General features: G+C 40.5%; 7 protein-coding genes and 1 pseudogene across 8 annotated transcripts; 6 read left to right on the top strand and 2 right to left on the bottom strand.

The window, feature by feature from the left end:
- The first annotated feature begins 17,024 nt into the window (after positions 1-17,024).
- LOC132823132 (arrestin domain-containing protein 3-like) lies at positions 17,025-40,408 on the top strand. Of its 2 annotated transcripts, XM_060836681.1 has the most exons (8): positions 17,025-17,542; positions 21,421-21,502; positions 22,422-22,569; positions 23,791-23,893; positions 24,697-24,953; positions 27,323-27,485; positions 37,035-37,189; positions 38,295-40,408. In XM_060836681.1, exons 1-8 carry the CDS (start codon positions 17,263-17,265, stop codon positions 38,358-38,360), a joined length of 1,254 nt encoding a protein of 417 aa, XP_060692664.1. In that variant the 5' UTR covers positions 17,025-17,262; the 3' UTR covers positions 38,361-40,408. The 2 variants fall into 2 exon arrangements, with proteins under 2 accessions (XP_060692664.1, XP_060692673.1); XM_060836690.1 differs by lacking the exons at positions 17,025-17,542; positions 21,421-21,502; positions 23,791-23,893 and having other exon boundaries at positions 22,485-22,569.
- Positions 40,409-180,979: 140,571 nt separating this feature from the next.
- Positions 180,980-747,046, bottom strand: adgrv1 (adhesion G protein-coupled receptor V1). Its single transcript, XM_060841343.1, is given in 89 exon segments — positions 180,980-181,233; positions 194,489-194,666; positions 227,797-227,988; positions 229,616-229,737; positions 250,756-250,913; positions 312,960-313,138; positions 330,006-330,122; positions 395,209-395,309; positions 409,766-409,926; positions 411,942-412,081; positions 413,187-413,439; positions 421,723-421,907; positions 423,258-423,665; positions 433,801-434,043; positions 435,685-435,856; positions 439,331-439,448; positions 443,298-444,145; positions 446,994-447,132; positions 453,022-453,193; positions 460,926-461,069; positions 466,592-467,047; positions 470,604-470,753; positions 471,577-471,816; positions 476,118-476,337; positions 479,281-479,482; positions 480,087-480,235; positions 492,172-492,407; positions 499,244-499,429; positions 502,656-502,794; positions 503,470-503,589; positions 504,254-504,378; positions 511,544-511,705; positions 517,592-517,771; positions 520,203-520,385; positions 524,423-524,599; positions 526,770-526,972; positions 530,073-530,328; positions 534,850-534,996; positions 535,352-535,556; positions 540,453-540,675; positions 543,596-543,718; positions 545,133-545,250; positions 552,618-552,728; positions 554,682-554,863; positions 561,973-562,097; positions 566,685-566,860; positions 568,478-568,740; positions 574,874-575,015; positions 578,500-578,638; positions 581,326-581,423; positions 582,084-582,179; positions 584,370-584,533; positions 585,758-585,937; positions 588,063-588,162; positions 589,501-589,631; positions 597,915-598,114; positions 600,818-601,642; positions 604,911-605,092; positions 618,398-618,642; positions 620,599-620,814; positions 621,741-621,956; positions 628,067-628,673; positions 628,879-629,018; positions 634,672-634,752; positions 635,389-635,518; positions 637,795-637,994; positions 641,119-641,299; positions 642,128-642,298; positions 644,595-644,968; positions 654,512-655,255; positions 656,001-656,218; positions 660,242-660,368; positions 662,595-662,861; positions 670,781-670,904; positions 673,243-673,406; positions 676,161-676,341; positions 677,629-677,814; positions 684,710-684,836; positions 697,205-697,428; positions 697,849-698,025; positions 705,772-706,101; positions 707,065-707,335; positions 708,880-709,445; positions 711,655-711,768; positions 714,630-714,734; positions 719,566-719,661; positions 725,107-725,256; positions 732,208-732,392; positions 746,973-747,046. Coding segments are annotated over 88 exon segments (18,378 nt in total). The 5' UTR covers positions 732,391-732,392; positions 746,973-747,046; the 3' UTR covers positions 180,980-181,114.
- Positions 747,047-794,128: 47,082 nt separating this feature from the next.
- lysmd3 (LysM, putative peptidoglycan-binding, domain containing 3) lies at positions 794,129-812,421 on the top strand. Its single transcript, XM_060844170.1, has 3 exons — positions 794,129-794,393; positions 798,232-798,501; positions 810,863-812,421. Exons 2-3 carry the CDS (start codon positions 798,238-798,240, stop codon positions 811,505-811,507), a joined length of 909 nt encoding a protein of 302 aa, XP_060700153.1. The 5' UTR covers positions 794,129-794,393; positions 798,232-798,237; the 3' UTR covers positions 811,508-812,421.
- Positions 812,422-822,272: 9,851 nt separating this feature from the next.
- polr3g (polymerase (RNA) III (DNA directed) polypeptide G) lies at positions 822,273-843,915 on the bottom strand. Its single transcript, XM_060844169.1, has 7 exons — positions 843,501-843,915; positions 841,558-841,687; positions 840,299-840,358; positions 834,092-834,148; positions 826,315-826,388; positions 823,609-823,731; positions 822,273-822,774 (listed from the first exon to the last, which is right to left on the bottom strand). Exons 1-7 carry the CDS (start codon positions 843,618-843,620, stop codon positions 822,691-822,693), a joined length of 648 nt encoding a protein of 215 aa, XP_060700152.1. The 5' UTR covers positions 843,621-843,915; the 3' UTR covers positions 822,273-822,690.
- An 18,216-nt stretch (positions 843,916-862,131) lies between these two features.
- On the top strand, positions 862,132-896,308 carry LOC132825818 (ATP-dependent Clp protease ATP-binding subunit clpX-like, mitochondrial). The gene is made up of 11 exons (XM_060841329.1): positions 862,132-862,312; positions 864,568-864,719; positions 865,562-865,724; positions 868,795-868,947; positions 870,803-870,967; positions 876,058-876,146; positions 876,820-876,984; positions 885,262-885,558; positions 887,393-887,485; positions 895,409-895,515; positions 896,227-896,308. The coding sequence occupies exons 1-11, from the start codon at positions 862,132-862,134 to the stop codon at positions 896,306-896,308; spliced, it is 1,647 nt and encodes a 548-aa protein (XP_060697312.1).
- A 4,165-nt stretch (positions 896,309-900,473) lies between these two features.
- On the top strand, positions 900,474-905,964 carry LOC132825814 (uncharacterized; annotated as a pseudogene).
- A 15,556-nt stretch (positions 905,965-921,520) lies between these two features.
- mblac2 (metallo-beta-lactamase domain containing 2) lies at positions 921,521-930,538 on the top strand. The gene is made up of 2 exons (XM_060844168.1): positions 921,521-921,973; positions 929,955-930,538. The coding sequence occupies exons 1-2, from the start codon at positions 921,526-921,528 to the stop codon at positions 930,332-930,334; spliced, it is 828 nt and encodes a 275-aa protein (XP_060700151.1). The 5' UTR covers positions 921,521-921,525; the 3' UTR covers positions 930,335-930,538.
- A 15,127-nt stretch (positions 930,539-945,665) lies between these two features.
- On the top strand, positions 945,666-989,134 carry cetn3 (centrin 3). The gene is made up of 5 exons (XM_060844167.1): positions 945,666-945,751; positions 956,056-956,191; positions 974,215-974,329; positions 978,483-978,674; positions 988,790-989,134. Exons 1-5 carry the CDS (start codon positions 945,735-945,737, stop codon positions 988,831-988,833), a joined length of 504 nt encoding a protein of 167 aa, XP_060700150.1. The 5' UTR covers positions 945,666-945,734; the 3' UTR covers positions 988,834-989,134.
- Positions 989,135-1,133,120: the final 143,986 nt, after the last annotated feature.

The following is a 1,133,120-nucleotide window of genomic DNA, read 5'->3' as shown; positions in this document are numbered from 1 at the left end:
AAATCAGGTGCTGTGATGGAGAAGGCATCACATTGATGTTACTGCATGTATTCTATGCGTGTTATGCTGCACTGATTAATGGCCTCAAACTGAAGAACATTAACACAGGTTTGCAGCAAGAAAAAAGGTAGCAAATTGGTATGTTTTTCAAGGGAACCAAAATTCAAACCTCGTAAAACAATGTGTTCTTTTAAATGCTTCTGTTAATATTGGAATTATTGTTTGCTTTGCAAAATATTATTCATGAAGTCACAAATTCTGAGAGCATTCCTTGAAATTATTTTTGCTAAGCTGGTGCTGCTTTATTTTTAAGTGCAATCCAAAAACTCATCAAAGCACAGAAGTGGGGTTTCTTTTATGCTTCTGGTGGAATATGCAGGTAGATTGGGAACAGTTTAATTTCTCATCCAGGTGATTGCTTATTTTATGGTCTGTGCCACTGCTCAGTTTTCAATTTGTTTGTTTTCCAATGGTACTTCCACATATTTCTCCCATGGAACAGTTGATTTTATGGTAATCTGTTAACAGCCATGTTGCCAAGGATCAAAAACAGTAAGTGTTGGAGATACTCAGGAGCTCTGGCAGTGTCGCTAGAGAGAAAAACAGTTAACATTTCAACTCCAGTTATCCTTCTTCAAAACATCAGAACATTAGTTTCTGACAAAAGATCATGGACAAAACTCTGTTTATCTTTCAACATGTGCTGCCAAACCTGCAGAGTTTCTCCACCATTTTCTGTCTATATTTCCGATTTCTGGCATCCACAGTTCTTTGTTTTTATTATTAAGTTGTTATATTATTATATTAACATGGTTGATGTAGAGATGAACTTCGGACCACATAATGGTCATCATTAATACCACCTATTTCCATCTCCATAATATTAGCCAACATTGGTCCCAGCCTCAGATTTGCGTATTCCAACAGTTGGTTGTGTTCCATGGTGCTCACTGACCTATATTGGCCCTTGGTCAAACAGTGTATTGATTTTAAGATTTTCGTCTCTGTTTTTGAGTCCCTTGATGGCTTAACTCATCTTTATTTCTATGACCTCGTAACGCCCACAATAATCTGGGCTTTCAGTGTGCCTTTAATTGTAGATTCCTAGGCATCCCTGATTTTAATGGCGGCAACATGTGCCTGCTCCTTAGGTATCTGGGCTGCAAGTTCTGTAATACACTCCCTACACCTCTCCACCTTTCTAACGCACTCACCTCCTTTAAAACTTTACATTTTTAACAAGCTTTTGGTCATCTGATCTCATGGGCTGGATTTTCATAGAGTTGTAGTGATTCCAGAGATCTTTAAAATGGTAAACAGGACCAAATTTAGTCCGTCCAACATCTACAAGCTAGAACGACAAGATCAGCAAATGGATGGAACTCCACTACCTTTGTGTTTCCCTGAAAACCATACACTGCTCGAATTTGGAAATATATTATTGTTCCTTCTCTGTCACTGGTTCGAAATCCTGGGACTACTCCCTCACTTTCTATGGGCATACCCTAAGGACTGCAGTAGTGCAAAAAGGCAGATCACCACCAGCTTCTCAAGGACACTTGGGGATGAGCGATAGGGTTAGGGCTAGCTAGGATAACCAATGACTCCCATATTCAATGATTCGCTATGAAAAGGAATTCTGGCAGATGCTGTTATCACCAAGGTATGAAATGGGAGAGAGATGTGGGAAATCCAAATCTCAGTGGGGATTTGGAAAAGCAATCGCATTTTCACTGGAACAACAGCCTTCTGCTTGTGGCGTTATGAATCATTAGAGAAATCTCGAATGCTCTTGAAGAGCAGAACTGTCACACTATCAATTTATTTTAAATGCCTTTTTTGAGAATCAAAACAACACTGCTTACTGTGTGAGTAGAAAATAATCTAGCAACTTCAATAGCTATTTGTTGACTTAATACTTAGTGCTATAATTGTAGTCTTGTTAATGGTGGTTGATTCCCATATTACAGTGGCAGGCAGAATTCACAGTTTGATTGAAAGTTCAAAGAAGTTATAAGAGGAAAAGTGATTTGATATGGTTCATGAATAATGATTGCATTTATAAGGGGCTTAAATTCTTGAGATTTTAATGTTTTGAATGGGTTTACATAAAAGGAATGTTTTGTATATTTAACTCTAATATTCAAAACTTTATTTCAACTCACCTTGGATCCAGAGGTCTGTCCGTGCTCATGTTACCAAAATATCCTGTCAGAATATTAATTTGTAATTTCAGCAATTTGTCATATGTATATTGATTTTTTTTTAAAAAAGGACACTTTTTTTTTTGCTAAACAATGGACACTGATCTGAAGTAGCTGCTAATTTGCATCCGTGGAGTCAGTCGTATCCATGAAGGCATAAACTCTGTGGAGATGTCAGCACAGACAATCACAACCTTCAATGTGTGAACAACTCATTCTTACCATCAGATTGGAAGATAACTCATTCAGTAGTTTGTGGCTGGGACATTTAAAAACAAATATCACCTCAGCTATGAAACAATGACTATAAGGAGGGCATGCAAGATGTGAGCTCACCCCACCCCATTTTCTTTGAAATAATACAATAGATTTGGAGAGAGGTTACAAAACTTTGTGCAGATGCTTGAAATGGATCAGAGCACACATGATGGAAGAACGAACATCTCCCCTCTATTCCTTCCTGCAATAGGCCATCAAAGTCCTGAATCCTATTTTGGGATAGAAGCGTCTATGGTTCCAGAGCAGAGACTTTCTACTGTGGGTCATTGGAATTTCTGTGACACTGTTTCTATAAGGAAAGGAAATACATCAGCTACAACTGTAAAGCGCTGCCTCAGTGAGAATGAAAACATTCAAATGCAATTAATGGATTATTATTGACTTTTTTTTTCTGTATTTTTCATGGCTAACATCTGATACTTCATAATGTTGTAATTTTTTGCATGCATGCAGAACATATATGTTTGCCTACATCACTGAAAATTAGAACACATTTTATATATTTCTATAATCCAGGAATAAAGCCAGTCACTTATATTTTTGACTAAAGAATACCTATCTGGTGTGATTCTTACAAGCGCGTACTAAATCAGAAATGTAAAGTTTTTATAAGAATTCAGAAAACGGTCACAGTCAAGCGAACAGAGATAAAACTGGAAGGTGTAAAGGCCAGAGGTGATGGGTAGAGGCTTGGAATTGCATGAGTTGGTACTGTATTTGCACCATTTTTGTTGCCAGTCCTTTGATTTATTCCTGAGGGCCTGTGACAGTGTGGTATGTAGAGGATGTTTCCTCTTATGGGAGGAACTAAACTAGGAATCATCATTTAGAAATAAATTCATGGGAGACAAAAGGGTGAAAGGCTATTAGGGGTAGCCAGGAATATGGAGTTGAGGTTACAATCAGCCATGACCTTTCCACAGCAGACTGAGCAGGGTTAAGGGGCCAAATGCCCTACTTCTATTTTTAACTCCTATATTTGGGTGGCACGGTGGCACAGTGGTTAGCACTGCTGCCTCACAGCGCCTGAGACCCAGGTTCAATTCCTGACTCAGGCGACCAACTGTGTGGAGTTTGCACGTTCTCCCCGTGTCTGCGTGGGTTTCCTCCGGGTGCTCTGGTTTCCTCCCACAGTCCAAAGATGTGCGGGTCAGGTGAATTGGCCATGCTAAATTGCCCGTAGTGTTAGGTAAGGGGTAAATGTAGGGGTATGGGTGGGTTGCGCTTCGGCAGGTCGGTGTGGACTTGTTAGGCCGAAGGGCCTGTTTCCACACTGTAAGTCTAATCTAATCTAATTAATATGTTTGAGAACGACATCTATACTCTCATACAACTGTTTACTGTGATTTACTGTCGGATCTCCTTGTCAATTATAGTTTTTTAAATGAAGTAGTTACCAAGATATGAGAAGAGCTCATCACATTCTAGACTCATTCCTTCAACATGTATGGAAGGTAGAATATTTGACTCATCATATTTGCACCAATATATAAGTTTTATTTTGGTTACATTCAAGGCCAGGCCAGGTCTCTCTTAAATGTAGAATTGAAGAGGCTGAGAGTAGCTCACAAATCTGAGACAATAGGTAATGACACTGTGGCCACTTGCACACTCCAGACCATCGGTGTGCATCCTAGTTAGTGTAGTTTAGCATGTGGCAATTAAGATTAGATTTTCCATCTGGATGGTATCCAAGAAATGAGAAAGTGATTGAAAAGCTATATTCAGACAGATTGTAAATAGCATGGGCACTATTATGCAGCCGAACTTGACACAGGTCCAGATTTTGAAGGCATTTGTTTTATATCTCCCAATGAAACAATTGAGGACATGTCATCAATGATGCTTCTGTAGGATTGTAAATAAATGTTTTAGTGATCCAAATCTGTGGAGCACTATCTATAATCCCTTAAAATTTACTGAGTCAAATGTCTTGGTCAAGTCATTGAATGCAATAAAGAATTCCTGCTGTTATTCTCAACGTTAAGTTTTATGTTTTGCCCCAGCTAATGATAATATAGAGCAGAGAGAAAGTGAGGACTGCAGAATGCTGGAGATCAGAGTTGAAAGGTGTGCTGGAAAAGCATAGCAGGTCAGACAGCATCCGAGGAGCAGGAGAGTCAACATTTCAGGCATAAGTCCTTCATAAGTCCATCATCGATTGTCCTGCTCTTCGGATGCTGCCTGACCTGCTGTGCTTTTCCAGCGCCTCATTTTTCAAAGGCAACCAGACCTCAGGATGCAACCTGGTTTGATAGATCATAAGTTTTATTTTTGCAGTTTGGTTACCATGATGATCAGTGTGATGTATAATTTTTCTACATGTTAACATCATTTATTTTTGAGCTTGAGCTATATAAGTTTTGATCTTCAGTCTCAAGGGGTTTATTGATGAACTTGTAAGTATTTCTGTAACTATGGTGATTTCCTATTTTGAAAGAAAAGTCTCTGGGAGATAGTTCTTGGTGGCTAATGAGAATTTATTTCAATCAGAAGAGCTTTTATGAGCAAACGAACAACAGTGTAGTGCAGTAAATTACCAATTCAGAAGGTCAGACTTATAATTAGTGGGAACGCATAGTTAATAAAAAGTGTTTGGGTTTCAGCCTGGCAGTTTACCAAAGTATTGGGTGAAGCAGAATGTGTAAAACAACTGTCACTGAGAAAGGGACATAGTTTAACACTGTTTCACATTTGAATACTTCAGTTTTAGAGTTCCAGAACAGAAGTGTTTCATTAAGACCCTGAAGGGGTTATTTGAAACTGAAGAAGTTTAAGCCCAGTCATATAAACACTCCAGGAAGAAGGGTAGAGTGCGGATTACAGATGCTGGAGAGTCAAAAAATGTGTCACTGGAAAAGCACAACAGGTCAGGCAGCATCCGAGGAGCAAGAGAGTTGATGTTTCGGGCGTAAGCCTTTCATCAGCAATATGGAGCGGGAAGGGGGCGAAGAGATAAATAGGGCTGGGGTGAAGGTAGGAGGAGACTATTAGATTTTCAAGACTGGGAGTTGAAGCTGCAGTTAAATTGAGATGGGAATTCTCTGTGGTGAGCACTGTAATAGGATGCTTTCCAGACTAAAGATTGTAATTTTATGTGTGCTTTAAAATCTTTACATTTGTGTGAAATAAAAATAGGTGGTTTATTTTATCTTTTTCTTTTGTGCAATTAACTTACATTTTATTATTAAAACAAAATCTGCAACCTTGTGTGCCTACATTTCAGTTAGAGACCATTTCATTAAAACCAAGGAAAATAAATGATCTATCAAGCCGGATTTCATTCTCAGATCTGATTTGTCCAGTAATAACATTAGCAGGAATCATAAAATCATTCACTGAACGTAATTACCCAAGGCTGTCAATGTTCTTTTAGCAAAAGAACACCAGTTTATTACACAAAAGATAAAAAGAACAAAGCTATTTATATGATAATTTTGAAAGGTTTTCACATAAACTGTAAAGAGGAAGATTGAACTCTTTTCCATAGCCATTCAATTCCAATGAAATATCACTTCTATTTTAACTGTTCAATGTCTTACTCAAATTACTCCTTCCAGTTCTTTTAATTGGAGAGTTGACCCACAGCTTAAGATTTTTTTCCTCATCCAATTGCCTGGATAATTCTTTAGAATTGTTGCAATAATTTATCTATATGTTTCAGCCAATTAAGCTCTCACTATCTGATAGGATGATTTCCGTTCTTCAGAATTCCCTGACCCTGACCGTCTATTTCTGCATTATAACTCAGTTTTGCAAACATTCCACAATTGACTCTCCAGATAGGTAATTGAGTCACTTAAGTCATTTGACTTCTAGGAAAAGTCTTTAATTTACTAGTCAAAGTAACTTTTTGACCTTTGTTTTTTAAAAAAGTCACTTTCATAAAACTGAAAACTAAAATCTATATTCCTCTATTTTCAAATTGAAGTTCCCAAATAATAGCAATATATAACAAGCCTACGTCACGGTTGACAGAGGATCTATAGGGGCCATGGAGATGATGGGTGTCATGGATCAATATGAATCAGTGTATGTGGATGGAGAATTGGAGTTGGTTTTCTACTTCCTATTAAGGTCCTAGGGTGGAGGGTGTTGCGTGTCGGTGAGCATCGTGAGGACTGGGGTGCATTAATTTCCACACGAATGCCATTTTGCTTTAGTTCCCTCCCTTGTTTTTTCTCCCTTCTTTAAATGTGTTATTCTCACACTGCCTCTTGTGGGTAGTGTTTGTAATGTGTTAATTTGGTGTTTTTCTGACAATTCTGTGGTGTGTTTATTTTATGAAACTAGTTGGGTTCTTGGAGTCAGTCGATTGTGGTTTCATTGGTTATGGGCAGTTGCACCCCATGATTAGTTTCCTTCAAAACCATTTTTTTTTGTTGTTGTACTTCAGCCCCGTGCCTGTGTATTTCATGTCCTTGTAATCTCCTGCCAGGTGTAGATGAATGTACACATTCTCAGCTGTGTTGAGGGTGATGCAGAATGCTGTCAATAAGCCACAGCCTGACGGGTTATGCCTTATTCCCTGGAATGGAATCACCTATGTCTCAGATTTTCTGCTTTAACTTTATCCTTTGTTGTACTTGAGCGGTTGGAGTGCTCTGTGCTGCCACCTGCTGACAACAATAATTTCCATACAGACAGTTCATTGCCGGATCCTTTGAAGTGTCAAAGAAGACAATAGCCACAATAGAGTGTGGAATCAATAATTTGTATTGTCAAGAAATCACTTGAAAGAAGTCAAATTTAACTAATTTCATAGTTTAATGTACTTTGTAATATATGTTGCTCAATTTTTCCTTTAAGTTTTAACCTACCTAAATCTGGCTCCTCTGATTCTTTTGCCAATTATTTGAAAAGTTTGTGCTTTAGTTACTGACCATTCTGTCAATGGAAACAGTTCGTCATTTATCCCATTAGAACTCTCTTTATTTAAACTTCTTCCAGCCTTCTGTGCTTCATGAAGAACTACCCCAACATTTCCAGTTGCATCTGGTTTCTGCCAGGAGGTGGTGCAATGATAAAGGAAAAACTACTTTCCTTCTAAGCATGGCCATACCACATTGTGGTTGTGCTTACAAACAGCTGAATAGCAGGTTCTACTTGCTGTAACTACACTATTTAATTGAAACAAACATTCACTCAATTATCAAAACTGCAGTTCATTTCTACAGATTACTTGTTAGAAATAGCACAAGTGTCTGAAGTAAAAACAAAAGTGTGAAAGTAGTAAGAAGGTAGAAGGGATGGGTTGTGATGGATGTTAAATTCCAGGAAACTGACCATGCCCACATGTGACACTAAACCTATTAAAATGGGGTAGACTAGTGGCTAGCACCACTGCCTCAGCACCAGGGATCCAAGTTCGATTCGACTGTTTGGAGTTTTCGCATTCTCCCCATGTCTGCGTTGGTTTCCTCCGGTTACTCTAGTTTCCTCCCACAGTCCAAACATGTGCAGGTCAGGTGGATGAGCCATGCTAAATTGCTGATAATGCCCGAGGATGTGCAACCTAGGTGGATTAGAGGTGGGAAATGGACGGTTGTGGGATGGGAAGCTCTTTGAAAGATTGGTGTGGATTCAATGGACCAAATAACCTACTTACACACTGTATAGGGATTCTATGATTCTATCATACTGAAGTGTTGAAAAATAATTGTATTCTGTTAAATGTGAAATCAGCGTCTCATAATTCCAGACTCAAATTTATTCTATTTAGTTGAACACAGTCTTAAAACACAAACTCCATCAGCTACATTTTATATGTGCTGTACCTAGCCGAAGTCTGGTTCCACTGAACCAATACAGTGTTACTGAAATCAGCAATGATATTTTCCTTTATGTTACCTTAATGAAGGGAAATAGAAAGATGGGACATTATGAAAAAAAGATATTACCACTGCTGTCATTGACCTAAGCTGATTCACAGTCCAACAGCACCTCGATGATATGAGGCATGAGCTAGCCATGATAAATCAGGAGAAATGATGGTAGACAGGTGATGGCAAGCATTGAAACAGTACATGGAGAAACCGCAATAATTAGTGCTTCCCATCTGGCACAAATATAGAATGGGAAAGATGGTCCAACCAATACTAAGAAGGGAAACCAAAGAGTGGACATAAAACTGTTCAAAGAAAATAGCAGACTTGAGGATTAGGAGCAGTTTAGATTTCAGAAAAGGAGGACAATGAATTGATTACGAGAGGGAAAATAAAGTACAAGAGTGAATTTGTGGGGAACATACATATTGTAAATGTTTCTGTGGGTACATGGAGAGACATTAGTGAAGACAAATGTAGGTCCCTTAGACAGAAATTTGGTAGATATAGTAAGTGATTAGTTCCTCCTGGTGAGCGATGGCAGTGATAGACACGGTTCCTCCCAGGCTCTTCTCGGCAATCCCAGGCAGTGGCATCAACAAACAGGCCCTTTGCAGAATGGTGGCAGCCCCCTAGCAATCAGAGGCAGATGGGGTTCCTCCTGGCAATTCAGGAGAGTGTGGCAACACCTGCAAGGACCCAGCACCAATCAGCATCAGAGCAGCAGCAAGAACGTGGCTCCTCCCAGCAATCATTGTGAGACTCACAGGCTGACCAAGACTTAAGGCAATGGCTAGGCCTAGGTGCATGCATCAGTGATTCCAAACCCCTTTATGGAGATAACACTTTGACCTTAAGATCTAGTAGTTCTTCTTACCTTTTGGTTTTCTTTTATTTCTGTAGTTTTCAAATTATATTCTAGTTTTGTAACCAGTATGGCACCAGGGAACAGTGACTGTACACTTTTCATTATACTCATGTATTCCTATACTTGAGTACACCTGACAATAAAATCTAATTCTAAATTCAAAAATGGGGAACAAAGAGATGGCAGACCAACTAAATACATACTCGCTATTTCTTCCATATTCTCTCGTATTTGAATATGTCTTAAAAACTGGTGTCATCTTTGCTTATTCTACTAGAGATAATGTCCACTGTTACTCATTTAAAAAGTTATACTTTCCCATTGTTTTATGTTTTTACGTTTTTGATTGGTATTAGTTTTAAAAGTATCTAAATTAAATATAACTCGTATGATGAATAGAAATTTCTGATCTCAGAACCAAACAATAACATTTTGATTGGATAATTGAAGAAACTTAGATCTCTATTCATGTGGTAAACGAATTTGTTCGGAGGTGTTGCTTTGTATTGCCATGAAATGAAGCAATTTTATTATTAATATTAAGCCTTTCCCCATCTCTTATATGCATAGCCCATTGTTGGGAAAACATTCCTGTGAAAGATTACCTGAAGTCTTCCTGCCACTATGCCATTTTATCAGACCAGGGAGTTTGTGCCACTCAAAAACAAGTACTTAACTATTCTAATCCCATTTTCCTGTGTTTAGCCCATAGCCTTGTATGCCTGGGGATCACAAGTGCACTCTAAATTCTTCTTACATTTTATGAGGGTTTCTGCCTTTACCACCCTTACAGTGAGTTCTAGATCTCATACTCAGAAACTGAGCATCATGTCCATAACACTATGAGAATGAGGAACAAGGGTAGATTATCTAGTCCCCTTGAGCCCACTTTGCTACTCAAAGGATCATGGCTGATCCAACATTCTGTACAATCTGCTTTTCAGTATTTTCCCTGTAACCATTGATTCTACTGCTGATCAAGAATCTTTTTATAACAGTCTTAAATATGCACAAGGACTCAGTTTTCTGTGGCAAGGAGTTCCAATGCCTCATGATCCTTTGAAAGAAGAAATTCCTCTTCAGTTCAGTCTTAAATTTGCATTCCTTTATTCTAGGGCAATGCCATCTGGTCCTAAATTTTCCCATGTGAGGAAGCATCCTGTCAGCAAATACCCTGTCAAGCACCTTAAGAGTTCTCTATATTTCTATGAGATCACCTCTCCTCCTTTTAAATTCCATTGAGTAGAGTGAATATTGACTCTGTCCAAGAAGCATTACTAAATGCTCTTTTAACCAGATTGCATAGCACATCTCCCCCAATAACTGTGATTCTGGAAAAAGTAGACCATTTTTTGTGACTTGGGAACCTCCACTTGACTTTGGCAGACACAGAGGATGAACTTCATCATGCAGCAGTTCAGTCTTGAGCTGACTGTTACATGATAAAGGCGAATGCGCAAGGAGAAGATAGAAGAATAGCATCTGTGAATTGCTCACTTGATGGGTCAGTTAAAAAATGACAGGCTTTTCGTGTGCTGTAATGATTCTGAGATTGTGCAATTGATAATAAAACCATTTGAGGACCAGGAGCTCAGATGAAAGATTCAGGTCATGGTTTAACAAATAACCATACCCCTATGTTTATATATTAAGAACTATACCTTACAAAGAATATCCCAGACATCAGTTACCTTCTGTCCCACCAGCAGGACAGACTCAGCAGAGGCTATACAGTCAGGAGGGAGTTGCCCTCAAGGTCTTTAACATTGACTCCAAACCTCAGCAAGTGTCATGGCATCGTGCTAAACATGGGCAAGGAAATCTCCTGCTGTTTAACAGGTGCTATACACTGCTGTTAGCTGGTAAATCAGTACTTCTCCGTGTTGAACACACTTGAAGAATGCACTGAGGGTGACAAGGATGCAGAATGCACACTGGGTGGGGGATTTCAATGTCCATCGTCAAACATGGTTCAGCAGTCTCACTACCGACCAAGCTGGTGGAATTCTATGGAATATTACTGCGAGACTGTGCCCTGACCTCATCCTCAGCAATCTGCCTGCAACATATACATCTGTCCAACACAATATCAGTAAGATTGTCCACCACACGGTCCTTGGGCAGACAAAATGTCATCTTCAAATTGAGAATACACTCCATTGTGTTGTGTGACACTATCACTGTGCTAAATGAGACAAAATCCAAATGGATCTAGTAACCCAAGACTAGCATCTATCAATTGTTGTGGGCCACCAGGCAGCAACAGAATTGCATTCAAACACAATCTAACCATATGGCCAAGCATAGCCTATCCCCCTTTTGTCCAATACTATAATGCAGGAGATCAACCACAGTACAATGAAGAGTGCAGAAGGGTATTCTAGGAACACCACCAGGCATAACTAAAAATGAAATCAACCTGGTGAAGCTACTGTTGTGTAAAAGGACTACTTTTAAGCCAAACAGAGTAAGCAGCAAGAAATATACTGGGATAAGTAATTTCAAAACCAACAGGTCAGATCTAAGCTTGCAATCCTGACCTATCCAGTTGTGAAGTCACTGCAGGAGGTTGCATAAACATCCTCATCAATAATAATGGGGTAGACCAGCACATGAGTGCAAAAGATATGGCTGAAGCATTTGCAATGATTTTCAACCACAAGTACCAAATGGATTATTCACCTTGGCTTTCCTCCAGATGTCCCTAGCATCACAGGTACCACTTTTCAGCCAATGTGGTTCACTCCATGTGATATCAAGAAGCAACTGTATACTGCAAAGGATACTGGCCCTGACAACATTAAAGTGATAATACTGAAGAACATGTTCCCGAACTTGCCTCAACCCCTAGCCAAGTTGTTTCAGTGCAGCTACAACATTGGCATCCTTCTGGCCATGTGGAAAATTACCTCATTGTGTCCTTTTTTATGAAAAGCAGGACAAATCCAAAATAGCCGTTTACTGCCTTATCAGTCTAAGAGCATTTACCAGTAAAATGATGGAAGGGATCATTGCCAATGCTAAAAAGCAACCTGCTCAGTTATACTCAGTTTTCTTTCAATCAGAATTTCTCAGCTCCTGACCTCAAGGGCAATTAGGCATGGACAATACATGTTTGCCCAGCCAGTGGCATCAACATCCCATGCATGGTTTTAAACATGTTTTTAAATTCAGTCAAAACTAGCTATGCGGGGTAGGACGTGTAATTTGTAAAACTGACACCAGACTCCTGAAGCAACAGCTCTGGTCAGAGAAAAGTCATGTCAGGAGGTTCTTAACAGAGACAGCATAAATAATTTTGGAATGTCCTCAAAGCATCCCTGAAGATATCAAATATCCTTACCAAAGGGTTTGCTGATATACTTGCCCCACTGTACAAACAATCCATCCCAAAATGTCAAATAATCAATTTGCCTGATGGACTACTACTCAGGACAAAAGATATACAAACCAGGCTTATTCTGTAATAGAGAGAGAGAGAGAGGGCAAGAGAGAGAGAGAGAGAGAAAAAATATTGTAGCTCAGTTATCTTTTAATAAGAGCATTGAAAAGAAAGGACTTCTAATGTATGCAACTTAAACAATATCCTTTCAAAACCTCAAAAATAAACGCACACTTAATCATAATTAAGACAGACAAAAGCCAAGTGGTTTAACACAGATTATGAATAGATAAAGATTGTAGACAGGATAAACAAAATTCCAAAGTCCAGGTCACAAGGTGGGGTCTAGTATCAGGATTATAAATGACATTTCACATTCAACATAGTTGGTTTTGATTGAATATTTAAGATAAAATAAACATTATTTATGACATGTAGATCTCACTGGTTGGGCCAGTTGTCCATCCCTAGTTGCTCTTGAGAACTGGAACTGGAAATCAATCAGAAGCACTATTTCAATCAGACATGTGATGTTGTTACATACTTTAATCCTCCTGCTGAATAGGGCAGTAACTCAATATAGTTGTCGTTGTTATAGATGTTATAATTGTTAACTACATGGTCATTTTACTTAAAATAGCATTTTATTAACACATTTTCAAACTGATTTTCCTCTGGTTTACAAGTGTAGTAATGCAAAATTGTGTGCTTAACCTTAATTATGATATCAAAAGTTTTCTTTTATAGCACTACCATCTTGCTAAATAAGCAATATCTTGAACAGATGCAGTAACTCAAAACTGGGCATCCATCTGTGGTCTGTCAACAGCAATGTAACTGTGTTCAACCACAAGCTATAACCTCAGAGTCTGGCATACTCCCCATTTTACCATTATCATAAAGCAGGGAATCTAGCCCTGGTTCAATGAAGACTGCAGGAGACCATGCCAACAGCAGAAACTGGGCATACCTAAAAATGAGTTATCAACTTGGTGAAGCCACATCACACGAGTATCTATATGTCAAGCAACACAAATGGCATGCAATAGTCAGAACTAAGCAATACCATAGCAATGGGTTAATTGCTTGCTATGCTCTGAGTCGTAACTCATAAATTCATGAATGGTGGTGGTCAATTAAACAACTGAAAAGAAAGAAGAGTTTCCACAAATATTACCATCCTAACCATGGAGGCGTTTGGTACAACAGTGCAAAAGACAAGACTGAAGTATTTGAAACCATTTTCAACAAGAAGTGCCAAGTGGACCATCTATCTCAGCCTCCTCCTGAGGTCCACAACATTACAAATGCCAGTCTCCAACCACTTTGATGCACTCCACATGATATCAAGAAACAGCTGAAGGTACTGGATACTCCAAAGGATATGGGCCCTGACAACATTCCAGCAATAGTACAGTGCTATCAAGTAGCACTTACTCAGCAATAATCTGCTCACTGACATTCAGTGTTTGTTTTGCCAGGGCCTCATTTCAGACTTGGTCCAAACATAGACCAAAGAGCTGAACTGAAAATGTAAAACAAGTGTGACTGCCTTTGACATCAGGCTGCATTTCACCTTGTATGACATCAAGGAGCCCTGACACAATTGGAATCAATGAAATTAAGGGGTAAATTCTTCACTGGATGGAGTTATAGCTAGCACAAATTGCTGTTATAGGCCAGTCATCTCAGTCCAAGTATATCACCACAAGGAATTCCCAGAGGAATGCCCTGGGACCAATATTTTCGGCTGCACTATCAATGAGCTTCCTTCCACAATAAGATCAGAAGTGGGAATGTTTATTGATGATTGCACAATGCTCAAGACTATTCATCTCCCCTCAAATACTGATGCGGTCTGTCCATGTGTAGCAAGACTTGAACAGGCAGGCTTGGGTTGATAAGTGGGAAATAACAATCCCCCACAGCTGCAAGGTAATGTCCATCTCCAACAAGAAAAAATTTGTCTCTCCTTCACATTCAATGGCATTACCATTGCTAATTGCATCACTTATCAACATCTGGCGGTTGACGAGAAACTGAACCAGCCATATAAATGTAAGACCGGGTTAGTGGCTAGGAATTATAAGGGAAGCAAGTCACTTCCTATCTCTACAATGTCTGTCCACTACCTGCAAGGCACAAGTCAACACTGTGATAGAATACTTTCTACCTCTTTGGATAAAGTTCCAACAACAATCAAGAAACTCAACAACAAAAACATCTTGCTTGATTGGTACACTTCCATCACCATTAACATTCATTCTCTCCACGAACAATGCAGTAACAGCATTGTGTACTATGTAAAAGATGAACTGCATCAATTCACCAGGCTTTCTTCAACTGTATGATCCAAACCTGAAAACTTTACCACCTTGGAGAAGAGGAGGAAACTGCTTGGATGCACCACCATACAGGAGGACTAAAGTTCCCTTCAAGCCACACACCATCCTGACTTGGAAACACATCACCACTCCTTCACTGTTGCTAGGGCAAAATCTGAGAACCTCCTTCTTAACAGCCATTAGGACGTATCTAATCACATGGACTGTTGCAGATCAAAAAGCTGGCTTCACTAAAGGTAGGGATAGGCAAAACATTTTGGCAGGACCAGTGACATCCATGTCCATTGAAAAAAAATTGTACAATGTAGATATTTTATACTCAACCTGTCCTTTGATGCTGTTACACGTGTTCCTTCAGATTTGTCAAGTGTCTAATTGAGGTAATGAAGGTGAATAACAGATTTGATAGAGAAGATGGAGTTAAATAAATTATTTTTTTCTAGTGTGAAAAGGGGAACAACCTAGATTTAGAATCTGCAAAAAGCAACTCCTGAAAAGCTGCTAATTTTGGACAGTTGGCAATTCCAAAATTTATATTTGTGGATTTTCGTCAGGCCGAGTAATTGAGGATTACGGAATCACATCGGGTAGCTGGAATAACAATACAAATCAGCAGGCATCAGACTAAATGTCTGAACAGGTTTGAAGTTGATTGGCCTTATTCCTGTTTCTATGTCTTGTTATGCTCGAAATGTCGAATTCTCTATTCCTGAGATGCTGCCTGGCCTGCTGTGCATTGACCAGCAACACATTTGCAGCTGTGATCTCCAGCATCTGCAGACCTCATTTTTTACTTGTTAAAAACTGGTCAAAACTCAATCTTTGCATTTCGCCGATGAATTGTGTAGCCTGTAGAAAGATTTACATTATGCAGCTACTTTTAAAGATACTAGAGTATGGTGCCGGAAGAGCACAGCAGGTCAGGCAGCATCCGAGGAGCAGGTGAATTGACGTTTCGGGCACAAGCCTTTCAGCAGGAAAAAGCCCTGATGGGGTTTTACCTGAAACATTGGTTCTCCTGCACCTCAGATGCTGCCTGACCTGCTGTGCTTTTCCAGCACCACACTCTTGACTCTGATCTTCAGCATCCGCAGTCCTCAGTTTCGCCTACTTTTGAAGATACATCAATTGCTTGTTCTGTTGCATTAGCTGAAGTTTTGAAAGCGAGACTAAAGTAAATTAAACTCGGAGAAAGTGAGGACTGCAGATGCTGGAGATCAGAGCTGAAAAATGTGTTGAAAAATGGAAAAGCGCAGCAGGTCAGGCAGCATCCAAGGAGCAGAAAGAAGAAGGGCTTCCTGAAGAAGGGCTTCTGCCCGAAATGTCGATTCTGCTGCTCCTTGGATGCTGCGTGACCTCTGCGCTTTTCCAGCAACACATTTTTCAACTAAAGAACATTTTAAAAAACTAGATGTGTAAAAGAAATGGCGTACGTACGAGATCAAACATAAGGCGGGGAAAATCCGATGTTAAACCGGGTAGAAAGGAAACTAAGTAAAAACATGTAAAAAGATCCTAACTTTTTTTATTGTAAATTTGGAATTAGCTGTTACATGAAATAGCCACACGATGTCGACAAGGTGCAGAAGACTGACGAGGGAAGAATCTCATCGAACATTATTTGGGTGCAACTATTGCAGCAACCGTTATTATTATTTTGCATTATGCTTCAACGACGGTTATGTCTATTTTAATGTGCAGACTAAATCATCCAAAGTCCATTCATAAAGCATTGACGAATAATGCAAGTCAAGAGGGCTGCAGATGTATGCGACGTGACCCATGTGCTACTGTAACAAGCCGGGGAGTGGCGCTAATTCGAATACTCGCCCTGTGTGTTGAACTGACGGAATTAATTGCCTTTTGTAATCGCGTTAGCACACAAAAAAACACAGAATGATATATTGCGGCGGCTGATACTGTATATATTTTTTAAATGGTGCAAATAAAAAATATGTTTTATATGTTTGTCCCCTGTGCTACTTGTTTGCTTTGATGAAGGTAAAAGACGAGCTTTAAGGGGGAATGACCTCAATCAGCTGTTGATCAGCTGGCACTAGCTCTAGACTCAAGGCGGAAGCAGGGTGAATCATGCACAGGCGCACTGGGGTTGTTTTTCACAAAAACCGTTTTAAGTGAGGTGGTAGGTATGATATCCCCGTCTTTTGTACAGACCAAAAGCTGGGCAACAGCATCTCTGACTGTCCAAATCCAGATGCTCCTTTTTAATATCGCAGTGGTCGTGCCTGCTGTTTTTGCAGCTAAAGGCACTGATCAGTGGTGAAGATCCTACTTTTCAGATCTTCATTTTTTTTGTACTTTTTTTTATAGTCACGTATATCTGCATAGATATATAACCATGGTGCTGGGAAAGGTGAAGAGTTTTACAATAAGCTATGACTGTCCTAATGATAACAATATACCCGTCTATGCCAGCGGAGATTCAGTCTCTGGACGGGTGATTATAGAAGTTACTGGTGAAATCAGGGTGAGATCTCTTGCAATCCATGCAAGGGGACAGGCGAAAGTGCGCTGGACAGAATCGAGAAATGCTGGTTCTAATACTGCCTATACTCAGAACTACACTGAAGAAGTAGAGTATTTCAACCACAAAGACCTTTTAATCGGACATGATAGAGGTAAGCTTGGAACTGTAGCAAATAATCTTTATGGTCTGAGAGTTTGTATTGTTTGAAGTCTTTGTGCAGCTTACTGTAACCCTACTGTAAAATGTGAGCAATGGAGCTCAGATTGTACAATCTTTTCAGAATGGTGCAGTTTTTATGTCATGAAACGTTGTTATCATTAGTATTAAGATAAAGGTTTAAAATTGCATTTGACATAACTTCATAGATGTAAAAGTTCGATACCCTGTCACTCACCTTTCATTGCCAATTTGTTTGCCACAGGGTGGCTAGCAAATGTTTTAAAGCAAATTTTCGTGACAATATCTCGTCGATTTTTGTTGTAATTCTACTGCACCGATTCATAGCGATTCATAGGGATCCCTTATTATTTCTGTTCATGACCGTCATTTTGTCATTAGTGAAAGAAATCCAAAAGATTACATTATTGAATTCTAACGACAATTTCATCCACCTATTTGTTTTTGCCATTTAGTTTAGAAACCTACTGTATAAATTGCAATAGAAATGAAATACCTTAAGGTCTTTTCAAAATTGCAGTGTATGCAGTGACTTCCAGACTAAGTCCTTGAATTTACATTGCGAAGATGTTTTCGAAAACTGATTCTTTTATTTTAAAAACTTAATCAAATGATTACTAAATTGATACAATGGTGATATTTAATCTCTGTGATGTGCTATGTAGTTTACAGTAACATTATTCGACACCATCACTTAGAGGTGCCATTGACATTAAATTGATTTTATTTTGTAGATTTCTGCAATGACATCGCTTGACCCAATATTATATTTGTAAATTATATTAAACAATTGCAAATCTATTGTATATTCAGTAATATTCAAAGAATGGGTAGCTGTTTTCCTAAGTTTCCACCCTTTGTTCAAAGCGGTTCAATCCTGTTTGGGACAAGCATTTGGGGGAGGGAGGGGGATGTGAGTCTTCTCTTCGCTCATTGGTTTACATCGTCAGATGGTGAGGATGACTTAATGCTATTTTGCAGGAAAACAATTTGCAACAGCTGCTTTGCACCTTCGTTATACATCTATATCCCCAATGAAAATATATATATTTTTTCCTTGACATGACCTTTTTCCACATTCGTGTATAGTTTTAGGTCTCATACCGTACCAATTCAATATGCAAATCTCCCACGATAAAATTGCATTATTTCAATCTAATTTCTTGGAAACCTAAAAGAATGTGAACCCGCAGCATGTCCTCTTCCCCCCCCCCCCCGCACATATATGCATCAAGCTCGAACTCCCTGGAGGAGGATCAGTTAATAAGAACACGACTGATTATTTGCTTCAACCCTGCTGACCAAAAAAGCAGAAATTATACAATTTTATTTCTGGTTTCTTAAAACAAACGTGAGATTATATAGTTTGCCCGGTATATCATGTAAATGATTTGCAGTCGCCGTTCATTCAACTGTAGTATAATTTCTACCATTTTGCAATGAAGTTTGGTGTTACCAAGTTTCTGTCGTTTAGCTTGGCTTTGTTGCATTTGCTCCTCCCCGACCTGCTGATTGGCTCCTCTGTTTGTTAGACTGTTGCTAAGGCGCCGTTAACTTCAGATTGGTCAGTGGAACAGTCTATCATGTCGTTTACTCTGCATCAGTGATCTGCTCAAAAAAAAGCTTGAGTTCAAGGCCTTTTTATTTGAAAAAATGGATGGATTTAGTAAAACAGAGACGTGGCAGAAATGCATCGTTAGATTGTACTATCGATGTACAATTCCTGAGAATAGTTGCAATTCCCCTTTTAATTGAATGTATGGAAGTCCATATCAATCGTATCTGCGATTGTCAAGTTCATAAAATAGGGTTTCGAAGTCACCTGATCATTTTTGGAAAAAGAAGTCCAATGACAAGACAACAAGGTCTCTTTAATTTTAAAACAAAATCCCCTTTCTACAGTATATGCATTAAGGAGGAGTTGCAATTAATCGAGCTGTGTGTGTGTGTAGCCCCTCCCTTTCCTTCCCTTGGTGTTGTTCCAGCTCCTGTCTGTATCTGTCTCTCTCTGAGCAGGCTGGGCTGGGCTCTGTGCTGCTGATGAATACCATGTGGTTGCGGCTGCGCTGGGCTGTTCGCTCCGGTTCAGGCCGGCTCTCTCCGCTGTCTGCTGCTGATTGACAGCTCGCTACTTGTTTACCGCTTCGCTGCAAAACCCGAGCGTGCTGAGCTGGCAGAAAAAGGGGACAGGAAGAAATCGGCATTAAACCACGGCCAGAACCTTGCAGGGAAATAAAGTTGCACAAGAAAGGGTTTCAAATAGGAATTTTCAGTTATTTTTAATCATGCAACTTTTTAAAAAAAAATGCAACTTTTATTTTTTTTAGTGCAACATTATTATTTTTTACCATGACCACGCTATGAATGGGAATTGATTTTAAAAATGCACTGTTAGGATTTTGCACGTTCCGTGTGATTTGACACTTCATTTTAAAAAAAATACACATTCCTTATTAAAAGTTTAATTTCGTTAATGGTATGGGGTGGGAGTCCCAATTCTAGTATTACAGGTGCAGTGTTCGAAACGACGCTGTCAGTGAAGAGAAGCCAGCATCAGGTTGCTGTGGGGTTATTTTATTTTAAAATCCGTGTGTCTGACGGTAAATCCATGACTTAGCAATGGAAAAGGGCTCAAGGTAGTTGAGCAGTCACGTCATTGCGGAGAATAAGAAAGGTCAAACTGTTTATCCTTAAAAATAAAAAACCTCCAAAGACTCGATTGTAGCTGTGCAAGGGTGGAGCTGCTCGGACCTTGTAGCTTCTGATAGGACCACTTTAAACAGCGCCTGAGATCGCCTAGTAACAGTCAACCTTAACTGTACCTTCGCCATTTCCTGAAGAAGTAACGTCCTCAGTGCTAGGAACCAACAGGACAAATTGTTAACTGCATTATCTTAATCTATTTATAGGCAGCAAGAACACCACTACCTTTTGTTCCGCAGTTTCCTACTTGAACATCAAGTACTGGAGTATTAGACTTAAAAAAAAATAATACTCGTCTACATTTAGACTATTTTGCTAACGAAGATTATATAATTGGCATTTAATTGCTGCAGCCTATCCATTTCAGCATTCAGTTACAAAAAGCCCTAAGCATTCCAAGAGCACTGTAGTATGCCACTCAATTGTATCAAACTGTTGCCAACAGTTCCCAACTAAGTCCCTCTTGGCAACTAGGAACAATGTACATAAATAGCAGATTTCAAACATCACCCACATTCTAAGAATTTATCTTTAAAACAGGAATTTTCAGCTATTTGTACAGTTTATTAACAGTGATAACAACTTGAATTAGAGCAAGACATTCTCATTTAGCTACATAGTTCTTATTGAAGTCCACTATGTTCCTCATGAACTGTACCAATTGCCTTTATTATATTAATATCTTGAGTATTAATGTCTGGAAGTTACATCAGTTTTATGATTAGATTAGGCCCAACAAGTCCACACCGACCCTCCAAAGAGTAACCCACTCAGACCCATTTTCCTCTGATGAAAGCACCTAACACTATGGGCAATTTAGCATAGCCAATTCACCCAAACCTGCACATCTTTGGACTGTGGGAGGAAACCAGAGCATTCGGAGGAAACCCACGCAAACACTGGGAGAAAGTCACCCGAGACCAGAATCAAATCTGGGACCCTGGTGCAGCAGTGCTAACCACTGAACCACCGTGCCGCCCTGTGCCATTATATTCCCCTAAATTACATCTGTCAAAAACGGATTGTGTTACAAACTAAATTGTTGATAGATTGGACACTGAATACAAACCAACTGATAATAATTAATGTGTATATCTGCATGATTCAAATTATTTGTTTGCTACTTCACAATATTTAATTTTTTTTCAGATGATGATGATTCTGAAGAAGGTCTCACCACTATACCTTCAGGCAAACACGAATACCCATTCAGCTTTGAGCTTCCACAGATGTAAGATTTGCATTTTTCTTTGCAATTCTTGTTTTCATTGCTCAAAGTATTTTTTTAAGTGTGTATAATTGTAGGTTTATGTCACTGATCTTCTTGTTTCAGTTTTCCCTGATTCCTTGTTCAAAGCCCATTTTACTTGAGTGAGATTTTTATAAAGAAACCTGTTGAGTCCATTTCATCATGCCCTTTTCACATTAACAATCCTAATATCTTGCCAACACAAATATTTTTTCATGTGCTCATTTCTGGCCACCCCAATATTTCTAGTCCCCTATTTCCCTTAATCCTCTCAGTCTAGAAATCCATAGAATGCTCAACATGGAAACAGATTTTGGTCAAATTGGTCCACAGCTGTTGTTTTGTGCTGCATGTGACCCTCTTCACAGCCTCTTCCTTTAATTTTCAACTTGTTTCTCCTTCATGTTGACCTAGCTTCCCCTTTAAGCACAACTTGTCATGTCTGCTTTGTGTGGTAGTGAGTATTGAATATTGTCTATTATGCAAATAAATAAGTCTTCTCTGAATTCTCCAGTGCATTTATTCGTGATTATCTTAGAACATATATCTGTTTTCTTCATTTATCTGGACAAAACCTCTTGGCATTTATCATATCAAAGGGTCATTAAAATGAAATTTTCATTCACCCATTAGACATTTCTCCCCATGTCCTCTTCCCTAGCTCAGTTACATATTTGAAAGTCTTTGTTGGAGACTTGCAGTATGATGAAATAAGACTTCTGAGGTATTTTGCAATCAAAATTATTGCAAGGAACTAAGCTCCTGTGTACTTTTGAAAGACTTTCTTCAGTAACTTCTAATTGATTGTCCAAATTTGGTTAATCTAAACTTGATTCTGCTGTTGTTAATTAGTACTATACTGTGTTTGGCCATTCCCTTATGATCCTTTTTTCTTCTGCAGACCATTAGCTACCTCTTTTGAAGGCAAATATGGCAGTGTGCGCTATTGGGTGAAAGCTGAACTGCACAGGCCATGGATGCTGGTAATGAAAGTGAAGAAGGAATTCACAGTCTTTGAACACATTGACATTAACACTCCATTGTTGCTGGTATGTGCTCGAAACCTTTGCAAACTTACCAGAATTCTATAGATTTCGCCAGACATGGACATTCATAATTCAATGTGAAAGGATTTATAAGTTCCCAATAATTGAAATCAACTTGCTGCAGTAGAACAAAACAGTTATTCTCTAGGTGAAACAGCAAAACTACAATCATTAGAAAACATCAGAGAAAAAATATTGCTGTTACAATTGTTGTGAAACAATTGCAGTTTTAGCAAAACCTAAATCCTTACATTTGATATAGATTATTTTTTAAACTTGCAATAAGATAATAGCTATTGATCAGTAATTTTCTATCAATGACAGTGACTATATATAACTTGAAATTGTGCTACAAATCCTTCTAAGAGATTAAACAGTTTTTCTGAACATGAACACTTTTAAAACTGACACGATCGCTATCATTTAAAAAGAAATGCCATGTACTTCTCTTTTTTTTGTTTTAAAACTCCAATTCTGATTAATTTGTTGTGAAAATGATGCCAATGGTTAAAATTTTCACATGAAGTTTGGTTCAGATCTTCAAAATAAACTTTGAATTAAAATATAATTTCTCCACCACCACACCCCACATTAAGTTGTACAATTGTAACTTTTGGTTCACAACATCAGCTACAAGTGTTTGAGAATGTACAGTAAAAGGGAAAGCGTACCAAAGTAAGACTAAGGGGTCATCATGACTATGCTACATCCAATCATTAATTGCCATATACAAGCATTTCCAAGGAGTACGTCAGAACAGAATTTTTACTCAAACAATGCATGTTCTTAAATGGATTTTAATAACAATGAATACATTTATGATCATTCCTCTAAATACTGACACTAATTTCCCCTTTTTATAAATTTTCATCGAGGTCTATGGGATTTTTGACAACAATGGTCAAAACTTTGTAAACTTCACAATAAATTGAAACTCTTCTGACCAGTGGTGTTTCAATGTTATTAATTATAACTTGTCCATTAAGGGTGGTGGGATACTGTGCACAAAATGAGACTGAAATTAAGCACTTTTGTGCATTGTGAAAATTGATTAAAATGCCTGTAATAAGATTCTCTGTATAATCATTAATATCTTGCACTTGAAAGTGTATAGCAGAGATTTTTCAGGTATTTTGCTATTACTATAGCTCCATATCATCCTGAGAGACTGTCTATTCTGAAGGGGAGCAGGGGTATTCACTGTGCTTTCTGTTCTTTTCACAGTCACCACAGGCAGGCACAAAAGAGAAAACTCTTTGTTGCTGGTTCTGTTCCTCAGGCCCAATATCCCTAAGTGCCAAAATCGAACGGAAGGGCTACACACCAGGTAAAAATCTGGAGCACTGAAAATTAACTAAATTCTCGGTCTATGCTAAATTAACTGATTTCAGGCGGGCGGCAGAATTGGTGCTACAACTGATTTCAGTATATATGGACTGAGACAGAAAAATTCAGCCAAGATTCTCGTTACAAAATTGCTATCCCATTATCCCTACTTCCAACCACCCTTACTGGAAAGTGCACAAATATAACGTTCTGTTTAGGAGAGAGTTAGGTTTGGCTGCATTTACTCAAACTTATCAAATTGCCTATTGTCAATTATTGCCCTTGCCAGGACTGAGCTGACCAATCTACATGTTTAGGTCACATACCATAACATCATTGGTGGTAATGGGACCATATATTGGTATGAGTTGCTGTTTCAGGAAAGGAAAGGAGAGATCTGTGCAGGGAAGAATCTTTCCAACAAGAACAATCAAATTTGTTTAATTAGTTTTGCATTCTATCAGTGCTTTTTCTTCCCCAAATCTTATCTTTTAATTACAATAAATTAAGTAAAATCTATTTATTTAACTCTGTCTACCTGTTAATGCATAACTAAAAGAAACAAAATGGCTGCTGATTTCCAAAGACAGTGCTGAGATCAATGCTACATTGTTGTCATTTTTAGTAGAAAGTGCCTTTGCCTCTGAAAGCACAAATAGCCTTAATACAGAGCTGATTAAATAGGTTGATTTTTTTTTGAAATAGGACTTCAAATTGCTACCTTAAATGAGACCAGGATGTTCCAGGTATAGTGCACAATATAATTTACATTTGTGTGTATATGGGTGTGTTTTTCTTGCACAGGTGAATCAATTCACATTTTTGCTGAAATTGAGAATTGTTCTTCCCGTATGGTAGTGCCAAAGGCAGCCATTTACCAAACACAGACTTTCTATGCCAAAGGGAAAATGAAGGAAGTTAAACATCTTGTAGCCAACTTACGAGGTGAATCACTGTCGTCTGGAAAAACAGAGAGTTGGAATGGAAAACTACTGAAAATTCCACCAGTGTCACCCTCGATTGTAGACTGCAGCATAATCCGGGTGGAATACGCACTGACGGTAGGTACTTTTTTGAATTAAAGTTTTGTGTGCTGGCATTGCAAAATGAGAACACTAAAAAACATTTCATTGGTAACGCCAGTCCTTCAAAGATGGAGGTTTACTGGCTATCACTTTTTTTTTCTTTCCTTAGTTTTTCCGCAACTATGATTTCTTCTCTTTGCCATACCCAAGTCCAACTCAGTACAACCTTTTTTTTTTGGTTAGGATGTTTAGTTTGTAGAAACATCTGAGAGAGGTGGGAATCCTGTCTCAGCCAGTTTCCCTGCCTTAATAGCCTGCTCAAGGCTGGGAAACTGGCTGTCAAGGAAGGCCCATGTATTTGTATGGGAAATTTTAATGGTCTTGATATTTTTCCTAACCTCTTTTAGGTTTCCAGCTGTAAGCTTGAGGAACGCAAAATTCCCCTTTCCCCAGGTAACGTTTGTGAATGCAGGTGTTTGTAAGATGAAGAGAAACAAAAATTGAATAAATTGTCTTTTTTTAATGTCTGTATGTGTTTCTTTCCCATTTAAAAAATTATTTTCTCCCTTCTCTAGATCACCACGCACTACATCCCGGCCAAGAGGGCGTGAAGGTGACCTGCTCCCAGGCCAATGCCGCTCTGTAACCGGCTGCCAGGAGGTGCGCGGGGTGACTTGCCCTGTTTTTAAAACTGTTAAAACATTTTTTTTTATTCTTATGGGGAGACAGTTAGCTTCCACCAATCCCTCCTCCACTGGCCCGGTTGAGATTGGTAACACAGACTTGGGAATAGTGTCATTTTATATTTTAGACCAATTATCCTTTTTCTTGGAATCTGCCAGTTGACAATTCTGCTGTTTTTTTTTATTGGGCTAGTTCATTTGTAACCATTCTAGGGTATGTTGCTGTGATGTGTAATATATATTTTTTTAAAAAAAAACTAACATCTCTATTCATGTTCTTCTGCAAACATGTGTGAGCTTGAGGGTATTGTGGTTTCCTGCAGGGAATTTAGTAGCAACTGTGTCATTAAAAACCACATCACCTGTTGCTGTGTAGTCAAATCAAAACTTTCCTTTCTGGACACTGGAGCAATTCATTCTAAACATTTAATGATAGCCCATAGTAAAACTTGGGGAAATTGTGTACTAGTTTATTTTCCCTCCTACGTTACAACTGAGCTCATGCAACACATTTAGACTTCCTGATGGGTGAGGCATTTATATAAAGGGATATTCTTTTTAAGTGTTGTTTCTTTTGCATTTTAAAGAGAGCACACAAGCAGCGTAGAGGGGAAAAACTGTACCAAACCAGAGCATAATGTTTGTAATTTGATTATTCAGTCCTGGCCTGAGTTATTTAGCTGATTTCAGCCAGTTTATTAGTTTGAGTGTCTTAGTGCATCTGGCTGAGAGGAAGTAGCTGCTTTGGGGAGGGGGGAGGGAAATCAATTGTAGTTATTTCCTGATCACTGTTTGGTAACCTCCACAACCATGTCAAATATGAACATCAGTTGGAAATAGGATTAGTTTTGGTTATCCCCTTTGCCATTGAACAGCCGATAACTGATTCCTACCTTAGGATCTTAACTGAACTTTAGTGAGATGTTGAAGGGTATCTATAGACTGTTAGATGATCTGAGTCACTGACTTCCATGGAAGGAGAAGAAGAGACTTGAAGGGGAACCTTCATTTTGAAACTTTTTATTCCAATGCGGAATGGTTCAAAATGCACACATGTAGCATGATTCTGCAGAAACCGTGCAAGCTGGATGAATTGCAATTGGTAATGGCATCTTTTGAAGGATACCAATGTATTTCTGAATCACCAATGTATTTCTGAATACAATTTTTGTAGTTTAACTTGTGTCTTTTCAATAACGCAGCATTACATTAAATTCCTGTGCTTTATACCTAAACTCAATGGGTTAATGCACATCATGGTATGTTATGAAGCTGTGCCAACCGTAAAGCTCATGTTTTGATTCCAGCTCTGTCAAGTTAGGTGATATCTGCCAGGCATTGGCGAAGGCACTACTTTGGCCTCGATGGTTCCAGGATTTGGGCAATGGTGCTTTTCTTTAAAGAGAAAACAAAACTGCTCAGCTTGCCCACTTCAGATTGGTATCCAAGAACCATGTTGGAAGTGCATGTGCATGGATATATAATGGAAACTGGATTAGTTGGACCCCAATAATGGAATCGCACACTGACCTTCAATATCCTGGTGTTCTTGTGAAAAATATGTCACTGGGGTGAGATACCAGAGGGCTGTACTGGTAGCATTGGAACCATGCTCCAGCATAAATTACCACCTTCTGAAGAGGAGGGGTAAGGGGAGTACATTGGAAACAGATGCAAAACGGAGTGTCTGTGATTAAAGCTTCTGACTTTTTTTTATTTTAGGTCTACGTGGATATCCCTGGAGCAATGAATTTAACCCTGAATTTACCACTAGTTATTGGTACCATTCCATTACATCCCTTCGGCAGCCGAACATCGAGTGTCAGCAGTCAGTGTAGCGGGAATTTGAATTGGTTAAGCCTCGCACTGCCTGAAAGACCTGAAGGTAAGAGTGAGTTCTGGTTTGAAAGAAAGCACAATCAATTATGGGGCAACTCCCCTTTGATCAGCTGGTACAAAGAGAACAAAGAAAATTTATAGCCCAGGAACAGGCCCTTTGGCCCTTCAAGCCTGTGCCGATCCAAATTTACTCTCTAAACCTATCACCCAGTTCCCAAGCATCTGTATCCCTCTGCGCCCTACCTACTCATGCACCTGTCCAGATGCATCTTAAATGAAACTATCATGCTTGTCTCTACCACCTCTGCTGGCAATGTGTTCCAGATGCCCACCACCCTCTGTGGGAAGTACTTGCCATGTGTATCCTCCTTAAATTTCCACCTCTCACTTTGAAACAGTGACCTCTCACTATTGAATCCTTCACCATGGGAAAAAGCTCGTCTCTATCCACCCTGTCTATACGCAGACACTGGGAGAATGTGCAAACTCCACACAGACAGTCACCCAAAATAGGAATTGAACCTGGGTCTCTGGTGCTGTGAGGCAGCAGTACTAACCACTGAGCCACTGTGCCGCCCCAAAGAATAAGAATAAAATGGTTTGGCATTTTCCTTAATTCTGCTTGCTAAAACTATTTCGCCTACTTGATTTCTCGTTTAAGACTTGTCCTACTCTTCCAATATTCCGCAAGGCCCTGATCTGTTCTTATCTGCCTAGGCCTTATGCATGCTTCCCTTTTCCTCTTGGCTAGTTGTACAATTTCTCCTGTCATCCACGGTTTACAAATCTTGCCCTTCCTATCCTTTGCCTTCAATGTGACATGTCTATTCTGCACTATGTTTGAAAGCCTCCCACATATCAAATGTGGACTTCCCTTCAAATAGCTGTAGAAAGACCATCTGATGTAAAAGTAAACTCAACAAACTTCGTGTCCAAGGTTGGGTCACTGACCTGGAGTTAGCTAACCTAGATTGTGATAAGACTGTATAGCACTACAGTTGGCAAAAGGACAGATTTAAAAATAAATCAGCAGGGCTTAGTGTTCCTGGAGGCTATCCAATTGCATCTGTTGGAAGACCTGAACATGTGAAAGTTTGGATTGAATGCAAAAGGATGTGCATTAACTGAACGGAAGCAGCTATTTGCTGATAATGCCCATGCCAGCCAACAAGGAGCTATTCAGTCTAACTGTACTTGCTAACTCTTAGTCTACAGTTTTTTGTAGGTTAAGATTTCAAGGGCATATCCAAAGTACTTATTAACATGACATGTCGGTGTCTGCCTCTACTGCCTTTTCTAGGCAGAGACTTCCAGATCCCTGTCGTCTTCTGGGTGAGAAATGTTCCTCACAAATACCATATAAACCTCCTAATTCTCATTTTAAATCTATGCTTCGTGGTATAGACCCCACAACCAAAAGGGATGGAGCCTTCCTAGTCACTCTCTATCTAATGTTTTTTGTTACGATTATGATTTGATCTAAGGATGTGGGTATTGCTGGTGAGGCTAGCATTTATGTCCCTCATGAATTGCTAAGGAGAAGGTGCTGATGAGCCACCTGCTTGAACTACTGCAGTCCTTGAAGTTTGAGGGCTCTCTCAGTGCTCTGAGGGATTTGCTGCTGAGGTGGGTGGAGTTCCAGGATTTTAACCCAGTGTCAGTGAAGGGATGGTGATTGTAGCTCCGAATCTGACATCTAGACCCCTCCATGTTATGCACTTCAGTTAGTTTCTCCAGTTCGCCAACATTTGCAAAAAGCTCCACTGTACCCTCACTCATGTAATCAGACTTTTTATGACAATGCATTGACCAGAACTGCCCTTGCTACTCCATAACCTTTCAACTTTTATCCTTCACGCCTCTAATAATACCTAGCTGTCTTGACCACATTATCAACCTGTCCAACAACCTTTTAGGAACATTGCTGCTTGGTCCTTTCGGCCCTTTGATCTTGATCTGCCCTATCACAAAGTTATTGTTGATTCAGTTGTGCTCCCAACTCCACATTTTGTTTATCTTTTATAACCCTTGACTCCCCTGTCTATTTGACTGAGTGAATTTTTTTTAAAATTCATTTTAAAAGTGAAACATCTCTTTTTTAAACCCATGTTCCATATTCCTAATTTCCTCCTCAAAGGGAAACATTACCCATTCCCATCCCTGATCCCTGTATCCACACTATTGAGTCTTCTCCAATATTATATCTTTTAAACAAAGTCACTTCTCATTTTTTGAAACTCCATTGTGTGTAGACCCAACCTGTTCAACCTTTCTTTGCAAAAATAAGCCCTGCATCCCATAAACACTGAACATTTCTCATAACTGCAATTAATTGCACAAACATCCTTTTTTTTCCCCAACAAGGCCCTGAGCAGCTGCAAAAAAAACTTCCCTATTTTTATATTGCACTCCCCTAACATAAATGCCAATGTTTTCATTTTGTTTTCCTGATCACTTATTGTATGTGCTTAGTAACTTAATTGTGATGAATGTGTCAAGGCTTCCAGATCTCTCTCCATTTTAAAAATACCTTTTTTTTTCTCTATTCTTCCGGCTAAAGTAGACAACTTCATGTTTTTTGACATCACATATGACCTGTCAGTTTTTCTTTTTGCTCACTTGCATGACCTGTCTCTTTCTCTCTCCCTTTGCATACATTCTACCTTCTCTTGACAAATTACTTCAAGACTATAAGATACAGGAGCAGAATTAGACAGTTTGACCCACTAAGTGTGCGCCACCATTTGTTATGGATGACGTATTTCTCAATGTCATTCTCCTGCCTTCTCCCCATAACTTTTGATCGCCTTACTAATCAAGTACCTATCCATCTCTGTCTTAAAGACATTCAGTGACTTGTCCTCCACAGCCTTGTGTGGCAATGAGTTCCACAGATTCACCAGCCTCTGGCTGAAGAAATTTCTTTTTGTCTCAGTTCTAAATTAAGGTACCTTCACTCAGATGCTGTGACCTCGTCTTTTCCATGATCATTCTGTACAGGTAGCTGAGTATTCTGTAAGTTTTTCAATGAGATTTCCCCACCCCCCGCCTCAGCAAAATCCACCCTGAACTCCATAGATTCATAGAAATGTACAGCACGGATACAGACCCTTTGGTCCAAGTTGTTCATGCCAAACAGATACCCTAAATTAATCTCATCCAGTTTGCCAGCACTTGGCCCATATCCTTCTAAATACATCCTCTTCATGTACCTATCCAGATGCCTTTTAAATTTTGCGATTGTACCAGGCTCCACCACTTCCTCTGGCAACTCATTCCATACACACACCACCTTCTGTGTGGAAAAAAATTGTCCCTTAGGTCTCTTTTTAAATCTTTCCCCTCTCAGTTTAAATCTATTCCCTCTAGTTCTGAACTCCCTCACCCCAGGAAAAATACCTTGTCTATTTACACTATCCATGCCCCTCATGATTTTACAAACCCCTCTGCCTCCAATGTTCTAGGGAAAACAGCCCCAGCCTATTCAGCCTATCCCTACAACTCAAACCCTCTAACCCTGACATCACCATTGTAAATCTTTTCTGAACCCTTTCAAGTTTCACAACATCCTTCCTGTAGGAGGGAGACCAGAATTGTGCACAAAAGTGGCCTAACCAATGTCCTGTACAGCTGCAACATGACCTTCCAACTCCTGGGAACATTCTTATGAACCTCTTCTGCGGCCCCTCCAAGACCAGCAGATTATTCCCACATCGCTCACAGCATTGAAATGTGGTCTGACCAGAGCCTTATACAGCCTCAGCAATAGAACCCTGTTTTTTTTTGTATTCTCGTCCTCTTGAAATGAATTCTTATATTTGCGTTGCCGCCCAACCCTGCCTCCAGGAGAATCCTGAACATGGACTCCTGTATTCCTTTGTGCTGCAGATTTCTGAAGCTTTTACCCATTTCGAAAACAGTGTTTGCCTCTATCCTTGCCACCAAAGTATGTAACCTCACACTTTCCCACATTATATCCATCTAACACTTCTTTGTAACCAAAGGAGAAAATGCTAGAAAATCTCAACAGGTCTGGCAGGATCTGGAAGGAGAGAAAAGAGCTGATGTTTCGAGTCTAACTGACCCTTTGTCAAAGCTTTGTCCACTTCTTTGTCCACTCCTGTTACAGCCTCCCCTCTTCTTCAGTACTACTTGCTCCTCCACCTATCTGCAAACTTAGGAACAATTCTCTCAGTTCCTTCATCCAGATTATTCATGTCATACATTTACAATGTGGTTCCAACACTGACCCCTGTGAAGCTCCATTAATCATCAGCTGTTATCCTGAAAAAGACCTCTTTATTCCTACTGTCTGCCTGCTGCCAGTCAGCCAATCCTCTATCCATGCCAGTGCCTTACCCCTAACACCATGGGCTCTCTAATTTGGCAGCCTCCTGTGCTGTACCATGACACAACATTTCTGAAAATCTAGATAGACCACATTCATTGGCTCTCCTTTGTCTGACTTGATCATTACTTCCTCAAAGAATTCCAGCAGACCTGTAAGGCATGACTTTCTCTTGACAAAGCCATGCTGACACAGCCCCATTTTATCATGCACTCTGTAATCTCATCCTTTAATAATGGACTCTTAAATTTTACAAATGGTTGAGATCAAACTAACCAGGCTATCATTTCCTGTCTTTCACCTCCTTGCCTTTTTAAACAGGGAACTGCACAAGCTCTTTAGCTATTGCCTTCAGAACTCTAGGGTGTAGTCCATCTGATCTGGGTGATTTATCCACCATTAGACCTTTCTGATTCCCCAGCATCTGCTCCTTACCAATGTGCTCCATCTCTCCAGCCACTCCACTCACCTCTCCCCTGATTCTCTTGAAGTTCTGATATGTTACTGATGTCTTTACTATGTGACTGATGCAAAATGCCTGTTCAGTTCATCTGCCAATACTTTGGTCCCCATTACTATTTTCCAGCCTCACTTTCCAGTGGTCCAGTGTCCACTCTTCCTTCTGTCTTACCTATTATAAATATCTTAAAAGAAGATTGCAAGAGGTTTTGTTTTTATATTACCACCTACTTTGCCCACATATTTCATCTTCTCCCTTTGTTTTAGTTGGGCTCTTCTCATTTTTAAAGCCTTCCCAATCCTCTGGTTTCACACCATTCTTCACCACATTGTATGCTACTTCTTTTGCTTTTATGTTGTCCTTGACCTGCCTTGTCAGCTTTGGTTGCTTTGCCTTCCACTTAGCATGTTTCCTTTTCTTAGGTGAATTCTGCTGTGCCTCCCTAATTATCCCCAGAACCTTCTGCCATTGCTGCTATACTGTCTTCTCTGCTAGGGTCCCTTTCCAATGAACTTTGGCCAGCTTCTTTCTCATGTCTTTGTAGTTACGTTTACTCAATTGTAATACCATTACATCTGATTCCCTCTTAAACCCTCAGATGAATTCTATTACATAATGGTTCACTGTCACCAAGAGGTTACTTCACCTTAAAGCTCCCTAATCAAGTATGCCTCATTACACATGACCAAATCCAGAATTATCTGTTTGAGTGGGGTCTAGCACAAGCTGTTTCAAAAATCCATCTTTGGAGACATTCCAGGATCTCTTTCTTGGGATTCGCTACTAACATGATTTTTCTCGGTCTACCTGGGTACTGAAGTCCCCGTAATTATTTGTAATAGTGCCTTTCTTCCATGCCTTTCCCTTACTCATGGGTTTTTTTCTTTTATCTTTCTTTAGCTTGTCTGAAAACTCTATAACCATAAGTTCTGCCATTCCTGGTCATTTTTTATTGTCTTAGCTCAGTCATAGCTGTAACATTTGGACAACTTTTTGTCAGTTTATGCTGTCCGTTCATCTGCCTTAACTGTATTTGAACCGCACACCATTTGGCACTGCCTAAGTCCCTCCTTGTTATCTTTGTATGATGATAAGACATGAGAGCAGAAGTAGGCCATTTGGACAATCAAATCTGCACCACTTTATCCCAGTAACACTTAGATTTGTAATCAGAAAGAGAATTCATCTACACTTCATATCCTTTACATTCCAGCCACACCTCTTGAATTAATTTAGTTGCAACTTCATTTCCAATTTTGCTTTGCTTTTTATGACCCTACTCTCTGGTTCATATTCGTTTGCCAAGTGAATTCAAATCTTTGGATGCAGCCTAGTTAAGACTCCTTGGGAGGTATATTTGTCCATAACAACTTGATGTACAACCCAGTCTGGCTTGTAGGTCTCACCATTACAGAAACAATCCCAAAACCATAGAAATTTAAAGCTGTCCCTCCTGCTCCATCTCTCTAGCCACATACTTATTGACTTTTTGTGAATTTTTAGCACATTCCAACTGCAGTAATCTGCAGCTGGCTACGTTTTTGAGATCTTATTTTTCAGCGTTTCTCCCAGATCCCTAACCTCTATATTCAGAACCAGCTCCACCTTTCTGTTTCGGTGGTTGGTGCTGAGTATGGAGCGTGTCCTTTAGCTTTCTCCTCAATGTCCTGTAGCCAGTCCGTGATATCTGTGATGCTGGCGCTAAGGAGTAACATCTAACAACCACAGAAGTGGTTTTCTATTCCTCTCCCTGTCTCATCTGCTACTATTGCTCTCTGCTCTTCCCTCTCCTCCCTGTATGGCTGAGCCACTCATGGTGCCATGGACTTGGTTCACGCTACACTTGGAGGAACCATCTCACTCAAGTGTTCTAATGGCAGGTGGAGTTCAGGAGAATGAAATCTTTCAGTTTTGTTGGAAGAATCAAAAGGCAGACTATTACTTGATTGGAGATAGACTTCAAAAATGTGCAGCACAGTGGAATCTGGGCGTTCTTGTGTCTGAAATAAAACGTTAACATCCTGGTGCATTAAGGAATTAAGGCAAATAGAAATTGTGGCCTTTGTTACCAAGAGATTGGAGTTTAGAAATAGGGGAACCTTGTTACAACTGTACAGGGTGTTGGTGAGGCTGCAACTGGAGTACTGTGTACAGTTTTGGTCCCTGTATTTTTTATTTAAAGAAGAGGTACTGGCATTGAAGGCAATTCAAAAAGATGCACCAGGCTGATTTTTAGGCTAAAAGGATTGATTTATCAAGAATGGCTAAAGAGGTTAAAGTTTACTCAAAAGACTGAGGAATGATAGAACATAGAACATAGAAGGATACAGCGCAGTACAGGCCCTTCGGCCCTCGATGTTGCGCCGACCGAATCCTACCTAGCCTATACTAGCCCAATAACTTGCAAATGCCTATCCAATGATTTTATTGAAAAGTACAAGATTCTGAGGGGGCTTGTCATGGTAGATGTTGAGATGCTGTTTCCACAAGTGGGAGAGTCTGGAACAAGGAACATGGTTTCAGAATAAAGGGCATTCATTTAAAACCGCTGTGTAGGTATTTCTTCTGAGGATAGTGACTGTCTGGAATTCCCTACAGAGAGGTGTGGAGGCTAGATCCCCTCTAGTATTTGAAGAGGTGGTGAGTACATTTATTTTTGATTATTGGGGGAGCTACGAAAAGCTGGCACAAGAAGAGGAATTGAGGATTGGGGTAGATCAGCCATGATTGTATAGGATGGTGGGACAGGCTTGAAGAGCTGAATGGCCTGTTCCTTTTGTTCAAATAATTCGTTATAAGCTCACTGACGCCCCAACAACTCAGTGACACTCCCTCACACTCTGCCTCCTGCAAGATCTCTATTCCATTCTTCCATTCTGTTGTTTTTATCCCCTCTGTTCTGATGTGTTATGATTGAGGTTGGAAGGGATGCACGGTTTCCTTTTTCTAGTCCCACTCTTCTGGCCAATTTGTAAGCCTGATTTGTTTCAAGCTCAATATTAAGAACAAGTCAGCCAGATTTCTTTACTTAACAACAAATAACTGGTTTACTATCAAAAACAAAGATGAGAAACTTCTTGCAAACAGTTTAGGTTATTCAAATAGATATCATAAAGTCATAGAGATGTACAGCACGGAAACAGACCCTTCGCTCCAACTCACCACTGCCGCCCAGATATCCGAAATTAATCTAGTCCCATTTGCCAACATTTGGCCCATATCCCTCCAAACCGTTCCTATTCATATACCCATCCAGATGGTTTTTAACTGTTGCAATTGTACCAGCCTCCACCACTTCCTCTGGCAGCTCATTCAATACACGCACCACCCTCTGCATGAAAAGATTGCCCCTTAAGTCCCCTTTATATCTTCCCCTCTTCCCCCTAAACCTACGCCCTCTAGTTCTGGACTTTCCCACCCCAGGGAAAAGACCTTTGTCTATTTATCTATCCATGCCCCTCATGATTGTATTACCCCCTCAGCCTTCGACACTCCAGAGAAAACAGCCCCAACCTATCCAGTCTTTCCCTATAACTCAACCCTCTCACCCTGGCAACATCCTTGTAAATCCCTTTCAAGTTTCACAAAGCCCTTCCTATAGGAGGGAGACCAGAATTGCATACAGTATTCCAAGTTTATGTTGCACATATAATCTACCTTGCCTAAAACAAAATCATATGGGTTGGTGAGGAGAAACAAAAAATGAAAACTCTGCCGAGTGCTATATTTAAAGTCTTTTGGCCAAATAATAATGAAACTTCGAAAAAAAAGGATAAGCCATTGTCTGAAATTGTTAGTTTCCAAAATTTATTTTGCACAGACAAGCTGATAGCATGGAGGTGTCTTACTATGGAAGTTATAGTTTACTGAATTCACTTTGCTTCAGAGACTGAGGCAGATTCCAACATTACAGTTGCAGAAGGTGTAACACTTACCTACCTCCTCACTGTTGAAGACCCCAAACACCCTTTCCAGCTACAGCAGCGTTTAACTTGTACCTCTCTCTCAATCTAGTCCACAATATCTGCTGTTCACAATGTGGTGTCCTTTGTATTGGCAAGACCAGGTGCAGACTAGGTAACTGCTTTGCAGAAAACCTCTGCTGTCCAGAGGAATGACCCTCGCTTTCCGATTGTTTGCTATTTCACTAAACCATCTCATGCTAACATTTCCATCCTGCACCTGCTGCAGTATTCCAGTACAGATCAACACAAGCTCCAGGAACAACATCTCATTTTCTACTTCAGCACTTGACAGCTTTCAGGACTCAGAGGATAACCTTTGTCCTCCACTTTGATTCCAATTTCTCTGCCCTCCTCCTCCCATGTCTTGGTCTTTCTCTCAGCAGAGCAGACCCATTTTCTTCTTTTAAACACGTCATTTATACCAACTTCGTATCTCAAATCATTAGCACTCCTGTTTGGTCTGGGCACCTTTGTCAGCTGTTCCATTCATTTGTCTTTCATGCCGCAAAGAAATGCCAAGATCTTCCACATTGTGGAGATTATTGGTATCCAGTGTCTGTGCTGTCATGTGAAGAGTTATATCTTGGGCAATATGCCAGTGAGTAACCAATAATCATGGAACTGTATACCAGCAAGGGACAACGTCTTAAGGGGAAGAAGATCAAAAAGAACAGCAGTCAAAAACAGAGCACTGATATGTATCACTAAGTTCCTGCTGTGTTCCAGGCACACAAAGTAGAAAAATAATGTGATCAAATGCAGTGGAAATGTCCCTCAATCCTAATTTAAATTAATAATGCATTATTATATTTTTTGTTTTAGCTCCACCTAGCTATGCAGAAATAGTGTCTGAGCAGCAGCGACGAAATAACCTGGCGACCACAGCAGTACGGGATGAGTTAGAAAGAGTTTTTGAGGGACCATTGTTTGCCTACATCCAGGAATTTAGGTACCAACCTCCACCTGTGTATTCAGAGGTAAGACCTTTCTTGAAAGATTTGTTAATTGGAGCCTGAGTGTACAGAATTAACATCATAGAAGATCTTGAGTAGGGCATATGAAATTAGAGTAGATTGAGCAAGCTGAACCATCACCAAACTAGATCTTGGTTATTCTAAATACCAAAAGACATTTGCACAAGCTTGTTCCTAACTGAAATCTGGACCCTGAGTTTCACGTAAAAAGATACATAAGAATACATCATTGACACACTGGGCAACAACTCCCCGAATCTGTGTGCACTTGATGCTATTGATAGCAAGCATGCAACTGGTTGTCTCGTTCTTTTTATGTACTACAATGCTCAATAGTTGGAGAGGGACTTGGTTAGCACAGTTCGCTGAACAGCTGGTTTGTGATATAGAGGTGACAGCAGCAGCATCAGTTCAGTCATCTAACCGAGGTTACCATGAAGGTCCTGCCTTCTCAACCTTGCCCCACGCCTGAGGTGTGGTGACCCTCTGGTTAAACCACAGCCAGTCAACACACTCTAATGAAGAGAGCAAGCAGCCCTGTGGTCCTCTGGGATTATGGCAACTCAACCATTTATTTGGAATAACTCTTCCAAAAAGCTAGTCTCACACAAACCGCGTGTAATAATCAAATTCTCCTCTACAATAGATTTGTTAGCTCCTTGCTATTGTGTGTTGGGCAATTTTGCACAGAGAATTTCGCAGAATCAAAACCGTCGAGCACATAATCTCGAATGCATGCGGAAACGAGCCCTGAAATGAAATTATGTCAGTTGTTAGTATGACAAAGAAATTTGCTTATAAATGACTGGCGGTTATTGTAGGCAGTTAGAATCATGCGGCACAGATGGAGGCCTCTCTGCCCATTGTGCCTGTGCAGGCTTTTTGGAAGAGTTAATTTCTCATGGCTGGCACCGCCTGGGTTGAGACATAGAGCAGAGGTCAAATCTGATCAGTTGAATTGCATTATAGTAAATGCAAATAAACTTATCAACTAATCACCACCGCATGTTGTGGTGAGCTGAATGTCTTGCCTGTTGAGAGCATTTGTGCACTGGGAATCTCTCCAATGATTTTTCTCATTGAGTTTTTTTTAAAATTTATTTTCCAGATTGATCCTAATCCTGATCAGGCAAATCAGAATAGAGAAGCAAATCCTTGTTGTTCCTCCCGCTGAGGGGCTTTGTGTGGCTATCAAGCCTCTTCTTTATATGATGGTTTTAAAATGCATTACTGCACTGTTGAAGACAGAAAACTCAACGCAAAGAGAAAATCTGTGATGTTTTATAACAGTGGCTAGACAGACACAACCTGTGCTAATAAAACCGAAAAGCTGTGGCCTGTGACGAAAAGCTGCTGAAGATGCCGAAGGAAATCGTAACTTTTTCACGTGGCATAGACAAGAAGCAGCTGAAGTGGACAGTGGCTACAGTCTGTTATGACATTCATACCATTCTCCTGGGGTTCTCGAACTTCACAGAAATTTGCACATATTATTCAGTGCTTGTGTTGCGCTTCATATTCCATTCAGTCTTGATGATGGCTGTTTTGTTTTTATTTTTGGTTGTGGTGAATTGTAGGCCACAGACTTCCAAGTTAAGTTTTATTTTGGTCTGGGGTCTGCACAGTTTAAAGATCAAGTCAGCAGTGTACAAAACTGACAATGCACTGATATTATGTAGCCTGGACTGTACCTGCTTTGCACGTGCTCAGTATTGTCTTCTCAGACAGGCCTTGCAACACCAACCTACTTGTGGCTTCTTTTAAAACATCAAATGCCTTCAAGCCAATATTTGTTGCTGTTTGTTCTTTTGCAGCCTATTGTAGTAGAATAGCAACTGATCAAAGACCTGGAATAAGGCTACAGAGAAGATTCTAGGTTAATTTTCTATTGACGGGAGACTGTACTTTGTTGTTACTCCTATTTGTTGCATTTCTACTATATACAGAGTAGTTTTGTGTTTCAGACTGCCTAAAACACTCAAATCTCAGGTGAATTTGTCACTTGCCAAATTGTTGGTATTTTCTTTTTTTTAAAAAAAATGTGTTTTGATTAAATTGCACTGTTAAACCAAGGGACATTGCAAAATATGGATGGATTTTTGAATTCCTTTTTCTCTTCTCATAATGCATTTGACCATAATATTTTCTGTCAACAATGAAGCATTACTTTATAACCCTTCCGTATTTTGTTCTCCTGTTCCCAGTGAAGTGGGCCAAGATTTTGGTCAACCTATTTTTACTAAAACAAACCTAAGCAATTCTGGATTATATGAAAGTCTGAAGAACCTAAACACTTTGTTTAGTATTAGATGCTACTTTGTTTCACCAAGGTTGAAACTTTTAGAACCAATAATGGGCATTTTTGTTGCAAAAGAAAGTCAAACTCTTCCAATTCGATCAGTCGTAGGATTGAGTACAAGTGGTCTTATTCCGCCAGTGGCCTTTTTGTAAAGAATACAAATTCAACTGACTATTGCTATTCTGTATTGACACAAGTGCAGCACAAACATGGGATAGATGTGGGAAAGGTTTGACTGTGGTATTTCTGCTGTGTATTGTTCTGCTACGTTGTGCAGGGAGGGCATTGAGGGTCACAACATTTGCGAGCACCCCGATTTACAAATTATTTTGTGGGGTAGTTGGCATTATAGGGCATTTGATGTTTCCATTTGGGCAACCTTAATTTCTTTTTTTTTTTTCAAAACTAGGGATCAACAATTGCTTATGCCTACAACAGGTATGAAACCTGATTCCATACAAGAAAAATTAACAAAAAAAATTGAAAAGGGATGGATCAATATTACTCTGCACCTGTCATTGGCCAAAGATGGCTGGCCATTACGAATGTTGTTAGTTTTCTTTGTTTTCAAGACCTTGGGTGCAGTTAATCAAATGGAGTTCGCAATACTTCAGGTGTGGATGTATTTGCTGAAACTGACTTGGTGTGAGAATGCTCATTTTTAAACATATATTCCTTTTTAAATATATATTTCTTAGATATTGATCAATCCCTAAGGTAAGAAAAAGAGGACTTTAGTCCAGTATTCAATTTAGATTCCTGATGTAATAATTAGGAATAAATATTTTAAAATCCAAAATGTTCTAGAAACCAAGTGCAATATTTAATGTTTTTTGTAAGGTTTTTTTCCTTGACCATGTACAGATCTTTTTGTTTTTGTTCTGTGCTGTAATTATCTTTGTAGATTTTGTTAAGGAGACATGTCCTGTATGGTTTCATTTTTGTTTAGCTGTTCGTGTAAAATAAAAATGTTTTACTATTGAATTTTTGCACTTGTATTCTATTTCTGTCTTTTTAAACACAGTATGATTAAACTGTTCAAATGGATCAGTTGCCAAAGGCTCAGCCCAATCAGATTTCTGTCAAGCTCTGTGTTAGCAAGGGGTCCATTGTTACCCCATCTTGCCAGGAGTAGAAAATAATGGGTTAGAGCTATTGCTATCTGGCATCCCCTGCTGGAAGCTGGATGTACATGAATGGTAATTGCTTGATGGAGCTCAATTGTGTAGATAGCTCATCAATGCATGACATCTGACACTCACTTTCAAGGTCCACCATGGTAACAATAGAAGGCTAAAGAACCACAAGGGCAATGATTGGAAATTCAGCCTTGCAATATTTTTTAAAGGTGGTGGAATGCTTTGTTGTGCCAACCTTCAATTTAAAAAAAAAATGGATGGTAGACTTTGTATTTGGTTGCTTTGTATGGTATCTATGCACATATCAAAAGGAAATAGATAAACTGCCTTGTCTTGTTCCATCTAAATTCAATCTAGCTGTTCCAGGTTTTGCAGAAGAAAAGCCAAGACAAACCGCACTGACCTATTTTTTTTTGTGAAGGGAGAATAGCATTGCGCTTCCTGTGCCCCAGACTAGAAATGGTGAATTTAAGACATTTACACTTTTGTTGTTGTTTTTATTCTGCTATCCTCCTTTTCACCTTTTATTAATTTTGTCAATTCTGGAAATACAAATGCTTTTTGTCTGCTTCTGAAGAGCAAAACTCTATGTTGACTGTTCCTCCCCCCCACAAATGCTTTTGGACTGAGTTTCTCCAGCATGTGCAGTAGTTCGTTTTCTGTAGTTGGTTGAAAGTCTCATAGATAACATTTCACGTTTTGTTCATTTTAATCATAAACTAAGAACCAGTGCAAATACATATAATGGCTGTTTGAAAGCTTGATTTTGGTTTTCAATTTAATACTTGTTTCCACCTTGAATGGCTTCCAAGCAATGCAGGAAAATATATCACTTGATGCTAGATCTGCCATCCATAGTGTCAGCAAAGCAGACTTGCTTTCCATCACAACCTCTAACCTTGTGGAACATAATTATCTGTTTGCAATCTGTGTCCCAGTTACATGTTTGAGGGAGAGAAAGATGTGCTGTGGCGACTACTTTTAACTTCTTAGCTGTAAGATGATAAAACCAAGACTTCAGTGGTATTTGTAGCAAATGAATGGCAGGCATTTTCCCCAAATAATCTCAGAACTGGAAATGTTTGATTCTCGTTTATAGGCTAGGTTTTTCTCTTTTGGATGAAGTATGCTAGCTGACATCTTGAATACTGAGTCAGCCCCACACCAATCCGTAAGAAAGCAAGCTGCATCAAAGTAGTGATCCAGTGTAGCTCTCAAGACAGTGATGACCAGCCATTAGGGGTGGGTGGGGGGCAATCATGCACCAGCAGTCACTGACTTCAAAGGCCATGTTTGTGAATACATAGTGCAAAGTTTCAACTTGATCCTCAGTAAATCTTTTGCAGGTATGCCATCTCCGAGATAGGCCACTCTTATTTCAATACTTTTTTTTTAAAAAACTTACTTCCTTAATTGAATTTTTAGTTCTCCTCCTTCAATTGTTGAGACCGTTTTACAACTCTAATCAAATCCCTAATTGATACCCTTCATGTTTCATGAGAATGAAATCTTGTTAATTTAAATAGGTTCATTTTATTATGGTGTTCAACTGTCCACATTCCCATTGAGAAAGCTGACTTGGGAGCTCATGTGATTCAACACATGTTTTAGTAGTTTTGAGATCCTTGGATTACTCTGTTACTAAGGAAGAAGGTTAAAGTTTACAGGAGGATATGGTCAAATGGGCAGATCAATGATGGAATTTATTACTGATAAGCATGTGGCGATGCACTTTCACCAAGAGAGTACCCAATAAATGTCAGGAAACTAGGAACCTCCATGGAATAGAGGGATCTTAGAGTCCTTGTCCACAGATCTCTGAAGGCAGCAGGACAGGTTTCAGGATGGTTATAATGGCACGCTGACACTTGCCTTATCTATGACACATCGTAAGAGCAAGCTGGTTATGCTACAGCTGTACAGGATTTTATTTGGGACGCAGCTGGAGTACTGTGTGTAGTCCTGTTCACCACACAATGGGAAAGATGTGATTGCACTGGAAGGGTTGCAGGGAAGATTCACTAGGGTGTTGCCTGGGATGGAGTCGGCAGGTAGATAGGATAGTGAAGAAGGCATTTGGTATACTTTAGTATTGAGTATAAGAGTTGGAAGGCCATATTGTGGCTGTACAGGACATTGGTTAGGGCACTTATGGAAAATTGTGAACAATTCTGGTCTCCCTTCAACAGGAAGGGTGTTGTGAAACGTGAAAGGGTTCAGAAGAGATTTACAAGGTTATTGTCAGGATTGGAGGATTTGAGCTATAGGGAGAGGCTGAATAGGCCGGGGCTGTTTTCCCTGGAGCATCGGAAGCTGAGGAGCGACCTTATAGAGATTACTAAAATCATCAGGGGCATCAATAGGGGAATTGGCAAGGTCTTTTCCCTGGAGTGGGGGAGTCTAGAACTAAAGGGCATAGGTTTAGGGTGAGAGGGGAAAGATATAAAAGGAACCTAAATGGCAACTTTTTCATGCAGAGGGTAGTATGTGTATGGAATGAGCTGTCGGATGAAGTGGTGGAGGCTGGTGCAACCACAACATCTGGATCTGTATGTGAATATGAAGGGTTTAGATTGATAAGTGCTGGCAAATGGGACTAGATTTAGTTAGGATATTAGGTCGGCATGGACGAGTTAGGTTGAAAGGTATATTTCTGAGCAGTGCATCTCTTTGACTCTATGCAATAATGATGTTGCTATCACAGAGACATGGTTCAAAGAGGGACAGGCAGCTTAATGTTCTGGGATATCAATGTTTATGACACGACAAGACCGGACAGGAAGTAAAAGAAGTGACTGAGTTGCATTACTAGTTACATTACATTCTCCATACTAGGGAGAATATCACAGCTGTGGTTAGGAAGGACACCCTGGAGTGATCTTGCAGTGAGGCATTATGGGTAGAGCTCAGGAATAGGAAGGGTGCAATCACAATGCTGGGAATCTTCTACAGATCTCCTGCTGCCAGCAGGAGATAAAGGAAAAGGTGTTGTCAGATTCTAGAAAGCTGTGAAAATTACAGGGTTTTTGTGGTGGCTGATTTTAACTTCCCCTATATTGACTGGGATTCCCTTAATGCTGGGGGTTTGGATGGGGATCAATTCATTAGGCATGTTCAGGACAGTTTTTTTTTAAACAATATGTGGATAATCCAAAGAGGGAGGGCCCATACTCGACCTAGTATTGGGAAAGAGCCTGGCCAGGTGTTCAAAGATTCAGTGGGGGAGCATTTCGCGAATAGTGACCATCAATCCTTAAATTTTCAGATACTTATGGATAAGGACAAGAGTGGACCTCAGGTGAAGGTGTTAAATTGGGGTGAAGGCCAACTATGACTGAATTAGGCAAGAATTGGAGAATGTGGATTGGGAGCAGCTGTTTGAAGGTAAATCCACATCTGACATGTGGGAGTCTTTTAAATAGCAGTCGATTAGAGTGCAGGACAGGCGTGGTTCTGTGAAAATGAAGGACAAGAATGGCAGGATTCTGAAACCTTGGATGACAGCGGGAACTATTAGCTTAATCAAAAAAAAGGAAGCATACCGAAGGTCGAGGCAACAAAAAATAACCAAAATCCTTGAAGAATAAAAACAAGCTCAAACAGGGAGTTAGGAGTGCTAAACAGAGCTGTGAAATGTCCTTGGCCAGCAGAGCTAAGGAGAATCCCAAAGTTGGGTTAGATACTTAGCCAGTACTTTAGATCAGTATTCACGAAAGAGAGGGACATGAGGGATCTTGAGGTTGGGGAATGATGAATGAAGACTCATGAGCAGGTCAACATTATGAAGGAAGAAGTATTGGATGTCTTAATGTACATTATGATATACAGGTCCCCAGGGCCAGACAGGATCTATCGCAGGGTACTGGAGGCATCTTCTTTGGCCTCAGGTGAGGTTCCAGAAGACTAGAGAATGGCCAATGTTGTTCCTTTGTTTAAGAAAGGAAACAGAGATAATCCAGGTAATTAAAGGCTGATGAACCTGATGTCAATGGTGGGGAAGCTGTTGGAGAGACAGGATTTATTCACATTTGTTACTGATCAACAGCATGAGTTTTTTGAAGAGGTGACAAGAATGATTGATAAGGGAAGGGCAGTGGATGTTGTCTACATTGACTTTAGTAAGGTATTTGATAAGGTACCTCATAGCAAGCTGGTATAGAAGGTAGAGTCTCATAGAATCCAGGGTGAGCAGGCTAGATAATACAAAACTGGCTTGGTCATAGAAGACAGAGATTAGTGGTGGAAAGATGCTTTTCAGAATGGAGGTCAGTAACCAGTGGTGCTCCATAGGAATCACTGGTGGGAATTCTGTTGTTTGTAACATACATAAATAATCTGGAGGAAAATGTAGGTAGTTTGTAGATGACACCAAAAATGGCGCAGTTGCAGATAGTGAGGAAAATTGTCAAAAGATACAGCAGGATATAGATAGATTGCAGATTTAGGAAAAGAAATGGCAGATTACATTTACTTCGGAAAAAATGCAACGTGATGCATTTTGGAAGATCAAGTTTAGGTGCAAATTAAACAATAAGTGACGAAATCCAAGAGAGCATTGAAATACAAAGGATCCAGTGTACAGGTCCACAGGTCCCTGCAAGTGGCAACACAGGTGGATAAAGTGGTCAAGAAGCCATTCAGCATGTTTGCCTTCATTGGCCGGGGTATTGAATATAAAAATTGGCATGTTATGTTACAGGTATACAAAATGTTAATTAGGCCCCATTTGTAATATTGCGTTCATGTTGCCACTCTACCAGAAGGATGTGGATGATTTGGAAAGGGTGCAGAGAAGGTTTACCAGGATGTTGCCTGGCCTAGAGGGTTTTAGTTATGAGAAGAGGTTGGATAAACTCGGATTGTTTTCACTGGAAAAACAGAGCCTGAGTGGCGACCTTCTGAAGGTCTACAAAGTTATGAGAGGCATAGATGGGATGGATAATCAGAGGTTTTTCCCAGGGTGGAAAAGTCAACCAGAAGAGGACACAGGTTCAAGGTGAGAAGAGAAAAGTTTAGGGGAGAAAATTGTTCACACAGAGGTTGATGGGTGCCTGGAATGCACTACCAGAGGAAGTGGTGGAAGCCTCCATGTTAACAAAATCTAAGTTTGTGAGAAGATTTGTAGCTCGGGTGCTTGTTGTTGTGGTTCTGTTCGCCGAGCTGGGAGTTTTTCTTGCAAAAGTTTTGTCCCCTTTCTAGATGACATCTTCAGTGCTTGGGAGCCTCCTGTGAAGCACTTCTGTGCTGATTCCTCCTGCATTTATATTGGTTTGAATCTGCCGCTTCCGGTTGTCAGTAGCTGTCCGCTGCAGTGGCCGGTATATAGGGTCTATGTCGATGTGTGTGTTAATCAAATTCGTGGATGAGTGCCACGCCTCTAGGAATTCCCTGTCTGTTCTCTGTTTGGCCTGCCCTATAATAGTGGTGTTGTCCCAATCGAATTCATGTTGTTTATCATCTGAGTGAATGGCTTCTAGGGATAGCTGGTCGTGTCGTTTCGTGGCTAGTTGGTGTTCATGGATGCAGGTTGTTAGCTGTCTTCCTGTTTGTCCTATGTAGTGTTTTGTGCTGTCCTTGCATGGGATTTTGTAAACCACGTTGGTTTTGCTCATGCTGGGTATCGGGTCCTTTGTCCTGGTGAATTGTTGTCTGAGAGTGGCTGTTGGTTTGTGTGCTGTTATGAGTCCTAGTGGTCGCAGCAGTCTGGCTGTCCGAAATCCCATGCAAGGACTGCACAAAACACTACATAGGACAAACAGGAAGACAGCTAACAACCTGCATCCATGAACACCAACTGGCCACGAAACGACACGACCAGCTATCCCTAGTAGCTATACACTCAGATGACAAACAACATGAATTCGATTGGGACAACATCACCATTATAGGACAGGCCAAACAGAGAACAGCCAGGGAATTCCTAGAGGCATGGCACTCATCCATGAATTCGATTAACACACACATCGACATAGACGCTATATACAAGCCACTGCAGTGACAGCTACTGACAACCGGAAGCGGCAGATTCAAACCAATATAAATGCCGGAGGAATCAGCACAGAAGCGCTTCACAGGAGGCTCCCAAGCACTGAAGATGTCATCTAGAAAGGGGACGAAACGTTTGCAAGAAAAACTCCCAGCTCGGCGAACACAACCACAATAACAAAATCTAAGGCAAAATCTGGTAGACACGTGAACAGAGGGATAGATACTGCTCTTGGACAACATGTAGTGTGATTAAATAAGGATCATGAATTGGCATTGGTTTGATGAGCTGAAGGACCTGTTCCTGTGGTGTAGTGAATTGAAATGATCAAAAAAAGAAGTCAACCATCTTGTTGATTTAAATGGGCCTTGTCTAACGACTGCTCAGTCTTCTGTTTTTTTCTAAAGATAAGAGAAGCAGATGTGAGCCATGTGAGATTAGAGTAGCAGTTTACATAACAGTGAATTTTCAAGTTCTGCTTTCATTTGACTAAATGTTGGAGAGTAAATTTTGAAGGAGACTTGAAATTGTGATTGTTTATGGGAGAGAGCATAGGGACATTGAACTTGAGTGCAGTTTTAATGAATGCAGAATTAATATTTCAGTTTTCAGCATTTTGTACTTGTTGCATTTTTAATATTCCTATGCTAAAGAAGTTTTATTTCTGTTACTGAAAGTCCTTGCTATTAAAAGGGTGTGAGCTGCTTGTTCAATAACCAACTGTTTAAGGTGCTGTTCACTGGGGGTGTAATGAGGGGATAAATTGTTCTGATCCAGTGATACATCAAAGACAATTTCTGCAAGAATTACAAATCTACGTATGAAATAAAAATACTTATACTTACTCTAAAACATTTTAAACAAAACTACAATGCAAGCAGACCTTTATAATTAAATATGTAAAATATATTGTACTGTGTAAATGAATAAGTTTGATGAGGGTAATGCAAAATATAGGCGTCTGACACATTTTGTACAATTGTTGGTTAACATATTACAAATACTGTTAAGCTATCAGGTAGCATTTGCTCAATAATAACCTGCTCAGGGACACTCAGCTTGGGTTCTGCCAGAACCACTCAAACCCTGACCTCATTACTGCCTTAGTTCAAACAAGGACACGTTCAGCCCTACTCCTGACTGCTCAGATAGTGAAGCAGTCCAAGTCCTAATGCTCAAAGCCTTGACAATATTCAGGTTTTGACTGACAAGGGGCAAGTAACATTCGTACCACACAAATGTCAGCAATGAGATAATCTCACCATTGTCCCTTGACATTTAATGGCATCACCATCGCTGAATTCCCCATTATCAATATCTTAGGGGTTACAGTTAACCAGAAATTGAACTGAACCAGCCATAGAAATATTATGGCTACAAAAGTAGGTCAGAGGTAAGGAGTGAGTCACCTCCTGACTCCACAAAACCTGTCCACCCATCTACAGGGCACAAGATAGAGTCACAGAGTTTTACGGCAAAGAAAGAGGCCTTTGGATCACTGTGTCCATGCCAGTCATCAAACATTGATCTTACAAAGCCAATCTCACCATTATTGATTACTCCTTGCCTCTCCAAGTGGATATGTCTCTCAAGTTGTTTTCCCAATAGATTCATAGATGTTAGAATCACCTTTCTGCAGTTTCCTAGTTTATCCTAACTAACGTTCTTGAACAGTGGCACCACCTCAGCTCTCGTCCAGTCTTCTGGCACCCCTCTTACAGCTAGAGAGGGTTTGAAAATTAATATTAGAGCCTTGCCTCCCACAGCAGCCATGAATATAACTCATTTGAGCCTGGGGATTAATCCCGTTTAAATGCTAATATCTCCTTCCTAATCATAAAGCAGGGAGTTTGCTGGAACTATATGAAAAGTTGCTTAAGCCACAGCCAGAGTATTGTGTGTAATACTGATTATGCATTTGGAGCAGCACAGTGGCTCAATGGTTAGCACTGCTGCCTCACAACAGGAACCTGGGTGTCATTTCACCTGCGGGTAACTGCCTGTGTGGAGTTTGCACATTCTCCCCGTGTCTGCGTGGGTTTTCTCTGGGTGCTCTGGTTTCCTCCCACAGTCCAAAGATATGCAGGTCAGGTGGATTAGCCATGCTAAGTTGCCCATAGTGTCCAAGAGATTAGGCTAGGTGACTTAGCCATGGGAAGTGGAGGGTTACAAGGCTATGGTTGGGCGTGGGTCTGAATGGGATGCTGTTCAGAGGGTCGATGTGATGGGCCGAGTGGCCTGTTTCCACATTGTAAGGATTCTATGATTATAGGAAATATGTGACTGCAAAGTAAAGGGTGCAGAGGAGATTTACCATAATGTTTCCTGGGCTGGAGAATTAATGTTATGAAAAGAGATTGAATAGATTGGGGTTTATGCCTTGGAGCAGGGAAGGAGAGACATGATTAAAATAGATAAATCATAACAGTCACGGACAGGGCAGGTAGGAAGGAACGTATCTCCTTGATGGAGGGATCAGTGACCACAGAGAATTAATAAGAGGCAGGAGGCTTAGGTGGCATGTGAAGAAATTTCTCTTCATCCGCACAATGGTAGGAATCTGGAACTCATTTTCTGAAAGGGTGGTAGAGGCAGAAGCCTTCATAACATTTAAGAAATATTTAGATGCGCATTTGCAATGCCAATGCAATGGCCCAAGTGCTGGAAAATGGGACTAGAATAGTTAGGTACTTGTTTTTGGCCAGTGCAGACTTAATGGGCCAAAGGGCCTTTCTCTGTGCTGTAGACTCAATGAATGCAGACAGGTGGGACTAGTTTAGTTTGGGAACATGGTAGATGTGAACTAGTTGGACCGAAGGGTCTATTTCCATGCTCTATAACCCGATGACTCTTGACGCTAATTTGTTCAAATATGTCACAGACTCCTCTTTGACTTCTAGATACACATTATCCTTGCTATTGTGAATACAGAAACAAAATACTCATTTAAACCTCAGCTGGGTTTTCCAGCTCCACACACAGATTAATAAGCTGGTCCCTAATGGGTGCTATTCTTTCCCTGGTTATTTTCTTGCACATAGCATATTGATAGAACACTTTGAAAATTTTCCTTCCACCAGTGTTTTTTTTTCTGTCCCATCTTTGCTCTCCTAAGTCCTTTCATAATCAAGCCCCTAACTTTTCTATACTTCTCTCGGGCATCTGCTGTTGAGCCTTTGGCATTTACCATAAGCTTCGTTCTTTTTCTTATCCAATCCAAAACATCCCTTGATATCTAAGGTTCTCTGGATTTTTGGTTCTATGCTTCATTTTCACGTGAACATGTTGGCCTTACACTCTCACCATCATCCTTTTAGATGTTTCTAACTGCTTTGATGTGGATTTTCCTGCAAGTAACATTTCCTATTCCATTTTGGCCAAATCCTATCTTGTCTCATGAAAATCTGTCTTCCCCCGATTTAAAGGCTTTATTCCTGGTCCACATTCATTCTTATCCAGAATTGCCTTATGTCTTTCTAAATTATGGTCACTATTACCAACATGACTCTCATTGCCATATCTACCACTTGCCTGACTTTGTTCCCTAAAATTAAGTTCAGCACCAGCCCTGTCCTGTAGGACTTTCTCCGTGTTGACTTGAAAAGCTCTCCTGGAAACATCTCTGGAATTTCACCTCCTCTCAATCCTTCATACTTTGTCTATCCGAGTTAACATTGGGGAAGTTGAAATCCTCCACTATTATGATGCCACTATTTTACATTTTCTGAGATTTCCCTTCATACTAATCTTCCTATGTATTCCTGATTATTTGGACCTCTATAGGATGCTCCCAGCAAAGTGATTGCCTCCTTTTTGTTTTTAAGTTCGACTCATTTGAGGAACCTTCTAAGATATCATCTCTCCCTACTACAGTAATTGACTTCTTGAACAATATTGTGACATCACCTCTTTTACAGCTCTCATCATATCTTTACGATTTTATACCTGAAATACTGAGATGTTCGTCCTGTCCATCCTTCAACTATGCCTCTGTGAAAAACACTTATATCACATGACCACACATTAATCAATATCCTCAGTGAGTGTGATGGGATACTCCTCGCTTGGCTGGATGAGTGCAGCTCTAACAACATTCAAGAAGTTTGATACCGTGCAGGACAAAACAGCCCAGTGATAGGCACCACATCCAAACAGCACCTTCCAAACCCACAGCCAGAAGGCCAATGGTGATGGATTAATGGGAATACCATCTCTTGCAAGTTCCCCTCCAAACACTCATTTTCCTGAATTATCACTGTTCTTTTAATGTTGTTGGGTCAAAATATGTGAATATACACAACTGCACCTCCTCCACAATAACCCTTAATACTGGAGCCTCCCAAGAATGTATCTTCAGCCCCCTACTGTACTTTCTGCACACAAATGATTGTGAAGCCAAATTCTGAATGAACACCATCTACAAGTTTGCTGGCAACACCACTATGGTAGGACAGATATCTAACAACTATGAGTCAGAATACAGACAGGAGATAGAGAGCTTGGTGTCATGGTGTAATGAAAATAACCTCTCTCTCAATGTCGATAAAACAAAAAAACTGATCATGACTTCAGGAAAAAAGGAGGAGGACATGCCCCAACTTACATAAACGGAGAAGGTCAAGAGCATCAAGTACCTAGGAGTGACGATAACCAATAACCTGCCCTAGACTTCCCATGTAGATGTGACAGCCAAGAAGCACAACAATGCCTCTCAATTGGCTCAGAAATTTGCCATGTCCTTAAGGACCCTCACCAGCCTTTACAGATGCACCATAGGAAGCATACTATCCGGGTGCATAACGGTCTGGTACAGCAACTGCTTTGCCCAGGACCAGAAGAAACTATCAAAGTTTATGTGCACAGCCCAGACCATCACTGAAGCAAACCTCCCGTCCATGGACTCCACTTGCAGTTGGTGTTATCACTGAAAGGCAGTCAACATCATCTAAGACCCCTCCCATCCGATTAATGCTATCTTCCAACCTCTTTCATTAGGCAGAAGATACAGAAGCTTGAATGCACGGACCAACAATTTCAAGAACAGCTCCTTCCCTGCCGTTTTTAGACTGCTGAATGGATTCTCTGACTTTGATCTTTCTAGCGTTGATCTTGTTTTGCATACCTCCTGTGCAGTTGTAATCTTGTGTACACTGCTCTGTCTAAGCACCCTATGATCTGTAGGTCAATTTTTCCCCATGATCTGCCTGGACTGCTCAAAAAACAAAGCTTTTCGCTGTACTTAGGTACATGTGACATCAAATCAAATCTGGAAGTCCCTCCACAAAAGTATTGTGGGTTTACCTGCACCAGATAGACTGCAGTGGTTAAAGACGGCAGTTCACCACCAATCTCCCAAGGAGGAAAAAGTGAGGACTGCAGTTGCTGAAACATTCCTGATGAAGAGCTTATGCTCAAAAGTTGACTCTCCTGCTCCTTGGATGCTGCCTAACTGGCTGTGCTTTTCCAGCATCACACTTTTTGACACAAAGGTCTCAAGTGCACCAAGTGATGCAGAACAAAAGTTGGCCCAACTAGAGATGTCCACACTTCATGAAGAAACAAAATTGAATAAAAATTAATAAATAACTCAAGCTATTATCTTTCAATATCGGTAATATTTTTATTGTAGGGTAATCAGTTGAGGTATTGCTTCAATACATTTGTTACAGTGATTTGGTCTGTGTACAATAACAACTTATTTGTCAACAACACCACATGAGATCTCTTAATCTATTAAAGGTGTCATATTGAGTCTAGACCTTTGACATTGTATTATGACACTACTGGTTAAATTTCCTTCCATATTTATTATTAATCTATCTCCAGTATGTTATAGGACACCAGCGTAGTGTAAATAATCTGTTTCCAAATCTTATGGAAGCTTTTATCTTTCAAGCAGTTCATGCACTTGCTTTGACTTAATGAGTGTTCATTCCACAAGGTATAATTTGTTTTCTTTCAAATGTCACTATTAATAAATTCAAAAGAAGTAATTGTAAACTTTGTGAAAAACGGCATTGAGTCATTGTTTTAATGTTCTTCTGTTCAAATATTGCATGGCCACTTTCTGAAAATCGTTGAATGTATCAAGATTATTTCTCTGGAGCTAATACTTCTTGCCAGCCTTTATGCAGTGCAATATGTCAGACTTGCTCTTTAGCTAATTTATTATCTGTTATGATATAACTGGTTAACTCTCTTCTTTATCTTCATTATTAAACTACTTATATGGTAAGTCCACCAAATGCAACAAATGTGACACTGTATTAATTCATTTTCTTGTGTGTTGCTGAAACATGACCTATTTCGTTGAGGCTTTTTCTCTTACACTCATCAGGACAATGACAAGAGTACCAATGTACAGGAGAACCAAATGTTATCAGAAAAGAGTAATGATTAGCTAGCAAGTAGACTTGATCGGTGGAAGCATTACCATAGATTGTGTAGATAAAGATTGAGATTTAACTGCAGGCTTTACTTAAATTTAATCCAGGAGTGGTGATTTTGATAGGTCAAGGCATTGTCTGAGGAATGAACCAGATAATAACTGTCACTGATGATGCTGAATTGTAATAAGTGTAAAGTGTGAACCCATGTGCCTACTGTCTGCAAAGATTAGGGCCCAAATGCATTGATATATTTAACTTCCAGTAAACACAGGAATGCAAGACCACAAGCCCAAATAACACACTTAAATAGTTGTCTGTGTAATTTTTAGCATGCTGTGGAGAACATTTGCTAAGTAATCCTTTTACTGAATGACATTGTGCTTGGAACTTTGAAAGAATAATCTGGTTGAGTATTCTCAGTATCTTGCCAATAGCTGAGCAGACATGCTGTTTGATATGATTATTTTCATATTTTTCATTATGTATTCATGGGACGTGATCAGGCCAGCAGTCATTGTCCATCCCTAAATAGGCGGAGAACAGTTAAGAAATAACCAAATTGTTGTGGCTCTGGAATTGCATGTAAGCCAGACCTGTTAAGGGTAACAGATTTCCTTCCCTAAAGCACATTAGTGAACCAGACAGGGCTTTACAAGACTCAACAGTGGTTTCATGGTTAGCTTTTTATTTCAAATTTTTATTGAATTCAAATTTTACCATTCCATACAATTCAAACTTATGTCCCCAGAGCATTTGCCTGAGAATCTGGCTTAATAGTCCACTAATATTACCATTATGCTCAGAGGTTATTGATTGGTGACTTAATGGCCTCTTCCTGATATTTCTGACACTTTACCCAGAGTGATTGAAAGCCAGCACCAAGTATATAACCCAGCTAGATTTTGTGGCGGGACAAAAGGGAGTGGCAATGGACCATTTCGCAAATCAGCTGCACCCTTGGAGGTCTTCCATGCTCCATCCCACCTTCACGTATCTGTTACCACAGCCCACCCATCCACATCAGCACCCACAGCTCTATCACTGCTCTCTCCCCATGAGACTGCTGCAACCCAAGAAATGACAATTGACCCCAGAGGTGGAATCTCCTGTCTGGTGCTCTTCATAGGCTGACTGGCGATCTCTGAAGTTCACCAGTCAGCTCTTAATATTAGTAGTATTAATCAGGAATTCTAATAAGGGGAACAATGAGAGAGTTCGGTGATCATAAACAAGACTCCAGCTTAGTATATTATCTCCAGGGTGCGAGGGTCAAGGACATCTTTGAGCAGTCACAGGACATTCTTAAGTGGGATGGTGAACAGTCAGTGATTGTAAAACACATCAATACCAATAACATCAATAGGAAAAGAGATGAGGTTCAACGAGCAGATTACAGGGAATTAGGGCCAAAAAAACCTTCAAATTTTGGAATCCAAGTTCGACATGCATGAGGCTGGAAGAACACAGCAAGCCAGGTAGCTTGCTAAGTAATCCTTTTACTGAATGACATTGTGCTTGGAACTTTGAAAGAATAATCTGGTTGAGTATTCTCAGTATCTTACTTGCCAATAGCTGAGCAGACATGCTGTTTGATATGATTATTTTCATATTTTTCATTATGTATTCATGGGACGTGATCAGGCCAGCAGTCATTGGAGGTGGAGAAGTCAACGTTTTGGGTATAACCTTTCTTCAGGTCTGGGGTGAGTGTAAGGGGAGCTGCAGATAAAGTGGAATGGGAGCGTGCCGCATAGTGAAGTAGGGATAGGTGAAGACAGGTAGTTGGTCAATGGGAGGAGTAAATCCAATTGGTAACTGAAAGGAAGGTCGATCAGAGGAACGAAAGGCAGTGTGAGGTGGGGGGTGGGGGGGGTGTGAGATGGAGCAGCTGGGAGGCATTCAGGGGGATGGGAAGGGAGGTTATTTCAAACTGGAGAACTCAATGTTGGCTACAGCCCAGAAGACTCAATATTGAGTTCTCCAATTTCAAACAACCTCCCTTCCCATCTTCCGAGTCCCTTTCCAGTCCCTCCCTCTCCCTTTCATTCCTCTGATTGACTCTTCCTTTCACCTACTAACCGGATTCATTTCTCCCATCAGCCAACCAGGTCGTACCCTTTGCCTGTGTTCACCTATCCCTACCTCACAACCCTGCTCCCCGTTTTCCCCACTCCCACCCCCCTTTATCTGCAGTTCCCCACCTCCTGATGCAGCCTGGCTTACTGTATGCTTCCAACCTTCTGCTTGTCTCACAGGGAATTGGAAAGCAAGATTAAAAAGTAGGAGCATCTTGGGAATGCTACTGGTGCCACGTTAGTCAGTGTAGAAATAGCAGGATTTTTGGATGAATATATGGTTGGAGAGATGGTGAAAGAGGGAGGATTTCAGATTCCTAGAGCTTTGGGATCAATTCTGTCCTGATGACACCAGTACAAGCTGGACAGGTTGCACCCAGGCAGGACCAGAACTGATAACCTTGGGGATGGAGAAAGGATGTTCTTGATGTCAGGACAGTCAGAACCAAGACTCACAGTCTGAGGAAGAAGTAGTAAGCCTTTTAGGACATAGAGGAGGAGGAATCACTTCACCCAAATAGTGGAGAACTAGTGGAAACTATTAAGGCCAAAGTATTAAAAAATTCCAATAAAAGATGGAGATGTAGGTCTAAGGACAAAAGGGATCAAGGGACATGGGACAAAAATGGGAGCAAGATATTGAGTGAATGATCAACCATGATCACATTGAATGGCAGAGTAGAGTCAAAGAGTCAAATGGCTTGTTTCTGCTCCAAGGTTCTGTGTTTCCAATATACTGATTAGCATGTAATTGGTCAAGTCTGTATATATATGATTAGATTAGATTCCCTGCAGTGTGGAAACAGGCCCTTTGGCGCAATCAGTCCACACCAACACTCCAAAGAGCAACCCACCCAGACCCATTTCCCTCTGACTAATGCACCTAATACTATGGGCAATTTAGCATGGCCAATTCACCTGACCTGCACATCTTTGTGACTGTGGGAGGAAACCGGAGCACTCGGAGGAAACCCACGCAAACACGGCGAGAATGTGAAAACTCCACATAGACAGTCGCCCAAGGCTGGAATCGAACCTGGGACCCTAGTGCTGTGAGGCAGCAGTGCTAACCATTGAGCCACCGTGCTGCCCCCACTGAGCCACCATGCCGCCCCGTATGAGAATGGATAGTTACTCAACACCTAACACTTAGTCCCAGAAAGGAAACATTGTGGCTTCAGAATCTAATGGCACAAAGCAAGACCATTTGGCCCGTCACATCTATACTAGCCATCACATTTTATTCCTACACATCATCTTTTTCCTTCCAAAATAATCTTATTCAGGCAGGCTATCCGAGTTTCTTCCTTGTGTAGGAAAATAATAGTATGGGAACATCTACTTAGAGAAAAATAAATTAGACAAATGTATCTGAATTCAAAGTGCATTTCTGATTGGATCATTTCTCCGGATGCCATACTTCCTCAGAGAATGTTTTCTGCCTTAGTTGGCAACTTTCTGTTCAGTAAAAGTAGATTGCCGTCTCCAGGATGGAAGTCAGAGTAAAACGTTTGGAGACCTCTATCATGGTCTCGTCAGTTGAATCTAAAAGAGTGTAAACTTTGGCTTGTCATTTGGTACTAGCTTGTTTGCAGGAGTTGCCAGAAAAACAGCTGAGTTAGACATCATTCTGACTTCAGGAGCCAACTCCAGATTTTCTGTCAGGGTTTAATCTCTTCCACAATGCAGTGGTGCTATTTACCCAGAACTGGGAGTTTGATTTACGATAGCCAGTTTGCGTCCTCATGCCAGCAGGCCTGCATTCTTCATATCTACGGGCCAAACCTCCTCCAGGTATCTCTGAAGCTTTAGACTGCCCAGTTTCTGTGCATTGCCATGGGGAGGCATACCTGAGAGCCTGTTGGTGGAGACACTGAGTACCAGGGAGAGACTTGGACATTTGGCTCTCCTTTCTATATTACTGTTAGCCTACACCGTAGGCTGAAAATGAAAATGAAAAAAAAAAGCACCCCAGCACACAGAAAGCAGGAAACACCCAAACTTTCTTAACCCATGCACTTGAATTATCACATCAAGCTGATGGACACATCTAATTAATAATCTTTACTTTGTTGTGAGTTTCTAATCCAAAGACTTGTTGTAATAAGTTCCAGAGGATCATCGGGGGGTTCCCAGGTCTTGATTACAATCATTACCCAACCATGAGTCAGGTCAGGGTATTGACTGACTACTGGATTGTGGGAAAATCATATCTTTACTTGACATTGTCAATACCTGAAGTTTACCAGTGTGAGAATTACATGGAGATAATTGGATATCATCAAGGATTGAAGTTACTTTCTCCTCCTTAGCCTGGGGAACAGATTGTCCAGCTGCAGTTTGGCTGTAATGATAGAACTTAAGACAGGTCAGGGGTTGAATCTGAAATATTCCTCATCTATAATGCCCCAAACCAAACTTTACTGCACATTAACTAAGCAGAAGGGCATGGTTGGTTCCTTTTCACTCAATCTTTTAGTTAGAACCACAGAAGATAAGCACGGACAGAATTCATCATTATACAGTCATAGAGTCATATGTCTATTCCAAGTGAAAAATAAATAATAAACAAAAGAGCTGCTGATGCTGTATATTAGAAACAAAAACAGAACTCTTTTCCAGCAATTTCTGTTATTGTTTCTGATTTACAGCATCCATGTTTCTTTTGGTTTTTATTTAGTATTTAAAACTCACTGCCACATCTCTTCTAGGCATGCCCACCTTGAAGAAAATCTGCTCCTCTCTCTGACAGGATTTCCGTTCCAATGTTTTCTCTTGTCCAACATCATTAGATTCACTGTCACTCCCGGTATTTGACCGGGTATTTGTTGAAACTTATTTCCACAGCCACATCAATTCTGAAGAAGGGTCACTGGACCTAAAACATTAACTCTGATTTATTTCCACAGATACTGCCAGACCTGCTGAGCTTTTCCAGAAATTTCTGTTTTTTTGGTTTTGAACAAGAAATAAAATTGAACCAGCCAATCAAATCTCACTTTCCAGCACCTCATCTGTGCCTTTGTAGGTTATAGCACTTCAGGTATAGATTCAGGTACTTTATTGAATGAGTTGAGGGTTTCTGCCCCCAGCACCATCAAAACAGCTAATTCCAGGCAACCACCACCCTTTGGGAGGACTTTTTTTTTTGCCCTATATTATCTTTTTGTCAATCACCTTTAAGCAATGCCACAAGTTGGCTTGCATGTTATGTTGTATCCCTGAATCTAAGCACAGGCAAGTGAACAGGGGATTTGTTCTTGCTGTTTGCATAAACTGCAGAGGTATGTGCTCAGTTTTACTGTTTTCATCTGATAGCTCAGCTTTCATCAAAACAAACATGAATTTTACCCAATGTCCTATGACTGTATAGTGAAGTATGCAGGTAAAAGAATGTTGGTAAACAGCATCTCAGACCATCACTATTTCATTAACCCTTAAATTGAAATTGTGAGAAGTGAACAGTTAATGTCAATGGTAGCTGGAGCTATGCTACGTAGTCCTGGGAAATGGACAAGGATTTTGAATCAATTAGTATTCCCTCCAATTTAACTATGCATGAGTAGTCCAATAATTCCACATCAAATGTACCATCCACCATGTTGCCTCACCAAAAGTTAAGGTTTGAATAGTAATTGCTCTCTCTTTAGCAGAAAATAAGAACTGTCTGACCTTTTTTTTTAATTGACAAAGACCTATAAGAATACATTTTATCAAATCAGCAATGATCATACTGTCTTCCTGTATGAATTGAACTATATACTTCAGAAATAAGTATTTATTGTTACACTGAAATTTTCGGAAAACTGCAAAAGAAAGTTGATAGATCAATGTGTTGTTACGTAGTTCACCATTGATATATAAATACCGTCTGTTGCTAAAGGTTCAGTTCCATATCATTCAGATTGCAACGTGTGTGCAAACATAGTCATCTGAGATTGCAAGAGTCATTTCAACCTGCTACCTCTTAATTCAGTTTCTGAAAAATAAGACTTCTTCTGTCCACATTACTGATGTTTACAGTGACAGGAATTGGATGTTGGTTAAGACTTTGAAAGGAACACATCAGCTTGTTTTCATTAAAGCAGTCACGCAAAGAACTGAAATAATCAGTTCAGCAGGGACTGGATTATGCACAGTATATTAATACTACACATTTATTGTCTGCTTTATTGCTCATTCATTTTGTCGTTTGGTGCAATTGTTAGATCACAATTTTAACACAAAGTGCGCTTAAAAATGAATTGTTAATATATATGTTTATAACTTATATTGAAACAGCTGACCTTGATTGGTTAGCAAATGACAAAGTTGCAATGTAGCTTTAATTATCATTATGTGTAATAAGTACATTGTATAAAACAGACCTTCGTCAGTTATTCTGTTTACAGTGATAATTTTTGGAGTTTAGTACATGGCAGGTATTTAATCACACAGTTGCCCTTATCATGGAAGGAATTAAAATAACAAGGATTGTAGGGTTGTCTTTTTGTGAAAAAGACATTTTTTTTTCACAATGCTATTTGTGCTTACTTTTAACATAATTTAGACCCAGAAACAGTTACGACACAAAAGGTAACCGTTGGGCCCATTGTACCTGAGCTGGCAACCAAAGATCTAACTACATTAGTCCTATTTTCCAGTTTTGTCCCATAGCCTTAGAGGTGTGGCAACAAAGCATCCCATAAGCCTTCTTAACCGCCTATCTACCTCTCATGTTTCCTTGAGGGATTGTGGATATGCACACAAACACCCTTCTGATCTTCTGTACTTTTCATAATCCTACTATTCATAGCGCCATCCTTTGTTTTATTAGCCCTTCTAAAGTGCATTACCTCACACTTTTCACATTTTGTGAGGATACATTCTTGTGACTGAAATTTGTTTGCCTGTGAATTTTCTCCAAAGTAAAACAGTCAAAAGAACAAGTAAACACATGATAGCCACTAGGAAGAGTTATTGGAGCAACACTAATGGCATGAATTAACATTGAATTAACCATAATACCTTAAGTGGAATATGTGGCTATTTAAGCAAAATAGCATGTCCAGATACAGATAACCAACAGCTAGGACCTTCAGGAGAGGAGAGTAATGGGAATTTTTATTTAATAAATACTCATTGTCCAGAGGAAAAGAAACCAATGTTACTTAGAAATGATCATCCTGGTAATATTAGATCTCCATTTTGACGGATACTACATGAATTGGATCACTCATTGCTTTTAGCTAGTTTAACTAGTTCTTTTATTTTGGTTCTTGGTAATAAAAGATGCAACACTTTTGGCTGAAGTCAGTCTCGGGAACAAAAGCTTACAATTTTAACAACAGAACTTGGCAAAAGAAAGAAGTACACATCCACAAGACAGAACTTGGCTGTTCCAGTGGAAAAATTGAAGTTGTTTGATAAAACTTGGTCAGTGATTCTAAAAGCCAATCCTTGTGTTCTAAAAAAAACTGAAGAGATTGGTTACAGTTTTATGATATGCAAAATAAAACATTTAGAATTCTTGAATGTTAAGTTCCAAGGATCAAGCATTCCAAGAAATGCTAGAATTTCGTTCTCATTGATTGTAAGGCTCTTAATATTTCTGAAACGCCACTCCTTTTAACATGGAGTAGGAGAGCAAACAATTGGGCATAAGAAGTGTTGGTCTCTGAAAACTGTCTACCTATATAAGATAGAAGATTTTAAATGAGTAAAATAAAACATTTTGAAATATATAAATCAGAGAAAAAAAATTATTTGAAGAGCACAAAAGAGGCACGTTGCTCTTATAAAACCAAATAATAACAAAGTGGACCATTTTGAGGATGTGATCTCAGAATCACAGAATTATTACAGCATAGACGGAGGCCAATATCATTCTTTTGAATGCCTTAATTAAACCTGCCTCCACAAACTTTCTAGACAGTGAATTCTGTACACGATCTATGCGCTGTGTGAAAAAAGTTTTTTATCACATCATCTTTTGACACATAAATTTAAATCTATGCGCTCTCATTCTCATTCCTTTTACAAGCGGGAACAGCTTCTCCCGGTCTACTTTTTCCATGTGACTCTTAATTCTACCCTGAATAATTGTTTCTAGAAGCATCCCCACCGCCGATGTTAAACTGACTGGTCAGTAATTGCTGGTTTATCTTTACATCCTTTCTTGAATAAGTCAGTAATGTTTGCAATAATAAAGTCATAATGCTTGCAATAACAAAGTGTAACATTTGCAATTTCAGTATTATTCTTCATATCTCTGAGAAACATCAGTTACAAAATTAAAAGCTGTTTTGAAGCTGTATCTGTAATAATCATGCTGTCCAGTCAGTATTGTTTTCTCTTAGATTGTTTGAAATTTTGCATTGATGCTTTTGTCCTGATGTTTGCATGACAAAAAAAGTCAGCAACATACAATTCATTCAGCAATATCTTATCTCTGTGGTGCGCAAGTTTTGAAATCACTCTGGTTATTTCCATAACGTAAAAAGACAAATTCCCCTTCACTGCAACTCATAGTTTGAAGGTAAAGCACTTTGTGCATCTGAATATAATGCACTTAAACCTGTTGCTTCAAAGTCCTGTTGTTCTTTTGATAAGCGAGACGCAAAATTCCAACTTATGAATGACTGCCTCCTCCTAGGAGATATCTATCAGTTTAACAAGGCAGTTGGATGAAGGATTTAACAGGTGGTGGCAGATTCCATTCATGACAGAAGCTGTGTGTAGAGAATGAGGCTGCTGTTGCAAGAATTTTAATGATGCCACTGGGACAGACATGGTAGAGGCCAACAACATTATCTCATATTTATCGTAAAATCAAACAGTGCAGAGAGTACAGTAGTGGCTTTTTGTCATGCTAAGTCTGCACCGACAAAAACACTACTCTCAATCCGCAATAGTACTTGGCCCAAAGTCTTGAATGTTATGACAGTTCAAGTGTTCACCCATGCCCATTTTAAATGTTGTGAGGTTTCCTGCCTCAATTACCATCCCAGGTAGTACATTTCAGATTCCCACCATCTTCTGGGTGAAAGAAAATTTCCTTAAATCTCCTTCCAATGTGTTGCCTTTCACCTTAAAATATGATCCTCCCCCCAGCTTTACCACAGTTGCTTCAACGAAGGGGAACAGTTGCTTTCTATCCATCCTGTCCATGCCCCTCGTAATATCACAAAACTCATGTAGGCCCACTCTCAGCCAATTCTGCTCTAAAGAAAACAACCTGAGCTTATGTACTGTGCAAACCATTGAGAGGATCTTGAGTAATGGGTAGCATTCCCACCTCTGAATTAGATGTTCTATGTTTGAGTCCCACTGCAGGATTTGGCGGCCAAAAAAATTGCTTTCCTAGCATGGCAAAACGGATTGATTGTCAAACTGCAAATCCTTTCAACAAATACCCGTGGCAGATGGTTAGAGCAGAAGAGGCTTCTGGTCTGTCATACCATGGAAAAAAGTGCTGGACCCTCTACTGTCATTACTTATAGCTCCAGACTACATATACATGTAGAAGTAGAATGTTGCCACAGCAATATGGGTTGCCACAGCAATATGGATTGCCAATGTGATTTGAATGATCACTACCATCATATATTATCCAAAAAAGATGGAGTATGAGAGTCACTGCCTGATGTTGCTGTCAACACCCCTCTCTCTATAACAACAACACCATTAAGGCCTTTCACTATTACTTACCTGTGGCCTGGGCTCCGGTGATGAACTAAGCCTGAGGTGGCATCAGTAGGTCCTACTGGCACCTCTTATTTTATTCATTCATGGGAAGTAGGCAACCCTGGCCAGGGTAGCATTTACTGCCTATTCCTAATTGCCCAGAGGCCAGATTAGAACCAAAATCAATCAAAACGGATCCACTTGCACAGAGAACAAATCAAGCACATTGAAAGTGTAAAATTGCCTTTTAATATTCTACTTAAGTGTCATAATCTCTTTGATAACAGCCAAAGCAAAGCTGAAGGATACTAAAAGCATTTTGCTGGAATAGATTCATTGTGTGAGACTTTTGGAGTCAGAAGAAAGGGTACATTGAATTGTGAAGAGTGGCAGAACTGCAATTTCCTGCTTTGCCAAAGTTAGTACTGAAGGAACCAGTTCTGCTGGGCTGAGAAAACAATTCTGCAGTTCTCTTATTTAGTAAGTAACTCATACTTTGGCCATTGCAATATTTCTGTTGTTTTTTTTGTCTATATTTGCAATTGCATCATGTTTACTCCAACAATGAAACATTGTAACTAACATTTTGATGAAATAATGTGCTCAGCAACATACAGAGATTTTGAGCTAACCAGACAATAGTTCGGATGTAGAAAACCCCGCCTGGAATAGTGCTGAAGGTGAGTCAATTAAAGCTGTAGATAGGGAAGCGGATAAATACATGATCCAGCAACTTTAAAAAAAAATGAAATAGGACCAAATAAATCTTTCAGTTAGATACCACAGGCACGATATGCCAAGTATCTTCTGTTTGTTGTAAAAATGCTGTATCACCAATTTCCTAGTGTCCAACTTTACTGACGTATGTGCTGTGAAATTGAGTCCCCTCCTGACCTTCACTGTAAACTTTTGCATTTCAGCAATTGCAAAATTTCTTTATGCAGTCAAATCTTTCCATCCTGGAAGTGTTATGAGTAAAACCATGCTTTAAAATTCAGTGGCCGATGCTTTATTACAATAGTACGTTTGATGAAGTAAAAAGGGGATCTCTGAACTTTAGAGAAGAAGCAGCAACAAAAACAATTATACTCTACATTGTCCTGATATGATCCCGATTGTAATGTTTATGTGTTGATAGTACGTGAACATGGAATCAAGGTCAGCAATAGATAGTTATTAATATCAACACCTTCCCCTTTCCTCAATCACCTTGCACACAGATATTCTCCTGTTCAAAGTTATAGGAACATTGGAACAGAAGTAGGCCATTCAACCCATTGAGCCTGCCCCACCATTCAATATAATCATGGCTGATCGAATACTTGGATTTTTTTTTTACCCATCACATTGCCATATTCTATTTGCCACTAGTAATCAGAAATATGTCAATCTCGACCTTAGTCAATATCTTTCTTGAGACCAAACCTACACATGGTACGCCAGGTGTGGTCTAACCAAACTCATATACAATTAAAGAAAGATTTTGCTCTTCCTGTGCTTAAATCCTCTTACAATAAATGGTATCAATCCATTAGCATTCCTAATAGCTTGCTGCATCTGTATGTCAGCTTTCAGTGGTTTATTGATAAGGACGCCTTTTGATATCGACATTTTCCAAACTCTTACCATTTAAGTAATGCTCTACAAATCTATTTCTCCTACTAAAGTGGATAATGGAACATTTTTTCCATATTATATTCCATCTGCCACATCGTTCTCTTTCATTAAGCCTGTCCAAATGCTCCTGAAGCCGCGTTGCATTGTCCTCACAGCACATATTCCCAATTAGCTTTATTTCATCTGCAAGTTTGGAAACATTACATTTGGTCCCCATCTCCAAATCATCGATTTCTATTGTGAACAGCCAAGGCCCTGATGTTGATTGTTGTGTTACTCCACATCATAGCCTGTCAATGTGAGAATGACTCATTTATTTCCTTGCATTGTTTTCTGCCTGTTAGCCAATCTTGAATCCATGCCAATACCTTACCTCTTATCCCATATGCTCTAATCTTCTAACCAGACTTTTGTGGAGGACTTTATCAAAAGTCTTCTTATAATCTAAAATCTTCGATATCCATTAACTTTTCTTTATCAATTTTGTTAATAACTTCTTCAAAAAATTCCAGCAAGTTGACTAACACAATTTTCCTTTTGCAAATCTATACTGACAATGCACAATCAGATCACTATCAACCAGCTGTCCATTGATCCCATCCTATAACACGGTAACAATCCTCAACTACTGTTGTAAGACTACCGTAGTTCCTTGATTTCTCTTTCATTCTCTTCATAAATATTGGGGTGAGATTTGCTACCTTCCAATCAACAGGAATCATTCTATAGAGTATTGAAGGATAATCATCAATGCACTGACAATTCCAATAGTCAGCTCACTCAACATTCTGGAATGTAGATCATCAGGTCCAGGAGATTTAGAAACTTTCAAACTCATTCATTTCTCCAGTGCAATCTCCATATTAATGTTAATTTCCTTCAATTCCTCATTCACCCTACCTTTTGATGAAGCTCTGATGAAGAATGGCTGGACTCTGCTTTCTTTCCACAGAGTGTGCCAGACTTGCTGAATTTCACCAGCAATTTCTGTTTTTGTTTCACAACAGGACTACTGGAATATGAATCATCAAAAGCAGCAAGTCATATACAGAGCTAAGCAATTCCATGACCAAGGAATCAGATGTGGGCTCTGCAGTCCTGTCACATCCAGTTACGAATGTTAGTGGACAATAAAACAACTTACTGGTGGAGGAGGCTCCACGAATACCCCCATCCTCAATGATGAGAGACACCAGTGCAGAAGATAAGACTGAAGTATTTGCAACAAACTTCAGCCAGAAGTGCTGAGTAGATGCTTCACCTTGGACTCTTCTAAAGATACCCAGCATCACTGATACCAGTCTTCAGCTAATTTGATTCACTCCAGCTATTATCAAGAAACAGTTGGAGCCTCTCGATACAGCAAAAGCTATGGACCATGACAACACTCCGGCAATAGGACCAAGAACTTGCATTCCAGAACCTGATGCGTCCTGAGCTAAGCTGTTCCTGTGCAGTTATGACACTGGCATAGATCTAACAACGTGAAAAATCGCCCCATGCCCTGTACAGAAAAAGCATCTAACACAGCCAATTATCACCACATCAGCTGATTCTCAAGCATTAGTAGAGTGTTGGAAGGTGTCATTAACAATGCTATCAAGCAGCATGTGCTCAGCAATAATCAGCTCAGTGACACCCAGTTTGGGTTCCACCTTGGCTACTCAGTTCTTGACCTCCTTACAGCCTTGGTTCAAACATGGACAAAAGAACTGAATTCCAGAAGTGAAGTGAGAGATACAGCTTTTGATAACACAGCCACATTTGACTGAGTGTGGCATCCAGGAGCACTAGCAAACCTAGAGTTAATATAAATTGGAGGAACGCTGTCCTCTAGTTGAAATCATACCTGACTTATAGGAAAATGGTTGTGCTTGTTGGAAGTTAGCTCCACTCCATCTCTACAGGAGTTGCTCAGGGTAGTGTCCTAGGCCTAACCATCTTCAGCTGCTTCATCAATGACCTTCCTCCAGCAGAAGGTCAGAAATGGGGATGTTTGCCAATGATTGTACAACATTCAGCAACATTCACAGCTCCTCAGATATTGAAGCCATCCATGTCGAGATGCAACAAGACCTGGACAGTATTCAAGTTGGAGCTGACAAGTGGCAAGTAATATTTGAGCCACATGAATGCCAGGCAATGATAATCGCTAATAAGAGACAATCTAACCACCAGAATTTGACATTCAATGATGTTACCATCACTGATTCCCCCACTATCAACATTCTGAAGGTGACCATTTACCACAAACTGAACTGGATGTACCAAATTAATACACTAGATACAAGAGCAGGTCAAAAGCTAGGAATATTGCAGTGAGTAACTCACCTCCTGAAGCCCCAGTGTCTGTCACTATCTACAAGGCACAAGTCAGTATTGTGATGGAATAGTTCTCACTTGCTTGGATGACTGCAGCTCCAACAACATTCAAGAAGCTTGACGCTATTCAAGCCAAAGCAGCCTACTTGATTGGCATGACATCTACAAACATTCAGTCATTCCACCACCAATGCTCAGTCACAACAGTGATTACAATTTACCAGATACAATGAAGAAATTAATCAAGGATTGTTTGAAGAATTTTCCAAGCCCACAATCTACTCCATGAAAAAGACAAGGGCAGCTGACAGGTAGGAACACTATGACCAGCAACTTCCCCTACAAGCCACTCACCATCCTGACTTGGAAATATATGACTATTTTTTCAGGGTCACTGGGCCAAATCCTGTAACTCCTCCTTAACAGCATTATGGGTCAACAATATTATGAGCGAAAACAGAGTTAACGGTTTCAGTCCAGTGACTCTTCAACAGAACAGAAAGCAGCTGTTCAATTTGCCAATGAGAGGGATGGTTTTGTAGGGAGAAAGGAGTGAGTCAAATAGATGGAGACAGTGCTGTGAGAGAGAGAGGGAGAAAAAGTGGAGAAACAGACAAAGTAATTGCTGATGATAAGCTGGTACAGAGATAAATGTCGATACTGATGGGAAACGTATTTGGTTGTAAATGTATTGGTTGTGTTTGACAGGACCCTGGAATAACAGGAACACTGTAGTTACTGCCATTGGACTTGGTTCCTTTCCTGAAAATAATCATAATATTAGCATGCTTGAAATCTGCCAATTTCCAATCCTCTTCCTCGATGAGAGATATGAGTACGTGGATGTGACAGGATTTATCGCTGCCAGATTTTGGAATTTCAACAGAGTCCACACCTGCTCAATAGTTCTTGTTATTTTTCAGCTGTTAAATATACTTTTCAAATTCATTCTGGATTAGGGTAGCATGAATCTGAACAGAAAAGGGTTTTGAGGAATAGAATAGATGGTGTTCAAATCAAAACAGTGTCTCAATTGAAGGGTTTTTTTTAAACGCTCTCTCCAGTGAGCACTGACTGCCTCCTTGTCCTTAGCTCCCTCCATGTTTGGCTCTCATCCCTGGAATGCTTGGATCATCTTGTCTCTGTTTAATAATCCACATATGGAGCCATTGTTGCTTATGAGTCTGAAATGGTTAATACTGAGGAGTGCTACAAACACCACCCATTATGATGATTACACATGAACTTACAGGCAAAACAGCTTTGGATCTTCAAGGAGTGACACCCAACATCTGATCGCCTTCCAAGTTCCTGAATTATGTTGATTTTATTAATGTAATCTATGACTAGTTGCTAAAGTGCAATAAACTGTATCTTGTTTATTCAGAAAAGATTTACAAGGATGTTGCCAGGGTTGGAGGGTTTGAGCTCCAGGGAGAGGCTGAACAGGCTGGGGCTGTTTTCCCTGGAGGGTCATAGGCTGAGGGGTGACCTTATAGAGGTTTACAAAATTATGAGGGGCATGGATAAAATAAATAGACAAAGTCTTTTCCCTGGGGTCAGGGAGTTCAAAACTAGAGGGCAGAGGTTTAGGGTGAGAGGGGAAAGATATAAAAGAGACCCAAGCGACAACTTTTTCACACAGAGGGTGGTACGTGCCTGGATTGAGCTGCCAGAGGATGTGGTGGAGGCTGGTACAATTGCAACATTTAAGAGGCATTTGGATGGGTATATGAATAGGAAGGGTTTGGAGGGATATGGGCTGGATACTGGCAGGTGGGACTAGATTGGGTTGGGATATCTGGTCGGCATGGACGGGTTGGACAGAAGGGTCTGTTTCAATGCTGTACATCTCTATGACTCTGTGACTCTATTGCAAGAGACTTTTCTAATTAGGCCATGGAATGATTTTCCTCAACCACACCAGATCTATAGTCCCTGTATCATTTTCTACAGCTAAAAGAGGATGGTGACATTAATCTTCATCATGAGCAGCAGCTTGTACAGCATTGTGAGCTGACATGTCCTCAGAATAGTTGATGTCTGTGTGTTCTTGGATCTCCCACAATCTTTATACACATCATTTGTTCTTTATGTCAATGGTTTCATGCTGAACCACAGATTTCAGCAGCCTTCAGGGTTGGAAAGTAACGGTCTAATTACTGGATGTATTTGAAGTATGAATTTCAATTATTAAATAAATCATGCAGATAGCAACTGTTCTATTAGTTTTTTCATGGTTATTATAATGAAGACAATCTGATACTGAGGAAAAGAGGACTTTGCTATGGCAGTTCTTAACTTGCATTGTGATACAACATATGGAGCTTTGTTAAAAGTATTGTAACTCAGGTGGAGCACAATACTGAGAGTTGAGTCATGGTGTTCTAGTTTTACCTGTGTGTTCTAATTTATTGCAACGAACAGTCCATGTTTTGCATGATGTGAGTGTAATTATAGGTCTTCCCCTGATTTTTGCTCATCAGAAGCTGTGACCTTTAATAGGTTCATTTGGCAATCATGCTGCAATATTATTCCATGGGCAGCTCACCTAAAGTAGATAAAACAGGTTCTAGGTTCAGTTCAGCTAGTATGGTAACCCCAGCTCAGGGCTGCACAAAGACATCAAGAGTTAGCTTTTATGTTCTTTGAGAAATGGAAAGTTGGCCAAGTTCCCCATTCTAGCTTCTGATAGTGACCAAATAACTGCATATTAGAAGTGTATACACAATTACAGGGCAGGTAAGGTAAGACTGTGCTTTTAACCAAATGCTGGAAAACAAAAATAAAAACAGGAAACACTCCAAACTTTCATCAGGTCAGGTTGCATCTTCAGAATCTGAAGTCTTCAGATGTAGCCATTTTTTCGAATAAGCAGGCGGCCTGATCTTTTTCAGTAGAATTAAAGATTTGGATTTGCCTGTGATCATTTGATGACAAAATATTGTTAGCCGACTCAAATAGCATAATTATGAGAGAAGGAATTTCAGGGACTTAAAATACTTACACTGTCTGATGATTCAGGATCAGAGTGAGATCACACAGGACAGCACATCATTGACACCCATCAGTGGAAGGAGGGACAAGCATTTTTATGGATATGGCAAAGTTGTGGTTAAGTTTCTGAATGAGTAATTCCTAGGCCTGGTCTAACCTGGAGAACATGAATTCATAGTCTATAAGTTTGAGTATTTGGGTTCAAATGTATGGAAAAAAGAGCTGGTTTGCAAAAGTGACCCTGAGGCTGTCAGATTGTTTTAATATTCTAGGTATCCTACAAAGGTAAAATAAATCAGTCATTGTTACAATTGGATAGACTGCACTTTCTCCACGTTGATTTTAGGCTATGTAAAGTCTCATGGCATCAGACCAAGCTTAGATAAGGAAACTCTTGCTGATTACCATTTATCAGTTTATACAACTGATAAGTCAGACAAAATCTATCTGGATTTCAAGGCCAGTTGCTCTGATTTCACTTCTCCAATTCAGCACTTTTGTCATGTTTGGACCAAAAGGAGCTAGTGACCTTGTTGGAATTGACAGAAAGCTGCTTGATGGACCTATCAGCAACAATTTCTGTCACATCTAGGGATTTGTACCAACACAGTGGAAGTCCCACAGACTTGTCAAGTATCAGGCTAATATAGTCAATCTCATTGAATTATGTCCTCGAACAAATGTCCCACTCCTGGTTATGCTATGTCCAACCTGCAGGACAAATCCAGAAGAGGTGACAAGATATTGTAAATTGAAATAGTAGTCCTGATGATTTCAATGTTCCATTGTGGCATCAGGTAAACACGGGTAAGGAAAGCTCTTGCAGATTACTACTACCAGTCTCCCACAACTGATGAATCATTCATGATGAGCACCATTCAGAAGGACTGTCAAGAATAGATTAGATTAGATTAGATTACTTACAGTGTGGAAACAGGCCCTTCAGCCCAACAAGTCCACACTGACCCGCCAAAGCGCAACCCACCCATACCCCTACATTTACCCCTTACCTAACACTACGGGCAATTTAGCATGGCCAATTCACCTGACCCGCACATCTTTGGACTGTGGGAGGAAACCAGAGCACCCGGAGGAAACCCACGCAGACACGGGGAGAACGTGCAAACTCCACACAGTCAGTCGCCTGAGTCGGGAATTGAACCCGGGTCTTAGGTGCTGTGAGGCAGCAGTGCTAACCACTGTGCCACCGTGCCGCCCACGGGTAGAGCTAGGGTACAAAATGAACTCTGAGTGATTCAGTAACAAGCGGGAGTGAAGGATTGGATGAAGTTTGCAGGTTGAATCTAGTGTCACAAGCATCACTGTGAAGTTGCAGCTATCTATTAAATTAACAGATTGATGACAAGAGTAAAATTATTGTACCTAAATTTACTGGAGATAGACATCGTGGTCAGATTGTAAGATGTGGGAGGATACAAAGACACTCCAAAGAAATACTTGTAGAATAACCAGCATGCAACAATGTGGACTATAATGTGGGCAAGTTTGAGGCTATTTATTTTGGCAGTCAGACTAGAAAAATATAATTTTTTTTAAAGGAGTTACCATTTAAATGCCAATGTTCAGAAAATCTTGGGAGTTCTTCTAAAAGGAACACAATAAGTTGACTCATTGTTAATCACTGTACTCTCACTTTTTTCCCCTGGCTGAGGAGTCCAGAACACGGGGAGCATGGCCACAGGACAAGGATCAATCATTTAGGACTGAGTTGAAGAGAATTGATTTTCACACAGAGGGTGATCAATCTTTGGAATTCTCTGCTCCAGAGGGTTATGGATATTCCAACACCTAGTCTGCTCAAAATCAAGATCAATAGTTTTTATATATATGTGGAATGTAGGGACTGGGCAGAAAAATGTTGTGGAGGTAGAAATTCAATGGTGATCTTATTGAATGGCAGAGCAGGCTCAAGGGACCAAATAGGTTACTCCTATTCTGATTTTAGAACATAGAACAATATATCGCAGAACAGGCCCTTCGGCCCTTGATGTTGCACTGACCTGTGGACTATTCTCAGCTCGTCCCCCTACACTATCCCCAAATCATCCATGTGCTTATCTAAGGATTGTTTAAATCTCCCTAATGTGGCTGAATTGACTACCTTAGCAGGTAGGGCATTCCACGCCCTTACCACTCTCTGCATAAAGAATTTGCCTCTGACGTTAGCCTTAAATCTATCCCCCCTCAATTTGTAGTTATGCCCTCTCGTACAAGATGACATCATCATCCTGGGAAAACATCTTTCTCTGCCTACCTTATTTAATCCTCTGATCATCTTGTATGTCTCAATCAAATCTCCCCTTAGCCTTCTTCTTTCCAATGAGAAAAGACCCAAGAGTCTCAGCCTTTCCTCATAAGACCTTCCCTCCAAACCAGGCAACATCCTGGTAAATCTCCTCTGCACCAATTCCAATGCTTCCACATGCTTTCTATAATGGGGTGACCAGAATTGTACACAAAATTCCAACACCAGCATTCTGTATAGTTGCAGCATGATATTGCGTTCCAGAATTCAATCCCTCTACCTCTACCAATGAAATCTAACACACCATATGCCTTAACAGCACTATCCACCTGGGTGGCAACTTTCAGGGATCAATGAACATGGACTCCAAGATCCCTCTGCACATCCACACTACCAAGAATCTTTCCGTTGACCAAGCATTCTGCCATTCTGTTATTCTTCCCAAAGTGCATCACCTCACATATAGCTGCATTGAATTCCATTTGCCACATCTCAGCCCAATTCTGCAGTTTATCCAAATCCCCCTGCAACATTCTTCCAAACTGTCCACTACTCCACCGACTTTAGTGTAATCTGCAAATTTACTAATCCATCCACCTATGCCTGTGTCTGTATGTTAGAGTCGAAAAGGGTGGTGTTGGAAAAGTAAAAAATGAGGTCTGCAGATGCTGGAGATCACAGCTGCAAATGTGTTGCTGGTCCAAGCACAGCAGGCCAGGCAGCATCTCAGGAATAGAGAATTCGACGTTTCGAGCATAAGCCCTTCATCAGGAATAAGAGAGAGAGAGCCAAGCAGGCTAAGATAAAAGGTAGGGAGGAGGGACTAGGGGGAGGGGCGATGGAGGTGGGATAGGTGGAAGGAGGTCAAGGTGAGGGTGATAGGCCGGAGTGGGGTGGGGGCGGAGAGGTAGTTTCTGTGCAGAGGAGATGACCTGGGGGGTGCAGTGAGAGAGGGACTCACTGAAATCCTTGTAGATGGAGGAAGAGAGCTTCTTCAAGGAAGGCATCCTTGTAAGAGGATTCGCAGTAGGTTAAAATCTTCGAGTAAAAAATGAGGTCTGCAGATGCTGGAGATCACAGCTGCAAATGTGTTGCTGGTCCAAGCACAGCAGGAAAAGCACAACTGGTCAGGCAGCATCTGAGGAACAGGAGAGTTGCTGGAATCAGGAATTCCACCCTTTTCAACTTTGACTCTCCAGCAAGAGCAGTTCTCACTTTCCCCTGATTTTGTATGTTCCCCAGCTCTTCATTATATCCCAGGGAGGTGTCAGCACTTTCATGAGAGTTGGTTTTTTTTTCAAATTTTACTTGACATAAGTTGCCTCTTTTTGGTGTTGATAGGTAAGTGGGGCTTTAGGAAACCCAAAGAGAAACCCTGATGCACAATTGCAACCATTCTCTTATTAAATGAGTGGACGAAAAGTCACAAGCTGTCTGTTATGATTTTCAGCAAAGCACATACTGCGACTGTCACTCCCCAGTGGGACTCGGGAAGCAATCCTACAGTGGGATTAAGCTGACATATTTGTTCACTACAAAGTAAAACTAATAGGAGGGGAACCTTTCATTTCTTCATGCTGGCTCAGGTTTGTGAGAGCTGCATAGTTGCCTTTCATTTTGCTTCTGCTGTTGACATGTCATTTGCCAATTAGCAGGCAGTTATGATAGTCACCAGTCACTGATATCTGTGTGCAGGTCAGGAGAGAGCTACATTACTAATAATGAATATTTCTAAAATGAAATGTTCACCAAATAAAATGCCAGTAAAGTCTCTTAAAGACAGATTTCTTTTTTCCCTATCCTGAGTTTGGCAACACACATTGAGAGTATGGTTTATATTTTCCATTACGTGTCACCTCAGCCACAGCTGTAAAAACATCGACACAAGCTTCATTTTCCATGTTTTCCTTTCAATCCTCCCTACTTTTCTTCTCTTCTAAAGCTGCTGACTCATTTTGAGACACAGTTCTGTGTGTGCCAACAGTCCACATTATATCAACCTGGGAGAAAGATTTCCCCTCTGCATCATGTATGACTAACTAAATATAAAACTAGTTTAAGATTTAATTACTCAACCAAAACAAAGGAAGAGTTCTTCCAAAATGTGATTCTTAATGATTGAACTTTTTGTGGATTAACCAAACTTGTGATGCATTGCAATTGTGTCCTTATCCAAAATTCTCACATGTGCTTGCAACAGGGGTCATGGAATTACCATCATAAGCAGGAATCCTAATAGCTTTTCCTCTTTCCTGGATCAGATCCTATGGAAACCTAATTGTCATGCCAGATGAACAATCATCAAATCCAAGACAAATAAAAGCAAAGGATGCTTGATATTGGAGATAAAAACGGAATGTGCTGGAGGAACTCAGCAGATCTGGCAGCACGTGCGAAGAGACAAAGAGAGCCGATGTTTCAAGTCCAATATGACCCTTCTTCCAAATCTTATGGGGACTTACTGACATGAGATTTGCAGCAGATGTTCAACAAGGCATTGGTCAGGACTCCAGGGCATTTCATCTGGGGCTATCGGATTCAGTCACTTGACGAGTTCAGCCATGGTCAGTGCATCAAGTCCGTCCAAGTATACAAAAAGGAATACTGAGGTGGGGAAGGATAAAGCAGGGGCTGCTACCTGCAGAAGGGAGAGTAGAGAATCTATTATTGAGAAATGGCGGCTGCAGTTTGAAGGGGGGGGGGTGTATGAAAATTGTGTAGGAGGGCAATAGTATTTGGAATGAAGGGGATATGGTAAAGCATGAATGGAAAGGGGGTCATTCAGGAAGGGGTTTGTCCACAGTTAAGAGTACCCTGGCTTCAGGGGGGAAATCCGTATACAGCCACACCAGGTGACAGAGACTGGGGGATTCCAGAGGGATTTCTACTTCAAGGAGTAATTGGGGCTATTTCCAAGTCTCGAGCACTGAGTGGGGTACTATAGTTATCAGTTCTCGGACCCTACATTTGCAATGTATTTTAATGGTATAGATGACGGAACTAAATTTAATATCTCCAAATTTGCAGATGATACAATGCTGTGAGGAGGATACAGAGATACTTGCGTGTGATTTGGACAGGTTAAATGAGTGGGCAAATGCATAGCAGAGGAAACATAATGTGGATAACTGTGAGGTTATCAACTTTGGTAGCAAAACAGGCAGGCAGATTATTATCTGAATAGCAACAAGTTGGGGAAGGGGAGGAGGTAACATTGGTGGAGCAATGAAACCTGGGTGTCTTTGTACACCAGTCATTGGAAATAAGTAGACAGGTACAGCGATAGTGAAGAAGGCAAATGGTATGTTGACCTTCATAGCAATAACTTTGTCTAGAGGAAGCAGGGATCTCTTGCTGCAATTAAGGTTAGGTGGATTAGTGATGGGAAATGCAGGGTTATGGGGATAGTGTTGGGAAGTAGGTCTGAGTGGGATGCTCGGAGGATCAGTGTGGACTTGATGGGCCAAGTGGCCTATTTCCACACTGTAGGGATTCTATCATTGTATGATTCTATGAAGTATTCAAGTCTTGGTGGGACCACACCTGGAATATTTTGTGCAGTTTTGATCTCCTTATTCGAGGAAGGATGTCCTGGCTGAGGAGGGAGTGCAACAAAGGTTTGGCAGACTGATTCCTGGGATGGGAGAACCGATGTATGAAGAGAGATTGGATCTGTTAGGAATATATTCACTGGAGTTTAGAAGAATGAGGGAGCAATCTCATAAAAACCGGTAATATTAAAGCTAGAAGAACAGCGCCTCATTTTGCTCTTAGGAACCCTGCAGCCTTCTAGTCTCAATATCGAGTTCAACAATTTTAGGGCTTGAACTCTCCCTTGTTGTTACCTGAAATCCCCTGCACAAGCCTTATTAACACACACAACCTATTGTTAGCCAAATTGTTATCCACTCCTTTGTCTGTCCAATTGTTCTTCTCTCTCTTTGTACTCTATCCCCATCTATTGTTTACTCCTTACCCCCTCCCCCACACTCTCGTCTGCATAAAAATTGATATTTTCCTAACTTCCATCAGTTCTGAGGAAGGGTCACTCAACTCAAAATGTTACCTCTGATTTCTGTCCACAGATGCAGCCAGACCTGCTGAGCTTTTCCAGCAACTTTTGTTTTTGTTTCTAATTCACAGCATCCACAGTTATTTCAGTTTTTATAAGGACAGAAAATCCTGGCCTGCCTAACGACACACATCCTGTGAGTCAGTAATAAAAGAAAATCTTGTATAGACAGCCTTGTTCACAGCAGAATCAGCTTTATCTACAGGGCTTCTTAAGACTGAATGGTCTATAATAGCTGAAAGCATGGGAATCCTTTGACTGACTGGGAAATCATGAGTAACATTGAATCACTTTGATTATTTCATAACTATACATATTCAGGTGTATAACACTTTTAGTTATTGTCTCCAATTGTGGATTAAGGTTGGCATCTAGAATTTGTTTATAAAATGGTTTTGGGAAATCATTACTCCCAGTAAAAAAATCTATATTTCAGACAATAGAAATTGTTGCAAAATTTAAAGCAGATAACAAGGGAGTTGCTTGCTGCTGGAGAGACAGCAAGAGCCCTACGTCACCTTATTTTGGGACGGTCTGGTATATTAGGTGCCAGTTGGGTACTCACCTGGACTGCTCAAGGCCTTCCCTGAGGTCAGGTACCCAACAGCAGAAGTCGCCCTGGAGAGAGATCCCAAAAAACCTGATGCCAACAGTTCTTCATTGCTTAGCAGTACCACCAAGGAGCTAATAGTTGCTGCTGGTAATGCAGCTGCCTGATACCTAGGTTCACTTTCAGATCAATACTAACATTTACATTTAAAAACAAAGCACCCTGTTTAACATGAATATTGCTGAGGCTGGAAATTAAAACATGATGCTGGCAGGCTTTGTTGTAACCAAGTGATGGGTCTCTCTAGCCTACATTCTTAGCATTCGCAAACTGCACCAAACAGACAATGCTCAAAGCAGAAATACAGGTCCAATGTGAGGGCAAGAAGGAAAGGCCAAGAGGTAGCAGCAGAATAGTGATCAAATGACAGCACCATGGAAGAAGAAGGACAGGTTCCACACCAAGTGCAAATGGTTTGTGTATCTGATCCCCTTTCTATTGCTAGGTTCCCAATCAAGCACTTAGCCTAGAAGTCCTTAAGCAATCCTGACAAGGGTGGCTTTTCATGTTTCCTGCAGGCATTCAATTCTGCCCTAGCAAAGCTGAACATGAAATCACTTGCAAACCAATTTTACCAAGAGCACATAATTCACTTACAGTTATCAAGTCATATAGCAAGGAAACTGACCCTTCAGTATAACTTGTCCATGCTGACCAAGTTTCCCAAACTGAACAACACATCCATCCTAGAACAAGCCAAACAAAGACGCATGAGAATTCCTAGGAGCATGGCATTCCAACCAGAACATATCAACAAACACATCAAGTTAGACCACATCTACCACCCCCTGAGGAAAGGAACAGGAAGTGACTTCACCACAGGAAATAACCACCACAGGAAATGACATCACCAACCCAAAGAAACCCAAACATATAAATAGAAAGCAGGAATTTTCTGTAGTGCATTGCCTGAGGCCCTCTAAAGATATTACCTAGTAGGGTGACAAAGTGTCTGAAAATGAACCTTCCAGTTCAGCAAGCAAACCTGCATCCAAAACCTCAACCTCAATCTCAATCTCAATCTACAAATCTTCGCAAAACTCGCTATGATCTAATCCCACTTGCCTGTGTTTGGCTCATGTCCCTATTCATGTACCTATCCAAATGTCTTCTGTAAGAGAAACCTCTGAGACTTTGTTATTCCACTCAATTATGAATACCACTCACAGCGTTATTCTAATGATATATACTTAAAAACAATAAAACTCTTACACATACTTTTCAGAAGCTTCTAGGTATGAACAAATCAGATGCATCAAAGTAAAATTCAACATTATAGTTAATCATGAATTTATTTATCTTAGTGATACTTTCAGCTCTGCTGGTGTGGTTTACTTAAAAGACAGGAAACTCAACCTACACTAAATAACTAGGGAAGTCCCTGTTTATAAATGTGGGTAAGCAGAAACTGATGGATGTGCATAAATCGTCTCTTATAGTTCAAAGAGCAGAAAGTTCCACCTTTATTCTTTGCTGTGCACTACATCAGGTCGGCATATTCTCTTGAAATATAAAATATTTTGAAATATGAAATATATTCTCTTGAAGGATAAAAAAAAAGATGATGACTTTTAGGACATAAGGTGAAAAGAGCCCAATTTCTAATAAGCATTATTACAAAAATGTGTCAAGTATATTTTTGATGACATTCACTCAGACAATCAGATCAGTGTTGGAAATACTGTGTGGAATCTTATAGGGATTTGAGTGACTGCGGGCTCTAGTGAGATGTGTGGCAGAACTGGGTGACAAATGCAGCTAGCCCTATTTCAAAGTCAAGTTGATCTTTTCTGTTTCTCACAAGTGGTGTAGTGAGATTCTCACTATGCAGCAGCAAGATTCTACCTCTCTTCCTGACTCTGGTCTGATTAAAAATTACCTTCTTATCTTTAAATGTCTTCTGCACTGGAGATTCCTGGACAGGAACTTCATGTTATAAACCTGTTTAGGAAATACCAAATCCAGAAGTGAAGAAGGTTTTTGTAGAACTCATTCCCCATTTTGTGGGAGTAAATGTACCATTTTCTGAGATTTAAACATCTAGCATTTAAATGTCTATAATATCTTGGAGATATAATCACAGAGATCTACAGCACAGAAAAATAACCTTTGGTCTATCCTATCCACGTTGGTCAAAAATAACAACTAATTATTCTAAGTTCCATTTTCCAGCACTTAGCCTATAAGCATGTAAGTCTTGGTTTCACAAGTGCATATCTAAATGCTCCTTAAACATTAATGAGGGTTCCTATCCCAACCACTCTTACAGGCAGTGGGTTCCAGGTTCCCGACACCCCTCTGGATGAGACCGTTTTCCCTCAAATCTCCTCTTACCTTAAATCTATGCTCCCTGGTTTTTGATTTCCAGCATCTGCAGTCCTCACTTTTGCCTAAAAGATTCTTCTTGTCTACCTTGTCTATATCCTTCATTGTAATCACTTACGTAAATGTCAGATTAGTGTGTCAGGTAGGTGAGGACAATAATGTGGTAAAAACAAGGACTGCAGATGCTGGAAACAAGAGTCTAGATTAGAGTGGTGCTGGAGAAGCACAGCAGGTCAGGCAGCATCTGAGGAGCAGGACAATCGACATTTCGGGCAAAGAGGTCAGTAATGTGCCAGTTAGGTAGGATGCCAGGGTCGCAGGTAAGTGAATGAGTGTTAATGGTAGTTTGGGGGTCATGGAAATGTCATGTATCATGGTAGCTAGGGGTTTGTCAGGTCTGAGGTGTGGGACCGTGATAGGTACTACTGCATTAAAAGAGGAAAGAAAACCAGAGAGGTGAAGAGGTTTAGGGAGTGAATTGCAAACCTTAGGGCAAGGTATCAGAAGTATGATAACCATGGATGGAGTACTCAGGGGTATTCAAGAAGCCAAAATTAGAGGAGTGTGCATATCTTGGAGGTTTGTAGGTTTGGATGAGAATGCAGAGGCAGGGAGAGGTGAGACCTTGGAAGGATTGAAAATGAATATGAGAAGTTTAATACTGAAGATTCCTAATTCACTGAGGTTTAGATGAGTTTATGAATGGCAGAGCTAGGGAGACCAAGCAGGGTTGCACTAGAATAAGCAACACCCGAGGCAACAAAGGCATGTTTCAGTAGAAGATGAGTTCACACAGATGAAGTCAGGTGATGTTACTTGAAACAACATATTCTTAAATGATGGGAAGGATTGTGGTCAGAAACTCATGGGGGTTAAATGTGACACCATTGTTGCCAACAGACTGATCAACTTTCAGACCATTGCCAGAGAGAGGGATGCCATTCTTAGGGTATAATTATTCTAAAATGGCATTCACATCATTTTCCTTAACTGACTGCTGTAGCGATTGGAACCGGTGGATCTCATTAAGTAGGAGGTCCTTGATTGGGGTTGTTAACGTGGGCCAATTTGGGAGGCCTGGCTGACCACTCCAAACAGGGATTCAGAATCTCCTCACTTCATAGGATGACTCTCTAAGCTGGCTGGCCACAGCCAGTGAAATGTGTACATGTAAATAAAGGGTGACTTGGTGACAGAATACTGGCCTCTATGCAGTTATTTCAATGGCAACAGGAGAAAACAATACATACCTGAAGAACATTCACTCGCAATCATCATCTTAGTGTTGGGGTAAGCATTTCTAGCATCAGGACTTTATTTAGGAAGATTGATTCATTTGATCCTGCTGTCGAAGACTGGGCCCAGTATGTGGAAAGAATGCCATATTTTTCCAGGCAAATGACATTGAGGAAGATGAAAAGCAATGTATAATCCCACTGACTGCTTGCAGATCTGCAGCATTTTCAGTTATCAGAGGCCTAATTTCCCTAGAGGCACTAAAACCTTCTGAGAGTTGATGGATTTCGTTAATGGACTCCAAACCTCCTCTAATTCTAAGATGTCACCAGTTTCAATATCATGATTTTTGATGGGGATAAGATAACTAACAGAGACATGTGATTTTGGGTTAACCCTGAATGAGTTGCTGAGACACCAATTTGTATGTGGAATTAATGATGTAACCATGCAAAAGTGCCCATGGACTGAAGCCTAACTGGACTTCAAACAGTCACTACAACTGGCTTTACCATTCAAAAATGTTACAAGTGGATCATGGAAGTAAAAAGGCATTCCAGTGGAAGTGGACACCCTCACCTGTCCAACTGAGCTTGGGGATTTAAGCTTGTGTGTAGGCAGTTGTAGAGCCACATGAAAGGCCTATCCTGAGCAGTGGGATACTAGGCCAACCCACAACAGAACCCCACAAATAAGCTAAACCTCAGCCAAGTGACTCAAAGGTTTTTCAGGACTGGGCTGGCAAACTATTGTAGTTATTGCTAGTATGCAAACTTGAGATAGGAAAGGAATCCTACTAGACTTGATTTGAGTAAGAAAACCCGTAGGCCGGTATCCAGGAAAGTGCACACCCTGGAAAGTCCACCTACATGTGGGTTGGAACAATTACGTTGCCTAGCAACATCTAAATTAAAATTAATGTTTAGTTAAATGGTTACCAGTTCTCATACAGGTTGAATTGAAATAAATTGAATTTATTGTCACATTGAGGCATAATGAAAAGCTTTGTCTTGTGAACAATACAGGCAGATCACATAGTGAAGTAGCATAGATAAGTCAATAATAGGTAGACAAAGCCAAAACAAAAACACAGGTACAGGTGAATGTTAAGAGTTTGTGAGTCCATTTAGCATTAAAACAACAGTAGGGTAGAAACTGTTTTGAAACTGGCTGGTGCATGTGTTCAGGCTTCTGTACCTTGTCTCCAATGGTGGAGGTTGTAGAAAAACATTGTCAGGGTGGGATGGATCTTTGAGAATGCTGGCGGCCTTTCCTTGACAGTGGGCCTAGTAGATGGATTCTACAGATGGGAGGTTGGCCTTTGTGATCGTCTGGGCCGAGTTCACCATTCTCTGAAACCATCTCCAATCTTAAATGGTATAGTTCCATACCAGGTAGTGATGCAACCAGACAGAATATTCTCGATGATGCAGCTATAAATGTTGGCAAGGGTATTTGCCATCTTGCCAAATTTCGTCAGCTGCCTGAGGAAGAAGCGATGTTGGGCCTTTGTAACCAGTGCGTCCACATGAAAAGTCCAAGAAAGCTTATTGTTGATGACCACTCCCAGGAGCTTGACACTCTCCACTTGTTCCACCTCTATGCTATTAATGTATGGGGGGGGGCATGGGTAACATCCCGTCAAAAATCAATAATGAGTTCCTTGGTTTTGCCGGCATTGAGAGTAAGGTGTTCTCAGAGCACCATTTTTCCAGATCTTTCACCTCCCATCTTTAATCTGTTTCATCGCCATCTGAGATTTGACCGACTATGGTGGTATCATCAGCGAACTTGTAAATGACATTAGCCTGGTATTTGGCGACACAGTCATGGGTATACAGTGAGTACAGTAGGGGGTTGAGTATGCATTCCTGGGGGCCTCCAGTGTTGTGATAGTGAGGATGAAATATTGTCCCCAAACTTCACTGATTGTGGCCTCTGGGTCAGGAAACTGAGGATCCTGTTGCAGGGAGTGGGGCTTAGTCAGAGATCACTACATTTAGTAATCAGTCCCAAGGAGATAATAGTGTTGAAGGCTGAACTGTAGTCAATGAGTAGGATTCTTACATAGCTGTTCTTGGTGTCAAGATGTTCTAGGGAGGAGTGAAAGGCAAGTAATACGGCATCTGACGTGGATCTGGAACTCAAATTGGAGTGGGTAAAGAGTAGTGGGGAGGCTGTAGTTGAATGCCACGATCAGCCTTTCAAAGTTATTACTGCAGCTGTATCAGTGGTTGCAGAACCATCTTTAACAAGATTCGCCCTGGACTCCAACACTTAGGTTTGCACAAGACCTCAGCCAGACTGAGAACATTCATGAGGGAACCACCCATCGATTAAGAGTATGACTTTGTGTCTGGTCTCCTTTGAGAAGCATTAGATTCAGTTACTTTTCTTGCTAGTAAGAGGTTCAGGTCCAAGCTTATTGGGTCAGAATTGGTTGAGAAAGACTCACTCAGATTGACTCAACATTTTTCAATTAAAAAATGGCTGCCTCAGAGAAGTCTTAAGGAAATACCTAGAGGGTTTGTAGGAAGGATTGAGGGCTATCAAAAGGTGCCAAGTCGCTGTTGACCAGGAAGCAATTCTGTAACTTTGCAAGGCCTGCCCAGAGTTGGGAGGTCATGTTGCTGCTGTACAGGACATTGGCTAGGCCACTGTTGGAATATTGCATGCAATTCTGATCTCCTTCCTATCGGAAAGATGTTGTGAAACTTGAAAGGGTTCAGAAAAGATTTACAAGGATGTTGCCAGGGTTGAAGGATCTGAGCTCCAGGAAGGGGCTGAACAGGCTGGGGCTGTTTTCCCTGGAGCGTCGGATGCTGAGAGGTGACCTTATGGAGGTTTACAAAATTATGAGGGGCATGGATAGGATAAATAGGCAAAGTCTTTTCCCTGGTGTTGGGGAGTCCAGAATTAGAGGGCATAGGTTTAGGCTGAGAGGGGAAAGATATAATAGAGACCTACGGGGCAACGTTTTCACGCAGAGGGTGGTACGTGTATGGAATGAGCTGCTAGAGGATGTGGTGGACGCTGGTACAATTGCAACATTTAAGAGGCATTTGGATGGGTATATGAATAGGAAGGGTTTGGAGGGATATGGGCTGGCAGGTGGGACTAGATTGGGTTGTGATATCTGGTCGGCATGGACGGGTTGGACCGAAGGGTCTGTTTCCATGCTGTACATCTCTATGACTCTATGACTCTATAAATCAGAAGGCTGGAGAGTGAAGGAATCATCAAACCAGTGCAGTTTGCAGTTTGTGGGAGCACCAATCATACCGATTGCGAAGCCTGACAGTTATTTGCCTTTGTGGGATTTTAAGCAAATGGGAAACAGGTTCATGCAGCTGGGTAAATAATTGATATCTTGCATAAATTAATAAATAAATAAATAAATAAATACATTAGTGGCTGTCCTTCACAAAGCTGGACGTGAGCCACACCTATCTGCAGTTGTAACTAGGTGACGAGTCCCAGAAGTGCACTACAATTTATAACCATAAGGGTTTGTACTAGTATGCGAGACTGTCATTTGGGGTATCTTTACCCGCACCCTTTTCCAAAGGACAATGGAAAACATTTTACAAGAGCTACACAAGGTTGCCAATTATCTGGATAACATGCTCATAACAGGGGAAACCAGTAAAGGGCACATGAAGAACTTAGACATAGTGTTTAAATGTTTCTCCCAGTCAGATGTATGCCTTAGCTGGGAAGAAATGTGTTCCAGGTGCCCCCAGGCACCCCAAGTTATGAAACCGGGTTACAAAAGTTGGAAGATAAGGTGAGGGCAATGAAAGGTGCCCCCGCTCCCACGTCTATACTGGAGCTTTTGTCTTTCTGTGAGTTAGTGAATTATTATGAGAGATTCATATGGAACCCCGGCCTCCATCTTGGCACCCTTACACCTGCTATTGAAAAAGTGTCAGCCTTTGAAATGGTCATGAGGCCAAGAAATAGTCTTTAGGGAACTGGAAAAGTAAATATCGTCATCTAAGATGTTGGTCCACTACAATCCAAACTGAAAGGTGGCGCTGACATGCACTGTCTCTTCGTACAGTATTGGAATAGTGTTGGCTCACCAGTGGCCCAATCCAGAGGGACACAAAATAGTCTATGCTTCCCAGACTTTGGCTGATGCACAAATACGCCCAGATAGAGAAGGAAGGTTTGGCGGTCGTCTTTGTTGTGAGGCAGTTCCATCAATATCTTTACGGATGAGAATTTGTCATAGTAACAGACCACAAACCCCTGCTAGGGCTACCAAAGGAAGACAAGACATGGCCACCCATAGTTTCCAGTCGAATTCAATGGTGGGCCTTTATTTTCAGCACGCACAAGTACAGGTTAGAACTCCACCCAGGAAGCCAAGTGGCTGATGTGGATGCCTTGAACCACCTCCCACTGACTCATGATACACAGACTTACTTGATAATGATCTGGAGCATTTCCAGTTTCCAAACATGTCATTTGATGTCAAAATCTTGTGATGTTTATGGTAATAACAATTAACTGCTTGTTATGGTACTGACATTGTAGTTATGAGTCACAGAGATAGGGTTAACTTACTTGGAAACATATTTTTTTCTTCTTCTGTCTATGTTTACACAATATATTGTCTCCATGGTTAATTATGCATTATGTTGTCCGAGTCTCAAAAGCTTGATTATGTGTACAGTGGCCAATTTTCAACTACCATCTATGGGTGCAGTATTCTTGAACAGCTTCCAAGAACATTCAAAGACATTGATAAACATCAGGACACATAGACATCAAGAAATATAATAGCACCATGGTATAGTGCAAGCTATAAAATCATCAGATTTGGTTATACATCTAACATGTTAAAATTCCAAGCTCCTGCTAGTCTCTACTTAATTTTTAGGACAAAAAGTTTGTCTACAAAATGTTAAGAAAGATGTGTAAGAACAGGAATGTGCTCTTATTGAGAAACTTCAATTTAAAAAAATCTAAATTTAAAAAAAGCCATATTGTGGAGCAGAAATATTATGGTGATGATATGAGAGGTTACTCTAGTACCCAAAACAACAGGCACATGAGCTTTGGTTTCTGCTAATTTCATCCCGTTACATATTCCAAAAGGCTAAACTACCAAAGATTCCATTGTCTAAGTCCTGAATTCACATGTTCCTTTAATTTCTCTCCTATCTCTCCAGATGCCCTCTTTAAACATATTTTGTATATGGGACTACTTCCTGTTGGTTTGGCTTAAATGCTGACACACTTCCGGTCTTTCCCAACTACTCACAGCACTTTTCATCTTCCTTGTCTCCTGCGTTCATGCAGGCTGGATTCCTTCTTAGACAAGAATACAGCTGCTGTGTGATCATCCCTTGCTAGCCCCAAAGAGCCCACAGAAACACCTGTTGCTTCTTCCTTCTAAGCAGCAATCCTAAATGGCCCAGCCTACTCCATCTTCATCTTCTCACATAGCTCACCCACTGGGGACTAATCTTGATCAGACACTATCATGTGCAATGCCTCTCTACTGTTATTCAGCTGTGTGGGACTCAGCTATCCTTGATTAAAACCTGCTACCTCTAACTTTTTCAGTTCTGCCTCACCTGCTGAACATTTCCAGCATTTTCTGTTTCTTTTCTACACTCTTACAGTCACTTGACATGAGGAAAATGAACTCCAAAGAAAGAGTTAGCCCAAGTGAAAACAATAGAAACATAGAAGGTAGGAACAAGAGTAGGCCATTCCACCCCTCTACTATTCAATATCATCATAGCTGATTATCGAGCTCCAGACCCTAATCTCACTCTCCCCCATATCTCTTGATCTCTTTGGAGATATATCTACCACCTTCCTGACACACCTAATGTCTTGCCTTCATGTCTTTCTATGGTAGCAAATTTCACAGGCTCATCACTCTCTGGGTGAATAAATTTCTCCTCATCTCAGTTCTAACAGGTTTACTCCATATCCTTAAACTTATGACCTCTGGTTCTAGACTCCCCTACCATTGGGACATTCTTTCTTGTATCTAGTCCTGTGAGAATTTGATAGGTTTCTATGAGGTAACCCCTAATTTTTCTGAACTCCAGTGAATACAATGCTTAGTGACTCAATGTTTCCTCATGTATCAGTCCTGCCATTGCATGAATCATTAAGATAAACATTCACTGCACACTCTCTATAGCAAGAACATCTTTTCTCAGATAAGGAGACAAAAACTGCACACAATAGTCCAGGTGTGGCCTTACCAAATCTCTACCTATTTGCAATAAGACAAAAATAAACAATTTTTTTGCACTTCACCATTCGGGCTTTAAATGTTAATTATTTTTTACCCATTGTCATTCCTTTCAGAAACAGTCCCCAATGAGGCATATGCAAAATTTTAATTGAGGAATTTCCATGTTATACAAAAGGCAATGAACTTTAATAGGCGAGTACTGATGAAGGACTTTTGCTCGAAACATCAATTTTCCTGTTCCTCGGATGCTGCCTGACCTGCTTTGTTCTTCCAGCACCACACACTCGACTCTAATGAACTTTAATACACAGCAGGACTGCTCCACAATGCATAACACTATAGCTCAAAATTCTGAAAAGCATCATGTTCGTAAATAATCTATTTAATTTGTCATGTTATAAATAGAGCTTCAACTGTTCAACAGGTAATTCAAGTTTTAAAATAATAAGCTATTGGACTTTTCCATACTCACTAATTTAGAAACAATTTGACATCATTCTCACAGCATTCTCTTCTCCCAGGTAAATATCAATGACGTAGTGATGAGCTTCAGAGAGTGGAAACTATAAAGAGTGATCACAATGACAATGACGTTAGAAACAATTTGCTTTGGATATTGATGAAAACCCTTGGATACATGCATCAAATGGCTTTCAACTTTAAAATATTTTCAAGAACATAAGGCTGTTTAGAGTTATAAACAGGAACCTAATAAATACTAATTTCAGCTTGTACTTGTGACTTTGTCATGAGTATGGAAAGATTGATTTATGCTGCACTCTGACATTAGAGCCAGATGAAGAAGATCTTGTTCTTTAATACTTTCTGCTCTGATTTGTCTTTGGTTGAAAGTTGACTTGTGAATGATATAGTTAATCATAGTTTTCTTCTGCTTTCAGCCTTAGTTGGATTGCCTTAATTTGGTTTCGACTCTTCATTATCCAATTTTATCCAGTCATAGGCAGAGTATTGCCAATAATTGTTACCCACTGCCATACGATTGCCACTGGAATCCTAAGGATGTATCCTTTGTTCCTTTCTCTCCCTTGGAGAGCATTGTCTGAGACATTGGGTGCAGTTTCCATGAACACAACCCAAAGATGGTGAACTATGCCTGGGCACGGCGAAGCCAGAGGAATGTCTAGTGGTCCTGACGTGCAAATCGATTGTCCGACCTTGATATAGGGGCAAAAGACTAGTAGCTGGTTCCCTCCGAAGTTTCCCTCAGGATAGCTGGTATTTGAATAAAACTCAGCCACATTGGGGAGATAACAATCCTTGGATAAGCACATGGATGATGATAGGATAGTGTAGGGGGACAAGCTGAGAATAGTTCACAGATCGGCACAACTTTGCGGGCTGCAGGGCCTATTCTACGTTCTATGTTCTGTGTAATGTATTGCTTCCCCTTCAAAGAAAATCTCCTGGCTCTAATAGAATATTACAACTTGGTTATGGAGCTGAATGGCCTACACCTGGTTCTCATTGGGGTCTTGCCTGCTGAACGTGTCTAAATTTATGTACAGGAAGGTCAATAATTGATCTTCCCACCCAGAACTTAATTCTGGTCGAGGTAGGATGGTAAAAGGCTTGGGTATGCCACCAAGATCACCAACTCTGAAAGGAGGAGCATCACTTTATACTTTACAAATACACTTTACATTCTTGGTCCTGATTCCATTGTGCTTGCTGGTCATTTTCTCAGGTTGGACCACATTATTAGTATTTTTTAGGTCCTACTTCATGCTGGGCTAAAGTTCTAACATCACATCCTCTCCATTATAAAGATTTTTAAATTCCACCTCTGTAACACCACCAGCTCTTCACCTGCTGAACAACCTAGTGCAAAGTTCTCATATCTACTTTGCAAACTTCAGATTCATTGTTCTATTGCTCTACTATCTAGCCTGTAATTATGCTTTTACATAAACAGTTTATCTAAAACTTTGCTAGATGGATTCTATCTCATATCAAGTCCTGTTCACCCTCTACTCCTATTCACACTGTCCAATATTGTTCCTAAATTCCCAACACTCCTAAATTTTGTCCTCATGTTTAAATCACCTTTAGGCCTTACACAATGAACCTTTATGTTCCCCCATCTGTAACCTATTTTAACTCTCCAAACCCATTGCAATCTTGGTTCCTCTAATTCTGGCTTTCTCCTCCCTTTGCCTCATGTTTAGAGGCTCATACTTTAGTTTTCCAGTGCTCATGTTCCAAAGCTACCCCCTGAACTGTCTACTTCTCTCTTCTTACTTAAGACCTTTTTAATCAAGCCTCTTTGATCAAGCTTGTAATAACAATATGTGGTTCAAAGTCTATTTTCATCTGATTGTTTTTCTCTGAAGTGCCTTGGGATGTTTTTACATTAAAGACTGCCTTGTGCAATTAGAATTTCATACTTCAATTGGTGCAGCTACCATCTAATGTCTGTGTAGTGGGAGCTATGCAGAACATCCAATCTTCGGTACCACTAAAAATATATGTTGAGACACCTTGGAAATCCAGGAAATGCTAAAGTGATTAGAACCGTGTTCAACTTAACATGACTCATGCAATATAGCCACCACCCCAACTCTCTACTGAAGTCCACCCATTCCCTCCCTTGCCTAAGCTTCCCACATGAACCCTTCTGACTCCAGTTGACAATCGAATGGTATTTCTGAACAGACTGGCTTCAGAATTCTCAATTAGAACTGCAGAGCACAATCATGAGATGAGGAGGAATTTCGTAACTCAGAGAGTGGTGAGCCTATGGATTTCTCTGTCACAGAAGCTGATTGAGGCCAAAACATTGAATGTTTTCAACATGGAGTTAGATATAGTTCTTAGGGTGAATGTATCAAGAGATATGGGAAGAAATCAGGAACAGGATACTGGGTTGGATGATCAGCTATGATCCTAGCGAATGGCAGAGCATATTTGCAGGCCTACTCTGGCTTTATTTTCTATGTTTCTATGTCATCTCATAATAAAATATTCTGATAGTGATTGCTGCTCATTGGGAGATTCAGGAAATTGATGACTAACTATGGGCATACATTTATTGTTGTTACTTTTTATAGGTCCCAGGAGGAGCAAGCCAGTCACTTCCAGTAGTCAATCTTGGCACAACATAAAGCATTATTCTTAACAATTGAAGAACTCACTTGGCCAAAAATACAAGTCTAATTCCTTTGTCAAGGAAAAGTCCTGCACAGGAATTAATGAATTATAACATTTGTCCATTGAATAAGAAAGGGACAACCCTCACCTGAATGTTGCCTTGACACCAGGCAGTTGCATAAAGGATGCAATGGTCGCTCCTGATGTCAAGACACATCTTGCCGGACCTCTTGCAAAACTAACCTTAGCTCATGTCATTCTCTCCACCATAAGATTCCGACTATTAATTCTCCGATGAAGTAATACTGGATTTTGACTGTAAATATGACAACAACACTTGTATTGCAGCTTTAATATAGAAAAATATACCAAAGCTCTTCACAGAGGCACTGTTGCTCTTGCAACCATATCTATAGCTTCTCTTATTCAGGTTTTCCCAGTCAACATTTGAGTAATGCTTTTGCTCCACAGATGCTGCCAAACCCACCGAGTTTCTTCAGCAATTTTGTTTTTTGCTTTCAACCAAAATATTTGGTTAGCTCAATTGGCAGAACAATTGGTCTCTAATATAGAGTGAAGCTACCAGTACAGGTACAATTCCTGTACTGGCTGAGGTTACCATGAAGGTCCCATCTTCTTAACTTTGTCCCTCACCTCAGGTGTGCCAACCCTCATGTTAAACCACCATCAGTTGTCTTTCTCTAATGCGAAAGCAGCTCACTGTGATGATGGCTACTGTACTTATGTTTAGCAGAGGCCATTAATATGCAAATCTATACAAAACACAGAGTGTAAGGGAAGAACAAAATGTTAATCAAAGGAAAAAATGTGCTATTATGCTAGACTTTATTTGTGCATACCAGCAAATAAATGTATTATTGACTCCCACTCCAGAAAAAGAGCTTTGATCTACTTTGCGCTGACATCAACAGGATTAGATTATCTCAACTGATAGCTGTGCAACTATGGCATTTAGAACACAATTTTATTGTATGCGTGCATATAATCTGCACGAGCAGCATTCAACTGTTAGTGCAAGAAACTCAAGAAGAACTGGGTTTAAATACATCTTCAGTGTAGAAGGGTGGCCTCTGATTGGCCATTTAAGGACCTCGGTTGTCATTAGGGCTAGAAGATAAAGCATGAGCCTTCCCATTTAAAACCTAATTCTGGTAAAGCAGGAAGGGAGTGAGGTTTAGGTACACGGCCAACCTTCCTAATTAAGTGGCTTTCCAACTTTCAAGCTTGTCACCTTCGAGTACAGAAGATTATACTCCATATCTTTGTACCATTAGCAAAGTTGAGTATTTTAGTCATCACCTTTTATCAAGGCACTGATATAAAGCATAAACAATCAAGATCATATTACTGATCTCCATAGTATTCCACTCCTCAGAGTTTGCCTACCAGAAAATTGTACATTTATTCCAGGTCTGTTTCTCTTTAGTTAAAAAAAATCCTTTGAACCACCTCAATATCACATGGTCTCATTTTTCATATCACAACTCATCAAATGCCTTGTGGAAAGCCAGATGCACTACATCTAATGAGACCACTTTATCCATCTTACTTGATACATCCTCAAAAGATTTTAATACATTTGTCAAACACAATTCCTCAATCGCAAAGCCATGTTGACTGTGCTTGAAAGTATTATGATTATGCCTGACTATATCTGTAACATTGGATTTTAATATTTTCTGAATGACAGATATTAGACTTTTCCATTTTATGCAATCGCAGGTGTTTTTACTGTTTGTTTTTATGTTTCTTGCTAGTTTTGTCTCTTACACCTTTTTGCACTCATCGTTATTTTTAAACCTCCTTAGCTGATTTCTAAAACTCTCCCAAATTTCTGCCCTATCACCAATCTTTGCAGCATTAAAAATCTTTGATTTCAATTTGATACCATTCTTTACTTTAGCTAGCTGAAGATGGCACCTACATCTCACAGCATCTTTCTTTTCCATATCTTTAGAGACATACAGTATAGAGATGTACAGCACGGAAACAGACCCTTTAGTCCAACTCATCTATGCCGACCAGATATCACAACCCAATCTAGTCCCACCTGCCAGCACCCGGCCCATTTCCCACCAAACCTTTCCTATTCATATACCCATCCACATGCCTTTTAAATTGTACTAGCCTCTACCACTTCCTCTGGCAGCTCATTCCGTACACGTACAATCCTCTGCATGAAAATATTGCCCCTTAGGTCTGTTTTATATCTTTCCCCTCTCACCCTAAACCTATGCCCCTCTGGACTCTCCCACCCCAGGGAAAATACTTTGTCTATTTATCCTATCCATGCCCCCCATGATTTTATAAACCTCTATAAGGTCACCTCTCAGCCTCCAACACTCCAGGGAAAACAGCCTCAGCCTGATCAACCTCTCCCCATAGCTCAAATTCTCCAACCCTGGCAGCATCCTTGTAAATCTTTTCTGAACCCTTTCATGTTTCACAATATCTTTCTGATAGGAAGGAGACCAGAATTGCATGCAATATTCCAACAGTGGCCTAACCAATGTCCTGTACAGCCGCAACATGGCCTCCCAACTCCTGTACTCAATACTCTGACCAATAAAGGAAAGCATACCAAACGTCTTCTTCACTATCCTATCTACCTGCGACTCCACTTTCAAGGAGCTATGAATCCGCAATCCAAGGTCTCTTTGTTCAGCAACACTCCCTAGGACCTTATCATTATGTGAATAAGTCCTGCTAAGATATGCTTTCCCAAAATGCAGCACCTCACATTTATCAAAATTAAACTCCATCTGCCACTTCTCAGCCCACTGGCCCATCTGATCAAGATCCTGTTGAAATCTGAGGTAACCTTCTTCGCTGTCCAATACACCTCCAATTTTGGTGTCATCAGCAAACTTACTAACCATACCTCTTATGCTCACATCCAAATCATTTATATAAAGGATGAAAAGTAGTGGACCCAGCACCGATCCTTGTGGCACTCCACTGGTCAGAGGCCTCCTGTCTGAAAAAGAACCCTCCATCACCACCACCACCCTCTGTCTTCTACCTTTGAGCCAGTTCTGTATCCAGATGGCGAGTTCTCCCTGTATTCCATGAGATCTAACCTCGCTCACCAGTCTCCCATGGGGAACCTTGTCGAACGCCTTACTGAAGTCCATATAGTTCACATCTACCACTCTGCCCTCATCAATCCTTTTTGTTACTTCTTCAAAAAACTCAATCAAGTTTGTGAGACATGATTTCCCACGCACAAAGCCATGTTGACTGTCCCAACTGTTGACTTTCCAAGTACATGTACATCCAGTCCCTCAGGATTCCCTCCAACAACTTGCCCACCACCGACATCAGGCTCACTGGTCTATAGATCCCTGGCTTGTCCTTACCACCTTTCTTAAACAGTGGCACCACATTTGCCAACATCCAGTCTTCTGGCACCTCACCAGTGACTATAAATAATACAAATCTCAGTAAGTGGCCCAGTAATCACTCCTCTAGCTTCTCACAGAGTTCTAGGATACAGCTGATTTGGTCCTGGGAATTTATACATTTTATGCATTTCAAGACATCCAGCACTTCCTCCTCTGTAATATGGACATTTTTCAAGATGTCACCATCTATTTCCCTACATTCTATGCCTTCCATGTGTTTTTCCACAGTAAACACTGATGCAAAATACTCATTTAGTATCTCTCCCATCTCCTATGGTTTGACAAAAAGTCCGCCTTGCTGATCTTTGAGGTGCCCTATTCTCTCCCTAGTTACCCTTTTGTCCTTAATGTATTTGTAAAAACCTTTTGGATTCTCCTTAACTCTATTTGTCAAAGTTATCTCATGTCCCCTTTTTGCCCTCCTGATTTCCCTCTTAAATATACTCCTACCACCTTTGTACTCTTCTAAGGATTCGCTTGATCTATCCTGTCTATACCTGACATATGCTTCCTTCTTTTTCTTAACCAAACTTTCAATTTCTTTAGTCATCCAGCATTCCCTGTACCTACCAGCCTTTCCTTTCACCCTAACAGGAATATACTTTCTCTGGATTCTCATTATCTCATTTCTGAAGGCTTCCCATTTTCCAGCTGTCCCTTTACCTGTGAACATCTGCCCCCAATCAGCTTTTGAAAGTTCTTGCCTAATACTGTCAAAATTGGCCTTTCTCCAATTTAGAACTTCAACTTTTAGATCTGGCCTATCCTTTTTCATCACTATTTTAACACTAGTAGAATTATGGTCGCTGGCCCCAAAGTGCTCCCCCACTGATATCTCAGTCACCTGCCCTGCCTTATTTCCCAAGGGTAGGTCAAGTTTTGCACCTTCTCTAATAGGTACATCCACATACTGAATCAGAACATTTTCTTGTACACACTTAAGAAATTCCTCTCCATCTGAACCCTTAACACTATGGCAGTCCCAGTCTATGTCTGGGAAGTTAAAATCCCTGACCATAACCACCCTATTATTCTTACAGATAGCTGAGATCTCCTTACAAGTTTGTTTCTCAATTTCCCTCTGACTATTGGGGGGTCTATAATACAATCCCAATAAGGTGATTATCCCTTTCTTATTTCTCAGTTCCACCCAAATAACTTCCCTGGATGTATTTCCTGGAATATCCTCACTCAGTACTGCTGTAATGCTATCCCTTATCAAGAACGCCACTCCCCCTCCTCTCTTGCCTCCCCTTTTGTCCTTCCTATAGTTATGTATCCTGGAACATTAAGCTGCCAGTCCTTGTTGAGGATGATGAAATATCTCTTTAAATGTCTGCCACTGCTTTTCTAAGACCTTATCTTTTAAGTCATTTTCTAATTTCACTTTTGCCAATCGTGTCTTCAAACATTTGTAATTGCTTTTTTTAAATTTTCAGTTGGACATTATGCAATCTTAAACTGAATATGAAAACTTGAAAAATTTACTTTACAAATTCACACTCTGGGAGAAAGTGAGGACTGCAGATGCTGGAGATCAGAGCTGAAAATGTGTTGCTGGAAAAGCGCAGCAGGTTAGGCAGCATCCAAGGAGCAGGAGAATCGATGTTTCGGGCATGAGCCCTTCTGGGCTCATACCCGAAACGTCGACCCTCCTGCTTCTTGGATGCTGCCTGACCTGCTGCGCTTTTCCAGCAACACATTTTGAGCTCAAATTCACACTCTGGTTCATCTTAGTCAATTTCAACCAACCGACAAGTGACATCTTTCATTGTGATTTCACATCTCTGTCAAAACTTATTTGACATTTTGATTATCCTAACCAATTCTTACTTTATTACTAATTGTAGGATAAGCATTCACACACAATAAATCACTTGCAGTTATTGGCCCCTCTCCTTTCGCACTTACAGTCCTACACCTTCCAACCAAACAATGCATATGTGCATGTTTCTAGAATCCTAAAGTAATTTCCAGCATGGGAAGAGGCCATTTGGCCCATTAAGTCCATGCCAGCTACCCATGGAGCAACCTAGTAAGAACAACACCTGTTTGGTCCCTGTAGCCCTACAAGTTCCCTACATGTGCCTAAGAAATTTCCTTTTAAGATCAATGATTGATCTACCATCCCAGATCCCAAGTAGCTGCTGTGTGAAAGAGTTCTTTCTTACATTCTCCCTGCATCTCATGCCCAAAGTTTCTATTCTCTACTCCTTGTACAATCAGCTAATGGGAAGAATTTGTATTTATCTGTCAAATCTCAGACTATCATAACTTTCTAAATCTCTGTTAAATTTCCTCTCATTCTTTCCAAGGAAAACAACCAATCTTTTCTCTCTCTCTCTCTCAACCACCTGATGAGGGAGCAGTGCTTCGAAAGCTAGTGCTTCCAAATAAACCTGTTGGACTATAACCTGGGGTTGTGATTTTTAACAATTTCTCACAACCTTCTCATATAGTTGGCAGTACCTGCAATTCAGAGTTGCTAATCTGGGATAAAAAGTTGTACAACCAGCAGGCAGGAGCTGAAACATAGAAAAATTTAAAGCCGCCCCTCACTTTCCTGACTCTGACATCCAATTTCCTAGTTTTTCCTGCGCTCAGTTGTTCTGAGTTACAATTGCTAATCTCTGTGCACAAACTCACTGATCAATGTGTTGCATAATGTCATGACATGCAGCAGTTTGGAAACACAGATAATTTAAATTTATTGGCAAAGAGGACAACAATTTGTATTTTGGTGTGTACTGTTTTGTCACTATTTTATGTTTCCGGTGTATTTAGTTAAGCTTAGTAACATTATTCTGGAAAACAGAATTGCAAATCCAAACAAAAATGCCTTGGTCCCAAACATTCCAGATTAAAGAGACTATTTTGTAGGTCATACTATCAGATTTTGTATTTAACAAAACATTAAAGGCTGATTCAGGCTGGTTTTGCTAAATGGACTATTTTTATGTTGTAAACTGCCATAAAACCCAGTGAATCCATATCCATCATTTGGCTTCTTTCTACTGGGCTTACATCCATGTTGCCATTAAAAATCTTTTTATTTCACAGGATGAATTATTTAATAATTTAAACTAACTAATTTCCTATTTGTTAGTACAAAGGATGGAAGGAATCTTCCCAATAATAGCTAACCACTGAGTCATACAGAATCAACTATTTTGATGACAGTTTATTTCATAGACACTTTTAATCAAACGATTCAGAGATCTCATTACACTTCTTTGGAACAGGTGGGGTTTGAATGTGGTTCTCTTGGCTCAGAGTAAGGGACATGGCCACTGAGCTACAAGACCACTCCAGCCTAATGCACTTGGCCTTGCAGTTAACAAGCAATGCAGATGCTAAATAAACTCTAAGTGGCATCTACAAGACAGAGGGTGGTGGTGGAGGGTTGTTTTTCAGACTGGAGGCCTGTGACCAGTGGAGTGCCACACGGATCGGTGCTGGGTCCTCTACGTTTTGTCATTTACATAAATGGATTGGATGCGAGCATAAGAGGTACAGCTAGTAAGTTTGCAGATGACACCAAAATTAAAGGTGTAGTGGACAGTGAAGAGGCTTGATTCAGATTACAACAGGCACAGATGGACCAATGGGTTGAGAAGTGGCAGATGGAGTTTAATTCAGATAAATGCGAGGTGCTGCATTTAGGGAAAGCAAATCTTAGTAGGACTTATACACTTAACGGTAAGGTCCTACGGAGCGTTGCTGAACAAAGAGACCTTGGAGTGCATGCCCATAACTCATTGAAAGTGGAGTTGCAGGTAGATAGGATAGTGAAGAAGGCATTTGGTCTGTTTTCCTTTATTGGTCAGAGTATTGAGTACAGAAGTTGTGAGGTCATGTTGCGGCTGTACAGGCCATTGGTTAGGCCACTGTTGGAATATTGTGTGCAATTCTGATCTCCTTCCTATCGGAAAGATGTTGTGAAACTTGGAAGTGTTCAGAAAAGATTTACAAGGTATTGCCAGAGTTGGAGGATTTGAGATAAAGGGAGAGGCTGAACAGACTTGGACTGTTTTCCCTGGAGCTTCGGAGGCTTATAGAGATTTGCCAAATTATGAGGGGCATGGATGGGGTAAATAGACAAAGTCTTTTCTCTGGGGTTAGGGAGTCCAGAACTAGAGGACGTAGGTTTTGGGTGAGAGGGCAAAAATATAAAAGAAACCTACAGTTCAATGTTTTCACACAGAGGGTGGTATGTGTATGAAATGAGCTGCCAGAGGAAGTGGTGGAGGCTGGTACAATTGCAACATTTAAGAGGCATTTGGATGGGTATATGAATAGGAAGGGTTTGGAGGGATATGGGCCGGGTGCTGGCAGGTGGGACTAGATTGGGTTGGGATATCTGGTTGGCATGAATAGGTTGGACCGAAGGGTCTGTTTCCATGCTGTACATCTCTATGACTCTATGACATGGTATACAGACGTGTTCAGTGTTTACGAATGTACAAATTCGGAGTAGGAGTTAGCCATTCTGCCCTTGAACCTGCTCGACAATTCAAGAAAATCATGGATAATCTGATTACTCCACATTCCTGTGTATCTTAGATAACATTTCATACTCTGCTTACTAAGAACCTATCTACCTCAAAAATATTCAAAGACTCTGCTTCTACCAACGTTTGAGGAAGAAAGATTTGAAGTTTCAGGATGTTTCAGAGAGAAAAAAATTCTCGTCTCTGTTTTAAATGGACAACTCCTTACTGTAACCATTGACCCCTAGTTCTAGAGAAAATGCAATTTGAGACATCCCACTGTGAAAAGGAGCAACTGTGTTTTAATACACACTATAAAAGTGGTCCAAACATAGCTATCAAGGCCAAACCGCTGCCAATGCAGTGAAATGCATAAACATTATGTTAAAATAAAATTCCTAAACATATTCTTAAAGCTTTTTGATATGCCTTTTGTTGTTTAATTGTTCAAGCAGAATTCTGGTCTAGATCATTATTTGATAAAATGAGCTACAGTTGAGCTTGGCGGTTTTGGCCTCTTAGCCAATCTTGCCTATAGTATGACATCTGTGTACTCTCCTAAAGAACAACAAGCACTTGATATTAATAGCAACACAACTGCTTCGAAAACGTTAAGGATATTTGTGACAAATTCTATACTGTTGTCATTATATAAAGACAAGGACGCAGAATTAACTTTGAACATGAATATGTATAGGTAATATTGCACTTATTCCAAATTTCAGACTAAATCTGAGCAAGTCTGGTAAAGTGGCACAGAGGTCAGCTTGACAACATATGATTTTAACAGAGTACTGAATTTGGGAATTTGAATAATGAGGGGATCTAGCAGAGCAAGGGATGAGCTACTATTTTAGTCTTTACAAAACAAAGTAGTCCAAGAAACTGAGACAGCAAGACCTGATAGGCAGAGACCAGGTCGGTGATTTGAGATTTTCTTTTCTCAAAACTGAAACAGTAGTATAAACAAGTATGGAAGATAAAAGTACTAAATTAAGTTTATATTGCAACCAGTCAAACTACTTAAATACAAATAATAATCATTGAATGATACTTAAAAGCTTGAAATCCTAATTAGCTTAATAAAATGCAATAAAGCTGTTTGGCTAGTGTATGTGCTGAAGATGTAGTATATAAGAGCTGTTAGATATAAGCAACCTCCCCTGAAGTAAATGTCTGGAGCTCAAGGAACATCAGCACAGAGGTGACAAATTAGATTCTGAACTTGTGGACTCTGCAATGCAGCTGCGAGAGAGATGTTACATGAAAAGTTTGTTCCAGGACACTCACATTTTTTAGGTTATCTCCTCAGACTTCATCCCTGGTTAGGAAGAGGCAGGTTTGGGGCTCATGAAGATAGCACAAGAAGAGCCTCAGGCCTTGCGCTTCTCCAACAGATTTGAGGGCTTGTAGTCCATATGATTGAAAAGATTGCAAGCAGGATGAGATAACTGCACCACATTGAATTTTTTTGATTCCAGGTTTGTTAGTCCCAAAGGTTATATAACCTCCTCTGTGCAAGGGTTAAGGACATCTCCTTGGGCTGGGTAGAAATTTTGAATGGGCAGGGGATGGATCCACATGTTATGAATGATGATTGTCATGCTAATGATTGTCATCAACCTAGGTCGAAAAAAGGTGGTTTTGCTAAGAGTTTATGAACAAGTGGAGGATAAATTAAAAAGCAGATGGACAAATATAATAAGATTACTTGATTATTAACCAACCTTTTTTTAATTTTAAAATTTCATAGGGTAAATGTGATTGAAGAGTGAAATGTACAATTCAAAGTGTGGTCTGGGTAAATGGGCACTGGCACCAGTGAAGGGGGGAAAGGAAGTTGTAGCTTTGGGACATGCTTCATTTGAACTGCCCTGGGACCAAATTCCTGGTAAATATTATAGCTAGGGTTACAGGGAGGGCTGCAAACCAATATGGGATGGTGGTTGCAGTTGATGTTGGGGTGGAGAAAGAAAGTCAGTGAGAAAGGCAACAATGCAGAGCAGTGATACAAGAATGACAACCTGAGTGCCACAGGGTGGGCAGTACTTGTGATTCAAATAATCTGGTTAGATGGGTTTCAGCTCCAGCTCCATATCTAAAATAAATTTGTTAGTTATATCTGGAGGTTGCTGCAGAATATCTGTATGTCTCAGTAAGTAGCCATTGTCCTCCAATTGGGCTGGCAATTCGAAGATGACATCAATAGCCTATTTGAACAAGAAACCCAGTTCCAGGCAGCTTATTAGTGAGCTGTTCCAGGTAAATTCATTCAGGGGTGGGAGGCATGCTTTTTGGATCCTAACAGTTTTTGGTAAAAGTTCTGGACAAAAAGACTGCAAAGGGGTTGTCATAGACTGTCCCTCAGTTCAAAGATATTTTGGAAAGGTATAAAGATAGGATGGGTTCTGTGAGTGGACAGAATGCTAGTTAAATGAAAAAAAATTTGTAGAATGTTGATATGCAGATGCATTTGTATGAACTATTGCATGTATTAAAAAGGTTGCCATTTAATGTAATATTTTATTATCAAGCTAAATTGAATATTGTCCTTTGCTGCAAGGAGGATGGATGAGAAAAAGTATGCAATTCTTTCTACAATTATATCGTGCATTGGTGAGAGTTCACCAGGATACTGTATACAGTTTTAATCTCATTATTCCATGAGGAAGGAGGCTGGTTAACTCATTTGGCAAGCACTTCAACATAATACCATTACTTGTGGGTTCAATATCCATTCGGCTGTGACAAACTTGCAACGCACTGAATTGCACTGCTTCTAAAAGTGGAACACATTGGCAAACCACCACTGATAAAATTTATCAAGAAAAATGCTCATGATAAAACATAATTCAAGGACTGCCCTCAGGCACAGCATGAATAGAATCAAAAGATGGAAAGAAACTTAAAGGCACCATTGCTGCTCTTGCATCGGAGACAGAGACAGAGAGAGAAGAGACGGACAATGGCTAGCAGTTTTATGCTGAGTATTGCCATACCTCAGGTAAGGGGTAAGGTTGAGAAGATGGCACTTTCATGATGATCTCAGTAATGTAGGAACTGAACCTCTGCATTAGTATCTTTCTGCATTGATTGCTAAGTGTCCAGCCAACTGAGATAACTGAGATACGCCCATGCTTACATTGTATTTACTTGTATTGGAAGCAGTTCAGGAAAGGTTCATTAGGCTTGATCCTGAGGTAAAGGAGTTGTGTTTAATGAGAAAAGGTTGAGCAGGTCAGGTTGATACTCATTATAATTCAGAAAAATGAAGAGATGATGTGATAGAATCTAGGAGCATGAGTCAGCCATTCAGCCCTTTGAGTTTGCTCCATTATTCATTACACCCATATCTCAATAGCACATTTCCACTTTCGCACCATACTTCTTGAATCCTAAATGGCTTAACTATACGTTTATAGATGTTATTAGATTCTGAGGAGGCTTGATGAATAGATGCTGACAGAATATGTCTCCTCATCAAAGAAACTAGAAGCATGTTTCCAAATGAGGATTAGATTACTTACAGTGTGGAAACAGGCCCTTCGGCCCAACAAGTCCACACCGACCCGCCACCCACCCCATACCCCTACATTTACCCCTTGCTTAACACTACAGGCAATTTAGCATGGCCAATTCACCTGACCTGCACATCTTTGGACAGTGGGAGGAAACCGGAGCACACCTACACAGAGATGGGGAGAACGTGCAAACTCCACACAGTCAGTCGCCTGAGGCAGGAATTGAACCCGGGTCTCTGGCACTGTGAGTCAGCAGTGCTAACCACTGTGCTGCCGTGCCGCCCATAAGTCTCTCATTAAGCTGGAGATGAGGAGGATTTTCTTCTGAGTGTGGTTGACTTTTGGAATTCTTTCTCCCGGGGATTGAAGGCTGGGTGAATATATTCAAACTTGTATTAGGCAGACTTTTGATCTACAGCTACATCAAGGATAATGTTAAAAATCACACAGCTATTGAACAGGTTTGTAGGACACTTTGATCTTTTACTATAAATTCTGTGTCCTATGATCCTGCTCTGCTAGCTACCTGATGAAGGAGTAGTGCTTTGAAAGCTTCTCCTTCCAAATAAACCTGTTGGATGATAGCCTGGTGCTGTGTGATTTTTAACTTTGTCTACCCCAGTCCTATACCAGCATCTCCACATCAAAGATAATGGAAGGGCAGGAAAGTGGACATGTGTCCAAGTAAGACATGATTTTATTGAAAGAGAGAGTAGTCTTGAGAAGCTGAATAATTTACTCATACTCCTTTTTAAATTTTTTTTTATTTCTATGATGGTGACACATTTTGGCAGAAGTAGTCTTTGTCCAAAGTTTTAATATATATTAATTCAGGCAGGAAACCATTATTACGGATTGTAAACAATATCGAACTGAAGATCATTTAATTTATGAATGTGGCTGTCAGAGAAAGTATTATACTGTTATATTCAAGTCTGTAACTTGATTATGGTTTATTTTGGGTTTTATCTTCTATAAATTATATGCAATTCAATATTTAAATAAATCATTCTAATCAGACTATGCAAATCAGGCAGTGGGTTTAACTAAATACAAGCTTTAAGCTAATGCTAGAGAGCAGTCAGGATTAATTTGAGCTGCCTCTCTCTCTGATACAAAAGGGGTAGATTGGAAGGGACTCTATTTGCCAGTCCATTCCTGTTGTGTAGTAAATTCGCCCATTTACCAATGGGTCAAACCTGACTTTAAATTTGCATTGAGTATACCATTATCCACGCAAACCTACACAAAATGAACTAGATCAAGTGAATGCCATGCTCACCGAAAACTGCCAATGAGTACAAACCCCTTATACACTTATAAAGAAATACAACTAAATTGCACAGTACCAGGGAGTATCCTCTATACGGACGAAGTGGCAGACTAATCACCTTAAACTCAGCAAATGAGGAAGTTGTTGCTAGGCTCTGGTGATTTGTGTTATGGAAATAAATAAACACAGTTATAGAAGAAACAGAAGTGCCTCTTCAGGCCCCAGATGAAATGTCTAGGCTCCAGCTGGTTGAGGTCCTCCACTCCATCAACCTTCACAATTCCCTTCCCACACACAGACTGACATACATCGCCTCAATGTAGCTGACTGTCAGTGGACACCTGTTATGGCAGACTGTTGGGCAGTTACTATCTCCAGCAGTTAGTATCAGTTAGTTTCATTCTGAAGCTACCATGTTAGCATCCTGCCACTTTGCACCTTGGAGTTAAATTTCTGTTTATATTATACTGGTAAAGAGGCTTATTCACTAAAGCTTAGGCTGAGTGTAACATCAAATAAAAGGTTATTGAGTGCTGCCATTGTACATTAGATTGTCTGCCCTACCTTCTTTCATTTCTGCAAATAAATCCAGCAACTTTGTTTGGGATTTGATGATTCCATCTTCTGGAGTAATTGGCAGAGAAGCAGAGTACCAATGAGTGTGGGCTTTTTGAATCCGAAATAGTGTGAGCACTCTGCAGGGGCAGAATACCTGGAACTCATAGAGGACCTATTATCTGATAATTGGAAGGGTGAGGAGATCTTGATAAAGTAGAATGGTTCCATGAAAAAAGTCAATGTAACCTCCTAGTATTATTGAGTTGGAAGAATTATCTGCTCTATCACCACTCTTCATAAATTCCATAGACTATATTGCTTGTTTTCTTAATCTGATGCAACAGGGATCCTCCAGTTATAATTATCAACATTGGGTTTTCAACTCAACATGATAAACTGTTTTTATTCATTCATTGGATGAGGGTGTCACTGGCTAAGCTAGCAAGATTCAAATTTATTCTTCAAGATCAATCCATTATGTCAAATTTAGTTATTTCCAGCTGAACCCAGCCATATTCCAAAGCTCCCACATGGGCCTTAGCTATGCCTGCCTCTTCGTCGGGTACATGGAACAGTTCATCTTCCACAGTTACACCTGAACCATTTCCCACATCTCCCTCTGCTACATTGATGGCTATATTGGCACCATCTCGTGCTCCCATGAGGAGGTTGAACAGTTCATCAACTTCACGAACACTTTCTAACCTGAACTCAAGTTCATCTGGACCATCTCGGACAACCCCCTCTCCTTCCTAGACCTCTCTATTTCCATTTCTGTTGACTGACTCAAACCCACCGACTCTGACAGCCACCTGGAACACACCTTCTCCCACCTCCACGCCCACCCACCCACCCACCCCCCTCCCTAAAAATGTTATCCCTTATTCCCAATTCCTCCACCTCCTCGGCATCTACTCCCAGGAGGAGCAATTCCACTCCAGAACATCCCAAATGGCCTCCTACTTCAAGGACCACAATTTCCCCTCAACAATGCCCTCCAGTGCATCTCCTCCACTTCCTGCATCTCTACCCTTGAACCCCACCTCTCCCCACCCACAATGATAGAACCCCCCACAGCCCCTCCCCGGTCCTCACCTACTAACCCACCGATCTCTGGCTACAATGCATCATCCTCCACTGGCCTTCTCTTACCACCACAAGAGGTGTAAAACTTGTGCCCACACTTTCCCCTCTCATCTCAAGGCCCCAAAAGATCCTTCCACATCTGGTAGAGGTTTTCCTGCACATCCACCCACCTCATCTACTGTGTCCATTACTCTCGATATTGTCTCCTCTACATTGTGGAGATAGGATGCTAACTTGTGGAACATTTCAGAGAACATGTCCAGGGCACATGCACTAAACAACTCCACTTCAACTCCCCCTCCCACTCCAACAAGGACATGCAAGTCCTGGGCCTCCTCCTTTGCTAAATCCTTGCCACCCAACAACTAGAGGAATAACACTTCATCTTCTGCCTAGGGACCCTCCAACAACACAGGACCAATGTGGACTTTACCAGATTCTTCATCTCCTCTCCTCCCACCTTATCCCCAATACAACCCCCCAATTTGGAACCGCCCTCTTGAACTGTCCTACCTGTCCATCTTCCTTCCCACCTATCCGCTCTGACCTATCATCATCACCCTCCCACCTTCATCTACCTATCTCCTTCCTAGATACTTTCTCCCCAGCCCACCCCCTCTTATTTATCTCTCAGCCCCCTTGTACCCCCCCTCCCCCTCCACATTCCTGATGAAGTACTTATGCCTGAAACATTGACTCTCCTGTTCCTCGGATGCTGCCTGCTTCAGACATGCTATGCTTTTCCAGTGCCACATTTTCGACTCTGATCTCCAGCCTCTGTGGTCCTCATTCTCTCGTATTCCAAAGCTATCCAGCCAGCAGTTTCCCCGAGCAAATTCCTTCCCTAGAACTGTGCTTTGACTCCTCAAATGACTTTGTTAATGAAACACTGAAATTATGGAAGTTGCTTTATAAATGCAACCTCAGAAGCATACCTCCGTATTACTGTCATAAAATGGGATATGAATACATTATTGTTGATTGTGTGACTGATGTTGGTATTCTGATATCCACAGAACAAATTACCTAGTCAGGGAGAAGCATGTAATGAAGCAGCAGTAAGGCACTGTACTGGGCTGCATTTAGTAACAAGTGTCTATGTGTGTTAATAAAGGGAAAGTAAAGAAGAAACTGAGAGAGTCTTGCTTTAGAATAACGATGAACTAAAGATGCCAGGAATAGACGGGATTAAGAATAGGCGCGATTAAATGATCCCACAACTAATATATCAGGTCAAAACTTTGTCGGAGTGACATAGTGCTGCCAAATGATTTTGGACAATTACACAACTAATCGGATGCTGGGTGTCCACAAGTATACCCATCCCAGGCCATCCCAGCAAATCTGTGTCAAAGACAAGGCTGGAGCACTCGCATCCACCTTCAGTCAGAAGTGCTGAGTGTCTGCTCTGTTTTGGCCTCATCCAGAGGTGTGCAGCATCACAAAAGTGGGTCTTCAGCCAATTCAATTCATTCCATGTGATAGCAAGACACAGCTGAAGGCACCAGTTTTAACAAAGGCCTGGCAACATTCCGGTAATAGTACTGAAGACTCATAATGCAGAACTAGCTGGCCCTCTATCCAAACAAATCTAATCAATTTTCAACACTGACATCTTCCTGACACTATGGAAAATTACCCAGGTATCTTCTGTGCACAAAAACTAAACAGGAGTAACTCAACCTGGCCAATTGCAGCCCCATTAGTCCATACTCAAGCATCAGGGAAATGATAGAAGGATCATCAGCAGCGTTATCAAATTGCACTTGCAAAAGAATTGCCTGCTGATTGATACCCTGTTCTGTTTCCATTAGAATAACTTGGCTCCTGACATCATTACAGCATTGGATCAAACCAAAGCAGCTGAATTCTAGAGGCAAGGTGAGAATGACAGCCTGTGACATCAATGCTGTATGTGTGACTTTGGCCAGAAAAACTGAATTCCAAAAGAAACTTGAGTAATTTTGTGTTAGGAGAAAACTCTCTGCTGGTTGGAGCCATCCTCAGCACAAAGGGGTTTTGTTATGGTTCTTGGAGATCATTATCTCAAAGTCAGGCCGTCATTGCAGGAGTTCTTCAGGGTAATGATTGTGGTGCTGGAAAAGCACAGCAGGTCAGGCAATATCTGAGAAGCAGGAAAATCAATGTTTCGGACTGGAGCCTCATTCCTGATGAAGGGTTCTGGCCCGAAACATTGATTTTCCTGCTCCTCGGATGCTGCCTGACCTGCTGTGCTTTTCCAGCAACACACTCTCAACTCTGATCTCCAGCATCTGCAGACCTCACTGTCTCCTTCTTCAGAGTAATGCCCAACCATCTTCCGCTGCTTCATCTATCATCTTCCCTCCATAATAAGGTCAGAAGTAAAGATGTTGACTAATGTTTACACAATATTTCAGCACCATTTGTCACTTTTTAGATCCTGATGGTCCATGGTCCAAATACAGCAAGATCTAGAAAACATCTAGGCTTGAGCTAATAAGTGATAGGTGTCATTTGCACTACGCAAATACCAGGCAATGATCATCTTCAGCAAGAAAGAATATAACAATCTCCCTTGACCTTCAATGGCATCATCATTACTGAATCTTCCAATATCAATAATCTGGGGTTACCATTGACCAGAATTGAACTCAACAAATCATGTACATATGGTGGCTATAACATCAGATCAGAAGCTAGGAGACTAACTCAATGTCTGTTCATCATCTACAAATCTGAAGAGTAATGGAATACCTTCCAATATCCTGGATGGGTTCAACCCTAATTTCACAACCTTCAGCATTAAAACTTAATGTGTCTCATCTACAAGTTGCATTTCAGTAACTTATTAAGGCAATTTTGGCAGCACCTTCCAAACCCTTAACTTCTACCTCCTAGAAGGTCAAGAGCAGAAGATCCATGGGAACACCACGACTTGCATGTTCACCTCCAAATCACACAACATCCTGACTTGGAAATGCGTCACAGATGCTGAGGCAAAATCCTGGAACTCACTCTCTAAATGCACTTGGGTGTTCCTAAACCATAAGGACTGAGTGGTCAAGAAGGTGACTCACCACCACATTCTCAAGGGCAATTAAGTTTTTGTAATAAATGTTCGCCCAGCCAGAAAATCTCACATATCTTCAACAAATATTTTTAAAATGTCGCCTCATATAAGAGTGCAGGGCATAGACACAGAATACCTTGATTAAAAATAGAGTAAAGAAGCCATGAAAACATAATAAACATGGTTTGCTAACAAAACGTACTGACAACAATATTCTCCAGAGTCAAAGCCTACTTTGAAGTTTTTAAAGAAATGGGGAGTGAGATGTGGACTGGCAAGCAACAGAGGAGTGGATAGAATTTTGAAGACAACCATTATGACTAGCATTCACAGCAGACTGTATGGCATGCAACATACTATACTTGGTGAAGTTTACAATATTTACTTCTTCATGGGATGTATGTTGCAATAGACAAGGCCAGAGTGCTGTACAGTGGCTTAGATTTGTGTACTGTTCCCTTATTTCCTCTATCCACAAGTCAGTTGAAACAGATCAGTGCTTGCTGTCCTCAACGAGCTGAGCCTGTGTGTCAGGCCTACCCACCATCACAGGGCCCCTTGCTATCACACACAAACTAGCACAACTATACTGCTGGCTTCAAGATGTTGCATTCCCTCACAGAGTGCATTCTCCAACAACAAGCATATCAGTTAAACATCTGTGAGACACATGCCCATTGGAAAGTGTAGACTCTGCCGAGAATTTGAGAATAACAAAGCATTCTGTGGTCCATTCCTGCAATCTGACATGCCTTAAGTGGCTTCCACACAAACCATCACAACCTTTCAAGGAACTGAAATTATAAACGAAGAAACCAACTCCTATTTCTCCAAAAATAATAATACTCCAACTCCAAATATTCTGTTCCCATTTGTGAAAGAGCTCAAATATACTCATCTAAAGAATCACTGCTACATTATCATAATGCTGAAAATATTCCTAACAGCAACTATCAAAATAATATAAAATGCTGGAACTACACAGCCTGTTTGGTAGCCACTGTGGCGAGAGAAGTAGACATTTTCTCAGCAGATGGTAAATATTGTACAATGCAAGATCTGCACTTTCTGGGGGAGTGGTATAAATAAAGTTATTCCAGAATGTCTGCCTGCATTTAGATATAAACATGATGAATATGTCATTTTTAAAAATTCCTTTCAACAAATGATGAAAAGGTAACAACAAGCCTCTACTGTTTTCTCACATTTCGCTTTAAGAAATAAGACTTCTTTTATTCATTCACAGGATGTGGTGTCATTGGCTAGGCCAGTATTTATTTCCCACCTAGCAATGCCTGAGGTCTGTATGAAGTAAACCATATTGCTGTGGTCTTGAGTCACATATCGGCCAGACTAGTTGACAATGGTAGTTTCCTTCCACAAAGGACATTCGTGAACTGAATGGGTTTCTCCTGACAATCAACAATGCTTTCACGGTCATCATTAGACTCTTAAATTCAGATTTTAAAAAATTAAATTCAAAATCCAATTGCCTCAGCAGATTCAAAACCAGCTCCTCAGAAAATTACTTGGGTCTCCCAATTAATAGGCTAGCAACAATTCCTGGAGACATTCCTTCTCCTTTTGAAGAACATTGTGACATATTTTTAGAATTCCTGAAGTTGATATTGAGGAAGTTTGAGAAATCTGAAAGATTGCCTCATGTGCAAATCATATTAAGTACAGTAAGTTAATGTGGATTATTGAACAAATGCATTGAAGATATATTTGAGTACAATAGGGAAATTAAGCCCAAACAAAGATGACTGAGATAATCACAAATGAAGGCTTTACATTAGCTGAAAAAAAAATAGAAAATGATAAAGTAAGCATTTTCTTTGATTTGATTTATTATTGTTACATGTTTGAGATACAGTGCGAAGTATTGTTTTGCAAACTCTCAAAGCATGTCATTCATAAGTACAACAGGCTAATAGAACAGAATACAGAATGTAGTGTTACAGCTACAGAGAAAGTGCAGAGAAAAATCAACTTTAATATTTGAGAGATCTGTTGAAAACTCTGATGACAGTGGGGCAGTAATGCACCAAGTTGGATTTGTTCTGCTTTTGTGTATAGGACATTGTAGTTGTACTGTCACATTTTGGCTACTGTGTGGCAAATTCTGCAGCACGTGTTGAATGCTATTCCTGGAATATATCCCTGATATAATGTGAATTGAATTGACTGAAGACTGGTGTTTGTAATATTGGAGATGTCTAGAGGAGGCCAAAATTTCTGGTGAAGAGTTTTGCGCATGCTTCAGTCTTTTGCACTGATGTGTTGGGCTTGCCCATCATTGAGGATGGTGATATTTGTGGAGCAGCCTCTCCAGTGAGTTTTTTAACTTTCACTAAATTGTCAAGCTTAGATTTGACCAATTGGTTATGGAATCACTTAACTTTGTCTGTCATTTGCTGTTTAAGCTATTTAGCGCACACAGTCCTGTTTTGTGGCATCATCAGGTTGACACCACATTTTTAAATAAGCCTGGTGCTGGCCCTAGCATGCCCTCCTACACCCTTCATCAAACCAAGATGGATACCCTAGTTTGATGGTAATGAGCTAGCAGATTGTGTTGGAGTATGATTCTCCTGTTGTTGATGACCCACAGCGTCCCATGTATACGTAGTCTTGAGATCTATCCCATTTAGCACAGTACTGGTGCCACATTATGTGTGAAGCCAGAAATCTGTCTCCACAAGGATTGTGCACTAGTCACTCTCACTGATACTGTCATGAACAGATATGTCTGCAATAGGTAGATTGATGAGGATGAGATCAAATATGTTTTCCCCTCTTGTTGACTCTCTCACCACCTGCTGTGGACCCAGTCTAGCAGCTATCTCCTGAAGGAATAGAGCAGTTCAGTCTATAGTGCTGTTGCCAAGCCATGCTTGGTGTTGGACATTGACATCTCTCAGCCACAGTATATTACCAGTCTACATGCTTCCTCCAGTTATTGGTAGATAGGGAGGATTGTTGTTTTTTCAGCTGAGTGGGGCTGTTCATGGTAATCTGCAGGAAGCTCCCTGGAAGGTAAAAACAATGACTGCAGATGCTGGAAACCAGATTCTGGATTAGTGGTGCTGGAAGAGCACAGCAGTTCAGGCAGCATCCAAAGTGCAGCGAAATTGATGTTTCGGGCAAAAGCCCTTCATCAGGAATGAATGAAATCCTGATGAAGGGCTTTTGCCCGAAACGTCGATTTCGCTGCACTTTGGATGCTGCCTGAACTGCTGTGCTCTTCCAGCACCACTAATCCAGAAGGAAGCTTCCTGGCACAAGTTTCTCCTGATGCCATGAGACCTCATGGGGTCGAGAGTCAATGTTGAGCACTCCCAGGGCAACTTCCTCCTGACTGTATACCATTGTGTCACCACCTCTGCTGTGATTATCCTTCCATTGGGACAGGCCTTACCCGGGATGGTGATGTTGGTGTCTGCAACATTGTTTGTAATGTATGATTCTGTGACTGTGACTATGTCAGCAGCATTGCAATGAAAGGTGCTGGTGTACTCCAGAGTGCAGTATTAAAGCGCAGAAATATATTGGAAGTGTATTAGATGTGTGTCATGATGATGCAGATGCCAGTGTCTATGAATGTGGGGTGAATTCAACTGCTATCCATACAACCTGCCCTGAGATGTTGATGCTAGGTTTCCAAGTTGAAGGTCTGGAGCAGCAACTGGTGAGCTGGAAATGCCTGTTACCCACGCTGATGTTCAGGTCAGGAATCCTCACTATCTCGTTTCTACCCAGGAGGTTGGGAGAATAGGAGCTACATGATCATGAGTAATATAAAATAGTAACAATCATGATGATAAGCAATTAACCCTTTTAATAGGCTTCTTGCCACTCACTATCGAGAATCTTGTCTTCAGGCCAGGGCTTGGTTTGAAAATGGTCTTGATGTCAAGAGGTCTTTGCTCAATATCTCACACAATTCTCCCAAATTGCACACCATCGGCCATGTCATTCATCTCCTGGGAATATTCCACCCAAAGTTAATTTAAAAATGTTCCCTCCCCAACAGATGCCTTTATGCCAAATGTATGCTTTAAAGGGAACCAGTTTAACAAGGCTTTCTTGAGTTCATAGAAGACACTCCATAAACACACAGTAGGAACATGAATGAAGTCCAAAACAAAATAAAAGTTAAAAAAAATGGAGATTAGTCTCTCTCGGTCATCTACGAAGAGTAGATATTAGAGCGTTGATAGCTGAATAATTGATTTCAGGATTCTTGGCTTTTGCAGATTCATTGAAATCCTTCTGTCCTGTTTCCTTTTTACTGATAGTTGGTTGGCAGCTATTGGAATAACAGAATCTGATAGCCTGCAATGCAGGGGTGAATAGTAAGTAGATCTTAGACCGACCTTCACAGCACAATGTTGTGTGAACCTAAGCTAGTACACATGAACCACAATTCACTAACGCACATTGTCCCACTAGCACACACAGACCAGTAATTTTTTAAAAGTATATTCCTGAAAGGGCAAACATTACAAAATCTGTAAGGGTTGGCTTTCTGCTGAGATGGTGAGATAATCAGGCCCACATGTTATCACTTCCTGTTACATCTCTTTCTCTCCCTTTCTGGCTGCAGATTCCTGAGACTTCATCAACTGTGACATTCCATGGGTCCCACATCAGACTCTGCCAGATAGAATTGACTTTATATTGGCAGGTTTTTATTTTGCATACGATAGACTTAATTTTAAAACATTTTGGAATTAAAATAATCCATAGCACTACAGAGTTCAAATCTATTGTCAACACAATTGCAAAGGAGTTCTTATCCTGAGCCAACAGGGGAGGTGCCCTGGATTTCAGTGAAATTCAACTAGAAGATAATGTACCGCTATCGGTTTGCAAAGCTAGGTCAGTGCTTATGTATGTTTAGAAACATTAAGTGAAGAGCTGAATAGATTAAAAAGAACACATGATGATAAAGGTGAACAGCAGAGAATGGATCATACTCATTGTGGTCGTTCAAATGAAGCAAATGGGCCCATTCAAATTGTGGAAATTGTAAACAAAGGTCAAATAGTATGATTGACAATAATACTTATCCATTGCCTACCAGTGGAGGTTTGTTTACTAATTTAGCAAGTATGTTCAAGTGGATAGATTTATCAAATTGTCTTTTATCTTGACATATTTGCAATTGAAATTAATGGACAATTATAGCAAGGAACACAAAGGACTACACCACAGACTCTCAGACTGTTAAAGCACAGAAGGAGACTATTCATAACCATTGTGTCTGCACTGGTCAAAAATGATCTGACTACAATAATCCCATGTTCCAGCTTTTGCTCCATAGCCATGGAGGTTATGGCAACAGTAGTGAATATCTAAATGCTGATTAAATGTAACAATGTTTCTGATTCAACCACCATTTCAGGCAGTGATTCACAGACTTTCGCCACCCTCTGAGTAAGATGAAAGGAGTGTATGCTACTGCTTATATGATAATCTAATTTTCTTATATGATAATCTAATTTGCTGTAAGGCAGAGGGAGAGAACACAATGTTATACTGAACAAATGCCTAGATCAACTTCAAGACATGGCATCAATGCTGAAAAGCTTAAGTGTGTCTTCATGTTGTCAATTTTAACATATCTGTGTCACCAAATAGATGGTAAAGATATCCACTAATACAGGAGTGGGTTGAGAGGATTTTGAAAGTAATGGAACCAGAGAACAAAAAAGAACATTCATAGGCATTATTATATATTGGCCTAAATTTATCTCAAGTATAACAAAGGCTGATGTATTTCTAGCCATGTATAACCTGTCAATCACAATCACAAATACCAGTCATGCCAGCTTTGTTACCAGAGACATTTGTGAGAAACTGACAAGGATCTAGTGCTCGGTAACATACACTGGTATTAGGGGAAAGAAAACTTTCTTAACCTAATTGCTTTGGGATTATTTTGCACTAAATGTTTTGGTTCTGTTCACAGTCAAACAAGTACCTTTAGGTATTACTGATGTTGGCTTAGCATGTTGTTTACTTATGAGTATCTGCGCGGTGGCTACTGGTCACCAAATGTTGTTTTGGTTGGTGGAATACTAGCCATGCAACTCCCCCCCTCCCGCCACCAAACTCTCCTAAATCCTAGGGTCATCAACAGCCCTTTGTCCATCGGTGGGAAGTCCCTTATTTTGTTTCATAAGAGTTGGTCATCAAGTGCATTTGAGAGCCACTCTGCTGCTGACGAAACAGCACAAAGCGCTCCCTCAAATCAGAATTAGCTTTACTGTCACATGTACTCACATGAGTACAGTGAAAGGTTTACAAGGCTGCACATATGGCACCTTTCGAAGCCTTTAATTATTTACGTTAGTTGTCCACACTCAGGTATTGAGAAGTTGCCATGTTTCCAGTCTCATGCTGGCCTAGTAGTCGTCTCTCCTTTGTGTCAGGAAATTGTAGTTTTCAAATTCCACACTGGACACTTCAGAACAAACAGTTATGTTGGTGCAGTATTGAGAGATTTCTACATCACAAAAGCTGCTGCTTCTAATAAAAGGATGCCCTGCCTGACCTGTGGGCATGAAAGTTGCTATGATTTGAAGAGTCGCGTTGTGCACTCCCCTGAACTATAGTCATTACTTGTTCCTCATCCAATATAATTAAAACAGATTACCGGATCATTTATCACATTACAATTTGTATGAGCATGAACTGTGCAAACTAATCAGTACAAAATTCCTACATTTCAGCAATTACTACTTTTCAGAAAACACAATTTTTACTGTAATATGACTTGAGCAAGAGAATTGTGTTGTAAATGTTATTACAAATTCAGTTGCATATGAATTGCAGCTGCCATAGGGGCATATGCATCATAGAGTCCACAAAATACAACATAAGGTGTGATGTGCAATTCTTCCACTAATCGGAACAGTTTCTCCCTATCTACTCTGTATGATCCTCTCATAATTTTGATTTGAGATCGTTGATGAAAAAATAATCTCCTGTTTGGGGGTAAGGTCAGATTTCTAGTCTTAACAGAAATTTGGCAGCCTCCAACAATGCTTCTATGATGAGTTCCCTCATAGTTTTACAGAATGAAAATCTTTCTCAATAAACCTATTTCTATTTTTGAGGATGTGACTAAAAGGATGGATAAAGGGGAACCTGCCGTATACTCTGATTTCCAAAAAGCATTCCATAAGGTGCCACACAAAAGCTAATAGGCAACAAAGGAGCTCATGAAGTTGAGGGTGATATGTGAACATAGATAGAGATTGGTAAATTGACAAGAAGCAACAAACCGGCTTAAAAATTTGGAATTTCCAAGTTGGCAGCCTGTGACTTGCGAGTGCCAAAAGAATCAGGGCTCAGCTATTTATGATCTTTATTAATAAGTTGTATGAAGAGACAGAGAGTGATGCATCTAAGTTTACATATAAATATGTGAAATAGGAACAGAAATAAATCATGCAACCCCTCAAGCCTGCTCTGTCATTCAACAAGGTCATATTCAATTGGTCTGTATTCCAAATTCCACATCCTCATTTACCAGTAGGAAGCTTTGATTCCTCTGCCTAACACAAATCTATCCACTGCTGTCATAAAAATATTCATGACCACTGTCTCCATTGTCTTTTGAGAAAGTGAGTTCCAAAGTCACATAACCCTTTCAAAAGAAAAATAATTCTATTTATCTCTGTCCAAAAAGAGCAAACCCAAACTTTAAAATAGTTTTCTCTAGTTATGGACTGATGCACTGAAGGAAACTTTCCAAGTTCAAATTGTTAAGACCATTCATAATCTTCCTTACTTCAGTCAAGTCACCTCCTGATTTATGGCTATTATTGGAATGCTGTTTGTATCCTCTATAGTGAAGGCAAGTACAAAATATTTGTTCATTTCCTCCACCCTTTCTTTATCATCTACTATTAAATTCCTAGTTTCAGTCTGTCGAGGACCAGAACTCATTTTACTTGCTCTTAATGTTCTTAAATGTCAATAGTATTGTGAAGTTGGTGTTTGTAAAATTGTAAAATTTTAAAATGGGAAAAGCAGTGAGTGGCCCCTTTAAAAGATGATGTACTTTTTCGATACTTAGAGATTCATAAAGGATGTCTGTGGGTTTGCAGGTGCATGGAGAACCTGAAGTGAAATATTTGTACCAAAAGGCTGTACAGTTCACAGTCCAAGCAGTGCTTTTACCAGGACAACATGTCTTAAATTCAGCCAATCATTTTGAATCAAATCCTTAGATACTAAATACCTATCACATTTAAATCAAATAGTTTTGACAACCTAGGATCAATCTGATTGTAAAAATATTGATTGATCATCGAGGGTATAAAAAAGAAGGTATTTGTACAAAGAGTGAACTGCCAACTGCCCCCAAATTGACAACCGTCAGCTTGAAAGAAAGAATTATTGGCTCTCCCAGAATTCTCTAAGCCTCAGAGTAAACATCATCTAAAAAAATCATCTGTAGCTAATATTCCTGACAAAAGTATTTGATGGAGAAGGCGTCCCTGACCAAAGGATTTAACTGAGAAGGTGTTCCTGATAGAAGATCAATGGAGAAGACACAGAATATTCTGGAAGGCATAAACTGACTGTAATTTGGAGAGACTCAATTCTAATTTTTTAAAAAATTTGTTCATGTAAGTGGGATTTATAATAATTTTTTGGAACAACATACTATTAGAATGCTTGTTTTTTTTGGGAGTAATTAGTAGTTGGAGGGGAATTGTTCAATTTGTTAACAGTTTAGTTAATTTGTTTACTGTTAGAGTTTGATAAATAAATTGTTACTTGTTGATTATATTGTGATTGTCAGGGGTTTATTTCATTTAACCATTCGTTTATAACAGATTGGGATGACAGGCAGATTATATCACTTTTCACACTTCTTTTAACAGCTTAGAGAGCCAGGCAAATCTCCCTGGGTATTTTCGTTTTTTTTTTATGGGGGGGGTCATCCTTGTCTTTATAACAATAGGAAGCTTGGTTTCTGTTTTTACATTCCTAGCTAGCATCCTCTTGTACTCTAATTTGTTCTTCCTGATTAATATTTTAGTAATTCTCTTTATATTCTAGTCAGTCATCCAACCTTTAATTTAATCTCTAATTTCATCGAGGGCTGAAGGGCCTGTTCTGCACTATATTGTTCTTTGTGAGGTATATATTTCTTTAAGTTTGATGCTTTAATTGACTATGGATGGTGGATCATTCCTTTAGATTTAATTGTACAAATCTAGGCAGAAATGTGAACTGTGAGGAGGACTCAGATGGTCTGCAAAGACATACAGACTTGTTAAGTGAGTGGGCAACTGAATAGCAGATGGAGTATAAAGTCAGGGTGTGTGAGCTTATTCACTTTGTTTGCAAGAATAGAAAAACAGAATCATTTTGAAAGTCATAAAACTTGTAAATGTTGATGTTCAGAGAGATTTGTGTGAACACAGAAAGTTAGTTTGCACACGCAACAAGCAGTAGGAAGGTATCAGAATGTTGACCTTAATGTTGAAAGAGAATAGGAGTAGAGGATTAAGGATATTTTTTGACAACTGCCGAGGGTTTTGGTGAGACCACACTTGGACGTCTGTACGCAATTTTGATTTCTTTATTTCTGTTACAATATACTTGTATTGAAGTCTGTATAGCAAAGATTGACTAGTTTATTTCCTAGGAGTAAGTGAGGATTCTCCTGTTCCTCGATGCTGCCTGGCCTGCTGTGCTTTTCCAACGCCACACTTTTTGACTCTAGCTTATTTGCTAGGCTGAGAAGGCTGTCCTTTGATGAATTACTAAGTAAATTGATCTTCTATTCTCTGGAATTGAGAGAAAAAAAGAACTAATTTCATATTCTCCAAGGGTTGGCAGGGTAACTAATGAGAAGCTTCCACTAGTTGAGGAAATTAAACCAATTTAAATCAGGGACTGTCTAAGTTTATGGAGAGGATAATTTAAGACTGAGATTAAGAGAAATTCCTTCACTTAAAATCATGTGAGCTTGTGGAATTATTTTTCCATGGGCACGTCATTGAATGCATTTTGGAATAAACAGATTTTTGGTCTCTTAGGGAATCAAAGAATTTGGCAGAAACTAAAATTGAAGTCAAAGATCAGCCATGATTGTATTAAACAGTGGAACAGGCTTCACATAGCATACAATCTACACCTGCCCTTTTCTCTTGTCCTTGTGTTGCCAGAATTCTAATCTAGAATTGTGGGAACTCTCAATGTTGGAAGGACTTGCTCGTGTACTGTCAACCACTTTTTAAGCAGCATGTAGATGTATACAATGATAGCCTAATTTTTAAATAGTGGAATTACTAAAGGATCTGTCACCACTGTTGGAGCAGTAGGGTGAGATGTTTCAGTGTGCTAGAGTTCGAAGAGCAGAGGGCACAGGAAAGATGTATAATTGATAGAGGAGCTGGACTTTGTTATAGATTTAGAGTTAGAAGTCTGTGGGTGGATGTGATCATGAAGTTGAGGAAATAGAAGAGTAGTAAACAAATGAAAGTCAATAAAGATAATGTATGAAGTGAGGAACATTGTGTAAGAAAATATACAGGTAACAAGTTCTGGATTTTTAAAATTACTACTAGCACTACTAGGCCAATGAAGAGAACATATGTAAAAATATTGGAATTGAAAAAGTTATCAACAAGGGGTTCAGCAACTGACAAGTATGTAGATACTTTTCTAAGTATTTCATACAATACACATTAGTTCTTTTTCTTAATGGAAGTACATTGTTCAGCAATGAACCACATTGTTAAAATAAATATAATTGTTCTGTTTTTCTTCTGCTATAGGGGGAGTGCAGCCAAACTAATTCCTGAATTTTCTTATTAGGAGACATTGAGTAAACTGAGCCTGTATTCTTTGGTGTTTCAAATATTGAGCGGTGATCTCATTGAAGTTTACAAAATTCTTACAGGTTGTAACCAGTTGAACGCAGATTGGATGTTTCCTCTGATTGACCAGTCTAAAGTCATGGGACATTGTCTCAAACAATTAAGAAGGATATGAGTAGAATTTTCTTCATTACCTCAGAGTGTTGTGGAAGTTCAATCAATGAACATGTTCAACACAGAACTTGAGAGGTTCCAGAGACTAATAACGATATAAAGGTAGTGTGGGAACGGAGGGTCGAGAGAGATGATCAGCCATGATCTACTTGAATGGTGGAATAGTCTAGACAGTCTCCCTAACAAAATGAAAGTGTTTCAAAATGATCCAATTTAACTAGGCTTTCTTGAGTTAACAAGTAGTGTGTTTAGATTAGTAAGCATGAATATAAAGAATAACACAACACACACACAGATTAGGAACACAAAGAGAGAGCAGTACAAGATAAATGAGATATAGATACTTCTCTCTGTAGTTCAAGAAGATTAGGTAGTGGAATGTTAATCATTGAATAGTTGTTTTGTGTTTTTTTGGCTTTGCAGTTATTTGACAATAGACAGACAATAGGTGCAGGAGTAGGCCATTCAGCCCTTCGAGCCTGCACCGCCATTCAATATCATCATGGTTGATCATTCCTAATCAGTATCCGCTTCCTGCCTTATCTCCATAAGCTTTGATTCCACTATCTTTGAGAGCTCTATCCAACTCTTTCTTAAATGAATCCAGAGACTGGGCCTCCACTGCCCTCTGGGGCAGAGCATTCCACACAGCCACCACTCTCTGGGTGAAGACGTTTCTCCTCATCTCTGTCCTAAATGGTCTACCCCGTATTTTTAAGCTGTGTCCTCTGGTTCGGCACTCACCCATCAGCGGAAACATGTTTCCTGCTGCCAGAGTGTCTAATCCTTTCATAATCTTATATGTATCAATCAGATCTCCTCTCAGTCTTCTAAACTCAAGGGTATACAAGCCCAGTCGCTCCAGTCTTTTAGTGTAAAGTAATCCTGCCATTCCAGGAATTGACCTCGTGAACCTACACTGCACTCCCTCAATAGCCAGAATGTCTTTCCTCAAATTTGGAGACCAGAACTGCACACAGTACTCCAGGTGTGGTCTCACCAGGGCCCTGTACAGCTGCAGAAGCACCTCTTTGCTTCTATATTCAATTCTTCTTGTTATGAAGGCCAGCATGCTGTTAGCCATCTTCACTACCTGCTGTACCTGCATGCTTGCCTTCATTGACTGGTGTACAAGAACACCCAGATCTTTCTGTACTGCTCCTTCACCTAAATTAATTCCATTGAGGTAGTAATCTGCCTTTCTGTTCTTGCCACCAAAGTGGATAACCATACATTTATCCACATTAAACTGCATCTGCCATGCATCTGCCCACTCACCTAACTTGTCCAGGTCACCTTATAATCTCCTAACATCCTCATCACATTTCACCCTGCCACCCAGCTTTGTATCATCAGCAAATTTGCTAATATTATTGCTGATACCATCTTCTATATCATTAACATATATTGTAAAAAGCTGCGGTCCCAGCACGGATCCCTGCGGTACCCTACTGGTCACTGCCTGCCATTCCGAAATGGAGGCATTTACCACTACCCTTTGTTTCCTATCAGCCAACCAATTTTCAGTCCAATCTAGTACTTTGCCCCCAATACCATGCGCCCTAAGTTTACTCACTAACCTCCTGTGTGAGACTTTATCAAAAGCTTTCTAAACGTCCAAGTACACTACATCTACTGGATCTCCCTCGTCCATCTTCAGATTTGGAATCCTTTTGCCCTGTTTCTTTTTTCTGGTGTTGGCTGGCAGCACTCAGAATGAGAAAATTTATAGAATAGAATATCCTTTATTGCCATGTGTACTCAAGTACAGAAGTACATGAGTCCAATGAAAAGGCCTCTTATGGTGCCATCTGAGGTCCAAGTACCAAGGTACAATCTTAGTTACAAAACAGAATAAAAAGAAAAATAGTTGCATTACTTTAAAGTGTTTGAAGAATAAGTTTGCAGTAAGACATAGTTAAACAAGTGACAATAAAGTCAGATAAAAAAAATACAAATAAAGACTACACTGCAGCAGCTCAATGCAGGACCTCCCCCAAATGGTCTGACTGCTCACGCCAGATCCCATTCCAACAACTGTCCCTGCTCCGCTCCAAGTCTCAAGTCTGTTCCGTATCAGCTCTCTGCTGCTCCAAGGTAAACTCCAAGGGAAGTTGTTTGATTATTCTTGTCCCTTCCGACTAGTTTGTTCGCTAGACAGTTTATTTTACCTTCAACACAAAGGTACTTATTGGGTATTCTTGAACCCATGCTAGCACATGCAATTCTCAGTTCAAGAGCACAACTCCTTCCATGAGCACAGTTTCTCCATCTGCCACACACACAGACCAGAGGTCCTCAAAGGGAAAAACACAAAAGAAATTTCCTGGCTTTCTGCTGATAAGGAGCAGCTAGTTAGCCTCATTATCTCTCTCGTTAATGTCTTTCTCTCTCACTCTCCATGGGTCCTGCACAGGACTTTAACAGGTTAAAAATATCCATTGTACTTTAGGGTTCAAATCCATCATTGTGACAACAGATTAAATGATTTCCTCTGGCTCTTAAGTTCCAATGTTCCTATTGTGTGATATTTTCAGGACCAAATGGACTGCTGTCATTCTCAAGACACCAAGACAAGGTGGCCAACTGTGGAACTTGCCCATCCAGATGCAAGTAAGACAGTCTCCTCTCAACTATGATTTGGAGATGCCGATGTTGAATCTGGGGTTCACAAAGTTAAAAATCACACCACACCAGGTTATAGTCCAACAGGTTTAATTGGAAGCACACTAGCTTTCGGAGCGTCGCTCCTTCATCAGGTGGTAGTGGAGGGCTCAATCCTAACACACAGAATTTAAAGCAAAAATTTACAGTGTGATGTAACTGAAACTATACACTGAAAAATTGAATGTCTGTTAAGCCTTTCATCTGTTGGAATACCATGATAATTCTAACAGGTGAAAGGCTTAACAGGCAATCAATTTTTCAATGTATAATTTCAGTTACATCACACTGTAAATTTTTGCTATAAATTCTGTGTGTTAGGATTGAGCCCTCCACTACCACCTGATGAAAGAGTGACGCTTCGAAAGCTAGTGTGCTTCCAATTAAACCTGTTGGACTATAACCTGGTGTTGTGTGATTTTTAACTCCTCTCAGCTATAATTTCCAAACTGCCTGCCTGCCAGGTGGAAACTTCCTCAGGGCGCGGTATGTACAGAAAAACAGGATCAGTTCCTTGTTTCAAGAAAAATTAAAATAATAAAAAAAAATGGTTCTGGACACAATCAGAGATCCAAGTCACTGCCACTGCACATCATCAGTCACGTATTATACTTACAAATTACTTTTTTCTTTATAAGTGAGCCTGAAAGCAATTTTCTACAATGCCATTGCCCTTAAAGACAAAGAAACACTGTACAGATCCACTTCAAATTAAAAAGTGTTTTTCTTGTTTTCTTTAACACTTTTTGGGTTCTTAGATGTTTTTAAGAAATTTTTATTGAGCTGAAGCAAAGTTTAAAGTTCTGGATTTGGTCAAAATGACATGAACTAGTGTGCACTGTAGACTTTTAGATAGTACACCGCTGATGTAAGTTGACACTGTTTCACAGACGGCCAAGCCCTGCTCTGTGTAAATATAACCGGTTTGATCTGGCTTGGCAACTTAGTCAGCACAGCGACTCACTAGCACCACACCACATAACAAGGATAGTTTGGAAGCACAAAATGTTTCAGTTCAGACTTGTCTGCTTATCATTCCTGTTAGTGATAGCGGTTCTTGGAATCGATCTGCAATAGATTCAGAAACCAGTTTTGTTTTCTTTTAAAGCAGATAAAAGCCTCTCTACTCTCAGTGAACCATATTATTGCATTTATTTTAAACTGGATAATAAACAACCTCACAATAGGCCATATGACAACATTGGGTTACTCTTTATAAATTTGCTCCTTTCTTTTGATTTCTCTTTTGAACCGTGCCATTCAAACATCCACTATTCACTGATGAGAGAGGCTAGGCAGACCACCAAAAGAAAGGGCAAGACACATACCATGAGTTAAGCAGAAGAGTTCAGGAAAATGTTTGAAGTGGCTGTGACTTGAGAAAAAGTTTTGAGTCAACTTTTGAAGGTAAATAAGAATTAGCAGATTTGATATTTTTAGATTGCTGAAGAGACGTGGCAAATGAAGTTTATTCCCTTAATAATTTAGTAGAGACTAGAGCCTAAAATTCCAGAGAATGGGAACGAAAACATAGGCTGGAGAATCAAAGATAAGGTTATGTTCCAAATTATGAAGACTACATTGAGTCCACACCTGGAATATTGTGTGCAGTTTTGATCTCCTTGTTAAGGATATACTTGCCATGAAGGGAGTGCAGCACAGATTCACCAGACTGATTCTGTGAGGAAACTTGATGAAACTGGACCTGTATTCTCTAGAATTTAGGATCTTAAGGAAATTCACAAAATTTTTGACAGGGTAGGTGCAGAAATATTTTGTCCTTAGAATGGAGATTCTACAACAAGGGGATAAAGTCTCAGAGTGAGGGGCAATCTGTTTAGGACTTGGATAAGGAGAAATTCCTTTTCTCCACAGGTAGTGAATCTTCGGATTTTTTTGACTGCAGAGGAATGTGAAAACTCAACCATTGAATATGTTCAGGAAAGAGATCAATAAATTTCTAATGAAGAAATTTTTCTAGTTAATCCCATTAATATGTTCTGACTTATTATCACATCCTTTATAACAGACTCCAGCATTTTGCCTACTACAATATTAGGCTAACCAGTCCGCAATTCCCAAATTTATCCTTCCCTCCTTTTTTTTAAAATAGCGAGGTTACACTTGCCATACTCTAATTTGCCAGTCTGTTCCAGAATCTATAAAAGTTTGGAAGATGACAACCAACACATCCATTGTTTCAATGGCTATCTCCTTTAGTATCCTGCATTGTAGATTATCAGACCTTGGGACTTATTATCTTTCAGTCTCATTAATTTCTCTTGCACTATTTATTAACTAATATCAATATCCTTCACTTTCTTCCTCCTGATAGACCCTTGCTTCCCTGTGTCCACTTTATGCAAGTCACATCTTCCCCATAGCTGTTTAATTGTTCTACCAATTCCTTGTACTCCATTATCAGTTCTCCCATTTTGGACTGTAGGGGACACATTTGTCTTCACTATTCTTTTTTCACAGATTTAAAAAAGCTCTTTTAGCCTTCTCTCATGGTCTTTGCAAGTCATGCTCATTCTCTATTTTGTCATTTCTGAATTCCCTTCTTGGTCCTCCTTTGCTAAATTCTAAACTACTCCCAGTGTTCAGCCTTGTTGTATTTTTGAACAGCTTTGTATGGTCCTCTTTGGATCCAAAATTATCCTGAATTTCTTCTTTTAGATATGGTTGGACCACTTTTCCTATTGCGCTCATTCAGGAATGTACAATTGTTGCAGTACATTCTTAAGTATTCGCCATTGTCCACCATTGTCTCTGCCGTTGAATGAAGTTACCCAGTCTGTCACAAATTATTTCTCGTCCCTTTGCAATTTCCTTTGTTTAGGTTTAGGTCTATAGTTTTGGATTAGACTACTTCAATGAAGGATTCTATCGTGTTACGGTCACTTTTTCCAAAAGATCTCTCAGAACAGACATTATTTATTGACCCATTCTAATTGTACAAAATTGTATCTAGAATAGTACAATCCCTAGTTGGTCCCTCAAGGTCTAAAACATTGTCTTTTACATATTCCATCTGTCACAGTATTATTGTGAACATGGTTTGCCCAATCTTTAAAGTAACCCATGATGACTCTAGCCCCTTATTGCATGCACCTCTAATTTCCTGCTTAAGACCATGACTTACCATTTGCATTGTTTAGAGGCCTATAGACAACTCTCACTAATGTTTACACATCTTATTGCTTCATAGTTTCACCCAGCCTGATTACACATCTTGGTTTCCTTCACCAACGACCTTTGTCACGATTGCACTGATTTCATTTTTCACGAACAATGTCTCCCCACTGTATTTTCCTTTTTGCCTATCCTTGCAAGATCATCAATCTGATTGAAAACACTCCATGCATTTAATTTTAGTATCTTTAAATTCATCTTTTTGATATATTTTGCACATTTTGTACTCCATGGCCCTATTTGCTGTGAGCCCTTCTTTCCCCTGCCTTCCACTTTCACTTTCTATTTTTCGATATTTCATTTCCATCCCTCCTTCCCTAATTTTAGTCTCCCCACTCAACTTCCTGTTCACCTGCCTTTCTTGTTTAAATGTTAATTACTAACAAATGCCCTGCAAGGATATTGACCCAGTTCCTGCTGGGTTGCAACCCATCTAGATAAAGATCACATCTTCCCCATAATTAGTTGAAAAACCTCAAAATTCTAATTCCCTTACACCTACACCATTCCTCCAGCATACTTAGGACCAGTCTATTCTACTCCTGATCAGCATGATAATCCCGTTTGATGTGCTACTTTTTTCATTTATTTCCTAGCTCCCTATATTCTGCTTGCAGAGCTTCATCTCTCTTTTTACCTATGTCATTGGTACTGACTTGAAACACATTGTACATTCAGCTGTTCCTTTACAGATATTTTAATAATAGATAGATAGGATAGTGAAGGCGGCGTTTGGTATGCTTTCCTTTATTGGTCAGAGTATTGAGTACAGGAGTTGGGAGATCATGTTGCGACTGTACAGGGCATTGGTTAGGCCACTGTTGGAATATTGCGTGCAATTCTGATCTCCTTCCTATTGGAAAGATGTTGTGAAACTTGAAAGGGTTCAGAAAAGATTTACAAGGATGTTGCCAGTGTTGGAGGATTTGAGCTATAGGGAGAGGCTGAACAGGCTGGGGCTGTTTTCCCTGGAGCGTTGGAGGCTGAGAGTTGACCTTTTCAAGGTTTCCAAAAATATGAGGGGCATGGATAGGGTAAATAGACAAAGTCTTTTCTCTGGAGTTGGGCAGTCCAGAATGAGAGGGCATAGGTTTAGGGTGAGAGGAAAGATGTAAAAGAGACCTAAGAGCAACGTTTTCACACAGAGGGTGGTACGTATATGGAATGAGCTGCCAGAGGAAATGGTGGAGGCTGTTACAATTGCAACATTTAAGAGGCATTTTGGATGGTTATATGAATAGGAAGGATTTGGAGGGATATGGGTCGGGTGCTGGCAGGTGGGACTAGATTAGATTCGATATCTGATCAGCATGGAAGGGTTGGACTGAAGGGTCTGTTTCCATTCTGTAAATCTCTATGACTCTATGACTCTATGACCTAAGAACCTGAATAGATGTTCTCATCGTCTTCTTTTCAGTATGAAAACACAGGGTCTAATTGTCCCAGTATGCCTGTATTGGCTTGTCAAATTTGTGAGTGGTCTATTTGTCCTTCTAGGTAAAAACAATGACTGCAGATGCTGGAAACCAGATTCTGGATTAGTGGTGCTGGAAGAGCACAGCAGTTCAGGCAGCATCCAAGAAGCAGCGAAATTGACGTTTCAGGCAAAAGCTCTTCATCAGGAATAAAGGCAGAGAGCCTGAAGCATGGAGAGATAAGCTAGAGGAGGGTCGGGGTGGGGAGAAAGTTGCATAGAGTACAATGGGTGAGTGGGGGAGGGGATGAAGATGATAGATCAGGGAGGAGTACTTTTATCATCCTTCACTACTCAACTACCTGATGAAGGGCTTAGGCCCGAAGTGCTGGCTCTCCTGCTTCTCAGATGCTGCCTGACCTGCTGTGCTTTTCCAGTGCTATACTTTTCGGCTCTGATCTCCAGCATCTGCAATCCTCACTTTCTCCTACTCAACTACCTGACATTGTTGCTTCTTCTTATCCTCCTTTTTGTGATGATATGCATGGCAATAAGGAGCATCTATCATGTATATCACTTCACTAACCCTTTTAGCTACATTGCGCAGAGCACCAAATTTCTGTCAGAGGCTCAGCTTGCAAAGTCAGTAGCACCAATACTATGTCTTCTGCATGAAATGTGCTGGTCATAACATGTTTGATTACCCATCCTTTTACTTTTCATTGTGAAACTTTTAAATGCCCTTATGTTACTTTACATGCTCCAGATAATCTCTATATAATCACAGACAAATAATCCAATATTGACAATTCATCTTTCTCCTTTGAGAATGTTTCCTTCATCAAATTTAATGGATCTCTTATCTAATGACCATAAATCAATTTGAAGGCACTAAATCCAGTGAATTCATTTGGGGAGTTCCTGGTAGCAAACATGAAGAAGTCTAATCTTTTATCCTGATACTGTGGGTAAGACCATAAGATGTAAGAACAGAAGTAGGCCATTTAACCTGTTGAACATAAACCACCATTCAATGACATTATGACTGATCCATGACAATATGCTTTAACCATACTTTTCAGAGTCTGTTAGTGTCTCTCCAAAACTTCCCGTGTTTGAGGATGACATGCAGTTGACTTCTATTGTTTTATACCTACATTTCTGATTATGTCTGGGAAACTTTAGACATAAAGGTGGAACCTTGAACAGATAAAATTTCAATTGGTGGGCCATAGTCAGAAAAAAATTGAGTTAATCTTTCACTGATACCATTGCAGGAACTGTCCATAAAGGAATGCTTTGTGGAAACTGAGTTGCCATATCTATCATTATTAGGATATACTGATGCCCTGCTTGTATTTTTGAAAAATCCCATACAATCTAATAACAGATGGATTGCAGTGGTTCAAGAAAACAGCTCACCGCCATCTTCTCAAGGGCAACAAGGGATGGGTAATAAATGCCGGCCAGCCAGTGATGCCCATGGCTCATGAGAAATTTTTAAAAATGCAACTGAATGTTTCTTCAAAAACTGGTGTTGGTATCAAAGGTGTGGGTTTAAGTACTGATGCTGAGATTTACCTATAACCCAACATTATGGTACATTTCACAGATTGTATAATGCCCTGATGAAATTTGGGCCAGTTAAAATACATGCTTTTTGATGCATAGGTTTTCAATATTCCTATATGTCCTGACATAAGAATTCAATCCTTCTTGTGATATTTAGGTGGTACTACTGTCTTATGAGCAACCATTCATTCCTCATCTACTTCCTCATCAGAACTCTGTTGTTGTAGACCAGTTCAAACCCTCTTAACATATATTAATAAGATAGTGTAGATCCTTACTTTAAAGGTAGGTTTAAGGTGATGTGTTCCAAATGCAATTTGATTGATCAAACTACTTGGAAACAAAACACACTTTATTCATATACTATAATTAAAAAACAGACAAAATAAAAACAAAAGAATTGGCTTAACTGTAACTCTATCAAATTGCTTAACAAAACAATCTGTATATTAACTGCTAATTAACTGCTCCAATATAATTTTACCCCCAACACACCGTTGGCAAAGGCAAATTCAGTAAAAGATTGTCTCACACGTGATTTTAGCAGCAGGAGAGAACTCCAGCTTTTAGCTGTTACAGAAAAAGCAATAAGAGCTTTCATACCCAGTTTCAAGACCCCAGCAACTGCAGAAAGATAAACTAAAATCCTGGGTCTATGGGAGCTGGACTCCACCCATTCAGGTAGCTTCTCTTGTTACAACTTTAAAAAATGCCCAAGGCCTCATAAACTGTTTCCTTTATTAGCTTTGGAGCAGACCACTCTGACCTCTGTCTCAACCTCTCATCATAAAAAAATTCAGGACAAATTATACCTCTTAAAGCCATAGTATCATCACACTATTCTTAATGTTATAGCACTCTGGAATACCTTCAGCTTCAGCTTCCATGGAGGCATTTAAAAGCATTTCAAAATTTCCAGTATTACAATGGAAACACTTGGGCTTTTGATTTTCGCTTCCACCCTGTGCATCTTCCTTTCTCAGATGAGGGTGAGGTCTTGGGGTATTCCTAGCTTTCATTTTTGTACCTTAGCTAATTGTCTTTCTTTCAGTCTCCCACTCTCTATCTTTGTTGGATTTATGGGGGTGATAGATAAAAGGTTTTAGGGGGATTAGTTCATAATCATCAGCCAATACTGCTACCTGTCTAGCAGTTTCAACAGGGGTTCTTATTACAAAAGATAATGAGTTTTTAAATTCTTCCAATATAGTGATCTCTCTGAGAACCTCACATTTGGCTTCAACTCCAAATGCTTGTAATCATCTATCAAAATTACATTGCTTAACCCTTCCAAATTCCATGTGAGTTTCTGGATTTGCCTTAAATTTCAATACTTTTGCCTGTATACTTCAGCAATTAACTAACATGCATGTAGTTTTGCATCTTTACTCTCATAATCCTTCATTGACAGTGAGTTATACATTTCCTGTGCTCTACCTGTCAACTTGTTCTGTGTAGGCAATATACAGTTTTCCATTTGTCTCATTATTTTCTCAAAAGGCATGAAGACTTCCTCCACATCCTTTTCCTAAAATTTTAATTGGGCCTTTACAATCTTCAACATTTTCTTACTGGACTTTAGATTATGATCAAGTGTTCGTCACTATTACAGCCTGCATCAGCATCTGATGTTGCTTATTTTTCTCTTTTGCATCGCTAGTCCCAGCTTTGATATTCTCTTTCTCATGCCTCTTCATTAAAACACAGTTTTTAAAGATCCATTTCCATTCCCTGGTTTCTAATTTAGCACTCAATCTCCAGCTGTTTAAAAAATTATAAGGTGTTTTAATTATAATTCAATATTACTACTTGGAGGAGTGGTCTCTCTTGTATTTCCATTTTATTTTAATTTACTTGTGGGGAGCTGGCATTGCTGGCTGGTCCAGCATTTATTGCCCATCCCTGGTTGACATTGAGAAGGTGTTGGTGAGCTGTCTCCTTGAACCACTGCAGACCATGTGATGTAGGTAGACCCTCAATACCATTAGTGAGTTTCAGGATCTTGACCCATTGACACTGAAAGAACAATAATATATTTCTTAGTCATATATCTTAGTCATTAGTCAAGGCACCTTGTCTTGCTATCGTATGGAGTGAATTGAATTTCCTAGAGACTGACATCTGGACGTGGCTGAGATGGATCATCCATGCAGCACTCTGGCTGAAGGTGACAGCAAACGCTTCAAGCTTTATCATGTGTGCTGATGTGCTGGGCTGAACCTAACCTTTGTCATTGAGGACAGGAATTATTGATGTGAGCTTTGAATTCACGAGCTGAGAATTTGTCATTTCCTTAAAGGTGTTTTGTTTCTCTTTCAATGGGAAATTTTCAGAGAAAAGTGCATGGAAGATAACTAGCTGTTACTGGTAACTGGAACTCCAGATAAGTGGGAGAGTTTTTAAAATTTTTTTTGCAGGTTATGTGGTTATCTCACTGCAAATAAGCCATTGCCACCTGGTCAGGAGACAATCAGACCAACAATTTGTTGTCATGGAATTTTTCTTTGGTTCAGAACCTATTGGCTCTGTGATGTCAGCTTTTCGCTTTCACTGTTAAAGGGCAAGGCAATTTGGAATGCGACTCAGTTTGCTCAAATTGCCATCATCTCTTTATATAATATCCTTTGTTAGAGTAGTATCTTTCTTTCTGAGTACATTGTCCAAAAATAACGGCAATAAAAAGATGTGGCAGTTACAAAAAACAGCTATGCCAGTTAGCTGATTTCACCTGCTTTGCTTTTATTTTCATGCTTAGCCCTCCCCTCAAGTTTGTAAAAGACTTTAGGTTCAATACTTCAGTAAGATGCTAAATTGCTGGTATGCAGTCCTAGGTTTTATACAGGATTCAAAACTCTTGCCACCCCTTTCCCCAATTCAATCTTATCACTCAGCACCATACCACAATAAAGCCATAGCTTATTTTATTATCACAAGAAAATTCATCCTTAATATCATAATTACAGCAAATTCAAAATTATACTGTGATTCCTGTTTTCTTCATGACCACATATAAAATATTTACTCTGACTCATGTAGTATATTTAGGATAGTAGTTATGTAATTACACCGAAAGTTTAATTCTGTTCAATTCCCAGACGGTCAGAAACATATTTGTTACAATGGCTTCTTTAAGCAAAGGAGCATACATAAATTCGATGCAAATATTGCTGATATAATTCTGCATTACGTATGTTGCCTTATTGGGAGTTTGCACCATAAGGAATGCTCAAATGTGACACCTGGCAAATGTGATCATCTTTCCAAGGCACTCCCTGTGACTTTCTGCAGGTGATGACTTTAACATAACAAATTAGGTCATGAACAAAGAGGTATGCAGATCACAAGAGGTTTAATGTCCCCTGTGGTATTGACCTATAGTTCACTGACATGATTAGATCATCTTTAACATATTTTGTTTTGCCTTTTATAAAGTTAGTTAAAAACAACCAAAAGAATAAGGAAATGAGAGTTCTAGCAGCCAGACAACGGTGCACATAAATGAAATATTTGAAATTCAAATTGATTTTCAGTTGGACGAGTACCATTTATTAGTGCATGAATGTCATCATATTATCAGTGGTCTGCTGAAAAGGTAGCAGTCTTATTATGGATGAATGTATAATGTACAGAGAATTTAAATATTTGATAATATGTTACAACAGCTAAAGCATAATTGAAAGCATCATGATTCTACCAATTTCTACATTTTGCCTCACTTGCTAAATTTTATAACTTGGTGCACCATTAATGAACATTAATGTTGGTAGCTATTATTTTGAACATGACTATGCAATATCATAAGGGCATTTAAAACTGTTAAAGAAATTAACATGTTTATTTGAGGGTGAATCCTACTTAATCTTTCCCATCCAGTATGGCTATAGCATTTCAGCTCACATGTGATTAAGATCAAATGAAGCAAGGCTCAAAAGCAAGATAATTTTTAACACTAAAAACGTAAATTTTTTTGTGAAAATTCTCATTAAATATGCAATAAAATGCACTTCATATATTTTACCTTGGTCCAAAATCAATAACTGCATACATTAATCTTGAATTTTGTAGTGAAAATAATTAAAGTAAATTCATTATATTGCAACACTTGAATCTAATAGAATGTCAAATTTTGTTTTTTGCCAAATTAGATGTATGGATCAATTTTATAGATTGCTATAATGATATAACCTGGACCACATATACATGATGTAATGTGCTACAAAGCAAAGTCAAGTAGAATTGCTGATAATAATGCTCCCCTCCCCAATGAGCTTAATTCATTTAATGCTCAATTTGATCAGAAGCTCAGTGAAATAATGTCACCTGCCTGACAGCCTTGGGTGCACCTATACTATAGTCACTGCCGCAGACATCTGACTGGCCTGAGGAAGAGTGAACTCACAAAAAGTGACTGCCCAGATGGAGTCCCTGGCCTTGCACCAAGATTCTGCATGGACCAGCTGGCAGGAGTGTGTGCAGTCATCGTTATCGTCTTCTTATTCTAATCTGAGGGTCCCACCTCCTTCAAGAACACCACTATCATTCTGGTGCCAAAGAAAAATCTGGCAATGCATCTTAATGAGTGCTGGCCAGTGGCTCTGACATCCATTATTTTCGAGTGTTACTAGAAATTAGTAATGGTGCACATCGACTCCAGCCTCCCAGATTGTCTCGATCTGCTACAATTTACCTACCATCACAGTAGGTCCATGGCAGATGCTATCTCCCTGGCCCTATTGTCATCCCTGGATAACAAGGACACCTACATAACATAAACCCCTACTTATTGACTTTAGCTCCGTTTTCAACACCATAATTCCAACAAAACCCATTTCTGAGACCCAGGACTCTGCTCCCCACTCTGTAACTGGATCCTTGACTTCCTGAGCCACAGATTGCAATCAAGTAAGGATAGGCAACAACACTTCTTCCACAATAATCCTCAACACTGGTGCCCAGCAAGGCTGCGTATTCAGCCCTTTACTATATTCCTTATATACTCACAACACTTTGGCCAAATTTAACTCTAACTCCATTTATAAATTTGTTGATGACACCACCGTTATGCATTGGATCTCAAACACTGACAGGACAGACTACAGGAAAGACATAGACAGCTTAGTATTATGGCGTAAAGACAACAATCTCTTCCCTAACACCAGCAAAATGAAGGATCTAGTCATCGATTTCAGGAGTGGACGACATGCCCCTGTCTAACAATGTTGCTGAGGTGAGAGCTTCAAGTATCCAAGAGTAAATAGCACCAACAGTTTATCCTGGTCCATCCACTTTGATGTTACAGTCAATAAAGTACACTGATATCTCTACTTCCTCTGAGGGCAAAGGAAGCTTGACATATCCACAATGGCTCTTCCAATTTTTATAGATGCTCCAAAGAAAACATCTTATCCAATGCAGCACAGCATTGTATGGCAACTGCTCTTCCCAAGACTGCAAGAAATCACAGAGAGATATGAATCCAGGCCAGTCCGTCATGAAAGCCAGCCTTCCCTTCATTGACTCCATTTATACTTCCCACTGCCTCAGGAAAACAGCCAAATTTATCAAAGACCTCTCCCACCCCAGTTATACTCTCTTCCACATTCTTCCATCGAGCAGAAGCTACAAATGTCTGAAGACACGTACCAACAGATTTCAGAACAGCTTCTTCCCTGCTGTTATCAGACTTATGAACAAATGTCTCATATATTAGACATGATTTTTCTCTGAATCTTCTCTGTAGCTGTAACACTATATTCTGCAGTCTGTTCTATTCTCCTGAAGCATTTATTAGATTAGATTAGATTAGATTAGATTCCCTGCAGTATGGGAACGGGCCCTTCGGCCTAACCAGTCCACACCGAACCTCCACAGAGTAACCCACCCAGACCCATTTTCCTCTGACCAATGCATCTAACACTATGGGCAATTTACCATGTAGGGTATGATTTGTCTGATTAGCATGCAAAACAATACTTCTTACTGTATCTCAGTATCTGACAATAATAAATCAAATCAAATCAAATCACATACTGCAATATAACTGAACACAATCATTGTTTAGATTTGAAAAAAGTATTTGTTATTGATTATAAGCTCACTTTAGAAAATAAAGTTAAATTAAGTTTTTCTATTAAATATTTCTTTCCCAGTTTTTCCTAAATTTGTGAAAAGATTTACAAGGATGTTGCCAGGGTTGGAGGATTTGAGCTATAGGGAGAGGCTGAACAGGCTGGGGCTGGGGCTGGGACTGGGGCTGTTTTCCCTGGAGCACCGGCGGCTGAGGGGTGACCTTATAGAGGTTTACAAAATTATGAGGGGCATGGATAGGATAAATAGGCAAAGTGTTTTCCCTGAGGTAGGGGGGTCCAGAACGAGAGGGCATAGGTTTAGGGTGAAAGGGGAAAGATATGAAAGAGACCTAAGGGGCAACTTTTTCATGCAGAGGGTGGTACCTGTATGGAATGAGGAAGTGGTGGAGGCTGGTACAATTGCAACATTTAAGAGGCATTTGGATGGGTATATGAATAGGAAGGGTTTAGAAAGATTGGGCCGGGTGTTGGCAGGTGGGACTAGATTGGGTCGGGATATCTGGTCGGCATGGACGGGTTGGACTGAAGGGTCTGTTTCCATGCTGTACATCTTTATGACTCTATGGACTCTACTTGCTGAGACTTAATATTTTGTTAAGCTTGATGTGTGTGCAGTTCAATACCAGCAACTTTTGTGCCCTCCCACTTGAACTCCCATGAGAAAAGCAATACATAACCTGAGCAGGGGTTTACAGATATTCGATTATCTTCTTCAGTCTGTCATTAAAGTTGATTTACTACAAACACTGCCACTTAGTGGCTCAGTTAAGAAGAACAACGTGAAATGGAACCAATGATAAACAGATTCAAGTGACAGACAGCTTAGGGGCTAGCATTTCAATTATTGGATTATAGGCCAGCACTGTGTTGGTTAGTCAGTTGTTACTATTTAGATATTCATAGACTTGTTTTCTAGAATAATACAAGAGCAAATGTTTTTTCACAATCAATTTTTTCTTTCTTTCATCATTGATTCTGAACAATTGAATCATGTATTTGATAAGCTACGGAGTCAGCTACAATAATGATGTATTGCAACAGACAATTAATTAATGTCCAGTTATGTAATAACATATACATAAGTTTTGAATGCATTTTCTTAAATGCAAAGGCCAGCTTGTTCTGTGCATGCTATTATTTATTCTGAGTGATCTGTTTTGACATAAATGTATTTCAGACAACAAACTTAATTTCATTTGCCCAATGGATTTAACTGGAGGAAACCATATGAAAATGTTTTTTCTTTATGTTCTGTATCTCCTTCCATCTCTCTTTCTGTCCTATTGTATTGTGTCAATGCAGTTATCCTGGACTACCAATCTGGTGAATACCATTGATCTGTCTGTAGACAAAACTACTTTGTTTCCTTAACTTCTTCCCTCCAGCCATACAATGAATAATAGTTGTGGGTGCACTTTTTATAGATTTTTTCTTTAAATTCAGTATTTTACAATAATCATTTGAGCCTGATGAGGGAGCATCAGCCAAAAGGTTTGATCACTTAGTTGCAGGGTTTTGTTTTTCTGGATGGTAGTTTTTAACAGTATTACATAATTAATTACTGACCTGAAATCCATGATCAAGCTGTAGTGATTTCTTTTCTCGAAGTTAGGTACTATTGGACCAACCTCTAACCAGATCTCAGTATAGATTCCATAATTTTTTGGGGGGCAGTTCTGACACATGTGGCTTACTCCATAGTATATGTTAATAAGGTAGATTGGATGGTAAACAAAAGCTTAATTTGACAATATTTGTCAGGCCAAAAGATACTTAAGGTTACTGATGGCCTAAATAATGAATTAATAGTGTTTGCTACTGTCCTTAAAGAATGTTGTTTGTAAAAATCTAGTTTTCTATGTGTTTTGGACTCTACATATCCCAGCATGCATTTTATTGACATCAGCTACTGCAGATCTCAGGGGTATAGCAAACAATAATGCCATTAAAAAGATGATACAGCCTTGCAGAATACAAGCAGTGATGTATAGGCTTATCATTCACACTAGTATGGTGAAAAAACATTCTATACATGTATAGAAGCTGAAAGCATTTTCAGAATTTATGGAATTTCTAACTAGAGAGGAGAAATTTGACACCCCTCAAATACGGAAGTAGGTTTTTTTGTAGCTAGAGAAGTTGTTCACAAGTATTTGCGACTTAGCATGCCTTTAAGAGTTTAATCTCAGTCAGCAATGTATAATTTTCACTAGAACTTTAATTAGTGGATTAATAACGTAAACATTGTAAGTCAAACCAGTAATATATATCTTATTTTAATTCTGTTCTCCAATACTCAGTACCTCTTTGAGTAAATCTGTGGATGGTGATCTCTTACCTAAGAACATCCCTCAGATAAGTACAACATTTGAGTTACAGTGAGTTAGAGGTAGTGGCAAGACTCGTAATATAAAGTGAAATTTTGACCAGCACAGTATTGCCAATAATTCTAATTTACTATCCTGAATCAACTTTAACTAGTTTATATAATTGTTGCACAAAGGCTTTTTTATTTCAAAAATATACCTCATTCATAAAATATCTTTGTAGACATACATTGTCCCTAAAGCAGTTTGGTTCGTGTGGTAGCATATGAAGAAACAAACAAACATTGGAGATGGACTCTATCCATCAAACAAATCAAAGATGTTTGTTACCTGTGAGAAATTTTGAGACATCAGGAGGTCCAATAACTGAATGGAACCCCATTGTTCTTTGGCAGAAAGATCTTAGATGGAAGCAGCTGCCCCAAGCTTTAGTGCAACCCTCAGCATGTAGTCCTGGACCTTGGAATGTGCCAGTCTGCAACACTTAGTCAAGGTCAACCCCTTACTCTGGAAGACCAACTCGTTTCAGGCAGATTGGATAAGCTGTAAATCTGCTAAACTGGTTAGCAGAACGTATAGATAGCATATCAGTTTAATGTCTGCAGAAAAGTTATTTCAAGAGTGTTCAATTTATCAAGACTTTGAGGTGCCAGTGTTGGACAAAAGTTAAAAATGACACAACATCAGTTTATAGTCCAACAGGTTTATTTGGAAACACAGGTGGGTGATGAAGAAGCAGCGCTCCAAAAGCTAGTGCTTCCAAGTAAACCTGTTGGACTATAAACTGGTGTTGTGTAATTTTTCAAGTGTAGTTGCTTGTTGCAGTTTTCCAAGTTGCACTAGGAATCTTAGGTCAACTAAGAGTCACAGCAATTGATTTCATTATTCTTCAGTTCTGTGTGGTATTGTCATTTTGAACTTCCTTTTCCTGATAGTAAAATAAAATCATGTTGATTTGCATGTCTTCCATTGTCATTTCTGTTTCCTGAGCATGAATCCTCAACTGAACAGATTCTGTTATATTTGTAAGGCTACACTTCTTTTAACAATGATAGATAAATTCCCGGCAAAGCTTTAAAAATAACCATGTTAACACAAGTACATGAGAATATGATCACATGTGTTTAGAGCTGAAAATGTGTTGCTGGTTAAAGCACAGCAGGTCAGGCAGCATCCAAGGAACAGGAAATTCGACATTTCGGGCCAGAGCCCTTCGTCGAATTTCCTGTTCCTTGGATGCTGCCTGACCTGCTGTGCTCTAACCAGCAACACATTTTCAGCTCTGATCTCCAGCATCTGCAGACCTCACTTTTTACTCACATGTGTTTAGACCTATCCATGTATTCAAGATTAAGAAGGAGTTAAAGCTGCCATTATATGCAGCCCCTGTCACCCAGTCACACAAAAATTATACCCTACTCAGTACAGTATAGTCTACTGATCCTCAGAACAACAAGATATTGCAATACATGAAACTATGATATGTACTGGATTTTTTAGAGATAACACAGTCAGATTGAATCGTAATTTGATTGCTGTTGCAACCAAAGGCATTAATTTTAATGCAAATTGCAAGAATGGGTATTGTTGTAATTTTCCACTGCATGTCATTAGTGTAGCTAAGACTTAATTATATAAGACAGCTATCTTGTCACTAGGAACTTAAATCCATTAATTGCCATAGTTTCAACATATTTGTCATTCAGTGGCCAAATTTAATGTTAGATATTACAACTGGTATACACACATTGAAACCTGCAAGTAAGGCATTAATGGTAATTATGCTGCTTTTCTGTGGAATATCTCGCAGCAGTTCTGCATAAAGTGAGGATATTGAATATAATCATTAATAATTAATCCGCTTTTGTGTTTTTTACATGCCAAGTTAGAGCATTAGGTCTCAGTGTAACTAAAAATTAAAGCCGATTATATCATCTAAATTTCACTAACAAGAATGTTTGAAGGGAAAATGAAGATGATCAGTCAGTGATCTTTACCTTAGTTTGCTTCATGAACTCTCTATAATGCTGTCAATCACAACTGGGTGCCAAGATATATTCACCTTACTGGGGATAATTGAGACATTGTTTCCAATATAATCTCTGTAGTATGTGAAATTGGGTAAAGTAACTTTATCTTGTCAGAAGTTTAGAGCTATTTTGGATACTTTTACTTACAAGAGCAATTATCCTAAAGTTCTAGTTTGCCCTTTGGTCTTTTTGGCCACAGAATTCAGAGCGGGCACATTTAAATAAATAACAATAAGGCCAGTGGTTGTAAACCCCCAGATGTTTTGGTTTATGTTTGCACAATACACAGGTTACCTTAGACTGTAAATTGTAAGGCGTGACTGTAACAAAAATCCAAGTGAAAATGAAGAGCTTGTCAGTCTGAACGGTACAAATAGTTTTCACTAGATATTGCTCGGAGTAACCATTTGGAACAATTTTCCTACTTTCTTTATGCAGATCATGATTTTTCATTGCTTCTAATAGGGTGAGGCCACTGAGATATTTACTGTCACTGCCACACATGGTAAGGACTTTGCAGGAGTATTGATGATACTGGCTATGGGCATTATGTTGCATAATATTTTCATGGTCCAGTATCCAGAAATGAGACAATTCATTCATGGACGTGTGCTTCACTGGCTGGGCCAGCATTTGTTGTCCATCCCTCACTGCCTTTAACAAGTAGTTTTGAGCTGTCTTCATCAATTTTTACAGTCCGTGCAGTGTGGATATTCCTACATTGATATAGTTTCATGTCAGGATGGTTCATGGTTTGGAGGAGAACTTGCAAGTGATGCTGTTCCCATGAATCTTTTGCCCTTATCCTCCTCAGTGGTAAAGCCTGCAGGATTGGAAAGAACCTTAGTGAATTGCTGCAGTGCATCTTGTACACATTGATGCCACTGTACATTGGACTGTAAGGAATGAATGTTGATGGTAATGGAAGAGGTAAGTGACAATTGCAGACACTGGAGATCAGAGTCAAGAGTGTGCAGCTGGAAAAGCATAGCAGGCCAGGCAGCATCCAAGGAGCCGGAGAGTCAATGTTTCATGAAGGGCTTATGCCTGAACATCGATTCTCCTGCTCCTTGGATGCTGCCTGACTTGCTGTACTTTTCCAGCACCACACTCTTGGTAATGGAAGGGTACCAATCAAATGAGCTGCTTTGTTCTGGATAGAGTTAAGCCTCTTGAATGTTGTTTGAGCTGCATTCATTCAAGCAAATGAAGAGAATTCTGTCACACTCCTGTCTTGTAGAAAGTGCACAGTCTTGTAGGGTTCAAAAGAAGTGAGTCATTTGCTGCAGAATTCCCAAAATCTGACCAGGAGTGTTGTAAGCACACCATTACTAAGGTCCTTAACAAATAATACATGATGCTGACTTAGACATAGGCTACATTTTCCTCATTGTTTTTGGGTTATGATGGAAGTATCAATTGTAGAGTCCCAGCAGTAGTTTGTCTGCGAACTTGAATAGTCAGTAAATGCTGCTGTGCTATTTTATCCAATACTGAAAAGAAATTAAAAGAAATTTAAACAAAACTAAAAACAATTCAATGTACTCCATTTTATCCAGTAATAATAAGTTGCTTCTCAGTTTATATTTTGCTTTGACATGAGGGGGATTTATAGCACAGGCTGAGGATTTTTGTTCTCCAACACCAGTGCTTAGTATTTTGAAACATGTCCAAGTGACATCACCAGCCCTCATAGTCACATTCTTTGTCTAATAGTTCACTTATGCGATAGATATTATGAAATGTGTCTTGTACGAAATAACTCTTGACTCATACAGCCCAACAATAGTTGGCAGAGGATCCACCTTTTAAAAGATGTTAATGATGTGGATTATATAATTATTTTCTGAAAGGGAGCTGGACTACAAGCACGTCTCTTCTTAAAATAGCAGGCTGACAACAACCCTGACATATTCTTCTCAGGGTCACTCTAGGTCCTTTTAGAATCTGAAGTGGAGCTTTTGTGAATTTTCTTCTTTTTAGCTGTTAAGTACACTGTACAAATGTTAGAACCGAGGGTGGAATTTTTCCCTCCTGGAGTTGATCTGAGAGGTTCTGAGAAAGGGAAACAATTGGGCAAGTTAGCTCTGGACAGATGTTCATTCTCTTCTTGCCACTTCCTCGTTAAGTGCTGTGGATATTCAGTAGGGAACCAATCACCAGCAAGTAAGACTCTTAAGTGATGAATTAATAGATATTTCATGGCCTCAACATGTCAATGCCTCAATTACCTGCCATCTTGGCAGGTGAGAAAATAGAAGGGTCAATTCTATTCACCTCTCTCCAGGTGTTAGGCCAAGAAGCTCTCACCTAGTTGATTGGCTTGTGATTTGACAGACATTCTCTTTGCTGAGGGCAGAGTCAGCTGCCATTGTACATGTCTGCCCCCAGATTTAGCCTGCAAATCGGTAAATCAGGACATCAGCTTGTCTGACTGACAGACTGGTGCCAAAGCAAGAGTAAAGAGTTTTCATTATATTTATAAAAATTGTTACTAAAGATTATAAATTATGACATTTAAACATTTATGACGTTGCAAACAGTTCCATTTCTGAGTTGTTTGCAAAATAATTTATACATAACTCAAAACACAATGCAGGACAACATAAAGCAGCCATTCATATGTACACTAAATGTTCATTTGTTGGATCTTTAAAATTGCAGCACTATGTGGGATTGCATTCATAAGTTGATCATTTTTAAATCGGGAACCCCCTGTAATCATAGAAATGTACAAATAGTTTGTAATCATAACTTGGGTTTAATTTTACACTTCTTTTAATATCCAGTCCTCCAGTTCCCTGTCAGCTGCTAAATTTGCTTGCCTATTTTTATTACATGTTTGTATACTTTTAACTAGAAGCTCAACAAGTCTGACGGCATCTGTAGGAAGAAAGCAGAGTTACTGTTTTAAACCCAGTAAATCTTCATCTGAACTGTTAGCAACTAAGAAAAAGTGATATCTATGCTGAAGATAAATAATAAAAACCAGATCTTCAGCATCTACAGTTCTTTGTTTTATTTTTGTATATTTCTATCCTGATTACTTAGTTTATATATGTTATTTTCAAATTAGTCACATATTAATCCAGGCAGTCGTACTGCAAACTTGTTTCTTAAATATGATGCCATTATTATTGCTTTTATTTTTGTTGGGTGTTCAGAAAATTCACATTACATAGAGCAAGTTGCTGGAGATTCCACATCAGCTCTCATGACTGTAGAGCATTGTTGTGATAACATGTATTCCTGGTGTATCAGTAGCTGGCACAAATTAGCATCGTACATCCTTCTGAAGAGCAATCCTGATATTGTATTCACTTTGTGGATACTGAGTTTTCTAATTATTGTAATGAAATGGAATCTGTTGAACACATTGAATACATAGAAATATTGTCAATGCCTTCTTTCACTGACATTGTACATCAGATGCATAAATCACTCCTTTCACATCTGGCGTCAGGGAAACTTCACAATTCGTGAATAGTCAGCGATGGAGCCCATTGTATGGAAGAGGACCTTTATATCGAAAAGGGACTTTGTTTTCAGAATCTCAGAGCAGTCACATGGCAAAGACCCATGGACAAGCTTTCCCCTTTCTCCATGTATTTCACAGAAACCATTGATTTATGTGAGCTATTTACTTATTACACAAAGGGCAGTGGAAATCTGAAACGATCACTTTCTAAAAGCTATTGAGATGACATGAATTGAAAAATTCAAAACTGATAGCAATAGATTATTGTTAGGCAAGGCTCTTAAGCAATATGAAGCAAATGTCCAACATGAGTTGTTATATTTTCCTGTGTTTATGTAATGTTAAAAAAAATGTGAGCTCAGAGATTAAACTGACAAACTGAATCTGACCTCACTTCACAGATAAAGAGGACATTCCTGCAGCATCATGGGAAAGAAATAGGGACAGAGGCTAAAGAGAGAAGCTGAAATATGACATGATAACGCACTTTTAGCTCATCAGTCTCAATGACATTGCAGATGGTGTATCCAATCTACTTTCTATCTTCTCCTCTAGAAGAAGAACCATAGCTTCACTGATCTATCAATGAAGCGAAAGTCATTCATATCTAGAACCATTCATACACATCCTTCTTACAACTTTCTCTCTTTTTAACATCCTTCCTAAACTGTGGTGCCCAAACAGGACTCAATACTTCACTTGATGCCAAAACGGTGTTTTGTAAATGTTCACAATACCCTCCTTATTTTCAGCTGGAAGGTGCCAGTGTTGGACTGCGGTGTACAAAGCTAAAATTCACACAACACCAGGTTATAGTCCAACAGATTTATTTGGAAGCATTAGCTTTCAGAGTGCTGCTCCTTCAGGTAGTTGTGGAGTGTAAGATCTCAATCACATAATTTATCGCCAAAGGTGTCATGGAAATGTAATACATTAAACAATTTTAGATTAAATCTTTCATCTTTTAAAATTGGATATGCTGGTTTCTGTTCTTTGATATGTAAATCCCAGAATTTCTTTTAAATTACATTCTCAAGATAATTCATCTTTTCGAACAAAAGGTGTGAAGTCTGTCTGTGACTCAATGCTTAGTCAGAATGAACAGCTTCTGATAGCAAAGTTCGGTAACCATGGGAATGGCCTCAACCGGGGCCATTCATGTCACATTACAGGTGACATTACTGCACAATACACACACATGCTCACACTCCTATATACTCACAAACCCATGAAGACAATCTCTCATACACAAGCTCTTTCTCTTATACACACACAGACACTCCCCTGCACTCACACTGACACATGGACCCTCTCACAGACACATGCCCCATCACACTCACACATACACTTAACAAAGCTTACACACACACGTATACACGCATACACTATCATGTGCACTCACACCCCTATGTGCACACATACAAGTTTATGGGGTGAATTTGTTTTTTTCAGAATTGGATTTTATTTTGCTCAAAACTGCACGAATCCATGTAAAACTCTGTAAAACTATGCAGAGGTCTCGTCAGTCTGACTAAACATTGAGAAACAGACAGATCACACCTATTGTTAAAAAAGCTGAACTATCTTGAAAATATAATTTAAAAGAAGTTCTGTGATTTACATATGAAAGAACAGAAATCAGCATATCCAATTTTAAAATATGAAGATTTAATCTAAAATTGCTTAATGCATCATATCTCTGTGACACTGTGCTCCTTTGGCTATACATTCTGTGATTACGATCTTGTACTTCACAAATACCTGATGAAAGAGCAGCACTACGAAAGCTAGTGCTTCCAAATAAACTTGTTGAACTATAACCTGGTGTTATGTGATTTTTAACTCCCTATTTTTATAAAGCCTGGCATCCCATAGCCTCATAATCACAATCTCAAACTTCAATTCTGAAGAAGAGTCACTAGACCAGAAACATTAATTCTGATTTCTCTCCACAGATGCTGCCAGACCAGCTGAGATTTTCCAGCAATTTCTGTTTTTGTTTCAGATTTCCAGCATGCTCAGTTCTTTCTTTTTTTCACCCCAATCTACGATGCCATCTTCACTGATCTCAGTACTTATATTCCTAAGTCTCTCTACCCGTGTGCCCCAAAGATTTTGAAATAAAAATCATCAGTATTGCAGAAGAAATGTGAGTTAGATAGCAAGCCAGACACACGAAAAGAGATAGTACAGGGCCAGATTAGACGAAGCCAATGAGAAAAACAGAAAGAAAACTTAAAGAAAAATGTAAATATTTGAAATTTAATAACAATGAAAGAATGACAAAACAAAACTACACACTTGTGATAGTTAACTTTTAGTGCTAGATATTTCAGTTTGTCCCTCACCTAAATTTGCTGAAGCAGTTTTGCATTAATAATAGTGAGGAGTGCATGTTGCATTGTCAGTTTTTTTTAAAAAAGTATTCATTTGTGAGATATGGGGGTTGCTGGCCGGTCAGAATTTATTGCCTGTCCCGAGTTGCCTTTGAGAAGATAGTGAACTGTTGCTGTCTGCCTGCTGAGGTTTGATTCACATTGCCATTAGAGAGGGAATTCCAGGATTTCAACCCAGTGACAGTGAAGGAATGGTGATATATTTCCAATCAGGATGGTGAGTGGCTTGGAGGGGAACTTGAAAGTGGTGGTGTTCCAATTTATCTGCTGCCCTTGTTCTTCAAAGTGGAAGTGGTCATGGGTTTGCAAGTTGCTATCTGAGGATTTTTGGGGAATTTTTGAAAGTCTGATCCATTATTATGATATAATCAGGGTTGAACTGTGATCAGATGCTCACATCAGGAAGCAGAATTTAACAAAGAACAGCCATGATTTTCCAATTCTTAATTTAGACTGTGGTTTCTTGAATTGTATTTTATGAATTTCTACAATGAATAGTTTATTGCTGAATCTACTCTTTTCTTTGACAATACATCAAATTGCTCTAAAGCTCTTCGCAATGACCTGAGGTTATGAAAGGCACTAAATAAATGCGAGTCATTCTTTCTTTCAGATGTGAATTTCAAATCTGTTTCTATAATAAAGTAGGTCAAACCAGCAAGCATAGACTTTCCCTGGAGGTTCTGGCAAAGTGGGGCATTGATTAAAGATTTAAGGAAAGTGAAATGTGTAGGTTTTTAATTGCATGATTGAGGGTTTGTGGTATAAATATAGGAAGACCCTGTTAAACTTGATTGCTCTTGAATTGCTTGGGTATTTTATTTCAAGAAAAGCAACACAAAATGGATTTCAAAATGTATGATGTAAATTTGTAATTTTTCTTAATTTGAAGAATTAGGAGACTATTTGCAGATCCTTTTCTCATTAGATAAAATCATTGGACCAGTAGTGGATTATATATAGTTTGTGGAATATTGGACTTAATGAATTATGGTCTTTTTTCTATGATTTCTCATGTTTTTAAACCATACCATCTTAGTAGTATAAATGCAAATAATCAATGCTATATTTTACTCTGAAAGAGGAGACTTGTTGAATTGTAACCACATAAGTGATTCATATACACAAACAATAAACATTTAGGCACTGGAAGCTTTGACTTTCTATTTGTTCCTAAGTGTGGTGTATGATGAATGTAATTTGTGGTATTAGCCACATTAGGAGAAGTTTGCAGATTAAATAATATGTAGAACTTTACTGCTGAGCATTGAAAAGCAGGAATTGTGGTGATGGTTCACACCTGAACATTAAATCTATTTATTTTTACAATCTTTCTGAGATCCAGGGGAGATCAAAAACTCATCCAGCAGATTAAGTGAACCCAGTTAGGTGACTGTGCCTGTTGAATATACATAAACTCTGAATATGTACAGGAAGTGACTCTAAGGCCTTGTTACACAAACACGGATATGAATCATTATTAAGTCAGCAAAACTCCCTCAAGAAAATTAGCAAACACAAAGAGTCAGTGCGGGTGTTGTAATCCTTTCTTAAAACTCAATACTATTTCATTTATTTGTGTGGTTATTTATGTTTCAGCTGAGAGGGTGGGCATATAAGATAGCTGATTGTATGAGCTATAATGTAACTTCATTGTTGTATAATCGTGAAAGCACATAGTTCCCACTCTCTTCAGGGAAATCTGCCACACCTCACACTGTCTGCTCCGAACAGAGCTGACAGTTACTAGCTGGGGCAACGTTGATGCAGCACACCTACTCACAAACATTCCTGACACATGATTTCCAGTTACTGTGCCGGGTCTCCATGTCAGAATGCCTGGGAGTTCCCTGGTGACTCAGAAGGTTGAACTGCTTAGCAGTTTCACCAGACTGATTAGGAAGGTCTGGAATTTCAGTTGAATCTGCACACCTTAACTTTTCTCATTACTGGGATTACCACTAGAGGCCAGATTTTCCCATCCTGAGTCAGGAAGGGATAGAACAGTGGAAAAGATGGTGGAAAAATGAGGGGAGTGGTTTGTTTGCTGATCCTGACCCTGCTGACTCCCCTGAGGGCAACACAAATGTGGGAGGCAGACAAGAAAGTAAAGTTGCTCACCTCATTAAATGATCCCACAGAAGTTAGTGTTCTAAAGTAATGGATGTGGAAGAGTTAATCTATAAGCTAAAGTGAAGCTCCACCCACACTGATATGTCATGTTGTGGAGGTGCCAGTGTTGGACTGGGGTGGACAAAGTTAAAAATCACACAACACCAGGTTGTAGTCCAACAGGTTTAATTGGAAGCACTAGCTTTCCATGTGCAGCTTCTTCATCAGGTAGCTCATGGGGAAGGATCATAGGACATAGATATATGATGTGGGCTGTTTGGGGTAGTTGGAACAAGTAGCGGTTGGTCTCTGGCACCTTCTCCTGTTGGAGACACATATGTCTTACTGATCTCTTGTTAGTAAGAGTTAATATACTAAGAGTTCATGGGCCAGATTTTCCAAGGGGTGCCAACCTCACACGACTGCCACTCCACCCTTTCTTTTCTTGAAAACTCCGATCCGGACTTCTTCAGAAAGGTGGAGCCATATTTCCATTCTGACAGTTCCCAGCAGTCAGCTGCTGTATTCTGAAGTTTAGATTAGAGTGGTGCTGCAAAAGCACAGCAGGTCAGGCAGCATTCGAGGAGCAGGAAAATCGATGTTTCCAGCAAAAGCCCTTCATCCACCCTCCTCTCCAACCTATCACCTTCATCCACCTATTATACCCTCAGCTACCTTCTCCCCAGCCTCACCCCCCACCATTTATCTCTCTACCCTGGAGGCTCCCTGTCTCCATTCCTGATGAAGGGCTTTTGCCTGAAACATCGATTTTCCTGCTCCTTGGATGCTGCCTGACCTGCTGTGCTTTTTCAGCACCACTCTGATCTAAACTCTGGTTTCCAGCATCTGCAGTCCTCGCTTTTGCCTTGCTGTATTCTGAAACTCAAAGCTTCAGTCAGCTGCTTTGACATTTGCAGTCAGATATTAAGTACACTCGGTAATATTAGCATGCTGGGAGATAGGGAACCAACTGGGTAGTGGCATGGAGCGGCAGAGAGATAGAGTGCTAGCTGGAAGGGTGCAAAGTGGCATGGGTGACAGGTAAGTGATTCAGTGTTTAGGATGGATGGAAGAACTGGGGTGCGTAGGGGAGTCAGATCTGGTGAGCTGTGGCTCAGTTGGCTTCTATGGTGGATAGTTGGGTGTAGAAAGGGTTTGGGTAAGGTTGTCCAGAGGAGGGGGAAGAGGTGTCACTTGTTGGGCAGGTAAGGAGCTGTCTGGTCCAGGGAGCTGTTGGGTCAGAGTCCGGCATGGTGTATGTTGCTTGGGGCAACTGTTGTTTGAATGACGGTAGCTATTTGAGGAAATTATTGGATCAGGAGCTTGCAAGCAGAATTAGCGGCCAACCCTTAGAGATGACGATCCTTTAAGGACACAGTTCATGAACCATTGTGAGGATCCCTACCATTGACCCCTGGAAATGATAAAACTAAAATCACACGAGGAAATGAGTGATCAAGAAGTACAGCATCAGGAAGCAGAAGATGAAATTTATTAACCAGGACAGATCTGTAGTATGCAACAGGAGAGCTGTACTGAGCTTTGATCAACATGTCATGGAGAATGGACTAGAACTGCAGGAGGACAAAGGCGATACCTTTGCTGTAGGAGAAGCAACAAAAGAGAAGGAAGCTGGTGTGATAAGGGAACCTGCACGCACTCAATTGCTAGAGATACCTTTCAGGCAGGCTTCAGTTAATCTGATGCAGTGGCAGTAGTCTGGCACATCAATACTGAAGGTGTTATACCTCATCCCAGCCCCCACCGCCAAGCACTCGCATGTACAGGCAGCAATCTTCTCTCTTGCTGACACCCATTGCTCAACTTTTATTCTTGTCATATCACAAGAGTGAAGACTATTTGGCAGGCAGCAGACTACAATGTGATCAACAGGACAATAGAGATTCAAAATAAAGTTTATAGCTGTAAACATTGAAGATAAAAATGACATAGCAGCATCAGAGCAGCGGTAAACAGCTAAGTAATTTCCCTTGAGCAGCTAAAAGATACTCTGTTAGGTAGATAGGATAGTGAATAAGGCGTTTTGTATGCTTTTCTTTATTGGTCAGTGCATTAAGTATAGGATTTGGGAGGTCATGTTGCAGCTGTACAGAACTTTGTTAGGCTACTTTTGGAATATTGCATGCAATTCTGGTCTGCCTCCTATTAGAAGGACGTTGTGAAACTTGAAAGGGTTCAGAAAGGATTTATAAGGATGTTGCCAGGATTGGAAGATTTGAGTTATAGGGAGAGGCTGAATAGGTTGGGGCTGTTTTCCCTGGAGTGTCAGATGCTGAGGGGTACTTATAGAGGTTTTTAAAGTCATGAGGGGCATGGCTAGGATAAATAGATTTGGTCTTTTCCCTGGGATGAGGGAGTCCAGAACTAAAGGGCATAGGTTTATTGTGAGAGGGGCAAGATGTAAAAGGGACCTAAGGAGCAACTTTTTCACACAGAGGGTGGTGCGTGTACAGAATGAGCTGCCAGAAGAAGTGGTGGAGGCTGCTACAATTACAGCATTTAAAAGGCATCTGGATGGGTATATGAATAGGAAGGGTTTAGAGGGAAATGGGCCATGTGCTGGCAAATGGGGCTAGATTAGGTTAGAATATCTGGTCAGCATGGACAAGTTGGACTGAGGGGTCTGTTTCCATGTTGTATATCTCTATGACTCTATGACTCCATTTCTAGATTTATAATATGGTACTTCCCTTTGGTAGTCATGATTTTGATGAGCTGGTGTTGGACTCGGGTGGACAAAGTTAAAAATCACACAACACCAGGTTATAATCCAACATGTTTATTTGGAAGCACTAGCTGTCAGAGCGCTGCTCCCTCATCAGGTGCTTGTGGAGCAGGACTGTAAGACACAGAATTTATAGCAAATGTTTACACTGTCATGCAGCTGAAATATATTAAACAAACTTAGATTGAGTCTTTCATCTTTTAGAATGGTTTTGCTAGTTTCGGTTCATTAATATGTAAATGCCAGAACTCCTTTTAAGTCAAATTCTCAAGATAACTACAGGTTTTCTCACAAAATGTGTCATCTCAGCTCAGAAAATGTTGTTGTCCTCAAACTATTGTCCTCATGGGTTTGGAGCTCATAAATGTGCCACCAAGAACTATCTTGCCTGTAGAATCAGATCTGAGATAGAATTGAATTGAATTGAATCCATTGTCATGTGTACCGAGGCACAGTGAAAAGCTTTGTCTGGCGAGCAATACAGGCAGATTACAAAGTTTAATCGTATAGATAGCACAGGAGAATGCTAAGAGTTTGTGAGTCCATTCAGTATCCTAACAATAGTAGGGTAGAAACTGTTTTGAAACCATGGTGCATGTGTTCAGGTTTTTGTACCTTCTCCACGATGGTTGAAGTTGTAGATAAGCATTGCCAGGTTGGGATGGATGTTTGAGAATGCTGGCGGTCTTTCCTTGACAGTGGACCTGGTAGATGGATTCTGTTGATTGGAGGTTGGCATTTGTGATTGACCAGGCTGAGTTCACCACTCACTGTAGCCGTCTCTGATCTTGAGTGGGACAGTTGCCATATCCAGAAGAATCCAAGAAAGATGACTACTCCCAGGAGTTTGACACTCTCCACTCGTTACACCTCTGTGCTGTTAATGTGTAGGGGGTTGGGGGGGGGGGGGGGGGGGCACGAGTAATATCCCACCAAAAGTCTATAATGAGTTCCTTGGTTTTGCTGGCATTGACAGCTCAGCTGTTCTCATTTTTCCACATCTCCCACCTCCCCTCTACAGTCTGTTTCATCGCCATCTGAGATTCAACCAACTACAATGGTATCATCAACGAACTTGAAAATGGAATTAGTCTGGAATTTAACAATGCAGTCATGGGTACACAGTAAGTACAGCAGGTGGCTGAGTACCCACCCCTGGGGGGCTCCAGTATTGAGTATTACTGAGGATGAAATATTGTCCCCAATCTTCACCGATTGTGGCCTCTGGATCAGGAAACTGAGGATCCAGTTACAGAGAGTGGGGCTTAGTCCGAGATCACTAAGTGTAGTAATCAGTCTCGAGGGGATAATAGAGTTGAAGGTTGAACTGTAGTCAATGAGTAGGATTCTTACGTAGCTGTTCTTGGTGTCAAGATGTTCTAGGGAGGAGTGAAGGGCAAGTGAGATGGCATTTGACGTGGATCTGTTGGTCCAATAGGCAATTTGGAATGGGTCCAGAATAGTGGGGAGGCTGGAGTTGATTAATGCCATGACCAGCCTTTCAAAGCACTTCATGACCACTGAGGTTAGGGCCATTGAGTGGTAATCATTGAGACATGCCTCATGAGCCTTCTTCGGCATAGGGATGATGTTGGCTCTCTTGAAACAGGCAGGGACAGTGGCCTGCTGCAAGGAGAGGTTGAGGATGTCTGAGAAGACCTCTGCCAGTTGACCTGCATATGCTCTGAGTGCACAGCCTGGTACTCTGAGTGGCACACCCCGGAATGTTACAGGGGGAAGAAATATAAGAGGAACAACAGCATTTTAAAGAGACTGCCCACTCCGAGGTCTCTTTTCTCAACCTTCCATCTCATGGATCTCCTGTAGCATTTACAAGCCAAGAGGGAGAGTACTTTGCTGCAATTCATGATATTGAATACACAAGTCAATACTTACCTCGATCTAATGTGAGCTGATATTCTGACTGTGCAAGCCATTGGTCAGCACCAGCATGCACTCAATAGCCTACTGCATCTGAATATTTCATGCAGTGGCCATGGAGGTAGACATCAGTGCAAAGGCCTGAGAGTAATGGAACTTATAATACAGTCAGACTCCCTTTAATCATATGCAATACTTCTGGAAACGTTGACAGAATCGTACATATTTTCTACTCTTGATCCAGAATTGGGTTCTCCGGATGATCCCTGAGGCTCCGTATCCATGTCCAGTTGAGTGAAGATTGATCTTTCCTGCACTTTTCAAAGGGGACTCAATCCTTCTGTCCCACTGCTCCTGATCAGTTGTGGGGCTAGAATTAATACAAACCTGGCATTGGATTTGAAAGCAGGAGCCACATTAAATTCAACAGGTACATTTCCCATCCCATTACCATTTTACCAACTATAGGGTGGGCCTCAGGCAACTCACTTGCCCTTTTGAAGCTGGTAAGTGGATAATTGAGGCGCAGGATTTCACTGACAGTGAGAGAGGCCTATACTAATCACCCAGCCTTTTCTGTGTAGGTGAGTAATGGGCAGGACTGAATCCCTTTGGATTCCTCTTCCCTACTGGAATTTCTACTCTGTTCCCACTCCATTTCTGTCCCCATTACTGGGACCTGTTATCTTAACCATGGTGAGACTCCCAGTTTCACCTACTATCCAGATCCAGCACTATTCACCTACTCTTTGCCTCATTCTATGCCAGTCTGGCCACCACTCCCATTACACTGGCAGTACTGGAGAGCTGTCAGATTCTTATTAATAGGTAGCAGCTCTCTGAGGCATGAAAGTTCTGCTTTAACACTACAAATGGCCAATTAGCAAGGGTTCAGAAAAGATTTACAAGAACATTGCCAGGGTTGGAGGATTTGAGCTATAGGGAGAGGTTGAAAAGGCTGGGGCTGTTTTCCCTGGAGTGTGGAGGATGAGGGATGACCTTATAGAGGTTTATAAAATCATGAGGGGCATGGATAGGGTAAATAGACAAGCTCTTTTCTCTGTGTTGAGGGAGTCCAGAACTAGAGGGCATAGGTTTAGGGTGAGAGACGAAAGTTTTAAAAGGGACATAAGAGGCAACTTTTTCATGCAGAGATTGGTGCATGTATGGAATGAGCTGCCAGAGGAAGTGATGGAGGCTGGTACAATTACAACATTTAAAAGGCATCTGGATGGTCTATGAATAGGAAAAGTTTAGAAGAACATGGGCCAAAGTCTGGCAAATGGGGCTAGATTAATTTAGGATATCTGGTCGGCATGAACGAGTGGGACCAAAGGCTTTTTTTCCGTACTGTACATCTCTATGACTCTTTGATTATAATTCCTGTTGGGAGGTATCTGCAGCTGGGGAAATGGGTTGGTTGCAAGGATTATGTCAGTTAATTAAATCAAGCCTATGACGTATGAGGCTGCATGTAACAACAGAGGCCGAAAGAGGAATACGTATCTGAGTCAATGGAGAGTCTGTGTGATTCATGTAATGGTGCTTCTTCAGTGTACATCACCTCTTTTCATTTTTCAACCATCCGTGACACCAGCTCCTGAGCAATGATTGCAGGATCTCTCAGAGATGCAAAACAACAAGTTGCAGTTGATGAGGTGGGAGGGTTCTCAGTCAGTATTGTGAAGCCCAATCAATTTTCATTGCCTGTTGACATCATGTTAATATGATAGAATCAAAGAATCAAACAGTAGAAAAGAGGCCTTTTGGCTCATTGAGTCTACATCGACAAAAATCTGCTCTAAATCTACACTTGTCCCACTTTCCAATATCTAGCATTTCACCTTAAATGCTATGACATTTCAAGTTCTCATCAAAGCACCTTTGAAAGGTTATGAGATTTCCTGCCTCTGTGCTCCTAAGCAGTGCATTCCAGATTCCACTATCCTCTGGGTGACATTTTTCTCCATATCTTCTGTAAACCTCCTACCTTTCACCTTAAAATGATGTGCCCTTGTTATTGCCCTTTCAGCTTAGGGAAACAGCTACTTCCTATCCACTCTGTCCATGCCCCTCACACACATATACATTTCTATCAGGTCCCCTCTCAGGCTCTTAAGAATTCTCATAGAGTTTTTCAGCCTATCTTCATAGCTACAATGCTCCATCCCAGGGCAACATCCTCATGAATCTCCTCCACATCTCCTCCAGTGCAATCATACCCTTTCTATAATGCAGTGACCAGAACAGCACACAGTACACAAGTTCTGTATAGCTCCAGCATAACCACTCTATTCTTATAATCTGTACTTTGACTGATAAAGGCAAATGTACTATATCCCTTCTGAACTACCCTACTAATTTATCCTGCTGCTTTCAGGGATGTGTGGATCAGACCCCAAAATTCCTCTGTCCCTTTGATCTCCCTAGTATCCAATCATTCATTGAGTACTCCCTTGTCATGTTCCTTCTTCCAACGTGCATCACCTCACACTTACCAACTTTAAATTCCATCTGCCAGTGATCTGATCATCTGACCAATCCATCTATCTTCTCTTGTAACCACTTCTTCCTCACTGTCAACCACCAGCCAACCTATGTGTCATCTGCAAACTTATGCATTATTCTCTACACTGCATTTTCTTCCACATATCTTTTATACATATCATGAGGAATAGGGGACCTAGCACTGATGCCTGTGGTATGCCACCAGACACTAGCCTCCAGTAAAAGAAACAAACTTCTACCACCACCCTCTATCTCCTACTTCAAAGCCAATTTTGGATCCAACTTGGCAAGTTATCCTGGATCCCATGTGCTTTTACCTTCTTTGCTAATCTCTCATATGGGATCCTGTCAGAGACTTCAATGAAATCTATATAAATCTGAGTAGGTGTCATGTGGCTCAGAGATATCTATGTCTATCAACAGAAAAATGTTGATAGACTTAGACATCCAGTGACAATGACAATGCATGCCATACTCTACTTATCTTCAGCACATTCCCCTTCACTGCTGGCAGGCTCACAATTACTGGAGAAAACTCAACCTCCAATTCCTGCTTCTTTGACTCTCCCTGGAGTACGGTACTGGATTTTCCCAGTACCTAACATATAGTTAACACATTCGATTTCTTATAGTCATGAGAAAATGAAAGGATATTATTTGTGAAGAGCTGCTGTTAAGGATGGGGAGGAGGGGATTGGAAAATGGCAAAAAGATGAGCATGAATCTCAGTGATAACCGTTTGGTATGAATATGAGGAGATGCTTTAAAACAGATGAATGGGTCCACCTGTATGATGTGTTAAACAGCATTGTGCTAGAAAAGAGAGGTCAGAGGGGGCAGCTTGCATTTACACATGGCATACACTCACATTTCCTGTCCTGTGCTATGACAACGGATCATGGTCCCGAATTACTTATGGATCAGATTAGATTAGATTACTTACAGTGTGGAAACAGGCCCTTCAGGCCAGCAAGTCCACACCGACCCACCGAAGTGCAACACACCCATTCCCCTATATTTACCCCTTTACCTAACACTACGGGCAATTTAGCATGGACAATTCACCTGACCTGCACATCTTTGGACTGTGAGAGGAAACCGGAGCACACAGAGGAAACCCACGCAGACACGGGGAGAACGTGCACACTCCACACAGTCAGTTGCCCGAGTCAGGAATTGAACCCGGGTCTCTAGCACTGTGAGGATATATTGAACATTTAAGTCAAACAGATTACTTTTTTTTATTATAAAAATGACATACAAGCCAGAAACCACTGAGAATAGAATTGAGTGACTGTCTGGAAAATGTCTGAGTAGATCACGCTCAGTATCAAGAGAGATCCTGGAATGTTGCACCGAGAAGGGTATTAAGGAGCTTCAGAGAAAAATGTCAAGGAATGGATTCATTGCAAAAATTTGAATAATTTTTGACTCTATCTCCTGTGAATTACATCCACATGCTGTGGAAGCAAAGAGGGGTGGATAAATGCAGGCTGGCCATAAAACATATCTGTGCTGTTCTCTACCAGGAATAAAGAAGTGAAGGGGTCAAAAATGAACTGTGTGCGCGCACGTGCTAGTCTGGTGCTGGAGGTGTGCATATCTCATTCCTCATAATTCTGGGCTACAGTGTACTCTGAAGGTTATAGCTGAGTACATTTACTGATACCAAGAAACAGAAAATAAAGTCTTTCTCTTTCCCTCACTCTCTGATTACTGGAAGCAGATTACCAGTCAAAAGCTACAGCTGAATCAGGAACCATATAATTTCTTTTAACTTAACTGCAGAAGACAAAATCTCCAACTTAACAGCCAAAGTCAACATATTGGAATCACCAAACTTAACAGCCACAATGTTCCACCATTTACACTACATAGGCAAACCAAAGATTACTCCTATTTCTTTTTAAACTGCTTTATTCATTGAGAAAGAAAAAAACAGTAATACATGGAAATGAATATATTGATTGTACTAGACCTTCATTTTGAAGTATACAAGATGATTCAGATCAGTATGTTTCATTTGCCAGATTTACTGATTTTCCAATTTCAGTAATTGGTATTCTTTAGAAAGGTGTAAGTTTATTTTAGTTTTCCTCCTGCTTCATTCTAACACTTGCAGAGCCCCTTTAAATAATAAACTTGCAAAAGGCAGATGGGAATCAACATTGTACCTGCCTGCTCTAATAGTTCGGGAAATCCTGAAGTCTGTTGGGAATGCCATGATGAAGTTGAAAAGCCAACTGTCAAATCTGCTATTCAAACCTCTGTGCTCCCAAGGTGCTGCTGGCTTCCACTGCTGTGAACAGGTAATAAGGTTGAAACTTAGCTCTTAAATCTCATTGAGTGAGATTGCTTGCCTTATCTGTTCTGATCCCAGACACTTAACTTGTTTTACTAATTGCTCACCTTTGGCATATTGCCATACTAAAAAACTATAAACCCATGTATGCAAGGGCATGTCTAACTAATGGATAATTAATCATACTATACTGTTGGCCAATTTTCCTCTTTTACTGTAATTTTAATCTTGAACAGTTGGCATTAAGAGCATATTACAAGCTGGCGTTGCTTAACTGGTTTATTCCTTTAAGTCTGTGGGACCATGGACCCTTAAGAAGCCCTGTACTGCTGGCAAAGTCTAGTACTCTTTTGTCCTACTCTACCTGATGCATGTATTCCTCCATCCTCATACATGGTGCATCTCTCACTGTACCATAAGCATCAAGCCAAGGGACCAACTTTGAGTAACTGTGCAGGGCAGGCTGGCAGGCCAGGAGCAGCATCAGGCATATCCAAAAATGACGTGTCAACCTGGTGAGGCTGTAACACAGGATTACACACATGACAACTAGAGGAAGTAGCATGTTATAGGCAGAGCTACGTGATCCAACAACCCCAGTGGACCAAACAAAATCTTTGCAGTCCTGTCACATCCAGGTGTGGATGACAGTACACAGTTATATACATAGACATATTCATGGACTCTTTCAGCATGAAAATAGATCTTTCGGTCCAAAGCTTCTGACCAGGTTTCCAAACTGAACTAGTCCCATTTGCCTGCTTTCGGCCTGTATCTCTCTGAAACTTGCCTATTCATGTATCTGTCCAAATGTCTTTTCAATGTTGTAATTGTACCACTTCATTACTTCCTCTGGCAGCTTGTTCCACCTATATGAAAAGTTTGCCCCTAAGGTCTTTTTTAAATCTTTCCCCTTTCATCTTAAACCTGTGCACATTAGTTAAAGAATGAACTGGAAGAAATGCTCCAGAAGTATTCTCACTTCAATGGTCCTGATGCCCAGTATTTCCATGCAAAAGATAAACCTGAAGCCTTTCAATAGTTTTCAGCCAGAAGGACAGAGTGTTTGATTCATTTCAGCCTCTTCTCGAAGCCTCTACTATCAAAGATGGTAATCCTCAACTAGTTTATTGCATTTATACAATAGAAAGATACCTTTGCTAAACCAGATACAGAAAAGGATAAGGTCCCCAATGGTATCCCAGCCGTAATACCAAAGACCCATCTGCTCCAGGACTAGGGGAAAGTGAGTACTGCAGATACTGGAGATTAGAGTTAAGAGTGCTGGAAAAGCATATCAGGTCAGGCATCATCCGAGGAGCAGGAAAATTGATAGAAGGGCTTTTGCTCAAAACATCGATTTTCCTGTTCCTCGGATGCTGCCTGATCAGCTGTGCTTTTCTACTGCCATGCTCCAGAACTAGTTGCAGCACTAGTCAGGTTGTTCTAATAAGCTAATATACTTAACTGATAAGAGTAAAATTTCACATCTTGTCTTCTCCATACAAAATGGGATGTATCTAAGTTACTACTAATACCTTATCTGTCAACTCTCAATATCAAAATGATGAAAGGTGTCAATAAACCATGACATCATGTGTGATTTACTCAGTAAAGCATAGTTGGAGTTCCGATAGGATCAATTGGATCCAAACTTCATTATAGTCTTAGTCCAAACATCAACAAAAAGGTTGACTTCCAGTGTGAACTGTGGTTGATTATCCTTGTCATCAAAACAGCATTTGGCCAAGTGTGATATTAAGGAGCATTAGAAAACTGAATACAATAGAAATCAAATGTAAAACTCTCCACAGGTAGAAATCTTAGTACAAAGGAATTTGGTTGTGGTTGTTCGAGTTCAATCATTTCAGCATCAGGACATCAATGCAAAAGTTCTCCAGCATCATGTCCTACGTCCAAGCATCCGTTTAATCAATGTCCTTGTCTTGATTATAAGGTCAGAAATGGGTATTTTTTTCCTGAAGATTTCATAGTGCTCACCACCATATTCAAAGGGACACCTGGAAGTTGATCAAAAGTAATCAAAGAGAACAAACGAACCAGGAATATGAAAAGAGATGAGAGTAAAAGCTTTTAGTGTGATGTGATGCAGATCGGTCATGAAACTGTAGAAATATGGAGCTGTCTAAAGTCTGGAGGTATGGATTGTGATGGCAGAGGTTCCAAATCTCTTTCCACTCACATGGCTGAGAAGGGTTCTCCTTTGCTTTTATTGCCTGCCAATGAAATCTTTGGGAAGGATTTTCGAGTCAATGATAAATCTGGTTGGGCATATTATGAACACTGCTGCAAATGTGTTGCTGGTCAAAGCACAGCAGGCCAGGCAGCATCTCAGGAATAGAGAATTCGACGTTTCGAGCATAAGCCCTTCATCAGGAATCCTGATGAAGGGCTTATGCTCGAAACGTCGAATTCTCTATTCCTGAGATGCAGCCTGGCCTGCTGTGCTTTGACCAGCAACACATTTGCAGCTGTGATCTCCAGCATCTGCAGACCTCATTTTTTACTCACATATTATGAACACACATATATTGGACATTACTCCTGGGTAATATTGAATATAGAGTTTCTGACTCAATGGCAATGATACCACCCACAAGATTCCCATAACTGAGTTTACGAGTGTATGAAAAAGAAGAAAGTAAATGTTTGTTCCTTAGAAACAGAGACTGGAGAAAATATTATCAGGAATGAGAAAACTCCATAAATATTCTACAACTTCTCAGATGTTGAAGCAGTCCACAGCTGAACATATAGACAAGATTTAGACATGAGTTAGTGTGAGGTTAGGGTAAGGGTAAGGGTTAGGGATAGGGTAAGGTTAGAGTCAGGGTAAAGATTAGGTTTAGGGCAAGGATCAGGGTAAGGGTTAGGGTTAGGTTAGAGTTAGCGTGAGGATTAGGGTAAAGGTTGTGATTAGGGTTAGGGTTAGGGTAAGGGTTGGGGTTAGAGTTAGGATAAAGATTAGAATTAAGGTAAGGGTCAGGGTAAGGTTTAAGGTTAGTGTTAGTGCAAGGGTTAAGGTAAAGTTTGGGGTTAGATTTATGGTAAGGGTCAAGGTAAGGTTTAGGGTAAGGGATAGAGTTAGGGTGGGAATTAACATTCATACTGCACAAGTGCCAATCAAAATTGTTGTGCCAGTCAAAGCTTGACCATCAACTCTCACCTTTCAATGATAATACTATTGTTGAATCTTGCATTGCCATGTTCTCTAGGTCATAAATGACCAGAAATTTAATTGGATTAGCCAAATAAAAGTGACTCCACGTGCATGTTGAGTGGCCTGCAGCAATTAACTTGTAACCAGACTGCCCAAAACCTTTCCATCATCTAGAAACAACATATTGGATAAATAAGCTCAGGTCCTGGAGGCAAATGTCAGCAGAACATAGAAGGCAACACTATATAAACCTTGTCTGCCAGTAAAGCAGAAACAATAGCGGCATATGTAGAGATTGTTTTGGTTAAAGTTTGGAGCATATTTCTGCAGTTGACATGGATAACAGATTAATAAGCTACATTGCAGAGCGAAAGTCAAAGCAATTGTCCAGGAACTGCAGGAAAAATAGAGGTAAGGAAATTCCTTGGTTCTGTTCTAACATGGCTGTTTTCAATGACATGTTCAGACGGACTAGCAACATCTGTGGACAAAGAAACAGAGTTAATGTTTTGAGTCCAATGACTCTTCTTCAGAATGGTTCTGAAGTAGGTTTCCTGGACTCAAAATATTAACTCTTGAATTGGAATTAGATTTACTGTCACATGTATTCAGACATAGGAATACAGTGAAACTTGAACAAAGTGATGATTCCATGGTGCTATCTTGGTTACAATACCAGAATAAAAAAAAGAGGAAATAAAAGAAACAGAACCAAAAAGAAATAAAAATGTCCATACCTTAAAAAAAGAAAACGGCCAGTTCTTGTCAGAGACCCATCTTGAAAAAGTGTATGGAATGTTCAGCCAGCCAGTTAGTCTTACATCGATCGCCGGGAGGAGCATTGCAGCCACTGCTACTGATGACTTTGTTTGGCAGGACCATTGTCCATCATTGCCTCCACCGACTCCAATCACATAGAGGAGCGTTGAAGCCATTACTGCTGCTGACCCCGATCGCCAGGAGGAGTCCTAACCTTACTGCTGTTGCCGTTGCCTCAGACCGCAAGGAGGTTGCTGCCATTCCTTGTAAGGCCCACTCTCGCTGCCATGCTGAGTTTGATGATCCCATTCTAAAAGGTTTCAAATTAAAAAAAACAAAAAGAATGGAAATGGAAAAAAGAAGAGAAAAAGAGCAAAATCAAAAAGGAAGTAGGCAGAAGCAGATGAACGCCATATGCAGGAGCCCAATTCAGCCCTGCTCCTCTGCTATCAAAGACTCTGTTTCTTCCAGACCTGATGAGTTTCTTCAGCAATTTCTGTTTTTGTTTGTTTCAGATGTCCAGCACCAGCAGTTCATTGCTTTAGTTTGTTATTATTGACAGGTTGTTGGAATAACATTGCTAAAGAGTTTAGCCACTTTCACTGTTCTCACATTTGTAACATTGGCCCTAATCTGTGGTCTGAAATAATAGACCAGGCACTAAAAAGTGTGTCATATTATCATTGATTTTGCAACAGCCTTGAAGTATTAATCTTTGTATATTTTTCCATCCATTTATCTGTGTTGTTTGGTTTGATAAAGAATCTTAACTTTGTGACTTACACGTAAGCTTCAGTTCTCCGCGGACAGAGAAAATGTTTGATACTTTCTAATACAATGATTGCAAATAAGTAAACAAAGTGCATCAGAGGAAATGCTTCATTTCTGTCATGGATCTTCAGAATTATCTGAATTATAATTGAAATCTACTTAAGAAACAGGAACATGAATGGACCATTTGGTGCCCTGGACATACTTTTCCAGTAAATAATGTTGTTGCCAATCTGGTGTAGACTTAACTCTATTTCCCTTCAATCCTACATAATCCTTTATTACCTTAACAATAAAACATATGTACAATTCAGCTTTGAATATACTCAATGATCCAGCCTCCACTGCTGGCCAGGGGATAAATTTTCAAAAACTAATGATCTTCTGAGAGAAGAAACTCCTCTTCACCTGTCTTAAATGGGAGATGCCTTATTTTGAAACTGTATTATAGATTAGATTAGATCCCCTACAAGTGTGAAAACAGGCCATTAGGTCCAACAAGTCCACACCAACCCTCCGGGGAGTACCCCACATCAATCCATTCCTTCACATTTTCCCTAACTAATGCACCCTGAACACTATGGGCAATTTAGCCTGGCCAATTCACTTAAGATGCACATAGAGACATAGAATCATAGAGATATACAGCATGGAAATAGTTCCTTCAGTCTAACTTGTCCACGCGGACCAGATATCCCAACCCAATCTAGTCCCACCTGCCAGTACTGTCCCATATCTCTTTCAACCCTTGTGACGAGCAACGTCACCACGTCTAACTCCGCCCCTACTTCGATCTCTGTCCCCGCCCCCAGCTCCAGCTCCAGCTCCAGTCCCACACCAGGTCCTAGCTCCCAGCCTTGCCGGATTTTCACCATCCCTCCAGATCTCCCCCTCTCTGAGGATGAAAGATCAGTCCTCAGCAGGGGCCTCACCTTCGTTCCCCTACGCCCTCGGATTAATGAGTTCAACACGCGGCGAGATATTGAACAATTCTTCCGCCGCCTTCGCCTCCGTGCCTACTTTCACAACCAAGACTCCCGCCCACCCTCTGACGACCCCTTCTCCCGCCTCCAACACACCCCATCCACCTGGACACCCCGTGCAGGCCTCCTACCCGCCCTCGACCTCTTTATAGCCAACTGCCGCCGTGACATCAACCGACTCAACCTGTCCACCCCTCTCACCCACTCCAACCTCTCACCCTCAGAACGTGCAGCCCTCCACTCCCTCCGCTCCAATCCCAACCTCACCATCAAACCCGCAGACAAGGGAGGCGCGGTGGTAGTTTGGCGCACTGACCTGTACACCGCTGAAGCCAAACGCCAGCTCGCGGACGCCTCCTCTTATCGCCCCCTTGACCACGACCCCACCTCCCACCACCAAACCATCATCTCACAGACCATCCAGGACCTCATCACCTCAGGGGATCTCCCATCCACCGCCTCCAACCTCATAGTCCCACAACCCCGCACCGCCCGTTTCTACCTCCTGCCCAAAATCCACAAACCTGCCTGCCCCGGCCGACCCATTGTCTCAGCCTGCTCCTGCCCCACCGAACTCATCTCCCAATACCTCGACACGGTCCTGTCCCCTTTAGTCCAAGAACTCCCCACCTACGTTCGGGACACCACCCACGCCCTCCACCTCCTCCAGGATTTTCGCTTCCCCGGTCCCCAACGCCTTATTTTCACTATGGACATCCAGTCCCTGTACACCTCCATCCCCCATCACGAAGGACTCAAAGCCCTCCGCTTCTTCCTTTCCCGCCGCACTAACCAGTACCCTTCCACTGACACCCTCCTTCGACTGACTGAACTGGTCCTCACCCTGAATAACTTCTCTTTTCAATCCTCCCACTTCCTCCAAACTAAAGGAGTTGCCATGGGCACCCGCATGGGCCCCAGCTATGCCTGCCTCTTTGTAGGATATGTGGAACAGTCCATCTTCCGCAACTACACTGGCACCACCCCCCACCTTTTCCTCCGCTACATCGATGACTGTATCGGCGCTGCCTCGTGCTCCCACGAGGAGGTTGAACAGTTCATCAACTTTACTAACACCTTCCATCCCGACCTGAAATTCACCTGGACTGTCTCAGACTCCTCCCTCCCCTTCCTAGACCTTTCCATTTCTATCTCGGGCGACCGACTCAACACAGACATCTATTATAAACCGACTGACTCCCACAGCTACCTGGACTACACCTCCTCCCACCCTGCCCCCTGTAAAAACGCCATCCCATATTCCCAATTCCTTCGTCTCCGCCGCATCTGCTCCCAGGAGGACCAATTCCAACACCGCACAACCCAGATGGCCTCCTTCTTCAAGGACCGCAGATTCCCCCCAGACGTGATCGACGATGCCCTCCACCGCATCTCCTCCACTTCCCGCTCCTCCGCCCTTGAGCCCCGCTCCTCCAACCGCCACCAAGACAGAACCCCACTGGTTCTCACCTACCACCCCACCAACCTGCGCATACAACGTATTATCCGCCGCCATTTCCGCCACCTCCAAACGGACCCCACCACCAAGGATATATTTCCCTCCCCTCCCCTATCAGCGTTCCGCAAGGACCACTCCCTTCGTGACTCCCTTGTCAGATCCACACCCCCCACCAACCCAACCTCCACCCCCGGCACCTTCCCCTGCAACCGCAGGAAATGTAAAACTTGCGCCCACACCTCCACACTCACTTCCCTCCAAGGCCCCAAGGGATCCTTCCATATCCGCCACAAGTTCACCTGTACCTCCACACACATCATCTATTGCATCCGCTGCACCCGATGTGGCCTCCTCTATATTGGTGAGACAGGCCGCTTACTTGCGGAACGCTTCAGAGAACACCTCTGGGCCGCCCGAACCAACCAACCCAATCACCCCGTGGCTCAACACTTTAACTCCCCCTCCCACTCCACCGAGGACATGCAGGTCCTTGGACTCCTCCACCGGCAGAACACAACTACACGACGGCTGGAGGAGGAGCGCCTCATCTTCCGCCTGGGAACCCTCCAACCACAAGGTATGAATTCAGATTTCTCCAGCTTCCTCATTTCCCCTCCCCCCACCTTGTCTCAGTCGGTTCCCTCAACTCAGCACCGCCCTCCTAACCTGCAATCCTCTTCCTGACCTCTCCGCCCCCACCCCACTCCGGCCTATCACCCTCACCTTGACCTCCTTCCACCTATCCCACCTCCATCGCCCCTCCCCCTAGTCCCTCCTCCCTACCTTTTATCTCAGCCGGCTTGGCTCTCTCTCTCTTATTCCTGATGAAGGGCTTATGCTCGAAACGTCGAATTCTCTATTCCTGAGATGCTGCCTAACCTGCTGTGCTTTGACCAGCAACACATTTGCAGCTGTGATCTCCAGCATCTGCAGACCTCATTTTTTACTTCAACCCTTCCTATTCATATACACATTCAGATGCCTTTTAAATGTTGCAATTGTACTAGCCTCTACCATTTCCTCTGGCAGCTCATTCCATACACATACCACCCTCTGCATGAAAAAATTTCCCCTCAGGTCTCTTTTATATCTTTCCCCTCTCATCCTAAACCTATGCCCTCTAGTTCTGGACTCCCCCATCCCAGGGAAGAGACATTGTCCATTTATCCTATCCATGCCCCTCATGATTTTATAAACCTCTATAAGATCACCCCTCAGCCTCCGACACTCCAGGGAAAACAACCTCAGCCTATTCATCCTCTCCCTATAGCTCAAATTCTCCAAACCTGATAACCTCTGAACCCTCGAGGAGAAAGTGAGGTCTGCAGATGCTGGAGATCAGAGCTGAAAATATGTTGCTGGAAATGCGCAGCAGGTCAGGCAGCATCCAAGGAACAGGAAATTCGACGTTTCAGGCATAAGCCCTTCATCAGCCCTTCATCCTGATGAAGGGCTTATGCCCGAAACGTCGAATTTCCTGTTCCTTGGATGCTGCCTGACCTGCTGCGCTTTTCCAGCAACACATTTTCAACTTCTGAACCCTTTCAAGTTCCACAATATCCTTCCAATAGGAAGGAGACCAGACTTGTACTTAAGTGAATAATCTGTATCAGTCTCCTCCTGTGGTCCCCAACATCAGAGATGAGAGTATTCAGCCAATTCAATTCACTCCACATGATATCGAGAAAAATATGAAATTTTTTGGACATAGTCAAAATTATGGGCTTTGATCATATTGTCAGTAGTAAACTGAGATTCATAGTCCATAAATAGCTGCACCCTAAGTTAAACTGCAACATCTTGAGTGTAGGGAGGTTAGGAATAATGCAGCGATCTCTAAGGAGGGTGCCTGTAACCAGAAAGGTGGATTGAAGTGTGTATACTTCAATGCCAGAAGTATAAGGAATAAGGTAGGTGAACTTGCAGCGTGGGTTGGTACCTGGGACTTCGATGTTGTGGCCATTACAGAGACGTGGGTAGAACAGGGACAAGAATGGCTGTTGCACGTTCCAGGGTTCAAATGTTTTAGTAGGATCAGACATGGGGGTAAAAAAGGGGGAGGCGTGGCATTACTTGTCAAAGACAGTATCACAGCAGTGGAATGGACGATGGAAGAGGACTTGCCATCTGAGGTAGTTTGGGCTGAGGTTAGAAATAGGAAAGGTGAGGTCACCCTGTTAGGTGTTTTCTACAGGCCTCCTAATAGTCCTAGAGAAGTAGAGGATAATATTGCGAGGATGATTCAGGAAAAGAGTGAAGGTAGCAGGGTGGTTGTTATGGGGGACTTTAACTTCCCAGATATTGACTGGGAGAGCTATAGCTCGAGTTCATTAGATGGGTCGGTGTTTGTACAATGTGTGCAGGAGGGTTTCCTGACACAATATGTCGACAGGCCAACAAGAGGGGAGGCTATATTGGATTTGGTTCTAGGTAATGAACCAGGCCAGGTGTTAGACTTGGAGGTAGGTGAGCACTTCGGGGACAGTGACCACAACTCGGTGACTTTTACTTTAGTGATGGAGAGGGATAATCGTGTGCCGCAGGGCAAGAGCTATAGCTGGGGGCAGGGAAATTATGATGCAGTGAGGCATGACTTAGGATGTGTGGATTGGAAAAACAGGCTTCAAGAGAAGAACACTAATGAGATGTGGGGATTGTTCAAGGAGCAGCTACTGCGTGTCCTCGATAGGTATGTACCAGTCAGGCATGGTGTAAAGGGCCTTGTGAGGCAGCCGTGGTTTAGTAAGGAATTGGAGTCCCTTGTGAAAGGGAAGAAGGCGGCATATGTAAAGATGAGGCGTGAAGGTTCAGTTGGGGTGATTGAGAGTTATAAGGTAGCCAGGAAGGAGCTAAAGAGGGAGCTAAGAGAAGCGAGAAGGGGACATGAAAAGTCTTTAGCTGGTAGGATTAGGGAAAACCCAAAGGCTTTCTATAGGTATGTCAAGAATAAAAGGATGACTAGGGTAGGTATCGGTCCAGTCAAGGATAGTAGTGGGAAGTTGTGTGTGGAGGCGGAGGAGATTGGAGAGACATTAAATCAGTACTTTTCATCAGTATTCACTCAGGAACAGGACACTGTTGCTGATGTGAATATGGAATCACAAATAATTAGAATGGATGCCCTGGAAATATGCAGGGAGGAGGTTTTGGGAATATTGGAAAGGATGAATATAGATAAGTCTCCGGGGCCTGATGGCATTTACCCCAGGATCCTATGGGAAGCTAGGGAGGAGATAGCAGAGCCATTGGCCTGGATTTTTATGTCGTCATTGTCTACGGGAATAGTACCAGAGGACTGGAGGATAGCGAATGTGGTCCCATTGTTCAAGAAAGGGAGTAGGGATAGCCCTAGTAACTATAGGCCAGTGAGTCTGACTTCAGTGGTGGGCAAAGTCTTAGAGAGAATGATAAGGGATAAGATTTATGAACATCTGGGTAGGAATAACGTGATCAGGGATAGCCAGCATGGTTTTGTGAAGGGCAGGTCGTGCCTCACAAACCTTATTGAGTTCTTTGAGAAGGTGACTAAGGAAGTGGATGAGGGTAAAGCAGTAGATGTTGTGTATATGGATTTTAGTAAGGCGTTCGATAAGGTTCCCCATGGTAGGCTAATGCTAAAACTTCGGAGGTATGGCATTGAGGATACATTAGAGGTTTGGATTAGGAATTGGCTGGCTGGAAGGAGACAGAGGGTAGTAGTTGATGGATTATGTTCATCTTGGAGCGCAGTTACTAGCGGTGTACCACAAGGATCTGTTTTGGGACCATTGCTTTTTGTTATATTTATAAATGATCTAGAGGAAGGACTTGAAAGCTGGGTAAGCAAGTTTGCGGATGACACAAAAGTCGGTGGAGTTGTGGATAGTGAGGAAGGAAGTGGTAGGTTACAGCGGGATATAGATAAGTTGCAGAGCTGGGCGGAAATGTGGCAAATGGAATTCAATGTAGCTAAGTGCGAAGTCGTTCACTTTGGTAGGAATAACAAGATGATGGATTACTGGGCTAATGGTAGGCTACTTGGTAGTGTGGATGAGCAGAGGGATCTTGGTGTCTATGTACACAGATCTCTGAAAGTTGCCACCCAGGTAAATAGTGCTGTGAGGAAGGCATATGGTGTACTGGGCTTTATTGGCAGAGGAATTGAGTTCCGGAGTCCTGAGGTCATGTTGCAGTTGTATAAGACTCTGGTGAGGCCTCATCTGGAGTATTGTGTGCAGTTTTGGTCGCCATACTATAGGAAGGATGTGGAAGCTTTAGAACGAGTGCAGAGGAGGTTTACCAGGATGTTGCCTGGAATGGTAGGAAAATCTTATGAGGAAAGGCTGAGGCACTTGGGGCTGTTCTCATTGGAGAAGAGAAGGTTTAGGGGAGATCTGATAGAAGTGTATAAGATGATTAGGGGTTTAGATAGGGTAGATACTAAGAACCTTTTACCGCTAATGGAGTCAGGTGTTACTAGGGGACATAGCTTTAAATTAAGGGGTGGTAGGTATAGGACAGATGTTAGGGGTAGATTCTTCACACAGCGGGTTGTGAGTTCATGGAATGCCCTGCCCGTATCAGTGGTGAACTCTCCTTCTTTATGGTCATTTAAGCGGGCATTGGATAGGCATTTGGAAGTTATTGGGCTAGTATAGGTTAGGTAGGATTCGGTCGGCGCAACATCGAGGGCCGAAGGGCCTGTACTGCGCTGTATCCTTCTATGTTCTATGTTCTATCTACAACACTATCATATACCCTAAAACATGGAAAACTGACAAGGTATGCTCTATCTGAAAGAGTGAGACAAATCTCTCAAACATCAGCAAATGTTTTGAGCACTTTTGAGTTCCTCAATAATCTCTTAGCTATAAATCTCATTATAATTTGGTCCTAATTATAAACAAATAGGTTGCATTCCAGAGATGAGTTACAAACAAGTCAAAAATCAACTGCTGTGGCATTGTGGAACCTACCAAAACTGAAGTCAATAGGAATTGTGGACAACATCACCAATGATCGGAGACATAACTAGCATGGAGCAGCACGGTAGCTCAGTGGTTAGCACTGCTGCCTCACAGCACCAGGGACCTGGGTTCAATTCCTGCCTTGGGCAACTGTCTGTGTGGAGTTTGCACATTCTCTCCATGTCTGCATAGGTTTCCTCCCACAGTCCAAAAGATGTGCAGGTTAGGTGAATTAGCCATGCTAAATTTCTGTAGTGTTAGGTGCATTAGTTCAGAGGTGAATGTTTGGGAATGGGTTTGGGTGGGTTGCTCTTTGGGGGATCGGTGTGGACTTGTTGGGCTGAAGGGCCTGTTTCCATGATATAGGGAATCTAATCTAATCATTTGTGGATTTTCAAAGCCAATCATCTTGGGCCTAGGAAATTGCTACAGTGGTCCCTCAGGTCAATGCTGTAGGCCCAACTATCTTCAATGACCTTCGTTCTAACATAATAACATAACATAACATAAGTGGGGATGCCTACTGATTAATGCAGTATTCAGTTCCATTTGCAACTATACATATGCAACAAGATGTGACCAATATCCAAGGCTGTCGAGGTAAGCAGTGCTCCCCCGAATTTTGTTTTCCTTCTGCACGGACCTTCAAGGTTTGAGCACACAGCAATGTCCAGAACTGGAAAACAATGCCATAATCAGAGGCTGCATGCCAATTTCCATGCATGGAATGTAGGAGCTGCACATATACTCAGTCAAGCAGCTTTGAGGGAATGCTGGTGGTAAGTGACAAGTAACATATGCACAACCTTTCTGAAATAACCTAGTAAGATATTTCATTATATCTTCACAGGGATGCCATTTGGTCTATCAACACTATGTTGGAAAACAGATCTGACTACACAAATCCCATTTTCCAGCTCTTTGCACATAATCCTGGAAGTTATAGAAACAAAAGTGACTTTCTAAATACTAATTCAATGTTATGAGAGTTTCTGACTCAATCACTCTTTCATAGAAACACAGAAAATAGGAGCACACGTAGGCCATTTGATCCTTTGAGTCTGGTCCACCATTCAAGATGATAATGGTGGATCTTCCAATTCAGCACCCCATTTCCACTTTTTTCATATATCCTTTGATCCCTTTAGTCCTAAGAACTACATCTACATCTTTCTTGAAAGCTTTCAACATTTTGACCTCAACATTTCCAGTTACAGAGGCTCACCACTCTCTAGGTGAAGAAATTCCTACGCTACACTTTATTCGAAGACTGTGAGTCCTGTATTTGAAATCCATAGTCATTGAGAACATGCCTTTCACATTTTCCCTGTCTAAGCATATACTCTGTTCATGCAGCGAATAACTCATTCCTCATTTCCCCAATGCCTGGCCCCATTTACAAGGTATGGATCAGGAATCTCCATTTGGCTGAATGTGTGCAGCTCAGTTGGCACCCTACCATTACCTTAAACAAACACACAAGAGTCTTACATTGTGGAAACAGACCCTTCAGTTCAAATCATCACTGTCGGCCATGCATCCCAATCCGGCCTATTCCCATTTGCCAGCATTGGCACATATCCCCCTAAACGTTTTCTCTTCATTTACGCATCAAATGCCTTTTAAATGTTGTAATTCCACCTGCCTTCACCACTTCCTCTAACAGTTCATTCCATACACACACCACCCTATGCATGGAAAATTTATCTCTCAGGTCCTTTTTAAACCTTTTTGCTCTCACCTTAAACCTACGTCCTCTAGTTTTGTACTCCCCGACCCTAGGAAAAGACTTTGGCTATTCACCCTATCCATGCCTGTCATGATTTTACATATCTTTACAAGGTCATCCCTCAGTCTCTGATGCTCCAGAGAAAATATTCTAGCCTGTTCAGCCTCTCCATGTAGCTTAAATCCTCCAGTACCGGCAAGATCCTTATAAATATTTTCTGCGTCCTCTCATGTTTGACAACATTCTTCCTATAGAAGGGTGACCAGCATTGTATGCATTATTCTAAAAGTGGCCTCACTAATGTCCTGTACAGCCGAAACATGGCATCTCAAATGTTCATCACTCTGTCGACTTGGTGATTCCACCTTCAAGGAACTGCACCACCTAGGTCTTTGTTCAGCAACACTCCTCCGGGCTCTACTATTAACTGTGTATGTCCTGCCTTGATTTGCCTGACCAAAATACAACATCTCACATTTACCTAAATTAAACTCCATTTGTCACCCTTTGGCCCATTGGCCCATCTCATCAAGGTCCCTTTATACTGCAGAGGTGCAGCTACAAGATACACTGCAGCAAATCAACAAACCTCCTTAGTCAGCAGACTCCAAACCCACAATTTTTCAACACATACAGCATGGACACCATATACATTTGCACACTACAACCTGAAAATTCTCCTCCAAGCCTGACATCATCCTCTCTCAAATTTTATTGCCATTCTTTAACAGCTGTTGTGCCAAAGTTTTGCAATTAATTTCTGAACAGCACCACAGGTGAACCTTCACTACAAAAACGGAAACAATTTAATATGTTGACTGACAATCTCATGTAGACACATAATTTTAATGCTCCAAGGTTTCATGTCATTGCAACATCCTAATTTTCTGCTCTTACCTAAATGTAATTTTCATTTAGGGGACTGCTCTATACATGATTAGTTTGTCACAGTCAATACAGATGTAGATCATCCAGATTATCTAGCTTTTGATGCACAAGATCAATGATACAAACTGATTCATTCGTTAAAACTGAAGTTTTAGAACACTAAGACTTAATCAGTCAGATTTAGATAGTTTAGGAGAATGGTCCAAGAAATGGCTGATGAAATTCAATGTGAGCAAATACGAGGGCTTGCACTTTGGAAAAAAAGAACACAGGCATGGACTATTTTATAAACGGTAGAAAATTCATAAAGCCAAAGTACAAAGGAATCTGGATTGCTCGTACAGGATTCTCTAAAGATTGACATGCAGGTTGATTCCATGGTTAAGAAAGCAAATATAATGTTGTCATTTATTTCAAGAGGGTTGGAATGTAAAAGTAGTGAGGTGCTACTTTAGACTTTGATTAGGCCCCATTTAGAATTCTGTGCCCAGTTTTGGGCCCCACACCTCAGGAAGGACATACTGGCACTGATGCGTGTCCAACGGAGTTTCAAACAGATGATCCCTGGAATGGTAGGCTAAACAATGATGAACGGCTGAGGATCCTCGGATTGTATTCATTAGTGTTCAGAGGAGATCAACCTTACAAGATAATGTATGGCTTAGAAAGGGTCAACGCTGCAAAATTGTTTCTGTCAGGTGGGGATACTAGGACCCGTGGGCACAACCTGAAAATTAGAGGTGGTCAATTTAGAATGGAAATGAGGAGACATTTCTTCAGCCAGAGAGTGGTGGGCCTGTGGAATTCACTGTCATGGAGTGTGGTGGAGGCTGGGATGTTAAATGTCTTTAAGGCAGAGATTGATAAATTCTTAACCCCGCAAGGAATTAAGGGGTACGGGAAGAGTGTGGGTAAGTGGCGTGGAAATGCCCATCAGCCATGATTGAATGGCAGAGTGGACTAGATGGGCCGAATGACCTTATTCCCATTTTTATTTCTTATGGTCTTAATCAAATTTAGACTTCTAGAATGTTTTGCAAAAATACTGGTGAAAAGCTAATCTGGCTGCCAGCATCAATTTCACTGGCAGATTACCTTCTGATCTGTCTAGCTGGTTACAAGTAAAAGACATGTTCTTTTCTCCAGTTCTTTGTGAACAGTAGAGCTCTTGTAGCAATATGTTAGTGTCCCTATCTCTGGACAAGGAAGTCTGTGGGCAAGTACCACCTGCTCCAGAGGAGTAACATAACATCTCTGGTCTGATTTGAAAATAAGTTCTTCATTAGCAGTAGGGGGCTCTAGTGGGGCAATGGAAATATCCCCACATTTGAGTCAGAGAGACCTGCTTTCAAGTCCCTGCTCCAGAGGTGGGTCATAACATATCTGCTCAGTTAGATTAAAAATATCATTCATCATGAGCAGTAAGTGGGGTGGTGATAGAATAGTATAGTAGTGATGGACTAGATCCAGAGATCTGAGCAAACCACCACAGCAGCTGGAAGTCTGGGTTCAAGTCACAAATGCTCGACAGGACGCGATAACTTGTCAGGTTGAATGGAAAATACCTAATATGTTAAGTATCACTATTAGTGGTGACTCCAGAACTCATCAGTGCTTGAAACATATTCAGCATGAGCACTGGGCTCAATGGTAGTATTTCTAACTCATATTTGGACAATGGGAGGAAACTGGAGCACCTCAGGAAAACCAAGCAGACACGGGGAGAATGTGCAAACTCCACACCTACAGTCGCCCGGTGCTGGAATCAAACCCAGGTCCCTGGCTCTGTGAGGCAGCGGTGCTGATCACTGAGCCACTATGCCACCCTATACTCTGGACACCCTCAGAAGAGGTAACATCCTCACAGCCCCCTCAGAATATTTTATGATTCAACAAGTCCCCTGTTTGTTCTTCTGCCCATGCCAGCCTCTAAAAACAAACTGAGTAACAAAGATAACATCACTTTAAGCAAGATTTAAGTAATGAACCAGAGGAGACAAAGTAAATAAGCCTAAAATTAGACAAGCATTTGGAATCCTGAAGTATTTGGGGGCTACAGTGATACTGGAAGTGTAAGAGGGGAAGTTTTCTGGCCACCATTTCATTCAAGTTTCAGGGAATGTTTAGGTCTGTCAAATGTTTGATTCCACAGCGGAAATATATATATGTTCGCTACTCAATTGCTTTCAAAGTTAACCTTTGGGCAGTTTCTACACATTTATTTTAACAATTTGAATTCAAAAGAGTACCTCTGAGCCAAAGTTATCATAGCTCAAGTCGTATCGTCAAGGTCAAGATGAGTGCCATATGTGCACTTGGACAAGCCTGTGACAATAATGCTGTGGATAATTATAAGCAGTTCCTTGGACATCCTCAACTTAACCAGCAAAGTGTCCCATGCCTAGGATTATATCATAGGAAGCACACAACTTGGCCAGGAACTTGGAATGTGTAGTTTAGGGCAAATGAGGTAAGTTGGCTGTCAGACGAATCGACACTTGGGAGTTAGACCAGGTCAGAATCAGAACTGTTACAGCACATCATGTTTGCATCAATTCTGTTACCTTGTGCCAATTTCCTGTCTTTTCCCAATATTCCTGTGCACCAGTTCCAACCAAAGAATAATTCTTGGCCCTCTTGAATGCTTCATTTGAAACTTCATCGACTACATTTCCAGCTAAAGCATTTAACAGCCTAACTACTCATTGTGTGCATTTTTTCTCACATGCCTTCTTTTGTTCATCACTTAAAAAAATTATAAAAGTACTTCTCCTGAGTAACTATTTGCTTGACTGCAGTGAAGCCCAATGAATGCTCTGATTTTAACTGGATGCTGTCAGTGGGCTCAGCTGCAGTTCTCAGCAGCAGAATCTTCAATTTCTTGGGCAATTCCTTTGCAGTCTGCTACGATGGGAAGTCTTCAGGGTTCCATTGAAACAGTGACTACCAGTGACTAATGACTACCTCATGAAAAATACATTGTCTTCCTCTCCAGAAAGAATGCATGATTGTCTTTGAAATCTCCAGATCCTGAACTCACAATCATTCTGTCTTTGTGGCCTCGATGGTTGTAATAACCAATGGGAAGGAATATGGAGCTAGGAATGGTAGATTTCAATGTTCCATTGTATTCTACAGATATCAAAAACATAACATGAATATGGACAAGCTACCTGCATCAAGAACATAGAATAGAATGCACTGCAATAGTTGTTCTCAGAAAAATGTATTTTTCTGTGATTCAAATATTTGGTCTGTTATTCAAACAAGAAAGTTACCTTTGTTCACCCAGTGAGGTTCTTGGACTTCTGATTCAGTAATGAAGTCAGCACGTGGCCCAACATTCCTTTCCCATTAGCCTCAAAGAAGATAGTTTCTAATTGGCAAGGGGATGGGAACCAGACTTATGCACCAGAGGATAGGGGTAGCTGGTGAACAGGCAGATTCATGGTGCAGAGAGTCTGTGAGGAAGGATAGACCGTTGAAAGGACAAAGTTGCAGTCAATATGAATGGTTGAACTGTGTCTATTTTAACACAACAAGTTAGAACTTAGAGCATGGATCAGTTCTTGGAGCTATGATGTTGTGGCCATCACAGAGACTTGGATATCACGGGGCAGGAATGATTGTTGGATGTTCTGGATTTAGATGTTTTGAAAAGAATAGGGTGGGAGGTAAAAGAAGTGGGGAAGTGGCATTGCTAATCAGGGATAGAATTACAGCTACAGCAAGGGAGGTCGTCAAGGAGGGTTTGTCTCGTTATAGAGTCGTTATATAGTCGTTATAAGTTGAAGTCAGAAACAGAAAAGAAGCAGTCTCTTTATTGGGAATTTTCTAGACTGTGCAATAGCAATAGCGCCAGAGACATGGAAAAGCAGATGGGGAGGCAGAATTTGGAAATGTGCAGAAGCAACAGGGTTATTGTCATGGGTGACTTCAACTTCCCTAATATTGATTGGAATCTCCTTAGTGCAAATAGTTTGGATGGAGCAGATTTTGTTAGATGTGTCCAGGAAGGATTCCTGACTCAATACATGGATGGACCAATGAGAAGGGCGGTCATATTGGATTTGGCGCTTGGCAATGAACCAAGTCAGGTATCAGATCTCTCAGTGGGAGAGCATTTTAGTGATAGTGATCATAACACCCTGATCCTTTCTTCAGTCATGGAGAGGGATTGGAGCAGATGGTACGGAAAAGTTTTTAATTGGGGCAGGGGGAATTATAATGCTATTAGGCAGGAGCAGTGGACCATAAATAGGGAGCAGATATTCTCAGGGAAATGTACACAGAAATGTGGAGACTGTTTAATGAGCACTTGCTGTGAGTGCTGGATAGGTTTGTTCCACTGAGGCAAGGAAGGAATGATATGGTGAAGGGACCTTGGATGACAAGGAATGTGGAGTGTCTAGTCAAGAGGAAGAAAGAAAATGACTTAAGGTTGAGGAAGCAGGGATCAGGCAGGTCTCTAAAGGGTTACAAGGCGGCCAGGATGGAACTGAAGAATGGACTTTGGAGAGCAAAAAAGGCTGCACGAGGAAGCCTTGACACATAGGATTAAGGAAAGCCCTAAAGCATTCTACACTTACATGAGGAACAAAAAGAGCCCAGAGTGAGTTTAGGGCTGATCGGGGATAGTAGAGGGAACTTGTACCTAGAGTCAGAGGAGGTAGAGAAGGTCCTTAATGATATTTTGCTTCAGTATTCACTACTGAGAAGGACATTATCATTTGTGAGGACAGCATGAAACAGACTGATATGCTTGAGCATGTTAATGTTAACCAGGAGGATGTGCTGGAAATTTTGAAAAGCATGAGGCTAGATGGGTGGCATGGTGGCACAGTGGTTAGCACTGCTGCCTCACAGCGCCAGAGACCTGGGTTCAATTCATGACTCAGGCGACTGACTGTGTGGAGTTTGCACGTTCTCCCCGTGTCTGCGTGGGTTTCCTCCGGGTGTTCCGGTTTCCTCCCACATTCCAAAGATGTGCGATTCAGGTGAATTGGCCATGCTAAATTGCCCGTAGTGTTAGGTAAGGGGTATATGTAGGGGTATGGGTGGGTTGCGCTTCGGCGGGTCGGTGTGGACTTGTTGGGCCGAAGGGCCTGTTTCCACACTGTAAGTAATCTAATCTAATCTAATTTAATATGTCCCCTGGGCCAGACAGATATACCCAAGGTTACTACGGGAAGTGAGGGAAGAGATTGCTGTGCCTTTGGTGATGATCGTTGCATCATCCCTGTCCACTAGAGTATTACCAGATGATTGGAGGGTGGCAAATGTTATTCCTTTGTTCAAGAAAGGGAATACAGATAATCCTGGGAATTACAAACTAGTCAGTTGTACGTCTTGGTGGGCAAATTATTGAAGAGGATTCATGATTATTTGGAAAAGCATAGCTTGATTAGAGATAGTCATCATGGCTTTGTGAGGGGCAGGTCATGCCTCACAAACTTTAACGAATTCTTTGAGGATGTGACAAAACACATTGATGAAGGTAGAGCAGTGGATGTGGTGTATATGGATTTTAGCCAGGCTTTTGATAACATCCCCATGGTAGGCTCAATCCAGAAGTAAGGAGGCATGGGATACAGGGAAATTTGGCTGTCTGGATATAGAATTGACTGGCCCAGAGAAGACAGAGGGTGGTAGTAGATGGAAAGTATTCAGGCTGGAGCTTGGTAACCAGTGATGTTCCACAGGAATCTGTTCAGAGACCTCTGCTCTTTGTGATTTTTATAAATTACTTGGATGAGGAAGTGGAAGGGTGTATTAATAAGTTTGCCAATGACACGAAGGTTGGTGGAGGTGTGGAGGGTGTGGAGGGCTGTTGCAACAGAACATTGAAATATTGCAAAGCTGGGTAGTGACAGATGGAGTTCAACCTGGAAGTGTGAAGTGATACATTTTGGAAGGTTGAATTTGAATGCAGATTACAGGGTTAAAGACAGGATTCTCAGCAGTTTGGAGGAACACTGGGATCTTGGGGTCCACGTCCATAGGTCCTTCAAAGTTGCCACCCAAGTTGATAGGGTTGTTAAGAAAGCATATGATGTGCTGGCTTTCATGAGCAGGGGTGATTGAGTTTAAGAGCCACGAGATTATGCTGCAGCTCCAATCCTAGTTAGACTACACTTGGAATATCGTGTTCAGTTCTGGTCACCTCATTATAGGAAGGATGTGGAAAGTTTAGTGAGGGTGCAGAGGAGATTTACCAGCATGTGCCTGGACTGGAAGGCATGTCTAATGAAGAAAGATTGAGGGAGCTAGGGCTTTTCTCATTAGAGTGAAGAAAGATGAGAGGTGACTTGATAGAAGTGTATAAGATGATGAGAGGCAAACATAAGTATGGGGAGCCACAGACTTTTTTCCAGTGTATAAGTGGTTATATAAGGGTCATACTTTTAAGATGATAAGAGTAAGGTTTAGGGGAGATGTAAGAGGTTGGTTCTTTCCACAGAGTGTGGTGGGTGCGTGGAATGCACTGCCCCCGGTGGTAGTAGAGTCAGATACATTAGGGATATATAAGTGACTCTAGGATTAGCACATGGATGATGGTTTGTAGGTTAGCTTGATCTTAGAGTAGGATAAAAGGTTGGCACAACACTGAAGGCCAAAGGGCCTGTACTTTGCTGTACTGTTCTATGTTACGTTGAGAAGTCTTAATTCATGTTTACACTCCCTTTGGTGTTGATTTAAGAGGCCACAAGTTTTGTTTATTTGACTGTTTTTTAAAAGATGGTTCCTTAAATCCAGTCATTAAGGCTATGAAGCTTGTTGCTTAAAAAAATTATAACATATCTAAGGTGAATGTATATATTGTTAATTTGTTCTCAACTTTTTTTAAACTCTAAGTTTCAGGAGAGCTACCAAATTGCTTTCGAACAAAAACTGTGACTGATTTATTTTAACTACATTATGATCGATTTTTCTTCAATGCTAATACTGTACTAATGCTAAGGGGAATAACTGCAGCAAAATGGAAAGATGTTCACAATTAACAAACTTTGATTAAAAGATTAAGAGTAAAAATTTGAGTATAGGAAAAATTTAGCAAGAAATATAAAAATAGCCAATAAATGTTTCTATTAGTGTATAAAAGGACAAGAATAATTAAAGTGATGTTGGCATCTTGGCGGAGAATTAATAATGGAAACTGAGGAAATATTTTGAAGATTTTTAAAATTTGTCTTCAAAGTGAAAAACACAAAAAAAATCCAAGGCTGTTGGAAAATTAAGAGGCGAAAGGGAGGAATTCAAAGCAATCACTATCACCAAAGAAAAGCATTAGAAACATTAGTTGTTCTTACGTCCGATGGACTGATCACCTGCATTCTGTTTTTTAAGGGAAGTGGCTGCAGAGATAATAAATGCACTGGTTATAATTTTCCAAAATTCCTCAGATTCTGGAAAGCTGAAAATTTAACACTTCTGTTCAAGAAAGGTGGATAGAAAGCAGGAAACTGCAGGCCAAAATAGCTTAGCATCTCTTTGTGGGAAAATATTAGAATCCATGTTGAAAGAGTCAATAGCAGGTTATTTAGAATATCGTACTACACTCAGGTAGACTCAGCATGGTGTTGCAAAAGGGAAATCATTTCTAATAAATCGATTACAGTTCTTTGAAGATGTAAGTAGGGTGGATAAAGGTGAATCAATACATGTGGTCTATTTGAATTTTCAAAAGGAATTTGATAAGATGCCATGTAAAAGGTTATTACACAAGATGAGAGCTCATTATGCAGGGTGCAGAATTGCAAACAGAACACCCTGTTTGTTGGTATAAATGGGTTATTTTCAAAATGGCAAGCTGTAATAGTAGTGAAATGCATCAGGGATTAGTGCTGGGGTCTTGGATAGTTATAAATTATGTTGATACCTTGACAAAAAAGGGCTATGTTGTAGTCAAACTTGCTGATGATATGTGGAAAACAAGTTGTGAAGAGATTGCAAATAATCTCTGAAGGGGTACAGCAGGGTTATATGAGGGTGAAAAAGAATTGGCAGATGGAGTATAAGGTGTGATAATTTATGGCTTGAAAGTTGGCAGTAAGAATAGAAAGGCATTGAGTGGAGGTAGACCATAGAGTACCATGGTATCATGTCTATGACTCATAGATACGAACATGTAGGTACATCAATCAATTAGTAAGACAAATAAAATAGTGATCTTTATTGCAATGGTGGTAGGGGTGGGGAGGTGCTGTGGAAGACTAGCCACATCAGTTCAGAGCAGTAGTTAAATCACAGCCTGGGTACTGTGTATAGTTTCAGTCATAATATTTCAGGAAAGCCATGCTTGTATTAGAAGCAGGTCAGAAAAGTTCCAATACAGATTCCTGGGCTGAACACTCCTTTTGAGGAAAAAGTACACAGAATGGACTCTATACATCGGAGTTTAGAAAAATGATATATGATTGTGTTCAAACATATAAGATTTAGGAGGGCCTGACAGGGTACACTCACACAGAATGTTTTGCCTGGTAAATGGAGATGAGAAGGAGCTTTTGCTCTGTGAGGCTAATGTTAGTTTGGAATATTTTTTCCCCACTGAGTAGTGGGAGTTAAGGTTATGAAACAGATTTGTGACAGTGGAATCAAAGTATAGGGGCAAACTAGGAAAAGTAGAGTTAAGAACACAGTCAAGGAATTATTAAATGTATAGATAGTCTTGAGAGGTCAATTTGGCCTACCACTGCTCCTATCTCTTTATGTTCTTTTCATTTTACAGTACTGGTTGAGCAGCTTGGACTTTAGGGAATCCTGTAATAGTCCTCTCTTTCTTAGGTAGGCCTTCAGGCTTGCTGGTGACTTGTTTCCTATTCCAGTTCAATGAGATCTGAAATGGCTGGGAAGTCCAATGTGTGATCTGTGGATGCTGCCACACTTGATGGTACTTGAAAGGTAAGGCAGATGATGTGTTTGGAAATTTGTGCATTGTCTTTTAATTTTCAACTTCTGCCTGCTCTTGAAATGTCATGTATCTTCTTCCCAAAAAAAGCTTCTTCTATTTTGTTTGCTCATAACCCAAATGGGGATGGGGTTATGGGGATGTTTTATCTATTCAGAAATGGTTTGAAGACATCGCTAAAGCATTTCTGCTGTAGTTGTGCATGATTGAGTTTGAGTAGGATAGTTGATTCAGGATTCTAGTATTAGACAATCAAAATACATATGCTGTCAAATGGAACTGGTTTTGAATGATTAGCACCTTGATGCTAGACAGGTTGGCTTGGCGTGAACACTGTTGTTAAGAGAGTCTTTTTGAAACTGATTTTAGAATCTTGTGGACTTAATGCTAATGGCACTTCAAACAGTGATTTGAGATGCCATGTCATATTGTGTTCAAGTAACTGAAGCATGCAAAAACACAAGATCACTGCATTCAGTAAACCATGGCCATTGTCTTTAGTTTGAGATCCTGGTCCTTAAGGATTCTTTTCCTCATTTGGTTACAAATTGAGCTGTTACATTGGAGATGATGATGACCATAAGATTAATAGTCCTACTGTACTGCTGTCTTAAAGTCAGCTTAATCAGATGAATTTTTCAGTGTCATTAGAAGTGGTTAGTGACTTTACAAATACATATCCCCACAACTGCGTTTGATTATGAACAAAAACAGAAATTGCTGGGAAAAACTCAGCAGGTCTGGTAGCATCTGTGGAGAGAAAGCAGAATTAACATCTCTGGTCCAGTGACCCTTGGTTAGAAGGAAAGTTTAGAACTCCAGCTCTAAAGAAGGGCCCCTGGACTCGAAAAGCTAATTCTGCTTTATCTCCAGAATTGCTGCCAGACCTGCTGAGTTTTTGCAACAATTTCTGTTATTGTTTCTGACTTCCAACAATCACAGTGCTTTGAGTTTTTTTGGTTTTTCTGTTTGATTATGCAGATTCATTTTGTTTTAAATGCTACAGCTTAAAAGTTGATGTGGGTCACCATTTTCACAGCTACAGGTAGACCAGACTGAGTCAGTGACTAAGACTGTAGACCCAATCAATAACTGGTATGGCTCCTTTATACAGGTAAAAAATGAGGTCTGCAGATGCTGGAGATCACAGCTGAAAATGTGTTGCTGGTCAAAGCACAGCAGGCCAGGCAGCATCTCAGGAATACTTTATACCTTTAGTGAAGCACTTCTTATAGAGTATCTAATTATGAAGTTCATAGTGTAGGCATGCTGTGTAAATTCTTCACTTGAGAAATAGGAATATTTTGTGGAATATTAAGGCCACACTTCCCAAATGGAGTGCAATCCCAGCAGTGCCCAATGGTAGTGTGTTGGAATGCTCTTTTTTATTATATTCATTCAGGGAATGCAAACGTTGTGAGCAAGGATTGCAATGAATTCACTCCCTACTGCCCTTGAGAAGATGACAGGTAGCTGTCTTATTGAACTGCTGCTGTCGATGTGGCATAGGTGCACTTATGGTGCTATTAGGAAGGGTTTTTACAGGATTTTAACCCAAGAAAGTGAAGGAATTATAATACATTTCCAAGTCAGGATGATGTCTGCCTTGGAAGGGAATATGCAGGTACAGGCCAAGCATGGAAATAAATTCATTCTTAGACAGAAGATCTGAAATGTGCTACATAAAGTTGTCTTTTTTTTATTGATTTCTTTTAAGCTTCTTCAGAATGAAACAGTCAGTTTTGTTAAACCTCAAGGTGGCTCAATGTTGCTTGCCTGTTGGACCCTTACATATATGTATCTGCGCTACATTTGGTAACAAGAATGGCTGCAATGTTTTGTGAATCAGCAAAAACATTCCTGTTCATCTGATTTCACAAGCTAATAAAATACCATTGGTGTTTATTTTTGAGTGGCCTCCAGCAATCCCTGGTTAGGGTCTCTGGTTAGATAGCTGAAGATGAACAAATGACAGTTTAAGCTTGTGCATTGCAAAAAGTGGTGCAAACCTGGAAGTTGATGTGATTTGCAATGTGAATTTGGCACAGGTCTTCACACTACTAAATTAGTATTGCACCTGTTTTAGGTCCATTAAATATGTGCAAAAACATTAAATCAGATCTTAAATTCTCCCAAAATGTTGCCTTTCTTTGGCTTTCACTTTCTTGTACTCTTATGCTTTGCCATCCATTATTATTGCGAGAAGTGAAGCCAATAACTGCTATTCAAGCATTAAACTGTGTGGCACAAAGTTCTGCCAGTGGTCTCAGAGACCATCCAGTTGGCAGTGACAAGGCAGCCACATAATATTGCATTTCTGTGATGTACCTTGGAGCTTTTTTTCACTAAAGTGGAAGATGCTACATAAATGCACAATGTATTATTAATGTACTGAGATTGCAAGAATGGCAGCATACAAAGAATTTAAAACTTGGCTAATTTTTGCTACCAGAAAAGAACATAAAAACAATTTATTTTGTCACTTCTACAGAAAGATGTAAATGTCTCATACAAGTAATATGTTGCTTGTGCTTATTTTAGAGTTTGTTCTAAATTCTATATGAATTGTACATCCAAGTTAGTTACAGTGAGTGACTTAAAATTTACTTCTCTATGACTACATTAAAAAATCTACAGGAATTCTTTTTAAATAGATTCGATTGAATGCTAAAGTCACAATCAGTTGAATATTACAAAAATGTAGTACAAATTGAAACGCTTAACACTGCTCTACATTTTAAATGCAAAATTTTAGTGCAAAAGAAGTATGTTTGTAAAATATAAAAATATGGACAAATTTGATTTAAAAAGCATGTAAGGGTGTTAGAGGTGAGTATCTGCTATTGGTATTCTTCTGAGCTCCACAATTTGTGAATTAGCAATGCTTCCACCATCTTGGCTTCCACGATAAGATTCATTATCACTGGCATTAAGGCCGGCACCTGAGACAATAAGAAACATTAATTCATAATCAATCTCCAAGACCATTTTTTCTTTTCAACAGAGTCTATGGAAGTAACTCTGAAATTGCTGAAAGTTATCCTTTTGAATATGTCAGCACTGAAAAGATTTTGCATGACTCAGTCAATAAATGAACCATTGTACTGAGCTGAATGTTCGAGTAAAAAATGAGGTCTGCAGATGCTGGAGATCACAGCTGCAAATGTGTTGCTGGTCAAAGCACAGCAGGTTAGGCAGCATCTCAGGAATAGAGAATTCGACGTTTCGAGCATAAGCCCTTCATGATGAAGGGCTTATGCTCGAAACGTCGAATTCTCTATTCCTGAGATGCTGCCTAACCTGCTGTGCTTTGACCAGCAACACATTTGCAGCTGAGCTGAATGTTGTATTGGGCAAGTTGACCAACCATGGGATAGTATGTATAGTACCCTAAATGTCTTAATATCTCTAGACTAAAGTTACAAACATATTACTAAGGATTTCTGCTTCTAATTGCTACCCCCAAGCCCCTGTTAGAAAGTACACCATGCAAATGTTGGTGAGGATACAATCTGGTTCAAATTCTAAATCATCAAAAATTTCACCACACTTATTCCAACCAAAAATTAAGGTATGCATTTTCCTTTCTGTTGCTGGAGTATATGGATTCCTTTTCTTTCAATGTGTTGACTTCAAAATTCTGGAACAAACAGCCTGTTCAAAGTGCTCCTCATCTTAATATCATCCAACTACCATAAAACACTCCAGTTGTATTTTTGTTTGTGAATTTTCAAAGGAATTAACACTGACTGAGACCATTCAGCCTACTAGGACAATGTTGGTTGTTTGATAAAATTATCCAATTAGTCCCAATTCATTGCTCTTTCCCCACAGCATTATAATTGATTTCCCCTCATTTATTTACCTAACTCTCTTCTGAACAGTGCTATGGAATGCATTTCTGCTCTTTTCTGTGGTACATTTCCTCATTGTTGCTTTTGGTTCTTTAGGTGATCATCTTAAATTATGTCCTGTCATTACCAAACCTTGTGTCACTGGAGACAGATCTCTTTATTTCTTCAATAATTTATTGTTTTATCTCTCTGTTGATTTGCAGACCCAGAGACACTGTTAGCCCATGTGGAACCTTATGTAGACAGGTCAGCTAATCTTCTGCTCAACTTGTAAAAGTGATTAGAGTAGATTACTTACAGTGTGGAAACAGGCCCTTCGGCCCATTAAGTCCACACCGACCCGCCGAAGCGCAAACCACCCATATCCCCACATTTACCCCTTACCTAACACTACAGGCAATTTAGCATGGCCAATTCACCTGACCCACACATCTTTGGATTGTGGGAGGAAACCGGAGCACCCGGAGGAAACCCACGCAGACACGGGGAGAACATGCAAACTCCACACAGTCAGTCGCCTGAGACGGGAATTGAACCTGCGTCTCAGGCGCTGTGAGGCAGCAGTGCTAACTGTGCCAGCATGCCACCCACAGTGTTCAATCCTCATTCTGGCTGGGATGGATTTGGGACCTGCATTATTGCTCTATCTGCAGTAGAAATCATGGCCCTATGGGCAAGACTTATTTCAGGCAGACAGAGGAAAAAAGAAGCAGCTTTTTATAATTGGTTAGAATGAAGTAAGAGTGAGTGCAATGTAATTTAAGACTGGATGGTAGTTGAGGGACTATGCAGGAAATTCTACATTGTGTTGCCACAATCACTTTGGTGAGGTGAATTTCTGGTTTTAACAAAAGTGTAGCTTTAATACTTTGTGGAAGACTCTTCAAGTCAATAACAAAAAAATCAGTTTTCCTTGCAATACTCATTTAGGAAATAATACTACTTTGAAACTCTTGCCTCAACATCTCTGGGCTGTTTTATTTTCTATCTTAATTAAAAGGCTTCATTTGCGGAACAAAACTTGGGGCAGTTTTCTTCCCTGCAAACATTTGAACCCCATTGTAAGGTTAAAAAGGGGCTTTCAAGCTTATGGGGAAAGTCACTGTTTGTGATTACTGCCAATGGAAGATGTGATTAAGCTATTGAGGCTGGAAGGCCAACAAAAGGCTTGGAAGCAGCACCATGTACAATGTAACCGAGGGAGAGAGTATTTCAAATTGCAGGTGCTGTCTCTCCATCTTTTATGATGCTGAACTAAAAATGACTTTTGAACCTCACCAGTGTAGATGGGTGAAGGGAAGACCTTCTACAGTATTTGGTAATTAGGACTTTGGCTGCACTGAGGCAGGTGGAGAGATTCTCTATTTGTCTGTAAGGTGCCTAATGGTTTCAGCAACTTATCTGGAATTTTCCAGTCAGGCTCCTTTAATTGGTCTTAAGTGGTCATAATGAGCCTGACCTTCTTCCTGCTTCCCTCCCTTCTCCTCAATAAGAACAATCCAAACTGGGGCAAAAAAAATCAAGAATATGTAACAGACACCAATTATTTCTGAAACTGAGAACAACAAATGCTGGAGCTCACAGTTGGTCAGACAGCATCCAAGGACAGAGAACAAGCTAACGTTTTGAATCGAGATGACCTGTTGTGATTTCCAGCATTTGTTGTTTTCAGTACAGATTCCAGTGTCTGCAGTAATTTGCTCCGACAATTATTTCTGAGACACTGTGGAAGCTTAAAACCCTCCCAAGTGGGTTAAAAAATTTGAAGTACTGCTTTAAGCATTTAATGCTGATTTACTTAATTGGAGCATTAGTTTCATTACACATGCTCTCTTCTACAGTCAATGCCTGATGGTCAAATACTGTGAACCATGGCTGTAGAATAGAAGTTGTCTGTTCACAGCCTTCTATCTATCCATTCCCTTCATTAATGATTGCCTTAAAATGATAGCATATGCTCATGTGCACATAGCAGCTGGATACTAATAAACTAGATTCCTATGTCATTATCTGCTGCAAAACAATCTCTGTAAAAGCAGGAGTTCACCACAATGCTTCTACAAACACTCCACAGTAACTCCAGATGTGATGTAGTGGCACAATTTAATGAATAGGCCTCAGTTGTAAATGTGGTTCTTGGTTCTTTAAATACATTTAGTGCAGTGCCCATCGTGCAGCTGAACACTTGCTCTTTGCACTATTTTGTTTTCTAAACTTCTGCAAACCAAATTAGGCATTCTCTTGTTCTATCTGCTGGTGGAGCTTTGTGGTATCTAATATAGCACTTCCTCTGAGACTTCCAATGTACATTGTTGCCTTTGCAGATGCTGCTGAAGATAGCTCGGAGAACTGAAATTTACAGCTTTAAAAGCAATTCTTGTTGGACATTGAGTAATCCAGACTGGTAAAAAGTTAGGCAATACCTACTTTCTCCTGCATAAGACCAAAATATTTATATATTCTATTTACATTCACATTGTAAGATACCTAAAATCCAACATGATGGAATTTGATTATTTGCTGTCAGTCACTTGATTATATTAATATTATTGTGCTGTAAAATGGTTTTAAAATAAAGGACAGTCACTCTTTGAGATGCTATCCCATTAGAAGCAATGCATTTTAAGACTAGACCCAGTTTATGAATCATAGCAGTTGCTATGTTGCTAGGTCATAAAGTTCCATGTTTAATTTGGTTTTATGGCAATGGTATCTATTTTCAGAATTGCACTTGACTCAAACTTGAATTGTCCTGTAACCTATGCTGAATACACATTATTCAATTTGTTACTTTTAAAATAGAATCCAAATATATAATGATTATACTGTCACAAAATTCTTGTATGCTGTAGGTCTACACAGAATATTTCTTCACAGAGATTTGTCAGTTTCAAGTAACCCTATAAGCAAACAGAGTTCTGAGTTGGGACGAATGAACAGTCACAAAGGGTTGGATTTGATTAGTTCGTTGGGGATGTACTGGGAAAGCTGGCAAAACACTGCAGAATGGTGGCAAAGCAGCACGGCTGCTGGATTGTAGCAGATGGACCATTATCCCGAAGCTTAAGGCCATGATTTCAGTGACTGACAAAGGGTTTTTTCACACACAGTTTGTTGAATCCTACCGCCATGTGACGATAACCTCCAGGGGGCTTTGAAAGGAGGATTTTCAATTTCGGCCACTCCATGGCCATGAAGGAACCCTGTAATCACCACTCGTTCCCAGCCACAATAGCCACACACACAGTAGTGGTGTTGTCTTGTATTTAGTTATCAATCACCTGTCACTCCCCAACAATGATCGGTAGGGCCTATTTGCTCAGCCTTTGGCATCTTCCACCCTTATTTTGTATGACTTCAAGATGCACCTTTGAGGCAGTTGAGCTCCAGCCCTCCAACCGTCCTCGATAAGTAACATGAAAATAGATTATAACCCAGTGTAACGTACAGGTACACTGAACAATGAAGGACGCAGTTTTTTTTAAAGAAGTACAAATAGAACCTAGAGTTGCCAAGAAGCTACCAACATCAGTGCTGTCAGGATCACCCACATGGACAGCTGCAACACTGCACAACCATTAGACATGGACAAGCCAAAGACTGATCATTTGTTTTTACTCTTAGCTTATGGACTCACCTCTTTTTCTATTTTGCATGTATGTGTGTACACATTTTATTATTCTTTCGTGTATTTTAGGAGGCAACAAACTCATTTGTTCTTTCATTAAAGAAAAGCTGGTTAAATTGGCCATTTAAAAAAAATATGTGCAGTTGGGTTTATCTGAGAAGGCTCTGTCTAACTCTGCAAAAAGTAAATTCAATGACCTAGCCTCCAATACTTACTGGGGAAGAGTCCTCTATGCTTATCCTGTGCCCCATGGTTCTAGTCTTCTGCACAACAGGATTAATCCTCCGGATATCCTCCCTGTCAAGTTACAATCACGTCTTGTATGCTTCAATAAGATTATGCATCATTCTTCTAAACCACAACAGGTCGAAGCTCAAAGTACCTAAAGTTCATCATAAGACGTGCACTTCATCTCTGGAATGACTTGTAATTTACACAAGGCCAGGTTATGGCAGAACTTCTATCTACGTGAAGTATAGCACTGGTTCAGATTTAACATCGATAAGGAGAGGTATAATTTCCTCGATGCCTATTCAGGGCCCTAGACACGGGGAGCACATCAAGCCGCAATAACCTCAGCCCAGGGGATCCACTTTGCATAGTTTCATGGATGTAAGAAATTTGCCCCATAGGGCCTGCATTCATTCATTCATTCAGATGATCATGGCTGATCAAACCAGTGTCTCAGCTGCTCCTATCGGTTTTATCCCCATGACCCTTAACTCCTCCCTTAATTCCCCTACCATGCAACACCCATCCAACAGTGTTTTGAATATACACAATGAAGCTACCTCTACTGATTCCTTGGTCAGAGAATTCCATAGATTCACTGCTTTCTGGGAAAAGATGAGTTCCTCCTCATCTCTGACCTAAATCTACTCCCCCTAATCTTGAGACCATGTGCCTGAGTTCTAGTCTCACCCACAAGTGGAAACAACTTGCTTGCCTCTATCTTATCTATCCCTTTAATAATTTTATATGTTTTTGTATAAGATCCCCTCTCATTCTTCTAAATTCTAGCAAGTACAGCCCCAGGTGGCTCAACCTCTTCTCATAGGGTAACCCCCTCTTCTCCAGAATCAATCTGGTGAACCTCCTCTGCACTGCTTCCAAAGCCAGTAAATCCTTCCTCAGGTAAGTAAACCAGAACTGCACACATTATTCCAGGTGAGGCCTCACTATCACCTTGTACAATTGCAGCAGAACCTCCCTGCTCTTAAATTCAATCCCTCTAGCAATGAAAGCCATAATTCCATTTGCCTTCCTGATTTACCTGTTGCACCCGTAAATTAATGTTTTGCGATTTATGTACGGCACTTGCATTGGGTGGGTATGGAGCTACTATGCTCAGGTCAGGGATCAGGTGCCCAGGATGCAGGCTAGGGACAGTACTGGGTCCTGTGACTTCAGACCCTGCTCATGTAGAATAGAATCTCTACAGTGTGGAAAAAGGCCCCTCACCACAACAAGTCCACATTGGACATCCGAAGATTAACCCAGCCAGACCCATTCCCTGACCCTATTATTCTATATTCACCCCTGACCAATGCACCTAACCTACCCAACCCTCAATACTATGGGCAATTTAATGTGGCTGATTCACCTAACCTGCACACCCTTGGATTGTGGGAGGAAACCTGCACAGATGCAGGGAGAATGTGCAAACTCCACACAGACATTCCTGAAGAAGGGCTCATGTCCGAAACGTCGATTCTCCTGCTCCTTGAATACTGCCTGACCTGTTGCGCTTTTCCAGCAACACATTTTCAATCACTGATCACTTAGCACTTACCCTGAACACAGTGGTACTGTTTTTAAAAGCATAAAAAAATATCTAATTGGTGAGTGAAAGTAGACCTCTGACATACAGAGCCATACATTAACTATATATTTAACAATAATTTAGATGAGGGATCTAAATTCAATATCTCCAGATCTGTAGATGACACAAAATTGAGTGAAAGGGGTGGGTTCTGAAGAGGAAATGGAGATGTTTTTTCCAAGTAATTTTAATATATTAATTGGTTGAATATTCTATTCTCAAGTTTTAACATAGTATACATATTGGTGGTAAAGTTAATATAATACATAAAAAGCAACATATGTAACTTAATATTGTAACTAAACAATTAATGGAAAAACTCATTAAGTATGGCCATAAAGGGGATGAGACAGAGCTGAGTCTTTAGCAGTTTAACGAAACCACTGTGATTCAGGACAAACATACCTGTGGTAAGTGTCTGAAGTTTCAACAGCTTCAGTTCCAGAGTCTATGAGGCTTAACAACTGACCCTGTGATTCATCAGGGAAAGGGGAATGTTATCAAGATTCTTTGTACTGGGAGGCATTTATATCTCTTAGGATAATGTGTTCTGATACGGTCAATCGTCAGGGACAGGGGGTTGTAACTGCAAGTGAGATACTTAAGGGGTCCCAGGGTAGAAGAGTGTCAGCCTCGAAAATTATCCAGTAAGAGTGATGTTCTCAGCTTGTTTGGGTGAGAGCCAGGGCTATGGGAAGCATACTGAGGTACAGAAAGCCATTCAAATGGAGGAAACCAAAAGGAATGTTGTGTGGTAGGGGATAGGATAGTGACAGGGGCTGATACTGTTCTCTGCAGCAAAGAGTATGAGTCCAGTAGGCTGTGTTGTCTGCCCAATGGCAGGATTCAGAATATCTGCTCTGCCTTGGAGAAGAATTTGCAGTGGGAGGGGGAGAATCCAATTGTCCTGGTCTCTGTAGGAACCAATGACGTACATAGAACTAGGGAAGTTACCTGCCAAATGCAAATTGACATTGGGTAAACAAAATTAGAGCGATTAACATGCAAATGAAAAATTTATGAGGAAGTAAGCTCTGAGTTGTGGGGCACTAGCACCAATAATGCAGAAAGTAGGAGCTGTACCATTGGGTTGGTCTGCACCTAAACCGTACTGGGACTTGTGTTCTTGTGAACCACACAACTAGGGAAGTAGAGGGGTTTTAAATTAAATAGTGGGGGCAAGCGCCAAAATTTGGAAAATTGTGGTGCAGCAGAGGGTTGGGAAATTGAAGCAGAGGAAGGAGTTATGTAGGAAATAATAATGATAAGGGACAGGGAATGCAAGTCTAAGAGTAAATTAGTACATCAGCATTCAAAATAAAACAGATGAACTGACAGTACAAATTGAGTTAATAAGTCTGATCTAGTGGTCATTAATGAGGTGTAGCTGCTGGATGACTTAGACTGTGACCTGAATATTGAAGGGTACGTCACATTTAGGAAGGATAGGCACACAAGAAAGGATGGAGGAGTGGCTCCATTCATTAAAAATGATATCAGCCCTATAGAGAGGGATGACCTGAATTCAGGAAACCACAATATCGATTAGGCAGCCAAACACAACTCTCATAAATGATATCTTGCATTTCTCATTATTTATCTCTACTCAAATCATAACCACATGGTAGTAAAGGGTATCAAGAGAGAAATAATGGAATGAAAGCAAAATACCATTAATGCTAGAAACCTGAAACAAACATAGAAAATGTTGGTGATACTCAGCAGATTGGCAACTTCTTCGAAGAGATAAATAGAGTTAATATTTTGAGTCTGGTATGGCACTTCTTCATAACTGAAGAAAAGTCATGCCCACCAATGGAAATTTGTCAATATGGCCCAGCAATTATCATGGGGGATTTCAATCCAAATATAGATTGGAAAAATCAGATGGGAAAAAGTAGCATCAACGAGTAAGTCATTGGATGTTTTCGGGTACTTTCTTAGACCAGATTATTATGGCATCAACCACAGGGCATGTTAAAGTAGACCTGGTTTTGACCAGTGAGAGGATTAATTACTGACCTCAGAGTGAAAGCACCCCTGGTGGTACTGACCATAATCAGATTGAACTTTATGTACAGTTTATGGGAGAGGAGTGTGAGAGCAAAAAAACAGATCTAACAAAAGTGAAATGGTAATTTAGCTTAAATGGATAGATTAACAGAGTTGCAATAGCAAACATTTAAGGGGATATTCCAGAAAGTGAAGATTGGATACATTCCAACAAATAAGAAAAACTGTGCAGAATGGATGTACCGTTTGTAGTTAACTAAAAAAGTGAAAGATAGTATCAACATTAAAATAAAGACACATAATTTTGTGAAGATAAGTGGCAGTTTAAAAGATTGCAATGACTTGATATTTTACATAACTGCAACCAAGTTAATAAGGAGAGAAAAATAAGTGCAATAAAGAAAATTAGACAAAAATATAAAAACATATTGAAATGTTGCTACAGATATTTAAAAATAACTAACAAAGTTAAGTGTTTGTCTTCTGGAAAATAAAACTGAAATATTAGTAAAGGAAGATAAAGAGACGGCAGATTAATTTACAAATTATTTTGTGTCTGTCCTCACTTAAGAAAATAGATGTGGCATCCGAAAATAGCTGTAAATCAGGAAATGAAAGGGAAGGAGGAACTTAAAACAATTATAATTACATGGGAAGTAGTACTGAGTAAACTGTTGCAACTGTGAGTTGACAACTCGTCAGTTTTTGATGGATTTCATCCTAGGGCCTTAAAAGAAGTAACTAATGAGATAATTGATGCGTTGATTGTAATGTCTCAAACCACATTTATTTAATGGAGGTTCTTTCAGAATAGAACCTCCACCAATTGTAACTTATTTATGTATGACTGCTAGCACATTTCTCGTGGAATCTTGAACAGTAAAGCAGATAGCATCACTAAAATATACAAATATATGACTAAGAATAATGTTGGATCCTTCTTTGGAAACATTCATATCATAATGTGGCAAGTATTCATTGGCAAGCAAAGCTGACCAGTCACTGTGGCCTTAGTGGATGTTGTCAAGGTCTCCCTAACCATTTTTGGTGAACTTGCATGTGGATTTGGCAATAGCACTGACATCAAAGAACATGCATGCCTCTTAGTCGAGATGCAGAGCTTAATTAGAGTCATGGAGTCATAGATTAGATTAGATTAGATTACTTACAGTGTGGAAACAGGCCCTTCGGCCCAACAAGTCCACACCGACCCGCCGAAGCGCAACCCACCCACACCCCCACACCTACCCCTTACCTAACACCATGGGCAATTTAACATGGCCAATTCACCTGACCCGCACATCTTTGGACTGTGGGAGGAAACCGGAGCACCCGGAGGAAACCCACGCTGACACGGGGAGAAGGTGCAAACTCCACACAGTCTGTCACCTGAGTCGGGAATTGAACCCGGGTCTCAGCAGTGAGGCAGCAGTGCTAACCACTGTGCCACCGTGCCGCCCACGGATGTACAGCATGGAAACAGACCCTTCGATTTAACCTGTCCATGCTGACCAGATATCCCAACCCAATCTAGTCCCAACTGCCAGCACCCAGCCCATATCCCTCCAAATCCTTCCTATTCATATACCCATCCAAATGCCTTTTAAATGTTGCAATTGTACCAGCCTCCACCACTACCTCTGGCAGCTCATTCTGTACATGTACCACCCTCTGTGTGAAAAAGTTGCCCCTTAGATCTCTTTTATATCTTTCCCCTCTAACCTAAACCTATGTCCTCTCGTTCTGGACTCCATGACCCCAGGGAAACGACTTTGTCTATTTATCCTATCCATGCCCCTCATAATTTTGTAAACCTCTATAAGGTCACACCTCAGCCTCCGACGCTCCAGGGAAAACAGCCCCAGCATGTTCAGCCTCTCCCTATAGCTCAAATCCTCCAACCCTGGCAGCATCCTTGTAAATCTTTTCTGAACCCTTTCAAGTTTCACAACAACTTTCTGATAGGAAGGAGACCAGAATTGCATGCAATATTCCAACAGAGGCCTAACCAATGTCCTGTACAGCCGCAACATGACCTCCCAACTCCTGTACTCAATACTCTGACCAATAAAAGAAAGCATACTAAACGCCTTCTTCATTATCTTATCTACCTGCAACTCCACTTTCAAGGAGCTATGAACCTGCACTCCAAGGTCTCTTTGTTCAGCAACACTCCCTGGATCTTACTATTAAGTGTAAAATGCCCTCCTAATGTTTGCTTTCCCAAAATGCAGCACCTCACATTTATCTGAATTAAATTCCATCTGCTACTTCTCAGCCCATTGGCCCATCCTGTTGTAATCTGAGGTAACCCTCTTCGTTGTCCACTACATCTCAAATTTTGGTGTCATCTGCAAACTTACTAACTGTACCTCTTATGCTCGCATCCAAATCATTTATGTAAATGACAAAAAGTAGAGGACACAGCACTGATCCTTGTGGCACTCCACTGGTCACAGGCCTCCAGTTTGAAAAACTACTCTCTACCACCAACCTCTGTCCTCTATCTTTGAGCCAGTTCTGTATCCAAATGGCTAGTTCTCCCTGTATTCCATGAGATATAACCTTGCTAATCAGTCTCCCATGGGGAACCTTGTCGAATGCCTTACTGAAGTCCCTATACATCACACCTACCGCTCTGCCCTCATCAATCCTCTTTGTTACTTCCTCAAAAAGCTCAAACAAGTTTGTAAGACATGATTTCCCACACACAAAGTCATGTTGACTATCCCTATCAGTCCCTGCCTTTCCAAATACCTGTATTTCCTGTCCCTCAGGATTCCCTCCAACAACTTGCCCACCACCGATTTTAGGCTCACTGGTCTATAGTACCTTGGCCTGTCCTTACCACCCTTCTTAAACAGTGCACCACGTTAGCCATCCTCCAGTCATCCAGCACCTCACCTGTGACTGTCGATGATACAAATATCTCAGCAAGAGGCCCAGCAATCACTTCCCTAGCTTCCCACAGTGCTCAGATCAAGGCATCCAGCATTTCCTATTCTGCAATATGGACACTTTTCAAGATGTCACCATCTATTTCCCTGCATTCTATGTCTTCCATATGCTTTTCCACAGTAAATACTGATGCAAAATACTCGTTTAGTATTTCTCCCATTTCCTATGGTTCCACACAAAGTCCGCCTTGCTGATCTTTGAGGGGCCCGATTCTCTCCCTAGTTACCCTTTTGTCCTTAATGTACTTGTAAAAACAATTTGGATTCTCCTTAACTATATTTGCCAAAGCTATCTCATGTCCCCTTTTTGCTCTCCTGATTTCCCTCTTAAGTATACTCCTACTTCCTTTCTACTCTTCTAAGGATTCACTTGATCTATCCTGTCTATACCTTATATATGCTTCCTTCTTTTTCTTAATCAACCCCCCAATTTCTTTACCTATACCTACCAGCCTTTCCTTTCACCCTGACAGGAATATACTTTCTCTGGATTTTCGTTATCTCATTTCTGAAGGCTTCCCATTTTCCAGCCATCCCTTTACCTTTTGAACATCTGCCCCAATCAGCTTTCGAAAGTTCTTGCCTAATACCGTCAAAATTTACCTTACTCCAATTTAGACCCTCAACTTTTAGATCTGGTCAATCCTTTTCCATCACTGTTTTAAATAGAATTATGGTTGTTGGCCCCAAAGTGATCGCCCACTGATACCTCAGTCACCTGCCCTGCCTTATTTCCTAAGAGTACGTCAAGTTTTGCATCTTCTCTAGTAGATACATCCACATGCTGAATCAGAAAATTTTCTTGTATACACTTAACAAATTCCACTCCATCTAAACCTTTAACACTATGGCAGTCCCAGTTGATGTTGGGAAAGTTAAAATCCCCTACCATAACCACCCTATTATTCTTATAGATAGCTGAGATCTCCTTACAAGTTTGTTTCTCAATTTCTCTCTGACTATTAGGCGGTCTATAATATAATCCTAATAAGGTGGTCACCCCTTTCTTATTTCTCAGTTCCACCCAAGTAACTTCCCTGTATGTATTTCCGGGAACATCCTCCCTCAGCACAGCTGTAATGCTATCCCTTATCAAAAATGCCACTCGCCCTCCTCTCTTGCTTTTCTTTCTATCTTTCCTGTTGCATTCGTATCCTGGAACATTAAGCTGCCAGTCCTGTCCATCCCTGAGCCATGTTTCTGTAATTGCTATGATATCACAGTCCCATGTTCCTAACCATGTCCTGGGTTCATCTGCCTTCCCTGTTAGGCCCCTTGCATTGAAATAAATGCAGTTTAATTTATTAGTCCTGCCTTGTCCCTGCCTGCCCTCACTGACTCGCCTCTATTCTCAACTGTACCATCCTCAGATTGATCTCTTTCCTCTCTATCTCCCATCCTTCCACCTCCCCCCCCCCCCCCCACCTTACTAGTTTAAATCCTCCCGAGCAGATCGAGCAAATTTCCTTGCTGGTATATTAGTCCCCTTCCAATTTAGGTGCAATCAGTCCTTCTTGTACAGGTCAACTCTACCCCAAAAAAGATGCCAATGATCCAAAAATGTGAATCCTTCTCCCATACACCAGCTCCACAGCTGTGCATTCATCTGCTCTATCCTCCTATTCCTGCCCTCACTAGCTCATAGCACTGGGAATAATCCAGATATTCTTGTTTGATATAACACTATGTGCATTCTCCATGAAGCAAAGAGCTGTTACATTTTACAACAGCAAGGGTCAACAGTGTGCCAAATTCATTGCTACTAAAAGCATATTAGTGATAGTTTGGCTATCAGACGAATATTCAATACAACAGGCCTATTGTCTCAGTTTCTCTTGGTAACAGCATCTTTCCTTGTCCTATACTGTTTGATAGATCACTAACAGAAATGAACTTGCCTTACTTTATGGATTAATCACTCACCAGTTTTTAAGGCAAATATTAAGTCATCAAATTCCTGTGATTCTTCATCAGCCACCAGGTTGGTGTCAGCATAACCCCCTGGAGTGGCGTAGATACTGCCAATCTGTGGACTTTGCTTAAAGATACTGCTTGCTTGACTGCCAGGTCTCAAAGAGACACATTCCCAGTCAGCAGGAATCTAAAGAAAAAAAAACTCGAATAACTAGAAATGTCAGCACAAGAAAAGCATAATTTGTATGAAATTAACCATGAGACATAAAGCAACCAATGCCAGAGTTAGAATAGAATAACCCAGGACAAAATGAAGTATTGTTTCAATGCAAACAGCAAAACATAGATGCAAATATTATTTTCATGAAAATGGTATTCATTTTTTAATTCTCTCATGGGATTTGAGTTTCGCTGACTGGGCCAGCCTTAATTGACCATCCCTCGTTCCCTGCAGAAGATGGGGATGAGCTGCCTTCTTGAACTGCAGCAATCTATTTGCTTTCGTTGTCCCTCTAATGAGAGAGCAGCCATATGGTGTTGTATTTGACACCCACAATGCCAGGGAGGGAATTCCGGGATTCTGAAGGAATGGTGTTACTTTTCCAAGTCTGGCTTGGAGGGAAATACACAGGTGGTAGTGCTCCCTTGTGTCTGTTGCCCTTATCCTTCTAGATAGAAAAGATTGTGGCTTTCAAGGTGCTACCTAAGTATCTTTGGTGAATTTCTGCAGTGCATCCTGTATATAGTATAAACTGCTGTGACCAAGCATTGGTGGGGAAGTGACTGAATATCTCTGGATGGGGTGCCAATCAGTCTCTTTTTCCTGATGGTGTCAAGTTTCCCAAATATTATTGGAGCTGTACTCATTCAGGCTAATGGGGAATATGCATCACATTCTTAACTTGTGCTTTGTAGAAGCTGGACTGACTTTCGGGAGTCAGAAGTTGAAGTAATTGCTCGAGGACCCCTAGTCTCTGACCTGTTCTTCTAGCCATAGAGTTTATATGGTTAGTTCCATTTTTAGTCAATGCTAACTCCCAGGGTTATGCTATAGAATACAATGAATGGCATTCTCAATGTGAAAACAGGACTTTGTCTCCACAAGGACGTTTACCAACACTGTGGTGGACAGATATATCTATGACAAACAGATTGTTCAGGGTGAGGTCAAGAATGCTTTTCCCTCTTGTGGTTCCCGCACTGCCTACTAGGGTCTCAGTTTGGCAGTTGCCCTTTCGGACTCGCCCAGTTGAGTTAGCAATGCTGCTGTATATTGAAGTCCCTCACCAATTCTGTGCCCTTGCCACCCTCAGTGCACCTTCAAAATGGTGTTCAGCATGGAGGAGTATTGATTCAATAGTTAGGGGGTGCTGTAATTGGCAGGAGATTTCTTTGCTTATGAAATTTGACGAGGTCTAGAGTCAAACTTGAGGGCTTTCAGAGCAACTTCCTCCCAACTGTTTCCAATCTTTCTTGCTGTCCTCCTGGTGGGACAGGACATACCCAGGGATGGTTCTCTTTTGCCTGAGTATGACTGTGTCAGGTTGCTGCTTGACTATTCTACATGGAAGCTCTTCCCATGTTGGCACTCGCCCCCATTTGTGAGTAGGATTTGCAGGGTCCATTTGTCTTTGTCATTTCCAGTGTCTTGATCAATGTTAGGTGACCCCACTGCATTACGCACCCCCACTCTCACAGACACTCATAACTTCCCCCGCCGCCACAACACCCACATGCACATACACACATATAAGTTTGTGGGGTAAATTTGTATTTGCAGAATTCCGTTTTATTTTGCTCAAAGACTGCATGAGTCCATGTAACATTCTGTAAATCCTTTTTAAAGAAATAGAATCAGCCGGAACATTGGGGCACAGACATCCTCACACAGGGCACCTCACAGCCTCAATGCATTATCTGACCTGACATGACACTTTTGTTAAAGTTCACTTGAGAATGTAATTTTTTTAAAAAAGTTTTAGGATTTACCTGTGAAAGAACTGAAACTAACATGGTCATTCTAAAAGATGAGAGACTTAACAAACAATCCAGGTCTTTTCAATACATAATTTCACTTACATCACACTAGAAACTTTTGCTATAAATTCTGTGTCTTATGATCTTATCCTCGACAATCACCTGATGAAGAAGCAGCACTCCGAAAGCTAGTGCTTCCAAATAAACCTGCTGGAATGTAACCTGGTGTTGTGTGAGTTTAACCTAATGCCAGGTAGTTCATCCTGTTTCAGTTCTTCCTTTAACCTTGTTAGCTCTCTTAGCCACTATCTTTACATAACAAGAGAGCTTCTGCTCGATTCAGGTACTACTTATTCATGCCACTCCAACATCAATGTTACATCACTCTCACATGAGCTTCTGGTGCTAATGTCATGACTTTGTACACACTGCAAAATACCTACTGAGGTTTGTCTATATAACAGTGATTTCATTTCAAAATAATATATAGTATTTTGGTGATTTTTTTTTTAAAGTTGTGATCAGGCACTGTGTGAACAAATGCCCTTTAGCTATAAAGTGAGGTAAAAATTGTACAGAAAAGTATCCAAAATGCCAATGCAATTCAAATTTCACGTGCAAAAATGCAATCTTTGTACATACGTTTCTTTTAAATAAATATTGTGCAAACTAGGAAACATGCTGATCCCAACAATTAAAATCACAACAATTAAAATCACAACCACCAGAGTAGTAAGTTTGTCTGACTTTCTTTAGTTACCTTTTTCACATGACAACATGATAATATGGAAACACTTGCCAGCCATATTAAGTTTGAGAAACTCTGAAACTCATTAGACATAGCACTTTGTCTGATATGTGAAACTTTATTTCTTATTTGGAAGTGCATAACAGCAACAAATCAACTTCAAATAAAAAAGCTGATATAAACTCTCCATGTATGTTGTATTGGTGCACACAGATAATCACATAAATTACTTTTAATAACAAGATAGATAAATTATTTTAATACAAACTTGTAAAGTTGTGCTTTATAATCGACAGTTGGGAATATTTAGAATTTTAAAGGATTTACAGGAAATGGATACGTTTGTGGAGTTGTGGATAGATAGCACATGGAGACAGGATAAAAGTTATTCGGGGCAGAGACCTGGCTGTATTTCACATAAGTCATTAAAAATGACCACTGAGTTGAAACAGCTATTAATAAAACATACAGTATTCTACTCTTCATGAATAGTGGCGTGGTGTACAAGAGTATAGAGGTTATGGTAAAGTTACACTAGACACTGGTTAAATCTTATTCGGAGTAGTGTATACATTTTTTATTCACATGTGGAACATGGACATGACTTTTTGGCCAGCATTTATTGCCCAAACCTAGTTGCCCTTGAGAGGGTAGTGGTGAGTTGCCTTCTTGAACCACTGCAGTCCATGTCCTATAGGTAAACCCACAATGCCTTCAGGGAGGGAATTTCAGGACTTTGATCCAGTGACTGTGAAGGAACGGTAACATATTTCCAAGTCAGAATAGTGAGTGGCTTCATCTTTAGGTATGCCTCATGCTGCTCTTGGCATGCCCTCCTGCACTGTCCATTGAACCAGGGTTGATTACCTGGAGAAAATGAGGTCTGCAGATGCTGGAGTATCAGAGCTGAAAATGTGTTGCTGGAAAAGCGCAGCAGGTCAGGCAGCATCCAAGGAACAGGAAATTCGACGTTTCGGGCATAAGCCCTTCATCCTCATTCCTGATGAAGGGCTTATGCTCGAAACATCGAATTTCCTGTTCCTCAGATGCTGCCTGACCTGCTGCACTTTTCCAGCAACACATTTTCAGCCTTGATTACCTGGCCTGATAGTAATGGTTAAATGTGGGATATGCTGAACCATGAGATTGCAGATTGTGCTGGGGCACATTTCTGCTGCTGTTGATGACCCACAGTGTCTCATAAGTGCCTAGTTGCTAGATCTATTTGAAGTCTGTCCCATTTCCACACTGTAAGTAATCTAATCTAATCTTTAACAAGTCTGCCCCATTGTGCACACAATAACAGCACAGGATATTCTCAATGTAAAGACAGGACTTCATCTTCATCTTCACAAGGATTGTGTTTTGGGCACCACATTATAGAACAAATGTGATAGCATTTGAGTGAGTAGAGAACACATTTATGAGAATGATTTCAGGAATGAGACACTTGTTATGAGAAAAGACTGGAGACGTTGGGATTGTTTTCCCTGGAAAGGAGATGTCTAACAGTAAATATGGTAGAAGTTTCAGCATCAAGATGGATCCAGACAAAGTAGATTGGGAGAAAATGTCTGACTCACAAATGGATGAAGAACCAGAGAGCACAGTTTTGCCAAAGAAGTAAATGTGATGTAAGAAATAAAAAACCTTTCACATAGAAAGTTGTTAGGGAATGCATGTACTGCATGAAACAATGGTGGAGGCAGATTCAATTAAGGCATTAAGGAATTGGATAATTATTTAAGTAGAAACAATGTGCAGGGTTACTAGCATGATGTTAAAATGCACAGAGAACTGGCGTAGACATGATGGGTCAAATGGCCTTCTTCTACACTGCAACAATTCTGCAATTCTGGGATTTTATTCAACCATAATGGAAGCTATTTCATTAAATGTAATGGGCTATCGTTCTATAGGAAAAATTATATCTGAATCTTTTTAATTACATTATAATTTCCATCATTTGTACACTAGAAGCAAATAAATAAATTGATATTAGATACCCTACAGAGTGGAAACAGGCCCTTCAGCCCAACAAGTCCACACCAATCCTCCAAAGAGTAACCGACCCAGGCTCATTCCCCTCTGACTAGTGTACTATGGGCAATTCAGCATGACCAATTCACTTAACCAGCACGTCTTTGGACTGTGGGAGGAAACCCATTCAGACATGGGGAGAATGTGCAAACTCCTGACAATCGCCTGAGGCAGGAATCGAACGCAGGCCCCTAGTGCTGTGAGGCAGCAGTGCTAACCACTGAGCCATCATGCCATCCTACTGAGTCATCCTGCCACCCAACATATGTGTTCAAGAATTCAGGGGTGAATTTTTTTTTAAGTAGTGTGTTAACTCCAGCTGACAAGAGAGGGAAGTCAGGGCTGTTCCTTTGGCTCCCTACCCATTTCTGTCACTCTGTGATTGATGAGAATAAATTATGCAGTTGCAGCAGAGATGGGGGTGAACTTGAAATGTTACAATACATTATAAGGACATTGTAGACAAAAAAAAATAGAGTTATGCTGAGATAGTTTGCAAGATCAGAACAGCAAGGATGTGGTTTGATAATGCCTGTTTTGAAAGGAGGAAAGGTAAGAAGAAATTATTTACAACATCACGATTATGGGCGTGCACAGTGAGGACCATTTGGTTTATTGTGATCGCAATATTTTAAATTGTATATTTCTGGATAATGTTTGTGATATGTTGCAAGTTTTAATTAATTGTGTCACTTGCTTTGTTAGGGCAACATCAAGAAATCAGTAAACCACCTCCGAACACTACCTGGTTTAATCGTCAGACAGCGTCTGTACACAAATTATACATAATTATCCCATTTGGCCACTGTTGCTGGACTGGTAAACCCCTGTAGGCACTGACCTACCTTCATGGTGATCACCTAGACATTTGAATGCATTAGCTCTCTTTTCTCAAATTTGCCACATCATGCAGCCTAACCCACAAGACTGGAAGATTCCACTTTCAACAACAGCTATTGCTTTTCAAATATAACTTATTCTGTGAAATGATCTGAAAGCTTTAACTTATTTAGAAAGATGTTTTAGTGTAGTACAACTGTAATAGAGTACTTATTTCTATGTGGTTACTGTGACACCAAAATATATTTTCAAAACATGCAGTTGAAAATACAATGCCACAAGTAGATACCTGAGTGAGAACTGAAGTTAGCAACTGTAATTCTTTCATTCCATTTTTGCAACTTGGCTTAGAATCTATTCACTGCTTTTAGCTAGGTGTCGTGGTCAAGTGTCATAGAATCCATTCCTAGTCCTGGGATAAGAGAAAGTCCTGCCTCTGTCCTACTCAGTAGTACCTCAAAGTTTCTGTTCACAAAGTAGGGCATGTACCTCTGTCCCCCAGGCATAGCAGCTCCAGACTGACAGTGCATGGCTGGGTGCACAATAGGATTTTAAAGATGGCGCAGGTGCAAGCGCGCTGGTGAATTTAGGGATGTTTCGGAGTAGTGATTGTCTGAGAATGACTTGGTAAGGTGGGTCCTGAATTGGATCGGACAGACCACAAAAGACAGGGTAAAAAGTGAATTAGTTTGGCAATATGCAGTGAGAAAGCTACTAGGCAATGTGGCAGTACTCTCTCCAAAAATCTCGATGCAAAGTGACTTAGCCAAAAGAAAAACATACAGACCACTACCTTCATAAAATGAGACAGCTTCTGTTCAGTTCCAGATCTCATTGCTTAATCATGATACTTACCTTGATTGCTTGAAAACGAAACTGATATGAAATATTTCATCTAGTATTTGTGTAAATGATTCTACAAATAGAGTCATAGAGATGTACAGTATGGAAACAGACCCTTCGGTCCAATTCGTCCATGCCGAACAGATATCCCAATCCAACCTAATCCCACCTGCCAGCACATGACCCATATTCCTCCAAGCCCTTCCTATTCATATACCCATCCAAATGCTTTTTAAATGTTGCAATTGTACCAGCCTCCACCACTTCCTCTGGCAGCTCCTTCCATACCCATAACACCCTCTGTGTCAAAAAGTTGGTCTCTTTTATATTTTTCCCCTCTCACCTTAAATCTATGCCCTCTAGATCTGGACTCCCCCACCCCAGGGAAAAGACTTTGTCTATTTATCCTAGCCATGCCCCTCATAATTGTCTAAATCTCTATAAGGTCATCCCTCAGCCTCCGACGCTCCAGGGAAAACAGCCCCAGCGTGTTCAGCCTCTCCCTATAACTCAAATCCTCCAACCCTGGCAACATCCTTGTAAATCTTTTCTGAACCCTTTCAAGTTTCACAACATCTTTCCTATAGGAAGGAGACCAGAATTGCACGCAATATTCCAACAGTGGCCTAACCAATGTCCTGTACAGCTGCAACATGACCTCCCAACTCCTGTACTCAATACTTTGACCAATAAACGAGCACCTTCTTCACTATCCTATCTACCTGCAACTCCACTTTCAAGGAGCTATGAACCTGCACTTCAAGTTCTCCTTGTTCAACAACACTCCCAAGGACCTTACCATTAAGTGTATACGTCTTGCTAAGATTTGCTTTCCCAAAATGCAGCACCTCGCATTTATCTGAATTAAACTCCATCTGCCACTTCTCACCCCTTTGGCCATCTGGTCAAGATCTTATTGTATTCTGAGGTAATCCTCTGCGCTGTCCACTACACCTCTGATTTTGGTGTCATCTGCAAACTTACTAACTGTACCTCTTATGCTCGCATCCAAATCATTTATGTAAATGACAAAAAGTAGAGGACCCAGCACCGATCCTTGTGGCACTCCACTGGTCACAGGCCTCCAGTCTGAAAAACAACCCTCCACCACCACCCTCTGTCTTTTGCCTTTGAACCAGTATTGTATCCAAATGGACAATTCTCCCTTTATTCCAGGAGATATAACCATGCTAATCACTATCCCGTGGGGAAACTTGTCGAACGCCTTATTGAAGTCCCTATAGATCACATCTACCATTCTGCCCTCATCAATCCTCTTTGTTACTTCCTCAAAAAACTCAAATCAAGTTTGTGAGACATGATTTCCCACACATAAAGCCATGTTGACTATCCCGAATCAGTCCTTGCCTTTCCAAATATATGAACATCCTGTCCCTCAGGATTCCCTCCAACAACATGCCCAACACTGACGTCAGACTCATTGGTCTATAGTTCCTTGGCTTGTCCTTATCACTCTTCTTAAACAGTGGCACCACGTTTGCCAACCTCCAGTCTTCTGGCCACTCACCTGTGACTATCGATGATACAAATATATCAGTAAGAGGCCCAGTAATCACTTCTCTAGCTTCCCACAGAGTTCTAAGGTACACCTGATCAGGTTCTGGGGATTTATCCACCTTTATGCTTTTCAAGACATCCTGCACTTCCTCCTCTGTAATCTGGACATTTTGCAAGGTGTCACCATCTATTTCACTACTTTCTCTATCTTCCATATCCTTTTCCACAGTAAATACTGATGCAAAATACTCGTTTAGTATCTCCCCCATTTTCTGCAGCTCCACACAAAGGCTGCCTTGCTGATCTTTGAAGGGCCCTATTCTCTTTCTAGTTACCCTTTTGTCCTTAATATATTTGTAAAAACCCTTTGGATTCTGCTTAATTCTATTTTCAAAGCTATCTCATGTCCCCTTTTTGTCCTCCTCATTTCCCTCTTAAGTATACTCCTACTTCTTTTATACTCTTCTGAGGATTCACTCGATCTATCCTGTCTATACCTTTTTTCTTAAACAAATCCTCAATTTCTTTAGACATCCAGCATTCCCTATACCTACCAGCCTTTACTTTGACCCTGACAGGAATATGCTTTGCAAGGTTTGTGAAGGGTTAAAGCACAGGTTGAGGATTAGAGTGTAGGTTTGCTCGCTGAGCTGTAGGTTTGGCTGTAATCCATCTTGTGTTACCCAATGTACAACACACCTCCAAAGCTTTTAATCTTAAAAGACAAATTATTTACTCTCCCAAGTGTTTCATTAGAATAAAATTTAATGTAAATTTGCTTAATCTTCCCCTGGGAATTGGGTCGAATCTGCAATAGTTCCTCAACTCTCTAGCTTCTGTCCTGAAGATGTGCAACTATCACAATTATCACTGAACACCACATGCATTTGTTTCTTAGTTTTAATGGACTGACTTGTAAGAAAGGTTGAAAGTGGATTATCTCATTATCATAATTCTTACATATCCAGTAATGATGAATGTCTGAGACATGTAGTGGAACTTGTGCATTGAGGTTTTGTTTTGAAGAGCAAGCAATACGTAGCTGATTCACAGTAATTGGGAAATTCGGGAGCCCTGAAGGATTTAATGGAAGCTCAATGTAAAAAGAAATTGCCCAAATTTTGTAGTTAAAAATAACATTAAAATATCTACTCACTGTTGTTAAAGAGTAAATCAGACAGCAACTTTCAGTAACCATGTATGCACAGTTAACCATTCAAATCAGGAAGTTACTCTCCAAGTTTCATAGAAACAAAGAACATAGCAACAGAAGTATGTCATTGGCCCCTTCAAGCCTGCGCTACCATTCAATATGATCCTGGTTGATCATTGAGCTCAATACCCTGAACCCCACCCCATTATCCCTTGATCACTTTTGTCTCAAGGGTTCTATTTAGCTCCTTTTTTGAAAAATAATGTTTGGCCCTCAACCGCTTCCAGTGGCAAATATTTCCAGAGCTTCACGACTCTGTAGTGAAGAAATTTCTCTTCATCTCAGTCCTAAAAGGTTTACCCCTTATCCTTAAACTGACTCTGGACTCTCCCCACTATTGGGAGCATCCGTCCTGCATCCAACCTATCTAGACCTGTTACTGCTTTATAGGTTTCTATGACATCCCCTACACCCCATTCTTCTAACTGCAGTGAATACAATCCAAGTCAACTCATACTTCAGTCCTGCCATTCCAGGCATCAAATTGGTGATTATTGTTCCCTGGTCTTCCAAAAGCTGTGCTGCACAGGTATCTTGGCAAGAGAGTCAGCATTATTTCTAACGTTTTTGCATGTAATGATTCAAAACTCATCAGAAAAAGGTTGAGTTGTCCATTAGTTTAAGCTTTTTTTTTAATGGTCTGGTAAGTCTTGAAACTGCCAAACAACAACCCTAACACTTTAATAGTTACAATTATAAAGGATTTTTAAGAATCATTTTCAGAATATCATAAACTTTCAGAAACTTCAGCCACAATAGATAGATGATTTAACAGTAAATTTCTGATTTCAAACTTTCACAGATTCAAATAAACTTTGCACTTGCTCTAATTCATGGTCTATATTCATGCTGCCCACCTATTGCTAAGCTGTTACTGCAATAATGGTAAAGTGAGGCACATAATAATTCCTTAATCTCACATGGATTTACTCCATAATTTGCTGCAGTACCCAAATTTAATGGCTTCTTCTGTCAATATGTCACAAAATGCATTTACATCTTGGCACAGTAAGGCAACAGCTCCTGAAGTTTTTCTGTGCATACAACTGGTGGCTTAAGAACATTGCAGCATAAAGAGGCAATGTGCCAAATTGAACTGAGGTCCTTCTCATTAATACAGCACTGAAGTCTACTAAGTATAGGAATCAGTTTCCAGCTCTGAATTATTCCATTTTTTTCAATAAACTCTTTCAATAAAGTTAATTTCCTCACTCATTCAAACACCATACATTTAAATAGTTCTGTTTATGGCTTTTTTTATGCAGCTCAGCCTCCTGTTTGCACTGGGCACTGTGCAACAAAGAAAATGCGATCTAATCAACATTTAGTGTTCCCAACCATTGTAGTCTCCCTTCAGAATTAGTACCTTGCACATAATGGCTGCAACAGACTATTTACTATAAATTAGCTCTAAGTAATTGGTGAATATTATTTGTCCATCCAATCAGCAGTATTCTAGATGCTAGATAGAAGAATAGTGTAATCAGATCTTTATTGGTTTGAAGGAAACTAGTTAAGCAGAATCTTATTTATGCTGTAATTGAGATTTGTATCTATATATGCTTACCCTGTGAGAATGACGGGTGTTCTTAATTATATTTCTGATTCAATGGAAAATCCCCAATTGTATTTCAACTGAATTTCAAAGCATGATTTATTATTGACTGCTGCCTTCAAATTGAATGGGGGAGAGGGGCCAGCTAGAGGTTATTGTCTACATTGGAAACAACGACATAGGAAGGGAAAAGGTCAAGAGTCTGAAGGGAGATTACAGAGAGTTAGACAGGAATTTAAAAAGTATGTCCTCGAGGGTAGTAATATCTGGATTATTCCCAGTGCTACAAGCTAGTGAGGGAAGGAATAGGAGGATAGAGCAGATGAATACATGGCTGATGAGCTGGTGTATGGGAGAAGGATTCACATTTTTGGATCATTGGAATCTCTTTTGCGGTAGAAGTAACCTGTACAAGAAGGATGGATTGCACCTAAAGTGGAAGGAGACTAATATACTGGGGGCAGGGTGGGGTGGGGCGTGGCAGGGAGATAGTGAGGAAATAGATCAATCTGAGACAGGTACAGTTGAGAATAGAAGTGAGTCAAACACTCAGGGCAGGCAGGGACAAGGTAGGACTAATAAATTAAACTGCATTTATTTCAATGCAAGGGGCCTAACAGGGAAGGCAGATAAATTCAGGGCATGGTTAGGAACATGGGACTGGGATATCAAAACAATTACAGAAACATGGCTCAGGGATGGGCATAACTGGCAGCTTAATGTTCCAGGGTACAAATACTACAGAAAGGATAGAAAGGGAGGCAAGAGAGGAGGGCAAGTGGCATTTTTGATAAGGGATAGCATTACAGCTGTGCTGAGGGAGGATATTCCTGGAAATACATCCAGGGATGTTATTTGGGTGGATCTGAGAAATAAGAAAGGGACAATCACCTTATTGGGATTGTATTATAGACTCCTTAATGGTCAGAGAGAAATTGAGAAACAAACTTATAAGGAGATCTCAGCTATCTGTAAGAATAATAGGGTAATTATGGTAGGGGATTTATTTTCCAAACATCGACTGGGACTGCCATAGCGTGAAGGGTTAAGATGGAGAAGAATTTGTTAAGTGTATATAAGAAAATTTCTGATTCAGTATGTGGAGGCCACTACTGATGATGTTACTTAGCCAGGTAATGAAACGTCTGGATATCAAACCTACAGCTCAGCGAGCAAATCTACACCCTAAAGGAATATACTTTCTCTGGATTCTCGTTATCCCATTTCTGAAGGCTTCCCATTTTCCAGCCGTCCCTTTACCTGCGAACATCTGCCCCCTATCAGCTTTCAAACGTTCTTTCTTAATACTGTCAAAATTAGCCTTTCTCCAATTTAGAACTTCAGCTTTTAGATCTGATGTATCCTTTTCCATCACTATTTTAAATCTAATACATTATGGTCGCTGGACCCAAAGTGCTCTGCCATTGACACCTCAGTCACATGCCCTGCATTACTTCCCAAGACTAGGTCAAGCTTTGCACCTTCTCTAGTAGGTACATCCACATACTGAATCAGAGATATAATTAAGAACACCCGTCATTCTCACAGGGTAATCATATATAGATGCAAATCTAAATTACAGCATAAATAAGATTCTGCTTAACTAGTTTCCTTCAAACCAATAAAGATCTGATTACACTATTCTTCTATCTAGCATCTAGAATACTGCTGATTGGATGGACAAATAATAGTCATCAATTACTTAGAGCTAATTTATAGTAAATAGTCTGTTGCAGCCATTATGTGCAAGGTACTAATTCTGAAGGGAGACTACAATGGTTGGGAACACTAAATGTTGATTAGATCGCATTTTCTTTGTTGCACAGTGCCCAGTGCAAACAGGAGGCTGAGCTGCATAAAAGAGCCATAAACAGAACTATTTAAATGTATGGTGTTTGAATGAGTGAGGAAATTAACTTTATTGAAAGAGTTTATTGAAAAAAAATGGAATATTTCAGAGCTGGAAACTGATTCCTATACTTAGTAGACTTCAGTGCTGTATTAATGAGAAAGACCTCAGTTCAATTTGGCACATTGCCTCTTTATGCTGCAATGTTCTTAAGCCACCAGTTGTATGCACAGAAAAACTTTAGGAGCTGTTGCCTTACTGTGCCAAGATGTAAATGCATTTTGTGACATATTGACAGAAGCAGCCATTAAATTTGGGTACTGCAGCAAATTATGGAGTAAATCCATGTGAGATTAAGGAATTATTATGTGCCTCACTTTACCATCATTGCAGTAACAGCTTAGCAATAGGTGGGCAGCATGAATATAGACCATGAATTAGAGCAAGTGCAAAGTTTATTTGAATCTGTGAAAGTTTGAAATCAGAAATTTACTGTTAAATCATCTATCTGTTGTGGCTGAAGTTTCTGAAAGTTTATGATATTCTGAAAATGATTCTTAGAAATCCTTTACAATTGTAACTATTAAAGTGTTAGGGTTGTTGTTTGGCAGTTTCAAGACTTATCAGACCATTAAAAAAAACACTTAAACTAATGGACAACTCAACCTTTTTCTGATGAGTTTTGAAGCTAGCTACTATTACGTGCAAAAACATTAGAAATAATGCTGACTCTCTTGCCAAGATACCTGTGCAGCACAGCTTTTGGAAGACCAGGGAACAATAATCACCAAATTGATGCCTGGAATGGCAGGACTGAAGTATGAGTTGACTTGGATTGTATTCACTGCAGTTAGAAGAATGGGGTGTAGGGGATGTCATAGAAACCTATAAAGCAGTAACAGGTCTAGATAGGTTGGATGCAGGACGGATGCTCCCAATAGTGGGGAGAGTCCAGAGCCAGTTTAAGGATAAGGGGTAAACCTTTTAGGACTGAGATGAAGAGAAATTTCTTCACCACAGAGTAGTGAAGCTCTGGAAATATTTGCCACCGGAAGCGGTTGAGGCCAAAACATTATTTTTCAAAAAGGAGCTAAATAGAACCCTTGAGACAAAAGTGATCAAGGGATAATGGGGTGGGGTTCAGGGTATTGAGCTCAATGATCAACCAGGATCATATTGAATGGTAGCGCAGGCTTGAAGGGGCCAATGACATACTTCTGCTGCTATGTTCTTTGTTTCTATGAAACTTGGAGAGTAACTTCCTGATTTGAATGGTTAACTGTGCATACATGGTTACTGAAAGTTGCTGTCTGATTTACTCTTTAATAACAGTGAGTAGATATTTTACTGTTATTTTTAACTTCAAAATTTGGGCAATTTCTTTTTACATTGAGCTTTCATTAAATCCTTCAGGGCTCCCGAATTTCCCAATTACTGTGAATCAGCTACGTATTGCTTGCTCTTCAAAACAAAACCTCAATGCACAAGTTCCACTACATGTCTCAGACATTCATCATTACTGGATATGTAAGAATTATGATAATGAGATAATCCACTTTCAACTTTTCTTACAAGTCAGTCCATTAAAACTAAGAAACAAATGCATGTGGTGTTCAGTGATAATTGTGATAGTTGCACATCTTCAGGACAGAAGCTAGAGAGTTGAGGAGCTATTGCAGATTCGACCCAATTCCCAGGGGAAGATTAAGCAAATTTACATTAAATTCTATTCTAATGAAACAATTGGGAGAGTAAATAATTTGTCTTTTAAGACTAAAAGCTTTGGAGGTGTGTTGTACATTGGGTAACACAAGATGGATTACAGCCAAAGGTAACAGATTTGACCTGGATCTGGACAACATAACTTCAATGAATTGCATTGTGATATCAAAGAACAACAGGGGCTCTACTTTAATGCTATACAAGTCGCTGGGTTAAAATCAAGCTTCAGGCATCCACTTTTATTGAATATCTGCAAAGTATCAATTTTAGTGAGTTTCATGGAGAGAACCCCAATGAGTTTTCTCTTTGTATCTTCCCAATCTCACCTCATTACCTGGCAGCTGCTCTATGTGTGACTCCAGACTCAGCAATGTGGTTGACCCCTAACTGCCTTCTGCCAAATGCTGGTCCAGGCAGCAATTCCCTCATCCCATGAATGCATTTTAAAAAAACAGGGGTACAATTATATAATGATGAGATATTAATGCATGCTAGCAATATCAATGTTGCTCATGAGCAAGAATCCAGTCTTGCTAGTCAACAATTGATTGGAAAATGGGACTTATATCTCTTCACAATTGCTAATTTGTTGTGATTCGCCCAGCATTTTTGTCAATGCCCAGATCATTCAGCAGCCAGGAAACTTCAGCCCCAGTATTCCAATCTGCTCAACGGAAATCACAGTTTAGTTACATAAGGTTAATTGTTTCCATTTTTATAGAGCAGCATCCATAAGCATTCATAAGTAGGAGAATCAGTTATCGTTTCAAAGTTACATTTACAAATTTTATTTGCAGAACACATTCTCTAATTATTTTAGTAATGTCTTTGTGAGTAACGTACTGCTCCAGTATAGCACAGTCAGTTTAGCACAGTTGGTTGGATGCCAACAGTGTTGGAGTTCAATTCCTGCACTGGCTGAGCTTACCATAAAGGATTCTCCTTTCAAGCTCTCCTCACAATGAAGTGTGGTGATCCTCAGGTTAAAACAGCACCAGACATCTCTCTCTAATGAGGCAGCAGCCCTACAGTCTGGTAAGACAAGGGCAACATTACCCCACCATACCTTACTCCAGTATAGTGTGTAGTAGCAGGAAGAATGGCAAAGCAAGATTACATGTTTTTAAACTATAATAAATATGCAGACATCAACAACACTTGTGTACAAATTTGGAAAAATATATTAATCTTCTTCACCCATGTCACCAAAGTGCCCTCAAATACATTTTCTTCTTTCAGTCCCTCCCATAACATCTAAGTGCACTTCCTAATCCTGCAGCTAGTTCTGTCACTGCTGCTCTACCCTGTCCAATTGTATGAAATCCCTGATTGCCAAAGTCACAGGGTCATCTCCTGCCTGGACTTGGAAATCTTTCGATGACCAGTAGTCTGGACTGTTTCATCCTTGTCCATCTGCAGAGCTGTTGCAGTGAGTGACTCACTGGATTGTGCTCCCTCACTATCTATCTTGAGAAGTGTCAGTATCCAGCTACTGGGGTGTACATTCCTGATAAAGAGCTTATGCTTGAAATGTCGACTCTCCTGCTCCTCAGATGCTGCCTAACTGGCTGTGCTTTTCCAGAATCTCACCTTTTGACTCCGGGGTGCACAAGATGCAGCCTTGCTGACAGTTTCTCTGCGGCCTCTGAACTCTTCTCCTCAGAGGTCCAGGTTGGTGCCCTGCGGCAGCCCACAATTGTGGAAACAAATGTGCAAGATAAAAGAGAGAGAGAGAGATGGCATTGCAGCCAGTGGTTTGGAGTGGCCTGCTATGATTGAGAGTCATGATGTGGAGGTGCCGGTGTTGGATTAGGGTAAACAAAGTTAAAAATTACACAACACCAGGTTATAGTCCAATAGGTTCATTTGAAAGTACTAACTTTCAGAGCGCTGCACCTTCATCAGGTACCTCGTAGGACAGGATCACAAGGCACACAAATTATATGAAAAATTACAGTGTCACACAATTAAAACAATAGTTTTGATAAACTTAGATTGCTGTTAAGTCTTTCATGTTTTAGAATGGGTTGAAGGTTTTGGTTCATTAATATGCAAATCCCAGAATGTCTTTTAAGTCACATTCTCAAGATAACTGAAGGTTTTATAAAAAAAGGTAACATTTCAGCTCAATGTCTTAAAGGTGTGAGGTTAGAGTCTGTCTATATCCCAATCCTGAGTCAGACTGGTTCAAAGCAAATTGGTTGAGCAGAGGCTGATAGCCAAGTTCGGTACCCATGAGAATGGCCTCAACCGGGACCTTGGGTTCATGTCACACTACAGATGACCCCACTACACTATACAGAGCTGAAAATGTGTTGCTGGAAAAGCACAGCAGGTTAGGCAGCATCCAAGGAACAGGAGATTCGACGTTTCGAGCATAAACCCTTCTTCAGGCTTCTGCCCAAAACGTTGAATCTCCTGTTCCTTGGATGCTGCCTGACCTGCTGCGCTTTTCCAGCAACACATTTTCAGCTCTGATCTCCAGCATCTGCAGTCCTCACTTTTTCCACTACACTATACACTCTCACACACAAGCACACACACTCACACACAAGCATACACACTCTTACATACTCACACACTCACACAGACCCTCTCTCAGACACATGCACACAAACATCCTCCCATACTCTCACCCACACATATACCCTCGCACAGACTCATACTCTGTCACACTCATAAACACACACTCATTCTCTCATATGCACACATGCGCGCGCACGCTCACACACACACACATAAAAGTCTATGTGATGAATTTGCATTTGCAGATACATTTTATTTTTGCTCAAAAAGCACAGAACCTGCAGACAGTCAATGCACATAACATCTTATAAATTCCTACTTTGGAAACAGAACCAGTCTGATTCAAGACTGAGATATCATTTTAACTGCGTGACACTGTGATCTTTTGCTGTAAAGTCTGTGTCTTCTGAGCCTGACCCACTTGTTATCTGATGAAGGAGCTGAAAAAAAACGGTGAATATTGGGGAAAAGAAGAAGAAAAGAAACAAATGGACAAAGGGGACAAACCCAGGCATAGGAGCCCAGACACTGCCTAAATCATACTCTGCCCACCTGCTTCTTACACCACCCATGCCCTGATGGACTGAGAAGGCAGCACAGACATCAGACAGGGTTAGGGGTGTGGAAGGCTGAATGGTACAGCAAGCATCTTGGTGGGATATGGATGCAAAGGCAGAGATAGAAGTGCATGAAAGAGAAGTATTATGCTTACTTACCCTGATGGAGCATAGAAAGTCATTGACCTTCTTTCTACATTACAGGGCATTCATCCACTCTCAGATAGCTCTGAACTGGGTGGTAACCCCAGACCACACTGGGTGGCTCTGGTAGTGCAGCCTACCTCTGCTGATTCTGCAGAATGGGAACTGTTCTCATTTGCACCACCCTATCCACCAGAACTCTAAATCCCTGAAGGAGAATTGTGGTATCATCTTCCCCTTCTATGATATCTTCTGCTTCAACATGGCAGCTTCAGAAATCCAAAGCTTACGCAGGATCACTACAGCATTTTAAAGAATGTACAGATGCAGGAGATTCCAGTGTTTCAGTACATTTCTGATGATGATGAGTTGTTTTGGGTGGTAAGATGGGGTAGAATTTGGCTGTGAAAAATGTCATGGAGAGTGAATAGTGGGTAATTAATGCAGCAAGTTTGGGAATGGAGCAGCATCCTGGCTGCTAAAACACAGGTAGATTACTAACTTGGCCAAACAGCAAGGAATGCTGGGTATGCTGGTCAAGTAGAACACTGAAATTACAAAACCCACACACCGGGCACAGTGCAAACACAGCAGCCATGCATTAATGACATTAGCAAAATGTAAAAGGCAACAGTCATCCTGGAACACACCCCAACAACTTATGCACTCAACAAAGGAGGGCCGAAAGTTCCTGTTACACAAAGAAACAAATAGTAGCATATCATTTAAATTATTAAGAATGTGATACACTTTTAAGTGTGTCATCCTGATTAACCAGAACAATTATAAATTCTAGGAAACCATTCAAAAAGGTGTAGAAACAGGGTTCGCCTACAGCCCTCTCTCCTGAATCTTCTGGAGGCCTTCTGATGAGATCAGCATGACCAGAGGCAGAGAGCAGCTGACCATCCAGAGGAAGGGAGAGAGAGGAAGAGAGATAGCAACTTTGCAGACCAGAGGCAGAACCGAGAGACAGCAATTGTGTAAAATTACAAGAGACCAGGAAGCTGTGTAAGTTTAAGGGACCAAATAGGATTAGAGATATTGTTCTTGTAATCTTTTTCCTAATAAAGTTGGGACTGTTTTGCGTTGGTTACTGACTTATGTTCATATTGATTTGGACTGCATTGGTATTGTGGAACACCTGGATGAATTCATTCATAACATTCTGGTCAGAGTTGTCTAACTTGTTTTAATGAGGAACTAGATACCAGTAAGATACAACAGCATTGTAAGGAAATGTTTTTCTCACTTCACCAAACACTCCAAAAAACTTGATGTATCTCAAGTTAGCTAAAAAAGCTTAAGATTCAACCCAATGATTTTCATAAACTTCAAAACTGACACAGTATATATACTCTTTATCCTCTTTCGTCCTTCAATAAAAACTGAAAGAACTGCGGAAGCTATAAAGAGGAAGAATGGTCACCTGACCCGAAATGTTAACTTTGATTTCTCTTTACAGATGCTGCTAGACCTGCTGAGCTTGTCCAGCAATCTGTTTTTGATCTCTTCTTTAATCTCTGTACTACACACTTTCACTGTTCTGAGGGAAAGCAATTGACCTGCTCTTATGCTAGACTGATAAGTGCTCAGGAATTAATATAACAAAATGATATCCTTTCAATACTTGTTCCCCTTTCTTATCTTTGTTCAGTGTCTCCCATTTACGCAATGAGCTCTCGTACTGCGAAGCAAAATATGCTGCAGCATTGTAGCATCGTTCATTTGAACAATTCAGTCAACTTATCATCATACGAGATCTACCCTTAATGTGAGCAGTCTGAGAGCTATCACTCCACATTAAACTGGATATTTTTTTGAAATTCCTGGTCTTAAACAAAATGCAATAACACTACAACATCTTGTCTCTCAAAGGAAGCCCAGAACACATGGTACTATTTGGTGTGAACACATGGATAGTTATTTATCAGGATGCCTGCAGAATGAGGCATAAAATGTTAATACCCAGTAATGGACAAGATGCTCACTGAAAGCAGCTCAGGTAACCTGCTATATACAGCTGGCTCTAGGAAAAGAACACAAGAGAAACATAATTTGTACTGCACTGTTTTGTTGTTATTAGAATATCTTGAAACCTGTGCAGTTTTAGTGTTAGTTAAAAAGTAAGTTAAATTCAGGCAGAATTTGATTTCATTAAATTAATTGCTGCTATTGTTACACCTTTTTTTTAGATTTAGATTACTTACAGTGTGGAAGTCCACATGTCCACACCTACCCACCAAAGTGCAACCCACCCAGACCCATTCCCCTACATTTAACCCCTTCACCTAATACTATGGGCAATTTAGCATGGCCAATTCACCTAACCGGCACATTTTTGGTTTGTGGGAAGAAAATGGAGCACCCAGAGGAAACCATGCAGACACAGGGAGAATGTGCAATCCACACAGAAAGTCACTTGAGGTGGAGAATTGAACCTGGGTCTCTGGCGCTTTGAGGCGGCAGTGCTAACCACTGCGCCACCGTGCCGCCCACAAACTATGGTGGCAACACTTATGTCGTAAAATTATGGGGGAGGTTTTCCTCTGCTATACCCTATTGCAAATTGGAAAAGAGGAAGATCGTTCAGGTACAATAATTAATTAAAATTACAAGAAAATAAGGCAGTGAGGTGTAATGTGTTGCCACCCTATCCAGTTTGAACTTTAGCCCCCTGCTCATAATGGAAGTGCCGCAGGGCATTATTTCCCTTTGTATGATATACAAATGCAATCAAAAGGATGCTCAGCATCTTTCCCCACCTTCCACAGGAGCATTTTGTGAAGGTGACGGTATGTCAGACTAGTAGCCCTGAGGTGCTACATTTGCTGAATGGAGGAGACATGGGTCTAGGTTCTGTTTATTTCTTTGCTTGTGAGATAGTGGCATTACTGGATAAGCCAGCAGTTACCGCCCATTCCTAATTGTCCAAAGACTGCTGCAAGTCTGAAGTTAAATGTAATCCAGACCAAGTAAGGAGGGTAGATTACATTTTATAAAGGACATTAATTAAAAAGTCGTGCATCTTTATGATAATCAACAATGGTTCCACAGTCACTATTATTCCAAACTTTTACTGAACTCAAATATCATCATCTACCTAGGTGGGATTCATACTAATTTCCCAAAATATTAGTCTGGAGTTCTGAATTATTGATCCAGTAACTCTACCACATCAACACTGCCTCCCCATAATAGAGACTTCTCCTTTTTAGCCTCACAACATAAACATTTCTGATCAAAGCCATGGCTGAAGACCTACAAAGATTTTCTCTTCTACACTTTGGAAATCTTCAGCTTCTTCAAGGCTGGCTATCTCTTCTGGCGTTGCAGTGTTCATGCAATGTTATTCATATTTTCCCCCACTCTCAGCAGCTGACTCACATTTTATAGCAGCGAATGCTCCAGAAGCTGCCTCAATTGCAAGTGACACAGAAATATAGGTAAGGATTGCAATGGTTTTGATAAGAGTGGGAAAGGTTCTTTCAGCATGTGAACTAATATTAATCCCTTGATTTTTTTATGTTGACAATGTAGTTGGTGTAAAAATAGCAACAGATATGCAATTAAAATCATGACTGCTTTTGTATTAAAGCACAGACTATTGCGGGATATCGTTTCACTGACTCTCTGAATGGCTATCTGTGATGAATGTGCCTAAACAGTGAGTGTCAGAAGTACTAGTGATGTACAGCATCATTCTCCCAAGGACCAGTTTCTGTTTGAGGCCTGCTGCAGTGATTTGGTGAAGCCCAACACAAGCTAAAGGAATAGCAGTTTATTTTCTGCTTAATTATTTTATACTTTATTCAACATGGAGCTCAACAATTTCAGTCCAGCTTCCATTTTAAATTTGACCCCACCCCCACTGTCCCAACCTTGCATCTTCCTTTTATTTTCATATTTTTGCTCCCAGTCAGAGCTAACCTTTATTCTGTTATTCACACCTACTCTGAACAAATGCTTTGCCACCTCTCTAAAACCATTACCATTCCTTTTTTCTCTAGAAAACTATTAATTCCAAATCTCTCTAGCCCTTTAATCTTTCCTTGGCCTTCCTTTTTGTCCCACTTGCCACTCACCACCTTCCACCCTCTTTTTAACGGCATAGAATCCACCACATTTCTGCCTCTCTTCAATCTGAAGCAATATTGGACTTGAAATGTTAACTCTAATTCTCTCCTGCAGATGCTGACATAACCTGCTGAATTTCACCAATACTTTTTCTTTTTATTTCAGCATCTGCAGTATTTCATTTTACTGTTAGGAGGTGATTTCATTTCATCATTAGCTCAAGATGCAGAAGACAGAATGAACAGTTTACGCCTATGCTCACTAGAATTTAGAAGAAGGAGGGGAGATCCAATTTTTGTATTCAAGATGATAAAAGTCATGGATAAAATAGACATGAAGTGGTTGCTTCCTCTTGTGAGGCATTCTAGGACAAGGTATCATAGACTTAGGATAAGGGGTAGCAAATTTAAAATAGACTTGAGGAGAAACTACTTCTCTCAAAGGGTTGTGAATCTGTGGAATCCAAAGTGCTGTGGATGCTGGGACAGTAAGTACATTTGAGGAGGAGTTAGACAGATTTTCAATTAATAATGGGTTGTAAGGTTATGGGGAGAAGGAAGGAAAATAGGGGTGAGGAAAATATCAGCTGGAGCAGACTTGATGGGCTGAATGGCCTAATCTGTTCCTATATCTTATGAACTTATAAATCAGTTGCAGCATTCAGTCTGCTTCTCAAAATGAGACCTGCAGACTTGAGATCCAACCTAATAGTTCATCTTAGTACCATTACAGTATTTCTTACACTTTTAACCACCAGGGTCAGCAACAGAACTTTAAACATTGATGAAGTTGAATACCTATAATCAAATGTATAGACAAATGAATACACGAGGCACTTCATGTATTTTGCTCATCACTCAACGTCTAACAGAACTGCATTTTGCATGTTATTTTTTGTGTTACTGATGCGTTGAGAAAGCTTGCCCAGTTTCTGCTATGCCCTCAGTTGTGTGATGCCACTGTAGTTCATTGTGATCTTGTCCTGCATTACCAACAGCAATGTACATTTACTGCTGCTCGCAAAGGAAAAAGACCTGGATTGTTTGTTAAGTCTCTCATCTTTTAGAATGATCGTGTTGGTTTCAGTTCTTTCATATGTAAATCACAAAACTGTTTTTCAATATATAATTTCAATTACATCACACTGTAAACGTCTGCTATAAATTCTGTGTCTTACGATCTTATACTCCATAACCACCTGATGAAGGAGCAATACTCCGAAAGCTAGTGCTTCCAAATAAACTTGTTGGACTATAACCTGGTGTTGTGTGATTTTTTTTAACTTTGTACTCCCCAGTCCAACACAGACATCTCCAATTCAATTTTAAAGGAAATTTTCACTATCTTGACTATTTCAATGCTACTCAAGGAGTGTATGTGCTGCCTTATATTTTCATCTCACATCTAATAATCTGTACCAGTATTTACGTGTACAGTGTTAGCATTCTTGCCAGAATCAGAATGCTTTCCCTAAGCACATAACTGAAGCTAACACTTCAGTGCAGCACATTACTACATTCTCAGAATTACTGGTTTTGGATTGAGATGCAAGTTGTTCTCAGTTTAAAAGACCATGCATTCTGAAATAGTAGGTTAGGTTTTGAACCCTGTACATGCAATTTGATGGAGTTTAGAGTTAGCAGAAATTGTCAGAATGGAGTTAAGTCATCTTTGAAAGTGCTGCTGGGCTCTGCTTTTTCCTATTGGTGAGAGAAAGCACCTTGCCGTTGTAACAGAGAAGAAATGGCTGAAGATTGCCTGTTTAGCAGCTGGAGAGTGGTGTAATTTTCCGTGACTCAATGTCAAGAGCAGTTTAATGACCAAAGCAGCCCAGGAAACTGAAATACAGTGGCTCACTCAAATAAAGCCTGATGTGTGCATCAAGCTGTATCCTCACTCTACCTTCTGAGCTCTTCTCCAGCATATCATTCTTCATACCAACTTAATTTCAAGATTCCCATGCCTCTGTGGAAATGCACTTGCTTAGATCCCCATATGTACAACCTCACTGACACTCATTAACATTCTCATGCCTCTCCTTCATAGTCATCGGAAATAAGTGCAACTGATGCCAGCATTCATCATGCTCTTCTTTCCGTCTTTGGAGAAGAGAACACCAAATATCAGGGAGAAGCACTTCATCCATCTTGCAAATGATAGCTACAGAGCAGGTGACACTGGAGAATAGTGGAGTCCAACTGTCTCTAGTCTTCACAGATGGGAAGACTGAGACCTCCCAGGTACCAGAATGTAGTACCGGTTTTTGACATGCCACAAATACTCACTCATGTAGACTTGATGTGAGTAAGATATTATCATGTGCATAATGATCACTTAAAACATTCTTACCTTGTTTTAATTTATATCTTTAATTTATATCTTTAAGCTTTAGTGTGACCATTAAGACAAATCGTCAGATTGCCATCTAATGGCTCATAACAAGTGAGTAAATGCAGATGGAGACAAGGATAGCAGTGGAGTATCTGTATAGAGGCTGCAGGGTAGTCCAAGCTACATTCAGCTGGACAAATGCTGGCTGTTGATGAACAGAAAGCTTCTTGAGCAGCAGTGAATAATGTGCGATGTACTAGCAGGCTTTCCATCACACTGTGCTTGCTTGCAGAAATCATGTAGTAGTCTGTTTCCAACATGAATGGGACGATGTTGCAGGTCTTTGGAATGATGCCTTGTGTAGAATGGCCAACTGAATGAAAGGTTGAAAATAGCATGCAAGCCTGCACACTGTAAATGTCACCGTAAATTGGATGACTCTCTAATCCACACCTCGGTGATAGCAAGTAAATATGGCAGGCCATGACAGGGTTGATGATGAAAGGAGAAACAGAAGGAAGGTCAAAGCTCACTTCTCACTCATGACCAATTGCCATCTCAGTCAGTACGTTATGAACTGCCTAGACTTCACTCGCACAGGTACAGGCACAGGCACAGTTGGAGCTATCTTTAGCCAGGTTTAAGTGGGCTCCTAAATCCAGAAGACACCAACCAAGAGCATCTGAGCAGCCTGAGCAGTAATCTGAGCAACGTGCCTCCAGCTTGACTGAAAGCACAAGGGTAGCACCAGAAAAAAAAGTGTGAGGATAAAGAAAAGTGATGATATGTTGCTGCACAAGGATAATTCCAAGGGTGTGTTACACAAAGTTAGATAGTTAAGCTCCTGATTATTTTTTGACTCAGATAAATATCATTTCCTACACCCACTTTCCTACGTCACCTATGTTTGCTGCCTGCAACTGACCTTTGAAGGTGGCACCAAACTGTGAAAACAATGTTTGTTTGCATGCAAGACTACTTTGTCATGGTGTCATTGGGTGAGATGGATTGGGGAAGAAGTGGCATTTGCTCGTGCTTATCATATGGCTGACACCTAAGTGTCAGTAATGAGGGCACTGATCTGTTTCCTTGTATGCCTCAAAATCATGTGAAGAGACACTCATGCTGTGGTGTTAGATTCATCTGAGGAATCAAGCCTCGCTACTGTACAATCACAGCACACATGAGACGCTAGCCAGTGTGCACTGAAGAGCATTGCTATTTATTCGTAAATGGGATGTGGCAACTCTGGGTAGGTCAGCATTTATTGCCATTCCTGATTTCTCAGGCAGCAGTTAAGAATTAACCACATTGCTGGGGGTCTGGAATTACATGTAGGCCAAGCCAGTTAAGAATAGCGGTTTTCCTTCCCAAAAGAATATTAATGAACTGAATGGGATTTCACAACATTTGACAAAGTCACCATTAGGCTAGCATTTGCAATTTCAGATTTTAGTGAATTCAAATTTTGCCAGCAGGCATTGTAGGATTGGAACTCATATTCCCAGAACACTAACCTGGGATTTTTGAATACTTCTCCAGTGACATTACCATTACATCATATCACCACCTCTTCAGATATGTCCAGGCATCTTCACCATTCTGATAGTTGGCTGAAATAAACACCTGGTTGTTGTGTGGCTTCCATTTCATTTCCAAGATTTTTGTTTTGGTTTCTCACCAAATCATCAGCCCCATTGTAACTGGTATATATTCCCTCCAAGCATCTCATCAGAAATTCTGCTTTTGAGTGGAAAATGGACTGGCACAGAGTGAAAGCACCAAGGCAGCTGCCTGGAAATCTTGTGTGCACATCCACATAATCATCTCTATTTGGTTTCTTATCAGCTTCATACTGATGGAGTGGTCACCTTTGAATACTGCTGGGTGATCTAGGGTGCCTTAATTACCACATGTAACTGCCATGATCCCCTGGATAATTCAGTTGGAACCACTAAAATTCCACTTCCTCTCACTGGTACCATTAGTGGCACAGTTGACCTAATTGCTAACCTTTTACTTCTATATATACAGCAAACATCTCTGAATTTTCTTTGATTTTACCTGGTAATTTCTTTTAGCATCCTGCCTTTTCTTTCCTTTATGTCATTCCTTCACTTTTATGGTATTCTATACTTTCTGCAGTGTTGAACTCCTCTTGTCTGATGTCAGTCTTTTCTTATCTTATGCTACTCTGCATAATCTTAGATATTCAATTGACTAGGGAGTCTATCCCTTGAGCTTTGTGGTAATATATTTGTTTGGAACTCTTTAGCTCCCCTTTGAATCAGCTCCCTGTATCTGGAAGACAAAATGTCTCTGACCCCTCTATAGGGCCTTTGATCTTCCAATCCCAAGGCTTCCACTACCCCTTCAGGCCCCTAAAATCCCCTTACAAGGTATTTTATTTCCTGTCCTAATGACCAGATGAGCCTTCTAATTCCTCTCCTGGACATATGGCCACATCAGGATACCTGGATGGCACTTCGCCAACCAATTGTCCCCCCCCCCCCCATCCTACTCATCCGATCATCCCTGCACCCACAGCCAACTATGGACTCAAATTCATCTGGTGTCAGCCTTTCACTGACTGGCTGCCTGGACAGCTGGAAACCCAGCCTGATAATCCAATAGAGAATTGAGTGGCTATGTCACAATGTTCCCATGGATTTAGAAGTTACCCTATGCGTGGAGGGGAAAATCACAATTCCAGGTTATCTGAAGTTCTTTAAGTCCTCTGCCCCGATGGATCAGGATATAAAACTTCAGTCCTGAAGATAGCTGATAGATTTGTTACCATCTATTGCTTAAAAGCTGTTGTGTGAAATGGAAAGAATGGCTAAATGCAAACCATTAAATAGGACCATCTTTGCTTGCTTTGAATCCAGATATGAAATTGTGCGATAATTCCTCCCATGCATCACTGGACTTACACCAATATGGATGTTTCTGTAACTAATTAACTGCATCAATTAGCCACTATTTGTTTTATAGGTGGCAGTGAAATTTTCTCTGGTTAAACACATAACCACCTGCAAAAGTTGAAATAAAAATTCAACTATAGTTAGTTACTGATTAACAATTTAAATTGACTGACGTGTATAGCACATACTTGAACTGCACCTGTATAACAAACATGCTAATGCTTAATAGTACATTGTGTAACTTTTCACATTCTATTGAAATACTGGCTATCAATTAAGAATTGTGAAAGAAAGTTCTTAATGTCTAGTTGTAGTGCTTCAAACAGCTATATGTTTTCTCTTGTTCGTCCTTCAAGACGGCAATGAGAGTGTTCATCATCTGAGGTGTTTGGCAAGGTTCCAATGGATACATTGGTGATTGCTAAGGGCAATCTTTGCCTGGAAGGTTCTCCTGCAAATTTTTTAATCACTCATGGGACATGGCGTCGCTAGATGGCCAACATTTATTGCCTGTCCCTACTTGTCCTTGAGAAGGTGTTGGTGAGCTGCCTCTTAAACTGCTACATGGGATAGAGCACTTTAGCTATGAAGAGAGGCCAGATAGACTTAGATTGTTTTCCTTAAAGCACAGAGGCTGACGGGGGACTTGATAGAGGTGTATAAGGTTATGAGGGGCATGGAGTGTGTGGATAGGAAGTAGTTGTTCCCCTTAGTAGAAGGGACAATTATGAGTGCATATAATTTTGAAGTGAAGGACAGGAGGCTCAGAAGGGATTTGAGGAAATGATTTTTCACCAAAAACGACAGTGGGAATTTGGAATCCACTGTTTGGGAGAGCAGTTTAGGTGGGAAGACTTACAACCTTTAAAAATCATGATTTGGAGATGCCGGTTTTCCACTGGGGTGTACAAAGTTAAAAATCACACACCAGGTTATAGTCCAACAGGTTTAATTGGAAGCACTAGCTTTTGGAGCGCTGCTCCTTCATCACCTGATGAACCACCTGATGAAGGAGCAGTGCTCCGAAATCTAGTGCTTCCAATTAAACCTGTTGAACTATAACCTGGTGTTGTGTGACTTTTAACCTTTAAAAGGCATGTGGACGAGCACTTGAAACATTATAACATTCGAGGCTATGGGTCAAGTGTGAGAAAACGGGATTAGTGTAGATAGGTTGGTTCAAACTCAGTGGGCCGAAGGGCTTCTTCTGTGCTGTATGATTCAATTGCAGTTAAATGGTGATATTACCACACATCATAATGGATAGTATTCTCAATGTGAAAATGAGGCTTTGCATCTACATTGTCTGTGGTCATTACTCCCACTGATACCCTCATGGACAGCTACAACAATGACAGATAAATTGGTGGAGTTGAGGTCTAGTACGTTTTTCCAGCTAATTAGATCTCCAGCAGTGAATTTAGCCCACTCTAGCAGTGAGGTCTTTTAGGGTGCGGCCAGTAATCAGCAGGTGATTTGTTGCCCATGTTTGACTTGATGCCATAAGATTTTAAGACTTTAATGTTGAGGACTCCCACAGAAGCTTCTCCATGACAGTAGATCACTGTTGCACCACTTTTAGTGGGTTTATCCTGACAATGAGAACTAGTGATAGTGCTGGTGGTGTCCCAGGTACTGTCTGTAAGATATAATTCTGTGAGATAGACTATGACAGGCTACAGCTTGACTAGCTTTTGGGCAGCTCCCTTAATTTGGGCATAGGCCTCCAGATGTCAGGGTAACAAGACCGGGTTTGTCTTTGTCATTTTAAATTTCTTGGTCAATGTCAAAAGTTCCGGCTGATTTCATTTGTTTTAGACTTCACAATGATTTGCTAAATCTGAGAGACTAACTAGCAGGGCATTGAGGAGTCAACCACCTTATTGTGGGTAAAAGCAAATTACTGTAGATGCTGGAATCTGAAGACAAAAGAGAAAATGCTGGAAAATGTCAGCAGGTCTGGCAGCATCTGTAAGGAGAGAAAAGAGCTGACGTTTCGAGTCTAAATGACCGTCTGTCAAAGGGTCAGTTAGACTCAAAACGTCAACTCTTTTCTGTCCTTACAGATGCTGCCAAACCTGCTGAGATTTTCCAGCATTTTCTCTTTTGGCACCTTATTGTGGGCATGGAGTCACACAAAGGCCACAGCATGTAAGGACAATTGCTTTTCCTCTCGGAAAGGACATTTGTTACCAGATGGGTTTTTATGATATATGGCAAAGGTTTTGCAATACACAAGACATGACACTGCAGGTGGTGAGATTTGAACCCCAACTCATCTGGGTTACTAACCCAATTACATTACCATTACATCTCTGTCTCATCTTGTTTGTCTATTTAACTTTGGGTAGAGGTTATCATAGAATGTATGATATAGGTTATCACAGAATAACTTCATCCAGGTTGGTCATCGTAGGGGCACAGACACTGCTGAGACTTGCTGGCTTGCAGCCATGATTCTTCACTTATTAAAGAGGGTTGAGATGTTCAACTCCAATTTCAGTTGGTGTTGTGGAAAGGTAACAGGAAATTGATCAGGAAGCCATTCTCCATCTTCCAACTGTTTGCAAGCATTTTGTAGATTCTTCTCTGAAATTGCTGATACAATGACTCTCCACAATATTTACTTTGGTTCAAAAGGCAGCCTTCTCAATCAGCAATCTTTACAATCAAAGCAAACTTTTCCTCAGTGTGTGACAGCAGACTATTGAAGCATTACTTTAATGAATAATGCATTTGTCACCATTAATGCCTGAGTCATGTTCAGCATTAAAAACACCATTAAGCATTAAAAACACCATTGAGCACTGCTTTGCAGTATTGTTAAGGAATCTTCAGGAAGATTTAAATTTTGAAAGTCCCTCTGGCCAGGTCCAGGTGTTCTCTGGGCAATTGATATCCGCAGTCAGCATGTACAATTTAAAATCTGACAAAACGCTGCCCATTACTTTAGTTGCCCTGGACTTGACTAGTCACATTTAGATGATGCAGACATCAGGATCCAGATTTTCAAATGTCTTCTGGTTCGTGAGTTAGTGCAGGCACAAGTTGAAAATCACAGTTCTAGGGAGCAGCTCAAGATCTCGAAAGCTTCTGGGACAAATTTAATTTTTCAAACTGCTAGCTGGGGATGGGGAGACAAGAATGAACTCACTCATTGCCAATTAACACGCCATTGATTTCTTGTAGGATCTTGTTCAGGGCAGGAGGATCAAGAATGCACTCTCCAAAGCTAATTTTGCTAAACCTGAATAATGTTCTTTGGAAGATGAAACAATAGAGTAGGTGAGAAAGGTGTAGACTAGCATCATAGTAGTATTATGGGGTACAGACTGGGATTATTCTAGATGGAGTAGAAATGCTTGAATGTAGAGCAATATTAGGATATAAATGCTTAAATTACTAATATAAACATTTTGCACTGAGGTGATAACTCTGTTTTAATGAAACAATTCCAATTACAAATTAAAATGTTGATGAAATTAGTTATGACATAAACATAGTCAAAAGAAAGACATGCATCATCTTGACAAACAATAGCATGATTTAATCATTAAGACTTGTGGGCCCGTCATGAAAACAGCTGTAAACTTCACTGGGAGGATCACAGAAGTTTTACATCACACAAGGAAGCCATTTGGCCCATCATATCTGCACTGCTACTTCAAATGAACATCAGTGTTTAGTGCCAATTTCATGCTTCTTCCCCAGTATCCTTGCACATTATTTCTATTCAAATAATCATCCAATGCTCTCTTGAATGCCTCAACTGACCTGCCTCCAGCAGACTTCCAAACAGTGCTTTGCTGTGTGAAAAAAAAACTTCTCTTGCATCATGTTTGCTATTTTTGCAAATCACTTTAAATCTGTGCCCTCTGGTCCTTAATCCTTTTCCTGGTGGGAATAATTTCTTCCACCCTGCTTTACCAAGGTTGCTCATGATTTTGAAAGCCCCGATGAGTTCTCTTTATAACCTTCTGCTTCACAAGAGAACAGCCCCAACTTTTTAAAATGTATCCTCATCAGTGAAATTCTTCATTTTTGAAATCATTCCTATAAATGACTGCTGCATTCCCTGCAAAGTGTTTGCATCCTTCCTGTAATGTGGTACCCAGAACTGTATATAATACTCCAACCAAGGTCTAACAAGTGTATTATACAAGTTCAACATCCTTGCACCAGTAGTTTATGTGCTTATTAATAAAGCCAAGAATATTGTATACTTTATTAACTGCTCTCTGCAGCTTTGCAGCCATCTTCAATGATCCATGCACATATACACCATGGTTCCTCTGCTCCTGTCCTCACTTTAAAATTGTATCCACTATTTTATATTGTATATAGTGTTAATATTTTATTTTCATTGTCCTTCCTACCAATAGGCATTATCTTGCACTGCTCTACATTAAACCCCATGTACCAGCTATCCACCTACTCAACCAATTTGTCTAAGCCTTTTTGGAGTTCAACACTCTCCTCCTTACAAGTTACAATTCTTCAAAATACCATATCATCTGTAAACTTTGAAATTAATATCTGCACACCAAGATCTGGCTCATTAATATATACCAGGAAAAGCTAGGGTCCCAATACCAACATCCACTAAAAAAACCTTCTTTCAACCTGAAACTACTCTCTGTTTCTTATCAATCAGAACTAACCTATATCTACTATTCCTTTTATACCATCACCTATTATACATCGCACACGTGTGACAAAGTATCAAACATCTTCTGAAAGTACATGTTCATCACATCAACAACGTTACCTTCATTGGGATTTTTGTTACTTCTTCAAAAAACTCCAACAAGTTAGTTCAACCTAATTTTTCCTTTAGAAAACCATGCTAATTTTTCCTAATCAACCACCTTTTTCCACAAGACTACAAATCCTATCCATTGTAATAGTTTCTAGAAGTTCCCACCATTGAAGTTAAACCAACTGGTTTGTAATTGCTGGGTTTATCCTTACAAACTTTCTGAAACAAGGCTGTAATATTTGCAGTCATTTAACCTTCTGGTGCCTTTCCTGAGTCTGGGAAAGATTGAATGATTGTGCTTGGTGCCCCTTCAATCTCCATTTGCACTTTCTTCAAAATCCTTGGACACATCTCATTCAGTCCTGGTGCCTTGTCAGCTTTAAGCACAACCCATCTTTCTCTCTCAATTTTGAATTCTTCTAGTGACAGAATTTCCTCTTTTGTCACCATGTCCTGGGTGTCATCTCCCTCATTGTTGGCAACAGATGCAAAGTATTAATTTAACAATGCAGTCATGGTCACTGCCTCTATGTGTAAATTCCCTTAGAACATAGAACAATACAGCGCAGAACAGGCTCTTCGACCCTCGATGTTGCGCCGACCTGTGGACTTTTCTCAGCTCGTCCCCCTACACTATCCCAAAATCATCCATGAGCTCATCTATGGATTGTTTAAATCTCCCTAATGTGGCTGAGTTGACTACCTTAGCATTCCACGCCCTTACCACTCTCTGTGTAAAGAACTTGCCTCTGACATCAGTCTTAAATCTACCACCCCTCAATTTGTAGTTATGCCCTCTCGTACAAGCTGATGTCATCATCCTAGGAAAACATCTTTCTCTGTTTACCCTATCTAATCCTCTGATCATCTTGTATGTCTCTATCAAATCCCCCCTTAGCCTTCTTCCTTCCAATGAGAAAAGACCCAAGTCTCTCAGCCTTTCCTCATAAGACCTTCCCTCCAGACCAGGCAACATCCTGGTAAATCCCCCCTGCACCTTTTCCAATACTTCCACATCCTTTTTGTAATGGGACGACCAGAACTGTACACAATATTCCAAGTGTGGCCACACCAGCGTTTTGTAAAATTGCAGCATGATATTGTGGTTCCGGAACTCAATCCCTCTACCAATTAAATCTAACACACCATATGCCTTCTTAACAGCACTATCCACCTGGGTGGCAACTTTCAGGGATCCATGCACATGGACTCCAAGATCCCTCTGCACATCCACATTACCAAGAATCTTTCAGTTGACCAAGTACTCTGCCATTCTGTTATTCTTCCCAAACTGCATCACCTCACATTTAGTGGTCTCTGAGCAGTCCTACTCCTCCTTTTATCACTCTTTTACTATTTTTCTGAAGAAAAAGAATACCCAGCATCTCACATACGATCATTCCATGCCATATCACACCCAATAGTCTAGAGGGGAAATCTCAAACAGAATTTCAGCCTATGAAAATGTTACACATAAAGTTGAACTATAGCAGAAAGTTTTAACATCAGAACAGGTGAGTGATTACACTCAAACATTTCTAATTTAATTTGTTAATGAGTTTTCATTACCTGCATATGTTGTGTTGATAACAACACTCTTAAGGCACATTAAAGTAACATGTGTAGTCAGAACATTCTTGAGTAATGAACCCTGTAATCAAGTTTCAATGAAATTACAGCTCTGGTAATGTTACCTCTTCCATTGCAGTGATGAGGTTTTGTGTGGACTTGCTGATCTCTCCTCCCACTGATGGTGCACCACTACCTGTTGTGAGATAGGCTGATCCTGCACTTGGATGGCCATTGATTTCCATATTGTAGCTTGCTTTTACTGGCCAGCACAGTTGGTTGTGCAAGATAAAGTACACCACAAAAACATACAGGCCCTTAAAGAAAAACACAATCAAAAGCATGACAAAACAATCTTTATTAAAGCTTAAAAATGTAATTTGATATTAAACAAAAGGGATTGCTCCAGCATGTACCAGAAGAGCTGACTTGCAGAATTTTGATGATATCATTTTTATCATTTTAAATCTTGTTCAATAATTTTTGGCGAGCATCACCACCTAATGTTACTGACTTGACATTTGAGTTCCATTTTCTGCTAAGCCTGGCTATTTTACCCTGTGGTGTTCACAATATGTATTAGCAAAAGGGAAACATGTATTAGCAAAAGGGATAGCAGCAAGTTACTGTATTTTACATTAGGATTAAGTCTCAGCACAATATTGTGGGCCTAAGGGCCTGTCCTGTGCTGTACTTTTCTATGTTCTATGTTCTAAGTCGCTAAATACCACGTATTATAAAATTAGTTTTTATCCAGCAGAGAAAGGTTATGTATTTTGATAGAAAGATAATTTGAGGGTTAATTTGATATATATTGAGTTTCAGCAATCGCAATCCCAATTTCATTGAAAGCTTGCTTGCCTATGCATTGAAATAAAACTAGGGAAGAATCTTTTTTTAAATACATTGTAAAGGTTAATAATTTGTCAGAAGAAACGAGCACACTTTCGGTAAACAGACTTTCAGACCGTTTTTCATTTGCTGATAGTTGTTTAAATGGGTGATACAGAAACAATTGCCCTTCTGTGGTTGTTTATGCCCAACAGCATAAATTCCCACAAGGCCTTTAACCATATAAGGAAGCTTCTCGTCAAAACAAAATACCACAGTGCCAAGATCATCTTTTCTCACCAACATACATCATTGAAGCCTAAACAGGTCTTGACTGCATCGTTCATTTTAAATGTTTATTAAATTCCGAATCATCACTGTAAATGTCCAAACAGCTACATTCTGCTTTCAATAAAGATTAAGTCAGATTTTTCAAAAATTTGTGCACATCAATCAATATGGAAAATCATTACTTTCTTTGAAGTTAGAATTCATGCTTTGAATTTAGCAATATAAATTTTGTATGAAGTCTGCACAGACTGGCTGCTTGTATCAGCTTCTGTCCTTGGTCATCAGCGGCAGCTATTCCTGTATCTCACCGTGTGTCATGACATTTGGTAGATCTCCACTTTTGATGGTACCCCTCATTTTATAGATCTTCTGTTTGCCCTCATGGTTGCATCCACAAAGTCCACCGTAGTGATCAGAGAGATTTAGAAATTCAACAGTGGAATTTTAAAAACAGGATCAAAGCAAGCTGCACATTTCCTTTCTCAGGTTTATTCAGTGGATTTAAAGTTTTTCAGTATGTCCTAAGTGATATCGGGCAAAAATGCAGTGAATTCACACTTAGCATAATCTCATCCAGAATTGCATATCACAATATCTAACTCAGTTTAGCTGGAAAATTAGGATACATCATGTGGGGAACCAATGATCAGACTTTCAGATCCATACTGTAGATGGTTGAAGCAGTTTAGTAGCAGATGAATAAATATATTTTCATTTGTATGGTAATGAAATAGACTAAGAATTGCATCAGCTTAATGATTATTCATACTTCATTATCCTTCCATATGATAATAATGATGTTCAAAGTATGTATACACTCACCTGTAGGGTATTAAAAATAACAAACAGAATTAGCATCCAGAAGTGTCTATATGCCATATGCAGACCTCCCCAAACCCATGTCAGTGAGATCAAAGCGAAAAGATATAGCACAAGGGGAACCTCTGTGAATAAAGGAAAAGAAAGGTGAGATGATACATCATACAGCCCCAGAACAGGTCTTAATGGATGGAAAATTTTCTTGACCTCCATAGTTATATGTGCTCTTGCAGAGTGACAGTTTGAAACATCTTTATTGAGATCTTTGTTCCAAGAGAAATGTCTCAATGGTATAACATCCAACCTCCTACTATTGCATATTTGCAATATGTAAATACCATTTATTCCTGACGTCGCTAAACCAGATCAGTTTGTAATTATCACACTGCTATTTGTGGACCCTTGGTCTTTAACAGTTGGATGCTGTGTTTCCTAAACTACAGCAGTGACTACACTTTGAAAACAAGGTACTCCGTTGGTTGTGAAGTGCTTTGAGATGATCTGTTGTCAAGAGAATTGCTACGCAAACATAAGCCTTTTGCTACATTGAGAGTCAATGAGAGTCAACTAGAGCAGCAGTGGAAGAGGAGCACAGCGAGTTCAGTTGAAGTGGGAGAGGAGTAGATCATCTACATTCCTATTTTTTTCTCCCACTTGAATGGCTCCATGGGACTTTGGTGCCATGTCCTTTCACCCTTCTTGCAGTTCTCACTCTCATTCACACAGTTTTCAAGAATCTTGTAAGTATTTAGCAATTGCATCAGCCAAGACTCTTCAAATGTAATTCCCTGTGTCCTTATATCTGTCTCACCAGCAGTCATACATTCCTTATTCTGATGACAGACCAAATTTGAATGACCTAGCCTGAGGGATGTGACCAGTTCTTTAAGATATTTCCAAATAACTTTCCCCTTCCCTGATGTGGTACAATGGTTGCTGCTTGGATCTAAGCACTTCAATTTGGATCTGAAGTTCTTTGGAGAAAGTGAGGACTGCAGATACTGGAGATGAGAGCTGAAAAATGTGTTGCTGAAAAAGCACACCAGGTCAGGCAGCATCCAAGGAGCAGGAGAATCGAAGTTTCGGGCATAAGCCCTTCTTCAGGAATGAGGTGGGTGTGCCAAGCAGGCTAAGATAAAAGGTAGGGAGGAGGGACTTGGGGAGGGGCATTGGGAATGCGCTAGGTGGAAGGAGGTTAAGGTGAGGGTGTTAGGCCAGAGAGGGGGTGGGGGTGGAGAGGTCGGGAAGAAGATTGCAGGTCAAGAAGGCGGTGCTGAGTCCGAGGGTTGGGACTGAGATAAGGTGGGGGGAGGGGAAATGAGGAAGCTGGAGAAATCTGCATTCATCCCTTGTGGTCGGAGGGTTCCTAGGCGGAAGATGAGGCGCTCTTCCTCCAGGCATCATGTTGCCATGGTCTGGCGATGGAGGAGGCCAAGGACCTGCATGTCCTTGGCAGAGTGGGAGGGGGAGTTAAAGTGTTCAGCCACGGGGTGGTTGGGTTGGTTGGTGCGGGTGTCCCAGAGGTGTTCTCTGAAACATTCCACAAGTAGGCGGCCTGTCTCCCCAATGTAGAGGAGGCCACATCGGGTGCAGCGGATGCAGTAAATGATGTGTGTGGAGGTGCAGGTGAATTTGTGATGGATATGGAAGGATCCCTTGGAGCCTTGGAGGGAAGTGAGGGGGGAGGTGTGGGCGCAAGTATTGTATTTCTTGTGGTTGCAGGGGAAGGTGCCGGGAATGGAGGTTGGGTAGGTGGGGTGTGTGGACCTGACGAGGGAGTTGCGAAGGGAGTGGTCTTTCCGAATCGCTGATAGTGGAGGGGAGGGAAATATATCCTTGGTGGTGGGGTCTGTATGAAGGTGGCGGAAATGACAAAGGATGATACAATGTATCTGGAGGTTGGTGGGGTGGTAAGTGAGGACCAGTGGGGTTCTGTCCTGGTGGTGATTGGAGGGGCGGGGTTCAAGGGCGGAGGAGCGGGAAGTGGAGGAGATACGGTGGAGAGCATCATCAACCATGTCTGAGGGGAAATTGCCATCTTTGAAGAAGGAGGCCAACTGGGTTGTTCAGTTTTGGAACTGATCCTCCTGGGAGCAGATGCAGTGGAGGCAAAGGAATTGGGAATATGGGATGGCGTTTTTACAGGGGGCAGGGTGGGAGGAGGTGTAATCTGGATAGCTGTGGGAATTGGTCGGTTTATCGTAAAAGTTCCTTGACCTACAAACACTTACTACAAAGATCACCTTAGCATCCAACAGCTTCCACATGCTGCAGCAGCAACATATTATTCATTCTGCCATCACTATTACATTGAGTTAATTTATAAACAAATTACTTTAAATTACTTTTCCTGTTGTTTACACTTGACTGCATTCTTTTTTCTATAATAAACTATTAAGTATCAATCATATATGTAGCTAACTATTTTCCAGAAAAAGAAGAAAAAACACTAGAGACCTAAAGATAAATGTAGGCCACTTTAGGATTATTGCATGTAATTCTGGTCTCCTTCCTACTGGAAGGACATTGTGAAACCTGAAAGGGTTCAGAAAAGATTCACAAGGATGTAGCCAGGGTTGGAAAATTTGAGCTAAAGGCAGAGGCTGAATAGGCTGGAGCTGTTTTCCTTGGAGCGTCGGAGGTTGAGACCTGTCCTTATAGAGGTTTATAAAATCATGAGGGGCATGGATAGGATAAATAGACAAAGTCTTTTCCCTGGGGAGGGAGACTCCAGAACTAGAGGGCATAGTTGAGAGGGGAAAGATGTAAAAGGGACCTAAGGGCACCCTCTTTCATGCAGAGGGTGATGCGTGTATGGAATAAGCTGCCAGAAGAAGTGGTGGAGACTGGTATAAATACAGCATTTAAAGAGCATCTGGATGGTTATATGAATAGGAAATGTTTAGAGGGATATGGACCAAGTGTTGGCAAATGGGACTAGATTAGGTTAGAATAACAGGTTGACATGGACGAGTTGGACCGAAGGGTCTGTTTCCGTGCTGTACATCTCTATGACTCTATGACTTTACATTTACTTTAAGACTAGAAATATTCACCAATTCTGCTCACCAACTCAATCCTTTCACTTGCAGCACACTGTGGTCCAAGACACCACTGCAATTCAGCCTTTCAATGCACATCCTCTATCCATTCCCTCTCACCTCTTATTCTGGAATGCTTGCTTTTTGTAGTAAACCTTCATTAAAGCACGCCTGACCCCTTTGCACTAAATTCTCACTTGTACCAAAGTTCCAGTTCACTTACTCAGCCTTTGTTAAATGCAGTTGAAGTCTCCTTCACACTGACCACCCTATAATCGACTCCAGCATTTCCCAACTTACTCACAATGTTAGTCTAACTGGTTTATCATTTCTGTTTTTCTCCCTTTTTAAATAGTTAGATTACCTTTGCCACCCTGCACTCTGCTGAAATATTCAGTATCCAGTGATTTTAGAAGATGAGAAGCAATATTTTCATGGCCACTTGCTTTAATACACTTAGATCAGATTATTTTAATCCTATTAATTTCACCAGCTTTCTTTTACAAATATTGATTTAATTCAGTTCCTCCTTCCCAATAGACACTTGCTTCCTTTGCATTTTTAGGAAGTTATTTGTATCTCCTTCTGTTAGAACAGAACTAAAGTAGCTGTTCAATTGCTCTGCCATTTCCTTGACATCTATTATCAATTCTTCCAACTCAGACTGTAAGGGGCCTACATTTGTCCACGCTAATTTTTTAAAACATTCTTATGGCAGCCTCCAACTGTCCTTACTCTCATGCCTATTTTTTCACATTTAATCCTCTTTTGAACTTCTCACTGTTCTCAGGCCTTCTACTTTTTCGAACAAATCTATATGATTCTTCTTTAAATCAAACACACATATATATATATCATTAATAGGGTTTTCATTGACATTTTAGCTCTTTTACAGACTACAGAATGGAGTCCCTGTGAGGACCATATGTGAGTTCTGATCCGATGTCCTTCAATATTTACTTTCATTGATAAGCCTACCTTTTCTCTAAACTAAATATCCAAGATGTATTTTTAAAAAATTACCAATGACCTTTGACATTTCAGATGTGAGCTTGATATTCTGGATCTGAAATTCTACAGTGATGTCACATCACCCACTTCAGCTGGAGATCACTGGAGTCCTTACAGAACAATAAATAGTCTAAACTTGAACTATTCACTCAATTTCTCAGTGTTCCACTAACCTCTTATTGATATTACAGCAGAGGATTGATTAACATTCATGGAATTTAAATCTCAAATATTTCTATAACATGTGCCCTTTGTACAGTTTACTTGCAGCATCTGATGCTCAGGTATAACTAATTATTCATATTTGTTAAAATTATGGTGACATCATTAAAAGTGAATAACACAACAAATGCTATTTGTCATATAATTTGTTTCAAATAATAAATGTTTCAACCCACAAGTTTGTCAGGTACAAATTGAACGTGACGCATTTATTTTGAATATGCCAAGATAGGAATTTGAAGAACTTGGAGAATCCAACTTGAAAAATTTAATGTTCAAACAATCATAAACAAAGATGAATTTGATATTTTATTCAAATAATTTAAACAAAGACATTTTAAATTAGTCCTTGCAGTCATAATCCAGAGACAAATGATATCTACCAATGTAACTTCAAAAAACAAGACAGACATAGCTCAAATTAGGCTTCTGAAATTCATGGACTCATACAACTCAAACTGAGGCTATTCAGCCCAATGTACTCAGCATCCCTTTGAAAGAGCTTTCCAATTAGTCTCACTCCATTGTGCTTTTCCATTCCCTGCAATGATTTTCTTTTCAACTTGAGTTTTGATTTCCTTTTGAAAGCTTTTGTTTAATCTGCTTCTGTCCTTTCATGTAGTGCTTACAGCTCGCTGTGTAAAAAAATCTCATCACCTCTCTGATTCTTACACCAATTATTTTAAATTGTGCCCCCAGGTAGTGATCTTCTTGCCAGAATACATGATTTTTGCTTATGTACTTTATTAAAACTCTGCACACATTTGAATACATCTATCCAATCTCCCCTGATGTTCTAAGTTTAATGTCTAATTGCATCTTTGCTACATCTAGTATTTCTACAGCTCTGTACCTCATCACTAGCTTCACTCGTGAAAAACTCCTCTATACACTGTATAAGATCTTGACATCCTTCTATTGTAATCAAGAATTATTCACAACAAACTTCTGCTAAAAGTGCCGAGCAGATACTTGAATTCGCTCTCCTCCAGTGGTCCCCAGCATCACAGATGCAAGTCTTCAGCTAACTTGATTCACTCCACAAGATATCAAGAAACTGTTGGAGGTAGTGGATGCTGTAAAAGCTATGAGCCATGACAGCATTCCAGCCACAGTACTGAAGGCTTGTGCTCCAGAATTCGCTACACCCCAAGCTAAACTGCTCTAGTACAGCGACAATGCTGTACTGGCTAAACTTGTGGGAACTTGCCCAGGTATAACCTGTGCAGAAAACAAGTCCAATCCGGGCAAATTCTGCCGCAATCTACTCTTGATTATTAGAAAACTGATATCATCAACAGTGCTATTAAGTAGCATCTGCTCAGCAATAACCTTCTCACTGATGTCTAAATTATGTTCCAGTGCCACTCAGCTCCTGACCTCATTACAGGCTTGATTCAAACCTAGGTGAAACAACTAAATTCCAGAAGTGAGGTGAGAGTGATAGTCTTTGGCATCAAGACCGCATTTGAGTAAGTGTCGCACCGAGAAGCATAGCAAAACTGGAGTCAATGGGAATTGGGGGAAAGCTCTCCATTGTTTGGAATCATATCTGGTACACATGAAGCTGATTATCATTGTTGGAGGTCAGTCAACTCAGCTCCAGGACATCCATGCAGGAGTGTTTCTGGGCAGTATCCTCAGCCCAACCATCTTCAGCTGCTTCATCAATCACCTTTCCTCCATCATAAGGTCAGAAGTGGGGATGTTTGCTAATGATTGCGCAATGTTCAGCAACATTTGTGACTCTTCAGATTCTGTGTCAATGCAACAAGATGTGAACAATATCCAGGCTTGGACTGAAATGTGGCAAACAATATTTGCGCCACACAAATCATCTCCAGGAAGTGACAATCTAACCACTGCCTTTGATATTCAGCAGTGTTGCCATCACTGAATCCCCTACTATAAACATGCTGGGGGTTCATTGACCAGAAACTCAAATGGCCTTGCCACATAAACACAGTGGCGACAAGAGCAGGTCAGAGGCTAGAAGTACTGTGGCATGTAACTCACCTCCGGACTCCCCAAAGCCTGCCCAACATTCAGAAGTTACAAAATAGGAGTATGATGGAATACACTTTGCTTGCCTGGATAAGTACAGCTCCAACAACATACAAGACCCATGACACCTTCCAGGACAAAGCAGCCCACTTGACTGGCACAACTATTCACTCCATCTATTAGTGATGCTCCACAGCAGCAGTGTTCACTATCCACAGGACGCACTGCAGAAATTCACCAAAGATCCTTAGAAAGCATCCTCCAAACCCATGACCACTTTCATCTAGGACAAGGGCATCAGATACATGGGAACACTAACACCTTCAACTGCCCCTCCAAGTCACTCACCATCCTGACTTAGAAATATACTGCTCATCCTTCCCTGTCACTGGATCAAAATCCTGGAATTCCCTCCACAGTGACATTGTGGGTCGACATACATCGCAAGGACTGCAGCCGTTTAAAAGAAGGCAATACACCACCTTCTTCTCAACAGTGACTAAGAATGGTCAATAAATGCTAGTCTAGCCAGTGAAGTCCATGTCCCATGAGTGAATTTTAAAAATGCCATACAGATAAACAGTGTTTACAGGAGTCTCAAACCTGGTATCACAATGGCTATCCAGAAGCAATTCATCCCAGGGTGCCAATATTGATATTCTGATTTTAGTTTTTCATAACTTCCTTCATTTGGGGATATGTTCATTGGATTAGAAGGGGTTGACAGAGCTGCTGAACAGGTGGAGATTTATGTCGAGACATACAGTTAGGAACTGACCCTATGTTTTCAGATAATATCCAGGAGGAGCAGCACATAGATGAGAAAAGCAAAGTCAAAGTATAGATTTGAAGATACCAGTGGTAAAGGTGAAGGGGTAGGAAGAAATGCCTTTGTTACTCTCTGGCTACAGCTAAACAAATGAGAATGGTCGTAAGGAGGAATGATCAGGATGCTAACTTGCAGAACGTTTCGGAGGACATCTCTGGGACACGCACTAAACAACCCCACCCCCCTGCGGCTGACCAATTCAACTCCCTCTCACACTCTACCAAGTACTTGCAAGTCCTTGGCCTCTGCCACTGCCAAATCCAAGTTACCCGATGACTGAAGAAAGAACATCACTTTTCCTGCCTTGGTAATCTCCAACCACATGGAATCAATGTTGATTTCATCAGTTTCTCATGTCCTCTCTCCCCACCTTATCCCAGATCCAAACCTCCAACTAGAACTGTCCTACATGCCCATCTTCCTTCCCATCTATCTGCCCCACCCTCTGCTCCGACCTATTACCATCATCCCCCACCTTTATCTACCTATCTCCTTCTTCATAGCTACCTGCATCCGCAGACCCACTCTCCTCCCATTTATCTCTTAGCCTCCTTCACACCCCCCTCCACCCTACAACTTTCCTGATGACGAGCTTTGCTTGAAACGTTGACTCTCCTACTCATTGGATGCTACCTGACCGGCTGTGCTTTTCCAGGACAACACTTTTTGACAAACGAGAATGGCCCCAGTTTAACCTAAGAAATAGGAGCAGGTGTAGGCCATTCAGCCTGCTAAAGAGAAAGTGAGGACTGGAGATGCTGGAGACCAGAGTCGAAAAATGTGATGCTGGAAAAACACAGCAGGCCAGGCAGCATCCGAGGAGTAAGAGAATCGACGTTTCGGGCATAAGCCTTTTTTCAGCTGCCAAGCCAGCCCCACCATTCTATTAGATCATGACTTATCTGCCAATGGCCTCAAATAATCTTTGGTGCCAGTTCCTCATAGTCCTCAACTCCTTGATGTCTAAGAGATCTATCAAATGTCTCTTTAAATATGTTCACTGATCTGGCCTTCACAGCCCTCTGGTGTAGATAATTCAAGACATCAGCACTCTTTAAGAGAAGAGATTCCTCCACACCTTAGTCTTAAATAACTGTCCTCTTATTCTGTAACAATATCTCCTAATTTGAGAATCCCGTATTAGTGGGAACATCTTGTTAACATCTATTATCTCAAGCCCCTGTATTATCTTTTATGTTTCAATAAAATCACCCTTCACGCTTCCAAGTTCTAATGAGTAAAGGCCAAGCCTGTTTAGCCATTCTCAATAAGTCAATTCATTCAACCCAGGAATGAAATCTTAAATAAAACTGAACGCAGTACTCCAATTGAGACCTCACCAACACCCAATACAGTTATAAAAGGACTACTTTTAAATTACAACATCAGCAAAAAAGGTCTAAATTCCATTTGCCTTCTTAATTACTTGAAAAATTTAATGCTAACGCTTAGATCCTTCTGTGCTGGACCTTTTTGGAGTATCTCCATTTAAAATAGTCTGTCTTTTTATTTTTTCTCTATAAAAGTGCATATCTTTATACTTTTGTATATTAAATTTTATCTTTCAAGTTTTTGCTCACTCATTGAACATATCTATATTTCCTTGCAGACTCCGTCTGTCCTTGTCACAACATGCCCTCCCACTCTTCCGGAAAAGAGTGACCGGACTCGAAATATCAACTCTACTTTCTTTCCACAGTTGTTGCCAGACCTGCTGAGTTTAACCAGTAATTTCTGTTTTTGCTTCATGCCCTCCCACCTGTTTTCTATAGTCAGAAATTTTGGTACATTCCCTCTTCTAAATCAATACAGAAAGTAAATAATTGAGATCTTCAGACTGATCCTTGTGGCACTCCATTAGTTCTGGATTTCCAAACCTGCAAAAGACCCATGTTGGTTCACGAATCCTCAATCTGTATCCCTGATCCCATGTGATCCTATCATGTGTAATAACCTTTTATATGGCACTTTACTGAATGCTTTCTGCATATCCAAATACACCACATCTATCAGTTTCCCTTTATCAAGTTTGCATGTTATATCTTCACACAATGCTAGCAAATTTCTCAAGCATGATTTCCCTTTCATAAAAGCATGTTGACTCTGTTTGATTGTTAAACTTTTATAAATTTCTTGCTATTTCTTCCTTAATAATAGAGTCAAGCATTTTCCCAATGACTATGTTAGGCTAACTGTCTTATAGTTTGTGGCTTTATATCTCCATCCCTTCTTGCACAGCGGTATCACATCATCAGTTTCCCAATCCGCTGTACCCTCCCACAAACAAGTCATTTCTCTGATATTTCAATCAATGCCTTCACGATCCCTGCAGCCACTTCCTTTAAAACCTTTGAATGCTGGCTATCAGGTCCTGGTCACTTGATCCCATTAGTTTGTCAAATACATTGCCCCTTGTGACAGAGACTGGAACAAAATTTTTTGTCCCACTGGCCTCTTGCTTATCTGTTAGCTTTGGGATATTTCTAGCGTCCCCTACCATGAAACCTGTTGCAAAATGTTTCTTTAAGGTCCTGGTTCCCCATTATTAATTACTCAGTTTCAACCTGGAAGGGTCCCTCACTGACTTTATGCTACTCTGTTTGTACAAACCCAATGAAACTCTTGCTGTTTATATTTATATTTCTTGGTAATTTACTTTCATGATCAATTTTCTCCATTTTAATTAGCCTTTTAGTCATGTATTGCTGGTTCCTAAAAGAAGGAGGGCCGATGGTAAAGGAGAAGAGAACAGTCAAAGGATTCCTCAGCCTATTGTAACACACTGGCTTTGTTCCATGTACATATGGTAGACTAGTTCCTTGTTTATCTTTAATGTCCCTCCCTATTGTAATAACTTGATACTTGTGAAATGAAAACTCCCCACTTCATGATTTTTGGGCCTCCCATGTGATCAAATCTCAGGTTATATTTGGATAATATGAGTTTGGAAAGTGCATGAGGGGAACGGGGGAAAAAAAAACTAGAAGTTGTGAGTTCAAAGTGAGGGTAAGAAGAACTATATAGCAAGTTTTCTCTGGTGAGCGACAGGAACAACAGAAATAGGAAGCTCTAAATTGAGAAAATTAAAGTTTATTGAACAGAACTGTTCAGTTTAGTAATACATGTTATTTGAACATCAAACGGTGAAAATATAATACCTCACCTGAGGTTTTAGCTTCAGTATGGTTTATAAAGCAAAAACTTGGCAAATTGTTAACATTTTAGAATCGAGGCATTTTTGTTCTTTACTAATCAAACACTACTAGCAGTTTGCACTAGAGGATACAATAGACAATCTGGTATGACTAAGTTCAGCTGTTCTTCTCAGGTCAATTTGACCTCTTTTCTGCACAGACTCACAGTCAGTCATTTTTATCTTCAGGGCATTATCATTGACCTCTTGACCCTGAATGGTACTTTGCTGCTATCTTCAATAGAAACAACATGACTCATCATTTGAATGATCAGCAAGTTTGAAACACTAACATAGAGATGAGGAGTAAAACATAAGTTTAATTCTTACTATGCTCAATACAGACGAAAGGAAAATTAGTGAAAGCACATTTAGACAAGGATGGAGGAGGAATAGTAGGGTTACATGATTTGTTTAATGTTGGAAATTCTATGGGCCTAACTATATGAGCTAAAGCCAGCGCCAGCTTATTCCTGATGAAGGGCTTATGCTCGAAACGTCAAATTCTCTATTCCTGAGATGCTGCCTGGCCTGCTGTGCTTTGACCAGCAACACATTTGCAGCTGTGATCTCCAGCATCTGCAGACCTCATTTTTTACACTAACTATATGAGGCTTCTCCACTTCAATCTAGGCTAAAAGATGGGTAAGGAGACCATCAAGTGGACACCTTTCAACCATTTAGCAGTCAAATAAGTGTTACTAGATTTACCATTGGATTCTGTCCTCCTGAATCAGGAAGACCAGCTGTTCACTAATCAGAAATCACCATATTGATTTACTGAGTGCCATGGTGGCACAGTGGTTAACACTGCTGCCTCACAGCGCCAGAGACCCGGGTTCAATTCCCGTCTCAGGCGACTGACTGTGTGGAGTTTGCACATTGTCTGCGTGGGTTTCCTCCAGATGTTCTGGTTTCCTCCCACAGTCCAAAAATGTGGTTAGGTGAATTGTCTGTGATAAATTGCCTGTAGTGTTAGGAGCAGGGGTAAATGTAGGGGAATGGGTCTGGGTGGGTTGCGCTTCGACGGGTTGGTATGGACTTGTTGGGCCGAAGGGCCTGTTTACACACTGTAAGTAATCTAAGCTAAAGGCATGGAGGGAGAGAGGACATCTTGGGATGTGAAAAATGTTTGGAGCTGTCCTCAGAAGGGAAACGTTTAAGAAGGAGTGCTTCTACCCCATATCATTTTAAGCAGGGAAGACAGGTTAAATCCTAGTGGCAGCAGAATCACGTATTTAAATGGGAGTTTATTGCTCTTTTAAGGCGAGTCTACTACACCAGCCTGGCTACTGGTAGAAATGGGCAGGGAATGGCCAACTGTTTGGGCCACCTGCTGGACTTGTTAAACCTCAGCTATCAGAACTGTTGGTAAAGGACCACAAAACCCCACCCCGATATATTCTTTTAGATCCCTTTAAAGATTTCAGTTACCAGTGTAACAGTAACATCTGTTTTTCAAGTCAAATTTTTTGATTGTGAAGTGTTTTTTTGACATCAATAGGAATACTGTTGCATGTGGAAATGCTGATTTTCAGATTTATTATTCAGTGGTGGCTTATGTTGACATATTTTGCAGCAGCAAGAATTTTCTGATGTGAAGGAACTGGTGTTGGACTGGGGTGGACAAAGTTGAAAATTACACAATACCAGTTGGGAGCAGCACTCTGAAAGCTAGTACTTCCAAATAAAACCTGTTGGACTATAATCTGGTGTGTGACTTTTAACTTAGACTTTTCTGCTCATCTGTGGCTCCCTGGGATAGCATTAGGTGCCTATAACATATACTTAAGATAGACTGTCCCCAGAAAATAGGGTGAACAGTATGACTAGCAGGTGGACAGAATCATTAACAACTCTGATAATGAATGGTGTTATAATTGCTGACACCACAATTCAAGAAATTGTGATCTAATATTCTTTTATGTTTACCCCCAAAATCTCAAATTTATTTTCACTAAAATGTGAATCTTAGCAGATATCCTCATCTTTTTTACATCATCGCACCTCTTGTTTTTCTTCCCTTAAAGAAGACTACCTTCAGGGGCAATTGGAGCCATGCCTGTGGTCGAGTTGCTCATTAAATGGCATGCATACATGATGTCTGGTTGCAAATTTTTAGTTGATATGGGTCATAGTGCGATCACTCAGGATCTTATATAAATGAACCCTGACATTTGTTACTTTATTCAATTATTTTGATTTTTAAAGAAAAATCTCATGTTCAATCAGTGAATCTTGATGATAAGTCAGTGAAACCATTAAGGAACATGAATTTAAACTGTTAAAGCTGTAAATCCTTAAGAAAACTACTGGAAATCAATTAGTCATAGAGTCATAGAGATGTACAGCACAGAAACAGACCCCTCGATGCAACATGTCCATGCTGATTAGATATCATAATCTAATCTAGTCCCGTTTGCCATCACTTGGGCCATATTCATTTTCTTTTGCTATTTGCACCATTAAAAACATAAAACCAGTGTGCATAAAATTGTCAGAGAGATATATTAAATTAAAAAAACGAGATTGAATATTCACAGAGAAGCTTCCTTAATAAATGGTTATTAGTGCAACCAGATATTCTGTTGATTGATGTTGTACAATAATTAGCAAAATTCTTGTTGCAAGTGTTCCTGTGTGGGTGATTATATTAAGTCTATCTATTGTGAACACTGGGCTTTGGATAACCATCCAATCTCCGAATGCTTGGCACTCACTAGAACTATTCTGCTACATAGTGCAGGTTGGTGCTGGAGAAATGTCTTTAAAGGCATGTGCCTTCAGTAAGTCCACTGGAAACAAGGTGCCCTCCTTTTGATCTCACAAGCTTCAGCAGGATCAGTGTTTGCTGGTCTGGTGACCCCAGTGGGTTTGACTGTTGGCTTCATATTTTCAGGATGCAGACATCTCCAGGTTTCAAACAGGTTTCGTTCTCTGAGTCAATTTGTATGTAAATAAGAACACAATATAAATATAGCAGACTATAAAGCAGCTTGTCATAAGTACAGGAAATGCCTAAATGGTACATCTTTAAAATTGTACGCCTGTATGTGTTAGCATTTCTAGGTACGAGTGTTTGTAAGTATGATGTTATGAAATCGGGAGCCCTTGTATTGAAAACAAAACATTTAATTTGTGCTGTATGGGTACTACAAACAGTACATTACTTCTCAGCTCTCTAAGCAATTTTAACATGTAACACAACTTTAGGCATGTTTATTTTTACCACATCCTGTAAATAAAGTTAAAGCACAACTTCAAATGTCTATCTAAGTCATGGAAAGTACCACCAACATCGACAATGCAGGAAGGAGTCAGCTGCTGACAAGATGCTATGGGTTGCTTTCATTCAACTATAGTGTACGCATATTGACCTAGACTGCAGATATTTTCAAAAGACATCCACTCCATGAACTATTTATAGAATTTTTTACAAAGGGACTTTTGACCACATTTTTGAAAATTTCTACTTTTTTTTTAACAAATCTACCTGTAGTATTGTATACGTTTATGAATCTTTCTGTCAGGGCTTTATTGAAAGGGTTATATTTCAAGATCTCAGTAAAAATGCTTTTATTGTGCTTAATAAAAAACTTATCTCCCATAGGCAAGCACTCTCACTTCCTTTTCTGTGAAATCTGCTCAAGTGCGAAAAGTGGGTTGAGAAAATCTATGAGGCAAAAAACTGAAGTAATTACAACTTTGGTCTTATGCTAGACGGTCACTTCAACTCAGGTGATAATTAATATCTAATTAGATTAGATTGAATAGACAGCCATATTTCTATAGTCTTGTATATCAAATGCCAATCAGTAACTTTAAATATAAAACAGTACAGCAAAATTAAAAAAAAACAGAAATGTGGTTTTATCTTTCTTCAGAGATATATAGGCTTACATAAAGATAGAAGCCATTTAGTCCATGTTGTCTGTACCAGCCTTTATCGGAAGCAGTCCAAAACTAATCCATTGGCTTTGTTCTCTTCCTGTAGACTTGTATCTTTCTCTGCTTCAAATGTTTAATGACGCTTCCTTTCAAATTTGTCGTGTTTCCTATCTCACTGATTTCATGCAGCAAAAAACTTCTATGCACTTAATAACTTTCTATGGTAAGAAAGTTATGAGAACTCTCTCCACTCCTTTTTAAACTGATGATTACTGGTGCTGACTCTCCAACCAATTGAAATAGTGAGTCCATCAAACTTTTTAACAATTTCCGACTCAGGCGACTGACTGTGTGGAGTTTGCACATTCTCCCGTGTCTGCGTGGGTTTCCTCCGGGTGCTCTGGTTTCCTCCCACAGTCCAAAGATGTGCAGGTCAGGTGAATTGGCCACGCTAAATTGCCCATAGTGTTAGGTAAGGGGTAAATGTAGGGGTATGGGTGGGTTGCGCTTCGGTGGGTCGGTGTGGGCTTGTTGGGCCGAAGGGTCTGTTTCCACACTGTAAATAATCTAATATTTGCTTATGCACTTTTCTGCTCCAATACAAATAGCCTCAGTACAAGCCACTTCTCATTACTATTACTGCCTTCTCATCCTTGACAATATCCTTGTGAATATTTGCAACAATTTCCCTATGGTTTTAATATCTATTTATTACACAGTGTTCACAAATGCACACAATACTCTAGCTGAATCTTATCTCTTGCTGGTAAAAATTAAATTGAACATAGAAGACTTGAAAAAGCTTGTGAAAGTAAAATACTGCAAAAGTTGGAAATCCCCCTCCAAGTTACATATAACCCTGACATGGAAATTCATTGACATTCCTTTATGATTGTTGAATTTTGAATCATCCTACCTAAATAGCTGAAACAAGAAGGTGACTCACTTCTACCTACTCAAGGTCAATTAGGATTATGCAAAAAGAAAATTACTGGCCTTTCCAGTAAAGTGAATGAATGAACAAAGTTAAACTTTAATTTTTATTAGATGAGCCTAGGTCAAGTGATATGTGAACATGCAAAAAGTATGAAAATCTATCACAACTCATGTCCAACCTGTCCATTTCTAAACTTAGCAAGAGTCAGTTTGGAGCTGGGTAACCAACCCATTTATAGGGGGAGTATTGGTCATTTAAATATTATAATATAATGAGTCTGCATGTCTCAGAATGAACCATTATTTTAAATTTAGTTCCTGGGTCTTATAAAAACCATCAGCTTGGGGAGACAAAGATACCTTTAAGCAGGATGTGTTGAAATTTTTGCAATAAAAATCACCAAGGGAATGTTCCAGACTGAGAGTACAAGCCTCCTCGAAGCTATTTCTACTCTACTTTTTTATCCATTAGATGTGAGCATACTGGCTGAGCCAGCATTTCTTGTCCTGGACAAGGTGGGAGCCAGTGTCTTCGCAGGCTGCTGTAGTCCTTGGCTTGGAGAGAGAGTGTTCCAGGATAAGGTTCCCCATGGTAGGCTAATGCTAAAACTTCGGAGGTATGGCATTGAGGATACATTAGAGGTTTGGATTAGGAATTGGCTGGCTGGAAGGAGACAGAGGGTAGTAGTTGATGGATTCTGTTCATCTTGGAGCGCAGTTACTAGCGGTGTACCACAAGGATCTGTTTTGGGACCATTGCTTTTTGTTATCTTTATAAATGATCTAGAGGAAGGACTTGAAAGCTGGGTAAGCAAGTTTGCGGATGACACAAAAGTCGGTGGAGTTGTGGATAGTGAGGAAGGAAGTGGTAGGTTACAGCGGGATATAGATAAGTTGCAGAGCTGGGCGGAAATGTGGCAAATGGAATTCAATGTAGCTAAGTGTGAAGTCGTTCACTTTGGTAGGAATAACAAGATGATGGATTACTGGGCTAATGGTAGGCTACTTGGTAGTGTGGATGAGCAGAGGGATCTTGGTGTCCATGTACACAGATCTCTGAAAGTTGCCACCCAGGTAAATAGTGCTGTGAGGAAGGCATATGGTGTACTGGGCTTTATTGGCAGAGGAATTGAGTTCCGGAGTCCTGAGGTCATGTTGCAGTTGTATAAGACTCTGGTGAGGCCTCATCTGGAGTATTGTGTGCAGTTTTGGTCGCCATACTATAGGAAGGATGTGGAAGCTTTAGAACGAGTGCAGAGGAGGTTTACCAGGATGTTGCCTGGAATGGTAGGAAAATCTTATGAGGAAAGGCTGAGGCACTTGGGGCTGTTCTTATTGGAGAAGAGAAGGTTTAGGGGAGATCTGATAGAAGTGTATAAGATGATTAGGGGTTTAGATAGGGTAGATACTAAGAACTTTTTACCGCTAATGGAGTCAGGTGTTACTAGGGGACATAGCTTTAAATTAAGGGGTGGTAGGTATAGGACAGATGTTAGGGGTAGATTCTTCACACAGCGGGTTGTGAGTTCATGGAATGCCCTGCCCGTATCAGTGGTGAACTCTCCTTCTTTATGGTCATTTAAGTGGGCATTGGATAGGCATTTGGAAGTTATTGGGCTAGTATAGGTTAGGTAGGATTCGGTCGGCGCAACATCGAGGGCCGAAGGGCCTGTACTGCGCTGTATCCTTCTATGTTCTATGATTTTGATTCAGCAACAGTAAAGGATTGGCGATGTAATTCTGAATCAGAATTGTCTGTGGCTTGTCAGAGAACTTGCAGGTGATGGTGTTTCTATGCATCTGCTGCTCCTGTCTTCCAGTGATACAGAAAGCAGGTTTCGAAGGTGTTGAAGGACAACCTTTGGTAAATTATTGCGGTGCACCATGTAGATGATACCATTGTGTATCATTGGTGAAGGGAAATGGATGTTGTAAATTTGTCATTCAACTCAGCTGTTTTGGCCTGAATGGTGAAAAAGTGTGGTGCTGGCAAAGCACAGCCAGTCAGGCAGCATCTGAGGAGCAGGAGAGTCAATGTTTTGAGCATAAGCTCTTTGTCAGGAATGCTGTCTGACTAGCTATGCTTTTCCAGCACCACACTTGCTGACTTTGGCCTGAATGGTGTCAAGTTTAAGAGTGTTCGAGCAGCACTCATCAAGGAAAGAGGATAATATAATTACAATGAGGCCCCTGACAGCATTCTCCAAGTTAATATTTTTGCAGACAGAATATCTCAAATTGTCCAGCTCCTGGATGAAGTGCTGTGAATTGGCTTCCCTTCCTTATTCACCCATTCCCTCAGTTGGTTGCAACGTGGCTAGTTCAGAAAGGATTTCCTTCCTTGTGCATGTCTTTCTCCTGGACCAAATAAAGTTAAGCTTTAAAGAGAGCTAATTTAACCAGGTTATCTTGTGGTATCAAACAGTGAATTCATTTGTTATTAAATGCATGAAGAAAAAAGGCGACAAATGCATAGATTATAAATTAGAAGTAGCCCCCCCAAAAAAAGCTAAATGATATATTGGTGAGCCTCTGGATCATCAAGAAGAGTAGGCAGTGGACATTGATAGTTAAGGCATTAATTTCAGAGACCTTGGCTTTGAAAGTATTTGCTTCCACTTGACAGTGGATGCCTAGCAGCATCAAAGCAACACAATGATTCTTGCTACTTCTGTTTGAGTGACTTGCTGCATTGTTGGTTTCCAGCATTCAGAAAGTGAGGAAGCCCTTCATCTTGCAGCTGTGATGAGTGAGTGATTCTTTGACAATACACTAGAACCCAAACACAAGTACTTCAGCTCACTGACACACATCAGCACCTCAGCTCACTAGCAACCTTCTTCTACTAGAACACATTGACAAGGGTTGAGCTGGTATTTAACCCTGTTATTGTGTAATCCTGAACAGAGAAAACAGAAAGAATGTATCTCACCCAGGCTGCTGACTTTTCTCCCATTACATTCATAGTCTGAGATAACTCTAGGAGATTACAGTTTTGATTTGGAGGTGCCGGTGTTGAATTGGGTGTACAAAAATCACACAACATCAGGTTATAGTCCAACAAGTTTATTTGGAAGCACTAGTTTTGGAGTGCTGCTCCTTCATCAGGTGGTTGTCACATTAATTGTGTTCATTGACACCTTGTCAAGTGTGATATTCCAGTGTCTTGCCCTCCAAACTGACACTGAGTTTACATCTGCAGTCACCTTTTGTTTGTATGTCAAGATTTCTTTTAATGTATTTCAAGACAAAAACACACATTGTAACTTAAAGTTCAGTATGTCCACAAGCATTTTAGAATGCTTCCATCATCACAAGAATTTTCCAAGACAGTCCTGACTTGTGCCTTGAGGAAAGTCATTACACAATACCTTGACTCTGACCTGTTCTTTTAATCACAATGTTTATGTGGTTGGTCCAATTCAGTTCTTGGTCAATGGTAATCACTATAATGTTGATAAAGGGGATTCAGTGATGATCAAGGTGTAATCACAACCTTCTCCCTTGTTGGGGATGGTCGCTGCCTGGCACTTAGGTGGCATGAATGTTGTCACTTGTCATCCTAAGCCTGACCAAGACCTGATCTTGCTATATTTGGATATGAATTGCACCAGTATCTCAGGAATCATCAATGGTGCTCAGTTTGCTCATTAGCAAACAGCCCTACTTCTGATCGAGGGAAGGACATTGTTAAATTAATCTTCAGGAATCAGACTAATCTGCTTTTGATGGCCAACAACTTACAGAACTCCATAATAAACGCTCTACACATTTGATGCAATAATGTATCTACCATGGGGTATTTAGTTAGTTTGAGGAGAATGCATGAAGTGGACTACAGAGCATGAATGATCAGTAAATGCAAAGATTTCATGTTAAGACACTGAGGTCAAATGTGGTCCTTTGTAATCTGCGCATCCTTAAGATTTAGCTGTCAGTGGCAGAAATTTATATTTTAGGTCAGGATATCAAGGTCTGAGTCAAATCTGGATCCTAACCCTTCCACACACCAGGAGCAATAACCCAACATCAAATTTTGCTGAACAAGCCAATTTCAGAGTTCACCCTGAGAAATCTGAGGGTGAACTCATTGTCTAATTAAGCATGGTAGGTGGGTTTCCAAATGCCATTTACAAGTTTGCTGACAACACCATCATTGTCGGATACATCACAAACAACGACAAGATAGAATTCAGTAAAGAGATGGAGTACTTAGCACATGCTGTAAAGAGAACAATCTCTCTTTCAGTGTCATCAAAACAAAGGGGCTGGTCATTGACTTCAGGAAGTGGAATGGAGGGCATGACCCTGTTTGCATCAAGGTCTGAGTCAAATCTGGATCCTAACCCTTCCAGGGTGATGATCACTGATGTGTCCTGGTCCACCTTATCAACACGACGATCAAGAAAGCACAACAATGCCTCTACCTCCTCAGGAACCTAAGGAAATTCAACATGTCCACAAAGACACTTATCAATTTTTATAGATACACCACAGTAAGCATCCTTTCTGGATGCATCACAGTGTGGTATTCAACTGCTCTGTCCAACCAACACTGCACAAAAGCAGAGGGAGTTGTGAACATAGCCCAGTTCATCATGCAAACCAGTCTTCCATCCATTGCCTCTCCTTATACTTTCTGTTACCTCAGGAGAGCAACCAACATAACCAAAGCCCACTCCCACTCCGGGTTATACTCTTTAACGCCATCTTCTGTCAGGCAGAAGATATAAAAGTTTGAATACATGTATGAACAGATTCAAGAACAGCTTCTCCCCAGCTAGTTTTGAACTGACCTCTCAAATGTTAATTCTGAGATTTCTCTCTCTGCATTTTCTCTATGGCTGTAACACTGTATTCTGCACCCTGTTCTGCTACCTAATGCAATTTGTATGGTACGATCTGCCTGTAGAGCATGCAAAACACTTTTCATTGTATCTTGGTACATCTGACAACAATAAATCAAATCAAATCAAATCCAATCATTAAGAGGCCATCCTATACTGAAGGGAGAGAGAGGGAGTACTTCCAGCTTAAGTTGCTCTCTGAAATCTTTTAAATTGTAATGGAATCTACTAACAGCATTTGAGTGGTCATTCAGGATCAATCACTTGTAAGTTAGTATATACAGGCTGCAAGGCAACATTCAGGTATTTGATTCAGAGCAACCAGTGATAGAGAAGAGCTGAACAGCATAAATGTTCAATCTGATGCGATGAATAACAGCAATCCTTTGGGGAAAAAAACTTGAAACAAACAAACTAGCCATGATTATATTGGGATTTTATGGTGCATAATCTGAGACTGCCCTTTCTTCCATAACAAGTATTTAATTGGATGATACTTTGGGACATTGTGAGTTCACGAACAATATTCAATAACTAGAACAACAACAACAAACTTGAATGACATTGATTAAAATTCATGTCTGAAACACAATAAAAATGATTCGAACCCATTGACTCAGATACTCTTTCTACACCAACAAAAATCAATAAAATTTTAACTTGGTATCAGATTTGCACTTTTGCAATAAAATAGCTTTGCTGATTTGTGAAACATAATAATTTATTTATAATTATTATATTATGAAGCTCATAACTCCAACTTGGCACTGACTACCTTCCACACAACAGGAGATTAACAGCAAGTGAAGTAGTTGTAATATATATGTATACTTGCCAATAATTTTGCAGAAAACAAATAGTTCAAGACAAAATGTTCAGATTATTTTTGTAAAAAATAGATCAATCATACTTCAGCATTCTGGGTTACTAATATTTTAGTTGTCAGCTTATACAAAGCAAAGAACAGAAATATAAAAGTAGGGCTGAATATCTCATTAAGAAAGATTTAAATGCATTGAAGAATTTTCATCCTTTCTGCATGGAATAGTTTTATTTTATCATAAGGACAAAGACAAAATTGAGCTTTACTGAAAAAATCTAGTTGAAAATAATACTGAAATTATTATGACTGTTGTAACTCATTCAAACAATAATATTCATGCTGTCCTTACCTGTGCTATTAGCGTTTCCTCTGAAGACATCGTCATATGACTTCCATTGTTGAATGAGCTGATAGACGTATATAAAAATGACAAAGACTCCCACAAGGCACAGCAAGGGTGTCAGAACTGCTGTGGCAAGAGCTGCATAGATATTTGGAATGAAACACCTATAGACAGCAAAGAACAGAGACAAGAAACATTTTTAACACACATCTTTGCCAGCCCAATTTTCATATGAACAGATGACACCGTTCCAGTAAAATCACAAAAAAATTTATTTCAATAAGGTGAATGGTGGCTCAGCGCTTTTAAATATTCTTTGCATAACAATGTACCTTTTTGTGAAATATGAAGCCAAAATGATCTCTTGGCTACACAAAGAATATTTTCCTACATCATTTATCACTTTAGTGTTCCGATCAGCTGGGATTGTTATCTCTAGTATAACAATCCATTCCTCATCTATTTGTACCAGCAATGTAGGTGTGGATTTCCACGGACTTAGGTCGAATCCGGAGGCCTTTACAAAAGTTTGGTGGGAGCCGGATGTGGATATCCCTCGCCACCTTTGGCTGTTCCCACTTTTGCTGGTAGGAAAGGAATCAATAACCCATGCAAGCAGAAAAATTGATTCAGTCAAGTTGTGCAATGGGGAAGGGATATTAATAACCTTGTGGGAAAGAGTCTTTGGGAAATAATAGCCATAATAGGATAAAATGTGACTTTAAATTTGAATGAAAAATGCATCATTATGAAACTAATGTCTTAAATCTGAAGGAAAGAAATGATGAAGGTGGAGGGTAAATTGATAATGATAGGATAATACACCAAAATATTTGACTTTGATATTTAATGGCTGGCATTTGAAAAATACTACAACAGATAAATGTTCCCTTCGGCAAAACCAACCAAAGGCAAAAGTGAATTAACCATGGTTAACAAAACAATTTACAGTTTGCTCTTTCTCTAGCAGGTACTTCTACATATTGATAAAGTAAGTTTTCTGGAACTCATTTAACAAATTCCTCACCATCCAGCCCCTAACACTATGATAGTCCCAGTCTATGTTTGATTAACATTTGGTATGAGTACCTTTTAAATGTCTATTTGAAATCCAAATATACTGTACCAAAGACATCCCTTTGTCCATCCCACCAGTTACAACTTAAAACTGTAATGAATGTTCGTTATCTCCTTTTCAAAAAACCATGTTGACTCTGTCAGCTTATGCTTTGACATTCTATGTGCATTGTTAAAACTTCTTGAATAAAAAGTTCTAACATTTTCCTGATACAGGTTGCAGGCTAACTGGCTTGTAGTCCCTTGATCTCATTCTCCCTCCTTCATTGAATTGCACTGTTAGTTTTGCTAACTTCAGATATGTTGTGACTGTTGTAGAATCTGGAGAATTTTAGGTTAGATTAGATTCCCTACAGTGTGGAAACAGGCTCTTCAGCCCAACCAGTGCACACCGACCCTCCGAAGAGTAACGCACCCAGACCCATTTCCCTCTGACTAATGCACATATGGGCAATTTAGCATGGCCAATTCACCTAACCTGCACATACCTTATGTATGCCCCTCATGGTTTTAAAAATATCTGTAAGGTCACCCCTCAACCTTCTACGCTTCAGTGAAAATAGGTCCAGCCTATTCTCCAACTGCAACTTCTTGGCCTTTTGGCTGAATTGATCAAGGTCTGTTTGTAATCTTGGGTAACCTTCACTGACAACTATACCACAAAGTTTGGTTGCATCCACAAATTTACAAACCATGCCGCCTAAATTCTCATCCAAATTGTAATCATAAACATCATTAGCTTGATTCTGGTGCTGGACCAGGGGGCTGCTAGGAAGGTAAATTAAGCATTGAAAAGCTTACCTCATGTATAGGCAATACAGGAGGGGACATGGGATGGCTAGGTGGATAGGGTAATATATTTAGGGTAGAATGTGGGAGGCAGTGGTCATCACTAGTGTCCCCACTAGTGTACCCAACTCCTGCTCTTCGGAAACCGTGTTAGGGAACTGGAGCTGGATGAACTGTGGATCATTCGGGAGGTGGAGGGGGTAAATGAGAGGAGTTACAGGGAGGTAGTCACACCTCAGATAAAAGAAAAGGGCAGATGGGCTACAGTCAGGGGGTGAAAAAGGAACCGGCAGGCAATGCAGGATCCCCTGTGGCCATTCCCCTCAATAACAAGTATACCATTTTGGATACTGTGGGGGAGGGGGGGTGACTTATCAGGGAAAAGCAATGGGGCGCAGATCTCTGGCACAGAGTCTGTCCCTGATGCTCAGAAGAGAAGGGGGGAGATGAGCTGAGCATTAGTCATTGGAGACTCCATCGTTCGGGGGACAGATAAGAGGTTCTATGGGAATGAGAGAGACTCACGGTTCATGTGTTGACTCCCAGGTGTCATGGTTCATGATGGCTTGGATTGTGTTTTCAGGAGCCTTAAGGGAGAGGGGGAGCAGCCCCAAGTTGTGGTCCACATAGGCACTAACAACATAGGTAGGAAAAGGGATGGGGATTTAAGGGAAAAATTCAGGGAGCTAGGGTGGAAGCTTAGAGCTAGAACAAATAGTTGTAACCTGTGTCACGTGCTAGGGAGCCAAGGAATAGGGAGAGAGAGGAGTTGAACATGTGTTTACAGGGCTGGTGCAGGAGGGAGGAATTTAGATACATGGATAATTGGGGCTCATTCTGGGGTAGGTGGGACTTCTACAAACAGGATGGTCTACACCTGAACCAAAGGGATACCAACATTCTGGGGTGGAAATTTGCTAATGTTCATCGGAAGGGTTGAAACTAATTCAGGAGGGGGATGGGAACTGAAATTGTAGCTGCAGTGCTCAGGAGGTTGAGAGTAGTGAGGTCATGAATAAAGTATCAAGGTCGCAGGAGTGGATTGGCAGGCAGGAAGATGGTTTGAAGTCTGTCTACTTCAACACCAGGAGCATCCAGAATATGGTGGGTGAACTTGCAGCATGGGTTGGCATCTGCGATTTTGATATTGTGAGACATGGATAGAGCAGGGACAGGAATGGTTGTGGCAGGTTCTGGGGTTTAGATGCTTCAGTAAGAACAGGGAAGGTGGTAAAAGAGCGGGAGGTGTGGCATTGTTAGTCAAGGACAGCATTACAATGGCAGAAAGGATGTTTGATGAGGACTTGTCTACTGAGGGAGTGTGCGCTGAGGTTAGAAACAGGAAAGGAGAGATCACTCTATTGAGTATTTTCTATAGGCCTCTGAATAGTTCCAGAGATATAGAGGAAAGGATTGCAAAGATAATTCTGAATAGGAGTAAAAGTAATGGGGTAGTTGTTATGGGGGCTTCAACTTTCCAAAGGAAATACTGTAGCTTGAGTACTTTAGATGGATCAGTTTTTGTCCAATGTGTGCAGGAAGGTTTCCTGCATGTGGATAGGCCAACAAGAAGCGAGGACACATTGGATTTGGTACTGGCTAATGAACCCACTCAGGTGTTAGATTTGGAGGTAGGTGAGCACTTCGGTGATAGTGACCATAATTCGGTTAGGTTTACTTTAGTGATGGAAAGGGATAGGTATGTACTGCAGGCAAGAGTTATAGCTGGAGGAAAGGCAATTATGATGTGATTAGGCAAGATTTAGGATGCATAGCATAGGGGAGGAAACTGCAGGGGACTAAGGAGTGTAGCTGAACAAAGAGACCTTAGAGTGCAGGTTCATAGCTCCTTGAAAGTGGAGTCGCAGGTTGATAGCATAATTAAGAAGGCATTTGGTATGCTTTCTTTTATTGGTCGAAGTATTGAGTACAGGAGTTGGGAGGTTGTGTTGCGGCTTTACAGGACATTGGTTAGGCCACTGTTGGAATATTGCATGCAATTCTGGTCTCCTTTCTATCATAAAGATGTTGTGAAACTTGAAAGGGTCCAGAAATGATTTACAAGGATGTTGCCAGGATTAGAGGATTTGAGCTATAGGGAGAGGTTGAATAGGCTAGAGCTGTTTTCGTTGGAGCGTCAGAGGCTGGGGAGATGACCTTATAGAGGTTTATAAAATCATGAGGGGTATGGATAAGATAAATAGACAAAGTCTCTTTCCTGGGGTGGTGGAGTCCAGAACTAGAGGGCATAGGTTTAGGGTGAGAGGGAAAGATATAAAAGAGACCAAAGGGGCAACTTTTTCACGCAGATGTTGGTATGTATGTGGAATGAGCTGCCAGAGGAAGTGGTGGAAGCTAGTACAATTGCAACATTTAAAAGGCATCTGGATGGGTACATGAATAGGAAGGGTTTGGAGGGATATGGGCCGGATGCTGGCAGGTGGGATTAGATTGGGTTGGAATATCTAGTTGGTATGGACCAGTTGGACCGAAGAGTCTGTTTCTGTGCTGTACATCTCTATGACTCTATAACAGCTACTGTTTTTCCTTGATAAGTATGTACCTGTCAGGCAGGGAGGAAGTGATCGAGCAGGGAGCTGTGGTTTACTAAAGAAGTTGAATCTCTTGTCAAGAGAAAAAAGGAGGCTGATGTGAGGATGAGACGTGAAGGCTCAGTTAGGGCATTTGAGAGTTACAAGTTAGCCAGGAAGGACCTAAGAAGAGCCAGGAGGGGACATGAGAAGTCTTTGGCAGGTAGGATCAAGGAGAACCTAATGCTTCTAGTACGTCAAGAAAAAAAGAATGTCTAGAGTAAGATTAGGGCCAGTCAAGGACATTTGTAGGATGTTGTGCATGGAGACCAAGGAGATAGGAGAGGCGCTAAATGAATATTTTTCATCAGTACTCACACTGGAAAAGGACGATGTTGTTGAGGAGAATACTGAAATACAGACTATTAGACTAAACAGGATTGAAGTTCATAAGGAGGAGGTGTTAGCAATTCTTGAGACTGTGAAAATAGCTAAATCTCCTGGGCCGGATGGGATTGATCCTTGGGATTCTCTGGGAAGCCAGGGAGGAGATTGCAGAACCTTTAGCTTTGATCTTTATGTCATCATTGTCTACAGGAATAGTGCCAGAAGACTGGAGGATGGCAAATTCCGTTTCCTTGTTCAAGAAGGGGAGCAGGGTCAACCCTGGTAATTATAGACCAGTGAGCCTTACTTCGGTTGTGGGTAATGTGTTGGAAAGGGTTATAAGAGATAAGATTTGTAGAAAGGAATAATTTGATTAGGAATAGTCAACATGTTTTTGTGAAGGGTAGGTCGTGCCACACAAACCTTATTGAGTTCTTTGAGAAGGTGACCAAACAGGTGAGTGAGGGTAAAGTGGTTGATGTGCTGTATGTGGATTTCAGTGAAGCGTTTGATAAAGTTTCCCATGGTAGGCTATTTCAGAAAATATGGAGGTCTGGGATTGAGGGTGATTTAACGGTTTGGATCAGAAATTGATTAGCTGAAAGAAGACAGAGAGTGGTGGTTAATGGGGGTTGTTCATCCTGGATTTTAGTTATTAGTGGTGTACCACAAGGATCTGTTTTGGGACCACTGCTGTTTGTCATTTTCATAAATGACCTAGATAAGGGTGTAGAAGGATGGGTTAGTAAATCTGTGGATGTCAGTAAGGTTGGTGGAGTTGTGGATCGTGCTGAAGGATATTGCAGGTTACAGAGGGATATAGATAAGCTGCAGGTGGCAAATGGAGTTTAATGTGATCAAGTGTGAGGTAATTCACTTTGGAAGGAGTGAATTCATTTTGGAAGGAATACGGAGTACCGGGCTAATGGTAAGACTCTTGGCAGTGTGGATGACCAGAGAGATGATTGAATTGAATTGAATTTATTGTCACATGTACTGAAGCACAGTGAACAGCTTTGTCTTGCGAGCAATACAGGCAGATCACATAGTTAAGGAGCACAGATAAATAAATAGTAGGTAAACAGCAGCAAAAACAAAAACACAGGTTCAGATGAATGTTAAGAATTTGTGAGTCTATTCATTTTTCGGACAACAATAGGGTAGAAACTCATTTGAAAACGGCTGGTGCATGTGTTCAGGCTTCTGTACCTTCTCCCTATTGGTAGAGGTTATAGAAAAACATTGCCAGGGTGGGATGGATCTTTGAGAATCCTGGTGGCCTTTCCTTGACGGCATGCCTGGTAGATGGATTCTATAACTGGGAGGGTGGCCTTTGTGATTGTCCAGGCTGAGTTCACCACTTTCTGTAACTGTCTCTGATCTTGAATGGTACAGTTGCCATACCAGGTAGTGATACATCCAGACAGAATGCTCTCAATGGCACACCACTAAAAGCTGGCAAGGGTATTCACGGTCATGCCAAATTTCCTCAGCTGCCTGAGTCCATCTCGGTCTCCATGTACATTGATCCCTGATAGTTGCCACCCAGGTTGTTAGGGTTGTTAAGAAGGCATATGTTGTGTTAGCATTCATTAGTAGGTAGAAGGATTGAATTTTGGAGCCATGAGGTCATTTTGCAGCCGTACAAAACTCTGTTGAGGCCATACTTGGAGTACTGCGTACAGTTCTGCTCAGCACATTTTTGGAAGAATGTGGAAGCATTGGCAAGTGTGCAGAGGAGATTTACCAGAATGTTGCCTGGTACACTGAGGGAAAGTCTTATGAGGAAAGGCTGAGGGAGTTGAGGCTGTTTTTCTTTAGAGAGAAGAAGGTTGACAGGTGATTTAATAGAGACATATAAGATGATCAGAGGATTAGATTGGGCGGACAGTGAGAGCCTTTTTCCTCAGATGATGATGGCTAGCACAAGGGAACATAACTTTAAATTGAGGGGAGTCAAATGTAGGAAAGAGGTCAGAGGTAGTTTCTTTGCTCAGAGAGTAGTAAGGGTGTGGAATGCCCTGTCTGCAACAATAGCACACTCGCCAACTTTAAGGGCATTTAGATGGTCGTTGGATAAACATATGGATGATAATGGAATACTGCAGGTTAGATTGACTTCAGATTGGTTTCACAAGTTAGCATAACATTGAGGGCCAAAGGCCCTGTACTGCGCCTTTCTAAGTTCTAAAAATAAGCTTCAAAATGGCTTAGAGTAAGTGAAGCTCATATCTATTAGACAAGAATCAAGGATTATGGTATTGCTGTTTTGTCATGAAAGAAAATATTCACAAATAGACCCAAGTGATCAAAAAAGTGAACAATGAAATTACTGTTTTCATAGCTTGAAACATTCCCTTCAGTAGCTTTTCATTTTCTATGCTTTGATTCTTTCGACAGCGTGAAGAATGTGAACGTCTAGAATTCTCTCATTGTCAATGAATACAGTCGATTTGCAATCTGAATCTAGTCGTACAGATGATACAGCCATGCAAACTTCCACAACTTAACTTTTGATCAACTGAACATTGAATGAGATTTCCAATCAATGAAGAGCTGTTCCTACGAATGGTTTCCAAAACCAACATTCTCATGCAATGTTGAATCTTATAGACTGATAAATTCCAGAGTTCACATCAGAGATCGTCAAAATAATCATCAGCTTTTTAAATGCAGTTCTGTAACATGCAGGGAGATTGTTGCAAACATAGTTCTTTGCACTGGTGAAAGAAGTCAACTGTCTCTGTAGAAACATTTCCAGTTTGAAATCCTTCCTGCTAAATGGTAATAAAAATCCTAACTGAATAAACACGATTATTAAGTTGTCGTGAGTGGCAATGGTAAAATTGGAAGTTGAAAGTTTGTCGAAAATCATTCTTCAGCATTAGTTCAGAGGTCCCCTCAAATGAGAACTTTGTTCCCAAACATTGAATCTTAGGGAGTTAACAGAACAAGCATTGTTTTGTGATTCATGAACTTGTGCAGATTTTAATGTTTAAAAAAGAACTGTACAAAGAATATATCAAAGTTCAAGCATTCCACTGTATTAACAAAGGGCAGAATAAAATCATCTTTCTCCCAAATTAAACTGACACCAAGTCACTTAATGCCTTTGCAGTTCTGATTTTGTGCTCCCCAATGGCTGTGAAGGTGCACTCCTGTCTCCGAACCTTCAGTCAACAGGACTTTTTTTTTTGTCTCAACATGCATTTCATACACAAAAAGCACTATAACTGGTGGGGATTTTTGTTAACATGATCTCCTGTTTGTCAAATCTGTGTGAAAAATATCAAAGTTGATTATCCTCTCATGTAAAAAGCTTTTAGAGACTATGTTCGTGACTTGAAATGGGTTGTGTTGTGGTATTAAGTGAGAGAAATCCAGCAATTTGACATTGGGGTATTGTTTTTTCAAGCTGGACAGTGAGTGTGATGCATAACTGCATGTCAAAATCTCAACAGTAGTTAAAGAGATATTGTACAATTGAAATTGGAGGTGTTCAGGACAAATGGTGGACATGTAGCAAAGCAGGACTGTGATTCAATGATACATTGCTGCAATTACTGATAGATGTAGTCACGAGCAGATGGGAGAATGAAACCTGCTGCTGTCACCAAGAAGGTATGGGTGAGCTAGCTGAGGAAGCTTATAACAAGGGCATTGTGTAGGCCACTGATGCACAGCAGTCACTCCAGTTACCACCCTAAGTTCCTTAACCCAGAGCTCAATCTTGTGTAGCCACTGATACTTCTTGCATATTTGCTGGTCAGGGTCACCTACTCCATGCCCTTCCACATCCCACAGAACACACATTTCACTAGGTTAGATTGACCTGTCAATGTTATAAATTCCTTATTATGACCAGAATAAGTAGCATAACCTTCAATGTTGGGAATATTGGCTTGAGAAGGTACATAGATATTGGAGTACCTATCATTACTACCACTGAATTTGTAGGATTTTGTGGAACCATTACTGGTGCTATTTCTCAGTTTTCGAGAGATTTGCAGTATCTTTCATGTTGCTGTTCTCTGGATCCTGGGCTTAGTATTGGGTTAAGGTATTGGTTATTAAACACACTGCAAAATGCTGTGCTGGTACACTGCAGGCAACATTGAATTTCATTGTCAACATCTATCCTCTCTGGGAGGAGAAACCCAAAGTATGGGAATTTACCTCCATGCCCAATGACTTGATAGTCAGCTCAAAGAATAAGACGATGGATACACTTCCTGTAGGAAAAGAAATTTGATGAGCCATCTGTTTCGATGAATGAGTCTCTTTCTGCTTTAATGCAAGTGGAGCACATTTTAGCAGGATCCTCATGGACTCCAAATGCCAGAGGACAAAAGCATCTCGGTAGATTTTTAAACTAAGTTCGAATTTAGATTGGTATCAAAAGCAAAATGACTAAAGTGCACCATTTTTGGAATGCTATCTAATTCAATCTGAGCTCAAAACTAGTTCCTTAATCTTCACATGGTTTTGCCATGCATCTTGAAATTTAAGATTGGTGACAAGATAAAAATAGAAGAAAGTTAAACCACAGAAAGAGGTCATTCAGCTTATAGTGATTGTTCCAGCCGAATAAAAAAAAAATGAGTCAACCATTCTATTCCCACCTTTGAGTACACGGTCCATAGCCCTGCAAGGTACAGCATGTTTAGATCCAGGTACCTTTTAACTTGATTGAAACCACCATATCGGATAGCAACTTCCAGCCACCCCTACCCTCTGGGTGAAAATGTTTTTGACCATGCCTCCAGTACTTCTACTAATCACTTGAAATTGTAACAAGCACAGCAAATGCTGGAGAGACTCAGTGGAGAGAGTAACAGAGTTAAGATTTAGAGTCTGGTATAGTCATAACTTCAACAGATTGAATTCCATTTGCCACTTCTTCCCCACTCAACCAAACCATTAATATCATTCCAGAATTGACAGCTATCCTTTCCATCATCAACCTGTCATTTTTTTTGTTATCTGTCGACTTCGAAATTACGCTTTGTGCATTTAATTCTGAATCATAAATACTGAATTATAAATACTGTATCTCTCGTCACAGAAACAGCCAGATATGTTGAGTTCACCCTGAATTTATTTATTAGTTTCATATTTCGAGCATCTGCAGTAGTTTTGCTTTGACCACCCTAAATCTTTGACTGTGGTAATCGACCTATTTGCTCGGGTAATCAAACCTTCCAGTCAACTCTCAGTTTCCCAGGCTTTCCCTTTCCCAGGGTCCTCATAATTTTGTTTATCTGAATTAAGCACACGTGAACCTCCTCTGTTCTTAAAAAAAAACCCTAGCCTATCCAATATTTCCTTGCAGCTACAATTTTAATGGTCAAGCAAAATTGACAAAAAAACCTCCTCTTTGCTCTCTCCACAGCAATTATGATGTGGAATGGTCAGTTTTGGACTGGCGTGAACAATGTTAAAATTCACAACACACCAGGTTATAGTCCAACAGGTTTATTTGGAAGAAGTACTGCTCCTTCGTCAGGTAGCTAGTTACAGTACAGTCAAAGCTTGTACTTTTCCAAACCTGTTGGACTCTAACCTGCTGTTGAGTGCCTTTTAACTTTTTTCACAGCTGTTACGACTTTCCTGTAACATGGGACAAGAAATATACAACTTAGACCAAAGCCTGGTTTATAGAGTTCCAACATTACACCACCATTACCATCTCAAGGGCAACTAGGGGCGGGTAATAAAATGCTGGCCCAGTCAGCGATGCTCACATCCCACGAGTGAATAAAAAAACCCATCTTGTATTCAATACCATGTTGAATGAGCAAAGTATCCCATAAGCCTTCTTTACCACCTTGCCAACCTGTCCTCTCACCTTCAGGGACCTACAGAATGCTCTCCAAGGTCTCGCAATTCCTCTACTCCTCTCAATACCCTGCAATTTATTGAACATCCCCTTGCTTCGTTTGTTTTCCCCAAAGACATAACCTCACACTTCTCCAGATTGAATTCCTTTTGCTACTTTTCCACCAACTCAACAAAGCCATTGCTATTATTCTGAAGTCGAGAGCTGTCTTTTTCATTATCAGTTCCCGAGCCAATATTTGTATCACCTACAAATTTCAAGATCTTACCTTGCACATTTAATTTGGAATCATTAAAACACATAACAAATAGCAAAGGATCTTAACTTGAGTCCTGTGTACTGCCCCTGAAAACAACTTATCATTCACAAAATCATTCAGCTGCCATTATGCTTTGTTTCTTGTCATTGAGCCAATTTTGCATTGAACTTGCAACATACTGTGGCGGCATAGTGGCTCAGTGGTTAGCACTGCTGCCTCACAGCGCCAGGAGCCTGGGTTCGATTTCAGCCTCAGGCAACTGTGTGGAGTTTGCATATTCTCCCCGTGTGTGAGTTTCCTCTGGGTACTCCGGCTTCCTTCCACAATCCAAAGATTTGCAGGTTAGGTGAATGGCCATGCTAAATTTCCCATAATATTCAGGGCTGTGTTGGTTAGGTGTATTAGTCAGAAGTAAATATAGGATAATAGGTTAGGGGAATGGATCTGGGTAGGTTACACTTCGGAGGGTCGATGTGAACTTGTTGGGCCGAAGGGCCTGTTTCCACACTGTTGGGATTCTATGATTCATACTGCTATAAAACAAAGGCTTTACTTCTAATCAATTTCCAAGGGAGCCTTGCCAAATGCCTTATTAAATCCATGTTATCAACACCCAATGCACCAGCCTCATCGATCTTCTTTGTTAGCTCCTCAAAACACCCAAGTTAGTTAGACATGAGTTTTCCTTAACAAAACTATGTTAACTATGCCTGATTAATCCACTCCTTTATAAGTGACAGTTTATTCTGTCTCTCAGTGCTGATTCTAATTATTTGCCTATCACCAAAATCAGACTGACTGTCCTGCAATTATTTGGCTTGTCCAGTGTACCCTTTTTAAATCATGGTACGATGTCTGCAGGTCTCCAATCCTCTGGTATATTGCTTTATCTGGAAAAGAATCTACAGAGCATTCATGACATCCTCCCCAACTTCTTTTACCAGCCTGGGATACAATCTGTCTGACCCTGATGACTTATCTACCTTCAAGGATGTATGTTCCTTTAGTATTTCTTGCTGCATGATGGTTACTATATCCAATATAGCACACTCCTGCTCCTTAACTAGAATGCCTACATTATCCCTCTCCATTGTAAAATCAGAGAAAAGTACTCACTAAGAACCCTGCCTATTTCTTCTGCATTCATGTGTAAGTTACTCTCTACACCACTGAAAGGCTCAAACCTTTCCACAGTGATTGTCTAATGTGCTAAAAAAGCAACTTGGGGTTTCCCTGGACCTTCTCAGCTACTATTTTCTAATTTCCTGTTTTACTCCTCCTCAATATTTTCTGTACTCCTCTAGGTTTTTTTATATTTTAAGTAAATTGTGACTGTCATTATCTTTCTTTTTCTGCTTTATTCTCCTCTGCCTGTTTGTAGATAAACAGTGGGGTCCAGATTTGGCAGTATCAGCTTGTTTTCTTATGGGACAAGCAGGAGGATGGAAGAACACAGCAAGCCACACAGCATTAGGAGTTGGAGAAATGATGTTTTGGGTATAATTCTTCTTATTTTTCTAGCTCCTGATGTTGCCTGACTTGTTGTGCTATTCCAGCTTCCTGCTTGTCTACTCTGCCATTTTTTTTCCCCTGTTTCCTTATGGGGACATGTCAACACTGAGTCGAGAGAATCTCACTTTTGAATGGCTCCTACAGATTTGACACTGATTTTCCTTCAAGTTGCTATATCCAACCCATCTTCACCTGATCACCGTTCAAACTTCATCAAATTTGTCTTCCTCCAATTTCGAACTTTTACTCCTGTTCTATCTTTGTTCTTTTCTACAAATAGTCAAATCTAACTGTAAGACAGTCAGGGTCTTTAAAATGGTCACCCCCTGCAACTTCACCAACTTGCCTGGCTTCATTTTCTAAGTCTAAATTGAGAATTCTGCCTCCTTTCATTGGGCATGCTAAGCGATGGCTTTTCTTGAATGTTGTTTATCAGCATTGTGCTTTTCACATTATTCATATCCCAGCTGATATTTGTGTACTCCAAGAGCTCAATTATTATTGCCGATTGTTTTTACACTGAGATATTTGCCAACATATTTGGACGAGTGACTCAGAGATCCAGTTCATACTCTGGGAAACCTGATTCAAATCCCAAATTTACAGATGTTGGATTTTCATTTAAAAAAAACTGGATTTAAAAATCTAATAATTACCATGTTATTGATTGTTGATATAGCCACAGTATTTATGTGGCTAGGTCAGTTCAGTTTCTCGTCAATGGTAACCCAAGTTGATAGTGGAGGATTCAGCAATAGTGATGCCATTAAATGCAAAGGTCTGATAGATTGTCTCTAATTTGAGACAGCCATTGCTTGGCACTTGTGTAGTGTGAATGTTACTTGTCATTTATCAGCTCAAATCTGGATATTATCCAAGTCTTACTGCATTTGAACTTGAACCACTTCAGTATCTAAGGCATAACACATGGTGCTGAACATTGATAATTGCATGCTGAACATGTCCACTTATGACTTTATGATGGAGGAAAGTCATTGATGAAGTAGCTGAAGGTGATTGTGCATAGCATTTTGCCCGGAGGAACTCTTACAAAGATGTCCGTGGACTGAGATGATTGAACTCCAACAATGGCAACTGTTTTGCTTTGTGCTAGAGATGACACCACCCGGTGGAGACTGTGCTCCCTGATTTCCATTTATGTTGGTTTTGCTGGGGCTCCCTGATACCATAGATAGCCAAATACTGCCTTGGTGTTAAAATCAGTCACACTCATGTCACCTCAGCATTTTAAGTCTGTAGTCCATGTTTGGACCAAGGCCAAAATAAGGTCAGGAGCTGATTGGCTCTTGTGGAACTCAAGCCAAGCATCAGTGTTTGGGTTATTCATTTGAAATTGCTACTTGATAGCACTTTGCTAATGATTGAGAGTAGCCTTAGGGTGATTCATGTAAATATACAAATCAGGAACTGGAAGATGCCATTTAGCCCCTTGAAACTGCTCCACCATTTAATAAGGTCATGGGTAATCTGATTGTAACCTCAAATTCACATTCTCACCTACCTACCCCAATAACTTTTCAATGCCATCTCACAAAACGAGGTGGAGTGAAGTGTGTTGTCGTGATTAGGCAAGATTAGTGGGGAATTACTGGGGAAGATAGTGTAGCAGTGACAGGTAATAAAAGGCTAGAATAAAGCTGATTACAGTCACAGTATACCCCTTCGTTTGTACAGAGGGCTTATGAAGATGTTTTCTGACATTCGTATGAGGTGCGCTGACATGAAGAGCATGGATAATGACAGCAAATGGTTTACTTGAGTAAAAAAAAATCACGCAACACCAGGTTATAGTCCAACAGGTTTAAATTGGAAGCACGAGCTTTCGGGGCGCTGCTCCTACATCAGGTGGTTGTCACAACTTTGTACACCCCAGTCCAACACTGGCATCTCCAAATCTTGTTTACTTGATAAACACCAATTTATCACGATTTCTCTGTCTACATGAACAACTGAAGTGGATCCCAACTATTCTAATCCTAATTTTTGGGCAATAATCCATATTTTCAAAATGTATGAAACTCAGGAATTTTCTGTTTAAGTTATACAAGAAGTATCAGCCAGACAAACATCTCAGATTGCCTACTCCTTTCATTGATACCATTTCAGATATGGATTTCATTTCAAGTTTGTTTTTAAGTCGGTAAGCCTAATTAATATAAATGCTAGTGTATTATGTAATCTCCTGGTACAACGATCAATGCAATTAATATGGAAGAACTGTGCAGATTCAAAAAATTGCCACAGGTTGTCCAAATAATTGCTGTACTTGCTTTGGCACCTTTTAATCTGCACTTCCTCTTTCATAAAACTATCATATAGTTTCAGTGGATTCTGAAGTTCAGCAACAAGAACTTGTGTCCTGTTCAGTAAAACTTTAACAACTAAATAACTGCCAAAAATCAAACACCATGATGTTTAAGTAGTACATATTGTCACATATAGGAATGTCTGTATTTTCCTTACAAGAGTCACAAAGCTTTCGTTTCTTAACATTCTTCAAGTAAAGAAACCCATAAATGTCTGAACTTAAACGGTTGCAAAAATATAACCTCTTTTGTAAGCACAGGTCAAATTTAATAAGAGACCCTGTTTTAAGACTTTAAATTTTGTCACCAGAGTGGATACAGCATCCTGTGCATGGATGCTGAACTTGTACCAAGTGCAGGAGTTGCATTTAAGTTGGTTCGGGATCCACCATGATCATTAAGCAGAGTGACTCAGCTTCATTGCAGACATTGGGCTGAATTTTATCAAAGATCAGTTAAGTATCAAATTTCAGAGAATATCATGGAGGACTTCTCTCCATGAATTCCAATGATGTATCTCAGAGAATTCTCTGTGCTGACATCATTGTACATGCATTTTGCCCCAACATTGCTGCTCTCACACTATCCTGGGCTCATCAGCCATAGACATACTCTCTGATGCCAGTACCTGCTTGGATTCGTACTGCTGGTGCCATATTTAAATGCCAGCTGTGCATTCAGGCCAATGTTGCAAACCAAATTATGCTTTTCACAATGAGTTGCTAAACAATTCTAAAGGACATGGCTGAGAAAGGGATGTTAATATTCTGCTTTGCTGACAGTGACCCAGATGTTATGCTGGACAGGAAGGCTGTACACTTCCCTCAGGACTATCAGAATGAGCCAGACCCTGCCAGCCTAGTCTGAGGTTACCACCTGCGGTGTCCATGATCCAGGAGAATGCCCAGTATAGGCAGAAAGTTAATGCCTTCTGTGCTCTGCAAGGCAAAGTGTCCCTATCTTCTTTCTGCTACCTCACACTCATCCTAGCTCTGCCACTACACCCATCTGCTACCATGACCACTTTGACCACTGCACGCAACACCTTACTGGAAATTGCTCTCACCCAATCCATGCTCCCAGATTACTAACCCTTCCTTCCCTCTGCCATTCCTACTCACTGACTTGCTCAGGCTACCTCACCACCTTTCCCATATACCTATACTAGCTGGTACAGCTGTGTCAGCTACCCTTGCATTCCATCAAACTGTTTTTGGTTGATTGTAGGAACAGGTGGCTTACAAGAGGACAGAAGGACCATGGTTGGTGGTGGGGCAGCTGGCATTTGTCTCCTCATCCACTATAAGGACAGACTCCTTGCCTCAGCAGGAGGACTGTGATGTATGAAGATGCTAAGACCTCCATGTCCTAGCAACCAAATAAGATTCATTGTCAAGTACTATCCATAATGAATTTACTCTCAATATGCCCTGCATTTCGCTACTCATTCCCTTCCTTGTCTCCTTCAGAGTCTGCCCAGTCTCTGCCTTGAAGAGAGCAGCTCCTCTGAACATCAGTCTACTTCTACCTCTGAAGAAGAAGACAGAGGCCCTTCAGAGGATGCACAGACATGGCCTTTTCTAGCACTAGCCCCAAAAACCACTAGCTCAGATACACTCACCTCAGTGAGTATGTTAACTCAATGAGAATCAGGAGCAAAATCTGGTGAGAACTTTACTATCATGTCTCAACAGCTTGATGAAGAAATGTCTCTCATTGGTCCTTCACAGTCATCATCTCTGCATGTTGGCTCCAATCCCCACAATTGATTTCCCCACCATCCTCACCACAGGGTTACTGGTGACCCTTTGACTTTCAGTGAATAGATGTCTGGACTGACTGTGGCCACCCTCCTGCCTGAATTGGAAAGACAGACTGATGAGTGACCAGACCCTCACTGATCCTTGTTCAGCTCCCTGACTGATTTATTGCTACTCCCTGAACTGGTTATACTAGACTTGCAATATTCACAAGATCCCTGACTTGGACTGTAATGATCTGGAACCCTTGACCACAATTGCTGCAAACTCCCAACTGACTGTGTCCAATCCTTGGACTGATATTGGATGATGCTCTTGATCTCCAGTGGCAGACTCCCTGATTGACAACAGTCCATCTGGACTTGACTGAGGACTGCTCCCCCTTGGAAGTTTTAGAGATGGCAATTTGGTTGAAATACATTTTGTGTGTTTGCCATGTAAGCCACAGGCATGTCTTATAGGTGCAACATTGACATAACATGGTGCCATACAGTAACGTTACCATCCCCTGACTGATCACAGCTGGCAAATATGACAAGCAGCTTTGGTTTATATTTATGCTAAAAGGCCAACAGAAATACTGAGAATGTTCTGAACATAAGACCAAGGAGGTTATGAAGGAGCTGCACAAAATGTTAGGCCACAGCTGGAGTATAGTTTTTGTTGCTACAGTGTAAGAAGGATATGACTGCGTTTGAGAGGATGCAGAAGAGATTCACCAGGAATTTGCCTGACAATGAGCGATTCAGCAATGAAGAGAGACTATGAAGTCTGAGTTATTTTCATTAGAGCAGTGAAGGTTGAGGGGGAGGTTGAATGAGGTGTACCATGGCTTATGCCCGAAACGTCGAATTTCCTGTTCCTTGGATGCTGCCTGACCTGCTGCGCTTTAACCAGCAACACATTTTCAGTACCATGTTTTGAGCAATATAAGCAGGGTAGATAGAGAGAAATCTTTTCCCTGAGTAGACGGATCAATAATGGGGGGGTGGGGGGCACAGTTTTAAGGTAAGGAATACCCTCAAGGCATTTAAGAAGTATTGAAATGAAAATTTGAAATGACACAGCATACAAGACTATGGCCCAAGTGCAAAAAAATTAACTTAGAATAGATGGATGTTTGGTGACTTGTGGACATAATGGGCTGAAGGGCCTGTTTCCATGCTGTTAAAACTCCATGTCTCCGTGCCTCTCAATGTGTTAAAAGGCAGGGATATTGTGAGCATCCAAGTAGGCACAAAGTGAGTAAGTTCTAAAAAAAGCAAACTAGGAACCTTGCGATTCTCCCTGCCCAGATGCTATGTGCCTGTCCCTGTTCACAAAGTGGACTGGCAGCAGCAGTACAATGAATGATATCGGTGTGGTCCAAAATGCAGTATTGAAATGGTGAACTATCTTCTGACTGAGTCAGAAAAGTGCCACAATGATGTGATGAGACTACTATATCTTGGATCAGGAGAATCCATGTTTTGGTCATAAGCCCTTCATCAGGAATGTTCAGGAGGGGGAAGGGAGCTTCAGAGATAAATAGGAGGGTGGGGGGGGGGGGGGGGGGGTAGATAGCTGGGAAGGCGATGGGCAGATGCAGGTGGGGGGTGATGCTGAAAGGTTGGCAGGAGGGTGGAGTGGATAGGTGGGAAGGAAGATAGGCAGGAAGATAGGCAGTTAAGACAGTTCAAGAGGATGGTTTTGAGTTGGATGAAGGGGGGAAGGGGAGATGAGGAAACTGGTGAAATTGACGTTGAGGTCATGTGGTTGGAGGGTCCCATATAGGAAGATGAGGCATCCTTCCTCCTGTCCTACCTGTCCATCTTCCTTCCCACCTATCCGTTCCACCTTCCCCTCTGACCTATCACCATCATCCCCCACCTGCATTTGCCTATCGCCTTCCCAGCTACCTTCCTTCAGCCCTGCTCCCACCCTCCTATTTATCCCTCAGACCCATTCCCCCACCCACTCCCCTGCCACATTTCTGATGAAGGGCTCATGCCCAAAACGTTGATTCTCCTGCTCCTCAGATGCTGCCTGACCTGCTGTGATGTTCCAGCGCCACACTTTTCAACTCTGATCTCCAGCATCTGCAGTCCTCACTTTCTCCTGCTACATCTCGGATGCCACCCTCCATGTATGAAGGCTACAAGTGGTCACTGCTCATACAGTGTGCCCTGAGATGCTGGGCAATGCTGGTCAAGATGGAGTCTGGAGGAGCAAGTGGCAAGTCGGAGTTGCCAGTGACCTGCTCAGACAATTATGCCAGGAATTGTCAATGTCCAGTTTCTATTCACAGTCTGGTGATACATCAAAGCGCACATAGATGAGGTAAAATTAAATAGTAATGTTATTGCATGCAAGTCGGTCTCAATGCTCAGTGATGAGATTCTCATCCCTCTGTTAAGACCTTGGGTGGAAAACCAGCTTTTTTTTTCTCAACTTATGTGTTTCTTATCTTGCCATATTTTATCAGCTGACTCATCACTGCCCATGTCATTTAAGGGCTGAGAAGATTCTGCTCTTGTTTTAAAAATGGACAATAAAAAGGTAACACTTAACACGGTGTGGCACTAAAGAACAACAGAAGGTCACAGAGATCAGGGAAAAAATACACAGATCATGTTTAATACCAAGACATCATTACAGAAGTTCCTCAGTATATATATAATCAACCTCCTCTGAAATGTCATTATACAGCTCTGGAGCAGGTGGGTTTGAACCCGGGTCTCTTGGTTTAGAGGTAGAGGCATTACCATTCGTGCCACAAAAACCTTGAAGTCTCAGGATAATGCTCTGGGTCTATTTACCTGCAAATGTTGTATCAATGTCCTGTCCTCCATCAAAAAAAACCAGAAGTGGAACTGTTCTCTGATTATTGCAGTCTTTAACTCCATTCACCATTTTCAGATAATCAAATTTTCCATGCTCTCACACAGCATAATCTGTACAACATCAAAGCTTGGGCTAAGCAGTGGAAAATAACATTTACCCCACATGTGCTTGGTAATGATTGTCTCTAAACAGAGAAGCTATCCACTTAATCTATTCAGTAGCATTTTAAGCACTGAATTGCCTGCTTTATGAGGACAGGTTTGGGATGGGGGGAGTTAGCAGAACACTATTGACCTGACATTTGGCTTCATAAATGTTGTAGCTACTATACATTGTATGCGTAGACACCTTTCCATTATTTCAGAGTTTCCGAAAGTAAGAGCAGAACTACAGTGGATCAAATATGTTGTCGTGGTAGCAGGCAATTGTTTCCAATCCTCATAAACACTCATTTACAGCAAAGCCCTTGAAGTTTATGACTCTTATTTAGTGATTCAGTTACTTTATCTTGTAAAACCTTTTAGCAGCTTTATACACACAGCAATATAACATGCTTTATCTTTACAGCTTAGAAAATGTCTGTCACTTGTTGTCCAAAATAGCATCTGCTGCACATGCAAACAATCCAGTGGCAAGTTGTGCTTGAGTTATAGCAATGAGAGTGTCAGTATGGATGCATTGAATGACCACCAGAAGTAGACAGAGCAAGCAGATCATTACAGATATCAGAAATAGCTATCTTGGAGTTCAATGCATTCCCTCTTCAGAAATGGAAAAGGAAAGGGAAACCTTAAACATTCATTGCCATTCGATTTCTATGGTGGCCTATCCCAAGAACACAAAAAATAACAGCAGCCATTGACCATTTGGTCCATTGAGCTTGCTCTGCTAGTTAAGACAGTCATGGCCAATGTTGGGTTCAAACTTCAATCCTCATCGAATTCCTGCATCCCTGATTTCTTTAGAGATCAAAAATCTGTCTACCTACCTCACTGAAGTAGGGATTCTAAAGATCCATAACCAATGGAATAAATGAATAATCTCAGACCTAAAAGACACTGAGATTATGTTGCTGTATTTTAGATTTACCAGCAACTAGAACCAACCTCTCAGCGTTTACCCTATCAAGCAAATTTTATGAGATCAGCTCTCATTCTTCTAAACTTCAGAAAGATTGGCGTAATTTACCTAACCTGGCACCACAGGATAACCTTTTCATCCCAAGGACTAATCTAAGGAGCTTTCATTATTCTAGATCCAAAGTAAGTGTTTCCTTGTTAAATATGAAGACCAAAATCTGCACACAGTACTCCAGCTATGGTCTCAGCAAGGCCCTGATCTATGTCGAAATATTCTTTGTTATTGTACTCTGACCCCTGGCAATAAACACTAATATGCTAATTGTATTCCTAACTGATTAGCAGCTGCATGCTAACTTCCTTGTATGAGTACATCCAAGTGTCAGCATGAAAAATGCCACGTTTTATGTCTTTAAAAGTAATCTATTTTTCATTGTTCTACCTGAAGCAAATAATCTCACACTTTTGTGCATTGTAATTCTTCTCCCATCTTGTTGCCCAGTCACTTCATACATCTCTGTAGCCTCTCTGTGCCTTCCTTAAATTTCCACGTGGTTTTCTAATGTCAACAAACACAGGTATATTATTTTCCCTCTGTCTAAGTTGTTAATATAGATTGTAAATTGTTGAGGCTTAGCATTTACCCTTATGTTTTCCTATTAGTCAGACAGCCAATGTGGAAGCATCCCATTTAGACTGACTCCTTGCTTCCTGTCCATTTTTGTTTTATTCGCTTGTGGGATTTGAATGCTACTGACTGGGCAGCATCTATTGTCCATCTCTAGATGCCTTGAGAAGGTGGTGGTGAGCTGTAGTCCATGTGCTGTAGGTTGACCCACAATACAGGTACAGAAGGAGTTCCAGAATTTTGACCAGGCAACTCCGCAGGAATGGTAATATATTTCCAAGCCAGGATGGTGAGTGGCTTGGAGGGGAACTTACAGGTGGTGGTGTTCCCAAGCATCTGCTGTGCTTGTTCTTTCAGATGGAAGTGGCTGTTGGTTTGGAAGGTTCTATCCAAGGATCTTTGGCAAATTTCTGCAGTGTACGTGGATGTGGTGCCAGTCAAGTGAGCTGCTTCGTCTTGAATGTGGGCGGCACGGTGGCACAGTGGGCGGCACGGTGGCACAGTGGTTAGCACTGCTGCCTCACAGCACCTGAGACCCGGGTTCAATTCCCGACTCAGGTGACTGACTGTGTGGAGTTTGCACGTTCTCCCCGTGTCTGCGTGGGTTTCCTCCGGGTGCTCCGGTTTCCTCCCACAGTCCAAAGATGTGCAGGTCAGGTGAATTGGCCATGCTAAATTGCCCGTAGTGTTAGGTAAGGGGTAAATGTAGGGGTATGGGTGGGTTTCGCTTCGGTGGGTCGGTGTGGACTTGTTGGGCCGAAGGGCCTGTTTCCACACTGTAAGTCTAATCTAAAAAAAAAGCTTTCTGTTGGAGCTACACCCATCTTGGCAAGTGGGGAATGTCACATTCCTGACTTTTCCCTTGAAGATGATGGCGACGCTTTGGGGAGTTGAGGAGGTGAGTTGCAGCCACTGTATGTATAGACCTAGCTTAGTTCAGTTTCTGGTCAAGGGATCCCTCCAGGAAGTTGACAGTAGGAGATTTAGTGATGGAAATGTTACTGAATGTCAAAAAATGATTGTTACATACTCTCTCGCTGGGCATGATTATCGCTTGGCATTTGTGTGGCATGAATGTTGCTTGCCACTTTTCATCCTGATATTGTCATTTGAACATGAATTGCTTCAGTATCTGAGGTGTTGCAAATGGGGCTGAACACTGCAATTACCAGCAAAAGCTTCTCCTTCTGATCTTAGGATGGAGGGAAGATCATAGATGAAGTAGCTGAAGACGGTTGGGCCTGGGACACTGCATTGAGGAACTCCTGCAGAGATGTCCTAGAGCTGAGATGACTGACCTTCAACAACACAACCCTTTTTTGCCAGGTATGACTCCAACTAGCAGAGAATTCTCCCCCAGTTCTATTGAATCCAGGTTTGCTAGGGATTTTCAATGTTACACAGTCAAATGTGGTTAGAGACAAATAAACTGCAGATGCTGGAATCCAAAGTAGACAAGCAGGAGGCTGGGAGAACACAGCAAGCCAGGCCGCATCGGGAGATGGAGAAATCGATGTTTTGGATGTAACCCTTCTTCAGATCTGGGAGTGGATGTGGGGGAAGCTGCAGATAAAGGAGGTGGTAGGGGCAGGGTGGTGAAGTGGGGATAGGTGAAGACAGGTAGAGGGTACAATCTGGTTGGTCAATGGAAGGGATGAATCTGATCAGTGGCTGGGAGGAGTGGAAGGAAAGAGGAGGGGCTGGGAAGGGAGTCGGAGTTTGGGAAGTGAGGTTATTTGAAATTGGAGAATTCAATCTTGAGTCCTCTGGGCTGTACACTGTCCAGGCGCAAGATGAGATATTGTTTCTCCAATTTGCGGTTTAGTTCATTGTGGCAATGGACAACACCTAGGATGGACATGTCAAAAAAGGAGTGGTTGGGGGAATTAAAATGGGCGTAGACTGGGAGATCAGCTTGGCCCCTTCGGGCCCAGCTGAGATGCTTGGCTAAACATTCCCTAAGACGATGCTTGGTCTCCCCGAAGACCACATCAGGAGCACCAGATATAGTAAATTAGGTCGAAAGAGAGGCAGGTGAACATCTGTCTCACTGGAAGGACTGTTTGGGGCCTTGGATGGAGATGAGGCGGGTGGTATGCCTGTAGATTTTGCATCTTTTCTGGTTGCAGGGGAAGGTACCTGGGTGTTCGGGGGGGGGAGGGGGATGCCGTTGGTGGGGAGAGTGGCACAAACCAAGGACTGTCAAAGGGAATGGTCCTTGCGGAAGTCAGAGAGGGGAGGGGACGGGAAGCTTTTCTTGGTGGTGAGGTTGAGTTGGAGTTGGTGGGAGTGTTTAAGGATGAGGCGTTGTGTGTGGAGACTGGTGGGGTGGTGTGTGAGGACAAGGGGGACTGTGTCTTTATTGTGTTTGGGGGTTGTTTAGAGCAGTGGAACAGGAAATTGAATGGTGCAGTGGAGGGCTATTTGGATGACAAAGCGGGGAAAAGCACGTTTTTGAAATAGGGGCACGTCTGGGATGCTTGGGAGTGGAATGTCTCCTTGTCTGAGCAGATACGAGGGAGATGGAAGAATTGGGAAAATGGGATGGAGTTCTTACAGGATACTGGGGGGGGGGAATGAGGTGTAGTACAGGTAGTTGTGAGAATCTGTGGATTTATAGTAAATGACCATCTGGAGGCTGTCGCCGGAGATGGAAATGGAGAGGTCTAGAAAGGGGAGTGAGGTGTTCGAGAAGGACCAAGTGAATTTGAGGGTGGGGAGGATGCCAGTAATGTAACGATACTAGAACAGCTTGGCTCAGGGTGCAGCTGTACAAGAGCAGACGTTTTCGGTACTGTTGCCTGAGTGTCTTTGCAGTTTCTGGTGGCTCCAATTATTTTTTGATATGGAGTTTAGGTTGCAGACATCAAAGTATTCCAAATATCTTTCCACAAATTCTATGCAAATTCCACATTTTGGGTGCATATCAAGGACATCTGCAACAAACACAGGCAATGCTGACGAAACTCAGCACCATATGTAGAGAGAAAACAGAGATAACATCTCAAGTCTGGGATGATTCTTCTTCAGTTCTAGAGTCATTCCAGACTCAAAACATTGACTCTATTTCTCACTCCACAGATACTGCTAGATTTGCTGAGTTTCTCTTGTATTCTTGGTTTCATTTAGATTACTAGTATCTGTAGTAATTTGCCTTTATTCATGGCTATTTGGTCACTTCTAAGTCAAAAATCTGCATTTACATATTCTACAAAGTCCTCCCACAACAGCATGAAGCGCAAAAATAAAACACTCCAGGTACAATCACAACATCAATGCAGCCACTACAGTGCAGAAACTAATATACATAAATCCACCTTAAAGTGTATTATATTTAGCTCCAAACAAAATGCAGGTAAATTTAAGATTCCTGTTCTCCTGATTCCTTTCATGCACTATCACTTAACACTCCTGCAGATAATTCAGTGGATGCACTTTATTGTGTCGCAGCACATGAAAAACTTCACTCGTGAGAACTGCATTATAATGTAGATAGCATATAATTCATGTTTTACTCTTCATATGAATGATCTTCATATGAATGATTCATATCAGCACTTCTTCAAAATTTTGGTTTCACTTCCTATTTTGGTTTCAACTGTACAGTCAATACTTCAATATTCTGGTATTAAATAAATTATGCAGAACAATATTTCACATTAATCACTATGCTCAAAGTTACCATTGGTGTTCTTCAAGCATAACTACTTTGCACTTTCTAATGAAATGTTTTGACTTATTCTTATTAGTCTTCTGTTATACGAACTGAGTTTTGTATATAAGGCAAGGAGGACTGCAGGTGCTGGAAACCAGAGTTTAGATTAGAGTGGTGCAGGAAAAGCACAGCAGGCCAGGCAGCATCTGATGAGCTGGAAAATCGATGTTTCAGGCAAAAGCTCGAGTAGAGGCAAGGATGCCTACCTTGAAGAAGGTCTCTTCCTCCCTAGAGGCTCCCTGCCTCCATTCCTGATGAAGGGCTTTTGCCCGAAACATCGATTTTCCTGCTCCTCAGATGCTGCCTGACCTGCTATGCTTTTCCAGCACCACTCTAATCTAAATCCTTTGTATATAAGACAACTAAACTACTTGCCGACAATCAAGGAAATATTCAAACATCACTTTTAATAAATAATTTTTGCTGAAAAATATTTCAGCTGAGACAGAATTACTCACATATGTACCTCATTCATCCCAAAAGACATTGCAATTTTTCTGTGCTTGGCTGCTAAAAATTCATTGTATATGCATCAAAAATCCTTCAACTATGCTTTAGGGGCTTTGCTGCAATAGTGATAATGTTACTGGGCTAGTAGTTCACCACTCTGAACTTATGATCTGGAGACAGATGAGTGTTGGGAGAGGGAAAGGGCAGTGAGAAGCAAGGAGAGTGGGATGACTTTCAGTGAACGTCCTTCCTAATGGTAAGTCCAGAGATCAGATGCCAATTTCATGGTAATGAGAGGAGCCCTTCAATCGCTCCTGCTCCCTCTCCAGATGCCATCTTGAAAACATGACAAGGTTGCCTTCTTTTTTTTTGGCTCCAACATGGTGACTCGCACAGTCAGCTGTTTAATAGTTGCAGTGACAGGATAAGGCCCTTCATTGTCAATTCATTGCCCCAACTGGTGTCCAGGCATAAAACCTCCAAACTCATTTCTGGGGAGAATTCTAGTCATGCTTTTGAATCACACCATGATAACTGAGGAATTTGAATGCAGTTAATTCAATTTACATTGCAAAGCTATATTCAGTGGTGATCATATACCTATGCTGGATTGGCAGAAAAGAAAAATGGTTCACTTATGTCCTTTACAATAGGAAATGTGCCATTTTTACCTCATGTAGCTTGTATGTAATTCTAGACTCTCAAGAATTCTTAGCTGTCCTCTGAAATGACTTTTCAAATTGCAGCAAACACCTACACTTAAAATGACTCAGATTGACAGAACGTTACCAGCTTCCCAAGAGATATTAAGGATAGACCACAAGTGCTGGCCTTGCCATCAACTTCCCCAGGAAACACATGATACAAAGATTGCAAGAACCTTCTGCAATAACCAGGGTTACTGCAGTGATTGCCACAAGCATCATTCATCTCCCTGTTAACCATGATGGGAAATATATTTGCTGGTGTTGACCTTGTCAGTCTGCAAATGGAGTCAAAGAGTCATAGAGATATACAGCATGGAAACAGACCCTTCTGTTGAACTCGTCCATGCCACCCAGATCCTGACTGAATGTATCTGTCCTGAATCCAGAATGGTGTCAGAACTGGAAGATCTACAACTGATGTGATCCTCTTAGTGCAGCAGCTGCAACAGAAATGCTGTGAACAAAGGTGATCACTTTGTGTTGCCTTCATCAATCTCTTCAACCAGTAGAGATGGTCTATTTAAGCTGCTGGAGAAAATTAACTGTCTGCCAAAGCTGATCAATGTAGTTGCCTCTTTCCATGGCAACAACATGATGGGTAAGATCAGCTACCAGAGGCCAAGACTACAATTGATTGAGATTTGCAATGGGATCATATGATGCTGCATTCTGGTAGTGACATAATCTGCTGCATTCTCTTTGCTACTGTCACGTGTGTTCAGACCACCTCCAAGGGGTGTTTGTTCACAAACCAGAATGGGCAGCAAACTGTTTAACCTTGATCACCTGAGATTCAAAACAAAGGTGCTCCAAGACCTTATCAGAGAGTTGCTCGATGTTTATTATACTGCACTAACATTCGATACCAGGGAACATATCCAGCAGCAACAGACTCTCTCAAAGCTATAAAGAATTTGGTTTGACCATAAACAACAAGAAGAGAGATGCCATTATCCAGATGTTGTCAATGCTGATAAATGACAGTGTGGCTATACGATGTCAGGGGTTATTGATAATTTCACATATCTAGCTTCCACAAATGCCAGCAATCAGTCAATTTATTTCAGCAGTAAACATACACAGCACTGCTCCAGCTTAATTAAAAATTGTGGATCAACAGTAACTTGACTGAGAAAACCAAACTGAGGGTGCACCAAACATGCATCCTCAACATCCTTACTTTCACAGTGGTGAGACCTGAATAACATTGCTAGGTAGTAGGAAAAGCTGACAGTTAATGCCTTCACTATCTCAGAGGTGCAGTCAGCACCTCTTCAAAGGCAAGATCTCAAAACTCAGAGGTGCTGCACCATACCAATCCCATCTGCATTCACTTACTGGAAAGCTAATAAGGTCAGTGTTATTTTAGCCCTGTTCATTGGATGGTTACTGGGCATATGTAGGAAGATTTGGTTACAGGGTCATAATCTCCAGAGCATGCATCTCTCCAGTCCAGGTGAGAAAAGATGATCATAGACATTGACAAACACAACTGGAGATACTTGCTAATAGCCATGACCTCTGTAGGCTGACTGTACTGGCATTGGAAGAGATGAGAAGGAAGTAAAAGCTCGGTTGGCATGGATCAGGGCCCAGAGGACAGTGAATCATGTGTCTTCTTGGTCCACTGTCCTCCTTCTGCAGTGAATGTGAGCAAGCCTTTTGTATCAGAATAGGGCTCTGGAACAACACCAGGCATGCTCAAATGAATTGACCAAGATAGCACAAATCACCGTCTTAAAAAGTGGAAGGCTGCCACAGACATGCCAATAATGCTAACATCCAAAGAATGGACTAAGAAAGCCTTTCATCACTCTCTTGATTTTACTTGAAACTCTCAAATTAAATCATTATCAAAATTCCTACTAACCATAGTAACCTATGGCACTTGATATGTCCAACAATTGGAGCTCATTCTTCTCCTTCAATTTCTTCACTATCTTTGAGTATGCTCTGGTTCAAATCTATCACTGGCAATTTATCACAGAGTTATTTTACAAATTACATTATTTCTCATAGATTTTACTTTCTCCCTGCCTCTGGGGTGACCTTTGGCATATCCAAGGTTCCATTCTTGCTTCCATATGCTTCATACAGAGGAATGAGGTCAGCTTTCACAGACCTGCTGACTCAGTTGTATCTCCACAACTAATGTGACTGTATTTAACTGCCTATTCAGTGTTACAACCGAATAGGCAGAAATTTCCTCCAGAAATTAATGTACAAGAAGTTTGAATTTATCTGCAACAATTTCCATATCAAACCGTATCGTTTCACATTCAGAAGAAAGGTTGAACACTGAACCATTTGGCACATTTTCAAACTTATAGGCAAAGAAGTTGAGTTTAACAATCCTAAATCCAGAAAGAGTGAGAAAGAATGGAGATGTATGGAGTGAGGAGAAAATCCTTCAGCTGAAGGCCTCGGCAAATGAAGCCATGTCTAGCAATGGTGGACCGATTAAAATTGGGGATGCTGAGCAGGTTGGAATTAGATGATACTTTTGAATGGTCCTTCAGAGAAGATTGCAGAGAAAAGTATGGCCATGGAGGGATTTGAAAACAAGGATGAGAATTTAAAACTGAGGTATTGCTTACTAAAAATATTGGCCAGTGAGTTTAGGAATGATAAGTGCACAGGCATAGATAAAGGACACTGGCAGAATTTTGATCTCATGTTTGTAATGGGTAGAATGCTGGTGGCGTGGGGTGGTGGTGATGGTGGTTGGGGGTGTGGGGTGTGGAACAGGGTGCTTTGGAATATTCAAATCTAGAGACAAATAAGGTAAAAGAGCTGAGGTAGGGAAGAATCAGGAGAAACTACAGAAGTGGCCTTAGTGATGACACAGATGTGTAGCCAGAAGCTCATACTGGGTCAAACAAAACACAAAGATCATGAATTCTTGTTGACTAATTTTAAATGAGTCCAGGAAAGATCCAGCTAGAGGACATGAAATGGGTTCAAAGCCTGTGAGTATGAATGGTGAGACCTTGAAGACAATTTTACTGTCAATAGTGTCTGATCATTGTTGACATAAGGCTGTGGAGGTGACCATTGTGAGGCAACAGGAAGAAGGGAATGTTGAAGAACCTTCAATGAATGGATAAGGATATTTTTAATGTGTTAGGGAGAGGCAGACAGGCTCCACTAATTGGAGAGGTGTGACCTCTAGTGACAGTACTGGAGTAGCAGTGGACACGTCTCATTTTGCAGAAACCCATCCCAATGTCAAGCTGGGTGGAAGTTGCCTGTTAACTGGCCAGTTAATTTAGTTAATCGACTGTCATCTCCAGTTTGTTGACGCCAGTGCATTGCCATTCTCATTTCTGGGAATATATCATGACAATGGGAAGACATCAGATTTCCTCTCCAATGTCTTCCACTGCCATTTTACAATCCTTCCCTACTCTCAGCCCATATCCACGGGCAAAATTCTGGCTGCTGAATCAGCCTTAAACAGTGGACAAGGGGATGGATGGATGTAGCAGACTGGAAGCTGAAGTCAATAGCATCAGTCTTACCAATGTTTAGTTGGGGTGAATTTCCATGTGTTGAGTGCGAGATTTTAAATAAATAATTGCATCAGCAGACTAATTTAGAGAGGATGTGTCAGCAAACATGTGAAAAGTATGTGTTTTCAGAAAATGTTGCCACAAGGCCTGTGAGCGTTAACGGTTACAGTGTGGTGCTAATAACGCCAAAGTGATGGGTTCAGTTCCCCCTACCACCCAATGTTGCTAGCTTCCTTCACAGACTTCAGTTCTTGGAGTAGACACTGGCACAATGGTAATGAAATGGGGCCAGGAGCCCAGGCTAATGCTTTCTGTATAAAACATTAATTTGGTTATATTTGGAGTATTGTATGCAGTTCTGGTTGCCACACTGCTACAGAAAGGATTTGGGAGCTGTGGAGAGCAGGATGTTGCCAAATTGGGGTACACTGTATTAGCTATAAGGAGAACTTGGGCAAACTGTTTTCTCTTGCGCTTAGAGGCTGACGGGGTGACCTGATACAAGTACAGGTATATAAAATTATGAGAGGCATGGATAGGGTGGATAGTTGAAGACTTTTTCCCAAGGCGGAATTCAAATACTAGGGAGGCATTGTTTAAGGTGAGAGGGGAATATTTAATGGAGATCTGTGGGGCAAGTTTTTTTACACAGATGTCTGGAATGCACTGTCTGGACAGGTGGTAGAAGCAGATATGATAGCAGTACTTAAGAGACATTTAGATAGACACATTAACAGGCAAGAATTCGACTGGTACGGACCATTTGCAGGCAGATGGGATTAGTTTAGAATGGCATTGTGGTTGGGTGCATGCGTGTTGGGCCAAAGGGCCTGTTCTTCTGCAGTTCCTTTCCACTGCAGTACGGAAATGAGTAATAAGAAGTGGTAAAGGATAAATCCTTGAGAGCTGTAGCAGAAATGTAGGCAAAAAGTCTAAGAAATCTTCTTTGGCTGCTGTTTCGATACAAGAATCCTGACTTTCAGATGACAGCTAAGTTGAAACAATATTATTGGAATTAATTATATATTCCTTAATATCAGTGAAAAGCATGGCTTTGTTTTTTTTCTCCCATTGTTATCAACTATACAATGAATGGGGTGCAGCTATGCAATCACCTTCTATGTTGCATTCCTGCTGTTGTTTGAATATTTTGAGCAAATGAATTGAAAAGTAATGACAGAAAACAATACATAATTTATAAATTTCCACAAGAAATTGAACAATTCTGAAAGTCTGCAAGTGCTGTATTGCTTTATAAAATCCTGACAAGTAAACATGTGTAGAAACAAATCACTTTTTGAACAAGATGAGCTCTTGTTGTTAAGTTTTGTTACGGTTACTAAAGTCGAATTTGTCTTAGCTAATACACGTCTGATTTACCAATATTTCAGCCATTTTACACTGTGTGGTAGATTTTACAAGTTTGTATGCCTGGGACAAATCTTCCCCTGCCAGGAGAACATTTACGGAATTTGGCCAAGTATACTAACAACCCTAGCAGGATTTTCTGCATTCCTGGCACATTGTCTTAGTTGCAAAGATTTGTGCTCGCCAGCAATTTTCTCTCACCTATTCTGCTTCACATATCTGAATTCTACTGTATTTACTATACAATATATAAAAAAAGGAATACAAATTAAAAACCTAATCAAATCATTGTTTCATGTATTAGGATAGCTCATCTCTGTTATTCTATCATTTATAATATTGCTTTTAATTATGTGAGATGAACTCTGCTCCTGCTGTGGATTGGCTAAATAAAGCCTTTACAACTCTTATCACAAATGCTACATCTGTTTCTCACAGATGGTGAATAGGAAGCTTGCAACTTTCTGCTGACCTTCATGCAAAACAGCTGAAATGATGCTTTCTATTGGCTTGTTGAGCTGTTGCTGAGTGCTTTGTAATCCAATGCTAAAGGCTCGGATTGGTTAATTTGTACAAGAGCTTGTTGCCAAGTAAAAACATGCTACATGAGAGCGGAACATAATTCACATCATGACAGGAGAAGCAGTGTTCACAACACAATAAGGCATTCTTGCACCAGCTGTGTTTTAACTTTAACATGAGACTATTTAAACCTTTTTAAAGTCAACGGTTAGGCTAGAGTGAGGCAAATGATTTTCAAAAACAAATGCACAATGGAGGCAGTATTTCACACTCACAACATGCATATCTGTAGAACTGGTACAATTTCTAAGCCTCTTAACAACCTTTTGGAGCTTTTTGCATTTCTAAAGGTAATTATTCTGTTGAATTTAAGGCATAATGCTAATGTTGCAAATTATTTAAATCATTCCTGCATATGAATTAACAAATCACAAACAGGATGCCTAACTTGTGAAATAAATTACTTAGCCAATTCAGGAATTGTAGCTTATAAATGCATTCAAAACGTAACTCAGGGCACCGAATTTGAACATGAAAGGAAGTAAGTGCCTGTCTTTATACTGCCATAACACATCTTTTCTATTTAAGACCATAATAAGACCAGACGATGTAGGAGCAGATGTGACATTCCTCACAACTACTTTCTTGCCCTTTCCCCAAAACCATCGGTTCCACTACTTATCCAGAATCTAACTATCTCGGCCTTAAATATACACAAGCAGCCTTTCTCCCATAGTTATCCGTGGCAAGAAGTGCCAAAGTGTTACAACCTTTCAAGAGAGGAAATTACTCCTCATCCCAGCCTTAAATTGGCACTCCTTTATTCTGAGAGTAGGCCCTTTCTGGTCCTCAGCCTTCCCATGAAGGGGAACAACCTATCAGCATTTTTCCTGTCAAGCCCCTTAAGAATCCGACTGTAGTGTCACCAACACCTGCTAATTTTCCTGGTGCTAAAGTCTGTTGCCAGTCTCCTGATGGAGTTTCTACCTACACAAAGAATCTTGTCAAGTGGTCTGCGAGAAATGTTTGCTGGAGGAGCCTGGAGCCTGCTAAGCAGGAAAGAATTAGGCATCACCTGGTCAGAAAAATAAATCCATCATTTCCTGGAATTTCCATAAAATCTATCAGGAAGAAAAAGTATACTGATCGAGTCATAGAGATGTACAGCATAGAAACAGACCCTTCGGTCCAACCCAACTACGCCGACCAGATATCCCAATCAAATCTAGTCCCACCTGCCAGCACCCAGCCCATATCCCTCCAAACCCTTCCAAATGCCTCTTAAATGTTGCAATTGTATCAGCCTCCACCACTTCCTCTGGCAGCTCATACCATGTCCGTACCACGCTCTGTGTGAAAATGTTGCCTCTTAGGTCTCTTTTATATCTTTTCCCTCTCACCCTAAACCTATGCCCTCTAGTTCTGGACTCCCTGACCCTAGGGTAAAGACTTTGTCTATTTATCCTATCCACATCCCTCATAATTTTGTAAATTTCTATAAGGTTATCCCTCAGCTCCGACACTCCAGGGAAAACAGCTCCAGCTGTTCAGCCTTTCTCTACAGCTCAAATCCTCCAATTCTGACAACATCCTTGTAAATCTTTTCTGAACCCTTTCAAGTTTAACAATATCTTTCCGATAGGATGGAGACCAGAATTGCACATAATATTCCAACAGTGGCCTAACCAGTGTCATGTAAAGCCGCAACATGTCTTCCCAACTCTTGTACTCAATACTCTGATCAATAAAGGAAAGCATACCAAACGCCTTCTTCACTATCCTATCTACCTGCAACTCCACTTTCAAGGAGCTATGAACTTGCACTCCAAGGTCTCTTTGTTCAGCAACACTCCCTAAGACTTTACCATTAAATGTATAAGTCCTGCTAAGATTTGCTTTCCCAAAATGCAGCACCTCGCATTTATCTGAATTAAATTCCATCTGCCACTTCTCACACCATTGGCCCATCTGATCAAGATCCTATTGTAATCTGAGGTAACCCTCTTTGCTGTCCATTACACCTCCAATTTTGGTGTCATCTGCAAACTTACTAACGGGACCTCTTATGCTTGCATCCAAATCATTTATATAAATGACAAAAAGTAGAGGACCCAACACCAATTTTTGTGGCACTCCACTGGTCACAGGCCTCCAGTCTGGAAAACAACCCTCTACCACCACCCTCTGTCTTCTACCTTTGAGTCAGATCTGTATCCAAATGGCTAGTTCTCCCTGTATTCCGTGAGATCTAACCTTGCCAATCAGTCTCCCATGGGGCACCTTGTCGAACGCCTTACTGAAGTCCATATAGATCACACCTACCACTTTGCCCTCATCAATCGTCTTTGTTACCTCTTCAAAAAACTCAATCAAGTTTGTGAGACATGATTTTCTACACACAAAACCATGTTGACTATCCCAAATCAGTCCTTGCCTTTCCAAATACATGTGCATCCTGTCCCTCAGGATTCCCTCCAACAATGTGGGCGGCACGGTGGCACAGTGGTTAGCACTGCTGCCTCACAGCGCCTGTAGACCCGGGTTCAATTCCCGACTCAGGCGACTGACTGTGTGGAGTTTGCACGTTCTCCCCGTGTCTGCGTGGGTTTCCTCCGGGTGCTCCGGTTTCCTCCCACAGTCCAAAGATGTGCGGGTCAGGTGAATTGGCCATGCTAAATTGCCCGTAGTGTTAGGTAAGGGATAAATGTAGGGGTGTGGGTGGGTTGCGCTTCGGCGGGTCGGTGTGGACTTGTTGGGCCGAAGGGCCTGTTTCCACACTGTAAGTCTAATCTAATCTAAACTTGCTCATCAACGACATCAGGCTCACTGGTCGATAGTTCCCTGGCTTGTCCCTACAATCCTTCTTAAGCAGTGGCACAACGTTAACCAACTTCCAGTCTTCTGGCACCTCACCTGTGACTATCAATGTTACAAATATCTCAGCAAGAGTCCAAGTAATCACTTCTCTAGCTTCCCACAGAGTTCTAGGGTACACCTGATCAGGTCCTGGGGATTTATCCACCTTTATGCATTTCAAGGCATCCAGCACTTCCTCCTCTGTAATATGGACATTCTACTTCCCTACAAGTCTATATCTTCCATATCCTTTTGCACAGTAAATACTGATGCAAAATACTCATTTAATATCTCTCCCATTTTCTGTGGCTCCACACAAAGGCTGTCTTGCTGATCTTTGATGGTCCCTATTATCTCCCTAGTTACTCTTTTGTCCTTAATATATTTGTAAAAACCCTTGATCTTGGACTCTGGATTTTTAAATAGTTACACCAATCTTAGTGACACTGGATACCTGTTGTTTTTGACAGAGGTTTTTCAATGTTCCACAGTAACAGACAGAAAGCAAAGATCATACACGCTGTTTTAGTAGAAAAGGGTTCCCAAAGTGGGTGGCACAGTGACTCAGTGCCAGGGACCTGGGTTCGATTCCAGCCTTGGTTGACTGTCTTGTGGAGTTTGCACATTCTCTCTGTGTCTGTGTGAGTTTCTTCCAGGTGCTCCAGTTTGTCACATAGTCCAAAGAAGTGCAGCTTAGATGGGTTGGCCATGTTAAATTGCCCATAGTATCCACCGATGTGCAGGCTAGGTGGATTAGTCATGGGGAATGCAGAGTTAGAGGGATAGAATGGGGGGGGGGGGGGGGGGGGGGTTGGGTCTGGGTGGGATGCTCTTTGGAGGGGCAGTGTATACTTGATGGCCAGAATGGTGTGCTTCCACATAGTAAGGATTCTAAGATGATTCCATGAAAAAGAGGGCCTGTACTCAAGCTGAGCTTTGGGGGATTCTAAGCTCTAAGTCAACAGTGATTACTGTGGAACTTGGATTGAGTTATAATAGTTGTACTCCTGTTCTACCAGGTCCTCCTTCTTACAGACCCCTTACCCCATTCTCTCAGTTGTTAATGAGAGTCTTGTGACAATTTTCAAACCTCAGCAGGAGGAAGTTCGGGAAACACTTCATATTGGGTTCAGATGACTCCTTGACAAAGTTATGTCATGAGAATGGAAGATTCTCTGACTGCTAAGTTTTTAACTTATAACAGTGACATCTGTCTGAAAAGTACTTCATTGATTCCAAGGTGCTTTGGGATGCATTGAAGTCATGAAAGACACTGTAAAGGCATGAGACGTTTTTTCTTGAGCACATAACCTCCTAACTCAACAGCAAAATGATACCTACACAACTGAGACTAGCAAAACCAGCACTAACTACGAAATGAATATGTGAGTTTTATGGTTTATACTGTTTAGCTACTTGCCTAAAACTAATTTCCTTGCTGCAGGAGGTGTGATCACAGTATAATTCAGAGAGGAATGCAAGGAAATTATCTGGGATGCACAACTGAGACGCACAAGTCTCAAAACAACTGGAAAGTAGGCAAAAGCTTTATCCACTCCAGGAGGAATTCCGATACTGTTTCGTAAAGAGAGATAAGTGGGGACCAGGGTGGTCATGACTTTAAAAAATCCTGTTTCTCCTTCAATGTACAGCTGATAAAGAACAATGATTCTGAAGAGGATTCATACTGTACTCCAAAAGTTAACTCTGTTCCGCTCTCCACAAATGCTGCCAGACGTGCTGAGTTTCTTCAGCATTTTCTGTTTCTCTTATTAATAAATCCAATTGCCTTGCAATGAGCACCAAGACATGCACATACTGATGCGGGTGACTAATGATTATTATAATTATCTGACCCTGTCTTGACCCCCAAATATTTTGGCAGGATCAGGAATGGATGTCATTCTATCTGCACGAAAGCTAATGAAGCAGAGCCAAGCAATTTTGGATCCTTGGCCTTTATCAACAGAGCTGGTAAGAGATCAGTATGTAAACAGAACATGACACAGTTCAAGACAGTTGATGCTAATTTAGAATTTGGTTTTCCATTTGCGTTGCACAAATTACTATCATTAGATTCTTGCAGTCATTCGATCATCTGGATAGATATTCGAATAAAAGACTAATGTTATAGTTATCTTGGTTCTAAGAGCTGAGAACTAATTCTTATGGGAAGGGACATCCACATTTTCTACTATAATGCAGTCAGGTGCTAAGCAAACAACTTATCAGTTCATCAGCCACATAGACAGCTGCAAGAAATACACTTGATGACACTCCAGCATTTTAAAATCAAAATGATAAAATCAAAAATCATAATGTGGCAGCAGTGCACCTCTGAGTCAAACCCAAACATTTTATGCAGATTTATTGTTGAATTAGATTGAGAAACATCAACTTGAATCAGTCCCGGTCAAACGATGAATTATACAGTGCCAAAATGGTCATTGCCACAGCAATGAATGCACGGCTATATCTGTAAGAAAATGGGAAACGGGTGATGTTATCCAAGTATTTGAGAAGTTTGAACTAATGCATTGATTGACATTCAATAGATTTCTAAAAGGTATTAGTGGTCAGGCAAGTGTCAGCATATCCAATTGTGGACTGAAGGGAAAGGGTTAAAGTTGGTTAATAGATGGGAGACAAGTGAGGACGACAACAAAATTGTTTTGGAAAATTTAGTATGGATCTCCAGCCAAAGTCAAATAATAAGATCCACCAATACGAAATTCAAAGTCTGAGTCCGTCTACAATTTTTAAAACAAAATTGAAAAGGCCCGTCATAAAATATAAAGTCAAGGAAGTTAATGAAATGCTGATGGATCGACTCATTTGTTGTTCTACACATCCTGAAGCAAAAGATGATTTAACTAGAAAGGACGAGTTCATGATATCACAGGATTTAGATACTGCCAGAGTACATGTAGTGCAGAATATACTGAAGCAGATACAGTTTACCTGAATGACAACTTTTAATTCAGTCAAAAAAATGATAGCAGAGTTGGTGTAGTGAAATAGCAACAATAAAAAATGCACACCGGACAGAGGGTACAAGCAGGAGTTGTGGATGGCCACATGAGTTCACAGACTGAAGAAAATATTCTACATTCAGATTCAAACTGCAAAACGTGTGGAAAGCCTAACTTCTGGAAAAGATGCGTAAAACAAAGGAAGATGACAGTAAATGAATCATCAGACACAGTATCAGGGTAATTGAGACAGATTAAAAAAAAACTCAAAGCATCCATATCCTGGAAGATGATGAATTGGAGAACAAAGCTGACATTTAAACTGTTGAACTGCATGAAATGACTAAATGTGGCTGTTGTGAGAGAAAAGAAAATCAGACAACTGTTCAAAATAAGCCCATTTTTAAAAATCTAAGGCTAAAGTTTAATACTGGTGCAGAGTAACACTTAGACTCTACCAGGAAATCTTTAATGAAAATGTGGACGAAAATAGTTAAACATGGAAAGAGATTCAAAACTACCTAATTTAAGGGGAACTGAGATTTGACAACTAGGCATATCCTAAAGAAAAAGAACACAGAGAAAAACAACTGCAGTGTGTGCCTTTAGCTCAAAAAAGGCACAACAGCTTGTTGACTAAGCAATACTGTGAATAAAAGGTACTGACTGAATGTTCTATGTTACTGAAACAAATGATCTGACTCTCCTGCAGCTGATCTCAGTACAACATGAGGTGAAGGGAGTGTCATTGAAAGTTAAAGGTAGTACACTCATTGAAAAGTGCATTTTGTTCAGAAGCAAGCTAAATGACTGCTCGAATCACAGAGGTTACAGATTAGATAACTTCCAGTCTTGAATAAAAGCCAAGTGAAAGTGGTTGCAGGCAGAAACTGGAATTCACAAATCCAGTATTGAACAACATAAAGTGCGCTTGACAGAAAAGGAAAGAGAGCTAACTTGGAAAGGTCAAGCAGCTAAGGGAGATGAATTCCAGAAATGTACGACACGCCATGATGAAAAGGTAGAACTAGAGAATAAAGTTGCTGACCTGGAAAGACTGAGGGCCAAGCAGGACATAACATGACACGCTGAAAAAGAACATATGGTAAAGGAACTGCAAGCTGTACACTTAGCAGAGGAGGCATCCAAGAGAGGGAGATCCCAAACCTCAGGTCAAGATTTCAACAGCACATGCTTCAAATAGAAGAACTTGGAACAGAAAATAATGATGGTGCTGACAGCAGTTTAGTGAACTGTAGATGCAATTTAACACTATTTCACAGACAGAGAATGATTTACAGAAGATCAATTAAAATATCAAAAAGTGCTGGAGCATTTAAAAGAATAGATATGAAATGCAAGAAGCCACGCTGGGCGGGAACAGCAGGAAGCTTAAAAAACTGGAGGAAGACAGGCACATACTGATTGGAAGAGGAACATATGCTGCAGATCTCAATGGAGGCCTGAGAAGTACTGCCAGGCTAAATACTGACTGCAGTGTGTTGCTTTAGCTCAGAAGAGACACAACAGGTTATCGAATAAGCAATACTGTGAATAATGTTTTCAGAAGAAAAAACAAGCCATAACACTTTTGAGAAGAGTAAACAAGCTATAACTTTCTCTAAAAGGTGTTATTTTAATGGGAAAACTCAGTTGTTAATCTTTCTTTTGATGTAATATAAGCAAGAAGTTAATAATAGGGACAGTGATAAACAACACATAAATAAACAAATTAGGAGCAGTAGTAGGCCATTCAACCCCTTGAACCCCTTCCCCAATAAGATCATGGAGAATTTGTTTGTGTTTCAAGTTCCACATTTCTTTCTAGTGCTGATAAGCCTTGATTCAGTTGCCTAACAAAAATCTATCCATCGCCACGTTAAAACTATTCACAATTTACTGAGACAGGGTTTCGAAGCTGTGCAACCCTCTGAGAGACAGAAATTCTTCTCATTGTTGTCTGAAAAGGACAACACCTAATTTTCAAAAAGAACTTCCCCATTCTGGTCTCACTGACAGAAGAAAAGTCTTATTTTCACATCCACCTTTTTAATATCTTTCAAGATCTTACGCACTTCAATCAAAAAAGGCCAAAGAGTGGCAGATGGAGTTTTGTTTAGATGAATGTTAGGTATTTCATTTTGGTAAGGTAAACCAAGGCAGGATTTATGTACTTAATGGTCAGGACCTGGGGAGTGTTGCCAAACAAAGAAACCTAGGGTGCAGGTGCATCGTTCCTTGAAAATAGAGTCACAGATGGGCAGGGTGGTGAAGAAGGCATTTGGCATGCTTGCCTTCACTGGTCAGAACAATATGTGTAGGAGTTGGGATGTCATATGGCAGCTGTAGGACATTGGTGAGGCATACAATTCTGGTCACCCTTCCACTGGAAAGATGTTATTAAACATGAAGATGCAGAGGGATTTAGAAAGATGTTGTCAGAACTGGAGAGTTCAAGTCTGAGGCTGAGGAACGACTGTACTGAGATTTAGAAAATCATGACGGACATAGATAGGGTGAAACAGCCGAGGTTTCTTTCCAAGGATGGGGAAAATCTAAAACTAGAAGGCATAGGTTTAAGGTGAGAGGGGAAAGATTTAACAAAGACCTGAGCATAGAGGATAGTGCATGTATGGAATGAGCTGCCAGAGAAAGTGGTAGAGGCAGGTACAATTATAACATTTACAAGGCATCTGGATGAATATACAAATAAGAAGGGTTTAGAGGGATATGGGTCAAATGCTGGCAAATGGGATAAGGTCAGATTGGAATGTCTGGGTGGAGTGGTTGAGTTGGACTGAAAGGTTTGTTTTTGTACTATATGACTTTCTGACTCTAAGTCACTCCTCATTCTTCTTTAAAGTGAAAACAATCTGTACAACCTTTCGTCAGTTGAAAGTGGGTGCTGGAAAAGCACAGCAGGTCAGGCAGCATCCGAGGAGCAGTCGAATTGATGGTTCGGGCATAAGCGCTTCATCAGGAATCAGTTTCTCTCAACTCTGATCTCCAGCATCTGCAATCCTCACTTTCGCCTGTACAACCTTTCCTCATAAGACTATCCAATTATTCTAGGTATCAATATAATTAACTTCCTCTGAACCACCTTGAAGTACTTACATTCTTCCTTAACTGAAGAGATCGAAACTGAACACAGTACTCTACACTATCTCCTCACAGATCACAATGCTTCCAAGTTTTGTAACATTTGCAAAATTTGAAACTGTGCACTGTGCATCGAAGTACAGGTCATTAATACTTACCAGAAAAAGCAAGGATTTTAACTCTGACCCACGGAGAACTCCACTACAACCATTCTTCCAGCCAAGAAAAAATGTCAACCAACCATTAATCTCCTGTCATTTCTGTCATTTAGACAATTCTGTATCCATGTTGCTACTGTTCCTTTAATCCATGAGTTGTAACTTAGTTGTTCTGTGGCAGTATTTCACATATATTTTGGAAGCATATGTATAATCTATCATCATGGAACAGTACAGGGCTGATGCATTGGGAACAGAGTTGTAAATTTTTCTTTAAATTCTAAGATTACACTGTAATCCCCTTCTAGAAGGAAAGTATTTATTTTCTCATGACTGATCAAACAAATGTACCTTGAATACACGTCGGCTTGAGCTATATCCCAGCTCCTACTTAATCAAATAAAAAAAGGTGCATGAACAAATGCAAATGGGTTTCAGTGAGTGACTCAGCTACAAATTAATTGATTAAAATAAATGAAAACGGAATAGATTAAATCAGACTTCACTGCCAATGGAAGTGACAAATAAATTATTTTATTAAAACTTTCACTTTTCATTACCACAACATCATAGCTATTTTCTTATGAATCATTTGTAACATAACTGGAGATAAGACTTTAATATTTTTGAGGAGCAAGATTGAACTAACAGTATCACTGGCTACATCCTGCACCAAATGTCAGGTGACTGGAGTGACACATGCAGATATCTTGGCTGCATGTGGCTGAAGTGGGTGAAAGATTGAGAGCACAATGACCGGGTGGCAATGGACTGATGCAATGCACACATAGTAAAACTGACTGACAAATATACACAAAATGTTTTCGTTATTTACTCCTAAGTCAAGCACCAGCAAGTATGGTGGGACCCACTTTTATTAGGCTTCTTAAAGAGCTATGCAACAGGTAGCAGCTGACTTAAATGTGCTCGGGTAACATTGGTGGAAGCTCTGTGGTGAGCTGCTGGAGTAGTTTGGCAGCTCCTGCTGACCACAGAACTGAACCTTTAAGTCATAGAGATTCATAGAGATGTACAGCATGGTAACAGGCCCTTAAGTTCAACCTGTCCATGCCGACCAGATATCCCAACCCAACCTACTCCCACCTGCCAGCACCTGGCCCATATCCCTCCAAACCCTTCCTACTCATATACCCATCCAAATGCCTCTGAAAAGTTGCAATTGTACCAGCCTCCACCACTTCCTCTGGCAGCTCATTCCAGACATCCACCACCCTCTGCATGAAAATGTTGCCCCTTAGGTCTCTTTTATATCTTTCCCCTCTCATCCTAATCCTATGCCCTTTAGTTCTGGACTCCCCCACCCCAGGGAAAAGACTTTGTCTATTTATCCTATCTATGCCCCTCATGATTTTATAAACCTCTAAAAGTTCACCCCTCAGTCTCTAGTGCTCCAACAAAAACAGCCCTAGCCTATTCAACCTCTCCCTATAGCTCAAATCCTCCAACCCTGGCAAAATCATTGTAAATCTTTTCTGAACCCTTTCAAGTTTCACAACATCTTTCTGATGGGAAGGAGACCAGAATTGCATGCAATATTCCAACAGTGGCCAAACCAATGTCCTGTACACTTGCAACATGACCTCCCAACTCCTGTACTCAATACTCTAACCAAGATCCCGTTGTAATCTGAGGTAACCTTATTCGCTGTCCACGACACCTCCAATTTTGGTGTCATCAGCAAAATTACTAACTATACCTCTTATGCTCACATCCAAATCATTTATATAAATGATGAAAAGAAGTGAACCCAGCACTGATCCTTGTAGCACTCCACTGGTCACAGGCTTCCAGTCTTAAAAACAATCCTCGACCACCACCCTCTGTCTTCTACCTTTGAGCCAGTTCTGTATCCAAATAGCAAGTTCCCTCTGTGAATATGGCAGAAAATTATTGCAGAACTACTTGTTCTGCAGAATCAGCAGGATAGGTAAAATAATCGGGGAGAGGGAAGGAATATTAGATCAGATTACCTACCGAGTGGAAACAGGCCCTTCAGCCCAACAAGTCCACACCGACCCTCTGAAGAGTAACCCACCTAGACCCATTCCCCTACCCTATATTTACCCCTGACTAATGCACCGAACACTATGGACAATTTAGCATGGTCAATTCACCTGACCTGCACATCTTTGGATTGTGGAAGGAAACCGCAGCACCCAGACGAAACCCACGCAGACACGGGGAGAACATGCAAACTCCACACAGACAGCCGCCCAAGGTGGGAATCGAACCCGGGTCCCTGGCACTGTGAGGCCCTGCCAACTCACCTAACCAGCACATCTTTGTGATGTGGGAGGAAACAGGAAGGCCCGAAGGAAACGCACGCAGAAATGGGGAGAATGTACAAACGCCACACAGAAAGTTGCCTGAGGCTGGAATCGAACCAGGATTCCCTGATGCTGTGAGGCAGTAGTGTTAACCATTGAGCCACCGCAGAAGGGTACCTCTTCCTAAGATGGCACTCTAAGAGGGTCTTCTGGAAGCACCAGTTGCACATTTGAAAGAATCAGAATGAGTGCCTCAGGAAGTTTTGTTTTATTAAATATACGGTCATGAAGTTTGTCACCTTTTTGATAAAGGCCTGAAGCCTTATACCAGATGGAGGTCTGTCCCACCAGTGCTGTGGACTTTCCTCTTTCTCAACCAGTTCTGTCCATGTAGTAGCTGGTGACATTAAAAGTAAGTTGCAATTCACCATTCAGAGAAAAACCTAGAAAGGGACAGAGGTACTTCACAAGCTTCCCGAAGGCAAAAAAAGAGCCAGAGAGAGAGCATGTGGATGTCCTGATGGTGGAGGGCACCAGTAACTGCTCCATGTGCCACAACTCAGTGTGTGATAATACCTCAATATTTAGACTTGTCACTTCGTCAATGTACAGTTGGATACAACTAAGCATTTCTTACGAATGAATCCTGGAAGAATCCAAGATGCTTTCAGTGAGCAATAGTGCTTTTTTAGGGCTCTCATATTAGAGCAAAGGGAAGGGTTAATCTCCGGACATGAATCAAGGTTCATTTTCCTATTCCATTCTACAAGAACAGAAGCAAAGAGTTAAGGATCCACCCCCAACAACATGAAACAAACTGTTGGTCAGCTAAAGGTCAACTTTTGCTGCCTAGATCATTCAGGGGATTTCTGCAGTAGATTGCCAAAAGGACTTCCATGTTTGTTTGTGGTGGTATGCTATGTCTTCCACAATGTCACTGCCATGAGTACCCAGCCACTTCCTTCTTAGGAGATCACATTCACAAGTTGTAACTGAATACAGAAGAAGGCCCACAGAGTAAGGCTTTGCTTCATAGAATCATAGAGATATTCAACATGGAAACAGACCCTATGGTCCAACTTGTCCATGCCGACCAGATATCCTAAATTAATCCCCCTAAATTCTTCCTATTCATGTACCTATCCAGATGCCTTTTAAATGTTGCAATTGGACCAGCATCCACCACTTCCTCTGACAACTCATTCCATACATGCACCATCCTCTGTGTGAAAAAGTTGCCCCTTAGGTTGCTTTTACATTTTTCCCCTCTCACCTTAAACCTATGCCCTCTAGTTCTGGACTCCCACCTCAGGGAAAGACCTTGTCTATTTACCCTATCCATGCCCCTCATGATTTTATTAATCTCTGTCATGTCACCCTTCAGCCTCCATGGAAAATAGATCCAGCCTCTTCAGCCTCTCCACATAGCTCAAATCCTCCAATCCTGGCAACATCCTTGTGAATCTTTTCTGAACCCTTTCAAGTTTATTGGATAGTAGTTCCCCATCCATAGTATAATGTACCATTCTCTTCCAATCCACGTATCACAGAGTCCACATGACAAACTTTCAAGATGTGAATGTTAATGAAGACTTCTCCTCCTTCTTGTTGGTTGTTTAATTTTCCATTCACAAGCTGGATGTGCCAGGGCTGCAGAGATTTTACTCCTGGATAGATTCCAGGATGGGATGGCATGAAATGTGGATGCGATGGGATGGAATGATGGAGGTGGTACAGGATGAGTGATTGTGGACGCTGCCCTGCAAATGTGATGTGGAACCAGGAGATGTACACCTGTTCTTCCTGGTTCCACAATAAACTAACAAAGAAGATTAATGCTTTGGAAGGCAGCCTTCAGCAGTTTGCACCCTTTCAGGACCACTGGTCTAGCTGCCAAGCACCTGACAATGCTGACTGTGACATGGACAGAACTACAAGCTGTGGTCAACTCCTACTTAACTTTACCAAAGAGAATTGTGCACTACTAAGATATACAAAGGTCATAGTTCTGGTTTCAGGCATGATCTCTAACCTGTACTATAAGAGCATATGCCAATATTTTCTGACACAAAATGCATACACACATCCTGCTCACCATATTGGACACTTAACCACCCATTTGATTGCTGTCAAATGGTACACTGCCAAAGTATTTATAGGCCTGCAACTGGCTATAGATATGGCAACTGTTTTTTTTTTATTTCTAGTCGTCTATCTTCATAGATTGCTGTCAAATAAAAGAAAACACCATTTATAAAAAAGGCCTTTGCATCCCATCCCATAACTGCGTATTTATGATTTGTAGAATATTTCATATACATACAAACAAGGATCAAATTTGGTGTTTTGAGCATCTCTGCCATTCAATACAATCATGGCAAATCACATTTTAACCTCGACCCTATAATGCTGCAACTTCCAGTATTTTGTCACAATCTCTGACAGAAAACAAAAGTTCCTCATCTCTGTCTTAACTGGTGCCCCCTTTTTTGTAAAAACTATGTTCCCTAGTTCTAGATTCTCCACAACAGTAAACATCTTGTCCATAACATCCCAGTTAAGTCCCTTGAGGATCTCGCATGTTTCATATAAGTCACCTCTGACTCTTCTAAACTCCAGAGGGTACAGGCCTAGACTACCTAGTTATTCCCTGTAAGGCAATCCATCCAGGCATTAGTCTATTAAACCTTCCCTGAACTGCTTAGAATGCACTGAATTCCTTCTATAAGTAGGTGCAAAATATTTCTTTACAGTATTCTTGATGCAATCTCACCAATGCTTATCACAACTGAAGCATAAACTTCCTAATCCCCTTGGAACAAAACATAATATTCTATTAGATTTCCTAATTACTTGCCGTACCTGCATACAAACATTCTGCGATTAATTCACTAGGATACCCAGACTTCTCTGCATTTCTGAACTCTGTCACTTCTCATATTTTAGATAGGCAATTGCATACTTTCTCATACTGAACTCCATTTGTCAGACCTTTGGTTACACACTTAACATTAGCTATTTATGACCTCTTCATAATTCGCTTTACTACCAATCTTTACAATATTCAGTCACTCAATTAACATTACATAAACCTCTCATTTCAAAGTTAGAAATCACACAACACCAGCTAATAGTCCAACAGGCTTATTTGGATGCACTAGCTTTTGAAGCGCTGCTCATTCATCAGATGGACAGCTTCCAAATAAACCTGTTGGACTATAACCTGGTGTTGTGTGATGTTTAACTTTGTCCACCCCAGTCCAACACAGGCTGCTCCACATCATGACTCTCATTTCAACATTGGGATATGAACAACTTATCTTTATGGTTTATGAACAAAACTATTTAGCTGTGGATGAAATATCTTACTAAATAATCTGTTAAAAATCACTTTGCCTGCTGCAGGAATGCATTTTAATCTCATACCGTGTGCGTTTTCTAAGCAAATGTTTAACAAATGCTGCAGATTTTCCATTAATTATCAGTAAATAGTAATGTCAGCAGAATGCAAATTTGAAGTCCAAAATATCATTAGGTCCATAATAATTGGATATGAATGCAAACATGTTTTCTATTTAGCTGAAGAAATAAAGAACACATGTTCAGGCGATTTTTTTTATTGCATCTTCCTGAACATGATTTTCATCTCTCTACAGTTTTTTTCCTAACGTACCAGATCATGTTTACAAATGTTCCTGGGCACTTCCATAGTTTATGGCAGTCAGCACAGTTACCTGTTGCAAAGATAGGCAACCATGGAAATTAAAAATTAATTGTAAAATGTAATCTTTCAATTGATGAAGCTCTATTTGTTTATTGAATCACCAGTTTTATGTTTATATTTATTTATGATATTCCATTGAAAACATATAGTATGAAAAATGTCTGAATATAAAATCATGATAAATGTTTCCAAGAGCAGGCAGTAAAAAAAAAATTTGCAATTGAAAATCTGGCCATAAATGAAAAACTAAGAGCAGTAAGCAATTCTTTTAATTGATGGCTGACTACAATGTATAAATTACAAACTTTTATTGTTAAAAAGAAATGTCACCTTCAAGACCATTAAATATATCCTCTATTGCAACTCTGCAAAATCATGTAACTTAGTTTCTGCATATATTTAAAAAAATAAATCTATGGCAACACAATTTCTCAAATTCAAATGTTAAAAACAATATTTTAAAGTGATGTGTAGTTTTCAAAAAGCATGTAACTAACAGGTTTATTGTGCCATTATAATAACCCAAGCCAAAAATACTCTGTGTACTTTGTATAAAGTCACGTGATACATCACAACTTAATGACTACAAGTTTCCATGTGCAGCTGCTGAACTTTTAGTGATGGAAGAGAACCAACAATGGCTTGAATTCAAAACCACCACAGAAAAACAGTGTCTGGTCTATCCAGCTGAAACTGTGAGACAATCTGATAAAACAGCCACTGTCACGCTAAGCAGGAAAACAAAACAGAACATTGGGATTCTTTAGCATGAATTTCTTTTTGCTTCAATCTCATGTAACTGCTCTTTAATTAACCCAATATACTGATTAATTTATTCTACATAAAAACAATGAAGGCTCCATAAATGGGATTACAACACTCTTTCAAAATTTTAATTCCGTGCATAAATTAAACCACGCATAAATGCAAAATTTAGGTAACAATGTCCAGTGTTGGTACTTAATGAATTTATCTTCTAACCTTCAGAACCCATCCTTAAGGCAACACACAAATTAACATGTTCAAATTCTTACATTGCTACAGTGCGTCATTGTACTTCAGATAAAAGCATTTATAACGCCCTTTACAAAGTAAACGTACTAAAAAGACGATAGATCAAATCGCCAAGCATTGAACTGCAAACGTGGCTTCAGTGTCATTGTGTCTCCCTGACTTCTACATGGCTTTTATGCACAAATGTGGAGATAAACCAAGATTCTGGGCCCAACGGTTGCCGTTGTAGCTGGTGGCAATGTCTGGTGTAGTTCCACCAACTGGTGACAGTAAAATGCACAAGGTTAGTGGATTTTCTGGCGTGGCGCACTTCAGAAATTTTGAATGAATTCAGCAGGCTGCTGAGGTGGGATAGGCTTGACCCATGGATATAGGGTGGATGGCAAGCCAGTTCTAATAATTTGATTTGGAAGTTGAGCCATGAATTGTTTGATTTTTGAACTACCTCATGAGTTAGCCACTGTAAGGAATTTGTCTTCTTAACATAGGCTCTCGTAAATCGATTAAGCAAAAGTGAGGACTGCAGATGCTGGAGATTAAAGTTGAGAGTGTGGCGCTGGAAAAGCACAGCAGGTCAGGCAGCATCTGAGAAGCAGGAAAATCAACGTTTTGGGCAAAAGCCCTTATAGAGTCATAGAGTCATACTGATGCACAGCATGGAAACAGACCCTTCGGTCCAACCTGTCCATGCCGACCAGATATCCCTATCCAATCTAGTCCCACCTGCCAGCACCCAGCCCATATCCCTCCAAATCCTTCCTATTCATATACCCATCCAAATGCCTCTAAAATGTTGCAATTGTACCAGCCTCCACCACATCCTCTGGCAACTCATTCCATACACATACTACCTTCTGCGTGAAAATGTTGCCCCTTTGATCTCTTTTATATCTTTCCCCTCTCACCCTAAACCTATGCCATATAGTTCTGGACTCCCTCACCCCAGGGAGAAAACTTTGTCTATCTATCCTATCCATGCCCCTCATAATTTTGTAAACCTCTATAAGGTCACCCCTCAGCCTCTGACAATCCAGGGAAAACAGCCCCAGTCTGTTCAGCCTCTCCCTATAGCTCAAATCCTCCAATCCTGGCAACATCCTTGTAAATCTTTTTCTGAACATCTTTCAAGTTTCACAACATCTTTCTGATAGGAAGGAGACCAGAATTGCACACAATATGCCAACATTTGATGTCAATGAAATAAAAAGTCACAGAACTAGAATCTTTATACATTCAGAGTGTGTCTTTGTTGTGATAGTTTGGCATAGTCAGTAGGAGAAGGAAGGAGATATAGGCATCGAACATTAGCAATTTTGTTTATGGCCGTTGACATCCATGCAGCTGCTTCCACCCAGCAGACATTACAGTTGACACAATCATAGCCAAGTGTCTTGTGTAATTCCCAGGGTCTTTAATAATTTTTAAAAGGATGGAAAACTGTCTGACGGAGTTGGAAATTATGATTGAGGACTGGATAGTAGTTTCATCAATGAAGGAGGCTGAAGCAGAGGAGTTGGCTTTGAAGAATCAATTTGAATGTTCATTCAGAGTCAAGGACAGGGCTCCCATGGACCCAGGTCACACAGCAGGAGCGTCTGCTCATGTACATTCTATCTACTAACCTTGTAAAGGTTTATAAAATCATGACAGGCCATGGATAGGATAAACAGACAATGTCTTTTCCCTGGGGTGGGGGAGTCCAAAACTAGAGGACATAGATTTAGGGAGAGAGGGGCAAGATATAAAAGGGACCTAAGGGGCAACTTTTTAACACATAGGGTAGTGCATATATGGAATAAGCTGCCAGAGGAAGCGGTGGAGGCTGGTACAACTACAGTGCTTAAAAGGCATCTGGATGTGTATATGAATAGGAAGGGTTTAGAGGGATATGGGCCAAATGCTGGCAAATGAGATTAGATTAGGTTAGGATGTCTGGTCGGCATGGATGAGTTGGAACGAAGGGTCTGTTTCCGTGTTGTACGTCTCTATACTAAGGAAGCTGAATAGATTTGGAGGATGCTCAGAAACCTCAAGCAACCTTTCGGCTGAAATCTGGATTCAAGGTATGATCATAGTCATGGCATCCAAGTTCCTCAATATCAGCGAGCAAGTCCCATTCTCTACTGAGCATCTGCACAGAAAACCTCATAGAGAAAAACTAAGGAGAGCTATTGATGACCAAAGGAGCCCATAATGATGTGTGAAGTCCTGACAAGAGAGTTTGGTAATTAGATTAGACTTACAGTGTGGAAACAGGCCCTTCGGCCCAACAAGTCCACACTGACCCGCCGAAGCGCAACCCACCCGTACCCCTACATTTACCCCTACCTAACACTACGGGCAATTTAGCATGGTCAATTCACCTGACCCGCACATCTTTGGACTGTGGGAGGAAACCGGAGCACCCGGAGGAAACCCACGCAGACACGGGGAGAACGTGCAAACTCCACACAGTCAGTCACCTGAGTCGGGAATTGAACCCGGGTTTCAGGCGCTGTGAGGCAGCAGTGCTAACCACTGCGCCACCGTGCCGCCCACTTTTTTTTTTGCACATCTGAAATGTTAGCAATGGCAACAGTCTACACATGGATGTAAGCAGTCCAAAGGAAACGCCTTGGTCTCAGTACCTGTGGTCGCGTCTGAGTTTTTTGATAGAATTATCCACCTGGAATCATCCTTTATGTCAACATGGGAAGCTCAGGAGAAAAATAATTTTGCTTAAGCAATGAGAGATGAATAATGTCCAGATGGAGCTGAAGAGACTCATCAGTGAAAATCCCAAAATTCCCTTTTTTTGTCACACATAACCACACACATTATCAAGATCATGGGAAAAGACAGGGGCTTTAAATCCAGGAGGGAGGCTAGCATCAGAGAGATAATTGTCAATGCTGATGGCAATGTAACCATCATGTTAAAGAGAAATGTATAGCAAACCACTACAGAGCAAGTACACATCCAATCATTGCTGTTCCACCTCCAAAGCAAACCTCAAGGCTTATCACACCCAAAAGAAAATTCAGAGTTGTTGGAGTTTGAGTGCTGTTGGCCACTTTAAACTAAACAAACAGAGTTCCTATTCAGGGATACATTTAAATATCCCAGATGTGCTTCTGAATGAGACCTAAACTGCACAGCAAGACCGTCTGATGTCTAGCTCATAAAAAGAAGATTTTAGACAGCTTCAAATGATTGAGGAAAACATTAGTAGGTTTCAATTCTATGGAAAATTAAACATAAACCCACCTGAAGATGCATAATGAAGTCCAAACAGCCACATAAACTGCTAAGGCACTGGAAAAGGAACAGGGAGCAAAATACTACTTTGCATTGATTAATCAGGAGGACAGTGAACCAAGTTATCGTTCCTTCCAGTCTCATGTTTCAAAAATTGAAAATATTTCATGATCAGGCAGGGTAATTAACATCAGAAAATACTGCTCTGACAAGAACACTGTGAAAATAAAGCAACATTGCCCGCCACATCTATAAAAGCTATACTTTGGAAAGTGGCTTCTTCCCAGGATGGGATCTCTGACTGCAACTAAATTATTGAAGGCATTAACTATGGATTTCAACATGAGCAAAAATGGCATTGAACATACACTTGTATTAACAAATATTTTTATCAAGATCACAAAGATAATTCCTATACATGAACAGAAAGTCTAAGCAATAGTTCAAGTCCAAATGCACAATTGGTTTGTTCATTTTGGTGTTCTATGCATAATATACCATAACCATGAGCACAAAGTCATACAAGAACTTTGTAATGTTCCAGGCATTCCTAAGATTCAAACTCTCCCTAACGATCCACAAGATAATGGACAATGTGAATAGGTTAACCCTAGCTTTCTTCACAGAATATGCACCTGCCTCCACAAAGTTAAACAAAAGTACTCAGAATACTTTCCAGAGATGATTTATAAAAATAATGGTATCCCACATTCCTTAATTATCTAATCTCTGCACTGCCTCTTTTCTGGGAGAGACTCAGTTCTTCCACTATAACAGCTTGGGCTCAACATATTCAGATGAGGAAGATAACATTGACAGTTGGATACTGAGTATCATCATGCATCGGAAATGACATCCAAGAAGACAAAGAAAGAAATATAGACCAGTGTGCTTGATATCAGTGGTGGGCAAGTTGTTCGAGGGAATCCTGAGGAACAGGATGTACATGCATTTGGAGAGGCAAGGAATGATTACGATAGTCAACACGGCTTTGTGCATGGGAAATCATGTCTCACAAACTTGATTGATCTTTTTGAAGAAGTAACAAAGAGGATTGATGAGGGCAGAGTGGTAGATGTGATCTATATGGACATAAGTAAGGTGTTTGACAAGGTTCTCCATGGGAGACTGGTTAGCAAGGTTAGATCTCATGGAATACAGGGTGAACTTGCCATTTGGATACAGATCTGGCTCAAAGGTAGAAAACAGAGGGTGGTGGTGGAGGGTTGTTTTTCAGACTGGAGGCCTGTGACCAGTGGAGTGCCACAAGGATTGGTGTGGGTTCCACTACTTTACATCATTTACATAAGTGATTTGGAAATGAGCATAACAGGTACAGTTAGTAAGTTTGCAGATGACACCAAAATTGGTGGTGTAGTGGACAGTGAAGAAGGTTACCTCAGATTATAGTGGGATTTTCAGCAGATGGGCCAATAGGCTGAAAAGTGGCAAATGGAGTTTAATTTAGATAAATATGAGGTGCTGTATTTTGGGAAAGCAAATCTTAGCAGGACGTATACACTTATTGGTAAGGTCCTAGGGAGTGTTGCTGAACAAAGAGAACTTGGAGTGCAAGTTCATAGCTCCTTGAAAGTGGAGTCGCAGGTAGATAGGATAGTGAAGGAGGCGTTTGGTATGCTTTCCTTTATTAGTCAGAGTATTGAGTACAGGAGTTGGGAGGTCATGTTGTGGCTGTAGAGGACATTGGTTAGGCCACTGTTGGAATATTGCGTGCAATTTGGTCTCCTTCCTACCAGAAAGATGTGAAACTTGAAAGGGTTCAGAAAAGATTTACAAGGATGTTGCCAGGATTGGAGGATTTGAGCTATAGGGAGAGGTTGAATAGGCTAGGGCTGTTTTCCCTGGAGCATCAGAGGCTGAGGGGTGACCTTGTAGAGGTTTATAAAATCATGAGGGGCATGGATATGATAAATAGACAAAGTCTTTTCCCTGGGGTGGGGGAGTCCAGAACTATAGGGCATAGATTTAGGGTGAGAGGGGAAAGATATAAAAGAGACCTAAGGGGCAACTTTTTCATGCAAATAGTAGTACGTGTATGGAATGAGCTGCCAGAGGAAGTGGTGGAAGCTAGTACAATTATACCATTTAAGAGGCATTTGGATGGGTATATGAATAGGAAGGGTTTGCAGCGATATGCGCCAGGTGCTGGCAGGTAGGACTAGATTGGGTGGGATATCTGGTTGGCATGGATGGGTTGGACTGAAGGGTCTGTTTCCATGCTGTACATCACTGCGACTTTATGACTCTAAATGCAAAGAAGAAAGACACAACGTGACCTTAATGGTGATAATGTTGGTTTCCATGTATGTACAACAAAATTCCTCAGGAATAGGAATGTAAAGAGTGTGAATAAGATGAAAGATATCTGGGATATTGAAGTCCACAATATTATCAATTGGTTTGACTAATGGCCAAACTAACATAGTTGAACCTGTAACTGGAGACTAATACAGTTCATAGAGAGGTGTTGCTTGATGAGACTACACCTACAGCACATTTATAGTTTTGGGTGTAACTTCGCAAGGAATATACTTGCATTGAAAAGAGTTCCGAGATGGTTCACTAGTGTTGATTTCTAGAATAAATAGATTGTCTTATGAATAAATGTTGAGCAAGCTGGGCCAATAAACATTGAAAATTAGGTTCTAATCAGATTAGCCATGATTGTATTGAATAGTGAGCAGTCTTGATGGGCCGAATAGCCTTTTCCTGCTCCTATGTCTTATGATCTCATGAGCAAAAGTAACAAGATTGATTTACTTTTATTCACTCAAGAGTAATAAGATTAATTGTCAAATTGTTTGCAGCACAATTACGGGGATTAATCAATTTAACACAGAGTGTCCATCAAGCAAGGATTCCCACCTGTATCACTGAATGAATATTTTTAAATGTTTATTTATGTTTCAATGGACTATCAGCTCCTGCATAATTAACTGCACTTGTTCTGGCTCACATACAGTGTCAACACAACCACCCCTGTAGGTTCAAAATACAGAACTGCAGAATACCACTACCGGGTTTCAAATGCAAAAACAGGAGAAGACAGGAAGGTTCACAGACATGAAATTGGTTTCCAGATGTATGGCCACAACATGCAGTTATGGCTACTTTCAAACACCCTTGACACCTTGATATGCCTGTTTTTTTGACATATCAAATCATGGATATGTCAAAACTTGCTTCAATTTAAAATTGGGAAAACAACTCCTAATGATGCTTCAAACATTTATTCCCAACCTTTACTTAACTATCTTTAGCTTACCATCATTTTGTCGTATAAACTTGGGATGGTTAAGAAATGCTAACCCAGGCAGACATACACACATACCATGAACAAATGTATGAACAGGTGTTCTCCCCAGTATTTTGAACAACATTAAAGTAAAACAGATTTTCTGATCACTCTCACATTGCTGCTTGTGGAACCTTGCTGCGTACAAACCTGGTGACATATATTAGAAATTCTGTATTTTGGAAGTACCATAAAGTACTTTGGATTGTCCTGAGATTGCAAAGATGATATACGAATGCAAACCATCTTTCCCATTACCTTCTCATTCAGGCTATGACCAGGTAGTACACAGGCTATGTTCAGGCAAGTCTCCAAAAGCACCTCATGTTCAAACCTTCTCTCACCTACAGAATATTTTCTTTCATAAAAGTACAGCACAAATTTTGTTTTAGTTTCCTTTACTAAAGACTAGACTACACAGACCCACAACTTAAAAACATCTTAAAAATGTATTTAAGAATAGTAATACTCAGCACAGTGATGGAGCCAGACCATCACACACAATTGCAACGCTATGTCCCTGAAAGCCTAACGGATTAATGAGTGTAGTTGTCAACTCCCAGTGAACTGGTTCTTTTGCAACTGGCAGCAGCAAGATAAACTTGCCAGATTCAGCAAGGCCAGCGGCCAGGAAAAACAACAAAAATGTGTCTCCCCGGCCACTGGCCTTGATGAACTCTGCAAGTTTACTTTGTTATTACTACCAAACACCAACATGCCAGAACCCACTGCATGAGCACAATATAAAAGCAGTTTGTATGTATTGATGTTAATTCAAGAGCTAAGGATGTATTTCCAAAAACGTTATTTGAACCTCAGACCTTTTAGAAAAATGAAACATTAAATATAAACAAACAGGTTTTTAATCATATTTATTCTAATTTTAACGTCTATTTGCAATAATGCTCCCAAGATCTCCGCAACAAACTTCTCTTGGTTTCCAAGTTTAATGTTTTTTTCTTATCAAAAGGACATGGAAATTAGGATGGCACCTGCTTGTTGGTTTTACATTTGTGGTGGTGATTAAGGCTCAGAGAACATGTGCAAGGACAGTTATAACAACATGACAAGAGTTCTTTCCTGTCATTTGTGTCCTAACTAAAATGAGTGAATGTAGGTGTCCTCAGCATTCATTGTTGACAAAGACTTCAATGAGAGTAAGTTAAAGTAATATGTGAGAGATTGCATTTTCTACTATGGTTGATTTTGGCACAGAAGTGGAATTTGTTTTTAAAAAATATCCATTTTTAAAGTTTGCATATTGTTTGCACACCAAATGAGACTACTTTGCAATGCACTTCAGTGCATTTCTTTTCCATTATATAAATTCACAATACCTACAACAGCACATTGCATCTTTAATATAATAAAATTTTCCAGGTACTTCACGGGAGTATTCAGACAAAATTTGCCAAAAAGTCACAAAGGAGACAACAAGCTAAATGAGCAACAGCTTTGACAACAAGGTAGGTTGCAAGGAGCATTTTAGATCATGGGAAGAGAGAGATTTATGGAGGAAATTCTAGAGATAAAGTTTTGCTAGCTGAAGTAATGGCCACCAGTGATAGAACTGTTAAAACCAGAGATGCTCACGAAGCCAAGAGTTGGAGCAAGACAAAACAAAACTGCAGCTGCTGGAATCCAAGCTAGACAAACAGGACGCTGAAAGAACACAGTGAGTCAGGCAGCGTTTCGGGTGTAACCCTTCTTCAGGGCACATTTAGGGTAAGACCAGAGCAGATGCCAAAGATAGAGCAGGGATGGTGCCTTGGTGAAATGTGAAAAATAGGGTGAGAGTTTAAAATTATTTTGTCATTATGATTAGGAACCAATGTAGCCAGGTGTTATGAATGTGCCATTCTGATAATGTAGGTTTTTAAGAAAAACTTGTTCAAAGGACATTTTCTGCTTTCAAAGCTATATGTTGGAAATGAAATTCAAAAGCATCTTCATAATGGAGGTTACGGGAGGTCATGTCTGTTACCTTGATCTATTTCAAAGCCTATCTCAGCTTCTACTATTAAAAGGGAGACATTTAGAATTCATCTGGCCCTGGGCAATACAATGGATCCTTTTCAGGTACAAATAATTTGTCTTGCCTCAACAGATATCAGAGTCGGACCCATTCAAGTTGATGGCCTCAGCTAAAGGACAACAGGTGAGTCAGCCCAGACCTGGGCTAATCACCTCTCACAATTGGAAAGATGACATACAGTATGGGACAACACTTTTGCAAGTTGTATCTACCACCCAGTGATTGTTATCCACTGATTCACTCCCCATGGATCCATATACTTAAGAGTTTGACTCCCGATCCTATACCTTTTTCCCCCAGTGTCGCATCTATCTCAGATTGTGCTCTTTTATAGTAAATAAGAGGTGTTTCCATTTTATTTGTTATCTGTGGCAAGTCTGTGCCCCTATGCCTTGAGGATAATAAGGAATGACTACACTTAAAAAGCAATTTTACAACCATGTTCGGTGGCAGAATGTCAAGAAGTAGACTTCATGAAATAACCTTAAAAGTGTGTTTGAAGTGAGGCAGGACAAATAGAAAAGTATACAGGAACCAAATACTGTGCTGTTGACGGCAGGGAGTGTGAAAGTGCCAATACCATAGAACAAAGTCCACCTGTGCAACTATTCAACTACAGAAGTCACCAAAGCTGCTGGATTTGACTTCAAGTGTGAACTGCTTCACTTCAGCAAGATGAAACTCAAGCAATGGGCCCCAATGGTTTACCACAGACACTTACTGGGACTTTCTTTTTCAACGTATCTTTTACTTATCTGTAATTGTTTCAAGCTTAGTGCCTGTAATTTGTTAGAAAATAATTTTACCTCCTCATTCTTAAACAACAATGGCATGTAATAAACCAACTCTTAATCTGCTCAAATAGAAACTGATCTACTTTAGTTTGAAATATACAAATTAAGAAAGAGGCTAAACAAGCTATTTTAACTCACAAGGGGAACCTGGGTTCAAATCCTACCATATAAGATGCTGGAATTTTAGTTCAATATAAATGTGGAATGAAAAATCTATTGATGACCATGGATTCATTGTCAATTGTTGGGGAAAAAAAACCATTTCGTTTTCAGTGTCCTTAGGGTAGGAAACTGCTATTCTTACCTGGTCTGACCTAGTTGTGAGTCCATTCCCACAGCCATGTAACTGACAATTAAATTGTCATCTGGGCAATCTGGAATGTGCAATAAATACTGGTTTACTAGCAATGCTCTCATCCCTTGAATGATTAAAAAAAAAGTTCACTGACTACACTAGGGGTATGCATCCTAATATTGGCACAAGAGATGGTGGGGAAAGTAGAAAGCAAGTTAGGATACAGAATCCCTACAGTGTCAAAATAGGCCATTTGGCCCACCAAGTCCACACAGACCCTCCAAACAGCATCCCACCCAGACCCATCTTAACCTTGTAATCCTGCATTTTCATGGCTAATCCACCTCGCCTCCAATCCATGGACAATATGGGCAATTTAGCATGACCAAACTATGTAACCTGCACAGCTCTGGACTGTGGCAGGAAACCTGAGCACTTGGAGAAACCCACATGGACACAGGGAGAATATACAAACTCCACAAAGATAAACACTCAAGGTTGGAATCGAACCCAGGTCTCTAGTGCTGTGAGGCAGCAGTGCTAACCACTGTGCTGCCCATCAGCAGTTTTGGGTGTCCTCAAGTTTCCAAAGGGTAGTGTGAGAAGCTGGTCAGGAGTCAAGTTTAGAGAAAACAAAGGTGTATATGAGGGTTTCAGTAATAGATGAACTGGGGTGGGAAGGAATGGTGTCAAGTAATTTTTCATTGGTGGAAATATTGATTCTTATTGATGTAATGGGAAGTAGTCAGGTGTCTACAATATCACCTGACTGAACAATATGGGCAGGGGAACAGGAGATAGGTGGTGTGATCAGTGATGTTAAAAACCTGCATATGTGTCATGAAGGACACCTGGAGCAAATTAAAGAAAGAGAAAGAGAGCGAGAGAAAGAAAGAGAGATAGAGAGTTGGGGAAATTTAGAGAGGAATTTCAGAGCTTGATGAATGGTGCAACAGAAGGAATCCTGCCTGTAAATAGTGAGCTATTAGGTGGTTGCAAGTGACATCGGTTGAGAGCATACAGACCTTAAAGAGTCTGTTAGTTATCTCAAGACAAGCCAGGGGTTCAAAAGAGATGTGAATGCCCTTATTTACATATGCATAAAACCTGATGGCTGCTTGATTGAGACATTTCCAAAGCATGCTTCTAGATTATCCTTCCCCAATACAGCAGTTGTCAAATTTCCAATAACAAATGCCTGGACATTTCTTGCCCACCATTTCAGAGACATGGTTTGTAATGTAGGACCATGAAATTGAAGTGAATCAACCCAGGCGTTTTGTGAAAACGATCAGGAAACCTAGGAGATCAGGTCATTTGATCACATAAATCAATATTTTGCATTGGCCTTCACAGTGCAAGACACTATAACCACTCAAATATATCAGATAAGCAGACTAGGAATGGGAAGAAAGGTCTTGTAACAGCATCTGTTACTAGGGAAAATGTACCTGACAAGCTAATGGGACTGAAATCAGATACAGGTAAATCAATCACTACATTCTGATGGTCTACATTTAAGCGCTTTACATGAAGTAGTTCAGAGATAGTGAAGGCATTAGTTAAAATGTTCCAGAACACCCTAGATTCTATAAGGGTTTGAGTGGGTTGACCAACTGCTAATGTAATGTCCCTGTTCAAGAAGGGAGGGGGACAGAACACACAACACTATAGAAGAGTTAGTCTAGCATTTGTTGTTGGAAAAATGCTGGAGTCTATTATTAAGGAAGAAATAGCAGGACATTTAGAAAACTTAATACAGAGTCTATATGGCTTTGTGGAGGGGCAATTATGTTTGACAAATTTGCCAGAGTTCTTTGAAGACATAACAGGCAGAGTTGACAAAGGGGAGCCAGGAGATGTATTGTACTTAGATTTCCATAAGGTATTCAGTAAGATGCTACACAAAGGGGTTATTGCACAGTAATGAGGATCGTGATGGAAAGCAATCCCATCATAGCCAAAGGCCTGATGGGGATCTGTTTACATATATATATATCCAAGAAGGGCTTGGGAGCCGTTTTCCATTTAATTTGAGGAAGTGGATAAACAGATGAAATGGCCGGTTATCACCTAAACATTGTTAATCCAAACAAAGTTGTTAGGTAGAGCTCGTGAAGTATTTGCACTGCTATTACAGTAGTATGTAGAGAGAATAATGAGGTGAAAAAAGCCATCTTACATGCATATGAGATTGCACCAGAAGCCTACAGACAATGTTTTAGGAATCTCAGGAGGGAACCTGGTCAAATGTACATTGAATTTGAAAGGATCAAACAAAATAACTTTTGACAAGTGGCTAAAGGCATTGAAAATTGATCAAACATATGATGGTCTTAGTGAGATGGTACAAAATCTTGTGTTCTCTCCTTACTGCTGGGATTGTGTTTTCCTTTCAACTTGCCTTTGCTAAGGGTGTTTATAGGACGTTGCTCTATTGGAACAGTTAATGAGCGATACTTAAATAATGTATTATTTCAGATACTTTTGGGTCCCACCCAGACCCATCTTGTGTTTTGCGTAAAGCCTAGTAGTTTGAGAAATGCCTTACACTTACCTTTAAATAAGAAAAAAATCAGAGTCTAGTTTATCTCCTTGATATATTCTGAAGCAGTTTGGTCTGGCCCATAACAAATAAACAGGAGCTCACGGTATCAGAATAATGTATTGGATCATACTGAGGATGGTCACACACAGAAGTCAGAGAGTTGGGATTAATGGGCCTTTTTCATGTTGTAAAGATGTAATTAGTTGAGTGCTACAGTCTTACAGCCTCATTTTTTTCACTATCTATATTAATAACAAGGAGAAGGAGGCAGAGATTAATATATTCAAATTTGCAGATAATACAAAAACAGATGCTAGGACCATATTGTGATGAGGACATAAGATATCTACAAGGGATTTAGATAGGTTGAGTGAGTAGAAAAAAAATAGAGTTTAATGTGGGAAAGTCTGAGATCAGGCAATTCAGTAGGAAGAATCGAAAGACATACCATCATTTAAATGGAAAGAGTATCCAAAAATGTGCAGCACATTGGGGATTTGGGTGTTCTTGTGTATGAAACACAAAAGTTTAATGTGCAGGTAGAACAAGTAATTAAGCAAGCAATTGGAATGATGGCCTCAAATGCCTAGGGGTTGGTGTTTAAAAAGTAGGGAAGACTTGTTACAACTGTACAGGGTGTTGGTAAGGCCACACTGGTGTACTGTGTACAGTTATAATCTCCGTATTTAAGAAGGATATAATGGCACTGGAAACAGTTCGAAAGAGATTTATTAGGCTGATTCTTCAGGTGAAAGGGCTGTCTTTTCAAGAAGAGCTAAACAGGTGAGTCCTTTATTCATTTGAATTTAGAAAAAGTAGGAGTTATCTTATTGGAAGATGCTAGACTCTGAGGGGGCTTGACAAGGTAGAAATCACTAGATTAGATTACTTACAGTGTGGAAACAGGCCCTTCGGCCCAACAAGTCCATACTGACCCGCCGAAGCGTAACCCACCCAGACCCATTCCCCCACATTTACCCCTGCCCCTAACACTACAGGTAATTTAGCATGGCCAATTCACCTAACCTGCACATTTCTGGACTGTGGGAGGAAACCGGAGCACCCGGAGGGTGCCCACACAGACATGGGAAGAATGTGCAAACTCCACACAGTCAGTGCTAACCACTGTGCCACCGTGCCGCCCACTGCCACCATGCCACCCACTAGTGGAGGAATCTCAGTCTAAAGGACATAGTTACAAAGTAATGGGACATTCATTTAAAACTGAGGTACAAAAAACTTTTTTTCTCTCACAGGGTAGTGGAATTCCCTATTCCAGAAAGCAGTGGAGGCTAGATCACTTACAATATTTAGTGAAGAGGTTGTTAGGTTTTTGTAACAGCAGGGAGTTGAGGGCTATGAGAAGCTGTCATGAAAGAGGAGTTGAAGGCTGAGGCAGATCAGCCATAATTATTTGGAATAGCAGGCAGGAGTGAGGGCTGAATGGCCTATTCCTGCTCCAATTTGTATATGGCTCAATTTCTAGGTAAGACTGTTTAATTTGCAGTTGTAGAATAGATGTTGAACAGTGGAAGTGAAAGTCACCATAGTCCCAGAAGATCTTTGTCTGTCTTCTCAGACAGTGACAGAACTAACACACCTCAGACAAAGGGCAAGGTTAGAAGGCAGGGATTTAATGTTGACCTGGATTGATGTGGGAATTGAACCCACGCTATTGCTATCACTTTGCTTCACAAAGCAACTGTCCAGTCAACTTAGCTCACCAAACCCAACAACTAAACAGATGATGGTATGCCTGAAAAAGCAGAAAAAAATTGTTATATTTTAATTGCTCTGATGAATATAGCTGTGATCCAGAATATATTAACACCTTCAGAAATTTCATTAATTATGCCAAAGACTTAAGTCAAAGACTAACAAAAAAGAAAATGTTCATTCTTAAAGTTAAAAGTCAAAATGTCTGACAAGAGTTTCTAATGACAATACTTACACTTCAAGTTGATTATTTTTCTTGTTAATGATAGATGTTCTGAAAATATTCTTAATGAAACATTCTCATTGGGGAACTGTCATATATAAAATTTCTGCAAAGGGTGTGCAGGAAGGTATTGATGTATGTGTTTTTGAATATCTTTGAGTATGAAACTCTGGGGGAGGGGTGCAAAGAACATACTGAAAAGTACACTAAGATGTTGGTCTGACGTAGCTCTGCATACTGATGTACAAACGGGAAGGAGGTAATTCTGAACCAAGGACTATAAATAACTATTTGACCTAATTCTAGAAGCAGCAATGCACTCACAAGGTTCCTTCCCATCCTGTCTTATTCCAGGAAGTTATGGTTGAGCAAAACTTTAAATTAAACAACAAAATTTAATTCATGCCTTAAGCTAAGAACTTTTCTGACTCACAGAAACTGATTGAATATGAAAAAGCAAAATCAAGTTATTACATATCGTACATGCTCCAAGAATATTACTTATTTTTGACCAATTCACTCTCATTTCCAAAAATGAAGACGGATCATATCCTGGCAAAATCAAATATGCCTTATAATCAGGAATTATTAAAGGATTTACAATTCATCAAATGATTAATAATGTTTTTGTAACATGTAATACTCACACATCACCATATACAGTGCCATATATTTCTTGCATGGTCCAGTGATAGCCCCCTCTCAGGATAATTACAAGTAGGGCCACAACAAATGCTGGTAAACCCCAACTCAGAATGAAGAAAAGCAGGTATCGCCGATATGTGTGTTCATCATTCATCACAAGCACTTGCCAGAAATTGATAGACTAAAGAAAAGAAAAAGGAATATCTTATAAGTACAGTCATTAACACTGCAAATGCATGCATAATTACAATCTCTAAATTTGTGTTTTATTTTATGAAGTGGCTTCCATTAAAAACCATTGTAGTATTTCTGATTTCAAAACATCAAGTTTGTGCTTTACTACTAGTGTGCAACTGATACAAAAGTGACATTGCTGACTCAGCATTATTTGCATCGCTAATATTGAATTTAATTAAAAATAAAATGCCTGTCTACACAGTATCCTAGGTAGTTGTGGGAAATTACAAGGACTCTGACCGTAATTTTTAATTCCTCCCTGGCCACAGGGGAAGGTCCCAGAGAGCACGATGATAGCTAATGTGGCTCCACACTTCAAGAAGAGAGGTAGGACTAAACCCTGGAATTGCAAACCAGTGAGTCTCACAACAGTAGTAGGGAAACTACTGGAGAAAATTCTGCAGGAGAGTCTAATTCTGCACTTCAGCAGGCAATGTTTGATGTGATCATGAATGGTCAGCGTGTCTTTCTAAAAGCGATGTCATGACTAACAGATTTGATTGAATTTTTAAAGGCAGTGACCAGGTGTGTAGTTGAGGGATGTACCGAGTTGGAAGGTTGGAACTGGGATAAGGCAGGGGGAGGGGAAATTAGAAAAATGGTGAAATCCACGTTTATTTCCTGTGACTGGAGGGTCCCATGGCGGAAGATGAGGCATTCTTCCTCCAGGTGACAGGTAGTTAGGGTGTGGCGATGGAGGAGGTCCAGGACCTGCATGTCCTGGGAGGGGGAGTTGAAGTGTTCAGCCCCGGGACAATGGGTTATCTGGTGCGGGTGTCCCAGACATGTTCTCTGAAATGATCCGCAAGTTGGCGTCCTGTCTCCCCGATGTACAGGAGACTGCATCAGGAGCAACAGATACAGTAAATGACGTGTGGAAGTGCAGGTAAAATTCTGATGGATATGGAAAGCTCCTTTGGGGTCTGAAATGGAGGTGAGGAGGGAGGTGTAGGCAAAGGTTTTGCAAGTCCTGCAGGGGCAGGGGAAGATGCCCGGAGGGGACAGTGGGTTGGTGGAGGGGGCGTGGATATGACAAAAGAGTCGCGGAGGGAATGGTTTTTATGGAAAGCAGATAGGGGTGGGGAGGGAAATATATCTCTGGTGGTTGGATTCGTTTGGTGGAAATGGCGGAGGATGATGCAATGTTTGTGGAGTGGAAGGTGTGGACCATGTGGATTCTATCCTTGTTGCGGTTGGAGGGGTGGGGTTGCGAGGGCAGAGGGTTGATGAGATGCACTGGAGGGTATCTTCGACCATGTGGGAGGGGCAATTGCGATCTTTGAAGAAGGAGGCCATCTGGTGTATTCTGTGGTGGAACTGGCCCCCCCTGGGAGCAGATGTGGTGGAGGCGGAAGAATTGGGAATAGGGGAAAGCGTTTTTACAGGAGGCAGGATGGGAGGAGGTGTAATCCAGGAAGCTGTGGGAGTCAAAGGGCTTGTAGATGTCCGTGTTGAGTCAGTCACTGTTGATGGAGATGGGGGGATGGGGAGGTCCAGGAATGGGAAGGAGTTGTCTGAGATGGTCCAGGTGGACTTAAGGTCGGAGCGGAATGTTTTGTTGAAGTTGATAACTATTTAACCTCCTCCTGGGAACACGAGGTGGTGCCGATACAATCATCAATGTTGTGGAGGAAAAGGTGGGGAATGGTGCCGGTGTAACTGTGGAAGATGGACTGTTCCACGTAACTGACAAAGAGACAGGCATAGCTGGTGCCCATGTAGGTGCCCATTGCTACCCCTTTAGTCTGGAGGAAGTGAGAGGATTCAAAGAAAAATTTATTGAGGGTGAGGACCAGTTCAGCCAAATGAATGAGAGTGTCAGTGGAAGGGTACTGGTGGGTATGTTGGAAGAGGAGCAAACAGAGGGCTTGGAGGCCCTCTTCATGACAGATGGAGGTGTATAGGGACTGGATGTCTATGGTGAAGATGAGACATTGGGGGCCAGGGAAATTATAGTCTTGGAGGAGGTGGAGGGAGTTGGGGGTGTCCTGGACTGTGTGGATAGGATAGTTTCAAGGTATGTAGAGATGAGTTCGGTGAAGCATAATATAGGCAATAATAGTTGAGTTATGTTGCATTTCTGCTCTAGGGCAGGTGAGTGCATCCAAATCTTTCTTTCACATAGGGGAGAGGCTTGTACAACTAGTGATCCCTTGAGAAGTGCCATCAGGACCTCCATGCTGGTGGTGGAGCCACAGACAGTGACCAATCCAGAGGAGATAGGTGCCACACAATGTGTGGTCCTCAAAGGCAAAATGGCAGGACATGCAAAGGTAGACTCTGCATCTTACAGCCGAGGTGGATGAAGGTTACAGTGGCTAGATATTTCAACACATCACTGGCCATCAACCTGTCAATATTGTGTGGATAATGATATTGTCCAAAGGTCCCCACTTTAAAAAATAGCTCATCCACAAGCCATATCTTCTGGCAATAGAGAACTGTGAATAGATCAGTGAACCTGAGAGCTCTTAGTCAAGAATCTACACACAGGAAACAAATTCAAGAAGACCATGAGACACCTGTGCTGGGACTGAGCAATCTTCAGAAAACCGGTTGCTAATCCCAAATAAGAGTTTGGGGATTAGGAGGGGCCAGGTCTACAATTAAGAGCTTATACTTGAAACGGCGACTCTCCTGCTCTCTGGATGCTGCCTGACCAGTTGTGCTTTTCCAGCACCACACCTTTTAATTCTGCTCTCCAGTACCTGCAGTGCTCACTTTCTCCCAGCTCTAAAAATAGGCTGTCCCACTTTCTCCAGGATGGGCAACCATATCCTGTGCGATCACCATCTTCATGGTGTTATGATCCCAACTTGATGGTCATACAGAACAAGTCAGATTCTAGCTTCAGATCTGGCTTGATAGACCACAAGTTTGTTTCATTAATTATTTATCATGATGGTCAGCCACTGAACATTTCCACAAAATAGGTTGCCAATGTATTTGTAACAAAAAAAAACTTATGTTGCGCACAAAAGAAGAAAATAAGAGAATTATTTTACACCATATATACTACGTGAAACTATTTTATTGCAAATATCAGAAACAAAGATTCAATCCATTTATGCTCAGCAATAACCATACAGGCATCAAACCTCATAGAAGGGGCACTGTGTCACCACTCTAAACCGAAAATAAACTAAAGAACTGCGGACGATGCAGACCTTAAACTAACAAAAACAGAAGTTGCTGCAGAAACTAGCAGCATCTGTAGAGAGCAAACAGTTCTATCGTTTCAAGACCAGTGATGCTTCTTCAGAACTGCATTCACCTGATGCTATTAAAGGGTCCTTACTCCAACTGAGTTTGTTCACTCTCGGGAGATGAATCTCAAGTCAGGACAGCTCCTACAGGAACCCAAAGCAATCTGTGGCCGCCACATGCACCCAGTGTGTCAGCTCCATGTCATTTCTAGCTCACACCTGCTTTCCTGTCTCTCTTACTAGATACAAAGTATTTTCCCTTGTCTATAAATTCTGCCTTGGAAACTCTTGCCTTGTCTTTTTTTTCTGAAAGCTGCTTGATTGTTCCATTACTTGTTGCTGCTTACTGTCTGAGTTCCCCCTTAAAGCTGGAACTGGAAACGGTATCTGAGTTTGCTGGAATTCATTATGGGCAACTAAACTGAATTTTGTACTGCTGCCTATGATTTCATATGGTGTGGCAAATCTTTGGATGACCATTGTTATCATGAAGTTAGATAGATGCCTTCATCTTAGCTTTCTAACTGGGTTAACAGGCTCACTTCACCCAAAGTGGGAGAGCAAAATCCATTACGTAGGCTCATGAATAAAGGATCTTGTTCCACTTGAAAATTCAACTCTATTTAGAAGTTTGCTGATGACACCACCATTGTAGATCAGATCTCAAACAACGATGAGACAGAGTACAGAAAGGAGATTGAGTGCTGAGCAGCATGGTGCCAAGACAAAAATTTCTCCATCTGTGTTAGCAAAGTGAAGCAACTGGTCATTGACTTCAGGAAGTGAAGTGGAGAGTATACTCCTGTCTGCATCAATGGTGCTGATGTGGAAATGGTTGAGTGTCAAATTCCTGGGAGTGATCATCACAAAGAGTCTGTCCTGGTCCACTCACATTGACACTATGGTAAAGAAAGGACAACAATGCTTCTACTTCCTCAGGAGGCTAAGGAAATTTGGCATGTCCATAAAGGACCTTATAAGTCAAAGGCTGATCCCACTCTGGTTATAATCGCCCACTCTTCCATTGGGCAGAAGATATAAAAATTTGAAGACATGTATGAATAGATTTAAGAACAGCTTCTTCCTCACTGTTATCAGACTTTTGAATGGACCTCTCAAGTGTTGATTTTGATCTCTCTCTGGACCTTCTCGACAGCTCTAATATTGTACCCTGCACAGCGTTCTGTTATCTTGATGCATCTGTACAGAACGCTTTGCCTGTAAAGCACCTAAGACAACATTTTTCACTGTACCTCAGTACACGTGACAGTAATAAATTGAATCAAATCAAACATTCCATCTTTTTCCACACAATTCCAATGATAGCATCAGATTGCACCAAGCTCTACCCAATTTTCAATCTTCAGCATTAACCCTTTCAGAACCATTACCTTATACAAAACGTCCTTATGCATATCTTGGCAGATATCTCTCTCAAAAGTTTGACATTGTAGAGGAGATCCAACATTGGATCAACTGTACCAGCTCAAGCTTTCATAAAATTTGGCATACAGTCTTTGTCAACTAAAGTCTTAATGTCCAGAAGAGCTGTCATCAACAAACTCTAGACCTGATTTGCACTAGAGAAATTCCAGCATCAACATCTCTGCTCCAAGCTTCTTTTTCAACAGTACGGACTGATTGACAAATGTTCGCCTCATTCTTGAAACCACCATCCACAAGCATTCAAGCAAAATTCCTAGTAAAGAATAAATTGACAAGACACTCTGTCCAGATGGTCAAAATGTGTCCGTCCAGCCTGTTTTCACAACTCTCAAGTGATCAGCATTGCAGGGGAAGACAAAGAAAATGCTACAAAGGCACTCTGGAGATCTCCTTGAAGTGTAGAGCCATTGTCATTAACAAATGGGAGGAGCTTAATATCAAACATTTAAACTGTTTACAACTTGTCCGCTTAGCTGCTTTAAGTTGAAATGCCTTAGTGATGAGGCGCAGTGATGGCAGAACAGGTGAGAAAAAGCAGCAAATTCTGCACATTGGATCCCACCACCCCATGGAACGCCCTAAACCATGTACCCTAAGGTATGTACGTGGTGGCATAATGTTAAGAAGATTGGACTAGTAACTCAAAGAACTGAGATCATGCTCTGAGACACAAGTTCATATCCCATCATGACAAACAAAACTTTTTCTGAGTGACAGTGATCAACAACCATAATCGACTATTGTTTAAACATAATTATATCACTAATATGCGGCATGGAAGGATATCTGTCATTCTGACCTGGTCTGGCCTATATGTGATTCCACAAGCCTGACCACCCTGGCTGACTCAGCATGCTTAGCATGATCCTGCCCCACTGAACTCATTTCTACCCACCTCTACACTGTCCTATCCCCCCTAGTCCAGGAATTCCCCACATACGTTGGAGACACCACCCACATCCTCCACCTCCTCCAAGACTTCCGTTTCCCCGGCCCCCAACGCCTCATCTTCACCATGGATATCCAATCCCTCTACACCTTCATCCGCCATGACCAGACCTCCAAGCCCTCCGTTTTTTCCTCTCCCGACATCCACAACAGTACCCTTCCACCGACACTCTCATTCGTTTGGCCAAACTGGTCCTCACCCTTAACAATTTCTTCTTCTAATCCTCCCACTTCCGCCAGACCAAAGGGGTAGCCAAGGGCACACATATGGGCCCCAGCTATGCCTATCTCTTTGTTGGCTATGCAGAACAGTTGATCTTCCGTAATTACACCGGCACCACTCCCCACCTCTTCCTCCGCTACATTGATGACTGCATTGGCGCCACCTCGTGCTCCACGAGGAGGTTGAGCAATTCATCAACTTCACCAACACATTCCACCCTGACCTTAAATTTACCTGGACCATCTCTGACACCTCCTTCCCCTTCCTGGACCTCTCCATCTCCATTAATGACGACCGACGTGGCACAGACATTTTCTACAAAAGCACCGACTCCCACAGCTACCTGGATCACACCTCTTCCCACCCTAACTCTTGCAAAAATGTCATTCCGTATTCCTAATTACTTCGCCTCCGCCATATCTGCCCCCAGGAGGACCAATTCCACCACAGAATACACCAGATGGCCTCCTTCTTTAGAGACTGCAATTTCCCTTCCCATGTGGTTAAAGATGTTCTCCAACGCATCTCGTCCACACCCCGCACCTCCGCCCTCAGACTCCACCCCTCCAACCGTAACAAGGACAGAACACCCCTGGTGCTCACCTTCCACCCTACCAACCTTCATATAAACCAAATTATCCGCCGACATTTCCGCCACCTCCAAAAAGACCCACCACCAGGGATATATTTCCCTCTCCACCCCTTTCCGCCTTCCACAAAGACTGTTCCCTCCGTGACTACCTGGTCAGATCCACGCCCCCCTACAACCCACCCTCCCATCCTGGCACCTTCTCTTGCCACCACAGGAATTGTAAAACCTGCGCCCACACCTCCTCCCTCACCTCCATCCAAGGTCCTAAAGGAGCCTTCCATATCCATCAAACTTTTACCTGCACATTCACGAATACCATTTATTGTATCCGTTGCTCCCGATGCGGTCTCCTCTACATTGGGGAGACTGGACACCTCCTAGCAGAGCGCTTTAGGGAACATCTCCGGGACACCCACACCAATCAACCGCACCGCCCTGTGGCCCAACATTTCAACTCCCCCTCCCACTCTGCCGAGGACATGGAGGTCCTGGGCCTCCTTCACCGCTGGTCCCTCACCACCAGACGCCTGGAGGAAGAATGCCTCATCTTCCGCCTCAGAACACTTCAACCCCAGAGCATCAATGTGGACTTCAACAGTTTCCTCATTTCCCCTTCCCCCACCTCACCCCAGTTCCAAACTTCCAGCTCAGCACTGTCCCCATGACTTGTCCTACCTGCCTATCTTCTTTTCCATCTATCCACTCCACCCTCCTCCCTGACCTAAAAGCCTTCATCCCCTCCCCCATTCACTTATTGTACTCTATGCTACTTTCTCCCCACCCCCACCCTCCTCTAGTTTATCTCTCCACCCTTCAGGCTCTCTGCCTTTATTCCTGATGAAGGGCTTTTGCCCGAAATATCGATTTTACTGCTCCCTAGATGCTGTCTGAACTGCCGTGTTCTTCCAGCACCACTAATCCAGAATCTGGTTTCCAGCAACTGCAGTCATTGTTTTTACCTATATGTGATTCTAGACCTATAACAAAGTGATTGAGTCCTAACTGTCCTTAAACAATCCAATAAGCCATTTAATTGAAAGGTAGTTAAGGATCGGCAACAAATTCTGGCCCTGCCAGTAATGTCAGCAAGGTAAGAATGGCCTGTTCAGTCACATGAAGAAACTTGCAACCCAAGTCATCCTCACATTGAAAGAAACTTGATGATGTATCCAATTCCAAGCTTCATAATACTAATCAAATGTACACCATTGAAAATAATGTCCATGTTTTGCTTCATGTATATTTCTGGAGTCCAATAGACAATGAATTCTAATCAATCAAATTTACAGCATGTATTTTTCTAGCTACAGGATTGATGGTTTTAATTCCTTTGATGTCTGGATAAGAAAGCAATGAGGATGCAATGATCAAACTACCCTTTCAATCATTGTTTGGCTTCTCTAGTGATCCTGGCAATTCTAATTTTTCAATGTGCCTTCATGAATTAACCATTGACATGCTTCTGTCATAATACTAATGTGAAAAAAATGTTGAAAAGTACTCAATAAACATGGAGATCTGAAAATATCTTGATGATTACACCAGTCTCCCATAGCAAGACTGACTAACCTCTATAGAATGAAACATTTAAATGGCTCTTGGAAGTGATGGGCTGGGGTGGAACTCACTTCCCAACTGGACTGTCGTGCAGAACATCAGTGGATACCAGTATGCTGAATGAGTAGGGATGTACTAACCTTCATAAGGAAGCATGTTGGCATTCCTGGCCAGTTAAGAAGTCTGAACCATCAAAGGGAAATATTTTTCCTTATACCTTATTGAGTGGTTCATTTGCTTATGTGCCTGAAGGGAATGAGACTGCCTGTAGGGAAAGGGGCTCAGGTAACAGGCATAGCAGCAGACTTGGAACTAGCCTCTCACTTGAATGTCTCCAGGAAAGTTCTCTAAGATGGGCACCTAGAACTATTACTATCCCTCAGTTCCAAACTGCAGATGATCTGTTTTTAAAGAGATCAAGGTTCTGCCACTTATTTTGAAAAGAAAATGTGTTTATATACATGGGTCTGAAAGTATCTGAAATGATTGATACTTGATTAAGGGCAGTAAGCACCACCCACTGTGATGATATCATGAGGACAGAGCAAAGGAGCTAGTCGGTGGTGGATCTGAGATTAAGTTGTTCCTTACGATATGTGTAGGACTGTCAGTCATACTCATACGATCTGTAAATAGATGCAACAATGCAATAAGCTTGTTAACTCAACAAAACTATTCTAGTTAGATCAGAAAGGAGGCTATCCAAATTCACATTTCAGGCTTGAAGGAACACACATTTTTAACCAACATTCATTTATTTTGAATGGAGCATGCCATGATATAATTATAATTAAAGTATATATTTGTCTTACTGTACATGAGTACTAGATGACTAAAGTGACATGTGGCTTTTGTGGAGGTGGTATTAAAAAGACTGTAATCTAAACTGTAGGACTGGAGGTGGGAATGAACCAAAGAAATCTGACTTTTTGCACCTTTCTTTAGATTTGTTACTTTGTCAGTGCACACATATCAGCAGATCAGGGGGTCAGGTGCCTTTGCTTACTCCCTTCCAATTTTCTATCTTCTCTATTACCTGAAAGATTGCATTGACAACAGCTCAGTGCCTCATGCTGAAAGGCAGGAAGTGGTCTTATTCAGTTTGAGATTGATTACAGCTAAATTCAAGAGTACTCAGAATCAAAGCCAAAATACAAGCCTCTGTAGTTACAGTGTGCCCAATTAAAACATCCATATGATCCTAAATTTACAAAATGGAGTTTTACTTGTAAAGTGAATCTGAACTTGAATAATACCATTCTGTGCAAATAAAGCAGTGGTGATGTGTAGGACATGAGGCAGTGGCAGTGGCATCGACATCGTCAGTGTGGCGTTGATGAAGTGGGCCCAGGAGTTAGAGATGGTGTTGGACAATGGTCGATTGGTGGGTCTGGCACAGATGGCACTGGGGAGCCTGGTTCATGATTCATGGAAACAAGAGTGATCTAGACATTTCTTTTCCTTTTGTTTGTTTCTTTAATTTCTGTTTTGGTATATTACTCCAACAGTTGTATTCTAAGATGGTGCCAGAGAGTGGTGACTCTTTACAATTTGCGCTGTACTCCTGTATTCATGTGACAATAAAGTCTAATCTAATCTAAATGCCCTGCACTGAATGGAAGGTTGTGCAATTAGCCTGTCCATTTCAAGCCTGCAAAAGGGAGCACATTGAAAGAGTTAGCTACGTATTTACTTTATTGACTTTCTGCTTTTTTCTAGGTAAAAGAATAAGACAGGGATTATCTTCACTCGGCTTGAGTTACAGTGGGGCACGATTCCTGCTCATTTCCTCAGTTTCTGCTGAACTCTGAACAATTTCCATTAGTTGGCATTTATTATTCATGTACTGTGTTCTCTTACTGGGAATTACAATTTCAGGGGGAACAAGATGCTAATAAGGCCCTGTGTGAAGTGCCATTAGCCAGAATGACCATTGCTGCAGCACTGAGAGAGGTGAAGGCAGTTTTAAAGGGGCCAAAATGCCTTAAAGTTGGAACATCTGCAGCCTTACAAGTCTTACAGAAGAGGCACACTGGAGTCAGGGAAGCTGCTACCATATCACATCCTCTATGGTAACACCAGAAGGCATTCACCACCATTTTCTGTGTCTACTACCAATTCTCTACGAACAACCTTAGTTGGGACTGTAAACACAGGTGGGTTCAAAGGAAATTTAGCAGCATCCACAATCCCACCACCTACCCAAGCAATCACTGCTCACTCCCATGGGCAGTGAAGGATCCGTCAGCACAATTACAGCAGGGGTCGATGGAGGAAAATCCCTGGTTGCACTGCTCAAGCACGTGAAGGCTTCAATACTTGTATTTACAGTCGGACATTGAGGAGTGACCTTATAGAGGTTTAGAAAATCATGAGGGGCATGGATAGGATAAATAGACAATGTCTTTTCCTGAAATGGGGGAGTCCAGAACAAGAGGGCATAGGTTTAGGGTAAGGGTGAAAGATATAGAAGGGACCTAAGGGGCAACTTTTTCACACAGAGGATAGTGCATGTATGGAATGAGCTGCCAGAGGCTGGTACAATTGCAACATTTAAAAGGCATCTGAATAGGTATATGAATAGGAAGGGTTTGAAGGGATTTGGGTCAAGTGCTCACTAGATGGGACTAGATTAGGTTAGGCATGGACCAGTTAGACCGAACGTTCTGTTTCCATGCTATACATCTCTATTACTCCATGTACTATGAATGGGGGTAAATGTTTTAGAGGGGCGGCAGTTTTAGATTATAGACACCCATCCTAAAACTCAAACCAGTTTTAAAATTAAATTAATTCAAAATTAAATAGAAGCATGGTGTATTCTATTTGTTTCATTCATATTTTTGAGAATTTATGTTGAAGCAAACATAATATCTCTTGATTTACCAACCTGGAACACTGCACAACAACTCAATTTGAAAGTGTAGTAAAAGTGACAAATTTGGCCATCTCTTTCATGTTTTTCTTGAGAGATGACATGATTCATTTAAATACTATACTGCAGAATAATTTGAAACGCAGCTTAAAATTCAGTTTAATGGTAGTAAAAATAACAAATTATCTTGGATGAGCTGTAATTTCCCCCAGTGAAACACTGAGAAGATCAAAGCTATTACCATCAGTGCTGCCACAGCGTAGATTGATCACGGACCCCATTCCCACTGTTTCAGGCCAAATCCAGCTGTTCACTTCCTGTTCAACTCTGTGCTGAAATTCCCAATGTCAGGTGCCCTTTATTATAAAGCTTTCATCTCCACAATATTACTGCTGCTTTTAAGTTCCCCCAAGTCTCTGTCAGCTCAATTATTTCAATAAATTCCTGGTCACCAATCTGTCCTCTCCAAAAACTGCAGCACATCCACATTGTTACTGCATATATCCTTTCTCAGGTCATCCTACTGATCCATCACGCAATGCTTGCTGACCCACGTTAACTCCTGGGACAGATTGTTGACACACAGACAGGAAACGACAGCTGGATATGTTTTCAGGTCAGAAACCTACTTCCAGTGGCAAGCAGATGGAAGTTCAAATTTTTACAGGGGGAATGGGGGGAGGTTAGCCTTTCATTGTTATGGAGATGAGTTTCCTGTTCACTTATAGCAAGACAAAGTGGAAATTAGATGAGGGTCAGATGGAATTGGGTCCTGCTTGAGACTCCCTGAGGAACGTTCATTGGGGCAGCCTGGTGTCCTGAAAGAGAAATCTCTGGTTTGTGCCAAAGCACTGGAGGGAGTTTCGATGAGTCAGGGAAGCCAAAGGTTGCCCAAAATCTTAATGCTTGCTGCACCAATCCTTCTGGGGGCGATAGATGGCCATCCATTTTGATCTTCATTACATTCAAAGAGTTCTACAGCATAGTAAAAGATCCTTCGATATACTGTGAATGCGCCAATTATAAACAATCACCTCAGTAGAGTTAATGATGGAGGTAGAGTGGACAGGTTTTGGGCAGTTAGGAGGTGAGTTACCTTCTGTCATATTCCTAGCCTCTGACCAACTATTGCACCCACTGTGTTTATATAGGTCGTCCAGATGACATTTTGGTCAATGGTAACTCCCAAGATATTGGTAGTGGGGTAATGATGGTGATAGTAATGCCATTAAATGTCTCTTATTGGAGATGGCCATTGCTGACTATTAATATGGTGTGACAGATACTTGTCAGTCCAAGCCTGGATATTGTCCAGGTCTTGTATAGGAAAGATGTTGTTAAACTTGAGATGGTACAGAAATGACTTAAAAGGATGTTGTTGGGATTGGACAGTTTAAGTAATAAGGAGAGGGAGAAGGGGAATAAGCTGGGGCTTGTTTCCCTGGAGTGTTAGAGGCTGAGGGGTGACCTTAAAGAGGCTCATAAAATCACAAGGGGTGTGCATAGGGTGAACAGTCAATGCCTTTTTCCTCGGGTGGGGGAACCAAAACTAGAGGGTGCAGGCTCATGGTGTGAGGGGTTAAGGTTTTAAAAAGGATCTGAGGGAGGGGTAATATTTTCACGTGGAGGTGGTGCATGTATGGAACAAGTTGCAACAGGAAGTGGTGGAGGTGTGTAGAATTACAACATTTAAAAAGCATCAGTATGGGTGTATGAATAGGAAAGGTTTAAACGGGTGTGGAGCAAATGCTGAAAAATAGGACCCGGTCAGATTAGGATGTCTGAGAGAAATTAACCTTCACAGAAAGGTGACACCTGAGCAGGAGGACAGCATAGGAGGGGAAAGAGGGACAGAAAGGCAGGAAAGGTCAAACCCTCCACACAGGATCTAACAACAAAGATCGAGATGCATCCGAGGTAATCGAAAGCAGCAAGTCACAGACATCTATGAAATTATCCCTGAAAACCTTGCACTTCACTTCTCTGTCCACTGTATCTTGGCATTGGCTATCAAAGTCAGCATGGATGAGTTGGATCACAGGGTCTGTTTCTGTGCTATATGTCTCAATGACTATTTGAAAATGGACTGTTTCAGTCTGAGGATGCGTGAATGGTGCTGAATATTGTGCAATCATCATTGAACATCCCCACTTCTGACCTTATGATGGAGCAATGGTAATAGAAGAAGCAGGTTAAGATAGTTGGGCCTTCACACCATCCTGAAGAACTCCTGCTGAGATATCTGAGAGCTGAGATGACTAACCTCCAACAACCACAACCGTCTTCCAATGTGGCAGGTATGATTCCCACTAATGGAGAGATTGCCCCCTGAGTCCCATTGATTCCAGTTTTGTTGGAGCTCCTGGTACATCCTTCGACAAACATAAACTTTATGTCACTCTCGCCTCACCTTTGGAATTCAGCTCTTTTGTCCATGTTAGAACCAAGGCCAATAATGAGGTCAGGAGCTGAATGGTCCAGCAGAAATGAAACCTGGCAACACTGAGAAGGCTATTGTTGAGTAGGTGCTGCTTGGTAGCACTGTCATGACACCTTCTATTACTTTATTGACGATCAAGAGTCAACTGATAGGGCAGTAATTGACTGGGTTGGATTTTTGTATACAGGACATATTGGGGTAATTTTGCACATCGATGCTAGTGTTGTAGCTGTACTAGAACAGCTTGTTTAGGTGTTCACCAACTTCTGCAGCACAAGTCTTCAGTTGCCAGGGTTGGAGGGTTTGGGCTATAGGGACAGGCTGAATAGGCTGAGGCTGTTTTTCCTGGAGCAATGGTGGCTGAGGGGTGTCCTTACAGAGGTTTATAATATCATATGGGGCATGGACAGGGTAAATAGACAAGGTCTCTGCCCTGGATTGGGGGAGTCCAGAACTCGAGAGCATAGGTTTAGGATGAGAAGAGAGAGATTTAAAAGGGACCTAAGGGGCAATTTTTTTACGCTAGGGGGGCATGTATGGAATGAGCTGCCAGAGGAAGTGGTGGAGGCTGGCATAATTTCAACATTTAAAAGGCATCTGGATGGGTATATGAATAGGAGGGTTTGGAGGGATATGGGCCAGGTGCTGGCAAATAGGCCTAGATTCATTTAGGATGTCTGGTTGGCATGAATAAGTTGAATGAAGGGTCTGTTTCCTTACTGTACATCTCTATGACTCTATTATTGCTGGAATGTTGTCAGATTCCTGAATCCTTTGTAGTATCGCGTGACTCCAAACATTTCTTGATGCATCAAGTTTTAATTGTTCACCACCATTCATGATTGGATGTTCCAGGATTGCAGAGCTTAGATCTGATCAGTTGTTGTAGAATCACTTAGCTGTCTATTACTTACTGCTTATGTTGTTTGACATGCAAATATGTTCGGTCCTGTTTTGTAGGTTAATTCAGTTGACACCCCATTTTTAGGTATGTCTGATGCAGCTTCTGACATGCCCTCCTGTACTCTTCAATGAAACATAGTTCATCCCCTGACTACTGGCAATAGTCAAGTGGGGGATATGCCAAGCCATGAGAATGTACATTGTGCTGGTGAATGATTCTGCTGCTGTTGTTCTTTCCTCTTATTGTTTCCCTAATCAACTGTTGCAGTCGAGCAGCAATGTCCTCTCGGACTTGACCAGAGTTGTTGTTGAGCCACTCTTTGTGGTGGACGTTGAAATCCCCTCCCACAGTAACTTTTGCACCCTTGCCATGCTCAGTGCTACCACCAAGTTTTGTTCCCTATGAAGAAGCACTGAATCATTAGCTGAGGGAGGATGGTACAATTTCTCCTTGCCCATGTTTGGTTTGATGCCATGTGACTTCATGGTGCCCAGAGTCAATGTTGAGGGCTCCTGGGGCAACTCCCTCCCCATTTTATACTACTATGCCACCATGTCAGCTGGGCCTGTCCTACTGGTATGACAGAACATATCTAGGTGGTAATGGTGGTTTCTGGGGCATTATCTATAAAGTATGATTCCAGGAGTATGGCTATATCAGGCTACTGTTTGTCTAGTCTGTGAGACAGCTCTCCCAATTTTATTACTGGCCCACCATTTTTAGTAAGGAGAATATTCCAGCATCAACAGGGCTGCTTTTGCTATTGTCACTTCTGATGCCTAAATCAATGCCAGGTGGTCTGTCCCATTTTATTTTTTGAGATTTTCTGGTGATTGATACAACTGACTGGGATTGCTGTCTGGCCACCCTACACACCAACACTCTGCCAGTTTCAACGTCTTCAAAATGACACACTGGCCAGTGGAGGTAATTTCATGTCCTCGCTACTTGCCTCCACTCTCAGCCATGGGGTCATGCAAAAATTCAGCACTTGGGCTATCAACAGACAAATTCAATGTTCTTCAGATTTAATTTTCATCAGGACCTTATTGCATGACATTTCTGTAAAGTCCTGACTACTTCACCATATTCCTTATTCACCTGATTCTGGCCTCTTGTTTATCCACTCTAATTCTTTCACCCCATCAGTGGTAGTCATGCCTTCAATCACCTACAGCTGAAACTTCTTCCTTAAACCCATCTATTTCCCTCCATCACTTTAAAAGCTTCCTTAACATGCACACGCTGCTGGGTTCAGTGGAGTCAGTAGCTTTGCAACAAAACAGGCTCATGCTATTTAGTGCTTGCTGAGCCAAGACAGCTAGGTCTCCTGGGTAAAATTAATGCTCAGAAAGGTGTTGGCTTTTACATATAAACCAAAAATACATAGGGCCAAATAACAATTGAAACTATGTCAATCCTCAGTAGTTTATATGCTGTGTTCAAGTGAAGCCCATATGCATTCTTTGGTGATCTGATACTCTTCATAACATTACATGGGAACTATTGCAGTTCCCTGGGCATCTGGCCTTTGTAAGAAGCAGGCACAGGGTCCATCCCCTGCAGCAAAGTTGTCATCGAAATCTGGCACTCGGTGGGGGATAAATCTTGACCTTGTGCAATAGTGTAAAACAGGTGATAATGACACAGCAAACCCATTCACATCACCACAGTTTAGTTTCTCATTATGGAAATAACATTCAGAAATGATGATAAACAAGTTGTCAACTTCCTGTCAGCTGCATTCTACTTTCATATAGACAGCCTAGAGAACCAAATGAGTAACTAATGCATTTGCTGATCTCCCACCAACATCTCGAAGATGTAAAACGGGTAGATCTCCTTTTGTGTTGCTCAAAGACAATCTGCAGCTTGAAGCATGGCCATGGTATTAGAGATTTACCCAATCTTCTACAGTAACTTTGGCATTTGCATTTTCCCAGGGGTGTTCTGCTGATTCTGTGGCTGAAGTTTTTGGAGTGTTGGGGTGGGCGGGGGTGGTGACCATAAGAGGGTGAGCTGGCAGAGTTCTCAAGATGTTTGGCAGCTAAGTTTGGCAGCTATGTTTACTCAGGTGGTTCCCTTTAAGCACACTGCTCAGATACTCCTTTGAGGATTTGTACACAAAGGCTACAAACAGCGATAATGAAGTCTACTGCAGGTGAATAGCAAATATCTGTATGTTGTCAGCTGGTCATAATTGTCCCCTTCCTGCCCTTGTGGAATGTCAAGTCATTAATTTTAGAAAAACAAACAGAAAATGATACTTTCTATCATTAGCACGCAGAAATGTGACATCTGAAGATGACGTGCATGAGATGCAAGACTTTTTTACAGACAAACTTAAAACAAATTGTAAGGATCTATAACTTATTGTTTCGGCCTTCATTCTTGTGTACAGAAAAGTATTAGGAGTTATTACATAAATAGTTCCAGCAAAGTATTAGGAGTTATTCCATAAGTAGTTCCATGCACAGGTCTGCTCCTCAGGGTGCTAGATTTGACTTCCTTTCAGTCCTTCTCAACACACTTCTTTCATTTCCTTTACATTTTATTTAAAGAAATGAGAAAATCTGGCCGAGTTCCTACAGACTTAGGACAAGAGATTTTCTGCACTGACCTGAATAAGCATCCAGCTGAACTGGCACAGGTAGAAATAATGTAATACCAGTCCAAGGGCAGAGCAACTTTCATCAGAAAGCTCTCGACTCAGGTAAATGGACATCAAAAATGAGATCTGAAAGATAAAATGATGGAAGATGGTAAGGAAAAGCCAAAGAATGATGGACCAATGAGCCTGACATCAGTGGTGGGCAAGTTGTTGGAGGGGATCCTGAGGGAGAAGACTTACATATATTTGAAAAGGCATTGAATGATTAGGGATAGTCAATATGACATGTCTCTCTAATTTCATTGAGATTATTGAAAGAGTAACGAAGAGGATTAATGAGTGCAGAGCAGTGGACATGATCTTTATGGACCTCAGAAAAGCATTTCACAAGGTTCCACATGGTAGACTGGTTAGTAAGTTAGATCAACTGGAATACAGGGAGAACTAGCCATTTGGATACTGAACTGGCTCAAAAGCAGGAGACAGAGATTGGTGGTGGAGGGATGCTTTTCAAACTGGAGGCCTATGACCAACAGTGTGCCACAAGGATCAGTGTTGGGTCCACTACTTTTCATCATTTACATAAATGAATTGGATGCGAACATAGGAAGTATGGTTAGTAAGTTTGCAGATGACACCAAAATTGGAGGTGTAGTGGACAGTAAAAAAGGTTACCTCAAGAGTACCACAGGACCTTGATCACATGGGCCAATGGGCCAAGGTGGTGGCAAATGGAGTTTAACTTTGATAAACGTGAGGTTTGCATTTTGGAAAGGTAAATCAGAGCAGGACTTATACACTTAATGGTAAAGTCCTAGGGAGTGTTGTTGAACAAAGAGATCTCAGAGTGCAGGTTCATAGTTCCACGAAATTGGAGTCTCAGGTAGACAGTATCATGAAGAAGGCTTTTAGTATGTTTGCCTTTATTGGTTAGTGCATTAAGTAAAGGAGTTGGGAGGTCGTGTTGCAGCTGTACAGGACATTGGTTAGGCCACTTTTGGAATACTGTGTTCAATTCTGGTCTCCCTGCTATCGGAAGAATGCTGTGAAACTTGATAGAGTTCTGAAACAATTTACAAGAATGTTGCCAGGGTTGGAGGGTTTGTGCTATTGAGAAAGGCTGAATAGGATAGGGTTATTTTCCCTGGAGTGTCGGAGACTGAAGGATGACGTTATAGAAGTTTATGAAATCATGAGGGGCATAGATAGGATGAACAGCCAAAGTCTTTTCCCCAGGGTAGGGAGTCCAAAACTAGAGGGCATATGTTTAAGATGAGAGGTGAAAGGTTTAAAAGGGACCTTAGGGGCAACCTTTTCACCTAGAGTGTGAGCAGGAATGAGCAGCCAGAGGAAGTGGTGGAGGCTAGTACAATTACAACATTTAAAAGGCATCTGGATGGGTATATGAAAAAGAAAGGTTTAAGGGATAAATGCTGGTAAATGGGACTAGATTTATTTGGAATATCGGATCAGCATGGATGAGTTGGCAGGAGGGTTTGTTTCCGTGCTGTACAGTTAGATGACCCTGTGACTCTGAAAAGAAATGTCTGTTGTGTAGCAGTCAGACTCAAATATTTTCATGGAAAACAGACAAGGAAATGAACTGCAATCATGATCCTTCGCTTTTATCTAGACTTTATAGACAATGAAATAAATTATTTGAATATATAGATATGATTAGGCTGAAATATGACAAGTGAATTTTTAAAATTATAGATTTTAGAAACGTGGATTTCTTCGATCATTGAACAAAAATTTGATTTTCTGCAAATATAAAATTAGATTTTCTGGTGACAGATGTTTGTCATAAATAATAATGATAGTACATCAAAAAGAAATCAATTACATATCATTTAACAAATTGTAACAATTTCAAAGAGTTGTACAGCAACAGTATTAGCACAAAATTAGAAGATCTCATCATTTTAGTGATTTCTAATTGACACGAGTCTTTTGGAAATTCAATAATGTACCATTTGGAGATTCAGTGACAGCAGCTGATGGATTTATGCATTTAACTGCACGTATGAACTTCAGAAGTTGCTTTCACTTTCTGAGGTGTAGTGGTGATGAATGTGGTTAGTTTTAATGTCAATGTTACTGCAAACTTTGGCCCATTAGATTCTAATAGGAACACTATAAAACTGAATTAGTGGACCTAACGGCATTTCTTTCTATTCATTCTTATGATGCGACATCGCTCAGGTGGTCAGCATTCATTGCTGAGAAAGTGATGGTAAGTTACTTAGTTCAACCACTGCAGTCCTTTTGGCGTAAAGATTATCCAAAGTGCAGTTGGGAAAGGGATTCCAGGATTTTGACCGAATGATAGTGATACAAGTTGAGATGGTGTGATGTGTTGGAGGGAAATTTGCACATAGTATTCCCATGTGCTTAATGTTCATTTAGGTTGTAGAGGCTTTAAGTTGAAAGATGTTGTCCAAGAGACCTTGGCAGAAGGCTGTAGAGCATCTTTGAGATAGTATATTACATGTGCCAGTAGTAGATGGAGTGAATAATTAATGGATCAATGGAATGCAAATCAAGTGTGCTGCTTTGTCCTTGAGGACTGGAGGTTCCTTTAGTGTTGTTGGAGACCCAGTTATCCAGACAGGTAGGGCATATTGTGTCACACTCCTGACTTCTACCTTGTAATAATAAAAAGGATTTTGGGCAGTCAGGATTTGAGTTATTTGCCTCAAAATTCCTAATCTCTAATTGGCTCTTATGGCCTCAGTATTTATATAGCTGGTCCAGTTCAGTTTCTGATCAATGCTAATCACAATTATGTTGATAGTGGGAGCTTCAGTGATGATAATACCATTCAATGTTAAGAGGAGATTGTTACAATCTCTCTTGTTAGAGATGGTCATTGTCTTGCATTTGTGTCCTGCAAATGAGACGCAGCATTTATCAGGCCGAGCCTGAATATTATTCATGTTTTGCTGCATTCAGGCAGTGACAAACGGGGTAAAAACCAATTGCCAATACATATCTGTCTTTCCCGCTCTCTCTCCATATTGTCACAACATGAGCATAGCAAACCAAACCAAAGCAGCCTCTCCATCACTAGATTCACAAAACAGTAAAATTAAAACTTTAAATGACTCTCATAATTGCCCAATCCAGACTTTACAAATAATAACCTTAGAAGCCAAGTTTATAAATAAAACAAAAATTTACAATTTATATTAATTATTTAACGTTATCAGATGAAAGGTAAACAAGGTGATTTAAACCCAATTTTGTTAATCATAATCTCCATTCACACACAGACTGACAGACACAATTATGGGATATACTAAAAATAAACTAAAAGAATAGTAAATTGCCAGTTCAATTAAACAGTTTGAAGCAATGAATATCAAGCCTTCATGAAATGCTCAGACAATGAGTCGTTCACGCGAACAAAGAACTACTATTTTTATACATTCTTTTCATTAGACAGAATTCTTCCACTATCTTGATTATAAAGATAGAAAATTAAACAATACAGTCAGTTTTTCTATAACGCAATGGTTGAGATCTTGTGTAACCCCCGTGTCATAGAAAAATCCCACTTTAGAAACGGCGCTTAAAGTGTTGTTGATGTAATTTCATTAAGCCAACATATATTTTAAAAGTTTACAGTTTATAAACACAGTGTTCTTAATTTGTTAATCGCGTTACAGCGAATTTATATTGACAAAACATGCATTACAACAAATTGACCTGTACAGTGTAAAATATGGCACTACACAAATTTAGAGCTAGTTGTTTCCAACCAGGATGTGTTTTTGCATACTTAGTACAACTTTTTGTCACTCAATTTCCATATTCCTTTGAAATATAACTTCTATAACTGTTTCAGACAATGAAATTTTGCTTGAATTCCAAAGTCATTGGTTATTGCAAACAATTTCAGCAGACTCCTGGGAATATTTACTTATTTCTTACAGACTGGGATTATTCTCTCAGAACAGTCAACAATTTGATAATTGGACAAAAAACTAGGGACAGCAAAACAGAACAACCAGTCCAAAAGCTTCCAAAATCACTCTGCCTCCTGCAAAAACCTAGTCAGAACTGTTTTTTCCTTTTTCTCTTTTTAATCAACATTCTCCATGGTTGGCTGGTTCATATTAGTCATCCCTTGATTGACTAATTCATCATTCTTGATGAAGGGCTTTTGCCCGAAACATCAATTTTCCTGCTCCTCAGATGCTGCCAGACCTGCTGTTCTTTTCCAGCACCACTCTAATCTAAACTCTGGTTTCTAGTATCTGCAGTCCTCACTTTTGCCCAATTCATCATCCAACCAGCTGCCAGTTTTGAGTACTTCATCAGCGGATCAATAATTAAATTACATTACTTTCCAGAACAGTTTCTAACAAATAGCATCAGTTTTTGCTCTTGTCTCTTTTAAAACAAGAAGCTGTTCAAAGTTCAATTCTTCACCTCAACTCACACTTCCAAACCACAAAAAAGAGTATAGTAAAAGAAAAATAGTGGTGCTCTTGTAACACTTAAACAACTCACACCATTCAATTTTTCTCCCACTAGCTTCCCAATCACCATACAACTGCTTGATTACATTCTGAAAATTTCCATTGTTTACATTGAAGATAAAGTCTCAGCGATTACATTTTCTAAACACAAAATATGCAAACTTCTTATATTTAAAGGTTGTAATAACAAGCCTCAATGGAGAAATTTTGAGGAGGGAGTAAGGACTGGGAGAAATAAGGAGGATAGGAGGAGAGCGTAAGTGAAGATAATGGAGGCAGGGTAAGGAACAAAAAGACTGCTTCCAAATCTTACCCCTCTGACAGACCCCCTGCACTCTTCATAGCCACCCCTTTTCCTCTCTCCTTTCACTCCGCATTCCACAGAGGTGGTTTAAAACTGAATCCCGAATTGCCAGTGGACACTGGTTTGAATCACCTGACAACCACCTGATGAAGGAGCGTCGCTCCGAAAGTTAGTGTTTCCAATTAAACCTGTTAGACTATAACCTGGTGTTGTGTGATTTTTAACTTTGTACACCCCAGTCCAACACCGGCATCTCCAAATCATGATGTCAATTTAAGCGTAGCTGTGTGTGAGGTTAATAGACATGGCCTTTCAGCGATACCATTTTGAAATAGCAAACACTTGAGGCATCAATCCAGTTCCATACCTTATCAACTGAAAATAAACACCCCTAACTCTGGGCTGCAAAAGCAAACCATCCTGTAAAAAACAGATAATGACCTATAATTTTGCACTCTGAAACTGCAACTTTCTTTTGTCATGACAGTGAAGAAGTCACATCTCCAAGAGCAAATCTTCCTGAGAACACACTTGAAAAGGTCTTTAAATAGAAGATACTGCTTTCAACTCCTCAATGATTCTCACAGTAATTTCCAGACTGCTAATATCAAGTTTGGACTTTTGGTCTTTTGCTTAACAAGGAAAGACATTGATATACTGGTATCCCAAAAGTTTTCATCTGAGGCAGTCCTTCACGATCCAGCATAGCTTTCTTCCACTCTGCTATTGTGAGCCTTGAGATGACTAAATAGTCCAACACTGGATACATTTTTTGGCAGCTGGTGCTTGCTGAAGTGGGTGGTGGGATGCTAGTTGCCCATGGCCTCCATCTGGGCTTGCTGAGAGAAATTCAAAATCAATGGTGTCTTCATAAATCATTTTTCAGTTCAAGTAGCTTTGGGCAAGAGGGAGGAAATGGGGCATTTTTCAGGGAGGCTTTGAGGACATTGATAAATTCTTTTCTCTAACTCCATGGTAACTGTTTGCTATTACAAAGCCTAGAGTAGCAGTCTTGTTTTGGGAGTCTTATGTCAGCCATGTGGACAGTGTGGCCTGCCCAACATGAGTGATTGACTGTAAGCAGTGCCTCAATACTGGGCATGTTGGCAGAGAAAGGATACTGATACTGGGGAACTTATCCTGTCAGCGGATTGCCTGGATTTTGCACAGACATTGCTAGTGATATTTGCGGCGTCTGCTGTATATTGTCTATGTGCAACACTGCTGCCCTACAGACCAGGAGCTTGGTATTGAATTTGAGGTCTACATCAGGAAACACCCTGTTCCTCAGACAGCCAAAGGCAGTGCTGGTCCACTGGAGGTGAAGTTTAATTTCTTTGTTGAAATTTAATCTTGCTGAGAGGAGGCTCCAGGTATGGAAATTTATGCACACCATCTGAACAGTCAAGGGGCAGTGTAATGCAGCAGGAATAGGCCTGAAGTTGTCCTTGAACTCCTCAATGTTTACCCTAAAGTCATTCTCGTATATTCCTCCGTGACTGCACTAATGACAGTTTGGAGCTTGATCTATGAGTGTGTGCACATGCAAGTGTCATCTGCATACCTCCACTTGATGACAATGATCGAAATGACCTTGGTTCTGGACTGAAAGGGATGCAGGTGTATTGAACAGTTTCCCACTTATTCAGTAGGTTATCCCCACACTTAATGAATATAGTTATAGTCATTGAGGCATATAGCATGGAAACAGACCTTTCAGTCCAACTAGGACATAGTGAGGACTGTAGATGCTGGAGAAGTCGGAGTCGATAAAGTGTGGTGCTGGAAAAACGCACAGCAGGTCAGGCAGCATCTGAGGAGCAAGATAGTCAATGATTATAGACTTCATTTAGTCCAACTCATCCATGCCGACCATGTTCCCAACTAAATGTGTCCCATTTGCCTGCATTTGGCCCATATCCCTCCAAACTTTCCTATTTAGTTACCGATCCAAATGTCTTTTAAATGTTTTAACTGTACCTGCATCCACCACTTCCTCTGGCAGATCATTCCATATATGAACCACTCTCTCTATAAAAAGGTTGCCCCCTCACTCTATCAAAGCTTTAACTAATTGGCTCAATTTCTCTTCACGCTGTTTCTCAGATGAGTTACAGATCTGCCTCCTTGTAATGTCAAACCTCAGGTTGCTTCCTCCTGACATGGCAGTATCCACTGTTCTCGGCTGTATCTTCACCTTCTCTGCACTGATTTTACACTCTGTGCTCGTCTCACTCTGTCCCCATTGTATCCTCAGCCCCTCTGCATTGCTTTTATCCTCTCTCCCTGAGTTCTACTTTCCTGCTGCTCCCCTGCTGTGTCCTCAACAACTCTATGCTACTTTTATGAACTGAATAAGCTCTTTATCCATTCTAATTCCATAACTCCTTTTATGCTTTTAAGTGGCTTGCTTTACAAGACTCCTTTGCTTCAAAGAATGCTCGAAATAAACCACACCTCGTGCTTAACTTCATAACAACATTCTTGTGACTCTTGCAAAGTCCACTGAGCAAATATGAAATAAACTTCTGTTGCTGTTAAAAAAAACATTAGATTACAATCTGCTCATGAACAGCTGGTTAAACCCTGCAATCTGCCTGTAACACTGACGCAAACTGCTTCATTATCTACAAAATTGCAAATAGACTTGAGAATTTTGCTGTCAGCAAACATTCCTGCTTCTGACATTATGGAGAAGGGTATGTATTAATGAAGCAGCTAGAGATTAATGGCTCAATGACACAATCCTGAAGAACTCCTGCAATGCTGTACCATTTCTCTTTGTGCTGGGTGTGCAGTTCCAAACAGTGGAGAGCTTTCCTTCTTATTCTCATCAACTTCAATTTCACTAGGATTCCATCATGACAGAACTCTATCCTGTCTTGCTGTCATGAGGAGTCACTTTCACCTCTCACGTGCAATTCAGCTCATTGGTCCAAGTTTGAATCAAGGCTGTTTGAAGGCCTGGAGCCAAGTGACTCTGGCAAAACGTAAACTGAGCATTGATAAGTATATTTTATACCAGTAGCATTATGATGGATCATAACAAACCATGTTTTGCTCCTTTAATTCCAACAAATGTTTTTTACTTAACTGAGTACTGCTACAGCCAAACAAATGACTGCTACTGCAAATTCGGTGACTTGCTGGAGAAAGAGATCCTGAAATGTCACAACTGATGAAGTTTCAAGGAAGCTGCAAAGGGATGGACTTAAAAGGGGGGAAATGCTCCACAAACTGCAGTGCAATTCCCTGTGAATATTTCAGACTGTAAACATAACAGTAAAAAAGACAATTGTCAAGGCAAGAGACAAGTTTGCAATTTTCCTTTTCTAAAATAAAAGAGATAGGGGTTAAAAGCAAGCTCAAACCCTGGTCTGTATTCATTTGTAGTCTATTGTCCTATATGTGAACTGGTATGTACCGTATGTCACAGCATTGTGAAAACTCACTAAACACTCCTGCAACATAGGTTAAGAAAAAGAAAAATCACTCTCTCATTCTGAGTTCTGCTGGCTAGCCACAGTTGAAAGGAACCAGGATAAAAGAATTTATATTGGCCTGCAAATGCAAGAACTTCAAAATCAGCCATTCAACTACAAACAGACATGACCAGTAACAATCCCTGCAATGATCACTGCATTCTTCTATTAACTCTTTACAAATGATTCAGAGGCTGACCCAAATATCTTTTTTTCAACGTTCTTTAGATTCATTTCTTATCCATAATCTGTATGTATATGTGTTGTGTTCTTATTTCTTCTCATGCGCAGTAACAAATAAACTCTCCCATTGCTTAACTTAAAATAGCTGGCTCCTTTTAAAACTGGTGTGGAAGACAGGTATCCATCCACAAGGAAGGGAGTGTTTGTAAATTACTACGTTTGCAACTCACTGAGTTTGAGGGTGAATAAAGAAGGGAATGAGTTCACCCCTCCTCACCCTGGAGCAAGACAATTCGAGGTATCCCTCCTGGAACAGTAATAACTTGGGGAGGCAGAGGAGGTCATAGATCGGAGCTATAGGCAAGTAGTTACTCCGAAAGTTCAAGATAGATGGGTGACAGTGAGGGGGAGTGGGAGGAGGAAGACAGTGCAGGGACCCCCTGCGGTCATTCCCCTCAAGAACAAGTATACCGTTTTGGATACTTGTGGGGGGGATGACTTACCAGGGGTAAGCAACGAGGTTCAGGCCTCTGGCACGGAGCCTGGCCCCGTTGCTCAGAAGGGTAGGGTGGAGAAAGGTAGAGCAATTGTTCTTGGGGACTCGATAGTGAGGGGTACAGACAGACGGTTTTGTGGGGGCGACAGGGACTCACGTTTGGTATGTTGCCTCCCAGGTGCAAGGGTACGTGATGTCGCTGATCGTGTTTTCCGGGTCCTTAAGGGGGAGGGGGAGCAGCCCCAGATCGTGGTCCACGTTGGCACCAACGATATAGGTAGGAAGAAGGGTGAGGATGTAAGGCAGGCTTTCAGGGAGCTAGGTTGGAAGCTCAGAGTTAGAACAAACAGAGTTGTAGTCTCTGGTTTGTTACCCGTGCCACGTGATAGAGAGTCGAGGAACAGGGAGAGAGAGCAGTTAAATGCGTGGCTACAGGGATGGTGCAGGAGGGAGGGATTCCGGTTTCTGGATAACTGGGGTCCTTTCTGGGGAAGGTGGGACCTCTATAAAAAGGATGGTCTACACTTGAACCTGAGGGGCACCAGTATCCTTGGGGGGAGGTTTGCTAGTGCTCTTTGGGAGGGTTTAAACTAACTCCGCAGGGGCATGGGAACCAGGACTGTAGCTTTAGGGTACAGGACCTTGAGTGTAGGGAGGTTAGGAATAATGCAGCGATCTCTAAGGAGGGTGCCTGTAACCAGAAAGGTGGATTGAAGTGTGTATACTTCAATGCCAGTAGTATAAGGAATAAGGTAGGTGAACTTGCAGCGTGGGTTGGTACCTGGGACTTCGATGTTGTGGCCATTACAGAGACGTGGGTAGAACAGGGACAAGAATGGCTGTTGCACGTTCCAGGGTTCAAATGTTTTAGTAGGATCAGACATGGGGGTAAAAAAGGGGGAGGCGTGGCATTACTTGTCAAAGACAGTATCACAGCAGTGGAATGGACGATGGAAGAGGACTTGCCATCTGAGGTAGTTTGGGCTGAGGTTAGAAATAGGAAAGGTGAGGTCACCCTGTTAGGTGTTTTCTACAGGCCTCCTAATAGTCCTAGAGAAGTAGAGGATAATATTGCAAGGATGATTCAGGAAAAGAGTGAAGGTAGCAGGGTGGTTGTTATGGGGGACTTTAACTTCCCAGATATTGACTGGGAGAGCTATAGCTCGAGTTCATTAGATGGGTCGGTGTTTGTACAATGTGTGCAGGAGGGTTTCCTGACACAATATGTCGACAGGCCAACAAGAGGGGAGGCTATATTGGATTTGGTTCTAGGTAATGAACCAGGCCAGGTGTTAGACTTGGAGGTAGGTGAGCACTTCGGGGACAGTGACCACAACTCGGTGACTTTTACTTTAGTGATGGAGAGGGATAATCGTGTGCCGCAGGGCAAGAGCTATAGCTGGGGGCAGGGAAATTATGATGCAGTGAGGCATGACTTAGGATGTGTGGATTGGAAAAACAGGCTTCAAGGGAAGAACACTAATGAGATGTGGGGAGTGTTCAAGGAGCAGCTACTGCGTGTCCTCGATAGGTATGTACCAGTCAGGCATGGTGTAAAGGGCCTTGTGAGGCAGCCGTGGTTTAGTAAGGAATTGGAGTCCCTTGTGAAAGGGAAGAAGGCGGCATATGTAAAGATGAGGCGTGAAGGTTCAGTAGGGGCGATTGAGTGTTATAAGGTAGCCAGGAAGGAGCTAAAGAGGGAGCTAAGAGAAGCGAGAAGGGGACATGAAAAGTCTTTAGCTGGTAGGATTAGGGAAAACCCAAAGGCTTTCTATAGGTATGTCAAGAATAAAAGGATGACTAGGGTAGGTATCGGTCCAGTCAAGGATAGTAGTGGGAAGTTGTGTGTGGAGGCGGAGGAGATTGGAGAGACATTAAATCAGTACTTTTCCTCAGTATTCACTCAGGAACAGGACACTGTTGCTGATGTGAATATGGAATCACAAATAATTAGAATGGATGCCCTGGAAATATGCAGGGAAGAGGTTTTGGGAATATTGGAAAGGATGAATATAGATAAGTCTCCTGGGCCTGATGGCATTTACCCCAGGATCCTATGGGAAGCTAGGGAGGAGATAGCAGAGCCATTGGCCTGGATTTTTATGTCGTCGTTGTCAACAGGAATAGTACCAGAGGACTGGAGGATAGCGAATGTGGTCCCATTGTTCAAGAAAGGGAGTAGGGATAGCCCTAGCAACTATAGGCCAGTGAGTCTGACTTCAGTGGTGGGCAAAGTCTTAGAGAGAATGGTAAGGGATAAGATTTATGAACATCTGGGTAGGAATAACGTGATCAGGGATAGCCAGCATGGTTTTGTGAAGGGCAGGTCGTGCCTCACAAACCTTATTGAGTTCTTTGAGAAGGTGACCAAGGAAGTGGATGAGGGTAAAGCAGTAGATGTTGTGTATATGGATTTTAGTAAGGCGTTCGATAAGGTTCCCCATGGTAGGCTAATGCTAAAACTTCGGAGGTATGGCATTGAGGATACATTAGAGGTTTGGATTAGGAATTGGCTGGCTGGAAGGAGACAGAGGGTAGTAGTTGATGGATTATGTTCATCTTGGAGCGCAGTTACTAGCGGTGTACCACAAGGATCTGTTTTGGGACCATTGCTTTTTGTTATCTTTATAAATGATCTAGAGGAAGGACTTGAAAGCTGGGTAAGCAAGTTTGCGGATGACACAAAAGTCGGTGGAGTTGTGGATAGTGAGGAAGGAAGTGGTAGGTTACAGCGGGATATAGATAAGTTGCAGAGCTGGGCGGAAATGTGGCAAATGGAATTCAATGTAGCTAAGTGCGAAGTCGTTCACTTTGGTAGGAATAACAAGATGATGGATTACTGGGCTAATGGTAGGCTACTTGGTAGTGTGGATGAGCAGAGGGATCTTGGTGTCCATGTACACAGATCTCTGAAAGTTGCCACCCAGGTAAATAGTGCTGTGAGGAAGGCATATGGTGTACTGGGCTTTATTGGCAGAGGAATTGAGTTCCGGAGTCCTGAGGTCATGTTGCAGTTGTATAAGACTCTGGTGCGGCCTCATCTGGAGTATTGTGTGCAGTTTTGGTCGCCATACTATAGGAAGGATGTGGAAGCTTTAGAACGAGTGCAGAGGAGGTTTACCAGGATGTTGCCTGGAATGGTAGGAAAATCTTATGAGGAAAGGCTGAGGCACTTGGGGCTGTTCTCATTGGAGAAGAGAAGGTTTAGGGGAGATCTGATAGAAGTGTATAAGATGATTAGGGGTTTAGATAGGGTAGATACTAAGAACCTTTTACCGCTAATGGAGTCAGGTGTTACTAGGGGACATAGCTTTAAATTAAGGGGTGGTAGGTATAGGACAGATGTTAGGGGTAGATTCTTCACACAGCGGGTTGTGAGTTCATGGAATGCCCTGCCCGTATCAGTGGTGAACTCTCCTTCTTTATGGTCATTTAAGCGGGCATTGGATAGGCATTTGGAAGTTATTGGGCTAGTATAGGTTAGGTAGGATTCGGTCGGCGCAACATCGAGGGCCGAAGGGCCTGTACTGCGCTGTATCCTTCTATGTTCTATGTTCTATGTTCTAACCTCACTGGGGGTTTGGCTGTAAGACTAAGTTACTATAGAAGTAAATACAACTTTGTTCATGACAACTTGTTGCTAATGACCAAAAATTAAACTGATGAGATCATAATTGCCTGGATTGGATATGTTTTGCTTTTCATGAACAGGACATACCAGAGCAATTTCCCAGAATAACCAAGGAGATTAAACTGTCACAACTATGCTGGAACAGCTTGGTTAGAAGCATGGAGACCCTGCAGCATAAGCTTCAGCTCCACAGCTAGGGTGTCATTCGGGCCCACAGCCTTTACTGCGTCCAGTGCACTCAGCTGTTTATGGATAGTACATGATAAGAATCAAATTGAGTAATGACTCGTTGACACCTGGGAGGGGGCTTGCAGTTTTATTTTGTCCGTGGACAGAGTAGAATGGTACAATGGAGCAATCTTCGTTTGTTGCAGTTGGTGTTAAAGTGGTGACAACATCCTCTAAATTAGGGCTATCAGTTTTACTGTCCTATAATGCAGAGAATACAGCTAATGTCATTTTAACTCGCTGACCAACAGAATATCCAATGTGCCTGTCGGTTTCAGACTGTAAACATCTTTCAATTTGCAAAGGACTTTGTAAGTTAAAACTATTTAAACACGATTTGTCCTTTAGCAGTTTTTAATATCATTGTTAGTCCAGATTAGTAGCGACATGCATTTCTATTAAACTGCTGAAACTGCTATTTTAATACTTTTTAAAAAACCTGAAAATAAAAAAAAAGACTTTACCATTAAGAATAGAAACATCCTTTTTTATCGTGAAAGGGACAACATGTCACATCAAGCCAATCATCCAGAAAAAAAAGTCAGAATGTGGTCATGTGTTTCGTGGGGGGAGGCTGCACCAACTATAAGGAGCTAACTGTTCTTCATGGGCCTCATACAAAGATCATAGTAAATGAATGGTATTCAATAGCTTTAAAGCATCAAACTTTTGAAACAATCTTAGAATGAACTTTAAAAAATGCCCAAGTCAAAACCCTTACAATTGGGATAAAGCTGACTTCTTCACCAGTCCACAGGTAAGAGAGAAAATAAAAGTTTCTGAAGTCAGAGGAACAAGCAAGTTATAATGGTGGAAATCTAATGCCTCAGGAAAGGGAAAGAACTGAGTGGGGAGGGGATCGATATTGAGCAAGGTGGCTTATGGCAGAGAGGTGTTTGTCTCCCTGACTCTCCTCCACAAGACCAGGGCTGGAAGAGTTAAGAATGGCCTTCTGGCCTGGAGACCAATTAAGGCCTTTAAATGGTCACTTAAAAACTAATTCGTGTCTGATAATTGGTAGTGGGGTGGTCAGTGGTAGGGAAAGACCCTGTTACTGCTCCTGGCCTAGGCCTGTGACCCATACACAGTGGTTCATTTTCAAACCAAACCTTGGTAATTGGGATTTGAAATATCACCCGTCCCAAGTCCTGGGAATGGCCCTGTCTTCTTGGTAATCCTGTATCCGACAGTGAGAACCACTAGCAGCAAGTGGGGAATCCACACGAGACAAACCTTCCCTGAGCCATCTGTTTATCTTGACAGGCTTTGGTCATCATGCCATATCCACCAACATTTCACACCTTCATCAATGGTCTTCATCTCTGGGATGGAACAGTGGTCACCACACCCACTGACACCACAGAAATTACTTGTGGCAGCTCTCAGAAGCAGGAATTCTCTCCAGGATCCAGGAATCCTGACAGCAGTCTATTTGGGATGCAAGGCTCACAGGAATGGTTGTTGTGGGCAGGTAACACTGCAGCAAGCATTGAATTCTTTGCACTTTGTGTCTTGATATATATATATATATATAAAGTTCATTTTGTATCTCTTCTGAATTCTTCAGCAGCAATTCTTGACTGTAACAAGTTAATATGATGAGGGTAAGCCTTTGTTTGGTGACTGTTGCTAAAGGATATTGATAGTGAATTTCATGAGCTAAATGGGGCATTTTTAAGTGTCAGTCACTATTCTTGTCTGAAATATGATCAGTCACAGAGCAGAGAATGTGGCTATCCATTTACTACTTAATTTAATTTTATTATGGTTTTGGATGAATACCCAGTTTTACCACTGAAAATACAAGACCTTGATTATAATTTTAACATGTAATGAACTAAGCAGGAACTGTTCATGTTAATCCCAATTGCAATGAGTGTTTAACAATCTAAGTATTGATCCTTTTTAGATACATTTATATGGTGTCAGGAGAAGAATGTATGCTTTTTAAAAATTTCAAAAAATATACCATATTCATAAAAATGTCTTTATATACATACTTAGTCACTAAAGCAGTTTGGTTCTGTACAGTAGCATGTTAGGAAACAAACATTGGAGTCTGACTCTATCCTACAAACAAACAAAAGGCATTTCTTACTAGTACAAGATTATGTTTACATATATTTGAGGCACCCTCTCCTGCACGTAGGCAACTGTATCCCAGAGGAGTGCAAGGCTCTCCGAGATCATCCTGCCTTTTATAGCACAGGTTTGGTCAGAATGGATCACTAACCCCAGAGCAGACCTGACCCAGTTGGTGATGACCTTTGACAGAATTTTGTAATTCAGCAGTGAAATTGGTCACTAATTTGTAATTTCCTCCCTCTCCTCCTTCCACTTGTAAATGAGGGTGATGATACCTTTCCTCATGGATTCAGAAATGCTACTAACAGAAGCATACTGTTGTACATTTCCAATCAAATCCCACAGGACTGAGTACAACTCAGCTGGTAAGCTGTTGCTTCTTGGGGGTTTATTATTTTTTAAGGACTCAAAGGCCTTGGTCAGCTCATTCAGATGTAACGGTTGATCCAGCCTCTCCCCCCATGCTGATACCTAAGACCTCTGAGATAGAGGACAGGAACAACTGGAAGGCCATGCTGTCTGTGGGCTTCATGTCATAAAAGGAATTGGTGATCCTCAGGACACCAGACTGAGATGACATTAGCAAGCCACCTTCTTCCTTCAGGCTGCTGAGCACAGACTTCTCCTTGATCACCTTCGGGAAATGAAGTGTAGGCAGGGTGACCAAGCCACAGAACACCTATATTCTGTCAATAAGAAAGAACTGAGCTTCCCGTTGCCTGCCACTTCAACATACTACCTTGTTCCCTGGCCAACACCACTGTCTCAGGCTTGCTGCAATGCTCCAGCAAAGTTCAATGCAAGCTGGAAGAACAACACCTCATTTTCACTTGGAGACCTACAGCCTTCTAGACACAATATCAAGTTTAATAACTTCAGGACTTGTGGTCTCCCATGTCCTTGCCCTAACCCCACAACCCAGGCTTTGTTTTCGCATAAAAACCTAAATCCTGTAAATCAGAAAAACAGCAAAAAGTTGCTGGAAAAGCTCAGCAAGTCTGGTAGCATCTGGGAAGGGAAATCAGAATTAACGTTTTGGGTCCGGTAACCCCTCCTCGTAACATTAACTCTGAATTTCTCTTCACAGATGCTGCCAGACCTGCTGAGATTTTCCAGCAACTTCTGTTTTTTCTTCTTGTTAATAAATTGTTTGCTATAACACACAACCCATTGTTAGCCACTAGCAGTCTCCATTAATAGCTCACCTCAAAGCCAGGTCATTATTCACTCCTTTGTCTGTCCAACTGTCTTCTCTCCCTTTGGGCTCTATCCCTGCCTGTAGTTTACAGAGGAACCTCAATTATCCAAAGGACATGGGCAGAGAATATTTCACTTGGTTAATCGAATTCTGTATAATTGAATGCCGGATAGCATAGTTCAGCCGAGCATTGTGACACAGCAATCTTGCTGGATAATCTGATATTTGGATAATCGAATGCCGGATAATCAAGATTCCTCTATACCCCTTATCCCCTCCCCCTACCCTATCTTCTGCACATAAACTGACCTTTTGTAGCTACCATCAGTTCTGAGGAAGGGTCACTTGACCCGAAACTCTAACTCTTGATTTCTCTCCACGGATACTGCCAGACCTGCTGAGCTGGGCCAGCAATTTCTGTTTTTGTTTGTGGCTGAGGTAAGGTTGGAGTTGTGGCTAGGTCACAGTTATAGACAATAGACAATACGTGCAGGTGTAGGCCATTCTGCCCTTCGAGCCTGCACCACCATTCAATATGATCATGGCGATCATCCTTAATCAGTATGCTGTTCCTACCTTATCTCCATAATCCTTGATTCCACAATTCTTGAGAGCTCTATCCAACTCTTTCTTAAATGAATCCGGAGACTGGGCTTCCACTGCCCTCTGGGACAGAGCATTCCACACAGCCACCACTCTCTGGGTGAAGAAGTTTCTCCTCATCTCTGTCCTAAATGGTCTACCACATATTTTTAAGCTGTGTCCTCTGGTTCGGCACTCACTCATCAGTGGAAACATGTTTCCTGCCTCCAGAGTGTCCAATCCTTTAAAAATCTTATAGGTTTCAATCTGATCCCTTCTCAATTTTCTAAACTCAAGGGTATACAAGCCCAGTCGCTCCAGTCTTTCAGTGTAAGGTAATCCCACCATTCCAGGAATTGACCTCGTGAACCTACGCTGCACTCCCTCAATAGCCAGAATGTCTTTCCTCAAATTTGGAGACCAGAACTGCACACAGTACTCAAGGTGTGGTCTCACCAGGGTCCTGCACAGCAGCAGAAGAACCTCTTTGCTTCTATACTCAATCGCTCTTGTTATGAAGGCCAGCATGCTATTAGCCTTCTTCACTACCTGCTGTACCTGAATGCTTACCTTTATTGACCAGAGTTGGAGTACTGTGTGCGGTTCTGGTCACCTCACTACAGGAAGGATGTGATAGCTCTTCAGGGGGTACAGAAGACATTCACCAGGATGTTGCGTGGTATGGAGAAATTGATCTATAAGGAGAGACTAGTTAGGCTTGGACTTTTATCTAGAGCAGAGAAGACGGGGTGGGGGGGGGGGGTTGTGGGGGGATATGATTAGGGTTTAGGAGAGGTATGGTTGAGGTGAATAGAGAGCAGCTGTTCCTCTTGATTGAGGTGTCAATCACAAAAGGGTAAGTGGCAGGAGATTCAGAGGAGATTTGGGGAAAAAATCCTTTTTCATTCAGCAGGTGGTGGGAATCTGAAATGCACTGTCTGGCAAGGTAGTGGATGCTGGAAACCTAAAAATCTTTTTAAAATATTTGGATGAGCACTGTGAGATATCATAACATTCAGGATGTGAGACAAGTACAGAAAATTTGGATTAGAGCACCTTTAGTGGTAGTTATGTCAGTGCAGACTTTGTGGGCCCAAAGGCCTTATCTGTGCTGTATGAGTCAATGACTCTCTTCACAAAAAAAGATCCGGTTGATTGGCAATCCTTTCTCCACCCTCTTCATTGTCACCTTGACTGTACTGTGACCACCTAGCCTGAGGCACCGGCACCAGTAGAGGCCATAACTGTGGTTGACTGGTCACTGAATTGGCATTAGGCCGAAGCCAGCATAAAGATCCACCAATTGCAGCTCAGCTCAACTGACAATGCTCCCAAGTTCTGCTTGCAACCACGATCATGTCAAGATCTTTTGATGATGAAGGCTCTCAGCTCAGAGTTGTTCTGGGAGAACTGTTTTTATGGATCACGGGCTCTCTCTTACCAGGTAGGGTCAGGGCGAGAATGCATTCTATTCTTAGTACCACAAAGATCTTGCAGCCTGCCCTTAGTCTTACCCTGCTCAATTCCAACAGGCCTTCCTTGCTGACCAGCTCCATGCAGATGGCAGCTAACCTGCATCTACCAAGTGGAGTTAGAATTTTGATTTCCATGCATCTTACTGCAGCTTCAAACATGTATGCTGATCGTCAACTTTAGAATCTCTGAATATGCCATTATTTAAGTTTTCAGGGTCAATGAGATGGCCAAGGTGACTCCCCTCCCCCATAACCCCAGCCAGTGAATTATAAAGTGTAGGCTGTCCATTTTGCATTTGCAGAATAGATAGCCAATCAATTGAATTTCTCCCCTTTTCTTTTGATTATAGCATTTTCCTATTTGATGTTCTTTTACAACCTAACACTGAATATTGTAATGTAAAATGAACTTGCTTATTGAAGTTCAGCTCTGCTCTCCAAATCTCCCCTCCCCCATGCCTGTTACCAGTCTGAACTGGATATCTCCAGTTTGAGCAGAACCATAGATTAAAGCACCCTTCCTGTATCAGCTTTTACTCACAGCCTGTACTGAACAGCTTAAACAGTGTAAAAGATATCACACACAATTCACTAAAGACACAGTAATCATTTAACATAATTGATCACATTATCAAGTATTTTTTTAAATGTTCAGTGTGTTTATGATATTGTAGTTGATAATATAAAAATTAATAGAAAAAGCAAACACATTTCACTCCAAGCAGTGAGAAATCACATGAGAACTTAAAGAAGCAAATCATTAAACAATCATTTATGTGGGGGTTCCTGATTCCCAACAAACCTTGTGGCATGGCTGTTACTGCTGCTCTGGGGGTCACTCAATCTTCTGTCAAAGACATGCCAGGAAATCGACAAAAACTTCCTTGACACTCCAGAAGAAAGTTGTTTGGAAAATATTGTTTTCTTATTCAGATGTACTGAAACATTTTTTTTCATGTCATTGTGCAAAAAATACTTTATTGGTGTACGATGACAAAAATCACATCCAGCTGTTTGGATGAACTTCACATCCTCATTGTTATGCCATAACCTAAAACATTTTGTCAGGAGCTAAGACAACAATATAGTCCAATGCATATTCTAATACTCTGTACTCATGTTCAATACTAAAAAGCTACTTCGGGGAGACCTATGTGGCAGATTTGAGATTACTTAGAAAACAGGTGCATATTGAACAGTGTACACGATTAATTATGATCCACCTTCAAATAGATCATTTTAAGATGCAGAACTGGCACATATGACACTTTGATTGACAACTTAGAGTTTGGTTTACAAACTTGTGATCTTAGGGAATTAACAAATAAAAAATCTAATGACCCTTGTGTTTAGATTCTCAATATAAAGTCGTGATTGAAGCTCCGTGCTGGGAACATGCATTTATAAAACTACAGGGGATATCCTCATCTTCCCAACCAGAACCTTATTGCCTCCAGTAATTTGGAGGGATCAATCACCAATTGTAGATCCTCCCAAATTTTCAATCCAACAGTATCAACTGGATGAAAATAATGCAACTTTTACACTGGGTGGGCAATCCATTCTTCCAAGTTAATGCCTCAAATAGTCAAGATGAAATTAATCTCCAACTCTTTTAAATTACCAAGTAATATTGTGCTTCAAAATCAAAATTACACACAGATTAAGAATATTTATCATCAAAACTATCGATTGACAAATGGGTTGTGATGTTCCTAAATAATATTGTATGGAACAAATGTATTGAAGGACTTTTCAGAACACATTGCTTAAAGGCAAAGCAGTGCTGAGAGGGCCTAACAAACATGGATAAAGAGATGGTTTAAATTGCTTTTGTATTCTATTGAAAATAAAATGTGTGATGACTGCCTCCTACTGACCTTCTGAAATTCTTCTGAAAATAATTATAACTTTAAAGTGAAAGGGAAAGAAGACCAACAAAACTGAATTGCTGATTTTGTAATTACACATTATAAAATATCGTTTGTAATTTTTAAAAAAATTATAATTACATGGTCCAGAAGTTCAGACATGGGTACAGGAGCATGACAGGGTGCATTCCCTATCCCTTAACAGTGAGGCCCTATATTTCAGATTTTAGAATTTGTCCTCCATCTTAATGAAGTCAGTATACAGCACAAATGGTTCATGTAAATAAGTACTGATTCATCTGTTGAAGCAGGACATTAGGTGATATCAGCAGAATACTGGACTTCATAGCTTGAAATTTTATGATGTCCAGAGTCAATGTTGAAGACTGTGACAACTCCATGCCAATGCTTCAATATTGCACTACCACCACCTCTAGTGGGACCTTGTAGCCAGGACAAACACACGGATGGTCATGCAGGAGTCTGGGATATTGGTGGTGAACTATGATTCTGTCAAGCTTTCATTTGATTAAGCTGACGGAAAGCTATGCTAATCCTGGCAAAAGGCCACAGATATTAGTGAAGAGAACTTTCCAAGGTTGATTGCATAGTTTATACTTTTATCTCATCCAGAACCTTGGTTTATAGAGTTACATATACCTCATGTCACATCTGCCCCCAACCTCAGGAAAAAATATTTTGAAAGAAGTTAGGAATTGTGGGCTCTAACACAGATCTACTTGGTGGTGGAGCCAGGTTTTGTATCCTGGGCTAAGTCTTTAAGCTGGCATTCGGAAGGAATAGAGTCATAGAGTTAAAGAGATGTATCGCACAAAACAGACCCATCAGTCCAATTCATCCATGCTGACCAGATATCCTAACTAAATCTAGTCCATTTCCCAACATTTGCCTCATAGCCTTTCAAACCCATTCTATTCATATACCCATCCAGATGCCTTTTAAATGCTGAATTGTACCAGCCTCCACCACTTCCTCTGGCAGCCCATTCCATACATGCACCATCCTCTGCATGAAGAAGTTGCACCTTAGGTCCCTTTTATGTCTTTCTCCTTTCACCCTAAACCTCTGCCCTCTAGCTCTAGACTCCCCCACCCCAAGGAAATTACCTTGTCTATTTACCCTGTCCATGCCCTTATGATATTATAAACCTCAGCCTTCGATGCTCCAGGAAAACCAACCCTAGCCTATTCAGCCTGTCCCGACATCTCAAATCCTCCAACCCTGGCAACATCCTTGTAAATCTTTTCTGAACCTTTTCAAGTTTTATAACATCCTTCTGATAGGAAGGAGACCAGAACTGCACGTGATATTCCAAAACCAATGCCCTGTACAGCAGCAACATGACCTCCCAACTCCTGTACTCAAGCTCTGACCAATAAAGGAAAGCAGACCAAGTGCCTTCTTTACTATTCTATCTACCTGTGACTCTACTTTCAAGGGTCTATGAACCTGCATTCCAAGGTCTCTTTGTTCAGCAACACTACTTATGACCTTACCATTAAGAATATAAGTCCTGCTAAGATTTGCTTTCCCAAAATGCAGCACCTTGCATTTATCTAATTTAAACTCCATCTGCCACTTCTCAGCCATTGTCCTCTTTAGAAAGCACTTCAAGACTGAGGTATTGTGTGATATGCTGCATTACATTATACATAGATAAAGGAATAGGCAACTTTGTCATAAGTACCAGGAAAAATATCTCTTACATATTTGCAAATCATTTCCATGACTATAATTTCTTCAACACTTAGGTCAACATTATCTAGTATTGCTTCATTCCACTCTTTCTGCAGCTAGTGAACTTATCCTATTTCCAATCCATTGGATAAAATGAGGCTCAATCTTGTATCAGCCTTCCACCATTATATTGATCAGAGGCAAGTGGAAGAACTTCACTGAAAATGAAAAACTAGTAGCACCGAATCTTCACTGTTCTCAGAGTTTGGGCTTGACTTACAAAGGATCGAATCTCTGCCCACATTTCACAAATAAGTCCAGGAATGCAGAATCAGGAGGTTAGAGTACATAGAATAAGAATTCTGTTCCTACAGATTGATATGTGATATACTTTGGGCACTAGTTTACAAAATCACTCTTTAACATAGTGGCCTCCTCGTCAATGAAAGTGGACTGCACCGGGTGAAGTTACTTGATGCCTAACTACATGTCAGAGTTTCATGAAAGCTCAAGAGGACATGACTGAGATTAGTCTGGGCAAACTCCTCTCACCTATCAACAGATGTCAACCACCTTTCAACCCACTTCTGATGGATTCTGGAGTTTTGACTGTTGGGGCAGGGTCACTGGTCACTACCAATAACTACACGTGTTAGTATCTGTCACACAACTTCGGGGCTTCCCAGTAAAATTTTAATCTCCTGTGTAAATTCTAGTATAACATCCCCAGGAAATTCAAAGCAAATTTGATCAATTCAACACTTATTCAAGTGTTTTTTTATATTACCTGTTAAACAATGCTACATCCAGTTGTATTCAATGTCCAAAAAAAAGTTGTTTTCCTTATCATAGAACATAGAACATAGAAGGATACAGCGCAGTACAGGCCCTTCGGCCCTCGATGTTGCGCCGACCGAGTCCTACCTAACCTATACTAGCCCAATAACTTCCAAATGCCTATCCAATGCCCGCTTAAATGAACATAAAGAAGGAGAGTTCACCACTGATACGGGCAGGGCATTCCATGAACTCACAACCCGCTGTGTGAAGAATCTACCCCTAACATCTGTCCTATACCTACCACCCCTTAATTTAAAGCTATGTCCCCTAGTAACACCTGACTCCATTAGCGGTAAAAGGTTCTTAGTATCTACCCTATCTAAACCCCTAATCATCTTATACACTTCTATCAGATCTCCCCTAAACCTTCTCTTCTCCAATGAGAACAGCCCCAAGTGCCTCAGCCTTTCCTCATAAGATTTTCCTACCATTCCAGGCAACATCCTGGTAAACCTCCTCTGTACTCGTTCTAAAGCTTCCACATCCTTCCTATAGTATGGCGACCAAAACTGCACACAATACTCCAGATGAGGCCTCACCAGAGTCTTATACAACTGCAACATGACCTCAGGACTCCGGAACTCAATTCCTCTGCCAATAAAGCCCAGTACACCATATGCCTTCCTCACAGCACTATTTACCTGGGTGGCAACTTTCAGAGATCTGTGTACATAGACACCAAGATCCCTCTGCTCATCCACACTACCAAGTAGCCTACCATTAGCCCAGTAATCCATCATCTTGTTATTCCTACCAAAGTGAACGACTTCGCACTTAGCTACATTGAATTCCATTTGCCACATTTCCGCCCAGCTCTGCAACTTATCTATATCCCGCTGTAACCTACCACTTCCTTCCTCACTATCCACAACTCCACCGACTTTTGTGTCATCCGCAAACTTGCTTACCCAGCTTTCAAGTCCTTCCTCTAGATCATTTATAAAGATAACAAAAAGCAATGGTCCCAAAACAGATCCTTGTGGTACACCGCTAGTAACTGCGCTCCAAGATGAACAGAATCCATCAACTACTACCCTCTGTCTCCTTCCAGCCAGCCAATTCCTAATCCAAACCTCTAATGTATCCTCAATGCCATACCTCCGAAGTTTTAGCATTAGCCTACCATGGGGAACCTTATCGAACGCCTTACTAAAATCCATATACACAACATCTACTGCTTTACCCTCATCCACTTCCATAGTCACCTTCTCAAAGAACTCAATAAGGTTTGTGAGGCACGACCTGCCCTTCACAAAACCATGCTGGCTATCCCTGATCACGTTATTCCTACCCAGATGTTCATAAATCTTATCCCTTACCATTCTCTCTAAGACTTTGCCCACCACTGAAGTCAGACTCACTGGCCTATAGTTACTAGGGCTATCCCTACTCCCTTTCTTGAACAATGGGACCACATTCGCTATCCTCCAGTCCTCTGGTACTATTCCCGTTGACAATGACGACATAAAAATCCAGGCCAATGGCTCTGCTATCTCCTCCCTAGCTTCCCATAGGATCCTGGGGTAAATGCCATCAGGCCCAGGAGACTTATCTATATTCATCCTTTCCAATATTCCCAAAACCTCTTCCCTGCATATTTCCAGGGCATCCATTCTAATTATTTGTGATTCCATATTCACATCAGCAACAGTGTCCTGTTCCTGAGTGAATACTGATGAAAAGTACTGATTTAATGTCTCTCCAATCTCCTCCGCCTCCACACACAACTTCCCACTACTATCCTTGACTGGACCGATACCTACCCTAGTCATCCTTTTATTCTTGACATACCTATAGAAAGCCTTTGGGTTTTCCCTAATCCTACCAGCTAAAGACTTTTCATGTCCCCTTCTCGCTTTTCTTAGCTCCCTCTTTAGCTCCTTCCTGGCTACCTTATAACTCTCAATCGCCCCTACTGAACCTTCACGCCTCATCTTTACATATGCCGCCTTCTTCCCTTTCACAAGGGACTCCAATTCCTTACTAAACCACGGCTGCCTCACAAGGCCCTTTACACCATGCCTGACTGGTACATACCTATCGAGGACACGCAGTAGCTGCTCCTTGAACAATCCCCACATCTCATTAGTGTTCTTCTCTTGAAGCCTGTTTTTCCAATCCACACAACCTAAGTCATGCCTCACTGCATCATAATTTCCCTGCCCCCAGCTATAGCTCTTGCCCTGCGGCGCACGATTATCCCTCTCCATCACTAGAGTAAAAGTCACCGAGTTGTGGTCACTGTCCCCGAAGTGCTCACCTACCTCCAAGTCTAACACCTGGCCTGGTTCATTACCTAGAACCAAATCCAATATAGCCTCCCCTCTTGTTGGCCTGTCGACATATTGTGTCAGGAAACCCACCTGCACACATTGTACAAACACCGACCCATCTAATGAACTCGAGCTATAGCTCTCCCAGTCAATATCTGGGAAGTTAAAGTCCCCCATAACAACCACCCTGCTACCTTCACTCTTTTCCTGAATCATCCTCGCAATATTATCCTCTACTTCTCTAGGACTATTAGGAGGCCTGTAGAAAACACCTAACAGGGTGACCTCACCTTTCCTATTTCTAACCTCAGCCCAAACTACCTCAGATGGCAAGTCCTCTTCCATCGTCCATTCCACTGCTGTGATACTGTCTTTGACAAGTAATGCCACGCCTCCCCCTTTTTTACCCCCATGTCTGATCCTACTAAAACATTTGAACCCTGGAACGTGCAACAGCCATTCTTGTCCCTGTTCTACCCACGTCTCTGTAATGGCCACAACATCGAAGCCCCAGGTACCAACCCACGCTGCAAGTTCACCTACCTTATTCCTTATACTTCTGGCATTGAAGTGTGTATACTTCAATCCACCTTTCTGGTTACAGGCACCCTCCTTAGAGATCGCTGCATTATTCCTAACCTCCCTACACTCAAGGTCCTGTACCCTAAAGCTACAGTCCTGGTTCCCATGCCCCCGCGGAGTTAGTTTAAACCCTCCCAAAGAGCACTAGCAAACCTCCCCCCAAGGACACTGGTGCCCCTCAGGTTCAGGGTTACCAGGATATAACTTCCTTTAATTAAAACCATTCAAAGAACAATCTAGTTTGGATGCTTATAAATAGACTATTTGAAATAAGATTTTCAAACGCACTTCTAAATTCAGCATCAGCAAAACCTGTTCACAACAGCTTTTCTTTTGCAATGCGGTTGACAAAAACATAACCAATGACACTATATCCTCAGATTTGCAGCCACCAACAAGGTTCCTAAAGTTAATAAGTAACATAAGGATGAAGTTTCGGTAAATAAAATAGCTGGAGCCAAAATGTAGAAGGCTCATATTGGCAACAAAAGTAAATGAAACAGCTTTATTCCAGTGATCTTCCACTTACTAAAGATTTGGCTGAAAAGTTATTTATATGATTCTTTCCTGTCCTTGGTTTATAAACATTCCTTCAGTTATGTTGTAACTTTTCACCTTTGAATTTTTTCAAGGCCAATAAGTGAATAGATGGGCACTTTGTGTACTCTATATAGTAGATCACAACAAAATACAGCCTATGGCATGATGTGTGTTGTTTATAGAAAAACATGTAAGGTCAAACAAATTTCCAATGTAACTCAGCAAGAGGTTGAGACCAAGACACAGGCAACAGCCTAGTAAGACAAAATTACACAACTTCCTAAATTGGGAATGAAGATCATGATGTACCATTACCCAATGTCCATTTATTGCAATACAAGCAGTTTGCCAACTTTGTGTTGAAAGCTTATTTCAATAATTCCTGTGTCCATGTTGTTTATTGGGTGGACATATATCAACAGGAAGTCAGTGTTGTGATTAGCAAGCAAGTAAAGCTAGCCCTCTCACTTATTGTTATGCTACTCCTTCTAAAGAGGAGATACAATGTGGCCAGAGGAGACAACAAGAGTCATGACTGAAGAGAATCTGATCTGGAAAAAAATGAGGAAGAGGAAAGAAAGAATGGTCTCTGAGGTTTTCCAATGTTTTGCAGGATAAAATCATGTAAGAGGAATGAAATCCTGTATCTGCCGAGGAAAGGTGAATCTCTGGACATATTGATGGGCAGGCAGATCAAGAAGCCATGGAAGTCAATGCCAGGAATCAAACCCTGAAGACTTGGATGTAGAACTAAAAGAAATTTAATGATCTCATGAGTGGTTAAGATCAGTGAATGCATCCTCAAATGATATGTCTTACCAAGTGCACTGATCACCTTGGATACTGCTCCAATCACTACACTCACATTATGCACCTGCAATCAGATTTCGGATCTAAATTTCATATGCTTCATCTTGTGCAAGTTTCATACCAACATCTTACAGCTCACACATGTTGCTAGCTTTCAACCATTACATCATCCAATCATATCATCCATACACCTTACATTACATTTAGTGGACTGTATAGGTGGAGCGAATTGGTGAGAGACATATGTGCCTGTACATATTAACCACAGTACAGGGATGAGCATTGTGGACTCTGTGGCCAAAGGCAGGGCAGAAGGCTAAGATGCATGCAGTCCGTTACACCTACTCCATGAAGAAGTCTGTATTCCTGGTAAATACATTTTGCTTGGCCCCACTAGTGTTTAGAAAAACAGGCTAGAGAAACAATTTTGGGCCTCTTTGAATGGAGTTTCAATGATTTCCATTACAGCAGTGACTGCAAACTTCACCATGTTGTTAATATCTCCATTGCCAAGGAGATAAATGCATGGAATTTCTGAGCCACTGACGCCTCGAAGGAGATGATGCTGCGCTGTTCGCAAACTCTTCCACTCCCAAGGTTACAAAGCAGTGTTAAGAACTAGCAAGTTTTGAGAAGATTTGTAGATCAGGTTGAGGTTCTGGATGTAGGTTTGCTCACTGAGCTGGAAGGTTCAGTTTCAGATGTTCCATCACCATGCTATATAATATTATCAGTGAGTCTCCAGATGAAGCACTGGTGGTATGGCCCACTTTTTATTTATGTGTTTAGACTTCCTTGGGTTGCTGATGTCATTTCCTGTAGTGATGTCATTTCCTATTCTTTTTCTCAGGGAGTGGTAAATAGGATGCAAGTCAGTGCTTTTGTTGATAGAAGCATGGCATTCCAACCGGAACTCTAGGAATTTTCACAAGTATCTCTGTTTGGCTTGTTCTGGGATGAATGTGTTGTCCCAGTCAAAGTGGTGTCCTTCCTCATCTGTATGTAAAGATATTAGTGAGAGTGGGTCATGACTTTTTGTGGCGAGTTGATGTTCATGTATCCTGGTGGCTAGTTTTCTGCCTGTTTGTCCAATGTAGTGTTTGTTACAGTTCTTGCTCGGTATTTTGTAAGTGACATTTGTTTCTGAATAGGGTCCTTCAAGTTCATTAGCTGGTGTTTTAGTGTGTTGTTGGGTTTGTGGGCTACCATGCTACCTGAGGGAGGCTCCTGGTTTGTGAATTTTAGGTAATCTATGGAAACGTGGTGTGTTGGATAGTTGAAATTGTTTTTCCAGGGTGGAAGGGTCAAATACTGAGGGGGAGATAAATTTGAGAGTGAGAAAGTTTAAAAAAGATGTACAAGCTAAGGTTTTTATAGACGGTGGTAGGTGCCTAGAATGCGCTGCCAGGGAGGGTGGATGAAGCATAAACAACAGCAATATTTAAGAGGCATTTAGATAGGCATACAAGCAGGAAATAAAGGGATATGTACAATGTGCAAGCAGATGGGATTGGGTTAGAACGGCATCATGGTCAGCATAGACATGGTGGCCCAAAGGGCCTGTTCTATGTTCCAAGAAATACCAAATTAGATTAGATTACTTACAGTGTGGAAACAAGCCCTTCGGCCCAACAAGTCCACACCGACCCGCCGCAGCACAACCGACCCATACCCCTACATTTACTCCTTATCTAACACTACGGACAATTTAGCGTGGCCAATTCACCTAACCTGCACATCTTTGGACTGTGGGAGGAAACCGGACCACCCGGAGGAAACCCACGCAGACACGGGGAGAACGTGCAAGCTCCACACAGTCAGTCACCTGAGGTGGGAATTGAAACCGGGTCTCTGGCGCTGTGAGGCAGCAGTGCTAACCACTGTGCCACCGTGCCGCCCACTGCCACCGTGCCATTCACCAAGCAAAATCTGGCAAGAAAAGATACTCAGACATTTTCCTTTCTGGCTTACATTACTGGTTGCCACACCATTTACCCTCAAACAAACACAAAACACTGATACCAGTCTGAAATATATCTACATGAAACACATAAAATTTTCTTGGGAAACCATCTTCCATCATCTACTCCAATATTTCTCCATCAAAAGGATTTACTTGCATGCCAGGTATAGCATTCAGATTTATTTAGATTTCCTCAATGTCTTTAAGTGTCACCTTTACTAATTAAATGGTTATTAACTTGAGAACTGTGAAACTAATATAAGCCAATTGAGACTGCTAAACTATCGAGTGTGAGCTTTTATTCCACAACAAACAAATATTTCTCCCAGTAGAAATACTTACATTTATGCCATATCTTATTACATTTCCCAAAAACATCCTTATGCACTTCACACATACACAAGAAGTTTCAAATTGTAACCACTGTTGTTATGAATTTCAAAAGTATGTTGGGTTATAACACAATCTCAATTGGTTTTATTGGGGTAGTTTCAAGAATCATTGAATCATAGAATCCCTACAGTGTGGAATTAGGCCATTTGGCCCAACAAAGACATTATTTCTCATGCATGAAGCCATGCTGCCTATCTCTAATCAGTCTTTGTTTTTCATAATGCATGTAAGTTCTATCTCACAGAAAGTCCTCCAACAACCTGCCTATGACCGACATCAGATTCGCCGGTCTATAGTTCCCAGGCTTCTCCTTGCAGCCTTTCTTAAAGGCACATTAGCCACCCTCCAGTCCTCTGCCACCTGACCAGTGACTGTAGATTATACAAGTATCGCTGCTAGAGGTCCCGCAACTTCTTCCTTAGCTTCCCACCATGTCCTGAGATACAATTCATCAGGTTCTAGAGAATTATCCATCTTTGTTTTTTAAGATCTCTAGCACCACCTCTTCTGTATTGTGGACTGTTTTCAAGATATCAGTATTTATTTCCCCAAGTTCCCTGGCTTCCATGTCTTTCTCCACAGCAAGTGGGTTGCGCTTTGACGGGTCGGAGTGGACTTGTTGGACCAAAGGGCCTGTTTCCAAACTGTAAGTAATCTATTCTAATCTATTCTAAGTCAGACTGACCTTCCGAAGAGTATCCTACCCAGACCCATTCTCTTACCCTACTACTTTACATTTACCCAGATTAATGCACCTAATCTGCATATTCCTGAACACTATGGGCAATTTAGCATTGTAAATTCACCTAACCTGCACATGTTCAGACTGCGTCTTCCATCTTCAATTCCCACCTGAAACACTTGGACAAATAGACAGTCACATCCAATGATGCACACTCTCACATTACTGTTACAAGTTCCAACCCAATTATAAGAGTGTTAATTTGGAAGCCCTTCAAATTAAAAATAAGAGCCCTGAAATTTCTTAGAGCCTAAATAAGTGGCTCAGTTGTGAAATAGTTAGTGAGAAACAATGGATGGCACCAAATATGGCAGACCATTTCTCATGACCATGGTGGGAGCAAGGCTGAAAGAAGGGTTTCCAAAGCTGGGAAACTACTTGATTCTTACCTCCCTCATATTCATGATTGGAACAGTGAGAAGACCCTTGTGTTCACACAAATTTAAGTGTAGAAGTGGCTCCACCACAGTGTGCAGACCCAGAATGGCTCAGTGGTTAACACTGCTGCCTCATAGTGCCAGGGACCTGGGTTTGATTCCAGTCTTGGCGACTATTTATGTGTAGTTTGCACATTCTCCCTCTGTGTCTGTGTGGCTTTCCTCCCACAAATCAAATATGTGCAGGTTAGGTGGATTGTTAAATTGCCCGTAGTCTTCAGGGATGTGTAGGTGAGGTAGATTAAACATGGGAACTGCAGGGCCACAGGGGTAGGATAAGGGGGTGAGCCTGGGTGGAAAGCTCTTTGGTGGGTCAGTGTGGACTTATTGGGCTGAATCCACACTGTAGGGATTCCATGATTCATAGCTAAGAAACAAAGTATAAGAACATAAATTAATTGGCCCTGAAATGGACTAATCATCTGGTTAAACCAAAGGTTTTGGGAGGGACATACCTAGTATTCCTTCAAGTGGTGAGATAGTACTACCCTTTTAAAAGATGTCAAAGAGAGGGTGCAGAAGAGATATAAAAGAACATTGCCAAAAATGGCAATGTTCAGTTACCTGGAGAGAATGGAGAAACTATGGGTGTTCTCCTCAGACTGGAGAAGACCTGGGAGAAATAAAAAGAGGTGACCAAAACCATTAAGAATTTTGAAAGAATAAATAAGGGAGAAATGTTGCTAGTGACAGGAAAGATTGGTAACTAAAGGACATAGATTTAAGATAACAACAGACAAATAAGATGAGGTTAGGCTTTTTTTAAACAGGAAGATGTTATGATTGGGACTGTACTGTTTGAAAGGGTGCATGTAGATTCCTTCAAACCCAAATTGGTATAATGTAGATTAGGATAGCTTCCTTTCTGGGCCATCTGGAAGTTTTTGCAGATTACTTGAACATGGCCTACATGGAAAGTAGGAACACACTAACTTCCAGTCTGGCACTAAAAGCTCATGACTTGTTTTGGCCCATGACATCATCATACTAGCTGGTGCTTAATGCACTCAACCAAGTATTACCTCTTCACCAGAGTTAATGATATGACACTTCCATTTTTCTCTCTCAATGTACTGGCCTTTGAATCTGGAAGAATAGTAGTTTATTGGGTGGATAAGAGTTGACTTGTATTGTTTATCTGAGGTCTCTATTTTTGTCTTGATCTGGAAGGTCACTAACCACTGGTATTTCTTTTGTGGAGGACTTCAGTGACATACATCTACATTTTGTAGATCTTAGTGTGGTGCCTGCTGAAGCAAGTGATTTATTTCCTTACGGTACCTTAGATCCACCTTCTTGTTTATCTCTACTTACTGGTGTCTTCTGTGGAGTTGCATGCAGCTAATCTTCAATTTATATCAGTGGAGTTTGGTTCTCATTGTATCAAGTATGAACAATTATTACTTCAACTTATTGAACATGTTGGGTTTTCTCCTTTTCTCTCAGTAACCGAATTGTCAGTGAAACCAGCTTGCTCACCAAAGCATGTGTGTTATGTGGAGATTCATTCCTACAAACGTATGGATTAAGAGCAGGAGTGGGTCACCCAGTCCCTCTAGACTGCTTTGCCATTAAATTTAGATCATGGTGATCTGATTCTAGCCTCAAATCTACATTCCCACCAACCCTTGATGACATGTGATTCTCTTTAGTTTTGATAGCAGTAGAATATACTTAATTGAAATCACAGGATTCACAGCCATCTCCTTTATGGTTGTAATTCTTTTTCATTCCAATTTAACTAACCTTAGGAGATAGCTATAGAGTCATACAGTCATAGAGATATACAGCATGGAAACAGACCCTTTGGTCCAACTGGTCCATACTGACTAGATATCCTAAATTAATCTAGTCCTATTTACCAGTATTTGGCCCATATCCCTCTAAACCCTTCCTATTCATATACCTATCCAGATGCCATTTAAATGTTGTAATTGTACCAGCCTCCACCACTTCCTCTGGCAGCTCACTCCACACACACACACACACACACCACCCTCTGTGTGAGAAAATCACACCTTAGGTCCCTTTTAAATCTTCGTCCCTCTCATCTTAAAACTATATCCTCTAGCTTTCGACTCCATATCCTGGGGAACAAACCTTGATTATTCATCCTATCCATGCTCCTCATGATTTTGTAAATTCTAAGTCATCCCCTCAGTCTCTGATGCTCCAGGGAAAATAGCTCCAGCCTATTCAGCTCTTCCTATAGCTCAAATCCACCAATCCTGGCAACATCCTTGTAAATTTTTTCTAAACCCTTTCAAGTTTTACATCATTTGGCCTAAAGCAGTGAGACCAAAACTGAATGTAGTATTCCAAATGTGGCCTTACCAATGTTCTGTATTGCCACAACATGACACCCCAACACTCTATATTTAATTTTTTTGTCTACAAGATTATGGAACCCAGCAAACAGCTGGTCTTTCTTAGAGTGAAGATAATACACATCTTTCCACCCAGGAAAGAGCATTTCCTGAGTGGAAAGATGTGTATTATCTTCACTCTAGAAAAGACCAGCTGCTTGCTGGGTTCCATAATCTTGTAGACAAAAAAATTGAATGTAGAGTGTATGAAGTACATAAAAAGATTTTCAGATTATCAAATGAAAGGCCGGTTTGTGTAAAAGTTCAATTGGGATCAGTCAATAGTCCTATCAACAGTGTGTTTTTCTGGGTCATTATTTACATGAAGGCTTGAGCTGTTTACTTAAAATAACTTCAATGTCATGCAAACAATTTTTTTGAAGAGTATCAGTTGTGACTCGTGCTCTAAAGCAATGAAGATAAATGCAGTTCAAAGTTTTGGTCATATTAGTTTAGTAAAGCTTATATTCTGAAGGAATTCAATAAGTTAAAAGATAGATTTTCCAGGAAGTGTTAAGTAATGCTTACATGAAATCATTTATTTAAAGTAGATAAATGCCAGCAAAATAACTAAGGAGTTTTAAAAAATGGGTTTATTCAGCAGAAAATCAGAAACATTTGAATGCAACCTGGGATCATCAAGGAAACAATCAAGAAAATAATGCAATTAATTTTCTGAGAAGTGGAACACACTCAGTAGGCTATGTTTATTATCCCAAGAACGAATAAAAAGAAACTGAAGTAAAAATAGAAATACTCACTAAGTCTGGCAGTGTCTGTGGAGAGAAAATTCACCTATTCAAGTTGAATATAACTCTTCTTGATGAAAGGTTGTGTCTGACTTGAAATATTGTTTTGTAAATATCTCCAAGACTTTCTGTGCTTAGCTTACAGTTGGCTCTGTGTTTCCTCATGTTATGTAGTGTTACCCCAGCGTTAGACTGCAGTATAGCTGTTGGACAATTACTGATTTTCTGTGTGGGAAATGGCTTTAGAGGCTGCTCTTGAGATGCAGCTTCAGACTGTACCACTTTAATATGTGCATATATGACTGTCGTGGCACTGCAGTAGCACACTTTCATCAGTGCGTCATGCTTCAGATGCCCCCAGTTAAGATGGGAGATGGAGATCTTTACACCATTGGATCACATGTGATGATGAGATCCACACATGTCTCTGAGAAGTGATGTATGCTGCGTACTAACCATGGGACATAACACAATACAGGCAGCAATTGGAACACAAGTGAAATATCAGTACTGCGAGCGTGAACGCTTGGTGCTGCAAATACCAAATCTCAAATGCAGGCCATGATCATGGTGGTGCAATAGATACCTGTTCACCTTAAATAGTGTGCCTTATCTGACTGTCACCAATCTTAACCAAACTGTCTGATTGGCTGATGGAAGAATCTGTCTCTGCAAAAATGTAGGTGGAGGATTCTTTGATGAGACCCTTGTGGGCTTCAACATACAGCAGATGTGTATCCCAGCAGTTAGAGCATCTCAGCAAACATCATATCTGATCCGCCATGTAGAAACATGTCAGAGGCCTAACTTAAAACAATGATAATTATTAAGGGAATGCACATAAGTGTTTGATAACATCTTATGCCACTAAAGCTTCCAGTCTATTAATGGGGCCACAACAGGGTTGGCTTTGTTATATCAGGGCCATTTTCTCCTGGGTAAGCTGTGCAGAGGGCATATGAGGATTGTAGTGTGGTGGAGTTGTAAGAAGTGACAGTGAAAGAAGATGAGGTATGCAAGAATGAGAGAGGTCGAACATGTACTGTGTTGGCAGGTGGAACAGTAGCAGAGAGAGAGTGAGGATGAGGTAGCAGACAGCAGATAATGGCACTTTGGCTCATGGACCTGTGGTCATTAGCCTTCTTCCTTCATGGCTCCAGATGGCTGGGACCACCATGGCCCAGGTAGGAATCTCAGGACAGGATGGCAGTATCTGATGATGTGACATCCTCTGCTAGTCCTGGGAGAAGAACTCATCCCTGCTCTGGACCATACCATCAGCCCTGAAGCGCCTGTTCACAAAGTGAGGTGCCAATGTTCCCTCATCAGTCACCTCCTGGGCCGATATCATGAACCACATGGCAATTCTGGACTGGCAATGATTGTAAGGTGCACAATAGCTTTTTAAAGATGGCACAGGCATCAGAGAAGCCAATCTATTCTAGGATGTCTGGGTAATGGTAAGTTCTTCTGGGAAAGGCAAATGTCAGATTCCAGCTACCATCAGATGAGAAAGGTGCCATAGGGATGCAGTTTCCTGATGAAGGGCTTTTGCCCAAAATGTCGATTTTCCTGCTCCTCGGATGATGCCTGACCTGCTGTGCTGTTCCAGCACCACACTCTCAACTCTAATCTCCAGCATCTTTCATCATAGGGATGTGATAGTTAAAATGGTTACTTGGCTCTTGGTATTATATTCCTTAGGGATATAGTGATTCAAATTTGAAAGATGTTTCCTGTCTCCTACAAGACAGACTGCAAGTTTACTATAGAATAAGATGTAGAATGTTGGATGCTGTAGTATCAGAACATCATGGCAACCTCCAGGTAATCTGACATAAATCTTCTTGAACAATGTCTAGTGATTATCCATTGATAGAATATAATTCTGTGCAGTCAATTAAAAATTCCTCAATTGAGCTGTGTGCACTTGAATCAACAGTAGCAACTGGTGGGACCAAATCAGAGAGATGAATGAGACTGCCACTCATTCTGATTATCGTCATTACAAAGGAATTTCTCATGAGTTAATGTCTAGGAAGCAAACTACTTGTGTTCTGCTTACAGCTAACTGAGAAACCTTTAAGAGATCACCAGTGATGTGACAAGAACAATGATAATGTTTTTTACAGATCAGTAAATTCAGCCTCAGGATATCTCTTCAACAGATCTTCAGGAGAGTGCCCTATGCCTAAGGATCTTCAGCTGCTTCATGAATGACTTTCCCTCCATAATAAGGCCAGAAGTGGGGACGTTCACTGATCATTGCACAATGATCAGCACCACTTGTGACTCATCACATGCTGATGCTGTCCATGTCTAAATGGAGCAAAACCTGGACAATATCCAGACTTGAAGTGATGCGTAACAAGTGTTCACATCACACAGAAGTGCCAGGCAATAATCATCTCCAACAAGATGGAATCTAACCATCACCATTCGACATCTTTACAACTATTGAATCTTCACTGTCAACATCCTGGGTAATACTGTTAACCTGAAACTTAATTGGACAAGCTATATAAATACTGTGGCCGCAAGAGCAAGTCAGAGGCTAGGAATGCTGCAGTAAGTAACTCATGCTAGGGATCTCCAGCAAAGGCCTAGATGGATGATCCTTTTAGCATTTCTGGATGAAGCTTGTTGCAAATGCTTCTGACTTATTTTTTGCATTGATAGCCTGGGACCCACCATTATTGAGGATGGGAGTATTTTGACTTTAAAAAAAGTCTTTATTTTTATGTGCATTGTGGGTGAGGCCACTGTTTGTTGCCCACCTCTAATTGTGAAGTGTCAACCACATTGCTGTGGGTCAGTAGCCATGTGTAGACCAGATAAGGATTACAGATTTCCTTCTCTTGTGGATTTTTATGCACCCAATTATGGCAATCAACAATGGTTACATGTTTGCCATTGGATTAGTATTGCATGCCAGTTTTTTTTTGTTGAATTACTTTTTCACCATCTGCCATGGTGAAGTTTGAACCCACGTCCTCAGAATTTTAGCCAGGTGTTTTAGATTCCCAATTCAGTGACATTACCATTATGCCATCACCTTCCTTTACCAGCCACTACAATTCATGGCTGGAAGTGAACAAGTGACCTGAAATGTTAACTCTGCTTTTTCTCCACAGATACTGCCAGACCTGCTAAGTTTCCCCATTTCTGTTCTTGTTCTTAGATCTGAACTACTGGCTGTGGAATCATTCAGTCATGCCTATTAGTTAATGCTTATGTTATTATTCCTGTGTCATAGCTTCACTAAGGATGACACCTCATTTTTAGTTTTGCCTAGTGTTGTTCTTTGCATTCCTTCCTGCACTCTTCACTGAACTAAGGATGATTGAGGTTTTGATGGTAAAGTTAAATATACAGGGCCAAGAAAGTATACATAGGGTTTGAGTACAATTCTACTGCTGCTGATAGCTCAGAGCATCACATAAATGCCCAGTCTTGAGTTGTTAGATGTGTTCAAAATCTATCCCACTTAACACAGTTGTACTGCTACACAGAATGACATAGGGTATCCTCCATGAGGACTGTGTGGTATTCACTCTTACTGATAATGTCATGGATAGGTGCATCTATGGCAGTCAGATTGGTAAGAATGAGCTCAAGTAATTTTTTTCCTGGTTAGTTCCTTCGCTACCTGCAGCAGACAGAGTCTGGTGTTCAAAACGGAGGACTGATTCATCAACTGATGGGGGGGGGGAACACTGAATGGTAATCATCAGGAGATTTATTTACTCATGTTTGACCTGACGTCATGAACATCACAGATTTGAAATCAATATTGAGAACTGCGTGCCACTACATCTCTATTGGTCCATTCCCTCAATTAATTAATCAGTTCATTTTAGCTAGCTTAGTTTCAAACCCTCATAATTGCTCTTACATATATTTAAAAGACCAGTCATGAATCTGCCCAAGAATGTGAGGGTGAAGTTAGTCTTTGGAGAATGTGCAAAACAGGAGGTAGCGAATTGGCAACCCAGAATATGTCACGTTAGTTTTATCTTTTCTATTTTATTGCAATCAATTCTTGACAACATTTCCATTACTGCAGTGAAAACAAGGTGAAGCTCATCTTTTGCTTGGAAAATAAAATGGCAAATTCTTTTTCCGTGAAAATTAAAGCTGTAATTAGGACTGATTTGATATAACAAATAAAAACAACTTTTGTGACCATGTAAGTGAAATTGAAAAAAAAATCAGCTTGTGTTCAACTACACGACCTCATTAAATAAACAGTTAATTTTATTCTGATAATTTTGCAGAAGCACATGTTGGTGAGCAAGATTAAGATAAAGGGCACACATACTTCAGAAGACGTAGGATTGTACGTAAATAAAATGATCTAAGTTCCAAGGTTCTCACACTCTGTCTAAAGAATAATAATAACAGCACTTTTTTATTGCACATTTCCTTCGACTGACGTGGTTTAGGGAATATCATTGAGACCACAGAGAGTTCATACAATAGGTCATACATTACTTGGCTACAATTTGTAAACATTAAGGGTGAAAAGCAAACACATCTGACAAAACTCAACTTTGGATTGTTTCCTTTCTCTGAGGTTCTCACAAAACTATCTAAATCCTGCTTCCTCTGTTCCAGATTTTAATAGCCATGAAGCTTGGTCATCAGAGACACTTCATATATGTGAAGCAACAGCAGCTAAAGTGAAGGACATTGAAGAAGTCACAGCATATTTTTCATCCTGTAAATGTAATATGCAAGCACAATGATGCTGTTGTAAAAGTCAATGCAGAACAGTAATTATTATTTGTTTTACTGAGATGGAACTACCTTTTCGGTCTCAATTTTTTATTGCACCTCGATTGTGCCGTAACCTTTTCCTTTACAGATTAAGTGATTATAGCTGACTACCATCTTCCACCACCCTCTAATCCTTTTTTCATGAGATGCCGCAGGAAGACACCAATAATTTGCATCTGTGTAGCACTTTGTTGAATTGACCTTCCTAAGTTTACTTAGAAAATCAAGATTAGTAAGTGTTCCAGCACAACTCTCAACTTTTATATTCTATACCTCTTACAAGTAATTCAATTATTGAAACATGAAATAATACAGCACAAGGATTGAGATGGACTTTCAGTTTATTAAGCCTGCACTGTTTCTTTCAATCATCATTCTAGTTACCCCATTCCTTTATCCTTTTCCCATATTCCTGAAGTTGTTCAGTAAGTAGTTAGTCAATTCACGTTTTAAGGTTGTTACTCCTTTTTCTTTGGTAATCCCTTGAAATTGAGAATGACTTTTTTCCACTTCAGATTTGAGTATTCTGTTGTGTCGACACAGTACAATGCTGGATTTGCACATCTTAATGAAGGTGGTATTTGAAGAGATGGATGAGTGAGATGCTTGGGTGTTTGCATACTCCTACATGTGTTTGCAGTTGGCCTTTTTGGAGATGGTCAAGATCTCCAGTTTGGGTAGTATTGAGCAAGACATTTCCATGTGTCCGTGGGTATACTGCAATTTATTTTCAGGGAAACCTTATGAAATATCACCTCAACCCTCAAGTATTCACAATATACATGAATAACTAGGAAGAGGAAATGAATGTAGACCTGCCAAGTTTGCAGATGATACAAATATCGATGGGAAGACAAGTGGTCAGGTTGACAAAGAATCTGCAGAGGGGTACAATCAGGTTAAATTTAGCTGGTGGAACATAATCATAGAGTCATAGAGATGTACAGTAAGGAAACAGACCCTTCAGTCCATCCAGTCCATGCCGAGCAGATATCCCAACCCCAAAAAAAATCAAATGAAGATCGACTGAAGAAAGCTCCAGCACATGTGGATGTCAGGGTCTTTGAATATGAACCACAAACAGTTAGCATCCAAGTTCAGTGAGTAATAGGGAAGGCACAGGGAACGTTGTCCTTTATTTCAAAGGAAATAGAATATAAAAACAGTGATGTTCAGTTAAAACTAGGTACAAGTTTAACCACACCTGAAATACAGTGAACAGTTTTGAATCTAAGGAAAAATATAATGGCTTTTAAGGCAGTTCAGAGGAGGTACACTAGGCTGATTCCAAGTTTGCAAAGTCTATCAACTGAGGAGAGGCTGAAAAGGTTGGACCTTTTCTTATTAGAGTTTGGAAGAATGAGAGGTGACCTAATTGAAATATACAAAGTTCTTAGGGGTCTTAATGATCACTTGAGAGAGTTGAGCACCAAATGGTATAATCTCACAATGTCTGAGAAGTCGCTCTTTTGAGATAGAGACTGAGAGGATTTTCTTTTCTCTTGAAGGATAGTGAATTTATAGAATTCTTTATTACAGAGGTCTGTTGAGGCAGGGTAGCTAAATGTTTTCAAGGTTGATATACACAGATTTTTAAGCTTCAAAGGTATCAAAGGAAATGGGGAGAAGGCAGGAAACTGGAGCTGAGTCAAGAGGCCCTGGTTCGACTCCCACTTGCTCTAGAGGTATGTCAAAACATCTCTGAACAGGTTGATTTAAAAATATCTTGGCCACATAAGGACCTCAGTTGGTGGCGGGTGGGAAGTTCAACAATAATTCTGGTGGAGGCAGGAAGACAACAGGATTCATGTTCATCATATACTTTCATACCTTTCCTGCTGCTGAGCGCAGAAGATTTTATCCAAGACTTAAGCATAGTAATGATTTTCAAATAAGGATAGTATTTCTCCAGAAATGCATCTGTAACATTGTCTCCCACTTTATTCTCCAAAGCCTATTGATAAGGTTTACTCACACTTTATGCAAATTGTAATATTAATCTTATGCAAATATTACTTATTTGGGCTTTTTATATACTGCTATAATTTCCTGATTTGTATCATGCCCAACAATTTCTTGATATGAGTGACAAGTATCAAATAGGCACATAAGTGGCTTGAGTCAGCCTTGCCTTGGATTTAGGGCTGCTACAGCAGAAACTCTGACTCCCAGAAGCTGAAGAATAATCAGAAGCAAGTAGTTCTTCAGTACAAGTGCAATTGCTGGGAGCATTATGCAGCGTCGCCAGAGATTGTCATGGAATCTGTAGATAAAAGCAACTCGGGATAGATCAAGGTAGGAGATGGAAGGGGCAGATCAGATGCAAGGGGGAGAAGAGGAAGTTGGATGCAATTGACGTAAAAAGGAGGCCATATCCAAGGGGAGGAGGAGGTCAGATGCCGGGGAGAGAGGAAAGTTCGGATGTAGGGGGATAGAGGGATGGCTCTCAACTCCTTCCTGATGCTATTAAAAAGTGACTGCATGCATTTATAAATTTTGAAGGAACTTTACTCCATAAACAGTTCTTAAAAAATACCAAACTTAATAGAAATCTTTTATTTTAAGGAAATGACTCGGAGAAAACCTGCATATAATACTCAGCTTGTGAATAAAGCCAAAATGTCTAACGGAGCATGAAGCATGAAACAGTTTCAGAAAGAAAAAGCAAGGTAATATTTCAGCTGTTATTTTGTTAATGAGTTACAGATGATGATCAAACTGCACTTTCAGCATTTTCCATTTTTAATTTAAAATAATCTGCTTTCAGTCTATAAGATTATTACAGAAGTAATTAACTCTGCTTTTTTTTTTACTTCCCTCCAGCTTTCAAGTGTTGTTAATAGGGTGGAGATGGTTTTCTTCCTGAGGTCATGGCTGGGCATTCTATGAGAAAGGAGATCTGAACAATTTTCCTGTGCTGGTCATGCACATTGCCTGTGTCTGCCTCTGCAGTCCAATCACTGAGGCCTGAGTTTTAATGGGATGTCTCTTTTTCTTACTGCAAGGTTCTTTGCATTAAGGATGCATTTTTGACCTGAAATATTCAAGCACTGAAATGTAGACATTTCCCTTAAACCCACTCTCCTGGCCAAAGTACTGTGGCACCCAAGGCAGCCAAAAGACATTTCATTGAGGCTTGGTCCTACATTCCTTTCATTTTGATTCAGCTGCATAGGATATTTCATATTATTGCTTCAGAAAATCTCCCTCAAAGGCCATGGTTGTAAAGTGTTCCACAGATTGGATTTTATGGTTTCGTGCAGAGTATAGGAGACAGAATGCAAAGTTCTTAGTCCACTCACTTCCTCCATTGCAGCAAATTGATTCAAGCACCATGCCAAATCGCATTGTGAAGAGAGACATCACTCCTCATGAAACATCTAGGCCGCGATGTCAGGTGTCTGTGTTTTCTTAATCCAATCATGGGATGTGTGCATTCCAGGCTGGGCCAGCATCTATTGTCCATCTTTAATTATCTGGACAGCAGTTAAGAGACAATCAGATTACTGTAATCTGGAGTCACATGGCCAGGTAAGGATGACAGATTTCCTTCCCTGACGGCCATCAGTGAACCACATGGGTTTTCACAACTATCGACATGGTCACCATTAGGCTAACATTTCATTTCTGAATATTCATTGAATTTAAATTTCACCATCTGCCATTGGGGGATTTGTATCCATGTCCCCTAATGCGAGTCTATGTTTTGGATTATTACCGCCTCCAAGATAAGAATTCAAATGCCCCCTTTCCTCTCACCACCTCCATATGGTTTCATCATCCGATTTAAAAACTGAACAAGTGAAGTTTTGTCACAGTCAAATTCGGCAAACCAGTCAAACAAGAGCAACAGACTCGACTGCCACAGTCCCATTTCCAAGGTTCATCATTCAGTCTTGTGCCACCTTCTCATATTGAGCATAAATCACTCCCAAAGATTGTTCAGTAGCTTGTCAACTGCTCATTTCAAAGAGGCAACCAATCTCAGCAACTGCCTACAATCTGTAATATTGAAATTCCTGTCCTGAGACACATTACCGTCAGCCTCTCCCTATAGCTCAACTCCTCCAACTGTGGTAACATCTTTGTAAATCTTTTTGGAATCCTTTCGAATTTAACATCTTTCCTATAGTAGAGAGACCAGAATTGAACACAGTATTCTAAACGTCCTCTACAGCTGCAACATGACATCCCAACTCCTATCCTCAAATGCACTGACCAATGAAGGCAAGCATACCAAATACCTCCTTCCCTACCTTGTCTACCCGTGATTCCATTTTGGAAAAACTATGCACCTGAGCCCGAGTCTCTTTGTTCAGTAGCACCCTCCAGGGGCCTATGATGAACTGTATAAGTCCTTTGCTGATTTACCTTACCAAAGTGGAACACGCCACATTTATCTAAAATAAATCCCATCTCCCAGACCTCTGCCCAATTGATTAAAATCCCATTGTACTCTGAGATAACCTTCTTCCCAATTTTGGTGTCATCTGCAAACTTACTGACCATTCCTCCTATATTCACATCAAAATCGTTTATATAAATTACAGTGGATTCAGCACCAATCCTTATGGCACACCGCTGGTCACAGGTCTAACAAAAACCTCCACCAACACCCTCTGTCTACAAGCCAATTTTGGATCTAATTGGCTAGCTCTCCCTGCATTCCATGTGATCTAACCTTACTGACCAATCTATTGTGTGGAACTTTGTAGAATGCCTTGCTGAAGATCATATAGCAATATCTACCACACTGCCTTCATCAATACTTGTCATTTATTCAAAAAACGTAATCAAGTTAGTGAGTCATTTTGTGCATGTCTCTATCTAAAATCCATCATCTCATTTGTGTTTTATTTTTACTCAGCTCCTGCGCTGTCATCTACACCCCACCATACCAGTGAATTCCCACCGCACAGCTCCTGCCAAACAACCAACCCTCAGAATCCTATCCCCTCCCTGAACACCCTCACAGCCTACATCCCTCCCAGAATACCCACCCCCACAATACCTGCATCTCCCAGCCTTTATTGTGCCTTGGTGGACTCTGTCAAATTGCTGCTGGTCACAATTGTGCTGTACAGAGTGAAACCTTTTCTTGGTGACAGAAGTGATAACTTTGAGCAAGGCAGCATGGAAGGCCATTCTGGGCCCAATAAGATGAACATGTGAAAGTATACTTCCAGCACCCACTGGACAGAGTTATGTCCAATAAGCTGTGTTGACCTGTGTTAATCAGGTGGGAACAGCTTAATCGTCTAACTTCACAGATAGCAAGTAGAATCAGAGTACAGAAGGAAGGGTGCCATTCTGCCCACTGATTCCATGCCCACTGATTCCATGCTTGCTCCAGTCAGTCCCACACTATGTTTCAGTCTTGTTCTTCTGCAAGTCCGTTTTCTTCAATTGTTCATCCAAATTATATTTGGATTCGCTGAGTATTTCTATTTCCACCACCTTTGTCCCAGGACATTGCCACTTGCTGTTAAAAACATTTTTCCCTCTCCCTCTATACAATCAGTTCATTGGTGCAGTTTTGCTTTCCGACATTTTCTAAACCTGTCATAATCTTAGAGATCTCCATCGAGTCTCCCTTTAAGCTCCTCTGCTCTAAGCAGGGCAACTCATCTTTTGCAATGCAAACTTGTAACTGAAACCACCATCCCTGAAACCACTGAGGTAAATTATCTCTGTACACTCTGCCCTTCACATCTTTCCTAAAATGGATGCAATATTTTAGTTGTGGCCTAAGCAGAACTTTGTATAGGTTTAGTCTGGCTCCCCTATTTTCGCATGCGTCTATTTATAAAGCCCAAGGTTTAAAAGATATTTGGACAGGTATATGAATAAGAAAGGTTTGGAGAGATATGGGCCAAATGCAGGCAAAGGGGACAAGTCCAGTTTAGAAGACCTGGTCGGTATGGGTGAGCTGGGCCAAAGGATCTGTATGACTCTATAAGATCCGATACTTTTACTAAGTATTCTCTAAATAGGTCCTAGGAGAAAGTGAGGATTGCAGATGCTGGTGATCAGAGCTGAAAAATGTGTTGCTGGAAAAGCGCAGCAGGTCAGGCAGCATCCAAGGAGCAGGAGAAATGACATTTCGGGCATAAGCCCTTCTTCAGGAATTTAACAACCCCAGAAAAGTCAAGTACTGCCCCAATTTATGAACATGCAGGGAAATCTCAAATTGAAAGTAGCAAGGTTACTGTAGAAACAGGATCTACTTTCACAAAATACTGATTAGATTAGATTAGACTTACAGTGTGTAAGTGATTAAATCCCCAGGGACTTTCCTAGATTGGATCAGGTTATGTGATGTATTCCTGAAGAAGGGTTTATGCCCGAAACGTCGATTTTCCTGCTCCTTGGATGCTGCCTGACCTTCTAAATAGGTCCTATCAACTGCAAAGGTTGATGAGCATATACACCCCCCTCCCACCCCACCAGCAAATCCCTGTGTTCCGACATATTATTAATAATAATTGGGCCATTAGATATTTAGTATCTCTCCCATTGCTTCTTAAAGGATGAAATTACGGCACATCTGGATAGTAGTATCAGGATAGGACAGAGTCAGCATGGATTTATGAAGGGGAAATCATGCTTGACTAATCTTCTTGAATTTTTTGAGGATGTAACTCTGAAGATGGACGAGGGATCCAGTAGATGTAGTGTACCTGGACTTTCAGAAAGCTTTTGATAAAGTCCCACATGGGAGGTTAGTGAGCAAAATTAGGGCACATGGTATTGGGGGCAAAGTACTAGATTGGATTGAAAATTGGTTGGCTGGTAGGAAACAAAGGGTAGTGATAAACGGCTCCATCTCGGAATGGCAGGCAGTGACCAGTGGGGTACCACAGGAATCCATGCTGGGACCGCAGCTTTTTACAATATATGTTAATGATATAGAAGATGGTATCAGCAATAACATTAGCAAATTTGCTGATACAAAGCTGGGTGGCAGGGTGAAATGTGATGAGGATGTTAGGAGATTACAGGGTGACCTGGACAAGTTAGGTGAATGGGCAGATGCATGGCAGATGCAGCTTAATGTGAATAAATATATGGTTATCCACTTTGGTGGCAAGAACAGGAAGGCAGATTACTACCTCATTGGAATCAATTTTGGTAAAGGGGCAGTACAGAAAGATCTGGGTGTTCTTGTACACCAGTCAATGAAGGCAAGCATGCAGGTACAGAAGTTAGTGAAGAAGGCTAATAACATAACAAGAGGAATTGAATATAGAAGCAAAGAGGTGCTTCTGCAGCTGTACAGGGCCCTGGTGAGACCACACCTTGAGTACTGTGTGCAGTTCTGGTCTCCAAATTTGAGGAAAGACATTCTGGCTATTGAGGGAGTGCAGCGTAGGTTCACGAGGTCAATTCCTGGAATGGTGGGATTACCTTACACTGAAAGACTGAAGCGACTGGGCTTATATACCCTTGAGTTTAGAAGACTGAGAGGGGATCTGATTGAGACATATAAGATTATGAAAGGATTGGACACTCTAGCAGCAGGAAACATGTTTCCGCTGATGGGTGAGTGCCGAACCAGAGGACACAGCTAAAAGATATGGGGTAGGCCATTTAGGACAGAGATGAGGAGAAACTTCTTCACCCAGAGAGTGGTGGCTGTATGGAATGCTCTGCCCCAAAGGGCAGTGGAGGCCCAGCCTCTGGATTCATTTAAGAAAGAGTTGGATAGAGTTCTCAAAGATAGTGGAATCAAGGGTTTTGGAGATAAGGCAGGAAGAGGATACTAATTAGGAATGATCAGCCATGATCATATTGAATGGCGGTGCAGGCTCGAAGGGCTGAATGGCCTACTCCTGCACCTATTGTCTGTTGAAATGTGTCACCTCACACTTCTCTCCATTTGGGTGGAGTACAGGAAGGCTATTGGCCAGTTCACTCAGGAGAAAATAGCAGAAAAATAAGTCAAAATCCATCAAGAAGGTTAGCCTTAATTTAACAACCCCAAAGAAGTCAAGTACTGCCCCAATTTATGAATGTGCAGGGAAATCTCAAATTGAAAGTAGCAAGGTTATTGTAGAAACAGGATCTACTTTCGCAAAATACTGATTAAATCCCCGGGGACTTTCCTAGATTGGATCAGGTTATGTGTTGCAATCCTGTTTTTCACCAGTGATACATAATTTGTTGAAATTCCAGGAATCTTTTAAAAGGGGAAGAGGTGGTGCGCTGGTGGGAAAGTAAATCAGGCCCATGTGTAAGTTTTGGAAGAAGTTGGAAGTGATTCAAAATCAGATTTCAAGTTGCTCCTGTATTATTTTCACCCCCCGAGCCAATATTAACACTAAAGTTCCTTTAAATCTAAAATAATTGCCAGTGTTAGCTGTTAAGCCATAACAACACAAGTCTATAACAACCACATACTGTACACACATGTAAGTGTTAAACGTTTAATACAAGCCGAAACGAAGTTTTTTAAAAGAGATTTTCAAAGATATCTTTTAAAAAGATACTTCCTGTTGTGGAAGTATGCCAACAGCAATGATGGTTTTTGGGGGACGGGAGTTGAGGAGAGAGAGGTGGCAGTGTGGATGCATGTGGGAAGGGCAGGATATGCAGGGAATCCATTAAGATTTTGGGTAGGGATGTCATTTTCACATCTGAAAAGTCTGCACTTGTAGCCATTCTGGGGGACAGCAGAGTAGATTTTCCGGTAATTTCCCACCGTATATTGGATAGCTTTAGTCCAGATCAGCTTGGAGGATTACATTCTTTTAACAGTGCCTGTGCAACATTCTTCTATGGGCTGTGCCTAAGCAATTCAATATGCCCAGGTGTGACAACAGAATGGTTTCAGATCTGTGTTGTGAAACCCGGTCTTTGAAATCTGAGCCAGCTGCAAATTAACAAAACATCATAAGTGTGGAGATTATTTACAGTCCATTGAATTTCTCATGTCCCAAAAAAGCATGTCAGTATAATTTTTTAGTAAATCAGAACAGCAGCTTCCTCCATGATGTGAAGCTCGGGTATATTTGGTGCATTAGCAGTCTGGTCAACAATGTTAAAATGGCTCTATTCGTTATATACTGTACTGTACTGCCACCTGCAGGTAGTAAACAAAATAACAGCTGATAAATTTTCTCAATTCTTCTCAAACAAAATCAAAAAATTGAAGCAATAGGCTAAAAATAGAATTGTTTGGAAAGAGGTGGGCAATCAGATCTAAGAAGAAAATGTAAATTAATACTTGAAGGTTCAAACCTTGAGCCTCCTTAATGAATTGTGTATAATGAAATATTAAACTTTTCTTATAGTGCATGTCTCTCTTTACATCCATTTTGAATATTTGTAGTCTTTTAATTATTATTTTATGAAAAATCTTCAAGAAATCCTATTTCTCTGTCCTTTATCTCTTTCATCCCGCTCATAATCACTATTATCCCTTATAGTACATTAAGATGGATTTTGTAAAGTTGTTTCACTGATGGTGCCCTGCATAGAGGTGCATTGACCTTTTCCAGTATTTGTCCGTTATGTGCACCTGCCTGCTTCCTCAGCACTGACTTTCTGACAATACCCTCTTCCTCAGCGCTGACCCTCCAACAGTGCAGCACTCCCTTAGTGCTGACCCTCTGAAAATACCCTCTCCCTCAGTGCAGACCCTCCAACCATGCGGCACTCCCTCAGCACTGACCCTCCAACAGTGCGGCACTCCCCCAGCGCTGACCCTCTGACAGTGCAGCACTCTGAGAAAGTATACCAACAGCAATGCTGGTTTTGGGGGGAGAGGGGTTGAGGAGAGAAGGGTGGCAAGTGTATCTGTAATTCTGTATATGAACCAGTCTGAACCGCTCGATTAGATGCTAGTCTGTAATTCACTCCCAGGTATCTGTTACCCAGGTAATCAGAGATTGTACTGCACAAAACCCAGTTTCAGAGTGGTAGACAATTGCTGAATACGCCTGTTTCGTGCCTTCCTCCTAGTTATGCAAACTTACCACCCACCCGCAGCAATTTTACCGTTCACTGGAACTTAGACTTCTTACCAGAGTTAGTTAATTTGATATTCAATAACTCCCTCAATCTGATTACCAACATTGGCTTCCTACCCATACATATGGCTACTGTTTGGACCCAATCTTCACATAAGCTCTGGACTCTTCTTAATAATGTTTCTGTTTCATTAGAAAATCAAAGTGACTTTAACAAAAAAGCACAATGAAATTCCCTACAATGAATTGTTTCTCTATAGCCAGTGATGCAGTCAGCCGCATCATTCTATTTCAACATTTCTTCCACAATATTGAGCTTGCTAGGATTTCTCTTGTACCATCTTACTTAACCAATAATAGCCACAGGACCAGCAGCAGTAGTTTCCTTCTGCAGTCAGACCATTAGCTCTTGATTTCTCTTATGATGTCTCCCTTTTCCTCATCACATCTATACACCACATTTCCACCATTTTTCTCACTTTTTCTACCGATCTACATTGTCAAACTTACTGTCCAACATGTAGGGTCAAAGACAAACATCTGGCCTAACGACAAACAAAAACAGAAATTGCTGGAAAAGTTCAGCATGTCTTGCAGCATCTGCACACAGACATCAGCGTCAACATTTCAACTTCAGTGATCCATCCTCAGAACACATCTGGTCCAAAGAATCTGGTGTCAGTAGGCCTGTACCAGTCACCATCTCCGGCTCCCGGATGTTAAAGTCAGCTTGGCTTTGAACATCTTTGCTACTGGCTCCTTCCAAAGATCAGTTGCAGACTTTAGTGACATCTTACAAGTGATTGCACAGCACTGCATCTCGCTCTTATGATACCAACATACATTCAGCTCATGATAGATGTGGGCTCACAGGGACAGAGGATAGTGAGCCATTTGACCATGAATGCATGTAATGACTGGTCTTTGAGATTCATCAATTGGAAGGGCTCCCTCAACTTCCAGCTGGTCTACAACCACAGCAAAGATTTCTTCCACATGTGTGCCCAGTCTCCTGACAGCTGTCACAATCGCTTGATTGTCCGCCAGTCTAGAATGTCACAAAAGTTCACTCCAAATCCCAAAATCCATAGATAGATAGAAGAGGAATATCTCTTTAAGAGATGGTCACCATGATCCTGATCCCAAGCCATTCTGACAAGAGGCTGCTCGAAGTTGGTTCAGTTGCCTGCTGACAAGTGAATTGAAGTAAGTAAAAATAATTAACGGCACTAACACTTCCTGACTTGATAGGAATTTACAGCCAGCCACATTCATCTGGACTATTTTCATGGTTGTGGGGGTGGAGGTAGGTGGTTAAGGGGCAGAGGAGGAGCCGGAGAAGATTTATCCATGATCAAATGTTGGCATCAACCAATATTACAAAATCTATCCGATCATTATCGCATTACTGTGTGCATGATCTTGCTGTAAATTGGCATCTGCAGCTCTTGTATGGCAACACTGTCTGCACTTCAGAAGTAATTCATTGGCTACAAAGCACTTTGAGATGTCGGATAGTATGAAGGGTGCTACGTAGATGTCCATTTGTGTTGAGATAATATTGGACCAGACAATGGAAATTTAAATTAAAAACTGCAAATGATGAAAATCTGTTTTGATGTTTAATTTCCGACAGCTTTTGGGTCATCCCTAGGTTGTCCTCAAATCAACCAGAAAATAACATTCAAGTGCATAGTCAGCACTGTGAATTTGGCAGTGCATATACCTAATAACATTCAGACTGGTATCACTTACTGAGATTGAAGTCTCATCTTTTAAACTGATAAAAATAAACCTTGACTAATCTCCCTTTACTTGGAGTGAATCTTGCCTTACTCTGCATATTTTGTAGTGAATTCAGCTATTTGTATCTCCAGCCCTTCAAAACCCAATGCAGCTGCATTGACCTCTTCAACCACGCAGAATGATTCATGTCATATTCCATCAAATAGTTGTAAAAATAAATGTGAAGTCACAGAAGACTTGGATGAAAGAGGAGTGTGCAGTAAATCAAATCAATTATCACGATGTGTAACGGATGAAATAATATTCATCTTTGCTTAAAGTGGAAGTGTAAAATTTTGGAGAAAAATAACGTGCAAGTTCCAGTCAGAATCGTGGAATGATTACAGAACAGAAAGATGTCATTTGGCCTCTTGACTCCATGATCATGACCACTGACCATTAACTCCATAATCTCACCATGTTCCACTATCCACGTTTCTCCAAAGCCCTGTAAACATTTTCGCTCCAACTACTTGTCCAAATATATTTTGAAAGCTGGAACTGAACCACGTTCTCAGGCAGTACATTCCACATCCAAACCACTTGCCACGTAAAAGTATTATTCCTCATGTGATTGATGCCCCTTGAGTGACTCACCCTAAATTGGTACCTCTGCCCCTCTCTCTTTCTGCCAATGGGGACAGTTTCTCTCTATGTTCTGTCCAGGTGTTTCATGAATGCTTTGACTGAATCCCCTCTTAATTTTCTCATCTCCAAAGGGAATAGCCCAAGTTCCGTCAATCTATGCAATTCAAGTTTCTCACCCCTTGAACAATTCTCATTTATCACTTCTGTCCTCTACTACCTTCATGGTCTTCCTTTACCATGGTACCTGTTAAAGAACAGGATAAATATAAATAGCTATCATCCATTCAGCCCTGCATGCCATTCAATAATACTACAGCTGATCTTCTACCTTCACTATATAATCCCAATATTCCTCACAACTGAAAAGATTTATCCTCATCTCAGTTCTAATTGGTTGATCCTTTGTTTTAGAATTGTGGACCCCAATTACAGCCTGGGGCAATATTCTCTTGGCATTTAATCTGTAAGAGTTTTAAGAATTTCAAATGTTTTAAAAAGACCATTTCTCATTCTTCTTAAGTCTAGGGAATATAACCCCAGTATATCCCATCGCTCCTTGTAGAAGAATCCTCTCATCCTAGGAATAAGCCAAATTGGCCTTAAAGGGAGGGGATGACATAATGGTAATGCCACTGGACCAGGCTCCTGCTAATATGGGTTTGATTCCAAGCACGGCAGATGACAAAATGTAATTGTGGTGGGGTAATAAGGAAAGAGGGCATTTAGGTTCTTATTCTAGAGGCAGTGGCATGATGATAATGTTAATGGTAAGCCAGAACCTCAGAATAATGATCTGAGGATACAGATTCAAATCCAAACTGGAACTGGAATTGGTATTCATATTTGAATTTTAAAAAAAATTAGCCTAATTGTGACCATGATTCTGCTGTTGATTATTGTAAAAACCCATCTGGTTCACTAAAATCCTCAGTGAATAAAATCTGCCATTTCTATCTGATTAGGCTACAACTGCCGCCAGGCCCACAGCAATGTGGTTGAATCTTAACTATCCTTCACTGTCAACTAAGGATGGGTAATAAATGTTGGTCAAGCCAGCAAAACCTGCATCCCAAAAATGAGATAAAAAACTTCATTTCATCGTAACCAATATACCTTTTGTAGACACACCTATCCATGGCATATCAGTAGGAGTGAATTCCGCACAGTCTTTGTGGAGACAATGTCCATTTTCACATTGAGGATACCCTCCAATGCATTGTGGCACTTACCATCATGATAAACACAAGCTGTGGACAACTAACAGAAACAGAATTGCAATAGGCTATAGCTTGTAACCAATCTTCACAGCCACATCTTCCATCACTCCCTACCAAATGACTTCTGCTCTGGTTTAAATACACTGTGCACAGAAATCAAGCCAACACAGCAGTAAGTAAAATTAGAGGGAACATCGCTTGTACTATCACGGCCCAACATATCCCTCACTTTACCATACGCATCATGCCTGGAGATCAGGCCTGGTTCATTGAAGACTGCAGAAGAGCATAACAGGAGCAGCACCAGACAATCCTACCAATGAGGGGCCAGCCTGGTGAAACTCCAACGTACTTGCATGCCACACAGGGGAAGTAACATGTGATAGGCAGGCACACTGATAGATGGAATTTAAGCTCTACCATTCTGCCATATCCAATAATGAATACATTCATTCAACATTTTAACATGATTTTTTTTCTTCCTTTCAAGTGTTCAGGCGCACAAACACTAAAAACGCAAGGGCAATGATGTGCCACCAGTCATAATCCTTGTATCTTTTACACTGGGCCTCTACACTGCTGCTCCCTTTCTCCTCCTCTGCCTGTGTCAAAAGTATTTCTGTTCTGAAGAAATCATACCCGATGCAAATCTTCGCTTTTCACTGGTGAGTTTCTCCAGCATCCTCTGTGTTTGTTTCAGATTTCCAACATCCACAGTATTTTGCTTTGATGTCAGTCATGAATAGTGGTGGACAATTGAAAAACTAATAAGTTGACCCTTTACAAATATCCCTGTCCTTGATGACAGACAGCCGAGCACACCAGAGCAACAAGAGACTGCAGACGTATTTGCTTCCACGTTCAGGCAGAAGTGCTGTGTAGGTGATCCATTTTTGGCCTCCTTTCCTGGTTCCTAGTATCACAGATGCTGATCTTCAGCAATTTGATTCCTCATATAATCAAGAAAAGGCTGAAGGCACTGGATATTGCAAAGACTGTGGGCTCTGACAAAATTCCAGCAACAGTACTGAAGACTTTACGCTCCAGAACTAGTTGCAACCCTAACCAAACTGCTCCTGTACAAAACAAATATAAAAAAATCCAATCCAGGCATTTACCACGTATCAGTCTACTCTCCTTCATGTGTTTATTTCAAAATTAATTTCGTATCATCGGCAAACTTGGGTATATTGCATTCAATTCCTTCCTATAGATCATTAATATATTTAAAAAAAACTGAGGTTGTTCAATCATCAGTCAATACCAATCTGAATCCCTTAAATTCCAATTTGTTGGAATAATCTGTCATGTCAGAATTTATCAAAACCTTTTTGAAAACCCAAATACATTATCTCCACTGGTTCTCTCTTATCCTATTAGATTAAAACTAAAAAAAAGACAGATCTGTGAAACATAATTTCTCTCAATATGTATTAAGTGTACTTAATCACATGATGATTTTATAAATGCCTTCTTCTCAAGTCATTAATAATACTTTGGAGCATTTTCTCCACTACTCATGTCAAACTAACAAACCTATAATTCATTGTTTTCTCTCTTTTCTCCTTTCCCAAATAGCCAAGTAACTTTTGGCATATTACAAACCACAATGGCTGCACTAGAATCTTGGGAATTCTGAAAGATCAATATCTTTAAAGCCACTTCTATTTTTATATATAATGAGCAACATTGCTGTGTATGGAAGGAATATTTTCCATTCAAGCACACAGTGTCAATATTCCTGTTCCGAAGGGATAAACTAGAAAATAAAGGTTTCTCCCCTTGTAGTCTTCCATGAGATGAGGGAGTCGGTGGCAAAATCAGTATGTGTGGTCCACCCCTAATCACTCTTGAATTGAGTTGAACTGCTAGGCTCTTTGAACGAGTGGTTAAAAGTCAACCACATTGCTGTCAGACCAGGTAGGTATGGCAGATTTCCTTCCCTAGGGGACATCGATGAATCAAATAGGGTTTTATGACAATCAGTGATGGCTTCATGGCACCCTTACATTTCAGCTTTATTAACTGAAGAAATTTGAATGCATGCTCAGTTGACTGGACAACTGGTTTGTAATGTGGAGTGATGCCAACAATGTGACTTCAATTCCCACAAGGACTGAGGTTGCTATGAAGGATTCTCCTTCTCAGTCTCTTCCCATACCTGAGGTGGGATGATCCTCAGGTTAAACCACCACCAGTTAACGCTCTCTGAGAGAAAGCAGCCCCATAGATTAGTCCTGGCCTCAGAATTATTAGTGGACTGACATTACCACTGCATCACTGCCTTCCTGCAAATCCTAGGGTGTAGGCCATTGGTCCGGCCCCATTAGCAACTTCGTTTTTTTTTTAAACCATGAATCTCGAGTACCTCATTTCACTAGACCCTCGATTCCACACTATTTTCAGGTTGATTTTTGTGCTTTATATTAATCCTAAGAGCACTGTGGGTGTATCTGTACCAAATGGACTCCAGCAGCTCAAGAAGGCAGTACACCACCCCCTTCTCAAGATAAGATTGGGATGGGCAACAAAAGTCAGCCTAGCTAGTATTGCCCACATTCTGAGAAAAAAACATTTTTAAGAAGTGAAATGTAAAAGGACTGAATTGGAAATACTCTGAATCTAGGAGGAGGGATTAGGAAACATGAATAATTCATAAATGATTGATGTGATCAGGCAGTATTCAACAGCATGTTCATTTCCATGATTGCGGTGTGCAACACTGTGTTAAATCCTACTGTTCAGTGGCAGTTTGCTTCCACAGCAGATCTGAGTTCATGCAAGACTACAACCAATTAAAATTAATCTGTGCTGCTGAATACCAGACAGCTCATTTTAAGGCTTGACTCACCTATTCTAATGCACTGCTGGCTGACCCTCCCACATTCCATCTTCAGCAAACTTGAGGTTATCCAAACTTCTGCCACCCTTATGCTTACTCACATAAAGCTCTATTCACCATGTACTGCAAAGCCATGCTAAATTATACTGGCTCCCAGTCAAGCAACACCTTAGTTATGAAACTCTAATCTTTGTATTAAGTTTCTCCTTGGGTTGCCTTTCCTTAAGTTTGAAATCTTGTCCCACAGCTCATATGTACATTCCTCTAAACCTAGCGTCTTGAGCATTTCTGATTTTATGTCGAGTGTGTGGTGCTGGAAAAGTACAGCCGGTCAGGCAGCATCGAGGAGCAGGAGAGTCGAGATTCCGGGCATAAGCCCTTCATCAGGAATGAGGCTTGTGGGCCGGGAGAGATGAGAGATAAATGGGAGGGATTGTGACTGAGGGGAAGGTAGATGGGAATGTGATTGGTAGATGAAGATGCGGGTGGAAGTGATAGGTTGGGAGGGTGGAGCAGATGGGTGGGAAGGAAGGAAGATGGACGGGAGGGACCGGGTCAAGGAGGCTTTGCTCAGTTGAAGGCTGGGACTGGGATAATGTAGGGGGAGGGGAAATGAAACTGGTGAAATCCACATTAATCCTGTGTGGTTGCAAGGTCCCAAGGCAGTAGATGAGGTGTTCTTCCTCCAGGCTTTTGGTGGTAAAGATTTGGCGATGGAGGAGGCCCTTGACTGTATGTTCTTGGCGGATTGGGAGGTGAAGTGTTCAGCGATGGGGGGGTGGGGTTGGGTGGCGCAGGTGTCCCAGAGATGTTCTCTGAAACAATCTACAAATTGGCGTACTGTCTCCCCGATGTACAGGAGACCACACAGGTGCAATGGGTACTTCCACACTCTTTTTCTATTGTATCCGTTGCACATGGTGTGGTCTCCTCCACATCGGGGAGACAGGACGCCAACTTATGGATCAGTTCCGAGAACATCTCTGGGACACCCGCACCAACCAACCCCACCACCCCGTCACTGAATATTTTAACTCCCCCTCCCACACAGTCAATGACCTCCTCCATCGCCAAACCTTTACCACCTGACGCCTGGAGGAAGAACGCTCATATTCCATCTTGGGACCCTGCAACCACACAGGATCAATGTGGATTTCACCAGTTTCCTCATTTCCTCTCCCCTACGTTATCCCAGTCCTAGTCCCAAGCCTCCAACTTGACCTGTCCTACCTGTCCATCTTCCTTCCTTCCCATCCATCCGCCCCACCCTCCCCTCCGACCTATCACTTACACACACACACCTTCATCTACCTATTACATTCCCAGCTATCTTTGCCCCAGCCTCACCCCTCCCATTTATCTCTCAGCCCTCATGGCTCACAAGTCACATTCCTGATGAAGGGTTTATGCCCAAAATGTCGATTCTCCTGCTCCTCATACGCTGCCTGACCTGCTATGTTTTTTTCAGCACCACACTCTCAACTCTGATCTGCAGTCCTCACTTTGTTCCATTCCTGATTTTATGTTATCCTATCCATGGCTCTGTCTTCGATTGCCTGAACTTTACTCTCCTGAATTCCCCTGTACCCCACAGTCTCCTTAATAATACTCCTTAAAACCCATGTCTTTGACCAGACGTTAGCTGATTTAATACCATATTATGTGGCTTGGTGTCTAATTTCATTTCATTATACTCATGGGAAGGGCCTTGAGACATTTGGTTAAGTTAAAGGTGCTAAATAAAGACAAGCTGTTGTTTCCTAAAACAGTCTCAAATTCAAAATAAAACTCTATTTTGTTTTAATTGCTCTTCCTGAGGGACTCTTTTGCCACAATGTAACAAATTGTCTCATTACATAATGGCCATTCTAAAATTAATTGTTTCCTAGTTGATTCTTTGACATACTGCTCAAGCAAACTATATTGAATGCATTCCAAAAACCTATCTCTACAGAATTAGTGCAAAGTTAGTTTGCTCAATTAAATTTATGTCCCTCTCACTAATTTCCTGATTTATATGCTGCTGGATACTACAATGATTGTAAGAGAATCTGTAACTACTCCAACCAATACTTTCTGTCTCTTTAGTTCCATTCAACAACTGATTCTACATAGAGTCATACAGCACAGAAACAAAGCCTTTGGTCTAAACAGTCCACGCCAACCATAATCCCAAATTAAGTTTGTCCCAGTCACCTGCCCTTGGTCATGAACCTCCACACACTTCTTGTAAATGTAATAATTGGAAGAAATCTAGATGGAAGTTTGGAAATAAGCCTGAACCACAGGAGCAGCTGCATGATCCATGCTACTCTCAGTCCACCAAGTTAGAATGTCAAATACACATGGCGCTGGGAAGCAAAAAGAGCACATTGTTTTAGATTTTCAAACTCTGTTATGTCACCATAAAGAGTGAAAAGAGAGGAATTTATTTATGCCTCTGATGAAGTTACAACAATACCCATCAGGTCATTACCCGTCCCTCACCAACACATTGCACCCAATCACTCAAACTTTTACACACCTTGGTCCAATGTGGGTGAAGGAACCAAGCGCAATGTTGCTAAATTTGCAGATTTTGTTTTTAGATTACTTACAGTGTGGAAACAGGCCCTTGGGCCCAACAAGTCCATACCGACCCTCGGAAGCGCAACCCATCCATACATTTACCCCTTCACCTAACACTATGGGCAGTTTAGCATGGCCAATTCACCTGACCTGCACATCTTTGGACTATGGGAGGAAACCGGAGCACCCGGAGGAAACCCACGCAGACACGGGGAGAATGTGCAAACTCCACACAGTCAGTCGCCTGAAGCGGGACTTGAACCCAGGTCTCTGGCACTGTGAGGCAGCAGGGCTAACCACTGTGCCACCTTGCCAGGTAGTGTTCAAGAAGTGGGAAGGCTGGAAATGGACTTGAACAGGCGAGGAGAGTGGGCAGAAAGTGGCAGATGGAAATCAATGTGGGAAGGTGTGAGCTTATGCACATTGGTAGGAAGAATAGAAGTATTGAAGATTATATAAATAAGGAAAGACTTTGGAATCTAAAGCAGTAAGGCAGTTAGGAGGCCTAATTCAGAATTCTCTTAAGGTTACATTTGATAGTTAGAAAGGCAAATGCAGTGCTAGCATTCATTTTGAGAGAGCTACAGTACAAGATCAGGAATGCATTTCTGAGGCTGTATAAGCCAAACTGCATCTGACTGCATCTGAAATATTGTGAGCAGCTTTGGATCCCGTACCTAAGGAAAGATGTGCTGGCTTTGTAGGGGATACAGCGGATGTTCACAAGAATGATCCCAGGAATAAAGGGCCTGTCACAAGCAGTAGAGGACTCTGTGTCTGTACACGGTGGAGAATCTGTGTGGAGTTTGCACAATCTCCATGTGTCTGCGTGGGTTTCCTTCGGGTGCTCTGGTTTCCTCCCACAATCCAAAGATGTGCAGATCAGGTGAATTGGCCATGCGAAATTACCAACAGTGTTAGGTGCATTAGTCAGGGATAAATATAGGGTAGGGGAATGGGTCTGGTGGGTTGCTCTTTGGACAGTCGGTGTAGACTTGTTAGGCCAAATGACCTGTTTCCTCACAGTAGGGAATCTAATCTTAACATTCTGAACCAAGACCATTTGAGGGCCAGGCTGAATCCAAAAGGTTTAAAATAGAAATGAGAAAGCAAATGCAAGAAGCAAAGATGAATTATGAAAAAAAGGACTGATAGCTAATATAAAGGAAAATTCTGAAGTATTTTCGAACTCATCAATAGCAAATCAGTGCAAAAAGTTGTTGGGCTGATTAGAGACTAAAAAGGAATTTACACATAGACGCAAGAGGCATGACTGAGGTGTTAAATGAATATTTTGTAGTTCTTTTTACCTACAAGGCAGATGGTGCTCAGGTCATGGGGACAATAAGTAATAGGAACAGCAGTAGGCCCTGCAGGCCTACTCTATCATTTCATAGGATCATGAGACAAAAACTGCTGGTGCTGGAATCAAAGTAGACAGACAGGAGGCTGGAAGAACACAGCAGCCAAGCAGCATCAATAGGCGGAGCAGTCGACGTTTCGGGTGTAACCCTTGTTCAGGACTGGGGGGAGTGGGCATAGGGGGAGCTGCAGATAAAGGGGGTGATGGGGACAGGGTGGTGACATGGGGGGGGGGTAGGTGAAGATAGATAGAGAGTAAGACATGGTTGGTCAGTGGGAGGAATGATTTCGGTTGATGGCAGGGAAGAAGGGAGGGGAGGGGCTGAGAAGGGAGTTGGGGGATGAGAAGGGAGAATATTTGAAAACGGAAACATCAATGTTGAGTCTTCCGGCTGTCGGCTGCACATGCTAAAGATGACATGTTATTCCTCCAATTTGCAGTGTGGTTTATTTTGGAAATGGAGGAGGCCAAGGATGGTCATGTCCAAGGGGAGTGGGAAGGGGAATTGAAATGGGCGGTGACTGGGAGGTCTGGTCAGCCCCTGAAGTTCATGTTCAGTTCTCCTGATGTAGAGAAGACCACATCGGGAGCAGCTGATGCAGTAAACTTGGTTGCAAGAGAGGCAGGTGGACCTCACTGGAAGGACTGTTAGAGGCCTTGCATTGAGGTGAGTGGGGGGGGGAATGTCAGCAGCTTTTTCATCTTTTCCAGTTGCAGGGGAAGGTACCTGTGGGTCCTTTGAGGGGGTGGTGGGGAGAGTAGCGCAAACCAAGGACTGTCAAAGGGAACGGTCCTTGCGGAAGGAAGAGAGGGATGCGGAGGGGAAGATGTACTTGGTGGTGGGGTCTAACTGGAGTTGGTAAAAATGTTTAGAGATGATACGTTGGATGTTGGGTCTGGTGGGGTGATAGGTGAGGACAAGGGGACCTCTGTCTTTATTGCGTTGGGAGGCAGAGCAGTTTAGAGCAGTAGAACAGGGAATGAAGGTGATGCGGCGGAGGGCTATCTGATGACAGAAGGAGGAAAAGTACCTTGTCAGCGTGTGGAATGTCTCCTCATCTGAGCAGATGTATGGAGGTGGAGGAATTGGGAGAATGGAATGGAGTTCTTGCAGAAAATTGGGTGAGAGGAGGCATAGTCCAGGTAGTTGGAAGAGTTTGTGAGTTTACAGTAAACATCCGTCTAGAGACTGTCACCGGAGATGGAACTGGTGAGACCAAGAAAGGGGAGGAAGGTGTCTGAGATGGGCCAAATGAATTTGAGGACAGGGTGAAAGTTGTGGGCGAAGTCAATGAACTGCTCCAGTTCAGCCGGGCTGCAGGACACTGCGCTGATGCAGTCATCAATGTGATGGCAGAGGAGTTGGGGCACAGTGCCTGTGTAGGTACTGAAGAGGGACTGTTCGACACTGCCGACAAAGAGGCACGCCTAGCTAGGGCCCATCCAGGTGCTCAAGGCCACCCTTTGATTTAAAGGAAAGGGGAGGAGCTAAAGGAAATGTTGTTGAGGATGAGGATCAGTTCGGTGAATTGGAGGAGGGTATTGGTAGAGGGGGACTGGATAGGTCTATTGGAGGGGAAGAAGTAGAGGGCCTGGAAGTCATCCTTGTGGGGTATGGACATATATAAGGACTGCAAATCCATAATGAAGAGAAAGCGCTGTTGACCGGTGAATTGGAAGTTACTGAAGAGATGGAGGGCATGGTCAGTGTCGCGGATGTATGTGGGCAGTGCCTGAACTAAAGGGGAGAGGATGGTGTTGAGGTAGGATGATATAAGTTCTGAGGGGCAGGAGCATGCCAAGACGAAGGGTCAGCCGGGGTAGTTGGGCTTGTGGATTTTGGGGAGCAGGTAGAACCGGGCAGTGTGAGGCTGGGGGACTATGAGCTTGGAGGCAGTGGAGGGGAGATCACTAGATGCTATGAGGGCACGGGCAGTGCGAGTGATTTTGGCCTGATGGGTCGCAGTGGGGTCATGGCCGAGGGTGAGGGAGGACATGGTGTCGGAGAGTTGGCGTTCAGCCTCTGCGACATAGAGGTCCATCCACCAGACTACCACTGCATCACCTTTGTCAGTGGTTTGATGGTGAACCAGGGGTTGGTGCGGAGCGAGTGCAGTGCTGCACATTCAGAGGGGGTGAATTGAAGTGGGTGAGGGAGGGTGTGGTGAAATTGAGGCGGCTGATGTCACGTTGGCAGTCTGCAATGAAGAGGTCTAGGCCGGGTGCAAGGCCAGTGGGGAGTGTCCAAGTTGAGGAGGAAGGTTGGAGGCGGGAGAAAGGGTCCTCAGGGGAGGTTTGGAGATTTTGTCAAAGAAGAAGGTGTAGAGGCGAAGGCGGCAGATGAAGAGCTTGATGTTGTGTTGGGCCCAGAATTCGTTGAGGTGGGGGCAGAATGTGTATGTGAATATGAATGTGAGCCCTTTCCTGGTTCCGAGGTGGCTGATGGGTGGGAGGGGGAAAGAGTGATGGTATGTGCTGAGGGAAGGTTGGATGTGGTGTGGGGTGGGGAGTGGGTTTGGGAGAGAAAGGAGATTGGGATAGGATGGGCTGAGGAGTGGGGTGGAAGTGTGGGAAGGGGTGCAGTGGGGTTGAGGTGAAGAGGGAGAGGTGGAGGGGTAGGGTACATTGTGAGGATGGATGGGTGAGGAGGGAGAGCTGGTGTACTGCCACAATGAACCACATTGCAAATTGGAGGAACAACACCTCATCTTCTGCCTGGGCAGACTACAGCCCGGAGGACTCAACACAGTTCTCCAATTTCAAATTACCTCCCTTCCAATCCCCGAACTCTTTTTCCAGCCCCTCTTCCTTCCTTTCACTCCTCCCTGCCACCAACCAGATTCACTCGTCCCATTGACCAACCAGGTCATACCCTCTACCTGTCTTCACCCAACCCCACTTCACCACCCTATCCCCACCACCCCCTTTATCTGCAGCTCTCCATACACCCAACCCCAGTCCTGGAGAAAGGTTACAGCCAAAACGACGACTTGGTGGTGCTTGGCTTGTTGTGTTCTTCCAGCCTCCTGCCTGTCTACATTTAATAGGAATATGGCTGATCCAACACTCCTCACAGCCATTTTTCTGTCCTTTCCCCATAACGCTGGAGTCTGCCTAGTGAACAAGAATCTACCTACCTCACTCTTAGAAATGCACCAAAGACTCTGTCCCACAGCTCTCTGGAGCAAGGAATTTCAAAGACTCACAACCATCTGTGAAAAGAAATTGCTCATCATCTCACAGTCTTAAACTGGCACCCTAAATTCTAAGACTATGCCTTTTGGCCCTGGATTCTCCCATGAAGGGAAACGTCTTCTCAGCATTTACCCTATTCAGTCCCATTAAGAATTCTATATGTTTCAATAAGATCACTTTGCATTCTTCTAAATTCCAATGAGTAGAGTGCCAATCTGTTAAACTTTGTTATAAGACAATCTCTTCATACTGGGGATCATTCTCATGAGCCTGTTCTGAACTGCCTCCAATGAAGTAATACCTTTTCTTCAATAAGAAAACCAAAACTACTCACAGTAATCCAGATTTAGTCTCACCAAGACCTTGTACAGTTGCAGTAAGACTTTTCTACTCTTACACCCAAACTCCCTTGAAATAAGGCCCAACATTCCTTTCGCCTTCCTGATTACCTGCTGCACCTGTGTGCTAGCTTGCTGTGTTTCATGCTTGAGTACACCCAAGTCCTTTTGAGTTGCAGCTTTCTGCGGTTTTTCTCCATTTAAATAACACATAGTTTTTTTGTTTTTCCTTCCAAAATTAACAACTTCATATTTTTCCACATTAAACTCCATTTACTTTGTTCACATAGCCTATCTAAACAGTCTGTTTGCCTCTCGCAACTTGCCTTTCCACCTAACTTTGTGACATCTGCAAATATGGCTACAGAATTTGCTTCTTTCCTAAAGTCATTATTATATGTTGTAAACAGTTGTGGTCCCAGCATTGAACTCTGCGCAACCCCATTGATTACAAGTCATCAGCCTGAAAAAGATACCCTTACCTGTACTTGCTGTTTCAAAACACTCAATGATAATTTCATGGTCACCTCTACTGAGGCTTATGTTCCAGATTTACTTATTGAATTTTAAATGCACCAGCTGCTGTGGTACGATTTGAACCCATACCCACAGTTAATCAACCTGAGTATCTTATTAGTTCAATGGTATTAGAACCACGCTACCATCCTAGCCCCAGAAAATTCAGTCAGTAGGGTTTAAAATTGATTTGGGGGAGGCATCAGACAGGTTGTTGAAACTTAATAAGGCAAGATGGGGTAACTCCAAGGATACTGAAAGACTTGAGTGAAAATTGCAAAGGCACTAGCAATTATCTTTCAATTATCCTAGATTCAGGAGTGATATTGGAGGACTGGAGAACTGCAAACATTATACCCTTGTTCACAGAAGGTTGTAAAGATCAACTCAGCAATTACATATCTGTCAGTTTAATGCCGACAATGGCAAAACCTCTACAATCAATTATTCAGCAAGCATTAATGTCACATAGAAAAATGTGGCTTCATCCATAAGAGGCAGCATGGATTTATTGAGAGGAAATCATGTCTAATTAACTTGCTAACCAACAATTTTATTTTTTGAAGTGTTAACAGGTTTGATGAGGAGAAAGCTATTGTTGTGCTGTACATGGGATCTGAAAACTTGTTCATTATGGTGTCACACAACAGGTTTGTGAAGAATGTTGTAGGTTAGAGAGCAAAATGGACAACAGCAATAATGTATTCAAAACTGGTTTGGAATACAAAACAGAGAGCAGTGGTGAATGGGTATTTTTCAGAATGAGAGAAAGTTTGTAGTGAAGTTCTTCATGGACAGCTATAGAGTCCTTTACTTTTCTTGAAATATGTAAATGATATTGATGTTATTGTGCAGGGGACAGTTTCAAAGTTTGAACTTACACACAGACAGTACAATCCTATTCTAAAGAGTGTGCAGGAGCAAACAGACTTATATACATAAGTAATTAAAGGTACAGGATGGGTAGAGAGGGCTGTGTAATAAAACATGCAGTATTCTAAATTTAACTAAATGGACATAGAGTAGAACAGGAAAGTTATGATGACCATATTTATATAAGACACTGGTCAGACCTAAGCCAGTGTATGAGTTGATTTGATTTATTTAATGTTACATATAGTTTGTTACAAAATAGAGTGAAAAGTGTTGCATAGTGTCACCACTCCCTGGCGCCATCTCAAAACACAGAAAAAATAAATCAAAACATAAATATAAAATCTTCACAATGCATATAAATTTCAAATATATAGTGAAGAAATAAAGAAAAAGCGTCCAACTTTACAGTCCTTCTTGTTCAGTGCTCTGTCATGGGACATGGGCCTGGTGGCCAGAGAGAAGTCTCCTTCACTGTACTGCCACCACTCTCTAGCGCCATCTTGCCTCCAGAACGCCCTCACCATTACAGTTCTGGGTGTCACCCAAAGGATGGATGTGAATGCACTGAGGACAGTGAAGAAGCTACTGTATTATAAAAATGGTTGCTAGGACATTGCAGTCATGAGGAAAATTGGAGATGTTGGCACTGTTCTCCTTAGAGAGGAGTGACTACTGGGAGATTTGACAGAATTTTCCCAAATAATGAAGGATCTGAAAAAGTAGATGGGATGAAACTATTCCTGTTTGTAAATGAGTGAAGAACCAGAGGTTTTATTTTATCATGTTTTTCAAAAGAAACAAATGAATGGAGTTAGGGTATCATGGTAGAGGGACGTTCATTTAAGAAATTCAAGTAAGCATTAAATAGTTACTTAAATCAAGATAATGAATAAAGTTACAGGGAAATGGCAGAAATTGCATGAAGGAATGGTGCAGACATGATGAGGTACATGGCCTCCTTTAGCACCATAATAATTTTGTGATTCTGTAATTTATTGTGATCATCACTCCAACCTTTATTACCAGCGCAAAACCTCCTCAATTTCAATTTTGCCTCTCCCTTCTAAAAGTCACGCATCCTAGAATATTTCATTTTCAACTTTGTTCATTTTGCAACTATGTCTCCATTATGACATGCTTCGAATTCCCAAATGTTCATCTATGCACATCAGTTATTTTGACGTGAATACTTCACATATTCAAATATTGCACTTTCATTTTCATTTTTGTTTTGCTTCCTACCGTGTGTATTAGCAGTATGACTGCAGGTATGGAGAAGCTTGAACAGACAAAATAAGACAAAATCTGTAGATACAGACTGGCTTAGAGCTTATATTGGCTTAGAGCGTGTTTTGTGTTTCTGATAAATGAAACCTCACTCCACACTTATTTATTAATATACACACGTTTAAAAAAGAATACTTTTGCTTTTATGTCAAAACCATTAATATCTATTGTAAATAATGGTGATTTCATTTAGGTCTGCTCCTGGACTATTAGTCATGTTTTGAAGGTAGCAACATTGTCACCAATTCAGCTACTGTAATAAAATGATTGCAGGAATTATATACAGGAGTTAACTAAGAGCAATGTGAATGGAAAACCCATTTTCTTTCGATTAAGTGTTGTATACTGATATGCAAAAAAGCTTTTAAATGTGGTACTGCAAGCAACGTAAGACAGGAATTAAATATTACTTTTTTATGCAGTAAAACACACTTTATTAATTCTCAATCAACACAGTTCTGATCAATGTTACCTGAGTTCCCAGGCAGGCAACCATCATGTGCACGAGAAGTTTGGCTGCAAACATGGAGAATCTTGAGCACAGCAAGTGACACAAAATGGCCAGGGCAAAACCTGTAGGCGTGGACCATTGGAAATGTTAGAAAGTTCTACTTATTAGGCTTCAAGTAGATTACTGTATCTTTTTCTTGACTTCAAGACTTTTGAGCAAAACCAGTTAGTCTAAGACATAAGTGGAGTTGTAGACATTCTCCATGGAATCCAACACGTGTGGGAGAACACAAAGAGGAAACACAATCAAGAAAAGCTGCTAGAAAAAGAGTAACATGAGAAAGGGTAGGAGGATCTCAGAACAAGATCACATCATTCTATAATGTTCAGAGGACAATCCTACATAAATCTCGGGAAGATAAAATGTGTAAAACATTGTGACTCAATAGCATGTTGACACTGAAACAGGCAATGCGATGCAGTCACAACTGAAACCTCACAACCTAAGAGGAACACATTGCCAGTGGCTGTGCTGACAGTGAAATTAATTTTTATGCATCTGGATCCATGCAAGTGTGATCAGACTTTTTTTTTGCACATTTCACAGTTGACTATGCACAATTAGATAAGCAATGCAACTGAGTCTCTGTATTTTAAGAGAGCTGATCACATAGAATTCTTCCTTGGCAGAGCAGACCTAGTGGAGTGAGTGTGTAGCTTGACTAGGATTAAATGTCTTCCCTCCATGCAGTGACCCCCTGCCTGTGGACCACTGTAAGTACTGTTCATTAACTTAACCATGTAGCAAAACCAAAATGGATTCCACTGCATCAGTGTTCAGTTGGTTGACAATAGGCAGTGAGTTGTAAAATTCAGTGGACAATATACTTACAGCAGCCAGGGTGCTTTCATTCTACAACACTCTGCTGTTCAATTTGCATTTGATTTATAGGTCATACTAAATAGTGGCTGCTGGTTAGATTCTGAAGATAAAGTAGATATTAAGAGATTGTCTGATCAGGAAAACAATCCATAAATGTGAGTGCCGTCGCATGGGTGAGGGGTTCATCAATTAGAATGGAGAGGAATTATTTCACTCAAGTGGCTGTGGGTATCAATGTTCAAAATCATGTGCAATATCTCAAAAACCTAGCAATTTATAACCCAGCAGATTAACTGGCATGGCTGAGGCTCTGTTGCAGAGGAATGGCAGTGACTCCATGATGTATAAAACCTGCTGTACTCTTTCAGGACATAAAGTCTCTGTCTGTGCCACTTATTTGCTCACCAACCAGCTGGCCCAGAGTCTTTAACATTGTAGGTGGATAATTAGAACCAGTCTACTTTGATTTTCAAAAAGCATTTGATACATTGCTTCACAAGAAGTTATTACATAAAATCAGGACTCATGGGACTTGGAAAAATACATTAGCATGGATTAAAGATTGTTTGATGGATAAAAACACAAGTCTGAACATGCAGCTTTTGGTTCACAGACTGTAAGTTGTTGGACATCAGAAACTAACAAACAATACTTGATATGGAAGTAAAGGATGGACTGTTTGCAATGTTTTCATATTTGTTGACAATACAAATTTAGGTGAGGAAGCAAAATCTAAGAAAGACAAAAAAGTGGCTGAATCAGACACGATATGAGAATGGCCAGGAATATGGGAAATGGACCATAATGTGGAGAAACACGAAGTTGTGTTCTTGGGTATACCATACAGAAAAGCCAAATATCTTTTAAACACACAGAGAAACAATGGCATTCAGAGATACCTGGGTTCTCTTGTACATAAATCCAGTCAGTTAACATGCAGATGCAGCAAGCAATTAGGAAAACACTGGATAAAGGAATCAAGAAGTCTCACTGCAATTTTATTAGACCTTGGTGAAAACAAACTTGAAAAATTCTGCAGAGTACTGCACTTCCTTACACAGGAAAACTATATTTGCCTTAGAGAGGCTTCAATTAGGGTTTGTAAGGTTTATTCTGGAATGGGGTGATTGTTTTATGTGGGGTTTAAGTAGACTAGGTCTGTTTAGAGAAATATAATTACACTAAACGTATGGTCTGGATTGGTGAGCAAGATCTCAGGGGAGTTCTGCACTTGATGTCTGGTTCTCTTTCTGCTATTCCCTTTCTGCCTTCATAACCTTATTTTATAGTGTGATTACTTCTTTGAATTTGCTACCTACATAACTACAAACCTCACAGGTGCTTCACAGTGATTCTAGGTGTGTTGGACCTGTGAAACCCACAGATCATGTTTCTGCAGCCAGGGACACTGCCGACGCAAATAGATCACTGGCAACATCTACAATGTTCCATAACCAAGCTGCCCTGCCACACTTTAATTTTATTACACTTAGTTCACTTTGTTTCATTTTGGTTTATTTACATTAAGTTAATTTCACTTGGTTGCAACTTAATAAACCATACTACTATGTATAAACATTACTTGTAGTGATAAATTGGACTAATTCATTGTACATCATCGAGACTGCTCAGTAGCACTACTATTGACTGAGCTGGATGTCATTACTGGACTGAGTCTGAGACAAGTGATGGAGCCAATAAGAGGGAGAAACTTACTTGACCTCATTCTCATAAATCTAACAGTCTCAGATTCATCTGTCCATCACATTATTGATAACAATGACCACATTATAGTCCTCAAGGAGTCATGGCTCCTTCTTCACATTGAGGATATCCCATATCTTAAGTGGTCCTATCACTATAGTAAATAGGAGGGACTTCAAACAGATCTAGCAACAAAACTGGACATCCATGTGGTGCTACTAGCCATCAGAATTGCATTAAATTAAAATCTATAAACTCATGGCCTGCCACCTTTCCTCTGCTTGTCTATCAGTATCAAACTATGAGATCAAACCTATTTCAATGAAGAGTGCAGGAGGGCAAGTTGGGAGTAGCACCAGGCATACCTAAAAATGAGCTGTCAACCAATGTTGAGATCCAACATAGGACTATTTGAATGTCAAATAGGGGAAACAGTATCCAACAGACAGGGCTAAGGAATTCAAAAAGCAACAGATTGAACTTAACCTCTGCAGTCATGAATGACAGTGGATAATTAAGCAAATAACAGGAGGTGGACACTTCACAAATATCCTCACTCATAGTGATCAGGGAGCCTAGTATTCCATTATAATAGACAACTGTGAAGCATTTGCATCCATACTCAGGCAGAAGTGCCAAGTTCCCAGCATTACAGGTGCTAGTCTTCAGTCAATGTGAATCACTGCACATGACTTCAACAAATGACTGAAGACTCTGGATAATACAAAGTTTATGGGCCCTGACAAAATTGTGGCAATGGCACTGAAGATCTGTTCTCCAGAATTAGTGTACCCCTATCCAGTGCAATTATGTTGTCTATCCAACAATGTGGCATGTTTCTTAGATATGCCCTGTGCACAAAAGGCAGGACAAATCCAACCCAACTAATTACCACCTCATTGGTCTACTCTTGCTCTTCAGCAAAGTGAAGCAAGGGACCGTGGACAGTGCTATCACACAGCACTCCCAAAGGAATAACCTGCTCACTAACATGCAATTTGGGTCGACTGGGGACACGCAGCTCCTAACATTCATTACAGTCTTGGTTGAACATGGACAAAAGAGCTGAATTCCAGAGGTGAGGTGAGAGTGACTGACCTTAATGTCAAGACAGCATTCGATCAAGTGTGGCATCAAGGAGTCCAAGCAAAACTGAAATCATTGTAATTCAAGGGAAAGTTTGTCCACTAGTCAGAGTCATATCTGGCACAAAGGAAGATTTTGTTTTGTTAGTGGTCAATCTTCTCAGATCCAGGACATCCATGCAGAAGTTCCTCATAATAGCATGCTAGGCCCAACCATTTTCGGCTGCTTCATCAATGACTTCCTCCATAAGGTCAAACTAGGAATGTTTGCTGATGTTTGCACACTGTTCAGCACCATTCTCCTGATGCAGCTTCTGGCATATTCTCCTGTCCTCTTCATTGAACCAGGGCCAATCCTTTGGCTCGGTGGAAAAGGCTGGCATCACAAGATCATAGTTTTAGTTGACAACAATTCTGTTGCAGCCGAAGCCCCACAGTACCTCATGGATGTTCAACGTCGTGTTGCTAGATTTGTTCAAAGTCTGCCCCACTTAGCATAATTGTAATGCCATACAACACAACAGGGGATATTCTTACTATGAAGACAGAACTATGTCTCCACAAGAACTATGGGGTGGTTTCCTCAGACACCAAAACAGCCCATATACATACGCAGCAAGACTTGGACAACATACAGGTTGGGCTGATAAGTGGCAAATAACAGTCACACGGTGGCACAGTGGTTAGCACTACTGCCTCACAGCGCCTGTAGACCCGGGTTCAATTCCCGACTCAGGCGACTGACTGTGTGGAGTTTGCACATTCTCCCCGTGTCTGCGTGGGTTTCCTCCGGGTGCTCCGGTTTCCTCCCACAGTCCAAAGATGTGCGGGTCAGGTGAATTGGCCAAGCTAAATTGCCCGTAGTGTTAGGTAAGGGGTAAATGTAGGGGTATGGGTGGGTTGCGCTTCGGCGGGTCGGTGTGGACTTGTTGGGCCGAAGGGCCTGTTTCCACACTGTAAGTCTAATCTAATCTAAAATAAGTGTAAGACAATTATCAGCTTCAACAAGAGTGAAGCCTTGACATTCAATGGCATTACTATCCTTGAAGCTCACAAGAGTAACCTTCTCGGGCTATTTCTGATGAAGAACTTTTGCTCAAAACGCAAATTCTCCTGCTCCTCTGATGCTGCCTGACCTGCTGTGCTTTTCCAGCACCACACTCTCGACACTGAACTGAACTAGCCACATAAATACAGTAGTCACAAGAGAAGGTCAGAATCATGGAAATTTGGAACTAGTATCTCATCTCTTGTCACCCAAATGTCAGGCTCAAGTCAGGAGTGTGATGGAAGACTCCCAGTTTTCTGGATGAATGTAGTTCAAGAAGTTTGAAATCATCTACAGCAAAGCAAGATTCTTGCCTGCCATTCTAATTACCACCTTCAACATTCAGGCCCTTCACCACAGACACACCATGGTAGTAATGTGTACCATTTACAAGATGCAATAATTCATCAAGCTTCCTTCTACAACATCTTTTAAACGTGCAATCTCTATGACTTAGAAAGACAAGAACAGCAGTTACATGGGAACACCGCCACCTAAAAGTTTCTTTCCAAGTAACTCCTTATTGTTCCTTTACTGTTACTGGATCAAATTCCTAGAACTCCTTCCCTAACACCAATGTCAGTGTCTCTACACCCAAGGGGTGCAGTGGTTCCAGAAGGCAGCTCATCATCACCTTCACCAAGCCAATCAGTGATGGGCAATCAGTGCTTCACTAGCCAGTGATGCCTAGACTCAATGTTCAAATAAATAAAAAGATCTTCTAAAATACTTGGAACATCAATTGGAACATTTGGGATGATAATTAATCACCAAGAGATGCCATACGCACACTAAGCAGATGCTATATGGCCTAATTGGTACCACCTTATCTTAATAAAAACCTATGGTGTCGGTATGACTGGCAAGTTGGTATCAAAGGAATGATCTTAAGAAGTGATTGACATGTCAAAAATATTTAGGAGACAGTAGGATGTTATATAATAAAGAATATCATTAGTTTTATAAAAACCAAGGACTAATTGGGCAGATATCATCTAGTTCCTGAAGAAGGGCTTATGCCCGAAACGTTGAATCTCCTGTTCCTTGGATGCTGCCTGACCTGCTGCGCTTTTCCAGCAACACATTTTTAGTGCAGATACCATCTAGCCCATCTGAGCCAGTTCAGAATATCACTGATCATGTGTGTGGCCTACTGGCTAGGAAGAGTTAATACAACTTGGGTTTTAATGACTTGACACACAAGGAGGAAGACCAAAGACAAAGACAGACTTTAACCACCAGAACAAGAGACTTGTGTCCAGTCAAGCAATGTGCTATCATTTTGCCTACTGTGGTCTGTACTGTAGTCAATGTGGGGTCTAGCTTGCACCAAAGATGAAATTTTCAGCTATGATCTGAAATATTCCCAAATTGTTCAATCAACATCAAACAAATGAAAAATAGATAGGGAGTTTGAACTAAGGTGCAAAGGTTAGTCAGTCCAATTGTGAGGGAAGCTAATCACTTTTGGTGTATATACAAGATTAAATATTGAGTTTGAATGAAAAATGATCCATAACAATGATTCTTTAATACTAATAATTACTGTAAATATGCAGATATCATTGGAAGGTCATTTTGATAGAAACACAGCAGCTATACAGAGGACACAATAATGTGCACATGGTGAACACATCCCTGGAGGGCAAATTAATCAAGCAAATTGCTGTGGTGATGCAAGGTCGTGTGACTCATACCAGTCAATTATGGGGTTGTAAATGTTGACAGCATAGTTGGTGTGCCATTGAGAATCTTGCTTATTACAAATTCAACTTTTTGACTGTCAAATTCAGATTATGAATTCATATTAACTAGGTGGGAGTATTTAAGAGCACTAGGATTTCTCCATTTGCTCCTGCTCCTTTGGATAGCTTTGCTGGAAGAGCAGCAGATGTCCTATATAACCACAGGCTTAATTTTACAGGTACTTGGCCGAATATCATTTTTATCAAGTTTCATTGAGGGTTTCACTCCATGGGGTCTAGCAGCTTTTCTTGTGCAATCATGCTAACTGCACAACACCTTCCAGGAATGTCTCACTCAGCTTATTCTCTTACACAGCCAAAGTGAAATTACTTGCCACTGTTGGGACATCCCAGATTTCTGGGCCTGGTGCCATATTTAAAAGGCTATTGCGTACTCAATCAACCAATGTTAGTATGGAGCCGGTCTGCCTGGTTCCTGTGAATTGTCCTGTAGATGGCAGAAAAATTGGCAGTCCATTTTGCAGACAGGGACCTGGAGGTCCTTGGGGATAAGGTGATACAGAGGAAGCCACTACACCAGATTTTGCCAGCCTGGTTCAATATTGCCACCCGGGTCAATGTGGTCTTCACAATCCAGAGAAATACTCAACAGTGTGGCAAGAAGGTCACTAACTTTCTTTGATCTGCCAGGATAAGTGCCACCATCTTCTCTTTGCTAACTCACACTCACTCTTACCCATCACAACTCCCCACGCTGATGAAATCGCATGACCTCTGTTTTCTACTCACTAACCAGGATAATAAATTCTATTTCCTCCATGTGTACTCACACTAACACAGTTGTGATACCCCTTTTATATCAAGTTGCCATTCCTTTTCTCTCATTTCAGGAGGAAACAGACCATAATAGGGCAGAAGAGCTGCGATGGGGTTCATGTTACCCTAACATTTGGCTTCTAATCCCCTCTGGAGAAAGGACCCCGGTCTTCATTGGCAAGAACTGGGACTGGTCATATGGAGATGCTGAAACCTCCAAGCCCCAAAAAGTAAGTAAGAAACAGAAATTGCTGGAAAATCTCAGCAGATCTGGCAGCATCTGAAGAGAGAAATCAGAGTTAGCATTTCAGGTCCAGTGACCCTTCTTCAGAACACCTATCTAGGCCAATATATTACCCCCATCCCTTGTGCTTTAACTTTTCTCAATAATCTCTTTTGAGGGACCCTATCAAAAGCTGCCAGAAACTCATCTCCATCCTAAGTTGCCGGTCCCATAGCCTGACAGCATATTCCCTGATTTTAGACCCATCCAGGCAGGGTAAGCTTCTTTCCTTTCCCTGTAGGAATTTATCATGTTTGAATGCGATTACTCTTATTCTTCCAAGCTGTGGAGAACTCTATTCAGTTTTCGTTTTATGAACATGTGTTGCACTTTTGCTATGACAAGTATTTTCTTCCTTTAGATAAGGAGGCCAAATGCCACAGCTCTGGTCTCACTAAGGCTCTCTATTATTATAGTAAGACACCTTTGCTCTTACACTCAAAATCTCTCATAATAAAGACCAACACCATTTGATTAAAATTACTTGCTGTACTAGTATGTTGACATTCGGTTACTCATGAACAAGGACACACAAGTTTCTTTGAAGTTCAAAACTTCCCAGTCTCTTCCCATTCAAGAAATACTTTCCCAACCAAAATAGATAATCTCACATTTATCTGCTTGATTTTCCATCTACGAAATGTTTACCCAGTCACTAGCCTCACTAAATTCCCTTCAAGTGTCTTTTCATCTGCCTCACAACTCAACTCACACCTTCAAATAATTTTGCGTCATTTGCAAACTTGGAAATATTACACTTGATTCTCACAATTAGTCAATAATTGGGGCCCTGATATTACTGCTCTATCATTTTCCTGTGGATTATCTTTCCTGTGGATTTTATAATCTGGTAAATTTTGTTTCCTCAATTGATTGTCATGCAGTCATGTCTCAGAAATGGCTCTGTTATAATTTCCAATTTCAATAAGCATCCATAGTTCATTCATTTTGTTTCTTATATTTGGTTTTGTATAAGCAATGTTTGTTTGAACTATAGCTGACATTTTGCTCTAAGGTTTTACTGACACGTTTCCTGGTTTTCTCTCCTGGTCTAATTAGTTTACCTCTTGACTTTTTGCTTTACCTTTGGAGCCTTAGGTATAATACTGACTGTTACTGTTCTCTTTTATTAGTGCATTAATTTTGATGAGAAACAATGTGGAGACTGTTTATATCTTCTCCTTTATCAGTTTTTCTATCACCAAATCATTTGGGTTCAGTCATAAATTGAAATCTAGATTTTCCACTGCTGTCACCAAGATTGTTTTACGTCAGTTAACAGGATGGTAAAAATCTTTAAGATATTTGCCTCTCCAGCAGTTTAACAAAGGTTTCATTGTAGCAGCTCAGTCAAGAAAACAGCAGCTACTCATTAGGGTGTTCAAAACCTCCATCTTCTCCAAGGGCACATGGGACAAACAAAATTCCTACCTACTTATAGACATAGACAAGGTCAGTAATGATTTGGGAAAAATCCAGATGCATTCAGAAATCAAAATTTTAACCCAATCTGCCCAAAGGAAACACACTGGATCCATCTTTAAAGCATTGAGAAATGTCATCAGATGAGGGGGAGCCAATCAAGTGAGTTGTTTTCTCTTGGATGGTGTCAAGATTCTGGAGTATAATTGAAGCTGTGCCATTTGATGGGGAACAGAGTTTGAGGAATCAGGAGCTGAATTACTCGCCACAGAATTCTCAGCCTCTGATCTGGTTTAAAGCCACAATATTTATGAGGCTAGGCCAATGAAGTTTCTGCTAATTGATGAAAACCAGAATGCTCTTTGGAGGGGAATTTAGCAATGGTTAGACCTGGATCAGTTGGAAACACAGTTAGAGGCAACCAGGAATTTACAAGAACAAGGGGATGTGATGATGGTAGTTACAGGAAGGCAGAAAAGTTACAGATACAATCACATAGATGGATTAACTCCCGGAAAGGTAAGAGAGGTAGGCAGGGACTGCATGGGTCCTCTGTGGCCATCCCATTTCAAAAAGTATGCTGTTTTGGAAAATGTAGGGAGTGATGGATTCTCAGGGGAATGTAGCAGGAACAGCTAAGTTTCTGGTATCGAGATTGGCTCTAATGCAATGAGCGGTACGTCAGGTTCCAAGAGATCAATTGTGTTTGGGAACTCTCTAGTCTAAGGCATAGACAGATGTTTCTGTGGCCAGCAGCGAAAAATCAAAACAGTGTGTTGCCTCCCTGGTGCCAGGATCAAGGATGTCTCAGAGAGTGTACAGAATGTTCCCAAGGGGGGCGAGGGATCAGCAGGAGGTCATTGTCCACACTGGACCAATGACACAGGAAGGGAAAAGGATGAGATTCTGAAGGAAAAATATAGAGGGTTAGGCAGAAATTTAAAAAGGAGATCCTCAAGAGTAGTAATATCTGGATTATTCCTGGTGCTGTGAGCTAGTGAGGGCAGGAATAGAAGGATAGAGCAGATGAATTCATGGCTGACGAGCTGGTGTATGGGAGAAGGATTCACATTTTTTTGGATCATTGGAATCTCTTCTGGAATAGAAGTGGCCTGCACAAGAAGGACGGATTGCACCTAAATTGGAAGGGGACTAAGATACTGGCAGGGAAATTTGAGAGAGCTGCTCAGGAGGATTTAAACTAGTAAGGTTGTTGGGGGGGGGGGGGGAATCCAGCGAGATAGTTAGGAGAGATCAATCTGAGACTGCTACAGCTGAGAAAAGAAGTGAGTTAAACAGTCATGGCAGGCAGGGATAAAGCAGAGAACAAGATAGGACTTATACACTTAATGGTAAAGTCCCAGGGAGTGTTACGAAACAAAGAGACCTTGGAGTGCAGGTTCATAGCTCCTTGAAAGTGGAGTCGTAGGTAGATAGGTAGAAGGCATTTGGTATGCTTTCCTTTATTGGTCAGAGCATTGAGTACAGGAGTTGGGAGGTCATGTTCCGGCTGTACGGACATTGGCTTGGCCACTGTTGGAATACTGCATGCAATTCTGGTCTCCTTCCTATCGGAAAGATGTTTTGAAACCTGCAAGGGTTCAGAAAAGATTTACAAGGATGTTGTCAGGGTTGGAGGATTTGAGCAATGGGAAAGGTTAAATAGGCTATGGCTGTTTTCCCTCTAGTGTTGGAGGCTGACAGGTGACCTTATAGAGGTTTATTAAAATCGTGAATGGCATGGATATGATAAATAGACAAAGTCTCTTCCCTGTGGTTGGGGAATCCAGAAATAGAGGGCATTAGTTTAGGGTGAGACGGGAAAGATATAAAAGAGATCTAAGGGGCTACGTTTCCATGTGTATATGAGATGAGCTGCCAGGTAAAATGATGGAGGATAGTACAATTGCAACATTTAAAAGGCATCTGGATGGGTATATGAAAAGGAAGGGATTAGAGGGATATGGGCTGGGTGCTGGCAGATGGGACTAGATTGGGTTGAGATATATGGTTGGCATGGACGAGTTGGACCGAAGGATCTGTTTCCATGCTGTACATCTCTATGGCTCTTTGGCTGATGATTTAAACTGCATTTATTTCAATGCAAAAGGCCTAACAGGGACGGCAGATGAACTCAGGGCATGGTTAGGAACATGGGACTGGGATATCATAGCAATTACAGAAATGTGGCTCAGGGATGGGCAGGACTGGGAGCTTAATGTTCCAGGATACAAATGCTACTGGAAGGACAGAAAGGGAGGCAAGAGAGGAGGGGGAGTGGCATTTTTGATAAGGGATAGCATTACAGCAGTACTGAGGGAGGATATTCCCGGAAATACATGTTGGGATGTTATTTGGGTTGAAGTGAGAAAGAAGTTCTCAGTCCACCGTATAGGGATTGTATTATAGACCCCCTAATGGTCAAAGGGAAATTGAGAAACAAACTTGTAAAGAGATCTCAGTTATCTGTCAGAATAATAGAATGGTTATGGTAGGGGATTTTAACTTTCCAAATACAGATTGGGAATGCCATAGTGTTAAGGGTTTAGATAAAGAGGAATTTGTTAAGTGTGTACAAGAACATTTTCTGATTCAATCTGTGGATGTACTTACTAGAGAAGGTGCAAACCTCGATCTACCCTTGAGAAGTAAGGCAGGGCAAGTATCAGTGGAAGAGCACTTTGGGGCCAGTGACCACAATTCTATTAGTTTTAAAATTGTGATGGAAAAGAATAGGCCAGATCTAAAAGTTGAAGTTCTAAATTGGAGAAAGGCTAATTTTGACAGTATTAGGCAAAATCTTTGAGAGCAGATGTTCGCAGGTAAAGGGACAGCTGGAAAATGGAAAGCCTTCAGAAATGAAATAACGAGAATCCGAGACAGTATATTCTTGTTAGGGTGAAAGGAATGGCTGGTAGGTTTAGGGAATGCTGGATGACTAAAGAAATTGAGGATTTGGTTAAAAAAAAGGAAACATATGTCAGATATAGACAAAATATATCGAATGAATCCTTAGAAGTGTATAAAGGCAAGGATGTTGCCAGGATTGCAGAATTGAGCTATTGGGAGAGATTGAATAGGATAGAGCTGTTTTTCCTGGAGCATCAGAGGATAAGAGGTGACCTTATAGAGGTTTATAAAATCATGAGGGGCACAGATAGGGTAAATAGACAAAGTCTCTTCCCTGGGGTGAGAGAATCTAGAATTAGAGAGCATAGGTTTAGGGTGAGAGGGAAAAGATATAAAAGAAACCTAAGGGGCAACTTTTTCACGCAGAGAGTGTTACGTGTATGGAATGAGCTGCCAGAGGATGTGGTGGAGGTTAGTAAAATTGCAACATTTAAAAGGCATCTGGAATGGGTATATGAATAAGAGGGGTTTGGAGGGATATGGGTGCTGGCAGGTGGGGCTAGATTGGGTTGGGAAATCTGGTTGGCATAGGCAAGTTGGACCCAAGGGTCTATTTCCATGCTGTACATCTCTATGACTGTATGTCTTCTTTCAGGTTGTTATTCCCTTGCTCCAGTATGCACAAATGTTACTTGCCATTTATAAGTACACACTTGAGGTTTTTCCAGAACATAGACTGCTCATTAACTAATGAGCTGTAAACAGAACTGAACATTAAGCATCCCACTTCTAACCTTATGTAAGACAGGAAGTGACTTCACCACAGGAAATGACATCAACAATATTCTGAGATTGAGACGATTGACCTCTAACAATCCCACAATCATTTTCTTTTTTGATAGGCATGACTTCAACTCGCATTAACTTTAATTTTGCCAGGCCCCTTTGATGTCACACTCCATTCAAAGTTGCCTTGGCACCACATCACATTCTGAATTCAGTTCCTTTGCCAATCTTTGGCGGCTAAAATTAATTCTGGTGCCACGTGATCCCTCAGGAATGGTAACTGAGTATCAGAGTAGATTATTGGCAATTGCAACTTGAATGCACAGTTACTGACACTGTCCATCACCGGTGCTGCTCTTGCCATGCTGAAATACCTCACCAAAGCATTGATGGCAATAATAGATGAGAGGAATATCAGGCCGTGAGGTTACAGACTGTGATCAAATATAATGCTGTTGCTAATGGCCCACAATACTACATATTTTTGAGTTGCTAAATCTACTCTAAATACTTGAGGAGTACTGATTCATCAGCTGAAGGAAGTAAGTAGGTTGGTAATCAGTTGGAGATTTGTTTGTTCAGGGTTAATCTGATGCCATGAAATTTCGGCTGCTCTTTCCTGACCAAATAACCTTGTGACACATTGGTCTGATCTGCCAGTGAATAAGACATACTGGATGCAGATGGAGAATCTGGGAAAATGGCTGTAAAGTATGATTCATTGAGAATGACTATATCTAGCTGAAAAATGGCTACCCTGTGGGACAGCTACTTCAACTTTACCCCCAAAATAATTATGAATTATGAGTGCAGTGTGCTCCAGTCTCCATGTTTCTGATAGCCCTTCAGCATATGCACAAAGACTGATGGAAAGACAGGCATCATGTACAGTAAAACAGCTCAAACCTACCAAAATAAATTACAGGAAAGAAAAAATTGCATTTAAATTGCACTTTTCATATCCACCAGGCATTTCAGAGTGTTTTTTTCAAATGACGTTGTTTGAGGGATAATCATTGGCCTGGACATCAGGAATAAGTCCCTGCTCATCTTCAATGAATTGGGCCTGACTTTTAAACAGGCAGCTGAGAATGCTGACAGGACCTTGGTTTAACCTCAAAGAGTGACAGCATATGTGACAGCATAGGACTCATTCAGTAACACTTATTTCCACTCTGGACCATCCTGAATGTTAGCTTGAAAAGTGGAGACAAAGTAAGATGGCTATGAAGCCTGTGTGGAGCATTAAGGCCATGTTGGTCAAACTCATCTGTTTCTCTGCTGTAAACTCTAATTCTATGCAGAATGGTGTGGTCTGACATGAAAATGATGGGAAATGGGACATTAACAAGTTCTTTAAAATGAAGATTGTATCACATATCAGGGAAGCTGGCTTCTAACAGTCACTAGAAAATATGGCAGAAAATCAGTCAGGCAATAAAGTGGGCAGCAAAGACTGGCACTATTATCACCCAACAACATCTCCATTTATGGTGAGACACGGTCAGAAAGTTAGGCATACCATTCAAATAAGGTATGAGTGTGGAAATTTGGCACATCGGTGTTCCTTTATGCTTTGAAATTGTACTGGATGATACTCTGGTTACATATTATGCACTTGAGATACTCATTGCGATTGCATGTCTCTGGGCATTAACAAATTAAGTATCATAGACTTTGAAGCATATGTATCGATTTGTGCACAGATATTTAGACCATAACCAGGGAAACTTTTTATATTGATAGATAATTATTCACCAAATTGATTATCATGAATTGTTACGTTATGGCTTTTGGTAATTGAAGGGGAGGCCAATAATTAGAACACATCAAATATTAACAGAACTAAACTCAGGGAAATTGATTATTCAAATTAACCTTTTTGGCATTCTTGTTTTGGAAGGGTAACTGTGTTCTTTCTACATTTGCCAATCAACAATAACCTTGTTCAATGCAATCATGTGGTTTGCCAAAGGTTTCTTTCTTTTTCACATACCTGAAATGCAAATAAATGCAGCTGCAAAGAAGGCTTCATTGTATAAGGAAAGACTGTCTGTTTGGGCAGAAGCTGTGTAGATGGACATGTGGGAGCAGGCACATTCCACATAATTACTGGTATCCTCAACCACATGACAGAATTGTTTGTCTGACAACCAACTATTAAGAGAAACATACAGTAAAGGATTCTTGTTAGAACATGTAAACATCGTAAATGTTAAAATTAAGTAAAATTTCACAATTTGTTTCTTCCTAGTAGCGTCACTTGTAAGAAGCCTATCTTATAAAATGTGACAATATTAACTGTGATCTTTACATCAGTTGTGGTCATACCCTAAACTAAGTGGGATTTTAAATTAGATGGAATGTTTTTGGCTATTGAACAAACTTTGGATAAAAAATGAATTCTACCCACATGGCAGAGAGGGGAGTCAAGGGACATTGTGAGAAGATGACAAGATGGGGAGGTGATACTCAGACAGGCAATTGTGAGAAAAGGGGAGTGGGGAGATGCTGGGTTAGTCTGCTTACTGTGGCATGTGTTTACTTAAAGGACTGAGGAAAACATTCTTCTTCCCCTGGAACACAGGCAGCACTATGACACTTGCTTGCATCCAGTATAAATACAGAATACAATTATAATCATTGGCCATCCGCTGAAATGAAGTAACAAACAGTCTGTTATCTTCTGGTAATTGCTGACGTTGGATGGAAAAATCTCACAATGCACGTGCGATTTTTGGACAAATAATTTGGTGGACATGCATATGGTAGAAAATCAGTCAGGCAATAAAGTGGGCAGCAAAGACTGGCACCATTATCACCCAACATCTCCATTTATAGCGAGACATGGTCAGAAAGTTAGGCATACCATTCAGATAAGGTGAACTTATATTCTCATTCTGAGTGTAGAAATTTGGCACATTGGTGTTCATTTATGCTTTGAAATTGTACCTTACCATAAACTGTACAACCTTACTGTCCATATGTTTCTACCTATATTAGTTTCCCAATGGCTCATGCAAAACTGAATCTGACAAGTCCCATCTATCCAATTCAGAGACCAGCTTGAAGTTAGTATCAGGTGGAGACAGAGTTACAAGCTGATGCAGTGTATTCTGTGCTCCTTTTAAGCATTGTTACTTTGCAAAGTGACCCCTATCCCACCGCGTGAATGTACTTGTTTAATCAGACAGATTTCAAGGGAGCACTCACCAGCAACCTATGAAAGAAAATAAATTTAAATCTATTCTGACTGTTTGAAATACCAGTGCATGTGCAGAGCTATAGATTCCTTTAGATTTCAGTATGGTTTCTAACTACATCTTTAGGATCCTGATTTGAACTTATAATTTCAAATATGTGTCAATTAGATTAGATTACTTACAGAATGGAAACAGGCCCTTCGGTCCAAAACGTCCACACCGACCCTCCAAAGAGCAACCCACCCAGACCCATTCCCCTTCATTTTACACTACAGGCAATTTAGCATGGCCAATTCATCTAACCTGCACTTTATTTTGGACCGTGGGAGGAAACTGAAGCACCCAGAGGAAACCCACGCTGACACGGGGAGAATGTGCAAACTCCATACTCCTGAGGCGGGAATTGAACCTGGGTCTCTTGCGCTGTGAGGCAGCAGTGCTTACTACTGTGCCACCCAGTCATTAATAATATTCTCAGAATAAAAATTATTTGACAAATTTGTCACTGGCAAACCATGAGGATTATTCAATTGCAAAAATCAGAAATAATTAAATCATAAAAGATCTGTGTGGTTTCTTGACTTCACTACATGAGCAATGGTACAGTGGGATGAACTGTCTCCCCATGATTGACCAGATCTGATTTTCACTGCATTGAAAGCACAGCCCCAATTCTGGCCTTTGTGTTATGCATCAGGGTCACTTAGCTTATAGGAACTTCAATGTCGAGGGTCATCATCCTTTTCCTTCTATGATGATGGTAATTTTTAGTCTCCCCACATAACAGATCATTCTGAAAAGTTCAATGAAAGGCTAGTACTCAGCGTGTCTGCATCACAACCTAATATACTGAAAATAAATTAATTTGAAGCAGGCTATAACAGCTAAATACTTATTCTTCTATTTTGCATGTAATTGTGATAAACTAATTGTTAAGCAAAATATATAATCAACTATTTAGAATTGCACCTTTCAGCTGCTTGGTTCCAAAGAAGACATGCAGATTTGTGTGGAACAATGCGATTGTCTGCAGTGTGGATCTGATAGATTACTTCATTGCTGTCTGCAAGGGGCCGTGAACTCCGATTCTTTAAACTTGCAGAAAATACCTGCATTGCAACAGGAATTTAATAATAAGATAGTCAATTTTTATGTTTACAATGATAGCAGCAATATTTAAAACAATGCAAAATGCACACATAAACCTAATTTTTTTTAGACAAAATTAAATCACTTTGATGACTTCTTTAAAAAAAATGCTTATGGAATGAATGAGAGGATTACTGTATAGGACAGCAATTATTGCCCATCCCTAATTGTCCGAAGTCCAGTTAAAAATTAGCCACATTTCTAAGAGTCTGGCATCATGTATAGGTCAGACCAGAGAAGGAGGGCAGATTTCCTTCCCTAAAGAATATCAGCAAATTGGGTTTTTATTATAATGGATACTTGTTATATGGTCACCATTGGACTAGCTTTTTACTTCAGATTTTCAACTGAGTTCAAATCTCACTATCTGTCATTGGTCAAAGATTGTCTGATTAGGAGGAACCTCCCTTAATCCTCTAGACAAGCTGCCAGCCTTCTAAAATACTTGCTCACTGATGTAGGTCAATTGGCTTCTTCACGGGACAGCCATTCTCCAACTTTGGTAAAATATGAAGGTGAGAAAATGGCTCAAACTTTGCAAAGACCCCAACAATGGGGGCCAGTAAAATTCCAACATATAGAAACAAAGTGCACTTCAAAGTGGTGCATAATGAGATCCTACTGTGAGTAATATCAGTTTATGAAAGTAAGAATTATTAAACACTATTATTAGCTAATGATAATCACTCAGAAATTGTCAGCAGAGATTATTCCAATTTTTTGTTCAACTAGCTTCTGTCGTCTCAACTAAAACATTCGTTGAATTTTATCTTTCCCTCCTCTTCAAGCAAATGAGCAATCACAAACAGAAATGCACTGACTAAATGACAAAGATATTAAGTGTGACAGAAAGTTACTTAACTCAACAAGTGTAGTCCTTTTCCAAACCTAAAAACTAAATTTGCACTGTTAAATTTCCTTCTTTGCAGTCATCTATTGATCAGTTATTATCAATTCCTCAAAAGATCAATTTCACTCCCATTGCTATTTATCTATCTAAATTTAGGCCATCAGCAAGTTTTTAACTGTTCACAAAAAGCTATCTTCAAAGGACATTGGTCCTACCTTACTATTGAGTGCAATTCCTTTTACACTAGTTTGAAACCACTGTTGGCTGCTATATTCTGTGAATTGCACATGTTGACAACTTTCATTTCCTGTGGTAATTGAAGATGTAAGAGGAACATCCAGCAGGCGCTCAGGAATTTTCAGGGAATCACCATTTCGTCCTTCAACCTTGTGTCCATTAATTTGTTGGGGATACCAATGATATGATTTAATTGTGAGGTACTGGCAAGTATCAAGAATTGTTTTGCCTCTGCAGAATTGGAACAAAAAAAGTTGCAATAAGAATGTTATTAATGATTCCAAAATCTATAGTAGATATCCCAAATAAAATAAATTCAATGTTTCCAGATCAGACAAAAACTCATCTTCGTCCAGTTCAATCTTCAATAAGCTTGTTGTCTTCAAATGAAAGATGTATAATTTTTTGACCTCAATCAGCATGAAGTTTTTGAATGATAATCAAAGTTGGTACAATTCTATTAAGTTAAGGCTGAATGAAAAACAAACTGAGCTACAACATTGGGCTGGGCTTAATCCAAACTGTAACAATGGGAAACATGGTGGTTCACCCCATTTAATTGTGGGAGAAGCTCCATGTCAGTCTCCCAGCAATGGCAAAACCTCTTCCAATAAAGTGGGAAGGCAGAAGGGGCCAGCACAGAATTCCTGACGGCTGCAGTGTAATGTCAATTGGTCACTGTTTACCCTGGCCGAGCAGAATTCAGTACCACGTTGTACATCTGCCTTGAGTGAGAGCTGTTAATGCACTCCACATTCCACTGAGTGAGGCAGACAACCGAGTGAGTGCTCCCCGCTTACTCTCTCAGACTACAGCTCCTGTTGGCACTCTTTATTTTCACAGAGAGGGAAAATACATTTCTCACTGGGTGGAGTGGTTGAGATTGCACATAGCTGTGAAAATTAAGTGCATGGCACTGTATGGAGCTTTGCCTGCATTGCACTCTCCAAAGCTTGTCAATCATCTATAAAGGACAAATCAGGAGTGTGATGGAATACTCCCATTACCTGGAGAAGTGCAGCTCCCAACAACATTCAAGAAGCTTAACACTACCCAGGACAAAACAGACATGCATATCCAATGAGACATTCACTCCCTTCATGACTGGGAACTGCAGCAATTCTTCAAGCCTCCTTTGACAGCACCTTCCAAACCCATGACCTTTATCACCTCAAAGAACTAGGGCAGCATCATTTCACAGAACTCTAGCCACGAGAACTCCTGCAAATAACACATTGTCCTGACCAGAACAGAGCAACTTCGGGATTCAGGTACATTGTTCCTTGAAAGTGGAATTTCAAGGCATTTGGCACATTTGCCTTCATTGGTCAGAGTACTGAGTACAGGAGTTGCAGGATGATGTTGCGGCTGTATAGGAATTTGGTGAAGTCACTTTTAGAGTACTGTGTACAATTCTGGTCACTCTGCAATAGTAAAGATATTATTAAATTGGAACGGTGCAGAAAGGGTTTACAAGAAAGTTACTGAGCCTGGAAGGTTTCAGATTTAAAGAGAGACTGGATAGGCAGGGACTCTTTTCCCTGAAATGTAGGAAGTTCAGGGATGACATTATAGAGGTTTATAAAATCATGAGGTAATTTTTTCCTGGGATAGGGAATTTGAAACTGGAGGCCACAGATCTAAGGTGAGAGGGGAAAGATTTAAAAGGGTCATGCGGGATAACGTTTTTACAAAGAGGGTAATGAGCTGCCAGAGGAAGTGATAGATGTAGGTAGAGTTAGAATATTTAAAAGGTATATGAATAGGAAAGATTTAGAGGAATATGGGCCAAATGCAAGCAAATGGAGCTAGTCTAGTTTGGAAAAGCTGGTCAGCATGGATGAGTTGGATCGAAGGGTCTGTTTCCATGCTGTACAGCTCTATGACTTGAAACTAGATTTCTATATTTGCTGCTGTTAGGTCCAAATCCTGAAACATGGTCGCAGCCAGCACCATAGCTGTGCATCCTGCACACAGGCTGCAGCAGTTCAAGAATGCAGCTCACCAATACCTCCTTTGAGGTGGAGAATAAATCCTGGTCTTGCTAGCATCACCCACATCTGATGAATATTTCAACAAAAAAGCTAAACACTTAGCCCCATTCCTCTGACTTCCAATATTTTTGTAAAATCACTGACAGAAAGTTTCTGCAGGGACTTTTCTGTTTGTTATAATTTTAGTCAAGGTACTAGGTTTGAATGCTATTGAAACAGATCATTCTTGACTGACACAGCAGAGAGTTTGAATGAATTTCTGTATAAATAGGCTGCATGCACTGTTTTCTCAAGTCATTTTGTGCAAATTATACACAAATGGTTGGAACATTTTTAAGCATTCTAGTCTGAAGTACTGGAAAAGGATTGAGTAAATGACTTTGAATAAAGAAATCAGATTGCACAGCTCACTAAAGATTTTGCCATGCTAGGAGAAACTAATCAGCATGCTCGATCTGTTGAATTGCGTCGAATTTCTGGAAAAGGCTGAAAGGCTTTTTGATATCAGCTAAACTGCCATATCATCCTGAATCTCTACTATGATTATGTTATCCCAATGATAACCTTCAGTTGCTTGGTAAGTAGTACTTTGAAATCATCAATGGAAATATTGTTCAAGGTTTGTGCGAAGATTTGTAGCTCGGGTGCTCGTTGTTGTGGTTCTGTTCGCCGAGCTGGAAATATTGTAGCGGTCAGTCAATATTTACATAAAATCTTTGTGCTTCAAGTAACAACTCATGGAGAAAGGAGACCCAATCATCAGCTTCTCTTCCGTCGCAACAAAACAAAAGTAAAGTTACATCATTCTGAGAGTATTGTGCTTGTGTAATTTTAAGGTGTTTGGAAAATTGTGTGACTGTTCTTAGGCATATTCTGAGATTTGATAAGTTAATCTCTCTAAGTGTGAGCATGAACTATTGTTCTATTGTAAGCAGTTTATCTTCCATCTACGAATGACAGAAGGTCAAAAAAATTGGACTGTGGCTTTTAAGACTTTTCTCGAAAGGGAAATTGCAAAGAGTGTTATCTTTTCCAACTCTGTAGTACCAAGAAGGCTCATTTGCAATTCCTCAGGATTTTTGCTGCAGCTAACACAGGAGCAAGTTGGCATGGCAGAAATTTATGTCGACAAAATTCCAACAAAGAAAGTGCGAGACAAGGAAGGATTTGGCTTGATAATTTAATATTTTGGAGACCAGATTAAATCATTTATAATTTTTAAAATCTGATGAGTAAAAAGAAAACAATAGTTAAAAAAGAATTTTGAGAAGATTTGTAGCTCAGGTTGAGGTTCTGGATGTAAGTTTGCTCGCTGAGCTGGAAAGTTCATTTCAGACATTTCGTCAACATGCTAGGTAACATCATCAGTGAGCCTCCAGTGAAGCACTGGTGTTAGTGAACCACTTTCTATTTATTTGTTTAGGTTTCCTTGCGTTGGTGATGTCATTTCCTGTGGTGACGTCATTTCCAGTGATGGTGCTATTTCCGGTTCTTTTTCTCAGAGGGTGGTAAATAGGGTCCAAGTAGATGCATTTGTTCATAGAGTTCCGGTTGGAATGCCATGCTTCTAGAAATTTTCGTGCGTGTCTCTGTTTGGTTTGTGCTAGGATGGATGTGTTGTTGTGATTCTGTTCGCCGAGCTGGAAGTTTTTGTTGCAAACGTTTCGTCCCCTGGCTAGGCGACATCATCAGTGCTTTGGAGCCTCCTGCGAAGCGCTTCTTTGATGTTTCTTCCGGTATTTATAGTGATCTGTCCTTGCCGCTTCCGGTTGTCAGTTTCAGCTGTCCGCTGTAGTGGTTGGTATATTGGGTCCAGGTCGATGTGTTGTTGATGGAGTTTGTGGATGAATGCCATGCCTCTAGGAATTCCCTGGCTGTTCTCTGTCTGGCTTGCCCTGTGATAGTGGTGTTGTCCCAGTCGAATTCATGTTGCTTGTTGTCTGGGTGTGTGGCTACTAGGGATAACTGGTCGTGTCGTTTCGTGGCTAGTTGATGTTCATGTATGCAGATTGTTAGCTGTCTTCCTGTTTGTCCTATATAGTGTTTTGTGCAGTCCTTGCATGGTATTTTGTACACTACATTAGTTTTGCTCATGTTGGGTATCGGGTCCTTCGTTCTAGTGAGTTGTTGTCTGAGCGTGGCTGTTGGTTTGTGTGCCGTTATGAGTCCTAAGGGTCGCAGTAGTCTGGCTGTCAGTTCAGAAACAGTCCTGATGTATGGTAGTGTGGCTAGTCCTTTGGGTTGTGGCATGTCCTCGTTCCGTGGTCTGTCTCTTAGGCATCTTTTGATGAAGTTGCGCGGGTATCCGTTTTTGGTGAATACCTTGTATAGGTGTTCCTCTTCTTCTTTTTGCAGCTCTGGTGTGCTGCAGTGTGTTGTGGCCCTTTTGAATAGTGTCCTGATGCAGCTTCGTTTGTGTGTGTTGGAGTGGTTACTTTCATAGTTTAGGACTTGGTCTGTGTGTGTTGCTTTCCTGTGTACCCTTATGGTGAATTCTCTGTACTATCACGTCTAGGAATGGGAGTTGGCTATCCTTTTCTTCTTCTCTCATGAATTGGATTCCCGTGAGTGTGGCATTGATGATCCGGTGTGTTTTTTCTATTTACGTGTTTTTAATGATTACAAACGTGTCATCGACATATCTGACCCAGAGTTTGGGTTGAATTTGTGGTAGGACTGTTTGTTCTAACCTTTACATAACTGCCTCTGCTATGAGTCCCGAGATTGGTGATCCCATGGGTGTTCCGTTGATTTGTTCGTATATCTGGTTGTTGAATGTGAAGCGTGTAGTGAGGCACAAGTCCAGTAGTTTAAGTATGCCGTCTTTGTTGATAGGTTCCGCGTCCTGTTTTCTGTTCTGTATGTCCAGTAGGTTGGCTATTGTTTCTCTGGCTAGGGTTTTGTCAATCGAAGTGAACAGTGCCGTCACGTCGAATGAGATCATGGTTTCTTCTTTGTCTATGTGTATATTTCTGATGACCAAGTCCTAAACTATGAAAGTAACCACCCCAACACACACAAACGAAGCTGCATCAGGACACTATTCAAAAGAGCTACAACACACTGCAGTACACCAGAACTGCAAAAAGAAGAAGAGGAACACCTATACAAGGTATCTGCCAAAAACGGATACCCGCGCAACTTCATCAAAAGATGCCTAAGAGAAAGACCACGGAACGAGGACATGCCACAACCCAAAGGACTAGCCACACTACCATACATCAGGACCGTTTCTGAACTGACAGCCAGACTACTGCGACCCTTAGGACTCATAACGGCACACAAACCAACAGCCACGCTCAGACAACAACTCACTGGAACGAAGGACCCGATACCAAACATGAGCAAAACTAATGTAGTGTACAAAATACCATGCAAGGACTGCACAAAATACTATATAGGACAAACAGGAAGACAGCTAACAATCCGCATACATGAACATCAACTAGCCACGAAACGACATGACCAGTTATCCCTAGTAGTCATACACCCAGACAACAAGCAACATGAATTCGACTGGGACAACACCACTATCACAGGGCAAGCCAGACAGAGAACAGCCAGGGAATTCCTAGAGGCATGGCATTCATCCACAAACTCCATCAACAAACACATCGACCTGGACCCAATATACCAACCACTACAGCGGACAGCTGAAACTGACAACCGGAAGCGGCAAGGACAGACCACTATAAATACCGGAAGAAACATCAAAGAAGCGCTTCGCAGGAGGCTCCAAAGCACTGATGATGTCGCCTAGCCAGGGAACAAAACGTTTGCAACAAAAAATTCCAGCTCGGCGAACAGAACCACAACAACGAGTACCCGAGCTACAAATCTTCGCACAAAGGATGGATGTGTATTCCCTGTCAAAGTGGTGTCCTTCCTCATCTATATGTAGGAATACTATTGAGGGTGGTTCAAATCTTTTTGTGGCTAGTTGATGTTCATGTATCCTGGTGGCTAGTTTTCTGCTTGTTTGTCCAAGGAAGTGTTTGCTACAGTTCTTGCAAGGTATTTTGTAAATGACATTAGTTTTGCTTGTTGTCTGTATAGGGTCTTTCAAGTTCATAAGTTTTAGTGTGTTGGTGGGTTTGTGGGCTACCATGATGCCAAGATGTCTGAGTAATCTGGCAGTCATTTCTGAGATGTCTTTGATGTAGGAGGGCATGGCTAGGGTTTCTGGACGCATTTTGTCTGCTTGTTTGGGTTTGGAGCTGAGAAATCAGCAGACATTGTTCATTGGATACCCATTCTTTTTGAATATACTGTATAGATGGGCCCACCAACACATTAAAATAGCAGCTAATGAACTTGAAAGACCCTATACAAGCAACAAGCAAAACTAATGTCATTTACAAAATACCTTGCAAGAATTGTAACAAACACTACAGCGGACAATCAGGCAGAAAACTAGCCACCAGGATACATGAACATCAACTAGCCACAAAAAGGCATGACCCTCTCTCACTAGTATTCTTACATACAGGTGAGGACACTACTTTGACTGGGACAATACATCCATCCTAGGACAAGCCAAATAGAGACATGCATGAGAATGCCTAGAAGCATGGCATTCCAACCAGAACTCTATCAAAAATACATCGGCATGGATCCCATTTACCACTCTGAGAAAAAGAACAGGAAATGACATCACCACAGGAAATGAAATCATCAACCCATAGAAACCTAAACACATAAATAGAAAGCAGGTCGCTAATATCAATTTCACCAGAGGCTCACTGATGATGTTACCTAGCATGGTGATGAAATGTCTGAAAATGAACCTTCCAATTCAGTGAGCAAACTTACATCCAGAGTTAAAAAGAACTTGAAGTTTTTAGGCAGTGACTGGAGAACCAAACTAAAACTTCTGATTTTAAAATAAAGTGACATGGACTATCTAATGTAGAACCAGAGATCGTCATTGTGCTAAACTATACATCTTGACATCTATGTTGATCCCCAGAGAAGTTGTTTTAACACTATCCATTAGCTTAGCAAGGGACAACTTTGCGAGCATATCCATGGTTATTTCTATACTACTCAAGCAATTTCATCATCAAGCTGGAAGAATTTTCACATGTTGAAGTCAAGGACCCTCTTATTTTAGACATAACCATTTACCAAAGATCTAACTTAAGTAGTGAATAATGAATATAAATTCATTGTACTCATATTTTTGGCATAACTTTAGTAGCCCTTCACATGGGACTACATAGAAAACTTAAAAAAGGGAGTCAAATTTTGTCAGAATCCTGACTTCCAACAGTTTTGAGCAGTGAAACATGACATTTCCCTTTGTTATAGTCCAAAGCTTGAAATTAGCTTGGATTCTTTTTATCTGAAATGCCATGATGAATAATTACATAATGGTTGAATTATGATTTCAATGCAATTTCATTATGTTTCTGTGTTTTTTTTTAAGCATAAAGTACCAATCTGATCTAGAATCAATCAGGATGTCAAAACCATCCTAATCCCAATTGAGACATTCAACATCAAATTTCTTAAAATCATTTTGGTAACAGCTATGACAAAATTGTCTCCTTAGCAATACTTACATGCACATGTGGGTCAATTGAGGTTCTATAATGCTTTGAATGTTTAAAGAGTATTTCAAATTCCATGTTTTATGCCTAGAAATGTTTATACTGATTTTTTTCAAAGATTTATAAAATAAACTTAATTTTCAGCAGTGGTGCAAATGGGAATTTGTAGCAGAGCAGCTGCTGACTATGTACAACATGCAATATTCTTGTCTCCTGACTTCAAAAGAGAGCAAGATCAGCCAAGATGTATATTACCAAACTACAGCCACTCCTTTCATGCCATCACCAAAGCTGAATTGTACTAGTAATTACTGATAAACTTTTTAACTTTAAAGCAAGATATTGTAGGTTTATGTCACTTGCATGCTATAGCATTTTCTGAATTGTAATTATGTTAGGTTAAGAATGAATTTTCTTAGTCAACTGATTCATAAAGGCGAAATGAAATAATGTTTGGCTTTTTCAGGTTGCACAGACTTGACTTGAGTTTGTTTTCGAACAAAAATCATGAGGAGAAAGAAATCCTTAGTTTGTGCTATAAACACTTGGGAAAAGAGCTCAATATGTTGCTGATTTTCCAGTGCTCATAGTCCCAAAACAAATGTAATTTTCCATTAACAGCATTTTGCAGTGAACACAATGCCTGCTCTAGTCTGAAATTTTAATTTGATTATATTTTGTGGTGGCCATCTGATGACTATGACATTTCTACTCCAGGAAAAATGAAAAAAATAGGCCGCCATTCCTTCTTCAATTCGTTAAAGAACGCTTTAAGCTAAAGAACTACATAAGGTTTTCTTGACATTTCTTAATCTGTTTTATGATATGCTGCCCTGTTGTCATTTACTGAATGCTGCTAATATATTTTGTACCCAATACATTAAATTCAATCCCTTGATGGATGCAAGTAATACTTATTACTTTATTTTTTAATCTAATAAAATCTCATTAATCACTCATAAATTTACCTCTCGCCAGGTGATCCACATTCTATGTCAGTGAGGAGTGAGAAGGCAAACCGCTCAGTCATTTCTGCCAGTTGACTGAGTCCTTTAGTGTCCTTGCGAGTGGGGTCGAGTAGTGCACAAAGATGATTATAAAATAGTTCTCTATTGGTGTTACTGACTGGCTTCTTCTCTCCCTCCTCTATCACCTAATGGATCATAAATAAATTAATCAATTAAATTCTGATGCAAAAACAAACTAATAATGGAAAAAAAAACTACTGGACAGAATCTTCCTCTAAGTATGTCAGGAAAAGTCAAAATTCTAAAAGGACTCTCATAATCTAAAGGCTAATTAAACCAATGTTCAGCACAACAGGTATAAGTGGAGAGTGTAAAGGTGTCATAAACCAGGCCTGTAGTGTCCTTGGTCTCAAGATAGCACCTGCTATTGATGGCTAAGAAATGGAAAATACAGTAATTTTCACCAAAAAATATGTTTCAAGCCGAATATGCCCATTATCTAGAAATCACATTAAGTTACATAATGATTTGCCCTTTAAATATCTCCTACTAAAAAAAAGCTCATCTGACAAAGTGCAAGACTGATAGAAAAAACAATATAAATGAAACAATATAAATTTCTTCTCATTCTGCCAACCCCTCCAGAATCTGTTGGAAATTATCCAAGATTGTCAATAAGTGATAATTAAGTAGAACTGGTTTCAACCCAATATATCATTTGGTTACAGCCATCTATGTCATTATGCCAAGGCAAAATTATAAACTATTACAATTTCCTCTCTGTGATGTACATAATTACTCCACAGTCAAAGCATGCAAATCTAGTTGTACTGCTGACTCAGGTTTACAGGTCATAGCCAGACTTCTGAAAATAAACATAAAACAAGTTCTAATGAAAGTCAGTGCTCTGAAATGTTAACTCTGCTTCTCTCCAAAGATGCTTCTTGTTTTCCTGGCTGCTTTTGTCCTTAGCATTAGCATTATGAAAAATGCTTTTACTCTTATATTTAAGTCAACTGACATCCCATTCATCAACTTCAATCTTCACTCCCTTCATCATTGATGCACAGTGGCAACAGTGTGTACCATAAAAAAGACTCACCAAAGCTCTTCCAATACCACTTTGCAAACATGGGACCTGTACCACCGAGCAAAATGAGGGCCGAAGATGCATGGAATCAGGACCACCTACACTTTCCCTTCCAAGTCACCCACTATTCTGACTTGGAATTGTCACCAAAATTCAGTGGCACGGGATCAAAGGGCTGAGTGGCCTATTCTTGCACCTATTTCCTACCTTTCACTGTCACAGGATTAAAATCCTGGATTTCTCATCCTAAAAGCACGAACATTCCTAGACCGCAATTACGACAGTCATTCAAGAAGGCAGCTCACTACCATCTTCTCTAAACCAATTAAAAATGGAACTGAATGCTGGCTTCGCCAAAAATGTCCATATCCCATTAGCAGATAAAAAAGTACATTGGATATGAAAGTTATTCCAAATAAATGATCATCTGAAATTGTAAGTTTACCTTTTCTAATACTTCCATTACTGCACTGAGTTGTTCTCCTGTGGCCTCTATGTTAATCTTGCTTTGCAGTTTCTGAAGAATTTGATTTATCAAATCATCATCCAAGGGTCGGTATAACTGATCAATCAAACTCCAGAAGAACTGAGAGTTAGCGTCTGTAACTATTGTGATGTTTGCCATGTTGTAATCTTTATCCAGCTGAGTTCCTGCAGTTGGATTGTGCAGCACAACCTGAAATCGCTTTGGTAACGGATTCGAAGATGCAAATTCTGGAGTCAGGACAATGTTCAATGGAACACCTGACTGCCCGGGTTGGAAAGTTAAAGTGCCTTCCGACTTCACGAAATCCATCCCTGCAATAGCTGGCATCACTGAGGTTTGGCCTACCAGTTCAGCCCTTCTTAATTCCTATAAAATACAAATTGGATACAAAATTAAGGGCATTTATTTGAATTAAGACAAGAAAATAAGCAAGTATTTATCCTATTGTTACAAAGTGTACTTGTTATTGATGAATGTAATTATTTCATAGTTTTAATAGCTCTATCTACAACTAGTGCTTTTTGAATAAAGAAAATGTAAATCCACTGTAACAGAAATATTACAAAAGTGCCAGAATTTGCTGACATATTAGTGGCATCTGAATGACACACATCAATTAAAAAATTTCCTGAAAAATTGTTTTAAGTAATATCTCTTGAAATGTGATTCACAAATGATCAATATTTGCCAATTCACCATAGCTCTGCAAAAACTACACAGAATCATTGAATCCCAACAGTGTGAAAACAGGCCATTTGGCCCAACAAGTTTACACTAACCCTCTGAAGAGCAACCACCCAGACCCATTCCCCTACCCTTTTACTCTAAATTTACCCCTGACTAATGCACCTACCCTACACATTCTTGAACACTATGGGCAATTTAGCACAGCCAATTCACCTAATCTGCACATAAAACAGAGTATGTTCTTTATTGTAAATTATACTCATCTGGAAATTCTTGCCTTTAATTGTAATTTTCATAAGTTGTTGCATTTGCACATTTATTGCCAGAAAAATTTGCCAGAGAAAATTGTCCAGTAGTTAATAGCACAAGAACACATTTACTGATGTGATAATTGTCAGTGACAGCTAAATGATTTCTCCTGCCCAGATAGTGAACAGTTGAAATGCAGAAACTCATTTGTTTAGTTAGCGACATCTGGTTGGAAGATTTCAAAAGTATTAAATATTAAATTTATTAAAACTTACCTTCCTATCTCTTTGCTTCTCTCTTAAGTTAATCATAATTTCCCTCCTCTTTCTCTGACCTGATACTGACATCTTCCATTCTAATCCACATACCTCCCTCCTATCTTTATTTTTCAACTGTTAAACCTCTGTTGTCTGTTACAGTTTTAACAAGCTGCAGACAATTCCACCAGAGTGTTATGAATGAATTTACCCAGGTATCCCACAATGACAAAGTGGCCAAATCAATATGAACACAAACGGATACCAAAGCAAAGCATTCCAACTTTATTAGGAAAAGAATTACAATGATCTTTTCTAAACATATTATCCCTAATCCTGGAAATGCTCAGCAGGTCTGGCAGCATCTGTGAAGAGAAACCAGAGTTAACATTTTGGGTCCAGTGAACTCAACTGTCCCAAAACGTTAATTCTAATTTCTCTTCAGAGATGCTGCCAGACCTGCTGAGCTTTTCTAGCACCTTCTGTTTTTTTTTCTGATTTACACGGTCTGCAGTTCTTTTGATTTCTATTCCTAATCCCATTTGGCCCCTGAAGGTTACAATACTTTTTGAGCCTCTTGTAAATTTATGCAGACACTCTCTCTGTGGCTCTGTCTCTGGGTCTGTGGTGCTGCTTTTTTCCCCTCGCTCTCTCTGGATGGTCAGCTGCTATCTGCCTTTTGCCATACTGGTCTCCTCAGAAGGCCTCAGATGATTCCAAAGATAGTTCCAAGAGATGGGTCTGCAGGTGAATTCTGTTTTTATACCTTTTTGATTGTTTTCTGGAACTATTTTTGGTTCTAGCTTATCAAGGAGATACATTTAATAGTATTAAACATGAGATACTTAGATAACATGCTACTGTTAGTTTCTTCGTATGGCAGGCCTTTCGGTTTGGGTTGCCCTGGATACGTTGTTGAGGGAGTCTGTGCAGAATAACTGCTGCCTTTTACAGAATGTTAATGTCATTAGCAGTTGCCTGCTGTGTTTGCACTGTGTCAGGTGTGTGGATTTTTATGATTAGAGAGTTTCATTTGGTCAATATGGCTCAGTGGTTAGCACTGCTGCCTCACAGCACTAGGGTCCCAGTTTCGATTCCAGCCTTGGATGACTGCCTGTGTGGTGTTTGCACATTCTCCCTGTGTCTGCGTGGGTTTCCTCCGGGTGCTCCAGTTTCCTCCCACAATCCAAAGATGTGCAGTTCAGGTGAATTGGCCATGTTAAATTGCCCATAGTGTTAGTTGCATTAGTCAGAGGGAAATGGGTCTGGGTGGGTTACTCTTCGGAGGGTCGATGTGAACTTGTTGGGCCGAAGGGCTGTTTTCACACTGTAGGGAATCTAATCTAATATACCCAGCATCCCTTGCTGTTTGGCCAAGTTAGTAATCTATCTGTTTTTAAGCAGTCAGGAGGCTGCTACACCTCATAAGTTAAAATGCAATCAAATGGAAAGACAATCAATAACATAATATGTAACTAAATTGGTCAAAAAACTCTGGAAAGACTTTTGCTATGAAAATATTTGAAGGGGGACATTTGTAGAACATGATTATGAATACAACTGGAAGTCTGGAATTTAACCAACCAGGAAGTGAGCAGATCATGAATATGACATTAAACAGTCTAGTATATGTTACCCAAAATAGTCAGGGGTACATGAAGAATTTTAATAAGGCTGTAAATCATGCAAATGTGATTAAAATGGTCATGGCAGAGTTCTCAATATGAGTGACTATCACACAAACATTATGTCAAATTCTAATCTAGTTGTTTTGTGCGAGTCCAATGGAAAACGTGAGGGGTAAAACACTGGTTGGAGTTAGTAATATACATTTTCTACTTGGAACGTTGGAGGTGTTAATCTGGAGCTGTTTCTGAAAATCAGCAAAATCCAGACATATTTACCTTCAATCATCGCCACCACCACCCACTTGCCCAACATCTGCACCTGTATCTCTGCCACCCACTTCCCTTCTCTCCAAACAGGTCATAATAAATCAATATTGACCAAAAATTAGTAATAATTCCCAGTTTGAACCTCAAAAGCTTAGCAACTCAACTTTACAAGACACTGGTCTGAATGACAGTCCACAGATACAACCAAACCTGAATAACCTTAACCAGTTTACTTTCACCCTTAAATAACATGCATCTCAGGAATAGAGAATTCGACGTTTCGAGCATAAGCCCTTCATCAGGAATAAGAGAGAGAGAGCCAAGCAGGCTGAGATAAAAGGTAGGGAGGAGGGACTAGGGGGAGGGGCGATGGAGGTGGGATAGGTGGAAGGAGGTCAAGGTGAGGGTGATAGGCCGGAGTGGGGTGGGGGCGGAGAGGTCAGGAAGAGGATTGCAGGTTAGGAGGGCGGTGCTGAGTTGAGGGAACCGACTGAGACAAGGTGGGGGGAGGGGAAATGAGGAAGCTGGAGAAATCTGAATTCATACCTTGTGGTTGGAGGGTTCCCAGGCGGAAGATGAGGCGCTCCTCCTCCAGCCGTCGTGTAGTTGTGTTCTGCCGGTGGAGGAGTCCAAGGACCTGCATGTCCTCGGTGGAGTGGGAGGGGGAGTTAAAGTGTTGAGCCACGGGGTGATTGGGTTGGTTGGTTCGGGCGGCCCAGAGGTGTTCTCTGAAGCGTTCCGCAAGTAAGCGGCCTGTCTCACCAATATAGAGGAGGCCACATCGGGTGCAGCGGATGCAATAGATGATGTGTGTGGAGGTACAGGTGAACTTGTGGCGGATATGGAAGGATCCCTTGGGGCCTTGGAGGGAAGTGAGTGTGGAGGTGTGGGCGCAAGTTTTACATTTCCTGCGGTCGCAGGGGAAGGTGCCGGGGGTGGAGGTTGGGTTGGTGGGGGGTGTGGATCTGACAAGGGAGTCACGAAGGGAGTGGTCCTTGCGGAACGCTGATAGGGAAGGGGAGGGAAATATATCCTTGGTGGTGGGGTCCGTTTGGAGGTGGCGGAAATGGCGGCGGATAATACGTTGTATGCGCAGGTTGGTGGGGTGGTAGGTGAGAACCAGTGGGGTTCTGTCTTGGTGGCGGTTGGAGGAGCGGGGCTCAAGGGCGGAGGAGCGGGAAGTGGAGGAGATGCGGTGGAGGGCATCGTCGATCACGTCTGGGGGGAATCTGCGGTCCTTGAAGAAGGAGGCCATCTGGGCTGTGCGGTGTTGGAATTGGTCCTCCTGGGAGCAGATGCAGCGGAGACGAAGGAATTGGGAATATGGGATGGCGTTTTTACAGGGGGCAGGGTGGGAGGAGGTGTAGTCCAGGTAGCTGTGGGAGTCAGTCGGTTTATAATAGATGTCTGTGTTGAGTCGGTCCGACTGACTCCCACAGCTACATGGACGACCGACTCAACACAGACATCTATTATAAACCGACTGACTCCCACAGCTACCTGGCCGACCGACTCAACACAGACATCTATTATAAACCGACTGACTCCCACAGCTACCTGGACTACACCTCCTCCCACCCTGCCCCCTGTAAAAACGCCATCCCATATTCCCAATTCCTTCGTCTCCGCCGCATCTGCTCCCAGGAGGACCAATTCCAACACCGCACAGCCCAGATGGCCTCCTTCTTCAAGGACCGCAGATTCCCCCCAGACGTGATCGACGATGCCCTCCACCGCATCTCCTCCACTTCCCGCTCCTCCGCCCTTGAGCCCCGCTCCTCCAACCGCCACCAAGACAGAACCCCACTGGTTCTCACCTACCACCCCACCAACCTGCGCATACAACGTATTATCCGCCGCCATTTCCACCACCTCCAAACGGACCCCACCACCAAGGATATATTTCCCTCCCCTCCCCTATCAGCGTTCCGCAAGGACCACTCCCTTCGTGACTCCCTTGTCAGATCCACACCCCCCACCAACCCAACCTCCACCCCCGGCACCTTCCCCTGCAACCGCAGGAAATGTAAAACTTGCGCCCACACCTCCACACTCACTTCCCTCCAAGGCCCCAAGGGATCCTTCCATATCCGCCACAAGTTCACCTGTACCTCCACACACATCATCTATTGCATCCGCTGCACCCGATGTGGCCTCCTCTATATTGGTGAGACAGGCCGCTTACTTGCGGAACGCTTCAGAGAACACCTCTGGGCCGCCCGAACCAACCAACCCAATCACCCTGTGGCTCAACACTTTAACTCCCCCTCCCACTCCACCGAGGACATGCAGGTCATTGGACTCCTCCACCGGCAGAACACAACTACACGACGGCTGGAGGAGGAGCGCCTCATCTTCCGCCTGGGAACCCTCCAACCACAAGGTATGAATTCAGATTTCTCCAGCTTCCTCATTTCCCCTCTCCCCACCTTGTCTCAGTCGGTTCCCTCAACTCAGCACCGCCCTCCTAACCTGCAATCCTCTTCCTGACCTCTCCGCCCCCACCCCACTCCGGCCTATCACCCTCACCTTGACCTCCTTCCACCTATCCCACCTCCATCGCCCCTCCCCCTAGTCCCTCCTCCCTACCTTTTATCTCAGCCTGCTTGGCTCTCTCTCTCTTATTCCTGATGAAGGGCTTATGCTCGAAACGTCGAATTCTCTATTCCTGAGATGCTGCCTAACCTGCTGTGCTTTGACCAGCAACACATTTGCAGCTGTGATCTCCAGCATCTGCAGACCTCATTTTTTACCCTTAAATAACATGCAGCTTTTTGCATTCATAGACACCAACAATTATATTCTTCTATGCATTGTGTGAGAAAATAGCAGTAATTTCACAAATATGTCCAATAGTGCTATTTTCTAAAATACAAAATAAAAACAAAATTCAATAAGATCAATGTATTTGAGACATCAAAATTGATAGCATTTTGGAATATTATTTTGAGGCTCTGACATCTTGTTCACCAGCTCATTGCCCTTGGCAACGATTGGCACTCATCATAGACCTTGAAATGGTGTAATAGCACCAACTGCTTATTTTTCTATGACTTATTCTGCTATTCTCATGTTTATGTGTAAGAAATCTAGTTACACTTTATTAGCAACAGAAACATCCAAAACAGTGAAAAATAATCATTGTTTTTACAGAAGATATGAAGTAAATGATGATATACTAGATATATGGATATCTCTGTGCCAATGCTTAACTATGCCAAAGTACCCTCCAGTGTATACTCCCATGTCATCATTCACCTGCAAGCCTTGACAGTAATTGGCGCATTAGTTACTCAGGGAAAGAAGCCATTGCTGAGCCCAATCTTATTGATAACATGAATACTTTTCAACAGGGGCATTTGGATGGTGACCATGAACACGATTCCTTGCTGATTTTCTGCTCCACAATTTTGAAATGTTGTAGTGAATTAGAGATTTCATTTCCAGTTGAAATTAGGGATTTTCACAAAGACGAGGGATGAGACCTGGGATTGATGCAGTAGCATCAAATCCACTGTTTATTGAGTTAATAGGGAGGCTCATTTTAAGACAACAAGAACCATGATCAAACCCTTTTAAACATCTGATGCAATGAAATTAAGTTTTTGTTATATGTACATACATCTTTCTCTCATTACTCTTCTTAACTTATTTATCATTTATATCAATCTATAGCACAACAGTGTCTGTGTTTTTTTTGCACTTTTTTGTTTTGCTTTGCTAAACATTTTTTGGTAAGGACCGTGCTCCTTGAATCCACATTTAGCTTTGTCCCATTATCTTTGCCTTTTATCTTCTGTAATCATTATGATTTGGAACGTGTGTTGCAACTTATAGCTGAAATAGACATAAAATAGACCTACATCGATATCATTTCAAAACAAGCTTTATTTATGAAAATGTCAGAAGGATTGAAGCAGACATTGAATAGGTTTTCAGTGTGGCTCAAGCATTATGGTGTATACAGATCTTTTAATAGGGGTTGGTCCGATTGGGTCCTCTCACACCAGTTGGAGAACTAGTGGGGAATCTTAAGGGAGACCCATTGGAATCAGGTCGCCTGCCTGCCTTCCCTATCTTGGCAGAGGAATGTCAGCTCACCAAGAGCTATCCACAAGCAGTGGCCTGCAGCTCATTATTACCCTCAGCACAAACAGCCATACTACTTCCAAAAGCAAACTTATTAGTGCCGCAGATGGAACGATATCTTGGAGGGCACTAATAAGTCCAAGAGGGCTCATTGGGAGTTTCTGGGAACGGAAAAACTGTGCGGACACTATTCAACCACTGATCCACCATGAAATTGAGGTGGCCTTAGGGATAATGGCTGTCAGTTAGTTCATTAATGAACATTATTGACATCCTACTGCCTGCAGCCATGATCCCATGTCAGTCCTGTCCGTTACATTTAATCCAGCCCTTTATGTCTACCTGATGGATCAAGTTCGATTTGGACTATGTCAATGGGCACAGTAAACACATACCTACATCTTTGGAAAAGTAACTATTTCAGACCTAATAGCTCCAAGTTTAAGTGCTGCTTGCCTCCTCCACCTCCTGCACCATGCTGGATGGAAACCAGTAACAGGTTAGTTAAAAATGATGCCAGTAACTTGCCTTATCTGATCATGATGGCTTCCAAGGTTAGTGTTATTTAGGAAGCAGGCGAGCGATGTAAAGGTAGCAGAGTCCATCCATAATATCTACTAATAAGAGGATCTGCAGTTCAGGCCCATGCAAGTAAGTTTTTAAGTTTCATTTTTGGTTTCTTTATGGGCTAGGAGAAACAGAAACATTCTGCAGGAAACCTTGGGCATATCTTGCCCAGGTCACTCATTCCCACCTACCCATCACAGTCCAATTCAATTCCCACCCTCACCCTCACTTCCTTAATGCCAGGAACTATTCTCACCCATCACTGATGGAATCCTCCTGGACTGGAATTCCTGCTTTCCTTTATCAGTCATGTCGCGGATCAGGACGAGTTTAGGTGGAAGGTGAGGGGACATTTTGCAAATAGGGTGATGATTGTTACATTTAAACAGGAGTTGCAAGCCGAGTTATAATTCTGATCATGCACATCACATGCTTTAAGGTGTGTGTTTCCTACCCTCTCTGCCAACCTAACCATGCAATGCTCTCATCCCAGTATGATCAAGGTCAATGAATCAGTTAAACTAATTAGATCCTCCTCCTCAAATGAATCCTAGTGCGTACAACTAATGTTAGTATTCTAATGTAAGCAAATCTCATAGAGTCATAGAATCATAGAGATGTACAGCATGGAAACTGACCCTTCAGTCCAACCCATCCATGCTGACCAGATATCCCAACCCAATCTAGTCCCACCTGCCAGCACCCGGCCCATATCCCTCCAAACCCTTACTATTCAATTGTTATTAATCAACACTGCAGTTCTCAGCATATCCTTTGTGGTGTCTTTTTTAGAAGTTGATGTATGATCTGAGATGACAGTTGAAAAAGATGATCCCCATTTTATTAGAATAGTGCTTTTGAAGCATGAGAGGTTTGTGTTTCTTTCATTCAAACTTTCTATTGACTGATCTTCAAAAGCTGTACATATGAATGCTCTGGTGAGCAAGCTCTTCTTAGGATTGGAAGAGATGCAATGAATTTAAGGATGAAATCAATTCATATGCCTTAGTTTGCTGGAGTTACAGAAGGTACCAATGTTTAACTTATAAGCTTGCCAATACTAAGTTTGGTAGCATTGTCAATTGAGAGTAGGATAGTGTAAAACTTCAAAAAGACATAGACAAGTTGATGGAATGGGCAGGCAAGTGATAGATGAAATTCATTGCGGAGAAGTATGAAGCGATTCATTTTGATAGAAAGAATAAGGAGAACGAATATAAAGAGTACAATTCCAAAGAATGTGCAGGAGCAGAGGCACCCGGGATTAATGTCTATAGAGTCATAGAGACGTACAGCATGGAAACAGACCCTTCGGTCCAACCTGTCCATGCCGACCAGATATCCCAACCCAATCTAATCCCACCTGCCAGCACCCAGCCCATATCCCTCCAAACCCTTCCTATTCATACACACATCCAAATGCCTCTTAAATGTTGCAATTGTGCCAGCCTCCACCACTTCCTCTGGCAGCTCATTCCATACACGTACCACTTTCTGTGTGAAAAAGTTGCCCGTAGGTCTCTTTTATATCTTTCCCCTCTCACCCTCTCACTTTCATATCTTTCCCCTCTCACTATGCTCTCTAGTTCTGGACTCCCTGACCCCAGGGAAAAGACTTTGCCTATTTACCCTATTCATGCCCCTCATAATTTTGTAAACCTCTATAAGGTCACTCCTCAGCCTCTGATGCTCCAGGGAAAACAGCCCCAGCCTGTTCAGCCTCTCCCGATAGTTCACATCCTCCAACCCTGGCAACATCGTTGTAAATCTTTTCTTTCTAATTCATTGAAAGAGGCTGAAACTGGGAATGTGAGTACTAAAGCATGCACTATCCTCGACTTTGTTAACTGGGGAACGGAATGCAAGAGCAAGGAAGTTACAGTAGATTAGACTTTGAGGTTCAGCCTCAGCTAGAGTATTGCATTCAGTTCTGGAAACCACTTTAAGAAATATCTAGAGGTATTACAGAGTGGCAAAAGATTTGCAATAATGATTCCAGACAAGAGGAACTTCTGTTACATAGCCAGATTAGAGAAGTTGGGACTGTTCTCCTTGGAGAAAAGACAACAGCAAATCATTTGATTGACCAATCCAAAATCATGAGCAATATGGACAGAATACAGTAAATAGGGAAATATTGTTCCCACAAGAACAAGATGGCACAGATTTAAGGTAATGAGCGAAATAAGGAGAAAACATTTTGCATAGCAAGTGGTTGGGAGCTCTCTGAAAACCTTAAGATTGAGACAGGACAAAACTGGAATTCCACTCAAACTACAAGATTTAGTAGCACAATGATTTAAGTGTTGCCCTTGGATGATGCAACTGGAGAAACAAACTTCCTGATTAAAATGAGTGTAATGGGTCAGGAGTGACTTGATGCAATCTTTAAGGGAGAAAGAATGTTCAAAAAGACTCACCCACAAGAATTTAAAAATTAATTACACCAGTCAAAACTGATTCTTGCAGACTTACAGTTCAATGCTTTTTATCCAAAGATTTTAGAAACCCATGTTGTATATCTTTATGACTCCAAATGCTTTTGTTCAGAAAAGGTGATCACTCAAATAAAATGAATGTTGTTACAGATTAAATTATACATGTACTCTATACAATCATATACAGCATATGACTATAGCGCAAAGTTTTCTCAAAGTTCAATTTTGACTATATTTTATAATTGATAAGACTACTGCTCATCACAAAATAATTTGTTGGATTAGATTTTAAAATATTTTTATTAACAGTTGTTCTCACCTGTGTTTGATAGCTAACACTGACAACTGCATTTGTACCACCCTCCCTGACGACCTGCAGGCTGACAAATGTGGCCTTTTGATGAATGACAGGAAACCGAGATCCAACAGCGAAAAAGATCAGTTTGTGCTGCATATCGCTCTCCAGAATTGTAATGTTTAAAAATCGAACACTGCTATTTATCATGGCTCCAGCACCTACTTCATAGATTTCCACAAAAAACCATGTTTCAGATTCTGGGATCTGCAGAGCAGCATTCAAAAACAGTAAGTATGTAAGAAACATCATCAGTCTTTTCACCGCAAAATGTGAGTCATTACTTAAGTAACACAGTAAAACATAATGGCAGCCTAAAAATCAAATTTAACTTTAACATCAAATTTAAGCTGTCAGTAGAATTAAGACGTCGCTAAAAGAACTTCTAATTAAACACAGCAGAAAACATGCATGATTCATTGCCCCATGCTCCAGTTCTGAGACAATGGGGAAAATCTAAATTATTCTTAAGAGTTCTTGGGTAACTTATCAATCATATATTCATCAGTTAAACAATGGAACTATCAGACAGTTAATGAAATAAAATTCATATTCCATTAATTGTTATGGCATTATGCATTTCAGCTACTGTTGCCTAAGATTACAGGTCCCTTTGAGTATCTTGGGTTTAAATGCAAATAGACAGAATAAAATAACTGAAAATGATCTTTGATACGCTTATGTTAATATTTTAACAACATTACAAATATGTTAAATTTAACATTACACCTTTTGTCAGGTCACCCAACACTGAACACTTAAAAGGCTTCTATTGCACTCCTTTGGGCCAGTAGTAGAGTATGCATCGGTCATGGAGGAGGAGAACTTCCAGGGAGTGTGTCTTTGGTAAACTTGCTGGCCAAACCTTTTCCACCAGGAGCATGGGCCAAGCAAAAGGCTTGAGCCAGCCCCATTTTCTACTGATTTAGCCATGGTGCGATTCAAACAATTTTTAAAAAATCATTCACGGAATGTGGACAGCTCTGGCTGGGCCAGCATATATTGCCCATCCCTAATTGCCCAGATCATTCTAGTGAACCTTCTCTGAACTGCCTCCAATGAAATAATAGCTTTCTTTAAATATGGGAACCAAAACTGATCACAGCACTCCAGATATAGTCTCATAAAGCACCTTGTACAGTTGCAGTAGGACTTCCCTACTCTTATATTTCACATTGATAGGACTGTTTTAAATATCCACATTGAGGGCTACTGCAGTTGGAACAACATCAAATTGGCTTTACTCCTCCTCTACCACTCCATTTTACAAGGGTGTACCACTGTGGGGCAGAGAGAGTGAGGGCAGCAGCCAAAATGCCTTGCTGTTTCAAGCAAAGGTCCCATGTCAAATGACAACAGCAAGCATTACTGTAATGGGACGACGATTACTAGTTTAGATGGAAAGTGATCAAAACCTGTAAGTTCTATCTTTGATTAATACCATGGGAACATGTAAAGAAATGACCCCATGAAGGTAACTTGTAGATTATTTGAGAGTTGAAGAGTAAAGTACACTTTCAAATTTCAGAAGTTAATCTGGGATACGCGTGCCCCAGGACTATGTGCCATGCTGCAGTATGTCTTGCTGATCTGATTTTCAGCATTTATTCCAGCATTCCAGTTGCATTGGGAAAGCGGCTTAGTGTCCTACAACTTAGTTGGAAAATTTAAATGGGGTTTGATCCTTCAAATCATGGGGTTACATCATCAACAAAATGGACAGCAGACTAACTCCACTCGAACAGCTGGCTGCTCAGAAGTTAATATTGACCCCAAAAAGAGAAGAATTTCCTTGAACATTGACCTTACAAGTAGTTATTAAGTTGCACTATTTTTCTTGATACTAACCTCGTCTGGTTTGATTTCAATGATGATAGTACATTCAATCACTCCACTAACACAAAGGGTACTTCCTGTTACAGCTTTCAGCTCATTGACCAGATCTATCCCATTCCTTTGCAGTACAACATCTGATTTATTAAATGTCACACGCCACAAAATTTTCACACCCTCATAAGACCTGTAAATGCAAAATAAATATCAGGCATGAAATATTTGGGGTAAAGTCACGAGTTTCTTAACGTTCGACAACTTTTAACAAAATCATATTCTTTGATCAACTTCTCTCAATTAACATGGAAATGAATAATGCTTGGACAAGAAAATTGGGTAGATGTTTAACTTCACCATCTGGACAGGAATCTGGAGAGGTAGCTCACACACTCCTCAGAGAAATGATTTAATTTCCTTTCCACTGAAATTTCTGCCCTTTGAAAACATTCCCAAAAAAACATGTGAAATAGGAGCAGGAGTGTGTCATTTGGCTTCTCAAGTTTGCCTTGCCAGTCAATAAAAATTTGACTGTTCTTCCCCAGGCCCCAACTTTTCTTTTGTGCCAACTCCTCAAAACACAACTTTCTGATATTTTAAAAATCTATCAACCTCCTCTTTAAATACTTAAATATCTAGTCTCCCCAATTCTAAGGTACAGATCGTTTGTATTTCAGTTTTAAACTAGTGTCCCTTTATTCTGTAACTGTGTACCATATTTCAAGATTTCCACACTAGATTCTCAATATTTATCCTGTCAAGCACATTCAGAATCTTGCATGTTTCAATAAGACCACCCCTCATTCCACTCAACTGAAATGAATACAGGTCTACCCATTTAGTCAACCTTGGTAAGTCAAGTTCTTCATCCCAGGAACCAACCAAGTGAAACGTTTCCAATGCCAAATCATTTTTGCAAATACGGGGACCAAAACAGTAGCATACTCCAGTTGTAGTCTCACCAAATCTCTGTACAGCTGTAACAAAACTACTTCTTTAATATCAACTCCCCAGCAACAAGACCAAGTTGTATGTGTCTTCTTAATTACAACACCCAGGTCCCTCTGTACTGCAATTTTTGCTGTCTCTCTTCATTTAATTACTAGCTTGCTGTTTGATTCTTCCTACCAAAGTGCATTAAACTTAACTTGCCATGTTTTTGCCCACAACATACTCCTTATGTTGTCTTCACAACATGTCCAGCATTATTGCAAATTTACATTACAAGTCAGTAATATAGAAAGCAAACAAATTGAAGTCCTAGGACTGATCCTTGTGACAGATCCTTCCAATGTGAAAAAGACACATTAGTTAACCCATTAAAAGATCCATGATTCTTTTACATGGCTTGAAATCCAAATAGAATTCATCTGTTAACTCTCCTTTATTTGCTTGTAAGTCCTCAATGAGATCTAACAAATTTATCAAGCATGATTTCCTTTTCAAAAAACCATGCTGATTGCGTTTAAGCTTTTCAAAATGTCCTGCTGGTTTTTCCTTAGTAATGAACTGTAACAATTTCCCAACGAGAGCTATTAGTTTTGTGTTTTCTGTCTCTTTCCCTTCTTGAAAAGAAGTATTATATTAGCAGTTTCCCAATCTGCTGAAACCCTTCCAGAATCCAATATTTTGACCACAGTCTCCACTATGCCTGCAACTACTTCTTCTAAAATCCTTGGATGCACCAGGTCCTGGTGACTTGTTTGCCTTTAGTCCCATCAGTTTGACAAATACTTAGTCCCTTGTGACAGAAACTATTACAAGATATTTCTGACCCTTAGTACCTTGCATACCTATTGGATATTCAGAGTATGGGATATTCAGAGTATCCTCCAATGTAAAGACTGAGACAACATATCAATTTAAATTATCTGCCATTAGCCTGTTTCCTATTATTAATTCCCCAGTTGTATGCTTCAGAAGTCCCATATTCACTTTAGCTATCCTTGTTATATAACCAAAAAAGCTCTTGCTGTTTGTTTTTATATTCCTTGCCAGTTTATTTTCATAACCAAATTTCGCCCTCTTTATTAGTTAGCTGCTGATGGTTCCTAAAAAATACACACAGTCCTCTGGCCTACTAGATTTGCCATGTTGTATGCCTGACTTTTGATTGGATACTTTCTTTGACTGCCTTTGTTAATTAAGGATGGTTCATCCTTCTCATCAAGTCCTTTTTGACCAGAATAATGTTTTGCTGATTAATTATGAAATATCTCTTTAATTATCTGCCACTGCTCATCTCCTGACCTTCCCCTACATCTATTTTCCTCGCCCACTTTCGACAACTCTTTCTTAATGCCTCTGTAACTGTATTTATTTAAATTGAAGACACTGGTTTGAGACCCCAGGTGCTCTCTCTCAAACTGAATTTGAAATTCCATCACATTGTGATCACTACCAGGTAAAGGCCCTTTAACTATGAAATTTCTTATAAATTCTACATCATCACACATCAATTGATCTACAATAGCCTGTTCCTGGGGAGATTCTACAAAGTACTGTCTAGAAAACCATCCGTGTTGCACTCTATAAATCTGTCTTTTTCTGCCCTCATTTCTTATTTGATTTGTCCCTTCAATAGACAAGTTAAAATCACTTGTGAGAATTCTCATACGCATCCAACTTTTGTGCATGGCAGTGAAAACTAGAACCAGAAGTCACTGTCATAGCATGCTTCCAAGCCATGTAGCTTCGAGGAAATATTGGCCACACAGTCAAAATCTTTGAAAATCCTTCCTAACAGCACTGTGGGTGTACCTATTATCAGTAGAATTATGGCCATTTGAGAATGCAACTCACTATTACCTTCTTGGGGTAACTAGGGATGGAAACAAATCATTGCCAATCCAATACTGCCTACATTTCATGAAAAAAAATTGCAACTCTTGATAAAATGTTATTTTGCAAGAACTGGAAGCCTAAAATGTGCGAATCAATTTGAAGACCTAAACAAATGAGAAATCCCTGATTAAGACCTGATATCAGCATGAGCAAGACTGGTTTTGGGGCATTTAAAAAATGGGGCACCTTTCATACCACAATCCTTTCTAAATATTTAATCAGTACACTTCTACAAACAGTTGAGGAGCCTCCATAAAAGAAAGCACTTGTGTAAATGAATATCCCGTTACATCAAAATGACTCTGACTGCACACTCAGCCCAATTTGGAAGCTGCTATGATTTTCTCACCAGACTAAAGTGGCTCGGCATCTCACCTGCCATGTTCTTTAAATGCTTTTCATTTTCCGTAAGTCAATTTCCTAATATCCCGTCTCTTCCCTTTCACAAGGCAATCCAAAGAATTTTTCATCATTACTTCCCTTCTTGAACACAGACCTTTCTTTGGTGTCAGTCAGTGGTCTCTGGCCCATTTAGTATCCTATCCTGTTTACAGGCCAACTATGGCTTACCATTCATTACATGTGGGATTTTGATTGCTGGCATTGAAAGTTGAGGCCAGAGGGTTAACCAACTAAGACCCAAACTCCATCCATTCAATGCATTCTATTCTTGTTCTGTCCAACCAAAACCAGGTCAACATTCACCCATCAACTCCGACCTGATGTCAGTGATATTCAGAATTCCTCTCTTGATTTCATTATGGAGCCACTGTCTTAGCACATAAAGATGAAGACCATTTTTAATAGTTAAAATGGATACCTGTTTCTCTGTCTCTCGACTGTTAGTTGAAGCTTCCTATGTTCAGAGTCTTCATCCAACACGAGGTTACTCGGGGCGACCCATGCAAAACTGAAAATGCCATTCTGTATGTCATTTCCTGCATTGAAAATATATGACAGCAAAATCAAATAGTTACATCAAATAATTCAGAATTCTTTAAAATTAGAAACAAGTTTGAGGAATGCCTGCTGCATTGATTTACTTTGGTTGGGTTTACATCCAACCCACAAGAAGAAAATAAAAATTGTTTTGTTCTAACTTTAGGAACTGCTAAACCAATGCTCTAAACGTAACCCAAATCTGAAGTCCAAAATCAATTAAAACCCATTTTCCAGTGACGGCTGTACACATAAAGTTTCAAATTGCAATTGAGAAATAAATGTTTCAAAATCATGTGGCAGCCTTTGCCAGAGGTTGTTGAAGACGAAGCAACAGATAGAAGGAAAATGAAAAGAGGCACATGTCAAATTCTAATACCAGAGCATTTGAAGTCCTTCCCTGGGATGTTGTTGGATACATAGCTCGATGAGATGGGTGTACGAAAGTTTATCCAATGTGGCTTTGCAGGGACACCCTTTACTGAGGATGTTGTCCCTGATCATTGCTACAGGGGAGTTCAATATCCTTTGGAGGAGTTTGAAATATTTGGAGGTGATGACAAGTGGATTCTGAAAACTACATGCTCTGTATTCATTTGAAGTAAAGCTTCTACACTTGTATTATATGGATCCTCTTACATTCTGAAAGGAACACCTTCAGGATGCAAAGTGGAATGAAGGCCAACGTCACAATATTTCATCTGCAAAATGCAGTCATTTACTGACATTTCTGTTAGAAATGTGAGTTGTACAGCTGTTTCTGTTCTTCTAAAGGGTAGATCTTTCAAACTACTGACCTCTTCAGGTGAATCTTCTCCTGATGCAACTTAATACCACTATGATAGCACAAACTTGCAAAAGCCTTTGCTCATCAAAATCATCAAATGCGAGTCTTCTCTAATATGCCCAAGAAACTCCAACTGCACCCTCCTCAGAACATGACAAATCTCAACCCCCTAACCCACCCTTTCTAAAGAGAAACACTCTGAAATCATCTAGCTTCTGGGAGCCAAAAGGAGCTTTGAAAAAGCACTGAAGCTAGGAATGATGGCCGCTGCATACTGCAAATGGCTGAAAGAGGGTTAGAGGAAATAAAACACAATAGAAGTCTAAATTTAAATATAATGTAGAAAAGAAATAAAAGTCAGCATACAAAAAGACAAGATAAACTGATCAAGAGAAAAAAGCCTGACTAGATCATTGCATAGCTTTCAGAAAACATGGAAGCATTTATTTTCTCCTAGCTATTTATAACTTGCCTGGGCCTTCATCAAAGGGCACAATCGTGAAGGCATCATACAAGCCTAAGCTAAGAGGAATGTGTCTGATTTGCATTACTCCTTTACCTTTAATCAAAACTTGGAATGCTGCCAAGGTACAAAAACCCCATCCACAATGTGTTTAAAGTTCAAGGTGTGTGTGTGCAAACTGTGCCTCCATTATACTTGGCTTGTAAGCACAGGAGCAGAACATAAACCTCAAAATGATTTACAAAGCTCTTACAGATAAATTTCTGACTTTTGTTCATCGAATCCCTACAGTGTGGGAATAGGCTATTCAACCCAACACCTCTGAAGAGCATCCCCTACCCTATCCCTGTAGCCCTACATTTCCCATGGCCAACATATCTAAACTACATACACAAACAGAAGTTGCTGGAAAAGCTCAGAAGGTCTGGCAGCATCGTGAACAGGAATCAAAGTTAACGTTTCGGTCGGTGACTCTTCTTCAGAACTGATGGTAGCTAGGAAAATGTTTATATGCAGAAGATAGGGTGGAGGGAGGGGATAAGGAGTAAATGATAGGTAGGATAGATCCCAAAGACAGAGAAGAACAGTTGGACAGACAAAGAAGTCAATAATGGATCTAGGTAGAAGGGTGAATAGCTGTTAATGGAGACTGTTAGTGGCTAACAGTAGGTAGTGTGTAAAGGCAGACTATATGATAACAAGGCCTGGTTTGTGTCTGGTAGGGCGCTAGGACATGGGGAAGTTCAGGCCCTAAAATTATTTAACTCTATATTGAATCTAGAGGGTTGCAGAGTCTCCAAGCGGAATGTTGTTATCCCAGCTTGCCCTAAGCTTTGCCGGAGCCCATGCCTAAACACTATGGGCAATTTAGCATGGCCAATTTGCACATCTTTGGACTGTGGAAGGAAACCAGAGCACCCAGTGGAAACCCACACAGGCTCAGGGAGAATGTGCAAACTCCACACAGATAGTTGCCTGAGGCTGGAATCAAATGTGGGTCTCTGTCACTGTGAGGCAGCAGATGCTAACCACTCAGCCACCTTACTGCCCAACATTGACAAAATAACCTATCAACTGAGCAAATTTCTAGCATCCTGAAAACAATACCTGAATGATAAAACATGCACATTTGGCTAGTTTAGTTTCAGATTCCTTTTGAAATATAGTAGTTCACTCTCTCCCAAAAAGATATCGGAATGTTAAAGCAAGCAAAATGTTATAAATCCAGGATGCAATATTGTTTTTTCAAAAATTTTAATTATAAGCCCAATTTAGAAGACTCAAAACTAGACAATATTGGGGATAACAGCTGAAAATGTGTTGCTGGTCAAAGCACAGCAGGCCAGGCAGCAATATTAATATTGGGGATAATATTAATTCTACTTGCCTGACTAAAAGCAGGCAATTTATAATTGCCAAGTCACTTCCCTGTTATGATGATGCTGTCACTATAAAACGATTATTGTGTCCTTGGTTTTTTGAAGAGAGGTTGTGAAAACAGAGGTGTCGATGTGTCTGCTGCAGCTGGCCTAAGTCAATAATTTAAGAGGCCTTTATGGTTTTTAGAAAAACAGATGTAGCAATAGAACGGGAGTGGCCCATTCTCCCTGATCAGGCTCTCTAGTTTTTTTTAGCTGTAGCAGTAGAAGCTGTTTGGATCCCAGAATGATTATGCGCTTCAATAAATGATTCCTAACTGATTTCCTCTGAAATCTCTCTTGATGCTGCTCCCTACTGGATTGGGAAACTGCATGTAAGAATCTGTGTCTGAATTTACCTTTTGCCAAGGCATGTGTTTATGGGATGCTACCATTTTGGAACAGTTCATTAATAATAGGTACTGTATCTATTACGCTGTTAAGTTTTCTACTCGTAAGCTATTCTAAATTCCTCTTCTTCTTGTTTGTATTTTAACTATAGTTTTTAAATAAATTGTGCTTTGTTTAATGAACAAGCAATTTGGAACATCTACCTTTAAAATAAGAAAACATTAGGGTCTAGACTACTTCCTTAAACTATTGTGAGGGGGTGTGGCCTTCAGGCACCCAAATTCTGTCAACAGCCATTTAATGCAGGCTTTTGGACAGTTCAGCTATTTGTTCAAAGCTGATAAGATAATCTGTTGCACATGCAAAGTAGGAATGCTCCTTCAAACATACTGGATAGGCTTCAACTTCCCTGTTCCAGTCTCTAACCCCAGATTTCTTTTAAACTGCCTAATCCTAAAGACCCTATGTAAGTCCACTCTCCACACTTTCTCAAATACCAAAATTAGTTCATGAAAGCATAATATTCCAGTGCCCAGAAGATACTTTCTGTACAAAACGAGCAAGGAGTGTACCAGAGAAATGTTAATTTAGTTCAAAGGTTTAAAATAACTTGGACACAATTTCTAACGCAGCAGGTGAGTTTCTAACACATCTTGCCACTGGCTTGTTCAGATCCATCTGGATTTTGTAAATATCACTGTATATTTTGACAGATATCATATGCACAACTGCAATTTAGTGAAATTAGGGAATATTATCATGCTGCAAGTAACATAATTGCCAGTAATATTTACTGAACATAAGCCACAATAAATAATATTTCAGATACCTGAGATAATGATTTGCATAAAAGCCATGTAACCATATTCATCTTCTCCTTCTACAATTTTTGCCCCTCCACGAGGATCTGTTAGGTAGACATAAAAAAACTCTTGTCCCTCTGGTTCATTATCATCGAGGATCCTGATGGGTACACTGATCTCCGTTTGCTCATCCTGTAAAGTAACATTCAAGGTTTCATCTTCAAAATCTGCTCCTTCTCTGGCCCAGGAAAAAGTGGAGTTTTGTTGGATGTTTTGGAAAGGGCTTTCATGCAAACTGTCTGCAGCCTTTTTTTCTCCAAAAGTTATAACATTTACACTGATGATCCCAGTAAATCCCAGTGTCCTTTGAATGTTAAGGAGCACCACATGCACCGTAGCATTCTCAGTGTCCTCTACAGTGTGTATCACTGTGGGTCCAATACTTAGAACTCCATTGGTGGCATCATTGGCAATAATGGTTATAGATGACACACTAAAATTTAGATTCAAGTGAGTTTTTAACGCTGTATTATTTGGCCCAAAACCCAGAACTTCAATGCTGGATAAATTTAGGTAGAATACTTCATCCATTTCTGGAATATTATCATTGATGATAAACAATTTAATGAAAGCTTCAATCTGATGTGAAGTAAAGATGAGTTCTCCATTTTGGATGTGCTCATAATCTTCAGTAGGTTTGGCACTTCCTGCGATTGTGTAAAATGTCAGTTTTGTTTTATTGCCTTGGAAGCCAAACAATCTCTGGATATGTAAAGTAATTATGCCTGCATCTTCTTCTACACGGACCTGCCTCGAATTGGAGGCAAGTTGGAAGACTCCAAGTGGCTCAATTTCAGCTACAGTGAATCCTGACCTATAAAAACGTTAAACAACAATTAAGTATTGTTCACCCTTTGTATGTGCATACATAAGAACATAGGTAGTAATTACAATATGTAATAAGGCAGGAATAGGAAGGCAAATGGACCTTTGGCCATTATTTCAAAGGAAACAAAGTATCAGGTTAGGTAGAACTGCTAAAAACTATACAAGGCACCAGTAAGACCACAGCTGAAATATGATGATCAGTTTTGGTCTCCTCATCTAAACAAAGATATACTGGCATCGGAGACGGTCCAGGCAAGGATTGATCCTAGGATTGAGGGATTTTCTTATGAGAAGAAATGAATAAGATGGTCCTGTAATCATTGGCGTTTCGAAGAATGAGTGAAGACTTAATCAAAACATATCAGATATTTATAGAGCTTGACAGAGAAGGTGTGGAAATGTTGCATCCCCTTTTTGGGACAGCTTAGGGTAAGAAGGCATAACATTTAGAGTAAGGGGTCATCTATTTAAGACTAAAATTATTTTTTTTCGCAGAGAGTGGGGAATCTGTGGTATTCTATTAGAAATGGCTGTAGAGGCTGAGTTGTTAAGTATATTCAAGGCTGAGATGAATGTTTAATCAGGTAGAGAAACAGGAATTATAGAGAAAAGGCAGGAAAATCATGTCAACAATTAATGTGTACATGATTTGGAGATGCCGGTGTCGGACTGGAGTGTACAAAGTTAAAAATCACACAACACCAGATTATAGTCTAACAGGTTTAATTGGAAGCACACTAGCTTTCAGAGCGACGCCCCTTCATCAGGTGATGAAAGTAATGAAGGAGTGATGCTCCGAAAGCTAGTGTACTTCCAATTAAACCTGTTGGACTATAATCTGGTGTTGTGTGATTTTTAACATTGAATGTGGAGCAGACTTAATGGGCAAAATATGGATGAATTCAAAATAGCAGTTCTTTGGTATTAAAGTCTCACCTGAAAGACCATAAAATTTCTAAAACAAGGGAATCCTTGGTAATAGTAGATGATAATTTAGCTCAATAGATTTTTAGCAACAGACCCCACTTGGTAACCTCCCAGACAAACTGGAATGAGAAGAAAATATTGATAGTGCGTTGCTGAGAAAGGTAGAAAAAGTAAAAAAACACCAAGTGATTTCACGAGGGAGGTCACCATGGATTCCTGCTTACAGCTTTCAAGAGTGAAAGCCAGATGGCAAATCAGCAATGTTGTTCGAGACACAGTTAACCAGAAAAAAGTAATCAAAATAAAACTTTCAGCTTTTGCAAGTGGCTAATCCAGCACCCTGACTGTACAAAATCCAAAACAGGCTTTAAAACAATATGAGGAATGCAAAGCAAAATTTTAAACTAAGAAATGAAAAAAAAACTCTAAAGGCTGAGAAAAATGTTTTGAGAATAGTGAAAAGAAGCGAATTAGCTAGCAATAAAAAAAACCTCTCATTTGCATACAACTTAGGACACTCAAAAACCTAAGCAAACTGGACTTTAAACATTAATGTTCACATTGAATTGGGTTACTATGGCTTGCATCTTATAATGTTGCCAAGACCTGGTGAAATGTTGCAAATGGAGTCAGAGTAGGAGGGGTGGAGGTAGCAGTTTCTACAAAACTGAAGTTATACAGGGCGTTGGTGAGAACATACCTCAAATATTTTGTGCAGTTTTGGTCTCTCTATAAACATACAAATGTACGAATATAGAATCAGAGTAGGTCACTTGGCCCTTCGAACCTGCTCTACCATATAATAAGATCATGGCTGATCTGATTTTAACCTAAACTCTACATTCCTGCGTATCCCTGATAATCTTTCATTCTCTTTGTAATCAAGAACTAACCTAAGAAAGGATATTCTTGCTATAGAGCGAGTGCAGAGCAAGTTCACTTGACTGATACTGGAGATGGCCAGACTTCCCTATGAGAACAGAATTGTTCGACTGGATGTGTAGTCATTAGAGATTAGATGAATAAGCTACGATTGAAACATAAATTTCTAATAGAGCTGAACAGATGAGAAGCAGGGATGATGTCTAAAACAAAGGGACACAGTTTCAGGATACAGCATACACCAGTTAAGACTGAGATGAGGAAAACTTTCTTTACTCAAAAGGTAGTGAATCTGTTAATTCTCTACCACAGACGGCTGCAGAAGCCGAGTCACAGAATGTATTCAAAAGTTAGATAATACTTTTAATGTATTCAAGGTATATGAGGAGAAAATGGGAATATGGCATTGAAAAAGAGAATTAGCCATGATCATATGGCATGGTGGAGCAGTCGCAAACTTCTAGATGTCCTACTCCTCCACAGTTTCTTTACCAAGACTGACAGGAGCTGAGATATGAGTATTGGCTAAATCCTTGAATGAAAACTACTGCATAACTCCTCAGGGAATGTTCAAGTTTGGAAGCAATATGTGCCTGAAATTGGTGCCACACATGTGGAGTGGACTGCCCAGGTGAGTGAGATGTATCTTTCTTGCATCTGGTATTTCTCAGCAGTATGGCTCATATCAGTTGCAGTTTATCTACTAATTTATGTTTAATTTATTTTGATTCTAGTTCATGGTAATGTTTGAGTTACAAAATATGAAGATTTATTTGGCAGTTTCTGAATTTATTGGCAACAGTCAGTTTAATTCTTTTGGTTTGAGAGTCCCCAAGCAGATTGTAACACTATGAAGCAAATAAATTTCACAGTATACCAAAGAGCATTGCTCATTAGGCTTATAGTCAACAATTGTCTGGAGTTCTTAAGTAGCGACAAGCAATAGCTAAAACAAAATCTATGAATGCTGTGGACAAGTATAATTACAGATAATGAAAAATTTTGATGCAACTGGTTGACTTTACCTTAGTTCAGCTTTACCAGAAGAATTACTATGCACTGTAGTCAGATGTACTGCGAAGGATTCTACTCCCGTAAAGTTGGTAGTGGGTACAGTAAGAAACACTCGCTTGCTTTTTTCACCATGGGAAAGGACAACAGAACCTTATGTAAAATAAAAATTAACTCAAAACAATGTTATGATAAGGATAGACAAAATAATGATGTAACATATGGATCAACTATTACCAGTTTCCATGTATAAATCAATAATGTTAAAGAATTAGAGATTGTTTCTAAGACTGAAATCAGGATAGAAACATTTCTAAGATTCCAGTAAATACAGCAGCTCATGCAACTGACAGTTTGAGTCAGAAAACGATCACCAATACTTCTGTCTTTAATTCATGTCGACTTTGAGTGAAGGATTGCTGCATTTAACCCATTAGCCTTGATATTTTACCATAGGGACTTACAGTTGTTATCAATCACACTCATTTTATAGTTCCTTTGTTGACCTAATTTTCAATTCATGAAAGGAGGGTAATCCTATGAATTTTACAGAAATTTAAGAGACATTTTAAACACTTATAGTGTAAATATTGAACTTCTTGTACAAATGCATGCAAAGCAATTTCAGGAATCAAAGGCCTGAGGCCCAAGCATGCCTGTGGAATGTCAAAACATAATTCCGCTGCAAATGCAATAGGCCAAATGGCCTTCTCATGCACTGCAACAATTCTGGCACTCTAATCCTAGATCAGCATGGCCATCTAAAAAAAATACAGGAATCTGTATCACCAAATGTATAGTTCAAAACTCAAAATCTCCATGTTAAAGATGTTAATGTTGGTCTAGACAACTGAAGGCTACTTACAAATGAAGGAGCAATGCTCTGAAAGCTTATGATTCCAAATAAACCTGTTGGACTTTAACCTGGTGTTGTGCGACTTCTGACTTTGTCCATGCCAGTTTAACACTGACATCGCCACAACATGATTTTTGAAACAGATCAGCCAGTTTCTTTTAAATGGTATAAATCATTTGACTTTTTCCATGTTATTGATTCCGTGGATTTCTTTCAAAATGAGAAGCATGATTATTTGACAACACATGAGTGAATTCTAAATGATCAGGAGGATGTAGGCATGAATATGGGTATGGTGAAAAATCCCCAGGAAGCAGTGTGGATTCAACATTACCCGATCTAGTTCTGGATTTAACCTGGGCAGGTTTGTATATGAGCGTGGGATACCCATGCAGTGGTCAAGAAACTGATTAAAATATTCAAATTAGGAATTAATTTTGATGCGAACACCGCATTTTGTCATTCACAACCAGCACATTGGTTCCCCAGATTCCCAACATGAGATGAGTGCTCAATAGAAAATTGGGTAGTTTAATACAGTGTAACGGCTTCTGGCTAGCACAGTGTAAAACACGTGTTGACAGGATTAGTTCTGTCAGCTTAAAATCACTGCTCTGAGAATCAATAGCAAAATCCTGTTATTAAAAGTGCCCCAGAGAATACTCGCCAACATCTCAAGTTCCTTGCTGTCAGCCTTCTCTGCTACAAAGGAGTCCTGTATGCAGCAGTGGCCTGGACCTCTGAGGAGTAGCCACTGGATCTGTCACGGCCACGGCAGCAGGCCTAGAATACTCATGCCACCAAAAAAAGTTGCCTTTTTCATAGCTGCGTGATATTCCACAGGGCTCCAGCTCAAAGCTCTCAATTTGGTGTGGTACGATGGTTTAGTGTTTAGCATTGCTGCCTCACAGCGCCAAGGACTCAGGTTCAATTAAACCCTTAGATGACTGTGTGGAGTTTGCACATTTCCCCATGTTGGCATGGGTAACTCCAGGTTCACTGGTTTCCTCCCATTCTCCAAAAACTCCTTTCGAAGGATGAGGTGGGATCTAATTGAAACATACAGAATACTTAATGGCCTGGACAGATTGGATGTTAGGAAAGATGTTTCCATTGGTAGTAGAGACTAGGACCTGAGGGCATAGCCTTCGGGTAAAGGGAAGAGCTTTTAGAACAGGGATAAGGAGAAATGTCTTCAGTCAGAGAGTGATGGATGTATGGAATTCACTGCCACAGAAGGCTTTGGAGGACAGGTCATTAAGTATATTTAAGGCTGAGTTAGATATGTTCTTGAATATCTAGGGGATCAAGGGTTATGGGGAGAAAGCAGGAGAATGGGGTTGAGAAACATATCAGCCATGATTGAATGGTGGAGCAGACTTGATGGGCTGAATGGCCGAATTTCTGTTCCTATGTCTTATGTGCAGGTGAGGTGGATTGGCTGTGGAAAATGCAGGGAACGGGCGAGATGCTGTTGGATGGTTGGCATGGACTCTATGGGCCAAATGGCCTGCTTCCATACAGTAGAGATTCAATGATTCACACAAGGTGTACAGGCAGAGGACAGGTTTCTTCAATATGATCGAGTAACAGTGCCTCAGGAGGCTCAGCCTCTTATGGCAGTTTGTTTCAGAATCTGCAGCCTCCTTGAAGCACAAGTGATCAACATGATTTCCAATCCCTCAATTTCTTTACCTCTGGATCCTTCCAACAACTGCTGGAGATATCTTCTGAATGTCATGGTCTCCTGCCATATATCAGCCAGGTCAGTGACATCTTGTTTACCAAGGCCATGAGCACGGCAACTTTAACACAGATGAGATTACTCAAATCCAGTGGGGTGAATGATTGTACGATGTAACAATCAAGGTGACTTCAGATCAGCCAGGAGACTTCACAAATTGCAAGGATTTCCATGCCCTAAATGTTGTGCTAGTTTGTTAGCACTGTAAGGTTTTCATGCATGTCTGCACCAGATCACCAGAAGGTTTCATGACTTCTTCAATTGCATTTCCAACAGGTTTCCAAGCCACTTCACAGCCCCAGAATTTGACTCATGGGAGGCAAAGGCTCTCCAAGAAAGATCTCATTGTTAAATCCCGTGAGGAATCTTTTTTCACTAAGCCAAAGGAGAAATAACTTCATATCACCACCAATGCAAGTTTTTGAGCTGCTCAAAGTATAATTCAGATCTGGAGGGACCCTTGCACGCATTCCACTTCATGTTTTTGTATTAATTTACAGTTGCCTGGCTGCGCTTTTCCAGCAATACATTTTTAAGCTTTGATCCCCAGCATCTGCAGTCCTCACTTTCTCCTAGTTAATTTACAGTTATACAACTAAGTTTCCATCTGTGTCTTTTCATAAGGGTTCAAATGAATCACCAGTTCATGCCAAGAAATTCCATAAAAATAAACAATATACAATTAACAGTTTTCAATATGCAGCATGCAGCTGGTGTGTACACATTTGAGAGTTCTTTTGGAAAGTCTACACACCTCACCCCCTCACTAAACTAATGATTTAACATACCTATCACATTCCTCCAGTCCATCAGCCAGCCAATTAGTATATTCTAACCTCTTCCTGCTCAAACATTGATCAGCTACCAGAGGACTACTGTACTGACCAACTGGGAATGCAACGCAATACAGACCATGAGAGTAAGGAGTTTATTCAGCAAAATAATCATTATAAACATCTAAGTGAGTGTCCTTATACATCCATGATATTTTTGCTCAATTGTTCAAAGTAAAACGATGAAATCAACTGAGCTGGAAGCAGACTGCACATTTTCTTGCTCTTGGACAGCAGTATCTATGGTGGATGTCATCTAGGTTATGGACTCCGTGGGAGCCCTTTTGAAAACAGCCCTGATCTGTGCAGGGGACGTGCACTGAAGGAATGAGAAGTGGGTAGCCTTGGAAAGACTTGCTCTTTTTCCAATTCCCCTCTAAAGCTCACTTGCACTTCCCTGTTGGCAAAAGCTGCAGAGCACCCATCTTGTGTAAAAAAACAGATGTGCAGACCATTGACCTGGTTTTGTCTGAACTCAGTGGTCTGTCGTGTGTGATGTTCCATGCAAGTGCTTACTCTTTCTACAGAGCTGGATATCAGAGCAAATGCCTGTGGTCATAGCAAGAATAATAGAGATGGACTCCTCCAATCTCTCCCCAAGGGTGTGGATTGCCTCTGAAATGCACACACATTGCATGCTGCAATTACAGAAGTTCCTTTATCATACACGTTCGTTGAGGTTCAACTGCTATGTCCATTCGTGCAGAGTTTGGGTGTTCTGCACAGTCTGGAGGAAGGTCTCCAGAACTGACTCTTCACTAGCATCAGCTCCTGCTCACATGTGAATAACATCATTTGAGAGTTGAGTTGTTTTTAATACAGGGCCCACTGAGGGAAGTATCTGCACATGTGCAGTGTATGAATGAGACATGTGAGAATCCATTCTCAGAATATTTGCTCTCCCCTAAGACTACTCCCTGATTACTTCCTTCATTACTCAGGAGGTCTGAGGGAGAGCAAAGATGTGAGTTGGTGCTGAAGGTTATAAACTCAGGATTGTTCATATTGTGATGGTTCAGCGTACCATGATATCAATGCAGTGTAAGCAACTGGTCAGTGTTAAGTGACAGTAATTGTAGGCCATACACCAATTTTGCATCAATGATGCGTGTGTGTGCGCGCACCAACCTGGCAAGCACCAGGATCTCCTCCTCCAATGAAGACAGATGGTGACAGTGGAAAGTTCATCCTGATTCCATGCTACTCCCTGGATTGATAACCTCTCTTTAAGGCAGGGAGTTATGGAAAATTAAAAGTTGCATTCAAATAGTGGTTGTTACAACACTTCTACAGCTAATTAAGTGTTTTCAAAGTGTCATCACCATTGTAATATGGGAAACAACTGAGAAATGAAATGGATGAAGAGAATGAAATGATAACAGTTAAAGAGGGTGACAGTAAGAGATAAGTGTAAGAAGGAATAAGGCATGTCTAAATAGTATCCTCAGAGATGGAGATTTGATGGTGACTGGGGAGAAACATGTCTGTGGAAAAGGGTGGAATGTAGTGCAGGAGAACACGAGGGAAATCAGACAGAGATGGAGACCACTTGAAAGTGGTAAGACATTGCTGAACCTAACTAGGTTATTAAACTTTTTCCTGTATATCCAATTCCTGAACTGCACACTGCTCTTTCCAACCACACTGGCATTGTCATGCTTCCCTCTTCATCCCATACTCAGTGAAAATGACTGCACTCCTGTCTCACAGCACATCCTCCATCATATCCTCCAGGACAAGGTCTAAAATCCAGGGTTGACAGCTTTCTGAGATCCTCCATTCATTGTCCACCTTTCTGAATGTTACATAGGCAGGACTTCCTGCAAACAGTCACACCTTTGCCAAGATCTGTTTTTAAATAGAGATTCCTCACTGGCACACTGCATACTTAATCCTGTCCTCTCTTGACAGTTCAGCAAACACTCTCCATAGCTCAGGGGAGATATTATTGCCAGAGAGGGAGTGCAACAAAGGTTCGCCAGACGTGTTCTCAAAATGGAAGGGCCATCATTTGAAGAGAGATTGGTTCAACTGGGCTGCATTCTTTACAGTTTCCAAGAAAGATGACCTCGTTGAAAACTATAAAATTCTTAAAAAAGGACAGAGTAAATGCAGGTAAGATGTATTCCGTGGCTGGAGAGTCGAAAATCAAGGGGCACAATTTAAACATAAGGGAGATGCCACTGAGGACTGAGATGAGGCGAATTTTTTTTCTCATAGGTTATTGATCTTGGGAATTCTCTACTCCAGAGAGCCGTGAAAGCTTAGTCTTTGAGTACATTTAAAGAGGAGGTTAATAGATTTCTGATGATCAATTGTGAGAGGTATACGTTTGGGAGAAGTGTAGGTTAAAGCTATTGAAGTGCTCGATCAGTCATGACTGTATTCAATGGTGGAGCAGACACAACAGGCTGAATGGCCAACTCCTGTGATTATGTTCCCATGTTCCTACTCACAGCTTCAGTTACTGAGCCACTACAGGTAGCAGGCCTTAAACTCTGAAATTTCTGCTCCATGAGCCAGAAATGTGAGAAGGGTAAAGACATGCTCTGTTCACTAGTCACACATCTCTCAGTTAAACACAATGAACTTTTATCAATGGCACTTACCAAATGCAGGTTTGATATGACCAGGTGTGAATCCAGCAGGAGTCATCCCATGGGGATAGCCACTGCTCCACTCTACAACTACAATTCCATAGACACCATTCCGTGACACGGTAGCACTACAGGCACCAGTAGGAACATCTGATACTTCAAGAACCAAAAATTCAAAGCCAACCTAAAAAGAGTAATAACACTCAACAAACATGGTAACTTTTGACAACTGCAAAACTACTAAGATTTTAAGGAGTTAAATACAAACAACATCAAAAGGAGATGTCAGTTATTTACAAATGCATTCTGAACAGAAAAATAAAAAGTACTCTTTTGTAATTGTAGGTAAAAGTCTTTGCTATTTGAGTTCACTTTCAATTCATAAATCAACTGAAAGTCCCACTGCAGAGTGTGATATGCCAGAGTTAAATTATACAGTAGATGATAGTGTGGCCACTGGTGCAGTTCTTGAACAGATAATCTAGTTCTTCAGTAAGAGGTCCAGAAATCTTTAAATAAAAACCCAGATTTTCATCCCGATAAATTGCAAGTCTAGCTTTAATTGTTTTTAAATGTAGAATTTATCCCTTTGTTCCAAACATTTAAGATTACCAAAGTTTCCAATGAATTTTCAGTGTTCAAACCATAAATGCAACCTTTAGGATATTCTACCCTCTCGATCACATACTGTCAATCACAGTTAAGATTATATCTTATCACTTCCTTGAATCACACATCACCCACATCCCCTTTTCACATCCCACAATAAATCCTTCTGTTTCTGTCCCTTGAAAAAGCACTCTCCCAGTTCATTTACAACTACATTTTCAAACTCCCAACTGTCTAGCATGAGATCCTTCAATAACCATATTATTTCTGTCGCTACTAATTTTTAATCTCATATTCATCCCACTTTTTATGACCAGTTATAGAAACAACAGTGTTCTCTTACCCTAGCTGTTCACCTGGTCTGGCTCACATCTCCATTCCTTTTAGTCCAATGGATGTAGAATTAAATGGATATAGTAGACACACGGTTTAATCAGCTACTGCCAAATCTGGATGAACTCCAAGATCAATGTCACATCTTGCTCTCAGTTGCTACAGCTGCTTTTCACTGTACTATGGAGCCATTGAGATTTACAGCATGGAAACAGACCCTTCAGTCGAACTCGTCCATGCTCTACATTATTCTAGTCCCATTTGCCAGAATTTGGCTCATAGCCCTATAAACCCTTCCTATTCATTTACCCATCCAAATACCTTTTAAATGTTGTAATTCTCTCAGGCTCCACCACATCCTCTGGCAGCTCATTCTATAAACGCACCACATTCTGCATTATCAAGTTACCGCTTAGATCCCTTTTAAATCTTTCCCGTCTCACCTTAAACTCTGTCCTCTACACTGGGGAAAAGACCTTGACTTTTCATCATATCCATGCCCCTCATAATTTTATAAACTTCTGTAAGGTCACCCCTCAGTGTCTGTTGCTCCAGGGAAAATAGCCTCTAACTATTCAGTCTCTTCCTGTGGCTCAAATCCTCCAACCCTGGCAACATCCTTGCAAATCCTTTCTGTATGCTCTCAAATTTCACATCTTTCCTGGGGGAAAGCAGAGGGACCAGCAATATTCCAAAAGTGGTCGAACCAACATCCCCTACAGCCGCACCATGACGTCCCAACTCCTATACTCAATGCACTGATCAATAAAGACAAGTGCAGCCTGTTTACCTGTGACTCCACTTTCAGCGAATTATGAACCTGCACCCCAAGGTCTCTTTGTTCGTCAACATAGTATAAGTCCTGCCCTGATTTGCCCTACCAAAATGCAGCACCTCACATTTATCTAAATTAAATTCCATGTGCCACTCCTCAGCCCATATGGTCCCATATACATTAAGGTAACCTTCTTCGCTGTCCACTACACCACCAATTTTGTATCATCTTGCTAAGTCAAATATTACATCCACCTTCTTCTGTCTAATGCAACCTTATTCTTAATCCACTCTATCCTCACCTTCCAATAAAAAAAGTGGGAGGATCTTATCAATATATTTGTAAAATCAAGGTTACTTCATCAGCTGACCCTGCCATGCTCTCCCTTCTACTACTCCATGAGGCAAACTTTCATTCTGCTCTACTTCCCCAGCCTCAAATTCACAACTTAATTTCACTGGTTATGTTCCCACCTGATGTTATTACTGTGCAAGTCAGCTTCCAGACTGAAATCTGGATTGATAAATCATATTTGGTTTTGTTTTGGTTTTAATGAGGTTTCTGCCTCACTGAAACTTATGCTCTTGATTTTGTAGATTTGATTTTAACAATACAACAGATGATCTCATAACAAAAATGAAGGCAAAATAAATCCATACAAACTATTTATACATTTGATCAATTTAGAGGTTTTGAAGCACACATTATTAGATTTAATACCATTACAAAGGAACCTCTATTATCCAGCATTTGATTAACCGAACTTCAGACCATCTGAACAAGATAGCAAGGTTTTGCTATGAGGCTAACTATGTTATTCGGCATTGATTATCTGAATGAAATGCCCCCGCCTGTGTCGTTCAGATAATCGAGGTTCCTCTGTAATCCCAAAAAATATGAATTCAGATTCAAAAAAACCATCACCACACCAGAAAAGAGTCCCTTTCTCTAATACATTGATAAGTTTAACTTAAGCGTGATTTCAACTCCCAGCTTAGAAATGGCCTTTTCCTAGAGCTTTCATACACCTGAGTTTAAGCATTCTCAGTTTCAAATAACCTTGTCAGGATTTCATTTAAACAATTCTGGCCTGAATCTTATGCTAAATTTCTTGCTGTAAGGTACCATTTTCCTGCTGCACTGCTTCAAACTGAAACTAAAGTTAAAAAATAACTTTATTTTCTAGCTATAGATGTTTTTTCTAAGCTTAAAAAAATCCAAAATTGTATGACAGAAACCTTCATGCCCAATCCACTCCATCAAGCTGTTTCAAAACAAATCACCATGACTACAGAAATACCTACACATTAATCATTAACTCTTTAGAAAGAAAAACCCATGTCATTAATTTACATCCAAATTTAAAATAAATTATATTGTGTAGGTGTACAAATCTCGGTCTACATCATACATTCCTGTCTCACTCCATGCCTACTCTGAGCTCTGTTTTACTTCAAAATGACCTCCTGCTTTTTCATTCAATTCCAACAAAACTTCTCAATTTCTCCTCTTGGTACAATGTTAGTTGATATTGCAAATGGTTGTCCACACCCAAATCCCTCCGATCAGGTTTGTGCTCCCACCACTGCACCAATCCATTTCTCAGTAAGTCACAGATAGCATGCAAGTTGACTGCAACAAAGATAAACTTTTCTTTCTTTCTATTGAGCTCCTACAGCCTTTGATATGACTGGCCATCCCATCCTCGTTTAATGCCTTTCCACAGTTATCTGTCAGGTTGAACTGCCCTTGCCTTGTTCAATTTTTATGTATCATATCACAGTCAGAGAATGACTTGCAATGGCTTCTCTTTTTGCTCTGACAGCATTACCACTTATATAAAAAGTTGCCATTCAGTTAGATCTGAAGACACAGCATTATTTTCACATGTCAGCTGATAATGCCCATCTCTGCCTCAACATTACTTCTCTCAATTACTCCGTTGTTTTTAAATTATCACAGTTTCTCTGATGTCTTGTAGAAAAACAGTACACATTTTATCTAGTTAAATGTTGGAAAGATTGAAACTATTTTTTACTGCCCTAACTCTAAGCTCCATCCCAAAGCATCCACTGCATCCCTCGCCCTGGTAACACGGAGATTTAACTGATCCACTTGAAGTCATATCGGATTTGGAGATGAGCTTCTAATCTCATCATCTGTGAGATTGGCTGTTAACATCTTAGTCATCGAGTCATAGAGATGTGCAGCATAGAAACAGACCTTTCGGTCCAACCTGTCCACGCTGACCAGATATCCTAACCCAATCTAGTCCCACCTGCCAGCACTCCGCCCATATCCCTCCAAACCCTTCCTAGTCACATACCCATCCAAATACCTCTTAAATGTTGCAATTGTACCAGCCTCTACCACTTACACTGGCAGCTTATTCCATACCCATATCACCCTCTGTGTGAAAAAGTTGCCCCTTAAGTCTCTTTTATATCTTTCCCCTCTCACCCTAAGCCTATGCTCTCTAGTTCTGGATTCCCCGACCCCAGGGAAAAGACTTTGTCTATTTATCCTATCCATGCCCCTCATAATTTTGTAAACCTCAGCCTCTGATGCTCCAGGGAAAACAGTCCCAGCCTATTCAGCCGCTCCCTATAGCTCAAATCCTCCAATCCTGGCAACATCCTTGTAAATCTTTTCTGAATCCTTTCAAGTTTCAAGAATCCTTTCCTGCCTAAACACTCATTAATTCTAGACTTAACTGTTGCATTGAACTTCTGCTGGTCTCCCACAGTTATTAAGACTTAATCTGTAAATGTAGTAAGGAATCCTGTTCTTGTAAATCTGCATTCAAAATGGGTTAGTTACAGATGAATGAAGGTTATAAATAGCTGAATGATTTGGTTAAAAATTGAATTGTCTAAACAAACTTCGAGACAATATTTTCATTTACTTAGAATAGAATATTATCCGTTGTACATACATAAGGTATTCCAAAACTCTGCTGTTCAGTTTTTAAACTGGCAACAGTTATGTTTCCTTTGTTCTTGTTAATCTACACTGATTTTCAAATCTTTCAATAACCTCATTCCTCCCTATCTCCTCCAGACCTACAACCCTCCAAGATATCTGTGATCATCTAATTTCTGCCCAAGTTCAATTTCTTTTAATATCTTCCTCTTATTTATTTATTCATTCATTCTATTTCTGGCTACTGTGCCTTCAATCAAATACAGTCTGCGTTTATTGTATGCTAATTGTGGTTTAACTATGTCCAACTGGAAGGCATTGATTATATGGTTACTTCTGCATGTATACAGTGGTGTGTGGTTGAGTTCAGAGGCTTTTAATAGCAATGTTTCACTCTGGATAAATGTACGCTGAACAAAATTGAATTGGGTTTCATCCTTCACCAACTGACAATCAGGAGCAAAAGATCCCAAACTCTGAAACACTCTTTTTAAAACACTCCTTAAAAGCTAATGTTTTGACCAAGTCATGTAACATAGTGGACAGGATTTAACCCCAGTGATAGAGCTCTCACCTATTGGCTGGAGAGCTGATGAGATATCAATATGGCCTCCTTTGAGGAGACCTGCTATTATTAAGTGCCTCTCGGGTCCACTGAATTGAGGATCTTGGGGGCTGGTTGGGAAGAAGATGGGGGGGGGGGAGGGATTGCCAATCTCACAACTGAAGATTTGATGGCCAAAGATTGACATACATTCTCCACAGGCAGCACTACTCACTCCTATGGGTAGGCTTCTGGTCACCAAGGGCATGGAGAGTTGGAAGTGCCGAGATCACAGGAATACAGGGAGTGAGATCGCAATAAGGGCAGTGAGGTAGCTTCCAGCTGGACCTCTGACTTTTTCTGAATGCTTTCATGTGTGCGCCTCGTCCTTCATAAAGTTAACCTTTAAGGACTCTATGCACTATACAACTGATAGCTATCTGCCAGTTAGCCTATAGATCTTTAAGCTGCAATATAGAAATCAGTTCATTGCCAAAATATTTGTTCCTTTTTTAAAAAATAAATGTCAGCTTCATAACTTATGGCTAACAAACTAACCCAGGGAGTTAATCATCCCCTGATGAGCAATTATATATTAGACTATCATTAACATGATGAGGCAAGATCTCTTAATCAGGCCTTTGGAGAAGAGACATCTCAGAAGTCCACAAGCAAACATGATAGGGTTTACATTCCTAGTGCCTCTGTACCGAATTTCCCAGCCATTCCAGGCTGAATACCAATAGCACTGGTAGAAGGATTACTCAAGAGTCTCAACTGCCATGTGACAAAAAGGCTGACTCTAAATCCTCCATCCCAGAATTAATTGGGTCACAGGCAGGTGGCAACAGGCTACCCAGGCAATATACTCCTGCCCAATTAAATACCAACACACTTCCAAAATCATTACTGGGTGAGCATTAAATTCTGCCTGGTATCTCCTCACATGGGTTCTGCATTGTAAATTGTTTTATGGTGCTCCTCTGAAATGCCTGACATTTCATGAGAAGTGCTTCATGGTAGAGGATGTACATATTGCTAAGAGGAGATGAAAGTCAAAGCTTTTTGTCTTGCACTCATCAGGACAATGACACAAGTCATCTGATTTGGAAAAGGAACATCAATTTATAAAATATAAGAAGGGTTGTACAGATTGACTGGGCCATCATTGGCAAGGAAATGAAGCAGCAATAGTTCCCTGTTATGCTATGGTCAGTGGGAGCACAGCAGAAATGGACAGTCTCTATGACAACTCTGCCAGAAAAAAGAAATCTTTGTATGAATTTCTTTTGCCTGCAAAGTTCACTGCACTGTTACGGTCTGCCAGTTCCTACATACCTGGCATCTCACTGGCACTGTATGTTGTATAACATGGCCAAAAATTTCTGATTTTCCTCTGTGTGTGTGTGGTGGTGGGTGATGAGTGGGGGGGGGGGGGGGGGGGGGAGGATCTACCAATGTTTTGCGCTCATGACATGTTAGTAAAACTCAGTTTTAAAATTGCAGTGGCCTCAATCTAACATGGGCAGAATAAAATTTACTGGCTCCTTTTGAAACATATTGGAAGTTGAAATTAAACTCAAAGTGGTATTCCTTAAAACTGTAAATGTTATGTTTGGATTTAGCACAAGCTATTGTGTGACTCAAATTGTATATATGCTGTAAGTGGAGCCTCAGTCATGCCTGCTGGAGCAAAAGGAAAATGATTGAACTCTGGTAACAAAACTAGAATATATAAATTGAAGTTCACAATACTATGATGGGTAGGTAAGTTTTTTTTCACTCACACTGCACAGACAAGTATTAAAGTTCTCCAATATACAGAGCAAAGGAAAAAAACACAAGGTTTTAGAATCAACAAAGTGATAACTTAACCTCTAACCAATCAACCACTCCTCTCCACTGTTTTAGTGACAAACTGAATGAGTTTTTTTTAGTGGCAGCAATATACTATGTCACAAAATGCACCCAAACAACACGTAACAGTGGTTGCCTGAGCAATGTAGAGCCTAGCAATCTACCACAATAACGACATGAGTCGGCTTAAATAACAGAGCACATTGACTATCACTTTGTCTTCAGGATGCAGCAAGTTCAAAATGCAGCAAGTAAATTACATGATCTGTACCATAGAATATCAGGATACAGATTTCTAAGTGCAGTTCCCACATTTTGGGGAAGAAATAGGCAAGAACCAAAGTGAATCAATAACACATTGAAACATACACCCCAACACATGGGCACAGTTTCAACTTTAAATTGAAATTTTGGGCCTCACGCTCTCTGCGTAATGTTAACTGTAGGTACCTTTCTAAGTACAGATCATCAATCCAGGTTTTCTTAAAATACTGGCTCCAATATAGACTGGAACAAGCATTAGTTTGCTCATTAAAAAGGCATTGATATAAATATTCAACACATTATCCTGCTGAAATCCAACTTAGTTACTAGTACATCATGAACTATAAACAGATATAATCAGATATTGAATGCTTAATAAGTTTAATGTAATCACATCAATAAATTTGCTGAATAACCAGTAATACAAGAGACTTCCACAAATTTCCTCCAGTGAAATAACTTAAGTATCCCAAAGCCACTGTTGCTCTACTTTATTCAAGATTGAAAATGAATTGAAACATTATGAATGCCATCTGATATACCTTGTTGTTGGAAGATCAAACAAACAGTAGGATTTTCAATCCAAAATTATAGGTGTTAAAAGTAAGTTACCTCAGAATTTGCTGCTTCTTCTGGAACAAATATAATGGCAGAGTTATTCCCAGTGAACAGTCGTGGAGGAATGGAAGGACTTTCACTCAAAACACTCACATTTATTAATTCAACAGAAGGATTAAAATCCAGTCCAAGGAATGTCTAGAATGTCAAAGTAGACAGACATTAATCAATAATACTCCCCTGTCTTACCACAGCAGTCATACATGTGAGTCAAGCTGCAGGATGTTTCAATGCAGCATTGCAAAGTTATTTTAAATGCAATGCGGCTACCGCTTGCTGAGCCAGCATTTATTGCCCATTCCTATTTGCCCTTGAGCAAGTGGTGGTGAGCTGCATGCTTGAACTGCTGCAAGCCACTTAGTATAAGTGCAATGTCATTAGGGAGGGAATTACAGGACTTTGACCCAATGACACTGAAGGAATGATGATAAGTTTCCAAGTCAGGATGGTGAGTGGCTTGGAGTGGAACTTGCAGGTGGTGATGTTCCCGAAGCACCTGCCCTTCTAGATGAGTGGTCTCCAACCTTTATATACACACTAAGCTCACGTTTTGAACTTACGTGCAACCCAGGATTTGCCACTAAGTAAACAGAGAACAAACAGTTTATTTTTAGAACCATATAAATTTAAAACTAAGTATATAATTATTTATGTTTTTCCTCTACTCACTAAGTCTCAGTATGACACTTGGGATTACATAGGATCTGATAGTGCCCTGAAGTCTTGGTTATACTTTGAGACTGCTAGTTGTATACTGACCATCAGCTGTGAGGTGAGTGCTACACTTGCACATGATTGTCTTCATTGGGAGAATATCATCTTTCTGAGGTATGTGGGATCAAAGTAAGCTTTCACTTTAAAAACACAGGATGGTGGGAGTGGGTGTTTTTCTCTGATCATGAGTCCCCAAAATCACTGTCCATTGATCTGATTTCAGTTCAATTTTGTATAGTATTTATCTCCATATTGACCCCATAGCTTAATAAATCAAACACCTGATGGAATTTAGTCATCAATCCGCCAATGCCTACTTGAAGAAATGGACTTGAGACAAATGTTACAATTTGTTCCATCACATCTAATTTCTGAAATCATCTGTTGAACTTTTCTGCTAACTTCTGCAGTTTTCTCCATGGAACCAATTTTCTTTGTCTTTGATGTTTTGCTAGGATTTTCTTCACAACATTGCATGCTAATGTTCCCTTCATTCCATGATTTGAGAAAAGATTTCAGGCACCAGATCAAAACATTGTCACATGACCTTCCCTCAACTTGACCAACATGGCTAACCATAGCAGCATCAAGTTCAACAAGTAAGAATTGAAAGAGGTAACAGTGAAGGGCTCTTGCTCAAATGAAGTTTACAATTTTAACAATAACCTCTGTTGCATAAGAAAAATCCATAACCCAACATGATTCATTAAAGCTTGCTGGTGGATTACACAATGGTAATTGACAAAAGATGGGAAACCAGGATCATTTCAGTGAAATGTCACAAAGCCTGTATTTGTACCAAGCATCACTGGTGCACAATCAGTTGCAATGGAACCAGTTTCTTGATTTGAATATATTTCCAAGTATATACACTTTTGAATTTGTTGTAGATATCCTCACCCTTTAAGGGGCAAAATAGTCAAGAATCCTTGTTAGCTATGTCCTTAAAAAGTATCTTTACAAAGACAATCAGCTGGATTGTATTGGTCGCTTCAACGCATTCACCAAACTGCAGTGAGAAACAGGTCCTTCAGATCCTGCCATAGTTGTTGAGACACATCTTTGGACAATGATTCAACTCGTCTTGCTGCTGTGGAAGCACCAACTGACATGACCTGGATTCCTATCAAAATCTCACATTTGTTGTGAAATAAAGAGTAAACTACTACAGTCTTGCTTCTTTGAACAGTTTGTTATCTATGAATTACTTCTTGTGTTTTGCCAGAAGTAAGGTACAGCTACAAGATTGGCATCCACCTGAAAATGTGGAAAATTGTCCAGAGATGTCCTGTATACAAAAAGCAGGGCAAAACCAACCCGACTAATTATCATTGCATCAATCTACTCTCAAACATGAAGAGAGTGCTGAAAGGGGTCATCAACAATACTAATCAGCAGCATTTGTTTTGCAATAAACTGGTCACTGAGGCTCAATTCTGAATCTACTAGAGGCATTCAGCTCCTGGCCTTATTTCAAACCTGAACAAAATGGGCGGCACGGTGGCACAGTGGTTAGCACTGTTGCCTCACAGCGCTAGAGAGCCAGGTTCAGTTCCCGCCTCAGTTTGCACATTCTCCCCGTGTCTGCGTGGGTTTCCTCTGGGTGCTCTGGTTTCCTCCCACAGTCCAAAAATGTGCAGGCTAGGTGAATTGGCCATGCTAAATTGCCCGTAGTGTTAGGTGAAGGGGTAAACTTAGGGGAATGGGTCTAGGTAGATTGTTCTTCGGAGGGTTGGTGTGGACTTGTTGGGCCGAGGGGCCTGTTTCCAAACTTTAAGTAATCTAATCTCATAAAAGAGCTGAATTCCTGAAATGGGCGGAGGATGACTACCATTGACAGCAAGGCTGCATTTGACCATATGTGACATCAAGGAGCCCTAGCAAAACTGGAGTCAATGAGGATTGGGGAAAGGGTGGGGGTGAAAACAATTTCCACTGGTTGGAGTCATACTTGGCACAAAGGAAGAGGCTTTTAGTTGTTGGACAATAGTCAGCTCAGCTCCAGAACATCTCTGTGGATGTTCCTCAGGGTAATTTTCTAGGCCAGTCATCTTCAGCTGCTTCAGTGACCTTCTTTCCATCTTAAGATCAGAAATGAGAATGTTCCCTGATGATTGCGCCATTCATAACTCCCTCATATTCAAATGCAGCAAGATCTGGACAACATCTTTGTTTAAGCTGACAAGTTACAAGTCACATTCATGCGACACAAGTTCCAGCCAATGACTATCCCTGAAAAGAGAGAATCTAACCATTGCCTCTTGACATTCAATTGCATCACCACTGCTGATATCCACCCCCCCTCCCCCCAAGTCTGGATATTATCATCCACCAGAAGCTGAACTAGATGAGCCAATTATAAACTGTGGCTACAAGAATAGTCAAAAGCCAAAAGTCCTGTAGTGAGTAACTCACCTTTACATTCCTCAAAGACTGTCCACCATCTACAAGGCACAAATCAGGAGTATGACAGAAAACTCCTCAATTGCCTGGATGGGTGCACCTCTAACAACATGCAAGAAGTTTGGTGCCATCCAGGACAAAGTCACATGCTTGATTGGCACCACATCCACAGTCAGACGCAGCAGTGTGTACAATCTACAGTACCTACAAAACCCACAACCACTACCATCTAGATAGCGAATGGAAATAGATACACTATGACCTGCACGTTCCCTCCAAGTCACTTGCAGTTCTTATTTATAAATATATTACCATTCATTCAGTGTTAGTGGGTCAAACTCCATGAACTCCTTCCTTTAAGCCGTTGTGGGTGAATCTATGATGGACTGTAGCAGTAGAAGAAGGTAGCTCACCACCACATTCTCAACGACAACCAGAGATGGGCATGATGTAAACTATGAGATTTATATATAATATTTATTTAAACAATTTATTCTAAGTATGGGCTTTTCGTTCTTGAGTGAGGAGCATGTTTTCTGTGTGGTGAAGTTAATAATTAACTTGGTTGTATTTCTGTAGCCACATTGACTTTTTTTTAAAAGGCAATTGTTGAGGGCTTGCTTTAGAGTTAATGGGCTTTTATGCATCACTAAGATTTTTGTTTTCAGTAGATTTCATAGACCCTGAATGGTGAGAGATTTTTGGAACTTTTTTTTAAAGCTTATTTGAAACAACCATAGTATGGAGATGGCATTTTTTTTTGTTTTAGTTTGATTTTGGGCAGAGCTGTGAGGTCCTTGGATGAAAATGTCTGTACAGGGCATTGCTTCTGATAAGGAAGGAATTATAATGAACTTGCTTACTTCAGAGCAAAGAGTTAGTGTTAGTCCCAGAAACCCTGAAAAGATTATTTAAAAGATGGGTTTGTTTAAGTTCAAGCACGTAACAGCTCAAAGAAGAAAATATCTGCAATTCTAGTTATGTTAGACTCATAGGTGACTTACATCTACTGAGGTGTCAGCAGTTGGTTCGAGTCCTGTACAAGTGGTCTTTCTGAGACAAGACAAAGTTTGTTTTGGGTAGGGTACCAGAGTGTATTTTGAGTACGGTATAAAAATTGTTGTTTTTCCTTCCAATGTACAAAGGAGTGTGTTGGGATTATACTGTGAAGGTGCTGGTGTGGTGGTATAATCACTTCACTATTAACCCAGTGATCCAGGTAATGTTCAGATCTCCCCATGACAGATAGTGGAATTTGAATTTGATAAAAATCTGGAATTAAAAACCTAACGATGACCATGGCAAGGGAAACTTCATCCTTACCTGATTTGGTCTACATCTGACTCCAGATGACAGCAAGTTGATTAGCCCTAAACTGCCCTCTGGGCAATTAGTGATGGACAATAAATGCTGGCCTAGCCAGCAATGGCTGAATCTCAGCAAAGACTAAAAGAAAATTTGTTTATATTATAAACAGATGGTTTATTTTTACTTTTTTTGTTACTAAAACTTTGTTTCATTGTTAAAACACACTGCAAAATTGCGAGTATTTGGTTCAGCAAGAGGCCACTTTGTTAAAGCAAAACAAAAGAAACATGATTTATCATGCGCCCTTTCAGTGTTAAATCTGACTTGCTCAAATAACACCAGCTGGGAATCATGACATGGGCAATAAATTATAGTCTAACCAGCAGCATGCACATCAATTATTTATCTGGGGAGGAGTGCCAAAGTGGAGCTTATGTGGTATTCAGCAGGTTATCTTGCCCATGTTTGACCTGTTGCCATGATACTTCATGGCATCCAGAGTCAATGTTGTGGATTCCTTCAGTAACTGCCTCCCGACTGTGAACCAATGTTCTGCCATCTCTCCTGACTCTATTTACTTTGTGTAGTTAGTTAGTTCACATCGAATTTCTGCTCCAACATCCACTCTTAAAATTATATCAGTGACATCAAAATGTAGTTAAAAATGTTAACAAAGCATGGAAGATGTCATGGAGGCAATTTAAAACAAAGATAAGGATATGGATAAGGATTTCCTCGCCCCAATTCATCCCCGTAGAGATTAAGTGGAAAGTGTGGGATGTTTGGATTCATGTCAGTAACCCAAGGCAGGTGTTTCTGTGACATTGCTTCTCCAGAACAACCACACCATTGAAAGTAGAGAAAGAAGTCAGCGACTGTGATAGATTGAGAAACACTTATATATCACTTTGTCACTTACTTGTATAACTCCAAAATTTCTATCATACCTGTGTAACTAAAGAATGTGCTTTATCATTGCCATTCTTTACAATCTTGCTCATGTGGATCTTCTAATCAGATGGAAACATAGAGCAAGGTTCAACACTTGCTATTCCTACATGCTTCTTCAGCATGATAGCAGGAAATGAAAGCAGAAAATGAAAATATTTGCATCGTTGTTCATGCTTATGACGAGTTCAAGTTCACCTAAATCAGTAAAGCAGCTGCATGGGTTTCCTCACCAATGCTTAAGCACAGATGGTTTTGTTCACCTGAATGTAAGCTGTCCCACTCACCTGATTTGAGATTGGCACTCTGGCAACAGCAAATCCAGCACCATCTTCGACCACTACACTCCCCAAAAATCCATCTTGTCCATGAAACATGAGCTTATATTTCACAATCACATCTTGAAATGTTCCACCATGTCTTGTAATGTTAATCTGAAAATAGCGACTCAAGTCACTTTCAACAATCACAGTTTGCCCTTCTGAGTAGACAGCAAACAAGCCATAAGGGTCATCATTTGCAGGAACCAGAAATCTTGAATTGTCTTTTCCCTCATTCAAATCAGCTCCACCTTCTACAGAAGTTAGCCTCATTATATAAACTTCATCTAACTCCGGAATGTCATCAGCTAACAGCTGAACATTTATTTCTGCATTCAGCTGCGAATCCAGGATAGTGACTGTGCCATTGATCACAAGAAAATCTCCTGTCATATCAGAATCACTCTGAAGCAACCAATGTACCTTAAGAACAAAAGAGAAGAAATGACAATTACTAATTTGAATTAAAAGCAACATACGTTTCGCAAAAAGAGTGTTGCATCTAAACCTCTTCAGTTTCAAAAAAATCCTGTTTGATTCCAAAAACTGGTTAAATATTTAAAGAATTATTTGGATTTCATAAATATCAATCAATAAAAAGATGTTATAGAACTATTTTAGGGAAAATTGAGGAGATCTTCCTAAATTAAATCTGAAAAATAATACTGTGTAAACAAAATCTCCAGAACTGGATAAATAGTAACCTTTCAAGTACTAAACATATGCTGATGGCTTCAAATAGCTGAAAGGTAGTTAAACTGTCAATCAAATTGATGTCTGAAATGCAGGGTCCAACTAATACCTTAAAATGTGAATGACAAAAAGCCCTTCTTCCATGCTCATGCACCTGACCAATTCAAATGCTGATAATTTAATAGTCACATCTTTTAAGAACAAAGTTCTACCATGACACACCACAAGGAAATCGTACTTAAATTATCATAAAGTAACTAATCATGACTGAATTAACTCCTCAGAGGCCAGTTTCCCATCAACAAGTCACATTTTACTTACACTTGGAGAGCCCTTGACACTGGTCCAGCTCCTTCAGAGCCAGCTTTCAGAATGTCTGACATTCCTCTATGTATCTGTTAGCCAGGGCCTCTTGACTGGACCACATTAACAATCCTAATCAAGGAACTCATATTCTATGAGATCCATCTGGCTGATGTCATTACAATCACTACAATAATATGCCAAATTAGCAACGCATCTTTTAAATATACCCGTCAAAAAGTTCTTAACTCCAGTACATATTTCCTTCAAATTTCACAACCCTTTTGACCGGATATGAAGCATGTCACATTCTGAAGCCAGCAAGCCTTTGAAAATTGTGTGTGTTCTGAAACTATATGAGCTATTAGCACCACCACTATTGAGTGAGAGTTCACAACCCACATTCTTATGGAGAGCACATGAAAAATAGTAGACACAGAAATTAGGTCAGGTATTTCAAACTTCTCCTCTGCACTGAAGGAAAGTCTAATCCTGTTCCTGATAACATAATCTAGTCAGTTGCTCCTTAGTTTACCAAACATTGGAAGTATACAATAAAATGCTTAGGGGCTCCACTTGCAGAGGTGGTGACCCTACCTTTGAGCCAGGAGGCCCTGGTTCAAGTTCCATCTGCTCCAGAGCTTTGTAATACCATCTTTGAAAAGACTGATTAGAAATATATACTATAAAATGATTTAACATTTGAAGACATAAACTTCATGGTTATGTAATATTTGAGGATTTAATGGTAGTCTATTTTCTTTGTTTAGATGTAATTATAAATGCCACATAGTCCTCAAGTACTCCATCCAATTCAGGAGGCTATGAAATTGAAAAATGATTTGACAACACACAAACTGATTGATATGATTTAGTTAGAAGTAATCAAATAATGATTGACAAGAGAAGTCATATTAGATTTACTATTTAGCTTCTTCAGAGTGGAAACTAGAACATTCCCACCCCGACAGAAAATGGTGAAAACTAGTCACCTGAAAATTTCAAAACTGGGTTTGCTTTGTTTTGGTGAGAGTATTGTTACAAGATCTCAAGACACAGTCTGCCCTGTATTGAGACTTTACCAAAGCTGGCCGCAAGATGGACTCCCCTAGTCCATGCTTCATGATAGCAAATCATAGAACTACTGCAAAGCAGGAGGCTCATTGGTATAATGGTGCACTTCATCATAAACATTCCCCTTTTCACACAACACAAAAAAATGATCATGTTATTTATATTTTGAGTTAGCCAACTTATTCATCAAGCACAAAACTGTCTTATGCATTTGTAATTGGTTTTCCTGCACTCTGTCTCTGCAGATGCATGACATAATAGTTCTTAAATTATGCTGCTTTCTTTTTGCTATTCATAGATGTTATTATTGACTGTTCAATTGGAGCATCTCCCTTCTCTGGGTATTGTCAGTCTCTGTCATTTGCTGTTGCTGCGCTGTTGTCGTTGCATTTCCATTGTTTAACATTATGAGATATGCCTTTAAGAAGGAATTGTTCTCTCATTTTTTATTTTGAAAGCAAATGTTGTAAACTTGAAACTGAGCTGAGCTATCTGCTCTTAGCCCAGCTAGCTTTGTTGTTTTTAAAACGTTGGAGCAACAGAGGCAGTATAAAGGGGTGGGCTCAATTTCCACAGAACCACAATTTTCGTCTTTCAGCAGTTGCTGGAATCTTGAGGCTGGATGTGAAACCTTTTATTCCTCCCTCTGTTACAGCTAAAAGCTGGGGTTCTCTTCCTGCTGCTAGAATTCCAAACAGGACAATCTATTTTACTGAATTTGCCTTTGCCAAGGGTGTGTTTATGGGTTGTTACTATATTGGAACAGTTGTTATTTAGTAGATTAGACTAGATTCCTTACAGTGTGGAAACAGGTCCTTCAGCCCATCCAGTCCATACCAACCCTCCGAAGAGTAACCCACCCAAACCCATTTCCCTCTGACTAATCCACCTAACATTATGGGCAATTTACCTAGGGAGTGTTGCTAAACAAAGAGACCTTAGAGTGCACATTCATTGCTCCTTGAAAGTAGAGTCACAGGTAGATAGAATAGTGAAGACGGCATTTGGTATGCTTTCCTTTATTGGTCAGAGTATTGAGTACAGTAGTTGTGAGGTCATGTTGCAGCTGTACAGGACATTGGTTAGGCCACTTTTGGAATAGTCATGCAATTCTCAATTAAATAGGATTTTGGATGCAAACCACAATTGAAACAGCATTATTTATCTCAGTCACATCCTATTGAAAGGATGTTGTGAAACTTGAAAGCGTTCAGAAAAAATTTACAAGGATGTTGCCAGGATTTGAGGATTTGAGCTGTCGGGAGAGGGTGAAGAGGTTGGGGCTGTTTTCCCTGGAGCATCAGAGGCTGAGGGGTGATATTATAGAAGTTTATAAAATCATGAGGGGCATGGATAGGATAAATAGACAGTCTTTTCCCTAGTGTGTGGGAGTCCAGAACTAGAGGGCATAGGTTTAGGATGAGAGGGGAAAGATATAAAAGGGACCTAATGGGTAACTTTTTCAGATAAAGTGATATGTATGGAATGAGCTGCCAGATGAAGTGTGGAGGCTAGTACAATTGTAACATTTAAAAGGCATCTGGATGTATATATGATTAGGAAGGGTTTGGAGGGATATGGGCAGGGTGCTGGCAGGTGGGATTAGTTTGGCTTGGGATATCTGGTCAGCATAGACGGGTTGGACCGGGTCTGTTTCCGTGCTGTACATCTCCATGACTCTATGACTAATTCAAAACTTCATTCAGAACAGTGAGAAAACAGTCAGGTATTTTCGCTGAAGTGAGTCCAAGTAACTAAGACCAGCAATCGCCTGGAACCTCAATTTTCACTGAATCAAGCTGCTGACATGTGGCATTGTTTAAAATAGAATTGCAAAAGAATTTCCAGATGTAATGAGAAAGTATTCGAATAAATCAAAAATACAAATAATGCTGCAAGTTAACATTACCTTCACATTCCCAATTTTTCCTTTTGTTCTTGTAATAAAAAATGTAATATTTAATAGTTCTTCATGACTAGATGGCTCCAGATAAGTTTTCATGTCCAATGACTCCTCAGTGAACTGAACTATTCCATTGGGATTTCCAACTTTTTGTACCTAAGGATCATAATTGTTGAAATTTAAAATATTGACAGTCCTTCTAGAAAAGTAGTTTTGGTCATTGCAAAGCCTTTCTTGTTTCAGAAATGCAGGAATATTTCACATTCAAGTCCAAAGCAAAATCATCACACTGTATGAAAACAAATTTAAATACGGTTTGCGTATTACAAAATTCTGTTCATCATTTCACTTTTGCTATTTCAAGGTGGCAGCCCATTAGGTGCAGCATTTCTGACAGCACCAAAAATATCACTGTCAAAGTATCACAGACTGTGGCTTCAAGCCCTAATTTTGTGAAGCTCAAACATCCAGCTGTGCTGAAGACCTGTTTTGTGCTTACAGAAACTGAGGAAAAGGCATTAGAGGGGGTGTTATCTCTCAGCCACGATCACATCATGATTGTATCTGGGAAGCAGGACCTGCCAGTTCATTGGTTCTTCTCCATGATGATACATACACCTTGGATGTCCGAAATGGAGAACAGTGGGGAAGGAATAAAACGTGGCCAAAAATATATTGCTTAGGGTTATAGTTTCAGGATAACAACAATAATTTTAAAGGATGAAGCTTCTGAAAATACATTTTTAGTAAAGATATGATTGAAAGAACAATGCCACAAACATATGCCCCCAGGATTTAATGGAAGGGACCACATTATTCAAAAACTCTATTTCAATGAATGATTTATCGGTTGTTAGCACACAGATAACACATGACTTTATCATATTAAGTGCAATGCACATTTAAAAGAACAGCTAATTAAATAGGATTTTGGATGCACACCACAATTGAAACAGCATTATTTATCTCAGTCACATACCGTTAAAAACACTTTTCCAGCCTTATGGTCAATTTCTGCTTCACCAAAGTCCAGGATAAGTTGGATGATGAAGGTCTCTTGTATTTCAATTTCTTCATGGGGCAAGACACTCAATTCAATGACTCTATTTCCAGTCTCGCCATCTCTAAAATAGAATGTTCCATTGATGGGGTCACTTATGTCTGGGTTGGATGATGGCAAGATTGCTTCTGAGTTTGGACCCAGAATGTTCCAAATTATCTAAGAAAAGAAATGAGATGGTGAGTTCCTAGCATCACAGAAATATCCATTACTTCAGGAGGAGGGTAGTTTAGCAGGAATATGATTTGACATTCTGACCGCTTGCATTTATCATTCAGACGAACAGGTGGCAGGAAGGTGGACCTCATCTGTTGGAAGCATAGCTCTGAATCTTTTATATACTTTTTATACTATTACTTTGATGTAATGATCAAAAGCAACATGCATAATGTCAAATTTCCAAGAAAGAATGAAACCTCTCACCAGTCACAAAGTAATAAATGACTACTGTTTCATACTGTTTCATTTGATTAGGCTAATTCATTTTGGATTTATGTGCAGAAATAAACAACTAACTTATTAAAAACATTGTAGATTAAGTCTCTTTTTTACTGCACAAAAGATGCCTTATCTCCCATGATGGTTTTAAACTATGTTTATACTCCTCCATTTCATTTGAATTCTCTGCCATTAACTTCACTCAACATCATCACTCAAATAAACCATTAACAAAAATCTAGCCATCTCCATTTTGTGTGCACCATTGGTCTAACACTCCAACATTTTTTTGATTGAGGAAGTTCGAGATTTTTATTGTAATTTGTGAAGAAATGCACAATAAAACAACTTTGGATTGGCTTTACATTCCAATCTTGTTCTGGACTTCCCCAGCAAAGGGAACAATTTTATATCCAATCAACTCTTTAAATTATCTTAAAAACCTCTATTAAAGTACATCTTAAGGAGAATAACGATTGTCTACACAACAGGCCTCTGACCTAGTGACCTCTTGTTTCTTCAATATTGAGTTTCCAACTAGTCATTTGTCATCTTGAGCAACGATATCTCTCTCTCATAAATCAACATCATCTAAATGTTCCCACTATTCTTACCATCCACAATGCCCCAGTTTCTCTCCAATGCATCTGTATCTTTGACCAGCTGAAGTTTTGGTAACATTTACTGTTATTGTCAGAGTTTCTGCTACAATGCTGAAATCCCAATAAGCTGAAGATCTCAGGAACTTATCCAACATCATACTGGAAAATTAAGGGTATGCACAATCACTGCACACTTTGGACACCTGTTTCAGAGGTCAGTAACAAGAGATATTTCTGATTACTTGTATTACCCAGTCATCCTAACTCTATAACCCAATTCAACTCTTAATACAATTAGGGAGTTGAATTCTAAGACCTGAATCACATCTCTCAATGTCTATAGTTTACAAAAATAGTGAAAAGTTTGGTATCAAACAAGTGCATACCCTATGAAATTTTGCCATGGTTCTGTTACCTACTATTGTGAGATGACCAGAAATGCTGTTAAATCAAGACACTGTACAGAGTAAAGATTGTAGATTGGTTTCATAATTAATTGTTTAAGGTGCAGCAAACATTGTATTATCTGCCATGCTACCAACTGGAGTCTTCTATACATTGAAATTTCTGTATTCTCAATGTTTTGTTGAAAGCTGGTATGAGAATCACGATGCCAGTTGTGATGCCAGACTTATTTTCACTTGTGGAAATTTTACTGTGAAGCCCAGCTGTCAGGGAGTCCTTGCCTCCCAGCTGCTTCCCCTCTCCCCTCAAATCCCTTAAAAACAAAGTAACACCTGGTGTTGAAGTGCATTGGCTAATGCGCTTCGTGGTGTCTGACTGCAGTGTCCCAGTGTGAAGCTTGTCTTGTAGTCTTCTACTATTCTCCTCAATGATACAAGCAAGCTCTTGGGGCCCATTCTCAGGGAGTTATGAGGCCAGTGAGGTTGATGTACTCAGAACTGGTTTCACCTTCTGATGTACATGTCTCGGGTATCATATTTAACACCAGCTGTACACCACTCCAGACGCTACAAGCCAGGAACTGGCCCACAAACTGCAGTGCTCACCTTTATCACTGAACATATGGCCCAGAAGAAAAGCAAACTGCCTCTGCTTCACTGACAGGAACCTGGAGGAACTAGTCAATGGTGTGGAGTGTATGGCATTACATTGCTCTGCAAACCATCAAAGAAGCGCATATCATTAGACCCAGATTAGAGTGGTGTTGGAAAAGCACAGCAGGTCAGGCAGCATTCAAGGAGCAGGAAAATCGACATTTCCGGCAAAAGCCCTTCATCCACCCTCCTCTCCGACCTATCACCTTCATCCACCTATTGTACTCTCAGCTACCTTCTCCCCAGCCCCACCCCCTCCTATTTATCTCTCCACCCCGGAGGCTTCCAGCCTCATTCCTGATGAAGGGCTTTTGCTCGAATTGTCAATTTTCATGCTCCTCGGATGATGCCTGACCTGCTGTGCTTTTCCAGCACCACTCTAATCTCGGCTCTGATTTCCAGCATCTGCAGCCCTCACTTTTGCCGAGCATTAGACCCAGCCAGTCTGGACAGATAGCAGCCTGGTCAGTTCGGTGCCCTGAGTGAAAAGGAGTGAAAAGGAACGGCCAACAATGCAGAAAGAATGTCAATGGCCTTTGGTGCAGCACAACCGAAGTGCCATCACTTGCTCTTTGCTACCGCACACACAGAGGGCCAGCACTCTAACTCCGTCACTGTATTAACGGATCAACAAGGCTCAGGGATGACAACTACATTCTTCATGTCCAGTCAGCAGATCTTATCCAACTCGCAGTCTTTAACCTTTCCTGCCTTCTGCACTTCCTACTGACTCAATGATGACACTTCACCATCTCGCCTGCTCAAGCATGATCAATAATTGCTCTATCATCCACTTCCATTACAATCAAATCTCTTCTTTTTTCTCGCTGTGGGAAATACTGACCCAGCCCCCAGACTGATGTCTCATTAGTAACCCAATTGATCCACTTGTAATCCCCAGATTGTTTGCACATGATTTATAGGACTCACCATGGTCCAACCCAAACTCTAGTGGGACTAGGTGCCTGACTGACTGTGACAAACTCTTTTGAGTGAAGTAGGACCAGTTCCTTCATTAACAGCATCCCCCTGACCAACTGCTCCCTTTAACTTATACACACTGAATATGTTTCAACCAAATGACATTTGTATGCTGCATAAACCACTAGCACATGCTGTACATTGGACATCAACAGAGTATGGTGCCATGTTGAGGACTTTGCAATCCTCCACCTGACTAATAAATAGATGTTCAGTGTTCCCCATTGTCATAAGTGCCCGTCTCTCCCTCTACACTAAACAGAGCATAATCCACAGAGACTGTAACTGACCTTGAAAGATCTTGTGCATTAAGAATGCAATGTAAGCCATACGAAGGCTGGTGACCTGTAAGTCATTGAGTGTTTGTTAAGAAAGCGACGGGAAGTAGGTAAATTAAGAGAAATATCTCCAAGTAAGAGGTAAAGTGAGGAAGAAGAAAGCAAGCTAACAGCCATAAGATGTACATGCATCTTACGTAAGGGCAAAAATATCCCATGTAGACACACGAATTGTGTTTTTGCCCATGCACAAAGCTACATGGGAAAAGTATGCAAATTGTAGGAGTTTCTGAGCTTTATAGTCAAGTATTAAAGGGTTCACATGGTGTCAAAAATGGCCTGGGAGCTGTGGAGGGTTATAGTTAAAATCCTGGAACTCTTTCCTTAAAAGCACTATGGTAGTAAATATACTAAACAGTGGTTCAACAGGCAGCTCATCGCCACCAGGGACGGACAACAAATGCTGGCCATGTCCCATAATTGAAAATGCAGGTACATTGTTCTTAAGAAGTAATTACATGAAGGTCAAGACAATCATTTGGCAAGCTGCAGCTAGTAATTTTTCACTCTGATTTTCATGTTGAGAATTAATTTCTCTGTGGTGGAGAGGAGAATAGGAAGTGGTGCATAACTAACACGAGTAAAGGTTTAATGAGCAGCACATTGATGGAGGTAAGATAGCCACCCTTCAATGGCAAGATTCTGATGTCTTTACTTAAGACTTGAATGAAAGTAAAGGACATTTCTCTTTTGAGAATCATATTTTTTTCATTCTTGTCATATTTTCCCAATTTTCTCACCACTGCCATGTCAGGGATCAGAAAACTCCATTTCTCATCTTGCACCTCCCTCATAACTAGCATTTCTGGAGTGACATCATCGAATCCTACTGCATGTCAGAAATCAAGGATTTTACTGCAGATATTCCGAGGAAATGGTGACACTAGCAAAGTCATGTTTATTGTCCATCACTGGTTGCCATGGGAACATGACAAGTCAATCAAAGGGTGTCATGGCTAAGATTCATGAATGAAATGAAACACAGTAATTAATCATTCATCAAGAATATCCAAACTGTTAGACTGGGATAAGCTCAAACCTACTTGCACATCCCCGGAAAATCCTCCAGTCCTTTCCAGCAGCAGTGTTAATGTTTCTGTTACATTGGGATTAGGGATGACCAGATGGGTTAGGTTGAGGAATCGAATGGTCCCACCAATTGAGTCACTTTTACGAATGGTTACTCTTGTGGTGAGTTGTGTTCCAAGCACTGCACCTCCTGTTACTGCAATCAATTGAATCTCAAATTCCTCTTCAAGCTCACTGCAGGCAAATAATTTCAACGTTTGATCAAGTTTCAAACTGTACAAGAAATGTTGTCAATGAACATAAAGATGAACCAACAGAAAAGATCAGCAAGGTCATCTATATGTGGAATGCAGGAGATGGGGTGAGATACTAAATGAGTATTTTGTGTCAGTATTTACTGTGGAGAAGGATATGGAAGATAGAAAACTTGGGGAAATAAATAGTGACATCTTGAAAAATGTCCATATTTCAGAGGTGGTGGTGCTGGATGTCTTAAAACACATAAAGGTAGATAAATTCCTGGGACCTTATCAGGTGTACTCTAGGATACTTTGGGAAACTAGGGAAGTGATTTCTCAAACCCTTGCTGGGAGATTTGTACCATCAATCGTCACAGTTGAGGTGCCGGAAAATTGGAGGTTGGCTAATGTAGTGCCACTATTTAAGAAAGGTTGTAAAGAAAAGCCAGGCAACTATAGACCAGTGAGACTGGCATCGGTGCTGAGCAAGTTGTTGGAGGGAATCCTGAGGGACAGGATTTACATGACTTTGGAAAGTAAAGGAATGATTAGGGATAGTCAATATGACGTTGTGCCTGGGAAATCATGTCTCACTAACTTGATTGAGTTTTTTGACAAAACAACAAAGAAGACTGATGGAGGTAGAGCAGTGGACGTGATCCATATGAACTTCAGTAAGGCATTCAACAAGGTTCCTCATGGTAGACTGGTTAGCAAGGTTACAACTCATGGAATACATGGAGAACTAGCCATTTGTATATAGAACTGGCAGGAAGGTAGAAGACAGAGACTAGTGATGGAGGGCTACTTCTCAGACTGGAGGCCTGTGACCAATGGTGTGGCACAAGGATTGATGCTGGGTCCACTTCTTTTTGTCATTTATGTAAATGATTTGGATATGAATAGAGGAGGTATAGTTAGTAAGTTTGCAGATGACACCAAAAGTTGAGGTGGAATGGACAGTGAAGAGGGTTACCTCAGAGTACAACAGAATCTTGATCAGATGGACCAATGTACAGAGGAGTGGCAGATGGAGTTTAGTTTAGATAAATATGAGGTGCTGCATTTTGGAAAGGCAAATCAGGACAGGACTAATGCACTTAATGGTAAGGTCCTGTGGAACATTGCTGAACTTGGACCTTGGACTACAGGTTCAGAGCTTCTTAACAGTGAAGTCCCAGTTAGACATGATAGTGAAGGAGGCATTTGGTGTACTTGCTTTTATTGGTCACAGCATTGAGAATAGGAGTTGGGAGGTCATGTTGCAGCTGTACAGGACACTGGTTCGGCCACTAGTGGAATATTGCATTCACTTCTGGTCTCTCTCCTACATGAAGCGTGTTGGAAAACTTGAAAGGATGCAGAAGAAATTTACAACGCTGTTGCCAGGATTGGAGGATTTCAGTGATAGGGAGAGGTTGAATAGACTATGGCTGTTTTCCCTGTAGTCTGGGAACCTGGGGAGTGACGTTACAGAAGTTTATAAAATCATGAGGGGCATGGCTAAGGTGAATAGCCAAGGGGGTGGACAAGTGCAAAACTAGAGGGCATAGGTTTAAGGTGAGTGGCGAAGGATTTAAAAAGGGATCTAAGAGACAGATGTTTCATACAGAGGGTGATGCACGTATGGAATGAGCTGCCAGAGGAAGTGGTGGATGCTGGCACAATTACGACATTGAAAAGGCATCTAGATGGGTATATGAATAGGAAATGTTTACAGGGCCAAGTGCTCGCAAATGGGACTAGATTAATTTGGGATATCTGGTCATCATGGACGAGTTGGACCGAAGCACCTGTTTCCATGCTGTAATCATGATGCTTTGGACCACTTAATTTTGAAGGATTGTTTGTAAAATACTTCTTCCATTTATCGCTCAAATCCTCCAACCCTGGCAACAGTGTTAAATTTCTTCTGCATCCTTTCAATTTTTCCATCAAGCTTCATGTAGGAGAGAGACCAGAAGTGAACGCAGTTCCAAAAGTGGCCTAACCAGTGTCCTGTACAGCTGCAACATGACCTCCCAACTCCTATACTTTAAGAGTTTATGTATCTATTAGGAAATCTGAGAAAAAAATGAATTGCTGTCCCATTAGCTTTAAAAAGAACCAGAATTTACAAGGTTTAGATTTATTGACCATCTTTAATTTTAATTTGCTCATGTTACCGAGTGGTCTAGGCAGTTTCCAATAGCATTTTATCAGCATTAAGTATAAAATAGCAGGCAATCATGATGCTTTGGACCACTTAATCTTGAAGGAATGTTTGTAAAATACTCCTTCCATTTAAGTGCCAATTAGATCAGTGTTTACTCTTGATTCTAGGTCAGAAATTATGTTTCTAGAATTAAAACATATAAATCTAGGTTGACATTTCTGTGCAGCACTGAGAGAATGCCATCACCTTAAGAGCTGCCAGCTACCATTTCATTCCTGGAAGGGTGTAAAATCTAACTTGTTTTCTTGAATAGTAATGCTATGGTAACATAGGTAAAAACAATGACTGCAGATGCTGGAAACCAGATTCTGGATTAGTGGTGCTGGAAGAGCACAGCAGTTCAGGCAGCATCTGAGGAGCAGTAAAATCGATGTTTCAGGCAAAAGCCCTTCATCAGGAATAAAAAAGCTTTTTTATTCCTGATGAAGGGCTTTTGCCCGAAACATCGATTTTACTGCTCCTTGGATGCTGCCTGAACTGCCATGCTACGATAACATATCTGCCATGGTATTTTCTGCCTAAAGCGAGAATAGGGTACACACAGAGCAGTATTATTCGTATGTTTTCTCTGCAATATTATTTCAATGTTATGGTCTTACTGTTTGGCACAATCTTCTATATGAATTTGATGGACATTTCAGAGGAGTCAGTTTAACAGTTAGTTAGTCTAATGGCCAGTTTCAAACACTAACCTTTTGATACTTAAGCAAGTATTTTTCTTACCTTTCTATGTCATCAATAATGGTTACATTGATAAAGGCCTGCTTTTGTCCATGGTAGAATGTGACTGTACCATTAGGTAGACTATAATCAACTCCATTGGGAGTTGCTGTGATAGCTCGAGAAGCAAACTCTGCTGTGACAAATCCATGTGTCCCCAACTTTCTTATCAAAGGAATTCCAAGTATCCCAACGTCCTCCTCAACTGCACAATCAAATACAGGATTGATAATGGTTAATCCTAATTTTGGTCAGATAATTAAATGCTATGTAGTCACTTTATCTAATTTTCACTACTACCACAAAGATTTGCGATATAGGTGTGCTCATGCAGTAAGATGGAATTAACAATATAATCCAATTGTACGTTGTCATTAAATTCAAAAACTGTTTTTCCCTTTTTTCTGTTACATTCATATTCTCCATGTTAGATAATATAACTCACTTAATAAATTAAATACTTCTCTATGTTTTGAGTGTCCAATACAGAATCAAATATGTACAGAGATTATAATGAAAAATTAATTACATTGTATTTTACTATATATTTTTATTGTCAACAGTGCTTTATAAATCAGCTTCAACTGATTAAATCACTATTAATTCTCCACCTCAAAATTTATTGCACATTTTATAACATAAAACATAGTGGCCCCTATTTAAGGTGGCTTGTGGTAAAATTGTATCCCCAATTCTTGGAGTTAAAATCTCCATCAACATAGCTTTGTTGGAAATTTGCAGAATCTGAGCTTATACACATTCACTGTCATTCATACATCATTGAGGGATTGAGGGGAGGGGATGCTTACCTTCTATATGAATGAATTGTGGCTCGATCTCTATAATACCTTCTGCATTATCATTTGCTTGTATTACTATCCTAATGGATGTGATGTTACCCAATGCAGGAGGTTGATCTGGCTTTAGGCCATGATCTCCAACAGTGAAATCATGAAAACTGGTGAAACATAGAAGGGTAATCAATTGCAATTTATTATAAGCCAGATGAAAGCACAAAAACAGATCATTTTCTCTTAGTCCTGAGTGAGTTATGATGATCACAAATACAGTATCTGAAAACAGAATAGTAACTTTCAAGAGAAGAGGAACCCCGATTATCCGAATGACACTTGCAGGGAGTATTTTGTTTGGATAATCGAATGTTTGAATAATTGAATGCTGAATAACACAATTTAGCCAAGCATCGGGACCTTGCAATCTTGTCTGCATAATCTGAAATTTGGATAATCAAATGTCGGATAATCGAGGTTCCTCTGTATATAACTGATAAAGTGAAATTGTCGTTCGATGAGGAGATAGCAGCAGAGCAAGGGTAGTTGGAGTGCTCTTTCAAAGAGCTTGTTCAATCACTGTGGGTTGAATGGCTTCCTTCTGTGTAGTATGATGCAGCTGGACTAGTAATCTTAAGGCTTAAACAGTGACAGCTCTTTTTCTGGTGTGATTAATTCTTATATGTCATGCTTAAAACTGAGGAACTGAATTAGCTGTAAAAATAGACTTCAGAGCTAGCTTTGAGCTAAAGGCCATTTGGAAGGTGCGTGCCAGTGGGAAGAAATGTAACAAGTAATGTATTTTAACATTTGTGACATGAAGAAGGTTCAGATAGATAGGCTGTATGTTCAATTTGACTGTAAAAATAGAAACGAAGTATTAAAAGGTAGTACAGAAGGAAATTGGAAAGTAAGGAAGAACTAGAACTAAAAACTAACAGAAGCAATGTTTGCATTTTTAAAACATTTAAATTTTTTTTCAAGTTTTTTTTTCAGTTCCACCATTTATTTTTAGCCATTTTAGAACATTTTCATCAGTAGTTTATCTGGGAGCATTTCACATTGTTGTTCGAGAAAGCTTGCTGCATACAAATTGCTTGTTATGTTTCTTCCATTACAAAAGTGACCAGACTTCAAAAATACTTCATTGTCTGTAAAATGCTTTGGGGCATCCTGACATTAAGAGAGATGCCAAGTTTATGCAATCTTTTCCTTTTAATAAATCAGCTTAAAATGCACAGATGCTACCAGTTAATTAAGCCTGCTTTGACAGCAAAGGGAATTGCAGCATTGGAGATGGTGCAGAGGAGATTTACCAGAATGTTGCTGGGGTTTCTGGAGTTTGAGTTATAAAGAGATGTTGGACAGACTGGGGTTGTTTTCTTTAGAGCAGAGGAGATTGAGAGGGTCATGATTGAGATGTATAAAATGATGAGGGATATAGGTAAGGTGGACAGGAAGAACTTTTTCCCTTGAGAGAGGGATCAATAACCAAGGAGCATAGATTTAAGGTAAGGGGCAGATGATTTAGAGGATGTAGGAAGAAAAAACCTTTTCACCTAGAGGATAGTGAGAATCTGGAATCAATACCTCTAAGAGTGGTAGTAGCAGAAAGTCACAGTTTTTAAGAAGTGTCTAGGTTTACACTTGCAATGCCAAGGCAAATAAGGCCATGGTGGAGGTGGGTACTGCAGATGCTGGAGATTAGAGTCGAGGGTGTGGTGCTGGAAAAGCACAGCAGGACAGGCAGCATCCGAGGAGCAGGAAAATTGACCTTTCAGGTAAAAGTTCTTCATCTAAATAAGGCCATGGGCCAAGTCCTGGAAAATTGACTTAGATGATTTCGGTGACTGATGAGCTGAAGGGCCTTTTTCTGTGCTGTACATCTCCATGACTCTAAGCGTAACAAAAACCCCAAAATCAAAAATTAGAAGCACACTGTTTATGTCCAGTTTGAAACAGGGAAGCGACTTGGCAATTATAACTTGCCTGGTTTTGGACAGGCAAGTAGAATTAAAGTCTTCCCCAATATTTTGTAGTTTTGAGTCTTCTGAATTGGGCTTTTAATTAAAAGTTTTTTAAAAATGCAATATTGCATCCTGAATTTACAGCATTTTGTTTAATTTAAAGTTCTGATTTTTTGGGGGAATGGGTGGACGACCACATTTCAAAAGGAGTCTGAAACTAAACTAGCCAAATGCGCATGGTTTTATCATTCAGATATTGTTTTCAGGATGCTAGAACTACACTCAACTGATAGGTTATTTGGACTATGTGTGGGCGACATGGTGGTTCAGTGGTTAGCACGGCTGTCTCACAGCACCATGGACTCAAATTTGATTCCAGCCTCAAGTGACTGTCTGTGTGGTGTTTGCACATTCTCCCCACGTCTGTGTGGGTTTCCTCCAAGTGCTCCAGTTTCCTCCCACAGTCCAAAGATGTGCAGTTTAGGTGAATTGGCCATGTTAAATAGCCAAAGTGTTCAGGGATGTGTAGGTTAGGTGCATTAGTCATTGGGAAATATAGGGTAGGAGGAATGAATCTGGGTGGATTCCTCTTCCAGAGTCATTGTGGACTTATTGGGCTTACAGGCCTGTTTCCACACTGTAGGGATTCTATGAAACTGATCAACAATGACATGCTCAGCTGAGATCAGTTGATATATTTGTAGATGTTATGGTCTTTTGTCGATGCTATGTGGTAATAAGCTATATAAATGGCACTCTTCAGGGAAGAGATCGTGGTGCATTCTTGGACAAAGGAGTGAAAGAACAGCTTTGGGCTTGCCCTACAATCATTAAACAGCCTTAGAGTATTAATTGGTTTCAGGGAGGAGTTCTGTCCCTTCAGAGAAGTAGTGCAGTTGACCAGATGCTCTTCTATTACAGCAGCAATACTGGAAGTGGTGGGTACTGCCGAGCCTGTTTGCAGTCCTGAAGAGGAATGCAGCGTGGATATTCAGCTAAAGGAGCTCCCACTGCTGGGCACTGTGAAGATTGATAGGGCAGTTTGGGGTGGGCCTGTTAAATCACGGGGTTAAATTTGGAGCAGGCTTCCTCACAAAGTTGCCTAATTTCATGCTGCCAGGAAGGAAAAAGTATAAAATCCAGCTTTTAAATGCTGTTCAGGGATTACTGCTAAAAAAAATGTACACATGAATCATTATAATGCAAACATCAATATGAACCTCAGTGTATTAGATAAGAAAGGTTTGTTAGCTGAATCAGAAATATATCTTGAAATAAGAAATTTACTTTTCTAGATGTCTATTATTCTTAGCAGTGTAATAAATACATAAAAATCTAATGACAAAAAATGATCAATGGTGACGTCTAATCATGTACCACATAGTATATAAATAGTGACTTTGAGAGTGCAATCCACTGCTTTAATCAATATTTGATGAGTTTTTTGTTGGTCGTATATCACAATTGCTTGGCTTCACCAACAAATATTAGCAAGACAGGATGCAACTATAAAAGTTTTGTATTCGAGAAATAAAAGAGTTAACTTTAACTGGTCTGTACTGTTACTGGTGAGCTTCACCAACCAGCAGAACCTTCTGAACTCCCCCCCGAGAGTGAGTGGATGGTAGGATCTGAGATCTGAAATTGTCCAAAATATTTAACCTGCATTAAGACATACACATTAAGTGAGGATGATGGTGTAAGCTAAGTATTTAATTATATTCAGGTGGTGGACATTATTTCAGGATTAATTTGAGTCCCTACAAATAGAAGCAGACTGAAATTGTGGTTAAGATTTGCCTGTTGGTATCTCTGTACAGAAATTTTCATTATAAGGTATAAAGGTCGGTCCCAACTCTACTTTTACAAAACCTGGTATTTTGAAGTCTAAAAGGTAGCAGATTTTATTTTGGGGGGAGGGGTGTGGTGAAAGGCAGTGATTGAAATCTTTCTGATTAGTGATTATGAACTCATTCCAGCCATACATCATGGAAAAACAGAGAATGCTTCTGAGTGTTCTAGTGTTTCCATGAATAAAAAGTGCCTGGAAGTCACAAACTTAAAGACAGAGAATTACTGTATAACTCAACATTCTTTTGCAAAATGAGGGAAAATTTTATATGAACTTAGACAAATTCAGCATGCATTGACAAATGTGTAGCCAACGTTTGCTTTGCTGCACCTATGTACAATGCTCATTCATTAACATAATCCTCAGGTCAATTACAATTGCATACCATAAAACATTCAGCTTGAGACTGATTGACAAAACATCCCAAATAAACTTGTATTCTTACGACTGAAGTTAAAATGACTCACTTGACAGAGAAAAATAATTACTAGAATAACACATTAAAAGGTAACAAATAATTCCTTCAGTCACGACTTTGTCAGAGAAAGGGTGAATGCATTTATTTTCTGCAATCAAATTTTTGTGCTGGTACTGTATTATAACAGCCTGTAGACAATGACAAAATGGAGATGAAGACTATGTGCAATTCCTCAATCAACAGATCGTAGATTCCCACTACAATCATAAAATATGCCCTTAACTGCACAGACTGAAGCCACATTATCAAACATTTTGTAATTGTGAAGCAATTAACCACAAGGAAAAATAAACATTCTCACGGATTCTAACTCTGAAACCTTCCACAGATCATAAAAACTACTGGGGCACAGTTTCAGGAGTGAGAGCTGATCTTTTAGGACTGTGATTAACAGAAAGTGCTTCACTCAAACCATTGAGTCATTGAAATTCTCTTCAGAGGGTTATATATACTTCGTCTTTGAATGTATTTAAGGCTAAAATAGACAGATGTTTGGTCCCTCAGGGGACCGTATTTAATCTCCCACATTCTGGATTAGTGGTGCTGGAAGAGCACAGCAGTTCAGGCAGCATCCAAGGAGCAGCAAAAGCCCTTCATCAGGAATAAAGGCAGAGAGCCTGAAGCGTGGAGAGATAAGCTAGAGGAGGGTGGGGGTGGGGAGAAAGCAGCATAGAGTACAATAGGGTGAGTGGGGGAGTGGATGAAGGTGATAGGTCAGGTAGGAGAGGGTGGAGTGGATAGGTGGAAAAGGAGATAGGCAGGTAGGACAAGTCCGGACAAGTCATGGGGACAGTGCTGAGCTGGAAGTTTGGAACTAGGGTGAGGTGGGGGAAGGGGAAATGAGGAAACTGTTGAAGTCCACAGTGATGCCCTGGGGTTGAAGTGTTCCAAGGTGGAAGATGAGGCGTTCTTCCTCCAGGCGTCTGGTGGTGAGGGAGCAGTGGTGAAGGAGGCCCAGGACCTCCATGTCCTCGGCAGAGTGGGAGGGGGAGTTGAAATGTTGGGCCACGGGGTGGTGTGGTTGATTGGTGCAGGTATCCCGGAGATGTTCCCTAAAGCGCTCTGCTAGGAGGCGTCCAGTCTCCCCAATTTAGAGGAGACCACATCGGGAGCAACGGATACAATAAATGATATTAGTGGATGTGCAGGTAAAACTTTGATGGATGTGGAAGGCTCCTTTAGGCCTTGGATAGAGGTGAGGGAGGAGGTGTGGGTGCAGGTTTTACAGTTCCTGTGGTGGCAGGGGAAGGTGCCAGGATGGGAGAGTGGGTTGTAGGGGGGGCGTGGACCTGACCAGGTAGTCATGGAGGGAACGGTCTTTGCGGAAGGCAGAAAGGATTGGGGAGGGAAATATATCCCTGGTGGTGGGGTCTTTTTGAAGGTGGCGGAAATGTCGGCAGATGATTTGGTTTATGCGAAGGTTGGTAGGGTGGAAGGTGAGCACCAGGGATGTTCTATCCTTGTTACAGGTGGAGGGGTGGGGTCTGAGGGCAGAGGTGCAGGATGTGGAGGAGATGCGTTGGAGGGCATCTTTAACCACGTGGGAAGGGAAATTGTGGTTTCTAAAGAAGGAGGCCATCTGGTGTGTTCTGTGGTGGAACTGGTCCTCCTGGGAGCAGATATGGCAGAGGCGGAGGAATTGGGAATACGGGATGGCATTTTTGCAAGAGGTAGGTTGGGAAGAGGTGTAATCCAGGTTCACACAGCCCCATTTAATCTCCCACATCCAGGCATGTTTTTAGGAGGATGGGACATATGTCAGCTACACTGCTCACCTCCTTTCCACCCACCTTTGAAGCATTTCGCAATTTAAAATTGCCCATTAGTACTTGAGCATATTGATATTCTTAACTGTTCAATTCATCAGTAATTAAATGCTTCCTCATGAGTATCTGATTTAGGAGCAGAAGTTGGCCACTCAGCTTTTCAAACCTATTCTGTATTCAACAAGATCATGGCTGATCTGATCACTCACCTTCTATCTATTCCTAGCAGTCTATGTTTGCTTTTGCTTCTTCCACCTTTTCAGGAAGAATTGTCAACACTCCTGATCCTCAGGAAAAAAAAGTCTCCTCAACTGTGTATTAAATTGATGATCCATATCTTTATACAGTGAACCCTAGTTTTAGATTCTCCCACAAGAAGAAACATGCTTTCCACACATACTCAGCAAGTGACATTTTACTTTCCTAAACTCCAAATCTAGCCTATTCAACTTATTCTTGGAAGAGATTTTCATAAGGTAGTAGTCCATATAATTTTTATGAACTATTTCTAATGCATTTATAAACTAATTCCACACTCAACATTCCAGGTGTGGTCTTGTGAATGTTCTGTATCACTAAAGACTAACCTCCTAATTTTTGTATTCAATTGCTCTGGCAATCACAAATAACATTTGATCAGCATTCTTAATTAATTACTGTACCTGCATACTAATCTTGTGCATTAGTACACCCAGACTCTTTGCATCTTAAAGTTCTGCAATCTCTCGCCACTTCAATAAAATGTTTTATTTTTTATTGTCCTTAACAAAATGAACTCCTTCCCATATCATACTCCATTTTCCAGATCTTTGCCTACTCACTTACATGACTTGTATCCTTTTGGAGTATCCGGAGTCATCTTTACAATGTACTTAGCCAACTTATCTTTATGTTATCAGCCTTTGTCCAAGTCATATATAGAAACTGACCCTTGTGGCACATCATTCATTACATCTCATCAAACCCATTTATGCCCACTCTGCTTCCTGTTAGCTAACTGATTCATATCCACGCCAATATTTTACCCCCATACCATGACCTTTATTTTTCTGCAGTAACCTTTGATTTGAAACATTAGGAAATGGATCACCATTCATTCTGGAAATCCCAACTGAACTACATCCACTTGTTCACCTTCATATCTTACTTCCTCAAAGAACTCCAATAAATTAATTAAACACATCTTTCCTTTTAGAGAATCATGCTGACTCTGCCTCATTACCTTGTGTTTTTTTTTAATTCTACTGCTATAACATTTTTTAAGAAAAGCTTGAAAATTCTTCCCTATGGCAGATGTTAAGTTAACTGGCCTTGCTTTCTGGCTCCTTCCCTCTTCAGTACCACTTCCCCAATGATTGTTCATTTCTGGCGTTCCTTCCTTCATTAGATATCCTGATTTACAGTTATTTCTGTGATGTTACTTGCATGGTGAAAATCAATGGACAAAACCTGTCTAATTCATCTGCCATCTCCTTACTTTCCACTAATTCCCCAGTCTCTATGGGACTAATGTTCACTCTGTTAACTCTTTTCCTTTATAAATGTCCATTGAAACACTTACTTTCTTTTTATATTCCTATTCTCTCATAGTCTGATATTTTCCCCTCCTTCGCAATCTTTTTAGATTAGATTACATTACAGTGTGGGCCCAACAAGTCCACACCGCCCCGCCGAAGCGCAACCCACCCATACCAACTCACCTGACCTGCACATCTTTGTGTCTGTGGGAGGAAACCGGAGCACCCAGAGGAAACCCATGCTGACACGGGGAGAATGTCAGTCGCCTGAGGCGGGAATTGAACCCGGGTCTCTGGCGTTGTGAGGCAGCAGTGCTAACCACTGTGCCACCATGCCACCCACAATCTTGTTAGCTTTTATATTCCATCCAATATTCCGACCTGTCAGCCATCCTCACAGAATTATATGCTTTTACTTTAAGTTTGATTCTACCTATAACTGCTTTGGTTAACCACAGAAGGTGGGTCATCCCCTTGGATTTCTATTTCCCATTGGAAAAGATCTACAGTTTATTCAGAAATATAATTTTTAATGCCTCCCATTGCAAATCTACTGACCTATCCTTTAACCTAATTTGCCAATTCACTTTATCTAGCTCTGCTTTTGTGACTTCATAATTACCCTTATCTCAGGTTAATATAGTAGCTTTCGATCCATTTCTTTCTCTCGCAACTGAATGTAAACTTTAATTGTTATAATTGCAATCCAGGGGCATGTTCACTATGAGATCATTAATTAATCTCAACTTATTACACAATATCAAGATCTAGTATGGCCTTCTTTTTGGTTGGCTATTCAAAGAAACTATATCAAAAACATTTTATGAACTCCCGTTGTAGGGCTAACTTGGTCCATCTAGATTTTCCAGTCTGTGAAGTTTAAAAATCCACACAATTATCATTTATCTTTCTGTCAAACTCATTGTTTCTTCCTATATACTTCAGATTATTGTGTGGTTACTGTTAGGAGTCTACATTTCACTCCTACAACTAACCTTGGGCTTTTGTTGTTTTCATTTCTACCCAAACTGCCTCTGCATCCTGTTTGCCAAATATAGATCATCCCTCTTATTGTGCTAATTCCAAGTTTAATTAATACCCACCCTCCATCCTTTCCAAGTATTCTGTCCTTCCTGAATGACATGGACTCTTCAATATTCAAGTCATTATCCAACTCTTCCTACAGCCATGTCTCTGTAATGGCAATTAGATTATGATTCCTTTATTGCTTTACATTTATCAGTTCATTTTGTTTTGTGCTAAATATAGAACCTTCAGCTATGTCCTTTTATTATTTTTGTAACCTCAAGCTGTATCTGTTAACTTGTACTTGGATCTGTACCCTCAATCCTTTAAGGTCAAGATCTGTATATTAATTTCCCATATTAATTCACTTATCTTACCTAGTCTGATTCTTGAATTAGATTTTCCCAGCTTTGATGCCTTTTACCCCCATCTTAGTATTTTCTGCATTTGATGTGGTGCTTACGTCTTTACTATCTATGTAGAAACTCTTTCCACGTCTTGCCTTGGAGATTGATATTTCTAAATGACAACTCGATCCTTCCCATTCCATGCAGCTTGAGGGCTCTCAATCTTTGCTGCAGAGAACACGGTCAATCCCGTTCCCTACCACTACATTCCCTTCTCAGCTACTCACATGTGAATGGCTTCTTGTCCCATGGTGTCCATGGTCAATTTGCTCATCAATCCTTCAGCCTATACTCTCATCCAAGCAAATGGAAACTACTTCAAAACTGGCAGATAATTGCAAAGGTTAAGGCTCCTTCACCCCCTGAGTTGCCATACCAATGTCATTCACAACCCACCTAACCCTGATCACTGATCAAATAGTCAGAGTCATAAAGCATGGAAAGAGAAGATTGTATACAAACAGTTGCGACCATCTCCTGGAATAAAAAAATCCAGGGCATTTTCCTACTTCCTGCTATATCATTGTCTGTAACTCATCCTCCAGCTCAAAACTCTGAGTTAAGAATACACATTAGCATCCAAGAGTTCCCAAATCCTGCAGTCACAACATGTTACCTGCCCTGCCCTTTTATTATGTCCTAATTAATTGTTTGTAAATTCAAACATTATTAATCCTAGTGAAACCTTACAATTACTAATGGATGTTTTAGCTTTAAAAGACAATGCAAATGAGCAAATACTCAACAATCAACTTGCCTGTTTAGTCATAGACATGTACAGCACGGAAACAGACCCTTCAGTCCAACTCATCCATGCTGACCAGATATGCTAAATTAATCTAGTCCCATTTGCCAGCATTTGGCCCACTTCCCTCTAAACCTTTCCGATTCATATACCCATCCAGATGTCTTTTAAATGCTGTACTTGTTTCTCTACGATGTTTCCTTTTATTTAATTTGAACATGTTTTGGGATGAGGGGATTCGGACATTTGAACTGCCACTGCCTCTCTGTAGCACCTCATGCAGCTTTTTAACACTTGACTGCTTTCCTGAAGCCTGAATACATTAGAAAAAGAAAAGACCACCTCCCTCCACTCCTAAACAAATTCCCTACTAGCAATCTCTTAGGTTTGCACTCTTCCATGACAAACTGCATTCTAATCTTCCATATTTATAGTAATGAGCTTTAGATATGTGAACTCCCCAGCACTTACAGGATTGTATTAAAGCAGTTAATTATTAGACCAGTTTCCTAATTAGCTAAGCCAATTTGCTCTCCAGCATTGAGCTCATTTAATCCTACCCAAATGCCCTGACCACTGAGCCAGGAGGTCTGGTTCAAGTATACCACCTTTGCAGTAGTGTGTAATCACATCTCTGAACAGGTTGATTAGAAAATATCGAATCTTGCCCATGCCTGTTTGAAATTACAACTTAATTGCAAAAACAATACTAGATTTTGTAAATAGAGAGTGACCCTTAGGATTCATTACCTTACTCAAACTCACAGGTTTATACTCTGTCTTGACTGATATAAAACACTGGGTAAAAGCAGGCAGCCAGAATGCAAAGAATGTTTCTGAAAGGATTTTGTTGCCCTCTCTGAATAGGTGGAAAGAAAGTGGGGGCAGGCATTTTAGTCAGGAGGTACTGTCTGCATATCAGAGGCATCCAATGACACTCACACTCTGTTCCTTCCAAATTGGGTTGCAACTCTGTCAGTTATCCAATACCTCTCTACCCTAAATCCCTGGATTTTGTCTCAAGAAAACTATTTCCTGATCCTGTTTAGCCTGTTGTCAGCATGTTCATTTGGATGGGCAGATTCGACTGAGCAAATGAGTGAGGGAGGGATTGAGGGAGGGAGTTCCTTTTTCAGCTCCGACTTCTTATGCTTGGATATTCTTAAGGTTGTGGACGCAATGTCTGGAGGGACTTTAAATTTTGAAATAGTGATAGTTCTCAGAATCAATTATTACACTGAAAGAGGTTCCATAGTAATTCATGCAATCAATTCTGTGGAAACACTACTGGTTGATCCTGTGTTCAACAGCTAAGCTAGGAAACCAGCGGAGGAAGTCTCTGGACAGGGAAGGAACCGAAGTTGGATCAAAAACAACACTAAAGCCATGTCATTGAAATATTCTAGGAGAGAACAAAAAATTTCAACTCGGAATTAGTTCAACTCTTTCTGGGATCTGCCTTTCAAAAAGTGTATTCTTCTATATGGACACAGCCCACTACAGTAAGAATTCAAAGAAAAGCCTTAAGCATTGTGAATAACTATTTCTCCATGCAATGAGGTGAACGAAGCTTTCAAAATATGTCTTTACATGATTCATGCCCTGAATGAAGGTGAAGGTGGATATCCTGCAACCAACAATACAACTATAGTTTTCTTTTAGCTTCTTTCTTAATAAACTAATTGTGCATGAATGCTGTTGCCTTTAAAATGGCAACAAGACACTCCTGAAAGGTGGAATTTGTATGTCACTGTAATCACTTCTCATTCATGGTCTAACAACTGGTTTAGTGCAATTCTGCCTCACGCTTGTCATCTCTAACCTCCGCCTTTTTAGCCTTTTGAATGATTGCTTTCAAAGAATCAAGCTTCTGCTTGGCATGAACATTCGTTTTAAGCAGGTAACATGAAATCTTCCAAAGTCCAAAAATTGAAGACAAATTAATCCATCTACTGGAAACTGTGAAAGTTAGTGCCCAAGCAAAACTCTACAACCTGCTCCCTTAGCTTTCTGTAAGAACAAACAACTGAATCCTTTTGACTTAATTGAAAGGCAAATACAATAGAGTCCTGAAATGGCATTTTGACTGCTCTGGAAATGGAAAAAAAATCATATCTTAGATGAAAATCATTTACATTGATTCAATTTAGTAAGTATGATTGCAAGAGCTGCCAGATGTATGCTATTAATGTATAAATTCACTGAAGTTTGATGGCTTAAAATGTTATTTCCCCAAAACTTGTAAGTGGTAATAGAATTCCAACATTCCCCTGACATATTCGACGGATATTAAAAGGCAATCTCTCAATTTTAAAGTAGTGCCATATTGTCACATGATTACTTACCTGTCTGACTGAAGCTCTACTTTAAGAATGTTTATGAAGAAGTGTTCAGGTCCTTCAGGAATATTGTCATCAAGAATATTAAATGAGATCCATTTTGTAATTTCTCCTGGTTCAAAAACCAATCGCTCAGACTTAAAGGTGAAATCCAAGCCATGTAGCGCAGTTCCATTGTCTGCCTGATACCACAATTGAATGCTGCCTAAACTGCCATGATATCGTACAATTGTAACATTAGTCTGGCAAAAAATGGGAAATTATAAAGGTTATCATTTCGTAAAAAGATTAATTTCTTTCACAATGTAATAAAAATCTGGTGTTAAAGTTTGCAAAGAGATTTCTACTTGCATGTTACTACTTTAAAAATTATAAGTTAAGATACCAATTAACTAATTCGTCAACAAATACAAGTCTGAAACCTTTGTGCAGCTATAGTTCATTAGCAGCACCTATTGAACGCTGAACACAAAAAAAAACCTGGGAAAGACAGAAGTACCAGGCACTTTACTATTGGCTAAATATATGTTTATCTGACAATTGTTATGCTGCATATTGTTAAATTAAATGCACCTAAATAGCATATTGCAAATACATAATAGGTAATGGAAATATATCGGGGAATATAATGGGGGACTTCTTTTTTCAAAGATTTTGTTGCCATTAATTTCTGACAATCATATTTATTTTTAGAAATCAGATAAGATGAAGCTTATAAGATATTTAATCACCAGTCAGGTTTCTCTTCAAAAACATAACAGATCTAAATGTAGATGGCATTATTTCATTGGACTTGAAGCATTATTGTTAATTAATATTTCCTGTTTACTTAACAAAATATTTTAAACTTAACAGAATAACTACACAGAGGCTGATATCTCATCACCTTTAGTTACATGCGCGTAGTATATTGTCTGTCGCCAAGCAGCTCAGAGTCAGTCCCTGAACTCAGGAGACTCTCTGAATCTTCTGTTTATTTCTGTCAGCCAGGGCCCCCTGGTGGGCCAGGTTAATAACCCCAATTGAGGATCTCAGAGTCAATAAGAGCCACCTGGTTCCAACCACTACATCTAACTATAAATATCTCAAATTTAACCAAATGCAAACGTTTATCTGAATAAGATCACAAGGTTAGATAAAGCTTGTAACTTCAAGTCTCCACAACAAACATATCATCCACTTCCACCTACTCTGGTTCTTAAATTTCATATCAATACAGATTTCTTGTATAATACATCACACTTGTTCAAAATGCCTAAATTGTTTGGTCAGGTTCCCTTTGCAAGATGGAGAGTACAATCAGGTTGTTCAGTGTACTGACATTCAAAGTACTGTGAACATCTCAACAAAGTCTTGGTTTCCATTTTGCAAGATTATTCTTTAAGTACATTACACAACTCGTTTATGGCATAATTAATGGACAAAGGGCCTATTATATACAATGATTGCAGTAAAATTTGAATTGCTGCCAAAAATTGCAGGCCATGATTTTGTGAGAACATTGATTCATGCTGCAGGGCTCATCTAGAGTGGTTCAAGCTGTAGAACCTTGGCTTAAACAATGCTGTGATCTTTTCAATGATGTTTTGTATGGCAGCACAGTTCTCATTATATGCATGCTAGTTTGGTGAGTTGGTTATAGAACATAACAATACAGGACAGTACTGGCCCTTCAGCCCACAATGATGTGACCTTAATCTAAGATCAAACTAACCTACACACCCCTTAATTTACTGCCGCCCATGTTCTTGACCAGCAGTCGCTTAAATGTCCCTAATGTCTCTGACTCTATTATCTTCCTCAAATTACCTTAAAATTATGACCCCTCATGACAGCCATTTCTGCCCTGGAAAAAGTCTCTGACTATCTACTTTATCTACGCCTCTCATTACTTTGTACACCATTATCAAGTCACCTCTCTTCCTTCTTCTCTTCAGTGTGAAAAGCCTGAGCTCAATTCATAATACAAGCCTTCCAATCCAGGTAACATCCTGATAAATCTCCTCTGCACCCTCTCTAAAGCATCTACATCTTTCCCAAAATGAGATAACCAGAACTGGGCACAATATTCCAACTGTAATCTAATCAGGGTTTTATCGATCCGCAGCAAAACCTCGCAGCTCTTAAACTAATGCCCCATTAATGAAAGCCAAAACACCATACATCTTCTTAACAACCCTATCAATTTGGGTGGTAACTTTGAGGGATCTTTGTATGTGGACCCCAAGATCCCGCTGTTCCTCCACTCTGCTAGGAATCTTGTCTTTAACCTGTATTCAGCATTCAAATTCAGCTTTCCAAAATTAATCACTTCGCACTTATCCAGGTTAAACACCTACCACTTCTCAGTCCAGCTCTGCATGCTGTCAATGTCTTGTTACAGCCTGCAACAGCCCTCAACACTATTTACAACACCACTGACCTTTGTGTCATCAGCAAACTTACTAACCTACCCTTCCACTTCTTCATCCAGGTCATTTATAAAAAACTATAAGAGCAGAGGTCCAAGGTCAGATCCCTGAGGGACACCACTGGTTATTGACCTCCGGGCAGAATACTTTCCATCCACTATCACTCGCTGTCTTCTTTTGGCCAGCCAATTCTGTTTCCAGACAGTCAAATTTCCTTATATCCCATAACTTCTAAATTTCTGAATGAGCCAACCATGGGGAACCTTATCAAATGCCTTAGTGAAATCTATATACACCAAATCCACTGCTCGACCTTCATTAATTTGTCTCGTTGCATCCTCAAAGAACTCAATAAGGCTTGTGAGGCATGACCTGCCCCTCACAAAGCCATGCTGATTACTTTTTGGAAAAAACATAGTTTGACTAATAGTCATAAATCCTATCTCTCAGAATCCTTTCCAGTACCTTGCTTACCACAGACATAAGCTGAAAATGTGTTGCTGGTTAAAGCACAGCAGGTTAGGCAGCATCCAAGGAACAGGAAATTCGACGTTTCGGGCCAGAGCCCTTCATCAGGAATGAGGAGAGGGTGCCAGGCAGGCTAAGATAAAAGGTAGGGAGGAGGAACTTGGGAGAGGGGCGATGGAGATGTGATGGGTGGAAGGAGGTCAAGGTGAGGGTGATAGGCCGGAGTGGGGTGGGAGCGGAGAGGTCAGGAAGAGGATTGCAGGTTAGGAGGGCGGTGCTGAGTTCAAGGGAATCGACTGACACAAGGTGGGGGGAGGGGAAATGAGAAAACTGGAGAAATCTGAGTTCATCCCTTGTGGCTGGTGGGTTCCCAGGCGGAAGATGAGGCGCTCTTCCTCCAACCGTCGTGTTGTTATGTTCTGGCGATGGAGGAGTCCAAGGACCTGCATGTTTTTGGTGGAGCGGGAGGGAGAGTTAAAGTGTTGAGCCACGGGGTGGTTGGGTTGGTTGGTTCGGGCGTCCCAGAGGTGTTCCCTGAAGCGTTCTGCAAGTAGGCGGCCTGTCTCTCCAATATAGAGGAGGCCACATCGGATGCAGCGGATGCAATAGATGATGTGTGTGGAGGTGCAGGTGAATTTGTGGCGGATATGGAAGGATCCCTTGGGGCCTTGGAGAGAAGAGGGTTGTGGGACTATGAGGTTGGAGGCGGTGGTTGGGAGATCCTCTGAGGTGATGAGGTTATGGATGGTCTGGGAGATGATGGTTTGGTGGTGGGAGGTGTGGTCATGGTCAAGGGGGCAATAGGAGGAGGCGTCCGCGAGCTGGCGTTTGGCCTCAGCGGTATAAAGGTCGGTGCGCCAAACTACTACCGTGCCTCCCTTGTCTGCCAGTTTGATGGTGAGGTTGGGGTTGGAGCGGAGGGAGTGGAGGGCTGCACGTTCTGAGGGTGAGAGGTTGGAGTGGGTTAGAGGGGTGGACAGGTCAAGTCGGTTAATGTCGCGGCGGCAGTTGGCTATAAATAGATCGAGGGCGGGTAAGAGGATATGTGGAACAGTCCATCTTCTGCAACTACACTGGCACCACCCCCCACCTTTTCCTCCGCTACATCGATGACTGTATCGGCGCTGCCTCGTGCTCCCACGAGGAGGTTGAACAGTTCATCAACTTTACCAACACCTTCCATCCCGACCTCAAATTCACCTGGACTGTCTCAGACTCCTCCCTCCCCTTCCTAAACCTTTCCATTTCTATCTCGGGCAACCGACTCAACACAGACATCTACTATAAACCGACTGACTCCCACAGCTACCTGGACTACACCTCCTCCCACCCTGCCCCCTGTAAAAACTCCATCCCATATTCCCAATTCCTTCGTCTCCGCCGCATCTGCTCCCAGGAGGACCAGTTCCAATACCGTACAGTCCAGATGGCCTCCTTCTTCAAGGAACGTATAACTCCCCCCAGACGTGATCGATGATGCCCTCCACCGCATCTCCTCCACTTCCCGCTCCTCCGCCCTTGAGCCCCGCCCCTCCAACCGCCACCAAGACAGAACCCCACTGGTTCTCACCTACCACCCCACCAACCTCCGTTTACAGCGTATTATCCGCCGTCATTTCCGCCAACTCCAAACGGACCCCACCACCAGGGATATATTTCTCTCCCCTCCCCTATCAGCGTTCCGCAAAGACCACTCCATTCGTGACTCCCTCGTCAGGTCCACACCCCCCACCAACCCAACCTCCACTCCCGGCACCTTCCCTGCAACCGTAGGAAATGCAAAACTTGCGCCCACACCTCCTCCCTTACTTCTCTCCAAGGCCCCAAGGGATCCTTCCATATCTCCACAAATTCACCTGTACCTCCACACACATCATCTATTGCATCCGCTGCACCCGCTGTGGCCTCCTCTATATTGGGGAGACAGGCCGCCTACTTGCAGAACGCTTCAGGGAACACCTCTGGGACGCCCGAACCAACCAACCCAACCACCCCGTGGCTCAACACTTTAACTCTCCCTCCCACTCCACCGAAGACATGCAGGTCCTTGGACTCCTCCATCGCCAGAACATAACAACACGACGGTTGGAGGAAGAGGGCCTCATCTTCCGCCTGGGAACCCTCCAGCCACAAGGGATGAACTCAGATTTCTCCAGTTTCCTCATTTCCCCTCCCCCCACCTTGTCTCAGTCGATTCCCTTGAACTCAGCACCGCCCTCCTAACCTGCAATCCTCTTCCTGACCTCTCCGCCCCCCACCCCACTCCGGCCTATCACCCTCACCTTGACCTCCTTCCACCTATCACATCTCCATCGCCCCTCCCCCAAGTCCCTCCTCCCTACCTTTTATCTTAGCCTGCCTGGCACCCTCTCCTCATTCCTGATGAAGGGTTCTGGCCCGAAACGTCGAATTTCCTGTTCCTTGGATGCTGCCTAACCTGCTGTGCTTTAACCAGCAACACATTTTCAGCTCTGATCTCCAGCATCTTCAGACCTCACTTTTTACTACAGACATAAGACAAATTGGTCTCCAATTTGCAGGGATTTCCCTATTCCCTTTCTTGAATGGAGGAATAACATTCACGTTCCTCTGATCATCCAGTTATGCATTAGCCAAACCTTTGCTGTCCAGCAGCCATCCTCTGTTTTGATTTGATGACTGAAGTACTGAGGGAGCTGTGGTTTGGCACACAATGAAGATCTCTATGATATGCTAAACACAGTCACACACCCATCGTACTTCAAGAAGTAGAAATAATGTGCATTGACTGTGATACAGCTTTGCAATTAAATGTCAGGCTTGCAAAGTGTGTTGCTGCTAGCATTCTGCACCATCAGGATATCCACTATAATAATAAAGTCACAAGCATGCCCTGCCTACTTCGCTTTGGTCAGACAGATCTCAACAAAGCTTGTGAGAAGCGCTCCAGGGAAACATGGTCACAGTGGAGCGCCAGACACCTTTGAAACCTGCCTGACCTGCTGTGCTTTTTATAGTGCCACACTTTTCAACTCTGACTCTCCAGTATCTACAGTCCTCACTTTCTCCCAAAGGAAACTGAGTCAACTGTCCCTCTTTGGGGGTTCAATGGAATGGAAACCATGTGGGCTGTTTTGAACACAAAGGAGGAGTTTAGCAAAGCTGTTGCCTCACTTGTTATGGGCAAAGCTTCAGTATTGATGCTATGATGCCTGAACACATCAAGTACAAGAACCCAGCATCTCTGAGGCATCTGCATGAACTTGTGTGTCAATGTTGGATAGAGGAGATTCAAGGATTAGGGTGATCACAGCATATGCAGCAACCATTGTGGCCTCCTCTGGCTAAACTTCATCATCAATATATTCACTCATGTTTCTCCTTTCACACTGCAGATTTGTCCCAATCCCAGTGTGGTTTCAGAACTCGACCACGTATGTTTGACATGATCATCTCAGTCTAGCAGCTGCAAGAGAAATGCCACAAAAGAAAGGACACTACTATATATTACCCTAATTGATCTCTTCAAGGCATTGACCAAGTGAACAGAGGGTGGGGGGCTATTTAAGCTATTGGGGAAAAAAAATGGCCTTCTCAGTAAAACTCATCAATGTGACAAAGCATTCAATGACTTCGAAGAAGAAAGGGAAATTGGAGATGACATGATTGTTTGCAAGTACAGAGGGTAAAAGGGGGAAGTTTTTTGGAAGGAATGTTGAAATCACATTTGAAGGGGAAAGGCATAGTACCCAAGAAACAGGAACAGTTAATAATATCCGGTAATATTGTGGTTAGAGAGAAAAGTTGGGGAATTACAGAATTTGTGGGAATAGGAGTGAATGCATCACAGAAGAAACTTGTTACTAAAATGGGTGATTAAAATCAATGAAACTGATGCCATTGGATCAGCCAACTAATCCAAAAACAAGCAGCATTTTTCTTTCCTGAAAGTAATGAAATCTATTAAATATTTTTACAACACTACCTTAGCATCCTTTCCTTAATTTTCTTGGTTATAGTTACTTTTTAACCTTTGTGTTCTTCATAAATTAGTCCATACTATCCCTTTCCATATTGCAAATATGGCTAAGAAGTCTTAAATCACTGACTAGTCAGATACATAAATTATGACCTTCTGCAAAATATTATTCTGAGCTGATTCAAGGTAGCAAATGCCATTTACTTTAATAAATTATAAATATATTTAAGAATTTTGTCACCTGTTCTCCATTCTCAAAGGTTTTGAGATGTTCATTCAAGAATGCAAATTGACCATATGGAAAATCGCTGGCCGCCATAGTGATGTTAGCAGAGTTAGATGTGTCGTTAATCATAGCACCACCACTGACACCGGTTAACTGCAGTTGATAATATTGTTTCTCTTCAGGAATATCATCATCCACTGCCTGAACAGCAAACGTAGTTTTACAGTTACAAACCAAACATCTGAGCAAATACAAATTTTAAATATATGCAAATTGCAATAAACTGGAGGTACCAAAAAAATCCTTTGACAAATGAAAGAAAATATGGTAAAAGTGCACAATAGGTCACTGGTTTCTATAGAGAGAAGAGAGGAATTAATATTTCATGTCTGGATCTTACTCCAGAAGTGGAACACATCTCAAATTAAGGGGGATTTCAAAAGGAATGAATTCACTTTGGAATGTAGAATATGAATGGACAATATAAAATAGAACTACAGTACTAAGGGAATGCAGGAGCTAGAAGGACTTGACAGTATAGTGTATAAAAAATTGAAGGTAGAAGTAAAGATGGAGAAAGCAGTTAACAGCATTCAGGGGCTTTAATTAATATGGGCAGAGAGTATAACAGCAAGGAGGTTGTGCTGCATTTACACAAGACACTTAGCTGGAGTATTGTGGACAGCTCTCGATGCCATAACACATAGAACATAGAACATTACAGCGAAGTACAAGCTCTTCAGCCCTTGATGTTGCATCACCCTGTGAAACAAATCTGAAGCCTATCTAACCTCCAGTATTTCATTCTCATCCAAATGTCCGTCTAATGATTGTTTAAATGCCCCTAAAGCTGACAAGTCTACAACTGTTGCAGGCAGTGTGTTCCACACCCTTACTACTCTGAGTAAAGAAACTACCTCTGACATCTGTCCTATATCTATTGCCCCTCAATTTAAAGCTATATCCTCTTGTGCTAGCTATCACCATCCGAGAAAAAAGGCTCTCACTGTCCACCTGATCTAACCCTCTGATCATCCTCTATGTCTCAATTAAGTCACCTCTCAATCTTCTTCTGCCTAATGAAAACAGCCTCAAGTCCCCCAACCTTTCCTCGCAAGACCTTCCCTCCATACCAGGCAACATCCTAGTAAATTTCCTCTGAACCCTTTCCAAAGCTTCCACATCCTTCCTATAACGCAGTGACCAGGACTGTATGCAATACTCCAAGTGCGGCTGCACCAGAGATTTGTACAGCTGCAGCTTGACCTCATGGTTCTGAAGCTTGATCCCTCTACCGATAAAAGCTAACACACCGTATGCTTTCTTAACTACCCAAACAACCTGGGTGGCAACTTTGAGGGATCTATGTACAGAGGAGCCTAGATTATCCGAACAAGATGGGGGCACTATTTCGTTCGGACAACTGATTATTCAGTTAATTGATTTTCTCTGGGGCTCAGAGTTTTCGTGAAATCTGCTCCCTGTTCAGGAGCACACCGTGTGCAAGACCCCGCACCCCCACCCACCTCCACTGCCTGCCCGACCAACCTCATCTGCACCCACCCTGCCCCTGTCCGCCCTCCAACCCCGTCCAACACCGCCCCCTGCCCGCCCCCACCCCGTAACCCCAACCCCCCAACCCCAACTCCACCCCCTTGCCCGAACCCAACCCTGTCTGTTCCCACTCCCACCCCAACTTTTAAGTTATTGTGATTTCCCACATTGTACCTAGTTTTGCTTCATGCTAATATTACATCAAGCCATTAAAGGTTCATAAGTAATTTCTTCTTGAATATATGTATGTGCATTTTCTTCTGTGTCTCATAAATGTCTTCAATTTCTCTGATCACGTTTGCTATTGATTTATATTTATGTTAATATTGTTCCAGCTAATATATAGTTTTAATTTTCCACTTAAACATTTTACAGGGCATTTGATATTTTCACTTGTCTAGTTAAACCTGTCCGTTCCTCTAATATAGTTCTTGTTATTTTGAGCTTCAGTATTAACTAGTTCTGAAGCATAGATGCATTCCACCATTTAGAACAGAGAATGATGCGCTGACTGCATCCAGCATTTTATACATATAAAACAAAAATATCTGTATCCGGATATGTCTTTTTATTCATTCATAGGATGAGGGCGTTGCTGGCTGGCCAGTACTTATTGCCCATCCTTAATTGCCTAGGCAGCAGTTTAAGAGTCAACTACATTGCTGTGGGTCTGCAGTTGCATGTAGACAAGACCGGATAAAGGTGGCAGTTTCCTTCCCTAAAGAACATTAGGGAACCTACATTAATACAATACTTGACAGGCTGATAACTTGTGATATTAAGCTTTAGAGTCATAGAGACGTACAGCACAGAAATAGACCCTTCGGTCCAACTCGTTCACGCCGACCAAATAGCCCAACCCAATCTAGTCCCACCTGCCAGCACCCGGCCCATATCTCTCCAAACCCTTCCTGTTCATATACCCATTCAGATGCCTTTTAAATGTTCCAATTGTACCAGCCTCCACCACTTTCTCTGGCCATACACATGCCACCCTCTGCGTGAAAACGTTGCCCCTTAGGTCTCTTTTATATATTTCCCCTCTCACCCTAAACCTATGCCCTATAGTTCTGGACTCCCCCGCCCCAGGGAAAAGACCTTGTCTATTTATCCTATCCATGCCCCTCATGATTTTATAAATCTCTATAAGGTCACCCCTCAACCTCCGATGCTCCAGGGAAAACAGTCCCAGCCTATTCAAACTCTCCCTATAGCTCAATTCCTCCAACCCTGGCTACATTCTTGTAAATCTTTACTGAACACTTTCAAGTTTCACAACATCTTTCCGATAGGAATGAGACCAGAATTGCAAGCAATATTCCAACAGTGGCCTAACCAATGTCCTGTACAGCCGCAACATGACCTCCCAATTCCTTTACTCGATACTCTGACCAATATAGGAAAGCCTTCTTCACTCTCCCATCTACCTGCGACTCCACTTCAAGGAGCTATGAATCTGCACTCCAAGTCTCTGTTCAACAGCACTCCCTAGGACCTTACCATTAAGTGTATAAGTCCTGCTATGATTTGCTTTCCCAAAATGCAGCACTTCACATTTATCTAAATTAAACCCCCATCTGCCACTTCTCAGCCCCTTGGCCCATCTGATCAAGAGGTAACAATGATTATTTTACCTAGTAACTATTATGCTATACTGGAAACTTGTCAAACTACCTCATGTTCTTGTGATAATGAACAAAAGTTGCAATCCTGGTCATTCCTGAGCCCCATCCCAAACATGCTTATTAAAGAGTGCTGAGGACAACTGTGGCAGTTTTACTGACAGACCAACAACACACAGCTTATTCCTGAGCAACTAACAATTGAAACGTCTTGATCTGAATTATTCCAAAATGTGTTCAAATTCTCTCACCTGAATCAAAATGGTGGCCGACGACTGCTTGTCACGCATTAAAAGGGCTCCACTTGTTTCAACAAATTCATTCAGATTTTCTGGAATTATAATCCAGTTAACTATAACTTCACCAAAAATTGCTGGACCACGTACTAATCTGTAGGAGAATAAAAAGTATTAAATATTATATGACACAAATCATTTTGTTTGAATCTGGTAATCGAAGTATTATGAAGAATATAGAAAGATGATGTTGCCCCTTTAAACCAGTAAATCATTGTATTTGTATTGCGAAAATGGTAGATGGACATGTATACAGCATTATGTTTTCCTTCAGTCTTCCTCCTCTTAGCAAAGGAAGATTGTTTTGGAAAAAGTAAGTGTTCATGCTGCGATCACTTCTTTTTGCACAATAAAATATAAATATGTTTCAATAACTTGAAGATGTGGGGATATATACTTGTGAATAGCTGCCCCAATTACATCAGATAGCTCCAGTAAGACAGACCCATCATCAAAAAACACTAAACTGCCCCTTCAGGAACTGGAGGAAAGTGAGGACTGCAGGTGCTGGAGATCACAGCCGAAAAGCACAGCCGGTCAAGCCGTGTCCGAGGAGCAGGACAGTAAATTCTCCTGCTTCTTGGATGCTGCCTGACTGGCTGTGCTTTTTCAGCATCTTCAAGAACTGCACTTGAAGACTGTCAAAAAGATAAATAACAGCCATCTTAAGGACATTCAACCTTTACTTCATAAAAATAAGGATGAATTAATTTACCTGTTAATCTTAATGGTCTTTGGTACAATGATTTTATAAATAAATGACACTTACGTTATGAACCCAGTCCCATTGTAGCTGCCCACTGGCTCTCCAATTAGGATCTGCTTGGTTGATTCAGCTATGGCAATCATCCCAGATGATCCACTGTCACCCAAAATGATGATGGTGGCACTTTCTGTGGAAGAAATAGTCTTTTCTGTCTCGTCAAATGAACAACAGAGGAAATTTTGTTTTAGAAATTTAAAGCCCATAAGAAGCCATTGGAGATCACATGACCTTGCTGGATGCATTTTGCAAGGGAGCACCTAATATACATTCAGTGATGCAGCTTGCCAATCAGGGGCACCCTTCCTTCACACTCTCTCGTAGAATTAAACCCAATTTGGTCACCCATCTTGCCCCCTTACCAATGGAACTGAAATCCATTCCCTATCCAAAGTGCCTGGATTTGCCTTTCTTGAGTGCACATTGTGTCTTCATAGGCCTGCCTGTTGTCCTGACATCGACCAACACAGAAGACTGGTGCAACAGGGACTGCAGGAGTTGCCAGCCTATGAAATCATCCGGCAGCTTGAGGAGGCTCAGGGGTTTGAGGGTGGGGAGGGGGGATAGAGGGAGGGCGAGGGACAGAGAGAAAGAAAGAGAGATACAGAGACAGAGACAGAGATACAGACTGGCAAACAAAGACACAGAGAGAGAGAGAGAAAGACAGACAGACAGTGAGACTGAGACAGAGAGGGAGTTGATTCCCTATCATTTCCAGTTCATTACTTTTGATTTTCCATTTTGCCTTATAATTTTTATTAAAACTATTACATTGCCATAAGAAACAGACTTACCAAACATAGGGGATATTTCTGCATCATTAGTGGCAGATACGAGCCGAATCACATACCGCTCTTCTCCCTCCAGAAGAGTATCTGGATAAATGCGTAAATTAAGTGTTTTTTGGGTCTCAGTCTAATACAAGAAAAGTGCAACAGATTAGTAATCTTTGGAGCAAAACAACAGTTCTATTCACACAGAGTTAAAATTTTCTATGTTCTAGTTTGAATTTGGTGAAATATGTAATGGTGTACATTAAATGTGTTACTGGGGTTGCACTCTGGAAACCGAGCACTGCTACCTAGGGTCGGCAAAAAGTGTTTAAAATTTTTCAAAGTACACAAGTTTCCATGATTCACCTGACTTTCACACCTAGATTAATAGAAATCATGGACTAGGTTTCTGCATTGAACAAAAATGACTATTTATTATAAGTAATTAGACTCCGGCTGCAGGTAAAGAGTTATAAATCATCAGCATGTGAAACTACCAATGATGGTTATTGTAGTACAGCGATAGTGTCTCTACCTCAAGGCCAGAGGATCTGGGTTTAAGTCCCACCTGTTCCAGAGGTACATCAGAATGTTCCTGAACAGGCTATTAAAAATGTCTGTAATACTAATTAAAACTCTAATCCTCTTATAAACTTTCCCTTACACACAGATAAATACGGTAAAATAAATGATGGAACTGAGGGGAAGAACTAGAAAGACAGCTCAGTTGTACCAGTCCCAGGTACTGTTGTTGAGATGATCTTTATGATTTTTGTCATAGCCAGCCTGTTTCTTCACTTGCCTCTCTCGGTTTTTTACCATTGGTGGTGAAAGCCACAGGATAACGGGTACACTTATACGTCTCTGGCTTATCAGTGACAAGTCACAGCTTACAGCAGCTATTGCAGGGAAAATAAACTAGTTTTCTCCATGTTCATGGAAAGTTTTGACTGCAGAGAAAATAGAAACTACTCCCAAGCTGGGGGAGAAATGAACGCCTCTCTCTCAGTCTGTAAGGTACTCCCAGCTCTAAGCAGTTCAATTATCTGAGAACTGATCACAGTCACTGTAGGCAAAAAGGTCTTACTCACGAATGATTGGTCACTAGTCCATAGAGACCAACAAACTTCTTATTGTCAGTGAAAGTAGCATTCATATAACCCTTGGCTTTAGCTTGTCTGCAACTCAAACTTCAATTTCTGTTTGTTCAATCAGTTGTTGAGGCTTGCCATGGGTGACGGATTACTTGTATTTTTTAAACTTATAGCCAGCCTTTCAAATATTAGTTATGAAACAGTTCTCTCTCATTTCAGCACTCAAAAGCACAAAATTAAAAGACATTGTTCTTATAACTACAGAGTTCAGCTGTACCTCCCTAGTAAAACTCCAAGCAAAGACTACACAAGTGCTTTCCAAATTGAGGCTCTATTTTAAGGTCCTGGATTTCATCTGGCTCGATTTGGATCAGATGAGTGCTGTTGTGCAGAGACAAGGAACCAGAGGTGGATGATGGAAAGGCTTCAGTTATTGAGAAGGGAAAGGGGAGTGAACAGGTGTTTGAGCACTGGGGGAGTTGAAGATAGGCCAGTGTTTCTTCAAAACCAAATAACCATCTAACTTTCCACAGGTTGATCCTTTTCACCAACTGCGGCTGGGCCTCAGAAAGCAGTCTATCAGGCCATGCCCACAAATAGGAGAAAACTCAAGGATTTAAAAAGACATCACAGCAATCAGAAAACAGTCCAAGTTCTATGGTAACCACTGTTGCTTTGAAGGTCATGATCCCAAATTCTTGTCTTGAGACTTCTCACAATTTGGGAAGCCCTCGACAGCACACTTCATTCAGAGTGAAAGAAGATTAATCAGATCAAATATCATCTAACTCCGCCCCTACTTCGATCTCTGTCCCCGCCCCTAACCCCGCCCCCAGCCCCAGCTCCAGTCCCACGCCAGGTCCTAGCTCCCAACCATGCCGGATTTTCACCATCCCTCCAGATCTCCCCCTCTCTGAGGATAAAAGATCAGTCCTCAGCAGGGGCCTCACCTTCATTCCCCTACACCCTCGGATTAATGAGTTCAACACGCGGCGAGATATTGAACAATTCTTCCGCCGCCTTCGCCTCCGTGCCTACTTTCACAACCAAGACTCCCGCCCACCCTCTGACGACCCCTTCTCCCGCCTCCAACACACCCCATCCACCTGGACACCCCGTGCTGGCCTCCTACCCGCCATCGACCTCTTTATAGCCAACTGCCGCCGTGACATTAACCGACTCAACCTGTCCACCCCTCTCACCCACTCCAACCTCTCACCCTCAGAACGTGCAGCCCTCCACTCCCTCCGCTCCAATCCCAACCTCACCATCAAACCCGCAGACAAGGGAGGCGCGGTGGTAGTTTGGCGCACTGACCTGTACACCGCTGAAGCCAAATGCCAGCTCGCGGACGCCTCCTCTTATCGCCCCCTTGACCACGACCCCACCTCCCACCACCAAACCATCAACTCCCAGACCATCCATGACCTCATCACCTCAGGGGATCTCCCATCCACCGCCTCCAACCTCATAGTCCCACAACCTCGCACCGCCCGTTTCTACCTCCTGCCCAAAATCCACAAACCTGCCTGCCCCGGCCGACCCATTGTCTCAGCCTGCTCCTGCCCCACCGAACTCATCTCCCAATACCTCGACACGGTCCTGTCCCCTTTAGTCCAAGAACTCCCCACCTACGTTCGGGACACCACCCACGCCCTCCACCTCCTTCAGGATTTTCGCTTCCCCGGTCCCCAACGCCTTATTTTCACTATGGACATCCAGTCCCTGTATACCTCCATCCCCCATCACGAAGGACTCAAAGCCCTCCGCTTCTTCCTTTCCCGCCGCACCAACCAGTACCCTTCCACTGACACCCTCCTGACTGAACTGGTCCTCACCCTGAATAACTTCTCTTTTCAATCCTCCCACTTCCTCCAAACTAAAGGAGTTGCCATGGGCACCCACATGGGCCCCAGCTATGCCTGCCTCTTCGTAGGATATGTGGAACAGTCCATCTTCCGCAACTACACTGGCACCACCCCCCACCTTTTCCTCCGCTACATCGATGACTGTATCGGCGCTGCCTCGTGCTCCCACGAGGAGGTTGAACAGTTCATCAACTTTACTAACACCTTCCATCCCGACCTGAAATTCACCTGGACTGTCTCAGACTCCTCCCTCCCCTTCCTAGACCTTTCCATCTCTATCTCGGGCGACCGACTCAACACAGACATCTATTATAAACCGACTGACTCCCACAGCTACCTGGACTACTCCCACCCTGCCCCCTGCAAAAACGCCATCCCATATTCCCAATTCCTTCGTCTCCGCCGCATCTGCTCCCAGGAGGACCAGTTCCAACACCGCACAGCCCAGATGGCCTCCTTCTTCAAGGACCGCAGATTCCCCCCAGACGTGATCGACGATGCCCTCCACCGCATCTCCTCCACTTCCCGCTCCTCCGCCCTTGAGCCCCGCTCCTCCAACCGCCACCAAGACAGAACCCCACTGGTTCTCACCTACCACCCCACCAACCTCCGCATACAACGTATCATCCGCCGTCATTTCCGCCAACTCCAAACGGACCCCACCACCAAGGATATATTTCCCTCCCCTCCCCTATCAGCGTTCCGCAAGGACCACTCCCTTCGTGACTCCCTCGTCAGATCCACACCCCCCACCAACCCAACCTCCACCCCCGGCACCTTCCCCTGCAACCGCAGGAAATGTAAAACTTGCGCCCACACCTCCACACTCACTTCCCTCCAAGGCCCCAAGGGATCCTTCCATATCCGCCACAAGTTCACCTGTACCTCCACACACATCATCTATTGCATCCGCTGCACCCGATGTGGCCTCCTCTATATTGGTGAGACAGGCCGCTTACTTGCGGAACGCTTCAGAGAACACCTCTGGGCCGCCCGGACCAACCAACCCAAGCACCCCGTGGCTCAACACTTTAACTCTCCCTCCCACTCCACCGAGGACATGCAGGTCCTTGGACTCCTCCACCGGCAGAACATAACAACACGACGGCTGGAGGAGGAGCGCCTCATCTTCCGCCTGGGAACCCTCCAACCACAGGTATGAATTCAGATTTCTCCAGTTTCCTCATTTCCCCTCCCCCCACCTTGTCTCAGTCGGTTCCCTCAACTCAGCACCGCCCTCCTAACCTGCAATCTTCTTCCTGACCTCTCCGCCCCCCACCCCACTCCGGCCTATCACCCTCACCTTGACCTCCTTCCACCTATCCCACCTCCATCGCCCCTCCCCAAGTCCCTCCTCCCTACCTTTTATCTTAGCCTGCTTGGCTACTCTCTCTCATTCCTGATGAAGGGCTTATGCTCGAAACGTCGAATTCTCTATTCCTGAGATGCTGCCTGGCCTGCTGTGCTTTGACCAGCAACACATTTTCAGCTGTGATCTCCAGCATCTGCAGACCTCATTTTTTACTATAAATGGCAGCCTTGCAAAGGCTTGCCAACAGCTGATGTACTTCACTATTGTAGATAACTAATGGCTTATGCCCACAGACATCTAAAGAGTATTGTCCAAAACATACTGTCAGTAGATAGACATGTACTACAACCATGTTCTCTTGCTTCTTTTCCAAGGAGCCAAGTATCCAGCAATCTATGACTGCAGTACATTTTCATATAGCTTCTCTTCTTCATTTTCCAAACTTTGGCAGAAAAGCTACAGAAACAATTTGGTAATGGATCAGAGATATAGAAGAGATTATTAAATGGAAGATCCTGAAGGTGGGACTTGCACAATAGATGTCCCAGCTACAGAAGGGAAATAAACAAGAAACTCTGTAGACAGACCGAGGAGGTCAATAATAAAAACAAGAGGTATTAATTACTGACTCATTACTGGGACAGGGAGGATAGGAACAAAAAATAGGGCATGAATGTCATAACATTTCTACTCAACTTGTTAATCAAACAATATATTTGGATCTCTACAGGGGCAAAGGTATCGGTTAGATTTAGTTAAGCAAAAGGCAATAGATCAGATAGATGAGCTAAATATGAGTGAGGGATATTATTAAGCCTGAACACAGTAAAAGATTCAAATAGAAAATGTAAGATTAAGGCAGCTTGTAAAAGGACAGGAGGGGAGTGGACTGAGGTGGGGTCAACCGACAGTTTTTTGCTCATTCCCTCAATCCATCAATATCTATCTGTAACTTCCTTATGTTTACTTCACAATATAGGTTTTTACTTACTTTGGTGCCACCTGTGATTTTAGCTATCAAGCCTTCGCTCTCATCCTCCAAGTCATCAATGTAAACTGTAAAATGGTGAGGCCCCAGCTCAGACCCCTGCACTTTACTTATCACATCCTGCTCATCGGACAAAGACCCAATGATTCATCTATTCTGTTTTCTGCCAGCCATCATGTTAATAAGTTACACATACACCATAAGTTTTTAGATTCCGCAATAATCTTTGATGTGACACTTTAACCAGAGCTTTCTGGAAATGTAAGTATTGTACATCCAGATGCCCTTGGGTTTCCTCCGGATGCTCCGGTTTCCTCCCACAGTCCAAAGATGTGCGGGTCAGGTGAATTGGCCATGCTAAATTGTCCGTAGTGTTAGGTAAGGGGTAAATGTAGGTATATGGGTGGGTTGCGCTTCGGCGGGTCGGTGTGGACTTGTTGGGCCGAAGGGCCTGTTTCCACACTGTAAGTAATCTAAGTAAAAAATGAGGTCTGCAGATGCTGGAGATCACAGCTGAAAATGTGTTGCTGGTTAAAGCACAGCAGGTTAGGCAGCATCCAAGGAATAGGAAATTCGACGTTTCGGGCATAAGCCCTTCATCAGGAATTCCTGATGAAGGGCTTATGCCCAAAACGTCGAATTTCCTATTCCTTGGATGCTGCCTAACCTGCTGTGCAGTAATCTAAGTAATACAGCTTGAAACAACTATAATAAATTGGTTACAATGGTTTTCCTTTCTCCAGACCATGCTGCCTCATTCCATTTATGTTGAATTTTTCTAAATATGCTGTTGTAATTGTTTTAATGATTGATTCTAACTTGATCCAGACAGAGGGGAGTAAGTGCCCCAACACATAAACAGAATACAGACTGAAAGGCACAGTTTTAAAAGGTTTTGCAAAAGAAGCAAATGTATGGTGAGAAGTAGTGAGGGAATGGAATGTATTGCCTGAAAATATGGTAGAGGCAAGTTCAGTTGAGGAATTCAAAAGGGTATTGGATGATTATTTAAATAGAAAAAATGTACAGGATTAAAGGGAGAAGATTGCACTAAGTTAAACAACTCAGAGACCCAGTGCAGACACAATGGGCTAAACGGCCTCCTTATAATATCATAAGATTTTATGATTCTGTGAACTTAACTAGCCCGTAAGTTCCTCTTTCTTCCTCCCTTTCTTCTTGAACAGAGGAGTTCAGTTTTGGACTTTTCAGTGGCATAAAACCATTTCAGAGTCAAGAAAAGTTTGCAAAATTAACACCAAGACATCAACCTTTCGAGAGCTTAGGATGAAATTCATCTGGGGCTGAAAACCTGTTAGTCCACAGTTCCATTGGTTTTTATACCAATTCCCTGTTGATTCCAATTTTGTTACTCAGTTCTCTCCTTCCACCTCTAAGTGTACAGTTGCTCCTGCAACATTTTTTGTGTTTTCTATAGTGAAGTCAGAAGCAAAACATTTGTTCATTTTATCTGGCATTACCTTTTAAACTACTATTAACTCCCTATTGTCTTGCTCTCCAGAAGACCAACACACACTTTCCATTTTAAGTACATGTCTTGGCTTCAAATCTGTTTAACAGCTGCTAAATTGGTTACGGCTCAGTCAATTCCATTTTTCCAGCTTCTTTTGAGTCTAACAAGTAGACCCATAAAGAATTAATAGAAGTCACTGAAAGAAGAGAATTGTAGATTCTTCTTTTTAAACATATTTTACCATGGAGCCAAGCGGATAAGGAGTTGTTGTCCTGCATTCACAATCCCAGTGTAGTCTGATGATCCATAGTCATTCCTCATTCTTTCATTCACCTTCCCATAATTTTTTTTGGTTATTAAAGTATAAAAGGAATTGTAATTCTCTTTCTTAGCCTGGTTGAATTAAATATAATTAATGTTAAATTTAAATTTGAGTATATAAAGTGCAGCACAAATTGGCTAAGTGAAGTCTATTATAAGGTAATGTTCAGTTTCCATACAGTTCGGTCAAGTCCTGATAGTAGATTCTGTTAGTTGGTATCTATTGTTGTGCATGTCCTTTATACAGTACCTGATTGAATGATAATGTTCCAGCAAGGGGACCGAGGTCATCGACTGCAGAGTCATCCACCTGCCAAACAATCTGGACTGGACCATGACCACCATCACGACAAACTGTGAAGGACACCAGTCCAGCAGGATCATCAGCAGTCTGTGGCTCCCCAACATGAACCTAACAGAACACAGGAATGCTTCATTGTACACAGCTAATGTTTCCGTCACTGAAACACCCTTATATCAAACTGCACAATTTGTAAATATTTATATTCATCTATGATTCAGAAATTCCATACAAGTAGCCCATGAATGGTGCAGAAGTAACAAAGGGGGAAGATAAGAGGTTTTCAGCAGATTGGGTGAATAACATGACCAATAATTGCAAAACAGCAATGTTCAACCCCATAGTGTAAGATGGGAGTAATCATACAAGGCTGTTGCCAGACAACATCTGGAGTGCCTTATCCATCTTTGGTCGTCAGGGATAAGAAGAATTCAAGGCAATCCCTGGAAATATTGCAGAGAATATGAATGAACTGAAGACTCATCCTACAGGACTAAATTATAAAACAAGACCAGGACTAGGACAGATTTGAGAATTTCAATCTTAAAAGGAAGCAACAGAAAGAACGAAATCTAGAACTAGTAAATCAGGAATTGTAACGACTGTGGGACCTTTGGAGAAAATGACTGAGAAGGTGAAATCATATGGTTATCTGCTGCAGACTGAGAGGAAACATAGTGAGGCAAGTGATGCGATGCTACTGCCAAGAAGAAACAGAGAAAGTCCCAAGAGCAGATGCAAGGATAAAATGGTGAGAAATTTAAGTGCAAGATTGGAGGAGGAATGGGTCACTGATAGAATGGAGTAGAGAAGGAAAATTAATCTGCATCATGGTTATTTCAAATAAAATGGGATAGATCAAAGGAGAAGAATAAGACTTATATTTTCTTCCACAACACAGAGAGGCCAAAATGTGGAATTAAATTTTGGGGACAATGTTGGAGTCAAAATCGCTGGAATGACTTGAGAAGTAATTTTTTTACTTTCATGAGACTCCAATATCAAATAGGAATGAGCTAGACGATCTGCACAAATACAAGCAATTATTGTATCTATTTTCTGATGTTGATCATAAGAAACATAAATAACAGGAAAGGTCAATGCAGTCAGAGAAAGAAGGTTTATACTGATACTCATAAAAAATAAATATTGCAGCAGTTAAGTTTCATACTTTCTAGATGTATATAAAGGACAAAGTTTAGAAATGAAATGCTGACACTGCAAATATACGGTTGACATCAAACAGTTGCATGCAAGATATGGTTATGTGAAATCTAAAGCCTTATTTCCTTTGATGATATGCTTCAATGCCTGAACGATATTCCCAGGCTGTACCTCTATGTTTTTCTTTCTCATACTTTCTGTACTATTAAACTACCAGCAACTGTTAGGAATGTCCTCTTTCTCAACTTGGGCTTTTGAACTCCTAGAACTTCATTAATCACTACTGTTTGTGCACCAGAGTTTTCTTCTCAAAAAAGTGTGCGTACTTTCACATTTAGAAGCAAGATACCTGATTTGCTGCCAACAGCAACATAGGAAAGTGATATGGTAGAGATTAACATTCAATGAAACAAACTTGAAATTTTAGATTATTTAAATTACTAATGACCCTTGTCTTTACAGAAGACCGTAAGAAAAAGCAACAGGAGTTACCTGTTTAGCCCTCTGTGCCTGTTCCACCATTCAGTAGGATCATGGCTGACCCAACCTTCCTGGCTTTCTCCCATAACCTTTGATTCCCTACTGATCAAAATCTATTTCAATCTTAAATATGCACAATGACTATACTCAACAGCTTTCTGTGACACTGAGTTCCAAAAACTTTCGACACAGAGTTGGAATTCTTCCTCACCTCAGTCTTAAACTGGCACCCTTTTATTCTGAGACTATGCATTCTGGTCTTACACTCTCCCATGAGGGGAAAACATACTTTCGGCAGTTACTCTGCCAGTCCCCTTAAAAATCCTACATGTTCCAGTGAGATCACCACTCATTCTTGTAAACTTCAGTGGATAATGTTTAACCTTTGTTCATAAGACAGTGCCCTTGTAACAGGGATCATCCTAATGAACATTCTCTGAACTACCTCCATCAAAATAATATCTTTCCTTAAATAAAGCAAACAAAACTGCTCATGGAACTCCAGATGTGATCTCATCAACATCTTATCCAGTTACAATAAGACTTCCCTGTTATACTCCAAACCAGTTGAAATAAGGGTCAACATTCCATTTGCCTTCCTGATTACCTGCTACACTTGTGTTAATTTTCTGTGTTTGATGCACAAATTATGCCAAGACTGTTTGTCATTCAACTTTCTGTAGCTTTTCTCCATTGATATAACACTGGAAAGGAAGAGATTTTATTTTATGAAAGATTCAATTCTATTCTATGGTGGTGAAAGGCAGTTTCAAACAAAGTAGTTCCTACAATTATCACCATGAGGGAGGCTATCTATTCAGTAGTGACATCATAGATTCTAAAAAGAGACAGTGCAAGATAGTAGATGATGATACATCCCTCCCAGATCGTCCCAATGCCTTCTATGCTCGCTTTGAGCAGAATTTCAGCAGAGAGGTAACACCTATTCCGACAAGTCCCGACGAACCTATCCCAACAGTCACAGCATCAGAGGTCAGATCAGTTTTCGTTCATGTGAATCCAAGGAAAGCGATGGGACCAGACAGAGTACCAGGCCGTGCACTCAGAGCATGAGCAGATCAACTGGCAGAGGTCTTCTCAGACATCTTCAATCCCTCCCTGCAGCAGGCCACTGTCCTTGCCTGCTTCAAGAGGGCCAACATTATCCCTGCGCCTAAGAATTCTCATGCAGCATGTCTCAATGATTACCACCCAGTGGTCCTAACTTCGGTGGTCATGAAGTGGCTTTGAAAGGCTGATCATGGCATTAATCAATGCCAGCCTTCCCACTGCTCTTAACCCACTTCAATTTGCCTATCGGACCAACAGATCCATGCCAGATGCCATATCACTTGCCCTTCACTCCTCCCGAGAACATTTTGACACCAAGAACAGCTATGTAAGAATCCTACTCATTGACTACAGTTCAGCCTTCAACACTATTATCCACTCAAGACTGATTATTAAACTTAGTGATTTCAGACGAAGCCCACTCTCTGCAATTATATCCTCAGTTTCCTGACCCACAGGCCACAATCAGTCATCCTCACTAACACTCAACACTGGAGACCCCAAGGCGTGCATACTCAGCCCCCTACTGTACTCATTGCATACTCAGGACTGCACTGCCAAATACCAGACTAATGGCATTTACATGTTCACTGATGACACCACCATAGTCAGTCGAAACTCAGATGGCAACAAAATAGGCTACAGGCGGGAGGTGGAAGACCTGGAAAAATGGTGCACTGAGAACAACCTAGCTCTCAATGCCGGCAAAACGAAGGAACTCATTACTGACTTTCGGCGGGATTTTACCCAAACCCCCCCTGCACATGAACAGCACAGAGGTAGAACAAGTGGAGAGTGTCAAGCTCCTAGGAGTGGTCATCCACAACAAGCTTTCTTGGACTCTTCATGTGGACACACTGGTTACAAAGGTCCAATAACGTCTCTTCTTTCTCAGGCAGCTGAGAAAATTTGGCATGACTGTGAATACCCTTGCCAACTTTTATAGGTGCACCATTGAGAGCATTCTGTCTGGATGTATTACTACCTGGTGTGGCAACTGTACCTTTCAAGATCGATGACAGTTACAGGGAGTGGTGAACTTTGCCCGGACAATCACAAAGGCCAACCTCCCATCTATAGAATCCATCTACCAGGCCCGCTGTCAAGGAAAGGCCACCAGCATTCTCAAAGATCCACCCCACCCTGGCAATGCTTCTCTACAACCTCTACCATCAGGGAGAAGGTGCAGAAGCCTGAACACATGCACCAGCCGGTTTCACAACAGTTTCTACCCTACTGTTGTTAGAATACAGAATGGACTCACAAACTCTTAATATTCGCCTGTACCCGTGTTTTTGTTTTTGCGCTGTTTACCTATTATTTACTTATTTATGCTATTTAACTTTGTGATCTGCCTGTACTGCTTACAAGGCAAAGCTTTTCACTGTGCCACGGTACATATTACAATAAATTCAATTCAATTCAGTAAAACTGGGGCATTCTAATTATATTGGTGGAACTTAATGCCCCCTCCCCACACTAGAAGATGGGTTTGCAGGAAGGCTGTAGTCAGAAATGCAGAGTGGCAATAACTTTCTCCAATGAAGTTCAAGACAGGAAGGTTAGAGGACAGATTTCCTGACCCTTGGCCAATTGAGGCTTCAAAGCGGCCAGTTAAGGGCCTCATCCTGTTACCTTTGGGTTCTCATGTCACCAGGTAAAAACAATGACTGCACGTGCTGGAAACCAGATTCTGGATTAGACTGGTACTGGAAAAGCACAGCAGTTCAGGCAGCATCCAAGGAGCAGGAAAATCGACGTTTCGGGCAAAGCTCTTCATCAGGAATACAGAGAGTGCCTGAAGGGTGGAGCCCTCTCTATTCTTCAAGCACTCTGCCTATATTCGTGATGAAGAGCTTTGCCCGAAATGTCGATTTTCCTGCTCCTCGGATGCTGCCTGAACTGCTGTGCTTTTCTAATGTCACCAGGCCTAGCACAAGAAATAGCCAAGGATTTGCCTTGGATCTGGCGATGGGAAGGCTCTCTCCTTGTCCAAGAGAAGCACCCATACAGTGGGAATAAAGACAGCTTGAGTGAGATCCCCACCTGCAAACAACAAATCAAACCCTGCACCAGCATCCACCAAGTCAATGTGTCCTCAATGAACCTGCTACTCGTATTGTTCCTGTAGCTCACGCAAACATACAATTTCAGAGAAGAAGTAGACCATTCAGCACCTCAGGACTTCTGTGCCATTCAGTAAGATCAGGGCTGATCTCTGTTCCATTGTTTATCCACGACCTCCATCATAATGCAGTCCTGCCATTAGCCACAGTTACCAGTGATAGTTACCAGCAGCTCCCAGAATGTGATTTTTGGTGAGTTTCCCCTCAGAGGAACAGGAAGATAAGTAAGTCTTAACCCCATTGGGCCTCCAGAAGATAGCCACAGTAGTATCACCCCAACTCAAATGGCCAGATATTAAAATAACCACCAAAGAATCTAGTCATTCTTATTGACAATTTTTTAAAAATTACTGCAGATCACGATAACATTCTCAAAAGCTATTTTGTTAATGAGATAACTACTTCAGGAAATCTTTCCAAACTTGCTAAAACTTTATTTGTGTGTAATTATTTCAATTTTATTAAAATCATGCACAATATTTGACAATGTTTGTTTAAAATCCAAAGCACATGTAAAAATATTATTCTTTATTTACAGCATCCACGGTTTTTTCAGTTTTTGTAACATATTATTAGCCTATTTTAAACCCAGTTGGATTGAGACTAGATTCCCTACAGCATGGAAACAGGAGCAACCAGTCCACACTGACCCTCCGAAGAGTAACCCACCCAGTCCCATTTTCCCTCTGAATGATGCACCTAACACTATTAGGCAATTTAGCATGGCCAATTCACCTGACCTGTATGTTTTTGGACCGTGGGAGGAAACCCACACAAACACAGGGAGAATATGCAAACTCCACACAGACAGTCGCCTAAGGTTGGAAGCGAACCTGGGACCCTGGTACTATGAGGCAGCAGTGCTAATCGCTGAGCTACCACGTCACCCCATTGACTTGAAAGAAAAGAATTTTAGGACATTGTGTGTAAAAAGGTCTGACTTCAGTTTATTTTGCTCTACCATTCGAAATTAATTTCACTCCCCTCCTTCCATCCCAACTCAATGTAATTGTGATATTGAGATATTTGACATGCAAGCAAATAAACTTTTTTCTTAACTTTGGAGATGACCATCCTTTCTCAGATTCTTTAAAAACATGTAACTACTGAATGTGAGACATAAGAAAGATTGAGAAAAAGGGAAAAGGTTACTCACAGATTGTTCCCCAAACTGAAACACACCAACAGGTGAATCATTGTTTGGAATGTTGATGGTAGCTATAATATCGTCTCCCATTTTGGCACCTCCTGTCACTTGGGTCAGGCTAACAGTGAACGTCTCCAGAAATTCTGTCAAGTTATCATCCACTATAATGATCTCTAGGACAGTAGAAGACTACAAAAAATGGGATAATGAAATTATACAACATTCTCAGAGTTTACATTTTGTGAATTTGAAGTTAGTAAAGCTTATGAGCAGAAAATCATTTTTGTCAGAATACATGTAAGAATAACATCATAAACTGTTTTGTTAGTTCTGTTGCAGAAGATTTAAAGAAACTTGTCAAGGAATGAGAGCCTTGAGATTACATTAGACAGGAGAAGCAAGGAACTAGGAGAGACAGCACTAACAAAGAAAATACTATTTCATTAGTTAGAATAAAGCTAAGGAGGAATGCAATAAGGTTTAAATTCAATTTATAATCTATGTATAGGAACACAGAGAGCATATGGGGGCTCCAGTGGTTCAAGAAGGCAGCTCACTACCACCTTCTCAAGGGCAGCTTAGGATGGGTAATAAATGCTCGCCTGCCAGCAACATTGACATCCCACATTGAATAAAGCAAAACGCAGGTATAGATAGTAGAGACAAGTATGATTTTATGCTGATGAAGGAGACCTGGCTCAAAAACACACAGGGCTGAGGACTGGACATATAGTTCGACAAGGCTCCCCATGGGAAACTGGTTAGCAAGACGGAGGGTTGTTTTTCACACTGGAGGCCTGTGCCCAGTGGAGCGCCACAAGGATCAGTGCTGGGTCAACAACTTTTCATCATTTGTATAAATAATTTGAATGTGAGCATAAGAGGTATAGTTGATAAGTTTGCAGATCTCACCAAAATTGGAGGTGCAGTAGACAACAAAGAAGGTTACCTCAGATTATAACGGGATCTTGATCCGGTGGGCCAATGGGCTGAGAAGTGGCAGATAGAGTTTAATTTAGATAAATGTGAGGAGTTGCATTTTGGGAAAGGAAATCTTAGCAGGACTTATACACGTAATGGTAAGGTCCTAGGGAGTGTTGCTGAACAAAGACCTTGGAGTGCATGTTCATAGCTCCTTGAAAGTGGAGTCACAGGAGATAGGAAAGTGAAGAAGGCATTTGGTATGCTTTCCTTTATTGGTGAGAGTATTGAGTACAGGAGTTGGGAGGTCATGTTGCAGTTTTACAGGCCATTGTTTCGGCCACTTTTGGAATACTGCATGCAATTCTGGTCTCCTTCCTGTTGGAAGGATGTTGTGAAACATGAAAGCATTCAGAAACTGATTTAGAGAAGCCAGTATTGGACTGGGGTGTACAAAGCTAAAAATCATACAACACCAGGTTATCTTCCAACAGGTTTAATTGGAAGCACGAGCTTTCGGTGCGCTACTCCTTCATCAGGTGGTTGTGGTCCTTCATCAGGTGGTACTCCACAAGGGTTCAGAAAACATTTACAAGGATGTTGCCAGGGTTGGAGGAATTGAGCTTTAGGGAGAGGTTGACTAGGCTGGGACTGTTTTCCCTGGAGCGTTAGAGGCTGACGGGTGACCTTATGGAGGTTTATAAAATCATGAGGGGCGTGGATAGGATAAATAGACAAAGTCTCTTCCCTGGAGTGGGGAAGTCCAAAACTAGAGGGCATAGGCTTAGGATAAGAGGGGAAAGACATACAAGGGAACTAAGAGGAAACCTTTTCATGCAGAGGGTGGTATGTGTATGGAACGAGCTGTCAGAAGAAGTGGTGGAGGCACACAATGTAGTACAATTGCAACATTTAAAAGGCATCTGGATGGGTTTGAAGGGATATGTGCCGGGTGCTGGCAGATGGGACTAGATTGGGTTGCGATATCTGGTCGGCATGGACGGGTTGGTCTGAAGGGTCTGTTTCCGTGCTGTACATCTCTGTGACTCTATGACTCTATCTACGAACGATAGGAAAGAAAAAAGGAAGACTGCAGTATTGATTCAGGAAAGTATTACAATGCTTGAAGGAGAGGAGGTCTTTGAAAGATGAAGGACAGAATCTACTTGGTTATAGTTAAGAAATAAAAGAAGAACAATTATACTGCTGCATAAATACTATGGGATACTACCTATTGGGAAGAGAAATAAATATAAAGTCTGAAGAGATTTAGGACAGAGGGCTGAAGGTTATTGTTTTCTGGCAGTGTTGACAAGCTGTAGAGTGCAGCCTGAAAAATAGCGCCTGAAGCAGGAATACAACAGCAAAAATATTCAATATCAGTAGTCAGAAAATAGCTCGTCATGGATCAACCACCTTTTATACGCCACAACTGTTTTACATCAGGTTGGGTGTACCAACCCATTATTATCTATTTTCAGATTCCAGCAAAACTGAATCCTACTCTCATCACAATGTTTCAGCAAAATAGGTTAAACAGACGGATGAAGAAAGAAGAGATAAAGACATATTCCAGCAGGACATGAGGTTAGGATGATTGTTTGTGTGAAAGATAAACATGAAATTGGACAGGTTAGACTAAACAACCCGTTTCTGTGATGTGATTTCTCTGTAAACCGTGTAAATCAAAATAACTTACCCTTCCATCAGGGAAGGTAAGGCTTCCGTAAGATGGTGTGAAATCTGAGAAATTGGCACTTCCAGGCCGTGCTTCCCAAGCTACATTTATCTCTCCAAATGTACCGGAGCTTCTGATCACTACTAACTGGAGAAGATTTCTTGGAGGGGCCACCTCATAAGCAACAACTGCACCAGTTTCATCCTGCAGATTTGACAGAAATCAACATTATCTAATTAAATTTCACCATCACATGCTAAAAACTACATAGAATTGGAAAGCTTTTTGCATTAACCCACCATCTTATGTGGGAATGTATAGTATATGCTGTAAAATTTCAAATTTTATTTGGTGTCAAGCCAAACTATTGAGGTATATCTTAGTGTCACAGACTTATGAACAATACCTCAGAAATGTCAACGTCTTGTCGAAATAGATTTTACAACGTCACAAACTTCTACATGACTACCTGAAAAATCTTTAAACTGTTTGGGTTGTCAAATGTTTCTAGGGACCCAGGAACAGCAACCATACTTTTTCTGGCCTCTTCAAATTATTGAAAAAGAGCACCCATCTTCAACAACTGAAGTGGTCTCCAATAAGTTTATACATGTCTGCATGGATAGTCTGAGTGTTATTTGGCTGTGGTTTTAAATTGCATCAGGGTCCTTATATGTGTTCATTTAAGTGGAGTCTGGGATCTAATTTCCCAAGTGTAAATGGAAATGGCATAGAGTCCCTTGTTTTAATTGAGGTCTCAAAGCACACCATTATTGTCATAGTGCTGTCTGTGAGAGAGCCAAAAACCAGCACTAAATTAAGCTGCCTTCCCAATTTTGAATTTAGCAAAAGGTTACAACACTAGCTCTCATTTTATTTCACTGCTAGTCACAAACGCAACGCTGGATTTACAAAAAAACAACCCTCAAGCTGTTTGAAGCCAGCCCAGAAAGTTGCCAAATGCTCCACTATTCAACATTCTTTTCTCTTTATAGAGTACTGCAATGGTCCTATACTGGAAGATTAGAATCTGCAAGCAGAATCTTCCAGGTCCAGAGGTGATAGGAATGCAATTCAGAAATTCACCAATGCTCCTGAGAAGGCATCTTCCAAACCCACATCCACTTCCATCTAGAAGGACAAGGGCAGCAGATACACAGGAACATCACCGATACCAAGTTCCTCTCCAAGCCACTCACCATCCTAATTGGAAATATATTGCCATTCCTTCAGTGTCACTGGGTCAAAATTTGGAACTCCACAGATGTAAGGAGCAAAATTTTCATGCACAGGGTAGTGTGTGTGTGGAATGAGCTGCCAGAGGTGGTGGTGGAGGCTGGTCCAATCACAACATTCAAAAGGCAACTGGATGGGAATATGAATAGGAAGGGTCTAGGGGGACATCAAATGCTAGCAAATGGGACTAGATTAATTTATGATATCTGCTCAGCATGGACAAGTTAGATTAAAGGGTCTGTTTCCATCCTGTACATCTCTATGACTATGACATGGACTAGTTCAAGATGGCAGTTCATCACCATCTTCTTAAGGGCAACTAGGGAGAGGCAATAAATGCTAGCCAGCAACACCCACATTCCACAGTTTTGTTTTAAATCACCTCATTATCCCCATTCAAAATATATGACTGTTTTTTATGCTAACTCACTTTCACTGACAGAGTTCCACCCTCTGCCTGCAACTTTCTTTAGTCCTTTCATTTATCTACAATGCTACCATTAATGGTTAAAAAATTGCAAATTTGAAAACCATTTCCTCTCTCCTTCCCCATTAATGAGCATAGCGAACAGGAACAGACCCAGAATCAAACATTATAAAGTACAGTGACTTTCTTCCACATGCAGAAATGTCTGTAACTTCTGTTCAATTACCACACTTCTAGCCAGCTTTCCCTTCAGTTGTTAACCTTTCCCTCCATTTCATACTTATCCAGTAATTTCTGTGCGATATCTGTTGAACCTTTCATTTCTACCATGCCCATCACCATTCCAGGTACCTCCTTGAAGAATTGTGCTGAGCATACGTCAACTTGATTTTATATGAGCTTTCAAATTATGACAAGTAGGCCACTCAGTCGCTCAAGCCTGCTCTTAGTCAATCTGATTACTCCACATTTCTGCCCACTTTTCACCACCTTGCTTAGCAAGAATCTATCTAACTCTTTTTGGAAAGTCAGATGGTTGGGTGGGGATAGGGGCAGAGGATATGGGTCATCACAGCATTGTAAGTCAAGGACAGCCTCTGATAACAGACCAAGGGTCTGAATATTGTCAAGTGTCTGGTCAGGGTGTTTCGAATCTGAACATTGTCAAATGTCTGGTCAGGGTGTTTTCGGGCAGGGAGTCCATTGAGTTGGTCACAGTTAGTCCTGTGGCTCCATAGTAACCAGAGTTGGGTGTAGGGCTGATGTGGTCAGGGAGATGTACAGGTATTAGACAGGGGTCTCATCACTTCTCATTCTGGGTTGTCTGGCCATGTCGTTCAAAGGGGCAGGTGACATTGGTTGGTCAGGTCTGTCCACAGAAACCAGGGGAGAGGTTGGACAACAACAGGGGTAACCACTTCCATGGGAAGGGGACTCAAGAGCCCATTTGTTTGTATTGGGGGATACAAGTTGGAGTGAAGGGGGATGGTGGTTATTGGGAAAGGGAGCAACTGCAGTTATAAGGGTATATACTGTACAGTAAAGCATAGATGCTAAGGGAGTCATTGAGGAGGGGATTTTGTTCATGGTTAGGAGCACCCTGGCTTCAACTTGGTGGTAGAGACAGTGAATGATCACACCTTTGGCATGGTCACCTCATATGTCATGGGCAGTGAGGGGGAGGTTCAGAAAAGTGGTTGGGGAGGACTCATATCGACTGGTGGGTGAGGTCTAAGGAAGTACAAAATCCTTGGGGTTCATGGAAGACCATGGATGTCCGAGGCCTGAGCAACAAGTGGAGGACAAGGCTGATGTCACAGGTCAAAGGGTGTTCACTACCACCTTCCATTTTGCTACATCCAAAAGTAAATATGAGAAAACAAATGGCTGTGACCTTAATTGGAATGGGTGGGCTAAGTGTCACAACTTGTGAGGAGGAGAGCTGCAAGACCCACCAATATGAGGCTCTTTGAAAGGAAACATCATTATACACAAGCATTATACAGGTCACTGACATGCAGGCTTTCTAATACATTTGCTCCTTATATTCTGCACAGCTCCCTGCCTCAGGCATCGCTGACCACCTCCTTCACGCCAACACTTTTGGACGTAAGAGGCTAACGAAAGAATGGAGCTCTTGTAAGAGGAGGGGCAATGGTGTCTGCAAAGTCCAATGTCCTATATATGCCTCACTCATCATCTTCCCTAAGCTACAAGCAGCTCTCAATACAAACACTGATCCATGGTACATCCTGTTTGGACAGGAGGCTAGACACCATGGCTACACAAAGACTCAAGCAAACAGATATAGGGCCAAAACAATTAAATTCATACAATCAAAAGCCTCCATATGCCACTTGTGCCATTAAAGTGTCCTCAATAGGTCTTCTCCTTTCTCTCCCTCCCACTAGATTTCAGTGTAGGCCCTGAATCCAGAGAGGAGGTGGTGGGAGCCTGCTCCATAGTGCAGTTTACGAGACTGGGAGATTTAGCCAGGTACCCCATGAGAGGTGTACCTGAATGTCCTCAACATGCTGAGGATTTTCTTACCACAGGCAAGTGGTCTTGAACCTGGACATTCCAATCAAGGTAGGGACGCTATTACTGTGCCACAAGACCCCGGGTTGTGCCATTATATTTTGCTTCAGAGGTCAGATTCACTTGCTGCATTTACTTCCTTGAAAGAACTATCAGCAAATTTTAGCTGATGCTTGCAATCCAATATCACCTCCTACTGAAATATCCAGCCAATCAACAATGTGGTTAGCACTAACTGAATACAGAAGGCATTTAAATAGAAGGCTGTAAAATGTTGTCTTCTTTCTTGGGACACAGTCAATGGACATGCACTGTACTCTCTGTCTTTAGTTTCAGAATCTATTACATTTAACCCTCTGTTTATTTCAGATGGAATGCCTGCAGATCAATGTAACTGACAAAAAATAAAAATTGGTCCAAAATATGACCATTCTGAGACAATAATAATAGCATATAATTCGAGAATAAGGTTCAAATACTTTAATTGCAGTATTTCAATAAAAAAGTACACTTTATCTCCATATCAAATAAAGAATCCTACCCTTGTCACATTGAACTGGACGATTCCTCTGGGGTTATCATTCTCTTCAATTGTTATTTCTGCGAATTCCATTCCTGAACCCAGTTTCAAACTGGGTTGTCTTCCAGGTCCAGTATCAGCCACTTTGACACTGCTAATGTTAACTAGAAAGCTTTCATGCAATTCAGGAATGCTATCCTATCAAATAAGAAATATCATTTTTCATAAGATCCAAACAACGTGTTTATTATAAAGGTCAAAACTAGTGCTGTGACAGCATAACAAGATTAACTTGAATCAAACACACTACTTTTCAATCTATCGAGCTATAAAAGTGACATTAGATATTTTTGCACCAACCTTTTCAGAGGTGGTATTAGGTCTGGAGCATGAACCCAGGCTTTCTAGTTCAGAGGCAGGGACACTAGCACTCTGCCACAAAAGCCTAAAAAGTGACACTCAATAGTTTTAATCAAGCTGTTTAGAGATTATATAACCCAGACTTGAACCTGGGTATCCTGGCTCAGAAACAGGGACACTACCATTGCACTGCAACAGCTCTTTAAACATTTATTTGTGTTGATATTGAAGGCAGCAGGGATATGACAGGCCCCTCTGAGAATCAGACTCTGGATCCCTGGTTTACAAGGTCAGTGCTCCAACCCTCAGAGAGAAATGAAACAACTGAATGTTATCTAATCCATGATACCTGTATCAACTCCAGCTTATTCATTTAAACTATCTACTCATTTCCAATTCTCTAACCTACCTGCATATCTGCACATTGTTCCCTTTTATGTATACATCATAAATTCAAATAATCTTTCCAAAGATTCTGTTCATATCTCCTTTTGATTTTTATTAAATGTGTGAAGGCCATATTTTTATTTTTCTGTATTTCTGAGTGCAACACAATTAGGTAAAGGATTGGTTTAAAAGCCAAGGATTATTGAAGGATTGTTGCACTTCTAAAAAAACAATGATGCATATTGTAAGTGCTGTTTTCACTGCTGTTTGTTCAAGCAGTAGGGAATGCCTTTTTAGAGTTGAGCTGGAGCCAAGAGGATTGGATACACATGGAAATTTGGCCAGCAACAAGGAGTTGATTAGTTTGTGAAATGATGACCAGTTATCAATGACTAACAATGGCCAACAAATGTGGTTGGTCTCCCATTCACTGGACGTTCAGGTCAGAGCCCATCAGACCTTCAGAAAGAAAAAAAAACTGGTCTTACACTGTGGCACAGAAAACATCTCAAACTTTCAGACAACCAGTTTAGTTCCCCTTGCCAATAACTATAAGCTGTGACTTTTAACAAAAACATCAGTGACCTTTATGAACCTGCATCAGTCTCCCTGCACCTCCTGCAAGTTAAAGGAATATCCCTGAAGAAGGAAGATCAAGGATCAACATGTCCTTATGAGCCAAAAGGATCACCTCAGTGAATCCTATGGACAGAAACCATTGAACTGCATTCCAAATCTTACAGTCCATCTATGGCACTCATGTTTTTTTCTTTCTGTATGTATGTGTACGGGTGTTCAAGTTTTATCCAGTAAAGGTATGTGTCAACGTTTTATGGTTGTACACCTGGGGTTAGGGTCTACTTGTTGTAATTATTATTATTTTTAGTTAAGTACAGAAACCCAGTCTTTGCAGGGTTGTGAATTAGATGGTGGATTAGACCTGTTTTTATTCAGCACCCCTTTCACTTCGCTGTCTTCTCGCACAAATACCCCCTTGTTGCTGTGACAGGATACAATTTAAATGGCAGTCAGTATCTATCCTGATGTAATTTTAATTGTACTATGACCAAATCTTGCATTGTCCCCAGTCTGCAAACAAGAGCTTATGGAAAGAAATGAGCCAAAAATTCTTCTTTTTCAAAAAAAAAGTACATTTTTTAAACAAGGTTATTTGTGAAGAAGCAGAATGCCCCACATTCAGTTAAGGAATATCTGATCCTGCCACTCTCCATCCCCAAATTAATTTACTCGAAACCATTTTACTGGGGTCTGGCAGCCTGCAAATGCTGACTCCTGCTCACCAACGCTGACCCCACCTTATCAGCCACAGGTAGAAATCAGATTCAGGATACGTTCAAATCTCTTAGGTTCCCTGCTACCAGAAATCAGCTCCCTTTTACAGTCCAAAACTAATTCCCAAGCCGTGTATTCTCTCATTATCAATCCAAAGTTGGCTAATACATTGATGAAAAGAATTATCAGTGAGCATATGAAGTTTTTGCCTTAATTCTCCACAATAGAGTTATCCACTATTACATTACCATGAGTATTATATACAAAGCACAACTAGTAACCACTTCCAAAATAGATATATTTATATCATCCGCTCTCTTTAACTTACAGATAGGATTGTAAATCTAATCAAAGCTTGTGTATCATTCTCCTTTATAATTGTTGTGCCCTGTTGTTCAATGTAGTCCTGGTTTGCAGTTGCTTGATTAACAGGTAGGACCAAAAGATTTGGTTTGGTACTGTACTGGACAGTAACATCTCCCACAAATCCTTGTTCACGAATAATTCTTAAAATGATATTAATTGCGTCGACTGTAAAAACACAAAACAAAAACTTAGAACTTAAATGTGTGGTTATCAAAATGATTTAATCTCAATATTGGGTAAAGTTGTACTGTAGTACTCTCAATGAATATAGAAATCAGCAGAGGACTAAAATAAGCATGTTATTTGCTGTCACACATTTTACAAAGTCTAGAATCTGTTCATCTCAGCCTTGAATATACTCAGCAACCCAATCTCAACAGCCCCATGCAATGGAGATAGAGCATAGATTCACCACCTTCTGAGAGAAAAAAAACTTTTCATCTCTAAAATGTGCCACTCCTTGTTCTGAAACTACACCTATACGTCCTAGACTCTCTCACAAGAGGAAACAATGTTTGCGCATCTACTCTGTTAAGTCATCCAAGAATTTTGTATGTTTCAATAAGGTTACTTCTTCATCTTTCTAAACTCCAATGAGTACCAACCTAAACTACTCAACCTCTCCTCATAAGATAGTGCCTCTATTCATAGTATTAGCCACAACCTTCTCTGGACTGTCTCCAATGACACTATATCTTTCCTTAGATATGAGGCCCAAAACTGTTCAAAGTATTCTAGCTGTGGTCTGACTAGTTCCTTATTTAGCTTTAGCAAAACCTCCCTACATCTATCCTCCATTCCCTTTGTATTAAAGATCAACATTCCATTTACCTTCCCTATTACCTGCTGTACTTGGCACTAATTGTTTTGTAATTCATGGGTGAGAACAACAAATCCATTATTCTGTAGCTTTCTGCAGTCTTTCTCCATTTAAATAATATGCAGCTTTTCTGTTCTTCCTATCAAGTTACATTATCTCACATTCTCCCACATTATATTCCATTTGCCATGTTTTTTGCGCATTCACTTCACCTGCCTACATTCCTTTGCTAGGAGAAAGTGAGGACTGCAGATGCTGGAGATCAGAGCTGAAAAATATGTTGCTGGAAAAGCGCGGCAGGTCAGACAGCATTCAAGGAGCAGGAGAATCGACATTTTGGGCATAAGCCCTTCTTCCTGATGAAGGGCTTATGCCCGAGACATCGATTCTCCTGCTCCTTGGATGCTGCCTGACCTGCTGCATTTTTCCAGCAACACATTTTTCAGCTACATTCTTTTGCAGACTCATCCTCATCTGTCATCCTCACTGTTTGCCTACACACTCATTTTTGTGTTATTCACAAATTTGGTAATAGTAAATTTATTTTCCTCAGGTTACTAGTACATGTTGTAAATAATAAAACAAAGAAACGCAGATGCTGAGATCTGAAATTAATAAGAACAGAAATTGCTGGAGAAATTCAGCAGATCTGGCAGCATCGGTGGGTGAAAGTTTTTGTAAATAATTATTGTACCTAGGGTAATCCCTGTGGTGCTTACTAGTTACAGGTTGCCACCACCCCAATCCCAATTCTCTGTCTTCTTCAATCCTCTATCCATGCTAACATATCACCTTCAAAACCATGGGCTGTTATTTGTGGTAATTTATCAATGCCTTCCAAAAATCCAAAGACATTACATCCCATGTTTCTTCTTTATCTACCTGCCTTGCTACCTGCTCAAAGAATTCTAATAAATTTGTCAAGCATGAATTCCACTTCATACTGACTCAGTTTGATCGTGTTATGTAATTTTAAATGCTTTGCTATTGCATTCTCTGTAATAAATTCTAATATTTTTGCAATAACAGATATGATGTTAACTAGTTCTTTTCTTTATTTCCTTCCCTTTTCAAATGAAAATATTACATTGGCAGCTTTCCAATCGTGTGGGATTTTTCTGGAAAATAAGGACACCTGGGCGGTTACTACCAGCACATTACTAACCCTAGAGCTACTTTCTTTTAATATTTGAGGATGCATCCCATCAGGTCTATAAGACTTACAATCTTTAGCCCCATTAGTTACCCTAACACATTGTCTCAAGTGATAGTGATTGTATTTATTTCCTCTTCTCCTTTTGCCCCGTGATTATTTAGTGATTTTTGAATTCTACAAGCCTCTTCAACAACATAGACTGATGCAAAGTATTTATTCAACTTCTCTGCCATTTCCTGGCAACCCATTATTACTTCCATAGCCACATTCTCAAAGAGGGCGGTGTTCTGTTTGATATTCCTCTTCCTTTTTTACATATTTAAAGAAGCTCTTGCGGTCCTTCTTGACATTACCTGCAAGTTTACTCTCAAATTTTAACTTCTCCCTTTTTTTCGTCATTTTGATTGTCTTTTTTAAAGCTTTTCCAATCCTCTGACTTACTACTGATCTTTGCCAGATTTAATTTTTTTTCTCAATTTGATGCTATTCTCAACATTCCCAGTTTACCATGGTTGATTTATTCCCTTTCTACAATCCTTCTTCCTTGCTGGAATAGCGACAGATGAATCTGCATGATGATAGGGTCAAATAAGTTTTCCCTTTTGGTGGTTACTTACTTCATTTCCACCCAGAGTACATTCAGTGCCCTTATCACTCTCAGTTGCTAAACAGTACTCATTCACCAGAGCTGGTGGGTGACAGGGTGTAATTTGTAATCAGCAAGAAGTTCCTTGACAATGATGCCATGAGACTGCACGGAGTTCTAGGTCACTGTTGAGAATTCGCAGTGAACTCCCTCCTCAATGTATAGCACTGTGCCACCACGTGTGGTAGGCCTGTCCTCATGGTAGAACAGGATGGTGATGGCAAGTCTCTGGGAAATTACCTGTGAGGTTTGATTCTTTGATAATGACAGTGTCAGGCTGCTCCTGGACTAGCTTGGAAAAGTTCACTCACTTTTAGTACAAGCCTCCAGATATTAATAAGAAGGATTTCGCAGAATTAACAGAGATGGCTTTAGGATTTTTATTTCCGGTCCCTACATCAATGCCCAGAAGTCCCTCCATTTCATTTCTTTGTGAAACTGACTGGCTTGCCAGACCATTTCAGAGGGCATTTATGAGTTAACCATATTGCTTTGGGTCTGGAGTCACATTCAAGCCAGACAAGTTAAGGACAGCAGAGTTCCTTCTTTGATGAACTTCAGTTTAATTACAAATGACCAATGTGCCAAATATTCAACGATTACCAAACAATAATTAATCCCAAATACCGAAAACAAAACTTACATTCTGGCTCCTGCACAAAGACATGGCGTGAGCTTACATCCCAGCCAACCACGCCATATGGGGAATCATTAGGAAGGATAGTCAATACAGCGTTTCTTTTATTCAAGTCAATAGTTGCTCCTTTTGCTTGTTCTTGCACATCCATTGTGGTGACATTCATAAGAGTTATAGTTACAATCTCAGCTCCTTCTGGGACTTTGTCAGCCAATACGGTAAGTGTAATTGTAGTGAGAGCTTGACCGTCTGCAAAAGTGAACTGTAATATTGGGCCGTATTAATCAAACATAGAGTATAAATTTGAAGATGAATTATGAAACACTTCAACACCAAACAAACAAATTGAGTATTGCCAGCTCATAGCTGTTATCTGATCTGTGACCTCTCATCCAATACACGAGAGTCAGTCAGGCCAACATTACTACAGAAGGATACATCTGGTGACAGTGCTTCATGTTCATTTCTGTTTGATGAAAATATATGCAATACTGTTCCTGAAGCCAATAGTAGGGAAAGCAAGAAATAAATTGTCAGAATATTATAGAAAGCTAACTGGTTTCACCAATGTTTTTAAGGAAAGGAAATCTTCCCAACATGCAGGGAGATGGCCTCTCATCAAAGTGGAAGTGTTGGAGACAATTCAGAGAGCTCTGAGGCATTGGCCCAGATATTTCAAAGAAGTGGCAATCACAGTCATTAGTGTTGAGTTCAGCATTTCTAGTCAGGAAATCCAATCCCCAGCTCCTTCAGAAATACAGAACATGACCAACATATAAAGAAATCTGAGACGGAATTTAATTCAGCGATTTAGTGCAAAGTAAAATCATGGGGAATGTAAAAGCTTTCCTTTAGTAATAGGTCCTGCTCATAAGACAGCAGTTATCAAACCATTAAGCTTCCTTCCTTGTGATTAACTGGAATTGATCGGAAAATCTCAAAACATGAACAAGTGATAGAAATAAATGAGCCAACTTACATCTGAAATGTTCATGTATATAAAGAAAAGATTGTGAATGATCAAGGGCTGCGTAGTCATAATGTGAATGATCCACATCCAGGTGACAGAGAAATCTAATGAATAAAATGGTGCAGGACATGCAAGCAGAGAATTGGCAAGTTTGAATATTGATTCCACTATAAGACAAAAGTGCAGGTAGCGATGGTGAGTCTGGAGGTGATTCTTATACCAGAAAGGAACCACAAGCAAAGAAAGCAACTCCAAGAGTGCAACAGGAAAGTTTTGCAGCAATAGTACATCTGTAGAACTATCTTAGAACAGAGCTAAAAGAAGTTCTCATAACCATTAAGCTTTCATGTCAACAGATAAATTTGAGGACAAACTAAAATGTTATAGAAAACAAAGACTGTTGGAGAAGGCTTGAAGTTATCAGCTAAGGGACAAACAACATTGTCAGATTTATACTGATAAAGGCCTTACAGATGAAGTTAACAAAGCTAAAGTGAGATGAATCATTGGGTCATATTGATGTTAGAGTGGACTCACCCGTAGCTGGAAAAATAAAGTCAACATTTCGTGTTAAGCTCTGCCAGCCATGTATTTCTGTGAGCGTAGATCAATTGTCACAAAAGCTGCATTTCTACATACTGACACCTTTTAGAGACCTTTTGTAAAACCAGGATTCAAATTATGAAAACCTTACAAATGTGTCTAATGCCTGAATGGTATCTCCTGGGTGTGGAATTTTTCAGTGGGAACTGTTTTGCCAAAATAGTTTATGTTGATTGAAAACAGATCCGGCAACATTCTATTGATACCATAAGTTTAAAAATAACTCCTGTTCATCTTATGATGCATTTTGATAACTAAAGAGCTATTTTCACAATATTATAGAAATGTGTTAAAAAATAAGATCAATTTTTAATCATGATCAGATTGGCCAGTGGGCCAAGAAGTGGCAGATGGAGCTTAATTTAGATAAGTGTGAGGTGTTGCATTTTGATAAAGCAAACCATGCAGGACTTATACAGTTAATGGCGATGCCCTTGACACACTGAAGAAAGCTTTTGACTCATTGGCCTTCATCAGTCAGTGCATTGAGTATAGAAGTTGGGAAGTTATGTTGCAGTTGCACAGGACATTCGTGAAGCCACATTTGGTCTCATTACTATAAGAAGGATGTTATTAAACTACAAACAGTGCAGAAGAAGTTTACAAGGACGTTGCCAGGACTCAAAGGTTTGAGTTGTAGGGAGGGGTTGGACAAGCTAAGACCTTTTTCTTTCGAGCATAGGAAACCGAGGGGGGATCTTATAGCAGTGTATAAGATCATGAGAAGCATGGATAGGGTGAATGTTGTTATGAAGATGTGGGTGTACTTTAAGAGAACGAAGAGCTGCAAAACTACTGGAAACAGCACCAAGTGTTGTCAAGAAGGTAAGAATGTAACACTTGGCCAAACAATTCAATTAGCTCGTTGCCTGAAGACAAAAACAAATTTGAATTCAGCTAATCACTTTAAATTATACCCCCAAAAATACCAAACTCCAGTCTAGTTTGAATTTAGTATATTGACAACCTTAAAAGCCAATGACACAATCCAATGCTTTGGGGGTATAAAACCAGAGGTAAATTGAACAGTTGAGAGGAGAACTGTAAAGCCTCAGCATGTAACAGACTGCTTGAAAAATAGCTCCCTTAAAAGGTACGTTTTCGATCAGTAACCTGTGACACAGAAATTCCTAAGAAGAAGAAAAGAAGACACAGGAGGATCCAAATAGAAGAACCGAAAGCTGCCTGGTCTTGAGATAAGAAGTGTTGTTTTGTAAATCTTATTGGGAGTTTGATCAGACTAGTATTATAGGAGAGAGGCAAAAGATAGGTTAGAGTCAGGATTTGTACATAGTTGTTGGTTAATTATTCTCTGTTATACTTTAAGAAATAAAGTTGTTAATTTTTACTTTAAATAGTTTTTGGCCACTCAAATTTTTATAGATTACTGCAAGGGATAAATCTTTTCTGTGTTGCTGGTTTTAAGTTATGCAGGAGGGTTGACCCCATGTCGTAACAGTATACTCAGTCTTTTTCCGAGAGTTGGAATTGAGGACTAGAGGGCATTAGATTAAGTTTAGGTGGGAAAAAAGGGAACCTGAGGGGGAACTTTCTTAAACAGAGGATGTTGCTACCAGCAGAAGTGGTTGAGGCAGGTACATTATCAACGTTTAGGAATAAGCTACCAGCAGAAGTAGTTGAGGCAGGTACATTTTCAACGTTTAAAAGATGTGTGGATAAATACATGGTTCGGAAAGGTTTAGAAGGAAACGGACCGAGTGTAGGGAAATGGGGTTAGCATGGATTGCCACTTTGGTCTGCACAGACCAGTTTGGGCCGAATGGCCTTTCTCCAAGCTGCAGGACAAAAGAAATGAGAAATAAAAAGAAACGTTTTGCAGAACAAAGAGGCCTAGGGGTGCAGGTGCATAGTGCCTTGAAAGTAGAGTCATATAACCATGAATATAGAATATTTTAAGAACAAATAAAGCATTAAATTTAAAAATAAAAACTGAATGTACTGATAAGACTTAGCAGCTCTGGCTGATGCCTGACTCCTGATTACTTCTGGAACTTTGTTATTATTTCAGACATCTGGCAAAAAAGTGCTGGGAAAGCAGATTCATAACTCGAAGGGCAATTAATGTGGACTAATGCAAAACAATGAATACGGGGAAATAAACAGGCAATTTAAACCAGTTAACCTGAGATAATAGGCAGAGGGATTATGGTTGGTAGACAGCTCACTGTAAATAGTAACGAGTATTTTGTTGACAATTGTAAGGGAAAATTACCAGTTCTTGAAAACTGTAGCCAGAGAGGTACAGCAAGAATCCTGAGAGGTAACAGAATCTGTGGAAAATACCACTATAACCATACAAATGTCATGTATACAATTTAGGTTGCTGTGCTACAGTAAGGATATGCAGCCCTTGGGTGACTAAATAGATGACCTAGTTAAAGGCATCTGAATTATGAAGCAAGACTGATGAACCTGGCATTACTTATTCTGAAGAGAAGTGCAGGGTAGCTATTGTATAAACTTAAAAGCTTCACCTTCAATTGGATCCTGATAATATGTTTGAGATCCCCACCTGTTCCAGAGCTGGATAATACCAGTTCAAGTTTAGAAAAGGGAAATGAGAAGGGCAATTTAAATTTCACTGCTTATGTAGACTGTGATCAACACCAGAATGACTACTGCAATATCCAGTGGAAATAAAATGGGTTACACTATAAAGTATTTTCTGGTTGCCCAAAGCACAAAAGTTGTTGTAATTGCCAAAAAAAGAGAGTGGAAAATAATAAGTTTTAGCCCAGTTATTTTTGAAGGATAGGGTAAACAGCAAAGTCTTTTCCCTGGGGTCTGGGAGTCCTGAACTAGAGGACATAGATTTAGGGTGAGAGGGGAAAGATACAAAAGACCTATGGTGCAACCTTTTCACACAGAGGGTGGTACGGGTATGAAATGAGCTGCCAAAGGAAGTGGTGAAGGCTGGTACAATTGCAACATGTAAGAGGCATTTGGATGGGTATATGGATAGGAAGGGTTTGGAGGGATATGGGCGGGGTGCTGGCAGGTGGGGCTTGATTGGGTTGGGATATCTGGTCAGCATGGACGGGTGGACCAAAGGGTCTGTTTCCATGCTGTACATCTCTATGACTCTATTAATAGAAGTAAAATCTAAATCCCTTAGACGTCAAAATCCACAGATTTTGGTGACATGGAAACAGATCAAGAGATTTTTTTAAAATAGTAGAATATCTTTACCACTCCAGAAGTTGGAAAGATGTCATTGATGTGTCCACTGACTGTCCACTGTACAGTCACAACTCTCTGTGTTCCACGCAGCCGTTCAATGCTCAGAGTGACCTCATTATTTTGTTCTAATTCTTCTGCTTGCTTGGACAATGAACTCTGAGAGAGGAAGAAAAACATACCCTAAACTTTGAATGAAGTTCAGAATTTTTTTTAAACTACTGCGTCATCTTCTTGCCATTTAATCATAAGTTTACTTACAAAAAAACCTATTTATTTTACACTTGCAATACATAAACAATTTTGATCAGTGTTGTCAATAATAATAAAATTGCCTCTTCATAATTCTATTTGGATGTTGGATTACTGTTACTTTAAGTTCAGGCTCGAACAAATAATCTTTTCATAATAAAAATACAACTCTGGAACTCGAGACATATAAAATGCCTCAGAACTGTTTTAATAACACTGAAGAATATTTATTGATAAATCAAATAAGTATGAAAATGAGTACCTGCACAAAACCAATTATCCCATGTGCATCATCATTCGACTGGATGACGATAGTTACTTGATCATTGGAACCAATTTCAGCTCCTCCTTTTGCATTTGTAAGCCTTACTGCAAAAGTCTCATCATCTTCTGGTATATCATCATCAAGAATACTTATGGCAATCACAGCATCTTTATCCCCAGGTTCAAATATGAGTTCACCAGACCTATTAATTTAATAAGTGACAGCATATTGTCATTAATATTTACATTAATACTGCAAGAACAGTAGCAATTTAACAGCACTGTAAAATACAACTCAGTTTTTAACAACAAATAACTTTCTCTATATAGCAGTGTTCGAGTGCTCAGCTAGTCACAAACACCTCACATGTAGAGTTTCTTTGCAAGAGCAATTGTCACAGGTAAGGCAGCACATCAAATGTGCATTTGTCAAGATCCTACAAATAAGAAGGATAGCAAACAGCTGGTCTACCAACTGTGGGTATTGGTTAAAGGGCCAAATATTGAATTGTATATCAGAGTGACCTCTTACTCAAATAATGCAATGCCACATAGCCATTTGCATCTGAACTGGAAATTGAAACTTGGATTTACAATCTCCTCGCTGAAAGACACTACCTTTAATGAAGCAGGATTCCCTCACAATTGCACTGAGTGTCATCCTATATTATTTGCTCAGTCTTGGAATGAACACAATCATCTCACTCAAAAGCAAGAATGACCAGTGATAAAAGACAATAATTAAGAATGTACAGGTTAGACATTGCTAAAGGGCTCAAGGAATAATTGTTTTGTCAAGCTATGACCATATCATTGCAATTTTCAATTATGTAGATGTTAGACAGGTATCATAAAAACTGTAGATATAAGTTTGAATTTAAGTATGAAGCCTGACCTCAATAAAAGCTGTTGATGGGTTTCAATTTTGGCAGCCAGGCAAACCATTTCTCAATGCAATCGTGCTCACTTTTGTGCGTCGGAAATCAATGAAGTAACTAACCCCAATCTATCCTCTTCACCTTTAAATAAAGATATCATTGAGTGCCATTTTTACGATTGCATCGGTCTTCACTGCAGAGGATACAGGCACGAAGTTTGGCAGATAATGCAAAGCTTGGAGAGAATGAGAGTTGTGAGGAGGATACAAAGAAGCTTTGAAGCTGTTTTAGACAAGCTGAATGAATGAGCAAGAGCATGGCTGATAGAAAATAAAATGAATAAGTATGTTGTTATCTACTTTGGTAGGAGGAAAAGAGATGCAGAGTATTTATTAAATGATGAGAGATTGGGAAATGTTGATGTCCAAAGAAATCTATGTATTTTTGTTCTTAAGTCACTGAAAATGAACATACAGGTGCAGCAATGAATTAAGGAGAAAAATTGTACCAGATCTTTAATAAAAGCAAGAAATGTTGGAAAAACTTAGCATGTTTGGCTGCATTCTGCAGAGAGAAAGAGAGTTAAAATTTCGAGTCCAGTATGACTCTTCTTCGGAACTGCATGATGACCTTATCACAAGAGTGTGTACAGGTTTGAATACTGGTGTAAAGATGCCAGGCTTCAATTGCGTGGAACCTTGGTAAGACTGCATTGGGAGTATTATGTACAGGTGTGGCCCTTTAGCTAATTCTTACAGCAGAGGATCACCAGACTAATTCCAAGATGGTGGAACTATCCAGTGAAGTGAGATTGAGGAGACTGGACCTGTATTATCTCAAGTTCAGAAGAACAAGAGATAATCTAATTGAAATTTACAAAATTCTCACAAGTCAGTTACCTTGCCTGGGGTAGTGTGATGGTCAGAGGTGTCCAGAACCAGGGTACACAATGTTAGAGTAGCAGCAAAGCCTACAGAGTACTGACGAGTAACTTCTTTGTTCAGAGAGTAGTGAATCCTAGAAATTCGAGTAAAAAATGAGGTCTGCAGATGCTGGAGATCACAGCTGCAAATGTGTTGCTGGTCAAAGCACAGCAGGCCAGGCAGCATCTCAGGAATAGAGAATTCGACGTTTCGAGCATAAGCCCTTCCTAGAAATTCCCCTATCACAGAGTGTAATGGAAGGTCAGTCCTTGAATATGTTCAAGCCAGAGATTGATAGATTTCTGGGTACTTACAATATCAGGGATATGGGGATAGAACAAAAGAATGGCCCTTGGGTGAATGATCAGCCTTGATCAAGCAGGCTTGAGGGACTGAGTGCCTTACTCCTGTTCTAATGTTATTCTGTTCCTTGGTTCTAGACACCTCTGACCATCACACTACCCCAGGCAAGAGAACTGAATTTTGAGAATTTTGTACATTTCAATCAGATTCCTCTCACTCATCTCAACTCAACATAAGACAGGTCCAGACTCCTGAATCTCACCTCATAGGACAGTTCCACCATCCTGGAATTAGTTTGGTAATCCTCTACAGTAAGAGTGGTGTTCCACAGGAATTGGTTCTGGGCCCTCTTTTGTTTGTCATTTATATAAATGATTTGGATGAGAAAATAGAAGGCATTGTTTATAAGTTTGGTGGCAGAGTAGACAGTGAAGAAGGTTTTCTAAGATTACAAAGGAAACTTGATTAAATGGTCCCAATGAGCTAAAAATTGGAGTTCAATCTGGATAAATGTGAGGTATTGCATTTTGATACAACAAACAAGGATAGGGCTTATCCAGTTAATGGTAGGGTTTTGGGTAGTGCTATGAAACAGAGAGATAAAGGGGTGCAAGGTATATAGTTCTTTGAAGTTTGCATCTCATATAGACAGGGTAGTTAAAAGGGTGTTTGGTATGCTTGCTTTCATTGCACAGTCCTATGTGTATAGGAGTTGGGACGTCATGTTAAGATTGTACAGGACATTGGTGAGACCTCTTAAGGAGTACTGAGTCCAGTTTTGGCCACTCAGCTATAGGAAGGATATTACCAAACTGGAGAGGATTCAGAAGAGATCGACCAGGATATTGCCAGGCTTGGAAGGTTTGAGATATACAGAAAGGCTGGATAGGCTTGGACCTTTTTTTACTGGAGCGTAGGAGGTTGAGAGGCAACCTGATTGAAGTATATTAAATAATTAAAAGCATAAATAGAGTTAATAGTAGTTGTCTTTTCTCTAGGGTGACAGATTTCAAGATTGGGGGCATATTTTTAAGATGAGAGAAGAGAGATTTAAAAGGGACATGTGATGCAAATGTTTTACACAGAGGGTGACTCGGGTGTAGAAAGAACTTACTGAGAACTGGTACAATTACAACTTTTAAAAGACTTTTGGATAGATGCATGAATTGGATAGGTTTGGAGGGATATGGGCCAGGAGCAGGCAGGTGGGACTAGTTTAGCTTGGGATTATGTTTGGCATGGACTGGTTGGATGGAAGGGTCTGTTTCCATGCTACATGACTTTATGACTCTATGAATGAGTGGAACTGACACTGAATAGGATACAGACATTCGATAAGATTAACTTTGCCAGGATTGAGAATGGAAGCAGCCAGCAAAGAATTAGAATAGCTAACTCCAAGGTGGAAAAAAAAACTTTGAGGCTACAAAAAAATGTAATGTCCATTTTGGCAGGAAGAACAAAAGAAAAAGCATAATATCTAAATGGTGAGAGATTGCAGAGGTTGAAGATGCAGTGGGATCTTCAACGTGTGGCCAAGTTTTTGAATCACAAAAGGCTAGCATGCATAAACTCCAAGTAATTAGGAAAACGAAGATCATGTATCATGAATGTCATATATTGCAAGAAGAATTGAATACAAAAGAAAGGCAGTTATGTTTCAGTTATACAAGATATAGGAGAGACCATTTTATTTCTTCTGATACATTATTGGGATGTTGGCATCATTGCCTCGAATGGTGAATAGCTTCAAGGGAAACACAAAGGTGGTAGTGGTGTTCCCATGTATCTGCTCTCTGGGTTTTTCTCAATGCCAGTGGAGTGAGTTTGAAAAATGCAGTGTAAGAGGCCTTGGTGAATTGCTGCACCACATCTTGCAGATGGTACACATTGTGTCAGTGGTGGAAGAAGTGAATGTTAGTGGACACATGGCAACCAAATGGGTTTCTTCATGTTGGGTGGTGTCAAGCTTCTTGAATGTTGTTGGAGCTGCCAACATTTTACCATGAATCTTAGAAACTCTCCTTGTGAATACAAAATAGTGGAAGCAGAGTCTTTGAATTTTTTTAAAGCAAAGGTATGTAGATTCTTGGTGAGCAAGAGGATGGAAGGATATCAGGGTGGGCAGCGTTGTGGATCTAAGGTTTCAAGCAGATCAAGTTCAAGGGCCTGATGGTCTATGCCTTCTCTTTGTATGTCCATTGGCTTATTTGAGAGTTTTGGCAGTGACTGAACTGAGGTAGATAAGACTGGATGGTGCTATAAAGGTGAAGGCAGTAGTCTTTGCCATGAAGAGAGTGCACAGTCAAAACTAAGCTCATGGTTAAATAAAACAGCAATGTTGCAAACAGTCTGGTTGAGCTTAAGAAAGCAAATAAGTGACAAGCTGGAGAATTTGTCTCAGAAACTGAAGTTTTTGGCCAAGCAGTCTGGAAACACCAAGGTAATGGAGATGCTGAGAAGTGGTTGAGAGGTACAGCAATGCGTTATCAGAGTTTCCAGGTCACAACATTCAAAGGGAGGGCTGGACTATGAAAGTGGAAATCATATTTTCAGACCTCGCTACCTCGCTATTAGCCTCTCCCAAAGCCACTGATGTATAGTCAGAACAGATGCAAAATTTAATATGGCATCTGGGAACTTTTTGTATGAACTTTGAGATAATGCAGTGACATGGTCAGAAATTTCCTTCAACTCTTTTTGAACTTTCCTACATCTTTTATTGACACAGACCACTCCATCCAGCTCTCTTTGGAAACCTTGGAAGTCACAAAGCAATGGGAAAGATGCACAGATCTAGCATTACATAATACCACCACAAATCTTTGCATTTTTATGTCCAGGAATATATATTCACCTAGCCCCGAAAATGATTTGGTCAGTGAATTCCGGTCATATCAAGATTTGCTCCTCTCGTTTATTTTAAGGAGAAAAATACGCATTTCTTTCAAATAAAATAAATTTTAAAAAGCATAAGCAAATCAGAAATTCTTACCCTGGAATAAAATCGGATTGGTTAGATACAGAAACTAGCTCATATACCCAGGATTCCGAATCACCTGCTGAAGCGATGAGGGTTTTGGTTCCATTAAATGAAGGTACAGTGACAGGAACCATATAATTTGCTGCAGGAAGTTCCAGCACTGATGTAAATTGACTGGTTGCTGAGTTCCATTTGTAGAGGAGTGACCGACTTTCACCAGTCAGCAGGAGATGAACTGAAAAAAAAATTGGTATCTGCATAATCTGTTCAACTGATCAAAAATAAAAGCACTTTGAAGTTGCAATACAGCAGAACATTCAGTGTGCACCACTTGGAGGACAAACTCCACCCCATTTCTGGGACTGGCAATAATTGAGAGTCCTCAATCTCATTTCAACAAACATCTTGAATCAAGTTCAGAAACAACACTACTGCATTCCAAAGCTTAACACTGGTCTTCTGATATAAAACTCCAAAACCTGAGAAAACTGTTAGCGGTTGTATTATATTCTGATAATTAGTAATGAGATGGAGAATACTTGAAGTTCAATTACTGAAAGCATTAGTACAAGTTAGCACTTCATATGTATTTTAGCTGATCAAATTCCAACTTAACTAGATTACAACCAGCAGTATATTGTTTGATTATGTTTATGAATGTGATAATGATCATCATTCAGTAATTATTATTAGGCTTCATGGCTATCTAACAAAATTAGGTGCAAACAGGTTGGGAATAAGCATTTTCTGATCTTCCAGGTCACCATCTACCGCAAGAGATACAAACTTGGAATGTAGGGACAGAGCTCACTGGCATTAGAAGTGCCTAACTTATTCATGCTGGAGTTTCATTGAAAAATTAGTTTTGAGGCAGTTATATCCCACACCATTTTGTGATGTTCTTGAAATCACACACACATTTATTGTACTTATAGCTCCTGAGTGTTACCAATTAAATAGAAGGACACCATGGGCTAGATTTTATGGGGTACTGTATTCCCTCAGCCCCTGGACTAAAACATCAATTGGCAGCATACCAACCCAAAACCTGGCTATCCTTCAGTAGTCCCAGAATCACCATTATCAAACAGTGGCCAAGCAATCCACAACAAGCAGCATGGTGGAGCCTGTGCTTAAAAGGTAAATCCATGATTTTGAATGGGCCTGGCCAGCAGACCCAAGGAGAGGGAAAGATGGCAGATTTGAGAGACCAGAGAATGGTTAAAGAGTGGATAGAATCTTGTGGGGTGCCTTGATAAGCACAGTGGACACCAGAAGATATCCCCTACAGCCCTCCCAAATAGGCAAAAGTCTGCAGTGAAGCCTACCTCAATGGGTTTAAGGGAAGTTGCTGAACATCTTCCCGACCCAGCTTAATAGGGGAGAAAGTCAGCAGTGGGTGTGATGTTTGCACGAAGGCCACCTACTTCAGTATACAAAATCCCTGACCTTCAAATAAGGCAACAGGGTCCTTAATAACTAACCAAGTAAAGCTCAATAAAATCTTTCAAATTATTTCTGAACCATTTTAAGCTTTCATAAACCATTCTGCAAATAGCTGTAATTTTTTTTATTATTGTTTTATTTTATCATGTCTCGGTACATGTGACAATAAATTCAATTCAATTCAATTATGTATTTTGTTTTATCAGGGCAGTTATGTTAACTGCACTACTTGTGCCAGTTATGGGGATCCCTTTGTCTGAGGTGTTTGGAAGTCACTAGCGGAAGTATCAGAATTCACAAAGGATTCTTCAGGGACCATTATGTGGACTACTGTTTTCTTTCCCAATGTTAGTGGTCTAGACTTGTGTGTGCTAGACATAGTTTCAAAAATTAGAGATAATGTGGATCTATTCTAAACTGTGATGCAATAGACAGCTTAATAGAATGGCAATACACATGACAGATTAAACTCAATGTAGAGAAGTGTGAGGTGATGCATTTTGATAGGAACAGCAAGAAAAGTCATTATGAAAGAAAAAGTAGAGTTCTAACAAGGGTGCAGGTAGAGAAACACCTGGACTGCAGACAGATGCAAAAACAGTTGAACATGGCAGGGTAGGACACGAAGATAGAGCACTGGGATCCTGGATTTTGCCAATACGAGAATAGAATAGAACAAGGGAGATTATGATGAATATTTATGAGACTCATGTTTGGCTTCAATTTTAACAATCTCCCCTATTTCAGCCAACAAATTTTAGGAAGGATGTGAAGGCTGCAGAGTGCAGAAAGGATTTACAGGAGTAGTTCCAGAGTTAAGGGGCTTTTCCAGAGTTAAGAGAGCTTCAATTAAATTGGTAGAATAGAGAAACTGGGGCTGTTCTCCTTTGAGAAGAGAAAGTTGAGATGAGGTTTGATAAAGTGGATAGATAGAAACTGTTCTTTCATTGACAGAAGGGGGAAAAGCCAAAGGACACCAATAAAACACGAATAGCAAAATAACCAAAATCAACAAGGGCAAACATGTTGTTATGTACGGAGTAGTTAGTTAGAAATGTGCTGCAAGATGGTGTTGGAAACTGATTCAGTCGTGACTTTCAAAAAGAGAACTGGATTAGTGCTGATTAAAAGTAGAACTACAGGGAAAGATCTGTGAAATGGAACATAACCTTCAAACATCCACCATGACACAATGGGTTGAGAGGTCTTCTGTTCTGTAACCATTCTACAATCTATGATTCAATAAGAGGTGGTCTGCAATCATATGTTGGAAAGCACACATCCATATCTCCACATAGGGATCTATGTTCTCTGATTTGAGAATTAGAGCTATTGAAGGTTTCTCTTCACAAAATAAACTGGAAAAGCAGTCCCAATAGTATGACTAATACATGTGAGTGTCTGATTAACCATACTTTTGGCTGTTCCTTCAGAAAGTTCCGACATCATGTTTCCAAAGGTACTGCATCAAAGTAATATACCATGATAGCTGTACCACAGTAGCCTAAATGGTCATGACTGCCAATATGCCATCAACTTTGTATTGAGGCCCAACACAAATACTTAGTTCTGCATTAGTATTGCTATCTGATTACATACATTGTATGCAATAATGTCTTATTCTCAAATCTTTCTGTGCACCATTTATTTTTCGTAAAGCATTTCGTGACATATTTGCTTATTTGATGAGTTCATGTCTAAAGACTTACCAAAGTCTGAGGAAGGAATAAAAAGGAAGATACTGCTCACAGTCTGAACAGGAATCATCTGAACCAGTTTTAAAGCAAGTTGACCAGTCTCCCAAATGTACACCAGACAAGAGGAGTGGTTGCCTGCGAAATGTAATAAATGCAAACTTAGTTAAGGCACTGGTGTACAAGCAATATGCTATATTCCAAAGTGACTGTGAGAGAGAATATAAAAACCTTTCAGTAAGTAAATTTAATGACAACAGTATCCTCCTGGGATGTCAGTAAGCTGTAGTTTAAAAAGCAAACTATTTCAAAGAAAATAAGGTTCATTCAAATAAGAACAGCTAAAGAATTTGGCAAAAACAAATTTGCAATAGAAACATGAAGTCATACTCTGACCACCAATATCTTCGATCAAAGGCTGTGAAACACCCTTCTCACAATCATGTATTGCCAGAGCACTATTATCAACATGAATCTGAACAAATATCTGAATTTAGCTGCTGCACAGCCACTAGACTCTACAAAATGGATGCAATGAATTGGACCTTGTCTTGACAGTTGCTTGGAGAGGTGGGAGTGGAGTTGAGTTTTAACATTATGATCTGGCAGATATAGGGAGGATGGTAGTTCATACGGAAGCCTCGATGTCACCCAGGAGCAGCGTTTTAACTGGGATTTGAGGCTACAGGGGATGTGGGGTTTGGTCATGAGGTCAGGGGCATCAATGGTGTGGGGAACTTGAAAGAGTTAGAGTGAGGGTGGAATGTGCAACCACAGGAGTTTGGCAACATAGGTATACTGGATCAAGCTGGATTGAACTGAAAAGACATTTACCACATGGATCCAGAAATCCTTATCTTCCAGAAACTACCAAGTTTACAAGGCCTACCTACTCAACCTATCCTTACCCTGTTTCCACTCTACCCTTTAAATTGGAAATGGTGGATAAAAGTGAAGAAAACAGCCTTATATGATTATTTCAATTGCCAACCTATACCTCCTGTTCACCGTCCCCTGCTCACATTAAAACCAGAAAGAGCATGCTGTGGTAGGAATTAAGATTTTCATAAAAACACTTCAACCTCACACTGAGCCCAAACATGACCATTTCAGCCATTGAAATCCTTCTCTCTATCCCTCTCCACTGAACTGCATTAGAGATGAGACTGAAAGGGTTGGCAGGTTCATTTCAGTGGTGGATATTGGTTGAGTAACCAAGTGGTTTTCAGTAATAACCTTAATTTCAGCCTCGTTGGTACAGGATTGTGAACTGAACTTCCAGGATACAACTTCAATACCATAACCATCAGATTTCCAACCTCCCACCCCCCATCCCCCTCAATATCTTGAGTTAATAAGCATATTAATGCAGAACACACCCATCGGAAATTCACTGAACGTGAGCTTTGTTGTTTCTCAAACTTGAGAAAACATGGCTCCACATGAAAGAAAATACACACAAATGCAAATATAATATATGTTGGTGGTACTACTTTTGAATGCAATGTCTATTTAAAAATATATCACTGAAATTAAAAACCCATTCACTGACCGCCAATTGTGATGTTACAAAAGACAAAGTAAACATCAGCTCCAACAGTCATGCTGCTAACATGCGTTGCTCCTTGAACCATCAAATTCTGCAGCTTTTTGAACTGGTCATCACTCCACTGATAGAAAACAGATACTTGATTGTAGCTGGACTGGGAAACGGCCAAGTACAAATGATCTCCTCGATTAAACAAAGTGAGGCCAGTAGCCCCATGGGTAGGAACATTTTGGTGTGGAATAAACAAATGCCCAGTCCATCTATAGATCTGTGAATATATTATTTGAAACAGCATGTTAACTTTGGACCTAAGAGAATGTTCAATTTATACATCATGGTAGGAAGTCACTGTCAAAACAGATTTTTTAACTTTAGCTGTGACAATATCATGCAAGTTTTAAAAAGACTGATACAAATTTCACCACTTTTTTGAGTTTGAGTGATGATTTCCTAATCCAATCTACAGCAGAGTGTGTTGATTCCTGGTTTGGTCATGTCCTTAATTACTTTCAGGCCTTGCTTGTGATAGACATTTTCTTAAGAACCTTTTCAGAGATGTTTATTAAGCACCTCTGGAGCAGGTGGGACTTGAACCTAGGCCACCTGGCTCAGGGGTAGAGACATTACCACCACACCACAATATTAAACTAGGTCAGCAGTTGATTGATCCTTAAGTACCTGTGCAGCAAATAATGGTGCTAACATCAGAGAACCTGGCTACACTTGAAGTTCATGAAAACTTGCAGATAAAGCTGTCCTCATCTCATTTTGGGTGCTTCTAATAGGACCAGTTTACTCAATGCGCTCACAGATGAAATTCATTAATCTATACACCTTTATTGTCCTCCTCTCTCAACAACATGTCTCGCAGCACTTAACTCCAACTAATGATATTCATCCCTCTAGATCCTATTCCTTCTTCAGCACTGTAATCTCTTTAATCAATAGCACCTTCCCTCTGCCTTTCTTACATTCCCTATGTCTCCCGGACACCTTGCGTCCAGATTGTTTAATACCCAGCTCTGTCTTATTCCATCCTAGTCTCCAATATAATCATAACACCACTTTCCTATGTGGCTATCTGCCACTGCAGCTTCCAAACAATATTTATCTGGCAGGCAAAAGTACCTTATCATTAAACATTACTCCTTGCATGATTGTGGTGTATTGAATTTTGTTGTCACATTTCCCACAATATAATGATGAATTCAAAACTTTTTAATTACTTGTAAAGCACTTTGGACAGAGAATTCCAAAGCTTCCTGACCTTTTGAGTGAAGAAATTTCCTATCTCAATCCTAAGTAATTGGTGCCTTACCCTGAGCCTGTACTGCCAAGCTTTAGTTTTTCTGACCAACAAAAATTATCTCTCAGCATCTACCCTGTGAAGGACCTGAACAATCTTGTATGTCTCAAAGATATTGCCTCTCATTCTTCTAAACACCAGAAAATATAGATCCAATTTAGTGAATGTCTAACCATAAAATAATCCCCTCAGCCCTGGGACTAATTTGGTGAGCATTCATTGTTCTGCCTCAAATGTAAATATATTCCCTTAAATGTGGAATCCCTAACCTTACAATGATCCAAATGTGTTTATCACCAAAAGCCTTGAAGACGCTTATATTCCTTCATTTAAATCCACTTGGAAAGAAAAACCAACATGCCATTTGCTTGTCTAATTTCTTACTGTATGGTATCTGCATGATAACTTTCTCTCTGAACATCAATGTTTACAAGTCTCACACCTTTTAAAAGAATGTTCTGTTTTTCCATTCTTCAGAAGAAAGTTAATAACTTCACGCTTCCCTACATTAATTATCCATTCACTTAACCTGATTGTATGTCTTTGCAGCCACTTTGCATTCTCACCCCCCAACTTCTTCTTTCTACCACTGCATGATCAGACATGTGCATAATTTGGGATATGAGCAAATCACCTTCATTTTTAAAAGGTGAAAAAGCAAGCTGCTGTAATCATTTCATTGGGATACACTCTCTGACGATAAAGAAAAAAATACCCTGCTTAGGCAATATCCATCCCCCTCCGCCCCACTGATAATGGAAAATAAATTCTGTTTGTCACAATAGTTTAACATAGTCACCTTGTTCTTGTAATCTGGGCCCATATTAATAACGGCTAGTGTATTTATGATTCTTTAATCAATCTCTCAATGTGTCTTGCCACCAATACTTTACACCCATTATATACACAAGTCCCTCTATTCTAGCTGTTCCTTCAGAGGGGTGCTCTTTATTTTATACTGTCTCTCAGTATTCATCCTACAAAATGAATTACTTCACTTCCGTGCATTACATTTTGTCCGCCAGTTATCCAATGCCACCCATCACCATCACCAGTCCTCTCCAATCCCAATTTCACCAGTATGTCCTAGCTCTATTGAAATATTACATTGTAAACCATAAAGAAGAATATTTACAAGTATATGTAAATTTTCAAACTGCCTGTACATCAACGTCTACGTCCTTTATATGTCAGGAAAAGCTGGGGTTCTGATTCCTCGGGAACTCCATTATAAACCTTCCTTGAGTCCAAAGAACAACCATTCACCACTATTCTGGGCCGAAGGGCCTGTTTCCACACGGTAAGTAATCTAATCTAATCTAACTCTTTGCTTCATGTCACTGAGCAAATTATATATTCACATTGCTACTGGCACTTTTATTCCATGAACTTTGCTCCAAATCAGTTAGTGCTGCACTTTATTAAATACCTTTTGGAAGTATATTATATCAACAAAATAGTTTTCATTAACACTATAACCTCATGAAAAATGATTTCAGCTTAACAAAGCATGCTGGCTTTCCTTAATTAAATTGCATTTTCCCCCCAAAAATGATTTGTGTCAATTTATTGTTTCTGAAATCCTCCCAGTTACTGAAGTTAAATTGACTGGCCTGTAGTTGCTGAGATTAGTTCTTCTTTCAGGGAGGCAATGGCCTATTGGTATTATCACCCGATTATTAATCAGAGACCCAATTAACTTTCTGGGGAATTGGATTCTATTCTGGTTCAACCTGGGATTAAGAGTTTAATGGTGACCATGAATCCACTGTCAATTGTCAGAAAAACCTATCTGGTTCCCTAATGTTCTTTAGGGAGGGAAACTGCCAACCTTACTTGGTCTGGCCTACATAGAACATAGAACATGGAAAAGTACAGCACAGAACAGGCCCTTTGGCCCACAATGTTATACCAAGTTTTACTTCTAATGTAAAATATAGTAACAAGCTACACACCCCTCAACTCACTGCTATCCATGTACATGTCCAGCAGTTGGTTAAATGTCCCCAATGACTCTGCTTCCACCACCACAGCTGGAAGCGCATTCCATGCACTTTTATAACTCTCTGCCTCTGACGTCTCCTTTATACCTTCCTCCTAATATCTTCAAACTATGACTTCTCGTACCAGTCAATCCTGCCCTGGGGAAAAGGCTTTGGCTATTGACACGATCTATTCCTCTCATTAGTTTGTACATCTCGATCAGGTCTCCTCTCTTCCTCCTTCTCTCCAGAGAGAAAACTCCGAGCTTATTCAATCTTTTTTCCTAAGGCAAGCCCTGTAGTCCAGGCAGCATCCTGGTAAACCTTCTTTGCACCCTCTCCAAAGCCTCTGTATCTTTCCTATAGTAGGGCAATCAGAACTGGACACAATATTCCAAGTGTGGTCTCACTAGGGACTTGTAGAGCTGCAGCAAAACCTGGCAGCTCAAACTTGATCCCCCTGTTAATGAAAGCCAAAACACCCAGATGCTTTCTTAACCACCCTATCCACTTGGGTGGCAACTTTGAGGGATCTATGTACTTGCACACCCAGATCCCTCTATTCCTCCACACTGCCACAATCCTGTCTTTAATCCTATATTCAGCATTCGAGTTCAACCTTCCAAAATGCATCACTTCGCACTTATCCAGGTTGAACTCCATCCGCCATTTCTCAGCCCAGCTCTACATCCTGTCTATGACACACTGCAGCCCGCAGTAACCCTCTACACTATCGACGACACCTCCAACTTTTGTGTCATCTGCAAATTTACTAACCTACCCCTCAACCTCCTCATCTAAGTCACTTATAAAAACTACAAAGAGAAGAGGCCCAAGAACAGAGCCCTGTGAGACCCTACTCAACACTGACCTCCAGGCAGAATATTTTCCATCTACAACCACTCTCTGCCTTCTGTCAGCCAGCCAATTCTGAATCCAGATAGCCAAATCTCCCTGTATCCCATATTTCCTGACATTATGAAGGAGCCTACTATGGGGAATCCTATCAAATGCCTTGCTGAAGTCCATATACACCATATCCACTGCTTGAGCGTTGTCAATCTGTCTTGACACCTCCTCAAAGAACTCAATAAGATTTGTGAAGTATGACCTGCCCCTCACAAAGCCATGCTGACTGCCTTTAATCACGCTATGCTTTGCCAAATAGTCATAAATCCTATCCCTCAGAATTCTTTCCAAAACTTTGCTGACCACAGACGTAAGACTGACTGGTCTACAGTTGCCAGGGATTTCCCTATTATCCTTCTTGAAAGGAGGAACAATATTCATCTCCTTCCAATCCTCTGGTACGACTCCTGTGGAGAGTGAGGAAGCAAATATCCTCGCCAGCGGCTTAGCAACCTCCTTTCTTATTTCCCAGAGCAGCCTAGGATAAATCTGGTCTGGCCCTGGTGACTTAGCAGTCTTAATGTTTTCCAAAATTTCTAGCACATCAACTTCATCAATCTTGATCTGGTCAAGACTGTATCCCAGCTCCTCCAACTTTCCATTTACAACAAGTTCCCTTTCCTTGGTGAAAACCAAAGCAAAAAGCTCATTTAGGGTTTCCCCTATCTGCTCAGACTCCACGCACAATTTCCCTCCGCTATCCCTGATCTGCCCTACCTTCTCCCTGATCATTCTCTTATTCCTCACTTATGAGTAAAATGCCTTTGGGTTCTCCTTAATCCTTCTTGCCAAGCCTTTATCGTGCCCCCTCCTGGCTCTCCTCAGTCCATTTCTGAGCTCCTTTCTAGCAAGCTTGTAATCCTCTAAAGTTGTCTTAGATCCTTGTTTCCTCCACCTTATGTAAGCTGCCTTCTTCCTTTTGATGAGAAGTTCCTCTGTTTTCGTCATCCAAGGTTCCTTAATCTTACCCTCAGAGGAACAAATGTGTGCATCACTCGCAACAACTGCTCCTTAAACAGTCTCCACATGTCTGCTGTGCCCTCTCTGTGGAACAATTGCTCCCAGTCTGTACTTCCCAACTCCTGTCTGATAGTGTCATAATTTCCTTTTCCCCAATTAAATATCTTCCTTCTGTAACTGCTCCTTTCACACTCCAAGGCTGTGCTAAATGTGAGGCAGTTGTCATCACTTTCACCAAAGTGCTCTTCCGCCACAAGATCTGACACCTGTCCTGGCTCGTTACCAAGCACCAAATCCATACTGAGTAAGGAAACCCTCCTGAACACACCTGACAAAAACGGCTCCATCCAAACCATCAGCAATTAGGAGGTTCCATCTCACCCACTTAAAAACTTCCCAGAAGTCCTTCGCTCCTCCCTCGCACCTCTTGGCAAATGGAGGCCCCAACACCTGAAGTCTTTTAAACAGTTAGATTCACTTTCCCAGAAGTCTTTTGCTCCTCCCTCGCACCTCTCGGCAAATGGAGGTCCCAACATGGAGATGTGTGTCTCCAAACCCTCTGACATGTTACTGACTCTCATCTGCCCTCTGGGCAATTAGGGATTGGCAATAAATGCTGACCTAGCCAGTGATGCCCCTTTCCATGAATGAATACAAAAACAATCTTTTGTCAAACTGTAGTTCTGCAGTCCCTGGCACTACCCAACAGTCTATCGAAGACTGGAAAATTATGGACAATGCTCCTGCAACTGCATGTCTCAATTTCCTTATTATCCTCAAATTCATTCGGTAGTGTGAGCTTATCACCTTTAAAATATAGACAGCCAGTGCAATGCCACCTCCTTAACAATTCTGAACCATTCATAGGTCTAAACTACCTCCACTGCCACCATAATCTAAACAGCATCTTCTTTGATGAAAACAGATTAAAAATAATTACTCAATAAGTCAGCCACTCTTCTTGCTTCCATATGTAATTCAATTTTCTGTCTCCAATTAGCTGCACTCCTCCTTTTACCCCCTTTTACTATTGATATTGTTATTGAAGCTTTTGGGTTCCCTTTATGTCAGCTGACAGTCTCACCTCATCCCCTCCGCTTGCTTTTCCTATTTGCTTTCTTACCTCCCCTTCTATATTCAGCTTTGGATTGTTTATCATGTCTACTTCTTTGGATTATACTATGACTATACTTAATAAGTATACTTTTCTTGAAAGAATACAGTTGCAGATGCATCCAAATAAAAGCAATATAAAGCAGATGCTTGAAATCTGAAATCAGTTCTGAAAAAAACCAGACTCAAAATGTTAACTGTCTCCTTCTCCACAGATACTGCCAGACCTGCTCCTGCATTCTGTCTCTGTTTCCATTACAGATGCAGTTTTCCCTTATAATATACCATTCCAGGCTAGATCCATTCATAACCTGTTAAAGTTGGCTTTCATTCAAGTATGTTTACTGAGTTGCTCCTTGTCCTTTTCCAATGGTAACATTAACCTTATGGTACAATAATCGCTTTTTTTTTAATGCTTCCCCAATTACACTTGATCCACTTGCCACACAATTTCAAAACCAGGCCCAGTAATGTCCCATTTTTCATTGGATTGAAAACAGACTTATGTAGAAAATTCCTCTAAGCATACTTGAGGGTGTCTTGATCACATTTTTATACAATAACTAGCTAAATGACTAGCTAGTTAATGCTACAAGCAATTAACAATCACAAATCTCATTACTTCCAGTTAGGTAATAAAGTCACAAACTGTTAAGAATATACAGGGGTTAACCTTAAAGTGGGGATAATCGAATTTAGAATGGTTGGCACAACTCAATACTGAATGCACAATACACAATGTCACACTCATTTGGTGAAAAATGGTTTGGTAGTGGGGAGGGAATCATTCTTTCCACTTTATTGTCCATCAGAATTTATGATGGAGTTAAATAGGAAGACAACTTGCAAACACCATCATAATATCCTAAATATTGGACTTTGATGACAATTTTATGGCCAACCTATATAAACTTAATAAGCAGTCATAAACAGAAAGCTGTCATGTCTACTGTCTGATTCAGAAATTATTTTCTGATAGAATACTGTCCATCATTTTGATGACTGAGGCTATTAAAAACACCATTACAAATATGAGAGTTGAAAGTCAGTGCGTGCAGTCTGAAGTGCAGGACGCACAAATCTGATAGGTCACTTTCTTGAGTTTCTGCTTTCTAAACTGCTGCTTATCCCTTTTTATCATTGTGTAAATAAAGGGTATTTGGAAAATGAGTTTATACAAGATTATGGTAAGGAAATTGATGGAATCTCAAAATTCACCTTTGAATTACTGTCCTGAGTGTCTGCTTGACTACTAATTATCAAATAATCTTGGTTGTCCCGTGTAAAGTGCTGCACATCGCTGGTTTCAGATACAGTTAAAGACTGAATCTGTGGGAAAAATCAAAGACAATATTAAGACAACACTTTGAAATTCTAACAACATTGCATCCAATTGTTTTACTATCCAAGCTTTTCGTATCACCAGAGTACCAATCACATAAAATAAAATATACTTGGTTTGAAATTGTACTATTTTATTAGCACAAATTGCTTTTATTTCCTACTGATTAGAAAACATTATCAAGATTTTTAATTGCAAGAGAAGTAAAAACAAAGATAAGATGAGGAAACAAGTTCTCAAAAAACGTATGAACAACAGCCTTCAGAGAAACCTTGTGGAAAGAAGGGAGTGGGCACAATGTTGGCAGGTGGAGCATCACAGTGGCATGGTGGCTCAGTGCTGCCTCACACCACCAGAGACCCGGGTTCGAGTACAGCTTCAGATGGCCATCTATGTGAAGTTTGCACATTCTCTCAGTGTCTGCATGAGTTTCCTCTGGGAGCTCCAGCTTCCACCCACAATCCAAAGATGTCCAACTAGGTGAACTGGCAGTGCTAAATTGCCCATTGTGTTCAGGAATATGTAGGTTTGGTGCATTAGTCGGGGTAAATGTAGAGTGATAGGTTAGGGGAATGGGTCTGGGTGGGTTACTCTTCAGAGGGTGGGTGTGAACATGTTGGGCTGAAGGGCCTGCTTCCACACTACAGGGATTCTCTGTTTACAATGCGTGGAAGTAAGAAATTCCCCATGTCAGCAGGAAGAAAACAAAAGAAAAAACAATAGAATGCAAATACAAAGGGTTTTGGGTGGTCTTGTACATGATACACAATAAGCTATCATGCAGGTACAGTAATCAATTAGGAAGGCAAATTTTGCTCCAGCTCTACAGGACATGAATGAAACCACATCTGGAATGCTGCACATAGTTTGCTGGGAAGAACTGCTTGTCTTATGAGGAAACATCAAGGAAGTGGGGTCCAAATTCATTGACTTACAGGAAACAGGATGGTTCTAAAGGGGGTGAATAGTCAACAGATTGGGAAAATGTCTCCACTTTTGGGTGAAATCTACCACTAATGGCAACAGTTTTAAAATATGCTGTGTTTGTTGACACCCACAATGGCAAGAAACGACACACGCTAATCTGGGGGTTTGTGGTTGAGAGATAGAGAGAAAACACGGAACTTGAGAGGTCTCCCCCAGCATCTTCCTCCCACCTCTCCTGAGCATCGTGCCCTGTTTCCCCCACCCCACCTTCTCTGAGCAACAGGCCCCGTTCCCCCAATCCTCCAAAATAATTTATATGTACAAATTAAAGTAACCTACAGTGTACATGCATTGGCATCAGTGAATACAGTTAAAGAGAAATCCTTTCTCTGAGGTTCATTAGCCTGTGGAATTCTCTTTCCCAGTCAGTAGAAGAGGCTGGGTCATTGAATAGACAAAAAAAACTGAATTAGACAGATTTTTGATTGATGGGGGGTGGAGGGGTTAAGGGTAATGGAACAGAAGCAGGAAAGTCATGTCAAAATCATTAACACATCAGCCATCATCTTACTGAATGGCAAAGCAGACTCCATGAGCCAAATGATCAAATTCATTTTCTTATGATCTTACTTTTCTTATCAATTGTACTTTCTCAGATTGTGACAATATTTTATTATTAACATTGCAAAATAGCTTGTTAATTCACATCTAAATTAAAAACATGGGGCAATATATGGATCATACCAATGTTAATTTGGATTGCAGAGTAAACCTGTAAATGCTGTTATTGGATGCTTTCATTCCTGTTATTCCACTGTCTGTAATGATTATGTAGGACACATCATTTCTGATGAAGGTTGTGCAACTTGTGGGATTCCATGTTTTGAATTTCTAGGAGAATAACAATAACATTATCACTTCCTCAGTAATTACACAGACTACCAAAAAGAATTAAAAGATTAGAATTTTAAATTCAAATCAGCAGATAAAAGGGATGTTTAATTTATTCTTACCTGCACCGGAACAAATATACCCTGCCATTGATAAAGAGTTGACAAAATATCTGCACTGGAGCTGTTTTCAGATGTTCGAAGAAATAATCCAAACAGGCTGCTGTTTAGTGTCAAAAAACACCAGCCTTGGCCAAACAATTCAGGAAAATGCTGTAATGTGGATAGCAATTCGATATCACCCTCTAAAAAAGGATAATAGCAATTGTAATATGAATGAGCAAATTAACTATACATATTAATTAGTACAACATAGCTTTCCTACCTTAAAGGAACACAAACTTCAATTTCCTGTCCTTTCAAAAATCACAATTCACATCCGTCAAAGCTCTCTCCTATATCTTTGATATTACATCCTGGGGTTACCAGGAACTGAACTGGACCAGCCATATTAATAACTCGCAGCCTAGGTCTGAAGAGAGGAATTCTCTATTAAGTAACTTACCTCCTGCTTCCCCAGTAATTGCCCATCATCTACAAGGAACAAGTCAGGAGTCTGACAAGAGTACTCCAGGCGAAAGTGAGGACTGCAGATGCTGGAGATTAGAGTCAAGAATAGAGTGATGCTGAAAAAGTACAGCAGGTCAGGCAGCATCCGAGGAGCAGGAAAATCAATGTTTCGGGTAGGAGCCCTTCATCAGGAATGAAGGCCTCCTGCCTGAAACATCGATTTTCCTGCTCCAGTAATGCTGCCTGACCTGCTGTGCTTTACCAGCACCACTCTAATCTTGACAGAGTACTCTACTCTTATTTGGATGAGTCCAGCTCCGAAAATACTCAGGAAACCTGACATCTTCCAGGATAAAACAGCTTGCTTGATCAGCATTCTATCTATTACCTTCAATATTCAATTCCTTCATTACCAATGCACAATGGTAGCTGTGTGAACCATATACAAGACACACTACAGTAACTCAGCAGGGGTCCTATGACAACACTTTCAAAACCCAAGACCTCTGTAATCTAGAAGGATAAGGTCATTAAATACATGGAAACACCAATTCATGCAAGTTCTCCTCCAAGCCACTCCTTATCTCAATTTGGAATTTTATCACCATCCTTCACTGTCGATGTGTCAAAATCATGGAACCATCTTCACAATAGCTTCATGGGCACACCTAAAGGTAAAGGTAAACTATATTCCAAGGTAAGCAGTGGTTCGAGAGGGTAGCTCACCACCAACCTCCCCAGGATAATGAGAGATGGGCAATAGATACTGGCCAGAGCTGAAAATGTGTTGCTGGAAAAGCGCAGGTCAGGCAGCATCCAAGGAACAGGAAATTCAATGTTTCAGGCATTACCGTTCTTCAGGACTTATGCCCGAAACGTCAAATTTCCTGTTCCTTGGATGCTGCCTGACCTGCTGCGCTTTTCTAGCAACACATTTTCAGCTCTGATCTCTAGCATCTGCAGACCTCACTTTCTCCCCAATAGATACTGGCCAAGCCAGTGACGCCTACATCCCATAAATAAACAACCCTCTTCCATCCCGCTTAGCAGATCTGCAGAAGATAAATGCGTCTGTTTGCTGTTCTCTATCAACACTAATTTGTAAACTATTTTGCTTTTGTCTCCCCAAGAACTGTGTTATGGTCATTCCTATGAAAACCGGAATGGCCCAATATATCTGCAGCAGACGGAGTGGTGAGAGTAAAGATCAGGGATGATTTTCCCTTTTATTAGTTTCCTCATCAGTTGCTGCAGCCCACAGTCTAGCAGCTACGTCCTTTAGGATTTGAACACCTCATTCAGTGCTCATGCTGCCAAGTGGTCTTGGTGAGGGATAATGAAGGTCATGTTCCAAAGTACATTCAGTGTCCTTTCTACCCCTCAGTGCTTCCTCTCAAGTTGTGTTCAACTAGAAAAAGTACTGATTAACTAGCCAAGGACAGTGGAATGGTGGTATATAATAATCAGCAGCGGGTTTTCTCTTCCATGTTTGACCTGATGCTATGAATATTCATACGGTCCTGTATCGTTTGCTTGCTAACTCATTAGATGGCCAATGAGTAGTCTAGGGAATGCATATATTAACAGATTATGAGAACTGGTGAATGAACATTTAATCATCTCTGGGTTTCCAAATATGTATAATGTGCTTGCTTAGAATAGCAAAGTCAAAAAAGTTAAAGGAGATCAAAGTTTGTGAGAAGATTTGTAGCTCAGGTGCTCGTTGTTGTGGTTCTGTTCACCGAGCTGGGAATTTGTGTTGCATATGTTTCGTCCCCTGTCTAGGTGACATCCTCAGTGCTTGGGAGCCTCCTGTGAAGCGCCACTGCAGTGGACAGCTGGAAGTGACATCCAGAAGCGACAGAGATAAACCACTATAAATGGCGGAGGAAACATCACAGAAGCGCTTCACAGGAGGCTCCCAAGCACTGAGGATGTCACCTAGACAGGGGACGAAATGTCTGCAACACAAATTCCCAGCTCGGCAAACAGAACCACAGCAGTTAATGGAGACTATATACCATTTGCTGCTTATGAAAGCAAAAGTGATTTTGGGAAGCAGTGTCCAGCCCAATATTAGAGAGAGGTATCTTCCATTGCTCTCATTGGTGACCAAACACATCTGAAAACTCCTAATGGATCTATGCTGCATCATTCTCTGGACAGTTGGGTGTTTTATCAGCACACACCTTGGAAATGTGGACAGCTGCTTGAGACATTTGTAAGGATGAAAGAGACAATTCTTGAAAGAGAAAGCAGTGAAGCAGTTTAAAAATTTATCTGATCAAATTTCAAATAGCAAATTTCCTAACCATTTCTTATCTGAACCTGAAGGCTTTTCAAAGATTTCTCACCGTTCTGAAACTGACAGCAACCTGACAAGAAGTAAGAAAAACTGTCAGCAAGTTACCTCATTCCACCCTTTCAGTTTGTACTCTTGATTCAATTTTCACTATTCTTCCATTTATAATTTTTCTACAAAGCTGTATCATGAATGTCTTGCCCTGTCTGTGTATGATTGTGTGTGTGTTTAAGATTATGTAGGATATCACTGAATTTGCATTATAACCAAATTGATAAACATTTTGACAATTATTTGAGGAATAGGTTTGCTTTTAAATAAACAAGTTTAGTTATTGAAAAATCTTCTGAAAGTTTTATTCTAATTAAAAGTGATGAAAGGGAGAAGGTAGGGCCAGTCAGGGACAGTGGAGGGAACTTGTGCATGGAGTCTGAGCAGATAGGGGAAGCCCTAAATTAGTTTTTTGTTTCAGTTTTTACTAAGAAAAGGGGCTTGTTGTGAATGAGAACTTTGAGGAGCTGGAAAACAGGCTTGAAGAGATCAAGATTGATGAAGTTGATGTTCTGGAAATTTTGGCAAACATTAATATTGATAAGTCCCCAGGACCAAACTAGATTTATCTCAGGCTGTTCTGGAAAGCGAAAAAGGACATTGCTAAGCTTCTGGTGAAGATCTTTGCCTCCTCACGCTCCACAGGAGTCATACCGGAGGATTGGAAGGAGGTAAATATTGTCCCTCTTTTCAAGAAAGGTAATAGGGAATTCCCTGGCAATTACAGACCACTCAGTCTTATGTCTTCGGTCAACGAAGTTTTGCAAAGAATTCTGAGGGATAGGATTTATGACAATTTGGAAAAGCTTAGTGTGATTAAAGGTAGTCAGCATGGCTTTGTGAGGGGCAGGTCATACCTCACAAATCTTATGAGTTCTTTGAGGAGGTGATAATACAGGTCAATGAAGGTTGAGTGTTGGATGTGGTGTAAATGGACTTCAGAAAGGCATTTGATAAAGTTCCCCATGGTAGGCTCATTCATAAAGTCAGGAGGTATGGCATACAGGGAGGTTTGGCTGTTTGAATTCAGTATCGGTTGCTAAACACTGGTTGTAGATGGAAAGTATTCTGCCTGGAGGTCAGTGGTGAGTGGTGTCCCGCAGGGCTCTGTTCTTAGGCTCCTGCTCTCTTTGTAATTTTTATAAATGACTTGGATAAGGCGGTTGAGAGGTGGGTTAGTAAATTTGCAGATGATACAAAGGTTGGAGGTGCTGTTGATAGTATCAAGGGCTATTGCAGGCTGCAGTGTGACATAGACAGGATGCAGAGCTTGGCTGAGAAATGGCAGAGGGAGCTCAACCTGGATAAATGCAAAGTGACATATTTTGGAAGGTCAAACTTGAATGCTGAATATGGGATTAAAGACAGGATTCTTGGCAGTATGGAGGAACAGAAGGATATTGGTGTTCAAGTGCATAGATCCCTCAAAGTTGCCACCCAAATGGATAGGGTTGTTAAGAAAGCATATGGTGTTTTGGCTTTCATTAATAGGAGGATCGAGCTTAAGAACCACAAGGTTTTGCTGCAACTCTACAAGTCCCTGGTGAGACCACACTTGGAATATTGTGTTCAGTTTTGGTTGCACTATTATAGGAATGATATGGAGGCTTTGGAGAAGGTGCAAGGGAGGTTTACCAGGATGATGCCTGGACTGGAGGGCTTGCCTTATGAAAAGATGTTGACTAAGCTTGGACTTTTCTCAGTGGAGAGGAGGAGGAAGAGAGATGACCTGATCGGGGTATACAAGGTCATGAGAGGCACAGATAGAGTCAATAGCCAGCAATCTTTCCCCGGGGCAGGATTGACTGGCATGAGGTGCCAGAGTTTTAAGATATTAGGAGGAAGGTATAGAGGAGACATCAGGAGGTAGGTTCTTTATGCAGAGAGTTGTGAGTGCATGGAATGCGTTGCCAGCGGTGGTGGGGGAAGCAGAGTCATTAGAGACATTTAAGCGACTGCTGGACATGCACATGGATAGCAGTGAGTTGAGGGGTGCATAGGTTAAGTTATTTTCTTTTAGATTAGGAATAATCCTTGGCACAACATCGTGGACCAAAGGGCCTGTTCTGTGCTGTACTTTTCTATGTTCTACATTCTATGAAACAAATTGAGCATTTTTGGTAATTGAATAAGAAAAACATTTACACTTTTGATATAGATCATGGGGTTTGATTTCCAGTGGGCTCCTCCCACCAGGGATGTAACAGTACTTATTAAGATGTGGACCTAGATGAAGTAGCATACAAAAAAGCATGGATACTGAAACACACAAGAGATGCTATTGACATGGGAAACAGCCTCCAATCACTGTCAAAGAGCATGGAGGACATTTCTTTTCTAAGCTGACAATTGGATAGTGTTCCCTGCTCCATCTTCTCTGTCATTCTGCAGATCTAGTGGTAATATAAGTGCTATGTACCTACCCTATTTCCCCACAACCCCATGCCTACAAAACCTAAGAATGGACAGATCACTTTCTCCCATTGAGAGAATATAACACTTTGAAACCCACAAAGTCACCAAATACCTCCAAGAATACCCAGCATACTTCCAGGCATTTGGAATTAGAAAATGTTCTAAAACATTATCCTGCCTGCAAGTTACGTGCAAGGCCCTTCAAATAGTGCTCATGGAGGATCCATCTTGTAGTTGCATGGATGTTGTTTGCACAGTGAAGGACAGCAAAGAGGCACACTGAATATCTGTTGGTTGAACTTTGAGTTCTGATATCACTTTTGCCCGTGAGACTCAAGATGGCATCCACATAAGTTTTCCAGCACATGCAGGGGAAGCCACAACATGCTGCCTAACTGTACGACTGCAAGTAGCCTGTGGTAGGAGGCCATGAAAGTACCATGTTAGAAGACTCCCAAAGTGCTTCCACAATGTCACACTGTGAGGCAATTTTACATCCTTTCCATCTAATCATCACACTCCAATGTTTGCTCTCTTGGACCTAGATTTGACTTTCTCCATATTGTAAATATTGTCATCACCATGCTCCACTGAAGATTCATGTTTCTATTGAACTTTAAACATGCTTTTACTTGCTCTTCCATCTGCAGGAGATTGACAAATGGGCTTGGATATGAGGACACAATATCAAAATTTGCCAATGACCCAAAAACTTAGTTAACTGTAATAATGACTTTAAATGATACTGTGAACAAATAAACAAGCAAATGACAGCAGGTAGATAATAGTAAACATTCAATAGAAGGATCTGTGAGGAAAATTTATGTGAGAAAAACAGAAAAATAATGTACCTGTTTAGGAGATTGAACAGAATGTTCAAAACTAAGGTGAATTTTGATAAAAATCAGGAAGTTAACAGTTATAATTCATAAATATAATTATATAAGATTATAAGAAGAACAAAATTTAGAGACTAAAATTTAGATTAATCCAAAAGATAACTACACCCTTAGATTTTCAGACGTGGCATAACAGCAGTACTGGTGCAAAGGACATCTATAACAACTTTTAAAAACAGACAGAGTTAAATTTTCAAAAATAAAGTTTTAAACTAAAACAGCATGTAGAGAATGGTCAGGAAAATGCAACTGGGGAAAGTTCTCTGGAGATCCATCACAGACAAAAAGGCCTCTTTCTATGCTAGGTAAATAAAATCTGGTGAGACATAAATTTATGTGCTCATTCTACACTACCACGTAAGGTCAACTTCGTCTTTTATGATTCAAAAATCCAGGCTAATCACAATTTCTTCTTTTCCAATCTTTCCCAGCTACTTTCCTTACTTCAGCTTTTCCTTCACTTGCAATCATCAGCTTTTGATGTCAAAGATTCATGTCAGTTAATCTTATCATCTCGAATTGCCTTTTTTACTTTGGTACGGTCTTCCACAATTGAATTGCCACCTTTTTTTCAAATTTACAGCAACGCCAAGAATATACTAAACAACAAATTGTACAACAAACTAACTGACTTAAAGATTAATATAACTGGACACAAATAGAGTTGGTAAATTAGCATTTGAGCAGACAGAAGAGAGTACACAAATCATTCTTCTATTGTAAACTGCACATTAACGACAATTATACAGAATAGGATGATGGGCAATGGATTCATGGCCCAATTTATCTTCTCAGAGTGTTAGAACGTAACTCAGCAAACTGAGACAACCTACCCTGCAGTTGGTTCTGAAACAACATGGTCAAAGACAGGGGACATTTTAGCATCCACATTTCCCAATCAGTGATAATTCACATAGGAAGATTTATAATGTTGAAGGGGATAAAAGTATTTTAAAAGTTACAAAAATAAAAATAGCTTGGACTTGCAATTAAGAAATGTTACTAATGTACAAATTTTTTATGCATTCACATAAAATCAATTCTCTGTCAATGGTACAATATCATTGCATACGTCAACTAAATTAGAAGCTTTAATTATTACATTAGAATTATACTGAGCATTCATAGCAAATTTTTTGTGTAACATTGTATAATTAGGTTCAAAAATGCAACTCACTTAATCCAAGTGCTGTTTGAGACTGTGTCTTCCATTCCACAGTGACTCTATTCTCCAAACCATTACTTCGAGATACTATTAAGTACAAAGTACTATTGCTTTCTTCCAGATGTACTGAACGAGTCCTAAATAAAACAAAAATTTAAAGTATTCTAATTTTCAGTTTTGTGAGCATGAAGGTTTATCCCTCCCAAAAACACATTGTGGCATGAAGTTGATGCATTCATGACTTGGAACTGTACTATCTCACACTCCGTTGGAAAGGTGATCAGTTGCTTACACATGAAGAACTGCCAATTAACATTTATTAAAGCTGGAACTCTCAAACATTTGGTTGAAAGTACATTTCCTAGTACTGTGTGATGTTGCTTCAACTGAGGGGGTTAGTCAAGGGACTTGATAATCCCATTACCAATTTAATAAAAATAATCTTGAGTTGTTATGGCTCTTAGACTATATTTCCCCAACAATTCTGCTGTCACTTTCAACATATATTTTCTTAAATTAACGGAACAATCAGATGAACTACATTATATAGAACATAGAACATTACATCACAGTACAGGCCCTTTGGCCCTCAATGTTGCACCGACCTGTGAAACCAATTTGAAGCCTATCTATCCTATATTATTCCATTTTCAACAATATGTTTCTCCAATGACCATTTAAATGCCCTTAAACTTGGCAAGTCTACAACTGTTGCAGTCAGAGAATTCCAAGCCCCTCCTACTCCCTGAATAAAGGAACTACCTCTGACATCTATCCTTTATTTATCACCCCTCAATTTAAAGCTATGTCCCCTTGTACTAGCCATCACCATCTATGGAAAAAGGCTCTCACTGTCCATCATACTAACCCTCTGATTATCTGATATGTCTCTATTATGTCACTTAGCCTTTTCTCATAAGTCCTTCCCTTCATTTCAGGCAACCATCCTAGCAAATCGCCTCTGAATCCTTTCCAAAGCTTCCACATCTTTCCTATAATGCAGTGACCGGAACTGTATGCAATACTTCAAGTACAGCCGCACCAGTGTTCTGCACGGCTGCAACATGACTTCATAGGTCCAAAACTCTATCCCTTTACCAATAAAAGCTACCACACCATACACTTTCTTAACAACTCTATCAACTTGGGTGGCAACTTCAGGGATCTACGCACATGGACACCGAGATCTCTCTGCTCACCTAAGCAAGAATTTGACCATTATCCCAGTACTCTTTATTCCTATTTCTCCTTCCAAAGTGAATCACCTCACACTTTTCCACATTAAACTCCATTTGCCACCTCGTAGCCCAGCTCTGCAGCTTATCTATGTCCCCCTGTAACCTGCAACATCCTTGGCACTGTCCACAACTCCACTGACCTTAGTTTCATCTGCAAATTTATTAACCCATCCTTCTACGCCCTCATTCAGGTCATTTATAAAAATGACAAATAACAGTGGACCCAAAAACAGATCCTTGTGGTACACCAGGAACTCCAGGATGAACATTTCCCACCAACCATCACCCTTTCAGCTAGCCAATTTCTGATCCAAACCGCTAAATCAACCTCAATTTCATATTTCTGTATTTTGTGCAATAGCCTACCGTGGGGAACCTTATTTTTGCCTGATTTCTAGTTAAGAGTCTGATAACAACAAAACCTTAAAACGTTATTACCGGTAGACATGATTTGGAGATGCTGGTGTTGGACTTGGGTGTATAAAGTTAAAAATCACACAACACCAAGTTATAGTCTAACAGGTTTAATTAGAAGCACACTAGCTTTCGGAGCGACGCTCCATCAACAGGTGATAGCGGAGGGCTCGATCGTAACACAGAATTTATAGTAAAAATTTACAGTGTGATGTAACTGAAATCATACATTGAAAAATTGATTGTCTGTTAAGCCTTTCATCTGTTAGAATACAGTGATAGTTTCACTTCTTTCATGTGTAAATCACAAAACCTTTTTTTTAAAAGTTGCATTCTTGTGTTAGCTGTTAACAATGGTGATAGCTAGATAACATGTTGAAGGTGTTATTTTCAAGCAATATGTTCAACATATTGTCTAGCTATCACCATTGTTAACAGCTAACATGAGAATGCAACTTTTAAAAAAAGGTTTTGTGATTTACACATGAAAGAAGTGAAACTATCACTGTATTCTAACAGATGAAAGGCTTAACAGACAATCAATTTTTCAATGTATGATTTCAGTTACATCACACTGTAAATTTTTGCTACAAATTCTGTGTTACGATCGAGCCCTCCGCTATCACCTGATGAAGGAGCATCGATCCGAATGCTAGTGTACTTCCAATTAAACCTGTTGGACTATAACCTGGTGTTGTGTGATTTTTAACTTTATTACCGGTAGGTTTGTATTGAGTATGGGAGTCAGGAGGTCATGTTGCTGCTGTACAGGACATAGGTTAGGCCACTTTTGGAATACTGTGTGCAATTCTGGTCTCCCTCCCTTCAGAAGGATGTTTGAAATTTGGAAGGGTTCAGAAAAGAGTTACAAGGATGTTGCCAGGGTTGGACAATTTGAGCTATAGGGCGAGGCTGAATAGGCTGGGGATGTTTTCACTGGAGTGTCAGAGGATGAGGGGTGACCTTATAATGGTTTATAAAATCATGAGGGGCATGGATAGGATAAATAGACAAGGTCTTTTCCTTGGGGTGGGGGAGTACAGAACTAGAGCGCATAGGTTTAGGGTGAAAGGGGAAAGATATAAAAGGGACCTAAGGGGCAACTTTTTGATGTAGAGGACATTGCGTGTATGAAATGTGTTGCCAGGGCAAGTGGTAGAGGCTGGTTCAATTACAGCATTTAAAAGGCAGCTGGATGAGTATATGAATAAAGAAATATGCTTATCAAGCAATACATCATGGATTCCTGGATGTTGTGATCAGTCATTACTGGGGTAATTAGTCCATATGCTCCTGCTGTCATGTAATCCTGCATCAGTTCCACTATATGATGAGGAGTGCACATTAGGAATGGGCATCTACACATGTTTCAGATGGTGCCACACAATCTGTTGGTCCTGCACTGCAATGTTAGGTCCAAGCGCAGGGGTCCCAATGGTGTCTGTTTTGGTCTCTGGTTCTTGTCAGATGTTGACAGTGCCACAAATCGTGACTAAGAACAGATGTTTGCACACCACAGTGTAGAGTGGCCAAGTTTTTACCATGCATTAAACATTTGAGATAATGGACTCTTGTGGCACAGTGGTAGTCCCCTACCTCTTGGGCAGAAGGTCCCACCCACCCAGTAGGTATGTCATAAAATTCCATAAAGGTTGATTCAAAATACTTAAAACATCGAGAGTGACCAGGGTGAGTTCTCTTATAGCACTACTTGAATGCAATGGATCACAGGGAGGGAATCTGTGAGCCATTATAATTTTCTTCTGCTCTAATGTAAATGGCTTGAGTCTTTAAAAGTAAACCGTTAGCCTAAAAAAAATGCTCTGATATGTAGAGGGTACACATCTGAAACTGTTACCAATCACTGCTATCTCAATGTATTAGTCCCATAACATGCAATCAATCCACAAAGAGCAGGAACAGTCAGAGGTATGTACTTAAACATTTTAGTTAACCAAATCTATTTGTATATAGAGCCTATCTTCGAACAAGTCACTCTCATTATTGGGTCACCAATCCTTGTCACATGATTGCTGGGTTTATGTCAATGAGATAAATGAACAGTGATTATCAACCAAAAGGTGACAACCATGACTGATCTACATTAACTCAAGTTCAATTTGCCAGTTATAGCATTTAAAATATTCTATTTAATCACTAACTATTTTCATGCTACTTTATGTTTCTGAAATTAAAATTCTGTACATCAGAGCATACCACAGTGAATCACAGTTTTCTTTAAGGCAATGAGATATTGCCACTTAACATTTAAACATCGCTTGGCCAAAGTCCTATAACATCCTTTCTAATGATGCATCCACACCCCAGAAATTGCAGCAGTTGAAGAGGTAGCTCACTACTACCTTCTCCTGGGCAATTTGAAATGGACAATAATGCTTGCTGAGCTAATAATGCTGATACATCAATGAACAAATAAAAGTGGACTAGGTTTTACTAAACATATTAAATCTTATTTTAGAATTGCAAACTGTATTTTTTTTTAATCTTTGATGAATTGACTTCATAGTCCAGGAAAATTAAATCACAAACAAGCACATATTAGTAAGTAAAAACACTTTCAAACAATAGCCATTAGATTATGATAAATATACTTGAAAGTAAAACCATCTGTCAACATTCCATTCTCCATTAACATAGTTAATAATTGCAAGTTACACTAATGGACTCCGGTTATATAGACACTAACGCCGTGGTTCATTTCATGGGGCAATGCCTTGAGCAATTTAAAACTTAAAGTTTAAAATTTAAACAATCATTTGTCGTTAACTGTCAGTAAACAACTATCTGCTGCATTCTCCTTGGCATTCCCCATCCTCTACCAAAGTCCAATTGCCGCCAGTCAATATTCTCTTCTCATTCAGAATATATGTTGCTTTCCCTTTAAATTGATATTCGTGCAAATTGTCCTGATAAGTGCAAGATAACAAACTTCAACTAAATGTTTAATTTTTAGCAATTTTCAAGTTCTATACTACCAAGCAACTATTTGCTAGGTACCAAAACTGCAATAACCCATATTGCTTGATAAGAATATATGCAGTATTTTCTGACCTGTTTTCTATTGGGAAGATGCTAAAAAGTCCCAGTGGTGCCTCATTCTGAAGTATTGTTATCAGGTTTTGTACTCTCTCTCCCAGTCTAGCACCTCCAGCAGGGTCATACAAAGTAACCAGGAATTGTTCATCCATTTCTGCTTCTTCATCCAATATGGCAGAAATTTGAAGAATCTGTGGGGGAGGGGGTGTTAAAATATATCTAAAATACAGATTCAACCATATAATATACATAAGGCATAGGGAGTATTCAGGGCAGATACTTATAAATTAGCACAAGCCAACTATGGCATATGACAGTACTCAAATTACCCACTAGATGGAGCAATGAACTGAGCTAAGCCAAAATGATACGAGTTAACAGTGTGTTACCAATCAAAGATGTCTGGCCAAACAGTGGTTGGATTACAATAGAAAAGAACTTGCAGCCAGCCACATCCAGTATCATTTGAGTAGACAGTTGGAGTTTTACTGTCAGTACGTTTAGGATTCCAACTTTGCAAAAGAAATGTAACACCACCTTTTCATCCTGTTTGATCAGTGAGCAGTGTAAACAGTCATGGGGAGAGGTTCAGACCAAGTTCATGGGTTGAGTTTACTGGGATAACTACACAGTATCAGAGAGCCAGACGGGTAATAAACCAAAGATGGAAAGCATCACGTGGTGGTCACTTTTTAAATTGGAAGGAGCTGCTTAAAATGCAAACATGCTTAAACTTCTTGTTTAAAACTACAGAGAAGATTCAGCAGGAAATGGAAGAGACTCAACTTCACTTATCATGATAAGGATTGTGATGTAAAGCATAGTTAACCTTAAGTCACCACTGGATCCAAAGTTAAACATTTAGCGTGGGTAGGTCTAAGTTAGATATGCTAAACAGACATGATGGAATTAGTTTTACAATAAGCATTGGTTAAAAATGATCAATGGGAGATGCATGTGGCTAAAACACTTTCTGTATACTAGATTATCATCTTGTCAAAGACGTGCAGCTAAGTTTTTAACAGGGCCACTGTCAGGACCACTATTGTAAACCTTCCTGGCCCCCTGCATTTATAAAGCATTTTTTCTCTCATGGATGCAGGTATGCTGGCAAGACTTAATTTGATTCTTTGATAAACTTGGATAACTAACTTAGAACAAAGAGGTTTGCTCGGCTATTACAGAGAGCTGCGAAGAGTTAACCACACTGTTGTGGCTCAGTGTCACAAGTAGGCCAAACCAGGCAGATTTCCTTTCCCCAAAGGAAATTAGTGAACCAGATGGCTTTTTACATCAGAGCTGAAAATGTGTTGCTGGTTAAAGCACAGCAGGTTAGGCAGCATCCAAGGAACAGTAAATTCAACGTTTCGGGCCAGAGCCCTTCATCAGGAATCAGGCTCTGGCCCGAAACGTCGAATTTCCTGTTCCTTGGATGCTGCCTAACCTGCTGCGCTTTAACCAGCAACACATTTTCAGCTCTGATCTCCAGCATCTGCAGACCTCACTTTTTACTCGGCTTTTTACATCAATCAATCTGAATTATCATGGTTACCATTATTAAGATGAGCTTTATTGAATTTATTTATTGAATTTAAATATTATCAGCTGCTACAGTGGGATTTGATGCTGGACTGCAGAAGCATTAGCCAGGACCAGTGGATAACGTGGCCAATGATTTATCTCTCTGCTATCGTTTTCCTATAAATCTCCCCACATTTCTAATACTATTCCATTCTGTAATCTCAATCTTTTTATCACTCTCTGCAAAATGTATAAACTTTTAAAGACAATTTTTTTAAAAAAATTACCTTCATTCTCTCACCATCTTCAAATAAAGTAAAACCGTGTGTAGGTTTCAGGTCAAGTGACGGGTCTGAACCATTCACACTTGTGACAATATACTGAACAGTCACCATTCCGAATGTCCCCAGTAGTGGGTTCCTTACAATGTGCAGCGTTGCAACACTCTCTGATAATCCAATAGAAGTTGGCTCCTTGAGGAAGAAGTGCTTAGTGTTGTTAAATGATAGAATCCCATGTCCATCATCATTGGCAAAAATGGTTACTGTTACTGTAATAACAAGAGTGAATTATCAACAGTTGTCCCTTTGGGATAAGACATCCGCTCCAAAAGTGTTATACTATAATCCTTCAGCTGGTCTAAGGGACTGTAATTGTTTAATCATAAAACATGTACCAAAATTCATTTTGTGTACATTGAAAAGACAGTAAAACAAAAATACATTGAGCAAGAGTAGAAACGTACTATATAATACTGGTAACATGAACTATGCATGAAATTTCAACATCTACTATTTCATGAAGGCTATAAATTTCAATTTTTTTGATCCTTGAAACTGCACCTGAATATGTAATTATGTTCATTGCTAATACAGAAATAGAAAACTAGGAGCAAGAGTAGTCCTTTGGCCTTTGAGCCTGAACATGATCATAGGTGATCATCCAACTCAATACCCTGTTCCACTTTCTCTCCAAACCCTTTTGATTCATTTAGCCTGAAGAATTATATCTAACTCCTTCTTGAAAAAAAATGATTTCAATGTTACTCTTATTAGAAAGTTTAATTGTATTGTCTGCACTGACTGTCATTTACAAATGATCAATATTTGCATACTATTCCATAAATATGTGAGTAAAAAATGAGGTCTGCAGATGCTGGAGATCAGAGCTGCAAATGTGTTGCTGGTCAAAGCACAGCAGGTTAGGCAGCATCTCAGGAATAGAGAATTCGACGTTTCGAGCATAAGCGTACGGTGCAATTACTAAGCTGGCCCTATGGATCTCATTATACATCAACATGGAGCAAATGGGTTAGTTTCGGAAACGAAATAAAATTATTGCAACACATGCAAATTTGGTTGATAAAATAATAGATGCATCAGAGTGAGTTCAAGGCTGAAAACCTCCTTCAGTGTTACCATGATTGTAAAATTGCTTACGCTTTATCATTATAACAGATCATCAGTGACCTTTTTGTGGTGACAAGGCAATTACATTTCATTAGTCTGTAGTTTATCCTGTTAGGATTTTTTAATTCATTCATGGGATATGAGGATCACTTGTTGCCAGTATTTATTATCCATATATAAATGTCTATGAGAAGGTGCTGCACTCCATGGAGGATATGTCATAGTGCAACTAGGAGTTCCAGGATTTGGACCCAAGGACAGTGAAGAAACATGATATAGTTCCAGGTCAGGAGGTTGAGTGGTTGGAAAGGGGGCTTGCAGGTGGTGGTATTCCTATGCAGATGTCCTTGTCCTTATTGATTATAGCGGTTTGTAAGATGATGTTGACAGAACCTCAGAGAGTCACTACAATGTATCTTCTGGATTGTACACACTGCTGCCACTGTGCATCAGTGGTGAAGAGGGTGAATGTTGAAGGTGCTGAATGCCAATCATGCAGCCTGCTTTGTCCTGGAATGTTTATAATCAACCAGGCAAGTGAGAAATATTCCTGACTTTTCCCACATTGCAGCAGACTCTGGTGAGTTAGGTCAGTTACTCACCACAGAATTGCCTGTCTCTGACCCGCTCTTGTTTGTTATTCAACCTCAGAAACCTTGACCTCTAAAATACTTAAAGAAATTACATTTTCCAATTTGAGATATTACATGCATTAATTCCTTCCTGTACAGTTTTAGTTACTTAGAGTGATGATAAAAGGAAGTTGATGAAAAGGGCCTCCGTAAAAATCTCCATGTTGTGTTGCTAGTGACCACAAAACAATTGTACATTCATGATGTGGAAGGCCTCGTGATTCATAAAGGCAAGGAGTTCATCTGAGGGAACTTGCAAAGCGACACAGGTAGAGATACCATGGAATAAGGGATCAGTGGAAAATTCAGCACTGATTACAAAGGCAAATCACAGGCAGAATATTATTACTGCAATCTTGTGACAGACTGGGAGGACAGGAAGCATACAAATTCACAACTGCAATGACCCCTGCAATTTGCCCATCATAACAGGTCCCCAGGCCATTTCCTTATACTGCCACTCATCCCTGGAACATCTGGACAAGGACACCTATGTCATGCCACAGTTCTATCTTCATATTATCCTATCCAGACTGATCTCCAAACTCTTGAGACCTTGGACTCGGCTCTGCCCTCTGCAATTCGATCCTCAGCTTCCTGACCCACAGACCACAATCAGTCAAGACATACAACTGCACCTCCTCCACAATAACATCTTCAACACTGGAGCCCCCAAAGGATGTATTCTCAGCCCCCTACTGTACTCCCTGTAAACCCACGACTCTGTAGCCAGATTCCATCTACAAGTTTGCTGATGACATCATCACGGTTGGACGGATATCAAACGACGATAAGTCAGAATACATAAAGGAGATAGAGGACTTGGTGCAATGAGAACAACCTCTCTCTCAATGTCGACAAAACTAAATTACTGACCATTGACTTCAGAAAGAAAAGAGGTCAACCCCGCCCCGTCTACATCAATGGAGTGGAGATTGAGAGGATTGAGAGTGTCAAGCTCTGAGGAGTAACAATAACTGACAACCTGTCCAGGATCTCCAATGCAACAATCAAGAAGGCACAAAATGCCTCAGGCTGCTCAGGAAATTCAGCATGTCCATAAGGACCCTCACTAACATTACAGATTTACCATTCAAAGCCTACTGTCCAAGTACATAACGGCCTGGTACGGCAACTGCTCTGCCCAGGTCCAGAAGAAACTACAGAAGGTTGTGCTTACAGCCCAGATCATCATGGAAGCCAACCTCCCATCCATGGACTCCATCTACACGTCTCATTGTTGTAGCAAGGCTGCCAACATCATCAAAGACCCAATGAACTTGGGTATTGCTCTCCAGCAACCTGTTCCGTCAGGCAGAAGATACAGAAGCTGAAATACATACACTAGCAGGTTCAGGAACAGCTTCTTTCCGGCCACTGTTAGACAGCTGAATGGACTCTCTAACTTCAAAAAACACCAATCTTGCTAATGTCGATCTCACCTAGCGCACAGCCTGTGAAGTGTAACCTGTATGCCTTACTCTGTCCAATTTTGTTTTCATCTTATGTTCTGTATGTCTTTGTTTACTATGATGTGCCTGTACTGCTCATTAACAAAACTTTTCATTGTACGTAGGTACGCATGACAATAAATCAAATAAAATCAAATGAAATCAAATCAACTACAACAAGCAATGTAATGCCCCCTGCAGCAGTTGATTCCATATGATCTCAGAGGTAACACACTGACCCAGATTCTGAGGTGAATGAATAATCCTTAATTACTGATCAGCAAAGAACTGTAGGCATGGTGTCCTGAGAACATAACTTGAGTTTTTAATGAAGCAACAGAGAGTTAGTGATGGTAATGCTATTAATGTGGTAAGCATGGACTGCCAAAAGACATCCTGGGCTTTATCAATGGAATGCAAGAGCAGGAAAGTCATGGATAAAACATTGGTTTGATCTCAACTACAGCACTGCATCCAAAGCTGACTACAGTTTAGGAACAATGTGAAGACATCAGAGAAAGTGCAGAAATGATTGGCTGGCAGTTACGTAGAAAGATTGGAAAATTTGAGTTTGCTCTGCTTTAAGGAGGAAGTGCTCGAGAAAAGGTTTGATAGAGATAGTGCAATTCATGAAGGATCTGGACAGAGTAGACAGGGAAAAAATGTTCCCATTCATGGAAGTATCAAAAACCAGAGGGTACACATTTAAGATAGTGATAAAAGTTACTATGGCGAAACAAGGAACAACATTTTCATGCATCATGTGGTTAGGATCAGGAATACACTATCTAAGTGTGAGATGCAGGCAAGATAAACTGAAGTTTTCAAGGGAACCAAAGGGAACATTTACAGGACTGTGAAGAAAAGACACAGATATGAGACGAACACAAGAATTAGGGGCAGGTGTGGGCTACTTGACCCCTGGAGCTTGCTCTACATTCCAAAGGATCATAGCTGATCTGACTGTGGCCTCAACTCCACTTTCCTGTTTGCCCTCAGAACCTTTGACTCCCTTGTCGCTCAACTACTTACCTTGAAAATATTCAGTGACCCAGCCTCCACTGCTCACTGGGGTAGAAACTTCCCTCGACCAATAGCCCTCTCAGAGCAAAAAAGAACTCCTCACTTGAGTCTTAAATCAGAGGCTTGCAACTGATTAAACCTGGCCACCTAGTTGTAGAGTCCCTCAAAAGAGGAAACATCCTGTCATGCACCCAACCTGTAAAGCTTCCCCTGGATCTTGTCTGTTTCAATAAGATTACCTCTCAAGGCCATTGAGTGTAGGTCCAACATGCACAAGATTTCCTTAGAAACCCCTTCATGCCAGGAATCAGTTAAATGAATCTTCTCTGAATTGTTTCTAAAGTAGAGAAGCCAGTGTTGGATGGGTGGAAGGTTTGTTCAATATATCGTTTCAGTTGCATGACACTGAAATCTTTTGCTACAAATTCTGTGTCTAATGATCCTGCTCCAGAGCTACCTGATGAAAATACTTCCAAATTAATCTGTTGGACTATAACCCAGCGTTGTGTGATTTTTAACTGTTTCTAAAGTGACTATATCCTTTCTTGGGCAAGGAGCCCAAAACCGTACTAGGTTGCATTCTTACTGCTTCTGCTTTTGCTTCGACTGTGTCAACATCACAACGAATACCAATATTTTGCCAACATTTTTCTTGGCTGTGTGAGCTTGTCAATAGATGTGGAAGATATAAACAGGAGCAGCCTTTTTGACCTTGCTTGGCCATTCAATACGATCATAACTGATCAAGCTTAGTACCCTAATTCTGCATTACCCTTGTGATACAATGCTAGGTTAACTGGCATATAGTTCTCTGCTTTTTGTCTCTAGAAGCGGTGTTCCACATGTGATTTTCCAATTTGCTGTGACCTTATCAAAATGAAGGGAATTTTGGAAAGTGACAACCAATACTATCTCCTATCTCTGCAGTCACTTCTTTTAAGTTCCTAGGATACAGGTGATCAGTTCCAGAGGACGAGACAGCCTTTAGCTCTGATAGTTTTCAGAGAACCCAGTATGTGAAATGCTTCTTCAGATGACAGCAGAAGCATGACAAGCCAAATGTTTTCCTTCTGTGCTGTAATTATTCTGTGCTTCAATTCTATGAAACTGTATCAGAAGAGGACAAATTCCTGGGAGCTTTTCTTTTCCATCTAATTGTTTGCCCACAGCTTCGGTTTTCTTTGTCACTGCCTCTTACTCCTGCTGCATCAGTTCTGAAAAGCTTCTGTTCAGACTTTAAACATTAACTTTTTTTCTTTCTCTCCACACATGCTGCCAACCCTACTGAGATTCTCCAGCATTCTGTGTGTTTGTTACTGCTCCATCTTGTTGTCCTCCTCCCTTTACCAGAGTGGAATGACTGGTAAGAATACCAATAAGGCGCATTTACTTTTATAACATCCACATTCACAATGAGGCTTTTGAACTGATCCAGCATTGTACAGAACAGGATTTTCTAGAAACAATAAGAAACTTCATGTGTTGAAGGGAAGTGGCCCTAGCGTTGAAACCAAAAGAACCATTACCTACTTTCAACCAGTTTTTAATTTTAATTTTATTTTCTCTTCTGACCAATTTTCAATGGAATATTTTACCATCTCTTAATTTAGAAGACCATAACCTTCTCTGATAAATATCCATGTGATCCCTTTTCAGAAGTTCACATTTAGTCCATGCACACTATACTAAATAGATTTCCACCAGTTACCAGGTCTGTTGTTTTGTTATTTTTAATCATGAATTACAGCAAAATGACATGCACTCTAAATAATTTTCCACACATCAAACAAATTAAAGTGCACACATTTTGGATATAGAGATTTGCACAGTCTCAGAATAGGGGGCTGCCAATTTAAGACTGAGATAAGGAGGAACATCTTCTCTCAGATGGCTAAGATTATTTGAAACTCCTTGTCGCAGATAGAAAGAGATCAGGCAAAGTCCTTGTGCATATTTAAGGCTGAGATAAGTAACTTTTTCAACTCTACAGGAATCAAGGGGAAAGAGCAGCAAAGTGGCTGTGAGGAATGTCAGATGAGCTTATTGAATGACAGAGTTAACTCAAGGGACTGAATGGCCTACTCCTGTTACTGCTTCCTATGGTCTTCATTTTGATGCATTGTCCGATTGTCTCTAGCCATTTGTATGGTGCATATTCTTTTCGTTACCTATGGTTCTTTCTCCTAGTTCTAGTCCGAAAGACGGATTGGTGAGAATCAGCTGGAAGGCTTCATCATCTTCTGGAATATTGTCATCGAGAATTGCAACCTCAATAGATTTGTATCTCTCTCCATCAGCAAAAAAAATTGTCTGCAAATTTGAGAGAAACAAATTATCACCGAGTATCAAAATCATTTACAGCAGCCATAGAAAAGAATGGAGTAGCTATTTAGGGTCTTGATAAGATCAGGAACAAAGTCAGAAAGGACCCAAGACACTGGAACCAGCCAATGTGTCCATTTCCTGACTTTGTTCCTGGCAATTGGGCAAGGTATGTTTGAGACCTGACAACACTGCTTGTACCCATGACGAGGGCAGCTTTATGCCAAAGAGATTTCGTCACTCTCAGCAGTGGTCTGACCAAATTATGAATCATTGAAAAGCAACTCAGAGCAAAATCTAAGCTAATGATTTTTAAGGCAGCAAAATTTGTGTCTTCATGTTGAACACAGTTCTTCACAATTTGAATATGCATTCTTATGTGGAGGAGTAGAGGTCATGTCACTGGACTAGAAATCGAAAGGCCGAGAAAAATACTCTCTGAATGTGATTCAATTGAAATTGCTGGCAAAACCAGGAAGACAGATTATTATTAGAACGGAGATAGATTGGGAAAGGGGGAGGTGGAATGAGACCTAGGTGTCCCTGTACACCAGTTGCTGAAAATGAGCATGCAGGTGGTGAAGAAGGCAAATAGTATGCTCACCTTCATAGCGAGAGGATTTGAGTACAGCAGCAGGGATAGCTGCAATTATATAAGGCCTTGGTGAGACCACACCTGGATAAGTGTGTACAGTTTTGATCTTCTTATCTGAGGAAGGGTTTTTTGACTATGGAGGGGGTACTGTACCCAGTTCTGGATGCCATGTTTTGGGAAAGATGCACAGCAAACATTCGCGTGAATGCTTCCAGCACACAAACTTCAATGACAGATTTAGATTCAAGAAGTTGGGACTGTTTTCCTTGAAGAAAAAAAAGTACATAGGTTGATAGAGATACTGGTGAAAGAATTAAGAACAGGGCACAGATTTAAGTTAATTGGCAAAAGTAGCAATGGAAGCATAAGGAGGGTTTTTTTAAAATGAAGCAAGAATCTGGAATGCGCTGTCTGAGAGTGTGGTGATAGAAGGTTCAATTGAGCCATTCAAGAAGGAATTGGATTGGCATCTGAAAAGGAAGAATGTACAGGAATATAGGGAGAAGCTGGGGAAGTAGTACTAATCAACTGCTCCTTCAGAGCGCAAGTAGAAGCATGATGGGTCAAATGGCCTCTTTCCATATTAGAACAATTCTTTAATAATGTGTAGACACAGCAAACTTGCAGCTAATTAGAGTGAAATACATTCAGGTCCTGTATAACCAATGAAATCAGGATGTGCCTGCAAAGAAAAAAAAATAAGCAAATTTCGGTTAGCCAGACATCCAACATCAGTGGTTAAACATTTGGTTTGCTTCAACAAACCACTTAACGATCATGTTCTTGTTGAATGAAACAGATCAATTGTTCATAAGGAAAAAGACATTCACAGAGTAGAAAAATACGTGCTGCTCCACCTGATGTTTTGAGTAGTTTCATCATCAGATCATGCTATGCTATAAATGTACAAAGATCATTAAGTCATTGAGAAAATGTGGATTATTTAATTCAATTGATGCAGAAAAAAGTGATTTGTTGCAAAGGGAAGATTATGAAAACTAAAAGCATCACATCTGATCCAGTGAGAGATCCTGGTGGTCATACCAGGAATGAAATCAATGAACTCAGATACATTGACAATATAAAATGAGGCCAGTCAACCCACTGTGTCCATGCTGGTCTATGAAGATCTGACGACACAAATCTCATTCTCCAGCTTTTGGCCATAGCCCTGGAGGATATAGCAAGGCAACGGAACATCTAAATGTTGCTTAAATGTTACAAGAATTTTTAATTCAACCACCCTTTCAGGCATTACATTCCAGACTTCCACACCTTATATTAAAATAAATTCCTCTCAACTCTCCTCTTAACCTTCTACCTCTTACCTTAAACCTATACACCGAGGGTATTGACCCCTCTATTAATGGAAATCAATGTCTTCCTGTCCATCCTCTGTCCCTCATAATCGTATACACCTTTGTCAGGTTGCTTCCCAACCTTCAATGCAACAAGGAAAACAACACCAACCTTTCCAATCTTTCCTCATAGCTCAGACCCCCCAGCCCAGGGCAGGGTCTTGGTAAATTTTCTGTGCACTCTCTCATATCCTTCCTTTATGTGGTGACAACAACTGCATGCAATTCTCCAGTTGGGCCTAACCCACATTTTCTATAGTTCCAGCACAACCTCCTTGTTCTTGTATTCTATACCTGGCCTAATAAAGGCAAGTATCCCAGATGCCTTCCTAACCATTTACCTATCTACCTGTTACCTTCAGGAATTTGTGGAGAGACATACCAGGTCCATCTTGTATTCAGTCCTTTCCAGGGTTCTACCAATTCATAGTGTAACCTTGTTAACTACCCTTTGTGTCAGAATTCAAAAATGATGGCTGGATTTTGGAAGCCATTGAAAAGTGCATTCTTGTTTTGGTGGCAGGGTGGAGGAGGCACACAAAATAGATTGGATGTCAAGCTCACCATTTTATCAAATGGTTTTACAACCGCCTTAATACCTGATTGGTTGGCAGCTCCAGAGAATGTGAATTCCACCCAATGAGGGTTGATGTCCCAGTCTTTACTATTTTAGTCCACCTGAAGCACATTATGGCTGTGGAGAAGGCACACTCTCAGTCTGTTAGCTCCCAGCTGGATTTCTGCCCAAGGGGACAGATAGTTTGCCATTACATGATAATAAAACAAATTAATTTTAAAATAAAAGCTGTGCCATTAGCACTAATGTTTTTCACTTTTCAAAATAATGGCCACCTGCATTTTATACTCAGCTTCTGAACTGACACCTTGTTTTTCTGGAAGGATTTTTGGAGGTTTCTAAAGTTGACTTGCATGCTGCAATCCATGGTGCATGAAGTGTGAAAGTTTGCTCAATTTCCAAGAAACTTTGATCATTAAAATTTTGGTTTTAACTTGCCATAACTCTGGGAGCATGTTTTTCTTATGGTTTTTTAACTGTTAGACAACCCTTATCTCTGTATTTAACTCCACAGTGTTGGGACCTAACAGGTTTCCAGCTGGAATTCAACTTGATGGACAGGTGTGGCATCCAGTTAGACCAAGAATACTATGAAGAAGATAAGAGGATTAGTTATGCTCAACCTCCAACTTTTGAGAGTGCAAGTGGAAGGAATGCCTAATCGCTGATCCTGAGGATGTTGGGTTTGATCCTCAATGTACAAATAATGTGGATGTCAAATTACACCAGTGAAGCCATTTGAATCTGAGGTTTCCTGACTCATCAAAATTCCTATTACTACATTCCAAATCAGTCTCTTTTCCTTCCTTACCAGTCTCTTTTCCTTCTGGACTGCATTTGGGAAATGCTAACTTGAGACAGCACATTTCAACAGAAAATCCATCCTTACCTTTTAAGAATCAACTTAACATGCTAAAATTTGATCACAAAATCACTTCTTACCATTGGTGTCACATTGAAATCTTGTCCCAATTGAGCTTCTAGATTCTGTATGTAGTAAAACAGAGATACATTCCCATGTGCACCCCCACCTCGATGTATCAACAAGGTTAGGTTTTCAGTGGTCTCATTCACCTCAAAGCTTACAGGGGAAAAAAAAGTGAAAGGTTACCAATGAAGTAAAGATTTTAAAAGCACAGCTTTAGAAATTGCATGCCTTAACTTCTCTACTGCCTTTAAATTATAAAATCTGATCATTGGAATCAAATTGAGCAAATGGAGCTGCACAATGATTCTCTTCACTCCTTTCACCTCTCACCTTAACTAAAGTGAGAAGAATGTATCCAAGTAAGTGGTCACTTAGCATTGCAAGGCATCAGTGTACGAACTTCAACCCTCTCATTTCAATTGATGCATGTTTCACATCTAATTTTTAAGACTAAAATAAAACAACATACAATGTGGCAAAGATTAGTGGCAAGCCCAATAATTGGGCAAATTTTAAAAACTAACAAAAGTCAGCAATAGAGGGAGAAGATGCATTTTGGGTATAACCTTGCAAGTAACATCAAGAGTTTCTTTAAATATGGAAAGGAAGAGAGAAGTCAAAGTGAACAGAGGCCTCTTACAGAATAAGGTGGCAAAACAGGAATGGGCAGCACTAAATAGCAAAGGAATTGAATAAATACCTTGCATGGTCTTCACAGTAGAAGACACTAATAGCATCCTAAAATTATGAAATATTCAAGGGAAAAACAAGAGGAAGTAAATATAATTATTATCACTAGAGAATAAGGTACTAATGAAAATAACGGGATTAAAGACCGATAAGTCCCCTGAGCCTGCTGAGACACATTCTGAGATATTAAATGAAGTTACCACAGAGATAGTGGTGACACAATACTAATTGTCCAAAAATCCTTAGATTCTAGAACTTCCCAGAGGGTGGGAAAACTGTCAAGGCAACACCTTTTTTAAGAAAGGAAGGAGACCAAAACAGATAGCTATAGGATAGCCAGCTTAATGTCTGCTATTGGAATATGTTAGAGTCTATTATAGAGTAGGTAATAGCAGAGCATTTAGAAATGCAATATATGACCTAGCAGAGTCAGCATAGTTTCATGAAGGGGAAATCATGCCTGACAAATTTAATAAATTTCTTTGGAGAGGTTTCAAGCAGGATAGATAAAAGGAAAGCAGTGAATATAATTTATTTGGGTTAGCAGAAGGCAGTCCATCCATTAGGTTACTGAATAAAAACCCATGGTATTACAGGTAGTATATTAGCATGGATATAGGATTGGCTAATTGATAGAAGACAGAGTTGGAATAAGAGGCACTCTATTAGGCTGGCAAACTGTAACTAGTGTTGTGCCAAGATTCAGTGCTGGGACCACAATTATTTACAATATATAAAGACTCAAATGAAAAAGTGAATGCACTATTGTCAAATTTGCAAATGGCACACAAACAGGTGGAAAAGCAAGCAGTGAAGCTGACACAGACTGAGTGAGTAGGCAAAAACTTGGCAGATGGAATATAATGTGCAGAAATGTGAGTTTACACATTTTGGCAGGAAGGATAGAAAATGTATGTTATTTAAATGGAGAAAATCAGAGGGATTTGGGAATCCTTGTTCATGAATCACAGGAAGCTAGCATCCAAGTTCAGCAGAATTAGGGAAGGCAAATGGAATGTTGACCTTTATTTCAAAAGTAATGGAGTATAAAGGTAATGGCGTACAAAAATAAGTAGGTTTTGTTAAAACTGTACAAAGTAATAGTCAGAGTACAACAACAATATGGCAAACAATTTTGGGCCCTTTATATAGGAAAGATATATTGGCATTAGCAATGTTCACTAGGCTGATAGCAGGTACGGAGGAATTGTCTTATGAGGAGATGTTGAGGAAATTGGACCTATATGTTGGATTGTAGAAGAATGAGAGGTGATTTTATAGAAACATGCAGCATTCTTAAAGGACTTGGAAGGATACATGTGGAAAGATTGTTTCTCCTTGTGGGTGAGTCTAGGACCAGACGGCATAACCCAAGAACAAGGGATCCCACAGTTATGTGATAAATGAAGAGGAATTTAATCTCTCAATTAGTTATGTATCCATGGAATTCATTACCATAGCGGACTGTGAAGGCTTGTCATTAAGTATATTCAAAGCTGAGACAGACAGATTATTAATCAGTAAGGGAACTGGGGTTATGTGGAAAAGGCTACTTCAACTTCACTGTCTTATGGCCTTAAAAGAGTCAATCAAAGTGATTCAGTTACCCACTGCAGTAGAAATATTTCCTCTTTTACTGTGGTTGGAGGTGATTTTGGGAGATGAATATGTTCTAGTTTTATGATATGGAAAGCCTTTCTCCCCTTGCCGGGAAGTCTAGGACCAGAGGACATAATCACAACAAAGGGGATTGCACATTTAAGACAATGATGAAGAGGAGGAATTTCTTCTCAGAGGGTGTTGTCAATCTGTGGAATTCTTTACCACAGAGGCTGGCCAGTTTGGGTTAACTGTATTCAAGGCTGAGATAGACAGATGTTTAAATAGTAAGGAATCAATGTTAATGGGGAAGAAACAAGAAAGTGAAGTTGTGGGTTATCAGATTAGCCATGATTTCATTGAATGGCTGAACATATTCAATGGGCTGAATTCTGCTTCCATGTCTTATGGTCTTAGTACAGAATTAACTTCACAGTTAGCAATAGTAAATTAAACTAATATAATTTAATAACAATGCATAAATCAATACAAAACAAAACAGTCTTTTATTAACTAGTAATGTATGTTTATATTATTCATTAAACTCTTACTTAATGCGGTGCCACTGAATGATGCCTTTTATACCATCATTTGCATCAATAGTTATTTGGGAAACTTGACCTGCAGCATCTGGAAATTAAAACCCAACCTTTAAAACCATAGTGCATGACTGAATTACATAATCTAAAAGCACAAGGTGGTGCTGAAAATACAAACAGAGAAAGCAGGCATAATTGGGTAAAGAGAACATTACATCGAGATGGTCGATAAAATGAAACAGGAAGTTGCATTCAGAACATGAACTTAAATGCATATGAAAGGACAATCAGGGTTAGATCTTATAATGTATTGGTGAAAATCAAGGGATGACAAAGGCGTCCATTAAGGTGTACATTTAAAAAATCAAATCACTTTGAAAGAAACTAAAGTAACAGGCCAAAAGCAGAGATGGATTTAAATCAAATCCGAGATAAATAGGAGAAGCAATAGAATATAGAAAGAATAGAAAATTATAGAAATACCCAACAAGTTTCGCAGCACCTGTGCAGAGAGAAACAGAGTTAACATTTCAGGTTGTTGACTTTTCATCAAATGAAATCAGTGTAGGACCAATTTGGTGACAGAAAAACAGGAACTAATTTAGCAAACAGTAGAGAAGTGAAACCTAGTTCATGACAGGATGAAAACTGTCCAAAACTACCACTGGACAGCAAAAGCATTTATACACATTTAAATCCTGCTTGACAGGAAAATTTAATTTTGTCCTAATGACCAATTAAGTATGTAGGTATATAAACACAGAATACACACCTAATCTAGGAGGGAAGCTGGTCAGATCATGTAAGAGGAGCTCAACAGATGTTAGATTCACAAGGAAGAACTCCTGCAACTCAGGAATGTCATCCTGCAAAAGGCATTTTTAACATAAAAGGCAAAAGCAACAATATATCTTGTCTGAAGTTAGATTCATCACAAAACTGCATAATACATATTCAAAATCTTCTCAATTTTTAAATTAAATCATAAAATGGCTGTGAAAAATATCTTGGTGAATGGCTTCTTAAATTTGATGTTTCATTATATATAACAAAGGGCAAAATGTCAGAACAGGGAAATTATTGGCCATGAAATGGACTTTGACTAAAAGCAAGTTATCAGAAGGAAAAACAGGTCTTCTCAATTATATCAGATTACCACCACCTTCACCAGGTATTTAGAGATGGGCAATTAATGATAGCCCACACCTCATGAATGAATGGAAGAAAAGATACAAGTCTTGCTGCAGTGTTCACAGGCAACACACTGGTTAGAAGTGAACAGGAATAATGTAGCTACACATTCACATTTTTCCCTGACTCACAAAAAAATTAAAAGAGAATTTAAAAATGCAGCTTCCCACAGCAGGAAGGAGCTCTGATAAGGTTATTACCCATGGAACAATTTACTGCCTGAGGCAGATTCACTAAAAATTTCAAAAGTGTGTTGGAAAAGTTATTTACGTAATATAGAGAAAGAATGATTTGGAGATGATAGTGTTGGACTCGGGTGTACAAAGTTAAAAATCACACAACAGCAGGTTATAGTCCAACAGGTTTAATTGGAAGTACACTAGCTATCGGAGCACCTGATAAAGGAGCAGCACTCTGAAAGCTAGTGTACTTCCAATTAAACCTGCTGGACTATAATCTGGTGTTGTGTGATTTTTAACTAGAGAAGGTAGACAGGGTTTTTGGAGATATGTTCCAGTTATTGTTGTCTCATGGAACATTTTAAATTTCTCTTTGGGTTCACAGAGGATTTTGCCAGTGTTTTTGTAAACTCCAATCCTGTCACTACATTGGCCTTAGCTTTGTTTTGTCTTGGTGTTTTGCTTCTCAGTCAATGTGAATCATGGTTAATATATGTTGTATCATAGCAATGCAAGTTTGACTTGATAAACAAATAACTTTCCTTGTATTTTTTTTCTATTTACACATCCCTTTAATAATGGCAGTCAGTGAGATGTGAGCAAAGTTGGCAAGTGGACTATCCACAAATGCCCTTAGGAAGGTGGCACTGAGTAGGTAACTTAAACTGCTGCAGTCTTAGTGGTAAAAATACACCCACAGGATCTTTGTGAAGGGACTTCAAAGAACTTTACCCAGGGACAGTAAAGGAGCAGCTGTATAGTTCCAAGTTAGGATGGTACGGAAGGTAAAGGGATACATACAAATGATGTCAGTACGACACATTTCATTGGTCTCCTTGTTCCAGGAGGTAATCTTTGCAAATGTGAAAATTGCCAACCAAAGAGCCTTGGCAAGCAATTGCAGTGCACCTTGTGGGCAGTGCATACTGCTGTCCATGTGCACCATCTGCAAATGGAGTGAATAGCTAAGATGCAACACCTTTAATTTGGATAGAGTCAATCTTCTGGAATGTTGTTGATGCTGCATCCATTCAGGCAGCAAAGAATATTCAAGACGCCCCAGACTTATTTGTTATAGATAGTGGGCAAGCATTCAGGAATTGGGATCTGAGTTACTCAGATTTAGATACAATGAGTAAAGTTATCCTTCATTCTACAAAGGTTTGGTCAAGCACCAACATGTGGTCAATTCTAGCACTTCCCCATAGAAATGGTACGTTGATTTCAGAAAAAGTGCAACACAGATTCATCAGAATTATGTCAGGTTTTAAAAGGTTCTATGTAGAAGAAAGGTTTCATAAATTTATTTTGACATCCCTCAGGTACAGAAATTTTGTGATGATTCAGTTGATATATTTAAAATTATAGAGGCACGCAATATGGGTAGAGAGAGAAAGAACAAAAAAGCTAAGGACATCAGACGATACAGACCAAAGATGGCTGAATGAAGTTTACTGCAGATTATTCTTGATCTAATTAAGTGATGAGGAGCAGAATATACCACATGTTCCAACGTGCTTGAGTTATTATTTAAGGTATAGCCAAATCATTTTAGTACATGAGTCACTGTATTAGCTTCTGCAGTAGCTCAACACTTATTAAGGTTACAGATGACAGAGTTAAATTAGTCACATGACATTATCAGACAACACAAAGCTACATTTTCCAGATGGATTTCTGACTCACCTCTAAAATAGTGATGTTTATTACAGTCGAGGCTTCCCCTTCCTCCATAATAACAAAGTCAGAAGCAGGCAGAAAATCAAGTCCAGGCTCAGCCAGTGACTTTTCAATCAGGTTCAGAGATTGTAAGGATCCTTCAACTGTCTCAAAAGTGACGTTAATCATGCCTTCATAATAAAAGAAATGAAAATTCAAAGCAATGAACAGCACAGAAAACATAGCAGCCATGTATATTTCAAATGTACATTAAGAATTCAACTATAATTTTAATTTCTTTTCAAGGAATATTCTAATGCAATAATGTGTAACTGGCATCAAGGATTCAGAACTTAAGTGAAAATTGTATTCATTTCCTTCAGGTTTCAGTGAGGAATTTATTTTTCATAAATTGACACAAGGTTTTATCTACCTTTTTTGGTCTCTCCCAGAAGATTGTGTGATTAAACTAGACCAGGAAGGTAGGGTTGAAAAGACTAAACCAGATCAAAATGGAATAAGCTCAATGGTCCAGTTGCCCTGCCCTTTCTGATGCATTTGTAAGCCTATTCTTAATTTGGTTTTATTACTTGTAATATATCTTCTCTAACTTCCACTTCTATTACTTTGAATACAAATGAAAATTGGGAGAGTTACTCAGGATAAGAAATGTATGGCTATTCCTTCACAGTCGCTGTGACAAAATTGTGGAAACTCCCTTCCAAGCGGCATCGTGACTCTACCGACACCAAATGACTGCAACAGTTCAGAAAGCAGTTCACCACCACCGTCTCAAAGGCACCTAAGGATAGACAATAAATGCTGGCCCAACAACAATGCCCATATCCCCGAATTATTGTTTTAAAAACCAATTTTACGTTAGTTGTTTTTAAATAGTCCATAGAGTTGAAGTTATCCTTTAACTTTCCAAATAACATACCAGAGCCATTCCCTTTTATAGGAGAGTGGGATAATTCTAGTACAAGGAATGCTGCTTCGGTGATGTGAATGCTTTTGCTTTGGCATGCTAATGTAAGTATCATTAAATAATCCTTCCCCAAGATTTATAATTGGGTTACTGACAGGTTCATGACAGTAGGTCAAAGTTTGGCATTATTTTTCCTTTACCTCATCATGTTTCAGATTCCTAATGCATATTAACTGAATGCAATGTTACTTGGCTGTTCAAAGAGTTTAATAGTTATTACACTGAAAATATACTGACACTTATAACAAATACAAAAGTAAATTGGTAACAAAGTTTGACTTTGTTTATGTAGCTTAGCTCAATCATCACACATTTGGCTAATTCACGTCATAATTAAGAACAAGAAAACAAAGCTAAAGCCTCTCTTCTAATTTCTAATTCACTTGAATTGCATAATTTAACATTGATCTAATCAACATTTTGTTACCTAAGGATCCAAACTCCCTACTGATAAACAGCTGAATAGTTTTATTTCCTTCTTCAATGGAAACAGTTTGAGACGACAGAGCAAACTTCACTATCCCATGTGGCTCATCACTGGCCTCCACAATAAGAATAGCTTTGTATCCTTGGTCGTCAATAATAGCTGCACCTGTTGAGGGAACCCCTGCCAAAGAAGAATAAAAAGAGATAATGTTCTTCCTTTATTGAAAATACAAGTTAATTGCAAATATAATTTATTATCATTCAGCAATCACACTGACCCACCAGATATATTGTTAAATTACCATACCTCAAGTACAAAACCTACACGGACAAATCACAGGCACAGTTTAGAGAGTGGGGAGTGTCATCTGTAAGATGAAAGCAAGTAAAATGGAGCAAAGATGACACAAGGATAGATAAAAAAAACTTTGTAAACCAATCTAGATAAGTCAGGTGAGGAAGCCTGGTAAGTGGAGTATGATGTAGGAAACCATGAAAGTCAATTTTGGTAGGAAGAATAAATAAAGGGTACTATAAATGGTGAGAGATTGCAGAGCTCAGTGATGTAAAGCTCTGAATGTCCTAATGCATGCATTACAAAATGGTTGCTTGCTGGTACAGCAAGTAATTAGGAGATCAAATAGAATGTTATAATTTATTCCAAGTAGCAAGGTTATGCTTCATTTAGCAAGCCATTAGGAGACCACATCTGGAGACTAGAGTACAGTACTGATCTCTTTATTTAAGGTAAATTCAAATGCATTGGAAGTAGTTCAGAAATGGTTAACCTGACTAGCACCCAGCATGTGACAGTTGTCTTGTGAGAAAAAGTTGGACAGGCTGGGCTTGTATCCACTGGAGGTTAGGTAACTTGACAGATGGATGTGAATAGGAGGCTTCCCCTTTTGGAAAAATCTTGAACTATGTTTAAAAACCTAAGCAGTCACCATTTAAAAAATAGGGTATGAATTATTAGGAACTGTCTTCCTCAGAAGTGGTGAAAGTAGAATTCTTGAATATTATTAAAGCATAACTTTGTAGATTCTTGATAAGGAAGGAAGTGAAAGTTAATGGCAAGTGGATGGAAATGTACAGTAATGAGGTCAGTAATTATCTTATTAAGTGGAGGAGGCTGCTTGAGGGGCTAAGTGACCTACTCCTGTTCCCAATTCATACACCCATAACAAAGATCACTTAATTCATCAAGCAACTACTCAATGTTTGGAGATTTACATAAACTGCACCACCTGACTGAAGCCATTTTACATAAAATAAAAGTTGTAAAGGACATAGATGGCTACTTAGGAAAGGAAAACAGAAACAAATTACAAACAAGTTCTCAGACTCTGGGAAAGAATAATTTAGGAGTGTGCCAAGGGGGTTAATAAATATTAGTTAAATTTTCACCATCACCATCGCCGATCGGGCAGCAATCAGATACAGAATAACACCTGTCCTTGCAAAAAACACTCAATTTCTCTCAAAGATTTTCAATGGAATGAAAATCGGAGAGATTCCATAACAGGACAGAAATCTGCACCAATACTAAAGAGAAGCTTTATCATTACCTTGCTGCAGATAACATGTTCAAAATCAAAATTGGGATCTTGCATTATTAATGGATGGATGATTTCTCATTGTGGTTTGGACATAGCTGAGCCTGTCCTATGCCACTATAAGCTATTTGTTTTGGCAAATAAGTTACTCTCGGCTTCAAGGATTCAAAATAGCATTGTAATGCAACAGCAACGTCTACCGTACAGGAAACATTGAGTTGACTCCCACTACCCCTCCACACAATATTTCTGACTTCAAGCAGACCTACTTCTTTAGCCTGGAGGTTAACCAGGCTGCCAGTTATTGAAGCACTCCAGAGCTACAGTATTGGGTCTGGATCCAACTGTCTTGATGCACATGCAATTTGCCCTACAAGTCAAACCAGGCCACCTCCTCAGGCCACAATAATCCAAAGGCAAAATACTGTAGATGCTTCAAATCTGATATCAAAGTTTAAAAGGGCTGGAAAGACTCAGTAAGCTATGTAACATTTGTAAAAATGAACAGATCAATGTTTCAGGTCAACAAACTTTCATCAAAACTGAATGAAACAGAAATCTAAGAGTTTTAAAGCGTGTGGATTAAATAACAAGCGATTTAAGGATTCAACAGCCAAAAGTGAGCTCCTTTCTGTTTTCTTCATCCTCTCCTAGTCAAGTTCCTTATAATCCTCCTTGCAATGATGAATCTTATTTTTTATGCACAATCCTTATTTAACAGCCATATGAATTACTGGACTTAATGGTTACCTTGAGTTCTGATATTTGATAAAATGATTCTGTATTCCTCCTTTTCTTCAGGAATCATATCATCCAATAGGTGGACAAGAAAAGATGCATTGAGAAAACCCTAAAAGGATTGCATATATAATTAGAAAAGAGAGAATAAACAAGAAATGCATACAAAAATCATGGCACCAGTAGGACAAATACTACACTGGAGGACTTAGAAGAGATTATACTTTCAGTAAATGTATAATGGTATATGTAAGGTATGATTTGTCTATATAGCAGTAAAACAGTATTTTTCATTGTATCTCGGTACATGTAACAGTCATAAATCAAACCCTAAAAAGAGTTCCTCAGGGGTTCCTCAAAACCCATCATCAGTGATTCACTAATGACCTTTCATCCATTATCAGGTCAGAAGTGAGGATGCTTGCTGAAATGCACAATGTTCAGCACCATTTGTGACTCTTCAGAAAATGTCTATGTCCAAATACAGCAAAATTTGGACTGTATGCAGGCTTGGGCTGATAAGTGACAGGCAACATTTATGTCACACAAGTGATATTCAATGGTCAGAACTGAATTGGAGCAGGCATATAAATATTGTGGTGACAACAGCGTACCAGAGGCTAAGGACCCTGTGGTGAGTAGCTCACCTCCTGTCTTCCCAGTGCCTGTTCATCTTTTACCAGGCACAAGTCCTGAGTATAAGGAATACTCGGCACTTGACTTCATGAGTGAAGTTCCAATACAGCCCAGAAACCTTGAGGATAAATCAGGACAAAATAGCCCACTTGACTTGCATACCATCCATGTCCTTCAGCATTCATTTCCTCCACCATTGACACATAGAGACAGCAACTACAAGTTGCATTGCAGTAATTCACTAAGGCTCCACCAACATCATCCTCCATACCCATGACCTCTTACACCAAGGAGGACAAGACCAGCAGAAGCATGTACTCTGACTTCAATCTATATCACCATTCCATCACAGTTACAGGGTCAGAATCCTGGAACACCGTCTCCAACAACATTGTGGAAGCTTCTACATCCCAAGCACTTAAGCTGATCAAGAAGACAGATCTTTACCACACTCTCAAGGACAATTTGAGATGTGCAATAAATGGTCACCTAAGCGGTGACACCCACATCCCATGAATGAATGAAAAATATCTGAAATGAGGGACAAGATACTTTAAAATTAAGGTTCCTTCTCCAATGTCTTGAAATCTAAAACAAAAAATGTTTTTTTCCAGCAAGACATTACAATAGGAGTGGAGACCAAGCAGGCTGGGAAGGAAAGGAGGGATGCAGAGGGAGGGAGGCGAGTGGAGTTAGTGTGTGTAGGGCAGAGGGAGAGGGTGTGAGGGAGCAATCCTCCATTCAGCCAATTACTGATGTGGAGAAGGGAGCAGGGTGGTGCACAATAGTTGAGGGGATTGTTCTAATTACTTACATCAGAAAGTGAAAGAGTCCCACTCATTTCTGAAAAATCTTCCTGGGCATGTTTTCCATGGATGTTCCAGTCAACAGTTACATTTCCCTTTCCAGGTGAACTCCGTTCAATCCACAGCAACAAACTTTCTCCTACAAATTAGGAGATTAAGTCAGATTGAATCATCAACCCATTTTAAAGTGGTTGTTGTATGTCTAACAATCGTGTATCATTCATTTTGCTGATTAACCAAACACTTCATGCAAAATCATACATATAAGTTAAAAACAAAAATATCTTAATAAATAATTGTGTAACCTTGCAATGCTAGAATGTCCAGCCTTCATAGGCAAATGCTGGAAATCGAACCTTAACTCAACTAAGAAAGGCTATTTTTCCCAAATACCAATGATGAAGAGGAACGGTTCAAATCCAGAATCAGTCTTGCAGTACAAAGCAATTGCACAGAAGTGGATAATTAAAAGTACTTTCTTTCAGCTTATTGCTTTCTTGGTGTAAACAATTTTCAGTTGTACTCTGTACATTAAAACTGAAAACAAATCTAGCTCTAAATTTTAATTGCTAAAGAAAATCAGTTCTATAAATGCGAACACTGTACCACATGCTTTATATGGAGAGTTCTGTGTCAAGGCATTTTATTAAATGTAATTAATGAAAGCCATAATAGACATTTACAATTTAGTAAGGATATCAGCTTAACAAGTTCACGAATTAAACAATAACGTAACAACCAAGTAAATATAATATCCATTCATTTATGTGCAGCAGACCTATGCACAGGCACATGTCACTTACGTGGTACGAACTACTCTTCATCACCAGGCAAACTCTGCATTCCCTCAACCCCCCCAGTCCTCCTGCCATAGGAATCTCACTTGATTGAGTTAGCTATAGGTTCCACCTTTAGCCCAGATCATTTGAGGCAACAATTGCTACTCTTTCCTTATAATCGACATTAGTGTGTGTGTATATTTTTGTGTATGTGTGTGTGGAGGGAGAGACAGACAGAGTTTGAGAAAGTGGGAGAGAAGGGCTAGAGTTTAAAAACTTGATTATAAGATTAGCAAATATGAAGGTGGGTTATGGGTGAATGAATGAGAATTAGGGTGTATGAGTAGGTGGTAAGTAGGCAAGGTACCAGTGGGTGGTTGGGGTTAGTTGAACCAGATCAGGAGGGTGACCATGTCAGCAATCAAATGGCAAGTCATAATCCAGCTTTCTACATCAGAAGCATCATGACTAATGCCCAGTTAGATTTAATCGCTAACCCAGAATTCCTGGACAATTCCCAGGTAAATCAGTGCATCCTGATTTCCATAGGTTTTAATGCTCACGTCAGTCATACATCCACTCTGGTAATTCAGAGACCAGAGTTATTGAATCTTACATCTGCAAATTACCAGGTAAATTCATTATTCCATATTTTCAGTATAGAGTCATGTTTGATGGGGAACAAATTGAGATTCATTATTGCAGTGTTACAACCCTTTCTTAAATTCATGCTCTGATTAAGCGGAGGGAGCAATAGACAGATGAGGAAATTTCCTAGCGGCACACATCTTGTGCACTGCAATTTTTGTTTACAAAATTTCAGTAATAACAGCTGATATAGTTGAAGATAGTGGCTATAAAAGTTTCCAAATAATTACTTGGAGGGTGATTTCAAGATGCTTTGAATTGATCTCTTTAAATGAAGGACGTTTTGAAAACTCAATAAAGTGATCTCCAAGTGTGGCTTGGAAGGTTTATATCAGGAGAGTGATTTTCAGGAAGGAGGCTCGTGAATTCAGAACAAAGAGATTAAAATTATTAAAATATTAAAAGTATTAGGATGACAATCATTCAACAGAGATTCTGAGGGTGGAAAGGAGTAACAATAATTTGGTGTGACACTCGAGCTGGTGCTTGTGGATACAATGAACAACGAGAATTTTAAAAAATGATTTGGAGCAGCAAAAGTACCAAAGAGGGGGGCAGAAGAAATAAAGGTGTAATTTTCTAATTAAAAAAGTGTACAACCAAAAACAGGAAGTTTAGAATGTATCATTTGAGCAGCTATTTATTATATTCACATATGAGAATTAGCTTTACCTCATATGAATGAAGAAGTAGACAGCTTTAAATTATCCAAATTGTACTATATTCTGTGTACATAAATACTTGGGAGTGCAAAAAGGGACAACTCAAAACATGCACATGAAGGAAATGCCACAAAGGTTTTGCATGTTGCAAATAATTTCATCAGTAATAACTAATACTTTGTTTTGACATTTATTATCAATAGAATATTTTCACACATTGCAGTTTCTTAACTTTTTAAAGACCATGAATTTAGAATAGCTCAATGGTCATATATTGAAACATGCAATCCCCTTTACTGCCAAGTAATTTACTTTACAGCAAAGTTGGAACATGACACAGCACAAAATGGTTCTAACTGTCCATCTCAGTGTTCGTGTTACACTATATTTTTGTTGAATTTAACAATGCCAAATTTTCATGCTTGCATGTGCCAGCTAGATCATCGTGTTATGTTATTGCATGCTAAGTCCATTAACAATATACAGTTAGATGAAAGACATGCAGCAAAGTATTTACATTTATCCACAAGGCAAGGGTTATGAGAATGTTAAAAATATCTATTCTATATTGAAAAATACATTAAAAAATTGGTTGAAAATCACAAAAGTGTAAGAAAAATGCCACAAGGCTTTAGTTGCAGTCCAACATCCATAGAAAAATGTAAAAATTCAAAGTAATCATAAAACAAAAGAGCAACCATTTATTAAACTAAAAAAAATACATGGGATGGTTGTTTATTCCAAGTGAAAATACTTCTTCAAATCAAAAAAAATCACAAAAGGAAAACTTACAATTTCAGAAATGTTTTAAAATGCTGAAAAACAATTTCAGTCTAAAATAAATACGCAAAAAATTAGCAAAATTGTTACTGGTGTTAACCATACAGAATGTGAACATTTACACATGTAAAAACATTAAAATGATTAAAAATGTTGCAGGCTTAAACTAGTCTCAATATTTGCAATAATCCTGCTCAAATAAATTAAAGTTTTCAAAGTTTAAATTTTATAAACTAAGTTTAACAAAAGATTTTTCTAAAATGATGCAATTTTCTAAAATGATGAAATTACATTGTAGTGATCACAGAAACACATTGTGATAAGAATTGAGGTCATCAGACATTCTTCAAACAGTTTTCCCAGTACATACACTATTGCATTGGCTTTTAAATATAGTTGAATGAATGACAGTTCTACAAGCCAACACCTGGAAACTGGAACATGTGCCCCTAACAGCTTCCCCTTCAAATACATAATCATGAATTATACACCAGACTTGCACATCATTTTCTAACTATTGCACTGCAATTTCTGAAAGGCAATCTTAATGGATCATCAAGCCAGTAAATTACTACTTGAATCACATATTTAACAACTACATTCACATTACACCAAACATACTTTGAAAATAAAATTTTATATTAAAAATTCACATGATAATTTTATATGTTACAAAAAGGTTTTTCATTTCTTTCTTAATCAAATAATACTATTACGTATACATGTCTTAACCTATTCAACATCTCACAGTTCTTAACAAAATAATTGCTTTTTCACTGTTGTTAGGCATTTACCCAGTAATATCTGAAAATCATGAGATAAGATTTTAAGCATGCACCTACCTAGGGTAAGTTTATTTTTGAAAATTGATCAATTAGCTTACCTACAGTGTGGAAACAGTTCATTTGGCCCACTAAGTCCACACCGACACTTTGAAGAGTAACCCACCAGACCCATTCCCCTACATTTATCCCTGACCAGCACACCTAACACTATGGGCAATCTAGCATGGCCAATTCACCTAACCTGCACATTCTTGGATTGTGGGAGGAAACTGGAACACCCGGAGGAAACCACGCAGACACAGGAAGAATGTGCAAACTCCACACAGACAGTGGTCCAAGTCTGGAATCGAACACGGGTTCCTGGCACTGTGAGGCAGCAGTGCTAACCACTGAACCACCTGTGCTGCCACAAAATTCAGATTTATCATCATTTTATGACTTAACCTAAAGCTACTGCACCAATCTAAGAAATAATTTTTTTTTATTTGAATCATGCATAATCAAATCTAAAAACTATCCATGGCATTTCTAGATTACCACCAATTTCAAATTATAAATATATTCGGACTTGAATCAACATTGCTCCACCTACAATTCATGACCCCTTACAACTGCAGTCCATTAATATTTCCTGGATGTACTGATGGATCTGATGCTCTCTAAAGGTCATAAAACAGTAACACTGGTACACCAGTTAACAAAAGTACACAGGGAGGGGAAGTAAGCAATTAGAAATAATAATTGGTAAGTTGGCCGACATTGCAAGATAATAAAGAATCTAGAATTAAGGATCTAACAATGGCCACAAAACCACTGTCAAATGTTGAAAAAAGCCACCTGGTTCAATGATGTCCTTGAAGGAAGGAAATCTGTCATCCTATCTAGTCTGGCCTGCATGCGGCTCCTGACCCACAAAAATATGGTTGACTCTTAACTGCCCTCAATCAATTAGGGATGACAATAAATGCCAAACATTCCATGAGCGAATTAAAAAAAACAGAAATTGCTGGAAAAACTCAGCAGGCCTGGCAGCATCTGTGGAGATAAACAGAGCTAATATTTCGGGTTCAGTGATCCTTCTTCAGAACTGAAGGGATGATAGGACTGTCCTATGATGAGAGATTGGTTCAGTGGGGGCTGCATTCGCTATAATTTATAAGGAAGAGAGGCAATCTGATTGAATAGTATAAGCTCTGTCTAACAGGCCTGGACAGACTAGATTCAGGGAGGATGTTTTTATAGGTTTGGGTAATCTAGAATAAAGACATAGAATCTCAGGACATGGAGTAGACCATTTAAAACTGAAGTTAGGAAAAAATTGATTCACTCAAAGGATAATGAACCTGTGGAAGTCTCCACCACAGATCTGTGAAGGCCAAGTCACTGGATACATTCAAGGAAAAGACTGATATATTTTTAGATATTAAAGTGATTAAAGGATACGGGGAGAAAGCAAGAGTATGGCATGGAAGTACACGATCGGCCATGATCGTAACAAATGGCGAAGCAAGCTTGAAGGGTTGAATGGCCTATTCCTGCTCCTAGTTTCTGTGTTCTTGCCATTGACATTTTTTTATTTCATTCACTCAAGGAATGAGGTCAGCATATATTGTCCATCTCTAATTGTCCTTGAAAAGCATGGGTGACAAATAAATGACTTGCTAGGCTATTTCAAAAGGCTTTTAAGAGTCAATCATATGACTGTAGTTTTGGTGTCTCAAATGCCAAACTGTGTAAGGAGGATAAGATTTTCTTCCATACAGTATATTAATTAAATAGATGGGGTTTTATGGCAAGGAGGTAAAAACAATGACTGCAGATGCTGGAAACCTGATTCTGGATTAGTGGTGCCGGAAGAGCACAGCAGTTCAGGCAGCATTCAAAGTGCAGTGAAATCAACGTTTCGGGCAAAAGCACTTCACTATATCAATCCCATTGTTAAATGGTCATTGTTGGCCAGAGGTGGCACTAGATGTCTGCCCATGGATTTTTAGTTGGCATCTTTAAGGTGGAAAAACTTTTTGGCTGTAGTAACTAAATTAGCTTGCTGGAATCAGAATTAAAGTTAGATCATTAGTTAGGACAACGGTAGCTTTGAGAAGAAGATAACAAGTAGAAGGTAACAGATAGAACAAAGAATCTTACAAATTAAAATGCAGCAAGTTCTGTACAACTTACAGCAGCAGATGTCTGTAAGAGGCAATCTGATAAGAGATGTTTGGGATCACACTGCCTGAAGTATGTTGTTTAGCATGAATGAAAAAGGATGATCCCAGAATAACAAAGATTGGTCTTGATCAACATCCTTGCAGGGACGTCTTCTCCGTCACAGGAAGATTAGAACAATTTGTAGATATAAGATAATCTAGTAAGAGTACCAAGAGACAAATAATGTAGCAAGGTGGGGCAGAAATAATTGTGAAACAGGGTCATTATGACCTTGAGAGAACTAAGAATCACCACTTTGAACCTAATGAACAGTCTTAAGAATTCAAATAAGCTTTTTCTAATGACTTGATGGAGCTGTAAAAGTACTCGAATTTCAAGCCTATTGATGGGATTTGGATAGGTGCTATATGAAAAGTATTTAAAGTAAGAACAATAATAATATCACATTTCTGTTTTAAACCATCTTAGAGCATGTACAACAGAAGAAGCTGTAAAAGGCAGGCTGCTAGACAGACAGACTGGATTTGAGTCAAGATTAGAGTGGTGCTCTTTCATTAAGGCTCCTGCTCAAAACATTGATTCACCTGCTCCTCAGATGCTGCCTGACCTGCTGTGCTTTTCCAGCACCACTCTAATCTTGACCCTGATCTCCACCATCTGCATGTCCTCACTTTTGCCTAGACAGACTGGATTTGTTTGACTTTTCCAAATCAGGTAAAAGGGAAGCTGCTCCTGAAACAATTGGTATAAATTAGCATCCATTTTAATCTCAGCGGGTGAAGCAGCATCTGTGAAGAGAAATCAGAGTTAAGGAAATGTTAACTTTGATTTCTCTTCAAAATGCTGCCAGACCTGCTAAGTTTTTCCAGCGACACATTTTCAGCTCTGATGACAATGATGTCTGGTAAAAAATCATGTAGTCATAGGAAACCTGAGGTGGACTATGAAGTTGTCCATCATTGATCGTGCATTCACAGAATTGGATGTGTAGGTCAGCGGGGATGTGACAAGTACTGAAATTAATGTCTAATGTAACCACTGTAATGCTGTATGTATAATTATCTTGTACCTTACTGAGCCCCACGTGAAAGCCAGATTCACAGCAGTCTCTGGCCTTTCCCACAAATGTGGTGACAGAGCTCTGAATAAAGGTTGTTTATACTGCCAAACACAGATTTAGAGACTAATCTTTAGCATCTCTCCCCAGCAGCCATCATTAGTTCAACAAATCAAATTACTGATTTCTGAATAATTAGGCCAACACTCTGGACTACTTGTTTATTAGTTCAGTCACAACAACAATACCCTTTATCATGCTACAGTACTCTTATTTGAGACTAATCAGATAGAGCTGAAACCTGTAAGGTCTCCGTGAACTAAAATAACTCTTTCAACTTACATTTTAGTTGCTATTATTTAAAAGCCAATGCATTCTCAAGATTTATATTCACTTTAACCAAAACTGCTTTTTTTTTTATTTGGTCAATCAGACCTTTACTTCAGTTGCAGCAATGACAAGCTAAACTGAAATATTAATGCAAAAAACACCCCATTGTAAAAATATCAGCATAAATCAGATAAATGATATCTTTAAAATGCTAAACTGAAGACAGTGTATATTTTTAAAATCAGGAGCCATCTGTAAGAATTTCATCATTTTTACATAAGTATTAAGACTGCGTCGTGTTGGTTCAAATATCCATTCACTTTTTGGATTACAAATTGAATAATCAATTTTCATTCTTTTACAGTTAGCCAGGGTGGGAACATTTTAACAATTCTTATGGAAAAATGATGAATATAGATGGCTCATAAGCATTCCTACATATTATAAATCATGTTAAGAATCATTAGTGATATCAACATACTGTTCATATGGAATTTTGGGCAGCAATAAATCGGTACATAATCAGTAAAGTATCGATGTTCAAGGACCGTAAATATGCAGTCAATTTAAGCTTGTCAAACATGATTTATAATAATCTCCTGACAGGACAAGGTATAACCCCTGGACTAGAATCCAAGAAAGAAACATGGCATGGATTAGCCCTTAAGAAAATACTTTCATCCTGTTGAAATGCTGTAAATCAAAACAGACACTAGTAAGTCTTCATTTTTCAGTCTCCAACTGGAATGAAGCAAAAGATATCCTGTTGATTGGTGTTGATTATATACAGCTGCCCGTCATTTTAAAATTATAAATAATCAAATTTTGGAATGCTTTTTTGCTGTGAGTCAAATGCCATTTTAAGGTTTATCTGAGAGAGTTTTTTTTAGATTTTACACGTTATTTGTGAGCTTTACTGAAATTCAGATATTGGTGAAGACAATTTTTAAACCTTTAGGGATCATTGATTAAAGTTTATCTAGTTACAATATCAAGATGATAAAGTAAAAACAACTTGACATGAAATTCAATTTTTCAACTTTACATACATGAAGAATGTTAGTTATTATTCTATTTTCTTCCACTTTTATAAAACAAGAACTAAAGAAAAGATATCTGTAAATGGCTAAAATAGTAAACTAAGGCTTAGGAAGACTGTGGCACTGTTGAAATTGATTATTAGAATGGTTGCCATTACACACAGAAACCAACCTTCATGTCCAATGACAGACCGTGAGGATGCGTGAAAACTAATTACTCCTGCAACATAATCATTGGCTAATATGACCACAGTGACAGTGTCAGAGCTGGGCAGAATACGACTGCCACCTTCAGTATGTGTTAGACGGACGAGAATGGTTTCATTGTCTTCTGGTTCTTCATCATCCACAATGTTTAATGTGATAAGTCTCCTATCTTCACCTGCACACAAAAAAAGTTTTTAATTTCCTGACTTATTTATTTATATTTTATGGCTAAAGTAAGGTGCAAAACCACTTTCAACAGTTTCCAATCCAGATAGTTATGAAGGAAATTTTGAAACACCACACATCTGTTTAAGCAAAATGATTGCTTTGTGTTGAAATTTTATAAGAATATCTCAAATGATTTGAAACTATTATACACATCAATATCCCATGAAAATCTATTATTAACACATTTAGGACTTAAAAAGAAAACTGGCATGAAAATGATTTGATACCTACACCTAATGAAAGGTATACAATATATAGTTTAAAAACCATTTTAAAAAACCATAAGATGTCAGAGCAGAGGAAGGCCATTCAGCCCTGTGAATCTATTCCACCATTCAATGAGATTATGGCTGAAGTAAGAATTCTCAAATCCACTTTCCTCTTTTCACCATATACTTTAAATGGGGTCAACCCCTCAGCTGATGAGTGGTGAGCCTCAGGTTAAACTATCACAAGTCATAGAGTCAATTCATCATACAGTACAGAAACAGGCCATTCAGACCAACTCATCCATGCCAACCAAGTTTCCTAAATTAAACTCGTTCCACCTGTCTGCATTTAGCCCATATCTCTCTAAACCTTTCCTATTCATGTAGTTATCCAAATGTCTTTTTAATGTTGTAACTGTACTTGAATCTACAACTTACTCTGGCAATTCGTTCCACATATGAACTGCCCTCTGTGTCAAAAAGTTGCCCCTCAGGTCCCTTTTAAATCCTTCTCTTCTCACCTTAAAAATATGGCCCCCAGTTTTGAACTTCCCATCTTGGGGATAAGATCTTTGCTATTCATCTACTCCATTCCCCTCATGATTTTATAAACCTCTATAAGGTCACCCCTCAATCTCCGATGCTCCAGTGAAAACATCCCAGCCAATCCAGCCAATCCTTATAACTCAATCCCTTCAGCTCCAGCAACATCCTGGTAACTCTTTAATGAGAGAGCAGCCCTATAATCTGGTAGGACTACCATGACTGTATCTTTACCTATGTTCCGCAATTCCCTAACTGATTAAAAATCTGTCTACTTAGCTTTGACTATAGTGTGACCCAGCATCAACAATCCTCTGTGGTAAAGAATTTCACAGATTAACTACCTTTTCATAGAAGAAATTCCTCCTCATCTCTGTCTTAAAGGGAGCCCCCTTTCTGAGATTATGCCATCTGGCCACTGACTCTCTCACAAGAGGAAATAATCTTCCTGCATCTACCCTGTCAACCTCTTTAAGAATCTTGTACACATCAATAAGGTCACTTCTCATTCTTCAAAACTCTTCAAGTACACAGCCAACCTACTCAAACTCTCCTTGTAAGTCAAAGAACTTCCATAGCACAGATCTGTCTAGTGACCATTCTATAATGCCTCCAATGTCAAGATATCTTTCCTTGGATAGTGTTCACAGTATTCCAGGTGTGGTCCAATTATTGTCTTGTACAGTTTGATCAAGACTTGACTCAATATTTTGTTTTGGCTTTTAAAGTAGAGACAAATGGAAACTGGTCAATTCTGACAAAATCTTTTTTTAAAGGACAGGTCAGTTATTTGAAACAATGAATGAAGTGCTTCAGTTTCAAGAACTGAAGTTCTTAAAAGAAGTTATTGACTGCAGTTATGTTTCTGGCTGAACTACTGTCGTGTCAATGGATAAAATTGCACTGTTGAGTTTATGACAGATAAAGTAAACATACTAAGACTATTAGTTTGATTTTGACTTCAAAATAGAAGGTTCATGATTTCAGTTCAGAATGTAGAAGAGTTCCGCCCAGCATGAGAATACGGAATTTCAAGGGAAGCATTTATCCTTGCCAATGTTTTTTAGTTTATGGATTTACAAGTCAGCAGAATGTGGATAGAAATCCTCAAATTATTAGAACGGAAGAAGTAAAGGTTCATCAGAATTGCAAAAGCTTTGTGCCAGTGGACTCAGAAAAATCGTAAATTGCCCCCGCATACAAGTAAAAGAAACTGAGAGGATCCAGTTAAGTAAAACCTTAAGAAGTTGGGAAAGAAGTGAAATTTCTCTGGATATGAGTATTTGTTAAAAAAAATGTTGGAGAACACATTAAAATACTGCTTTGCAGTTTGTGTTATGGTCTTTCCAATAATGTTACAAAGAGTTCAATTTTTTCTTTCTTTATCTATTTCATGTGATAAATTCATGTTTTGTTGTTAAGACATGTCTGCAGTCTCCCATGAATATTTCATGACTGACCACCATGGTAACCATGGTAATGCAAAAATGAAACATATGATCCATCAGGCCTGGTTTCATTCTGGGATGCCTTCTACAATATTACCAGCAGCTGGGATCATAGCATAACTTCACATATGTATTTAAAAGAGAGTTAAGTAAATGCAAGAGAGTGACAGAACAAAATGAATATACTGATACATTGAGAGAAAGTATGGGTGGTGTGGGAATAATCATCAACACAGACCTTCTTTGTGCATTCCAGGCATATTATTGGACATGTCTCAATCCAAGATTAGGAAAAAGGGTGACAAAAGTCCATGTTAAGAGAAAAATACAAAAGGTCATTAAATTGTCATAATAGACTGCCAGAAATACACATTACGTTTGAATACAGGATGGGCTAAAAATGATGAAATCATCAAAAAAATACATTAATTCAAACACACATAACTTCCTTACCTTCTCCAAATGTTAAAACTTCGCCATCACCAATGAAATCAATGTTTGTTGTAGCTGTACCACCAACCACACTCCATTCCACTGTTACTTCACCAAGACTCCCGCCACTCCTATCTATGACCAGTTGCACTGTCATCTGAGTTGCCTCCATTACTTCAATATAACTCCCTTTATCTGTGGCATTTGGATGTGTACTGTATATCAAAAAGATCCCAAATGCATCTCCATTCATAGCTATTACAATAGTGGAGATATTTGGTTGGCCAATTGTGGGCTGGTTTGCTGGAATGACCATTCCATTCAACAGTTCCACATTCAAAAGTAAAACGGCAAATTTTTCTTCACGTTCCGGTATGCTGTCAGTTAGTATTGTAACTGAGAGATTAGCAAACTCTGCTCCATCATGCATGTTCACCCATAATCCAGTGACTGGCTCATAGTCGCTACCAGCTGTCGCTTGGGCACTCAGCAAAGCAGATACACTTGAACTGTTCTTGCGATATGTTATGAATTCTGTACTGTTGGTCAGTATGTTTGGCAACGAAGCTACCCAAGAGCACTGGGCTATCCCAGAGAAATTTGTAAACGAGAAGGCTGAACAAGCTTCTCCCTTGAGACAAATAGATGCACATGTATGAAAAGCATCCCTCGTCAGAGAAACATTCTCCTGAAGAACAGGCTGGCCATTCACAAATCCAGTGATTGGTGGTTCATAATAAGAGAAAATGTCCTGTCCATCCTTCACCAAAAAGTCCACAAAATCAATTTTGGAGGTGATGTAAAATATTCGCAGTTGCCCAAAATGGCCTCCACTACAGGGAAAGCAAGCACAATTGAACACTGGGTTACCAAAATATATATACATATCTCGTTTACACATGATTTTTCATTCCTGTTAAACTCAAGGTTTGGTTTCTACATGTGTAAATGTATCTACACATTAATGTTTACCAACAGGATCAGCTTCGGCATCACAACAGGCTCACGTTTCATACACTGCTTAACGGCAACTGATCATAACATTAACTTGCATTTACATGGCACCTATAATGTCACAAAAATTATCAGGTGGTTCATAAGAAAAAGGACTAGGCCCCTTGAGCTTGCTCCACCATTTAATAAGATAATGTCTTATCTGATACACTAACTTGCTTACTGTTCCTGATAACATTTCAACCCCTTGCTTATTAATAATTTACACACAAGGTTCTACCCACCTCTGCCTCAAAAATATTCAAAGACTGCTTCCACCAATTTTTGGCATGGAGTTCCAAAAACTTGCAGCCTTCTGTGAGAAAAGGTATCTCCTCATCTGTCTTAAATGGGCAATTTTGTGACACATGCACAAAGAAACGTGGATCCCTCTACACTCAGAGTTTTGCAATCTTTCACCATTTACATAATATGCTTGGTTTTTATTTTTGTTACCAAAATGGACATTTTCACTTTTTCCCATATTACACTTCATGTGCCAGATTTTTGTCCACTCAAATTTTCCACATTCCTTTGTAGTCTCCTTAACTCCTTTTCACATCTCACTTTTGTACCTATCTTGGTTTCATCAGCAAATTTAGCAACTATAATTTAATTGCTTCATTCCAAATCATTCATATAAATTGTAAAAGGTTGGGGTCCCAGCATTGATTCTTATGGTACACCACATTTTGCCAATCAGAAAATTGCTCATTTATGCATAATCTCTGTTCCCTATAAGCCCTTATCATGATGATGATGAGAGAATTGAAAGGAAAGGGCAATTGATAATTATAGGCAACATTCACAAGGTCATCAATCATGAGAAGAGGAAGTTGTATGGTCAGATGTTGAAAAGGAATATGGTCAAAGAATTGGGAGATGAACATGATGAGTTCAGAAAAGACAAGAGAGTGTGGCAATAGACTGGATTGTCAGAGATTCAGGAAAAGATGGAACCTTGAGGTCAAGGAACAAGACACAGGCAGCTGAACAAATGAGATATCCATGAGTTTCATGCACTTTTAGGAATTGAGTACAGTAGGCACAGTGAGCATGAATGTAAGGAAAGAGCTGGTAGTGAAGAAAGTATTTGGTACACCTTCCTTTACTGGTCAGAGCCCTGAGTATAGGAATTGGGACATCAGGTTGTGGCTGTATAGGACAGTGGTTAGACTATTTTTGAAATATTGTGTGCAATTCTGGCCTCCCTCCTTTCGGAAGAATGTTGTGAAACCTAAAGGGTTCAGAAAAGATTTACAAGGATGTTGCCAGGGTTGGAGGATTTGAGCTAATGGAGAGGCTGAATAGGCTGGAGCTGTTTTCCCTAAAGCATCAAAGGCTGATGGGTGACCTTATAGAAGTTTATAAAATCATTCAGGTCATGGATAGGATAAATAGACAATGTCTTGTCCTCAGGTGGGGGGAGTTCAGAACAAGAGGACATAGGTTTAGAGTGAAAGGGGAAAGATTTAAAAGGGACTTAAGAGACAATTTTTTCACGTAAAGGGTGATGCTTGTATGGAATGAGCTGTCAGAGGAACTGGTGGAGGCCTGTACAATTACAGCATTTAAAAGGATGGGAATATGAATAGGAAGGGTTTAAAAGCATATGGGCCAAATGCTGGCAAATAGGACTAGATTAATTTAGATATCTGGTCAGTGTGGATGAGTTGGACGGAAGGGTCTCTTTCCATGCTGTACATCTCAATGACTAAAAGAAAAAGTCAAGACTTGTATTTGCCCTAAATTATCTGCATTTAATGAAAAAAAATCAACATGAAAAGTAAAAGTAGTTTTTATTTAAGGGAAACTAATTGACATGTTCAACTGAGACCCTGAGAAATGGTAACAATATTTGTAATAGTTTCAAACCACATACTCTTGGAGTTTTACCTTACAATTGTATTAATTGAAATGCAGCACCATGTGATCATGATGCTTGTACAATTGACGTTAGTTTATTTAATTTTCAGCTCATTGAATCCAACACGAACTATTCATTATTTTTCAGTCTGATAAGTATACACTGACAATGATAATTGCATATTTAAATGAGACATTCCCCATATTCTGTCGTGAAACTCAACATGACTATCTTTTATGCATACAACTCTAATAAGATGTCCAGTTACACTCTGGTAAACCAGTTGGGGCTATAATGTTATCTATGACTACACAGATAAAAATATGATCAACTGCAAAGGACCAACATGTTGTATTTCAGTTGTTGCGCTTTATTATTTAATGCATGAGCCTAGATTTTGCAAACAGTGGTGAAGAATGGATGTCATTCATCGTTCAGCTCACTGACAGCTGCCTGCAAAATTCTCTCTGCTCCTAGAGCAAAGATTTGCCCAAATCTGGCACCTGATCTAGCGGATAATGTCTACAACGGATCTGTTGTGTAAGGCAAGGAATAGTGAGGTTCTTCAACCAAACAAACTGAAGAACCTTCACTACACATGCAGAATCTAACACAGGAAGCAGAAAGCAGGAAAGATGAATTATGTATTAATGATGTACAGAAAGTGAAAAAAAAAATTTGGGAAGCCGGATAGGACTAAGGGAAAGAGATAGAAGAAACAAAGTAATGCATATGTTTGAAATAAATCGAATTACCAAATCTGCTCATCTTCTTCTTATGATATTAAAGCTTACACTTATTATCCAAATTCTCAAGGATGGAGAGCATTTCTTTTAAGTTGTCATCACTTACCAAGCCATCAAAGCTTATTCCTAGCTAACTGTTTCAGCCTATTTTACTGTTGAACTAATGGGCAAACAGCACAGTTCAGATTGTTGCACTCACTTTCATGTCAACTCTATCAGTGAAGACACAACAAAGCACCCTGTGGATGAGCAAGGTATCACTGACGGCAATTTTGGAATTCTGCAATTAACCGATCAGGTATATACTCCCTAAGTTACCGAGTACACAAGTGCATAGTTAAATGTGAAATCCAGAAATTATTGGCAGATCGCCTCCATTATAATAAAGAGCATTGTTAAAGCTCACTGTTATCTTTTTAAAAACATGGCCCATTATATTGTATCCGAAATATCATAAAAAGATTAATCAGCTAATTTTCACAAATTATTGCACACCTTCTTTTCACAGTGACATTTATTTTGGAATTTCCTTCCAAAGGTTCCTGTACTCTGTACACTGTCTGTGTGAAATGAACAGTACCGTGTGGATTGTCATTGGCTGGAACAATAATATTCGCCACATTGTTCATCCCTATGGAGCTTCCATAAGTAGAACTGGTAAGTTTTATTTGGATAGTCTGTAAAGGAAAACAATTTACTTTGAAATTAGTTTATAAGCCATGTTAAAAATATCTCAAACTTACATTTTCCATTCAGTCTCATAGTCTGAAAACTTTAAGTGTAAAATGTAGCTATTAACTTCCTGAAATCACTTCAGTTTTCTTCCTTGCACTTCTTTTGGTGTTTTGTATTCGCTGGATTTCAGCTTACAATGTTGTAAAGACCATGCCTTTTCATTTTGAGATTTAATTAGAAAATTGTTGACTGAGATAAGAAAGAGCTGTTTTGAAACCAATGTTATGGCAAGGCTGCTGCGGTTTTGCAAAGCAAATAACTGGACACCCATGCCAGGAATAGTGCAAAAATCTGTTTGGCAAAGTGCAAATTGAAGAGTTGAGTTGCAGACAATGCTGACCAAACGCAGCTTTTACTGGCATTGGTCTATGAACTTGACAAGTTATCGCTGACAGAGAATTTTTGCCTACTAACAATGCGCTTGGCTCTCAGGTCACTGAAAATATTGAAACTCAGAACAAGTTAGAGAGAGAGAAGTATTCAGCTCTTCCCCAACTGAGGAAGAGTCTCTCTATTCTCTATAGTTACCACATTGTAAACCAAAAGAAACCAGTTTATTTTACTTGTAACAGTGATTGCAAGCTTTTAGATTAGATTACTTACAGTGTGGAAACAGGCCCTTTGGCCCAACAAGTCCACACCGACTCTTCAAAGAGACCCATTCCCTTACATTTACCCCTTCACCTAACACTATGGGCAATTTAGCATGGCCAATTCACCTAACCTGCACATCTTTGTGACTGTTGGAGAAAACCAGAGCACCCGGAGGAAACCCACGTAGACACGGCAAGAATGTGCAAACTCCACACAGTTGCCTGAGGCGAGAATTGAACCCAGGTCTCTGGCACTGTGAGGCAGCAGTGCTAACCATTGTGCCACCATGCCGCCCCCTGTGATAAGCTGTGATAAGTCAGAGACTTTTTATACGTGTATCAGTTACTTTGTGTTTCTTAACAACTAGTGGAAGCAACTGGAAAAACGGGACTGGCCAGCAGAAGATTCATAAGGATCCACTCAAAACAGTACCTGGGAACAAAGACGATTAAACTGACTTTCCACCTTTTCTCCTCTGTCTATAATTTATTTCACATTGTCTGTTTTCTTTGTGTAAGGTGGAATTTAAAAGGGGATTTAGCTTTTCGTTAGTCTTATTACATGCTGATAGTTTGTAACTGTTTATCTGTAGCTGGAGTAAAAAGTGAGGTCTGCAGATGCTGGAGATCAGAGCTGAAAATGTGTTGCTGGTTAAAGCACAGCAGGTTAGGCAGCATCCAAGGAACAGGAAATTCGACGTTTCGGGCATAAGCCCTTCATCAGGAATGAGGAGAGGGTGCCAGGCAGGCTAAGATAAAAGGTAGGGAGGAGGGACTTGGGGGAGGGGCGATGGAGATGTGATAGGTGGAAGGAGGTCAAGGTGAGGGTGATAGGCCGGAGTGGGATGGGGGCGGGGAGGTCAGGAAGAAGATTGCAGGTTAGGAGGGCGGTGCTGAGTTCAAGGGAATCGACTGAGACAAGGTGGGGAGAGGGGAAATGAGGAAACTGGAGAAATCTGAGTTCATGCCTTGTGGTTGGAGGGTTCCCAGGCGGAAGATGAGGGGCTCTTCCTCCAACCGTCGAGTTGTTATGTTCTGCCGATGGAGGAGTCCAAGGATCTGCATGTTTTCGGTGGAGTGGGAGGGAGAGTTAAAGTGTTGAGCCACGGGGTGGTTGGGTTGGTTGGTCCGGGTGTCCCAGAGGTGTTCCCTGAAGCGTTCTGCAAGTAGGCGGCCTGTCTCCCCAATATAGAGGAGGCCACATCGGGTGCAGCGGATGCAATAGATGATGTGTGTGGAGGTGCAGGTGAATTTGTGGCGGATATGGAAGGATCCCTTGGGGCCTTGGAGAGAAGTAAGGGAGGAGGTATGGGCGCAAGTTTTGCATTTCCTGTGGTTGCAGGGGAAGGTGCCGGGAGTGGAGGTTGGGTTGGTGGGGAGTGTGGACCTGATGAGGGAGTCGCGATGGGAGTGGTCTTTGCGGAACGCTGATAGGGGAGGGGAGGGAAATATATCCTTGGTGGTGGGGTCCGTTTGGAGTTGGCGGAAATGACGGCGGATGATACGCTGCATACGGAGGTTGGTGGGGTGGTAGGTGAGAACCAGTGGGGTTCTGTCTTGGTGGTGGTTGGAGGGGCGGGGCTCAAGGGCGGAGGAGCGGGAAGTGGAGGAGATGCGGTGGAGGGCATCGTCGATCACGTCTGGGGGGAATCTGCGGTCCTTGAAGAAGGAGGCTATCTGGGCTGTACGGTATTGGAACTGGCCCTCCTGGGAGCAGATGCGGCGGAGACGAAGGAATTGGGAATATGGGATGAAGTTTTTAGAGGGGGCAGGGTGGGAGGAGGTGTAGTCCAGTTAGCTGTGGGAGTCAGTCGGTTTATAGTAGATGTCTGTGTTGAGTCGGTCGCCCGAGATAGAAATGGAAAGGTTTAGGAAGGGGAGGGAGGAGTCTGAGACAGTTCAGGTGAATTTGAGGTCGGGATGGAAGGTGTTGGTATAGTTGATGAACTGTTCGACCTCCTCGTGGGAGCACGAGGCAGCGCCGATACAGTCATCGATGTAGCGGAGGAAAAGATGGGGGGTGGTGCCAGTGTAGTTGCGGAAGATGGACTGTTCCACATATCCTACAAAGTGACAGGCATAGCTGGGGCCCATGTGGGTGCCCATGGCAACTCCTTTAGTTTGGAGGAAGTGGGAGGATTGGAAAGAGAAGTTATTCAGGGTGAGGACCAGTTCAGTCAGTTGAAGGAGGGTGTCAGTGGAAGGGTACTGGTTGGTGCGGCGGGAAAGGAAGAAGCGGAGGGCTTTGAGTCCTTCGTGATTGGGGATGGAGGTGTACAGGGACTGGATGTCCATCATGAAGATAAGGCGTTGGGGACCAGGGAAGCGAAAATCATGGAGGAGGCGGAGGGCGTGGGTGGTGTCCCGAACGTAAGTGGGGAGTTCTTGGACTAAAGGGGACAGAACCGTGTCGAGGTACGTGGAGATGAGTTCGGTGGGGCAGGAGCAGGCTGAGACAATGGGTCGGCCGGGGCAGTCAGGTTTGTGGATTTTGGGCAGGAGGTAGAAACGGGCGGTGTGGGGTTGTGGGACTATGAGGTTGGAGGCGGTGGATGGGAGATCCCCTGAGGTGATGAGGTTATGGATGGTCTGGGAGACGATGGTTTGGTGGTGGGAGGTGGGGTCATGGTCAAGGGGGCAATAGGAGGAGGCGTCCGCGAGCTGGCGTTTGGCCCCAGCGGTATAAAGGTCGGTGCGCCAAACTACTACCGTGCCTCCCTTGTCTGCCGGTTTGATGGTGAGGTTGGGGTTGGAGCGGAGGGAGTGGAGGGCTGCACGTTCTGAGGGTGAGAGGTTGGAGTGGGTGAGAGGGGTGGACAGGTCGAGTCGGTTAATGTCGCGGCAGCAGTTGGCTATAAATAGATCGAGGGCGGGTAAGAGGCCAGCAGGGGGTGTCCAGGTGGATGGGGTGTGTTGGAGGCGGGAGAAGGGGTCGTCAGAGGGTGGGCGGGAGTCTTGGTTGTAAAAGTAGGCATGGAGGCGAAGGCGGCGGAAGAATTGTTCAATATCTCGCCGCGTGTTGAACTCATTAATCCGAGGGCGTAGGGGAATGAAGGTGAGGCCTCTGCTGGGGACTGATCTTTCATCCTCAGAGAGGGGGAGGTCTGGAAGGATGGTGAAGATCCGGCAAGGTTGGGAGCTAGGACCTGGTATGGGACTGGAGCTGGGATTGGGGGCGGGGTCAGGGGCGGGGGCGGGGTCAGAGATCGACGTAGGGGCGGGGTTAGACGTGGTGATGAAGCTTGGTGTGGGGGCGGGGTTAAGCGTGGGGACGGGGTTACGTGTGGTGGTGAAGTTCGGCGTGGGGGCAGGGTTACGCATGGTGACGAAAGACGGCGTGAGGGCGGGGTTACTTGTGATGACGAAAGACGGCGTGGGGGCAGAGACACCTGAGGCGTTGTGGTCGTGCAGGTTAGTGATGTCAGTGGGGGAGGAAGTGGCTGCGGCGACGGCAACCAAAGGGGCGGAAATGGTTGTGGCGACGAAAGAGCCGTTGTCATTCCCGGTAGCCGCGGGGGTCGCGAGTCCGTCAGCGATCTTCCTGGTGATCGTGGAAGCGGTTGTCTGTGCGGTGATCGTCGGGGCGGTTGTTTGGGCGGTGATCACGGAGGCTGCGAGGTTGTTGGGGGCGGATGTGATGTCACGGTCGTCGGCAGCTGTTGGTGCCGCGGGTGCTGTAGCGGTTGCATGTGTAATGGCGTCCGACAGATTGTAGAGGCCGAGAGAAGATTCTGGAACAGTTGAGGAACCGCGACTGTAGGGGTAAGTACATGAAAGTTTTCGGTACTTACTGTCTTTAATTTCTGATATGGCTAGGAAGAACTGTTTGTTTAGTGTGTGGATTCTTCTGTAGATGAAGAACACTAGAGGTCCTTTGCAGGTCTGTGAGAGTGTTGTCCTGAGCTGGGGTAGGGCTGATTGCAGGAAATGTAGGTAGCGACGCATGGCTGCAAGGGTGGAGCGGAGGATCCGGAGGGAGGTCTGTTGCTGGAGGCTTCGGATTTGTTGTAGGTACAGGTTGTCCTGGTTGGGTCCAAATTTTGTTGGTTGGAAAGTAGTCCGGAGTCCGTGCGGGATCAGTCGGTTCCGTAGGCAGGTGCTGAGGAAGGAGATGTGGCTGTGGTAACGAGTCTGTTTGAGAACGTGGCTGAAGAGCTTCTGTGCAGAGGAGATGACCTGGGGGGTGCAGTGAGAGAGAGACTCACTGAAATCCTTGTAGAGGGAGGAAGAGAGCTTCTTCAAGGAAGGCATCCTTGCAAGAGGATTCGCAGTAGGTTAAAATCTTCGAGTAAAAAGTGAGGTCTGCAGATGCTGGAGATCAGAGCTGAAAATGTGTTGCTGGTTAAAGCACAGCAGGTTAGGCAGCATCCAAGGAACAGGAAATTCGACGTTTTGGGCCAGAGCCCTTCATCAGGAATGAGGAGAGGGTGCCAGGCAGGCTAAGATAAAAGGTAGGGAGGAGGGACTTGGGGGAGGGGCGATAGAGATGTGATAGGTGGAAGGAGGTCAAGGTGAGGGTGATAGGCCGGAGTGGGGTGGGTGCGGAGAGGTCGGGAAGAGGATTGCAGGTTAGGAGGGCGGTGCTGAGTTCAAGGGAATCGACTGAGACAAGGTGGGGGGAGGGGAAATGAGGAAACTGGAGAAATCTGAGTTCATCCCTTATGGTTGGAGGGTTCCCAGGCGGAAGATGAGGCGCTCTTCCTCCAACCGTCGTGTTGTTATGTTCTGGCGATGGAGGAGTCCAAGGATCTGCACATCTTCGGTGGAGTGGGAGAGAGAGTTAAAGTGTTGAGCCACGGGGTGGTTGGGTTGGTTGGTCCGGGCGTCCCAGAGGTGTTCCCTGTAGCTGGAGTCTTATTACATGTAATAAATTATATTTTTGTCGAATACAGAAATCTGGTCCATGCTTTCCATCACACTGGGTATGCAAATCAGGTAAATTGGGGAACTTAACATTTTTCAACAAATCTTTAGCTTCAATGATAACTCCAGATACAGTGGGTCTTGATTTCCAACTCAATTCGAAATAACTTTAAAACAGAAGTACTGGGCTATGTAAAAAAATGATAAGCTCCAACATACATAACATATTGTAAAAGTATCTTTGAATAGGATAAATCTGCTTCAAATAAATAATTTATAACAACACGTTTGAAAACTAATTGGAAGAATTTTTAACATGCAACCATAATCTGGAATTGTGCATCTGGAACAAAATACAAAATGTCCAATTTTCTTCTCCATGATGAAAACGAAAAATGGGCAGTTTCTATGATGGGAAGCTGATTCACCATAGCTAGCTTCCTGCCCTGAAAACTGTTTAAACCCTTTCAGTACCTTTGTAATGTATTTTTAAATTTTCTTTTAATTGAAGGAAGCCTGACATATTGGGTTCTGGCACTGGAATGCACTAAAGAAACAGGTGTTCCTGATGAAGGGATTATGCCCGAAAGGTCGACTCTCCTGCTCCTCAGACGCTGCCTGACCTGCTGTGCTTTTCCACACCACACATTTAACATAATTCCCTCAAATATCTATCCAATTTCCTTTTGAAAACATTAATCATTTCCACTTCCACCTCAGGCGTGTCCTAGATCATTAACATTCATTACATTAACATGTCTTTTCATTTTCCCTCTGTATTTCTTACTCATCCCTTCAAATCTGTGTTCTCTAGGCCTTGTACCATCAGCTATGGGAGCTGTTTGCCTTTCTCATAATCACACCAGATGTCAATTGTGAATTTGATAAGAGTTCTTTTGGTCCTGTGTTTGGGGCAGAAACCTGACTGAAGGGACTCAAACATGGAGATTCAGGAAAGATGGGCCAGAATTGGGAGATGACAGGAAGTTAAATGGAATTTGGAGAGGTAATGGGTGTTGGCCATAACTTAGTAGTTCACAAAGGCAAAATGGCTATTTTTATTTGTTTTGCAGAGAGGTTAACAGCAGATTTGAAGGGGAGAGGGACCTGAGGAGAAAGAATTGTTAATATCACCAATGAACACTGGAGCCAGGAAGGGAAGGTATATGGTCGGCAGTTTAGCCAAAGTAGATTTGAAAATAAAAGGTGTTAGAGACAGCAGAGGAAAATTTTAAAAGATGCAAATTTAGTGCTACAGCACATATCTTGAAGGAGGTTTGATCTGTTGGGGTAACAAAACAAAAGGCAAGTGACAGAGGCAGCTGACCAGATGACCTTAATCTTAAAGACAAAGGAGTTATCGAGCTCCTTCTCGTTGTTGGAGGTGAGAGTAGAGGAGGAGTCTGGAGAGGGATTGAAAAAGAATTGTAAAACCGATGTTTTGTGATAACTGTGGGAAGTATGAATATCTTTTATATTGCAAACTGGTCCAAACTGAATTTAAAACCAGCAACTAAGCACACCTGTTGTCACCTGCGAACAGTTTTGTGGCAATGCCAGTACCACACAAAGGTACATGTACACTTTGAATGTCGCATGATCTCATGACTGATGCTGCACCATTTCTGTCATCAATGGGTGGTAAATGGAGATATTAAAGCCAACTTGAGTGAGAAGTCTGAGATAGCAACTGCCAAACACATATTCCACTCTCCTCCATTGTCAGCATTTCACAGGGACCGTTCCCTCTGGGACATTCTGATATCTCCTCCTCCTTCACTCACAACGCCTGCACTTCACTCACAGTGTGGTTTCCTCTACACTGGCAAGTTAGACCATAAGACCATAAGACATAGGAGTGGAAGTAAGGCCATTCATCCCATCGAGTCCACTCCGCCATTCAATCATGGCTGATGGGCATTTCAACGCCACTTAACCAAGCTCTCCCCGTGGCCGTTCATTCCTTGTGAGATCAAGAATTTATCAATCTCTGCCTTGAAGACATTTAATGTCCCAGCCTCCACTGTGCTCCACGGCAATGAATTCCACAGGCCCACCATTCTCTGGTTGAAGAAATGTCTCCTCATTTCCATTCTAAATTGATCCTCTCTAATTCTAAGGCTGTACCCACGGGTTCTACTCTTCTCGCCTAACGGAAACAGATTCCCAACGTCCACCCTTTCTAAGCTATGTATTATCTTGTAAGTTTCTATTAGATCTCCCCTCAACCTTCTAAACTATAATGAATACAATCCTAAAATCCTCAGCCATTCATCGTATGCTAGGCCTCCCATTCCAGGGATCATCCATGTGAATCTCCGCTGGACATGCTCCTGTGCCAGTATATCCTTCCTGAGGTGTGGGACCTAAAATTGGACACAGTATTCTAAATGGGGCCTAACTAGAGCTTTATAAAGTCTCAGTAGCACATTGCTGCTTTTACAGTCCAACCCTCTTGAGATAAATGACAACATAACTTTTGTTTTCTTAACTACGGACTCACCTGCAAGTCACCCTTTTAAGAATCCTTGACTAGCAGTCCCAGATCCCTTTGTACTTTGGATTTATGAATTTTCTCCGTCTAGAAAATAGTCCATGCCTGTATTCTTTTTTCCAAACTACAAGCCCTCGCATTTGCTTACATTGTATTTCATCAGCCATTTCTTGGACCACTCTCCTAAACTGTCTAAATCTTTCTGCAGCCTCCCCACCTCCTCAGAACTACCTGCCTGTCCACCTAACTTCGTATCATCGGCGAGCTTCACCAAGACGCCCCCAGTCCCTTCATCCTGAGCATTAATACATAAAGTGAACAGCTGCAGCGCCAACACTAAACCCTGCGGGATACCACTAGCACCTGCTGCCATTCTGAAAAAGAACTTTAATCCCAACTTTCTGCCTTCTGCCAGACAGCCAATCCTCAATCCATGCCAGTAGCTCACCTTGAACACCCTGGACCCTCACCTTACTTAGCAGCCTCCCATGAGGCACCTTATTGAAGGTCTTTTGGAAGTCTAGGTAGATAACATCCACTGGGTTTCCCAGGTCTAATCTATGTGTTAGAGTAAAAAATGAGGTCTGCAGATGCTGGAGATCACAGCTGCAAATGTGTTGCTGGTCAAAGCACAGCAGGCCAGGCAGCATCTCAGGAACAGAGAATTCGACGTTTCGAGCATGAGCCCTTCATCAGGAATAAGCAGAAAAGCTTATTCCTGATGAAGGGCTCATGCTCGAAACGTCGAATTCTCTGTTCCTGAGATGCTGCCTGGCCTGCTGTGCTTTGACCAGCAACACATTTGCAGCTAATCTATGTGTTACCTCTTCAAAGAATTCTAACAGGTTTGTCAGGCACGAGTGCCCCTTACTAAATCCATGCTGACTCGTTCTAATCCGACCCTGCACTTCCAAGAATTTCGAAATCTCAACCTTAACGATGAATTCTAGAATTTTATCTTCCCAATCTTCTGATCTCCTAGTGCTCTTGGCCACTCTATAGGCTCTCTCTTTCTCTTTGATACATTTCCTGACTTTCATTGTCAGCCATGGCTGTCTAATTCCCCCACCCCCAGATAATCTTTCTTTTCTTTGGGATGAACCTTTGTACTGTGTCCTCAATTACACCCAGAAACTCCTGCCATTGTTGCTCTACTGTCTTCCCCACTAGGCTCTGCTTCCAGTCAATTTTTGTCAGTTCCTCTCTCATGCCCCTGTAATTACCTTTATTTATCTATAACACCATTACATCTGATTTTGCCTTCTCTCTTTTAACCTGCAGTCTGAATTCTACCATATTATGATCACTGCCTCTTAAGTGTTCCCTTACTTTAAGATCATTTATAAAGTCTGGCTCATTACATAGCACTAAGTCCCAGAATAGCCTGCTCTCTTTCAATGACCAAGGCAGCTGAAATACATCTTAACCAAGCAATGGTTCAATCAATGCTGTTCCTTGTGTTGTGACTTCCAACTCACTTCAATGATTTCTGACAAGCATAAGCAATCATATGTGAAGAGAGTAGCCCATTACCAAGGATCCACTCAGCAATTTATGTCCTTGGTGTAAACTAAAAAAGGCACCATTGCGTATCAAAACACTCAGACACTGACGCTGCTGCTAGGAGAGGACGCACGCATCCAAATGATTCACTTCCTGTGGTTTCAGATTAACTGTACTTTGAGTGAATAGGTTCCATTGTGAAAAAAATGCTTAGTTATATCATTATATATTTTGTAAAGAAAGCTAATCTGTTCTTAAAATAAACACAAAAAGTTTTACAAAGTGGATCCAAAAAGCCACATATCTTTTCTTGTCGATTCAACTGTTATCCAGATCAGACAGGAGAAAGTGAGGACTGCAGATGCTGGAGATCAGATGCTGGAAAAGCGCAGCAGGTCAGGCAGCATCCAAGGAACAGGAGAGTCGAGCTCATGCCCGAAACATCGACTCTCCTGCTCCTTGGATGCTGCCTGACCTGCTGCGCTTTTCCAGCAACACATTTTCAGCTCAAGATCAGACAGACCTTATCTTAAGAGCCAATCACAAAGGACAATTAAGTAATTCAAGGACTTCAGGAATTTCCACTGAAAGTTGAGAGAACTCAAATTATTTATCATGTTGAACTGGAGATGGGAAGGACATCACAACGAATTCCAGTATAATTGTTTTGTGGAACAACAATTTATCAAAGTTAATACTTGCAATCAGATTCTTGTATCTGATTAAAGTTTGCTGAGGACAGCCATTTCAAAGGAGAACCATCTGAACACCATAAGAGAAACATCTTGAAACAGCAAGTGCTTCTCAACAGGGACAGCGGAAGGTGCTCAAGAAAAAAACAGCTAAAGGACTGCTGTACTGAACCAGGCTGTGGTGAACCAAAATCTCAAAGGCTGCAAAAGTGAATCATGTAATGTAGTCATTCATGTAGTCACAGGACCTGTTCTGTGAACTGTATCCACCTGTGGGAGCAACATCTGACTTATAGGTGACAGAAGTCACTGCAGTTCCTGAATCTAACTTCAAGTTTCAACTGCTTCACTGAAGATCTTCACTGAAGATGTGGAAAGCTGATAATAGCTCCAGATCCCATTGCCTTGACAGTCTATCTGTCCTCAGCCAACAAAAATATTGTGAATTCGCTGGGACCACTTGCATTATGCATTTATCGCCTCCCTGATGTCTCAATGAGTGGTTAGTTGGGCAATGCTCCAAATATCATCTGCGGAACCCTGGAAAGATTCACTGTGTGGAAGGCATAAGTTTGAGTAACTTACAATGATGCTGGTAGTGGGTGGTCAAAATGTTCTGTAAACTGAAAACCAAAAGAACTGCAGGTGCTGGAAATCAGAAATAGAAATTTCTGTTCTGAAGGGTCACTGGACCTGAAACGCTAACTCTGTTTTCTCTCTGCAGATGTTGCCTGACCTGATGAATTTTTCCAGCAACTTCTGATTTTTGTTGCATGAACTCCTGCATAACAGTGTATTAATCTCTAACTGCTTCCCCGTGGCGATATGGTCTCCTCAAACATCATCTCCCTCAAACATTTGTAAATATGTATCTTCCTGGTCCTATAAACTCTTGGATGTGTCAGAGGCCCGCATTGCTGTTAGTAGATGAGTTTCCCACTTGCGTACCCTTCCATGATGGACATGGTTTGTAGATGTTTTTTGTGCTGTCAGGGAACTGAAATGCAGCCTCCTGCATGACTCTCTGAGCCTGTTTACTATTTTGCCCACACCAGTGGATTCACAAAATCCAGTCCACTATCATTGTGATCCTACCCATCAGGGTCTTCTCCTAAGGAAAGCTGCTCCAATCCCAAGAAATGGAAGACGTTTGTGTACTGATATTAGTTCCTTGTTCAATTTAATTGATTTCAAGAAGACTTTTAATAATATCCATTAGCGGTCAGTTTGCTAATTGCAAGGAATACCAAAGCAGCACATTAACATTTTTAAAGCCTTATACTATGGCTCCAGCTGCTGCATCAAGACCAGTACGAGCCCTATGGACACATTCAACAATCAGAGGAATAAGGCAGAGCTGAATATTCTCCCCTTTTCTTTTTCTCTTGCTGTATAATGAACAGGCATTCTGCCTCCACACATTGTTATTGGCCTTTATCCAGCAACATTTTCCCATTGAAGACAAAGGAAGTCAAAGTAACAATCACTCTGAACTGTTTTAATGAGGACATTAATTTCAGAGTAATCAGTGCACTGCTAATATCACTGATTCATTCATCCAGAAACCCAGCCTAATGTTCTGGGAACACGGGTTCAATTCATCATGACAGATGATGAAATTTGAATGCAACATAAGGAATTTGGAATTAAAAAAAAGCTTGCCCAATACAGTCATACAGCCATAGAGCTGTATAGCACAGAAATGGATGCTTCGGTCCAACCCGTTGGTGCCAAGCAGATAACCTAAATTAATCTAATCTCATTTGCCAGCATTTTGGTCTACATCCTTCTATGCCCTTCGTATTCATGTATCCATCCAGATGCCTTTTAGTTGTTGTGATTGTATCAGCTTCCATCAATTCCTCGGGCATTTCATACACACACCACCAGCTGCATGAGAAAGGTGCCCCTTAGGTCCCTTTCATATGTTTCACTCTCACCTTAAACCTATGCCCTTTATTTTTGGACACCCCTACCCTGGGGAAAAGATCTTAACTATTCACCCTATCCATGCCCTGATGATTTCATAAATGTCTATAAGGTCATCCCTCAGATTCCAATGCGCCAGGGAAAATAGCCCCAGCCTATTCAGCTTCTCCTTGTAGCTCAAACCATCCAAACCTGGCAACATCCTTGTAGATCTTTTCTGAACCCTTTCAAGTTCACAACATTGTTCCTATATCAGGGAGACCACGGCAACACACAACCACTGTTGACTGTCACAAAAACTCTTTTGGTTCACAAATGTACTGAACGTCTTTTAGGGAAGGTAATCTGCTATCTTTACCTGATCTGGTCTACATGAGGGTTTCTTGACTCTTTACTGTCTCTGGACAATTAGGAATGGGCAACAAATGATGGCCTAGCCAGCAAAACTTGCCTTCATGAGTAAATTCATTAAGCATGTTGCATTGAGAGTCCTTCCACGATACTTCCATTGTGAAAATCCACAAATTCTGTTAATTGCTTACCTTAAGAAACCCAAGAATGAGATTTCTAACTTATTCAGTCAAATTGAATTACATGATTCAAATACAAATGTCGCTATTTCAATTAAGGTCATTATGTCTTCCCTCATTTTCTGTAAGCAGCAACAACAAACAGATCATAATTTAAGTCACTGAGATGTGAAATCCTTTCAAATGTACCTTTTTCTTTTGAAATACGATGACAAAAACTGCAAAAGAAACTCCAGATCTGGTTTCTCCAACAACATCCAGTAGCTGAGTTGCCTTATTAGTAAACATCTTATCTGAATTTGATGCTTTTAGCAATTAAGTAAATGATAGCCTCTTTCGTAAACAATCCAAAAGCAACACTCAAAGCAGCATAGGATTGAGAGTTAGTTGGCTATTTACCGTTATGACTTGAAGATTATAGATTAGCAATCTATATTTTAACATTAAAATAAACAACAGCAATTGAGAGAAATGCGCAAAGTTCTGGGAGCATGTTTAAGGACATGTGAAAGAAGTGTGACTGAGTGATGTAACTGTGCACACAATCCACTGTCAATACTCAAAACAAAGTATAGATAAAACAAAATTTCAAGACTTTACTGGAATTATTCATCCACAGTATTTAAAACCGCTTTGTTATTACCTCCTCAATTTCAGGGAAATCATCTGCCCGGAGTTCCAACTGTAAGTTTTGAATAGTTTGCCCAGGAGTAAATGTCACCTCACCCAAGGCCACCTCAAGATCATTGGTAACTTGCTGATCATTTGTCATGGCAACCCACTGGACTGTAACAGTACCAACTGTTCCAGCATTTCGAACAACTGACAGATTTATCTTTGTCGTCTCAGATTCTGGCTCTTCAACAATTAATTCTGTCCTTTCGAAAGCTACAACAGAAAACATATCATTAGGGTTTTATTAGGGTTTTCTGATAAACGTGTTCAGACATGTGATGACACACCTTTGGAGCAGGTAAAACTTGAACCTCGTCCTTCCAGCCCTGAGGTAGGGACACTACCACTGCACCACAAGAGCCCTTCCAATTTTTACAGTCTTCAGATTCCACCTCAATTCTTTAAGTTTGCACAATACAAATACAATAAAAGCTCTGAAGAGAACAGATTACAAGTTATAATCATTTGGAGTGTAACAGTCATGAACTTTCAGGGAACATAGATTTTGCCTCAATTATCTGATTCAATTTTCTGTGAAAGTGATCTATCTGTTACTCCAATGACAATTAGTAATTAGCAATAAACACTAGCCCAGTCGTGATGCCCATGTCCTATGCAAAAAATAAAAGAACAATCAGGCTGATTACCTTCACAGAAACATATGGATATTTCTGACGAAGAATTATCAACCTGATACATTAACTTTCTTTCTATCCGCAGGTGCTACATGAGCTTCTAAGCATTTCCAGCATTTTCTGTTTTCATTCTTTGTGCCTCCTTCTACTCTCTCCTTTATTCCACAAGAGAGCTGTCAGACTTGCAGCAATGATTCTTTCTCTCCATATCCAGGACTCTCAGCACAGCAAGAGGCAAGCTAGCGGTTTGTGTTAATAAGAAAGGAATGGTCCCCTTCCATCGATATTCAACACTGAAGGACAATGAAAGACTGTGCCACTTGTGGTGATAGCTGCTTTCATTTGGCAACACTTATCCATTGCATCAACTTTCACACCTGCCCACAGTCGGACTGGCTGACGACATCCTCTGAAATCTGACCATGTGTGAGGAACACAGTTACAAGGAACCAGTAAAAACAACATGAAGGATACTAATGACATTCTGATCACTCTGGGGGCTCCCTCCAATTAAGTCCAAACAAAGTGATGTAGTTGTTGCATTCAGCACAACTCGATGACTTTTGTGTACTTGGGTCTCAGTCTATCTTTTGCAGGCAACTCTCACAATTGATTTTGGTTGAGCTATAACATCATTCCTTAAAGATTAATGCTCAGCCCTTTTACTTTCTGGTGATAAACAGATTTTTGCTAATCCTCAGCTTCTGCCCTGATGGATAGAGCAGGCTATCGTACATAAGCAAAACTACTAACTGGCATATTATTTTCTTTACTTATACAAACATTACACTTAACACCACATCAAAGAGTAATGTTTGAAGTGTGAAGAATATGAACTAGATACAGGACTTTAGGAATATATATTTACAGGTGGTGTGATATATTACAGAGCAGATAGAATTAAGTTACAATTTTAAGGGCTAATTTGAAGGAGGGGTGTTAAAGACAAAGAGTATTGCCTGCCAGCCAAATAAAAACAAACGCGAGTAGCATACCTACATTCATCCATTTAATGCCATTCACGAACAAAGCATATGTCAGTCAGTCCTAACCTTTTCACACTTCAATGAAATAAATAATTCCACAACACAGGGAGTGGATTTCCCTTCTCCCTGTTAGGTGACAAATGTCAGCAGATACTGCCTTCAAAAACAGACGGAGAGGCCCAGAGAAGATCAGAAGCTCAGACACAGCCTTGGTGCACAGGAAAGCAAAGCTACTTCCCAAACGTTTTGTGGCATACCTCTGACCTTTGCACAGCACAGTAGTGTGCTGCAACACACTGGTTGAAAACCACTGGCCTGGGTAACCCATAATTGTAGCTTTTATCTCAGAGTCACATCCATCGACTCATACAGCACAGAAGAGGCCCTTCAGCCCATTGTGTCTGCACTGACCTAGTTACACTCATCCCACTTTCCAGCATCTATCTATTGCCTTCAATGTTAAGACATTTCAACTCGCACTCAATGTAATCTAACTACCTACTTACTAATCATGCTGTTCAATTACAAGCATATGATTTTGATTTTACCAAACGTTCCATAAGGGTCATCTGAAGCTTCAATTGTAATGGTTGCCTGTGTGACAGCTCCAAGCACAGCGCCTCCTGTTGTCTCATTAATAAGTTCAATACGAAATGACTCTTCAAGTTCTGGAATTCTGTCATTAAGGAGGTAAATTGGCACGGCTTTGCTTGTTTCCCCTTCAAGTAGGAGAACATCAGAAGATGCTATACTGTAATCTTCACCTACAGAAGTAATACAAAAAAACACAGTTCTATCAGTGGTTTTCTCTGAAAAATTAGGTTTAAAGCAATGGAACATTTTGAATAGATAGCGCATATAGAGACACCATACGTGTTTCAATCTCTTTTAGAAGTAGTTGATTATGTTCAACATATCCCAGTTTTCCTTTCATTTCAAAATTTCAATCCTTCTTTGGGCCATCAGCTTAACATTTTGACTGTAATCAGCATCGCCACTAAATTATATTTCATAAGTTACATTCTTTTTTTCTGCTGTATTTCTTTTATTGTTTGTTGCCTTCACTCATTCTTCATGACCTTACAACATTCTCGCTCAGTTGAAATCCAGGAAAAATGCATGCTGTCAATTCTACACTAAAAATGACAGCAAGACAGTGGACAACAGTAGATCAATTGATATTCGCTACACTTCCTTTTCACCTCACAATGAGAACTCAATTCTCCACCTCTCGCCTCCATTGTTTGACAAAATCAAGCTACAATTTTAGTGTATCTAAAACATAAAACTAAATCAAAAGACAACCAGGCACTTGAAAAATATGCACTAAATAATTATTGGAGAGATACGTTTCCAAACAATTTCTAAAGGCTGAGTGAGTTTATGGTTAGTGCGACTTGCAGAAAGTCTATCCAAGTGCCTGAAAGATCAACTGTTATTACTGGCCCAAAAGGGAAAGATGCATTTAAACGTTGAAGGGGAGGAGAGGAAAGAACATGTTAGCTTAGAATGGTAACCATGGGTGGAGAATTTTAGCTACAACATTACTTCCTATCATTCCAAGACAGGCAATTTTCCATAAGATGACGCACTCCCAAGTCAGATTTATAAAGTTTTCGAATTCATTGGTGAAGTATAGAAAAATACTATAAGTCCAAGTGTAATACCAATCGGTATAAACATCTCTTACCAGCTCTCGCTGTCATCGACAAAGCTTGGAATTTTACAGAAACATCTGCAAATATCCCTCCGGTTCTGGTCACATTAATTATTGGTCCAACATAATTTTCAGAAACTCGTACAGTAGAAGTGGAAAGCTGCAGAGTACCAAATGCATCATCGTTGGCATTGATTATCACATGGGCCATGATGTCATCCTTCTGTCCGAGTCGTGGAGAGCCAACAACTAAAAGATAGAGTCTATCATCACAGAGGTACAAGTATTCATCTATCAGAACACATCCCGTCCCAAACAATTCGATGGTTAGAAGTTATTCCATCACTGTGAGTGAACATAGGAACATCATGTCTTGATTAATATTCTGTTCATCTTCTATGTCAAAGGGTATACAAACAACATGATTCCTCCAAAGGTTTTTATATCTAGGTCATGCTCTCACAGAATCTTTTAGGTAGACAACCATATTTGTTAGCGAGTGATTTCTGACCACGACAACTAGCGTCGTTTCATCACTAAGGCCAGAACTTTACTCCATTTACTACAATCCTGCCTTCCCAGCCAAGGCCAGGCTGCTAAGAAGGGGTTTATGGGAATACACAACATTGTGTGGCATGATAGGGTACCATACCTACCTCATTCCTACTTTAGCAGCAACAAAGTAGGTATCAGGCAGCCCACCCAGCCTTGGGCCAACCCACGCCTTGAACTGGCCTGTTAATAGCTACAAGGATCTCCTTCCAACTCCACTGGTATTTTATGAGCAGTGGAGGTTGGCGGTGGGTGGTCAGGCACACCAAATGGTGAAACCTCTAAGTAACTCCTGATTGCCTGGTTCTTCATGCTCAATCACCCCGTGCCCAATGGAGACCAACCACAACAGTGACCCTCACCCTTGCTTATTACCACCTCTCCATTTACTGACTGCTGTCCCCTACATCCCAGTGGGGAGCCTGCCTCATTGATCCCAGCAATATCACCTTACCTATGTCACCGTTAAATCTCCAATGGTGATTTTAGTGGAAGATTGGCTGCGTCTCTGCCGCATCTGCTCCCAGGAGGACCAGTTCCAATACCGAACAGCCCAGATGGCCTCCTTCTTCAAGGACCGCAGATTCCCCCCAGACGTGATCGACGATGCCCTCCACCGCATCTCCTCCACTTCCCGCTCCTCCCCCCTTGAGCCCCGCCCCTCCAACCACTACCAGGACAGAACCCCACTGGTTCTCACCTACCACCCCACCAACCTCCAGATACAACTATCATCCGCCGTCATTTCCGCCACCTCCAAACGGACCCCATCACCAGGGATATATTTCCCTCCCCTCCCCTATCAGCGTTCCGAAAAGACCACTCCCTCCGTGACTCCCTCGTCAGGTCCACACCCCCCACCAACCCAACCTCCACTCCCAGCACCTTCCCCTGCAACCGCAAGAAATGCAAAACTTGCGCCAACACCTCCTCCCTTACTTCCCTCCAAGGCCCCAAGGGATCCTTCCATATCCGCCACAAATTCACCTGCATCTCCACACACATCATCTATTGCATCCGCTGCACCCGATGTGGCCTCCTCTATATTGGGGAGACAGGCCGCCTACTTGCAGAACGTTTCAAGAACACCTCTGGGACACCCGGACCAACCAACCCAACCACCCCGTGGCTCAACACTTTAACTCCCCCTCCCACTTCACCAAGGACATGCAGGTCCTTGGACTCCTCCATTGCCAGACCATAACAACATGACGGTTGGAGGAAGAGCGCCTCATCTTCCGCCTGGGAACCCTCCAACCACAAGGCATGAACTCAGATTTCTCCAGTTTCCTCATTTCCCCTCCCCCCACCTTGTCTCAGTTGAATCCTCGAACTCAGCACCGCCTTCCTAACCTGCAATCTTCTTCCTGACCTCTCCGCACCCACCCCACTCCAGCCTGTCACCCTCACCTTGACCTCCCTCCACCTATCACATCTCCATCACCCCTCCCCCAAGTCCCTCCTCCCTACCTTTTATCTTTGCCTGCTGGACACACTTTCCTCATTCCTGATGAAGGGCTTGTGCCTGAAACGTCGAATTTCCTGTTCCTTGGATGCTGCCTGACCTGCTGCGTTTTTCCAGCAACACATTTTCAGCTCTGATCTCCAGCATCTGCAGATCTCACTTTCTCCTCAATTGGTTGCAATACCCAGGGTAGTGCTCCTGGGACTGCTGGCTATTCACCCTTGGGAACAGAACTTCCTCTGCTGCAGTGGGAAGTCACAACCATGGCCAGTTAACAGCTTAACTGAACATAGAACATAGAACATAGAAGGATACAGCGCAGTACAGGCCCTTCGGCCCTCGATGTTGCGTCGACCGAATCCTACCTAACCTATACTAGCCCAATAACTTCCAAATGCCTATCCAATGCCCGCTTAAATGACCATAAAGAAGGAGAGTTCACCACTGATACGGGCAGGGCATTCCATGAACTCACAACCCGCTGTGTGAAGAATCTACCCCTAACATCTGTCCTATACCTACCACCCCTTAATTTAAAGCTATGTCCCCTAGTAACACCTGACTCCATTAGCGGTAAAAGGTTCTTAGTATCTACCCTATCTAAACCCCTAATCATCTTATACACTTCTATCAGATCTCCCCTAAACCTTCTCTTCTCCAATGAGAACAGCCCCAAGTGCCTCAGCCTTTCCTCATAAGATTTTCCTACCATTCCGGGCAACATCCTGGTAAACCTCCTCTGCACTCGTTCTAAAGCTTCCACATCCTTCCTATAGTATGGCGACCAAAACTGCACACAAACTGCCATGAGATCAACTCTAGGTTTCTCAGCCCTGTGGAGATAGGCTCAGGACCTGACTTTATAGTTAGTGGCAGGGTCACCGACTCCACAAAAATACATTCTGGCTGAAGACCATGTTTATATTGTAATCTAATTTACAACCCATACCAGAATGATAAATTGAAAATGATGTTGGGAGTCTATGACTTCCCAAGACTTAGAAGTCTTCACTTCCAAATTGAAAATCCACAGCTATGATCTTACTGAATCGCGGATAGTCTCAAGGGGCCGAATGGTCTACTTCTGTTCCTATTTAGCTTGTTTTCATGAATCAGCTTGGAAACATGTTGGATCCACTTTTTATGAAGTGTTGTTTCCAAGAAAGACCAGGAGACCAAAACGTTTAACAGCAGGAGCTTTATGATGGAGCTGTTTACTTTACAAGCAGCAAAGTTAGATTTAGTGGTTTCTTGCCTAAAATGGCTAATGACATCTTAATTGTCGTGTGATCTGATTCTTAAAGTAGCAGCTCATCAAATACGTAACACTAAGTGCTGGGGTTATTGTATTCAACAGTCTATTTAGGGCATCATAGAATAATGCACTTTCTGCAGTTAAATACACTGCTAGATAGTTACTGGTAAGTAAGTAGCCTCCACTGAACCTGTTCTGTGAATAGCTCTGATCAGAACAAAAACAATTTCAATCTGTCAGATTTCTAATGCAACTCTTAAAATTTCATACTTGGTCAACATTATTTGAGTGCCTTTGTACTGATTGAAGAGAAACAAAAATGTATGTACAGGTTCTTTCAATCTACAATGAACAATGCCGCAAGTATTAAAATATATAGCTTCTAGAACATGCAAGTACACCACATTGCAAGCCCAACTAACAAATTGGTTGTTTGCATGATTCCTCGTGCATTCAGGATTATCTAATATTAAATGGTACATTTCAAGTTTTGCAAGTATCAGCTGCTTTGGTTCTGTCAATACCTTGCAGGGTTAGCTATCTGATTGGTTACTTCTAATTATTTCAATCAACACATTTGGACATACTATGACACACCTATGGAACAAATGGGACTTGAACCTCGACCATCTCATCAGTGGTAGGAATACTACGGCTGCCACAAAATCCTTGATTACTCACTTTTCTCATTGGATTTAAACTTCAGGTAAGAAGATGACATGGGGAATGCACATTTATAAGTGCATATCTTTGCATTTTTTCAGCTAAAACACTGCTCTGCACATTCGGATGTTTTCCCTCAAACGTTACAGATCCTGTCCACACAAGCGCAGGCATAATACATTGTGGTGACTCAATGGCAAGAATAGTAAGAAGAATAAAAATGAAAACTCTTTTTCAATTTCTACTAATCATAAAATTTCAATAGCAAAGAAATGGTTTTCAGAAGAACTTGACTAGTGTGTAAACAAATATCGAAGTTTAACTAAGCATTGTAATGGTTTGTATTGATGAATCATAGTTCATACAGCACAGAAAAAGAGCCTTTGTCTAGTCCCATATGACTGTGTTTGGTGCATATCCCTTTAAACTTTTCTCGTCCAAATGTCTTTTAAATTTTGTAATTGTATGCACCTCTATTACTTCCTGTGGCAGCTCTTTCCAAATATACACCATCCTCTACGTGAAAAGATACCCTTCAGATCCTTTGTAAACCTTTCCCCTCTCACCTTAAATCTATGCCTTCTAGTTTTAGACTCTCCTACCCTGTGGAAAGGACCTTACCTATGCCCCTCATGATTTTATAAACTTCCATAAGGTCACCCCTCAGACTTCTATGTCTCAGAGAAAAATGCCCCATCTTATCCAGCCTCTTCCTCTAACTCAAACCCTCCAATCCTGGCAACAACCTTGTAAATCTTTTCTGCAAGTTTAACAACATGCTTCCTATAGAAAGGCAACCAGAATTGCCCATATTCCAAAAGTGCTGAAAATGTGTTGCTGGTTATAGCACAGCAGGTTAGGCAGCATCCAAGGAACAGGAAATTCGACGTTTCGGGCCAGAGCCCTTCATCAGGAATCTGGCCTGAAACGTTGAATTTCCTGTTCCTTGGATGCTGCTTGACCTGCTGTGCTTTAACCAGCAACACATTTTCAGCTCTGATCTCCAGCATCTGCAGACCTCACTTTTTCATATTCCAAAAGTGGTCTCCTACAAGTGAAAAAAGATACTAGCCTTCATACTAGCTAATGAAGTAATACACCTAGTATAATACATCCTCAGTCCCACCCTGCCTTTAATGACATTTGCCTCTTTAGCAGTAAGTCAACGAGACAGCAGTGAGTTGGAAGAAGCCCAAAGCAACCAGACACTGCTATTTTCCAACAGTCAGTTTTCCCCTTTATCCCATTAGACTGCATGGTCTGGAAAAAGCAAATACATTTTTATTATCTATGGTAATTGGCCACTATGTGATTTAAAGCCTAAAATCCCCATCGAGACTGGAATAATACAATTCCTAGCATCAAACAACTGATGGAAATTTAATATGAATGACACAGTCTGGATTTTCCCTCCAACAGATGCCATCAAACCTGCTGAATTTCTTCAGCCCTTTCGACTTTATTACCTTCAGCAGCAACACAAGGTACCATAACCAAGCCTCAGCCTGCTTTGTCAATTTGCAGAAACAGAATCCACTTTCCTGAATTAACAATTTTCAATAGACAGAGTTCCATATTTCTGAGGTTGGACATTTTCCTTTCATTGGCTTAGCACATCACCTTGATTATAAAATATGGGTGTAATAAATATATTAAAACATCTAGATGAATGTCACTGGACCCAAAATGTTAACTCTGCTTTCTCTCCACAGCTGCTACTGGACCCACTGAGTTTCTCCATCAATGTCCGTTTCTTTCAGAGTTCCGGCATCTGTAGTTCTTTGTTTTATTTTACTGTCTAACTGAGTCCAGAATTTTGAAAATGATTGCACATAATGGAGAACTAACAGAATTATCTCCTGCATAATTTTACTGTCTGCCTCATTCAGTTGCACCAGTAGGGTCAGCAGCACAGAAAAATACATAATATAAAGATAATTTTAGAGGCACAAAAATAAGTTAATATTTTTAAAAAGTGAGCAAGAGGAAAATACGAGAAAAATTGGTAAAGGTTGTAAAGAAATAAGCAAGTGGGTATCCATTTGTATCAGACTCTAGCCATCCAGCCAACTCATCCAACTGGCCTTACTGTGATTTTTTTATTACATGAGTGGGAATACAGCTTTCAGTATAGAGACTTCTAAGTAGGCTCAGCTGATTCCACAACTGGCAAGTCTTTGATTTCACCTGGGCACTTCTTCATGGAGTAAGAGAACAATAAATCTGAAATCTGGGACAGATTAAACAGCTACTTTCCTGGCATAACTTAGAGTAGAACTGACAGAGATTTGGCAGCAAGTTTTTAGAAGGGAGTGATGTATGGAATTCAGAAGAGGAAGACAATCACTTTTTTTATAAACAGATTAATAGAAGATGAACATCAGAAAAGAACAAACATTTGATCAACCATTTTAGATTACTCACTTGGTCTGTCCTGCTCCCCTTTGAGTAGTGTGGCTTCATCCAGCTGGACAAACACAGATTCTGGCCGCTCAGGTTCTGTATCATCCATTATGGGAATCGTTACATTAGCTTCTGTTTGATTGGCTTCAAAGATTATTGACCCAGATATAGCAAGGTAATCAATTTCCTTTGTTGCTCTAGTAAGGAAATATGGCAGATTAGCTGACGCTGTGTCATCCACAGTTGAGTATGTGACTATGGCAATACCCATAAATCCACTTAACCGCTCAATTGTCAGTGTCACATTCTGGTTTTCCTCTTCAACTCTGACTGGTCGACTTCTTTCCGCAAAGACAAACACACCATAGGGGTCATCATTAGCTAGTACTGTCAAGGTAGCATTTGTTAAGGTTCCCAGGCGGCCATGTGAAACGTTACTGATGTAAATCATAAATTCTTCATCCAATTCTGGCACTTCATCAGAAGCCACCTGCAGCTCAATGCTGGCCAGAGATTGTCCAACTTTGAATGTGACATTGCCATGGCTGTTGACCAAATCATTGTAAGGATCAGAAACAACAGCCCAAAATAAGGTTGCCTGAGAGAGAGTACCACCAGTTCGTTCCACCTAAACAAATCAAACAACTTATGAAACTCGTGAACTGTATAATGCAGTTTGTCAGTCACAGAGTATTACTAAGGAGTATGACTAAAGATTACCAATACATAAACTCAAATTTGACAATACATAGTCAGCATCTTAAAGAATAACATATTTTCATAATTCAGCAGAATTTCTATTTTCCAGCTCTGATAAAATGCTCATTACTGACCTGCAATATAACAATTTCAAGACCCTCTTTGGGTTCTGTACCATTCATATACAAAGAGTCATTGCTGAATTGGAACACTCCATAGGCATCATCAGAGGCTTCAATAATCACAATGATTTCAGAAGCTATCCCAAGACTGGCTGGAAATCAAAGCAAAGCAATTTGACTTCACTGCTTGTGGATTGTTCATGTTATCTAAAAGAACAACCAATATTCATGAAATAACAACCATTGTGAGAATGCACAAAACCAATTTTTCAAAAAAAAAACAATCTTGTAAGTTTTGCTTAAAGCACTAAGCCTAAAGTTACTCAGATAATGGGGAGAATGATAAAGAAGCTCTTGAAATCAGAGACAGAGATTCAGTGCAGACCCAAGATTTAGCACAGTTTTCATCTATTTACAGTGTCCTTTAGATTTTGGTGAACATAAAAAAAACAGGCACAGGATTAGGCCATTCAGTCCCTTAAGTTAGTCTCACCATTCAACAAGATCATGGCTGATCTGCCGCAGGATTCAACCATCCTTTTGTACCATAGAATCATAGAGATGTACAGCAGAGAAACTCATCCATGCCAACCAGATATCCCAACCTAATCTAGTCCCATTTGCCAGCATTTGGCCCGTGTCCTTCCCAACCCTTCCTATGCATAGACCCATCCAGATGCCTTTTAAATGTTGCAATTGTACCAGTCTCCACCACTTCTTCTGACAGGTCATTCCACACACGTACCACCCTCTGCGTGAAGAAGTTGCCCCTTCGGTTTCTTTTATATCTTTCCGCTCTCACCCTAAACCTCTGCTCTCTAGTTCTGGACTCTCCCAACCCAAGGAAAATACTTTGTCTACTTACCCTACTCAAGCCCCTCATGATTTTATAAACCTCGATAAGGTCACTCTTCAACCTCTGACGCTCCAGGGAAAATAGCACCAGCTTTTCCTTGTAGGTCAAACCGTTCAACCCTGGCAACATCCTTGTAAATCGTTTCTGAACCCTTTCAAGTTTCACAACATCATCCGATAGAAGGGAGTCCAGAATTGCACGCAATATTCCAAAAGTGACCTAACCGATGTCCTGTACAGCTGTAACATGACCTCCCAACTCCTGTACTCAATACCCTAACCAATAAAGTATACCAAATGCCTTCTTCACTATCCTATCTAATTGTGACTCTACTTTCAAGAAACTATGAATCTATGAACCTGCACTCCAAGGTCTCTTTGTTCAGCAATACTCCCCAGGATCTTACCATTAAGTGTATAAGCCCTGATCTGGTTTGCTATTCCAAAATGTAGCACCTCATATTTATTTAAATTAAACTTCCTCTGCCACTCTTCAGTCCATTGGCCCAAGCGATCAAGATCCCATTGTACTCTAAGGTAACCATCTTCACTGTCCACAACACCTCCAATTTTGGTGTCAACTGCAAACTTACTAACTATGCCTCCTATGTTCACATCCAAATCATTTACATAAATAACAAAAAGGCCTCCAGTCTGAAGTTCACCACCACCTGAGAACTAGCTCCACAACCCTCTGGGGTAGAGAATTCACACAAGTAGAAACATTTCTCAACATATGGGCGGCACGGTGGCACAGTGGTTAGCACTGCTGCCTCACAGCGCCTGAAGACCCGGGTTCAATTCCCGACTCAGGCGACTGACTGTGTGGAGTTTGCACGTTCTCCCCGTGTCTGCGTGGGTTTCCTCCGGGTGCTCCGGTTTCCTCCCACAGTCCAAAGATGTGCGGGTCAGGTGAATTGGCCATGCTAAATTGCCCGTAGTGTTAGGTAAGGGGTAATGTAGGGGTATGGGTGGGTTTCGCTTCGGCGGGTCGGTGTGGACTTGTTGGGCCGAAGGGCCTGTTTCCACACTGTAAGTCTAATCTAATCTAATATATCCTTGTCATGTCCCCTCAGAATCTTGCATATTTCAAGAAGATCATACCTAATTTTTCCAAATTCCAAACTAGTTTGGTCATTCTTGATAAATTAATATCTTCATCCAAGGAATTAGCCTTATGGATCAGTTTTGAGCAGCAATCTAATGCTTTTTTAAATACAGAGGCCAAAACTTTACATGACAGTATGCAAGGCGTGGCTTTACCAACACACAGTACAGCTTTAAAAGGTCTTTTATATTTTCAAACTTCGACCCCTGAATAATAGAGGTGAACATTCCATTTGCTTGCTTATTTATTTATTGCTTGTTAATATTTTATGTTTCATGCACAAGAAAATCCAGATCCCTCGATGCTACACTTTTTTTGGAATCTCTCTTCATTTAAATAGTAGCCTTATTTTTAATTCTTCATTACAAAGTGCATGGTTTCTCACTTTCCTACAATAAACTCCATCTGCCACATTTTTGCCCATTCACTCAAACTATCTATAGCCCTTTGCAGATTTCTTACAGCTTCATCGAGTCATAGAGGTCTACAGCACAGAAAGAGGTTCTTCAGTCCATCAAGCCTGCACCAATCAAAAACAAGCACCTAACTATTCTAATCCACTCTATCCTCACCACAATATGCACTCCCACTTTCTTTATATCAGCAGAAAGTCTGGTTTCATCATACTCCTTCAACAGTTTCATATAAGTCACAAATAGGACTGATTTTAGTGAGGACAGAATCCATCACCAGATCTTCTGATCTGCCCTCAAATAGGTTATTTCAAATAAGCTCCTGGTCTACTTTAAAAATTGTACCAGTAAGTCCGAAATAAGGTCAGAAGAAAATGTACAGTTGTTTTCAACTGGTGCAAGTCAAAATGAGGTCTTTGTAAAGTTTCAGATGTTTATCAAATGTGATTATAGGAATCCAGATGCCTTGACCAACAATAAGTGAAATCCCCACTGTGGTAATTTAAGAATTTGAATTCAGTTTTTAAAAATTCAAATCTGGAAATTTAGCAAAACACATCATGGCCAGATGGTCACTGCAGCAGTGTGCATTAGAGTCGCGCGTCAGGATGCTGTACAAAATGCCAACTGAACTGACTCAGAAGGAATCACCAGTAAATGAAAAATTCCAATGGCAATTCCCTACATATGGAACCTTCCAAAAATGTAAAAGAATTCAGAGCATTTCAAGTTACGTAAGTTACCTAGGAATAGGTTTGGGGAATGAAAGTTTCCTTTAACCCATGGGTAGTTATCGACATGAACCTTGGATTCCAATGACACCTTGCAGCACCAACCTCTGGCCCTGACAACCAGATCGGACACCTCTTTTCTCACCATCCAGCCCAACCTACCCTAAACACTCACCCACTCATTCTAGTTCTGTAGCCGTACAGTCGCACATCTTCTAACGTACTTAGGTTTTCACAACAGCTGTCAAAGCAGCTGGCTGCATTGCTGAACATTTTCCTCACTCTCACTGCTGTGAAAAGGGGGTGTGACTTCTACATTGCTCCTCTCTGCTGCTGCCTATGAGGAATCCCGTTTAATAACAGGAGGCTTCTGTCTAAGTAGTTCCAGAGCAGAAGTTTTCTAAATGTCAGTATGTGTTACTCTGGTTTGAGCAGGGTGAAAAAAATCAGTTACTATTGTATAATCTAATCCGAAATCTAACTCTTAATATTTTCAATGACAATATTATGTCCAAAAAACGTTTCCTTTTGCCTACAAAATTATCATCATACTACAATCATTAACCTTCAACAAAGTCAATTCTATTTGAATATGAATGCTTCTTATATAACTGCACAGAGCTATGACAATCTCTATCACACTTACTGACAGGACAAAAGACATCTATGGGTAATCTCTCTCATTTCTGAACACAATCTATCCACTTGATGTAACTGTTTTACTTTCCATAGTTTTGTTAATTTCTTCCTATTAAATTCTGTACTTCTCATCCTGCAAGCTCCTTTTCCCTCTTGATCTTTAAAGAATTATAATTAAGACTTATGATATTTAAATTTCACTCCTTTATTCTGAATGAGCTCAAAGCAGAAACTCCTTATCTTCCTTTTATTCTCTGAATCCACAGGCTTTTAAAACCTCAATATGGAGTATGTTTGGTTTCTTTTCAAGATCAAATTAAAGATCTATATCCGTCTTTGTTAGCTTTGTCATGTATTCAGCATGTCATAGAATCATACAGGTCTACAACACAGGAAAAGGCCCTTCAGTCCATTCAGTCTGTTCCAGTCAAAACCAAGCACCTAACTATTCTCATCCCATTTCCCAGCACTTGGCCCATAGCCTTGTATGCCTTGGCATTGTAAGTGTACATGCAGATACTTCGTAAAGGTTATGAGGATTACTGCCTCTACCACCCTTAGAGGCAATGCGTTCCTGTTTCCAAACACCTCTGGATTGTAAAAGTGTTTCCTCATTTTCCCTTTAAACCCCTTGCCCTATAATTTACATGAATGCTCCTAGGTCATGAGAGGGTTGAGTATCTTTGGTGCTCCTTGCCACAGGGAGCTGTGAGGGTTAAATCCTTGTGTGCACTGAATGCCGAGATAGATTCTTGATCAGTAGGCAAGGAATCAAGGGTTTCAAGGAAAATGCAAGAAAGTGGACGTGAGGAACATCAGATTAGCTCTGATATTACTGAATGTGGAGCAGGCTCAAGGGACCAAACAGTCTACTCCTGCTCCTGTTTCTTCTGGTATATTCTCTAATCATGTCCCCCTGAGTCTTCTCTGCACCAAGGAGAACATCCCAAGTCTATTCCAGATCTCGGCACAACACTCTAGTCCTGAGATGCTGCCTGGCCTGCTGTGCTTTGACCAGCAACACATTTGCAGCTGTGATCTCCAGCATCTGCAGACCTCATTTTTTACTAACAGAAGTTTTACACAATTCGAGCATTACCTCCCTGCTCTTCAACTCAGTGCCTTAGCTAATAAAAGTGAGTATTCTATATGTCTTCTTAACTAGTTTAAATATCTATCATGTAACCTTATCACGGTACATGCACACCAAGGCTCCTCTGATCCTCGATTCTCACCTGGGTCCTACTGTGCATCATGTATTCTCTTGCCTTGTTTGTCCTGCCCAAATGTATCACCTCACACTTAACTGGATCGAATTATATTCCCACTGATCGCATATCTGACCAGTTAATTTGCACCTTCCTGTCATTTAAGGCTATTTTCCTCACTATGTACCATCCTCTCAATTTTTGTACAATTTCCAGAGTTTGACCTGCATAATCTTTTTCCACTTTTCCTTTCAAACTTCAAGATTATTTTCTATCGCATCTCTGCAGCCTCTCTTTCCTGAATCCTTCAGACTCTGTAGACTCTATATTCCTCCATTCCACTGTCACTTCAGCCACCTTCCATTTCCCTCTAATGGAATTCCTTTCCAAAACCACTCAACATTGTGAGATTTACCCCATTTCAAAAATCTATCTGCTATGATAACATGTAGCTTTTCAGTTCATCTTCTTTCATAGAAAGACAAATAATTAACAAACGTTAAATTAATTCCATTCAGCAGGGTATTCCAATATGGTTTGGAAAATTATTCTATCGGTAACAAGGTGACAGACAAAAGGTTTAGTTATGCATAAGTATCAGTCAAAGAAAAGAACTCAATAACCGAGACTGGTAGAATAAGGATAAGAAGGCAAGAACATTCCAATGAATTAAAAATTGATACAGTTGCTTTATGTAAAACTGATGGAAAGGGTGAAAAGACCATTGAGTTCACTAGTGTTCATGCCCATTCTTCCCTATCACTGGCAGTAATGGTAACTTTGGAATTAAATGTAAGCAGTACTAGATAGGCTGAATGAACACAAATGCATGATATATGGTAGGCTCTTACCACGAAGGTGGAAAGCTGGAAGGAAGAAGTCCACTGCACCATCACCACTACCGCTGGTACCTATGCCAAAGAGTTCAGCCACTTCAAAATAAACACACACCACATTCACACACATTAAAACAGACACGGCATTGAAGAAGAGAGAACACACCACTGACTCGGCTGAAAGATCAGACAGAAGCTTTTTATACGATAAAGCAATTTTATTTTAAGCTGAAACATTAATCACAGGACCTATCACATTCAACTACTGCCATTTATCTCTTCCATTCACTTGGAAAGATTTATAATTTGGGTAGAAGAGGAGAAAATAAGCTGAATTAATATATAATGCAAGACAAATGTGATTATTTTAAACAAACTTAAATATAACAGGTATACCATGAGCACACAGCTGGCTTGATTTCAGAAGTCTTCCCAAAATTTTGTGGACTTAACACCATGAAACAGGCTGGAGGCACTTTGTTTTACATAGTTAGGAAGAACACAACATCTAACAAAGAGCAGTTTATTTTGTAAGCTCATCATATGTGAACTGGTGAGCCTTTATTCTATTAAATGATTACAAAGCAAATCACAGTTACAAAGCATACTCACATTATGTTGCCTTGATCTTTTAGCTTGAAATGAGTTGAAAAATGATCCCTATTTAAGAACACTGAGGATTGAAAATATTCTTTGATGCACAATTCTGGAATTGTGACCACCAGAGCTTACCTTCTCTTTCAGAATTCAGAAGCACCACCTTAAAGCTATTTGGCAGTTCAGGAACAAGATCATCAGTGATATTTACAGTGATGTATTTATACTGTTCTCCAGGCTTAAAATCCAAAATGCCAGATGTTTCCTGGAAACCAATTTAAATTCAAATTTAGATGGCTTTCAGTGGCCCAACGTTTCAGGTTTTTTGTTGATCAAATACTAAGGTACATGATGATTGCCATTAAAAATCTAAGGATAGTTGGAGTCACACAAAAATCAGTTTGGTAGACATTAGGCCAGTTTCTGAGACAATTAAATCGGGCTGAATTTTCATCTGGGTGAAAATGCATTGTTTCAACATGTGAACGGTAATATTCGACATAACTCTTCGGAGAAGCCAATTTTATTTTGAATGTTCAAACTCACACAAATTTCTTCTGACCTGATTGCAAATCAGGAATGCCCAATGTGCAACGCTGGCCACCAATGAGGTTGGATGTCAATGTGTTAAATAAAAGACAGAAATCAGGTTGCTTTCTATACAGTATTTTCATCTGGGGGCACATGGTTTTGGAAGCTGATTAAATGCATGCTATGTTTGAGAGTTCATGAAGAAAACAGATAACTGTGGTGCTGGGATCATCCTGAAACTCAGAGTATAAAATCTTATTGCACTTTCACTGTCACTATGAGGTGCTTTTTTTATAATGTAATTGTTTTGTTAAAGCACTGAAGAATTTTTGGATCGAACCTTTAAAAGTATTTTGGCCATTATATTGAACAATGCAGTATCATTGTTCACATGCATTACAGTATTTTGTCAGTAATAAAACAGTTAAAATGTTACAAAATATCACGTCAGTCTGTATCATTTTTTCTAATGTGATTCAAAAGGCTCCTTTTATCACTTAAGAAATATCTACATTTGGAAAAGTTTGAATATCGGCTTCCAACGATTCAATGACAGGCATTTCTCCTTCAAAGTTAAAATCCCATCCTGTTTTCTCAAACTTATCTCCATCTGAAGTGTGGGCTGTTTAACCCCTCACTTTAAACTCAATACTGGTCATCTCTAATGCTTCTCTGGGACTATGACAATAGTGTTATTATCAAAATATCATAGTATATCTCATCCTTAATAGATTCGAGCCTTCATCCAATGATTGATGATGGGCTAGATCATCTATAGGCTTGGTTTTACTGTACCCTTGCTCTTTTATACATTAGTGTTACATTTGTGTTTATTCTACTGGTCGGGTTTAATATCTCATTACTAATTTGACTAGTGGCAATACTGCTCTTCATAATCTGTCCTACACTCTCATTGAAACAGAGTTAGTTGTCCTGGCCTAATAATAATGATATTGAGGCAAGTAATTGTGCTGGAATATAGTTTGGCCACTAATGTTGGCCTGCATCATCTGATGGATACCCAGTTGGGAGCTGCTAGATCTATTCTGAGTCTATCCCATTTAGTTCTGTGTAGGTGCCACACAGCACATTGCAGAATGTTGACATCATATAGATAGGATTTCATCTCCACAAAAGGATGCACTTGCAAAGTTAGTTTGGTCAGGACAAAATCAAGAAGGTTTTTCTTCTTTTGTTGGTCCTCTTTATCACCAGGAAGATCCAGACTGACATTCAGAATTCAGCAAGTTCCATCATTAGTGGTGCTTTCGAGCCACACTTGATGGGAAGGTCCTCACACACAGAACATACCAGGGCCTAACTGTTCTCAATGTTTTTTTAAAATTAGTGCCCAATATGTAGGGGTACAGATTCATCAGCTCTGAGATAGGTTGTCACCAGCCAAAGCCTTCTTTGCCCAGTTCAACCTGATGCTATGAGATTTCATGGAGTTCAAAGTCAACTTTGAGGAGTCTTTGAGCAATTCCTGACTGTATACCAATGTGCCACATTTTTGGTGGGTTCCTCTTGCTGTTGGAATGGGATATGAACAAGAAAGATGAAAGAGGTTGGGGGACTGGGCTGATATATGTGTGATATATGTATATAACAGTCAGACTGTTGCTTGACTAGACTGTGGGACAGTTGTCCCAATTCTGAAACAAGTCCCCAAATGTTAGTGAGGAGGACTTTGCTGAATTAATAGGGCTGACAGAGCCATTGTCATTTGCAGTGCTCGCTGATGTGTCTGGTTTTATTCTCATGTGACTTTCTCATTGCTGTTTTTCCACAGATTGCTAAGCCACTTCACAGGACAGTTAGTTGTTACCCATATTGCCATCGGCCTGAGACCATATTATCTTGGATTAAGATCATGTCTTCAGTGCACTGACATTTTGTTTCATTTTACTCAACGGTTCTGACATGGTTGATATAAAATAATTAATCTTACTGAGCAAAGTGTTGAAGATTTAATGAGAATAAGTTATTTAAAGAGTAGTTTTAACTCACCTGATAATCAGACGGACTGGAAGCTGTCAGAGGAACAGTTTGGTATGCTACCAGGATATTTCCAAGAAGACCTTGTGCACGGACAACTAGCAATCTGAGTAGACCAACCTCCTCCTTCACTCTAATGCTTGGTACAGAGAGTGCAGGAGGGATAATTGTGACACCATCAGGTGGTAGCTGTGTTGAAAACTGTAACAAACCTAAAAGAAGTTACAATAAGTGATGACTTTAAGGCTCGTTTACAATACTTAACCAGTTTGAAATGTCTTTCCAAACCCCACATCACATCTGTTTATAGATAACTGGGTCATGGTGAAGTGGTTGCTGAATTGAGATAGATATGCCTTCAATTTCAGTGGAGAAATTGGTCAATATCCGAGTTAAAACCCATTTTAAGTTGGCACAGTCAATCAGATTATTTGCACAGTTCATGTCAGCTGATTGTTTTCTTTTCTCTTCCACTTGGATTGCAGAACCATTGAACTCATAGTGAGGCTTTTTTTTTCATTTCTACCTGCTTCATCCCAATTCCCAAATAATTCAATCTTTAAGCTCATAATTATTTTTCTTTCCTATGATTTCTCTCATTATGCCAGTTTTTGTACTGATGCTAGTATCATTTCTGCAAGTTAACCTTCTGTTTTCCACTTAAGCATCTTACAAATCATTCATTTTCTCTTATGTGCTCATTTTCTTGATGCTTCCCTGTGATCTGTTACTTTATTTAAATGCTGAACACCATGTTTTCCTTCGGTTTTGATAAATGCTTCCAACTAAAAAATAAGCCCTGATATTTGACATAACAACAGTGAAGTTAATGATACTCACGGTCATTTGTGCTTAAAGATTGTGCAACTTCACATGAGGTGCAGATCTGCAGTTCAATACCAATATTCAAAAATTATTGTTTAGTGAGCCACATCTAGTTTTGGAAGAACAATTTCTTGCTATCTGCATAACTAATGAAATCTTGCAAATGGGGTGAAATACCAGAATCAGATATAAGCTAAACCTGCCACAGAAAGTTAAGATTTAGCAGGGATAATCTCAAATAACTTTCTCTCAATCTGATAAGTGCTGAATTACTGCCAAAGAACCATTCTGACAATGAAATTAATTAAGAAATATGTATTTGTTGTAAGCTTTAAAGATGTCAAATCACAGAACTACACCTTTTATTTTGCCTCTTGATTTTACTTCTGTCACAAATGTTTCCTCTCCTTTCTTTCTGAACCTGACAGATATTTAATCCATTTATTCTGATCCTCTGTCCTTGATTGTAAATGCCAAAATCCTTCCATCTGATTAGTTTTGGATATGCACAATGACTTGTTTTACTCAGTCAGACCCCAGATATCCTATTTGCCTTCCTGTGACATGAATAACCAAAGTACTTCAAGCAACTTATCACACAAACCTAAGCACACAAAGATAAGCCTACCCAACAGCAGACACCATCAAAATGTCCCAAAGCAGTAATATCTGACCCTTTAACTCTGTCTGATCTGTGGTGTACTTTCAGTTATTCTTGGTTTGATTTTTTTTTGTCGTTTGCCCAGTTGTAGGCTTGGTTTTAAACAGTGTGGAGTTATTTATGCATTACTCAGTTAAGCACTAGATAGCAAACACAAATGGGAAGCACTTGGTTGAAGGATATTATGCAATTACTGTACAAACATAATTCAGCACTGCTGCTTCTCAAGCATATAATGTTGGGTTGTGGAGTTAAATCCCCACTAACATAAACCGCGCTATTACCTTTGGGAAGCACTGCATGATCAATTAAGCATCTTACAGAATAATGTAATGAGCCTTATAATATATAATACGATGAGGTCACAGCACTACTCATGCGCACAAGGGTCTCCAGATGTCCTGACTAACCCTGAGCCAATGCAGCAAAACAGGTTAACTCATTGTTACCTTTACCATTTGTGACCTTACTCTTTCCTAAACTGACAGATGAGTCTGTCATCTCAACAAGAGTGATCATATCGCAAGTAAATCATTGGCTATGAAATACCTTGGGGTTTCCAAAGGATTTAAAAGTGTTATATTAATGCAAGTTAATTCTTAATTTTAATATTCTCACATCCCTTTCAATGCTTTTGAAAACACCACCATAATTTAACCCCTGAAGTTAACGAGTTCAAACTTCAGCATCTCCGGTGACCAACTAGTTTTAGGTAATTTTCATCAGTTTTAGTTGGAATATATACAACACTTTGGGGCTGCACACTGCTTTGGCAAACCATATAATGTTCCTCAGTCTTGACAACATGAAGATAACTCCCAACTTATTTTATCCAATCTCATTAAGCTCCTCTATCCAATGTCCTCCACCCTCACTAACTATCATATGTGGTAGTTACTTTTAAAATCTTGTGGACCAGTTTATCACTAAGAGTGACACTGCCCATTCAGTTACCTTCTGATTATCCCTTTCCTCAGGACAGCAATTACTTGGACAAGAACCAACATTAAAAATGCAGAGCTTTATGAAGGAGAAGATACAGCTACATCATCTCTTCTCCAGTCTGAGACCTTTCAGCAGCTCAATTCCAGCTGTTGTGGTTGCTGTACTGCCTTCATTACACATTGTATTGCATTGTGGGATTGGTTAGCTTAGTTAGATGGACCACTGCTAAATCAGAGTGACATCAACAGCACGGGCTCAAATCCAGGACTACCTGAAGTCACCATGAAAATCCCATCTTCTCAACCTCATCCCTCCCATGAGGCCAGCTAACCCTCAGATTCAACCATCACCAGCTCTCCCTCTATCATGAAAGAACAGCCCCATTGTCCTCCAGGACTATGGCAACTTTTCTTACACATCAAGAAAAGTGGCACTCTACCTATTAGAAAGGTGTTTTCCAGCTCTTCCTGTTTTTCCCATGCCACTTATACCAAGTCAGGTTTCTATGAAAACGAGAAACTATTAGAACTACTTGCCTGTCAGAACTTAGCCAAAGTAAAGCAATACCAGTTTCAAACCAGAACTAGTAACCTCACATGCGTGATTATGTGTTAAACTCAAAATATGGACTCTTTTCTACTTGAATATTAATGCAGCAAATAACTAATAAACACAAACACCCAACATGAAATCATCAGCTTAATAGTGCATCGAAGTTGCTTCTACAACATCACTTTGACACCATGGAAGGCTGTATAGCAAACATCAAGAAGAATTTTTAATTCAAATGCGAAAGCCTTAGTATATCAGGATCCTGAATATTTTCAAATTACACAATCCTAATTAGTAATTAATTTTTAATCACAATATAGGCATTAGCATTAATATTTTAATTGCATAATTACCATTTGGATGGTCACTGGATTTTATAGTGATTTCAGTGCTGGCCTTCTCTGGGTCTATACTGGCTCCGCTAGTTGGAGTGGAGCCCGTTTTACCATCTCCAGAAATTGCAGAAACCAGAGAAACGATGAAGTGTTCAGCAAGCTCAGGCAAGTCATCATCTACAATATGCACGTTCAAAACCTTCATAAAAAGCAAAAGCACCAAAATCAGAATTGAGACAACAAATGATACAGCTGGTAAAAAAGATGATCAAGAAAAATTATGAACCATCCATGGCTTATCAGAAAATATCCTGTTGAAATCCAAGTCTTATTTTCTATTTATTCTAAATAAAATTATACAGCAGAATTTGAAAGAAACAAAATAACTGAAACAAAGAATCTACCTTATGCAATAAGTAAGGTCATGTCATAAATTCAACATAAAAAACCCTCCATGAAGAATTGAAAGAATCAATGCCTGAAGGTAATTAGATCAAAAGGAATTTTCCAGATTTTCTTTCTTTCTCCTGAAATTACTTCATGTTTTTTAATAGTTTAATTGACTCCCCCAATAGCTCAAAAAGTGTGGCACTGGAAAAGCACAGCAGGTCAGGCAGCATCTGAGGAGCAGGAGAGTCAATATTTCGGGCATAAGCCCTTCACCAGCTCAAAGTGCAAGGCAATCAACTTCATACTGTTCCAGAATGAATGAACTGCATTCAAATGATTACTTGTCACCCACATTACAGATGCACAAGCTAGTGGAGCTTGAAGATCACCGTTTCTTGAGCATCATGTCAGCGTAATTAGGCCGTACATCAGACTTCATGATCATTTCAGGGGCTTTTTCAAAATTGCCATGACAATTGGTCTCCAGCTGTTATGGTTCTCTGATATATTACAAGGTAAGAAATTCAAGATAACATGTCTAAAAATTGCAGCTACAGTGCTCCACCTATTAGTTCTCTAAGGTGCTCCCCACCCTAGCATCTAAAATTAATTTTCAGGTGCTTAGATTTATCATTACCTCTGAGCTTTGCCAAGGTTCAAAGGTAATAGTACCAGTGGAATTGACAAAATCACTAATGTTGCTGTCGTCACTTTCAATCTGTGAGATAGCGTAATTCACATAAACATAATCCAAGGATCCTCTTGTTCTTTCCACAACACATGAGATTGTAGATCCCTCTTCAGACGTCTGCAAGAGAAAAACAAAATTTATTGGTCGGTGGTTCAAGGGATTTGCAAATTAAACATCTGGTATTTAACTGGAGGGGAGAACAGGAAACATTCTATCAATAAATTAGAAAATGATAAAGTAAGCAGCTATGGGCCAATTAGCCAATTATCATTTTAACTAGTAGGCAAACTCTCAGGACTTGAACTTCTAGAACTAATGTTCCAATGCCACTGTGCAGCAAGAGTGTCCCCCAACTGCTGACTGAGTAACAGATCTGGTAACAGGTTTATATTTGTATTCGGTGTGAATAACAGGCTCCACCCATGAGGAAATAAGTGACACCATGCTGTTCTAACAGAGAATAAAAGATGGTCTTTGCAATCTGGAAAGAAAAAGTCTTCAATCATGTTTCATTCCCCCATAAAGGAAATTAAGAGTATGAACTGTAAGACATGATGTGGAGGTGCCGGTGATGGACAGGGATGGACAAAGTTAAAAATCACACAACTCCAGGTTATAGTCCAACAGGTTTATTTGAAAGTACAGGCTTTCAGAGTGCTGCTCCTTTTTCAGGTTACCTGATGAAGGAGCAGCACTCTGAAAGCTAGTACTTCCAAATAAATCTGTTAGACTATTACCTGGTGGTTTTGTGTGATTTTTAACTGTTGACAATCAATCCTGTAAATATCAATTGTCTTTGACACTAATAATTTTTGTTGCCAACTACGGAAATATGATGTCTGGTCGGCCAAAAGTGGCTTCCAGGCTGAATTCTCAAGGTATCCAAAGACTTTGATACCTTATAATCCATATCATAACATTTAAGCATGTCAGGTTGAATGAGGTAAATTATTTATTGAAGAAAACCATGCATGTTTGACAAACTTAATGCAATTTTTGATTAATTAATTGATTGCATATGAAAAATGAACACAGTGGCTATTTTACAGGATGAATCCTAACCACAGTTCATCATAGTGTAAAAGCCATTTGGTGGATTTGCTTCCATTACCTTCTTTCCTGGTGGGGATCTACAGGATTTACTTGGTCGAATAAGGCAGAGAAAAACTACCTGGTAGGCTAATGAGAAAAAGCTTTGGTCTTAAACATGATGATGTAGTTTATCACATAAGAGTGACTAGGTACAAGTTATGTTAATATGAGGGAAGGCCTCACTTCAAGATCCAACTCTGTTCACCCACCCAAATCCATATGATATCATCACCTTAGGTGGTACTGAATGCATTCCTCAGCATTAACTCTTTCAAATAAGGAAAGAGATGATGAGAAATTTCTTTATCCAGAGAGTGTGAGCCTGTGGAATTCACTACCACAAAAAGTGACTGAAGCCAAAACATTATGTGTTTTCAGGAAGGAGGTGGATATTGCTCGTGGCAAAAAGGATCGAGGGATACGAGGAAAGGGCAGGATTAGGGAATTGAATACAATAATCAGACTTGATCCTGTTGAATGGCAGAGCAGGCTTAGGAGGCTGAATGGCCTACACCTGCTCCTTTTGTCTATGTTTCTATGTTTAAACCTTACACCCTTCTACAACATAATGTACAAATGCTTTCAAACATCAATATAAAATTGTATTTATTTCGTAAAGTAACAAGCAGGGCAAATTTTGGCTTATATGGACAGAACTCAATAGAAATGGCAGACTTCAGATTTATTAACTAAATTACAACAGCTGCTGTGTTAGGATTTCAACAGGAGAAATTACCAGAACTCATTAACACTACAGCACCATCCCCACTCCCCAAACCCCCACTTCTCATGATGATATAAAATTTAAGAAAGTCTTTAATTACAAGGAGAGACCTGAGATAATGGATTTGTTTTCAGCACTGTAGAAAATACCATAAACAGAACTTTTTTGGCATATCTTAAATCATGAAAGGACTTGAAGGGGAAAGAAGATTGAATGACTGGGGTCACCAAATTAAGCTGCTACTAAGAGATGTTGGAAGTACTTTTTCTATTTATTGAAACTGCTCCAGCATGCAATAGGTTGTCACACAAAGTAGTTAAGTAGAAGACAGCAAACTTGCGAAAGTACAACTGGTACACTGTTTGCTTCTTAATGCTCATGGCGGTTATGGCAGCCCAGTGGGAATAGATTGAGATAATGTTAACAGAGAAGACTTAGATGCACAATTACCAGGAGGGCTTTTTCCTAACCTACAAGCTTTTGCGTTCTATGGTATATAAAGGTCTCAGTTTTCATGGCTCTCAACTAAAATCTTGCACTTGAAATTGCCTTAAGTTGTTAGGTTCATTTTCAGCAACATGAAAATATGAATTTTACCTGTGGAATGCAGGTCCCAGTGAAACCAAACAATCCATTAGCATTATCACTTTTTTGTACACGTAGCGTGGCTGTGGTATTATCTTGTGATATTCTGGCTCCACCATGCACAGTGGTCACTTTTAATATGAAAATTTCTTCCCCTTCCTCTTCGCTGTCATCCCTTGCAGCAACAATAAATGATTTCCTTTTTTCACCATGTCTATAATCGAGGTATCCCGATATTGGATGCAGATCAGCCTTTGCCGGAGTAGCATGAATTTCATGGATTTCTGCTCGGTTCAGTTTGCAACCATATAGTCTCACATCTTGCATGAGTCCTGCAAACCTGTTCATTCCATCAGCATCTGCCCCAACAGTTAAATCACCAGGGCCTAGAGATATAGAATAGTGTTGTAAATAATTGTAGAATATAGAACTATTTTCAAATCTAATTATCATTTTCAACAAAAGGTTGATTATTATAGGATTGTTCAAATCTGCAAACTTTTTTAAACTTAATGTATGAGTTATACATAAGAATGGCAAAGATTTCAAGACCTCCACAGAAATAGGGTAAACCACATTTTACAGAATAGACAGTCGTTTAAATTAATTTTATCTTATGTTTTCTAATGTACAAAAGAAGAACTTACTGCAGGTTAAATCAGATAACGAAAGCATTAGCACTGGCAGAGAAAAAAGTTAGAGAGTACAATGAGAAATATCGACATCACCTGGATGGAATCAGCTAAACAGTACAGAATATCAGCGAGTTTTAAACATATGTGGGTTACACGTATGTGGGTTTATATTACTTCAAGATTCAATTTGCCCAAACTAGGCTCTGCTGATTTGTCACACTCAGGCCAACACTATAACATTACACTGATTTATGAAGGTGTTTATAATTCCACTCATCCTCTTCGATGCACAAGCACTCGCCTATTATCTTTTAACTTTTTTCTTAAGAGTAAATGAAATGATTTTGGTAGGAACTGACTAATGCCCACCAATGAAATTACAAAATTATACAGCATATTTTCTTTGAGCAAGTTAAAATGATTTTAAAACAGGATTTGCAAAATGTGGGTTATTTATTCAAGAATATTAACTGCAATGCAAGTTGAACGTGAGGTGGAGTACAGAAAAGAGATCCAACACTTGCAACACTGTGCTACTGCCCAAGTCAAATTTCTAGCAAAGCATATTAGAATTTTAAATAAATATATATTACCATTAAATTACTGAATCTGCAAGAAGAATGGTGATGTGCTTGCACAATGAAATGCACCATTGGCAAGCTTGCCAGGAAATTTGCACTCAATATCAAAGATCATGGAAGAGACCACCAGCAACAGAGTTCTGTGCAGAGCTTGTACAATATTCATTCAAGTACCAAAACAGGATCTTATTTTGTTTGCACACTGTTAGATCCAAATACGATGTCACATTCGATGGACCATGTTGTAACCTCTACTTGTGTATTAACAACAGACCAGAGTGCTGCAGTGGATGCTCAGGCAGACTCAGAAGGTCAGTCTGCTGCCACACAAACACAAACTACTCTCATCAGAGCTTTACAACAGGTCCTGCAGGTCACTATAGCAATCTGTCCTCCAAAAATTTGCTTGGATTGCTGAGACTCCATTGTGGAGGCGTGGCATTGGCTCAATGGAGCATGACCCCATTGTCCTTTCCCAATGCTCAAGGCATCACTGACAATCTGCCAGTACCCATCTCATTGGCAGTAACAATCAGCTAACTACCCAGGTAGATGCTCCTAAAAATAAAATTGTGTAGTCCGTAGCTCCAGGTCCACAGCTGCTCAAGATCACGATGCAATGCCATCTCTAGTCTCCTTCAATGAATTTCAGCAACTTTCTACCAGCCATGATGTGGTCACTGGGACAGCGATGAACATAGAACATACAGCACAGAAAATATAAGGGAAAGATCATTCAACCCTCAAGCCTATTCCAGCACTCAAGATGATAAGACTTCTATCTCAATACCATTTTCATGTTTTCTCCCCATATGCCTTGAAGACTTTCAAATCTCAAAATGTGTCTCTTTATTGATTATATTTAGTTACTTAACTCCAAAGTCTTCTGTGGTAGAGGATTCCAGAAATTCATTATTCTTTGACTGAATTAAGTTTTCTTCATCTCAGCCCTTAATAGTCTAACCTGTATCCTAATACTCTATCCTTGGTTCTAGATCCCCAGTCAGGAAAACATCTTCACTGTGTCTAGTCTGTTTAATCCTGTAGCAATTTTACACATTTCAAATAGGTCCCCTCCAATTTTTCTAAACTGGCGTGAATACAGGTCCAGTCAAACAAATCTTTCCTCATAGGGCAGTCTCAGTTTTCTCAGTATCAATCTAGTGAACCTCTGCTGTACAGGTCATTCTGCTTATAATGTGCACTTCATTAATGCAAATTCACCAGAATCCAGTTGGCAAAGTGAGCACACTGTTTCTACAGCACAAACTTTGAAAGCATGTATTGGTTATAACATGATTCTGACCCTATTAGTTTAAATGGTGCTGCTATTGCACGTTTTTTTCTTATAATACGGAATTGCACGAGAATGGAACTACCACATTATAGCAGAACTGACTATATGACAAGAACACTCTTTCTTAGGTAGGAAGACCAAAACTGAACATAATAGTTTATACATGGTCACACCAAGTTGTTGTATAAGTGTAGTAACATATCCCTATTTCTGAACTTAAATACATTTGCAATGAAGGCCAAAATGACAGTTACTTTCAAGGTTGCTTGCCGCATCTACCTATCTACTATTTTTGACTAAGGTATAAGGACACCAAGATTTCTTTGTACATAGTGTTAGGTGCAGGGGTAAATGTAAGGGAATGCACCTGGGTGGGTTGCTCTTCGGAGGGTCGGTGTGGACTTGTTGGGCTGAAGGGCCTGTCTCCACACTGTAGGGAATCTAAGACACTCCAGGATTCATAATTCCCAATATCTTATCATTTAAATAATACTCTTCTCTTTCTATTCCTGTCTTCAAACAGCATAACTTTACATTTAAACATATTGCACTCCATCTGCCACTTGTTTGTCCATTCATCCAATTTGTCTAGATCACCTTGAAGTCTGTTTACATCTTCCTCACAACACCATCTAGTTTTGCGTCATCAGCAAACTTGGGAATGATACATTTAATTCCCTCATTTCAGTCTACACATACATTATGAATAGCTAGGACCCCAAACATGATGTGGTCACTGGGACAATGCTGAACATAGAACATACAACGGCCTTGCAATATTGCATCAGTCATTGCCTACCATCCCATTTATTCCCACTCTGAGTATACCTACCCCCTGATGAGTGCAGTGTCACTTGCCTGCAGTTGTCCGGGCAGTGAAAGGTTGTTTCAGCACTTTACCACATTTTGGGTGGTAACATGACTTGCTTTTTCAAAAAAAATCACGTTTTGGCAAGTGGACAATGCTGACAAATCCAACATTTATAGTCCATCTATAATTGTACTTGAGAAAATGAGGCAGATGGAAGACAGAAGCTGAGGGAATGTGCAAGGAGTATAAGGTGACTTTCATGTGAATTATGTGATTTCATTATGGAACTTTATTTGGAATGTTTATTTTGTGGTTGCTTTCAGTTTTACATTTTGAGTCATTGATGTTGTGCTGTTCAGTGACAGAGGAAGGGAAGGAGCTATTGGCAATTGGGAATCAGAATTGCAGTGACTGGTATTGAACCCAAATTAGATTTTCACGGACAGTCCCAATTAGGAAGGGTGAAAATTTGAAATAAAAACAAATCCTAGGAACATGTGCAGGTCTGAAAGTATTTGTGCAGAGAAAAACAGTTAAAGTTTCAGGCAAATCTGGCATCAAGGGGTGGCCTCTTGTGGTAGTGAAATACAGCATGCAGCAGGCCACCATAAATCTTGATGCTAACTCTATCATGTACTGCAGTGAAATGCCTGGTTCAGCATTCTATCATGCTTTTTGTAGGAGCAAAACTTCCTTTCTAAGCAAAAAGATAATTACTGTTGGAGTGTAAGCATTGCTGATAAGCCCAGAATTTATTATCCATCTGAAATTATCCCCTAGATGGCAACAGTGAGCCAACATTCTCAAATCACTGCACTCAATATGGGGTAAGTATTCAGTACTCAGTACGGTTATGGAGGAATCCTGGAAGTTTAACAGTGAAAGTGAAGGACCAGCAATATATTTTCATGTTAGGATGGTGTGGGACTTGGAGGGCAAGTTGTACATTTCTTCATGTGTCTGGGAAAGTAGTGACTTTGAGTTTGGAAGGGGACGCTAAAGAACCCTTAACAAGTTTCTACAGTGCATCTTGTAGGTGGAACAGATGAATGACTTTGTGTTCTAATAGCAGAGGAAGCTAATGTTTAAAATGGTAGGAGGGATCGTGATCAAATTGATTTTTGTATTGAATGGTGTTCAGTTTCTTGGGTGTTACTGGGTTTGCACTCATCTAAGTAGTCGTGCATCACACCTCTTACTTGGGCCTTATGGACATGCGTTGAGGACTCAGCAAGTAAATTACTCATTGCTGGAGTCCCAGCTCTAGACCTTCTTTGGGAGCCACGGTATTTGTATAGCTGGTCAGACTGAGTAACCAGTCAAGGGCAACCCCAGAATGTTGATGGTGAGAGATTCAACTATGCAAATTCCATTAAATTGTTAATGTAAAACAGATATATTCCCTCTTATTGGAGATGGTCAGAGCCTGTCAGTTATGTGGTGCAAAGGTTACTTTGCACTTATCAGCCTCTTATTTGCTTGCCGTACATATGCATGAGTTGTATGAAAGGTCATGAGCCTTGTGGGCAATGGATCGCCTGTTGGCCTCTCTTTTACTTGCCACATTGGTCAAAATGTAGCTGCACAACAGACCGCCTGGATGAAAAGTATTGGCCAGTATGAATCACTGCCTGTGGTGACTCACCAGCTAGACATTGAGGAATTGGACTCTCTCTCAAAGCTAGCAGAGGGCAGAGCTGTCGGTAGTGGCTCCTCATATGGAAGACAGGACACTTTAAACAAACAGGAAGACAAGCTGTACACTTGGCCTGCTCAAATAAAAGCAAAATACAGTGAGTGTAAGAAATCTGAAATCAAAATAGAAAATGCTGGTGAAATTCAGCATGTCTGGCAGTATCTGTGGACAGGGAAACCATTTCAAACTTGATGTCTTTTTTAAGCTGTTGACAGAGGGGAAGGAGAAGGACCAGAATCCCCATCCTCTCCATACCTGAGTCCATCGCTTCTGTAACCAGACCCCTACCCCCACACCATGCACCCGACAACAAGGCACTCCTACCCCAGTGCTCTGCACCAGATCCAACATCTCCTGCCTATGCCACTCTACTCTAACCTCTCCATCACTTACATGATCCCTTTTCTGCCATGCACTCTAGCCACAAGGCATCCTACTTCTGGCCACCCAGCACCCAACCAATCTAACACTCGAAACTTACACTTTCTTTATGTGTTTAACCTTTCACAGGACCTCTCAAAGGAGCAGTCTAGGATGCTGGACCCTGAAGTTATGAAATATGGCAGCAGACTGGTGTGAAAAAGAGAGCAGGATTGCCAACTCCAACCATTCTGCCCTACAAGTGAGCTGTCAGAATGGAACTACCCTCTGCCTTGCTGAAGGAGCCCTGATCAGAAACTCATCTGCAGAGCACTTTCATTTCTGAAAAAAAAAATGAGCAGAGTAAAAATTTGCACTTGCTTGCAACTCCTCAGAAAAACATTCACCCACATGTTTGTAAATATGCAAATAAAGAGTCAATGAATTATACAGCACAGAAACAGGCCCTTCGGTCCAACCAGTCCATTCCCAAACTGACTCGATCCACTTACCTGCATTTGGCCTATATCCTTCTCAGCCTTTCTTATTCATATTCCTGTCCATGTGCCTTTTAAATGTTGTCACTGTACCTGCATCTCACACTTCCTCAGGCAGTTCATTCCACATCCAACCACTCTCCGTGTGAAAATGTTGCCCCTCCCCATCACGTTAAATATATGGCCTCTTGTTTTGACCTGCCCCACCCGACAGAAAAGACTTTTGCTATTCACCTTACTTATGCCCCTCATAATTTTACATACCTCTACAAGATCAACCTTCAACTTTTCACGCTCCAGTGAAAAAAGTCCCAGTCTATTCAGCCTATCCTTACAACTCAAATACTCCAGCCCCGACAACATCGTGATAAATCTTTTCTAAATGCTCTCCAATTCAATAATATCCTTCCTACAGCATGGCGACCAGAACTGTGCACAGCACTCCAAAAGTGGCCTCACCGACATTCTGTACATCCTCAACATGACATCCCAAATGCAATACTTCATGGTCTGTGCAATGACAGCAAATGTGCAAAAAGTCTTATTACCCACCTTATCTACCTGTGACACAACTTTCAAAGAACTATGTACCTGAACCCTGAGGTCTCTATTCGACAATATCACCCAGGGTCCTACTGTATAAATCCTGCCCTTGTTTGTTTTTCCAAAATACTTTCATTTATCCAAATTGAATTCCATCTGCCACTTCTCAGCCCACTGGTCCAATTGACCAAGATCCCTTTCTAATCTTAAATAGCCTTTTTCACTGTCCACTTTATCACCAATTTTGGTGTCCTCCACAAATTTACTAACTATGCCTCCTATATTGTCATCCAAACCTTTCAAATAAGTTACAAACACCAGTGTACCCAGCACAGATCCTTGTGGAACACTGCTGGTCACAGGCCTTCAGTTCAAAAATCAACCCTCCTCTACCACCCTTTGATTCCTACCATCAAGCCAATTTTGCATCCAATTGGAAAGCTCTCCCTGAACCCCACGTGATCTAATTTTACTAATCAGTTTATCATGCAGAACTTTGTCAAAGGCTTTAATAAAGTCTATGTTGATAATGTCTACCACTCTGCCCCATCAACCTTTTTGATTACATCCTCAAAAAACTCAACCAAGTTTGTGAGATGCAATTTTGCATGGACAAAGCCATGTTGACTATGCCTAATCAGTCCTTGACTCTTCAAACACATGTAAATCCTATCTCTCAGAATCCCCTCCAACAGCATACCCACCACTCTCACAGGCTCACAGGTCTGTAGTTCTCAGGCTCTTCCTTACAGCCTTTCTTAAATAAAGGCAAAACATTAGCCAATCTCCAGTCATCTGGCAACTGATCCATGTCTGTAAATAGTACAAATATCTCTGCTGTGGGCCCCGCAATTTCTTCCCTAACTTCCCACAACGTCCTGGCATACACTTGATCAGGTCCCAAAGACTTATCCGCCTTTAATGTTTTTTGAAGACCTTCAGCACTTCATCTTCTGACATGTGAACTCTTTTCAAAACATCAATATTTACATTCCCAAGTTCTCTAGCCTCCATTTCTTCCTTCACAGTAAAGAATGATGCAAAATATCCATTTAGTATCTTTCCCATCTCAATGCGTTCCACACATAGCTGACCTCGTTGATCTTCAAGGGACCCAATTTTTTCTGTAGTTGTTCTTTTGCTCTTAATATGCTTGTAGAATCTCTTCAGATTATCATTAACCTTATCTGCTAGGGTATCTCATATCCCCTTTTACCCTCTTCATTTCTCTCTTTAGAATGCCCCACTCCTTATACTTTTCAAGAAATGCACTTGACACCATTTGTCAGGAGTTAATATATGACTCATTCTTGTTAATGACTAAAGCATCAATATCCTTATTTATCCATTGTTCCTACCATTACAAGCCTTACCCTTCAGTCTAACAGGAATATAACGCCTCCGAACACTCGTTATTTCATTCATGAAAGTCTCCGATATGTAAGTCAGTTCTTGACCTGTGAATAGACTACCCCAATCAACTTTTGAAAGTTCCTGTCTCACACCATCAAAACTTGCCGACTCCAATTAAGAAATTTAACTTTCACATAAGGCCTGTTCTTTTTCATAACTATTTTAAAACTAACAGGATTATGATCACTGGTCCCAAAGTGCTCCCCGACTAACACTTTCTTCACTTGCCCCGACTTATTTCCCAAGCTGAGGTCAAGTTTTGCTCCTTCTCTAGTAGGTACATCTACATATTGAGAAAGAAAATTTCATGAACACATTTAACAAATTTCTCACCATCTAAGCCCTTAATATTCTGGCAGTCCCAATATTTGTATGTCATGTGAAAATCCCTTATCTACGACAACCCTATTATTCTTACATATATCTGAGATTTCTCTACTTATTTGCTCCTCAATTTGCCTCTGGCTATTTGGGGGCCTATAGTACATCCCATCAAGGTGATCATCCCCTTCTTATTTCTGAGTTCCACCCATGTAACTTCACTGGATGATCCCTCAGAAATATCCTAAGTACAGCACTAACATTTTCCTTAATCAAAAATGTCTTTCCCCTTCTTTCTTGCCTCCCTGTTTATCCTTCCTACAGTATCTAAACCCCATAATATTGAGCTGCCAGTCCTGTCTCTCCTAATGCTTTTGTAATAGCTATGACATCCCAATCACATGTTCCAATACATGCCTTGAGTTCATTAGGTTTACCTGTAAGATCCCTTGTATTGAAATAAATGCAGTGGAATTCTTCAGAGTTACCTCATTCTCTCACTGTTCTTGCCTGCCTTTTCTAATTAATGTGTTCTTTTTTTATTTATTTCAGAAACATCCACATCTGTCTTTGTATTCTCACTATTACTCCCCACCCACCCTCTCTTCTAGCATAAAAGCATCCTGAATAGCACGAGCAAACCTTCCCACCTGGATATTGGCCCCCTTCCAGTTCAGGTGAAACCCATCCCCTTTCAATAGGCCTTTCTGTCCCAGAAGAGATCCCAAAGATCCAAAATCCTTGCCCACTGCACCATCTCCTCAGCCATTAGTTTATCTGAACTATCTCCTTATTCCAATTTCATTAGTATGTGGCAGTGTTTTAAACAATTTTAACTTGGAACCTGCCAGAAGGAAAGCTCTCTGAACTATAGAAATAATTCATTTTATATCAACATCAAGAAGTTTTGCTTAAGAAGAATGAAGAAATGAGAGCTATAGCCAACAGTAAATCTCTTTGTCAGAGTGGCATGGTGGTTCAGTGGTTAACACTGCTGCCTCACAGCACCAGGGTCCCAGCTTTGATTCCAGCCTTGGGTGACTGTCTGCGTGGAGTTTGTATGTTCTCCCTGTATATACGTGGGTTTTTTCTGTGTACTCTGGTTTCCTCCCACATTCCAAAGATTATGCAAGTCAGGTGAATTGGCCATGCTAAATTGTCCATGGTTGTTAGGTGCATTCCTCAGACGAGGGTGGGTTACTCTTCGGAGGGTCAGTGTGGACTTGTTGGGCTGAAGGGCCTGTTTCCACACTGTAGGGAATCTAATCTAATCAAAGAGCTGCTTGTCCTCATCCACTGATGTATTCTTTAACTAAAATATCACAAAAATACTTTAACAAATACAATGAATCAATAATGATAAATAACTGATTCTGTGTATTAAAAATATACATTAAAAGACAGATTTTCTCCACCTTCTGAGAAATGTTGAGTTAATGAGCTTTTGTTTGATCTCATTTGCCTGACTAAATATCATTTTAACTTTTTGATTGACAGTATTTTTCCACATGTGGGGTTCTATAGACACTTAGACAGTTCAGAGAAGATGGACATTACGACTTTAGCCATTAAGGACAATCACCTTCAAACTGTCACCAGAAGTCTCGCTGTCATGAAAGAATGTATTCCAAACTACTTGTTTTGATGCAGAACTCCTGGAAAAAACACCACCGCCTCTTACAGACTGGTGATTTGTTACTGATAACCAAGTTGCTTGGAGCAAAAACTGGCAATCCATAGGCACCACTAAATTATCCTTAGTTGTGAACACTTACCATCTGCAATTATTTCTCCTTTAAGCCTCTTAACGCCAGGTGGAAGTTGAGTCCCATCCAAATAAAATTCAATTATCCCACCATATACCATGATGATAATGTGTATCCAAGTCTTTTCTTCAATCTGATTCAATGCTGTTACTGTGGCAACATGAGTAGTATTTGACCCCAAAACAGAATAGTGGAACATTAGTGACACAGAAGATTCATTAGTCATCACTTTCACGGCATAGTAAATACTACCATTGATGTTTGTTTTAGAGATGATAAATCCATCAGTGTAGAGATTAGGCATCACCCATGCAGATAATGTAAAATTTGTATGTGTATTATTTATCCTTGGATGATATTCTGGGTTAATGGTTCCATAAACACCTTCTGCTCCACTAAAGTAGAGAGCATCTGTCCCGGTGTGATGTCTTCTTGAATGAGGTCGTAATTCAACAGAGTTGGGAAAAGTTCCAACCAGTAAAATATCTGTCATTTCAGGCAATCCATGCCTGAATGCATTGGACAGTATCTCCCATCCAATTCGAACATCCCCAAATGTTCCTTTTTGTCGCAGAATAGTAAAGTTTGTAATATGTGACATATCATCAACTGAAAGGATGTCTTCTGCAACTTCCCTGTCTTGGCTTTCTAGGTCCAGAACAAAAACTCCAAAAGGATCATCATTAAATGGAATCACAACATTTGTGCTCAGACTGCCATTTGATAACTTAGCACCAGAACCAGGGAATTCTCCTATGGAGTTAACAAAAAGAAATTGATAAATCTTTCCAAAATTATTGTTCTGGACTAGTGTCAAATTCTATTTTAGATTATAGTACCTTTTAAATCTAAGACTATTGTAACTCTAGCAAAGACATGCATTTTTTTTTTAATTGCTACGGCAAGTAATTGTTTCAACTATGAATCTAAGGCTTGTTCAACAAGAATCATTCATCGCCAAAACGAACAGGAAAGGTCAAATTTTACGTGTTGCGAGCCTGTGTTATAATTATAAAACAATCAATACATGTGGATTTTCTCTTTCAATTACTTAAGTAGAGAAATGAGCTTATTATTTAAAATTATTTTAATATAATAAACGAAAGAATTTATTACAAATGCATTTAATATTTTAACATGATATAGCATAGTGTATTTAAAAAAAATATCTTTTTCCAGTTCTTTGAGAAAAACTCTGGAAGCAGCAAGAAGTATGAAATTTGATGTGTTCCAAAAAAAAGGTACTTTACATAATTTCATTTACAGGCAACCATAAATTTCAGATCTTTATGATTATAAAACTATCGCAAAACGGCACTGCAGTTTCTTGACAATATATAAAATAGAACAATACATCAACAAGCATTCCTGAAACATTAGTTTGTGGCAGCCATTGAACACAACTGAAGGCATTTGTGAGAGAGGTAGAGGTCAACTTGCTGTCGAAAACCAGCTGGTATACTCAGTATAAATTTATTTTTCCAAGTAAAACACATACCTGAAACATTGAGCAACCTCAGAACATACATTTCACTGAATTCTGGCGTCCCATCAGCAAGTGCATAAAGTGTTATGGGACGGGCATGTTCCCCACTTGTGAACAGGACCATCCCAGTCGTTTCTAAAAACTCTTCCCCAGGTTCCAAAAGAGAATCATTACTGAACAGCTGCCATGAAACAGAGACATTGCCAAATTTTCCTCGCTGTCTTATAATCCTGTTTGTAGGCAAAATAACAAAAACGAAAGGAAAATGATGTTTTAAATCAGATGTACTTCACTGTTTATGATTTTGAGTTGACAGAAGTTACTTCATCAACGACAGAAGTGTTAAATAAAACAAACAGGAAAAAGAAAAGCTTGAAATTATGATTTTCAGTTAGTTTTGACTAAAAAAATTAGAATTTCAAAGGACTCATCAGAGCTCTGCCTGGCATCACAGATTGCTACGCACCCTGCCATCTACAGGAGCAATGTCTAAGTAAAGACAGTTAAAACGATTATAACTTGTCAACAGGAGAGAAGACTGTATTCTGAAGATGAATTCACAACCTTGCTACTTATGCTAGGTTCCAGATCTGTGTAACTATTATCACAGATCACCATACTTGGCATTATCATTTATCTCTTCTAACTCCTAAAAGAAACTATCCCAAAATTTCTTTCTCTGGTTCTCTTGAATTGGGCCACTGAAGTCACACAGACAGTGGCCAAAAACTGTGAAGCTGTTCACTGATCTCTCCTTATCTTGGAAAATGTTTGCAGATATTCATGATGCCAGCACCTGCTGCTCAGGTAACATTCAACAGTTTCAATTTCAAATTTAGCACTGAACTTCACACAAACCTGTCAGCTGACTGATGCTGATCCTGTCTGCCTCCACAGCGTCTGACATTAACCTAGCATTCTTCTGTTGACCGGCAGAACACAACTACACGACGGCTGGAGGAGGAGCGCCTCATCTTCCGCCTGGGAACCCTCCAACCACAAGGTATGAATTCAGATTTCTCCAGCTTCCTCATTTCCCCTCCCCCCACCTTGTCTCAGTCGGTTCCCTCAACTCAGCACCGCCCTCCTAACCTGCAATCCTCTTCCTGACCTCTCCGCCCCCACCCCACTCCGGCCTATCACCCTCACCTTGACCTCCTTCCACCTATCCCACCTCCATCGCCCCTCCCCCTAGTCCCTCCTCCCTACCTTTTATCTCAGCCGGCTTGGCTCTCTCTCTCTTATTCCTGATGAAGGGCTTATGCTCGAAACGTCGAATTCTCTATTCCTGAGATGCTGCCTAACCTGCTGTGCTTTGACCAGCAACACATTTGCTTGCTGACAGTGGAATTACAAAGATCGGAATCAAAAGCGTTGAAAGCCAGAGAATTGTGAAAATTCTTTTAGCCAGTTAGCGAAGGAGGAGACCAGAAGTCATTCATTACTCAATTTTAGATTTACTCAAAGTGAGACATTAGAAATGTCTATTACCTAATCCTACAACACACCACTACAATTATCAATTAGTACCTCATACTTTGTGTATTAAATAAAAATATCCTATTGAACCAGCTCTTGAAGGGACATTCAAGTGTTATTTCCCTTGAGAGCAGATTTTTTTCAATAATGCAGAACTCCACTAAAATGTCTACCTTACTTGTGCTGAAGTCCTGGAGTTGGCCTTTTACCCAGAACCTTCTGATTCAGAGGCAAGAGTGAAGCCACTGAAGCAACACCCTGAAGTGTCCTTCATATTCTTTTGAGTATATCAACTAAACAAAAAAATGAATTGATAAAAGAAGCACAACATATAAGGGCAGACAGTGTTATGGATTTTTTACATTAACTCAAAGGAAGTAGATGGGACCTACATTTAACATCCCTTTGAAAGACTTCAACTCCAACAATGCAGCATACTGCCAGTACTGCACTGGAACATCGACTTTGGGTTTTGTGCTCAAGTCCTGAAATTGGACTTGAACCCAGAACCCAATAGTCACAGAAGGTCTTAAGAATTCAAGCAGTCACAATGGGCTGCCTCGAGCAGAACAGCTGGGTACACACATGACTGAAAATGAAGGGACAGTCACATGACACCCACAACCACATCTACCTGTTGCATATACCTATTAATGGTCAACTTAGTCAGGCTCCGAAGCTGGCTACTCCCACACACCCCTGCCCCCTTACTGATCTTTAGTCTCCTGAGGCAGCGTGGGCTGACATGCAAACAAAGCTCGAAGAATATCCCCCTGCTTAGGTACTGAAACATGGGTTTCAGCTTCACATATCCCAAATGAATCAACAGGAGGAAATGATACAACATCTTTTAGAACAAGCACACTGTTCGGTACAGAGATTGGTCCCATGACTTCAGTGATATTGTACCACTCTTTAAGCATCTCAGCTAACCACCTCTCAGAATATTAGCCTTAAGTTGAAAAGCACACAACACCAGGGTTATAGTCCAACAGGTTTAATTGGAAGCACACTAGCTTTCGAAGCGACGCTCCTTCATCAGGTGATAGTGGAGGGCTCAATCCTAACACAGAATTTATTGCAAAAATTTACAGTGTGATGTAACTGAAATTATACATTGAAAAACTGATTGTCTGTTAAGCTTTTCATCTGTTAGAATACAGTGATAGTTTCACTTCTTTCATGTGTAAATCACAAAACCTTTTTTTTAAAAAGTTGCATTCTCGGGTTAGCTGTTAGCAATGGTGATAGCTAGACAATATGTTGAAGGTGTTGGCCCCCTGTGTTCTCTGTCTATGCCATGATGTTTAGATTGATTCTAATCTAAAAAGTGAGATAATGGAGTTTTACGTAAATTCATGCAATTTTGAGCTCAGAGTTCTACATGAATGCGTGCAGTTTTTGAGCAAAGTACAATGTACCCTTGCAAGTACAAATTCACTCCACAAAATATATGTGTGCATGTGGGTCTTTGTCTGTCTGTGTGTGTGTCTGTCTGGGTTGGGGGTTGTGAGTGTGAGAAAGTGTATGTGTGTGTAGTGAGTGCAGAGTGTCTTAAGTCTGTGAGGGAGTACATGTGTGAGTGTGGGAGTGAGTGTGTGTCTGTAAGAGTGTGCGTGGCTGCCTCTGTGTATGTGTGTCCGCATGTATGTGAGAGGGTGTGTGTGTAAGAGTATCTGTATGTGTGTGTGTATAGTGCAATGGTGGTCACCTGTAATGTGACATGAACCCAAGGTCCCGGTTGAGGCCCTCCCAATGGGTACTGAACTTGCTATCAGCCTTTGCTCGGCCACTTTTCTCTGCTGCCTGTCCTGAAGTCCACCTTGGAGGATGGTCACCTGAAGGTTCAAGGCTGAATGTCCTGGACCACTGAAGTGTTCCCCAACTGGGAGGGAACCCTCCTGTCTGTTGATTGTTGTGCGGTGCCCAATCATCCGTTGTCGTAGCCTTTGCTCGGTTTCGCTGAAAATGTGTTGCTGGTTAAAGCACAGCAGATTAGGCAGCAACCAAGGAACAGGAAATTCGATGTTTCGGGCCAGAGCCCTTCATCCTGATGAAGGGCTCTGGCTCAAAACGTCGAATTTCCTGTTCCTTGGATGCTGCCTAACCTGCTGTGCTTTAACCAGCAACACATTTTCAGCTCTGATCTCCAGCATCTGCAGACCTCACTTTTTGCTCAGTTTCCCCAATGTACCATGCTTCCGGGCATCCTTGCCTGCAATGTATAAGATAGCCAACGTTGTCTCTTATACGTTGCAGGCAAGGATGCCCGGAAGCTACAGGCACGTCCCTCTTCAAAAAATACACTTAAGTAATTGCTAACTCCCCAAACCCTGCTCTCTCACAGGGTTTACCTCAAAGCTGCTTCATGAGTATTGTGATCCCTTGAGTCAGCAGTACCATGCCACACCCATCCCCTTCACTGTTCCACCATTCTCCAGGTATACTACACGGCCATCCTCTTGGATAAATTCATTGCTTATTTGGAAGTTAAGTAACATTCTTGTATAGCCCCCATCCCAGAATGAGAGATGTTACAATGGCCCAGCTTGAATTTCAACCATAGAATCTATGTTATCAAAGCCATTACAAAAAGTCACAATTCAAAGTATCTAACAATATGTTTTCTAGTATAAGAAATGAAAAACATTACCCCAAAGTAACTTATTTTTATTGCTGGTACATGTAAGCTAATACAAATCCCATCAGTTGGTTTTCCTTCTACTCTCAAATTTCATATTTTTACCATTAGTAATAAATTAATTTCTACTTACGTAAAATTGTTGGCCATTCCTTCAAATACTTTCTTTTCAAAAGGTTCAAGTGAAAAAATTCCATGAGGATCATCATTTGCTTCAATAATAACTGTAGCCCTTGAGGTCCCATAGACAACAGTATCTCCTATAATAAGCAAGTAAATTCGGGAATCAATATGCAAGAGATGGGGTCAGTTGATTGGATTACTACTTGAATAAATGATTTTGGGGTTTTAGATAAGTAACACCATGGGTTGTAGCGCAGAAAAAAGTAAATCTCAATGTCAGGAATATCTTGCTCATTGAATGCAGTGAAGTTATGAGCATTTCCTTAAAACAAATCATTAAGTTAAACATGATACAAATAGCAAAGAACTGCAGATGTTGGAAATCTGAAACTAAAACAGAAATTGCTGGAGAAACTCAGCAGATCTGGCAGAATCTGTGGACAGAAAACAGAGTTAATATTTCAGGTCCAGTGGCCCATCTTCAGAACTCCTGCAGAAGGGTTACTGGACACTAAACATGATATTTGCATTTATAACGAACAAATTTACAATTGCACTATAAACAGCAAGCAATGTAAATATTTTGTTTAAAATCAAAAGATTGGTTAAATGAAGAGAACCCAGTAGTTTATTCCTTCCATAAAAGCAATCCTCCCATTCTTAATTTTAATTATACTGAAATTAATCCAATATCCAAACCAGTCATCACTACTCAAAAAATTACTTTAGTAATTAGATCTGTAGTAAAGTGTCACCAAAGGTCCATATGCTTGAAGCAATTATGAATGCTGTAAGACTGACTCATTAACTTAATAATGAACATACATATTTATACATGAGCAGCTATTCTGGCCCCTTGAGCTTGCTCTATCATTTAACAAAAAGATCATTGCTGGTGTGATTGTAACCTCAAACCCACATTCTCAACTACCCCGTAGCCTTTCACTTAACAAAAATCTCACTACCATAAATATCCAAAGACTGCTTCACCACCTTTTCATGAAGAAAGTTCCAGTCTCAAGATCCTCAGAGGGACTACCTCTTCTCTGTTTTAAATGGCAGACACTTTTATTTTAAATGAGAGAATGTTGCTGGAAAAGCAGAGCAGGCCAGGCAGCATCCAAGGAGCAGAAGAATCAACGTTTCGGGCTGGAGCCCTTCATCAGGGCTGATGATGACGTCGATTCTCCTGCTTCTCGGATGCTGCCAGACCTCCAGCGCTTTTCCAGCAACACATTCTCAACTCTGATCTCCAAAATCTGCAGTCCTCACTTTCTCCTAGGTGATTTCAACTCTCTTATTTTAAACACTGACACTTAGCTCGTGATTCTCCTAGAGGATGAGACACCTTTTCCACATCTGATTTTCATATCAAGACCCCTCAGGATCTTTTATAATTCAATCAAGTTGCCTTTTGGTGTTCTAATCTCCAAAGATTTGGAGGAGCTGGTGTTGGACTGGGGTGAACAAAGTTAAAAATCACACAACACCAGTTTATAGTCCAACAGGTTTATTTGGAAGCACTAGCTTTTGAAGCGCTGCTCCTTCATCAGGTGGTTGTGAAGCAGGACTAGAAGACACAGAATTTATCCAAAAGATTAGTGTCGTACAGCTGAAATTATCTTTTGAACAAACCTAGATTGCTATGTATTTCATCTTTTCGAATGGGTCTCCATAGAATATAACTGAGCTGAAAATGTGTTGCTGGTTAAAGCACAGCAGGTTAGGCAGCATCCAAGGAACAGGAAATTCGACGTTTCGGGCCAGCGCCCTTCATCAGGAATGCTCATTCCTGATGAAGGGCTCTGGCCCGAAACATTGAATTTCCTGTTCCTTGGATGCTGCCTAACCTGCTGTGCTTTAACCAGCAACACATTTTCAGCTCTGATCTCCAGCATCTGCAGACCTCACTTTTTACTCCAAAGAACATAAGCCAAGTCTGTCCAATGTTTCGTTATAAGACATTTTTACCCGAAATTTCTCAGAAATCGTTATTCTGAACTGAACTAACAATCTGCTTTATTTTACTAAAATAGTTAAACTGTAGGGTATTACTTAAACACTGTAATAGTTTTAACAAAACCATTGTTCATTGTAACAAAAAAAACTTTGAATGCTGGAAATCTGAACCAAAGAATAGAAAAAACAGGAAAAGCTCAGCAGGTCAGGCACTATCTGTGGACAGAAACAAACTTGATGACCTCTCACCAGAACTGAACTAGATCTAATGTGAACCCATTTTGATAGCTTGCAATTTTGTTCTTTTCCTCTTTTTAGGGAAAAGAAAAAAAACATGAGTCTAGACGTCAGTGTGTGCAACAAGCATCAATTGCTTTTTATAGAAAAACAGAAAGTAACAGTACCTGTAGAATGAAGCAGCACAATGTAGAATGTTTCATCTGTTTCAGGGATATCATCTTTATTAGTAGCAACAAAAACAGTCTTAGCCCTTTCTCCAACTTCAAATACCAGTGTATTATTTTCACCCGGAGAAAGGAAGTCTCCTTTGGTGCTGGATGCTCCCCCACTCTCAACATCATAAACAACAGCAACGACCATGTCAGTAGATCCATTTCTAACAACTGTGAAATTGGCAACACTTCCTTCTTGGACTCGAAGGATAATTGGATCTAAAATTAATCAAATCAGACAGGATTCCTTTATACATGACAAAATCTCTGATAAGATGTTACATACACTCAAATATACCAGCTTAAAAATATGACTTTGTGAAACTTGTGGTTATAAATCATTTCAAAGGGCTGTTATAGAGGTTAGCGGTTCTTTGGCTACCAATAATGCCCTTGTGTTATTCTATTCGTGGATGACTTGGTGTCTAATTACAACATTCATTCAAGTTATTTGTTACATAACAATCAATATATGTTACTCTGGAAACCCAAATGCCTAAAAAGCACCTACATTTAGATTTAAACAAAATCGATTTTTAAAAAAATTAAAGGTTGTTTAATGATACAATGCCACAAAGAGTGACACATGTGCAAGGAGGAAGCATATATGATTCTGAAATGATGGAAAACAACACCCAATTCAAATATGCTATTACAAGATGTATGTACATTCAAAGGAACAGTAATACAGCACAGAAAAGACCCTTCATTTCACCTCATCCATGGACCAGATATCCGACATTTTGCCAAAATTATGTCCCTTTTGAGTTTTTGGCCCATATCCCTCTAAACCCTTCCTATTCATGTACCCATCCAGATGCCTTTTAAATACTGTAATTGTACCAGCCTCCACCACTTCCTCTGGCAACACGCTCCATAAATGCACCACCCCCTGCATGAAGAAGTTGCCACTTAGGTCCTTTTAAATCTTTCCCCTCTCATCTTAAACTTAATCTCTCCAGTGTTAGACTTCCATATCCTGGGGAAAAGACCTTGTGTATTTAAGCTATCCATGCCCATCATGATTTTATAAACCTCAATAAGGTCATGCCTCAACCTCTGATGCTCCAAGGAAAATAGCCCAGCCTATTCAGTCTTTCCTTATGGCTCAAACCCTCCAACCTCAGCAACATCCTTGTACATCTTTTCTGCACCCTTTCAAGGTTAACAACATCTTTCCTATAGCAGGGAGACCAGAATTGAACATAAAAGCGGTCTAACCAATGCCCTATACATCCACAACATGACATGCCAACTTAATGCAGTGACCAACAAAGGCAAGCATACCAAACACCTTCTTCACTAACCTATCTACCAGCAACTCCAACCTCAAGAAACTATGAACCTGCACCTCAAGGTCTGTTTGTTTGGCAACAATTCTGAGGGCCCGACAATTAAGTGTATAAGTGCTGCCATGATTTGGAAGTGGTAGTGCTCTCTTTGCAGTTTTTATCAGCCATTAGATTGAGTGCACAGTAATCTAAACAAGCTACCAATGAGTGGATTTGAGGCCAGAGAATAGGCCTGTGTGTACAGAAATTAATGATGGTGTAGCTCCTTGATTGTGATTTGGTTCCTTGGGTAAAGGAAAGGTACCATAGTAATTGTTCTCAGGGTAAATTGAAGCTATCCGCTACTCACCAATCTACATATCATCAACAAACTTACTAACCCAACCTTCCACTTCTTCATCCAAGTCATTCATGAAAATCACAAAGAGCAGATGTCCCAGAACCAATCCCTGTGGAACACCACTGGATACCGAGCTCCAGGCTCAATATTTTCTGTTTACTACCACCCTCTGTCTTCTATGAGCCAGCCAATTCTGTATCCAGACAACCAAATTTCCCTGTATCCCATGCCTCCTTACTTTCTGAATAAGCCTACCATAGTGAATCTTATCAAACACCTTGCTAAAATTCATGTACACCACATCCACTTCTCTACTTTCAATGTGTTTTGTCACATCCTGAAAAAAATTCATTCAGGCTTTTGAACCCCTCACAAAACCATGCTGACTATGTTTAATCAAACTATGCTTTTGGAAGCTAGTGTGCCTCCAATTAAACCTGTTGGACTATACCCTGGTGTTGTGTGATTTTTAACTATGCTTTTTCAAGTAATCATAAATCCTGTCTCTCAGAATCCTCTCCAATATCGACCACCAACGTAAGACTGACTGGATTGTAATTCCCAGAATTATTCCTATTCCCTTTCTGGAACAACGGAACATCTGCTATTCTCCAATCATCTGGCTCTACTCCAGTGGACAGTGAGGATGCGAGCATCATCACCAAAGGTGAGGTAGGGAACATGCTCTGGTAACTGCTAAGAGGACACAAGCAGACACCCCAACAGCTTGTTCTTCAGCTACAAAGAGAATTAATTTGTTCTTTTAAATACCCCACCACGAACCACAAGTTGAGACACAACAGATAAATTGGAGTTAGTTCCTAAATTCTACAAATCATTTTAAACTGAAAGCACCAGAGTATCTAGATCACTGATGAGGAAAAATAAAGATGTGTACACCTTGTCTTTGTGTATTTATTGGCTTTGTCTTGGTTCTGTATTCATCAGTCTGTATACATCAGTAGAGATTAATTAACCATCTCTGTTCTAGTCTTGCATGCTTTAAAACTGTAGAATTTAATATGTGAGGTACACCTCCATGCAAAAATGTAGTAAAACTGGCCTAACAATAATTCATGATAAAATGAAAGTTTCATGTGTTCAAGAGCAATGATTTTTCTTAATGTTTAGTAGTTTAAGTTGGCATGTTTCTCATTAATCCTGTGTTGGATTGGTCTTGGGTTAGAAATCCTGGTTAGGATTTTGCTCTGAATACAATTCACAAAAGGGAGGTGAATTTTAAATTTATATACTGTACTGTCAATTGGTCTGAGCTCAATAATGTGGGCTCAAAGTGTTGAAATGGAAAAAATTTTGCAAAGATCTGCTTGAGACAGAAGCTTTAGAAAAATAACTTTTGGAAAGAATGGGCACTGATCTAAAAGGCTGCAAATGCAGAGTTTGAAATAGAACCTTGCTCCCGAATGTTCATCAAAGTTTCTAAAAAATATCTACACATACATAAACACATATACACATTACGCAAGTGTCTGAACTGCAGACCACCGTTTGGAGAAACAGGAAAAGAAAAATTAATTCTTTCTGCTTGCAGGTTAAGATTTAATGCCACTGGAGTAATATCTTTTCTTGAAGGGGAACTATATTTTATGTTTTTTGTTTTTCTACAACCTCTACCATCAGGGAGAAGGTACAGAAGCCTAAACACACACAACAGCTGGTTTCGAAACAGTTTCTACCCTACTGTTGTTAAAATACTTAATGGATTCACAAACCCTTAACATTCACTTGTACCTGTGTTTTTGTGTTTGCCACTGTTTATCTGTAACTTTCTTATCTATGCAACTTACCTCTGTGATCTGTCTGCATTGCTCACAAGACAAAGCTTTTCACTGTGCCTCGGTACACGTGACACTAAATTCAATTCAATTCAATTCCTGGAAACTTCAAGAATTTGATCTGACTTTTATAAGGAATTGGAATTATTGAACTAAATTAATTTCATTTGGATTTGATCAGATTTTTTGAAAACAATAAAAGACATGGACACATATTCACAAAGATTTCATTGAACTTGAAAAATAAATTATTCTGAAGAAAAATAAATTTAATATTGGACCTATCAGCCCCATTACACTTTCTAAACTGGAATCATTTGAAGTGCAAAACATATTGTTTAATGTACTAAATGACTATTGAGGAAAAATATAAGGCACATCTGAGATAAAGAATAAACAAAGAAACATCAAGCAGAACCAGTTAATGTTTTTGTTTTTAAATGTGCTATATTAATAGTCTATTGGACTGCAAAATTTCTCCAGGACTAATAAATGAGGTTGGATAGTATCTCGAAGGGTATATAAAATTTTATGAGGAAGAAGTAGTGGAGTTTTAATACACTCTGCTAGAAGGAGACAACAAAAATATTGTTGGAATAGATTCTCAAAACAACAGGATCAGGAACTAATCACCGCTTCAGAAGCTCCCAATCCTAGCTGCACAAATAACAAAGTGGCACTTGTAAAGTTGATACGATTGAATGGGTTCTTAATGTTGGTTTATAAACAATGACAAAATATGAAAACAGCCTTAAGAGTCATCTCAGAGCTTTGGTACAGTTATATTCTGTGCAGATAGATTGTAAAAGGAAAAATCTTTAAAATGTTGAGGTGAGTACTCTCTTTCGACAAATGTCACAGGGGAAACCCCACTCCCAACAGCCTCAGCTCAAGCTACATATTACTAACATTCCATTTCTGCCAACAGGAGGTCCAAAAGCAGATCTTGGGTTTTGTTCCACGTAAACCATCGGATTGCTGTCAGTCTGTGGGTAACAGTAATGGTGAAAACCCTCCTGATAACTGCAGCCGTATGAGAAGCACATACTACATACATCAGCAAGAACATCCCCCTGCATTCTGGGCAGTAGATATAACCAACCGAAGGAGATAAAAGAGATGACTGCTAAAAGGCCTGAATAGTACAAGGGATGTAGTAAGAAATGGTTACAATTTCACCAGAAATGACTACTTTATTTCCCTTTGTATGGGTACTGAGACTACTGAGATTTCAAGGACAGTATTGTCAAGAACGTGAATTGATATTAGTAAGTAATTGGGATGTACTGATTGGTCATTTTTACAAGTTGACACAGTTTCCAAGTACTGTGTTTTCTCCAGAGGACAACACCATAATGATAAAGAAGTTGGAGATACTGTTACTGTGGATACTTTGGGGGTGATGTATAGTTTATACAGTTAAAAGCCCATGATTTTAACCACCCAAGTTAAGTGGCTAGGCACAGCACAAATTTAATCAGCTGACTGGTATCTACAAGAATCGGAAAGCTCCTCGAGTAAGGAGCCATAAGATGTTGTCTTCCTCATGCTGTAACCCTTTTTATAACATGTTATTTCATTCCCAATACAGTATTAGGTCAAGTTACACAACATAATCAAACCCTATAAATGATATAATTCAACTGGGTGAGCATGCAGGGTTTGGTTCCTGGCAGTGTTTTATTGGTGTGTTGTATCAACCCTGTCCATGCTCAGGAAGCAACTTTACAATTTACTTAGGATGAGGTCATCAGAACAGAAAATGTTGCATATGCACTAATTCAGTCATGCACTCACAAAAAATCTCAAGAATAAATGATTAAGCTTTTTGAATGTCAAGATAAGTACTGAGGGCTTGGAATTATGCCCAGGGATTAAAGTATGCAACATAGGAGATGTGCGGTTCGTAGAACGATTAAATCTTGGTTCAAGAGTTAATTTGAGAACATATAATTGGATATAGAGATTATTTGATTCAGAACCATGCTCAAACGTATGCGCAGGGAGGTTACTGTCCCAAATCTGATTAATCCAAACCAAGAAAGACAGACTCATTGGTGGCTCCCTAAACTGCTTCCTCAGCCTGGACAGGATTGGTACAACACGCCAATAAGACCAAACCCTGCACTGCTCACTGAGTTGAATTACATCATTTCTAGGGTTTGATTATGTTGTGTAACATGACATCACTATGGAATGAAACTCAGACCTCTTGGCACCATGGTAGCCTACAAACCCACTAACACACTAAAACAGCAGCTAATGAACTTGAAAAACCCTACACAGACAACAAGCAAAACTAATGTGATTTACAAAACACCTTGCAAGAACTGTAACAAACACTACATTGGACAAACGGGCAGAAAACTAGCCACCAGGATACATGAGCATCAACTATCCACAAAAAGACATGACCCACTCTCACTAGTATCCTTACATACAGGTAAGGAAGGACACCACTTCGACTAGGACAACACACCCATACTAGCACAAGCCAAACAGAGACACGCACGATAATTCTTAGAAGTATGGCATTCCAACCAGAACTCTATCAAAAAATACATTGACTTAGACTCCATTTATCACTCTCTGAGGAAAAGAACAGGAAATGTCATCACCACAGCAAATGACAATACAGGAAATGACATCAGCAGCCAAAGGAAACCTAAACACATAAATAGAAAGGTCACTAACACCAGTGGTTCACCAGAGGCTCAGTGATAATGTTACCTAGGATGTGATGAAACATCTGGAAATGAACCTTACAGCTCAGCAAGCATACTTACATCCATGGAATGAAGTAAGATGTTATAAAAAGGGTTACAACAGGAGGAAGACAACATCATACAAGGCACTGCTGTAAGGTGCAAGCGTGAAACTTTCACATCCCAATGTTCCACATCAGCAGAAATGTCTAGAGAGAAACCTTGAACTGTACATGCTAAGACATGAATCAACATGAGGAGCAGGCTCAAGTATAAACAGAACCTGCAGTCAGGAGAAGAGAAAGACTTGAACTAGAGGATTTCTGCTTTTTCACAAGAATGAAATGGAAACAATGCAGGTATTTAAAGGTTAACAATTTTCTGCATGTACTGAACTGATGCGAGACAGAGAATGAGGCATAATTACACTTAGTCAATCTCAGATTGAATTTGTTTGAATAAAAACAAAATAAACCTGCATAATTGAGTCCTCCAGTGGTCTGTGCAAAGAAAATTAACCACTACACAACTGTAAACATCACTATTGTATACAATCCCAGGAGGAGATGGTTTTGTGAGAACTAATGTGGCAGTGTGCAGCCCTCATCAAGGTGCAGTGGTGGGCTCCCCATCAGGTGCAACATGTCGTTGAGGCAACTTGTGAGCTAAACACAACTAAGACGCCAGTTGTATCATGAAGGTAAGTAATGCCAGCTATAAACCAACCCATACTGTTTACAACTGAAGGAGAGTACTGTGTAACTACTAATCCAAGGACTTTTAGCTGCACAGTTAAATCTATAGGTGCCTGACCCAATCTTCAACTTTATCATAGAAATCTGGCCACAGATTGTGCATAAGGAACTGTTCAATATGTATTCGGGAAACTCCATAGAGATATTAATGACCTAAAGGACTATGTTAAAATATTTGCCTCTGATGTATTATTTCTGCATGAGGAATACAAGGATATTAACAGATCTTCTTGTATTATCACAACCTCCAGCAGAAGAATTAGGACATTAAAAGAAAATAAATTCTAGACATTAAAACCACTACTTGATGACAAGATTTGTGGATCTAGAGATTTAATTCTGGATGTATCACAAATTGATCCTTGGACATAGATCATCTCAATGTCCTCGGAAGGTAATCATTTTGAATCTGCTTCGTGAAATCTACAGTTGGAGGTGGCAACAGCTGGCTGAGAACCTGGCCAACATGCTGGGTAAGTAACATAGAAAAAGGAGGCTGTTGTGTTTAAAATGTAGTCATTTAAAACCCACAATCTGATCATAGTTAGGATACAGCCTAAGCTGAAAGAGCTGTAAGATAAAAAAAAACTTAGGGATGTAATATCTGCAAAGTGTAGAAAGATCTGTGGGTATCCTTTGATTGTAAAAACCTGACAGGTGCCAACCTGGCACAGAGGGTTCTGGCCAACTGGATGGATTGAAATGAGATTATTAAGACTAATTTTAAATGCACACTACTACCATTAAATAGATAAGATGGAGCAATGAACAGATTTTCTTAGCATGATGGAAAATTTAGCCAATACTACAGTTCCCACAGACAATGACTTTCACAACACTAAATAAAACCCTACAGGTTAAAAGGGGAGAATACAGGAGGAGGCAATAGAGTCTCAGTGGTAACAATGTTTCACAGGTTAATGGGAATAGGAAAGGGATTCTGAAGTTTATCTCTGTTGTTAAGGATGTGTGATATAAGTGCCGAGATAATCAATGATTAGTGAACCATAAAAAAAATTGTAATGAAATGGGAATGTTTAGAAATTAAATTGTCACACTGATTGTGATTCAGGCAGAGACCATGGTAGGCTTTTCCCAAAGGTGTCTCCCAGCATATGCATGTAAATAAAATCTGTAATTAATGAAGCAAACTCAGTGGTTTTTAAATCATCACAATGCACCCAATTCTCTATGAACTAATTTTTGATCCAAATACATTGAGGAAACTTTATAAGAAGTGAATTACAAACCTTCAAAATAAATGGGATCATCATTTTTATTAATAAGGAGAGTTGCATTAAGTATACTTCCAAGTCTGGCACCTCCACTGGTATTACAGAGGATGATGGTGAAGGTTTCCACTTCTTCAGGAATCTAGATATAGATTACAAAGGTAACAAAGCAAACTAAATTGCAATTTCATGGTTAATATTGAGATTTATTTAAAGTATTGTTATTAAAGTACAGTTTGGTTTCCACTTTATGGTAGAATCTTCAAAAGAATTCAATTAAAAAAAAACTCCAGGAAATATCTTTACATTGGAATATTAATATATACTTCCTGCAAACATACCTGCCATAAATAATCTTAGTCAATATTACATTTGTATTAGAGTGTGTTGTGCCAGTATTTGTATACAATTGACACTGTTCATAATCAATCAAGACACATCAAGTGAATTATGAAATTTGTCACATACATAACTTAATAATATTCTTAAACACTTTTGGACATTCAAGACTTCAACAACTTGAAACTTAAAACCACTGGAGTAAACCATTATCCATGATGCATTCAAAATTCTATTATTCCCATCTCATGTACTTGAACCCAATTACAATGCGATTTTCAATGAAACTCAATTTACATACAGTAGACATTCAAATTCAAAATGTATTAATTTGGTAATGATTACATGTCAGAACACTGAAATACTGTGGACATTTTAAAATTCAATCATAAAATGTGTTTTTGCAGAGGGCTGATAAATCCACAAACAAGTCTGGCTCTAAGTATTTGTCTGAAGAGACCCACAAAGTGCCACACCAATGGATGTGAAGGTACTTTCAAACAACGACCCTTCAAAGGAAAGAAGAGACACTCATGACTACAAAGATAACAATGAACTGAAGACGACTCCTGTCAACAGCAAGTCACCTCCTGCAGATTATGTCCCAAACCACAGAGACAATTTGTATCTATCCCTTGATAGTTTTTTTCAACTCTACTGGAGTAGACTACTGGGACTGAACACTTGTGTATCAGCCTGGGTTCAAATGTTAACAATGTGAAAGTCACAGTAGAAGAACTATCCTTCATTACCCCGTAGTGCAGAAAAAGTTCTCCCTCAAACTGGCTGCAAACTACTTCAAAAAACAGGAATCAGGACAAAGGAAATTGAATAAGTCTACGTAATCAAGAGTCACGAAAATAAGTTGTTCAGGCCAATTGGACGTCTTCAGTGTAACACAAATACAGCCGTATTATCTTATCTGCTCTTCATGAACAATTCATTGACAGACCCATAAAACCTCTTTGTTTAAATTTTTGTCTTCTTGGATGTATCTTTTATTTGTAATCTGGGTATATATGCTGTGTTACTAATTTTTCTTGCATCTAGTAACTAATAAACTCAATCATTTTATTAGTTCAAGAAAGCCTGGTTAAATTGGCTCCTTTTAAAATGTAAGTTATTTTCAAAATATAAGGAAACCTCAAGGTAAAATTATCCTTTCCAAATTAAATTGTTTGTGGCCAACCAAAGGTTCATAAAGAAGGGGAGCCAGCTCAAACCTCCTCATCCATGGGTTTAATGTGTATCCCATCTAGAACCAGAACAAATTGAAGAACCTTGTCTAGGGTCTCGCCACAACATGTTTAAAACAAGCAAAAGCCCGCCTATAAAACTAATGGTAAAACAAGTTAATGAAACATTCTGGATGTTGAAAAAGTATCTCTCTAAACTCAACTGAAGAATTCCAATCACTTCATGAATTCATTTACCTCTGTGTAAAATAAAACATCATAACCATCTTCAGTCCCCATCACTTACTCTGCAGATATTTTTGTCACGCTGTTCAGACATATTATGGCACATGTCTGGACCTGGTGAGACTTGAATTCAGACCTACTAGCTCATTATTAATTGCTGATACTATGTATCAGGCAGGAACCCAGGGTGGAACCAGGGAGAAACCACTTCCCATGGCACTTGTTAGCCGCATGTGCCGTGAATTTAATATTACATCCAGCTTTGACAAACAGGACATCAATGACTATTCAGGCACAGTGGTATACAGAGGATTCTGATTTATCTCTAAGATCCATGGAACATTGGTAGGAACCAGAAGTGAAAAGTTTCAAAGCCACAGTGACTTTGCTGGCCAATAGCAGGATACTATAACCAGTGATGCAATGTTCCATATCCTTGATGATGAAGTGTTTGGCCAATCACAGTCTCCCAGTAAACTAGGTCCTGGACACCATCAGCTTGAAGAAAGAGGTCCATCGGCCAGATTCGCCCCAAACTCCACTTCTGTACACATTTGCTCCCCTTCCCAATGCCCACTTTCAAAACTTTAAACATTTTGATTGCATCATGGCACGACAACAATATTGACAAGATATTTTTACTTCCTGAACATGGTATTTACTTCACTTAAATCTGTCATTACTACCAAAATGCATCGAAGTGGACAAACCATAACTCACTGCATCAGGAAGGGACTGAAGAGTGATGTTTTTTGACGATTCAGCACTGTTAAAGTTGACCACACCTTGGACTGGGTAAACATCATTCGTGAAAGCAGGGTCCACAATCCAGAACACACTAACATTACCAAACACTCCTCTGTCACGGATTACAGGAAAACTAGCTGATGAATTAAAGTAAAATGGTTCATTATGTGTAGCAATATGGACATAGCGATATGAATAGGAATTATTTAAAGACAAACAATATTGGAATACAGTAAATTGGAATATTTATTTGGCTCTTCTTTGGAGGTCAATAAATACCATTTACCAAATCATTAATTTCCAACAAAGTCTCCAATATTATCCACTCACTCCACCATCTCCATCAATTTTGAGCTTGGCACATTCAGAATTTCTTCCATGATATTTTTTCTGTATCACTTGGTTAGGAGTTTCCCAACTTTCCAATCCTCCACAGCAAGCCTTTTCCATGTTTACGATTCTTAATTCTACACTCGGGTTGCCTGAGGATTCTCTATTTTTTGCATGGACAGAGGTCAAACCAGACTTCCTTCACCACCATCCTTCCTCAGCTAGTTGAAATTGCCTTCTCAACATCTCCACTGCTGTTCACTTCCCTCAAATAAAAGATGTGGGTTCTAACTACATCTGCCTTTTTGTGGGATACATAGACCATTCCTTGTCTCAGTCCTATTCAGGGTGTCTCCCTCACCTCTTTTGTTGGTTTGCTGATGAGTCTATCAGTGTTGTTTCCTAATCTCACCCTGAACTGGAAAATTCCAACAACTTTGCTACAATTTCCTGACTTCCCTGGTTTTCGACTGTCCAACCCTACCTCTTTCGTTCCCTTCATTGACTCCTCAGTCTCCATTTCTGCTCATAATATTCACGATAAATCCACAGTCTTCGACAACTATTTAAATACACATATACCTCTCCTCCTGCAAAGACTCTCTTCCATTCATCCAGTTTCACATTGTTTGTTTTGCTATCCTCATTACGCTATCCTCGATACAAGTGCTTCAGATAGGTCTCCCTATTTCCTCTGGCCAAGATTTCCCTGCACCATGCCTGACAGGTCTCTCAATCATGCATTCTCTACATCCCACACATATGTTCTCCCTTTTCCATCTCCATGGAGTGGCATGATAGAGCTCCCCGTTGCCTGAAGCTCCACTCTAGCATCTTCCACATTTAAAAAATAATTATCACCACCAATAAACACACCTACGTTTCCCTCCACTCCCAGTATTCTGGAGGGACAATTCATTCCATGACATCCCCAACCCACTCTTCAATATTTCCCCACCCTTCTTCCCTTTCCAATATGGAAGACGCAACACTTGTTCTTCTACCTCCACTATGCAGGGCCTGAACATTTTCTTCCAGGTGAAATGATGATTTACTTGTATCTCTTGCAACTTAGTAACTTATACTTGCTGCTTATGATGCAGTCTCCCATACACTGGAGACATAAAAGTAAATTGGGTGACAACGTTGTGGAACTTCATTCTTCAGGTGAGAAGTGTAATATCGAGCTTTCAATCACCTATCATTTCAATTCACTGCACCACGCACTTCTTAACATTCCTGTCCTCGATCTTCCACACTGTTGCAATGAAGCTTTTAAGTAGGCACGTTATTACCTTCCAGACTCAACGTTGGGTTCAATGATTGTAGACCATAACCTTCACATTCTTTCAAACAACATCTGTTGATAATGATTCTGCTATCCTAGTTCTCACATGTCTGGAACCATTTTTATTTATTTGTTTGCCCTATCTTTGCCTTGCAACATCATCCTTTTCATTATTTAATCTCCCCTGCCTTTCAGTCAATCACAGGCCTGCCCTCCTTCATTTCGCCATGTTTCGACTTGATTAAACTTGATTTCATCTCTAACATTTTCCAGTTCTGAACTAAGCCCATCAACCTGAATCATGAATAGATTCTCTGACTGCCTGATGTGGTGAACATTTCCCATGCCCCCATGTGTGTCCATGGTCCTCTTATAGCCAGCATTCAGTCTGTGTACTTTTGAAACACTCCTAGCACCATGTAGAGGTCCCGAGAAAGAAACTGTTGATTTTGTTTTTAAACCAACCTGCTCAGAGATATTACTGGGGAGGTATTGTTGCTAGATTGTTAATCCAGAGACCCAGGGAATGTTCTCGGGACCCGAGTTCAAATCCCACTGCAGCAGATGGAGGAATTTGAATTGGAGTTTTGGAAAAAATCTGAAATTAAGCATTTAATGATGACCATGAATCCATTGTTAGAAAATCACATACTGTTTACTAATGTTCTTTCGGGAAGGAAACTGCCATCCTTCAGCTGGTCTGGCCTACATGTGACTCCAGACCGACAGTAATATGGTTGACTCTTAACTGCCCTCTGGACAATTAGGGGTGTGTAACAAAAGTGCTGGCCTAACCAGCAACACCCATATACTATAAATGAATTAAAAAAAGACACATCTTTAGGGCAGGTAGGACTTGAACTCAGGCCTCCTGGCGCAGAGGTAAGGATACTGCCACTGCATTATAAGAACCCCAGAAAGGAACTGTATTGCTTACAAAGCTATTGCTGCCACCTGCAAAACCTTGCGCTTGTAGTCAGTAACCAGCTAGATGTTAATGAAGTTAAAATGTTTCATATTGATCAAACTTGTCAAGTATTTCTCAGAGTCATTAATTTAGTCTTATATTTTAGAACCTAAAGCATTTTGAACGGTATTGTTCCTACAGCTGACAATTGCTTCAGAATTGCTAAACGTATTGTATAAAAGGTGACGATTTTTCCCTTAATTCTGGCACTCCATTATTAAGCAGCTGATTATGAAGTATACAACATCATGACTCTATCCAACTGGAAAATGACGTCAAATTATTAATTATTAAAATTATTTTTACCTCTGTATATGGTATCTCCCTTGCTTTCATTTATAGTTTTAGTAAATTCCTGAGTGATGAACTGTATCACGCCATGAGGATCATCATTCTTCAACACTGTGATATTGATCTGTGTAGCAGTTCCTATTTTGCTTGGTGGAAAACTGTGGCTGCTGATTATGGCAGAATATTGTTCATCCAGCTAAGAACAAGTGAACGTATTATACAAAGGTAAATAACACACATTAATCTGCTTTCAATGAAAGCTGATATAAACAATAATTGGCATTTATGTTGCACTTTTGACCAAAGTATTATTCAAGAATGGCACTCCGTGACACATGAGAACTATTCAGGTTGATTCAATTAAATAAATAGATTTTAAAGACTTTCTTCAAAAAAGCAAGACAGACAGACAGACAGACAATGTAAAGTGGAAAATTTGAGATCTTAGGAACTTGACAGCCAATGGAACAGCTACCAATTACATGTTTAAAATCAGTAATGTTCAAGAAATCAGGACTGGAGGAGCATAGATATCTGCAAGTGTTTTACAGCTGAAAATTTATAGGAGTGAAGGATCTGACAAAAAGGTTACGATCCTGGAGGAATTTGAGAGAGAGAATTTTAAAACTTCAGATCACAAAGTCAGTAATTGGGCAAAGTGAACTTGAGCTTTTGAACAGCCTCAAGTTTACCGCAGGGTAGAATATTGAAAGGCTGAACAAACATTGCAAAAGGACAGATACAAAATAAAGAAGCCTCAAGCAAGAAGAAAGCTTTTCAGTTAATGTGTAAACTAAAACATACATTTGCAAAGGTCAATCCATCAACCCCCTATAAAAAAGGTGGAGAGATATCGGATTGCGAACAGCACTGAATGTTTTGCAGACATAATGTTCCCAGACTGCGGGGGAAATCTATGCAGGAAGTCAATTGGTGCTGATTAAATAACATCGATCATAAATTTGCATATGTACTCTGTAGTTTTTAAAGATCTGACAATGATGTTCTTAAGGGGTTAAGAACCCTGGGAAATGGAACTGGCCAGTTTAAGTAAATGTTGTCTCTATTTGCAAAATTTTCTGGTTGCAACAGAAAGTGTTAAATAGAAGGTTTTTTGCCAGCAGAAATGTCTTGCTATTGAAAGGGAACAGAATTTCAAATCTTTCACCAAAATTAGTTACTGTATCTTAGCATTTTCCTCAAAATGGTCATACAACCTGTCACTGCTTCTCCAAGCACATGAAAAATATTTACACTTTTCCTTGGTTTTAATTTCAAACACAGCTAGATCTGTGTACAGTAAAACTAATCAATCCTAAATGCCTTTAAGAAATTCATGATTTCAAGGAAACTGTTCACATGAATAGCACAATATCCTGTAGCAATATTTACTTCACAATTCTAACCATCATCATATTTATACTCTAAAGATTTTATTTTAACATTCTGAGACATGATGAATCTGCAGTACCCAAAGTCTTACCTCAGGTACATTATCTTCTCTTGCTAGCAATGTTATTGCTATTTCCCTTTCCCCAGGATCAAATTCCAATACTCCTGTATTCCCATAAAACTCAAAAGATGTTTTTGGTTCCACAACATAGCGCAAGAATTGCTTCAGAAGAGTCCCACGATATCGGACAATCTTTAGTTCAAAGGCAATACCTTCCTAAGAAAGGAAATATTTTAGATTTATTAAAATCAAGAACCACAAAAATGAGCAAATCACACCTAAAGAAAAACTACCATGGCCGTTTGCAATAAACAAATGACAATAAGAGGAATTATTCACATTATCATCGCATTCTATCAACATATTGATGAATACCCTCCTCTCCAACTCCAATTCATCTTTGAAAGATTGTTATGCACCAGACTGGAGCTGACCTGCACTGTTTCTCATATTTGCCTCAGACATGGCAGACAGGAAAAATCTGCATCTCGTTTTATAGGCAGGGATCTGGAGGTATTGCTGGATAGGATGATGTACAGGCAGAATGTCTTCTTCCCCCAGGACCAGCAGTCCACAACACCAGGCCATGTCAACCAGCTCCAAGCTCGCTACTCGAGTTAAAGAAGTCTCAGCCACCTAAAGGAATGTCCATATTGAAAATCAATGGCCTTCTCCATTCTGTCAGCGTGAGTGCCATCATCTTCTCTCTGATACCTCATACTCACTCAATCTCTTCTACTATACCCACCTCCCACTAACACTCATGCTCTACCATGCTCATTACTGCCTGCAACAACTTCCCCAATCACTCGCAGCCACCTCAACCCAAAAACCCTGCATGCCTTTTGCACTTCCTAATCACTCATTTGGGACAACTCACCAACTGCATTAACAGGAACAGCTGTGCCACCAACATTCATCTTCTGTAATACTTGCCACTCTCTCATTCCAAGAGGAAAAAACCCTCAAAAGGGCAATAAGAGCCAATATGGGTAGTATAGTGCCTAACATTTAGATCTTCATCTCTTATGATTCTGACTATCCTGAGCAGGCCTGGCTTGGTATCAGAGGCTGCCCTTGACTTATGATGTCAGGACCCCCAGACTTGATTGACAAACATCCTGGGTTTTTGCAGTTGCGCTATGTGGCAAATTAGACAGAAATAGTATTAGCCTGGGATATCTGGCTGAGGGGACAAAGTGCAAAAAAAGCTAGGCAATGCAAGGCAGGCATTATGTAAACATCCAATAAGCTCAGAATGAGTAATTGCTAGGAAGCAACCAAACAGCTCAAAAATGCAGCCTGCCCCAGTCCATAAGCTGAATCAGCAGAGCCTGAGTGTATAGTGTCCTTGCAGCAGCATTACAATGATAATTGTCATGACAATGTCATTGCAGCCTGAGGTACGGCACAGTGGTGCAGAAACACGCTGTAAATGGATCAGAGCCATGTCATGAGGGTTCTAAAAGGCTGTCAGGTGTCAGATGACAATGTCTGTGGATGTGGGATGCACATGGGCAATGCCCATACAGCGTTCCCTTAGATGCTGATATCCAGTATCCAACATGCAGGTTGTTTGGAGCAAATGGCAAGTTCAACCTGCTCTACTTTCCATTTTAGGTTTCCCAACATCTAGTTAGTTGTGCAATGTGTAACCACTACAAAGCCACGGGGAATCACCAATTAATCTTCCAGTGGATGAGTTACTTAATGTGTTGAACTGAGGTGGGAAAAGTTAAAAATCACACAACACTAGTTTATAGTCCAACATGTTTATTTGAAAATACTAGCTGGACTACAGTTTGTTTTGTGTGATTTTTAACAATGAGTTCTGTTGTAACAGGTAAATGGCCTGCCCCTCTGGAACTCATCACCTGAGCCCTTTATAAAGCAGACCCAGGGATGAGACTTACAGTAAGATGGTGGCGAAGCAAGATGTTCCATCCAGAACTCATCTACTCCACCCATTCTTTTTTCTTTTCTCCTCCCTCTTTTCTTCCTTTCTATCAACCTTGAACATCCAGCCCTGGCCTCCAACTCCCAGCGTCTGAAGCCAGGACGCCAGCAACCAGTGGGTCCGGGGTGAAGTGGCTTCAGCAACCCAGTGGGGAGCATGGCAGCATGGCAGCAGCCAGCAGTCAGCAGTGGAGGCCCCCAGATCTGATCTGCTGAGGAGAGCACTCGGAGAGAGACTGTGAAGTTTGTCGTTTTAACTTTGCTTCTTGTTTTTCTAACATATGGTTATACTGTGTATAACTGGAATGTAACTTTTATTTTCTCATTTCTCTATTCTGTAACTAAGGCTTGTACATACGTACTCTCTATGTAAGATGGCACCATGTGACATTGTTACACTGTAACTAAGCTTGTAACTGAAGGAGCTGTACCTCGGTATCTTTGTACCTTTGATGCTGCTATAAGTGGTGACTTAAAAACTTTTCACTGAACTCATTTGAGTACATGTGACAATAAAGTGAATTCAATTCAGAACTATCTGTCACCGACTGGGACTAGGCTATGGATGCCATAGGTAGAGGCTCTATTTTGGTGTTCAACAATAAATGATGTTCCTTTCCAGTCAGGCCTCTTGAGTTATTACGGGCAAGTTTGGTCAAATTGCAACCTGAATATTAATGTGGCATGTTGTTAATCACCATCAATTGGTAATTATTCATGGCCCAGTGGGAATGTTGATAAGCCACTAATGGAAAGAGATGGGGCAAGTTGATCTCAGCATCAAGTTATGCCTCAGCGGACTTCTAAGCCGATTCTGCCAAATGGTTCACCAAAACGCAAGTCATACAATCCCCATAGTGTGGAAGCAGGCCATTCAGCCTATCAAATCCATACTGACACTCTGAAAAGCATCCCACTCACCCTAACCCTATAAATTTGCATTTCCCATGGCTAACCCATGTAGCCTGCACATCCCTGAACATTATAGGCATACAACCTAATCTGCACATCCTTGGTCCATGGCAGGAAGCCAAACAGCCCAGGGTAAACCATGCAGACACAGGGAGAATGTCTGTGTGGAGTTTGCACAGTCACCCGAAGGTGGAATCGGACCAAGGTTCCTAATGTTGTGAGGCAGCACTGCTAACCACTGAGCCACCGCAACCTGTACAATTCAGCCCATAATATGTGTAACAACATGAAGTAACCTGAAATTAGGACCTGATCAGGTATACCCGAGAACTCTGTGGGAAGCTAGAGAAGTGATTGCTGCGCCTCTTACGAGATATTTGTAACATCAATAGTCACAGGTGAGGTGCCGTAAGACTGGAGGTTGGCAAACGTGGTGCCACTGTTTAAGAAGGGCGGTAAAGACAAGCCAGGGAACTATAGACCGGTGAGCCTGACCTCAGTGGTAGGCAAATTGTTGGAGGGAATCCTGAGGGACAGGATGTACATGTATTTGGAAAGGCAAGGACTGATTAGGGATAGTCAACATGGCTTTGTGTGTGGGAAATCATGTCTCACAAACTTGATTGAGTTTTTTGAAGAAGTAACAAAGAAGACTGATGAGGGCAGAGCAGTAGATGTGATCTATATGGACTTCAGTAAGGTGTTCGACAAGGTTCCCCATGGGAGACTGATTAGCAAGGTTAGATCTCATGAATAAAGGGAGAACTTGCCATTTGGATACAGAACTGGTTCAAAGATAGAAGAAAGAAGGTGGTGGTGAAAGGTTGTTTTTCAGACTGGAGGCCTGTGACCAGTGGAGTGCCACAAGGATCAGTGCTGGGTCCTCTATATTTTGTCATTTACATTAATGATTTGGATGCGAACATAAGAGGTACAGTTGGTAAGTCTGCAGATGACACCAAAATTGGAGGTGTAGTGGACAGCAAAGAGGGTTACCTCAGATTACAACAGGATCTGGACCAGATGGGCCAATGGGCTGAGAAGTGGCAGATGGAGTTTAATTCAGATAAATGCGAGGTGCTGCATTTTGGGAAAGCAAATCTTAGCAGGACTTATACACTAGGGAGTGTTGATGAACAAAGAGACCTTGGAGTGCAGGTTCATAGCTCCTTGAAAATAAAGTCGCAGATAGATAAGATAGTTAAGAAGGCGTTTGGTATGCTTTCCTTTATTGGTCAGAGTATTGAGTACAAGAGTTGGGAGGTCATGATGCAGCTGTACAGGACATTGGTTAGGCCACTGTTGGAATATTGTGAGCAATTCTGGTCTCCATCCTATCAGAAAGATGTTGTGAAACTTGAAAGGGTTCAGAAAAGATTTACAAGGATGTTGCCAGGGTTGGAGGATTTGAGCTATAGGGAGAGGCTGAACAGGCTGGGGCTGTTTTCCCTGGAGTGTCGGAGGCTGAGGGGTGACCTTATAGAGGTTTACAAAATTATGAGGGGCATGGATAGGATAAATAGACAAAGTCTTTTCCCTGGGATTGGGGAGTCCAGAACTAGAGTGCATAGGTTTAGGGTGAGAGGGAAAAGATATAAAGAGACCTAAGGGGCAACTTTTTCATGCAGAGGGTGGTATGTGTATGGAATGAGCTGCCAGAGTATGTGGTGGAGGCTGGTTCAATTGTAACATTTAAGAGCCATTTGGATGGGTATATGAATAGGAAAGGTTTGGAGGGATATGGGCCAGGTGCTGGCAGGTGGGACTAGATTGGGTTGGGATATCTGGTCGGTGTGGACAGGTTGGACCGAAGGGTCTGTTTCCATGCTGTACATCTCTATGACTCTATGACACTGTAACATGTAATAAGCGACTTCATGCCCAGTAAAATAACCTCTTTTACTGGACATGAGACTCGTAAGGTTTTTCTTGACCACACTGGACCAGCAGACCCTGTAGGTCTTTATGCTTAATGAAGATCATGGTAATAAGGCTAACGCATGGTGAAGTGCAGTCTCAAATTTAGCTGCCATTATTTATTTTAATTTTAATTAGTTTATGATATACAATTTTACAAATAGCAATTTTTCCCCAAAGAATACCAATATCAAAATATTAACTATAAAAGTATCTGAGGAAATCATGGTATTCTAAATTTTAAATAGAACTACTTCAAAGATTATAGAAACTAGTGAGTCATTCGACTAGAAACGGTAACTCTGATTTCTCTCCACAAGTACTGCCAGACCTGCTGAGCTTTTTCAGCAATATTTGTTTTTGCTTCGGAAACTAGATTGCTTAAGACTGCAAATGTGTGAGATTTGTTAGTCTCTTTGAATCAAAAACCATCAACTAGTGAGTGGAATTAAACAGACTAGAAAACAGACAAAATGAATTAAGAGAGAGAAGATGCCAACTCTTTGACTGGTAAGTTGAAAAGTCAAAAATATGTGTGTCAAACTGAGAGACAGCTTTCAGCTGGTTGATGACACATGCGGAACAGCTATGATTAACTTGACAGGCTAAAAGCTGACATAGCCCCCTTCCAAGAGACAAGGCTCACAGAGTGGATCGCTGACAGAGAAACAACACACATTCATTTGTCAGGCTTCATTTTAAAGAAATGATTATTCTTGACAATAGAACTTCCTACAAATCGTTCAAAAAAAGAGTTTGCTTTATCTGTCCCTCATTGCAACCACTTAACATTAGGAGTGTCTGTTCTCCAATCCTGTGCTCTGCAAAGAACGTCTGTTGTCATGAAATGGATCATAACCCCAAACTACTTATGGATACATTGAAAGTATAAGTACAACATGCGTTTCTCTTCAACTAAATTACATTCAAGCCAAAAGATGCCCGAGAATGTAAATTCAGTGGCAACATGGGAAAATTCATGTGGATTACACTGAGCCCCAAGAAGCATCATGAAATGTCACACCCAGAAGAGTGTCAGAGGAATATCAGATAGCAACACTTCAAAACAAGAGACGTCATTCAAAATACTGAACTGTGATCTCTTCTCGTTTATGTCGCAGACTGTGGATAATGATGAGTTGAGAAAAGGTAGTTCTGGGCAAAAGAATTTGTGTTTTACTTTTCCAAGTATTGTGAAGAAAGAGAGTTAAGAAACCACAGCAGTCCCTAGTCCCAATGTGCTGAAGAATACTGGAATGCTAGTGTACTAGCTTGTGATTTGAGATATGCTGTATAAAAGTGTGCTATACAAGGACACAGCTTAGCCCTGTGTGTGCAGATAAAATGAAATAAAATCTCTCTCCAACTGCTGAAATCTGTTAACAAAGCCATTGTTGAAAGACATAATGTGGAGGTGCTGGTGTAGAACTTGGGTGGACAAAAGTTAAAAATCACACAACATCAGTTATAGTCCAACAGGTTTATTTTGAAGTACAAGCAGTGCTCTGAAAGCTTGAACTTTGAAATAAACTTGTTGAAAGAAACTGCTCAAACTCCTCGCAGCTAACTGCAGAACTAAAAGTCTGGAAACAACTACTTCACGACCAAAGTCAGCGATACCAGGATCGGCCACTTTAACAGCTGTAATGTTTCATAATCTATTCATTATGAACATGCCAAAAATATGTTTTTTTATTTTACCTTTTTGGACTTACTTCTCTGCACATCTTTTCACATCTATTAGTAGCAAATAAACTCACTCTTAACTTTAATTCAAGGAAGTCTGGTTAAATTGGTTCCTTTTGAAACAAAAATGGACTCGTGTTGGGTAATGATATCCACGCAGGAAAGATCCTTTTTAAGCTAACTTCATTAGGATCAAGTGAGCGGGAGGTTGGATAAAGGGAAGCATGTTCATCTTGCCTCTCCTGGAGGACAAGCATTTACCAATATCTCACCAAGAATTGGAACAACTTGGGGACACTTACTTGTAACACTTTGTTTAAATAATAAAATGTTAATATATTAAGTATAATTTATTAGTCAGTACTATAAATTGTAAACTTGATTATACATATATTTTTAATTATAGCTGCATAGTAAAATTCCATTTGTTTTGACCCCCTTCCCTATTTGATGGCAAGATGAAACTTCCAGGTGAAGTCATATTATTCATGAATGTATCCTTTTAAAGCTAGGAAAATGCAAACACATCAATAGCCTATGATATGAAGAAACTTGATTCCTAGGGAATCAAATAAAGCTGTACTTTATTTACAATTTTCCATAGAACTATTCATTTTGAACACCATCCATCTACACTTACATTGACAAAATATGGTCCTCTCGTTTGTGGGGAGAATTCAAATACTCCACCTGGGTCATCATTTTGTAAAATAATTATCTTTCGACTGATAAATCCTGATTTCATGATCTGGTTTTCAGAGTTAGTTCTGCAAATGAAAGATAAAGTCAAAAACTGTATTTGCTTCAGGTTCACATGCATCCAAATAGAGCATACTATTTAACAAAAATACTTGCTAACTAATGTGCACAAAATCAAAACCAAGTACAATGTTGAGAGAAATCACATTTTTGAAGCAAGTTAGAATTTTTTTTCCAATAGTACACAACCAACTGTCGTCATATAAAATTTGTTCTGGTGCTGCCATTATTCGACTAAAATCAAAAGCATGGTGGCACAGGTGGCACAGTGGTTAGCACTACTGCCTCAGAGACCCAGGTTCAATTCCCGCCTCAGGCAACTTTCTGTGTGGAGTTTGCACGTTCTCCCTGGGTCTGCGTGGGTTTCCTCCGGGTGCTCTGGTTTTCTCCCACAGTCCAAAAATGTGCAGGTTAGGTGAATTGGCCATGCTAAATTGCCCATAGTGTTAGGTGAAGGGGTAAATGTCAGAGAATGGGTTTGGGTGGGTTGCTCTTCGGAGGTTTGGTGTGGACTTGTTGGGCTGAAGACCTGTTTCCACACTGTAAGTAATCTAATTATTAAATAACAAAAATAAATTTATGCAGTACCAAACATATTTAACTTACAGGTACATAGAATTATTACATGAGTGTTTAGCTTATTAATATACTATCATATACCATGGGAAAACACAAACCATGCAATACAGAACAAGAGAATGCACAGCAAAGCCCACTCCAGATGTAACGTTGTGTACAGACAATGGATTCAGAACAAGGCCATCCCACAGTCATAATGCGCCAAATCAGCACATAATGGGAATGCTGCTTCTCAGTGGCAGGAGATTCCACCCTCTGGAGTTGGTGCCAATCAGATTGACCGATAGCATTAACAGTCCCAGAGGTGCCAGACCTCAATAGTGGGCACTACCAGAACCAGCAACCAATGCCAGAAAAAAGGCCCAAAGGAACCCCCATTTGGAATAAATAAGGGCCATTGATGGGGTGGATACTTTGAGTTGAGGGATTGGGAATGAGTGATCCATACAAGAAGGAACAAAGGGAGCTACCACCTTCAAGGGGTGACCCCAGTGCATACATAGCAACTCTAAAAATAGCTTTAAAATATTTAAAAATAATGGGCTGCCTATTCCCTTTAGGAATTCCAGCAGTATTATGGTGTTGGCAGGGTAATTTTGAGAGACTGAATCATAGGCAAACTGTCAATTTTGTGACCTGCCTGCCATTTATTATAGGAGTGAGCTTGTCAGTGTGTAGGAAGATGATGGGCTGGGCGTCTCATTCTATTTTACATGCAAACCGCTGAAAAACACTTGGCAATGCACGTAATAACCAACCCATGATTCAAATCAACGTTCACATTATAGAGCATAATTTTCACTTTAGTCATTTTGATGCCAACATTGTGCTCAAATCAACAAAGAAATTCTAACATCAACAAGTTATATTATAGGGGCAGTGAGTGATCCAGATAAACTGACCTTTATGGCCATTATCGCCACCTCATCCAAATCTACATAGAAATAGAGGGCAGAGTTTTAACCTGGACAAGCAGGTGGGATAGGCTGTGGACAGAGGGAGTTAAATATTTGAGACATTGGGAAGCAAACTTTAACTCAACAGCCACCAAGTTTTACAAGCAGTCAGCCTGCTCCTAGGAGGCTGATTATTAGTTTAAGTACTTAACTAGGCTAAAATAATCAGATGTATCATGTCTTACAGATTGAACTGTGACTGACTGAGACTCCCACCTGAGGAAAACTGGCAGTTGCAGTGAGGCAGAAGCGACCACAAGAAGAAAGCAGTAGCCTTTCCAACACTCCTTATAGACCAGGAGAAACATGAGTAAGAGGCAGGATGATGAGCTGCTGAATTTTGAATGAGTTGGAATAATGGGAGGACAGCAATGGAGTCGTTGGAAAGTTCAGCATATCACTTTTGACAGATTTGTCTAGCGTACCAAAGTCTAGCAGAGCACCATGCTGTCAGACCACTGATGTCTTTGATTGTCCATATTACACCCTTTCTTATCATGTCATCTTCACTCTCCAGTTTATGCTGAACTATGATATTACTTTACATAAACATATTTCATCCATTCTGAATGCCTGCCATCCATAATTTCCTTGCAAGTTACAGATAGTCTCAGATTGAAAGCAAAAGCATTTCACGGCACAAAAATGGGTGGCAGGTCATAAGATTGTACAGAATATAAAAAGCAGCAAAGGATGACAAAAAAATTCAACAAGTGTAAAGTTAAGTTACAAGAGAAAACTAGTGCAACGATGTAAGCCTCACAGCTTTAATAACTGCTCATGGATTGAAAGAATCAGCAATTACTCTTGCTGGAATAGACTGTTTCTCAAGATGAAAGAGACAAGGAGGCATTGTTATAAAGAAGGAATTAAAAGTCATATGTAAAGATCAACATAAACAATCTGTTTCCTGGTGGACAGGAGATAACACCTGCTTGGTAACATGCTACCCCGTGACAAATGGGCAATTAAGTCTTGTGAAAAGTTAATGAAGAACTGGGTTAATTGCAGAAAAGCTGCATATTAAACAGACAGCTAACTCTGAATGTAACAAGGAACAGAAGGGCTACTTCTGATAAGAAGGCAAGCTACAGACTTGAGGTCTCCAGAAAGAGTAATCATTGTTGGTACTGAAAGAATCTTCTGAATCACAAATAAGATCACACTACAAGCTTGAAAGAAAAAAACTGTGTAAGAATCCAACACCAGAACAAGTCAGTAACAGACCTTTGAAGAACAACATTGTACAAGGCTTAAACCCTGGATACTTCCAGAGACAGACCACTTTTGGTGAAATCCTGGCCAGATTCCATCATTAATCAAGGGCTAATCTCCAAATTAGGTTGTGAGGTGAACTAATTAACTTGAGATGTCTTATTTTAGTTGCTACATGCAATAATTAAACCATTGTTTCAATACTAAATTATCTGTGAGCGTTCTTAATAAGTAGCCAAATTAAGGGTAACTTGTGGGATTTACCCACACACTGGCTAAAATATAAATACAGATACTGTGGAGGTGATGGCACAGTAGTAATGCCACTGGATTGGTAATCTAGAGCCCCATTCTAATGTTCTGGGAACCTTGGTTTGAATACCCCACAGAGCACAAGGAGGATAGATAAGTGAAGTTAGTGGGGGAAAATCTGGGAAATGAAGTATAATGTAGGAAAATGTGAAATTCTCAATTTTAGCAGGAATAATAAAAAGAAGTATATTATCAATTTTGTGAGAAATTGCTGAGCTCAGAGATATAGAACAATCTGGCTGGCCCATGCATGAATCACAAAGTTAGCATGAAGGTACATGGAAAAGTTAGTAAAGAAATCATTGTTTGCCGAGAGAAGTGATTATAGAACATATACCCCATGTGTCCCAGATAAAAACATCGGTAGCAATGTCACTGGTCACATAAACTTTAAGTATATTTAAGGCAGAGATTGATAGATTTCTGATTATCACTGGCATACATGGCTGAGAGGATGGGATGGGAAAAAGGCACTTAAATATTTGATCAGCTATGATGGTGTTGAATGGTGGGGCAGGCTTGACAAGCCGAATGGCCTACTCCTTTCCTATGTTTCTATGAATGCTGGAGTAGGTTTGATTGGAATAGTTCTTGATGCTAGCTCCTATATTTGTGCATTCCTGAAATCTAACTGTTGAATCATTATATAAATGCTGGCCTTACTAGCAACCTCTAATGAGCAAACACTTAAGAAAGGAGCTGTTATTCTGAACAGCAAAATGACCAACAAAATGGCCCATGGTCCCTGCACATGATCAGTGATGTCAGTCAGCTGTGACTGACTTCACAATGAGCCTGCACGTGGGCTGCTGACATCACCACATCCCGTGCACACTAGTGTCAATGCAGTTCCACCTTTCTTTCACAACAATTAGTTTTAAAAACAATTACTAATGTCCTGTGCTGCCCTGGCCACTTCTTGTCATGCTGTCTCCTGGCTCCTCAAGCCATTTCTGGGCCAGAGAATTGTATAAGAATCCAACATCAGAACAAGCCAGTAGCAGAACATCTGTTTATCAGCAAGACCAAATGTCCACCATATAGTAGTCATTTTTGCACGTCACTTCAAGTAAATTGCATTGAATAATTCACAGATTTCTGGTGTTTTGCCCCTTAAATTAGTTATCTAAGTCACTGCTGGGCCTCAGTAAACATTTTGGCCAGGTGGCCTTTCTGCCAAAATCTGAAAGTGTACACTTTTCTAGTGTTTTCAGGAATTAATCTCCTGGACACTACTCAAGTAACTTTGCAAAGAAAAAAGGGAGCAAAAAAATTGGTCAGTTTTTATAACCTTAATGTCAATAACATAATGATCATTTGACCTCAACATTCTCTACTTCAAATAAAATTATTCCTGCCACCTTATTTGTCACAAACTCAACTACTTTTTGAGAGTAAACTGTGTTAGTGCTTTAATAAATTCTAACATGCATACTAATTGACTCCATTCAACGTTCCAGTTATTTCAAGAAACTTGAGACATTTTCTGCTGTCGGATGAAATCCAATAAAGCTAATTCTGTATTTGACCTTTGCAAGCAACAAAGTCAATGTTCACTGCTTCACTGTATTGGATTGAAAACTTGGGTCCCAAAACCAGTTTGCCAATCAACTGTGTCCTCTAGTTCCTTGATGTATATTAATTTTATTAACGAATTTTGTAGAATAAAAATGTATATTGATGGTTTCACAATGCAAATCTTAGTTCTTGCGTGCAAAATTCAGAAATTGTAAGGTTGCATTCTCAAATCACAAACAATCAGTAAACATCAAGACAGTGCACAATTTTACATGGTAACCAAGAAAGCATTGACCCATTTCAATTTTCAACTCTACAACAGTCTCAACAGCATGATCTATAGCCACGCTGATGTCGACATCAATAATGACAGAACAGCACTATGTAAACTATTTGATTAGTGTTTGTCTCCATTCAAATGTAAATTTATACATAAGGCTAATTTCATGTGAAGCAAATGCAAAATGGCAATGCAAAGTAGGTTACCTGGGATAAAATTGTGATAAGCAAACAATGCTTCTTCAAGATCCTCTTGGCACTGTTTTCCTCTTTAATTATTAATGAATTACCAAAGCAGCCACCAAACAAGGAGAGTAACCATGGAAGCAAACCTACTATGCTAATGAGCCACTTTACATGTTGTGAACCAAAAGGTTCTTTCATTTTAATCATGCCACATGCAACAGATGATGCGTGTGTTAATACTGCATTCACAAGACATCAAATAAATGAGAATCATGACAGTGGCAGCCAAACCTAAACAACACAATTTACTCTACTTACCCAAAGTATACCACAAACCTTTCTGTCTCTACCCTGTAGACAGAGTGGTGGGAGATATGAATTTCATTTCCATAATTTTAGAAGGTAGAATAAGAAAAAGGTTATTTTGTCCTTGTGCAACATTGCATAACATGCACACTACAAAAACCTTACTTGTTTTGAGTAAAAATGTATTCAGAGAGCTCACTATTTCTCAATGAATTAGTGTGACCGTATAAAAAAAAAGAGTGTCAAGGTTGACTCATAGCACAATGTCAAGATAAATCCAAAAATAATGATTACTAAACACAGCACACAGCACTTGGGCAAACTGCAACAGCTACAGAAATGTCATTTCAGGTTTTGTAATACCTTACTGTCCTTGTACCCATAAATATCAATGTAAAGTTCTCTTTACCTGTGTGTTTGGAACATGTGCTTATTCTGCTAAATGCACCATTTTCACATATAGCTAGAAAAAAATCAGTGCACAAACAAATTTCTTTTTGCAATATTTAGTAACTGCTGACATTGAATTCAATAGATTTGTCACTAATAGGTACAAATGTGAACGATGAGTTATTTTTCCTAATGGAATGCACTTTTCCATGATTTTAAGGAGGATTTTAAGTGATGCTGATTTTTGAACTGGTTCACTATATCAAATGTAATCTAGCATCATCTGCTAATTTTTGCCCACAGAAACATACAAAACCTGTAGTGGCTGTAACAAGGTCAGCCAGGTGGACCTCATTGAATAGGAATTCCTGACTGAGGCTTTTAATCTGGTCAATCAGGGAGGTCTGGCTGACAGATAGAAATTGGATTGTCAGGGGCTCTGTTAACTCTGACGGCTGGCTCTGGCTTCATAGCAAGGGCTGGCTTGGCAGATTTTCCACAGGCAGTCTTCTAATTGGCTGCTTATAAACTTGCCTCCCCACGTGTTCTTGCTGGTCCCATTTAAAACAGAGCAGCACACGCTCTGATGTCTGAGCAGCCTCAACAGGAAAGGCCCCCTCTGTGAAGTCTCAGCTGCCTACATATGGCAAGGAGCTGCCCTGCTGTCACCAAAATACTGGTGGTCTATTAGACGGCCCTTAATGGAACCTTCATTTTACATATTAGTTTCCCACCTTCTAAAGTAGATAGGCGATCACCTCATAGTCCGTCTCCTGCCCACTGCCAGGAAACTTCGCCATCTGAGAGACAGTGACTGAATATCTTCTCTGTGAGGCTCCCAGCTACCTTCTTGGTCCCACTATCTCCCTTCCTGCCAATTCCACTGACAGTCCACTGATTACTTGCTGCAGCAATAATTTTTCTTCCCCCCCACTCTGTCGATAGCGGTTTCAAAATGTTTTTACAAATCTTCAATGTGTGATGATTTAACTGCTGCCAGTGTTCACAAGATGCTTTGTTGGTCTGCGTGGGGCTGCTGTGTGTATTTCAGGCAGGCACTTGCTAGCTGCCAACATACATGGTTGCCTATTCTTCTGACCGCAAGCCCATTCTGAATCTCGTGTTCCAATTGAAAGGAGTGTGAAAGGCAGAGTTGGAAACAGGACTTTTAGTGATACATGCCAACGCTGGCAGCAGCTGCAGTGCCTCATTTACATTGTCAATTTGGTGTCAACAGCAAAGCTTGTTAGCAAACTCAAAGTCACTGCTGCAGGAAGAAGTCAATCACAATTAACTACAGTCTGCATTGGTTGGTGACCAAACAAATGGTGGTCACCTTATTACTCACTAAAAAAAAACATGATAATAAAATCAACAATGTAGTGGATATTGTGTAATTGAACAATTACACATTCTTCACATTTTCATGGGAAATTGAAATAGATAATTTTGTAACTTAATAGAAGTGAGGTGCCTCTCACAACCTCTAAATCCAATTAATAGTTGCTTTATTTAAGCAAATTGAAATACTAAGAGGGAAAATACTGAAATATAAATTATTGTAAAACAGGACTTTGATATTTTCATCCTCGTGCATTTATATACACCAATGGTATATAATCAAATACTTTACAATAACAGTTACAATAGCAAGGGTGGCGTAGTAGCCTATAACATGACTTACACAAGCACAGGCTCCAGAGGATAAACAGGAGCAGAGTCAGGAAATCACAAACATGTTTCCCATGGCTGGAAAGACCTGCCTGCATATTTGAATTTTATGTTATATACTCCTGGAAGATAATGCTTCACACGGGACACGTACAACTAACTTGTTACTAGTGAGGTTTTTCTTTTAAATAAATCAGGGCTCAAATGACATCATCATGCTTGAGCTGTCATTTTAATAAAACAGGAAGGAATTGTTGCTTTTCCCACCACATGAAAATAGCTCAGAAAGGAGCTGAGGCCTGAACAGGCCCAAGCAGGAATGTTGTTTCAGTTTCAGTTTCCTTGGAGGACAAATAGGATTGTATGAAAGAATAGGCCGATGAAACCTAAGGCTTATTGCCTTTCAACAGTGAAACCTCCAAAAATATCCTCCCCATGACAGTCTTAAGTGCTGATGGCCATTCCTTTGGTTCTAGAAGTTGCTCCTGGTTTCCAAAATTATACTTTTGATTATCAGGCAGCTATCATTTCCAGTGGTTAAACTGGAGCATGTACATGAGGACAGGCATACAAAATACCCAAAACTCCTTTCACGGGCAAGGCTCACTCCACTCTTGTCCCACCCACCCAATTCTTGTTCTGCATTAAAATTAAACTGACAGGCTAAAGGGAAAAGGGAGTCTACCAAACAGGAACTGAAGTAGGAGACCGAAAATAGCTTCATTATCAGGACCAGCTCCCAGACTACATATAAATGGATAAAGGCAGCTGTAGGTTTAACTACATGTGCTTTGTCAGTTTTTTGTTTCTTTTGTACAAAAAAGAAAAATCACTTTATAAATGAAGCACATAGACAAAATAAACCTTATGAAAGTTAGGTTTATGAAATAACTACAGAGGCCAGTATCCACCACCAAGTCACCCATAATTTACACATGAACATCCATGACTTTAGTACTGCCTCATTCAGAGCCAGCTACTAGAATATCAGTATCTCTGACACTCCAATTTTTATTTTTTCTTTCTTTTTTTTCCTTTTTTTAAATTTTAAAACCCCCACACTACCACCTAACTGCAGTAGTGCTTATTTTGTCCCCAGCACCCATGGTGTGTGCGCGCAGGTGACTCCGATTTTTATATCTGTCAGCGAAGGATCCCTGATTGGGCAAGATTAACAGTCCCAATTAGGGAATGCATAATCTATGAATTCCAGCTGGCTGACCTCATTACAATCACTACCGTTTAGTAAATCTAGCTGTTCTGTTTGGTTTGTAACAGGATCTCTAGCACAAAGTGATGACAGTGATGGAAGGCACTGAGCAAAGAAGTTAAACAATTTACCAGGACCTCCACCAGCAGGTGGCAATGGTGAGGAAGAGTTGTTGGAGCAGTTAAATGGACTCTTCCTGGAAAGAAATGTCTTTGATAGAAGGAGGGCTGACGGGAAGGTGAAGAAGACAGACAAACTAATCCTCAGCCCAATACAGAGGAACCTTTATTATCCAAACGACACAGACGGGGAATATTTTGTTTGGATAATCAAATGTTTGGATAACTGAATGCTGGATAGCGCAGTTTAGCCCAGCATCGAGACCTTGCGATCTTGTTCGGATAATCGAATTTCAGATCATCGAGGTTCCCCTGTATGACCTTCGAGGAGAAAGTGAGGTCTGCAGATGCTGGAGATCAGAGCTGAAAATGTGTTGCTGGAAAAAGCGCAGCAGGTCAGGCTGACCTGCTGCACTTTTCCAGCAACACATTTTCAGCTCTCCTCTGTATGACCTACAGGTGTTGTTCTATGTACCAGCTATCAATAGTTCCTTGGATATCCTGAACTTTCCTTCAGGTTTGGAATGACCTAATACCATTTGGAAAAAGAAATCCTGCTTCATGATCTTTTGGCTATATTGAAATCTCATGTTCTTTGTGTCGGATTCTACTGCACAGGCATTTAGACATGACGGAAGAGCTTGAAAAGCGTCTAACAGCAAACGAGGGGATGGTGGAGGATTTGAAAGTGCCAATGTCTATGAGGCAGGCGAAAGTTGCTCCAGGAACACTGGATGCTCTGATATTGGTGGAGGGAATCAGATCTTAAGGTCAAATCCAAGCACAGACTCCTGCTGAATGTTCATATGATGCTGCAAAAAAAGAGGAAACAATATTCCAGGTGAGACATCCTATTCCCAAGTTAGCCAGAAAAATTGGAAACACTTCATGATCCATGACTGAATGCTTTATTAAGAAGACACAGCTGGTTATACCATCCAAGGGACTCAACGTAAGGGAGCAGGTACTGTTCAGGATGGAATATCTGTGCAGAACAACCAATTAAAAAGTATTGGGCAAAGGTACAGATGTTCAAAGAATTCTATAGAGGATCTTTGAGGTACTGGTTAGGGTTTTTGGGACAGCAGCACCCTGACACAATTACAACACCGATTTTATGCATTCAAGCCAGAAAAAGGGGACATCTAGTTTCCATATCCCTAGCGCTGGTGAAGTTGAACAATTATATAATTCTCCTGGACTGGAGGCAGGATAATGAAGAACCCATGGTATTTGGGTTGAACATGTGAACATGTCACAACCACCTGATGAAGGAGCGGCACTTCAAAAGCTAGTGCTTCCAAATAAACATGTTGGACTACAACCTGGTGTTGTGTGATTTTTAACTTTGTTCACCCCAGTCCAACATTAGCACCTCCAAAACAGATATGTGGGCATCTTGGCATGGTGACATCTGTGAAAGGCACATTTGAAGGTCAACAGATGGAACTGTTGGATCTTTGACCTTGCTCCCTAACACTCAAGAATCGGCAACCTCTATAGGAGCCAAGGATTGTTCGAGTAGTAACGAATCATTCTGTTTTGTTACTTGCTCATAAAGGCTCCTGTCAGCTGTCTCCAAATGATCAATATCAAGTCTTGAGAGAATCACATGTCACATATGGCAAAGCTCCCACATGGCGTACCTCTGGGAATTACCCTTCTCACTGAGGGAATAAAGGGCAGAATGCATGCAGAGTATTGATTTCAATACTAAAGATGCTTACCTCCCATAATGCCCATTGCTGCCTTTAAACCCGCCAGCACTGTGGTGGAGAGTGGATAGACTGGAGGAGATACCATTAACCTTGTTTTAAAGTTGGACATTGGCAACTTGGAGAACAGCCAGAGGAGGGGGCTTGTTTCTGCTCTCACCAAATATGGAACAACTTTCATTAAAAATTATGACAATAACATTGGATGCAGTGACCTGGTAAACCACTGTGGCTAAAGATATGTAAAAATTCCTTGCTAGTGAATCCTAGTTCCCATCATTGGAAGCAAGTCCAGGATTATCTGCAGAAGTCTTATGGTAAAGTATCACCCAAGGATCGTCAAATCCATACAACATCCCAGCATGAGGAAGAAAGACAGAAACCTGAGGATCGATGTCAATTTCCAGGCACTCAATGTAAACACTCACAAGGTTGCTCGCCCTCTGCCTAAAATCGAGGAAGCACCAGTTTTCAAAGGTGCAAAGTATTTCTGCCATCTCCATCTGGCTTATGGTTATAACCAGCTACCCATCATTGAACAATACATTGAAAAGACAACATTCGAAACAGGCAGTGGGGGACTTTACGAATCTGTGTGGACTCTGAAATGCCCCTGCCACCTTCATGCACCCAATGGGATGTTGACCTTTATTTCCAGTACCATTTTATGTATCTGGATAGCACATTTACTTCTGATTCGATATTGGAGAAGACCGGCACAAGTCTTGATATCATAAAACCCTTAACCTAGTTGTTGCAATTTAACTAAAGGAAATCAAGCCAGCAAAGTTCTTTGGACTAGGCCCAGTTCTTCCTGTGGACTATCCTTTTCAGCTCACCACACTGAGTAATGGAGATGGCCAGGTCAGCCAAGCATCATATGAAGCTAGGCCAGGCATTCGCAATGCTATCCAAAAGATTTGACAGCTTGATTGCTGCATTGGCAGGACTGACTTTCCAATTAGCACTGGGTATGTTCTGAATGGAGAATATCAAGGGTGGATAACACACTGAATAAAGAATGTGTAGGACCCTGAATTGAACTGAATCACACAAGTATAGCACAGGAAAACAGGACAGACAATATACACATTAGGCCTCACAAACAACAATAAAGTAAATAACAAAACTGTTTATAATCAATAGTATGGTTAACATCTCTACTTTCATCCAATATCCCTGGGTTAACAACTCAACTTTCTTCCAATATCCCTGGGTTAACATCTCTACTTTCATCCAATATTATCTAAAGATCTTTTGACACCCAAGGTGGCAACAATACGTTTTCTATTTAATTCCTCATCCTAAACAGAATATTTCTAAGTTGAGAGAACCGTGCTAGAAAAGCATAGCAGGTCAGGCAGCATCAGAGGAACAGGAGAATCGAGGTTTTGGGCATAAGCCCTTCATCAGGAATCCCAAATTCGGGCTTATGCCCGAAACGTCGATTCTTCTGCTCCTCAGATGCTGCCTGACCGGCTGTGCTTTTCCAGCACTACACTTTTGACTCTGATCTCCAGCAACTGCAATCCTCACTTTGTCCTACAATATTTCTAAGTACATTCACATGGATTACAGTGGTTCAAAGCAGTGGCTCACCAACAAAAAGGAAAAAAAAATGAAGGAAAGCACTTTCTCAAGGGCATGTAGGAGTGGGAAAGCAGTGCTGACTTGCCAGTGACACACACCTCCCATGAGCTAATCAAAAAAATCATTCAGCACAGCATGGAATATAATGTTGGATAATGTGCACTGAGCTCTTAAATCCATAATCTGCTAAAAAGAGGCAAGATGGTACCACTGAGCCAGAATGTAACCATCACTAATTCTATGTATTTGTCATACTTGTAAATCAATGAGCAAGGTAACAGATTTTTTAAAATTATAAGCAAACAGTGCTCATGGGAAAAAAACACATACCGGTCTAATGAGATAATTAAAGTCTCATTTATTTCAGGCAAGTCATCTGCTTTTATTGTAATGTTGATTGTGGCATTGCTCTGGCCTGACAAGAATATAACAGACCCATTGATTGGGCCCAGGTCATCATTGGTGATACTGTGATGATTAACCCCTGTAGGTTTCAAATGCCAGTAAACCTCTGCAGAGCCATCAGTTCCGTCACGTTGCAAAGCAATGTATATCTGAAACAAAAGACCACAAGAACCAAGTGATAACCATTTTGGTATATGATTTATCTATTGACATTATCCAAATTAAATTTCTCTGTATCATTCACAGTATCCAAGATGGTAAGCACAAATTCTCCAAAGCAGTGCAGAAAGAAATTCTTTTTATGTATGTCTTAACACCTCATTTTCTGGACTATTTTCAAATCATGCAAGAAGCTGAGAAATATATAAGATTTTCTTCCACATATTGCCTTTTCATTGCTCTTTCCAGAAGATCATATGATTCTCGAGGAACAGGCTGCATTCAGATTTGGATGCATTAAACATCCCAACCATATGGAACAGGCTGATGGGAATGATAGTTTATACATGCATGCTTACATACCATCATTGGTTTTCTGAAAGAAGCCATAATTTAAAGCTCATATATACCTGACTATCAGAAGAATTCTCTGGTTCATAAACAAGAAGAGTTTCATTGCTGGTAAATCCAACTTCTCCATTTGCTAGGTCAGGTGTAATTGTTCGTGAGATGTTTAGAGGTTCACCCAGCCTGGGACTCACTGATGTAACAAGAGGAACTTTGTTTACTAACTCCACCGTTTCAAGCTGGAAGTATTAACAGAAGTTTATCAGTCTCATTTATTAGATTAGATTAGATTACTTACAGTGTGGAAACAGGCCCTTCGGCCCAACAAGTCCACACCGACCCGCCGAAGCGCAACCCACCCATACCCCTAACCTAACACTAGGGGCAATTTAGCATGGCCAATTGACCTGACCCGCACATCTTTGGACTGTGGGAAGAAACCGGAGTACCCGGAGAAAACCCACGCAGACACGGGAAGAACGTGCAAACTCCACACAGTCGCCTGAGGCGGGAATTGAACCCAGGTCCCTGGCGCTGTGAGGCAGCAGTGCTAACCACTGTGCCACCGTGCCACCGTGCTGCCCAAATATCAAGCAAATGAAGTGGTTGGACTTTTTAAAGACTTAAAACCACTACAATTGTAACAAGGCAGTTACACCTGGTGATTACTTTTATTTGTTAATCTAAACAGTTCTTGCATGGACATCAAAAAGACATAACACCAAATGGAGCAATATATATTAAACATGAAAAAAAATCGGACGGGAAGGGGTGCTTTTTGGACTCCAAGGATGGCTAAGTTAAGGGTGATATGAAACTAAGAAATTTTAAATTCTCAAACTTCACCTCATCCCATCCGCTTATGATGTTATTGGAGGTGAGAGTAGGGAGCAGACAGAAATCCTTTGAGCACCAAAAGGTGGCGCTGGACTGTGATGACATTTTGCGAGCTATCTGCAGCAGATTTTATTCTTACACATCTTGTAACCGTTCTGCTCCTCTAAACTTCAATTCTAAGTCTATCAGAATTACTATCAATGTTGTCTTAAATCTACTTTCAGGTTTAAAGGTACTACCACCAAGGTGGCTCAACTACCGACGCTGGAATCACAAGCCCATGGGATCCATGGGCCTACTGACTTCCTGACCTCCTCATGGAAACCCAGAACTGAGGCCCGACCACAGCGGGGACAAGACCTGACCCCATGGTGACCTGACGTCAAGGAGGCCATACCGAATTGGCCACAAGACTCTTGAACACTCAAGACTCCATTGGGAGCATACACCTACCTCTTGGAGCAGCAGACTTCCCTCAAGAATGCCTGGGATCGATTAGGAGCAACCAACTACCCAGGAAACATGGGCAACATGTTGGATTTCAGGTGAGACTGAAACTACAGGGTTTCAAATCCCCTCTCCCCAGCACACTCCTGGCAAACATCTTAGCCATTAAGAACAAAAGGCATGAACTTAAAGCTCGACTCACCTACCAAAGGGAATTGAGAGACTGTTGTGTGCTGTATTTCACATAGACATGGCTCAGTCCTGCTACAGCTGACTATACCTAACAACCTGAGGGTTTCTCAGTTCACTAAATGGACCACAAGGCAAGGAGCAGTGGAGTCTGCCTCCTAATCAAAACCTCACGGTGCTTTGAGACAGTGACCCTGGCAAGTTATCGATCCCCGACCCTAGAATCTCTAACAGTGAAGTGCTATCCCTACTACTTGCTGCATGAATTCACCTCCACTATCTTGATAGCAGTCTACATCCCAACCCATGCAGAAGTGAACAGTGCACTTGACGAAGTATACAGCACTACAAGCAGTCTCGAGACAGAATACCCCAACGCCTTGTTCATCTCAGCCGGTGACTTTAACCAGGCCAATCTCAAGAATGTGCTACCAAATGCTATCAACAGGTCTCCTGTCCCACCAGAGGTCTGAACATCCTTAATCATCGCTGTACAACCATCAAAGATGCCGACTGCTCCATCCCACATCTGCATTTTGGAAAATCAGATCACAATGCTGTGCTCCTCCTCCCAGCTTGCAAGCAGAAATTGAAGTGGAGGACCCAATACAGAAAGTACAGCAGTGTTGGTCTGAGGCAATGAAAGGGCTCTTAAAAGACGGTTTAAAGTCAATGGACTGGTCCATATTCAATGGCCAACCTAAACAAGTATGCCACCACTGCCACAGCTTTCATTAGTAAGTGTATAGATGACGGCATGCTGCTGACAACAGTTATAGGTTGGATCTTAAAAAACAATGAGATCAAATACAGGAAAGAGATCAAGTGCTTATCTGTGTGGTAAAAAGACAACAATTTCTCCATCAACATCAATAAAATGAAGGAGTTGGTCATTGACTCCATCTGCATCAATGCTGCTGAGGTGGAGATGCTCGAGAGCATCAGTAATGATCACCAACAATCTGTCCTGGTCCACCCATGTTGATGTGTTGGTCCAGAAAGCACAAAAATGTCTCCACTTCCTCAGGGCAAACGAAATTCAGCATATCTACCAGGACTCTTTCCAATTTTGTAGATGCACCATAGAAAGCATCCTATCAGATTCCATCACAGCATGGTATGGAAACTGCTTTTCCCACAATTGCAAGAAACTACAGTCATGAAAATAGCCCAGTTCATCATGCAAACCAGACTTCCATCCATTGACTCCGTCTATACTTCACACAGCCTTGGGAAAGCAATGAAAATAATCAAAGACCCCTCCACCCTAGTTATATTCGCTTCCATCAGGCAGAATATATAAAAGTTTGAAGACATGTATCGCTGTTGTCAGACTTTTGAATGCATCTCTTAATTGTTCATTTTGATCTCCCTTTCTTTGCACCTTCACTGCACACTGTGTTCTGCACTTTGTTCTGCTTCCTTGACACACTTCATATTGTATGATCTGCTTGTATAGAATGCAAAACAGCGGCACAGTGGTTAGTACTGCTGCCTCACAGCACCAGAGTCCCAGGTTTGATTCGAGCCTCAGGTGACTGTGTGGAGTTTGCACATTCTCCCTGTGTCTGCGTGGGTTTCCTCCAGGTGCTCTGATTTCCTTCCACAGTCCAAAAATGTGAATTGGCCTGCTAAATTGCCCGTAGTGTTAGGTGAAAGGGTAAATATAGGGGAATGGGTCTGGGTGGGTTGCACTTCAGCGGGTCGGTGTGGACTTGTTGGGCCAAAGTTGGTATTATCCAAACAACACCACAATTCATCAATTGCATCATAGGCAATTCGCGGTGATGAAACACGCATTATAGCAGAATAACCTGTAAGCAACTGCTGCATTTTATTCAGGCTATGGGACGTTGAAATGTGAATATTTACAGTCCGCATGACATTACTTCAGCTTTACGGTCATTAGCATTAGCTGAATAACATAATCAAGATTCCTTTTCATGACCAAGAACTTTTCAGGGACACAGCTGTAAATTATGTGAGGTCCCCATATAACATTATGTGGTGACACATGACTTTCACCTGATCTGTATGCATGTCTGTTTAATGCTATTGCCATGTGAAGGGCTTCACAATGCAAAAATGTGACATCCCCTCCCTCAGGAAACAAAATGCTTACTTATCACAGTCCAGTCTCTCTATGTCATGCGGGAGAATAGCAAAACATATATAAATAAAGTGAGAACAGGCAATAATGAGATATAAACTCATGCAATTTAGTTTCTTACCACTCACTCGCAAAACTCTCATTTCACCATTGAAACATTCTACAGAAGTTTCAAAAAAGATATTGCCTTTTAAAAGTTTTCTTTCCTTCAACGTTGACCATCTTATTTTTCCAATCTCACTATATTTTCTGAAATGACTCACCTTTGCCCATGTCTATCATGGGCTGAGAAAACCCAGCTCATTGTGCCTGAACTACTTCAAGTAATGGCAGTCCAGAGAGTTTGGTTGTTAAAGCTAACATACTTTAAAGTATTCAGTGAACTCTGACAGGCTATACAACACAGTGTGACAAATCAAAGAAAAACATTGTAAACCAGAGATACTTACCCTAAAAGTCAGGTTTAAAAAGCTCGGAGTATACTAGATTTTCATGGAAGTGGTGAAGATTACAAAGGTTCTCTGGTTTCAATTTATTTGTTTATTTGTCAAGAGACATTAATTGCATTTTGGAGCTGGGAAAATGCTAAAGAAGTGGTTCCAAGCAGCAAAAGAACTGCTTTTAGCAGTCTCTTAAAGCTCAAGAGAAGTGTGAGGGACTCGTATATCTGTGTCACAGGAAAAAGTTAAGAAGGATGGGAACCAATTGTAGTTGAGTGCAGTTGAGTGTGGGATGAAGGAGTAGCACTTGGTTCATTCAACTGAGAAAGATCGGTGCTTAGAGAAATTCAGAGACAGCTTGGTAAAACTAGCTATTTGATAACAGCTGTAATTGCGCCAATGATTATTTCCTGGGAGCTGACTCAGGCGTCCTAGGGAACATAGTCTCTGAATAAAAGTCTGAACTACCAAGACATGAGCAGTCATTGACACAATATGAGTCAGAGACGCTTTGAAGTCATTCCAAGCCTTGGTCTTGGAAAGTGAAGACGTGGAATGGAAGAGAGTATTAATGAGATTTCATGAAGCACAGTATTATTCGCAACTACAGGGGATCTGCCCTTGGCTGTATCAACCGACTGAAGTGTAGTGTTTGGACACAGGTTGTCTGTTTACTCATGTTAATCCTGAATGTCTGGGTCTAAGTTGTATATACAATACATACTGTTTAGAATCATGATCTCACTGTTCAGTATTCCAATTTAGTCAATATAACTAAGGCTTGTTTGTGCGAACTTGCAAAACATAGATGACTGTTTAGGGTTTCAATTCAGTCCTAAATGATATGCTGCTTATTTGCTCTTCCATAAATTCTATATTTTTTAAAAGATGTGGCCCATAAAACTAAATCATCATAAAGATCTGACTTGTCCAATATTCTCACAACAGGGAAAATAACAAATTGAATTGAATTGAAGATAGGAGAAAGTGAGGACTGCAGATGCTGGAGATCAGAGCTGAAAATGTGTTGCTGGAAAAGCGCAGCAGGTCAGGCAGCACCCAAGGAGCAGGAGAATCGACGTTTCGGACATGAGCCCTTCTTCGGGATTCCTGAAGAAGGCCTCATGCCTGAAACATCGATTCTCCTGCTCTTTGGATGCTGCTTGAATTGAAGATAGACTTTGCAACATGAAAGTGAGTTGGAAGTTAAAATTTCTCCTGTGAGTTTCGTGCTTGCATTGACGGCCCAGATAAAAATTAAACTAAGTGAACCAGAGTTCAAAATAATAAATGTACATTTATATCAGAATAACATTTTGCTTGTTCCTATAAAATTAATTTACATTACCAGCAGTCAGTTTTCAAATATGAAATTTTAAAACATTGTTTCTCCTACAGAAACACCTAAGATTTGAACTTTTTTTTGCAGAAGATTCACAAAAATGTAATTCTTAAGAAAAGATACTGCCTCTAAAATTCCACCTTATTTCACCTCTCAGATAAACTAGAGTCAGAGGTCCAATTTAAATTCACAATCTCTGGACAAGGATTCTTTCTTTTTAAGCCAACAGTCTATTGACCTCCCTTCTTATGTAAAAGGATTGCACTTTCAAACAGTCATTTGTGGTCTACTGGTATAAATGACCAATTCTTTCTGCAGACTCAGTATTAACAACAGAATTCTTGAGTGTTCTCAAATAGTAAATCAAATGCCACACAAGCTTGGATTTTCTCTTCAGTTTGACTGCCAACAGACATAGGAAAAGGGACATTAAAATACTTGAAGCGTTTGATTGGAAGTTCACGCATTTGGATCAGGGATGTGCATGTTGCAGAAAATGCATGTATACCATTTTTTAGATGGACAGATATGGGCAACTGACAATTTTTTATGATTGCTTAGGCATGAAAATCTTTGAAGAATGTTTCAGAGGCCTAATGCAGCAAGCTGTGTCCTGAACAAATAGGCACGGAGAACCTGCAGCTGTTTTCCTCAATTAGTCCCTTGCATCTTCCTCAGGAAAAAAACAGAGAAACAAAGACGTTTCCTAGGCAATACCACATATAGTATGATGGCTGTGGGAGTACCACAAAATGGTACAAATCAGTAACTTCTACATGATTTTCCATGACTTCAGTGGCACAGGAAGAAGCAGAGAAGCTTCAGCAATGGTCTGATGATATGGCATCATTGCTCTTGGTCTTTTTAATTTTCAGTATGTAATTTTCTCTCAAAATCTTGAAGTTCAGGCAACATGGCCAGGAAATTTTTTTTTTATATCTGAGAATACTTTGAAGGGTGCATTCACCTATACGTATCTATCTACAGACCAGCAAATTCTATCTTCTGCAGGTCAGGCCATTTTAGACTAAGCATTGTGTATTAAGAAAGGAATATCTGGCAATCTAGCTGTGTGAAGCCCCTTGGGGAAGAGTAGCTATGATGACAGAATTCATAATTAAAATGCAGACTTACAATTGGTTCTGAGACTCGGATCCTAATTCTAAATTGAAGGAACTACAATAGTGTGAAGTGTGAACTGACAATGATAAATTGAGGAACCTTACTTAAAGAGATGACAGTGGATAGGTAGTGGAAAACATTTAAAGAGTATGCAGAGGAACTGTAACAACTCTTCCTTTCCCAATGGCATAAAAAGAAAACAGGAAAGATAGCCTGACCATGGCCGACAAGGGAATTTAGGGATGAAATTAGGGCACTGGCATTTACAACTCTCTTTGCCAGAGAAGAGGAGACTGGGTCTTTGGTCATACTTGATGCCATGTTGAAGAAATTTTTGACTGACAAGGGAGTCCAGGGTTATCTGGGACACACCAGAAACTGCTAATGAGGACACAATCAGATAAAGCATAACATATCTGAAAGGCAACAATTACGTTGCCTTAAGCTGCCTAGGGTGTCTGAATGGTCTACTGCTGCTCCAAGATATTATGATCTAAATGCATATCAAGCAGAATTTAATGCCATTCCCCAAGGTCCCCGTCACCAAGGAAATGGTTTTGGAACAAGGGGACACTGTATGATCAGGTACAAGGGTATGGGATGGGGAACCTGCTAACTTAGGCTCTTTATACCTACCTAAGGACTTTTTTCTGCCCTCTCTTGTTTCAGCTAGCACTGAATGGCAGGAATCAACATGAAGGGAGTCCACAAAGAAAATCCCACAGCAAAATAGAGAATGTCCCACACTCATCACACTCTGTGCCCAATTGAGTGGCATGGTATCAGAAGGGAGGCCTAGTGAAAGTCACTGAGAAAAATTATTCTGTTTAACCTCATTTCTTTAGAACATTACAAATAAAATACAAGCACTATTTGAAAAACAGAATAATACTTTGAACTCCTTGCTTGCAAACATCAATATTTTGATAATTCAAGAACGGTAACCACATTCAGTTAGAACCCTCCTATTTTCACTTAAAGCTGATGCATTATTGCCTCCAAAGTATGCCATAAAATGATCGCATTAAAAATATTTCAGTTAAATATGATAAGATTAATAGCAACTGAATAGAACATAGAACATAGAAAAATACAGCGCAGTACAGGCCCTTTGACCCTCGATGTTGCGCCGATCCAAGCCCACCTAACCTACACTAGCCCACTATCCTCCATATGCCTATCCAATGCCCATTTAAATGCCCATATAGAGGGAGAGTCCACCACTGCTACTGGCAGGGCATTCCATGAACTCACGACTCGCTGAGTAAAGAATCTACCCCTAACATCTGTCTTATACCTACCACCCCTTAATTTAAAGCTATGCCCCCTCTTATTAGCTGACTCCATACGTGGAAATAAATGCAGTCTCAAGGGAACTGAACTGTGAATAAAGACAGTTCAAATCACTGATAGAGATAATTTAAAATCTATGATTGGTGTGCAAAATTGCATTGACAATTTATATTATATCTCTGTTGCATAAACTGTATTGACATACCTGCACAAAGAAACGTGCTCCATTTTGAAGGAATGCGTCATTTCTTATTGGAAGTTTGATGCGTATCTGTGATTGTCCTGGCATGAAGATAATGCTGTTTTTGCTAGAAACGTTAAGGATATCATCCTTTGCTTTAGAAAGATCCATAACACCAGCCGGGATGTACAATACTGTGTAGTTTAACTTCACAATCCCTCTCGTTCCATTGTGTCTGGCAAAACTCAATGACAGAAACCGCCCAGTAGGACTACTCTCTATCTTCTGTTCATCCATAGAATGGAATTTAATTAAGCCATAGACATCATCACTGTCCTGAATATAGAAAATAATCTAAACAAGAGAAAAACAAGAAGTATGAACAGCCTTATTTTTATCTTTGGTCTACTCTGGTCATTTAAAGATGCAACTGATTAGTTATAATATTACCAAAGCTGCAAACTACAACTTTCATTCAGCAATTTCAGTAATTATCTCACCAAGTTTATAAGAAATGCAAAACCTACATGTTTATATCATTTTAAATACTGCATTTTATTTGGAATATTCATACATTGTTTCAAGAAAAGGTTGAATCTATACAACTGTAAAATTGGACACAGATTTGCAGAACTTAAAGAAATATCCCAATGCTGAAATGCGTCTTCGTTATGGGAAAGTTTTCTTGAAGAGTGATGTACCCAATGATGAAACAAAAAATAAATAAATAACTGGCTCTTCAGCTTTCTGCCCCGGGAGAAAAAACTTGAAATTGGATTTTTCCGAGAAAATACAAATTACAAAGCTTAAAAATTTCATACAACATGTCATCCAGTTGATATTTTCAGGTTTGAATTTTACAATCGGACATAATCCATAAAGAAATTAATTCAGGTTGTCACTCCAATGAAGTACTGTACTGTCAGATGTGTCATCCCTCAGATGAGGCATTAAACCATGGCTCAATCTGACTCCTCAGGAGGCTCTGAAAGATCCGATGAGACAATGTGAAGTGAAACAGACAAATTCGACTGTTGTCCTGGACAATATTTATTCCTCAGCCAACCTAATTACAACAGATTATTTATTCACATAGCTCTTTGGAACAGTGGCTAAATTTCTATCGTACACCAAAGTAGTGAAGAGCCTTTGGATAAACTGATGTTGTGAAAGCTACTTTATAAATTCTTGTTTCCATATCTATTTTAACTTACAGCATCTACCAGTCATCAAAATATTATGTAAAGTAGCTTTATAAAATTTTAGGAGTGTAGTGAAGAAAACTACATATCTGAACAGTAGTTTTAAGAAACATACTTGCGTGGGTTCATCTAATTCTGCTCCTCCCTTTACAGTATGGTTCAACAGTTGGAAAAGGTAAGCCTCTGCTTCCTCAGGCAAATTATCATTAACGATGGTGAGGGTCACTGTGGCTAGCATCTGTCCTTCCAGAAGGCTTAGTGTTCCTGAAATTGGCATGAGGTCTGCGGTGATGACAGAAAAATCACTACTGTTCCTCGAAATCAGCCAGTCCACCGAAACATTACCATGAGTCCCACCATTTCTTACAATGGTAATTCCATCAAATCTGCAAACAGAATATCCAGATATAGATTGCCATATGAATAAATGAACACTGTGGCAATAATTGGATTTGTATCTGTCTCTCTCTGTAAAGTTTCTGAAGTAACTGCACAGAGGCCAGTATCCTGTCACCAAATCACCCTTTATTTACTTGTGCACAGTACACAGGCTGTGGTCATGCAGGTCAGAGTCAGTCCCCAAACTGAGGAGAATCTAATCTGCTGCTTTTTTGGTCAGCCAGGGCTTTCTTGATTAGTAACCCTAATCAAATACCACGTAGTCAACAAGGTGCACTGGTTCTAATGACCACAGTTTCTTAAACAGTTATTTGTATGTAATTTAGTAGTTTAGATCTAGATCCAATATAACATTAGCCATGTACAGTTTTAATTACTTCTGTCAAAAAATAATTTATCTCATGTATATAATAAAAGAATGATGTGACCACATATTCACTTCAAAATCTAGACAGATTTCAAAACTTCACTATATCTGCACACAACTCAATGTCTCTGAATCCCATGTTAATTCTCAACCACTCTCCAACCTTTCTATCTCTGACAAACTTCCATACTGATTGATATCATTGTTGATATTTGTCACAGATCTTCTCTGCTTTTCCATTACAATCGCCATTGTTACAATTGCCTCATTTACTAGCCTCTATGTTCCCTATCTCCTTGGCTATGTTTTAATTCTTATAATTCTCATGATCTCAAAGTGACTACTTCAATCCTATATTGATTCCTGGCTCTATTCATCCTTGCCTGTCCATCAAACTCCTCGTTCTTTACTATCCCAGTCAGTCATTCTTAAGAGAAAAGCTGCCTCTCCTACCACCAGTAAGCCATCTTTTGCTGTGCTTAACATAGATATTGGAAACAGTTCTAATTTAGTGATATTGTCTTGCACTACATTGCCAAAAACAGGTTAATTCTTTGTCTTTCAGCTCCAGCATATTTCAATTCCCCAGTTCCACTACCGGTAGTTTATCCTTCTGTCAGCTAGACCCTGCCTTCTACAATTTCCTCCTTCATCATCATTACTTTGACATCTTCTTCCACAACTTCAAAAGACACACCAAGATCCTTTTCTGGACTGGCTTTTATATACCTTTGTGCTCTATTTACATTTCTATTGAACTCATACCCTCATTGCATTTCATAGAACAAAGATAATTCCAAATTCTAAGTAGCTTACTTATGAGGACAAAATAGTAACAGAAGAAAATTTCAGAAAAACTGATAAATATTTCAATCTTCTGTAGGATCCAATTATGTAAATGTATAATGTGACACCAGGTACTGACATCAGATACTAAAATATATTCAATCATTTCAAACATTTGTGTAAGGAATCTCAATAGCTTTGTATTTATAATTTAGAAAACTGCATCACTAAGAGAAAGATTTAAGTCACTGATCACAGTTATGCCAAATATGCTGATATTACTAAACATGAAAAACATGCAAAATTGCTGAAGCAAGCCAAAAATCATCAACAAACATCATAATACAAACTGTAAAGCAGAAATATATTAAGCCTTACCTTGTAGTCATGTCTTCATTGAAAACAACTTTTTGCCCTGGACGATTACTGCTAATGGACAGAACTCCATGAGGTGTATCATTTGGCTCAATAATAATCTGAACTGTATTGGGAGTAAGCAGTACAGCATCACCCTTTATAGTATCTTCAAGTAATACAACCTGAAATGACTCTGCAATTTCAGGAGTAGTATCATTGATAATCTGAAATTTCAGAAGAACTTCATAAACATAAGGTGGAAAAATAATAGTTCTGTTTGGTTGGAGATCAATAAAATCAGATTGTAGCAATGCACTGGCTGAACTGTTGCCAGTTACTGTCTCATAATTAATAGAAACCAGAGCATCATCAGAACCAATTATTTTTCCTTCTTGATCCTTCCCACGAATGACTGGAATGGTGATCATATCGGCTGTTTCTGATACAGTGTACATGGCTTGTGCTAATTGCACTGGACTGTCATTTTTGTTGATTTTAAGTTGAACGCTGCTTTGTGTATCATTGATTTCAGCTCCACCTTCAACACTTAACAGTTGCACAGTGAAAATCTCATCATTTTCAGGAATCTGGAAAAAATAGAAGAAATGTCTTAATCAAAGAGACCTTGGAGTGCAGTTCCATAGCTCCCTGAAAGTGGAGTCGCAGGTAGGTAGGATAGTGAAGAAGGCATTTGGAATGTTTTCCTTTATTAGTCAAAGTACTTAGTACAGCAGTTGGGAAGTCATGGTTGCGGCTGTATAGGACATTGGTTGGGCCACTTTTGGAATATTGCGTGCAATTCTGGTCTCCTTCCTATTGGAAGGATATTATGAAACTTTAAAGGGTTCAGAAATGATTTACAAGGATGTTGCCAGGGTTGGAGGATTTGAGCTATAGGGACAGGATGAATAGGCTGGGGCTATTTTCCTTGGAGCGTCGGACGCTGAGGAGTGACATTATGGGGGGTTTTTAAAACCATGAGAGGCATGGATAGGATAAATAGACAAAGTCTCTTCCCTGGAGTGGGGGAGTCCAGAACTAGAGGGCTTATGTTTAGGATGAGAGGGGCAAGATATAAAAGAGACCTAAGGGGCAACTTTTTCACGCAGAGGGTGGTATGTATATGGAATGAACTGCCAGAGGAGGTGCTGGAGGCTAGTACAATTGCAACATTTAAAAGACACCCTAATGGGTGTATGAATAGGAAGGGTTTGGAGAGATTTGCTGGCAGGTGGGACTAGATTGGGTTGGAATAACTGGTCGGCATGGACGAGTTGGACTGATGTATGCTGTACATCAGTTTGACTCTATAGAAGACTAATTTAAATGCAGATATATCAGGTTGAGATGGGCAGCAATGGTATCGACTAGAAGATCAGCATTTGAGAAGCCCTCACGTGCCCAATTCATTTAAATCTTCTACAAATACCAAACACTGAAGAAAAGCAGAATCCTAGTATACCTGTACCACCCACTTCATACACCTTCCCTTTCTCTCTCTGGCTTACTCTGTCCCATTTAGTTTCAAGATAATAACACATGGATCTTTGCACTCTACTACTTAGAACCAGCACTAATCCTCTGCCAGCAAGCATTTTGCATTTAAATGAAGGTGGAAAGGGCTGCAATGTTAGATCATCAAGCTTAATTAAACTGCTCTCTCAGAAGAAGATTCTGATCCTACTGATTGTCAAGATGCATTCTTCAGAGATGTCTTTACAAGCCCATTTCTGTTATTGTGATTATGGTAATTATTAGCCTGTCACTATGGAATAGAATGTGTTTAATGGTCTAGTCTGAGATGGCTAATCTTTTCACATTGGTAATGGCTGGGGGTGGGAGGCAGAAAGCAAATTTCAGAAAAATTAAGGTTGCCAAAACAGTAAACATAAACTTCAGCAAAAAAAGCAATAAATTGATAATAATTAACAAGTAATTAATAGAAATGAACATTAAGAAATGCCAAGCAACAAACTTAGTAATAAAACCAATTTTTTGGCCTTTCTGGGTTAGTAGCAGAGCTACATGTTAACAAGAATCAGCTGCAATTCATGATCACCAGAGAAACAGGTAGTAACTGGAGAAGAGTTAGTTTTAACTAACACTGACCTTGGATTGTCTCTGGTGGGCACACTCTGAGATGGCCTCAGTGAAATTCAAATCAAAGTAGACATTGGAAATAATTCATCTTTCTGACTGTTTTTCCTCTCATTGTCACTCTCCCACACACTTCTCCCATTCCCTCGTTGTCTGTCTCCTCCCTCCCCACCACCCACTTTATACACCTCCCCTTTCTCTCTCTGTCTAACTCTGCCCCATTTAGCTTCAAGACAATAACTCATGGATCTTTGCACTCTAAAACTTAGAACCAGCACTAATCCTCTGCCAGCAAGCATTTTGCATTGAAATGAAGATGGTCAGGCTTTGCTTTCAGAGAAACTTAAAAGCGATTTGTTAAAACATGATTTCATTTCCTTAAAAATTGAAATGAAAGAAAAATTATGGGAGCAGCTTGACTATAATTCTCTTCCCCCCTCCCCAACATCTCTACCACTCCCACCCCATTCCTGCTCTCCCAGCACTCCCAACCCCTCCAACAATCCCCACTACAACTCCACTCCCCCTCCTCACACCCTCCAACCACACACACACACACACGCACACCTATCCTCTCTCACCACAGAATGTGTTTAATGCATTCTTGGGGACCTCATTCTTCATAATATGTGGCTGAAAAGTGTTTCACTCAGTAGAGAACATCTACAGTTTGCATTCTTCAGAAATACTTTTTCTCACCTGGTCATCAACAATGAAAAGGTTATAAACTAGTGCTGCTTTCCCAGGAGGAAGAATAATATTGCCTCTAGCTGGATTGATGTCTTCATCTGCAGAATTTGAGCCAGTCATAATCTGATTGTCAAAGATTGTTATTAGTTTTTAAACAAGTCATGACATATTTCCTAGAAATTGCATCACAACTGACAACAGCAAACAGAGTGGGTTACACATTTAAAAATTAAATTACACAACCATCCTGTAATAGGCTCATCAATACATTCTGCATTTAGAATGAAGATTTATATTCATATATTTTCCATTTTGTGCAAGACCCAAATTTTTCTTTAAATCTAATTGATAACAACACAAATTGTTTGACATGAAAGAAAAATACAATATCAATTGATAAACACATTATTTGCAATTGGTTAATAATAATGAGTTTCCCTCAGTTTAGAATCATAGTGTCCTACAGCATGGAAACAGGCCCTTCGGTCCAACTCATCCATGCCGAACAGATATCCCAACCCAACCTAGTCCCACCTGCCAGCACACAGCCCATATCCCTCCAAACTCTTCCTATTCGTATACCCATCCAAATGCCTTTTAAATGTTGCAATTGTACCAGTCTCCACCATTTCCTCTGGCAGCTCATTCCATATACGTACCACCCTCTGCATGAAAATAGTTGCCCCCAGGTCTCTTTTATAACTTTCCCCTCTCACCTTAAACCTATGCCCTCTAGACTCCCCCACTTTGTCTATTTATCCTATCCATGTCTCTCATGATTCTGTAAACTTCTATAAGGTCACCCCTCAGTCTCCAGTAGCCCTAGCCTATTCGACATCTCCCAATAGCTAAAATCCTCCAACCCTGGCAACATCTTTGCAGATCCTTTCTGAACCTTTTCTGCTCAAACATTTGAATTCTCATTCTCAACCTTGCCCTGAAGAGAAGAGCTTTGAGGTGGGTGAGACTGAGTGGAGGTATTTCTTCATCAAAAAAGTGCAAAAGGAAAATCTTTTTTTCCTGATATGATTCAGGGCTAGACTGATTAGTTTATAGGTTAGTTAAACTGCCAACAAATAAGTTTCCAAGTTAAAAAGAAAATACTGAAATAAATGAAGGTCAAAAGATCTCAAGTTAACTACATGTAAGGAAAGTCATTCAGCCCATTTTAATGTATTTAACTAATGTATTAACTACCCTCAAATCCTTCCATTGATTGAGTCAGTGTTTTTGCAGATGTTTTTACTTACCACTCAGACAGGCCAATTCCTTTATTGTGTATTTTATTTGGAGAGTTCCCCAATACATTCCTTTAATTTTATTAACAAGTTTGAAATGGTCCCTTTAATCATGTGCTGTCAATTTAAATTAGTTTAATAGATTTAGTTTTTCTAGATCAATTGCAATCTTTTTTTCTCTATAAAATAAATTCAAATTTCATACTGAAATTAAAAGCCTATATTTTCAAACCTTTTCCTCATTGCTAATAGCACTGACACTAAAGCTTGGATTTTCATGCCTCTGATTATAAAAGGATAGATCTCTATCTTTTAGGGATTTCTTCCTAACTCCCTCCTCCAGCATTCCCAATTTCCACTGGTGTGGAATAAGAATGCGGCTGGTAAATCTGCACAATACATTCCAGATATGCCCAACTATTACATAGAGGAATATTACAATTTTTTTTGTAAGCAGTTCAACATGCTATTGTTACTATTCAGTTGACTGGTACAATATTGGGTGAATGGCCATAGAAGTACCAAGTGCAGGCAGAGATGATATGAGGGGCTTTTCCTGATGAAGGACTCCTTTCCGAAATGTTGATTTTCCTGCTCCTCAGATGCTGGCTGTCCTGCTGTGCTTTTCCAGTATCACTCTAATCTTGATGCTAATCTCCATCATCTGCAGTCCTCACTTTTGCCTATTTTACATAAAAAGCCTGGCAGTTCTTCAAAATATCCTGGTCAATATTCTTTCTCCAGCCCACACTTTTTTTTCCATATTAGTTGCCATATCTATCTACATTTCAATATATATTTTGAAAATAACCGATTAGCTCAGGGAATTTGAGGGCATAATCTCAGAAGGGGCCGCACTGTATTTTTATTCATACATGGGATGAAAGTGTAGCTGGCTAGGTCAGCATTTCCTGCCATTCGCTATCTGCCAATCGGACAGTTAAGAGCCAACCACATTGTTGTGGACCTGGAGTCACATATAGGCCAGTCCAGCTAAGATGGCAGTTTCCTTCCCTAAAGGACATCAGTGAATCAGATGGGTTTTTCCAACAATTGATAATGGACTCATGGTCATCATTAGGCCCTTAATTCCAGATCTTTATTGAATTCAAATTCCAACACCTACTACAGCAGGATTTGAACCCATGTCCCCAGAACATTGCCTGAGTCTCTGAATTAACTGTGATAATACCACTACACAGTTGCCTCACTTTAAAAGAGAGATATGGAAGAAGTTATTTTCTCAGAGGTTAGTAAATCTGTGAATGTCTTTCCTACAGAGGGCTGTAGAGGATCAGTCAAATGCAGGTTTTTAATCAGTAAGGAGTATGTGGAAAAGGCAAGAAAGTGGAGTAGAAGAATATCAGACCAGCTATGATCTCATTAGTATACATTTGAAAATATTAACAGCACAATATTAATGCAAGCTTTTATCTAACAGGAGATTTTGCACTGTCATAATGCTAAGAAGAAAAAAAAATCACAAATAATGACACAATGTAAAAGAAACTGGATGTTGTTCTACCAGAATATTCAAAAATTCAAAGGAGAATTTCATTGGAATTAATACCATTACAAATTGTATCCATCGGGTCCAGAAACTGAAATCATGATACTAATGGTTACTTAAGCCAGATGGCACTCTGTTAACAAATGACCTGAGCTACATTAATTAACTAATGGCAGTAATCCAAACTAGCTTCTGTTATTACGCCAAGGTGAGATAAAAAAATTGATATCACTTACCTCAAAGTACACAGTTACAGTCCCATAGGTTCCTTTCTTTCTGAGTAGACTAAGCGGCACAATTTGATTTCTACCCCTTGCCTCATTCACTACGATTATGGAAGACTGAGATAGAGACAGCAAATAGAGAACAGAGTAGACATTATTTCTGCAATGTAACCTCCAGCCAGAACAGCATGGTCAGAACCATAATCCTGATAACACCAAACCCTCAGGCAAATAAATCTAATTTGTGAAGTGTTTTCAGGAGAACATTATATTCCACGGGAAACGAGTTTGGCAAAGAACCTCCCAAGCTTTAACTTTTGGAATACCACTTATCCGAAGACATGGATTGGGCTAGTGACAACAATCTGTGATGTCTGTTAACACTTATAATAAATAAAGTTCTCATTAAGTTAAAATGTAGCAGTACAGTGGAAGTGAAATATTTTTCAACTTCTTTCCAAGAAGATCACCAGAATGATTATATTTAATAATGATTAGAGCTAGAAGATTCTGTCTGCATTCCTAAAACAAATTCTCACTGTGTAACACATCTATTTCCTTCATATTCATTTGCCCAAGTAATGACCACTGTTAAAATAAGGATTAATAAGGGCACAGTTTCAGAATAACGAGGCAGCATTTTAAGACTGAGGTGGGGAGGACCTTCTTCTCTCAGACAGTTGTGAGTTATTGGAACTCTTTGCCACAGAGAGCTGTGGGGGCAGAATCCTTGTGTATATTTAAGGCTGATGGAGATAGATTCTTGTTCAATTGTGGAATCGAGGGTTAGAGAAAGGGCAGGAAATGAACATGAGAAGTTGTCAGATCAGCTATGACCCTATTGATTAGCACAGCAGGCTCAAAGAGCCAAATGGTCTCCTCCTGTTCCTATTCCTATCTCTTATGGTTTCATGGTCTGTGGTGACAGCTTCCCCCTCTTCATTGCTATCTTTCTCCAATTCCAGGTACACACACATCATCAGGCACTTGTTCTCTGTCTTTCAGAATTATAAAATGAACACTGAGCTTAGTAGTTGTTTTCCGCAATAAAATTTTGACAACAACTGAACTCCCAGGCTGGTGCAACCTAAACTTTCTTAGAACTTCCCTGTGCTATATCCTTTAATCTGACATAATCTCAAGGCACTAACATATTAAGCAACAAATTAAGTTTCTACCTCTGTGCAGTGAAATAAGACCTGCACCTTAGTTAAAATTTCCAGAAATATTTTCATGGTCCTTTGCCCACCAATTATAATGTAAACATGATGCCCATCTCAAAGCTTAAATACCCCAAAACTCTTCACATCCATTTCCCCAGGTCCTCCAAACCCCTCCTGAATTGTATGCTTTGGAACAGTATTAGTTGCCTCAGCCACTGCTTCAGATCCAATATCCCTCCCAATATCCCTCTGGTGCCAAAAAACAGCACATCCCATCAAGTTCTACCCAAATCCTCAAGAAACCATTTCCAGTGTTTTAAATCTTAGCATCCCCTTCTTATGACTTGATATCTCACAACCCTAATTTAATATTTACACAACATTGTACGACACAATGGTCCATCATTCACAGCAGTTCACTCCAATGCATTTCTCTTCCAGATGTTCTGCAAACTCACTCACATTCGGATTTTTTTCTTACAAAAATAATGAGGTACTGGTGACCTCCTACTCAACAGCAAGTCACCTCCAGCAGATTATGTCCAAAACTGCAGACAGTTTGAGTTTTTTTACTTCTGGAGAATACACAAGAACAGGGGTTAAAAAAAACAGTTTCAATCCTACTAGACATTGCTAGTGGGACTAAACCACTTGAAAGGAAACAAGGAATGAAACTAGACAGACCTGCATAAAGGAAGATGATTCATGGAGTTCCACAGTTTAGTGTCCTCGGTCCAACTATCTTTAGCTGCTTTATAAATGACTGCCCCTTCACCATAAGATCAGAAATGTGGATGTTTGCGAACAAGTGCACAATGTTCAGCATTATTCACAACTTCTCAGATATCACATCAGTCCATGTCCCAACATCTAGGTTTGGGCTGATATGTTCCAGGCAATGATCCTCTCCAACAAGAGGAAACCTAACAATCAGTCCTCAACATTCAGTGGAACCACTGTCACTGCATCCACAACAGAGTGTACCACTGATCAGAAACTGAACAGGACTAGTCTTTTCAGTACTGTGGTTACAACAGCATAGTAAAGACTAAAAATCTTTCAACCAATAACATACTTCCTGACTCCCCAAAGCCTGTCCTACCATCTGCAAGGCACAAATCAGGAGTAGGCACTGGAATACTCTCCAATTGCCTGGGAATAAGTCACCTTCAACAACATTCAAGAGGCTTGACACTAACCAAGCCAAACCAGCCTGCTTGATTGGCACGACTTCCATAAGCATCCATTCCCTCCACCACTGACACTCAGTAACAGCAGTGTACACTAGCTACAGAAATTCACCAAGGCTCTTTATAACACCTTCCAAACCCATTACACGACAATTGAGAAAACTGTCTCATCGACAGAAACAGCAAGTAAAGATTAGGGGTTCTTTATTAGGTTGACAACCTGTAACCAGTGAGGTTCCACAGGGATCAGTGCTGGGACCAAAACTGTTTACAACACATAGTTATGATATGGAAGAAGTGAGTGAAAGTACTGCAGCCAAATTTATAGATGACACGAAAATGGATAGAAAGGCAGGTTGTAATAGGGATTACAAATGGTTTATAAAGGGATATTGTTAAGTTAATTATGTGGCAAATGGAGTACAATGTGAGAAAGTTTGAAATTGTTCATTTTGGATGAGAGAACAAAAGAGCAAAGTATTCTTCAAATGGAGAAAAACTGCAGAAAGCTGCAACACAAAGGGACTTGGGGATTGTTGTGACAAGAAGGCTAATGGAATGTTGGCATTATTTCAAAGGGTTGGTGTATTAGAGTTGGGAAATCTTACTGAGCTGTCCGACATCCTGGTGAGACCACATCTCGAGTACTAAGAGAGTTAAGAAAAGAGTTCATTTCATTGGAAGCAGTTCTGAGAAGATTCACTAGGATAATCCCCAGTATGGAAGGATTGTCTTCCAAGCAAAAAGCAATTCTATTCACAGCAATTTAGAAGAATGAGAGGTGATCTCATTGAAACACGTTGGAATATAAAGAGGCTTCACAGGGTAAATGCTTGCAGGATGTTTTCCCTCATGGGGGAGTCTAGAACTACATATGTAGTCTCAGAATTAATAAGCTGAAAATGTGTTGCTGGTTAAAGCACAGCAGGTCAGGCAGCATCCAAGGAACAGGAAATTCGACGTTTCGGGCCAGAGCCCTCTCAGAATTAATAAGTACCAGTTTAAACTCAGAGGGTTGAATGTCACTGGAAAATTTTGCTATGAAGAGCTAGGAGAGCCCTTGTGTGTTTGAGGCTGAGACAGATTATTGATCAGTAGAGGAATCAGGGTTATAGAAAAGGGCAGGAAGGTAAACATAAGGAATGTTGAATCAGTCTTGATCCTATTAAATGGCAGAGCAGGCTCAAGGTACCAATGCCTATTCCTGTTCCATTTTTCATAGTTTTATAGAAGGATAAGGGCAGCAGAATCATGGAAACTACATCACTCGCAAGTTCACCTCCAAGCTGCTCACGATTCTGACTTGGAAATATATTGCCATTCCTTAAGTGTCGCTGGGTGAAAATCCTGGAATTCACTCTGTAAGGGCATTGTGGATTATCTACACAAAATGGACTGAAGCAAGCTCTTCGCCATCTTCTCAAGAGTAATTAGGAATGGGCAATAATTGCTGGCCCAGAAAAATGACATCCAAATCGCATGAGTGAATTAAAAAAAATCCACTCATCTTACGTCATTCAGAGATTTATTTGTATATTTTCAGTTTTAAAAATGTCTTTTTTCTCCAATCCACCTCTTTTTTGCTGGTCTGTGGCGTATCCACGTTGCTCTCATGCAGTAATCAATAAGTTCAGTCTTTCTGTTTATATAAAAAGCATGGCTATACTGGTTTTTTTCTAAAACAAATTTATTGTGTCTGGGAGAAAGGTATCCACTACGGAAAGGATTAGCTTTCAAATTAAATTTGTTGTAACCAACCAGTGAGGTGGGTAAATGAAGAAGGGGAACCAATTCATCTCTCCTCACCCAGGAGCTTAACAGCTTGGCATTTCCAGTCTGGAACCAGAACGAATTGTGAGAGCTCACCCAGGCGCTAATCGTAACACCATTCATTAATGTTTATTGAAAAAGTTGGCGTGACAACAAAGCATCTATTCTGAATTTTAGTACAATTCACCTGCAAAAAAACAGTTAACATTTTAGAGTATCTTTGATGCTGCAACAAACTCTGTAGATCATATATGTAACTTCTATGATATTGTATCACAAGTTTCTGAAAGGATAATAAAAGTACACAGCCTAGAAAAATGCTGTGGCACTAAAATAAATGATTTAACACTCATTCACATGCTTTTGTCTTTTTTTTGGAACCCGAATTTTACTTTGCTGTCCTTGATCTTCCATCTACGATTGTTCACACATCAGCAAGGCGCTGATGATTTTCAACTTCAGGCTTCGTTCCACTGCCTTCAGAATTTTAACTGTTTCCAAGTGGGCTGGAATATGTGCTGTAATACAGTTTGAAAGCAATAAGACTGATCTAATAAGATCATGTTGCAAGAAGGCAGGCCCCCACTGCTGCAAATATATTTTGGGAATTTGGGTCAATTTTCTCTATAATTTTCCATGATAGAAGTAGGAATAGGAGCAGGCCCTTCGGCCCCTCAAGCATGCTCTGCCATTTAAGAGGATCACAGCAGATCTGAAATCCTTCACATCTACATTCCCACCCTTTCCCTGTACGGCTCCTAATTTGATGTGATTTAAACATTAGATTTACAGTGAACAATCAAACTCATGGAAAAAGGTGCTTACCATATTGAAAGATATAATTCCAAAAGCATTGTCATTTGACAGAATAGTTACTGTGGCAATATTGGGAATTCCAAGCATCACATCTGTAGAAGTACCCTACAGTTAACAAAAAAATCCAGTTACAAAGTAAAATATATTGTTACAGGTCTAATAGTTACTTGCTTTTTAATATATATGCTTTGAACATAATTTTTGTTGGATTAGTTAACTTGAGTTGAGTTAAGATACAGGTTTTATGTTTGTAATAAAAACGATAGTATACTTGTCTTCAAAAAGTATAATTAATGGTTAAACATAAAATAATTTATACAATCCTATGACAGTGACGACAAACAGCATGAGTCTAAATTATATTCCACACTTCCATTCCAATTTATGTAATGTCCAGTGTAAAATTAATATTCAAAGAAAATATATTTGAAGAAGCAGTTTTGATACAAAGTCAGATCCCGTACTTTCTATATGCTGCTGTAATTAGCAGACTGCTCAGTCTTGTTCAAAAATGAAAATTGGTCACGAATTGTAACTTTTACAGAAAGCAAATTCTTTCAGCACCTCAGATTAATTAAGGCTCCATGTTAATAAAGAGGTCTTTCAAATCTCATTTATCATGGTTTGACAACCTGATAATGACACCATAGCAATAAGAAACTTGGTATAAAGTATGCAGCTCTATTTGAAAATAAAGTTTCCTTTCAGTCTTTTGCCTTTATACATTATCCTTTGACTTAAAATGTTAAAAAGCTGAGTTCTATAGCCAGAGCTAGGTCAAAGGTTGCTCCAATTTAATTCATGCTGTGAATTGAATGGTTGTGGGAAGATAGATGCACCGTATGTGTCTTTCTTTTAACTAGATGTATCAATGTAACATACAGGGATTGCATTAAATAAAGCTCGTCTGTGAAACATTGTTCTAAAGTTCTTAATGATCATCATACTTTATAATTGAACCAAATGAAACAAAACAGAAACCTTTCAGTGCAGTACTGAGAATTAACAAGATTTTTTACTCAAAATCTATTCTCATGAGTGAGAACTTATTTGCTACTGCACAGTGCAATGTTAAGTAATTAGATTAAGGAGAAAAACTGTTGAAAATGTATTTATTTGAAATCTACAAATTAATTAATAAATACCTTCAAGTTGAAATCTGCAGTATATGACAGGTTCGGGACAGTAGAATTAAAACAGTTGTCCAAAACAATTTACTTGATAGCTTTTTGGAAAAATAATGTGGTACACACTTTGATAAGAATCAAAGTTTGAGACACTAAATTTCAATATGCTGATTAGAAGTTCATGCATATAAAAATACAGTTAAATTAAATTTGAAGCAAGCTTAAACAACAGAAATTTTGAAAATTAAATACTGCATGAACAGAAAGAAAGCTTTCCGTAAAGTTTGATAGCAAAGCAAAGTTTCAGCGCAGTTTTAAATAGGCTGACCAGAACATCATTCTGACAAAGCATCAAAGTGCATGTAAATATCAAACCTCTGGATGGAATGGTGTAATTCTTGGCTTTAATACATAGAATAAAAGCAACATAGATATAAAGTTAAATGTTTAATTTTATTCTTTCCTTCAAATTACTACTGTGGAAGTAAATCCATTTAAAATGTGCAATGCTGAAGCTCTGAAATTTGTATTTATTACTTTTAAATACTCAATTTTTTTCTGAAGCTTCAAAAAATATGATAAATATTTTGTCCCCACACAGTTTCAGACTTATGATCCATTTTACTGCACCTCCCTTTTCTCAGTCCATCATTCAGACAACAATTTGATGTCTTGTTTTTTGTCAAAATGAATATCCTCAAATTTATCTGCATTATACTTCATCTGCCATGTACTTGCCCGTTCATTCAACTTGTCCAAATCTCACTGAAGCATCACTACATCCTCCTGATAGCTGATCTTTCCATCCAAAGAAATGGCATCACAGTGGTTAGCAGTGTTGCCTTACCACACCAGGGACTCAGGTTAGATTCCAGCCTTGGGTGACTATATAGAGTCTGTATATTGTGAATAGATTTTATTGCTGTTTTGTTTGTTTTCTCCACCAGCAGGAAAACACTCGTATGGCCAATTGAATATTTACAAGTAAAGCATGTTAAGGGCAATGCTGACATCAAAGAAAAATGTGATGGGTGGGGGTTGGCTATAGAGAGAAGGAAGAGGCTAAATCAAAATGGAGTCACGGGGGGAAATAAAACACAGTATCCTTTGTAGCACCCACCTCTTCCTACAGGCATCAAGACTGCTCCTTCTCCAATAACTCCCAGGCATGACCATTCTACTTTTCTTTTTTCCCCTCAGGTGATGAGTTCCAGCCAGACAGGCCATGGCCTGTTATCAAGTGAACTCCTGTTCCACAGGGAGATAATTAGTATTCCCGCATAAACCTTTTAGGGGTTATCACAGAGGGGAGTTTGCAGTTGGAGGTGTTCTCCTGTATCTGCTGTCCTTGTACTTCTGGATGGAAGCAGTCATAGGTTTGCAAGATGCTGAAAATTTTCATTGAATTGGCAGTGCATCTTGCAGATAGCACATATTGCTGATAATGAGTCAATGGAGAAGGGAATGAATGCTTGTGGATGTGGTGCCAATCAAATGGGCTGCTTTGTCCTGGATGGTGTCACGCTTTGAATGTTGTTGGAGCTGCACTCATGCAAGACAGTGAGGAGTATTTTCTTCCCACTGTTCTTATTTCTTTTTCTTCCAAGTCGTCTTCTTATTTCTTTTTATCTCTAACACAAGTTTTCTTTTTCATTTCTAACCAAACTAGTGAATTCTCACAACATATCACTTTCAGGCCTCGATCTTCTCAAATCTAAATCCTAGGTATTCACTTTAAGCATTTTAACTTATAAAATCTTGCTGTTGTTTCTAACTCCAACTTATGGACAAACACTCTCAGTATTGCCCTCATTGAAGATTTCAAATAAACCACAATTTATTTTCTACTTGCACAGAAGTCTGGCAATAAATCAAAGCCATTTTAAAATTCCAATCCAAGTAATAAACTTTAGAACACCTCCTGTGTTATTCATTTCTTTACAAAATTCATACATCCCTCTAAATTCAACAGAATTCTATCCTGCCAACTGCCCCTGATTTTATGATCCCAGTTGATTACCATGCAGGGTACGTTTCCAAAGCCATAAATTTATTTTCACAATTTGGTTACAATGATGGTTAATAACGGATATTCAGACAAGGATGCTAAAATCCTTTGAATAAAAATAGCATATATTTATTGCACAAGAGATAGAAAACTAGATATAAGAAACTTTAGAAAGGTGTAATCATAAAAACAAAATCCTCTTCCCAGCAATATCCTTTACAGATAGACATTCAATTGCAATGAAATATTATTCATATCCTCACTTTAAAATTTCTTACTCAATGCATGAGGCTGTATTTGGTTGGGTTTTTGCAGATGTTTGACAGATGTAGTTCCCTTCATTGCTGTCTCCAAACACCACCATACATCCAACCAAAAACCCACAGTCAAGCAACCCCTTCAATTTTGGCTACTTCACATCCGCTAAAACAGTTCAAGACTTCCTTCCAAAAACCTTTATTTTCTTCTGCTTCTTTCTGCATGTAGCCCTGGTCATTTATCTCTTGCATAAGTGGTAACAGTTTAACTTAGTAAACATCCCAGCAATTACATCACAAGATATTGATAGTCATTTAACTTAAGTCACATGCTTTCCTGTCTTCAGCTTACTGTTCCAAATGAGTTTCTGATTGTCCCTTCAAAAATAAACAAGTTCAGAACTCCACAGCACTGAAAACTAAATATTACGTTTTGAGATTATATTTGAATTAAGTTCCCAAAAGTAATAATTAGAAACAGAATAAAAATAATACTGCAGAAGAAAAGCTTCACATCAGAGCTGGTAGGAGAAGTTGAAAAGTGCAAAAGCCCAGGTTGGGAAGGATAGAAGGGGTAAAGGAACACTTGTCCTTCAAAATGAAAGTTGCTCCATTACAAGCCCCATATGGAATGGTAGAAACAGCAATGAGAAAAACAGTAATTTATGCCTAGACTGTTATCAGAAGATTCAAAAATAACATTGAAAGAAAACAAAGAATAGTTAAAATATTTTAAACCATTATATAGAAGAGAGTGAAAAGTGTTTGAAGATTGTGGTAAGCCAAGAATTCCCTGATTTAAACTGTGATTTCAGCAGGGAAATAGATTAACTCCATAGCCACAAAAGTTCAGTTAAAAGATGATGTAAGGGAACATAAATTGTGTTTTGTGCTGTGTAAGGCAAGAAAATATCATTTTTTTCCCCACAGAGAAGTGGAAATCTTCCCTCTTGACTGAAGGAGTGTAAACTTCAAGAAACATCATTTTGATCAGAAAAAAAAATCAGGAAAATTACCTGTAAACAACAGACAGATGTAGTATGACTACAAGAAATAATTTGAAGCTTATATACAATACAGCATGCATTGTCACATTGAGCTTAAAATTTTATTAGTGTCACTGCGTCACAATCCTGGAACTACCCTCCTAACAGAGTTGTGGGTATACGTACAGCAAATGGACCGCAGTGGTTCACCACCTTCTCAAGGGCAAATAGGGATCGGAAATAATTGCTAGGCCAGCTAGCGATACCCACATCTTATTCATGATTTTTGTAAAATTAGAAGAAAATACAACAGCATCACAATAATAGAGTTCAAAAAACTTGCAAGCAAAGAAATTGCTGCAATATTACAATTGCACACAATTTAAAAGTTTGAAAAGACTTTAAGCCAACAGAATTGAAATAATTTGCTTTAAACCCAATGGAATCCATCCAGCAACATGGAGAATTGCCAAGTTATGTCTTGCAGACAGAAGGCAGTACAAATCCAATCAAGCTAATTACTGTCCCAACAATCCACTGTCAATGATGTGGAGGTGTCAGTGTTGGATTGGGATGGAGAAAGTTAAAAATCACACAACACCAAGTTATAGTGCAACAGGTTTATTTATAAGTACAAGCTTTTGGAGCACTGCTCCTTCATCAGATAGCTACTTCCAAATAAACGTGTTGGACTATAACCAGGTTTGTAATTTTTAACAATGATCAGTAAGGTGTTAGGTGGGCTACTGAACAGCAGTTGTTTGGCAAGAACCTGCTAACTGACACTCAGTTCAAATTCTGTCAGGGTCACTCAGCTCCTGACCTCATTACAGCTGTAGTTCAAACGTGGGCAAAACAGCTGAGTCGAGAGGCAGGTCAGACTGACTATTCTTGATATCAAGGCAGCTTTTGACTGAGTGTGGCATCAAGGAGCCTGAGTAAAATTTGAGTAAATGGGAATCGAGGGAAATCTCCACTGCCTGAAGTCATACCTGACATGAAGGAAACACTGATGTGCAGAATTGGCACTCATTTACTCTTGATAAACATTGACTTGCTTGCACTGGCAACAGACATAGCTTAAACACATGAAGGATATTTTATGAAGTATTTACTGTGCACAAAATCATTCTGGTTTACTTGCTATGAATTTGATAGGAAAATGGAAATACCTGCAGCCTTAGATAAAATACAAAAGTTTCATCCGCTTCTGGAAAACCGTCATCCTTGACTGCAACATATACTGTTTTGTTTGTTTCTGTAGTCAGTAATCGGGCTGCAGCAGATGTGGCCTCAAAATCACCAGTGTCCTCCCCTTGAAGCTAAAAAAAATTATAATGAATGAGTGAACTTGGAGCATTAGGCTAGCTTTTAAACTCACATTTACAAAATTGATCAGATGACTTCAACAAACGCAGGACTGTTGACCCAATGTTAAAGATAATGTGTTTCCAATAAGTGCATAGCTCAGCAATGGATATAATTTACCCAACATAATTTTAATCAATGTTATTAAATATAAAAGGCAGAATTGTAAATTATTTGTTTGTTTGTTTGTTGATGAGATGGGGGCATCACTGGCAAGACCAGTATTTGTTGTCCATTCCTAAATGTCCTTGAATGGAATGGAATGGCTTGCTTGGGCCATTTTAGAGAACAGTCAGCTACAACACTATGGGTTTAGAGTCATATGACAATCAGACCATTAAGGATAACAAATTTCTTTCAGTGAAGGACATCAGTGAACTAGATGATTTTTTACAATAGTTTCATGGTTACCATTACTGGACTAGCCTCCAATTCCAGACTTTATTAATCAAGTTTAAGTTTTAAATGGTGGCAACTAAACCTGTACCTCCAGAACATTAGCCTGGGCCTCTGCAGTGACTGGGCAGGCAATGGCCTTGTGGTATTATTGTTGGACTGTTAAGCCAGCAACACAGGTAATGTTTTGGGGACCTGGTTCAAATCCCTCCCCACCAGATGGTGGAATCTGAATTCAATAAACACCTGGAATTAAAAAGTCTAATTATGACCATGAATCCACCATTAATTTTCAAAATAACCCCATCTAGTCCATTAATGGGAAGGAAACTGCCATCCTTAGCTGGTTTGGCCTACTTGTGACTCCAGACCCACAGCAATGTGGATGATTCTTAACTGCCCTCTGGACAATTAGGGATGGTCAACAAATGCTGGCCTAGCCAGTGACACCCTCATGTCATGAACAAAGTTTCAAAAAAACACCACTGGCTCCCATTAGTGAACATTACTTGTTATCATTTGCTTAATCATTGCATATTGGAAGAAATAATGTGGCCTTATAACAAAACAATGATATAATAGAAAGAAATATCAGTATTTAGCTCAGATCAATTTTTATTGGCAAAGGTTTGGTAAAATCTGGGATAAATTTTATCTCCAATTTTCACATTATGGGAAAAATGCTTGTGGCTGAAATAAAGTAGTAAAATAGTTGGTATAGTAATTAGTAACTTATTCACAACTTCACACCACCATATGGCCACTTCCAAAAACAATAACTTGCATTTATTGCACCTTGAACACACAAAAACATCTTAAGCCAATTCTAGAAATTTGCCAACAGACCACCACAATTCCCCCCCCCACCCCCCTTAAGGTCAAGGCCAGAAGAACATTAAAATAGTCAAGTCTAGAGGTAACAAAGGTATGAAAGTTGGTTGAGGCAACTGTATTTTCGAACTTAGTGATCGAAATGGGCAACTTTGTAGAAATGCAAGTAGATAGTCTTAGGATTTTCTCAAGATTGTAAATAGCCCATGTAAGCCTCAGACAATTTCCAAGGAACTCACAATTCACACCCATGTACATTATAAACAATTAGCAGATACTTTTCCACATATTTAAGGAAACTATTTAACATCATGATACATGACACACAAAGTAATTGCTGAGTATTATTCACATAAAGGTACATCTTACCAAAGTTTAAATTATAGGTATAAAGAGTAGCCTCATACTTTTGCAGCAATGTTGTAGTAATTAGTTAATATAACTAACCATATACAATCAAAACTCTACTGACCCATCAGAATACAATTTCCATATTTCTGCAAATCGTATTCCTTAGAACAAAACAAAGAAAATGTCAAAGTGTATCATTTACTGTAAAGTTGTCATTTGAACCTTTGCACTAACAACATGGCACACAGTGCCAGCAGCAAATGATTGTTTTAAGTAAGGTCCAATGGCACTAAATAATTTAGCAGCTCTGTGGATTTGCTATAACACAATAAAGAATATCATTCAAATTCAATCTTCATGAGAAGTTATAATTATTAAAGAATTCTATGTAAATATATTTTCTCATCAATTTAGACATTCATTTTTATTTTATTTGTAAACTGTAAAAGAGATGTTAAAAACTCAGTACACACATCTTTTGAAGCACAGAAGTGATCCTCTGAAACAAGCTATTTATGTGTCCCATGAGTACAGTAACGGTAAATATGCTTAAATAACAGAAGAAAACTCAGCTCATTTGTGCCAGATTATTTTGCAATTGAAACAAAGTTAATGAAGAGGAAAATTGGAGTGGATGTATACAGAATGCCAAGGCCAGTAGCAATAGTCTTAGGTTGCTGTAAAAGGTAAAACTCCCGTCCAAACAGTCCAGGTTTATCTTATCCTTAATCAGTCAATAAGATTACACAAGTCACAATTTATATCAATTATTTGGGTGTAGGGGCCAATTTAAAATTTGCAGATAATGCAAAGCTAAGCAGAAATGTGTGTTGTGAGGAAGATGTAAAATATTTCAATAAGATCCTAAACTGGCTTCCAAATAGGAGGCAAAGGTTGTTTTTATAATTGGACACCTGTGACTAGGAGTGTACCACAGGGGTCAGTGCTGGAAGCCTTACTGTTTGTAATCCGCATTAACAACTTGGAAGTGAAAGTTGACGGTATCATTAGTAAGTTTGCAAATGACATGAAAATTGGTGGTGTTGTTGACAGTGAGGAGGAAGCTCTCAGGCTATAGTTTAATATTGATCAGCTGGTAAACGGGGCAGAGAAATGACAGATTGAACTTAATCCTTGTAAGTATGAGGTGATGCATTTGGAAGAACAATGGGATCTTGGTGTACAAGCACACAGATCCACAAAGATGTCAACACATGTAGACAGTATGGTCAAGAGGCATAAGGGATGCTTGCCTTCATTAGCCTGGGCATTGAATATAGGGGCAACATAGAACTTCACAAATCATTGGCTAGGCCACAGATGGAATACTCTGTTCAGTACTGGTCACCACACTGCTGGCAAAATGTGATTGCACAGGAAAGGATGCAGTGAGGATTCACCAAGATCTTGTCTGAGATGGAAAGTCTCAGCTATGAGGACAGGCTGGATAGGCTGGGTTTGTTTTTTTTGGGAACGAGGAGGCTGAGAGAGATCTGATTGAGAGACAATACAGTGTATATTGTAAGAATTGTTTCCCCATGGCAAACGTGTCTAAGACCAGAGAGTATAAGTTTAAGATGAGGAGTAAATGGCATAAAGGAAATATGAGAATTTTGCTTCAGCTAGAGGGAGGTGGAGGCAAGTCCTCTCACATCAATTAAGTTGCATATGGATGAGCAATTAAGATCAGAGTGGTGCTGGAAAAGCACAGCAGGTTAGGCAGCATCTGAGGTGCAGGAAAATCGACATTTCAGGCAAAAGCCTTTCATCAGGAAGGCTTCAGGCTGGTGTCTGTGAACAGGAGCTATTAAATAACACTTTTACCTGAGCAATTAAGATGCCAGGGCAGAGTAGGCTATGGACCAAGTCAGGTAAGTGGGATTAGTGTAGTTTGGTGTTTGTTGGTCAGCATAGATATGGTGAGCTAAGGAGACACTTTCTATGCTGTATGACTCTAAATCCATATTTCAAGTTTAGATTTGCATGTGAACTCCAATGATGATTAACTGTTTTTGACATTCACGACAATATATGATAAATGAAATTTTCCAAGGCTTGTTTATTTTGTAATATTCTGCGGTTGCAGTATTTGAAATTTGCAGTATCTTTGATTAAAGACACCACAAATTTTTTACAAGTTTAAACAACCAACCTGAATTAGGTTAAAAATCACACAACACCAGATTATCGTCCAACAGGTTTAATTGGAAGCACACTAGCTTTCGGAGCGTCGCTCCTTCATCAGGTGGTATCACCTGATGAAGGAGCGATGCTCCGAAAGCTAGAGTGCTTCCAATTAAACCTGTTGGACTATAACCTGCTATTGTGTGAGTTTTAACTTTGTACACCCCAGTCCAACACCGGCACCTCCAAAACATAACCTGAATTAGATAATCCTTGAAACATTCTTACCGTAATTTGAATCAGGAAGAAAGGTCAAGAAAAAACATCTTCCCTTCAGGCTGGTGTCTGTGAACAGGAGCCCTTAAATGACAATGACCAGGATGGTGGCATCTGTCCATTGGCTAATACATTGGGAAACCTTGCCTCAGCCATTTCTCAGAATCTCAACTGCATTAAGGTTTCCATCCCTATGGCCATGACCTGTCAAGGGGTGCCCCAATTTCTAAGCCTACAAGGTGGTGACCAGGAGTAAGCCTTTGCGAATAATTCACCATTATTAATCCACAAATAGACAGTGCTTACTTTGAAAAAATATAGAAATGCTTACATTTGAAATTTGCACATCTACAGAATAATTCTATGCTTCACCACTGAAGCACCCTTATCCATTCCAAACATTCAAGACTAAAACCATTAAAATCAATGTAATTGATAAGCACTTCCACGCATAACTTTTTAGTGTCACTATAAAAAAAACAGAAAATGGTACATTCTGTTAAATGTGAAATAACTGGGTTGTAATTTCACAAGTACTACTATGCCCTGAAAATGCTCATTTTCTGTTTGCAGAATATTAACTTTTAGATTAGATTAGATTACTTACAGTGTGGAAACAGGCCCTTCGGCCCAACAAGTCCACACCGACCCACCACCCACCCATACCCCTACATTTACCCATTACCTAACACTACGGGCAATTTAGCATGGCCAATCCACCTGACCTGCACATCTTTGGACTGTGGGAGGAAACCGGAGCACCCGGAGGAAACCCACGCAGACACGGGGAGAACGTGCAAACTCCACACAGTCAGTCGCCTGAGTCGGGAATTGAACCCGGGTCTCTGGCACTGTGAGGCAGCAGTGTTAACCACTGTGCCACCGTGCCGCCCACCAATAAAGCTAATAAAGCATACAGCTGTATTATTAACAGCATACAGTATAGGGCAAAGAAGTGATGTTGAACTTGTATAAGACATATGTTTGAGCTTTGCTGAAGTATCATTACAATTGTGGGCACAAGCTTACACGAAAGATGGAGAAAGTACAGAGGTGATTTACTAGAATGGTTCCAGGAATGAGAATCGTTGAAGATGAGGTTAGAATAAAGAAATTTGGGTTGTTTTCCTTGGAAGGAAGGCTGAAAGGAGGTTTGAATCAGGTTTTCAAAATAATGAGTGACTGCTTAAAGTAGATTGGGTAAAGCTGTTTCTGCTCATAAACAAAAATAAAAACAAGAATGCATGGAGTTAAAGGGATGTGCAAAAGAAGCAAGAGAGAAATGAAACATAAGGTGAGAAGTTAAGGTACGGAATGTACTGCCTGTAAGTGCGGAAAAGACAGGTTCAATTGCAACGTTCAAGGGGGTATTGAAAGTTTATTTGGATATAAATGGTATACAGAGATATGGGGTAAAGACAGGCAATTAGAATTAGGGATAGAACCAGTGTGTTGATGATGGGCTGAATGGTGTCCTTCAGTGCCATAACAATTTCATGATTCTGTGATTTATGGTAAAAGTCTTACAAAGTGATATTTTAATTACTTTTAACTTTTGTTTTGATAAAAATGAACAGACCTGGAACATCAACTTTGTTTAATCTCTCCAGAGATGTTGTCTGACCTGCTAAATAATTCCAGTATTTTCTGTTTTTGTTTCCAGGGTCTGCCATCTTTTACTTTTGTAACTTTCTGGTTTGTTGCATGGAAATACTTCAGAGGATTGGCAACTTATCCTTTTACTGAGATCAATGCTTCAGCACACTAAGATATTTCCTTAACTTGATGCAAAATTAAATTGTTGCTAGGAAAGGGGAAGTTTGTTGCCCAAATATTGTTATGCCTCTATAAATATATGTCATTGAAACCAACAAAAGCCCTTGCTTCATCATTGAGTGAAAGTTGCGAGCCATATGTTAAAGCCTGTAAATCTTAGAATGTACTCTCTTTCCAAAAGAACCTTCACCATTCCCCTCAACATCGGCACACCATCTATAAGATTCACTTTAGTAAATCACCAATATTCTTCAACAGCACCATTCAAACTCAAAATCTCCACCATTTAGAAGGACAAGGGCAACAGATGCATGAGAACACCACCACCTGCAAAATCCCCTCCGAGCTACACGTCATGCGGACTTGGAACAAAATCTCTATTCCTTCAGTGTCACTGGGTCAAAATCCTGATACTCTCTTCACAACAGTATTATGGTAGCAACAACATCCCCAGGACTGTAGCATTTCAAGAAAGCAGCTCACCCCCCACCTTCTTGAGGAAATAGGGATGGGTAACAAATACTGGCCCAGACAGTAATGTCCACGTCACACAGACAAAAAGAAAATCAATTCTTGCTTCTCCAATTTCCTTGGAGAATACAGTTTAAAGAAACTGATATATTTAACTCTTCTGTCAAAATCATAACTTTATTTTTATATACACCCTTTACAGCACTGAGTTTTGGGATAAAAGTCATATTTTGCCGCAATTCCTCAAACATCAATTCGGGCAAATGACCCCTTCAAGTATTTGTGATGTGCAAAATAGCACCAAATACTGTCTGAAAGGTTGACAAGTTGGAGCAGTTCAACAGTGGGATTCTCCATGGCAGATGTGTTTAAGACCAGCAGATGCATGTTTAAGATGAGGAGTAAGTGGTTTGGAGGAGATCTAAGGAAAATAATTTTCACCAACAGGGTGATAGAAAAATGGAATGTGCTACCTGTGAGGGTGGAGGAGGCAGGTATTCTCACAAAATTTAAGAAACATCTGCATAAGCACTTAAAATGCCAGGTCATAGTTGGTTATAGACCAAGTGCGGGTACATGGTTTTAGTGTAATTTGATGTTTGTTGGTTGACACAGGCATGATGCACCAAAGGGCCTGTTTCTATGCTGTTTGACTCTAAGAGATGATTTCAGTGTCTTACCAGTAAGAGTGCAGTGACATTGGCTGGTGGCCCTGTCCTTTCAATAACCAGGCGTATAACTGAAGTGCTTGTTTCATTCACCACAAAATCTGTTTGACCTGCAAGCTTAACTTCTGTATTTCCAAAAGTGACCGTGACACAAAGACTCAAAACAAGTTCAGCCACCAAGGAAACAGCAGGCATTCCTGTAAAGACAAAACAGAAAAACAACATCAGTTCAAAGTAGGACCAAGTAATGTAAGTATTATAAGTAAAAATACACAAACCCAAAATTGAGTAAATACTTTCAAATCATGGAAAGTTATTAATACTTATAATTAACTTAATAAATAAGTTATAATTACATTGGCTTAAAGTTTTCCTTATAAAGGAGATACTAAAAAAAAGACATAATTCCAGCAGCCAAAACATCAAACTCCTTTTTTTCATGACTCATGCCCTGTCTACGTGCCATTTGCTGCCTCCTTCACTTCCAGCTCTAACCTGCAACATTAGCAGCTTGTGGCTCTTCTGTCTCCAAAGTTGAAGCATTCACTGAGCTACCTTTGAATCTTCACTCAACAACTTGAATGCAGTTAAAAAATCCTCTCTTTAAATTTCACACAGTGCTTTCCAGTTTCGCTCCTGTCACCCCACAACTTTCATCAGCAACACAAAATCCTCCATAAACCCTGTTCCAATCCAATTAGTCAAATACTATAGTGACAAGGTAAGCCAGGTGAACCTTATAGAATATGAGTTCCCTGACTGGGGTTGTTAATCTGGCCCAATCAGGGAGCTCTGGCTGACAGATAAGAACAGGAATGTCAGACAATACATTCGCTCTGAAAGTGTTGGATCAGTTACTTGGTGATAGGATACCAGCCTTTGTAGAGATATTTCAAATACCTGTCAAAATGAATTTGTTTTATTCGGTTTTGGAATGTGAGCTTCATTTAAAGTTATTATATTTTGCCCATCTCTAATTGCTCTTCGAAGATAATGCTGTCTTGTTGAAATGCTGTAGAATACATACAGAACAGTGTTGTTCCTGAGTAACTTACAAGATATTTGGGCTAGGAACAGTGAAGAAACAGAAATATAATTCCAAGGCAGGTAACTTGGAGGGGACTTTGTAGGTGGTGTTCCCATATGTCTGTCACCCTTGTCCTCATTGCTTGAGGCTGTGGGATTGGAAGGTGCTATTGAAAGAGGATTGAAAAGTTGCCACAGTGCATCTTGAAAGACTTAAAGTTGCCAGAAATAGTGGTAAATCTGAGGATTCGTAAGTCTTTCAGAATAAAAAGGAGAAGCATGAAAATAATAAGAAAGTCAAGAATAGATAATGAGTGCAATTTTCGAGTAAAAAATGAGGTCTGCAGATGCTGGAGATCACAGCTGCAAATGTGTTGCTGGTCAAAGCACAGCAGGTTAGGCAGCATCTCAGGAATAGAGAATTCGACGTTTCGAGCATAAGCCCTTCATCAGGAATAAGAGAGAGAGCCAAGCAGGCTGAGATAAAAGGTAGGGAGGAGGGACTAGGGGGAGGGGCGATGGAGGTGGGATAGGTGGAAGGAGGTCAAGGTGAGGGTGATAGGCCGGAGTGGGGTGGGGGCGGAGAGGTCAGGAAGAGGATTGCAGGTTAGGAGGGCGGTGCTCAGTTGAGGGAACCGACTGAGACAAGGTGGGGGGAGGGGAAATGAGGAAGCTGGAGAAATCTGAATTCATACCTTGTGGTTGGAGGGTTCCCAGGCGGAAGATGAGGCGCTCCTCCTCCAGCCGTCGTGTAGTTGTGTTCTGCCGGTGGAGGAGTCCAAGGACCTGCATGTCCTCGGTGGAGTGGGAGGGGGAGTTAAAGTGTTGAGCCACGGGGTGATTGGGTTGGTTGGTTCGGGCGGCCCAGAGGTGTTCTCTGAAGCGTTCCGTAAGTAAGCGGCCTGTCTCACCAATATAGAGGAGGCCACATCGGGTGCAGCGGATGCAATAGATGATGTGTGTGGAGGTACAGGTGAACTTGTGGCGGACGTGTGGAGGTACAGGTGAACTTGTGGCGGAGCTATCCCACCTCCATCGCCCCTCCCCCTAGTCCCTCCTCCCTACCTTTTATCTCAGCCTGCTTGGCTCTCTCTCTTATTCCTGATGAAGGGCTTATGCTCGAAACGTCGAATTCTCTATTCCTGAGATGCTGCCTAACCTGCTGTGCTTTGACCAGCAACACATTTGCAGCAATGAGTGCAATTTAGCAATAAACAAAAACAGGCAGTAAAAGCTTCAATAGCTACATAAAAATATCTGGATAAAATGAATGTTGGTCCAATACAGTCAAAGCTGAAAATGTGTTGCTGAAAAAGCGCAGCAGGTCAGGCAGCATCCAGGGAACAGGAGATTCGACGTTTCGGGCATAAGCCCTTCTTCAGGAAGCCTGATCCCTGGATGCTGCCTGACCTGCTGCGCTTTTTCAGCAACACATTTTCAGCTCTGATCTCCAGCATCTACAGACCTCACTTTCTCCTCCAATATAGTCAAAGTCAGGATTTCATGAATCCCTACAGTGTCAAAATAGATCATTCAGCCCAACAAGTCCATACAACTCTCTGAAGAGCATCCCACCCAGGCCTACCCCAGTAACACTGAATTTCCCATGGCTAATCCACCTAAACTATGCATTCCTGGACACTATGGCACAGTCAATCCACCTAACCTGCACATCTTCAGACTGTGCAAGGCAACCAGAACATCCAGAGAAAATCCACACGGACACAGGGAGAACATACAAACTCCACACAGACAGTTACCTGAGGCAGGAATTGAACCCAGGTCCCTCATACTATAAGGCAGTACTGCTAATCACTGATGCATCATTCGGAATAGGGAAACAGGAGAGAAGCCAAATGATTACTTTGTGTCTATTTTCACCAAGGATAAAGACACCAGGAATCGCTCAGAATTAAACATCCAAGTGAGTGGGGAGTAAGAAGAGTTGTAGTAAATTACTATTAAGAAGAATGAGAGAAATTAATAGGGCTGAAAATTGATCAGTCTCGAGTGCCTATTATACCACATCCAAAAGTGTTGAAGGATGTAGCTATAGAATTTATCTGTGTATTGTTTGATGATCATCTTCCAAATTTCCATAGATTCTGCAATGATTCCTGCAGATTGAAAGTTAGCCATCCAGAAGTAGGAAAAACACTGGAATCTCTTACAAAGGATGTGATAAGTGGACACTTGCATAATAATGATCTGATTCAGCATAGTCAGCATAGATTTGGAAATGGCAAATCATGTTTAATGAACCTGTTGATGTTTGTTGAAGATGTCACTAACAAAATTGCTATGGGGGAAGTCGATAGACTTTGCATACTTAACATTTTCAAAAGGTTTTGAAAAGGTCTCCCACAGGAGGTGGGATAGAAGGTAGGTATGAATTCAAGAATATTGAAGAGGCAGAGAACAAAGTATCAATATAAATGGGTTATTCTCACATTGGCATGCTGTGACTAGTAGTGCACTGAAAGAATAAATAGCTAGGCCCCAAATGTTGGGCCCCAAATGTTCATAATATAAATGTCAATGTATGTAGAGATAAAATGAAAAATGTCCAAATTTGTGGATGATACACAGCCAAGAGGGAACATGTATTTTGTGGAAGACATAAAGCAATTTCAGAAGCATTTGGATGGGCTTTGAGAATGGGTGAGAACATGATGGATGGAATATAATGTGGAAAAAATAAGGTACTCATCTAGTTATGAGGAATAGATATGCAGAGTATTTCTTAAATGACAAGAGCTTAGAAAATGTAGATATACAGGAATTTAGGTATCCTGGTAACTAAGTCACTTAAGGCTTACATGCAGGTGCAGCAAATTGTTTGGGAGGCTAACGAAATGTCTGTGTTTATCGCAAGATGATTGGAGTACACCTTCAATTCTACAGAAACTCAGTAAGATTGGAGTATAGTGTATACTTTAAGTCTGCTTCCCTCAGGAAGGATATTCCTGCTAAAGACAGAAGGTATCAAAGATTCACCATTTTGTTCCCAGGATAGCGGAGCAGTCCTACAGGCAAACTAGGGTATTCTCCTGTAATGCTTCGAAGGACGAAAGGCGATCCTCAGTGAAATTTACAAAATACTTAAAGAAGTAACAAAGTAAATACAGATGTTTCTCCTGGTTTGGGAGTCAAGAACCAGGGGTTGGGGGCACACTTAAACAATAAGGGGTTTTAATTTAGGATCAAGACAGGAGAAATTATTTTACACAGAGTGAGAATCTGTGGAATTTACTATCAAAGAGATTTGTGAAAGCTTAGTGTTTGAATACGTTTAAATTAGAGTTTGATGGATATCTGATTAGCAATGGCTTGAAATGTATGGGAATAATCTGAGTCAAAATTGTCTGAGTTAAAGGCATCAGCCATAGTCATTTCAAATGGTGGAACAGAATCAATGGGCTGAAAGGCCTTCTCCTCTTCTCACGTAATTTGAGGTGTATTTGATGACTGTTTGCCTTTTAATTCATGTTCACCTCATATCTTAACATGGAGAATTAACACAGGATAGGTGCAGTTGGCTGTTTAACCTGCCAGCTTTGCATTGTAAAATACATTTTGCTGATTTTACACCATGGAATCTCATGGGATTTTTACTTTCAGTAAGTAGGCGGGATGTCAAATTTGGTGCAGCTTAAACAAAAAGGTAAAATAAAACCATGAGCTGTGGATGTCGAAGATCTTTAACATGCAAAAACAGAAATTGCTGGAGAAACTCAGCAGATCTGGAAGCAACTGTGAAGAGAAAACAGAGGCAATGTTTCAAGTCCAGTGACTCTTCTTCAGAAGTTCTGCAGGAGTTCTGCTGAAGGATCACTGGATTCCTAACATCAACTTTGTTTTCCTCTCCACAGTTGGTGAGTTTCTCCAGCAATTTCTGTATTTTTTGGGGGCATTAAACAAAGAAGAAACACTGATTCCAAACCAGATCATAATGATATTTGGGCCCTGGCCCCATATTACCAGACACTAATATTATAATATGAAGTTCATGAATGTCTTTTAGGGCAGGTAATCAGCCATCCATATGTGTAACGGACATATGACCCCAGACCCAGAGTATATGGTTGACTCTAATTTGGCCTCTGAAACAGTATATCACTCAGTTCAAGGGCAATTACTGATGGGCAACAAATGCTAACCTTCCCAGTGAAGCCTTTATTCAAGAGAAGAATAAAGAAAAGAGTGTAGAGCAGACTGTTATCTAGGTATGGACAATGATGTATCTAAGTTGCATTTTCCACTGTAGTTCACAATGAAATCTATCATGGGAGTGTGTTAGCATTTCTCTTAGCTACTCATTGCACCAATTGAGTTGTTCATGTATTGATCCTCACCCTCACCCATCTGTGGCTTCAGGTAGTTGTTCATCTATGGTAATGGCCACATACACCAAATCGCTTCAAGTGGCCAGCCGATCCAGGTTGGTTGCGTCCTATCCTCAGCAGCTCAGGGACTGGTTTAACCTGGTACGACAGATTTGTCTCATCTACCTAGTCCCAGAATCAATGTGAAGTCCAACTGTCTTGATAGCTGGTCAGCAAGGTGTTTTGAAATGTGTAAATCTCAGTAAGATCAAGGTGCCCTGGTCATCCACTGCATCTGGCTCTATCTTCTGCCATCTAGATTATATTAGGCTTGCCACTGGAGGAAGATTGATTCAGGTGAGAAAGTGAGACTCAGTCTAACACTCCTTCACAATGGAGTAAATTGCAAGTAAATGGTACATTTTGATGACAGAAACAGAAAAAAACACATCATATGAATTTTCATAAGCTGCTCTTGGAATTAATTTCAAATTCTTACACTTCGTCAGCTTCTGGGTGCTTGAAGATCAGATACAGGCATCCTTATATTTGCACAAAGATTAATTCTCAGGCAGATAATTGGATGTGTCAAGAAAATACCCGACAGCTGATCTTTGTCTAGTTACACATCAGAAGAGACAATGTTACCACATCCAAGCAATCATGCATTCCTGTACAAATGATTGTGCATGTGTTTAAAAGCATACAAGATCAGATCCACTGAATGGTGCTGGCATGTAATGATGGTGAAGCGTATACTACATAAGTTTATGTATAATTTCAACAAGTGAAACTCTGCACTAGTCAGCACATTTATGCATTCCAATTACAAAATAATTGAAAACTAGCAGATTAGGTATTACATGCCACAAAGAAATGCAAATACAAACAGAAGTAATATGACAATCATTCAGCTGCTCAGAATTCACGACAGACAGTGTGCCTTATATCTGCATCATTACTGACAATGTAGTAACATAACAAAATAAAATAACAGGTAACATTTGAGGAATCACACAGCAAATTCTAATAGTATTCAACTCATGCAAGCATGACTACTTTGCATATACAAATAGTATTTTTATGAACGGAACAGTTTTAGGACTTAATGGAAGATGTTTTGGGTTTGTATTTGGACTCTTGCTTCTTTTTTACAGTCATGGCTGGATAGCTCAATTTAAGTTTCAGCTTCCTACTCTGCTATACTTCAGCATTCTCTTCTACTTCTTCCACAGTCTTCTCAACAGGACATTGGAATGAACTATAATAAATTTCAGAATCATTCTGGTATTGCTGAAGAATCTTATTTAATGCAATGGTACAAGATCTATTCCCAAGTTGCTCTGCATGCAAGACCTCATCGTACAACTTATATCATGAATACCTCTTTACTATTCTTGCGTCCTCAACAAATTGCACAACTTAGAATTGTGAATAAAAAACCTAATGACATCAAAATAGTTGGCAATCAGTCAATTCTTTCGCAAATCAGCTGTTCATTTCCTCATGTAATACATGAGGACAACTAAAATTATGAGAGTAAGTTTCACATAACCTAAATATTTCTCAAAAGCCACAGGAATGTTTTAGTGTTAATTGGTCACTCACTGCATGAGTTGGCATTCCTTTCTCCTTCCCATGCTTAACCAGATTCTGAAACTGATACAGCGACACATGATGCTTAGAAGTCATGTGATGAAAGGTTAGCCCCATTGCCAAAACAGAAAGGTCATTTTAAAGTCCTTGTGTTCCTCCTTTGGAAGCAGAGACGTTGTTTCATAATAGGATCATCAATTAATAATCGCCTGGTATTTCTAGTCCAACCAGCAACAAATGAGCTGCTATTGCACACCTTCCTACGCAAGTCCCATGAATATTACATAGTTACGAGCTGCATAGTCATTTGCGTTAACCTTTTCAAAAGCCTATATTTAGGACTGGACAAGTAGCACTTCAGACAGCAATAAGAACATGCTATCATTTACAACACTATCTTTGTTCTGTACAAATATTGCCATTTCACAGTTACCTTGTGGATAGATCAAATACATAAGCAAATAAAATCCAATTAATTACCTTGACATATTGAATAATTGTGGAAATGTAATACCTCTTAAATTTACATTTAGAGTTTTGCACTGTAACCTCATTCAATGTTGAAAATATTTTGGTTATTTGAATTATATTTCAAAGTGAGTATACCAATCAACTAGCTACTACAATCATCTAAAATAGGAATAATTTCAATGTTTATATTAAAACAATATCAGAAATATTTGTCTTAGGATCTGAACCAGCAAATGACCTGATTATGCATCATTCCAGTATCGCCTTTTTGATGTATTATTTCAATTAATTCAAACATTTATTTAATTATTTATGAAATAATTGACAATGCAAGAAATGAATTAAAATAAATTAGCCCAACGGGCAATAATATTTATTTGGCATTCTACATCATAGAACATTACAGAGCAGTACAGGCCCTTCGGTGCTCAATGTTGCGCCAACCTGTGGAACCAACCTGAAGCCTATCTAAGCTACACTATTCCACTTTCATTCATGTGTATATCCAATGACCATTCAAAAGCCCTTAAACATGGTGAGTATACAAATGTTGCAGGCAGTGCATTTCACACTCCGCTACTCTCTGAGTAAAGAAACTACCTCTGACATCTGTCTATATCGATCACATCTCAATTTAAAACTATGTCCCCTCGTGCTAGCCATCACCCAGAGGAAAACGGCTCTCACTGCCCACCCTAAAACTCTGATTATCTTGTATCTCTCAATTATGTCACCTCTCAACCTTCTTCTCACTAACAAAGACAGCCTCAAGTCCCTCAGTCTTTCCTCATAAGACCTTCCCTCCATATGAGACAACATCCTAGTAAATCTCCTTTGCACCCTTTCCAAAGCTTCTACTTCCTTCCTATAATGCCATGACCAGAACTGTGAGCAATACACCAAATGCAGCCACATCAGAGTTTTGTACAGCTACAGCATGATCTCATAGCTCTGAAACTCAATCCCTCTACTGATAAAAGCTAATATACTGTATGCTTTCTTAACAACCCTATCAACCTGAGTGGCAAATTTCAGGGATCTATGTACATGGTCACTGACATCTCTCTGCTCATCTACCGGACCAAGAATCTTACCACTCGCCCAATACCCTTTATTCCTGTTGCCCCTTCCAAAGTAATTCACCTCACACTTTTCCACATTGAGCTGCATTTACCACCTCTCAACCCACCTCTGCAGCTTATCTTTGTCCCTCTGTAACCTGCAACATCCTTCAGCACTATCCACAACTCCATCGACCTTAGCGTCATCCGCAAATTTACTAACCATCCTTCTACACCCAGATCTAGGTCATTTATAAAAATGACAAACAGCAGTGGACCCAAAACAGATCCTTGCAGTACACCACTAGTAACTGAACTCCATCATGAAAATTTCCCATCAACCACCACTCTGTCTTCTTTCAGGCAGCCAATTTTTGATCCAAACTGCTAAATCACCCTCAATCCCATGCCTCTGTATTTTGTGCAATAGCCTACTATTGAGAACCTTATCAAATGCCTTACTGAAATCCATATACACCACATCAACCACTTTATCCTCATCCCCCTGTTTGGTCACCATCTCAAAGAACTCAATAACATCATATAACTTTAATAAGTACATCTTATATTTTAGGTTTATATCTATATATTTAGCTGTATTTTCTATTTAGGTTAAAGGGAAAAATAGCAGACTGGAAGCAGAATAAGACCGATCCAAAATTGAAAGGCCAACCCAGTAAACTTACTTCAGGGTATGAATATTATGTATGCCTAACAGCAAAAACAGCACACCACAGACATTACTGGAGGTCTTGTAGCAGAGTGGGAGCTCCAAAAGTTCAAATCCCTGTGTTTAATAGTCAATAAAAGTACATTCATAACTTACTAGGTTGAGTATCTACCTGCAAACATTCCTTCCAATAAACAGTTACGCCTCACCGGGATTGCATACTGGAACACAAGCCTTGCTATTCCCAGAACTATCAAAAAAGTTTGGGATATTAAAATTAGCATTCCCCTATTTGATGTCTTTCAGATCCAGGCAGACATAAAAAAAAAGACCATGTTTCTGTACGTAACAAGAATCACTTTGCAATTAAATAATCAGCATACAGCTCTTTCAGTTGAAACTCTTACTCCCTCATAAAAATTCCTCTACACACACTCATGTACACACACACGTACAGAGGAAAAGACTGAGAAGGCAGTTTAGTGGCATCTATCCACAAAGTTTGTGGAGATCATTCTTGTTCTGAATAAAACATTGCTTCTTAATCCTCTTTCTCCAGATATTTTCACTAGTTTACAGGAGGCACATGGTGACTTGTTCACATTTATAAAATCCTCGACTTATCAATTAAATGTCACAGCTTACAGCCAATGCAGACTCTAGGCTGCATGACTGTGCAACCACTCTGAGGGTCCCCACACACCAATCAGTGTATCCTCTCACTATTCCCAACACTGACCCCTTGGTAGTGATTGCAAAAGACATCAAAATTAGAAGGAGTATAGCTTATGGCAACTAGAAAAGAGAAACAAACTGGACACTTTCATGTTTATGATGCTTGTTGCTGTACAGAAAAGACAGAAAAGACTTCTCCCTTTTAGAGATGTGTTTACTTCTGCCAGAACAAGTAATATTCATGCCACACAAATGCCAGGCAGTGGCCATATTCATAAGTGAAAATCCAACCACTGCCTATTGACATTACCATTACTGAATTTCACAATATTAACATCAGGGAATTACCACTGACCAGAAACTGAACTGGATAAGCATCATAAATATAGTGGCAACAAGATCAGGTCAGAGGCTAGAAGTATTGTGGGTTGTAACTCGTCTCCTGACTCCCCAAAGCCTGTTCACCATCTACAGTACAAGGTGCAAATCAGGAGTGTGATGAGTACTCCCCACTTGCCTGGATGGGTGCAGCTCCAACAACACTCAAGAAGCTTTACGCCATCCTAGACAAAACAGCTCATTTTACTGACACCATATCTACAAACATCACTCCCTCCACCACCAAACTCAGTAGCAGCAGTGTGAGCCACTGCAGAAATTCACATAAGCTCCTCAGACAGCACCTTCCAAACCTACATTCAAGGGCATGGGCAGTAGTTGCATGGAACACCACCATCTGCTTGTTCCCCTCTAGTCACTCACCATCCTGACTTGGAAATACATCACCGCTTCTTCAATGTCTTTGCATCAAAATCCTGGCATTCCCTCCTGAATGCCATTGTGTATCTACCTACAGCACATGGACTGCAGTGGTTCAAGAAGGCAGATCTCCACCACCTTTGCAAAGGCAAAAAGGAAGAAAAATAAGTGCTGGCCCAGCCACCAAGGCTGATGAGTGAATCAAAAATAACAATCACAACCCCAGCAGTTGAGCTAGCTGGATACCATTCACACAGTTGCTGCAGGCAGAAAGCCTTTAGTTGCTGAGAACTGGTCAGTAATCCCAAAACCAATCAGCTACTTGTTGTCAGTGAAAGCTCCATTTGTACACAGCTCTTGTACCCAGTTCATCTACATACTTGGTTCCCTCTACTGCTTGAAAAAAAGTCTTCAGAATAGCAGGGGTAAGCATTAAGGGCAGGAGAGGCTGCTCTTGCAGTGAAAGGAAAGTTGGAGATTCTACCATCACAATCCTTAGCTCCATCATGTATGCAAAAGTACATGTTGTTATAGCAACTCAGACTCTCTGAGTAAACTTCAATGCACATCGACACAGTTAGACAGCTAAACAAAGCTCTGCAGTCCTGTGATAGTCAGATGGTGGACAATTAAGAAACTAACAACAAAATGCTCCACGAGCAGTGCTTCACACAAATGAATGGCAGAGTCTGGCATGTGTAAACAAAAGAGGATGAAACATTTGTCACCATCTTCATCCATTAGTCTTCAGCAAATTGTTCTTCTCATCCTCCTTGCAAACTCACCATGATCATAGAACAAATCAATCTTCAATTTAATTCACTTCATGTGAAATGAAGAAGAGCTAAATACACAGGGCACATCAACGACCATAACTCTCAGCAATATGCCAAAGACCTCTGCTGTGGTACTAACCACATTGTTCCACAATAACCACAGCATTAACATATTGTCTGATATTGAAAATTGATCAAGGATGTCTGACCCAGAGAATGAACAAATTTTACGCAGACAGCTTCTGTCCTAACAGCTCAATCATCACTAAAGGGATCAAGGGACACCTACTTCACCAATGATCTGCTCATCTTTGGTTTCCATCTATTATTGCAACCTCATTTTAAATATGCAATGAACTGAATTCCATGGCTGCAGTGGGAATGATTGTTGAAATCAAAGTAGCATTTAACCAAGCTTGGCACTGAGAAGTCCTAACAAAACTGATGTCAATGGAGATCTGGAGGAAAATTCCCCAGCAGTTGGAGTCACGCTTCACACAAATGAACGTGCTTGTGGTCATTTCAGTATTTCAAAAGTTTATCAAGTTTATCATCTGCTTCTGAAATCAAAAACATTGATTGAATTATTTATTGATTGCTGCAATTCCTCAGATAGTGAAGCCATTCATGTCCAATTCAGCAAGGCTCAGATGACATTCAGAGATAAGTAGAAAGTGTCATGAAATGATCATCTTTAGCAGAATTGGATCTATCCAACTTTCCTAGACATTCACTGCCAATATCATTGCTGTTCTCCACCATCAACAGCCTGAGGATGCCAATTCTCAAAGCTGTATAAATTACTCTGCTTGACAAGCCATTTAAAAGGCTAAATAAATTGTATTAAACGGTTCATATCCTTGCATTTCAAAATTGTTTCTTCATATATAAAGGCACAAATTAGAAGTGATGAAATAATTACCACTTGTCTCAATGTGTGCAACATAAATAGCTGTTACAGCCATTAGACATCAGCTCTTTTCTCTCCTTACAGATGCTGCCAGACCTACTGAGATTTTCCAGCATTTTCTCTTTTGGTTTCAGATTTGGTTGCAGCACTGCACCAATAGGTCAAAAACTTTTTAGCACAACCTTCCAAAACCACAAGTTCTACCATTAAGAAAGGCAAGTACAGCAGACACAGGGTAACACCATTGCTTCAAGTTCTCCTCCAAGTCACACACCATCCTAGCTCAGTCATGTATTGTCAATCTTTCACTGTTTCTGGGTTAAAATTCTCAAGCTCCTAACCTAACAACATTCATGGGCATGAATTGCAGCAGTTCAGGAAGAAATTCCACTATTTTCTCAAGCGTAAATAGAGGTGACCAATAAATAATAGTGATACCCAAATCCCAGGAATTAAACAGTGACAAACTCATTTATTTAGCAAATGCAAGTCCCCAGATTCAAGTGTAGTCTCCTTATTTTGTGAGTTTAAGTCATTCACTTAATCTGTAGAGGAAACATACATCAGTAACAAACAGCATGTTTGTGTCTCTCATTGTTTGTAGATAAGGGAATTGAACGGAGGCACCACTGGTGGAGGTTGGTGATGAAAATTAATGATGATGCTAACAACACCAATAATGGGAAAGAGATGGATGCATGCTCACGTTGTTAAAAAAAAGTATAACAGTCATCATTTCCGGGTCCTAAGATACTACCTTGTTATCTGATCAAGGTATCAGGATGGCATCAGCTACTGGAAGAGTCAAGCTCAAGTTTTCATCAGCATCAGCTTAGCCCTGTTATGTCCATATAGTTTGGTATTACAGTGGTCCTATGGTCCTGTAACTTTCAGCATTATTTGTAATCTGTAAATAATACTGTTAGACTGGAAGGGATTGTATGACTCTATGACTGCAGGAGGATTTAACTGGCCCCATCTACTGCTCAAATTCTGTTTACTATCCCAAGACTTCTTCCAAAAACCTTAACTTTGCAAACTGATAGTGTAAACATTTGATCTGATCAGAGTATGGACTTACATATGCAACAAAAGTTCAGAATCAAAAATACAATTACTTTGTTCCACATTTCAAGGCTTAAATCATTCAATGCCAAGCTAAGTTATAGAGAACACCAATATCCTAATCCCCCTAACTTTGTTTTTCCAACAAATAGAATCAAATGACTTCACTTTGTAATTATAAATTTGAACACTGATTTATGTCCACTGACTTTCATGGTAAATTCTCTCTCAGAACTCAATAACTAAGGTTCTGCAATGATGTTTTGCTAGTTACCTTGAATTGTCCTAGTCCAACTGTATGCTTTCCAGAACAAGTATAGTAATTGTTAATGTTATTTTAATGTCCCATTTGGTAAACCTCAGGTTAGTTGTAATTTTCTATGTCAAGGTAGTCTTAAGCGCTGTTCAATTCCGTGCACTGACCGACTAGCATATCGCACCAAATAAAGTTAACTTTCAGTATAAAAACTTACTTAAACTTCCTTTTTAAGATTTATCCAAATGCATTTCTATTTTAGTATATATCGCAGCGATTGCAAAAGTGCTGCACACGGCGCGATTAAAATGATAGTTACTTGTTTTGCAAGAAAATTCCACACTATTTTTATACAAAAAAGGGTCTGCAAAAATATTCAGGTAGCAGCAGGACAATGGAATTTAGAGTATTATTTTACAGCATTCCTTAGTTACATTTATAAAAGTATAACTTCACACTATAGTTACTTCACACTATAGAAGTGACAGCTTCGAAGATATATTCGCTTTGAATACCCGGTTTCACGCCGAGGAGCTGACTATAAATTAGTTCGATACTTTAACCAATAAGTAACGCTATCCTCAGAACGACTGCTCCCAGCAATTTCACGCGAACATCGGCTGTCGCTTTGCCGTTACAGCGGAACATTCTGAAGGCATCAGAGTTTATTTGAACGACTGAAAGTCAAAGAACGAATCTGGTATTCTCTACGAAACGCTCCTCAGAAAGGTCCTGAATTTAGAGGGACCTGCAGTGTTGTTTGCACTGGGGTTAGGTTTGAAACATCGATGCGGAAAGGTGCTGGTCCCCACTGCCTGGAGACAGGATCACTCAAAACCGCCCACCCCCATCCCAGACACATACACACATACACACACAGTGCAGCCACTCACACTCGATATGCAACAAAATGAAGAGCCTAAACAAAATTATTCTTGTCTGTGCTGCAAGGAGCTCCATTCCTGCTCCACCTTCAGCAGGTGTAGGAATTCTCATTCCATTTTCTTCCCAGATCCTACAACCGACATAAATGCACTCGATGTATTTTGTGATTTTTTTTCTCTCTCTCGCCTGCTTCCATCAATCCCGTTATTTCTGACACAGATTTATTCCGCGAGGTTCCCGCACTCGCAATAAACAAGCCTCGATGGAAAGGGCGATCAACGCCCGATCTGGATTGAACTCACTTGCGGTGGTGTTTTTGGTTTTGTGTTGCAGCGGGGTTCCGCGATCCCCTGAGGATCGGTGGAGAGCCCTGCAGGCAGCGGCTGATCTACCTCCCGGCTCCTGGCAGTGACAACACAGACAGCACTGCCGCTGGGGGCTCCCAGACAGGGCAGACAAGCGCATGCGCCCGCCCGCTGGATGATGCTCTCCCTCCTACCCGTCTGCTTTGCCCAGCACTTTGTCTCATTACCGTGAAAGCAAAATCTCCCTGGTGGAACTGAGCGAACAAATTACTGCACTTTCAAAAGCCGCCTTTCAAGTTTGGGTTTATACCACTCACACTATTTTTTGCGCTTCGTTAAAAACCTTGTGCATCAGGAAACTCCTGCCCATATTCGTATCGTGGTTTGTAAATGGCCACGTGAAGTTTTATTTTTATATATTTGGAGGCAGGCTTTGGCTAATGAGTAATGCTGAGCCTCAACCCTCCTCCCTGTCGCTAATTTCATAGTGCTCTTAGCAAAAAAGCATCCAAGATAATTCATAAAGAAAATTTTGTTTTTGAATATGCAGCAAATCAAAGATGAGAGAGTTCATTTGGTTTTTAATCCTCATGAAACTGGAGGATTTTGAAGTAATGTCCCTTTTGGAAAAAAAAAGCCCTCAATGAGGAGTGCAAAATTTCTTTATTTGTTCATAAAATGTGGGTGGGTCTGGGTGGAATGCTCTTCAGAGGGTCGGTATGGACTCAATGGGCCAAATGGCCTACTTCCACGCTGGAGGGAGTCCACTATTTTACAATTGCTGACAAGGCTTTGGAAAATGTTAATGAGCTGCTTTCTTGAACAATGCATTCCAAGTAATGTAGATACACTCAGTGCTACTGGAAGGAAGTTTTAGGATTTTGACCCATAGCCTATGAAAGAATGGCAATATGGTTTCAGGTCATGATCGTGCATAGGTTGGAGAGAAACTTACAGGGGCTAGTGATATTCCCATCTATCTGCTGCTCTTGGTGGAGGTCATGAATTTGGCACATGCTGTTTAAGGAGGTGGTGGGTTTTTGCAATGCATCTTAAAGACATTCCATTAGTGAATGAATGTTTAATGTGGTGGATAGGGTGCCATGATAGGGTGCCCACCACAGGATTCCAGCTTCTGATCTGATCTTGTACCCACAGCGAAGGCAGTTGGTTCAGATCAGTTGTTGTGGTTCTGTTCGCTGAGCTGGGAGTTTTTGTTGCAAATGTTTCGTCCCCTTTCTAGGTGACATCTTCAGTGCTTGGGAGCCTCCTGTGCTGATTCCTCCGGCATTTATAGTGGTTTGAATCTGCTGCTTCCGGTTGTCAGTTGCTGTCCGCTGCAGTAGCCGGTATGTAGGGTCTAGGTCGATGTGTCTGTTGATAGAATTTGTGGATGAGTGCCATGCCTCTAGGAATTCCCTGGCTGTTCTCTGTTTGGCCTGCCCTATAATAGTGGTGTTGTCCCACATCAACCTAGACCCTATATACCGGCCACTGAAGCAGACAGCAACTGACAACCAGAAGCGGCAGATTCAAACCACTGTAAATGCCGGAGGAATCAGCACAGAAGCGCTTCACAGGAGGCTCCCAAGCACTGAAGATGTCACCTAGAAAGGGGACGAAACGTTTGCAACAAAAACTCCCAGCTCGGCGAACAGGCCCACAACAACGAGCACCCGAGCTACAAATCTTCTCACAAACTTTGTTCAGATCAGTTTCTGGTAATAGTAACCTCTAGGATATTGATAATGGAGGATTTAGCAATGGTAAAGACTTTGAATGTAAAGAGAAGATAGTTAGATACTTTCTAGTAGGAAATTATTATTGCCAGGCATTTTTGTGACATGCACTTTACTTGCCACATATTAGTCCAAGCTTGAAAATTGATCAGGTCTTGCTAAACGTGGACTCGGGAGGCAATGGTCAAGTCTATGACTCCATGACTCTATGGTTGTACGACAAGACTATTCATCCAGAAACTTAGATATTGTTTTGGGGACCCGACTTCCAATTCCGGCCTGGCGAACAGTAGAGTTTGAATTCATTTAAGCATCTGGAATTAAGGGTCTAATTATGACCATGAAGCCATTGTCGATTATCGGAAAAAAAACATCTGAATCCACTAATGTCTTTTAGGGAAGGAAATTTATCAATCTTACCTGTTCTGGCCTATACATGCCTCTAGACCCACAGCAATGTGGTTGATTCTTAACTGTTCTCTGGGCAATGAGGGATGGGCAATAATTGCTGACCTAGCCAACGATGCTCATATCTCCTGAGTGAGTAAAAAAAACATATAAGCATGGACTGCTGCTGTATCTGATGAATTAGGAATGGTCGTAGGTCAGCATTTATGACCAAAAGGGCAAAAGCAAGTTACTCTGGATGCTGGAATCTGAAACCAAAAGAGAAAATGCTGGAAAATCTCAGCAGGTTTGGCAGCATCTGTAAGGAGAGAAAAGAGTTGACGCTTCAAGTCTAAGTGACCCTTTGACAAAGGGTCGTTAGACTTGAAACATCAGCTCATTTCTCTGTTTACAGATGCTGCCAAACCTGCTGAGATTTTCCAGCATTTTCTCTTTTGGTTACCAAAAGGGCAGTTAAGAATCAAGCACATACCTGTACTCTGGAATCACATTTAGGTTAGACCAGGTTAGTTTTTATGACAATTGGTGCTGCTTACCTGCTCATCATTAGGCAAGCTTTCTTTTAAAATAAAGAATGAGAATCTTTTTGCGGTTGCACACAAGTTGTGCATTGACTGGTCAGAAGCCTTTGTGGCTGATGAAGATCCCAAGGTGATCGGGTACATTCATCACCAGATGTGAGAGATGAGTAATTCCCTGGAAGCCAATGAAAAGCTCAAAAATCAAGCTCCCACTATTTCTCACCGGTTTCACCATCGACAGTGTACAAAACTCTGTGGGTACCATCCATATTCTGGATCAGTGGTGCTGGAAGAGCACAGCAGTTCAGGCAGCATCCAAAGTGCAGCGAAATTGACGTTTCGGGCAAAAGCCCTTCATCAGGAATTTTTGCCCGAAACGTCGGTTTCGCTGCACTTTGGATGCTGCCTGAACTGCTGTGCTCTTCCAGCACTACTGATCCAGAATCTGGTTTCCAGCATCTGCAGTCATTGTTTTTTCCTTGTTGATTTTAACTCTGGGTACCATCCATAGTCCAGCAGGTTGTGAAATTCTGTAAATATGTCCTGCAGATCCTTAGAAGGAGTCAAAGATCAAGAAGTTGAGGGTGATGATCACTTTGACAGTCATTAGCTAAGGATGGTCACCATGTCCACATGGCAGAAGCTTTCCTTCGGGAAGTCACAAAGGTCTGTAATTACCTGAGGTGATACTTTCAGCCCCGTGGTACTGATTTTCAAGCACGTTCAGGACACTGATTCTTTTTGTCTGTACACCCTGTGGGTTATTGCCTCCTGCAAGCTGTGCTCATCCCTTTCTGCAAGCCACGGTCAGTGACAAGAAGACTGCAGTCATTGCCTGTGTTTTACTGCTGATGCTTTGACATCATTGAGATTCAAGGTAAAGCTGGACAGTTGGCATCCACACTGAACCAATGCTTAATGAATGGAGAGTGTAGGCATTTTTCTACAAGTAGGAGAAATCATTTCCAAATGGTGGAAACCACTTGAATGGTAATGTAATAAAGGCAAAATATTGTGGATGCCAGAAACCTGAAGCAAACACAGAATACTGGGACTAAAGTTCTGAAGAAGAGTCGCACTGGACTTGAAGCATTAACTATTTCTCTCTCTAAAGATTGTGCCAGACCTGCTGAGTTTCTCCACGTTTGTGAAAGATTGTGAAATTGGATTCTCAGCAAGTCCTGAAAGCAAAAGTCTTTCACTTACATTGGGTAACAGGTGAGAGGTCTCAGTAGAGTCAGAGAGTCAGAGATGTACAGCACGGAAACTGACCCTTCAGTCCAACTTGTCCATGCTGACCAGAAATCCTAACCTAATCTAGTCCCTTTTGCTAGCACTTGGCCCATATTCCTCTAAACCCACACTGTTCATATACCCATCCAAATGCCTTTTAAATGCTGTAGTTGTACTAGCCTCCACCACTTCCTCTGGCAGCTCAGTCCATACATGCACAACCCTCTGCAAAAAGGTTGCCCCTTAGGTCCCTTTTATATCTTTCCCCTCTCACCCTAAACCTATGCCCTTTAGTTCTGGACGATACCACCCCAGGGAAAAAAACTTATAGGATCTTTACATGTCATTTATTCAGGAGAAAGTGAGGACTGCAGATGTTGGAGATCAGAGCTGAAAAATGTGTTGCTGGAAAAGCGCAGCACGTCAGGCAGCATCAAAGGAGCAGGAGAATCGACATTTCAGGCATAAGTCCTTCTTCTTCAGGAATTTATTCAACCACCTTAATGCCCCAAAACCCCACTGTATTCTTGCTTTGTCTTCAGTGAATTCCAGAAAGCCCAGGGAACCAATGTATCACAATTAAAGTTGAAAACCCCAGTCAAAATAACTGTTAATGAGATTCTTTTACATTCTTTTATAGGATATGGGCTTCACTAACTGGACCAGTATTGGTTGCCCTAGAGAATGTGTGGTGATTTGCATTTGTGAACCGCTGCAGTGTATTTGGTGCAAGAACGTTTGCAAAGCTGTTTGAGAAAAAGTTCCAGGATTTTGGCCAGTGACACTGAAGAAACGGCAATATATTTCCAAGTCAGGGTGATGATCGCCTCAGAAAGGAACTTGCAGATGGCAGTGTTTTCATGTAGCTGCTGCCCTTGTTCATCTAGGTAATAGTGATCGTGGGTTAGAAAGATGATGTATAAGGAGCCTTGATGAATTTCTGCAGTGCATCTTGTGACTGGCATATACAGCTGGTACTGTGCATCGGTAGTGTTGAATGGATGTGTGAGAATATGGTACCAATGCAGTGGACTAGTTTGACCTGTTTCAAGCTCATTGAGTGCACTCACCTATGCAAGTCGGAGGCAGCACTGTGGCTCAGTGGTTAGCACTGCTGCCTCACAGCACCAGGGACCAGGGCTTGATTCCCATCTGTCTGTGTGGAGTTTGCACATTCTCCCTGTGTCTGCATGGGTTTCCTCTGGGTGCTCCAGTTTCTTCCCACAATCCAAAGATGTGCAGGTCAGGTGAATTGGTCATGCTAAATTGCCCACAGTGTTAGGTGCATTAGTCAGGGGTAAATATAGGGTAGGGAAATTGGTTTGGGTGGGTTACTCTTTGGTGGGGCGATGTGGACGTTTTGTGCCCAAGGGCCTGTTTGCACACAGTAGAGAATCTAACCTAATTCCTGACTTGAATCTTCTTGATGGTTAGCAGGCTCTGGGAAGGCAGGAAGTGGGTCATCCACTGCAGCATTCTTAGCTTCTGACCTGGTCTTCTATCATATTTATATTGACAACCTACTTCTCCAATTATGATCAAATATTTTAGTTTTTATGATGTTATTTATTACATTATTCAGGCATGGGTGAGAGGGCAACTGATGCAATATTAATGATGACATAAATGGCAATTCTTATGTGAAAACTTCACACCACATCTTATTTCATTGCCATGAAACACTGAAAGTGAGTATTAAGTGTCACAGCACAAATACTAACTGGAAAAATTCTTAATTTTCTTCGACAAGAGCTCTGAATGCTTAATTACAAGTTTCAAAAATTGTGACTACACAGGGATATTGTGGATAGTAATGTAATTTGACAAATTGTTTAATCACTGTCAGGAGAATCTTAGATTCTGACAAATAAATGCCTATAATGAAGAAAGTATTCCAAGGAATCCTAACAAAACATTTCCAAATATTTTATTTTCACACAATGATATGATCAGATATGTCTATAAAAAAGGACAATTTGAATGATTGAAAGAATGAAGGGATTAAAAAGGATTGTGTCAATCTGGCATCTTCCCATTTCTGCGGTGCCACTTTTCTGTGAGATGTTAAATCAAAATGATTCACAACAATGACCACATATCTAAAGCTTTTTTGTCAGCTCTAATACATTTTTCTATGTCCTGATTTATAAATGGTGCAATATTAAAATGAGTCCTTTCCTGAAGCTCAGGAATATAGGGAATGGAAATAAAACTTGCCTTTAAAAATAGAAGGTAATGTCTTAGAAACCCACTAGAATTATTTATTGAAAGAGTTTCATTGTTAACAAAGACGATCTGCTAGATCCAAGTTATTTGGATTTTCACAAGAAACCTGATAACAGGAAAAGAGCTTGAGGCTCTTGCATCAGATGACAAATTGTCCAGATGGATTGGGAATTAGAAGACAGAATTTCACTTAGAATTGTACCATGGAATCTTTTATATCCGAGCTGAAAATGTGTTGCTGGAAAAGCGCAGCAGGTCAGACAGCATCCAAGGAACAGGAGAATCGACGTTTCGGGCAGAAGCCCTTCTTCAGGAATCGGGCATAAGCCCTTCTTCAGATTCCTGATGAAGGGCCTATGCCCGAAAAGTCAATTCTCCTGATTCTTGGATGCTGCCTGACCTGCTGCGCTTTTCCAGCAACACATTTTCAGCTCTGATCTCCAGCATCTGCAGTCCTCACTTTCTCCTCAATCTTTTATATCCACCTAGTGTGCAGACACCAGTTTGATATACCATCACTCTCTGTGAGTGAGAAAAGTAATCAATGGTCATTTTAGGAACTCCTGATGAAAGCAATATTTTTGAATGGTACAGGCAGATGAATTAGTAACTTTCCTGATGACAGAAAATTAAGTTGCCTATAATGAGAAGAAACAAGACTCTAGACTGAACTTTCACACTTGGTAAGGTTTCCTTCCCTGTACTTCCACGAGGGACTTTTCAAAGGAGATGCACAATAAGCACAGTAAATGTTGCCATTAATTACAAGGATTCAATAGATCTTCCTTAAATGAGTGATTTGAAGATATAGAAATTAATGTTTATGAAAGATAGTTCCAATCCTGACTTGTTTTGAGGAAATTGAAGTTACTAAAGGAAGCAAGTTGAAGTCTAACCAGTGGAAGCTGTTGGTTATAAACTCAAATGTTATCACTTTTGGGCTTAATGTACTGTTGAGAACTGTATAATTGTTCAGTCAAAATTTCGAAGAGGCCTGTAAACTTTTGGGTCTTTCTTTATTTCTGGATACTGTTCCAACCTTGCAATATGATCAGCAGTGAGACACTGGTATCTCACAAATCATTGTTCATAACAAAACAAGCTGCCTGCTATTGAACTTCCTCCAGAATGTCTCATTTGTATCAGTATATGAATCCCAAGTTGTTAAGCTGTATGTAGGGTGTGGTCTGACTTGTTTGTTGTGGGATGGAAGTTCCATTTCACAAACCCAAGTATCTTAGATGGAATGAGGGTTGCTCATTGACTTTGTCTAGTTCACTTTGATTTAATTGGGATGTGGTTACCTAAGGTCTGGCATTCCTTTGTAACTTCAAGGATGAAATCATGCATTATGTGGTTGGGTACTGACAGGCGACAAGTCTTGCTGATTTGTATTCTCCTTTAATGACCCATTTAATAAGATTATTTAAATCCTCCTGAAAACTAACCTATTCTGCACCATCACTCATAGTTCAATAAAAAAATCATGAGAAAGTCATAAATTAGAATATAACCGATGGATTTATATTGAGGATAAATTAGAAAGAATCGGACAGGTAACTTATCCATAACTAATGTTGAACTGGATTGATAATTGAATAAACTGTTAAAAATTATTTTTAGTGTGAAAGATAAATTGTCAGTCGTACCTTGCTTGTTGCAAACAATCACTTGTTAAGGTTTCCTTCCAAGTATGCTATTTTACACAATTTGCCAATACTTGGAATGTATAACCTACACACCACACATTAACAGCACTGAAATTAAATACCACATTACTGATTTGTAGCAATGCCTTAACTAATTAAAGCAACCTGTTTTAAAATTTAAACAAAATGGGCGGGATGGTGGCTCAGTGGTTAGCACTGCTGCCTTTCAGTGCCAGGGACCCAGGTTCGATTCCAAACTCAGGTGACTGTTGTGTGGAGTTTGCACATTCTCCCCATGTCTGCATGGGTTTCCTCTGGGTGCTCTGATTTTCTCCCACAATCCAAAGATGTGCACGTCCGGTGAATTGGCCATGCTAAATTCCCCATTGTGTTAGGTGCATTAAGCAAGAGTAGATGTAGCCAAATGGGTCTGGGTGAGTTACTCTTCAGAGGGTCGGGGTGGACCTGTGGGACTGAAGGGCCTGTTTCCACTCTGTAGGGAATCTAATCTAATTGAATTGCCCATTAGCACGAATAGGTACTTTCTCAATGGCAATCCCTGTACCAATCAGATTCTACTTGCCATCTAATTATTCACATTCCTCTCATGCAGTGTAAATGTTGATTTTCCCTTCAAATTAGTGTTCTTGCAAATTATCCTGATGAATCAAGATGAAAAGCTTTGACAAAAATGTCCCTTTTCCCTAATAATACTCAAAACTCTGTACTACTCTATTTATATAGAGATACTTTAAGTGAATGGGCAAAATAATTGGCAGATGGACTATAAAGTAGGAAAATTTGAAATTGTCCAGTTTAGCAGGAAGAATAGAATAGCAATATATTATCTCAGGCTAAAGTTATTACCAATTCCACCACTTGGTGGTGCATCAAATGAGCATGTGCAGAGACAAAGTTTGAAACGTGACGTCACTGCAAAGCTACATAATGACAGCTGCAAGAAACAAAAATCTGTGCTGCCCATACAATTACATTGCAGGTAGTGCAGTTTAGACCAACAGCTGAGCAGTCACCAGAGAATAGTTAACCCCCCACCCCCAGATGCAAATCATAAGAGGAACAGGAACAACGGTGGCAACAATTCGTGGGCGGCACGGTGGCACAGTGGTTAGCACTGCTGCCTCACAGCGCCTGAAGACCCGGGTTCAATTCCCGACTCAGGCGACTGACTGTGTGGAGTTTGCACGTTCTCCCCGTGTCTGCGTGGGTTTCCTCTGGGTGCTCCGGTTTCCTCCCACAGTCCAAAGATGTGCGGGTCAGGTGAATTGGCCATGCTAAATTGCCCGTAGTGTTAGGTAAGGGGTAATGTAGGGGTATGGGTGGGTTTCGCTTCGGCGGGTCGGTGTGGACTTGTTGGGCCGAAGGGCCTGTTTCCACACTGTAAATCTAATCTAATCTAAACACTGCTACAATCTCAGAAGTGCAAGCAGTCAATGCCTGACTGCATTTTGGATCTAAATATTTCTCCTTATTTTGGTTCTTTAAAAACTGCTTTGCTCTTTTCCTATAATTGGGTGGACAATGCCTTGTGGCTGGGTGAATATAGTTCTTAAGCAGGAGCTTCATTTTCCCAGGAACAACACGCGACATGCTCCCATTCAACTATGTATGAGCACACACCAGCAAGTGGCATCATGTGGTCCTGAGGTACACTTGTAGCTATCCACTTTGATAGTTCCATGTTTGGACCAATTATTCCGATTATCTAAAAGGGTAAAGATTGTAGAACTCTTAACTACAAAGAGATCCAGGTGTCCTGGAATGAATTACAAGTAGTAACTACGCCAACACGGCAAGTGATTGGGAAGAAAATTGAATATTGTAATTAATTGCAGTAGAAACGTATTGCTTCAGTTGAATGAGGCCTTGACAAGACAACATCTAGAGATTCATTTACAATTTTGTCTTCCTTATTTAGGGAAGGACATAATTTCATTAGAAGTAGTTCTACTGATTCCTAGAACGAGGTTATTTTTATGAGGATAGATTAGACAGGCTGGACCTGTATTCATTAGAGTTTAAAAGAATGAGAAGTGAATATCTTGTTAAAACCTTTAAGATCCTGAGGGATCACAACAGGGTGGATGATGAAAGGACATTCCTTCTTATGGGAGAGATCGTAACGAGGAGACAATTTAAAAATGAGGGATATTGCATTTCAGATTGAGATTGTGATCTTTTATTGAAAAAATTACTTTTTTCTAAAAATCTTCATGTCCAATCACAGGTACTGAAGCAGTTTTGTACTGTCCTTGTGTATCAAGAAAAACATACTTTGGAATTTAGCATTACTTTTACAATAATCTTTTTTCTCAGAGTGTCGTGACACTGTGGAACGGTCTTCCAGAGACTGGTGAAGGCAGGGTCACTGAATATTTTTGAGGTAAATGTGAATGGTTTTTTTGACTAACAAAGTAATCCAGGATATCACGGATAGGTAAAAAAAAGAAGTGGAGTTGAAGCCACATTTAGATCAGTCATGTTCTTATTAAAGGTTGAAGCAAGTTCACAAGTCTGGAAAGCTTATCCAGCTTCTAATTTAGATGTCTGGAAATGAACAGCTTCAACTTGTCCTTCCACCCATATGTCTTTTTCTTTGGAATCCATTTCTGCAAATTGCATAGAGAAACTTGTCAAGAGAGAAGCTGGTTATATAATGTTTTAATATACAACCAAGGAGTTCAATTTGACTTTACAAACTAAATTGGAGTAACTGATAATTTCCCAACAAAAAAAATCTAATTAGTATTACTAATTTTAAAAAGCTCATAGCTTATTTATGAAAACAAAAAAAAAACATGGTCCAAAGTATCTTCTAACTTTTCCAGCCTTTTCTGACAATGTGAATTGAACTGTTTCATTTTAATGGAGTACAATACAAATACTGCTGTTATTAACCACATGGCTGTTCAGGGCAAAACAGTCTGTTTTCTGATTAGCTACTTAGAAGAGGCAACAATAACAATGCTGAAAGGGAAAAAAAAGGTCCACATAGCAGCTAAACAGTTTCTCAGTATCTCATTCAGGGTTAACCTAAACTCACACGCCTATCCCAGTCATCTTAACCCCATCAAACATTTTGATACAAATTTCCCTCAGTTCTCTAACAGCCGCATAAAACACTTCCCATCTGTAGTCTGTTTTGTCGCAATCTAAAATTCGACCGACTATGGTGGTGTCATCAGTGAACTTGTAAATGGCATTAGTCTGGTATTTGGCGATGCAGTCAGGGGTATACAGTAAGTACACTAGGGGGGTTGAGTACCCACACCAGGAGGCCTCCAATATTGAGTGTTAGTGATGATGAAATATTGTCCCCAATCTTCACTGATCGTGGCCTGTGGGTCAGGAAACTGAGGATCCGGTTGCAGAGAGTGGGGCTTAGTCCGAGATCATTAAGTTTAGAAATCAGTCTCGAGGGGTTAATAGTGTTGAAGGCTGAACTGTAGTCAATGAGTAGGATTCTTTCATAGCTGTTCTTGGTGTCAAAATGTTCTGAGGAGTGAAGGGCAAGTGATTTGGCATTTGATGTGGATCTGTTGGCCTGACAGGCAAATTGGAGTGGGTCAAGAGTAGTGGGGAGGCTAGAGTTAATTAATGCCATGACCAGCATTTCAAAGCACTTCATGACCACCGAAGTTAGGGCCATTGGACGGTGGTCATTGAGACATGCTGCATGAGCCTTCATAGGCACAGGGATGATGTTGGCCCTCTTGAAACAGACAGGGACAGTGGCCTGCTGCAGGGAGAGGTTGAAGATGTCTGAGAAGACCTCTGCCAGTTGATCTGCGCATGTTCTGAGTGCACAGCCTGGTACTCCGTCTGGTCCCATCACTTTTCTTGGATTCACACGAAGGAAAGCTGATCTGACCTCTGATGCAGTGATTGTTGGGATAAGTTCGTCAGGACTTTTCGGAGTGGGTGTTACCTCTCTGCCGAAATTCAGCTCAAAGTGAGCATAGAAGGCGTTAAGACGGTGTGGGAGGGATGTGTCATCATCTACTATCTTGCACAATCTTTTTTTAGAACCTGTGATGTCATTCAGTCCTTGCCATAATCGTCGGGTGTCTGTCTGGGTCTCTAGTTTGGATTGATAGTGGTCCTTGGCTGTCTTAATGCCTCTGTGAAGGTCATACTTGGATTCTTTAATTATGAGTGGGTCTCCTGATCTGAAGACCTCATGCCTGGTTTTTAGCAGGTTTGTTTGTCCTGATTCATCCAGAGTTTCCTGTTGGGGAACACCTGGATTGACTTCCTCAGTATGCAGCCCTCCACACACTTGCTGATAAAGTCTGTCATGGTGGCGTACATGTCCAAGGTACCTGCGGACTGTTTGAAATGTCCCAGTCAGCCAACTCCAGACCAGCACTGAACCTGTATATGCGAGGGGATCTCCTGCTTGAGCTTTTGCCTGTAAGCTTGGAACAGAAGCACAGCATTGTGGTTCAAGTTCCTGAAATGAGGGAGGGGGTGAAGTGGTAGGTGTCCTTAATAGTGGTTTAGCAGTGGTCTAAAATGTTCGAGCCCCTGGTGGTACTTGGACAACACCTTCCTTAGATTGGCTTGATTGAAGTCGCCAGTCACAATAAGCAGGACCTTAGGGCATTCCGTCTCCAGGGTGCTAAAGGTGGAGTACAGCACATTCAGAGATTCCTCAAAGTTTGCTTGTGGCGATATGTGCACAGCAGTTAGTATAGCAGTAAATTCCTGTGGTAGGCAGAAGGGGCGGCATTTGATGGTGAGGAGTTCAAAGTTTGGGGAGCAATGGCTACTCAGGGTTGCAATGTCCATGCACCACAAGTTATTGATTAAAAAGCAAACCCCTGCACCCTTTTTCTTACCCGAGGACGCTGTGCGGTCCATACGATGGATAGAAAAAACATCAGCCTGAAGTGCGCAGTTGGGAATGGATGGGTTGAACCAGGTTTCTCTGAAGCAGAGTGCGCAGCAGTCCCACAGTTCACGCTGGAAGCTGAGCCGTGATCAGAGTTCATCCATCTTATTCTCCAGAGATTGTACATTTGTTAGGAGTAAGCTAGGAAGGTGGTGGAGGTCTTTATACCACGTAGTCTCAATCTTACTAGCAGGCCGGCATGCTTACCCCGCAACCTCGCAAGTTTCTTACATTTGAGTGGTCGGGTGGACTGGACCACCAGACCTGTCACCAAGTCACCCTTTATTTACTAGTACACAGCACACTCCTGTTTATATTTTTTTTTTTTTTTTTTTTTTTTTCTTTAAAACAGTGAAGGGGAGGGCAGGGACTAAATCAAAATAGAGTTGGAGGGGAACACTCCTGTTTATATTGGTCAGCCAGGACTTTCTTGATTGGCTTAGTTTAACAACCCCAATCAAGGATCTCATACTCAACAAGATCCACCTGGTTCCAATCGCTTATCCACCTGGTTCCAATGACTTATTGCCAAATAATTATTTTCATCCCATTTACCTTCAGCAACTTACCAGCTTTAAGAAAAAAATTTAACGTTTAAAAGGAAAGGATTTTGATTGGGTCTGGGGATAATGGACACATTTCATGCCACGATTTATCAGTGGTGAATGTCTGTCAATGAAATGTAATTCCTCCACAGTGCAGATTTAATGGGTTTTTTTTCATTTATTCAAGATATGCAGTTTTGTATATATATTTTTTGTAGCTGGAGCCATTCATTGCAAATTGGTGATTTAATATATCGCCAATCACATATGACTATGAAATTCAAATGAGTGTATTTATGTTTTATCCTGCGAAAAGAGGAAATTAATAAATTACAAATCAGGATGTTGTCATTTCAAGCATAATTCACGTATTTGATTGATGATCATACTGACTAATAATTTAAGAATTCAAATTAGTGGTATTACAAGTAGCATGTCCATTCCAATTTGTGTTGTAGAAAATAGAGTGTTCTAACAGAAGCTCTACAGTTTGGATTAGGCCATTCAGCCCATCGGGTCCACATCAAATCGACAAAGAGTATTCTATCCTATCCCTGTGACTCTGCATTTCCCATGGCCAATCCACCTAACTGACACACCTTTTGAATGTGGGAGGAAACTGGAACAAACCCACATAGACACAGGTGGGGTGTGGAAACTCAAGACAGGCATCACCCAGGTCCCTGGTGCTGTAAGACAGCAGTGCTAACCACTGAGGCACCACGCCATCTGATATGTAAAGATAGAAAGATTTATGTCACAAAAGGAAGGCATCTAGCTTATTGGATTCATAAATACTGAAAAATACGAGTGTATGGTTCGAAAGTGGAATTCACAGCCAAGAACTACTGTTGATGAAGAGTCCAGAAATATTTTATAAAACTGAATTAAATACTTTCTTAATATTACTTTCAAAGATTATGGAAAACAATTAAACTGATATTATTCTATTAAAGAGAGAAGAATCAGGAATTGATTAACTTGTCAATTGATTTGATATTGGGCTGTAGCATTCTATAATTTATTATTGTGTTGATCGGAAAAAAAATGCATTTATATACTCTCTCTCATACCATATGGGCATTGCATAGCTCTTCATAGCCAATTTAGTACTTTTGAAGCGTGGAGACAATTGTCCAGTTGGTAGTTACTCTAAGGTTATATCTTCTCCCATTGTGCTGTTCATGAATACTAATATATTATCCACACTGGACGGTTTACATGCAGAACTCCCACTGCCTAACTCACAGCTCACTGATACCATTTGAGAAATCATACTCTATTTTCGTACAAGGAATGAGAATAAACACTTGCCATGCATTTCAACTAACTAAGAAAGTGGATGCATAGTTACAGATGGCTTCCGTAGAATTTGACAATAAATGGCAGACTATGAGGAAATTTTGATTACCAAGCTTTTGTGCGGCTCCATAAAGTCACAGATATAAGTTGATTCTTTATAGCCACATATAAATTTTATATCAACATTCAAAAGAACATTTGTCTTCTCAGTCAGATACTTGGCATCTTTAAAGGCAGCATGACAATCTGGAATTGTCTATATTTCACAAATTTTGGAAATTTCTGAATAAAACTGAACAGAGACATTGAAAAAAACTTTAAATTTGAAATTAATTTACATATATTCACTTACACTCCAGTCTGATCTTTCATGGAAATATTCACACTAATGTATATAATGCAGGAGCTAAATTGCCTATAGTGTCCAGGGATGTATAGGCTTGGTGGATTAACAATAGGAAATGCAGGGATAGGCTGGGGGATTGGTCAGGATAGGATGCTCTTTGTAGGGTCAGTATGGATTTGATGGGCTGAATGGCCTGTTTCCAACTGTAGGGATTCTATTATATCAACATGCACTCCACAACTCAAATTGGAATGGGCAATGCCACTTTTAATACCTCTGCTCTGAATTCATAAATTATTGGTCAGTATGATTGTCAATCAAATCTGTAAATTATACTGGTGCCAAAATGAAAATTATTCAATGCTGCATTTTTTTTTGACACTTGCATTAAAACAACCTGAATAACAGTTCTGTGAGGTTTGCGTTCATAGTTTCAGTTCATCAGTGATTTTATCCATTTACAAGCTGCCATTCATAGAATTGATAAGTTACATAAGTGGAAAACAAACAACCCAGACAAAAAAAAGTCATCTGAATACAGGGTGTCCTCTGTTTACTCATTGTATGGCTTGAGAGAAGCTGGAACGAGGGGCTGATTTGAAGCAGTCAATTATTCAGTCTTAAAACTGGAGGACCAATTAACAGCTTTCCAACTTGAGAGGACCAGCAGACTGATGCAACATATCTGTTCATCTACCATCTCCTTATTCTCCATTACTAATTCCCCAGAATCCTTTTCTATATTGAACTGAATTTTATTGAATTAGGTTTTATTGTCATGTGTACTGTACAGGAACATAGGAGTACAGTGAAAGCTTTACAATGTCTTCATTCACAGTGCCATGTTAGGTGTAAGATGCTTATGTACAAATTCTTACATAAAATGTAGAAAAATAAAGAAATAAGTTAAAATGTCAACATTACAGCTCTTCTCAGCATAAAGTAGTAAAGAAGATATAAAGTTAAAACTTCCAAATTACAGTCCTTTAGCTTTGAGCCTGTGGTTGCTCCATGCCGGACTTTCCCCACAAGGGCTTGATCTCTAATAGGATCAATACTTACTTCTTAAACTCTTTTCTTTTGTAATTATCTGAAGAAATTTTTCAAACCAGTTTTTAGTAAATCTTTACCACCTACCAATGCATATTTCTATATCTAGGCTTTGAGTAAGATATTGTCTTTGGCTTTTTTTAGCTAACCATGGATGGCATGTCCACCCCTCATTGTTGGAATGTATTTGTTCGGTATTTTCTGGAATATGCCCATGAATTTTTGCTACTGCAAAGGAGCAGGTACCAATGATTTCAGGCCACAACCCCAACATAGAATGCATGAAAAGATCTAAACTTCCAGTTTGTGGATAATATGTTTTTGATTTTTTTTCTATGACTTTATAAGAATATTTATACCTGCACCAGTATTCCAAGCCAAAAATAGACATTGTTGGTAGATTTTATATGTTTCTGCTCAAATGGAACAGCTCCAGTTTTAGCTGCACAATGGTTAACTCCACAGTGGATAGATTGTAATCCTGGTAGCTGTGGAGCCTCTATATCAAATCACAATACAAGTTTAATCTTTCAATAAGTGAACAGACGTAATCAGAAAATGTCTTGATCCAACTTTATTGGAACTGACCTTGGCATAGAAAAGAAAGGTCAATGAATTGTTAAGATTTATTAATTGATTTTTCCTTCCATGAATCATAACATCTACAGAAAATATTCAGAAAGACTTGACACAGCAAGAAATGTGTAGTTTAGTTGTCAAGGCATTTATAAGAATTGCAGATTTATTTGCCTCTGTTATGCTTAGTAACGATGAACAGTAATAATAGGAGAAATCTTGTGAAGCCCACAAGAATAGTAAATATGGTGTGTGATATTGTGGTTGTAAAGGACATGGTTAGGCCACTTTTGGAATACTGTGTGCAGTTCTTTCTCCCTGCTATTGGAAAGATGTTGTGAAACTTGAAAGAGTTTAGAAAAGAGTGACAAAAGTATTGCCAGAGTTGGAGGGCTTAAACTCCTGGGGGAGGATCAACAGACGGGGGTTATTTTCCCTCGTGTATTGGAGGCTGAGGGTGTCCTTATAGAGATTTATAAAATCATGAGGGGCATGAAGAGAGTAAATAGACAAGGTCTTTTCCCCAGGTGTGGAAGTCCAAAACTAGAGGGCATCAATTTCAGGTGAGCAGGGAAAGATTTAGAAGTGGCCTAAGGGGCAACATTTTCACACAGAGATTGGTGCGTGTGTGAAATGAGCTGCCAGAGGAAATGGTGGAGGCTAGTACAATTACAACATTTAAAAGGCATCTGGATGGATATATGAATAGGAAGGGTTTAGAGGAATCAAATACCATCAGATGGGATTAGATTAAGTTAGGATATGTGGTGGGGTTGGATATGTTAGACTGAAGGGTCTGTTTCTGTGCTGTACAACTCTATGACTCTATGATTAACTTAATTAAATGGTGGAGAAAATTTTAAATTCCTCGTAGCAGGTTGAGATGCACAGGTAAAGTCACTGGCCAATATCTACCCCCATCTGAGGTAGCATTTTAAGAAATTTTCCTCACTTTCAGCATTTTTGCACCTTTTTTAAATATCAAAATTGTCACTACCCAATTCTTCTGCAAGTTTGCTGTCTTCTGCAACCAAATCAAGATTTTCCCCTTCTTCCTGTGAAAAATTAATGTTTTGCTGTCATTTAAAGTCTAATCCACTGAACGCTTTCTCTCATATCAATTGTTAAAACAACAATCTCTGGCTGCAGCATTTTAAAATCTTCCTACTGAAACACGGCTTAATTACTAGATTTGGTCATTTTATATCTTTAAATTGTCCCAAATTCTTCTTTTGCTCGATCTTTTCTCAAGATTTGTGCAAATTTGCTCATTTTTGTTGTAAATAAATTGAGGCCTTCCTGATTATGTAGGCCTAATTTAAATTTCTTTCCTGACCCTTTCACTGTTCCCTGTTGCTGTGCTTCAAGGATCCTAAAGGTTGGTGGCAGTGATACTTATTGTGAGTGACAAAAACTTCTTTTTCACTTCCTTATCTTCCCTTTCTGATCTTTACACTACTTTGAATAAAGTTATTCCCTTTTCCCTTGGGGATCTTTAAATTTAACTCCTGGGACCTTTATGTTCTCTCTACATAGCCTCTTTTGCTAAGGTCTCTGCATTTTCGAAGTATGGCTGGCTTTTCACTCTTTTTTGAGCCTCCCCCCTGACACCGAAACTTTGTGCCAACTTCTAAGTGATGTTTTGTCTCTGGAGAACCAGGCTTGCTTTTGCTGCTTTCACAACTGTTGCAGTCTACCTCTGTTGGTAATTGTTTCAACTGCCATCTCTGTGACTCCTTAAAGTCATAATGCTCTTGAAATTGCAAACTCACTTCCTTGAAAATTTCTTTTTATTTCTGGGTCATCTAGATTTCTTCCCCATGGCAGGGGTCAGATCTGCACTATTACAGCCATGTGTTTTTTTCCCCCAAATGGCCACTCCTGGTATTTGTAATATTTATCACCTCTACCAGTATGAGTTACTGGGTCGGTAGTCCACTTTCACCAATCCTCCTTTGTCTTTGTTTTGTCTTGGGCCTATCTAGTGATTAGTAATGGACAATACACCACAATATTGTATCTGGAGAAGAAGCACAGTTCTTAGATAGTGGGAGGGTTTATTGCATGAGAACAATAAGAACACTGATATCTGGCTGGGTAAAATTTCCAGGAACTTAGGAGCTGGGACAGATAAATTTGCTCTGTTTCAAAGCTGGGATAGAATTCCATGTCTGTATGAACTGACCAGCTCAACCCATTCTGCTGACATAACATAATGTGACATTAATTTCTTCACAACCATAATTTTAAACAACAGACACCTGCTTTGAGGTCTAACTCCAATATCCCTTGGGCTGTCCATCATCTTGACAATAAATACAGACAGATAATGTCATGCAAGATGTCACCATAATGCAGGCTATTAGTAAGCCTCTTACACATTCTGAGCCTTTGCAGTTTTTTGATCTTCCAACCTGTTACATCACTAATAATTTTCTTTCTGTGCACTCTGCATTCACTATGTACAAGGCAAAGCTCTCTCTGCACTCCTCCAATTAAATGATCAAGTCTGAAGCTCCAAAAATCATCACCCAATGCACGAATATGGCTTATTCACACTGTTGCCCACATTATGACCTCCATCACTGTGATTGGAAGTTTGCTGCCAAGTCCCATGTTCCAGAGGAAATATATTCCCAACAGCACCCAAATGAAATCCAACATCTAGTTCAATGTCTTTCAGAGGAACATGGTAACAAGAGGCAAACCAGTGAGGGATTGCAGTGTCAATGATGGAGGAGTATGGAGCAAATTATTAAGAAGTCTGAAATTATTACATTATATTTTGGAGAGGATAGGCAATGACAATAATGCATTGAGTTCAGGATAACAGAACATGACAGAAGACGTCAGCCCATTAGGGCCTACCATCAACTGTGTGTCTCGAGGCAATACAGCTTGTTTGAAGACGTCTGGAGAAAATGATTGTTCTAAGTTTATCATTATTCAAGTCTGCAGCTACCATCTCTGTGACCTTCCTGAAAATCTTCAGGCTTGTGCAAGTAACAGAAAGGCTGCCGATCCAAATGTAAGTGGCCATTGCCCTGATTTTGTTTTACCGCACCATGATAACGCAATAATTGGAAATCTGTGCTACACTGATGAAGCATTGGTTATGATGGATATTCAGCAGGTCATGATGTGCCCCTTTGCACAGCGGCAGAGTTCATCAACTGTAGCATCACACATATGCAGCAGAGCGAAAAAGCTTTCTATCACATTGTTGGATTCTCCATAACATTGATGCCATTAATGCTGTATACATGGTACTGAAGGAACATCTAACAAAAAAAATCTAACACCTTGCCTTGGTGCAGCATGGTCTCACTTTGCCTGTGATTGGTTGGGATTCTGAAAAGAAATGCTGCATATGAAAGTGGATGATGTCCCTTGTGGATTCAATGTAAAGGAGTTGAGAAAAAAAAATTGCAGCCTGCCTTTGCTGTCTTCAAGTAGTCTGATACAGAATGATTTTTTGCAGAGGCTTCCCATTTCTGCATTGAAATTTCCTGGAACATGTCAATGTTGTTAAGTAAAAACCAGCGACACTCCACGTACAGTACAAATAAGCTCAGTCTAAAAATTTAAATGTTACTCCCCCTGCTGGTGATTGACATAATTTTCTGCCATTATGATATCACGGGATCAGTGTTGTCACTTCACAAAAGAAGGCTTTTCAGCCCATCATCTGTACACCAGCTATTCAAGAAGCATTATGACTAAGTGCCATCCACCCTGCCTTTCCATCACATGTTGTGCTACATATATTGAGAAACTTCAGACACAAATTTTCAAATGAAAATACATAAAATAACCAATTTCCAATTCTCCACACTTATGCAACCTAAAAAGTGCAGAATTTGGAAATTTTAAATAAAATAGATAATTATGGAAACACTCAAGCTCAAACATTCATTTTTGAAGAGTTAAAAAAAATCAGGCAAAAACTCTTTAAATATTAAATTGTCTTTCAAGCTATTGAAGATGATTGCTTTGATATGTGCTCTAAGTATTACAGAATAAGCTTAAAAGACTGACTTGAGTTTGGTCAAAGTTGTTTCAGTTAGGGTTTTACATTCAATCAATTTTTTTCTCCATTTTTACTGAGTATAAAAAATGAAAGGACATTTTATTATCCCAAAGCATTGGAATTTAATTCTGTAAGCTTAGAAATGGCTTTAAAATTATTAGGGATCTGAATATATGTTATATTGTGCAACCAACAAAATATATCATCCAGCTGAAGTACAAAAACTTTATGCTTAAGTTCATCCTTCAAAAGTCAAAACATTTTAGCAGGCAGAACAATGCTGAGATTCATTTTCAACTAGACATCATCTGCGTTTGTGGAGAAGAAATTAAGTTGCCCTTTCATTTTTAGAAAGAAGGACTATCTGCATGGTGATGAAAGTGGTATAAGAAAGATCTCTTCTGAATTTCATGAGCTAACCAAGAATCAGTATTCATTGTATCCATGGAAATAATTCCAGACTTGAACTATGTGAATTATGTGAGAAGACTAGAGTTTACTTTGGAGGAGAAATTGAGGGAAAATGAAACCAAAAAAAATTAAAGAGTTACAAAATGGGAAGAAACAAGGTCCTTTTGAAGAAATGAATTTTTGGAAAGCCTTTTGTTTTGCTTTTAGAATCCTTCTTTTACTTTCTTTTGGCCTTTCACTTAGATCTGCCTCTGTCAAAGTACAGAGTTTGCGCTTCAAATAACTTTAATCTCAGATTTGCACTGACAGCACCCAATAACCCCCAATGTTTTACTTCTAGAGAGAGAAAATATACAAATTCTGGGAAATGTAATGCAAATTTTCAAACCTTTATTTTGTTTAAAGAATCCCCCCAACAGATTTTGTGTTTAGAAAACAGTTCTCTCTTCAAAATAAAATGACTCAGTCTCATTCTCTCAGACTAATGAGGCACTTTAGCATCTATGGTAGCTCTCACAAGTTTAGTTTCTCAGGCTTCTGAAGTGCTTCTGTACTGATAATAAAGAAAGCTCAGTTCAATTAACATTATTGCATTGAATACCTTCCCAAATATTTTTTGTCTTGATTATATTCCCAGGCCTTCCTTTATTAACATTCTCCAGTATTTAACATAAACCGCACAAATTAACCAACACAGTATACTATGCCCTAAAATAACATAATTGAATTTTGCTGTGATCCTGATAACAAAGAAAAGTCCATGTATATAGTCAATAGATGCTATTCAACTTTAGGTCTGAGAATATTTCACAAAAGTGAGGTGATAATACAATACAAGAAAAAACCTGGAATTTTTAAGATTTAGTTTACTCCACTAGGTACAGAATTCAATGTGAACTGCTTACTAGAAACTTGAAATGTATTTAGGAATCATATGGCAGTGTGTGTTTAGATGTGGACGAGTAGAAATTGATTTGCATTGTGGTGGTGCAGCTTTCAACCAGGTTGGAAATGCATTAGGTGCTTTGGTAAATTTCTCATGCCTAGTGATTAGCTCAAATGCTTGTTGACAGACCACTCAATAAAATTTATTAACAATGAGTAGTTAGTGATATTTCAATTAGGCAAAAGTGAGGACTGCAGATGCTGGAAACCAGAGTTTAGAGTGGTGCTGGAAAAGTACAGCAGGCCAGACAGCATCCCAGAAGCAGGAAAATCGGCATTTTGGGCAAAAGCCCTTCGAAGGGTTTTTGCCCGAAACATCGATTTTCCTGCTCCGCAGATGCTGCCTGACCTGCTGTGCTTTTCCAGCACCACTCTAACCTAAACCCAAAAGTGATATTTCAATGCTCCTCGAGATCACCAAATAAAGGCAATTATAAAAGTCCTTTACACAGAGCCAAAGTCAAAGTCCTCCCGCAGTGTTTCAATCCTTGCAACTTAAACCTCTTCACTGTCTGTAACTAACCTTTATTCTATAGCACACCCGATAATAAGGCAAGGAACCTGAAATAGGTTTTTGTCATCGGCCGAGCTGTCTATGGAGCTAACAATAAATTCCCAACTCTACCTGACTAGGAACTTTCCCAACACCTTGAGTCTCTAAATTGTCAGACTGCTTGTTTGGCATCCAGCACTGGATAGGGAAGAATTTCCTTCATCTCAATATTGGGAAGACCAAAGCTATTGCCTTCAGTTCATATCACAATCACTACTCTCCAGTAATTGATTCTATCACTCTGACTGAATTATCTGAGACTGAACCAGACTGTCTGTAACTTTAATGCTGCATTTCATCCATACAAACTTCCATGCAAACCATTTACTTCTGCCTGCATAGCATTGCCCAATGCTCAGCTCACCTGCTGCTGAAAGCCTCAGACATGCTTTTGGCACCCCTTACAACATCCTAGATGGCCATCCATTATTCTCATTTGTAAACTTATGGTGGCCCAAAACTCTGCTGCCCCTTTTGCTCCAATCTAACTCATGCATTATCTCTATGCTTGCTGACATACAATGGGTCCCAGTTATGCAGTGACTCAGTTTTATTATCTTCATCATTGTTTCATATCAACTTCCTTAGGCTTCCAATCCCTGAGGTACCTGTACTCCACCAATTCACCACCCTTGATTGCAATTGCTTCACCAGTAATGCACATGTTGTCAACTGCCAAGGCCACCAACATTAGAAATCCGCCCCCCCCCCCCCTCCGAAACCCCTCCAGCTCTCTTTTCTCCTTTAGCTTGTCCCTTATGCCCTACCTCTTTGAGCTAGCTTTTGATCATGTATTGTAGTAAGAGCATAATAATGTAAGTGGTTCAACATTAAATTCTGTTTTGATAACACTTCTCTGAGACACTTGTGATGTTTACATTTTAAGGAAAATATATAAAAACAATTTCTTGTTACTAAGAAGATTATTGAGGTTTGTTTTAGTTCATTGCTTTTCCAACACCCAGAAAACAGGCAAAATAAAAATTCACCTCAGAAAATCAAAACCAGGTTTTCAAATCCTAGTTAATTAAAAATATTCACAATGGAATACTGACATTGGCATCCAAACATCCTATATTCTGTACTAGTCATATTGTGTTGTGCCAACAGGTAAATACTGAAACTGATCAATGATGGTTTTAGGGAATTAAGCATTTCTACACCTTTTGCACTCAATATCAATTTCAACACAACTTTGGAGTGTATCTCTTGTGAAGTACAATGTTATATTTGTATGGGACAGGCTAGATGGAGCAGCTGGTCTTTTCAAGATTGTTAAAGATGTGAGCTGGCAGTCTATTTGAGGTAGTACAAACTAATTTTGAGTAATTTCTTGTACTTTGTAATTGTGAAATGATTTAAATTTTCTTCCAATCCTGCACAAACCTCTGCATCAAATCATACATTTCAAAATATCCAGATTATGGAGGAACTCATCATGTAGGTTTGGGGTTTTACTGGGCTACCTCAATAAATGAATTGTACACATGCCACATTACAGGCAGCACTGTAATTCAACATCACTCTATTCATATATAAGAATAAATATGAACAGAAATTTAAAGAATAATATCTGATATTTCAGCAATTTTATCCAGGTTTTAGTGGTCTAGCCATTCAGACCAGAAAAGTTTCAAAGTGCTTTGCACTAAATTTGTTTTACTCGTACATGGAATGTGGGCGTCTCTGGCCAGGCCAGCATTTATTGTCCATGCTTAATTGCCCTGGAGATGCTGGTGATGAACTGTCTCTTGAGTTCCATGAGCTGTCTCTTAAACGACTACAATTCCTGGGATATAGGGACATTCAAAGTGTATTGGCGTGGATTTACAGGGTTTTGAACTATTGACAATAAAGGAACAGTGAGTTCCAAGATGGTGTCTGACTAGGATGAGAACAGCAGTTGGTGGTGTTGCCAAATACCTGTTGCCCTTGTCCTTCTAAGTGGTAGAGGTTGCACATTTGGAATGGGCTGTTGAAGTAGCCTTGCTGAGATACAGCAATGTATCTTATAGATGGTCCTCACTACTGCTATGATGTGTCAAAGGTGAAAAGAATTAATGCTGAAGATGGTGGTTGTAGTGCCAGTAAAACTGATTGCTTTGTTGTGGATAGTATCAAGCGTCTTGAGTATTATTGGAGATGTACCTAAATAGGCAAGTGGAGAATATTACATCACATTTCCTGACTTATGCCTTTAAAACAGGCATTAAAACAAAGATGAAGACGTGATTTACTCAGAACCAGAACAGAAATGGCTGACAAAACTCAGCAGGTCTGGCAGTATCTGTAGGAAGAAAGCAGAGTTAATGTTTCAAGTGCAGTGTCTCTTCATCAGAATTCCTAATGATCTGCTGAGGAGTCACCAGACTTGAAATGTTAACTCTGCTTTCTTCCCAAAGATGTTGCTAGACCTGAAGAGTTTCACCAGCAATTTCTGTTTTTGTTTCAGATCTCCAGCATGAGTGATCTTTGTTTTATTTTGGTGATTTAATCACTGCAGAATTTCAATCCTCTGATCTGCTCTTGTAACCACATTACTTGTCTGGCTGGTCCAGTTCAGTTTCTGGTCAATGGTAACCCCTAATTGATAGTGTAGGAATTCAGCTTTTGTAATGCTATCGAATGATTAGATCCTGTCTTTTTGGAAATGAGCAATGCCTAAGACATGCGTGGCACATTTATTACTTGCTATTTATCAAGCCAAGATTGAATGTTATCCGGATCATGGTTCCTTTCAAGAGGAGTTGCAAATAGAGGGATAGAGTCATCCAGTCTAACTTGTCCTTGTGCAATCATTGATGAACATTTCACTTCTGACCTTATGATGCAGGGAAGATAGTTGATCAAGCAGCTTCCTAACTCACAGCAATGATTATGTTTCAAAAATATTTCAAAACGAATATTTTGAGCATGTTGACATATTCGATGGTGAAGAAAGGTCCCGTGTAAATAAATTCAAGTTTTTCTTTCAAAAATACAGAATAAGCCATCTGATAACAAAAAGAAAACAGATTTAGTGGTGAAAGCTTTAGCCAGACATTATTTGTTGAATTTTGCTAGCTTTTGCAAATTTTACCTTCAGACCTATGGGATTGTGGGCATCAGGAACTTTGACTTACAACTGAAAATACCATAGATTTTTGATGAACATGGATTTTTCTCTGAAAACATCTATGAAACACTATACATTCTGTGTAATCTCTTTGTCTCCGAGATTTCTTTCCTAGCAGGGATCACAGAAATTACTCAAAGCTGCAAGTTAAAGTGATGCTTCAAAAGTATCTATTTCAAGTACACAGCATCAAGAGCTAACACAAAAACTTTGAAATATGATTTATAGAGCAACGTTTGGTGCTATTGTAGATATTGCATTTAAATAATGTGTCACTCCTTTATTTTGTTGTAATGGTTTAATTTATTAAAGACTAAGGGAGGATTCAAATTATTCACCACATAAACACTGCAATGTTGGATAGATCAATTGTAGCAATGTTTATTGGTAAAACTGATACGGTTGGAGAATTATACTCAAGCAAAATAAAGTCTAAAATATACCAAATGCTGCAACTTAAATAAACATAGGGAATCGTTAGTCCTTCTTTAAGATTTTTTTCTCTTTTACTGGAAACCCAAAAATAAATTTCTGGAGAAGAAAGCAAAAACGATGTATGAAACTCAATCAATGCTGCAATTTTGTACAATGTTTATGTTTACAGTTTTTGATAATTGGCAAATAACTTGTAGCTTTCAAAATGTTGGCACACTTAAATGCTCTTTTGGCTAATTACGATAACAATCCAAAGAAACATACTATTGCTAAAATCCATGTAAGATGAGCCAACACTTCTTTTTTAAACCTGTTCCAGAATTCTGTTCATCATGTGTGGCGGTTCCCTATGGATTCTTATTTCACTTCACCAGCAGCAAAGGAAGCAGACAAAGCACAGTGTCCACTGTGAATATCAAAAAGTAACCATGGAAGCATTTGTCCACTTGTCAAAGCTCAATGAATGATGCAGCCATTCATTTCCATGAATCAATATTTGCACTATTTAAACATGCTACTTCAGGCAAAAAACAGAGAAGTGTAGGTTCAGAATAGATCGTGGTCTTGGTTTTGGAAAAAATGTTTTAAAATACTGGTAAATAAATGATCTATTTCATGTCCCGCAGCATCATGAGCTAATACAAAAACTTTGAAATATGATTTATAGAGCAATGTTTGGTGCTATTGTAGATATTGCATTTAAATAATGTGTCACTCCTTTATTTTGTTGTAATGATGTCTTCCTATCACGTTCATGGCTTAGTTTATTAAAAACTAAGGGAGGATTCAAATTATTCACCACAGAAACACTGCAATATTGGATAGATCAATTGTAGCAATGTTCATTGGTAAAACTGATACGGTTGGAGAATTATACTCAAGAAAAATAAAGTCTAAAATGTACCGTGGTAATGTCATAGAAATTGTAACTGTCTATGTCATTTGTTTATGCTAATTTAGAAATTTTCTTATATTAGCAATAGTCAAGAAGACTGGAAGTACATCAAAAATGCAATGTCAATAAAATGCCTTTTTTAAGGGCAACGTTGGTGCAATTTGTTCAAGACAAACATATCTTCTTTAAATGATACATGATCCTCATAAAAAAATGATAATTATATTTCCAGCATTATTTATGCTTTTGTCCTCAACTTTTAGTATTTGCAATTATTCCATTTTATGCAGAATGATTTGAAAGATTAGCTTTAGAAAGTTTTATGTGTTTGAAACTGCCCACTTATGTTATCCAATTTCTAATTCACTCTGTAAGAATGTTCTCCAGTCTTTCATCAGAAAATGAAAGGTGACTCTGGAGATATGGCCTAAAGACCATGCAACCTATTTTTCTACATTTATTTGTAAAATGTGATTGGGTGAATTCCTCAGGAAATTTTAGTTCGCTGTCTCAGGTTTTTAAAAACAAAAGATCAACCTGAATTTTACATACCGTCATTATTACTTATTGGTAGTTCAAGAACATGCATCTCTAAGATGTACAATAAACATAGTTAGAAAAGTTGATGAAAAGGCAAGGGAATATAAAAGCTGCAGACAGTTACACTGTGTCAATATAATGATGGTGTGTGTTTAATGGATTCCTGTCTATAGATTACTTTGAAATGCTGACACCCTGCTGACTCCTCCTGTGTCTCGTCTCTGATGTTGTAACATTTGAAAAAAAAATCAGATTATCATCATCTCTCAATGACTCATTCACATAATAAAATGTTCCTGACAGAGGAATGTTCCTTTTGGTAATGGCAAGGCGATGCAGTAACCCGCAGGAAGATATCCGGCCGAGTTTCAGAACAGTGACAGGGTTTGTTAGAAGAGTTTGTTATGATCAGGTGAGGAGGGGTTGAATGCTTCCTCCCTTTACATACTCCTTGGTCAACTAAACATATGTTTTGAAAAGGATACACTTGCCAATTGAATGAAGGTTTAACAGTTTGTGGCTGTGATCATATAAGACAAAATCAAACAGTGTTTCTGTGAACATGCAAATTAGGAGCACAAATAGGCCATTTGGCCCCTTGAATCTGTTTTGCCATTCAATAAAATCATGGCTGATCTGATTACTCTAGATTTCTGACTGCCAGAAACTCCTTTGCTGAACAAGAATCTACCCACCTTAGTCTTCAAAATACACAAAAGGCACATCTCCCACTGCCAATTGAGTAAGTTTCAAAGACTCCTGACCCAATGGAAGAGGAAAATTTCCTTTTTTATCATCTTAAACGGGTGACTGCCTATTTTTAACAGTGATCCCTGGGTCCCACTGATGTGGATTCAAACTCTTGGAGGAATATAAATTAAACCAATAATCCCATGTGGAATATAAAACTACTCCCAATTAGGCTGACCTGTACAACTATCACTGATGGTGATAAAAGTCCATCTGGGTCTTGAAGGCTCTTTAGGAAAGGTAATCTTTTCTTGAGTCTGGCCTACAAGTGTGCCCAAATTCTATACAATAATCTTGCAAAACACCCAGTTCAAGGATAAATGCTGGCCTTGTCAGCAATGCCCACACGACGTAGAAGAATCACAGCATCCTCTCGGCCACAACATTAAATTAAAATCTATCACACAACAAATCAATTTTTATCAAACCACACAATATTCCATTAAAAAGTGAATTAATCACCCAGGTGCATTCTCATTCTACCATTTGTATTTGATTGCTCCAAAGCTGCACGGTGCAACTCAAGGAGCTGCAGCACACAGATGGAAGGCTTTTGTGACTGGGCAGCAGACTTGCAGGTCAATTTAGAGCAGCTATTACCTGAGAAAATTTGATCAGACTGTACTTTCACAATTTGGGCCTTTTGGCCAATGAGCAAAAAGGAAGAAACTGAAGGAATGTTTGGCAATGAATGCTATCATCTTGACGGTGGTAGACACCCCCAAAAAAACCAACATTCTCATGCACAAGTTCGAGCAAGACTTCTTTTGCTGCACCAATGTTATATACCAGATACATGAACAGCATTTTCTTCCTTTGGACTCATAGCGAGGAATCACTGAAACGACTATAAAATAATATCAACAACTTTCATCCCACCATCAGACTTACCATGGACTACTCTCCAGAATCAGTCTCATTCTTGGACACATGCATCTTCTTCAAGGACGGACATCTCAATACCTCATTCTACCATAAGCCCACAGATAGTCTCATGATGCTGCACTTCTTTAGCTTCCACTCTAAACAGATTAAAGAAGCCATCCCCTACAGCCAAGCCCTGTGCATACACACAATCTACTCAGACAAGGAGGAACACACCGGACATCTAACGATGCTGACACTAAGACAATGGATGAATGGACACCATGCAACAATCTCCAGGAAGAAATGTTCTCTCACAGTCAAAGAACACTTCAGAGGTCAAGGACATTCAACCTCCAATCTTCGGATAAGTGTCTTCCATAGCGGCCTTCGAGATACACAACACAGAATTGCTGAGCAGAAACTGATAGCTAAGTTCCGTACCCCTGAAAACTACCTCAACCACGATCTTGGGTTCATGTCACGCTACATGTGACCCCCAATATATTGTTCTATAAAATCTTCCTTACTGTCCTGTTTCAACACCATCACCTTGATAAGTTGTTATGATCTTTCTACCGTAATTAGTTTTTACAGTTTTGAATTAATTCTTACTTTGGTTAGACCCTCATCATGCGACTCTTATGTCTATCATGTTATTTCAGTCATTTGGTTTGTCTACAGCACCACCTTATTTTTAATTTGTTTTGTAGTTATCTTGCTGCCTCAATTCATTGGATTATACACTATCCCTTCACTTGTTATTCAGCTGTTGACACTTTGCTCACACCGTCTGACACTCTTGATCACCTACAGAGACATATTATAGAGGAACCTTGATTATCCGATAGACACAGGCAGGGAGTATTTTGTTCAGATAGTCAAATGCCGGATAATCGAATGCCAGATAACACTGTTTAGCCAAGTATTGGGACTATTCATCTTGTTCGGATAATCCGAAATTTGGATAATCGAATACCGAATAATCAAGGTTCCTCTGTATTCTGCCTGTTGACACTCCACTCACACCATTTGTATGATCCTTTGATCTCCCTGATTGTAAAGTTTGTGCCTGGATGCTTTCATCAGTTCACCTGACATTTGATTTCAAATAAACCTGAAACCCGGGTTTGTGTGACTTTTGACCTTGTTCACCCCAGTCTAACACCAGCACCTCCATGTCATGAGGGTGGACTGCAGGCTTGTGCTCATTTTTATTAATATTTCTGGAGGACAGATTGCTGTGAAATTTTGCATGTTGCTTTGAAAATTTACATCACTTTAGGCAGATCCTTCTAGTCAAGGGTGACTTTACTTCCACAAGAAATTAACTGCCAGCTAACTGAAGAGTCTAATGCGTGACTTACAGTCTCTATGACAGGTAGGGCAGATGTTGATTGGGGTAATTGAGGGTAGGATACCCAGAATGCCATATGTTATTTTCTCTGTCAACACATGGTGTCAGGTTGGTCAATGACAGGATTGATCTTTCCCAGATGCTTTCCCTTATTTTGATGGTATTGAACCAAGGTTTCTCAGGTGTTGGTGAGAATGCTGAACTTTTTCAAGGAGGCTTTTCAAGGTGTCCTTGCAGCAATTCTTCTTCCCTCCTCAATCTGATGTGTTGAAGCACTGAGTGGATTATTTGCTTCAGGAGTCTTATGTTGGGCTGAACAAGCATGGTCAGTGTTTCAATGTTGGGGATGTTGGCCTGAGTGAGAACACTGATGCTCCTCTCCTGCCAATGGATTTGTAGAATCTTGTGGAGGCAGCACTGGTGGCATTTCTCCAGGATTTTGAAGTGCACGTTGTGTGTATGCTGAGCCATATTGGAGAGTGGGTATCACTACTTTGCTGCAGACCATGAGCTTGGTGCTAGGTTTAAGATCCTGTTCTTCAAGCACTATCTTCCTCAGGTGGCTGAAGCTGCATTGGTACGCTGACAGTAATTTTGAACCTTATTGTCAATGTCTGCCCTTGTTGGCATGGCAGTAGCTCTCAAGGCATAGAAAGTGATCCATGTTGTCCAAGATCTCTTCATGGATTTTGACATTGGCAGGCAGTGTGGGTGTGGTAGAGAACCTTTGTCTTATAATTGTGAGCGTAAGGCCATTCTCTCATTCACCACCATGAAGGTCTGCATCTGCTGCACTTGTGCAATGGTTCAATTCATGTTGTATTGCAATTTGGCCACCGTTAGCCTCAAATTTTGCTCCAAGCCCTGAGCTGAGGTGATCTTGATCTTCTCCATGCTACTTGACAGCACTATCAGCTTTGCAGCACATTTGTCAATGCCCTTCACATTTCTGTCCTTTATGGAATCAAATGCTGCTGTTTACTGCAAGGGAAATAGAACTTAAACGTAGGGATGTTTTGCTGCACTTTTTTTTACCATATTGTTGAGGACACAACTTGAATACAGTTTTGATCTTTTTAAATAAATTTTGTAAATATATTAGAAGCAATTCAAGAATGGTTCACTTAGCTGGCAAATATATGATTCTGTTAAGTGAATATTTTCTCATATTTTAGATTTTCACTACACCTTCATATGAAATGTTTAGTGAACTAGTGTAATTTAAATTAGCAAGAGTGAGAACTTAGCTCAGTGGTCATGCTTATACCTCTCAATCAGAAAGTTATTGATTCAACCCCAGACACAAAAGTTACTTTATCTTAATTCTTGTAACTAGGCCAGTGTTGTTACAGTTAGCATTTATTTCAACTCCCTGATTACACTTTAGAAAATAAACATGTTTTGAGGACAACTGAGTTCATTCTGCAGGTAACATTACTATAGGTCAGATTGAATAAGGATAACAGCTTTCTTTCCCTAAAGGACATAAGAGAATTAGATGGGATTGTTACAATAGTACTACAGTAATTGCATAGTCACAGCACTGAGACTGTTGTTTTAATCGCTGATTTTTGAAAAGGTAATTTATTGAATTTTAATGTCTCAGTTGCCAAAATGAAATTTAAACTCAAATCTCCAGATTAAACCAATATGATAACTGTTGTATTGCTATGCCTTTATCCTCCTACAAGCGTACACAATCTAGGTATTGTGGTATTAAAGAAATGGTGCATTGTCAGAAACCTTGCAGTTGAGGTGCAGGGGCCAAAGCCTCACCCATGCTCTTGCCTGTGTACATTAAGGTCCATGTCAATATTTCAAGTGCAAAGGAGTGCTCTGACATTCTGACCAGTGTCAGCAAACGCTACTAAAATAGACCACCCCCAAACATACATCACAATACTGCTTGAAGAACCTTGTTTCTTTGCGAATTGGCTGCTGAATTTCTCTACATAACCTACATTTCCTGATAAAGATGAGACTTGAAATGTACATCAATAGCTATAAATCACATTAATATGGTCTTAGCTCTGCGCAATGAATGCAAGCGTTTTTTTTCCTTTCTAGATGCTGTGGGTTATTGGTTACTTAAGTAATTCTGATGTTATCACATTACCTTTACAAATCAGCTCCATAGTAAATGCATCTTTAAATAATTAATCTTTCAAACTATCAAGGGCTATAATTAATTAGGGATTGAGTATTAATACTTAATGTCATTATTTCAATTTGTATTTGTTATTTTGTATAGGATGTACAAACATGTGACTTGTTGCTAGGTTCTGTGATGGTATTGGTTTTAGCTGGGGAACCTTCATTGAGCATGTAAAACGGCCATCTGCCATCAGTCATATAGTCCATTTATCTTGCCTTCTATTGCAATTAATGCGAATATCACACACGATAGTCCCACAAGTACATTTTAATCTATTACATTCCAAAAATAAGAGAAGCTTCCGAAAGAGAATTGGGTCAAGATAACCTGGAAATTTTGCCAACCATTTAGTTTTGTTGAATAAAAAAGCAACTGTTAGTTATCCTATGTTACTGTTTTGTGATTCATGTAATCCTTTTTCTAACTATTTTAAACTTGGTTCAATGGCAGAGAGGCTTCCCTAGAAGATATTGAAATTCTCCAAGATTTTCAGAAAATTAAAGGGTCACTGATGATACAGCACTATTAATAGAGCACTCAGGAAATTTCCCAACTAAGATTGGGGTCACTCGATCCCTGCTTGGTGTCACAGTGTTCGATCGTTTAATGTTGCACGATAACAAATTGCAAGTTTTGCAGAGGATGATTTAGGTTGACACAGTTTTTGTGGTCCAAAACTATGTAGATATAGAACAGTGTTGGACATGGGTGAAATAATGGTTGGACTCGTGATCTTTAGTTTGCAGATGATAAAAATTAATTGAACATTTTGCTAATCTTAAAAATTGTTGTCTTCACATGGTACACAACAGGTAAAAGGAAAAAAATCATAACTTTTAATATTTATTTTACATTATAAAATTGTGCATGGTTGTTGATCTTAAGATTTCTAAAGACAATTTAAGACACGCTATTTCTAATGACATTTAATCTCTGAACAATCACTGGCATTTTATTACAGTTATCAATATGCTGCTGTTATTATCTTCTGGATATTAAACCTCTAAGCATAAAACTGAAATGTCCAAAGGACACAGCTCTTCATGCGCATGGCTAATTTACCCCCATAAAGCCATAAAGGATGAGTGGTCAGTGGAACTTTACACATTGAAGAATCAGAACATATCACAACTAAGTAGAAATGCATGGTCTCTAATAGAGAGAAGATGCAGTGTTGAAAGAGAAAAATGGAAATGAATTCCTCCAAGAATTTCAGTTATTCAGTGGCTTAGACAAATTAAAACAGGAGTACCACATTACTCTGCATCAAGAAATTAAGCTCGCCTAACACTGCTAAAAAAAGTAACTCCACTATCATTAAAAAAGTGAAGGATCACCTAGACAGTATGGGAAAAGTGATGTAACACTAGTGACAGAACTGACACAATTGTGCTCACAACTTTTAAAAATGACCAAAACTCAATGGAGAATTAAAATTGTGCATAGATCTCACTCAACCGAACAAGGGAGTTCATGGAGAAAATACAGAAAATACTGGAGAAACTCACCAAGTCTGGCAGCATCCGTGGAGACAGAAATAGAGTTAACATTTCAAGTCCAGTATGACCTTTCTCCAGAACTTCAGAACCAATTCAGCACACCATTCTCTGTGTTTGTTTCAGATTTCCAGTAGCTGCAGTATTTTGCTGTTATTTGGTTCAAAGAGACGTTCATTTGGCCAAATAAACTGGAGCACAGAGGCAGGCCTTTTAGATCTGTGGCTGCTTCCAATCAATGGCCAACTCCATCCCATGTTTCGAAGCTGTGTCCCCCTTCCCTTTACAACCCTCATCCTCCACAACACCCCACTAAACAAAAATCCAATTGTGTCAGGTGGGCACAGCAATTCAGTAAATTGCTCAAGTTGTGCCATTTGCCTCACAAGTGAAAATCTGTGTTTGTATCTTTATTTGCTTATACTTGATTTTTGTGCTTTTTTTTCCTCCTGTGCTGACTCAGCCCTTTTATACCATGCACTTCCAAGTACTCTGCAATCTCATCCTTAACAATAGATCTAAATCCTAACAATATTAAGATCAGGCTAACTGACCTATAATTTCCCGTCTTCTGCCTCCCTCCCTTCTTAAACAGGATGTTACATTAGCCAGTTTCCGTCCTCTGGGTACTTGGCACCTCTGTGATTTCTGAAGCATCACCACCCTTGCCTCTACAATCTCCTCAGCTATCTCTTTCAGAAGTCTTGGATGAAGTCCATCTGGTCCAGGTGATTTATCAAACCTTTCCGCTTCACCAGCATCTTCTCCTTTGTGATGGCCACTACATTCACCAAATTAATTTAGCTCAATTGGCTGGATTTTTGGTTTACAGAGCAGTGTGATGCCTACAGCATGGGTTCAGTTCCCATCACCAGTTAGGAGGTTACCATGAGGGATTCTCCTTCTCAGCCTCTTCCCTTGTCTGAAGTCTGGTGGCCCTCAGGTTAAATCACCAGTCTAATAAGAGAGCAGCCCATTTGGTCTGGTAAGACTATGATGACACAACAACATTCACCACTGCCCACTTGACTTTCTTGATGCTCTGATACAGTATTGGTGTTTTTCAGTGTTGGCACAGCTGTTCAAATCCTCATCATAGCAACTGGTGGAATTTAAAGTCAATAAAATCTAGAAATGAAAACTAGCCTCAATAATGGTGACCGTGAGCAGAATTTTATAAGGGCTGTGGGGAGATGTGTGGCTAAATTGGATAATAAGTTTGCAAGACACATCTTGATGTTGAGATTATCTCACTCCATCTTTTACGCTTTCCACAACTGGCATCTTGAGATTCTTGTTAGGCAATGATGAGATGCCAAGTGATGGGGATTAGTGATGATTAAAGGTCTTGTTAACACCACAGTTCACCCCATTAATATTCAGATGGTGGCTATTCTCAAGTCAAATAGGGGGGAGTTCAGAACAGCATCAGAAAACACGGTAGTCAATGGGAAGGGGAGGGCTGTTTTTTTAAATTGATCAGCACATTGGCTTTCATTAGAGTAGTATAAAACAGCAGGGCAGGCATCAGCAAAGTGTAATGCTAGGGTTCAGGTGCAGGGAGAGAGTTGTAGGTGAAATTCAATGTGGTTCATCTCTATCTTGGGCAAGATGGGGTGAAATGGAATGCCAGCGTACGACAAGGTAATAGGGAATATGAAGGCTGCTTAGGGTGGGGAGGAGATGGGAGGCATGATCTGCATTGCCAGCTGTAACGTTTCTTTTTCTATAAGAAAAGTGCTGCTAGAAAATGGATGGAAGGCAGAGTGTTGGTTTGATGACTGAAAAGGTGGGATGCATGTTCACTGGCCTTGAGCAACCAAAGCATTGAGTTGCCATTAGCTATGCACAACTGCATTGGACTGCAAACACTGCATTGAACATTTCACATTCATTCAGTTGGAGAGCACGTAAGGGTAAGGTCCTTGCCAAAGGCGATTATATATGTGCCACTGGTGCTTATAAGTTGAAATCTGACATATCAGTAATATTAAAGTTACCAGCAAGCACAGTGTAAAAGGTCAGTGCCAGCTGAAGGTAAGCCATTATTAGTGTAACTTGCAAGTATCCCTTGTGATTCACACAGAATCACAGAACTGTGATATTGTAGAGGGAGATCATTCGCCCATCATGTGTGCACCAGCTCTTCAAATGAACATTATTACAAAGTGCCAATCAATTGCATTTTCCCCAGCATATTATTTTTATTCAAATAATCACCCAATGCCCTCTCAAATATCTTAACTGAATCTACTTCCACCATATTTCCAGGCAATGCATTCAATACCCTAACCATTTGCTGACTTAAAAAGTTTTCTTCTCATTTCACCCTTGTTTCTTGCAGATCACTTTAAACTTATGCCTGTTGTTCTTCAGCATTTTTGAACAACCCTATCTATTCTATCTAATCCATTCATGATTTTGAAAATCTCTGTCAGATGTCCTCCTCGCATTCTTCTCTCAACTGCTTTAATCTATCGTCATAACTGAACTTTTTCATTCCTAGAACCATTCTTGAAATTGCTGCTATACTCTTTCCAATGCATTCACACCTTTCCTATAATGTAGCATTCACAACTGTACACAATAATCCAGCTGAGGTATAATACAAGTTGGGGTCTTATACAAATTCATGATCCTTGCTTTTATATTGAAGAGTGTGGTGCTGGAAAAGCACAACAGGTCAGGCAGCATCTGAGGAGTATCAGAATGGACGTTTCCTGCATCAGCTCTTCATCAGGATGAAGAGCTTCCTGATGAAGAGCTTATGCTCGAAACATTGATTCTCCTACTCCTTGGATGCTGCCTGACCAGCTGTGCTTTTCCAGCACCAAACTCTTTGACTCTGATCTCCAGCATTTGCAGTGCTCATTTTCTCCCATCCTTGTTCTTATACTCAATGCACATATTAATAAAGCTGAGGGGAAAGTATACATTATTAACTGCTCTCTCCAGCTTTCCTGCTACCTTCAATGATCTGTGCACATATTCATCCAGCTCCCAGTGCTCCTGCAACCCTTTAGAATTATATCTCCTATTTTATATTGCCTTGAATGTTCTTCCAATCACATTTGTGTTTTTATTTATTTAATTGTTTGCCCACATTTGATCGTCTTCTTTTGGACAATGAAAATATACAGCTGTACAGTTGTAAATAGGCCAGGATTACGCTTACTTTAGAGGGTGTCTAAACAGAATGTACCTTAAAAGCGGTGGAGCATGTGGCATCGTAGTTAAACAGTGACTAGGGTGAGAGAATGTGTGTTAGCCATGTTGCCTGTGTGCCACGAGCAGCATGGTTTTGTGGCTGGTTGCAGTAGGGGCAATGTCAGATTCCCAATCCACGGCCAGTACATGGTGTCTTTTCTCAGATGGCAACTTTGGTGGATATACAGTAAGTGCTGAATTGTTTCAGGGAGAATATGTGGCAAGATGGGATGGAAATCAGACATGAGAGACATGAAGGAGACAGAGTAGATGATTAACACGGTAAGGTTGGTGATGAAATGGTGACAGAACTTGTGGCGACAAACACACCAGAAAGCTTGGCGCAATTCAGATTCATCCCCATTAGTCTCATGGGGATGAATCGTCAAGCTTTCTGGTAATAACCCATCTGATGCACTAATCCCCTTTAGGAAAGGAAACTTGTCATCATTACTTGATTTATGTTTCCAGATCCACAGCAAATGAATCCTCAGTTGAAAGGCAATTAAGTTTGGGTAACAGTGCTGAAATTGCCAGCAATACCCACATGCAAGAAATGTTAAAACAAGAATAAGTTAACAGCAGAAATGTTCTCCCAGTGTTTAGAAGGACCAGGCTAATGAATGATAACGCAAGGGCTCATCACCCAATAAAGAGCAAAGGACAGACCCCTGATGCTAGAGGACCACAAGAAGATCCTTTCACACTAACATCTCAACAGCCACACCAATGGAGGTGGAAATTGCAGATATATGATGGACAAGCTGGATCAAATTCCTGTAATTTCCTCCCTCGGGGAATTGTGCGTCAGCCTATAACATGTGGTATGCAGTGGTTCAAGAAGGCAGCTCACCACCACCTTCCCAAGGGCAATTTGTGATTGCTAATAAATGCTGATCAACCAGCAATGCCCGCATACTGTGAATGAAAACAAATTCATGTGTACAACAACGCAAATTAAAATGGAGCCTGAAATTTATAGAAAATAAACTAAAAAATACAAATGATCCTCCCATAAACTCAAATACCATCTCTGTCAAAACAAACTTATTACAAACTGTATCTGAACAAACAAAACAGAAACTATACTTCTGGATAGCCAGAAAAGAAGGATACTTGCCATGAAGTACAACCTCATGCTAGAATTTGTGGGTAGAGATTTAAAGTTAGGAGCTGGTGCTTTGCAGCTACCACGTGGTTCTACTTGAACTGGAGATTGCCTAATCTTACCACCTCCTGCTATTGCACTGGAAAGATCTGTAAGCTTATAATTAGTCTGTTTTACCAATTTGTAAATGCACCTTCAGTGGCCATCCAGTCTGGAAGTGGAACTTAATCTCAGAAATTCTGCTTCAGAGCTGGTGGCACTACCCACTACATCCCACGATTTCCTGTGCAAAAATTGTTAGATGCCAAAGAAAAATATCTGTGTAGTACAGCTGACTGAATGGCACAGATAAATTCATAGGAAATGTGTTCATCATGCAATTGCACAGAATGCACAATCTAAATTCAGCCTCCCAGCATCTTGGCTCTGCCCAAACACAGATTCAGACATTTTGGCTCAGATTTGAATTAAAAAGCAAAACAGAGCAAATAAGTTGGCAAACTGAATCAAGTTGTTATGAGAATTGTAATTATTACACTTCAACTTTAGATACTTAATACTTAAGTTTTTGAAAAAAACAATATGGATTGGGAATTTTCAGATGAAAATGTTTTGGAGAAAAAACCTTTCATCAAGCATACTGGGAATGTTTTGAAGCAAAGATGGGTCCACCTGGTGGCTCGATTACATTATAGATTATATTTTTCATATAAGTATCTGTTAATAATTTTAAATCTATGAATTTATAATGAAAAGGCACAACTGAATGCATTTCTGCATTTTATTTTTAATTATCTTATTACATGTTATGTTGAGTATAAGATGCACGTTTATAGCAATCTTAAATTTTCAGAAATTATAACAGGTCCTGGAATGATAACAAATTTGGTAATATATCAAAAACAATACATTTAATTCATTTTGGCTACTACTGACCAGCAAGAAACCCTTTCTTATGCATAGAACAAAAAAAACTTTTTCATACCCAGCATAATTTACATTGTGTATTAAAGTGACAACTTGTTTCAGCGTTAACACTGTTCCCTGGCAGATGGTTGTGGGCCCATGCTCAACTCCAGAAATTAAGTATATAGTACAGCTGCCAATACAATACAGTACTGAGAGTCTGCTGCATTACTGATTGTGCCATCTTTCAAGTAAAGGCATTAAACTAAGACTGTGCCAATCTGGCCGCATACTGGACTAAAACAATCTTAACAAGTGAGTGGACAGATAATTCAAGTCAGTGATTGCATTGTGGAAAATCATGCTTAAACTCTAACTGTGACCCATCAAGTGATTTGTTTGAGAAGAAAGGAGTTGATGTGTAAATACAACTCTCATATGAAAGAATTCTTGATCTTGAAACTGTTCAATTTTAGTTAATATTCAATTCAGCGAGGTGCAAGTAGATATTACCCATTAAACTGGAATGTCTAATGAATAAACTGTTTTATCCAAAATTCTGCATCATTATGGCATTCCGTAAGGAATATATATGAAAAAGATTACTTGATGTCTCGTGCTCAGTTTTATCTTTATTTCTTTCCAAATACTATTTTGCCATAAATAAGTTTTCCCATTTTTCTGCTCCTGTCTATAGTTCAATCGTAAATAAAATATTAACAGAATGCTGCACACACTCAGCAAGAAGCAAAGTTAGCTTTTTAGATTGAAGGTCTTTCATCACATCAGCTGACAGCCAGCAGCTGACAAGCAGAAAGAGAAACAGAAACAGAAATTGCTGGAGAAACTCAGCAGGATTGGCAGCATCTGTGGAGAGAAAGCAGAGTTTACATTTCAGGTACAGTGACCCTTCTTGAGAAGTGTATGGAAACAGAAAGAGAGGTTGACCTGAATTACAGATATTACTGAGCAGTTGTACATAAACTACAGTTTATAACTAACTAAAGACCAGCATGACCCACCATGACAAATGCTGCTTCTGTTGCATCCTCTATATTCAATGGATCATTACACCAACATTTCTTGAAGCCATCTCCTTCACTGTTCAGGCAAAAGTGAGGCCAAATCAAATTCAAGGGACTGGATATGGGAGTCTGCATGGATGCAAAGCATCACCCCACAAAATCTCATTTTCTCAGTTTTCAAACACTCAACATTCCACTGGAGGACAAAGATGCTCTCTTCGAAGAGTATTAGAATTGGCATTATTAATTGGGAGGATCACACTATTAAACATCCAAAATAATGACAATTTGTCCATCACGATGCATCCCCATGCTTTGAATACAAACATTTACATGACGTTATAGAGTAGGACAGAAAAGCACACAAGGCTACAGATTCTGGATCAGTGGTGCTGGAAGAGCACAGCAGTTCAGGCAGCATCCAACGAGCAGCGAAATCGACGTTTCGGGCAAAAGCCCTTCATCAGGAATAAAGGCAGTGAGTTGGTAGCATGGAGAGATAAGCTAGAGGAGGGTGGGGTGGGGAGAGAGTAGCATAGAGTATAATGGGTGAGTGGGGGAGGAGATGAAGGTAATAGGTCAGGGAGGAGAGGATGGAGTGGATAGGTGGAAAAGAAGATAGGCAGGTCGGACAAGTCATGGGGACAGTGCTGAACTGGAAGTTTGAAACTAGGATGAGGTGGGGGAAGGGGAAATGAGGAAGGTGTTGAAGTCCACATTGATGCCCTGGGGTTGAAGTGTTTTGAGGCGTTCTTCCTCCAGGCATCTGGTGGTGAGCGAGCGGCGGTGAAGGAGGCTCAGGACCTCCATGACCTCGGCAGAGTGGGAGGGGGAGTTGAAATGTTGGGCCACGGGGCGGTGTGGTTGATTGGTGCGGGTATCTCGGAGATGTTCCCTAAAGCGCTGTGCTAGGAGGCGCCCAGTCTCCCCAATGTAGAGGAGACCGCATCGGGAGAAACAGATACAATAAATGATATTAGTGGATGTGCAGGTAAAACTTTGATGGATGTGGAAGGCTCCTTTAGGGCCTTGGATAGAGGTGAGGGAGGAGGTATGGGCACAGGTTTTACAGTTCCTGCAGGGGCAAGGGAAAGTGCCAGGATGGGAAGGTGAGTCGTAAGGGGGCGTGGACCTGACCAGGTTGTCACGGAGGGAACGGTCTTTGCGGAAGGTGGAAAGGGGTGGGGAGGGAAATATATCCCTGGTGGTGGGGTCTTTTTGGAGGTGGCGGAAATGTCGGCGGATGATTTGGTTTATGCGAAGGTTGGTAGGGTGGAAGGTGAGCACCAGGGGCGTTCTGTCCTTGTTATGGTTGCAGGGCTGTGGTCTGAGGGCGGAGGTGCGGGATGCGGACGAGATGCGTTGGAGGGCATCTTTAACCATGTGGGAAGGGAAATTGCGGTCTCTAAAGAAGGAGGCCATCTGGTGTGTTCTATGGTGGAACTGGTCCTCCTGGGAGCAGATACGGCGGAGGCAGAGGAATTGGGAATACGGGATGGCATTTTTGCAAGAGATAGGGTGGGAAGAGGTGTAATCCAGGTAGCTGTGGGAGTTGGTGGGTTTGTAAAAAATGTCAGTGTCAAGTCGGTCATCATTAATGGAGATGGAGAGGTCCAGGAAGGGGAGGGAGGTGTCAGAGATGGTCCAGGTAAATTTAAGGTCAGGGTGGAATGTGTTGGTTAAGTTGATGAATTGCTCAACCTCCTCGCGGGAGCATGAGGTGGCACCAATGCAATCATCAATGTAGCGGAGGAAGAGGTGGGGAGTGGTGCCGGTGTAATTACGGAAGATCAACTGTTCTACATAGCCAACAAAGAGACAGGCATAGCTGGCGCCCATACGTGTGCCCATGGCTACCTCTTTGGTCTGGAGGAAGTGGGAGGATTCAAAGGAGTAATTGTTAAGGGTGAGGACCAGTTTGGCCAAATGAATGAGAGTGTCGGTGGAAGGGTACTGTTGGGGATGTCGGGAGAGGAAAAAACGGAGGGCTTGAAGGCCCTGGTCATGGCAGATGGAGGTGTAGAAGGATTGCATATCCATGGTGAAGATGAGGCGTTATGGGCCGGGGAAACGGAAGTCTTGGAGGAGGTGGAGGGGGTGGGTGGTGTCTCAAACATATGTGGGGAGTTCCTGGACTAGGGGGGATAGGACAGTGTTGAGGTAGGTGGAGATGAGTTCAGTGGGGCAGGAACATGCTGAGACAATGGGTCGGCCAGGGTGGTCAGGCTTGTGGATCTTGGGAAGGAGGTAGAATGGGCAATGTGGGGTTCCCAGACTATGAGGTTGGAAGCTGTGGGTGGGAGATCTCCTGAGGTGATGAGGTTCTGTATGGTCTGGGAGATGATGGTTTGGTGATGGGGGGGGGTGGGGTCATGGTCTAGGAGGCAGTAGGAAGAGGTGTCCTCGAGTTGGCGTTTAGCTTCAGTGGTGTAGAGGTCAGTGTGCCAGACTACACTGCACCCCCTTTATCCGCTGGCTTAATGGTGAGGTTGGGATTGGAGCAGAGGGATTGGTGTTGTGAGGGTGAGAGGTTAGAGTGGGGGAGGGGTGTAGACAGGTCCATGACGTTAAATGGGAACAAATTCTATGTTTGGATATTATTACCTCATAGATCACCCAGCACCATGTGATGCCAGAGATCTGGAGGTGAAGAATTGGCCTGTTCAGCTACATGAAGGCCCACAAGCAAACTTGCAATGCTTGATTTCATCCTCAAATTGAAGGGTGGCCAATGGTACAGAATAACAAGGAAATCTTGCTGTGGACATTGCCTTTACCAACATTGACTCAGCTTTGAAAACCATGTCACTAGCTTTAGGAAGGCCTAAGCAGCTGCAAAAGAGCTAGATCTACAACTGCACATCTACTTGTGCATGCCATTCAGTAGTAAGAAACAATTCTGAAACTTCACAGTCACAACTCAATAACCTAAATCCATTCTTGATAACTCCAAACCCATCTCCAAACGTGTTGCCAGTGGAGGTGGTAGATGCAGGCACATTAGCGTCATTTAAGTTGTTAGTGAGCTTTGAGAAGATTTGCAGCTCAGGTTGAGATTCTGGATGTAGATTTGCTTGTTCAGCTGTGTTGAGACGGAAACCGTATGGTCTCGTCTCCACGTGTTCGTTGGAAGGAGAGATCAAACCGGCTAGAGTTTGGAGCAAAAAACACCGTTTATTACAGAATCAAGACTGGCAAACTATACAACGAATTCAAAAGCATGCGAATTCGTTGGAGAAGGCGTTCTCTCTTTCCCTTCGGATCTGGTGCAGTTATACTTCGCGCTTCCTCAAGTTCCCGGTCAGTTTTCCCTCGTTCGGTTCTCTCATTGGTCGGTTCACCTGTCTGTGAAGGGATTAGTGTCTCTATTGGCTGCCCCGAGATACCTGTCCAGCTCCTGCTGTGCTCAACAATGGGTAGACATCCTGGGTTCAGCAGTTTCCGATCTTGTAATTTAAAAGTTTATTGTTTGGAAGGGTTTCCTCATTGCTATGCGCCTGGCTGTCTGAGCGTTCACAATAGTTCTCCATAGTTGAATATACAGGTATTATCATTTAACACAGGACCCGAATGAGTTTGACGTCAGCGGAGGCATTAGCAAGTACTTTATCAATCAAGTGTAGTATCGGTGCAATTTACACTATCCGATAGTTACCGGTTTCCTTTATTAACAATGAGAGTGTAACAGGATGATCTGAAACTGACGGACATGTTCTAATCCCCCAGGAATGTGGCCCCAGGCAGACAGTCCTGCAGTGGCTGGGTTTACTTTACATGGCTGTGTTTTAGCTGGTATCTGACAGTGTCTGCTTTAATAATGGTGCTCCCCTCCCTAGCCCCAATGTAGGTACCCCGATAGCAGATTATCCCCAACAGCTGGAAGGTTCATTTTCAGATGTTTCATCGAAGCCAATGTCTGGAGGCTTACTGAAGATGTCACCTAGTATGGTGGCAAAATGTCTGAAAATGAACCTTCCAGCTCTGCGAGTAAACCTATAGTCATTTAAGATGTATTTAGACAGATACATGCATGGGCAGGGAGCAGAGGGATACAGATCCATAGAAATTAGAATACAGCATTCGATATAGGATCTGGATTGGCACAGGTTTGGTAACCCTAAGGGCCTGTTCCTGTGCTGTAATTTTCTTTGTTCTTTAATAATCCCTGAAAACCCAATCTCAATATCTCAACATCCCTAATACAATAACTCTATAATCCCAATAGTTTAATACCCCCAATCTCTATAAGGTCAATTCCAATAATCACGATCCCAATAGTTTAAAGTCCTCTATCCCAATAACCTAATATCCCCAATACCAATATTTTAATAACCCCAGTAGCCCAATCCCAATATTTTATTAACCCCATTAACTCAATATTCCCAATTCCAATATTTTAATAGCCCAATAACCCAATATCCACAATCCCAATATTTTAATAATCCAAATAGCCCAATATATTGAATCACAATATTTGAATAATCCCAATAACCCAATATCCCCAATCCCAATATTTTAATAAACCCAATAACCCAATCCCAATATTTTAAAAATCCTAATAACTCAATATTTCCAATCCCAATATTTTATTTTACCATTAATCCAATATCCCAAAACCCAATATTGTAACCACCCCAACAACCCAATATTCCCAACTCCAATATATTAATAACACCAACAACCCAATATCCCCAATCCCAATATATTAATAACCTCAACAGCCCAATAACCTCAATCCCAAAATTGCAATTACCACAATAACCCAATATCCCCATTCCCTATATTGTAATAGTCCCAATAACCCATTATCCACAATCCCAATATTGTAATAACCCCAATAACCCAACAGCCCCAATCCCAATATTGTAATAACCCCAATAACCCAACAGCCCCAATCCCAATATTGTAATAACCCCAATAACCCAATATTCAAAATCCCAATATTGTAATAACCCCAATAACCCAATGTCCGCAATCATAATATTGTAATAAGCCCAGTAACCCAACATCCCAATCCCAATACTGTAATAACCCTCAATAACCCAATATCCACAATCCCAAAGTTATAATAACCCCAATAACCCAATATCCCCAATCCCAATATTGTAATAACCCCAATAACCCCACATCCCTAATCCCAATATTATAATCACCTCAATAACCCAATATCCACAATCCCAATATTGCAATAACCCCAATATCCGCAATCCCAATGTTATAAGAACCCCAATAACCCAATATCCGCAATCCCAATATTGTAATAACCTCAATAACACAATATCTCCAGTCCCAATATTGTAATAACCCCAATAACCCAACATCCCCAACCCCAATATCGTAATCACCTCAATAAGCCAATATCCACAATCCCAATATTGTAATCACCCTAATCACCCAACATCCCCAATCCCAATATTGTAATGACCCCAATAACTCAACATCCCTATCCCAATATTGTAATAGCCCCAAGAACCCAACATCCCCATCCCAATATTGTAATAACCCCAATAACCCAACATCCCCATCCCAACATTGTAATAACCCCAATCACCCAACATCCCCATCCCAATATTGTAAAACCCAATAACCTAACATCCCCATCCCAATATTGTAATAATGCCAATCACCCAACATTCCCATCCCAACATCATTATAACCCCAATCACCCAACATCGCCAAACCCAATATTGTAATAACCCCAATAACCCAACATCCCCATCCCAATATTGTAATAACCCCAATAACCCAACATCCCCATCCTAACATTGTTAATACCCCAATAACCCAACAGCCCCAATCCCAATATTGTAATACCCTCAATAACCCAATATCCACAATCCCAATATTGTAATAACCCCAATAATGGAAATCCCAATATTGAAATAACCCCAATAACCCAATATCCCCAATCCCAATATTGTAATAACCCCAATAATCCGACATCCCTAATCCCAATATTATAATCACCTCAATAACCCAATATCCACAATCCCAATATTGCAATAACCCCAATATCCGCAATCCCAATGTTATAAGAACCCCAATAACCCAATATCCGCAATCCCAATATTGTAATAACCTCAATAACTAATATCTGCAATCCCAATATTGTAATCATCTCAATAACCTAATATCTGCAATCCCAATATTGTAATAACCCCAATAACACATTATCCCCCATCCCAATATTGTAATAACCCCAATAACCCAACAACCACAACATTGTAATAACACCAATAACCCAACATCCCCAATCCCAATATTGCAATCACCCCAATAATACAACATCCACAATCCCAATGTTCTAATAACCCCAATAACTCAACATTCCCAATCCCAATATTGTAATTACCTCAATAACCCAATATCCAGAATCCAAATATTGTAATCACCACAAAAACCCAACATCCCCAAGCCCAAAATTGTAATAACCCCAATAACCCAACATCCCCAAACCCAATATTGTAATAACCTCAATAACCCAATATCTGCAATCCCAATATTGTAATAACCACAAACACCCAATATCCCCATCCCAATATTGTAATAGCCCAAACACTCAACATCCTCATCCCAATATTGTGATAACCCCATAACCCAACATCCCCAATCCCAATATTGCAATAACCCCAATAACCAAACATCCCCAATCTTAATATTGCAATGACTCCAATAACCCAACATCCCATCCCAACATTGTAATAACCCCAACCACCCAACATCCCCAATCCCAATATTGTAATAACCCCAATAACCCAACATCCCCATATTGTAATAATCCCAATAACCCAACCTACCCAATCCCAATCCAAGACACTGACTTCTCGCTGTTACCATCGCGAGATCTCACAGTTTGGCTGATCTGGCAGTTTGAAGATCGTAGTCCAGAGAGAGGGAGAGGGAGACTGTGAGGGAAATAGTGATAAAGGACGGCAGGAGGGACCGACACTGAGGAGGCAGAGAGCAGGCTCTGAGGGACACGGACTGTCCGAGTACCGGACCAGGCCCCGGCCTGTGTAGGGAGATACTCTCGGCGATGCCGGGCGCCCTCCGCCATCACCCGGCGACGTGGCTCGGCTCGGCTCGGTGAAGACATGAAGCTGGCGGAGAGAACAGGTGAGTCCCCAGCGTCAGGCCACTATTTCACGAGGCAGAAGCTTCCCCCTACCCTCCCGGGAGGTGGGGAGAGGCAGAGAGCCCCGACCTCCGCATCGCCAACACCCCCCGGGACGGGGGAAGGACAGAGCCTCCCAAGAGGGGACAGCTATGGCCACAGGCTCATGAGAGTTCTGGATGTGATCCTCGGAAATCTAGGGCAGTAGACACACAGATAGTGGATGTGCTGTTCTCATTTTACAGTTATGAGAAGAAACTGACTTGATTCGGTTTATTCTATTTGGAGTACGGTTTGAGGGGGCAGGGTGCGATGGGGGAATCTTACAGAGTTTTGCAAAATTACGAGGGGCATCTTTTCCCCATGGCGGGCGTGACTAAGACCAGTGGGTATAAGGTGAGGTGACAAATTTTGCTGAAGAGGCAGCTATTCTGACAAAGTTTGAGAACTATCTGGATGGAAGAGCACTTAAAATGCCAGGGCACAGTAGGATTTGGACCAAGTGCGGGTAAATAGGATGGTGTCTATTGGTTAGCATAGATATGTTGAGACAATGGACCTGTTTCTGTGCTGTATGACTCTTTAAGCATCTTGAAAATCTGGAAAAGGCCCAATAAATCTATCAATGGGACATACTTATTGAAAATAACAGGGAAACAGAATAAGGATAATTGTAGGCAGTTAGCTTAACACCTGCTATTGGGATAATTTTAGTTTATATTATAAAGGATGTAATAGCAGAGCATTTAGGAACACATAATATGATCAAGCAGATTCATCATGGCATCATGAAGGGGAAATGACACCTGACAATTTTTTTTGAGGTGGTAACAAATACAATAGATAAAGAGGAACCAGTGGGTGCCAAAGATTTGGATTTCCAAGTGTTTGATAAAGTACAGTTTATAAAGCTACTTAATAATATAAATGGTGTTTGAGGGAATGTATTAACATAGTTACAGATTGACTAACTCTTAGTAGATTATTGGGATAAAGGGTACATATTTAGGATGGCAACCTCTAACTAGTGGTGTGCAGCAGTTCTGGCAGCATTTGTGGAGAGAAATTGGAATTATCATTTATGATCAGGTGACCCTTTCTCAGAACTCAAACTGAAACATTAACTCTAATTTATCTTCACAGGTGCTGTCAGACCTGCTGAGCTTTTCCAGCAATTTCTACTTTTGTTTCTGATTTACAGCACCATAGTTCTTTTGATTTTTTTTAAACGAGGATGAGTATTGGGCCCCCAATTATTAACAATACATTAATGACTTGGATAAGAGAAGTGAATGTGCCATCTAGAAACTTGGCTGTCATACAAAGATAGGTGGGAAGGCAAGAGATGAGCAGGACGCAGAGTCAACAGAGCAATATAGACAGATTCAGAGAATAGGCAGAAACTTAGCAGATGGAATATAATGTGGGAAACTGATGTTATATACTTTGGCAGGAGGAAGAGAGGAGTTGAATATTATCTCAGTGAAGAAAGACTACAGATTGCTACAGCACAAAGGAATTTGGGAGTCCTTGTTAATTAATTTTAAAAAACAGCATATAAATTCAGCAGGCAATGAGAAAAACAAATGGAATGTTGATCTTTATGTCAAAAACAATGGAGTATAAAAACAGTGAAGTCTCACTAAAACTGTACAAGGCACTAGTTATTGGTTTTGGAGAGTCCAAATAAAATTCATTCCAGATATGGAGGGATTAGCTTATGAATTCTAGGACCAGAAGACATAACCTCAGAGTAAGGAGACACCCAGTTAGAACAGAGATGAGGAGGAATTCCTTCTGAATGTGATGAGTATATGGAATTCTTCACTGCAGAGGGCTGTAGCAGCAGTGGCATTAAGTATGTTCAAGGCAGCATTAGGCAATTTTTTAATCAGTAGATGAATCAAGGAATAAGGTGAAAGGCAAGAAAGTGTAATTGAGGTTTATCAGATCTGCCATTATTTCATTGAAGGACGGAGAAATGGATCTATTGGATAACTTCTGTTTCTGTGTCTTGTAGTCTTTTGCCCGGTGGGTTGGGGCTTTGGATGTTGGGGGTAAGGTCAGAGACTGGACTCTCCCCAAGGAAGCGGCATGGTGGCTGACTGGTTAGCACTGCTGCCTCTCAGTGCTATGGACCCAGGTTCAATTCCAACCCTGAGCGACTATCTATGCAATGTCTGCACATTCTCAGTGTGTCTGCGTGGGTTTCCTCCGGGTACTCTGGTTTCCTTCCACAATCCAAAGATGTGCAGGTTAGGTGAATTGGCCATGCTAAATTGCCCATGATGTTCATGGATGTAGAGGTTAGGTGCATTAGTCAGGGCTAAATATAGAATAATGGGGTAGGGGAATGGGTTGGGGTGGGTTACTTACCAGAGGGTTGGTGAGTTTGGACTTGCTAGGCCAAAGGGCCTGTTTCCACACTGTAGAGATTGTATGATTCTATGAAGATCTTAATGTTTCAGTATAGTGCTATATTAGAGTGATAGCCATCAAAAGCTGTCAGTAAGAAAAATGAACAAGATTTGCAACCAGAAACTAATGAGAAGTGAGACGTAGATTATATGCTTAATTCCGATATGGTGCAGCTCAGTGAACTAATAGGTAATGTACAGTGCTTTGGACATAATCTAGACATTAAAAGCATCATGCTAATACAACCATAACAAAGTCAAATTAGCTTCTCTGGTTTTATAGCTAGAGGTATGGATTAGAAAAATAAATTAATATTTTACTGGTAGATGAACCTAGTTGTAACTGTGGTTCAAGGATATTTTCACATAGGACTTAGGGAAATGTCAGTAAACAATTTAAAATGTAGAATGCAAATTCACTAAGAGTTTAGAAATCTAAGGGGATACAATTAAAAACAAAATTGAGAAGATGGAACTTTTTCTCTTGAAATGAGAAGATTGAGTGCTGGCAGAGGATGTCAAGATTATTTTAAGATAAAGTGAAAAATAATTTCATTTGTCACTGAGATGGCAAGCTCCAAGAGTTTGACTGTGGCTCCTCCCCATTTCTTAATGATTGTGTATATCTTGGGTTGTTAGTTCCATACTATTAACTATTCTGGATCCTAACCATTTGTTTGAACTCAAAATACTATAAAAATGTATTGACGATTCCAACTGTTGGTTGCCTAAGTGGTAACCTGTATTTTTAAAACGTGTTATAGAGTCATAGAATTGTACAGTATGGATACAGACCCTTAGGTCCACATCATCCATACCAATCAGAAATCCTAAATTAATCTAATCCCATTTGCCAGCATTTGGCCCATATCCCTCTTAAAACCTTCCTATTCATGTACCCATCCAGATGCCTTTCAAATATTGTTAGTGTGCCAATCTCCATTACTTCCTCTGGCAGCTCATTCCACACATGCACCACCCTCTGTGTGAAAAAGTTACTGCTTAGGTCCCTTTCAAATTTTCTCCATTTGCCTTAAACCTATGCTTTCAGGTTTTGGGCTCTCCTACCTTGGGAGAAGACCTTGGCTATTCACCCTATCTGTAGGTTTAGTCATTGAAAACAGGTCCAATTAGATTTAATCACTTTTTCTTTTTTACTGATGTAGCTGGACCTGAGTTTCTTCAGCACTCCCTGTTGTTGTCTCAGAGTTCTAGCATCTGCAGTTCTTTATTTTTAGATTTTATCATTTGTTTGTGTTGTTCTTAGTCAGCATAGCAGTTGGATTTCACATAGACATCAGCACCCCTGAATCAGAGAAGGGAAAGGATTTACTGGCCTTCCTCATGTGACTTCACTTGTTTAAATTATTTGCTTGCTTTTCTTGGTGCAGTTTTAGACTAATTAGATTAAATTTCTTTCCAGTTGACCATGGCAGGGAGAAGTCAAACTCGTTTCTTGCCGGCTACTATTCAGCCAGCACTGGGAAGCAATGTTTACGTATTTGCCAGTGGCACACCTTCAGAAAATGAACTTTCTGAAGAGGATACAGAATGTTTTGAGCTGAGACCAAGAGGAAAGGAGAAAATACGAAGAACAACATCTAAAGATCGGTTGGATGATATTGTGTATCTGATCTGGGAAATTCAAGAGGGCGACACTTTGAATGCACTTGCCTTGCAATACTGTTGTACTGTAAGTGATGATTTCAGTAGTAACGTAAAAGATTATTACAAGGAGAGGTGTAAGGAATGATAAGAAAAACTTTAGATAGAAAATATGTTTGAAGATATAGATGTGGGAGTAAAGGTACAGAACACTCTGGTGTTAAACTACTATAAAGTAATGGATTGATGTAGCAGTGCCAAAACTGAAGGGAATGCAAGAATAACAGTGTCAAATACAGCAAAAAGTCTATTGTGGAAAATTCATTCTAGCAGTTGTGCAATGTGGCTAACTTAACTGCAGAGCACTTCTTGATGATTTCAACTGCCAAATTAAATTAGATTTGCAGATTATGATGGAAGTACAGAAATGGGTTCCAATTTTGAGTATTGCCGTGTAATGTTTTTATACTTTATAAACTATCATACATTTCATTATGTTGTTGAGACTACTACTTTAGGAAGTAGAAAACAGACATTTTTCTGAATTTCCAAGACCAAATGGATGCCTCAAAATATGGGAAAGATTTGTATGAATCCATTGCATAAACTACTTTTTGGCTGTCTGTTTAAAACAGTCTTAAATAGGATAATATGAAGAAGACTAAATAAATTTTACATTTTTGATTCATCACTCATTCAAAATGTTCAGTCGGGATAAATAAAAATGAGAGTTTTTCAATTCATAGCTTGGCACTCCTGTTAACTTTACAGAATCATAATACACTTCAGCACGGCAAGCCCCATTGATTGTGAGTGTTAGTTTCACATCCACATGATTTAATTTTGTTTGCTATTATAGAGCTTGAGAATTGCTGAGAAAAAATACATTTTGTCTAAACTTTTCATCTTGCAGTGATCAGAATACTTCATAAGATACCAATGTTAAGGAAAAACAACATTTTTACTGTGTGAGAGGAAAGTGCTAACTGATTGTTAAGCGGACTCAGATAGGGAGAGTTGTTGCCATGGAAAGTACACCTATTAAGTGATGACTTACAGTTAACTGTCAAGCTTTGTCTAAATTTTAAGCAGTTTGACTTTGGTCTGGGTATTGCCCTGAGAAATGAACATAAGAATGGTTGTCACTCATTTTGTTGAGATGAAACAAGCACACTGTGTACCTGAGTTCTTTTCATTGACGAAAATTACAGGACACGGTGTATTAATATATGAAGCTTCCATTATCTGCAGGTAAGTCACATTGTGAGTCTGACTGACTGACAATCCTAAATTGATTGTTATTGTAATTCTTTGTGCATTCTGGATTATTTAGCAAATGTTGCCCATTTGCAGAATTACATGGAATGCTGAATAATATTTTAAGCTTGACAATTGTAGGCTGGTTGGTGAGAGTTTGCTTATTGCAAACCTCCAAAGTGTCAATCTTCCAGGCACTTGGTCTGAATTGTTAGTAGCACTCTGATAGTGAAATGCATGTACGGGGATTATTCAGATGAGCTCATAAGCTGGAGGATGGATAATTTGGATAAATGTGAGATGTTGCATTTTGGTAAGGCAAACCAGAGCAGGTAAAAGTGAGGGCCATAGGGAATATTGATAAACAGAAAGCTAGTGGTGCATTGCGTAGTTCCTTGCAAGTGGAGTCTGAGGTAGACAGTGTGGTCAAGAAGGCATTTGGCACACTTGCCTTCATAGGTACGAACATTGAGTATCGGAGTTGGAATGTCATGTTGTTGCTAAAAGGAGCATTGGTGAGGCTACTTTTAGAACACTGTGTACCATTCTGGTCACTCTATAGGAAGGATATTGTTAAACTTTAGAGGGTGCAGAAAAGATTTTCAGAGATGTTGCTGGAACTGGAGAGTTTGAGTAATAGGGTGAGGCTGAATAGTCTGCGACTTTTTACCCTGAAGCATCAGAGGTTTTAAAATCATTGTGGGCATGGAAAAAATGAATAGCCAAGGTCTTTTCCCGAGGGTAGGAGTGTGCCCAAAACTAGAGGGCATAGGTTTAAGGTAAGAGAGGAAAGGTTTAATAAGGACCTAAGGGTTAACATTTTCATGCAGAGGGTGGAACAGGTTACAAGAGGTAATTCTGGAAGCCAATACAATTTAAAAGGTATTTGGATATGTATAGGAATAGGAAGTGTTTAAAGGGATATGGGCCCAATGCTGGCAAATGGAATCAGGTCAAATTGGGATACCTGGTTGGCACAGAGAAGTTGGACTGGAGGATTTGTTTTCCTGCTATATGACCCTATTTGATAGGTAGAATGCCATTTTTGCTTGACATTTGCATCTTTTTGGTAGCAAACACAACTCGTGTCTAGTACGTAGTAGTAGCATGAAGTTACCAACTTCACCTGTTAGTGAAATGCTTGAGATGTCTTACACTTCTTGGGAAATCTGACATAGACTGGGTACTTTTCAGTAGTAAAAGTGATGGCATTAGGCCTGTTCCTTAATTTGCATAATGTATACTGAGAAATGGTACAAATATCCACACAAGGAACAGGAGTAAGCCTCAAACAAAATCAGAAATTGCTGGAAAAGTTCAGCAGGTCTGGCAGCATCGGTGGAGCAATCTGACAAAGAGTCACACGACTCTTCTGGTTTTTATCCAGGAATAAGCCAGTCAGCCCTTCCAGCTTGTTCTGCCATTAAATCAACAAAGGCTGATCTGATTGTAATCTCCCCTTGCCATTCCTGCCTACTCTGATAAAACTTTCATCCTCTTGCTTAACTGAAATTTATCTACCTCAGTCTTAAAATTATTAAAGGACTGTGCCTCCATCACCTTTTCAGGATGAGATTTCAAATGATTCATTACTTGAGAGAGAAAATATTTTGCTAATTCGTTGTTTTAAATGGACTTCTCCTTATTTTTAAACAGTGACCCCGAGTTTTAGCTTGCCCTATAAGCGAAAGCATCCTCTCCATATCTATCCTGTTAAAACTCTTTCAGAATCCTATTAGACATTTGGTATCGTGCCACACAGCAGATTTATGATAACGTTATAGATCATGCTATAGGAGGGTTATGGGCAAATGGATGTAAAATTGGCTGTGTGATAGAAAATGGAGTGTAATGTTAAGTGGATATTTTTTGAACTGGAAAAATTTTGTAGTGGACTTTTCCAGGGTTTCAGTATTAGAAGACTAACTTTTCCTGATATATGTTAATGATCTGGATATTAGTGTGCAGGAGACAGTTTCAACTTTTACAGATGACTCAAAACTTGGGAAGAATTGTAAACTGAGAAGAGGGCATTGTGGAACTCCAAAAGGAATTGCTGAAGTGGGCAGATAGGTGACTAATGAAGTTCAATTCCGAGAAGTGTAAAGTGATATACTTTGGTAGGAAGAACATTGAAAAGTAATATAAAATAAGAGATCCATTTATAAAAGAGGTGCACAAGTGGAGGGACCTGAGTGAATATGTACAGAGATCATTGAAGGTGGCAGGAGGTTTCCTCAGCTTTATTAATAAGAGTACAAGAGGAAGTAGGTATGTTGAATGTGTATAAAACCTCAGCTCGTATTAGACCTCCCTTGTTGTAGGGTGTATACTTGTGGATGCCACTAAACAGGATAGCTGTAAATCCATTGGAAAGAGCTTGGAAACAGTTCGAGGAATAGTTCCGGAATGAAAAACTTCAGTTATAGGATAGAGTTGTAACTTTTCTTACAAGAGAGAAGGCGGCTCTGAGGAGATTTGATATCTATTTTCAAAATCATGAGTTGAATGGATTGAGTAGATAGTGAACAACTGTTCTCATTCGTAAAAGGAACAACGAGAGGGCATAGTTTTAAACTGATGTGCAAAAGAAGCAGAGGTAATACAAGGAAACGCTTTCTTACACTGCAGAATAATTAGGATTTAGAATACATGGCTTGGAAATGTGGTGGAGGCAAGTTCAATTGAGGCATTCAAAATGGCATTCGATGACTATTTGGATAGAAATAATGGGAAAGCATAAGAAGAAAAATCACAATTGGGACTACATAATGATGTTAGTCAGGTGACTAATACTGTGCACTGTACTCCAAGTATGGACTCCCTTGTGTCCTGGAGAACTGAGTGTAACCTACTTTTGTGTTCAATTCCCATCATGATACGTTATAACATTTTATTACACTTCCTAAGTACTTGCATTCAAAGCTTATGTGGTTCATGCACAAGAACACCCATCTACATCTCATGGTTCTGCAGTTTCTCATCGGTTTTTTCTTCTTTCTGCAAAACTGGACAATTCTACCTTTTTCCACAATATTCTCGGCTAGCTAGATTTTTGCCCATTCACTTAACTTGACTATATATTTTCATAGTCTCCTTGTGTCCTCTTCATGCTTTTCTACCTGTCTTTATATCATCACCAAATTTGGCAACCAATCCTTCCGTCCCTTCATCCAAATCATTTATAAAACTTGTAAATAATTGTGCTCTCAGCACTGATCCCTGTGGGTCACCACTTGTTACATCTTGGCAACCTGAAGAAGACTTTTTATGCGTACTTTCTATTTTCTGTTAGTTAGCCAATCCTGTATCCATGTTAATATATTGTTCCCTACACTGAGTTTTATTGTCTACAGTTACCTTGGATGAGGCACTTTCTCAAATGCCTTCTGGAAATCTAAATAAAGTACAAACACCAGCTTCTCTTTATCCATCACACACAACCTTAAAAAAGCTTAAATTGATTGTTTTCTGAAAAGGAAATGTGTTTAACCGATGTTGACTTCACCTGATTGCCTTGAATTTACACTGAAGTAATTTTTAAAATAATAACCTCATTATCTAATCAGGACAGTCATCATTTGAGGAAGGATAGCTGGCCCACTACTTTGGTATGTTTCCAATTATGTAGATATGTTTGCTATATCTGAATTGATAGCTGCATGTAGGAATTTCCATACAAGTTTTAATAGGCCCACCTTGCACTCAAATTCATTTCTGAAATAAAACAGTCAAATGAGCTCCTTTTTCTTGATGCCCCAGTTGAGAAATTGATGGTTTCTCCACTACTCTGTATTGCAAGTGTACTTTCACTGGTCAGTATTTGCATTTGCCATCCAACAATTCAATATTCTGCAAGACTGACTTTATCAGCAATGTCACAAATAAGGCTTGAGTAATTTATTCATTGTGCAAGCTTGATGCTAAAATAGGATCATATCAAAAAGCATATCCCTTCGCCATTTCATTTTGCAACACAGAGCAGTCCACTTTTGCAAAGCCCAAACTCAGAATCTAACATCAGATGTGATTCTGTGATTGGATTGTATTTATTAAATAATCCAGAATACAATATGCAAAGAATTACATAGTCAGTTGGGCTTGCAATGTGAGTGTACTCAAAGTTGAACAAACTAGTACACAGAACTGTGTTCTTTGTATATAAAAAAATTGTTTCTGTTTTAACTCAACAAAATAGGTAATAGCTGTTCTTTGTTCATCCCTCATGACCATCCATTGACCAATCAGAATCCATCTGCCTGGTTTAAAATTTAGCAAAAATTAGTAATTAACTGCAAGTCGTCATCTAACTGATGCATTCACCATGGCATTTGCCTTTACTAATCAGAGTCAACTTGCCAACTAATCAGCATCCTCTTAAAAAATATTAATGTTGTTTTCCTTTTACATTGGTATTCTTGTGAATTGTCCTGATCGTTTTAACAGAGTCATAGAGATGTACAGCACGGAAACAGACCCTTCAGTCCAACCTGTCCATGCCGATCAGATATCCCAACCTAATCTAGTCACACCTGCCAGCACCTGGCCCATATGCCTCCAAACCTTCCTATTCATATACCCATCCAAATGCCTTTTATATGTTGCAGTTGTACTTCCTTTGGCAGCTCATTCCATACACTTACTACCCTCTGCGTGAAAAAAGTTGCCCCTCTCACCCTAAACCTATGCCCTCTAGTTCTGGACTCCCCGACCTCAGGGAAAAGACTTTGTCTATTTATCCTATCCATGCCCCTCATAATTTTGTAAATATCTATAAGGTCACCCCTCAGCATCCGGTACTGCAGGGAAAACAGCCCCAGCCTGTTCAGCCTCTCCCTATAGCTCAAATCATTCAAACCCGGCAACATCCTTGTAAATCCTTTCTGAACCCTTTCAAGTTACACAACATCTTTCCGATAGGATGGAGACCAGAATACTTCTAATGTAGTGATGATTTGGAGATGCCAGTGTTGGACTGGGGTGTACAAAGTTAAAAATCACACAACACCAGGTTATAGTCCAAAAGGTTTAATTGGAAGCACACTAGCTTTTGTAGCACCGCTCCTTTATCAGGTGGTTGTCCTGATGAAGGAGCGTCGCTCCGAAAACTAGTGCTTCCAATTAAACCTGTTGGATATAACCTAGTGTTGTGTGATTTTTAACTCTAATGTAGTGGTATTTCTCTCACACATTGTGTTTCTTCTCTATAAATATTTGTCTCCGTCACTCTTGGGTATCAAAATTGCTTCAGCTTCAGTAGCCAACGTGAGTATTTGCGATTTTTTTTTTGTTAACAGTTCTTTTGATGGATGTTGCCACCCAGGCCAGCATTTGTCACCCATCCCTAATTGACCTTGAGTGAAGTGACTTAGCAGGCTATTCTAGAGACTAGAAGATCATAAGAAATAGGAACAGGAGTCAGACATTTAGCTCACCAAGCTTGTTTTGCTATTCAGTAGGCTGCTCTGGCACTTCTCACATTCACTTTCCAGCCCTTTGTTCTACTATCTATCCTATACTGTTCTATTCTCTCCTAATCTCTTAATATACACAAGGAATTTATTTTCTCAGCTATCTTTGGCAAGGAATTCCAAAGACTCTTAAGCTCTCTGAGGGAAAAAAAATCCTCATCATTTCATCCTTAAATTTGTGCCCCTTTATTCTGAGATTATGCCCTCTGGTCCTAGACTGTCCCATGAGGGGAAACATTCTCTCCAGATTCCTATATGTCTCAATGTGATCTCTTCCCATTCTTCTAAACTCCAGTGAATAGACTCGCAACCTGTTCATCTTTGCTTAAAAGACAGTTCCTCCATATCGAGGAACATCCTTGTGAATCTTGTCTGAACAGCCTTTAATGAAATATATTTTCTTTAAAAAAGGGGACCAAAACTGCTCTCACGGCTCCAGCTGTGGCCTCACCATCGCCTTCTGTAGTTGCAGTAAGACTTCCCTGTTCAATGACTTCAAACCCTTTGAAATACGTGCCAACATTCCATTGCCTGTTTACGTGCTGCACCTGTGTGCGAGCTTTGTGTTTTGTGCACAAGTAGTCCAAGTTCCTTTGTTTTGCAGCATTCTGCAGTTTTTCTCCGTTTAAATAATGTGTTGTTCTTTTAAATAAACAACTTCACATTTTCCCATATTATACTCCATTTGCCAACTTTTTGCCCACTTATTTAACCTGTCAATATTTCTTTTTAAACTGTTTGTATCCCTATCAAACCTACGTTTTGACCTGATTTTGTATCTTCTGCTGTCTTCTTGCAAGTCATTAATATATATTGTAAACAGTTTTGGTTCTAGCACTAAGCAGACCAGTCATGGGTTTGCCAGCCTGAAAAAGAGCCCCTTATCCCTACTTGCTGTTTCTTGCCCACTATCCAATCCTTTATCCTTGCTAACATATTACTTCCAACACCATGGGGCTCTTATGACTTAACTTTTTGTGAGGTATATTGTCAAACACCTTCTGGAAGTGCAAATAAACCAAATCTACTGGTTCCCCTCTATACACCCTGCATGAAAATTCTTAGAAAACTTTAGTGAGGCAGTGCTGATTCTATTTGATTAGATTATGGTTTTCCAAATGTTCTGGTATTACTTCTTTCATAATCAATTCCAGTACATTTTTCCAACAATAGATATTTGGCTAATTACTATAGTTAACCACTTTTTGCTTCTCTCTCTCTTTGAACAGGGGTGTCACATTATCAGGTTTCCAGTGATCTGGTACTGCTCTAGAATCCAGGACTTTGGGAAAATTACAACCAATACATACGCTATCTCTGAAGCTACTCCTTTTAGGATTCTAAAATGTAAGCCATCTCGGCCAGGGGACTTATCTGCCTCTAAGTTCATCTTGTTTCTGCAATACTAGTCCTCTAATAATGGTGGTAGTATTTGAAATAACTCCACAGAGGCTGGTATCCTGTCACTAAGTCATCCTTTATTGACACATGGAAAGTCCTTGACACTGATCCAGCTTCCTTAGAGCTTCTTCTCAGAGTGAACAAAACCTCTCACAATCGTGTTTTTTTTCCTGTTTATAATATTTAATTAAACAATCCACAGGTTTCAAAACAATTAACATTTACAGCTGTATACAGAGAAACAGCATTTTTACAAGGGAGAGGAATGGCAAAGCCAAGACCCAAACCCTGACATTCAGCCGGTTTTCAGGGGACATTCATGTTTATTTCTTTTCAGAACCAGCTCTCAGAATGAACAGAATCTCTGACACTCCGACACTTTTTTTATTACCTCCATACTACCGCCTATTTGCAGTAGTGCTTATTTTTTTCCCCACCACCCGTGTTGTGTGTGTGCAGGTGTGAGATACAGTGAAAGACACAAGGTGCATGAATCTTTATTCAATTTCCACCACCAGGAAGAAAGGAAATACCCGAGTGGCCAGTGACAAGCAGTGCCCTTCACATCAAAGGGCAATGCTGTGTGATCAAACAGTGAAGGGGAGGGAGGGATTAAATCAAAACAGAGTTGGACAGAAAAATAATGCATTCCACTCCCTGCGGCACCACCTCTCCCTGATCAGCTCAAGGGTGTTGGTGGACAGTCCGTGCTCCTTTTCCAGACACACCCAGGCCCTAACGTAACATTCATGTTTATTTTTTATTCCATCACAAAGTTATCCTTACATGTGGAGAGTGCTTGAATCTGATCTAGGTCCCTCAGAGCCAGCTCTCTGAGTGAACAGAACCTTGACACTACTACTGTTTTTTTTACCCCCACACTACCATCTAACTGCGGTAGTGCTTATTTTTTCCCCAGCACCCATGTTGTGTGTGTGTGCCGGTGTGAGACACAGTGAAAGACACAAGATGCATGAATCTTTATTCACATTTCCACCACCAGGAAGAAAGGAAACACCTGAGTGGCCAGTGACAAGCAGTGCCCTTCACATCAAAGGGCAATGCTGCGTTATTAAACAGTGAAGGGGAGGGCAGGGATCAAATCAAAATAGAGTTGGAGGGAGAAATAATGCACTTCACTCCCTGCGGCACCCACCTCTCCCTGATCAACTCCAGGGTGTTGGTGGACACCGCATGCTCCTTTTCCAGAGACACCCGAACTCTAGCGTAACATTCATGTTTATTTTTTTCATTACCTCCATGGTAGTGCTTTTTTTTGTTCCACAGCACCCATGTTGTGTGTGTGCAGATGTGAGACACAGTGACAGACACAAGGTGCACGAATCTTTATTCAGTTTCCAACACCAGGAAGAAAGTAAACACCCGAGTAGCCAGTGACAAGCAGTTCCCTTCACATTAAAGGGCAATGCTGTGTGACCAAACAGTGAAGGGGAGGGAGGGATTAAATCAAAATAGAGTTGGAGAGGGAGATAATGCACTCCACTCCCTGCGGCACCCACCTCTCCCTGAACAACTCCAGGGTGTTGGTGGACACCGCGTGCTCCCTCTCCAAGGACACCCGGGCTCTAACGTAACCGCGGAAGAGGGGCAGGCAGTCGGCCCTAACGGCCCCCTCCATGGCCCGCTGCCTGGACCTGTTTATGGCCAGTTTGGCCAGGCGCAGGAGCAGACCCACGAGGAGGTCTTCAGACCTGTCCTCCCTCCTCCGTACCAGGTGCCCGAAGATCAGGAGCATGGGACTGAAGTGCACCCAAAAGCAGCGGAGGAGGTTTTTAAGAAAATCAAAAAGGGAGTGCAAATGCCCACACCCAATATACACATGGTCCATGGACTCCACAGCACCACAGAACACAGCAGTTGGGCTGGGAGTCCGTGAACCACCGCAATCTGCAGTTGCAGGGGACCGCTGCGTGCAGCACCCTCTACCCTGATCCCCGAGAGAACGGCGGAGGACTCCCGCGTAGAGAGCCCTCCACTGGGGGTCCCCACTGCCCAGTGGCAAATGGGCATGCCAAGGTGTGTCCAGACGGTGGATGAGGGAGAAGAGGTGGACGGTGTGAAGCAGCAGTCGATACAGGGCCCGCTGTTTTACGTCCTGAAAAGGAGCAAAATTAAAATTCCGGAGGCGGCTCAGGTTGTGGGGCACAGGCTCCCGCGGGAAGTACGGGACCTTGGGGCCAATGTGAAATTCCGTCCGGGCTGGGTTGAGCGCGGATGGGATCCCACCGCACACCTGAGCGTCCTCCAACTGGTGCACTACGTTGGGTCCAAGCACTGCCGTTTTAAGGCGTAACGGTCCCAGTTTATTCAGCCTCTCATATTTCAAGGTCTAATCTGGTGAACATTCATAGTGCTGACTACATGCAAGTATATCCTTCCTTCAATATTGCACTGAACCAAAACTATTAAATTTGGGATAAATATTGTATCCTCTAAATATTCAAATTAATTTTTCAAACAATATCTCTCTTGCATAAAAAAGTATGTTAACTTGTTCTAGTCTTACTCAAACTTCCTAAATAACAGATTCCAGCATATTCCTGATGTCAGACTACTCGCCTGTTGTTGCCTGTCTTCTTTCCCTCCTTTCTTGAACAGAAGTTTTTTTTTAATTCATTCTCAGAATGTTGGCATGGGTGGCTGGCACAGCATTTAGTGCTTATTCCTAGTTGTTCTTGAAATGTTGTTGATGCAGTTTAGCTGCCTTCTTGAACTACAATGGTCTTCAAAAGAGCTGTGTGATGACACTCTTACCAAACAAATGCATTCGAGGCAGGCAGTGAAGACCTAGTCCTTAAGTATCTTTTTTCTTCTTTTTGGTTCCCTCATTACCTGTCACAGACTGATTCTAGCAGCAATGACCATTAGGTCTGTACCAGGTCAGTCATTAGTGGTGCTGTCAAAGTGGTCTTGGTTATGAACATTGACATTCACAACTCACAGTGCATTCTGTGCCCTTGCCACCATCAGTGCTACCTTCATCGTAGAAAAGTATTGATTCATCAACTGAGGTAGGACAGTACAAAAAAATCAGCAGAGATTTACTGACTTATGTTTGACCTAATGCCATGAAACTTCAACCTGTAATGGATTAATGTTAAGGGCTCCCAGAGTAACTTCCTTCTGACTTTATACTTACTATTCTGCCACCTCTGCTGGGTCTGTCCTGCTGGTGGGATAGCACTTCTCCAGGGTTAGTGGTAGTGTGGTTTCTGGTACCTGCATAGAGTCCAGGTGATCTGTCCGTTTTGATTCCTTTATGTTTGAGTATTTGTCAGCAGTTGATGTAACACCTTTGCTTAGTAGGCTTCTTCAGAGAGAAATTGAGTTTTTTTTTGTTTTCAAGCTCTTTGCTGATTTCTAAAACATTCTTAATCCTCAGACTTCCTACTAGTTTTTGCCACTTTAGAAGCCTCTTTTAATCCAATACTATCTTTAACCTTCTAAATGACTCAGTTGAATATATGATATGATTGGACTGAGGAAAAGGTCAGAAGTCACACAAAACCAGGTTATAGTCCAATAGGAGCAGTGCTTCGAAAGCTGTTCCAGATAACCTGTTGGATTGTAACTTGGTATCGTGTGATTTCTGGGGGGTTTTTTTGAATATTTTAATTTGTTCTTAAATTTATTTCCAAAATTTACTCTGCCATATGTTTTAGACTCAATTAGACTTAGCCTGTTCTACTCTCTCACCAAAATAATTGGCCTTTTTAAAGTTGTGATTCATGTTTGTGACTGGAATACACTGTGCACAGTACCACTAATCTGCTTATTTTAGAGTGCCCCTTTCACTGAAAGTATCTCACCGTAAACCCATTTCTTCTTGTTCTGTTTTCTAAAATTAATAGCTGCCCTATTACTCCTTGTAAGCCTCACCCTCATTCAACAATATACCCAACTGTCTCCCAGAAATCCTTAGTCCTCAAGTCAAAAAAAAACAATTTCAACAAGTCATGCTGACTCATCAACCAGGAATTGGTGGTATGGTTAAAAAAGATATAACCTTCTGATTGTTTTAATTGTGATATCAATGAAAGAGATTTTTATTAATCTGTTAGGAATGTAAAGTAGAAAAATCTGAGATTACAGGTCCAGGAAGATATTGGGAGGTCAAAATGCAGGCACAGAACTGATGAGATTGAAATACACTTTGAGGTGGCTACCAAGTTTGGTATTAGAATTACAGTCTAATGTCATGCATTTATTGATGGTAAAGAGAAATATGGCTATATAAAGCTTTCAGAAAGAATAACATGAGTACAGTTTTTCTTGCTAAACATCAAATTTAATTTTCAGGTTGCAGATATCAAGAGGGTTAATAATCTGATCAAAGATCAAGACTTTTTTGCTCTCAGATCTGTGAAGATTCCTGTGAAAAAGTTCACTTTGTTGGGTGACACATACAGTCCAGCCAAATCAAGACTAGTTTCACGTCCTGCCTTGGAGTCTAATGCACAATTTCAGGACCCCAATACGGGTGAAGATTCCTCTTCAAGTGAAAACGCTGATAACTTTCTCCGGGAAGTTGATAAAGACATAGAAAGAATAGTGAAGTCAAATGACACCACTAAGGAGCATTTAAATGAGGTTGTTTCTTCTTTAACTACACAACCATTTTGTCAAGCGGCAGATCGAAAAATATTACCGCGGAAAGATCCACATTATGGAGCTGACTGGGGCATGCGCTGGTGGAATGCAGTGATGATAATGTTGGTAGTTGGAATTGTTACACCTGTGTTTTATCTACTCTACTATGAAGTCCTTGTAAAGGTTGAAACAAGCCATCATTCTACTGTGGAATCAACAAATCTACCTGTAACTCAGCCTTCACAGCAAGAGCCAAAGCATAGCTATGGAATTAATTCTATGGAAAGGACAAAAATGGCCTCAGAGGAGGCCCTTGAGCATGTGAATTCTAATGTTCATGTGACTGTCACCTGACCACAAACATCTAGTACATGGAGTGCAGTGCAGACATGAAACAATTATGTTCAAAAGTGTCTGGGGAAATTGCATCATGTTGGAAATATCATATATTCAACTAAAGAAAAAAGCAGTTAACACTTGCCTTCCAATGTTATGGGAACTGATGATATAAAGGTAACTGACAAAATTAATTTCAAATAAGCAGAATTTTTGCCTGGGTCAATTGATAATATGTAGCATCTATAATTGAACATGGATTTATATTTTAAGTCCTAAACAGCATATTTGTTGTTTATTGACCAATGTCTTCCTTTCCTAATTTGCTTTTGTAAAATATGTTTGTAATTTTGTTGCGATCCAGTTATTTTCAAGCCCGAAAACACGTCAGTTATTAAACTGCAATTCTGCCGAGCATGAGAAATAAAATAAAACACCTTAAGCAGTTTAAAGAATGATGCCCTTTTGTAAAGCATTTTATTGATATTAGATGCAACCATGCAGTTAGTACTCCAGAATATTGTTTTCTTTTTAAATGCTTAATAATATTCTGAATGTCACAACACAAAAGTCTTAATCTCATCTATTCATATAAAGGAATTTTGTTGCCTGAAATTAAGTTTTAATGTAAAAATATATTTATTGACTGTTAAATTACCATAGTTGAGAGCATGTGGATATTTAGTGTTGAACTATTCAAAGTTAGTGTTGTAAAGTAGTGGTTATTCTGTAATTAAACTGGAGATCATAATTGTGAACAAAATATCAGATGATTCTAAATTGTTGACATTATAAATGAAATTGCAGCTGTTTAAAAATGAATTTCCAGTATTTACACCTGTTGTATTTTCTTAAAGGTTTGTAACAGAATTTTATTCTTCTGGAATTTATCATAAATTTTAGAATAAAAATTGAAACACCTGTGCACAATATATTTCGCATTGTTTATTCCAAGCTAAGTATAAATGAGTAAATAAATTAGCATCAGCTTTGGTCTCATTCACTAGTACCCCTCTCATTAACCTGATAGGCACGAGCCCAATAATCCTGCAAAACTAATTTTCAGAGGAAGAAAAACATTTACTCCAGCCTGTCTCATCTGGCTGGATTGTCTAACACCAATACCCTTTGAATGAAGAGTCTACAAACTTCTACTTCCTTTAAGTTTACATATCATGCCTTCTGGTTCTGGAATTCCCCCACCATTTTGATTACGTTAAGTCAGCTGCCACTTTAACCCTTTAAGCTCTGAGTTTACCTGGTGAATCTGTACTGTACCCCATTTAAAACTAATATGTCATTCCTGAGGTTTGGACCTAAAACTGAACAGCAAGAGTATTATTCAGTTCACATATTTTAAAGAGTTGATTAATGACCTGGATATATGTGACATACTTTCAGAGGTTACAGATGTTGTGGAACTTGGAAATTAGCGAACAATGATGAATAGGAGCAAATGAGGATATTAACTGTGGATAAGGCTGAGATTAAAAGGTATGAAATAATGTATTTTGGAGGAAGAATGAAGTGAGCTAAATAATTTTAAATATTAATTGTTTTCTTTTGTATAGTTAAAAACTGTGTGTAAGGGAAGGGTAGTTTTCTTAAAAGCTGTTTTTTCAGAATCTCTTTTACACATTATAATATATAAGCTTTAAATTCTGTGTGTCAGCAGCAATCTGTCTAGACACACTGGATTTGAGAAAAGTGTAGGTCTCTTTAGACCAGCCTTTTAACAGGGAATTATGGCATGCTCCACCTGTCAGATGTGGGAGATTAGGAAACAGTCGACTGTGCCTGGAGACTAAGTCTGCAGGAGGTGTGTTTGGACCATCTCATCTGAACATTTGGATCAGCTGGAAAGGCAGTTGGCATCTCAGGAGCATACAGGAGGCACAGAGTGTTGTTGTGGTTCTGTTCGCCGAGCTGGGAATTTGTGTTGCAAACGTTTTGTCCCCTCTCTAAGTGACATCCTCAGTGCTTGAGAGCCTCCTGTGAAGCGCTTCTGTGATCTTTCCTCCGGCATTTATAGTGCTTTGTCTCTGCCGCTTCTGGTTGTCAGTTCCAGCTGTCCACTGCAGTGGTCAGTATATTGGGTCCAGGTCGATGTGTTTGGAGGCATGGCACTCATCCACAGATTCTAGGAATTCCCTGGTTGTTCTCTGTTTGGCTTGCCCTATAATAGTAGTGTTGTCCCAGTCGAATTCATGTTGCTTGTCATCTGCGTGTGTGGCCAATAAGGATAGCTGGTCGTGTCGTTTCGTGGCTAGTTGGTGTTCATGGATGCGGATCGTTAGCTGTCTTCCTGTTTGTCCTATGTAGTGTTTTGTGCAGTCCTTGCATGGGATTTTGTACACTACATTGGTTTTGCTCATGCTGCGTATCGGGTCCTTCGTCCTGGTGAGTTGTTGTCTGAGAGTGACTATTGGTTTGTGTGCTGTTATGAGTCCTAGTGGTCGCAGTAGTCTAGCTGTCAGTTTGGAAATGCTCCTGCTGTATGGTAGTGGGGCTAGTCCTTTGGAACTAGACAATGGAACGAGGACATTCCGCAACCCAATGCGCATCCATGAACACCAACTAGCCACGAAACGACACAACCAGCTATCCTTAGTAGCCACACACGCAGATGACAAGCACCATGAATTCGATTGTAGGGCAAGCCAAACAGAACAGCCAGGAAATTCCTAGAGGCATGGCACTCTATCAACAAACACATCGACCTGGACCCAATATACCGGCCACTGCAGCGGGCAGCTGGAACTGACAACCAGAAGCGACAGAGACAAACCACTATAAATGCCGGAGGAAACATCACAGAAGCGCTTCACAGGAGGCTCCCAAGCACTGAGGATGTCACCGAGACAGGACAAAACGTTTGCAACACAAGTTCCCAGCTCGGCGAACAGAACCACAACAGCGAGCACCCGAGCTACAAATCTTCGCCCAAACTTTGAGGCACAGAGTATGATGGTTAGTGGATTTTAGCGAAATGGTCACATTGCAGGTTCAGTCAGATAGATGGGTGATTGTCAGGGGAAGTAGGAAGGTAATACAATACTCACCTGAGGCTATCCCTCTTGCAAACCAGTATACCATTTTAGGTACTGTTTGGGGGTGGGAGGTGGTGGTTGTGGGGTAGACAGTTTCAGGGGAAAATAGAAGTGACAGCCAGATTAATAAAAACCTCTAGCCTACCCATCACATCTTCCCTACTTATGTCAATGTAATCCAGACTAATCAAACTTCTATCTCTAATCTCAACATTCATTATGTCCCTCTCCTCACTGAATATTGATGCAAAGTAATCATTCAATCTCACCTGTTCGCTCAGGTTTGACACACAGCCTTCCTTCATTATCCTTTAGTGGACCAATCATTTCTCTCATTATCCACTTACTACTTATACAAAGACTAAAGGCTTTGGGTTTCTCCTTAATTCTGCTCACTAAAACTATTTCATGATCCCTTTTAGCCCACTTGATTCCTCATTTAAAACGGGTCCTACTCATCCAACATTCCTCCAGGGCCCGTTCTGTTCTTAGCTGCCTGGACCTCATGTACACTTCCCTTTTCATCTTGGAAAAGGGAAGCGTACATATAATTTCAGTTACATCATACTGTAAATTTTTGTCATAAATTCTGTGTCCTACGATCTTATACTCCACAACCACCTGATGAAGGAGCGGTTCTCCAAAAACTAGTGCTTCCAATTAAACCTGTTGGACTAGAACCTGGTGTTGTGAGATTTTTAACTGTGTATAAAACAAGAATCCCCCATCCATTGCTGCTTTTGCCAATTACCTGTGATAGCTAATAATAAATAACAAATTGTTTGCTTTTATACCAAATTAGGCAATTTCAACATGATGTGCTGGAACCTTAAATGGCCAGGCAAGTCTGGCTGTCCAGTACACTAAGGATTTAACCATATAGCATCTGTCTTTTACAGCGAGAGATTTCCTACATGGATGTCCATCTGATTTGACTGGCAGGCTTGTTTCCAATTAGGTGGGTAATGCTCTGGAGAGGGCGATGTAAGAACAAGACTTTTGGACAGGAGTAGACCATTTGACTCTTCCAAGCCCATTCTACACCCTCTAACCTCAAAATGACATCCCAACTCCCTATACTCCATGGTCTGAGCAATGAAGCCAAGTGTGCTAAATGCCTTAACCACCCTGTCTACTATGACCCAACTTTCAAGGAACTATGTACCTGAACCCCTAGTTCAATGTTTGACAAAACTACCCAGGGCCCTACCATTAACTGTATACGTCCTGCCCGTGTTTCCTTTACCAAAATGCAATTATTCACATTTATTCAAATTAACTTCCATCTGCTACTCCTCAGCCATTGACCCAATTGATCAAGATTCCTTTATAATCTTTAGATAATTTTCACTGTTATCTATTCCACCAATTTTGGGGTGATCCAAAACTCTCAAGCCATTCCTCTGAAATTCTCATCCAAATCATTTATTTAATTGACAAACACCAGCAGATCCAACACTCATCCCTGTGGAACACCACTCGTCACAGGCCTCCAATCTGAAAAACAACCCGCCACTACCATCCTCTGTCTCCTACTACCAAACCAATTGACAAGCTAATTCTGAATATCATGCAATCTAACTTCAATCATTCTACCACGTGGATTCTCCGTGTCTGCATGGTTTTCCTCCAGGTGCTCCGGTTTCCTCCCACAGTCCAAAAATGTGCAGATTAGGTGAATTGGCTACGCTAAATTGCCCGTAGTGTTAGGTGAAGGGGTAAGTGTAGGGGAATGGGTCTGGGTGGGTTGCGCTGGGCCGAAGGGCCTGTTTCCACACTAAGTAATCTAATCGCTCTGCCTTCATTAATCTTTTTGGTTATGTACGCACAAAACCCAATCAAGTTTGAGACACACAAGTTCTCTCGCACATAGCCATGCAGACTATCCCTCATTTGTCCTATGCATCTCCAAACGTACACTAACCTTAACTCTCAGAATCCCGTCCGACAACATTGATGTCACCCTCACAGGTCCATAGTTCCAAGCCTTCTCCTTAGTGTTTCTTAGCCACCTCTGGCACCTCAACTAGCTTTACAAATGGTACAAATATATCTGCTGGAAGCCCTGAAATTTCTTCCCTAATTTCCCACAACATCCTGAATTACACTTGTTCAAGTCCGGAGATCTAGCCACCTTTGTTTTCAAGACCTCCACTGCCACCTCTGTAATGTCGACTGTTTTCAAGACATCAATATTTATTTCTGAATTCCCTAGCCTCTATGTCTTTCTACACATTTAAAACTGATATAAAATATTTGTTTAGTATCTCTCCCATCCTCTGTGGTTCCACATAATGACTTTGTTGATCTATAAGAGGTCCTATTCTCTCCCTAGTTACTCTTAGTTTACATGAAGAATCTCTTTGGATTATCCTTAACCTTATCTCTAAGGTTATCTCATAAACCCCATTTTGCCGTCCTGATCTCCTTCTTAAGAACACCCATACACCTTTAACCCCTTACCCGGCAAAGACGAGTTAACTTGTCTTCACCCAATTTGTCTTTTGCAGAGTGCGACGAGTAAACTCGTCCAAAACATATAATTTCAAAAACAGCCACAGACGAGTTTATACGTCAATTCTTGGCATTTCTGGGCCCTTCTCAGCTAGAAAGAGTATACTTGGTGACTCATATGTCTGGTAGCTGTGTCTCTTCTGCCTCAGGCATTGCAAGAAGCGTCGACACACCGCTTTTGGGCACACACTGTCATTCGGTTTTTTTCTGTTTTCTTTTACAAATTACGCCCAAATGGCAATGAGTATGAACCTTCTATTCAAAGCTTGGATACATCAGATGAGAGTGCAAGCTCATCTGATAATGACTATTCTCTCTGAAGGGAGGAGGAGGAGTTGGACAAATTTGGTGTCGATATGTGGTGTCAGAAGAATGCATGCTTCCTCCACCACCATGCTTCCCATTCACTGGAAATCCTGGAATATCAATTGATCAAGACACAGCTGATATGACTCCTTTGGATTTTTTTAGTCTTTTATGCGACAACCAAATTATTGATCAAGTTGTGGACGAAACTAATCGCTTTGCTGAACAAACTGGAGAGAGAGATTGTATGTGGCGCCCTGTAACAAAGGCAGAAATGTGTGTTTTTCATCTTGAAAATGCTTGGGGGTATTGGGAAAATGCCAGATCAAGAAATGAACTAGTTGAAAGATAAACTACATGAAAGACCAATTTTTTTTGCCGATAATGGTATCTTCAAAATAAAATTAAGTAAAATATTGGAAATAGATAAAAACAAAAGTTATTTCCATAATCAGCATTAAAAATGCTATTAAAAAAGCAATAAAAAAGTTTGTCTGAAAATGAAACGTTTTCTCCAAAAAAAGTCGCCAGGAAGGGGTTAAACTCTGAGATTCACTTGCTTCTAGTTGTCTATGGTCACTTTTGACCAGATCCACAATATCTTTATTCAAGCATTGTTCCCTACTCTTACCAGCATTACCCTTCACTCTCTAACAGGAACATAACAACTTCTTCTGAACTCATTATCTCACTTTTGAAAGCCATCTACTTGCCAGTCGTCCCTTTACTTGTGAACAGATTACCATAATCAACTTTTGAAAATTCCTATCTCATACCATCAATTACTTCAATTAAGAAGTTCAACTTTTATACAAGACCTAACCTTTTCTGTAACTATTATAAAATGAACAGAATTATGATCACTGGTCCCAAAGTGCTCACCCACCAACACCTCAGTCACTTGCCCTACCTTATTTCCAAAGGAAAGGTCACATTTTGCTCCTCCTCTATCAATATGTGGATGTACCGAAACATATTTCAAAGGAAATTTTCTTTAACAAATTCTTCACCATCCAAGCCCTTAACACTATGGCAGTCTCAGTCTATGTTTGGAAAGTTAAAATCCCCAAATATTACAACTCTATTATTCTTACATACATTTGCGATGTCAAACCATTGGCGCTTTAGTTTCCTGCTGATTACTCAGGGGCCTATAGCATCAATCCCATCAACGTAATCATCTTCATATCTCTGAATTCCACTCATAGGATATTTCTGAGGATTGTTGAGTGAAGCTAAGTACAGCAGTAATGTTTTCCCTAATCAAAAAAGTCACTTCTCTTGCCTGCCTTTCTATCTCTCCTCTAGCATCTAAACTCTGGAACAGAGTTGCCAGTGCAGTCCCTGCCACAGCCATGTTTCTGTAATAGCTACGGTGCCCCAATCCCATGTTCCCATGCATGCCCTGAATTCATCTGCCTTTTCTGTAAGACTCCTTTCATTAACATACTGTTTAATTCTTCAGAGTTGTGTTGATCTCTGCTTGTCTTGTGCAATTAACATGTTCTCTTTAGCTTCAGAATGATCCTCATCTCATCTCTTCTTGCTGCTACTTAGGATCTCCCCAAAACCCCTCCCTACTAACTTAAAAGGCTCCCAAACAGAAAACCAGCAAATCTCGACACCACGATATTAGTCCTGCTCCTTAGATGCTGCCTGACCTGCTGCGCTTTTCCAGCAACACATTTTTCAACCACGATAGTAGTCGTCCTCCGATTCAGGTTAAAACCTCTTCTGCTGGGAATTTCCCCTCCCCCCACCTTGTCTCAGGCGAATCCACCTATCACATCTCCATCGCCCCTCCCCCAAGTCCCTCCTCCCTACCTTTTAGCTTAGCCTGCTGGACACTTTCCTCATTCCTGATGAAGGGCTTATGCCCGAAACATCGAATTTCCTGTTCCTTGGATGCTGCCTGACCTACTGCACTTTTCCAGCAACACATTTTCAGCTATAGCTACAAAAACCCAGTAAGAAGTGGGGATTTAGTAGGGAGTTGTTTTACGACCAATTAACCTGCCAAAACCTGTACACCACCCACGAGACACAAATCAGAAAATGGATGGAATATTATTCACTTGCCCGTGTTCAACAGTCAAGTTGGAGACCATTCAGAAAAAAAAAGCAGCTTGTTCAATTGGCAACCTATCCATCACCCAGTTGTTGCCTCTAGCATTGGTATACTATCCACAAGATGTACTGCAGCATCCCAGCTAGGTTTCTTTAGCAGTATCACACACTTATAGCCTCCACTGCCAAAGAGAATGAGGACTACGGACGTAAGAGAATACTACAAGTCCGACATACTATTCTGGCCTGGAAATATCACATTCTTCAATTGTGGGCTAAAATCCTTGAACTCCCTATCGAAGCACTGCAGAAATATCTTCACTGCAGACTTTTAATTGTTCATGAATGCAGTTCATTACTGCCTTTCAGGGCAATTAGGAAAGACAATAAATACCAACTTGTCAGCAATGTTCTCAACCCATGAATGATTTTTTTTTAAATAGTAGAAGCTTCCAGTTTTTCCCCCCTCATTGATCCTACATTTCTTTCTTCTCTAAAGTATTTATAAATTTGGGAGGGGGTAGTGGGGGAAGAGGGTAAAAAAATTCTAAACATGATATGTGCCTAGTACTAATAAACCAAGTCCTTTGCAATTTTCTTTAATAGTAACTGTCACAAGAAATTCAATAGATACTGGAAAAGGGAAAAAAAAACAAAAACTTTAGGATATGGAGGAGCAAGGTGTGGGACAGTTGTATAGCTTTTCTAAGATGACAAGAAAGGTGCATTAGGCGGACTACATTTTGTTGTAAAATTTGATGGTAGACATTTCTTGAAAAAGCCAAAAATTCATCAAATTAATCAATTTCAGTGTAGCAAAATATAAATTTGGTTTTCTGTTGCCATATTAATCTGATTTGTAAACTTCCAATAGTGGAGACAAAAACCTCAAAATAAGAATTGAAATGTCAATTAACAACTATATATATATATATATATATTTGGTAACTAAAACTTTATTAACACTTCTGGGAATTAAGAATATGCCATGCTATGTTAAGTCAACATCATGTAAACAAAATCATATTAGAAAGTAGTAGATCAAAATAAATAATTTTCAAATTCTGCAGAAATTTTATATTTGGCATACATTATAGCAAATACTAAATCAGTCATTTATGCATAAAAATATATACTTTACAAAATCAAATGCAAATAAGCCCTGGTACTACTGGTTGTCATTGACTAACAAAACCTATTAAAAATATTAAGGCAAAATAATACTGCTCTTTAATTTTAAAGGCATTAATTCATTAATAATCTGAGTAATTCTAGACTTTTCAGTTAGACCACTTAAAAGTTGTCTATATGTTCCTTGATTATATGCAGATGATGATATAAGAGGGCTGTAGACTGATGTCTATTTTTTCCAATTTGAAAAATACTGTCCTGATGTTAAATAAATACCCAGAATTCAAAGGACATCTTAAACCTTAATGTTGTCACAGATTCTATGGTCAAGTACAGAATGGAAAATAGAATTTAGAACTTCGTCAGGGACTTTTAGTTTACAACAAATATTTATTTCTCACTCAATACCAAAATAGCTTTTTTTTTAACCTCATGTTCTTTGAGGGACCCTGCAGTTTGTGTATTCAAAACAACAAAGATTACATTTCACCTGCTGAAATGCTTTGGGGTGACATGAGAACATGAAAGGCACATATCTTTTCTTGAAAACAAAATTCTGTGGTTAGGATTTCAGAAAAACTTTCGATTGTGTGTCATTCACTCAAGGCATGGAACTGAAGACAAGTGAATTGTTTTCTGATTTCACTAATTTTCAACTTTTTTTAAATGGAGGTTCAGCATAATAAGGGGTCACTCAAGTAGTCTCAGTGCTAGTCAGGTTGGAAAGTGGAAAACAAAATCTGGAAAAGGAATTAAAAAGTCTGAATCAAAGCAGTATCACTCTGGGCTACAGGAGAAGAGTTGGCTATTTTGATGGATTTTTAAATAACACTAACAGCTGTAGGAATAGTTAACCACATTGGCTTCAGAAGAGGTGAAAAAGCAGCTCTCATACATCCATATTTGGTGCATGATGTATAATTCTAGTTGCCAAACGGTACCCAGCCATTGGAGGCACAGCAAGAAAAATAAGCAACCACACTGAAGATAACATGAGCCAATAAGATATCTGGAAATTTTTTAAATGAAAGATCAGTGAGACAGATTGACCACATTTCATATTCTGCGTTGTAGTTTCCTATGTTCTATAATCATATGGGAATGTATGTGTAAACAAACAAATGATCTTTAAATGCTGTTTAGATGAAAATAGTTCAGGGTCGGAGGGCGGTGTTGGAAGGGGGAGTGATTTATCACATTCATAATCAACCTTGGACTGCCTCTTTCTTTTAAGTAACTCTCTTAAGTTACTAACATTTTACATCATGCCTAATGGTATATGGAGTTACCTGCATCCCAAGGACTGCAGCAGTTCAAGATGGCAACTCACCAGTTCTCAAGGAAATATTATCCTAGCAAACAATACCCCATAACTCATAAATGAAAAATAAAACAATTACTTTGAAAAGGTGATAGTAATCTGGATGTTTGAAGTACCCAAGGACATATACTTGTGCAATTATAATTTTAAGAGGTAGGTTACATGCCTGGGCAATGGAGGCAATTGGTTTTTGTAAACATGTTTGCATTTCATTATGATAATAACAACTTTAGAGCAATTTTAAGCCTGAGAAAAATATAAGCACTCCTAAATATTCAGTCAGTATAAACCAGACTATTCCAACCCATTGCTTGGAATTCTTTTTAGCTAGTTTAAGTCAGAACCAGTTAAAAGAATTGACATTTTAGCACCAGAGATGCAACAAACCAGTCCATTTTCACTGACAGTATTTTAAAGTTCAGAATAAATAATGATTCCTGTCAATAATCATTACCTGAAACTGTTGACATGCAAATTACCACCAAGGGAGATATTTTGACATGTTCCTTTCTCTCTCTCTCTCCGCTACAAACCCTGCAGAAGTACGTGAACACCAGCAAAACCACCAACCTAAGTGCATTTAACACAAGATTTGTTTCAATAAACCAGCTAAGGTGACCAGCGCTAACGGATGTATGCTTATTGAGGCTAAAGTAGAACCTATTTATCTTTGTTGTAAACAATATTTCTTATTTGAATTCCGTCATATGTGCAAAACGAAATCCTGCAAGGACCTGAGGACACAGAATAATCCTGCAGGAATGGTGAACGCTTTCACAGTATACATTAATTGCATATGATGGCAGGAACGACTAATACGTAGCTTCATCCATATTATCATCACTAGCTTCATAGTTATCTCCATTATCGAAGTATGATGCAATGTAGTCATTTTCCTAGAATGAATGAAAATCATTATTCAGTTTAGTTTTCACAAATATGCATTCAATATCTTACTTTCATGAACGGGTATTGCCAATAATGAAATAACATTACAGAAGTTAGCCAATTAGCTATTATTTTGCATCTCCAATTTGTCATGATGCTATAAAATATGGACTACTGGTGTTTAAAGATCAACTAACTCCAAAGCCTTGATCTTTGGTTCAGAAGAAAAACTCTTAACGATGACTGTCCTACTCCTCAGATGCTGCCTGACCTGCTGGCTTTTCCAGCACCACACTTTTCAACTCTGTTAGTTTGTATGGGTATGTTGTTAGTTTTGGGATATCATTTCCTTATAACATTTCAACTTTTTCCTCAGTAAGTTTCCGAAAAGCTAACTCCATTTTAATTGTCACATGGGATCTGGGTGAATTCTTCATAGTTATAATGTATGTTCAAGTACATATGGAGTTGAAAAAAAAATCTGTTGAAAAATTCAAAAACATTGGGTTGAATCTTACTTTGTTGTCTAAGTTGGAGTTGAATTGTGTTTTTTTTCAAAAAAAAATTTTGGCAAGATAAAGAGCTAAATTTGAGTGAGATGCTCCCAAAATCATAATCAGCCTTCCCAGAATGCTCATCTGATTCAGCTACAAATCTTACCATTGCTTTGAAATACTGAACCCAGTACTGGAAAGAGACAAATTTATTCACCCTTCCAGATTTGGTAATAAGTACAAATGGGTACTTTTCGAATCTGTGGAATACGTTTACTATAAGTATTAGCAGGTCATCAATTTTGCCAGTCTTGTTCCTGAACAATGGCTGAAATGCTAAGTGCTAACCTCTTCACATTCTTCCTCATCATATTCTTCTTCCGCAACTTCATCCTCTTCATCATCTTTATCTTTCTCCTTCTCTTCAGTTTCTTCATCAGATTTATGTTCTGAATCCTTCTTCTCTAGAACCTACAGGAAACAACTATCTTCAATGCAAGTGGATGTTGCTTTTTCTTACTTCGAGAGTTAAAACAGATAATCCAGAAGTAATAATATTAGAATATTGCAAAGTCCATGCAATAAGGCAGCAAGACGACAGGATCCTTTAATCATATGGATCACATTTATAAGAAACAAACAACCCAAAAGACCACAAAAAGCACATATTGCATTGAATTAGGTATCTGTTCTTTCAATTATATATGGTACAGAATTTAAGCAAAACATTAATGAGCAAAAAGGAGCTTCAATGTTCAACTAAATGCTTAATAAGTATTAACAACCATTGATAGGTGTACTAAGTTGACCATTATTTAGTATATCAGGCTTGCTGTCATGCCACAGTGAGACTCAAAGAACAGCATCTCATTTTCTTGCTTGGGGACCCTGCAGCCTTCAGGACTCAATAGCAAGTTCAATAATTTTAGGGTCTGAGTGCCTTCTTCCATGCCCTTTACCTACCCCAAGACCCCATTATAACATGGGCTACTTTCATCATATCCAATCCATTTTCACCCACGAATTGTCCCCATTAGCAACTTTTCTTTCTCCCTGGCTCACCATCTTCCATTCCTTTAACTGCCTAACTGCTGTTCTCTCTCTCTCTGGGCTACATCTGTCATTTACCCCTTTAATCCCCCACCCTTCCCCTTCCAGCCCAAGAGGACTAGAATACAACACAAAGATGAAGGGGCAGCACCCTGGCTAGCACCGTTGCCTCACAGTGCCAAGGACCTGGATTTGGTTCCAGCTTTGATCGACTGGGTGGAATTTGCAAATTCTCTTGGTGCTCCAGTTTCCTCCCACCATCCAAGGACATGCAGGTTAGGTGGGCTGGCCATGAGAAACACAGGGTTACATGGATGGAAAGGGAGGGTCTGGATGGGATGTTCTTTGGAGAGTCGATGTGAACTCGCTAGGCCAAATGGCATGCTTCCACAATGTAGGGATTCTATGATTCTTTAATGAATGTCTGAGGCTGCATGAAGCTTTCGTCAGATCACGTTTGAAATATTGAGCATTTCTTGACCCCATATCAAAGGATGGACATGCTAGCATTCTAAAGGGTCCACAGAATGTCTATAAGAATGATTCCTGGCAAGAAGGGCTTGTTAAAGGAGCAGTTGAGGCCTCTGGGTCTGTACTCGATAGAGTTTCGAAGGGAGATCTCACTGAAAACTTACAGAATACTGAGAGGCCTGGATAGAGGAAAAATTGAGAAGGCATTTCCCCTTGTAGGGGAGACTAGGAGCTGAAGGCGCAGGCTCAGGGTGAAGGGACAACCCTTTAGAATGAGATGAGGAAGAATTTCTCAAGCCAGAGGGTGGTTAGTCTTTGGAACTCATTGCTACAGTAAGCTGTGGAGGCCAAGTTATTGAGTGTATTTAAGATCGAGATATGCAAGGTCTTGATTAGTAAAAGGGATCAAGGGTTACAGGGAAAGACAGGAAAATGGGGTAAAGAAATATATCAGCCATGATTAAAATGGCAGAGCAGACTTGAGGGGCTTGAATAGCCTAATTCTACCCCTATAGCTTACAGTCTTCTAAACACTGGTATTGCTAGCAATGTCCTTACCAGGAAAACAAAATAAAGCTCTTGGGCAAAGTACATTTTCAAAAAGGACAGGCTTTTCAAAATGAATATACAGACATGAGGATGTAAATCAGTGGGAAGTGTAAAATTTATAGAAAGATCATGGGAAAGAAGCCTCAGGTAGAAATTTTAGGAAGTAGTAAAAGAGGCATTGCTCATGCTGTCAAATAAAAGATGGGATAGCAGGAAAAACAGTTACGGCAAGAAATCTAAATGAAAGATATTGTTCTGTAGCCATGTTCTAAGTCAGGAAAGTCAGTACTTGCATTTTAAATGGAGTGGGAAACTCTAGGGATGCATGTGAATACAGAGGATAGACAGGATGCCGCTTGATGAAATTTAGGCAATAGAGGCTGTTCTCCTCAAATCTCTCGTAAGACAATCTTGCCATTCTGGTTAATCTGGTGAACCTCCACTGCACACCCTCTATGGTAACTATTCTCAACAGAAATATGGAAACTCACATTGGAGATGTCAGCCAAAAGCAACGACAGCAAATAAATGAGAAAGCATGCAGGGGAGTGGAGGGTTCAAGAGCAGATCCTGCAGAGGTGCCCACAGTAACCATGCAAGGACAGGAAGAGGAGCCATTTCAAGAGTTACTGGTTACAATTAGATAAGAATATGGAACGATTTGTACAGTCCAATCCAGTCAGTCAATAATGCAGAGATGTTGGAAAAGTGGCCTAGTCAATTGCATCAAAGGCTGAAGACATTTTGAGAACAAGCAGCAGGGATGGTCATCTCTGTTACAGTTAGACGATATGTTACTGTAACTTTTATAAGAACTTCCGTACGGTGTCAGGGACAACTGCAAAGTTCTTCTTCTTAATTAATTTTAAATAAATTACTGGAGTACTCCAAGTTACTGAATTGATAACATTAACAGATAAAATTAAGATATAACATTAAGTCATTGATTAGCTACTAAAATAAACATGCGATTCTATTTCTCACCTCTAGTTTCTGTATTGCTTCCTCATTAGTGACAGTTTGAGGTTTTTTGGGTTGGGAAACCATGGGTGCAGTATCTGCAAAAAAGTTGAATAAAATTGAATAGGGAAACCTGTCTGTTCTGTAAGATTCACTAGATTTATAATTATCTAAAAGCAACATTAGTAATGAAAGCCAAAAAAAAAGTGAATTTAAAACTTCTAATCACTTCCCAACTCCAAATTACTGTTTAATTAGCATACACAATTTCATCATTGTTTACTCTAGTTATTAACAATGCCTTGACAGCCAAAAATATTCCATTTACTCAAGATAATAATCAGTTCCCACAAAATAAATCAGCAGCTGTCAATGGTTTCCTTTGAAAGCTCATCCACGCATTGTGAACAGACATTGATTCATGTGAAGTAGTTGCCTGGGCAACTGAGACTGCAAAAGGTGGAGCATATTAAATTGGGATATTAATGAAGGTCATCTCAATTTTCTTGTGTCATTTATGTGGCATTCCCCCCAAACAGCTGAATGTTGAATTTCACCACATTTCAATTAAAAGTATCCTAAGTAGAAGTTACATACATAAAGTCAGAGTCATACAACACAGAAACAGACCTTTTGGTCCAACCAATCCGTGCCGAACATAATTCCATGCTAAACGATTCCCACTTCCCTGCTCCTGGATCCATATCCTTCCAAAGCTTTCCCATTCATGTACCTATCCAAATGTCTTGAATGTTGTAATTGTACCCACATTCACCTCCTCAGGAATACATACAGAGTACAGATTTTAGATCTTTTCACAGGTTTCACCAACAATTTCTGTTTTTGTTTGTTATAGATCTTTTTGGGTTTGACACTTACGTTTGCTTAAATATGTCCGACACTGCAAATACTGCTATGATCAAAAAGGCAGGTTGAACATCTGTAGCTTTTAAATTCCAGTAGCTCTTTACTATTGTTTTATCCTGTAACCTAACTTCAGCTCTTTCAAGCACCAGATATCAGGCAATCTTCTGCATTAGTTACGTTTGCTTTTTGAAGGTGGTGTACAAGTATCGGGTTAGTGAAACAGAAAGGTTCATTAGTAAATTCATCTCCAACGGGTCATTTGGTTTAAGATTAAAAACTTACTTCAGATTAGTTCATAGAAAACTTGAGTGCACTAAAAATGAAACTACAAAAGAAGTTGTGGTATGTAGCTTCTAACTATGAGCTTTTTTTCTCAAGCCACTAAATTCAGCTAATTCACTGTGTGCTCGAAGGAGAAAGGAAATATCTTTGCAGCCACTATACACACATTTTACAGGACTATCACCATACGATGAATGGGATTTGGATTCATAATTACTCTAATAGGATCAATACAACACAATTAAGTTCATCAGTCCAATTCCACTCAAGTTTAAGGACTGAACTGGTTTCACAATTCAATTGCAGCTTGCTGCAAAGTGAAGTTTTATTAAGAAATTGGTCAAGTTGGACTTAATATAAAGCAGAACTAAGCGTGTAATTTTGCTTATCTGGCGGCAAATTAATTCCTGCAGCTACTGGTCATTGTAATGTACTAGCATAATTGGGACAACGCTGGTACAGATTATACAATAGACAGTGACTACCACTGGTTGGAGGGTGTATACAGTAAACCACGTAAAAGCTAAGGATTATATTTGTCAAAATCGTAAAGCATATTATGTTCAATAAGCAAATGTCCTTAAGACTGAAATGACAAGCTTTGTAAGTGGCTTGGTGTAAGGTTTAAGAAATTGCCTACCTTATATTTTGCGTTCATGTATACTTACTAAGTTAAATCTCCCAAATGTCTGATTCCACTATGGTGCTTAGTAATAGGAGTTCCAGAAAACAAGTTATGACTTGAGAGCGCGCATGGGCGTGAACACACACACACACACACACACACACACACACACACACACACACAGAACAAGCAAGAGCGAGAGAGAAAGAGACACACAGAAAGGAGCAGAAATTGGACTAATCAGCCCATCAAGTCTGCTCTGCCATTCAATCATGGCTGTTAAGTTTCTCAACCCCATTCTCCCGCTTTCTCTCCATAGGTTCTTGAGTGTCAATGGTTACAGAATGACCTGGCCTCTACAGCCTTCTGCGGCAATGAATTCCAAAGATTCAGCACTCCCTCATCGAAGATGTTATTCCTTATCTTCATTCTAAAAGGAATTCCCTTGACACACAGACAGAGGATATTTGTTGAAAGCTAGTGACATTGATAATGAGATGGGGTAGACAACTACATGCCGATTAGGAGCCTGAATTTACATATCTGCCCATCTTATTTACTGCACACAAATTTGAATGAAAACCCTGCCCTAACTCTCAACAAAGAAGTGAGCCTATGTTGATTCCCTCGGAGTCTGTACTGCCAAAAATACAGGAGACCTCTTCCAGGACTGGGCCCACAGGCTCATCCAAGTACTTTAAGATGTGAGGTCTTCAGCCTCAGCTTCCCACCTAGGAAGTGCATTCCAGATCTCTACCACCCTTAGGATGAAAACATTTTTCCTCAAGTTCCATCTAAACTTTTCATCTTGAAAAGTTATATCCCCTTCTTATTGACCAAACTAAAGGAATAGCAGCTTTCTATCCATCCTGTCAATGTCCTTAATAACCTTACACACCTCAAATCAGGTCCCGCTCAAATTTTCTCTGCTTCAAAGAAGCAGAGCTTATCCGTTTTGCTTTTGTAGCTACAATGCTCCATCCCAGGTAACATCCCGGTGAATCTCCTCTTCATCCCTTCCAATGTAATCACATGCTTCCCATACTGCAGGTATCAGAATTACACACAGTACTCCAATTGTGGCCTAGCCATAATCCTTACAGTCCAACATAACCACTCTGCTCTCATACTCTACATCTTGACGAAAGGAGCGAGTGTCCCAAATACCTTAACTATTCCATTAACCTGTCCTGTGGCATTCTCGTGTATAGCCGCTCCAAGATGCTTTGGTTCCTGAGCTTTCTAAGGTCCTGCCATTCATGGAGTCTTGTTACTTCTTCCAAAGTGCATCACCTCATATTTTTCAGGGTTAAATTCCATCTGTCGCAGATCTTCCCAATCCATCTTTATTCTCCTGGGGCCCAAGACCTTCTTCCACACTATTAACCACCTGGTCAATCTTTGTGTCACCCACAAACTTATTTATCATCCACAACTGCCTCCCTCCCACCTCAAATTCTCAAACATATTCTTTAAATATAATCAGAACCAATAAAGGACATAGCACGGATTCCTATGGTATGCAAGTAGATACCAGCCTCCAGTCACAAACAGCCTTTTACCACCACCACCCTCTGTCTCCAACCACTTAGCCAACTTTGGAACCAACTTGCCAAATTACCCTGGATCACATATGTTTTCACCTTCTTTGCCAGACTCCTATGTTGGAATTTGAAGGCCTTACTGAAATCCACAAACTACATCAACTGTACTGCCCTCATCTACACGCTTAGCCAACTCCTTAGTCAACCAGATTTGTCAGGCATGAACCCCCCTCTGATCAAACCTGGCTTCTCCAAGTAGAGACTAAGTCTCCCCTTCAGAATTTTCCGCAATAGTTTTCCTACCACTGATGTGTGATGTACTGGTCTGTAATTCCCAGGTTTATCCCTACCATCATTCTTGAAAAGGGAACTCACGTTAGCTGTCCTCCAGTCCTCCGACACCTCCCTGTGGCCAGAAATAAGTTAACAATTTGGGTCAAGGCCCCTGCGATTTCTTCCCTTATCTTCCACAGCAGCCGGCATACATCTTATTTGGCCTTGGGATTTGTCCACTTTAAATCACAAAAGATTCTCCTATACCTCCTCACTCCTATATCAAACTACTCAAGAACCTCGCAGTCCATCATCATCTTCAGTTCTGTACCTACATCCTCCTTTGCCAGTGTAAAAGACATATCAAGTACTTATTTAACAATACCAATATCCTCCACTTCCATACACAATTTCCCCTTTTGTCCTTAATGAACCCTACCCTTTCCCTGGTTATTCTCTTCCTTTTGATATATTTGTAGAATATCACCATTCTCCTTAACCAAACCTGCAAGTATTCTTTCATGCCCCCTCTTTGCTCTCCAAACTACTTTCATAAGTTTTTTCCTTAAAATACTAACTTTATGCAAATAACTTACCCTATCACATTAATGCTGATGAATATATGCAAAAGATGAAAGTAAATGAAACACTTTTCATAAGTAACTTGGAATAGAAAATATTTTATATTGATTAAATTGACTCTGGGTCCAGTTTGGCATCCAGAACTGTCTTCAGGTGTTGGTCTAATTGAGTTTTCAAATCTCAAGTACAGGTCCCAAGCCTTGTCATATTTCTGAATCAACCTCCCAATTTAAAATATTTTAGTTTGCATATTAACTTCAAGGTGAACCACAATTTGAGATTACGTCTGAGCTGTGAGACTGAGCTATCAAGACCACAGAAAATAAGCTCTCTTGTACAACACTTCCCTAATACATTAAAACATGTCACAGTTGACCCAATTTCATCTCTATAGCATCAGTTGCTAAACTAGGAGGTCTCAAATGAAAAATGAACATTAGTACTTAATCTTCAGAGGTCATTTTGTTTAATACATGGATGCTGGTTGGGGTTTACTTAGATTCCCTACAAGTGTGGAAACAGGCCCTTCGGCCCAACAAGTCCACACCGACCCGCCGAAGCGCACCCACCCAGACCCATTCCCCTACATTTACCCCTTACCTAACACTACGGGCAATTTAGCATGGCCAATTCACCTGACCCGCACATCTTTGGACTGTGGGAGGAAACCGGAGCACCCGGAGGAAACCCACGCAGACATGGGGAGAATGTGCAAACTCCACACAGTCAGTCGCCCGAGTCGGGAATTGAACCCGGGTCTCTGGCGCTGTGAGGCAGCAGTGCTAACCACTGTGCCACTGTGCCGCCCTGTTGGGTTGGGATGGAGAGAAGAACACTTTAGAAAGGGACAACCAGAAACTAGTTCAGAATTGTTTATGTAATGCCTTGAAGCAGGAAAAGGAAGTGGAGTGAATTCTGCATTATGAATTAAGCTGATTAGACATTCAATGACAGAACAGGGGAGGGAGGAGCAGTGGAGTACATAGAGGACAAACAGTGACTAATTGGTGGAGCTCAGGGGAATGGTTGTTTGTAGAAATGAAACAATGTTGAAACATGTGAAGCATTTAAACAGGGCAAAATTTCTAACCTTCAATCTGATGTGAAACTGGTGCAAGCATGCAAGAATAGTGGAGGCATGAGAGAAGTACTTCACAGAAGGATGGAGACATTTGGAAAGCTATTATTAGAGAAGAATTTGCAACCCCTGGATTTGAGGAAGGAAAATACAAGTCACACCTGGAAGAAAGAGGGGTTTGGAGACAGTGAAGGTTTTCCTGGGGCCAACAGCATCAAATGTGGAGGTGAGGCAGTGGTTAAGTAAATCAGCTGCTGTTGACAAAATAAGGCTGAAAATTAGGAATTTGAAATCAACCTTGGGGTTGTTTTATTACCCTCACAGGGCAGATGGAGAAGAAACTTAAAAATCTAGTAGTTATGTAATCCCTTTCACCTAGTAGATCCAAGTACTGAGGATTATGAGTAAGCAATTGGTCAGTATTGTTAGTGCCCATGACCATCAATATATATTTGCAATTACTAAAATGCTGTTCTTTTATTGTGAGTATGTAGCACAGAACACCAATGGTGTGGCAATGGTAGTTTGTAGTGCCTTTCCCCACACTGGCAGACTGATGTTCCTCAAGCTATACACATACATTTTTAAAATGTAGGCAAGGCAGTGGTGTATGCGCAATGTGTGTAGAGACACCTATAGTCCTTTGTGCCCAATTACTTGTTCTTTTTATCAATTTACAAAGTATAAAATGTAACAATTTTAAATTTCATTTGGCCTACTAAAATTTAAAATATAATTTCCTTGTGTCACAACATGTCCATCAGATCAACTTGAAAGCTTTTCCTCTAAAAGTAGTATTTTTAGGCATGGAGATGATTCCCAACGAAAATTTATTCCCAAGTAGATACTGGGAAAATTAAAAGGATGGAGAAGCTCAATTCCCACTTTCATTTACTTGGCCACTGCTCATCTCTCCCACGATACATACATTATGACTAGGATGGAATAGGCAGGAGGAAGACAAAGAGTTTAGGTGAAGCAGCTAGTATCCACTCTCCAAAAATAATATCTTCTTCAGAAAAGCAATGAGTCTTGTAGGATCAACTGAAAACCTGAAGGCCATTAGGATCCAGGAAAAGCTCCAGTCATTTGTTTCAACATTTTTTTGAAGTGTGTTCAGATAATGATTTTTTAAAAACTACTCAGACATTAATAGTATGAATTGTTGTATAAAACCCCTTGATATTTTGCTCAATCTTGCTAAAAAGAAAAATACTTGATAATTTTACCTTCCATCTTTGCATAAACAACATCAATATGACAATGCAACATGGCCTATTCAAGGAACTCACTCCAAGTCAAGCAACATTTTCTCATTGCAGTGCCTGTGGGGCCAGATCCTCTACCCAGAGAGACGGTCAAATTGAAAATCTTAACTTCTCACATTTTAAGAATGTATATTATAATCCTAGCTAGAGTGAAACTTTGTTTGGCAGACGGTAGTTTTAAATTTTTTTTTAAAAATGTGACAGCCAGTTACTGAACATTTTCACAAAAGACTGTCAAAAGATAAACATTCACTATGTTCCATTATATGAGAAATATCAGCAAATTTCTGCGTTCACTTAATGCTATTGTCCTTGGCAAACGTCGCTGACCAAAACTGTTAAGTGAATCGAGTTATCAGCTTGTTTAGGACTGGACAGAATTCCTTAAGCAGCCTTGAAGTTAGTCTTTCCTGTCTGAAAACTCCACAACCTCTGCTTCCAGAGTTCATTTCCGAGCAACTCACGGCTTTATCTTCCCTAGCCTTCACTGTTTGACACCATTAAAATGACAGCCCCTTTGCTGTTAAAGACTTCTTCTCTTTGACTGAACCGATTTCTGTCTGAATGAAGCTGCTTCTGAACTTGTCTGTGTCTGGGTGTAAACCCTAAATCTTAAATCAGCTTATACCTTCACAATTATCTATTCAGATATGATTGCTAGTATTTTAACTAAATTCACATGATTTCTTGAAGATGCTGTCTTTAGCTCACAACTTTAAACATGACTTTGACCCTTTCAAGACAAAAACTGATCAGACCTACAGAATTGGAAAATAAAAGCCATTGTTCTTCACTGTTAGAATGTAAGCTCTCAGGGGGTGGAATGCCCTGCCTGCAACAGTAGTAGACTCACCAACTTTCAGGGCATTTAAATGGTCATTAAATAAACATATGAATGATAATGGAATAGCACAGGTTAGATGGGCTTCAGATTGATACAGAGGGCCGAAGGACCTGTACTGCGCGGCAATGTTATATAAATACATGTAACAAAAAAATTAGGAAACTTCATCACAATTAATCATACAATGCAAAATATACACTTCAATGGCAGCACAGCCTTCATGTTCAGTGCAAACTGTACTTTTGTAAAAAATTCAGATTCTGAAAGGGAGCAGAAGCAGCTTGAAGATTATTATAAATGATGCTGTGCTTTCCAAAATAAACTTGGAAATAAATTTATTACAAGGCACTTAAACTGGGCACAACAAAAAACAAATCAAGGAAGTTATGTAGCAAAGACTTTACTTCACACACCAAATCTAATATTACAAAATCATACTTGTCTTTTTGATCCTTTTGATTCTTGGCTTTAGCTCTCTTGGAAGCCTTCTCCAATCTAAACATCAAAGTTATATAATTAACATGCAGGTCACTAAAGCCATAACATTTATAAAAGCTATTGATCAGTTCAAAGTAGAAATGAACGCATTAGAAGAAAATAAATTGGACAGTTTGGGACAGCAAAAAGTAGACTACATGAGTTACGAAGTTCCATATTTCAAAATAGCATTCTCAATATAAAAAGAAGTGTCAGAGATTAATGCAACTCTCTAGGCTCTTTTCAGAAAATCAAAGTAACAAGTTATTGTGTTTCAAAAGCTACATAACTTACAAATTTAAAGTACACAAGGTGAGGTTTCCACCCATTCACAACCATCGGGATGAAAATCTTGGCCTCGAAACACAATTAATTAATCTATCTGAGATTCTGTCTTTAAATGTTTATTCCCATATCCTTCAATCAGAACGATTAAAAAGACAAGTTCCAGTTGAAACATTCAACTCACGTGGAACTAATAGTACGATCTTTGCATAATTCGCAAATATCTAAATTGTTGACTGCCACCTAGCTTCCAAAATAGTTTTAATCTGCAGAGATGCAATCAATCCAGACCAGATGTTTTCATCTCTTCAAGCTGATTATCTCCCTCCTACTTTAATTGACTTTATGTCCTTCTATTATCTCTTCTTATTATGAAGAGCTGTGATTCAAGCTACTTTTTAAAAATTACATGGACCCATACCAATAAACTTTGAACAAAAGCAAAATGCTGCAGATTCTGGAGTTCTGAAATGAAATTGAAGGTGCTCGAGAAACTCAGCAGTTCTGGAAGCATCTGTGGAGAAACATGGGTAATGGTTTGAGTCAGATTTTACTCTTCCTCAAAATGGATAAAGCTTTTAAACCAAGCGTACTTTGATATACATACACACACACACACAGACGTCTGGAAGGCTAGATGTTCAATAATCTGTGCATCTCTATCTAAGTACATTTGGCAGACTGGTTCATAATCCTGAACCTCACAATCAGGCTTTTTTAAATGGCCACATCATCAAACTGGTTAAATTTAAACATTTGTGACCAGTGGAGAAGTGAGACTGCGCCCTTCCAACCTCAGTCTTTACCACAGAAAATACAGAGTGAAAACCTTTTCTGTTGACAAACTGAGTGCAGTCAATAACTCCCTGCATCAAGGGGAACAAGTGATGGTGAAGAATCCTAGTGCCTTAGCTCCAAGGAAGGATATGAAGAGGTGTATTCTGGAGAAAATGGCATCAGTAACATACTGGAGTGGAGGATTGGGTGATATCACACAGGTCTCCAGTCACTCCTGGGAACAAACAACTAGCAGAGGTATTCAGGATAGCTGTGATCCTGATGGCCATTGCTATCCAGAGCTCCTGACCTTCTTCAGCAGATTGCACAGTTTGACAAGGAAAGTTGGGATATTCTTGGTCAGCACCTGCTCTGTTTTATAGACAGTTAAGAAATGACAAGAGGCCCACAGATTCAGAGTCTCAGCATATGCCTGTCTCTCTCTTGTCCTGTTGCTTCTCCCTCTGGAGATGTGAGTAAGCCTCTACTGGTTGCTGTTCTCGATGTTTTAAGTTCTTTCTCTCTCTCAGCTAGGCCACACCGACACCAGTGCTGACACTCTCCATGAAAGCAGATAATCTGTGGGGAATGTCAGAGAGAGAACACTATTTTGTTGAAGGGACTCCTGATCCCTCATATCAGTAACAATAATGCGTCTTGCTATGCACTCACAATGTGGCAAGGGCTTCCCAACAAGATTATTGTTATGCCTCAATAAAATAGATTGGAGGTATGTGACCTTATTCAATTGTACATTGCAATGACCAAAGTTTTCAAGCTACATTAATACTGGAATTCTGCCCGCAAGCAGCCATGATACATTTCAGGGTTAGAATCTAGCAGCTGCACAATGCTGCCTTCCATTCTTCTTCTGGAATACGGTTGGTGTGTGTGTGTGTGTGTGTGTGTGTGGGGGGGGGGGGGGGGGGGGGGGGGGGGGGAAGAACCTTCACGTTCTATTTTCAAATGCCTTGTTCTCATGACTTGTCTGTAGCTTGTACGACAGGAGACGATTAGTGCGCACAATGTAAATAGGCTCATAGATGTTTACAGCACAGGCACATTTGGCTCATTGTGTCTGTGCTGATCAGGCTACACCAATCCCGTTCTCCAGCTTTGGCTCGTGGTCATGGAGCCTATAGCAATCAGGTGAATATCTAAATACTGTTTAAATATTATGATAATCTCAACTACCCCTTCAGGTAGTGCCTTTCAGACACCCACCAACTCTAAGTGAAATAAATTTTCCTTAATTCTTTTCTTTTATCTAGTCAAGATTGCTTGATTGTCTGACAATGTAGGTCCAAAATTGTGGCAATGAATGGCCTTAAAATCAAGTTTTTTCACTGCCTCCAAAGAAAAGAAAACAAAGCCTAATCCACCCACTTTGCACATAGTAACAGCCATTTTATGAAGTCGTTGTGCAATTGACTTTCAATCCAAAATGGCAAGGTTCCAATCTGATGTCTGAATAAGTGATTTGCAGACTTTGCCTCTTCTGTTCCTGTCCTCATGGCCCTGATAATGTTTATGTAAAAGGAACTCAGCTGAAATGGGGAAAGCCAAGAAATTAATATTTCCACTTTACCACAAGGACCCATGACTTGAGAAATTCCCATGCCATTTAGAGTTACTGTGACTCTGTTTGAACAGCCCCTATCAGAACTCCCAGTCACCACCTACTCAGGTTCCACGCTATTGGTTCCCGATCCATGAGACCACTTCCTCAGAGACCTTTCAATTCATGAATAGATCCCTCCTTGTTTACTCTGGGACTCCCCGGCCTCCCCCAAGCATTATTAACTAATCCCAGGACTGACTGTGACCCAGTCCCAGACTGATTTCTCAACAACATATGTGACCTAATATAATGCCTGTACTGCTTGCATTTGACCTCTTGTGGCCTAATCCTTGGACTGCAAGCTCATGAATCCACAAACTCTAGTAGGTCCACATGTTTAAATTGGCCACATCTCAATACCTGGACTAGAATTAGGCAAGCCCGTTTACTGACTTATACTGGTACCCCTTGAATGACTTTAGCCCCCCTTTACCCAAGGACTCTTGCTCTTTCACTTGGAGACATGGCATTTGTGAGCACTCCTACCTCTGACCTCGAAGAAACAAATGCCATTGATAAAACAATTGAAGATGGCTGGGCCTGGGACACCACCCCGAGTAACTCCTACAACGATGCCAAGGGCAGTCACCTCACCTTCTTCAGTTCAGCTTTTTTGTCCATGTTTGGATCAATATTGTAATGAGCTCAGGAGCTGAATGGTCCTATCAGAACCCAAACAGAGTCAGTAAACAGGTATCTTTTTGACACACCACTCTATAGCACCGTCATTGGCCTATTTCGTCACTTTTCTGATAACCAAGAGTAAATTGATAGGGCTGAAATTACCAGCTTGGATTGGTCTTTATTTTTCAGAAAGTACATATTAAGGGCAAGTTGCCACAGTCAGGTAGATACCAACACTGGTATCTAGATGGTTCAAGACCACAAATCTTCAGTATTATCACTGAAATGTTGTTAGGGCCTATACCCTTAGCATTTAGCCACGGCTTGTTATTATATGCAGAAAATCAACTGCATCTCTGATACTGTGTACACCTCAGGATCAGGGTGAAGTTGATCATCCAGATACTACTTTTGGTGGACATGGATGATATTGTTATTTGCAAAAATGCAAATATTTGCAGAGCATATCCTCCTGTTAGTTGTTTAGTTGTTTACAACCATTCATGACTGGATGGGGCAAAACTGTAGACCTTAGATCTGATGACCTATGTTATTGTAATGACTGAAAAATTTCAAGGACATGTGCTCTACTTGTTTCCTTACATGGACAGAATGCTGATCTGACTATTGGCTAATGCAGAGTATTACGGCTTTGAAGATAAAAATCTAGGCACAAACTACAACTCGTCGAAAACTATTTCCAAATCCTGTCTTCCATCACACAAGGTCTGATGTGGATTCCATACCCAAAGCTACAACTTGCCAAGTGTTATGCCAATTTTGTTTTATTTCAAACTTTCATCACCCCACGTCTTTTTTCCCCTTCACTCAGGCTTACTCTATGCTCACTCAGGCTTTTTCACTTCCATCAACTCCCACAAACTCAAACTTTTTTCTGACTCAATCCCAATGATAACTCAAAATTGGCAACACAGGAAAACCCAAACTTGGAAACATAATAAAAAGTCTTAGACAGAAGGGCAGAGGAACTCTGACGTTAGATGCAGGAAGAGATTTGGATGAGTTGGTTTACTGAGGGTGGAGCATGGAAATTCAAGCAAAAGGCTGTCAAAATAGTGGAGTCTGAAGGTGACAAAGGTATGGAAGAGGGTTCTTGACAGTTGGACTGAGACAGGGGTGGAGTAGGCAATGGAACATGGTTAGACATAAGCCACCTTTCTGATGGAGATGATAAGGGAACTAGAAACTAAGTTCAAGGCAAATATTAATTATTGGCAGGAAACGGTTTCAAGATGGTGAAGTCACTAAACTGGTAGACCATGGGCCCAGAGAATTAGTCTGGGCCTGTGTGTTCAACATCACCACAGCAACTGGTAGAATTTTTATTCAATTAATAAACATTGAATTAAAAACCCAAACTTAATGATGGAGACCATGAAACTCACTTGTAGTAAAGAATATCCATCTGTTTCACCAAGTTCCTTATCCAGACTGGCTCCAGACACACAGTATTGTGATCAGTTCCTAATTGCCCGGTGTAATTGGGCAGCAGGTCAGGCAGCATCCAAGGTGCAGGAGAGTCGACGTTTCGGGCGTAAGCCCTTCATCCTGATGAAGGGCTTATGCCCAAAACGTCGATTTTCCTGCTCCTTGGATGCTGCCTGACCTGCTGCACTTTTCCAGCAACACACTTTCAGCTCTGATACTCCAGCATCTGCAGACCTCACTTTCTCCTACCCTGTGTAATTGCCTAACGATCCCTCAATTCAAGGGCAACACCACAATACTGGCCAAACCTGTGATGCCTATATTCCATGAAGGAAATTTTTTTTAAAAAGTTTTCCTTATTAAGGAAAGGAGCAGCTCGGTGGCACATTGGTTAGCACTGCTGCCTCACAGTGCCAGGAACCAATGTTTGACTCCAGCCTTGGATGACCATCTGTATGGAGTTTGAACATTGCCCTTGTGTCTCTGTGGTGCTCCAGATTCCTCCCACAGTCCAAAGATGCACAGATTAGGTGGATTGACCATGCTAAATTGCCCAAAACATCCATGGATGTGCAGGCTATGTGGGCTAGTCATGGAAAATGCATGGTTACAGGGATGGGATGGGTCTGGGTGGGATTCTCTTCATGGGTCAGTGCAGACCCCCTGGGCCAAATGGCCCTTTTCTGCACTGTAGGGATTTTGTGTGTCTATGATTTCTAGTACTTCTGTATGCAGGTGCTAGACCAAAGCCTGGTTAGACAATCTCAGCTGTATAGAGAATCCCCTCCAAGCCACGTTTTCTTTTAAACATTCTTTGCTTCTGTTTGTTTTTTTCTCTACCAGACAGATTAAAGTTCACTTTTGTCCATGTTCTACCACTGCATCTCAATTAATCATGCCATAATTGTTGATAGACAAAGTTATTTTCATGGAAATTCTTAACAGGCAGGTAGATGGGAGGGGTGTTTTTTTGCGATTCTCAACCAAGAAAAATGTTTACAGCATTAAACCTGATTTTCATGTCATCTCAAGTCTCAAATGTACCAGATCAACATGTGTGCAGGTTACATTTATTGTACAGATTGAAATCTGTCAAATCATCTGATTTACCCATTGACTGACTGGCATTACTCCAGACATGGAAACAGTGCAGTGATAGTTTTATATGTAACACATAAAATCATACCAAATGGTTACATGATTACTGTTCAGTAAATAGATTTTCTAAACAAGTGATATAATAACTTGACCAAAAGGTGCTGAAAAGCAATAGTCAATAAAAATATAAGGAATAAAGTACAGCCAATGTACATCATAGATAGTCTGATACAAACATTTAGCTAATTCAATTGATCACTTGATGTGAGGGTAAATATAAATTAACCGGCACCAATAAATGAATTTGGTGTTACCTGGTATCCAATCTTTCTTGCAATCATTTTCTTGATACTTGTTTGCATATCTCTCAACATCTAAATGAAAGAAATATCTTTGAATGTAGCATCTTTTGACTTAAAATTTCCAACTGCAGAATTTCACAATCGAACCATTACGCATTTCACAATTTGTTTTGTAATCTGATCATTCCTTCACCATAGTGTGACACAATGTACATAAATCCATTGGTATATAATTTCAACAGTTTTATTAAACCCAAATGTGCTCAAATATTCTTGTATGAAGAAAAATGGCAGTACTGATACAGTTGTATATGTTATAGACTGCCATCTGGTGGCAAAGCTAAAGAGAACACATTAAAATGACAAACTTGATCAGGGAAATGCAAACTTCTATTTCAACACAAAGGGAAGTAAAATATTAAATGTACTCTTGGTGATTTTTTAAAAAAGTTAACATCCTAATGTCCTGTTATCCAATTTAGAATCCAAAATCAGGCTACCCCTCCTAACCCATGTTGAGGTCCGATTTCATATCTTGAGTGTCCTCTGGTACCAAGTGTCAAAGTAGACTTTTTTCATGGAGCTTAGCTTAGCAGGGTATTCAACCAAGTAGAATGAGGATCACCACTGAACCCGATTCTGTCTTCGTCCAATATCTGTATAATTTCATTCTCAATTAAGACGCACATGGACAAGCAGCAGGAAGTGAACCCTAGCTCACAAGACCCAATGGAACAAAGCAGCCAACTGAGATCAGTTGATTTGGCACTGACTGTAAACTGACTTCAGAAAGAAGGAATGAGTGTGGCATGGCATCGATTCATTTTACAACAGAATGTCTGTTCACTGATAATTCACCTGCAAATAGGATGCAGATAAATAGAAATATTGCAGAAAGTTTGTACTACTTACATTCAACTTAGTGATCTTGCTGATCTTTTTCATTTGAATCCATAAAATGTATTGTGATAACTCTTCCTTGCTCTTTCAATATTTCTAGATTTTTCCAAAGCACATTTTAAACATCACATTGTATTCCTTGTCAATGACAAAATATTGAAGTTTCAAAGATGTTGTTTTGGAAGATCAATATTTTGTCAACTTTAGCCTCTTAAATAATGTGAATTATCTTTTAATGTAAATTGCCAAATTAAAATAGGCAACCATTATGGGTATACCCAAAATACCCATAAAGTATTAAATTTTATTACCCATATCCATTTCACAATGTCCCTGTAAACATGCCATTACCATTCCATACTATTCCTTACCTTTCTTTGTATCAACATGGTCAATATAATATGGTAGTTTCTTGCAGGCTCCTCTTAACTCTTGCTTCAAGGCCAGGATATAGTTTACATCTTCCCCTGTATTCAAGGGGACAGGCTTAAATTCTGTGGGCTACAGATTGGTAACGTAGGTTATCATAGAGGACAAGAAAAATAGGCAATACCATAACTGGAACTGGATAGGCATGTATCTTGCTCAGTCATATATTTCCTATCAAAATACGTTGCATTTCTTCTAGAATTATAATACTTTATTCAAAAAACAAGCTACTGCCAAGTCTTAAACTGAACCTTTGTACACAAAGTAAAAATCTTAATTTTTGTTCATGATAGTTACAGATGATTTCATTTAATGAGTCACCTAATAAAAAGCATTTTATCTTATTTGTCCCTCTTTCTATAGTTATAACATGTGCCTTAAATATGAACCATCCATTGTGTGTAACCAGAATCAGTAAACAGTGAGGTTAAAACCTATTCTGCTACCTTGTGACAGATTGCAGTTGTGGCTTTTAGAAGAGAGAAGGCTGAGATTTATACTGGATGTAAAACATTATGAGGGACTAGGATAGAACAAACAGGAAGGACTCATTTTCCTTCACAGCAATGTTAATAACCAATGACTGGGCAAGAAATTGGTGTTAAGGTTGATTAGTCGTGATCATTGTGAAAGGCTGGATTTTATCAAGGGCTGTATAATCCAATTCTGCACCCATTTCATATCTGCATATCTTTCTTGTATTTCACATATTCATAGTAAGGAGAAAAAAAATCTCACTATTAGGAAAAGCATTTTGAATGGGACAGGAAGGTCACAAGAAAAACATGCATGTCATAAATATAAAAAAACCTGAAAGAATTGCTGATGCTGGTAATCAGAAACAAAAAAAAATTGCTGGAAAAACAAAGGAAAACACTATAACACTCTCTCTTACTGGTGTATTGAAGCCTTAAGGTCGGTAAAAACAAGGACTGCAGAAGCTGGAAACCAGAGTCTAGATTAGAGTGGCGCTGGAAGCTCAGCAGGTCAGGCAGCATCCGAGGAGCTGGAAAGTCGACCCTGATGAATAGAGGCCCTGATGAAGGGCTTTTGCCCGAAACGTCGATTTTCCGTCTCCTCGGATACTGCCTGACCTGCTGTGCTTTTCCAGCACCACTCTAATCTAGACTATTGAAGCTTTAAGCCTTGCCACCCCACTTTCCTGCTGCTGGTATTGTGCATCACTAACAAAGCATGATATGGTTAAAGAGAATGTAAATGACTCTAACAGAAAGACAGTGTAGTTTTTCATAACATCGCAGTTACTGATAGGCATTAAAAAGTTTCATCTTTCCTGAGCTTTTGAACAAGCATAAGTTTTAGAATGAAGATTAGTTTGGTCATATCTACAAACTGAAGCAGTAATCTTCTTGCTAATTCTAAATAATAAAAAAAAGCTTTCCAGAAGTCTTTTCTGAGCATGCCCTTAAAACTCAACTGCAGTACCACCCACTGACGAAACAAAAAATGCACCGCATCTAATTCATATGCTGCAGTCTGCACTTTGAGCACCATCGTATTTTTATATTAACTCTAATCTTTATTATATAATGAATGTAATACATTAAATGAGATCATGGTAAGTGTGAAGTAATTTCAACTTTTTTTCTTCAAAAAAAAGTCTTAAGAGATACTTTCCAGTTAAAACTTTGTTTAAACAGATAGTGGGAGCAAAATCCGACATTTCAGAGTGAGGCATCATTAACCTTTACTGTTACTCTGAAGTATATAGAGTTACTCCTAAACCAGTGGATTAAGTTTACGTTCTCACTTTATAACAGGAGTGAGCGGAGAGTTATTCGTAACACAAAAGCAGTTTAACTCGTTGCGGGATCCACCAACGCATGGTATAATTTGCCGAATGATTACCTGTAGCGACACTTACCGGAAATAAAGGGAGGGGTTGATATGCAGCTTCAGGCAGGGTTTCACCCCGGGAAAAGCCGATAGCTTCGATGTTGAAAGTGAATTGTGCTCTGCCTCGGCCGCGACCTGATCCAGACATTGCCACTTAGAAATCCTACACCAAATCAACCGTGTTCAATGAACAGAACACAAAAATGCACACAGTTATAAACTGAACCGGCTTCTGCCAACCTAAAGTCTCCCTGCTTACATCAGCTGGCACCTACTCAGCATTTACTGCGGGATCTGAAGCAGACTGACCACGCCTCAATCAGCAATGCACTTTGCTGTTTTATTGTAATAAGTTATCAACACACTCTCGTCAACCTTTTGTTTTATTAATATCGTTAGTAATTTTCCCTTTAAAGAATTTAGAGCCGGTTGGATCGTTACTTCTACGCGCAGGAGTTTACACCTAAAAGCAAATAAGCAGCACATTCATAGCACTGCACTACTCCTGCTGCCAGGGAAACGTTTCCATTTCAAATGGTTATCCCGCAGGCATCTTCCAACTCTCATATTCACATGTGCTTGCCGCACGCAAACTCACCAGCTACCGGAACTGCTTACTTTAGGAATACGCATGCACCGCTTCTGGCTGAGCCACGTAAAGGCAATGTGGCAGATCTTGAACTGCCTGTTTTAAATGAATTCTGTTATGCATTACATAAATCAAGCAAGCTCAGTCAACAACAAAAAAAGATGCGTCTGGGTGTCTCTGTGACATTGTGACAATAGTATGATCAGGTTGAATTTGCACACGCTGTTGCAAGTGTAATGAATTTCCAGCTTTACAAGTCTCACTTTTATTTAGGGTTTTTCTGAAGGTTGAGGACAGAAGTTGTTGACAGGGCAGCAGTATAAAGTGTCAATGCTGAATATAAAGTTTTTTTGTGTAAATATGTTTCATATTGTAATAAATGCTGCATTTTCTGTCCAAAATGAATTCCTAAAAAGGACAGTAGCCTAGAAAATGAAAGCAACAAATGCTGGGGACCACCGCAGGTCAGGCAGCCTCCGTGGAGAGAATGGAAACCAAGATTTCCAGTCTAGATGACTCTTCAAAATAGCATCTAGAGTCAACTAGGGTCAAAACGTTAGCTTGCTGTCTCTCCATGCATCCTGCCTGTCCTGCTGCGAGCCCCAGCATTTGTTGTTTTCAGTGTAGATTCCAGCATCTCCGTGTTGGGACGGCAGCTGTACACATTATATATTAATGATCTGGATGAAGGGACTGGGGGCATTCTAGCGAAGTTTGCTGATGATACGAAGATTGGTGGACAGGCAGGTAATACTGAAGAAGTGGGGAGGCTGCAGAAGGATCTAGACAGTTTGGGAGAGTGGTCCTGGAAATGACTGATGGAATTCAACGTGAGCAAATGCGAGGTCTTGCACTTTGGCAAAAAGAATACAAGCATGGACTACATTCTAAACTGTGAGAAAATTCATAAAGCCAAAGTACAAAGGGATCTGGGAGTGCTAATCGAGGATTCTCTAAAGGTAAACATGCAGGTTGAATCCGTGATTAAGGAAACAAATACAGTGTTGTCATTTATCTCAAGAGGGTTGGAATATAAAAGCACTGTTGTGCTACTGAGACTTTATAAAGCTCTGGTTAGGCCCCATTTGGAGTACTGTGTCCAGTTTTGGGCCCCACACCTCAGGAGGGACTTACTGGCACTGGAGCGTGCCCAGCAGAGATTCACACGGATGATCCCTGGAATGGTAGGTCTAACATACGAGGAACGGCTGAGGATCCTGGGATTGTACTCATTGGAGTTTAGAAGATTAAGGGGAGATCTAATAGAAACTTACAAGATAATACATGACTTGGAAAGGGTGGACACTAAGAAATTGTTTCCGTTAGGCGGGGAGACTAGGACCCGTGGGCACAGCCTTAAAGTTAGAGGGGTAAATTCAGAACAGAAATGCGGAGACATTTCTTCAGCCAGAGAGTGGTGGGCCTGTGGAATTCATTGCTGCAGAGTGCAGTGGAGGCTGGGACGCTAAATGTCTTCAAGGCAGAGGTTGATAAATTCTTGATGTCACAAGGAATTAAGGGTTACGGAGAGAATGTGGTAAGTGGGGTTGAAATGCCCATCAGCCATGATTACATGGCGGAGTGGACACGGGCCGAATGGCCTTACTTCCACTCCCAAGTCTTATGGTCTTATCTGCAGTAATTTGCTCCTAAATAGTCCTAAAAATATTAGTTATTGCTGAAAATGAGAGATTCCAGACCACCTCAAATATAGGCAGATGGGATCAGTTTAAAATGGCATTATGGTCAGCCTTGATATGGTGGGCCGAAGGCCCTGTTCCTGTGCTGTACTGTTCTATATTTCTATGTTCTATTTATAGGAACAAATGGATAAATTGAGATGTTTTGTAACAATTCACCCTTGATGAATAGCAAAGATGCTAAGCTGCTAACACTATCCATTTAGGACCAGCGCTCAGGAATTGAACATGTGGACCAGTATAACATTCTTTGTTACAATATTGCAACTGTGCTGGAAGGAATCTGCTGGTATTCAAGCCTGACTCCTTGAATCACACCATTAGTACTGATTCAGTCACCAAATGGCTGATTGTTTCCGATTTGGAACAACTATCAGACTCAAAAAAGACGTTCATTAGGCCTCATTGATGACCTCAACATTAATTCACATATTATCAAATAAAACATTTCTAAAAGCAAATTGGCAACCATTAGTACACATTCTCCATAGTTTCTTCCAAAGCCAGGTTTTTCTGCACTTAAGGGCAATGAAGCCATATCTCTTATCACCCTAAAGTTTTATTTTACTGTTTTCCCAAATTCATTGGATTTTCTATAATTAGTGAATGGATCACAGTCCATATTAAACCATTGACCTAGTTTCCAAGAAACCACATGAGGTCATTTGCCTCTTGGTTAAAAACCTTATTTAATTGAGAAAGTGCCCCAAAAAATCTTCAAGTTTTTCACACAGTCCATAAATACATAACTCATGATTGTTTTTAATCTACAACTGGCCATGCTAACTGGCCTTCTTTCCCCATTGTACCATATTACCACTCCAAGATTTGTACAATGTATTTGCCTACCAAACTACCTGAATCTATTCCAGTTTCTTTTTACACATCATACACTGAGGCCTGCATTTCACAAACTAGCATCTTTTTTATTGTTCTAAATTTCTTGTACACCAGTCAAAACCACAGTCAGAATGTTTCCACCTGTTGCAACTCTTTGCCTTTTTTTTCAGATATGGGTTAGTCATGCTCGCCACCTCAAAAAGTTGTGAATTCATGTCCTGTGGCATGTTCCAGGCAAATATTTCACTGCAGTACTGGAGATATGCCTCTTTTGAACAAGATATTAAACTAAGGCGTCATCTATGCTTTCAGTTGGATATCACAGATGTCATGGCAATACTTCAGAACAAGAGTGGGGAAGTTCTCCCAAGAGCTGTGACCAATGTCTCAATCAACACCTCAAATAGATGATCTGCACAATTTCACTTCTGTTTGCTGGGTATAAGTTGTCAGCTGTATTTGACACATTAAAATCTAATGAGGGCAGCATGGTGGCTCAGTGGTTAGCACTGCTGCCTCACGTTTGCAGGGACTGGCTTCTATTCCAGATCAGGTGACTTGTCTGTGTGAAGTTTGCACATTCTCCCTATGTTTGCATGGTTTTCCTCCATGTGCTCCGGTTTCTTCCCACAATTCAATGATGTACAGGTCAGGTGAATTGCCCATAATATTCAGGGATGTGTAAGTTAGTGCATTAGTCAGGGGTAACTGTAGAGTAATAGGGTGGAGGAATGGATTTGGATGGACTTGTTGGGGCAGAAGGGCTTATGACTATGTTATAATTACCTCATTGACTGTAATGCACTTTAGGACATCCTGAAATTGTGAAAGATGCTTTATAAATCCAAGCTTTCTTTCTGCTATTTTCCAGAACTAGAGGGTATAGGTTTATGGTGAGAGGGGGAAAATTTAAAGGGGACCTAAGGGGCAACTTTTTCATGCAGAGGATGGTGCATGTATGGAATGAGCTGCCAGAGGAGGTAGGGGAGGCTGGTTCAGTTACAATATTTAAAAGACATCTGGATAGTTATATGAATAGGAAGGGTTTAGAGGGATATGAGCCATGCAATGGCAAATGGGACTAGATTACCATAGAATATCTGGTGAGCATGGATGAGTTAAACTGAAGGCTCTGTTTCTGTGCTGTACATCTCAATGACTCTATAAATTCACATTCTGGCTATTTAAAAAAGAAAAACCCACCACCTAGCCCCACTTCCCATTTTATTTTCTCTTCATTTAATGCCCAACCAATGTTTAAGTATGCTGGCCAAGCATCAAGGACTCATTGCAAACTTGACAATAAAAGTTTAGACATTTAACCGATAACTTTCCTTTAAGACAGTTTGAAATATAACTGAATATTAGTGAAGATAGGAGTATTTATTTAATGAGGTATATACTAATTCACACTGGGAAGATGTATACCAACAATGATGGCATATATGATGAAGCTGGAGAATCGATCCTTAGATTGCAAAGCATTGCATGAGAAAAATATGTTACATTCATGATTAGGTTCTTTTGGAGAGGATGGCATATTAATGATTATATTAAAGATTGATTTTCTTCTTACCTGGTTATTAATCATGGGCAGGAATTCCTCCTATTAAATAGGAAAATGGGAAGACTTCAGTAACAAGATAACGAGAATCCAGAGAAAGTATATTCCTGTTGGGGTGAAAGGAAAGACTGGTAGGTATAGGGAATGCTGGATAATTAAAGAAATTGAGGGTTTGGTTAAGAAAAAGAGGGAAGTATATGTAAGGTATAGACAGGATAGATCGAGTGAATCCTTAGCAGAGTATAAAGGTAGTAGGAGTATACTTAAGAGGGAAATCAGGAGGGCAAAAAGGGGACATGAGATAGCTTTGGCAAATAGAATTAAGGAGTATCCAAAGGCTTTTTACAAATACATTAAGGACAAAAGGGCAATTAGGGAGAGAATAGGGCCCCTCAAAGATCAGCAAGTGGGCCTTTGTGTGGAGCCGCAGGAGATGGGGCAGATACTAAATGAATATTTTGCATTAGTATTTACTATGGAAAAGGATATGAAAGGTATAGAAAATAGTGAAATAGATGGTGACACCTTGCAAAATGTCCATATTACAGAGGAGGAAATGCTGGATGTGTTGAAACGCATAAAGGTGGATAAATCCCAGGACCTGATCAGGTGTACCCTAGAACTCTGTTGGAAGCTAGAGAAGTGATGGCGGGGTCTCTTGCTGAGATATTTGTATCATCGATAGTCACAGGTGAGGTGCTGGAAGACTGCAGCTTGGCTAACATGGTACCACTCTTTAAGAAGGGTAGTAAGGACAAGCCAGAGAACAATAGACCAGTGTGTCTGATGTCGGTAGTAGGCAAGTTGTTGCTTAGAATCCTGAGGAACAGGATGTACATGTATTTGGAAAGGCAAAGACTGATTAGGGACAGTCAACATGGCTTTGTGTGTGGGAAATCATGTCTCACAAACTTGATTGAGTTTTTTGAAGAAGTAACAAAGAGGATTGATGAGGGCAGAGCGGGAGATGTGATCTATATGGACTTCAGTAAGGCATTTGACAAGGGAAATAACTGGTGATATATTGAAAAGTGTCCATATTACAGAGGAGGAAGTGCTAGATGTCTTGAAATGCATAAAAGTGGATAAATTCCCAGGACCTGATCATGTGTACCCGAGAACTCTGTAGGAAGCTAGGGAAGTGTTGCTGGGCCTCTTATTGAGACATTTGTTATCATCAATAGTCACAGGTGAGGTGCCGGAAGACTGGAGGTTGGGTAACGTGGTGGCACTATTTAAGAAAGGTGGTAAGGACAAGCCAGGGAACTACAGACCGGTGAGCCTGATGTTGGTGGTGCGCAAGTTTTTGGAGGGAATCATGAAGCACAGGATATACATGTATTTGGAATGGCAAGGACTGATTAGGGATAGTTGACATGGCTTTATGCATGAGAAATCATGTCTCACAAACTTGATTGAGTTTTTTGAAGACGTAGCAAAGAAGATTGATGAGGGCAGAGCGGTAGATGTGATCTATATGGACTTCAGTAAGGCGTTCCACAAGGTTCCCCATGGGAGACTGGTTAGCAAGGTTAGATCTCATGGAATACAGGGAGAACTAGCCATTTGGATACAGAACTGGCTCAAAGGTAGAACACAGAGGGTAGTGGTGGAGGGTTGCTTTTCAGACTGGAGGTCTGTGACCAGTGGAGTGCCATAAGGATCGGCGCTGGGTCCTCTACTTTTTGTCATTTACATAAATGATTTGGATGTGAGCATACGAGGTACAATTAGTAAGTTTGCAGATGACACCAAAATTGGAGGTGTAGTGGACAGTGAAGAAGGTTACCTCTGATTACAACAGGATCTTGATCAGATGGGCCAATGGGCTGAGAAGCAGCAGATGGAGTTTAATTCAGATAAATGCGAGGTGCTGCATTTTGGGAAAGCAAATCTTAACAGGACTTATACACTTATTAGTAAGGCTCTAGAGAGTGTTGGTGAAGAAAGAGACCTTGGAGTGCAGGTTCATAGCTCCTTGAAGGTGGAGTCGCAGGTAGATAGGATAATGAAGAAGGCGTTTCGTATGCTTTCCTTTATTGGTCAGAGTATTGAGTACAGGAGTTGGGAGGTCATGTTGTGGCTGTACATGACATTAGTTAGGCCACTGTTGGAATATTGCGTGCAATTCTGGTCTCCTTCCTATCGGAAAGATGTTGTGAAACTTGAAAGGATTCAGAAAAGATTTATAAGGATGTTGCCAGGGGTGGAGGATTTGAGCTATGGGGAGAGGCTGAACAGGCTGGGGCTGTTTTCCCTGAAGCGTCGGAGGCTGAGGGGTGACCTTATAGAGGTTTACAAAATTATGAGGGGCATGGATAGGATAAATAGACAAAGTCTTTTCCCTGGGGTGGGGGACTCCAGAACTAGAGGGCATAGATTTAGGGTGAGGGGAAAGATATAAAAGGGGCCTGAGGGGCAACTTTTTCATGCAGAGCATGGAATGAGCTGCCAGAGGAAGTGGTGGAGGGTGGTACAATTGCAACATTTAAGATGCATTTGGATGGGTGTATGAATAGGAAGGGTTTGGAGGGATATGAGCTGGGTGCAGGTAGGTGGGACTAGACTGAGTTGGGATATCTGGTCGGCGTAGACGGGTTGGACTGAAGGGTCTGTTTCCATGCTGTACATCTCTATGACTCTAATAGGAAGACTTTTTTGTAATTGTTTTTGCTGCTACTCTGAACTCTGTTTCCTAGTCACTGACTATTTTTTTTGGCAATCTGAGACCAAATAAATCTGTTCACAACCTGGGTGTGTTATTTGACCCTGAGATAAGCTTCTACCATATATTTATGTCATGACTAAGACTAGTTCCCTTATTTGACTTTGTCCCTGTCTCAACTCATGTGCAGCTAAAACCCTCACTCATAGCTTTGTTATCTCTACATTTGACTATTTCATGCATTCTTGGCTACTCTTCCTGACTGTCCTCTGAAAACCTGAAATTATCCAAAATTTTGTGGATTGTGCCTGAAGACCATTAGATAAAAGAGTAGAAAGGAAATCAGCCCAAGTCTGCTCCAGTATTCAATGAGATCATGACTGATCTGATATACCTCAGCTCCAATTTCCTGTCACTTCCCAATAACCTTTAATTTAGACAGTTTAGGAGAGTGGTCCAGGAAATGGCTGATGAAATTCAACGTGAGCAAATGCGAGCTCTAGCACTTTGGAAAAACAAATACAGGCATGGACTATTTTCTAAACAGTGCGAAAATTCATAAAGCCAAAGTACAAAGGGATCTGGGAGTGCTGGTCCAGGATTCTCTTAAGATTGACTTGCAGGTTGAGTCCATGATTAAGGAAGCAAATGAAATGTTGTCATTTATCTCAAGAGATTTGGAATATAAAAGCAGCAACTATAAAGCTCTAGTTAGCTCCCATTTAGACGACTATGTCTAATTTTGGGGCCCACACCTCAGGAAGGACATACTAGCACTGGAGCATGTCTAGTGTAAAATGCACACGGATGATCCCTGGAATTGTAGGCCTAACATACAATGAATGGCTGAGGATCCTGGGATTGTATTCAGTAGAGTTTAGATGATTGAGGAGAGATCTAATAGAAAATTTCAAGATAATGCGTGGCTTAGTAAGGGTGGACACTAGGAATTTGTTTCCATTAGGTGGGAATACTAGGACCCATGGGCACAGTCTTAGAATTAGAGGGGGTCAATTTAGAGTGGAAATGAGAAGACATTTCTCCAGCCAGAGAGTGGTGGGCCTGTGGAATTCGTTGCCACAGAGCGCAGTGGAATCAGGGATGTTAAATGTCTTCAAGGCAGAGATTGATAAATTCTTAATCTCACAAGGAATTAAGGGCTACGGGGAAGTGAGGGTAATTGGAGTTGAAATACTCTGCTCTGATTAACTGGGAGGGTATACTCAATGGGCAGAATAAGACTCCTATGTCTTATTGTCTTATGGATTCCCTTACGTATTAGTAAGGGAATATATTTAACAAACCACCCTCAACATTTAAGTGGCATCTGGATGGGTACATGAAAAGGGAGGGTTTAGAGGCATACAGGCTAAATGCTGGCAAATGGAACTAGGTCAGATTGGGATGTCTCCTGCACATGGATGAGTTGGACTGAAGTCTGTTTCCCTGCTCTGTGACTCTCTATAACAGCACTATGTGGTAACGGGTTCCACAGATTCACTAATTTCTGAGAGAATAAATTTCTCCTAATTTCTGTCTTAAATGTCCAACCACTTATTCTGATATTATGTCCACTGGTTTTAGACTATCCTACCGAGAGAAACAACCTTTCCATATTCACCCTATCAAGTCCCCTAAGAATCTTTGTTTCAAAAAGTTTGTCTCTCATTCTTCAAATTAACTTAAAACTCGAAACTGGTCCAATATACATCAAAGGCTTAAGGCCGAAACGTTGATTCTCCTGCTTCTCGATTGCTGCCTGACCTGCTGTGCTTTTCCAGCACTACACTCTCGACTCTGATCTCTAGCATCTGCAGTCCTCACTTTTCCTCCTTTGTATATCAGTCCAAGGTTAGCAGAAACCCAAGGTTAGTTCTCAAGCCCCATCACTCGGTGATTGCTAAAAGGTAGTTGAAAATAAACTAATAATAATGAAATTTTTTGTTAAGTTTGTTACTGTATGATAGCCCAAATGACAACATGAGTGACACTGGCTTTGAGAAATCATCTCAGCATTGGGAGACAGCCTGAGCAGTGAACTCCAATAATATTTGTTTTTAACAAGGACAGCTGAGGATCCAGTTATCAACAATAACTGTGCCGCCCCTAAAATCATGTCACATAAACAGTGGCACATACAATTTCTACAAACTTCTACTTAACATTTGTATTCTTTGTAGAATATATAAAGCCTACTCAAACGTGTGTAATAATTGCTAACACGTTTACAGATTGTTTAATTTGTATTTAAAGTTTATCGCTTAAATCCAGCAATACTATCAATGTCCTTATTAAACGATTGGACAGTTTTAAACTGTAGTATTCTAGCGGTTTGTTCCCAGAATCAGTAAATGCTAGAGCAGGAGCTGTTCAGGTTGGATGGAAGCGGTCAAATGAAGCCTTTGGGAAGTTTCACAACTCTTATCGGAATCGCTGCATTATCACATTTGAACGTAAACTGAGAGGAATCAAGCAGAACAGAATCCCATTAGGAAGAATGGCCTGTTCGGTCTCAGGACTGAGATGTGTTTTTGATAAGTATCTGCGCATCATGTACATAGATGTGTGAGTCTGTGTTTTTCAGTGAGCTGACGCAACATGTGCTACAGGATGGGGCATATTCGTTTGTTTACGTTGACAGCCACGCCGCTGAAAACGTCTTTCACCCTGTTTTGGTGCTGAGTCTTTCTTTTTCCTTCCTGCTGTCAATGGCTAAATCCATGGCTTTGAAAGCTCCGTCACAACATCAAATATAGGGAGATCCTAACAGCAGGTGATGATGTTTGGAATCATCGCAGTTGGAGCAAAAGGTAGTTTAGAATCCCGTCCTTTTGGTTTTGTTTGTCAATTCTAATAATGACGAGATGGCAGAGTCGTGTTGATCATCTGTACCGTTTACTATTAATTTGCTTGCAAAACTGACATTTCATGCTTTACCGTTGTTTAGATGGAAACTACTCCTGTGATCTCTGACTTGTTATGCATACTTATTATGACCAAAGCTAACATGTGTAGGAAGTGTCCCAGAGTGTAAGGTGGAGTTAAGGAGACTGCAATCCTTTATATAATACAAAAGCATCCTCTATAACAGAATTATAGAATAGTTACAGCACAGGAGCATTAGTCAGACTTCTCTCTTCTTCTGGTAGGTAAAATCTCTATGTAACGTCCTCATTCATAGAGATGTACAGCACGGAAACAGACCCTTCAGTCCATCTCGTCCATGCTGACCAGATATCCCAACCCAATCTAGTCCCACCTGTCAGCACCCGGCCCATATCCCTCCAAACCCTTCCTATTCATATACCCATCCAGATGCCTCTTAAATGTTGCAATTGTACTTCCCCTGGCAGCTCATTCCATATACGTACCACTCTCTGCGTGAAAAAGTTGCCCCTGAGGTCTCTTTTATATCTTTCCCCTCTCATCCTAAATCTATGCCCTCTAGGTCTGGATTCCCCCACCACAGGGAATAGACTTTGTCTATTTATCCTATCCATGCCCCTCATAATTTTATAAACCTTTACAAGGTCACCCTTGGCCTCCGACACTCCAGGGAAAACATCCCTAGCCTACTCAACCTCTCCCTTTAGCTCAATTCCATAGTGATTTATGTAAAGTCGGTTTTGATCTGCACCAGTTCTAGTCTCTTATGTTTACTATAATTAAAACTTTCTTGATATGAATACAATTAATTGCAATATCAGGCAAATTACTCTTTAAATAGTTTCAGAACTGACCAATGCTTTATCCCTATCAGTACTGGAATAACATGTAGCCTTCGTGTGGAGCTGCAGGCGATGGGGGACATACTAAACGAGTATTTTCCATCAGTGTTTACTGTGAAAAAGGACATGCAGGATATAAAATGGAAGGAAATAAATGGTGACATCTTGAAAAATGTCCATATTACAGAGGAGGAAGTGCTAGATGTCTTGAAAGTGGATACTTTGCCAGGACCTGATCATGTGTTCCCTAGAACTCTGTGGGAAGCTAGAGAAGTGTTGCTGGGCCTCTTACTGAGACATTTGTTACCATCAATAGTTACAAGTGAGGTGCCGGAAGACTGGATGTTGGCTAACATAGTGCCACTATTTAAGAAAGGTGGTAAGGACAAGCTAGGGAACTATAGACCAGTGAGCCTGACGTTGGTGGTGGGCAAGTTGTTAGAGGGAATCCTGAAGGACAGGATATACATGTACTTGGAAAGGCAAGGACTGATTAGAGATAGTCAACATGGCTTTGTGCGTGGGAACTCATGTTTCACAAACTTGATTGAGGTTTTTGAAGAAGTAACAGAGGATTGATGAGGGCACAGCTGTAGATGTGATCTATATGGACTTCAGTGAGGTATTTGACAAGGTTCCTCATGGGAGACTGATTAGCAAGGTTAGGTCTCATGCAATAAAGGGAGAACTAGCCATTTGGATTCAGAACTGGCTCAAAGGTAGAAGACAGAGGGTGGTGGTGGAGATTTTTTTTTTCACATTGGATGCCTGTGACCAGTGGAGTGCCATAAGGATCGGTGCTGGGCCCACACTGGCTTTGATCAAGGAAGGCTCCAACTTGGTACAGTGTCACAGGGTAAAGGTATTTGGGAAGGATGGAGGAGGCTTTCAGCAAGGTGGCTTTCAGCAATGTCCTTCCACCCATCCTTCTTGTTGCTTGTCCTTTCAGGCACTGAGTACCATTGAATAAAAAACCAGCACCCTTGGGGCCCCAGCAGTAAATATGCCCAGCTTAGTTTGTCATGCTAGATGTATGACCAACCCACTGCTTGTTGATGGGCAGCAGAATGAAGCTCTTAAGTGGGCATCAATTGCAAATGTAAGGGCCTTAATTGTTGTTTGCGTGGGAAGACTGGCCATGAGCTTTCTTGCACTGGATTTAATTAGTGTGGTGCTTTAAAGGTAATTAGGTTCCCAACCACCACAGTCCAGCCCAATTAAATGTCCACTGCCCCTAAACTCTCCATCGGGGAGGATACAAAGTTATGATTTATGTGTCTAAGGCTTTGGAAGGGGGCATTTGCCTCCTGCTTCACTCCTATCCTTCCAGTTCCTGCTCTAGGTTAAAAATCAAGGTTTAAGACATTTGTTCAAAAGAAAAAAAACAACTTAATGTTGAGGCTCCTAGACTCAAAATGAACAGAAGACACGCTCTGAGTGCTTCAATCTTTTGTTATTCATAGCCTGCCAAGTTTTAGTGCCTGCTACCAAACTTCTAGCCATAGCAGCAACATCTTGCGAACTGATCCATAAGCCAGCATGTAGCCCAATGAGAACATTTTCCGTAACTCCTATATTTAGCAAAAAGGATGAAGACTGTGATAAAGGTAATCCATGGAACAAAAAGGTATGACAGTGATTTTATATTTTACCTTTTGCTGGTACAATCTTGATACATAAGGGGTATCTGGTTTTATTATCTTCTTAAATTCTTTCTCTTCTTTTATGCTGAAATTTTAAGCAATTCACCTAGAAAATCCCACAAAATAGGACTCTCCTTTTCCTTCACTATTAAGCTGTGCTGTTATATAGAAATTACCATATGGTCAGAGTTTGTAGTGAACATTCACACAGATAGTAATCCTAATTGTTGTGTCCACTCTGTGTCCATATCACTTTATCTCAATCCCTATTTTCTTTAATTGTCACACTAACTGCTGTTAGATCAGGCTTACACTCTTGTAAAACTATATTAGTAGGCATTATTAAACTTAGCATCATACAAGGTCTGAGAATAAAGACAACCTTTGAAATCTTACAGACTCGAACCCCAGTTCTATGTGATCTAATGACACAGACACAGTTCCTCACATACATGCTCCTCAAGCTATTTCGAGCATTGAGGTATAGTCAACCCGTTATTCCATACTATCCTCTTGTTTAAATATAGCTTTGGTCCTGACTTCAATTTGTAATTCAAGTTGTTCAATTTATTGCCTAGTTCTATTCTTTTTGTATTTTTATGATAAGCCCTTTGAGTTGCCATTTTTTTTCTGTGCATCAAAGGGCCAGTGAACAGGTTTAACGTTAGCAGCCCAAGGTTTAGAGGGATGTGAGGAAAAGCTTTCATTCAGACGATGGTGGGAATCTGGAATTTACCACTGAAATGTTAGAGGCAGAAACACTCGAAATATTCAAAAACTATGTAAGGCTATGGGCCAAGTGCAGGAAAATGGAATTAGAATAGTTTCAACAATAGACATACAGGGAAATACTGGTTTCATTGTCCCTTTCCCAATCTATCCCCATTCAGAAAATAACTTGCCTTCCTGTTTTTGTGGCCAGAAAGGATAAGCGCACATTTATTCACACTATACTTCATCTGCAATGCATTTGCCTAATCACTCAACTTGTCCAAATCACACTGAAGCACCTCTGAATCCTCCTCACAGTTCACCCTCCAGCCAGCTCATTCTAGAACATTCCCCCTCTCTTGTTGCGCTTTGTACATACAACCAAAATAAAATGGTCGCAGATGCAATTGAAGAACTTTACTGTATCTTTACCTTGCACAGTAACTCAATTAATACTTGAGCTGTTAAAATCCCATACTCTATTGTATTATTATTCTTAAGCTTTTCTGAAAATTCATCATATATTCAAACCTCTCCCTGATTGTTTGTTGCAAAACGTACACACTCAACAGCATGTATTTGCTCAATTTGTATTTTTACTTCCACTAAACGGCCAAATTTGATGATTCTTCCAAGACCTCATCCATCCTCACTGCTATAATTGATTTCATAATCAATATTGAGATCCCCTGCTAACTCACCTGAAAACCCAAAAAACAATAATGTTGCATTGCCAGACCTGCTCATCTACCAGCCAAGTTGTGGTCACAGCTAAACTCCGAAATACTCATCTGTGCCTTCAGCATATTTGCCTTATTCCTCAGGCTTCTTGTTTTAAAATATATTCAACCTAACCTTGCTAAACTTCATCCTTATCTTGCCTATGTTTCCTCTACCTTCCAGACTGTTCTGAGTCATTACCTCACCAGCTCCTCTTGGTGATGCAGATTGCCTATCTTAGGGTTCTTCTCACCTTGCTCACTCCTCTGTACAAAACGAGAGGTGAAATTACTGAATCAATTGTGAAGAAAGGAGGCGATATTCGGGTCTCCTGTAGATTGTGAATGTGTGGAATAGACATAACTAAATGAATGTCAGCAGGTGAATACAAAAGGAAGTTCTGACTGTGTGTGATATTACATGATGGGGAAGGAAATATTCAAACTGGTACTGAGAAGAGACAGAAAGCAGTGTCATCCTGTGCTGTTGAGACAGCTGGTGATATAAAGAACAATATCCTCAACCCTGCCTTCCTGCTTTGAAAATGTTGTTGAACTTTTTTTGGACATGAAACGTCAGATCCTGCAATAATGCTGGTGGCAATGACCTTGTTGGTTAACTTTGACATACCCTTCTGCCTATCTGTTTTTCCAAAATATTACAAAGCATTCTTCCCATAGTAAGTGGAAGCCAGGGCTGCAACCACCGTTTATGAGGTAAATTCTCTCTCTTTGATATAAAATGGGGGGAGATCATTCAAGTTCCAACATGAACATGAGGGCAGATCATCAAACAAAGAGAAATGAGACCCTGGATGTTAAAATTATGTGTACCACCCAGCTGCCTTACTCTGTGCTCACCTGATTCATATTCTGAGGTAAAATCAGAGTTACTTTGTGTTTTCAATTCATTTTAACAGGATACTCATAAAAATGGAATGAAGGTAACATATCAACAGATAAAAAAGTCTTTTGGGAAAAGAAATGAGAAGTTATGCTGTCCAAAATGTGGAAGTCAAAGTATGCTCATGGAGGCCGTCACTTGTAAGTCTAGGAAAAGTAGTTTGTACTGTTGAGTCTGCTGTGCTATCATTGTTGCCGATCAACCCGGCTAACTCCAAACATTGTGTAAGATCTTGTAAAAATAAAAGTAATTTTTGCAGATAAGTATTCTATATATTGGGTGGCATAAGCATGTTCATTGCTTGTTGGACGTGCACCACACACCATCTATTTTCCTAATATTGCGTAAGATCTTGATAAAATATCTCATGGAATTATTTAAAAAAAAGAAGAATTCTTTCATTGTCTTTGTCAGTATTTATCCTTTAATCAGTGTCTTAAAAAACATGATCCGCCATTTATTTCATTGCTGTTTGTGCAATCTTACCATGAGTAAATTGGCTAATACATTCTGTCCACGCTGAGACCTGTCATCTCTGACCCTTCTGCAAGTCTCTTTGTTCAGTCCCTCTGCTTCTCCCATTCAGCCCTTGCTACTCTTTTCCTAGCCCTAGGACATATAATGACCAATTATAACATTGGGATATATAGCCAACATACAAACCTAGCAATTTCCTAATAGAATTTCTCTTGCACTTTTACAGAGTCATAGAGATGTACAGCACGGAAACAGACCTTGCGGTCCAACCCGTCCAAACCGACCAGATATCCCAACTTAATCTAGTCCCTCCTGCCAGCACCCGGCCCATATCCCTCCAAACCCTTCCTATTCATATACCCACCCAAATGCCTCTTAAATGTTGCAATTGTACCACCCTCCACCACTTCCTCTGGCAGCTCATTCCATTCACATGCCACTCTCTTTGTGAAAAAGTTGCCCCATAGGTCTCATTATGTCTTTTCCCTCTCACCCTAAACCTATGCCCTCTAGTCCTGGACGTCCCAACTCAAGGGAAAAGACTTTGCCTATTTATCCTATCCATGCCCCTCATAATTTTGTAAACCTCTATAAGATTACCCCTCAGCCTCTGACGCTCCAGGGAAAACAACCCCAGCCTGTTCAGCCTCTCACCATAGCTCAAATCCTCCAACCCTGGCACCATCCTTGTAAATCTTTTCTGAACCCTTTCAAGTTTCACAACATCTTTCCGATAGGAAGGAGACTAGAATTGCACGCAATATTCCAATTGTGGCCTGACCAATGCCCTGTACAGCTGCAACATGACCTCCCAACTCCTGTACTCAATACTCTAACCAATAAAGGAAAGCATACCAAACGCCTTTTTCATTATCCTATCTACCTGCAACTCCACTTTCAAGGAGCTATGAACCTGCACTCCAAGGTCTCTTTGTTCAGCAACACTCCCCAGGACCTTATCATTAAGTGTATAAATCCTGCTAAGATTTGCTTTCCCAAAATGCAGCATTTATCTAAATTGAACTCCGTCTGCCACTTCTCAGTCCATTGGCCCATCTGGTCCAGATCCTGTTGTAATCTGAGGTAACCCTCTTCTCTGTCCTCTACACCTCCAATTTTGATGTCATCTGCAAACTTTCTAACTGTACCTCTTATGCTCTCATCCAAATCATTGATGCAAATGACAAAAAGTAGAGGACCCAGCACCGTGCTTCCTTCTCTTTCTTAACCAAACTGTCAATTTCTTTAGTCATCCAGCATTCCCTATACCTACCACTCTCTGAATGTGATCACTCTCTGAACGTGATCACTCCCTGACTGTGATCACTCTCTTTCACCCTAACAGGAATATACTTTCTCTGATGTCACTTCTGAAGGCTTCCCATTTTCCAGCCATCCCTTCACCCGCGAACATCTGCCCCCATCAGCTTTCAAAAGTTCTTGCCTAATACCATCAAAATTGGCCTTTCCCCAATTTATAACTTCAACTTTTTAGATCTGGTCTAACCTTTTTCATCATTATTTTAAATAAACAACTCTGTAAAGCACTGTGGAAATGACAACTGCTAAATACTCAAGGACTTATATTAACTTATGGAAGTCTTTGTTGTCATGCATTCATTGCTGTAGCTGGCTTACAAGTTGAATCTTCTTGTCAATGGTGGCTTCTAGAGAGATGTATTGACTATGTGTAGGAAGTAGGTATGTATGATAAAGTTGAAAGAGTTCTGAAAAGATTTAAAGGAATGTAGCTGAGGATGGAGAGTTTGAGTTATAAGCAGAGGCTGAATAGACTGGGATCAATCTTCCTGGAGCATCGGAGACTGAGGGGTGACCTTATAGAGGTTTATAAAATCATGAGGGACATGGATATGTAAATAGTCAACATCTTTTTCCCAGGATAGGCGAGTCCAAAGCTGGAGGGTATAGGTTTAAGGTAAGAGGATAAAGATTTAAAAGGGACCAAAAGGGCAACTTTTTCCTGCAAAGGGTGGTGTGTGTATGGAATGAGCTGCCAGAAGAGGTGGAGGAGGCTGGTACTGCATTTAAAAGTTATTTGAATGGGTATATGAATCAGGAGGGTTTAAAGGGAGATGGGCCAAATGCTGGCAATTGAGACTAGATTAATCAGGTCAGCATGGACAAGTTGGACTGAAGGGTTTGTTTCCATGCACGACTATTCTATAGCTCTATGACTCTTACGTGAGCAAATTATTCCAGACATTGTTCTTCAATATGTATGAGAGGTGAAATACTGATCAGAAGTGGGCTGCTATGAATTTTGTTATGGAATGTTGAGGAACAGGCTTGTTTCTTAAATGCAGAATTGAAGAGATCAGAAGTGGCTCGTAAACTTGGAGCTCAGTGGGCAAAGGTACTGCAATTATCTGTGAACTGTAGATCGTGTTTCTGTGGTGGTCAGTTTATCTTGGCATGAAGGTAACCAAAGTTAAATCTAGGAGGTAGTTAATGCTCACATGAGAGGTCAGTTGGACTTTGATGAGGTAAAAAGTCACTGTCATATAGATTTTAAATACTCTGGGGACTATCAGTCTTGTTTGTCACAAGTCTGGATTTTGAAGATGTTCTGTTTCAGATTTTCCATGCAAGAAGTAGGAATCAGGAAGTAGTTGCAGGATTATGAAGAGGTTTCTTGGACATTCAAAACTTTAGAGCACAATCCACAGAATCTCACATTCCAGAGTGCGAGGCGTTAATTAAGTTGATGAGTGCAATGAAAATTTCCTGGTGTTGTTCTTGATATACGCTTAAATTTTCTTCTGGCAATGAAGGTTCCTCTGGAGGGTCTGGAGCCACGATGTCTATGGGAGGATTTCCTCAGCCACAGAAAGCAGGCCATAGAGTCACAGAGTCATAGACTTATACAGCACAGAAACAGACCCTTCAGTACAACTTGTCCATGCTGACCAAATATCCTAACCTAATCTAGTCCCATTTGTCAACACATGGCCCATATCCCTCAACTCTTCCTATTCATGACTGTGCAGCAATGCACAGCTTGGATCATATAAGTTCACTGATGATATGACTGTAGTGGGACTCATTACCAGGAAAGACAAGTCAGCATACAGAGAGGAGGTGCAGTGGCTAACGGACTGATGCAGAGCAAACAACCTGTCTCTGAATGTGGACAAGACGAAAGCGATGTTGTTGACTTCAGGGGGGCATGGAGCGACCACTCTTCACTGGACATTGACGGCTCCCCCGTGGAGATCGTGAAGAGCACCGAATGTCTTGGTGTCCACCTGGTGGAGAATCTCACCTGCTCCCTCAAACCAGGTCCATAGCCAAGAAAGCCCAGCAGAGTCTACTTTCTGCGTAGCTTTGGGAAAACCCACCTCCCACCCCCCATTCTCACCACATCCGACAGAGGGTTCATTGTTGTTGTTTTCCCCCTCTTTGTGAATTTTATGCCAGGTTCCTCTGCATTGCAAACCAGCCATCCAGACAGCTGGGATAATTAGCACAGTGTGAATGAAGTGAGTCAGAGAGGTAGATATATTGAAGGTGGGAGATTGATAAAAAAAATTAGCTTTGAACTTGAGTGAAAGCATAGCATTTGTGGATAATCATCTCTGAACAATCTAACAAGAAGCTGTGAATCTGGTACCTCTCAGATAACCATATACAGTTGTATTTAATTCAATAGAATTTTACAGAAATTTGATGACAGTTCTTGACTTTGTCTTCTGTTCAACCATCCTGTCTTGAACTCAAACTCTCAGATGTAAAATCAAGCTACAAAAGATTTATAACACATCTATAGACTGTTGATACCTGTTTTCATATTTCTAGCTTTGTATCATACTCTAATTTTCTCCAAATCTTTATTGCTTTTTACATTCCGATCAGTCTTCTGACCTGCCACAAATATTTGTGAAATTGTACATTGTTAATTTAGTACAGTGATGTAAATTGTTGGATATGCATGTAGAGTTTTTTCATCTTATTTGTTGTGATTTGGGGTTTCTGGTTTTTGAATTTGTAACCAGTGGATTTTCTATGTGTACAAATGCAACAATTAACCAGTAAGTATTTCTGTAGCTATGATGATTTATTTTTTAAAAATAACAATTTTGAAGTCTGGCTTTAGTGCAATTTTTATTTATTTAGATTGTTATGTGACCGAGGATGGTGAATTATGGTGCCTCGAAGTTTGATTAGATTAGATGACTTACAGTGTGGAAACAGGCCCTTCAGCCCAACAAGTCCACACTGACCCGCCGAAGCGCAACCCACCCATTCCCCTACATTTACCCCTTTACCTAACACTACAGGCAATTTAGCATGGCCAATTCACCTGACCCGCACATCTTTGGATTGTGGGAGGAAACCAGAGCACCCGGAGGAAACCCACACAGACACGGGGAGAATGTGCAAACTCCACACAGTCAGTCGCCTGAGTCGGGAATTGAATCCGGGTCTCTGGCGCTGAGAGGCAGCAGTGCTAACCACTGTGCCACTGTGCCGCCCATGGAGAGTTTGTTGGAGAGTTCCGGAACTTCATGTGTTTAAGCTTAAGGAAGTGCCCAGTTGGCTGGATAGTTGGTTATGATGCAGAGTGACACCAACAGTGCAGGTTCAATTCCCAAACTGGCTGATGTTACCATGAAAAATTCTCCTTCTCAACCTCTCCCTTGGGTTAAACTAGTTATCTTTCTACAATGAGAGAGCAGTCCTACGGTCAGTAAGACCATGGCAACTTTTCTTTTATATTTGTAAAAGCTCTTACACTCTTAATTTGTATTCCTTGGCTACTTTACTCTTTTTATTAACATTTTGATGGCTCTTTGCTGTTCCCAACCCTCAGATTTACAACTATTCTTTCCATAAGCGCAATGTTCTGCATTTTGCAATGACCTAAATCTTGGAATGTTAATGACAGTGAAACTGTTAGCATTCAGTGTCATTTCCTGTCTAAATCTGCAGCAAAAATGGAATCCATGCATGCACGGATCAATGCAGGAATCCAGAAATCTTTGGTGGTTATTCTATATTTCGCTACAGTGTGCACTGCTGAAAGTTCCCTTGTAAGCAATCAAGTAGGAATCAATGAACTGACAAGAACTTCCACATGTACATCTGTACTCACGCTATTAAAAACCCTTGACAATGTAATATTCCATTACTTGTGTTGTAACTGAGATATACCTGCCACACTAAGTTCATAATTACTGTTAATTTCTCTTATGAAAACAAAATTTACATGTTTTTACTTTTTTTAATGTTCACATGCATAACTACAAGTATAAAAAAGCTTGCTTCACTTCCTGATATTCCACCTGTGGGAATACTTCACTATGATTAGATGCTTGGCCCAGTTAATAAGATCATTGATACTCAGTGCCAGGAGATGCCCTTGACTTGGCACTACATTCAGTCTGACAATTGAAAAAGTGGAAATCCATGCCACATAGATTGCTAAATCCTTTTTAGCATCTTCCTCCAAGGGATAGCATTGAATAGTATAACTTTACCAAAACTGAAATCCAGACCATGCCATACTGTATTGAAGTGTTTTTGTCTCCTTCTAGATTCCACACCATTTGTAAAATGCAAAAACTGCCAACACTTTTTTTTGATGGTGAAATCAAAGGAATCTCCTGCAAACAGCTACAAAGATGTGGAATTGTTGTACACAACTGATAAAAGTGAATGTCAAATGAATCTGCCGACACCAAAGGAAGTAAGCAGCATAGTTTTATTTTATGTGTTGTTCTATTTGAACTTTAGTTCATTGGAGTATGTCTGCTAACTCCTGGTGTTTATGCTGGTCCAAAGTGGGAAGCCAGCTGGTGATGATTGAAGGAGGCAATATGACAGTTCTATCCATTTCTGCCCCATCTATGTTATGTATGTGTTAATTATCATGAAAAAAAAGACATTCTGTTCACTAATCCCATTGTTTTTCAATAGCAGGTCCTATCTGGAGCCTTCCACAAGCTTCTCCATCTAGCAGATAGACAGCGAGTTATTTTGACTGGCTGATTTGAAATAACTATGGAGAAGCCGGTGTCCTGTCACCATATCACCCTTTACTTAGATGTGCACAGTACACTGGCTGTGGCCAGCCTGCTCAGAGTTTGTCCTTGAAGTCAGGAGACTCTCTGAATCCCCTGTTAATATCTTTCAGCCGGGACTCCCTGTTTGGCCCAGGTTAACAACCCCAAACAAGGATCTCATGGTCAATAAAATCCACCTAGTTCCAATCACTAAAGTGTGAAATGGAGTAAATACATTATTTATCTTGCAGCTGTTAAATTTTGATTGATCTTTATGTTTCTGATATTTCTAGTTTTGTTCAAAGGGGTTTCTGAAGAAGGGTTTTGCCTGACTCAAAACGTTAACATTGTTTCTCTTTCCACAGATGTTGCCAGACCTGCTGAGTTTCTCCAGCATTCTCTGTGCTGGTTTCACATTTCCAGCATCCACAGAATTTAACTTCCATCGCAGATTTGCATCTGGCTTCCAGTTTAATGGCCTAGTATTTGATAGCTGTATAAATTTGTTAAATATCTTCGGTTTCAGATCCATAAATTTTTGGATCAATATGTTGTTGGTCAACATGAAGCTAAGAAAGTTCTCTCAGTGGCTGTCTACAATCACTACAAACGACTTAACAACAACATTCCTTCTGAAATCATACACCACACTGATGTGTACAGTAATAGATACGCCAGCTCATCTAAAGGCAAGTTTCATTTGGGGTTTTTGATCTTTAATATAGTAAAATTAATAATTGGCCTCAGCAAAATCAATAAACTTTTAATCAGCTTTGTTTGAGACATTTAAATTAAAAAGCTTTGTAGTTACATTAGAAAAGCATGACTCAGATTTAATTTTGAGAATGTATTAACTAATTAGTCCAGGGTGACAGTAAAGGTTACATAGAACATAGAACATAGAAAAATACAGCGCAGTACAGGCCCTTCGGCCCTCGATGTTTCGCCGACCAAAGTCTACCTAACCTACACTAGCCCAATAACCTCCATATGCTTATCCAATGCCCGCTTAAATGACCATAAAGAGGGAGAGTTCACCACTGCTACTGGCAGGGCATTCATGAACTCACAACTCATGAAAGGAAAGGAAAGAAAATGACTTGTTCCTGATCACTATAAAAGGGGATGCTGCTTCTACTGCTAGTGCATTGGGGTTAAATTGGGCCCCATCTTTTTTTTATGCACTACACAGCCATATAAGGTCTCAAAACAGTATTGTGCAACATTCCATCACACAAACAGACAGATCATAACAGATGTTATGTTAAGCTGCTGCTCCCGTTTTGGAATTTCCCACATCAACAAGTGCCCTGCAAGATAGAGAATAGGGTGGAATCTTATTGGGAAAAATGCCCCAGCCTATTCAGCATGTCACTATAACTCAAACCCTCCAGTCCTGGCATCATTCTTGTAACTGTTTTCTGCACCCTCTGAAGTCCTTCTTCTAGAAGAGCGATGAGAATTGTACATAGTATTCTAAAAGTGGCCTCACCAATGTCTTGTTCACCAGCAACATGACATCTGAACTCCTACCCAATGTTCTGCCTAATGAAGGCAAACATGTCAAATGCCTTCTTCATTATCCTGTCAACCTGTGACTCCACTTTCAAGGAAGTATGCACCTGAACCCCCAGGTGTCTTTGTTCGGCAACACTCTGCAGGTCATTGACTGTGTATGTCCTTTCCTGGTTTGCCTTGGCCTAACTGCAACACCTCACGTTTATCTAAAGTAAAGTCATAGTTTTCTGCAGGCCTCAGTCAAGTCAACGGTATAGCCTTCACTCAGGGGCTTTGGAGCAGTAAGTCAAGGGCAGTTTCCAATACTAGTCCAGTTCTTGCTGAGGATGGTCAGGATCGTTTTCAGTTATGAGATGAGGAACCAAAGGACTGCCAATGCAGAATCCATCTTTACCTTTTCAGGCTGATGGTGGGCTGATTTACACATGTAATGAAAGAGAAGAAGATGAAAATGGATGGCACAGCTCTTAATGTTTGTGGAGGAGGAGAGATGTGAGTGATTAGTCAGTGCAGAGGGATTCCAGGATTAGTGGTGCCAGGGATTAGCGTGGGTGAGGAAGAGTGGGGAAGATGTTGCAGGCAACAAGAGTGGTAGAGTATTGACCCGGGTGGGAGGTGAGTACAGTAGCAGAGATAGAGTGACTGTGTGGTATTGGACAGTAGGAAGCACTTCTGCTGGCAGTATGGAGAAGGCTAGTAACATACTTCCTAAATTGCTGGGCTTTCTTTCAGTTGGCTCAGACTGCTTTACCCAGGTGGCAAACTTGAACCAGGCTGGCCATGTTGGTTTTGGAGGAAGAGGAAGTTCCCCCAGTGCACTTCCCCATCCAGCAGGAGCTCCAGTTCACAAAATAGGTTGTCAATTTCCCCATGTCTGCCATGTCCAGGGCAAATGCCAAAAACCCTGCAGGGCACCTCTGGACTGCCAGGGTATTTCCCTGTCAACCTGTGACTCCACTTTCAAGGATGTGTGCACCTGAACCCCCAGGTGTCTTTATTCGGCAACACTCTGCAGGGCACTACCGTTGACTGTGTATGTCCTTTCCTGGGCATTTCCAGGTGCACAACGGGTTTTTAAAGATGACACCTGTGCCAGGGTTGCCATTCAGTTCTGGTCCAGTGTGCGATGCATTGTTCTGGTAACAGCACGTGGTAAGATGGGGTGGAAATCAGACATGACACTCACCATGCAGCTGACAACAGTAAATTAATGAGGCAAGTTTTGTAAGATTCGGTAAGAAAACTCACTCAGCCTCACGGCAAGAGTCACTCCACTAAACATGAAACAGCTTGAATTTATCTGAAAAAACAGAAAATTCAGCTTGTAGTGTGGTAGTGAGTCATCTGCTTTATGTTTAGTTGATCTGATTGAACAACTGTCAGTATGTGTGAGCTGTGAATCAAGAGTATGAGGATTGCTGCGTGTATGACTGGTACATCAGAACATATAAATATTGGGAACGAATCTTTATTGATAAAGATTATTGTTGGATGAGTGACAAGGTCAAGTGACTTGATTGGATGATGAGGTTAGTAGTAAGATATCCCATTTGAGTTTTGCTCTCTCTATTGCACAAATACCAGATTTTTTAAAAAATTGTCATGTTCATATTCTAAGAACTATACTGCTTGCATTGAGCTTTGCTACTTGCTCCCATTGCCCACTGGCCACATGCCTCAAATACTTTCTGTCCACCTGCAAATGCAGAATGTCTCTCGTCATTTCTATGACCTGTACCAAAGTCTCAAGCACAGTGTGAGAAAACCCTTGTGCCTGTCCTGTTGAATGTTGTGCTATTCTTCAGATCATTAGTCCACAAAATCTGGTCACAAAGGACTCTCCATCATTTACTTCAGCTGCAACATGCTTTCTGGTTATGCACTTACGTAGCACGTCACTTGTGATATTGAGTGCCTTGCAGATATGCAGCTCCAATCTGCAGTACATGTCACAGTGAATACACACTGTGATAACAGGGACTAGCAAGTTGAATCAGTTTAATGCCTACAAAACAATGAATGTGCATGTGTTAATACTGCATTTTCAGTGCTTGCTTCTATAGATTATGCAATTGAGCATCTCACCATACCCAACAAAAATTTAATTTATAATTCCATCTTATACTTCATTTATAGATTCATTGCTAGATTGAGGATTTTTTTGCCAGAATATCAAAGCAACATGAAAAGCATTGCTACAAATTTTTTTTACACAAGTACTCATCTATATCTTTCCAACAGAACTGCTTCAATTAACAGGATTGATTTCACCCTCACCTTATTTATCGCAACATTCACTATCAAGGAAAGGTTTCCGCAAGAAATTTGACTCTGATCATGACTCTGTTCATCTAGACAAAAGTAATATCATACTGCTTGGTCCCACTGGCTCAGGTATGATGGACTTTCATTAGTTTCAGAAATACATTTCTAATTATGCTATCAGTTGAATGTTATCTTTTGTTTCAGTGGGCTCAACGTAGCGTAAAGATATTTGCCTGTAAATGTAGGTTAACATCAAGCTTGAATAAAAATCAATCTGGCATGTACCTTGAAAACATTGCATTTGTATGGGTGTCATCACACTCCTAGCAATGGAAAAGTTTCACATCCAGTTAATTACTTTGGAGTGTAAGCAAAGCAATCACTTTGAACCTGGTAACATCCCAGATCAGAACTGAGAAGAATGATCTATTAATCTGCTTTTGATGGTATAATTGAGGGAAGCATGTTGTATTGACTTCCTGTTGTATTTTGAATGGTGTTGTGAGGATTTTTCATAAAAATTCAAATCATTGGAATTTATTGATGGACAACTTTTTAACATTTCATTTAAAACATAGTGCAGCATTCCCAGAAATGTCAGATTATCTACATGCTCAAAGAATGGAATCTGAATTTACAATTTCAGAAGTAAATATTGGAAAGAATAATCCAAGGCAAAATGTCATTTCCAGTTTCACATCAGGACTGAAATTAAATCTTACCACTTTCATTTCTTTGCAATGTCACAGTAGGTCAACATTTACTCATAATTTTAGTCACAAATAAATTATTATGCTCCTATTAAACTACTTTGTCATCTGTTTATCTAAGACAGTAACCTAATTGAAATAAATCAGTCATACCTTTGTTAGAATGATATGTGGAGAGATTTAATTTTCCCAGTGCTACAATCAGGTGAGCACGGGACCTGGCACTGGAATCGACGGCTGCTTCATTGGCAGAGGCGACATCAGTGAGGTAGGCCAGCAGTGAAAGATGACGCCTGAGGATTGGTAACTTCATTGCCGTTTGAGTCTGATACTGGTGGTGATGGAAGGATATCACAGCGATATTGATGAGATTGGCCCAGTGGCGCAAGATGCAACTCTGACATTGGTGTGCCGGGTGTAGGGGCCAGCAAGGCAGTGGTGGAGGAGAATCAGGCCAGCAGTGAAAGATGGTACCTGAAGAGTAGTGGCTTCAATATTATTTGGGTCTGGTGTAGATGGCAGTGAGGCAGTGGAGCAGGGATGGTGGCACAAGCATCTTTGATGATGAGCTGTCTGAGAATGGTTGCACTCTTTGTGCTATATCTTTCTATTGTTTTCTTAATCTTAAAACTATTCAAAATGGTGCTGGATCATGACAACAGTAGAAAAGCTTTTCTCTGTATTTTACTGTTTCTCTCACTGTAAAATACACATGACAATAAAATCATTCATTCAATAAAATCAAGAGCTTTATCATAAACCAATTAGTCTACCATCCAAAAACATTAACCAGACTTGAGATTGCTTGCTTCCAAAATCAGATATTTTCAGACTATGGCCAGAGACTTCAGCAAAATCTAATGATTGTTTCATATAACTAGCATTATGGCAGCCAGTCTGCTGCACACAGCAGGGGGAAGCCTGATATGGGGAATGGATTGAAGTATTTAAAGAAAGCTCATACTTATTTAATATGTGGGTGGGGAGCATTGTAGTTTCAAGTGGAACTTTAGGCATAAATCATGTTTAAAAGTTGTAACATTGGCAGATGATGGCCAGGTGTATGTGCCAAGCTTGCCTGATGTTGCACTGGAGGTCTTGGTTAAGCATTGGGAATGAGAAAGGAATTCTGCAATCTTTATAAGCAGATTGTGGGAATAGATCACAAGACATTCTAACCAGCTGCATCTCCAAAGAGATTTTCTTATTTATGAAATGTTCTTATTTATTGATAGCTTTATTTCACTGTCAAATCTTTTGTTGTGTTTTCATAGGGAAAACATTGTTGGCTCAGACTTTAGCCAAGTGCTTGGATGTACCATTTGCTATCTGTGACTGTACTTGTCTAACACAAGCTGGATATGTTGGTGAAGATATTGAATCGGTTATTGCTAAGTTACTGCAGAATGCAAACTTCAGTGTTGCAAGAGCTCAACAAGGTATCATCATTCTTATTTTTGCCACAAAGTACATCACACTCTGTTACTGAACCTCTCCAAAAAAAGATTAAGCTTATTGGTTTAAACATGACCAATTATTCACATTAAGCAACAGAAGACATATACAATTCCTTTATTTTTCCTGAAAACACATCTGCTCAATTTTGTTTGAATGGTAATGATTATATTGTTGCTCACTTTTCATTGTTATACAATATTCAAAGTGAGATTATTGATTAACAAGTGTTACGATGTTTACAAAGCTATTTAAATATATAAATATGTAAAGATTAAACTTTTAAGATTGGTATTATCAATTCAGGACAAATAAATCATAATCAGTAACATATGATAGAATCTCAACATCCTTCTTACCTAAATTATGCAGATGAACACTCCTTCATTGTTATGTATAATTGTAATGTATGTTAGGACATTTAAGAGGTGAGACACGTTAGCACTGCAACCTCCCACCAAAATGGGCCATTAATGCTAAGGGCTCTGGCCCGAAACGTCGAATTTCCTGTTCCTTGGATGCTGCCTGACCTGCTGTGCTTTAACCAGCAACACATTTTCAGCATATAATGCTAATGGTCAGATAGCAGATGGAGTCAAAAAGTATGGCGCTGGAAAAGTACAGACTGTCAGGCAGCATATGAAGAGCAGGAGAATCAACATTTTGAGCATAAGCTCTTCATCAGGATTGGCCCTCAGATGCTGCCTGACCGGCTGTGCTTTTCCAGCACCACACTTTTTGACTTTGATTTCCAGCATCTGCAGTCCTCACTTTCTCCTGGACAGCTGATGGATAAGCATAGCCTGAAGTTGTGCAAAGAAACACGTGGAATCTGTAATACCGCTGTCTCCATGGGAATGGGCCAGGAAGCTGAATTTGTGGATGGGTCTGGAACCCTGAAACCCTCTGAAAGAGTCCATTAAATCAGAAAATTCAAAGGGTGCTGACTGACTTGAACTTCATAAATACCCAGCAAAGGTTTGAGGATTTAAAATCTTCTCTAATTTCTGGGAAACTGTTAAACTGACATCCCCCTATCAATTCACCACTGATCAACCAACTATCCTTCCCCCTACTCGCTAATCACTCGCTAACCAGAGCCCCATTTCTCAACTCAACCCTGCCACACTTTCTCCTCACCCCAAACAGAGTGATATTACTCCCATCTCCCACTGTTCTCAACATCCTCCCCCTTCATAGAATTGACAGGGGAGAGTCAGGGTGGCGGATTTATCATACATTTTGTTGGGCGGTTACACAACCTTGTATTCTATTGCCAGGAACTTTGAAGGAGAAGTGATTGATCCAAATTTTCATGATATTAATGGGGAAAATGGGATAGATAGGAACTATTTCTAGTGAACAGTCAGGCAACATCTGTGGAGAAAACAGAGTGAATGGTGTAGATTTTTGTTGAACCATGAACCCTTTAAAATGGCAGGTGGGTTCTAAATTTGGGTTTCCAACTCCATATATCCCTACCATCCTTCATATCCCACAGCACATTATGCTCACTTACCCATCCTCCAATGCCTTGCACAACTTCCACCCATTCTCCCAATGAACCAAATGCCCCATACCAGGCTATACCTCTCTACTCATTTCAGTAATGGCTCTTCATGCTTGCAATGCCAAGCTATGCTCCGAAAATGCATAGTAAATCTTGCCTGAGAGCCCAGAGATCTACTTGAGTGCTGAAATTACTGAACCCTGAAGATAAATGCTGAGAGGATGTTTCCCATCATGGGTGGATCTTGGACCAGAGAGTATAGTCTCAGAATTAAGGGGTGCTAATTTAAGACCAAGATGAGGAGGAATTTCATCTCTCAGAGGATTGTGAGTCTTTGAAACTACTTACTACAAGAGCTGAGGGAGCAGAGTCCTTCTGTACATTAAGGGAGGATAGATAGATTCTTGCTCAGTAGCTGAATCAAAGGTGGTGGGGAAAGGGCGGAGAAGCAGACTGAATTTGGAACACGCTCGAGTGGCTGAATTGCCTTCTCCTGTTCCTCTTTCTTATGGTCTTATAGTCTCCCTGTGGAAAACAATGCTTCATTGACAGCTTTGGTTCTGACCTCTTCTATCAATTGCATAATTTTTATTTACAGAAGTTAAAAGAGATTTCAAGTGCCTGGAACTTTAAAAGGTCTGGATGATCAGTGCTTTTATTTCCCTGTGCTGAAAGGACTATTTAGCATTTTGAAAAGTTATGAATAAATAGCTTTTTAGAAAACTCTTTCTAAAAAGCTTCTTGTGTATGTATCCTATTGTAATAATAAGATTCATTGTCTCAATATAGTAAATCAATAGGTATGAAAGTACTGATTTGGAGTATCACAGGAATTGGGGGTGAGTGGAGGAGTATTGCTTAGCATGCATGGGGCATGAGAAGCCAGAATGGTTGGAAGATTCAGCATGAGGTGGCATGCATAGGGCATAGACATGTGTGGGAGGATAGGTAGTGAGGACTAGAGGCCCTTACACCCAGCTTATGAGAATACAAAATCAGTGATGATTCCACACTTATCTGCATGTAGAGGTTCATTCTAAATACCAGCTTTTGAAGGGAGCACACTGCCATTCAAGGCTGTGAAATGTACTTGTGCCACACCAGGGATGGGGAATGCCACCAGTTAACTCTCTATAGATGCCACCTGACCTGATGAATACTTCCAACCTTTTTATTAAAATTTCCTGCATCTGCAATAGTTTGTTTTTGATGTATTCCTTTTGGTTGGAATGTTTAAGGTGGGGATCACAGTCTAAACCTCACAACCAGACATCCTTAGGAGTGAAAAGTGGAAATACTTTGGCACAGAAAAGGATGTTAGAAGTTTGGAATTATCTTCTGCAAAGGAGAAGTGATGTTCAATAAATCATTAATTTTAAATCCGCAATTAGAATCATAGAATCCCTACAGTATGGAAGCAGGCCAGTCAGCCCATCAAGTCTACGCCAGCCCTCCAAAGAGCATCCCAACCAAATCCAACCTCTACAATATCCTTGCATTTCCCATAGCTAATCCACTGAGCCTGCACATTTCTAGACACTATGGACAATTTAGCTTGGCCAATCTAGCTAACCTGCACGTCTTTGGACTGTGGGAGGAAATCCACACTGACACCAGGCAAATGTGCAAACATTTGATGGTCACCCAAGGGTAAAATTGAACCTGGGTCCCTGGCACTGTGAGGTAACAGTGCTAACCATTGAGCTACCGTGCTGCAGTTGAGAGATTCTTTTAACCAAAGGCACCAAGGGCAGATAAGTGGGGTTATATCACAGGTAGATCCAGACCTGATTGAATAGTGGTGCAGGCTGCAAATTCTAAACAGTGGTTGTTCCTGTGTTTCTAAGCCTGATGTAGAGTGGGCAGTTGATTGGGTTGAGTTATCTATTGATCTAATTTCAGATTAGGATAAAGTAAAAATATCTACATTTAAGGCAGCAGCCTTCAGAAGAGGGTTGCTAACTCTGGTTGGATGTATTCTTGGAGAATTTATTGCACACATCCCAATATCCTGCTGTTGGCCAGCCCATCATACATTTTTTTATTGTAACCACATTTTCCCATAGTCAGAAGTCACACAACACCATGTTGTAACTGCACGGGTTTATTTGAAATCAGAAGTTTTCAAGCCCATTCCTTCGTCATATGAAGTCTTGTGATTTCAAATAAACCTGTTGAACTATAACCTGGTGTGGTGTGACTTCTAACTTTGACCACCCCAGTCCAACACTGCCACCTCCACACATTTTCCTATAGCAACTGGAAAGCATATGAACTTTTTAGGATGCAATTAGATTATTATCGTCTGTCAAACAACCTTTATTTCCTTGAACAACATTATATTTTAACTCATAAACAAAAATGCTCAAAGAAAATGAAAATAAAATTGTTTAACACTCCAATTATTATTTTTCATTAAATTTCCTTGCAGCACTGTCCTGGAGATTAATAATTGGTTACAGGAGGGTTGGCAACTTGACTTTAGTTGTGCCGTTAAAAATTGTCGATTTGACAATCAGGTCCCACAAATAGCTACCAGCAGCATCGGTAACCCCAGCTGTGATCAGTTGCAAACAACTTTTTATAAAAAATGGTGCTACTGCAGTAATGTCCATGCCTCTGCACCAGGGGACCAATCAAGTTCCACCCGTTCCTGAGGTGTGTAATACCATTGACCATTCTTGTGATGCATTGATGGAGTCTCTACTCTCCACCAGCAGGTCTGGGTTTAAGTCCTACCTTCTAAAAGCACTCTTATGGCTCAATGGTAGTATCCTTACCTTAGAGTCAGGAGGCCTGGGTTCAAGTCCCACTTGTTTCAGAGGTGTGTAATAACATTGCTGAGCAAGTTGGTTAGAAAATAGGTATAATGATGACAAACAAGCATTGGTCTCATTTATTGTTTATGCAAACAGACCAATATCTATTTCTGACACATGTTTTGGATGCCTACTGATATTACGTGCCAGACGGTCCCAGCACAGAATGAGTACCCAATTGCTGTATTTTTACTTTCACTCCATAAAATGTTAGGTTGGCAATTGAGAGTACTAGGAGTTTGCTGATGGACTGTATATAAAGTTCATTATACCTTTAAGAGTATTTAATTTCGGGGATCTTGCTATCATGTAAAATGCAGTGCAATGTTCACTTCATGTAATAGATTTGAAACAGGAAAGAAGGGAAGGCCTACTTATTCCCAAACTCTCTCTCAATCCATTTCTGCCTAATTTCTCCTTTCTCATCCTCTTCCCCTCTGTCTTACCGATAACCCTTGCAATAGTCCTGCATGGCTAGGAACTTGTTCACTGGCTGCCAGTGCTCAAATTTTCAGTTCTTGTTCATCGATATGCCACAAGTAACAGTGAAACATTTAGAAGGACTAAATTAAGTCATTAACTTATTTCTCAATGTCAGCATTGGAAGCTGAACATCACAGGGGTCATTGCCTGTAACGAAGGAGTCAAACTCAATGCATGTAGTACTGCAAGTTATAATGTTAGTGTTTCATATTGAGATAGTACTGTTTTTGAATATTTATTTATGTCTCTTTTATGCCATCAGGAATTGTGTTTCTTGATGAAGTGGATAAGATTGGAGCAGTTCCAGGAATACACCAGCTTCGTGATGTAGGAGGAGAAGGTGTGCAGCAGGTGAGTAATAAGAAAGCTTTTCATGATGAGACAGTTAGCCTGAATCAGAGAATTTCTTAACTCAGCCGAACAAGGTGGCGAGAATATGGAAATTCAAGGTCATTTTACATGGACAGAATGTCGATGTTTTGTGACGCGGTCACTCAGTCTCTGCTTTGTTTCCTCAGTGTAGAGTTGACAAACTCTTCTGAATTCCATATTGGATTCATTGGTGATTATCTGAGACTTACTACCTCTGTTTTTGAATTAACTCATAATTTATACCTCGGTTTTCTCCTTTCTGGAGAAAAACATCCCACGATATTCAATCTTTCATGATAGATGGAACCTCTGTTCTGGTATCATTCCAGTAAATCATCCGAGTAAATCCAGGAACCTTCCTCAGTTTCTCAATATTCTTCATATAATACACACACCAGAGCTATGTACGGAAGTAACAGACTGCTGCTTCATCCATGTCAAAACCTGGGAGCAGTTGAGAAAGAAACCTCTGGACCCTGGAAAATTAACAAAGTAACAATTGCTCACGTGTTTGTTAGTTTTATCATTTGGGCTTACAAGGTATCTTAATAGCTCTTCAATATTGTGATTTGCAATACAAAGTGCAGATAACCTGAATTGCAATGTTAAGGGCCTGCAATGGGGAATATTATACTGGTACTTTTTTTTTCAGGGTTTGTTGAAAATCATGGAAGGAACGATCGTAAATGTCCCAGAAAAGAGCTCCAAGAGATATCGTACAGATACCATTCCAGTAGACACCACCAACATTCTCTTTGTTGGTTCAGGCGCTTTTAATGGATTAGACAGAGTAATCAGCAGGAGGAAAAATGAAAAGGTCCATTCTTAACTCTGCCATACTAAATGTTCTTTCCAACATTCTTGGTAAATTGTTTGATAAGTCTTATGATTCTACCAGAGTAATTCTCACAGCCTATATAATATCTAAAACAGATTATTCACAGGTTTAAGATTTAGGTTTAGCACTAAGATCAATATAAGGGGGCTGGACTCCAGAGGGTGGAGTCCTCACACTGAGTCTTCGGGATCCATCAGGTAGTAATTGCAAATATGTTTGGTGAGAGTGCTTTCAAATTGCTATAAGAAACAAAATATATTTATCTGTTGTCCCTTGGTCTACTTTTCTCTGACACAAGATTAACCTTTTCTCTTCTCTTCTAGATGGCATGTGCAGTGACTCATGTATTTCTTTGCCCTTACATTCAACAGTCGGTGCTCTAGGTTGTTTCTCTAATTAAGACCTTCTTTTGTTTTATGTGCCATTTTGTTAAAGACCGAAGAGAAGTTAGATTCCACAAAAACACACTGACCCCGTCAGATAAAGGCATTCCATTGGATGGTAACTCAGAATACAAACACTGGAACCCTTGTCTCTTTTTGCCTTAGTTTCTTAAAATGACCTTCTACGAAACTGATCCTACCATCTGTCTTCCACTTTTTGAACTGATGTCTCACAGCTCTGCATGATGCTAAGTCCAAGGCTTCCATAATTGCCTGCTTTACCTGACATTTGGATAGGTACATGAATAGAAAAGGTTTAAAGGAACATGGGCAAATGCAGACAAGTGGGACTACTTTAGTTTGGGAAACTTGGAGAGCATGGATGATTTGGATTGAAAGGTCTGTTTCTATGACTCTGACTCCAGAAGCTCCCACACTCACTGCTTCAAAACAATGCCTGTCCCACCATTGTCTGTTTGCTAATTAGTTGAATGTAATTTATTAATTTAATCAATCGCATGAATTTCTATTCTTAACCACAATTTTGCTGTGTCTATTAAATGTTGATCTCAATTAGAACTGAAGATTATACACTCCTTAATTAATCGGGTAACTCTATTAGGTATCTGTTAAAGTTTTAGTGTTTTCTATTCATAAATGTTCCCTAACTCAAGTATCCTTAAGGAAGCATTTTACACAGTTCATTATATTAAGCATTTAACAACCAATCAGCTCCTCAAACTCTTGTTTTTATCACTTTTACTGATTTTTTTTCCCAAACTGAGTGCATGTTCTGGCTCCCAGTGCACTTCAAATGGGTTCAGCAATGCAAAAATACATCTCTTTCCCACACTGCAGTGAGCTTCCACACTAGCCAAACTCCCAAACTTGCCATTCTATGCCTGTGTTGCATCTGATGCTCAAAACCTTCTTCAAAAGCAGCCACACCTAAGACTACCCCTGCCATTCACATTTGTCAGTAAGTCATCATGCTGATAGCTCATCAAAGAAAGCACCAGTTGCCTTGCAACCATTTAGCCACTAATTGGCTAGAGGTGGCATTTCCTCCACACAGGAATAGGAAGCCCTACCTGAGTTGCTAGCCATAATTAAATAAAACCTATTATTAAAAATAAATTTACCAAAATATTCTACCAAGTACTTGCCATGAAATTTATAACATTTTGAAAAGATTATCTTTAATATTCTGAGAATTCTTAATGCTTAATATTAACGAGCAGTTGCTGGTTGTAAATAACTTGAACATAGTTGAAAAGAGAGGCATGTTGCTGAAGTTTTTCACCTTATGCTCATCAGAACAAATGCACTCAGCATTGATGTCTGGGCAACAATTCTCAAAGTACGTGGGTGTGTTGGGCAAATCCACTCCTGAGAGATCCCACCTCACTCTGATAAATTCACTCATGAGTGCAATCAATCAGAGAAAATTTGCCCCGTTAAATTGTATGGATTGAAATAGTGAGCAGTGACTCCTTCAACCTCATGCTGGCTGTAGCTTATACTTTCTGCTGATAGGCTAACCATTAAACCTACTGGCAACAAACACAGGAGAGAAGAAACCTTGGAATGTAGGAGCCATGAGTAGGGTATGTAAGTGATAGCAATGAGGGAATTACCAGGGAAACATTTACCCCAGATCATGATCAGGAGAGATCATTAACTGAGTCTAGGATTAGGTGCAGCCATTTGCCAAGTCTGGGAGTTCTATCAAATGGGTCAAGGTTCAGGGAGCATTGTGGGGTATGGGTGGAAATGGGAGATGAGGAGATGGCTGAAAGAGACTTGTGAAGAAAGGTGGAGAATTCCAAGAGGGGAAGGAGGCTGAGGTGGAGAGGGAACAGTTTTAATGTGTTAATAAAATACAAGCACACACCTTACTGGGATCCAAGTAAACTTTAAATTATTGTAGTAACAAATTCCTTGCAAATGTATGTGGAATATTTAGTTCAAAGGTGCATTGGTTCAAGAGCGACAATACTTGAAGAAAATATGGATCCTGCTGTAATGAATAACACTAAAATTAAATCTGGGATTGAGATCTGAGATGCAGCTAAAATAAAGGGAAGTAACTGCCTGGTTAAAATGATCCTACTTTCAAAATATGTGCTGGAAATGCATTAGCTGAGACCTCACTAATTTGTGGAAATTGATTTAGGATGATAACTGTTAGTATGTTGAAGTTTGTGTCAATTATTCTTTAAAAACTTTTGTTGAAAATGAAAAAGAACATGCTATCTGAGAGGTTAATGCTTTCTTGTGGCCTTATATTTATTGATGAATTCATTATTATTGACAGTTAATAAATTACTCTGAATATTACACTGATACAAAATTGATACTATGCGGCTACATCACCTAATAAAGTCGTAAAGGTAAAGTTATTATAGTCTGCTTTAGGGCTGCTCTCATGAGAGAGAGACATCTGGTGGTGATTTAATCTGAGAGTCACCATACCTTAGGTGAGGGGAGAGGTTGAGAAGGAGAGTGCTTCACAGTAACGTCCACTAGTGCAGGAATTGAACCCATTGTATTGGCGTCACTCTTCATTATAAACCAGGTGTTCAGCCAACTCAACCAACTGACCCCATCATCTATTAATTAAGTTAGTGAGAGTGATAAATAGCCATCAAAAACAAAATGTATCTCCCAAAAATCAAAACATAATTATTGAGAGAATCTCCTATTCTCGCAAAATAAGAAAAACGCTGTGTAAGCTTGACAGTCGTGAAGCACTTGACATATTAGATTAAATTACTTAGTGTGGAAACAGGCCCTTCGGCCCAACAAGTCCACACTGACCCTCTGAAGAGCAACCCACCCAAACTCATTCCCCTACATTTACCCCATTCACCTAATGCTACAGGCAATTTAGCATGGCCAATTCACCTAACCTGCACATCTTTGGACTGTGGGAGGAAACCAGAGCACCCGGAGGAAACCCACGCAGACACGGGGAAAATGTGCAAACTCCACACACTGATGCCTGAGGCGGGAATTGAACCCAGGCCTCTGGCGCTGTGAGGCAGCAGTGCTAACCACTGTGCCACCATGCTGCCCATGTAAGTCTGAAATTATTACTCGTTGGTTGAATGCTGTAAGCACCATCTATTATAATGATATCACTTGGAATTGGTTAGGGTAAAGAAGAAGCTTGTAGGAGACAGACCTGAAGCTAAAGAACTTCTGACAATCTGTGCAGTATTGGCAGTTATGTTCTGTTAATTGGCAAGTTGTTGCACTAATACAATAAGTTGAGGTGAGATTCTTGAAGTTAGTTCAAAAAGGTGGATATCCTAGCCCAAACTAGATGACTTCAGGCTTGAAGGAAGCCATACACAACAGTAGGTTTCCTGTCACAATGCAGGTGAACAATGGCAATAGTTGCACCCTCTTCCAACTTGTTTTCTCACTGACAGATTAGCAGCTTTCTGATTGACGGATGAAGAATGGAAGCCATTCTAGTGAGCACTATTAACAATTTATATTTACTTACAAAGTGTCTGAAAAATTTCCCAATGGAGACCACACAAACCAGATGGGGTGAAATTGACATGCTGTTTATTACAAGCAATATAGCTGGAAGAGAAATTGACTAAGGTGAAACAGCACAGACAGTCTGCCCAGATAGCTGAGAATTTCTCTTCCCCAAGCTGAGGATGAAGCCAGCTTTTATAATAATCCTGTACAATAAGGCTAATTAGAAATGGGGAAAATACAATGTATCTGGAAATGGAGTAATCTAGTTATAATTATGCTAATCAGAAAACAGTTATCGGAGGAATGTCCTAATTTTCTACACAAAGCAACATTCTGACAGTGTCGATGGGTCCGGAGCTTCCATTCCTCTTCGCAGATAGGTGCTAACGTTTCCTCTGAATTGGTGAGGTACTTCCATTGTCTTGTCCTGGGAGTAGTGCCCTTGCTGGTGCCTCTCTGTCTGACTTGCTCTTTGTGTGGCTTTGGTATTGCTGGGTTGTGAAACTGCCCTCAAGGCTTTGGGATAGCTGTGGTGTTCTGTCATTATTTAGTGGGTGCTTTAAGTGTATTCCCTTGTCTGTGAGTGCTGTCTAGTTTCGCTTGTCAGCCTGCTTGGTCCTTGCTGAATCATTCTGGGTGTTTTGGTACAGTTTGGCCAATAGTGTTTTCGTGGGCCTTTTGTGGGTTGGTAGGGTGACAGATCTTTTCCCACACAAAGATGTGGTTTTGTATATTAGAGCGTTTTCTCATACCCCAGTTGCAGGTGATCATGCCATCATGTGACACTACTGATAATGTATTCCGACTGATAGAATAACCACTTATGTTGCAGAATATATTCAGCTGAGTTCATATTCTAGCTCTTATGCTTGCAAGAAAAATATACATAGAACATAGAACAATACAGCACAGAACAGGCCCTTCGGCCCACGATGTTGTGCCGAACATCTATCCTAGATTAAGCACCCATCCATGTACCTATCCAATTGCCGCTTAAAGGTCGTCAATAATTCTGACTCTACCACTGCCACGGGCAGCGCATTCCATGCCCCCACCACTCTCTGGGTAAAGAACCCACCCCTGACATCTCCCCTATACCTTCCACCCTTCACCTTAAATTTATGTCCCCTTGTAATACTCTGTTGTACCCGGGGAAAAAGTTTCTGACTGTCTACTCTATCTATTCCTCTGATCATCTTATAAACCTCTATCAAGTCACCCCTCATCCTTCGCCGTTCCAACGAGAAAAGGCCGAGAACTCTCAACCTGTCCTCGTACGACCTATTCTCCATTCCAGGCAACATCCTGGTAAATCTTCTCTGCACCCTCTCCAAAGCTTCCACATCTTTCCTAAAGTGAGGCGACCAGAACTGCACACAGTACTCCAAATGTGGCCTAACCAAAGTCCTGTACAGCTGCAACATCACTTCACGACTCTTGAATTCAATCCCTCTGCTAATGAACGCTAATACACCATAGGCCTTCTTACAAGCTCTATCCACCTGAGTGGCAACTTTCAAAGATCTATGTACATAGACCCCAAGATCCCTCTGTTCCTCCACCTGACTAAGAACTCTACCGTTAACCCTATATTCCGCATTCTTATTTGTTCTTCCAAAATGGACAACCTCACGCTTGGCAGGGTTGAACTCCATCTGCCACTCCTCAGCCCAGCTCTGCATCATATCCAAGTCCCTTTGCAGCCGACAACAGCCCTCCTCACTGTCCACAACTCCACCAATCTTCGTATCATCTGCAAATTTACTGACCCACCCTTCGACTCCCTCATCCAAGTCATTAATAAAAATTACAAACAGCAGAGGACCCAGAACTGATCCCTGCGGAACTCCACTTGTAACTGGGCTCCAGGCTGAATATTTACCATCTACCACCACTCTCTGACTTCGACCAGTTAGCCAGTTTTCAATCCAATTGGCCAAGTTTCCCTCTATCCCATGCCTCTTGGCTTTCCGCATAAGCCTACCATGGGGAACCTTATCAAATGCCTTACTAAAATCCATGTACACTACATCCACTGCTCTACCCTCATCCACATGCTTGGTCACCTCCTCAAAGAATTCAATAAGACTTGCAAGGCAAGACCTACCCTTCACAAATCCGTGCTGGCTGTCCCTAATCAAGCAGTGTCTTTCCAGATACTCATACATCCTATCCCTCAGTACCCTTTCCATTACTTTGCCTACCACAGAAGTAAGACTAACTGGCCTGTAATTCCTGGGGTTATCCCTATTCCCTTTTTTGAACAGGGGCACAACATTCGCTACTCTTCAGTCCCCTGGTACCACCCCCGTTGACAGTGAAGACGAAAAGATCATTGCCAACGGTACTGCAATTTCCTCTCTTGCTTCCCACATAATCCTAGGATATATCCCGTCAGGCCCGGGGGACTTGTCTATCCTCAAGTTGTTCAAAATGTCCAACACATCTTCCTTCCTAACAAGTATCTCTTCTAGCTTACCAGTCCGTTTCACACTCTCCTCTTCAACAATACGGTCCCTCTCGTTCGTAAATACTGAAGAAAAGTACTTGTTCAAGACCTCTCCTATCTGTTCCGACTCAATACACAATCTCCCACTACTGTCCTTGATCGGACCTACCCTCGTTCTCGTCATTCTCATGTTTCTCACATACGCATAAAATGCCTTGGGGTTATCCTTGATCCTATCCGCCAAGGATTTTTCATGCCCTCTCTTAGCTCTCCTAATCCCTTTCTTCAGGTCCCTTCTGGCTACCCTGTATCCCTCCACTGCTCTGTCTGAACCCTGTTTCCTCAACCTTATGTAAGCCTCTTTCTTCCTCTTTACTAGACATTCAACCTCCCTCGTCAACCAAGGCTCCCTCACACGACCATTTCTTTCCTGCCTGATAGGTACATACATATCAAGGACGCGTCGTATCTGCTCCTTGAAAAAGTTCCACATTTCCACCACATCTTTCCCTGACAGCCTATGCCCCCAACTTATGCTCCTCAAATCCTGTCTTACAGCATCATAATTTCCCTTCCCCCAATTGTAAAATCTACCCTGTTGTGCGCACCTATCTCTCTCCATGACCAAGGTGAAAGTCACAGAATTGTGGTCACCATCACCAAAATGTTCACCCACTAACAAGCCCATCACTTGTCCTGGCTCATTACCGAGTACCAAATCCAATATGGCCTCCCCTCTGGTTGGACAATCTACATACTGAGTTAGAAAAGCTTCCTGGACACACTGCACAAACACCGCCCCATCCAATCTACTTGATCTAAAGAGCTTCCAATCAATATTTGGGAAGTTGAAGTCACCCATGACTACGACCCTGTGGCTTCTGCACCTTTCCAAAATCTGTTTCCCAATCTGTTCCTCCACATCTCTGCTGCTATTGGGGGGCCTATAGTAAACACCCAACAAGGTGACTGCACCTTTCCTATTTCTGACTTCAGCCCATACTACCTCCAAAGGCAGATCCCCCTCAAACTTCCTTTCTGCAGCCGTTATACCATTTCTAATTAGCAATGCCACCCCAAAATGCAACACAAAGGACTTGGGGTACTTGTCCATAATATGCAGAAAACTAGCACACAAGTACACCATTAATCAGGAATACTAATGGGATATTGGTCCTTGTATCAAAGGAGATGGAGTATAAGAGTGGGGAAGTCTCATTGCAGCTGGACAAGGTGCTGGTGAGACCATATCTACAATGCTGTGAGTGGTTTTAATGAAAGATATAGTTTTATTGGAGGCAGTTGAGAAAAGGTTCACTAGAATGGCCCCTGGTGTGGAGAGATTTTAAGAGCTAAAGTTAAACAGGTTGGAAATCCAGTCATTGGAATTGAGAAGAATGACAGATGATCTCATGAAAACGTATAGATTCTTAAAGGTCTTGACAGGGAAAATGCTGAGAGATATTTCACTTCATGGGAGAGTCAAGGACCACAGGGCATAGTCTCAGAATTAAGGGGTGCCAATTTGAGACTGAGATGACAACAAATTTCATCTCAGGGTTGTGAGCATTTTAAATCCTTGCCATGGAATTTTATGGACACAGTGTTCTTGTTATGTTTAAAGCTAAGATAGATTCTTGATCATTAGCAGAACTGAGGGGCTGAATGGCCCACTCATGTTCCTGTTTCAAAGGACAGAGTCTACTTGCTAATCAATCACCAGCTCTTAGCTCTTGAAATATATTTTGGGAATTGTTTAAAATATATATTTGCCCTAATGTGTGCTGAAAGAAAGCTTTCAGCGATGTCTGTCTTGTTGGCAGTATTACCATTAACATTTTCTCAATTTAATCTGTTTGAATTTTCTATGTTCAATAAAGCTCCTAAAAGCAAGTGGAAATTAAAGTATTCTGTTTCCTCACTCAGTATCTAGGATTTGGTGCAACATCTAGGCTGGGCGCTGGCCGTCGAGCTGTGGCAGCATCTGGCCTGGCTAATTCCTCAGGAGTGAATGTACAAGAAGAGGCTCAAGAGAGAGACAATTTGCTTAGGAGTGTGGAAGCTAGAGACCTGATCGAATATGGAATGATTCCAGAATTTATAGGACGATTTCCAGTGGTTCTTGCACTACATAGCTTAAATGAGGACATGTTGGTTCGTATTCTGACAGAACCACAAAACGCAATAATAATGCAGTACAAAATGCTGTTTGACATGGATAAGGTATGAAGAAACTTGCTTGACATGGATAAAATGTGCAGAAAACAGAAAAGGAATCTGGGCCTGTACAGATGCAGAGGATTAAATAACTGAATGGTTTAAATCTGAATGTATAGGTCACATTGAAGAAAAAAGGGCATTAATCACAATTACATAAGCCATTATGTTTCAAGCCAGTGGTCTGCTGCTGATAAAAAGAAGCATTGGCATTGTTTTAAAGCAGAACTCTGTGCTACCAGAATTTGGGACTCAGAATCATAGAATGATTACAGTAGGGCATACCATTTAGCCTATCATGTCTGCTGGCCTTCTAAGGAACAATTCACCTAATGCCACTTCCCTTTTTACTCACAATCCTGCCAAATTTTCGTCTTCAGATAATAATTCAATTTCCTTATGAAAGCCTCAATTGGCCTTACCTCCATTGTGCTTTCAGGCCTTGTATTCCAGATTCCAAACACTCACTGCATGGATAGGGTGTTTCCTCATGTTACCATTGCAAGAGAGAGCTTATTGAGAGGAAAATAAATTGTGACTAACATTTGCAATAATTTGAAACTATTAAACCACAATGATATTAAACTGTAAAAGCAGAAGCAAGTTGTTAACTCCAAACAGTACCTACTGGTGTGAGCAAGCATTGATCTTTAGAGATGAGTTAGGATACTTAGTTCCTTCATATCAACAAAATTAAAGAAACAAAACTGGGATTTATCCAAGTATTATGATCAACATTTATCCTCAATGAGGACCACTAACATAGATTATCTAGTTGCTCTCCCATTGCTAATAGTTGGACCTTGCATGCCTTACAAAACAACAATATCAAAAGTACTCCATTCACTGATACCTGCACATATGACATATAATCGACAAAAGTAACTATCTTTCTCTCACTACAAAATGTTTCAAGTCACTATTGAATTCCCCTTCTAAAACAGACCACTCACTGCTGACTAACAATAGTGATCAGAATACATCAGTGAAATTATGGTTCTTGATATTTGGAGAATGAGTCTATTTGGGCAAATCCTAAATATATGCTTTTATATTGTTGTACTCTGATCTCATTTCCACTTGTCATTAAATGAAATACATATTTAAAAACATTGCCTATGACAGACAATGGGTCATGTATAATTAGAATAGAATTACTGTGCATATTAACTGAATAACTACACAAAGAAACACACTATCAAATCTATATTATCTCTTATAGTTGCTGAACAGATTCAGTATGTCGAGCCTGCAGTTATTTATTTAGTTGGTAGCCCTCTAATCTTATCAAGATTTGGATTTACTGTATTACATTTCTTCATTGCATGAGAAAATTTTACTTTACATTTGAAAAGTCACAAATTCTGAAATATGTCTCTCAATCTAGGTTTTGCTTAATGAACATCAGTATCTTTTGACAAAGTTTCTGTTATGAGTGCACCTATTTAATGGTTGGGAATTCCTAAATTATATTGCTGATTGTAAAATGACTTCACTATTATTATTTGGAAAATACTGCATTTCAGGCACAAAGATTCTTTAGTTTTAACTGAAATTGCCAGCCAACCTGCCAGAGCTTCTCATCTCATGTAAAAAATAAGCTACATTGTCCTGCCCAACTTTCTCGAGTAACAATGACAATTAATCTATCTTTATGATATAGATATCAGATTAGAATGATTTTATTCTTTTTTGTTCTGATACATGTTCAAGCATTTAAAAAGTATCCTCCAAAAATGAGATACAATATGTCAATTAAAATTAACATACATTATTTGAATAACAAGACAGCAGTGATATGGGAGTTTTCTCAGAAGTCTTTTTACACCTTTTATTTCAGTGTCACTTTTCTATTACGGATGCAGCTGTGCGTGCTATTGCACGTAAAGCAATTGAAAAGAATACAGGGGCCAGAGGATTGAGGTCAATCATGGTAAGTTAATATCTATTAAATAGCCTGTATGGAATTAAGGTTGCAGTTGGATTTTGGATATAAAATTTTAAATATTTTAGAACCAAGCTCAAAACTAGTCAAAGTAGATCTCTGAATAATCAGCCACAAAGAGAATCCTGAATGTTTTTCTTGAGTTCTGTTGTAAGATAGTACATCAGACTCAAGCAACGGCCCTACTCAGTAGGATAGATAAACTATCATAAGTTCACCTTGATGAACTTTCATAATTTCATATTTTAATGTATTACATGAAAACGTGTTACATCAATACAAGTAGTGGTTGTTAGTGGAGTGTGTGTGCTAAATTGGTGTGTTAATCAGACTACTTGGTATGCACACTCTGATAGAAGCATAAAAAAATTATGGTATGGAAGGAGGAAATTCAACTCATTCGTCATAATCATTTCCTATAGACAAATGCGTGGCATAATGGGTGATACGTGTGATGACACTGGGAGCAACTTGTGCCATCTTTTATGCTTTTCATAAATGACGAACAGGATCCTTGTTGGACAGTGACAAGTTGCCTATTGATGGGAATTAACGCATGTTGAACACCTTGTTAACAGCCCAACTTGCCTCATTAATATTCAGCTACCCATCTTATATTCATATTTTAAATGCATCAAGCGATATGGGAAGAAAGTGGAAAAATGGCATTGAGAGTGAGGATCAATTCTGATCATTTTGAGAGTGGGCCAGGACCGAAAGGTCAATGGTCTACTCCTTCTCCTGATTTCTATGTTACCAAACTCACGAAATAAGCCCAACATTGGGAAAACTTGGCAAACCAAGTGAGTTCATGATGGATTTAGGTTGCAATTTGCTCTGAACAATTCTATTTTAGAAACAGGACACCACATCTCAGGGCATGCCCCATGGACACTGGCCACTTGCATCTTATATAAATAGACATTGACATCTGACATGTGCCAGCCTCTAAAATGCATCTATGAATCTCATGGATCATCTTCGATCACTTTCAGGATGCCTCTTCACTTCAATGCTTCACATTGGCTACACCAACAACTCTCATTATAATGCTGAAGAAAGAACACTGCACTCAAGGACACAACCAACTCATGAACTGGACCAAACTGCATCCCCTGGCTCTTTGATTGCTGTCAGCACTCATTCATTCTGACCTTACTCAGATGCTGACAGCATCCCTGCCTTGCATTGCCTTACACTGCTGATTTGTGCTTGATATGCTTGATGAGGACAAAGCGGTAGATGTGATCTATATGGACTTCAGTAAGGCGTTTGACAAGGTTCTCCATGAGAGACTGATTAGCAAGATTAGAGATCATGGAATACAGAGAGAACTAGCCATTTGAATACAGAACTGGCTCAAAGGTAGAAGACAGAAGGTGGTAGTGGAAGGTTGTTTTTCAGACTGGAGGCCTGTGACCAGTGGAGTGCTACAAGGATCAGTGCTGGGCCCTCTACTTTTTGTCATTTACATAAATGATTTGAATGCGAACATAAGAGGTACAGTTAGTAAGTTTGCAGATGACACCAAAATTGGAGGTGTTGTGGACAGCGAAGAGGGATACCTCAGATTACAACAGGATCTTGATCAGATGGGCCAATGGGCTGAGAAATGGCAGATGGAGTTTAGTTCAGATAAATGCGAGGTGCTGCATTCTGGGAAAGCAAATCTTAGCAGGACTTATATACTAAATGGTAAGGTCCTCGGGGGTGTTGTTGAACAAAGAGACTTTGGAGTGCAGGTTCATAGCTCCTTGAAAGTGGAATTGCAGGTAGATAGGATAGTGAAGAATGCGTTTAGTATGCTTTCTTTTATTGGTCGGAGTATTGAGTACAGGAGTTGGAAGGTCATATTGTGGCTGTACAGGGCATTGGTTAGGCCACTGTTGGAATATTGCATGTAATTCTGGTCTCCTTCCAATCGGAAAGATGTTGTGAAACTTGAAAGGGTTCAGAAAAGATTTACGAGGATGTTGCCAGGATTGGAGGATTTGAGCTATAGGGAGAGGCTGACCAGGCTGGGGCTGTTTTCCCTGGAGCATCGGAGACTGAGGGGTGACCTCATAGAGGTTTACAAAATTATGAGGGGCATGGATAGGGTAAATAGACAAAGTCTTTTCCCTGGGGTTGGGGAGTCCGAAACTAGAAGGTATAGGTTTAGGATGAGAGGGGAAAGATATAAAAAAAACCTAAGGGGCAACTTTTTCAAACAGAGGGTGGTACATGTATGGAAGGAGCTGCCAGAGGAAGTGGTGGAGGCTGGTACAATTTCAACATTTAAGAGGCATTTGGATGGCTATATGAATAGGAAAGGTTTGGAGGGATATGGGCCGGGTGCTGGCAGGAGGGATTAAATTGGGTTGGGATATCGGGTCGGCATGGACAGGTTGGATGGAAGGGTCTATTTCCATGCTGTACATCTCTATGACTGTATGACTCTATGTGGAGGGTCTGGTGTTGGACTGAGTTGGATAAACTTTAAACTCTACAACACCAGGTTATACTCCAAAAGATTTATTTGGAAGCACTAGCTTTCGGAGTGCTGCTCCTTCATTGGTGGTTGTGAAGCAGTATCATAAGGCAGAATTTATGGCAAAAGATAATGTGTCATGCAACTGAAATGATATATTAAACAATCCTCCACTGTTGATAAGTCTTTCACTTTTTAGAATGGGTTGCAGGTTTCGGTTCATTAATATATAAATCCCAGATTTGCATATTACTTAAGTCACATTCTCAAGATAACTTAAGGTTTTATAAAAAAAAGGTGACATTTCAGCTCAGACAATGCATTAAAGGTGTGAGGTTACAGTCTGTCCATATTCCAATCTTGAGTCAGACTGGTTCAATTTCCAAAGTGGAACTTACAAATTATTACATGGATTGATTGCCTTCATTGACTGCCTGCAGGTTATGCATTTTTTGAACAAAATAGAATGCATCTACAAATATAATTCTGCAAATACAAATTCACCCCATAGACCTATATGTGAGTGCACATGCAGGAGACAGAGAGAGAATGAGAGAAAGAGAAAGAGAGAGCGCGTGTGCATGTGTGTATGTGTATGTGCATGTATGAGTGCACTCTCCTGCATGCGCACACACATATAAGTCTATGGGATGAATTTGTATTTGCAAAATTATATTTGCAGATATGTGTGTAGGGTGAGTGGTGACAGCAAGTGGGTAAGATGGTGCAGACAGTAGTGAGAGCGATAGACTGTATTGGTGTGTGAGGTATTGGAGAGAAGAGCATAGAACTTACACCAGCAGAATGGAGAAGGCCTTCTTCTGAGTGTGCTGGGCATTCCTTCAGATGGTTAAACATGCTTTAACCCGGGTGCAACCTCAGACCAGACTGGCATGGTCTGGTGTACATAGAACATTACGATGCAACAAAGGCCCTTTGACCCTTGATGCTGCCTCCACTGCTGATCCTGGGGCAAGTGGAGTCCTGCATCAGCATCATCCGTCCTGCAGGATTGCAGGATCCGCCCCGTAAGGTTGGGTGGGGTGCCGATTTCCCCCTGTCTGCCATGACCAGAGCAAATGTTAACAGCTTTACAGAGCATTTCTGAACTGAAAATGCTTATCCGGGTGTACAACAGGCTTTTAAAGATAATGCAGACACAAACAATGCCAAAGGGCATGCAGTCCAGAGTCCTTTATATTTCTCAGTATTGTAACATTTACTTTTTGTTCCCTTTCTTTACCTTCCCAAATGCATTGCCTCACATTTCTCTGGATTGAATTCTATTCCACATTCTTCTGCTTATATAACTGCTTATCTTCCTGCAGTTGACACTATTAACCACACAATGAATTTTCTTTCCATCTACAAACTTCTTAATCATGGCCACTACGTCTAAATCTTAATCAAAGATATACACATTGGGTCTGAGTAGTGAGGCCTGCACTGCCTAACTGTAAACAACCTCCCAGTCACAAAACAACTGTCAACAATTCATTATTCATTGGCGGTCCCTCGCAGATGAGGATGACTCTCTCCTGTTCTCAGGGTGAGTCTGTAGGTGTCTGTACAGACCAGGGTGGCTCCCGCAGGCTCTGTTACACTTGAGACAGGTGGTGGGCACAGGAAGGGAAGGGTAGTGCATTGGTGTGGCAGCCCACTCCTTTTGCTGTTTTTGCCTGGCTTCCACTTTCTCCAGATGTCAAATCTTGAAATGCTTGACACCTTTCCAGATGGTCCTCCTCCACTTCGGATGGTCTTGGTCCAAAGATTCCCAGATGCCTGTGGGAATGCCGTATTTTACCACTGAGGCTTTGAGGGTATCACTGAAGTGCTTTCTCTGTCCATGTGGGGCTCAACTGCAGTTTTGAATCTGGGAGTAGAACCATTAAGCCTTACTTGCTTCCACTGAGTAATTTTTGGATCCATCCTGCTATTTTCCATTGACTTTTACTTTTCTAACAAATCTGCCATGTGACCCCTGTCAAAAGCCTTGTTAAAGTTCACTTAGACTATGTCAAGCACATTACCTTATTCAACAACTTTCTCTATTACCTACTCAAAATATTCAATGAAGTTAATCTGACATGACCTTTGCTTTGCAAATCCATGCATATCCAAAATTAATCAATACCTTTCCAAATATTTCCAAACTTTCAGAATTTTGCTTTTTAGCTGATTTTAATTTTCAGTTGATCTTCTAAAATCGGAAAAGAAAATTTCAGGATCTTCCTGGTCATCGTCAGAAATATCAAAGGACTTTATTCTCTTAACCTTTCTAGCCCTTCAGTGAGAACTTCTCTGATTGCCTGTCATTCATTGTCAGTTATTTACTGATCCAAGAAATGAAGATTTAGCCTTCCTTTTAACTTCCGATGGATTGCCAGTTCATGGTTAGATATTTCCTTCTGCTATGTTTGCTATATGATGTTTGAAGTGTCAGTATAAAGTAAATAGAATAGTGTAATTCTTTTCATTTTTAAGCTCATTTTGACTTCTCTCTTTTTGCATATCTGTTATTGCCATTTTAAAGTTTACAGGTTTATCGCTGTAGGGAACATTAACACCAAAACAAGAAGCAGTAATGATGTCACTATAATAATTGCTATTATTTTCATGTGATTTGGAAAATGAAACTGGTGGAATTAACTGAAATTTGGATATAAGTAATACCTCTTTGCTTTGGAGAAAAACCCTCCATGAAAATCCCCAAAATGTAAATTTAGCCAATTTTTGGTAGACATCAGCCCAACAACTAAACTTGCATCAGTGGAGAGAGAAACTGTTAACATTCCATCATTTAATTTCATCAACAATTCATCGGATGAAAGGACACAGTCTTGAAACACTAATTTGATTTTTCTTTTCTGGGAGTGTCAGGAAATTTAATTCTTCAAAGAGTTGCATATGTTGCTGGCAAATTGTTGGAAATAGCAGATAGGTGTCAATACATTGCTGGTCTGGAGTCACATGCCAGGCAGATCTGGTAACAGCAGATTTCTGTCCCTAAAGGACAATAGTGAACCACGTAGTTTTTTTTTGCAACAATCAATGACAGAATCATAAACACCATCACAGAAACTAACTTGCAATTCCAGATTTTATTAATTAATTTAAATTCTACCAGTTAGCTTAAGTTAGAATTGAACCTGTGTCCCTTTAGCTTGGGCTGATGGTTTACATGCCCAGTGACATTACCAAGTTACCACCATTTCCCCAAATGCTGAGTATTTCCTCCTTTTTTCCGTTGTTATTTCACATTTCCAGCATCAGGAGTGTTTTACTTTTGCACTGTTAAACAGTACTACTTTCATCTTAAAATTTAAGATTCAATCCCAGAAACATTCTTATGTTGCGAACACGCCTCATAGATCCCAATATGATATAACATTTTGACTGACTCCCTTATTCTACATATGCCAGACGCGATTTTGTTTCCACATTGTGATACATTTATTCTGTTTAATTCATTCTTCCTGATCACAAACCAACAGCCAAATAAAGCAACAATGAACCTGCTCTCTAATTTTCACTAATGTTAATTTGAAATAGTGCAAAATATGAAACGTACACGAGGATGAGTTTTCTGATTTTTTTTTCTGTAAAGGAGGAATTGAGTTTCTCCAGTAACATCAGTACTGCTTAACTCCAAAATCAATTTGGTACTCTAATATTGTGTATTGATCCTATTATCTCAGTAATGTGCAACTACAGCACCATTTTTTAATGAGTGAGGAGTTATCCTTCTGTGCTTCTGATGTCACACTTTGTTATCATATTAGTGCTCTTCACTGAATTGTGAAACAACATAACTGCATTAAAGTCAGTGTGGGATTATATTTGCCCCTTGAACTCTTTAATTTAATCCTCCCCTCCTCCAAAAAGTATCCTTCTGCCTCAATACCAGCTGAGAGGTCCCTCGAATATTATAATGTTCACTACTGACTGGATTTTCATAGGATTGACAAGACTGGGTACCTTCAAAACTGGATCCCTGCTCCCATTCTATGTATCCATTATTTTCACCAATGTGGATACAGACAATGAACCCATACCCTGCATTTCCAGTTGGCTGCACAGTGAGGATAGGCAATTCCTTAACTCCTCCAATTTTGGTGTAGTTGGGCCAGCTTTTCAGTTGCTTGTGTTTCCCAGTCCATCTGATGAATCAGAGAGGGAACTTTTTTGCTTCCTCCACTCACCCTAGAATAAATGTCAAGATGGAAATGCCAAACCTGGAAATTTCCTGACTTCTACTTCTTGCCATTAATCAAACCATATTCCTTTTATGTCATGAATAAGATTGGAAACAATATGTTAAAAAGATGGGAATAAACTATCTTGTGTTCCTTGATTCACTGCATTGAAACACTAACCACATATTGTGTTTCAATTTTGGTTTTTGTGGTTAATGCATTTCTTTTTTTTATCATTCTTGGGCTGTGGGCATCACTGGGTAAGCCAACATTTATTGTCCATCCCTAATTACCCTGGAGATGGTGGTAGTAAACTGGCACCTTGATCTTCTGCAGCCTTGCAATAGATATTCCTACAGTGCTGTTAGGAAGTGAGTTCAAGGATTTGGATCCAACAAAATTAAAGAGACAACAATATGGTTGCAAGTCAGGATGCTGTATGGTTTGGAGATCTTGCAGGTAAAGGCATTCCTATGTATCTGCTCATTGGGAGAAGTCATGAGTTTTGAAGATGCTATCAAAGGATGAGTTATTGCTGTGCATCTTGTTTGATGGTCCGCACAGTTGCCAGTGTGTGTTGGTGGTGAAGGAAATGATGTTGAAGATGCCAGTCAAATGGACCACTTTGTCCTGAATAATGTCAAGTGTCAAATATTGTTGCAGGTGCATCCATCAATGCAACTGGAAAGTATTATTTCACACTCCTGACTTACACCTTGTAGAAGGTGGACATGCACTGAGGAGTCAGGAGGTAAGTTACCTCTGATAGAATCCTTTGCATCCAACCTGCTCTTGTAGCATGGTATTTAATGCTGAGTCTATGGTACTTCTCAGAATGTTGATAGTGGGGTTTTCAGCAATGTCAATACCTTAGAAAGCCAATTTGTGATGGCTTTATTCTCTTTGGTTTGAGATGGTCATTGTTTGGCACTTTTGTGACACACTGATCTTATTGCTATTTATCAGCTCAAGCCTTGATATTGCCCCAGTCTTGCTACATACGAACAGAAGCTGTTTCAGTATCTGAGGAGTTGCAAATAATGCTGATGATTGCGCCATGATTAGAAAAAAAAATCCAACTTCTATTCTTATGATAGAGGGAAAGTCATTGATAAAATAGTTCACACTGATGTTTATCTGCAACAAGATGAAAGTAAAACTACTTAACTGTAAAATCTTTTAACTTGATAAAAGTCTAGCTAAAGTTACAGTTTTGAAGCATAATTTTGTATGTTTTTATTTCAGGAACAATTACTGATGGAACCTATGTACGAGATTCCGAACTCAGATATTGTAGGCTTTCATGTGGATAAGGATGTTGTTGAGGGTAAGAAGGGTCCCCAGTATGTTAGGTAAGCTTCTATACTCGCATCATCCAGATTATTGTGATTAGATAATTAGATTAAAAACCCATCTGGTTCACTAGTGTCCTTGAGGAAAGGAAACTGCCATCTTTACCTCGGTCTGGCCAACATGTGGCTCCAGACTCACAGCAATGTGGTGACTCTTAAACTGCCCTCTGGGCAATTAGGGGTGAGCAATAAATGCTGCCTAGCCAGTGATGCCCTCATCCTGTGAAAGAATAAAGGAGATAAGCAGTCAAAAAAATCATTAAGTTACATTAATACTATATGCAACAAATGCAACTTTGCAACAAATTATATTACAAATTCACTGTCAAAATAGTCAGAATGCAAGCATCTCAGTTAATTCTGACCTGTATTCCTTACATGTACAATGGTTTATTTTGTCTTATGTATTAAGTTAAAGGTTACTATTGGTGTCAGCATAGATCATTGACAGCTTTACCATTACACCAAGAGAAAAATTTATGCCAACTTGACTACTGTATTGTTGAACTTCATATTCTAATTGGCAATGCATTCCTTGTAATTTTATTCTACGTATCTTGCTCTCAATGATCCTATTTCAGAAAACAAGTGTGAGGAGCCCCTACTAATAAAACTACTTTATACTAATGGCAATTGTGTTTTAAGGTGCATTTTCTTAACTTCAACTTTTTATAATTATGTGAACTGAATTACAATAATTGATTCTTACAGAACACCAACAAATGTCAATGACAACAACAAGTTTAGTAGCCACGATCATGGCTGGATTAAAAGAATTGACACCAACAAATGATCAGCCACATACTGAATATTGCTTGGGTACAATAAAAAAATACTGTTTTGGAGGCTGAGCTGAAACGAGAAAAGCTCATTAGTGATCAATAAATGTGAGATGTTGGCACATAGCAGCTGTTCTTAATTTATTTAATCTGAGATGGGCATGAATGATGTTGTATATAAAGTACTACAAGCTACCTCTAATTCCGTTACTTAAGAAAACCCACAACCAAATGCTAAAATAATTCCTTAAACTTTATTGCATGTAACAACCAAAATAAGGCACCCCAAGTAAGCAAGTTAAGCCTTACAACCCAACTTAATATTAACCGATTAATGGTGGAATTTAGCTATGATTCCAACCAGCAGCATCTGTCTCTGAATGTCCAGGGTTTGATCCTTGGGCAGTGTTGCTTTACAGAGTTCTGCTGCTGAAGAATCCTTATGCTGAATTTTTACTGCATTTTATGCCTTATTAAGTTTGGGGTGTGATGCTATTTATGATACTTCTGAAGTCACTGAGTCTGTAGCTTACTTTCTTATCAGGAGTGGCTTTTCTCTTCTTTGTCACATTCAGTGTTAGCTGTGTTCACTTCTTGTGCAAGCAATTTTAATTGCTCGTTTTCACAGGCAAATAGTTATCAAGCAACTGTTAAAACAGATTGTTTCTGTAGCTTAACTCCTTATTTTTCCAGGAATGACTAATTGCTTTCAGTTCTTTTATAACAGTTTGCCCTTGCCCTTTTATTTCAGGGAACAGTTTATTCTAGAAACAATTATTGCTGATACTTTCAATCCACAAACAGTTATTAAAGTTCTTAGCATTTACCCTGATGAATCCTTTATATTTCAACAAAAACACCTCTTATTCTTTTGAAAGTAGTAGAGTAAAGTTATAACTTATTTTGTCTTCGCTCTTCAAACAATCCCTCCATACTCGGGGATCCTCCTAATGAACTTTCTCTGAACTGCCTGCAATGAAATAATATCTCCTTAAATAAGGAGAGCAAAACTGCTCACAGATGTTATTTTTCCAGCTTTATTGCGCATCTCTATTTGCCCAGAAGCCAGCTATGAGCCAACCAAATGAAGTCACATGAAAGCCAGACCAAGTTAGAACAGCAGAGTTCTTTCCCTAAAGGACATTAGTGGACCAAATGAGTGTTTACAACAATCCATGATTATGTGCTTGCAAATCGTTTAACTCCAGATCTTGTAAAAATTGAAGTCAAATTATACCATTTGCCATTCCCCAGAACATTAGACTGGAATTCTAGATTACTAGTCCATTATCACTATGACAACACTGTTTCACAAGTTGGGTTTTTTTTGGGGCATAACAGAAGAGAGAGAAGAGGCAGTCTGACTGGGATTTGCAGCATCTGGTTGGCATGGATAATCTGGACCGAAGGGTCTGTTTCCGTGCTGTACATCTCTATGACTCTATTACTCTGGATTTTGGGCTGCAAAACAACAACTGATTCAACTTGTATTATAGTGTCTGCATTGGCTCTTTAAGCATTTTGATAAGTAGCTAATTTCGTGGCTTTCACCCATAACCCTGTACATTGGTCCAATTTTAGCAATCATTCCATTGTCCTCTCGAAAGCTTCGATTGAACTACTTCAAGATGGTGCATTCCATACCTTAATTATTTGGTGTGTGAAAAAGCTCTTTCTCATCTTACATTTGTTTCTTTTGAAAAACATCAGAATTCCCCCGGTTCTTTATCTATCCATGAATGGAAATGATTTCTCCATATCCACTCTACCCTGAATGCTCATGATTTTGAAACTTGTATCAAATCACCCTTAGCTCTCTCCTCCAAAAGAAATGTCCAAATTCTCTAATATTTCCTCATAACTGAATGGTCTCATTCATGGAAACATTCTTGTAAACCTGTCTTTCACTCTATTCACTAGATTTACATCCTTACTACACTGTGGCAACCAGAATTAATCAGTTTCTTTATAAGTTCATCAATAACTTGACTGTTCTTGTATTCTATGTCCTGTAAGAATATATATAGCTTACCGGTAAACTTTTGAGTGGGCGCGTCCTCAGCGTTCGGAGGTCACGTGGTCCTCCGATGCGTGCGCAGAGGATGATCACGTGATGCTCCGAGATGCGGGCGCGGCCACGTGGTCTCCCTGTTTCTCGTTCCGGAAGAGTGCCGGGAGGTCACGTGATCGGCCGTTTCACGCCCCGGAAGTGTGCGAGTGTGCCATTTCGCGCCCGAAAGGAGGCCACGTGGTGCTCCTTTTCAGAGACAAAGAAGGGTCACGTGGGATCGGACATCCGGGAATGTGAGGAGGCAGGGAATGGAGTCAGAGCAACAGCCAATTAGAAGACAATTTCACTTGAGTGATGGTATGATGTTTTGTATGGTATAAAAGACTGGGTCAAGGACAGATATACGTCTTTTGGTCTTTGTGAACTGACTGACTTAGTAGTTTGTCAGGGACAGAAAGGTTAAGACCCAGAGCTCTGTATACTTCATCCACTTATTGTTAGAATAAAACTAAAAGTGTAAGATTAAATATCTTTTCTTATTGCTTTATTTAAAGAGCACGCAGGACTTGGCTCACAGATAAGAGAAAATAAGTGTGTAGATTGAGCCTAAAGTCCATCAGATGGTGAGCCTGACGTGATCCAGACTGAGCGATGTAAACACGAGAAAAATAGAATCAACGGACACTGACGTCTGGTGACGACAACAAGCGGCGCCGCAAAAAAAAAGTGAGCAGACACCTGTTTATATCGAAGTTCTGCGATTGGACATACTAAATTGATTGTTGTCACTAGACTGCAAGTGTCCTAGTAATAGTAAGTGGATAAAGTATTGATTTCATATGTACGGGTTTAAAGTCCCATGGGGTTAGAGTCCTCATAAAAGCACCAAGGTACGTATGTGTGAGAAGGATTGGTTGAATACGTACGGGTTTAAAGTACCATGGGGTTAGAGTCCTCATAAAAGCACCAAGGTACGTATGTGTGAGAAGGTTTAAAGTCCTTTGAGCAGGGTCTCATAAAAGCACCGCTCACAAGTATTGGTTGAATACGTACAGGTTTAAAGTCCCATGGGGTTAGAGTCCTCATAAAAGCACCGAGGTACGTATGTGTGAGAAGGTTTAAAGTCCTTTGAGCAGGGTCTCATAAAAGCACCGCTCACGAATTTTGGTTGATGATTGATGTGTTGTAAGTTTTAAAATTATATTGGGGAATGTACGGAGGGTGGTAGGAAAGCCAGTGGTGTCTCTGAGACAAAGACGGTGGTGTCTCAGTGAGAAAGAGTAGGCAGTAGAAACTTAAAGGTGATAACAAAACTGCTGGTAACTTTGACTGTAAGGGCCAGTTGCTCGGGTGTATTTTATACAGATTGATTGATTCGCAACCAGATTTGTTTTAATTGGGTTGGTTGCTTGGCTAAATTAAATATAAACCGATTGGTCATTGAACAGGAGGATTTAAAAAAAAACAGAAATACATAAAATGATAGGAAATTTGATAAAGAGTGTGAAGAAAACGGAGGATGTTCTTCTGATTTAGTGTTGTCCATAAAACAGCAGTGGGGTAAAGTTAGAAGTCAGTTAATTAGTGGGCTTGCAAAGAACAAACAAAAAACAGTGATGCAGAAATATGGGAAGATTTATAAAAGCAGGGCAAAGTCCCTAAAGATGAGGAGAGGAAGAAATTGTCACCGTTTTTGGGAAAAGCAGAAGAGTAGGTTAGATTAGAAGTAGAAGAGCATGTGAAGGGAAAGAAAGGGTCAATACTGGTTGGAAGAAAGTGGACAAAAGAAGCCGAAGAGAAAGAAGAGAGGAGGAGTCAAGGAGTAGCACAGATAGTGAAGACGAGGAGTCCCGCCCAGGGGGCGGTCCAAACATGTACCCTGTCACTTTAAAAGGCTCACTTCCATGCATATTGAACAGGACTCCTCAGGGGTACAGCCTCCGTTTGAAAACAGTTATGATTTGTGACGGAGGGAGGTAATACGGCTGCCCATAAAATATCAGCACCAACTGCCTCTAGTTTATAAAGGCTCTTTTATGGGGGATGTGTATCAGCCCTTTACCTATATGGATATGAATTGTATTTTGGATAAAATGTCCCCACCCATGGAGGGAGGTGTACCCTGGATGACTAAATTTGGCCAATGCACACTAGGCTTCAAGTTGGCCATGGGTGATTGGAGAGCATTATTGGGCAAACAATTGAGTATGTGGGAGGTACAGCAGATTGAAGTGTCTGCGGGGACCACCTTAGTACCTGACTCAGACCCGTTTGCGCAGCATGCCAACTGTGTGGGAAAGGCAATGAGGGATACATTCTTGATTCCACCGGGAGCGATGCACTTGCTCACCTTCACAATGAAGGAGGGCGAGGAGATGCCTGCCTTTTTGGCTAGATGTAAAGGTACGTGGACAGATACTGCGGGGAGCCATCCAGGGTCAGGTCAGCTACAGACCACGTTATTTAGGAATGCCGTTATGGCAGGGATGCCTAAGGAAGTAAAAGAGGCAATGGAGAGTAATCCTGATATCCCAGGGTGTTCTACAGAACAGTGGGAAAAACATTTGATGCATCATATGAAGCGATATAGGACAAAACAGGATGAAGATAAACAGAGCAATGAGTCAGCACAAGTGCAGTTGCTGAAGTTACAGCTTGATGAGGCTAGACGGAAGGATAATGAGACAAAGAAGGCCTCCCCAAAGACAACTAATCAGATTGTGCCGTTGCCACAAAATGACCGGCAGAGTCTACACCCGGCACCTGATTCGACGCCATATTACCCCCTTTATGGCGTGGTAGAGGAAGGGGCCGTGGAGGAGTCAGAGGTTAGCCACCGGACACTTGTTTTGAATGTGGCCAACCTGGGCATTGGAGAAGAAAATTGTCCCCGGTTGTGGGGCCCCCAGGGACGCCAGGGACTGATCCGAGGACAGTATGTCCCCTTAAATCTGCCTTTGACATTGCCACTGATCACATCAGTGGCCGGACAGACCTTTTATCACCAATATATTTCATCACCTGCATGCCCTGTGAATTTGATGGGACGTGACTTGCTGGTGAGATGCAGGGTCTCAGTTCTGTGCGAACCAGACAAACTCGTAGTGACCTTTCCAAATGGCTATTCTGTTAATTGTTCGATGGCGATGGTTCACTCTGGACCCCAAATGATATTATCACCAGACACATCACCAATGGCAGAAGGGCAGTGGGCAGATATATACTGGGTGCAAATGTGTTGCTGGTCAAAGCACAGCAGGCCAGGCAGCATCTCAGGAATAGAGAATTCGACGTTTCGAGCATAAGCCCTTCATCAGGAATAAGAGAGAGTAGCCAAGCAGGCTAAGATAAAAGGTAGGGAGGAGGGACTAGGGGGAGGGGCGATGGAGGTGGGATAGGTGGAAGGAGGTCAAGGTGAGGGTGATAGGCCGGAGTGGGGTGGGGGCGGAGAGGTCAGGAAGAGGATTGCAGGTTAGGAGGGCGGTGCTGAGTTGAGGGAACCGACTGAGACAAGGTGGGGGGAGGGGAAATGAGGAAACTGGAGAAATCTGAATTCATACCTTGTGGTTGGAGGGTTCCCAGGCGGAAGATGAGGCGCTCCTCCTCCAGCCGTTGTGTTGTTATGTTCTGCTGGTGGAAAAGTCCAAGGACCTGCATGTCCTCGGTGGAGTGGGAGAGAGAGTTAAAGTGTTGAGCCACGGGGTGATTGGGTTGGTTGGTTCGGGCGGCCCGGAGGTGTTCTCTGAAGCGTTCCGCGAGTAAGCGGCCTGTCTCACCAATATAGAGGAGGCCACATCGGGTGCAGCGGATGCAATAGATGATGTGTGTGGAGGTACAGGTGAACTTGTGGCGGATATGGAAGGATCCCTTGGGGCCTTGGAGGGAAGTGAGTGTGGAGGTGTGGGCGCAAGTTTTACATTTCCTGCGGTTGCAGGGGAAGGTGCCGGGGGTGGAGGTTGGGTTGGTGGGGGGTGTGGATCTGACGAGGGAGTCACGAAGGGAGTGGTCCTTGCGGAACGCTGATAGGGGAGGGGAGGGAAATATATCCTTGGTGGTGGGGTCCGTTTGGAGGTGGCGGAAATGGCGGCGGATGATACGTTGTATGCGGAGGTTGGTGGGGTGGTAGGTGAGAACCAGTGGGGTTCTGTCTTGGTGACGGTTGGAGGAGTGGGGCTCAAGGGCGGAGGAGCGGGAAGTGGTGGAGATGCGGTGGAGGGCATCGTCGATCACGTCTGGGGGGATTCTGCGGTCCTTGAAGAAGGAGGCCATCTGGGCTGTGCGGTGTTGGAATTGGTCCTCCTGGGAGCAGATGCGGCAGAGACGAAGGAATTGTGAATATGGGATGGCGTTTTTACAGGGGGCAGGGTGGGAGGAGGTGTAGTCCAGGTAGCTGTGGGAGTCAGTCGGTTTATAATAGATGTCTGTGTTGAGTCGGTCGCCCGAGATAGAAATGGAAAGGTCTGTGTTGAGTCGGTCGCCCGAGATAGAAATGGAAAGGTCTGTGTTGAGTCGGTCGCCCGATGGCTTATGCTCGAAACGTCGAATTCTCTATTCCTGAGATGCTGCCTGGCCTGCTGTGCTTTGACCAGCAACACATTTGCAGCTGTGATCTCCAGCATCTGCAGACCTCATTTTTTACTCGAAGATATATACTGGGGACTCCTTGAACCTGAAAAGGGCAGAATAACGGCATACAGTCTTTATATAACCAAGGGCGACCCTGGGTTCAGATGCTGCATCCCTATGCTCCTCCTGCAGATCCCCTTCATGTGACCCTATATTACGACAGATGACAATAGAATCTATTTGCATGCGTTCAATCGACACCTGGAAGGTGTGGTGGGTGTTGTGGAACTAACTCTCAAACAGTTGGAATGGTATGAGATATCTGAAGAAGCTATACCGCATTTCACATTGGCAGTGCATGCTGAACATCAGGCCAAAGAACTGGGACTCATGTCCAAATGCTTGATAGAGCTAACTGATTGGGTGTGGACTCAGTTACCGGTTTGCAATATTCACCCTCAGTTGAAGCTTATAGACTTGTGCACAGAACAACTGACAAAGTGTTGCTGGAACATAGGCAGATTGAAAGGTTTCATGGCAGGAAAAGACGGACCATCCACAGGCTGTAGCGATGCTCGATACGCTACCGGATGCCTTGTGGTCAGCAGGTTCGACAGACCTTGGTTACTGCGAACACATCGCACCAATCACATTCGATTTAATAAACCACACTCCGATTTGGCAGAGACAATACCCACACAAACCAGAGGCCGAAGCCGGCATCGCCAACATAATTGAAGGATTGGTAGCAGCAGGGGTTCTAGAACCCTCTCAGTCAGCCTGGAACACTCCTATCTTACCTGTAGAGAAGCAGAATACAGGCAAATATAGGATGGTGCATGATCTTAGACGGATCAATAGTGTCGTTTCTACTCCAACAGTTCCAGACCCAAACCCCTATACTGCGATGTCTGTGCTGACCCTGACCATAAGTGGTTCTCGTGCATTGATCCGGCCAACGCGTTCTTTTGTTTGCCCCTAGCTGATCATTTCAGGGACATTTTTTCGTTCACCTATAAAGGCCAACAACTTTGTTATACAAGAGTCCCTCAGGGGTTTATTTTGTCACCTGGGGTGTTTAATCAGGTACTGAGACAGCAGTTGAAGGATCTGATGCTCCCAGACGGGGTGGTATTGATTCAATATGTGGATGACATTCTTTTGGCGGTACCCGATCATGTGTTTTGTTTGGCAGCTACACGCTCGTTGCTGTTACCCTTGTATAACGTCGGTTTCAAAGTTTCACGGGCTAAATTACAATCCTGCAGACGAACGGTGTCTTTTTTGGGCAGAGTTATTTCCAGTAAGGGAACAGGTGTGTCTCCATCCCATAGATCTTCTATTCTGCATCATGCCAAACCAGTCACTGTAAAATACATGCTTTCATTTCTTGGGTTGGCAGGATACAGTAGACAATTTGTTCCCTCATATGGGGAGCTTACTTTTCCTCTAAATGGTAAATGTGCAAGGCATGAGAAATTTGTCGGCCCATTTGCAGTGGACCACGGAGGCAGACGAAAGTTTCATATCTCTTAAACAGGCCCTAACACGGGCTGCTGATTTAGCGGTCCTGGATTATAAAGAGCCATTTTTCCTCGATATTTCTGAAAAATCACACACAATAAATGGTGTTCTTTTTCCGGAAAAAGGGGGAGGCAGGCAGGTGCTGATGTATGTAAGTGTTACCTTGACCCAATAGAGGACAGATACCCACCATGTACAAGACATGTAGCAGGGGTAGCAAAAATTCTCCGAAAGGTAGCACATATGTCATGGGCCATTCACTAACAGTACTGACGACACATAGTATAGTGGCCTATGTGAACTCAACAGCCTTTATAATGACGCCACTGCGGCAGATCAGGTTAGAGAAAATTCTGAGTGTACCACATTATAATTTTTACACATGAAGGAATTAACATGGCTGATAAGATGGGAGAAGGAGAGCCACATATGTGTGAGAAAAGGGCACAGAGAGACGCCAAAGTTAGGCCAGATTTACAGGCAATTCCATTAGTAGACCCAGAAGAAGTGCTGTTCACAGATGGTTGCTGTTATAGACATCCAACTGAGGGACTTAAAGCAGCCTAGGCAGTGGTGCGACAGACAAGTGAGGGATTTGAAGAAGTGTTGATAGGAAAAGTGACAGGCAAAGAATCAGCCCAATTGGCTGAACTACAGGTAATGAGTGAAAATTGTATCAGAGAATGTAAAACGTGTTCAGAATATAATGTAAAAGCAACAGTGAAACCACAAGAGGGAAAATTTCCTCTCCCATGAATGCCAGGTCAGGAAAGAGTGATTGACTACACTGACATGGTAGAGAGAGTAAACGGATGCAGGTACCTTTTGGTACCAATGGATGCATACACTGGTTGGCCAGAAGTGATACCTGCGAAAAAGGAAGATGCAAAGACAGTGATTAAATTTTTGATAAATCAATATATTCCAACGCATGGGTTTCCAAAGAAAGTCAGGTCAGATAATGGCACGCATTTTAAGAATAAAGACCTGCAAGAAGTAGAAGCAGCTTTAGGACTGAAACATGCGTTTGGAATGGTGTACCATCCTCAGTCACAGGGAAAAGTGGAGAGAATGAACCAGTCCATAAAGGGAAAAATAGGAAAAGTGTGTGCACAAACGAAGTTAAGCTGGGTGGATGCCCTACCTTTAGCCTTAATGTCCATTAGAAGCTCAATAAACTCTATTACAGGATTTACCCCGTATGAGCTAACAACAGGGCAGCAGTTTCCGGGAGCTGGAATACAGATGTTAGAGGGAGGAGTCTCAATAAGGTACAAACCTTATTACGATCAACTAACAGCTTTGGTCTCAGCTTTCTCTAAACAGGTTGGATTGGAAAAGGGGGACCTACAGAGCCAGGCGCCATCCACCACAGCGTGGGTCCTGCTGAAGGTGATCAAACGGAAATGGTCGGAGCCACAGTGGACAGGACCTTACAAGGTGGTGGAAAGGACATCTCATGCGGTTCGACTACAAGGGAAAGGAGACACTTGGTACCATTGGAGCCAGTGTGCGGCCACAGAACCGCCAACGAGAACTCTAGAACAAATAAGAACAGAAAAAGAGTAGAAGGGTCTTAAACTTTTAATTGTTGTATAACGAATATTATGTTTATTTTAGTAATTAGCCCGCGTTATTCTAGGCCGTTAAAATTGGGAGTTTTCACTATTTTATGTATAAGTGTTATGATACTATTAATAAGGGGATCAACCGCGAGGGACAAACACACACACAAGGTAGAGAGTCCCAGGAATAAGAAATCAATAGGACAAGAGAGGGACAAATGTTTAAGGGAGGCAGGGAGCCGGGTACACATCAGACATGATAAAAAGCGTGATACAATATACCAGTTTGATTTATGCCAAGTAATTGACTGTGGCCAAGATACAGGGAGCTGGAGGGGGTATGATGTATATCTTTGCATCTACGCCATTTACTATGACCCATGCCCTTCGTGGGATGATGGATTAACATGGACTGGGGGACAATGGACCTAAGAAGTTGTCACCCTTGGATAATAGATGGGAAGTTCGAGACCATGTGAGCTTGACAAAGGGACAACTCGATCATTCCTCAGAGCTAAAAAATCCACTCTAGTTAACCCTGACAAGATTCAACACTAACGCTAGTCCCAAAGAGGTATAGTTTTACCGTGGAATTGATGACGGAAGCTTTTATTTTGTAATAGGGGTTCCCCACAGCGTACCTGATGAATATAAGTTGGTAGACCAGGTAACAACAGGATTTGAGAATCTCCCAATTATTAGTGCTTTATATCCAGTTACGCCGAATAAAAATGTTGATCAAATTAATTATGTACTCAGGCTAGCCAATCGAACTAGGGATGCCGTGGCGGGACTCTCTGAACAACTGGCAGGGACCTCATTGATGACAGTACAAAATAGAATGGCCTTAGATATGTTGTTGGCAGAAAAGGGGGGAGTGTGCTCTATGTTTGGAGATCAATGTTGTACGTTCATTCCCAACAATACAGCACCTGATGGCTCGGTAACCAGAGCCCTGGAAGGATTAAGAACCTTGTCTGAAGAAATGCATGAACATTCAGGTATTGACAACCCTCTAGGAGGCATTTTCGATTCCTGGGTAGGGAAATGGAAAGGATTAATCGTCTGTGTTTATGTCCCTCGTTGGTATGACCATTGTGTTCGTGTTGTGTGGATGTTGTTGTATCCCCTGTATCAGATCTTTGTTGAACAGGGTAATTATTACAGCAATTGAAGGGAAGGATCCACCGCCCTACCAGATGTTACAGATGGAGACGGAAACCATGGCTCTGGCAAGAGGGGAAGGTTATGCGTCGGAGAGCAAATGTGATGCATAAAACTGGTTTGTTGGTCTCATTTTCATGAGACCAAAAGGGGGAGTTGTAAGAATATATATAGCTTACCGGTAAACTTTCGAGTGGGCGTGTCCTCGGCGTTCGGAGGTCACGTGGTCCTCTGATGCGTGCGCAGAGGATGATCACGTGATGCTCCGAGACGTGGGTGCGGTCACGTGGTCTCCCTGTTTCTCGTTCCGGAAGAGTGGCGGGAGGTCACGTGATTGGCCGTTTCGCGGCCCGGAAGTGTGCGAGTCTGCCGTTTCGCGCCCGAAAGGAGGCCGCGTGGTGCTCCTTTTCAGAGACAAAGGAGGGTCACGTGGGATCGGACATCCGGGAATGCGAGGAGGCGGGGAATGGAGTCAGAGCAACAGCCAATTAGAAGACAATTTCACTTGAGTGATGGTATGATGTTTTGTATGGTATAAAAGACTGGGTCAGGGACAGATATACATCTTTTGGTCTTTGTGAACTGACTGACTTAGTAGTTTGTCAAGGACAGAAAGGTTAAGACCCAGAGCTCTGTATACTTTATCCACTTATTGTTAGAATAAAACTAAAAGTGTAAGATTAAATATCTTTTCTTATTGCTTTATTTAAATAGCACGCAGGACTTGGCTCACACATAAAAGAAAGTAAGTGTGTAGATTGAGCCTAAAGTCCATCAGTCCCTATGTATGAAGCTGAGAATATTGTATGCTTTATTAACAGCTCTCTGTACTTGTCCTGCTACCTTTAATGACATGCACCCAGGTCTCTCTTCGCCTGCACATTTGATAGAATAATAACTTGTGGCAGAGTGCTTTTGCTCACAATTCTCAGTATTGAACTTTATCCTCCACTCCATTGAGGTGTTAATGTTCTTTTCAAGTTCTCCTCACAGTTTAAAGTTAAAAATCACACAACCCACTGCTGTTAAAAATCACACAATACCCGGTTATAGCCCAACAGGATTGTTTAGAAGCACTAGATACTGGACGCTGCTCCAATAGCCAGTGCTTCTAAATAAGCCTGTTGGATTATAAACAGGTGTTGTGTGATTTTTAACTTTGTTCAACCCGGTCCAACACCGGCACCTCCAAATCCTTACAGTTTATAATTCTCCCAGTAAGGAGCACAGACAGTATGTATGAGACTTCAATAGAGAGAGATGGAAGGCCGAATAAATATAATCTTATCACTCTGTCCCTTCTAATTTACTAAATTGTCACACAATACTTCACGGGCATTAAAAATCAAAATATGACACTGGAAGTGTTTAGGTTAAGTGTCCAACATCTTGCTCAGAGAAGTAGCTTTTAAGACATGTCTTACAAAAGTAAAATGAGACATAGAGAAGTTCACAGTTTAGGGCCCAGCCGTAGGCTCATTCAGCATTCGTAGAACAATTAAAGTTGGAAGTGCTCAAGAGATCAGAATTAGAAAAATATAGAAAAAAGATCCATTATCTTGGAAGATGGTATGACTGGAGGAGATTACAGAAATACAAATGGGGATCACTCTTAATGAAGTTTCACCCTAACTTCACTTCATCTCTGCAGTTGGTGCACTTTCTGTTCATCCTATTTGGTCCCTGCAAATTCAATCTTTATTATTAAAATATCCCCAATGAAAGAACAGCAGTTTGACGCCAATTTAGTTTGGGATGGAGTGGAGGGGGGAGATCATAGAACTGAAAATGATCCTTTTGTGTGAGTGGTCCTTGTAAGTATACTGTTCAGGGGGTTTGGGGCAATGTAACTGGATGGTGCTAATAGAGGTCTTCCAAATCTTGGAAATAAACCTTCAGTATATATGGCAAAAGAAACTTGGTGGAGAATGAAGGATTTTCTGGAATACAGTACCCCAGTCAGAATGATCCAGTCTCCTCAAAATGCTAAAGAAGTGACTGAGTCAGAACCACCTGAAAATTGAAGATCACTGCTTTATGGTGATTCTCGGTAATGATTACAGAACCATCCTATAATAGACAAGCAAAATTGTCTAAGTGTAACTTAAGTTTTTTGAAGTTAAGTAATTTCCTTGGAATTCCAGATAGTATGAAAAAGGAGGCCCGAGTACAATAACTTTGGAAAATGGGAACATGGGCAGAAGGAATGTTGAAGTAAGACTTTAAAATGTTCGAGCAGAAGTTAATCTAAAAATCTTCAACTTTACTACTTTCATTTTTCCCCATAACCCTTGATTACCTTATTAAAGATGTAATTGTCTGTATCAGTTCTGAATACACTTAACAATGGAATCTCTACAGCTTTCTTTGGTAAAAAATTCTTCAAATTCACTCACCTCTGAGAGAAGAAATTTCTCCTCATTTCTATTTTAACCAGGTGACCCCATATTCTGAGATTATGTCCTCTGGTCCTCATCTGTCTAATAAGGGGATACAATCTCTCAGCACCTACCCTCCAATAATCTTATGCTTTTCAATAAAATCATCTCTCATTCTTCTAAACTCCAATCAGTACAATCGCAAACTACTATAAGACCATAAGACATAGGAGTGGAAGTAAGGCCATTTGGCCCATCGGGTCCACTCCGCCATTCAATCATGGCTGATGGGCATTTCAACTCCACTTACCAGCGTTCTCCCCGTAGCCTTTAATTCCTCGAGACAACAAGAATCTATCAATCTCTGCCTTGATGACATTTAGCGTCCCGGCCTCCACTGCACTCCGTGGCAATGAATTCCACAGGCCCACCACCCTCTGGCTGAAGAAATGTCTTCGCATTTCTGTTCTGAATTGACGCCCTCTAATTCTAAGGCTGTGTCCACGGGTCCTAGTCTCCTCGCCTAATGGAAACAATTTCCTAGCATCCACCCTTTCCAAGCCATGTATTATCTTGTACGTCTCTATTAAGTCTCCCCTTAATCTTCTAAACTCCAATGAATACAATCCCAGGATCCTCAGCCATTCCTCATATGTTAGACCTACCATTCCAGGGATCATCCGTGTGAATCTCCGCTGGACACGTTCCAGTGTCAGTATGTCCTTCCTGAGGTGTGGGGACCAAAACTGGACACAGTACTCCAAATGGGGCCTAACCAGAGCTTTATAAAGTCTCAGTAGCACATCTCTGCTTTTATATTCCAACCCTCTTGAGATAAGTGACAACATTGCATTCGCTTTCTTAATCACGGACTCAACCTGCATGTTTACCTTTAGAGAATCCTCGACTAGCATTCCCAGATCCCTTTGTACTTTGGCTTTACTAATTTTTTCACCATTTAGAAAGTAGTCTATGCTTTTATTCTTTTTGTCAAAGTGCAAGACCTCGCACTTGCTCACGTTGAATTCCATCAGCCATTTCCTGGACCACTCTCCCAAACTGTCTAGATCCTTCTGTGGCCTCCCCACTTCCTCAGTACTACCTGCCTGTCCACCTAACTTCGTATCATACTCAACCTCTCCTCCCAAGAAAATCCCTTCTTACCTGGGTAAATCCAAGAGGAAAAGAGGAATGTGACCGGGTCAAATGAACCAGTTCAGTGTAGATTTTACTGATGAGCAGGTCACTAAAGTAATCAAGAGATGATCATGAGGAATAAATACGTGACATCAGCATCTCAATGAGGGAGAGGATTCATGAATACCTGCAATAGCTTCATTAGGGCAGCATAAAATCTTAGTAGATATGGTTCCTTCAGTTCCAATCACCAATCAACCACAAGAGAAATTTTGTATATAACACAGATGGAAGCAAAATAAAGATAGGCAGAGTGAAGCCCAAAGATTGCAAATAGGGAATGTTATAGCCCATATCCATTTATGGGCTAGCCCTAACAATGAGAAACAAGTTTAGCGATTAATATCATAAATAAGACAAGAGTATTGGCAAATTCCTGAAGGAAATAAATCATTTGGCCATCTGTAAGTAGAAAAAATTATATTTAATACAATTGCTGCTTATACTTGTTCTTTAATGCTGATAGTAATAGCCAAATCCATCACCTTGGACTGGTCAAAGAATGGAGTGTAAAGTCCAATTTCCTGGAATGTCTGCTGCACATAAGCAGGTTTGCAGCAATAGAAACAGCAGTGATTCCTGGTGAAGAACTTTGTGCTTATTGGTGCTACCCTATTAGAACAGAAGCAAAGGCAACACTGCAGCAATAGTTAAAGAACTACTGGAGACAGGGGTATTGCAAGTGACAACTTCCACAACTAATTCACCTGTGTAGCCAGTCTTGAAACAGGACAGAACATGTCAGTTAGAGTTATCATTTGATACATTGTTTGTTCCAAACCCTACTACAGTCTTTCATGAGCTAGTCACTATAGAACATTAACAGCTTGACACACTGCCAATGAACTCTGAGCTATTCCTTAGGCTCCAGACTCATAGGACAAATTTGTTTTCACCATAAGGAAGAAGTAATACACATGGATCCAAGGTGTACAGAAATTTCACAAAACTCCATGTATATTCCACCACAAAATGAATGGGGTCCTGGCAACCGAGGACACAGCCACAAAAGAAGGTTTTGGGATGAACACCTGACAGATATGTCAGGAACACACAGCATATATTGCTTTTCTTTTCATTAACTACATCTCTACTGATACTGAACTACGATAGTGAACTACCTTTAATTTAAAAACCCTCTCACCATCTAACTTCTCCCATCTCTGACAGCCCCTTGAACAAGACCTCTGGAGGTACACTTGTGAAGGCTGTCATTCCACCCCTCCGCCAGTGAAGATGCATTTAATGCAGTGAGTACTCTGTCTAGAGTAGTTCAAGGTCACATTCTAATGAGCACAACTGATATGAGCCATCAGTTAGAGGAGGAAGAACAGCTAAGTTCTTGGATACTTGGAGGATTACTGGAGAGCAGGTCCCTGCTGAGCTCAGTCTAATCTCAATGGTAGTGAGCTGACAGAGATACATGGACAAATAGGGGAATTTCTAGCAGAGGTGCCAGCAAACAAGTGTGGACTGGAGCGAAGGTGACTGTGCACTTCTGTCCGATGCCAGGGCTCTGTCCTACGATCACAAAGCTCCCTCCGTTACATGGGTGACAGCCATAATGGACAGTCAGGACTAGCAGAAAAACAGTTTTTACTGGATATGTGGGGACCCACACTCCATCATTTGAGTGATAGGCTAATTCATTCACTGGCTAGATGAGCAAAGTCTAAGAGACCTTGACATTTCTCCAGGTGCCCCATTCTCTCGAAGGGTGAGGGAAGTGTTATTGATCATCAACGGGGAGTAGGAAAGACAGATATTGTAATCTCAAAACACCAGAAGTATCCTGCTACACCATCTCCTCTCAAACAGGAACCCAAATACTTCTATCTGATCAGTAGCCTTGTGAAAAGAGACCAGCATTGTGACACCTGTCACCCTATATGATCATGGTTGATTATCCACTTCAATGCCCTTTCTCCCCCAAACTATCCCCAAACACTTCTATCTGATCAGGATATGAAACTTACACTTACACCTTTGCAGAAGACTCCCCAAGCAGGCCAGAGGCTCCTTGGGCCCAGGCCATTTGAGGAGCCTCACCAAATGAGGCAAGCCAGCAAAACAGTCAGCAGGCTTCTTCAAACTCAGTCGCGGTTATTGAGATGGCTCTTGGACGTAGCTGCGGGAAAAGAAAGATTAAAAAGCATTAAAGTCATGTTTGATGGATGGAAGTATGCAGAAGTACGCCATTCAGCCTTTCAAGCCTGCTCTGTGTTATGGACCAGGCCAGACCCCTCAAACATTTTAAGCAGTTAGCCCATACTCAACTTTGCTATTTGTTTTAGGTAGTGTATAGTGGACATTCCTGGAGCGAAGTAACTGTTCTGACTGTCATGTTTTGAACAAACAGAATTTATTCACAAAATTACAGAATGAAACACAAAGAACAGAAAATAGGACACCGGATAACTTATCCAAAACCTGACACACTATCCCAACTTAATGATGCTATTCCGAAAATACTTGCAACAGCCCCAATAAACACAAAGAGTAAAAATGAAACAAACCAAGGATTGAAGCTAGAGAGACAGAGCACCCAGGTGGATCTGTCCCAGCAGCCATTTTTCACACACACTACTGCTGAATTGAATCAAAACTGAAATCTAAACAAAGGTGTTGGGACAGATCTTCTGTCCCCGTGTTTGTTTGGAGGAGAGAGACACCGGGTCTGATTAAAAGTATAAACAGGTTTAATGAGAGAGAATCGTACACAGTACAGTGAGGTGTCTAGCTCACTGGAGAAGGCGTTCTGACTATTTTTAAATTTGTCTATCCTTTTGTTCTTTCACATTCCAGAGTTACATCCTTATTTGGTAAAATACAGAATTTTCGTATGTCATTGGTTCTCACCTGATAACGTTCTATTACCTCAGTTTGAGCTACGTGCGTTTAGATACGGCTCTAATGTCCTGTTATCTCTCACCCTCCCTGGGGCCTCTTCAGGCTATGCCATCAGCTTTTCAGTCTGTTCTTAGTGTAACATAATGGCTTACTGTTGTCTAGTGAAGCTAACAAGTTCCAGACTTGCTAATACTACCTTACGTGAGCACTACCTAACAATAAAGTTTCTTACACTACCTAACCTTAATAATGGATCCCAACAAAGGTTAGCTACACAGTTAGCTGACCACTACCCTTTGATTATACCTCTTTTTAAGACATGAAAGTCTTAGGCCGGAGATATTATCTGTTAGGGGTAAACAAAAAGAGACCCACTAAACCTTTCAAACCCAGTCTACTTGGATCCTGGCCAATTACCAACTCTCTAAAAAATGATTCAAGGGTATAGCAGCCTTGTAAAAAGAAAGCAGCATTGTGACATCTGTCACCCTAAATGATCATGGTTGATCATCCACTGCAATGCCTTTTCTCCCCCACACTATCCCCATATCCCTTTTAAGTGCTAAAATTTAGAAATCTATCAATTTCTACCATAAATATACCCAATGATGGATCTTCTACAGCCTTCTATGGTGTAAATTCCAACTCACAATGCCCAGAGTACAAAAAGAATCCTCTCATCTTGGTTCCACATTGGCTTCTCTTTTATGTTGAAATTGTATCCTCCTGGTTCTAGACTCCACAACAGGGAAACTATCTTAGCATCATAGAGCTATACAGCATGGAATCAGACACTTCGGTCCAACTTGTCCAAGTCAACCAGACGTCCTAAATTAATCAAGTCCCATTTGCCAGAATTTGGTCCATATCCCTCTTTACCCTTCGTGTTCATATACTCATCCAGATTACTTTTAAATGTTGCAATTGTACCAGCCTCCACCACCTCCTCTGGCAGGTTATTCCATACATGCATCAACCTTTGCATGAAAAAGTTGTCCCTTAGGTCCTTTTAAATCTTTCCCTTCGAACCTTAAACCTATGCACTCTAGTTTTGGACTCCTGTACCTTGGGGAAAAGACTTTGGTTATTCACTGTATCCATTCACCCCATGATTTTATAAACATCTATAAAGTCACCCCTCAGCCTCTGATGGTCCCAAGAAAACAGCCCCAGCCTACTCAGCCTCTCCCTATAGCACAAATCCTCCAACCCTGGTATCATCCCTGTAAATCTCTTCTGAGCCCTTTCAAAATTCACAACATCCTATAATAGGGAGACCAGAACTGAATGCAGTATTCCAAAAGTGGCCTAACCAATGTCCTATTCAGTTGCAACATGACCTCCCAACTCCTATACTCAATGCATTGACCAATAAAGGCAAGTATACCAAACACCTCCTTCACTATCCTGTCTACTTACAACTCCATGTTCATTGAACTATGAACCTGCACTCCAAGGTCTCTTTGTTCAGCAACACTATTAAATACGTTCTACCCTGGTTTGCCTTTCCAAAATGCAGCATCTCACATTGATCTAAACTAAACTCAATGTACCATTCCTCAGCCCACCTGATCGAGTTCCCTTTGTACTCTAAGGTAACCTTCTTTGTTGTCCACTACACCACCAATTTTGGTGTCATCTACAAACCTAATAATGATACCTCCTATATTCAGATCTAAATCATTTATATAAATGACAAAAAGAAGTGGACCCAGCACTGATCCTGGTGGCACACCGCTGGTCACAGGCCTCCAGTCTGAAAAGCAAAGCTCCACCATGATCCTCTGTATCCTATTTTCACATCAGTTTGTATCCAGACGGCTACTTGTTCCTGTATTCTCTGTGATCTAAGCTTGCTAAGCAGTCTACCATGCAGAACCTTGTCAAATGCCTTACTGAAGTCCATATAGATCACATTCACCAGTATGTCCTCATCAATCGTCCTTGTTACTTCTTCAAAAAACTCAACTAAGTTAGTGAGACAGGATTTCCCCCGCACAAAGCCATGTTGATTGCCCCTAATCAGTCCTTGCCTTTGCTAATACATGTAAATCCTGTCCCTTAGGATCCCCTCCAGCAACTTGCCTACCACTGATATCAGACTTATCGGTCTAAAGTTTCCTGGCTTCTCCTTATCACTTTCTTCAATTGACGCAAAACAATAGCTGATTTTCAGTCTTCTAGCAAATCACCTGTGGCTATTGACAATACATAGTCTCTTTAAATATTTTATAGGTATCAATTATAACCCTCTCATTCTTTAAAATTCTTAAGAATATAGGCCAGGTTTGCTCAATGTTTGCTGCTTTAGTATCATTGGGTCAAAATCGTGGAATCCCTCTTTCACAGCATTATGGATGTACCTACACCAAATGGCCTGCAATGACTCAAGGAGGCAGACCACCACTTTCTCAAGGGAAACTGGGGATGGGCAATGAATGCTGACCCAGCCAAAGATGCCCACATCCCAGGAATGAATAAAGAAAAAAAATCTCTCTTTATAGGACAGTTTTGCTAATCTAGAAACAAGTCTGGCGAAACATCATTGCATTTCATGACTATAGTATTCTTTTCGAAGGAAGGAGCTCAAAATTGCACAATATGTTCCAGGTCCATTCTGACCAAGCTCTTTTTTTACAATTGAAGCTTTCCATGTTACTTGGCTCCAAACAGCACCTCAAGGCAGAATCCATGGCCACCAGCCACATACATCACCATCCATGGACATTGGTATCTGTCACTTGCCAAACTCCTGTGACCATCGTGGCACTGCTCCAATTCACTTGCAGGCCACTTAGGGAGCACAGACTTGCATGGCCAGGTGTACAAACAACAAGCATTGAAGGGTTGCTTCAAGGATCATTTGCACACATGGACAGACAACCAACTGATGGATTGGACCTGACTGCAACTCAAGGCTATTCCTTGGTCTCTTAGCACTTTCTCACCCAGAACCTTCATGCATGCTTACAGCATCCATGCTTTGCCTTACCATACTAAATCTAATACCACATTGATACTTCAACCAGAGCCAAAGGCCATCAGCACTGTAGTATTGATGTGCGACTTTGCACTGTCACAGGGACAGGCTACTTGTCATGCTTGACCTTAAGGATCTGTCAGGGAAAGGTTGTCTTTATGAACAGCACATTGAGACATCAATTTGATATCTATACCATGTGCCAACTGCCTGTGCAGCAAACACATTGCACGCTTAATTAACCAAACGGCCATAATGAAAAGTGACTTGGGCTGATCCTCAATCCAATCAAAAGGGCAGGCTGCTGTCTTTCAGCTATTCTACATCAGTGAGTAAGGAACCCTCCAAAAACTTCAGCAGTACTTGCACTTAGTCTAAAAAGATAATCTCAACTTCTTTTCTATCAATCAATGCTCACTGGAGGACTTGAACTAGCTTTAGAACTATTCTGACATTAATCATCAATCTGGTACACAATGGTGATGTGGAGTTTTACAATGATATGGACCATTAATATTTCCTCTGGTTTTGCATGCCGTTTGAATATAATGGACTTTCCTACAGACATCCCACTTTGACTGGAAATGAAGGCATTTAAATGGGTGGGGGGAGGCAGGACAACAGTCACATCTACATTTCTGACTCTGTCAATGTGACCTTCGTGCACTGGCCTGAATCTCACTGAAGTCAAGTCCTGCTGGGTCAGGACAATATCTTTCTTGCAATCTGCAACTATGGGCTGCCTTTTATGTAGATTGAATTGCACACGTACAGTAGTGTACCCACAATACTGAGAGACTTTCTTTAACTTGAGAATGTAATCAGAAACTGTATTATTTGGCAGCTGTCTTTACTTTCAAGGAACATAACTCTCAGTGTGATTCCAATCATATTCCTGCCATAATATGAATCCAGAATCTCATTAATTTCAGCATATTCAATAGTACTGGGCCTCACATTTGACTTCACATCAAAAGCATTGGTCCCAGCTCCAAAGAAAACATCTATTTTATCCTTATCACTTAATTCACTTGCTTCCACCTAAATCTGTAACCTTTGTTGTAATTATACCTGTCCTCTTTGTTAGGTTTGAACTCCTGCCTGTCTCCAAATATGCCTTTCCTGCTATTTGTTTAAGTATGTATTATACTAACTGACTGTTTACCTGAGGGAGGTGGCTGAGGAAATAATGGAGACATTGGTTGAGATCTTCCAAAAGTCACTGGAGTCAGGGAAAGTCCTGGATGATTGGAAGATTGCTGTTGTAACCCCCTTGTTCAAGAAAGGATCAAGACAAAAGATGGAAAATTATAGGCCAATTAGCCTAACCTCGATTGTTTGGTAAAATTCTAGAATCCATCATTAAGGATGAGGTTTCTAAATTCTTGGAAGAGCAGAGTCAGATTAGAACAAATCAACATGGATTTAGTAAGGGGAGGTCATGCCTGACAAACCTTTTGGAATTCTTTGAAGAGGTAACAAGTAGGTTAGACCAGGGAAACCCAGTGGATGTGGTCTATCTAGACTTCCAAAAGGCCTTTGATAAGGTGCCACACGGGAGGCTGCTGAGCAAGGTGAGGGCCCATGGTGTTCGAGGTGAGCTACTGGGATGGATTGAAGATTGGCTGTCTGACAGAAGGCAGAGAGCTGGGATAAAAGGTTCTTTTTCGGAATGGCAGCCGGTGACAAGCGGTGTCCCACAGGGTTGTGTTGAGGCCACAGCTGTTCACATTGTACATTAATGATCTGGACAAAGGGACTAGGGGCATTCTAGCAAAGTTTGCCAATGATACGAAGTTAAGTGAACAGGCAGGTAGTACTGAAGAAGTGGGGAGGCTGCAAAAGGATCTAGACAGTTTGGGAGAGTGGTCCAGTAAATGGCTGATGGAATACAATGTGAGCAAATGCGAGGTCTTGCACTTTGGAAAGAAGAATACAAGCATGGACTACATTCTAAACGGTGAGAAAATTCGTAAAGCCAAAGTACAAAGGGATCTGGGAGTGCTAGTTGAGGATTCTCTAAAGTTAAGCATGCAGGTTGAGTCCGTGATTAAGAAAGTGAATGCAATGTTGTCATTTATCTCAAGAGGGTTGGAATATAAAAGCACCATTGTGCTACTGAGACTTTATAAAACTCTGGTTAGGCCCCATTTGGAGTACTGTGTCCAATTTTGGTCCCTACACCTCAGGAAGGAGATACTGGTACTGGAGCATGTCCAGCGGAGATTCGCACGCTGGAATTCACACACAGCGGAGATGATCCCTGGAATGGTAGATCTATCATACGAGGAATGGCTGAGGATCCTGGGATTGTATTCATTGGAGTTTAGAAGATTAAGGGGAGATCTAATAGAAACTTACACGATAATACATGGCTTGGAAAGGGTGGATGCTAGCAAATTATTTCTGTTAGGCGAGGAGACTAGGATACATGGACACAGCCTTAGAATTAGAGGGAGTAAATTCAGAACAGAAATGCGGACACATTTCTTCAGCCAGAGAGTGGTGGGCCTTTGGAATTCATTGCCGCAGAGTGCAGTGAAGGCCGGGACGCTAAATGCCTTCAAGGCAGAGATTGATAAATTCTTGATGTCACAAGGAATTAAGGGCTACGGGGAGAATGTGGGTAAGTGGAGTTGAAATGCCCATCAGCCATGATTGAATGGTGGAGTGGACTCGATGGGCCGAATGGCCTTACTTCCACTCCTATGTCTTATGGTCTTATGGTCTTACGAATATCAATGTACACAAGAGCAACCTTTCAAATCAATGTAACATTATCAAAATGAAAGTTAAATGCTCTAATAATGTGCCAAATGTTCCACAGTTCTTGATTTCTTAATGAAATATATAAGAAATTTTCATTCCTTTCTGTTGCCATCTTTTTGTTGTTGTATGACTCTTCATAAAACTAACACATGCTTCATTGCAGGCAATTATTATTGAACCATTTACACCTCCGAGCAGAGATGCCAACCAACACGGCAATATAATAAAAAGCTCAGGCTTACTGATCAAAGTCTTTGTGAATGACAAGAGGGGACTGTTACAGTGTATGTGTACTTTAGAGGAGTGGGAGGTGATGGAAATTCTCCGTGGAAAATTAAAAGCCTACATGACTCATCTCATATTAAAATCAATTATGTCAATATGGACTTGAAGGAACCTTGTTGTAATGAATGATGCAACGGATCAGCAATGCTGAATGCAAATGCAAACGTCAATAATGTCCATTGCTTCCTGGCCAAGACCCATGAGCTGGAAATTGTCAGATAGGTAATGCTTCTCAGATGAGTAATGGACTGATCGGACCATAACATCTTTACAAAATACTTTAGAAACACAGATTTTCATAGTTATTGAAATGTGACAATATTCACATTAAACTGCTTTCATTAGAAAGAGACAATAGATATGTTTAAACTGAAGGTCACTAAGTCTCAGGCAAGGAGCATGGCAAAGCATTCATGATGACTATAGCTGGTACATGTGTTGAACCCATGCTTTGGTGTCACCCTGCATCATAAACCACCTGTGCGGCCAACTGACCTCTTGTGGTGTTATACACTAAAATAAAACAAAGATCTGTGAATGCTGGGAAGGTGGAACAAAAACAGAAATTTCTGGAGAAACTCAGCAGGCCTGGCAACAATAAAAAAAGTCACTGAATTCAAAGCATTAGTGCATTCTCTCCACAGATGCTGCCAGATCTTGAGTTCCTCCAGCAATTTCTGTTTTTGTCCCATAACATCATATTGATTTATAATGCAGGATAATTGAATGTATTGCTTTCTTTCTGTTTTGCTTTTGGGCATCATGTAAATTTTCAAATATTAAAATAGGGCTACATTGGAAAACAAAAACTGTGGGATTTTAACCTCAGTTGTGGAACTCAATCTCTTGACCTCTGCATCACCTTCCTTAAGGTACTCCTTGATACCTAAATCTTGAATCAAGCTGGTGATTGGCCACTTGGCCTCAGAGTCAAACGGGCTGGGCGGGGGAACTGCTGCCCAGGGCACAGCATGTTCATGGAGCTGTGTAACCTTTTCCTCTCAATCCTGGAGTCCAAAGTTAAAAATCATACAACACCAGATTATAGTCCAACAGGTTTAATTGAAAGCACTAGCTTTCGGAGTGCCACTCCTTCATCAGGTGGTTGTGGAGGACACAATTGTAAGGCACTGAATTTATAGCAAAAGTTTACAGTGTGATGTAACTGAAATTATACATTGAAAAATACCTTGATTGTCTGTTGAGTCTTTCATCTATTCGAATACCATGATAGTTTCACTTCTTTCATGTGTAAATCACAAAACTTTTTTTTAAAAGTTGCATTCTCAGGTTAACTGTTACAATTGGTGTTAGCTAGACAATATGTTGAAGGTGTTAGCCCCCTTTGTTCTGTCTGTGCCATGATGAGTTACATTGTGCTTTGCTCAAAAACTTCATGAATTCATGTAAAACTCTTGTTATCTCACTTTTTAGATTTGAATCAATCTAAACATCATGATACAGAGAACGTAGGAGGTTAACACCTTCAACATATTGTCTGGCTAACACCAATTGTTACAGTTAACCTGAGAATGCAACTTTAAAAAAAAAGGTTTGTGATTCAACAATCAAGGCATTTTTCAATGTATAATTTCAGTTACAACACACTGTAAACTTTTGTTATAAATTCAATGCCCTGCAATTGTGCCCTCCACAACCACCTGATGAAGGAGCGGCACTCCGAACGCTAGTGTGCTTCCAATTAAACCTGTTGGACTATAACCTGGTGTTGTGTGATTTTTAAATTTGTGCACCCCAGTCCAACACATCTCCAAATCAATCCTGGAGACCTCCTCCTGTGGGACACGTGTTGCAAGGTGGGAGCGGGAGAGCCCGCCTCCTCCCTGCGGTGATTGGCTGGTGTAACGGACAGTGTGGATTGGTTGATGCTGCTGTCACTCTGGTGTTGGTGTTATTGTTGTTGTTGCTGAGGATGTTGTCGATGTCAACCCTGCTTCCGGACCCTTCCTACTCGGACTGGTTCTGTTGGGAGGAGGTGGCCAACGGATTATACTTGATCCGTGAGCGCTTTTTCGAGGCAGGGAAGCGGACCAATATTTGGCTGCTGCAGGGCTCCCAGCGGGACCTGGTGATAGACACAGGCCTGGGCCTGAGGAACCTGCCCAACTACCTGGTCTCCGTCGGCCTCATCGGCCACAAGCCGGTTCTCGCTGTGGTCACTAACATCCGCTTCGACCACTCGGGAGGCCTGCACCACTTCGACAGGGTGGCCGTGCACAGAGCGGAGGCCAACGCCTTGATGCGGGGAGACAACTTCGAAACAGCGACCTGTCTGTATGACTGGGAGGTTAAAAGGCCCCCTCACCGGGGCTGGAGAGCCAAAAATTTTAAAGTACACTCTGTGGCACCTGACCGGATACTAGACGATGGTGTGTATTCATTAGTGATCCTGGTAACAGTGCAAGCCTTGCATTTATTGAGCAAGTTTAATACGAACGAATCAGGTTTCCTTGCCTTGCTGCTCTTCCGTGCAGAGAGTATTAAAAAAATCCTGCCTTTCACCTATAAAACCCTAATCTACACCGGGAAGACGTTGGGTGTTATCCTCAATTCTGAGTTGGGGGTGTCACACCAGAGTCAAAAAGTATGGTGATGGAAAAGCACAGCTGGCCAGGCAGCATCCGAGCAACAGAAGAGTCTACATTTTGAGCATAAATTCTTCATTCCTGATGCTCGAAACGTCGACTGCCCTGCTCCTCAGATGCTGCCTGGCCAACTGTGCGTTTCCAGCAGCATACTTTTTGAATCTCATCTCCAGCATCTGCTGTGCTCACTTTCTCCTGGCTTTCAGACCACAAATTACGGAGCCTCCACGGTGTTGGTGGAAAAGTTTGTCTAGAATTGTTACTGTGTTGGTTGACGCTGTCAAGAGTTGATTCAGATGTCTGTGATAATTAGCAATACTAATTCTACCAGTGCTGACACATGAATGATGACTTGGGAATGTGATAGATGCAATTGGAGTACTATAAATGCCTTCATTATTTCAACCAAATACATATCATTTAACTTCTTTCTCTAGCTCTTATGTTAGCTGGTACCTATGGGGTTTCACTGTCAGATACAGCCTCTCACTTTTTTGACTGTTCCAGTGCCACTTCCTCAATTGGCTGGGTCTGTTTTACCTGGTTCCATTTCTACTTGTTTTGTTACAGGTAGAATCACTTGCAATAATTTAGTTTCCTAATTACTGTTACCACATAAGTCTCAGTAGGCTGCATCCTATCTCTCATCCACACTTGTTTTATTTATTGGGTCAGCGCATTGTTGGCAAGACTAGCATTTATTGCCCATTCCTACTTAGAGTCATAGAGATGTACAGGACGGAAACAGTCCATGCCGACCAGATATCCCAATCCAATAAAGTCCCACCTGCCAGCACCCGGCCAATATCCCTCCAAACCCTTCCTATTCACATATCTATCCAAATGCCTTTTAAATATTACAATTGTACTAAGCTCCACCACTTCTTCTGGCAGCTCATTCCATACACATACCTGTACCTTTCCCTTCTCCCCCAAACCTATGCTCTCTACTTCTGGACTCACCCACCCCAGGGAAAAGACTGTGTCAAATATCCTATCCTTGCCCCTCATGATTTTATAAACCTCTATAAGGTCACCCCTCAACCCCCGATGCTCCAGGGAACACAGCCCTAGCCTGTTCAGCCTCTCCTTATAGCTCAAATCCTCCAACCCTGTCAACATCCTTGTAAACCTTTTCTGAACCCTTTCAAATTTCACAACATCTTTCCAATAGGAAGGAGACCAGAATTGCACATAGTATTCCAACAGTGGCCTAACCAATGTCCTGTACAGCCGCAACATGACTTCCCAACTCCTATACTCAATACTCTGATCAATAAAGGAAAGCATACCCAATGCCTCCTTCCTGCGACTGCACCTTCAAGGAGCTATCATCCATCACTCCAATGTTTCTTTGTTCAGCAGCACTCCCTAAGTGTATTGCCATTAGGTGTATAAGTCCTGCTAAGATTTACTTTCCCAAAATGCAGCACCTTGTATTTATCTGAATTAAGCTCCACCTGAAAATGTGTTACTGGAAAAGCGCAGCAGGTCAGGCAGCATCCAAGGAGCAGGAGAATTGACTTTTCGGGCATGAGCCCCCTGCCACTTCTCAGCCCATTGGCTCATCTGATCAATCTTGAGAAAGTGAAGATGTGCTGCTATCTTGTAATGTTACCCTGCTACTTGGAAACAAGTTCAATCATTTTGACAAATGAAAGGAGTATAGATAGAGAATCCAAATCAGGATGGTGTGTGATTTCAAAAGAAACGCTCAGGTGGTAGAACCTCTTTAGTGTTATTTGAGTCGCATTCTTCCATTCAAGTTGAAAATACTGTATTACACTCTTGATTCATTTAATGTAGGTGGGGAGGTCGATAAATGAGTCATGCAGTAGAATCCCCAGCCTATAACTGCTGTTGTAACTAGAATACATATAACGGCTGATCCATTAGTTTTAGGTGAATTTAATCCCCGAAGATGTCGATGGTGGGGAATTTTTAAAAACCTATTTAATGGGTTGGGAGTATTGCTGGCAAGTTGAGCATTAGTTTCTCATCTGTAATTGCTCTTGATCTAAATGGCTTGTTACACAGGACAGTTAAGAGTCAACAACCTTGTTGTGGGTCTAGAATCTCACACACAACCAGGTAAGGCAAACCGATTTTATTCTTGATTTAGAGATGCCGATGTTGGACTGGGGTGTACAAAGTTAAAAATCACACAACACCAGGTTATAGTCCAACAGGTTTAATTGGAAGCACACTAGCTTTCGGAGCGACGCTCCTTCATCAGGTTTTTTGATTTTATTCTGTTATATACAGTTGTGAACCAAATGGATTTTTAGGGCATTTGGTGGCACAGTCACCATTACTGAGACTAGTTTCATACTCCAGATTTCTTAGGAGAATTTAAGTTCTACCAGCTGTCTTGGTGGAATTTAAATCCATGTACAAGCATTAGCATGGGCCTCAGGATTATTACTGCAATGATATTCCGAGTACATCACCACTTATCAAAATCAAAATAATAATGCTATTGTACATCAAATTCTCTATATGTAGACCTTTGACAAGGTGCTGCCCAGGAGGCTGCTAAATAAAATGGTGTTCAGGGCAAGGTATTGGCATAAGTAGAAGATTGGAGGACTGGCAGGAGGCAGAGATTAGGGATAAAGGGGTCTTCCAGGATAAGGTCAGAAGTCGGAAGACACCAAGTTATAGTCCAACAGGTTTATTTGAAATCATAAGCTTTTGTAGAACTGCTACTTTGTGAGGCTCCTTTTTCAGGATGGCAGCCGGTGACCTGTGGAGTTCTACAGGGTTCAGTATTTGTACCATGATTCACATTGTATGTTAACGACCTAGACAGTTGAACTGAGGACATTGTTGCTAAGTTTGCAGATGCCACAAGATGGATAGAGGGACACAGTAGTGTTGAAGCGAGAAGGTTATAGAAGGACTTGGACAGGTTTGGAGGATGGACAAATAAGTGGGAAATGGACTACAATTATAGGAAGAAGAATAGAGGTGTAGACTATTTTCTAAATGGGGAAATGCTTTGGAAATCTGAAGCGCAAAGGAACTTGAGATTAACATGCAGATTCAGTTGTCAGTTTGGAAGGCAATTACAATGCTAGCATTCCTTTCAAGTGAGCTAGAATACAAGGGTAGAGATGTACTGCTAAGGCTGTATACGACTCTTGGCAGACTGCATTTAGAAGATTGTGACTGATTTTTAGCCCCATGTCTAAGGAAAGGTGTGCTGGAATTAGAGGAGTTCCAGAGGAGGTTCACAAGAATGACGTGTGGAATGATAGGCTTGTTACTTGAGGAGTGGTTGAGAACTCTAGGTCTGTGCTCAATAGAGTTTTGAAGAGTGAGGGGTGATCTCATTGAAACTTACATAATATTGAGAGTCCTGGATAGAGTGGATGTGGAGGCTGCAGAGGGCTATGGAGGCCAAGTCATTGAATTTATTTAAGACTGAAATTGATGTGTTCTTGATTAGTAAGGAAATCAAGTGTTATGGGGAGAAGGCAAGAGAATGGGGTTGAGAAACACATCAACTGTGATGAAATGGCCACAATGGCCTAATTCTGCTTTTCTATCTTATGGTCATACGAAGATGGCCATTGCCTGATAACTCTGCTTTCTCTCCATAGATGCAGCCAGATTGCTGAGTTTTTCCAGCGATTTCTGTTTTTGTATCTGACTATCATGACTGGGTTGAGAAACACATGATTCTCCTGCTATCTCTCCATAATCTTTGATCCCTTACTAATCAAGAACTTATCTACGTTTACTCTGAGTGTATGCACCCCGGTCCTACACTCTCCCATGAGGGGAAATATTCTCTCAACATTTATCACGTCAAACCGCATTAAAAATCCTCTATGTTTCAATGAGATCATCTCTCATTCTCCTAAACTCCAGTGAGTAGCATCCCATCTTATTTAGCCTTTACTTTTAAGGCATTCCCTTTAAATCAGTGATCATCCTAGAAAACCTTCTCCAAACTGCCTCCAATGAAATGACCTCTTTCTTAAATAAGGGAGTGAAATCTTCTCACAGTCCTCCAGATGTGGTCTCACTAACACCTTGTAAAACTTAAGGGCCAACATTATGTTAGCCTTCCTGATTACCTGTGTATGAGCTTCCTGTGTTTCATGCACAAGTACCCCAAATCCCTTTGTGTTGCAGCTTTCCACAGTTTTTCTATATCTAAATAATATCCTAATCTTTTGTTCTCCCCTCCAAAATGAACAACTTTGCATTTTCCCACAGTATACATTTTGCCCATATACTGAAGCTATCAATATCTCTGGTGGACAGTTCACCTCCATCTCTGATTGTCACTGACTTCAAAGTTGCTGAGGTTCCTTAATGCTGAAAATGTGTTGCTGGTTAAAGCACAGCAGGTTAGGCAGCATCCAAGGAATAGGAAATTCGACGTTTCGGGCATAAGCCCTTCATCAGGAAGGGCCTGATGCCTGAAACGTCGAATTTCCTATTCCTTGGATGCTGCCTAACCTGCTGTGCTTTAACCAGCAACACATTTTCAGCTGTGATCTCCAGCATCTGCAGATCTAATTTTTTACCCGAGGTTCCTTAATGCCATATTCCGTCAAGATGCTGTCTTGATTCATGGCAGTAACACTCACATTATCTCTTGAATTGAGCTTTTTTTTAACCCATGTTTGTACTAAGGTTGACAGAATCTGAAACTGATTGGTCCTGGTATATTGCAAGCTGAGCACTGGATAGCAGGTTATTATTGCTATCTTCCATTACAATAGCCTGATGGGGCTGAAGTTTCCCAGTACGTGCCAGTATCCTAGCTATACTGGAACAGCTTGATGAAGGATACAGCTTTTTGTGAGTACAAGTTTGATGTTTGGTATGTCAGATCCTTAGCCTTTGTCGCATCCAGTGCCTTCAACCTTTTTGACACCAAGCAGAATGAGTTGAAATGGTTGAAGACTGATCTATATAATGGTATGACACGATACTCCTCGAGAGGTGGATAGATTGACATCCACTCAGCATTTCTGGCTGAAGATAGTTGTAAATGTTCAGTCTTGTGTTTTCCATTACCACACTGGGCAGCCCCATCATCCTCTAGTTCACTGTTCATTTGTCTATCACAATTCATTAGTGGATGTGTTAGACTGCATAGCTTAGATCTGATTTGCTGATTGTGAATGTTGCTTAGCAATGTTTGATGTGTACAGTTTCTGTTCAGTATATACACAAATGTGTACCCGTTGTCTGATGCTACTTCTTGCATGCTCTTCTACATTCATTATCAAACTAGCGTTGGGTCCCTGCCTTAATGATAAAGGTTGTGAGAAAAATGCCAGGAAATGTGGTTACAGGTTTTGATTGAACACAACTCTACTGCAGATGTTGGCCCTCACAGATGTCCAGTTTTGAGCGACTGGTTGTTTCCCAAGTCTACCCATTTAAAATTTGGTAATGCAGAGAATGTGTCCTGTCCTTTGTTTACAGACTTGAGTTTGTTTCCAAGGGGATTGTAAGGTGGCGATTCCAAACAGTATTGCTTTGGATAAATACATTGACAAAAGGTAGATTGGTACAGAAAAGAGGTGCTGATGTTGGACTGGGATAAACAAAGTTGGAAATCACACAACATCAGGTTATAGTCCAAGAACAAAATGTCATATAATTGAAATGCATTGCATCAATTTGATGACACTTTGATTTTTTACTATTAATTGTGTCCTATGATCCTGCCTCACTAGGTACCTGAAAAGCTTGTACTTCAAAATAAGTCTGTTGGCATATAACCTGGTATTGTGTGATTTCTAACTTAATAAAATATTGGTCGATGATATTCTCTTAAGTACATTTCAGATACGCCGTTTCCCCCCCCCCCCTTCCTTATTCATCTACTCAAATGTTATCCCAATTAATATTTTGTTAAAGTCCCCCAGATGCATCACTATTTAGACCTTGCACTTATGTAATTTCCAAACAGACTTGTTTCTCTACCTAAGTATCGAGCAATGTCTCCCCCCCCAACACTTTAGGTATATCCAAATCCATGTATTTTCATGTCATACCATAAGGTTTCTTTGAAAGAGGCATAAATGATAATGACAGATTTGTTGTTTGTGTCAAGTAATTTTAGTGTGTTTTGGTAGAAAGGATCATGAGAGGTAATGTGACATAAATGGTGTACTTTTACAATGGATATAAGAACAATGAGGTCTGAGTTGATGTACATGTGTATTTGAAGTTAACAGGATAAATTGAGAAGACTGGCTATCTATAACACTGGAGCAGGAGTAAGTTACAGAATAGTACCTTTGGCCCATGATGTTGTGCTGAACATGACAAATGTCATGACCTGAAAGAAGGCGCAGAGGAGACTTAATAGAATGGTTCTGGGTTCATGAAAGTTTGGATAGGTGGAAAAGTTACAGAAGTTAAGTTGGCCTCCTTGGAGAAAAGACAGTTTAGGAGATGTTTAATGAATATACCAAAAAATCATAAATGGTTTCATGGAGTAACTGATACTATTGGCAGAAGGATCAATAACCAGAGGACAACAAATATATTTGAAAACAAAATTTACAGATGAGCTGAGAATTTATTTTATAAGGTGAGTTGTTATCAACATGCAATTGTTGATAGCATCCTTGCCATAGGAAGAATGTTGCAAAAAAATGAAAGTGTTCAGAAAAGACTTACAAGGATGTTGCCAGGGTTGTAGGATTTGAGGTATTGGGAGCGGCTGAATAGCTTGGGGCTGTTTTCTCTGGAGTGTCAGAGGCTGAAGTCAATGGAGGTTGATAAAATCATAAGGGGCATGGATAGGTAAATAGACAAGGGATTTTCCCTGGAGTGGGGAGTCTAAAACTAGAGGGCATAGGTTTAAGGTGAGAAGGGAAAGATTTAAAAAGGACATTTTGGCCCAGACAGTGACGTGTGAAAGGAATGAACTACCATAGGAAGTGGTAGAGGCTGATACAATCACAACATTTAAAAGGCATCTGAATAAAAACCGAAAGAACTGCAGATGCTGCAAATAGAGTTTGAGGAAGGGTCACCAGATTTGAAACGTTAACCCTAATTGTTCTTCAGAGATGCTCCCAGATTTGATGAACTTTTCCAGCAATTTTTGTTTTTGTTTAAAAGGCATCTGCATGAGTATGTAAATAGGAAGAATTTAGAGGGGTAGGGCCAAATGCTAGCAAATGGGACTAGATCAGTTTAGGATATCTGGTCGGCATGGACGAGTTGGACCGAAGGGTTTGTTTCCATGCTGAACACCTCTATGACTATTTCAAATGAACAATCTGAAAGGATAATAGAAACAAATTCAGTTAGAAATATCAAAAAGGATTTTATAGATACCTTAAGATGAAAATAAATACTTTCCTATCGGGAAAGATCAGGGAAGTGGGATGAATTGAATAGCACTTCCACAAACTATGTAGACACAATGTGTCAAAGCTCTTTTGCTATGATTCTGTGATTAAAAATAGTGTAATAGGTTAATTTAGGTGATGGCAAATTGGCAATCTGCTAATTATTTAGGACTGTTACCACCTAATGTAAAATTTGCTGACTATTCATTTGTTATACATTTTATCAAAATGCATTGTAGAGTGAACCAAAATGTTTTCAATTGTGATTACATATTGCAAAGCATTAAGAAAAATACAAACATCTTTATTACTGGAGATTTCAACTATCCTTGCTATGTTAACATGAGTTCAAATATTTACATTAAATCTTAGATGTAATTAGCAAGGATTCCAAGAGAGATTTGAGACTTTTATGCTTTTCATGTCAGGTGACATTATTAATCTTGGAAACCGTCAGCTCACTGTTCTACACATGCCTGGTCACTCCAGAGGTAGCATCTGCCTTCATGACCAGGAGAACCGCATTCTTTTTAGTGGAGATGTAGTATACAATGGAACTCTGATTGACTGGCTCCCTTCCAGCGATGTCAGTGACTACGTTCAAAGTTGCAAACGTCTAATGACTCTAGTGGACAAGAACCTTGTGATAAAAGTGCTGCCAGGTCATTTTGACACCTTTGATGCTGAAAGACTTTACAATCTGGCCTCAAACTATGTTGCTAACGCTGGTGTGTGCCATAAAATTATGTCAACTGCTGCAAGATACATTGCAAGTATAGCGCTTTGGTGGAAGAATTATGGCAGATGAGTGGAACAACAAGACAGGTAGTTCAAATGTTATCAGTGTTTAAGCTTACAGGTTTCTTTTAAATAAGATTGCAAGAGGAAGGAATGCATTTATAAATCAAATAATGCTCTGTTCATGGGTAGTTTTCAATTAACACTTACCATTGGAGGATAGTGTTTCTGAAACCACCTGTACAAACATAGGAGTAATTTGATGAAGCAAAAATTCGACACAATAATTTAGTAATGTAAATTTTGATTATATTGTTATGAAAGTATAAAAATAAAAGTTTATTTAACAAAACTTTCTTTGTAAAATTCATATAGTAGGTCAATTTGACATTTTATGAAAGACAGCCTTGAAAATTAGTCAGACAAAAATTCAAAACTTTTTTTTTCATTCCATCTGTGAATTTTTTAAAAAAAATCTGGGCTGTTTGTTTTTAAAATAATAGATTGATGACATTTAGTTCGACTCAACTGAAATGGGTCTCACCTGTTTTTTGCCTGGTAAATGGAAATAATTATAAAAATGCCTGCTTAAATTGTATTCACTATTTTTACACCCACCATGGGTCATATCAAATAAACTGTTTTCAAGAAGGGAATGAAACACTTTCTCGGTTTTATATCAGTGTTAAGAATGAGGCGAAGACAATCCTCAACCAATTTATGATAATGGAGTAGGACAGTTGTAGTTCTAGTCTTCCCGGTGAGCAGCACACTAAGAATAACTTTTCTAAGATGAACAGCAACTGTGAATGGCATGATACAGCCAGCTTTGTATGCAGATAGGCCCCTTCCAACAATAGTATTTGGGTAAATTATTCATTACTCATTTTTCTGCATGAAATAAACTATATTCGTTATTAATTTGTTATTTGCTGAGTAAGCTGCCTCTATCAGTTCTAAATTTTTCCACATTTTATACTTTGTTACTGATTTCTCATCTTTAAAATATTTAGGCTTATATGATAAGATTGCCTTATCTTAACCTTGCTTTGACAAGTGAAACTTCTATCTTTTGACCAACCCAGTTTCATAACAGGATTGATGGACTTTGTGGATTTGTAGTTGGGTAAGCTGTGTTTGTTGAATGTTTCAAACTAGCTTTTGCTGCAACCCCTAATTGTAGCATTTATCCTATAATATTTGAAAAAAATATTGGGTGTTTTCACGAGATATGCTTTGCTTACAGAACAGTTGCAGCCTGCACCTTATATTGTGCTGTATAACAAGGTCCTATAGTCATTGTTGAAATGAAATGTAATAGCATCTTTCATAATGCAAACGCATCGCTGCATTGTGGATTCAAGACTGCAATTTATAATTTTTAATGTGACGCTATTTCTGCAGATTGTCTCGGAAGTGCCCTGTGGATGTGTGTTTACGTATGCATAGAGCTGTGCTTTTAGCAAGTAAATTTTACTTAAATTAGACATGGGCAGAATGTTTGCACACTCAAACACTTAAATAAGCTCTACTTCAATTTACAGTATGAAGTGTCAAGGAAAAATGGATCATCCATGCATAAGCTAAGGTTTAATTGAGGAAAAACTGTAGTCATACTCCCTGTAATGTCTAATAAAATACTATATTATTATGTACTCTAATTCAGCCTAGCCACGACTCTAATTTTATGGTCCAAGAGAAACAAAGTTTCGCTGCAACTTTGATGACTGTTTTGCAAATATCTTGTATGTGTTAACCTCTATTGTACTGGATAAAGCATTTCAATTGTTTTTCTCCATTGTGAAACACTTTACAGTCGTATTTTTGTCTTGCATTGTGTGCTTCTATACCAGTTGTACATTCTTAGTGTTAAACTTCATTTGCTATATATTTTCCTTTTTGATTACCAGTCTATATTCTGCTGTGCAGTTTTTCCCATTCATCTTGGATTTCTTTGGTTCATAAAGTTTGGCATGATGCTAAATAAAAATAAATTTTGGGGATCTTTGGAATATCTCAATTTTGAGGTAGTGGAAAAAATTAATTAATTGATTTTGACATTAGATGCAAAACAAAACACAAATGAAATATTTATATTTTCCCTCTTGATTTTTTTCAATTTTTATATTTCCAATAAATGATACAATTAGATCAAATATATTATGAGTACTTTTTTCTGAAAGTTGTGTGTCTCTTGTTGTATTTTAAAATGTGCTTTTTAGAGTTTAATTGTTATCCAAGTTGGAATAAATGGAACACAATTTGAAAATCACAGGATCCAATTCCCAATTATGAGATAATTATACTTCACCCCCACATTTGCTCTTGAGTAACATCAGGATAAAAGCTGCAACCAAAAGATCAGCAGAAAAGTACTCTGGATATGAGTGCTGCATCAGTATTCCTTGTAGAGATAAAAAGAGAACAGGTTTCTCAAATTTAAAAAAAAACTTTTTCTCTTGGATAAATTGATTCTAACAGTCATTTTTAATACAATAGTTCAGCTTTTAAGAATTCACTCACAGGATGTGGGCATTGCTTGCTAGACCAAAATTTATTGACCCAACATTTATAGTAGTTTTTTTTTAAAATACTGATATCAGTTTCTAAATTCATTTAATCTTTTCCTGCTCATTCTAAAAAAGTGGCAGTTTCTACATTTATTTGTATTCAATGTGGATCTAACAAAATAAATGTGTTCCCATCTAGTAAATGTGTTTATCCATTGCATACACCTTGCCAATCCCACCCAGCTAATCCAAATAGTACTATTAGTGTCTACATAAGTAACATTTGGCAACCAAATGCGAAAAAACATAGTTATGATTAGAATATATTTGTGAAAAGGATGGGGGGGGCGAGGGGAGGTATTCCTGCTTTGGTGAATGGATGTAGAGTCTGTGCTGTTATGTGTTGAGCCATGTGAACCAGGAGAGTGCTAGGTTAAACATGCAAACTTTCACGGTCAGATAAATCCATCATTCTGTCCACTTTTTGCTGTTTTGGAAATTAAGATAGTTGTGTATATGGTCTCACAGAGATATAAGTTACTTGCTATATCAACTGATTGATAGCTTGTTCAAATAACTCCTTTGAAGTAATAAAAGATATATTATGAATGTCAGAAATCTGAAATAAAAGCAATGTGCTGGAAACATTCAGCAGATCATGGCATCATTTTTGGAGAAAGAAGCAGTTACATTTTGTGTCGAGACTCTTCCTGAAAGAGTCATGTTCATCTTGAAATGGTAACTGTTCTTCTCTCCACTGGTGCTGCCAGACCTGAATATCTCCCAACATTTTCTGTTGTACTCTTAAGTAATATTTTCTTCCATTTGTTTAAATCTACTCTTGCTCAACTTGTACTGGTATCTGGAGAAACTTAGCCGATCTGGCGGCATCTGTGGAGAGAAAGCAGGGTTTTGGGTCCAGTGTCCTTCTAACTGCCAGACCTCCTGAGATTCTTCAGCAATTTCTGTTGTTGTTTCCAGCACCCACAGTTCTTTGTATTTTTTTGTACTGATGCCTACTTGATTTGCTGCTCTGTATCAAATTAAACATTCCTGTCTTATACTGTTTTTTTTCTTTTCATCATTTCCCAACAAAATTTATTGGAAGTTGAGGTTTCAAAAGCAAAGTGCATTTGTACAACTTTAGAAGAAAGCACTGGCATAAAGGTTAGTTAAAATGCATAAAAGCAAGTTACTGTGGATGCTGGAATCTGAAACCAAAAGAGAAAATGCTGGAAAATCTCAGCAGGTCTGGCAGCATCTTTAAGGAGAGAAAAGAGCTGATGTTTTCAGTCTAACTGACCTTTTGTCAAAGCTGTTAGTTAAAATGCATATGGTTTAGGCTTCAAAACAGAAAACAAACTGTTTATTGAATTGTCTCAGTAATAGCTAAATAATTCACACACAGAAGTTTCTTGGTGCTTTGTAGTAGTCGTCTGGCATTGTGCTCCAATCCAGAGAGGAGACCAAAGAGAAAAATGGGAACAAAACACAGACTTTTAAATATCAAGTTGATGGGACAAGTTTTTGGAAGGTTTGAAAGGTCAAGATTGCAAGAATATAGCAATAATTTTTGTGCCAAATTTTCCTTCATATATAGCAGATATAAAATGTTATTTCATATTATTATTTGAAGTTAAATCGTATTGATGAGACACTTAGTTCAGTAATAACTGTAGCCCTGAATATTTATTTGTTGTGAAATAAAGCATATTTGTTTCTGACCTCATCTTAGTTAGCAGTGGTGGACTTCAGTAAGGTGTTTGACAAGGTACCTCATGGTAGACTTGTTAGCAAGATTGAATCACATGGAATAGAATGAGAATGAGCCATTTGAGTACAGAACTGGCTTGAACGTAGTAGACAGTGGGTGGTGTGGAGAGTTGCATTTTAGACTGGCAGCCAGTGACCAACAGTGTGATACGAGGATTGGTGCTGGGTCCACTGCTTTTTGTCATTTATATAAATGATTTTGATATGAACATCGGAGGTACAGTTAGTGAGTTTGCAGATGACACCAAAATTGGAGGTGTAGTCGACAGCCAAGAATGTTACCTCAGAGTACAAGGGGAGTTCAAAACTAGAGGGCACAGGTTTAAGGTGAGAGTAGTAGGATTTAAAAAGGACCTCGGGAGCAACATTTTACACAGATGGTGGTGCATGTCTGGAATGAGCTGCTAGAGGAAGTGGTGGAGGCTGGTACAAATACAACTTTTAAAAGGCATCTGGATAGATATATAGACAGGAAAGGTTTACAGGGATATGGGCCAAATGCTGTCAAATGGGACGAGATTAATTTACGATATTTGGTCAGCATGGATGAGGTTAGACTGAAGGGTCAGTTTCCGTGCTGTAGATCTGTATGACTCTTTGAATCTAAATTACCTTGATAGGTGTAAGATTGGAGCAATTTTAGTAGTGTGATTTTAAGAGAGTATTTAAACTTTTTAAAAGCCTGACTGATCCAAGCCTTGTTGATTTGACTCCCTTCAAATATCCCCTCATTCACTCTCCAGTGACAAGTCCAAATCTTACTCTGTTCTCATGTTTTATTACCTAGTTTCCTCATCCCAACAAGTTTTCTCAAGGCTCTCCATAATTTAGTCCCTATTATTCTAATGAGAGCTCCAGAAGTGTGCACAACGTGCCAAGTAAATCACTTTACAGTATCAGGATGACATCTTTCGATTACTTTTTTTAAATCGAAATACAACATCCTGTACGCTATCTTCACAGCACCCAGACATTGACACAATGATTTATCTGCTATGACCTAAAGACTCCTTTCCTGATTTGTCTGTCAGTATCTTTTAACTCCTTCATGCATATTTCATTGCATAAATTTGAATTTATATATCTTAGGTAGCAGCTGCCAGTTGTTCACCTACTTTGACAACCACCACATGCCCCCAAAGTTTTCCGATTAACTGTTATTTAGCCACTGCTGATACTGAGCTGGTTTTAGTCAAGATGCCAGTGCCATCAGATGATAATGAAAAAAAATACAAAACCATAAGTTACAGGTACAACGTTGGCCATTCAATCCATTGAGTCTGCTCTGCTGCTTTCCAACTCCACTCTCCTGCCTTTTCCTCATAATGATTGATTCCTTTTTTGAGTATTTTCCTTATTGTGGTCCAGAGACATTTTATAAGCTGCAAATATGTGTTGAGTTGAGGTTGGAAATGTTGTGGATAACCAATAATGCCTGACTTTAACCTACTGCTAAGTGTAACTGTTGTATTTCAACTTTTAAAATGTGTTTTGTTCTATATTTTTTTCCGACTTCTTTTGATTGTATTCTGAACAATTGTATTTTTGAAGTTAAAATAAAGTACTGGTGACGAGTCCCAGACTGTAACCGACATTATTCTGTATTAGTTGAAATGTGCAAAATAGCAATTTTTTTTAATCTTCCTGTAATCTTCAACCCCACATCACCCATTGGTTTTCCTCCTCCTGGAGAAAGCCACATTACTGCAGACCTTTCATAAAGTCCAGTAGAGAAGGGGTAAAAATGAGGGGACAAAAGAACGAGAAGGACTTAATGAGTAGATAGGATCAGGAATGTACGGCTAATAGTGTTGAATACAGATAAAACGATTCAATGAATGGTCAAAAGATTTTTTTGAGAAGAACAATGATGGCAGAACTACAGGACAGAAGATGGTATTTGGTGAGATAAATGTTAACATTAAATAATGTGGAGATCAGTAGGGAGATTTGGTGGTCAGCAGTTTAATGGGAAAAATATTTAACGGTCAGAAACTGGGTGTTACGGACAAGATGAACCAGGAAAGAGGATATCGGAGCAAATAGAGAAATATGCCAGTTTGGGATCAGTTCAAGGAGACCTGTAAAGAGGTTTAACCCAGTGAATCAATAAGCAATGGGAGTGGTAGGGTCACCTGGTCAGAAGGTCTCAAAATCAGTCACAAAGACACAATGAGCTAGTGAGTTTTGAGAAGATTTGTAGCTTAGGTTGAGGTTCTGGATGTAAGTTTGCTCACTGAGCTGGAAGATTAGTTTTCAGACGTTTTGTCACCATTCTAGGTAACATCATCAATGAGCCTCCGGTGAAGCGCTGGTGTTATGTCCTGCTTTTTATTTATGTGTTTAGGTTTCCTTGGGTTGGGAATGTCATTTCCTGTTCTTTTCTCAGGCTGGTAGATGGGGTCCAAATTGATGGTTTTCAACCAGAACTCTATCAACAAACCCATCAGACAGATGGTCGCACCAACGTTAAGCAGGAAAAAGCAAGGAAACACTCAATATACAAAGGAAAGCTTGAGAAGGACTCAAAAAAAGATTAAAAACATCGTTATCCTACTTGCAGACAAAAGATGCTTGACAGTCATGTTAAACCAAACAGACTATATTGAGAAAGTGAACACACTGCTTGCGGATACCAATACTTACCAATAGGTGGCAATAAACCGAATGCCACAGCTAGAGAATCGAATCACAGCCTTTGTCAAAAAATTTCAGACATCTGGCGAATTAACCAAGACCGATTTCCAAAAAATGAAACCAGCTGGATCCAACATATCACGTTTTTCTGGATTATCCAAAATTCACAAACCAGGAACCCCCCCTCAGACCCATCCTCTCATTACTTGGAACACCAATGTATACAATACCCAAGGAACTACACCAAAGACTAAAACACGTAGTAGAAGACTCGTGCCACTCCATTCACTCAACCCAAGAATTCCTGAACACCAAAAACACCAAGGTAGAAGAGGATGAAATAATGGTTTCCTTTGATGTTCACATCCATCAACATCAACCTGGCCAAAGAGACACTGACTACACAATTAGAAGAACCAAAGACACATACACCAAATACAATTAACTTTATCAGCAAGGACAACATATTCAAGCTAGTTGACCTATGCCTTACCACCCACTTCACTTTCAATAACAAAACCTTCAGACAAACTCTCAAACTGAATAATCTTTACAAAGTGGATGTGGAAAGCTATTTTCTTCTGTGGTTGAGTGCAGAATGAGCAGACATTGTTTTAAAATTAGGGTTCAGCTTTTTAGGAAATAGATGAGAAATTTTTTTCCCTCTCAGAAGATTGAGAGACTTTGAAATATTGTCTCAAAAAGTAGTAAAAGCAGTCTCATTAAGTCGTTTTGAGGCACAAATGTAGATTCTTGTTTGGTAAAAATGATCAGGTGTGGTTTAGAATATAGAATTTAAAAAAAACAAAACGGATCTTATTTATTATTTGGAGATGCCGGTGTTGGACTGGGGTGTACAAAGTTAAAAATCTCACAACACCAGGTTATAGTCCAACAGGTTTAATTGGAAGCACACTAGCTTTCTGAGCGACGCTCCTCCATCAGGCGATAGTGGAGGGCTCAATCCTAACACACTGAATTTATAGCAAAAAATTTAGTGTGATGTAACTGAAATTAAGCTATCACCATTGTTAACAGCTAACCCGAGAATGCAACTATTTAAAAAAAAGGTTTTGTGATTTACACATGAAAGAAGTGAAACTATCACTGTATTCTAACAGATGAAAGGCTTAACAATCAGTTTTTCAATGTATAATTTCAGTTACATCACACTGTAAATTTTTGCTATAAATTGTGTTAGGATTGAGCCCTCTACTATCACCTGATGAAGGAGCGTCGCTCAGAAAGCTAGTGTGCTTCCAATTAAACCTGTTGGACTATAACCTGGTGTTGTGTGATTTTTAATCTTATTTATTGGTGGAGCAATCTGGAGGGCTTTTACTCTCTCGTGTATTTGAACATGGAAATTAATTATAATGTGTGTATCGGTGGGGAGGAGAAGCCATCTGTTTCTGGGGCTTCTGGAGAACTTGGCTGAAATTTACATGATAGAAGGTATCATTAGCACTTAGCAATAACCTGCTATTTGACACCCAGTTTGGGCGACTCAGCTCCTGACATCATTATAGCCTTGGTTGAACATGGACAAAAAGAGTTGAATAACAATCAGGCAAGAGAGTGACTGCCTTTGACATCAAAACTGCATTTAACTAAATGTGGCATCAAGCAACTCTAGTGAAATTGGAGCCAATGGAAATCAGGAAAAAATTGTCCACTGGTTGAAGTAAAACTTGGGTCAAAACAAGATAGTTCTGAATGATAGAAGTAGTCATCTAAGCTCCAGAGCATCTCTATAGGAGTTCCACAGTGTTTTATCCCAAGCCGAACCTGTTTCATCAATGTCATTCCCATCCATAAAGTCAGAAGTGGGGATGTTCACAGATTATTGCACAACCATTCGCATCTCCTCAGATATTGAAACAGTCCATGCCCAGCTAGCCAGTTCCGCATTGACTCATAAATATCCTGAAGATAATAGTGATGAGCTGCCCCTTGAGGTGTAGGGACTCATGCACTGCTGGGAGTTCCAGGACTTTGACCCAAGGACATTCAAGAAACAGTGATTATAGTTCCAAGTCCAGGTAGTGTATGGCTTGGAGGGGAATCTTCAGCTTGTAGTTCTGTCCCTTTATCTGTCCATTTCTTTGTCTCAAAGAGAGTACCATAACAATCTAAACTAACTCGGGAACTCCTCCTTGCAACATTTCAAGTTATAAATATAGATTTATGAAAGGGAAATTGTATTTGACAAAACTACTAAAGTTTTTTTGAGGACACAGTAGTAAAAAGGATAAGGGAGAACCAGGAGAAAAAGGTGAGGACTGCAGATGCTAGAGATCAGAGTCGAGAGTGTAGTGCTGGAAAAGGACAGCAGTACAGCAGGTCAGGCAGCATCTGAGGAGCAGCAGAATCGATGTTTCGGGCATAAACCTTTCATCCGGGAGAACCAGTAAACATGGTGTATTTGGATTTTCAGAAAGATTATAAGAGAGTTCTACATTAAATGTTATTATGCAGAATTAGAGCATGTGGAATTGTTGGCAATACACTGGCATGGATTAAGAGTTGATTAGCCAGGAAACAGACAGTAAGAATAAATGGGTCATTTTTGAAGCAGAGGATAGTGGCGAGGAATTCTACAAGGACCAGTCCTTGGGCCTGAGCTATTCAGAATATCAATCAATGATTTGGATGAGGGAATCAATTAATACTTAGAAGTTTATTGACATCTTAAATTAGTTGTAAGAGAGAGTGGCAAGAAGGATTTGAAGAGGGCTCAGGGAAACTTAGACATGTTTACAGAGTGGGCAAATACATGGCAGATGCAGTATAAATGTAAAGTTGTTAATTTCAGAAGGGAAAATAGACTGGCAGAATATTCATTAAATGATGGCAGATTGGGAAAGGTTGATATACAGAAAAATCTGGATGCCATCGTACATTGGCCATGTGAGAGATGCAGTGTTTTTTCCTTGAAGTCTGGCCCAATCAGGTCCATGATGCGACTCTGTGCTCTAAGGGTTGTTCCCTGGGATACACATGAAGACAAATATCGACTGCCCCTGGAGGACCATAAGCTCAATGAAAGACTCTCTTTGGTCTTCCAGAAACTTGTTGGACTTCCAATTCAAAGATCTGACCTTGACCAAGTGTTGCAGTCTGATATGTTCTAAGGTCCAGGAGTACATGCCAAGGGATGTGCTAAGATTAGAGTGGTGCTGGAAAAGCACAGCCGGTCAGGCAGCATCCGAGGAACAGGAAAAATTGATGTTTTGGCCCTAATGAAGGGCTTTTGCCCAAAACGTCGACTTTTCCTGCTCCTCGACTGCTGCCTGACCGGCTGTGCTTTTCCAGCACTACTCTAATCTAGACTCTGATTTCCAGCATCTGCAGTCCTCACTTTTGCCTAAGGGATGTGCTAAGCCTGGGGCAGGTATTACCAAGGCACAGTGGGGAAATGTCATTGCCTAAAGTCTTTCTGCCATAATATAATGAGAGTCTATTACATTCAAGATCTCCTTATAGCTTTAATGAGAATGTGAATAGTTCTCTCGCATTTTGGTAAGTTACCTTTTTTGTGATGGATTGGAGCCCGCAATGTGGAATGTTAGAATTTCAGTATATGCTTTGTGTTGTATATATATTGAAAATTTATGAATAAAGTATATTTTTTGCAATTAAAAAAAACTACTTTTATTCTAGTCATCCTTATTTGTCACCCACTGTCTTCTTTGAAACCTGCTCAATCCTGCACTACACCTGCATTATTAAAAAGGAAGCATATGCTAATGGATATCCCACAATTTTTACAATGTGAGCATTACCTTTTTTATTACTTTAATGAATAGAAATGTACTTTATTCATAAAAAATACCTCATGAACATACACAAGGTATTAAAACACTTCTGTACAATCTTTGCAGACAGTGAAAACAAACATATTGAAATTTGACATTCTTTAGGGTTCCCTGCAGTTGCAAAGGCACTTCCTATTCATGCAGGACACTATATACATTTTGAGGCAGCGAGGGAGTGTGATAACCAAACAGACCCTCGTCATACATTGGCAGAAAGACCTTAGATGTTGGTCTTTCCCTGCTGCGCTTTGGCAGCAGCTGCTCCAAACTTTAGTGCATCCCTCAGCACAGTCAATTCTTCACTGTGGAAGACTGACAAGTTTTGGGCAGACCAAACAGTTTTTCATTGAGCTGATGATCTCCGAGGTGCAGTTGATGTTTGTCTCGGTGTGTTTCCCAGGAGACAATCTGTAGAGCACAGACTCCTGTGTCACGGAGCAGTTTGGTATGAACTTTGCCAAAAACTAATGCATGTCTGTCTGCAGACATTCTTTGCAAAAGCACAATCCAGAACAAGGTGTTTAACAGTCTTTTGCTATGCCACTACTTTGAGGACAATATGAATGGTGGTACATACATGAATGATCTGACAAGTAGTGACTTTCTTGCCAACATCTAAGCTACATTAGTGTTTGCTAGAAAGTGCTGGCGATGATGCATTCTGCTAAATGATTTTGGCAGTCTGCTCAGGGAAACTACTCTCTCCTTTTCCCGCAATGTCCATTATGCTACATGCTGACACTGCCCGGTGGACTTGTGGTCAAAGGTGTTTTCTTTTGCAAATGTTTCCATGAGGGACAGGTGATATAGAACTTGTACTACTGCAATAGGGCCAGGCCCATTGCTTGTAGTCCAGGGTTAGGTTAGAACCTCAGCATTTAGTGACATTTGGTGCTTGCATATCGAGGATCTGTGCTCAGCACTCAAAGGTGGCCATCAGGATGAGGGTAGCATTAGGTACATTTACTGCACCCACTTATACGTGGTGTCCCTGTGGACACAGTCCATTTTTGACCTCCAGATGAAATGGGTGACTGCAGTGACACAGGTGCAGGAAATAGGCCAGACCTGCACCATATACAATAACACAGAGTACCTCACCTTGATGACCAGACTTTTACCTGCAATGGATAGGGAGCAGTACTCCCATTTGCCCAGTTTCTGCCTCACCTTAGTAATAATGTCCTTCCAAAGTTTGGTGCATGCCTCAATATACCCAGTATCTTAAGATAATCTGACATAAAGGATCAGTTGGCCCAGTTCTCAAACAGGATAGCCTCGTTTTTACCTCAATTTACTCCTGAGGCCAGTTCGAGCTGGTCACAGATGCTCATCATTCTGCATCAAATCAGAGCAGAAAATGGCAACATGATACATGTCAAGGAGGCTTTCACCTGCAGCCCTCTGCTGCCTGGAATAGTCACCACTCTCAGGTTCACATCCTTCTGATGGACTTAGCAAAAGGTTCTGTACAATACACAAACAAGTCAGGAGAGAGTGGATAACTCTGCCTAAGTCCAGATATGATTGAAAACTTTGATTCCCATCCACTCATTGACTCAAAGTCATGTTCATACAGCATGGAAACAGATCTTTCAGCCCAACTCATCCATACCAACCAGATTTCCTAAACTGAATTAGTCCCATTTGCCAGCATTTGGCCCATGTCTCTCTAAACCTTGCCTATCAATGTACCTATCCACATCTCTTTTAAATGTTATACTTGTACTCGCCTCTACCACTTCCCAATTCCTATACTCACTGCTTTGACTGATGAAGGCAGGCGTGTCAAATGCCTTCTTTACCAACCTGTCTACCTGTGATGCCACTTTCAAGGAACTATATACCTACACCTCTGGTCTCTCTGTTCAAGAACACTCCTCAGGCCCCTATCATTAACTGTGAAAGTCCTGCCTGGTTTGTCTTACCAAAATGCAATACCTTGCAGTTAACCTCATCTGCCATTCCTCAGCCCACAGGCCATCTGATTAAGATCCTATTGTACTCTGAGCTAACCTTCTTCACTGTCCACTTGTTATGGACTAGGCCAGACCACTCAAAAACATTCTTAAGCTAGCAACCCAGACCATAACTTTGCAATTTGTTTTGATAAGTGTACAGTGAAAATTACACAAAGTTAGCTAGCTACGTTGACTACCAGATTCTATAACAGACAAAAATTTATTCACAAAGCTACATAATGAAAAATAAAGAATAAAATAAAGAACCCCTCCAGAACTCAGTCAATCCAAACCAGACTTAATTATGCTGTTCAGAATATACACAACAATCCCAATAAGCAACCCCCCTAAAAAAAAACAGTAAAAATGGAACAAATGCTTACAGGTTGAAGTTAGAAAGGCAGAAGGAGAGAGACATCCTGTTTCCACATAGTCCACTGCTTAACACCTAATTAGTTCTGGACTGAACTGCTCAGCTAGAGAGCTGACCACCCCCCTTTCATTATACAGGTCACTTCTAAAATATGTTCACTTTGGCCTGAAGTCTCATCTGTTTACATATAAACAAAAAAAATCTCAAGATCCTTTAATCTCTATACTAAACCAGTCTAGTTGGAACCAGGAGCTGTTTATGACCCCTTTGAAAAAAAAGCAAGGACACAGTATCCTTGAGAAAAGGAATAGCTTTTATATTAAAAAAATGACCAGCTTTGTGACACACTATATCACCAATTCTGGTGTCATCTGCAAACTTACCAACCATGCCTCTGTATTCTTATCCAAATTGTTTATATAAATGAGGAACAACAGTAGACCCAGCACTGATACTTGCAACACTGTTGGTCACAGGTCTTCAGTCTGAAAAACAATCTCCTACCATCAACATGTGCCTCCTACTGTCAAGCATCTGCAGACCTCACTTTCTCCTCCTACTGTCAAGCCAATTTTGTATCCAATTGGCTGGATCTCCCCAGATCCCATGTGATCTAATTTTACTAATCAGTCTACCATGCTACAGCTTGTTGAAGGCCTTGCTAAAGTCTATGCAGACAACCATCTACCATCTGCCTTCATTTATCTTCTTGGTCACCTCTTCACAAAACTCAATCAAGTTTGAGAGACACAATTTCCCATCCATAAAGTCATGCTGACTATTTCTAATCAGTCCTTGCCTTTCCAAATGCATGTAGATTCTGTCTCTTAGACTCCCCTCCAACAACTTACCCACCACTGACGTCAGGCTCACCGTCTGTAGTTCCCTGGCTTTTCCATGCAGGCTTTCCTAAATAATGGCACAACATTAGCCACCCTCCAGTCCTCCAGCACCTCCCCCATGGCTGTAGATGATACAAATACCACTGCGAGGGGCACCACAATTTATTCCCTAGCTTCCCATAATGTCCTGGAGTACAGTTGGTCCTGGGGATCTACCTACCTCACACTTTTCAAGACCTCCAGCACCTCCTTTTCTGTAATGTGGATTCTGTGGCTGGACAGGCCACTCAAAATAATGAACTTATCTTGGAATTACAAAACATGGACAATGATTAAAGCATGCTGGGAAATGGGAACCAGCCTCGACCAAAATGATTGTGCTAATCAATATGCTGCAGAACCCAGATAGGCTGCAGCCACCAGCAGACAGTTAACAAATAAACCTCGTAGCTGTAGACCCAACAATACACACAAGAATTTGTGTTTGAATGGGACAACAGAATGTCATCCCTGGGATAATCGGAAACATCAAGGTGTGCACCAGGCATAGAAGTGCCTCGCACCCCTATTTGGAGGAGGCTATCCAGCACCTCCACTAATGGACACTTAAGGACTAACCTTCCATTAACATGTCAACACTTGGTTGGGTTCAACCAATCAGGGTGATCAAACTTTATTAATCCATTGTAACTTACTCAAGACACGTCTAAAAGAGATGAATCACTGCAAAACCACACCTGGTGTGGAACCTCATGAATAACCAAGAAGAGAAGACAACCTTGAAATCATCAGAAGGCAACCAGACATCGTCACATGGAGCAAGGTCAAGTTGTGTGGTGGTATATGATCATCCAGAGTTAAGTTAAAGCACAGATAAATTAGTAGAGTAAATTGTTATTTTATAATATATTGTGTGAATAGTATTGTTAAATGAATAAATATTATTGTTTTAGTATTATTGAGAATTGACTCACAGTTCTTTTGCTAGATAGAAGTTGAAACACACTGTGGCAATCACAACAGCGCTTCGATACATCTTTATTTTATTTCCCGAGGTCCCTATCTTCCATATCTTTCTCCACAGCATATACTGATACCTGTTTATGCTCCTTCTCAGTGTTGACCCTCGAGTTGCATTCGGTGAATTGATGCATGCTGATACTAGCAACTCCCCTTTTTAATTCTGACTAGCAGTTTTTGCAAAGTATTTGATATCCCGTGGAACCGGCCATCAGTAGTGTCTATAATGGTCCTCGCACCACCCATAAAACATCACTATGTCACTAATCTAACCCCACCCCCGGCCTCGGGACCGCTTCTAATTTGTAACCGTTCTCCGCGAGCTTTCAGTGACGGTTGGTGAACCTCAGATAATTGGCAGCACTCCCAGCCAATAGGAAGATGATATTGACAGGTCGTCCTATCATAAGCAGCGGCGATAGTGATCGGTTCTGGCCAATGGGTATTGAGGGAAGTCGGGAGGTGGGTTTTAGTGCGAGTGCGTCCCTGGTCCCTTTACCCTGCGGTTAGCGTTGGGGGGGTTTATTCCTGCAGCAATGAGTGTGTCGCTGAGGTAGGTCGCTGTTTGGCGTGATTGAAAAGAAAGCCTTGAAAAGCAAAAGCCCTATTTTCTTTTCCTCTACCCTGGGGGGGGGGGGGAAAGAGGTCAGTGATCCTAAAGCGGCAGCTTTCTCGTTGTTTATTCCTCAGTGTATGTGGCGGCGGCGACCTCTGCATCGCCGGCGGCTAGTTGTTATCACTGTCCTGAGGTGAGCAGGCCAAGCACTAATACCGTCGTTGGCAGTTTCCTACAGAGCTAGTCCTTTTTAAAGACTTGAGATATGCCTAGTTTCTCAAAACTGAAAATGTGTTGCTGGTTAAAGCACAGCAGGTTAGGCAGCATCCAAGGAACAGGAAATTCGATGTTTCGGGCCAGAGACCTTCATCAGGAATGAGGAGAATGTGCCAGGCAGGCTAAGATAAAAGGTAGGGAGGAGGGACTTGGGGGAGGGGCGATGGAGATGTGATAGGTGGAAGGAGGTCAAGGTGAGGGTGATAGGCCGGAGTGGGGTGGGGGCGGAGAGGTCAGGAAGAGGATTGCAGGTTAGGAGGGCGGTGCTGAGTTGAGCGAACCGACTGAGACAAGGTGGGGGAAGGGGAAATGAGGAAACTGGAGAAATCTGAGTTCATTCCTTGTGGTTGGAGGGTTCCCCGGCGGAAGATGAGGTGCTCCTCCTCCAGCCGTCGTGTTGTTATGTTCTGCCGATGGAGGAGTCCAAGGACCTGCATGTCCTCGGTGGAGTGGGAGGGAGAGTTAAAGTGTTGAGCCACGGGGTGGTTGGGTTGGTTGGTCCGGGCGTCCCAGAGGTGTTCGCTGAAGCGTTCTGCAAGTAGGCGGCCCGTCTCTCCAATGTAGAGGAGGCCACATCGGGTGCAGCGGATGCAATAGACGATGTGTGTGGAGGTACAGGTGAACTTGTGGCGGATATGGAAGGATCCCTTGGGGCCTTGGAGGGAAGTGAGGGAGGAGGTGTGGGTGCAAGTTTTACATTTCCTGCGGTTGCAGGGGAAGGTGCCGGGAGTGGAGGTTGGGTTGGTGGGGGGTGTGGACCTGACGAGGGAGTCACGAAGGGTGTGGTCTTTGCGGAACGCTGATAGGGGAGGGGAGGGAAATATATCCCTGGTGGTGGGGTCTGTTTGGAGGTGGCGGAAATGACGGCGGATGATACGCTGTATGCGGAGGTTGGTGGGGTGGTAGGTGAGAACCAGTGGGGTTCTGTCTTGGTGGCGGTTGGAGGAGCGGGGCTCAAGGGCGGAGGAGCGGGAAGTGGAGGAGATGCGGTGGAGGGCATTGTCGATCACGTCTGGGGGGAATCTGCGGTCCTTGAAGAAGGAGGCCATCTGGGCTGTACGGTATTGGAACTGGTCCTCCTGGGAACAGATGCGGCGGAGACGAAGGAATTGGGAATATGGGATGGCGTTTTTACAGGGGGCAGGGTGGGAGGAGGTGTAGTCCAGGTAGCTGTGGGAGTCAGTCAGTTTATAGTAGATGTCTGTATTGAGTCGGTCGCCCGAGATAGAAATGGAAAGGTCTCGGAAGGGGAGGGAGGAGTCTGAGACAGTCCAGGTGAATTTGAGGTCGGGATGGAAGGTGTTGGTAAAGTTGATGAACTGTTCAACCTCCTCGTGGGAGCACGAGGCAGCGCCGATACAGTCATCGATGTAGCGGAGGAAAAGGTGGGGGGTGGTGCCAGTGTAGTTGCGGAAGATGGACTGTTCCACATATCCTACGAAGAGACAGGCATAGCTGGGGCCTCATTCCATAAGGAATGAACTCAGATTTCTCCAGTTTCCTCATTCTCCCTTCCCCCCCCCCCCCCCCCCACCTTGTCTCAGTCGGATCCCTCAACTCAGCACCACCCTCCTAACCTGCAATCTTCTTCCTGACCTCTCCGCCCCCACCCCACTCTGGCCTATCACCCTCACCTTGACCTCCTTCCACCTATCACATCTCCATCGCCCCTCCCCCAAGTCCCTCCTTCCTACCTTTTATCTTAGCCTGCCTGGCACATTCTCCTCATTCCTGATGAAGGTCTCTGGCCCGAAACGTCGAATTTCCTGTTCCTTGGATGCTGCCTAACCTGCTGTGCTTTAACCAGCAACACATTTTCAGCTCTGATCTCCAGCATCTGCAGACCTCACTCTTTACTCCTAGTTTCTCAAAACACCCCATCGACATCAAGTGCCGTCAGATTCGGTCGTTGTTACGATGCTGTTTGGTTTAGTAGTTAGGGGTTGTGCTGCTCAATGCCATCTAACAGCGTGTGAGTATCGTCACCCTGGATTTTTCATTTGCACAAAGGGATCAAGATGCCCTTCTTGATAAGTCATTGAAAGTTAAGATGCAGGTGCAGCAAACTATTAGACAGCTAACAGAATGCAAGCGATTATTGCAAAGCATTTAACGACAGGAGTAGTGAAGTTTTACTTAAAATGTACAGAAGTTTGATTACACAGCACTTATGTATTGAGTACTATTTTAATAGAATAAAAGGGGTCATTAGCGATGTCGATACAAAATTGGATCACTGACAGGAAAGTGAGTAATGGTCAATGGATATTTTCTGGGCTGGATGAAGGGTTGTAGTGGAGTTCCCCAGGGATTTTGGTGTACAAGTGTCAGTTTGAATAAGTAGTTGTCACACCACTTAAACTATGACGAGGACAATGTAGTCAAAAGGACGTCAATAAGTTGGAGAAGACAAATGGATAGCAGATGATATTCAATGCAGAGAAGTGTGAGGTGGTGCATTTTGGTAGGAAAAACATTGCATCACTTTTTTTATTTAAAATGTCTTTCAATCTAAAGAGTGCAGGAGCAGAGGGACTTGGGTGTGTGTAGGTCACTGAAAGTGGCAGGAAAAATGGAGAGAGCAGTAAGCATACAGTATTGTCTGCATTTTTGGGTTGAGAGTATAAAAACAAGGAAGTGATGTTGATTTTTTTTTCAAGACACTTGTTAGACCTCAGCTAGAGTACTGTGTGCAATTCTGGGTACTTCTTTGTAGGAAGAATATAGACACAATAAAGAGAGTGCAGAAGGTGTTTACAGAAAATGTTTTGAGATGAGAAACTTAAGTTGTGAGGATAGACTTAAAAAGTTGGACTTTTCTTTGAGACTGGGCCAAGAGGAGATATGGAAAAGGGTTTCAAAATTGAGTGGGCTACATACAGTAATTAAGGAAACTGTTCCTGCTTGTAAAAGGAAAAAGAATGATGGGGTATAGATTTAATGTGACTTGCTCAAGGACAAATGTGATATGAGAAAAATAAACTTTTTCACTCAGCCAGCAGTTAAGGTACAGAATCCACTGCCAGGAACAATGGTGAAGGCAGATTCGACTGAGGCATTCAAAAAGGCATTGGACTATTATTTGGATAAAAATAATGTGCTGGGCAAGGATTATGAAGAAACCGAACTAGATAATGAAGCACATTCCTAGAACTAGTGCTGGCAGGATTGGACCAGTTGTTGAGTAATTCTTTTACTCTGAGGGTTATAAATCTTTGGAATTCTCTACCTCAAAGTGGTTTTGAAGCTCAGTCTATCTTTGCCAGTTTGATAGATGTCATTTTAGCTTTGCTAAATTAGGAAACCTGTTTTGGAGAGATTTGAATTGAGTGAAAAATGGGCATGAATTTGGGAGATCACCAAATGTGTAAGAAAGGGCAGTTGGAGATTTGGCAATTTTTAACGGTTGAGATCTTTCTCCCCTTAATGAAAGGGTTGATGATCACAGATTAGGAGGAGAGAGGCAAATCTGAACTGAGAATTGTTAAAAATGTCATTAATGTCAGAGCCAAGAAGGGGGTTTGTCAACTGCAGTTCAGAATGAATAAGAATTGAAAGCACGGGAAGTGGGTCTCATGACATGAGAATGATGGACAATAGGAGAGATGCTTCAAGAAAGGAACAAGTTCAGGACTAGAGCGGAGAGTTTTCAAGAAGTTTATGATGAGCTACGAAAGGACCTGCAGTTGATTGGAATGGTTTTGTCACACTTTTTTTAAAACAAAATCCTTTATAAAAATAAGCATTAAAGAATTATTCTGGAAAAAATGAGCAATTGCAGATATTAGCAGTACTTGAGTGCTTTCTGATTTGGCAGTAAATGCCTAAACCAGTTGATTACCTATTCTGTTTACGTCTGTGTCCCTTCAACTTCAGTTTGTGGAGATGAGGGCTATATTAGAAGGGAAGGCCAGTTTGTATATGTGTAATAGGTTTTGTGGGGATTAGGTTTACTAGGATTGAGGTTAGGATGTTGTTTAGTAGACCAGTAACGGTAGAAATTTATGCTGAAAGGATTCTGGAAAACCAAAGGAAGCAAGTGCATGAAATCTCCTCCAACTCCCAAGTTATCTTGCAAGTCAAACGGCATATTGACTTAAAACATTGAGTCTCTCACCTTGTCTTTTAAAACCAGATGAAGGATGAAAAAGTAACCAATGTATTCATTAATTTTACATGGTATTGGGTGATGAATTTATACTGATTTTTGTTATTATTAAATTTAGCAAATGAATTTGTGGATCCCTCCACCTCCAGGGAACATTATTTTTATGTGCAGTGATATTAATTGCCTTAAGCTTGTTTGGGAGCTACAAAATAAATGCTATTTATAGCCTATGAGCTTTTTGATTTCAGTTAGTATCACAGCCACTTATGATCAAAGTTATGTAAACACAGCATTACAGTGCGGCCCTCAATGTTGTGCTGGCCTGTGGAACCAATCTGAAGCCCATCTATCCTTCACAATTCTATTTTCATCCATATATTTATATATTGACCATTTAAGATTAGACTAGATTACTTAGTGTGGAAACAGGCCCTTCGGCCCAACAAGTCCACACCGACCCGCCGAAGCGCAACCCACCCATACCCCTACATTTACGCCTTACCTAACACTACGGGCAATTTAGCATGGCCAATTCATCTGACCCGCACATCTTTCGACTGTGGGAGGAAACCGGAGCACCCAGAGGAAACCCACGCAGACACTGGGAGAACGTGCAAACTCCACAGTCAGTCGCCTGAGTCGGGAAATGAACCCGGGTCTCAGCACTGTGAGGCAGCAGTGCTAACCACTGTGCCACCATGCTGCCCTTAAAGTTGGTGAGTCTACTATTCTTGGAGGCAATGTGTTCCATGCCCCTAGTACTGAGTAAAGAAACTACCTCTGACACCTGTCTTCTATCTATCATCCCTCAATTTTAAAGCTATGTACCCTTGAGCTAGCCACCTCCAATTGAGGAAAAAGGCTCTTACTGTCCACCCTATCTAACCCTCTGATTATATAACTCAAGACACCTCTCAACCTTCTTTCTAACAAAAAGTGCCTCAAGTCCCTCAGCCTTTCCTCATAAGACCTTCTCTCCATACCAAGCAACATCCTAGTAAATCTCCTCTGGACCCTTTTCCAAAGCTTCCACATCCTTCCCATAATGCAGTGACCAGAACTGTTCGCAATATTTCAAGTGGAGGCCACACCTGAGTTTTGTACAGCTGCACCTTGACTTTGTGGGTCTGAAATTCAGTCCCTCTAGCACACTGTTACACATCGTTTTCCTTTTTAACAACCCTTTCAACCTGGATGGCAACTTTCAGGGATCTGTGTATGTGGACACTAAGATACTTCTGCTCATCTCCACTGCCAAGAATACTACCATTAGCCCAGTAGAGTCAGAGATGTACAGCATGGAAACAGACCCTTCAGTCTTACCCGTCCATGCCGATCAGTTATCCCAACCCAATTTAGTCCCACCTGCCAGCACCTGGCCCATATCCCTCCAAACCCTTCCTATTCATATCCCCATCCAAATGCCTTTTAAATGTTGCAATTATACCAGCCTCCACCACTTCCTGTAACTGCTCTCAATTACCTCTTCCACCTCCCAAATGATCCGAAGTTCATCCACCTCCAGTTCCCTAACATGGTTTTCGAGGAGCTGGAGTTGGGTGCATTTCCCGCAGAGAAAGTCAGCAGAGATGCTACTGGTGACCCTTACCTCCCACATTCTGCAGGAGAAACATTCAACTGCCCAAGGCAAACACTGGGAAAGTGTGCAGACTTCACTCAGGCAGTCACCTGAGGGTGAATTGAACCTTGGTCCCTGGCACTGAGGCAGCAATGCCACCATGTCACCCTCTGGGTCACTAATCATATCTTTTTGAGATTCGTTTTTAAGCAATGCAGAAGCAAAATGCATTGAGTGATGGTGGTGGGAGGGTGTGGACACAAGGTGGTGTCATGTAGATGCAGATGATGTGCCCTGATCATCATAGTCAATCAAGGGTGGTCAGTGCCTCAGTGCTGGGGATGTCGGGCTAGTCAAGGACGCTGGTGTTGATATGTCTTTTTTTCCAGTGGGTTTGTAGAATCTTGCACACTACTTCAGCGCCTTGAGATGTCGACTATAGACAACTCACGTCTTGGAGCCAGAAAGGAGGGCAGGAACTACTCCCACTTTGTAAACTATGATCTTGGTGTCGGATTTAATGTTGTTGTTGTTTTTGTCCTCGAAATACCCTTTTCCTCAAGTGGCTGAAGGCTTCTTCAATAACTCTGGCTGACTAAATGCTTCCAAGGTATTGGAGGTGGTTGAATAATTTCCCACAGGTTCTGTACGTTAGCTCCACTCCAGTGGGGAGCTTGTCGACTGCAAGGTAAAGCCTTGTAGCAAGGTATTTTGAGAAGTGTTGGGGTGATGGCACAGCCCTGCTTGACACTGGTCCAAATGGGTCAATGGTGCAGCCATTTGTCACTACCATGACTTCCATGTCATTGCGGAACAGGTGAAAGATGATGACACATTTTATGGCGCAACCAAAGTGGAGAAGGACGCTTCCCAATTGACGGTGTCAAAGGCCTTTCTTAGGTTAAAAAATACCATGTACAGGGGTAGGTTTTGTTCTGCAGCTGTTGCACGGTGTAAATCATGTCTGTGTGCCCTCCATAGCAGAAGGTCAAAATGCGACTCTGGGAAATGTTTCTCAGTCACAGGGAGGAGATGGTTGATGAGGACCTTGGCGATGACTTTTCCACGAGTCGACAGCAGGAAGAATTCCCTGTAATTTCCAACTCTATTTTGTTCCCTTTTTTTTTGAAAGTTCTCATGATTATGGCATCTCTGAGCTCTTCCAGGGTGTTCTCTTCTTTCCAGATAAGGCAGCAAAGGCGTGCAGCTGCTCTTTGCCTCTCCACTTCAGTGCCTTGGCAGGGATATTGTCTGCTCCAACAGCCTTGCTCTTAAGCTGGCAGACAGCCTTCTCTACTTTGTGCAAGGCTGGGGTGTTGTTGAGCTCATGGTGTGCTGTATTCTGTGGGATCAGTGACAGAGCCCTGGTTGACAAAGTCTCTGAAGTGCTTCTCCCCCCCCCCCCCCCCCCCCAGCATTTTTTTTTGATGGCTTCTTTATCCTTGGTAAGAGTCACTCAACCCTTGGCCAGCAGTTAGGTTGGGGCCTTGGGTATTTGGTCTGTATATGGTCTTAATAGCGCTTGGTTGTCAGTCATTTGTTTGGTCTCCAGTGCTTTGTCCACCCAACACCTGTTCTTTTTTGCAGGTTTGTTATTGGACATCTGCATTCAGCTGCCTGGAGGCCTGCCTTTTTCTGTTGTGTGATTGTTGTTTTACACTAAAATGCCATGCGCTTCTGGCTTAATAGCTTGATCATTCTCATCAAACCAGTCTTGCTGTTTACTGCTTGAGTGGTCAACAGAGTATTTGCAGGCATTGATGATGGCACTGGAGTATATGAGTTGGTCCACCAGTTTGTTTTTGATGGCAAAGTCGCCTCCACGGAGGCAGTGCTTTTTGGTTTTACCCTTTGGGAAAAGGTGTACCCACCACCTCGCCCGCCAGGTTTCACTCAGAGTAGTGATGTCAATCTCATAGCGCCTGAGTTCCTGGGCGATGATGATAGTGTGGCATTCCAGTCTGTCACTGGTGGGATTGTTCAAAAGGGTTCTAACATTCAGGTCCCAAACATCATCCTGAGGATGTGGAAGGTACCTGTGCGAGAGTTCTTTTAACATGGGGCAACAGTTGCATACAGGTTACCACATTGGTTTAGCAGCGCAAGGTCTTTGTCCAGTGGCAAGGAGCATCCAAGACAACTGGAGACCAGGTACAGCTGTTGGCCTGAGATTGTCTGCACTCCACCGCAGTCAAACAGTTCGGCACTAGGCAGTGCCTCACACTTGAGTGCGAGGTCTGAGGTGAGGAGAGATGGGGAAGGGGAAATTCCAAGGAGGACAGTGTGGCTGCTGCCTTTGTCAGTCTGAGATCGTGAAATTACCGGGGATGGGGCTTTATAAGATTACGGACGGGGAGTGTATTATAACAGACAAGAGAAGTAACAGTGACCTGTCTTAGATAATGTATAGTAGCTGCAATGACTTAATCAAGATATCTAACAATCTGTCTCTATGACTGTGATGTAATTTAAGTATTAAAAATTCAATTCCTTTACTTCTGATTATGTGACTCCACTGCAAATGAGTTTTAATTTGACTATTTTCATTCTTGCAATGAATCGTAGAACGGTTATAACACATTTGGACAACTGACGTAACAAGTTCTTTCCAGCTTGCTATTCTAACCAGGACAGAATCTACTTCCATGATGCTGTCCTTGGCAGTGTATCCAAGACCATAGCCACTTGCAGTGTAAAGAGTTCTTCCTTATGTTGCTGTTGCCTAATATGCCATCGCTAAGTTGTGTGTTTTGGTTTTTGAGCCTTCTGCCAATTGGCGTCGTTTCAATCTAATATCTACTCACTTCTGTCTAGACTTGAGTTTTGAACATTTCTATCAAATTTCCTCTTTTTTTCCCTCAGGAGAACATCCATCTTTTCCAATCCATCATGTAACTGAAGTCTAATATCCCTGGAGTCATTCTTGTAACTTTTTCCTGTGCCAGCTCTGAAATGATTGATTGTCAAGCTGTTTCATGGATTGCGTGGGACAGCTCTCCCAATTTTGGCACCTGGACCTTGGATATCACTAAAAAGATTTGTCATATTGAGTGCCAGTTGGTTCCCTGTTTGCTGAGTATCTGGTACAGCTACATGGCTTGCTAGGACTTTTAAAAGGCAATTTCATTGCTTGGAATGGAATCCATATCTAGGTCAGACCCAGCAACGGATGACCGGTTTCTTTCTCTGAGAATGTTGAACCAGATAGGATTTGTATTGCCTAGCAATTTCATGCTTTATCACTTCTGAGCTTAGCCTGCCAGTTGCCTTTATTCCAGTTTATCAAGGATTGGTCTGTTCTCAGCCCAATACAAATGACCCTTGTCCTGATTAGTGTTCAAATTCCAATACAGGTTAGAGAGCGACTCTCCTTATACTGTCTGGCAGTTACCCATTCTCCTCTGCATGTTGTTCATTAGCTGAGCAAACCACTTCTATAAACATGCCATGCGACACTCAACCTCCTGAGTATGCAGTGACATTAGCTACCATTCAAACATCAACCTGGAACATTGCTCAGAAAGCAGGTGGCTGTTAACTCTGAAGGTGTAATGGAAAATATAATGTGGTGGTTTTTCCATGCAGTTGAATGTGAAAAGTTATAATTCCGAATTGAAAATAAGTTAATTGAGGATTGACTAGTTTAGAGAAATGTTTGCCCTAAGTGTTCAGTTTGGAGGAGACCCGAGTGAGATCAGAAGCTCGTTTAGTTTCTCTCTTTTTAAGAGGTCTGAGAGTTCAGGGAAAACAACTGCCTTTGTAGAAATGTTTTATTGTGTGTAACTTTAACATCAGAGTTTGATTAGAAATCTGCAAGTTACTGGATACAGAGAAATTTTAAGTTCTGTTTTGAGAATATTAATGTAAAAGGTGGCATCATCTTACAATTAAGAAACGGGGGAAGATCCTGTTTAAAGATTTTGATAGTGGGGTAAATGCTCTTGATCGCAATCTCTAAATTGGTGTTGGGAACTGTACTGACTGTAGTTTCTCATTACACAGGGAAATGTGGCTAAATTAGGGAGGAAGAGGGGTCGATTCCGTAGGCAGGTGCTGAGGAAGGAGATGTGGCTCTGGTAGCAAGTATGTTTGAGAACATGGCTGAAGAGCTTCAGGACAGAGGAGATGACCCGGGGGGTGCAATGAGAGAGGGACTCACTGAAATAAATTAGCCCAAATATGATGGGATCCACGATGGTTAACTTCAAACGATTTTGTATAATAAGCGTTAGTAAAACTACATTTGCTGTTTATATGGCTTAAACATTTGGATTTGAGTAGCTGTTTATCAAAAGGTGAACAAAAATTTTAAATTTTTTACCTTTTTTTTTCTTTCAGAACTGAGCTTGCGATAGATAAACCAAAAAGGAAAAAACGCCGAGAATTAACAGAAGAACAGAAACAGGAGATTAAAGAAGCTTTTGATTTATTTGATACTGACAAAGATGAAGCAATAGATTATCATGAACTAAAGGTAAATTTTGGTTTAAAAGCATTTTGATAGCTGAGTACTGCATATTAAGGAGTTTTATTGTTAATGCCTCAACTTAGATTAGATTCCCTGCTGTGTGGAAACAGGCCCTTCAGCCCAACAAGTCCACACCGATCCTCCGAAGGGCAACCCACCCAGACACGTTCCCCTACATTTACCCCTAACACTATGGGCAATTTAGCTTGACCAGTTCACCTAACCTGCACACCTTTGGAATGTAGGAGGAAACCAGAACACCTGGAGGAAACTCATGCAGACACTGGGAGAATGTGCAACTCCACACAGACAGTTGCCCGTGATGGGAATTGAACCCGGGTCCCTGGCAGTGTGAGGCAGCAGTGCTAGCTACTGAGCCATCATGCTGCCCAAATTTTTGATTTGTGGATTCATTCAAATTAATTAGCTTTTTCAGGCAATTGGTGATAATGTTGTCTCCTGTAGAAAATGGATATTGCACAGTTACTAAAAATTTTACAGCAGGAGAACTTATCCTGCTATTAATTCATGTAGTAATAGTATCAAAATACCACCAGATGGCTGGAGCACCTGCTATGTTAGACACACTGATAAAGTTAGGAACGCATGAATAACTTTTTTTAAAATCAAAACGTCCTGCATCTACTTGTAGGTTTGTTTAGAAGCCCAAACAATTGATTTGTCAGTTCATAACTTATCACCATTCCACCAATATCAATATAATCCTTTTAAATAAAGTATCAAGTATTATTAAATGTGTACATAGTGTTTTTTTTCCAATTTTTTTTTCTCTGCTGACAGCTTTCAGATCCTTTTTTATTAGGTGGAATGAAGCATCATCAATCAACATGTGAAGTTGTATGCCTTCAGTAAAATTTTTATTTTCTTAATTTAAAAGCCAAATGCTGTTTTTTGTCATTCATCACCCCACCCCACTGCTGCTATCTTTGTGAAGGGCTAAAAAATCTTGTGAAAGTTAGTAATTAAGGTGATAGTCTCTTGAAAAAGTTGCGTTTTGATTTGCAAGGCTAGTTAGACCTCCAATTCCAGATAATTCCTATGAATATTATTAACTAATTTGCAATGTAATTGGTTAATCAAAATAGTATCATCTTATAATTAACTACATTTTATATCACCTTATTTCTTGCTTCAGGATTGGTTCAAAATGTACTTAAGTAGTTAATTTTCTTTTCTATAGAAAGATTGTTCCTCTTTGCAAGCATATTAGGAGGTGGGTTTTGTAGGCTAAAACAATTTTGAACTCTTTGAAAACGTTTCTTGCAATTTCTGACAATTGAAAAATGTTTTTGATATTAATTTTTAGTGTTTTCTCTTAATCCAATTTACAATTTCTAACATTTTTTTTTCCTCTTCAAAAAAATAAATTAATCACAGTCAGTCCAGAATGATTTCTAACCCTTTTTAGACTACAAGATATAGGAGCAGAATTGGGTAATTTGGCCCACTGAGTCAGCTGTGCCATTCACTCATAACTAATGAACTGATTTTTAAAACCAGATCATGCATTTTTAAATTTTCAATTAAGGCAGCAGTATTGTTTTAAAGCTCTAATCAGGTTAGAGCAAAGTGTTTTTGAAAAAATTAAATTGATGAGCTGTTGCTTTACACAGTTGCACAAACATTTATTCAAAATAAATCCACACCAAGTCTTTACATAAAATTAAAAGATTTCCCAAGTCAGGGTGTACAACCTTAAATTGAAATGAACACAATCTCTCTTGTGCAGAATAAATACATTGATTCAAAAGTCTCATGATTTATTTAGATGATGTTTTCAGCTTGTAAGTTCAAGGATTATTCACAGTTCAATTAGTTCGGAGGAAATAAAACTAGCTATCCCTCAAAGTAGTGCATGAAGAAAACCATTTAAGTAGCATACATGGTGCTGCAAAAGCATTTGTGATATATGCTATAAGAAGTGTAATTAGTGTGTGGAGTTCAGCAGCTTTTTAGTTCCTTAGGGCTTTGGGTCCCATGTATTACTGGCACTCTCTGTAAAGCAGATTTTGTTTGCTTGAGAACCTTTCACATTTGGATGATGTCAAAACGTTATTTATAAGGAACATGCTGAAAACACTTTTCAGTCTGTGTTTCTCACAGTAACGTTAACTGTCTGCTTTCACTTTTTGTTCCTGACCTTTTTTATTTTTGAAAAAACTTAAGTTCTCTTGTCATGAGATTTGCTGTAGTGGTATGTTACACTCATCTGTCTTTCACTGTTCATGCGCATCAACTAGTGATCATCTATAATAATGGTAAGTGATCAGCCCATTGTTTTATCAGTCGCTATCACACAATCATTCTGTTTCACTTTCTTTCATCCCTGCATTATCTGTGTAATATTTCATTGTAAATTTTCAATTCGTGTAATTGGTTTGACATTTTGCAAATGGCTGCTCAATTTCCTGCACCTGCATTCTTGGGTGGTTTTCCTTTAGCTTTTGTTTATTTTTGTAGCTGTTCTATGTTTGGGTGTCTTCCTTGGTCGCTGCCTTTTATTAGAGATGATACAATTACAGTATTACCTCTTTTACCAGAATCTCCATATTTTGGTGCCTTAAATGATCACTTTACTAGTACAATTTGATCTTGCCACTCGCTAGTGCAATTCTTTTTAAATCAGTTGCTAGGAATTAAACCATTTTTAAAAAATGTTATCTGTCTCTACAGCAATCATAACACTGATCAAATCGTAGCCTTGTCTTGTTTATTGAATGGAACAATCAATATGCAAAAACTAGGATGTTGTGGTCCATGTCAGAATGGACTTTGTGAATTCTCTTGCTTGGGTTATATGGCTTCCTCTATTAGTAATATGCTTCCTATCATAGATTATTTTACCTGAAAACCACACTCCCCACAGATCTCAATAATAGTTTATGACTGTAACACTTGAGTTGTATTGAATGTGTCTGTGTAATTTTGGAATTGGGTTTTAAATTTTTTTTATGCTTTTCAAAATCAGTCTGTTCAGTTGTCATATCTGACATGTCTGGGGCAGATGGGGCTTGAACACAGGCCTTCTGGCCCAAAGGTAGGGATGCTGCCATTGTGCCACAAGACCCTCCAGTTTTAGTTTTTTTTTACTATGTTAATTAGGCAATTTTGAGATTGTTGATGTAATTGTTTGGTGATCGTATATGCTTTATTAAATGAGGCCACCCTATGTTGGTAAAAATCTGTGAAGTTGGTAAAGATGGACAAGCTGTCATAGAAAGGATGATCTCACAAATGATTAACATGTAAAATTAATTTGGAGACAATAGGAAGTGCTATCAGTAAGATGATCATCAGTCCTTTTAAAGAATACTCTGGACCTGAATATACGTTGAGCTAATTTGAGATTGGTAATGCATTGAGCTAGTGCATGTTCAGGATGCCTTTGATCATACAAGGGGAGTAGTGAACAATTGGAGTTATTAAGCTCTAGGTTTTTATGATTCAGGAAACAAAGCAAAACTTTAACCAACATAAAAAGGCATTTGTGACAATCGACCAGTTTCTCAATCTGGCATCCTGAAGTAAATGGACTGTAATATCAATATTTTAAAGCATTTCTTTTGTGCATTTTTAAAAAATTATGTAAAACTTCATGAAAATGTCTCTACCTGGAATGGATCTTTGTAGTTAACAAAAACTGGTAAATTTTAAAGTTGGTTGTCAAATTCATTCTATAAGATTGAAGTGAGCCCCAAAATCTTAACCTTTTGCTTAGATTCCACCTTCAGGTTTACTTGAGACAACTTTTGATTTCTATTAACTTTTGTTAGCCTGCTTCAACATCTCTTTAACGTCATTGAGGTCTTGATTCTGTTATACACAATTTTACTTGAAATAGTAATTTCTTTAGTAAGATTAGATGGTGCTGGATTTCTGTCTTTTTTTTCCTTTGTACAATTTCAATTTTAACAATTCTAATGAACTTTGGCTAACATCACTAGAGACAGAAGCATATCATCTTGCAAAGGCCAGTGGCCTAACAGGTCATAATATTCCAAATTTTCCCTGGATGCTGGAAAGATTCCAATGGATTGTAAAAATGCTAAAATAAAAATCTTATTCAAAAAGGGAGTGAGGCAGACAATAGGAAATGATTCAGTTAATTTAACATCTGTCATTAGGAACCTGTTAGAATCCATTGTTAAGGAAGTAAGAACAGGATATTTAGCAAGTCAAGAACACCATTCATCAGAGTAAGCATGGTTTTATGAAGGGTAAGTTGTATTGACTAGAATTCTTCGAAGATGTAACTAGCAAAATGCATGATGGGAATCCTGTGGATGTAATACACTTGGACTTCTAGAAGGCCTTTTGATAAGGTGCAACATGAATAATTAATACACAAGTAGATCACGTGATTAGGAATAATTTATTGGCTTGAATAGAGGATCGGCTAACCAATAGAAAACATAGGGTTCGGATAAATCGGTCTTTTACTGATTGTCAAGATGTAACTTGTGGAGTGCTACAGGGTTCGCTTGTTGGGTACTAATGATTGACAGCCTGGGTGCCTGCATTGGAGACTGAGCATTCAATACATCTTTATTGTAATAGTAATTTAAGATCTGGACATTTTCTCTTTCTTTAGGCCTTGACATTTTTCTTTCCTTTCAGACTGTTTGTTTTTATTTCTGCTGTTGTTTTTTTTAAATAAATCTTGTTTTTTGTAACCAAGAAGGTGCTGGAGAATGATGACTTTGTACACTTTTCACTATACTCCTGTATTCTAAACTTTGAGTACACGTGACAAAATTTAATACTATATTGATGACTTAGATGCCAAGATAGAAAGTACTATAGCCACATTTGCAGATGATACTAAAATAGATCTGGAAGGTAAGTTGCAACGAAGAAATAAAACATTACAAGTGGATACAGATAGGTGATGTGTGTTTAGCAGGTGGAGTTTCAATGTGATTTAAGTGTGAGCTTTATCCACTATGGACAGAGGAATAAAAAGACAACTTATTCTCTAAATGGAGAGAAACTTCAGAGTGTAAAGGGATCTTGTGTCCTTGTGCATGAAGTATAGTATGCAGGTACAGCAGTTAAAAAGGAAGGCAGATTGAATTTTGGCATCTTATTGCTAAAGGAATAGTTGAAAAGCAAGGAATTGTTGCAACAGAACAATACAAGATATTAAAGTGGTTTGACAAAGTAGATGTAGAGCAGGTGTTAACACCATGATGAGATCAGCCATGATCACATTGAATGGTGGAACAGGCTCAAGGGGCAAAAATGCCTTTGCTGGATCTTGTTTCTCATAAGAATATGAGAACTCGCAGTTATGAGAGTAGATTTGAAGAAGTTGGAACTGTTCTCTTTTGGAGGGAAGGCTGAGGAAAATTGTTAGAGGTTTTAAAATCATGATCCGGTTGCATGGACTAGGTGGGGAAAAATGCTGTTGCTTGTAAAAGACACACAAATGCAAAGGCATAGAACGTTACAGCGCAGTACAGGCCCTTCAGCCCTCTGTTGCGCGACCTGTGAAATTAATCTGATGCCCATCTAACCTATACTATTCCATTGTTATCCATTTGTATGTCCAATGCCCATTTAAATGCACTTAACATTGGCGAGTTTACTACTGTTGCAAGCAGGCCGTTCCCTACTAATGAGTAAAGAAACTACCCCTGATATCTGTCCTAAATCTTTTGCCCCTCAATTTAAAGCTATATCCCCTCACCATCCAATGAAAAAGGCTCTCACTGTCCATCTTTTCTCACCCTCTGATTATCCTATACATCTCGATTAAGTCACCTCTCAACCTTCTTTTTCTCTCCAGCAAAAACAGCCTTAGTTCCCTCAGCCTTTCCTCATAAGATCTTCCTTCCATACCAGGCAACAACCTAGTAAATCTCAAAGAACTCAATAAGGATAATGAGGCATGACCTACCCTTCACAAAACCATGTTGACTATCCCTCAGCAAATTATTCCTTTCCAGATGATAAATCTTATCTATTTTAACCTTTTTCTAATACTTTACCCATAACTGAAGTAAGGCTCAGTGGCCTATAATTTCCAGGGATGTCCTGACTCCCCTTCTTAATCAAGGGAACAACATTTGCTGTCCTCCAGTCTTTTGGCACTACTCCTATTGACAAAGGTGACATAAAGATTGAAGTTAAAGACTCCACAATGTCCTCCCTGGCATCCCAGAGAATCTGAGGATAAATCCCATCCGGTCCAGGAAACTTAGCTATTTTCAGATCATCCAAAATTGCTAAAACCTCCTCTTTGTCAACCTCAGTCCCATCTAATCTTGTAGCCTGTTATCTCCCTGTTCTCAATAACATTGCCCTTTTTAATGTGAATACTGATGAAAAGTATTTGTGTTTCCCTTATGTCCTCCGGTTCCACACACAACTTTACACTACTATCTTTGGCCCTAATCTTACTCTTGTCATTCTTTTATTCCTGATAAGGCCTTAGGGTTTTCCTTGATTCTATCTGCCAACAACTTCTCATGTCCACTCCTGGCTCTTCTTAGCCCTCACTTTAGATCTTGGCTAACTTATAACTCTCAAGCCCCCTAACTGAGCCTTTACACCTCATCCTCACATAAGCTGCCTTCTTCCTTTTGACAAGAGCATCAACTACTTTAGTAAAAAATGACTCCCTCTCTCGACAACTACCTTCCTGCTTGATATGTATATACTTATCAAGGACCCACAATAGCTGTTCCTACAATAAGCTCCACATTTGAAGTGTGTCCATCCCCTGTACTTTCTTTCCCCATCCTATACATCCTAAATCTTGTGTAATTGTATCATAATTGCCTTTCTTCATTATAACTCCTGCCCTGCGGTATATACCTATCCCAGTCCATTGCTATTGTAAACGTAACTGAATTATGGTCACTATTGTCAAAGTGCTCACCTACCTCCAAATCTAACACCTGGCCAAGTTCATTTCCCACTACCAAATCCAATATAGCATCACCCCTTGCTGGCCTGTCTACATACATTGTCAGAAAACCCTCCTGCGTACATTGAACAAAAACTGACCTATCTAAACTACTTGAGCAGTAGTCTTCCCTGGGTAAAAACAATGACTGCAGATGCTGGAAACCAGATTCTGGATTAGTGGTGCTGGAAGAGCACAGCAGTTCAGGCAGCATCCAAGGAGCAGCAAAATCGACATTTCGTGCAAAATCCCTTCATCAGGAATAAAGGCAGAGAGCCTGAAGTGTGGAGAGATAAGCTAGAGGAGGGTGGGGTGGGGAGAAAGTAGCATAGAAAGGAATAATTTGGTGAGTGAGGGAAGGGATGAAGGTGATAGGGTGGAGTGGATAGGTGGAAAAGGAGATAGGCAGGTAGGACAAGTCCAGACAAGTCATGAGGACAGTGCTGAGCTGGGAGTTTGGAACTAGGGTGAGGTGGGGGGGAAGGGGAAATGAGGAAGCTGTTGAAGTCCACATTGATGCCCAGGGGTTGAAGTGTTCCGAGGCAGAAGATAAGGCGTTCTTCCTCCAGGCGTTTGGTGGTGAGGGAACGGCGGTGAAGGAGTCTTCCCTGTCAATATTGGGAAAGTTAAAGTCCCCCAAAACAACTACTCTGACACTCTTGCTTCTATAGAGAATCACTTTTGCCATTCTTTCCTCTATATCCCTGGAATAATACAAAGGCCTATAGAAAACTCCCAACAAGGTGACCTCCTTTCCTATTTCTAACCTCCAGCCCAATCTACGCTAGTGGATGAGTCTCAGTGCTGTAACGCTGTCCTTGATTAACAATGCCAAAACCCCCACCCCACCACCACCACCACCATTTTCTCTGTTCTTGCTGAAGCATCTAAATCCCGGAAACTGCAAAAACCATTCCTGTCCCTCCTCTAGCCATGTTTCTGAAATGGCCACAGCCTCAAAATTCCATGCTGCAAGCTTACTTACCTTATTCCAGTCACTCTGGATTTTAGTGATTTGCAAAAGAAGCAAGGGAAATGATGGGGTATTAAAAAAAAAACTTGATCTTCAACTCTTTGAGATAGAAAATGCACTGGCTGAAGTGTGGTAGAAGCAGGTTCATTTGAGAGGGAATTAGTTGATTATTTAGATAAGACTAATGTGAAGAGTACTTTTGTGGGGTGATAAAACAGGAAATTCCAGATGGCTAATGCTTATTTTGAAGTGCCAATACAAGCATGATGGGCCTTCAGCACCATTAGACTTTGTAATTTCCAAATATAAAATAGACACCACTAATGGATAACTTCCACAGTTACATCAACAATTAAACCATTTAAAATATTAACATCATGGCTGAACAGTTCACATCCATTACCTTTTGATGCATACCTAAATATATAGAAATTTACTTTCACCTAGCACTAATGATTGAGCTGATCTCTTATCACTTGAGTTGTAATTTGTTTGTCTAATTTTAAAGACAAATGTTGAGACTTCACCCTTGAACCACAATTTCTATAGTTTTTTTGCTCACGCCTTCTCCAATAAAAGCAATTTAAATCTATTGGTTTGTCACAAGCTCCCCCTGCTGGTACAGCTTCTTCTGCAGTCACCATGTATTCCCATATGCTGCAGTTATGGCTTTTAATTTTCAACATTTGGCTTTTAGTCTTGTTTTTTTTTTATTTTGACAATTAACATCTTGATCCCCTTGAATTATATTTGACCTTCGAATTGTCTTTTAAGTTGGAAGTGTCTTCCCCCCCCACCCCCCGTTACCTTCCTACGTATTCACTACCAGATACCTTCTCTCAAGCCTCTCTGTTGGTTTGCAAACAATGCTTTGCTAATGCTTGCACACTTGTGACAATTCAGAAATCAGCCATTATTTCAGCTGCTTTTCTCTTGAGACTTTATTTTCTGTTATGTAGGATCTTCCTTTTGTAAAAGGAAACTTATAAAATTATTCATTCCACCCATCATATCACAACTCTTACAGATTTCACAGAATTCTGATTTATGTTTCTTTTTGATTTCTCAACTTTGTCTGTAAGCTTCTGAAGCTAAGTCATATGTGTTTAAAACTGTGGTGTTTGCTATCGTAATCTGATTTTAGATCCAAAAAGGGCACCTATTTTTAATGCTTTCTCCTTGCATTGCATTGAAACCAAACTACCTTGCAACTTTTGCAACTTTGTAGCAACTTGCATTACTGACAAAATACACCTGTAATCATTCCTTTCAAAATCAGGATTAAATTGAGTTTAATTTCCCTGCTGTTCTGTGGTTGGAATAATATTCTTTGTCAATCTGATTTCTACACATTTCCTTTCCAGAATTCAGGATTTTACTTTTTGAAACCTATTTTCATGTTTTCTTTACATTTGGAATTCTATCAAGGTTTTGCATTTCTTCGATTTCTATTTGTATCATTTTGCAACTGAATCCTAGTTAATTCAATTTATTTATGATCTAAATTACTCCTTTTCAGTTGTTTGTGTTGAACCAGTTGTTCAATAATTTTTACTTCCCAGCTATTTCCAATTTCTGTCACTAATTTGTTAACTATTCATAATCATTGATTTCCTGGTCATAAAATATTTGCATATAGCTCCTCCACTTTGAGAGACACATTAGCAAATCTTAATATGCCTATTTCTGTTGCTGATGACCTTGAAATAACTGCTGATTAAAGAACTGGTTGAGCAACAGGAGACCGTAGTAGTTAAAGGGAATTTCTCGAAATGGAGAAAGGTGATCAGTGGTGTCCCACAGGGATCCATATTGGGGCCACTGTTGTTTGTGATATACATAAATGATCTGGAAGAGGGCACTGTTGGTATGATTAAGTTTGCAGACAACACAAAGATTGGTGGAGTGGCAGAAAGCATAAGGAACTGTCAGAGAATACAGGAGGATATAGATAGACTGGAGAGTTGGACGGAAAAGTGGCAGATGAATTTCAATCCAGACAAATGTGAGGTGATGGATTTAGGCAAGACTAATTCTAGAATGAATTATACAATGAATGGAAAAGCCTTGGGAAAAGTTGATGGACAAAGAGATCTGGGAGTGTAGGACCATTGTACCTTGAAGGTTACTGCACAGGTGGATAGAGTGGTCAAGAAGGCTATGTAGTATGCTTGCCTTCTTCGGACAGGGTATTGAGTAGAAGAGCTGGCAAGCCATGTTTAAAATTGTACAAGACATTAGTTTGGCCGCGTTTACAATACAGTATACAGTTCGGGGCGCCACATTAACAAAAGGATGTGGACGCTTTGGAGAGGGTGCAGAGAAGGTTTACGAAGATGTTGTCTGGTATGGAAGGTGCTAGCTATGAAGAGAGGTAGAGTATTTTCACTAGAAGAAAGGAGGTTGAGGGGGGACCTGATTGAGGTTTACAGAATCATGAAGGGTATAGACAGGGTGGATAGAGACAAGCTTTTCCCCAGGGTGAAGGATTCAATAATGAGGTCATGCTTTCAAGGTGAGAAAGTACACGCAGCAAGTACTTCCCACAGAGGGTGGTGGGCATCTGGAATGCATTGCCAGCAGAAGTGGTGGAGGCAGGTACGGTAGATTCATTTAAGGTGAGTCTGGACAGATGCATGAGTAGGTGGGCAGTAGGGAGATACAGATGCTTAGGAAATGACCGACAGGTTTGGACAGTACTTTTGGATCAGCTCCGGCTTGGAGGACCGAAAGGCCTGTTCCTGAGCTGTAAATTTTCTTTGTTCTTTGTACCAGGAAACACCCATCTGGTTCATTAATGTTCTCCGAGAAAGGAAATCTTTCACCTTTTTTTTTGTCTGGTCTAACCTACAAGTGGCTCATAGCAATATGGTTGACTCTTACTTTCCCTCTGCTGAGATTTTGTAGTGATTTGATATGACAAGGTGGCTTGCAAGGCCATTTCAAAGAAATGAAGCTGGAGGGATCACCTGGCTTTGCCCTCTGCACAAAAATTGGCCATGGCAAAAACAGCCCTGCAAAGTCCCCCTAACTAACATCTGAGGGCTAGTGGAAGACTTGTCACGCAGACTAGTGAGAAACAGCCTGATGTAGTCATACTCACAGAATCATACGTTACAATGTCCCAGCTACCACATCACCTTCCATGAGTACATCCTGTTTCGTCACTACGCGTAACCCCGCCCCCACGCAAACCTTCGTCACCACACATAACCCCGCCCCCACGCCGTCTTTTGTCGCTTCACATAACCCCGCCCCCACGCTTATTTCCGTCACGACGCATGACCCCGCCCCCACATCGAGCAATGTCACCACGTCTAACTCCGCCCCTACTTCGATCTCTGTCCCCGCCCCTAACCCCGCCCCCAGCCCCAGCTCCAGTCCCACAGCAGGTCCTAGCTCCCAGCCTTGCCGGATTTTCACCATCCCTCCAGATCTCCCCCTCTCTGAGGATGAAAGATCAGTCCTCAGCAGGGGCCTCACCTTCGTTCCCCTACGCCCTCGGATTAATGAGTTCAACACGCGGCGAGATATTGAACAATTCTTCCGCCGCCTTCGCCTCCGTGCCTACTTTCACAACCAAGACTCCCACCCACCCTCTGACGACCCCTTCTCCCGCCTCCAACACACCCCATCCACCTGGACACCCCGTGCTGGCCTCCTACCCGCCCTCGACCTCTTTATAGCCAACTGCCGCCGTGACATCAACCAACTCAAACTGTCCACCCCTCTCACCCACTCCAACCTCTCACCCTCAGAACGTGCAGCCCTCCACTCCCTCCGCTCCAATCCCAACCTCACCATCAAACCCGCAGACAAGGGAGGCGCGGTGGTAGTTTGGCGCACTGACCTGTATGCCGCTGAAGCCAAACGCCAGCTCGCTGATGCCTCCTCTTATCGCTCCCTTGACCACGACCCCACCTCCCACCACCAAACCATCATCTCCCAGACCATCCAGGACCTCATCACCTCAGGGGATCTCCCATCCACCGCCTCCAACCTCATAGTCCCACAACTCCGCACCGCCCGTTTCTACCTCCTGCCCAAAATCCACAAACCTGCCTGCCCCAGCCGACCCATTGTCTCAGCCTGCTCCTGCCCCACCGAACTCCTCTCCCAATACCTCGACACGGTCCTGTCCCCTTTAGTCCAAGAACTCCCCACCTACGTTCGGGACACCACCCACGCCCTCCACCTCCTCCAGGATTTTCGCTTCCCCGGTCCCCAACGCCTTATTTTCACTATGGACATCCAGTCCCTGTACACCCCCATCCCCCATCACGAAGGACTCAAAGCCCTCCGCTTCTTCCTTTCCCGCCGCACCAACCAGTACCCTTCCACTGACACCCTTCTTCGACTGACTGAACTGTCCTCACCCTGAATAACTTCTCTTTTCAATCCTCCCACTTCCTCCAAACTAAAGGAGTTGCCATGGGCACCCGCATGGGCCCCAGCTATGCCTGCCTCTTCGTAGGATATGTGGAACAGTCCATCTTCCGCAACTACACTGGCACCACCCCCCACCTTTTCCTCCGCTACATCGATGACTGTATCGGCGAAGCCTCGTGCTCCCACGAGGAGGTTGAACAGTTCATCAACTTTACTAACACCTTCCATCCTGACCTGAAATTCACCTGGACTGTCTCAGACTCCTCCCTCCCCTTCCTAGACCTTTCCATTTCTATCTCGGGCGACCGACTCAACACAGATATCTATTATAAACTGACTGACTCCCACAGCTACCTGGACTACACCTCCTCCCACCCTGCCCCCTGTAAAAACGCCATCCCATATTCCCAATTCCTTCGTCTCCGCCGCATCTGCTCCCAGGAGGACCAATTCCAACACCGCACAGCCCAGATGGCCTCCTTCTTCAAGGACCGCAGATTCCCCCCAGACGTGATCGACGATGCCCTCCACCGCATCTCCTCCACTTCCCGCTTCTCCGCCCTTGAGCCCCGCTCCTCCAACCGCCACCAAGACAGAACCCCACTGGTTCTCACCTACCACCCCACCAACCTCCGCATACAACGTATCATCCGCCGCCATTTCCGCCACCTCCAAGCAGACCCCACCACCAAGGATATATTTCCCTCCCCTCCCCTATCAGCGTTCCGCAAGGACCACTCCCTTCGTGACTCCCTCGTCAGATCCACACCCCCCACCAACCCAACCTCCACCCCCGGCACCTTCCCCTGCAACCACAGGAAATGTAAAACTTGCGCCCACACCTCCACACTCACTTCCCTCCAAGGCCCCAAGGGATCCTTCCATATCCACCACAAGTTCACCTGTACCTCCACACACATCATCTATTGCATCCGCTGCACCCGATGTGGCCTCCTCTATATTGGGGAGACGGGCCGCTTACTTGCTGAACGCTTCAGAGAACACCTCCGGGCCGCCCGAACCAACCAACCCAATCACCCCGTGGCTCAACACTTTAACTCTCCCTCCCACTCCACCGAGGACATGCAGGTCCTTGGACTCCTCCACCGGCAGAACACAACTACACGACGGCTGGAGGAGGAGCGCCTCATCTTCCGCCTGGGAACCCTCCAACCACAAGGTATGAATTCAGATTTCTCCAGTTTCCTCATCTCCCCTCCCCCCACCTTGTCTCAGTCGGTTTCCTCTAACTCAGCACCGCCCTCCTAATCTGCAGTCCTCTTCCTGACCTCTCCGCCCCCACCCCACTCCGGCCTATCACCCTCACCTTGACCTCCTTCCACCTATCCCACCTCCATCGCCCCTCCCCCTAGTCCCTCCTCCCTACCTTTTATCTTAGCCTGCTTGGCTCTCTCTCTCTTATTCCTGATGAAGGGCTTATGCTCGAAACGTCGAATTCTCTATTCCTGAGATGCTGCCTGGCCTGCTGTGCTTTGACCAGCAACACATTTGCAGCAGACATCCTGCCCAACGGCAGGATAGACCAAACAGATGTGCCTGGATCATCCATTTGACACTGGCTGCAGATCGTGCAAAGGCTTCAGCCTTTATTCTGCGCTAATGTACTGGGTTCCCCCATTATTGAGGATCAGGATATTTGTGGAGCAGCATTCTCCAATGGAGTGTTGAATTGTCATCAACTAGACATGACAGGACTGCCAAGCTTAGATGTGATCTCTTGGTTGTAGAATTGTTAGCCCTGTCTTTCTTTCGGCTTATGCTTTTTGGCCTGCAAGTCGTCCTGTTTGGAAGCTTCACCAAGTTGATACCTTCTTTTGAATGTACTTGGTGATGCTCTTGGCATGGCCTCCAGTTCTCTTGACTGAGGGTTGATGCTCTGACTTGATTCCATTGATAGATGCATTTCTAGCAGAAATATGTAAGGAGGTCAAATGAGTCTTTTTTCTCGTTAGCTCTCTTATTCCCTGTTGCAGACTCTGGTCCAACATTTGTCTCTTAGAACTTGGTGAGCTTAGTCAGTAATGTTGCTGCTGAGCCACTCTGATAGGCATTGAAGCCCCTGCCCAGAATACATTCTGCTTCCTTGTCATTCTGCGTGCTTCCTCCGAGTGCTTCCTTCCTCAGCCATGATTCTGTACATGGAGTACAGAATCATTGCTGACTCAAAACCTCAGACCACACAGAAATTTCAATTTCAGCAAACACTTTATTTTGATTAAGCCAGTGAGAGATCAGCAGTCAATGATCCAGAGTATCAAACAAGATATCTCTGGATTGATTAATGACAGATCTCTGATTTCTAGCAAAAAGGCAGTATACTTTGTAGCCCATATGTACGAAACTATTTTGCATGTTTCACTTCTCACACAATGTAATGTTTCTACCTCCTAGTGAAGTTCTCATAATTCAAAAGTTGATAATCAGTACATCAAGTCTTGTTTACATAAGTCAAAACAAAGTTATTGATTTAAATGTTTCTACATCTGGTACCATTCTCATGTGTAAAAGTAGATAAGGCAAGCCGGTTAATGATGTTCTACAGTTCAGCCTTCAACGCATTATTGCCTTGAGATTGATTGATTGATTGATTACTAAACTTAGTAATCTCAGACTAAGCCCCACTCTCTGAAACTGGATCCTCAGTTTTCTGACCAATAGGCCACAATTAATGAAGATTGTGGACAATATTTCATCCTCATGAACACTCAACACTGGAACCTCCCAGAGGTGCATACTCAGCCCCCTCCTGTACTCACTGTATACCAATGACTGCATCGCCAAATACCAGAGTAATGCTATTTACAAGTATGCTGATAACACCACCATAGTCGGTTGATTTGGAGATGCTGGTGTTGGACTGGGGTGTAAAAAGTTAAAAATCTCACAACACCAGGTTATAGTCCAACAGGTTTAATTGGAAGCACACTAGCTTTCGGAGCGACGCTCCTTCATCAGTTGATTGTGGAGGGCTCGATTTGTAACACAGAATTTATAGCAAAAATTTGCAGTGTGATGTAACTGAAATTATACATTGAAAAATTGATTGTCTGTTAAGCCTTTCATCTGTTAGAATACAGTGATAGTTTCACTTCTTTCATGTGTAAATCACAAAACCCTTCTTTTTAAAGTTGCATTCTCAGGTTAGCTGCTAACAATGGTGATAGGTAGACAATATGTTGAAGGTGTTAGCCCCCTGTGTTCTCTATGACCTGATGTTTAGATTGATTCTAATCTAATAAGTGAGATAACAGTGTTTTACACAAATTCCTGCAGTTTTTTAGCTCCGTTCTACATGAATGTATGCAGTTTTTGAGCAAAGTGCAATGTAACTCTGAAATACAAATTCACCCCACAAAGTGTGTGTGTGGGGGGGTGCTATGGGTACCGTGCGTAACTATCGGCCTCTGCTGCCTGTCCCAAAGTCCAACGTGGTGGTCTGTCACCCGAAGGTCCGAGGCTGAATGTCATGGACTGCTGAGGTGTTCCCCAACTAGGAGGGAACCCTCCTGTCTGTTAATTGTTGTGCGGTGCCCATTCATCCGTTGTCGTAGCCTTTTGTTCGGTTTCCCCAATGTACCATCCCTCCAGGCATAGTCAGTTGAATCTCCAATGGCGGTGAAGTAGATGACTGAAGGGAGGTGGAAGACCTGGAATAATGGTGCACTGAACAATCTAGCTGTCAATGCTGGCAAAACCAAGGAATTCATTATTGACTTTTGGTAGGATGTTACTCATGCCCCCTACACATGTCAAGCTGCTGAGAGTGGTCATCCACAACAAGCTTTCTTGGACTCTTCATGTGGACACACTGGTAACAGAGGCTCAACAATGTTTCCTGTTCCTCAGGCAGCTGAGAAAATTTGGCATGACAGTGAATACCCTTGCCAACTTTTATAGGTGCACCACCGAGAGCATTCTGTCTGGATGTATCACTACCTGGTACGCAACTGTCCCATTCAAGATCGGAGACAGTTACAGAGAGTGGTGAACTCAGCCCGGACAATCACACAGGCCAACCTCCCATCTATAGAATCTATCTATCAGGCCTGCCGTCAAGGAAAGGCCGCCAGCATTCTCAAAGATCCATCCCACCCCACCCTGGCGATGCTTTTCTCCAACCTCTACCACTGGGGAGAAGGTACAGAAGCCTGAACACATGCACCAGCTGGTTTCCAAACAGTTTCTACCCTACTGTTGTTAGAATATTGAATGGACACTCAAACTCTTAGCATTCGCCTGTACCTATGACTTTGTTTTTGCCACAGTTTACCTATTATTTACTTATCTATGCTGTTTAACTATGTGATCTGCCTGTATTGCTCACGGCAAAGCTTTTCACTGTGCCTCAGTATATGTGACAGTAAATTCAATTCAATTTGATTCAATTCATGTTCTGTGTAGTACAGCAAGAAGCGTGTACTAAAACGTTTCCAGTGTTATGCAGAAACTCCTGCATTCTTACAAATCATGTTCTCACATTCACTGACTGCAGCTGCCATTTTGAACTTATAAGACCAATTATTATTGCAAATCAGAGACTTACAAAATGGAGACTTTTGATTCCCCAATACTTTATCATCACCTGAGGGTAGGGTGGAAATTAGCAAAAGATTTTCTTTCTAATTTGATCTGCAGCCTTGAGGCTTCACAGTTCAGTCTGTTAAGAATTCAGAGAGTAACTCCCTCCCAACTCTTTACCACTGTGTTGTCACCCTTGCTACATCTGTTCTGCTCTTGGGGCAGGATGTACTTTGTGTAGTGTTGTCTAGGATATAGTCAGATTTGCAAAACCTACTTTACAGCCAATTTTGTGCAGTTACTTGACTAGCATATGTTGGCAAGGAGGCCATTGCACCTGCGGACCAATGCCAAAATTGGGAGAGCTGTTTGAGAAATCCCAAACTCTATGCCTGGAATATGGTTGGGGCTCATTTCACCTCTCTCCTGGGTTTATCAGTTGTTTAGGCTTTCACGAATAACCATCCTCATCAGGTCATTTCTCATTTTGCACTGCTAGTGGTTATGCTAAGACATCTTGTGAGAAAACTGGCCATGATAATAGAACACTTTATAGTTAAGTATAGACAAATGAATAGCTTGACCAGGTTTCAAGTTTCACTTTCCGATTATTCAAAGAAGTCAGTTATCAGAATTGAATCAAGAAGAATTGTATTCATGCAAGTCCCCCTAACTTTTTTTAAACGACATAGGAGCATAATCATTCTGCTTTCTGTAATCTCCTGATCTGGAATTATTGACTAAATTGACAAAGTATGTTAGTTAAACTTTGCTCAAGCTATATTCCTTGACAAAAGTCTTTACCTCTCAGTGACTGCTTGAGGTAGTTATGTGTAAATTGAATGTCTTGTCACTTTTGAACTAAATCCCATTCTTTGGGCCATTGTACAATGCAAGTTGTGGCTCATTTTGTATTAGTTACTTTTTCCACATGAAGGTAATGTGACTTGTTTGACTTAGGAGTACCTGATGCAATTTTGGATTGTATTTGCAGTTTGTTTATGGAGTGAAGGATATGTTATCTACATTAGGTTAGGGAAGTAGTGTGCATCTTTTGAAACCTTTTTTCTAATTGTACAATTTGCTAGAAAATGAGTACTTTGTTTAAAAAAAAGATGGTCCAAAAGATTACATTTAGTTTTGTCAGTATATTGCCAATGTTAGAATTATCACTAATATTTTTAACTGCTCTATCAGGTTGCAATGAGAGCCCTGGGATTTGACGTAAAGAAGGCTGACGTACTGAAGATACTGAGAGATTATGATCGGAATGGCACAGGCAAAATTTCTTTTGAGGACTTCAATGAAGTTGGTAATTTTGCTCTGTTCAGTTTTTGCATGTTTTCAATTCTGATCTGAAAAGTTCAGATTAAACTCTAGATAGATAAAATCATGGAATTTTCACAATGTCATAGAGATGCACAACATGGTCCATGCTGACCAGATATCCTAAATAAATCTAGATCCATTGCCAGCATTTGGCCCGTATCCCTCTAAATCCTTCTTAATCATATACTCATGCAGATGCCTTTTAAATGTTGTAATTGTACCAGCAGCCTCCACTTCCTCTGGCAGTTTATTCCATACATGCACCCCCTCTGCATGAAAATGTTTCCCCTTGGGTCCTTTCTAAATCTTTCCCCTCTCACCTTCAAGTTATGCCTTCTGGACTCCCCTATCCTAGGGAAAAAGACCTTGACTATCCACCCTATCCATAGCCCTCATGATTTTACAGGCCTGTATAAGGTCACCCCTCTGACACTGTGGAGAAAATAGCTGCAGCCTATTCAGCCTATCCCTGTAGCTGTTTTTTTTAAACGTTTTCTTATCTCAGAGTTGGACTACTCAAGTTTAGTATGGAAGGGCAGGTGAAGAATGAATGTTTCTTTGATGGAAAGGCAAATTGATTTATACCAAGTATTTGAGCAAAAGTTATTTTAATAGTATCTTTGGAGTGATAGCACGTACATTCTTCTCAACTATTCCCCTCAGATGGAATCTGATTTTCCATCTTGCTTTTTGGATCGGATCTTTCAATGTTACTCCACATCATCTACAGGAAAGAAACAGGCCATTTGGTGTATGAAAGTGTTTGTTTTTGTTCCACATGAGCCACATCTCACTGAAAATTGACGTTCAGTCGTGTATTAATGTTGCAAATGCCTAATAATGTTGAACTGTAATTCATGTACGACAAATTCTTGATCTTTGAAAGGCATCAAATGGCTTGAGGAAAGAAAACCAGTCTCTTTGTTGGGAAATGGGAGGGAGGATGAGGTACCCTCCTTGTGAAAGCTTTCTTTTTCAGTATGTAGTTAGAATCTAGAGGCAGGAATAATTGAGGCATTCAATAGGGTATTGGGTGATTGCACATTTGTTCCAATTGGAACAGGGTTACAGAAGAGAAAAAGCAGAAGATCCAGAAAAACAGATTATTGGCACCAAGTTAAAATGCTGAGAGCCAGTTCAGATAATTGACCAAATGATTTCTCTCTGCACCTAAACCTAAATTTTACATAATCACTTGTTGCAATATTCCTTTTTATATACATCTCATTTTGTTCTTAAATTATGGTTATCCCTTTTTTCTATAAATTTGAGAATGTGATTTTGTTGTTTGCTATTATGTTATAAAGATCAAAATATTTTCAAGGAGGTCATGCAATTGTTGTCATCTACCATGTCTGAAATGATTTCTTAAGTTTTATCACTGAAGCTTGTTTCCTAAAATGCAATCATCTAGGTTTGATCACCTTTTCTAAATATTACGTGTGACTATTAGGAAGCACCTGGAATTAAAGGCTGTGTGGCACAGGGCATTAATACTTGTAGTATGCTTCAATACAAACCTGCCGAAAGAATTATTATGGAAGTATACCAGTTAGGGTTATGAGTTATACAGGTATTGTGCAAGGCTTAACTAGTCTTTCATTCTAATATAGCATTCTTTATTAGCTGAGGTATATAATATAAGAATAGGAAAATGATGCTCAAGTAAAATATTAATTAGCAGCTGTGGTTAGTTGTGATCATTGCTATATGTGTGCTTGCCCTAGTGAGGGTAAAGAACAAATTTATCACATCTAGACTAGAGGATTTAGGATTTGAAGACCGATTGGACAGGCTCCTGTTATCCTATTCAGAACTGACGCAGAGACGAGACTTAATTAAAGATATAATATTGAGGGGCTGAGAATACATAGGAAGGCTTATTCTTTTTAGCTGAAGGGTCTATGTAGGCTGAGAGGTAGGAATCTTACAGGGGATTCCCAGTGAAATGTGGAGTTCCAGTTCCGCCCAAAAGAATGGTCAGGGTAGAAATCCTTAACTCAAAAGCATGTGGATATGCACTTGGCAGTGTCATAACCTAAAGCTATGGACAAAATTCTAGAGTGTGATTGTGCAGAATGGCTCCTCATCAGCTAGCACAGATCAGATGAGCCAAAGGACTTTCTGCTGTGTTGGCCATTTCTATAATTCTATCCACTATTTTTAATACAGCAGTCTTTGTTTTAATCGGCACCTTTATGATCATCACTCCCATCAAACAAAAGGCAAAAAAAGTATTTATCTGAAATAACAGGCCTGCAGCAATGTGGTGGATTTTGAACTACCCCTCGGAAATGGCCCATAAAGCCATTGGTTCAAGGTGAGTTACAGATGAACAACAAATGCCCATCTCTCCAGCAATGCCTACATCCAATCAAATAATTGAGCAAAGGACAGTGTATAACCAGAAGGGGTAGCTGAGAACCACGATTACACTAGATTGGGGGATGATGATTCTTTATCTTGGGAATCTATATCCAAAAAATGGGTGTGGAGGGTAATTAAGGAGATATCCCTAGTGTTAGGGTTGACCACGTAAAACCCCTCATACTGGACCCAAAACAGAAATAACTACTAACCTTAAGAGAAGGTGGAAGGTTGACCTTAGGTGAAAGCGCCAATGTGATGTACATTGTGTTCAAAAACCTTTGTTTTGCTCCATAACATGTGGCTTGATATTAGGAAGCAGAAGTTAATAGCCGAAGGATGCTTGTTGGACTGGAGGCCTTGTGATTAATGTGCTCCTCAGGACTTGGTGCTGGGCCCATTGCTATTTGTTATCTATATCTATGATTTGAATTAGAACATACAAATCATGATTTGTAAGTTTGCAGATGACGTTAAAATAAGTGGTATGGTGGACAGTGAGGAAGGTTGTCAGAAATTGCATCAGGATCTTGATCAGCTGGGGAAGTGGGCTGAGAAAGGTAAACAGAGTTTAATATAGATAAGTGTGAGGTGTTGCACTTTGGAAATTCAAATCAAGGTAGGTGTTCATGGTAAATAGGGCAAGGAGTGTAGTGGAACAGAGGGACTTTGGAGTTCCAGTTCTCTGAAAGTGGAGCCAGAGGCAGTCAGGGTAGTGAAGAAGGCTTTTGGCACACTGGCCTTCATCGGTCAGGGCACTGAGTATAAAAGTTGGGAAGTTATGTTGCAGTTGTCCAGGAGGTGGTGAGGCTACATTTGGAATATTGTGTTCAGTTTTGGTCACATTGGAAGGATGTTATTAAACTGGGAACAGTGTAGAAGAAATTTATAAAGATGTTGCCAGGACTGATTTTATAGGGAGAGGTTGGACATGCTAGGATGTTTTTCTTTATAGCTTAGGAAACTGAGGGGGAATCTTAAAGAAGTGTGTAAGATCATGAGAGGCAAGGGTAGGTTGAATGCATTGTTTTTTTTTCCAGTGTTGGGAAATCCAGGATTAGAGGGCATCAGCTTAACGTAAGAGGAAAAGAAAAAATAGGTACCTGCTGGGCAACTTTTAAGAGGGTGGTACACATGTGGAATGAACTGCCAGCAGAAGTGGTTGAGGTGGGTACATTAACAACATTTAAAAGGCATTTGGACAAATACATGGATAGGAAAGTTTTTAGAAGGATATGGGCCAAGTGCAGGGAAACTGAGTTAGCGTGGATGGACATTTTGGTCAGCATGGACCAGTTTGGGCCGAAGGACCTGTCTTTGTGCTGTTGGACTCTGGGAGGTCATGATAATACAAGAGTCAATGTCCAAGTAGTCAGTTGAGGCGCGAGTGAAAAGGATCTCTGCTGCAAGTTTTATTTAAGTAATTTATGTTAAAAATGAAGTAATAAAAGTGATGAGCAATATGTTAGTGTGTTTCCACATTGATTATGTGGACCTCTTGATCAACTGGCACACCCCTGATCCCATAGGTGCCAGTTAATAAAAAAACTTGCTCTACTTTGACATCAATTAAGATAGATTAGATTGGATTCTATTGTTTTTAATTAGAGATCTCTCAGTAATAACTTCATCATGATGATCTGTGAAATTTATTTTCAACCTGCAAGCTCGGATTTAACTTATTAAATTGCAATTGAATTGCACAATTTTTTTAATGCATTTTATTAAATATACTATTTTGCAATTGTTTTGTTTCATTGCCTGATTAGTGACTGACTGGATTTTGGATAGAGATCCACAAGAAGAGATTCTGAAAGCATTCAAACTGTTCGATGATGACGACTCTGGTAAAATTAATCTTCGAAATTTACGCCGTGTTGCTAGGGAGCTTGGTGAAAACATGACTGATGAAGAGCTGCGTGCAATGATTGATGAATTTGATAAAGATGGAGATGGGGAAAGTAAGTGAATTAACATTAGCATGCAGTCACCTCCTATCTATTTTACCTATACAGAGAATTTTAATCTAAAAGGCAGGAGTAAATAATTTTACCCTTTTTACCTTGCTGAGATAAATCTCATCAGGCTTAAGCAAGTGTCTTTTTTTAATTTCTATGTTCAACTACAATAGAAGTATCTTTCTTTCTTGCACTTTGTCATGACCTCTCAGGATCTTCTGTTTCAATCAAGGTACCCCTTGCTCTTCTGAATTCCAAGAAATACAGACCTAGTGTCGGAGAAGTGTCCCATTTTCAATAAACCTCTTACGCAGACCTTGTGAAATTGACGTGTTTGTTTATTCCATAATATCATGGAAAGAGGTCAATGACCACCCAGCACTGATTAGTCATAACCTCTCCACTCAACTACAGGTGTACAGTTTATAAAGGGTTACAAATGGCTGATTGATTATGGAACAATACAGACTAACTACGATAGGCTAACAATACTAGGAGTACTGCAGATGCTGGAGATTGTAGTCAAGATTAGAGTAGTGCTGGAAAAACACAGCAGGTCAGCAGCATCTGGGCAAAAGCCCTTCATCAGGAATGAGGCTGGGAGCCTCTGGAATGGAGAGATAAATGGGAGGTGAGGGGGGTTTGGGGCTGGGGAGAAGGTGGCTTAGGGTGCAATAGGTAGATGGAGATGGGGGTAAAGGTCAGAGGGGAGGGTGGAGAGGATAGGTGAGAAGGAAGATTGACAAGTGGGACAGCTCATGAGGACGGTGCTGAGCGGGAAGGTTGGAACTCAGGTAATGTAGGGGAAGGGGAAATGAGGAAACTGGTGAGGTCCACGTTGATGCCATGGGGTTGAAGGGTTCCGAGGCGGAAGATGAGGCATTCTTCTTCCAGGTGACCTTACCACGACACCTGGAGGAGGAATGCCTCATCTTCTGCCTCAGAACCCTTCAACCCATGGCATCAATATGGATTTCACCAGTTTCCTCATTTCCCCTGGAGTTGTGCGATTTTTAACTTTGCGGAAGTACAGCAGCATTGTCTGTGAGAAAATCAAATTTGCAAGTCATTTAACTAACATGTTTTCTCCGGTCAGGAAAATTGCTGTTCACAGTCAATTCCTGTGAATAATTTGTGGGCGGCACGGTGGCACAGTGGTTAGCACTGCTGCCTCACAGCGCCTGTAGACCCGGGTTCAATTCCCGACTCCGGCGACTGACTGTGTGGAGTTTGCACGTTCTCCCCGTGTCTGCGTGGGTTTCCTCCGGGTGCTCCGGTTTCCTCCCACAGTCCAAAGATGTGCGGGTCAGGTGAATTGGCCAAGCTAAATTGCCCGTAGTGTTAGGTAAGGGGTAAATGTAGGGGGTATGGGTGGGTTGCGCTTTGGCGGGTCGGTGTGGACTTGTTGGGCCGAAGGGCCTGTTTCCACACTGTAAGTCTAATCTAATCTAATCTAGCTGTCAGCAATTTAGCTGACATGTCTTCTCTAGTCAGGGAACATGGCTTCCACACTCAAAATGGTTTTCCTTTATTTCTATTGAGTTTCGTTTTGTTTAAGAACATAAGAACTAGGAGCAGGAATAGGCTATCTGGCTATTTTGAGCTTTCTTGGCCATTCAATAAGATCACAGTTGATCTTTTTGTGGCCTCAGCTCCACTCATGCCTTCTCACCATAATCCTTAATTCCTTAACTGTTCAAGAAATTATCTGTCATAGTTTTAAAAACATTTAATTTGGAAGCCTCTACTTCACTGGACAGGGAATTCCATAGATTCATAACCCTCTGGGTGAAAAAGTTCCTTCTCAGTTCAGTCCTAAATCTGCGCCCCATAATTTTGAGGCTATGCCCTCTTGTCCTACTTTCACCTGCCAGTGGAAACCTCTTCTTGATTTCTATCTTATCTGTTCCCTTCATAATTTTGTGTTTCTATAAGATTTCCCCCCTCATTCTTCTAAATTCCAGTGAGTACATTTCCAGTCTACTCAGTCTTTCCTCATAAGCCAACCCCCTCAACTACAGAATTCATGTAGTGAACCACCTCTGCATCCCTTCTAGTGCCAGTACATCCTTTCTCAAGTAAGGAGACCAAAACTGCACATAGTACTCCAGATGTGGCCTCACCAGCACCCGATACAGCTCAACATAACCTCTGCTTTCATACTTGGTCCCTTTTGCAATGAAGGCCAACATTCCAATTATCTGTTGCACCTGCAGACCAACCTTCTGTGATTCATGCACAAGAACACCCAGGTCCCTCTGCACAGCAGTGTGCTGCAATTTCTTACCATCTAAGTAATTGTCCTTTTTGCTGTTATCCCCCTACTGAAATGGGTGATTTCACATTTATTAACATTGCACTCCATCTGCCTGACCTTTGCCCACTCGCATAGACTTTTGTAAAGTTTCACAGTGCTCTGCATACTTTACCACTAATGTTCATGTCCTCTGCAAACTTTGACATACTACATGTGGTCCCCAAGTCCAAATCATCGATGTAAATTGTGCATAATTGCGGTGCCAACAGTGATCCCTGAGGCACATCACTAATCACTGATTGATTGTCAACTAGAAGAGCACTCATTTATTCCCACTTTTTTTTTTGCTTCCTGTTGGTAAACCAATCCTCTATCCAATCTAATACACTACCTGTAATGCCAATTATCTATCTTATGCAGCAGCCTTTTGTGCAGCACCTTGTCAAATGCTTTTTTGGAAATCTAGATACACCATATCTACTGGGTCCCCATTGTCCACAGTTTAGTAATGTCTTCATAGAATTCCAAAAGATTACTTAAAGCATTGCCTGCCCTTCATGAACTGGTGCTGCATCTGCCCAGTGGGGCAATTTCTATCTAGACAGTTTTCTATTTTTTTCCTTGATAACAGACACAAGCACATTTTCCCTATTACAGAAGTTAAGCTAACTGATCTATAATTCCCTATCTTTTGTCTACCTTCCTTTGGAAAACAGCAAATATGATGTCACTGTTTAAAATCTGCTGCGACTGCCCCAATATCTAGTGAAGTTAGTCTCATTGACACTAGGTCAGATGCTGCTTGTTGCCAAGGTTAGTCATATTCTAACCACTTTGGCCAAAACAGATAAGAGTTGAACTCCAATGTTATAATGAAATTAGCTCAGAAGCTGAATAGCCCTTGCAAACACATTGATTGTCAATGAACAATGATTGTAGAACATAGAGAAATACAACACAGAACAGGCCCTTTGGCCCACGATGTTGTGCCGAGGTTTAATCCTAATGTGAAATATAGTAGTTTAACCTACACACCCCTCAACTCACTGCTATTCATGTGCATGTCCAGCAGTCACTTAAATGTCCCCAATGACTCTGCTTCCACTACCACAGCTGGCAACGCATTCCATGCTCTCTCAACTCTCTGCGTAAAGAACCTACATCTGATGTCTCCTTTTTTACCTTTCTCCTAATATCTTCAAACTATGACTGCTCGTACCAGTCAAACCTGCCCTGGGGAAATGTCTCTGGCTATTGACTCTATCTATTCCACGCATTATCTTATATACCTCGATCAGGTCTCCTTTCTTCCTCCTTCTCTCCAGAGAAAAGTTCGGGCTTATTCAACCTTTCTTCATAAGACAAGCCCTCCAGGCAGCATCCTGGTAAACCTTCTTTGCACCCTTTCCAAAGCCTCGATATCTTTCCTATGGTAGGGTGACCAGAACTGGACACAGTATTCCAAGTGTGGTCCAGGGACTTGTAGAGCTGCAGCAAAACCTCCTGGCTCTTAAACTCTATCCCCCTGTTAATGAAAGCCAAAACACCATATGTTTTCTTAACAACCCTATCCATTTGGATGGCTACTTTGAGGGATTCTATGTACTTTCACACCAAGATCCCTCTGTTCCTCCACACTGCCAAGAATCCTGTCTTTGATCCTATATTCAGCATTAGAGTTCGTCTTTCCAAAATGCATCACTTCGCATTTATCCAGATTGAACTCCAGCTGCCATTTCTCATCCCAGCTCTGCATCCTGTCTATGTCACGCAGTAGCCCTCTGTACTATCGACGACACCTCCAACCTTTGTGTCATTTGCAAATTTATTCACCCACCCCTCAACCTCCTCATCCAAGTCATTTATAAAAACTACAAAAGAGCAGAGGCCCAAGAACAGAGCCCTGTTGGACCCCAAGCAACACTGACTTCCAGGCAGAATACTTTCCATTTACAATCATTCTGTCAGCCAGCCGATTCTGAATCCGGTTAGCCAAATCTCCCTGTATTCCATTCTTCCTGACTTTATGAATGAGCCTACCATGGGGAACCTTATCAACTGCCTTGCTGAAGTCCATATACACCACATCCACTGTTTGACCTTCGTCGACCTGTCTTGTCACCTCCTCAAAGAACTCAGTAAGATTGAGTTGCCCTTCACAAAGCCATGCTGACTACCTTTAATCACACTATGCTTTGCCAAATAGTTATGAATCCTTTCCCTCCGAATTCTTTCCAAAACTTTGTTGACCACAGACTTAAGACTGCCTGATCTGTAATTGCCAGGGATTTCCCTAATACCCTACTTGAAAAGAGGAACAACAGTGTCCTCCTTCCAATCCTCTGGTATTGTGTTGGTATCACTTGATACTATCCATGATGACTTCCATAATTTTGCTGATGATCAAAATTACACTGGCATTTCATGACAGATTTGGATTTGTCTCGCTTTGTGTGGACTGAACATATCCTGTGCAATATTCCACATTGTTGAATATATGTCAATGTTGTGGTTAATTTTGGAGTGCAACTCTCAAGTCTTACTGTATCTACATGTTAACTTTGTTTTCCAAACAAGAACACACGTTATGTTTTTAGGTGAGGGAGGAATCTGCTTTTCTGTTTTCCCACCAATAAGACCATAAGTAAAAGAGGCCAAATGACCTAATTCTGCTCATCAAGCTTGCTCTGCCATTTGATCATAGCAGATGTTTGTTTCTCAGCCCCATTCTCCTGCCTTCTCCCTGAAACCCTTGATCCTCTTACTAATTAAGAACCTATCTATCTGTTTTAAGTACACTCAGTGACTTGTTTTTTTACAGCCTTCTGCAGCAAGGAGTTCATCAAATTAACCACCCTTTGCTTGATGAAATTCCTCTCGTCAGTTCTAAAGGATTATTCCTTCACCCTGAGGCTGTGCTTTCATGTCCCAGTCTCTCCTACTAGCGGGAACATTGTTTCCATGTCCACTTTATCCAATCTTGCCATTATTCTGTGAGTTCTGATGTGAGGAAAATCACCAGCCTCTGACTCAGAGTCAGGAATTCAATGACAGAGTTTATCGTACAAGGAAATACCAGAACTCTGGGGAGCAAAAGACACCGACAGCATAGTGGTCAGTTGTGAGTCCTCTCTCCATCCGGAGCACACATCAAGATACTTTTATACAATAGGTCAGTGATGAGGTTACTGTCTTTGTGACATAGTTTGTTTATTGTAAACATTACAGAATCGTTAGTAGTTTTGGTGCAGTCATTGTCAGTTTCAGCGCAGACATTATCAATTTCAGCATCTGCGTTGAAGTCCATTACTGTAGTAATGGGTGCTAATTGTTCTTTCTGAGAAGGACGATTACTGCAGCCCTGGCTATTAGCACTTTGTATTGAGTCCATATCAAACAGTTGGCGTTTCTATCAAAGGTATTAGCTGGACCCAGACACTTCGGTGGGCAGTATACGCTACTAATGTGTATTCTCTTCCCCCACCTGCCTTAAACTAATAAACTAAGTTATGAGTGCATTGTGCTGGCATTCTGGTGGCTCCATGCAGTATCTGTGTTTGCTCTGCTGTCTCTCTCCATATTGTAGTCTGGAGGCCATCTTGTGTGTCAAGCAGCCAATTTATGGCTCAGCGGCTATCTTTTGTGGCCGTCTGCCTAGTTGAAAGTGAGGACTGCAGATGCTGGAGATCAGAGTTAAGGTTAGGGTGGTGCTGGAAAAGCACAGCAGGCCAAGCAGCAGGCCAAGGAGCAGGAAAATCGACATTTTGGGCAAAATCCCTTCATTACGAACTCCTTATTCTTCTAAATTCCAATGGGTATTCATGAGAAGAGCTTTTGCCTGAAACATAGATTTTCCTACTCCTTGGATGCTGCCTGACCTGCTGTGCTTTTTCAGCACCACTCTAATCTTGAATCTGATCTCCAACATCTGCAGTCCTCCCTTTTGCCTGGTTGATTTTAACCGTATTGCCAATCCTGTTGCAAGCACGTTTGCCTAGTGTCATCCTTCCCTGTGCCATCTCCCACTTCAGAATGAAATCCCCCTTATCTTTCTAAACTGCTTTGAGCCCAAACCAAGGGTTTTCAATTGTTCTTCCTGTGACAAGCCCTTGATCCCCAGATCATTCTTGTAAACTTCCTCTGGCAAGCACGTCCATCCTCGAGACCAAAACTGCTCACATTATTCCAAGTACAATCTGACACAAATGTTATATAGCCTCAGCAGCACCTCCCTGCTCTTGTATTCTAGCCTTCCTCAAATAAATGCTAACATTGCATTCCCTTCCCAACTGCCAACTGAACCTGCATGTTAACCTTAAGAGAATTCTGAACTATGATCCCCAAGTCCCTTTTGTGCATCATATTTATGAAGTCTTTCCTCTTTTAAAAAATTGTCTGTCTCTCCTTATTACCAAATAGCAAAATTTCACACTTTTCCCCTTTATTATATTCCATCTGCCACTTTTTGCCCATTCTCCTAGCTTGTCCAAGTTCTACTACACTTCCCACTTCTTCAGCGCTATCTACCTCCAACTATTCTTGTGTTATCTGAAAACGTAGCAACAATGTCCTTCGTTCCTTCATGCACATTGCACATATATAATGTGAATGATCCCAACACTGACCCCTGAGGAACTCCACACATTACTGGTACTCATTCTGCAAAAAGACCCTTTTTTCCCCCCACTCTGCCTTCTGCTAGTCAGCCAATCGTGTATCCATGCTAATACCTTGCCCCTAACACTATGGCCACTTATCTTTGCAGCTTCCTTTGCGGCACCTTGTCAAAGACCTTCTTGAAGTTATTAATGTAGATTTTAAATAGACTCTACATCAACCCACTGGGTTGCAGTCTGCCAACTTGAAAATAACTCCTTTATTCTGCATTCTGTCTGTTCACTGAATCCAAATACATGTTATTATAACACCCCATATATTGTGCATTATAGCAGCTGCTTTCTAACATGTCATTCTGAATGGTTTTGAAAATCCACATATGCTCTAACTGCTAATTTGAATCCTTTAATATTTTACCAGTTGCAATATCACACAAATTAATGGATTTGTTAAAGTAGTTTCTCTGTCCTTTTTAATGCATGTAACCTCTACTAACTCATATTGCGATTTTCTTTTTTATTGCTCTGATATTGTATATTTTCTTAATGTCTATTAGCATCCTGTTTAAATTTCCTCCTTTTTTGAATAACAGGTATATATTTTCTGCTTTAATCCAAGGGGACTTTTCTAAAATTTGGGGAATTTGTAGATGATAAAAACCAGTACATCTTTAGTTTTTTTGTCGTCCTATATTTTATTCAAACAGTTTCTAAATCATTGGATATACAGAATTTTCACTTTTAGTCACTTAAAGTAATATTTAGTAAATTTCTCATTTTTACCAAAGTCTTGGTTCCCCATATTTATTTCATCTTCTAGTACAGACAAAGTATTTAATGCTTCTTCCATTTCATTTTCTCATTTCTAATATCCTGTTTATTGCTTGTTTCTAATCTTGCTAGAAAACTTTTGGCAGATTTGTCAGTGTATTGCAGTAGTTTCACTTTTTTTAAAATTTTGCCTATTGGGTTTGTTTTGCTGAATTCTAAAATCTTCACGGTCCCTAAACTAACAAAGGAAAAGGCTTAGGTAAAGATAATTACATTATACGTTTGGGGTTGTGATTTAAGTTAATGTTCCAATATTTATTTGTTCAGAAGTTGCTGGAAAGATTCCGCAGTCTGGCAACATCTGTGGAGAGAAATCCGAGATAATGTTTCTGGTCCAGTCACCCTTCTGAGGAATTTTCTGATGTGCTGGAGTATGTTAGAAACAGGGCACTTCAATTAACAGATTATCACTGTACTTTGACAGTTTATTCGGCAAGTTTACTTTGTGAAACAATTAGATTGCTCAACCGTTTCAAAGCTATTCTGCTTGCTCTAACAGCAAGTGTATATCTTGCGGGCAGTACTGCTGCCTCATACCACCAGGGACCATGTTCGATTCCAGCCTTGGGCAACTGCCTGTGTGGAGTTTGCACATTCTCCCCGTCTGCATGGGTTTCCTCCAAGCGCTCTGGTTTCCTCCCACAGTCCGAAAGATGCGCAGATCAGGTGAATTGGCCATGTTAAATTACCTATAGTGTTAAGTGCATCAGTCAGGAGTAAATGTAGGGGAGTGAGTCTGGGTGGGTTACTCTTCGGAGGGTTGGTGTGAACTTGTTGGGCCGAAGGGCATATTTCTACACTGTAGGGAATCTAATCTAATGTGTTTTGATTGTCTGAAGTATGCAATGTATTTATGTACATTTTTCATTTAATATTGCATGTGGTGTTTTTTTAATGTGGCAAATGCAGCTACCTGATTGTCCAGCATTTGGCAAAAATGTAGCAAAATCCTATTGGGCAAATTTGCTGTGGATGATTTGTTGTCAGGCCAATATGTAAAACTGTCTTGAGCATATTCCTGACCCCCACTATTGCTGCAAATTTGGTCTGCCCAGTATTTATACAAATTGAAGTCCTTCATGACTACTGTATTCCAAAAGATTTGGCAACTAAGCAAATGGGGGAGGGTGGAGGGGCAAATAACTTTTCAATTTTCCTAAACAGCAATCTCTAATTATAGACTTTGCAGCCTGTAGAAACAACCTCTAGCTTCTTTCTTGGAAAACTCCATAACTTTTTCATTTGTTCCAATAAGTTCATACCACACTTTGCTCCTGTTAACTCCACACAATTTTAGATCCATTTTAGCCATCTGTTCTCGTAAATAAATTGACTCCTGTGCTAGCCGAAGTCTTCACTGCACCTTTTCTCGGTCAAGTGTTTCCTCATCTCCTTGGGGATGAGCTCTGTATAATATCATTTATTCTCCAGGCTGTGTTAAAAGAAAAATGTTATGCAAGCTCTGAGTTATGTGCTATCCCTATGTTAACTCCTTACTTGGAACAAAGACAACAAATCCCCTTGAATTCTAAAATTTGCTAGTGCCTTTCACCTTTTCAGATTCTGCCTTTCTGGTTTTATCTACCAAAATGTTTAATTTCATTCTTCCTTATAACTGTTTAGGCTGTCAAGGTTATAGCTAGTTCTGATTTAAGAGATTGATAATCTACGATGAAATTTTGGCGCCAGCTTCAACACTGTGCTACAAAGGACAATCGGGACATTTTGAGGATGTATTACCATGCATTTGGTCTGAAGGACAAAGGATTTGCTGATCCAGCAAATCCTATGTTTTAATTTTGTTCTAAATTCTCATCTGAATTTGAGCTCTTCTTCCATTTTGCCCTTTGCAAATGTTCCAATCCAGAGGTTTTTGGTTGGTTTTGTTTAATTTGCTGTATGTATTGGGCCAATTTGAGCCGAACAAATGTTAAGCAAATAAGAAAAAAGAGTTGCATAATAAGTAAAGTAAGGAAGTGGAACACCATAAATAAATGCCTGCCTATGACTTTCCCATTGTAGCTCAGTAATTTGGCTAAATACGTAGCTGATACCTTGGATTTTTGTGTAATACAGTTCCTGAAGAGTTCAGGAGCTCAATTACATATGTTGAGCAAGAGTCGGCATCATATGGGCTCAGATAAAATTTTAGTAAGTGATGCTAGAACAGTTGTATTTTGATCAATTCAAAGTTGAAATAAATGAGTGATTCCTATTCTACCTAGTAGTCTTGTAATGGAGTATTGTGCCTAAAAAGTTGTGAAATGTAATAGTATACATCTGCATGATCATTGGAGTCTCCAAATAATGTGACAAACAAATAAAACGTTTAGTAGCTGGGTTAATGTTGTTAAAATGAATTCATGTTGTAACCTTTCTCATCAAATGTTGTAATTTTTTTTTATTTTCCATAGTTAACCAGGAAGAATTCATTGCTATTATGACTGGAGACATCTGACCTTCATGAAAAAGATTATAGGAATATTGAACAAGTGATAGATGACTTTTTTTTTTGTTGTCTCTGTCCAAGCACTGCATGAGGAAAAAGAACCAAAAGAATACCTTAGGATTTCTACAGTACCATCTAAAACAATCAAATGTACTTAAACTCTTGTCATTATTCCCAGATTATTTAATCACAGTTTTGTATTTGTTCTTTTATTTCAGAACTCTATAAAATAATGAGTAATAATTTTATTTTTGGCATTTAGCATAATTTTTATACTTTTTGGATACGTTTTCAATGTTTATATTAATGTCACAGTGGCGTGTACCATGTAGTCTTTAATAAAATATGCATTACATGTACCTTCTTAAATGTTTGCCATTTATGCACTTTTTTATATTTAAGGCTGGAAAATGTAGTTACTTGTCATTGCTGTCAAACATTCTAGGTTGGTACTAGCAAAGCTGCTTTTTTTAATCTTGTTTGACGTGTCACTCTGAAGCTCAAAACATTGGTAATTTTATTCTGAAAATTATCAATTAAAGCATCCAAACCTGAATTAAGGCAGTCATTACATTTCACATTTTTTTTCAAACTACTAGTCTGTATCCTAAATAAAATCATTAGAAGCAGGAGAAAGCCACATGGCCTTTGAGACCACACTGCTGTTTATGGCTGAACTAAAGTTGCCTTACTGCTACTTCCATGCCTGCCTTACCCATAACTTTGGACTCCTTTAACATTCAAAAACATAGCTGAATATTTTCAAGGTCGAGCTAATAACCTTCCCTTGAATGTTCTATGTGGGGAAAAAAATCAAAGTACTGTGGAAAACCATTTCCTCCTCCCAGTGGCAGTTCTGGATTATGTGCAAACAGAAACATCATCTCAGAATCTTATCATTCATAAAGATCACCTTTTCTCTTAATGACAAGACAGAATGTAGGTTCTTTTGCCAGTCAGCAAAGGCAAAACAAAGGATTTCTTTTAAATGCTTGAAGATGAACATTTCCTAGACTATGGGAAAGCTTAGGGATGAATTATATTGTACTTTTCAAAGAGTCACCACAAAAATAAAAGGCCAATCTTCTTTCTGCACAGTATCATTCTCCAACTTACATCCTGTCCTTTTGTACCAACATATTAGAGACAATACAAAATGTTTACAAAACTATTCTAAACAAGGGATGAACTCAGATTTCTCCAGTTTCCTCATTTCCCCTCCCCCCACCTTGTCTCCGTCCCAACCCTCGAACTCAGCACCACCTTCCTAACCTGCAATCTTCTTCCTGACCTCTCTGCCCCCTCCCCCACCCCCCTCCGGCCTACCACCCTCACCTTAACCTCCTCCCACCTATCGCATTTCCAAATGCCCCTCCACCAAGTCCCTCCTCCCTACCTTTTATCTTAGTCTGCTTGGCACACTCCCCTCATTTCTGAAGAAGGGCTCATGCCCGAAACGTCGATTCGCCTGCTCCTTGGATGCTGCCTGACCTGCTACGCTTTTCCAGCAACACATTTTCAGCTCTGATCTTCAGCATCTGAAGTCTTCACTTTCTCCGAGAAGCTTTGAAGGGTCAGGAAATGAGCTACTCGGAGGATTCTTGTCTTCTAACCGGCTCTTGTAGCAACTGTGTTTGTCTGGCTAATCCAGTTTCCAGTCAGAGGTAACCCCCAGGATGTTGATTATAGTGATTCTTCTACTGCTTCAACATTAGGTTAGAAGTGGGGATGCTCGCCAATAATTGCGCCATGTTCAGCACCATATGCGACTCCTCAGATACTGAAGCAGTCCATGTTCAAATACAACAAGCTCTAAACAATATCCAGGGTTGTACTGACAAGTGGCAAGCAACCTTTATGTCACAAATGCCAGGCTATGACCATCACAAATAAGGGACAATCTAACCACTGTCCCTTGGCATTCATTAGTATTACAATCACTGAATCCACCAGTATCAACATGTTGGGGATTATCATTGACCAGAAACTCAACTGGACTCATCACACAAACACAGCAGCTACAAGAGTAGGTCAGAAGTAGTCGTGAGTAATTCACGTCTTGATTCCTCAAAGCCTGTCCACCATCTCCAAGGCACAAGTCAGGAGAATGATGGAATACTCCCCACTTACCTGGATGAGTGCAGTCCAACAACACGCAACAATCTTGACACCATCCAGGACAAAGCAGCCCGCTTGATTGGCACTACAGTCACAAGCATCCACTCCCTCTACTGACACTCAATAGCAGTAGTGTACTGTCTACAAGATGCACTGCAGAAATTCACCAAAGATCCTTAAAGAGAACTTTTCAAACACACAAACACTTCCATCAAGAAGGACAAGGCCAGCAGATATATGGGAACACCACCACCTTCAAGTTCCCCTCCAAGTCACTCCCCATTCTGATTTAAAAATATATCAGCATTCCTTCACTGTCGCTGGGTCAAAATCCTGGAATTCCCTCCCTAATGACATTGTGGGTCAACCCACAGCTGGTGGAAGGCAGTGGTTCAAGAATGCAGCTCATCACTGTCTCAAGGGCAATTAGGGAGGGACAATAAATGCTGGCCAACCAACGATGCCCACATCCTACAAAATGAATAAGTTAAAAAAAAAAGGGGGATTCAAGATGGCGGCGACTCAGCAAGTCTGAGTCTACAGTGCTCCTCCCAAGACTTGGGCAAAGTGGGTCACCCACCCCCACCACACTCACCAAATCATCTGAAACAGCTTTTATTTAATATAATTCGTTGTTTGGTAGTATTAGTATTAAATTTAAATAATCTAATCTCTTAGGAAAAATGACTAAAGGGAGGAGAGCCCACAGCTCTCAGCAAGCAGGAACCCCTCCCCCACCCTCTCCAGCTGCAGCTGAGGCGTCCATAGCCGCCCCGGGGGACTTAACGACAATAACAAGCCTTGTGGAGATGATCACCAAGCTGGACGCGAAAATCGACGCATTTATCGAGGAGTCCCGAAATCGATGGGAATCACTCTCGGCCGAGCTGCAAAAGCACGGCCGAGACATCCAGGAACTCGAGCGCCGAGTCGGGGGGCGGAGTTAAAGGCCGCGATCTCCGAGACTGCAGCTCAATCGGCCGAGAATCAGGTCCGGACTCTCAAACAGCGAGTCCGGACCTTAGAGAATTACATCGACGACCTCGATAATCGAGGTCCTGGAACATTCCTGGAACAGTGGTTGCCACAACTTTTGGATCTGGAGGCTGCATCAGGCCAGGTGTGGGTAGAATGGGCCTACCGGGTCGCAATACGTGGGCCTGGCACGAACCAGCGCCCACGCCCGGTCCTGTTCCAGCTGCAGAGCTATAGGGAGAGGCAGATACTCCTAGATGCCTCTAGAAATCTTGGAAAAGATCCCAAAGCCATGATCTATAAAGGATCCAAGATAATGTTATTTCAGGACTTCTCCCCGGCTCTGGCTCGAAGGAGGAAGGTGTTCGATGAGGTGAAGAAGTGTTTAAGGGACTTAAATATTCAATACTCCTTATGCTACCCAGCGACACTATGTTTTAACCACGAAGGATCCGGGTATAATTTCAGATCTCCAGAAAAGGCTAAGGAATTTTTGGACTCTCTTAAATAAATCGTAAGAGACAATGTATGTTGGCTTGCCTTTTCCCCACTCCGATTTATATCCCCCCCCCTTTTTCTTTTCCTTATCTTACTGTTTATTATTATCTTGTGGGGGGGAGAGTGAATTATTTATTTGCTCTCCATTTAACGATTTTCTCCCCCCCCTTAGGGTTCTTTTATTTTATTATTATACGTATGTATGTATGTACGTACATATATGTGTGTATGCATGGAGCTGGGGGGTTTAGTTAATGTTGGTGGGGAGAGGTGGTTACCTTATTCTATTTTACTTTTGTCTCTAGGAGCGGGGTTATTTTCCCTTGCTATTTTATATTATTATATTTAATTATAATTTGTTGAAGTTGTAATTTTATAGTTATATATGTTTATACATGGTATTAATACTACCAAATATACTCAGGTGTGGGTGAGGGGGGGGGTGGGGGTAGGGTGCTCACAGTTAACTCTAGCTCTGTATTATATCTGAATTCTCCTCATCCTATTAAGGAGTGCCTGGGTCAAGGGTGGGGCACTGGTTGGGAGAGGATATGATGGACCGTTGGAAAAGAAGTGATACCCCCTGGGAACAAGGGGGATAATCTCCATTCAAATATGTTTTTTTTTATTATTTAGAAATAGTTTCCTTTTTATTATACTGTTATGAGTGTATTAGAGAACCTTTATTTTTGTAAATTCTATATGCTCCGTGCTCGGGATGTTTTAGATAGGGTTTCCCCTCCCGAGGGATCTCGGATTTACCCGGATGATTATGGTTGATCAATCAGTTAAGTGGTGCACCTGGAATGTCAAATAGGAAGAGATTATTTTCTGTTCTCTCTTTCCATATAAGGAAAAATATTTTGGTAAACTGGGTGGCTGAAGGTTCCCCTGGATTTTTAAATTGGTCCAGATTAATCATGGAATGTATTCCCCTTGACTTCCTTATAAATATGGTGCACCGAAAGACCGAATTATTTTATAAAATATGGCAGCCCTTTTACATAGATATTTTGGCTATCCTAACAAGGGCTTCTATTTAATTGAGATTACAAACATGGCTGGTCCGGGGCCCCTTGGGAGAGGAATCCCATACGAATACGGGTTTCGTTATATGTGATGTTAACACATTCCAAGCAAGTATTTCAATATCCAACTTCTATGTTAACCGTTGGGGTTTTTTTTTTCTCCCCCACTTTTTTTTTTCTCTCATTTTCTCTTATTTGAAAGATGTAAGTGACTCGATTATACACTCTGGCTAATTGTAGGTTAGATTAGTAGTTATTTGAGTTTTGTTTTTTCTCTCTCGGTATTTTCTTTTGTTAAATTTTGATTATTGTATATTTAAGATTTATTTCTATATCAATGTTTGTACTTGAGAGTTTTGTTTATTTTTGTAAATTTGTTAAAATGTTAAATTTCTAATAAAAATATCTATATAAAAAAAACAAATTTAGTAATAGTGCTACTATTGAATGTCAAGGGGTAATGGTTAGACCTGCAGTCCTCACTTTCTCTTGCAGTGGTTACATCTGTTGTTAGAGATGGTCATTGCCTTACACTTGTGTGATGTGACAGTTACTTCCACTTACTAGCCTAAATCTGGCTATTGCCCACCTCTTGTTGTATATGGACAATGTTTCATTGTCTGAGGAGAAAGAAGTGGTGGTGAATATTCTACAATCGGTGAAAATCTTCACTTACAACTTTTATGGAGAAAAGGCAATTGAAGATGGTTGCCTAAGGACAAACCCCTGAATAACTCCTGCAGTGTTCTAGAGTTGAAATGATTGTCCTCTAACAAGTACAGCCATTTTTCCTTTGTGCCAGGTATGAGTCCAACCAATGGAGAGTTTTTCCTGAATTTATATTAACTAGTTTTGCTTGGGCTCCTTGATGCCACATTGTCAAAAGTGTCCTTGATGTCATGGATAGTCATACTGTCCTCACCTTTGGAATCCAATTGTTGTTTTAATCAAGGCTGTTATGAAGTTAGGACAGATGCAATACATGTGTAAACACAGTAAACCTCTCTATCTTTTTTTTTAAACTGAATTTGAAACTCCCTCGACATCATCCCAGGATATGGACAGCACAGGGTTAGGTATAGAGTAAATCTTCTGCTACACTTTTAAAATGAAAGCAAAGCTTCTTTGATATTGCCACCATCAAACACTCTCTGGAAAGAGAGTCAGCACGGGGTTAGGTACAGATTAAAGCTCCCTCAACTCTTAATCTGAAAACAAACTGAAAGTAAAGCTCCCTTGACACTGTCCCAACAAACACTCCCAGGAAAGATACAGTATAGGGTGACGTACAGAGTAAACCTCCCTGTCTACTGTCCCCATGAAACTCTTCCAAGACTGTAATGAAGTCAGGAGAGTAATGCCCTGGAGGAGACCAAACTTATATCAGTGAACAGGTTATTGCTGGGCTTGATAATACTCCTGATGACCTCTTCCATTAGTTGGCTGGGCTGAAATTGTACTGCTTTTTATCTACAGGTGGATGCTAGTGTTGTAACTGCAACAGTTTGCCTAGAGGTGCAGCACAAGTCTTCAGTACAATTGCCAGAATATTGCCAGGGCCTATACTCCTGCATTATCCAATGCCTTCAGTTATTTTCTGATATCAAGGAGTCAAATGAATTGGCTAAAGATTGGGATATCTGATGTTTGGAGAACTCTGAAGGAGCAGAATTAGGAGAATCCACTTGTACTTCTGGGCTGAAGATTATTGGAAATGTTTTAGCTACTTCTTTTGCATTAATATGCTGGGCTGTCCACTATTGAAGATGTGATATTTGGTGCTACTCCTGACATGCTATCATATGAAACTCGCTGCCTGTGCTTTGGCCATTTCAACCAGTTTATGTACCAAAAATACTTTAAACAAATGCTCTTGATAGTGAGGTGGATAGAGGAACACAGAATTTGGCCTGCAGTTCAACTCAATTTTACTAATAAAATATTTCTTATTAACAAAATGTGTCTGACTAAAAAGACCAAGTGAGCATTTCTCAAAATCTCACAACGTATACTCTCTGTCTAGCTCTGTCTGTCTGAGAAAGAATATTATCCACAATGATTCACATATCTGAACTGGGCCATTAGAATCCTCTTCTTCCTTGACATAGGGCTGGCTGTCTTCCATGAAGGTGGATGTTGCAGGTAAGGATGGATGTTCTCTTCAATCTTCTTGGGTTGCTTTATGGTCTCTGTCCCTGCAGTCTTCACCAAGGGAATGGCACCTGGTTGTATGTTTTTATCCGTCATCCCTGACTTTCCAGAATGTTCTGTGCTTTTTGGCCAAAGGGCTCATGAGCAGGGTTCAAATCACCCAATGGGGTCACACTGACAACCTTCACCGTTGCTATGCCAGGAATGTGTAAAGTGTGTGTCCTTAGTCAAGATACCAGAAAGTCTAATCAAAACCTCTCCATTATACAACCCTTGGGCTGGTTGTAACTGGTTTACCTTGAACATTTGTAACCTCTTTGACCTTGCTTTCCACTGCTTTCTGAAGCTGATGGCTGCTGTTTAATTTAGTGTGACCAATATTCTGTTGCTCCCAATTTCTCTAGCTTTGGGTCAATTTAGAATGCATAATTTTGGGCCTGTTTTGGTCACTTGACCACAAGCTGTGAAACGGTTACCCTTACTGGCACTAGTACTGTCATAGGCAGGGGAAAGTGATTCCTGGATTCCTGAAGAAGGGCTCATGCCTGAAATGTCGACTCTCCTGCTCCTTGGATGCTGCCTGACCTGCTGCGCTTTTCCAGCAACACATTTTCAACACTGTCATAGGCAGGCATATTTATGACAGGCAGATGGCAAGGATGAGGTCAAACGTTTTTCCTTTTTCTTGGTTTTCTCACTCCCTGTAGCGGAACCATTCCAGCAGTTATGTCCTTTAGGATTCGATCACCTTTGTCACTTGTGATGCTGCTGAGCCAAGTTTGGTGATAGACATTGAATTTCCCCTGCTCCCAGAATATATTCTGTGGCTTTACCACCCTCAGTGTTTCCTTCAAAGGTGCTCAACATGAAGTAAAACAGATTCATTGGCTGAGGAGCTGTAATCCTTGCCATTAAACATCAAGGGTTCGAGAGACAATATTGCAGAATCCCAGGAAAACTCCATTCCAACTGTGCACCATTGATGTTGTGTCTCTTGCTGGTGGGATAGGATGTGTGAGGGTTACCCAGGGATGTTGATGGTGGTGTCAGGGACATTGTAAGGTATGATTCTGTGAATATGACTGTCAGGCTGTTGCTTGACTATTCAGCAAGATGGCGTCCCAGCTTTGGCACTAACCTCCATACGTTAGTAAGGAGGACTTCTCAGGGACAGCAGGACTGAATTTGACATTGTCACTTCCAGTGCTTAGGTTGATGCCAAGTCCTCTATCCTGTATCATTTTTTTAAAAAAAATTTTAGTGGTTTATCTAACTGAGTGATTTGAGGGCAGTTAAGAGTCAACCACGTTGGAGTTACTGGATCTGGCCAGACCAGGCAGATTTCCTTCCTGACAGGGGATTGATAAATCAGATGGGTTTGCAACAATGGTTTCATAGACATGATTAAATATTTAATTCCAGAGATTTTAAAATTCAAAATTCACCATCTGTTATGTTGCATTTGAACCTGAGTTCCCAGAACTTTACTTTGGATTACTGTGACAGTATCACTGCTTATCATTCCTTCCTTCCCATTTGTGTCTTTGTTCTTTCTTGTTATTATGTACTCGATCAATTAGACCCCATTTCTTGGAATTTTGGCTTGCTAGCCAAATTTTCCATATGCAGCTACCCAAATCTCAGCAGTTAATAACCTGATTTCACACCACTCCACCTCCATTAATAGCCCTGTATATGCTAGCATACATCAGCTCCCCACCCTGTCGTACTTCAGATTTTAAATTTGCATCCTTTCCTTCCATGGCGTTCCCAGTTCAATTTTTTGTATTTTCCTCTAGTGCTATAATTATAGCCTAAACTGTCTGCACCACTGTAACCTGTTTCTGTGGCTGCTCCTATCTTACAGTTACCTTTGACAGCCATGCCTTCAAGTACTTAGATCTTCATTCTGGAATTATCTTATTGCACTCCCTTCCTGTACTAAGCTTCATGCTGCTCCTATTACATTTTATTTAAGTCTACTTATTTGATGAAGTTTTAAATTCTTGTTCCCAACAGAGACTCTGCAGTGCAGAAAGAAGCCATTCAGCCCATCAAGTCTGTAGCAATCCTCCAAAGAGCTTCCCCCACCCAACTCCATCCCTGTAATTCCACATTTCTCATGGCTAATCCACTGAACCTACATATCTCTGAACACTATGCATAATTTAGTATGGCCAATCCACCTATTCTGCAGAGATTGTGGGAGGAAACCAGAGCACCTGAATGAAACCCGCACAGACCCACGGGGAATATACAAATTCCACACAGAAAGTTACCCAAGGCTAGAATCAAACCCAGGTTCCTGGAACTGTGAGGCAGCAGTACTACCCACTGAACAACTATTCATTTGAATCAGTGCGATTTCTTTAGGCCCCTCAGAGTTGCATTGTGCCTAAATACCAATATGCATGTTATTATTTCCACGAGATTTGCAAAGGTGAAGCAGCTTTAATAGTGATTTTTTGTAGTGAAAAATTAAAGATGAGGGAAAGATTTGTCCTTTTGATTGAAGAATTTGAAATGGTCACGAGAGTGAAAGAAAAGGTTCAGAACACTGGGTGGAGGCTTCTGAGCCCACTTGTGGCCGGGAGAAAGGCCAGCAGTGGAACTTAATGGTACAGGTGCTGAAAATTCAGCATCCCAATGGAAGGATAAACTTGAGCAATTAATTTATTGGAAATTTAAAGATGGGTTGAACGTCCTGACAGTAGCAAATGCATATTCATGAAATGCCAGCTCAGCAGAATTAAGTTCCTCAATCAATCAAGCTCTACACAATGTCTTATCTTTTACACACCTTCACATTCATGACTACATAACAGAGGCATATACCAGGTCAGGTTTTCATCTCTGAGAACTTTGGAAGAAGTGACTGCTGCTTTGTCCTCTTTGGGGAGTGTTCAAATTTCCCAGGCAATGATTGAAAATTTATGTTGTGTGTTGATGGTCGAAGTGACAGGGAGGATGACAAAGCAAGTCAGACCTTTCATTATTTTATAGAATTATAATTGTCCTAGTGGAATATTCTTGATAGTCGTTGAAGATTTTATTAGATAATGCAGTGAGACAGATCGATGTGTTGGCATTTCATTTTTCAAAGTTTCCATCAGGATAAAACTTGACATGGTTGTCCCCAGTTGCTGCACCATGTTGTTATAGAATGTATTTCCCACATACATAGATGTACATAGATTGACAGTGCAATTTTTAAAAAATATAATTTAAAATTGGATTTGCTGTGTTCATTTGTCTATGTGTATAAGAACATTAAAAAAGGAAAATATATTTTTCTTATGAAATAAAATATTAAGTCTTGAAGGATGGATTTGCACCATGGAGGCAGATAGCCCATGCCTCAGTGCACCCACCTTGGGAATTAGTGCCCTAAAAGGCATGATTTTCATTTGATGTGGGGCAGGTGGGGAAATGAGCATCATGGTCAGGCCAGCGCAGATTGGCGGTTTCTACAGGGGTTACCAAGTGTTGAGATTGTCTGTTTCAATGGCCCACCTCCATTCTCTGGGCCTATATCATGATTGGTTCATTTAATATTAAGTTATCTAACCCTCAGTCCTCACAATCCCATTGGCCCTTCATATCTTTCATGCTCACTCTCAACCCATCATTCACCGCCAATGCTCCCTCAACCTTTATAAACCAATCTATGCCTGTCCAACTACCACCATGGCCTCTCAAATCATCAGAACCAACCATACACCCACTCATCTCCATGACTCCTATGCCAAATTAGTGCCAAGCCACGCCGTCCTATGTGCCACCAGCCAACTTGCCTGGTATCCACCATGATCAGGGCCTGTGTTTTTGCAGTTTACTGTGCTTTTAGTCATTTCCTGATATCATGGATTGGGCTGAAGACTGGTACATGTGATACTGGGGAACTCTGGAGGAGGCAAAGACAGATCAATCGTTTGGCACTTCTGGCTGAAGATTGCTGGAAATGCTTTAGCCTTATCTTTTGTGCTGATGTGTTGGGCTCTCCATTACTTAGGATGGCATATTTACATAGAACATAGAACATAGAAAAATACAGCGCAGTACAGGCCCTTCGGCCCTCAATGTTGCGCCGACCGAATCCTACCTAACCTACACTAGCCCAATAACTTCCAAATGCCTATCCAATGCCCGCTTAAATGACCATAAAGAGGGAGAGTTCACCACTGCTACTGGCAGGGCATTCCATGAACTCACAACCCGCTGTGTAAAGAATCTACCCCTAACATCTGTCCTATACCTTCCACCCCTTAATTTAAAGCTGTGTCCCCTTGTAACAGCTGACTCCATTAGCGGTAAAAGGTTCTCAGTGTCTACCCTATCTAAACCCCTAATCATCTTGTACACCTCTATCAAATCTCCCCTAAACCTTCTTTTCTCCAATGAGAACAGCGACAAGTGCCTCAGTCTTTCCTCATACGATTTTCCTACCATACCAGGCAACATCCTGGTAAACCTCCTCTGCACTCGTTCCAATGCCTCCACATCCTTCCTATAGTATGGCGACCAAAACTGCACACAATACTCCAGATGAGGCCGCACCAGAGTCTTATACAACTGCAACATGACCTCAGGACTCTGGAACTCAATTCCTCTGCCAATAAAGCCCAGTATACCATATGCCTTCCTCACAGCACTATTTACCTGGGTGGTAAATTTACTTTGGTGTTATTTCTGGTATGCCCTCAAGTGGAACTATGGAATGGTCACTCCTACAGATACTGTCATGAACACACACCTGGAACAGGCAGACTTAGTGAACACAAGGCCAAGTACATTTTTTCCTGTTTCTTGGTTTCCTGCAGTAGAACCAGCCTAATCCCAGGAGAAATGCTGAGATGAGGTCAAATAAATTTCTATGTATCTATTACACTAGGTGTTACATGTATCATAACAGTCCATTCAAAACCCTTAAATCCTCTCAAGTACTTAATTGCTTGTAAGTATTTGTATTTGTATTTAGAATCACATAAAAGACAACTAATCCTTTAATAATCACTTTGAGATGTCAATCAAACTAACAGCCCTTTCTCAACCCAACCATCATAATGATAGGTTGCAGAAGCAGTCAAGCATAATAATAGCCTTTAGGATTATATCTGTTGAAACTGCTAAAGCTGGCATTTTCATTCTCTCAGACCTAGGCAAGAAGCTTCTTTTGTCCAAATGGCAGGGGTTTTAAGTATCCTGACATCTTGGCAGTTCTACAGATCTTATCCATTCTTCATGATCATGTACAGCTCCATCTAAATCAATGGAAAGCACATTGCAGGTTGAGGCCATTCTTAGAGTGAAAATTGGATCTGTTCATCCTGTTCATTATGCTTAAATAGCCCGGTCGATTCATAATTCATACCTGAGCTCTTCACAAGTCATCCCCTACCCCTTACCAGCAAAAACAAGATGTGCCTGAAATAGATATGAGACTTCAGATCCAGGTCTCATCTGTCATTTTTAAAGATCTTCAGAGTCTTCACAACTCTGTGAAAATTCAAATTAGTTTATGTGTATTTATATTTTCATGTTTTTTAGAGGTATTCATATCAACATTTTCCATGCTGTTTCATTATACTTTTTTATAACCTGTCCTATTTTCAACAGTTTCAAAGAACATAAAGGAAAAGCTGAAAAAGTTAGAAATCAGTCTGTAAAACCTAGAGAAACATATGTAAGAGAACAAGTAGGAGAATATCAAACTCCACATCAATTTGTCTATCTCACTGCGACAATACAACGTCTCTTTTAACTAGAATGCAAATACTTGAACCGAACCAACCAACCCAATCACCCCGTGGCTCAACACTTTAACTCTCCCTCCCACTCCACCGAGGACATGCAGGTCCTTGGACTCCTCCACCGGCAGAACACAACTACACGACGGCTGGAGGAGGAGCGCCTCATCTTCCGCCTGGGAACCCTCCAACCACAAGGTATGAATTCAGATTTCTCCAGTTTCCTCATTTCCCCTCCCCCTACCTTGTCTCAGTCGGTTCCCTCAACTCAGCACCGCCCTCCTAACCTGCAATCCTCTTCCTGACCTCTCCGCCCCCACCCCACTCCGGCCTATCACCCTCACCTTGACCTCCTTCCACCTATCCCACCTCCATCGCCCCTCCCCCTAGTCCCTCCTCCCTACCTTTTATCTTAGCCTGCTTGGCTCTCTCTCTCTTATTCCTGATGAAGGGCTTATGCTCGAAACGTCGAATTCTCTATTCCTGAGATGCTGCCTGGCCTGCTGTGCTTTGACCAGCAACACATTTGCAGCTGTGATCTCCAGCATCTGCAGACCTCATTTTTTACTCGAAGATTTTAACCTACTGCGAATCCTCTTGCAAGGATGCCTTCCTTGAAGAAGCTCTCTTCCTCCCTCTACAAGGATTTCAGTGAGTCCCTCTCTCACTGCACCCCCCAGGTCATCTCCTCTGCACAGAAACTCTTCAGCCACGTTCTCAAACAGACTCGTTACCACAGCCACATCTCCTTCCTCAGCACCTGCCTACGGAACCGACTGATCCCGCACGGACTCCGAACTACATTCCAACCAACAAAATTTGGACCCAACCAGGACAACCTGTACCTGCAACAAATCCGAAGCCTCCAGCAACAGACCTCCCTCCGGATCCTCCGCTCCACCCTTGCAGCCATGCGTCGCCACTTACACTCCCTGCAATCAGCCCTACCCCAGCTCAGGACAACACTCTCACAGACCTGCAAAGGACCCCTGCTGTTCTTCATCTACAGAAGAATCCACAAACTCAACAAACAGTTCTTCCTAGCCCTATCAGAGATTAAAGACAGTAAGTACCAAAAACTTTCATGTACTTGCCCCCACACTCGTGGCTCCTCAACTATTCCAGAATCTTCCACAGGCCTGTCAGACGCCATTACACGTGTGGCCTCCACAGTGCCCGCGGCACCCAAGGCCGCCGCCGACCGTGACGTCACTTCCGCCCCCACCGACCTCGGAGCCCCCGCGATCGCCGCCCCAACAACTGCCCCGGTGACCACCACACACACAACCGCTTCCACGATCGCCGACGGACCCGCGACCCACGCGGCCACCGGGAATGACCACCACTCCTCCGTCGCCGCAACCATTTCCGCCCCTCCGGTTGCCGTCGGCGCAGCCACTTCCGCCCCCACTGACATCACTAACCTGCAGGAGCACAAATTCTCAGGTTTCCCCGCCCCCACGCCGTCTTTCGTCGCTTCACGTAACCCCGCCCCCACGCTTATTTCCGTCACGACGCATGACCCCGCCCCCACATCGAGCAACGTCACCGCGTCTAACTCCGCCCCTACTTCGATCTCTGTCCCCGCCCCTAACCCCGCCCCCAGCCCCAGCTCCAGCTCCAGTCCCACACCAGGTCCTAGCTCCCAGCCTTGCCGGATTTTCACCATCCCTCCAGATCTCCCCCTCTCTGAGGATGAAAGATCAGTCCTCAGCAGGGGCCTCACCTTCATTCCCCTACGCCCTCGGATTAATGAGTTCAACACGCGGCGAGATATTGAACAATTCTTCCGCCGCCTTCGCCTCCGTGCCTATTTCCACAACCAAGACTCCCGCCCACCCTCTGACGACCCCTTCTCCCGCCTCCAACACACCCCATCCACCTGGACACCCCGTGCTGGCCTCCTACCCGCCCTCGACCTCTTTATAGCCAACTGCCGCCGTGACATTAACCGACTCAACCTGTCCACCCCTCTCACCCACTCCAACCTCTCACCCTCAGAACGTGCAGCCCTCCACTCCCTCCGCTCCAATCCCAACCTCACCATCAAACCCGCAGACAAGGGAGGCGCGGTGGTAGTTTGGCGCACTGACCTGTATACCGCTGAAGCCAAACGCCAGCTCGCGGACGCCTCCTCTTATCGCCCCCTTGACCACGACCCCACCTCCCACCACCAAACCATCATCTCCCAGACCATCCAGGACCTCATCACCTCAGGGGATCTCCCATCCACCGCCTCCAACCTCATAGTCCCACAACCCCGCACCGCCCGTTTCTACCTCCTGCCCAAAATCCACAAACCTGCCTGCCCCGGCCGACCCATTGTCTCAGCCTGCTCCTGCCCCACCGAACTCATCTCCTAATACCTCGACACGGTCCTGTCCCCTTTAGTCCAAGAACTCCCCACCTACGTTCGGTTCACCACCCACGCCCTCCACCTCCTCCAGGATTTTCGCTTCCCCGGTCCCCAACGCCTTATTTTCACTATGGACATCCAGTCCCTGTACACCTCCATCCCCCATCACGAAGGACTCAAAGCCCTCCGCTTCTTCCTTTCCCGCCGCACCAACCAGTACCCTTCCACTGACACCCTCCTCCGACTGACTGAACTGGTCCTCACCTTGAATAACTTCTCTTTTCAATCCTCCCACTTCCTCCAAACTAAAGGAGTTGCCATGGGCACCCGCATGGGCCCCAGCTATGCCTGCCTCTTCGTAGGATATGTGGAACAGTCCATCTTCCGCAACTACACTGGCACCACCCCCCACCTTTTCCTCCGCTACATCGATGACTGTATCGGCGCTGCCTCGTGCTCCCACGAGGAGGTTGAACAGTTCATCAACTTTACTAACACCTTCCATCCCGACCTGAAATTCACCTGGACTGTCTCAGACTCCTCCCTCCCCTTCCTAGACCTTTCCATTTCTATCTCGGGCGACCGACTCAACACAGACATCTATTATAAACCGACTGACTCCCACAGCTACCTGGACTACACCTCCTCCCACCCTGCCCCCTGTAAAAACGCCATCCTATATTCCCAATTCCTTCGTCTCCGCCGCATCTGCTCCCAGGAGGACCAATTCCAACACCGCACAGCCCAGATGGCCTCCTTCTTCAAGGACCGCAGATTCCCCCCAGACGTGATCGACGATGCCCTCCACCGCATCTCCTCCACTTCCCGCTCCTCCGCCCTTGAGCCCCGCTCCTCCAACCGCCACCAAGACAGAACCCCACTGGTTCTCACCTACCACCCCACCAACCTGCGCATACAACGTATCATCCGCCGCCATTTCCGCCACCTCCAAACGGACCCCACCACCAAGGATATATTTCCCTCCCCTCCCCTATCAGCGTTCCGCAAGGACCACTCCCTTCGTGACTCCCTCGTCAGATCCACACCCCCCACCAACCCAACCTCCACCCCCTGCACCTTCCCCTGCAACCGTAGGAAATGTAAAACTTGCGCCCACACCTCCACACTCACTTCCCTCCAAGGCCCCAAGGGATCCTTCCATATCCGCCACAAGTTCACCTGTACCTCCACACACATCAACTATTGCATCCGCTGCACCCGATGTGGCCTCCTCTATATTGGTGAGACAGGCCGCTTACTTGCGGAACGCTTCAGAGAACACCTCCGGGCCGCCCGAACCAACCAACCCAATCACCCCGTGGCTCAACACTTTAACTCTCCCTCCCACTCCACCGAGGACATGCAGGTCCTTGGACTCCTCCACCGGCAGAACACAACTACACGACGGCTGGAGGAGGAGCGCCTCATCTTCCGCCTGGGAACCCTCCAACCACAAGGTATGAATTCAGATTTCTCCAGTTTCCTCATTTCCCCTCCCCCTACCTTGTCTCAGTCGGTTCCCTCAACTCAGCACCGCCCTCCTAACCTGCAATCCTCTTCCTGACCTCTCCGCCCCCACCCCACTCCGGCCTATCACCCTCACCTTGACCTCCTTCCACCTATCCCACCTCCATCGCCCCTCCCCCTAGTCCCTCCTCCCTACCTTTTATCTTAGCCTGCTTGGCTCTCTCTCTCTTATTCCTGATGAAGGGCTTATGCTCGAAACGTCGAATTCTCTATTCCTGAGATGCTGCCTGGCCTGCTGTGCTTTGACCAGCAACACATTTGCAGCTGCAAATACTTGAAAATGATTTTACTATTTTTTACTGACACCAGATGGCACTCTTTCTCCTGAAAGATCAAATGTCTCAGCTCTAAATGGTGATAAACAATTAAAACAGTTAAATCGCTGTATTCCCAATTTGCCTGCAGGAGAACAATATTTAGCTTTGTATTAATTTGCCATATTAAAAACTGTCTGTTATATATGTGATGTTACACTGCTGTCTGTACTCCAAATTTTACTTGCTCATATTTCTTAATTATAAGCATAACAATTCAAATCATAATTCAATAGCTTGTAACCACAGTTAAATCAGAATCAACAATTACCAACTAGGAACAGTAAAGTATTTTCTGCAAGATTAAATCAACAATCATTACACAGGAAAGTCGACCAAATAAAAGAGTAATAGCAAACCAAGCCATTTGTGCTGAATAGCTTGGGATGGAAGGTTTGTGAACTTTTGTCTCGAATAGACTATGGCAGTAATTTTGAACATGTAATAATGCTGGTATAATTTGACTTCCAACCGATTGTGGGAAGCTCTACATTGGATTAAGAAATGATTGCATGTCTGTGAGCAAGAAGTTATTAACACGTTGGATCTCTTTGGAGGCCAGTTGCCAACAACATATTGCGAGAATCAGTGTTTAACCTGCTTCTCTTTACCATCTATATTAATAGCCTGTGGATGTAGAGAAGGAAAGCTGTTAGTAAGGAAATGGGCCCACTTTTGGCAAATGGCTTTGAACTTGGACAAGATTCTGTGGCTTTATGGAAATAGGAAGCACCAAAACTGACCTTATCCACAGAAGAACAGAACTCCAGACTTGGGTGAAAATAAAAAAATGTTGCTATCTTAGTTCATAGATGCCCAACTAATGCAGAGATGTAATCTTAAACAGTTCTCTACTGCATTTCTAAGATGATCCATTATAAAATAAAACATATAAAGTAAAACATTTTGTTTGTGAGCAGAGGTTTTGGATTTAGTGGAGAAGGAGGCTATTTCAGTGTGAAGGCCTAAGGCCTCATGGTCATGTTACCAGAGTCTTGGGACACTTAACACTTTGAACCTTGTTACTGGTTGCTATGAGGATTGTGGGACGGAGCGATAATGGATAGAATCAGAGGCCTCAGATGGACAGTGGGTCAGTGCTGTTGGGGAATCAGGGCCTTGTGATGGTCATTTTGGAATACCTCCTCGGTCAGTATAGAGATACCTCCTGAATCCACCAAGTCCTCACCTTGATGAAGTTGTCATAATCCCCAGTGTTTATGAAACCTGGACAATGTCAGTAAAAGTTCAAAAATATTATTATATTAAATATCCAACCCACTAGCTTGAATCAGCTTGGTTGTCTGCCCACAGTCTGACCTTAATTAAAGCTGGAAATGGATTAGAAAGAGATTCACATCAGGAAACTGTAGTATAAATAGCTGGAAGGGCCATGAAAGGGTTCGTAATAGATGTGTGAGAGTAACACCACCAGTTGTCATGATATCAGACATCACATGGGAAGGAAACTGTTGTGATTGGAACCAGGTGGATCTTATTAACTATGAGATCCTTAATTGGAGTTGTTAACCTGAGCTAATCGAGGGCCCTGGCTGACCAATGTAAACAGGGGATAAATTCCTGCATTGGGGGACTGTGTGAAGTTTGCACATTCTCCCTGTGTCTGTGTGGGTTTCCCCTGGGTCCTTCCACAATCCAAAGATGTGCAGGTCAGGTGAATTGGCCATGCTAAATTGCTCCTAGTGTTAGGTGTGTTAGTCAGGGATAAATATGGGGTAGAGGAATGGGTCTGGGTGGATTACTCTTTGGGTGGTTGGTGTGGACTTGTTGGGCTAAAGGGCTTGTTTCCCTACTGCAGAGAATCTAATTTAAAGTGAGGATGATGAGTGGCTGGGAGGGGAACCAGCAATTGGTGGTGTTCCCATGTATCTGCTGCTATTGTCCTTCTAGATGATAGACATTCTGGGTTTGGAATGTGCTATTTAAAGAGCCTTGATCAATTTCTGCAGTACATCTCGTAGATGACACACACTGCTTCGACTGAACATTAGTCATAGAGGGAGTGAATGCTTGTGGATGTGGTGCTAAACCAGCAGGTGCTTTTATTTAAAAAAAAGGGGATAACTAGATTGGCTGTCCTTGAGGTAGCTGCAAGGTGTGTCAGTGTGGACCAAGAGCTAGAAGAGACTTGGAGGTGGGATACTTTGTGGCCAGAAGATGGGATAAGTGAGTCATTTGTTGGGTTGCCAGAGGTGTCTTTTTTTTTCATTTTTTTTTTTACAAGCAGTGCCCTTCACGCAGAGGTGTCTGTTATCTGTGTGCACTGATTTATTGTTTGGTTGATTGGACTGTTTTGTATGTGACTGTTTCCTTTTAGTAAGATAAGGTGGGATTTGGAGTTTGTCTGTTTCCCAGTGAACTGGTTATATGATGGGTTTTGGGGTTTGGCCCAGCTGCCCCTTTCCCCTGTAAGTTGTTTCTTGCAAACTGCTGTTCATTGTTCATTGACTGTTTGTATGTTTGTATTTTGTATAATTTGATAAAACAAAAAGAGTGATTTAGAATTTCCTCAGTACAGTGCCCATGTAAATAAAGGATGACTTGGTGATGGGATAATGACCTCTGTGCAGTTATTTCAGAGACCTTGCATGGACTTGACTTAAACATATTAATGGAGTGTGCATATTGTTTACAAGTAAGCAGCAAAGTAGTATTTGTTAAATGCACAATTTCTTCTAGTCATTTCTTCATGGTCTCTGTCAAAACTTTACAACACACATTGATTGCTGAGAGTCTAACCTCCCATCCAACATAACTCATCTGTTTTCTTCAGTAAATTTAGGAAACTGGGTTGGATGCGTATAAGATAATGACTGGTTAGAGTGTGTGACATTAGTAAAGATTGCAGATCGTGAGTGAAAAGTATGCTATATATTTCTCTTCCCAAATGTAGTAATGCAATGAAACAATCCATTGCCTTATTGTGCAGTTACTGAATCGCTGCCTTCCACAAAAAAAATTAACTGCATCCTCCTGGGTTTGATAATGGTGGCATCATGAAAGAGATGCATCATAACTAATATAAATTGTGGTCAATGTTTACATCTCATATGGATCAAATTGTTTGATCAGAGTCAAAATCTGATTTCTGACTTAGGTAACTTCGTACATAACCTACTTGTCTGCTTGCAATTTTGGAGCCTGTCTCCCAATGCCTAGGATCCTTCATAACTGATGCAATGCAGCAATGCTCACTGGGAGCAGTGGACAGAATCTTTGGAGAAGATACATCACCCTTTTGTGGACCAGCTATCATGGTCGAACAAGTAAAATGTTGAAAAGCCACTTTGTGAGAAACTATGAAGAAAAGTGTAGACGGTGAGGGTGACGTGAGGGATTGGGGCAGCACGTGCATGGAAGTAGAGTGGTGGTAGGTGAGGAGATTCGGCAGCTGCTCAGTGAGTGAGGGTGTGGCATGAAAGATGGGTGGGGGTGTGGCCAAGTCAGTTGGAGGAGAGAATCAGGCTTTGACAAGGGGGAGGTAGGCTGGGTACCAGTTGATAGATAGTTGGGTCAAGTTGGGGTCAGGTGAACAAATTGAGGTGGGGTCTGGAGTGGTCAGCAGAGTAGAGGGCATTCCTGCTTTGCAAGCATTCGACTTATGAGCATTTGTACTTGCTAACAGGATCCCATACAGGGGTGTAATTTTGAAGATCTGGACATTTCCTTTATTTACAAAGAGCTGCTTTATATTGTCCTGCATTGTGTTCTGACCTGCGTAGAAATCATCTTGTAAACAGACTTACCCTTTACTATTAATATAATTCATGTCAATCACTTTCTTTGCCCTGCCTCATAGGCTTTATTCATTTATCCCCTGCCCCTCATTCCACACTTCTGTGCATACTGATAATTACTGGCATTCCCTTATCCTCTGATAAAGGGTATAGGCAATATTAATTCTCCTCCCACCTATACCCAATCTTACTCTCTTTCTCTCAGCTGAAAATGTGTTGCTGGTTAAAGCACAGCAGGTTAGGTTTCATCCAAGGAACAGGAAATTTGACGTTTCGGGCCAGAGCCCTTCATCAGGAATGAGGAGAGGGTGCCAGGCAAGCTAAGATAAAAGGTAGGGAGGAGGGACTTGGGGGAGGGGCGATGGAAATGTGATAGGTGGAAGGAGGTCAAGGTGAGGGTGATAGGCTGGAGTGGGGTGGGGGCAGAGAGGTCAGGAAGAGGATTGCAGGTTAGGAGGGCGGTGCTGAGTTCATGGGAATCGACTGAGACAAGGTGGGGGGAGGGGGAAATGAGGAAACTGGAGAAATCCGAGTTCATCCCTTGTGGCTGGAGGGAACTCTGATTTCTCCAGTTTCCTCATTTCCCCCCCCCATCTTGTCTCAGTCGATTCCCATGAACTCAGCACCACCCTCCTAACCTGCAATCCTCTTCCTGACCTCTCCGCCCCCACCCCACTCCAGCCTATCACCCTCACCTTGACCTCCTTCCACCTACCTTTTATCTTAGCCTGCCTGGCACCGTCTCCTCATTCCTGATGAAGGGCTCTGGCCCAAAATGTCAAATTTCCTGTTCCTTGGATGCTGCCTAACCTGCTGTGCTTTAACCAGCTGCAGACCTCACTTTTTACTCTCTCTCAGCCCCTTGTTTCCTGTCCTTTCCTCCATCTACTTATCTTCTTCCACTGTCCTAATTCTTTCCAGACTCTCATGTTCCTCTCTTTTTTTTCCACAGTCTCCTTTAAAGTTATCAGCCTGTCTTTTCTTCATATTCCCAAGCTGGTTGTTCACATTTATAAGACATTTTGCTCTAGTTGCTAAACTGTTCTTGGTGTTTTTAGAGCCAATGGGAGCTCACATTAAATGCCAAAATCTATCAATACCACTGGTGTTTTATAATCACCTCCTTGATGAGGTGCTCGGATAAATGTTATGGCTGCTCTCCAAGTTTGCTTCTGTTTTCCTTATTTGCAGAAATTGGATAGCAGTGGCTTAGAGGCTGTCCTAAATTTCACCTACGCTTTCTTTCCATTTAATTCAATAAGGTAGAATATAAAATTGGTCACCACCTCACTGCTGCCCATTCTGCCCCTGCAGAAACAATTAAACCAATTTCTGCATGCAGCGAAGATAGACTTGTGCTGGATCCTATCGCACAAATTTACCCGATTTGCCAACCTGAGCACTTCCCCTAATTTGAATAGGATATGGGCACAGGAAATGCTTTCCCAGGGAGCTTGGCCTGTAGCATGCTTGGCTGGGAAGCAAAACTTTGAGACAGGGAGTGGCTCCTGAAAGGACTGCAGCTAGCCATTAGAGGGGAAGTTGTGGTAAAGACAGGGAGGCTGAGTGATCCCAATGGCATAGTTGAGACATGTGCTGAAGACTGTTCCCTTTGATAGTGAAGAGTCAGAACTCCTGCTGCAGAAAGAGCACAAAAAGTCAATGATCCTACTTGGGACATGGAGACTACCACCTAATAAAAGTATAGATGCAATTTATATTGAAATTCACTGACCAAATCCATGCATAAATACACTTCCTAACCAGTCAGAAATCCCTACAATGTGGATGCAGGCCATTTGGCCCAATAAGTTCACATCAACTCTCTGAAGAGCATCCTACTCAGACCCACCCTCCTACCATATCCCTGTAATCCTGCATTTCCCATGGCTACTCCACCAAGCCTGCACACCCATGGACACTCTGGGTAATTTAACATGGTCAATGCACATAACTTGCACATCTTTGGACTATGGGAAGAAGCTGGAGCTTCCAGAGGAAATGCACACAGAACAGCGAGAATGTGCAAACTCCACACAGATAGTCACCTGAGGGTGGATTCGAGTTCCTGTTTCTGTAAGGCAGCAATGCTAACCCACTAAGCCTCCATGCTGGCTGGTTCTTGCTTGTTGTGCCTCCATTGTTCATTTGAATACTGACATCTAGTTTGCCTTGCTCTTATTTTATGACTGCAAATGTGTTGCTGGTCAAAGCACAGCAGGTTAGGCAGCATCTCAGGAATAGAGAATCCGACGTTTCGAGCATAAGCCCTTCATCAGGGCTTATGCTCGAAACGTCGGATTCTCTATTCCTGAGATGCTGCCTAACCTGCTGTGCTTTGACCAGCAACACATTTGCAGCTGTGATCTCCAGCATCTGCAGACCTCATTTTTTACTCTTATTTTATGATTCATTCATGAGATGTAGTTATCACTGGCTAAGCCAGAATTTATTGCCCATCACTAATTGTCCAGAGGATAGTTAAGAGAAGGTCTGGAGTCACAAATAGACCAGACCAGGTTAGGATTGCAGATGTCCTGAAAAGGTCAATAATGAACCAGATTTTGTTTCTAATAATTGACAGTGATTACGTGGTCAAAGAGAAAGTGAGGACTGCAGCTGCTGGAGTTCAGAGTCGAGAGTATGGTGCTGGAAAAGCACAGCCATTCAGGCAGCATCCAAGGAGCAAGAGGATCAATGTTTTGGTGAAGAGCTTATGCCTGAAACATCAGTGCTCCTGCTATTTGGATCTGCCCGACTGGCTGTGCTTTTCCAGCACCACACTCTCAACATTGATTACATGGTCGCAAATGAACACTCTTTATATTTCAAATTTTCATTGATTCATTCAACCTGCACCCAACCCCCATTGCAGCATCAATTCAGCCCATCTGACATGCCACACTGTCTTGCCAGATAATGCAGGGTGACTTGTGATGCCTGGAAATTGGACACAGACTCCGAGCTGGTCTTGCCTCACCATAATATCATTAAGTAGATGGATGGTGTATTGGTTTTCCCATTTCAACTTGGATAAATGAAGCTCTTGGGTGTTCTCTTGTTCAGTCAGGTACTCAAGGGAAAAAATAATTTTCTTTATTATTCATTTTTAGATAAGGCCCATGGATGGCAGTAGTGTAGTACATTTTGCTGCAAAATTACCCATTGTGACCACTTAACTATGAGCACACCCATAACGCCTTCCCACCGTCTGCAAGACTTCATACATTATGTGGAGCCTTGGAAAAGCGACCCTCATGTTTATGCTGCTGAGAATCTTTCAATGTAGTTTGAACTCTGCTATCTCCTGAGTTCTTTAGAACACTGAAGTTAACAGTTTTCTGATTAGGTGGAACTTTACCAGCTTTTAGAGATGACAAAAATGCAAATACAAAGTATTTTATTCTGGCTGTGAATTTGGATCTCCATTCACTGCACACAGTAATGCTGATACTACTCATCCAGCTCAAACATTGAAGATTTTATATGGTTTTCTTGTAAGCCCTTTTGTGGTCTAAAAAATAGCTAACCTACCATTAGGTCACCCAGTTACTAGTTATTTATTCAGTAATTGCTATTTTTATGCACATTGTCTTTCGTCTTTGTGGTGGAGTAGAAATGCTATGTTATATATACTGATAAAACAACATCCGACCATAATGAGCCTATGCGATGTTACTGTGGATTCTTGAGTTGTAACACAAACAGAAGTATAGACCATATATTGTCTGCGTGTCATCCGTGTGTTGAAATTTTTCCCACACGTCTGTAAATAGTGCAATTTACTGAACCAATCTCCCTCCAATGATATAGACTTTACTGCAATTTTTATTTTTGTAATTGCACCATCAGTTGTATAACATTCTTTTCCTCTTAAATCAAAATTGCTTAATTAACCTTTTTCAATAAATTCTCATTTTTGTTACTTATGTGTCCTCTTTCAAATGATTGAATACTTTTTCTATTTGTTGTAAAATACAACCTCAGACTATTAAGAGCAAATCTAATAGGCTAATATGGATATATGCACCATAGATACCAACAATTAAGTTATACCCACAGATTTTGAGGTTTTTAAGAACTGTTGTTTAGCAGTTTGAGTCATTTCTTTTTATTCCTGAAGTGTACTATAGAAGTTTCAATTGATGATGCTTACAATGCAAATTATATACAAGCTTGTTATGGAAAGTACATTTACTAACTAACGGACAAGGTCATAAGATTCATCTTTAAGTCTGTGGATGACTATAGAGACAAATCAAGAAGTGGTTTGGAATTAACAGTGGTTTAGTTTGGAACTAAAAGATATCAGCTTAATGTTTGATTGTTCTGAAGAATGCTCAGCAATGGAGTAAGTTGGGCAAAATCGAATTGGCTGCCAAAGCATGCATCTTGTTTAATTTTCTTTAGCTTCAGTGGAAAAGAAAATCTGGCAGAGTGTAGTTTGTCAGTTTGATTTTTCAAGTTTTATGTACTCTCGGAAATTTAAATCATCCCCTGCAGCATATAGCCTGAAAGCTAGTTAATTGAGCACTGGTCAGATTGTTCCTACAGCATTGTGATCCCCACATTACACAAAGCTGCAACACTTTCTAACTGACTCCATGACATAGCTAGACTGAAATAATCTTCCTGACACACCCTGAAAAAGCATTGGGCAGATTGGACTGAAGTCCAACCCTCATACTCTATGGCATTGCTGCTGGAGGAGGAACTTATTGACAGATCTTTCTCACCAGTTTTAAGAGTTTTGTTACATTTCTGTGATATGACTGAGTGCTAATATAAAAGCAAATATTATGTACATATACTATCCTTTAATATGTCTTTTGCCAACAAGCTGTAGGCAGATCGAATCAGACAAAGTTTCACTAGTCTCATTCGTTGTGGGCTCTAAGTCTACATACCCTGTAATCTTTGACTGAATACTGTTTGAAGTTGTCAGATCAAAACTTCTCAGCATGTTCTTTTTCTTCCCTTTGAGCTATCCATCCAAAATGGATCAAATAATCTACCCACTGTTGTCACAAACTCTGGATGAAATTCATTCATATTTCAAATCCAATTCTTGAACAATGTTGTCAGTTAGCCAGTTATATTGAACATAAGAGCTAGAACAAACTGTTTAGCCCCTTTGTAACCCTTGTTCTGACACCTTTCAATAAGATCATTGCTGATCTCTAACATTCCTCCATATAACCTTTGTCCCATATTCCACATTACCTTTGGCTACAAAAACAATCTTAGCATTAACATCTTAAATTTGATCTAGCATCAATTGCTGTTTACAAAGAGATGTCTAAATTTCTTGTATTCTTCACATGAAAATGTGGTTAAGTAAAAATATTTCCATTCAATACTGTATAAAAAAGGGTCAATGATATAAATTGTTTCTAATTTAGAGTGTAAAGGTCTCAGCGTTAATCTGTAAACAGTTAGCTGACCTCTATTTGAACAGCAATTAGGACTCAGGATCATGGAAGGAGAAAATGTGCTGCCCAATGATTCTGCTGGAAACTGCTCATGCAGGATGGAAGTGACTCTATGTTTGGACCTGGTTGTGGTGGAGTCTATGATCAACTAACCAGCTGACTTTCAGGGACAGTCTCCTGACCCCAACAGCCTGTGTATCAGTTCACGGATATCATGATTGGAATCAAAGAGGAGCTTCATTATAATAGAGCAAACTTTGTTTTAACTGACATCTTATAAACTGGCACTTTCAATAAACCTGCAAATAGTACAAACATCAAATACGGGAAATTTACTGTTTTATTGTGATCTCAGCGATGTCCAAGTAGTCAGTTGAGGGTGTGAGTAAGGAGGCTTTTTGCTGATAAATTTTATTTAAGGCAACGTTGCATTATTATTTAAGTGACTTTATGTTGTAAATAAAGTATAATTGATACATGTATCTCTTGCTTACTTTTCTATGACTTAATGTTTGTGTTTTACATTGCCGAGGTGGACCTCTTGATCAATCGGAATATTGGATCAAGCAGCTCACCGCTGGTGCCATAGATGCTGGTTAATGAAGTTTGTTGGATTACTAATGGCAACGGGGAACAGGATGATTATAGAATCATGAAGCCTGCCAGGAACATTCAAAATGGTGGTGTGATCAAAATCTGGCAACCTCCCTGCTATTTGTATCAGGTATTATTTTTGCTGGTGGCAGAGGTGGCGAACAAGGGCAAGATGTGAACCCCTCATGTGGGAAACCCAAACTCAGCAGGGCCATTTGGACTCACCACAGAGTTCAAGGAAACCCCATTTAGTCTGAAACAAGAACCTTAAACTACACTGAAGATGTTACAAATCATTCAAGAAGCTGCAAATGCTCTTGAAGGTAGGATAAGGTTTCTAGAACTGTCAGCTGTCAAGTTATTGAAATGGGCAATCCTTTGCACATTGAAAAAAATACCTTACCTAACCTGAGTCTGAGAGTTACGAAACTCAAGTAGACAAGGTTTTAAATAACCAGTCTGCTAATTTAAAAAAAAATGCAAGTCTGCATTTGTAAGAGTTGAAAAAAAGCCCGTTGTAGGAAATATAATAGTTGTTTGTTCACACAAAGCTAAATGCTACCCTTATAAATATTATCTTGTCTGCTTTCCTCAGCTTTATCCTGAGCATACAGAGGTGAGGGTGTAAATGCACAGTTTAATTGATTAGGATTAACTGACTTTGATATCGGATAATGAATACAAATATTTGTTTTTATGAGTGATTAACTACTTGATGGGATTTAATTGCACTGAATGGGTTGAGAATGTGTTTAATACAGTGAAGTCTGCAATAATTTGTAAAAAAAAAGTCTCAGTAAACTCCAATTATAGAATCACAGAACCCCCTACAGTGTAGAAGTAGGCCATTCAACCCATTATGTCGACACTGACCCTCTGAAGAGGATCTAATCCAGACCCCCTACCATATCCCTGTAACCCTACATTTCCCATGGTTAATCCACTTAGCCTGCACATCCATGGACACTATGGGCAATTTAACATGACCAATCCACCTAACCTGCACATCTTTGGACTGTGGGAGGTATTCAGAGCCCCCAGAGAAAATCCATGAAGACACTGGGTGAATACGCAAACTCTACACAGACAGTCACCTGAGGGTGGAATCAAACCAAGTTCTAACTATTGAGCCACCATCCCTTATGGTGAATACTGAATGACTTGACATGGAGGTTGTAATGAAAAAGGATGATAGATAGTGGAGGAGGCTGGTCACATCAGGGTGGTTGGAGGAATAGTTGGTATAAGAAGGGATGAGAGATGATTGTGGCTGGTTGGATGAATGAAGTGACATGTATGGCTCGGGGAATGGAGGGGGTGAAACTTGTGGATGTGAGGGCTAATGAGCTGAATGGTTACTGTCCAAATATCCCTGTGAATGAAGGCATATCTTTTAAACAGCTTGCCTGAACACATGACAGCCCCTATAGCTTCCTCTGATCTATGTCTGGAGGCAGTGGGCCATACATCAGTCCCGATCCCATGAGAACAAAAATCCAGCCATTTGTAGTACATTTTCCAGAGGCAGATGTGCTGAACTGGGTATTCCCCAACTCTTGCTACCTGACAATGTAGAAGTGAGCAGGCTGGTGTCTTTCATATCCTTAACTGCACTATTTCCATATTTAGAAGCCAGAATATAATTTGATACCCAAAGATGGTAGTGTTAGTGGTGGAAGACACATGGGAATGGGAAACTGATAGGCCTTGTGGTGCAGAAGTTTTGTCCCTACTTCTGGACTAGGAGGCCCAGCTTCAATTTTCACTGGCTCCAGAGATGTGTAATCTCTGAACAGGTTGATTAGAAAATGTCTAGAAATGGGAACCATTGAGGAACTTGAAATTAATAAAGAACATTTTGAAATTGAGGATTGCCAAGCTGGGAGCAATGAAGGTCAGGGACCACAGGGCAGATGTATACCCAGGCTTGATGCAAGTTAGGACACGGACAGCAGAAGTTGGGATGAGCTGATGATTATGATAAGAGGAATATATGAGGTTGTCCAGGAAGCATTGGAATAGTCAATCCAGAGTTAACAGATGGATTCAGCAGCAGTTGAGTTGAGATGGAAATATCATTCACTACTGGCATCAGTGCCTTTCTTCCTGTGATTTCCACCTCTTCTCCACCAACGAGATGTTTGGGAGAAATACAAGAGCCAACATGACACCAGCAGGTCAACCTGCCTAAATGATATTCTGTTTTCTACGCTTACTAAATGCTGACCCCTGCACATCCACATCTAGAAAGACAGGTGACCAGAACTTGCTTTGGCAAATAACTGCAGAGGCATGAACTTTAATGATAGGCTGTGACAGACCCGAGAGCACAGTTACAGAGTGTAAGTCCATCTTTTGATAAGTAGTTAGTTATTTGGAGATACCCCAGTGCAGCATGTAATGGGTCTTACAAGTACTTCATGAAAAAGAGTTTTCGAAGGTTCTCATCAAAGTTTGACAGATGACATATGTGATTAATGCACACTTAAGGGCTTAATCGTGCCACTACTTTATTTAGTTAGAGACAAAAAAAACTGCAGATGCTGGAATGCAAAGTAGACAAGCAGGAGGCTGGAAGAACACAGCAAGCCAGGCACCATCAGGAGGTGGAGAAGTCGATGTTTCGGGTATAACCCTTTTTATTTGTCCACTGATGGGCAGGTAGCTAGCAATGCAGCAAGATGGAAAAACAAACTCTCAGCATGTTAATTGCAGACTTCTGAAGGAGCCTGTGAGTGAAAGGGAGTCATTTGCCTCATCTGACAACAGGAGAAATTATCAGCTGAGACTCTCCCCTTACCTTGCAGGAAACACCTCTCCATTGACCCTACCCCAGGATCTACCACCATTTACATGTGGCCTGGATCCTTCAGCCATCTGGGCGTCTATTGGGTGTGTGACTGGTAGCAAACATTGCCTCCTCAATGACAATGCTGAGCAATAGGAACTTTTGGCCTCTAGTTGACTAGCAACTTGATTCCAGGAAGGCCCACTATTGACTAGTTAATTCCTGATGGGCATTTAATGTGGTGAGCCTTCTAAAAAGCTGTACAGTCCTCCCTTGAAGTCAGTCAGCCAGAAAGATCTGGGGGTGAAAATGGAAAGTAAGTGTTTATTTTCCTTTTGGAGGAAAAGCTATGTTATCAATGCACCTCCACCTGAGTTTTGCTTTTCTGTTTTTGGTTGATTACTCTACTGCCAAAACTCAAAGCCATTTGGAATGCAAGAGTTATGGGGTGTAAATTAGTGATCACACACTTACTGTCATTGATGATCTGGAAGGAAGCTGAGTACCTGTCTGTGAAAAGGGAACGAGGATTGTAGAACACAGGCAGCTTGTACAGATTTTAACAGGCGTGTCATGTCAGAAGTGCAGAAACAGATGTGGGAGTGCATTGTCTGCTTGTCATTTGACAGAGATAGATCACAGTGCAGAGAAACATCAGGAGAGAAAGGAAGAATATGTTTTTTCCTTTGACAACAGATTGTTAACTGGTTACTCAGTTCATATTTTTGGGCTCATGTGGCCCTGCATAAACATCTAGTAAAACTGCAGAACATAACACAAAGGAACCATAAAGTGGTTTGCAGCAACAGTGTCCATGCAATGTGACTTTTATTTCTCATTAATACCAAACTTGCAAAGCAAATCCAGTCCCAGATCTCTCCTAACATAGAAGAGAGGCAATATAAGATGTTACTTGGGTTGTAAATTCAATACTGGCAAATCTGATTTATAGTGATTGGTTGCATCCCTAAGCATTTTACAAATTTACTTGATGTTAATGCATGTCCTAAAACCATTTTGCAGCTAATTGACTTGAACTTTGACCCCAGTGAATGTTTATTGTGTGAGTCTAAAGCTGAAGCAATACAGAGCAGAAACACGATAATACCAATCCTAAACCCCCTTTATGTCTACTCAGGATTTCCTGGGATTCTACTAATGACAGGGGTACAGATTGACTTTAATAGAACCAGGCCCAGGGTTGCCATCGAAATATAGTGACAGGGTTCATTCATAGCCCATGTGTGAATTTCCTCTGCTTGTGGCTGAGATCAGATATTCAGATTCAGGGCACTCCAGGAGTTTTGCACCTTGAGCCCATCAGGGGTTTGAGATTTGGACAAGGTTAAGTGCCATAATTCTTCTGCAGCTTCAAATCCAGATGTGCTCTGACTACTGCTCCAGAGAAAGTGAAGATTGCAGATAGTAGAGATCAGAGTCGAAAAATGTGGCACTGGGAAAGCACAGCAGGTCAGGCAGCATCCGAGGAACAGGAGAATTGACATTTCTGGCATAAGTTCTACTTCAGGAATGTGCTTTCCTCAAATTTGAGTGAGGTTTAACATTTGGGGAATGCATTTATTAAAAAATATCAATTACAAATGCATAATAGAATTAGTCAAAATATATCACAGTATTTTACAAATCAGCGTTGTCATCAGTGCAGTGGAAGGGGGCTGAGAGATAAATAGGAGGGTGTAGATGGGCTGGAGGGACTCTTTCACATCCAGCAGAGACTTTCCTGGACATTCAAACACCTCATCTACTGTGTCCGTTGCTCCCAATGTGGCTTCCTCTGCATTGAGGAGACAGGATGCCAACTCATGGAATATTTCAGGGAACGTCTCTGGGTCACATGCACCAAACAACCCCACAGCCCTTCAACTCCCTCTCCCACTCCACCAAAGACATACAAGTCCTGGGCCTTCTCCATTGCCAAATTCTAACCACCTGACACCTGGAGGAAGAACGTCTCATTTGCTGCCTTGGGACTCTCCAACCACATGGCATCAACATCGACTTCATCAGTTTCCTCATCTCCAATTCGGCACCGCCCTCTTGAACTGTCCGACCTGTCCGTCTTCCTTCCCACCTATCCACCCTACCCTCCCCTCTAACCCATCGTCATCATCCCCCCACCTGAATCTACCTATCACCTTCCCAGCTACCTTCCCCCTAGCCCCACCCCACCCTCCTATTAATCTGTCAGCCCCCTTCCCTGCCCCCATATTCCTGATGAAAGGTTTATGTCTCAAATATCGATTCTCCTGCTCCTCAGCTGCTTTTTGATCTGCTGTGCTTTTCCAGCACCACACTTTCTGACTGCTGCTCTTAAGAAGTCAGGAGGCTTTGATAATGGAGACTAGTGTCACAGTTGCAGGCCACTAAGATTCCAGTTTCTTTTTGTGTTTATAGATACAAGGGCTTGAGAATGAAGAAGATATGTAGCTTGTATGTGGAGGTTTGCCTGAGTAGCCCACCCCTCTGCATTTATTCTGGAGAGTTACAAGATACTCAGTTCGGAGAATGAAGTTCCAGTTTGGAATAGAACCCTGCCCATGAGCAAATGATAGCTGAGTATCAAGAACAAGCCGGCTTTTGTATGTTTTTCATTGAACTAGTATAGTGTCTCATAACTATCTGCACATACGAAACCTACTTAGTGACTAGAGAAGCTGAGATGTTTTCATTTGTAGAGACAGAATGACAATTTTACTGTTCTGTATTGCTGAGATGTAATATTGTTTAGCAAAAACAAGCTTTCCTCAAAGTTGAGTGAAGCTTAACATTTTGAGATGTGTTTATTAAAAAATATCAATTACAAATGCATAACAGAATTAGTCAAAATATATCACATTATTTTACAAGTCAGGGTTTTTTAAATCATGAAGAATATTCAGGTACATCTAATCCTAAGGCATTTATCAAGGCTGATATTCCCTGGGGAGTGAAATTTCAGTAAGCATCACAGTCTTCAGAGAAAAGTGGGGCAGTTGATGCATTTCCACTTCGATTACAGCAATATATAACCTCTGAGTACACTTCACATTATCTTTTGATTGACAGCATATGTCTTTCTGCTGAAAGGGAACTGCTAAGTATATGAAGGTTACATAGGGTTAAAGAATAAAATGTCAATTGTCCTCAGGTTAGCTCCCAAGAGACAGTGACAAGCCAGCTGAGTTATGTTCAATTCTTTGCACAACAATAGTTATTTGAATTTAATTGAGGACTGAAGTTGCACAATGTGTTATCTAAACTCATCGACATGAATCAGTGCTTTTTTCATATGTTCATTCGTTGACCTATTTTTGTGTGTGTGAGTTGACAATACAGCTTAAGTATGTGTGTTATGAAAAGAATCCACAATAAGCCTTCAAAGTAGATAGAATCAGATCCCCAATTAAAGAAGGCAGTGCATGGGCAACCTCCTCAAACATCAAATTACATGCTAAAAACTAGATTGACTTTGATAACATTTTCTTGTTTCTTGTCTGTTAACTTTAACAGTATTATTATGATTTTTGTTAAAGTAAAGTGGTGATCACTGATGATGCCATTTTACAGAACTGTCTGCAGTTACTGTGGCTAAGAGATAATGAACATGAATTCATTTAATGATTCAAAATAGGTTGAAGTATCTTGAGCCAATTATGCTAATTTTTAAACAAAAAGTGAAATGTTGCAGCTATTAGAATCTAATGCAGAAGCAGAAAATACTGCAAAAATTTGTGGGAGACCAGGAGAGTCAATGAGAGTGATTTTCAATTCTCAGAGGTGTTGGGAATAATGGCAGGCATGATGACTTATCAGACAAGAATCCATAAATCAGCAATTAAATCTTTCCTCCTTAAAAGGCAAACTACATTTCTCCCCATCAGCTCGTGAAAATTCAATCTCCATCGTACTAGTTTCAAAAAGAAAACAAAGAACGGCAGATGCTGAAAATTAGAGACAATATCAAAAATTGCTGGAAAAATCTCAGTAGGTCTGGCAGCATCTGTTGAGAGAAAGCAGAGTTAACATTTCAGGTCCAAAAACCCTAGATATGAACAAGGGTCACTGGACCTGAAGAGTTAACTCTGCTTTCACTCCACAGGTGCTGCCAGACTTGCTGAGCTTTTCTTGCAATTTCTGATATTGTCACTAGTTCCACAATTCCATGGAGTAAATCTCTCCTTCATAGTTCATTTGTGCCCAATTGAGATTCTTGATGGTTCACTCGACGGCATATAGCAAGCATCTGTATTTGTCACCTTGGTCTTCTATCTCCAGTCCTGGTGAGTGTATCATTTCAGTTGCCTCTAGTGAAAACTTCTCAATGTTCGTTGTCTTCACTTTTGCTATCAGTTTGACAAGTGCAGAAGGTGTGTCCAAAGAAATCCAAAAGCAAGGTGCAACTATCCCATCATAGAACTCAACTGGAGGACAGCTATGCACCAGTTTCTGCTTTACAGTGGCAGATTAGCACACAGGGTCAGCAAGTAGCTTTTGATTCACAGACACTCTCGCACTGAAGGGAAGGAGGCAGCTTGTGGCTGTAGGGCACAGTGAAGCATAAATGTGAATGTGGTGTTTCCATCATTGAAGGGCACAGAGCTGTGTAATTATCAGAGATGGTGTGTGTGCTATCAATAGATAGGGCAAACACTGTCTGTGTTTGAAGTGCACAGCAGTGAGGAAACAACAAAGAGGAAACAGGCTTAGTGGGGTGAAGATGAAGTCCTGTCAGTCAAGGGTTGCTGCCATAGGTAGGCCAGGAGCAGAGCCATTTCTAGTTGGTTAGAAGGAGAGGTGGGGTAGGCCATGACCAGTCAGGAAGTTGGTCCATTTCAGTTCACATCTGGACATTGGTGCTGTTTCTGTCCCAGGGAGTGGGCCACAGTCAGTCCTGGCAGTCAATAAAATCAGCTTGGGGCTTGCTGGTCAGTCATTCAGGGATATCTTGCAAATTCCACCTGAGGAGTGGGCCATAGTCAAAAGTGCAATGATTACTGAATGATAACCATCTGCTTTCAATTCTCTGATATGCAGTATGTCAAATAGTTCATTAAATACAAATTGACTAGAAGCATATTGTGTTCTGATTGGCATCTTGTGACCTCTCGGGTGTACAGTGGGAAATGAAGTGAAGGAAATTCACACAAAACCTCAGTGTACCCCTTTGTAATGACAGTCTAGCTCTGCAACCTGTGACATTGCAGCTGGCATAACCTCACACACTCGATGAAGGATGACAGGAGCGATCTAGTATGGTCAGATTTGGAGCTGGCACACAGCCTCCAGACAGAGAAGCAGCAGGACAAGAGGCACCATATAAAAAGAGAGATCTTGGTAGAAAATATGATTAGCTGATTGAGATGAGCCAGTGTTGGTGATGACTCAGCACATCCCAAACCAACACCTCATACCTCTGCCAGTACTGGATGAGCAGCTAGAGCCATGTGGACTGAGAGGCAACTGTATCTTGTAACCCTAAAAGTAACTACCACTCTTAATTTCTTTGCTAATAGATTTTTTTCAAGGAGCTGCTGGTGGACATCTTGTGGCATTTCACTATCTTCAAGTCAAATTTGCAACTGGCGATCACTGCTGCGATCACTGCTGCTCCCTTTGCACGTGCCCAGCAATTATCTCTGCCCCCTTGACAACAGCAGCCCTCGCTGATTTGCTCAGTTTCAGGGTGCAATCGATTAGCCTAACAAAGCAAACAGAACTCCCTATCATGTACTAACAATATTAGTCAACGGAAAAACATTTCAGTGCCTTAGTGTTCAAATCATTTGTGATCTCAATAATCAGATGTTGCAGGTCTGTGCTAGAATGTCAAGGAAGATGCCATCCTGAACCAATCACAAGTAAAAGTCTTTTTCAAATGCCCTCAGTCCATACAAGGATGTTTACTGCACAACAGGGGATACCCCCTCCACACCCAGCTAATGACAACTTGAAGAAATCCTCAGAATTCTGCCAAGGAGTGATACACTGATGCCCAGAATTCTTCCAGAGTCTTTGAGAACTGACACTGAAATTCCAGTATTTGACTGATCAGGTATACACCAAACTGCAGTACACCCCAGACCCCAATCTTCCCTTATCATGGTGTCCATTACAATCCCAGTTGCAACGGGGGATGTGTTTTTCAGAAGGAGTTTTGGGAGCAAGAGGAAACCCCTGAGGATCCTGTGATTGTGCAGGATAACCAAAGAGAAAGAACAGGGCAGTGGTTTGCCAAGCCAGAGATACCAGAGGCAAACTCATAGGTACTCACTTCCAGGGTGTAGAAATATTTTCTGTTTGTGTTCTGTGTTCATTTATGCAGTTGCTGAATTGCAGTGCAGAACTGATGGGCTGAAGGGCCTCTTCTGTACTGTGTGATTCTATTGAGTTGCCTAGCAGCCCTCTGCTTGCTATATTCCACATTCCACATTCCACAAGGATTCAGTTGATGTTCCAATTGAGTTATTTCTGTAATAAAATGTTGACTTTTCCATTCTATGGTGACTCTGACTTCCTCACCTCTGTGAAAGCTAAAATGCATGTCCAAACCTGGCCCTGGAATGAAGCACTTGTGATGCATTGAGAACTTCCCTGACCATATATTTCCTGTCTCCCTGCTGCTACACAAATGGTCTTCCTTGGCTAACTTTATTGCCCTTTCCTCAAAGGGTGCGAGGATCTGGATATTCACCTCTCCATACAGTTGTAGACCAGCCTTTCTTGCAAAGAGATAAAGAGAGAGATTGAATGTGTTGGCAATGGGTGCAGCAGCACTTTGTGAGCATGCAGAACTACGCCATGGGGTGAGCCAACCCCAGTTCATGAGTAGGAAGCGTATTTCCCAGGGATAGTATTAGCAATTTGAGAGAGTGAGGAGTGTGTGAATTCTTCAGTGTATATCATGCAGATGATGCTGCTACGTCAGGCTGTGATCCTTTGTGAGATGCCTATGCAGTGACAGAGTTAGACTGACTGAGAGACAGCTGAGTGCAGGAGATCATTCAATTTCTTGCATCACTACAGTTGTGTGTATTTGTGAGGGTTGAAAATGTGTTGCTGGTTAAAGCACAGCAGGTTAGGCAGCATCCAAGGAACAGGAAATTTGACGTTTCGGGCCAGAGCCGAATTTCCTGTTCCTTGGATGCTGCCTACCCTGCTGTGTTTTAACCAGCAACACATTTTCAACTCTGATCTCCAGCATCTGCAGACCTCACTTTTTACTCCTGTATTTGTGAGGGTCACTGGCATGGGTCCTGCTTTGTTATTCCACACCAAGCTGGATGGCAATTGAGGGATGGTTTCCTGATGAAACAATCTCTGGGAACAGGACCTTCAGGGTGATTGGATGCTCCTGGCTTACAGTGAGTCAGGTGGTGAGCTGCTGGCCTTTACATTTGCGTCACAACCTTGGACCCCATAAAGTCCAACAGAGGCGAAATCTGCTCAGTTACCCAATGTGATTTGCTGAGTCAATCTTCCAGCATCTTGCTTGCCTTGATAATGAGGTAAAAAGCATGCAACCACGTGAGATAAGTCACCCTGAGCATTGGAGAATGTGATGCTATCTAAGATGACTGGTACATAATTTAACTCCAACATGGGAATTCCCAGCTGATGTTTCAATTGTAGATCCTGAGTTCTGACAGGGTTCATATTTGAAATAATGTTCATCCTCTCATTTGTAATCAATTTCAGTAACTGCTCTAGTTTATGTTTTCACAGGGATCGGCAGCATCTTTATGTTGATACAGTTTTCCTAAAGGTAATAAAAAAAAATCCATGTTACGTTTAGCTTGAGGCTGTGTATTATATCCATTCCCCTAAAAGTAGCTAAGTTTTCCATCCACAGTTTTCGAGCCTAGGTTTGTTTTGTTAACACTTTAAATGCCAAGCAGCAATTTCAATGTGAATAATATGTAACTTGTGGTGGACGAGTGAACATAGAAGAGAAGAATATAAGAACTAGGAGCTGGAGTAGGCCAGCTGGGCCCTGAGCCCATTCTGCCATTCAACATGATCATGGCTGATCTTTTCATGGCCTCGGCTCCACTTACCCACCCTCTCTCCATAACCCTTAATTCCTTTTAAATGTTCAAAATTTTATTCATCTTAGCTTTAAAAACATTTACTGAGGAAGCCTCAACTCCTTCACTGTGCAGAGAATTCCATAGATTCAGAACCCTTTGGGTGAAGCAGTTCTTAATTCAGTCCTAAATCTGCTCCACTTAGCATTACTTCAAGAACAAGCAATATTTTCATAGTTTATGGCAAAGAAATTTTAAAATTACACCAGCAATTCAGAAATGAATGGAAAAGTTAAGTCTTACCAATACTGCCTTCTCCTTTGCTGTCACTGGAACAGGGAAAAGCAGTGAGAAGAGAGCGAAATAGTTTTCATATTTGTTTCCAGTACAGTACAAAGCGCACCTGGTATGAAGCCTTGCTGGCCTGTGTTGAATTTGGCTGATACCCGATAAATGTGGGAGCCAGCAGTGATCAAAGGATTCAGCACATAGTGTACTTCCGTGGGAGTGTTGACAGAATAAATTTTCTGCACAGTAAGGCGAGATTGTTAAACTGTGAGAACCAGAAAGCTTGATATTACAAGAAAACAGAAAGGAGAAAGTGTCATTTGTTTCATCAAGTTTGTCCAAATCACGAGGAGTTTCTGATGACAATTTTAAATAGGAAATAAACTAATGGAGATTCACACAAACAGGGCAAGTGGGTGGTGAAAATCACTTAGTTACCTCCCTGTCCTCAAACTGCTGGGAGCTGATCACTTATGAAAATTGGAACCTTTGATTATAAACAGGAGTAGGGGGCAAAACCTCACGAGCTACTCAATAAATTCATGACTGATCGTTGGCTTCAACTCCACTTTCACGTTTACTCCTCTATTCCTTGATTTCCTTGGAGTCCAAAAATATATAATTTCCAAACTTGAATTTGCACAATGACTGAGCACATACAACCCTCTTGGCTATAACATTTCAAAGATTCACAATGCTCATATAGTAAAGATATTTCTCCTCACCTCAGTCTAATAGCTGACTCCTTGTCCAGAAGCTATGCTCTCTGGTGCTAGACTCTCTAGACTACAAGAACAACCTATGAACATATGAATACACTCAGAGCAAGAGTAGGCCTATCGACCTTCTAACCTGTTCTGCAATTCAATGAGATCATGGCTAATCCGATTTTGGGCTCAACTTCACATTCTCACCTATCCACAAAAGTCTTAAGACTCTATCTACATTTGCATTGAAAGTATTCAATAAAAGCCTTTTCCATTCTCTCAGGAAGATAATTTCAACCACTCAGGAATCCAAGAGGGACAACAATTCCACATTATCAACATCTCAGCATCTGCCTAGTCAAGGCTTCTTAGAAATTAATATGTTTCAATGAGCTGACTTCTTAGTTTTCCAAATTGCATTGAGTATCAACCCAAACTGCTCAGTTTCTCCTCAGATGACATTGTGCTCAATTTCTCTTATATTGAACAGACAGAATCTGCAAATTGCTGTTCATCTCACTCTTAGTTCTTTCTGAATGGAGGGCCAATGGGCAGTTAAGACAATAAGCGATAGCAGTGAAGAAGTAGCATTGGTGTGCAAGAACATCAAGCCTGGGTTAAGCCTGGAAAAGGCAAAAGTGAGGACTGCAGATGCTGGAAACCAGAGTTTAGATTAGAGTGGTGCTGGAAAAGCACAGCAGGCCAGACAGCATCCAAGAAGCAGGAAAATCAATATTTCGGGCAAAAGCCCTTCATCAGGAATGGAGGCAGGGAGCCTCACGGTGGAGAGGTAAATAGTGGGGTTGGGGCTGGGGAGAAGGTAGCAAGAGTACAATAGGTGAATGGGGGTGGGGATGCAGGTGATAGGTCAGAGGGGAGATTGGAGAGGATAGGTGGGAAGGGAGATTGGCAGATGGGACAGGCCATGAAGACATTGCTAAGCTGGTAGGTTGGAACTGGGGTAAGGTGGGGGGAGGGGAAATAATAAAAGTGGTGAAGTCCACATTGATATTTGCATCAGTATTTACTGTGGAAAAGGATATGGAAGATATAGACTGTAGGGAAATAGATGGTGACATCTTGCAAAATGTCCAGATTACAGAGGAGGAAGTGCTGGATGTCTTGAAACAATTAAAAATGGATAAATCCCCAGGGCCTGATCAGGTGTACCCGAGAACTCTGTGGGAGGCTAGAGAAGTGATTGCTGGGCCTCTTGCTGAGATATTTGTATCATCGATAGTCACAGGTGAGGTGCTGGAAGACTGGAGGTTGGCAAACGTGGTGCCACTGTTTAAGAAGGGCGGTAAAGACAAGTCAGGGAACTATAGACCGGTGAGCCTGACCTTGGTGGTGGGCAAGTCGTTGGAGGGAATCCTGAGGGACAGAATGTACACGTATTTGGAAAGGCAAGGACTGATTCAGGATAGTCAACATAGCTTTGTGCGTGGGAAATCATGTCTCACAAACTTGATTGAGTATTTTGAATAAGTAACAAAGAAGATTGATGAGGGCAGAGCAGTAGATGTGATCTACATGGACTTCAGTAAGGCGTTCGACAAGTTTCCCCATGGGAGACTGATTAGCAAGGTTAGATTTCATGGAATACTGGGAGAACTAGCCATTTGGATACAGAATGGGCTCAAAGGTAGAAGACAGAGGGTGGTAGTGGAGGGTTGTTTTTCAGACTGGAGGCCTGTGACCAGTGGAGTGCCACAAGGATCGGTGCTGGGCCCTCTACTTTTTGTCATTTACATAAATGATTTGGATGCGAGCATAAGAGGTACAGTTAGTAAGTTTGCAGATGACACTAAAATTGGAGGTGTAGTGGATAGCGAAGAGGGATACCTCAGATTACAACAGGATCTGGACCAGATGGGCCAATGGGCTGAGAAGTGGCAGATGGAGTTTAATTCAGATAAATGCGAGGTGCTGAATTTTGGGAAAGCAAATCTTAGCAGGACTTATACACTTAATGGTAAGGTCCAAGGGAGTGTTGCTGAACAAAGAGACCTTGGAGTGCAGGTTCATAGCTCCTTGAAAGTGGAGTTGCAGGTAGATAGGATAGCGATGAAGGCGTTTGGTATGCTTTCCTTTATTGATCAGAGTATTGAGTACAGGAGTTGGGAGGTCATGTTGCAGCTGTACAGGACATTGGTTAAGCCATTGTTGGAATATTGCGTGCAATTCTGGTTTCCTTCCTATAGGAAAGATGTTGTGAAACTTGACAGGGTTCAGAAAAGATTTACAAGGATGTTGCCTAGGTTGGAGGATCAGAGCTACAGGGAGAGGCTGAATAGCTGGGGCTGTTTTCCCTGGACTGTTGGAGGCTGAGGGGTGACCTTATAGAGATTTACAAAATTATGAGGGGCATGGATAGGATAAATAGGCAAAGTCTTTTCCCTGGTGTTGGGGAGTCCAGAACTAGAGGGCATAGGTTTAGGGTGAGAGTGGAAAGATGTGAAAGAGACTTAAGGGGCAACTTTTTCACGCAGAGGGTGGTATGCATATGGAATGAGCTACCAGAGGATATGGTGGAGGCTGGTACAATTGCAATATTTAAGTGGCATTTGGCTGGGTATATGAATACGAAGGGTTTGGAGGGATATGGACTGGGTGCTGGCAGGTGGGACTACATTGGGTTGACATATCTGGTCAGCATGGACGGGTTGGACCGAAGGGTCTGTTTCCATGCTGTACTGACTCTATGATGCCCTGAGGTTGAAGTGTTCCGAGGAGGAAGATGAGGCTTTCTTCCTCCAGGCGTCGGGTGGTGAGGGAGCGGCGGTGGAGGAGGCCCAGGACCTGCATGTCCTCGGCAGAGTGGGAGGGGGAGTTGAAATGTTGGGCCACGGGCAGTGGGGTTGATTGGTGCAGGTGTCCTGGAGATGTTCACTGAAGTGTTCTGCGAGAAGGCATCCAGTCTCCCCAATGTAGAGGAGACCACTTCGGGAGCAACGGATACAATAAATGGCCTGGAAAAGACTGCAAAAATGGAACTGTGGAAAGTGGCTGAGTGAAAACAGACCTCCGAGGCGTGAGAGCAAGTATGAATTGAGGTGGGCGAAGCCAATGGTTGGGAGCGTAACTCTCTAAATGGGGAGGGAGACCGCAAAGTTTGGGGTTGGTGGGGGAAGGGGTGGCTACAGATGAGAGACAGCAGGTTTGAACATTTGAACAAAGGAATAGTGAATTGTATAAATTTTATTCTTCACAGTCAGGTGGATAATTTAATACTGAAAATGGTTTTATTTCTTAACGGTTTATAATTCTGTGTTATCACATCTCAAAGCATCTCATCTGCTGTGAATTGCTTGAAATGTAGTGTCTGCATTAGAGACAAACGTATAAGCATTTAGGTGTGACCTCCCTATGGCAAGTCATTCCTATGGAAATCATGTTTGTAGTGATGATTTTTTTGATGCATCTGTCAGTTCATTTTTCATAATTTGTTGTGAACTATGTCTGTTATCTTTGTGCCAATTTACTGTGGTGTCTTGACACTACCATGTTTCTTATGTATTGTAGCTTTATGTTTAAAACAGTGTAGCTGACTGCCATAGTTGTGGGTATTTTCGCCGAGCCGGGAAGTTGATTTGTAGATGTTTCAATCCCTGTCTAGGTGACATCTTCAGTGTTTTGAAGCCTCTGTGAAGTGCTGCTGTACTGTGTCTCCTGGAATTTGTTTGGTTCTGTTCCTGCTGCTTCTGATTGCTAGTTCTGATTGTTCGTTGTAGTGGCTATTGAGGATATTGTTGAATTCTTCTAATTCTATCTTCGTGTGAGACCATGTGTCTCACATGTCAACACAAATAAGACAGTAATGTCCCTGCATGACAGTATTACCTAATAAAACACGTGGTGAGAATGAAAAAAGGACCCTCAAAAAAATAAAAAACGTCATCCCTCATAATTAATTTATAACCTTCAAGAAAATTTCAAGAGGAGCTCTTCAGATAATCCAAAAATCTGAGGATTGGACTGCAATTTTTACTAATAGCGTGAAGGCAAAATGTAGTGTGTGTTTCCATAAGGCCAAATAAGGGATAGCAGGTCAGGTCAAAAGGGCTTCAAAATTTTTTATTTATTTTCCTTCTGGGGATAGGATATGTGTGAATATGTCTTTGGGCTACACAGATTTTCTTGCTCCTCAACAGTGGGACCCTCATGGGATGGCTCAGCAGCCCATTCTTCCACTAACCTGGTGTTAGTGAGCACCGTATTACCCAACTTGCAGTTGGCTTCCCCAAAATGTGGAAAACTATCCTGAGAGTTAAAATGAAAATTGAAATTTTCTGTCATAATTCTGGAGCATGGATATTTGCAGCTTATCTGCTAAGCTACCTGAAAGGGTTATAGATGCAGTGTCATTTAAGTTCCAAAAGGCAAGAATATAAACACTTGAAAGATTTGGAAGTCAATGGAGAACTAGGAGGAGTGGGGGAGTCCCACAATAACCTTTTCGAAGAGCTAACACAAGTAAGAAGTGCTGTGTAATTCTATGAAAATTGGACTAGAGTTAAAATCAGGACCCTGGAAACATTATCTGAAATCAGAACTTAAGTAAAATTCTAACTCTGTGCTTTTTGAAGAGAAGCTCTATAATGCAACACTCTCTCACATACTATAGTTGTCAGCAAAGTTTTACTGTTTATAATGAACTAACAGAAAGACTTTGTTGAGCATCTGGCTCGAATTATGAGAATTCTTTTAAACAAAAACCTCTAGTGAGTGGGTTGAACAAGAAACCTCACCTGTTCCTGATATTATATTGAATGAAATTAATTGCTCTTTTTCTGTCCATTTTTTAAACTAAACATTTTTTGTGATTGTTTACATATTTAGCCACATCTGAAGCACATGTGGAGCATCTGATGACCATTCGCAAGTCGCATTTCAAACAGTAAAGACTTTTAAATGCTTTGATAGGTGGTATTGTTTTAAAGTGCAGCCAAAATGTAAAATAAATTTGGGAAATGGTGATTAAAAATATGTTGAAAATCAGAAATTAAATAAGCAATCCGGCATGAGGGAACACTGAATCAGTTTAAAATTTTCATTCTTATTTCTTTATTCGTTAAGTCAAGCAATTTGGAAGATTAGATTCAATCTCATTATTCTTATGATTATACGCTGTGTTTAAAACTTTCCACCACATCTAAGGTAAAAGAATTTTTGGTGATCATGAGGAACCTCCCTGGTAAAAGTCACCATAGCCTTAACAAACCATGGAGCTGCTCCTTCATTAAGACGGACAATTGCTGGCTGTTTAACCTGATGGTCACCGGGCCTCATGTTAATTCTGGCTGATAATGTGAACTTGAGTGATATTTGATAAACTACCTGTTACATCCTGTGCCTAATCTTACTTTTCTTTGAAAGAAATGTAGGGCATTTTCTTTACTAATGCGATATTGCCTAATTTATTCCATCATTCAAAGTTTAAATTAGCCCGCTCTCTATACAGCTGAATGGATTATAAAAGAATAAGACAAAAAAATTAAAGCTCTGAAAATAGGCACAGGGGATCTGATGCATAATTCATCCACACCCATTTAAAGAAAAGCAGGCAGCTTGCAAACTTTGCACTGCCCACTCATTCAACCGATACGCATACAGACCACGTCAGCAATGAACTCCTATTCATGTCAGACTACTTAAATCCTGCATATACAACCAAGGAGAGGCTTGCAGCAGCAAGCTATTCCTGCTGAAAATGTGATTTGATTTGATTTGATTTGAATGTAGTCACATGTATCTAAGTGCAGTGAAAAGCTTCGTTTTGCGAGCAGTACAGGCAGATCATAACAAACAAGGAGATACAGTTCTTAGGGTGCTTCAAGCAAGGCATCCAGGTTACGGCTGCACAGAAGGTGCACAAAGCAAGATCCACATTATTTGAAGTTAGGGAATCCATTCAGCAGTCTAATAATGGCAGGGAAGAAGCTGTTCTTGAATCTGTTGGTGCGTGTGTTCAAGCTTCTCTATCTTCTGCCTGATGGAAGAGGTTGGAAGAGATCATTAATGGAGATGGGAGGGGTCTTTGGTGATGTTGGCAGCCTTTCTTTTGGCAATGAGATTTGTAAATGGAGTTCATGGATGGGACGTTGGCTTCCATGATGGTTGGGGCTGGGCACACAGCTTCCTGTAGTTTCTTATGGTCCTGAGCAAAGCAGTTGCCATACCAGGCTGTTATGCACCTGTAGAGGATGCTTTCTATGGAGCATCTGTAGAAGTTGGTGCAAACCCTTATGGACATGCTGAATTACCTAAGCCGCCTAAGGAAGAAGAGATGCTGTTGTGTTTTCTTGACTGTCACATGTATGTGGGAAATCCAGGACAGATTGTTGGTTATTGTCACTCCCAGGAACCTGATGCTGTTGGCCCTCTCCACCTCAGCTCCGTTGATGTATATAGGGCCATGTCCTCCTCCTTTCTTCCTGAATTTAATGATCAGTTCTTTGGTTTCACTGGCATTGAGAGAGAGAAGTTGTCATTGCACCATGACACCAAACACTGAAGGTGGTGTGATATGGCAGAGAGTGGATACCCAGATTTCCTGATTCAGCAAACAAAGTCTTGGTGCAGGAGATGGATAGGGAGAAGAGATATCTTGTATTTACGAAGCTCTAAGAAACTTTCAGACAAGTGTTCAGAAGGGACTGGAAGTGGCAACCTATACATTTCAATGTAACTGAATGGAGTTGAACAATAAATTAGATTAATGTACTTATGTGAGTAGACAAGATGTTCAAATGTCTTATTCTTACAACTGCTGTGTAACTTGATTAACGTTTAATGAAAAAGGATAGAAAGGAGAATCGGTAAAGGAACTCTTCCTCAACCTCCTGCTGCCAGTGGTTAGTGTCCCAGAGCCCAACATGATGGAAACAGTGGCCTAATCCTTGAGAACATTTGTGAATGTAACCATGAATCAGGGCCATTGTCTCAACTTCCACTGGAGTACAAACAGAAGCTACACATTGTCTGAATGCTTCAGTAATATCTCACATTGAGGTCATAAAATCTCAGCTTGTTGCTTTGCATTTAGACTGTCTCATGTCCTCTAATTCCTGTCTTCAAAAGAGTTTTAAAGTCTCACAGCATACTAGCAAACCGTGCAAATAACTGATTCCTCAGATGCTTCCCCAGAGGGGTAGCAGTGTCTCTGTGGTGCTGATCTCTCTCACAGTGACAACAGTTGTATGCTCATGACTGCCACCGGAGATGATGATGATGATGATGATGATGTCATGTCAATGAACTAGCAATCCACTAGCCCAGGCTGATGCTTTTGTAACAGAAACCCCATGATGGAGGAGTCCGTGGAATTTAAATTAAATTAATAAAAGTCCGATGATGACTATCCTCAATTGTTGTAAAAACGCACCTGGTTCATTAATTCCCTTTTAGGAAAGGAAATCTGCTATCCTTACCCAGTCTGGCTTATGAGACTCCAGATACACAGCTTAACTGCTTTTGCAAATTGTCCAACAGGCCACTCGATTAAAGAGTATTTAGAAATCGGCAACAAAATGTTAGCCTGACCAAGAACAGCCACATTCTGAAGGAAGAACTCTGCTAATGTTCCTTCTACCAGCAATCTCGACATGCTGAGGGATTGCAGTCAGAAGAAAGAGGATTTAGAGCTGCTTGAGGCCATTATGCAAATCTACTTGCAGTCTACCCACTGAAATTAAGGCGTCCTACTGCAGCAGCCGGGATTGCATTGTGTAGGAGCCCTAAGCCAGGCAGATACACCCAGGGAATAGACAATAGACAATGCGCAATGTTGATTGGTTAGGACCTGGCATGGGACATTGAACATTTTCTTGTATTACAATTATACTATTGTATTCTGGTGGCTTTTATTTTGGCATTGCGAGCATGATAATTTAGAGTCATAGAGATGTACAGTATGGAAATAGACCCTTTGGTTCAACTCGTCCATGCCGACCAAATATTCTAATCTAGTCTAGTCCCATTTGCCAACACATGGCCCGTATCCCTTGAAACCCTTCCTATTCATGTACCCATCTGAGTGCCTTTTAAATGTTTTAATTGTATCAGCCTCCACCAAACTCCTCTGGCAGCTCATTCCATACATTTACAGCCCTTTGTGTGAAAATGTTGCCCTTTATGTCTCTTTTATATCTTTCCCCCCTCACCCTAAACAGATGCCCTCTAGTTCTAGAATCCCCCACCCCAGGGAAAAGACCTTGTCTATTTACCCTCTCCATGACCCTTATGATTTTATAAACCTCTATAAAGTCACCCCTTAGCCTCCGATGCTCCAGGGAAAACAACCCCAGTGTATTCAATGTCTCCCTTAGTTCAAATCCTCCAACCCTGGCAACATCCTTGTAAATCTTTTCTGACGCTTTCAAGTTTCACAATATCCTTCCAGGAGGGAGACCAGAAATGCACTCAATATTCCATAAGTGGCATAACCAATGTCCTGTACAGCTGCAACATGACCTCTTAACTCCCATACTCAGTGCTCTGACTAATAAAGGAAAGTATACCAAATGCCTTCTTCACTATCCTAACTACCTGTGACTCTACTTCCAAGGAGCTATGAACCTGCATTCCAAGGTCTCTTTGTTCAGCAACACTCCCCAGGACCTTACCATTAAGTGTATAAGTCCTGCTTTGATTTGCCTTTCTAAAATGTAGCACCTCACATTTATCTAAATTAAACTCCATCTGCCACTCCTCAACCCATTGGTCCATCTGATTGAGATCCTATTGTACACTGAGGTAGCCTTCTTTGCTGTCCATTACACCTCCAATTTTGGTGTTATCTGCAAACTTACTAACTGTACCTCCTATGTTCACATCCAAGTCATTTAAATAATTGACAAAAAGCAGTTGACCCAGCACCGGTTCATGTGGCACACCACAGGCCTCCAGTCTCTCAGCAACCCTCCACGACCACTCTCTATCTTCTACTGTCGAGCCAGTTCTGTATCCAAATAGCTAATTCTCCCTGTATTCCATAAGATTTAACCTTGTGAACCAGCCTACCATGGGGAACCGTGTGGAACACCTCACTGAAATCTATATCGATCAAGTCCTCTACTCTGCCTCTTTGTTACTTCTTCAAAACAAAAACTCAGTCCAGTTCATGAGACATGATAGTAGGAACCTTTACATGATGAAGATTTGAGATTATATTCACTGGAACTGCAGTCTGGTGAGGAAGTCATAGACAGCTCAATCAGAATGTGAATGTACCGGCTATCTTCTCCTCTCCTGCTCCTTCTGCTCCTGACTCTTCTTCCTGCTCCTGACTCTTCTTCCTACTCCTGACTCCTCTTTCTGTTCCTGAGGAGATTGCCATATTCCTCAATCGCAAGTGTTGTTTCTTCATGGTGGTTAGATTGTTGAGGATACAGCAAAGTACAATGAAGTGGAATGCCTGCTCTGAATATTGCAGCACTTATCCAGAATGGTCTGTCGTGTAGAACCATGTGTTCCATCACCAACTGGTCTGCTTGAGATAGCAGCATGGTCTACATTTCGGACACTTAAGGCTATATTGTGGAGTGAAGGCATGCTTCAGTTGAAGAGCCCTGCTCAACTAGCAACCATTCTTTGGTTTGGGGAGGTCACTGGAATATTGAGGTGAGATCAGACTGGCAAAGAATGGATTGCGGCCAGGATAACAGATAATCATCAGCATTATTCAATGGAGGTGGTTACGCATCAACTGGACACTAATCAGTTGGTAACTTGTGCACTACTAGTACAACTCAGCATTGAAATGAGGTGTGCATAAAGTCAAGAGTGTGCCCCCTGCAACCACACTTCCAAACCTCTCAAATAAACATACAAATTAGGAGCACTGTCCACAAGAATAATGCCAGATAATTGGAGGGTGGCAAATGTTATCCCTTGTTCAAAAAAAGGAATAGAGATAATCCTGAAAATTACAGACCAGCCAGTCTTGCATCTGTAGTGAGCAAGATAAATGACTTGGATGAGGAAGTGAAAGGGTGGGTTAGTAAGATTGCCATTTACACAAAGGTTGGTGGATTTGTGGAGGGTTGGAGGGCTGTTGTAGGTTGCAATGGAACATTGACAGGATGGAGAACTGGGCTGAGAAGTGGCGAATTGGTGTTCAACCTGGAAAGGTGTGAAGTGATTCATTTTGGAAGGTTGAATTTGAATTCAATATGATGTTGGCTGATCCATTTACATTTAGATTTTCAAATTCCAAGCTATCCCTAATAACCTATAGTACCCTTGCCTAACAAGAATCTATTTAAATCTGCTGTAAAAATATTCAATGACTCCATCTCAATCATCTGAGAGAAAAAAGGTTCCTCTTATCTCTGTCTTAGGTTGATAGCAAATTATTAAACAGCGTACCCTAGTTCTGGATTCACTGACAAGCTTGCCCACTTGTTTAACAAAATTCTCTCCTTTTGTAACATTCTTTAGACTTCTTCAAAAGTTAACTTCCTACTCATCTTTGTCATCAGCAAATTTGCAATGATACTTTCGGTTCCTTAGAGTCATAGAGTCATACAGCATGGAAACAGAATCTTCAGTCCAACTAGTCCACGACGACCAGGTTTTCAAATTAAAGTAGTCCCATGTGCCTGCATTTGGCCTATATCCCTTCAAACCTTTTGTGAACTTATTTAAAGGTCTTTTAAATGTTGTAACTGTATGTATCACTTTCTCTGGCAGTTCATTCTACATACGAACCATTCTGTGTAAAAAAAGTTGCCCCTTATGTCCTTTTCAAATCCTTCTTCTCTCACCTTACAAAATATGCCCACCCTAGGGAAAAGACCCTTGCCATTCAGCTTATCTATGCCCTTCATGATTTATAAACCTCAATATGGTCAATTCTCAACCTCCTATGTTCCAATGAAAAGTGTCCCAGTCTTTCTATTCTATTTTTCTATCTCAAAGTATCCATTCCTGGCAACATCCTAGTACATCTATTCTGAACCCTCTCGCGTTTAATAATATTCTTCTTATAGCAGGGTGACCAGAACTGCATACAGAACTCCAGAAGAAATCTCACCAATGTCCTATACATCCTTAACATGATGCCTCAATTCCTGTACTCAAAGGTCTGAGCAATGAAGACAAGCATGCTAAACGCATGGCCAAAATGACAATTTTCCTGCTCCTCCAATGCTGCCTGACCTGTGTACTTTTCCAGCACCACACTCTCGATTTTGATCTCTAGCATCTGCAATCCTCACTTTCTCCCTGTCTACCTGTGATGCAAATTTCAAAAAATCATGTGCCTGAACCCCTAATCTCTCTGTTCTATAACACTACCCAGGGCCCCACCACTAATTGTATAAGTCCTGTCCTTGTTCTGACGAATAAATGCAATTTCCTATATTTATCCAAACTAACCCTCACCTGCCACTCCTCAGCCCATTGACCCAATTGATGAAGATCCCTTTATAGTCTTAGAAACCCTTCTTTACTGTCCACTATACAGCCAATTTTGGTGAAATATGTGAATTTACTAATTATGCCTTTTATATTTTCATCCAAGGCATTTATATAAATTGTAAATAAACAGTCTGCAACAGTGAACCTTATGAAACACTGTTTTTTACTTCATGTTCACCAGAAAGTGACCCACTTATGTCCTACACTATTTCTTGTTAGCTACCCAATTTCTGTCCATACCCATTTGTCATTTATTGCACCATGAGTTTTTATTGTTTGCAATAACCTTTGATGTGGCATCTTATCAAATGCCTCTGGAAATCCAAGTACAGCACATCCACCCATTTCACTTTATCCACAGCACATGTCAATTCCTCAAATAACTCCAACAAATTGATTAAATATGATTTCACTTTCATTCTGACTCTGCTCAATTACCCTGAACCTTTTCCCACTATAACATCTTTAATAATAGCTTCTGACATCTTCCCAATGACAGATATTTAATTAACTGACCTATTATTTTCTTCTTTCTGTTTCTCCATCTTTTTGAGTGAAGGAGTTTCATTCACTATTTTCCAATCTAATTGTACCTTTCTCAAATTAAGGGAATTTGGAAATTAAAATGAATACAGACTCCGTTCCCAGATTCACCTTGTTTAGGACCAATACTCATTTTGTTAACTTTTAAAAATAGCTACAGAAACTCTTGCTATCTGTTTTTATATTTTATGTAGCTTTCTCTCAAACTCTAATTTTTTTCCCCTTTATTAATCTTTAAACGATTCTTTGCTATTTTTCTGATTGTATTCTGTCCTTCCTTATGTACCTTCTCTTTCAGTTTGATGCTGCCATCAACGTTTTAGTTAACCATGAATGGTGCTCTTCCCATTATGAGCTTATCTTTTTCATTAGAATAGATCTATTTGGTGTAATCCAAAATGTCCACTTAAGTATCTGTTATTGTACCTCTATTGCAAACTTCTTCTGATTCATCCTATTCTATGCCACTTTCATCATCATGGAGCTGTGAAATTGTTTGCCCTACATTTTCCTCTTCTTGGGAATTTACCTTGATATCTCCTCTTTAAAGGCAGCGTGTTAATCAATTGGAGTTTGACTACTAATATTTATTTCAATATCTTTCTGGTGAGATTCAATTGGAAACTGTTGAAGTTGGCTCTTACTCCGAGTTGCTCCTTGTCCTTTTCTGTAGCAACCTAAGTCTTATGGTACAATGATCACTATCTCCTCTAAATGTTCCCCTGCTTTATCTGATTGGTCCACTTCATTGCCAAAATCTAGATCCTGCAATGTCTTTTTTTTTATTGGACTAGAGACGCATTACATGTGAAAATTTTGTTGACTATACTCTTAGAATTCTTTTCCTTTATGTTCTTCACATAATGACTATCCCAATCTGTATTTAGATTGTTAGACTCCCTGATTATAATTATGCAATGAATTTTGCACTTAGCTGTAACATCCTTGCAAATTTGTTCCCATATATCTTTCTCACCAGTTGGTGGCCTACAATTCACACTAACCAGTGTAATTTCAGCTTTTGTTCATTAGTTCTGGTCAAATAATTCTGTCTTTGAGCTCCCTGGGGCATGCAGTCTCTTTAAAACTGTAATGTACTCCTTAATCGTGATCATTATTCTTCCTTCTTTTCCTTCTTTCCTATCTTTATAAATACTTTGTCTTCTCCTTTGTCTATTCTCTGCCTGAAGCAGGTCTGATCCTTATCATCCATAATAACGAGGACAAGAAAGTAGATCCTGAATTCAGCCCAGCCAGAATAGAGAATAAACCCTGTGCTGTGGAATCAGTCTGATCCACACTGGCTGTCCAGCCAACTGAACCAATTAACTCCCTGCAGAGTTCGAGCTGTTGTGTCAACATGCACTTTTAACTGCATGTTGTAGGCTGGGACTGTGGACAGTGATGATTTAAGTCTTCAATTTCATTACTCATCATGGATAGTCAGGAATTTCTTCAACTTTTCCCACCTGCCATTGATGTATGTTGGCCAGATTTACAAGTAGTTATTCAATTTCTTTTGTTCAGTCTCTGTTATGATCACAACATCATATTTCCACATGGCTATCAGCCATTCTTATTTACCACATTCATCACATTCACATGTATTTACAATAACTCGTAAGTAATACTTTGTTACTCGTAAGTAATCCATCTGGTTCATTAATGTTATTTAGGGAAGGAAACTGCCATCCTCACCTATTCTGGACTACATGCAATGTGCTTGATTCTTAACTACCCTCTGGGCAATTAAGAATGGGCAATAAATGCTGTGCCTAGCCAGTGATGCCCTCATCCAAGCAAATCCTTCTTCATGGAAATCAGTCCAGGCTGCATTAAGGAGCTGTACATGTTCCATCGTCACCAAAATAGATCACCATGTCCTAAAGACCCACCACCCTTCTATAGTTGACCCTAGCCAACCATTCATCTGTCTAGCACCCTAGATTCTTACTGTAGGACCATAAACCTCTTTCTATCTATGTTGTTGCCATTGATACTGGTTGTTCACCATCTCCCATCTTGGTGCTCTGTAGTCATTCAGTGACATTCTTGACCCTAGCATTAGGGAGGCAACACATCATTCTGGACATATGTGTGATGGCAAAAATAATCACTTGTACACCTAACTATTGAATGCTCTATCTCTATTGGTCTATTTTTCTTTATTCCCCCCTCCCCCTCATTCCATTGTGCTTGTGGTGCCATGGACTTGGCTGTGGCTGAACTTTCCAAATGCACTATAATTTTCACTATTATTCAGCTGGACAATGGTTGGTGAGTAACATGGACTCAGGTGATTCCTGCACTCTCTGCTTATTAGATTAGATTAGACTAGATTAGATTCCCCACAGTGTGTAAATAGGCCTTTTGGCCCAACAAGTCCATACCTACCCTCCAAAGAGCAACCTATCCAGACCTGTTCCCCTACTCTATATTTACGCCTGACTAATGCACCAAACACGATGGGCAATTTAACATGGCCAATTCACCTAACCTGCAGTTCTTTGGTTTTGGGAGGAAACCGGCGCACTCAGGGGAAACTTATGCAGACACGGGGAGAATGTACAAACTCCACACAGTCGCCTGAGGCTGGAATCCAACACAGGCCCCTAGCTCTGTGAAGCAGCAGTGCTAACCACCGAGCCACCGTGACACATTTCTTTCAAAACAGTTTGTTCTCATCTGTGCTACCTATGCTCCATCTCCCTCTCCTGCTCTAGCTAGTACTAATGTAATATATTGTGATTGTGATTGACTTAACCTTTAGTCAAGATTGTCTTTCTAATTTTGTTTACAGTGGAGAAAACTGTAAAGAATTTAGACCAGTATCACTTAACTTTAAATCTTCACATGCTCACAGATAAATACAACTCTAAAAATACAAAACATGTAACAAATTATACCAGATACTAATGTATTTAAGAAAATAAACATTATTCTAAAAAATACCATTCAAATACAAACCATGGTGACAACCTCAATTATAATCGCACTAACTTTTTCTTTTTGCTTGCTTGTACATTTACTGTTACTCTCAGGGTTTTGAGTATTGTGTAATTTTTTTTATAGTGGATGTAGAGTTTAATCAGTTATGTTTAATCATCAAGAAACTGTGTCCAGTGTCTCCTGTCTGGCCTCAGAATTAGGTAGCCAATGCCACATATAATAATTCTTGTCATCATTACCTCCAACTGTATTGTAAATTTTAGTCTCCAAATATTATTGATGGCCCAGATAGCTAGGTCACCAAGACTTAGACTACATTTTAGGGAGTGTGTATTTTACATTTTAGTGAAAGAATTTATTGACGAAGAAGTAAACTGTATATTCAAAAATCCATGTGCTTATAGCTTGGCTGCAATTACAGAAAAAAAACACATCAAAACAAATCCACAGAGCTGCTTAATGAACTAAAAAAAATTGGAAAGGATATAGAATTTAGTTCTCCAAATATTGTTGATGGCATTCTCTGTATAGTTTGCTATCCAGATTGCTGGTTGGGAGTCTCTTCATAGAGATCAAGAATCTAGTTGCCAACTCACCATGACGCTTCCCTGTAGATACTGATGTTAGTAACTGCAATGGAATCTCTAGATATTAGGTTGTTATCTGGAAGGGTGACATGTCTGAATGGAGAGTCCACGACAGTAGTTGAATGTTCATGTCTAAAGTAGAGTTGGGTTTAGACCATGCTCCACAAAGCTATGGTAAATTAAGCCCTGAATGCTAACCCTGAATAGAAAATCACAGAATAAATACTGCATAGAAGGAAGCCATTTGACCCATCATTTCTGTGCTGTTTCCCTGCAAAAGCAATTTAGTGGGCAATGCTTTTTCCATTTTGCTCTACAAGTTTACTTTATTCATATGATAAACCACTTCCATTTTGAAAGGGATAATTGAATCTGCCTTGATGGCAGTCTTTGGAAAGTATATATTTCCTCAGATTACCTTCAGTACTTTTGCGATTTGCCTGAAATCTGTGTTGTCTCATTCTCTGCCCTTCCACCAGTGGGAACAATTTCTCCCTATCTACTTGAGCAGAGCTTTCAGGATTTTAAAAATCTCTGTTAAATCTCTGCTCAACTTCTCTAATCTAACAATTGAACTGAAATCCCTTATCTGGCAGCAGTCCTATAAATCTTTTCTGTACCTCTGTAATATTTTCATAAGCTTCCTGGAGTATAGTACTCACAATTAAATACAAATGAGTCTTTAACAAAAAAGTTATCATAACATCCATGGTGTTGTACTTCATGTTTCTAATTATAATATCTAAGGTGCCTTATGCTATAAAGACTTTCTCAACCTGACCTGCCATTTTCATTTTCTCTTTCCCAGCTATTTTCAATATTAATGAAGGATTGCTGGACTAGAAATGTTAACTTTATTTTTCTTTCATGGATGTTGCCAGACCTGTTGAGTTTCTTCATCATGTTTTTGTTTCAGATTTCCAGCATCCATGCTTCTTTATTTCTATCCTGTCACTGCCAATGATTCGAGTACATACATCCTCACACATACCTCCTTCAGCTCTAGCACCACTGTAGAATTGGATCTTTTTCTCTATACTACCTTACTCTCTTGTTCCTATCAAAATCCATTGCTTCACACTTCTCTGTATTGAATTTAATCTGCCACACATCTGCCCACTTTACCAGCTTAAGCCCTCTTGAAATCCATAACTGTCCTAATTGTTCACAATTTGTGAAAATGTCTATGTTTTGTGTCTGCACCTCTTTGCCTGCACATGGTGACCACATTAAGAAATGTTCTATCTACTAAATGTGCAGCCTCACAGTCCCTCCAGTTATTGTTCAAAATCTTAAACATGGAACTCAAACTTCTCCAGGTGACGATGTTTCCTGCTTAAGTGGTAATCTAGGACCAGAGATATTTCCTGAATTTCCCACATGGGACAGAGATGTCCTTCCATACCTTTAATTATTGGTTTAGTAACTGACTTAACAGGAATAAATCTCAAATAACCTATCTGCTCAACGATCAGCATCTTCATTTGCACTGGCATATTTCAAAGGGAAGTTAATTTAAATAATATGTAAGACTTGGCTTGTGTGTTTAAGTAAATGTGCCAAATTTGATACCTACCAACATGTCTATTAGGCAATTACTAAACTGGATTAACCTACTACTCTTACTATGAGAAATGAAGGCAATAGTAATACCCGCCAATCACCTATCTGCCGACCTGTGCCATTGCTTGTTGACATTTTTCTTCCATGGAACATACATTACCACCACATCTTTGCTTTTGCAGCTCAAGTTTATACTGTCTTGGGTCCTCTTTCCTGCTTTATTTATGCCTGCTGCCAAGGTTCAGCTCCATGTTTTATGCATCTTGGAGCCCAGTTCCTTCTATAGTTACTGCTGTTTCCACTGATTTTCCTTCTAGTTCTACTCAAATCTGCACCTCGTGTATTTTTCTTCCAGCCACTGTGGGTACTTGCATTACAAAGAAGGAATTCTCAGGATAAATACTGGGATGGTAGCAACTGGAAACCATAATGGCTTCTCATCTCTCATATGTGCTCAAGAATCTCACAATTGAAATCTGTGCTAAAACTTCTCCAAGGGAAGAGGACAACAGATAGATGAACAGATTGATGCTATTACGTGACTAAGCGATCAATTTTCTCCTGGCATGTTATTTCAGTGTTTTGTGCCATTTTGGTGAATCAACTTACTGTTGTTGATCAAGAGAATTCTACTTTGGGTATGTTGCTAAAGTGAAGCTTTTTAATTTACTGGTGCAAGGTCTACCCAAAGATTTGCTTCCCAACTTAATTAGCTCAGTAAAGTTGTTGCATTAAGCTCTTTGGATGACTCAGAGACAATAGTAGCACACACATATTTCCCTTTATATCATTTAGAGTATTATGATGAGACAGATAGATATAGTTCCCTTTTAATAATACCAACTTAAGTCAATACAGTATTATTTATTTTTATTTTAATATAAATCTTTTAAATATACTGACAAACAAATAATAGATGACTGTGAACATAACAAATGAGTGTTAGAAACTATAACATTAATAAAATAGATAACTTATACAGAAAAGTTGCTGGATGCAGTGCAAGGAAGTTGCAGGCTATAATCAAAGACAGGGATAATAAATAATCCTGAGTTATGGAGCCAGTACAATGCTTCTAATCATTGAAGTCATTTATGCTGAGAATGCCTTTGTTGATCTGCAATAAATGTGCCTGCCAGAAAAATAACTTCTGATAAGACTCCATCCAGGTTAAAAAAAAAAGTTTTTGTCTGAAAAAATCCATCTGTTGTACAAATTTCCTCTTATAAATCAGGAATTTTGTTCAACACCATTTTACAGAATCTATAATAAAGAATTTTAACAAACATCTTGTTTGTCAGGACTTGTTCTATGAAAGAAATGCAATAGCATTGTCATGTATGTAATCATTAAGGCAATTTGGTCAGTTAATCCAAATTAATGGCCCCATGTTTACTGCCTATGTCACAAAGCACATAATCACATTTTGCATATAATTTACTGCCAAAGGAAAGTGAAACCACCCATAGAGCAAAAGTATAATAGACAGAAGACCAAATTAAATAATTTAACAACAGTACATAAAACACTTGACCTTTGTCAAGGAGGTACTTACTGCAGCAAAATTTAAAACACAGCAAAATTTATGCAACATTTCAGAGAACACGCATTTCATGTTTTAGTGGAGGAAGCATACTGAGGAATAAGACAACTATGAGCTCAAAACAAAGCAAGTTTTGAGTTTTGACTGCAATTACCTCAACATTTAAAAGGCCCACATCAGAGCAAATCCAGAAAATTATTTGATGATCTAAACTGAAAATTGCTGAAGCAACAAGGAAGGAATGAATGGCAACAAAAGCATCCCCTTTCTGCAGATATGAAAAGGTAAGAAGAAGGTCATAAACTTTGGAGAGAAGGTCCAACAGGCCTCATTAATGAGATAAAGCAGTGATGAAATCAATAATATTTGATATAGTCAGATGTTCTGCAATGGGATATAGGCTTCACGCTAAAGACAATTTGTTTGTTGATTTCGTAGAATGTTACAGATCCTGACCGGAAGGAATTAAAGCCAGGCTTAAAGTTACAATAAATGTTGGAAATACTCAGCACACATAGCAATATCTGTGTATCCAGGAGCTACATGCATTTTAATTTACCGGGGGTAGGGAAGCTAACTGCTCACAATCCTCGACTAAAAGGTCAGCTCAAAAAATGAAAGCAAAAGTGTGAACAGCAGGAATAACACACCAAGAGCAGTGTTAATAGGACAGAATGGGGACTCTGCAACCTCAATGAGAAGTCCTATCCTCGGAAGCTGACAGCTAATCTGGATGGCTGTCAGCTCCAGCATTCCTAGCAGGGACAAGAATGTGATACAGCAAATAGGTACACAAGATAGGCATGAAAGAACACTGAACCAAGAGACATCAAAGGGCATCGGCCGAGCAAACTTTGACCAACCAGGGAGGGGGTGGAGTGAACGGCCTGGATTTTGGAGAGCAGGTGTGTAAAAAGGAGGACAGATGCTTCTCGGGGTGCGGGATGAGGTGCAAAAAGGGCACCCTGAATATAGTACTCTCCTTCTACCTCATCCACTTCCAAAACTTGTTGAAAAATTGAGTGGTCACTCCCACCCAACTGCTCACATAAGCCTTATATACCTTTTATTCACTCGTGGGATTGGACATCTCTGGCTGGCTACAATTTATTGTCCATCCCTAGTTGCTTTTGAGGAGGTGGTGGGGAGCTGCTTTCTTGAACCACTTCCATCCAGGTTGTCCCATAATGTCCTTAGAGATGGAATTCCAGGATTTTGACTCAGCAACAGTGAAGAAATTGATATATTTCCAAGTGAGGATGGTGAATGCCTTGGGAGGGGAACTTGCAGGTTGCAGTATTTCCATGCATCTGCTACCTTTATCCTTCTAGACCCAAGTGGTTATGGGTTTGGAAGGTGCAGTCTAAGGATCTTTCATGAATTTCTGCAATACATCTTGTAGATAATACACATTGCTGCTAGTGACAGTCAGTGGTGGAGGGAATGGACATTTAGAGATTTAGCACCAATCAAATTTGGTTTTGCCCTGGATGGTGTCAAATTGTTTGAGTTTTGTTGGAGTTCCACCTATCCAGGTAAGTGGATATTATTCCATCACACTCCTGACTTGTGCCTGTGGATGGGCATTGGGAAATCAGGAGATGAGCTCCACGTTGCAATTTCCTAGCCTCTGATTTGCTGTTGCAGCCACTGTGTTTATATGGTCAACCCAGTTGAAGATCAATGGTAACTCCAAGGATATTGATAGTGAGGAATTCAGTGAGGGTAACACCATTGAATGCCATGGGATGGTGGTTAAATTGTCTCTTATTGGAGATGGTCATTGCCCAACATTTGTGTGGTAGAAATGTTATTTGTCACTTATAAGCCCAGGTCTGGATATTGTCCAGTTCTTGTTACATTTGGACATGGATTGCTTCAGTATCTGAGGAGTTGTAAATGGTGCTGAACATTGTGCAATCATCAGCAAACATCCCCACTTCTGACCTTGTGATGGAGGGCAGGCCGTTGATGAAGCAGCTAAAGATAGTTGTCCCTTAGGCTACTAAGACATACTCCTGTAGAGATGTCCTGCTAGTTTACCAGCAAGTTTAAATCTCCTGCTTCCACTCTGTACTACACCGACACACTGACAAATTTTTCTGTCTGTCTGGCTGTCTCTTTCTCTCTGTGTATTTCTAGGTCTGTTATTGGGCAATAGCCCAATATTTTGTACATTTTTAAAAATCTACTGAACTTTGTTAATTGTGATACCTTATTAATAATTCATGTCTACAAACAGATAATGACATCCTGCCTCACTCCCCACCCCCAACATTGGAAAACAGGAGGCAAGGTCTGCACAGCTTGTAGCAACCTGACCTCTATGAATTCTGCACTGTTTGTGAACCCCACTGCTCTCTGACCTTGATTCACTCCATCCACGAGAAAGACACATCGATATTTTTCCTGGGGTATTGAGCTTCAATAATCTTCCGGATAAAATAGGGAATGACAAACTGAGAAATGCTGCTTATGAAGGTAGTAGAGATCTCGACAGTCACTAGCAGGACTGCCTATGCCCTGGCTTGAGTTTCCATTGTGGTTGCTGAAGGTGATATGGTTTGAAGATAACATCCTTGACAGCAAGCTGAGGTATGTGCTAACTCTTTGTCAGTAAGGTAGCTGTCAGCAGAAAGTAAAATATGCATATCTTCCATTGTTAGATTTTGGAATTCATTTATGGAATATTAAACTTGTAATGAGATAAATCCTTGATTTTCCAAGTTCTTTTCTGTATGTACTGAATTTCAAGGGCTTCCATTGCCGATGCTCACACCACTCTTTGAATACTGATATCAATACAAGTGTCCATTTGAATGGTTGGATTATGTACACTCCAGCACAATGAAAATGTTCAGACTTTCAGGGATACATGCTGGAGGGCACTTTGTGTTAGATTGCCAAATACTCTGTCAGTCATGTTCCATGTTTTCCAATGCGCCTCATTATACTTGTACTCATGTGTGGTCTGTTGGCTCAGTTGAAGTGGCAATATCTCCACCTTCGGACTGGAGCCACAATCCCTAAGGAACCATCCATTCACCCTGTCATCTTGTTTAAAGGCCCTTGGCGATCAGCTTGACTTAAAGTAAATGAATCATGTGCTGAATGAGGGAAATTGACAGTTGCCTGGATGATTTCATGCTTGGCATTGCAGACAAGTTGGATATTGACAGAGTACTATCTCTTTGATTTATGTATGCCTTGGGGTCCTGATTTTCACATGAATGCAGTCTACCAGTCCACCACTCTAAACACACAAGATAATTCAGCCATGGTGTGGAAATATTACTGGTTAGCAGCCTCGTCTTCTGCTAATTCTGAGAAACCAAAGAAGTGAGGGAAGTCACCCACTTTTTATTGGTGCTGTCAGACAGCTTGCTAATTCTTAATTGCTAGTGATAGAGTTGTAGCAAGCAAAGATTAGAAGTCAAGACGGTATTGGCTTGTGGTAGGTGTGAATGATACATCTCTGGTGTCATAAAAACTGCAATGCACACTGCTTCTTAAATTGACCCAAATATTTGGATAGTGGCCAGGAGATTCTTTCAGCAGGATGCCGACATTACCCACACAGGATGCTCTGATATACACTCCTGAATGTGTCAAGGATCTTGGCATTTTGACTCTGTGAAAATAACGTATCTCCCTTGTGCAGTGAGCATTCCTTCAATAATGCTGTTACTTCAGGTGTCAACCTTAACCCTATGATAATATATTTGCCTCTGAACAGACATGTGATGGGTTCAAGCACCACAGCTTTTGCATGAACAGATTATTAGGGCTGGCACTTCAGGGCAATGCTGTCAGAGCTGCAGTCTTTCAGAAGAGATGTTGAAGCTGGGCCCCATCTGTTCTATCACAAAATGATATAAAAGGAATTCATGGGCCAGGAGCATCTTTGGATCTGCATCTACTCTGACATTGTAAATTTGCCAGAAGTGGCATTGAGACTGCACTTCTACACTTCCAAAGTAGACACAGAGATGGAATGGAGCATGTCTCAGGCAATTCCTGACCTTTTCATCCTGGCCAACATTTATCCTCAACCATTAAACATATGGGGCATTAAGGCCAAGTGAGGAAGAGTCAAAGTCCGCCTCTGTTTTACCCCACTGTTGGTCAATTGCAACATTGGTTTTAGTGCATGGCCAACACATTTCAATTATAATTCATTAAATAGATCAAACATGAAGGAATTCCAAAGTTTACTTGAGTGAAGTAAAAAGGAGCTTTATTAATTACTACCATCAAAACAAAATAAAATGTGACATCAAACAGACACACAAATATAAATGGAACAGGAGATTCGACGTTTCGGGCATAAGGCCTTCTTCAGGATTCCTGAAGAAGGGCTTATGCCTGAAAAGTTGAATCTCCTGTTCCTTGGATGCTGCCTGACCTGCTGCGCTTTTCCAGCAACACATTTTCAGCTCTGATCTCCAGCATCTGCAGATCTCACTTTCTCCACACAAATATAAATAACAAGATTATGAAGAAGTAGATGTGAAGATTTGTCCAGTTCATTCTGAAGTTAAAGATAAATGCAGTTACAGATGCAAAGAGTCCCTTGCGCTGTGAGAATGAAAGTACATGAGTCCAATTGTTTAGCTGGTATCCTGTTTCTTTAATAGGTTTGCAGATCTTGAGTTCTCAATAAACACTGATTTTTCTAAGTTGTTTTTTTCTCTTTGATGGTTTCAGCAATTAGTACTGAGACTTAGTGGGCGAGAGCAAGAGTAGAGCTTCCAGTGTCTTTGTTGTTTCAGTCCATGTTGTTTTCTCTCTATTTTGATCAAACGCTACTGTTGATATACTGTTCTTTGTGGATTTTGGTTTCTTGACATTGCTCCATTTCAAGCTGGTTAGTTGGAGGCAATCTTGCCCCTCTTAACTTTAGCAAATAACTTGCAAGTCGGACTAAAGCAAGTGATATAAATTTTATGGTGCCTTGTGAGTTTCAGCCGCTTTTCATTAAAACAGTAATTTTGAGACAACCTGCTTTGTAATTGTCTATTATTTGCCTGGTCTTGTCAGGTGATCACAGCAGCCATTTTAAGTCCAAAGTGTCCCAAAACTATTTTAGTTCATTAAAGTCTCAGATTCTAAAGTCAAATGATGAAAACGGAATGTTGATTGTAGTAAAAAAGAAACTATCAGTAAAGCTAGAAATTGGACAAGTCTCTTAAATAGGCATCATATTGTACAATTATGTTGTGTTGAACACAGATGATGTAGATTGCGTTTCAACTTTGGCAGTGGACCTGACAACAATGCTGTAAAATGTTCAATGACCTTGCGCAAACGGACATCATTAAATACCATTTCCCACACACCAGATTCACAGACTGCTGAGTGCCATCACTTAGCCATCAGCAATCTCTAGCAAACAGGCTTCATATTGAATATTCAGATGTCTCACTTCATCCTCACCACTTAGCACTGTTACAAATCTCATTTTCATATAGTGCTAGCAAGTAAGCAATAGTGGACACATCATGCAAACACATTGAGAGACAGTCACTGAGACTCACCCTTTCAGTGACACATAATAGGAGTGAACAGCAGAGAACTAAAGGAGGCAGGCTCGACTGCATGTCCGTAGGCCCTTGGAGGAATCAGAGCTTTGAATTCTTGGCACAGTTGTTGAAAGCATCATTGCTGAAATCAGTTTTTTTTTCTGCCTTGTGCATCTCATCAACTCTCATTTCACCAAATCTGGTATGAGGTACAAATTGTGTATACTCTAATCTCTACAAACCCTTCCTTTTCCCACAATCCCTCAACCTAATGTTCCCCACATGCATATATGATTCTAGAGACTCAATGCCTGCACCCATCTATTGTATACAATGGCAGCAGTCTCTGCGTTGACAATGAAATGACACTGAGAGCGGAACCTACAAGACCTGAAATCATGTGGACTATGGAAAAAAGTCTTAACGGCAAGTAAGGCTTTTCTTGATGTCAAGAATGACTAGTTGCATTTTCTAACAGAGTTCAGGATGTCAAGACAGGATTCTCACTCTGGAGTGACAAGAAATCTATTAATGGGGATTATTGGTTGTTGTCACTTTAATTCACTGCAAATCTGTGCTCATTGTGCAACCTGCTGTTCTATTACTTATCAAAGACACTAGATGCCCAGAATTCCCGATATGAAAGTCAGAGTCGGTCGCAGGTGACTCCAGCTTACCTCAGATCTCCAAGTTGGACACCTGGCATTAATATTTCAGTTCACAGTCTAGGGCATTGACTATACACACCCTCAAATCATACCATTGCAGAAGTCTGCACTATGAAAGGATTCTAAGAAAAATAGGCTAATTGATGTTAGCAGTCTCATTCTAACAAATATATTGCATAATTCAATCGTGCAATACAATACAACCATATTGACCTTGTCTGACTAAGTTTTTTTTAAAATTAAAACTGTATAAAATGCCATCCATTCATTGAAGCAGAAACAGGCAGATTGCTGAAAGCATTCGACTTTACTAAGAAATGAAGTTGGGATCCAGAATCCTGTCAGTCATTGATATTTAAAGATCGTGGAAGAACTGACTGTTAATTCTAATATTACTTCGCAGGCTAAATCAGCATTGGTGGCTTCCAGAGTCAAATAGATCATAGAGTCATTCTGAGGAAGTGAAAATGGGAAAGAAGGAAACAAGTTGGAAAGAAAAGCTAGAATGTGTCCGTTGTAGTCTTCCTATCAACTCACTGGGAAGCGCTTTGACTTTACCCTTAGTTACTTTGCATTGTTGCTTATTGATGTTACTTTGACTCTCTATGATGAGAACTTTGTGGAACAAAGAATTATAAATTGTAAACTGTTTCACAGTGTCATATGTCAGAGTCTTACAAGTAGTTTGATGATTATTGTGCTTCTTAATTTTTGGAACAGCAGCTCTTTCTATGAAAAAAGCATAAAATACAACTATTTTCCAATAGTGGTCTTCACACTTTTGTTCCATTTTGTCAGAAATAAAATGAGTGAAAATCTCAATGATTGTTCCTGAGATCCCACCGTAGCTTCAGCATAAAAAAAACTTGGAGAAATGGTGTAAATGACAGCTTTCAGTTGTTCAGCGGTCTTAGTTGTTTATTCCATTTAGCTCCACTGATCGCTTGCTGGAGAACCTCTGTGGAAATTCCAGGCACTGCTTTCTTTTAATAACTGGCAAAGGGTCCAATTTTCCTGTCATTAACTCTGCATGGAGAATAAAAGAAAATCAATGATCCATGATCCAACGATCCAGCAATATTTTCTGTTTGGTCAATGGTGCCCTTTACATATTTCATGGCAGTCTGGGGATGCATTGAAAGAATATATAAATATAAAGGAGCTGTTCACTATTACTTTGACCTATGCAGTGTCCCAGTATAAAGATGATAGTGTAGTCTCCAGCCCGCTCTCATTACGGCCATTGAACTGTTTATGATATTGAAGCCAGATCACCTTCACAGTGCTGTTGGCATTTACTTAATCCACCACCTTTTGACAATCTCTCTCAACCTTCAATTGATATGATACTCTTGATAGCAGAAATTTGCATTTTTATAGCACCTCAGGATACCCCAAAATAATTAAACTGACGTATTTTTGCAAAAAGTTATAATAATATAATTTCAGAGAAATGTAACAATGCACTAACACACACCTATAGCAGTTGTGCTGCAGCAAACTTCTTTTTAAAAATTAATTCATTGGATATGGGCATTGCTGGCTGGGCTCACATTTATGGCTCATCCTGAAATGTCTCTTTATTTGAGTGGTTGTTACAGCCATATTAGTGGATAGTTAAGAGTCAGCCATGTTATTGTGTGCTTGGAATCACATGTAGGCCAGATCAGGACAGATGTTCTTCCCTAAAGGACATTAATGAACCAGGTTCGAATTTACAACAATGTACAAGGGTTATATGGTAACCATTAAGTTAGTTTGTTAATTCCAGATGTCTATTGAACTTAATTGTTCAGAGGGCAGTATAAGAGTCAACTGCATTGTTGTGGATCTGGAGTCACAAGAGGGCCAGTTAAGGATGGAGATTTCCTTTCCTGAAGGACATTAATAAACCAGATAGATTTTATGGTAGCCAACAGCAGTTATGTCGTCATTATTAGATTAAATTTTAAAGTTCCAGATTATTTATTGAGGTCAAATTTCACCATCTGCCATGATAGAAAGTGAATCTACGTCCCCAGAACGTTAGCCTGACTTCAACAGTTTCCTCATTTCCCCTTCCCCCATCACACCCTAGTTCCAAACTTCCAGCTCAGCACTGTCCCCATGATTTGTCCGGACTTGTCTTACCTGCCTATCTCCTTTTCCACCTACCCACTCCACCCTCCTCCCTGACCGATCACTTTCATCCCCTTCCCCACTCACCTATGGTACTCTATGCTATTTTCTTCCCACCACCACCCTCTTCTAGCTTATCTCTCTACGCTTCAAGCTCTCTGCTTTATTCCTGATGAAGGGCTTTTGCCAGAAACATCGATTTTACTACTCCTTGGATGCTGCCTGAACTGCTGTGCTCTTCCAGCACCACTAATCCGGAATCTGGTTTCCAGCATCTGCAGTCATTGTTTTTACCTCGGTCGCTATTACTAGTCCAGTGACATTGTCACTATACCAGCACCTCCCCTAAACTAGGTGTGTGAACACAAGAAACAAACTTAAAATTATACCAAATCGGTGTAAATTAAAATCTCTTTTTTTTTCCAATTCTGTCATCTCTTTAGTCCTTATTCTGATGAAAGATGAAAAACTTTGGCTTCTTGTCTCTTGTTATTAATGTTTAGCAATTATTAAAGACTCAGTGCAGCTGACCGAGTGGGATCGGTTAAGCTTGTAAGTATTACAGTCATGACTTGGAGGTTCCAGTGCTGGACTGGAGTGGACAAAGTTAAAAATCACACAACACCAGGTTATAGTCTAACAGGTTTATTTGGAAGCACTAGTTTTCAGAGCGCTACTCCTTCATCAGGTGGTTGTGGAGGTTACAAATCAAAGAACAGAAACCAGCTTATCCTACTATAAATGATGAGAGTTTTAATCCAAGATTGTTTACTGTATCACATCTCCATGACATTGGGCTCCTGTGGCTATAAATTCCGTGAGCATGACCTTCACCACCACAATCACCTGATGAAGGAGCAGTGCTCCCAAAGCTAGCCCTTCCAAATAAACCTGTTGGACTATAACCTGGTGTTGTGAGACTTTTAGCAGTACAGTATTTGCTTTTTGTAAAAGAATAAGATTGGAATTTCAGAAAAACCTAGGACAGGACTGGCTCAGTCCTTTAGGGAATGAAGCTGCCATCCTCACCTGGTCTACCCTACATGAGACTCCAGAGTGACACCCACAGACCATGAACGAATAATGAAAAATCACACAGAGGACATCTGCAGGAGCTGAGAAAATCATTGTTTCTCAATGGGAGATGTTGTGATGGATGTGGAAGAAGCTTGCAAACGTTAGTACTTCAACATTGATTAAAAAGGAGACAAGAAGTCAAATCTTTTTAATTTGTATTTTTCAGGACTTCTTAAACATTTGTCATGAGATGCGAGTGCCACTGGCTCAGTCAAATTAGCTGTTGGTGAAATGCTGGAAACATGTTTGTGATTGGGTGCTAGAGTGCAGTTTTGAAGTCCAAGGGAGATTAGACAAGGAAAAGAGGGAGATTGGTCATAACAGGAGCAGTCTTTGAGGCAGTGAATGACAAACAGGTTCTTGAGACAGAGTTTAAAGACAAATGGACAAAAGCGGGCAATTGTGATCCCTTGAAGTAAATCCCTTTAATGATTCACTGCTTCCTTAATGGCTGTGGGGAATTGCCAATAAATTCATGGGCTCTGTCTTGATGAGGGTGTTTAATTGAAGTTTATTACCATACTTACCTCATGTTAATTTTGGGGGTTAGAAACAAGTTGTGCTTATATTGTAGATTGCATTCCTTTTCTAACATTGTATAGTAAAGTTTATTGTTACTTGTTTAAAATCATGGAATCGTGTTGTTTTATTTTCTGAGTAAGTCATATGCCTTTTGGGTTCTGCTGCAGTTTTTAGTCAATGTCTATTCTCTCAAGACTCTACTCTCCTGTGGTACCCACAAAGTAGTTGGGCCTTTCACCCAGAACTGGAAGTTTAGTTCATGGAGGTGTCCATGTGCCATGGGGCTGTTTGTCTGTGGCCAAACCTCTTCCAAATAACACTGAGGTTTTAACTTGGGACTGCACATGGCCTTCTTTCTGTGTGTAGCAGGAAGGAGACATAGCTAAGCACTTAGAAGAAAATGAGGACTGCAGATGCTGGAGAGTCAGAGTTGAAAAGTGTGGCACTGGAAAAGCACGGCAGTTCAGGCAGCATCTGAGGAGCAGGCTTATGCCTGAAATGTTGCACTCTTGCTCCTCGGATCCTGCCTGACATGCTGTGCTTTCCCAGTGCCACACTGACTCTGACAGCTTAGCACTTACCAATGGATAGCTGTGTACTCGGAGGGAGAGCATTTGGCGCTCTGCTATATATTGTTGGTAGCTAGAGATGTGGGTTTAAAATGACAAGCAAGCTAACACAAACATGGAAAGCAACATAAATGTCATCATCCACACATAAAATGTATCATATTAACCTCCTGGACATACCACAGCGATGAAAGGTAATAACCAACTGATCTGTTACAGGAATATTGATTCCGAGATAAGGGTTGACTACAAACTTAAGTGACCCTTTCCTCGATTACTGCTGTGAATCCTGTAAATATATTCAATTAAGGTATGGGCTTCAACAATGTCATTATTTGAATGAGACACTTTTGCGTATTCAAAGAGCAAAGAAGAACAAAGAACATTACAGTGCAGGAACAGGCCCTTTGGCCCTCTAAGACTGCGCCAATCCATATCTCTATCTAAACCCATTGCCTCTTTTCTAAGGATCTGTATCCATTTACTCCCTGCCCATTCATGTATCTGTCTGGATACATCTTAAATTATGCTCTCGTTCCTGCCTCTACCACCTCCGCTGGCAATGCATTCCTGGCACCCACCACCCTCTGAGTAAAGAACTTTCCATTTACATATTCCCTAAACTTTACCCCTCTGACTTTGAACTTGTGACCCCTAGTAACTGAGTCCTCCATTCTGGGAAAATGTTTCTTACTATCCACTCTGTCTACACCTCTTGTAAATTTTGTAGACCTCAATCAGGTCCTACTTTCCAATGAAAATAATCCTAATCTACTTAACCTCTCCTCATAATTAGCACCCCCCATACCAGGCAACATCCTGGTGAACCTCCTCTGCACCCACTCGAAACCATTCACATCCTTTTGGTAATGTGGTGACCAGAATTGTACACAGGATTCCAAATGTGGCCAAACCAAAGTCTTATACAACTGTAACATGACCTGCCAACTCTTGTACTCAATACCCCATCCGATGAAGGAAAGTAAGCTGGATGCTTTGTTGACCACTCTACTGACCTATGTTGCCACCTTCAGGGAACAATGGACATGAATACCTAGATCTCTCTGTATATCAGTGTTCCCCAGGACTTTTCCAATTACTGTCAAGAGTGTAGTGCTAGAGAAGTATAACAGGTCAGGCAGCATCCAAAGAGCAGGAATATCATTCCTGATGAAGGGCTTTTGCCCGAAACGTCAATTTTCCTGCTCATCGGATGCTATCTGGCCTGCTGTGCTTTTCCAGCACCACACTCTCGACTCTAAACTTCAGCATTTGCAATCCTCACTTTTGCCTTTTCCATTTACTGTATCGTTTGCTCTGGAATGCATCACCTTGTATTTGTCCAGATTGAACTCCATTTGCCATTTCTCTGCCCAACTCTCCAATCTATGTATATTCTGCTGTATTCTCTGACAGACCCCTTCACTATCTGCTACTCCACCAATCTAAGTGTCATCTGCAAACTTGCTCAAGAGGCAATCTACATCTTCCTTCAGATCATTTATGTATTTCACAAACAACAGTGGTCCCAGCACGGATTCCCATGGGACACTACTTCCTCTCTCGCTTCCCTCAATAACCTGGGATAGACCCTGTCCAGTCCTGGAGTCTTGTCTGCCTTAATGCCTTTTAGAATATACAACACTTCCTCCCTCCTTATGCCAACATGACCTAGAGTAATCAAAGATCTATCCCTAACCTCAACATCCGCCATGTCCCTCTCCTTGGTGAATACCAATGCAAAGTACTCATTAAGAATCTAACCTACGTCCTCTGACTCCATGCAAACTTTTCCTTCTTTGTCCTTGAGTGGCCCAACCCTTTCCTCGTTACCTTCCTGCTCCTTATATATGAATCAAAAGCTTTGGGGGTTTTCCTTAAATCTGCTCACTAACTCTTATAGCCCTCTTAATTCCTCATTTCAGATCGGTCCTACATTCCTGATATTCTTCCAAAGCTTCATCTGACTTCAGTTGCTTAGACTTTATGTCAGCGTTCTTTTTCCTCTTAGCTGGTCTCATCCATGGTTCCCTAATCTTGCCATTTCTAGCCTTCATTTTCACAGGAACAGGTCTCTCCTGCACTGTAATCAACCGGTCTTTAAAAGTCTCCCACATGTCGAATGTGGATTTCCCTTCAAACAGCTGCTCCAAATCCATATTCCCCAGCTCCTGCCGAATTTTGGTATAGTTGGCCTTGCCCCAATTTAGCGTTCTTCCATTAGGACCACTCTCGTCTTTGTCCATGAGTATCCTAAAACTTATGGTATTGTGATCACTATTTCAAAAGTAATCTCCCACTAAAACTTCAACCACCTGGCTGGGCTCATTTCCTAACACCAGGTCCAGTATGGACCCTTCATGAGTTGGGCTACTCACATACTGCTCTAGAAAGCTCTGCTGGATGCTTCTTACAAATTCTGCTCTATCCAATCCTCTAGCACTAAATGAATCCCAGTCAGTGTTGGGAAAATTAAAATCTCCTTTCACCACCACCCTGTTGCTCCTACATATTTCTTTGATCTCTCTACATATTTGTACCTCTATCTCATGCTCACTGTTGAGAGGCCTGTAGTACAGCCCCAACATTGTTACCACACCCTTCCTATTTCTGAGCTCTGCCCATATGCCTCACTGCTCAAGTCTTCCATAGTGCCTTCCTTCAGCACAGCTGTGATATCTTCTTTCACCAGTAATTCAACTCCTCCACCTCTTTTACCTCCCTCTCTATCCTGCCTGAAGTATTGGTATCCTGAGACATTTAGTTGCCAATCTGGCCCTTCCCTCAACCAAGTTCTTTGGGCTTCACTGGCTCAGCCAGCATTTATTGCCCATCACTTGAGAAGATGGTGGTGAACAGCCTTCTTGAATCATTGGAGTCCATATGCTGTAGGTGTATTCACAATGCTAGTAGGGAGGGAGTTGACCCAGCGACACTGAAGCAATGGCAATATATTTTCACGTCAGCATGGTGAGCAGCTTGGAGGGTACTTGCAGGTAGCAGTGTTCCCAAGTATTTACTTCCCTTGTCCTTCTAAACTGAAGTCATTGTAAGTTTGGAAAGTGCAGCCTAAGGAGTCTTGATGAATTTCTATAGCACATCTTATGGATTGTACACACTGCTGCTACCAAGCATCAGTGATGGAGGAAATGAATGTTTTTCAATGTGTTTTCAAGCTACAAGCTGCTTTACCTTATATGGTGCCAAGCTTCTTGAGTGTTGTTGGAGCTGTTTTCATTCAGACAATTTGGGAAATATTCCCTCACACTCCTGAATTGTGCCTTGTAGATAGTTGGCTGGTTGTGGGGAGTGAGGAGGTGAGTTAATCACTTCAGTATACCTAGCCTCTGATTGATTCTTGTAGCTACTTATATGGCTAGCCCAGTTCAGTTTCTAGTCATGGTAACTCCCAAAATGTTGATAGCAAGGGATTCAGTGAAGTTAACAACATTGAATATAAAGAGATGATGTTTCAATCCTCTCTTTTTGAAAACAGTCATTGCCTGGTATTGGTGTGGAGGGAATGTTACTTGATACTTACCAAACCCAGTTTTTGCTGCACTTGGACACAGATGTTTCAGTATCTGAGGAGTCATGAATGGTGCTGAACACTGTACAATCATCAGCAGACATACTCACCTCTGAACTTATAATGGAGGGAAGGTCATTGATGAAACAGCTGAAGATGGTTGGACCTAGGACACTAGAATCATGGAATCTCCACAGTATAGAAGCAGGCCATCTTGCCCATCAAGTTCACACCGTCTGTCCGAAGAACATGCCATCCAGACCCACCTCCCCACACTAATTGCTGTAACCCTGCATTTCCCAAAACCAATCCATCTAACTTGCACATGCTTGGACACTGTGGGCAATTTAGCATGGCAGATTCACTTAATCTGCACATCTTTGCGGAACCCTGAGGAACTCCTGCAGAGATGTTCTGGAGCTGAGATGACTGACCTCCAACAACAATGACAATTATATTCCTTTGTGCCAGGTATGACTTCAATCAGCAGAGAGCTTTCACCTCATTCCCATTGACTCCAGTTTGCCTGGGATTCTTGATGCCACACTCAGTCAAATGCTGCTTTGATGTCGTCAAGAGCTATCTCTTTCACCTCACCTCTGGAATTCAGCTCTTTTGTCCATGTTTGAACTAAAGTTGTAATGAGTTTAAGAGCTGAGTGGTCCTGCTGGAACCCAAACTGGGCATCAGTAAGCTATATCAGTACTAACTGTAACAACGTTTGCAGAGAGTTTCCAGGAGTAATCAATTTTTGCAAGATACTACCTTCTGCCCAGTAGAAAAATGTTGGAAAAGTTTTGACATAAAAATGTCAAAGTACAGTAAGATTAATCATTTCACACAGACCTTCCTGTGTATATAGATTCCACTGATAATGATCAAACACGTTCTGCTAAATTAGCAATGCATTTCAAACAAAGTACATTATGTTAGATGTCATATTCTTTGTAAACGTGAAGAACAACCCATAAGTAATTAGGATTAATTATCGGTTTTGACAAAACTTTATTGAATACAAAGGTTTGTGGAAAGCAATTCAACAACATGAATAATAATAATTTGTATTTATATTTCATCTTTAGTGCAGTTAGATGCCCATAAACACTTCAGAGCAGAGCAAAATTTGACATTGTGCCAAATGAAAAGATAACAATTGTAGACCAAAAGAGGTGATATAAGTAGGGATAAAAATAGGAGCCAGAGAGGTTTGTGGAAATTTGTTGAAACTGACCATGTCCCAATCCATGGACTGCAAAGACATGAATCCTTACAGACCCCAATAGGACCAAGCACCTAAATAAATATGACTGACCCTTTGAACTGGAATAAGATGGGCCCCTTGACTGACTGTGGCAATGTCCCCTCACTGGCCACAATCCCTTTTAACTCCAAAAAGGCTGGTCCCCTTTGACTTTCACATTCAGTTGAAGCATGTGCAATATGTTTGCCATGTAAGATGTTGGCACATGCTTATAGGTTTGCCATTGACACAGCATGGTATCATATAGCTACATGTCCATCCCCTTGACTGCTTGAAATGGTGACAAACTGACTGGCTCTCTTTCTCTACACTAAAAACCAATGCACAGAGTCTGACAACCTGCAACTTAGCGTTGAATAGCTGATGCGCTAAAAAGCAAGGTAAGCCACAAAGGTTGACAGCCCCCAAGGACGTGCAAAGTGAGTGAGCGCTAAGAAATGAAACTAAGAGTTAAAAGATGTGTCCTGTGCAGACGAATGAGGTATGTGTGCATCTTGGAGCTCAAAGCAACCTGGCAGAAGCCTGTAAGTCATAAATGTCCCTGAGCTCCAAAGTAAAGCCCCAAAAGGCCGAAAATGTGTGTCCAAAGCAGCTATGATAATGTGGTCATTCTGGTGGTTTTCTGATACTGTCTTAGGTGGAAAAAGGGTGGAAGAGCACGTTTTCCACGGAGCACATAGAGACATTGCGGTGAAGACAGAGTTGGATGAAGAACCAGGGAAGCAAGCGGTGAGCTGCTGTTGCCAGGTAACCACTCTGAATTTCATGTTCAGAACTGGCACCATCTAGTTGCTTGGGCATGGTGTGAATTGGCAGCATAGTCATGAGGTGAGTAGGGTTAATAAGAGAGGCAAATGCATGTAGATAGTGTAGTCACCACTGACTCATGAGATTCTGAACTCGCTGCTTAAACCTGAAAATCAGAATTTTATTTCTTGATGTCGAGATTCTGAATTTTCTCTTTTTTGCCATAATTTCCCACATTTTTGACCATTGTGCATGGAATTTCCCACTTCCTTGAGTGACAATCTAGTTTCAAATAAGTCTCCTGTGCACATCCATGATTTACCTTTTTACTTTGATAGCACTAGTCATTTGTATAAATTATTTTTGCCGGCATATCAGTTTGAAACTGTAGTGATAGAAGAATCAGATGGATAGCATGTAGCTAGGCTGTGTGCGGGTTACACAAAGCCATATATTAAACGGACCAAAAAAGAAACTTCAAAAAAGGAAGTATAACGAGAGAAACAATTTTGATAATCCTTAGTTGCTAAAAGAGTGAGGCATAATAACTCACACTTTGCTTTTGTTTTCACTGTATTTGAACTTTTAATTTCCACTTGTACAAACAACTAACTGATAGAACTGACATCCGCTTGTAGCCAATGTTATTTTCAGAAATGTCTACAGTGCTATAGTACAGATGGCTTTTTTTGATGCGGTATAGGGCAGCATTGTTGCTTTTCTGACATTATTAACAAATGTGCAGTGGCTTGTGACAAGTTAATTTCTGGGTGTGACAACCACCAGTGTACTGTTCCCAAAAGAGAAATATATATGCAGGCTGTATGTCTTTCCCTTGTTACTATTTTTACATAAATTCATGGCCCAGATTTGAACAGTGACAACAGAATATATTTATATGTGAACATAAAAATTCAGAGCGGAAGTAGAACACTCAGCCCTTAATTACTCCACATACCTGCCTATCCCAGATCAGGTTTCACCCATTTTCTTATAAAGAACCTGTCTATCTTTGCCTTTAAAGCATTCAAAGTTTTTGTTTCAACCGTATATTCTGCAACATTGTTCCAAAGAATTGCAATTCTCTGCAACAACACATTTCTTCATATTTCTGTCTTAATGGGTCTTTATTTAAGTAAATGTTCTTATTTTTAAGCAGTGGCCTCTAATTCTAGGTACTCTCACAATTGGAAACATCTCTTTCATATCTAACCTGTAAAGAATGCTAAGGATCTTACATATTTCAATTAAACTACTTTTTACTTCCTAAACTCTAACAGATATAAGCATTGACTGGCAACCTTTCCTGATATAACATGCAGGAGAAAGTGAGGACTGCAGATGCTGGAGATCAGAGAGGAAAAATGTGTTGCTGGAAAAGCGCAACAGGTCAGACAGCATCAAAGGAGCAGGTGAATTGATGTTCCGGGCATAAGCCCTTCGTCAGGAATGAGGAGGGTGTGCCAAGCAGGCTAAGATAAAAGGTGGGGAGGAGGGATTTGGGGAGGGGCATTGGGAATGCAATAGATGGAAGGAGGTTGAGGTGAGGGTGATAGGCCAGAGAGGGGGTGGGGGCAGAGAGGTAGGGAAGAAGATTGCAGGTCAAGAAGGCAGTGTTGAGTCCGAGGGTTGGAACTGAGAAAAGGTGGGTGGGAGGGGAAATGAGGAAGCTGGAGAAATCTGCATTCATCCCTTGTGGTTGGAGGGTTCCTAGGCGGAAAATGAGGCGCTCTTCCTCCAGGCATCATGTTGCCACGGTCTGGCGATGGAGGAGGCCAAGGACCTGCATGTCCTTGGCAGAGTGGGAGGGGGAGTTAAAGTGTTCACCCACGGGGTGTTTGGGTTGGTTGGTGCGGGTGTCCCAGAGGTGTTCTCTGAAACGTTCCGCAAGTAGGCGGCCTGTCTCCCCAATGTAGAGGAGGCCACATTGGGTGTAGCGGATACAGTAAATGATAAGTGTGGAGGTGCAGGTGAATTTGTGATGGATATGGAAAGATCCCTTGGGGCCTTGGAGGGAAGTGAGGGGGGAGGTGTGGGCGCAAGTTTTGCATTTCTTGCGGTTGCAGGGGAATGTGCCGGGAGTGGAGGTTGGGTTGGTGGAGGGTGTGGACCTGACGAGGGAGTGGTCTTTCTGGAATGCTGATAGGGGAGGGGAGGGAAATATGTCCTTGGTGGTGGGGTCTGTTTGGAAGTGGCGGAAATGACAGACGATGATACAATGTATCTGGGAGGTAGGTGGGGTGGTAGGTGAGGACCAGTGGGTTTCTGTCCTGGTGGCGATTGGAGGGGCGGGGTGCAAGGGTGGAGGAGCAGGAAGTGGAGGAGATGCGGTGGAGAGCATCGTCAACCACGTCTGAGGGGAAATTGCGGTCTTTGAAGGAGGCCACTTGGGTTGTTCGGTATTGGAATTAGTCCTCCTGGGAGCAGATGCAGCGGAGACAAAGGAATTGGGAATGTGGGATCGTGTTTTTACAGGGGGAAGGGTAGGAGGAGGTATAGTCTAGGTAGCTGTGGGAGTCAGTTGGTTTATAGTAAATGTCCGTGTTGAGTTGGTCGCCCGAGATAGAAATGGAGAGGTCTAGGAAGGGGAGGGAGGAGTCTGAGATGGTCCAGGTAAATTTGAGGTCAGGGTGGAAGGTGTTAGTAAGGTGGATGAACTGTTCAACCTCCTCGTGGGAGAACGAGGTAGTGCCGATACAGTCACCGATGTAGTGGAGGAAAAGGTGGGGGGTGGTCCACTGTTGCTGCGGAAGATGGACTGTCCCACATATCCGACGATATAATATGCAATCTATTACAGGTATTAGTCTCATTAACCTTTTGAGTGCTTCCAATACATTTACATATTTTTTTCAATCAGGAAATCAATACTGTACACACTACTCCAGATGTGGTCTCACCAAAACCCTGGAAAACTAAAGCATAACCAAATCTAAAGCATAACCAATATCATACCTATAAGCATGTGCCAGCATCTTGTTGTGAATACTTCTCACAACAAACAATCACATTCACATACTTGTAATCATCTTAATTACTTTTTGTCCCTGCAAACTAGCCTTTTGCTTAGTACCTTAAATGAACTAGGACACCCATATCACTTTGTTTCAAAGGTCTACAATTTTTCAGCATTTAGAAAATATGCTTACTTTTTGTTACACCTTCCAACTTGAACAATTTCATATTTTCCCACACCATATTTCATTGTCGAGATCTTTCCCAAACAGTTAACCAATTGTTACAATTCCAGCCAATGTTACTACCAGACAAGTCAGATTCCAGATTGAAATTTGGTTTTATAGATCTTATTTTGTCTTACTTTGATTTAACAAGGTGTGTTTCACTGAGGTATAACCACACAATGCTGCAGATTAGTTTGAACAATGAAACTGAAATTTATAACACAACGGAAATGAAGGTGAAATAGAATAAACTGCACTGTTTACTAATAATGCAATTTGCAAGTTTTTGAAACACACAGTAAAATACAATGCTATCTATCCAAACATCATAATTAGATAGTATTCAAACATGAGAAAAAATTAAAAGGTTCACTTGATAATTTTTCCATTTCTGCTCTTGGGGGTATGATAGCTCTTTTCTCAAATCAATGCACAACTGAGATTAGATTTTCTTAGCTTCATATAACCACTTTAGGATTCTATCCAAAATATTTCTGGCCCAGAACTTTCAACTAAAACCTTTACATTGAGGTTGCATATTTCCTAGCTTTTCAGAAATAACTGTATTCTCTAGAACAAATGGCTTCAAATGTCTAACATCAACCAAGGTTTCTGCAAACTCAGATCAAATGTTTTCCCTGCAGTAGGTATTTCTCCTAAAAAACAACAAAAAAACCCCCAAATTTCTCAAAAAACAAAGTAATGCATAGCAATGTTTACTCGGTCTATTCGAAAACCTCTCCCATGCAAGCAAATTCCCATTATAACCAAATAAATAACCTCTGTGTCTCACTGAATTAAATTCATAGTTTCAGAAATATCAAAAAATAAATAATTAAATCCTGCATCCACAAAGACCAATATCCAAATGCCACTGTCAAAATCTGCACTAAAAAGTAAAGTATTAATAAATACGTAATCATATCCCTTACATCGTATATCTATATTCCTTTCTAGCCACCTTACGTCCTCTCCACAACCTACTTTGTTATTAATTTTTGAGTCATCAGCAAATTAACAAACATTCTGTCATTCAAATCATTCATATAAATTGAACAAGGCTGAAGCTCCAGCACTGATTCCATTGGCACTCAGCTTGTTATAACTTTCCAACCAGAAAATGATAAATTTAACCCTGTTTCCAATTAGCTAGCCAATTTTCTAACCACACCAATATGTTACTGAGTTTTTATTTTCCACAAGAGACTTTGATGTTGCTCCTTATCAAACGTCTCCTGGAAATCTAAGTATATTATATCTATCAATTCCTTTTTATTTACAGCACGTTACTTCCTCAAAGCGTGCTGATGAATTCACAAGAACATTTTGGCTGTACCTGATTACCTTGAATTTGTCCAAGTGCCATGCCATAACTACTTTAATAATACTTTCTAACACCTTCCCTTTGACAAATGTTGGATTAATTGGTCTGTAATTTATTTACATTTATGTTTATACCTCTCTTCTTTTTGAATACAGGAGTTACATTCACCAATTTCAACAACGAAACATTTCTTGACTTTAGTAATCTTATGAAAAAATCCCAAATATCAGCCACTTCTCTTCATCTGATTTTCCCTATGCCATGTAGTTCAGATATAGTCAAGAGACAATGCAGAATGTTGTTCCTTGTCCTTCCTATGACATTGGCAATGAAATACCCTAAGATACTTAATATGTTACCATTAAACAAAAGAATATCTCCTTATGTGGTTCTGTATCATTAAGTCAGATGACCAAAAGATTGTTTTTAAGAAATATCTTGGAGGAGGACTGAGAGGTAATGAGATGCAGGAAAGGAATTCCACATTGTGGAGCCAAAGCAACAGAGGCACAGCCACCATTGATCAGTCAATATTAGAGATGTAAAAGGTCAAAAATTTGAGGAGTCCATGCATCTCAGAGTGTTATAGGGGTGAAGGAAATTGCAGAGGAGGGAGGCAGAGGGTGTGGAAGGATTTGAAATCCAGAATGAGGAAAGTTTGGTAATGACAGCAAAACTGTTAGCATTCACTGTCATTGCTTTGCGAAAGCTGACAGCAACTTCTGGAGTCCAAACATGCACAGAATGATGTGGAAGTCTAGAAGTGGCTGTCAGTAATTCTACACTTCCCCAGAGAATACTCCATTGAAGCAGCCCCAGACTGTATTCAATGGAAAATCAATTGCAATGACAAGAACTTCAACTTTTATGTTGCTCGTTTTGCTGTAAAACATTTTAAAATGTTGAAACTTGTTAAATTATGTGTGATAGGATGTTTAGTGACACACTAACTTCAAAATTCCTGCTGAGCTTGTTTGCTGGCTGTCATAAGGTACTTTTATATTTGTAGAATTTCATATTCTTTGCTACTGTTCAAAATGTTACATATTTTAATTTTTAATAAGTTTTAATTTTAGCTTGTCTTAATCTAGTCAATAATAATTTCTTTTGCAATCTTTAAGGGGACAGCACGGTGGCTCAGTGTTTAGCACTGCTGCCCCACAGCACCATGGACCCAGGTTCGATTCTAGCCTCAGGTGGAGTTTGCATGTTCTTCCCGTGTCTGCGGGGTTTTCCTCCTGGTGCTCCGGTTTCCTCCCACAATCCAAAGATGTGCAAGTTAGGTGAATTAACCATGCTAAATTGTCCAAAGTGTTCAAAGACGTGTATGTTAAGTGCATTAGTCAGGGATAGGGGAATGTATGGTAGGGGAATAGATCTGGGTGGGTAAATCTTCGGAGGGTTGGTATGGACTTGTTGGGCTGAAGGGCCTGTTTCCATAAATTTAAACTTAGAATTAGACTGATATTGACTGATCAATGGTGGCTGTGCCTCTGTTGCTTTGGCTCCACAATGTGGAATTCCTTCCCTGCATCTCATTACCTCTCAGTCCTCCTTCAAGATATTTCTTAAGTTTCCATAACTTTAAACTTAGAATTAGAATCCCTAAAGTGAAGAATGTTAAATACTTTAAACTTTCTTGCTTATTCTGTATAAATGTATCAACGTGATTAGCTGCAGATCTCAATTTTCTAACTCATGTAACTTTATACCTGGCTCTGAAAACTATTAAGATCTTTAAAATTAATTTAGTAATATAATTAGAACAGCAACCTCTGAACTTAATTGGTACTATATCTTGACAAGGCAAAGTTGTCATAATTTTACCAGGTCATAGAGTTGCTCACTCATTAAAGAGATAGAGATAATCAGTGGCGGTTTAACCTGAGGGTCACCATACCTCAGGTGAGGGAGATGTTGAGAAGGAGAGTACTTCATGATAATCTCAGCTGGTGCAGGATTTAACCCACATTGTTGGCACTTTGGTTGCAAATATGACCCGTCACTTCACTGGGCATAGCTTGGCACTTGTAAATTGGAAAATTCAGGCATAGTGTTTCTCAGCCATTCCACAGAGAAGAGGATGTCTAGTAGTGGTATTAACTAAAATTAAAATGAGCTTTTATCTGACAGATTATTGACAGTAGAATAGCAATATTTACTATTCAGATAATCAACAATTACAAATTAACACTGGAAAACTGACATACATATGGAAAATAGCAAAAATGTATGGTCAGCTAATTGAAAGTTGAAAGATTAAGATTGATTAACATACCAACAGAACTCAAAATTATTTTCCAATTCCAAGTGAAACTTATTTGCCCATGAGAGGGCGCCATATCTCTAGTTATGTGACAGCACCTTATCAATTAAGACAATGCCACATGATATCCCTTTGGTGTCTGAAAAGCAGCGTGGATCTGGTAATAGACAGAAATGGACTCTAGCTCTTGTCTGCCTTCAAGCAGGTTTGCACATGCATTCGTCACATTTAATAGGCTGGATGAGAAGTGAAGAGATTCATGTACAAAACTCATTTCTTCTTCACATGGTGCAGACTTGACTCAAGATTTGGTCCATATTCTAGTGGTGACATTTAAATTTTACACTAATCTGAACATCATACCCTCTGCAAATTAATGAATTTGTGAACAGTACTGTGCATTTGTCATTTGAATTTATGTTAATACTATGAGCTCCCCTGGTGATGTTGATGGGCCTCAGCAGCTGTTCAAACCACAAAATGTTCAGACATTTTCTGCCATATTTTATCACTTGTCCCTTTCAGTGGACTTCATAGCCTGTCATTTATGCACCAATCATGGTGGTGGTTATTGATAGGTCTGGTAATTATCTATGGCTTTATGTCCATGTTCTGACCCCTAAACAATGAGCATTAGTAATGGATCATTGTTCAGAAAATTACATTTGTGACATTGCAACTATCCCCAACCACGAGGTCAGCACAAGTTCATTTCGGAAGATTGACACTTACAAATGTTGCTCTCATGCCAAATGGCTGCAATATTTTGTAGATAAAACTTCGGCGAACTGGAAACTACTTAATCAGGATGTGTGCTGCCTGCAGTTGTGGTGACTGTGCAGTGATATTCTTGACAAGCCCACACGCTACTCATGTTGTCATTTTCTTTGTAAAATTATCAAACATGGTTGACAAATGTAATTGGATTATCAAGTGTTTCAAGTCAGGAACATAAAACCCAGCAGTTTTCCGGACTGACTAGTTCAGTTGTAAGCCGCCAATGGTAGGTCATTTTTCCTTGAACCAGATGAATTATGTCAGCAGTTGTGAAAAACACATGCAAAGGCACAACCTGTGTTTCTAGTGAAAATAAAACATGAAGTGAAATAAATGTTTTTGAATGATTGCAGACCATCTAAACTCAGTGCCTTACAGTTCAGAATGGAATATCTGTGCTCAGATAATACTAACACTTTTAAATTGCTTAGTATCCAAAGATATTAACCATAAAAGAAATTATGTGCTGTAAATTTAATCAGCAGGTTCTTTTCTGGAAGTGTCAAGAATGTGTTAATATGCAAACTGGCGATATCATCCAATAAATACATATTTCTTTTGATGCAGCAACTGATATTTTGTTGCATATTGTGTCAGTAGTTTTCTTGAAATTGTATCTGTTTTGTGAAGGTCTAACCTGTACAGCATCCTCTCTCCCCAACTCCTACACATGTCTTCCTGAGGGCACTTTAATTAAGTCTGTTCTGAAGAGATTTCACATAATTTTAGAACCCAACGTTGGACTAAAAATCAAAACACAAGTGCTGTACAAGAAGAGGTTGGATAGGCTGGGACTTTTTTTCCTGATGCATATGATACTGAGGGGTGATCTTACAGAGGTCTAGAAAATCATGAGAGGCATAGATAAAAGTAGATAGCCAACAGCTTTTCCTCAGGATAGAGGAGTCTAAAACTAGAGACCATAAGTTTAAGGTGAGAGGGGAGAAATACAAAAGGGTTCAGAGGGGCAATGTTTTCACACAGAGGGTGGTGAATGTCTGGATTTTCTCATTTAAGAAACATTTAGACAGGTACATGGATGGGATAGGTATGGAGAGATATGGACTAAACACAGGCAAATGGGACATGGTTAATTGTGAAAACTGGGTGGTATAGACAGATTTGGACAAAGGGCTGTTTCCAAGCTGCAGACCTCTTTGACTCCGTGACTCAGCAGGTCAAGCAGCATATGTGATGAGAAACTGAGGTTGATGACCTTTCATTCGAACAGCAATTTTGCTTTTGTAAGAAGTGGACTTGTTCTGCATTAACAAACGGCGCTTTGAATTATTGCTAGAGGCAAAAACAAAACTGACACCGTGCTCCCGAAGAGTCACAAGTGGGTTTGTGTATCATACATCCTTATGACCAGGCAAATCATTAACAACATTGCTAATAGACATCACGGTCAACTTGGTCCTTTCATCAATACATCTTTTAGGGATTTGTGTGTTCATAAAGTAATAAATGTAGATCATTGTAGAAACCTCACTAGCCACTGATTTATAATTTATAAGAGGATTCATTATCTAAGTCATATGAAATCCATGATAATCTATACACTTGGCCTTGGAACTTGTCCAAGGCATTCTGATGAAGATGCTCAATTGAAGACATTTCTGTGAAAAAAAAGCCTGATCTCCTTTATTGTTTTAGTCAGTAAAATGTCCTTTGTTACTATATGGTAGTAACCTTGCCCAGCCTTATGTGGTATTGATCCTTACAAGAACATCTGCAAAGATGGTGGAGAGTTGCCATCTTGAGCCACTGCAGTCAGATCCACAATGTGGGCCGGGGGAGGGGGTGGGGGTGGGGGGGGGTGGGGGGGGGGGGGGGGGGGGGGGAGGTGTTCCAGGGTATCTTGACTCATCAATTCTGAAGGAGCAGTGATGTATTTCCAAAGTTAGCATGGTGAGATTGGGAGGAGTATGCAGCAAGTCAACAGGAGAATGACAGCAGCAGGAGATTAAAAAAAAACAGAAGGAGTCCCTTCAACTTGTTCCGATCTGTCAGAGCGAAATGTGATGTCATAGGAAAGTTTGTGGGTGTTTCCTCCCTATCATTTCATTGGGCAAATGGTTTAAATCAGGAGACATTGAGAGCTGAAGAGTACAGTTAAGAAATACATTTTTAAAAATTGTCATCTTCATTAAATAGAATAGAATTGGCTGACAGGCAATGTATTAAAGTTATAGTAGGTGGGAGCTGGTGCATAACGGTGCAATCCATGGTGATCACATCTGCTTTATAGATGTATTGACTGCTCAAGGGACTATGACTCAGAATTGATGAGTTTGAATCCAATGTGTGAACATTGCAATACACCAGTGAGGAAGAGTGTTGCCTGGGCACTATGTTTCAGGAGGCAGTCAGACCCCTTATATTAATTACATCAAATATCAATGGTCAGGGACAGAAGAGTGTGATTGAGAGTGAGGGAAGTATAGGGATTCAGAATTACGCTCTGGAGGAACTATATTGATAGCCCTTCTGGAGGTTCTTTATACCATATGGACAAAGAATACAGAGAGCATGATATCCTCCTTTAAGTAATGAGGTCACATTTGCTACTTTCCAGACAACAGGAGCATTTCTAGAATCTACAAAATTATGAAAAGGTAACCACCAGAACATCCATTATCTATATAGCTGCTTTCTTCACACACATGACATTTACCTGGTCCATGATAATTATTAGCTCCCTTCTTTTAGCTCAGTTGCATAGGCTGTTGATTGTCTAGTATTTCTGGGAGATTTTCTGTATCTTGTTCCATTAATTCAAATGAAAATTAAACATTTAATTTGTCATGCTTTCTTGTTAAGGATGGATCCTCTGGCTTGTGCTGGTAGAAGGTGGGGTAGGCTCCTTGAGTTTACAGATTGATGTGGTTAAGTACAAATCTGCTGATGTTAATAGCCAACAGCCCCTCAAAGTGGTGTAATGTGGAACTGTTAAATCTATTCTGGATTGAAAACTTAAAAGTCACAAGCAGGCCAGATATCCTTCCCTGAAGGACATTAGTAAGGGTGATGGGTTTTTCCCTAACACTCAATGGTTCCATGGCCATCAATATTTATTTTGGATCTCTTTTTAAATTAAATTCAAATTCCATCATTAGCTAGATTTCTGGATTAATACTGCTAGGCTTCTCCCAAATTTGGTACAATCCCCAATCTTTTGCAAAGGAGGATTTTAAGGTTAACTGGGCAGAGTGTGCCATTGTTATTCCTGATGCCTGGGTCAACTTTTGTCACAATCAAATGGCCAAGCCATTTGAGAGTCAAACATGTTGATATAGGTCTGGAATCACATGATGGCCAGATCAATGTAAGGACATCAGACTGTCTTTTGTAAAGGGCAGTGAACCAGAAGTGATGAATGATGATCCATAGATCATTACTTTGACTTTATTAATAGACTGCTTTAAAATTCCAAGTTTAAGTTAAATTCCATCACCTGCCTCTAGATTACTAGTCCAGTGACAAAAATCAGAGCTACACTATTCCTTACCACCCTAAAAAGGAAGGAATCTATCCATGAGCCCAGGAAACAACCCACCCACCGATTCAAAATTGAATTGGCTTACTATCTTACCTTGGATCCCTTGGGGGTTCTGATTTTTTGAGCAGATTGCCATGTCGGACCTCATCTCAATCCACATAGATTACATCAAACAGGAATTTGCCAAAACAAACCCATACCGAATGATTGGTGTGTGATTTCCTAAATGGCGATTAATGTTGTTCCTTGTTATGCGAATTATTGAAGAATTCCAAGGTTAAGCTGACAAGTAATTACTTTTCAGTACATTTCTTCCTTTTCAAACAAGGTGATAAAAGTTAGTGCTTCCCAGTCAAATTCTTGCTGCCAAAGAAATATGGAATAAGTGCTGCGTTTCATCAGTTATAATCCTAACTATAACCCAGTTACATGAAGACACTAACTCTGAGCAGAAGTAGACCACGCTGCCCTCAAGCTTGCTTTGCCATTCAATAAGATCATGGCTCATTGGAGTTTCAAATTCCACAATCCCATCCATCCCTGACAACCTTTGCTTCCTAACTTAAAAATCTACTTCAGCCTTAAATACTTAATTACCTGTCTCCAACAACTTCTGAGTTAGAGAGTACAGAGTTGTACAATTGAGATGAAAGATATGTTCCTCATCTGACCAAAAAGCATGACCCCCAACTTAATATTTTTCCATAGTTCTGGACTAATCCACAGGAAGAAACATCATTCCACACCCCCCTTGTCAAGACTATTCAGGATCTTATACTTCAGTTGTCATTCCCCTCTTTTCTAAATTGTGATGGAAACAAGCCCAGCCTATTCAAGCTAGTCTCAAGAGACTTATTTCCAATATTAATCTAGTAAAGCCCCTTTGAACCATGTGCAATGAATTCACATCCTTCCATAAATAAAACTAAAATATTTGATCTCACTAAAGCATAACATACTAACTTTATTCTGGGGAAGTTTAACAATTGTCACATTTGAAGTGACATTATTTTGTACCTACTTACCTCCTTTTTCCTTTATCGTGACAGTGTCATTCTTCATTTTGTTTGGCCCGCCTGTGCATGATTTCAAATTGAATTTACCACTTTTTAATTCATGCTTCTCCTGACCTTACTGCCTTCATTTGGAAATCCTCAAATAGTAAGGAGCTAGCCTGTCGCCTGCACCTCTAATTCAGATCTCAGGGAGGTAGTGGCCTTATGGTACTGTTGCTGGACTGTTAATCCAGAGACCCAGATAATCCTCTAGGGACCTGGGTCAAGTCCCACCACAAAATGGTGGAATTTGTATTCAATAAGCATCTGAAATTAAGAGTACAATAATGATCATGATGCAGTTGTTGGTTGTTGGGAAAAACCCCTGGGCCACTAATGTCCAGAGAGGGTGAAATAATTGCATTGAGGCTGGTATCCTGTCAACAGGTCACTCTTTACTTATGCACAGTACATTGAGCTGGCTAGCCACAGTCAGAGTCAGTCACCTGGACTGAGGAGATGCTAATCTCCTAGTTGTATTTTTTATTTTAAAAACAGTACAGAATACACAGTTGACAACAAACAAAGCAGTTCACAAAAAAAAAACTTTTTACAGGGAAAGGGCAGCAAAGCCAAACCCCACCGTTCAACCAGTTTTCAGGGAGATGAGGAGAAACCTCAAATCCCACTTCCATTCAACAAAGATAACAGGAACAAGTGGGCAAGACAGTGCAATCAAATGAGAAGCAATGCATAGAACACAGACCCAGTATAGCTGTAACAAAGACATCTGAAACCTATCACACCACACACTGATCAGACAGTCCTTGGCTAGCTTTCCTGCAGAACAATAGTCAGCCTTCTGGTCTCTAGCCGCCCTGCATCCTGACTGACCCTCCCCAGGCTGGTCATCAACCACCCAGCTCCCCCATGTGCTGACCAAACTACCCCAGGCCACGTTACTACGAGCTGGTTGTTGGCCTTCCAGCCTCCGACTGCCCCAAGTACTGATTGCCCCTCCCCAGCCCAGTTTCTTCCAAGACGGATGCGCCCACCAACTCAGGATCACCCCGCGTACTAACCCCCCCCCCCCCCAACCAAACCACCCCGATGTGGTTTCCTACAGTCGGGCTGTCGGCTTTCCAGCACCCGACCACCCCGCATACTGACTGACCCTTTCTCCTGGCCAGCCTCCCAGCATATTGACTGGTCCTCCCTGGCCAGCCTTCCTATGGGCTGCCATCGGCTGCCTGGCTCAGCCTCCCTACATACTGACCGGCTTGCCCTTTACTAGCATCCTCGCAGGAAAGTAAGTATCAGTTGCCTGGTCCCTTCTACCAGACGTACTGACCGGGTCCCCCCCCCCCAGCCTGCTTTCCTCCATGTCGGTCATTGACCCTCCAGCCCCAAGCCAGCCTTCACATTGGCTGACCTTCCCTTGACCAGCTTTCCCAAGAGCATGCCGTTGGCTGCCTAGCCCCCAGCCACCCTGCATACTAGCAGACCCCCACCCAGCCCACTTTCCCCAGGCTGATCATTGACCCTCCAGGTCCCAGCCACCCCACATACAACTAGCCCACTCAAACAATTACAAACCCACATACAATAACAATTCACAAAACCCTCAATAAAGCTTCCAGTACAGAGTCCACACCCAAACTCCAGGATGTAGCAAATGCTAACCGCCCATCATATACTGATGTTCAGTCTCCAGAGGCCTGGCCCTTCCAGGGAGAACCAGGGCTACTTGGGAACACAGTACATTGTGTACCTGCAATCAATTCATAAGGGTTTGGTCCAGTCCCAAACCCAGAGTCCACACCACACACGGGTGTTCATTCTTCAGAGGCCTGGTCCATCCAAAAAGGGCTAGGCTCACTCACAGGAACCATTGTAAAAGGTGCAGTTAACTCACAGGGGTTTGGTCCACTCCACAATGCAGAATCCATTCCAGGATACAGCAAGTGTTCACCTCCCAGCACACAAAAGGTGTTCAATCTTTACAGAGGCCGAGTCACCTACAAAATGGCCAGGTCTACCCATGTGGAGCCAGCTCATCTGGAAAGACTTATTTTCTCACAGGGGTTCAGTCCAAACACTAAACAAGTGAAAACACATTCACAAGAAAACCAGAGTGTAAGGGCTGTGCCCTGCCTGTAAATCATAGTCCTCTTCTCAAAGAGAAAGAAGAGAGTAACAGGCTATAACCAGCCAGTGAAACAATGAGAATGGAGTTACACCTGAAACACATTGATTTTTAAACTGCCTCATCTACACAATCCTCAATTAAAAAGAAAAAAAAAAGCCAACAAATAGACAAAATAATTTCAGTCAGTTCAGGAATCAGGTTTCCCAGAAAAAGCAGAAACCAACAGTGGCAGTAACACTGACTGTGGCCCATCCATCACAGTATCAGTCCTCTAAACTGAAACTAAATCTCCTGGTTATATTTTGTTTGTTTTAGTAAAAAATATAGTTTTCAAAACAGTTAACATTAACAGCTGGATAGAGAGAAACAGCACTTTTATTACCTTCTCCCCCACCACTCCCCCCTCCCATTTATCTCTCCACCCTGGAGGCTCCCTGCCTTCATTCCTGATGAAGGGCTTTTGCCCGAAATATCGATTTTTCTGCTCCTCGGATGCTGCCTGACCTGCTGTGAGTTTCCAGCACCCCTCTAATCTAAACTCTGATTTCCAGTATCTGCAGTCCTCACTTTTGCCTAAAGTGGCAAAGCTAGGCCCCAAACCCTACTGTTCAACCAGTTCAGGAGATGAGGACAAACCTCAAATCCCACTTTCAATCACCACAAAAACAGTAACACAAGACAGTCCAATTACATTGGAAACAGTGCATAGAATACGGACTGACCACCCTCCTCCCCCACCCACAGTACACCCACCCATCCATCTCACCTTTGTACCAGAATCTATTGCTAAAAAGAGTCCACTCCTGAAGGAAACAAATGCACACCCCACAGCATACAGGTGTTCAGTCTCCATACAGTCCTGACTCATCCAGAAAGAATTCAGCCCACTCACAGGAAAACAGTACATTGTGAAAAGGTGCAGTTAACCCACATGGGTTTGGTCCACTCCCAACCTCCAGCATGCAGCAAGTGCTAACCTCCCAACACACACAGTTATTCAGTCTCTACACAGGCCTAAACCCAGGGTCAGGCCTACTCACCGGAACAGTTCAACTGTTAAGATGTACTTTCTCACAAGGGTTCAGTCTAAACACCAAAAAAAGTGGAAAAAATATACAAAAAAAAAGGTGCAAATGCTAAGCCCTGCTACACAAAAAAAAAACATTTTTCGTTCACTTTGAGAAAAGGACAGAGGAGCACAAGCTGTAACCATCCAGTGAAAGAACAGTTCCCTATTAAGAACTGGAGTTACACCTGAAGCACATTGACTGTGTGGATCAAGCAGTTTAGAAATCAATCCTCACAGCCAGTTTGTTAACTAGTATTCCTTTTTCTAAGTCATCCAGCCAGTTCAGGAATAAGATATACACCCCTACACCCCCCCCCCCAAAAAAAAAACAGAAACCAACAGCAGTAGTAACACATTCTGAGCTGGATGAGCCACAGTCTCCTAAAATTGAAGATACTGAATCTTCTGTTTCTTTAAGTTTTATTAAACAATACAGTTTACAAAACAATTGACATTAACAGCTGTATACAGAGAAACAGCTATTTTACAAGGGAGAGGAGCAAAGCCAGGCCTAATCCCTACCATTCAACCAGTTTTCAGGAAGTGAGGACACACCTCAAATCCCACTTTCCATCATTACAAAACATATAAGACAGTCCAATTACATAAAATACAGACCCCTCAGCAACCCACCATCCCTCCCACCTTCCAGCCATGCTAAGGCAGTCCACCCCTTCCAGTTCTCGGTCCACCCTGACACACCTTCCAACCACCGCTAGGACAACAGCACTCAGAATGGCCTACCCAGCATCTAACTCTTGGAGAGACCAGCATCAGGGTGGCTTACACACCTTCAGGTTCACAGGCCAGCCTACCCACCCTCCAGATCTCCATGTGGGAGCTTTCAGCACGACCTGTGACCCTCCCAGCTCACAGAGAGGCGTGCTAGACCCAGAGACAAGGCAGTGCATGCGATCACACCAACAAGCAACATGACAGAGTCCATTACCACAAACAGTTCTCTTCAAAATGTAGAGTCCATTCCCCAGGATCAGAAACCACACCAGTATACAGAGTGCCTTGTCAGAAATGGAGTTCACTCCAACCTGCAGAATCCATTGCTAAAAAACAGAATCCACAACCAAGGGCAGAGTCCACTCCTGAAGGCAACAAATGCTCAGCCCACAGGTGTTCAGTCTCCATAGATTCCTGGCCCATCCTTGGAGAACCAGGCCCACTCACAGGAACACATACATTGTAAAGGTGCAGTTAACCCACAGGGGTTTTGGTCCACTCCCAAAGGCAGGATATAGCACGTGCTCACCTCCCAGCACACACACAGGTGTTCAATCTTCAGAGGCCCAGCCCCAGGGCTAGGCTTCCCCACAGGAACAGCTCATCTGATAAGATGTATTTTCTCACAAGGGCTCAGTCCAAACACCAAAACACAGTGAAAATTCATATTAAAAAAAACTAGAGTGCAAGGGCTAAGCCTTGCCACAAAATCAACATTTACTTTGAGAAAAATGACAAAGGGATAAGAGTACCACACAGGTTGCAACCAGCCTGTGAAACAGCAGTCCACTAATGAGAACCGAATTCTACCTGCGACACATTGTGTGCATCAGGCAATTTAGAAATCAGTCCTCATTAAAGGAATACCAGTTAACAAACTGTCTAAGTAACTCAGCCAGTTCAGGAATCAGGTTGGTTTCCCCCCCCCCACACAAAAAAAACCCAACAGCAACAGTACCACACTGACTGACTCTATGCTGGCTGGTATTACAGTTTCCTAAATTGAGGAGACTGAATCTCCTCCTGCTTATATCAGTCAGCCAGAGCTTTCCGAATTGGCTCAGGTTAGCAGCACACACTGACTGTGACCCAATCAGCCCAGAATCAGTGTCCTAAACTCAGGAGACTTCAAATCTCCTGGTTATATTTTTTAGTTCTCTCTATCCTGTAGGCACTCTGCCTCTCATCCTAATGAAGGGCTTTTGCCCGAAACGTCGATTTTCCTGCTCCTCAGATACTGCCTGACCTGCTGTGCTTTTCCAGTACCACTCCAATCTAGAATCTGGTTTCCAGCATCTGCAGTCGTTGCTTTTTCCTATATTTTTTAGTTCCTAAAATTGAGGAAACTCTAAATCTCCTGTTTTTTAAAATTTTATTAAATGATACACAGTTTATAAAAGTTAACATTAAACAGCTGTATACAAAGACACAGCAATTTTACAAGGGAAAGGAGCAGCAAAGCCAGGCCCCAAACCCCACCTTTCAACTAGTTTTCAGGAAATGAGGACAAATCTCAAATCCCACTTTCTATCATCACAAAACAATAACAAGTACATATAAGACAGTCCAATTACATAAAAAACAGACTTCCCATCAACCCACTCATCCCTGCCCCCCTTCAGCCACTCTAAGGCAGACCACTCTTATGCCCCTTCCGGCTCTTGCTTTGCCCTGACACACCTTCCGACACCTGTAGGGCAGCCTGTCCTGTTTCCCCTACACTCCCAGGATGACAGTGGTCAGGACGGCCTACGCACCTTCCAGCTTCCCTAACTGCCCTTCACATCTACCAGCCACCTCTAGGACAACTTGCCCCAGTACCTGCCCAGGTTGACAGTGCTGAGGACAGCCTACCCGCTTTCCAGGTCTTGATCTGACCCTACGTATCATCGGGCTCTCGCCCATCCCGATGCACTATCCAGCTGTGCTGACACACCTTGTGGCCACCTCTAGCACAGCCTGTCCCCTTCCCTGAGACAACAACGTGCAGGGCAGCCCAGAAGCCTTCCGAATCTCGGCTTGCCCCTATGCACCGTCTGACCACCTCTGGGACTGCCCCTCCCAATTACCCCTTCTTGGGACAACAGGAAGGTCTACTCACTCTCTGGCTCTCAGACGACCTATGACCCTCCCAGCTCACAGTAAGGCCTGCCAGACCCAGGGACATACAAGACAGTGCAGCTGGTAACTCCAACAAGCAACAAGACAGAGTCAATTATAAGCAAACAGAGTCCTTTCTGGTACAGAGTCCATGATCATAAACAGTTCTCTTTAAAGTGTGGAGTCTATTCCCAGGAACAAAGTACACTCCAATATATAATGTGTCTTGTCAGAAATGGAGTCCACTCTGAACTGCAGAGTACATTGCTAAAAACAGAGTCCACAACCAAGGGCAGAGTCCACTTATGAAGGCAGCTAATGCACAGCACACAGGTGTTCAGTCTCCATACAGTCTGGCCCATTCACAGGAGCATAGTACATTATAAAGGTACAGTTAATTCACAGGGGGTTTGGTCTACTCCTGAACTCCAAGATGCAGCAAGTGGTCACCTCCCAGCACACACACAGGTGTTCAAGCTTTGCAGAGGCCTAAATCCCAGGGCCAGGCCTATCCACAGGAACAGCTCATCTGTTAAGAATGTATTTTCTCACAAGGGCTCAGTCCAAACACCAAAAATAGCAGAGAAGACACATATAAAAAAAAGAATACAAGAGTCCATGGGCTAAGGCCTGCCACAAAAATCAACATTGTCCTTTTCTCAAAGTAAAAGAGAAAAGAGTAACATACGGGCTATAACCAGCCAGTGAAACAACAACTCCCTAATGAGAACTGAAAAATATTGACTGTGTGGATCAGGTAATTTAGAAATCGGTCCTCAATAAACAAGGAATACCAGTTAACAGACTAGCTAAATAATTCAGACAGTTCAGAAATCAGATTTCCTTTCCTTCCTCCCCCCAAATATTCTGTCTTTAATCAAAGTTCAGAATGTCAGTAAAGATAAATAGAAATTGAAGAATACATGCAAAAGTGAAGTCTTACTTTTTTAGTTTTGACTCAAGAATTCATGGCTGATAAGTTATTTTTTTAAAAGGCTTGGTGACAACTCTGCTTATAATCATAACTTACAACAACAGGATTATGAATTGTGTAATTGGGTCTGCTAACATTTCCACAATTGAACTAGATCTGCAGAGAAAAGTAAGTTGTTCTTATATACCATGCTTTAAACTGGAGATTCTAAAATGTCAGTTTTGGCAGGATTATGTTTTACATTTTTCCAAGAGGGAAACATTGGTTGAGAGACAGCAAGTCTGCACAATCCTGCCTGTGTATTAGCTCTTCAGTTAAGCAGTCATTGTGTGAAAAATGATAGTGGACTGTGAATATTGTGTTCTGGTCTCTGTCAAGCTTTTCACATGAGAAAATTCTTCAGCATTATTCTTGTGAAGCATTTCCTGTTGTACTCCCAGTGCATTCTATTCCCACAAAAAAATACACCCAGTAAAAGTCCTGCCAGTTATGTTTTCAGACAAATGACATGAAAAGAAAAACAAAAATAAAGCCAATCTGCACTAATAAGTAATTACATTATGTGGCAGTTTTGAAGTACAGTGCACTCTAGCATGGAGTACTATGGTGTGAATTAGAATTCTTTAGAAAGTGCATTCCCAATTTAAACTGTGTTATTATGATAGGTGGCTAGCACAGATCAAAAACTCCCCTAAAGCATAAGTATGAAGTTATGGTAACAATGATGATCAAGTACATGATGCACTTCAAGAACTCGAGAGATTTTTTATTTGTTCATGGGTTGGGAGTATCATGGGCTCGCTAGTACTTACTATCGATATTTAATTGTTCAGTAAAAGGTAGGGATGAACTTCCTTCTTAACATCCTGCAATCCTTGTGGTTGGGAAGGGATTTCAGGGAATTTGGCCAACAATAAGGAAGGACGGTGACATAGGATAGGATTTGGAGGCGGATGTGCAGATAGTGATATTCCTGTGCATGTGCAGCTCTTGTCCTTCAAGGTGGTGGAAGTCCCGAGTTTTGAAGGTGCTTTTGAAGTAACCTTGATTAGTTACTGCAGTGCATTTTGTAGATGGTACACACTACTGCTGCTGATCATTGGTGGTGAAGGAAATGGATGTTGAATGTGATGGTTGGGGGTGGGGGGGGTGGGGAAGCGCCGATGAAGTGGGCTACTTTTAACTGGTTGGCATGAGGCTTTGTCAGTGCTTTTGGATTGGCACCCTTCCAAGCAAGTGGGTAATATCCTTTCACTCTGTTGATTTGGGTCTTGTAGATGATGGATAGTTTTCATGGGTTCAGGAGGTGAGTTCTCCCAATGATTTTCATAGCCTCTTGTAGAGTTTTGTAGACTCAGTATTTGTGTTGTCAGTCCAATTCAGTTTCTGGTCAATGATAACCTCCAGCATGTTGATAGTAGGAAATTCAGTGATGTTAATGCCATTGAGTTTCACAGGGCAGTGGTTAGATTGTTTCTTGTTAGAGATGGTTATTGCTTTATACTTGATGTGGCATGGAAATTACTGGATATTGTTCAGGCCTCATTGCATTTAGGCGTGGACTGCTTCAGTATCTGAGGAGTTGCGAAAGGTGCTGAACATTGTGCAATCATCGATGAACTTCCTTACCTTTGATCTTATGAGGGATGGTCATTAATGAAGAAAGGGAAGATGGTTGGGCCTCTGATATTATTCTAGGAATTCCTGCAGAGATATCCTGGAGCTGAGGTGACTGACCTCCAACAACCACAACTATCTTCCTTTGCGCGAGGTATGACACCAACCAGGAGAGAGTTTGCCCCAATTCTGATTATCTCTAGTTTTGCAAGGCCATACTCAGTTAAATGCTGCCTTGATATCAATAGTAGTCACTCTCACCTCATATCTGGAGTTCAGCACATTTGTCCATGTTAGAACCAAGGCCAGGAGCTGGCAGAACCCAGACTGAATGTTGGTGAGTTGGTTACTTTTTTGCAAGAGTAGCTTTGATAGCATATGAATAACCCTTCCATCATTTTACTGATGATCAAGAGTAGACAGATGGATAGTAATTGGCTGAGTTGAGTTTGTTCTGCTTTTTATGGATAGCACATACCTGGACAATTTTCCATCTGGTTAGTGGATGCCATTGTGGTAGCTGTCCTGGAACAGTTTAGCTAGAAGCATGATTGTGATGGAGCACATGTCTTCAGTACCACTGCTGTGTTGTGGTCAGGGCCCATAGCTATTGCAGTGTCCAAAGCCTTGAGTTTCTTGATATCATATAGATTGAATCAAATCGGCATCCATGATGCTGGCTAATCAGCGGGAGGCTGAGCTGGATCATTCATTGCATACTCCTGGCTGAAGATGAATGTGAATGCGAATGCGAAGCCTTGCCTTTTGCATCAATGTGCTGGACTCCTCCACCATTGTGAGTGGAGATATTTATGGACTTCTTCCTCTGGTGAGTTTTTTAATTGATCGCCATTTTCATGACTGGATGTGGCAGGGACACAGAGCTTGGATTTTATCTGTTGGTTGTGGGATTGCTTGTTATATGCAGCTTCGGGTGTTTGACACACATGTAGTATTGTGTTAAAGTTTCGCCAGGTTGACATCTCATTTTTCAATATGCCTGCCGCTCCTCCTGGCATGTCCTCCTGCATTCCTCTTTGGACCAGGGTTGAACTCTGGGCTTGTTGATAATGATATTGTGGGAAATATGCCAGGACATGACATTATAGATTGTGGTTGAATATAATTCTGCTGCTGCTGACCTATTTGAGTTGCTAGATCTGTCTGAAGTCTATCCCATTCAGCATGCTAGTATCATTATTGTGAAAACAGGTGTGTTTCTCCACAAGGACTGTGTGGTGGTCTCTCTCTTACCTATCCTGTGATGGACAAACACATCTGTGACAGGTTGATTGATGAGGACAAGGTTCAATAGTTTTTCCTTTCTTCTTAATTCATTCACCTCATGTCACAGACTCAGTCTCAAGTTGTATAGTTGCTGCCAAGCCAATCTTGGTGATGGACATTGGGAGCCTCTGTGCTTCTTCCAAGTGGTATTCAACAGGGAGGAGGAGTTCTCGACTGTCAGTTGAGAAGTAGGCCGACGGTGATAATAAACAATGGGTTTCCTTGCCCAGGTTTGGCCAGATACCATGACTCAGAAAGTGTGTCACTGGAAAAGCACAGCAAATCAGGCAGCAACTGAGGAGCAGGAGAGTCAATGTTTTGGATGTTCTGAGGACTTGCAGGGCAACTCCTTTCCAACTGTAACTCACTGTGTTGCCTGCCACCTCTAGTGATATATCCAAATAAAGTCAATGGGTATGATTCTGTGAGTAGGGCTATGTAAGACTTGACTAGTCTGTGACAAATGCCCTGAATTTTGACACAAGTCCTTAGAGGTTGGTAAGGGGGATTTTGTAGATTTGACAGGGCAAATGTTTTCATTTCTGATTTCATTCCGAGTGAACCAGATAGTTTCTTTTCTTTGTTTAGGCTTCCTGGCAGGATAATGTAACGATGTGGCTTTGGTGCCATTTGAGAGACAAGCACATTGAGTCTGGAGTCGCATGTAGGGCAGATTACATAAGGATCCTTCTCTGAAGGATGTTAGTGAATGGAGATTTTTTTTAAGGATGATTGCCAATTGTTACATGGTGTTCGGTAGTTTAGCTTTTGATTCTAATTTCACCATTTGATCCTATATCCTGAGAGCTTTCTGGGGTCCTGGATTACTTGTGATTTAGAATCTAAATTGCTAATATCCATTGATATTACCATTACCCCACTAATAGCCCACATCTTTTGTGGATTAAATTCACATTTTTAGCAACGTGCCAAACTGAAAGGGGGAAATTGGATTCTGGGAAACAGTGATACAGTGTTAGAGGTCCATCCATGACTTGCATTTCTTTCAGTTGCTGCTGCTATTTGAAAATGCAAAATTAATTAATTAATGCAGAAACCTCATACTTTCAACTACATATGTGCCAGAAGACTGGAGGATAGCAAATATTGTTTCCTTGTTCAAGAAGGGGAGTAGAGATAACCCTCGAAATTATAGACCAGTGAGCCTTACATGGTTTGTAGAAAAAGTGTTGGAAAGGGTGAAAGAGATCGGACTTATAATCATTTAGAAAGGAATGGGTCGATTTTGGATAGTCAACATGGTTTTGTGAAGGGTAGGTCATGCCTCTCAAACCTTATTGACTTCTTTGAGAAGGTGACCAAATAGGTGGATGAGGGTAAAGCAGTCGATGTGGTGTATGTGAATTTCAGTAAGGAGTTAGATAAGGTTCCCCATAGAAGACTATTGAACAAAATACTGAGGCATGGAATTAAAGGTGATTTGGTTTGGTTCAGAAATTGGCTAGCAGAAAGAAGACAGAGGGTGATGGTTGATGGGAAATATTCTTCCTGGAGTTCACTTACTCGTGGGGTACTGCAAGGAATTGTTTTGGGTCCACTGTTGTTTGTCATTTTTATAAATGACCTGGATGTGGGTGTGGAAAGATGGGTTAGTAAATTTGCAGATGACACTAAGGTCAGTAGACTTGTGGATAGTGCTGAAGGATGTTTTAGGTTACAGAGGGACATAGATAAGCTGAAGAGCTGGGCTGAGAGGTGGCAAATGGAGTTTAATGCAGAAAAGTGCAAGTTTATTCACTTTGGATGGAGCAACAGGAATCCAGAGTACTGGGCTAATGGTAAAAATCTTGGTAGTGTGGATGAGCAGAGAGATCTTGTTGTCCAGATACATAGATCTTTGAAAGTTGCCACCCAGATTGATAGGGTTGTTAAGAAGGCAGGCGATGTGTGCTTTTATTGGGAGAGGGATTGGGTTTTGGAACCATGAGGTCATGCTGCAGCTGTACAAAACTCTGGTGTAACCACATGTGGTGTATTGTGTACAGTTCTGGTCACCACATTAGAGGAAGGAAGTGGAAACTTTGGAAAAGATTCAGAAGAGATTTGCTAGGATGTTGACTGGTATGGAGGGAAGGTCTTGTGAGGAAAGGCTGAGGGACTTGACGCTATTTTTGTTAGTGAGAAGAAGGTTGAGCGGTGACTTAATTGAGATATATAAGATAATCAGCAGTTTAGATAGGTTGGACAGTGAGAATCTTTTTCCTTAGCTGGCGATGGCTAGCATGAGAAGGCATAGCTTTAAATTGAGGGATGATAGATATAGAACAGATGTCAGAGGTAGTTTCTTTACTCAGAGAGTAATCGCGGTGTGGAACGCATTGCCTGCAACAGTAGTAGACTCGCCAACTTTAAGGACATTTCAATGGTCATTGGATAGGCATATGGATGAGAATGGAATAGTGTAGAGATAGGCTTCAGATTGATTTCACAGGTCAATGCAACATCGAGTGCTGAAGGGGGTGTACTGCGCTGTAATGTTCTATCTTCTATGTTCTATATGCATTGGCCTTTGTTTGTATATTACACAGCATTATAATGATGCTACGTTTAAGAGAACTTCGATACATTGAAGAAAGCTAAGAGAAGAATAATAATGTTCATGGACACAAAGCTTTAATTTATTAGAGATTTGCAAATTTAATTTTGTCTTTTGTTCAACAAAGCAAACAGTGGATACGACTTGGTTCTGATCAATTCAGAAAGGCATAAATAATATAGTTATATGTATATTACTGAACTTCATTGTGTCATTGAGTTGTAGAATGTAAGCAGAAACCAAATTTATTAAAAGTAATAAAAGTTTTGGTGAAGTATTTTTCTTGCAGCATAGTGGATATGCAAAACAGGCTTCCATGAAATGCAGTAGATTCCTTAAAGAAGGAATTGGATAAATATCAGTTGGAGAACTAGGTTGGAATTTATAAGGTTAATAGCAGAGACAGATGGTCAAAAATAATATGAACTATGATAGCTCTTGGGCTGTTGAGGTCATGGGAAGATATCTAAAGGATTCAGTTTATCTAGATTAATTAAGGTGAATTATAATGCAAGCATAACGTCTTTAGAGAGTATTGTTAGATAATGCTCAGGTGTCAGGCAACAATTTCAAAGGGCTCAATTTTATTAAATATTTTGCATTTTCTTTTACATCTCCCTGCAGGTTTATTAAGTTAGAATAAACTCATGACAAGACAGATTATACATGAGGAAGAAACTGACTTTATGGCTGGAGTTACCTCCTCTCCCACTGTGGCTTCAAATGTATTTTGTTGAGGGAATTTTGGAGGCTAACCTGAGCAGACTTTGGGGCACGCTGAGACTATCAAAGCTGCGAAATATTGCAATTCTTTGTATATTTCTTTTTCTCTTTCTTGTAAGACTTCAATATTTATATTTATATAAAATCCCAACATTAACAATTGCCAAGCAACCATAAAATTAAAACATAAAATGGTTGCAATGCTGATGGAATCCAGTGTAGTTTGAGATCATTCTACCCAAGAGCAAAGTTGGCTTGTTCCACTTCCCACCCTCACCCTGTATCCTGGAAACTTCTTTCCCTTCAGGTAGTCATCCAATTTTCCATCGAAAGCCATGACTCAATTTATCTCTGCCACTCTTTCAGGCAGTTCATCCATATTCTAATCTCTCACTATGTAAAGAAGCTTTTCCTCATGTTGCCTTTAAGTCTTTTGTCAGTCACTTTGAAGTTGCATCCTCTAGTGATTCTTCTGCCAATGGAAATATTTCCTCTCTATCTTGATCCCTCATGATTTTGAACACCTTTATCAAATACCGTCTCAACCTCCTCTATTTCAAGCAACAACCCCAGGTGTTCCGATTTATCCACTTCTAACAGAAGTCCCTTATGACTGGAATCACAGAGATAGATCTTTTCTGCACTGACACTTCACCCTAAAGGATGATGCCCAGAATTGTACACAATATTTCAGTTGAGGCCAAACCAATGTTTTATATCATTTCCTTGCTTTTGTATGCTATTTGTCTATTTAACAAGTTTTTTTAACCTGTCCTACCCCTCCAATGATTGTGCTTATATACAGCTAGCTCTCGCTAATCTTAAAGCCATAGAATTTTACTGTGTATTTATGTTGCCTGTCTTCAATCTTTTAGTTTGGTTTGGATCAGGAGAGCATCCTGGTGTTATCACATTCCAGGGCACATTTGATTATCTGTCCTTATATTTATTGTTCAATTTTTTAATTTCCTTTTTTCATTTTTTTAATGTATTTATTTTCCTATTTCTTTTTCCTAAGAATGGTACTGAAGAACCTTTACCTAAGGTACCTTTGTACCTAAGGTGGCGCCGTAAGTGGCGACTTGTAAACTTTTCACTGTACTCATTTGAGTACAGGCGACAATAAAGCTAATTCATTCATTCATTCATTCAATCATGTTTAATATCTACAAAGGTGATTGGAAACAGACCACATTCAGATACTGTGGCCTACCTCATTAAAATTAAACAAACAAGGTTTTAACATTTGTAACACTTGTGCTGGGAGCTCAAATACTTGCAGTCAGCTGAGATTGTATTCTTTTGGCCTTGAAACTAGCTCTTATAAGGTTAAGGGTTTGTAGAAATGTGAATTTTATAACAAGAGTACAGAAGTTATAATAGGTTGAAGGAGCAACATCAAGTGCCTCAGCATTCTTAGCTATCAGTATTGGGGTCCCGTTGGAGCAAGCACATCTCAGAAAGACAGTTATGTTTGACACTTAAGTCCATGAAAACACAGAAGTCTAGTCCAACTGAATTAGATTAGATTACTTACGGTGTGGAAACAGGCCCTTCGGCCCAACAAGTCCACACTGACCCACAACCCAGCCAGACCCACTCCCTTACATTTACCCCTTCACCTAATACTACGGGCAATTTAGCATGGCCAATTCACCTGATCTGCACATCTTTGGACTGTGGGAGAAAACCAGAGCATCTGGAGGAAACCCACGCAGACATGGGGAGAATGTGCAAACTCCACACAGTCAGTCACCTGAGGCAGGAACTGAACTGGGTCTCTAGCGCTGTGAGGCCGCAGTGCTAACCACTGTGCCACCGTGCCACCCCAAACTGCTTGGGAGAGACGCAAACCTACACCAGTACACTAAAAATCTTGAAGTAAATGATTTCAACTTCACAAGTATGTTAGAGACCTCAGCTGGTCCATTGAGGTTGGTTCAAGTATCACGATATTTCTTGCGCAGCACACAAAATATACATTTTGGATGCTCTCATCCTACATTTGTTATATACAGTATTTACAATGCATGACTATTTAACTGTGGGACCTTTTACACATTCTTAGCAGATGCCCGGAACTCTACCTCCAGTTATGTTTTTGCCACGAAACTGAACTTCACATTGTATCCATACCTGTGTGGCTGCAAGGTAGAGGTGCAAGTAATATCCATTATTATGTGTAAGTAGCCCTTAAAGTAAATCTCTTTCTGACACATGTTGTATAACTATGGAGAATACCCTCAGGTGTGAGGAGACATGGTGGGAATTTGGAAGTCTTGTCTGTAAGAATCGTAGAGGCAAAAACCCTCATAACATTTAAGATGTATGTAGATATGCACTTGCAATACCAAGGCATACAAGGTTATGGGCTAAGTGCGGAAAAATGGAATTGGACTAGATCAGTAGTTGTTTGTGACTGGTGCAGAAGTGATGGGCAGAAGGACCTTCATCTGTGCTGTGGATTTCTATGACTCTGTGACACTCAGTCAAGTGCTCTCCCCCCAAAGTTTTTAAAGAGATGATATTTGACTTAATGTGGAAGCTGAGGAGGGGAATAAGGTGAATGGCAGCATAGAGTACGACAAAAAAACTCTCAGGCCAAAGATTGGCCCTATTTTTATCTTCCTCTGTAATCTCACTCTATTCCACATTATCACCCATTTACTACAACCAGTATGCGTGCTTAAGCAGAAGAATGGGTGTTAAACTCCCAGGAAACTCATTTTGTACATTATTCAAGTACTTTAATGTATCCTATTTATTCACTGTAGGTGTGGAACACACCAAATTGAATCCATTTCCATCAACTTTTCACCAGTGCATTTGAAACCCTCATCACTGCTGGCTGAAGATATTTCTCTTTATCTTGTTCCTGGAATTGTTTTGCCAGTCATTGTAAATCTGTGCTCCTTGGTTTCTGATATTTCAGCTGATACAAATATAATCGGGTGCAAATATAATTTAGTCTGTCAAACTTCTTATTATTTTGAACACCTTTATTAAACCATTCTGGAAAGTCTCCTCTGTGTCCTCTTTGAAACTGTGACATCCTACCTGAAGTGTGGAGCTTGGATCTGGTCAGCGTGCCAGCTGTGGCCTATATAAACCGTGATTTATAATGGTTTAACAGAACTTCTTTGCTTTTGCACTCATTCCTGTCCTCATTAAAGTTCACCACATCTCACATTTTTATGGCATAAAAAGATACAGTTGCAAGCTATGATTTTAATCAGTTTTAAAGTGAACCGATAATGTGGCAAAATGAACAGTATTAAATGGGTAACTCTCAAGTTTAAGCGGTAGTTAGATCACAAAGCTTTTTTGTTGGCTTTGCAGCATTGGAGTGGAAAGATCAGGCTTCCATCCACTTAACTGACATGTTTGTGCAAGGGGAAAGGATTCTGGTCCTTTCAGCAGCTTGAAAGAACCAGGTTGGGTGAAAGCATCTGGTTTCCCAATAGGAATCAGCAGTAGGACAATACAATTCTTCCATGTCAAAATTGATAGCTATGTTGGGATGAGCCTTTTAATTCAATTAGGAGGCCTGGGTTGGCCCTGGAACTGCTCATGTCTAGGTTTGATATACTGAGAAATATAGAAAATGCACCCGATGATAATACTTTTTTATTACCAGTACATCTGGTTATGCTCTTATATTAATGTGAATAATTTTGGATTGCAAAAACACATCAAACTCGGAAATTATTTCTTCTACTGCAACTGTTCAAGAATGGATAAAAACCCAGCAGAATGGAGTTCATCCAACTATCCAATTGCATTTCTTGACTGAAGAGCCAGAAAACTCAAGGGAAAATTTTTAGTCTTTTAAGTAAAGTTCATCAAACAGTCTAGTGTATGTCCTTTCTTGTTTCTTGAGGAGAACACATTGCAAAAACCAGGAATATAGAATTGTTATGGCGTAGAAGGAGACCATTGAGTGTCATGTTTTCACCAGCTCTCCAAAGGAGCAATTGCCTTGTACCACTCCATTGTCTTCTCCATGTAATCCTGTATACTCTTTCTTTCCACATAACTTGAATGAATTTTCCTGCACTGCACGCTCAAATCTCAACCACTCGCTGCATGATAAAAATTACCCTCAGATCTCCATAGCTCAGTTGGTGATGGCTGCTTTGTGATGCCAACCACAAAAACACCTTCAGTTCCCACACTGGTTTGGGGTCACAACAAAAATTTTACCATCTCAGGCATGATGATCCTTGAGTTAAATTTGCCACCAGTTGTCTCAAATGAGAGAGCAGCCTCTGCTGGGTCTACAGTGACTTTGATTACTTCTTTTGCAAATTACGCTTGAATCTATGCCTCTTGTTATCAATCCTTGGGGAATAAATAACAATAATAACTACATTGCTGAAGCAATACATTGGCTGTGCTTAACTTGTGATGTCTTGAATGTCTAAACGATACAAGTTATTTTTTAACCCTCTCACTTGTGATGAAAATGATACATTACCTGCAGAAAAATACTTGCAATAGGCTCTTTTTTAATAACTTGAAAGTCCTTTGACTTATTTTCGTCCATCTGAACCACTTGGGCTACTGAACTCATTTCATTCAGCAATTTTTCTTATTAATTATGTAAAACCTTTAACCAACTTCTTCTATCAGATCAAACGTGGCTGCAAGACAGTGAAACTGTTTGTTTTCAGCCAATCACAAGCAATTCTATTGTTATTGAAATGGATTCCATTTTGAGAATGATTAAGGGCTAAAAAAAAAGTTGGTTATTTAGGGAGCATTGATGAACTTTGTGCTCTGTTTTGTTGGTGGTATTTTAATTATTGGAAAATAGGACTTTTATTGCCCTGGCTGCAACACTTAAAGATGAAGCTTCTTGACTTTACCAGAACGACAGCTGAGAAAAGAAATGGCTGGTTTTGTACTTTATTGCAGGGACAAATATTAGTCTTTGAGAAGTGATTGTCATTAATCTTCAGTATAGGTGTAACAATAAAGAAATTACTCCTCTGGGAGCATGGTCTTAGTGGTTGGTCTTTGTTATTAAACCCAGCAGCTTCTGTGGCAATATAATGGGTTCTGGGTAATTGCAGGAAATGTTTTGTCATTGTAGCATTCCCAGTGGATATGCTTTTATTGTTTTTTCTCTCTGCAGTTTCTATTTTTTGGTGATTTCTTGAGCTTATCGAGATGAGGAATGTCAGCACCAGGGAACAGCACATATTTCCACTTTGAGCACCCAATGTCAGCATCAAGCATTTCCAGGTCAGGTATAATACAGACCAGATGGAGAATAGAACCCTCTCTGCTCTCCTTCAATAACAGACCATACCCTTCGCCTCACTAGGGCAATCATGATTTATTTACTTTTCCATTTCGCACATCAGTCTTTCAGTGAGCTTTTTGAAGAAGACTGCCAGCTTAATGCCAATTTGTTCCAAGCAATTTACAAGCAGCATGTATGATACTTGTACAAAATGGCTGTACTGGTTTATTTCATGTAGGATGTTCACAGCCTGTTGAGAGGGAATATAATAACTATATCAAAATAACCTTTTTTTTAAGTAATATTGCTCCCAGACAGAAAGGTGAATACTTAAACATACATTACCCAGTCTTGATGATGGTTGGTGATCATTTTTGCTAAATTTCTTACAGAAAATTAGGAATTGTATTTTACTCTATTTAGGTCGTTAATGAAATAAAAGTGCATATATTTAAAAGAAAGTAACTTGAGCAAGTTCTGAATACCTTGAACTGTATAAATGTAGGAAGGTTTAGCATCACTTCTCTTAGCAGCATGTGTCAAACCAAATTTGAACTGTCACACATGGTCAGCCATTTACAGTTCAGCATCATGTTGAAAGATTCCAAACTGAGCAGCTACACCCATCTCTACTCACATCCAATTCATGTACTAGCTGGCATCAAGTTATCTGTTCAATGGAGCAAGCTCAGGGCCTCATGCAGTAGAATACAGCAATGCCAAAACACACGATTGACAGGATGAATCTCAGTCATTGAATCACCTTTTGATTTTGTCTGCCCTTATTGAGCCAATAATCAATTGATAGCTGGGATGTAACATGAAGCATCATGGCCACAAGGGAGCTCATCATCTCAGGAGATTGAAAAGAAAACTGGCAGTTACCATTTACCATAAAATATGTTGCCAGTGCTTGATGGTGGAGTTGCATTGATGTTGATTGTGGAGAAATTCATGACCCAAACCATCTGGTACACACAGCAAAATGAGGAAGCCTGGCAGCAGGAGACAAAAATTGGACAATATGATGGAGAAAAAAAATCATGAAACATGCAAATTAAAAGCTTTTTGGCACTTATTGTTGCCCAGCATGGATCAGAATGCTGTAGTCAATCTGATTCAGAAGATCTGCCAACCTGAATGGAACTACATTTTTCAACAGTAGCATTAACATTAATGGATTCTAGAATGAATTGACGGAAAATCCATTCTTCCACATCCTGGTTCAGCTGATAAAATAGAAAACCTAGTGTATTTTTCATTTCCACTTTCCAGACAACATGCAAAACCCGTGCCCTGCAAATAGTATGGGAATAGCTGTTGAAGTGTTTTGAGAATGCAAAAAAGCTTAATACAAAGTTGCTTGATTAAAGTTACCTAACTAATCTAGGTTTTAGCACAATGTTCTTTATTATTAGTATTATTTGCATTGCTTAATGATTGAACTGTTTATTATTTCACTGCAGATGATTTTGACTGATTAAGCAACAGTAGAATGAATATTACATTGGAAGTGCTAAAAATAAGAACTGCCTTGAAAAAGTCACACACATCTCCAAGAAAACATTCCAAAAGTATCAAAGTGAAATTTGTTCCATTCTATAATGTATTACTTAACAATAAATGATTATTTTCAAAAAGAAATACAGTAGCATTGAAATCTTCAGATAGGTGATAGTCATTGCCCTGTTCATACAGTTATCCCATTTGCCCTGTAAACTTTCTTTGAATTGTTATTACAGTGTAATAATAGGGAAGTCCTTCAGGACTCAATAATCCTCTTCTTAAAACCTTATAAAATTTACAGTACAGCCATATTCACTGAATAGGGTAATTTTGTGTTAAACAGATAAAAAAAAAGGTAACCTATTTATCCCTGACCTTCATTTTATTTTCATTGTGGGGTTAAAAATCAGGATACCAATTCCCTGTCACCTATTATAAACTTTCTCGGAACTCAAAACCCCACAGTTTCTTCTATTTGTTAATCCCCATTTGGCTGTAGTAATCCTGTCTGAATTCCCTGTTTACGTTAGTTAGTCTTACCTTGAATCTATACTCCTTGTTCTGGATTCTCAAATACAACAGTGAAAACATTTATTTTGAACCCCTTTACAATTTTGAGTACTTTTCTCATGTGCCCTGTTATTCTCTTCTTCTCAAAAGTAAAAACAGTCCCAGTATGCTGCATTGTAAAATGTATATACTGTAGTGGTGCTTGTAACTGAGAACTCTAATGAAATGGTTTAGGTGATGTCACACATCAAGAGAACAAGGTGTAAATCGTTTATAATCAATTTCCAAACTCAGAGATTAGATTACTGTCAGTACCCCCAGGTATTTGTTGTGTTTTTTTAATACCACACAATGTTGATTTGCCAAGGGTTTTGTTCAGCTTTGAGTTTAGTCCATTTCCTTAACATTAGCTGTCCGTCCAGATACCAGCTGCCATTGGATTTCATGCCAGGGGTGTGTGATGGTGTTCACACTGAATGATTTAATGATTGTAATTGCTCCAAATTTATTTTTTAAAAATTGCAGTTAGTTACAGAAATTCCATTAATGCCTGTACTATATCTAATGTACATTTAAATTGTTAGTACTTAGCTGCCATATTTAGGTTTTTTGAAGTATTTTACCAAAATTAGTAATCCATTCAATTTTTACATTATTGTACATTTCAAGAGTCAATCTGGAGACAATTTTGGTGGCATAAAATTCCTCTGCTTATGTTTGTCATAGAATGTGATAGACACTACTAGATAACTTGATATGGATTTTATGAAATATCCTGGTGAGATTAAAAATTGCATATTAAATTTACAGCATAAGTTATTTTTACTACATTAGCAAGCTATTTAATGTGGTGACACACCAGTTAGAAAATATGCCAATGAGGTGAAGGGTCTGGAATGTAGGCTTGATTCCACTTCAGCTTCCCTTTGTCTGCAAGGCCTATCTGTATGGATGTGATTTGAAATATGTTTGGACAACCTTATTATAGTTCCGAGTAATCAATCTGACCATACGTGCTTTGACACAAATTTGGGAAAGGTTGGACTTGAACTCAACTTTCTGGCTCAGAGGTAGGAATATTTGCACTTGTTACAAAACCCTCATTCTATTCCTTGGTAGGCTTGGACAGGTAACAAATTTATCCCAATTATTTGCACTAACTCATCTTAAATTAATAGTTAGCATTTAATTTAGACACTTACAAATTCACTTGAGGTAAAATGTCTGTTAATCACTTTTTTTTTCCTGAATGGTTGACATCAGATTACCCCAGCCAAAGTACAGGCCTGACTTAATTCAAGTTGACAATGATGGAATCTGAAAAAATGGCCACTTACAAATCACTTGGAATTCACATAAAATGTGAAACTTAGGATTTCACAAAATGTAGAAAATGCAGATTAAATCCATTGAACAAATGGGTCAATGTTTAAACCGCCACCCTGTATGGACCAGACAATGAAAGCCTCGGGTTTATTCCCTGGTCTGTACATATTTATTGGACTTCGGTTTATTTGATCACAGAGCACTTTAATGTCCTTGATTAGGGAGTAAAATAAAAGCTAGAAGTCCACTTTTATTTAGTATCCTTATTTTTAAAAAAATCATACCAGGTACCAGCTAGAAAATTGGTTGTCCATTTAGTAACTTGACAGTATGTTTTTTTTTTCACTTCCTTTCATTATTTCCAATTTGGCATATTCCTACAGGCAAATATCTCCCCTGAAATGTGAATGAACATATGGTGAGGACAACATTAGAGAAGGAATAGCGCCTTTCCGCACTCTGCTTAATGGAATTTTAACTTGTTAGTCTCAGATGCAATGCCGTGGGTTGGGAAACCATTCGTACCTGAAGTGGGATTTGCTTGGCTCTGTAATTGAGTCAAAGCATTAACATCCCCCTTATGTGTTTCCCATTCTGTGAAGAAGATCTGGACAGACATCGTGATTTGGCAAGGTTATAGTAGGTGGAATATAAGGTGGAAAAGTGTGAGGCACTTTTGGTAGGAGGAACAGATGTGCAAAGTATTAATTAAGCTATAAGGGGTTAAAAAGTGTCAGGGCATCCTCATCAAATAGCCATTGAAGGCTAACATTCAGGTCAGCAGGCAGTTAGGAAGACTAACGATATATTAACCTTTAACACAAGAGGATTTTGAATACAGGAGGAGTGAAAGATTGCATCAATTGCATATAATCTTAGTTTGGCTGGACCTGGAGTATTGTGAGTAGTTTTGCTCCTTTTACTTTAGGCAGAATATTCTTGCCATAGAAAGGGAGTATAACAAAGCTGTCTTTGGCTGGACTGTCCTGCAAAGAGAAATTAGGCAAACTGTGCCTCTTTCTCTTGAGCTTTGACAAATAAGAGGTGGTCTCATGAAATGAAAAAAATATACTTAAAGATAGAGAGGGTAGATGCAGGGAAGATATTTCCCCTGCTTGGGACATCTGAAAACTAATTTAAAGCAAAGCGGGAAGCTGTTTAGGACATGGGAGAGGAAAAATCTGTTTATTGAGAGGGTTTCAATCTTTGGAGTTCTATGCCAGAGATCTGTGAAATTTCAGTCATTGAGTATGTTTAAAATAGAGATAGACAGAATTCTAAATACCAATGACATAAAGGGAAATAGGAATGGTGTGGGAAAAAAAATATTCCATCATCTCACAAACATGAAATAGGAGCAGAAGTAATCCATTCATCCCCTTAATCTTACTCTGCAATTCAAACCAATCATAGATTAGCTTCAAATTCCACATTTTCTTTTGTCCCCAGTAAGCATGGTTTCCCCTGTCAAGCTATAAATCTATTTACTTCTGCCTTGAGGAAAAGAGAAATATCCCTAGTTGATGAAATAAATGAATCCCATGCTCCCATTCATTTGCAGCATCTTCCTGATATAAGATTAGCTTTGAACACAGATAGAGATACCTGCACTACCACCTATTATCAGAAATTGGCAGACTTGCAGAGTAGTTTAGAATTATAAAGGAGGGCAAAATAATTCATTAAGAAAGAAAGTAGTGTGGGAGAGGAAATATGTAAACTGACTGTAAAAGTATTTCTTAGAATGTGAAGAGAAAAAGATCGGTGTAGACAAATGTCAGAAACGGGGAATTTATCATGAGGGATAAAAGAAATGGGTGACTAACTAAATGCATATTTTAGTTCTGAGTTCACAAATAACATGCTAAAAATGTTGGGGACACAGGATTAGGTGAGATAACAGAACTAAAGGAAATCAGTTTTAGTAGAGCAATTGTGTTGGGGAAATTGATGGATCTGAAGGTGATAAATCCTCAGGGCCTAATCTTCCACATCTCAGTGTACGAAAGGAAGTGAAGTTAGAAATAACAGATACATCGCTGGTCATCTTTTAAGATTCTATAGACTCTGGAGTGGTACTGACAGATTGGCTGGCAGACCTTTATTTAAAAAAGGAGGTATAGGGAAAACAAGAATTATAGACCAATCAGCCTGATGAGGGTGCTGGGGACATTGCACAAATCTGTTATAAAAGATTTAATAGCAGAGCACGTGGAGAACAGTGATAGGTTTGGACAGAGTCAATGTGGCTTTATGGAAAGGAATTCATGCCTGGCAATCATATTGGTATTTTTCAAGAATGTAACTCATAGAGTTGACGAGGAGTAGCAGTAAATATGGTTTATTTGGATTTTTGGAAGGTGTTTAACAAAGTCCAACATAAAGGATTAACATGTAAAATTAAAAAAAAAAGGGTCTCTGTGTCATGCATTGTCATGGACCGAAAACCAGTTGATAGGGAACAAAGAGTAGGAATAAACTGGTATTTTTCCAAAAGGCAGCCAATGAATACTGGGGGACTACAGGGATCAGTACCAAGATACCAGGTAGTCACAATATTTATCAATGATTTAGATGAGGGAAATAAATGCATTTCCAAATGTACAGATGACACAAAGATGACTGGGAGGGAGAACAATCAGGAGAATACTGAGATGCTTCAGTGCAATTTGGGTAGGTTGAATGAGTGGGCAAATGCATGACAGATGCAGTATAATGTGGGTAAATGTGCAGTCATCCACTCTGGGATCAAAAACAGGAAGATAAATTATTATCTGAATAGCTAAAAATTGAGATAGCGGAATGTGCAGTTAGACCTGGATACCCTTGTAAGCCAGTCACTGGTGGTAAGCAGGCATGCACAGTAGTTGGAAAAGAAGGCAAATGGCATGTCGGCTTTCATAGCAAGAAGGTTGGAGAACAGGAACAGGGGTGTCGTGCTGCAATTATAGAGGACCTTGGTGAGACCACACCTGCAATATTGTGGTTTTCTGCTCTGAGGAAAGATGCTCTTGCTATGGAGAGAGTGCAGTGAAGGATTACCAGACTGATTCCTGGGATTGCAGGAGAGGTATGAGGAGAAGTTGAATCAATTTTAATTATATTCGCTGTAATTTGGAAGCACGAGGAGTTCTCGGAAACCTATACAATCCTATCAAGACTAGACAGAGAAGATGCAGGAAGTATGTTCCTGATGGCCAGGGAATCCAGAACCGAAGGTTACAATATAAGGATATAGCACAAACCATTTAGGACTGCAAGGAGGAACATTTCTTCATCCAGGGAGTGGTGAGCCTGTGGAATATACTACCACAGAAAGGAAATGAGGCCAAAACATTGTATCATTTCAAGAAGAAGTTGGATCATTTGAGGTAAAAAAAAGGGGGAAGTGGACACAGGTTAGTGACTTGGATGATTAATTATGATCATAATGAATGGTGGAGCAGGCTCAAAGGGCCATCTGGCCTACTCTTGCATCTATTTTCATGTAGAGGAAACACAGCATTGAAATGGATGCTCAGGTGTGAGCACGTTAAATATCAGATCAAGTTAAATGGGCTGAATGGCCTACTCTTGTTCCTATGTTGGTATTAGATTGAGCAGCTCTTGCTTTTTTCTTACCAGATGCATGTTTACGAGATTAACAACAGCTTGGTTAAACAGTCTGTCAATCACTGCTCCGAAAATTGAAATATCTGACCCAACAACTTGAAGGGTTTTTTTGGCTTGATTCCATGGAAGTACAGCTTATTAAATGAGAAAGTTGGCAAGAATATGTTGGGGTTCCCAAAGACAGCTTTTTTTTTAGGACATTAATGTTACTCCAGTAAAGTTCACCATCAATTTTTGGTTGTCTTTTCATAAGAAATGGTCCCTTTGGACAGGGCTTTTAACATGGAATGGTAACGCAACGTGACTGAGTGATACAAAATGCAAGGTTAGAAGCCCTGCTGATGTTGTGGCCTTGTTTCAATATATGTTAAAAGCTGAGCTTAAGAAAATTGCTTTGTTAGAACAACTAGTACGAAGTGGGCAGGTAATTGGCTATCTATTGCATGGGCTTAAAGAACAAAGAATAAAGAACAGTATGCTACAGGTACAGGCCCATCAGTCCACCAAGACTGTGCCAACATATAATGCATCTCTAAGCTAAAAGCATAATTTTATAAATTTCTATCAGATAATCCCTCATCCTGCACGCTCAAGTGAAAATATACCAAGTTTGGTGAGTTTTGAGAAGATTTGTAGCTCAGGTTGAGGTTCTGGATGTAGGTTTGCTCACTGAGCTGGAAGGTTCATTTTCAAACGTTTCGTCACTATACTAGGTAACATCTTCAGTGAGCCTCCGGACGAAGCATTGCTGGTATTTTTTGCTTTCTATTTCCTGTGGTGTGGTCATTTCCTATGGTGATGTCATTTCCAGTTCTTTTTCTCAGAAATGGTAAATGGGATCCAAGTCAATGTGTTAGTTGATAGAGTTCCAGTTGGAATGCCATGCTTCTAGGAATTCTTGTGAGTAACTTTGTTTGGCTTATCCAAGGATGGATGTGTTGTCCCAGTCAAAGTGGTGTCCTTCCTCATCTGTATGTAAGGATATTAGTGAGGGAGGGTCATGTCGTTTTGTGAGAAAAAGAACAGGAAATGATGTCTTCACAAGAAATGACATCACCATGGGAAATGACATCACCAACTCAAAGAAACCCAAACATATAAATAGAAAGCAGGAAACATCAGCAGTGCTTCGTCTGGAGGCTCATGGAAGATGTTACCTAGTACAGTGAGGAAACATCTGAAAATGAACCTTCCAGCTCAGTGAGCAAACCTACATCTGCATACCAAGTTTGTCCAACCTCTCCTCATAGCTAGTATCCTCCAAACCAGACAACATCCAATATGCCATTTCTGTACCATCTCCAAAGCTCTGATATCCTTACAATAATATAATGATCAGAACTGTATACAATACTCTAAATGTGGCCTAACTAAACTTCTATACAATGACAATGACTTGCCAATTTTTGCAGACTATACTCCAATCAATGAAGTCATAACATGTCATATGCTTTTTTGACCACCTTATCTAGTACACTGTCATGTGCAGACTAGCTAGCAGGAGTATTCGCTGACAGCATTAACCTCTTCTTGTTACAATCTGAAGGCCCCACCTGTTTTAAGAAGACCACCATCATTCCTTACCAAAGAAAACACATGCAGCATGTCTCAATGACTACCGCCCAGTGGCTTTGACCTCCATAATTATGAAGTGCTTCAAGATGTCAGTCATGGCTCCCATCAACTCCAGCCTCCCAGCCAGCCTCAATCCCTTGCAATTTGCCCACTGGTGCAACAGGTCCAGGACAGGTACCATTTCCCTGGCCCTACACTCATCCCCGGAACATTGGGATAATAAAGATACCTACATCAGGCTTCTACTTATTGACTACAGCTCTGCCTTCAACACTATAATTCCAGCCAAACTAATAACCAAACTCCAAGACCTAGGTCTCTGCTCTGCCCTCTGCAACTTGACGCTTGACTTCCTGATACACAGGCTGTAATCAGTGAAGATAGACAACTGCACCTCCTCCATGGAAATCTTTAAGACTGGTGCCCTACAATGATGTGCAATCAGCCTGCTACTGTACTCCCTGTACACTCCTGACTGTGCAGCCAAACATCGTCTACAAGTTTACTATGACACCAACATTTTAAGCCAGATGTCAAACAATACAAAGAATAAAGGAGTACTTGGTGACAAGGTGCAAAGCGAACAATCTCTCCCTCAATGTCAGCAAAACAAAAGAGCTGATCATCAACTTTAGGAAACAAGGAGGAGGACACATCCCTATCTACATCAATGGTGCTGAGGCGGAGAGGGTTGAAAACGTCGGGTTCCAAGGAGTGACAATAACCAACAATCTGTCCTAGACCCCCCATGTTGTTGTGATGGTCAAGAAAGCACAATAATGCCTCTTCTTCTTCAGAAATCTAAGGCAATTCAGCATGTCGAAAAGAACCCTCACAAGCCTTTACAGATGCACTATAGAAAGCATTCTATCTGGCTACGTAATGGCTTGGTACAGGAAGTGCTTTGCCCAGCACTGTAAGAAACTACAGGAAGTGGTAAACACAGCCCAGACCATCATGCGAGCCAACCTCCCATCCATTAACTCTGTCTAGACTTCTTGTTGATGCAGACAGGCAGCCAATATTATCAAAGAACCCTACCTATCCGGTTATAATTTCTTCTGTTAGGCAGAAGATACAAAGGCTTGAACACATGAACTAACTGGTCCAAGAATAGCTTCTTCCCTGCTGTTATTAGCTTGCTGAATAGACCTCTCAAATTTCAAATCTAACGTTGATGTTTTGGACACCTTTTCAGCCGTAACTGTATTCCTTGCTCTGTACAATCACCTATGATCTCTGTACGTTATGTTCTGCTGTTCTTTATGCAAAACAAAACTTTTCATTGTACTTAGGTACATATGGCAATAATAAATTGAATCAAAGCAAATCACTTTCAGGGAACTGTGGACCTGTATGTGTAGATCCCTCTATGTTAATGTTACTAAGGGTTTTGCCATTTACTGTATACATCCCTCCTGCATTAGATCTCTCAAAATGCATCATCTCACATTTGTTTGGAGCAATTTGATAAAGTTCCTCAGAGTAGGCTCATTCAGAAGGTCAGGAGGAATGGGATACAGGGAACCTAGCTGTCTGGATACAGAATTGGCTGGCCAACAGAAGACAACGAGTAGTAGGAGAAGGAAAATATTCTGCCTGAAAGTCAGTGGTGAGTGGTGTTCCACAGGGCTCTGTCTTTGGGCCTCTACTGTTTGTAATTTTTATTAATGACTTGGATGAGGGGATTGAAGGATGGGTCAGCAAGTTTGCAGACGACACAAAGGTTGGAGGTGTCGTTCACAGTATAGAGGGCTGTTGTAGGCTGTAGCAGGACATTGACAGGATGCAGAGATGAGCTGAGAGGTGGCAGATAGAGTTCAACCAGGATAAATGCGAGGTGATGCACTTTGGAAGGTTGAATTTGAAAGCTGAGTACAGGATTAAGGATAGGATTCTTGGCAGTGTGGAGGAACAGAGGGATCTTGGGGTGCAAGTACATAGATCCCTTAAAATGGCCATCCAAGTGGACAGGGTTGTTAAGAAAGCATATGGTGTTTTGGCGTTCATTAACAGGGGGATTGAGTTTAAGAGTCGTCAGATCTTGTTGCAGCTCTATAAAACTTTGGTTAGACCGCACTTGGAATACTGCATCCAGTTCTGGTCGCCCTATTATAGGAAAGATGTGGATGCTTTGGAGAGGGTTCAGAGGAGATTTACCAAGATGCTGCCTGGACTGGTGGGCTTATCTTATGAAGAGAGGTTGACTGAGCTCTGACTTTTTTCATTGGAGAAAAGGAGGAGGAGAGGGGACCTAACTGAGGTATACAAGATAATGAGAAGCATAGATAGAGTTGATTGCCAGAGACTATTTCCCCGGGCAGAAATGGCTAACACGAGGGGTCATAGTTTTAAGTTGGTTGGAGGAAAGCATAGAGGGGATGTCAGAGGCGGGTTCTTTACACAGAGTTTTGAAAGCATGGAATGCGTTGCCAGCAGCAGTTGTGGAAGCAAGGTCATTGGGGACATTTAAGAGACTGCTGGACATGCATATGGTCACAGAAATTTGAGGGTGCATACATGAGGATCAATGGTCGGCGTAAGGGCCTGTTCTGTGCTGTACTGTTCTATGTTCTATGTTAAACTCCATTTGCCATTTCTCTGCCAAATCCTGTAAGAACTATTAGTCACAAAACCGTTGCCACGCATTGGAGTGTGGTCTGAGTCAGTTTTTTTTTTCATTCTTGATTTCCTTGTAACCAGTAAAACAAATTAAAGATGTTAATAGTTACCAATAGTTCTTAGGTAACTATGAATAGGCCACCTATCCATGGGTCCCTACCGAGTTTATGGTAATTGGAACCCCAGCATATGTTTTTTGAATGCGCTTTCTTTCAAGTTACATGTCCATACAACTTTGTGCATAATGGGCACAATTGAAATTGGTTGCAGTGTAGTTGGTTGAGGAGAGAGCAAAATTAAAAGTGGACTATTGAAAGATATATATAATTAAATAAATCAATAGAAAATGGAGTACAAGTTGTTGGTGTGTCAATGAGACTGTTCTGATGACCGCAATATGAATTTTTAAAGAAGCTGGAACAATTTCACTAATGGACATTCTCTGCTAAAAAGGCATAGTGAGCTCAGTGCTGACAAACCCCAGAAAGAAAATCATGAAACACTTGAATTAAAGTATTTTTTTCTCATTGAAGCAAGGACCCTTAGAAATGACTTGTGTCTCATGGGAGAGCACCTTATTCTTTGCGCTTTCTACTCCTGGCAATTAATTTAATTTGACATTTTTATTTTAATTCTATTGTTATTTTCTCATTTGTTTACTTTAAATGAAAAGTGGGAATCTAGAAGAAAGTATTACTTTAGTAATTATTTACAGATTGATCAAATTAATTAAAATCGATAAATTAACAAATCAAACAGCAAAGTAATAAAAGAAGAACCAGGAAGAAAAAATATAATGGATTAGGCAGTGCAACAAACACTTCTGCTTGTGGCCTGAGTCTGAATCGAGCTCAGTTTGATGCAATTAGATTCAATGCTTAATTGCTGGCTGCATCGGTTTCATAAGAAATGAGTTCAAACAGTCACAGATCATTTCTTTTTAGTTGAATAAGCAGTGCAGAACTGTTGTCAGTTGGCAACATATTCAACTTTCTCACTTAGAGATGATAAAGATGACTTTTGTCATAATTGGAAGCATAACAACAGTACAGCATGTGCTGTGCTTACAAGGTGAAGGATAAATACAATCACAGCAGAATCCTGAAGGTGTTGAGGAGGGTTACTCAGCACCTAATCATGATACATGCCACTCGGGAATATTTGTAACTAGCAGCAACTGAAGCAATTTCAATCATTTTCCATTGCCATGAGCTTATTTACCAAATTGGGAAGCATAAAATGCATTAGATAAAATACTTCAACAAATTTAGATTATCCAGTGGCTGTCTTTCTTAGTTATTGCTGTCAATAGATGGACTTTACTGCCCAGACAATCAGATCATTGCAAACTATGCTTGAAGTTAAGCTAATTAAGTTATGAAAACTGTTCCTTTAAATGTGCTGCAGCTGTTGCATAATTGGAAGATTGCGCAATGTACAACAAAAGTGTGAAACTGCTTTTTATAAATTCATAGAGAATGCAGATTATATAGGACAACCCGGAATATATTATGTTTATGAAATCAGTGAGATGGTAGGCTCATATTGGAAGACCATACTTCTGTAATGAAACTGAGATACTACTACCGTGAATGAATAAAGGAAAATAATCTGGAAAAGGCCTTACTTGAAAGACAATTTTTTAAAAAATTAGGACAACTTTAATGAATATAAATTACCTTGAGTTGCATTTTTACTTTTGAGAAAAATAAAGATTTTGTTTGCTGATTATGACCTGCTAATAAAACTGTAGGAGCAAAAATGTTGTGAAACTATGCAGTAAAGCAAAAATAGCCAGTTGTGATGTATCTGGAACAATGATCCTTTATTGTTTCTGAAGAAGTGAAATCCTGAAAGGCACAAAGACCATTGCTGAAGGTCTCAAAGAAAATCAGCCCACACGATCCAGGACTGAACTTAAGCAGAAGGGTGCTTATGTTCATCATTAATTGTTTTAACCAAACTTAAAAATAAATATTTGACATTTAAATTGTCATTCAACATTGTTGATTAATTAACTTTAAATGATCTGAGTAGTCCTTCAACACTTTCTATCATACTGATTCACTCACATATTTTGCTAAAATTAGGAAAAAAGAGAATATATTGCTCCTTGTGTGCAAATGTATTTTTGCAGGAAAGTGGGTCAGGTGGAAAGTCATATGAATCTCTATTGCTATGTCATGTATTCAAAGCGCTGCTAATTTGTCATTTGCACAGCTATTTTGGGAGAGTAATTTTGTTAGTGTATATATGCCAGAACTTGCAAAGAAATCTGTTTTATTTGTGTTTTTGCCAAATTTATTTTTTATAAGTTATGCTATTCAACAATTTGTTTCAAGTGTATGGGAATCTAACTGCTCATAACCTATGTAGACAGAAACGGACAGGAAGCATTAGAGAAACAAGAGAGTTAGAGATAGAGGTGTGGGTCCACATTGGCACCCATTTTAGATATGAGTTTCTATTAGCCTCAGAAGAATAGTGTAATACAGTACAAAGATTTACCAAGTATCCTTTTCAGTTCTGACCATTAATTGATCTGTTTCAGGAAATAATATTAATAAAGCTGATTGTGCATTTTAAAATTCACAATCTTTAGTAGAATAATGGTTATAATGTTCAGATTATCATCTCACATGCATGATTTTGATGCAGTAGTTAAAATTGCTTATTGTAAAAAGAATTGTGCCTAACCTCATTATTTTACCAAAAAAATATATCCCTAACTGTCTCTTTGTCACTAACTATGATTGTCATGTACCAAATACTGATAAAATGTTTAAAAAATTTGCTAACAGCCGTTTATAAGTTGTCATGCAAACAAGAATTGTTACTGTGAATGATGGTGCTGTGGCTGATTGGTTTCCCTTTCCTGTTTACAGTCTGCACAAGGAATTGGATAAAATCAAGATGAACAGAAATTGTGACACAATGCTTGACATTAAATGAACAAGAAAGAAGCTGAAAAATTAATCAAACTCAGAGTCAGAATATGCAAACACAGCAGGTAAAAGAAATGTAGAATGTAATGGGAAGAAAAGTTAAAAATACAAATGGATCAACGACAAAAATGTCAGTTGAATGGAAGTGCAGGGCAACTAAGCTTTAACTATAAGGAATATTTTTCTAGTTTGTATGGTTCCCAACTCTAACCAAAGCATTATATTCATTTGAATTTATATTCAAATGGAACACAGAACACCACAATTTTGAGTAAATAGACCCATTTACAGTAAGTGCTAAATTAGATTGCCTTATGGGAATAGGAATATAGATTTTGTAAGCATTCAATGAAATAAAAACTGCTAATAGGATAAACCACTACAACATCAAGGCATATTTTGTTGTAAAATTACAACTCTCTGTCTTATAATAACTGAAGTTTTATTTTACAACAAATCCGTCAACAATAATATAAATAACAATTCTCAGCAGAAAATATTCAAAGATCTGGAAACTATGGCAATTTGTACGATTTAAGTTAGTCTGCTATGATTCAAACATAGGTGCACCAGAACCAAACAGGATCTCACTTCAAAACTCATTGGAGTTTGTTGTTTCTGATTGTCAAAGAATAAAAAGACATTACAGGGACAGATACTCCCAGTTTTGTCTTCACCTGCAACCTTTCTTCCCATTGGTGAGGTGATACTTTCAGAATGGGTGACAGTAAGATTCTGCCTGGTTCTGGTGCACCTATGTTTGAGTCATAGCAAGGAGTTAATTAACTCTTATTGAAGACACATTTATTAATGTGAATAAGAGTTAAATCAATGCTTACTCTTGAGTGGCCTACTTTAATCATACAATTTGCTATAGTTTCCAGATCTTTGAATATTTTCTGCTGAGAATTGTTATTTATATGATTGTTGACAGATTTGTTATAAAATAAAACTTCAGTTATTATCGGGTCACAGTTCATCCTTTCTATTTTCTTTGTGAGTGGGTTGAAATATCACTGAACAAAGTATTGGAGACATCCCAAAGTCTGAGCTACATGGTCAGGGGAAACACAATGGGGAAAATGTACAGAACCATATGAGGTGAAATTGTTTTGTGACATTAATAGCATCAAAAATTCTGCATTTTCTAATCATTGACAAATAAGCATACCCATAAGTAATTTTGAGAAGAATGTACAAAATGTTCATTTACTCAGAACATTTTTACTAAAATTGATCAATTGAATCTTGTGTCCAATGTTACTGTATAGTTGTATTGATAATGCTACTAAAAATGCATTAAGGACAAATTTGTGCTTCTCATAGTGAATTGGGAACACTCATATATATTGCTGGACTCAACGACAAAACCATCAATTAAGCCAATTATTAGCCAAAGTATGACCAAAATTAACCAACCTATTATTTGCTGCAATGACATATGCATTGGAAGTGTGAATCAGGATCTTTTGCTATGGTTACATAATGTTTGGTCACAATCTTCCTTAAGTTGCTTTAATACTGAACCTTTCTGTGCTTTCATAACTTTAATAAAGTGGTTGCAAAGATACTTTTTATGAAGTTTACACAGAACTATTCCTACTTTGCTACCTTAATCTCACAGGAAATGTGGCAAAAATTCATGTTTTATATTATTTTGATGGGATTGTAACAAATGAGGCAAAAAATAAAGATGTGCTTCTTCTTCGATGATTAATGTATAAATCAACCAAAGTCAATGTATAAAAACTAAAGGATGACAACAGTACACACTTTAGCTGCTTACAATAAATTACCGAGGACACAGGAGTAACAAAATAGCAAGTATAGCATTAAACAACAAAAAAATGCAGGATCTCCACTCACCACTAAAAACCAGTGTATTTTTAAATTAATTTTCAAATAATAATAGCTTTTGACTTTGGCAATAGTATAAAATGGATAAGCAGAAGGCCAAATTTCTCACCATTTTTTTGGAAGATGTAGATTGGGCTGTGGAATTACCATGACCAATTAATCTCCATCACACAAAATTAAAAAAAAAACTGTTCTGATATACTTCCAATTTAACACTGGGATGAGTGTGTAAGCAGATGAAAAATAAACTTAGCAAATATTTACTGTACTTCTTACAGTGAAAACAATTATACTTCCGAAGTTATGTTTCAGTATTGATTTTGTTTTGGAAAATTGTAACTATTAATTGACACTGAACTTTAGGACGAGCCATTCCTGCAGGGCTCAACAAGACCAATTGAAAGCTGCAGTAACATAGTACTGAGCATTATGTGTTTTTGACTAAGTATCTGTTTAGTTAAATTTCATGAAAGGTTTCATCCTACCACTTGCCACACTGGAAGCAACTCACCATTGTCAGGACATTATCAGGTGCTGCTGCCATCTTTAAAAACCCATTGTGCACCGTGAAAAGAATGATTAGTCTGGAATTGCTCTGCACATTTCATGATACAGTCCCCAGATGTGGTAGAGAATGGAAAATTGACATCTCACACTTACTCTAGTTCAGTTACTGTTAACCATCTCTCCCCAACACTTATGCTCTGTCAAATTCACTATTGCCCACAACATCTTCTCTCACTCAATGTCACCCACCCAAACCCCAACATCACTAATCCTGCAAACCCCCTGCACTGCCTATTCACTCACTTGAGACAACTCCAACTTGCACCCAAAATAATAACTGTGCCACTACTTTTATCCCCTGCCTCTCTCTTTCAGTAGGAAAACAGTATACAGTAGGACAGAAATAGTCAAGAAATGTGATGGGCTGCAAAATGTTCAGTTACTCACCTTTTATAGATTAGATTACTTACAGTGTGGAAACAGGCCCTTCGACCCAACAAGTCCACACCGATCCGCCACCTACCCAGACCCATTTCCTTACATTTATCCCTAACACTACGGGCAATTTAGCATGGCCAATTCACCTAACCTGCACATTTTTGGACAGTGTGGGGATACCCACGCAGACACGGGGAGAATGTGCTAACTCTACACAGTCAGTTGCCTGAGGCAGGAATTGAACCCAGGTTTCTGTCGCTATGAGGCAGCAGTGCTAACCACTGCGCCACTCTGCCACCCACAAATGTGGAGGATTTGATCTGACTAACCTAAGTAGCTGACTGATCATGTCCAAAGCCCTGGGCTGCTATCAGGGGCTGTCCTTGACTTATTGTGCTGGGACTCCCTGGCTGAAGGATATCTCCCTGGACTTGATTGATGACTGCTGACAACCATGACACACTTCCTGGTTTTGAGCTGCACTAAATAGCATGACAATATAGCAGTACTGTGATCTACATATCTCTGGCTGGGGCAAGGCAGGAATGCTTTGAGTATCTAGGTTGGGTTAAAGTGGGTTCAGCAATAAGCATACAGATGGGAAGTGTAGCCTGGTCCACTCCAGAAGCTGAGTGCATGTTCCTGAGTGCAAAGTGCCTTTGCTGCAATATTATAATGATCAATAAGGGTGAATGAGATACAGCACCGATCATCAGAAGCACATTGTAAGTGGATCGGAAGTGTGCTATGTGGATTCTTAGAGGTTGGCACATGTCAGATACCAGTATCTGTGAATGTGGGTCATGTGGAACATGTCCTGAGATGTTGGTGTCTGATATCCAACATGCAGGCTATTTGGAACAAGTGGTGAGAAGAGGTTGCCAGGTACCTGTTCTGACTCACATTGTTGAGAATTCTTGATAACTAATTTGCTGATGTAGGTTAGTTGGATAGACAGTTGTATATTAATGAGGTGAGATGTGCAGTTAGTAACATCAGTAACAAGCAATAACCCTCTTTGATAGGCAACTCTCTACTGTCTAACAAAACTCTTGCTGCGACGCTCAGAACTTAGGTAAAAGCTGTGGCAAATTGTTCTTGATGTTAAGATTGCCCTCCATAATTTCTCATGCAATTATGCCACATTTCTTGCCAAATCTCACATCATTCAGAGCCCTAAAAGATGCCGGGGGAATGTGGGTGGATGTGTTCATGTTAAAAGAAGAAAATCTAGAAGAAAAGATGTTGGCAATGTACACAGATGGGTTTGCCATTATTTTTAAACTACTTCCAACTTTTTGGTATAAAAAACCTCATTAATATCAACATTTTGTCAATACTTTAATGCTGACTACTTAATAAAGTCAATTAGGCATTTGCTAATTGCTATTTTTGTTAATTTATTAAACAAATCTTCAATTTGTGACTATTATTTTGTTGGAATAGATAAAAATGTTGGTGAATATTACAGTGGTGCTAAGTACTTCTTCACATTATTTCTGGAGACACAGATCAGAGTGATTGAAAGATTCATCTTCATCTGAAGCTACTAGTGGTATAAAAATGGAGAAAGATCTATTTTCTTTCTATCAACATTAGCTTTCAGGGACAAATGGATTTTATGGAATGAGCTAGTATTCTACCCACAAAGCCACAAAGTGATTGCTCTGTTTGATAAAAGCCTGATTATTACACCAACTTTGGCATGAAATATATACTTCCAACTATACCAGTCACACAGCTTCTTCCCTGGATTGCATTTAAGTAGATGTCCCATGTCCCATGCAAATAATTCAGCATCCTCACCTCAACGGGATCAACTGAGACATCTACTTCTTCAGAAATTGGGAAAAGGATTTGAATTAATTAGGATACTGCTCAGCATCTATGAGTCACAATGGTGACACTTCACTAGTAGTACTATTTCCTTCAAGTGACTTTTACGTTACCAGCATACGTTCAGTGGATTAGATGCTTTGATGCAGCTGAAATGTTGGCTTGGTAACTGACACTGCCAGAAATTGAAGTTCTTGAACAATATCTGTGTGAATGCAATGGAACATCTGAGGTCATATTGTATTTTAGTCATGCCAATACATTGATGGGAATGTTTTCCTTTAATAACTGTATTCCACTGATACTTAATGTAGTCTTATGCTTAGCAAATGATACTTTTAAAGCCATGTATATGCTGAATGCCTTGATTCCAGAGACCAACTTCTAGAACTGTCTCAAGACAGAAACTCTAAGTTGAAGGGACATCCTGCCAGTTACATTTGCGCTGCCATCACTGCTGACTCTGCTGCTGCAAGAGCAAGTGTGGGACCCTTGGAGGATATAGCTGGGGAATTAATAATGGAGATCAGAAAAATGGCAGATAATTTAAGCCAATATTTTGCATTGGTTTCCACGGTGGAACACTATAAGTAAACAAACATAACTGGAGATAATGTGAGAAAAAAATTTATACAGTCTCTATCAGGATGAAAATTGGTTGTTATAGTGGATTTGGATTTTCATCAGTCATTCAAGATGCCACATAAAAGCATGGGTTTAATATATTAGTGTGGTTGAATGTCCGCATGGCCAAAATTAGACATTCTAAATTGACCCATAGCCAAAGAACGAACAACAAAGAACAAAGAACAAAGAACATTTACAGCCTAGGAACAGGTCCTTCGGCCCTCCAAGCCTGAGCTGATCCAAATGTACTGCCTAAATCTGTCAGTCAATTCCTAAACATCTGTATCCCCCTGCTCCCCGCCTACTAATGCATCTTTCCAGACACAATTTAAATGAATCTGCCATGCCTGCCTCTACCACCTCTGCTGGTAATGCATTCCAAATGCCCACCACCCTCTGTGGGAAGTACTTGCTGCATGTATCCCCCTTAAACTTCCCACCTCTCACCTTGAAAGTGTGACTTCTTGTTATTGAATCCTTCACCCTGGGAAAAAGCTTGTCTCTATCCACCCTGTCTATACCCTTCATGATTTTGTAAACCTCAATCAGGTTCCCCCTCAATCTTCTTTTTCCTAGTGAAAATAAACCTAACCTACTCAACCTTTCTTCATAGCTAGCACCTTCCATACCAGACAACATCCTTGTAAACCTTCTCTGCACCCTTTCCCAAGCGTCTACATCCTTTTGGTAATGTGGAGACCAGAACTGTACACGGTATTCTAAATGCGGTTGAACCATTGTCTTGTACTATGTCAACATTACTTGCCAGCTCTTATACTCAATACCCCATCCAATGATGGCAAGCATACTATATGCCTTCTTGTCCACTCTATCTGCCTGTGCAGCAACCTTCAGGGTACAATGGACTTACACTCCCAGATCACTTTGCCTATCAACTTTTCCCAAGGCTTTTATTGTATACTTCATTCTAGAATTAGTCTTGCCAAAATGCATCACCTCACATTTGTCTGGATTGAAATCCATCTGCCATTTTTTCGCCCAACTCTCCAGTCTATCTATATTTACCTGTATCCTCTGATAGTCTCTTATGCTTTCTGCTACTCCACCAACCTTCGTGTCATCTGCAAACTTGCTGATCATACCAACAGTGCCCTCTTCCAGATCATTTATGTATATCACAAACAACAATGACCCCAATACTGACCCCTATGGAACACCACTGGTCATCTTTCTCCATTTCAAGAAATTCCCTTCAACCACTTCTCTCTGTCTCCTGTTGCTCAACCAGTTCTTTATCCACCTATCTAGAACACCCTGCACACCATATGACTTCACTTTTTCCATTAGTCTACCATGGGGAACTTTATCAAACACCTTACCAAAGTCCATGTATGTGACATCAACAGCCTTTCCTTCATCTATCAACTTGGTCACTTCCTCAAAGAACTCTATTAAGTTGGTAAGGCACGATCTCCCCCACACAAAACCATGTTGCCTATCACTGATAAGCCCTTTCTTTTGTAAATATAAATAGATCCTATCCGTCAGTACCCTCCCCAGCAACTTTTCCACCACTGACGTTAGCTCACTGGTCTGTAGTTACCTGGAATATCCCTACTACCCTTCTTGAACAGGGGGACAACATATGCAACCTTCCAGTCCTCCGGCACCTCACCTGTATTTAAGGCTGCCACAAACATATCTGTCAGGGCCCTAGCTATTTCCTCTCTCGCCTCCCTCAGCAACCTGCGATAGATCCCATCCAGTCCTGGGGATTTGTCCACCTTAATAACCTCTAGCTTGCCCACACATCTTCCTTACTTATGTAAACGTGACCCAGAGTTATTAAACTTCTATCTCTAATCTCAAGATTCATCATGTTCCTCTCCTCAATGATGCAAAGTAATCATTCAGAATCTCACCCATTCTCTCAGGTTCGACACATAGCCTTCCTTCATTATTCTTTAGTGGACCAATCCTTTCTCTAGTTAACCACTTGCTTCTTATATAAGAATAAAATGCTTCAGGATTCTCCTTAATTCTGCTTGCTAAAGCTATTCCATGACCCCATTTAGCCTGCTTAATTCCTCGTTTAAGACTTATCCAACTCTTCTGAAATTCCTTCAGGGCCCTATCTGTTCTTAGCTGCCTTTTCCTCTTGGCTAGTCATACAATTTCTCCTGTCATCCATGGTTCACAAATCTTGCCCTTCCTATCCTTTGCCTTCAACGGGACATGCCTATCCTGCACTATCTTTAACTTATTTTTGAAAGCTTCCCACACCTCAAATTTGGACTTCCCTTCAAATAGCTGTGTCCAAACCACATTTCCGAGCTCCTGCTTAATTTTGATATAATTGGCTGTGGCCCAGTGTAGAATTCTTCCCTTAGGACCACGCTTTTCTTTATCTACGTGTATTCTAAAACTTACAGAATTGTGGTCACTGTTTCCAAAGAAATTCCCCAGCACAACTTTTACCATTTGTCCTGGCTCGTTTCCTAGTAGCAGGTCCAAAATGGCCCCTTCCCTTGTCGCACTATTGAAATCAAAGAAATCAAGCCTGACAGAAAATTGACGAAACTAACTTAAAAAGTAGGGAACAGTAGAAACTTAGACATAACCAGTCTGAGTGTTGTGTATTGGACAAGGTGTTGATCAGATGTTCTAACATCCTGACTGCCTGAGGGTGTGTACATTACACTTCCCATCATGGCAACATGAAGCCGATTAGCATGACCCCAGTGGATGATTTGAACCCACCTCATGGGCCCATTAGCCAAAAGTAACAGAACATTCTGGCATGCCTGGGACAAGGGGAAATAAAAGCACACACCTGGAAGCCACTTCCTCAGTGCTGACTCAGAGAAGAGAGAGAAAGACAGAGAATCCACCCTGACACATGTGAGACACACTTTGGTGGAAGAGAGTTAGCTCTATGCTGGAGAGAAAGGAGATTCCAATTGCCCAGCTTAAATGTATGAATCATGAGAATTTGGGAAATGCTCACATAGTGTTTTAATAAAGAATATTTTGTTAATAAAAACAAGAGTTGAACTGCAAACCAAGTTCTGTGTACCTTTGTACTTGTGTACGTCATCAACAAGTGTGCTCGGGTAAAATAATTTTAATGCATAAACTAGTGGAAGTGTCCAAAGCATGAATAACGTTAGCATGGATTGATAATTGGTTAACACAGAGAAGATAGAAAATTGGATTCGTGGGTCATTTTCAGGTTAGAAAGATATAACTAGTGAACTGCTGCAATGATCACTCCCAGTTTCTCAATTATTTACTATCTATAGCAATGACTTGGAGGATTCAGAATGTAATGTATCAACGTTTACCGGCTATATAAAAAATAGATGGGAGTGCATGCTGTGATGAGGACATAAGATTAGATTACTTACAGTGTGGAAACAGGCCCTTTGGCCCAACAAGTCCACACCGACCCGCAACCCACCCATACCCCTACATTTTACCCCTTACCTAACACTACGGGCAATTTAGCATGGCCAATTCACCTGACCCGCACATCTTTGGACTGTGGGAGGAAACCGAAGCAAACCCACGCAGACATGGGGAGAACGTGCAAACTCCACACAGTCAGTCGCCTGAGTCAGGAATTGAACCCGGGTCTCAGGCACTGTGAGGCAGCAGTGCTAACCACTGTGCCACCGTGCCGCCCACTAAAGATGTGTAAGGAGTTAATAGATAATTTGGGTGAGGGGGAAAACCTTGCAGATGAAATTTACTACAGGAAAGTGTGAAGTCATGCATTTTGGTAGGAGAATCAAAAGGCAGACTATCAGTGGAGAAAGTCTCCAAGAACCATCCAGAGGGATCTGGCTGTTCTTGGGCATGACGGACAAAGTTAGCATTCAAGTGCAGTACTTTAGAAGGTAAATGGAATTTTGGCCTTTATTGCTCGGGGTTTGGAGTTTAAAAACAGGGAAGCCTTGTTACAACTGTTCAGGGTGTTGGTGAGACCGCACCTTGAGTACTGAGTACAATTTTTGGTTCCTGTATTTAAGAAAGGATGTATTGGCTTTGGAGGCAGTTCAAAAGCAATTCACTAGGCCGAGTCATGGGATGAAGGGATTGACGTAAGAACAGCTAAACAACTTCGGCCTTTATTCATTACAGTTTAGCAGAATGAGAGTTCATCTTATTGAAACATGCAATGTTCTGAGGGGGCATGGCGGGGAGGATGTTGCAAAGATGCTTCCACTGGGAAATAGTTATCTAATATTGAAGTGTTGAAGACAATGTTGAATTGGCAGGAAAGAGGAGTGAGGCCTCGGGTAGATCACTTTGATCTTGTTGAAGGCCAAATGGTCTATGCCTGCTCCAGTTTTTTATATTCATGAAACATCTTAATGTGATGAAGAAATGCAGTGGGGAAGAATTTTAACTCTCCCTCCTTCTGTTTTTACTAAAGATTAAATTTGATTGGTGTGTAGCAATATTTTCACTATGAACGGATGGTTTGAAGGATTTATGGTTACCCAATCATCTATATTTCCCTTGTTAACCAAAAGTACCTAAGGATGTTTGAAAGTTTGTGGTCAGATCTCCTACTATTTGTTTTCTCAAATCCTCATGCTGACAGAATAAGTCAAGGCAGCTGTTGTGAATTAGATGCCTTCATATGCCATTTGTGCCAACCGTGACAAATAATGCACACATCGAGGACATATTAGCTCATTCACATCATTGCAGAGAGAGGAGGTGAATGACAAGGACTAAAAAAAGTCCCATCCCACTTTCACAGAGTTACCCCACTTTGTTTGGCATTTCACCCTGTTATTATGAATAAGGTTTATAAAAGCAGCATGTATGAGTTTTCCCCAAAGTACTGAACTGTATTTATTGTAGCATATTGCACATTTATTTCAAATGTCATGCCATGTTTGTTCCTTGTTGTGGTGGCAATGGCACATTTAGATTCCAGAACAGATTGCCATAAATAGTCCTCTTAAACCCTTTTCTGTCCATTAACCCCTCACTGATGTATTAGTATTGGCTCATCTCTGTATTTTTGTACACGTTGTTGATCTTTCTCATGACTGCATCTACTGTCAGGGCAGAGCATTCATACAAGAGCAACTGAGTTCAGGCTCACTACACTAGTCTTGGCAGCATTGACATTTGTTGACCTGAAAAGAAACTCTCCCCATCAAAACTCCATTTATTTAATCAGACAGGGACCTATTCATGAAACAAGCATTTCTTATGTGTGGCTGAACATAATCACACTGGAACTGGACTCTCTACAGTAGGGTTAATATTGGCATGGGTTTTATGCATGAGTTAATTGGTTGCTGAGGAAGTTGAAAATTCAGAATTGGGAATGATCACATGGCCTAAAAACCGATGGCCCAATTTACGACACACACTCACTGTAACTCCAGTGACAGAATGGTCATGGGCTAGGATCTGGATGACCTGTGTCCTGGCCTCACTTCAAATATCCTCGGGGCTTTCTAGGGGCAATGTTGGAAGTCACCTTTCAAGAGCTGTGAGACACATTGGTTGCTGGGTTTCACAGTGTTAGGAATTCCTGTGTCTTTGGCCTCAAAGGGACACTGGTGTGTGTGTGTGTGTGTGTGTGTGTGTGTGTGTGTGTGTGTGTGTGTGTGTGTGTGTGTGTGTGTGTGTGTGTGTGTGTGTGTGTGTGTGTGTGTGTGTGTGTGTGTGCGCGCCCCTTCTGGATGCTATATTACAAAGGAGGTTGAGGAGGCCACTTTCTGTTGAATACTTAGTGTAGGGCATTTCATTTGCTTCCCTCCTGGTCTGAACATAGGGAAGTTATTTTTTCAGCATTGGGTGCAGGCAGATACCTTTGGTCCATTCTGAACAGTGTAGACATTTATAATTCAAATTCACATTAAGAACCTTCCACTCAATCTGCACATGTTGGCAGATTGTTTAGCAAAAGTTTACAGGCCTACCTGGAACTTTGGAAAGGGCAAGTGGAGGAACTTAATTGGAACAGGAAGCAAGGTAAAAACAATGACTATAGATGCTGGAAACCAGATTCTGGATTAGTGGTGTGAAGCAGACATTCAGTTTCTCAATGACAGATTAAAGTTTTAATTTTAAGTTCTGAATACATTACATGCAAGTTGATGCTCCTGAACTGAACCTCTTTTGCATTTGTCAGCATGTAATGAACAGTCATTAAAACCCCAGCCCTCTGGAAGTACATTCAAGGTTGTAATCCTGTAAACCAAAAATGGGAAACATAAACCTGATTACATACATGTATATGATGAGCTAGACTTCATCCTCCAAGCTTTGGTAAGTGCAAATTTCTTCAGCTACTTGAATCCTTCATAATCAAGATATTTACTTGCACAAACATTGTTAGGAGTGAAGAATGTCTGGGTCAGCCAGCTAGTGCCAAATCTCATTCAAGTGCAGACACTTTGCTATTGTTAAATAGGTAGTGTCAGTGTTGAGACATCACTTGACCCACTAGCTTAGGCAGCCACATAGGGAGCCAGCTATAACAGGGCTTAACCTAAGTCAATGGACCATCTTTTTGAGATTGTGTTCTTATCCTATGAAAGCCTTTGGTAAATAGTTATTCTCTTGGTTGTGAGGTAATAGTTGATAGTGTTCTTCCATGTGTTGTGGCTCTGTTCATATTTTAAATGTCAACCCTGGCAGATCTGTGAAAGAAATTACCGCTCGAGCAGACCATGGACACTGAGCTCAGCAGCTATCATTATTTGGGAAGCTTTTGTCAGGTATGATGTCTTCCTGTTGTCATCTATTGGGAAAGGAACGTGCAATCTCTCCTGGACAGACATCAGGAGAACCTTTAACAAGACATTGTTAAAGCATGGCACTGTTTCTTGCCCAGTCTTTGATATCTCCAGAAGTGAGCTAAGTGATGAACAGAGGTTGAGTGATGCTTCTGGGTTGTGAAGTACTGACCAGGTGCCTTTTAAAAATGACAATTTCATGTTGGATAATCAGAAGGTCTCGACAGGTTTCAGAATTTTCTGACATTTAAATTTGAGACTCTACCTAGAATCATCGAATCACTACAATGTAGATGCAGCCATTTGGCCAATCAAGCCCTCACCAGCCCTCTGAAGAGAATTCCTCCCAGACCCACCTTATCCCTGTAACCCCTCATACCTTATCCTTGTAATGTTCCATTTCCAATGGCTAACCCACCTAACCTGTACATCCCTCAACACTATGGGCAATTTACCGTGGCCAATTCACCTAGCTTGCCCATCTTTGGACTGTAGGAGGAAACCAGAGCACCCAGAGGAAACCACGCAGATACAGGCAGAATGTGCAACTCCACACAGACAGTTGCCCGAGGCTGGAATCCAACCTGGGAACCCTGTGTTGTGAGGCAGAAGTGCTAACCACTGAGCCACCCTAATCATTTCTTAATTTATCACTCCCTCTTTCCGTCAGTGAGCTCCCGTCTGGACAAGCACATATAACAATTATCTGTGCATGCGCATAGATAATAAGCCCAGAAGAATGTTATCAAGTGGGAAAACCTGCCATGTCCCCTTGAAGATGTTTCTCCTGCATTTAGGCCTGCCTCCACATTTAGCCTCTTAAAAAGAAAATTCCACCTCTTGCTGGGTACTTGCTGGGAACATCTGTCTGATAAAATATTGCAGTCAGCAAAAACATTGAAATTCAAATACAAGATGAGTGGCACGGTGGCTCAATGGTTAGCACTGCTGCCTCACAGCACCATGGGCCCAAGTTCAATTCCTGCCTTGGGCAATTGTCTATGTGGGGTTTACACATTCTCCCCGTGTTTGTGTTGGTTTCCTCTGGGAGCTCTCGTTTCCTCCCACAATCCAAAGATGTGCAGGTTAGGTGATTTAGCCATGCTAAATTTCCCCATAGTGTTAGGTGCATTAGTCAGTGGTAAGTGTAGGGTAGGGAAATGGGTCTGGGTGGGTTATTCTCCTTTGGACGGTTGGTGTGGACTTGTTGGTATTGAAGGGACTGTCTCCATACTGTAGGGATTCTAATCTAAAAAGATGATTTGTAATACTCTTAAAGTAGGAATACTAAATGGACATATAGACAGCAGTTTCTTCTAAAGAATCAATGTGTGGAGATTTGGATGTTGAATCTATACTGTTTAGATATTCAAGTATAACTGATGGGAACATTAGGATCAAAGGCAGACCATATGACCAAATGCTGCTGACAACAACAAGGGGCTAAGCCACGAGACATACCCAGACTGAACAGAAATAGCAGCAACTGTCAATGTTGTCTTCACTGTGTAAAGGGATGTCCAGCAGTGCAGGAAGGTAAGTGGCACCATCTTCTCACAGCTACCCAACACTCTCAGGGTAACCATTCATTCAAACTTTGTCACTATATGCATCTTACCAAGATTGAAACAACTCTCAACATCACATGCCGCATGTTCACTCAGAAGCTCCCATTCATTTCAGTGACTAAAATTACTAACTCTTCCTGGGCTCTGTGCTTCCCATTCACTTGTTAGGGATGTCTCAGCACCTCTCCTGTTAATGTACAGTCACTGACTGCTTTTGCATCGGCATTCACGCCTAGGATACCAAATCCTTCCCTTTGTTTCATTGTAGGAAAATGTAACCTAGCTGAGAGGGCCAAGACAGATGGAGGATGGCAGTAGGATGGCCAGAAACCAGACACTTGCTCAACCCCAGGCAATGACTATGAGTGACATGCCCAAACTGCAGAAAGAGGCACTAGAACATTAGGCTAATGTGGCAGAAGCACTTAGTAGTAATACAGAGGATAGAGGAATCTTTCAATAACCTTACCACTGTAAAAGCTCTACCATGTGAGCATATGGCGTTTTCTATTTTATCTTTCTCTATTTGTTCATTCACAGTATTTGAGCATTGCTAACTAGGCCAACATTTATTCCCCATCCATAATTAGCAATAAAGAATCAACCACATTGCCGTGTATTTTGAGTCACATGTAGGCCAGTCCAGGTAGGAATGGCAGATTTACTTTTTTTTAAAGGACATTACTGAACTAGATAGGTTTTTGCTACAAACAGTAGTGATTACATGGTCACCATTGAGCTAGATTTTTTATTCCAGATTTTTATTGCATTCAAATGCATCATCTACCATGGTTGATTCAAATCTATGTCCCAGAAAATTAACTTGGCATTTTGGATTACTAGTCTATTGACATAACTAGGAGAAAGTGAGGACTGCGGATGCTGGAGACCAGAGGTGAAAAATGTGGTGCTGGAAAACCACAGCAGGCCAGGCAGCATCCGAGGAGCAGGACATAACTACACTAGCATCTCACCAGAGCTATCCCCATAGAAAATATGTTGTCTGCATTGACAGCAAGGTCTAGTAGAATGTGAAGTGGCTGATGGGAATGGGTTCAGACTAGCATTCTATCAAATTAATTTCAGGCTTTACAAGAGAGTGGCAATAACAATGAAAGCTGTTGGATGTTCAATTGCAGCTGACATCTCCACTGTTCTCCATAATGTAGCAGTGCTGAAAGAGAAGCCACATGAGGCACTGCCTCTTGCAGATTAAACACTGTCTGAGAAGATGTTCAAAGGCAATTCTGCAGTCTAAGCTCACTCTGAAGCATTAAATGAAATCCTCAGAATTTGTCTCAACCTGCCAGTTCTTGTGAGGCTAGGTTACACATAACTCAGATATAAAATCCTCACGGATGGTTTCAGACTTACTTTAATGTCATCTGATCGAAGTGTTCCGTGTCTCTGCTGCTTTTTTCTCGTGGTGATTTGGGGCGGATTATGCACAGTTCATTTAATGTTGGTTTGTCTGAAAGTATAATTTGTACAATAATGTGAATAACATTACATTCAAATTGCAACATTAAAAGTGAGGAGCAGCAAACCAGCAAGTTAGGTAAGCATTTACACTTGGCTGGGGATTGCTGCTGAACAAACAAATTAGATATACAAACAATCAAAGGAAATCTAAATCCAGCTCAGGCTTTCTGGAAGTGTTTGGCAATAAAGTCATCTCTGGCTTCTTATGCTCTCTGAAACATTGCTCTGTCCTGCACTCAATGTTGGCCCTCCAAGTTAACTTTCTGATCCTTGGTCTTCTCTTATGTGCATAACAGTGGATTGCTCTCACTTATGCATTTTGTCTGCATTCAGAATATTCCTCTGTAGTCAACTCGTGTTGTGAAGGGCATTAGATAATGACGCACTGTCTGGGATGGAATGTAAAGTCCTGCTGGTGCAGTCCAAGCATTGAAACCTTATGTTTGGGAGACCTATGGTCTGTTCCACTATGACCTTGGTGGAAGTATAAGCAGCATTGTACCTTGGCTATGAGTCCATCTGCTGATTTCTAAAGGTATGATGAGCCAGGTTAGAAGTGGGTACCCCTTGTCTCCCAGAAGGTAAGGCAGTTTTATATAGAAAATCTTCTTTTAGTATTTATAGCTGTATATGTTTCAAGGACCATTTTCTTAAGCTGCTGCTATCGATTTAGCACCTTTAAATCTGTTGCTCTTTTTTTAAAAACTGAATCAGCAGTGGCCTCATGTTTTTATTTTTTTTAAATAGAAACAGAGGTAGAATACTCACCGTACTTCTGTACAAGTTTGCAGTCTTTAGTTTTGGTTATAGCACTTTAGTTTTAGTTGTAGTTATAATACAAGGGGAGGCAATAGCCTAGTGATATTATTGCTAGACTATTAACCCAGAAACTCAGCTAATGTTTTTATCCTGCTACAGCAGATAGTGGAATTTGAACTAAATAAAAAACATGTGGAATTAAGAATCTACTGATGACCATGAATTCATTGCCAGAAAAGGCCTGTGCAGCTTACCAATGTCCTTCAGGGAAGGAAAGCTGCCATTGTCACCTGCCCTGACCTACATGTGACTCCAGACCTACAGCAATGTGGTTGACTCTCGACTGCCCTCTGAAGTGGCATAGCAACCCAATAGCTGCATCAATTGTTGTGAAATCTCAACAAAGAAATGAAACTGGACAGACGACCAGGCACCAGAATAGACAATGGCAGAACAGCCCCGTTGACCCTGCAAAGTCCTCCCCTCTAACATCCAGGGACTAGTGCCAACATTGGGAGAGCTGCCTCACAGACAAGTTAAGCAACAGCTTGACATAGTCATATTCACAAAATCATGCCTTAAAGGCAAACACCTCTATCACCAACCCTGGATATGTCCTGTCCCACCAGCAGGACAGACCCAGCAGAAGTAGGACCCCCAGAGGTGGGGAGGGAATTTCCTGGGAGTCCTCAACATTGACTCTGGAACCCATGAAGTCCCATGTCTTCAGGTTAAACACAGGCAAGGAAATGTCCTGTTGATTATCACGTACTACCCTCCCTCAGCTGATGAATTAAAGTTCCTCCATTTGACCAATGCTTGGAGGAAGCACTAAGGGCAGCAAGCATTCAAAATGTACTTTGGATGGGAAATTTCCCTGCCAAGAGTGGCTCTGTATTATACTGATCGAACAGGTCGGGTCTTAAAGCACATAGCTGCTAAATAGGATCTGCAGGTGGTTGTAAGGGAACCAACAAGAGGGGAAAAGAAACTTGACATAAAAGATGACATAAAAGATACATGTCACCTTCCAATCTGGTGGCTGCAGATGCATCTGCTCATTACTGTATCAGATAAAGAGAGAACCTCAAAGTCTTCGTGGAGACAAAATCCACCTTCACATTGAGAATACCTTCAATTTTGTTGTGTGGCACTGTTAGTGTGCTAATAGGGACAGACTTTGAACAGATCTAATATCTCAAGACTGAGCATCCATTAAGCGCTATGGGCCATCAACAGCACATTTTAGTAAAACAAACAACAGCAGGACTTTCTTTTCTTTATTCATTCATGGGATGTGGACATAGCTGGCAGGGAAATTTCCCATCCAAAGTACATTTTGAATGCTTGCTGCCCTTAGTGCTTCCTCCAAGTATTGGTCAAATGGAGGAAATTTAATTCATCAGCTGAGGGAGGATAGTACGTGATAATCAACAGGACATTTGCTTGCCTGTGTTTAACCTGAAGACATGGGACTTCATGGGGTCTAGAGTCAATGTTGAGGACTCCCAGGAAATTCCCTCCCCACCTCTGGGGGTCCTATCTCTGCTGGGTCTGTCCTGTTGGTGGGACAGGACATATCCAGGATTGGTGATAGTGGTGTTTGCCTTTAAGGCATGATTCCGTGAATGTGACTATGTCAGGCTGTTGCCCATCCCTAATTGCTCAGCGGGCAGTTAAGAGTCAACTACATAACAAGTTTTGAGAATATTTGTAGCTCAGGTTGAGATTTTGGATGTAGGTTTGCTCGCTGAGCTGAAAGGTTCATTTCCAGACGTTTTGTTATCTTTCTAGGCAACATCTTTAGTGGACCTCATGCAAAGCAATGCTAAAATTCCTGCTTTCTATTTAGATGGTTGGGTTTCTTTGGGTTGGTGATATCATTTCCTGTGGTGATGTTATTTCAAGAAAAGAACAAAGAAAAGAATAAAGAAAATTTACAGCCCAGGAACATGCCCTTCAGCCCTCCAAGCCTGAACTGATCCAAATGTACTGCCTAAACCTGTTGGTCAATTCCTAAACATCTGTATCCCTCCACTTCCCACCTACTCATGCATTTATCCAGATACATCTTAAATGAATCTACTGATCCTGCCTCTATCACTTCTGCTGGCAACGCATTCCAAATGCCCACCACCCTCTGTATGAAGTACTTGCCGTGTGTATCCCCCTTAAACTTTCCACCTCCCAACTTGAAAGTGTGACCTCTCATTATTGAATCCTTCACCCTGGGAAAAAGCTTGTCTCTATCCCCCCTGTCTATACCCTTCATGATTTTGTAAAACTCAATCACGTCCCCCCTCAATCTCCATTTTTCTAGTGAAAATAAACCTAACCTACTCAACCTCTCTTCATAGCTAGCACCTTCCATACCAGGCAACATCCTCATAAACCATCTCTGCACCCTGTCGAAAGTGTACACATCCTTTTGATAATGTGGTGACCAGACTGTACACAGTGTTATAAATGCGGCCGAACCAATGTCCTGAACAATGTTAACATGACTTGCCAACTCTTATATTCATTACTATATGCCTTCTTGACCACTCTATCCACCTGTGCACCAACCTTCAGGGTACAATGAATTGCATTCCCAGATCTCTCTGCCCATCACCTTTTTCCAAGCTTCTCCCGTTCATTGTATAATTCGCTCTAGAATTAGTCTTGCTTAAATGCATCACCTCATGTTTGTCTGGATTGAAATCCATCTGCCACTTTTCTGCCCAACTCTCCAGTCTATCTATATCCTCCTGGATTCTCTGATAGTCCCTTATGTTTTCTGCTACTCCACCAATCTTCGTGTCATTTGCAAACTTGCTGATCATACCAACAGTGCCCTCTTCCAGATCATTTATGTATATCACAAACAACAGTGGCCCCAACACTGACCCCTGTGGAACACCACCGGTCACCTTTCTCCATTTCGAGAAACTCCCTTCAACTACTACTCTCTGTCTCCTGTTGCTCAACCAGTTCTTTATCCACCTACCTAGAACACCCTGCACACCATATGACTTCACTTTTTCCATTAGTCTACCATGGGGAACCTTATCAAATGCCTTACTAAAGTCCACGTATATGACATCAACAGCCCTTCCTTCATCTATCAATTTGGTCACTTCCTCGAAGAACTTTCTTGTGGTGAAGTTACTTCCTATTCCTTTTCTCATGGGGTGGTAGATGGGGTCTAACTCGATGTATTTGTTGATAAAGTTCCAGTTGGAACATCGAGTTTGACCCCATCTACCACCCCCTGAGAAAAGGAACCTGAAGTGACTTTACTACAGGAAATAGCAGCCCCACCGGAAATGACATCACTAACCCAAAGAAATCCAAACATATAAATAGAGAGCAGGAAATTTCAGCATTGCTTTGCATGAAGTCCACTGAAGATGTTACCTAGTAAGTTAACGAAAGATCTGGAAATGAACCTTTCAGCTCAGCGAGCAAATCAACATCCAAAAAATCAACTGCATTGCCGTGGGTCTGCAGTCACATGTAGGCTAGACCAAGGAAGGATGGCAGTTTCCTTCCCTAATGGCCATCAGTGAACTAGATGGGTTTTTCCGACAATTGGCAATGGTCGTCATTAGATTTTTAATTATAGGCTTTTAAAAAAAACTGAATTCAACTTCCCAACTGCTGTGGTAGGGTTCTATTAACTTATACAGTTACCAGCATGGCCCTGGGTAGTGTTGTCAAACAGAGAACTAGGGGGTTCAGGTACATAGTTCTTCAAAACTTGCATCAAAATCTTGCCTTCATTACTCAGACCTTTGAGTACAGGAGTTGAGACATCATGTTGCGGCTGTACAGGACATTGGGGAGGCCACTTTTGGAGTACTGTGTACAGTTCTGGTTGCCCTGCTATTGAAGAATATTATTAAATTGGAGAGGGTTCAGAAAAGCTTTGCCAGGATGCTGCCGGGATTGGAGGGTTTGAGTTATAAGGAGAAACTGGGACTTTTGTCACTGCAGCATAGGAAGTTGAGGACCAGCTTCATAGAGATTGATAAAATCATGAGAGGCATAGATAAAGTGATTAGCAAAGGTCTTCTCCCTAGAATGAGTTTGAAATTAGAGGGAGTAATTTTAAGGTGAGTGGAGAAAGATTTAAAAGGCTCATGAGAAGCATCTTTTTCAGACAGAGTTAGTTCATGTATAGAATGAACTGTCAGGGGAAGTGGCAGATGCAGGTACAGTTACAACATTGAAAAGACATTTGGACAGGAAATTGAATGGGAAAGATTTAGAGGGATATGGCCTAAACGTGAAACGTGGGACTAGTTTAGTTTCAGAAACTTAGTTGGCATGGATGAGTTGGACCAATGGGTTTGCTTCTGTGCTGTATGACTTTATAATTCTAAGATTCTAATTGTATTCCAATACAATCTGCAACCTCATGTTCCAGTAAATCCCATTGTTTCCCATCACTATCAAGCCAGGTGATCAACTGTGATTCAATGCAGCACCAGGCACACCTGAAGATGAGCTGGCGACCTGATAAAGCTAATAAACAGGATTACTTGATTGCCAAACTACTTATGCAGAAGTGATAGACAGAGCTAAGGGATCCCATAACCAACAGGTCAGACTTAAGCTCTGCTGTTCTGAATGATGGTGGCTAGTCAAACATCTCACCGTGGGAGGAGACTCCACAAACATTCCCAGAAACCTTCAGTTAGAGGCATTGAGTGAATAATCCATCACGGCCTCCTCCCTTGGTCCCAGATACTAATCGTTAGCCAATTCGATTTGCACCACGTGATATCAAGAAATGGTTGAATGCATTGAATGCTGCAAAGGCTATGGCCTTGTCAACAGTCCGGCAATTATACTGAAGGCTTGTGTTCCAGAACTTGCCATTCCCCTGGCCAAGCTCTTCCGTTATAGTTACAACACTGGCATACCAATTGAACAGGTATATCTTATGCACAAAAAGTAGGACAAATCCAACCTGGCCAATTAGCTCCCCATCTGTCTACTCTCAATTATTGATAAAGTGAATGTAAAATATCATCAACAGTGCTATCAAGCAGCACTGCTCAGCAATAACCTGCTCAGTGACGCCTGGTTTAGTTTCCACCAGGGTCACTGAGCGTCTGACCTCTTTGCAGCCTTGGTTCAAACATGGACAAATAGCTGAATTCCAGAGGTGAGTTGAGAATAACAGCCCTCTACATCAAAGAACCCTGGCAAATCTGGAATCAATGGGTTTCGGGGGATACCCTGATTGGACTGGCAAATTAGGAAGATGGTACTGGTTGTGGGAGGTCAGTCATTTCAGCTCCAGGACATCTCTGCAGGAGTTCCTCAGGGTAGTGTCCCAGGCCTAGCCATCCTCAGCTGCTTCATCAATGATCTTCCCTGCATCAAAAGGTCAGAAGTAGGGATGTTCACTAATGATTGCACAATGTTCAGTACCTTTTGTGATTCATCAGATACTGAAGCAGTCCATGTTCAAATGCAACGAGATCTGGACAATACGCAGACTTAGGCTGACAAGTGGCGAGTTACATTTGTGCCACACAAATGCCAAGCAATGACCATTTCCAATAAGAGACGAACAAACCACCATTGCTTGACATTCAATCTTTTACCAATACTGAATCTCCCAGTATCAACATCTTTGGTGTTATCATTGACCAGAAATTGGACTCACTACTTAAACACAGTGTCTATAAGAATAGCTCAGAGGCTAGTGATTCTGTGATGAGTAACTCATCTCCTTACACCTGAAAACCTGTCTATCATTTATAAGGTACAAGTCAGGAGTGTGATGGAATACTCCCTGCTAGCCTGGATGAGGGCAGCTCCAACAATCCTAAAGAGCTTGACACCATCCAGGCCTATGGAACCCACATGATTGGCACCATATCTACAAACATCCAGTCCCTCCACCATTGCTGCTCAGTAGCAAAATTGTGTAGAATTCACTACAGAAATTCACCAAGAATCTTTAGATTTAGACACCTTCTAAACCCATGACCAGTCCCATCAAGAAGGACAAGGGCAGCAGTTACATGGCAACACCTTCACCTGCAAGTTCCCATCCAAGCCACTCACCATCCTGACCAGGAAATATTTTGCTTTTCCTTTGCTGTTACTGAGTCAAAATCCTGGAATTCTCTCCCTAATGGCATTGTGTGTCAAAATACAGCATGTGGACTGCAAAAGTTTGGGAATGTAGCTCATCCATCACCACCTTCTCAAGAGCAACTAGGGATGGCCAATAGGGATGGAGAACTACACCACTATCTTTGGTTACCGCTGGCCAGCCAGCAGTGTCTGTGTCCTATGAATGAATAAAAAGAAATTTCATCTTTGATCTCAGACATCTTTGATGGAAGACTGTTATAAATATGACTTTTCACAACTGTTATGTTGCTAACTTTTCTTCATCCTTTATTGTCCATTTACTGCCACTAACTAGCTGTCAAACCAGCCTTTAATTTTTATTTACATCACTATGATGCACTTTGTGATTTTCTATATGTTAGTCCATAAAATATACTGCATAGATACTTGTTGAGACAGATGTCTTGAAACTTATTTACAAGATTATCTATTATTTGGTGACATTACCACAGACATGCACACATAATCTGGGTTTTATGCTTACTAATGTTACTGTACTTTACATAAACATAACTGACTGACAGAAGCTACTACATTGACTCTATTACACAGACCGAATGATTAAAAGCACGGTGGCTACTTATAACAGTGCATCACCTGGTGTAATTTCATGTCTTAAAGGTACATGCCTGTGTGACCTGGAAGCTATGCCATAATGCAACATGCCAAGAACCCTTCTGAAAAAAATCTAGTGAAGAAATGAAACCAAATAATCAGGGTGGTTAATGACAGGAGTCAATCCCTGAAGAACTGAATGGTATGGTGAAAGTAGCTCAATGCCCTCACAAGAAATGCAAAGTCCAATGGATGGATCTTCAAATTGTATCCAAGGAACTGCACCACTATCTTCTGTCAATGCACACACTCATCACTTACAAATCAACAACCTTTATCAATCCTGACTTCTCCATCAAATTAAATCAATAGATTGCTGCGGATAGATCTGCAGCAAGTACACTGCCAACTATTCAACCAGGGCACTCTCATCGCCCAAACAAATTGCGTGACACTTATTAACATACTTCTCTGTCCTTTGCAGGACAAGTTGGTATGTAGAATAGATTAGAAATTTATTGTCACATGTACTTTTACATGAAAAATACAGCAAATATGACTAGCTGTAGCGAGACCTAACCGACAGGGGACAGCTACAGTTGTAAGTCCATATCTCCATGAATGAAGGGGGTGTTCTCTATCATTGGAGTGCCAGTTTCTGAGGCCTTTGCCAATAATGGGGGTCTCAAAATAGAGAATAAAATGATATCCTTACACCTCATCTTTTTTCTCACTTCACTTCTACTCTGCATTCCCTTCTAATATACAAGCTGAAAGAATGCATCTTTATTTTTCTGCCAACCCTGCCCAGTCCACACACCACAACCTACTCTGTCCCTTTCTCCTTTCAGATAGCCAAGAAATGCCACTAGATTAGGCAGGATGGATGTGAAGACAGTGATGGAGAAAACTTAATGCCACTTAATTTTACACTCATTATACAAATTCAGATACTGACACTAAGCACATTTTAGAGGATCGCATAGTAGGATTAGCGTGTGGTGAGATACCTGGAATGATTGATCTGCAGACAGTGTTTAGTAGAAGTGATAATTTTGGGATAAAAATAAAACATTTTTAAAAATAAAATCATAAAAATAACCTAGTCTGGTTGTGTGCTTGGACGGCAGCATATGGGAGTTCCCAGACAGAAAGATTGCCGTGGTGACTAATCCTGCAGTTGTTGTCTCTGTCTTAAATCTCCGTGGCTCAGAGATGGAGCTGAAACGTGATTCAGAGATGCTTCACACATAAGGGAGAGGGCAAAGTATTTATAAAGTTTGTTTCAGACTTCAGTCATGCCTCAAAGCATTTGCAGGTCTTAAGAAACTGATAGTATGTGAAGGAAACCATGGTGAAATAGAGAGTGAGGAATTGATCCTAAGTAATAGGTATGATATACTTGTTACCTATGAGGATAAGGATAATCTTGTGGAGGATTAGCAAAGACATGGATCATGACAACTTCATGCAAGAGAGTATTTCTGACCATATATCTATGCTACTGATTCCATGTTGGAGGAGGGGAAGTGTAATGTGATAGCTGTAAGGAGTAATATGATTAGGGGACAGATTTGCAAACATCATTGAGATTCCTGCATGATTTGTTGCATTTTTGATGCCAGTGGGAGAACATATTAAGCTGTTTTGGAAGCATGTTGAAAACCAAGGGAGATGGATATATCCAAAATTTGTGATTCATATTGGATGAGCTGAAAAGCTAAGAGGAGCTAAGAGTTTCTATTTTTTAGAAGTTTTTAGACAAGGAGTTACATTAAAGAACAATTATTGTCCACAGCATGTTGAAATGGATATGGGAGAAAGTGAGGACTGCAGATGCTGGTGATCAGAATCGAAGAATGTGGCACTGGAAAAGCACAGCCGGTTGGGAAGCATCCGAGGAGCAGGAGAATTGACCCCTTATGAAGAGCTTATGCCTGAAACATTGATTCCCCTGCTCCTTGGATGCTGCCTGACTGGCTGGGCTTTGTCAGTGCCACTCTCTTTGAAATGGATTTAGGTATAAGCAGGTCTTGGAGAAGAACACAAGCCTGAAGGAATGCTATGGAAAAGAGGAACTCTGCTTCTTAGGATACTGGCAATGGTATACAGTGAGGAAGGAATTGGACATTTGGGACGAGCCCCAGTGACCTGGCAGAAAGGATAAATGGTACTGTCACAAGGATTTTAAACTCACACCTGATATGGAGGCCTCAGGCAAATAAAGTAGCATAGATAATAGTTCAAAGTCAAACAAAAAGGTCAAGAGTAAAGTAACAGGTGAGAATTTACTGTCGAAGTTTAACAAATAAAAAAGATGAAAAGATCTAAAGTGATTAATAAGAAAGAGAGAAATTAAAAATATATCAGTACAACATTAGAGCTTTAGTAATGATTAGAGTATATGGCCCAAATAAACAACTTCATCCAAATTAATTGAATATCAGGAACAAATTCAACTTGGACGATGTCACACCTTGGTCATTAATGAGACAAGATTGCAAGACTATCAAAGCTGAGAAATAATGATGTCAGTTGCCATTATCGTGACCAGCTTCTCATTCTAGATTTTATTTATTGAAAACAAGTTCCACCAACTTCTGTGGTGGGATTTGAAGTTATGTTCCCTATAGCATTAGCCTGGGCCTTTGATTACTATTCTAGTGACATTACCAAAACACCACCATCTTTTTGGCCGCTTGTGTGACAGTGTAAATTTAAATAGGTAACTTTTAAATCCATTCACTTAAGTTATTAACAGATATTGTGAATATCTGACACCCCATCAGAGATTCCGGTAGAAAACCACTGGTTAAATTTTCTCAGTGAGAATAATTGCCTTCAATTCTACAAATCTTAACTTTGGCTATCAGTGTCTTGCAACGGACATTATCAAATTGCATTCATAGATATTGCCTGCTGCTTTAACATGCTTTAGTCATCTCTTGAAAATTTCAATCAGATGTTCAGGCATGACATGCTGATAATAAATCCATACAGGGCCTCACTAACTAGTTGATATGTCAGATGCTCAATCTCCTTACCTTTAATTAGATACTAGATTAATTCTCTCTCAACAGATCTTCAGATCAATAATGCACTATTTTCCCAGTCAAACATTTCTTAGTATGTAATTTTCAAAACTAAAGGAATGGTTCTTGAGGCAGAGAAATTTATTCCCTTACAAACATACATCATTGAATTTCAAGCTTGGCATGATGTTGAACTTTTCATCTGTTGCCTTGGTCTCCATTCCCCATTTTGACTGGGAGTGCTGCCCTTGTTCAATGATCCTTTCACATCTCCATCGAGACCCTTCGTTTGGCATCTTAGCCTCTCAATCTATTCATTGAGATCTGCTAGTGTGATATTAGCTGCTTTAATTTCTCTGTTCCACTCACCCATGTTCATCTATCTACCTCTGAAATTGCTGCACTCTTTATTCCATATCTAACTCTGACATTTTTATCAAATCTTCTGACAAGGTGTGGCATTTTTGTCATGCAAACTGAGTTCAACATTGCAGAGGATTGATGCCAATTCTTCAAAGCTTCGTTGTAGCATGAAATCATGGAAAACATTAAACATTGAAACTGTCACTTCTTCTTGTGTTCTTTCCACTCTGCATTTCCACTTCACAATTCCCCAAACACATATATGTCACTTCTACCACCTTTCCAAACTGGACTACCCCTGTAAAACTATCGTTTCAGCCTGATTCTGTCCTATTGAACTAATTTCTTCCCACCTTGACTCAAATTTTTGCTTACTTTTGTCTAGTCTTCTTCACCTGCATGTGTGACTCTTCCAATACTTTAAAACTTCTTGACTTGGACTGACTCCTCTTTCACAAGAAGTCTGATCTCTCTAGACCTACATCCTGAATAAGGATCGTTTGAGGACCTAACATTTCTTCCTTGAACAGAAACCCAAATAGTTTCCATAAACATCATTCTAACCATTCAAAACCCCAAACTCACTTTCCTGTTATTGAAATAATGTATGTGTATTTCTTTAATTCTAATCCATTGCATCTGCTACGCACAATGCACTGTATTCTTACACTGCTCATAGTGGGGAGACAAAATGTACATTACAGAACACTCCTGTTCAGTCTGCAAGCATGGCCCCAAACTTCTGATGGCATGCCTTTTTAATTCCTCACCTTGCTCTCATACTGACAATTCTCTCACTGACCTGCTATGCTATTTTAATGAAGTTCAACATAAGCATTAAGAAAGCACCTCATCTCTTAATTAAGCATTTTACAGCTTTCTGGGCTCAGCAATGAGTCCAACAATTTCAGACCG

This window comes from Hemiscyllium ocellatum, chromosome 2 (genome assembly GCF_020745735.1).
Source record: "Hemiscyllium ocellatum isolate sHemOce1 chromosome 2, sHemOce1.pat.X.cur, whole genome shotgun sequence".
NCBI lineage: Eukaryota > Metazoa > Chordata > Chondrichthyes > Orectolobiformes > Hemiscylliidae > Hemiscyllium > Hemiscyllium ocellatum.
Note: the sequence above shows the minus strand (reverse complement) of the source record. Positions and strands in the feature narration are given on the sequence as shown.

What these genes read in the sequence shown, in the direction of transcription:
- LOC132823132 (XM_060836681.1), top strand. Translation starts at nt 17,263, where the DNA reads ATGGTGCTGGGAAAGGTGAAGAGTTTTACAATAAGCTATGACTGTCCT. An exon ending in AGCTTTGAGCTTCCACAGAT is followed by an intron (nt 21,503 to 22,421) that starts GTAAGATTTGCA and finishes TTTCTTCTGCAG; the next exon opens with ACCATTAGCTACCTCTTTTG. An exon ending in GGGTGGAATACGCACTGACG is followed by an intron (nt 24,954 to 27,322) that starts GTAGGTACTTTT and finishes TTTTTATTTTAG; the next exon opens with GTCTACGTGGATATCCCTGG.
- lysmd3 (XM_060844170.1), top strand. Translation starts at nt 798,238, where the DNA reads ATGGCAGGGAGAAGTCAAACTCGTTTCTTGCCGGCTACTATTCAGCCA. An exon ending in CCTTGCAATACTGTTGTACT is followed by an intron (nt 798,502 to 810,862) that starts GTAAGTGATGAT and finishes TTTAATTTTCAG; the next exon opens with GTTGCAGATATCAAGAGGGT.
- polr3g (XM_060844169.1), bottom strand. Translation starts at nt 843,620, where the DNA reads ATGTCTGGATCAGGTCGCGGCCGAGGCAGAGCACAATTCACTTTCAAC. An exon ending in CAAGAAAGATTGGATACCAG is followed by an intron (nt 834,149 to 840,298) that starts GTAACACCAAAT and finishes TTTGATGTTTAG; the next exon opens with ATTGGAGAAGGCTTCCAAGA. An exon ending in ATGAGGAAGAATGTGAAGAG is followed by an intron (nt 822,775 to 823,608) that starts GTTAGCACTTAG and finishes CATTCATTCTAG; the next exon opens with GAAAATGACTACATTGCATC.
- LOC132825818 (XM_060841329.1), top strand. Translation starts at nt 862,132, where the DNA reads ATGCAGAGCAAACAACCTGTCTCTGAATGTGGACAAGACGAAAGCGAT. An exon ending in ATACGCCAGCTCATCTAAAG is followed by an intron (nt 865,725 to 868,794) that starts GCAAGTTTCATT and finishes TCTTTCCAACAG; the next exon opens with AACTGCTTCAATTAACAGGA. An exon ending in TGTTGCAAGAGCTCAACAAG is followed by an intron (nt 870,968 to 876,057) that starts GTATCATCATTC and finishes TTATGCCATCAG; the next exon opens with GAATTGTGTTTCTTGATGAA.
- mblac2 (XM_060844168.1), top strand. Translation starts at nt 921,526, where the DNA reads ATGTCAACCCTGCTTCCGGACCCTTCCTACTCGGACTGGTTCTGTTGG. An exon ending in TGACCGGATACTAGACGATG is followed by an intron (nt 921,974 to 929,954) that starts GTGTGTATTCAT and finishes TTTTCATGTCAG; the next exon opens with GTGACATTATTAATCTTGGA.
- cetn3 (XM_060844167.1), top strand. An exon ending in TAGATTATCATGAACTAAAG is followed by an intron (nt 956,192 to 974,214) that starts GTAAATTTTGGT and finishes CTGCTCTATCAG; the next exon opens with GTTGCAATGAGAGCCCTGGG. An exon ending in TGAGGACTTCAATGAAGTTG is followed by an intron (nt 974,330 to 978,482) that starts GTAATTTTGCTC and finishes TTGCCTGATTAG; the next exon opens with TGACTGACTGGATTTTGGAT.